Source organism: Struthio camelus, chromosome 6 (genome assembly GCF_040807025.1).
Source record: "Struthio camelus isolate bStrCam1 chromosome 6, bStrCam1.hap1, whole genome shotgun sequence".
In the NCBI taxonomy this organism is placed as follows: Eukaryota; Metazoa; Chordata; class Aves; order Struthioniformes; family Struthionidae; genus Struthio; species Struthio camelus.
Genome location: NC_090947.1, coordinates 23,783,719 through 24,602,944, shown reverse-complemented (window position 1 = coordinate 24,602,944; position 819,226 = coordinate 23,783,719). Strand labels below are relative to the sequence as shown.

At 38.7% G+C, this 819,226-nt stretch overlaps 9 protein-coding genes, 1 long non-coding RNA gene and 1 pseudogene across 38 annotated transcripts; 6 read left to right on the top strand and 5 right to left on the bottom strand.

Annotated features, from left to right (window-relative positions):
- Positions 1-1,211: 1,211 nt before the first annotated feature.
- B3GALT1 (beta-1,3-galactosyltransferase 1) lies at positions 1,212-202,472 on the top strand. 12 transcript variants are annotated; one of them, XM_068948703.1, is made up of 8 exons: positions 1,256-1,403; positions 90,909-91,048; positions 135,996-136,089; positions 138,507-138,584; positions 140,585-140,689; positions 169,793-170,754; positions 196,422-196,460; positions 197,036-202,472. In XM_068948703.1, the coding sequence occupies exon 8, from the start codon at positions 197,265-197,267 to the stop codon at positions 198,243-198,245; it is 981 nt and encodes a 326-aa protein (XP_068804804.1). In that variant the 5' UTR covers positions 1,256-1,403; positions 90,909-91,048; positions 135,996-136,089; positions 138,507-138,584; positions 140,585-140,689; positions 169,793-170,754; positions 196,422-196,460; positions 197,036-197,264; the 3' UTR covers positions 198,246-202,472. The 12 variants fall into 12 exon arrangements, with proteins under 12 accessions (XP_068804803.1, XP_068804802.1, XP_068804801.1 ...); XM_068948697.1 differs by lacking the exon at positions 169,793-170,754; XM_068948701.1 differs by lacking the exons at positions 135,996-136,089; positions 138,507-138,584; positions 169,793-170,754 and adding an exon at positions 193,917-194,087 and having other exon boundaries at positions 1,219-1,403.
- Positions 202,473-221,150: 18,678 nt separating this feature from the next.
- STK39 (serine/threonine kinase 39) lies at positions 221,151-369,286 on the bottom strand. 4 transcript variants are annotated; one of them, XM_009666075.2, is made up of 21 exons: positions 368,162-369,286; positions 361,329-361,453; positions 340,365-340,447; positions 328,406-328,493; positions 327,685-327,824; positions 309,891-310,003; positions 304,483-304,591; positions 302,934-303,075; positions 300,659-300,714; positions 296,807-296,916; positions 296,600-296,701; positions 294,964-295,097; positions 291,599-291,647; positions 291,428-291,493; positions 269,291-269,413; positions 269,130-269,162; positions 266,403-266,464; positions 246,518-246,570; positions 244,489-244,557; positions 227,054-227,118; positions 221,172-222,658 (listed from the first exon to the last, which is right to left on the bottom strand). In XM_009666075.2, exons 5-21 carry the CDS (start codon positions 327,716-327,718, stop codon positions 222,584-222,586), a joined length of 1,395 nt encoding a protein of 464 aa, XP_009664370.1. In that variant the 5' UTR covers positions 327,719-327,824; positions 328,406-328,493; positions 340,365-340,447; positions 361,329-361,453; positions 368,162-369,286; the 3' UTR covers positions 221,172-222,583. The 4 variants fall into 4 exon arrangements, with proteins under 4 accessions (XP_068804791.1, XP_009664370.1, XP_009664355.1 ...); XM_009666060.2 differs by having other exon boundaries at positions 327,685-328,493; XM_068948692.1 differs by lacking the exons at positions 327,685-327,824; positions 328,406-328,493; positions 340,365-340,447; positions 361,329-361,453; positions 368,162-369,286 and adding exons at positions 308,915-309,035; positions 327,202-327,442.
- A 236-nt stretch (positions 369,287-369,522) lies between these two features.
- CERS6 (ceramide synthase 6) lies at positions 369,523-503,436 on the top strand. Of its 2 annotated transcripts, XM_068948687.1 has the most exons (11): positions 369,569-369,890; positions 408,489-408,594; positions 411,157-411,287; positions 434,665-434,722; positions 460,405-460,455; positions 467,079-467,171; positions 474,434-474,562; positions 478,885-478,991; positions 493,745-493,901; positions 494,918-494,941; positions 497,863-503,436. In XM_068948687.1, the coding sequence occupies exons 1-11, from the start codon at positions 369,721-369,723 to the stop codon at positions 498,022-498,024; spliced, it is 1,188 nt and encodes a 395-aa protein (XP_068804788.1). In that variant the 5' UTR covers positions 369,569-369,720; the 3' UTR covers positions 498,025-503,436. The 2 variants fall into 2 exon arrangements, with proteins under 2 accessions (XP_068804789.1, XP_068804788.1); XM_068948688.1 differs by lacking the exon at positions 494,918-494,941 and having other exon boundaries at positions 369,523-369,890.
- A 4,256-nt stretch (positions 503,437-507,692) lies between these two features.
- Positions 507,693-541,616, top strand: G6PC2 (glucose-6-phosphatase catalytic subunit 2). Its single transcript, XM_068948684.1, has 11 exons — positions 507,693-509,299; positions 512,597-512,727; positions 513,073-513,138; positions 514,939-515,001; positions 526,704-526,999; positions 528,655-528,743; positions 529,639-529,712; positions 530,048-530,157; positions 533,302-533,413; positions 534,230-534,345; positions 535,667-541,616. The coding sequence occupies exons 5-11, from the start codon at positions 526,705-526,707 to the stop codon at positions 536,176-536,178; spliced, it is 1,308 nt and encodes a 435-aa protein (XP_068804785.1). The 5' UTR covers positions 507,693-509,299; positions 512,597-512,727; positions 513,073-513,138; positions 514,939-515,001; position 526,704; the 3' UTR covers positions 536,179-541,616.
- Positions 516,791-521,580, bottom strand: SPC25 (SPC25 component of NDC80 kinetochore complex). The gene is made up of 7 exons (XM_068948689.1): positions 521,467-521,580; positions 520,886-521,043; positions 520,732-520,797; positions 519,783-519,929; positions 518,759-518,863; positions 518,060-518,158; positions 516,791-517,043 (listed from the first exon to the last, which is right to left on the bottom strand). Exons 2-7 carry the CDS (start codon positions 521,037-521,039, stop codon positions 516,919-516,921), a joined length of 696 nt encoding a protein of 231 aa, XP_068804790.1. The 5' UTR covers positions 521,040-521,043; positions 521,467-521,580; the 3' UTR covers positions 516,791-516,918.
- Positions 541,205-615,888, bottom strand: ABCB11 (ATP binding cassette subfamily B member 11). 9 transcript variants are annotated; one of them, XM_068948679.1, is made up of 30 exons: positions 615,718-615,888; positions 596,664-596,763; positions 589,454-589,556; positions 583,965-583,986; positions 582,472-582,519; positions 582,329-582,377; positions 579,997-580,238; positions 578,299-578,386; positions 577,086-577,219; positions 575,091-575,262; positions 573,106-573,230; positions 571,425-571,599; positions 568,740-568,853; positions 567,030-567,140; positions 566,789-566,914; positions 565,347-565,550; positions 563,093-563,263; positions 562,070-562,271; positions 561,245-561,323; positions 560,148-560,283; positions 558,077-558,241; positions 552,537-552,641; positions 552,275-552,436; positions 550,235-550,438; positions 546,344-546,585; positions 546,076-546,232; positions 544,849-545,046; positions 543,822-544,028; positions 542,899-543,045; positions 541,205-542,161 (listed from the first exon to the last, which is right to left on the bottom strand). In XM_068948679.1, the coding sequence occupies exons 3-30, from the start codon at positions 589,527-589,529 to the stop codon at positions 541,961-541,963; spliced, it is 4,062 nt and encodes a 1,353-aa protein (XP_068804780.1). In that variant the 5' UTR covers positions 589,530-589,556; positions 596,664-596,763; positions 615,718-615,888; the 3' UTR covers positions 541,205-541,960. The 9 variants fall into 9 exon arrangements, with proteins under 9 accessions (XP_068804780.1, XP_068804784.1, XP_068804782.1 ...); XM_068948683.1 differs by having other exon boundaries at positions 589,460-589,556; positions 615,718-615,865; XM_068948681.1 differs by lacking the exon at positions 615,718-615,888 and adding an exon at positions 614,125-614,405.
- On the bottom strand, positions 546,903-550,228 carry LOC138067648 (uncharacterized). The gene is made up of 2 exons (XR_011141927.1): positions 549,580-550,228; positions 546,903-549,417 (listed from the first exon to the last, which is right to left on the bottom strand). It is a non-coding gene; the product is annotated as an uncharacterized lncRNA (long non-coding RNA).
- Positions 573,318-605,723, top strand: LOC104138418 (dehydrogenase/reductase SDR family member 9). 2 transcript variants are annotated; one of them, XM_009666009.2, is made up of 6 exons: positions 573,318-574,578; positions 576,542-576,600; positions 600,744-601,091; positions 602,533-602,791; positions 603,809-603,972; positions 604,703-605,723. In XM_009666009.2, the coding sequence occupies exons 1-6, from the start codon at positions 574,439-574,441 to the stop codon at positions 604,927-604,929; spliced, it is 1,197 nt and encodes a 398-aa protein (XP_009664304.2). In that variant the 5' UTR covers positions 573,318-574,438; the 3' UTR covers positions 604,930-605,723. The 2 variants fall into 2 exon arrangements, with proteins under 2 accessions (XP_009664304.2, XP_068804786.1); XM_068948685.1 differs by lacking the exon at positions 576,542-576,600 and having other exon boundaries at positions 573,321-574,578; positions 604,703-605,721.
- On the top strand, positions 610,309-620,135 carry LOC104138578 (retinol dehydrogenase 7-like; annotated as a pseudogene).
- Positions 620,136-622,450: 2,315 nt separating this feature from the next.
- LRP2 (LDL receptor related protein 2) lies at positions 622,451-760,772 on the bottom strand. Its single transcript, XM_068948677.1, has 87 exons — positions 760,709-760,772; positions 760,435-760,500; positions 759,802-760,036; positions 759,607-759,731; positions 759,138-759,228; positions 756,411-756,577; positions 755,389-755,502; positions 754,530-754,681; positions 735,746-735,853; positions 733,493-733,615; positions 729,561-729,677; positions 721,961-722,071; positions 721,730-721,843; positions 720,801-720,917; positions 719,569-719,712; positions 718,052-718,171; positions 715,617-715,745; positions 713,695-713,864; positions 711,252-711,475; positions 710,239-710,445; positions 708,268-708,470; positions 707,510-707,650; positions 706,390-706,593; positions 704,990-705,182; positions 703,627-703,752; positions 703,163-703,293; positions 702,262-702,399; positions 701,097-701,378; positions 699,702-699,941; positions 698,936-699,055; positions 698,416-698,532; positions 697,324-697,701; positions 696,763-696,777; positions 696,146-696,394; positions 694,768-694,979; positions 694,079-694,263; positions 692,886-693,114; positions 691,620-691,797; positions 689,526-689,654; positions 685,376-685,542; positions 682,142-682,285; positions 680,996-681,105; positions 679,691-679,868; positions 679,124-679,337; positions 678,406-678,645; positions 677,700-677,888; positions 675,481-676,401; positions 674,133-674,298; positions 672,413-672,571; positions 668,682-668,971; positions 667,469-667,672; positions 666,823-667,065; positions 665,232-665,357; positions 663,402-663,521; positions 662,137-662,268; positions 661,039-661,240; positions 660,257-660,552; positions 659,220-659,736; positions 657,223-657,375; positions 656,546-656,716; positions 655,075-655,298; positions 654,471-654,648; positions 653,619-653,815; positions 651,777-652,022; positions 650,699-650,827; positions 649,642-649,761; positions 648,985-649,101; positions 648,662-648,778; positions 647,115-647,252; positions 646,153-646,275; positions 645,053-645,181; positions 642,954-643,085; positions 641,859-641,990; positions 639,411-639,554; positions 638,363-638,528; positions 635,896-636,024; positions 634,824-635,044; positions 634,195-634,371; positions 633,374-633,493; positions 631,034-631,124; positions 630,406-630,473; positions 630,126-630,246; positions 628,531-628,660; positions 627,119-627,238; positions 626,922-627,029; positions 625,109-625,180; positions 622,451-623,989 (listed from the first exon to the last, which is right to left on the bottom strand). Exons 8-87 carry the CDS (start codon positions 754,621-754,623, stop codon positions 623,828-623,830), a joined length of 14,001 nt encoding a protein of 4,666 aa, XP_068804778.1. The 5' UTR covers positions 754,624-754,681; positions 755,389-755,502; positions 756,411-756,577; positions 759,138-759,228; positions 759,607-759,731; positions 759,802-760,036; positions 760,435-760,500; positions 760,709-760,772; the 3' UTR covers positions 622,451-623,827.
- A 14,121-nt stretch (positions 760,773-774,893) lies between these two features.
- Positions 774,894-818,403, top strand: LOC104138362 (collagen alpha-1(XXVIII) chain). Of its 5 annotated transcripts, XM_009665918.2 has the most exons (38): positions 774,894-774,997; positions 781,731-781,858; positions 782,831-783,004; positions 783,775-784,343; positions 786,010-786,030; positions 787,511-787,570; positions 788,879-788,932; positions 789,234-789,278; positions 790,229-790,255; positions 790,530-790,574; positions 791,218-791,262; positions 791,908-791,961; positions 793,350-793,418; positions 794,089-794,157; positions 795,988-796,056; positions 798,583-798,651; positions 799,098-799,166; positions 799,254-799,322; positions 800,434-800,502; positions 801,761-801,832; positions 802,399-802,467; positions 803,751-803,822; positions 804,685-804,753; positions 805,167-805,235; positions 806,243-806,311; positions 807,379-807,447; positions 808,152-808,220; positions 809,308-809,376; positions 810,119-810,187; positions 811,043-811,123; positions 811,903-811,938; positions 813,104-813,140; positions 813,264-813,821; positions 814,643-814,884; positions 815,456-815,546; positions 815,633-815,719; positions 817,159-817,347; positions 817,788-818,401. In XM_009665918.2, the coding sequence occupies exons 3-38, from the start codon at positions 782,848-782,850 to the stop codon at positions 817,793-817,795; spliced, it is 3,585 nt and encodes a 1,194-aa protein (XP_009664213.1). In that variant the 5' UTR covers positions 774,894-774,997; positions 781,731-781,858; positions 782,831-782,847; the 3' UTR covers positions 817,796-818,401. The 5 variants fall into 5 exon arrangements, with proteins under 5 accessions (XP_009664213.1, XP_009664225.1, XP_009664233.1 ...); XM_009665930.2 differs by lacking the exon at positions 815,633-815,719; XM_068948676.1 differs by lacking the exon at positions 786,010-786,030 and having other exon boundaries at positions 774,902-774,997; positions 783,775-784,359.
- Positions 818,404-819,226: the final 823 nt, after the last annotated feature.

Sequence of the window (819,226 nt, the reverse complement as noted above, 5' to 3'; positions counted from 1 at the left end):
ATTCCCTAGAGAGGTTATTTAATTTTGGAAAGAGTTCAAAAAGCACTACACTACATCGTGGTGTTAAGAGTCCTCACTGTCTCATTCTACATAGAATAAGTCCTTGTTACTGCTATCTGTATAAAACTATGGTTGTACCACATAAAGGTAAACACAAGTAAAATAAATTAGCCAGAGACACCTGATCCCTTAGAGAAAATGGCATCACAGCTACACCAAATGAAACAAAAGCCACAAGGAAGTCAAGAAAAGTTCAGACAGAGCAAGCCTGACAAGCCTCAGTCCTGAGGCCTTTCAAACTCAGTACAAAGCTTATGGCCTATTACTAGCAACGGCAATACTGTACTACAGGGCTACACGGCTACAACATCAGACGCATAACTAACTACCTGAGCTAACGTTTCCCGTTAACTGCAATGCTCTCCAGTTCTTTACTCCCGCTGTTCTCCTAAGAGCAATGAACCACCGAGCCATCTGCGTTTACTTTGGACTTGCACCAAGGAGGAGCGTATGCAGAGGGCGAAGAGGCCACAGAAATAGCGGGAGGGGCTGCGCCCCGCTCCGGGGCTGAGCGCGGCAGCTCCCCTCAGGCACCGCCGGGCGGGGCGGGGCGGGGCGGGCCGCGCGCGCCCTCCTCGCGCGGCAGCGGCCGTTGCAGCCGTTAACGGAGTCGGTCGCCGCCTGCAACGAGGCTGCACCCCGGGAAAGGACAGCGGCGGTGCCTACTGCCGCCTGCGGGGCTTCGGGCGGACACGTTTTCGGCACGAAGAAATTCCACAGAAAAAATAAACCCTCCCTCCCTTTTCTCTTTTTCTGTTTAAACAATTGAGATGCTGCGCTTTAAACAAAGCGCTTCGGCATGAAGTTTGATGCTATTGCGAACAAAACAAACGACGGCACACGTTTCCCCCACCTGAAACCACGGCCCTCAGCCCCTCTCCGGTTTTCCGGAGCAGCTGGGGAAGGGCGAGAAACACCGACCCTACCGCACGCGTTCCCGGTGCCAGCAGCCACCACTAGGGCTGGGGCGAGTCCCGGAGCAACGCGCCGTACACCGCGGCACCTCACACCCACGGCGACCCCCGCCGCCTGCCGCGGCTTCCCCCCTCCCGGAAACGGTACTGCCGCAGGGGTGAGCTCCGATTGGTCCTGGTCCGTCTTGCTTTCCCGCCTCCTCGGAGCTTCCCGGGCGACGATTGGCTGCGGCGGCTGCCAGTCAGAGAGGGCGAGTCCCACCGGCGGCGAGGCTGTGCTCCCGTGAGGCGGGCGCTGCTGCCGGGCGTCGCGGCGGCTGGTGCGGTTGCGGGCGGAGCAGTGATGCCGGCTGCGGGGAGGCGGGCGGCAGCGGGAGCCCGGCGCGGAGCGGCGTGCGGCCAGGCAGGCGAAGGCGGCGAGCACAGCCGGTAAGGTCCGGCCGCGGGGAAGGCGGATGGCTGCCTCCGTGCGCGTCTGTAACGGCTCTGCCGGCGGGGCTGGTGGCCGCGCCGGGTAGCGGGACCGGCACGGGCGGCCGGGATGCCTCAGGCGGGCGAGGGCCGGGCGGCGGCGGGCCGCGGCGCGGGCCGTGGCGGGCGGGGGTCGCCCCGCCGCCCCATGCCGTGCCCTTCGGCGGGAGCGCGGTGCGGCGCGGCGGGAACTTCGGTGCCGCCGCCCGCCGGGGGTGGCCGGTGCGGAGGGCGGCGGGGCGCCCGGTGCCGCGGCGGGGGGTGGGGTGGCGGGGGATGGGGGTATCCGGCCTGAAAGCCGGGTCTGGCGGGGGCGGCGCGGCGGCGGCTCTGCCCGTCCCCTTGCGTCGCCTGCGGAGGGCTCGGGGTGGCGGCGGCGGCGGCGGGGCCCCCGCGGTCTCGGCGCGGGGCGGCGGGGCACGGCCGGCCGCCGGCCCCCTGCCGCATCCCAGCGGGGCCGCCCTCCCTCGGCCGCGCGAGCGGGGCGGCGGCGGCAGCGGTGGCGGCGGCTGCGGGGTCGCCGCGGCCGGGGTCGGCGCGGCTGGTGCCGGGCCCGGCTGCTCCGGCGCTGCCCGGCCTGGCCGCTCCGCCGCGAGGGGGCCGGGGGCGAGGGCGGCCCCTCGGCGGTGCCCCGGCGGCGGCCGTGTCCCGAGTGGGAAAGGCGTGGGGCTGGCGGGCGCCTCCCGCCGGGGCCGCGCTGGGGCAGCGCCGGGGCCCTCGGGGGGCTCTTGGCGCCCGGGGAGAGTTAGAGGAGGGGGTGGTTGGTTACGGCTCTGGGCTTTGTCTTGAAGAAGTTAAAACAGTTAAGTTCAAATAAAAGTTATTTTGAAGCCAGCGCAACGTGGACGGTTGAAATATGACTGGTGGCTATTAAGACGGAGGAACGCTAGAGATGAAATCCCATGTATCTGTGTGTAGTCTTTTTCATTGGTCGTCCACCTGCTTTACTTTGTCTCATTGAAGACAGAATCGGAGGGCTTTAAAGTACTGTCAAATCGTGTTAATTTAGGGAAAAATAGCCTTTAAGTGCTCTTTGTAGACATTAGTGTAAACGTTCAAAATCTTGATCATATAATGTTTCAGGCAATTGTTAGGTTACACACAGACTTTGTAATGATGGACCTGATTCTGCAATTGTGGAAATTAAGAGGAGTTTTGACATTGATTCAGTAGGAAGCAGGGTAGAGCATCCAGAATTAACAACTGAAAGATGATAATTGTTGTTATTTCTTGATTATATTGCATGTGGTGGGTTGAGCACTTTAAACGTTAAGAAACTGTTTAATGTGGTCTGCAGGAAAAATCAAGGTCATGGGATTAAACATTTTTTTTTTCCTAGCTGTAATCTTCCTTTCCTACTTTGCAGGAGTGTATTGATTTGATTCTCTCTTTCTTGGTTCAGATAATTCTGATGCATTATTTTAGTTTTAGAAATGTTTTTAATCACATGATGCATAATGTGCTTTCAGAATTTTTCAAAATCATGTGATAGGTGGTAAACATGAATAACCATTGTAAACCCTGTTATCACAAATTTATGCTTTGCTTTAGAGAGCTAAAATCCAGTTTTATGGCTGAGTAGGAAGATACTAGTAAAGCATAAAAGATGCAAAGTGTAGAATTTATAACTGACAAGTTAATATTATTCTCTCCCTGAATACTTCCCCCAAAATATCCTTATTTGTGGCTAATGAATGGCTAATGACGTTTTGGTTTCTTTTGTATCACTGATTCTACATAGATCCAGCAAAATGTGGTCATAATGGCCAATCAGTTTTTCAAAAACATTTAGTTATTGGAGTCAATGTCTTTGGAGTATTTTAGCTTAGCTTAGGTGCACGGGGCAGAGAGAAATCCCAATTCAAGTATGTTGGCATCATGGCTGTGTGCAGTGTCTGAGATGCTCGGTTGTGCCAGTCTGCCTCAGTCTACCTCACCTGTGTTTCCCTTAAACGCTTTCTTAGGAGAGAAGAAGCTGAATATTGTGGTATTTTTGTGGCAGGTACAAATAGATTTTTTTTTTGCCAAGACTACAGGCTGAAAATACCAAGCTGTTTGTTTTCTTGCAAGTGAAATCAGGTTTTAATCTAAACATTCAGTTTATAAATGTGTAATCTGTGGAACCTTCTTCACATGAGTAGTCTTTATTCATGATACTCGTTTCACTGGGATTGTTCTCTGGAGGATATGCTTGAAAGACGGTATGTGCCTCTGAACTCACTACATCACCTGTCTGTCTTTTTTTTTTTCTCCTCTATCTTTTTTTCCTCATAGTTCACAGGAAACATTTTCCAAAAGATCAAAATATTTCAATTCAATTATATTTCTTCAGAAAGGTGCCAAATTCAATGGCAATTCTTTCTTTTCTTTGCCTCTTGATAAATAACGACATTTTTTGGAGCAAGGATAATCCTATCCCTAGAAATGAATAAAACTTTATTAATTATTTACTTGTTCAAAAATATTCATCAGATATGGGCTTACTAATGCTCATATAATTATCACTATATAACGCTCATATCTAGTTAAAACTAGAGGAGAACAGTGAAGTTTCAAAACTGTGAGCCTGCTTTTTGTAGTCATCTTGTATATAAAATGAGTCCATCCGTAAGCCTCCCAGGTAGAAGGACACTCATAAGAATAAAAAAAGTCTAGTATTTTCTTCAGCTGCTTTTGTAGTAATAATTTTTACAGGGAAGTATTAATATATGTAGTAAAATGAAATCTGGAACTGAAGCAGTCAGTTAATCAAGCAGCATTCTCCAACCTGTTGCCTATTTAATTGCGTTAAAAAAGTGGATGCCATAGTACTGCAACATGGGTGATGTATTTTGCCACCAGTAGTAGGAAAATTACTTATTTTGATTTAGCTAGGGGAAACAACCAGCTTTCTCATTTAGAAATGAGTTCATATGTACATTTAGTAGAACTACTGAAGAGTTGCTAGAAGATCACAGAAAAGGTGAATGAATGCTGTATCTCATCGCATTAGATCATGTACGCTGGTACAATGATCTTTTGGAAAAGCTAATGTTGTTTTGAACTGCAGTTAAAATACTGACTTGTAGCTGTTTGTACAAGCTCCAGCAAACGCAGTGACTGTAAATGGTGATGTATGGAAGCTCTGCAGAATTCCAGATAAATAGAAATATAAAATTCCTCCATGTCTGAGTGTTCCCTTTGTTAGTTACTCACAGGCTTCAGATGTTTCCAAATATGGTGATAGTATCTGCTGCTGTGTAACACTGCCATAGGCATGCCTGAACGCCTGAGATTGCTCCTCTCCTGCTCCTGTCTCTTCTTTGAATGCTTTCCAATGAAGTTAACAAAAGATGCTCTTAAACAGGACATAAAAAATCAGCTCCTGAGGCTGAGGACATAGCTCTTCAACAGAGTAACAGAGCAAGAAAGGTGAGGATGGTCAGGTTGTTCTTTGACTGACTGATAATCAGTCAGCCAAGAGTAAATTTCAGCAGAGCTGTGCAGACTGCAGATGTGTTGGTGGCTGAGAGCAGTTTATCCTAGAGTTCATGTGGGAGAAAGAAAGGACATACAGACTCTCTTTGAGCATGGGGGCTGCTTGTGGGTAGTACTAATACAGTCATGGACCAAGGTGGGATAATGAATTATGAATCTCATTTACAAGCACACTCCTTTCTTGTACCACTACTTAAAACATAAAATTCCTAGATATTTTGCAGGTGCAGGGTTGGGGAGGAAGACCATCTCTCTTTTAACCTTCCTGCACTCTGATTTTGCAGTTCTCTTAATTCAACCTCCTAAAATATTAGGAGAGATCTAAATATTTGTAATAGTTACTCATCAAAACAGTTCTTATTTCCATTAGAATGAAATATGTAAATTAGGTAATACATGTAGCATATCACTACATATGTTTATGAAATAAGTATACATTATTTTCCTCTGTATAACAACAAATTACCAAATACTAGAGGGTGCTAATGATAAGAGTGAAGTGAGTGAAGAATGCCTTGTACAACTGAAACCAATTCTGCAGAGCCAGAATTTCTTTATTGTGTAGAATGTGTACAGCACACCTTCTGCCTTTGCAGAAGATATTCTGTATTATCAGTAGCCTCAAAATATTTCAATTCTAGTGTCTTATTTCATGTACAAATAGTTCTTCTAAAAGAGAAGGGGGGAATACTATCCATCCATCCATATATATATATATATGTATATATATATAAAATGGCTTTCACACTTGATTTTTTTTTCAAGACTACCATCCAAGTACTGTTAAGTTGCAACTCGTACGATCTTTTGAGATTTGTCATAGTAAAAATGTGATGTGAATGATTTATGCTTAACCTTGTCTCCCTTTGAGCTATTCTGCAGCTCCATTGCTTAAGGGGCTGGTGTTTGTTTATTTTGTCCCTCAGCAGGTGGCTATATTTTCACTTTAACAGCTGATCCTGGCCTGGAACAACATCTGTGGCCTTGTAGGGGGTCACACTGGATGGATTAATGCAAATATTTCTTTCTGGATCGGACCCTTATTTCTTTTTTGAAGATATACTACTAATTTATTGTTTAACATAGGATATTATATGTTAGAAGGGTGCACTAAATACCAGTGTTGTTCAGATTTGACATGCATCTTTCATAGCAGATGAGAAGCAGTGGTGTGAACTTTTTTGTGTTTTGTCAGAGCTTCACAGAAGGTACTAGAGAAAACTGAAGCTAAGACTGTAAGAACAGAAGAAAAGCTCTTGGGTCAGACCAGTGGGCCTTCAAACCCAGCATTCTGTTTCTGACAGTGACATTGAGATGCTATTTAGGGACAGCTCAAAAGCATAGCCACTTTCTGCAGTCTGTCCCGTTGTACTCTCCTAGCACATGTAGTTTCTGTAGTAGTGATGGTAGGTATATCGCTGCCCAGTGCTTTTAGAGCCCATTTATGGACCTGTTGTCAAAGAACTGGTCTATTTTTTTTTTTTTTCTCCAGACTTGCTGATGTTCTCTACCTTCATAACCTTCTCTGGTGGCAAGTTCCAGAAGTTCACTGTTAGCTATGTAAAGAAGCACTTTCTTTAATCTCTTTTAAACTGTTCTCTTACTAGCTTCAGCAAATGTCCCTTAGTTCTAGTATCAGAGCATTTGGCAAACAAAAGTTTTACATTTAATTTATTCACCAGCTTCATGGTTTGATTTATCATATCTGCTTCAGCCTTCTCTTCAAACTGAAGAGCCTCTTTAGTCTCCCTTCCTACGGCAGACGCTCCGTCCTTCTGATCATCTGATTTACCCTTTTCTGACTCCTATCCATCCTTCTTGAGATACAGAGACCAGAACGTCACACAGTACTCAAGATGTGGGTGAACCAGGGTTGTATACGTTTTCTGTCTTGTTCTCAATGCCCTTCCTGATGATGCCCAATGTTCTGTTGTTTTTTGGTTGCTGCTGAGCAAAGTACTGATCGTTCCAGTGATCTGTCAATAGTGTCTCCTAGATTTCTTTTCTGAGATGTCTGTCAGTATGGTGTATGTATGATTTAGATTATTTTTCCTTAGATGTATTAACTTACATTTATGTACACTGAAGCTCATTTGTCATCTTTTTGTTTACTTTAAGTTTTGTAAGGTGATTCTGGAGTTCCTTGCCATCAGCATGGCATGAATTCCATGCTCCAAGCGACCTCCTCGTCTTGATTCTGATTTTGCCAACAGTATTGTTCCTTCTGAGTTCTTGCATATGTGTTTTTTCTGGTGGCTGAGAGGTAAGTGTTGTGGGAAATTAGTTAGTGTTCAGCGGTCTTAAAAATGGCTTGAACATAAAAATCAAGGTTTGTTTTATTTTTTTGACCTCAGCAAACATGAGCTCAGAAGAATAACAGCCTAAGGATCTCTCAAGTAAACTGGAACAGATAAAAGGAAAGAAAATTCTAAAAGATGCCATTTACAGCACTTAATCCAACTGTACTGCATGGGGAAATGAGAATGGTAGTATATGACATTTGATCCACATTGATTGCTGTTAAAAATATGCTTAATTAACACCAAGGAAGCTTTTAAAATACGTGAATGTGAAGTGATGTTTACTCAGATAACCTTAATCCTTTCCTAGCCTCTCTACTGACTTACTGCACATCAGTCTTAACTCCAGTGCCATCTAATTAATCACCTTCCACTTCTGAACTGCATTTCACAGTAACATGAAAGTAGTATGCATAGTTTTCCCTCGCCGCACACCTTCCCTAGTTTTTTATAAGAGGTCAGGCTGGAAGCCCACCATATAAAAAGGTTTCTTCATGTTCCTTGTTCAAAAACAGGCTACTCATTTGATATTCAGAGCGTGTCACTAAGGGTTGGTACATTGCAAACAGTGTTGAGGGTGATGTTTAAAAAAACATTAGAAAATTATTATTAGTATGCTGCATTATTACTTGATATTACTTAGTAATAAATGTGGTTTCACAGCAGCATCAATGACTCCAACTACTGGCTACAATGGTCCTGTCGTCTTCCACTTTTCCCAGACCCATTCCCCAGCTGTGCGAGCCCTAACACATAGCAGACCCCTCGCAGAAACCCTTCAGCTCATATAAGCTGGTCAAAGAGAACTCCTGCCCACCGCATCTCTGGTAAATCAAACACACCCGCAAACAAACACACAAACAAAATCTGGTTCCTGCCACCTTGAATCTGCTCTGCAAAGGATCTTGGAAGGCTGAATCAAGGGAGGGAATAGAACCATGAGGGTAGATGTGAGGGGAGAGGAAGATGCTGATAGGCAGCAGTTAAATTGGCTTATGCACTTGTCAAACTGCAGCCTGAAGCACTGTTCTGTTCCTTGATTTATTGTGTTAAAGTACTTGGCAGAAGCACAGGAGCTGTGCTAGTAGTCATCCTATTGCTTTCTCAATTTAAATATTTAGCCTAAAAAACTATATTCTAAATCCTTTAGAGGCCCCTCATGTTCTGCTATCCATTGATGAGGTCATTTTCTGCTGTTTAAATATGGGTGTCTAAAATGTTGTGAAACTAGAGTTAGTTGTTTGCAGCATTTGGTTTTCCACTGTAACTTGCTTTAACAAGACAGCTATTTTCAGCTAACATATTTCATTATTTGAATTTAGTAACTGGCAATCTAAAGTCAGCTTCCTGTTCCGTTTAATGGATGCTATTTGCCAGAAATCACTAGCTTCCAAGACAGAACAGTTGTCTGCCACAGAAAATGGTTCAGGTGTATGACTTCTGCCTGGTATGCTTGAAACCGACCTAGTGGCTACTTCATGAGAAACAGGGTGATATTGTCCTTGTCTGCAGTAGCTGCAAAGTCATGGTCAGCTTTCTGTCAACTGATACAGTTCAAGATTACAGTCTTAATATGGAATAGCAAGTCCATGACAGCCTGCAAGGATGTCATGGGTGAGACATAAATGCTCGTTAGTGTATAGGCTGTATAGTTCTTTTCAGTACTTACAGGATGCAGTAGTGGTAACTGATAAATCTATGCTGCATACATTTAGAAGCTACTGATAGAACAATGCCACTTACACGCTTAGCTGCCTTAAACAGGCTATTATCATAAAGTGGAGCTTGGCTTTCATTGTTTAATTATGACGATATCTTCTTGTGTTAGGATGTATGCAGTCATTAATCTAACACTTTTATAAGACGTTTCAGAGTCATCAGCCAAATTTTAATGTTCTTCCCAAGAATGTATATACTTTAGTGGGGGTAAGATGGTATTGACAAAGGAAGCCACATTAATATAGCCATTCACAAAATATTCTAAATCACTTAATTTCTTATATGTACATTTTCTAGGAAGACACTTTATATCTCAGTTAAGAACTTGTTTGGTCTGTTAGGCAGCTTGTAAGAGTAAAAATAGTATATTGATGGCATTGTACTATAAAAGTTTATTTTATTTAAAGCTTTCAAGCTTTCCAAGACTTTCCACAAAGAAAAATAATTTCAGATTTTTTAGAGTAAACCCATTAGTCTTTCTTTTGACAGAAATGTTTGACAGCCAAACTTTTGATTATGGTAGGTGTTTGTTAAAAGGTCTCAGAAAATGCATCTCACCTCAAATGTAATCCTAAAACAAATCCTGTTGTCTGCAGTTCACTGCTGTATTTGCTCAGAATCAGCTAAGAAGCAACAAAACACAACGTTAAAGGTTGGCTGCAAGATTCAAATGTGAGAGCATAAGTGATCACACTGCAGACTTTCAAGAGAAAAATTAAGCTTCAAATGAAAGTTTTTCACCTGCGCTATATAGCATAGAGGTGAATCCCATGCAAGTATATGCACACTAGAGAGATGAGACCAAACTTGCCCACTGATTTGGTGAAAAAATGTTCTTTTGCATACACGCTGGCCTACTTACCAGAAACTTTCATGTGCAGATTTCAGATTACTATTTGAAGTCAAACATTGACATTAAGAAATTAGGACATGAAATACATTAGACACCTGAATTCTAATCCAGAATTTTATATAGTGTGCTACTAATGCTGCAATTTGGATGATATTAAGCATGTGTCACATGGAAAATATACTACTTTGGGGTCAAATTTTTATCTGTATGCTGTGTCTAATTTATGAAGTTAGAACTAAATGGGAATAGAATTCAACACATGTTCAGTTACTACTGAGGAAGATGTATTAAAATACTGTATTGTGCATATTTCATTCTGAATATTTCTCCTCTAGAAAAAGTATACATTTTTGATGGATTTGAGTTTGAAAAAGTAGAAGTGTGCATGGAGGCATCAAGAAAGAATCAAAGTTAAACTAAGGACTAACTTTTAGAAATTCTGTACTGCTTATTCAGTAATACCTTCACCTGTAAGGAAATGTAACACTGTTGTCTGTTACTGACTCCATTTTCGGGATAAAGAATCCATTATCAACATAAGATAATTTCAACATTATCAACATAAGATAATTCCAAGCTAAAATGTTTCCTGTGATTTTTTTTCATCATATTTAATATTTGTAGAGAAGAAACAGTAATTCTTCCTCTTTAGAATTTTGGTATTGATATCATCTGATATAAGGCTTCTGTGAAATGAATTTGGTAGCGCACGTCATGTTGTAAAATCACTCTTTGGCATCTGACGTAATTAGGCAGTGCTGTATTCTCAGGAATGGTCATGACAAAAGTGGCTGGCAAGAGAAGGTTACGCATCAAGTCATAGTGGAGCGTGTCAGTGACTGTGCATGATGCTGCAGATGAGGTGGCTTGAATAGCAGGGAAACTGTCAGAGTGGGCTTCTGCTGGCATCTGTCTGCCCTACAAGGACCTCTTTGAACAAAGAGCCTGCCAGGAGGTAAACTACTTCCTCCAGCTTCTGCCTATTGCCAGTCTCTTTGCTGACTTTTGACTCGGTCATCTGGCTGTAGGTCAGTCTGGCTAGCTGTCATGGGATTTCAGGACTGCTTAAAAAGAGTCACCAAGGCATGGGAGTTTGAGCCTGGGTCAGACCATACCCATTTATATAATAAGAGTTATATAATACTATAATAACCACAAAGTCTGAGGAAGCCATGTATTTGTTAATTTGTCACTGCCGAGGTCACCTGATATTTACCCCTTTTACAGTTTGAAAGCTCTGGGAAGGGAACGTTTCTCTATAACTATAAAAGTAAGCAGCACACAAACACTAGTGGCTGCTTATATATTACCCTGTCTACTTAAAGTTGTAAAAAATCCCAAGGAAATTAAAGTCCCCCAACTGTAACACTTAGCAGTCCTAATCAGAAGCATAACTTATGAATATGGGATACAACCTTTTTGGCTTGGTCGTTATCTTAGTGCCAGTGATGTTACTTAAGTGAATGGTGGTGGTTTGGGAGCTTCACCATTTCCCTGAGGTGCCCATCATAGGTGAAAAATCTTTGGGAAAAGTATAGTCTACAGTATTGCTCTGCTGCTTTCAGTCCTTCAATATCTAGCAGCTGGGTACAATCAGTAAATGCATTACTATCTGTTGTAAAGCATCTCCCTATTTTCTGTGTGGTCACTTAGCTGAGTTACTCTGTGCTTTTGTTTGACTGTTAGATGATTTGATGAGGTGGTCGCCCTGTAGCGAGACTTCTGACATCAGCAAACAAGTCAAACACGTTTCAGCAAGTCCTTTGTACAGCTTCCAGTAAAATGAAGACTCAGACCTACTCTGATTTCTGTATAAAACCTTCTGGGTTCAGATGGATATGACTTTGACTACTTGCTACCTTATATTTTGGAGCTAATTTAGTCCTGTCTATATTGCACAGAAAAGGTACTATCTAGAATTGTTGTGAGGCAGTTCTTTCTAGCAAGATACCAATAAGAATTCTGCATTTCTCAGATTATTGTAGATCAGCTCCAATTGTAATGTATATTAGCTGTGCTACCTGAACATTTAAAATATGCTTTGCACACCTTTGAAACTCAAGCAGTTTTGACATCATTGCCTGATACAAATGGGGCAAAGTTAGATTTATGAAACATACGCTTGCTTGAAAGTCATTTTTAACCACAGTTTTAGCAACAGGACCTATTAGGTATATTAAAAATGTTGCATGCTTCTACTGTTTCAAGCTGTTTCGTACTTCTGTTTAAGATGTAGCATGTGTGCACAGATAGAAATAAGCCTCTATTACCCTGTATGTTGAATCCTGATCCACTGAATAAAAAATATAATGATTAATACTGGAAATGAGTTGTAGGGTTAGCTCTATTAAAAGTGGCTTTAGTAGTCCTTTTTTCTCTGTAGTCTTGTTGGAGCCTGAGAGTTACCTGTAAAGCAGTTTAAGACGTTTCTGCGCAGTGCAGTGGAGGCATGCTGTCACTCCTGGCTGCCTGATTCTCTCAGCCTTGCACACCAGCAGATTTGCTCAGTGCAGACTGTCAAGAAAAGTAGTCTCAGTTGGATATGCTGGATCAGTTTCCAGATCGTGTTCTGGCCACTGTGCGCCAACTAATTGGTTGCAACAGCTGGAGAGCAGCGAGGAGAGGCAGCTGAGATCTGCTGGGTCTGAAGGTGCCCTCGGATACATGGACATACATGTGCACCTGGTGGTATTTGCTTGGACAGGTGAAGCTCAAGGGTACTAGAGTTTGACCCCCTAGGAGCCTTAGCCAGGTGGCATGAGCCAAATCTGCTGATGCTCAGGACACTACACAATCAAGTAGCTGTTAACTGGCTATCTGACAGCTTGCTTCTCTGGCAGAGTGGGATCTTCATGCACCAGAGGACCTGGTCTAGCTTTTCCACGGTGATGATAAAAATGCTGATCAGAACTTTAGTTTCATCTTTTCCCTATTCAGAAGCCTTTTAAATACACAGTATGCATGTATTTATTTATGCATGCCTAAATTGTTAATCTGTTAGGTTGTTTTTTGAACTGCCTGTGAATTCTGAATTGTTTTGGTTTTGTACGTGTTATTCTTAGGTGCCAGGATTTCATAACTACCAGCATGATATTTTTGCTGATGTGCTGAGAAGGACATAGTATCTGTAATGGTAGCTTTACTCTATTATCCAATGGACTGTTTCCATGGAGAAAAATAAATTGGTTTGTGTTTGAACTTTGTATTTTTTCAGTGTTAGAAAATAAACAAAACCATGTTTAAGCTTTTGTATACAAGATGGAGTAAACTGTGTTACATAAAACAGTGAAAACTTAAGTATGTTCCAGTCTTAGTTTCTGTTGCTATATAGTAGCTAGCTAAGAATATAGTTAATATTAGATTTAAAAAAAAGAATAGTTACAGTACCAAGTTATCGCATGGGATAATAAAATATATGTGATTTTTCTTCTCCATCTAGAAAGACAAAAGATTTATATAGCAGAACGATTCTGATAGGAGAAATTATGAAAAATGATAAAAAGAACCCATGGAGATGACTGGGGTTTAGAAAATCAGTAATGAACCCCTGAGTGTTTGAATTAAGGACTTGCAACCAGAGAAATATGCTTTTTACTATGTTAGGCTAGACATTTTCCAATGACTTGAGTAGTGATGTGCTTAAAGACAAATAGATTTTCTAACTGTATATTGTAATAAAAATTCAGGAGGTGTTCCCTGTGAGGCATAGCACTAATATTTCATGTAAAGCAATTTAATCACTTCCATATTGGTTATACATGGAAAAGTTGCTACCACTGTAGCAAGGAATATTACAAGCTAATACTGCCTCTACTTGAGGATGTATTGGTTTGTGGTAATGAACTGTTACAATAACCTCAACCCATCTCTGGAGAAGAACCTCAACTATAGCTCTCTGGAGTTATCCTTCAAACAGGATGTCACTGGTTATTATTCTGCATAAATAAGTTTTAAGCAAAGAACTTTTACAATAAACAGAGCCATAAGAATGAAATAACGACATTTGGCATTAACAAATATATAAAAGGCAGGCTAATATATAAGGAGCTGATTTGATGATTTGATTTCTGAGCAAGTTTCAGATTAAGGTCCTTAGCTAAACCCATTAGACTAAGTAAAAATGAGCTCTCAGACCTCAGCTGAGTTTCAGTCAGCCCTAAGTTCTCTACTTCCTTCCAGTAGAGGGAAAAGCTGAGATTACCTTGGATTTCAGTGTATCCAGTTTTCAGTGTTTAGATAGTTATATATTAGTTTTATAAATATCTGTCTGTGTGTGTGTGTGTGTTATAGTGATACATTCTCAATGAATTTAACAGCCCCCTTTTACCCCCTGAACATAGCTGTGCAAAGATTTATAGTTGCCTTTTACTCAGTTATTGCAGCCAGTAGGTTCATCGGGATACTCTCTGTACTATTTTATCATGTTTGTTTTATCAGGGCTTAGGAGGACTTTGCTTTCATGGTATTTACTTGCTGTCGGGAACACCTTACTCAATTTTGCCACTATATCTGTTCTGGAAATATTAACAGAGAGAAAGCAGTGATAATTTTGTGCGCATTTGGGCTAGAAATGTAAGTTGCCAGCATAGTTAATATTAAAACTTACATGCACTTTAATGTTTCAGAGGGGGTTCAAATTCTCGGAGGAAGGAATTTCTTATTTGTTATTTAGCTCACGGCATCAGGCTCTTCTGAAAATGGTTCCAAAAGAATGGGCAGGGGGGAACAGTTTTCTAGTAGTCTTGTAGTAGTGTCTTCTCTATTTAGTGCTTCAGACATGTAACTTTCATTAGTTTTAATGGGAGTTTTGCACGTACATCCAAGAGACAGCAGAACTGATATCCAAGAAAGTAAAGCAGAGAAATGATGACAAAGATTAAGAAAAACATTATTCATCTGGTCTATGTTAAGTGTTTCTGGCTTTATATAAGGAGTAAAACTGGTGACACTTAAATTACTATCTTCATGTTTAATACTTAGTTAAGAGATTTTTGCCTCATTTGCACAGTACTTTGTATACTGACTGCACTTGGCTTTTTGAACCAGCTAAGCTTCCTTTCCTTGCCAGGCTGCTGCTCTTTCCTTTATCTAACAAAAGGATGGAAATTTAAATTAAAAAAAGGGGAAAAAATCAAATGAGAAATGGTATGCTCTATTTTACAAGGGTGGTTGGAAGGAACAGCATTCCTAGGAAGTTTGTATATTTTTTTTTTCTCTAGGAGAGAGTGTAAACTGAGGAAAAACTCTTTCCTCTTCTGATCCCACCAAGTTTTCATACATAGCAAGATGTGTCAGATGCTTATGGTGCTTTCTTCCCTTCAAATATACAACTCTTGTCATTTAGGGACTAAGCGTCACCCATTTCCTGTTGCAAAGAAATACTGAACTCTGTTATGGAGCCTGAAGACAACTGTATGAGAAGGTGTAAGTTACTTAGAATTTTTCATGTCTGCTATTAGCTTAAAAGGAAAGTAGCTTTCTCTCTTCTTGCTAGGTCTTGCTTGAGTATTAAAATTGTTCTTTTGATTAGGTCATTAAAATGTACATGGAAAACCTGACCCTACAGACGTAAAGTACATAAAGCTTACAGAAAAGTCAATAAGATGTTCGTTCATGAAATGAGAATCTCACTGAACTAAAGATTATACTACTGCTACTACTAATAAAGCTTTGCATTAAGCTTACATTCATAATACCATACCAGCTACACCATATTGAACTCTCATGGAAATGCAGTTTGAATTCTAATGTCTTATCCAATATAGAAGTGATGAATACGTAGCTCTCATGGAAATGCCTTTTTTTTCATGCTGGATAGTTACCAGGTGACACTGAAGACTATTACTTTGGCTCAGGAATTTGGCATGTCCTTTAGCAGTCTTCTGGCTATGACATGTTTCAATGATACTTTATTAGATATGCTGAACTTCTGTATAGCTTTTAACTGTGACTTTCTGGTGGCAGTGATGTCTGACTTCTAAGAAAGTGCATGTCTGCTTTGCAAAGTCATGTGATCTCGAGGACCATTTCCTAGGGTCCTGGGAAAAACTTGGCTTAAATTTTTGTCTGAATTTCATTTTCAGAGGCAGTTTCAGGAAAGGATTGTAAGAAAGATGCTAAAGTGTAGCCACATGCAACCTGTACATCAAAGAGGTGTCTGTCAACAGACGTATTGTTTACTGCCTTTCCCTGTCCTACTGAAAGGAAAGGTTTCATTCTTTCCAGAGCTTTGTAATAGTTTCAAAGATGGACAGAATCTGGTAAAGTGAGAGGATGAGTCTACTCTTCTGTTTGCCCTTTGAATTGCTGTTGTCTCTGGCTAACAGGCACGATTTTCTCCTCCCTACTGGAATTCCTGTCTCTTTGACCATCAGCAAGGCTGCATGCCAGTGGAGGATTATATAGATCCCTGGTTTTTTTCCCCTAAGTCTTTATAGGTTTCCTCTCCTGAATCGATAGGACTGCACGCATACTACTTATTTTTAGACCATTGGCAACAGAAGCATGTATGTTTCACAGCATGATACAAAGGGAAGAAGAGAACTGGTTAGGCAGGTTTAGTAATTGTGAAAACATGAGTGTCCAGGCTACATATCTTTTAGAAAATAGCATTGCATAAAAGGAGTTTTTTGAAGGCTTGTGGTAGTCTTTTTTCAGTTGAATTTGTTAGTGCTGACAAGTGTTGAGGTGGCACCTGTAAAACATGAGCTCAGTTATGCTCAGTTGATGCATTCAGTTAAAGCAATCACATTAAATTATGTGTACGCAAAAATGTTTTTTCAGACTTGGTCGAAAATTGCCAACAAGTGACAATTGCGGCGCTCTTGTTTTTGATGCGGACAAATTTTGCTGTAAGGAACTCTCAGTGAACACAACTACACTGAAACTCTACACCCTCTGTGTGCAGTGCAAAGATACCCAAATGACTCATGTACTAGAAACAATATAATCCAGTAGCACAAAGCTCCTTGTGTGTTAATTTACCCGGTTGAGGAAAATATTATTGTATAAGAGTGGTTATAATACCTGAGCTGAGTTGTCTGTCTCCTCACTGAACCCAGTGTCAATTATGGGACTTTTCAGGATCTTGTCACTTTTACGTTAAAGTAGAGGACAACATTTCTGGGAGCAGGACTGTCTATACAGTGGTAATTAAGACTTTTTTTTTTAGTGTGCCTTGCTTTCATGTATGTCAGTATTATAGAGAGAAAGCATTAATGAATGTCATTTGGAAAAGAACTGTTTCTCTAATGTTCCTTAAAATATCTGCTGTTCAGAAGAAAGAATTAGAGAGAATGGAACTGTAATTTAATAATGAAGCCAGAAGGCTATCTTTGCTATTATTAATTCTAGTCAGTTTTGGAACATTCCTTTCTGGTAAAAGTCAGAAATTCACCTCTGCATTTAATTAAAAGATGGATGACTTTGTGATTTGGTAGGGTATTGTTTTTCCAGTGTCCTGATTAAATTATCCAATATTCACTAATGACGTTCCAGCCTCAAAAGGATCAGTGTTATAGCCATCTAGTTTTTGCAGGTTGTGATCCCTGTACTGTATTTAAAAAAAAAAAAAACAAAAAAAAACCATACACATTTGGCAATTGATGGTATACAGCACTTTACATGTATATAGCATCTTTTGGCCAGGAATTTGTTTCAACAAGCCTCTTCTAATAAAAAGTAGGAAACTAGTGGAGTTCTATATAAATGTAAAATAAGCTTAACATTGTGTTGTGAAGCCAAATGAATGGTCCGGCCTCAAACAAATGGTACCGTGAGGTGTGACTGTGTATGCTTCCCCAGGCTTCCCCTTCCTTATTTTGTGGAAATGGTTTTGGTTTACTGCTTGGGCTCCATACAGGAGTGCAACCATACCAAACTAGCCATTCCCTAGAAGTGCTAACCTGACCCTCCTGGATAACATCAGACTTACAGGTCTGCCTTTATACAGGGAAGGTACTGTCTGCTCTCATACCTTTTCCCTTGGCAGAGGTCTGAACTTTCCTGAATTTTGATATCCTTTGATCGAAGGTTCTGTTCAAGAGCGGAGTATTATTAGCCACTATTATTTAGTTACTTCCATTAAAATATTTTCTGGTGTGTTACATACGTAAATAAAAATATCCTAACAGTCGCATCTTCCTATTTGCTAGGTATGAAATAAACATGAAGCTAGTGTTTTTGAACAAGGAGTATTAATTTCTGGCTTTCCCTGGGTATTAACTAAGTTCATTTTAATAGACTTGGGGTAGCATAAGTAGCAATAGTCCAACTAAAAGCTTATAGTTCTTTAAAATTATTTGCAGTTCCATTCAGTTTGTGAATGAAGTCCAAACAAAAGACAGTCTTTTCGATACTCCATGAAATAAATCCAGTGTCTCTACTCTTGTCAGCATGTCAGCAGTTTCATTTCCCATATAAAATGGATTTCTAGCTTGTGACATGACTGTAATTCTTGTATCAATGGTTAGTTTTTATTGGGTAGATATTTCTCAGTTTGGAAAAATATTTTTTTTTTCTTGGTGCTAAAATTATTGAGGTGGGAGGTTTGCAAGGGAAAAACTGCAGTGTCGGAAACCAAACTAGGCAAAGGGCTAAAAATACATCTTAAGGACCGTTAGTCAGAATAATTTGAGCTGGCAGTAGCTGAGTTTATTCATGTGTGTGTGTATTTTTTATATACACACACACACACACACACATATATTTGAAGTTCATAACAAATATATTTTGAAGTTCATAAAATAGCAAGTTGGTTCCTTTAGATGGGAACATACCTAAAGGGGTACATCTTTGCTGCAGTTGCTAGGCAGCTGCTTATACTATATCTGTGGGATATAATGGGAGTCATGTGTGAAATGCACTACACTGATAATTTATCTCTACCTGGTTAGAGCTGAACGTTATGTTCACAGGGCACATCTCATTGTCCAAAATAAGATAAGATGGATGATGTTAGTAATGTTAGGCAACAGAACCACTGTGGTATGCAAGGTATGGTATACATGCCAGTAGACTGTCAAGAGCATATCATTTCTAAAAGAGTCATAGATAGGGGTATGATTAGATGAGCAGAAAATTCATTAGGTAGCTGGGATAAATGAATAGATGAGATGGGAAGAAGAAAAACCTGTGTTTAGATCTATTTGACAAATCTGGGAATGAACAAGGTCCTGAGAATCCCAGGTAGTGTGGGTTCTTTCTAAGGCAAGCTCATTGACTGGGAATCTGGGTTGCCAGTAGTACGGTGTTTAATAAAATGAGGATGGGTAAATCAACAGTGGTAGCTGATTCACCCTACTCCACAGTGAAGTTGTCGCTGCATCTAGAAAACCGGCTGCTTAGCTATGAAAAGGCATCTTTGATAGAAGTCTTCATAATTACCTGGCTATACAGATGTATTATTTTCTTTTATAATCTGAAATATTTTAAGCTAATAATACCTCGTTGTTTGGGAGATAAGTATGCCATCATTGGAATTATTTTTGTTGAAAATGCAGCCTTAACAATTTGGTGTTCCTAATACTTTAAATGATATACATAAATGATGCAACTTTAATGCTTATTTCATATTTTTGTGGTATTAATCATTTCCAATAATGTATAATTATCCAAATAATACTAAAGGTTTCCATTTCAATATCGTATTCACATCTTCAAAAATATTTTTTCCTTATTGAGTCAAGACAATAATACTGTCTGGAAGCTTAAGTTAATTGCTTCACTCCTTTGAGCAACGGTGTGTATTCTTATACGCTGTACATAGAGATCAAGTATGTTTTCCTCAGCAATTACCGCATTTGTTCAAAGAGAATTAGCAAATCAAAAATGTTAGGGACTCTAATTAAATGATTAAAGATCCAGGCAAGCAGTGTGATGTTCACAAGAAAATGAATTATTTTTTTTTTTTAGCATTTTTATGCCGTGCAAGAATTAAGATAGGACAGTAGTTCTGCTCTGTGGTTAAACTGCCACAGAAAGGGTAGCAACATACAACATAATGTTGTATGGCACGTGTTTGTAATTTCTCTATCAGTTTTATCTTTCTAGACTCAGGTGCTTCACCTTGGAGGATCTAACAGTAAGCTGTCTAAAATCATGATTGTCCTAACAGCAATTTGAAACCGTAAAGACTTGGCCTACAGAAAACTTTGTGGAAAGATTCTTGGCTAACATATACTATCAAAATACAACTGAAGTTAATGAAGTTCTGACAGTATATATTAGCTAAAGAGTTCTCCCTGTAAAATTCATATTTCTGCTTTTGCAGACAGATTATTAACTTCTCCAACCTTTTGTAAATATTAGAGTTTTCCTTCTCTACTCAACCTTTGGGCATTTGACTCTTCCTTTTGGGCCTCCTTCCAACAATCTAACTTCTTAGATCATTTTCATAGATGTCTGACTTCTTTCCCCAAAGAAATCTTCTGGTATTGAAGCAACATCTCAAAGTCATTCCAAAGGCTTTGTTCACTGTTTGGACTTTGTGATGCCTTCATTTGAAGGAGATTTGTTCTAGGGACATTGTGCTGAGAAATACTTGCTTAATTTAAGAAATGCTTCACGTTGCATAAAATGCAGAAGCCTGCTCTGTAAAATTTTATCTTTTTCAGTTATTCTCATTTTGTTTGGTTTCTTTGTGATTTATATTAACAGGTTTTAGTTACTGTTATATACATTTACATGTTTTTCATTTAGTTGTTCGGGTTTGCTTTTATGAATGAGGCATGAAAAACTAATCACGCCCAAAGGAAAAAAGGGCTAGCTATCATAGCTACAGTTGTATATATTTGTTCTGTATTATCCACCTTCCCTCCCTTTTAGTACTGAAACTGTATAAGAACGTTTCCAGCATTAGCACAAAGAAAACTGTTTTATAAAGAAACAGTCTAATACCTGGAAACGTTTTCTGTCTCTTAAAATATGAGATCTATTAGTTCTGCTTCTCCTCTCCTCCCAGAGAATGTAACTGTTCAGACCTGGAAAACGAGCAAGGGAAACATGAAGACAGTCTAATGCTTTTGCTTTCCTTGGCACATGGAAAGTCTTGAGGTGTTTTCCAAACTATCTACCGCTGTGGTATCTTCACAAGGTATTTTCTTTCTGTTGAGTTGGTCAGAACTTACAAAAAGGTGGTTGTTTTATTACCATTAGTGACCCTAATACTCATAGACATTGTTTCTTAAAATCATTGAGAAGTCTGGATGAAAACTAGCTAGGACTAAAATAAATTCTTATTATGTGTTCCTTCTGAAGCATTAGGGCAGCTGGAGCAGTGAGAAAACTATTAATTGTAGTTGATTTTGAATGGCATTATTGGAAATGTCTTTCCTGCTCTGGATAACGCCCATTTGATTTATAATAGCTGGTCAGGAGAGAGAAGTTCTGTGTCTACTATGGCCTTTTGATATTAGGTCCATAGTGTGCTCTCCAACTGCCTTAACACTGTGCAAAGCATTAAAATTTGTTATCATTCAGAAACCCAAAGCAGAAGGTTTGATACAAACTACTGGATCCAAATATCCAAAGTCTTAAGGGAGACAGGGGAAAAAACTTGCAAAACAAACCTAGAACTGGATTTGCATTTTTAAATGGCACTGGTATTTAGAATGGACAAAACCTATTCCATCTGGACCTCTTTGACATTTAAGTCCAAATCTGTTTGTTTTATTTTTTGCTCAAGTTCAGGTCTAATGTATAGCAACTTTATGTGGAACTATACATAATTAATGTCTTGTTTAGAAAAGCTTTTCCAAATTTGCAAATTTGAAAAAGTCAGTTGTCAGATGTTACTAGAGATGATGCTCCATCTTTCATAATAAAATGATGATTTTTATGCCTGTGAAGCAAGATGCGATTTTTGTCAGGTAAACAGCTCCTCATGAGGAGCTTTTATAGCAGATTGCAGTCAACTGATACTTTGCTGCAGTTAGTCCTCATAGTTTTATTTGAATAAGGCTGTTGCAGCAAATGCCGGCTATAGGACATAGGAACATAGTTTATTACTGAGATACCCATGTAGTGCTGTTTACAAAATGGAACATCTGCCACAGAGTCATATTTCATTTTAGTGTCACTCTATGAGTAATATTATATATAGTAGTTGGTATAAGTACATGTATGTAGCGTGGATCCCTTTGTGTTGGGCACCGTAAACGTAACAAAGGACAACAGCCCCTTCTCCAAAGCACTTAGTTTGCTGTTAATGATTTGGTTTGCATTACATATGAATTACAGGATAACTCAGAATTTGTAATTTTTGTTGCCAAGAAAAAAACATGTTAAGGGAAAAATTTTCTGGTAGATGGTACTTTCTCAGACTTTAGTTTCACGTAAGATGGACTTGTTGGCAATTCACTGGTTTCTCCCCAACTTGGGAGATCTCTTAGTTCAACTGAGAATTCAGTGTTTATCACAAATACAAACTTTATTAAGTCAGTATGATTAATGATATCTTGAAGACTGTCTGCAAATTGTCTTGGCACTTCCAGCTTTTTTTCATTTTTAAGTACCACTTCAAGTGGATTGATTGAAATAGAAATATGCTAAACATTACCAATGAAAAGGGGCATAACAAATTAGCATATTAGGACTAACTTGTATTATATAGTAACTACCTATCAATTTGATATGTGCACGCTCTAGTAAAGTGTATTTTGTAGAGCTGTGAGGGACTGAACAAGCTCATTTATTTATGAGGCTTGCTTTTGTGACTCTGAGGGAGGGATGTGTTTTTAAAAAAAAAAAAAAAGATACTGTGCACAAGATTGGGATTTTCAGGCCCTACAGAGGAGAAGCACATAGGAGTGCATTCTAATTTTATCATTTACTGTATTTCTTGTTGGTTTTGTTGGAGACAAACTCAAGTAGGCTTTGGTACTGAGCTGTTAAAATTCAGATATTTATAGGAGGCAAAATGAACATCTGTGAAATCTCTATTTCCAGAGCAGCAGTCAAAGTGTAGGCGCTCATGGTGCGAATCCTTATACCTCCCAGGGAGATTTTCAGTTCAGAAATTTGAGGGAAAATATTGGAATGCTGTTTCTGCTCCCTTAATTCTTAGATATTTGTAGTTTGTTTGGCTGCCAGGATAAATGGAATAATATTGGGCTGATACCGCTTGGATTCATAATAGTCCTGTAGTGAATCACAGTGAAGAATTGTCGTAATATGACTATGTCACTGGTATGTAACTTCAGTGTAGGACTGGAGCTGGCATTCAGTCAGCTTGGTTGGTTTACACCACATAAAATTTGTAGAAGTCCAGGCAGAGCAATTCTGTGACTAGCAGAATAATTCAAAGCCATAACAGGTTAAAATTTGACTCCTGTTTTTAACTGAATATATTCCATATCCTTAATGCTAGACTCTTTCTGATGAAACCCCCAAAGTTAGCAATCAAAATATTTTTCCTAATGCAGACAGTATTCCAAATGCAAACAAAATCACACAGGTTTATTTGTGTTTGTACGAGTGTGCTTGTGGGATAAGGTTATGTGACTTTTTAGAACTGTTGACATTTAAGCTGACAGTATCTTTCATCGTTCATGATGGGCATCAAGTTGATTAAAACAAAATACATCTTAAAGTGTGGTTGTTTTTTTTTTTTTGGTCATATGTTCATAGTCAAGAATTAATCTTTTTTCTCATGGGATAACCAAACATACAAAACAACTTGCTTTGTCAGTATATTATTGAAGACTTTCTTCTTATCTCAGTCTGTTCAAAGTGTTTTTTTAGGTGATGGAGTTGTCTCCATTTGTGTGCAGTCTAAGTCCGTGAAGTGTCAAAACTTGAGTATCGCAACTGAAACAGGATATGGAGAATTCTGATAATCCTAATTATTAAGAGTAAATTTCAGAATAAAATAGATTTTTTTTCAGAATTACTGCTAAGGAAAGTAAAAGATGGAAGTGATTCCTGTCATTTGAAGAAACAGAAATAAAGGCTCTTATCAGTGTGAATGAAAAATTTGTGTTTAGTCTCATAACAACTAAGTTGAAATGACTTTTGCTGAAATATTAACATAGAATTCCTATTATTACATTCTGGCCATATCACAAAAGAACTCAGCCTTGCATATTTAAAGTTTTTAGTCATATGAAGTTGTACAAATTCTGGAATATCTAAGGGAGGAAGCTGCAGTACCAAAAATCTAAACAAGAAACAAAAAAACTGTAAAAAGATGACGACATTCCTTGAAGGAGTTTTTGTAGCCATAATGGATAGCTATCTTTAGTCTCTTTGAAAGATAAATATATACACAAACGAAATTGAGAGGAGGAAAGAATGATTTGAAAACACTGACCGCCCATTTATGAATTACGTTGACACTGACAGACCCTAAATTAATGAAAGTGATATGATGTTTACTGGCGGAACTGAGATGGTAAGAGCTTAATCTTCAAAACTTTCTCCTTCCAAATCATACATTTGCTCCTGTCATCTGCTTGGCATAGTTTGGGATGTGTTAAAGTCTGATAATGTCTGCATGTTGCAAAAGCTGAAATACGGGTTGGGGGAGGGAAGATTCTTCTCTGCTGTTCTGTAGAGCAATGATGGACTAAGACTAAAAGCTGTTTCAAGCAGGCAGCCTTGTAGCTACTCAGGAACATGGCCTAATATGACGTACCTCTACAGTGTAGCGTGTATACAGTCAATGTGTTTGGACATATAGGAAAACAGCATGGCCTTGCTGTGCAGAAGTGATCCAGAGATTCAGAACAGAAGTGAATCACCTGAATCTGTTACTCGCCCTTAATATCAGTTATGCAGTGGTTGCCACAGCATTTCCATCCCACTTGGGACAGTTATGCAAATTGAAGACAAAATAAGAGGATTTCTAGGACTAAGACAAAATAGAAACACCAGCTAGTCACAGCCAAGGTCCAGCAATCTGGCTCCTAATAAAGATTCTGCTATTACTATTCATCAAGTGAATATTATCGATTAAGCTTCATCTATTAGTTTTGACTCATTAAAACCTTTTGGTCCCTCTCACAGCTTTAATTCCTGTCATAAAAAGTACTTCTGCAGTGCAAGTCTTCTGAGTTAAATAGTCCTAGCAAATGTTTGGATTGCCTAAGAAAGACCAAGTGCTATTGTCACTAGACATCTTTATGTTGTTTATGAATGGCTTCAGATGACATTAGCTGGGATATTTTTCTGGGATCATGTATCTTTGCTAAAATCAACAATATAACAGAATGTAGAATATTATTTCAAATTAAATTATTGGCACAGTTGAATATAAGAACATGCACTTCTATCAGAGTCTCTAAAATGTAATTTGTCTAATGTGATAATATTCCAATTTCTAAATACTAGCAATTTGGTTAACTTTCTGAATCTGGAAAGCAAGAGAGCCCACTCAGCCACCACAGCAGTTGTCACTCTTTCAAATTCTCGAGATTCTGAACTGGTCTGAGCACCACATTCTCCATGTGGGCTGTGCTTGTATAGTGCAGACTTGATTATTATTGTTAGGTGCCAACTAATTTTAAGGAAACTTAAAGAAATTTATGATCAGCATTTCCTTGATGATAAATAAAGCAGGAAAACAACCAAGACAGAGCCCTCCTGTTGTCTGTACTTCCGAAATACAAGACCAGTCAGAAAACAGCAGTCATTTGCATGTTCCCACTCTTCTGCTGTTGTATTTGGTTGTTGTAAGACATGGAGCCAGGATCTTTTAATAGCATTGTCTAGGTGATCCTTCCTGTGCCTTCATTAGAGGACCAGAAAGTTAAATGACAGAAATTTCCTGCTTCCCCTTCTAGGACAAGAGGACGTTGATTAAACTGGACAAGACCTCTTAGTTAAGAGTCCTCTAAAGCCATAAACTTGCATGTGCATTTTCTATACAGTGCTTTCTGTCCATGTGTCTGGCTGGTGGACAGCCTGGGGGCCACATATATGAATGAATTTAGTTTCTTAATTTTTATTTTTATTTTTTAACCTGATGGGGGTGGTAGCCTTCTTTAGAAAGTGATTTGTCTCAAACATCAGAAAGAATTTCTCTGGTCTAATCTGGTACGCTCTGGACTTTCAAAACAAAACTGAAGTGTTTTCTTTGAAGAACAGGACTGTACTGAATATATATCCATAAATCTATTTGGATTCAGAGCCCCCTTATAGTAAAGAAGTGTATCTAATAAAAATATCCTTCTCTGATAATAGCTATTTAATTTCACATCATTTTTTCACCAAAATCATTGGTCTTCCAGATAATTACTTCTAATTTAAATTCTGAATCATTGTTGATGTCATTTAAAATTTAGATTACTGTTCTACCATTAGCAGCCTTTGTTACACATCTGACAGAAAGGATAGTTCCAAAACAGTGGTGCTGCACAGGATTCCTTGGCCTTGCTGCCAATCCTTCATCAACTGAAGTGGAAAACTTTGGGGGCAGTTGGACCTTTGACCCTTTGAAAAAGGCCTTCTCCCTTTGCTAGAGAGGTGTTGTGCATCAAGGAAAAGCAGTTTCAGATGACGAGTAATAAGAGTTAATGGATGTGAAAAGTAGTTATTTGCAGACCATGCCCAACAAGAAAAAGGTTAAGGAAGGTGAGATTTGGATGGGTACTAAGGTAGAAGAAGGAAGAAATCGTTACAGTAAAACAGTAAAATCGTTACAGTAAAAACTTGTTTTCATTTTCTGAAGCTCCCGTTCCCAAGTAAAACATCACGAGACTAATTACTCTGTCTTAAGGGGGTTTCTCCTTCATAAAGGTGTATTGTATTTCTTCTTAGCCAGTCGGTACCCAGCTGTGGTTTAGTTTGGAATATCAACCTACAAAGAACTTCTAAAATCTCTAAAATCCAAGTTAATACTCATTAATTTTTACCTCCTTCCCTTTAAATATTTAAACTCCTCCAGGGGGTGGCAGGGAGGGAAGATGAGCAGGTCCAGTCATGGGGCAAAGGCATCTGTGTGCATGCAGAATCTGAAGTGCGCATTAGCAGCCAGACAGTGCAAATGCTTTTGTTTTGTTTTGGTTTTTTTTCCACATCCTTCCAGCACCTGCTCTTGTTCTTAAATATTGTCTTAATAGGCTCAGTTTAGTTATCCAAATGTATCCAACAAGGGAAGACCAATTCTGCTGTTTTATAGTAGAGAAATGTAATTGGTCTCTGGACAATCTAAACTTTTGCAGACTTCTAAAAATATTTGGCGGGCTCTCTTTTAAACTGCTCAGTTCAAACTAAGTCTTCTAATGAAAAGCTCTTGCTTTTCATTCAGGAAACCTAACAAGAATTGTTGTATCAAGGCTGAAAATGCTTTAACAGATTCATATAAATTTTCTCAGTGTTGGAAGTTGTGTAAAGTTCAATCATCTGGAATTCTTGGTGTCACTTCTCCTCTGTTTCTGTCTAGTAACGTCTGTAGTCTAGTGTTACAGTTTTGATCTCAAAATTATTGAAGCAGTCATGCTGCTTTCTGTCAGTTTTAAAGATGTTAATCACTTGATGCATTTCCCTTTTTTCTGATGTTTTCCAGTGGCCTCTAAAGCTCTCTACCTCAAAGAGATTCCTATAGCTTACTGCTGGTGCGAACTGGAGCGCATAGCCCTCCACAGAATCAATGGAGTCTGATCATTTTATTGTACAAACACGCGTAAAAGAAATTCTGGGGCCTTCATTAATGATTGGCACTACATGATTAATTGTCCGTTTGCTCAGTATTCTGTGTAGAGAGTGAATTATATTACTTTCTAATCCCATCTTCCTTTTCAGAGAAGCCTGTGCAGATCTCTGAGGAAATCTCTATTCAGACTCTATATTTCTTCAACTCTCTGATAAGATGATGAACCACGCTTTTAAGATGAATCTCAAAAGTAATCCAAGTATTACAAAAATGGAATAATATCCATATGGGATTCTAACAAATTGGTATGTTGGAGAACTTGTGTTCACTAACATGTTTTTACTTGAAAAAAATATATCTGATACAGGAAAGAAAGTGTATTTCATGATTATGCAAAGAAAAAAACATGCTTTTATATATATATATATAAAATGCTCAAATGTTTCTGGATGGGAATAATACTAATATTCCTAATACTTCAGGTCCAGGGGAAAATTTCAATAGGAAAATATTAGCACCTGTATTTCAAAGGCAAATCATATGGATAAATTCATGTGATCAAAAATGAGATATAAAATGTCTCCCAAAAGAAAACGAAATTCAAAGAATTCGTCATCAGATAAGACCCAGAAATAACCTCAGAACTATCTGTTAGAAACAAGCCCATTCACTACATTTCACAATCTAAAATAACGTTCATGTATTTTCTGACTCCTACATTTTCTTAGCTTACAGCTGACACCAAGAAGGACATTACATTCTGATATAGTTGGTACTTTTGTTCAGTAACTAGAAATAGGTACTTTTGTTCAGTAACTAGAAATATACTGAACCTCATATTTCATAATTTCTAAGTGTATGGAGGGTTTGCTATTTGCAGATTTGTTTTGTGCCTTCTCCCTTTGTTTAGGCTATAGATGAAAAATAGTTTTCAGTAAGGGGAATATAGAGATATAAGGAAGAAAGTGAAAGTCAAAAGAACTACCTTTTCACACTTTTTGCTTGTCTGACAATCGGATTTACTTTGTATACTGTGTGAGGGTTATATGGGCAATGGGAATAAAGTATAGCGTTTCTGTGGTCCTTTTGAGAAAACCAGTTCTGATGTGTTGGGAGTCAGTCACTGGACCTTTTTTACTTTTTCTCTACACAAGTTAACCTTGCTTGCAGGCATGCAGCAAGCCTCTCTGCAGTCTATGACGGAATGACTGTGCCTGCTTTACATAGGACAGGAGTTATTTCTGCTGCTCAAACACACCTACAAATTACCATTATTTGCTTTCATTTCAAAGCCATTCTTGTCATTGAAAAATCTTTTAATCATGGTAGCTAAATGTTAAAGGCAGCTGTTGGGAACAAGTAGTGTTCTAGCACCTCTGCAAGTAAGACCATGTAAGAAGGTGGTGCATTTGGGTAAACGTAGTCTTTGTCTCTCTATAGCGAGCTTCTGAGACATAAAGATTCTCCAATTCTTTAGCATTCTAAACACGTTTTTCCTACACAGGAAAAAAGGAAAAGCTATTGAGGAAAACGTGTAACTTTCTGTTTTGAAAGGCTAATGAAAAGTGAAAGTGTATTTTGGTTTCCTTGTCACCTGGAAGGTAAAATAAATACTGTAATAATTTTTGAAAATATTCATACTTCACCAAACAGTAACAGTATATAAAGCATAGGGATGAAGAAAGCTGTATTGCACATGCTCTCCTCTGCCATTACAATTGCTTTATGCTATTGTAACTCCTGCCTCAATGGAATTATTTACATGACACAATAAGAAGAGAAATCAGGACCCTTCTACTATTAAAAGCCTACAGCCTTTACTAACAAGATTTACCCTCCCCCACCCCACCCCACCCCACCCCGACCTGAGAGGGAGTCAATCTGTGATAAGCCTCATGGTTCTTGCATTTCCTAAAAACCAGTGTGGCTAGAAGGCTGAGCTTACTGAGCTTGACAGCATGCACGACGGAAGATGCTGTAACAGCAGCCTTCCTAATGTGTGTGGAGCAGGGGGAACAGGTGACAGCTTTTACATCACCTTCCTCATCTTCTGTCCCCAAGGCCTGCTGAGGTTCAGAGACTGAAGTGCAGAACCCAGCGCTCGGCTACATCCTTGCAAGTGAGGTTTGACAGTCCTTTCCAAAGCCAACACAAGCAGTGAAAAAGTGGGAATTTGTAGTAACCGTGACAGAGGTGGTATTGACAGTCTGACATGGCAAATCGCTGTTTACAGTGGAATGACTTGCATTTTGCAGATAAAGTCAGACAGAGCATGATTCTTCTCCAAGCCGTCATCTGCTGCAAACGATGTTGTCGCTTGTTCACCCCTAGGCAATGGGCCTTGTCATCCACACCTGCTTTTATACTATTTTACCCTGATGCAAGCCTGATGTTTCTATCCTTTAAGCTTATATGCTAACTATACTCCTATGTATTTTGGGCAGTGAAGGTAAGGGGAAGAAATGTGAACTTCTACTGTGTACAAAAAAAAAAAAAAATTTAAATATCTAAACAAAGCAGCCAGCCTATGCCAGTTCCTCAGTTTGTGTACTGTAAATCATTCTAATAAGTAAATCCTTTCTTTTTGCCTGTAAAGTGTTCATAGCCGTTTTGCCAAGGAAAGTTCTGGACTAAAACTGAAAGACTTGTATAAATATATCACCTTCCAATATTTATTTTTAGTTTTGTCTTTTTGCTATTCCTGAATCATCCTGTCTGAGGCCTGCATATACTCATGCAAGGATGCCCTAAAGGTCACCGAACCTCGGGGAAAAGTCAGGCTGTTTAGTGAGTGAGGACAAAGACGGCTGCTTTTATCTGCTCCCCGTGGGTAGGCCATTTCAAAGGAAGCATGGAAGAGGCTCATGGATTTCTTGGCATAAAATTCAAACAGAGGTGTGACGTTCTCACGCTCCCTTGCGGCCTTGAAGTGGGTAGCTAAGGAAGCATCGGGCTGCTGGAATCCTCCCCAGGATCCCTGCAGGTGATCCGCTCACTTCTGCAGCTGAATGTCAGAACCTCCTCCGCTGCCTAACAACCCCACTCTGTATATTGATTACAGTGGCACTTTTTTTTAACTCCACTGTTGCCAAACCTATCCCCTGATATTCATGAGAAAGAAACATTTTACAGCTTTTAATGCCAATTTAACTCTAAATAGAGTGAAGCATGTCAGGTTTGAATTCAGTTCCTTGCCCTTTTCTCCCTAAAGGCATCAGTGAGCATGCAGAAAGTACAGGGTGCAAGCTCTTACTGTGCATTTAATTTACCAGAAGAATCCTCTTCTTATTAATGATAATCAATGTGAAAGAGTGAGCTAAAATAGACTGATGGCTTCCAGGCGCTCCAACTATAGAAATAAAATAGTAACAAAAGCAGCGTTTTCAGGGACAGGAGTAAGAAAAGAATGTATTTATGCACTCTTTTAAAATGAATGGCTATGCAGTTATTTTTATGGAAACTAACCTAGCCACACACACATAGTATATATTCAGTTTCTTTACTGATCTTGGGACTTTTGAATTTTCCCTCAAAGCATTCCTGCGGTACCTTTGTCAAGCAGAGTTTGAATAAAAAGTCAGAACAGAAAATAAGAGACACTAAGGAAGAAACTAAGCCATATAAAAACAAATTTGCATTTCATATCATCATAAGCTATATAATATAATATTGTACACTGAAACAAAAATAAAGCTCATAATTTTCCGATCTGCTTTCCTGGTACCAGCCCTCATCTGTATCATAGCTGTTATAATGCTGAATTAAAATTAAATAAATTTTTAGCTTAAATTGTCTGTCACACTCTCTACTTAATTTATTTATTGTTAGTGAGTTGACTTCAGTGAGGCTTTGAGGAATTTTGGTGAAAAGGACAACATTTATTCAGGCTCCCAATCTTTTAAAATAGGGCATATATTGCTAGAAATAATAGGACAAATTCTTATAAATATAAATTGACATAGCTGGAAAGGGAACCCTAGGCTCATTCTAAATTGTGTATTATTATCAACTGAATTTTTCGTAACATAAAACACGTGCTAATAAAAGTAAAAAGGGAAAATTAAACTCCTCTATTTTTCAAGTTTTTTTGATTACAATCTTAATTCTTACCAGAGCATTCTCCCTCTATAATTACAAATAAAAAGCAATAAAAATAAGACTGAAATTCAAAGAGGAGCCTGGGAAAGGAGGTTGAAGTCAAATAGTTGGGGTTGGGCATGCACAAAGGAGGGCGACAACATCAGAAAACGAGCGCGTGGGTGTCTGTACAAACGCACTCTTGAAGGGAAGATGGAGGTAAAAGAGGAGAGGAAGGCAAGAGAGCATTTGCAGAGTGATTAAAAACAAGTGACTAGAAAACAGAATTAGGAATAACTCAGCAAGGAGGTTGAGAAGGAAACCTAGAAAGGCGAGACTGCGCAGCTGGCAAAGGGAGGCACTGGGATGCGACTGCGAAGTAGGCTGCTGCTCTGCCGGTGGGAGCAGTGGGGCTGGGATGAGCTGGGATGAGAGGTCAGGAGTGGGACGGCAGGGAAACAAAGCCGGCGTGGGCAGATAGCCTGTGTGTGCTTCTCTAAGGCCTGAAGTGAATGTTTCTGGGTCTTACCGCTCCTCTGCTATCAACAAAAATCTGTGAAATCCATTGGTAAACAAACCCTCTTTGTGCAATAACCCCAATGCCATTTTCTGAGTCTTTAGTGATATCCATAGGTGTTTCCAGTGGGGAGGGAGTTGTCTGTGCTGTCAGGGAGCATCATTACCTTTACAAATGTCACGGCCCCTTCTTGTTCCTGGGTCCTTTTTGAAAAGGACAAAAGTCCGATTTGCAAGCTGAATCAGCTCTGTGACTTACCTAAATGTATGTATTCCTCAAGCTCTCAGGAACCTGACATTAAGCTTTGAACTGTCCTGTTATATCAATGTTGGCAAATTTTTAAATATTTATTTTACAATCCGAATTTCAGCTAAAGCCAACTGGATTCCACAGACGTGTAAGGAATTCCATAAGTTTTCACAATACAAATACTGTATACTTAAGTTATTATTATTAATCCCTATCTATGGTCTTAATATTTATTTGTAATACATTTTTCTAGGTAATAGTTTTGTTAGCTAGAATTAATACAAACACTGACAACAGATCCTCTTTTGTTCTTTTCATGTTCTATTTCTATAGTAACGGTACAGTACTAGCTGCTAAGGATGAAGTGTACAGAACGTTTGCCAGCTAAGTAATTTGAAATGGCCACTCAACCCTGTCAATGGCTTTCTTTGCACCACAACGTTATTTGTATAGGCAATTTATCATTTCATTGGTCAGACTAAATAATTACAGTCCAATAAGAAAGTATAAAATACATAAAGCCCTGAAGTCTTGACAGATCTGCGTAGATGATGGTTCAATCTGTTTTCATTGTTACTACTTTCTAATAATTGTTAATACTTCGGAGAGAAGTCAAAAGGATTCCCATTTATTTTTGGATTTACCCTTCTGAGACAGTATGATGCAGCCTGTTGGCTGCTCATGGGGTAATACTGCCCTACATGTTTTTTAAACCTAAAATTTTGACTTAGAACAAGAAATAAAACAAGAACATACTCTTAAATACATTAAAGGTACCAGGTTTTTGTTTAATGAACTTTAGCTCTTTTTAGCCTTTTAAATCTCTTGCATAATATTAGACCCTCTAATTTAACTTCATCATTGAGAGTTATATATATTAAACAGTAACATGTGCCCTGTAAGACTTGCATGTTATGATGTATATAATTTGGTACAGAAACCCTAGATGGCTGACTAATACCTCTAGCATATCTTTTCGCATGCCTTTCATTTTATCTGACAAATAACCTCTTCAGAAAGAGAGCTATTCAGCGAGTAAAAAGTTACAGCTTTGTTTCTCTTTATGTAGAAAATTGGGTTTTGTTTTGAAAACTCTATTTACTTCTAAGCATTTTCATTCATTAATTTATTATATTCTTCCTTTCAATTAAAAAGGTCCTGTACTGTTTTGATTTTCTATATGTTTTTGAAGAACTTCCACTATTTGCATTGTTTTAAAAGGTCTTTTTATCTTTTTTCCTCTCAAAGTTACTACTCGCATTGAATAATCTTCTTAAAATACAGTTTGACTGCTTCTTATAGGACAGTGTAATGTACTTGATTCTGTAATCAAAATAATCTTTTATAAGTATTATTATAGAACCATATTATATGATAGGATAGCAATACTTTAGCAAAAAGATTTCAATTTTTGTTTTATGATTTGTTATATCAGGTTTTGGTAAGTGAAGAAATGGAAAAATCAGCAGAGTGTGGCAGGAGGCTAGAGCAGGCAAGACAGGTCAAAGGAAAAAGAAATTATCTTATATATTTTAAGAACATATATTCCTTAGCCACCCCTATATCCAGATATTACTCTGTGCAATGCAGTTCTAGTAAGTTATCTGATTGTAGCTTCAACGATAATTTACAAAGGCTGAGGATTTGGCATACAAATTCCACTTTCATGTGTTCTTGTCACCCTTAAAACAGAGTTTCACTCATAAGCTGAACTTAGGCTGATCTAGGACACCGTGCAATGCTAGAGAGAACAGGACCACAAAGCCTACTCTGTGCCTGGGAGCGCAGTGCAGCCTTCTGTGAGTCATCACCAATCTCGGCTGTGTTGTGCAGTGGCTGCTGCATTGCTTCCAAACCTAAGCTGGCTCTATGCCAGCCAGCTTTTGTGCCTTTCGCTTCTTACTCTAGGGTTGGCTCGTGACTGTTATTTGCATCAAGACCGTAGAATATCCATAGGAGTCACTGAGGTGTGTGGAATATAAAATCTCACAACAGTATATTGAAACAGATATAATTCAATATGATTGTAACACTAAGTCCAGAAACGTTCCTCATCTGTGATTCTAAAGAATCCGTACATTCCTGTATGCATCAGGAGAATTTGTAGGGTTAAATTTATATAATCTGAGAATCTGCAACATTTGTAGAATTTCAGATGGCTTTTCATAGGTATTTGTCAAATATAAACATTTTTATGCGCTGAAAATCCTGAGATGTAACTTCTGAGAGCAGTTGTGGAAGTACAACTTACCCCAGAAGTAATATGGTTTTGGAATCAGATTTTGAAACCTTTTTGTTCTGAAGAAGATAACTTACTCTCTTTAAAGAGAACTGTGCGGTTTCTCATGTTTGCATAATTATACCTTCGTTTTGCCAGCTCACCCGGCAGGGGATCATAATGGAAGATGAGAAAATGTTTTAAGGGTGTTGTTTTTTTTTTAATCTAGAAAAATTATTAGCAGTCCTCTGTTGTTTAAAAATATACTTCAACATACAGAAAAACGCTCCTGTAACTTCTTATTATAATTTTTATAAGTCAGGATAACACTTCCTTGATATTCACATACCACTATTAACTTTAAGCGAACACTGAGGTCATGAACGCTGAGGGTAAACTTGGGCATCCTAGTAGCAGTCATTCACAGAACTATCCTTGGTTCAAATTCAACATGCTGTGTTAAGACCATGCCATTCTCTGAGTCTGGAGTTCAGACAGATTTCCAATGGCTTGCTGATCACAATGGGGCACTCTGCAGTGAAGGTTGCAAAATGGCCAGCACGTTGCAAGGCTGCTAAAGAAGTAGAGATGGATGACTGTGCCAGTCTTGTGCTTTTTGTATACTATCATTATTTTAGTGATAAAGCAGAGCAGGAGGGAAATTGCAACCTGTCAATGTCCGCATATAACCAAATTATGCGGACACATTTGAAAATATTAAATAAAAAGTTGGAACACATGATGAAGGAGATTTGAGAAGTTTGTCATCCAAAGATGATGACAAATTCTCTTCTGAAAACAAGCTGACTCTTAAAGCAGCCTACTCCCAAATAAGAACCTTATTTAAAGTCTATTGAAATTAATTAAAAAAGACTCCCTTTGATTGTTCATTTAAGTCTTTATCTGCCTAGTAGCAGATAAACCTTAACCTTGCAGTGCTGGCTTCTGGGATCAGCATGGCCTGGCCAGCAGGAAGAGACCCCACAGAAGAAATAATAATGGGCATTGTGATTCAGAAAGTTTCTCAGGGAAAGCCTTCCTTTGCAATAGCTAATGTTAGCTCACATTCTGTTATGCTCAACAATATCTTCATGCACCAGAAAGAGAATCTCCCTTTTGGGCTTCAGTTCCCAACTTGTAGGTGTGCACTACTTTTGGAGCTGGAAACAATGTGTCTCCATCATTGCAGTACGATTGCTTGGCTAACTACAAAGTAGTATGCGATCAGTAGAGTTTTAAGAAGGGGATGCAAAAAACCCCAGCTCTGGTAACAGCGCTTTCCTGTAACTCTGTTAGGCTTTTCTGATGCACTTTTATCTCATAATTCACAGTTCTTGGGAAATGCTATACACTGCATCAAGCTATTCAAGAGTGATCAGTCACTGATAAGAGTTTTTATCCGTTTTTTGACAAAGGAACAGTATTGTGGAGCCTACCAACACCTTGAACCATAGTGGAAGGCAATCAGGCCAGACTGAGAACTCAAATTTTAATCGTAGGAAACAGCATACAGTGCCTAATAGTTTAAGAAAGCTGTTCAGTGACATAAAGGTAGGTAGACCCAGGGAGAAGAAAAATCTACTGTACGTGGTGCTTATATTATGCTTAAATTATAAGGAAAGCCCTTTATCAAAAGCTTATTTCAATATTATCAAAGAAGAACTTCTTCAAAAAATTGAGGATTTATATTAATTCATTTATCTTTTTAAAAATCAAAATGTTTGTCATGCTGAACTCGCTTGAAGTGAACAAATTTGGTGTAAAAATAGTTATTTAAAGAGAGAGAATATTTTATCTCTGTCAGTAGTAGCACTATGTCAGAAAGCCAATCAATTCTGTCATGGGCCAGGATGGTGGTTAAGAAATGGAAAACATCTCTGCTGGCAGGTTCACTATTCATTTCTGACACCTGGCTGGTACAATATTGAGCACTCAAATTTATGGAAGATGGTAGGCTGAAAATAAAGCATTATGCTTTCATCCACTGAACCTCCTTCTGAATTTCTTTACTGCTGGTTTGTATGATATTTTTATTTGTTAGTAAAGAATTTATTTCAGAAGGTTTTCTTACAAACGCTTGGTTGTACATGGATAGCCATTCATTTTGAATGCTTTTAAAAATGATATGAAATCTACCTAGAAGCAGTTTGCATCTGTTACAAGATGAGGTTGTTTTGTTTTGCCTTTGTGTTTGATGAGGCATTTTTTTGCCTCTTAGAAGATGATTAAGCTTACCATAACTCTGGCTGGGTAATTTGCTCTACAAACGGAAACAGTGTTTTCCCTGCATATTGTTTGCAGCATAGGCTGGCATTTTACTCAAGTTTTTTGACAGTGAAACTCGCAAGACTGCTGCTGGCAAGAAACGCTCTCCCACCTACTGAAACAGTGGAAGTCTGTCTATCTTCTGGAATTGGTGCTTGCCAGATGAAAGGGGTAGTCTCCTTCCACAACTTTACGTTTAACAATTTTCTATATTGCAAACACTTTTAAAATGCTAGAATCAGGTTACAGAAATTATCAAGCAGTCCCTACTGGAAACAGGCTTCCTCGTTTACTGTTTACTTGTTTGTTCATAAACAAACACACACGCTTGCCTTAAGTCCTGGAAGAGCTATTTACTTGCATGTTACATAGCCTGTGTTCAGAATTTTGTTTTAGTAGCTGTAGTGAAAATGAACCTACATGTGTTTGCCTATAGATTGTTTGTCAAATCTACGCTGACAATAAATACTAAAAAGAACAACAAAAAAATCACATTTCTTGCAAACGCAAGAATGCTGTATCATATTGCAAAACTGGTTAACTGTGGTGCTGCACAGAATAGCTTGATACTGAGAACTGGGAAATACTGCATTTGCATTTAACCTTCATTGCCCTTCTGGGTGCCGAAGGGAAGAATATGAATATTCTCAATGTAATTTTAGGTTTAATTTTGGACTTTGTGTGAAGAGAGTGAAGTTCTATTAAAAAGCATATCCTTTATGTTATCTGCCTCAGTTTAAAAAATAAATATGTAATTTTGTTCCAATTTCAGACTTGGCAGCCACCATTGCAGTTGGAAATGCATACTACCTCCTAGGAACTTATTACTCCATAAAATAACTGGACTTTGGAAGTGCTGTGCAAAATATAAAAGTTAAAAGACAACAGCAGTGTAGTATAGAAGGATCTTACTGTTCAGGCAGAGACAGGTTCATTAAATGGAGATTTGGTACAGGACAGTTTTTTAAGGCAGTACACCACACACACCAACTTATGAGAAGAGAGACTTGCATTATGGCATATTCTGAGAAGAGTTAAATTAGAGGGGATCTAGAAAGCTGTAGCTCACTGTGCTGGGGATAAAAGTTAGTTATATGGGGAAAATCTCACTGAATTTCAGGGATGCATTTTTAATACCATTTTTTAGAAATATTTGACTCTGCGGTTTTAAATGAACAGTCAATTTAGCTTGACCAATTCAAAGCCTCCACTTGATTGCATTTTTTTTAAATAAAAATGTCAAATGTCTTTATGTGGCAAAGAAGAGCTATACTCAACATGAAATATTTGTAATAGCTGGACAAAATTAGTAGAAATAAAGGTGTGATGGATAGATGGCCCATATTCAAGATGGTTAAAGATGGTCGTGAAGTGTCTCTCTCTGAAGTGCCTTAGAGCATTTACCCAGTTTATATTTCAGTTTATTCTTTACAAAAGTGGAGGGAGAGGATTACAAGGGAGTAAAAAAAAAAAAAAATCCTAAATTAGTTGTTTTAGTGAGACTAGTAAAATGTAAGTGCATACAATTATCTGTAACTATGCAGAAAAATATCTGCCACTGTAGATGTAACATGAAGTAACTTTAGACAGCTGTTTGGTTCTATACGGGTTGTACTTCAATGATGTGCCATTAGAATAATATATGTGTAATTTTTATTACTGATATTTTTAAGGCTATAAATTAGGTCTCATAATTTATTAAGAAACATACCATATATATTTCTATACAGTGCAGACCTTTTTTGGAAAAAGTGTTTTGAAGAAACTTAGAGCAACTAGTTTTTTTTAATTAATTCTATGCTAATTCTATTCTGTGCTTCCTGTTGTATTTCAAGTAGGGGATGCATAGGGACGCTGGCATTTAGTGTAGTGGTCTGGACCTAAATGTTCAGCAGTGGCTGATGAAGAAGGCAAAGCATCTCTGGTGAGACAATGGCTTGGCAGCCTATTAGGGATTTCTCTAGCTGTTGTAAGCTAACCTGCAACGGGGCAGCTGCCTTTCCTCCTCAGCATCACATAGTGTCTCTGACCTAAAGAGACTGATACAATCTGTCAGTCTGGACTTGACAATACTGATGAAGACTGCCTGAAGACACTTTGAGCCAGTGCAATTTATCCTTCATAAATACTGAATTTGCTTGTGAGAAAACATAAAAAATTGTCTCACCAATGGACCACATAGATTTACAATTATTTTTTCTTCTAGTAGCTTGGCATATTGATCTTTGCTCACTGCACGATGGAGTAGCCCATCGTCAGTAAGCTGCTAAACTGGCATTTCTCTCCTTTTAGAACAAGTTAACGGTGCAATCCTAGCTCATTAACGTGAGTTCTCCCATTGATTTCTGTAGCACCTGAACTTAATATAGTATGAAAAAGTTTTAAAGACTACAATAGCTGCACAATAATTACTTTGTCATACCTAGATGTTTATAAAACCAGAACATGCGTAATTCATATAAACTTCACTGTTTGGATTATTGATGGCATTTTCTGAAGAGGAAGACACGAATAAGCAGATAAAAAGCTGACTAAATTCAAATAAGTGCACAAGATAAGTATGTGCATGTATGTCACAGATGCTAAAGTTATAAGAGATTTAAAGCAAAGTTGGAAAAATAAAAAATCATAGTAAAAACTTCTTATGTCACTGGATCTTTAACATAGCAAGAATGAATGACAGTGGAATGACAAGCCGCTGAATCTAAGTGTAACTGACTTTACACTTAGCCTGTAGTGCCTCTTAGCATCAGCATGTTACCATTACAAATAGTCTACTACTTGGCTTCTCCAGAAGCCACGTTCCTGCAGCGCTCCAGCACTGATTAAGCCTTGCAGGACACAAACTGGCCTGTTCTGCATCGAATGTTTCTCTACCCATGGCTTCCACAGCCCATGCCCTTGCATGCAAAGCAACGCAAGTTAATTATTTCTTATTTACCGAAATTCTTAGGAAGTGACTTCAGAGATACTGTCGTAAGTATTTAGTTCCTCTGAAATAACGGAGTAGCTTATGTTAGAACTTGCAAAAAGCAGTAAGAAAATGTGCCCCTCTGCATAAATAGAAAGGTGAACTGTACCATGAAACAGCAGCGGAGACTAACCACAGGACGACCTTCCTTATCTGAGTAGCTGGAATCTCGTAGCAAAGATGGCTTAGCTTGTTTGTGCCAATCCGTTCGTCTCAAGGGACAAGCAGAACAGGCCTAGGGTGTAAGGCGTTACACTCTCCTCCAGTTGTTTTCAGTGAGGCCTGAGAAGGAAACCAGGGTAAAAACTAAACAAATAGGCAGCATCAAAAGTTTGCTTAAAAAGTGTACTTTAATTCTATTTTTCTAGCTTTATCATTTGTTGATGACACAAGGCCCACAGAAAATGTTGCCTGTCTTTTTGTACATTAGGATATTTTTAATTTCTATATTATTAAACATTGTGGTAAGAAAAGGAGAATTTGTCTTCAGTTGACCTTGCCTTTTGACCCTTTCAGTTTCAGCCAAACTTAAAAGTAGAAGGAAAGAAGGAGAAGCGTGAGTGAAAGGTAACCACAGCTCTCAAATTTCAGGGAAAGAAGCATTTTGGTAAAGGTAAAAGATTGCAATTGGAGTTGCCCTGGATGAAAAGCTGTAGTATGAATTTAACTATACTGTCAGGGAGTCCACACAGGAAAGAGATAATACAAATGCAAATCCACAAAACAGTAGGATTTATGGGCTCTGCAGTTCATAGAACTGCTTGGTTTTAGCTCCTGGCGCTTTATTTGCCTGTGGAGATAGCCTGTTGTCAGTTTACCCCTGTCTCTTAGGCACGTCGTCTGCTTCCAGCCACTGCCGTGGTGGGGACCTGATCTACCTGCAGTGAGTCAGCAGGTGCTCGCTCGGTCTTGGAGAAAGGGGAAGAAAAATTGTTTCGTTAATGACATCCATAGTGGATGTAGACTTGGTACAGTACAGTCCAGATTAAGCTAAACTGTCATTGATTTCTTCCGAAAATAAAACTGCTAAACATGCGGATTTTGTTTTATGTTTCTACGCACAGCAAAATCAGTCATTTGCCTTGACTCTGTTGGTATTTTGGCTTCTATGTAGCTACTCAGAAATTCAGAACTGCCCTTGCAAAGCAGTTCTACCTCTTCGTGGCTTTAGTAGTTTTTGTTCTTAGTCTTTGCCAACATCAGTATTTCGGATATTTTCTTCTAACCTTTTTACTAGGTCACCATCTGTTATAGCAGCTGCATAATTTTGTGAGGTAGGTAGGATACCGGTTTTGTATTTAGGAGCATGCACCTGTGACAGTCCGATGTCCCCTGCTGAGCAAAGACCTTAACTGAGCACAGAGTCAGGGAGAAAAGGACCAGCTACTGAACCACCACTGTTATTTCCTGCAACGTGGGGCATTTTGTTGTTCTTGAAACCACTGGCTTCAGTTGTAGGAAGGACATTACAAATAATGGTAAGCAATAATGTTACAAAATATTTATAAATGTCTAGTTTATATATCAACAAGTAAATTTAGTTATGGCTGTATGTGCTAGCAGTGTGTATGGAGTATGAGTTACCCTTACACAGAAGTTGATCTATATATGCATGTATATATAGAGAGATTTCCTGAACTGCTTACCAATTAACTAACACAAGTATTAGTTAATTGGTAAGCAGTTCAGGAAATCAGCTTGACTTTAGACTACCTAACAGTATTTTAATAGTAGAGAAAATTGATGATTTACATTAAGCTATGCCAATTAAGAGGCCTTCACTGCATACTGAAGTATTTAAGTGACTCTGCTGTAAGTGGTAGTTGTAACTGTGTGACACAAATACCATAGAGCAAGGGGACTAGTTCTGCTTTCAGGCCGCTGTGGACCACATTCAATACCAATCCGGGAACTTTTTGATAACTGCACCTTTTTTCTATAAGCTCTTCACAGGAATAATCAGGTTCCTCAGTAATATCACTTTTGTTAGTAAGAACTTGCCAGAAAAAAAGCCCCTTTTTGTTTTAGATAGTATTTCAAATACTTTCAGATGATTTCGTGACTCCACACAGACTTATTTTATCTGCAGATAACAAGAGCTTTCTTGTGATCGCATGAATGTAATTCTCAGTTAATGAGAACTCTTGAGATTTCTAACAGGAGCAGCAAATTTACAAAAAAATTTTTTTTTTTTTGGTTTAGGATTCATTTCATGAAATATTACTAAATTAGGTCAGCTGTGAAAATTTCAGGCTCATATCTCTAAAAAGAAAATAACTGTTATCATTCAGTAGTAATAATGTATTTTAATAACATTCAGCTTAAATCTCTAAGCATCGCTGTTTGCCTCTATTTAAAACTAGTGTAGTACAAATGAAATACTGGTCCCATGTTTCAAATAAAGCTAAAAATGAGTCCTGTGACTAAACTATGCTGTATTTTAAAGAAAAGTTTCACTACCTATTTTATAGAGCTATTAATAGAATTATAAAAAAAATCAATAATGAGATTTATGTTTCTACTTTATATTATTGATTTTTCTAGTGCAAAGTGTACATCATTTCAGGCGCAATATATTTTCTGATTTCATTACTGAAAATGACCTTTTCTTCTTTGAATAACCCATGCTCCAAAAAGAGAACGAAACAAAATTCAAAATGTTACTCTTTCCCATCACAATTTAAATTTTCATTTAGGCTACTAAAGAGCTGACATGGTGTATCTTCTAGTGATAGTTTCTCTCTTACTTTCATACATACCTTGCAAAATTTGTACAACAAACTTCTCTCTCTTAAAAGAAATAATAAAAAGCTGATCATTATCTGCCCATTATGCTAGCAAGTTTCAGTAAGTGAACTGCATATAGCAGGTTTGTGATCATATCCTCAGTGTATTTAGTATTGTAATCTAGAAAAAGGAAAATTTTAAATGACAGCATTCACTTTAAACACAAAAGCTTTTTTTTTTTTTTTTTTTTTTTAAATCTTCTTTGTAATACGTAGTCAGTGTTAGTGTGTCCTCCCCGGGGGAATCACGTTTGAAATACATTTTAAAACAATTTCAGTGGCCAGCTGGCATTTTCTTTGTCATTCACAGGGGTTTTTCTTGTGTCTTCTAGTGTTACAGAAGCAATTTTAATCAATATCTTTATGATATAATTGCAGAATGGCCCTGATAGAAATTCAGGTGCAAAAACTGATACCAGAGTAGAGGTAGTTTGACTCTGCTGGAGTTCAGTCACTATTTAACTCTGAGCCATCACATTCCTCCATGGAGAAAGGGAGGCTACTAGAAAATTAAGTTTTTTACTGCTGGAAAATTGCTGGAAAATTACAGGAAGTAGGTTTAAAAAGCGAAGACCAATGCCTGTCTTAAATAATTTCTTTTTCATATAACTTTTTAAACTTCAGGTTAATATAAACTGTTTGTTATTTTGGAAGGCAGAAGACCTGGGGATAGTGGAAGGCATGCAAAAGAAAAACTAACCGACAAAAAGCAAAGATCAGGTAGAAGGAATCAGCAAGCTTATCAAGAAAGAATGCTAAATTCCATTATTCCTAGTTGTATTTTTGCAGTTGTTTCCTTTCAAATAAACTCTGCCTTCGGTTTAATTTCAAGGTGCTACAGTACTGACAGGAGGCTAGACTGGAGACCAATAGCATCAGGAAATCCGATCCTAACTACTGAAGTTTACTGAGTTACAGTATCCCTCTTAGGAATATTTAGAGAATATAGCTGTTTTCTTTATCCTAAAAATTGTAAAATCCTACACCTCAACTCCATATTTCTCAGAGTAAAAGCCACAGCATCATTCAAGGCTAGTATGTGGTCCTGGATTTAGCAAAATCTAGTTGATGCACCTGAACGTTTAGTGTCAGAGATTCAGGCTGCAGTTCTTTAGGTCTGTTCCTGTAATCATCGAGCAAAGAACAGTCTAGCAGATAGAGATACAAACCAGGCACCCTCTTTCTACAGTTTTCAACTCATTAAAGGTTTTCAAGGTTCACTTTGTCGCTTCCATTTTCAGTGTAAAGCTTTACCATTTGGATTGGACAGTAAATGATGGAGTAAGACTATACAGGGGAAACCCGGAGAGGATAATTTATGAGATATTTTAGAACCGAGTACTGATGCAGTATGGGAATAAGAACTCTTACAAATGTATCCGTGCGGGCGGGGGGGAACTAAAAAGAAAAAATACTTGTAATTAATGAAGAGAGGATGAAATTCATCTCACTTCTAAAATAGCTGACGTGCTGAATAAACTCACTTTAAAAGAACCTGTAAAACAGTTCTTGAAAAAATACAGATAAGGACATGCTTGAGAAATTTTCATATTCTGTATACTGTCAGCATTCAAGCTCATTCTGTGATGCTAAAATAAATCCTTAATCAATTTCCTGAGCTTCTAAGAATAAAGTTTGTAAAAGGCAGGAGCCACACTTTAATGAAATCTCTTAAAAATTGGGGGGGGGGGGGGGGTGAGGGGAGGGGGGCAGGGAGAAAATAAAAGCAGCATCATCCATCTTCTAAGTTTTATAGCTGATCAGTTTTAGTACTACCTGCCATTGTCCGTAAGTTTATACTAGCCCATAGTATTGTTCAAGCTTATATTACCATTCATATACAGAGCACACTAAAAAGTTGCATATATCAAACAGATTGATATTTCTCTAATACTTGTTACTTCCTACTTGGAAACTAAGGAAAACGAGGCATATAGTAATGAGCTACCTCTGTGGCATGCCAGGGCTGTATTCTGAGCACACTGATGATTTTTCTGCGCCCAGTTACAACAATGGTATTTCCACCAAGGTCTGTTACCTAGTGTAAAGGCAGTAAATGCCGACAACTCTTGGAAACTTGTAAAGTGTGATTTCCAAGACCACGCGTCCCAGAGTGTTTGTCTGAGAAGTCCTTCACATCTTTGCTCCCTGATCTCCTGCGTCCACTATTCATCGTACTTCTTACTCTGTTTTAACAGTTGTCACCTAATTGGCTTTGTGGACTTTCTGTCAGTAGGCAAGAACATTTTTTACTTCAGATGTTTTTTATTGTTTTAGCCTCTTTCGTTTGTGTTCGTCCTACAAGGCGTTATCAGAAAATGCTTAAGATCTGAACAGGTAACAATAGGAACAGAACAGCCCTCATTTGAATAGTTTTGATTAAATTATGAATAAGTGACACTATCCCATAAAAAAAAGTTCTGAAGTGGTCCACATGCTCTTCCATAATTATTGGAGTAGACCTGAAGTTCTGTACTTATTAGTTGTAACCACCTGAATGAAAAGATACTAAATGTATTTCAACTTCAAGAAACTTTTAAGAATTGAAGAAAATTCACTTATACGCTACAGGAATAGGTCCATCCATGATTAATGCAGCATCATGTTTGTGAATGGATAAATATGTCATTATTCAGGGAAATAAGTGTGACTGAATGTTCACAGCTATTCTGTTATATGCAAATTAAATAAACATTGCCTATGCTGGTCTACCTGTCCTGTTAGTAGGACAGAGAAGTAAGTTTTTGTCTCCGCAAAATGTAGCATAAGCTTTCTATTAAAGAGAAACTTTAATGTATTTAAAATGTGTATATACACAATCAGATACTGTTCCTCCTCTATTACCTGGGGTCCTGTTAGAATGCTGATTTTGGCCTGTGCTTGTTGTCGTAGGCACTCCCTGCAAAGGATCTATTTTTTAAGACAACGTCCAAATAACATTGTTCTGAAAACAATGTAAATGCAAGTCTAAAACAAATTGCTAGAATTCACATGCTAATTACATATTATTTTGTCATAATACATTACTATTTATTTAGTGTGAGCATTTTTAATATTTTTTGTGATTCATATGTTCTTACAGAAACAATTTCTTATACCATATAGGCAATACACCATTTCTTTTAATTTGACATTATTTTGTTAATTTGCTGAAGTCATAGTCTCTTTTCATGCCTGTAAAATGTATTATGTTATTTAATTTTATAACAAACAGTGAACTCCCATGGCTGGTAAGTTACTCTTCTACGTACATTTCCAAGACAGTGTGTAATTTAAAATTTAAGAGTGCCTGCTGAGTGGAATATTGCTAGCTCGTGGTTATCAGAATTATTTCTTCAGGCAAATTAGCAGGGAAGTGAAAAAAATCGCATGTAGCAATTCTATTTGCTGTGGATTTTATGACCCCCACCTAATAATCAGCAAAACTGAATTATCAAATACCTTTAAGTGAGGCTGAAAGAAGAGGTCTTCCAAATAGTGGAGCACCCTCCAGCTGTTGGGTATACAATCAACTATGTTTTATTTCAGACTAAAGGATATTTGGCTAACCAGAAACAAAGGCTTTTAGTCGAAGGAGTTGCACTCAGTGGAGTGGTCGACTAGTGTCAGAGCCATTAGGGTTATTTTATGTATTCCATATTTCAAAGGGGAGTGGAGTTCTTTGCTAGATTGGCAGTGCAAGGCCTCTCAGCCTGAAAAAGGAGGTTACAGCAGAGACGAAGTTGAAAATGTTAGCTGTATGTCATTTGAACTGATTTAACATGTGTCCTCTTTTCACTTGCAGTTTAAAAAAGACTAAACATTTACCTATAATACCACTCCCTAAAACAATGCAATATTCTGCCCACAATTACAGTTTCTATTTATAGAACATTAATTCATGTTGAAATTGACTGACCTACTAGTCAAATGGGTGATGGTAATTTTTTCAGCGCTTCCTGTAAAGTATGTGAACTGATCCACTGCTCTTATAATTTTTTTAAATTATTTTGGAGACTAAAAATAGCATTTTAATTGCATTCCTCACTTACTGAATTCAGTTAACCAAATATTCAAATATTACTATGACTGATACTGCAACAGTATGAAAGCATTTAACGTCAAATACGACTTCATTAAAAACAAGACTTAGTTTTCTTTATTCTTTCTATATCTTGCAGTAAGTGACAAAAGTACTAGGGAATCAGCAACAACATTTATTTATTCAGGTTTCACGTTTCATCTAGCATGTGGCAAATGCATTATGCAATGCCAGAAGACAAAAGGCAGTTTCTTTATATTTAGATCCACCAGTCTAGACTAATGGACTGCAGTTATTTTTAGAAAGCAGATAGCATTAGAAAGGGTGGTTTAATGCAGAAGCCTCAAACTTAAACTTACTGGGCTCTTCCAGCGGGAATGGCAATCGTGGCTTTCTCTGCTTACTGTTAAAACTTTGCAGAGCCATCCAATGGCTGCATCAACCATCACAGCTTATAAAACCGCTCAAACTCCAAAAAGCGTCTTAGTAGTCTTTACACTTACTCTTAAGAGTTTCTAGATGTGGGTTGAGCTTTGGCCTTTTGGAATATTGAGCCCTGTAATTATGTTGCCTTCACATGAGAACGATTCTTGGACTCCAAATATATAAAATAAAACTATTTACCGCCGCCTCCATCTATTTTGTCTAACATTATTCATGACCCAAACTCTCTCTTCAGAGGCTCTCCTATGCCTTGTTTTAAATTTGCCCTTACGTTATTGACAATTATTTTCTCGTCACTTACTTATTCTAAAGCAGAGCTTAAAAATGAAAGGTTCCTTTCTATGTAGAGACTCATCAGAACTCTAATGAACAGCAATTTCATTCATAGTCATTACACTGGGACATAAAGCTATTAAGAGTGACCATGGAAACTCAGATTTGACTAAAGTTCAGTTAGAGGAACAGGATACCCTCTGATAAAAGGTATTCTAGTAACGATTTGCCAAAATATGTAAGAAGTAGAGCAATACATGTAACAGTGCATATGAGATAGTGATTCAAATTTACATGATACAAATTTACTCAATCAAAAGAATCATTTGAAGAGGTTAGAAAAACTGATGGAGTATAGTATCTGCAAAGACTATTTTTTTCCTGCCTTTTAACTGACTCAGCATTGATTGGACGTAATACAGCACCATACAAACCAGCTAGGTACAAAATTACTACTAACACTGGAAAATTACTTGTTCTGCAGGCAAGAATACTATATGATAAGCTATATAGTGTGGGGTATCGATTTAGTTGCTTGAAAATTGAAAACTAGTTTGAGAGCTGTGTGATACACTCATTTAGAGATAGCCAGTGAAGAAGAAAACATGATAATTGCTCAGATGTCATGGATTAAAAATTGGCTCATCAGGCAAAACTGTTATTGACGTCAGTGTGTCATGATGTCAATAAATGCCTAACAGGAGCATTAGCAGAAAATGAACTGGGGCGTTTTGGTACAGAACAGTTAATCAGGCCATAGAGGGAAGAATAAGCTCGGACAGAAGAATTAATAGTTGCAAGTAAGGCATGTTACTAGCCAGTCCAAGGCTAACATATTTGCTCATCTCATTCACCTTGGGAGAGATACAGGACACAAAATCAACTCTCTTTTGATGTTCTGCTAACCCTTAAGTATTAGATGATGATTGTGAAGATCTAAACAGTATATTCTAGCTTTTAATACTGGGTTGTAGGGGATTGAGGACTTACTTCAGAAAAGTAATTATCAAGAACAAAAAAACAGAGAGCAAAAAAAAACCAGAATTCCTTTTTGACACAAGGAGTTGGCTCATTTAAATCACGTTTTCTGAAAGTAATCCAAAACAATGTTACTCCAAATGGTAACACGTTCAGTTAAACAATTGATCACTGCAGTCGCTTATGTTAACCTAGTGATTACCTGTCTTGTAATAAACACAAGACTTAAAAGTAGTGAGAATACTGAGAAAAGAATATTTGTCTAAAATAAAAACTCAGACCCCATAAAGCTTCTCTTTACTTAAGTAGTAAGTTTTATATTTTATAGCATGGGCATGTCAGAGTGCCCTGATACATCTTCATTTTTTTATGTAATATATCACTCAGCACAAGGATGCTTTGTCTTTGGAATGAAAGAGAATGAGGAAATATCACTGTAAAAAGCCTGAAACTTCATGATACACCTGCAGAAATAATACTGGCGGCTTTGCCACTAGTCTACTTTCAACATATTCCATCAAAGAAAAATAGACTGCAGTATATTTCCTGCACAGAAATACTCTGTGGTGTTAGTTGAAAAATGAGACTAAAGTCCCAAAACATCTACCTATTAAGCTATGTCTTTATAACTGTATGCCTTCCTCTGCTGCTTTTCACTAGCCATTATTGTACTTCTAACTCTTAAGAGAAATTATCAAAGTCTTTATTTCTTCTACCTTGAGCTTTAACCGTTACTTTAACCATTTCACTAGTACCAAATCTAACCCTAAGTTTTGATGTTCTTTTAAAAACTCAAAGTTCAGTGGATTTTCACGTATGGAGACATTCCACGGCCGATGAAACCAAAATGGTACCGATTCAGGCTATGGTCTCATGACAAAGCTGGCGCAGGTAAATTGCGTGTCAGGTTTGATTAAGGACTAAAGTCATCTAAAGTCTTGCTTTGCTTGAATATGCATCACCAAGGGAGTTTGATACGAGGCTACTTTTTGATGGGAGAACAGGCCATTCAAGAGGGAACAACAGTAATTTTTCCAGGGAATGCTGAGGCCGACTGTACTGCATGGTGTGGCTACATAGCAGACTCTCCGCAGTAGACTCGGAAAGGTGTTGGATTCACTAGCGTGCCTGTGAGGCTGACATCAAAAACATTTCACTGCCCAACTTCCTACTAACGAAGCCCTTAAGTGCTTCAGTTTTTTCAGGAGGAATATGAGGATAGTAGAGTGAAGTTTGGTGGATCAGAATGAAAAGGGAAAGACGCAAGTTTTCACTCTTGCTTGAGTTAATATTTACATATTAATGTGAAGTCCACTAGCTTCCGCAGACCCATTCAGAATACTAATACTCTAATATGGGTATAAGAATCTGGCATTCTGGGAGGTACAAAATGCAGATTTCAAACCTTTTTGAAATTAGGCAGGGAGCTACATTCTAAATTAGAGTTTGGACCTAGTTTTTCTGATCCTCTTCTCAGGGCTCTGATCACTGGATTATTCAGTATGAAACTTGGCAGCTTCTCAGTTTTTGGAGCGATCAAACTGGCTGGCTTAGACCCTCCTCAGGAGGAGTGCTCAGAGCTCTTAATCGTCAGTGGAAATGGGCACCTTTCTTTGGCCCCGAATTAAGTATCAAAATTTCCGAGAAAGACGGGACTCGGGCTTCTATTCCCATCCTGTGAGTATAAGTGGCTACCTATGGGCTGGCTACTGTAACAGTCTTTTCTAAGCGTCTTGCAATCCCTGCAGATATCATAGGAACACTTGGTACCTATTTCAGGACTGTGATGTCCACTAGGTAATGGGGGGGCAAATGAATATATACTCCCTCCACATTTACTTTATATTTTAGTAATACTAAAAAACTTGCTTTTTTTTGTATTTTTCATAGGCTATTTTGTTTGCCAGATACTCCTTTTGCCTGTTCATCATCATCTAATATTCATTATGTGAAACTGTTAGGCACAGAAGTAAAAATATTTTTTGTTATCTAGTAGGGCTAGGCAAATACTTCACAGAAGTGAGTAATTTATTTAATAACTTTTAAATGTTCATAGACAATTCTGAGTAAAGATGCTTAGTTTTCTCAAAATATATTTTTTATTCTGTTTTTCTTAGCTACACTATACAGTTCAGTATAAGATAGATACAAGTAAATTATATTTACCTTGATTTATCTGCTTGACATTACTCTGACTATTCAAAGCTAGATTAAAAAAGGGGATGTTAGGAAGAGTAAGCAGGAAACAAATCAGTGCTTGAAGGTAAGAAAATTCTTTGTGAGTTCATGATGCTAAGAAAATAATGACTAGGCAGTTACTAAGGAAGATACTAAGAACTGGAAATAAACATTAGTTTTAGTGAACATCTACTTAAGGATAGGCTAGCCAGTGTGCAGATATTTGAGTTGGCAGGGAAAAAATAGTAGGTGTGAAGAGAGCTCTCCTAACCATGCAGAGGTTGCATGGTAACGTGGGATTCATGTAAATACAGGGAAAACAAATGTCATAGAACAACCTACACATCTCTGTCTCTTGCACGAGCTAGGTAATGCTGAAGGTTTGGTTGAGGCATATAAACTGGACAGTGCAATCCACCTGGCTTGGGAAAACAGAGAGAGAATATGTTTTGTTTAAAAAAAGAAAGTGTCTTTTCCCCAAAGCTGGAGCTTAGAGATCTAAAGAATCATTTACAATTATAAACTGCCTTAAAGAAAGGGAAAAAAAAAAAAAAAAAAGAAAAGGAAGGTGTTGCCAACAGTGAGACACTAGCAGACAGACAGATCCTTTTCTTCCTGCTTAAGCTGTACTTTTGGATTAATGAGCAGTACTTCTGATAGGAGCAGTTCTGAGTGTTTTTAAAAGTCAGCTGTTGACTGCAAAAGGGAAGCTACCAGGTGGCAAATATGATCAAACTTGTGCAGTAAATGTGATACGAGGTGGAGGAGGTGCAACTTCCTGAGGCAATCTGGAAATGGTAGTTTTATCCAAGGAGAGAAGCAAAACCCATCGTCTAACAAACGCACTCATAAGAGGCTGCACTGGGAAGTCCCTGGTAGCGCAACAGTACAGTGAGGATTGGGTGCCTCACAAATTACTAATTTCAGCTGGATTACAGAGTATAAATTTTACTGGAAAGGGAAACTCGAAAGGTAAAGAGATCAAAAGTGCAGCCTGTTTCTGAACCGTGACAGAAGTTATATTTAGAGCTACAAATAAATCTGAATTTGCCTTTGAATATTATTTAAGGTGACAAAGGTGATAAATGAATAGGAGCATGAAATTCCTCATCGCAGAATTTCATATTGATGATTTCTAAATCTATGAATGCATTTCTCTAGTATGAAAAGTCAGACTTCCTGTGTTGTTATACTACAGAGAGAGGCAAAAGACAGTGTGGGGTTTTTTTTTTTTTTTTTTAAAGTCCTACAGGTAGTATTATTTGTTGAACACAATAGGAATGTAAATGATTTTGAATCAAACAAATACATATCAACTGCTACATTAGAATTTATAGGTCTTGGGAGCTGGAGGAAGAACATACAGCTTATACTGACAGCATAATAAATGTAAAGTCATAACATTTTGAGAATCATTACATAGATGAGATCTCAGTGTAGTTAAGAATATCTATGGATTTTGACCTTTCTTTGAAATGTATAAATGATGCTTAGATGTGAAATTCATTATAGGCTCTAGTGAGACAGAGTTATTCATTTTTAAACTAATTAATTTAGGTTAGTATTGATGAAAGGCTTGATAGAACTAAATACAGAAAGATTATGGGCAAGTATACCATTTTATAAGCAGACAGCACCTGTCCGCATCAAAAAGCGTTCATAGGTAGCCATTTCATCAACTTTTTCAATATACGAAATAAGATTGTTTAATTTAAAAAATTAAAAACGGAATAAATTGTGTCATTCTGTATAGACAACATGGTTTTTAGCCTTTGAAATAAAACGTGCTGCATTAGAAGCACAAATATGACTAAAGAATCATAATCTTGAAGAACAACTGGACAGCAGCATACAGACTCTTAAGTATATGAGAAACAGTAAAGCAAATGGCACCTGAAGGGTTGTCCACTAAATTGTTGCTTGTAAAAGGCAGGAAATATAACCATTTGTTGAGCAGTCATGAAACGAATGAGAGATCTCAGTGCAGGTCTACATCTGTCATGAGAATTACCAGGATTTGCATTGACTGGAGCCTTCACTGGGGAGTTCAGCCTAAACAGCAGAGTTTGAAATTAGAGGGAATGGAACCGCTTTTAATCAGAGAGGTAAGGCATACTGTTTAGACCATTCAGTGAAAACTGCTCTGCTGCGGACTATTTTGTGCCCGTTTTATGAATAAATTGAGAAAAATGGTCATCAGGGGTATCTGGTATCATCATGAAGACTGAAAGTCACTGTAAAATTAAAGCATAAAGTGAACATGTTATCTTAAATCATTCTCTGGGTACCAAGTATAAATCAAATTGGATGGGCCTCCACTGAGAAGAGATGCAGTACGCGTCTTGTGCTTGTGTTATATGCTCTTAAATTTGGTGACTTAATGAAGAAGTGGTCTTCTATGCTAAGACTCAGATGTAAATCTTGAAGGATTAATATCCACGTCTAATGGATATTATCATCAACGTGACTGACTTGTTATGGCTAACCTAGAGTTCCTTAGCACTACTACCTTTATTAACTACATTTACTGAATGGTATTGAAGACTTCCCAGCTTTACAAAAGCAAGTCATGAGAGAGCTCTTCTAAATTAAAAAATAAATCAATAAATAAAAGGCCTTTTGGCAATTCCAGCAAGATGTTGTTAAATGATAAAATAAAGAAATCTTGCATGTGTTCACCTTCCTGTATGTTTTATCCTTGTCAGTGAAGTGGTGTATTCAGAATATAATAAATTAATAGTTTTAGACTATCATTCCTTTACTGTGTAGAGGACATTAAAGATGAATACATAAGTGTTCGTAGTACAAAACTCAGGATGCACTTCTATGTTTAGACCAATAACAACAATTATTAACTGTAAAATGATTGCTTCATTTACTCTGTATCTCTTGGAGTCTCTAAAAGCCAACGAGGTGTCTTGAATTAATATGAGTAGACAGGAGTCAAACTTTCAAAGCTCTGCTACTACCTTGTAGTAGCTATCACAAATTACTATACCTCAAGATCTTATCCCTTTGCTTTTATGGAGAATTTTATCTTTGGCTAAAGATCAAAATTAGTCTGTTCGATAAGCAATTTAAAATGAAAACCTGTAATAATGGTTCAGTAAAAATCTGTCATTCCACTACAAAAAGTGAGTATACATAATTATTTGATTACGTTTTCCACTTAGTGGTCTGCATGTGTGAAAAGGAGTCTTAAGAACACCCTATGCCATTGTCAGAGTTTTTAAAAATAGATTTACTGATGCTTCTAAGGCTTTCACTTGCGTTTCTTTTAAACAGAATTTCTTTTTTCTTGTAATTTGCTTCAGAAGCCTTAAGTGTGACTGACTTAATGTAATACCTGTTTGGAAGTAATAAGATTATTTAAAAAAATTGAGTGGTTTGTCTTTTCTCACACATTGAACTCAACTTTCTGAATTCTTCCAATAGAATCATCTTTCTTACTATACTGGCTTCTATCAATTGATTATCTAAATAATACTATTATGTAATACCAAAAAAAAAAAGTTGACACAAAACCAAAAAAGCAGATTTTGTGCATTAAATACAAATATATATTAGCCCAAGTTTTCCAGAGAAGGCTTAAGATATAATCCTTACTGTGCGTGTATCTATGCAGGTATAACTACCCATGCATTGAGAATCAAATGTTACGATTTTGTTGTAAAGTACAGCTTTACTTGGAGAGAGAAGATCAGGAGGAGTTCTTTAGCTTGGCTCTACTTTTATGCATTTTGTCTTGCCCAGATTTGAATGAACTGAATCATTCATATTTAATCTTTAATGTAATTTCTTGGGATAATTACTTTCTTGGGAGAGTCAAACTGGAAGACAACTCCATCAACCTGGACTATGTAAACAATTTCTATAAAGAATGTTTTACTGGGAGCCAAGGTGAACTTTCAGTGTAGGAGAAGAAACGAGCGAAAGGTTAAGCTATGTTTTATGAAAAAATAATGATCAAAGAAAGGATCAAACGTGATCATTAATGTTTTGAAAAGTCAGCTGACCAGTTTCCTAAAGACAGAGATTCAGAGACACTGGATGTCTCCAAAGAGATCCTGTATTATTACAACTGCTTTTTTATTTTCTCTCACCCAAAAAAAAGAATTACAACTGTTTTACACATCAGAGTGCTTCAAGCCAAAAGTGCCTGAACCTCCAGATTTTCTCTTTGTTATCCACTTGATGAATTGTTCAGATGAAGCAAAATAGTGCATGCTAATGCGTATTTTTTAGGTATAATGTAACCTTGGCACAAGTTAACAGGTACTTCAGCCTCAAAAGAAATCTTTGTGTTTCAGCTCAGTGTGCTTTTTCACTTGGTCTAAATCCCTTTACGCGGCTCTTACCTGGGATGCTACAGAGAAGCGCAATAGTGTACTTACTACAAGAGCTGACACTACTAGTTGTGGCACCAACAAAACCATGCTCACTGTAGTAGGCTACAACATTAATGACAGGGACAGCAATACAAAAAAGTAACTGTGTTAATAGAGTATTCACAGTAAAAGCACGCAAAAGCATGATATGGGTTAAAGGAAAGTATTGCATGTAGAAAGCTGGGGCAAAGAAACAAGCATACCCGACCTAGAGAATGACTCCCGAGGACTTCTCTTACATATTGAGTTCTATTCAGGTTCTTTTATTGTGCCTGAAACGGATACGTGCCGCGAGAAGTTACATGCCACAGGTTGAGTGCCTGGCATAAGCCCTGCCAGCACATTCAAATCCGTGAGGGAGCAACACAGCTTCTCTGGCAGAAATCCTGTTTTCTCCAATGCCCTGGGCAGGTCATGAGCGAGTCTGATAGCTACCCAAGCAGTGCAGGCACAGATTAATGATCACCTCATCCAGTTTCTGGCCTGTCTAACACAGCCCTGGGCAGCTGCTGCATGCCATCCAGTCAGCAGTTTTCCAGTCCAAGAAGCTGTGGGTAGCTGTGAGGAAGCACAGATCACAGCAATCTCTCCTAGGCCTGTGTAAGAACAGCCCGTGGTCAAAAACTAGTCAAAGATAAAAGAAAGCCAGGGATTTGGCAATGTTATTTTAACTGATGCCCAACGACTATGCTGTTTGTAAAGCCATTTGGCTAAACTTGTATATTTTGGGAGTCATAACGTGGTATTTTACTCATATTAATGAGCTATGGTTATATTGTGTGGAGATCAACTGTACAAAAAAAATTAAAACAGTATTGCAATGCCTGTTAGTTAATATTATTCCAACTCTTAATTTAGGGGCTGTTTCTTTGATATAATCTGCCCAAATTCTTAACTGATGATGCATAACAGAACTAATCCATTTGTAACGACTGACAGCCTCAGGAGGTTGTTTGTTAATAATAAACCGTAGCTATTGGATTTGCACCCCTCTCCTTTCACTTGCGTTTTTGTGGAAGATTCTTTCAACTCAAGGCTTTAGTGGGGAAAGGAAAAAACCCTTCCAGAGTAATACGAAGATGGATGCAACCTATATAGTTCTGCACACTTTTCTTTTAAGCTGCTTTATCAATGTGCTGTCAGAATACATTTAATATCATGTAAATACTGATCTACTTAGTGAATTAGATTAGTTCTATATCCAATGAATGATTTCAGTGTTTTGGAATAGTGAAGTCTTTATCTTCTAGAATTAAGTTGCTGGCCCAGCACACCATTAGCTTCAGGTTATTAATGCAAATTGAAGTACATTAGCACTGTATTTAATATAATGAGGCCTAACCCAGTATGAAATTCCTTGGACCTTGATTGAAAAAGCGGTCAAATAAAAAGAGCCTGGTAGTCACTGGCAATGGCCTAGGCTTAAGCTTCCATGCTCCTACACAGTAAATTAAAGGTTGTTGCTTAACCACTGCAGGATTGGGCAACGTTTGCTTTAGAAGCGTGGGGGGACAGTTGGCCCAATGATTCCTGGCACATACAAGGGCAGCAAACAAGTGGCTTTGTTTACCCAAGCTAGTGGGCACACAGGTATGGCCTCTCATTAAGTGAAGTGGCCAGAGAAAGGCCATAGGTGCAAGGAGTTTTTTGGAAAGAGGATTAACATCCTTTACTCACTTCCGTTTTGCGCTCCCCCACAGAGGGGCTTTCGTGTTCCCAGGGCAGCATCGTAGCTCATATGAAGAACCAGAAAGAGGGCAGTGCTGCAGAGAGAATACTGATGTGTATGTCGGCAAAAGGACAGGGGAGCAGGGGGTGGGAGTTAAAGGAAGGTTGTTTAACATTTACAGTTTCCTGAATAAGTCTTCACCTTAATCATTATTATTTTCTTGCCTGCATAATAGGGTAGCTTTGGGCGTGGAGAAGAAATCTTCCTGAGCAGCAGACAGATCACAGTTTTGACCTGTGCAAATACAGCAGTATGGCACAGCTTTGGTAGACATGATTTCTAAATCTGAGAATTATCAGAGTGCTTAAACAACAAAGTAAAAGATGAAAAGGTTTACAACTATTGTATGTGAGATTCAAAGTGAAAGATGCCAGGAAGAAATGTGAAAATATACTTGAGTTAACAGATAACATTCATAGTTTTCATGACGAGATCAGACTATTTTAAGTAAGTGGGATACACAAACCCTCTAAATGTTTCTGTTCATATAGCGTGTGCGTCAGAAGTCAGCATTGGGGAGCGTTCCTCTAGAACCACAGGTGGTTTTATGGAACCCAGTAATATTTAATACACAGCTCCATTTAATGCACATAAAAATCTTGCTGACAGTTAAAACTTACCCAGCAATACTTCTTATCAAACTAACTGAACTAAAAGAGGAGGTGAAATATGATAAAGCTCTGACTGCTGCAGGTAATGATGAACAGTTTAGATTTGACCCGTGCCTTATCTTATAAACAAACAGTTATTTTTCTTACTTATTCAGTTTGGGGAATAGACTCATTTCAGACAGATGCTCAATTTGTCATTATTTTTTCTCAATTCTGTGTCTCAAATTGTACTGTGCAATCACTCTATATGATTACCTCTGAACTGAAGGACGTTTTCTCAGCCAAACATTCACAGCCAGGACCCAAGAGTGAAAAGGTGATGAAAAAAGACTGCATCAGCCTCATGTTGACCCCAGCACTACTAAGAGAAAGAACTAAACAAGAGTATAGACACAGTGCCAAACACCATTCCAGATAATCTTGACAGGAAGGACCTGACAACAAGCCTCCAGAGGGAAAAACATTTAGATCTTTCATTGCTTCAGGAGGCAGGGTGTAGGGGCAGCAGAACCTGTGGAAGGAGGAGCAGCCTGATAACCTATATTGTGTTGCTCTAAGCTTCTGCCATTCCAGAAGATGTAAAAAGCCCCATGAATACTGAATTTTTCAGCAACCGAACAGAAGAACTTCTTTACTCCCTTAAGATGATACAGTAATATTGTGCTCATTTAAATATTAGTTTCCTAACAAACAGATGTGATATCTGGAGTATGCTCTGTTAAAAAAAAGGCCTCATAACTTTTATGGCAACTTTGCATTCGCTCTCTCCTGCGTGACACAGCAGGGACCCACAAAAAGCAGCAGGTTTGATCAGAATACTGGGAGCACATGGGGAATCCAGTAAGAGAATAATTTTTGTACGAAAAGATGCCTTGGACTGAGAAGTCAGTTTTGATGTCACATTTTGGAGAGCGGTCCTATAATGACAGTTTGACAGATAGAGCCAGAAAAAACTCTCCAAGAGGACATTAGCTTTCTGCTAATCAGTTAACTTGCAGTAGGATTCAGTAGCACATATGTAAAGAGGAGATAGATAACAGATACTTATTCCAACTCTAACTGTTGTTCTTGCAGCTGTTATGTGTAGAATGGATACCCCAATCTGTTCCCCAGTTCATGAGGATGTAAATTGTAAGGGAAATCTGGAAGCTTTCTGGGCTTTTGTATCTTGACATGGAAGCAGAAAAATGGCACAGGATACTTTTGTGTCTGTGACTAAGTTGCTATTCAGAGGTCTCCAAATTTGCCCAGATAAGGGACAGAGGTCCTGTATGGTAGAAATTAGATTGGCAGCAAGATTTCGGACCATTTGCAGCTTTTCTAATGTAAATGGTGATAAATAATGTGGAACATCATAAGACAGCAAATTTTTCAAGAGAGAAATGGAATACGAGACACAGTTTGCAATATCTAAGGCAAAGTCATTTGCCATTAGGAGAAAGAAATGATGCACCTGCAAACTTCATTCTGTATTTGAACAGTTAAGTTATTGAAAGACCCAGAGTATAGAGAAAAACTGTAAATAGGGTTCAGTTTTCTTTTTTTTTTTTTTGCCAGAGGCTTCCTGCATAGTGAAGACCTGATGCAGCAAATATCCTCTGAATGGTCCTGCATGGATAGATACAGTGATGTTTACAGGATGTCTTGATATTAAAATAAGGATAAAAATAGAGAATAATAATAGCTACATTTTGGAAAAAAGCATTTTTAGCATGGAAAGTAGATCTAAGCCAACATTTAATGCTAAAACGATTGTTTTTCTAACGGTTTCTCTTTTATATGAATACATTAGATACAACTTTCAGAAAAAAAATGACAATTTTAAGTTCTCCTAATGGAATGACTAACTCCGTGGTACACTGAGTTCCTTACATTTTCTTTTTAAAAATTAACTTTAATGAGAAGACATTACAACTATAGTTGCACTGTTTCTGTGACCACAAAGACAGTGTGTTAGCGTGAAGCAGATTCTTTTAAGTCAAGTCTGATCAAATCTGTGGCTAAGGCCACCCCAAGACAGACCTAAAATGGAAAGAAAGAAGGATGCTCAGTGGACAGCAGTAATCCTAGATTATGACTGTCTGTTCAAAGGTACAGGAAAGCTTATAGTTTTAAGAGGTATGAAAAAAATATCTTTTTGAAAACTGATTTGTGGCTTTGATCTTTTATGATAAATTCACTGGAACGTTTTAAGTGAACAGACATTCCAGTATGACTTTTCAAGAAGAATGCTTAATATTCATTTATAACCACTTTCTTTCTGCAAAACTTTACACCAATTTCATAAAAGTAGAGGCTGTGAAAAACAGTATCACTTGGCGAACATGTAAAGACTCAACTTTTCTTGTAAAGTGCAGCAAATTATTGCACTGTATTATACCAGGTTTTTCAACTTTCAGTGCAAGTGCACAGAGATACAACCCTGAAGGACTTACTTATAAAAACAAATTAAGGTCCTGTAACAGAATTCAGCTTTCCTATGTAGACTGGATGTGTAAAAAACCCAGTTGGAGGTAAAATTGTGTTCTTCATGGTATATTATTGGCAAAACAGAGGAAACGGCAAGTCTTAAAACAGATAGTTAAAACTAACATATTAGGTTTGGAAGATAAATGATAAGACAAGGAATCCCAAAGCTCTTCACTCGGGAAGACAGGATATTGCCTACTATCAAAATATGGATATTTTGATATCCAGTGAACTCTATGGATTTCACTGAAAGCTCCTCTGACATCATTATTAAGATGACCAGAATGCAATAATTCTAGGAAAACAATGAGAACAATCCTAGACATGTTATCAAAATACTGAGAGAAGACAAAAGGCAAAAATGGTTGGATGTGCTGTTTCATCCTAGGCAAAACATTTATAGAGAAATTATTATTCATTGTGTCAAAATGTAATACAGTAATAATTTTTTTAATATAAATATGTACATAAATGTATTTGCTAACAAGGGAGCCTTAAAAACGTTAACTGAATAAGTAAGTGCACCATTTTCTGTCGCAGTTGGAATCGCCCTCTACGTTTCTGTAATCTTCCAGTCAGTTGTTAAGAAAGACATAATACTGCATGCTTCTAATTTGAAAACCAAACCATATCAAATCATTTAGTAATGGAAACTGCACCTGTGTCAAGCCAAAGTACTGTTGTTAAAGTAGCTTACACATATTCTGAACAGCAATTTGCATTTCTGAGTATGAAAACCTGGGCCTAAGCATGCAGAGCACAAATTTTAGAATAGCGCTGTGCAAGTGTTAGCTTTAGGTTGCTTTTCTCCCCATTTATCTTGAGAATAAGGCTGCTGGCTAAAGGTCTGGAGTCGTCCCTGCCTCTTCCTACTTACATGTCGGTCTTTTTTTCTTCTGTGAGCAGTTCTAACTTGCCACATTAATTTGAGTAAGCGACACAAAGAAAAAAGGTGGGATTTTTTTCAAAGAAAGACCCCTCTTTGGAACAAATACTTCAGTATTTTTAAATCACTGTACATTCTGAGATAGCTATTTTTTTTGGTCATATTGTTTAATTTCATTTCTGAGACAAGCTGGAAGCGTTCAAATCTCTATGGATAAATTTAGGTCTGATTCTTACATATGTGATACATTATTCTGGGCAGCTGTAGTTGACTATATTTCACAACTTGTTTTTAGGTTTCAGTATGAAGCTTCAGAGAAGGTCGCGAAGCTGCAAAATTCCCCTCAGCTGTGGACAGCCATATTTACTAAACAGGCTCACTGTCCTGACTCCTGACTTGTTTGGGTTCAGCTTTAGCCTATTTATTTTCCTTCCCCCTATCTATATGTTTTAGCTAGATATTATGCCAATTGAGATAGTCTCCCATCTGTGTCTAATTGGCAGGTCAGCATCTCCTCCTATAAGCAACCTGTCAGCACTTAGCAGCGTAGAACATCCATGCGGGTTTCTGCTGCTTATGAGTATCTGTATTTGTTTCTTCCTGTTGTAAGTCTAGTAAGCAACAAGCTCTTAAATTTTGTACTACTAAGCTCCCTGCAGTTTCCATGCTATCAGGGCTCTTCCTTCTCCCCGCAAACGCCAATACCCGTTGACTTCCCTTAGGCCAGGAAATCCATGAAATAGTCCTTGTAATTTCTAAGAGGGTATGAATTCCAGCCAAGCTGAAGAACACATCATCTTCAAAAGGGCTATGCGGTTAGTTTTCTCTGCTTGAAAATATTCAGATATTTGGGACTGAATCAGCCCTCTAATTGACGCAAGCTGTACATATTCCAGTATTAAAATAGAAATAATTTTTATTTTATTTATAAACAGTATGCTAATATTATGTTTAAGACACTAACTAGAGAAATCCTTTAGTCCCTCCACTCATTTTTAATATATAAATCTTGTTAATGCTTTATTCCTGCAAGTAATTGTGACAATAGGCATTAAAAGTATTGCTTATTAATTTCAAAACATGTATGAACAAATCCAGAACTTACTTTAATTATAGAACTTATAGCATGGGTAAGTTATTGATGAATAATGTATAAATACAGAGAAAAATGTCATTTATGGTAGGGGATGCTTATTTAATTTATTGTCCGTAATGAAAAATTTACCTAATTTTGAACATTTTTTCTCCCAGAACTTAAGTACTTGCTGGAACCTTCATCTTTTTGCTCTAGTGAAAAAGAGTACACTCTGTTTATGTAATATTTCAATTAATTTTTAACTGAATATGGTAAGAAAGCATGACATGACCCTGTTGCAATTCTGGAATAACTCCATTAAGCGAGCTGGATGATTCCAGCATGACTGTTATCAGAATCTGGCACTTGTACTTTTGTGAACATTAATGTAATGAAGCGTTTCCATGAACATGTGAATTTAAAGAATATTGTTAATCAGAGTCATTAAGATTCATAATGTGGGGTTGATTTACACTTTTAACTACAGAATAATGCTATAAAATGCAAACAATTAACTTTTACACACTCAAGTATTTCACAGGGTTAACACACATGCATGTTTCTGTTCTGTTCCTGCAAAGCAGCTTGATATCTAAAAGTATGTTGCTGCAGAAATGCTCCATAGGAGCCCATGGGGAAATCCTTACTCCAAGAGTAACATGCCCTCATCATTTAGCTTCCCGCGCTGATCGAAAGAGCTACCTTGTGTCTCCTGGTCATTTCACCCTTCTGGTGAAGAGCTAAGAAAGCACAGTATCTTTGTTCAAAGTGCCTATATTATAAATACATGCATGTTCTTCAAGCCAATAAATATAAATGATGCCAAATATGCTGCATCTTTCAAAAACTTCACTACCAAAAGAACATTTTAAACCTGCCAGGTTCAAGTTCTTTTTTTTGTCCTGTTATTTCTGAAAATACAAAGAGTTAGTTAGAAAAGTTCTGTGCATCTTTTTTGAAGGCATACAACTACAAATCATAAAATGTGTTATTTATGATTATTTGATTAAACTATTGCCTTGGGTATTGTCATCACTTTCAAGCACTCTGGAAGATTTGGACTCTAGCAAGGATGATTTATTGGTAAGAAGGAAATGAGGAGATTTAGGCATTGGTATTCTGTTCTCAGCCAAATTTTTTTTAGAATATGTGTACTTTAAAACCAGGCTGTCTAATATCAAAAGCAATGTACAGCTTACTGCTCACGGGGCCTGCATGACATCTCCAGAAACCAGTTCATTGCAACCTCCAGTAGCTCATTTCCCTTCCCACTGTTTCACGAACACAAAGTCAAATTCTTTCTTCCATGTAATTTTTCTGAAACCATTTGTGCTGCTGTATGCTAAGATAAACTTAGTACTATGGTTCTTCCCTTTCTCTCACACATTAATTTTGTTGCACAGATTCTCTCCTATCTTACAGTGGTATTTCCCTGCTGACCTGAGTTAGAGGGTGCGGATTCCTCTTGCCCAAGAGAAAGAGTATTAGGAGCTTTATAATGCTGGAAACAAGTGTTTGATTAGTGTAAACCAAGTCACTTTTTATGCAAGTCACATGTTTCCTGAAGTCATCCTGAGTTATTTGGCTTATTTCTCTCAACTTGTGAGAGAACAGGTTGCCCAGAGAGGTTGTGGAGTCTCCTTTTCTGGAAATATTCAAAGCCCGCCTGGCCACGATCCTGTGCGACGTGCTCTAGGTGACCCTGCTTGAGCAGGGGGGTTGGACTAGCTGATCTCCAGAGGTCCCTTCCAACCTCAGCCATTCTGTGATTCTGTGTGATTCTGTGAAAGCGGGAGCCCTTACTCTGCCGTTCAAAAACTCAGTGTTATTTTTCCATTTGCTTCCAGACTGAGCAGGAATACTGCCTGATGACACAACAGCTCCATGGCTGCTTTAATGCAGGTTATCCATGGGCAGCTGCTGAAAGGGGTGATTGCACCTTCTCTTCCCAGATTTGCATGGCAGTGCAGTGAGTCTGACTGAGCCAACTGAAAACTAACCTTTTTTGCTAGATTGGTTTTTAGACAGATCAGTCCCTGATCCGATCCACAGCCTGGCTGTGCAAATGCAAGTCTGATACAGTGCTGGCTGTGGGTAAGAGCAGTCTGCACCACGCCTTCAGTGACAGGCTGCGCTCAAGTTGGATTAATGGGACCGTACAGCTATGGCCTCAATTACAGCTTCTTGTCTTAATGCAGAAAAGGAAGAAGGGAGGAAGTGATCATCTGCTGTTAACTGACTATGGAGCTATCTCTTCCTTTCACTGAACACACGGGAAGTACACAGTTAATTCCACTTCCTATTGACCTGGCTAGAACTGTAGCTCACTATCCGTCCTGCTCCTGATGTAACAACAAATGAATCTATTTGTGTCATGTGGTTTTTTTTTTCCTCCCTTTTGCCAAAATATATGAGGTTTAATTATTAACATTTATTAGATAAAGGAGTTAGGACAATAATGGATCAAGGTAATGGCACTTAGAATTCTTGACAGAGGCAGAGAGCTATACTAATTTTGATATATAAACAGGGGTAGAAAATGCAATCGCATTCCTATAAATCACTTTCAAATGCATTTGCAGTATACGGATCAGATGAAAACATTTTTACTTAAGCATAGCTCCTAACGTATCCCATAGGCAGTACAAGTACTCAGTTTCAGATACTTAGTATACTGCACGCGATGGACTTCTTTTTTTTAATACGGAATCTGTCTATCTATAAATTATCTAAGTTTGCCCCAAAAAAAAAGCATCAAAAGGGATACAGAAATCAGAAGGGAAGGTTGAAAAGAAGAACAAACTGAGAAAAAAAATACAATCAATCAGGCATGGACAAAACAGCATTAAAGTAATCAGTTGGGGAGTGGTACGAAAATAAATCCATAATATATATTATTGTTGGTTAATCTTGTTGTAAATTACTAGTGTAGGTTATAGAGTACGATGCCACTAAAAGCTGAAGGAAATTATAGAGCACATTAAAAATACTACTATGGCCGCCACTGAGACAAAAGTGTAAACATTCGTCAGTGTATTTTTTTTTTACATTAATGGCTCACTATTTTCTGCAAGCATCTGTGTTGTAAATCTACCTGATGATTGCTTCATCTGTTTCTGTTGATCTAGAAACTATTTCAACAAAAAACTTTTATTTGTTATATTTAATATGACTTATATTTTAAAAATATGAGAGTAAACGGTATTTTGAAAGTAAATAACTCACGAATCTGACTATATTGTATACGTATCCTGAGCACTGTCAAATAATAAAATGTATTCACAGCAAAGCAAATATGCTCTCTCCTGAGAAAATACATGTTAAATTTCAAAAAATTTCCGTCCCATCTGAATATAGGCACCACCTTAAGCAGTGGAATGTTCAGCTGTGAAGAGACAACTTCGTTAAACTGTGTAGCTTTCTCAGCATAAATACTTTAACTGTATTTCTTTCACACCAGCTTTAATGCAGATGTTTTAATACAGTTATAAGTAATTGACTTCACAGGTAGAGTATATATGTCCAATACGGTTTTCAAAAGTGCTGAGCTTTTGCCATTCCTTTGGTATTATTGATCTTTTGTGAGGTATAGGATCTTGTGAACACAGCCTATGTTACGACTACTCCAATGGATACGAGCACAAGTGAGAAACCCGTAAGCCTCTTGGTCTTGTTCGTTTTTTAGCCTACTCCTAAGCCTGGCACTCTTGTTCCCGCTGTGTTCCAGCGTGCCTTTACACAACTCCTGCTGCTGGCCCTTTCCTAAATTAAAGATAAATACTAGGGTGATATTTCTTTCCCCTCTACAAATGCAGACAAACAATACCAGCAGGACTGGTAGATGACTGAATGACACAACAAAGCAAGGAGAATCAGGATGTTAATACTGCAAAGTGTTGCGCATCTTGGCTCTGGCACACACAAACTGACCATTCAGAGAAGAGAGACAAAGCCTGAAGCCGCAGCAGAATCCCGGGAGACCTGCTGCTGCTTGTGCAGGGCTCATGTCTCTTTTAACTCTGCAATTTCAGTTCAACATCCTTAAAAACTGGAGCCCAACATTTCATCTTTTATTATGATGCTGTGGCAGCAAGATTAGGGCAGAAATGAATTCCAGCATTACTTAACTGAGAATTTTCTCAATAAATAATATATCAAAACTGCGAGGACGGGGTGAAAGATAAAACTTGAAGACATGCTGTGCAGAGTTTAAAATGCCACAACCTCGTACTTGAAACACAATTATTACCGTTTTTTTCTGATTCTACAGTGAGGCTGTAGAGGGTGCAGCCCTCACTTGGTTCCTCACTTGCCAGGTAGTCCATACATGAAAACACTTCACACTTTGTAAGGAAGAGTCAAGTTCTTGCACAGTAGCATGTTATTAATTCTAGTAGGTGGCTTATTCTTTTTCATACCACAATAATTTCAAAATCGCTGGTCACACTACTGTGCTGTGATAGTTTGATTCAAGCTACAGGGAAGGAAAACGTCTGGGCAGCTATAAATACCTCTTCATTCCCATTGTGTGGAGGCTTCCTGACGCGCTGGGCGAGCCGCTTTCCTCCTCAGCTGAGCTGAACACTGTTGAAGGAAGTGACAGGTTAGGAAGAGGCAGCTGAGAACACAGTTCAGTACTACAGTCTCTTGGTGAAGCCATGACCTAACATTGTAAAGAAGCCTATGTACTCTACACATATCACAGTATTACGAAATAGAAGAACATTAACATTATGGTGGGGTCTCTTGCGATGGTCAGTTCTCCTTTAAGATGTAATTACAAGGGTGAAACATAACCCTTCTGCCAGTTCAGTAACTTACTGCCTGAACTAAACCTTAAAAGTATACACGGTTCGTACACAATTTAAAATTTCTGCCAAAATTATCCAAGCACTCCAATTTGGTTTTTAATCATGATAAAGAGAGGTCTTGTTATTTACAGCATAAAATTGGGACAGACAAGATAAAAGGAAAACTACCAAGTAATAACTTAAGAACTGTGTATATATTTGCATTTGATTATTGATGGGGAAAAAACATCTTGTTCAAATTCTTTTTTCCTAAAGGAAGTTGGAGAAAAACAGCTTCTGTCTGCTGACAGTCTGACCGTCATCTCTTCTACGGTGTAATTCCAAAAAACTGTTTATGATGTTTCCTTTTGGCACAGTTACTTACATATCTCAAATGCTAGAGAAAAATAAATGGGAAATCGAAATAAATTGTCCTTGTCTAAGTAAAGATATTTTCTATCCTCTGTACATAGAGTATGTCTTCTCTGAGTGCTACTCAGCTAAGCAACATCTTCATTTGGTTCCCAAGCGATCTAGTCCATGTTTTTTGTCAAATGTTTTGTCAGGAAAAAACAGTATTTTCATCATTAGCAAAATCTGTCAGAGAATGAATACTGGCAAAATATTGATTATAAAAACAAACTGATGCTTCTTGAATCTTCAGTTAAGGATTTAACTTCTTCAGCTAAGAACATATCCTAGTTTGACATTTGAAAAAGCACAAAATATATGTATATTCTTTGCTCTGAAACAACCTTTTTGAATGAACTGTGTAACTGAAATAAGCAATGAAGAGGGTTAAAATCCTTTTTATTAATAAAAATGGTTTGATTAAACCAAACTGATTCTGATAGGGATAAGGATTCATTTCATATAAAATTTCAGAGTGCTTTGTTTTCCATTCTGGACCTGAAAAAACTGAAGTAGGAGGATCTCTACTGAGACAGAAAATCTGGTTCCTCTTTATTTAAATAAAGTTTAGCTGAGTGTTAAGGGTAGATAAGTTGCTGCTCCAGCTAGAATTAATTACTGGCTTCATAAGCTAACTATAATGCATTTGTATTGATACTTTAGACAAGAAGGTATCTGAATACATACGAAGCCCACTGTTTCTGCAGTTTGAGGGGAATCAGTAGGAGGACTGAACAAAGAGAGATAGTACAGTCAGTCTTCCCATGACAGAACAAATGGAAATTCATATCTCTGCCATAATACCGTGCAACATAAATCACAAGAGAGAGAATAAATAGGAAAGACCAAAGAAAAGAGAAGCAGCACATAGAGATACAAGTGCAACTTGAAGAAATAAAAGGGAAGAGAGATCAAAGTATCATACCAGCATAACAGAGGGAAACAAATTATGCAAGGAGGGTACAGAAAGATCCGATTACTTAAATGGAACACGCCAACAGGTTTGACTTCTTCACTGCAGAAGCGAAATCTCAGGATGTGCTCATACTGTTTAGAAGTTTCAAGTGTTCTCTAATATATTTTCCATAGCCATTTGCAGAAGAAATTACTGTATTTTCTAATTAAAAAAAAATCTCAGATCTGTGAGAATTACCAGCCAAACATCCGTGGAAACTTAAAAACATCAATGTTTTATTTTTCTCCCTAGTGAATTTCCTGTTCCTTAAAAGGCACTAATCTGACAGAACTATACTATTTATACCCTGAATGTACCATCACACTCTACCCTACCAGCAGGCCTAAAAAATCAGGCTGGAGGAATCAATTCTAATGCAAATTAGGGTAGTTCAGTTTCCCTGAGTTATTTAAGTCCTTGTTGAATCTGCTGAGACTGACAACATCGTTGCCACCTCTCCAGCTACAAATGGGGTCTAAGATAAGCAACACAGTTCAAAATAAACTATTAGCTGCTAACTGTTGTTCACTTCCGAATGCACTTAGAGTCTAACAAATAATCAAGAGGTGATATGCTCTGTACTTTGGCCAGCAGAGTCATCTTTAAGAACATGCAATGCTTACTACGTTATATGTCAGAATAAAAATGAGGAAATCATTTCAGGTGAGGTTCCCAAAACATTCAGTATCAGATACATTCTGCTGCATATGAAAGAAGAGGTTGACCATAGACGTTAATGACATTTAGCCAACACTGAGTGTAAAATACCCACCCTAAACGCATAGTGATGTATAATGACTACTTTGAGATTTTATAACCCTACAAAAAAGTTAAGGAAATACTCAGCTTTCTTGAATGCATCAAACTTAAACACTGGCTCTCTTAACAGAATGGGCATCTGTTATATTTCAACACATGTTCGTGCAGGCATTTGAGCGTGTGATCCGGAAATATTTGTAAATATGCCCGATCATTTGAGAAAGAAGCGCTAGCATCGTTAGGAGTGCACCTTTTAGCCCAGTTACACTTGGTTGAATACATGTGGCTGCAAAGTTGCACTGCCCTCTTTTGGACTGGAAGCTGACGTGCTTGACAAATCACAGATAAAACCTTCAAACTGACTTTGGCATATGGGAGTCAAGGTGCGCTGCAAATGATATTCATAACTCCCTGCAGAAGATGTAATGTGAGAATGGAAAGGGGAGAGTGTCCTTCTCAACCTATGAGGTTTCATACATATGTGTCTGCATAAGAAGCAGTAATAGCTGTTTTCCTATAGCTGATTTTCTTGATTCTTACTTTGTCTCATTTTTGCTTTTTTCCCCCATCAACCTTTTCCATTTTCTTTATTTCTAAAGGTGAGTCAAAAGAGAAGGATGCGATTAACAGCATCATTTGCCCTTCCGTCCAATAAAAATAGAATACAACACGGCTGGAATGCAAAACAATAAAAAGGCTCTTAAATAAAATGTTAGTATTTAGGATTTAGTTGCTTTAGTTATGTTTTTTTTCGTAACAGAAAAACATGCTGAGATGCAAGAGATCTTGGAAAACATAATGCTCTGCCAGGGCCTGTGAAAACAGATTCATTGCATTATAGAAAACTATGATTTGTTCCCAGAAACAGCTTATTTTCCTTGCTAGGTTTAAAAAGAATTATCTTTGAAAGTCTTTCTTTAACTTTCACCAATGGGAAGGCATTACAGAGAAATTTTTGGCCGGTTGCAGTTTGGCGCTGGCTCAAATTAATACTCTTACAGACCTGGTGCCCATAGAGAAGTAGTAAGCATTAAAAAAACCTGGACAGAGACAGTTAAGGACCAACACATACTCAGCGTATCAGAGAAGCAAACTGGTAAGGAGAGCACATGAGAAGAGAACACAGCATATACTGCTACTAATATGCTGGAAGTGTAAATTGCAGGAAGAGCAAGCAAGTAACTGTTGTTAGGCATAATTTCCCCCTAGAGAAGATAGTGTTGAATTAATAAGAATGTCAAATGGAAACATATTTGCCAGTTGAAACCACGAGGAACAATGATTATTATCTATCAAGACTAAGCAGAATTACCTAGCCAAAAATATATCCTGAACAAAAGACAATGATTATTCTTAATACCGCAGGTAAAAAGACAAAAGAAAAAAATATATGAGAACGCAGACAAGGCATCTAGATAAAATACTTAAAAAAGACTGAACAATAAAGAAATCAGTGCTTAAATAACAAAATTTTAATGACCTGTTCTTAACCTTTAACATTCTAATGTGATTCACTATCAAGCTAGATCTCACAGCTACTCCCAGTCTGATGCCAGTTACAAGCGTTTTTTTTTCATCTGAGAGTACAGAGTAATAAGAAAAGGAAGATTAGAAAGGACACCTTGGATGTCATCTGACACTGAATCAAGCCCCAAGTTTTTCCTGTACTTATCATCATGAGATGGGGTACCTATTCCAGGCTATACTTTTCCTTATTTTTGTGTTCTTGCAGGTTACTCTCATAGTATCCTTATCACTATTATCTATATACTGTACTGTATGCTCGCCGGAGATAATACTGAGGAAAGGCTCGAGAAGGGTATAATTAAATCATGCTTCAACAGGAATCAGGAAAGCCATGGCAAGATGACTTAATTCCTGAAATGACTACTACAGAGTCATATTCTTGGCAAGTTTCACAGCAACTTATCAGCAGAAAATGCCACTTCTTAGTTTCCCTTTCTTTCCTATACTGAAAGCAAACGTGGCCCTTCTTAAGTGTTATACTTTATTTATATTAGCAAAACCCTAGTGCGCATGCAACCCTATGCCTAATGCTTGTTCAGTACATCCAATTCAGATACCCGTTCAGACACAGCTGGACCATTTTATGGAACATCTGTCATATGCTTTTCTTACTATGTGCTTCTGTCGAAACTTTTTTTCCAAATGTTTTTCCATACTACCTTGTAGGGCAGGATCTGTGGAACTTAAGTTATAATTGTGATATAAGGATGAAATTCATCTTTGTCCTATAGTTAAAACTGTGTAGCTATGTGTCAGGGCCAAGTCTGTGCGCCTGTCCAGCACAGCGCCTCTCCTTAGTCATCACCTTCCTGGGTGGTCCAGGAACTTCCCAGGTGGTCTATGGAGTTGAGCCCAACTTGTACCTAACTAAGGTAGTTTGGAGTAGTTTTGTACACAGTTTAAGGTAATGGATAGAAACAGATCATGCATAGGCTGGCATGGTCATGAAGGACTTTATTCAAAAGAGTCCAATAAATGAGGTTTTGCCTGTGAATAAATACTGTGTGAGTGTCTGCACAACACTGGCGTATGTGCTGAGATGGACAGCTCTGAGCCAACTTTGCGGTTTTGGGGAAGTTCTTCAGCGTACAATTGTGTTCCGCTCAGCAGCTGTAGGATGGCAGGATTCACTGTTAAGTGACAAAACTGAAAGAGTTCTAAGTCTAGAACTTGTAAGATTTGTAAAGTATGCTTTTTCTTACTGTTTATATGAGAAAAAGAATGCTTTTTTTCCTCTTTCTTATTTTAAGAGAAAACTGAAAATTTGAAAGTCTTGACAAAGAATAAATGAAAAAAGAATGGCTAGCAAAGAAATTAATTGCCAGGTTTTGAGAAAGGCGATCAAATGGGTGGCTGCAGATATCTAGAAATATTTTTCTAGCAGCATTTTTGTGCAGACTTTACATTTGCACTTTCACATTCGATTCTCATTTCTCATTCTACATAGAAAGAAATTTCTTATTCCTCTAATCGAACCATCATAAAAGGATAGCTGCTTCTAATTAACCTTTCTCCTTTACTTATTTAAATATGTTTGTTGAGTTTGTTAGCAAATGTAAAATCGTAATTCAAACATCATAGTTCTCTTTCTGCTAAATACTTGATGGTACAGATGGTTCTGCTCTGCAGATTACCATATTTTTAAATCAAGATATATGGGCCTATTATAAATTATCTGTAACAAAGTGATCCCCTTTTTAGGGAGTGATGGAGGCTTGCTGGCGATGAAAGAAATCCTGTTAGCTTTAATTTATGGTAAGAGGGAAAGTGCTAACCACCATTCCCAATCTGCTGAAGGATACATGGTAACAACAGGCTTAAAAGGAAAGGTAGTGCTGTGGAATCGGTGTCAAATGCCATATTTGAAAAGCACAAGAGAGTTTATATTGCTGTGTCTTACTGGAGCTGTAAAACCACCAGGAGGAGTATTTAAAAGTGGATATTTTCTCTCTCTCTCTCTCACACACACACACACACACACAACGGTATCATCCTCAGAATTCTTTATCCAAAAAAGTGTGCGTAAAAACAAGGTATTTGACTGTTTGGAACAACAACAACAACAACAAATATACTAGCAGATTATTTTCTTCAAATTCTTTTTCACGCACCAGAAGATAATGATATTTTTCTGAAATCCTACAAAGCATTTTGTGGGTGCTCATTATTTATCTTTGGGTAATAGTTCCATCAGGAATCTTTTCAATTTAGACTCCTAAAGACTCTCCACTTTTTACCCACCATTTTGAAACTACACTGCCCTTTCCTATCAACTCATTTTGTAAAAACAGTTGTAGCATTTGGTTTTAGTTCACATGGAAAACTTAATTACTGGTTAAAATTGAGTCTTTTTTTCAGTGTGTCACAGAAACAAAACAAATGGTTGATACTAAAATGTACTACTTCAAATGCTAAGTTAGGGACAAATAAATTTGATTTTCAAAACCTGTTAGTTCAAGTCTCTTTGCCTTTGCTAGCAGCAACATGGAATTGATTTTACACTGTTGGGTGGTAAAGGAGAGGCGAGATCAGTATTCCTTCCATTCCTAGCTAGGGATCTATACGGACAGTACAATTTTCATTAACCGAATTCAGAGAGAGAGCTGAAACTTTTTAACATGCCCAAGAACCAACACTGAAAACCTATGCTCTGTTAGTGCTTGCTTAAATTGGAATAATTACCTAAATCACTTAGGCATCAAGTTGGAAAATATATCAGAACTCTCCCGTATTTTTAATGTTAGAAGTTACCACAGGAATCAGCTACAAATATTCCATAGAGAAGAAATAGCCTTTGACAGGATAACTTTATAGACTGAACTCAGTCTGTAAGTTCTGAGACTTCAACCTAAAATCGAATTTTCCTCTCTGAAGATCTACAGTTTATATTGTTTGTGCAGCTATTAATGCCATTGAATTGTGAGTTCATTAGGACTTTATGATGATTTGTCTGATCTAGAGACAGAAAAAACAGTGAAAGAGCATAAATAAATTGACTTTCTTTAACAACTTAGCATGAATGGTCAGTGAAGGATCTTAAATAACATGACTTTCCTTCACAACTTAATGGTCTTGGCTAATTTATACCTCAGTGCGTTTCAGGCAGCAGTACAATAGCTTTCTTATAAAAATATAGGAACAAAGCAACAACTCTTTAAATACTCTCATTCGGTCTTCTTCTAGGCTTTGAAGAAGTTGTCCAGTTTTATTAGCTGCAAGGGAAGGATTCATGTTTTGGGTACCTGATAGCTAAAAGCTGTGCTGATGTGGCCACAGTGAATCCCAGCACTTAATGCTCCAACATCTCTTCCCATGTGAACACAGCAGATTTGTTCTAAGAGGAGCGGCTAGAGTAAAGCGCACTGCCAGCACAACCATTCCTTTTCTTATCAAAAAATTGTCTCTTATCATAGATGAATATGTCCTTGTGAACCATGACGAGATGAATATGTCCTTGTGAACCATGACGCATGATTCAGGGATTCAGGGAACAGACGCAGGGACAGGCCAGAGGGTACCACTGGAATGGCATGCAGCATCTTCCCACTGCTTGGTGTGTCACAACCTCATTCTATGTAGCTTTTCCACTAAGTTTTTCCCGAGCCACAGAAATCTTGTTCAGGCTTAGAGGGAGAGTAAAAAGAAAGGAAATGGAAGTATGCGGGACACAGTGTAGGATCTCTGCAAGAACAGCCTCAGCTTGCATCAGGTTTTCCAAAATCTACAACCACTGGGTGCCAGCATGCGAACAAGATACCCGTGGTTGACTGACACAAGTGGAACGTCACAAACTTTGCAAAAACTTTCCTTGATAGAGAAACAAGAGGACTCACTCCCTATTTTGATCTGAATTTCTCCGAGTTACTATCTTTATATTGCTTTAGGATTCTGAATTGCTTGCGGGTGCCTTTAAATGCTCATTTCCTTTTAATAGTATGAGAGTGTATATTTTGAATCAATATAATCAAAATACCGGATGTCATACGAAGACAAGCTGAAATAGTTTTGAAAATCATAAACAGACTTCTGGGAGGTAACACCTATGTGGAAATTACTGAGTCAGATTAAGGTGCATAATTTCAGGTGGCCCTAATTGTTTCTGGTAAAAGGGTGACAAATTTAAGGGTAGAGATGAGTAACAGTTCAGGGATCCATATTCTGTATGGCTAATGAAAGCTAATGCAATGGAATAAAGCCAAATTTGTAAACAGCAGCTACTGCTGAATTCACATACCTCCCCCCCCTCCTTTTTTTCCCTCACTCAGAGGTGAATAACTTGAAGGAACTTGATCTTGAGTTTGATGTTTAGAAATACTGAGTACTCCCAAACTTCACCTTGGGAAAATCAGTTATACACCATTAAAGAATCTGAGGTTGAGCCCTAATATCTTTTTTTTTTTGTATTTTACAGGAGCTAGCTCCCATTTGTCATATTAAAATGTTTTATGTTATAAATATTTAAAAGATCATTGGGAGGTGATACAACTAAGGTAGATAATGACTGCTGAGATTATATGCTGAGTAAATTGTTAGATATACGCTAAGAGAAACACCAGGAAGACTCTTACTTCAGGTGAACAGCTGGCAAGCTCAGGCAAAGACAGAATCATATACATCTATTTTAGGCATATTGCAATGCCATTCTTCATGTGAGACAACTCATTAAGAAGTCCTTTTGTCATTATTTTACCTGCATGTAGGCATCAAAGTTAAAAAGGGTTTTTACAGAAATTTTTTAAAGTATTCAGCACTGAATCTTACTTTTTCTTATCAGGCGTTTCTTAGATGGCGACAGATAGTAAAACCGTACAGATAAATGAGCCAACTCAGGCTGATGAAGGTTGACTTGCAAAGAAATGAGAATTTCAAAGCTATTGAGCAAGTATTTCTTATCACATAATATAAGTATTGTTTGATTTACTGTTTTTTAAATTTCTATTTTAACATGGATCATTTTGGCTCTTTGTTGTTTTGGCCTCTAAATTTTACTACATGTTTTTGTAGAACTCATTTCACATCACGTATTGGAAAACTGATTATGCCTTTGTAATTAATGGGTTGAAACAGTTTAATTTCACTGATGCTTAGGAGGCAGGAAAAACACTTTTTCCTGTCTGAGAGGAGAAATCGCATTCATCTACTTGTTCTTTCAGGTGAAAGGCAGAGGTTCAGGAAAACAGCTGGAACTAACAAAGGCAGCAAGACAAGGAGAATTGGAATAGAGTCCAAGACCTGCTGATGAATAGTTCTTCATCTTCTGCTTGGGCTTTGTGGCTAAAGATAGAGGCCTGGCCTCCTTTCCTGCCAACCACTTGCAATGAGGCATATAATTCTTGTGCAGGTTATGCAGAATTGGTGCAAACACCCACCTTGTTGGCGCTGCAAGATTGGAAGGACTTTGCTCCTAGTTTACAATTTGCTAAAGACGCCATGCAAATCTAAGCATTATTAAGCATCCTGTACAGTTACAAAGCACATATATTAAATGAGTCACAAGGACAGAAATATTCACAGTCTGGCTGTAAAGGTTCTTTTAGAATGTTAAAACTAGAATTTGAACAGATTTTCTTTCTGGACAGATTTGGAACAGAGCCCCAAAGTTTGGGCTCTTCTACCTTGCCGGACAACAAATTTACCTCCTCGTAGTAACTGCAAGGTATCGGAAACGTTGGTTCATGACAAAAACTGATTAATATTTTACTCCAGATTACATCTCATGTTGGAGAATGGAAACCATTTTTATTGCATCACGTGACATCAGTTAAAAAAAAGACTCACGTACCCCCTGCCAACAAACAAGAAACAGTCTAAAGTCTGAACAGGATCTTCATTAAAACTAGGAAAGCAACCCAACTTCTGCTTTACTGTCTGAAATCCTGCCTTGCTTGTTTTGCTTTAGCAATAACACATCATGCGCAACTACACAAATGATGCTTCTTCAGATTAATACAGGGAACTACTTATTATTCACAGTGTTAAAGGAAGAATCCTTTAGGCCAGCAGAGAAACACAAATCACTTAAAGCTACATGTGTACAGACAAAGGGAAAGAATCTGGAGAAGGGCCAGGATGACTGGAAGTTGGTGCTGAATTTTGGTTCCTCGGTAGTCACTGTTATGTCTTAGAGTCCCTTTGCAAGGGATGTCTAAACAGCTAAACCTAATTAGAAAAGAAGTAGCTAGAGACAGTGGTTTTGCTGCAGTGGGCAAGCTGCAGGTTTTTTTAATGTAATCGCAGCCACAGAAGTGCTCTGGTTTCCTGTCTACTGGGGTTTTTTTTTTTTTGGTCATTCCACAGGGCTCTACTGTAAAAGCCCTGGTTGTTCACCTGTGCACCAGTGCCAGGATTTTGATAACTCATTTTAAAACGCTGGCTCTTTTGGCTGTTAACTGGTGGCATGATTTGATAACTCATTTCAGGTAGCATGAAATGGTACCATCTGGACATTAGCACTTCCAGGACAAGTCTTCTGTATTAAGCCAGGAAAGGACGCAGGTCACCAGTGTGTTCTACTTTTGTCAAATCTTCATGGACTGTTTTTCTGAGATTGAGTTTGTACTTTTATTTCCTCCTGTAGAAGCCTACTTATTTTTCATTGATTTCCATTAAAGTAAGAAGAGCAGTGATCCAGAACAGTTCATGAATTGCATTATCCAGTTTAATTAGAGTTTCTCCACAGAGAGAAGAGTCAGCATTCAGCCTAAAATGCAGCTGTGGACAGGAACAGCGGAGGCTAGCAATGAACTTAAGTCACAGGCAGCGCCAGTTACTCCCTCCACTCATTAAGTGGTACATTAAAAATGATGTTACAACATATTCTCTGTTTTAATATTTAGTAGTATACAATAAATTTAGTATTTAGTAGTATATAGTAAATTTATCAGAGGAATAAAAAGAGAATTCCCTTCCTTGCCCGTTTTAATTTCTTTCTGAGTTCGAAACCACTCAGAATCAGCCCAGTAATGGTTTTGTTTGAATTGCTTATATCTTTTAAGTCAATTTTTTTTTAACTAATCATCTTTAAAATGATATCAAGTCAATTAAATCTCTACGGTGACAAACTGCTCAGAAGCTGTATACGCTGCCTGTATTTTGCTGCTACTATAATATGGACAGGATGTGAATTCTTAAAGTTCACTGATAAACCTGTACTTCAGAGAAGATACCCACTGACTGAGAACTGTGCCACGGAGGGTAAGGGAAAAAGAGTGTGCTGAAGCTTTCCCAGGCCCTGTAAGCTTGAACTTCATAATTATAGCATGATGACACCCAAGTACTTGCAACAGATGAAATGCTACCAGGTGCAGACAGATGCCATAGAAGCAGTTCTCAGATTCCGGAAATAAATATCTCATGGCAATATGTTGGTGCCACCTCCCTGCCAGCCATGGATTCTTTCCACGCAGAAGGAGATTATTCCCCTGCCCTCACTAACTTTACTGGTAACATTTGCAGAACATGCAATATCATCGTCATGCCATGGCTGGCAACATATTTCCCACTGAAATGCAATATTGGTGCCCCTGTCCTGTTTCAGGACCATACACTGCAGGCAAAACTAGTTGACACATCTGCTCATCCATTATGTGTGGTGCAGGATCAGGAGAGGAGCTACTCTACAAATACACAACATACTAGCGCCGTGGCCATGGAGCATGAAACGGCGGGAGGTGGAAGGGTCTGTACTTAATGAGTGACACCTAGGCATGCGAAATCAAATCAAAATAAAATAGTGAAGTACAACATATGGATTAAACATATGGATTAAACATATGGGTTAAAAAAGAGTTAACAGAGAGCTAATTTTTCTTAGCATCTAGTCTGTGGAATGGAAAAGAAAACCCTGCTAGGATAGTAAGGTCATATGTTAATATGTCATATTAGAAGGCCATTCTGGTCTCTTCAAGAATTCATGTCAATGCCTCACAGTTTCTTGTCAAAGAACATTGTTTTACCTTTTCAAATGGAGTAGGTTATATATAATATATATAATCTCATAATATACAGCGTGTGCTTAGTATTCACACAGTTTTTTGCTGGTGACAATTTTTTCTTTTACATTGATAACACTTTCTTAATTTGGAAATAAATCTAGCTTTAAATCTATTCAAACAGCAAAGTACAGTTGATTTACATGATTGTTCGCCCTATGAATCATATACTATACACTGAGAATCTGCTGTGGGGGAAAACCATTTTCCCTTGTGCACTATAATGTATCTGTTTCTGCAGCAATAATTTAACACTCCTAAATGTTGCCAGTGAAAATCTTCTATAATTACAGTTCTGGGAAAGAGATATTTAAATATAAAGTTTCTGAAATGTATGGCCTTGGGAAATGCTAAAAAGGAAGGTGGCCCTGAATTCTTTGGATTAGGGGAAGCACTGTTAACAAAATATCACTCATGTATTCTAAATGCGACAATATTTTTTAATGAATGCTCCTAAGATACAATTCTTTTCTCAGTTGTGGTGGGAACCATAGGCAAAAATCTCTCCAAAATTAGCATTGGGTATGATTGTATAAATCTGAATGCAGACCAATCTCTGCCATCGCAAATACATCCTTATGTTAGTTTACATTTTTACCTTTTTTTTTTTTTTTACTTTGTTTACATTTTTCAGCTTACGTTTTTATTTCTTCAATCATCAGATTAATCCCAAAATGCTGGACATCTAGAGGCAGTGTAAATAAAGCATATCTGTAAACAACACATGCCAGATCTACCAATCTACAGCTTCTAATAGGTAGTTTGGGGGCTTCTTATTCATTCAGTAGTTCTGTTCTTTTTTCAAGTATTCATTCGAAGCATGGCTGCACAACACAGGAGTGAGATCCATTTACAGTCTATCATACGGTTAACCCCTATGGGACCATGGGACCAAAGTCATGGCAGACCATGACTTTGCTGTCAGTCTTTTCTTCTGGAGTTTTGTATAATCCTTACAATAGTAGATGGACTGTGGGGTATTCCAAGAAAGACTCCGAAGTTTAAGTGTCTGTCTTCTGTCTGGCTTCTGTCTTTACAGACAATTATTTAAAGCTAGAGCTCCATCGTATTTCCAGAGGATTGAAATCACTCCTATTGATTTTAATAAGGGCAGGTCTGGCACTTCCATATCTAAAGAACATTCTCTGAAGTTCACCAGTAGTCAGATAAATCATTTATATCAACAGTTACTCTAGAAGAACAAAATTAATAAGTCTTTAGGCTTCTTTCATATACTACAGTTCTATATATGAGCCTTTCTTTACAGGTGTGAGAGATTCATAATTCATATGTGCCTGAAGTGTATATGAATTATGACTAGATTTTCCATAAGTGAAAGGTCCATCCAGCTCTTCAGAGGTAAGGTAATCTCTTCAGTAATTTTCACTGGGATTTCATAGCTTGAAGAGACATCTTTTAGCCAATCTCAAATCAGATTTTGCTTGTGGATTTTAATACCTGAATCTGATTACAATAATATATTCATGTGGTCACATTTTTATACTGTGCAACAGAACATTTACTAAGCACAGTAAATTGGGCTTTTTGAGGGGACACTGTTCTACAAAAAAGTCAGTTTGCAAAATTTAAATCAGGAGGAGAATGTAAAGTAAAAGAAAAATAAAAACACTTTGGAGTATTTTGAATTGTATATTTTGTAACATCAAGAGCCAAAAATAATATCAGGCAAAGGAGAATCTGAAGGTATATTTATCTTGTTGACTATTCAGTGGGAAGCATTCTGTTGCCAAGCTGCACTATATATTTTGGCTGAGATTGTGCTTGCAAAGATTTGAACTGTGCTTCAGCCGTAGATGCATGGCAGTAATCTGTCATTTATTAAAAAGAAAAAGGTAAAAATGTAATGGGATGTATGCATACATTTTTGAATAAGAAGAGATAATAGCTACAGAGTTGAGTAAATAAGCAGCTGATATTGTGATAGCATTCCCTGAGAAATGGAAATATCATCTCAGCAATTTTCTAGTTACATATAAACAGTTTATAAACTGCTTATATTTATTTTGCACCATAACATTTTCTCAGGGATGTCTTAATGTATTTCCAGTTAATAATATTTCTACTTAATAATAAGATGACTTAGGTCATCTTAGACCTAAGGAAAACTTAGGGCAATAAGACATACTAATAAGCAGAGCTGTATGTGCCCTTTCTTAAAGGACACTTAGCATTTTTGTGTTAATATTCATACACTTTTGAATTCTCCGTTAGTTTATCATCTTTAAAAAGTTAAAAAGAGAGCTAGCACTTATGACATTACACTTAGAGTATGCAGTGCTGTAAAAATCAGCTGTTCCACTTTTCTTACACAAGTATTAAAGTTTTTATAAGAGCATTTGAGAAGACAGAAAGCAGGCTGTACAGTGCACATAGAGCAGAACTGGCCATTGCAAATTCCCTTGTCCTTTGAGAAATCATTCTAACCCCAGTTATTAAAACTATGCTTGAAATATTATATTGAAAAGCTGAAGACCGAAGTCTGTGTCCCTGAACTAAATGAAAGGAAGGGTAGATAGATCAGCTATCTCCAATTTTGCTGTGGCTGTAGGGCTGCATCCCTTTTAGATAGTCCTGGAAATGAACCTGCAAAACTCTGTTTTTCCCCCCAAATATGCACTATTAGAAAGCCAATATGTAGTAGTTGATGATATGATAGTTCTTCCACCTTTAGTGTAATTGTTCTCCCAAATTCTTTCATGGGCTTACACCTTTCAAACGCCATCTAATCCTGAGGCGTTTTCGGGAGCGTCTCACAGAACTACCATAGTAAGTGACTGTTTCATTCTAGACAAGAGTATTCAGTGATACCTTCTCCTTACTTTACTGGACTGCCCAAACAGTTGCTTCAGAAAATTATCAGCTGATAAAATAGATTCTGAGTGGGAAAATGCCTGACTGAATTTTAACAGCCTCTGTTCATTGCCAGTGGAAAAACCTATAGCATGTCACGCAACAGTAATGGACACTGGACCTAGAGGGAGAGTAAAAATACAAAGAATTAACTCATCTGGGTCTGGGCAAGGGCAGAGACTGAAGGGGTTTTTACATGAATTCTAGTATACACATTCCATATGGCAAGTATAATGGAAAACAGAGGAAAAATAAAATTAGTCTGTGTAAGTTATTCTAAATAAAGCGCTGCTTTACCTAATAGTTAAAGACACTGCTAAAAAATAATAGTTAACCAGTGCAGTGTGGTGAGAGCAATATAAAGTAGGTTAATCGTCTTAAGCTCCTACAAACCATGTTACCCTCCTCAGTCCTGTCCCTAAGGTACAAACATCATTTGAATTTCAAAAAAGAGCTTAACAGAACGTAGTTCTTTCTTTTCTGTTTAATAAGGATTTGGACCGTAAAGAAATCAACTTAAACTTTTCTGAAGTTCTGCGCAATTATCCAGTAAAAAATAGAAATAGATATCTACTATGAACTGCCAACACAAACACTTGCAATTTTCTGAAGTCAGTTTTAGTACGTAATATAGGCAAAGGCTATGCAATCCAGTGCCAGCTGTGTAATACCGTAAGGCTAGGTTCAAATAACTACATTACATTGCAATTGGAGAGGTCCAGAGAACACATTTCTTTCCTACCCTAGTCCAAGAAAAGAGGATCCCAGTTTATGAAGCGTGAGTGGAGTTGATTGTTCAGTGAGATAGCATATTATCATCCAAGGCTGGCTGTAGGTCAGACAAACGAACGGAGCTAAAATTATACTGCAGTTAGTGATACAATTGTATCAGTTGTGTCATTCATAAAAATATATACATAGAATGTCACTTTTAAAAATAGATTCTTTAATCAGGGGAACACTTTCATACGTTTCCCTATCCAAGGAAATGAAGGCAGAGCAGAGAGGGAGAACATCCTGAATCTGACTAATGATCCAAATTATTAATACCTTAGGGTATATCACCAAAGTACTGTGATTTATGCCACCACGGACCCCACAAGAAATCGCCTCTTGTCATTGACTGTAGGTGTTTTGTTACAGTCCTGGAGCAGAACACTAAAGAACATCATGGTTTTTAAGGCAAGAATGCTCAAAAGGGACAGGTCAGACATCTCTCATTTTTACTTATATGTAACAGTGTGCAAGGAATTTATGAATACTGGCCAAAGATTCACATCTTGATTCTTTTTCAACTTTAATTTCCACAAGGACTTTTGGTTACTCTTGAGTTGATGCATAACCCTTGGCAAGCCTTTCCATGTATTTCTAAAGGTGTGTTAACCAAGAAAGATAAAACAGCCTTTTGCAGAACATCCTTTAAAGGTCTTCCAGATATAGTCCATCATTATATTTGCTGATCTGGACAAACTCCATTAGTTTTGCTCTTTCGTCATTTTTTGTTACCTAGAAGTTTGTATCTAAACACAGTAATTACGCTCCCAACGTTCTCCTTTCCTCTATTTACACATTCCTGACTGCTTGTTCCAGCCAGGCGTGACATGTGTTTGAACGGCAAGTGACACTGTCCTTAGAGACTGAGGTGAATCCAGATCCTTTCCTACTTACCTGCAGAATTCTCTTGGTTTCTAACACAGAGCCGCCAGACACTGCCCTCCTGTCCATCTAACCTCAAAACCTAAATCAGGTGCTGTGACTACTTCCTGCTAGCTCCAGAGAAGGCAATGGCAAAGCTCCTACAAAGTTCTGAATCTTTCGTCCCAGATATCAAGTAATTTGACATTCTCGTGCAGTTAGACAGTGTCTGCTAAGTTATCCCTGACAAAGCCTTTATGCTATGCTGTTACGTGTATGTGCTCCCCGTTCCATAGCGATGTAAATCCATACTGTATCAGTGAAGTCAATGCAGCTAATTTATACTATCTGGGCATCTGACACAGTAGTAGCTACAAAAGCACTCCTCGGTGTAATGTTCATAGAGATGAAAAGCCAACATAAAAGACAAAAAAAAGAATAATACTAGTAACCACATTTAGAAAAGCAGCATTTGCTCTCATGGTTTTTCTTTTTCACTTATCTTCTAGATTTTAATAATTCCAAAACTCATTTTTTCCTCTCAGCATTGTTACTAATACGCATTACTGTAGAACCGAAAAGCTGAAGTTTAGTGAGCAGTAGACTACATTAAATCTAATTGATCTGAGGCAGGTGTCAGGGAAATTCATACTATTGAGGACAGTGCCTCTTCTTACAGAGACCTTAAAATGAACTGTTGCATTGTATTTGTAGGATGGGTGAATGTTCTTTCTCAACCCCCCGCCAAAAAAACTTTCCTTACTTTTAAAAATCTAATTTGTGCATTGCTGAGAACGTAGTACCTTTGAAAAAGAGCCTATTTATCCAAAGAAAACACATTGTTATAGTTGTTCTTAAGTCCAAGCTGGCTGATTTTGCCTAATTTTCAAGACAAAAAAATTACTGTGTTCTTGTAAATTTTGTGCTAATAAAAAGAAACTGAACTCACATAACTGAAGATTAAAATCCTTGAGCCAAAATGTTTGTCCTTTGACTTCTCTTCCTCCAGATCAAACAGCTCAACAAAAATGAAAAAAGCTGATTACAAAAAGGTGATGTTATATGATTTTGTACCTGAGTTTTGGGATAAACATAGAACTGGCTAGGGAAGGCCACAAGTTCTCCTGGGAAGACTTGTAAAAAACTTTGACTTTTATCCTAATACTATTCTTCTAAGAAATGTTTTGATTAACTAAAATGAAATCTTAGCAAAAATGAACAAACATTTTCTACTGAACTTCAGCTTTAGTTTAAAAGCACATTTACCTATAAGGCACTCAGGACTTCAGATTTGGTACGTTGGACAGATATGTGTCTATGACACATGTAACTTGGAATTCACAATATTCTCCATATCTAGATTAATATTTCCATCATTTTCTATGACAATGCCAGCCCCAGACTGACAATGTTACCTCACTGATTAACCCTGCACTTGTTGCTGCTTGGTTCCACACATTATCTTTAGAAATCAAAAGGTATCCATATTTATAATGTTTTTTTAAGATACCTCCACAGCTAATTCTTCTCACACCAGTAATATAAAACACATTAATTCTTTTTTCCCTTTGTAAAAGGAAATATGTGAATGTCACATGCTCTCAAGAGCCCAAATTGAGTTCCTCTGGCTGATTTTGTGCTTTCTTCAAATTGTATTTTTCTAAACAATGGAGGGTGGGAAATTGAACAAGCTGGTTTGGATTTTATGAAGAAAATCCAAAAGCCCAGATTCTCAGCACACAGATGAGAATGAAATGCTTATGTAACATTTCTAAAAGTAATACCAGAAACCCGCATTTCTTTCTAGAAACTGAGTGATCTGGGAGCCGATACAAATTTTATAAGAGTAATATGTTAAGGTAGATTCATGTTTATGTGTTGTCATTGAAAAGCTTTATAAAGATCAGGTTGGAAAAAGCTAATTTTTGGTAAAACAAGGTGAAATTCTAACAGCTGACCAGAAAATAAGCACAATTTAATTTCTGTGTCCTGATTTGGTTACTTGCTTACATTGCAACTTTCTCAGTATTCCTTACAATAGTTAAGAACTATACAGTCTGGAATGTACTTATCATCATCATAAAAAGTAAGAAAGTCTCTCTGTCTCCATTTTATAGGTAAGGGAGGGGACTAGAAGCCCTGCAAGGAACCTGAGTTTCCCTGAGAGTCCCACTCCCTGGCCTAAGTCTGCCTAAATCCAGACCTAATGGCTAGCCATGTCTGTTACTGTGAGAAAACAAACTCATTCTGAAAATACAGGTACCTGTTTATTTGGTGCTATTAGGCGACAAGAAAATGTTATGTTTGCGCTAATGATTTGCACAGTTACTGGTTATTTCCAAACAGGGTGGATTTTTTTGAATTAAAATTCCAAGTGACCTGAACGAACGTCTGCATTTTTAAAATGGATTCTATTAAAAAAAAAAAAACTCGATGAGAGTAGTCAGTCATATGTGTCAGTTGTGATCTCAAGGATTTCTAGAGACGGTAGTCTCACAAATAAATTACCTGGGACATGACTTGATTTTGAAATTAACCTGCTCGCAGCCTCTTGGTCTTCCGGAATAGGGTTTGGTGGTCTCTGAAGTGTACCTGAAGGCGTACTTTGAGTTATTCTTGCCTCTTCTGCCATTGCATCGATTTGCTCTTTCCTCTCCTGCACCTTCATCAAGCTATACACATTTGCTATTGCTCACAATAAAGATTAGGAGCACTTAATAGGACAAGTTTTATGGCTGAGAAGGGGCCAGAAGAGGTGTCTTGCCAGATAAGCCAGCGCCTCTGTCGGGGCTGGCCGAATGCGAGAGAGTGAAGAAGTCAAAGTGCGTGAGGCTGCTCACGTCCTGCACTTCCGAATCTCCCAAACCAGGTATCCCAAAGAGAAAAGGTCAGTTTTGAGTGCTTTTCTAGCTTGTCAGTTTGGTCAGCAGGTGACTTTAATCATCCTGATAACTTGCTTTTGAACTCCTCTCTTTGCTGTGCTGCGCACAAGAGGAGCAGGCGGAGAGATGAAACACAGCACGCCCCTCTCTTTCCGTCCCACGCCCAGAGCGCTCTCGGCGCGCGCCTTCGCCGTTTCTCCTCCTGGAGCTCTCACAGTGGCCGTCACATGATACCTCAGTCTGTGCAGCACACCTCAAAATGGGGTTACTCTAGTGTAACCACGGAGAGGAGAGTCTTTGGAGAAGGGGCATAAAATCAGGGAGAGAAATTGATAATGCATGCCCAATAAACTTCTTATTTTAAATGAGAATCCATAGCTTATACTTCTTTATACATAGTCCACTCAGCCTTCAGCACCAGAGGCTTCTGAGATTTGTGCTGCAAAGATTCATGGATGTGTGAATATCTGAGCCATTTATTATTTTATCTGAATGGGTTTGTTCTATTTTAATCATAATATAACTGGCTTTCAAATTAAGATATATGTCTTCAGAAAGGGCAGTAAGGGCGGGGGGGAAGGTATTAAATAAGATCATATCAAATGAATGGAAAAAGAAATAAAAAATTACCATATAGAATAGCACAGCTCTACAGGGAAAGAAATACCACAAAAGTATTTAAGGCATAGAGGCAAACTATTTGGATTTCCTACCAATAACAAACTAAATTAGTAATAGATACTGATATTGCTAAAGTACTTGGTAATAAGTAATATAAAAGACATTGCAAGATGCAAAGGAATTAAGAAAGGACTTTTTTAATTTTTTAAGGATAAGCTAATATAATGAGTTAAAAATTAAGACGCTATTTATTTAAATATCAGACAATACGTGCCAAATAGTTTTGTGGCTACCAGTTTAACTGATGTACATAGAAACAATACTCATGGCAAAAGAAAATTTAGCCTGTTGCACTGCACAGTGATGATCAGTTTTCACATCAAACTATGGTATTTCTGGAGCACAGATTAGCATTGCAGCAGAATCCCCAATGCTACAGTGGTGACAAGGGGCAGGGAATCAGTCTCCCTTTCCATACAAAAGGTTGCGAAAGGAATAAGCAAAACATGGAAAGCTTAAGCATATTTAATAGTTCAGCTGAGTTAGCGGTTCAAAGTGCTAAAAATACGTAACTTCTTTTTCAATAGATAAAGCATCAGATGTTACTCATTCTTTCCTGTGGAAATTGGAGACCAGTTGGTTCGATGCCAGTTACTGAAAAAATAATTCTGTGAAAGTTAACCTATCCACTGGAAAAGCATAGTTCAATTAAGAATAGTCTGCCTGGATTAGTCAGAGGTGGTCATACTCTCCTGACGGGCAGAAGTAGGGTGAAGAAGTTATTGCCAGGACTGACGAGAGAGATGCAGTAGATTTATGATCCCATGATTTGACAATGCCCTGCCATGAGAAATTAATATCTATAGCACAATGTTCAGACATAGGGGGTAAATGAGAGCGCTAGTAAAAATGTGCTATGAAGAGGCGGAGAAAAACGCATTCGAAAGCTTGGTTGCTGAAGCTGTTGTGGAAGGAATGATGTAGGTCTAAATCCGACTTCTAGGACATTCATACTCTTTGGTTTGGGACAAGGGAATTGAATTTTTCCTTTTAAATTGCAACTGGATTTCAAAGCGTTCCAATTATCTAGATGAACTAGTAGAGGACAATCAAGGTTTAGCCTATACAAAAGTAAACCCAGAAAAAGCATAGCATAAATACACCTTGCCTAGTACTGCCATCCAGAAACGAGAGAAGGACGTCAGGGGAAGCCTCAAGGCTCACGGAGCGCTGCCCTTCTGTGCATTGCTAACGGGGAGAAGGTAGCACCTCGTCTTAGCAAAGCTATGAAATGCAATGCAAACAGGGACTTGTTTCTGTTAGTAAGATACTGAATAGGCCCCAGCTGGACATCCACTTATCATAGGAGACTAACGTTGCTTTGCCCCTTGCCAAAATCTGAGCTCTTTACCAAGTCTTTGTTTGGACGAAGGCAGCTGTAAATTAAGAGGTATATACCTGTATTCAGCAGGCTATGGCATGCATGCCTGGAAGACTTAGCAGTGTGAACATATTTTTAGTAAATTCTATCAGCATTTCCTATGGAACAAAATATGAATTTTAAGCTACTCAGTATAACTTAAAAGAGAAGAACAGACCTAGGATAGACTCTTAAGAGCTTTCAATTCCACAAAGAAGTTGTCATCTTCCACAGAGTACAGCCAGCTTTCCGTGCAATTGGAAAGGAGTTCTGTCAGATCCACCTTACAAGTTCTTTTAAGACTTTCCTGTAATTGTACTTGTTATCGCTGAAGTATTTAAGAACATTTAATTTTTTATTTTTTTCCAGGATGAGATTTTAGATAACACAAAGAAGTAATCAGAATTAGTGTACGGGTCAGTACCCTGAATTCTGTAGTTTGTCTCTGAAGAAGGAAGATTTCCAGATGGTAAAGAAAGTGATCTGACGTATTAGAAAGGAAGAGTTGTAGGAGCTAAAGGAACTACGGCAGAGGGAGTGACACCCCTATCTGAATATTTTTGAGCAATGGGAAAGGCATAGTTCAGGTATGGGCAGACACTCCAGCTCATTATCATTTTAACCAAGCCATTTTTACATTAAGGTCTTAAAACAGAACCGAAGTTACCATGGAAACTGATTGCAGCAGAGACTGTTGCTGTAAATTCTTTTCTAGACAAGGATAACAGGATTGACAGGTGGGCTGTAAAAGGAGGATGAGTGCAATTTTGAGGTAGGCATGATGGCTGTTTCCTCTTCCTAGAAGTGTCTTTTATAGCTCTGCTTTATCTCCGCTATTTTCAACAGAGATATATTGACCATAATTTAAAAGGAGCTCCCACCCAAATGAACCTTTTATTCTGTCATAAACCTGCTTGCAAGGGGATGTGTGTGCTCTGGAGGAAAGAAGCGAAGGGCAGGGTACTCTGCTTATTTTCCCCAATTATTATGTCTTCCCTGAATCATCAGGGAGGAAGAGTCATCACTCAGGAAACACATTTGCATAAAGTGCCCTTCGCTGCCAGTGTTTAGATTTTTGCTTCTGAAATATGTTCTAGGTACGGTCCTCAGATGGCACAGTGGTCTCCTTGTGCAACACGGAGGAAGGTCAGGAGGGATCGAGTATTTTTAGTGGAGAAGCATCCCTTTCCCCGTTCTCAAAATTTTTTGAAAATATACATATTTGCTGCAATCTGATTCAAAGACAAAGTAGATTTTGCTCTGTAAATCTTCATTCGTCTACTATAAGGGATGGCGGTAAGAATAACAGTGATGAGAGTACACAGCCTCCAAAATTTGGTGCTGGAGTTTTAAAAAGGGAGCTTGGCAGAGAAAGAACAGCAGCAGAGCGTATACCTTTTCCACTTGGAATAGTTAACTGTCAGCACTAGAAAACAGTTCAGCACATGAATATGCAGATATCTTTTTAAATCTGTGCAGGATATTTCTACCTGCTGTGCTTAATTTCAGAATCTTGTGTTATCATTAGAGAAAGTAGTTCTCTCTTCCAATGCAATTTGCCTCCAAAAGGAAGGAAGGAAGGGAAAAGGGGGAGAAGGGGGAAATTCTTACTTGATCTTGTACTGGCAACTTTCTAGCCTTAAGTTTCTGCTTCTTAATTTTGGTTCCCAGCTGGAGCTGCATTTGTACATGTCTTCCTGACAGGAACCATAAAGCAGTTTTCCTCAAGATTTTAAGAGGTTTGCTGTCACCAGTAGTCACTCTTGGTCCCACTTCATTAGAATCACAATACCCAGCCACCTTTTCCAGCAAGTTTGCCTTAGAGCTACCTAAAAGTGATGGCAACGGGTAGCTGTTGTCAACAGTAAACATACTTCTCACCTGCAGCCTCTGCCTTCCTAGGTGCCAGCGGGGTGGGGACGCGATGGGGGGGGCTTCTGCCATCTGAGCACAATTTCCAGGTAAATGATCAACTATTTTGATTTAGTATTCTCTCGAGGGGAAGCTGGACACCTTAATGAAACGTGTTGTGCTCTAAGGAAATGCCTATTACATGTTAAAGTCTATTAAGACGTGATGAGTCGCAAAGCGATGCACAAGCTAACTGTTCCTTGTCAGAAGTGATGTCTGTGTTTATTACGTGTTAGGCTTTCTGGCAGTGAGACAAAAGGAGCAAAACAATTACTGGTGCAAATGTTGTACCTTTTAAGCTACGCAGGTTCATCTTTGATTCAGGGTTTTATTCACCGTATTATATTTGTGCGTCTCCAAGGCACAGAAGGCTGCCAGTACAGGCTCTGTGGCAGGCGGCCTTGTGCAGAGGCTTGTGAAGCCCTCGAGGTGGAACGGGGAATGCATTAAAGAGCAGACCCAGTTTTGTCACTTAAAGGAAGCTATTTTAAGTATTTCTGTGCTTTTTTGTCGTGGTACTTACATAAATCCTACTTGAAAAAGGCCAGTAAATACCGCCTTTGTCCTTCTGAAAGAAATAATTTCCCTGTGAATACAGAAATTGTTTTAAAGATATTCTTTTAACTTTAGAAAAGATGTCCTAGGAGTCTGCAGCTCAATTCAATTAACATTCCTTGGTACCTTTCATATGTTCCCAAATTTTAGTTTTTATTAAACATCTCAGGGGAGTTAATTATTTTTCATACCTGCTTGTATGACAAAAATATGTCATCTCCAATAATTGTGATCAAATTCCCTATATAGGTGTTTATAACTATCTTGGATTTAATTAAGGACGTCCGAGGATCAGAAATGAGATTGCTGAGAGCAGCCAAGGGGGTCAGTTAATAAAATAGAACAATACAATTTTAATTTACCAACTCATGCCTAAAGGCCTTGTTCTCCATTCAAAAGCAAAGGTGGGGAAAGCAGGCCCAAGGGATGAAAGGATTGTTAGGAGTTGGTGAAAAGCCAGAAAAAAACTTCTTTTTCTGGCAAAAAAACAGAGAGTATGATAAAACAGAAAGGGAAGCAGACCAAACCCGCTAATCTTGCAGTTTACAGCATGGGGATAATTCCTGCAAGCCTCAGCACAATTCCATGAAAATCTCTGAGCCCTGCAGAGGTGTCCATCCATGATGTAAACTTCAAGATTAGGCCTAAAAGTAAACAGGTCAGCGCTGCAGCTTAGCCAGGCTTTGGCCCTTCTAAATATGACTGGTCACGCTGAAGGTGTTGCTCGGGCTTCAAGAGAACAACTTCCCAAACGCTAGTAGTTTCTGTTTTTCATAAGCCTACGCTTTTTGTTTGGTAAACACTTCCGTTATTCCTATGTCTCCTTGTTGCCACGTTTTTTCAAAAAAGGAAATTACATATACGGACTGAGTGCAAATCCATGCTGTGAGTGGATTTAAGTGGCTAGCAATATGGCACGACTTACATGCACAAGTTTGTTACTGCATCAAAACTTGACCCCAAACCTCTCGTTTTATCTTGGTGTTCATTCAAGACAGAAGAGTAATAAAAATAAGGCTGTCATCTACCTACATATAATCTAGGCATATTTGTCAATGCAGGCTCATCAATATACAATCTGCGCTGGTTTAATACGTGACAAGGAGGCAAGCCAGCAGTGGAGAACAGCAATGGATATGATGCATTTAAGCAAGCAAGAGAAATTAAGGACGAAAAGGCGGAAGAGTTTCTGAAAAATCAGGTAAGGAGTTTGGGTGGTTCTCTACAAATGTGTAAACTGTGCAAAGAATTATATGAAAGAGTATGCTTATCTTGCCATTTCTAGTACTTCGGAGAATTACTGCTATGTGTGTTTCTATATAATGTATATACACCCACACATACATATATACACACAAATATATACACCACACACACACACTATTTACACCCACTTGCACAATGCTTTTCCTTTTTGACCAATATTGACATTACCTTCAGTACAAACACTTACTGTAACAGCATTTGACATAACTCTCTTTTTTCAATAAAACCCACTTTATTTTATGTTTAAATAAAGCACTGCTATTGTTTGATACAGAAAACCAAACAAGTGTATTTTTACAAAGGAGTAAAAGAGCTTTGCCCACATGTTACTATTCTGTCTCAATAAATCAGTTCAAAGTTCTCCCGTCTTTTATTATCCTATCCTCATACCTAGCTCTCTTGGCATCGCGTTTGCTTTAGAAAAGCAACAGCAGCATGACCTGCCTCACCCTTCTTATACACTGATGACCAGCGGAGAGTTCATTTAGAGCTAGAGCACACTTCTGGCACATAAGCCTTAGTCAAGGAGAGTAAAAATATACTTGCCAAGGAGCAGAGCTGGCAGAACAAGGAGCAACAATTCATCTTTTGCTCCCCTGCTGCTATATTTTGGAGAAAAGTTACTTTACCACTTGTTGTGACACAGTGGGAGCAGTAAAAGTGATGGAAACGGTACGTTCTCTACAGCCTACAACAATCTGGAAAGCTAAGCAAACTGCATGCTACACGATGCTTTTCACTTGTTTGTGACAGAAACACTCTCTTCATTTTTTAGATGTAGCTTAACTTTAGAATGGATTGAAATTAAAATTTTTGCCACAAGCGCAAAATGGAAAAAAAATTCACAACATTATATATCCATCATCTCTGCCTGCCTACGTTATCCTTACCTCTCTCTTTCCCTTACAAAACGAAAGCCAACATGAGATACTGATATTCCAAGAAGCATCAGCTACGAAGAAACGGATCTTTACAGGGTTTTACATTCCCCAGAGTTACAGCACCAGCTTTTCACTTCCACTTAGGCCACAAAATAGAATTCTTTGCAGAGTCTGGCCTTACAGGAGAAGCATGTTAATACTTCTACCAAATGTCTGTGTGTTACGCTTCTGTGTAACTTTTGTAGAGCTACATCTAATATTTCCAGACGGCATAGGCTGATTCCTATGGAATTTACTACTTAAATAAAACATTCGGTGAATTCCTAGGAACTCTACAGAAAAAATACCACCACCCTAAAATACTCAAATAAAAAACCAAAAAACTGTAGTCAAGCCTCCCAAACTACACAACATTCATTATTACTGTTACATCACAGCAATTACGTGTTGCACAGTTCATGATTATGCAAATACTGTATTCATGCAAACCTGCTGCACTTTTTGCCACTGAGTAAGATTACCACATATTGAGACATTCTCTCTCTTTGTATGCTGTTGATTTCTGCAAAATGAGGGCTGCTGTATTTTTATTTAAAAAAGCTCAGGGTATCAACAGGAATGCCTCTAATGGGAGAAGCAGCATAATACAGACAGCCAGAGTTTCTTTAGGAGATGCAATATTCATCAGTTACAAACTTGGGAATGTCATATTGTAAAAAGCCACATGACAAAAGATGCTGTGTGGTGTTACAGCTGATTCCGTTTGCCATATGGCACGCTATTATTTTGTATTACCTCGGGGAGTGTGCTAAAAGTGAAAAAGAACAGAACACACTCAAGGTATATAGACTAATAAGCAGAAATTGTATAGTTCTTGATTATAGCAATAAGGTCTGTAACCAAAATGGAAATGGAACTAAATATGAGAGCTGAATGTGTGCTATAATGTTCTCCAGCTACTGAACAGTAGTATACTCCTATCAGGAATATTTAAACAGGAAGAAATTGCCAGCTGCCATATGCAAAAGCTTGCAGACCACCTCAAAGAAGATTGACTCAAAAGTCAGCCAACGCTATGTGCATTGCTATACACGATACCATGATACTGGAGGAAACATTAAACCACTGATCTCCAAAAGGAGAATTCAGATGCACAGCTATAATAAAATCATCAAATGAATGATTAGAACAATGACTGGGGAAAAATTACTTGCTGAAAACAGTTACAGTAAAAAAATCCTAAATTAATCGTGGCAGTTATAAATCAAAACAAGTGAGCTTTTTCAAAGGGCTTAAAAACTCCCAAAACAAACCAGATCTCCAGACCTCAATTTCAGAACCACCTTCCTTCTATAATATATCAGAACTCACAAGCAAATTATTACTAATGTATCCGAAATTCATGCAAGACTTCATTGCAGTGACTTTCCTGAAAACGCGTTGTATTGCATCTGGCATTCTCTGCCTGCAACGCCAGTAAACTCACCGTCACCCCTCCCACCCTCCAGTGCCACCTTTGCAGCTGTACGCAGACTCTGAAGCAAGCTCCAGCCAAGGTCATAGCGCTCCCTGAGAGCTACTACTAAGTCATGACTTAAAATTTAAGTGACAGGTTTTGGGATACCAAATATCAGAAATTTACAGGTTTGCTGTTTTTTGGAATAGTTTGGCTCTAAACACTGTAGTCCATTAGATGAGGCACTGCAAGCTCTCTTACAGGAGCAGGATATTATAAAATTATCTGTGCTAATTGTGGAATACTTCAGATGACATCTTTAAAGATATGACCTATTCAAGTGTTCAGTTTGAGCAGCCAGAAAAGGGGAAGATGGTTCCTTTTAGCCAGACATTTAGCAGGAATAAATCAGAGAATCTCTAGTAATGTTCAATATTTCCTATTATGTATTCTGAATTTCTACTTTCTGTTAGCTTTTACCAGCTATTAGGAAGATACATATTTTTTTTTTTTTTAGAAAGTCATCTAAGAGACTCAATGTCACTTAAAGATAAGCAAGCCTCCCAGGTAGATGAATAGCTGGTCATGGCTGCGTGGCCCTCGGAAGCCTTGCTGTCCTTACACTGACTTCCAAACGCCCCTGGGCACCGTCTGCCAACCTCAGGGCGTTCCACTGCTCGGAGGGACGGGAGTGGGGATCCCAGCCGAGTGCTGGCAGGAGGGGCTGAACTCCATTGCCGTGCAAATGAAGTTTATGCATTTCCATATCTCAGCTAACGTTAACACCAACTCATGACACGTTCTGCACTGTATTAACAGCAGCTAAGAAACTTTCACACTTATCAGTCCTAACGTCACTCTTGCTTAGTCCACACAAGATCCTCTGTTCCAGCTATCAAAACAGGTTGCTGTAAAAAAGACTAGTGTCAGTAACTGAGGGTTATTTTTTAGTGAGAGATTAAAAAAAAAACAAGTGTGTTGATGGATGGAAGGAAGGAAGGAAGGAAGGGAGGGAGGAAGGAGAAAAGCTTGTTCACACTGTCACACTCGAGGAAGTTCTCCCCCTTGAAGTTAGCAGGAATCTTGAATGTGCGTTACCTGACCATTCAAGTTGAAAGAATGTAGCTTGTTAGCACACGTGCTGTCTTAGCAACCACTTGTCTATTACCCTTTTCATTAAGGGAAAGCTACATAATACTACAGCAGGAGAGTAATATTTGTAAAGATTCTAGATTTGTTTCCCTAGAAAAATGTATTCAATTCCAGACTAACGTAACTGTGTTTGACAGAACGAGTATTTATTGTACCCTAATAAACTGTGAATTTGCATCTACATTTTAAATATTTTATGATTGCTGTTGTTCTGATAAACACCGTTACCTTGACAACAAGCATAAATGAATGTTTTATTGCATAAAGAATTTTCTTTGTAGTAATGAAAAAATAACTTGTTTGAAATATTTAATATTTTCTTCTGAAAAGACAAAAAATGTTTAAATATGTATCAGAAATTGAGTGTAAATATGAATTCTTATTTAGGTAATATGTCAATCTAAAAATCTCATCATAACATAGTAATTACTATTACTATTATTTTTAATAAGTTAACTCACTGTTAAGTTTCACATTGAACAACCCAGCAAAACAAAAAAAAATAAGAAATGGAAGAGGTTTTGAGTTTAGGTCAAGGCAAGAAGCATTCTCCAATGAAGTTTTCTCATGACATTTGAAGCTTACCTGCTGCTCATTTAACTAGTTAATTTTTTATTAATTGATCATGACAGTTTTATAGCAATTACTGATCATATGAGATGTGTATGCTTTCAAAGTCTTCAGTTAGTTCAAGATAATGCAGAGGGGCCAAAAGCTTGCTATGCTTCACAGTAAAAACGTACACTTACGTTAGTAAGAAAAACACAAGTGAAGTATTTTTTATCTGACCACAGTTTTTAAATAGTCAAGGAATGGATGGGGACAATGTCTTAAGAGAGTTTCAGAGAGGACAGAATCTTTAAGACATGACTTATTCTAGTAGTACATTATGCATCAGAAAATCATAACTTCAGCTACGAACCCAGGTTTTGGTGAAGAGGCAGTATTTAACAATTTGGAACATTGGTCAGATAAACTGGAATAACAGAAATATTAGTTTGGTCATCTAACTTTTATTTCAAAAGGCACTAATATACTCTATTCTTTAAATACACCTTTAGTGAACTTGAAAAACATCCAGCTGCCATATGTTTTGGAGGTGCCTAAGGCCTAAGGAAATGCAGTTGCTGTGTCTATTTTAGGGTTTCTTGTGACACGTATTCAACTGTCAGTTCTCATATGCTCCTTCAAGAAAGATGCTCTGCTGCATGTTTGCAGTATGTAATGAGCAGATGTTATTACTACTCTGCTGATTCACGTTAGAGGACTCATGCCCTTGACGGAATATGAAAAGTGGATGAAACCATAACTGAACAGCACAGAATTGTAAAAAAATATTTAGAATTTCATTTTTTTGAAATGAGCTAATTCACAGCAGATTATAGATGTGTTTTCACACTGTTCTATTTTAAACTTAAGCCTTTTTATGCCATCAACAGCTGATAGGCTCTGATGGTAAATGCCTGGCTAAGTTTCACATCCTGAGTTGTTCACTCAGCATGATCTAGATTTGTTCTAGTCCAGAACAGATCTCAACATCATTTGAGAGTAAAGGACCGGGATACACCTTGCATGCTCCAACAGTGTTATTCACAGCATCAAGAATTTTCAGTGGCATACTAGGCAGATCCCATTCTAAAAGCACAGCCTTTTAAATGTGATGCCTGCATTGTACATTCAGCCAGTCAAATCACTACTAAAGGTAGTGAGCTTTTTTCTACCCTTCCATTCCCAAAGATGTGCATGTGTGTTTTGAATATTCTGTGTAAGTTCCTAAAAATATATACATATATTTGAAATAAGCAACAGAATTTGAACAGAAAACAACGTTAAAAGTTCAGAATGATGTAGTCCTTCTGAGTGAATTTTGCTTGAAATAACTTTTTCTGTGCTCAGATACCACAGTGAAGGCTCTCCCACCCTTATTTACATACTCCTCTCCGGGAACACTTCACCTCCTGCTTAAGCCTGCATGCTAAAAGTAACATTAAGTGCTTTTCTAGAACAGGCTAGTGAACTACATGCTCAGCTGAGTGTTGCAATTTCCAATTTTTAAAACCATATGTCTGCAATAATACCATACTATATTTTAACTTGTATGTAACTGTAAAAAAAAAAAACTTGCAAAGTTGTGTAAGTCTCTATCCAAACAAAGCAGGAGGGTTTTTTTTAATTGAAAAATACAACAAAACTGAAACTTATGTTTAGAATTAAAATAGTACTTCTGTAATTCCTTGATTAGCCCACCAGAGGACCATCTGATTTCTACAGAACGGATTAAAAAGTAAGAGATATAAATTCCTTTTTACTGTTTAGAACGTTATTGATTTTTTTGACATCACAGATGACAGTAAATGTGATTAATTGTTGCTCATAATTGGAGTTTCATTCCAGTGGTTATTGCTTGTCAGTATCAATTAATAGCTCCACAAAAACCTCATTCATTTCACAATATTAAAAAATGATGGCTTATGGGAACTATGCTAAACTAGCACTTTCAATGAGATTTTGAATTTTATAGTATATTGAATAACAGTTTATGGTTTGTAATAGTAGTGATGGTTTATTGTTGTATGGTTATCACTCTGAAGTACATATGTGTTTATCTGGAGGACTGCCATTGTTAAAGTCATATTAAAAACAGTCAACTGCACATTACTGTTTCTTTGGAAGTATGGAGATTTTTAGTATCTGTACAGATGATTTGGAATGTCCATTGCGTAGATTTTGTCCCAATATTTGATGAGTAAGACACTATAGTTAAAGGATGCAAAGAAGTTTTTAATTCCTCAGTATCAAAAACTAGCTGGTATGGCATGTGGGCCATGACAATCATGTCACAAGTGTGCTGCCTACAGTTGGACGGGGCTGTAGATACAAGACAGTAACTGTTGCCTGTCTCATCGGATCATTTCCAGAATTACAGGGAGAAGGGAGGGGAACTCTTCCATAACGTGAAGACTGTTAATTTTGGAGAGGCACTGAGAGGCATCCTAGTGCTGCCCATTTCTCCAGTAAATAACATCCTGCAGACAAAGAGAAAAGAAAAAGAATGGAAAAGGAGAAGGAATTGAGGGTTGGCAGAGAGGAGCACATAAGGGAGAAAGAGAAAAGGGTGGTTTAAGATAAAGTATATTGAAAACCTGCAGTCTGAACTGAAATAGGACAAAATATTGCATAGAGTTTAATGTGAGAGACAATAAAGTTGTTTTCTGTAACAATCTTAAACTCACTAGAGAAAATTTTAAGTTTCTTAACTGAGATATCAGGCACTGAAATCTAACATGCTTATGAGATAAATCTTTAAAATACTAGCATAGTAGTAACAATTCTGGCCCTTGGGAAGTCTGCCAGTGACACCTGCAGTGTCTGGTCCCGAATGTTAAATCGTCAGCTCAAGAAACAGTGGGAAAGGGAACAATGTGGAGAAAGAGCTTTAGAAAGTTAACTTCTTAACTAGCAAGGCACCTCCTGAGTTCAGTAGGCTTCATTATAGAGACTTCAACTACTGTTGACATCGTTATTTTTGATGCATTGTCAGAAAATATGATTTCTATGAGAATATTCTTAATGTCTGTTTTATTTTGTCTTCTGTTTGAACATGCTCTTAAAATTTACCAATATTTTCCAGTATTTTTCTAATTTCATCTTATTTATACAAATTATCCAAACAAATCCCCCAAATACAGAACATTGCAACAATTCAGTCTCGTAATACTCTTCCAGACAATGGATCTACCTTAGTGTGAAACAAGGTATAATGACAACCTGTCCCGTGAACCAGTGACTTGTTTTAGCAGACTAGGTTAAGCCAAAAATGTACGATAAAAATGGCTGGCAGGATTCTAAGGGAACTTCCAGTCAAAACTGCAGCCCATTGCATGCCCTCTTTAATATATTAATTTTCCATCCAACAATGATCCTCTTCAGGTCAATGCCAAACTCTGATTGAAGTCAATGAAAATAGGAGCAAGACATTTCTCATTGCTACTTGACTGAATTGTGCAAAGTTGCTAAAGCAGAAAATTACTCTTAGTGATTAGGGGACCCTCAAAAGATTTGCCTGTTCGCTCCACTGCAAAAATCATAATCCAGAAGTTTCGATGATTATCCAAAGATATGTAAACTTTTTTGAACAAGTTTAATCCTGGCCTCCAGACCATCTGTTTAGAAATATTTTTCTTACAGTTTCATGATACTGTTATTATTTATTTGGGATACAGTAGTAGCAAAAGGCCCTAATTAGTATTTGTTCTGCTGAGGCAGGTGCTATATAGTTCTTGCTGAAACTAAGTGCAGAATAAGATTGGAATAAATAGAAAAAATAACCAGTCTTGTAATTCCCAAAATAAATTTGGGCTAAGCTTACGTTAGGTCTTATTTTAAATCAATATTTTCTTGTAATTTCTTTCTAATTACAAATGTTTGTTTGGAAAATACAAAATGAAAAAAAATCCACAGTTTAATAAATTCACAAATATAAAAGTCATGATTAAAGAGAACAAAGTGTAAAGCATGTATGTCAGGAGTCTGATACAAAAGGACAACAGAGTTCAAAAAAGCAATTCAGTTCTTTTATACTTAAATCTAATCTAATAAACCTTTAATCTTTCTGTCACAGGACACAAATCCAGGCATTGCAGCTCCTGTAGATCCAGTTCTAATCTCTTATTCAGACAAATCAGCTGCGCTCCCCAGTAATGCTCAGGGATTTGATAATACCAACAAAAAAGAGTGCCATGATACATTTTCCATCTCCAGCACTAAATTTATTGGTTGGTGGCTTATTCATTCGAGGATTGACAAAGTTCTTTTGCAAGACAAAAGTGCAGATTTTCCTTTTTTATGTCCTGAATCCTTACATATTGAACAGAAATATTCCTTTTCCCCAAAGTCCACACATCTCATTCCTTCTGAGGTCTTTTTTTTTTTTTTAACAGCAACAATAAAAGTACATTATTCTGCCTAGTCTCTTGAGGCTACAGTGATACTCAGTCTTCCTTGTAAGAGAGACTTTGTACTTGCAGTCGTATTTCAGTTCAACTACAACATAACAAAATTAAGTATAATCCATACTAATCAATACAGATTCCTTTTTGCATATGTATGTAAAGGAAATGTGACTTGAAGTCAGCCAAAACAGTGGTTACTCAGCACCTGAAAAGACTAAGACTCTCCAGGCAAAGATCTCAAACTCTGTTAAATATAAATTAGGACACTAAGAAATGAGTGTATCTTCAGTTTCTGCAGCACGCTATTACCATTATGAGTATGTGTAGTATTTATCAGCTTTTTAATCAATTCAGACAAACATAAACATAACCAATTGCTCCAGGATAGCGCAGCATGACATATGGTTGCATCCTGCATGTCTCCTGTCCTTACACCTCTGTCAAAAGGTGGGTACAGCCCCAATCTTCAGGAATGTTTTGGGCTGTACACCACTTCCCTGAGTCGTTCCAATACTGTAGCATGTGAGGAAGCTGGCCTCCCAGCACGCACGTGCACACGCACACACACACACAGTTACATATACACACATTATATAGTCTCCTGGCTGCTGCATAAAAATCCAGGTGCCTTTATTAAACTGTTGTTCCTTTAATTTTATGCTTCTTCCAGCCATTCAGTGTATTTGAAAATGAACCCCAAGAGTAATGAGGGACTTGAAATAATTATCCTGGGTGAAATCCAGTACCTTGAAGTCAATTGACATTTTGCCATTGACTTAAATAAGGCCAGAATTTCTGCTGTGATCCTCAAACTTCCCCTTAAGAAGCTCAACAAATCTCATTTGAGAATTCCTTCTCAGCCCCTACTCATATGCATACTAAACCTACAATAATAATTTGACTAGATTTAGTATCATGGTTACATGCAGTGTCATTCTTGTTACATTTATTGCAATCATTTGCAGTTAAGGCACATCTGGTAGACAAGTCTATGCAGAGCATTCTTGAAATTTCACACAACTGCTCTTATTTTTCCTTAAAACTGCTTCACAGCTATGATCCCCACCTGAACTTCCCTTGATTTCCAAATAACAACCTCAGTTTACTTTCACAGTATCTGAGACAGTACAGTAATGGATATCAATGGTGTGGAAGATCCCTGTACAGCAGCGTGACTTGAAAGGCATCTCCTTAAAAGAGACATTATTACTATAGCTCGGAGCATTAGAAGAATACTTTTCATTATAAGTGAAATTTTTATATTGAAAATTCAGTTTCTTGTGCTCATTTAGAATCTGTATTTATGGGCTAAGTTTTATTCTGTCTAGCTGTTGACCCTAGCAGGGTTGTGCATGTAGGACTGTGATGTGTAACTGGGATCATATGTAGTCCTCCATATTTAATGGGGAATTTTTCACCAGGCTGTAATTATGGTATTTAGGAGACTGGAGTGGGGGGAGTGGGGATGGAATATTAGAAAACCTGTCTGTTAGCAAGTGATCGAAGTTGTCAGTTAGTTTTGGATGGTACTTACTTGATTAGGATTGTTTAGAGATACTCTGTCCTCACCCTCTATCTGCGTTACAGTTCTTGCGAGTGAAGTTACTTTTTCCTTGCCTTCTTTTTCTCAAAATGTTGGACACTCAGTAATTTCAAAAACTTAAGATTCTTTGAATGATGGAGTGCTCTCTTAATCACCTCAGATGTTTTGGATACATAATCCCCCTGTCCCGTGATGTACTGTGCCCAAGAAGACTATGTTTAACTTCAAGGATAAAGATCATCATTTACCTTTCCTCACAGCTGTGGCTTTTTAGAGTTTTGGAAGTTTCTGCTTACTTACTAATTACAGGTGAACGTTCTGTACTGGAGACTTTAACCTGATTAATAGGGGAAATAAAAAACTTTTTACTGCTGCCTGATAGTTACTACCACACTCAGTGACTTCATTCTTGAATCTCAGGAGAACAAGGACTGTTTTAGTGTATACTAATTTCTGTTAAAAAATTCTCCCTCTGGTACTCCTGCTTAACACACATAAATGCAAGTCACTTTGACAAGAGTTTGACTACAGTTTTCAGTAGAAGGCTCATCAGTATTTACTCTCATTTCACAGTAGCAGAGACCGTGCAGCTATGCTAAGAAGTTTTCTACAGGGGTCTATGTCTCAGCACCTCTATATTCACTTGGTTGTTATGCTTATCGAGTGCATGGATTTCAAGCATTTATCTTCTCTGACTTGTCCTTCTTGCCCTCTATAACTTACACTTAATAAGCAGGGAAAAGCTCCTCAGAGCTTTACTAGCAGGAGATAATTGTTCTGTACTCTCTGCAGTATCCTCCCCAGCACTGTAACATACATCAGTCAGTAATGGTTAATTACTTTGTGCACTTGCAGTTCAGTCTCCTGAGGAGTGAAATTAAATTTTGTGTTCTTAGCCTAGGAGAACATACACTCAAAACACGCACACAGACACTACTTTTTCCTGACCGCTAGTAGCAGCAGTTCCTTGTCCCCTGGGCCACGGAGTTGCAGGCCTGACTTGTATTCCGGGGGCACTCAACGTCTGCTGGTTACGTCGACGGCCAGAGCTATCTCTTTGCACCTAACACAGACGAGTATGTCCTTTCCTCTCAAAGGAAGGCTGGTGACCCACTGCTCTAACCCTGCGAGAGGCTCTACAAACTACTGCAACGAAACAATTTAGGAATGCAACAAATGACTCGTTCTGTCTGACCCTTCATGTTGCTCACATTTGTCTAAAACCAACAGTCCTGGCAGGAGACGGTTAACCAGACAGGAGCCCTGGCAGTGCAAGCAACCTAACGCTTGAATTCATTCGTCCTGGAAGCTCTAGGACCACTTTGTCATCCTTTGCCTGAACTTAACTGGGTAGCTAGGATTTAAACCTACAGACTGAAAGGAACAATTGTCTTTTGCCCAGTTTTACTGGAAATATTGCCGATTCCTATATGCATTGTGTAAACCATGCCCAGATATCTTGGAAAACAAATGGTAAACAGAGCTGTTTGGAAAGATGCCAGTGAAAAAGTTTTCTCATGAAGATCTGTTTTTGTAAACCTGAAGTATTTCCCTGTAGCTTTTTGGATGTGAAGAATTTTCACTGAATGGAAGTCAGATGCATAGGATCCCTCGTCTGGAGGCCTGATGGGTTGTCCCAGGAGATCCAGAAATTTCTCAAAATGTTTAGTTTGCAGGAAATTTAAATAAGATGTTCTTAGATAAACTGAATCAATTTATTGCAAAATGAAAATCTTCCTTTATTGTGCTTTTCAAGGAATATTTTTGTTTATTTTCATATCTCTTTCCCCAAATAACTGTAAGTTACTCTAACAGCTCTAAGTGCTACCTTTAAATTCGGGAAACTGATGACAGTCACTTAAAACCCTTACAGTAATGTAGAATTTAGTAGTAGTATCCCAAGAAGAGCTCTCGGGCAAATACAGTTATGTCAGTAAAAAGACAAAAAAAACAAACGAAACTCCCAGATCCCTTCTGATGCAGAATTAGTGAAACTTCAAGAAAAAAAAAATTGCCAGATTTTTTTTGTTTGCTTTGGAAAGGTTAGCTAGTACAACTATGCCAGCTATAAAACATTTCTGCTACGGGGCAGGCTTTATGTTTTGATTCCTACTGACTACCAATAACGATAAACTGCAGAATAAAACACTTTTTTCTCATGCTAGACAGGGAGCTTAATTACCATTAATTTAATTCTGAGAGCACCACTCACTTCATCTTCCTTACTTCACAGAAGAGCTTCTGCTGAGCCTTTTTGCCATCTTTTTTCTGCCTACAGGGCTCTTGACCTCCTCCCTCATTCCTTTTCTGTGCAAACAATTTGTATGAAATATTCATATTGTTTTAAGGGTTAAAAAAACAAAGAACTTGTTTCTAATTCATTTGGATTTGAATTTGATGAGGGCTCTTCCTCTTGAACTCGTAAGGAGACAAGCTAGCCCAAAATTTAATACTGTTATAAAAGAAACAAGCAAACAAACTGAACGACTCTAATAGAAGAGTTAATAACTTCTACTATTTTTCACTTTCTTTGAAGCCAAGTTTTTTATCTTCTCTACGACTAGGTTGCAAATACCAGGTGAGGAACTGCCCACACTGATTTATCAGGGCTTGGAAACATCTGTGGCTGCTATAGGATTCTTCTGTAGACAGTTACAGTTCAGAATTTCAGCTATGCAAAATTTCAGAGTGAACTACATCCATTGCTATCTGAGACTTTCCCTCAGCTAGTTTTAGTAAGGCTAGGCATCCTCGATAAAGTATGTGTCAGTTTTGGGCTACTTTCTGGCAGATCAACAAGAAAGAGTTCCTCTTAAATGTGGCATTTCTCAGATTCTCCATCTCTAAGTCAGAGTCATGTAAGAAAAAGGTTGGCAGCATTGGGTTTTTTCAGCCTACAGAGAAGCGAGCTGAGCTTACTCCAGTGATTGATGGGGCAGCTACATTACAGCTGAGCGGACTAACACGTAGTTTTTTGTTGTACAATTCTCCTAACAATCCGCTCTGCTCTGCCTGGTGTCCGACTTCCTTGGGGGCCTGAACACATTTGAAATAATACCATATAAAAAAGCTTAGAATTAAGTGCTGACAAACTGGCTGGTGGTCATGGATTACTTCCTCTTGGAAGCAAGATTTAGAAAAGGAGCCCTTTAACCTTAAATTTTGACATGAAAAGAGAAGTAGGATTTCTACATGCTACCTCCGCAACTGCTTTCAGTTAGACCCATTTTTTTCATATTGTTCTCGTTTTTTTTTGAAAGGGCAATACTAGGAAGTTCTCGGCAATTTATCTTTCTAGTCATTCTCATGATGAGCAAGACATTCTGCAAACACAGAGCTTGAATACAGGTTAAAATAATGTGGTACATTATGCAGAATACAATTGTTTGTTTATCATAAGGAAGAATATAAACTTCTAAGAAGTGTCCCCGTAGAACTATATTATTTGTCACTTAAGCTGAAGACCGACACCCAGTTTTATCGAAACTACACAGCACACTCTTGTCAGGGTAAATGATAAAGAAATGATTAAAACAACTATATCATGGGCAAAAACATATGGACACTGAGCGAGTTTGCACCAAATTCTAAACATTTTGACTATTTTTCCGCTGCCTGTAATTATTTGGTTTTTTATTATAAGCATTCTTTGTTCATCTTGTTTCTTTGAGGGAGAAAGAGACAGAGCGTACACTTTGGATGACATACTCTGATTTTACACTTAAAATCGGTATCAGCACTCTTAAACTGTAAGGCTTCATTTTCTCAAAACTTTAGCTTTCTAAGCACTACGTACTGTAAGTTACTGGCTACATAAAATTTCATATATTTATACCCATGACAAAAACAGTCATGGCTCTGACCCCCATTTTGTACAGACTTTACACACTTCACTAAATCACAGCAAAGTGGCACTCATCCTAAATTTTTCAGTTAAAGTAGTTTTTTGTTTTGTTTTGAGAATATAATTTAATTGCAAAATATTTCTGGTTGGAAACAGTTCTGGGTTTTTAGTGTAGAAATTGTAGCATTTCTGTTGGAAAATCATTCTTTGGTAATAGTGCTTCTTGAAAGAAAGGGCACCTTAACTTTAAAAGGTCACAAATACAATGACTTTTCCATTTGGAAATACGTGAGCAGAAAGAAAGTACAAGAGAAACATGCTATAACTTTTTCTCAGTATCTTTCCAAATGAGAAACAGTAACAAAAACTACGGTGAAATTTTTTCCCAATTTTCTAATTGTTTTCTTAGTGCCAGAAGCTGGAAGACAACCAGTGTGATGAAAGACAAAATGCCTTCACCTGAGACTGTAAAGCTGAATGCTTTCACTATATTTTATATATAATGAGTGTGTCTGTGTGTGTGTGTGTGTGTGTGTCTGTGTGTGTATTATAGTCTCATTTATTATTTTTATTCCAACAAAAGTTGAAAAACAGTTAAAAGTTATGACCAAAAAACTAATGAAAAAATAAAATTTTCAAATAGACACACTCGGAGCACTAATTCAGTCTTCTGGCCACCTTCAGCAACTGAATGACCTCCACACAAACAGTGAAATAAATACACAACCCTCGCCTCAAAAAAATTCTTTTACATTTCAAAAAGAAACTCTCAAACGTAATGATGTCTGTGAAAGATGTCGGTATTGCATTTTACTTAAAAGATGATGGAAAAATTATAAAACTGCAAGATACAACAGTGTATTTAATGTCATACAATGTTCTGTTATTAGAAAAGAAAGCCTTCCTTCATCCACTTGGTTAGTCATATTTAACTAACAACTTTATATCAAATCATTATATAAAGAACTTATTTATTATATTAAATCATGCTAAATTATTCATATCAAAGAAAATTTTCAACTGAGAGCTGAGCACTAGGGTTTCAAAATGAAATCATTTCTCAGTTACTGCCTACTATATGCTGTTTGTCTAGTATATGTAGAGCTTTGCCTTTTTTTTTAAATCCTTAAAGCTATACATTTCTTGGATATATGCCTAATTCCTTGTTGTGCTCCCTTCAGTTATACACTTCACTTGCAAATGAAGTTCTCTGTGAAGGAAATATTAAAATTGTTGTTCATGCCTGTGTTCTGCAGTGAAACAGTGGAATTTTTTTGTATGAGCCAACAATTTTCATGTGAATAGGACCTTTACAAAACATATTTTAACACTCCTGCAGATTAATAATGTGTTACCAGAAAAAGCCATGTTGAGCTTAGCTCAATTATCCTTCCATCCCAATTATACTGTGACATTAAATCGTGTGACATTTAATAGGAAAGGCCATTTCACCCATGGCTGCCTCAACTGCTGACAATTTATGCAACAGTGTTCCCTCCTAAGAAACTATTCTAAAAGAAGGCAGCATTCTCTCGTGCTATGTCTAACTGCCCATGTAAATTAAGTAAGGTACAGCAAAATAGATAAATTGTTCATTTTATTATTACCTGATGCCTTTGACTATAGAGAGATGAATTAACCAGGCTGGCATGAATTCTTTTCTAGATTTTAAGTGCTAATGGACTAAAATAAGAAAGAACAAGGGGTCAAAATAACAAACTATTTGTATGCCAACAACTCTCATGTGTTCATAGTGTTTCAAATTTGTGAATGCAAATTTACATCTTTAAGTTAGTTCACCTTTTTACTGAAAAGTGGCCATTAAGCAAAACGTTTAGGGACACCACTATATATGCCACTGGAGTAAACTTGGTATTTTCTTTCTGAAGCCAAAATTGAGTGGGAGCCTTTAGGAGCAGCTCAAGACTCCTCCCCAGACAATAAGCACACACACTCCTTGTCATACATTATAAGGAGGGAAATCTCAGCTAACTGCTTTATCTAGCTCTAAAACTGGAAGATGTATAGCTTGGTTAATATCTGAAATAACTACACTTGCTGATCAACAGCTGGCTTCAGCATTTGAGCGAGAATCTCCACACAGCGCTAAACTACAATATAACAACTATGTAATTATAATCTAAACTATTATACAGTGTTATAGTAATATAATATAGTTGGCATCAGCCAACTCTACAGACATCTTCAGGATCTTTGCAGGAAGTCCCACTGTGTGCTGGTGTAAGTCTATAATCCTATAGACCCTATAATCATTTAAATTCACCTCTACCTCTGGAAGTTACAAGTAAAGTAAGTCAAGAATATTTACCCAGTTAGTGCCAGTACAACTGCCTACTCTAGTTTTGAGATCATCAGTTATACCCTAATATGAAATAGGAGTTTATAGTAAATAAGCACATCTGGTCTTTTGTTTAGGTAGGGCAGACATTTCAATCAAACGTCCAAGCACTGATGAGCAGGCTGTTGGCCTTTGATAAACGCCCTATGAAAGTCACATGGATACAGAACTGCCTTTCCTGTCTGTTAAGACTGGTAAAGTAAACCAGGTTCATGCTCTATGTGGAAATACTAGTTTCTATGGTTGTATTCGGGCCAGAAATAGCTATTTTGCAGTTTTTCCATGATTCTGTGGCAGAACATATAGGAACATCGGGTAACGAAAAGTAAAGCAAACTGAAAAGTTTAATCTTGTCAGTCTTTTCAAAGGATAAGAAAAAAAGTTGCTTCAGTTTAATTAGTCCAATACTATGAAAATTACTTTTTTCTGAGGATTATTGGGTAGAAAAAAACTGTGTGTGCCTGCACCTATATTGGCAAAAGTTAATCCAGCTGCTCCAACTTCAGGGCATGCCACAAACTGCTGGTTCATGGTGGATGAAGGAACGAATCACTGAGCCATGATCTTCCTTCATCCTAAAAATCATAGGGTTTTTTTGCAATTAAGTTACAAAAAGTTATTTTCTTGTAGCAAATGACAGTGCAGAAAAAGCACTGTACAAATTCCTCTGAAAATATTTATTACAGAAAACGTCGTGCTCTTATTCAGGATGTCAATGGCAAGCACTTTATGCCAATATCAGATTTTGTGCACTTTTTCATGCCATACCTCTGTAAAGCAACTAGGCCCAATCCAGAAGACAAAGTGAACCACTGAAGAGGGGAGAAGGGGAGCCCCACCGATGAGCGCCCTCACTTGTCGAAGGGGACCCTGCCCTCTCTGAGCCAACCCCCGGGTCTCCTCTTCCTCGCCAAGCTGTCCTGCCTGCTCGCCCCCCGAGCCCTGCTCTGCCAGCGCTGCACAGCTGCATTCTTCCATTCCAAGACAACGCAGTCAGATTTCTTCCACTGCTGAAGAGCCTCAGGCTAGCTTTGGCCATAAGTATTTCTTCACTCTCAAACAGTATGCGCATGTTAGAAAACTGTTTTTAGAACTGCATCAGCTACAAATGAAGACTAGTTTTATTTTTCTTGTGTACTGCTGCCCCTTCCATAATTACACTAGAAGTTAGGAAGAGACTAAACAAATCATATAGACACTCCTTTCCATCACAAACCTTTCTCCTACTACACAGGAAAATTGGGCATGAGGATTATCTATTTTTTGTTTATGTAATGAACAAAGTTTGTCTGTGGCATATATTTACGAGATGCAACTGTACAGTGAATTGCCACCCAAAAAAGGATGCTTCTGATCATTTCAGTTGGGAAAGCAGGCAGAAATAGTTTGAAGCCTTGGCATCATATATTTGAGTGTCTGCCAGATAACAGCAAGCTTTTTTGAGAAATACTGACAGTCGCATCGAAGGGCTTCAGCTTATGGGGTTTTGTTGCTACGGCCATTGAACAAGGGCAGAAAAATATTTTGATTTTTGAACATACAAGTATTCAATTGAGATAAGAATTTGAGATTCCATTTTACCTCTATACAAGCCTGGGGGAAATTTCCCTATGATTTTAACATTTTGCAATTATAGCTATGATTTCTGTTTTGGCTTCTAGATGTCCAAAGCGGGTTCATTAATTACATTCTGGAATTACAACAGAACTCTTTAGACTCAACATCTTTTGTATCTTCTGCTTTCTTTTAAAAAGTTATTCTTCCACTGTGAGCACAAAGGTAGTACACCAGGATTCTAAGCTCATACACAAAAGTGGAAAATAAAATCTAGCATTTTTCCTGTTCTGCACAGAAATGAATGCAACAGATTGTTTAATTTGAAAGAGAGCATAAGCGCAGTGTTGATGAATAGCCTCAGCTATCAATATGACTGGGAGATAGTAATAAAACTTCCTTCATATGTAATCAAGAGTGCAGCTTTTGAAGGGGATGATGATCGCCTGTGGATAAACAAAGGAATTCAATCTCTCCTGCACTAACATGCAAATGAAACATTTATTGTAACTTGTGCTGCAGCTGAGCGCTGCCCAAACTCACAGAAAAAATACAGTTCCGGTCTGCAAAGCTTAAAATATATATTATGGTTCTTGATAAGAAAAACAACTGTAATTACTTTGATGAACCTTACATTACTCTTCTGTTCACTGAAACCTAATTATTGATAAATAACTTGAAGTAAGTACATCAACTACAATGAGGAGAAAATTGACATTAATGGACATTACAGGTCTAATTCCACTTCTTACAAAGTCTGTGCCAGTTTTTACTCAAAGTCTAATCCCTAGAAAACTTTCCTCCTGATACGTAGCACAGTGCCTTTTAATAAGTCCTGTTATTATCAATCTAATAACATGACATAAGACACGCTCAGAGAGTCAAAAAACTGCCCTTTGTTATAAATTAATGTACACTGCTGAGATTTCCCCTTATCAAACACTGAGTTGTAAGTGACAGAATTGTTGCAAGTGAGGCAGAGTTTGTAAGCAGAGAGAATATATTTCATTAGACCAACTGACATAGCTGGAAACAATTCAACAGGACTAGAAAACCTTCTGTTCCCAAAAGCACATCTATTTGACCCAGCTGTATCAATTGGTTTAACAAAATATACTCTTATCTTCCTACAGCTTTGTCTCATTGGGTTGTCACAGATACAACGCTGCCATCACAAACAGCAGTAGTGATGACGCCATGCCAACCTGCATAAATCCTTATTTTATGCATGTATTGAGGCAACTGACATCTACTGGGGCGGGGGGGGGGGGAAGGGTTGGTAAGAGAGGATATTCAGATCCTGTATCTGCTCATGTCCTCCTCCTAAATTTATCAAATTTGTATTTAAAATTTGTCATTAGAATTATCTCTCGTTAGGAAAAAAAGAAAAGAAAAGAAGATTTTCTTTGCGATAATGGAAGGCTGTGAGATAAAACATGCAAAGCGCTGTCAACTGTTTACAAAAACCAAACCTGTGTTTCTCCACTTCAGCCTCATTCAGATACTCTGACCACACAAACATGAGCACAATATGCGACATTCTCATATCAAGAAGAATACAAGGAAACAGACCTTAAACGGTCAGATAAGCATGTAGTAATTGGAATAACAGAAAGGGCATAAGTGCCATTCCCTGAAGTAGTTGTATTTGTTAAAAAGTAAAGGAAACTCCTTTACCATTACTGCAATACAGAAGGCCTTCTGGCAGGTTTCCTCACCCCTCCTGCAGGGGCAGACCTTTCCCTAGGTTTACTCTTGCTGTACACATTGCTAAATGTTTTCTGGTCACATACAGCAAGATGTAAGTGATTCCTTTTCAATAGCTACAGCCGTGCAAGCAAACAGTTATTTGTCACCTGTGTGGGTGGGCCTGTCTATGTGGAACAGGCAGAAGTGGAACAGGCGGACAGTTGGAGACACACTGACTTTATCCTGTGAAAACATGTCCCTTAAAGCTTCAAATGAAGTAGCAATAATAGTTACCGACTGCTTTAAGATAATGATAAACACAGTTCTGAGGCCATGGCAATGCAGAAATGATTTACTAGAAGCCTACATCCTGGATCCTTATGCATTAAGTTAGAAAATATTTATGACAAGAGTATAGCTAAGATCTGATCCCAGTGCCATTAAAATTGATGGGAATTTTGCCACTAGCTTCCATACTAGCAGTTCATAAAAATGTGTTTACTGTGGAAGGCAGAAGTAATTCACATGTGTGACTGCTTATACCTATGCATACGGATATTACAGTTCAGTACATTCCTTTTTTTCAAAGTCAAGGCACTTAAAAAAAAAAAAATCTGTCCTTTGTCTAATTTTTTGTGCTTACCCTCTTAGGATATACTTTAGTATCATTTTGTCATGTTTCCCATAAGCTATTATGTCTAAAAACACACCAGTAATATTGTCTTTAAGCTCTTCTATTCAGCCATGAGTTAAAATCATATATACACATTATGGCCAAGTTACTGTTTAAAAAAAAAAAAAAAAACCAAAAAGCTTATCTTTGAACTTGCATTTGAATTTCCTTACGCTACTAAAATGCCAGCTGTAATTACAATGTAGGACTTACTATCACACAATTTCTTCGGCTTTTTAAAACCAAGAAGTAGAAGTTTGATAGCAAATTCAAATGAACATATTACATGGTTTATCTGAAAATGCAGAGTCAGATTCAATTAAACACAGTTAACCTCAAAAACTGCCACCGCTTCGGAGGGTGAATCATGTCCCTCCCAGCAGTCGACCCCTCCTGCAGCGACAGTCTCTTGGCGGGCACGTACGGCCTCCAGCCCAGAGAGACCGAGTCTGCTGAGCCCCTAAACGCTCATGTCGACTAGTTAACATCACTGCAGGTAATTTGTGTAAACGAAGCACAAGCAGTAGTCATCTTTACAGGAGTTTCTTATGCTTAATGGGTAGAGGAGTTGAAGGAGCAGTGCATTGTAAGCCAGAAGGGACTGGTTAGCTATTTCTGGGAAAAATGGAGGCAAGAGATGCAGACTACTTTAGAAATGAAATAGTAATCATAAAGCTTCCTCTGTTATCTTAGAAAAGGTTTAGTTTTTTGTCTTTGCCAAAACACAGTTAACAAATACAGTCCACCTACTCAGTCTGATGGAAAATTCTGGTAGAGTTGGACAAGAACTAAATCAATAAGACTGCAGAAACGTAGCAATAGTCCTATGGAAGCAATGTAGCTATGCAAGCTTAGTAGAGGAACAAGTTAGTAGGTAACGACATCCTGGCCTTCCTTATGTGCTCCGGGAGTATAAGTGAGACCTTACACTGGCTAAAAACAGTGCTGCCGTAGGATTCCCTCGCACAGAAGATCCTCCAGAGGAAAGGCTGAACAGGGTGGCCCTGCAGAATATCGCAGGGATAAACTTTTTTCAGGATGCAACTGTAACAGTATCTTGGCTTCTCCAATTGGACAGTTAGGAATTGGGAGCTAGAGGCATAATTTATCTCTACAGATCCTCTCCATTTGCTTATTTCCTGGAATCCTGCATCGAGCACAAAATGTATGACTCACATCTCATCCTAAATCAGCCTGCAGCAGGTACACATTTATGTGAAATTATATTCCAAACATCCAATTTAACAGAGCCACATGGTCTCAGAAAATCCACTCTGTCACTTACGGCTCTCTGTGCACTGAATAATTGGCCTCTGAGAGCCATGCTGAATTTTCCAGCTTTTATCCTAAAATATATTTCTTTAGACAGAGAAAAATACTTATTCAGCTGTAAAATCTGTTTTCTTTTATCTGAAAGCCAATAGAAATACCTAGAAGAGTACGCAGTGGAAGGAATGAGGAGAAATGGATTTGGCTACTCGTTTTTTATCTGAGGGCAGACGATAGAGTTAAGAAGCCTTAAACCACCCAAAAAACATACAAAAAACCCTACTTGTGAGCTGAAAGATGGAAATTTAAAAATTTCAGAGTAACCTTTTACAGGTTTTCAAGTGTCTAAAAGGAGATGATCCTTAACAAGAAGCGCCTTCTCAGCGATAGCTATATAGTGTCAGTTCTGTGGCACAACACATGCAGTTACTTGCAACTCAAAAGGATTTCTGAAGAGATTTAGCACACTCGAATCACCAGCTAACTTCACTAATCTCCAGTTTAACATTATGCTCTAATAAGATTTAGTGCTAGTGTTCTTTCAACAAACAGATTTGGCCAGGGAGCCAATGCTGAAACTTATTATTTATAGGGAGGAAAGAATATTTACATTCAAAAAGGAAACACGCTGCATTTATCTCATGGAGAAGTTGATGATGAGAAATGTTAAAAAAACAGATCAAGGTGAGGAGGAAAAATTTTGAAAGGAGCTATACTGACAAACCATGAAAAGCACCAATGTGTTGTGAAGCCATTCAGTGATTCTCAGTAAAGATGGACTAAGTTTCAGACAAATTAGAAACTTGCTTCTAGTCACTCTAACTACATCTCAAACTAAAATCATCCCACTGTTTTTGCAGGGAAGCCAGTAGAAGTGTGCCAGCTTCACGATGGTCAGTCCTCCCTGCCTGACACCCCCCAAACACACACCTTTGAACAGGACAGCTCAGCAGTTAGATAAGTCACCCAAAACGTGGGAAAGAAATGTTCAGTTCTTTCCATTACCCTAATCTGAGCTCACCTCTGACCCTCGCAGACATCACCTTAGCCACGGCGCTGCTGGCCGTTTCAGAGTGGTGTCTCTTCTCCATCTGTTTGTGCTTGTTGCCCAGGGCAGGGTAATTTCATGCCCGCTCCACGCTACGGCTCCCAGCAATGGCTCCTGCCCTCTGCAACTACGCGAGCGTTTCAAACCAAGTGAAATAGTAATGAGGGGTTAAGATGATCTCTCCTGCTCCTTCCCTTCCAAAATCTAGCTTTTTTCAGCACTTTTACAGATCTAGCCTATCATGTCTTCACTTTTCTAGTAAGTACTAAGTTTTGATTTCATATTTTGTTGAAAATAAAAATATTTAATCTAAACCAAGTTGTTCTCTCCCTCAGGCAACTGCTTGCAGCTCTGAACTGAAAAAAATCCATTTTTCACAGGTATCTGAAGGTTTTCAGATTTTTCACTGTGTGTTTTTAGCTTGCCGCAGAAAATGGTGTGGCCATTTGTCCTTCTCTGCAGTTCAAATACACAGATTCCTGCCTAAGTTTATCAGGTAGAGAACCAGACTCATTCTTTGTTTTAAACTGGTTTCTTTAGAGATGATTTTTCAATAAACCAATTGCCAGAGCATTATATCCAAGTGTACCGTGGCAAATGCCAAACTCTTCAGTCTTTTACAGTAAAAGAGACTAAGGCTTAGGCACATCTGCAGATACCATAAACATCAGCATTTCCATTCCTCCCTTCAAAGAGTGTAAAGAATCACATTGTCAGAGAATCACCCTGTCCATTATCCTTTTGGAAAAAACCTGAAAAACGATCAGATAGGAAAGTAGTACTGTCAGGTAGCTGAGACTGCTGAAGTAAAAAGTGACCTCTACTCGAATGACATGGAAAATGTTCATAACTGGCATGTGAGGAAGGGCAAAGACATCACTACTGCTATCACAGACACTCATTTGCACTGTGAAGTGAAATTGCAATATGATAAACCATGACCCTTTACAAGGCATTAAACAGATGTGTCATAGCTGGTCACTACCGTAAGCTGAAGGCACGTTTTGTATCCCAAGTACTGAATTACAGTAGGGGAATGTAGGGGCGTTTATATAGCCGGTTGCGGTTGCAGAAAGATGCAAACTGATTTTGAATTAGCTGCCTCAGAGACCAGAAGCATTACAGTTGTACTAGTGTGGCCATGCATCCAGGACACCTCATGCTCTATTAAGAAATTTCCTTTTTCCTTTTCTCCCTCCTGCTTGGGCCCATCCGACCTAAGGTACAGCCATGATCTGAGCACATTATTAAGTGAGGATAATCTGCAGGATTAGATGGCCTAGTGTGCTGCAGATAGCCTTGTGCCCATCCTGCCTGTACACTAAGCTAGCTGGATTTAAGCCTGCCTTGCTTGGGTGATGCTCTGCTTTTGCCATGCCTGACTGTATCGCTTGAGCACAGGACCTTCCGATGAGCACTGACTAGCTCCACTCCCCCCAGCAATGCAGGAGTGCTATTTTAAAAGACTAAAAGGCCATTTGAATACAAGTTTTTTTCTTTTGGGGGGGGGGGGGAGGGTCCTATATTGAGGAACACTTTGAAGGCCGTGGTTGTTACTTGAGCACAGCCTCTATTTGAGCAAATACAAGAGTATCAGGGCAAATGAGCCATGCTATAGCATGAGGCTTTATCCAAGCTATACTGCAACAGGTTGTACAAGGTTGTGCATTCAGCTAGCTCCAGCATCTTTTCTGGTATCCTACTGTTGTGGTTGCAGTGGAGTGGGGTGTTATAACGCATTGTTGTGTCTTATGAGAGGCAGACTTTGGGGAGGCTTTTTGCAGTCCTGACTAAAATACTTTATTTATTACAGGTCTCTGTGCGTTACATTACCACTTACTTCCTTACTGGAACTTTATGACACATATACAATTGGAGTGCAAACAGCACACAGCAATATATAAATGCCCGCCCTGATATGCAAAGAGGCATACATATATAGCCCTTCCTTTGAAGCAACAGGTTTAAATTATGATTTACTTTAGCTGACAGAAAGACATCTTCATAATATTTAAAGGCATAGTATGTAAATACTGATTCTAAAATGCTGAAAGATAAAGTCTGAAACGATAAAAATATACACTTATCATAATGTTAAATATATCACATATACTTGGAGAAGGAAAAAAGTCCAGCCACTTTTTTGTAAGTTTTCTGAACAGCAGCTATATACGTGACAGATCTCACTAAAACGTTACATTTCTGTGTTGATACTAACTGATACAAAGCACTTTTTATTTAACGGTAATAGCAAAAGGTGTTTGTATAAGCTGGGGTTCAGTAATATAGACTTTACAGAATATGAAAGATACAGCTGATAACTCATAATCTAATGAAATGGAAAAAGGCAAACAGACCAATAATGGGAAGGGCACAGATGAAGAATTCTTAGAAAAAGTCTATTTTAAGGGTAGAGATAAGAGAAAAAAATGACACAGGAGATGAGTGTGTGCAGTTAGTGGGAAATTTAATTCTGACCAGATGTAAGAAACAGCATTAATGAAGATATCAAAATGAAAGAAAATAGGAAAATGAAGCAAAGATAGAAGAGAAGGGGAAGGAGAAAGGATTGAAAAGCAGTGAGAAGGGCAACAGAAGAAAACTAGGACAAGTAGGACTATTTATGTTTTAAAGGCAGGTACGACGTGGTGAGAGGAGGAAGCAAGTAAAGGGCTTGGTCTTCAAGAAGTCAGAGGACATGAGGACAAGGACAAGGAGAAAAGGAAGTTTCAGTAATAGGAAAAAATGTAAATAACAAGTAAATTGGCCTTTCATGGCAGGTCAGAGGAAAGAACAGGACGGCCATCAGCAGAGCTGGAAACAAGAACTGGTGGAGTAGCGTTAGCAAGAGAGAATGAAGTTTGCTTTAGGGCGTACTAGGTTTGTGATGCTGGTAGGACATAGAGGAAAAATGTGCAGAGGAAATAGCTGTGCATCGAGTGATGGATGGATGATGAACTGTTGGGGAGCCAGTTGTCATCGCTGTTGCAACATTGTAACAATTACGATGTCAATCTCGTGGCAAAGGAGAGCGTTTCTGAAGTGGAGCTAGACATTATAACCCTGAAGGACTGAGTGGGTGCTCCGCGCTGTACCATGCAGATACAACCTCACGTACCCCAGCGACCAACATCTTTTGCTTTCTAAAGCAGTTGGGGGAACTCTTCTTGTAATTCTAGTCGCTTTTGACAGCTGAACTCTCCCCCATCCCAAATCACATTTCTTAGTCAATTGGTATCTCTCAACAAGTAATCTCTTGTCTTGCTACCATAACTGCGCAATTCACAGAAAAACAGGCTCACACAGCAGGCAGCCAGATCTGTTTGGTTTGGAGATGATGCATTTGAATGGACAGTCTAACAGCAAGTTAAAATCAAGTACACGTTAACTTAACATGAAGTACAAGACAGAAAAGTGATACATTCAGAATGGAGTTTGCTTGCGAACAGATACAGGGAGTGTTCCCCCATACCACATTAAATTCAAGAGGCAAATTTCTTACAGGGTTTGTTTCTGCCCAGGATAAACAGACCTGCTTCCCTGTTTGCTGATTCAGACACCCCCTGCACAGTTGCACAGGGATGGCCTGGACAGCCTAAGTACAGCCACTTATACAGAAAAGACCTCCCCCAGGTAGGAAGACCCAGAAGTCCCAAGTCCAGTGGCTGAAGGCTTTTTCTTTTCCCCACATCTCCTGCTCCCTAGTGCTCAGACAGGCTTTTCATTTATTTGTTGGTTTTGCAGGGACAGTCAGTTTTGCCGTTTGCGGAGGTTGCGTGCAGGCTTCTGTGCTGCCGTATGCTGTACTCATACCCCAGGCAAAGCAAACTCCCTGAAGCCCAGCTACATATGGGTGAGGTTATCAGGCACATAGAAGAGCTCATACCATCCTCTACCTCCCAGTGCCACAAGTGGTCTGCATCCTCACCCTCAGTCATGTTGGAGAGAAGCCTACATGAGGATCAGAGAGCGCCCAACACAGCAGATTTATACAGACTACTAGTACTTAATGCCTTTTTCTGCCTTGCAGTGTTAGCTATAGCATTTGGCCAAGGAATGACAAAGAATGCCATTTCAAAAAGCTCCCTAAAAAGTTAAAAAGTAAACAACTGCAAGTGCAACATTATCCAGGAAAGGGATTCAAACCTTGGGCTGCTAGTGGCAAGTGAGGCAAACAGAGATAATAGAGAACAGGGGGGGAAAAAGTGCAAGAGTGAAGATACTCTTAGTGATACACCAAATTCTAATTAAAAAAGGACTCAGCCAGTCACTGAAAATTATTTGCCATTGATATTACGACAGGCATACTGGATTTAACGTGTAATTGGTGCTAATCCATTTCAAGCCTTGCAATATCAGCAACAGGTAAGGCAGATCACAACTTGAATTGCACAAATAATGAAGCTAGCTCACAAAGAGAGTTTAGAAAGGTCCTCTAAATATCATTCAGGACAACAGTGAGATTACAAGAAATGTTGTGACCTCAGAAAACGGCCAGTCTCACTTCTTTCCCATCTTGTTCTTCTTTGGGCCTAACTGGGACCTCTGCAGCTAGGTTATAGTATCCTTTAACAAAATGTCAAGATTGGGCAAATATGTGTCAACAGAACTGCTATAGTTCTTTAAATCTTAACAATAAAGATTCTTTATTCCTGTGTACAATCCAGAGCAGGATTTGCGTGACTCAGTTGTTTTACTGGAAAGGAGACCATACATGGTTTTAAAGGACTTTTTGACCTTGTTTTGATTTTGTTGCTTCATTTGTTCTTTATAAATGGAGATATATATTTATATACATATATTTTATACGTGTGTGCGTGTGTGTGTGCCCCCACATACATATACACAGTTTTAAGAACTCTTAGGATCAATGTGCTGTTGAAAATGATTATTTGCTGACAATTTAATTGATGCTTTTCTTCTGAGGAGCCAAAATAGAAGCATCTCTGCTCTTTATAATGAACCAGCTTGAAATGACTGATAATCACTCATTTGGCTTTATTTTAAAAAATAAATCTGAGTAGTTACCTGAAAGATTCTGCAGTTCCAGCTGAGCAACTGGTTAATATTTTTTCATAGTTTTAAAGGATTTAGTGTCTGCTGGACCAAAACCTCTTCCCCAAAGAGCAAAAAGCCTGAGCTTGATTGGAAAATAAATCTCCAGTGGCAATCATGAAAAGTATAATTTCTCCCTTTTCTGCTAAAGGCTTGTCAAGGAAGTCCACCGAATTTCAGAAAAATGTAGAGAAACTGCTGTTAAATTAAATGGAAATATGAATATATAAAGTTCATCATCATCTTCTTCCAAAGTATTCTAAAATCCAAGTCAAGTGTATTTTAATGTTGTACCGGTACAGACCTGCTTGCTTCTCTAAAAGGCCACAAAATGCCACTGAAGTTAAAATGGATGAGTTAACCTTTCCAGACGTACTCACAGCACCACAATTATTCTGACCTTTGACTGCACAGTCCTTTAACTTTGCTAGCTATTCATTTAATGCCCATTTGTATTTTTAAAATTATTATAACAGGATTGAAAACATTTGTTTGCTAATCCATCACTGTGACATGTAGCAGTTTGCAGAAATGCAGTATTTGGCATAGGCAGATATAATTATTTAACCAGTAACAAGGCAAGGACGAATGTGGGAGAGGCAAAAGAGTAGGGGATGAGGAGGGAAGCCCACGAAGAATTGGCATGAATTATTTTTACAACCATATTAATGCATAATCCACTTTTGATTGATAGATATTTGTTGAGATGGGGGAAAAAAATGTTGTTGCTTGCTATGGCTCATCCTTCATCAAAGAGCAAAGAAGAAAGGTCAGTCTCTGCAGCCTTAAGGCCTTCAGTGCAGCTGTGAGAGGAGGGGAAATGGGCTGCATCCCGCTAAATCCCCCAGACCAGGGATTCCCACCTTGACTCTGTTCATAATAAAAAGGTCCTTGCATTGCCTAGCAATGATGTTACCAACTGTAACTTAACAACAGCCTAATCCTCAAATTCCTTCCAAGTTTAGTGACTGATAACGGCTTACTGGTAACCTGTCTCCTCCACTGATCACCCTTAACCCGTTGAACTCAATTGGCAGTCTACTAGTTGAAGCACTGACGAGAGCACATTTTGGTCAGCAAGGGGACTTGACAGCCCCCGCGTGCTCTCAGGCACCTGTGTACAGCCAGAGTAGCTTTGCTGCACCCCTTCTCTGAGGGTGGAGGATCTAAGATCTCAATGCCGTCTCAGACGCAAACCGCCCCGGCCAACTAGTCAGAGCACTGCCCTGGCCAAATCACGTGTATCAAACATTTAATGGGAGAGGAAACAGACTCTGATGCCTAAAGAAAATACGTAAATCAAACATGGGAACTGAGCAGTGGGTGAAGAAAGCGAACATATTTATCTCATGCAACCTATCGAAGAGCGTAACAGTGATAACAAAACACAATTAGTACATGTATAAAGTTCCATGAGCCACGGCAGCACTTTTTAACCTGTTCTCATCCTTAACACCAACCAGACCTTTTAGGACCTGTGTGGTCTGATCACCATGCAGATCTTAAAAAGCACATATGTGCACTGATAAATATAAGACCAAAAGGCAAGAGCATCCAGGACTCAGCAATGCAGTTACCTACAGAAATACATTTCTGTGAGCACTTCCTTACCAGCTAGAGATTTTTGTCGCCTTTTGAAACAGAAAAATGGAGAGCTGACAGTTTGTAAAGAGTACAAATCAGGGTTTTAAAGCAAAATAAGACAAAATATATATCATAAGCCAACTCATGGATATTTAGTAGCCCTCAGCAACTGCAATGCACCAACTCTAAAGGCAACCACAAAACAGGGGAATGCATGTAGCTCTGTTTAAGAAAGTATAGTATTCAAAAGTTGAGTTCCCTATACAGAAGAGGTATATGCATCAGTTCGGGTTATTTTGCTACTACAGTATTATTTACTGCAACTGTTACATCTCTCATTTATCTCAGGTTCTCAATATATGTATTAACAAAGACACCTAAAAGTTGACAGTGAATATTGTTGTGGCACTGATGATTCTTTCAGCACACTAGAACTGTGACAAGTCAGTCTTGCACTTAAACCTTGAAAAGATTTTAATGAAAAAAGAAGCGATGAAATTTCCAAGAAATTCACTAGAAGCATGCCAACTTACACAAGAGTAAAAGAAAATCCTAGAAAAAAGAATTTTTAATGGGAGGGAAAAAGCATCACAAGACTTTTTTTAGGAGGTGAAGGAAATGACATGTTAGCAGGTTTAAATCACAGAGGAAATAAAGTAAATATAAAAAAAAAGACTGCTGCATTCCCATGGAAATGCCTTAAATTAAAGCAGAAAGATGCAACACCAAGATCTTATAACTCTAACCTTTTGAGATCCTGCACTCCAAAACTATTCACAGATGATAACTAAACTCTCCTGTCCTGAGCCTCCTGTCTCATCCTGCGCACAGGGTTTGGAATTAAAGGCCGTTAGATATTGAGACACCTCTTCCCTGTTCTCATAGTCTGAACAGCAGGAATATGAAGCAGTCATTCACAAATACAAAGAGCTAGAGTGGCAAGCGATTATGTTAGAATAAAAAACATTCACAGAGACTTCCAGTAGATAGGTTATTAGAGTAGGTTAGTAGATAGGAGATTAGATATGTAAAGATGTAGCGACAACATTAAATAGCATATCCTATGAAATAAACTCAAAGCATTTTCTTTTTAATGGAACCTCAGAAACATGTTGATTATATCCCCATATCCTATTCATTCAATTGTCACCCTGGCTGGCTGGAGAATTTATATTTTTCAGGCAGAAAATACGGACCTGGAAATATCCAGACCCATTTCTGACAACTGTGTCTTGTCACACGTGCACTGGTGAAAACATGCCCTTCTACAAATTTACTTCAGCGTGCCGCCCCATAGAAAGGCATGAAAGGAAGCAGAAAGAAGGAAAAGCACCACAATAATTCCAGTAAATTGTTTTTTCATGAGAATGTGCCAATTTGTCAAAATCTAATCATTATGTAGATAACTGAATGATTTCAGTAAAATTACAGTGGAATTCAAAAGCAGATCTCCAGTGAAAGCCAACAAATCTAGCCTCTCTACAGAAAGTCTGCCTGATCTTCTGTCACCACCATGCAGGTGTTGCACTTACTCTCACTTCATGCAGCTTAGCAAGGACAAGCCTAAGTAACTTCTCACGGTATTATAATTAAAAATGCCCAAAGTATAAAAGTATAATATTTCCAAAAGGAAAAAAGATGTTCTTTACATTCCCCAAATCGTCCATCAAGCTAGGATTAGGTTGAGCTAGGCCACTGGAAGGCCTTGCCCAAAACTAAAATTGTCGTAAATCCTGACAGTTACAGGGGGTGTCATAGTTAAATGTCAGTAGTAATATCAGGATCGACTTCGCCATTTCACTTGGCAGCTAACTGCTACTTAGGTAGCTGGATCTTATGTACAGAAATATGGTAATAATGGACTCTGTGGAAAAACAGCTAATTACCAATATCCAGAATGAAGAGACCTTGTTCTGTAACCTTACAATTCCTTACGATCTGGAACTGTGATCTTTCTTACTGGAAACTCTATTACTCCTGGTCCAAAATAACAGTTACTCTTATCCACAAATGTTGGTAAACAGTAAAACTGCAGCAATGGAAACAGTTACCTAACTGCCAAGATCAGTGCCAGAAATTTAAGGTATTATCTCTAGATTTTCTGATAATCCACCAACAGAGGTGAACTTAACTTTACATCAAATGTACTTCCAGTGGATTGAGGAGGAAAAGGTGCAAAGTTCAAGCACCTTCTCTCTGTCTAGTCCAGGAATATTACAGTTCCCCAGTGGAAAGAAAAAGTCAGCATTTAGAAATTAATCAGATATGTGAAACCTTGTCAGGTACTCCAGGCATCAGTTTCTGTTACCCAGAGCTGCAAAATTTTTCTGTCATTCTGTGCTGTGGTGAGAAGAGCTGATTGCTTCTCTTGTTCACTAATATTGCAGCAGCTCCAGGAACTACTTAAAACCACATTAAATTAAAGCTCTATTTTTCCTGTCCATATACATTTAAAAGCAAAGAATTTACAGTTGCATGTTCATATATTCTATATATACTGCAGAACCTGGTCCTGTAATGAACTTTACTCATACTACCTTTTCATGCATGAGCTTCTCCATCAGAAGACAGGAATTTTGATCGCATTCTAGTGCAACAGATGAAAAATAACTGAAGAGTTTTTCTGAGTTTGAATCCTAATTTGCTAATAACAACAGGTGCTCTTCCTGTTAAACACTGAATTCAGCCTGGCCAAAACCAACATTCACTGGCAAAACAGCAGGAAGAATATATGATTTGATCTCAGATCTTACTGCTATTTCTTTCTTAAAACAGTGCAGAGACATGAAACCCGAAGCATGGAACACATTCATCTAGGAATCTAAAAGTATTTGTACGTTAAAAGTGGGAAGACATAAAAATTAAAAACAAGCAAAGAAACTTTTCAAAAAAGCCTTTTGGGGACTGGAATGGAATAAATGCTTCTAGAATTTGAGAAAAAAATAGCTCTCAAGGACATCTGGTAAACTATCATTTATCACTCTCTCTACACGTGTGATATAGATGTATGGCTAATAACGCTCACATTTTGTTCTCAATAGTGTACCAACTGGAGTCTGAAAGTAACGTAGTCATGTGCAAAAACAGCATATGTTCCTGTGATACGTGGGACGGAATATCCTCTCAAAACTGTATTTTCACTTTATTGGGTATAAAGCTGTGAGAAAACCCGTAAAATCTGCCAGTTGTTGAACACAGACAAATTTACAGACTCCTGCATGAACCACATGCTCTGCAAGTTTCCAAAGGAGTGTTATTTTACTATTTATTCATTTTTGTAGCGCTCTAACTCCTGGATAATTTATTGCCAAAAAACCATTTTGGAAATAATTTCCATTGATAAACAGCGTTATGGAAAAAGCAATTTTTATTTTTTTGTGTGCAGTGGTTTTCAGAGCCTCATTTAGGATCAGGGTCACTGATCAGGAGGCTGTGTAAGATACAGGGAAAATTATCATCAGGTAGATGGAATTTCTGCCTCAGTGATCCTAGGTTCACCAAGTGTTACTCAAACAATGCAATTCTTTTACAGTTGTGCTTAAAAATGCATTTTCTGTAATAAATACTAATACACATCTTCCTGATTTCCAGAATGATTTCTCATAAAAACTTCATAAACAATGAGACATCATTATAACACAGTTGTGTAATCACTGCACTTAAAGATAACTGAGTAAAAGTCCAGAATGCCTAAAGCAATTTCTCTTTTAACTTTGAAGGTCTGATTTCCCCGCAATGGTCTCCAACCAGAAAACGTCACCATGTTTACTCTCTAGCATATAAGAAGAACACCCACTATCTCAAGGATCCCCATTGCCACAGTGGTAATTCAGTTGCAGCATTTACCCTCTGGTATGAAAGTCCAGCTATGTTTGAAATAAATGCTCTCAGCTGTATGCCCATATTGTTAATTCACACTGAAATAGACATCTTTACACACTAGTATTACCAAAAATTAATATGATGTACTATGTTGCACTTGAAAAATAACTGCGCAGGCCATGTTCTTCCGATCCATTAGCAGTGACTAGCCAGACTCTCCTAACTACCTATCTGCTAGTCTAACCCAGGATCCCGCAAACATTTGATAATACCTTTAAATTCAGATACATAAATAGTCCAGCCACAGTCAACTGACACTCCTTACATGCTTGAAGGCAAGCACAGGCATTCATATATATTAATTACTTTACATATATGGCCACCTTTAGTAGCACACTTACATGCACTTATATGGCACTTAACGATTTATGATTCACATGTTCCAAGTAGAACTTGTTTTTTGAACTTGGAACCTGTCATGTCAAAATAACACAAAACCAGTGAGAAGAAATCAAATACCTAATCTGAGTCATTTCAAAGTCAGTACATGATCAGTCAACAGCAAATTTGTGGAAATGATTAATAATTTACTAACCATTCATAATTTAGTTGACAATTTTTGCCTTTTTTACTTACTAAAGAAATGCCTGTGAGTGGATCACAATTTTCTCATATTTATTATTCATGGCAACTGTTAGCTGAATAATTTCTGCAAACAGTTTCTGTTTTGTAGCTTACTCCCATTGTGAATGCATATTATTCAAAATTTAGTCTGTGAAACTAATTACCTAAGCCATATATTAGATTCTGTTCAGTGTTTGCCTGAATATTGTTCTTAAAACCAGTATGTGTTCTCCAAATATCCTCTCCTCTAGTATGACCTTACATTGTGTTCTTCTATGAATGCTCCTTCTATTATGCTTATTTGCTAGAACATTCATAAAAAAGCAAAGACCATGGAACAACTGAATTTAAAAATCTGTACAAACGCTGCAGGATATTTTTTCCTTCGGGACTAAGTAACTCTACCCATAAAAAAAACATAGCGCAGTCTCAGTTACTGCACTGTATTACTTGAATGACCAAAGTATCTTCAAACCCAAACATGACCCCATTCATCTTCTCACAGTGAAAGCATGGAACATGGCAACATAAAAAGCAGATACCTTTTCATTTGCACATTTCTTGTAAATCACTTATTCCAAGCACATGTGATTATCCTGTGCCTAAAGCAATGGGGGGTAATCGTCTAAATGCTCCATCTTTGCAGGGAGACTCCAAAACCGCCAGGATTTTACTGGGAAGGAGAAGAGGAAAAGAGGAATACATAAAACAAAAGTGCTCCCATCAGACACCTCTCCTCTCCCGCTGGCAAGTCCACAGACCTGACGCCCAGTGTTTGTAGCACAGATTACCACTCCCTTCTGGGTAGAGATTCCCCTCGCGTACATGTCAAAAAGAACTTAAGGCCTTTTGGTTTTTTTGTTTGTTTGATTTCAGATTTTTTGAGACTTGGCATATGTTTGCTCCAGTTTTCAGGCTTCTTTCAGTTACCGTTAGGACATTAGGAATTTCTTAGACTTAGATTTAGCAGCTCGGACTTCAAGGAAAACACCAGCTCTTGTGGGATATGTAATAAATCTGAAAGACCTGGCATGGTTGAAAGGCACTAGTGTTGCAGAAGGCCTTTACAGATTTTAGAGAGGTGAAATGTTTGTCCAGCTTCACAGGGCTACCTGGCAACAGACATCAAATTACTGCTCAACACACTAGCATCAAGAATTAGAACTGAAATAAGATTTAAGTGACACAAACTCAAAGGGCTTTCTTAACAGGTATGAATTTTACATTGACTCAGCATTCAATGACTTTTCATTTCATTTGAACTCAGAGGAACTATTAATACTAGCAATGATTTGATTCAACAGACAGTGATTGCTAGAATTAATAGTTTGACTGGATTCTAATGAAATTAATTAAAATTTGACCTTTCAGAAGACAAGTCCAGAAAATAGTACATCTGCAAAACAATTTGTAAAAGTTTTGTTCCAGACCCACTAGCTGGTTCTACAATAACTCAGCTGTAACTTCCCTTCATAGAGAGGTCTCACGCTTGACTCATGGTTTTCCTACTCAATATTCTGTTATCCAAGTGCCTTTGTCTTTGTTGGGGTGCTGCTTTTGCTTACAAAATGGGAATGGTGCAATGGAAAGGGTGCTTCAGAATGAAACAGGACTTGGAGTACAAGGCTAACTCAGAACAGTAGAATAATGGAGTAATTAGGATGTATTTTAATCAGAAAAAGTACAGTGGAATTATGGGGCGGGGGGGACAGTTGTATTCTTTTCTTGATTTTTCAAAAGCTCTTTTTCTCTGCTTCCTACTGAAAGCTTTAGGCCTAACACAAGCACTGAGGAAAGGGGCAATAGCAACATTACATGTTTTTGTCCTGCTGGGAATTTTTAGTAAAACTGAAATGTTACCAGATACTGTAATCCATTTACAAATTTAACATTCTTTAGCTTTCATTTCTCTCCAATTTATTGCCCCCAGTAACATCAGTTTTATTCTAGGATCACGACTCCTCACGAGGTTAATGCTTTTTTCCAGCTGGAAATCTATTCACAGGTTAATTTTTAAGGTTATCTCATTAAAGGTGCATTGCACATAGAGAAAACTGAGTATTTCTCCTTCCAGGTTACAAGCCAAGATTGTCACTTTTATTATGCAGTGCCTTGGTGTCAACGAGTCCACAGGCAATACTAAATATAGCACTGCCATAGGGCATGTCACATGGTCAGTGACATTAAAGTTAAGAAATTGTAACGCAAGCAGCTGAATTAAACTATTCCAAACATTAATTGTTCCATTCTGAAAAATTCAAAATTCTTACCACCTCATCTAGGAGGGCTGCATAACTGAGGTGTTTATAGCTCTGCTACAGCTCTCCCAAGTCATAGCAGGGTGACAAAGCTAGAACTGACGAAGCAAAGAAGCTCTAGATTCCGCCTTCATCAGTTTTAGTGTTCATACTACTATTTTTTTTTTAAATGACAGCATGAATGCTGATGAATCCTGTAGCAAATTTCTGAACTGCATTTTAAGAGGCATGCTACTGTTTCATTATTCAACAAGAAAAACCTGTAGTGAGTGCCTGTGTGAGGTCAAGAAAATTTTTCTCAAAGTGCTCTAACGTGTTCCCCTTCTAACTAAAAGAAAAAAAAAATTTTTCAGGAAACAGACTTCTAGGACAAATAAGGTTGTTCATTCACAAGGTGACAGAATTTCCATCTCTTTCCCGAATAAATTATACACTACTTGTGTCCTGATGGCCTACTAGCTTAGATTTCTTCAGGTGCGTTTGCTGGCCACTTCATGTCACAAGCAGTGGAGATGTTTTAAGTATTTACATCCTCTGGGATTCTTCCCTTTGCTTGTATTTACGGTTCCCTGTAGAACAACAGGAGTTAGCTGTGAAAACTGACACTACTATCTTTGAAATAAATCCTAGCTGTCCAGGGAATTGAACCTCCTTGAGGTGTGGGTTTTTCTGTATTGCCAGAATAGGTTCAACAGGTCAATCTGAACCTGTCAGTAGCCTTTTCAAAAATCTTTTGTAAACCTTCAATAACACCTTAGAGACAAAAGTAGATTAAGTGACAGTGGTTATAGAAAGAGAATTCCACTGAGCTTACTTCTAATCGCTGACAAAGAATATGCACAGAATGCATGGGCGTGCTTCTCTGGAAGGGGGGGAATTATGTTTTATTTATTAAGAGTCTCAAAGACCATTTGGGATTTTAATCTTATAGGGTAGGAAGTTATTTTTCCTTTGATTATCAAAATACAGAAAAAGTTTGCAATCAGTTACACATTTTCAATTTTGCACTTTTCTTTCCAAAGCAGTAAAGTAAGCTTCCATGAACTTAATAAATGTAATGATATCTAGCTAGCTGACATTGCTGCAGGTCTGTAATTGTGTGTCACCTTGCAGCATTATATTATCTAAATCACTTCTTTCCCTTTTGCCAATCTACAAAATAATTCTAAACAAAAGCTGCTGACGAAGGATTACTTCTACATAAATATTTCTTATTAAAATATCATACAGAAAGTAAAGTATCTTATTCAGATTTAGAAAACATTTGCCAACAGACATTTAATGTTAATTTAGAACCTTCTTACTGACAGCTGCTCAGCAGGACCAAAACTCTTCATTTGATTAAAGTCTCGAGGCAGTCTCATGAAGGTTGTTACTGAGAAAGAGTCATTTGGGCTCTCTCCTATTCACCTCCAGACATGAGTAGATCTAAATGTGCAGTGAGGTTCCCTTTTCATTCTTTTACATATATATATGTGTATATATATATATATTTAAGGGTATGTTTTTATTCATATGAAAGGATGAATACAAAACAGAAAGGCAATGCTTTATAAAACTGAGGAGTTGCATAAAATTCAAAAATAGAAGGATTTCTGAATGATAGACTGGAAGACTGTTAGTGAAATACTTGAGGATGCAGTCTCGTATAGGATTTTCTGACCCAATTCCTATCCCATTTCTATATAGCTGTAATATGCTACAAATTATAATTCTGCCATTCAAAGAAAAAGGGAAAAACAGTTCATTCTACCCAAAACTTCAGTCTTCTCCTGTCCTTGCTCCCTACTCATATTTTGTACTTATTTAATGTACTCCCTTTACTTGGTGACCTGGAGGTGAATGAATCAGCCCTAGAAGATGGTAAAGGCCGTATGAGGTACAGATGAACAAAGTAAATTAGCTACTCAGATACCCAATAAGGATTGAGTTTTTGTTTTTTTTTTTTTTAAAAAAAGGTAATTTCTGAAGTCTTTCTACTCATTCACTGTGCCCACCTATTACTAATGAAATGTTAGGTTGTAAGGCAATATGGGTCAAAAGGGTGTTACCCACAGGGTGCAGAACATTCTCTTTGTGAGCATGGTTCACGCCTCCCAGGCTACTGTGGTTTATAATGAAGTAGCTATCAGATACAGCCTGATTCCTGGCTCTTGTGAGACTCTTTTCAAGATGAATTATAAGTATGCTTTACAGATTTCTAAAAAACAAAACACACACAAAAAACCCAAACACGCTTTTATCTCACGGGTCAGATTTCTTTTCAGTTGGGTCACAACTGATCACATACCCACATGGTCCCAGTGACAGCGCATAAACAACTCTTCCTTCAGCTCTTGACACACCTTCTCCTAGAGCTTAATTTAGAATGAAATATTATCTTGGGTATATAGTTTCATGTCCTTAAATGTATGCGTCCTTAATCTAATATGCTGTTTGGCTGGAAAAAAGAGCATTCTGCCTGTGAATTTATTCAGTGCAAGACCTCCATCCTTTTCTAGTCTATACATAAAAGCTGAGCAAAATGGCTCAGTGGTGCTGCCATAAACACAGCTCCGAGCTGTCTAAGTGGATATGGATTTGACAGCATGTTAATCCTGACCTGAGCTGATAGCATTTATAACTAACCATGCAGGTAGACAAGATTTAGATGTTAATTAGGTGTCACACTGCAATACTTGACTCGTAATTCCACAATCAATGGCCTTCTGTGAAAAGCCGGCTTAAGAAGTTACTGACTTTCCTATCCACTACAATAACTACTTGTGGAGTTCTGCTCTAAATCACACCACTGAACTGACCTGGGTTAGAAATAACTCTCCAAAAAAGATTGTTCTCACCAGTTATGCATTCTATGCCATACTGACAGTTGAATCAGTACCGTTGGAGGGTTATCTTCTACCACCTGAGGGCTGGAGCATGTGGTCAGGAGCAATTAAACCAGCTTCATGACCAAAGCCAGTGTGTCCAGACTTTGAGTCCCCAGGGCAGGCTTGTCCACCTTACCAAGTTGTACATATGCTTCAGTTTTGAGAAGTTCTTGGTGCTGCATTTCCAAGAAAAAGTGAGTTTCTCATGTTAATTTTTTTAAACAGATGTATTCACAATCCCTGTCTTCTTCCCCAGCAATTTGTATTAGGTAGTTATCTCTAAAAATAACTTCTATTATAGACATTAAAGGAAATAATCATATGAGAATCTGGCCTTTAAAGAACGACACAAAATAAGTCAATTTACTCAGGAATTCCCAACTTCCACTATCAAACTACTTTCTCACTGGAGATATGTTTCCTAAAGATTGCAGGCTGGGAAGAATGGCCGTTGTCAGAGAAGGATTCTGAAACGTATCATTACATTGATCAAATGTATCTCACCGTGGACCTACAATATCAAGATAATTTTAAAATAAACCAAAAGCCTGAGCTGCAACTGAGTATGTTAATGCAGAATTCAAGCATGTGCATTTTGAAAGTGACAGAAGTAAAAATGCCAGTGGAAGTTTTAATCTAAGTGATAGAATAAATATTGTGAGAGACATCTAAATGCTACTTAAATAAGGCTGTTTCTTTTATGAGGATGAGAGGGAAAAGGAAACGTAATTCAGCATCTCTCTTGCTAACTCCTACTCCTCCCTGAAATATTAAGCATCAGTATTTTACTAAATACAAAAAAAAAAAATCTTGTCACTGCAGCACACACAAAAGGAGGATGAAAAACAGCTGTGTGGAGAACGACCTTGTTGTTTGTAAACCCATTTCCCTCTGTTGCAGAAATTGAAATGAGGCAAAGATATTTAAGAAAGTAGAGCAGAGAACGGAATTGTCTTCCGAGCTCTGTCCCAGGTTCCTGCGTGGTCTGAGGCAAACTGCTTTAGACAAAACTTTCACAAGCAGCCACTGGGTACTCTGAGCACTCAGTCTGAGGCACAAAGGATTAGGTTTGCTGAAGCTTTAAGAATTCTTAGCTCCGAGTGAAGTCAACAGACTTGCTACTTAGCTCTGGACAAATGTTAAAGACTAGGTACTTTGAGAAACAGGGACATGGTCATTTCACATTAGACATCCAAACTGGTCTATGCTTTTGAGGATATACTGCTTGCTATGTTACCACATTGTAAAATGGAGATGATAATATCCACTTATTTCACAAGAGTATGAGACACTAATGGAGACACTAGTCAAAATGGAGACACTAATGTTTGTGAGCTCTGAGATACTGCAGTTTCAATGGAGCCCATCACTTTTAGGAGGAAATTAATAGGGTTGTCTTAAGAGAAAGATTTGAATGTTGCACCAGGCAAGGGGCCACAAACGGAATGAATCCCATTTTTAAATGACATATTGGATAACTGCTAATTCAATGAGTACTATACACCTTGTGACCTGAATGAGGCAGGCAAGGAATGAGCTGGAGAGAATAGTGTGCTCTCACATAATTAAAGGGTGTATCATAATGCAAACCCACATTTCAGCCCAAATACTTTTAAAGTTTGGCTAAGCTCTTAGCAACTGAATGCAAACTCTTATAATGAGAGGCTCTGGGAACCTTAAATATAGTCTTGCTTTCTGTGTCACATCTAGCATGTTCTTATTAGCAAAGTCCCCAAGAAACTAATGAAAACACTTGGCAAACTAACACAAGAACAATATGAAATAACATTCCAAGGCCGGAAGATTAACTCCTTCAAAAAGCTTTTGGTTTATGTTGTAAGAGCTTTAAGACAGAAATTCTCTTTGAAAGGAGTTTCTTAGATATTTTTATGCAAGAAAAGAATCGAAAGAAAAAATTTTTTGGACAGGATCTATTCATGAACTGCATCTAGTGAAGATCGCTCAGATTGTGATCACAGAGTCAGTGCCATTTAATTAGTATTTAAGTACGTGTACTGTAGCTACATTTAATTACAGTCCCAGATTCCTATCTACTATCCAACAGATGATTGCTACTATTCGGCATTCAAACGGCTTCCAAGAAAATAGGAAGTGAAAAGCCTAATATGAATAGCAATCAGCAATAGAGCATGCTGCTACACAAAACAAGCATACAGTAAATGCTAGATCACATCAGAAGAAAACCTAATCACCAAATCATTATTAAAGTCCTAAAGCAAAAAAGGTGCTAAACTAAGGTCTCCTTTAGTTTCTCTAGTGGTATTTCATGCTTTCTCTTTGTTTAGATTCTGGTCTTACATTTCAGTCCTACAAGAAGACAAGCTTGTAGGGTGCCCATACGATCCCAGTGTCACAGAGAAACCTAAATAATCAGAACCTTTGGATATATATTTCTCAGGGCAAGTCTGAGCACTGCATCTGTATTGATGCAATATGCTGTATACTGCTATTCACCACACTGCATGCTGTCGTACTTTGTGATACAATTATGTCACTGGCTCCACCTCTTCAATTGAAGAATGTGCAACTGGTATCCGAGACAGAGAGGCTCACAATTAAAAGTAATATTGCAGTCAAGTTATTCTTGACCTTCAAATTAATATACATATACTATTTTTCCAAATTGCAATGGTCTCTCTTTAGTTCCTCCAAGCACACTGTTTATTTTGTCCACACAGAAATCAGTTGGAAAAATCAAGCATGTATGAATAACGCATAGTTAGGCCTGCTAAGCTCTACTCATTTAAAATTGCATTCTAAGTTCAGTTCCCTAAATACCTTTAAGAGATTTTTTCTTAGGTGAATAATTACAGCTTAAACCATAAACACTATGTATGAGCCATTCACCCAGTGTAACAGAGAGAACTAAAAAGAAAGGCTAGCATTCCCGGAGATATGCTGATACAATAGGTGATGCCCCATAACCTGCATCCCGTAGGAATATCTCAGAAATATCCTGAAAGGCAACATCCTTAGCTGTCCCGCTGCACCCGCAGGAGACCCTCCCCGCCTGTGCCGCTGCACTCTTCAGGGCGCGCGTTACAATTTGCCAGCCAGCTACCGCAAACAGAATGAACAGGGAAAGTAATTTTGGTCTCTTTCCTCATGCTGATGATTTTCCCAAAGCATGTGTGGGATCTCTAGGAAATCTATCACTTGCAAATTTGGCTGAATTTAGCAGCCCAGAACAATGGTTAAATATTTTTTAAATAAGTGGTTAAATGTTAAGAAGAGATAGACAAATGATTGCATCAGACTCATTTTTTGGAAAACACACATAAAAATTGAAGGCTGAATTCTGCTGTCCTGCCTAATCCCTGGGAATTAATTTGAGCATAAACTGTGGGATCAGCTCTGTAAATAACAACAATAATAGCGGTAGAGTGAGACAGAGCTGCAGTTTGCCAAATGGGAAAGAAGAGTTTGGTGGGGAAGAATGTTATATTTTCAAATTTAGTAAAATGCATTATAAACAATCATAATGCACAAAATAAAACTCATTGGCAAGGGTCCTTATATCAACACTTGCTAGTTTTAAAAGCACCAGCTGCTAGACCTGGTGTAGTTTCAAAAACAAATGCAAAAAGGTAAGTGACAAATACACACAAGTACAAAAAAACTGTACTTCATTACTGAAAGAATGATTTCCATACAGATTTTAAGTTTTAATGGGACTAAGGTTACTGCTGCACCTATGGAAAAAAATATATATGTGACTATATATATATATGTGTGTGTGTGAAAAATATATATGCTGCTAGAAGGTGGGAAGATTAAATGAAGATGGACAAATAGATCAGTTCACGGGGTTAAACAGCCAAATGCAAACTTCTTCACATGCAACACTAGTGCTACAATCACAGCACAGCTCAGTGATATGAAAATCTTGACTTAGTTTATGCACATAAAGGCCTTTTATTTTCACCTAACTGAATGACTCCCTTTGCTGATAGGATTACATTCCTGTGCGTTGGAACTGAATACAAGAGCTGTCCTTTACTTCAGACGTTTTGAGAGCTGCTGACCTAGAATTTTGTGTTTTAATTGTGTCTTCCATTGACTTCTGTTGGTTTACAACCTGAAATCAGTGAATACTGTAGTTCATTTACAAGTCTTGCTTTATTGTATTGGCACTTTGAACTGATCATAGCTATAAAATATGTCAGTGGTATAACTGTAAGATAAAATTCCACAGGATTTTAGCTAATATTCTAGAAAAGCAAATAATAAAGAACTCAAGGATGAATATACAGGAAACGATCCAGTTCCCCTACAGATCTGATTGTTACCACTTAAGGGCATGCAGATTTCTCCTCACTGTTGGGAATTTGTTTAACTTTTTCATCATCCTCTCATACAATACTGTCTATTTTTACTGTTGACATATTTTCATCTTTAAAAAAATTCAGAAACCCAGCTTTACCTGCCTATCTTGCCAAATGTGAATAAAATTCAAACCAAAACGTATCAACTATTTCTGCGGATACCCAAGGTATTCATTCATTTCTCCTTACTTCCTTCTACTTTTAACTTGGATTTATAAATGCAGTCATTCCTTTGGTGTAACAGATTGTTAATTGAAGGAACTGGAATTCTGAGACAACCATCAAATATTGTAATATTTTTAATAGAATCATAAATATTGGCAACAATACAATGCTTACAAGGAAGTCTTAATCTCTTCTGGTTGTAAATAAGAACTGTGCTCTTAGACTTTACAGGGCTTAAAGATTATATAAAAGGCCCCAAAGTCCAAGAAGCATGACAAACTGCAAGAACAGACAACACTAGCAAGGAGTAGCAGAGGAGACTGACAGGACTATGATCAGGTGACCACTTCGCGATGGGAACCTGAGATAAGCGGCAAGTCCAAGCTTATATTAGAACTCCCATTAAAGTCTCTGCTCAACTTCCCACTTTGTTCATAGATGAGAAGATCTAGTTATATGATCCTAAGTCAGAATTGGAGAAAGGATGGAAATGTAAGGGTTTGAGAAACATGAGCATTGCCACAGAAGTCCACTCAAAGACAAAATTTCTCTACAAACTGTGGGAAAGATACAGCACAAGCAGAAGTGCTTGTGATGCCCAGAAGGAACATCAGTTAATTTCTGCTCCAAGAATATACCCTAAAGGTATCAGAGTCCTCACATAATCATTGTCTGATGAGAATATTCATACATCTTTCATATTTGTACATTTCATATTTGTAAATTTGGCGCTGTGTGTTTTATTTCCTTTTTTAGTGTCTAGAATTCTAGAAGGGAGGTGGGTAGGGGAAGGAGTCCAAGATGCAAGAGCACCTGAAGGAACTGATTGAGAACTAAGCTAGAACAATGCTCAGCTGCACCTGTTTCTCACAGTCTGGCCTGAAAAAATCAGAGCTGATTGCACTAGCTGTGATTACCCACCACCAATTGCCATCCGTGATGCCTCCACGTATCAGCTTAGTAGAAAGGAAGTATGTTGTGCATAGGCAGAGTAATAGAATCAACCTAATTAGTCTTCTGTAAAGTTAATTATAGTACCGTTACCTGTTTACTTTGTTTTTCTGTAAAATGAGAATAAGGCTTGAACAAGGACAAGGCACATATGTACTGTATGTGTAAGTTCCCTTTACAGGGTATAACTCACTGCAGCAATGCTTTGAAGTTAATGTACCTCCCCAGTTCATTATAGATAAAAAATACTGTTTCTTCCTATGATATATTAAGCATCAATCACGTAAACAACTTCTGAATTTCACTACTGATACTGCAGAAACAGCAATAGTGATTTCTTTCCATATATTTGAGATATATCAAGATAAGCAGCAAACTAACTCTTCAAAAACTCCCAAACTGATATTAATTACTTTTCTAAATTTTTTTAACGAAGACTTCAGAACTTTTCCATAACCCAGAGAAGAGCTTAGTTTTATTTCCAGCATTGCAAAACAGTAATGGTTTAATAATTAATATTTGATAGAAGAATGAATGTTCACTAATGTAAATGATTTTGAATTTTGAAAAGTCTTTGGTTCAGTTTCACAAAGCGACAAATGATTTTTTAGATTGGATGCATTAGAGAGCAAGAACTTGCTGGAAAAGAGACAACTCAAGAATATTTCTAACAGGAACCATTTCCACTAGGAAGAAAAATAAAATGCCTTTTTCTAAAGGATAAGGAGTTATTTTTACCAGTCTATTTTCTTACGTTTAAGTGGTATTTTTTTTCTTTTAATGACAGATGCTATGGCAGTGGATTTATGTTTTAGGAGAATACAGAGCAAGCAGCGAGTGAAATTATATGCTCAATACAGATCTCATGCAATAATGATAAAGTAAGTGTAAAATGACTGTAACCAAAGCAGATGCTTTATGAAGTAAAATCTCCTCTAAATTCCGTATGTGCAGGCACTATAGAGAAAATGGGAATACATTAAAAAAAGCTGAAATTGTAGACTAGACAAGCCCAAAAGTTTTAATAAGACTGTACAATATTATGATAAGCCTCTATTTAAAATACACTCGGCCTTTGTCATTGCAGTATAAAGCAGATAAAAACTTTGAGAGATATAGAGGAACATAATTAGAAATCAGGCTGGAATGGAGTCACGGTACTCAACCAACACCAGCAGACCAGCTCTGAGACCCTCAGCTATGATGAGAAGTTCTGCTGACCACAGCACTAAGAAAGACTTATTCAAATGACTGTGGACAGCCCAATCGGACCTTGGTCTTTACTTAATTTAAACATATTAGAACGTCAGTTTAGTAAGCGTGACATAAACTTTGCAATAAATAGCTATTTAACAAAGCCTACCACTGCTACTAACTAAAGGAGTAATCACTTCATCACAATACAGAGCGGTCACTATAAAAGAATTGGGCGTTTATAGTCAAACTTGTAATCCTTACACTCTCATGCACACACGGACGCCAATAGGACTCTAAAGAAAGATTAGCCTGATTTACAAAAACAGTTACAGAAAATAATAAGAACCACAAAGCAGATTTCATTCTAAAAAATTAAAGTTTTAAGGTTTGTAGTTCTTAATCAACCGCTCACCCGTCCTCAACCTTAAGTACAGCAAGTACGATCATGTCATAACCTTTTTCTCTTTGCCTGAAAAAACTGTTATTGAATCTTACTGAACTACTCCAGCTGGATTAACTGGATGGTGAGATTTGAGCACTGGACTGCCTATTCCCTCAGGCAAGGATATATGTGTTCCTACACCTTTCCTTTTGGGTGGAGTCAGTGAAATAAGGCCATTGCCCAAATGCCTGTGAAAGACAGATGATATAAAACAAATCATACACTAGACCTGGTCCTCTGCAATGATAAAGTTTTGAGGAAGCTGAATGTCTGGTGGGGAATAAAAGTGGGCTGAAGAAAATGAATGTGCCTTAAATATGGTCTTCATTGTTTTCTTGAGTTATTTAGTTACACATCCCCCTCCTTCCTCCTAGGAAGATGTATCTTGACAGCCATGCCACAGATCGATCATTATCACAAAATCAGGTTCCCTTAACACAACCTCTTCTGCTTAGCACCTTATTTTTACATCTCCAGTATTTTGCACCTGCTTGAAGAAGTTTTATATATACAAATTCAAAAAGTATCCAAGAAAAAGCAACATAATCCATTATACTTGTAAAAAGGTTGTCACTAGACTGAAGACAGCATTACTGGAAATTCAGAGTTGGGTATTTTCAAATTGATCTCATTTACAGGTGGTCCTATACTTACTACACACAGACAACATCGTGTTTTGATTTCTGTCTCTATTGCTGGAAATTGTTAATACTCATTTGAGGAAAATATTCTGAAGAATCTCTCCAGACTCCCCATCCTATTCTATCTTGTTTGCTATTTGCAGCATATAAGAGACAGGCACCAATCCCTAGGGCAGCTGGGAAGGAGCAGCTCATATCCACATAGCTCAGGCCTAGCAGGAATAGACTGGCCATGTTCTTACTGCATAGATATGCGTCTCATATAGCAATTTACAGTGTCTAATTGTGTTGATTTTGCCACAGGTTCTTCTGAAGGCATCTAAATGTCTTGCTTGGGAAAGAAACTTGCAAGTGCATAGATATATGTGGTATGGAGGATCAGGGGACCGGGGACCAGAGCTTCAAATGAAAGAAGTTAGCCTGATGAACAGATAGATGCATCTTCTGAAAACCGATCTTATTTTTTCTTCCTTAGTCTCATCCTTTTTACTCTCTCACCAAGTTACATATCACTTAAACTTACTGCTGATAAGTACTGACTGCAGCACAGCCTTTTCCCTTTCCTTGGCCTATCTTCTCTGAGTCTAGCCTACCTAGATCAGAATAATTACACTACTCTTCCATACTAGTATCAAGATGCTCCTGACACTATAATCGTCCAGGTTTCAATGAGCTGAAGGGTTATCTATTAAGGCAGTCTTAGTAGTGGCCATTACTTCTCTAACAGGGATTGAAGAGCAACTAGTTTGTGTGTTGCAAGCTTGTTTTCAAAAGAATTACAAGAGTAAATAGTAAATTCCAGCCCAAGTTTCATTCCCAAAGTAATTCTATGTTTTCAAAGGATTAAGTTATAATTTCTTTCCATCTTTAAACTGCAGAAATTGGAAAGAGTTCCTCACTGCTTTGACCCTGGTTAAGATTTTAAACAGTCTCTTTCAGATAGATGGCTTCAGAAAACTGGATAGTTTATCTCCTACCTGCTTAAAAGAAACATTACTTCATATCTTTTTTATTCCAGATGCAGACTCAGATGAGAAGAGGACTAAGCGAACGGGGGTGGGAACCAAAATGATCTGTTATGGAGATATGACATTCTGTAAGAGTCTCAGTGGGGAAGAAAAATGGCAATTGTGTCCAAGTTACTGCAACTCAGAAATTTTAATGAAGAAAGTGACAAGCACTATGAGCATTAATATTTGTATCTGCATAAATAGAGCAGTTCTGAAACCAATTTTAGATCAGTAATGTTTTCTGATTGAAGGAAACAGTGAACAATGATTTCTCTTCCACTGCAGTTACGAAATCAAGCCAAAGCATTTTCCTTCCCATTTATCCCACTATACAACCTCTGAACTATTTTACCTCATTCTTAGACTATGTCCTAAACAAACAGAGATTTGTTGCAAGGTGGGAAGAAAAGACGATGAGCTTTGAAGAGGTTTGCTTATGACTCAAGACCGTAACTCAGCTTCTAGCAGTCATGGTAACCAGCGCTGCAATGTTCATCTGAAATGAGATAACACTGTTCTACATAGGGAAGATAACCTACAACCAGCTAACAAAGTTAAAAATTCCAGGTCTTGCCACACTAAGCTCTAAATTGCATTTAGCAGATTGAGAGACAAAGTCTAAACTTTTTTTTTTTTCCCCTCATATGAGGACAAGACACCTCACAAAATTTATGTTTTATTACAACAACTGTGAGCCTAGCCCCTAACATTAAGATTTCTTTAAAATTAGAAAATTAGTTTGAAAGATTAAGAAAATAAGGGAATTTTTCATTCAGACTAGTCATAAGAAAATTTAAAGCAAAATGGCATAAAATCTCTGATAGAAAGCCAATTCAAAAATATTTGAGTTACAGACTTACCAGACGTTTGCCTACGTTACACCAAAAAATGCCTCCATGCAAGAAAACTTCCTGATACAAACTCAGCAATCATGAGAATAGTTCTGTATTCTGACCTATGTTTCTCTCTTTCTTTCTCAAGTGTTTTGAATACAAGGGTGATTTTTATTTGTATTCTACAATTTTAAAAGTCCACTAATTGCAAAACATTCTAAAATAAATGGAAATTGTCTGGATGGGCACCATCCAATTTTTAATGGACAGGTGTTCATATAAAAATTCAACAGCATCGGCAGCAAACTGGCAGCTACCAGGAGGAGGGGTGCCTAGAAATGATTTGGCTCGCAGCTGAACTTCCTATTTAACCACGGGGATGATCAAATTAAGTCAAGGTCAAGTATGTAAGCAGAGCAGCTGTGCCATGCAGCAGACAAGGACTGCTGGTGTATATATATAGTTGATCTGTGTTGATTTTCTAGCTAATCCACTGTTCTAGCCTTGCGATTCAAGGCTGCTGCAAGAAAGAGAGAGACCTCCTGGACTCTCAGGCCTTTCACCAGGGGCACCCAGGTGCTGCTGCTTCCCAGCTTGCCTGAAACCGCTGGGTGCAGCGGGCCCTGTCCCGCTCGCTGCATCCCCAGCACCCACCTCGCGCCTGCCGGGAAAGCTGCCTGCCTTGCTGCTACGGCACGAACAACCAGCAGCTCTTCCCTTCCTCACATAAGAGCAATGCTTAAATCTCCATAACAGCGTCAAACAGTTGCACTGGGGTGAGGATTTCACCTGCAGAAAATTTTACTCTAAAACAGAGCCTATGTGGAACTTCCACAAACTACTACAAAGACACTCTTTTATTCAGAAGAGAGTGTTCTTGTGCTGTGTAATGCTTTGGCTTCATCATCTATGATTTTGTGTTTCAATAAATGGGAAAAAAATTGGTTCTTGGCAGTTAATGCACAGGTACTGAAAATGGTGGCTGTAATTTCTTGGTACCCATCTGTCCTTCCCTTACCCCATCTGTTTCTTTCACTCAGCGCGCTGGAATCTTGCTTCAGGAAATGCAATTGAAGCTCCTAGTGTAGCACAGCGTAAGGTACCTAGTTACCCAATTGAAATTGACGTGTTGAAAATAAATCACTGTCCTTGTATTCTGTAGAAGGCAACAGACATTGATTTTGTTGCTAATATATCTGAGCAATTCTTCTTTCAACAAAATATAACTGTCAGTAAATTTCCTCTAATTTCAGACTGTGCACTTCAAAATAATGCCACGAAGGATCCTCATTTTAATCAGCTATTGATTACAGCTGGGGGAATTCTCACAGACTTCACTTGATGCTGCTTCTTAAGTGGTAAGTACCTATATAACTGTATGATATTATAAACTGTTTATCAGGCTTTTTAGCTAAAAACAGTACAAATTGACAATATTATATGATTTATTTGGATAGTATAGCTTTTATTAAACTATGGTGACTGACTTTTATTTTTTTGATTATATTTAATAGTTCTCCGGCCTAACGATGATTAAAGATTTTGATTTGACTCTTTACACTAAATATAAATGTTTACACTAAATATAAGTGTTTAAAAGAAGAACAAAACAAAACCCTTTGCCCTTTCCAACCCAACACAGGTTGAAATTAATTCTTTGTGAAGTTCTGAGTAGTGTATTTCTCCAGTACAAAACCCAATACTGAAAACATTTATTCTATTGGATACTGCAAAAGAAAGACATTTCCACTTTTAACTCAACAGTAAGGCAGTGTTGTAAGTGAGGTCACTTGAAGGTCAAGAAAGGCTTTCTTTCTTTTTTTTTTTTTTTTTAAAAAGATGAGCACTTTAAATATAAGCTTTTCAGTATTCATCACGCCTTTCTTTTCATGATATCTAGAATGCATAAGTCCCTTAAATACTTTGTTTTATGCATTTACCATTTCATTAACATTATCATACTAAAAGGGCATAGCTATATTTTATTTGCAATTATGGACTTCTGACTAACACTGAGTCCATATAAAAAACACTATTCAAGAATGCTAGCCTGCAGAACACAGTTCACAGAAACATGCATACAAAACACACAACTTTATGGCTATAACAATATTAACTCCACTCTCACCACCTTCTTTTTTTTTTTTAATCCCACATGTGATATTACCAAAATTTCAGTAGCATAACTTTCTGCAGTAATTTTACTCACTCAGGAGTAAATTACTGAACTTCTTGACACATAAAAGGAGCCTTTATATAATACGAAGTTTTAAAAATATACAGTGAGAACTTAAGTTGCCAGTGTTGGAAATGTTTTTCCATGATGAAAAATGAAAATAAGTGCTAGTAATAACATTTTGTAAAACAGAATTTTCATCTTAGAGATCCAATTTTTATGATGTAGGTGACAAAAAAAGAGGACTGTAATACTTATAATCTTTACATATAAATTTAAATACATATAAACCCATATTTCCTTCGTATGACAAGAGTTTACTTACAAATGAAAGCAAATAGAGAGTAGCTGGTATTAATCATACAGAAAAAAATGAAAGGCTATACCTCCTACAGTCTTTAAAAAAGTATTAATAATAAACTATTTGCATAAAGTTAAAGCAAGGAAACACTTGTATATGAGAAAACATGCCTCTCTGTGACATCTGCAAGCTACTTCTCTTGATCTGCTCTATGAATAGAAATGAATTATGAACAGTCTAAAACCAAGATAATGCCCTAGAAAATGAGTGACTGTCTTTGTTAAAGATGCTCAAAATAGTAGAAATAAATCTGTATCATATACATACACAGCCATTAAACACATCTGAATAGAAATTCTTTCTGGCTCTAGTCTTCCCTCTTTTATAATAAATGGTCAAACTCCCATTAAAGTAATTGAAAGTAGATCAGGCCCTGATGCATCCTTCCTCTAACAACATTTTCTGGCCTACCCAGTTTCAGTATGAACTGTGAACGGCAGAAGAACTGTACAGGCTCTAGGGAAGAAAGCAGGCAGGTTTCCACATGACGCCAGAGCTCTGTCCTCCGTGAGGACGGAGATCAGCAACTCAGTTGCTCTTCACTTTGCTTTCCTACTCATGATCCAAAAACAGTGGCTTGGGGAGGCGGCAGTAACAAAACCCGTCGCTCCCCGGGAATTAGCGCTTTGATCGGAGTTTTAATTTTAAAAAACTTCATTCAACTCCGTTTATAAATGCAATTCAAAAACAAATCTGACTCAAGGCTAAATTCCAAAGCCCAGAGCTGACACACTATAGAGGTCAGCAGTGAAGCTGGGATTTCGGGTTAACATGCTGAGTCAGCACTGTCAAGGTTGGTGTTAGGGTGTCTTGGCTTCCAGAGGTATCTCAGTTGCTGCTACGCAGCTACCCAGCCTTTGGGCAATTAGGGCTTTCCAGACTTGCTGTGGAAGCGTGTATCAAAGTGTTTCTCAGAGCAAACAGCAATCTGTTTTGAAGTTAGCACAAGGAGGCTGATAAAAGATTAAATAAAAGCTAGGGCAGCCCCTCAGAGCTGGCAAAGGGCCATTAGAGGGATTGAAATAGAAAGAAGTGGTAGAAACTCATCTTCCTTTGGACTCCAGGGAGGCGGTGGCGGCTGGATGGAGCTGCAGAGCTCAGCTGTGGTAAAGAGTTTCATGCTGGATCTCACAGAATTAAATACAGTCTTGGCCTTTATTTTCAGACATCTGCACTAAGGAAAGGGAGATTAAGCAGCCAGAAATGACAGTCTTTCAAAAGGCAGAGTTACTCAGGAATCCTATCCATGTGATTGCAGCTACTTGCAAAAATTGATTCATCAGGATACAGCACTGAGCCACAGTTCACAGTTTTAGCACCATGCAACCATCCAGTTGCCAAAAAAAACCCTGTCCCATTCAAACAGAGTACAAACTGGCAACCTGCTATGCTGCTTTACAAAATCCTCATGGGAGAAGAACTCTTTAGGTTTCCCTTAACTCACCATCTCTCCACACAAAAAGTCAGAACGCACGAACTTGCATGCAACAGCTTTACCACCCAGCTGCCGCCGTTAAATGTTATCCTCCCACCCCGTGCTAATGAAGACACTATTGTGTATCACCTCACTAATAGCATATTCATTTCCTGTGAAGAAAATAAACCAAAGCAACAAAATACATCTAAGAGCGCAAAAAAGTATAGCCTAGGATTCGACATACAACTCAGTGCACATGCTTTCTATTTGCTGTTTCTTGCTACCTCGACATAAGAGCAGAATTGTGCACGATTATACAGGGAGCGCTCAGGGCCAGCGGGAGGCAGCCACTGTAGTCTAGACTCATCCTAGGCTGTGCCTTCACAGATCTATTTCAGACCAGATGGACGTTAGCCTAAATAGCATTTACTTGAGTTTCAAACAAATTACACATTCTTAACCCCAACTTACAGTTTCAGAGTGCAACAACATTTTAATTTAGCCTAGAGTGAGGACAAAATGAATCCTTTAAGTCTAAGCAGGTGAGCTGCACATATTAAATGAGAAACTGGCAGCATCATTTAGAGCAAAAGCAATTAGATAACCGGAAAATGCCTTTAAATGGTTAAAGAAGCAGTTATTTTCATTTCCAGCTACTTTAGACCATGAGACTGTAACTTGAAAATCCAGTCATGTCTTTTGGTTTATAGACAGCCAAATTCAAAATTTTAGCTTTCTGTGGATAACTAATCAGAATTCAGTCTTGATTCTAGATGTTACTGTTAATGTAAAAAACTTGCATAATACTGAAAGCTGAAAATGCAGTGTCAAATAAATGAACTTAACATAGAAATAACAGGGCCTGTTGCATTTTTCTAATTTTTCATATTTAATTACCTGAAAACTTCCACTTCTGAATTCTAATTCACCAACAAATTACTTCATTAACATAAAGTTATGATTGCCTGTGGTGTTTCATGTCCTTCTAGAAGGCTGACTTGAAAAACATACAAACTTTGGCAGGGGGAGGGTGGCAAGAAGGAAGCAAATCAGAACATTCGCTGCACAAACTCAAATTGAACGTGGTCTTGGAGGTAAGAACGGAGCAGGAATTACATGGAGCAAGTTACGGGAACTATGACTGCAGGAACCTAGCAAGGAGGAAGGGGGAGAATCCTCAAGGCAGGAGACACAACAGAGCAGCCACCTGCATTAATTTGAAGAAAAAAAAATAAGATTGTTGGCAATGAGTTCACCTAGTTTTAAAAACAGAGGGATAATAAACTGTAAAGGTGAAACAGGATTTGCATCATGGTAAGATTGAACACAAGCCAATATACTATACTGATCAAACAACACTGGTTTGGATTCGCATATACAATAGAAGTCCTCCAAAATAATTTTTCCATATGCAGGCTAGACTCAAATCAAAAAACAGATTGCATTGCATAACTTGATGCAGATATACAATGGTTAAAATTCCATAAGCCTGTGTAGGTCACAATTCCCACTGACTTCCACATGAAGTTGTGGGGTTTGGCATTGTCTGTCTTTGAAAATATACATCTATGTGAAATAGAGTATTTTATAAAATGTTTATTGATTCCCTAACTTTATTTTCAAGGTCACATTAATTAGGCTGTTTAAAAGACTGTCCTATAGTATCAGAAAAATATGCACAAAAAATATATTCTGTTCTTGAATTTATTTGGCTACCAATAGCTTCTACATTAGTTAATAGAAAATACTTCAGATAGTTTGAAAAATGTTTTTCTATTAGAAGTGCATAACAGATATAATCTTAAGATTTTGCTAATACATAAAGAATTAAGCTCAGGGAAAGTTCAATAATTCATTGTTGTTAGCAAAATAAACGAAAAAATAGTTAACAGCCATTTCTACTACAGGAATTTTTTGAAATAATTGTTTGATGAATGATTAAAATACAAGAACAACAAGAGATTGAGATAGAAGTAGGAAATATTTTACATTTATATCAATTTGTTGTGCCTTAAAGAGTAAAAAATGTTTCCCAAAAGGAATTTTGACCTTCGAAGAGTATAAGATGCTAGTAACAAAATCTCCCCTATGTTCCACATAAAATAATATCACATACATATGGTTAAACTCCAAACTACTTCAGAGGCAAAGCAGGCAAGCTGAGCAGATAACACATCTAGCACCATGTCAATATAGAACAAACCAGGAAAAAAATGTAAGTGAAAGGAGGAAAGCTAAGTTCTGAGATTATATCATTATCATAGCAAAAGAGATATACATTTTAATCTAATATCACTGTCTCTCAAAGAATATTAATCCCATTTATAAATAAAAAAAAAATTTGTTCCTTTTTCAATGACAATCCAGGGAATAAATCTATGTACAACTTAAAAACAGTACACAGCCTGGATAAAACTTTTTTCAGTTGATCTTCAAGCTGTCCTGCTGCTTTAAAAGCTACATGGATATTCCTACTCAGATATCATTAAGGCCCAAACGACCATCCTGTCAACCTCCTCTTACCCTGTTCCAGAAAACCTGGGGAGGCCTCTCATAAGAGACAGGAAAACATGCTTTCTCATTCAACAGGCTCTTAGCTGTTCTTCTGCATTGAAAACGCTAGGGGATTCCTATAGTAGACAAATTTAATATGGGTAGCAATGATATTAGGAGGCTTGGCTGTACACTCGAAATGCCACTTTCCCCAATCACATGGCAAGAGTTTGAAAATTCACGAACATCAGGGCAAATGTGAATATTCTTCAGGTGAATATGCCAGGGATTCAACAATGCTTCTCTCATCACTGCAGGTTTTCTGCTGCCTGTCCATTTGCCTTAACAAATGGTTCTAAACTTCACTTTGTTTATATGCCCATAAATCTTACCAAATCTGGCTGCTTAACCTTTAGTCACCTTGTTATTATCTTACTTACCAGTTAGTGGTAAGAGTGAATTCTAAAATTTTTCAGCCATTGGATAACCCTTATCTTAACCTAGAATTTGTACTTTCATAGGCATAACTCATTTTTTTCATCAAGTAAAATATTTCAAAAAGCAGCAGCTGTTAGCTGAAATTTGACATTTCATTCCCATATTGGGCTGAATATCACAGTGAACAGAATGAGCTTTGTCACTGATTTTAATGGGACTAGTCTTTTATCTAATTAATATATTCTTCTTAGCAAGATAAAAGATGGTAAACTTCCAGGCTTTAAATTATCACTAGAAAACTCTAGTTTCTTAATCAGAGAATTCTCTAAGAAGCATTTCTGACTTGCACCCAGATAAGTGACACAGAGTGCTGCAGGATATGGCTAGGAAAGCATTATACTTGTCATCCAGAAATAAAACAGATTCCTTTGGAATCTTGCCCTTAATCATATTTGAGCACAGATTCCAGAGACTACGACTAAAATTCATTGCCCTGAATCCCATCTCGTGTCTTCAGTAACATCTAGTTGCCTATCTTCTCCATCCAGATAACTCTACTGAAGACATCCATTACACTAGTGGTCTTCACTTAATTTCAGAAATAGCATGCAGAGCTTAAAAACATACTTGTGACAGCTAGGAAACACAACAAGTATTTTGCTGTATGGGAGTTTCAGTCCTGTTTCTAACACTTGTCAGAACAAAGGCACAAGACTAAGCGAGACACATTTGTATACCTAGAGCCCAAATGAGCTTTCCCATAGAGGAGCTTACAGGAGCGTGCTCCACCCTGTGCTCAGAAAAGTCTGCAGCAGCTCCACCTTTAAGCAATATGATGGAGGCTACATTCTGGTACTCAGGATGGCAAAGCCTGAGGGAATCTCGGAAAGAACAATTTAGGCAGTCTAAATTTCCATTTCTACCTTGAACTCAATTCTAACATTATCATGCAGATGCATTTGTTAATACGTGCTGTGTCGTAAAAAATTGTCTGTTTACAAAAGTGAAAATTATATGACCCAAATATTTGAAACAAAACCCTTTTCTCCAGCAAAATAGAAAAATGGATGAAAATTAATTGAAGGATTCTTTCTCCAGCAAGTATTTATCAGAACTTTTGCTCATCTAATTGTTTACAAAGGCAAAAGGCAGTCAAATAGTTTTTTCAAATTAGGAATGAATTGAGGTTATTTCATGAAGCTTGAGTCATGTTTAGTTCTTCCTCTTCAGAGGTTTTTTTTTTTTTTTCCCTGAAAAAGATATAGGAATGGGTTCAGTTGTGCCAAATTAAGGACACAATGACAATTCAATAGATAGGATATCAGATTCAAACCCAGCATTCTTTTCTGTCAAAGAAAAAAAGGTGCCTCTTAGTACAAAAAGCAGTATTCTTTTAGTCTCGCTATCTTTAACACTGCCATTATAATTTCTTACTAGGCAGCACATCAGGTGAGAGCTTCTTTTACCATCCCTCTCTCTTTGCTTGTTGATCACAGCATAGGGATATGCTGTGCTATGATCTGATAGGGGTATCTCTTACGTGGATAAGACTCACACCACTACCACCACCACCACCAGTCAAGCTACATCCCAGCTTCAAAACTGCTTTCAGTAACAGAACAGCAGACATGAGCTCCTTGCCTCCAAAGATAACAAAGTAGGCTTCAAATACATAACAGAAATGATGTATAGGCTAATATTAGGGAGTCTCTTTTTTCCTTTTTAATTGCTAGCTCTTGAGTTCTGTGCATAGATAATCATGTAAAAAAAAAATCCGGTAGAGTTTTTGCGTTCACATAGAAAGAAAAACGTGCCTTTATAAAAACTTTAGCTCTATAGGAACACCAATGATATTTCTGAAAATGTACCTACTTAGAACAAGACTAGTTGGACCTTTAAACTGTGATGCCTGCTGTCTTTCTTTCAGATCAGTGTCTGCTCATCTTAGGAAAATACAGCAGCCAGGATTTCACGAGTTGAAAAACTGCACAGTTTTAATAATACACTGTCACTTCTGTTGCAGTTAATACCTATTTACTTTGTGTTTTGTACTATAATAATTTGTCTACTTGCTTTTGAAATAGATGAGTGACTTTATGATTTTTTTAAAAAGGTAATTTGATTCTTTAATCCAAGACAACTTGCCTAAACAGAAATGATAACCATTAAAAGCAGTATCAAAACATATTACTCACTTCCACTGTTTTGCTAGAATGCCCCTAGGTACAGAAACAATGCTTACTAAATATAAATGAAGGGCAAAATTCAGGCCTATGAAGAGATATATAGTTTATTTGTTAGAACATTCTGGCATATATGCAGATTATCTTGACAATCAATTCACAAAAAAGGTCGGCGAGTTGGGGACCTAGAGGGTACATTTTCAAAGCTTTCCATAAAAGGTATACTCATTAATCCTATTAATGATTAATAAGATTAGTGTATACACTGCTTATGTTGAACTTTTAAAAAGCCATCTATTTAGACCAAATTTGATGAAGTAGGTGAACAAAAAAATCCAAGTAACATGTCAATAACAAGTTATTATTACTTTCTATTCATGTATAAGTTGATCAACAGCACTGTTATGTCTTTATTAGAACTACCAGCACTAGAAAGCAGTAATTCTAAGGCGGATTTTATCATTTCAGTTACTACCATAGAAATGCTCACATCCTGCTGAAACTTCTGGTTTTTCCCTCCTCCCATTGTAAAAATAGGCACCCAAATATTTCTAGAAAAGATGCCACAGAGCATACCTGGGTCCTCTACATTAAAGAGGACATACAGGTTAATGAAAAGCAGGATCAACGTTTCTCCCATGTCTGCACATCTTCCGGTTGCCAAGCTACAAAACACATTCAAGTTTTTTGGGCTTTCACGTATGAAAACAGCTACTGGGGAAAGCGTCCAAACAAACGTCTCGTAGATGAGAGTTTTTCATTTGCTCACCAAACAACCACTACATCACGAGGATCAGCCTTATCCACTTCATCTCTCCCAGGCAATCTAAAAAACTGCACGTTTGGTTGCCTGAGGATTTGCCCTTCTTATCTCTTTAATCTTGACACAAGAATCATAAAAAGCATCAAGTCAAGTCAGTTTTCACAGTTACTATGCTAGGCAGTCTTTATTAGGAACTGAGTCAAAACTACAAGCTCATTTTATACAAGCCACAAAACAGTTTCCATCTGAAAGGGATTTTGGTCAGAGCAAACAACACAAAAGATTCTAAATACTCTGGACGGTGCAAGACAGTGACCCTTACTGCAAAAATAAACTGAATTTGGTTTAATACCTGCCCAATTGCACAACATGTAATCTTTGTGAAATTCTCCCAAAAGATATCCCCTCCCCTAAAATATCAAACAATCTGGAAAATGAAAAGTGGCTCTCAAAAAAAAAAGTGTCTAGCCATTGTGTTTTCTGGTCCTGTGCATCTGGTTCAGTTCTGAAAGTATGACCTATCTAGAGCATTTCTGGATGAAACAGCCAAAGGGCAGAACAACGCCAAACTAGCTGCATCGCCCAAGCAGCCTCAGGCTTCAGCCTCCCACCCACGCAATTCATTGTTACACAGAGGATGGGTGCTAGGGTTCACCGATTACACCCGCAGTCCAAACTTCTCCAGTCAATACTGAGATTAAGCTTACGTAACAGCCAAGATGCACACCTTGCCTACTCCTAGTTTGCTATTAGAATTATTGTGCTGTTTCAGTCACTCTTCAAAGCACTGAAGCTACCAGCAGATATGCTGGAACACATGAGCCTCTCTTGCCAAAACATGGAAATGATTTAACGCACAGTCCAACTCTGAGTATTACTGGAGACGAAAATAGAATTGGATACAGCAGCTTTAAAGGGACAGACTACAACTATAGAATTAAAATTGCATTAGGACATGACAGGTAAGGAAGGGAAACATTTCCCACTTCAGTGGCTGAACACGCTGAGGGTTCATTCCCCCACGATGCTGCACTTTGCAAGGTGAGACATCAGGGAAGGAAGGCATCACCCATCTCTCATCTTCCTTCTCCAGTAATAGTCAGTAGCTGCAATAGTCAGTACATACTGCACATATAATGGGTACTGGTTAAAGGTACCGTATGTCTGTTCAGAGGGGGATTTTTAAGTGTTCTGCTGTAATTCCTTCCCATTTGGCAGTGTGGCTGTAAACCTTGCCCAGTACGCGCTTTCATATAAGGAAAAGCAAGAGCTGTCCTACAGCAGATGAGTGGAATGGAAATATAAGGGGGGAAAAAAAAGAAAAATCTTAATACTCTACCTTAACAAGTACTGGCTAAGATCTGCCTAATTGACTCTTTATAATATTTTCTTGTGTTGGGTCTTTTCTAGTAATTTTAAACTTGTAACGCTACTCCACGTCTCCATACAGCCAATATTGCTGTTTAAAAACATTACTAATTGTTCAGAAAGGTATTTGAACCTTAAAGTGCTCTCAAGCTCCTTGATCCAGAAGTTTGGGTTAGTATTACACAAGTTATTGATGGAAAAGTAACTCAGAATAAAAGTGTTGATTAAAAATAGCTCGATAACATTGTGGTTAACCATAATTTACTAGTCCTACCTCCAGGTGAGTGACTTTTTGGCATATGTTTGGTCATGTTTGTTTTAAAAATTATTTTTATATGTTTATATTTTATGCACGGACTAGAAAAAGTGAGGGGAAAAAAATCACTGCACGGGATACAAAACAACCAGAACTAGATACTTGGAGCAATGCAATCCACAAGTTAATTAAACACACACTAGCCAGTAATTTTGGTAACAGTAATGATCTTTTCATTTACTTCAGAGCTATGTCAACATTATGTTTCAATTTTGCTCTACATATATGCAATTTAAAATAAAAAAAAAAAAAAATCAACGAAAGCCTTTACACACAATATTTCAGAAAAGGTCTTTCTTTTCATTCCAAGTTTAAAAGGGTCACCCGGAGTTCTCTCTCACCGGAGAACGACAGAGTCAATTTCCTTTACTTTTAACTACATATTTGTGCAAAAGTGGCACATGTAAATCAGGTGGATGGCTCCAAGCATCAAACTTTACCCATTCCATTTCAGGAGCATTTTCAATCAAGGTGCTATGAATTAACCATGAGACATATGCAATTAAATGCAAACCACATAGAATTTCAAGGTTCTGTGTACATTTCAGGAGGATCATAGCATTCAAAATATTTAAATAATCAGGTAAGATGTACTAACATGCAAGTGACTGGATGCTTAGCCTACTGGATGCTCTTTTATAGCACTGTCTGCTCTTAAATATCATAAAGATTGTCTAAATGCACACAGGTTAGAAATTTCAGTACACTAAAATCTGTGCCTTAATGCGCCACAATCATTTGCTTTGCTATTAAAGAATGCAAAAAGCGTTTCAAAAAGACTCTTTTAGTTAACTTAGCAACATGGCAAAGGCATAGCAATGTTGCAAGATCATCAAGTCAAGACCATCTTCCTCAATGCAACAAGATGCATCACAATGCAAAGTAAAGGTCTGTTCTAACCTCCTAAATCAAGGAGTCCATGAAAAGTACCATCCAGCCCACCAGCCCCCACACTTTTGTGTTACTACAGCTCAACTATAAATTGAGACAAGAGGAATGAGTGGCCGGCCTATCTTATGCATAATGCATAAATGAGAAACACACAAGAAAATGGCTATGGGCAATTGTTAACACTGCCTAGCCAAAAGACTTTTGCTCTAGAAACATAATAAAAATGCATATTAGCACATCTGGGGTACAATAAAGATCATGAAGGTATCCTAGCACTTTTTCTTGGTGTGCAGGTTCCAAACCCAACATCCAGGATACATGTTGCTTTTTCAAGGGAGCAGTGAGAGGCTTTTGAACAACAGAATCAATTCTTCTAAATCCCAATTTCTGCGACAGCATACAACGCCCCAGCTTCCACCTTTGTCCTTCTATTCCCAGTCTGCGCTATCCTGTAGGCTCTACAGGATTCCTAATGACGTCAGTGGGTTTCAGGGTCATATTCTTGCTGGAATTGTATAGCATTTTACAGTCCACTGTAGCATGTTTATTTACCTTAACTGTTCCTCTTCTCGTTTTTTACTTAATTAAAGCCACATTCAAATGGATAATACAAGCATTTAAATGATCTCTGTGATGGCACTCAAGCTAGTGCAATGTTATAATTGCTATCATTAGAAACCCAACTGTTTATTTACTTGGAATTTACAAAACAGAAACCCCATATTCTCTCCTGCTGTCAATAGCTAATCATTTCTCAGATCCTTACAAATATGTGCATACAAATTTCAATTTTCACAGAATAAAATGTTAGGACATCTTTAACAATACGGAAGGAGTCAAGTAGTTTCTTTAGAAACCTGCTTCTGCACTTACAATGATTTCTCTCACTGGCCTGAAGAGTCTACCATGAAGAACAACATGCGTCAGTCAAGATAAGAGAGTCTTGGATGTTAAAATAAATATCCATTCCGACACTGGGAAACACTAAGTTTTCTGGACATCACCATTATGTAATTCAACTGTCCAATTTTTCAGAAGATTGAGAGCACCTCAGGAAAGCTTCTGATAAGCAGGAAGCTATGTTAGAGACTGGATTAGTTCCAGATTAATGGTTGACTGATAGTTTAAGTAAATATGAACCCACTGGTCTGTAGCCATAGCATTCAAAAGCTAATAATCATCTAATCTTGCTAAAGATATGAAAAACAATAAAAGGTATGGAAATTTATTTTTCCTCCCCACGGAGAAGTAAATCCTAGAACATCTCAAACCTCATGACCATTCCTATGACAATAATCTGAAACAATCACTGTTAAAAAGGAATTTGTCTTTCATGTGACATAATCACGTATACGTAGTAGGGCAGCCTGACTGACACAAGCCACTTTTTCTAACTTACATGAACTATGTCTAAAGTAAATTTAAAGCAAAGCCAGAGAGTCATGGCTTCAACATAAGCCATACAAAGGTTTGATCTAAAGTAAATATGTCTTTCAGTTCAAGTGGTAGGAAAAAAAAGAGCTAAAGGACATCTGTTGGGAGCACTGAAGCAGGTAAAAATGTCCGCTGTGACACTCCCATCCCAGTGCAACTAAAGAACTCATTGCATTATTAAATCCAGAACTGGGGTCTAATTTTAGAGGTCTGGAGCACCATCCACTCAACTGAGGGTAGTAACATTCATCATGCTTTAAAATTAAGCCATTCTTACTTAAGTTTTTTTATACTAATCACCAAGAAAGTAGGCTATCCAAAAGTCAGGCTTGAATTTCTAGAAGTCTGTCTTCACTAATGACTGTGTATAGCTGGGAGCGGCTCAGTGTAAAATGGAATCCTCGCATAGCTGGGCCAGAAACTATGGTTTATTTTTGAGAATTGAAAACTATTGTCCCAAATAAAAGACAACCTACTAATAAAAAAGTCAAAATGCAAGTTATTACAAATATTTCGTTTGAGGATCTATTCTTTTGATGCTCAGGGTGGAATTTTAAAATCATTAAAAAGTTCATTTTCTACAAAATCCCTCTAATTTTGAACTTCAAAACCAGAATCTCATCTATAAAGAATTGTAAGTCAGTTCCAAAACATTCTAAGAAAAATGTGCATTTTATATATAAATAAATCAGAACTTTTAAATGACATATTTATCTCCCACAAATTCCTAAATATTACTGAATGATAATATTTTTGGTGAGATATAAGAGTTTAAGTAGGTGGTAGCTACCCCAAATTCATCGCCATTTTTGTTTTCTGTAGGGCAACTGATGGACAAGATCCTCAAAGTCTTAGTAAAAATATTACTAAAGAAGTTCTAATATTCATATATTCTGAGTATTTTATACTGCTACTCAGGTATATAATTGTTGATTATTTGAGTTTAATGAAATCACCAGATGATAGATCTTTTCACAGATGTTCAGAGAATTAGGCATTCTTATTAAGATATTTGCCACATATGTAGATTTTGCATTTAGTAATGCTTAGCCTAAAAATAATCAACTAAACATTAATCCATGTCTAAATGTCATTGGGAATGTCAAAGAAGTCTTTGAACAGCAAAAGCACAATCTGCCTTATGTACCTGAAATCCCAGGCAGGGTTGAAAAAACATAACACAACAGTGTATTTTTCATTTTCTGTGGAACTGCCAGCACATTTAAAACCATCACTCATAACAGTAAATCAAAATCGCTCAGTAATCCTTGTTGAAACTGACTTCTAGGATAGAGTGGGAACAGAATGACCTTTTAAAATTAAGTTTAAGGGAACATATAAATTATCTGAACACTGCTATGGACAACCAGTTTTAATAGAATATGTCCAACAGCCTAGTATGGTTACTTGCTGTTCTGAGAGCCTGTCAAAGTAAGAGACCCATCCAAAAATTATTATCAATTTTATTTTGAGTTTTTTCCTCATAACCCAGGAATTATGTCCTTCTTTATCTATTCTATAGTCAGTCTTTCATTCAACTTTCATCATCATAAAATCGGTGTTCCTGTTACAGTCTGGATTAAATCCTTATTTTAATAGGGGAATACTTTTTTAAAAAGACTGAAATTTCCTATCTATTGACAAACTTGTACAGTAATATATTCAAGACATATTCTATTGTATAACTTTCTAGCAGAGCATCTGAGAAGCATTAATGACATAAGCATCACTGAACCATTGAATGACATAGGACTGCCTCTATTTGGTAGACAGGGAAGAGCTTAACAGCTAAGGTTGTGGACCAAATCAGCTGGAAACGCTACAGTATGATTAGTGTCTCCTCATAGATACTCGTTTTAACTTGTAGGAAACGTTTCACAGAGGAGACTATCTATTAAGGCAGCAACTACCTCCATTATTCCAAATAATTTAAGTGAAACTTATTTCTGACAGACACTGGTAACTCAGCTTGCCAAGCGCTCATTTTGTCATTAATGTAGAGCTTTAGTGAAACCAGCTTGGGCAGTACCTATTTGACTTCTTCATAAACATAGCTGTGTCAGCTCAGAAAAATCACAGCACAGGTCTGTGCTACCGAGCAGGGTTCTGGTTCAACCACTAACTCCAGCATTGGGGCTTTTCACCTTACCTAGCAGTGTGAGGGGCACATTCCTCACAGGTGAGAAAAGCTGGGTTACTGTGCCCCAGAGAGGCCACTGTGGGCACCTGATCACCCACCTGTGCAAGGCCACTGGCACAGTGCAGTCAGCACCCATCAGACACGCTGCTGGGTCTGCCCTCCTGCCCCCCGCCCCGATCAGCACCCTGGCCTGAGGGCTGGGTCCAGCAGGGACGCGTAGCCCATTGACTTGGGAACTGAGCTTTGTCAGGAGGTGTGCTTGAAAGGTCTTTCAAGATTGATGTAGGGCTGAAGCGTTTTGGAGGTACTCCAAATCCAGAACCGTACTCAATATCCCAGGGCTGGGATGCCCTACATCCGCCCAAGAGCCAGTTAAAGCTCTTGCAAGGTTCAGAGAGAATTCTGGATCTGCAAAAAGACTAGAAGTTTTGTAGCTTAGTAGCTTACTCATCTGAGAGTGGGGAGCCCTGGTTTTTACTTTCAGGACTGTTTCTTTTTTATTTTCCGTATAGCAAGGATCAGGTGAGTGCCGTAACGTGGAAGGCCTCAAGCTTAGAACAGATAAGGGATTTGCAGTTTTCTTTCTGTGCAGTATCTCCTATTTAAAACAGTTCAAGGCAAGCACTGGACTGCCTTGTAAAGTACCAAGTTCAGTGCAAGTGCCTAGATGTGGTGGCAGTTCAGGATGCCACACTGTCCAGTGATAGATGGTGACGTTCTTTGTATGTAACTGTCTACACCCCTTTACTGAATCTACCTGTTAGCCAGAGTTAGGACTGCAACTAAAGCTGAGACAGCCTTTGGGCTTCTTACAAAAGAGGAATTTCTAAATAATTTTTCCAATGTATTTTAAAGCAGTTCCTGCAAGTCTGTGGCCTTAAAATCAACTTGTTTCTGACACTATCTAAACATTTAGAATTCTCATATTTCTTGACTTTTTTTACTTGACTTCCTATCTTTTCTGTCTTTGCAATTTATGTCTATAGTGCAGCATTTCTAGGAACAAGGGCTTGTGGAATTTTAAACTTCTATTTTCTTATATACAACACATCATATTCCAACTTGTGCTGTTTTTCCTTACAGCTGAACACTTTAAATTCTTTTGCACACCTGTTTTCTGACTCTTCATATTTTCTAGTATCTGGTGGCTTCAGTCATCTAAACAATGCATTATAAATTTCTGTAACAGTAGGAAAGGCATAGCTAGCAATGTATTGTTCGACAATAAACATAAAGGAATCAGCTACAGTGAAGTGTCACTTTAAAATAACATTACTTTCGGGACAGATGTGAAAGAGCTTACTTTCATATTAGTCCATGTAAGCCTGTATAATCTCCTAACAATCCAGTATCTAAAGTATATGCTATGCATGTTCTGTGCATCTTTGCATACTTATTGGACAAGTCTGATGACATGTTTTGGTTTGCCATGGAGGACTGAAATTTTGAAGAAACTGTATACCCCAACAAGCTCACACAAACGTAAGATTTTTTGTGAGACTTCAGAAGCGCTCTGTATTTGTTTTACTGCTTTTGTAGAGCAGTGCCAATTAGTGCAGTGGATATCAGTAGTAAAATACCCGTTGGTTTTAATAAAATCTGAGTTATGTAAATGATAGATGCCTTGAATATCCCACCGTTACTGGATGCCAGCCCCTTTGAGCACTGTCAGTTCCTGGTATTCTGTGTACTTCCAGATGTAAAAGCACCATAAAATGAAATGTTTATATTTTAATTTTCATAAATGATGCTTTGGCAGTCAAGCTGTCCAGGTCTACATTAATTCAGCTCCGTTTTTATGCAACGGACTGTTCAATGGGACTGACCTTCTCTGCCTGCCTAATGTCTCCCCGTAAGCCAAAGGTTCATTTATAACTTTTCTATATCTCATCCTTGAGATGTCAAGCAGATCGAATAGAGAGCAACCTTTTCCTGGAGAATAGAGAAGTGGTAAAACATCTCAATAAATGAAAGAAATTACTTTGAACTTCCAAGGAATAGCAGACATTTTCTATCAGCTCAAACTACTCACACTGCTATTTATAGAAGCTACTTTGATGTTAAGGACTTTTCAAGGCTGGTCTGGTCTGGTGTGCTAGAAGGGTGCAGTGCAGTTTCTCCAGAGCTTGAATTCTGGCCTTAAAGTTGCAATGGAGCTGGAACAAGATGAAACTTTACAATTTATATTTTACAAACTGATGCTGGTTTACAATATTATAAAAAATAAAATCTTAAAATCAAATTAGCTGCTATAAACAGCCCTGAAAAAGATGAGTCTTCTAGCAACTCGTAGCTTACTCTAAGCTACTTCTTTAGCTATTATTATCCCAGCCTAGCATAAATAATATTAAATACTATATACCTAGTTGAATACTGCATTATTTCCTTTTCATTTTTACTGCCCAATGTTAAAGTGGAATATAAAACATTTCATCACTTTAATACTCACTTTAGGTTTCAAAGAACAGTACTTTTACAATATACCTTTGCTGAAAGCTTTATTCTATGTCTCAATTGTAACAAAGTTCATTATGATAACATGCATGAGATCTAGAGGTTCAGTACAAAGATGGTGTGTATCTTTTATATCCACAGCAGGGAGATAGCTATATTTCCTCACCTGCCATGACAATTTACTCAATAAAAAGACAGAATATACATTTACAAATACACCGCTTTTCTCTGTGTCTCAAGAAATAGTAAAGATTTTAGGAAATTAAGAAAATGGACTCCAATACAGATGTTATAGCAGTGGGTATTTTGGAATACCAAACTATGTCTGGAAAAAATAAATATTGCAAAGACTTCTATACCTGGGGGGGCTAAATCAAGATACAAAGTTCTGTGTGTTCCCTATGGTTTTATGCTCCCTCTTCAATATCTTTTATCTTCCCCTTGAAAAGAGGTTCATAAAATTTTCTGCATAGACATGTATCCATGTATCCCATATTCAAAGATATAAAATGATCTGGTTAATTAATAGAACAAATTATCTACAGGCAGTTTTAAAAGCTCAAGTTAAAGTTTAAGCAGGAGGGTTTTAAAAGCAGGAAGCACCAGGCTTCAAGAAGAAAGGCAGCATTAAAGAAGAACCAGGTCATTTTCTATATTATGCTTTATGCTTTGCTCATAATCCATTGTGAATAGTACAAGTAGCACCAGCAACAGAAAAGGGATCATCTATAGTTCTAAAGGTCGAGACTGTTGTCTCCAGGTTCAGTGCCCCAGTTGTGGTATTCGGTTCCCATCTAAACTGCTTATTCTGAATCACTTTTTCAATCTCTTCCCTTGCGTAAGAGAATATTTTGTAGAAACATGACAGGAAGAGTTAAAGTAGTGTAAAGCCTACCATGAGATCTTAGATTTTGACTACAAAGTTTGGTCTTTTTAAATTATTTTAAGCAGGAAAGGAACAGAAGATGACAGTAAGAGAGAGCAGAAGCAGAGCATGGTCTCTGCCAGCCTTACAGAATGAGCAGTACAGCGGACACTAGCACTGCCCCTAATACCTTCAGGAGTTTCTCATTCATTTCTCATTCTCATTCTCATTCATTCAATGTTACTGTTTTCCAGTAACATTGAAAACAGCAAGCAACAGTGGCAGGAGAGGTCACAGTAGCCACATGTTCCGCTAATGAGGCTTTGTTTCATGCTACAAAACAGGGAGTCTAGCAAAGCAGAACTCACAAAAAAAGGCTCTGATCACTAACTCTCACTTCCATGTTTTACAACTCCTGAATTGGATTTATAAAAGAGACTTCCCCCCCCGAGAATAACAGGCTTTGGCAACATCTGGAAGAATGACATTGCAGCGAAATCCACAACACAGACCATGAGCAGATGCCACGACAAGATGAGAAAAGCATTTTGCAATGAAGGAAAGTGACCACACACAGTGGTAGCCTGTGAGGATTAAGCAAGCGTTGCTAGGAACAGAGAACAATTAAACCATAAAATTATGCTATTTGTCATCCATATTTCTCAACAAGGCTTTATTCAAAGCCTTTTCTCACAAGACGGTAATTAGGAACATTTTAATTATACGATTGTATGAAGAAGGCAGTGACAATGAAAGGAATCACCAGGCCAGGTTTAGACAATATAGAGTCTGCTAATACATGAGCTATATTGACTTGCCATTTTAGACAGACCTCAGCTCATATTATCCTGAACCAGCTTGGATTTAAGATCACTGTAACCACATTTAGCAAGGTCTTGTGTTGAAAGTAATAAAAGCAGCTACCCAGTAGGCCTTACTATGCTTATAGAAGTTCTGGGTCACATCGGGTTGATGTCTATATTTTTGGGGGGTGTAAGGCAGACTTTATAGAACTACATATAAGTACATGTAAAAATACATTCCCTGCATTTTTTGTAAGACCAGCAAATATCCTTAATTTTTCCCTCTTTTTACACATATGTCTATGAACGTATGTCCGATGTTTCCACTAAGATAGAGGATAGGTGTAAATTCATCCATCTCTCCACCGGCTCTGTTTCTTCGTGGTCATTCAAAAAAGGGTCTATAGCTCCCATAAATGACAGCACCTCTTTTATTTCCTCCTCTTTCATTACCCTGTACATGCATGCTGTAGATGCATGCATTCAGATACCGACCTACATAGCTTAGACATGATCCTAATGAGTTATAAATACTTTCTGGGGAGTCATCAGGAGGAAATCAGAAAGGTGCACTACCCTATAAAGTGTGAATGATCATAAAAGTATGCACATTAAGTCCTTTTAAAGAAATTAATACATTTCCCCAGACTCCTTTTGTAAAATCCCAATCATCCAAATAAATGACTCGTGAAATAAACTTCTATCTAAATTACTCCATAACCTTCAAGTCTTTCCCCCACCAAACTCTCTCGAGTCTTTTGCAGGACCCCAGCTCTCTTATACAGCAACCTTTAAGCTATGTAGGTTTCTTCCTTAAGGAACATATCACACAGAAACAGCACAATTTGCCCTTTATCTGCCCTAGTTCTAGGAAATGGATAACTGAAATGTCCAAAGCACTGTTGCACTGTGGTGTGGTGAATTGGTTACCGCTGCAAAATAGAGCAGTCTGACACTGCAAACATCTGCTCAAAAACAGGCCACTCCTACCCTATATTCTCTATATAAATTGACTTTTCTACTCCGTGCCTTTTTTCATTGTGTAACTAAGTATAACTACTGAGTCAGCTTATCCCCAAACCTATTAGAATTTATGAAACCGCAGTATCCATAAAGATCTTATGCTCTGGCAAGCCTCAGTGTATATTGCTCAGTGCAGGAAAAAAAACATGAAATGGAAGAATAAGCACTGCTTTTATACTGCTTTTCTTATATGCTACTTCTTTGTAACACCATATACGGTTTTTTCAGATACTTATTTAATTACTTGTAATAAATTCTTCTTTAATTTACATGGATGGGAACCACACTGTGCTAGAATATATAACATAAATAGCAGTATTTTACTGTTATACCCTAGACATAAATCCAATTGCTAATTGGATTCTCACATTTGGACATCAGGCTTTAATCTTATGCTTCATTGACCCGGAAACAGTTGTATTTTTCTAATTGTGACACATCTCTCCAATAGTATAATAGTCAATCCAACTCACCTGATCCTTGAGACTGTCCCATATGAAGGGGGGCTGAGGAAATTAAAGGCATCGTGATTGTGAATTGTCCTTCTCCTCACTGTGTCCTTTAGATGAGGTTCAGAGGAAGAGTAGAGGATCTACGATCATTGTGTTTCACATCTCCATGTGTAGAACTGTTGGCCCATATTACACCTGAGTGGACAATAAAAATAAAATTCTTTTAAGTTGCTTAAATTTTTTGAGTTTCAAATATTTATTTACTAAAATACTTGTTTATGCAAGAAGTTTCAGAAATTCCTAAAATGGGTAGACAAGTTTTGGTTTAAAAACATAGGGTAAAATGCCACAAATATAGCCATCTACATATAATCCTGCACTCTGCAGTATATGCAGAGTTGAGCCACTTTGCACATACTTAGGGTCCACCTCCTTAATTTTTAATACTAATTACAAAATGACTAAATAAATGCTCACTCTTCCATATTATATTTATTGCCATTTTTCTTGTTAATTCCACAAAAAAGTAGCAGTTCTTTATTTTAGACTGTAAGTCATCTACTTTCTTTTCTCTAGACTCTTTTTCCATTTTCTCAGAACATTCAGGTACTTGAAATTTGTCAGCACAAAAAAAAAACAAATTTCAGAATTGAATGCATGAGCATTCATTGAAATAGAACAGTAAATCTACATACATACAAACCAGTTCTAGAAACACTTGCAAACTTATCCAATTAATAAAATAGTACTGTTTTTCTTATTTGACCAGGCATAGCCAAGTAGCACAGCCTCATTTTTGAATATTCAGTCCTTTAAAATAAAAAGCTCAGAAGACATTCCATGGCCAAGTAAATGTGAATACTGCTAAGAAATCATGATATAGTTATTGATATTGCACAAACAGAAAAAGACTACATTAATCAAATAAATTATTTATTTCACAAGCTGTAGGCATTAGTATGATATATATGGATGAATATATCAATTTGGCCGCTTTTTAGGCAAGCTATATCAATTTTCTTTATTTCTATGCTAATTTCATGTAATGCTACAAATGATGCCTTTTACAATATTACAAGTACAGTTGTCACTACTAATTAATGAGAATTTCCTAGCAGTTATCATCTAGAGATTTTTAAGGAAAAAGGAACAAAACCACTAATAGTTTGGCAAATAACCCATTATTGCATGTCGACTTTTACACATTATCCACCTCATTCATACCAGTGATGTAGAGGCAAAAGCACTGTCCCACCTTGGTTATGAAACCCCTGTAGTGAGAGAGTCTTAGACTGTACACAAATGGGTTCATTTTTTATGTTAAGTGCTCATTGAAGTTGCTTCATATATATCTCAAACAGCAAGTACACAGTAGAAATAAAAGACAGTCATAGAGGTTGATTTCAAACAACAGGCCACTGCAATAATAACTTGTCAACAAGCTGAAAGGTTGTTGCAGGTTTTTGAAGGCCTTGAACAAGTACATACACCTGTGTAGCAAGTGCAATATATCATTATCACACACATGAGGCAACTAAAGGCTTACTGCACATGTAACTCAGATTTACTTGCAGACGCGCGACAGCACAGCTCGCAGGCCATTCACCTGATGCATCCAGCAACAGATTCCCTGTGTCCTGGCTGAGGACCTGGGGGCAGGGGGTAAAAATAAGGAATTTTTTCTGGCATGTGACTTCATGGTTTAAGAACATCGCACCGTTCTTCTCAATGATCCAAGTTTTCCGAAAGAAAGAGGGGTCTTGCCTTAAGTGCTATGGTCTATCATCTCATCCACTTCTCAAGTATTGGCCCTCTATGGACCCCATGTTCAGTACCAGGCCTTAACTGCAAGAAGGGTAGGCAGACAGCAGTGTGATACATCCTGCATGTATGGGAACCCCTGATTCAGCAGAGGGGGGGCTCTGAGCCCCCTACCCTCACCCACTCTTCTGTGCTTGGCATAGGGGATCACAGGGCTCTGTTCAGAGAAGAGTTTTGGAGATAGGAATGCTATTTGGAAACACCAATCTTTATACCTCCACAATAATACAGGAGAGCTTGACTTCAATGGGGCAACAAAAACTATTTATCAGCTCAAGTCTTGCCCAATAACTTCTGCAGGATTTATAGGATTAAATTTCTAGTCTCTCTCTGAAGTCCCACTGCCATATAATTCTTTAGTTTTAAGCTTCTCTTTCACCTTCTACCATCACTGAAGTTATCTAAAACCCATGCAAATATATCTTGAAACACGGATTAGTTCTCTCATGTTTAATAAAAGTCTACTTAAAATTATCTTTAAACTTCACTGTCACTGAACATTGTGAAGCCTTCCAATGAGCAGAATGCATCTCTGTTCTGTTCAAACAAACCAACTTGAATGTTAACGCTGAAAGGGTTTATTTAGAATATAAGCAACACAGATATTGAACATTGAGACTTTGTTCCACAAAAGCAAAATGAAATAGAATCCTTTGAGATATTCCCTGTTGTACTGCAAATCAGAAATATACTTTAGCTCATTCATTTTACTTTGCATAATATTGTCCATAGTGCTTTCTCTATTTACTTTTCATGATTATTACATTCAGGCCTTACTCAAATTTAAGATCAATTTGCCTCACAGGACACCAGTTTCTCTAGCTAAGGTAACTGCTGAATAATTCAAAGAACTCCAAGTCTAATTTTCATTCCTAACCTCGGGTCACAAGTCTGGAAACAATTTTGCATGTGAGTAACCTTCTAAACCCCTGCAATTTGATTAAACCCCACAAGATGGGTTCTGCTGTGCTCACGACCAAACGAGGCCGCTCGGACATGGCCACCAACAGCTTGAGGTTCTGGAGCTTCACCAGGACGGCGAGATGGCGGCTGCGGCAGCGAGCACCATTCAGAGCTCGCCTTCCTCCTCCCTGGCCAACCAGCTCACGAACAACTCCAGAGAGGCAATCTATGTTCTCTGATTGGTTATCCAGGTGTGACAGGTAGGCATGCAGCTCCCACTGGATTGGCTGGCCAGGCACAAGGACACCCCAGGGGTAGTGCTGCCCCGGCCATGCCCACCTCCTGGGTCCCGGTAGCCCTGCCAGGTATTGAGGGGTTGGGAGGAGCTCCCTATTTACAAGGTGCAGGAATTTAAAGCAATGCCATCAAGACAAAAGCCTTTTTTTTTTTTTTTTAATGTTGTGCTATCAGCCTTTCAGCTTATTCCTAAATTTTGTTCCAAATTTACTTTTGACAGCACCGCCACTTACATTTTGAATTTAGACAGCACAGGAGCATGACTTTAAACTGTTTCTAGTTAATTGCACATTCTAGTTCTGGTTTTATTTCCAGCTCTATATGAGAGGTCTTAAATTTTTATCAATCTGCTTTGATGAGATTTTACTTTAAATTCAGGAATATATTCTTATTTAGTCTTATAAACATCTTCCACTTTTTTTTTTTTTTTTTTTTTTTAACCTACAGGGTCTATATTTAGAGCCTTAAACACTTGATAGCATCCTATTAAAACAAACAAAACAAAAAATCTATAATAATTTAGAGTCTGGACCAATTTAAAAAAAAATCTGCACTGCTCTGAACTGCTAAAACCTGTGTATAGCTACGCAACTCTCTCTGTCTCTCAAAAAAATTGATTTTGAGGGCTTTGGAATAAGCTGTTGCAGTGCTTAAGACAAATGGATTATATTACTGAATCCAGCCCTCAGGAATCTTGCTTTAAAATAAATCAAAACCAGAGCCATTCTTTCCTGCAGATTGACTAAAAACCTGGTTAGAAAAAGAATTAACAGTTTTGTGAAGACAAAATAAACTATAAATTTCATATGACTAGAGCAACGTACAAAACACTATTAGCATGTTTACAGCAATTAAATGGAAAATGCAGTTAACAGAAAAAACACAATCAACCCTAAGGTACAAGGATAGTCATAGGCAAGTAGGCAAAAATAACTAATAAATTATTGTGCAAAGTTGTCATTTTATATGCAGCTGTCAACTGCTTCAGTTTCATTTTGTCCAAGGTCTGGAAAATGAGGTCAAGATCGGATTCTGCAGATTCAGGGATAATTGCTCTAATAACAACAGACTTCCCTAAAAGTGAGCGTTCTCTTTGGGTCCATTAAAATCCCAGTGAGAAAAAAAAAAACTATTAAAAAATTTGAAAATAGAGTGTAACATTCACCCATAGCTAACCATATATATTACATACATTCACATACAAATATATATATGTAGCTTATATATCACACATTATTACATATACATAGTTAGCCATAGGTTTAGTGAGTCATATCAGCCTTCCACATATATGTTCAAGTAATTAATGTACATGGGCTAATGCTTCACCCTCCTTCATGCTTGTGTAATTTCCAGGCTGAAGTCAGCAAGTGTGGTTCTCCACTGTCTTGTGCCACTAATTTATTGCTGTGGAAAGGAAGCTACCTGTTAGATGAAATCTGGGAAGGAGGTGACATCTCTGAGGTTTCCCTGGAGCTAGACACCGGTCCCTGGTTTTCTGCCCCATCTCTTGTATACATCAAAGCAGTTTGCTCAATTTGTTCCAGCTGGCTGTGATCCTCCCAAGAGGTCCTCAGCAGGGAGCGTAACTCACAATACACCAACCACCCTGCTCACCTGACAGCATCCCATGGCCAATACAACTTGTTTACCAGGGACTGCAAGAGCCAGCTGCATTGATTTTGTGCCTGACAGAAGAATCCTATCAGGGACTTGAACCCAAGCACTTAGATAGAAAAAGATATAAATGTTAGTATGGGGAGGAGGGACATAAAAGCCATAGTTGGTGCTGCAAACATAGTAACTGGGTTGAGATTTTTTCTTTATATCATCATGAATGCTCTGAGCTGTTCTTACTGCATAAAGAATATATTGTTCAGTTACCTTTGCAGAATGCAGCTGACAGAATGTAAGAGCATCTTCTGAAAATTTTAACTTTAGCCCATGATTTCTAATCACATTTCTCATGTTTAGGAGGATATGCCTGGTCTTACTATTGTTATTTCATGTGAATATCCTTGAAAATGCACTTTCATTTCTACTGAGGATGGCCAAAGGATCAGGCCAGGAGCCTAATCTGGATCCCTTGAGCTGGCTGCTGGAAAAGTGATCTATTAGCAAGTCAGCCAGACCGCTCTATGTGTTGCAAGGAGGAGAAACAGAATTTGATTGCATCAAGCAGGGTTTCTTAGGAGAGCTGCTATTCACAGGCAAATGAAACTACAGTCATCTGGCCTATCCACCTAGCTGGGAATGAAAGTGGCCCCGGAGCTGGCCCTCCACCATTTAAGCTATTCACATCTGCCTCCAAACTTAGTTTTAACTTACATCTCTTGACCCCGAGTTGCTTTAGCAGCATTAGATCAGATTTCCTGTCTCTTTTGTAAATGCCATTCTTTTTTCATCCAAGCAGGTGTTCCCAAGCTCCCCTTGATCCAATCAATTACAGAACTTATTTTTCGCATGGCCAAGCTGTGTTTTTCCTTTGAGCTGTTTAACCAGCCCACACCTGCTCTGTGTGAGGTGAAAAGCAGAGAAGTAGCTGGGGGCACTTATTTTCTTTTATAGACTCACAGAGCAAATAAGTGGCCACTATAATACTGTATTTCTCTAACATGTATTCAGAAAGGCACACGCACCTTCTGAGCTCACAGAAGAACACGATCAGAGCTGAAGGGTATCGTGTTCCACTCTTTGTATATGCAAAACTTTGGGCCCTGCTGTGTGCCTACCCACTCACGGAAACTTCCCACAGTGTGATAGTAGTAGTAGCTGTTCAACAGGGGTGAGTCAGTGTGGATGATCTCTCCAAGATGTTTCTATGCATAATACCCACTTCTGCAGAAATATTACACTAATATTTAAACCTGTTTTTTTAACTTCATAATCTTAAATCCATGAAGAATCCTGAACCTCTGAAGAGATAATTAAGCCTTTCTATTGAGAACCAACGCTGATGCCGGTGACTTTCATCACAACACCTATCCTTCTTAGTCTCAGTTTGTTTTTACTTTTAGTTATCTCTAAGGCCAAACTCTTTGGGTTTCTGAGATCTGACCTGCACGAAATCCTGGTGTCATCACTTCCCTCTCGTTATACCCCACACATGCCCTGTGAGAGCTACTTTTCCCTTGCTGGCTGCACAGCTCTATGCCACTGCCAAGCACCACCACTTCTGAAAGGCTGCGTACTTCATTCTATCTAAGTGCCATTGTCTCCACTGTCTCAGTGCAGTGCATTCACCCCACTAAGTCAAACCTTCTGTGATAGCCTAAGATCCAGCTGCTTCAGCTATTAGTTAGTCAAACGTTCTTTTACTCTGGTCATTTGACGAAAACTCCATTCCTTGTGTGAGAAGTTGTATCAGATCTTGAATACTGCATTCTGTTGTAATGAAGTAATGAGGATGCAATGAAGAAATTTCAACGCTAATAACTGCAATTTTCTGTAAAACTTCTGACCACTCAAAGTTTTCTATTTCAAGTCAATGCATAAATTATAATTTAATGTTATTGTCACTTTCAGTATGTTCCCAGCAGCACTCAGAACTGTAATTTGCCATTTTAGTCTAAATGGAAGGAGTAGCTTGCTTGCACTTAGCCATGTAACCTCATTGACTTCAGTAAAACAAGGCAAGAGGAGACCAAGTCAAGTCTAACTGCAATTATAGTATGTATATAGAACTTTATATTCATTACTTATGATACAATGACAACATTTTGAAGTGAGAGGTTGAAGCTGACCCAATTCCATTAGAGCATAAAGATAAATTTGTTGAAAGAGGCAGGAAAAATATGTTGTGTGTAACAGTTCTGCTATACTGTATTTCGTTTGTAAATATTTCAAATTGGTACTCAAACTAGCAAGTTAATAAAAATTAATCTACCAGTGTTGTGCTTTAGGTTAAAGGATGGTTACAGCATGTTATGGTTCTGCTGTTTAATTAAAATAGTATAAAAGAAAATCTAATGACCTTTTTTAGATGCCCTTTATATGAAGATACAATATATAAAGGCATCCTATATCATTAACCAATAAAGCAGCATCTCCAAGCCAATGTTACACTCATTTTCAAATACTAAATAATGGCTGAAATTCAGGCTTGCCGTATCTCCAATGAAAAGATAAAACTGCTTCAGGCTCTATAGGTAATCTTTAAAGTTTGAATTTGCAGATCCTGCTCCCCTTCCCTTCCCTTGACTCCTACAGCACCCTCTGCTACACTGGCATCATGAGAACCCAGCATGCTACACTATCAGATTTGTTTGTTATAGGAAGTGAGAAATACATCATACCTATTCAAAGACAGTTACGCACCATGTCCACCTGCACTTGAAAATAAAGTTCAGTTAAAACTGCTTCATTCAACCACAAATATAAGACCCTCCTCAGCTAGGTCTCTGCTGGCACAAGAAACTTCTTTGGCATCCCATGCCATTTCAGTCAACTGCTTTCTGTTTTGATTCATAGACCTTTTGTCTACTTTCACTTTCAATGCCATCAGAAATAAAATTTGTCCCTTGTTTCTCTTTTATTTCTATCATACTCTGCTAAAGTGTTTTATAGTTTTTGCAATAAGATGGTAGGCAAAGCAAAGCATGTTTTCAGATCAAAAGAACAATCAGTCAAGAGCCCTATGTCATACAGAGATGCTGAGAGGGATCCTCCAGCACAAGTCTCACAAAATCGTCACGTTTGGGTCTCTCTGTTGATCTAGTAACAGGGGATTAAACTTTCCTTGATCTAAGTAGACTGCAGCACTGAGCTGTTTCAGCTCGCTTCCTAACCACATCTCAGCTGTGCATTATCACTTCAGAGAAGCAGCGCGAGGGCTTAAGACGCCCTAGACTCTGAAGCCCCCGCTGAGGGCCACCTCTTCTCACTTTCTAAACTTAGAGGAGCTCTAGGTCTACACATACCTCTTCCAGGGGACATGCAAAGTAGTCATACCGATTTTGCAAGGGCCTCTAAAAAAGGTTACCCTTTTCTGTGACAGAAAGAAAGAAATTTAGAGTCTGGTACTAAATATTAAAGTCTCTTCTTCTCATTCCCTCCCCACTCTGGACCTTCCCCTGGTGTCCCTCTTCCAACATGTAGTTTCTCCCTCCAGGCCGATGATCGCTGATGTACAGGCTGGCAGTGCCATGAAGATAAGCAGCCTGGCACACACCATCCTCAGCCGCTCGTCCTCACCCCTCTCCTTTATGCTCACACATCTGTTTGTAAGGCCTTGTGTGAGCCACTTCAGATAAGCAAAACAGCTCGAGTTGCTCCCTGGCCCAGGTGCCATGCCGCTGCCAGGCAGTGGGGCAGGACAAGGGCAGCGTATGGCATGGAGGGCCTGCAGGGATACCTTCGCTAAGCGTCAGCTGGAAGCGCCCACCAGAGCCTGAGCCAGGAGTCCTCTCTCTCTTTCCCTCTTCTCCTCCATACCAGCTTTCTCCCACTCCGCTGCTCCTGCAGGCAGAAATTCCCACCATATTTTGAAGAGCATGCCCAGAACTGCAGCCATTTCACTTTTCTCTAAAGTCAGCCATCACTGCTTTAACGGCCATCCCTTGATCCTGCTCCGGGGAGATACGCAACACTACCTTAACAGCACACAGATTGCAACTATAGCAAAACATTCATGATACAACAGTTTCATAAAATCAACCAGAATTCACAAGTTCCATCTTTACAAAGCCTCCAACTGTTAGACAATACAGTAAATGTATAAAAATATCTGCATAAGCATTTTGCATTACAAGCTGGCAACACAAAATTACAATAATTATAAATAATGAAATCTCTGTCAGACTTCAGTGACAGAAAATCTGAAAAAAAGCCACTCAGAGAACATCCCTCTCCCTTTCCTACACAGGCATCTACTTAGCTGCTGCTCTTTGACAAGGGGTGCAGACATCAAGCAAGGAAGAGCAAGGAAAAAGCAGTTTGACCCACTGTACTTCTCAGTCACTGGAGGCTGAATACCCCTTTGGAAATGGAGCTTTAGAAGGGGCTCCAAGCAATGGTAGTTTCTGTTCCATGAGTCACAAGTGGTGTCAGAGAGGGCAGGGGCAGGCCTGATGGCTACTGCTGCTCCTGCACACGCAGGACAAGCCCTGTGATGGCAGATCCACAGCTTTTGGGGATTTGTTCTTTGCCTATACTGCATCACTGATGCAAATCTACATGGAGATTTGGATTACTTTATTCTCTTCCCTATGTTTTCTATTAAACCATGTTTGTAGAGGATTATAAACAGTTGATAAGTAAAGCTCCAATATTAACGTGAAACAAACAAAGTGCTTTAGATAATACATGCAGAATTTAGACCCATTTTCCTCAGATATAATCAGAGCAGTAAAGCAGGTCACAGTAAGGCTAAATCCTCAACTGGATAAGAAAAAAGGCATTTTGCTGGCAGACACAAGCTTTCCTTGTCACCCTCTGTGGTGCAGCCACATGGTTGTGATTGGCCATGGAGAACAGAGAAAGTCCAGGTCTGTCTGAGAAACATTAAACGTACCCTAAAGCTTCCACAATTCTCCAAGCTTTGTAACCTTCAGCAAAAGGCAAGCATAACAATAGTCTTGAGTTTTGTATTCTGAAAAACAATGACACTTTAGAAGTTTGAAAGTAAAAACGGTTAACAACCTAGCCATATCCTCATTTCACACCATCCTGCAAAACTGGAAGAAGGAAAGCAGCTACTTCACCTCAAAGATTGACAGAGACCGCAGGCTTCACTGGCACAACTGTGGGAAGACTATGGGATGGCTTGGCATCTTTCCTAGCAAATTCAGGACCAAATGACGTGGTGATCCAAAAGACTCTAGACTGGTAAATGCCTTACTCAGTACTGCTGACTGTAAACACATGATCAAATTACTTTTTCTGACGTTCGTCCTGACTAGTTTTAAAATCCTCAAGTGATTGGATGTAATCTGTTACTGGAGTAATAACATGAGCATTGTTAGAGAAGTATATTTCATGAAATTAACAAGTTTAAAAAACACAGCTATGTGCAGATTTATCCTTTGTACAACTGACCCTAATAGAGTCATTTCTATAGCAGGTGCTTTACACTTGAAGATGGCACTAAGTTGCCAATAGCACTCCCAAAACATTTCCCATTATAAAATTCTCACCCAGAAGGGTGATTTACTTGCTACAAGAGTTGACTGGATAGTCTGCTCTGAAAAGCTCAACTTTACTTTTATGGAAATACCCTAGTTTTCAAGGTGCTTAATTTTAAGTTACTACTTCTATGGAAGTTGACGTGGTCTGTCATTCATGTTCTGGTGAAGGGTAAAGCCTTTTTCTCTCTCATCTCCCTCATAAGGTACTCACAATCGTTTGTTTCAAACTACCATGAGTTTGAGATTCCAAACTAAAACCTGAAAACAGAAATATCAGTATTTTTTCAGACATGGCAAGGATGTCCGGAAGCTTAAATGAATATCCTGTTACTTCAGTCTGATATGGAGGTTCATCAAATTAACAGCCAGTAGTAACGAAAAACAATCAGCTTGACTTTCAGCTGGTGGCACATCTCTCCTTGACCCTCCGGCAGCAACAAAACTTTCAATGCCTAAATTCACAGGCTGAATGAGGAAAGGTCTAATATAAAGAAGAGAAATTCTAGCTCAAAATCAAAAGCTTGAAATAAAATGCTCTAACTACATACTGGAGATATATTTGCATTAATAAGCATTTATGAAAAATTATTTCCACTACTTATATCCTGTATTACCCGCCAGTAGCTTGTCAAATGAGATCCGATCACATTTAGGTTACATCCCTGAACTTAAGAGCCCAGAGTCTAATAAAAGTAAAGCAAAGCAATCAAAATATGTAAAACTAGAAGTAGAGAGAGAAATATGTAAGGTAGGAAGGATAATGGGAATTCATTAAAGAATTTTCTAAGTAAGCCTCAATTTGTAGGGAGAGGTAGTATTTTTTGTTAGACAAAATTATAGAGCAGACAAAAGAACAGACGTGGTTTTAGGCATGCAACACTAGCAAGGCCTGAAAAAGAAATACAGGCTTCAGCTTGGAAACAAATCTCCACATTTAAATTAATTATGCTACTCATTTATAAAATTTGAAACAAGAAGCACCTTCAGAGAAGAAGGGAACCTTAGCAAGGAGGGAGCTGATTAGCTCCAGTGGGATAAGCTACAGAGATAAACCAATTAATTATTGTCCTTGGAACAGCGAAGGTTTCTGATGGAGAAAACTGCAATATGCCGTAAAAACAATACCTATTGAATACATGATTTGTATCCAACAGTGGTTAAAGATTTTCCCAGGCTCATCTTCCAGCTATGGAGGAGGACTTTAAGGTTAGAGATGGAGTTGTATTCTCATAACTACAGTTTTTGTCTTTTCTCACATGTTTGAATAAATTCACTGTGTGCATAGGGGTTGTTTCATTTTATCTGTAGAGTTTTCCTAAGGATGAGTGGTGCACTGCATGAAGTTTGTTGCATCTGTCTATGTGCCAAGGATTCTCCATAACAGGAAGCATTTACTGTAGGGCCTTGCGCCTGTATCTTGGCTAACGTCTCGTCTATTTGGTACATTTTACCTATAGGAAGTTTCTAATGATGACAGTGGCAAGAAACAGCAGGTTGTTAGAAGGCAGGGACAGGGATCTCTGGAAAAATTATTTCACAGTATGATCTTCTGCCAGGATAAATTATAATTTAAATATACCCAGCATCTAGTTAACTTGCCTGCTCTTTTATACCAATGTAAAAGTCAAGTGAGTTATATTCTTGTTAATGGATTTGATTAAAACAGATTCAGTCAAATTATTTATATACCACACTCTACCCAGAACACATCTCAGGTTTTATTTTATTGCAGTTTTTCAAGGAACTTTTTCAAGGAAATTTTCCCTGAAATACAAATATTCATTTCATTTGAGACACAGCTTTTTTCCCCTCTCTATTTTTGTTCTCTTAAAAAAAGAACAACTAGATTTCTGGAACAAAAGAAAACTGGCAGTAGGTTTGCCACATTAAAGAGGAGTGGAATGGAAGATATAGCAAAGCAAAATATGTAACAATGAGCCTCCTGGAAATCTCAATGTCTCATTCAAACTCATGCTAGCCACAGAAGCAGAGTTCAGGATGGGAGTTGCCTGCAAAAGGATAATGAGACCAGAAACATCTTTGAATAAGAAACAGCCCAACTTTTGGATAATTACCTGACACTAGAGCTTTTAAGAGCATGCAAGAGCATGAGGTCTTTTTCTTTAAAAGCTTTAAAAGAATTTTAAATCTAAATGCATACCTATCAACTTAAACAATGTTCTGCTTACTTTATCTTGAACCTTTGCTGTCAATAAACCAAACAGCAGACACTTTTGATTGGTGTTGCCTGATGAGATGACTGAACTCAATTTAGCGTTCTTAAACGCTAAATCTTCGAAAGCTACATTCAAGCTTCCAAGTTTAACTGATATCCCTTTTTGAAAAACAGAGGAAAAATGATTCCCTGCAAGATAAGTTTTTCAAGAGAAATCTATAGCAAATAAAGTGATGAGGAGACCTACATTGTCATTCCAGTGACTTTGATACCCCTTGTTTTGAGAATGCTACCTGAGCAATAAATAATGGCAAAGAGCCCACATAATAGCCTGCATTTTAAGTGTCTGGATATAGCATAAAAATCAGTGTATTCCTCTATTCAATTGGGAAAAATTTTAATAGGAAGCTGAAGTAATCTAACATACTATGTAAAACACACATAAAGGATTCTGTACCTGTAAAGAACACAGTTGAGGCTCATCTGACGACATCCAAGGGGGAAGGAGATAATGTTCCTTGGGGTTGTGGCTCTTGGGAAGCTGGAAAATGCTATTAAAGTCATGCAAGAGACTTTGTATCGTACATAAACACACACACACACAAATGCAAACACACTGCACTTGTTCCCCAATGAAAGTCAACTGCAGCTTGTACTGAGTTCACAGCTTTACAAGGCTGGTGTACAAAACCCCATTTAGGAAGCAGATATGTCCAAATAACCACCTGCCATTTATACTGTTATGTTAGGCTTCACCACATATGTGTAGTTTTGAGAACTTTACCCAGAATAGCTTAACTAAAATGCAAGTGCTCAATATTTTTGGTATTTAGCATTGTTATTGCTGAAAACAAACAAACAAACAAAAGAGCTTTTATAGGCCATTTTGCCATTTGGTGTTTTAATTAACTGATTGAAAACCACTGTAACTTCAAGGCTCAGAGAAACAGGTAACTAGAGAAATTGGAAAGGGGCACTTTTTGTTTAAAGCAGAAGGGCAAGAAGCCTGGCTGTTGTGACTGACAACACGATAAGACCTTCTACTCTATATAATGTGTTCCAGCATCATTATGCTGGATCACTGATGCAGGTGATTTTGTGGTAGATGAATAGCATTGTCATGAGAGTGTGCATTAGGCAACTGCTGGGTACATTTCCTTTGATAACTTCAGCTGCAACTTTATCTCAAATCTTAATTTTAAAATCTGGAGCTGTTTGTTGTCTGAAAGGTGTTTAGGCTGGCTTTAAAACCATTATACTTTTAATGCTAAACTACTGATGCTAAGAAGCATTTTTAGTGAACGTTTTATTCAATAAGACTTAAGAGACAGTCTTGTCAGTCCTTCCTTTATTACATTAAATCTTTTGATATTTGAGCAGAATACTGAGAAATAAAGGTGAAGGTAATTGAAATGGGAGGAGAACAAAATTCCTCTTTCACTATTCTTGTTTTCATATTGTCTGTTTTCATACTGCCCATCAAAAACACAATTTGAAAATGTCAGATAGTATGAGTTTCATTTTTATTTTAATTGCTTAACTCTATGATACTATAATAACCTAATGGCTATGCAGAAGACTTGTGGTGAGGAACGGGGATTACTGTCAGACAATTCTCCTAGATTACTGCTCATTATAGAGGGACTTCAGTGCTAATCATGCACACTGTTTGTGTGATCTGGTATTTTCAGAGAAAGTTCCTTGCGTATTAGAGGACAAAAACATGTATTTAAAAGGTTTAGAGTTCAGATGAGCATCTTAATTTCTGAGACTGCAATAGTAGGCTGTAAATATCAAATGAACAGGCACTCTCACTCCAGCTATTCAGTGCTTACATTTCTAATTATGATGAGAAATCAAAAATAAGATCTACTTAAGCAAATATTTCAAAGCTTTAAAAATATTTCATTTTAAAAATTAAAGGACTTTTTAAGAGATAAGGATATTTTTATTCCATGAAAAATGCTTTAGTTCCCTAAAGGGGGAAAAAAAAAAAAAAAGGAACTATCTACATCTAAAAATGTTGGCTGGCAAAACTATAGACACAAAAAGGAAAAGCACAGGGATTCCTTAAAAAAAATGGATCCTGTGTTATATTCATATTCCTTTGTACTCCTTTTGCACCTGCTGATTATTTATTATTTACCCTGCTTGAGCAGGGAGGTTGGACTAGATGATCTCCAGAGGTCCCTTCCAACCTAAACGATTCTGTGATTCTGTGATTCTGTGATCAGTATTTCCTGTTTCTATAACATGCTAATTTTTATTAACTTATTTTTACTATGGATTATTATACTAACTGTCACAGTTTACAAGTATGTATTTTTCAGCTTCACCATTCTTGTAGCATTGGGTCTGTTATCGTTTAAGAGAGAAACTTGTTATAGCTATGTTTCTAAATGAAAATCTTTCATTTAGAAATTTTCTGTCATTTAAAGAAGCTATGGTGTATTTTGAAGTTCCTTTAATGTGTATTCTGGTTTTTAAAGCAACAGCATTGTCAGTCTGGGAGTTACAGATTTTAACTTAAATGCAGAGATAGCAGTGACTGACTGTTGAAGCAAGTATAGCTTTCACTTTTCCAGTTCCTATATATCAGAAAGTATATGGCCTCTAGGACCCATTCATGGCTACGTAAATATGGCTTTTGGGGTTCCATTCATATCTAACTCCTGATCGTTAATTTTCCCATCACATTAAAGAATATCCTCATTAAAGAAGATGCAGATCTTTAGCTAAAGGCTGAAAATATGGAAGTTGCATTGGCCAACAGCTATTACAAGCATCTAATAAGATGTTACATTAGATCCTATGTGTTTAATTTTACACGTATGTCAGCTTCCCCATTACTAGCATGATTTGTATCTTTAAGAATCATTTCATCATAAATACATTATTTCTCCTCCCACTGCAGACTCCGTGTATCAGTTGATATAAGAGAGAGCTCTTCTGCCACAGCAGCTGCTGTAGCTTAGTTGCCATTCAGGAGAATCTGAGATTGGCTTTGTCTTGACCACTCTAGATTTATTTCTGTGCTGCGTGTAAAGCACAACAGACTACAAAATACTAGATAGAGTGGACTGGTATGTAAGAGCACCAGAAGTCCATCGGATTTTTAAAAATTATTTTGTTTGGTTGTGGGCTTGTGGTCTGCTTTTTTTTTTTTAAACACAGACTAAAGAGTCTAAAAGCCTTATTTATTTTGATAATGACGATGTTCATATTAACTGCTCAAGAACATGAAAATCTTGAGCTGTGCACGGCCCAGTTCCCTACTACCATTTGTTGTGAAGTCTGGCTCCTAATATGGTGGCAACAAAACAAGAAAACAGCATTTTGCTCCTGTAAGAAGTATTATAGGAGTGATAATCAGCCATACTGGACATCTAGGCTTAGGGTAGTGAAGGGATAGAGGTGATTGTAAGAATTTTAAAAGCAGCAATGAAAAAGAATGCACAATCATTTATGATTTGAAAAGTGCAGGTCCTTTTTGACCTGGCCACTGCTTTTTTTTTTTTTTTTTCTTCAACATTTACTAGATATGATACAATATATCGGGTACATAAAATCCTCATCTGGTATTTAAAATTCCAGAAGCCTGACTGTCCCTTTAAATAGATCATACGTTAAAAAAGGAGAAGCCAGATGTTGCATTTATAAAGTCAATGTGCTGCATCTTCTCAAAATCCAAGAGCTGCCACTGCTAAATCTAGTCCGTCAGCCATAAACAATTAATCAGTTAAATAGAGTAACCTTTAGCAGAGAAATAAAGCATTGCATGCTGTAAGATATAAACAGGCATGCACTGCTCAGGCCAATTATAAGCACAGGAGACAGAAAACCAGGCATCAGCAGGACTTTCAAACAAATTCGGCAAATTAACCTTTCTACAGAAGACATACTAGATTTCTCACATTTGGAGTCCATGGCCTTGCAGTTGCTGCTGATGAGATGCTGTTCTGCGCCCTTGAAATGAAGCTGCAGATGCTCAGTAGTTAACTAGCCCTCCATGAGGTAATATAATGAATGATCATACTAAAAAGCTCTCTTTCTTAGGAAGGTGTCTAACACACCAGACTAGGCTCTATTCCAACTACGTTTAAAAAAAAAAAAAAGCAGGAAAAAAATAAATTGTATCGTAACACGCATGAAGGCACGTCAGAAACATACTGTGGAGCCGCTTCAGAAGTATTTAATACCGTTCTGGGTGCCCTTTAAGAAGAGACCAAGCAACATAAAGCCTGCAAAGATGAAGAGACCTATCCCGGGAGAGAAGAAACAGAGGTGATAGCATGCCAGTAGTACAACAGAAGTTTGAGACTCAACCCACTTACAGACTCAAAGGTCAAATCTTTAACTGGAAACTGTATCCATAAACATACAAGATCTTAGAGCAGAGCAAGAAGCACTAGCAACAGAAAGAAAGAATCTCTCAACTAACCTCTGACAATGCTGGTTGTGCAAATGCTATTAGCACTGGGAGGCCCAGATGGACTTCCATAACCCCCACAAAAGGAAGAGCACTTGTGTTACCAGTATGAAAGACAGCCACAATCTTGGCCATAAATTCTTTCATCAGCCCACACTGACTAAGCTCTGCACACTCCAAGTCGCATGCAAGTTGTGGATACCTCCACAAACTTTGGGAACTAGACAACTGGTCTAGCTTTGCTCCCTAGAGGTTTTTCCTATGCATTAGGATACAAACAGCTATAGTGGTCAGGAAAATTACTCCGACAAAGCCTTTGCTATAACACTCAGTACAAAAAGATGCATTTGTTAGGGGCAGAAGAAGAAAACCTCAGATGACGTTATTGGGCATCCACTGTAAACCAAAGAACTCCTCACAAACGTGATGCATGTACTTAAAAGGCCCTATTTAGACAGAATGCAGAGTGGCAAAAAGAGCTGCATACTCTATTTTAGCTGGCAAGAGTACTTTCTGCGAGCACCTTGTTCATCAGGTTATTAAATTGCTTAATAGCCAGTGGCCATCGAGGAAAAGCTTCCATCAAGCAGGAGAGCAGAAAGCGTATTATTAGGTTGCCTACAAGTGCAATTAGCGTAAACATCTCGCAGAATACCTCCTCTACCACTCATTGCCTTTGAAAGTTTAGGTTTTTCCCAAACCACAAAAACCACTGAAAGAGTGTAACTACACATACGTGTGATTTCCACTTCTCAAAGTGAGATATAAAACTGGAAGATTTGATTTCATGGAAGCATGCCAAAACATAATGCTACCTGCATTCACAGCTGTGCTACCCTAAATACGTAGCACCTAAAAACATTAATGACTTCTGAAATCTTGGCACAATTATTGTGCTAAATTAACTACTCCCATGGTTATTTAAATACTTCATCCACCATTCCTCTTAAAATGAGGTCAAGCACGTGATCATGGAAAGCACTAAAGATACCAGTGCAGAATGGAGTTTACATGACCAATTCAAACTAATGGACAGGTTATGATGGGAAGGGGCAAAAAGGGGAAGAATTGCAATGGTGTACCTGACATAAATTGATCGATCTTCTCCACAAGCTTCTCAATATTTGATGATTTAGAGAGCTCTGCACTCTGGTTCTACTTTGCTTTCAAGTATCAGATGCTCAAAATATTTGGTCCTATCATTAAAGGATTGATTTTATGGCCATCCTTGTTATTTTAAACTCTTGCTTCCTGTTTTACACCAAACCAGCTACAAGCAACACATTTCACATACCTGGTTCACTCGGGCCATCCTTTGTGTTGTTTTAGTTCATAGGTGGTTCATGCCATGTATGGTGTTCTCTGATATCTTCAGTCTAACGAGACAGTTTGACATATTCTGTGAATCAGATGCAAACGGCAGTGGTCTGCCACACAGCAGATAACAGTAAAAGGAGTAGTTTATTCTGGAATAAGAGCATCCAAGTCCAACTAAAAAAAGTGGTAGTGTTGGTGATGATGATGATAGAAAGAAACTGCTTTCTGCAAATGTTTTGCTTGATCCAATTTGCAAAAGAATCTGACAAACAGCAACAGATTTAAGAAATAAAATTCAATGATTCCTGTCTTCTCCAGGATAGTTTTGATGAAAATTCTCTCATCAGCGCTACTTATAATAATACTGGTCACTCCAAAGTCTTCACTAAATCCATAATATTTGTAAATTACTTCAGCTTTGTCCTTTCTTATCATCATTTCAGAGAAAGTTCTAAGTATTCAAAGACAACTGTAGCATGCGCTGAGTTTCAATAATATTATATTAGACAGTGTCCAAGTTATTCTGAAGCATCATTATGGTGGTGTTTTACAAAATACTGGATATTTTCTAATTTTATATCTATAAGGAATTAAAAGTAGAGTTACCTGGATTTTAAACTTATTTCTGCCAGCTGAAAATGTTGAAAAATAATCCATGTCATACATTTCTAGTTTGCCAAAAGCTACCAAACTCAGTACAAGCTTTCCATGGACTCTCTTGGATTTTTAGTACAAAGAGAGAGAACAAGATTCCCTGGCCTAGACACAGAGCTGCTGGGATGCTGCCCCAGGGCCAAGACAACATGTAAAACAACTAGGGTACAGCTCGGAAGCAGACCTCCTCCACTAAGGGGTTCACTCTCATCAGCAGTCTGACTTCGTGGTATGCAGTCCAGGAGGTGCTACCAGGCCAGCCTCTAAAGCATTCCAGGTCTCTGGCCTCAAGTCTTTTTCAGACTGAACAAGGACTGGGTGGATCCATTTATTTTTTTAAAAAAAAAGCCTTTACTGCAGTATGAAGAAATATATCTTAAACTGACCAGCCATTGAGATTAAAGAGCAACAGTAACCCCATACTATCATTCTGTAAGACTCTGCGCTATGGAGCCAAACTGGACCGAGTGTAGTAGAGCCAAGAGTCACCATGGCTTTCATAAAGCAGTTATCCTGGTATGTAATTTATTGGATGAGAGGAGATATGCAAGAACAGCAAACAGAAGCTGATCAAGATAGTGCTGAGCACTCACAGCTCCCATTAAGTTCAATTGTATTTGCACTGCCAAATTTTATTAAAAACTTATTGCAAAGCAATAATAGTTAATTGGGGGTACTCTTCCTTGGTAAAAAGCAAAGATTGAAATAACAGACTATAGTAAGTTGTTATAGTCTTTTGGGCCTGACAAAGTTACATTGAAACAAAAAGTCATAGTGCCTTGAAGATTTTTCTTTCATTCCCTAGCATTTAATCTCAAATGTCAGTAGTAAAAGCTCTAACAAAATGAGTTTAATGGGCTATGTGGGCACTCAAGATCAGCTGCAAAACACAGAGTAGAAAGGCATTATTGAAGTGCCCTGACATATTCCTTTTCTGCATATATCAGATAAAGTTAGAGCTAAATGACTTTATAAAAGCACTGTAAAAGTAACTTCTGTCCACAGGACTTCAGAGTCTTAAAGAAGATCAATACTCAAATCTCTTATCATCCATCCACCCCTTCATTTCACCCCAGGTAAAGGGGGATTTATTAGGTGGAGAGGACTAAGAGCGTTCCAGCCTCCCATCAGCCTGTCTTCATCCCCAGTCGTTCTTCCCCTGTGGTGCTGGCATTTTTGGCTTTGGCTATACAGCCTATAGGAGGGAGAAGGAGGGAAGAGAGCATGTAGATTTTTTTATTATGTCCAGTTCTTACGCTTCACCTCATCTTGCAGCTGCACAAGGCAGGTGCCTGTCACAGATGTTTCCCTGGGGGTACCCTAACTAGCAAGCAATATACTGTGGGGGCAGCGGAAGCAACCGCCTTTCCTCCCACTGAAGTCATAGCATTCATTTGGCAAAGAATTCAAAGTTCAGGGGTGAGAGAGAAAATGCCCAAAAGTTTTATCCAGCCCAGCAGTCAGGACATGAGCTGATAGAGACAATTCCATTGTTTTGGTACCTGTTTTTTAAACTGAATATGTAAGCTTTTGCTGCAGTCTCTGGCAATGTGATCCAAAGGAACCTTTTTTGTCTTCCTTCCATTTTATATTATCTACCAGGGTGGCTGACAAATGACCGAGCTCTCAATTCAATATACCTGCTTTTAGAACCTTGCAGTTTTGTTCTTGTCACTGTTGGTCCCATCGTTCCTCAAATTAAAAGATGATACATCTAGACTTTTCGTTACTTGGCCAAGGCAACCGATAAACCATTTTTCATATACGATACCATCTGATGGCTTTTCTTCCATATGTGCCAGACATAGCTATAATTTACACGTTGTTTCCTGCCAGCCACGATAATAATCTGGTATTGTCTGAGGGAGAAAATCCTTTCAGTGGTCTTAATACAGCACATAGGTTACCTAAAGAACGTCTGTAGATTGAGTTTTCTGTTGTCTTATCACCAAGATGTTGCAAATCTCATCTGTGCTCCTTCCAGACATACTAAGTTAGTAATCCTACTCTCATTTAACTTGTCAGAGCACTTCTAAAAACAGTTCTTGTTTTTGGAGGATTTTTGATCTTTTCTATACCTCATGGCAAAGCAATCTTCTTAAAAGTGCTTTTCATACAAGCTGTCATTTTGAAACATTTAAAAATTATTATATAATACTGAATATTTTGGTCTGTCCTTTTTACATGGCAGCAACTATTGGTAATAGCTAATTAAAAAGACAGCATTTCACCATATTAAAATTGCTTTTTATGTCATAAATGTCAGTGCACTAACTTTAATTTACCATATTTTCTGGCTACCTTTCTGACTTTGAGAATGAGTGAACACCGTCAATACAACTAAAAAAGATCATGATAAACAAGTTGAAGCTGAAAGACGACTGACTTCCCCCAGCTGTTTTTGTCTCTGGATCTCTACTTATTTGAAGCTTTCTAGATTAAAGTGACATGTGTGTAAGCCACTCATAAGCGGTAACTTTTCCCCTAAGCATGTTCAGTCATTCTCAGAACCAGAAGGTGGATCATTCTGCCTTTTGTTACTTAGTGAATGCGCAGTTCACATCAGATTTAGTTTGAAGACAACTTTAAAAAAAAAAAAGCCTTTGTGTCAGCAGGAGCAAGACTCAGATATCAATCTAGTGAAAAACTACTTATTCCTCAATTGGAAGACATGGTGATCTATCTCATCTGATTTTTATTACAGTTTTCTATATATTTCATTATAGATGCTAAAGGTTATTTTTAAAAAGATTGCTGGGAAATCCCAAACACAAAGCATTTAGTTTCAAAAGCCAGATAAATGACTTAATCACAACAACGGAAGTATGGCATTTGTGATACCCAAATACTTCTTCTCGGTTTTACTTTGGATGTACTAAAAAGAGAAGAATCACAGGTAAACTCAAGGCACTACTATTTGTAGTTGAGCTAACAGAATCTCAGAGGAATTTAGCAACTCAGCTTTGAGGTACAGAAGAAAAAGAGTATCAGCTTCACTTTGGCTCTTGCCATCCTAGTGGTGGACACTTTTACGAACATTTAGAGTGAAAATATACCAAATTTCACCACTCAAAACATTTGGATGAAGCTTGTTAATTAGGTTTGCCCTGAAGACAGAGGTTTGACCCAATACGCAAGTAGCGCTGGGATCTGAGGAGTAGGTGATTGATACACTACCTTCAAAACCGTACCTTGGGATTACATTTTGCCAAAATATTATATAACCCTTGGCAAGCTACCTGCAGTCTTTCCCTCGTTACACCATCTGGAGAAAACAACAACAGCAATAAAACCCTGACATGCGCATTCTGCCTTGGCAAAGGCACATGTGGGAGGGAGAACTGTCTACCTGAGCCAAAAGCTGCCGTTTGCTTCTAAAAAGGAGCTCTGGCTGATTCAAAGGCTTGTGACAATGATACAATCCTTCACTGTGCTTTCATTTTGTGTCAAAATCAGAAAATCACATTATCTTTTGAATAGCAGCGCATTCTCAAACACTTTACTATTCATGCCCTGGAAAACTGCTGTATGCATGAACAAGTTTACTGTCAATATCCAATTAAGTTTCCAGATTATGTTCTAATGTGATCTCAGTGGAGTCAACGGATACAAAGAATCATTAGTTGCTGTGAAAACAAATGAGCAAAGGAGAAAACGGGCGAGTTCTTCAATTCTCCCTTTTTTTAATTCACAGAAGTACTTGAATCAATTTCCAAAACATTTCTGTAACCAGTGGAATTTAAACCTAAATATTTAGTAGGCAAAAGGCAAACAATTACTTGTTTGCAACTGATGGAAGAGGAAGAGAGAGGAGTCATTCGCTTGGTCTTAGCCTGGTGGAAAGAAACCTCATGGCTGTTGCTACCAACTTCAGGCAAACAGGACAAAAGGGGAGCCGTCAACTGCAGGACGATCGCTTCAGGTACCACCGTGGCTCAGGAAAGGGCTCTACCCCAGCCGCGTGCGTCAGGCCTGGACAGCCCCTTCACTGGCCTTTTGCACGGCTGTAAGGCTGATCATGGAACTGATCGGATTAAAAATAGCCAGCTAAAATAAATAAATAAATAAATAAATAAATAAATAAATAAATAAATAGAGGGTGAGAATTATAGCCAACCTCGTGCGAACACCTATAAGGTAATATGCGTTAATTGCCACCGGCAGAGAGATTTTTTGTTCTTCCTAACCAGCCTTTCAGAAGACCAAATATAAGTATAGTGCTTGACCTTACCCTGCTCTCATAGGGATGGCAGGAAGCCAACCATGCTTCTGCCTTGGGTATATTGGGATGGCATTACTACCCAGTTTCCTCTCTTAATACACCCAACTTAATAAGCTAAGCAATACAAGTAAATATTTTGTTCCCTGTCTCCATAGGCTGAATACTGAAATTGCTACATAAAGTTAATGCAGCTATCCAGTGAATAAAACCTCGTTCACGTCAATACAATACAAATTAATCTATAAATAAACAATAGAAGGCTTGTTAGGCTATCACCATCAGCCATTTTAGTAAGCAAAGACTCAAGATTTTCCCTCCAAGGAAAAAGTGAATGAAAAGACGAAATCCCTTTTCTGCAGGATGTGCATGTGGCAAGGGGTAGAGAGGGAAGGAAGATTACCAGAAACATGGGTTAGAGCAAGTAAAAAATGATCTGAGAAAAAAAATCTGAGGAACTTCCCATTTTGGAGTTGAATTGATCCAGTCAGTGTACAAGGGGAAGAACTGGAAAGGAATTGTCTTCCCTAATTTGCGTATATTTGTCCCCGAATGAATTAATACCTTACTGGTGATCTGCAGTTGGCATTTAAGTGAGCCTTGCTGCCTGGCATTGGAATTATTCCCACGTTTGTTCCCAAAAAGAGAAAACAAACTCAACCACTTTTTTTCTTGGCTTCCTTTTCCCTGAAATATATACCTAACATTACAGCTTAGAAAGGAGAGTGAATGGCAGATGGCAGCATTTTCGCAAAGTATGTACACACTGAGCTATATAGACTGGCAAAATAATTTGTTCAAAGAAAGAGATAAAGAGAGAGATAGCTTTTCTTGGAGAGTGCAAGAAAAACAAAAAATTGAAATCCACTTTAAAAAGTATGGGGCAGCTCTTTTACCACCTATTTGAAAGAAACCACCAAGAAATCCTTTATATCCCTTTGGAGCATTACACTTTACTGCACTGGTAGCAAGAAAGACTTTTAAGAGAACAATGGGAAATGCTGCATATTTAGTTTGCTTGTCCTCCCCCTCACCTTGAGCCACCCAGTAAAGGAAGGCTACAGTGAGCACAATACCCCAGGCAGGGTTTCCCGACCCAGCACGATTTAGTCAGACATCCCCTTCTGCTGGAGCTGCAGACACTGCCTCTCCAGCAGTTCTTACCCCCGCGAACAGCAGGAAAGCAATCTTTTCTCCTGAGCAGCAGGGCCAAGGGTTCCTGATGTTTGCATCAATCCTCATGTTTCTGGGCTTTTTTCATGAGGAGAGTGAGTCAGAATGCATCTTCCTCCCTGCTAGACAGAAAGCGCCAAAGGAAACACTGGCTGTGTCACCTAATGGACTCCCACAGGAAGCAGAGTCACACAGCAAAGCTCCATTTCTCCCGTGTCCTCTGGGATCCCACACCAGTTGGCCTGACAGCTGCTTTACTGCATTTCATATCACTTTTGATTCATGCTGCCTTTGATATCAGAATAGATGGGAGATAAATGGAATCACAGATTACAGAGTACTTTAATATCTCTTTTGTTCAAGAAATCTCTCAGATTAAAATAATACTGAAAGGAGATCGCCCAAAGAGATGGAAGGCTTTAGGATGTTGAGGGAGATCTGCACAAAATTTAAACATGCTCAGAAGAATCCCCATTGTTTCCAGAATCCCATTTGGTTATGAGCCAAATATCATCCTCCTGAGAAGGTAAAATTCATACTATTTATATGGCATTCTCTTCTGATTCTACTGATTTAGTACCCCTGAAGTTTAGAAAATGCTCAGACGGAAGGTTTGATCTTATGTTGCCTCTATAAGAAAGAGTTTCCCAGAAGAATGTCGCTCTGTGAAAGCGTTCTGTTTAATTCTTACAACCCTGAGATCTGTATTAAGATTTGGACCCTGATGGGCATTGCTTGGCAGATTTTATTGCTGTATCACCTGCCTCCTTGGGGTAAGCAGCTGCTCGGTGAACTTGTGTTTGTAAAGCTCTTGAAGATCCACAGATGGAGAGGAAAGAGAAGTAATCTATATTTTTACACTGTGTATTTTTGTACCCTCTCTCGCCTCAAGGACTGGCCTTGAATACACAGATAACTAAGGCATAACATGCTTCCCTTCAGGCATAGTGACAGAACATACATACTGTTTACTGCTTCACAAAGTTAATTTCCATCAGTTGTGCATTATTTTCATATCCAAGCAGAAACTAACATATCTCAAAGTAAAGTGGGTGGTAAAAGGAGAATTTTGTCTGTTGAGACTGCATCAAAATCAACGCAAACAACCATCCTCCGTGTCATCAGTGTTACCAATGTAACACACCAAAGCTGAATGACAGATAGCACTGAGCAATTGCTACGCGCGAGTTACTGCGTAATCTCTCTGAAGCAGTGGTGTAATCACACACTCCGCACAGCACAGTATAGTCTACGTAAGAATGAAGCTGGGAGGAGGAAGGCTGCTTTGCCTGCTTTTCGAGCCTGTATAAACTTCAGGCCATCCTTATATAACACTGTTTTGCAGATATTTTGAGAAATCCTTCAGTACAGACAATGAGTCTACATTTACACCTACTTCAACCCGCTGGGGACCACACAATTACGAGTGGAGAAGCCAGCTGAAGAGTCTCCAATTATTCTGAGAAGTTGCAGTTGCATTGGTTACGCTTCTGTAACCACCATAAGAAAAGAGAAAGCAAAATGTGCCAGCAGCATAACGAGCCCACAGAAATAGGCCCGTTCTTTCCCTGCAAGTTTAGGGAAAGAAAGACTAATGCGCAGGCACACACATTAGGAAGAAGTTCACTTAACTGTTTTCCTAGTTATCAGTCACTGCAAAAAACCCTAATTGGGAAGACTCACAGATAAAAGATATAAGATATTAGACCTAGTATTCCTGGCTACTCGCACTGTTCTTCAGGATTTTAAATTTATGCTCCCTAGTGAAAACTTTAAAGGTACATACGAAGGACATCTCTAATGACACAAGCGATAAAAATAAGCGGAAACAGGAATTCAGACTTGCTCTTCACCAGAATGCAGTTCTTCCAGCAGCCTGATTAGATGCTTGAGATTGTCAGCCATAGTCTGTCTGTCTGGGAGATAAAGTTATTAACAAGAAATTCTAACTATTCATCAATAGCAGTTTGTGAAATACTTCCTCAATTTTTGTCTGCAACTCTCACAGGGCTCCAGTTAAACTCTGATCTGATCACAAATGAAAAAGTTGTTACCTAGCTACTTTTTCCAAAGACATTTAAGTTTCTTTCACCGAGACTAATAGACAAGGAACAATTTTGGTAAAGGAAATAAAAATGAAAGATTAAAGAAACATCCGTTGGGGGAAGAGGGTGGACTATGTAGGCATAAGTGATTACCGGAATGGGTGTACAGTTTAGCTACAGAGGCACTGACTCATTAGGATTCCAAGCAGTATTTTCAACCTTCTCTCTCATTTAAGGGAGTAATTTGCTGCATTTTTGAAATAACTTGGAACAGTAAGGACAAATTTACTCCTTTGGATTTACATGGATATATATCTACCCATCTACCAAAGCACAAAAATGCAAATCAAAATATAAGAATTCCATTATTTGATTAATCAAAAGTCTTCAATTGCTATGAGCCCATCTTTAAGCCCCTGCCACAAGAGATATGGCTTCTTGTGTTGAATACACGTTCTTTGAATGTGCAAGTACAGTGTAGTACAATGGTCTTTTCAGCTGTAAACTTCAGAAATCTAAATGCTGGCAAATTGACCTGGATCATGCCTGTTAAATGCTCCATTTATGCTGGTTGAGAGAGTCCAACACTAGCTTGCTCTTCAAGGTTCATAGTTTTGCAAAAATGCCCACTTCTGAGGTTGAAATTTTCTTGTTCAATCCCCAGCAAAAGTATGTTTTCATTTATTTTTAAGTTTGAGCAAAATCCCACCTGTCATTTAGCTATGACAAAGTGAAAAGAAACATTTTTTCTAGTCTTCTTTATATAGGCAATTACAGATCACTGACAGCTGAAAGTGCTGGCCCTCAAACAGACTTGGCTGCGCTGTGGTCAATGGACCTGTAATGATTTACACCAGCTGATGGCTACACCAGCTCCTTCATTGGAGAGTACCACTCCATGTATTTAAGGCAAACGGCCTAAGCCAACAGAATGCCATTCCCCTTCCTTTCAGTGCAAAGAGTAGGCAAATCCCACTTTTCCTTTTTTCTTTCTCTTTAAAATAACTTCTGTATTTTTGAAAGTACAGCGGGCACTACAGTCTCTCAGAGCACGGAAAGCATCAGGGATATCTACCAGCTGGTGGGGAGGGGGTGCAGCCAGCTGTAGGCAGCCCCTACACAGCTATGTCAGAGCTGTATTTATTTGCCACTGCCAGATTTAAGGGATGCTATTAAAAAAACATGTTCCTATAAACTGAAGAATTTCAATCATGACAATTACTCCCCTCACTCTCACACCACTCCCTGCCCCCCCATCCCACCAGTGCGTCCAAGAAAGACTGAATTTTCACAGATTTGAAGATAAATCATCCGGTATAAATGTGTCCCATATTTTCCAGGTTGAAGCAAAACTCATTTGGTTGTTTGGATTTTTTTTTCCTTAATGTTACAGTTCTGTGAGAGACAAGTGCAATTTTGACAGCAACAGCTTGCATTAAGTGTATCACAAATACTTCACAGAGGGAGTTAAAAACTTCAAGCATGGCTTATAAATAACTCACAGAGATAAATGCTTTACAACATATCCTCACATTAATTATTGTAATGCAAAAAAGAACTGCAACCTGTTCCTGGACAGAGAAAAGCTCTGGGACCTCTTCAATATAGGGAATATTTCCATGGAAAGGAAAAGAAAGAAAATCCATTGGCCACAGGGTCACTGCATCCAACAATTTCCTTGGACATCTGACAATATTTAATGTTTTGTCTTAAGCACCAGAAGCTATACTATTTTGTGATCACCCAAACTTACTTTTCACGTAAAGAAGCTTTTAGCCTAATTGCTGTGGAGAAAATGAGAAAATAAATGAAGAGAATTCAAACCATTTCAGCCTTTTAAAAATCTCCATATTCTTAAGCCAATGCTTTTTTGGGCTTAGCAATACATTTACCAGAGAAAGCAAGCTACCATCTTATAGACTGCGCTGATCTCAAGATGATCAAGTAGCCAGCCATAAGGCATCTCTCTTAAAGAAGAGCACGTGATTTTTCAACCTACCACTGGCCCAGTTTGGTCACTAAGGCTTTGCACTGAGGACAGGATATGCCCACTAAAACTCTGGTCCAGGTAGAAGTGGGAAACTCCTTAAATGTCAGTTGAAAGAAACATGCTTACTCCGATGTTACAGCTTTTAATATCTTCAAGACATTAACATGTTATGTAACATGTTCATAATATCTAGAAATCAAGTAACTCCTAAAATAATAAATGAATTGTCCAGAAATAGCTTCACATTATCCAAGGGAAGAGGGGCAAATCTTGTAATCCAGGTTTAGTATTAAGAAGTTCCTGAATAGAATATACTTAACATCATCATTAACAGGAAAAGATATAATAATTACCATAAATACAGTCGCTGGATACATACAATTGAAATATGGAAGAAAGCCATTAGTAACTGTCTATCAATGACAGCTATGCTCTGACACATTCATACATAGCAAAAATTAGAGTTTTCAGACTGTGGTGCCCCCAGTTTTGATTAGGTTTAAAAGTGAAGTTCCCCAAGCATCATGACAGATACCCTGATGGACAGGTTCAGAATTCTTTAGAACTTTTCCCAGTAAATCCAAAAGTTTTACTTTTTTGTATTTTTCCTCCAGTTTCCCCTGATAGCATGTGAGTTATGGGAAGTAGATTCATTATCCAGTTCAGTGACTTATCCTCTCCATAGACATTTTAAGTATGACTTCAGGTTTTCCAGTCTTCACATAATTGTTACTCCTCCTTTTTGTGGCAAAGATTAATTGAGAATGGCAGTACTGCTAGGGTAGGCATCTATACAATCAAGGCCATTGTCATCTATTCTTAGTGTCATAACCCAGACTGCCACCTCCCAGGCTTCTCTATGAATATAAAGCAAATCAAATAGTGAAATTTAGGAAGATTACGACAAGAACAGCACTATTTGATTTCAAACTCTATTACCTGAAGGTAATTTAACCTATCAATGGTTGTAATAAGTTATGTAAAGTTGTTTCATGAGTACTAAAGACTTTGTTAAAGTAGTTTTAAAGGTCTTCCCCTTCCCCCTTTTTTTAAGAACTCAGAGGCGCTCTTTTTTTGTCCTATACTTCAACTAGATGCAAAATATTGTAACCAATTTGGTGGTGACATGAGTTAAGGAACCTTGCTGTGAGATTGCACAATAGAGCACAGCACAATTGCTAAAGAAAATAATGGTTGTGGCTATGGTAACCCAAAGTGAAATATGTTATTTGCATCAGTTTATAACCATACTGAGATGCAATTTACACTTTACTGCTACAACAGGCCATGATTGATGTAATCACAAACGACCTATCACAACATGAAGTCACAAAGTGTTTTTTAAAACTGTTTCTGAAAAGCATTCATGAGGAAAAAATGCACAGATTTGACACTTGACATCTCCCGGACAACTTTTTTAAAAAAGAAAGAAAAAGATTTCTGCTTAAAACTATTCTGCTTGTTCAGTTTATGTTCTTCATTTCTCTTCTCTCCCCTTTAGTTAGTGCTAAGAATATTGGCTTAAAATACCTGCTACTAATGTCAACAGCAAAACTCCTATTAACACCAGCACGGCCTGGCTCCAGGTAAATCACTTGCAATCAGCAATAAAACATATCAGAACTCCTGACTGGTATTGCCCAAACTATTATTTGGGCAATAAATCTAGCTATTAACCATTCTACATATAATATCTGGCCTAGCATTGTCAGTTTACTAAAGCTTTAAAACTCATCCATCACATGGCCAGTCCTCAGGTCTGGTCTCTTCTTTCATCTCTCACCTCAAAGTCAGCTGTGTGATACCACAGTTGGACACTCCGCAGAAGATTATGCAATCCAAACACAGAATGATTACGAGCAAGAGGTATTTAAAAAAAAAAAGGGGGGGGGAGGGGAGGAGGAAAAAAACAACCACAAAGAACAGAAATAGAGGTACTGAAATTTTAAGTTGAGACATGCTAAATGGGATTAAAAGTCACTTGAATTTCTTATGAATACCAAACTTTAAGAAATCTTACTGTTTTCTGGTTAGCAAACCAACTGTGAACGTTTCACTTACTTGAAATACCCAAACCCATACAGTCATGATATCCAGTTTTGGACAAGCTTGTGTTTTTGACCATCACCACTTTGACCTCTATCCTCAGCACAGAGCATTTCAAGGCTGGTTTTATTCAGAGCCAGGTTTACTAAGAAGATAATGGAGCTACAGGAAATCTCATGTGGTCAAATCTGGTGCAATCCTTACTCCTGGGCATGAGAGAAGGCAGCTACTCCCAATTCGCACCATGCACTCTGTGTAGGAATATTACTGAATGGGAAAGAGCCAACCTTGGAGCTCTCAAGTCTGCTCTCCACAGAAAATATTTTTGAGCTGCAAAACTTGGATGGAAATTTATAGCTCCAGGGCATCTGACACATCCTCCAAACCGGAGAGAAAGGCTGCTCCAACTAGAGCTGAAATCCCACCTCAGTACATCGCCAGCCAAAGAACAGTCCCTAATGCCAAGCTCACATGTTTTCTAACCAAAAGCTTACCCTAGTCCTCAGAGTTATGAGGAATTTGACATTTGTATTGATCCAAATACTCCTAAATATTTTTTTCTACTGTTTGGAAAACTATACTTCACAGCTTAATCATACTGAAAATTGTTGGCCTTTTCACTTGTAAATTATTTGGTTGAGAAAAATAGGTGCATGATTCTTTCTTAAAATATCTAATATTTATTTATGCAAATATATTAAGAAGAATGAGAAAACCAAAGCAATGAAAATATAACTTAATTAAGTAGGTTATCTCAGCAGTTCTAGAAGAAGTAGAAAATCCTACCTTTATCGACATACTTCCTTCAAAAAAGAACAGAGTGGAAAATACAGAGAAGGCATTCATACACAGATTTGCTTTCATGTTGGATATCTTTTAATTCTGAAAAAACTCTGCAGTGGCATTTTAAAGGTTAGAGAAGTTGCAATAGGATGGTCACATTTACTGGAAACTCTAACTAAAGCTTATGTTTTCCCTATATCAGATTTAGAAGCTTTTCAAAAAATTTCCTAATCCATAGCCATTCTTACTTTTCTTTCACATTAAGAGCAGGTAGTAAATATTGAGAAGTAATTTGTATATCTCAAAAGTAATTGAGGAGATCAATTCTTTAAGTCAGTCATGAAACATAGTATAAAAACATCTGCAAATCAGCATTTGTGCGTACAGAATTGGTAGCATGATACTTGCTTTTACGTTCAGCTAAACGTCCATCATCAATATTTCTGTGAACAAGGAATGATTCTACACATATCTGCATATCGTAAATAGCGTATCTTAAAAAGTGGTCTGATTTTCAGAAAACATTCATCCTAGCAGCCTTGGAAGGAAGAGAAGGGAAACCAGCCTCCTTTAAAACATGATAGCTGAGACAGCCCAAAACAGAGACACTGACTTTTCTAAAATATTTGGAACTGAAGTGAATGTTTGTACTTTCTTCTCCCCAACTCCAGACTTCTACATTTATTACTATCCTTTTCCTATATATTCTAGAGAAGAAAGTCTTCCTTTTCAGCATCAATTTGGTTTCAGGTATGTTCCAAGATCTATTTTGTTCAGGCAGAACAAAAACATCTGCAACATCCAAGAAAACTTCGGAGAAGGTTGCCAGAGAAGGCTTGCAATCTCCTGTTATATCACCTATGCCATCTGTCCAGAATTTCCTCAAGAAATTACTGTGAAAGGATAAAGCCAGGAACAGAACAGTTTCCCAAAACTTCTCTGCAGATATGTTCTTGATGTTCAGGATAATTATCATCTGAACAAGATTCTACAATAATCACAGACTTTTACTTGGGTAATTTAAGGACTTCATAAACAGTAAAGAGGTTTTAGTCTCTCGGTCCATGCACAGACAAAAGCCGTGAACACAGAAAACTCTTACCAAAATATCTCCTTATGGAAAATTATTACCATTTGTTATGCTTATTAAATAATTTGGCAGCAGCATTCCCTCTTTTTTCAGGGAAAGGAATAGGTGTATTTTGGCAGAGATACAGAGAGTTACTTTGGCTCAGTCGTGCTCTGTCCAACAGGCTCTGGGGACTCAGGACAAGCAACTGCAGTATCCCTTGGCTCCTCACCTGGGACCTTGCCCAGGGCTCAGCATTGTGACTGCCTCCACCCAACACCTATGTTATGCCTCCGCGGCAGATAGCGACAGGGTATGGATTACGACTGGCAATACAGCGGGCTTCTAGAGTTGTGGTTTCTAACATATTCATCCACTGTGACCTAACTACATTTATGCAGCTGGACTTGTATATGACAACTGAGTTAGGCTTTATTGAAAGGAAAAGATCAACACCCTCTGATCAGAAGCAGCAACATCCTAAAATCTGCAGTTGGTGAAAAACATTTACTAAACTTAATTTTATGCCTGCCTGAAAATTGCCCATGAACAGTTAGCAAGATTCTCAAATGTGCTCATTATCTGGAGGATTATTCTAGATGTGCAGTCAGCTCATAAAAGGTTTGCTGCAAATACTCACAGGCTCGCTCAGGTCAATTACTTACACGAGTTACACAATACTGCTTCTGTTCTCTAACTGGATGGCTTCTCTGGCTTGCACAGCATGAACTGGTGAATAGCACAATTAAGTACACAACTTTGACTCACAATATGGGAGCATTATGCTAAACATTTGCTTTTCAACATCATCTATCCCTGCAAAGCTTGAGCCTTTGATTACTACTAGGATGACAGTGAGGTTGGGAAAAGGGATAGATTGAATTAAAACATTCTAAGAACAAGGATCTCAGAGCTTAACGTCACTGCTACCCTGCTAAAAAAGCTTTCTTTTCCCTCCACAGAACAGAGAAAAGGAGGTGACACATCCCTTGGCCTGTGACAATGTCCCCAAATGTGACACGCCCTATCCCAATAAACAAAATCCAAAGCTGATACAAACTCTCTGCTCGCTCTGCGACAATCCACATCCTGCCACTGGAGGGTCTTCAAACAAATTTCAACAAAAAGTTCAAGTTAGTTAAAAAAAAAAAAAAAAAGATTCTTGCAGTGACAATACATTGAATTCAGTATCAGCACCAGTAACACAAAAAATTTATTCATGAATTTGGTATGCATTTTAGTGTTTACTGTGGCTTTTGAGATATTTACTACTGAATAGGTTAGAAATATTCTGAAGAACTTAGAGGCTCTTTACCCTAGGAGTTAAGCGCACTGCTAAAAGAACAACAATAATATATAGACCTGAAAGTGCTTGCAGTTGTTTGAATGTTCGTTTGAAAGTAGTGATTTTATTTCATTGCAGCTTAATCCTCCTCTCTTCCAAATGAGATAGCTGACACAAAGGTTTAACACTCTCTGAACACATTAATTTTACATTTTTATTAATGTTTTTGTAATTCGTGCCCTTGACGTGCAAGCCTCTCATACTGCACGGCAGCAGAACTTAGTTTCAGGTCACACAACACATTGCAAGGGAAAGGTTTATGTTATGGACTTTGTTACCATGAATAATTTTGCAAGATGCCTTTGTGACTAACCCTAAATACAGGAGTAGCTTTAGTGAAGTTTGGGTTAGGCATCTGTTTAGTTCCTTGCTGATTCAGGGCCTTTAATATCTGAATTTGGTAACTGCTGAAATTTTTGACTGCTAAATCCTCACTAATGAAACATATTATAGTGCTTAGTTCATGTTTTCCTACCTAATCAAGCCATGTATTTTCTCTCTTATGCAAAGTCAGCGTTATTGGAATTACTGTGCAGGAACAAAGTTACTGGAAATAATTTGTATGAACTTTTACCCTATGGCCAAAAAAAAAATGAAGTGACATAGCTACTTATCTAACCTCCCTAGCACTCTGAATCTACAAGGAGAGAGATTGCTGCTGAAGGGGCCAGCAATCATTCAGCTGGAATGAAAGAGCAAGACTCCTCAGAGCAAGCTTTCTTTTGTATTTGCACTATTTACCAACGTTGTTTGCCTTATTTTCTGCTGAATCTGTTTTTGGTCTATAGACCAAAAAATCAGTTGAAGCAGGAACACGAACTTTAATCTTCCATGTCACAGCAGAGTGCGAATAGCAGAAGTATTTCTGCTGTTCTGTGGTGGGTCTCTCTCCTTTTGTTTTGTTTTGTTTTTCCCTACAACATCCTAAACAAGTAATTAAGTTTAAAACGTCACTTGTCAGGAAAAGTACAGCCAATTCACCCTTAACCACTTCGCCTGCACTTTGCTCAGAAGTTACCATAGGGAAGACACGAAACATTCCAGACCTAGGAATCTAAACTCTTATTTTTCTTTAGAAAAAATAAGTAGAAAAGAACTTAACAAAAAAAAAAAGGATGTCAACAGATATCAATTTGAGGGCCACTATAAGAATTATTCATTCTGGACAAACAGTATCTGTAGATCTGTAGTTTTTGTGGGAGGTGATGAAATCTGTGTGCATTTAGCGAAGGTTAGGCTGTTTCTCTGCTGTCTTTACACCTCAGTGTGAAATAGTGACATAGGATAACAAGTCATTGATAACTTTGATAACTTACTTCAGTGGGACTCTATTTGGACAAAAACTTAGCAACAGAGCACCTGGCTAGAGACTGCTGTGCCTGCTTCTGCAGGGCCAGACTCTCACCTGCTTGTTGAGAAAGGGAGAAGACAACATACACATGCAACGTGGGGGCTCCTTAAAAAGCATTTTGATTTAATTCAAACATGCCAGAGTGGTGTGGAAACTTAGAAAGGATATTTCTAAGATAGGGCTTTTATTTTTTATCTGAAATCATACATTTTGTACTATCCAAAGTAAACAATACATATTTCAGAGTCACTTTTGTAAAGGTTATCCATTACATGCTTCTACTGTCTTTCAGTTCTGAAGCAATGTAACGAGGAAAAATCCATGAATTTGGAGCCCTACAGACCAGCACTATTAACTGCTGGTGTGCCTTGGCCAGTCAGCATCGATCCTGCAGGTTTAATGCAGCCTGTCGCATTTCTATGAAATGATGATAAACAAGCTTTTCCAGGAAATATCCTGAGGGTAAAGCAGGCTTCAGGGCTGGAACTTCTCTGGACCAAAGGAAGCTTAAAAGCAGCCTGATGCAGGATGCAGGACACAGGACACAAATGCAGCAGTCAGGAAAGGCCTGCGATTGGGTACCTTGCTTAGATATGCAGATGCTGAGTAAAGTGACACTATTAATAGATTGCCATTGTGATTTATCTTACATGGTACACAGATGATGTTTTGGGTTTTTTTTTTCCCCCTCCATGAAAAATAAAGCCTAGTTTGGGGGAAGAGGAGAAGAAAGCCAGTAAGAATAATTAAATTGTATCAATTTATTTCTAGACATTTATGGATTCTACTTGGATTCTGATCTTTACATGGGTAAGACAACATTTACCTAGTATTTTCTCTACTATAGTTATGTGTAATAATCGGTGCAAAACTGTTTTATTTCCAGAGTAGTGTTACTGCTAGCTAGGCAGATGTTAACATCATTTAGGCCAAACTGGAATTGCAGATATTTACATGCATACTAGCTAACAAATTTATTGATCCTAAGATAAATCACATTCTTTTCACTCTAAGTAATTTAAGAAATGCTCCATAGCATATTTTGAAAGATTATAACTGCCCAAAAAGGCTAAGAAGCAAGAAAATGGTAAGAAAACAGAAGAGGCTTTACAGGAAGTTAACTGAAAAGCCAACACGCTATGCATACTTAATTTTTTTACTGGATATTATCTACAATAATTTATCAATCATAAAAGCATTCCTTCAGTTGTAATGCTATATTCTAGTACAGTGTCTTGCATTGTGGTACTTCATGAGAAATAAAGGACGTCTGAGAAACATGTTAATAGATGTAGCTTATTAAGGGCCAGTCATATTTAAGTTCATTTTTCGTGCCCTAGGCTTTTATGATCTAGCAATGGAAATTTCTTCTTCATATTTTTCAGAAGTAACGGAGAATGCCAAGAAATGGAAGCTGCTGCTAGTAAAAGAAGAAAAGCAGAGTATCATCAGGGTTAATAGCTCCTGCTTGAGATCCATGAATGATTACAGAGCTACTTTTCTATATCGAACTTTCAAGTTTCATTAATAATATGCTGCCTCTCTGGGACATAGGTACATTCATGGTAAGAAGGCTATTTATTCATTACACTGAATAAAAGAGCTACAGGAACAATGGCTTCAAAGGTTTCCTGCTTATATGTTTTGACAGTAGTTTGTTGGGCAAGCGCTCTTTGGTACTTAAGTATAACTCGTCCTACTTCTTCCTACACTGGCCACAGACAGTTCAATAGCATATCAATAGCCAGAAAAAATGTCTCCTTTGGCAATATAAGAACTCGACCTATTAATCCACATTCATTTGACTTTCTCATCAATGAACCTAATAAATGTGAGAAGAGTGTCCCCTTCTTGGTCATTCTTATCAGCACAACTCACAAAGAATTTGATGCAAGGCAAGCAATTCGAGAAACGTGGGGAGATGAGAACAACTTTAAAGGAATTAAAATTGCTACGCTATTTCTTCTCGGAAAAAATGCAGATCCTGTGCTAAATCAAATGGTAGAGCAAGAAAGCCAAATTTTTCATGACATTATTGTGGAGGATTTTATTGACTCTTATCATAACCTCACTCTGAAAACTTTAATGGGGATGAGGTGGGTAGCAACATTTTGTTCAAAAGCAAAGTATGTTATGAAGACAGACAGTGATATTTTCGTAAACATGGATAATCTTATTTACAAGCTGCTCAAACCCAACACCAAGCCAAGGAGAAGGTACTTTACCGGCTATGTTATAAATGGAGGACCAATAAGAGATGTTCGCAGTAAATGGTACATGCCCAGAGATTTGTATCCTGATAGCAATTACCCACCATTCTGTTCAGGCACCGGCTACATTTTTTCAGCTGATGTAGCAGAACTAATTTACAAAACCTCCCTTCACACCAGACTTCTTCATCTTGAAGATGTGTATGTAGGACTCTGCCTTCGGAAGCTTGGCATTCACCCCTTCCAAAACAGTGGCTTCAATCACTGGAAAATGGCCTACAGCTTGTGTAGGTATCGCAGAGTGATTACAGTGCACCAGATAACGCCAGAAGAAATGCACAGAATTTGGAATGACATGTCAAGCAAGAAACATCTTAGATGTTAAGATTTTTACAGATGTAAATACCTTTTTTGGTTTGCTTTAGTTTGGTTATTTTTTGACAGAAAGCGATCTGCTGATTTACAGGTTAAACTGTGGGATATTACCTGTGAGAGGGTTTTTAATGACTGATTTCTCATTCTTGTTTTGACTACTAGTTTACAGACTTCAGGCTCTTTCCATAAGAACATTACACCAATCAAAAGGGTATAGAGTCAAAGCTCCGATTTTGTATATTACTCCCTCTCACGCACATCAGCTCCTGCATCTGTACGTAAAAGATAGTAATAAACTATCCTGAGCTGCTTAGCAGTTCATGCCCTAGCCTCTGAGATAAGACTTAGGCCCTAAGAAATGAAGAATTAAAAATATACTTTTATCCCTTTTTGACACCCTACAACCATCCTCGTTTAGAGCTTTATTAATAATTTACATGATATATATTTGCACTGATCTTATACACCTGTCCCGGTGTGCATATTTTAGAGTACAATGCGTGCAATCTCAAAACAGCTTACTGATGATTCAATAGCAGAATTTAGACAGGTAAGAATAACAAGTATCATAGGCCTCAGAAACAAGCATTTACATTGAAGTACATTTATATCCCCAAAATGGCATTCCTATGAATTACTTCAGAAAATATCCCATTTTGTTCCACTGTCAGCCTAAATTAGCCCCTAAAACAATTTAAAAAAAAAATATAACCTGTGGGTAAAATGCAAGACACAGGAGATGCATGAAACAAACTATCTTAAATATACATTATAAAAGTATTAATATATTTTAACTTTTAATTTTAAATTGCAACGTTTCTCATTAGTACCGGTGTATGTAGATCTCTCCATGCAAGTACTAGCAGTACTTTGATAGTGTTATTGGACATGTTATGGAGACACATTTTTAGAAAATTAATTATTTTAATTAAAATTAATGGTCACACGCAGCAATATATAGTATTATTGAATAGTAAAAATATCAACTAATAAGCAGCATATTCCTTCAACATCAGTCGGCACACTATTTACCTGAAAAATAAAACACAGAACAACCTTTCTGAAGGATAAGCTCTACTTTTTGCTATAGTACACAGGTAAATGAGATTACTCAAGATTTTTAATGGTGTAGAAGACCAGAATTTTGTCCAGTAAAGGAACGCAATCAATTTTCTGTTGACTGGGCAACATACAGATTCTATAACAGTTATGTACAACTTTCAGAGCAAAATAGAGCTTTTAAGAATCACTTATAGCCTTTGTTACAAGTTTGCAGCTCCCAGGTCGCTCATCACAGAACCAAAAAGTCACTGAGGTCCAACTCAAGAAAGCATCAAAACTCAAGAGATCCCCAAAGCATGTGATAAAAATCAAGTGCACAAGATTTTATTCAAGTTTCAAAATGTACTTACGTGTCTTGAATATGAATGAAAGTGTGATGAAAATTACTTTCTGGAAATGTCTTTGATAAGTTCAAACCATCTCCATTCAGCACCATCTTGTAACAAAGAACGAAACATGACAGTGTTCCGCAAATAATTTGGAACGAAGAATTCACAGACAAGTCACAGCAATACAAAATTCACCAAACACATTACTAGCTGCAGATTACTCATAACGGCCGCAGCGCGCACACACGTCTCCTTCATTTCAGCTGGAGTTACGTGTAACGTATGAAAAGCTGGTAAGACTGTACATCATTCAGGATGTCTATAGAGTTGTCAGAAATTAAATGAATCAGAATTTAAAGAAAACTCTGAACTGATTTTGCTTTTTCTATTATTTGATATCATGCCATAGGTGTACATAGCACTTTACAACAGTAACAGACAAATAAAGATGCTACTCCAAGAGGTTTGCAGTTTCATGACAAATTGTCATGAATTTGTGAACATTATTCACAAATTCAGCACTATTGTTTTGAAAAGAACTACTTGTAAATAAGGTAAACAGTATTTGGCCTTTAAACCACAAACAGTAGAAGTCTCAGACTTAAGAGACTTCAGATTTCAGATTTAAAGGTGAAGCTACACAGTAGATAACCCATGAGTTACTGCTAATCAGCAGGAGCTTGTACAAATAACAATCAGAAATTTTACATAAAAATACTGACTCTCTTACAGTGTAACTAAGATTTAGCCTTCCCAGTTGACCTAGCCCTTGTTAAAGTTGCTCTTGCTTCCAGTAAAACAAGGTCCAATTAATTGCACCTATATGTATATAATATACATTATAATATATATACACATACATACATCAGGTGAAATTCAGCTTTCCATACCCAAGCCACAATATGTGCAGTTTATGAAGTGAAACTAGGGTGAATTCTTCCCCAGCCCATATGTAAATCACATAATACAGATGCAGTCCTATCATGGACACGCTTTGTAGTAAGTTCAACCAGGAGGCTACAATCACTTCTGCTATCCCTCCACACTGTGCAGTCACTTAGGGTTTCTGAATCCACAGTTGAATGGATTTGGTGGCCTTACTTCTCCCATTGACACTTCTGTAGCCTTTCGTTAGAAACTAAGAGGACAGTAGGGCTCCCAATCCCATTCCCTCAGGGCTCAAGTGGTATGGCAGCCTTGAATTTCCCCTAATATGAGTAGATTGCATTAATGAATGGAAGGTACATCTTGAAAATAATATCTGAAAAATGTATTTCCTGGCATTTATAAATAGGTAGATCGTCAACAGAAATGTAAATGTTCATCTTGGAACTTATGTATATATTTCCAAGGCATTTTCTTCTGTATTCAGCTGTATATATGTGTAGAGTCTGCTTGTTATGTAGTATTCTGTTATGCATGGAGCTGAGTTAGGCATTATATTTGTCCAGTGTTTCAAGAGCCTTAAGCATGTGTGCCCTAACTTTTGAATGTACAAGAAATCTTTTTGTTTGGTCAGGTAAATTAAAAACACACACACACACACACACACACACACACACACATAACAACAACAAAAGCCTAATTTTCTACTTCTATTAATTTTCTGATACTATACTTAACTAGCTCGTTACAACTATAAAATAGATTTAATATTTTCTCTTTGTTCAAAAATCGCAGTATTGCAACCTAGAGCTACAAGGGGAGCTAGAAAGGGAGCAATACATCTCCTCATAGGGACTGTTTACAGTCCCTTTCACTCAGAAGTATTTGTGTCGCACTGGGTACCCGTTACGTTACAGCAGTGTTTGTATTGGGCTTCCTTTAATCAAAAGAAATACTGGTGTTATTTAAAGGTCATTTTCTTTCATTGTGCATGGGGCAAATGACAACTTGGTTAAGATGTGGTGGCTTTTAATCACTTCCATCAAAATGTGAATATAATTGAATTTCAAAATGTACATGAACAAAGCACATAGAACTGAGAAGCTACAGGGGGAAAATCCCTCTCTTTTGGAGGATTTTTTCACAATAGCATTTTTTGCTAAATCCTTGGGAATATTTAAACAGAAGACTCAAGAATCATTTTCCATCTTTCCTAATAAGGTTGAGTATCAATTCTGATTCTTCATGGGGATTTTTTTTTGTCTTTATAATGTAGATGGCAATGGCAATTTGTAAATGAAGAGTGTAATTAACTAGAAAAACTTGTTGACAGTAACCGAACTTTAGGTGTAATCATTATATGACTGGCTGTACCTATGTATTTATTTGTCTAAATTGTATATATTGTTTTATCTATAGTGTCTGTAGAAGTGCATTCTTTTAGATTAAAGTATTATTTACAGTTTTGTGGGATTGCCAGCAAAGCTGCTAATCAAAATACTATTTTTTTGTATCAATGTTAAATAAAAAAAAGAAGTCAAATGAAAAATTGAAGGTGTCATGTACAGTTTTATTCACCCCTCTAGAAATATAAACGCTACTATCTGAAAGCATGATACCAATGAGTAGGCTCATCTGTCACAGGAGAGAGCACTGTTCTGTAAAAGCAGATTTTTTTTTTTAATCATTGGCAAAAGTAAAGAAGAAAATATCGCATTTATTCATTATTTGTGCAATAATTTAATCAAACTGATGCTCACACTGATTAGGCGTACTACTTCATTTGACTCCAAATAGTTAATCTTAAAACAGTGATGGCATTATCTAGCAAGTTAACTGATGGGTTTATCAGCTGCTTTGCTTCATACAGCTGCTTTGGCATCCCCAGCTAATAACACTATAAAGTTAGGCAATTCTAAGGTGGAGATTGTGTTTTGCCCAGTAAAATGACTGTTCCTCTACCTCTGCAGTACTTTTTTGTGTGCGACTGTAGCCAGCCAAAAGCTTTGTACGGAAAGAAAAACTGCAAATGCCCCAACATCACATCTCAGTGAACCACAAAAAACTCGCTTTGCAGCTGCTGAGCGACCACCCTGGCGCATCCCTAGACAAGGGCACAAGGTCCCCTTCTTTTTGCCTGTGTACTCCTCTGGCTTCTCGCAGGGTCACCTGCTGACACAGACAGAACCCTGTGCTTCTCAAAGCCCCAAACAAGCACCAGGAAATAAATGGGGTGATGTTTTGCTTTGAGGAAGCACAATCTGAATAATCTCAGATTATCTGGTGAATCTAATGTAGTGTTTGGCTCCTGGTATGACTATATTAAGATTATGTATTTTGTCAGGTGGGAAGGCTTGGATGACCTTAGGGTCTTCAAATCAAAATAAAATTGAAAACAAACAAACAAAACCCAGGACAAAGTCCTTTTTATTCTAAGAACTACCCAGAATAATTCTTCTCTCTCCACTCTCCTCCTTGCAATTTCCTGTATAGAAATAAGCACCTACCCTTTCTGACTACCTGCTGCAGAGCTCAGTAACCCAAATTCATTCACGAAATTGAAGACAGAAGAAAACACCCAAGAGGAGAAATGTAGCTTTTGCAAACCAAAGCGTCTTTTTCCTTGAGTCACCCGTTTTGGAAGCAGCTGAAGCCTGCTGCCGAGTCTTCGGGCATTCTGAATTGTCTGCAGCAAGACCATCACCTCACAAATTATAATGAGCTTGTTTAAAACAACCAGGAGTTTCATGTGCAGTAAAACCCTCCGATCACTTTCAGATTTTTCTTGTTTTCACCACAGCAGCCTGAGTCTAATTGTAACACTTACATGGTGTTTAATTAATATACAGCTTGGAGATATACGGATATTAGCACTAGTAGAGTGGATTTCATGTAGGTTGATTATCTTGATTACAAATATTCTGTTTTTTTCATCTACTTAATTGATTGTCATAGATTTCCAAAGAAATCTGCACTGCCCTAAGTGAAAACACCACATTAAAAAAAAAAAAAAACTCCTTAAAACTGCTGAAGCCCACATATTGCAAAAGCAACGTGCCAGAAAAGGAGATGTATATGACATGAAACATTGTACTCAATATCTGCTTACCTTTCTCTTGTTAAAAGTAGGAAATGAAATGAAAGAGGAGGAGTCATCTGGAAAAAAACGTATATGCCTTATTGATTCACCTGCACCTGTTAACAGAGTTATCTCAAGTTTATCTTCTCTGATGGCATGCCTAACACAGGAAAAAAAGACCCATTCTGCTGTTAGGTCTATGTGTTAGCTGGCCCTATATTATATCTCTGCCTCACCTGAGAGAGCTAAGGAGAGCAAGAGGTGATTTACTCTTCACACAAGATTTATCCTTGAGCGCTTATTCTGCAAAGGCAGTGTTATTGTTGACATGTCAGGTTGTGCTGAATTATGTGCAATGGTCTTAGGATGCAGACAATTTTTATTTGAGGAAAGCTGATATTACAAACTTGAGTTGTGCTAGGTAATACCTACCATATCTGCAGCAAAGCTAAGACTATTAAGAACATTTCCGATCCCAATCTCCCCTTTTCCTTGAGGAGCCCTTTTTCCTTAACTCTGGCCTATTTCCTAGCATGACCTCTTTCCTCAATGACTGCTGGAGACAGCAGACCTCTCACTTTGGTCAGGCACATTAGCATAGCAACAGAAACAAAGGGGAAGCAGAAGGCTCCCTACACTATCATTAGGGAAGTGCTAGCAGTCCTAGGGTACAAAATTAGTTAGCATGACATCCATCCTCTTGGTAATCAAGACAGTGACGTGAGTGAAAGGAGCTACAGCCAGCACCTAAACTCTTCCATCTGGATGCATTAACCATTGGGCTCTAAGCATGTCATGCTCATTTCATTGCATCAATTCATGCTTCAATGCATAAGACATTTATAGGAACATCTCAAAAGAAAAGCAGTGCAATCAAAGGGTAGAAAGAGCACAAGTGGATAAAGTGTTTCTTTTGATTTTTTGTTTAACTTCATTAAAATCCTCCTCAAAAAGAATCTCCTATTGAAATATATTTCAACAGTTATCCATTACCATCAGATTTTATTCTCATCTATATTCAGACGCAATGAAGTAAAACACTGGTCTCCATTATCTGCTGTACTGCAGATTACATTTGGATTGAGCTGTGTGAAGCAGATTCAGATTTGATTTAAATCACAATTCTATTCTCATCAGTTTCAGTAGGATTTATGTCTGTTTATAAAGGGCGGAATTTGATTCCATGTCCAACTTAGCTCTTACTCCTACTCACAGTGAAGTCAACTGGGATATCATGGCGTATCTGGGGAAAGAACACTCTGTATTCCAGGTGGTACTTCACTTGCAAGAAACTTCAACTCTTATCAACAACAGGCAGGAAGACAAAGCAAGTAGCAATCTCTCTCTCCAATTTCCAATTAAACCTACTGCTTATGAAGACAGAGTAGAACATGAGATGTACAGGTTTGTAAACTGTGCAATGAAAGGAGATGTATAGCACTTCCTTGACAGAAGAGGGTTCTCTAGGGAGTTATCTGTTTATCACCTGGCTCACTGCTAGTTCAGAAACATGTTACATTCTGCTCACAAAAAGTCTCTGTGGCAGCACTAACAAATACATGCCACTAGTGAGAGCAGGATTCCCACAGGGCCATATCTACTTCTTGCAATCACGTATTTTTCATTCCTTACTCTACTTTTATTTCTGCAGTCATTGCATTGGAGAAAAAACGGTGGTACAAAAATGTCTTTCCTAAGCTTTATTCATCTGGAAAAATCCCAACAATCTCTTTAATTTAGGATCATTTTCTTCCCCCTTGATTTTCTTCTATTCATAAAAAGAAGTAATGGGAAAAGCATGGATGGTCTTTCCAAGTCGGCTTCAGGCACTGCTGTTGTCCCTGTAGTTCTCTCCCATCCATCAAAGCAATCATTACATTTGCAGCTTTCAGCATAGACTCCTTCTGGCTCTAGTTTATTACCTCATAGCAATACTCAGAATCTCCTAGCCTTTTTCTCCGCACTCAGCAAGCTCTTAGTTTATTGTAGTTCTAGCATCCAAGTAGCTCTTCTTCCAAGCTCATGTCTTCACAGTCATTGCAGCTGGCCATTTTTACCCAACAAATTCCAGTCATCAGCAAGTCCTTCAGCGGTGGCTTAGCCCTCAACAGATTCCTCCTCCTTGACTATCTCATCCACCTTCCAGCCAGCCCTGGAAAGTTGTCATCTGCCTCCTATTCTTTTCCCTGTAGGACCGTTTACTTCTACATTATCAGTTTTAACAGAAATGAGACTTGCATAGAGTTTGGTAGTCCCAGCTTAAATCCTGCACCATATAGAGAGGAGAAATACCTTGACTTTCTTCCACTTTCTCCCCCCACGGCCCCGCTCCCTTTCTCCCTTTTATTTTCTGCTTTTTGTTGGTTTTATATTCTCTCCCTCTTCAGTTTCACTCCATTCTGCTACACTTCTAATCTGCTTTGCTTTCCTTTAGTTTCCGTTATTCTTTCCGTTCTCATGATCTGTTTTTGCATAGCACAGCATTGTCCCATATCCATTCAGAACAGCCACAAAAATAAGAACACTGGATTTTATGAAGAGATGGTCCCTACCTGAAAGGTTTACAGTCTGCATTGTCCAACCCCTGGCAGAGTAAATTCAGCAAGCTTCAGAGGACAAATAGTCCTACATAACATACAGAACAGTATAAAATTGTTTCTTACAGCACCTTTTCTTTGATACTGCATGGCCTAGTTTTAGGTGCATGTAAAAACAGGTCCCTCATCTTTCATCTTAACTTTGCCTGCAGAAGTGATTCTACAGCCTAACAGATCTTGCTTTCTTCCTGTGGGTCTAAAGTGTACATTTCTTCTCATTTCTTTTATCTTTCCTTACATAACCTTAAATAGTTTATCAGAATTTAAAATAGCGTTTTTCACATTATATTTTAACTTCCATTTAATCAAGTCAGGTATACCCTCCTAATTTCAATTTTTAATCTTTTATCTCTTCTGCTCGCTGTGTTTCCCCCACTTTCCCTGTGCCATTGTAACATTTAGACATCCAGCACTGAACCTGTTACACATGTATTTGCATGAAGGCCGAGCACAATAGTACTTTCTGGCCTTGTTTTTAAGCTATTAATGATTAGGTTATTGGATTGGTAACATCAGACAGGACAACTTGTCTTATATTATCACATTTAAAGAGAAAATTTTTGCTAGCATCTGGAACAGATAGTAAGCCTACATGGCTAGAATAGCCATAGGCGTGGCAGGTGTCAACATAACCAGGCTACCTAACCCAGTAGGTTAATGTATCTAGTATCTAGTAAAGTATCTAGTTAATGAACTTTCTTCACATAGCACGCCATTTGCCCCCACAGGGGCCATGGAAAGGTCCTGATCATTGAGAGCCATCTAGGTGCATTGAGGCAACTGTATGATGTTTGCCATCACTTTGGAACCATTTAACTTCCAACTTTTTCTTTGCCAAGTTTTAGCTGCAGGATGACTTATGAAGAATTGTTAACTTTCGGGAGTGGTATTCTGTAGGAACGAGAGTGACTTTGTACTTCCCAAGTACTATTTTATTCTAAACAACCACGGTATATCTGTACATTGAATTACCAGCTCAGTTGATGCCAGGGCTGATGACAGGCTGCTTTAATTGGTCATTAAAGGCCAATATTGTTTACTGCCTTGTTCCTTGGATTCAGCATTTCTACACATAGGGATAAAACTAATGGACTAAACCTAAATAACTTACACAGCATGTAATTAAAATTACGTATTTTTAATAGAGGCACATACATACAAGTGTTGCCATATTCTTAGAAGTTCAGAGTATAGGAAGTACACACTTCAATTTGTATTATATTGCAATTAGCTGTTACTTTGGACAGATGGGTGAATCATGCAACATTTTCAACTGATTTAATTACTTGTAAAAGTATTGGCTTGTGTTAATTAGGTGAAATAAATTACATAATGGTTCACAGATTCCTTTAAAAGGGGTTTTGAACATACTAAGAAATGCTTATTGTATTTTATCTCAGGAAAACAAAGGGAGCATTGCAAAGTAGTATTTAACAATACAGTTATTGGCCATTTGTTTTAGCACTACACAAAAACTCTATCATCCACACAGGACAAAAATGTGCTTAACCTGACAGATGTTGCTGGGTATTCATGTATCACAGGTAGATGAATTTCAGGAACGGTGTGTAGACAAAACACCCATCCACATACTGAAAAGAATGATCAGACCAAGTCGATGTAAGGTGATTATCCTTACTGTCCCTCCCCAAAATACTAGTTAAGCATGTAATAGAAGTAGCTAGCGTGTGATTCCAACTATTGTACCCATTTAGAGCAAAGATATTTGATAAAACAAGTGTCATGGGGAAGAAGGTCCATGGCTTAAACTGATCACACTGCCTTATGAAATATATAGACCCTCTGCTCTCTTCACTTTCAGTTTTAAGCTCTGTATGTGGCTTCTCGTCTTGAATTCCAGTGATATGCCACAACAATAACCTTCATGCATTGAGAAGCACCAACTCTATGAAAATAAACTATGAATAAAAACAATGCATCCAACAATAAGTCTAAACAGACAAGTAGAAAAATATCTAGCCCTGACTAAAAGACTTAAATGCGTATGTAGGAGCAAACTAAGTACCACAGGGGCGTGCATCCCAATTAGATAACCAAACAGGATCTATACGGAAAGAATTGTTATTAAATTCCCCGGCTGCAGTATTAGGAAAGCAGAGATTAGCAAGGAAGGTCCTTTCTGAGTGATGATGCCAGTGGGTCCTTCTCAGCTGTAAGAAAAAAGGCTGTCCTCATAATATGTATACTGAAGAATACAGTAAAGCATATCCTGACTTACTGAGTTCCTACAGCAGGCTAAAGACTGATGTCAGCCTCCTAGCTGGCGCTTCGTACTTTCTAACATAGCTACACAGAGACCTTGTAAGGTCCTTCATTACACATCGGAACAAAAGGTTCCACTGCGGGACATAGCATTTTACCCCAGAGAACACATTGCGAAGCCCCAACCCCCAGCGCCTTGTTTTATTTGCTTATGTCTAGGCTGTAAGAAGGCTGAACTCTTGGCAGGTAAGTTATTGTCTCATTTGTGATGGATGATCTGGACATTTTACATGAAATGCTTTAGTTTTTTTTATGATTTTGAAATTGCGGTGCTAGAAGCATCATGGAAAATAAGCTTGCACTTTTATCTTCTGCTAAACCCAAGAGAAATACTAATTCAGAGGAGGATATTACATTTTGTTTGAGTACTGGAACAGCCACATGAGTGAGTGAACTAAAAACCATATGGACTGTCAGTGTTAACGCTACCACCTGCCGATGTTTTCCCTTTCCAGCTCAGACACTGATGAGCAATCCTATTTCATTCTCTTCATTTCCACGCCTTTCATTTTGAAAGTACCTCACAGTTCCCTTCATGCATCACAATTCCAGTAAAGCTGCAGTTTAAGAAAAAAAAATGGTTAATTTAATGCAATTGCATTTTTTTTTAAAGAAAGTGGAAAGAAATTGCACCTGGAAAGTTGTACTTATATGCATACACTGAGGATGAGTGACAGCTCATGAGGAGAGATTACAGCAAACCAGGTTTTACTTTTACTAATAGTGCTACTGTTAAAAGATTGCGGGAAGAAGGAAGAGAAGACAGCATCGCTGCCAAGAGTTGAAGAACTTCTACACAGCAGAAGGAAGGAAAGGAAGGGAATCAGGCCCCAGGAAAGCCTGCCTGGAACAGTACCTTAGCAGATAACGATCGTCCAAGAGTCCAAGGCATCGTGCCAACGTTTCCAGGAAATCTGCTCAGTGGAGGAATGAAATAAATAGACCAAATGACAAGCTTGTTCAAAGATAGGGAGCAATGGAAGAAGGAACGAAGAAGCTGGACAAGGAGAGGATTAAGCAGCAAAAGGGAGAACACAAAGGAGAATCTATTGCACAAAGGAGCAATAGATTAGGGCAAGCAGAGAAAGATCCACCTTTTCTTGCTATCTTCCCCTCACCTACCCTCCCTCCCACAATTCTCCCCCAAAGAGAAATTTAAGTGAATTTTAATGATTAAAATGTAGATAGGTTAATAGAAATATTTTTCTATTAAAACATTGTTGCCTGAAGTATTTTTAATGAATGTTTTCCTAGCTAACATCTTTTTTCCAGAATAGGCCTTTTTTTTTGATGAGTTAAATCCCAAGCATCTTTTACTTCCAGGGAAAATTTTTATTCAAAATTTTATTTTTATTTTTTGAGATTCATTAAGTTTTTCTACATTGGCTGTCAACTTTCAACAGCCTATAGAAATGCCCTATCATGAAAGGGACTAAAGCTCTATAGCACTGGAAAGAAAATAAAGGTCAAAGACTGGGATTAATTATTATGTTAAGTGGGTATATTAATTTTTAAATTTTTAAATGAATAATGGCTAACAGATTGATTCATCAAGACATTAAGAGTAGTAACTGTTCATATCCTAAGTCTAAATACTAAAGAATATGGAGAAATGAGGTAGAAGGAGGGAGAGAGTTATGTTACATTAAAAAAAGATCGTGAACGTGATCATGAAGTTTAAAATTGCTAAGAAATCATTGACACCTAGATGTCACAGCCCTCTTTCCATTTTGGGTGATCTGCTTCTGGAAAATAATGGAAACAAGGAAAATAGTAAGTGAAATTGTTCCAAGGGAGTCTTACATATAAAAACTGCCCAGAAAAACCCAAGCTAGTTCATAAGATTTTAAACGTAGGCTCCAGAAATTTTCATGCAAGTGACACACGACAGGTGACAAAACTACTTGCATCTTTAAAGCCCACATCAGATAAAAGAGCTTCAGGAAAACAAAATTGTGTTCTGAAAGTTCATGTACACCACTGCATCTGATACACAAGCTTATTCTCAATTTGTTGTAATGCCGAGACATGCAGTATTTGCTCTGAGCAGTAAATCACAATGGGTTAGGCAGCTTCATCTGTAGGATTTGCAGCTGTCTGGAATACAACCTCACGTAATTGGCAACAGATTTATCTTAACAGCTTTTAAAAGTACTATAAAAAATGCAGTTCCACAAATATGTATCTGTTACAGTCCCCGCAGAATGATGAAACGCATCCTTTTTGAGGGGAGTAGCAAGCACTGTCTTCTTTCCCCAACTCATTCTTCTAACATGCTTTCCAATAAATTCAGCTCCAACAGTGCATTTAAGTCAAAAATATGTATTTGATATATCAAATTTAAATTATAGCATAGACTTAATTTAGCTATAAGCCATGTGTTCCATTTCCTGAAAGTACTGTGTTATCATTAGACAGAATTATTAAATCTTATTTCAATTTAAAAAATTGCATGTTTTTTGGTAAAATTCCATCATGCCACTTTGAAAGAACATTCAAAACAGAAGGAAAGTGTTAGCATTAAGTGGTACACACTGAAAACTTAGCTTCAGCTGCCAGAACATTAAAATGGAATTTATATAGGTACATTTTCATATCTTGCAGTACATTTATAGCCTTGCTCCTAAATTTGCCAATATGTGGAATAAGAGGACACTGTAAACAAATAGTCTTTCTTTGTACTAACTCACCACAAATCCAACAGGAACACGGTTCAGTCCTACAAGATCAGATAAGCTTTAAAGGCAAGATTACCACCCTTGGAGTAGGGTGGGCTGTTCAATTATAAAGATTATAGCCATAAAAGAAATATCTTATCTGTAAGACAAGGATTCTGATCCTTGATAGATAAACAGTAGAAATCTTAATTTCTACAGTTCTTTACATATTTATATTAGCTAGCGTTAATATCTACACTCATTTGTCTCCAACAGCACCTTTTTAAAGGGTTCTTATCAAGACTTCAATATGCAAGTAGTTCAAATGCTTTTTTCCCCCAAATGCCTTTAAAAGTAACAAATTGTTTAAGTGAATAGATACATTTTGTCACGCTCCATTAATTTAATTTGTGTTGACATAAAACCAGAACCCACGCCTGATCAAAAAGACTCAAGTGCACAGGTGAAAAGCAAAGCAAAAAAGCTGTATGTATATACCAACCATTCAATACTCTAAGGGAGCACCTGAAGTACTACCTACAAAATAGGATTGGAATTTTTTCCCTGTATTACAAGTAACTATATTACACAGCAGGCATCAAAATTCTTGATTTTGTTTTGTTCTTAACTTTAGTTCTTTGTTATAGTATAGCTTTTAAAAACCCCGAAAGACTTCGGAGAAAACCAAAATGGAGGAGTTCATACTACAGAACATTTAAAAATTGCTCAAGAGTTAGTGCAGCTGCATCTGTCTCCAGTGCCAACAATACAGAATTAAATCACAGACAGTTGTGAGAAATCTTGGAGCAGAAACGGTTGCCTGAAACAGACACTTTCCAACCACCAGCAGCGTTAACCTCTAAAGACAGTCTACAGAGATAGTGCATACCTCCACAAGAACCTTAACAGGACATGCTGGAAAGCTAAAAATCTATTTTGAAGATTACCTACTTAGCCACTGAATCAGCCATGGAAAGGAATGGCTGCAGGGAAAAGGGGAAGGAGAAAGAGGGAGACAGTGAGGCTCTCCGTTTGAGAACTCTCTCTTCTCCCAGGCAAAGTGAAGTGCTGCGATGCCAGGACCTGCCTGAGGAGAGAAGCCCTCTTGTAAGAGATGAGAATTTCAGAACAGAGTAAAAAGAAAGTTTCTGCAAGGTTCACAAAGATGTTTTTATATATATTTGTCTATATATAAAAAAATATATAAAATCTGAGAATGCAAAAGAAAACTACCTTGGAGAGCTGAACAGTTATTGATGCGATTTTGAAAAGTTCAAATATCACTATAAAATTAAATCGGTAAGTGAAGCAGCTTTATTTTGTTTGTTTTTCAAGAAATTGCTACCATGTAATTTCTAGATAAGAATTGTGTACAGCATATAAACAAACAGCAAAGAGGAAAAAAACCAGAAGTATGTGTATACCTCCAGGATGGATTAATCAGGATTTATCAGGAACTTAGTCCTCATCCTGAACTTTCTATGGTCATATGTTAGAGCAAGCACTAAAACCAATAACTGAATTTACAAGACATTTGCACTGCTGCATGGCAACAGAGAATCAGAGCTGGGGTACTTGCTTTCAAGTGCTTACAATCTACAGCGAGCACAATATAAGAAAACACATTGTCACTAACGGCAATGCCGTGCTCATTATCTTCCTTCACAGAATTTTTTCCTCTTCTCTTTGACTGTATAATAGGTATAAACCGTGAGCACAGACTGAGCATTAATGGTACATATAGGCAATGTTTTGAAGGTACGTATGAGCTCATTGTGCATATACTCCATGTTTATGTAAGCTTGCTCTGTCTGTGCTCTGCAGCGACCAAATGCCATGTGGTACAGTGTTGAGCCAAGCTGATAAGCCCTGCTGAAAGGCTTCAGGGCTACCTTGAAGCATAACAGCTACCTCCAGAAACATGTGTAGACCTACTTGGAGAAGCTCTAGAGCAGCTTTGGAAGAAGAGATGCGACAGAGGACAGAGCAGTTGCCAGGAAGACTGCCCCAGGAATTGCCTCGTCAGAGAGGAAGCACAAAAGAAGCTGCAAAGGGAAGAGCACCTGAAAAACAAATGGCCTCAAGCCACGCTTTTATGCTTTTCAAGCCAGAGAGCATATTACACTAATACCAAAACTGATCTCTTCTCCATGAGGAAGGACGTTTCCAGCCCAGATCCCACAAGGACAATGCACCACTATGAGAGCGCTGCTTCTCATGTTACTTTCTGCTCTCCTAGTCCTTTGCTTTTATGCACCAATTTTTACAGTGGTTTCAGGAACATACACCACAACCAGTAGTATACTGTACCTCCTTACCAGTAGGAGGGAGGGATGTTTTGAGGCGGGTGGCCCATGTACCACCTGAAAAGAGAGTCTGCAGAAGTGCAATACTATCCCAGCACTGTGGGTGGGGGGAAAACATCATCTCTCAAATTCCAGTCTGACTTCAAAAAATAGTTTAAGGACTATTTGTGTGAAAGTTGTTTTCTTGAGCCTGGCTTTAAACTACATTATTCTCAAAGAAGTGACAGTATGCACTGTGAAACAGCCTGTGTCCGTAGGATGAGGGTACCCCGTTCAATTCTTGCTGTGGCAGCTGGGTGTGGATGTGTCAGACCCAACCCAGCCACCAGCCAGACTCCAGCTTCACCAGCGCAAGTGGAGCGCAGGGTTTCAACAGGACTATCACCAGCCACCTGGAGGACACAGCTCCGCAGCCTGCCATGACCTCTGTGCAATTTTGGTTAATGGCCATCTGTATCCCAACTGGCTACTGGATTATATCTATTTTACATTTGCAAGGATTGCAGTGCAATCATAAATTGATTCTATATAAGAAGTTCTACAACACCATGCTTACCCTAAGAGCATTTGGAACCTCTATTTTCACATGAGTTTTACCTGGTAACTATTGTAAGTTAATGAAACAGTTTACTTTCTGGTGAACACAGAATGACGACGACAAGAGTTCAGTGCAGAAAAAACTATGAACAATAAACATACTGAGATATATGAATTACAAAATATCAAGTTATTAATTTTCTGTGCATTGCCTTGGCAGAAATTAGTATAAATAAATACATAAAAATCCTGATGGATTTCAGGATCTCATAACCAACATGCAGGAGCTGCCACCCTTATTAGATATGCAGTAGCCCCAAGATAGGTACAGGTATATTAGATTAGTGGTAGCCCCCATGGATACCTGGCATCTGCAACAAAACACATCTTGTGATTAATAAACAGTCAAAGTTTTATCTTAGGCTAAAGAATATTTTACGCCTCAGCTGAATTTGAGCACACATTGCCTGCATGCTCCAATACTTGGAAGTAAATTCCAAAACAACCAAAATAGAGTACCAAAAACTTTCAGGATGCCAATTTCACAGCAAGTAAAATGACATCACTGTTCTTTAACACTGGAACCGTACATCTAACTAACTGTGTTTTGCCTGTAAATTAGAAAACAAATCAGTTTATTCTTCTGGACTGAAAATGAATTTTTAATTCAGTTTGTTTAAATTTTTTGCACCCAACATCTGTCTTCAATTTACACTGGCATCAATTTGATTTACCACAAGGTCATTGGAGTAATCTTCCAAAAGGTATTTTTAGGCCTTTGGTTATAACATGAAAGGGGAAGAACGCTAAGTTGACTTTAGTACTGCTAACTCTTAGCATAAACTCATATGTTGCCTAAAACAACTTACAGGACATCAGCAAATGTAACAGCGTCAGTCATCTTCGAACTGAAAAAAACCATACGGACTTTACTACAGAACATTATTTGCAATTTTAATACAAATGAAAATCTTTGCCTGTGAGAAAGATACTGCTTGACTATGCCGACAAATGAATATAAAGATAATGATAACAAATAGGGGAAAGAACACACAAGGTTTTAAGCTCGTCTGCATGAACACAGCCCTGCTTCAAACTCCACAGACCAATCTAAACCACGCTACCATCAAATACAGCAGACCTCAGAGATCTAGGCATTTGCAGATCTCATAAATCTAAGAAAACACTATTACACATTACATGTAAATCTGCAACAAGGTAGTTTTTAATAACTGCAGTAATTCCTATAGTGCTAACTTGTAGCTTAATAGCTTTCAATCACGGATCTAGAGTTATCTTTCTGAAGCCATCTGGAAAAAAGCATCAAGCAACACACAAGTGCAGAAATTTTCTTGCCCTTTAAATCTTTTGTGAAGCATCACGTATATGGATGACTAGACTGTGCCTCATCTGACAGACAGATTTACAAGGTTTAGCATTCAACTTAATCTGAAACTATCAGAGAACTTTTTCTTTCTGGTGTCATTTTCTGCTTGGATGGCTATGCTATGCTATTACAAATAGGAAATGCTTGCAGCAGAAGCAGGGTGAAAGACTTCAGAGAGATTTCTGTAATCACCTTCCATTCAAATCACACCTACTCTCTAATCATGATTGGATCCTTTTTCATTTTATAGCCCCAGGAGTAAACTGAGGAGCTCATAATCAACAAACAGAGATAGGGAATGAAATTTTAGTCCCACAGATGCCACTGTAAAATATCATTAAATCACGGGGCTGAGATTTCAGTAAAGGTCCTTCCCTCAGGATAATCTATTCTTATTTAAGGTGTTTTTCTCCACTCTCCTCCTATGTCTTGTAATACAGAGTAAATGCTCCAGTGGAGTCAAAGTTTGTTTTAATCAGAGGGGCTCCAATAAGAAATAAAAAAAAAAAATAAAAGAAAAAAGATACTGATGTCAACAGGATTCTCTGCCAGTTTTCTGAGATCCTGTGAAACTGTCAAGTATGTTTACTGGTCTAAGTATAAAGTCCATTCCTTCATCTCTGTTGCAAAAGAGTATAGAAAAACAATTACTTTTTCCACCAGACTAGAATATTGCTAAGTTCTTCCTCAGACGCACTCATAGCGAAAAGCAGAGATCCCTACACTCACTGCAAGACTGCTACGGAGCCCAACTACAGATGTGACGCACTCATGCTCTATCATACAGGAACCTTGTACCACTAGGTAGGGTAGAAAGCACTGTCCAAAAGGACAACTTTCAGCTCCAGGGAAACTTGGCAGAAGAGGAAATACTGTCATCCAAACCTCGTCAGTAGTAATTCCTCTCTTGTTTCTGTAGAGGCTAATATTCACTGACCATTTTATTTATACTTCATTCTTTAATTTGTTCACTGCTGGTTAATAATAGAATACAAGCACAGTGTAGGACGTTATCAAGAGACACTCAGCTGTCAAACAAAACAAAAAAAACACGAAACAAATCAAACTTTCACCAGCCTTAATATTACAAATACCAACAGGTTAAAGTTAAAAATACTAATGGAGGTCTCGGGTCCCTGAAACATCTTTGATGTATTGGAGAAGATGATAACTCTCAGAGACCTAAAGAATTTTCCTGGTAATAGTCTTCAAAAACTCTTGCCCTTTATGAAACAGTACAGATATAGACTCTGTATACATCAAAGTACATCAGCCCTAGCTTTTTCAAAACCACAGAGATGCAGGCCTCTTCCTTAAAGAGGCATTCCGATTTAGCATTACAGAGTTTATTTCCCAGCTCAAAGAAAAGCTTTGCAATGGGGAAATAATTTCTTTTTTGCCTATTTGTGTGTGTTAAGTGACCTGAATAGCACAGAAGCCACCTCAACAAGGCCACTGGACACACACTGGTCCTTTTGGTTCACTATTTATCATTGCTGTCTGATGATAACTACGTGTACTACCTTTACGTGAATGAATAGTTGCGTTACCAAAAATAACCTCAAGTTCCTTTACATTTGGAGATGCTGTACTTCAGGCACCCTCAAAAGAAACAAAGTTGGATCTACGGGGTCTATTTAAGAACTCTACAATGTCTGTAACGATATCAAAATAAAACCAGATGCAGAGTAAATATGCCAAAACTAGAGAAGCTTTTTGTTCAAGATAAATCTAAAGAATGTCAGCACTCCTATGCATTAGCAGCACTTTTCACTAAATGAATCTGAATTATTACATGGATGAAAAAGAACCAAATGACTTCCATATTTGAAGGATATCTGTTTTTTCATCAATTCATAAAATTTGTTACCTACAGAGAACAAAAATAAAAATGGAGAGGAGAGAGAAGTGCATTTCCCATCTTCTCCAACTCTATTTCTCATAACTGTTCCTCTAAATAAACACATCCAGCTGTGTAAATGATTCCCTATACCCTACTGAGACAATAAATGAATATAGTCTTTCACATTCACATCTGAAATTAGATGGCAAAATATTCACATCCTGGGAAAGACAAGACTGCCTCCCTATTGGTGTATGCAGTGAAAATTAAATTAAATATTTCTGCTTCTGTCCATACACTCTAAGTCCCTGTAACTGTTCATTGATCCACCACTACCCATAGTTGGAACATTATTGAGAAGCAAAGAACTTCACAACTACTGAGTTTGGTACAACATCTAAGATTACAATGACTATGCAAGCAGCTTGACAAACACCAACCTAACTATCATAAAATAGCTATAAAACCACATTTTTATGTGCACTGTAATGTTAGGCTTATTAGCTATTCATTTTCTCACTATGAAAATGTCACAATGCTCAACTGTTATGTCTGGATATTTAATCAGTTGGGCCATTGTGTAATAAAATGCAAGCAAAACATACTTTGTTAAGAGTTTTCATGGTTTGAGTAAATCCAGCTGCTCCATCAGCTCATTACAAGAGCATGCACAAGGAACTTGGAGATGTGGGCTCCCACCGCTTTCCCAACTTGTCATTTTAAGGTAATTAGCATTCTCAGTGCATGTATGTGCATGATGACTACCCTGCAAGAGGGTAGAAAAGCTGTCCACCTGATGCAGTGAAAATAATCAGAACAATTGATTGAATAAAGCTATATTGCAATTGATCTAAAGAAAACAGCATCAACTGTTACTCCTTATCAGCAAGGTCTCATATTTTCTGTTGCTTTGAAAAACACTAGAGGGGTAGTAAAAAAGCAGTCTCTGCTCCCTGCTAAACAAAATCAGCATTTTCAATACACTCAATTAGCAGTGTTTCAGGTCTGTGTCAGACTCATCATCATAGCTACTTGATTTCAGGCAAAGGCCAATCTCACCAAAATCATTATGCAGAGGTAGGTGGTGAAAAGGAAAACAGATCTCTGATCAAGCAAAGCATGAGGGGGAGGCATGTCATTTACAAGCTGCACTCTGTGTTCTCCTTCACAGGAAAACAGTGGTGTTCCAAAAACATTCTGAAGCAGCACTCTGTGATCAGATTTTATAGGGGTGCTCTGGAAGCCCCAAAATTGGCAGTTTTACACTACATAAAGCTGAGAAGGCACACACTCATCTCCATCTCAAGAGCAAACGTGGAAAATTCAATGGTGTTTCCTAGCTGACATCCCCCCGTTCTAGCTCTAATGCCAAGCATGAAGCAGAAGCATTGCTCTGAGGCAGACAGCTCTTCACAGGAAATAGCAGTAACAATTGGGGTAGTATTTCTAGAAAGCAAATATAATTATCACATCTAGCTAGCTGTATTACGGCTTGAACACAATTGTCTGGACATGCTGGCGGGATGTGTTGCACCGAGGTCAGCGCTAGTCAGAGGAAAGAGACATGCGCTCTTACTATTTTCTTAGCATGAAAAGTATATATTGCTAGAAAGTGGGAGGTAGCTTTCTTGGCCCAATGCTCGTCCTGGAATCTCAGGAGATAAAAGGCTGGAAACATCCCTTTTCTCCCACTCCTTTACACACAAAGGCTAGTTATTCTCCAGACCTGGTTTTATGCAATGTTGTGTATTTATATTAAATCTTTTTAATACTTTGAAAATAATGATCAACTACAGAAGTTTATTTCCCATCATCTTTCGGCTTCCATCCCAGTCCACAACGTCCTGCAAATGCCCAGTTGCAAGCAGTGGCATATAACCATTGCTGCAGATAATTCTGGAACAGAACTGATTAAGGCCTGTTTTCCTGGCCTCAGAAACAGCTGTGCAGTAGCTCACCTGTACCAGTTTCATCCAGTTAATTAGACACCTCTTTCTTTAAAAGCAACCAGGTGCTCCATCCACCATTGTCTGACAACACCTTTATAACAGCTACACCACAACTGCTTTGGAGCAATTCATGTCATGCAAATGAGGAAGCGTATCCACCTCGTAAGTACTGTTCCCCTAAATGTGATCAACTGAATAGTTGCTGCTTTTCCCTTTTCCCTTGTTATTCAACAGAAAATGTGAATATAGTATTAAAGAGGCAAACTCCTATTAGATTTGGTGTCTATTTCTACTTTTATTCATCACCTGCACACTACTTGCTTTTGCAGCCCATTGCACACTTTTATCTTTTCTTCATCTGTCTGTATAAAGTTGGGAGCAGAATCTACTTTTTGAACTCTGCATTAAAAGGCTGTAATGCTTTAACTACACCTTTTCTCTCAGGCTATTTTCCTTCTGAACTCATTTTGCTCACACAGGATTTATTTCTAACACCTTAGCAGCAACAGAAAAACAAGGTTAAAAAAAAACAAAACACCAAAACACCCACACACAGCACTGTGATAAGAACATTGCTGCATGAATTTGTTTTCTCACTAAACCAAGGAAAATCGGTGAACCATTTCCGTATTTCTGCATCAAACTGGAAGTGAGCAACAACTGCTCCAGTTACATCTTGGTACAACATTGTCGACTGCTGTTCTTTATCTAGACATTCACGTGGCCCCAACCAGTGTGGCATATCAGCACTTTTGACAGCAGCTACTTGTCTCCCAACACCTTTTCCCTTTGCCTAGGACAGCTGTCTAGTGAGCAGAACATAATATTCATTAAATTAGGTATTCTCACTTCTTTTATAGACCTGTAAAAACAACAGGCTTCCCTGAACGCCCATTTCTTTACCTGAAAGAGAAAGCTAACTAGCTACCTATTTTGCAGATAGATTAGTTAACACAGGTGCAGCACTTTGAAAAGCACGCCTTAGCATATGCACCAAAAAAATAATGATAGAACAATGCCTTGAACCTAACTCCTTCTGATCCTGCTTAGTAACCAAGCTCGTCACAGCATAACCTGCAACTGCTAACTGCAGGTTATCAGCAGTTTCATTAGAAGACATAGGTTTAAGGTACTTTTTAATTTATTCTTATTTCAATATAGAAATTGCTAAGGCATAATCAACCCTGCCAAATTGCAACCTTCTCCCCCAAATCAGAGATGCCTGCAGTGGCCTTTTTAATTCAAAATAACAGAGGCAAACGATCCCCAGTCCAGCCTGGTGCTAATCCAGCTATCACAGCCTTCGCTTCAAGATACACCTAAATTTAGGGTTGCTAGTAATCCCCTGCCCGGCAAAGGGCAAGAAGTCAGAGTGCTGTTATAGGGTAAGTTACCAAGGTATGTTCCTGTTCACACATAACAGATATCAAGCAGGTATCAATAACCCCACGTTCGCCCTGTGAAGGCACCTCAAAGCTCAATAAAGACACACTTACGAGTTTTGTTTCTACTCCTCAGCCAGATGAAGACGGCGGGGCACCCCCCCGAGCGCAGCACCCTCCTGGGCTGGGCTGGGCTGGGCTGGGCTGGGCTGGGCTGGGCTGGGCGGCAGGGCGGGGCCGGAGCTGCGCGCGATGACCCCGAGGGCACCAACGGCCCCCCGGGGAGCCGTTACGGTCCTGAGGAGCCACCGCCCCGCCCCGCCGGTGCTGCCCCCGACGACCGTCAGGAGTAGAAGTCCGGTCACAGAATAATTTCTTAAAATGCAAACACCTCAGGAGGTGGGAGTCTTACGAATGGCTTCTACAAAGCACTGGAGAGCACGTGGTGAAGAACAATCCTCTCCTGGGAGCCAGCAAACAGTATTTTTGCTCTTCAAACTCCAAAGCATTAGGTTCCTTTAGCTGGTGCCATTTTTAATAAACTCAACAAAGGCAGTACACGTTTATAACATCGCTCTGCCACGCGACAGTTGTAACGCACACAGGACATGGAAATTCAGAGTACAAATCTGTTTGTGCAATACACTTTTATTTTTTATTTATTTATTTATTTATTTACCTTTGCAGTCATCTTGGAATAATCATCATGTAAACAATAGAATGGAATGAAATTACATTGAGTTGTATGCAAATGGCTCTAGAACACCTCAACAATTAGGACAAGGCATTATAAATAACTTCTCTTAATAATATATATTTGCCATTTTCAGTACATTAAAGAGCTGCCATTTATCTAGGATTAGCTAGGAAGTAGTTTAAATTGTAACGTCCAAGGAGTATGTCTTCAAATTTGAAAATCTTTCTGAAGTTTGCTAGCTCCGTAACACCTATATGACAGGTTAAGCATAAGACTACTTGGGTCAGAAGTGTTTTCTTTGTAACAGTTTTACTTGATCATTGCACAAAGCCCTATTACTTTCACTCCACCTTGGTATTTTGCAGAATTTCAAGTAAAGCTTCAGTTCTGTTCTTCAAGTTTTATCACCAGTATGAAATCAATTTCTATCACTTCAGGATAAGTCAAATTAGAGATGGGCACAGTAAGCAGTCTACCTTAAAGACAACATTTTATAGTAGTTCTAGCTCAAAGACTCCTCAACAAAGCAGAGTTTACCTCAAACTTCTCTAACATCTTTGCTCCTGTATATCCTCTCCTTATTCTGATAGCTATATATATAGTTCCATATATATGGTATTTCTAGAAAATGGAGATTATTCTAGATTGAAGCAGCCTCAGGCACATTCTTAAGAATACTAATGTCTTCAAGGCACCTCCCACACCCTTGACAATCAGTTTGTGGATTGGTTTTTAGACACACAACCAACAAGAGCTTGCTAACGCCTAATAAACTAATTGCAAAAAAAACTGTAAGTTACCAAATATATCAAAGATATACCTGAAACTTTTTTAAATAATGGGAGATTAACTGCAAATAGCACATAATCAAGTGAAATCATTTCCTTTTAACTAGGATGTGTAATGCATAAATATATGAAAAATAAAATTCACAGTTTTAAAACTAGGATTCAAGTCTGGCTAATAATTAACTTTCGTAATTATGTTAATTTCTAAATACAACAGAACAGAGGCAATATTATCAACCACAAGGATAGGTAAAATAGTATCACTCAAAATTTATGAAAGGAGAAGTAAGCTTGATAGAAAATTCCTTTTGTAACCAATAAATACAGCCACCTGAGTGCCTTTCCACAGGCTTTTCACTTAGGGGAAATCCAAATCAACTGCTAAGAGACATTTAGTAGCATTTTGAATGTTAGCAGCAGCGGTGTAGCTGTGGGTTTTGCTTGTTCTGACTTTGTGAATTGCTAGAGAATGAAGCAGAACTCAGTGTGTGGTGCTTTAATTTTCCTCTGCATCTAAGCTGGCCTCTTCGCAATCTCATGATTCAGGTCGGGGTCAAGGGACAGACATCAGCTGACACTTAACTGAGCAAACCCAATCAGTTTCACTTCATCAGGAATCTCAGTGCCATCACAGCCAGAGGCCTGTAAGTACAAACAGAAGCATTTAGTACATCACCTTAAAAAGGGGTATTTGACAGCCAGACTATAAATTTCCTCCATATCGCCTAGTTAGCAAACAGTTTAGTTGAAGGAAAACTTCTGGACTGCTTGGTGAATTTTCCGGCAGTGTCAGTCAACTGCATCCTTCATTTTAAAAAAAATCTTTTAAGCTTTGTTAAAAAACTATAAAAAGAAATACTGAGAAATAAAATACTTTTTGCAGCTATCCCAAAAGGTCACTTTTAAAGCCCCAAACTTCCCAGACTTGAGCCAAATTTGCTTTTTCATACGAGCATGCTGTTTGCACTTGTAAAGAGTGAGTAACCTAACAGGTACAGATTCTGGCTTTTACCATCGTGCAGACACGAAACGTCTGCAAAGACCCATAATTTCAACTCTCAAGTCTGTTGAGAATAGCAATCCACTGAATTTTTGAGATTGAAGCAGTCTGTAAAGGGTAAATAATATCTGCAAAAAGATACCTTCTTTTTGACAGTACCATCTAGTACTTTGGATTGTATAGCTGAAATTCTTTACTGAAGTCTGTTGCAGTACAAACTGGCACAATAGGTTCATTTGTCATAAATATTAGTAGGAATATAAAAACAGCTTGCTTAGGACTGAACCTTTGCTCTAGCTCTGTCTGCTTTAACAACTGCAGCCTCTGTAGGCAAAATATTTTAATAGTTGGTTTCTTAAATATAAGATTTGTTTCTGTAGCGCAGAGGTAACTGTATTTTTTAATACAGGAATTTTATGCATGCATTTTAGGCATTCTTCACCTCTGTGGTGCATTAATCAAAGTAGTTAGTTAGACGACTAGTGGGTAACAGAAAATTACTTATGAAGGGCACCTTCAGATGCTCTTTGGCATATCCCCCAATAAACTGTTACAACAATTGGCTCGCCCTATAGCATGCTCTTCATCCTTGCATGCATTTATTGCAGCTGAAACCCTGAGTGTAAGTTCACATGTGTATATGCAATATCAGGAAAATACCTCTCAGATCATGCACACAAAATGCACACAGTGACATTTTCTGTTGTTTGGGCATGAACAAAAATAAACTTTTGTGCTACTTGTAGAAGCATTACAGGAGGCTACTTCTGCTTCAAGTTTACTTTTATCACACACAGAGAACAAGTCCTCTGTTCAGAGCAGAGTATTTCACAGGTCTTATTTGGATGAAGCAGCAAGCTAAACAGCTGAAACCATCACCATTTGTTACTATCAAGATATTTCAATGGTTTTCGGATTAGGAATTTACTAAATAAATAGATTTTGAATTTTGCACTTAAAATACCATGATAAATAAAGCTGTTACTATTAATATCATTCTGCACTCTAGCTATCTATCACTCCCCCCTCAAAGCCATGCTAAGTAACAAATCTAGATCAACTGCATCATACAAGACAAGTTTTTTGCATTTGCAATTCACTGTTTAGGGACTGAATGCATCCTTCCATGAATTTTTTTGAGCCTTAAGAAAAAAATTTTCTTAAAATGCAAATTATACTGTACAATATTTCTGTCTTTCCTCAACTATTACCAAGATTACTTGTGTATTAAAACAACCTCCTTCCCAAAATGTGGACACCTGGATACTGCAGGGAAGTCCTAATTCTGTGTTAGCCAAGACAACTCAAGGGGGTTTAATACTATGACATCATCATAAGATCGAAGATGCACTGTTAAAAAATGTGCAAGAGGAAGACCAAACCTTACAGACAGATGCATTCAGACATGAGCAGAAGCGATCTGCAAGCAGTGAGAAACTGAACAGATTTACTGCCCAGAAATAATAGTAAATAATCCTAGATTAAAGAATGCTTTTCAATTGAATTCTCTGAATGGATACAAGATTAGCTACATGTAGACTTTGAATCCCCATGAATATTTACCAGTGAAATGTGTTTTAATCAAGTTGCATACAAGTGCACTCGAATTCAGTGAGAGATTGCTAAGAGGTAATGAAAACTCAGGAGGGCAAATAGAAGAGTAACAGGTTCTCCTAGGCAACAATTCATTTAGCAACTCTATTACATAATATAGAAGCAGACAGAAATAGAATATACATTAAATTAATCCAAGGATAAGAATAAATTAGGATACTTCTCATGATTATCTATGTTCTTTTCCCAGAAAGTAGGGAACTAATGCAGGAAACCTACGTTAAAAGTATCAGGAAGAAACTTAGGTTAAAAATTAACCTCAGCAAACGTTACCTAACAAAACAGTTGGGGAGACAAGGAGACTATCCAAAATACTCAAAACAATGGATTCATTCCAATAGCCAATGGAACTTACTTCAGGAAGAGGTAATGACATAGATTTAGGATTACCTGTTAATTCTCATCATGATAAAATTTAATTTAAAAACAACAGTAACTACTTAGGGAGCTATTCCATATAGCTATTTCTAAACAACCAGGATACCTTCTTGTATAGCTAAACTCTAGGTTTGATGCACACATAAAATGACATAGATGTGATATTGTGCTTCCTCCATCCAAACTAATGCACAGATTTTAACACTGTAGGCAGAAAGGCTTTACTGAATAGACTAGGATTCTAACACTGCCTACTCACTGGCATCTGAAATATCAAGTGCCATTGTCCGCACCCTAACATTTAAGCAATAAACCCAAACACAGAAAAACCCAAACCCAAATTTTGAAGTGGGTTTTTACAAAGTAAACAAATATTAACTGGATGCTACGGGATACTAGCTTTGTAACTTCTACAGAGCCTCTGGAGTATGTACATATCTTAGTGCTCTTGGTGAAGTGTCACTGACCATACAATAAAACTAACTAAGATGTTTAGACAGCAGGAATATAGATCAGCCACCAAAAAAAAAAAAAAAAAAAAAAGAAACGCATCAGCCTTTAAGCTGTATTTAGCCAGTAAGCGCCGCAGAAAAAAAACAGATTGTGGAATTACATCTGCTTGTTCCCCCATCCCACCACCTTCCCAAAAGAAACATGTCAACTCTAGTGATTTTACTGGAGTGCAGAGGAAAAATGACTCCAATTGATTTAGCCAATTAAAAACATTCACAGCTATATTTAAAAAATGACACAGGAAGAGCAATCCGGAATTAATACGTGATCATCAGCTAGGTCACTTACTCTCTAAAAATGCCTCTCTGCAGCTCAACTGAAGCTGCTACTTTCATAAACCACACTGTGATTCCAGAGACCTGCTTGTCTAACAGACGTTCAGTCTAGCCTTTCATGTACAGCTAAGTCATTCTCAGCTAGGGTGCTGAAAGCTGATTGGTAACAGCATAGTATTTACATAACTAATCATTCAATAGCTGTAGGTTTGTAAATTTTTCAACTTAAATTTTAGCAAGAAATAAAAACAAATACAGCACGTCGATTCTGAACTAAGTCTTTGCAATGTTAATTCCATTAAGATATTGGGGAAAAAAAACATTCACAATGAGGGTAGTAAAATACTAGAACGGAAAAATCTCCATCCTTCAATATTCAAAGCTCAGCTGGAAAAGGCCCTGAGAAACCTGATGCACCTTCAAAGCTGGCTCTGCTTTGAGCACGAGGCAGAGTTAGGCAACCTCCAGAAGCCCATATGAAACTAAATTACCCCATGATTCCTTTCAAGAGCTTCTGGATAATTTAAAAATGCAACCTACTACTACTTTGCAGCATAAATCTAATAGGCTAGCTTCCAGGATCTCGCTCAGAATAAACCAGTGGTGGTTTTGGTCCAGAAACTAAAATCAGTCATCTGAGTGCTAAAATTAATGAAGTCTTCTTTTCTACAGACTTCTGTCTTGCAACAGATGGACTTGGATGTCAGTCACAGTTCACAAATTCTGGTAACTTCTCATAGACGGTTAATACGCTCCCTGTTCCGTTTCTCTGACTAATATAAGTTCATGTGCAAACTTTCTCTGAGAATAGCTCTCTCTTCCCTCCCCCCAAAACCTAGAAGTTTCATTACATTTCACATACACTTAATTATTTTCAACAACTTTGATTGCTGGGTGATATCATGCAACAGATTAAAAAATATATTAGAGAAGCAGGGAGAGAATGGGAAACAGCATGATCATACAGATGCTTTTCGTCTCAGGGAATCAAAAGAGATACTGTTACAGACAGAAAGCTTTGTTCAAGCATTGCAAGCTCAAATCTTTAAGGAGAGTGATTTCTTGTGATGTTTTTCAGCTGATGTGGAGAAGGCAAGGCACAGTCTTCCAGTTTCTGCCAAACAGTTTGCACACCATAACTGAATTATTATAAGATTTAACAGGTTGTTCTTCAGTGCCTAACTTTAATAAGAGAACATTTCTGCTTCTGAAGCTGCTATTTATTGTATTGCCCATTACTTAGGAGCTTTCACTTACCAACTTAAAAGTCAATGTTTTCAAGGCCTTAGGATCATCTACTATCTTCTGTAAGTTAGCAGCAACTGTAAAACAAAGTATGAAAAAAGATGATTCACAGAAAATTGCATTCAACGTGGCTTCAAGCCTCAGATTCAGGTTGGATTATCTAATTAATTTCACACATATACCTAGCTGTAAAATACCACTTGACTCATTTAATTGCTCTCTAGTTGTAGTTTGAAACTCATAGGTTATGAGGACTGCCATAACCCTGCCTCCTCCCTTTTGCTGGCATTGATAATTTATGAGTATGTGAACTGGTATAGGAAGATCTGCCTGAAAACCAAATGACAGGAAAAACTAAAACTGTTAATTTTCAGCCTAGTCTATTCCCTAAACTAGCTTATTCTGTAACAATCACACAAATGCAAGCACAAGCAAAGGGGCAGAAACATGTCACTAAGGATAAGCAGAAGCATGGCTATCGTGCTTTATATTTCAGCTTTGCTATAACCAGGGCCACTGTCAGTATAAGTTTCTAGGAGAAGGCTGAGCTCACTGCCCCCTCTTCGTCTTCCATCTTTTCTGACTGCGTGTTTGTGCTTCGGCCTCTTTTTTGGGCTGGCAAGAGTACCAACAGAGACTCAGTGATCATTACAGATGATTCACTGAACCAGCAGAAAAATCAGCCAAAATAAAAAAGTGACATGACAGGAGCTAAAAGTTGATCTTCAAACTACTCTCTCAGTAAGCGTGACTGGATTTGTGATATAACTGTAATAAAAAGTTCAATTAAATCTACAGAGCCACAACGTCCAGAGAAGTAAGCTGTATGCTATCAACAGAAGTGACAGCAAGGGAATTATTTGCTCCTTAAAAATAGAGGAGGGAAGAAAATAGTAAGTCCCTTTTCTGTGAAAATACCTAACTCACATTTGTAATTGGTCTATTTTTTTACAACACTGCTACCATTAAATTTGACCAACAAATCTGGCTGCTTTCAGGCTTCATTGGTTTTCTAAACCTGCTCCACAGCTTTGCACAGCACAAGATCCAGACCTGATTAATTCAGATTGAATCATTGAGGGCCGCTGTTCAAAGCTGACTTACGAGCACAAGATGTCATCAACAGCATGATAGACTCCACACCTTGAGCTGTTGAGGCAAGAGTGGTTAAAAGAAATAAGCAGGTATTAAGTAGAAGAGATTTCTTAGTATACTGAATAGATAAGCACCATACAACAGAGAAACAAGAAGCCAGATGCTCTCCATAAATACTTTCCACAGGCTTCTTAAGGTGGAAGATACACAGCAGCAAGCTGATTAGCAGTTTGGAAGTCCTACTGTCAGATGTATAATTGAAGCAGGCACCAAACTTACTTCCTCCACTGGTTCTAACATCACTATGATATAATTTTCACTCTAGAATAGTGTGTCTGGTCCTGTATGACTCACTGCACATAGCATAATGGAATCTGGTCTCACATGGGGAAACATAGCTGTTTGCCTTGGCAGTTTGGCCATCTACCACTGTTAAACGCAAACCAAAATTTTCAGGGTCTCATTTTCTCTACACCATTGAAACGGCACTGAGAATTGTTTCTACACCTGTAACAAATTTGACTGAGGATGAAAGGGCATTTAAAACTAAAAACCAGACTTAAAAAAAAAAGAAAAAAGCATGAGATAAATTTTGTAGAGAAAACTTCTTGGAAAGCAAGGAATTAGCCTTCACAGTTTAATGAATTCAACTACGGACATTACATTAAAAAGTCTTTCCCTTTTTAAAGCTTCATTATAAATAATCTCCTTTATTCTAGTCATTATAAGCAGTTTGTATTTTAATCACACAATTCATTTCCACAATCAACAAATCAATTTTGTTGCAATACCTCCTACCTGGCAAAATACATGCAAATACAGGTAATACTTTTCACTACAATAATACATAGAACCATATACATAGGCAAAAAATGAATGTTCAGCCTCATATCTCCTGAAGCCACCACACACTTGCTTCAAATTTGTACGTCTTACAAATGACGTGTCTTGATCATGTGCTTAAGAACGTTTCTGGCTTGTTCGACCCCTCCCTCCCCGCCACCAAAGCATTTCTTTAAAAAAATGAAAGAACAAATTCTCCAGCTAGTGTTAGTTGGCTTCACTGAAACAGAGGCACAGTGCTACAAAACTAGACAAACAGCTGGACCCTGAATCCAGCTGGATCCAATGGAAAGATTCCTAACTTTAACTATTTTCAAATACTCTAGAAAGATGAACTTCACCTGTAAGCTCTTCTTCAAGAGGGGCAGCCTTTCATTTAAGCCAGCTGTAGGACAGCTACAGCAAGTCAGCACCCTGCATGGAGGTTTCGCCTGAACATAGGAACTTCCATCTGCCCCTAGGACAAAGCTACTGTTCTTGCACTTGCCTACACCAGATCGTCATCAGTAAGGGTTGTAATGAACTGTCACAGAGTGGAAGGCAGCGCTGAGCTCTTCACAAGTAGCACCATAATCTTAAAAACTCTAACCCCTTCTTGCTGATTCTTCACCAAGAACGTAAGAGATTCCAATTTTCCAAGCAAAAATAGCAAAAGATAAGCTAGCAGTTAATGTAAATAGTTAATTCTATTTACTTTTTTATGTAACGTTGTAAACAGAAAGGAATGATGTTTTAAGCAGATACAATTCGTAATGAAAACTGCTTTTCAAAGAACAGTGCTCATTAAAAGGCTATGGGGGCACAGTTTATTTGCTCACCTGTCTTTACTTTTAATATGAACACAAGCTAAAAACTTTTACATATAATTTTACTAGAGAAAGCAACACTGCAGAAATACCTGAAGCAACCATATGAAATAGGCTTTATTTTTCCTTCTCTGATGGGCTACAACTACAGAAGGATAAATTCAATCAAGAGGATTAGGATTTAAGGGAAGAATGCCAGATTTTTTGAGATACTACACCTGAAAATAAAAAAGAAGTCCTGCTAAGATTCCACACTATTAGAATACAAGCTTTCATTAAAATAGGCACATCTCCAGAAGGAATCACCCATAATTTCCTAGAGAGGTATCTTTTCAATTCCCATTATGCGCATTCAACATTGTTCAAGTAAAACTAGCGTTTCACACCAGTGACTTTTGGTACTTTGTGCGGTTTGAATTTTCCGCCCTTTGCAGAATGGCAATAAAAACGACCTGGCCAGAATAACGCCATTAATCTTCTTCAGTCAAGCCATGATGAATGCAGATCCCCCAGAAGGCACGCTTTTTTTGCAGTATCCAAAAATGTTAAGTAATTAACATCAACTAAGAAAGCATTGTGCACACAAATACCCAGCAAAACCATCAGTCCTGTTGGTATCTTGCTCCCTTTCCTAACTCCTTGCTTTTGTTTTGCTTATCTTTATTCAGACTGCAAGGCCAACAATTAGAGCCAACTGTCTAAAGTTGGACACCTAAGTCTGTATTTAAGGAGACTACTTAAAATACGTTTGATTTTTTATGGGTAATGAGATCATCACTACCCTCTTTACCTTAGCAAGAACCAAAAGTTCTAGGTACAGAAAGTATGCAGGTGCAGAAAGGCATACCCAATGCTAGCTACCAGTTTGAAAAGTTTGATTTAACTGATAACTGCAATCTTTTGGGGCCTGATATAAATAGCTAGGAAAAAAAGCAGTTACCAAAGAAGTGCAAGTGTCCACAATGTCTCTAGTTTAGTTATTTTCCTTCAGAAATAAAGCTTGCAGCTCAGGCAGCAGAAACCATCCAAGCAGGTGGAAATCCATCCTGACAGCCAGCGTGCAGTGACTTTCAATTATTTCTCCCATCTTAACTACAGTAAAGACATCCCCAGAATTACAAAATGCAAAGTAAAGTGGAACACTCAAACCTACTTTAAACGTAATTAAATTAAGCCATCTGCTGCGTTTGATATAACTTGACCTACCACTCTTACATATATATTTCTAAAAATGTTGGACCGTTAAGTATGCAAAGGCTCCTGAAGAACACCTAGAAGTTCATGTTAGAGACTTGCTCGGAACCTAGTAGATGATGTTCTTATATACGGGCTTCTGTGACACCTTTACCCACAGCTGCTGCTACTGTTCATCCCATTCAGAATTACTGATCGCATTAGGCAAGAAGAAGAAAAAAATTACTTGCAAGTGGTTCTTCTGTTAGACTCTCCTGATGAACATCTCCCCCACCTACTGAATTTAGGCCCTTTTCATTGAGAAAAATGATTTACTAGGTCGAGACTCTCTAACCCTCCTAGTATAGTTATACATAAAGTTTTAACTTTCTTCACAAATGAAAAATGAGCCTAAAGTTTCTAAACGCAAATGATCCGAACCATATCTGCACACGCTGCCAAAAACCAAAGGGAGAAGGGAGTAAAATAACCAGCCCTCTCTCACGACCTTTCCCTTCCCCAGCTCCCCAACAATTTTTTTTCTATTGCAAGTCAGGAAACAAAGTCAATTTAATGCAGTTAATGCTTTCCTTAACCAAGTGAAAAGGAATGTCACCTTAGGAGTTTCCAGAGAGAACAGTGGCACTGAAGAGGCAGGGATCATTCTCTTCACTGATACTTAAGCTACTTGGAAAAATGGGGAATGTTGTAAAAGATGCCTGTGGATTCTACTTAACCTGATGTGTAAGGTAGGTATACTACAGCTCCTATTCACAGAGCTGTTTTCCTTGTACTCTTAAGTCAGGCCTGGGCTAGGTTGTACCTTTGAAATTCATAGCAGATCAGTCTGTCTGCAAGCAACACTAATTGACAATTTGAAAATCCTGTTGATAATTCACTGTTTCCTCAGTGGAAGATACTAGAGATACTACAGATACTACAATCTCAGTTGGAGATACTAGACTCAATTTTACTTTGCGAAGTGTGTACTCAAGATGCTATGGCCACGCTACTATAGAAGTCAGAGAAAAATCAAGAACAAGAGGTAACTGGAGGAAAAAAAAATCAAGTGGTGAGGAAAAACCTTTGCCAGCAACAACCTCAAGGAAATGAGTGTACTTCAAATCATGGCGGGGGGGCAGGGGAGAACTCTCTTCAAACATCAGCAGCAGTTTAGTACAACAGGCTTTTTGTTGTTTGCAACAATAAATAAGGTGCTGTTTAGCTTTCTTCAGAAGGTTTCTGAAGGACAGATAATCAACCTATGTACTACAAATCATTCAGATTCTTTTGCAGGTTTTGCTCAGTGACAAATGGTGGCGCCACTCTGTCAAAATAAGTGTCTGCACCTGCAGAACATGCAATAGGATGAAAGGTCAAAACCAGCATATAAATACACACAACACAGGCTGCTAATTGCAGATGTAGTAAGAAAAATAAAAGAACATAGCTTGAGTCATCTAGAATGCTTATTTATTTATTTAGAATACACTATAAATCAATCTTTGCCCTCTGACAATTTTGGCTGACCATATCAGTCACAATTTTTAAATAAGCAATCAATGTAAGTTGAGGCAACAGAACAAAAATCGCCATTTTCAAGATGACAAAAAATTTAATTGAGTAACTGTACTTCAGTCAGTCTAACAAATACATGTTTTACTCCTCTAGTATGACAAGACTCTGCCTGGTTATTTAAAATTCTTAACACAGCGTGAAATCTAGCCCTAATGGCGTCTGAATAGGGAAAACTTCTGGAAAAGTTAAAATTAATGAGACAGTAAATAAAGCTATATGAAGTACAGCAGAACTATTTCCACTACAATGCCAACCCAGCCAACTGAGTCAGAGCCATCTGGTGTAAACACAGACACAAGCAGAATCTGAAGTGTGAGAGGATATTTCTGTGGCCCTCTCCAAAGAAGAATGATTCCTGTGCTTTTCCATTTTTAAAAGAATGAATGGAGAACTTCTGACAATATGCTTACGTTAAACAGTTTGGAAAGTTATTCTATTCTGTAGCCCTGAAATTCACATAGAGGGAAAGGGGAAAACGCTATTCCAGCACAAAATTTCTGCCACCAAAAAAAAAAAAAAAACCCAAAAAACCCAGGAAAAATGACACGCTTTGAGAAAATCAAAAATATTTTTAATAAGTGAGAGGCGAGATCATATTATGCAGTCCAAAACCTAGTCTGTAAGAAATAACCACCTTCAACTGCTTCCTGCTTCATCTAACTGCATTTATATTAGGCAGGCCAAACTCAAAGCAGCACAGGTCTTTTGGCTTTCCTCCTGATTGCTTCAAATATTACTTCTTCCCCTGCTGTAGGCAGCTATTTTGCCGTTTTCATCTGATAGGTGGATTTCTGCATAATTAGCCGCCTTGGGAATCTGCTGATTTCAGAATTAATGTTGTTTCCTCCTTATGGGTCTCAGGGAAGCAGCATGCCTGCGTGGTAGAGAGTACTTTTCAATGGAATTATGACTCCTGAAAATTCAACTGCTGGCACGACTTTCCTCCAAAGGGCTGAATTCACTAGGCACGCTCTTAAGGCAATTTCATATATTGCAAAAGATTCACTGCCATATATACATTAATTTGTATTTCACACTGCATAGTGATTTTCATGCATTTGCAAGATCATCATAAGCTCAAAACTAAGTTTTGAGGTTTAAAACCTGGAAAGCATTGGTTTATACTTTATTATGCAAACAATTACAGCAATCAAACCTTATACATTTTGGTAGCAATTCCTCCAGATCTCTGACTTGCTAATATTATCTAGTAACTCCCAAACTGTTTGTATAAAATATTCAAAGGCATTTCAAAGAGAGGTCAAAAAGGTCTTATAAATGCACAGAGTGACTCCATTAGTTCACCCATTCAGGATGCTAGGCAGAAAATCCCTTTTGTTTATGCTGCTTCAGAATTGTACCAAGGAAATTATTAAAGCATTTTGAGATCTGTGACACGTCAACTAACAAGGGTGTATTGCAAGAGGACTAGAAGGAGCTAGATATGTTTCTTACAAGAAAGAAATAAAGTAAAATAGGGAGATCAGCTGCAAGCCTGGCTTCTCTTCTGAGGAAGCTACTGGAGACTGATAAGGGAGAAACATTAAAAACATTTAGAAATGTATTATTTATGAAGAGGCCATCATTAGGAATTTATCAAAGAAAGATTAAGGCTCACAAATGTGCCTGAAATCTCAAAGTACACTGCTGAATCAGTAGATACAGATAAAGACAGTGGAAATGATTCACCTCCATTTCAACATTTGATACTTTAGTATCCAACAGCTTGATTTGCAGCCTCACAATCAGAAAACAGCTTAAAGAGAACAGCACTCTCATCTACAGAACAACAGAGGGCTGAAGAAGTTCCAGCTTGAAAGGAGCAGTGGGAGACTGAAAAGGTCACCTACAGCATTTTTACAAATAGGACTAAGATTTCACAGTGCTATGCAATTCCCACAGCTTAAAGTGATTATTTAATGAGAGTAATGCCCTATGGTTCAAATGGGTTCTGAGGCCCCATATTCTAGATATGGTACAAGCCCAGGAATGCATGTTCCTTCATGTGTGTATAAAGCATCAGGCACAAAGAAGAACTGTACCAAATAACACCATCCTCACCCTCCATAAGAATGGCCCAACAGACAGCAGCAGTTAAGAAAGGACATAAGCAAGATTTCAAATTATGTGCACAGTGTATACTTTGGTGCAGGTTGTTGTAGCCCAAATGAAGCGAGAGGAGCAAAAAAAGAGAGACTCCAAAGCCTTAGCAACTAACCAGCTACGCTGTATTATTCAGGACATATGTTCTTGACTGACCTCTGCGAACAAAACAGAGGGAACAGAACCTCTCCTCTGCTTGCTGGGAGCACTTTTAAGATTTATTCACATGGTTTTACAAACCTTTTCCCAACACTGTGAATGCAAATGTGTTGAAGAACACAATTACAGCACTGAACATCGGTTTTATATGCAAATCAGCATAAAGGCATTATATTTTATACCAAACTCCTAACAACAACTGGCTAGGCAGTTTCCAAAAAGAGAAAAACATCCTGAAAAGTTTACAACCCATCTCTCTCCACCTCCCAGTGTAAAGTAATTCAAGGTCCACAACAAATGAAACTCACCACCAAGAACTGGTATTCTCTTTCAACTCTTGACGATAGCATATCAGCCCAAGTAAGGTTCTTTCTCTCTTGGAGAGAATATATAAAACCCTTAAGAGAAAGATGAAGCAGAGGGTCTTCTCTGTTCATCTTCCCCTCCTCTTTTTATTCCCTTCTGCAAGGTACTAGCGCACATAAGAGTGCAATATATGAAAGAGAAAAGATTCTCTTTCATGTCTGGAAACTTGCACAAAATCAGAAGTTTGAGTGCCCAGGTTACCCAGCAAAACATACCTGCCACAATGCCCAAACCTGTCACTCCAGTGGTTCAAATGTGGCCAATAGCGGCACAGCCACAGCACTGACGGAGGTATATCGCTTTCATTCCTGAGCTATCTCAGGCAAACATACATCACAGCCCGCTGCACAGAGGAAACATCCTCAGAGTTTCAGCTAAACACAAAGTAAATATTAGTTCTAAAAAGCAGAAGTCATCATTATGCTTTCTTACATGGAGAGCTGAGCCCATGGCTAAGCAACATAAGATGATGACTTTTGCCTTCAGAGGTCTCAGACAGTGGTGCTTATTTGCTGTTTAGGATGAAGAGAACATACAGAAAGCTTAAAAAGAAGCCCCAACAAAATATGAAAATCCAAAAGTACTATCATCGCAGAAGTAACGTTCTGCTTCCCAGGTAACCTATTGGAGTTACTGCTTCTCAAAAATCTGTCAAAAAAACCTACAGGAGCTTTCTAACTCCTGTATTTTCTAGAAAGTATTTGCTGCTTGGTATTGGGAGAACCCAAGGACCAGAAGCAGACATGGTGTATCTCTGAATATACTCATCATTATGGACTCCAAGGCTAAATCTGAATTTGGTCTCATTTAGAGACCTTGCCAATAAATGCTAAGAAATGGCGAGATACAAATTAATAATTTGTGCCATATTATGTAGTAAAAAGCAACTTGCTCAGCAGGGTTTAGATTGCTTACTCAGTTCTGACAAAAAGAAAGCCTGAAATATTTATCCTTGCTCAAGCCACAAAAATCTAAGAGCTTACGGATTAATAGTCTCAAAATTCTTCATATTAATATCCATTAACATGGGGTATTAATATGTACCCCAGGGGTCACACACAAAAACTGGAAAATTGAAGACTGAATTAAAGGAATATGCAAAATTTAATTTTTCTTTAGGCAGCTTATAGAAAAAAAAATCCCGCCCAATGGAAAGTGTATTTTGTGAAGCAGGAGTGCTAGCTATATCAGAATGAAAGATGAAACTTTTAGGGCAGAAATGGTAATTACTGCAATTCCAAAAGCACATTATTAGCATCAAACTCCCAAATCTTCAATTATTTAGCATGCATACCTGGTCCCAGGGTGATGTATTACATTCTTCCTTCTCTGAGCAAAAAATAGAGGCAGGAATTGTGACAACGGTTTTTATTGATTAAACTAAAATATTAATGTAATTGGCAAATAGTACCTTTTCCCAGACACTTATGAAAAAATATAAGTTGAAATTCTAGATTAATTCCTCCCCTTGCCCCCTCCCAGAGTGTGTGGAAAACGTATTGAGGCAAACCACCATACATTTAAAAGAAAGTGTTATTAAGTTGAACATACTTGGCTACTAAAGTGCTTACGTATTTCATTGATTCTGTATGTATTTGATGGGGTAGAAGATATCTGCTGGGAGTTTAAACAAGGAAGAATTCAAACGGATGAGGGAGAGTTATATACAGACTTCAGAATTTTTGCTTTACTTTGAGAAAAGCATTTTGATGATATTGAACATTCTAAACCTGAAAGCGTAATCTCAAATGAACATTTAAAATAAAAAATTAGACCTGCTGTCCAACACTGTTAATAGGAATATTTAACAAGCCGAGATATTACAGTAAATTGTGCATATAAATTATCTACATGAAAGAATGAGTCAGAGTACAAGGCTGAAAAAAACATTTGCCAGTGAGTGAATGGAGAAAGCAAGTGCTAGCTTTCAGGAGAAGGTTCTGACACCAAATCCCTTCAATTTGATAGTCATCAAGATATTGGAGACAGCTCCACAAATACTTTCATCATGCTGGATTAGAGCTGAAACATAGCTCCATGCAGAAATATAGCCAGGTCACATTCTCCTATGCATATTATTATCACTTGGGTAATCTCATCTCCTCATCAGATGCTCACAACTCCTCCTGTCCTGAATTCTGCTATGAATTATATATATTGTTCTGACAAAACTATTAAGAAGATGAAATACCAGTCAGGCTACTTCAATACTTAATATCTGAAACAGGAAAAAGATATTCAGAAAAGAGTCCCTGATGCGCAGGAATTAGGTCCTAGACAGACTACGGCCAGTTTGAAGTACATGGAGAAATCCTTATTTTAACAAACTAACCACTGGCAGAGAAGTGAATGCCAAGAGAACAAGTAAGAGTAACTAGATTACTGCTGAAAGAGGAACATTACTTTGCTGTCTTAACAATTTCTCAACCAAACACATAGCTTCCATTTTTTCTACTACACAGAAAGACCTCAAACCTATAACGTAGACGTCTCCCTGAGGAGAGGGAACATTCTTCTTTCACCTTGTACCTCTAGTTTCTATCAAGCTGAAAACTCACCAAGGTGGAAACGTGCATAAAACAGGCCTGTTTCACACATTACACTTTCTCCAGTGCACCTTTTATGTACAGCCCATAAAGCTAAAATAGGCAGATTTTTTCCTTCTTTGAAGGAGCAATTAGATGCAAAGCTTGATTGCCTGAAGGTGTATCTCAAACTTCCAGAACTCCCTACAGCCTAGTCATTATGAGTCACCCTTCACTGTGTTAGCTCTAAATGAGCCAGAGGTGTTGAAATATTTACATCCCTAGTTGGCCCTTGGGGATTTTATAGATTCTCTCCTATCTGTAATTCATGTACATCTCTTGTTAAAGAGATATGGAGTTATATACTCACATTGAAGGCAGAAGAGTTACTTAAAAATGCCTTAAAATACAGTAAGGTTTTAGTTAGAAGTGTAAGTTTCCTCTCTGGGTAATACATTAAAATGTAAACACAGAACATTTACTCATTTAGACATGTGGTTATGAGAAATTTGATGGGTACATCTAGGTTTAGAATTTTATAAAAAATGTGATAGATACACTATTAACTAAACATTGTTACTTTGTTCAATCTGAACAACAGCTACAAGAAAAAAACCCAAAACTTCCAGCAGACTCCCCCAAAGGTTACTAAAATCAGCATATCACAAAGCATTACTGATATTAAATGACAAACCTATGCTGCTTTAGGCTTTCAAACAGTGGTGCTATCCAGGTCACGTACCATTAACAACGTTACTGCTCTTCGTCAGGCCATAAATCAATGTAATATATTTGCTACTCATGCAGCACAATCACATTTTCTGATTACAGGAAGGTGATAAACGGGAATTAGTTGAACAAAAAGCATCACTTCATTCAGTTGAGAAGAAGATCAATCTAAGAAAACAGCAAAGGCACTGCAAAAACAAGGGAAGCAAAAGGATATTCACTGAGTAACTGGCATTTTCTATGATTTGGATTATCCATGTCATTATGAGTTAAGCTGTTACAGAGGACAGTAGACTATCAAACTAGACCTCTGTTTTTCATCTTTTGATTGAAGTATGAAAGTGTAATCACCAAGATCAGCTACAAATGAAACCACCCAAGATTCTGAAAGAAAATTCTAACTTTTGGTATCCTTCAAAGACATGCAGACTTGGGACATGTGAGTGACCAGGATGCCTAAAGTGCTACATGAAGTTTCCCTGTCAAAGGAGAAAGCAGAGCAAAATGAGCAACCTTTCCTTCAACTAAAAATAAAATGGGAGGTGGGCAGAATATGCCCCCAACCCCACCTGGACAGAAAAAGAATCAAATTACCTTAGCAGACATAAGTGTGAAATTTGTCACACCACAGACAGCGGAGCTTATGAGAAGAGTCTGCAGATTTTGACTGCTAGCTCAGAGGAATTAAATCACAGAAGAAAAATGGTAATAGCAACACAAAAGTAGAGTTACGAAGAAAATTAAATCTTAACTGCAGTCGAGCAGCGCTGGATATCTCTACCCCTAACCAACAGATAGAAGAGGAGGGTACTGAATGTGAAAAGCAACACAAAATGCTAAGAGTTGGAGGACTTAAATAGTGTCGTTTTTACAATAATATATAGTCTAATAGCCACTGCTATGCCTTCTTTAACTTTAAGATTTTCTGGTGACTAAACAGCTTCAGTGCACAGCCTGCCGTGTTTCCTTCCAATACCTTCTGCCACTTGGCTGCATTCTTAAGTAGTAGCAGGGCCCCATGGAGAGTGGCTCTGGGGATACAGGACTCTGGGCTCCTGAGCAGTCGACATTTGCTCCCACTAGGATACATGTTCCTCATCTTCTGTTTGAGCAGATTCTAGAGGTTTCCTTGGAAGGCTCCTACAACTCAGCAGCAAAAAGGAAACCAGAAAATATTTCCCTCTTCCAAGACCATGAAGCAGTCTTGAATACTGCTTTTGATTCTGGCTTTTGTACAACTGGACAGATGCTGTAAAGCTGAAGAGGGTTACTGAATAAATGGCATTACATGCACGTGATCTCAATCAGTTGAGTCGCCACAGAGTCAGAGAGTAGCCACAACTTGGTGGACAAGCAGCAGCTGAGGCTGTATATCTTCTGGTGCAGACCAGGCATGTCCTCAGCTATTGAGGTCCTTGCTGACATAAACAGCGTGTGAGGAATGTATGATCAAGTAGCCAAAAACGCAGCAAGCAGCAGGGCTAGTAAAGATTTTCTTAGTGTTATATAGTCATAGTAAAAGAGTAACTGCAGCATCAGAAGGCGGGATACTACAAGACCGAGTCAGATGTTTCCATTTCAAATGTTTATAGATACTGTGATTAATTGGGAGCCACACATATTATTTATTGTTTAACATACCTTGAAATAATGTCATTCTGGATTTGGTCTGATAGACGTTCTCTGCATTCACGGCCAAATGATCTATCCACAGCCATGATTTCTCTAGTCTAGATGCCAATCTGTAAGTCCTGTCTATTTACCACAGTAACTGCACTAAATAAAAAAGGCCAACAAATAAAAATAAAAATGAAAACTCAATCAAATTAATAGGAAGATTGCATCTACTGTATTCACACTTCTAAGAAAATATACCATATTCAAAATATGATCTACCGGGTTTTCAGCTGGTTCTTCTAAACACATTAGACTTTCAGCAGGAAGCTTTTGCTTTGACTGAGTAACAGCTGTTTCCCTGGTTACTACCGGATACCTAGGTCTGGTTCCAACACAGAAGACAGATATCAAATTACCAGTAGTTAATGTCTGACATATTTAAAAGTGATGGTATATTTCCTAGGATGCTCAAGGTATTCATAGCATCTAAAATAAAATTACATTAACATAGCAAAGAACAACCGTACATTTCTTGATCACAAAACTACCAAGGCTTTAATTTAAGCCTTTAACTTGGAAGGGGGAAGGAAGGAACAAGGAGAATACTTTCTTTTTTTCTTTCAAATAACTGTAAAAAGACCTTTAGGTTCTGAAATTTAAGGCTGGCCTGTAGAAGATGAACTGTAACTTAATTATATGTACATTGTACGTACTAGCGAAGTAAGAATGCAACTACGATTTTCTTCCTATTTTAAAATTCAGTATTAACATTCAATATCCACAGAGAGTTACCATGAAGAACTGACTGGTGATATGATTAGTCTTTCCTTTATGGTATCACAAAAAACATAAAGTATTATTAGTTGAAAACTTACTAGCATACTAAACATATGTTGCATATATACATATATATACACACACACATACACACATTTCAGCTCAAAATATATCCTGAAAATACTCCAGCTCTTTCACAAAATTTAACAGAGATGTTTCAGTTCTGCATAAAAGTATCTTTGTCAGCTAGATACAAATGCTTACATATAGATTCCAGGACTGATTCCCCTCTTAAAAATTCAAAATCTAGTCTACTTTGAAACTGAATTCTCTCTACTGACTTCCTTGATCTAGGGACCTCTTGTGAAACAACGCTACTGTCAATATGAACAGAAACCAGTCAATCATAGCCAGAACTGAACATGCAAGATGGGATTTTATTTCCCTGCAGAACAGTTAGATGAACTTATTGCTTATCAGAATAGAAATCTTCCTGGGAAGCCTGGGTTAAGTGAAGTAAATCCAGCAGGACTCAAAAGGTAAAGCATGTTGATGGTTAGCAGCAAATTCTATAAAACTTACGCGTCAACTGGTCCCCACTAACAGGTTCAACTCACATATGCTACGGCCTTGCTTTCTACAGCAGTCTTTGCTGACTGTCTAACTATCCTTTCAGGAAATCAGCTCTTATGCAAACAAATTGTTGATTCCAACATGAGCCCATGTTCTCACTTTCTTTTTCCTCCCAGCCTCTACATCTCCCAACATTCACTAAAAGAAACTACAAGAATAACTGTTATGAGACTATCTCAGATCTTTGTTTTCATTCATGTTTACAGAGGCTGAATTTGTGCATGCTTCAGCTGAAAAGTGAACGGTAATTTAGAGGAGCTTTTGATCTAGTACCTGATGGAATTAGTTCTTCTGGTTAGAAGGTTAACCACACCAAGGTTAACCACTATTCCCCCTTTCTTACACAGGAAGATTTTTAAACCTTTTAACTTGCAGCAAACAAGGTGGCACAATCATTTTACACAGAAAATGAGTTTTGTAGGCAGATTTACATCTTCAGCACCATCTGCTTTACTAAATGACTTACTGCTTTAAACTGATTGACTGAACTGTTTCTCAGGAAACCGTATTACTATATTGAAGGCAGTAGGTCAACACTTGGTCAATTTCTTTTAACTAGTCACAGTCAGGATGCCCAAACAATCCTTAGTGCCCTACAGAACCTACCTCTGTCTCCCATCTTCTAAGATACTATTCAGTTGCACTGCATACTGTTTTATTCTGGTTTTTTTTTTTGATTAGAATAGTAAGATTAAAATCTGACTGAATGGAGAGGCTTATTTAGTTAACATCCATGCCAGATTACAGTGAAATGAAGCATTCATGATTCAATTGATCCTCTGCTGTTCCTAGCAACAGTTAAACATCCTACCATCTTTTTTTCCCTAATAGTTAAGGTTATACAATCACAAACTGAAATTTGCAGTAATCTGCCTGCTTGCAAATTGTTTTACTTTGTGACCATACATTTAGACAATTTTCCAGACAGAAATGGCAAACATGTTCTAACTCAAGTCCAACTTTGATTTTTTTTAATAAAAAGCAAAATGCCAGTTAGCAAAACATCCTTTTCAGTAAAATATGAAATATAATGTCATACTCTAGAAAGATAACATAATGCCCAAAAATACTTGAAAACTTAAACAACTTCACAGGTGAGCAGACACATAAGTAAAAATTATAGTACCCAGTAATGCAAGAATTTTTACCTGTGGAACTCAAGGGCTTAAACCACCATAGAAAAATGGACACATAAAAGACCTCTAATGAAATCATACATTTTTTGCATATAGTTAAAGCATTCAGCTTGACTTTCCTTACTTTTTCATAATACTACGATGAAAAGATGAACAGGAAAAAACAGAAAGGCTTATCATCATAGTACTAAAAATCAAAGTTTTTGACGCAATTCAAAATGGGAATTAAACAAGGAAATAAACTTCTATTATTTATTATCTAGACAGTGTCTCTAACCAAACCTGCCAGGGAATACCTTATTATTTATTTAAATATGTATATTTCTTCAAAAACCAGAGTCCCATCACTAAACCCATAAGGAGTATCTATCCTCATTTCCTTTTCTTTCCCTAAACTTCCCCCGAAAGATCATATCAAATCCCACTATGGTGCTAATTCCATAAGGGCACTGGGACTTTGCACTGGAAGAGAACAACTCTGCAGCACAAAGACAAAAGGGAAGAGTGAAGAAGGAAAAAGGGGTTTTCCCTGGGTCCTACGGAGACTTGCACTGCAATGTCACCAGCTGTGATTCCTACTTCTGTGCAATAAGGAGAGCGCCAGCTGACTGCCCAGGCAACTGGGATAGCCTGTTCACAGATAAAGATTCTTCTCCTAAATAGAAAATTTATATTTATTTATTAATTTTTTATAAAAAAGAAGTTAAAAGTTTCATCTCCACAGGATACTGAACAAAAGCATCTTCAACAGCATGGTAATGACATTTTTCATACTGGATGCTTAAACGGCAACAAACTGAGGCCAGCTGTCCCCTCTCCCCTGAGCGCTTATTGTAATAATGCAATAGAACAGAGTTTGAGAGAAGAGTAACTGCTAGCTAGCCTGTATCATCTGCTAACCTTCCCTAAATACCTAAATTCCCTAAATTCATTAGAAGCTAAAACAAAAGCATAGGTAAGACTATTGCTTCTTACATCAGTTAGAGTCAACCAAACATACAAAAGCAAAAACTCTTGGGTTCTCTCTGAAATATGTTAGCTCGCTTAGGAATACATTGAAAATGTATTTAGATAACCTTCCAGGCAAGTGGTATGAACTTACAAATTTGTAGAACACTCTACATATCATTGAAGAGTTTTGCAACGATATCTCAACCAATTGATATAAAACTTCTTGGACAGAAACACTAAAATTGATCCATTCCTTGATTCAGTTCTCACACTTTTAACATCTACTAAACCCTCTCTGATTTTTGGTAACTGTATTTCTACGTATCTATCTTGAACAACCAGGAAAAAGGGGGAACTGCAGGCAATGAAGCACTTCCAAACGAATCACCTTTGCCTAGCATTGAACTTCATTTTAAAAATATGTTTTAAAAAAATCATTGAACACAGAATAGAAAAATAGAGAGGCATCTTTCTTTTCAGCAGCCACTAAACATTCTGATTACCTTTTTCTGCTAGGAATGATATCCCTAGGTACAATTTCCCCAGATCCTGAACTCTGGCTTGATTCTACTTCCATGAAGTCAAAGGGGTACTTATTAACTTCATTGGGAGCAGAGTTGCCAAAGCATACTTTGAAAAGTAAAAAACCCCAAATCAATTTACTTCTAAACAGAAAAAATTAAGTTAGTACAAAAATGATCCATCACTGAACTGTAAACAACCCGGTGGGAGATCTGTATTATATCATCCCCCTCAAACCACTAAAGAGTTCTGACTTCCAAAGACAGTCCTTGGACTGATATCAAAATTGGCTTCTTGATTGTACCACGCATACATGAAAACAAATTTAGAACAAAAAGGATTTTACAGAAAGCAGAGTTAGAGAATACATTTTTCACATCCATTTAACACAGACTTGTCACAAGAGCATAATTGCAAACAAAAATGTAATTTACCTATAACTACATCATGGCCATCAACTAGGCCTGCAGAGAACAGCTCCTGAGAAACGCCATCTGCTGTGTCTGTACAAAAGGTGAAATGAATAAGTATAAGAGCCCACAAAACCAACAAAAAGCATCAATCATCCAATGCAATTTAACAAAAACATATTTTAGTTCCAAAACACCCATGGAGACAGGCCTGAATTCAAAATTATCTTTCATTAGGAGGAAAAAAAAAGTACCATAATTTTTCAAGGTAATTATCTTATCAGCCTCTGCACAGCAAAACACATGAGGAGATTATTTGATTCATTACAAACCCCAAACAGACCATTCCTGGACACTAGCATTTCTCCTCTCTTACCTAACAAGGTACTCCCGCTTACTTTACAACTTTAATATCTTTACAATCACAAAAATAAGCCTTGTTGTGGTATTCTTTTCACTCTTTTGTAAGAGAGCGAAAGAGTCTCTCTTGCTCTCCCCACTGTCCTATGTATCTAGAGACAGAGAAGTGCTGTAATAGGCTTTCTTGTCTGTTATTACTGGGTCAGGGGAGTTACATGAACAATAATTACTTTCTTTGAGCTTTAGGTTCAAAGCACCTTTTGAATATTGTGACCTAGGAGACTCAGAGCTGTACGATGAACATCAATTGCTGCATCTGAGTAGGTTAATTCCAAAGACCCTGTGCCTCGTATTTGCTTCTGGATAAAGACTTTGTAAGGCTTAGCGACAAGACACAGGAAATAGCAAGAACAAGCCTAAATTACACTGAAGTATCACCTGACTACAGCCTCAGCGCCAAGCATCTGCATGGAGGGCATGCTTTGAGACACTTAAAAACTTCATTTCTGAAGAAATACGCAGAGGAAGAACAATATATCTGAGCTAGCTGCAATTTCTGAAGAGCTCTGAAGAGTAGCGCCATAGCCTTGTGCTGGCTAACTCAGTGACCAACTACTGGGAACACAGGATCCTGGTGTCTGGTATGCTGAATTCTCCGTTTTTGACCAAATAAGAATTCTTGCACGGCTTACATGCTTACAGCGTATTTAAGTAATTCTTTTGAGAAGTGACTAAAGCAAGATCCTACGTCGCCAGTTAAATGAAAGCTATTTTTGGTAGTTATTCCCCAGTTCCAAAATCAATGAGACATGTAGGTAGACAACAGAGAATATATCCGTGCGCAGAATCACTGCACATAAAAGATGTTATGATTTACAGAAAAAGAGATACCTTTGCCAACCTGGATTCATTTTTAGGCAGAAGTTCTTTGAGGGCTATTCTAAATAAAGTAAATACTGACTTCTGTGAAATATGAAATGTGGTTATAGTTCAACGACTGCTATGTAACAAAAGATGCTGCCTTCTTACTGAACATCTCCTCCTCCTGTGTCTTTTATCCAAATAATACCTGGGGTTTTTTCCCAAACAAAACTAAGTTTTATGGCTTCTTAGAACTCAGCACTGGTAAATCAACACAGTTCTACAAACATGCAGTAGAGTCCTAAGTTTCAATGACATAATTTACTTCTGGTGATGATTCATAAGCTAGACATGCAACTCATCTTCCACTTAAAGCCAGCATTTGAAAAACGGTGTACAATTCATACCTGTTAATAGTATGTTAATAAACTTATTCTGTTACAGAGGGCAAAGCAATTCAGATAAAACCACCACCACCACATACACCTTTATGGCTACTATGTTCCACTTTCTATGATATTTTCCAAATGTGAAAATGTACATTCTGCAGCCACAAACATCACCATTCAAGATCTTACATACTGTATAGAACATTTGAGTAAAAAGTAGAATGAAGAAAGATAAAATCTTCTAATACATACCGTACATTATGTAACCTGGCCACTACAATTTACACACATCTGCTATACTTGTTCGAGTTAAGTACAATATACAGCTCTGCATTGTAGGAAATACTTTAGAGTGTTAATTTATATTAATCAAAAGCAGTAACCAATTTCTGAAATACCTTTTGGAGCAATTAAGAGGATAATTTCAAATAAAGCAGCCTTACCTCTGCCTGGAGTAAACTCAAACCGTATGTCATTAAGTTCTTTTCTGGAGTTCCTGAAAAACATTTAGGGTATATATTAAAATGTAATGAGCTTACTCAGACAAAGTATATTACTCTTCATAAAGAGATTGCTTTTAAATACGTAAGGAATACTTTACAGTTGTATGTTCCAGTATTGCCCCAACTGGAGGACACATACATAATGACGTAGAAAAAGGGTAAAAGCCCAGGGAATTTAAATTCTGCCCCTATCAGAGATCAACAATGTATTTTGTGAGATTTATAAAATTATGACTTCTCACCTATGACAAATAGTGACATAATTCCTTTTTACAGATTAAGTTTTTACTCTTAAAACTGTAGCCCTCACATACCTGAAAATTACAAACACTAAAATTATCCTGGGGAACCAGATCTCTTTTTCAATGTTAAGTTTTCAGTATGTTCCATGAACAAAGTTTTTCTGGAATCTCAACTAGTAATGAGCAAAAAGCAAACAGACAGAAGGACTAAAAAACAGCAAATCTCTGATGTATGGGCTGTTTTCTCCACCTTTAAAAATCAGACTGTACCATCAAAAGACCATCGAAAGAGCAGTTCTTGGTTCTTTCATGGTTTTTTTTTTTTTTTTAAATATAATGTGAAATTACCTTTTACAAAGTATCCTGATTAGTATAAAAAGCCATAAATTTAATGAAAATAATTCTTTGGAAATACTGTCAAGAGGAAAGCACAACTGTTCCCTCAGCAAGAAGACATCTTTCTGCCCAAAGGGCACAATGAATCACACAGTAAGTTTATGGTCCGATTATATTTGTTTGCTTCTCCATTTAAAAGAAAGGTATGACTCTTGCCTATAGCTTACGTGCAGCTTATACATGGCAGGGGCGAACAGTAGTCACAGATCACGTCTGGGTAACTCAGTTAAGTTTAATACACACATGCACATACATACCTAGGCTGTACACTCTATAAAAAGTAGTAGTAAAAAAATTCAGTACTATTTTACCTAGCAGCAGCAATATTGTCTGCATGCTCTCATGCCATATCAGAGACACATGCCTTCTTAGATGCCATAGCATCTTTTTCTAAATGTAACTACACAAAACCACAGCAAGAAGAGTAAGCAGAATCTTGTGTCATGAAGTATGATGGCTTGCTACTTAACACTTCTAGCAAGTATGATGTTTGTATTGAGTATCCTATTAGACAAGAAAAGTATACAGGGACATATAGACAGAACTACACAACAAGATGTAAGTCAAGGTTGTATTTAAAGTCTTAAATAGCATTAGCCCTGTCCAGCTGACCTATTCTAATCATGGCCACATGGCCAAGCAGACCTCACACCATCCACATGTGGAAATGGAATACCGAGAACCTGCAATCCAACTTACCAGGCTGGGTCACAAGAGAAGAGGAGGCTGCCCATTAAATAGCATCAACGCTCACATGCTTACAGATCAGTCCCAAAGCTAAACCACCTTTCATATTTGGGCAAGGCAAAAGAGAGAGCACTTTTCCCCTACCCTTATGCCTTCTCCCAAGCAAAAGATCACAACAGGCAGCAACTTACACAGGCTTCAGAACATATTCTTTGAAAACGGGCACTAAATGGTCAGCTTAAGCCTAGTCAGAAGATGGGAAAGTTTGAAGTAGGAAACAAATTTTGACTACAACAGTCATTTATGTATGATAGCCAGACCACTACTGATATTTCAACACTAAGTCAGGCAGGTCAACAATTGCTGCACATCCCATCTTTGATATTGTGTGGAAAGACCCCCAGTTCACAGAATCACAGAATGACCAAGGTTGGAAGGGACCTCTGGAGATCATCTAGTCCAACCTCCCTGCTCAAGCAGGGTCACCTAGAGCATATTGCCCAGGATCACATCCAGACGGGTTTTGAATATCTCCAGCGAAGGAGACTCCACCACCTCTCTGGGCAACCTGTTCCAATGCTCTGTCACCCTCACAGTGAAGAAGTTTTTTCTCAGGTTCAGATGGAACTTCCTGCGTTTCAGTTTGTGCCCGTTGCCTCTTGTCCTGTCGCTGGGCACCACGGAGAAGAGACTGGCCCCATCCTCTCGACACCCTCCCTTCAGATACTTGTTCGCATTGATGAGATCGCCTCTCAGTCTTCTCTTCTGCAGGCTCAACAGGCCCAGCTCTCGCAGCCTTTCTTCAGAGGAGAGATGCTCCAGTCCCCTCATCATCCTTGTAGCCCTCCGCTGGACTCTCTCCGGTAGTGCCATGTCTCTCTTGGACTGGGGAGGCCAGAATTGGACACAGTACACCAGGGCTGAGTAGAGGGGGAGGATCACCTCCCTCGCCCTGCTGGCGACACTCTTCCTAATGCACCCCAGGATACCACTGGCCTTCTTGGCCACAAGAGCGCATTGCTGGCTCATGGTTAACTTGCTGTCCACCAGGACTCCCAGTTATTTTGACACACACAAGCACACCCTATTTATATATAGCAGACTGATCAGATTCCTGATATTTCTCACTTAATCTTAATGACTGCCAGTTTCACGTTAATCTTTTATGTTTAATAATAAAACCACATGCGTTGCATAGTACACTTCAAAGTTAGCATAAGAAAAACAGAAGAAATAACAGTCTCATTTTCTAGTGATAACTATTCAGTTCCTACATCCAGAGAATACATACCGTATTGGCAACCACCACTTCTCTGTAATGTGAACTTTAACCAACTCGAAAAATATCCTCCCCAAGCATCCAGACGGGAGATACTCTACTGCATGTTCATGGCAGTATTTGGGGAGGACTAACAGAGAAGAGAAGTTTAAGCTTAAAAATACTTTTGGTAACCTACAGGATAAAATAAAATCTTCTGATAAGTATTTTTCTTTTCAGCTCCAGAAGATACTCTGCTATATTGCTGTACTAGTTCAACCCAGCCAGTCTGAATGGTACACATAACCCCTTTTCCTCCAGGAGTAACAAAACATTCACTTGGACTCAAAGCCCTCTGTCTGAGGTCAAATGTATACAGAGATGCTTGTAAAGGAGACTTAAAATATTTACCACATGTAAAGCTGAAAAGTAGTTTTTGTTGCACAGTGTTTATAAAGGAGTAACTTCTTTTACTGACCACCATTGTCTTATCAGTGAGGTTCTCCTACACGTGAATTAAATAGAAGAGTATGAACGCAGAGGTTTCTGATTTTCTGAAGGCTTTCTGCCTTCACGTTTCCCACTAAAGAGTGCTCTAACCAGTTTAGGACACGACACAATCATAACAGACTTCTTAAACATCTTAGACAATTCCTTTGCAACCTCATATGGCACTGCAAAACCTCCATTCCTTGCACGTTTCCAACTTCAGTTTTAGTTAATAATTTCTACCATCAATAAAACATTAGCTCCTTTGCAAAACAGATGTCCATCTCATTTTTGGAAATGGCAAGCAGACTAAGCTTAGAGATTAACTTAATTGCTGTAGCACACTCTTTTTCCAATGAATAGCTCAAGCCACTTGAAAAGCTAATGGCAATGGAATGTGTTTTGCGGTCCATTATTCTTCTTCTCCTCAGCAAGGAAATTGTAAGCAAGCTCTATTTCAGAGTACCAGGCCATGAAGTCTTACCGTGGGAAAACTAAATCCAATAGTCAGGCATATTCGGCTGTGTCTTAGAACTATCATCACTTGCTAAATACTTACAAAAAATATTATACAGTCAAAAAACCAGCAACCTGTAGGAAAACAGAATGACTGGCAAAACAGACAAAAGCAAGATAGGAAACACTGAAAAATAACTATGCCACATGTAGTATTTAAGATGAAAAGTACTAATTTCCTTAATAAACTGAATGCTTCCAATCTGAAGGAGTTTCAGGTTCCCAAAATTCTACCCTAGAAAAACTATGGGAGTTAAAGATCATTAATACAAAGATGCAGATAATGCAGCTAGCCAGGTACACATTTACTGAACTTACTTACTTCCACGATAGAAATCCCCTGCCATTACACGGAATACTACACTAGGTCTATTTTTATTTAACAGAGAATTAGCAAGAACCTCAGTTCTCTTATTTTTTCCTAGAAAAATCTGGGTGGCTTTCTGGCAAAAAGAAAAAAAAAAGTCACATGTGACCCATCTCTGAGGTCCCCTTAGACAACCCAGACTCATCTCTGAGGTCACTTTAGACAACCCACTTCCCTTCGCTGAAATTTATTATATGTAATAAGCTTGTTAAAACTGCTGCTTTCCAAAAATGGAAGACGCACAGAAATTTAGTAGTTCTCCTAAACAAGGTATATTTTGACTGAATGTGGGAAGCAGCTTAGACTTACACACCCATTTCTCACATACACTTTTGAAAGACGCCAATCAAGGGAATAAAATCTTTATCTCACACCTTTGCTGAGGTAAACAAAAAAGTTTTGCCTCTTATTAGCAGCTACACTAAATTACTCCAGTCTGCATACTTTTTTCCAAATAGGGAAACAGAGTCAAACACTAAAAACAGTTGTGGAATAATTCTGTAGATTTATCACTCTTACAGTCATCTATCTAGAAACTAATGTATTAGGCCCTCAGATTATGTCTTCCCACTGAGTTTCCATAAGTAGAACATAAAATATATATAAAAGCACTAAGTAATTATGAACTCTGACAAAAATTATTACTTTATAACAGACTGATACAGCTATGTGAAAGATCAGCTGCTCCTGATATAGACCGAACAAGGATGCAAATGGAATGTGTTTTTATTTTGTTTTCAAATTGCAGTATTTCCCAATTAGAAAGTTAATGAATCAAATCTGTTTATTAAAGTGAAGGTGAAAATTCAAGAAACGTCACAGGTACTCAGCTGTCCAGCTTTGCTATTTGGAATTGTTACTATTAAACTATTTTGAACTTAGAATGCTGCTGGTTTTCCTTTAATTGCACATTACTATTCAGGAAAGCAAAACAAATGAAGTTCGGCAAGATTAATTTGTTAGAAGCTTGTAAGTGCTTTTGCTTATGGTTCCATTACCTTCCAGACATTTATTGATTTCCATAAATTATTTATTCCATTATTTATTCCACCAAACAGAAGATGCACTTCATTTCTCCCATGAAAGCTCCTCATACTCTTCTCCAATCTTCAGACACTTCTCTGGTTCTAGTTAGTGTCAATGCTACTGTAAACTAGTTTGCTAGTTCCCTTGATACACTTTGGTGAAAACTGTTTGGACCTGTTGATTTATTTCTAGGCAGATTTTCCAGGTATCGTTTTATTTTTTCATTGAAGTTCTCTTCTTATTTGCATCCATTACACTCTTATCATGCAGCAGCACACACAGACTTCATTTTTGCTAAACAGAAACAGGATTTGAAGAAAGGCAGTTGAAAGCTTAGTGATTAGTAATTTTATCATCTTCCTCATTTCTAAATGGACCCCAGTTTCTCTAATGTATTTGTGAAAAAGTTATTTCTATTTAAAAATGCAAACTCAGACCTTTTTGCCATCTCTTAATATACCTCTTCTCTATTTGCTTTTCGCTCAATGTCATTACAAACTCACATACCTTAATTATCATGGATACAGATATCCCATCTACTTTAAAAGTAGTAAATTTTAAATACTTCTCTGCGTTTTAGCACATTCTGATTGATTCATTTCCTGCAGGTGTCTTTTCATTATGCAGTCATCTCCAATGGGCCAAATTCTACAGGGCTGCTTTAAACAAGTGACACCTCAAAGTGAACCATACTAAGCCATTTTGGCAGCCATCTACCTTGCAAAGTAATTGCAAAATTTAAAACTTTTCACTTATGAAAGCATGTTTTGTAAAACTTCATTATGATATTGCTCTCATCAGCATCACTTGTTGTGTGCATTGAGACTGTTAGGAGATTTGCTTTCTGATGAACTAGGAAATTATGCTTCTTCACAGAACAAAAAAAACACACGGGCCAATTACATCAATTAACCCCCTATCCCCAAACCGAGACCATCCTGCCCTTAGATGATGATGCAAAGGCTTGAAAAGACACTCCATTTTGAAGGAAATAATTTGCAGAAAAATGCTAATATTTCCAAAAATAGGGAGTAGAGAGTAAGCAGTTTGTGCAGCTGTACAGACTGACATGATTCTGTTGAAAAGCTCCTAAGACATAAACAGAGATTTCAGGCATCCACACTTACAGACAAAAACTTGCAAATAATTACCTAATGATATCCAATTCCTACTATAGTCAATTAGTTATGTTCCACACACTTGGTAAAAGATCTACACTGCTGAGCTGCCACTTATGTGGTGAGATTAAAACAGGAAATCATGTTTGTGACTAATGCAACTGTAAATTGCAGACATTAAATGTGAATATTTCTTTTGTTCTTAAATGTGAAATGTCTATCATCTAAGCAGGGCTATAAGAGAGATTCAAGAAAATTAGATTTCTTAGTATTAAAATTATGGTCTAAATCATGCTAGGGCAGCTGGATTATATTTCAAGCAGCAGATTTTCATTCTTTTTTACTATTACATTTTTTCCCAAATTTATCCACCACAGGGTTAATCATCAGCTGCTATTTCCAACAAGTTTCAGCATCTTCCAAACAGTCCTCATGGACAGCCTGTATTCCTAAATATACTGATACTGGTGAATACTTTTCTTTCCCCAAATCAGTAAAAAAAAATCTCAAATAAGGTAAGCTAATAGAGGAGTGTGCGTGTGTGAAGAGCAGAACATGAGATTTTGTCTTTACATCACTTGCTGAATTTTCTCTAGCTCTAGCTACTCGAGGTCTAGAAGCTCTAGCTACTCAGTTAACACGCATTTAACTAAGATAGTTTTTCATTATTTTCTTTTGGGGTGGAGGAGTCAGAAACCATAAATCACAGGCACTCCTAGTCACCATCTGTTCCATCAGTATGTCATGCAAACAGAAAGCAAGGTCTAGACTATCTATACTAGAGGCAGCGTAGATAACCATGCTTTCAGGCAACAGTCACTTACTTCTGCTGGCATTTCACAAATACAGTTCCTTGCATGAAGCTTTATTTTTTTCTTAATCACATGTTACTTTTTAATCTAACTATTTAACCATCCTTTCTCATCCCTCCAAATGAAAACCAATCCAAAATCTTAGCTCTTACCATCCCTACTCTTGTCCACGAGCATATGTGGTATTAACCTACCTAAAAGTACACACGTTCTACATCAACGTTATCCAACTGGGACCCTGAATATTCTTACCATTAGTATATCCTTCTTCTGTATTTCACTTATCCAGTCCAAACAAGGCTTGGGACTATTCTCTACTGTGTCTATGGACTGAGAAGCAGGAGCAGCAAGAGATGGAGCTCTCCTAGAGCAGTGAGTATGCACTCTTATTAGTCCTCTTCCTTACCACCAAACCTGTGTTTTAACAAAGTCTGACAAACAGTGTGACATACAGATGGCACGGGGCACATTCTACCTTCTTTTCGACCTATTTTTCCATCTATGTATCTAGTGTGATTAAAAAAAAAAAAAAAGATGCTTTTCTTCTATAATCTTCTCTTTCTTAAGTCCCAACTGAACACGGAGGGCATTACCAGTCAAAGAAAAGTGAAAAGGTTTTAAAAAAAACTATGAATACCAGAAGCTACACTTTATGGCATAGTCAATAATAGGCTCTGCCCAGGCAAGAGTACTAGGTTTGCCCCTAATAGGGAAGCAGTTAAGAGGCCTGAGCCCTTGCCTTATTTGTAAAGACAGGGCACCTGGCAAAAGGGAAACTCCCTTGCACTTTCAGGGACCGAACAGCATTGAGGAGTGCCATGACCCTATTAAAAAAATAATTAGCAAGAAAACATTCTCAGGAGAGGCAGCAGCGCGCCTATTTCTTTTGCTTGTGAGAACATGACTAATTATAGTTCAGCCTAACTTCATGATAGCAACACAAGTTACCTTAAGGAAATCTGTATTAAGTCTTCACTCCCTAAAAAATCAAAAGGTCCTGGAGGGCCAGTTTTGGAGACCCCTAACAAGTCTGGCTAGTAGAACAGACAACACCAGAATAGGTATTCTTCTCTGGAGCTACTAATTAATTAGCCTTCAACTAAAACTGTAAAAACTTTTTGTTAAGAATGAAACCCACAAAGTGTCATTCAGCAACCAACCTTTCACCCTCCCCATACTCCTTCAAGCCCTATTCCCACCAGAACAGAATTTCCCCCACCATCAGAGACTAGGGACACTGGCCAAGTCTAAGTGACTGTGCTTTAACAAAAAAGAACAAAAGGAAACACCGAAAATAAACACCACACTTCTACAAAATGTAGCTCTCAGAGATGCTCCTCCCCTCCTAAATTTGACCTGCATTTAAACTACCATTGAAATAAATTAAGTTAGAATGGAGAAAGTGACAGCATAGCTTAACAAACATGGATAAGCAGTATGGCATCTGCACTGCCTTACTGCAGTTGCTGCTGTAATTAAAAATACAGAAGCACTTAAATGAACTCCTCATTAAGACTGCAGAGAAAGCAGAAGTTCGTATCAAAATGGAGCTGACGGTAATAAGAGTGATGGCTATGCTATACCTCCTACAGCTGTATCCGTCCAATTTTCATTCTACATCTCCGGGCAAGAGCTTTGTGTGTATAATGGAATAAACATAATTAAGGAAAAAAAAAAAACAAAAGAGTAGGGTCTGTAGGATTTTTTAAAAGAAAATTTGCTTATTCCTTATTATTCTAGTGTTTCTGGTCACCTTCACTCCCACAGTAATTTGTCACTCCTTTCTCACTTCCATGTGCTTAAGGCATAATGCGTTAGTAAATAGGGTTTCCTTCCTAGGTCTTATAGAGCTGGTTTATCCCATATACATGTTACATTTCCAGTCACTGCTCTATATTATATATGGGGAAAACTGATCAGAGCAACAGTGAAAGAGATGAAGACAACACGCTATTTCCATTCCACGAGAACTACGGTGAGTTTACTTTTCCAGTGAACAATAATTTACTCATACTTTTTATAGTAAAATTCACTTTGTGGCATGCTACAGAGCTTGATTCAAGGAAAATCTCGATAAAGTGATGCAATACGCCTTCATAATAAGTATTATCTATCAAAAACGTCAACTGAAAGCATACTGAAGATAGGTCATAACTGTTTCTAATCTCTGTTTTGAGCAATTAATACTTTTTGTTTCAACCTTATTTCCAGAACATAGTTTATATTATAGATAAAACACAGTAAAGTGCAAACTGACATTTGACTTGCAGTATTGTAAAGAGGAAGCAGCAGTAGAATGTCTGAATACGGATACAATGCAGTTGCAACTATAGTGAGAATGTATTAAAATAGTAAAATCTCAATATTTGGTCAAAACCAGAAGTGATCTAAAACAGGCTCTTCCCTAAAAAGACTTGGAGTTATCTACAGATGAAATCTGATAATACTTAAAAACAATCACGCTGCATTACGCTATGAGAGCATTTCAATAACAGAGGGGACAATTTCCATGCACATAATATTTTGATCGTTTTGTTAAATATTCCAGCCATATAGTGTGGTCGCGGAGGGCTTTCTTGGTTTTGCCAGTAATCTAACTTACCCCCTCTGAGTACCTCTCTGAAAGAGATCTCTGTATGTCTCAGTACCTCACCAGGAATGGCTGATCAGTGCACAGTTTAAGGAAGTCAAACCTGTTTTAGCTGTGTGACTGAAGTGATATACCATCTGCCTGCGTGATAAGGGACACCAGAGCAACCAACAGATTAAACATTCAAAGGCTTACTTTGTATGCTTCTGTACGCCTTATACACAATAGGAGAGATCATAAAAAATTAGTCCAGTGACAAATTCTCCAAGCACAGCGTTGCAAAATGGCCAAGATACCTGAAGTAAAATTTCAGTTCTTTAGATCATAATGTGTGAAAGGCAGATAACTGACAGGGAAGTGGGGCTACTTTTGGATAGAGTTCTAGAAAAGTGACTTTGTATACAAAATCAGGACAAAAGCCCGGAAGCAAGTACTGCAGGAATATGTATTTGCTGGACAGAGGCTTACATTCCCCAACTGCACAAAACTGGCTGTGAAGAAAAGCTCAGAAAAACCTTAAGCTTTGCCCAGAGCAAAGAATGTTTCAACTATGTTGAATGGAAAGCTCCTTGTATGCGTGCACTCTTTTAAGGTCCCTGGCTAGGAGTTCTTCACTCCTGAGGCTCTATCAGTACATTACTATCACAACCAAAGGAGACTTCCAGGTAAACCAGAAACAAACCTAAGCCACCATGAAATTACAATAACCTGCACAGCATCCATCTAAAGTTCATGGATCTTGACGAGTCCATCAAGAAGAGTGGGAAGTATTCCAGTAGAGCAAAAAGTCTGAGTTTTATTTTAAAATCTTCAAAAATTTCATCTAGTTTCCCAGCCACGGGCCAAACTTCCTCAGGAGTAGTTTTACAATAAATAGGCTTCATCAGCAAAGCCTGCTCGTGTATTAGGTTCTCGTCCCAGCCGCACCTCTTGTTGCAGTTCACATGACGGCAGTGATGCCACAGCTGTTTTGTGGAACAAACAGCATCAATGAAATGAGCTAACTTAAAATTTCACCTCCCTCTCAAAAATACAGAAATTACAAACCAACCGAAACCTGACTATTTTACAGTGACCCAATACAGCCCCAGAAACACTCATACCAGCACAGTGGAAAAATAGTGAACTTCAGCACTATTCAGCAACAAGCAGCCAAAACAGACAATGCTATTTCAACTGGTTTCAACCCCAGTCAAATGTAGTATGTCACCACACTTACAGATAAGTTTAAGGCAGACGAATGAAGCAGTGCGGCCTCTTAAAGAAAATGTGATGCGTTTACAAGTATTAGAAAATTTTCTAATTAGAATTAAATGTTATATGATCAAAATATAAGTCATATTATAGTGCACATTCATAATATAAATAAATTTAACAACTTTAACGAGCAGGTTCTGAGCTTTGAGCCATAAACAAACAAGAAAACTACCTTTAGCTCTGAGGTCAACTCAAGCTTCAAACTATTTCATTTGTATTCTGCTCAGCATTAAGGAGGGTTTTTTTCAGACTTTAGAGTAACAAGTGTGCTCACTGTGTTGTGTAGAAACATTTTTTGTCCGAATTACTTTAGGTTTTTGGTTTGCAATCAGGTGCAGTTTCGATTCAAAAAACCCAAGTGAAAAGAAAATTCATTCAAACTAGAGAAGCTGAATGAAAGCTGAAAATCAAAAAGACTCTTTTCCCTTCCTTTCGCAAATAACAACATAAAAGTCAGCCAGAATGGAATAAATAACTCCAGCGACTTTAAAATTTGAAAAACTGACACACCTCCATATGTTACTAACTGTCTGTACAATTTACAACCATAGCTATGCAGGTCGAACACCTAATTCCCTGCCTTCTGCATATTTAGACATCCAAATCTTCGTGATAACCTAAATGTCATAAGCTGAAATAATATATTGACTCATTGGCTCAATAATAATCTATTTTAAGTGCAAAACGTATTTTGATAAACAATACACCAGTTCTCTATGAAATAAATGATGGTGTAACAAATGCATCCAAGGTTGTTTTAGTTTGCTAATTAAAACAAATCTAAAAATGTTTAATTCATTTTTCAATAAAAACACAGCTTGGCAGCAAAACATCCTTAAACAGTGAACAAGAAATGCATAATTTACCACTTTTAAAGAACAAACTTCTAAAAAAATAATCGAGGTACAAGTGGAAAACAGGATTAGAATCAATAGTTTAATCAAGGCTTCCTGCTTACTGATTTCAGTCATTATTTAATCATGATTAAACAGGTTATTTACATCAAGCCTCCATGCTGTGAAAATAAATTTCAATTCAGTAACCACGTTGCCACACCTCCCTGATTCTCCGGCCAGTTCCAGAGGTGATGCCAAAATATAATATAGGACGGTACTCAATACTGTAATCACAGGTACATTTGATTTCAAGAATTCTACAAATATTTCAGCTTATGATACTTGCTACTGGATCAATTCCTGTCCTTTAGAGAAGCTCTGTTATTTTCCAGTCACAAATGTACTGCACAGCTGGGAGCTTGTTTGTGGTGTTGTCATTCAATACACCTGAGAACAGAAGCCACTCTAAAAAGAAAAAATAACGAGAAACACCTGCACTTGGTGAAGGATACACATCAGAGCTACTTCCTACAAAATAGATTGGAATGAAAAAAGTTTTTTAAGATACCAAAAAAACCTAGAAACTGTGCCAGGTAAGAGAAAATTAAACAGGTTAAAAAAACAGGTAAGACAGAATTCCTGGATTATGCTACTGAGTCAACTATTAGGTTCATTCAGGATCTCCCCCAGACTCGCGGTTTGCTTGTTTGTAGATTTTTTTTCTCCTAAAAATCTAAATCTCAGACTTAAATATCAACAACACGAGAGTATCTGAAGGGGGAGTGTCAAGAGGATGAGGCCAGCCTCTTCTCCGTGGTGCCCAGCAACAGGACAAGAGGCAACGGGCAGAAACTGAACCACAGGAAGTTCCATCTGAACCTGAGAAAAAACTTCTTCACTGTGAGGGTGACAGAGCATTGGAACAGGTTGCCCAGAGAGGTGGTGGAGTCTCCTTCGCTGGAGATATTCAAAAGCCGTCTGGATGTGATCCTGGGCAATATGCTCTAGGTGACCCTGCTTGAGCAGGGAGGTTGGACTAGATGATCTCCAGAGGTCCCTTCCAACCTAAACGATTCTGTGATTCTGTGAGAGCAGCTCTCCTAGGTAACTCTAGCCAAGTACCCTATTCCTGACAGTGGACATGGTGGATGCCTAAGAAAGAAGATAAAAGTGTGACCGGGCAATGCTTTCTGCTAATATTGTTCCAGCTGTAAACAATTTGTGGTTCAGTTCAGTGTGGTTTCTAAGTGCTTTTGCTGGTTTCAAGACTGCCATCAGCCAGTTTTACCTGATTTCCCCAGTTCCTGCACTAACACAATGAATAATCAAACCCTGCTCCCAAATTGTGTGCCACTTTATTTCACACATCATAGATTTATATCATAAATATAGACACCTCCTCTCAGCTATGGAATTATGCCATTCCATAACCTTGGTCATCCTTGCTGCTCCTGCTCCTCTCTGAAATTTTTGAGATTAGGCAGGCAGGCAAGAAGTGATACAATATGCAAGGCATGGGAATACCACAGATATATACAAGATATACACAGATATATATGTAGATGCATATAGCTACATATAACTGTATTCCATAGTTTGCCCCTTATTCTATTCCTAATACTGCCTAGCTTTCTGATTGCTTTTTTGACTTCTACAGAGCGTTGTGCACAGGCTTTCATGCATTTATTCATCATAAATCCATCATCTTGCTCCTGAGTGGCAATGATCAGCCAATCATTTTGCATGTTTAGATGTTAAGATGTCTTTACATATACACACATCACTTTACCTCTATCCACTGCCAGTAGATTGTATTAAAAAATAAAACATTAACACAAAGAAAATCACATGTTCCTATAACATGCTAATATGGTTTATCCAAACACAAACACTGATTGTGGCAGTAGCAGCTTGACTTTTCTCCACCCTAGATGTCTTGTTTTGTAACTCTACATGTACTTAATTTTATAAGAGAAAGGTCAAAAAATAGGCCCACGTTAAAGCAGAAGGTTTAGCACTTTAGCTTCAGCTCAGACTAGTGACTGATGTCTTATCAATTCTGGTCTGGCATGTGGAAGAAATCATATTTCACTTAGTCCTTATGACTCTCCTGTTGTAGTCTGGCATAGCCAACCGCCAGCTACTAGCTGCTCCAGGGACTTGTTATTCTGAATTGTATCTGTCTTTCAGGCTCCTGAGAAGGTATATTCCTCAGAAAGGATCAAATGACACAGTATCAAAGTGTGCTAAACCAGCTGAAGAGTTTTTTCTTTTGTAAAAGAAAAAAAATGCAGAGACTTAACATACACTTATCTACAAATAACGTGAACTATCAAAGTGCTGTTACATACAGTTCTCTCTTAGAATTTCTCTACAAACGATTTTAAATAAGATATGCAATTATATAACAGAAGTATCCCATTTGCAAGTGCATTGAGTACAAATTTTCCATTTGCCCCTTTTGTTCTTCCACAGGCTCAATTCATCTAGTGCTTAAGAACTGTATTAAATTAGGTCCTGGGACATTCCAAATTACAGTCACTAAATTATCTTCCTGTCATAGCTAATTTATCCATCTTAAATTGTTTCAGATAATTTGCAATTCTTAACTATTAACCATTAACAAGTCTCCCAACTTAACATGAAATGCCTCCACTATTAGTCTAAACAGTCAAACCCTCAGACAGTAACCTTCCCAAAATCTGTAACTGTAACAACTTTGTGGTTAACCTGGAAATTTCAAATGGAAGAGGATATGTCCTCCCTCCCCCCTCTCCCCGGTGGTATGAATGGTCATGCTGGAGGATCAAATCACAAAGAATTGCCTTAAAGCAATCTCTCTTCACAGAGTTCCTGCTATGGTCCTCTGCTGAGACACATGTTGGGTACAGCCTCATGGGAGAAAATAATTTGGATTACAGATTTCATTCCTCCCCCCCTCCAAATTCTTTTACGGTGAAGCAGACGATAAAGAAGTAGCAACATGTCAGCGTAATGATAGTTTACGCAGTTGGAGTCATAGTTACACTCCATGGCAACAGATAGGCAAGAACAAGTATTTTTCAGATCATGGCAAAATTCAGACACAGACTCTTAATTAAAATTTGAGCTTTAAAAATATAAATGGTCTGTATTAAGTATTTAATACCAGAGTCTTTCACAAGCTTTGCACAGAATTACCTCAGTCACTGCTGCTAATTTCACTTCTGGGGCAAAATAATCCAATATGTAACAGTCCAAAAAACAGAAAATGAATTGGAAAATGAAGAAGCAAGCGAGACTTCAACCGGTCGGACTGTAGTTCCTAAAGTTCAATTATGCCACTTGTACTCAGACTGTAGAGAATATTTTTACAAAATAGTCCCACTGAGAAGACTATTCTCTAAAACAAAATGGCATTAAAAACAAGGTAAGGGCAGAAAAAATCAGGTACTCAAGCTGGAAACTATCTAGACTAACAGAGTTAAACACAAGCCCTCCCAGAAAGAGCGCCATGGGATTCTCTAAAGATGGCTGCTTCAGCACGTGAATTGTGCATCTCATCCACAACATGGCATTTCTGCTAAACAGAAGCTGGTGTTAATTTGGCATTCCCTACTCAATTACTGAACTAGTCCAATCCCACTTTGCTTGAGAAAAACAACAGGATTTGGCCATCCGGTAACAGCATTATTGAAATGCATTGATTCTTCTGCCTGAATTCCTCCTTTGAGAGGACCATTTTTAATTTTTTATTATGTACTATTAACTTTTCTTGGAACACAGTTTTGCATTTTTTTCATAGTATTATCTTCTAAAAGCTGATTTTTATTTTTATTTGGGGAGGGAGGGCTAGCATAACATGTTTTGAAAAGAATTAAAAAAAAAAAGTCAGAGCAGCAGTTCTCAAAGTCCCTTTCTTTTCTGTAGAAGGTTGCTTGTCTTCCAAGGCCTTGTCCTGTCCCAAATCTCTGGGCACAAGTCTTCAAACCTTTCAGCCCACACTTCCAAACCCCATCCAAAGCTGTTTCTACCCCTCAGGCTGTGAACAGTAGCCTCCACTTCCATCCCGAACTCTCTGCTAGTTCCCCTGCCAAAAAAAAGTCAACAATACCACAAGTATCATTAGAGTTTTCTCTCCACTAACCTTTATCCCCTGCTTGCACAAGGACCCCGGGGGAAACCACTTCTCTCCCCTCAAGTCCTAGCCCAGTCAGCCTCCCTCCCACAGACAGGACCCATCCTGTGCGAGATACTCGCCACCTTCCACTGTCTGTCACCTCACCCCACGGCCTGTCTCAGATGAGAGCCAGCTTTGGGGAAACAAAAGGAAAGCAGTGAAGAGGCGAGACCTTGCTGAGTCTTCTCTTGCCATCTCTGCTCCTTCTTCCCTTCTTATCCTCCAAAGAGACAATTAATTCCTCTTGTATTTACATTTTTACCTACATCAGTTCTTCGGGTTTTTTTAATAATCATAATTCACAGCACCTAAAACCAGTGTGCTCTGAACTAATCAAGTTACTGCTGTTTATATAATTTGATGCCTCAAGTGAGTTATTTTAAAAGAAAAAGCTTCCAACGTTTTGGATGAAGACTTTTTTAAGTCTTAAACTTTTAAGTCTTTTTTAAGTCTTAAAAGAGTTTTAAACATTCAAATCTGGCATCTAATGTTCACAATGTTTATCCGAATGTCAAGTCATACTTCAAAAAACTATATAATAGTACTAGATGAAGCATCACAGGATGTTTCTATCCTTACACTGTAGCCAACTTGCTCCATAATAACATGGTTCACAGCTTACGGTTCATCTTAACAAATCTCATAAAAATCCTCTGATGGGCTCAAACCTGTATAAGCTATAAGACTTAACAATCAATACACTAACAGACATCAACAGAACAGTTTCAAGACTGCAGTGGAGGTGGAATAAATGTAGAAAACTCTGTGAGCATTTTGGCTGTTTACCATATTGCAATCCCAAGGAAACACGGCGCGGCACGACACAAAGCAAGTCATCTACACAGTTTTCATTAACCACAAATTCCAAAACTGGCAGTATTTTTTACTTTCAGATGATCTAAAAAGTTTATGCAGAAAGTTAACTACAGCAAAGGACAACAGTTATGGGCCAGAGCAGCTTTCCCTTTTCCCACAGCTACAATAAATGCAAGATCATTCACTTCGCAATAATCCTAGCACAACGACATCTGGGTGCCTCTGGAGTGTAGAGGGAGACTTTCTCCATAACCCTGGACTGACTTTTAGTCATTGAGGGCCACCAGGTACAAACACTATGATACAGAGAAGTTATTTTTGGGCATTTTTGATGGAATCCCATACATTTGCCCTTCAAGTAACAAGGCAGCTGAATTAGCACAAAACAGATTAAAGCAATAGTTGAAACACTAATATTTTAATATTCTAAACACTACACTCTCCCTGAAACAGTATCCCAGTAGCTTGTCAAACACTTTAGCTGGCATGGTACAAGCTTGTCAATACTTCACTGGAATGCCGGCCTCAAACCACTCTGACCTTTGTTCAGTGGAGTGCTGAAATCCAAATACCAGGACTCTTTGGGAGTAGGGAGGAAGAACCCTGATCCTGTGTTCAGAAGATAGCACGCTTTTCTGATACCACAAACATTATTTCTGGATTTCTGGGGCTGATTTCTTGAATTTGTTCACTGTCACATAAGATAGACAAAGACCGAAAAAAGCAAAACCCAGTCCTCTACTCTCAGGTGCAACCTTTTTCCTGACAGGCCAGGGCCACAATTAACATCCCAATAGTAAGATCAAAGGTGAAAAACCTTTAACAAGGTATACTGACAGATACCTTATCAAACCTTGACAGGCCAAGGATCTTGAGACACCTTCCCACAGGTTGACTGATAATGGAAACAACTGAAAACTTCTTAAACATTAGCAGATTATGATTCGCCCCTTTCCCCAAATAAGGTTTCTGTTAATTTAATGCAATATGAGACACTCAAATATTAATTTTAGACTAGCATTCAACAGACTTCATAGCCCCTGCCACGTTCCCAGAAGCCTATATTGTTCCCCTTCTGAAGTCAATAGCAGAGAGGAAGCACAACTATTTAAATGCTATCAGAGCTATTTCTTTGCTAAACACACCAAGTGTATTACAGACTAGCCAGTGGCTGCCCTGAATTTGTATGCATGTTCCAAATACTAAACAAAACAACTCTTACCTTTAAAGTAGCAAATAAAAATAAATGCTTAAGTACTAATGCTGAATCTACACCATTGGGCAGAGGTACAGGGAGCTGGCAGCCCTAGCTTGAGGATGCACACCTGGCCAAATTGCAACTAAAGAGAAAGGACGCTTTTTCATGCATCCTGCAGTCCTATTCCCTGGCCCCCCAGTAGATAACGCTCTAGCTCTGATCCTACTCACATGTTCAGGTTTCCTTCAGAAGGAAACCCGGACAAACAGGGCAAAGATATAAAACCCAGGCATCTCCTACCATCAAGGCAGGACTCTGTCAGAGGTCACATGGAGCCAGGAGTTTGAATGTATCACAGAGTGCTCTTCCTCAGAACATAGGTCAGCTTAAATCAGCAAAGTTCACTCTGCAAAATTATTCATCAGATTTTTATTTTTGCAAGGCACAGCCAGGAGTGTTCCCAGGCATCAGAAGGTCTCTGCTGTTCATGACTTTTTTGTTTTGTTAAGGGGAAACTTTCTGCCACCTAAAAGCTAAATTCTTGTTTCTTCCTCCTCTACGAATGACCATCTAAACCATCACACTTGTAACACGTGAATTTAGTTACTATGGACTTGCTTCTGGGAAGGGTGGCGGTGAGAATTTTTTCATCTGCAAATTAGGAGGATTCTTAACAAGAGTAAACGTTGATCATGCAAATAAAGTTTTCCTCCTTCACTTCTGCCTTAAGAGCTGCAGAAGAACTGAAAGCATAATCCCTTGCATTTCACTGTATTTGCAGGACAACAACGTTTGCCCTTTGGATATGCCAACACTGCAATTAACTGGCTAGAAACTAATCGCCCTAGAGGTTTCATCATGATTTAAAAATATCCATGCATTTCATTTATGCTTCTACATGGCTTTATAAGATGGTCAGTTTAATAAATGAAAATGAAAAAAGAATATTGATAGCACAACTGGGCAGTTATGACAACAACTAAGCTGATTTCCAAATAATTTGAAAGTCTTTTCCCTCCCCACAATAAAATATATCTCTGCTTCTTACAGTGAACAACCTTTGGCAGACTGGTAATTTCTTGTAGCTGTCACTGGCGAAGTAGTCAAGGAAAAGGGAAGAGAACAGATTTTGGAATCTACTTAAGCACTCATTCTGTGCATGTATTTTTTTCTGATTACTAATAGTTTTTAGTGTACACTTAAAGCTATTGGCTATACGTAAATCTGCTGTTTGTTTCTAACCTACTGGTCATAATACTGTAAATATCTGTTTCCATGTTCTTCTGTTTTTTGTTAGTAAACATAAAAATAACATTTAACTTTTCCCCACAAAATATGACTAGGTTATCTCTGAGGGACTGTAATCTCTTGTCAATACAAACAGGATGAAAACAAGTCCAAAAGTAAGCTTCAGTGAGTTTTCTGAACTTTTAAAGAAAACTGTGACAAGTACATAGAAAGCTATCAAGTTTCTCATGAAAAAATACTTTTCTCCAAGAGTTAAACCGCATAATTAAGCAGCCACTATCAAATATTAGCTATAAACTGATTTTAATGAAAGCTACACTGACTTGTTTTAACCATGTATAAACTGAAGTCAGACAACACATTCATATCCTTTTTCTAAAATAGCTGTCATTTCTCCTGAGCGGCTGATCAAACTTGCCAATGAAAAATGTTTTGAGTAGGCAACTTGTAATACAGCTACGGTTTATTTCTGACAGAGGCTGACTGCTGAAGTGTGAAAGAAACTCATTAAAAATCTCTCACTGTGATCCTTCATTGCAAGAAAAAAAAAAGAAAGAAAGAAAGAAAATACTTAATGAAGGGTACATTTAGCCTGAAGCCACATTCATATTCTGCTTTTCATTTTACTCTATTTCAGTAAGCAATTAAAAGACAGCAATTAGTCACAGAAACACTATTCATACTGGTCATACTGGGAGATTAAAGAGGTTAACACTTATTTTATGTTACTATTATGAAAGTAATGAGGGGGATCAGGAGTAATAGAGTGAACTAAAAAGGAAGGCTAAAATAAATAGCAGAATCTCTTACCTTAATCTTAAAACAAGATTCACTGCACATGGAACTTCACTGTATTCATCACTAACAGCAGGCTGAGACATTAAAGAAAAAAGCAAAAAGTGTTATAGTAGAGGCCAAAGGGGAAAAAAAAATCCTGAAATACTTGCCAAGCTAACAGTTTGAAGTCAGCACAGAATATTTTACACATCCTCTAACTCTCAAAAACCTTTTTAACAGTTCCAGTAATGCAGTCTAAAATATAAGCCATACCAGTAAAACTGCCATATTTTAATTACAGAGACACAAATGACAAAGCCTACATTAAAGCACTGGATGTAAGAGCTTTTAAGCCACCTGGCATCAAACTCCAGTAAACTATTAAATAATATTAGTACAGTGAGAATACCAAGCTATTGCTCACGTTATTTTCGTATGGTAACAGTTTCAGTTCTTAAAAATCTTGTGTCTACCCAGTTGCTAAGAACTAGCAGCCTACCACAGCAGGCATCACAGCTTGGAGTCTCCCTTCCACAGAAATAGCCATATTCCTGATGTCTCTCTCTTTGTATTATCATTCCCACTTCACACTATCATACCTCCCCAGCCCTCAGCTAACATGTGTGCAGTCTAACATATCCTACAAAAGAGGACATGAGGGTCCTCTGTGACTCCATCCCCAACTTGACATATTCTTACCAATTACAGAAGCCTGTTCAAGTTACAGTCAAGTCCTCCCAACTAATTTAAAGACTCACATCACAAATCTCATTTGACTGCTTGTTTTCCAACAGTTATTCCAATTAAAGCCAATTTTTTAAAAATGTGTTATATAAGCTCTGTATTCTATTATCTGCGCAAGAATCCGTGTTCATCTAGATCTCAAACACAAATTAATGAATATTTGGAACATTACTTGAGGACTAAGAGCGGAGCAGGTTTTTTCTAGTTCAAATAATTTCCTTCCATTGCTGTGAACTGCTACTTGTATTTCTGCATCCTCAACAAATCTACTGTTTCTGGGTATGACAGCATGCAGCCCATCAATGAGCTACAAACACACACCAATAGAGATAGGTTGCAAGAATTTTCTTAGTCTCAATTCCAAGGCATCTCCTGAAGCAATTAGGAATAAACAAATTAACAGAAGACAAAAAAGAATGAAGGTTTCTTTCTCATTTATAAACTAAACATCTAATTCATAACCAAAGAGTAACCTGTACAAATTGATTCACAAAATGCAAAATTCTGAATTTGTAAGACAAATAAAGACTATGATTAGTTGAAATCTTCAATTTCTTCCTTAGGAGCCATACTTTAGAGATGAGAATCAGAACCAGACTGGCCACTTCTAGACATGCCATCACGGGAAACCCAGACTTAAGTATTCATGAGTCTTTAAGGTATACTAGTGTTTTTAAAAGAACAGGAAAGAACACAACCATCCCGAAATGATTTGCTACAGGTGTATAACCAACAGACTTACAAAACCACTCAGTGAATCAAGCTCTCAAACCCCCAGATCACTACACTGCTCGTGTGACTCTTCCCTCAAACACCAAACACACAGGCAGATAAAGACATTCCTTGAGCACGCTACAATGCTGAAAGAGACCTTCCCTAAGAACACTTAGTTTAAGCATATTAGCATGCAGATGTGCAATTTCTCTGTTTTCTTCAGTACTCCAGTGTATTAATCCACAGGGGCCATTCCAACCGCTACAACTGAGAATGAGCAGAGAGAGAATCTGTATACTTGTGGTTACTAGCAGGTCTCCTGACCAGGAAACTACAACCAAGCTACCTTATCTACACAGTTCTGAATTTTCTTACCTTCTATAAACTGATTCAGGTACTTGAAACCTGATTTCAGTTAGATGTGCATATGAAGCCCCAGAGTACATTCCAAGATGTGGAAATCCCCAAGTTGTTTGAAAACAAGAGAAGCGTGAGGAGCAGTGCAGAGGCCCCAAGATATCTCAGACTTAGAACGCAGCTTCCACAGATACAGAAACACTATGCAAGCTAGCTCTGCAACTGAAAACTGGGGTCATCACAGGAGCCCACAGGATCAAATCAGCAGGAAATTGTTAGTCTTTTGGAAGATTGTACAATATCAATGAAAATCAGAGAATCTAAAATTGCAGGTGAAGTGTCAAGTGTCATGCACCCAGTGAGCATTTTAAAATAATAGCACCTTGGCTGTAAACCAGGAATCTTATCAAGTCATTATTTATAGCAGCAATGCTTCCTAGACTGTCAGCATAAGGCCATGAAAGTCAATATAATATTTTATTTCTTTGAATTAATCTGCCATGCCATAGTATTGAACCATTTTACTGCATATGATATGAAGCATTTTAATTACCAGCTACATGTCGTGATACAAATCCTAAGAATGAAAAATTGTTTGGAGGTCTTTTGGCTAATCCGAAACAGCCATCATTAGTCTGACAGAAAGACTGCAATTAGTGTGATCCAGTCAAGAAGATTCATTAAAAACGGCCAAATTACCTTATGTTAACCAATTCTCCCGGGCACGAACATAACATCGCTTTGAATTTCCTATCCATTTTATCCAGCGTGTGCTGAAGTCAATTGCTGCAGGCCCAACTATCCCCACATGTACTTGCCATACAAGGCTGCAGGACCAAGACAACAACGCTTTCATCTTAATTCACACGTGTTACAAGAGGAATTAAAACAGAAATCCTCTTACAGAAACACTTGAAGGCAAAACACTGATAAAGAAATGTTTACCTCTGCGTTCTCCTCTTCTTTTACTCTTCGTGACTGGAAAACAAACGTATTAAGATATGAGCTATGCAGCTTTACACACCAAAGATCCACAAATACTAACAATTAACATTAAGACAGACTATCTTGTAGAGCGTAATTGTCTCAGCACAAACAGAAGTTACCTTTTCCTGAGAAAAAGCAGCTTTGCCTTCCTCACTCTTTTCATCCATTTCATCATCACTCCATTCCCAGTCCCCATCTTCTGTTTTATGGAGGTGACCACTGGAACCTGGTACTCGTCTAACCTATGAAAACATTATAAGTGTTCTCCGTTATACAGACACCTTAAGTCTTCACTAGTGTTCTGGTTAATCAGCAGCTCTACATTATTATTATTCTACATGCTTTCATTAATTTGCTAGAGTAAGCACTGACATACTGGAATAACATCTGACTTCAGGGGTCATCCTTGGGCCAAGGGGAACAGCTAACTGATATAAAATTCATACAGGAAAAAAGGTTTTGTATATATTTTACAACTCTTAGGACCAACCTGAAGCAGATAAGGACTGCTTACTCTGAGCTAATCCTGCCATTTCAAGGGAGCTATTCAAGGTACTAGAGGTTACACGGATGAGGTTGTTTGTGGGACACAAGTTTTAAGAACTTTAGTTGTTCTGCTAAAACGCTTTGAAGTGTGTAAAAGGTATTAAAGATACTTTAAAAATAAAATTCTTTAAAACAAAGAAAAAAAAGCAGCTGCATACAGAGTGAAAAGGTAGGCAGGTATGCACCACATCACACTAATTGGGCAAATGTGTGTAAATCAGGCAGCCTAATAAAGCGCAATAGGAGCATCCAGCGGCTAAATTCAAAAATCAAATATCCTCTGACGCCATCTTGCTTTTTTTCAGAGCCTGACAAAATGCTTGTTTTCCCAGGGTTCTGCTCAACCCATCTGAGCAAAACAAAAGAACATCTAACAATTCTTACAACTCTTAGCATGAATTCATGAGACTCATGAGATTGCTGGAAGCACAGAACGATAATCAGAAGCCCCAATGGTATTTAAATTAAAATCAGTTTCTCTAATTATTTTACGTTACTGAGCCAAGATACAGTTCACACTGCACAACTTCAAATACTCATACAGTTGAGTTCTCCAGCACTACAAATTTGTCAGGTTTGTAAGCAAGTATGTCCTTTTAAAGTATTAAAAAGGAAAAGAGTCATTCAGAAAAACAGTCAGTTCCTTGGTAACAGAAAGGAAGGGAACAAAGCTTTAAATGTTCACAGCACACAACAGGGAGAACTAACTTGGCAGAAACGCAGTTTCAGGCCAAGAAGAAATGCTGGAGAAGACACCTAATAAAAATAACCTTCAAAATAAATTATAATATAAGCCAAATATCCTTAGCTCAAAATTGTGTACACTGTTTGCCAGTATCTACAGTAGCATACAACAGTCTGGGTCAAACTTGGTTTCACAGCTTTCTGTCTGTAATCTTTCCATGCCTTGCACTGAAGTATACTGAGCATTCTTCACGCTACTGCACATACTTCCTACTGCTTTCTCCCTACCACTGAGCATCCTTCACTCTAGCACCCTGATGGCTGGTGGCTGCGATGGAAAGCCAGCACAGCTACTTCACAAAATAGGAAAAAGTATGTTAAAAAGTCTGATCTCCGAAGAGAAAAATTACTTCTTTTTCCACATGATGAAAATTATGTAGAGACTAAGCCAACATTAACTTTGCTCTAAAATCCACCCCAAGTAAAAATTGTGGAAGACACTGAAAGTTTGAGCACATGAGTTTCTAGAGAACTGTGTGATGTAGATATTAATACATTCTTTTCTGAAGCTGTTTTAATAGAGATCTGCGTGCTACAGCTATATCTCTATCGGATTTTAACCAAGTACACGTTGGGAGTTGGCAGGCCTGACACCACCACAGGAGCAAGGTGAGTATGCTCTTAGGAGCCTTCTTTGAAAAACCTGTACATACGCAAGCAGTCATCTTGGTGTCCCTATCTGTACTTTTTACCACTCTTCCTTCACTCCCAGTGCACCCCTCTGCTCCTCTCCTTCCTCTTCAGTATAAGAATGAACTGGAGGAAAGAGTAAAGTTTCTTGTGCCTTGGCATATTTCCATCTCGCCTTCAGTTCCTGTGCTACCCCCTCCTTACATTTCTTCCCTGCAAAACCCAATAAAAGTTCCCTAGTGCCCTGCTTAGTTTCCCCTTATTCTGCAAACCAGGTAGTTGTGACGAGAGGAAAACTAGGAGAATACTCTACTCCATCACTTGAAGGATCCTACACTATTTTCCCTATTTCCCATATCAAATTCTTAATGCACCAATTTTAGCTGCAGCTGTCTTAGGTAGCTGCAGCTTCTTGACAGAAGAAGCTCACGTGCATTTGGGAGGGAGGAGCAAGCAAAAGTAACTGGAACCAGTAGCACAGCAGTTTCTTACTCTGCTGCGATCAGCCCAGGCACAATCAGTGGGCTCTTCCCCTCTAAGTCATCAGGGATGATAACAGATAAAAGGGATTCCAGTAGGCAACTCCCCTGGTGCTTGGGGGTATAAATTATAGTCCTAGAAGGAGCAACTCTGAAGCAGGCTTTTATTTAATAGCACAAGTATTTTCCCAGCATCTATATAAAAACCCGTGAGAAGACATCAACCACAACCCAAAATACGTTTTCCCAATAGAATATAACAGAATGGTTTATAGACACGTTCACACGCTACCTCATGCACTAACCAAAATCTCTACCGCATTTATTTTCAGTTCTTTCAAAGACTTATTCTAACTAGAAGGATTTTCACGGAGCTTAATGATGCTGGCAGTGTTATAGGAGAAAGCTTTACCCATGAAAATGGAGTGCATTTCAAGTTTTTAAATAGGTTACCTTTTAATAAGCAATAAACACATGGCTCAAGGAATATAAAATAATTTCCTTCAAAGTAAAGTATCTTGTTAAATGAAATGATTTTCTTGAAAGTTGTCTGAAGGCAGAAAAACAAAAGTCTAAACTTGTAGTCTGTTGATCAGATGGATTCCAATAGCACGCATATTCACAGGAAAGAAATCATAATCTCAGCTACAGCAAGTACCCAACTTACTCAGCCTTCAAAAATCCAAACACGTTGTCTACTACAGTTTTATTGGTAGGTATACCTAACTCTGACATCACTTAAATGAAGCTGCACAGTTTTTAATTAATAGTAGCTTTACTACCAGGCTCTGTTCTGGTTAAAGCCACAAAGACAAAGTCACATAGGGAAGGCATGTCTCCTAGGAGCCAGGTAGAGCAAGACATAAATACACCATGTTAGCAAATCAACTTCTTGTCTCTTCTCCCATCGTAAGTCTGAAAACTTTTTATCACATCATAATCAAGACTTTCTGACCTTTTGGACTACCTGTTGAAATGCTCATCACAGAATTTGGTAAAGCTCCATATCCTTTGTCCTTACGGGCCTACACAACGTTTAACAAGGAAAAACTTCCCCCAAAAATACACTAAGAGCAATTATAACAGGCCTTTTTTAAAAAAAGGAACAAAGACAAGCAATTGCTAAGTAGCACCACTACTGTAATTGTTACAGCACTCTTTTAAAAACACTTCTTTCTGTCGGAGTGGGAACAGAGACAATATTTCTCTAGGTGATATTCTCATATCATTTTCGGTTTTGGTCAATTCCTTTCAATGTGGAACAGACAGAAGAATTTTGCTGAACAAGTTATACATACACGTAGCAAACTGTAGCACATCCATGTACTAGACTGTAGAGGGATGAGGGGATAAAAACAATAACAGGAATCCGTGCCACCGTTATTCAATGCATCTGTAGCAAAAACATCATGGTATGACCGATGAGAGAGAGAAAGGATTATCCCATTTTCTCCTATCAAACTGTAGTTCCCTATAGTATGAGCGCAGCTAACAGAGGCAGTCAACGGATGCAGCAGCATGCACAACAGCTTGTGCAAAAGGGAGCAAAGAAGGGATCCTCATCTCAGTTCAGGCCAGCATACACGTCCTCAGTTCCAGTGGTGATGCATCACAGGGCATGTCCCGCAGTGGCTGCTGGAGCCATGTCAGAGGCTTCAGCCCAGACACAGCATCCAATGGAGGACACAGCTTTGCAAGCCTCAGGCAGCACGGAGGGCCTGGGGCCTCTCCCTGAGGAGGGGGCAGACTTACTTTCTTCACTGCGGGAGGTGTGCTGCTGTTGAAGAGCTTTGTCACCAAGTGAAGCAGTAGCAGGAGGAAATCAGCAGGCTGTGCAACATCAGAGAGGACGAGAGAGGCAGGACCTTCTTGGATACCCTACAGTTTCAAGAGCCCCAACTCCCAGGTGCAGTAGACAAAGCAGAGGCTGTGCCTAGTGATACAGTAAATTGCAACTCAGAGGAAGGCAAAGGCTGGAAAGCTGGTGCCTTCTGACCCCAGGGGGAAGACTCCCTACTCCTCCTGAAGGCTTGCAGCTGTGGAGCAGGTTCACTGCCCTCAAAGGTGAAAAGGAACTGGGTGTACTTTCAAGTGAAGCATCTGGGCCAATGGACCCTGAGCCAAGCAGGAGCACTCAGAGGAAGTGGCAATTATAGTAGTGGGTGAGTCTTCTGCTGCAGGGGACAGAGGCACCCATCTGCCAACCTGATCTGTCATCTAGAGATGTTTGCTACTTGCCGGGGGCTCACGTCTGAGATGGTGTAGAGAAACTGCAGAAGCTCATCCAGCCCTCTAATTACTCCCACTGCTCTCCCACGTGGGCACCAATGATACCGCCAAGAGCAATCTGGAAAGTATCAAACATGACTACAGAGTTCTAGGGGCAGTGGTCAGGAATACAGGGGCCCAGGTAGCTTTCTCCTCTATCCCGCCAGTGAGGGATACTGCATGTCAACAATTGGTTGCACAACTGATGCTGGCAACAGGGTTTTAGTTTCTATGACCATGGGACCCCATTTGCGGATCAACATCTGCTTGGAAGAGACAGGATCCACCTAAGTGGGGCAAAAGTGTATTGGCCAACAGGCTCGCCAACCTCGTGAGGATAGCTTTGAACTAGGAACCACGGCGGGGAGAGAGTTACCAGCAGCTATGTGAGAGAACCACAGACAGGGTTGACAAGCAAAGGCCGCAGGGTGATGTGAACAAAGGGAAAGCATAACCAACAAATCAGGGCTTAAGGAGGGGGTACCTAAAGCATTTTGCATGTAAGCCAGAAAGTGCCTACAAAGAGCTTCATCAGGAAACCTCTCACCCTATCTGCAAAATCAGCACGCTGGCTGCCTCTTTGAAGTGCCTGTACAGTAACAAATGCAGCAGGCAAAACAAACAGGAGGATCTACATGCAGTTGCAGGGTTATGATCTCACTGGGCTCACAGAGAGGTGGTAGGATAGCTCACACAACTGGCATGCTGCAATAGATGGATGCAAGCTCTTTAGGACAGACAGTCCAGGAAGGGAAGAGAGCACTGCCCTTTACTTGAGACAGGAGCTGGTTTGCATGGGGGCCAACCTACCGGAAAGCATCTTTGGAGAAAAGGAGCTGGGAATCCTGGTGGACAATAAGCTGACCATGAGCCAGCAATAGGCCCATGTGGCAAAAAAGGCCAATAGTAACTTGGGCTGCATCAGAAAGAGTACTGCCAGCAGGTCACGGGAGGTGATTCTTCCCCTCTACTCACACTAGCGAGGCCACACCTGGAGTGCTGTGTCCAGTGCTGGGCTCCCCAGTACAAGACAGACATGAAGCTACTACGAAACGCTCAGTGAAGGGCTACTAAGATGATTAAGGAACTGGAGCATCTCTCCTACGAGAAAACAGCTTAGAGAGCTAGAACCGTTTAGCCTAGAGAAGAAAAAGCTCGGGGGATCTTATCAAATATATATAAAATATCTGAAGGGAGAGTGTAAAGAAGACGGGGCCAGACTCTTCTCACTTGCCACTAGTGCTCAGTGTCAGGACAAGAGCCAATGGACACAAATTGAGACACAGGAAGCTCCATCTGAACATAAGGAAATCATCATTATTATTATTGTTTGTTTTATTTAACTGTGAGGGTGACTGAGCACTAAGCAGGTTTCCCAGAGAAGTTGTGACGACTCCATCCTTGGAGACATTCAAAAACCATCTGGACACTGTCCTGTGCAACATGCTTTAGGTGATACCAGGAGGTCCCTCCCAAACTCAACCATTCTGTGATTCTGCGATACCATGGGAGGGGAAAAAAAAATTTTATCTCAAGACAATAATGAAGGAAGCTCAAGTCTTCAGGACAAGCACAGTTTGATGACCCGATTTACGGGTGAGTACTACATAGTTCTCTAATGATGCCATATAGCAATCAAGAAACATGAAGAAAGGCCAGTGTTTGTGTGCCCTATTTACCAATACCTTTAATGAGATTCACTGCTCCTTTACCTTTGAGAGAACAGATAAGCCTCTGTTCTTCTGATTATCTTACAAAATCATCAGGCAAGCATTTCAGTTACGTGATCTATCCTGCAAAGAACGTACTATATTTTTCCTCATTCACGGTATTTCCAATTCCTGTTCTTTATGCATAGACAATTAAAGCACCTTCTTCCTATGTCCCTTTTGTGTTCAGATTTTCAAGCCTGTAAATGAGCATTTGGCAGTTGAATCTATGGTTTCTATATGAAACTTACTGTCCACAAATACACGATTTAATGTACTGGAGAAAAGTCACATCTCTATAGTCTAAAAATGTCAGTGGACTTCAGTTCAATTTCCCAGTCTCTTGGGTCAGTGCTGAAATGTGCAAAGAAGTCCAGCAGCATGGGAATGGACACTTGTCCTCAAATTACATTAGTGCATTAGGTAGTTTGAATTCCACATTCTTGTACAAATCCAGATTGCTCCAGATTAATCAGTTCCAATTCAGTGATAAATGCCCTTTCATCAGTTTTCTTACATGCTAGTGTAAGAAGGTTTGTCATGAGAGGTACTAGCCTAGAACCCATTCACCCAAGTTACTTTGAGATGTACTGGATGAATAGTGAGGGAAAAAAAGCAGACTCCATTCCTCAGCAAAGCATTGGCTATCTGGTCACAAGTAACACTAGTTCCCAACTTTATTTTGTGAACCAGAATAGCATTAAGTCACTCAAGAATTCCTGCATCACAACTAAGTAGCTGGAACATCGTTTTGAGGTCTTGATGTCCTGAACTCCCAAAACGCAGGTAGTCTTTGTTGTGTGAGGGCAGGTGCAAAGGGAACTTGCAGACAACCTTCCAAATGCAAAAAACATCAACCAGCCTCAGAAAACATACAGCTTTTGCAAGTGAATCTCAAGGCAAATGAAAGGTGAATAAGAACAGTCTGAACTGTGGTCTTAGCAAAAGTATCTAAAACAGGGTTCTATTTAGAATATTGTAAATATTTGGAATTACTCTATTGGTTTATCTTTTTGGAGACTACTATAAAACCGATATAAAGAGGTAGCATGTTTGCATTTGGCCCCTATTATTACACTATCATAGCAGCTAACAATGTTCTATATATCTCTCTCGGTTTGTTGGTGTAGGCTTCACATTTCACTGAGTTGGGGTGGGAGGGGAAAGGACAGATTAAGTGATTTATCCAAGGCCAAAAAGCAAATCTGTGACAGACCAGGGAAGTGAAACAAACTTCTTACACCTCTACAAAAATGAGGAAACTCTTTTGTGTGGCATGCAGTAGTATATAAATGCAATTTCTTAATCAGCTTTAGTTGAAATATGCTGTACTGACAGGTCTTTATGCAAGGATTACATCTCTCTCAGTACAATCATTCAGAGGAAAAGAGAAACAAGTTAAAACATGTACAATTCTAATTTGGATTTTATTGTTTTAGAAAACCTAAATGTTCCTTTCAAAATATGAACTAAACTGATTCATAACTTTAGCTATTAAAGAAAACAATGAAAGCCTTCAGCCTTACAAAGACAAATTAACACACATTAGAGAACATATTTCACATAAATCAGAAAAACACACAGGGAATAAAAAAATGAATTTGAATGACTGGCATTTTAACTGCACCCAACACAAAAGCAGCTCGGAACACTGTAATCTGCAACCAAAGGCAGTTTGTAGGAGGAAAAACTTTACAAGCTGCTGCCAACATTACCACAGCTGTGGAAGAAAGACAATATGAACACGAGCCGGAACAGAGTACGCTTGACAAATCAGTGAGTGAAAAGATCATGACTATCACAAAACCTTACAGATCAAATTATTATTACTGTGCATGTTGTTGCTGGTCAATGGTTATTCCAACAGTGTACATCAGAGTCACAAAGAGATTTAAGAATAAATTAAGCTGTTGACAGAAGTATTTGTCCTCACCCTTTCAAAGTAGGGCACATGTAATTCATATTCCAACCCACAACAGAATGCATGAGCTTCCAGGAGAATGTCTGCTTAACCAGATGAACAGGGCAACTTTAAGCCCTATCAAAGGTTAGCTCAAGTAAGGCCATAACACAAGCTTGCCTGATGCAGCAAGAGCCCTAGCATCAGAATATAGAAGCTGCCTACATTCCCCAAAGCTCAACGAAAAGGGGCTGCAGCATAAAGAAAAGGAACATAAATTTTTATCTTCTAGGCGCTGATGTGCTTGCTCTATGTAGATGTTAGACAGATTGGGGAAAGAACAATCTATTATTCATCACTGATTCTTTTGCTTCTGCAATCTCTTACAAGTTTATTTTTGCAGGAGAGAATGAATAAGGAAGGGAATAAACATTTTCTGTATATTAAGATCTTTCAGTTTCTTTATTCAGAACTATTCAAAATAGCTGAGAACTGGGTACACTTAGAGATTTGACATTTTATTTCATTACCCAGTTAAAAGAAAAAGATGCATTGTGGGATATTACATACATGCAAAAAAAATACTGCAACTCATACACAACACATGATCTAAATCACATTAAAAATCAGTTCTTTCAATAACAGATAATATTATGCATCTATTGTCTTCTTCCTCATTCTACAGAAAGACTACAGGATTAGCAGTTCTGGTCATCCTAGTAGTTCACGTATTTACACTACTCCTATCAACATCTCTAGCAACCAAATACCTGGGATGGAGTCCTGGGCAGACTTAAAACAACCTTTTTAACTCTGCCCCACAAAAGAATAAAAGGTGATCTGAAAGTATGGTAAACGAGATGTATTTACATAAGCAAAACTGACTGCACTAATGAATATTAAGCATTCCAGTAACACAAAGCTACCTTGTTGACTCTTCATACGTAGGAAACGGGAGGTCACAAACCCAATTACGTTCCTGAATTATTGGAGAGGGACAAACATAGGGACCCCACCCATCTAAAATTCACCTGTGAAAAACCTCTGAGAAACCCAAATACTGCTCCCCATTGATTTTTAGATAGAGAACAGCCAATGCCATTCTACAATTTGCACTCAGCAACCTACAGAAGGCAACCCCTACTTTTGTTTGTTTTAAACATACATCCTTCTGGAAATACTGCAGTCCATCAAATCGAGCAACTTAGCTTTTCCTGCAGATAAAACTGTCTTTCCTTTTCCCACTGATGCCCTTCTGCTACATCTGCCAGTACAGCGTTCAAGATAATACACAATCCCATGTGCCATGGAGAGCAGGAATGACAAGCTTGTTATTTAAACATCTCATCATCTTTTTCCATTTTCTGCAGCCTACCCTAGTAAGAGCTCACACTGACTTGGAGGCAGAAAAGGGAATGACCTTAAGGATCTCTCCCTCTTCCAGGCACAGACTTGCTTTCTCTTCAAGACTCCACAAAAGGCATGGCACTTCCTGCATGCTTTGTTCACTGCCTCAAAATGGTGGGCGCTTTTGTGGCAGGAAAATAAAGAGCATCATAATTTTGTGTAACAGTCATGAGTGCAGCAAAGATGAAAGGAACTGTAGCTCAGAAAAGCAAGATAATGCTCTTTAGAGTTGTTTGACTAAAAACTCTGTCCATTCCACGGAACCTTATTAATTTACTCCTGATTTCAGAAGCATTTTGAAAAATCAAGGTGAAGGAAATTGGCATTGGCCTGGCGGCATGATCTCAACAGAGGAGGAAAAATACCCACAGATAACACCCACTAGGCATACAGGAAAGGAGACAAGCAAAACAATCAAGTGGTTCTAGGAAAAAGGTACGAAACTTTACAGAACTATTGCTCATGCACATCTCTCAACTTCTATTTCAGAAAATTCTACTCTTCAAAAGATCATGCTGTTAAATTTTACTCTGAAGAATCTTTCCCTATTCATTGTACTCAGTTACTCTCACCAAATATTTATCATCATACTCCAAACAGCCTTTGAAATGACAGTAAAATAGCTACAAGAAGTTGCTTGCAGCAAAAAAAACAAAACAAAACAAAAAAAAATAACACCACCACCCCACCAACCTACAGAAGTTTCAAAACATTGTTCTCAACTAGCTTTTATAGCATAAGAAAGTATAGCAGCTCTGGAAATTCAAGGATTAATGACTCTCAAAAATCCAGAAGCCAATTCTAAATCTTTCTTCATAGAAAAATGAAGGCTTTAGTTTCCTAAATAATTAGGCAAAGGCTAAGAGTGCACAGTTAAAATCACCTGACAGATGGTAGCTTCATAAATGTGGAAGTAACTACTGCTTTCTACCCTGCATCTTGGTATAACATCAGTCACACCCTGGCTGCTTCAGCAAGAGCTGGAGTAACAGAGAATGCAGAGCATTAACACTGGGCATAAAGACATACGGACTCAAGGCAAGAGGGGAACCGCTCAACACAAGTAAAACACGGACACAAACTGGAGTTCCAAAAGAAGCTAAGAAAGCTTGCTTGCAAACATACTTCCTTTTCTCTGGCATGTTCAAAAAGATGCCCTGATACAGGATCATCTAATAGGCATGGCAATAAAGAGTCTTGGCAGAATAATGCTTACACGCCTCCAGCAAATTTCAAACAAAGAGTGGCCTAAAAATGCAAGTACCTCAATTTTACAGTGGTTTAAAAATTCTGAACAAATCAGACATCAGCTCTTTACTTCCTGAATAAGTCCGTCCATCGGCAAGATTCCCAAATGCCCTCAATTAAATTTGCATGGTCATGCCTTCCAGCCCCCCCCCCCACCCCCAACATTTTGAAAATACATACTATGGCTAGGAAAAACTTTATATGAGGAAAACAGCAAGCTAATAGATTAAAACAAATTAAAGTTTACGTATTTGTTGCTTTGAAACACTGTAAATGAACACCGGAATCAATGTTTTTTCTCTGATTCCTGAAACAAACACTGAAGACAATCACTTTGTCAGTTGTAAAAATAATCTTTAGCCTGCTTCACTTCATTTAAAACATTTAGACGCATGATACAAAAACCCTATGGTCCAGCTGCTCTCTAAAAACTTTATAGGGAAATCTGGTTTGTTCAGGACATCTTGAATGACACATGAATCTGGCAAAAGAGGGGAAAAAAAAGGAAAAAGCCCACCAACCAGAACAGTGTTTTTATCTAACACTGTCACACTGTGAAAATGCCATATGGACTAAATACATAACGGGTTCAAAAGTGAATGGATCCATCAGTTGCTGTCTAACATGATGATATGCACGTAAATGTTAAATACAGTCTGCCAACTTTTATTGCTAGAAGCAAGGAGGAACCAGTCAACTGATGTTGTACCTCTTAACCTCTCCCTGCGACTGTGCTAATTGCTGCCGTGGGAGATTGGACATCCCCATTATGCAGATTCCAAAAGTTCTTGTCAAAAAGATGCGCTGAATTTCTCTTACATTACCAAGTAGTACTGGCACTTCAAAGAGTTTAAAAGAGAGAGAGCGAGCACGCGCGAGAGCAAGACAGCGAGAGAGATCTCAAAAGCTTTCACTTCTGATGCAGCTTGATAACAAGTATTTACCAAGAATGATGATGAGAAATAGGACAGCGCACGACACAGTTTTAGCACAGCATTCTGCTCTGCATATGAGTCCATCCAAAAAGACAGACCTGTTCCTCTGTGCACATTGTAAGTCTGCAGAGCAATCAGATTTCATAATTTTTGCCTTTAGCGCTCTTGCAAATCTTTCCTAAATGTTTTCCTAAGATATAAAGGCAAATTTCAATCCCCCCATCAATGCATTTATTTGCACCCCAATGGAATGAAGGAAACTACCATAATGTCACATTTATCCAATCCCAGTATAAATCTTTTGCTTCAAACAGTTATACGTTTAATCACAGCTTAGCACTTTGGGCAGAAGACAGATCTTGGAGAATTTATTTTTCTACAGAATATGTTCACACAAAAGAACATCAATCTTTTTGCGTAAAAACATCTACATTGTAATCTCCTTTTTAAAGAAAATATTTGGGGTCTAAGATAGCATGAATTCCCATACGTATACATCATCCTTTGTACAATGGTTGAGGTACTTCAAGAGAAGGCTAGTCCCCATTCAGGCCAGTCCCATAGGTCATTTGAGTGTCCTAAAATCATTACTCTGAAGTTTCCCCGAGTTTATTATACTGAGAAGTCTCGTATTTTTTTCTCATGTAAGCCAAAAAATTCTTCAAATCTGAAAGTGCTTTATGCAATTAGGAAACTTGTTTTTTCTCACCATCTTTTATACAGACTATCTTTATTAAGGGGATGCACCACTCCTTTTCTAAAATATCATTCAGGCTTTTCTGCTTTGTAGGAGTGAAACAGTGCTAAAACACTGCAATAACTTACGCCTCTTAAGCCACTCTGCTCTGTTTTGTTGCTATTTCTATATTTGTAGCATACAAACAGAACAATTATGTGAAAATGCTTCCTCTTAATTTTTCTTTTTCTCCTACCAGGAACAGAAGTTAAACAGAACTTTAAACGTTTCATGTTCATGTACAGGAATAGCTTAAAAAAAACAAAAAAAAAAAAACAAAAAAACATACAGGCCAGAGACACTGCTTTGACAGCAAGCATTTAATCTGGCATGGAAGCTCTACTTTTGGGTTAACTAAGTTAACCTTTCAGGGCCAAACACCAATCACATTCCCATTTCAGAATGAAAATTAGGTCTGCAAACCATCACTCAGGACTACTAAAGCCCCTTCCCTTTACAAGGACTTCTGCGGAGGTTTGCCGTGTTACAACTCTCATAGTACGGAGAGCTCCAAGCTCTCCATTATGCTGCCCACAACCGAATGTCACAGAAGCGTTCCTGGGGAAAAATGCATGCATGCAGAAAGGACAGATAAGGCAGGTGCTGAACCTTCAGAATTTGGAGGAGTTAACATTTATATTCATCATGAAATTAGTAATTGTTCCTTCTCTACATTGTACGACTATACTTAGATTTTCCACAAGCAGTGGACTGAAAGGACACAGATGATTTAAGGCTTTGCAGTTCTTGAAAAACTTCTTTAGACATTTAAGGTAGGTATATTCCATATATAAGACGATAGAACTTTCTGAATAAAGAACATACAAAGAAGTAAACTCTGTTATTTGGTCTACATATCACCATGCTCTGAAGTTTGAAGGTTTAAAATCTCAGTGTTTCAAGGCAACCTAGCTGTGGGAGGAAGTACTGTATCAGCAGCACTTCAGATGGGATGTTTTGAGTCAAAAGAAGCACGAGTAAAGAATATTCTTAACATGTATATCTGCTATCTCACTAAAAAGATGCAGGCACATCAGTTCCCTCAGTTCCAAGCCAATTGCAATTCCAGTCAAATTCCCTCAATTCAAAGTCAAGTGCAACTACTAGTGTCTGCAAATATGCCCACGCAGAGAAGTTGCTATCCCTTTTAAAATTTCATTTCATAAAAGGGATCAAGAATGTTTCATTTACTTTGGGGTCGAGCTTTTGTAAACTAAGTTTTGATCCCACATTATTTGTCTTCAATAACGTAAACTGCATCTCTGTTGGAACTAAAATATACGCTCACCTCTATCCAATATACCCTTTCAAAACAACTATTGCTTGCTCTGAAGTCTGTTACATGACGTTTATGGAATCACAGAATCACAGAATCGTTTAGGTTGGAAGGGACCTCTGGAGATCATCTAGTCCAACCTCCCTGCTCAAGCAGGGTCACCTAGAGCATATTGCCCAGGATCACATCCAGACGGCTTTTGAATATCTCCAGCGAAGGAGACTCCACCACCTCTCTGGGCAACCTGTTCCAGTGCTCTGTCACCCTCACAGTGAAGAAGTTTTTTCTCAGGTTCAGATGGAACCTCCTGTGGTTCAGTTTCTGCCCATTGCCTCTTGTCCTGTTGCTGGGCACCACGGAGAAGAGGCTGGCCCCATCCTCTCGACACTCCCCCTTCAGATACTTGTACACGTTGATGAGATCCCCTCTCATATATAAGGGAATATTTCCCTTAAATGAAATAGGTCAGTAAGGAAAAACTGAATCACTGGGGCAAATTCAAAAATATTTATGTCTTCCTTAACGCAGCACAAAGTAAAGGATTGCAAAAAATGAAAAGGCTAAGTTAGCTAAGAGGAGAAAGATGGAAATCTTGAGGGGAAAAAAAAAGCTACAGTTGTAAATTACTAGTTCAATTTGCTACTGGAATAAATTACACTGGTGAAAAGTTCAGAGATGCAAGATTATTACATTTTCTTTCATAAGTGACTACTGCATAAAGGAGATGGAAGATTCTGAATTAAACAGACAGACTTCAACTCTCTCCATTGCCTCTTGAAGAGCATCATTTCTTAAGGAACAGAACAGCTTAAGTGGATATACCACAAAGATCAGAATTCTGTTAGAAAAACAGAAAGTCTGCTTTATATATTTATGATACCAGTTTGTTTTTATAGTCAAACACAGGCTGAATCATGCTTACATGACAGCAAGTGTGACAGTGAGTGAAACAAGACAACAGGGCCACTGTGAAAAGACCGTGGCCATGAGAACTTATCCGCACTCCCAGTTTCCAAACGGAACATGGGGGAACGGCGAGGAAGACAACAGCATGAAAGGCCAAAGGGGAATGGAGGGAATGAGCACAATACGTTACTAGAGAAAATGCTGAAAAACACGTGCAGAAGCTCAGGGTACAAAATATCCACCTTCTCCCCAGTCTCTCCGGGAGATTCTCTGTTCAAAGGCCTGCTTTGGCTCCTTCACTAAGTCTTTCCTTGCTGTGATAAGGCTGCTTAGAGACAGCAAAGTGCAGCAGCTCAAACTAAGGAAATTTTGTCACATGAACATCTCATACAGGTGATTCCTCGCACTTCACTAATTCTGCCTTCTAAAACTATGAGGTTTTACCAAAGCTCATGCACGTACACGCAATCTGTGCTGCTCCAGCATGTGAATCTCAAATTTTAACCTGATTTTGATAAATTGCAGTTATTGTAGAAATCCCAGTAACTTGACAAATATGCATGGTTAGCAATTCAGTATGACTTTTGATTTTCAGACAATATTTTTCCATTTATTAATTCTACTCTATAAAGTTTCATTTCTGAATTTTCTTAACAGCAAATCACTCATTCCCTTCTTTAACGTACATTTTAAGAGTAGCCCTTTCAGGCACAAATGTGTACCTATACAAAGGATGACATTTTCAACCAACTGGGTAGAAGAGAGACAGTGTTTCTCAAAAGTAACACTTCTCCTCAAAAACACCAATCCCAAATGTGCTATCAGGCATCACCTCATGGCTAATTCATGTATGTGGAAAGAGGCTCATTTATTTCCTTCCCCCCTGCACCTCTATCAAATAGGGTGCTAAAGCCAAGAGGCTAATCTGAGGAATCAATGAAAATCAAGTAAAAATATAACTAATTGGCAAAGTAAGTAGGTAGCCTGAAAGATGAAGACAACAGATAAAGATTCAGATCTTTAGACCTCCTGGTTATGGTTCCTAGCTATTCAGCTCAATGAGCATCATGATAGTGAATCACTACTAAAAATCTTTCTGTTAGAAGGAATTACTGGATCCTTCCCTTTGTAATCAGCATTTTCCAAAAATGCCATCCTATTCTATCTTCCAGGCTGTTTATTTGCCTAAATGACCAAAGGGGAAAAGACAGAAGACACATACAGACTCTTCTAGAGCTTTAATTACTCAATAGTAGAAGATTTGTTCTGAGGTGGGTTTCACTGCTAGCAATACGACCAAAGTCAATGAATATTTAGGAAAATACTCTATTAACATAGAATTCAAAGAAGAATTGATTATAATTTTCACTTACCCTCAAAGCTTAAAGGCTTGAAAATACCATTTCAAGGTGAAATTTTGAATTCTTTCCTTTTCTATTTCTTCTATATTTCCATTTTTTCCATTTACTTACGTATATTAGAAAAATTACTATAAAATATCTATTCTGCATCCCACACAGATGTTAGAGACTCAAATTTATTCAAAAACTCTAAGCCAATGAAAATGAAAATTTGAGTACAGTTCTCCAAAAATGCTTATAAACATGAAAGTTACAAACAAATCCCCAATTTTTACGAATCTCAATTTTACAAAATGCAAATTTTTATATTTTAATCAGATATCAACAATAAATCTGCATTCAAGCAGGCTTTAGCATTTAAAATTGCAAACTTCAAGCCATTCCTAACTTACCAATGCTTTCACAGCCCGCATTATTTTACATTTCACTGAGAATTGAACCCTGTACAGCAGGTGGTACTGTACGTCACAGATACAGCCGCCCTCTGCTAGCTATGACTGTGCCATACAACACAGCTAGGATGTACACATCTTTGTCCGTTATTCATTGGAAATTTTGCCCTTTCATATTATATACTGCATTACCTAATGTTTACCTGGGCATCCACAGTTTGAATAACCTTATCCATGAGGCACTCTTCAGCGCTATACAGGAGCTGGACTTTGCCTATGCACGACTATTATTCCAGCATATCTTTCTGCTCTGCCTCTCAGCCTTAACCTACCTGTTCTGATTAAACCTTGAAGTTTTCAGCTCCTGCCCTAATTTTACTTCTTGAGTCAAGAGCAGTCTTCAGTTAAATTAATTCCACTGTAATACCACTGGGTAGCATAACCCCAAGGATGTCCTGCTTGACCTGTACCTTCCCTTGCAGCTCTCCCCAGGAACTTCAGGAATATCACCAATATCCAGCACAGAAAGAATAAAATATATCACATGCCATCACAAGTGGCATGAAACTTCATGAGCTTTATTTCTAAAAGCTTTACAAGGTCTGACTGGGAAATAGTTATTAACTTTTCACTTCTTCTGGTGGTTTGTTGGGGCTGGGGGGTTTTTTAGTCAGCTTGCTTTTTAGAACTAGGAAGGCTAAAGATTCAATTTATATGAAAGCAAAGATCCTCACATAGTTATTTTATTAATCTTCCAGCAAAGCGGTGACAGATAGCAAATCTGCTTCTAAGCCACCTTGCAACCACAGAATCCTCTTCGGAATTCATCTCCCTCCATGAATTTCCTGATAAACTTCCTGAGAATGAACAAAATCACAAGCAACACCCATTCTGCAGCCGTGGCTTCCACATCCCCCCAGAACTCCTTGCTACTTTTATGAACAAAGTCAGAAAGGTTTCTGCAACCACCTTGCTCAAGAGAGCACAGTGAGAAGCCTCCAAACACTAAGCTGGCGCGCTAGCTGTGGCAATGTAGCTACATTGACAAAGTAACAATTTGGGCTATAGACTGGGGTGAGATTTAACAACAACAAACTTCATGCAATCTCTTCCTACTTAGGACACCGGTTCAAATCCGAGAGAGGCAAGAAGCAAGGACTATCTGTCATTGGATATCATGGGAGTGAAGCCTGAGGTTTCACAGTTCTTGGAAGGCAAATGCAAGCACAGCTAGCACCTTCCTACACGTTCTCAGCAAAAGACAGAAAAACAAATAGTTAGGAACCGGCAGCACAAGACTGCACTGTCTGTACTTCCGGCTAGTTACAAAACTTACTTCCTGATCAAAGAATCTACTACCAGCATCAGGCCCGAGCTTCCTTTATTCTGACTTGATTCTCTTAAATCAGGACTCTTTCAACAGAGCCCCCAGGAATACATTACAGCAAGTGTCTGCCCCTGAAAATTGTTTCCACTTCTACTACTCACCAGTACGAGCACTACCTTTCAATACAGTGAATTTTTGTGAATTTACATTTTGTGGAACGAGTGTTTCTGTTAACTTTTCCTGTCAGCAACTTCTTGAAAACAAACAAAAAGCCAACATAGTCTGACTGCCAGTTTCTCCTCCAGTTTTCCTAATATCTAACGATGCAAAACTAAGTTACGCTTTTTTTCCCATTTGTAGCAATTCCCTGAGTAAACTGAAGATTTAATCCTCTGCGATGCAATGGCCTCCCTCAGACAAAGCCTTGCCAATACGTTTGTGATCACTTCGTCTAATATAAAAGCAGGAGCTCAGCACAGAGTAATGAAGATAAAAACAAAGGAAGCCAAAACACTTCAGAAAGCCATACTACTTATAGCTGAGCTGCTGTTTTCCAGCAAAAGTGTTCCAGTAGAACACCTGTCTCTTCTCAAGACATCAGCTGTAATGAAACAAGTACTTCTTAATGAAGCTAAGTATCATAGCAATGAAATCAAAATTCTTAATAATTCTTAATAAAAAGTTCTTAATAATTTGAGCTTGACAAACTAATGTAGCTCTCTACTTTACAGAGGGTCAGGAGCTCAGCTGTACTAGCACCAGTCTTTGGTAAGATGCTTGCATGAGGATAAATCCATCACTAAAACTTTGCTGTGTTGCCAAATGTATGCCTTGTTTGAATGCATGTCCAAGAAGTCTAGAGTCTAATAGTATTTTCCCCGTAAAATAGAGAAGGTTGTTAATCTCTTCTGTATGATAATATGCTATTCAGGTCCATTTCCCCAAGTTTGCCATGCTACAGAGCTAAAATTCCAACAATATCTCTTTAAATTGAATGTCAGCCATTTTTTTCCAGTAATTTACAACCCTAAGGTCTAAAGGGCTTCTGTTAATGGTGTACAGCAATACTACCTTCCCAAAAGTAGACTTCAAGCCCAGCTATTACTCAAAATTGATTTTCTTTTCTTTTAAAAAAAGTAGCACTTTAGACAGCTATAAAATGAAATGCAGCTACTTATTTTCCCCTCTTCACTTTCTAAAGCTGGCAGTCATGCAGGAGACATTCCAAATTAAAGAAACAGGATTACAAAACTACAAAATTGACACAGGGCCCATGGGCATACAGCGTACTTACAGTCATAATTGATTTTTTAATGTGACTAGATCTCAAAACTGACTCTGGAATTCTGGAAGCTGTTTATAATTTTCCTCCTCTATTAAGATAGTTATTTCAGTCACAAATGAACAAAGACTTAACATTCAGTCCAAAATTAAAACTACTATGACATGTCTTAAAACATGAATTTATACAACAGGCTAGCAAGACTTCAACAGGGATGGACATAGCCCTGATCCAAGCAGGTCAGAGCAGGCTACTCTACCATAACACCAGATAACAAGAGAGGCTACAGTCAGGGCTCCTGTATTTTTAACATGGACAATGGACAGAAGGGCAGCCTCAGGGTGTCCCCCTTCAACCAGACCACCTGAAATCGGAGCATTCCCAGCAGCTAGTTGCCCAGTTCTCCTGGAAACCATTCTCATAAGCAAGTAGTCATACTAATGAAACCTATTGCACAGTGTCACACTAATTCCTTTAAATTAGTAGCAGTATATATGTAAACAGGTTCTGCACAGAAGCAGCAAGCTATGTTCCTCCTGGACGAGTCAGTTCTAGAAGGGTTTCAGTACTACCCTTAATTACATGAAGTGCCAGGAAGGCTATCATTTCAAAATTAGTACAATTAAAAAACACAGAAAGAAATGCTGGGACAGGAGGATATATACACAAACATGTAGTTTGCAACTCCGATGTCAAACAGGATTTTAAACATATGCTGTAGGAGTTGTTTAATCTTATCAAACTGGAATTTATAACAGAAATCTCTCCGCAGCCTTGAATGTTTTCCTCAAACATACAAGAAAATGTGCATCTGCTTTTAGGATTACACAGACAGACTCGAAATCACATTAGTCAAAACGGTTGCCAAGTATTAGCTGTGGAGCAGCAGCAAAACATGAGAACACTATGTCAAAAGGAAAAAAAATTAAAACTAAATCGAGGCTGGATTTCTAGGCAATAAGGCAAACTAATCATACGCATGGTGAACGCAAGGAAAATTAAATTGCTGCAGGGTAGATTTGATACCTGTGTTAGCAGTAGCACTATAGAACATTAGTTACAGGCGTTTCATACCAGGTGCTACAGAAAATAATTTAAGCAGCAATGACAGAAGCTCCTTCCATTTCTTGCCCTAAAGACATTTCTTTTCCCATCACAGGGGTTACTTCTTCCAAGAGGGACCTCTTAAGCATCTTACATGAAAAGTCTGAACAACCAAACTTTACTTATAAAAGCTTTTTTAAACAAAACCCCAGTTTTAATATTAAAATAGATACATATTTTATAGAATCTTAGAACAGCAGCTACATGCAAAGTTTTAAAAGTGAATTAAATTTTAAATTCCTAATGAATTTTAATACTTTTAAAATTTAGCATTTTCACTAGCTAAAATCTTTTTTTCCTCTCCATTTAATGCTGTAATTAAAAGGTCTGTTAATCTACTGTATCTAGCATCTTACAGCTTTGCTTTCTTAAGAGTCACTCCAGACCTACAGAGAAAAAAAAAAGTCCAAAGTCACCCAAACTATGGCTGGTGTTGCATGGTAAGCTACCATGCATTCATTTTGCAATTCCAGATTCGAAGTTATTTGAATAAGTATACATCTATAGTAGTGTAGTAGTGTACATCTATATACACGGGTTAATAAATAGTTCCTATAACTGATCCAAAGACGTAGCTGGGAGAAGAATTTCAAGAGGCACACGCTCTATTGAAAACACAACTGGCACTAAAACATGACTAAATTACTTCTGTAACACCCAAAATGTAAAATGAAAAACAAACACTTTTTTTTTTCCAGTTAAGTCCATTTTTTACGTGGGCATTGCTGCCACCACATGGCCAAAAAGCTGTATTGTTCCTACCCTGTGCCTCTTTCAGATACAGTATTGCTCAACATGCTCTCTCTTCTACAAGTCCTCTCATTTTAGCCTTCAGCCCACCCCTGACTACCTCAAAGCCTCATCATTTCCCAAACTACTTCTGCCTTTGATAAGAACGAGGAGCAACTCAAAGTATTATTCAGATCCCACTGACAGTCTGCGTGTAGGACACTAGCTATAGAAACGCTTGAGCACTGGAGAATTACATGACACTGATATTCAAAGAGAAGGTCTAACAAGCATCAGACCAGTTCACCACCAAGAAAATCTAAGAAAAGTCCTGCAAACATCCAAATAGCCACTGGAACTGGTGTGTCAACAAGCCTGTAACAGTTTCTTTGCTGAAGTATCCTCCTTAAAACATCTTTCCGGAAAGATCCCTTTTTGAAAGTTGGACTGAACGCACTAGCCTGTCACCTGCAGAAGGCTGAGCAACCTCTGAGCAGGTTCTTCGTACCAAGAAGGTACAATGAGTTTAAATGGAGTTAAGTCACCGCAGAAAGGGAATTCCATACATACTCACACATAATAAGTCTACATTCATCCCTGTTTATTAGCTCTTATAAACAGAATCTTGCTCCATACTTAAGTCTTAAAATACCTGTTAATGCCTGCTTAGAACTTTTACTTCCGCTGCACCTCACCTGCCAAAGGGAGCACAGAATACCAGCATACACCCACAGCTGTGTTTTTACCCCAGCCCTCTTAGATAAAGCTTCACAAGCAGGAATGACACAGCAGCCCTCTTGGTAGGATTCGGCCACAATTTCCATGTAATTGGGTGTCACATTTTAAGTAATCTAAAGAAACAGTCTTTAATAAACACTGTTTGCAGTATTTTCATCCTTTCTTTAGGTAATGAAATTAAGATATGTATTCTGCAGTTTATGAACCTATATGCTTGCAGATCTGTCACTTTTCCTTTACACAACCCTTTTATTTGTATCCTTCCAACTAACTGGGGGGATGGGGTGGGGGGAGAGGAAAGGGAAGAATCATATGGTATATGATAATGTATATTGTTCTGGCAGAGGCCAAAAAGAAAATCAAAAAGCCCCAAGGCTTCCTGGAGAAAGCTTAGCTACAGCAATCATTCATTCAAGAGTCACTATCTCTGAAGGAGTGCATAAGAGAATAGATCTGTCACTCGACTAACAGGTAAGGCAAATAAACAGGCCTCGCCTTCCCCTGCAGCCCACAGTCTAGAGAAAAGCAAATACACTTACCTTTTTCGCTCTTTGTGCTATATTAGGTGTTCTAGTGAGAAGCTTTTCAATCAGGTATTCTCTATTCTGCAAAACCAACATTTGATAAGTTAAAATCAATACAAGGAAAGAAGAAAATTCATGTAGATTTTAAGGCAGAGCAAAATTTACTTGTAGGGTTAAACGTTTTACCTTGGCTTTCTGGAAAAATTTGCATTTTAAAAGTTCTGCTGCTGTGGGCCTGAAAGATCAATAATAAATTAGAACAGAAAACAAAGACCCCTCTCAGTGAATACAGTACAGGACGTTAGTTACACGGCACGTCTCTAATACTTCTGAATTAGTACTGTATGAATGGGGAATGAATGGCAACAGCTACTGAATTAATTCGCATGTACTCACTTACCATACACCAAAAAATTAAGTTTCCCTATAGCAAAAATACCAAAAAAAAAAATCAGTATCTAAATTGCCAATTTTCCCCCTTTTTCTTTCAACATAAATGCATTTTACCCTTAAAATATACAAAAAAAAAAGTAGTCAGGTAACATGCGCTTCCCTAAATGACTCCATAGGTGTAACTGAACTTTGCTCCACAGCAACTACCTTGCAGGCATATAAAAGGGTAATTACATTTTCCAAACGGTAGCACCAATACCCGCTAACTGCATTCGTTCACTTCAGTGATGTGAGCAGGTATTCACATGGAACAATACTGACACCATTAAGATGATGCATAAACAAACAAACAAAAAGCAAAATCACCCCAAAATCATCATCAGGAGTTTCTTCCAACCCAATAGACAAGTAAAAGGCAAATCGACAGCTGTAAGGTCAAAAACTAGACATTTCACGTTTACTTAAGAGTTCTGTTCCGTTCTCTGTCTTCTCAGCATCTTCTCTTTTTGAAGCTTACACCAGATTTTCCACAATCCCACATCTACTGAAATGATTCCAATGGCAGGATTTGTCTCCTCTAGCTTTGGGGATCTAAAAGTTACATAGCTAAGCAAAGTCAGACTTAGACTCAACCAGGTTCTGGAGGAGGAGAAGCATCTCTTGGGACGAGATAAATCCAAGTTATTTTTTTCTCTCCATTAGGAGCCCAGATCACTACGCAAGACTAACTTTGAGATGGCTAAATTTAGGGAAGCGGAAATCTCCAAGATTCACCATTTCTAAGTGAATGAAAGTAACATTTGCTATAGTTTTCTATTTGAATTAAAGCAAGAGACCAGATACTGCATAGACTAGCTCAGACAGTAGGAAACTTCCATATGGAAAATCTCAGAAAAAAATCAAAATCTGAACTAGATTGTTTCTGTGAAGACACGTTTGAAGAAGTGAAGAAAACAGAAATAGAAAGTAGTATGTACATATATCATTTCAATCCCTCTACAAAAAATGAAACAACTCCTGGCATCAACAAAAAAACCATCCAATTTAGACACCGACAGTAGTTCCAGACAGTGCTTGTCTTCCCACAGCAACAGACTCTGAAAGGTTCTTAGTAGAGGTACTGTGGAGACTACCAGGCAAAGCAGTAATTCACACACAAACCTTGGATGGGCAAATTGGGAGGGGAACCTTTAAAAGAAATAAGTTTGTGTCATGTTTTCAAGTTTAAACTTGAGTCAAGTTTTAACTTTAAGACAAGTTTTAACAATCCATTACCACCACATCTTGTAATAGGGATATGCACAGTTAAAAGCTAGATTCTTGGTAATGTTTTATCCAAAGTAGTATTCTCCATTCCTCTACTTATTATTAATATCAGAAAACACTGAACCGGTCTGGAAGGGCTTTCTGGGCTTGTCACCCACACAGCCTGAGGCTGTGAGCTACAGCTGAGGACAGTAATCTATTTATTTTGCACTGAGAAGAGAAATACCCTCTCAGCCCCCCTCCTTCTCCCCCCCCCCCAAAAAAAAATAGTACGCTATGAGAGACAGCAGTGCAACACCAATCCGATAATTTCCCACGAAGAGCAGGCATTTCTCCCAAAATTGTCACAGTGGCTATGAAAGTTTCTCTGACCAGAACTAACTACTGACTGTGGAGAAACCAAAAAAATAGCATCAACCAAATAACATAAGGACACTCACTCCCCGATCAGGGTAACCGGCACACCGATCTGACCACTTATCTGCTGGACTAATTGTTCAGTTCAGGTCAATTTTGAGTATGAAGATATTTTAAGTATTACTACACTAATGTTTCGACATTGACATCTCAACCACAGATCAGGTAACTCGCGGCACTATGTATTCAAGGAGAGAAGGAAAACCATTTTAACTGTCCACTATTTCTGCTTTCATACCAATTTAATCTTGCCCTGAAAACTGCTGGCTACTGGAAACTCAAAAGAAGCTTGATTATTCAGAATGTATTTCTTTCTTATTATAAGCAGCCAGCAAACTGTAGCACTAAGCTTAAAGCATCAGGATTTGCTACTAGTAAGACCAACTGTAAAGAGCTTAGGAATCTGAAAATAGTACACAAACGATCCTTCAATCAAAAGGAAGAATTTGAAGGATTTCAAGAATTAAGGATGCTGCCCTCTAATGTACATTCTTTTCTCCTAACAATGTTCATTCTCTATTATTGCTGCTGTCACCTTTTCAACTTGACTCACTGAAACAGTATCCTGGACTTAACGCTAAATCAAGTTACACATCATAAGAGAGAACATAGTACTGAGTCAGGTTTGCTCATTCAGAAGAATCTCTTTTTTCCTGTAATGACATTTCTGAAAGGCTTCCAAAAAAAAAAAAAAAAGAAGCGATATATTAAATACCAGCAGAAAACAATAATTACAGAACGTGCCTCCTCCGCCTCCCTGTTCAGCAAAAACCTATAAAAATTGGTCTGCATAAAAATAAAGAATAAATAAAGGAATGACTCTGGGACCTTGAAACCTCAGCAATGGTTCTAGAACAGATGTTTTAACATTTTCATTATCTTGGAAATCCCAGTCACAAGAACACATCAAGAAAGATCACAGAGATGTTACTCACGCCTGATTGTCTACAGGCACCGGAGGAAAACTCTACGCAAACTTGTGGTTTGCTACTTTACATCACAAAAATAAGTAATTTTCTCTGAAGATATTATAGAGTTAAAGAAAGTACTAAACCTGTTTCACAAAAAGAGAATATTCAACAAAAATATTTCTAATTTAAAGGCCAAGTGGTCAATCTGTTTGGCTATGAACAACTGTTTCATCAACGTGAACAGTCTTGCTGGACCTACGTGCAATATCAAGACTGGTATTTTACCTAAAACAAGAAATTAAGATATAGAGCAAGGACTTGTGCCTGATCAACACTGAGTTCAACAATATATTTAAATATGAGCAAATTAGGTTAATAATCCATAGGAAGAAGACTTAAAACAGTTAAGAGGCAACTCCTTCTCCCCACATGAAGATGACTGAAGACCAATTTTTAGAAAACTCAAATCATATGCTCAAAGATGATATACGAACACTGAAACCTTAAGTAGTCTGTACATTTTTTAAAAAAAAATTCTACTGTACCTGATAGTAAATGACCTACCTTTTGGAAGGATCTTTTTGAAGGCATAGTGAAATTAGTTTTCTAAAAGATTTGCCATACTTTTTCATCATCTCCTTGTCCTCTACACCCGTCTCTAAAGTAGGAGGGTCATTCTGCAGCGTCAGCATTAACACCTATGGTAAACCCAAACAGAAAATAGGTGCCATAAGCATCATAGTTAAATTGGTATAAAAAAAATGTGGAAATAAAAACAGAATATTCAGTTTTAAAACTATTAAAAGTTGTACAAGTATGCAGATGCAAATTTTCAGATATCTTGGGTTGCTATTGAAAACAAAGTAGCTCTGTCACAACAGCATTTCCATACAGCCCTCTCAGAGCAATGAACAGTATGACTGATAAAAATAAATGCATTTAAAAATCAAAAAATATACATATGCCCGTTTACGATTCCCCAAAAAGATGAGAACAAGTAGACAATAAAATAGACAAGTAGACTAGAAAAGGTTCTGCCCAGGCTTCACATCATGGTTGGACAGTATACTTCTGCCAGTCAGAAATATGGGTGCATAGGAGGAAAACAAAAAACAAAACAAAAAAAAGAGGAATAGTAAGCAAGGCTGCTGCAATTAATAACTTATTTCTGCTGCACAGAAAATATAATACCTTGGTGAAACAGACAGAAATGCATCACTTATACCCGAAGGATAAAATGCTTTTTTAATTAGCGTTAGCGAGTCCTAGAAAATGCATTCATTCCTTTTCACCTATATTAGGCACCATTCTTCAACATCTTTTCATAAACGTTGGTACATACAGCAGTTGCTGTAAACTTAATCATCTTAAGATTATATAAAAACACATAGCTTCCCAATTTTGAATTGAAATTTAAAATTATTTAAGTCACTCTACAGAAAACAAACACTAATAGCCACAATTTTTCCTTTTTTAAATTCTTATTTAAGCAGGTGTCCCTAGTAAATTATACTGCACAGGTTCTTCTTAAAGTAAAGGCACAAAACTCAGTTCAAGGAAGCTCAGTTTGCTACTACTGTTATTTAATCTAAACTAGTAAAAAATGCTTATCAAGTAACTTACTAATTCATCAATTTGAAGGGATTAATTTCATTTTTAAATGGTAACTTAAAGAATTTAAGTTTTCTGCTCTGACAAACAGCACAGCAGCTTTCCGCCACCTTCAAAAATAAACACCTGGTAATAGGCCTGCAGTTTCATATAATCACTTGCAAACTTCTTCAGAAGACCTTTATATTATCCTATTTTAGAGGCTGATGGGTAAAAACATAGGAAAAAAAACACCAAGAGAACAAAAGAGGACACGCAGAACACCACATACTTTTCTACCTTCAACAGAAGTGTTGCATTAACTCTTTTTGGTTTTTTTGTCAAAGGAATGAAACATGACTTAAGCACTAATAACAAAGCCCCACAGTCCAACTTTCTGGGTCTGCGCCTTGCACGTCATTCCTCTCGCGCAGCTTCCTACATACCACCTCCCCTAATACCTGCTCCCACATTCAGAATCTACAAAATTCCTCTACTTTCAGTCACCTGTCAAGAGAGAACAATCTGAAATGACCAAAAAAGTTCAAATGCACAGGGCAATCTGAAGCCTGGAATCCTTCAGCATTAAGCAATATGAAGTGATAGTTACTTTCATAGGAGGGTATTTGTGATAAGGTGCTGCTCCTGTTGCTAATTCAATGGCTGTTATCCCAAAACTCCACATATCAGCCTTGAAGTCATAACCTCTCACCTAGAATAGAACAAGACAGAAAAAGCAAGATGGTGATGCCTTAAGTTAAAATCAAAGAATAAAACACTTGTTTGTTTGTTTGTTTTTTTAAAGCAGTAGGAATACCTGCTCCATTACTTCAGGGGCCATCCAACATGGAGTACCAACAAATGTTTTCCTTACTTTATTACGAGTAACATCACCTCCTGTTGCTAAAAATGCACTAACGCCAAAATCTGGGAAGGAAGGGAAAAAAGTTAAAATCCATTAAATTACCACTAACAAAGCAAAGGTTTCATACTTTAGAAATGAAGTCATGAGGCCTACTTATACATATTCTCCATTGCACAGACTACCTTTGTTTCATGATACCCTATTCTTGAAGTGGTATGAAATAAATGGTATCGTTATCACTAGAACATCTCTCAAGTTTAACCTTCTAGAACATGCCTTGCTGGCTACGGTTACGAAGGACTCTAGTGTGTCTGTCACTTTGGGTTTTCAAATGTGCACTTTGAGCCAAGGTTTGCATCTGCTATTAAAAGATAAGGAGCTACTTCCAGTGTAGCTACTAAATCTGAATGCAGTTTGAGCAAGAGGAAATTCATTCATTCATTTTCTCTCTCTCTCTCAATACACAGTTAATTACCTACGTAGATTTGAGAAATCAGAGACTATCAAACTGATCAATTTTTTTTTAAAAGGTAGACAACGACATACATAGACTTTTCCAAATAAACAACAATAAAGTGTTAAGTGTTCTCTTAAACTGTCACTATTTTAGTGACAGCCATATACGGGAAGGAGGGAGGGAGGGAGGAGACAAAGGGAACAAAGACAAGCAGATTACCAAAGTAAGGAGAAATGCTGTAATTTTAAATTGAGTTATATGAGGAATATTTTAGATCCTGCACTATTCACAACCTAATCGGATTGAAGTATTTTACTGTACACCTGTTTAAAAAATTGTATTTTTCCTATTGTTTTCCTATTGTTTTCCCTATTGTTTGATATATCTCAATAAATACAAAAAAAAGGTCACTGATTTATTTTTAGGACGTGATTAAAAAACGTCGCTCAAAGTGATCTTTCTGAGAAGTTCTCTTGAGATCAAAAAACCTCAACTTAAAGCATCACATTTACATGTTCTTCTCCTCAGGAATCAGCTAACTTCAGAAAACAAAATACACACAAAAAAATATTATTCCACATTTTTTCATGGAAGTACTTGGAATTTAGAGTTCCTTCTATTCATTTACCATTCTATTCATATAACAGAGAGACAAGTCCGATGAATTTGCGATGATAAAGTACTAATTTGGGTCGCTTCTGGACCAAAAGAGATTTTATGTCACTAGACTGCTGGTGGCAATACACTTTTACATCTGAGACACATTTTGCTGGCAGATAAGTGCTCAAAGAACACGTATACATTTTCAAGTAGTGTATTCTTAGCCCTTAAAATAATATCCTATCCATTTCCTTTTCAGTCAGTAATTCTTAAACTGCCTTGGCTATACTATTTTTCTTAAGTTATCAGCAGAGATTACATAACTGAAGTATTTACTCACATTTATCCAGGCATCCTTACAGAGAGGAATTTTTTTTTTTTTTTTTTTTTAAAAAGATAGTCCAAAGCAGTATAATCACAAAAAGAATCTGTTCCAGAAATACTGGACAGGCATGCTGAGTCCACACTGTCACTCCCCACTGGCCACATCATACTGTGCATTTCAAATAGTCTTTGTGCTCCAGGTTTGGGGCTAGAGTTCAACAGTCACAGCTTTACCGTTAACATCTGCTTTGTGGAAAGTAAACCTGTTTATTACCTGCACTACAGATTCAAATTCTTTCTGAATCTTTTCTGCTTCCATAAAACATAGACATACAGTAGACAGTTAAGAAGCAAGCTTCAAACAATACATATTCATTAACTTTCCCTGCAGTTTGTCTGATGAATATCTATACCATTTTTCCCCCCCCCAAAATCTGTAAGATATGGCTTAGAGGGGGTTTGTTTGTATTTTTGAAAGGCATGCATGAACAGCCCCAGAAATATCAACTAAAAATAATAGTGGTAATTAGTAACATTTTTTCTGGAGAGGAACTACTGCATATGAGGAAAATCTGTATAAGTAGAAATCAGAAACAAATAAATGAATGAATAAATCAAGGAGCCATATGAAAAAAAATGATGGTCCTTTCAGTTCCAAAGATAAATAGCTTGTATTGTACAATTGTTTAATGGACCTTTCAGGAACTGAGATATTGCAGCTGAAATTCTGGCTTAACCTTTGCTCCTCCCTCCACCACTGTTCTTCCCTCTCAACATAACATTCATTTTGAGAAGGATCACAAATGACAAATATAAATGAAGGGGGAAACCTGATCAAATAGAAAAGCAGAAAACCTTCTTGCATAAGCTTCAAAAAGAAATATTGCAACACCGCATGGAGAAAAACGTAATGAGTATTTAACTAACTCAAGTAAACCTTTCACTGTAATGCTAATAAAACACAGCTGTACGTTTACAGAGAGAATGGTTTGGTAGCTACTCAATAAAAACCAAAAGATTTTTGTTTCTCCACACAGATAGCTTCCATAAATATAGGTTGTTTAAAAAAAAAAAAAAAAAAAAGAGACAAGACCTGTACTGACTGGCTTCCTATAACAAACATAAGAGACTGGAAGTATTACTGAGAAGTTCCATAAAAGAAAAGGGAAATGCATGACAAGGAAAGAGCCGAACTCAACAGCATTAGGCACTAAAAACCACAGCTAAGACCAAAGAACAAATAGATTTAATGAACAGCCATGATTTAACTGTGTTAGTAAGCATTTTCAGATTAATGTAAGTGGAGCAAAGGGGCCACCCAGATAAGCAGCAAAAACATTTTCCCCCCGACATCTATTTCTCCTCAGCCAGGGCTTGGGCACTTGGCCAAGCCCCAGGCAAGGCCAAAAATCTAAGGTGAGCATTAGTGTGGGGAGAGGGGCAAAGCCTGGAGCCTCCAAAGGAGCAGGGCTGCAAAGAGGCTGCCAATGGAAGGGGTAGGCTGCAAAACCATTTCTCATCTGACAACTTTTCCACCTTGGCAAGTGCTGGGGCTCTTGCAGCTGAAGCCAAGGTCCAGGGTGCGGGTTAGGGTTACCATTCGGAAAGAGGACAAAAATCTCAAGCTTCTGTGGGAGCTGGGTTGCAAAGGGGCTGCCAAAGGCAGGTACAGGCTGCAAAAACATTTCTCCCCCTAAGAACTTTCTCACCTCAACCATGGCTGTAGATCTTAGTCTCAGGAGCAGCAGAAGCCAAAATCTATGGTTAGGGTTAAGGTTAGGGCTGGGAGAGAGGTAAAGCCTCGAGCTCCCATGAGAGTGGGGTTGGCCAAGGAAGGCTTAGGCTTCAAAAACAATTGTCCCTGATAAATCTTGCACCTGCCTCCGGCTTGAGGATCTGAGGCCAAGGCTGTGGCTATTCTTAACCAAATCTTTTCCAAACATTTCTGTGGGCATGCAGAGAATGTGCAGATTCAATAGCCAGCTGTGCATAAAACTGAAGAGTTATAGCCAAGGTCATCATGACAGGCTGTACATACTTTAACACGGACATCTGACTCTCCAAGAGCTAGTAGAATTACCTGCTGAAATAATTCATGAAACAAAGTTGAACAAAAACGCATCCTTTGCGAGTTTTTTAAGATACATGGACAATTGAAAAGGAAACATTAAGAGGACATAAAAACGTATCCTGATACATTTGATGGGCCACTGAAAAACATCAAATCATTTCTGAAGCATTTATCATTAGCTAAGCATCCTGAAATGTGAAATAGGACAACTTGCAGAAGAAACTACTACATTGCAGAGAGAACCACTAAAAGCCAACAGAAGAGTTTTCTAGAGGTATCCCCCTTGCTCCTAAACCAGCTTCAGCTCTCCTTTTCTTTTACTTCGCCATTACGCTTTCACTACTGCTTTTACCTGCTATTTGTACAGAGCCATCTTCACCCAGAAGAATGTTGCCAGCCTTCAAATCCCTAGAACACACAAGTAAGGAATTACTTTCAGGTATAAAATGCATATAGGTGCACATTCTACGTTAAAGGAAAAAAAGGAAAAAAGAAAAAGAGATAACAAAAAGCAACCGCACATATTAATTAACCTCACATTACCATCTGATATTTCAAAAAGGCAGAAAAAGAAACTGAAGCATAGAATGCAACTGCTTTACAATAAAACAGCGTGTTGAACTCAAACTTTCACAAATACTATCTTTTTTGTATAAAGAGACTCAAATTCAGCTTTGACATGAAACAAGCAGAGTTCAGAGAAAGATGGTCAGAACAGAAATATTTAGGTTCAAACTCCGTTTTACTTGCTTTTATCAATGTATTCTCACAAATTGTTTCAAAGCTTTATAGAATTAACATGTTCTAACATCCAACTATACAACTTATGAAAAAGAAAATCTGAAAAAAATTGCCTTCTCTGACCTCTTCCATAAAGCATTCTGATGATCCATCTTCAAGAAAGGTAAATATACTGTGGATATCGATGAAGTTATTAAAACTCTAGAATAGCAAATACATTTTGCTATAGGGTACCATTATGAAAACTTACATAAAGCTGAATCTGTCAAAAGTTCACCCGGTGCTTAAAATTCAACTCTCTGTCCATTTAACTCACTGCTTACACGCATAAAGTTAAGCATAAACCTTTCTGGCTTGCAAGCCTTCCCTTTTTAAGGGAAAGGTAAGTCCCATTTATAATGTACAGGCTAATTCTTTCATTCAGAAGACATCATATACATTACAAATTTGAACGGCAAAAAAAGTAATCTTTCCAAGATTTACTGAAAATAATTAAGACCACTGCTATTGAAAAGTAACATCACCTTCTTCTTTTAAAAAGAATTAATTAAAATAAAATTCCTCAGCCATTTTAGAAATAGAATCTCCAATGGCAAATACCACCTGATATTGCTTCCCTTGAACTAGCACAGCTTTTGTCTACAAAGTAAATGGGAAAAGAAATGCACACTGTATTGTTTTGAACAGGACTTCTGTGGTACGGCACAGTTTATAAGTCAGATGTTTTATAAAACAGAAGTCGTAGATGTAACAAATGGTTATCTGTCTTCTAATCTTTTTAGGCTGCTTTAAAAGACAAGGGGAATTCCCAACTCTGATCTCAAAGGGTTCTGTTATCCTTGAAAACTAATGAACACCCCTTTCGCAATAATACCAGCTTAACAGAAGACTACAAACTAAGGCTTGTGGCAGATCTTTGGTGTTCCAGACCAGAAGTCAAGATTATTTTTCTTTATTTCTCCATTTATCTCAATTTTCTCTCTGCAAAAGCAGGAAACATTTCTTGATTTACAGCACAGGCAGTTCACTTATGAGACGGGACATAAGTAGTACACACAAAGAGCCATTACTGAGCTGCATCTGCACTACCTCAATTCTCAGGGTTTTGGCTGCAATGACTCTGCTTTTTGTTTAAAACATTCTCTTGTAAAAGGCCAGCGCTCAAAACAGAGAGCCTGTTGTAGGCACCCCTCCCTTAAAAGGCAAATTCACCTCAGTAAAACTAATTAGGTAAGTCAAAGTACAGCATTTCCAGCATCCAGCAGAAACAGCCTGTGGATCACTACAGCAGACACGTACAGATCAGCCTGAGGGACCTGCATAGTTTATACTGGGGAAGTCAGTGAAGAAAGAACAATCACTAGATGCATATATGCCAACATCTGTTTCCATAGCATCAGACCTGCTTCAAGCATGGTCATAAAGAAAGGTCTGTAAAATTGTATTAGACTCTACTGATTATCAGGAAGAAATAAAGTTCACACCTACACAGCAGTACCTGAGCGACCAAGATTACGGGCTTACTGTGCAACATGACACACAAGACAGAAAACTCGTCACGTGCATTAAATTCAGATTAGATATTTGGAGTACCAGCAGCCATAGCAATACAGACCACAGTTTTCACAGACTTCGCACAGCACAGACCTATCTTAACTATGAAGGAAATAAATAGGATAAAGATCAGATAGATAAGTGCAAAGTACTAGTGACAAACTGTGGTACAGTATCTGCATGAGCATTATCATTTGACCATTACTGATCACATTTACAGTACGTGAAAGAGGCGATACTGGTAAGCTGCAGTACTTGGCCAAGCAAATTGTATCAAGTGCAAACTATAGATGCAACCTTGAAAATGCTTTTCATTGTATTTATGTTCCTACCTGTGAATTTGCCCATTCCTGTGCAGGTAGTCTAACCCCTCCAAAACTTCTTTAAGTATTGTTGCTATTATGGGTTCTTCAAGGACACCGCTTTTGTGTTCTCCTCTGTTGACAATATACTTTATGATATCAAGCATTGAACCTATGTTGAAGATCCAGGCGAGAAAATAAAAAGCATGTATACAGCACTATCATACTGGATTCTTACGAAAGTTACATAATATTTCTTTATTCTTTCCCTGCTACTCCAATTTAAATCTTTGCATGCATGTGCAAAGGCCTCAACTAATTACCTCTCAGAATAAAGCACGCAACTACCTGGTTAAATGGAGAAGCAAAGCAATGTGTCATCAAGAATACTCTAACACTCAATATTCCATTAGAAAGATAGCAGTGCTAACAGATTGCTAAGCTATCATCTATTAAAAACTCAGAAGTATCCCACGTTTAAACAAACAAGCACAGTGAACCGGTTCTGGTTTATGATCCAGCTTATATTATGGTTCAAGAGCTTACCACCCAAGCTAAACATGCTGCTGCAGGACTGGAACAAGGTGATGACTGCATCCCTAGCAACATGCAGTTTGACAGTGAATTTCAGTTCTTAATAATTTCTAGGAGCCTAATGGCAATATTTTCTTTTATACAAACATTTTCTAACAGTTAACAGTAAGCTCCTGTCCCAGGTCACTGGTTTCTCAGCGCCTGTAACTGCTTTGATGGTTATTAATTGTACAGAACACGGCTCAATAGTCCTCAAATTCAACCAAATACAAAGTAACACAGTGTTATTTTATGAGCACTTCCCATTCTTGCTGTCTGAGTGTGATGGTGCAGAAGTCTCTTGCCATGAAGACTAATCTTGAAGAACATCATGTAGCAACCAAGACTGCCACATCTTATTTTGAAGCCTCATTTTCTAAATCACAAACACATTCAGTTCAGTCCCTTTTTCCTCTCCCAGAACTAGGTAAGATTTTTATACCGTTAACCATCATAAAAATTCTCACGTGTGTTTGGTTAGTTTTTTAAGCAATAAAAAAGATGTGATACGTATAACACCTCTCCTAGAAATAGTTCTTCCTTGGGTAAAGAATGAGAAAAGCCCATTATAAAGTTAGAAATATGTGCATTTTTTTTACAATGACAGAATGAATTTGTAACTCAAAAAAAAAAAATACGCTGGCCAAAGTGTTTTTTGAATACAGCTGGCCAAAGTGACTAAATTCTCTTCAGAATAGTTTTCCCTACACAACCTTAACACAAAACGTTAATATATTGATTCAGAGTATAAAACTACAGTTATTAAAGCAAGAGAATTTATCTCAGTAATTCTTTGTATGCAATATCAATATACATACATAAACTTTTTAAGCTCACACATTCCTACTATGTTATTTAGCATGCCTTTCTCTCAAGGTTCATCCCAATACAGTCTCTCTCTCTCTTCTTCCTTGCTTGGTGTAGGTCACTTAGCTCAAATAAGGTACAAACATTATAGAATTCAAATATATTCCTTGCAACTGAACAGGTAAAAACAGTAACTTACCCCCACTTAACAGCTTCATAACTAGCCAAAGCTCATCCTTCACCACAAAAGACGTGTAATAGGTCACCACATTGGGGTGATTGCATTGACTCATTGCTTGAATTTCTTTCTGCAAGAAATACAAAGCCCAGCATAATATGGCCAGCTGTCAGTTCTGCTCGAGTAAAGTGAAAGTTTAATCGATTTCTGTAACAGTACTGAAATAAGCACAAAATATGCATTAAGGCACCAAAACATTTCAATTTACCTATAAATCTACATGCAAGACAAAACACATCGCAAGGAACACAAGGGAGGTTTGGCCAGGAGATATAAACATATCTGCATCAATTTTCTTCTTAGAGCAACAGAGAAATTATTGTTAAAGTTCCAAGTTCAGAGTGAGCAATGAAGAATGAAGAGTCTCCAAGAGCTGAAGGTGGGGGCACAGGCTGGATAACAGAACTTGAGGAAAGATCAAAACCTATTGCCTCTCCTGTTCAAAAGTGATTTAGAAACAGTAGAATGGGGGCAGAAGGGAAAGAAGAAGAAAAGAGGCTGTAGGACAGATGGACTGCATCACTGGCTCTGCTTACTGCTTAGATGGACAGGTGGACACCACAGAGCCAAATAAGCAGACAGGAGTGCAAGAGGAAAAAGTAACGTTACAGATTGAGAGGAAAAGCCAGAGGAAACAATCGAGTTGAGGAACATACAGTCACCAACAGATGCATGACATGGCACTGCCAAGTAACACCATCTATGACACAGCACAGCTGTACACATTAAGAATGAAGGCCTTGTATTTTTTAGTTCAAGTAGAGTTCTCTTCTACTCACTGTTTAACATAGATTTTTTTTCTAACACCTTTCAGGCAAATATGCATTGCTTTGAATTCTCTCTGTAGAGGCCTTTAGGCCTCCTTTGTACCTGAGGGTTTGGCGTCAGCAACTCAAACTACCACAGTCCTATCGCCCTCTGCCTCTCTGTCACCAGCCACGTGGCCCTTCTCCAGCTCTGGAGCCGGAGGACATGCAAGCCAGTCAGCAAGCCAATACAGCTGAAAACTAATTATTCCACCTCCCCTCGTTCCCTGAAAAGACAGGGACTCTGGCCATCCCAATTAGATTGATTAAAGCTGCCACAGATGCCATTTTCAACTTTCAGCCTTATTTCAGTGCATGTTTTTAAAGACTTTGTCGGTTATTTGCAACGCACTTGAGATCACACCACAGCAGCTTTCCAATACAACATTAATTATTGCATTAAAGACCTTGATTTAATCTCATCATGCTTTTTGGTAATTACTAAGTCACACTGTAGTATGACACATATCTCAGCCAGTCCTGTTGTCAAAAGTCCTCCTCCCTAGACTGCTTCTCAGCCCTGAACTACACAAGGAGGAATGTCTGTGTAGCCATGCAATGAGCCCAACCGATCAATTTGCAAAATAACATTTTTTTAGTGGGAGAAAGTAGGGGGAAAATAGTGGAAAAGAAATTTGGGACACATTTTCCCTTCCCAGCAGATGTGCCAGCTTAAACTCAAGTCAAACTACTCAAGATTTTAATTCAGCTTTCCATATCAAATCCTAACTGTAACACTCTCACTCTACATTGCTATTTCATTTCTTACATTGTTTTATTGTTTTCCTACGCTGGAAACATCACAACGGCGCACAAAGTCTACTTGTCACTACTGGGCAAAGATGCATCTCATCCGTTTTAGACACACATGAACACGGCAGAAATATAACTAGCTGTCTGAAGCAAGCTTCACAATCTTTAACGGAAGAGTGCTTTGAATATTTTGGCTGCCCACATCAATTGGCAGCAAAAATTGAGCAATCACAGTAACAAGGTCCGAAGACACTTCAGGCCTCAGCTTTGGTGACTTTTTCAAATAAAGTCTTTGCAAAACAAAATCAAATGAAAAACAGTCCATGGGAGATATGGGATTATAATTCAATTGAGAAAGTATCAGTTTACACCTTCAATTCCAGATACCACATCTCACACAATTTACTTAATGGTAAACCTCCACCTTCACCTATTTGGCTGAGGTCTAGGATATGCACAGGTGAGAGAGAAATCATTCACCTAAAATAATACTGTCAGTTTATAGTAGGATATCCAGAGAACAGCTAGGACTACTCTTCACATTCACTTCACTTACTTTAGACATTTGACAGCACCAAAGCCATAGTGGCACTTATTTAAAATCTCTCCCTCATCTTTCTGCTTCTGCGCTGCTCCCTCCTTCGCACTAGCACAACTGTTTGTGAACTGCATCAGGACGCATGCCCAGGTTAAAAGTTAACTTCTCTTTGGCCAGGTTATTTCTGATCCAGTTTCATGGATAGGCCACACAAAGACATGTGTCAGCATAAGGGTAGGTGACATACTAATGAGCAGCTGTGAGACAATTATTTTTGCTGGCAGTGCTAACTTGTAGTATTCACGAGCAGGGCCGAGACCTGTTCACGCAAGTGAACAGGTAGGTGGTTTTCTTGTGCTTGTATTTCTTGAGGACCTAATTCATGGGCACCCAGAATCTGGCACTTTTGTGGGATTGGCCATAAAATGCAAGGGGCTCTTTCAAGGAGCCTACCCAGAGCAGAATTTCAAACAGTTTTTAATAAAGTTTATTGTTGAGAGACAATTATCTAGCAATAGGTCTGTCAGGGCCTTTGGATAAAAGCTTCCTCCTTCATTTTACTTTTATTGAACAGCTTCATGAGTTTCATATTTATCTGAAGTACTCCATTGTATCAGCCAAGCCTGCACATGGATACAAGAGTTCCTCCTTAATAACAGATAGCATTTGTTCACTGTCTAAAAGATAGTATATACGAGAATGTACCGTAGGATTACTGCTGAAGTGAACATTAAGAAGTAGTTCAAACCAGCATTTTACTCATGCTCTTCTGAGCTTATCATCTTTCCTAAAGCTCAGAGAATAAGCTATTCTGCAAATTTTATTTCTTTTTAAGACTGGGGATAAGGGGATGAGGCAAGATATCCAGTCAGGATAACATCAAAGACAGGAACTTTTTCCCAGGTTTGTGGAGTTAAGCTACATTTAGCTTACAACAGTGAGAACACAGACAATGCAGGAAACAGAGTACTGAATTTCAGAGTATGGCAGTTTAAGTAACCGTGGTATTATTTAAACTCCCTCCCCTATTGCCCTTCTGTTTTAATTGACAACAGCCCAAATCCTAAGTCTGCTTATGTGAGCATCAGGCTTGTTGCATTTCCATTTCTCTAAAGACCACATAGGTGAGAAATTCTCAAGAGTGACTTTGCACATCCTCCGCAAGCACTTATCAGCAGGATTTTACAAAACAGCATGTTTGGGGAACAGAGTTTTAGAAGACCCTTATGCCAAAGAAACTGTTTCATCAGAAAATAAGTGACTAAAAACTGAACAGATTCAAAAATGATGTTAAAAAACTCAAATCCAGGGGCACTGTAAATATTAACTGAAATAAAAGTGTTTGTACAGGTATAGCAACATTTCTGAAGGTAAGTTATGCCCTTTTCCAGAATATCTTTTTTTTTTTTTTTTTTAAATAAAACTTAAAAATCTCTAGATTAGAATCGTCAGAATAAATATACTTTCCCTCAGGGAAAAAAAATTTTAGTTATGTCTGTGTGCCTGTGTGTGTATACACCTATAAAATAAATAAACATCATGCATGGCCTTTTTGTTACCCTCCTAAAGCAGTCCTACGAACTCAGAGAGCCAAAAATCTATGTTCAGATCGATACAGTTTAACAAATAATAAAAAAATCTGAATACAGAAAAGCAGATATTGACTCATATTAAAAAACGATGGCATAGACAGTTGCCTTTACACAAGAAGAAAGCAATGTGAGACCAGAAGTTCCAGATCTATTGCCTCATTTGGCAGACAGTGGAGACATCTCAGCAGTAAAGAGCACCCAGGTTCTTGCTAAGGTAACTTGTACAAAATGGTATTGAATTGTAACCATGTCTCCATATCACCTGCATATCTTGTGTGGAGTTTTGGTAGTTTTGCCCGTTTTTACTTGCTATAATGTTTTTTATTCTTAACTCCCACCATTAGTTCGAATTCTGCTAAAAAAAAAAGTTTGATCATTTTATATCACGTTATGATAGTGTTGGTAGTCTTATGAAAATGCTCTTCATGGGCTGTAGATGTTAATACATCATGCACAGCCTCACCTTGGGCTGTTCTCTTTTAAACACAGTGCAGAGCTACACTTACGTTTTGAGTTTAGTTGGACAGAAACCTCACTACTTCAGAGGTAGATTTCACTGCCACAGCCCTCTGAAAACACAACAATGTCCCATACAAGCTGTTACGTAAACTGAAGGCAATTGCCATCAATCACCAGGGGAAGAGCATTTTGGGTCCTCCACTGTAAACAATCCATTTTATCTGAAGAAACTAGATGGACCATACCCTCTGTATCAAATTCAAGATATCTTTTGAACTGGCAATTCCCTGCTGAGGAGATCATTTCCTTCAGAGGCAGGAATTTCTGCATTAGAAAAAGCCCACAGTCTCTAGGCAGTAGTATAACCTGTGGAACAGAAGAGAGTGTTCTCACTTTTAGAATGGTTTTGCATCCTTCAATTCTTGTTACGCTGCCTATACATAAATAAGCATTAGGCTCATAAAAACCTGACTACGAATGACAGAAAGCAACAACTTCAATTTTTTTTTTTTTTTAAATTTCTTTGCAACTTCGTCTGGATTGCTACAACCAGTGCAGAGGAAAAACTCTTGTAGTACCTTTTACAAAGGGCACCCTACAGGTCCCGTCCTCCTTTGATCAGTGACCCAAACAGCATTCTTCATATGGTTTGTTACTGCCTATTGGATGTTACTGGATGTTGTGCGTTATTAGCGTTAACAAGAGTTTCCTTGTGTGGACCACCACATAACCATTCTTACCCCAGCCCCACCCCTCAAAATGTCATCATTACAAAAACATTCCAACAACTAGTTTTTGCCTTTTTTTGGGCTTTAGACATTTTAAGGAGACCTATTAACTTCTACCTTTGTATTTTTAATCAGTCTTTAAATAAAGGAAAATATACCCTTCCTCAGCATTAAGAAACAACAGACAACCAGAGAGTAAACTCTCAAAAACCAAGTCTCCAGAAAGCAAGGGTTAAGGTTCTTCCCAGAGCTCTCAACAGCTGGTTAACCCAAAGGATTCAAATTTGTACCTCTTCTTTTTGTGGCATTAGGAAGTACATATTTGTCTGACATGTTTTAGGGCAAGGGCACATTTCTTGGAGATTAGTTTAAGTCCTTTTCCCCCCACTAGTCTCCTGCGTAAAATCCTACCCTCACTCCTACACCAAGCAAAAAATCAAGATCAAAACAGAAGACTGTCTCCTGACAATAGGTTCCCCTCTGATTTACTTACAAGTAACTCATCCATACTGGTCTGGCATTTTTCTAAGTTGATCCTCTTTATTGCTACGCGTTCTTGCCTGGGTTTGCATAGCGCTGCCTGGACAACTGCTGTAGCACCGCTACCTGAAAAAAGGTAGAAAAGAAACACAGACTTAACATGACAGGAGTTCCAACCAGTGTTCAACCTAAGCACTCAGCACCGACCAAGAGCCAAAGAACCTTCTGTTAACCCTTTTCCAGTATTGCCCACACACGCACACCTGCGCACTAGCAAGACAGCTTGCACGCTTCTTAAATGGAGAAGACAAACTCTCTAAGCTCAGAGACTCTGTTCCATACTCCACAAACAATTCCAAAGAAGAGAACTTAGAATAATGTGCTCATTTATCAAGTCACACCCACCACCTAAATGCATTTCCAAGCTTGGAAGCCATTACACTTCTGCCTTTGAACTCATCTGTTTCAATCAATAATTTAAATATTTCATGACTTGCAGAGCTAACATGATTAAAAGTGCTAAATGTGGGGGGAGAAGAGGGCAGGGGGATTGCTTTGTCAAATGTTATTTCTGTCAGTTCTTTCAGGTCAGTCCCTACTTACTAGGCTTCTGTCCCCGCTGTTCAATGAACAGAGAAACCTTGCTAAAACTGTACATGCCAAACCTTCTACAGTTTCATCTGCATTCTTGCTCGTCTGCTATGATCAGGAAAAGTCTAGAAGTGCTGATCCTTGCAAAGAGCACATGAGGCACAAGTATCGCACCAGCACTAAGGTGGTGCAAGCTGCTGAATGGCCTGGCAGGGAAAGTCACTTACTTGACATTCGAATCACATATGACCATACCACAGCAAAGATGATGAGGCCAGATGGAATCCAATAGAATTTTGGGGAGAGCATTAGAATACTTTTTTTTTTTTTTTTAAAAGAACTTTTATTTGCAAACAGCAGGAGTAGAAAATCCCATTGCTTCTTTTATCAAGCATCCCCAGGTTTGCCCCAGAGTCAGTATCTCAGGATTGCTTACTAAATTAATGAGAAGCTTTCAACTAACATTCAGAAAGAGCTGTGCCAAGTTTGCACATCTTATAGCTACATCACATACAGCAGAGTGTACTTCCTCGAAGTAATTACATCTTGCTCATTCACGCAGAAATCTAAAATCCCCTGAGCAGCTTCTACCTGTAATATTAACTATTTTCACAATAAATGATGATCTTCTAGTAACTCACTGAACTGAGCAACATATATTGGCCTGCTCATACATTATGTTCTATTTGTGCATAGTAGTTGGCATGTCCTAGATGAGTGCAAATCATGAACAAAAAATCGTTTTGTTGTCAGGCCCTACAAGCATGGATTCAGTTACCAGCCAACTTCAGAACAATTGAGAGCTTTTCCCTCCACACATCTGAAAAAAGCACCGACAGCAACTCATGACTGGAAGTTATTGTCCATATTTTAACTGCTATTTCCTTAGATAGCTTCATGTATTGTTTGACTGCACACTTTTCTTCCATTCAAATCAAAGCTCAGTATATGCATTTTATTACAATATAAAACTGAGCCGATCTTAAAAAATAATAAAAAAAAAGTCTTAACAGGATAAACCAGTCATGGTTTTGCAGGATGCGGTTCCAGGCAAATATTGACATGTCCTGTTCCGTCAGCTTACAGACTAGTCTTTAAAAATTCCAGTAATGGTATTAACTAATAAGAAAATTAAGAGATATTTAAAAGATTAGAGAAAACGTCCCAAGGAAGGAACTGGCAAGTCAACACAATTCAACTCTAGCAAGATTCATTCTACACCCCTTTCATGACGTTCTCACTCAATACATCAAGACGTAAATTCTCTCACTATTTGGGCTACGCAACTGCAGGTTGGGGTGCAGATACAGAAACTAAGGATACAGAAACTAAGATTAAAGATTGTCCTTGATGTATCTTTTTTCCATATATGCCAGTAGTTCTCTCTACTTTCAGGAAACAACCAAATCTGCACTTTCAAAACGGGGTCATACACCAAAGGCCACATTAAAACAAACAACAAACAAAAGCATCACATAGAAGAAAAATTCTTCAGCAAGGCCGGGATGTAATCCTAACTGATTCCTCAAGTTAAAATGCAAGAGTAACATGACAATAAGAAAAACTTCTAAACATTTTGGAAAAATTAGACTATAAAAGAGTCTTGTCACATCACTAACCCCACCCCACTACATTACTTGCTCAAGGTGTATGAGACCCCAAACCAATGGGTATGTATTTACTACTATTTAAAAATTCTCTATTACAAAATTAATTGTGAGCATATCCTATAAAGCACAACTTGAAGATCTGTTCCTCTTTTGCCTACTGGAAAAGGATGAGACGTGAAATTCTGGAATGCAAACTAGAGTTTGAAAACTACTTATATAAAGAGCTTTTCAGTGCACTTCTGTTTCTCCTCTTCAGAGAGGCTGGCTTCCAGTGGGATATTTTTCATCACAAGAATAGGATGCACTGACAATGCAAAAAGCTTGCTGTGTTTAGAGTAAAGGTAACCTACCTCAGCTTCTCTTCTCTCACCGTTGGAACGCTCTAGGCAATACAGTATTTTGACACTGAATGCAACCTGTGCAGCCTGCTTTCTCAGTAGCACACAGATATAAAATAGGTTTGAGAAAAGAGCTTCAGGTACTAAAATAGCCAAACACTTAGTGGCTATATGCTTCCTTCCACTCAATTCCCTCCTCTTCTGCCTCACAAGGGAAACAACTAGAGATAAAGGAGAGAAAAGTCCGCAGCTTTCCCATGTGCTCTGAAGACTCCTTCTATGTAAATAAAGGAGTGATGTCCTCTCTGGTCTACTAAACAAGTACAGAAATGAAGCACTCCTAAGGAAAAGGTGTTAAATAAGACTAACCAGATAAGCATTTCGGTCAAAAGAGTTAGCAGACTAGGAGAGTAGACCACCATCGCGCAAACAAACATTGTCAGAGTCAGCCGTTAAACATAACGGATTAGCATCAAAAGAAAACATTTATGTAGAACAGATTACAGTACATCATTCTTTGTTGCAAGACATGGCTTACTCAGGTATACTAACCTTACAAGGCATCCAAAACCTATCCCTTATAGCTGGGAACATACCCACTACACCACAAGCAAAGCACAGACTGGTTTTAGCATCCAATCTTGCATGATACTTGTCCATTTAGAATACACAGCTGCTAAAATGAAAACTCAGGTTGCATAAACCATGAAGTCCATATCTGGGGTGTTCTGCAAAAGAATAGTAAGGAAGGACTACCAGTGGTCAGACTCGAAAAACAATTTCGTAAGAATGATTTCCCCCCCCCCCCAACTATTGAAAAAGTTGTGTTCTTGCTTGCTACAGCAGGAAGCCAATATTAAAAGTTAAGAGTGAAATAATACAATTTCAGTCCACAACAAGATGTCTACTATTCCTGTTTCACAACAGGCAACAAGAGACAGAGTTTAATATCGCCTGCACGTTTCTTACTGCAGTCCTTCTCTCTAGTGATGGCACTGACAGCCAACTTGTTCCTTCTGAACCATGTGCACCATAGCATCCTGCTTTCAAAGTAGCAGAACCATTAGAAACACTTTTAATTGCTGGGGTTTAAGTAATAGAAACCTCCTTAAGAGCAATTACAAATGGCCATACCTCACTTGCTCTAAAAGGATCTAACGTAAAAATAGAAACAAAGAAATACTCTGCACTGCACTGCACTTTGCAGATGCTTCACAGAAAGCATATGAAAACCCCACAAATGCAAACACTCAGTAAGGACTTAAGCTCAAGTTCTTTTAAGTTGCTATAAATCTGACAAACACATTTTTCCCTGTTTTTATATAGGTGGAGAACCTGTCTCCAGCTGGCAATGGAAAGAAGGATCTTCGAACAGGTGTGATCAACTACAGATGTTAATATTTTAGTTTTATTTACCTTCCACTAGCCAAGTCTCAAAAACAAAGAGAGCGAGGAGAGATGGCAGCACCGCTTTGTGTGCAATTCACACACGTGCATACACACTTCCTGCTTTATACAAGCATGCAGCACTTCTGCTCATTTATTCCCTTCTACGTATAAAGGACTGACACTTCCCACTCATTCAGCACTGCACTGAAATTCTCTATTTCAAATACATCTACAACTACTTCTATTTTTCTCTCCTCAAAATAAATAAAAAAACAGTATCTTCATTATCCCATAGCGATTTACCAAGTCTTATTTTAGTAGCTCAGTATTATTCTACAGTATTCTCATACAAACATCTTTTAAAGATTTCTGCATTCATTGGGTCCCTTCAGATACTCTACCCAATCACAGTCCCCCACCTACATTTCTTCTATCTAATTTCTCAAGAGGAGGATATAATTTGTTGGTAACGACAACAGTTTTCTTGCTGACTAGGTGTCTGACAGCAGTCGTGATTACACAACACCAACTACCTTATCTCAAAACCTGTACAAACTCTTATATACCTACCCACCTCATCTACATTTCTGCATCCCTCTTCTGCTCCCCCTGGACCCAGAAATCTCCTATTATAGGTAAACAATTAGAGTATGCCAATTTTAGAATTCCACCTCGAATCCAAGATTCAATTGTAACCATCTGTAAAAGAACCCAACAGTAAGTAGAATAAAATCTGCAAAAATGGATAGGGCATCTATTAATTTTTTCCTTTTTCAGACAATCCGGTTCTGAAGAACAGACTCCCCTAGTTAATTCTTAAGTGCAGTTTATAAGCAATATAGGTGGAAAGATTCCTTTTGCATACAGCAGAGTGAACATTTAAAGCCACAATTATCCTAAACAAACTGCACCTGCACAAATGCAATCTAGCTTACGTTTCAGCTCATAATAGTATGGTTTTTACATATAACATACAAAGCATCTATGTTTATATATAAAGCTTTGAAAAACTACATTGTGCATATCGTATACAATACACAAGATCGTATAGCCTACCTCCAGCATTACTACACATGTATTATAAACTAATCAGTATTTCAATGTATTCCGTGGCAGCATTCTGGAGAACTAGTGCTTTCAGTCTTGAAAGAATCAATTCAGTTGGTGGCAAAACAGTATTTTTGGTTAAGAAACTGAGAACAAAGAACCTTTAACTTTGTTCAGTTTCTGGCTCTTCCTGCATGCACTTTCAGCATTACTCATTTTCTTTCATATTACTTCCATTGTTTAAAAGTTATGATTCTGCTCCTTAAAGCTCATTTAGACCATCATACTTAAACTCAGAAAGTTTTCTGAAACTTAACTTCACAGAAAATGAACTCTTGATTTCTTTTTCCATCTTCAATAGAAACACGTGTGTTCTTAAGAACTTCAAGATAACCAAGTAATTAGTTTAGTTATAATTACTACTTTAGGTTCTTACTTCAGGCTGGGATCAAGTCTCTCTCCTTATAACTTACACGGACACTAGTTTATCCATGCTTTATCCATCCTTGTCTGTTAGGATTTTGACATAATTCACCCAAAATACACTAGGTGTCCATGAAACCTACGCACGTACGTTCAACTGCTACTTCAGTGTTTTGATCGTTCAACAATTACTCTAATTAATTCTTCACTGAGCTAAACAAAAATTTGTTCTGCAGTTGGACATTTTAAAATGTCACCATTATGGCTATAGAGTCAGTGGATAGTTCAATTTTTGTTTACCTTTTTGTGGGAGAGCAGTTTACACACAAGGTCTCTGAGGTCTAGCAATCTTACCCCATACTACTTTTTGAAAGCTCATTTTGCATAAGGAATCTGGGGGAGGGATCCTCTCCGAGGAAGATAGAGGTCTACAAATACTTACGTGATCCCACTGCACTACAATCTTAGATACGTAACCCAAATGTCTGTCTCAAATTACTACGCATTAAATAAAAATTCTCTTGTAGCTTTTCTTTCAGTGTTCAACCAATCTGTACCAAGGCTTAGAGAAAGTAAGCCTGAGCATTAACCAAACATCTTACCCTTCAAGTAGAGACAAAAATAGGGGGATTCATTATCAGCGATAAAGTCCCACATAAAAGAAAATACGGCACGTGAGGGAGTGACTAGGCTTTTTGAACTCTTGATTCTTTATTTCCCTCCCATCCTCAAATATTTTAACTAGATAAATTACAGGAAATATTTTCAGGTTTGCTATGCAACACTCTCACAACTCCCTCCCTGTCAAATCTGAAAAACAGAATAAGGAAATTCTTTTGCCAAAAGCACATGAGAACAGGAATTTGCCTTCCTGAACATGGAGGTTTCTAGCATCTGAGTAAAGCAAATAACTATCAATGGCAAGTTGATTGCTTATATAGTAAGACAAACCAATACTGTACACAGACAGTGGAGAACCTATGACTACTATCTGTAATGGTAAAAGTCCTCCTTCCCTCTACCTCTGAGCCCCAAATATACTATATCACAGGAAACGGCTGTCTCGTCTGAAGAATAATCAGGTATCACCAGTCATTTAAAGAGCTCTATTCTGATTGACATAGGCATAAAAAGAACTCGTGGCTAGAAAGTGAAACCAGACACATTTAAATTAGATACAAGGTTTATTTAACAGCAACTGTGTTAGCTATTGAAATAAAACGCCAGCTAAGTGATGGCTTTTCCCCTTCAGACATTTTCTCGGTAAGGAGACTTCAGTCTAGGACCCTACAGAGCTCAGCACTTGTCAGCTTGGTAAAATGCCATCACCACGCTAAGAGGACGACCAGACTGGAAGATCCAGGGACCAGGAAGGACCATTCACTACACTTAGGGAAAGAGCCATTTACCTGAAACACAGTCACATTCCAGTAAACCCGGCAATAAGCACACAGTTTGGAAAGGGCGCTAGGAGAACAGAGACTATGCCCACTACCTCCTGCCACCTCACACACTACCCCTTCCTGCTGTTCTCCATCCCGACTCTCCCAACGGAGAATGACAAGAAAAGCTGATGGCATATGTTCCGCTAGAATTTTAAATACTCCATTACATGTCACGAGCAGATATACTCCCCCCTGTCCCCCAACATAAATTGCAAGATCTAGTCTTTAATTAAATTGTACATTCAGAAAAGAAATAAGGATTGTGATCATTTAGTTCTCCCTGTTCTTTCATCAACACAGAAGCCATCATTCTGCCATAAAAATCCTGCCATCTAGAAGGCATAACTCACACTTGAAGTGGCTCCGTGCAAGTACACCAGAACTCGACAGCTGGTATTTGTTGTGGAACCACAGCTCTCCTTACCAGGTTATCAACTGAACCCCACAGAACTCTGTTTAACTCCATTTCACTTTACAAGACAGCTAAAATCGAAGATTTGCTATGCTGAGTCGGATTTCCTGCCTAGAAAACATTTGTTAACAGAAAATTACTGTTCATTTTGGAAAGCAGCACCACAAAAACAAGTGCCGGAGGTGATTTAGTTACCAGGCATGTTTTACTGTTTCTTATTTAGTTTGAAAGTAAACGCTTGGAACAATTCTAACAGAACAAGGACAGGAATGCGATATTTTCCAAGTCTTCTGGATGTCACCACATCATGCATCATTCTCTTCAGAGAACAGGGAAGATGAACAGCAATCTACCAAAACACAAAGGCAGTATCGCTACCGCCTTGCCATGGAGATCTCCAACTAATACTGAAATACAAAACATCTTCAACTAGTTCACACAACCGGCTGTGCTTTGCAAGTCTATTACGGTCGTGTATTAAAAGTAAAAAATTTACCTTCCTCCCTGACCCTACTTTTCATGAAACAATTGAAAATTTAGTAATATGATAGCATCTATAGTGCTCCAAGTTTTCATCAGGTGGTTTTAATACTTTGAGGTTCTTATTATAAGTTTAAGGTGGCTCAAAGAGTGGAAACACCAGATACTAACAGCAATAAATTATAAGCTTAAAATCTGCCCATGTGATAAAGTGTCTTCATGGCAAAGACATGAGAAGGGAAAAGTGACTTTGTAACTGAACTGAGTTCCATCTGAATATCTTCTTTCTCAGAACTCTAAAGTTGCGGCTCAAGTTTATTATCTAGCCCAGATTTCTTCTGCAGGACAGAAACCATGATCAACAAGTAAACATACAATGTGTTTCTGGCTTGCTAAGTTAACTATTTTTATGCCACTACCTTGAAGCAGGTAAACCAGTTTGTTTACAACTATACTAATAATTACTTGTTCCTGTTTAAACACAAAAAATAAACACAAAAAATAAACACAAAAAATAAACACAAAAAATAAACAGGCTCACACATTCAACATGGATCTTTATCTTCGAGATCATATGTCTTAAGTTCACACAGCATCTGAAAGCATGAATAGGGACATGGAAAACCTTTCAGTCTGTTTCTAGTCCTCATTTCTCTAAGTGCATGAGCATAGTTCATACAATCTATATAATACAATCTTTACACCCAACTTAGGTAAAACCTGATGTTATCATGTAAGTTTTACTTCTGATCAGAACGCCTCAGACGCTGCAGGAATAATAAGAGTAATAATAAAACAATTCAGAATTTGATAATCATAAAGACAAAAGATTAACAGAGACAGCTAATTTATCATACTGGGCTTTAACCCAACTGTTGAATGAAGTCAGATTCCTAGTCAAATACCTAGGGACATGAGACCAGAAACATTAACTCCACTGATGCCGCTAATTTAACGCTAGAGCTAACTAACGAACAATGCTGATGGTTCAAGCTTTTCACTGAGGTACATTTGGGAGCGAGCTGCAGGACTATGCCATAGCCAGCACCTTGGGAAACGTCACCTGGGAATTTTTCAGAGACTCTTAAAACCTCACTACCTTTATAGGCATTGCCAGCCTCTCAACACTGTCACGTAAACGTCCTCCAAAGAAAACACCAGTGGATCAGAAGCCTAACTAAATGCCAAGAGACATGCACACTTCTCCATGAAGATTAAGTTTCTCCCCTTCTACTTCCATCCTTCACTTACTCTCCTCCAAAAGGCAACCAATTCTCATAAAATAATTTCTCTGACTTGATAGCAGCTTCAGGAACACTTACGTTCCTCCTGCACTATCAGGTAGCCTCATTATTACCTCTCCTTCCCTGTTACTCTCCCTAGCTTTTCTCATTACTACCTTTCCTATCTCAAGGCAGGGCTGGTTTTTTTTTTTCCTTCCTCTCTCAACACCTCCTTCAGGATGTTAACCTTCTCACTTTTCAGTCTGGTGCGCCTAGCCCCGCCAGGCACCCTTTAAATACCCCAAGCTTTCCGTAGGAAATAGCAGGTGCCAGGGAGAAGGACAAGCATCACTGCCACACAATCGTAGGATAGGCAAAAGAACAGAAGATAGCAGCCAAGCCCCACACAAGAAAGTAAGAAAAAAGGCAAGCATTCAACATGTACTGCTTGCTTCAATTATGGAGTTGTTAGCACAACCGCAAAACATTATACCATGCACACAAACTGATGCAAGGAAGAAAAAGAAAAGGTTTAAATAAAATTCTCCTTTCAAGGATCTCACACCACCGTTGCTTCATTCGGCCACTACAGAATGGGTCCTCACACTCAGAAGCTTCAACCGTGCATACCCAAAGACCTTCAAAACTTACCAAAAAACCCAAAACAGTGAAATCTATCAGAACAGTCAGGATTTTGCCTCACCAGTGAGGCTGTGCTGCAAAAGCCAGAATGAAGTAAAAATCTGTTCATTTAAGAAAGCTAATAATTTATTTACACAAGGTAAGCAGCAATTTCTGACAAGCGTGATTTCATTTATGAAAAAAATACCTTGCTTTTAATTTTGGGCACCAGTGAACTTCCTAACGTCATATTTATCTTCTCAGTTCTGCAAGCAGATAGCTCCTCTGCTTCTGCTCAACAGTATCCCAGTGATTTTAGCAAATCCTAGAAGTTAAGAGTAACCAACCTAACTTGATTTTTAAGCTCCATTCTGTAGAAGTCAAGAATTAACAGAAAAAACAGTTTTCACCCACCAAAACTGCTGTCTTATAGTTCAGAAATATTTTGGATCAACAAAAACAAAGTGAAAACTATTGGTTCAACAGGGTTAAAGACAAATGAAATACGACCTACAAACGTAGCCACTGCACAAGCCACCCACTTCTCTCTCACGTGGAGAGCTCATTGTTTAATCCCTCAAGCCAGTCAGAACAGATGTGGTTTTGTTTCCATTTAGTGAAGAGAGGTTCCATTTGACAAGCAGCTTCTAGGGAAAAAAACAACTGGTCCCTGACCTAACGGTAAGCAATTCTTTACCCTCCCCCACCCCCCCCAAAAAAAACCCACCCTACAGTAAAACAATTTTAATGTTGTTTCAAAGCAACACGTGGTCCAACCTAGAATTGTTCTCCCAGGTTTGAACTTGGCCCCTGCTATGAAAGCATCCTTACAGTGGTAGTCAAAAGGAGTGGTTCCACTTAGAAGATACAAAGCCTTGCTGTTCAAAGACTTAGCAAGAATCAAAACCTTGCAATCCCTTCAAATTTCTACACGCTTACCATCAGAACTGTTTCTCTTACAACACTTAAGTAACTCCTGTGGAGACAGGACCTTTCAGGGCTCAGAGGTTTTAGACTTGAGTTGTAGGAAATCCTTGGAGGAGGATAGAGAAAGCATGGGGACAAGAGTCCAAATATGAAGGAGGTTACCGTAACAGATTCCAAGAGCAGGAAACCAAACCATATGTTTTCCTAAATTATGATTACAGAGAATCAGCCAATTGTCTGATGTGTTTAGTATGTATGGATTACACGCATCTTTCTTTAACCTTCAGTTTAACAAATAACTTTAAAACAAGCTTCATTTGTGTTTACTTACAATAGTAACAAAACCAAAGCAAATTATACATCATTGTCATTATTTTTGCCTATTTTCATACCACTCAGGTTCTTGTAAAGTATAATTAATCTTCACAGAACCACAGACCAGCTGAATTTTCAAGGAATCTCTGGAGATCATCTAGCCAAGCTCAAGCAGGGTCACCCAGAGCACATTGCCCAGGATTGTGTCCAGACGGCTTCTGAATATCTCCGAGAATGGAGACTCCACAACCTCTCTGGGCAACCTGTTCCAGCGCTCAGTCACCCTCACAGTAAAGAAGGTTTTTCCTCATGTTCAGACAGAGCTGCCTGAGCCTCAACTTGGGCCTGTTGCCTCTTGTCCTGTCACTGGGCACCACGGAGAAGAGTCTGGCCCTATCTTCTTTACAACCCCCTTCAGATATTTAATATGCATCGATAAGATCCCCCTGAGCCTTCTCTTCCCCAAGCTAAACAGTTCCAGCCCTCTCAGCCTTTTCTCATATGAGAGATGCTCCAGTCCCTTGATCATCTTAGTGGCCTTTCACTGGGCTTGCTCCATGTCTGTCTTGTACGGGGAAGCCCAGCACTGGACACAGCACTCCAGGTGTGGCCTCACCAGGGCTGAGCAGAGGGGAAGAATCACCTCCCGTGACCTGCTGGCAACGCTCTTTCTGTGGCAGCCCAGGATGCTTGCCACGAGGGCACATGGTTGGCTCACAATCTTCCTCTTGTCCAGTTTGAATTCCAATTGCTTGAGTTAAAATTAAAAAACAAAGTTACTAAGTTATAACAGAGTTTGATCATTAGATCATTCACAAAGCCTATCCTCTTAAAAGCAACGTAAACTAAAATCTGGTCTCTTGTCATGTGGTATTCCTAATGCAGAAAATTCATTCTGGTTCAAAAAGGTCAGGACAAAGCTCCCCTCCCCAACGCTAACACTATAATGCATAGACAAGTCTAGTAACTAAAAAATAAAAGCTCAGCCCAGCCTCGTTTACAGCACAGCACTGTGAACATTCTAAAAGATATTTCTAAATTGCACCACGACCATCTTAACTATGACAGCTGAATTAAAAGCTACCCTTCAATAAACTACGAAATGAGCATTTCACATTTCTATAATTTCTTCAAATGGTTATTAACCAACAGAAAATCTTGACCATTTCCCAAAATATAAGATGTTAATTAACAAAATAAACTTTTCCTGTCAAGATACTGATATATTAAGTTGTGTTGGTTTCAACTCACTTGATTAATGTTATGAACGCTATATTTTATGTGTACAATACAATATGCTTCGGCTGATGAAATTACTTTTACGATTCATTGGTATGGAACAGAATTTGTTTTGGATCAGAAATACATTTTTATACCAGAACTTTGTGGGAAAAAATAAAAGATCTTTGATAATATTAAGTATTACTTACCCAACACTGCAGTTTCTAATATAAGAAAAAGGGTTTTTTCAGGAAAAAGTTTCTGCAGGAGCAAATATTGAAGTTTACCACAGCTTTAGTTGCTGCTGTATAATATTTCACTGAGTGCAAGTGAATTTACTGTGTAAAACCTATACAAACTGCTTCAAAGGAAAGCCCCTTCAAATGTTTTTTCTTCAAAATTTTTGATTAAACATGTGAATAAGAAATTTTGGAAAGTGCAAAAGTGCATCTGATTAACAGAACATAGAACTGTAATTTTACCTCCCTAACTCACACTATAATTAAAACTTGAACCCCAGGTCCTAAGCATCATAATTAGAGACCTCTTTACAGAGCCAAAGAAAGATCTCTGATAACAACAAATATAGGAGAGTCCATTTTCTGTCAGACAAAGAGCCTTTAGCAATACAAATGCAGCTAGGAAAAATAAATAAATAGCATTCCATAGAAACACATTAATAGCTCTAGGGTCTTTGTTGGTGACAGCGTCTCATGGGCTGTTTACAATAAGAACTATAAAATCAGCAGAACGGTCCTGAATCATAACCTGTCTCAGTCACAAATCCCAATACATTTGACTTAGCAACACCGAATGTTCCGAGGTAACAAATCACAAGATATTTTTGAGCTCAAAGTTAGAAAGGCAGTACTAGAATAGAGCCAGAATTCAAGCAAGGGAACACTTTTAATTAGCTGCAGCCCATGTAAAGATAATCCATCATGTAGAGCAACCCCTTATTTTCAAATTAATTCTGGTTGTTTTCTAGCTAAACTAATTTTCCAGGCCAGAGGTGAAAATACAGCTTTATAATAGAAGCTAGCTTCCAGCTTAACCGTGGGATAATTCTGCTTCTCTATTATAGACTCTTCCTTCTATGATCACACTAGAGCAGTCGTATAAATATTAAGATATAATCAGTGGGAGAGCATCACCTCCAATGCAGTTTCACAAAACCAAGGTAAACTCACTTAGTCACATCAATTTAATAAACCTTCTAAAAACAACAAAAAAGTGGAAAAAAAACCCCAAAACAACAAAGTAAAAAAAAAAACAAACAAAAAACCATTGTTTCATCTCATCCATGTGACATAGGACTCATTACAGTCCTATGTATGTGAGGGATATATATAAAATTTTAAGACTATGCTATGCAGTCTTCAGGTTTTTATGTTGAATGCTGTTTAAATGTCACTGCAGATTTCTATTTCTTCTGAGGAGAAAAAATAGCCTCACACGTAAGTTAACTGAAACAGATTTATCTGAATTAATGTATCTTATTCAGAATACTCAATAATAAACCCAAACTGAAAAAAACATCCTCTTACAGTATTGCTTTTATTATAGCATTGCTTTTATTTCATATCCAGCTGGAAAAAATAATCAATAAAGATATTAAAATCCCCTGCACAATTTAACTTAATGCACCAAAATCATATGAACAGATATCCCAGTCTTCACAGAATTAGATCTCATTCTCTCTTAACAGCAATTACATTTCTTATTACAACTCGTACTGTAAGTGGCTTTGGATCTCACTGTTCTAATAGGAATGCCTTTTTAACTTCCCAACGTGCAGGTTTATGGACAGCCTATATCAATCTGAACTAATGCAAGAATCTCCTCCTCTAACTCTCTACCCTACACATTTGCAGGCAGGGAGCAGAACGGTGTCTTCCTACTCCAAGAAAGATTCTTATGGAGGCATTAATAGGAACAGCCTCTCCCTTGCATCAGATGTTATCAATCATGCAGCCATGCAGCCAGTCAGACAGGGAACCCGATCTGACAGAAAACTAACCCAGTGGAAGAACAACTAGTTTTCTGTCAGATCAATGAGACCCTTTCAATTGCTGCCTGTTGGAGCAGATTAAACGTACTGTGAAACTGCACACCAAGAGTTTACAAGGAACAGGCTAACCACCTTAAAAACAAAACAAATATGAAACAATTATCTCATAAGAAACACTATTTAAAGCCAGCATTTTCTCTTTAATAGACACTTGAATCTCTCAACAACATAAGAAGGCAATGGCCAGAGGAGAGAAGGAAAAGAGCTGTATGAGTTGACATCCTTATCATGTGACCTCAGTTTTCAAAATACCTTTCAACTAGGCACATATAAACATGAACTTTTCATGTTTCTAATACAGAGAAAAAGAGCAGAACTTCTCCAACACACAAAATCCAGAGGACGGAGACAGCTAACTAAACATATAATCCTCCATCGCTAATAATGATTTTCATTTTCTATCATATGATCACCAATGAAATTTTTAAAAGCCCCTAAAACACTCCATCAGTCGTTTAATCTGTGTATTAGTTACTGCACAATACAGAGCCTATTCTGTTGACATATGAGATGTTGTGGTGAATCACTCTGGTGTATCTTTCCTTTTAAAAATCCCAGAAAGATGCTTCAATATGTTGTTAGTTCTCCCTTCTCTGGAAAAGGGCTGTTGTAACAGAACCTATCCTTAAGATGCTGTGCAGTTCTTCAGGGACAGTATGCAGTACTTCTCAGAGGTGAAGAGCTCTATTTCACTGAGCAGTAACTACTCATGTTCATAATGTGATTAACACTGGCATGGCTGATGCAAAGGAATATAAATTGCTCAGACTCTACCATTCCCCCCTTCCCTGAGATATATTAAAAAAAGATAATGCTTTAGAGTCCTTCAACGAATTAAAAGTAACAACATTCATCCATGGTCTCCAAGTTACATTCACATTTTGTCAGCTGCATGGAATTTATATGCAATAATAGGTGTTTTTCACTATTTTTAATAGGATAGAGAATAAATTTAATCTCTTTGTGGTTTCCCATCACCAAAAACAATAAATACAAGGTATTACATTAAAAAAAGATGTATTTTACAAAGCACAAGATTTTTAAGCTGTGATACAATCTCAATGTGTTTTAGAAAGGCACATAAGCAACCTAAACTTAGCGAAAGTTCAGCTGAAGTCAAAGACGCTCAGTGTGTCCAAGAATGATTCAGAATAATCTGACTAATTTCTTTCATTAAAAAAAATCATTTAAGGTAAGAAATAAATATTGACGTTGAATAGCACTAGTAGGTAACTAGCAATAAAGCTTCTCTTTGGAGAGGTATTTGCTACCCTGATTAGCATCTACACTTTACAATATATATCTACTTAAACATGCTTACATATAAACATTTAGAAATATGTTTTACATATCAAAAGAAAAACTTTTAAGCGGAAAGGAAAAAGACATTTAAAATCTCCCACCTAGCAATTCTGCGGGTACCTCTACAGCAAATAACCACTACCTAAGTAACTCATGTCACAGCCTAGACAAGGTTTAATCCAAGGACCTTCTGAGGCCTTTTCTACCCTAGGAAAGGGATTTGCTTGTTTAGTTATAAAGAGCAAATCCTTAGCGAAAACGCGGCTTACGCTAACAGAATCACTTCTGCTTGGCTAACTTAGATGCCTTCCCCAAACTGAGTTAAGTCCTCTCACCAATAAAGCCGCGTCTCTGCTGGGGCCTCTGCCGACAGTACTCTCCTGTTGTGGGGCAACAGCCTACTCCAGGCAATGTTTCCCATCAGCACAGTGGCACCAACCATCAGGACCCAAACACCTGAGCAAGGCCTGAGGCCTCCTGAGGCCCTTTTCTGCAGCTCAGAAGGTGCAAACAGGAACAAGGAGGAACCACCTGGGTCCACAGAAAGTCATCCCATTCTAAGGAAGAAATACTTTTCAACTCTACTGAAGTTTCTGGCTCTAGAAAATAAACAGCTTAATGACAAAATTAAGCATTGCAATTTACAACTCAGATCAATAACTTGTAGTTCTGGTTGTCATGAGACTGGCAGCAATTAGCAATCGGTGTGCAATATCAAAGATAACCAACAGCATCAGCAGGCAAGACTCTAGGATTTTTTCCACATAAGTGGCCTCATTCCTAAGGAGTAGCTATCACAGTCATAGATCTGGCCTTTACCTTCTGCAGCGTTTGTTGGGGATTCAAAACGTTATACACAAATAACTTTTCCCCAAAGTAGTTCATTAGCCACAAGCAATACTGAAGTCAGGAGATGAAAAGCTTTCTGTTATGCATATTGTTAATAACGCTCACCTTTTCACACAGTAAAATGCAAAATAATCTAATACAAACATATAGGATGAAGATTAAACACATCTGATCCAAATTATCTGGACACATGAACAAAGCGATGAAATGCACTATGAGAAAGACCACTAGGTACAAGGATGCAGAGGTGGAGGGCAGAGGGTTTGAACCTCACATTGCAAACTGAGACAAAAGCAGGTTTATCGGAGTGAAATTAAACTATAATATCCCAGCACTGGCATTATGAGCAACAGATACACACTGACTAGAGGAGGACAAGAAGATGAGAGATAAGATTAAAAGATGGGGAGGAGAGAGCAGGGTTTAAGGGGGGAAAAAAAAGAAAGAAAGAAAAGGAAGTCACCACGATAACAGCAGATCTGTGGGTGAGATTTACCTCCCCCATTAAGCCACCGGAAAAAACGCAGACTAATCTAAACGGATGCACTTACACGTATATGCATACACACACACGCCTATATGTGTGTATATATACAAGTACGTAAGAACACATATATATGTGCATAAAACCAGGAAGGACGCGTTTGCAGAGTTGTCTGGTGCCACGGTTAACGGCGAAGTCAGGGCACAGGGAGGCCGGGAGCGGATTGCCGGTGCCGCCCGGGGCTGACAACGCACCGCGGGCAGCGGACCCCGCGGAGGCAGCGCCCGCCGGGCCCGGCGGGTTCTAGAAGGAGCCGCCGCCCCCCGGGGCCGCCCGCTGCCGCCGGGCGAATAAAGTTTGCAGCAGGCGGCGGCGGCGCCACTGCAGTGCCGGGCGCATCCGCCGCAGTGAGCGAGCCCCGGGCTGCCGGGAGCAAAACGCCGGTAGGCCCCGGAGCCGGCCGCGGCATCCCCCCGCCTCCGCCCCGCCGCACCCCGCGCCGCTGCCCTGCCCTGCCCTCCGCGGCGGCGGGGCCGAGCCTCCCCCCCTCCCTCCCTCATCTCCCGCTCCACTGACCGATAACCTCCTGCAGCTCGTAGGCGTCCCGGCAGATGGGCCAGCCGACGGCCGGGGCGGCGGGCGCCGGAGCAGCCGCCGGCTGGGGCTGCTGGACGTGAACCGGCGACTCGCCCTGCTCCGCCATGATGCTGCCGAGCGCACAGGCACCCGGCGACCTTCTTCAAACTTCCCTTCCAGCAACACCTTTCGGCCGCGCTCTCTCCCTCCCCCGCCCGCGCAGCCAGCCGCCCGGCGGAGGGAGGAGGCAGGGCACCGAGGGGGAGGAGGCAGAGGCGGGCGCCGCCGGCCGCGCCGCGCCGCGCCGCGCCGCTGAGGGGAGCGGCGGAGCGACGGCGGGGGGCTGGCGGGCGGCGGCGGCCGCCGTCAGGCGCCTCGGCTGCGGGCGGAGGGGCTCGTAGGGCTGCGAGAGCCCCCGCGGCGCAGAGGGGTCCCCCCGGCGGGGGGCTCCCGGCCGCCGGCATCGCCCCAGCGCTTTGTCACCTGCACGCTCGGTCGCGCTTGCGGCTCCGGCCATTTTCCTCCTCCTCCTCTCATCCTGCGGTTTCTTGTGATGCTCTTGAGGCAGAAGGATGATGAGGTCCTTTACGGCAAGCTCGGCTGAACGCGTCTAGGCTACGGTCCTGCAAGCAGATCCGGAGAGAGACGCGTCGGCGGCTGTAGGGGACCCCACGGGGGCCGAGCACAGGGCCCAAAGGAGGGTTTGAAGGAACTGAATCGCATGGCTGCCGTGCTAGAAAGCACCTGCTATGCCATTAACATAAGCACACGTGCACTTCCAAGCACGTAAGCACTACTGCCAAGAGCACTACCGCTGCCAGATTACTTGTATTTAAGTTGCAGGACGCAACATTTGTTTCCCTCAGCTGTGGAAGCTCCAGTCCCGCAAAGCAGCTGGGTCGCGCCACGCAGCGCAGTGTCAGCACCGACACGGCCTCCCTTCGCAGCCGCCCGCACGGACTGGGCGCAGCTGGGCCCCCTTCCCTGCGGGAACGGGAACCGAGTGCTTTGAACAAAGGAAAGTATTCAAGACAGTAATTATAATCAAACTTTTCCACTGCTTTCTGCTGTATAACATGAGATCAGAAAAACAATCCCAGTTTAAATGAAACTCTGCTGTTAATGTTACCACTGTAGATGTTTATCTTTCCATCCTCTTCACAGTAGTGTTAGTGTTGCATAGCGCGAGCAGGGTTTTACTTACTTTGACGTTATTCAGAAAATAGCAATTTTTGCAGTCCACAGTCTCACTCCTACCCTTGAATGCTTTGTAATTTAAGATTTATGGAGCGCTGAAAGAATGATAAGAAAAAAAGATTATTTTAAAATTTCACTTCCAACTACAGCAGAGAATGAAAGATTTAAGGTAATTGGAAATAATAATGAAAATATGTGAGTAGGAAAGCTTTCAGGCAATGAAAATCAAAACTGAAACTCAAAAAATTGTTAGGAAAGTATGAAGCAGCGTGGGTTAATACCATTAAAATATAAAACCACTTGTTACATACTTTTTTTTAGTGCTGATTCAGTTCAGGATAACCCTCTTTTACTAACAAAACTTATGTAGCTTATTCAATGAAGACTTAGTTAATAGAAGAGCATTATTCCAAAAAGAATAGCAAATTAGTTGTGTGTTGATGTGCTGCTGAGAAAGTTCAATGAAGAATAGGCTTCAAAATAAAACAGCACTTCGAAATTGCAACGGAAGGTTTATCAGCAACTTGCAAATATGTCATTTCTGTGCTGAATTTTCTTAGTCTCTCCATAGTAGAAAAATATTATTGCATATTTGTGTTGAATTAATAATTCCCCTCAATCTAAGTTTTTAAAGCTAGACGATTAAAATATTTTAACATACACACATTAGAAATGATCTGCCACAAAACTAAAGGTCCGCAAAAGTTGGAAGTATTAAACTGTCATTCAATATTAAGCTTAAATGCCAAGATTAGGCAAACGTGTTGTTAGTAGTGAAGACCTTTCTGCCAGCAATAGCCTGAAAAAAGAGTAAGACAACAGCAGCACAGGGCAATCAATCAGCACAGAAAAATGGGTTACTCACTATTGGTGGAAAACAGCCAACTTCTCCATCTGTACTCAGTTGTTGTGGGTGTTAGTGGGGGAGGGATTGTTGTTAGTTCCTGTGCCACAAATTCCTGCGGTGCTCCTACCATACCACTATCTAAACTGCTCTGTTTTACATCCAGGAACAGTATTTTTTGTCCCAAGACCAATAATATAGCTTTGGGAATTTCTAGAGTTCCCCTGGACTTTGCAAATTGTTGAAATAAGCAGCTTTTATAGGAAGAATTTTTGAGGATAGCAATTTTGTAAACGGTGGGACTTGTGGAAAATACTCCATGCATTCAGGGTACAAATCAAGAGGAATATCAAAGTTTCAGAGTAGGGTAAGATAATACAAAAGAAAGCAACAGCAAGCCCTTGAAGCAGTTGGTCTGTGGGCCAGCAGGATCAGAAAGACCTATCCTTTCTGTTACTACCTCCACCTAAGGCAAATGAAGATGGAACCACTCCCTCTTCCACAAAGGGCCTAAAAAATTGCAGTTATGACCACCACACAGTGCAGTAAAGCTCTCTGCAATTTGGTACTTTAAATTTGAAAGCCTCTAATTTGATAGTGGTGAGGAGTGGTTGCAGTTTAAATGACATCATGACATCATTGAGATAAGACAGCTGACAAAAGCAGCTTGTGTTAATAGGAGTGGACTAAATGCTTTCAACCTCCCTTTTTATTCTAGTGAACATGTATAGTTAAATAGATAACATTCCCATTATTTTCACTAGGATATATGCTTCTATAACTGCTTGCAGGGTTTTTGGTCATATAGTTTAGGTTAGTTTCTACTAGCACAGAAGATGTTAGAATCTTCTTGGCAATAATGTTACATTAGTTTAATACAGTGGAGAATCCTTGATACTACAGAAGTCATTGTGTCAGCTGTGCTCTCACTAAGTCCAACTGAAGTTAATATCGGTGCCTTTGGTGGGGGGGGGGGAGAGATTAAGGCCTTGGTGTCTATGTCTCTTTCTCTACCACCTCCCTTTCTTTGTAAACCCCTGTGAGCTGTTCTGCTCAGCAAGTTTACTCCTTAAACTCAGGCTTAAGATTTTCTGTTCTGGATATTGATGCCTGCTGAACCCAGTAACCATTAAGCAGCTTATTGTTATGTAGTCAAGTTGATCTTGCTGATTCATGCAATAGAAACTTCCATTGCATTTCTGATAGCACAGTCAGTGCTGCAATACATGTCATTAGTGGCAGTGACTCTATTGGAAACAGAATGAAGAACTGTTTCTTTTCATGCAAACACCAAATATTTTTAAGTAGTTTCTTATTTTGACCATCCTATTTTTGGCCCACAGATATAGGAAACACTCACATCTTTGTCTCAACCACTCTGAGCGTGAGGGGTCATAAAAGGCATGTAGACAAAGTCACTTAAAAGAATAATGAAGTCTGTGTGAGCTTCTCTTACAGAACTTGAGAGCAGACAGCGTCAGGCTCAGAAGAGCTCATTCTTCAATGTCACTGCTAGCACTGCATGGTAGAAAAATTTAGCTACCTTAAGGGTGGTTCCTGTCATCCCCATCCAATTTTTCAGATGAGACCACGAGGAAGCATAGTGCAGTTAACTTGCTGTTGCTACCAACTGGCCAAGATTTGAATTACCAGGTTAAAAATGACTCATTACAGCACATACGCACTAGCAGCTCATTACCTAAATTATGATGCCACACCAATCATTATACATTTCAAACATTCAAAAATCATAATTATGTGCACATTTAGAATATATACACAATAGTCATGCATTTATTGGCAACAGTAGCAATACAATGCCTTTTGGAACCTGCAGGAATCATGATCTCTGCTACGGTAATTTGAATGAATTTAGAATACAGTCACTGTGAAGCTGACAATGGACTAAAGATTAGCATTGCTTTTGGACTGCAGTTTAATATAATTAAAGTGTTGTGAGGGTGTCAACTTACTAAACATTTTAACAGAAATGAACTTTCTGTGGCTGTGAATTGATGGAACTCAAACAAACGAAGAGTTGATCTAGGAACTTCCATGGCTTTCAATGTAGAATATGAACATCTCATGCATATTAATAAATTAATCTTCACATACTGAAAGGCTGGGGAACATAATTATCTCAGTTTTACAACAGGAAATAGAGACAGCTTATGGGATTTGCTAGAAGTCATACAAGACATCTGTAGCAAAACTGGAAATATAGCTCACATTTTCTAGAGATGAGATTTCATGCAGCCTCACAGCAAGATCAGGGACCTAATCTGGTTGATAGCTGAACCAGTTCAGGAATTAGCTGAAATTATTAGCTAGCTCATCAGGCAGCCAAACAAGCAATAGAGGATGAAACAGGAGAGGTATAAGAAAAATGCATCCAGAAGCAGGAAATGGGGCAGGCCACTTTTTTTTTTTTGGCAAGAGCACACTTTTAGATTTGTTAGATGGTCATGAAACAATATTAAATCCCAAACACCTTAATTATGAAAGGCCATTCATCATTTGGGTAAATGACCCTAGCCTTTCCTCATTCAAGAGGGAACATTTCCTACTGTACTAGAAACCTCTGAACTTCAATTCATCAATGTTTGTAAAATGGTTGAGGTCTTAGCATTGAAACACTTTAGAAATAGAGTATTTTTTGCCTTTGGGGACGTAAGCTGAAATCATTTTGTATGGTGTGCATTTGGCATTTAGATTAAATACAGCTACATAGAAAACCCAAACATTAAGCAGAATCTGCCCTCCCCCCCCATGGAAAACCCAGGGATGGATACTGATGGATGGCTCAGTGCTTTCAGGGAAATCAAAATGGCAGCTAAAAACAAAGTAAACTCATTCATCTTTTATACTTTCTTTCCAGCATAATGATTTACAAGTGAGAATAGAACTGTCCAGAGCTGCTGGCTAAATTTCCCCTCAACTAATTCAACAAAATTCAGTCTCACTCAGGCATTAGAGAAACCTGACTCCTATCTCTCAGGGCAGCTTGCTCAGCTTTGAAAGGACTAATAGAGCTTCTTAGCCCAGGTCATTCTTGAGAAAGAATCATTTATTGAGAGCTCATGCTCAGGCAAGCCATGTCAAGGAGCAGCCAGGGTTGGGCTGCTCTGCCAGGGCAGGCAAGCCAGGAGCCAAAGGTGCCAGCCAGGCAGGTGGGGCAGTGGCTGCACCAGCCAGGGTGCACTGCACAGCACCCGAGCATGGTGAGCAGGGCAGGCCTGGGCATGGCAAGCAGAGTCAGCCAAGAGTTTGGTGACTGTCAGGCAAGTCTGTAGTAACAAGGCAGGTCCAACATGAAACCAGGATGGTCAGTCAGCAAGGCAAGGTCAGGATCAGCAGGGTACAAGACTGGCCACAGGCAGACTTGCTACAGGGTAACTCAGGCAAGGACCAGGGGCCTGAGGTTAAGTGCAGCAGAGGACCCAGGTGAGGCTGTTCACAGCTCTTTCCCACAATTTAACTGTTTTCACACAGATGTGATCCAAGGTCACAGAGCTGCACAGTGTCTGAACTGGCCTTGAGCACAGGCAGCTAAACCCCTGGGGCTGGGGGAAGGAGGTTGCTGAGCCTGTTTGTGTACTCGGAAGCCTGACAACAAGGGCTTGGCACAAAAAAATTTGCATTTCATTTGTTGAGAGTATTTGCTATATGCACCATCAATTTCCAGAGTAGGAAAGCAGAGTCTCCACTCAAACTTTCTCCTGGTTTTCACCAGTAGCATCCCATAACATTTAGAGAGATTTGGAGGAGAACTGAGAGTTCATACAAATACCTTCAGCATAAAATCCAGCTATCTTAATCTGTGGCATCCTGTAACTGTCACTGCATTACATGAATAGGTAATTTAGGTAGAAGGAGGTGATGATCCAGCAGATGAAAAAAGCATCTGCTATAGCTGGGAGTGATTCCTACTTTGTCACAGCATCCACAGTACAGCCTTTGCAAATCAGTCCTCCTCCTTTTTAATGCAGAAGTACAGCAGTAGGTAATGTTATGAGAAAAGATTAAAGATTACATGACTTTCAGATACTATAGCAAAGGGAACAGAAAACTTGAACATGAAATGAATGGATATCTCATTATGTTCAGAAAGACTTGTTACTTTTTAATGTACTTAAAACAAAAGACTGGTATACAGTGTTACTTGAACTAAGAGGAAAAGTATGATTTTCCCTGTATGTTAGTGAGAATATAGCAGCATAACCACTAAAGGAAAATCCAAAATTGTATTATGACATGCATATATGCATAATTAATAACATGCTACACAAGGCTGAATGTTGTATTGGCCAACTCCAAGCAGTAAAACATTGACTTTCAAGTTCATCCATTTCAGATGGTAAAGGAATTGGCAATGTTTGCTAGCATTGTTTCATGTATGTTACACTTTGTATTTCCTAGAATTTTCTTTTACCTCATCACTCCCAATAACTAGGAACAGAAGTCTTTCTTTCAAATAGAATCAAACATAGGTACCTGAAAGCACTTACAGAAAATAAAGCTAACAAACTTTGTATCTGCATAACTTGATTTGTTTCTGCTTAAATCATAGCTTGATAAATACTATTAAATAGCTTTACCATACTTTTTCTTACTTGTATACTGCAGTCTTTAAGAAAAGAAAAAAGCAAGTCTCCCATTAGTATTTCCTGCAAAATTACCATCAGCTTAGCTTCAGATTCAAAAGGATGGCTAGTACTCTAATCTCTTCTAGTCTAATAAAGTGCTGAAACATGGCAATCTACCCAAAGGGGAAAAGGTCGGAAATTGCTATCCTTTCCTATTTATCAAAGGTAAGGAAACTTCCTGATACCAAGACAAGCTGTGAGATAATGTCCAAAACTAAAAGCCTATAGAAAGTGAGTGGTCTCCACTCTAGGAGGATTAAAATGCTATTTAAGGCATTAAAACATAGGACTCCAAGAAAAATATCTCTTCCTCAGAACAAGAATACTCAGGAATTCCTTTCTCTCCTACCTGTAAGAAAAGCTAAGATGTACAGTAGTAATTTTCTCAAGCATTCACAGTATTAAAGTCCTTCTAATGTTGACTCAACTACTTAGATCTTGTTCTTCATTGAAAGACATTAACAATTGTTTCAGGCTTTGCAACATTTTTGTAGTTGAAGAAAATTTTGTTTACATTGTTACATTTAAAATCACTATTTTCTAAAGTATTTTTAAATGATTTCTTTAAAAATCTAATTTGAGTGACTGAAACCTAAACTGAATACTGTGCTTTTAATGCTCAATAAGTTAACGTAGTTTAGGCAAAGCCTATTCTAAATTTAATGGTAGATCATTAAAACAAATGAAACTCCCTCAGACATCATTTTTCACACGTTGTGCCCATAAAACCCCTATATTTTGAATGTATACTAGGCATAACATGCCAAGAAAGTAGTCCTAATATAATGGAATCAGCCACACCAAATCAGATACCCTGCTATCATAGCCTGTTATGTGTCTTGTGCAAATAGAGCTATGAAAGTCAGAACTCTGACTTTATTCTGACCAACATGATTGCACCTACAAAACTACAGCAGCAAAATCCACACATGCATTAGAATGGTTTATTTTGCTTATGTAATGGTGATTATTGTACTAACATAAGAGCATAGTTTTCACAGAACAGTTGAGGTTGGAAGGGACCTCTGGAGATCATCTAGTCCAACTCCCCTGCTCAAGCAGGGTCCTCTAGAGCAGATCGCACAGGATCACATCCAGGCAGGTTCTGAATATCTCCAGCAAAGGAGACTCCACAACCTCTCTGGGAAACCTGTTCCAGTGCTCAGTCATCCTCACAGGAAAGAGGTTTTTCCCCATGTTCAGATGGAACTTTGTGTTTCAGTTTGTGCCCGTTGCCTCTTGTCCTGTCACTGGGCACCACAGAGAAGAGTCTGGCCCCCCTGTATGTTTTACCAACGTACAGGAAAACACATCAGGAAATGGTGCCAGTAAAATGCATTTTTCCCCTCCATTACTAAGGAAGTTGTAGCATAGACACAGCTTTGTCTTACTAGTGATCATACCAGTATTGCAGTATAGTAATAGTATGAAATCACTCAGATACTGGTCATGCCAGTTACACAAAGCATCAGCTGGAATGGTGTAGTTCTGGGATTTGATCTTTAAGTGGCACCAGAGGGAGCTGTATGGGAGAGGGATGTGCTCCTTCTACACATCCAGCAACTGGAAATAGTCACAGCTCACTGATGTGTAGGGGCAGAGTGAATATTGCTGTGTAACAAAAAGAATAGAATTTGATGTAAAGAATGGGGCTGTTGGAAGCTCTGGGACAGCAGAAAATCTGGCAGTATAAGAGACAAGAGGAAGATATTTAAACATCATAATCTGATCTGCACTGTCATTAAAAAACCCTCTGAGTATAACTTCATTTCTTACAGTAACTAAAAAACTGCTAAACATATCATGTGCATTAGAAACAGTTCACTTCGAGTAAGTTTACTACAAAGCTGTATTACAAAGACTTGAGCAAAGCACTCCATATATTTGAAATGTGAGCGCAAAGTCTTTTAACCTTACAGAACAGAAGGAAAGGAGAACTGTAAGAGAACATGTAACCTACTTTAACTACACAATTTGGGGAAGTTAGTCTGGTTTCCTACAGTGGATTAGCTTATGACTGGAAGCATAAACAAAAGCTTATATTTTAAGTCTTTGAATAATCCAAAGTCTTGGCCAGCCTGTGGCATTGTTCAAAGAAACCTTAGTTACCCAGTCCCAGAAGTAAGCTGTAGAGGTGGACAACACCCTGATTTTCCACACGCAACTGAGAACCAACACAGCCCTGACGTGAGAAAAGTGGCAGATCTCAAAATCTAAGATTTGCATGTAGTTCTAACAATATTAGCACAAATGACAGCAGTAGCTAACATAGAAAATATTAAATGTTATGAAAGCCTTTGCTTCCAAGAGTGAGCAAAAGTGAGAGGCAGACACCTAAATAATGATTAGATCAAAAATCAGATGAATGACATGAACAATATGCACTGACTGTTATAACATTTCTTAAGATCAGAGCCTACAAGGTTAAGGCCATTAGCACAGCGTGGGACAAGGAGCACCTGGTTCTGCTCATCAATTCTAGAACAAGACCCCAGCCCTATGTCTTTTAAGACAGCAGAGTGCCAATCTTTAAGATGTCAGAAAAAAATGTATTAGAAGTTATAGGCTATGTGAGGATTTAAAAAGTAAACAAAAAGGTTAATAAAATTTTATATTGGCCTCATTGGGGCTTCCATGATGTCAAATTAACTTCACAGGCTTCTGAAATACCACAGACAAGCTCAGTAAGAACAGGTAGGTGTATGTCCTGGTGACCAAAAAAGACAAAAATCTCAGACTTGTTTATATTTAAAGAATGTTAAATGATTTTTAACAATCAATTTCCTGGAACAGATATGCTAGAGAAATAGCTAAGTATTTGAATGACAAAGTCAAATTTGTTTAGCTAGATAAATATTCTAGGCTGCAATTTATTTGGCATAAGTTTAAGCAGGCCACAATAAAGTTGGTCTTCATTTTCCGTAATTCAATGGGAGAGCTGAAAGTCATTTTAAAATGTTACTGTCCATACTGAAAGGGACTGTTCGAGTGTCAGTTTCCATTTCATTGGTCGTATATCCTGTTATTTAATAGTGCAAAAAATAATCTAACAGTTCTAATAGTGACATTGGTAACCTACTGGTGTTTATGATAGAAAACTTGAAGCTGGAATACTGATAATGAAAGAAGCTGAAGGAAGAAACAGAAGGAAGATGGGATGTGCAAAACTAAAGGAAAAAACAACTTTAAAACACAGAGGTAGTGAGTACCTAGGAATTCATGCCTCTCTGAAAAAGAGGCAAGTGGAAATGAGTCACCACAGATATCAGAGATGACAGATGAGTTTACCGCTCCAGCCAGAGACAGTGAACAGAACACATGGCACCTTACCCAGCTCCCAGAAAGGAGGGAGCCCAGAAGCCTACAGAACAAGATGCAAGAGAGGTTGGTTGTTGCAAAACTGAGGCAAGATCACCAAGTCCCATGATATAAAACAGACAGAACAAATAGATTTTCCTGATCTGCAGTGGCACTGACATTTCACCTTGGAATCACCAAATGTCATTTGGAAGTTTAGTATCTGTGTCGGCCCCAGGTATTACCTGAAAATTTTAAAAATACCTATAAAATATTTAAGTGCTGCCCAGAAAGGAAGTGAAAGTACATTACGGAAGCCTATTTTACACACTAAAAGAGGCTAAGGACTTCCACATGGTCACTTATTCCACCTCAGCTGAAGGGCAGAAGCTCCTTTATCTGCTACAAGCTTTTTAGCAAGATATCTGACTGTATTCCGAAAGTCTACTAATAATGTAGTTAAGAAAGACCAAACAGGTTCTGTACTTGCTTTTACACCTGATATTTTTTCTTCTATTAGACAGAAGAATCTTTAATATCATGAAAGGAAAGGAATTATTCCTTCTCTGACAAAGCAGAGTAGGAAATAAGTACCTTTTTTCATCATTAATTCTATTAATCGTCCCAACAAGTGACAACACATAATGTAGTGAACCCATAAATGTAATTCTGAAGTTATGTAAGAGTATCTTCTGCTGCTTGAAACACAATAATATGTAAACTCAAATATATAGGAGTTACAAGATTTACAAAACACTTCTGCTGCAATAAAATGCTACTATTTAAAATGAACCATGCAATAGGAAAGGTTTCTTTTCACACCAGTTGTGTGCATATTTATTGGTATTCTCTGACAGAGTTCAGCATGAAGGCTGTATTGAGCATATATAGTTATTAGAAAAAAACCTTTCTTAGATTCAGATTTTTTCCAAGTATTTTAAATCAAGTAGTAAAGACTTGCTACAGAAAGAGCTGACTTTTCATTAGACTTTCACTTTATATGAATAAAATAATTTTGCTTTTGCTTGTTTAACTTCACATTTGCACTGCAGATAGTACTAGTCCTCTTCAAAGCAGCTTAGAAATCCTGGCAAATTATTTGTCCAACTGTGCAACTTGAACTACTAGTACATAAACTAGTAAAAAAGCAGAGGTAAGAATTTAAATCAGATTAAGCTTTTTTTAACCTCAACCAACCAATGTGTTCATAAGAAAAAAAGAAAGAATATGCCAACTATATTCATACATAACATAAAGCTAACTCACAAGAGGCCCAGGATTCAGCCATAGCGTTCCAGGGCTCATTGGCATCACTACAATAAATGAAGCATCAGCTATGAATGATGAGATGCCTTCAAGAAACTGACCCTGCTGACTGTAATGCGACCCTGAGCTGGAAATAGTACTGCTCACTCACCATCACTTCTATTTCCTTAGGGCGTCTACTCAGTCCTGTTTAAACATGCACCACAATGACAAGTGGAGATCTCTAAGTGATTCTCAGGGTTCACTCGCACAATTGTGTTAATGCAGTCTAATTTAATGCTGCTGTTGAAAAGCATAGTCCCAGCCAAATTCCTTTCCCCTTCCTTACCCTAGCATATAGCACTCATTTGGCTGAGCAGCAAGTCAGATAATGAACTTAATCCATCAAAAGTTAACTCTCCCTCCTCCCCCAAGCAAACCTTAAATCAACAGAAAAAAAAAGGGGTCCAAAACCCACAGCTGGGGATAGATGGGACTTCCCTATGTGCTGCAATGGTGGTTTCGGTAAGACTTAATCATTTGTGATGTTACACCACCATGCACTCAGACTGTGGGCTGACTTTTTGGTAGATAAATGTGCCTTCTGTTTAAGATAAAGAAGTACAATTCTTGGCCCAGAAATAAAATAACTTAAGAAAAAACACATGTACATGGGCTCCTTTAGTAAGGCCAACATATATGACTTCCAACGAGTTATAAGAAGACAAGTTCGCAGGACTGGGTTTTAATGAAAAGAGTATGAGAAGTGGGCACAACACAGAAGCACAGCTATCAACATAGCAGTAAGCCTGCACATCCCCCTGTCCTCCCAAGGGCCAAGAGAAGTTCTGTATAAAGAGCAAGGAGATGAAGAAATTCAAAATGTATACATGTTTAGTTTATCATTTACTGTATCTCTAGGTGCACTCTATTTTTATTACAATGAAGGATTAGAAATATCTTTACTTTTAAATGGAAATGTCTTATTCTGAGCTGAGAACCAATTGGGGTACTAGAACACATCAGGCAGGCTGTCTTCAGCCAGGGGAATTGCAACCTGACACATTATGAATCAGGAAAGTAACCAATATTGATTTGAATTAGTGCTGATCTCCTATTCCTTAGGAAGGTCCAGGTGACACTTCCAGTCTTGATGCATTTTAAGTTTACATGTCTTGTAGAGGCAAACCAGACAAAGCCAGAGACTTATTTTCAAATGAGAGATTTCATAACAGAAACAGCCTATGTTTTTCTGAAGATTTGAAGTATTTTTAACCTTGTGTTCCTGAAAGTTGCCAAACTAGCTAGCCTGGATGCTAGAACCATTTGGTTAATGGAACAAAAGAATACCACAGGCAGACAGGCTTCCTCAGGCTGCAGAGTAAACGTGATTTCAGACTCTACCACCCCAGTCTTTAGTGTCTCTCTGCAGAGAATACCACAAAGCATCATTTAACAGCAGCCTCAAACTACAAGGAGACAATGAGCCCATTTCAAAGCAGCTGTCAGTCATTCAGCCAGCTGACAAGACTAGATTAAAATCTATAAGCAGAGGCAAATGGTCCTATCTCATTTGCAGATTGCTGGTTTCTAGATTTGTAGGTTAATTTAATTCCTGCTCTCTAAGCTCTGCTTATAAGTTAAGCATCTTGCAAAAGCTTAAATTATTTGCAGGTGTATGTCTATATCTTTATGCTACTTACAGTCTATTCAGAGTCAGTGAAGTTTTGTTAGAATACAGTTTTACATATTTCTTTATACTTTCAGAAGCAAGGAAGAGGGAATGCTATCTTTTATCATTCTAACATTGTTAGATAAAGAGAAAAGGTAAGTTTTTAGGTCACAACTTCAACTCTGAAACAGAATCAGCAAACTTGGAAATAAATACAGATCAGAACCTGAGACAAACAGCAAGGACAGAAAAACCCTCTTACCTATGAGAAGGTATTTCTCATGGAACTACCACTCCAGCTCCAATATCTCAGCTCTGATCCTGGGCTGCTTTCCAAAGATGAGTCTAGGAAGAACAATACACAGTTTCATTACACTACATAGTGAAACTCAAATTCAGTGCAGAGCATTTTTGTCATACCTTGCCTGCTGTTCCACAAGTGCCGACTCTGTACCCTACAGCTCTAACAGCTTCACTGCTTCTCTCCTTGCCATCAGGCTGCTCTGCTTCACAGGTGCTAATTATCCTCCTCCCAACTTGTTTAAGGGGCTTAATCTCAAAATAGTCGCTCTTTACCTGTATTTTGCTTGAGGTTTAACAATTCTGCTCCAGAAAATTTCATTCTTTCCACAGCTTCTCTGTACTTTCCAGCATATCAGTGCTCTATAAGAGAAAATCTCTCATCCTTATACCACTGTAGCTTCACAACAATACTACTACTTACTCTTCAGTATACCTTGATTACCTTTTTTCCATGAACTATTTATGGAATTTATCACAGATTAGGGAAATGGGACACACGTGCACACACAAACACAGAGCTGGGTGTATGCAAGGGAGAATACATCTTGTAATCAGTTTTAGTGTTGGATGTATTCCCAGACTTAAAGCTTTCTGGAAGGCTAGTGTGTATAAGCTATCCTGATCAGGGAGCAGCCAGGGTTGGGCTGCTCTGCCAAGGCAGGTGAGCCAGGAGCCAAGGGCACCAGGCAGGCAGGGGCAATAGCCACCCCGGCCAGGGGGCAGCCCTGCAGCACCTCACACCAGCCAGCAGGGTAGGCCCAAGGACAGCAACCAGGGTCAGCCAGGAGTTGGGTAACTGCCAGGCAAGTCTGCAGTAATGAGGCAGGTCCAAGATGAAATCAGAAAGTACAGTCAGCAAGGTAAGGTCAGCACAGCAAAGGAAGGAGGCCTGGCACAGGCAAATCTACAATATGGCTTAGGTAATGGCCTGACATTAGACACAGTTTCTAAGCCAGGGGCCAGAGGCTTCTAACAGCTCTCACCACAGCAGAGCTAGTCAAGGATACAGAACTGCACTGCATCAGAGCTGGCCTTGAGCACAGGCAACTACACACCTGCAAGGGGGCAGAGGCTGTTGGTGCATTCAGGCCTCTGACAATCCTATCTTGCCCATTGGGAGTACAGCTTTGTAAAGAATATGGGCTTTCAGTGGGACCTGTAGTCAAAGGAGAAGCAGGGTCCTTGATATGGGTCCATCACATCTAAGACTAAAAAATGAGGGCTAGAACTTTTCAGGTACTGTAATATTTGAAGAGAAATTGATGCATGTTAACTTTTTGTACTTATCTTTTAGTTCTTCACAGTAGTGAAATTGCATGTTTCTCCCAATGTGCTATTTCATTTATTTATGCTCTTTATCCTATTCTTACCCTGTTACCTGTATTTTAATCCATCTTTTCTTTTCTCTTACAGGCATTTATCATCAAAATAAAGAGATTAGAGATTAACAGCAGAACCTGAATGCTAAGAACAATCATTTAAAACATTTTCCTTTAACCAGGAAGGATATCTAAGTTATGTCTTTCAAACAAGTCTTATAAAAGTCTCTGTTCAAATAGAAAGAGAGAGAATGGAGGATGAGAAAAATCACTGCAGACTTGATCAAGAAAGTTTTCATTGTATTCATTCACACCAGTTCAATTCCTTTGTGTAAATGTGTAGGCATAACAAATCAGCAACATAATTTGGTTGATAAACAATGCAGTAGAAGTTATTTAAAAGAAAACTGCAAAACCAAATTGATTGCTAATATGAAGGCACTCAGGGAAGTTACAAGTTACTGAAGTTACCATATCACCTTCTGATCCTTGCTTTCACTTTTGACAATTAAATGGCTGTTTTGCACAGCTCTTATGTCTTTGGGGAAGGGAGAAGCCACCCCACTATCATGCTGCCATACCAAAAAGATGAATAAAGACAGATTGTGGAAGGTTTTAAGTACAATATTTGGCATGAAGAGCAATTTGTTCAAACTATTTCTAGTGCTTTAATTTTCCCTTCAAAGAGATACTGCAGTCTAGAACCTACCTTCAGACATGAAAGGCTGCCCAGAGCTGGGGAACAGACCCAGCTCTTCCCAGAAGAGCCTGTTCCCACTGCCTTGGTGAGGAGGGGGCAAGCTAGGGCACAGATAAGTGACCTGTGAATCTGGGAAGCAGATGTGCCCTTTCCTTACCACTGTCCTATGATACACTGTGCTGAGATAAGCCAACAGTCACAGGAGCTACAGCTCAGGCCGGGGGACTAGGTTCTGCCTTCCACTGAATTCCCTTGCCTAGATGCCATTTACTGAGTCTTTTTGAGATAGAGGTGTCAGCACTGTACCAGGCATTCCCAGGAACAGAAGTCTTCCGGCCTGCTGCTACTGAACAGCACGTGGCTGTGATTTTTTCAGATTGTACCAATAATACCTTGGTAAAGCAACTAATTAAATTAGGATGGAGCTGAAATTTATACCCATTTTCATTACTAAGTGACTTAAAATCCCCTATCAGAAAGTAGAAGTTATGGGCCACATAATATCAAAGCGCTAAGCTATTGAAACAGGAGCTGAGAAGAGACTATCACCATTTAATGAGTTATCAGCTCTGAAAATTGTGTCTTCAGTTTGTGTTGCATATTTTAACTCTTTATGGCTTTTACTGTCAGAAATGCCTTGACGTACTTAATATGTCACAAGTCTTAGCATTGTCCAGGTAACCTCTGTTTTGTCATTATGGCAGCTTAAATGACTCCCATAAAAATAAAACAAGAAATACTTTCCTGCTCTAATCATCAGTATAAAAATTCAGGACAGAGAGAAGAGTGGAAATCACTATTTTCCAATGCCATAGTTGGAAAGGCATTTATTTATTTTAATCAGCATTATTGCTACTTCCAAGGCTATCTAACTGACATTTGTCTACGTTTTGGTTTTAGAAAATAAGTTTTTTGAGTGGGAAGTCCCAGAAATTTGTTAGGGGGGGGTCCTAGGTTCTAGCTCATGTCCTGAAACAGTTCTTCTGTTCCTGATCAGCATTGGCCCCATCTGGAGAGGCAAACAAAGTAACTCAGGGAATGGACATTGCTCTGAATAACATGGTTATTCTTATTCTTTTTATGGGCAAGTCAGGAGGAAAGCTGGCTATCCCTGCCACCTGTTTGTGTGCCATAGCCATTGGGCCTCCTTACATTCTCTCTGCACTTTTAACATTAGAATGCGAATCTTACATGTAAAAATTACCTTATTGGGTACTTTTAGGTTCAAAAACAAATATTACATACTTACAAATCTGATACCAAGTTCACTTCCGTTTCATCAAATTCACATAAGCAATTACCTCCCAGTAAGTATAGTAAAGAAAGATCAGAATAGAGATCAACCCCTATGCATCTTGAGGATATCCTATCAGTTAGGCCTGTTACTAGGCTACTGATAAAATATCAGTTCTTACAGTGCAGTGGATATTCAGATGTTACCATTAGTGCTCCTACAGGCAAGATGCACCAATTTTTTTTTAAATGCATAATCTTTGAAATCACAGAGGGAAAGCTTAAGGCAACTATTTTTCTTGCCTTTATATAAAAGCAGGTAGTTCACCAATTGATGCAGCTATTGTATAGTACAAATCACCTATTTCCTAGGAGTTGACATCATTACCCATGTGATTACTTGGGCATAGCTTTGGCTCTATGCTCCTATTGTTTTTAGCCAATTTCTTCCTATACAATCCATGATAGCACACCAAGGAGACAGTGTGATATGCTATTCCACTCTGTCTCAAGTCTCCTCTTTTTCCGTGCTTTGATCAATCTTTTTATCTCTGGTAATGAATTCACAAATTAAGGAGCTTTTGCTCGTCTCAAGATGTATCATGCAACTTAAGATGGGAATTTTATTCTCTCATAATAAAAACTATCAACCAACCAAGGAAAATTATGTAGTGCTATGTTTATACATAGCACCAAGAAATGAAAAGGCAAGTAATTCTTCTTGAATTACTTGTAAGAATAGCACAGCCTGCAGCTAAAGAAACAAACAAAACAAAAAGAATCAGTTTCATGTCAATCCCTATCCTGTTGATTCTATTGTGCAATGTTAATGATACTCTTTGTATTACTAAGATTAGAACAATGATTAAAAAGAGTCAATTCTATGTCTTGGCAAGGAGATACTTCTTTACTCCCTTATAGAGTCCTTACACTACAAAAAGGTAAGAATAACTGATCCCAAACCCTCTGTTCCTGGCTAGAACAGCAAAGAAACACCCAGCCCCAGGAAAAGTCTGGGCAGGTACAGCTTTGACTTCCTACATACCTCAGTGTTCCAGATGCAAGTCATCAAGACTTCCCATATGAAGACAAGGAACATGATTTGCAATCAGCCTGCTGCTGGGAGTCTCTTGAAAAAAAACAGTGGTACATTTCCACATCATGATCATCTGTGTGGTTCCACCTTATTCATTTTAAGTGAACTGGACATAGCTTGGCAATGTTTTACTCAAGTTAAAACCATGCAGTCAGAGGATATTGTGCATTGTGTGTGAAGCTCTGTATGAATAAATAAGCATTTATTGAGATTTCAGTGTTACTCAAGCTTTAGAATTAAAAGAACTTCTTAGCCAGTATTTCAGTTTCACTGTTCACCAAAAAGAAAATTTCTTCAAACTGGAAAAAAGCTAGGAAATAAGCAAGCACAGAGCAGTACCAGCCCTCTCCCTGGAAGTCTTTTACTCATGGAAAGGTATGGTCTGATCTTAACTTAAGATCTGTTAGAGGAGTGTCTTCAGCCACAACAGTCAAGTTGGTGTTTCATATACTCCTTTTTCAGGAATATCTTACAAGGAAAGAAACATCATGGTGCTTTCAAAGGATGTATTAATGCAACATTCTTTGCCCTTTCCATTGCATGTCCTGAATTACCACTCTTTGCTGTGTGTTTAGTTCTTTCATTCTTTGGTGGGAGGAAGAGTGAAGTTTGGTACCTACCATGCCCTTACTCAAAAGTTATTTACTAGAAAGACACCAGGACGAATACAGACATTCCAGGAGGATGGCAGAAAGCAAGCAACATAGCTGACCACAGGTCAGGTCAGACCTGGCAAGCAATAATTTCAAAGCTTTGCACATGAAAAGAATAGAAATCTTCCCACTGCTTTCTGTGGATGAGTCAGGTGCCATTTCAGGCACATCACATTGTAGAGTTCCATCTGAAACACATGGGAAACTCCTGTTCCTTCAGGATAACCAGGTGCAAGTTCCCTCATATGTGCATTTGGGCCTCTCAGCACCCTACTGAAAGTATTCATTGTGAGAGCCAATAGATACAAGAACTCATCCATTTGCTGTTCACATTTCTGTGCTCCTACTAGCTCTTCCTAGCAGCATGCACCATTTTGTATGCTGATTACACTCTATCTTGATCAAATCAGCTCCTAATTAAAAATATCAAACACTGCATATAGATCAGCTATTGATGTGCTACAGCAGAGAGGATACAGAGTTTCCCAGCATTTTGTTAATTAGTTTTCAAATCAAATACATTTTCAGGTTAAATATCTACACAGAGATCAATGAGCTTCTTATATAGGAAAAAAAGTCATTTTCCTTAAATAGTAGTTTGCTGTTGTAGCACATAACAGCCTTGAACATTCAAGTCAACAGGAGTTTTTTTTCCTTTAACCCAAGTTGCATCAGAACCAAGCTTTTATTCCGATATATTCAGCAAAAGTAAATAAAATAATTTTTAACACATAGTTAGGCTCAATCTTGCTTCCATTGATAACAACAGTTCCAGTCATCAGGAAAATAGAGCTTTTAGATCACACATGAATTAACATAGGTGTCCTTGGTAAATATTTATATATGAACAATAGGGAATGTAGCATCTCTTATGGCTGCAAGTAAAAGCCTGTGTCACCTCCAAAAGACCATTTATATTCAACCATGAGCACACAGATACCCTCTCTAACTCCTGAAAAAAAGTAATAAGCACATGAGCTACTGAGCTCGATTTTGTCAGCAATGTGCATTTTAAACACCCCTGAATATGCATTATAACATGATGGATAAAGTATAGAGCCTGTCAGCAAATAGGAAAAATTCACATATCCAAAGATACAGGAAGTGCCCATCTTGGGACTTCAATGTTAACTCTTCAGTTTCAGTCTCAGAGTCTAGTCTCCCTTGATGTACATGTATTAATGTAAATGCACTTCAGAGGGGAAATGCTGACTGATGACTAAACACAAGCATTAGAACAATTGCAGCTGAAAAGGCTTCTCAATAACCACTTTTCACAGTACACAGGAACTGATTTCATAACTTTGAGCTATCCTGAAGAGGGTATAGTGAGGCCTAATTAATATTTGCAGCACATTGCATCTGTGTGAAAGACATTAGTAGAATTCTGAATTATTATTGCCCACACATCTTCTACACCTTTGTTTATGAATGACTGTCCAGGTTCACTATAAAGCATTACATGGAAAGCAGGATAATCAGTTGAGTTACCACCTCATCAAATTGTATCCAAGTCTTGTTTTACAGCATTTTTCTTTCAAATTGCTGCTAATCAAAAAATACATATAGGAGCAGTATTATATCTCTGGAGGTCTGGGCTTTTCAACTCAGTGACCAAGCCCAAGACAGTTTTATTATACATGAAAACAACCAAACACTCTTCCTACAAATGAAAGCCCAAGTCAGGCAAGAGATTGAATGGATATTAAAATAATCAACTTGAGTATATCTCTCCTGAAACCTATGAAACAAGGAAATATTTAACTAATTCCCCATTTTAATAAATTGGGAAAGGTTAGAATATTGTTTCCTGCTAAGACACTTAGAAAATATTACATACAGCAATAAGCTTGGTTACCAATGCACTGCTGATTGATAATAAAGAATCATCACTGAAGTCACTTTCATCTTCCTGTGGCATAAAACTGATCATGAGCCTAAAAGACAGCATGACACATGGAATTCAAAGTCAAGCTTTATCTATCTCTGTTTTAAAGCATTTTCAACAAGACTCAAACAAGATAAGCAAGAAAGCTGCTAAGAAAATAAGTATCACTAGCCAGATAGAAATTCCACATAGTTCTACAGCAGCTGAGCTTTCAGAAACACCTTACCCTTTGAAAGACAGTATTCTGTGTTCTTAGCAAGATCCAGGAAGGAGCTCAGTCTGCAAGGCTACCTATGGGGCTGGCTGTGTAAGGGAGCTTAGCTTGTAGTGAGCTGTACTTATGTTGCAGTTGAGTCCATCCATCCAGCTGCTTCATATTACTGCAAAAATCATTGCTTGTCTATAGCAGGAATTGTCTTCCTATTAGTTAAGCCAGTACTGTTAGCACCTTTCCACATTCCTGCTGATAGGCCTTGATTGTAGTCGGTTTCCCACAAAGGAAGCCAGGTGAGACCCATAGACCCTGCTGCTGCAGGAAGACTTGAGATGAGGGAAAAAGGGAAGGATGTGAAACAGGTTCTTTTGAAGGAACTATTTTTGATTAAACTTCACTTTGTGTGCCATCAGTTCTGACAAGTGTCAGCTGATGGAAATGAATGCACTGTACACCTGGAAGGCTCAGCAGGCCTAATGCCACCTTTCTAGAGATCTCTGCAAAGCTCCCCTCTTGCCCTCCAAAAATATCTGCAAGCACAGGAAAGTGAGAGCTCCCCTCGCTATTTACAATCGTATGGCTATCACTATCCCAGTTGTTGCTGATGACTAAATAAGTTCACTGAGGTGCTCAGAATCACAATTGCTATAATTTAATGCTAGGTCTGAGCACTTTGACATGTACAAATGTGTCTTAAATGAGGCTCCAGGAAGCTAAAACTCTTTTAAGGTAGCTTAGGGCAGGTGACCAACTGGCTTGGGTAAGGAGCTCTTCTTAGAGATACCTTTCTTCTCAATAGCTTATTGCTGCTGGGCACTATCAGCAGTTTGCTCATCTAATGCAATTAGTAGATCCAGTTCACAGGAAAGGTTAGGTATAGACTTATCAAAGTATGGACTTTTGGAGGAATGTATTTTCTTTTTCTAATCAACCTCACCTGATGCAATGTTGCTTCTAAACAATATATCCTAGGGCTTTGCTGTTCTTAAAGATTTAAAATTAATATCTGTATCTAATATCTGCTGTTCTTAAAGATCTTAAAGGTTTTGTATTAAAGATCAATGAATTTTGTATGACTGAACATTACAAGTTATCACATGGGGCTGATGTTGTAGGAGGTCAAAGCTATCGCACAGATTGCTAGTCAGAGACATCTAAGGGCTGTCCTGCCAGGTCCCAGGAGTCATTTAAGGACATAGGAGAGCTGAGCTCCTAGGTCCTGTCCTCTCTGTAAATGCCAGAGGCTGAGCTAGAAACAGTGTCTGAACTCTGTCCAGACCAAGATGGTTTGGAGGCACATAGGATCCAAAGTCTAGGCCTAATTACTAAGAATCCTGGTGACAATTAATTGAAGGACTCTGCCAGCTTTGTAATGGTATATACAACCACAATATCCATTTGCAGTGGAAATGTTAATGACTGTATTTTATTTTTTTCCCGTCCTGTAGGCTAAAATTATCCCTGTTTTACAGCTGGAGAGGAAGCAGAATTACAGTGATGCAAAATGGTTTGCCTAAGGTCATACGGTTCTCTTTAGCAGATGTAAGGATCTGAATTCTTATTTCTTGGTTCTCAGGCTAGTTTTGGTCCCCATTCTTACTCTCACACCTTAATCAAATGATCATTTTTCTATGCTTGTAGAGAATCTCCTCCTGACACACGAATGAGTGGGTGGAATCATTTCTGTATCTCGCTGATCTTTGGGTTCATGACACCAGTAGAATGTGCTTGAAGTAAAAGCCAAAGTCATTCTTTGAAAACTAAAATGAACATAAAAAAGGAACTCACTTCTCTGATACCAGTATTTTGTAAGTATTTATATGGCCATTTGTTAGGCAGTCCTGCTAACTCTGTTTTACAAATGAATTTCATAGTGTGTTCATGATGAGAAGTGCTTCTGAATTCTTCATTCTGTGCAGAGCGAAGTACTTAATTCTTGACTCGAAATAAATCTTTTATCATATTATTCGCACAAGCATTATTGAAGACTTGCCATGGCTGATATATCCAGAAAATATCAAATGAGGACAATATGCACAGATTATCTGGTAGTACTGAAATCATTAAAATCTTCCCATTAAGATACTAATAAAGCAGCATCATTAGGTTTAATTTAGGCAACTAGTAAGGAGTTATTTGCCACGTGCTTTGAAAGAAAGATTGAAACATCTTCACTTAATAGAATGCTTGACTTGCTACAATTCTCAAATATACACTTTAAATAAGGTTTAAAATGTTTCTAAAACCCTCACAGCTGACAGACATATTACATACTTTCAGAAAAAATATATATTAAAATAGCTTTAAAAGCTTTCCAGCAACCTCCCCAAACTCATATTTTTCTTGCATTTTTTATACCTTGAAACTATAGCACAGATGTGGAAAGACAAGTATTAAAGAAACTGATACTTGCCTTTAGTGTCCAAGTTTACTTCAACAGTGTAAAAGGAGTTGAAATTATCTAGGAGACTACTATTTGGGAAATAATTCAGGAGAATAAGGCATAGTTTATGAAGAGAGAGGGAATTTTTAAAAATGATGCTTCACCTATCCCTATCCTGGTCTCTTTGAAGTTTCCCAGATTAGATAGAACAGACAGCATAGTACCAAATGCTTTTTCAGTACTGAGATATGCAATCTAATGCAGATTGGAAGGGAAAAATTGAACTAATCATATGTCTCATAGGAGTCCCAACTAATTCAAAACTTGAAATGAAGAATTACTGTAGGTTTCTCATTGGGCATCTGTGGCCGAGAGAGCAAATGAGTCATCAAAGAGGAAGAAAAGAATGGCAGGTATGCTGTGATGGAAAAACCTGTCATCATTTGTATAAACACTGCAGCATCAGCTATGTGGTCTTGGTAATGCCATATCGAAAAGGATACCACAGAACTAATTACAATGGGTTCAGCAGTAGATGGTGAATCAGAAAAAGATGAACAATCAAGCGAATGGAAAAAATTCTCCTGCGCAGACAAATTAAAAAGACCAGAATTGTTTGCTTTAACACAGAGATAAAAAGGAGCATGAAAGATATTATGAATTAGCTTGAAGCTTTCTGTCTACTCTACTTCTACATACAAGAACAAGACAACAGTCAATTAAATTAAAGAAGAGGGATATGAAACTAATGAGTCTTTACACTATACACCTAATTTAACCTTTGCATTCACTGTCAAGAGGAAAATGATGAAGGCTGACAAATGATAGTCAGAATGTCACCGGACAACAAACATAGCCAGAGTTACAACATATAGACAAAGCTTTCTGAAACGTGTTAAACCTTTTGGGGCTTCCAAAATCTTCCAATTTATTTTCCAATTCAATTCCATTAGATTAAGAAGAAATTTACAGCATGTGTTGGGGGAGACGGGAAGACAAAGTGAATTCTTCAGGTGCTTCAGCTGCAGGGGTCTTACATACTCCTCTGAAATACCTTGTACTAACTATTGACAGACTAATTGAATCCTGGGTCTGATTCAGCTGCCAATTTCTTGGTTTGTTTTGGGACACATAAAAGTATTAAGTTATTGGCCTTACCTTTTGCAAATTTATTAATTGTGTCAAATGAATTGGCTATCAATTGCAGAGATACAAAATACTAAAGTAGCATATGTCAGATGAGGTCTTTCAGACACAGATTTGCAAGGCTGGAAAACTCCTACAAGTCCTGCTTGCTGTGACCTGTATTACTTGTCAGGAGAGGAACTGCATAACCTCATACCGACCCACCTAAAAGGCTGTACCTGCCCCTGAAATCTCTGGGCTGGATTCTCAGCAGGTCTGACTCAACATACATTCATTCAGCCCCCTGCAGCAGTAAGCTCTGATCCAAAGCCTCTGCTATTTCTTCCTACAGTCCCTGTAATATGATGTGAATAAGAAATAAAGGAGGTTCCCCCAGTAAATAAGTATTTATTGTGCAATAAACTTCTTGATGCCTCAAGCTGTCAGGAAAGGCCTGTGTAAAACCTTGTCAAACTAAACTGTCCTCCAGATGTAGACACCTGAATTTTTTAAGCATGTTTGCTCTTTTTCCATGGGGAGATCAATTTTTATTCAGGCTGTTTTCTATCACAGAGGGTTTTGAGGGACAAGGGCAGGATGGAGTTGACAGTCATTTTAGTGAAGAGTAGGCTAGCTGAGGTTAAAAGGAAGTAGTCTGAAACCACTTACAATTCATGCCTCACATTAAGACACATCAGAATACAAATTATTCTGCCTACAATAGGGTTTTTTAACATATTTGGTTATTTAAAAACAAATATACTTCATCCATGCATAACTGCTCCGAAGGTGGCATTTAGACAGTGAACCACTGTCAGCTACCACCCAGTAGCTGCTCTTGTTCTAGTGCAACTGAACAGTCTGTGGTTTATCATGTGTTAGTTTGTCACGCTAAACCTCAGGCTTTAAGCTAGAGTTAATTTTAACCAGCTAATGACTGAAAACTCTTAACAGCTTCGTCTGCACTACAATTAGAAAAGATGTTGGTAAACAGTGAATGTTAAAATAAAGCTTTCTCTAGCAGAGATTAGGCACAGCCACAGGATATATAACAGCTGCCAAGTGAGCTGAAAGAAAGATTTTGTTTATGGTGGAGTATCCTTTCTCCCAGTTTCCAGACTGGCAAGATGGGTATGATCTGGCTGCCAGTATGTACCATTGCTTGAAACTTCTACATGCCAGAAAGCTGACTAGTTCCAGCACCCAGTTTCCACACAACATGTATGCGAGGAGGCCAGATTTCCAAAGAGCATAGTCTATCTCACAGGCAAGGCCAGATCATTCAGACTTTTAGAGAGTTGCCCAATTCCAACTATCAATTTCCAACCTGCTACTTTCCTTCAAGAATCTGGTTACCACACTCCCTAGGGATGATTTCTTTTTTTTTCTTCTTTTTTTTTTTTAATTGTGGCCTCAATTTGTACAACAAAGTCCTAGAAATCTGGCCCTCCAGTTAACTTTAATGTTATGTAGGCTTTGTACATACATTTGCAAATTGACTGCTATTTTAAACCCAGTAAGAATGCCTCAGCAGAAGATCATGTCTTCGCTGTACTAAATGTATCCAATGTAGTTTGACAAAAACAACTCTTGGGAACCTGTCCTAGAAAAGAAAATACGTAAGTGTTATGATACCTCTTAAGAGTTCATCCAAGTTAATGACTGTGAGACGCTCTGCTCATCTCTTTCAAAACCTTGGGGAAGGGCAGCAGCATGTGGACTGCAGCTATTGCTCATCCCTTGAGTATGTTTCTCTCCTAACATGTTCACACAGGTGGCATTGCAGTCTAATTTTTCTTTGGATGGGTGTGACAGTAATTGTTTACTTCTAATTGCTTTATTCCTATTTCGTCATATGTTGCAAAAGTGAGCGGAGCCCACCACACCTCTCACTGCTAGTGGCACACGCCCCTGCTAGAATATTTGCCAAGCATTAGCACTGCTCCAGCTCTATGGCCAGGGGGTGCACAGAGCCGAAGAGCAAGCGAAGACCCCATATGTTCACACTCGCCTCTGTGCTCCACCCCTGAGGCTTTACAGCCTTCGTTACCAGCCTCTGCCTGAGCTTTTGAGCAACATCACCGGACAGAGACAGGGGTGCTGAGTGGTGGGGTGGCATGTGGCAGTACCCCCTTCCCGAGGCCTGTGGGCTGGGGGACCGGACCCCCCTCTCTGCAGCCCAGCTGCAGGGTAGATCCCCCCGCAGTCAGGGTTCGCCAAGAGGGGAGCCACAAACAAATCACCCACGGAAACCCTTTTGCTTATTTGCGCGCCAAAAAACTAGTGTCAGCTACCTGCAGCCTGTTTCAACTCTCCCAGCCCCGTGACTGAGCCTGGCACCGGCGAGACAAGAGCGCGGGGGGCGCGGAGCCGCCGGCCGCTGCGACGCTCCGGCACGCCGCCCGTGGGCCGCGGCGAGCCCGGGGCCGGCGCAGACCCGGGCACCCCGCGGCACCTGCGTGCCTCGGCGAGGGCCACCTCTTCACAGCTGGTGTCTCCAGAAATGCAATGGAGGAGGGGGAAAAAAAAGTATACAACACAGTTTGTACTTAAATGAACTTTTTTTTAGAATAACAGGAATGGAGGAAAGCCCTCATCACTCGCCTCTTAATTCTCTAAAACTAAAACCTCTCTGCCAAAAAAAGAAAAACGGTTTATGGCTTTCCAGTTTCTCCTGCCCAGCATGGTAGTGGTGTTTTCTCTGAAGTCCCAGGTGCTCCATTCAAGAACCTCACAAAATTGTCAGGCAGAAGTGTGATAAAGAGAACATCTCTAGCCTTCCTGGTAGCCAAGTAAATTGCAGTGTGCTTTCTCTAAGGTTGTGGCATCAGAAGATGGAGAATCCAAAAGGAGCTTTAGAAAGTTTTTCTCTAAGTAAATTTTAGGAGCCTTAAGCATAATGGAGCAACGCAATTATTTTTTCCTCTCACTCTGCTAATCTTTCCCAGCTTCTGGCCTGTCTTTTTGCTGATTCTCGGAAAGCATGATTTTAGGTGTTTACTGCTGAAATGTAGGAGAGTGATTTAAAATGAACACTTACATGTAGTATGTCTTTCTTAATGGTGGTATTCATCCATTATTAATTTTCTAAGCAATTAATACTTATTAAGGACTGTTATAATTTGTTAGAGTATTTCATATCTTATGATTTATGTAAAAATGCCAATTAACACTAACAATGTGCAGATGAGGATTAAGTCCCTACAACCAGCCAGGGGAATAGCAGAGATGAAATGACCTGAAAATTGTATCCTTAGCTCCTTTGCCTTTAATTAACGTAAATTCACCAGTGGAGTGCCTTTCCTCTTTTTATTAATCCCTTATCTCCAGTCTTGGATCCTGACTGCTCAAGCAATCAGGAGGATAGCTTACACTTTCTTGATTCTTATAGATCTGACTTCAGACTTCTGAGAGTCTCCCTGACCTGGCTTGATAACTTCAAGTATGGGGAGGGGAGAGGGGGCACCCTGCATATGTGCAATAAATCTCCATTTATGCAGAAAATCCTTAAGTAGGTAAAAAACCATCTCTCTAGTTCATTTCTTGTGTGATTCTTTTCATTGCACATTGCTGAATATGCATTATGTCTTCTCTTCTGTATTCAGTGTTATATCAGCCATCCACACTTCATTTTACTCTTTCCTGCCTGCTGGCTCAGAAGAACAGCATGCAGTTTAGGAGTATGGAGGGCTCCCTTTTGTGCATTAAAGCCAGGAAGGCAGCTAAGGAGGGGCATGCCTAGGGACAGGCATGGCCACGGTCCCACAGACTAGGAACTAAAAGTCAGGGAGCTGAATGTTCTGGATTGCTTGTGCTTAGCTTGAATTACTGTTTTCAAGAGGGCTAGACCATGTCCATATTTCTTTGTATCACATAATGTGCTGACTAAATATATAGGTAGCCAAACAGAAAGATTTAGCCTTTGTGTGACCCTGTTTTATAGTTACTAAAACTTTGCCTTTGGAGAAACGGTTTAATTACTAAGCAGAAGCACCTCAGAAGCCCCAATTAGCTGGACTTAGGTTTCAAACAGAAAGGAACTGAGGACGGAGCACTTACTCAAAGTACAGGCAGCATGGAGAGGAGTCTGCACTGTCTCTTCTAGTATTAATTCAGGAACTGCTTAGAGCCAAATGCCCCACTGATGTCAGCAAGACTAGATAGCAAGAAGAGAGGTGACATTGCCTCTCAGAAATGCATTTTTTTTCCTTTTAACCTCATTAACCACATCCCCTTATTTCTACTGATCTACTGGCATGGTATCAATAGAGCGCTAACCGCGCTTGTCCACGTGGAGAAGCAATGGCTTATATTAATGCTCCCAGAGAGACACTGTGCAGCATTCTTCAAGCGTCTCATTCTGAGATGCCTAATTAAGGCTGTTTAATTCCTCTGTAGCAACAAGTTCCATAAAGGATAAACACTGAAAAGCTCAATACAGATCAGCTTCTAGAAAGGCCATCCATGTACATGTTGAGGCTTGCACTGATTTGAAACCGAGACACTGGGATTTTCTGGGAAGCAAGTACTCATTGCAAGTACTGTTTCCTTGTTACCAATAAATGACCATGAGGAAAGCGTGAAATTATTATGAGAGAGAGATATTAATGGATGAAAAATCTCCTCTTCCTCCAGTACCACCTGCCTATGTGGCACTGTTATTCGATAGGAAGTAACTGAAGTTCAAAACTGCAAAGGAGAGAAGCACTGTAATCCCAAGAACGTTGAAGCACAGTCCTCATTTACAGGCAATTTTGTTCAGTTAAACATGGACTCTTTGTTCAAAGAGGTGAGAGGAGGGGAGGAGAGCAACCTCTAGCTGTCTTTGGACAAAGATAAAGTATATCTTGTTTTCAAAGTATTTGAGGCTAAAATGAATCCAAATGAGTTCTTTTTTAAGAGACAGCCTGATAGAGTTGGAGAAACGTAAAGGATTTTTGAGCAGGCAAGGTTCTTTGTGGTGTAGGTCTGAAGCACAGAATGTAATTGTCCAGATAAAAAAACCATTGGAATCCCCATTGAGAATTTTACAGGTCATTTTTTGGCATGGGAAAGAGGAAAACTGGAAGTGCTAAGCAGGAATGCTAAAGGATGCTGGCTTTTTAAAATACTGCTTGTCATGCGTAAGCAGGCTTAAACCCTTACTCAGCATATTATGTCTGTTCCAGCTTTTCCTGCCTGCCTATGGTAACTACCTCTAAAAGTTCTGGGAGGAAGCAGAACACCTGGTACCACCATATTTTGAATGGAACAGAAGGGATAAGTGAGCAGCACAAGAGTTTCTAAACTGCTCTTTCTTTAAGCTGGAAGAGCGGCTGATGAGGAAGCATGGGTCAGGACTCCTGGCCGTGTCTACAGTGACAGAGGCACAGTTCAGGATAAGATGACTAAAATATTTTGCTAGGAAACAGAAGTGATTGCTTCAATGCTGATTCCCTTGTTTCCAGAGACGAATGGTGAAGGTAGAGTCTTCATCTGTCCTTTAAAACAAAAAAATACAGTATACTATTTCTGATACTTAAAAACTGTAAAAATTAAGGTTAAAGGATTCACTGAGGCAACAGAAAGACTTAAAAAGCAGTAGGATGTATACACCACAGCTCAGAGAAGCAGGAAGACTAAGCTTGTGTTTTGGCTTAGAAATCTTGCCCCACCAACTGAGATACTGAGAATTTTACACTCCTTTATGTAGCTCTTTAAACACAGCTTATTTGTTAAACAGAGGCATCTTAAAATCAGCTGAATAGTCCCCTTAATGAGTCCTGAAGTCAAGGAGAATTAGAAATCTACAGCTACATGAAATGATGGAGAAGGCAGGAATCAGTGTGCTGAATCTCGAGGAGTCACCAGCTAACAATACTATAGCAGATCTATGTAAGCAAACACATCTAGTGACTTAATGGACAAAATTGATAGGATTAGAGTGATGCTGAGAAGCAGCTGATTGGAGTCATCTGTTTAAGAATGAAATGGCATTAAAAGTAGAAGGTCATAGGATTTAAGGATTAAGAATATTAAGTTTAGAAAAACAGCAAACTCAAAAGTCAAAGCTGCTATGCAGGGTTTTTTGGCATATTATCAATTACTGGAGCAGGAAGAGAATGGCATGTTATTGGCATAGCTATGTAGTTTGAGCCATGTACAGAGATGTGTTTGTTCTAATTGTAAAACCACTAAAGTATCTATGAATTAGACATCTTTTTAAAAGGCTCTAAATAGCTAGCCTGGGAAGGCAACGATCGTTCCCAGTCATGACACTGTCTCCAACCAACCCAACATTCCGGCACTGCCAGCCCAAGAAGGAGTGACTGGTACTTGCTATGCCATCAATTCTGATTCATGAGTGATGGGTTAAGTAAGCTACTCTTCTGTTGTTTCAAGCTACTAGAATGGGAAATAGCTGCTGAAGTGGCCCTTTTCAAGTTAAGAAACACAGTGCTGTGGACAAGACACTGATGTCTGCTCCTGCCGGGCAGACCATAAATCATCTTTAACTCAACCATCATCAGGTGCATTTCTCTTCATAGCTGCTTCACATGATCCCTGAATCAGCCAGAGGTACCACTGGAGCTTAGATTTATTTCCAGTGTAGCTGCCTCATGCTTCTCTGAAGTCAACAGGAACAAAGCTCAGCTCCTGATGGCCTTTCTGATGGTCCTTTTAGTCATTCTATTGCTCTGTTACCTAAGCCTTTTGCAGAATAAACAGCAAGCACTGAGGTAGATAAATAATGAAAAATGAGTTCTATTTAAAACACAAATGCAATTTCTGCTCATCATTATACACTCTTTATGGCTGGTACCTTTTTCCATCCCTGAAGCTGAAAATCTCAAGATATCAGTATTCACCTAATCCTTGCTTATGCTTGTATTTGCCTCATTCCATGTTGTGTTTGCCTAGATGACTTAAACATGTTGAGAATGTTGGTAGGTACACTGACTATCTTCAATATTTGTGGATGAACGATTTTTAAAGCATGTTTTAGTACCCTCCTAATTCCTATCTGAAACAGCCTCCATCTAAAAACTCTTCACTGTTTTCTCTCAATTCCTAGGCTGATTTGTAATGCAATCAGCATGAATCAAAGAGAACATATTAATTCTATGAGTGCAGTAATAAATAAACCTCAAATAATACTACAGCAAAAATATCCATGTTTACAACTTAAATTTAGTGAACATTGAGTCTGAATAATAACTGAGTAGAAAAATGGCCATATACACAGGAAAGGACAGAAGAGAGGCATTCAAGGGAAAAAGAAAAATGACTTAGAAAGCAATAAGAAGTTTAGAAAAAGAAAGCATTAACAAAAATCATTGATGCAGAAAGTCAAGGAAATAAACAGCAATTAGTGATTCAAATACCTAATTAATATTCTCATGTTACAAAAGAACACCTGCAAAGCAATGACTACTGGGTCCTTTTATAGTTATTGATCAGCAGGAGAGAAAGAAAAAGGAGAAAATTGCTATTGCCAACTACATTTTAAAAGAGTTGACAAATTGACACTAAGTGCTCCCTCACATGGTGAGTATCCACACTGACTATTAACACAGCCCATCCTTGTAGACACTTGTACTTTGTTTAATGCTTTGTGTTAGAGGTTTTAAGTCCTGGGTTTGTTCTTAATCGCACAATGGATTCTGTAAAACACAAATCAACACAATAGACTACATTTACCAAAGGGAAAGCAGCAAAGTATTTTCCTAATTTTAATTTTAAAAGTCATCAAAACTTAAGTGTATAAATGCTGACCACTTCTAAAGAGGATGAAATGTTTGCATTTATGAAGTGCATTTTTTCTTCTTTTCCTAATACTACAGAAGCTGAGTATATTGTATATTGTAGAGTGTAAAACCTTACAAGTTGCATGTAGGAGGTTTAATCCCAGGACTTTGTTTTGACCTCTGCTTTCAGACTGACTTATAAAATATTGTTGCAGTGAACTAAATAAATAAAACATGCTAGTTTTTATTACAGAACAAGGAAAATCGTACATATAGTGCAGCAAATAAACAGTATTATAACAGTTACTGTGACTTTAGCTATAACCTAAAGTTCTTTATTGACACTGAGGGGACCAAGTGCTACCTGTGTAGCAGAAAAAATGATTTATGACCCTAAAAAACATGCCAGAGCAGCATCAATTTTGCTTTATAGTGGAATATCAAACTAGAGACTACACAACCTTCTGATAAAAATGATAAAACCCCCCTTATAGAGCTGACCTCTAGAGGACTTAAGAAATATGACATGGGGGTTTCAATGTGATTTAAAGAAGTGGCATTTATTTAAAGAGAGGCAAATTATGAGAAGGCTTTATTTGGGAATGCAACACAGCTAGGTGTGTCTGGCTCCACTCATGGCAGCTTTTCACGCTGTGTTTGAAACTGTCCATCCACAGTAGGCTGCCTCACCTTCCTTTATGGTTTCCTGAAAAAATCTGTTACGATTCCACTTTGGTGCAGGAAAACGTCTATCCATAATTCAGGCAGTAGAGTCAAACAAACCCCATCTCAATTTTTCCATTCATAATGGCTGCAGTTTTTCTTCTCCTCTGAACCACAGTTGTGAGTGCTAAACAATTTCAAATGCAAGCTAAGATTCCATGAGCTATGGAAATTGAACTTTTAAGAAAAAGACTAAAGAACCTGAACTTGTTGCAACAAAAACTGAGAGAACTGACCTCATCTAAATCATTCAGGTTCAGTCAGAATCCTGTCAGAACAGTTCTTTCCATCCCCCATCTACCCCTGAGGGCAGAACAAAAATACATTGTACTTGATAATCAAATCCACTGGAAGGTGCAGCAGGATAAAGAAAGATTCATTTTTACTTTACTCTAACCTATGTCCCTCTAACTCCCTTTCCTCCCCTGCCCACAACACTTTGGGCCCCAGCCAGCTGGATTTTCATCCTCAGTTGATATCCTAAATGCATAGTTTGAAACAAGTGCATTGCGGTTGGAATTATTTCATTTATTTGTGTTCATTAGGGATTCTTATTTCTAGAACCAGCATTTTCTTCCTGAGGTTTAATTACTTGGGGTTTTAGTAAATGAAAATCCCTGTTGTTGATAAACAATAGCAAATAATGACACTGATAAGCATATTATTTAAAAGATTACATTTAACACTGTGATATCAATGTGTTTTTTTCTCTTTCCATGAACTACCTTTTCCAAGAAAGAGCCATTATTTTGACTGAAAATGAAATTAAAAAGAAAAAATTTAATGCCAGGCAATGTTAATTGATACTGTTCAGCAACCTTTATTTTCTTCGTTTGGAGTTACTCTCCTATTTAATTTAGCTGTCTTAACACAGACCTCACCCACCAGGGAAGCTCCCAACCTTTTGCAGCTGTATTTATTCTTGTCTTTTATGGACTTCTGGGTTAGCTAACAAAAAACAGTTTTCAACATCCATTTTATGTTTGTGAAGTTTCCAAATTATAGCTTAGGCCTCCTTCATTGTACAGAAGTAAAGGCTTCCTCAGAACTGTAACAAAAGCCAGCATGTAAGGAGGTGGGGCAAAGGCAGCTGCTCGCGCAAAAAAAATTGTTTTGCAGCAGTGCTGATCAGCATGTGGGTTTGGCATCTGAATTCGGTTACTCTGGAATGATGAAGGCCACCAACCTCAACAGTATTTATTGTTACCTGAGAAATAAATAAAATACTACATTTGTTCTGCGCACGGGAAATAACGCGCCCTGCAAAAAACTCTGCTTTCATAAAGTTGATTCATTGGCATATTTGATTTGTTCAGGTCAGTTTTTATAGAAATTCTTCTGATAGTACCACTAATCAGCCAAAACAGCCTTCTCTTTTGTTTTAGTTCTGATTGGTATGAAGTTCAAACGTATTTTGGTTAAAGCAAAATAGCAACAACCTGATGACAGTCAAACAGAAAATAATGAGCTCAGCCAGCTGCCTTTTCTATCAGTTTTCCTTTGAAGCTGGAGCCTAAACTCCCATGTACTTCAAATAGGGATGGATTGTACACAAATGATATAAAACCATAAAACCAGTATCTAGTATTTTTCTTATCACTACATGCATCGAAGAACTCTGGCTTCCAGGTTAAAAGACACAAAGGCTTTTCAGGTTTTGAATCTTTTCTAAACAGACGTTCTCAACACTCCATCTATATGTGTAGAATACAATTAGTTACGCTAAAAATATATTTCTAATAACCACTTCTTAATCCTGTTTGGTAGAATGCTTACATTGTTAGATCATGATATATGTATTATAATTTTAGAGCTGTATGTATTTGTAAGTATTTCTTGTGGAATTCACTAAGCTGACTTACCATTTTTGCATTCTTCTGTGGCGTTCTGTCACATTCTGCGGGGATGTCTGTCTTTGATGCATCCTCTTTACAATCTGTCTCACTTTATAAAGCAGGAGCAGTGTTAATCACACCAGCTTTCTCCCCTGCACAAGACAGAAGTAACCACGCAAGGTGAAATTGCATCTCTCTCTATCTCTCTTGGCATGAAATGCAATGGAAAAAACACAAAATAATCACCAAGCTATAGAGCTAGCTCAGCCTTTTCCATGCTAAGTTTTACTTCAGAAAATATGGTCTTTCTTACCAATAAGAAAACTTTTAATAATAGAAATGAAAGTCCATTAAAAAAAAAAAAAACGCTGTTGTGCTCTGGAACTGTGTAAAAATTGATGTTTCCAGTGTATGAAAAAGCCAGTACTGCAAATGTGTTTCTGATAAATGAAATCATAGTGAATCATAAAACAATTTTAGTGGGTGATTCTGAGCCCTATGAAATGGAAAGCCCTTCAAAAACTTGTCTGAGTTTGTCTTGCAGTTGTGGTAAATATCTCCGAAACATCATTATGGTATTTTTCTTTTAGCCTTCAAAGGTTTATGATTAATATTGAGATATGATGCTGCACCAGTACAAGTACGTCAGCTTATTTGCTGTGAATTTTTATAGTCTGGTAACAAAATGGCTATCCACCTTTTCTGGTTGGGGACCTAGTACACACAAATACTGGGTTCTCAGTATTCAGTTTATTCATTAAATAGTGTAGTAGTGGCTACTGAATGGATTTTCCAGGAGTGTCCAACATTAGTTATAATGATTACACTAAATTCCATGGGAATTCTCTCTGTTATTGCAAACGAAAGAGCAGTGAGATCAGCACTGACACCGAAAATCACACTTGTCACATTTGGTGAGTACATGAGAGACGGCTGAGGTGGTCAGCTCTTTTCTTAACAGAGCTCAGGACAAATTCATTTGGATTCCGGCACGTGTCTACTTCCACTTGAGCATGTTTACTGGCCTACTGCACAAACTAGCACAATCATTCTTACTCTATATTTATATTACACTATTTGCGCAGCCTTCCTATACCCGTATAAGGAAAGATGTGTGGGAGAACAAGCCCTCCCTTCTTCTATGCTGGACGCTTGGACTGACATTTATAAATCTTCAGTTTTTTAAATCAAAAAGACAGTTGTCAAATAAGCCACTGGTTACTCCCAAAGGTACTGTGGATGATAATAAATGGAAAGAATGATAAATGACTAGAGAGGTTTTGCTGGTGTGTCCATCTTGCTGTGCATTGACACAGAACAGCTATTAGCCTGGTGTAACTAGCCAATTCAGCAGGGCGTGCAGCAGCTTCGGATTTCAATAGAGAGACAAAGGCTCTAGAGAATACAAATAGGCTGCAACCACTAATTTGAATAGGAGTCTAGGCATGTGTGTAACCACTAGGAAGGGTAAAATGATGACACAGGACATTGATTAAACCTAACATTAAAATCAAGGCATTTAATTGTTGTATATGATAACGCAATAATAAGATATCACTTATATGCACTATCTGGCAGACAATGTATGGTGGTGTTTTTTGTTATTATAGGAGGAATAAAAGAAGTGCCATTATCACACTGAGTGGAAGAAAATACTTTTTTTCTGCTGATTAGTTACCCAACACGAACTTGCAAAAGGAAGAATACACACTGGGACAGAAACAAAGCTTTGAAAAGGTAAAAGGTTGTTCTCTGCATTTTCCTACCCACAACTCCAGAGAAAACAGAGAAATGCAATATTATAGTTCAAATTCAGAGAATGTTTAAAACTGTACCTAATTTACTATATCAGTGCCCATAATAGCTACGCTCTAGTAACAGAGGGGAGGTACAAGACTGTGTGTCAGCCTTCTTTTACAGAGTTATGACTGCAGTTACAGGACACAGTAAGTTGCTACGTTCACTACAGAACATAAGCAATGCTATAGTTAACCCAGCAAGGAATGTGTCCCATTGAGTTGTTAATTTAATTTTCTGGTACCTTTTCCACTTAACTGGTATAAGTGCAATAATACCTTACCTATAATCTTGAGAGCCTTGGAACTATCAGTATAGCTATGGAAACCTTTAATGAGTATCTAGAGTTTTAAAAGATATACTTGTATCACGCAGCTGTGATATGTCTGATTTTAACAAACCCTTTGATTTCTATTTTACTTCCAATTCACTTAGAAAGTGAAATAGACTTAATTTTACAATGTCATTCCAAAATGAAAAATGGATGCTTCAGTTTGAAAATGTCAGAATAATATGCTTTAAGATTTTGGGAGATGAAAACAATAATTTCACAAATTCAGCATGAATTCAGTGATCGTTTCAGTCAACTCAAACCTACTTTTCTGGTGAAAAAAAAATTCTGCCCAGCTGACCCTGCACAGCCGTGAAGTTAAGTACAGCAAAATTTATAGGGAGGACATTCAAAACTATGTAATAATAAGAAAATAAAAATATTTTTCCAGCAAGTTACCTGTCACTTAGCTCCCAGGCAAATAATAGTTTACATTTATGTGGGATCTTCACCCCAAATGCTGCACAGCAATTGCTTCATTCATGTGTGAATACAAAGTGTTAACAGATTACTAATGTAACAGCAACACCAAAGCAGCTTTGAACAAAAAGCTGAGATGACAAGGTGAATGTTTTTCTGGGTGGAATATGATTACCTTGGAAACTGGCTGAAGATGATCAGTAAGTAAATGAATTTTGTTCTAACAGTATATTTTCTAGAGTTCTCAGGATCATGCTTGCAAATACAGTAAATAACTCCTGGGCTGCCAGGAGTGGATCAAAAAATCTTGCAACGATGTGATACAAAGAACTGATCTCATGAAAACTCACACTGTCGATGCAAATTTTCAACAGGTTAACTTTGTAGTAGCTGACTTTTTATACCAGATCAGCTCTCTAATTCCGTGCAGGATCAGGTATTGTCCCTCCCCTCACAACCGACATAAAGCTGACACAGACTCCATATTGCATGATGTGATCTGTTAGTGCACAGATTTTACTGAATGTGGAAAGAAGGTCTGGCTATTGAAAGTCCCTGTTCCAGCACAGCACTCATGAGTCTGCAATACTGAATTGTTTGCAGTTCATTAGTAATTTGCAAATCTGCACGCTGAAATAAAAAGCAGTCACTTTATTGTGGTAAGTGCTATTCTGGTCAACGCAGAATCTATAGCTGTTGGGATGTGTGCCATGAGCTCTTAGCTGGAGACTGCTTCCTTAACCACCTAAAAGAGAATTTCTAGAAGCTGTCAAAAATGACAACTCTTTTACTCTCTCCAGATGCTGAGGAAACAAGATCCATACAGATCCATGCTGGCCAGCAATCAGAATAGTAATTTTGACTGCCTGAAAGTTTGAAAAGTCTCTTTACTAGGCAAATTATAATATGACTCTACAGCCCAAGCCTGGCCTCATGAATAGGTGTGAAGTGAGTGTACTTGAAATGCCAGTTAAAGTGTAATGCAGCCTATCAAGTTTGACTAAGTGAGAAAAAAAAGAACACTTTTTTCTAGCAGTCTGTCTATGCTTAGAGCTGTGCAAACCAAATGACAGATTTTCTTTCGGGACAATTCAGTTACAATTGTGCAGAAAGTTCTGACTACTCTTAGTTTGAATAGGGTTTAGCTCAATTTAGTGTAAGCTCAGGAGGTTAAGCGACACTGAAATACAGTGGACTATTGCATTATAATTATTTGTAATGTACACTTGGGCACACTTTCTTTAAATCTAGAGCAGGAAGCCAAACAAAAGTGGACAAGGGAGAAAATTCTAGGCAATTACAACAATGGCTCTTTTTTTATCAACATCAAGCATGGATACATATAGAGAACTTGTTCCTTCTGACCAGTCCTCACAGAGCAATTCCACTTCAGGTCTTCGCTTTAACTGGGGTCTAGCACAAAGCACAAACCCTCCTGAGGCTTGTAAACTTTTCTTTCAACTAGAACTACTTGTCCACAGATCCCTTCACAACAGCCAAAATAATTACCATAGCATGTCTTCCCAAGTGTCAAAACTTGCTTGCCTGCCAAGATAAAAAATTCAGACGATTGTGAAGTGATATAACCTGGGGATACCTGCTGTAATGATGTATTTTAAGCACTGTTACGTACAGCTCTGCTACTGACTTGAATTCGGGGTATATCAGTAGTTGGGTGAAGTGACTGGTTTCTTCAGATTAATACCAACCCCACACAGGAGTCAGGACTGATCTGACCAGCCTGGCATAGCTTTCAAAAAGAAGACTGCTATTCTGTTAGTGGGGTTTTACTTTTTAGGTGAAATTATTAGAAAACCTGGCAAAACTAACAGCACCAGAAACTGGAAGTCCCCATCTCTCTTGGGATCAGCCAGCAGTGTTAGAAGCATGCAAGCTCAGGGCCTAGCCTCACACTGCCGCTTCCCCTGTGCAAATAGTCCCCACACTCCCCAGGAGGGAGCAGAGCAGCCAGGCAGTCCTTGGCCTTTCTGCTAGGCACGTTGCTAGCTAGTGGCCTAATGATACTGGCCTACAGAAATTGGATTGGCACCACTACTTCTGCATAGGACAGGCACAGCCATCACTTTTGGTGAGTAACAACCTGGTTAAGATTTGTATAACAAAAGTTAGTCTCCAAGTATTGCATATATATATATATACACATATATATATAGTCCGTATATTATCCAGTCCATTAAATGAACAGGCCCACGTTCTGATCACAGTTCCCTGTTGGTAAGCCTGGCATTACTCCAGAATTACAGCAGACTAAATGAGATAAAGTCTTTGGCCCATTGCTTTCAGTTTTTAGCAATCCTTTAAAATCACGAGGTTTTGCTGCAGTTTTTCCTTTTTTGGTTGAGGAACTCTTCCAGATGGCCAGCAGCATGGCTTTTCTTTGTGTCTGGGATCTAACCTGGCTTTTTGATGCTACAACAAACAAGACACATACCATTAAGTCCTTTGTTTTGGAACAGCCCCTCTGCTGTCATTGACTGAGGTCGCAAACTGATGATGTGCAGTGCATCCATTTTCTCCTTCTCTTTTTTAGAGCAGAAATGGAAGTTCAGTAACCTTTCGGGAATTTGCACTTATATTTTTGCATAGTTATTTTTAATGCTTGTATATTCCAAAGAGTACACAGAGCGCTTCAGCTGGGGCTTTTGAGGAAACATTTTCACACTTTTATATTTTTTTGCCAAGTTTTAGCACCTTCTGGGAATAATTTGCTTTATAGTATGAGATCACAAATGAAACCACCCTTTTTTATAGACTACTGGACTCCCTTTTTTTGATATAACAGTTTTGGAGGAAAGAGGAACGATCCTGTTAACATCTCCCTCCAAAGCACCACAAGATTCAGGCATTCTCATTCCACAGTCTTCTCTTGGCCACTCTTACATAATTGCTGCTACAATTTGAATTAAATTAAAAGCTTCTAATTGATCATGCTTCCAAATGTTTCTGAAATGACATTCTTTCTCAGATATACTTAGACATCTGTTGTCCTAAACTAATTTTCATCTGACACAAAAGCCAATTATGCTAATTGTTCAGCAGGAATTAACCTCTTATTCATCATCATATTATTGTTGTTGCTAGATCCACTTTGGAAAGATATGTTTCTTTTATATATCTGTACATAAGCAATGCCAAGCCTCAGTAATGTCTAGGAAATAGCTACTTCACTATTAAGAACTAACATATATGTTGAAAGTACTTTCTAACTGAAATATTTGAAAAAAAATAAAACAGGTCGCAGAACAATGATAACAATTATCTGATTAACTTTCTTCTAAACACAATTATCATTAATGCAGCAAATGGTTGTCTACATATTGCCAGCTATTAAAATGACATCTAAAGAGCTTTTCATCAACAGAATTCAAAGTTTATGCTTCTGAGGTCATTCGGGGAACACATATGCATATCTCCATTTAAGACAGGTTTATGCAAATGCTTTCAGAAACTGGAATGATCTGAATGATTTGGCTATTGTCACTGAAGAGAGGCATAAGGGTACGTGTAGGAGACAGTTCTGGTGTTTGTGAAACAGTTGGAAAATGAACGACAACAGGGAGTTCTAAGCCTGAAGAAATGTGATATATAGCTACAAAAATAAGCAAAAGAGAGGTGGGAAATATTAGCTAGTCAAGTTTTGGTCTGAGTACTGGCCAAAACAAAGTCCTGTTGATTTATTTGTGCAAAGAATTCTCTCTCACACTCAGAAAATCATTATTTGTAAGTAAAGAAGGCTGCATCACAGCCATACAGCTCCCAGCATCAGTTTCCCCTCCAAACTGAAATCACAGCAAAGCTCTGAATTTTGACAGCTTGCTTGTGTCAGAGATTCATAGCAGTATCCTGAGATGATCATGTATAGGTTGGAACCAGCGGGGATTAGAACTGAGTTCAGGGCTCAGATGGGCACAGCAAGTGCCACGCTCACCTCCTCACGGTTCAGGAAGAAATGAGGGCAAGCACATCTGACGGTGGTGCTACAGCCCACACTTTCTTTTATTTGAAGGACCAGGTGTCCAGGGAATAGTTTCCAGATACCAGCTCTTTTCTCTCTCCCCACAAAGCAACCACAAGGACTGAATTAGGGTGTTTATGGATATTTAGCATGTTGACTCAGAACTAAAGCAGAATCTAGTGGCAGATTCACCTGCATGATTCCTCAGATATCCTGTCACAGCATTCCCTGAAACATCCCCGAATGCCCTAGATGGAAGTTCCCTTCATATACATAAATAGTTTGTTTTGTTTAAATCTGTATACCGCTTTCACAGTGTCAGACTTGTGTGTTTACCTTAGAATTTTCTTCAGCACAGAGATGTCAGCACAGATGTGAGGAGCTGTGTAATTAATTTTTCAGTAAGGACAAGCAGAGTCAGGGAAGAACAGCAAGCTAGCAGAAAATCTGAAAGTAGGATGATAAAATTCAGGAGTACGTCTTCTGCGGAAGTCAGTCAGTTCTCTTAGTATTAAGTGGCCAACAGAGACCATGATGATTCAGGGGAGAAAACCAAAGTCATCCAAAATAAAGCGAGGCAGTGCAGAAAAAACAGTGATGTTTCAGGACCACTGTATCTACTCCTGGAAGTAATTTTATCCAGGCCTAGAACACCCTATCTGTAGTCCAGAGGCTGAAGCTACGCTATGGCATGTTAGTCATCTTTGCTGTAAAGTCCAGTGGAGACAACCGTAATTTTCTTCTGAATGTAGACATGGCAAGCCTGAGCTAACGAGAGAGAGGAGAGCAGAATGTCTGCTTATAGGAAAATGAAAACTGCATGTAGCTTGCCTCTACTGGGACTGGGCAGTGAGATAAGTAACTGAAAATAAACAGCTATGTAAAGAGAAAAAGGTGTTCTTCAGTCAGGAGTGCGTAGCTGTAGTGGTTACCTCAGTTTTGTGGCTGGTTAGTGGTGTGTTCTCCGGCACTTTTCCATGCCTCGTTTACACCTGTTTGCTGTAAATGACTATGGGATTAAGTCATTAAGTGTTTCAGTAGGTCAGAACAGTCCAGCTCCCATTTAAATGCCTCAGTATGAGACTGCAAAGCATGATACTCCTCTCAGGTGTCTTGGTGGGGGAACCCAGGTTCAGGCTCTGGCAGCGGATCACACAGTGAACCCGGCGGTTTTGCAGAGTTCAGAAGTGGGAGGCTTTTTATTGCTGCCCTCAGCTTTTAAAAATAGCAACACCTTTCCCACGTTCAGCGTGAATTAGAGATCTCGAGAAGTAACGCACTCTAAGTAAGTCTTGCTTAACTGTGGGAGGCAATATCGGAGCCGATAACGTTGGCGATACGTTGAAGGCGATAACGTTGAGGAGGCCCGTTTAGTTACGATGCTGAGCCAGCCCTGACCCGGAGGCTGCCTCTCTTAAGCCGCTGCGGACAAGCCCGGCTGCGGTAAGCGCCGCCGCGTAACTGCCGTTTGCAGGGCGTGGGGCGCTTCTCCTGGCCGGCGGGCGGCCCATGGCGCCCTGCGGGGCCGCCGCGAGGCTGCCTGGCGGGAAGTTTTGGGGAGCCCTCAGGGCGGCGGGGCAGCTCCCCGGCGGGCAGCCCGCCTAACGGCCGCGCCGCGCGCGCGCTAACGGCCGCGCCGCCGGCGGGCAGCGCGCGGGAGCCAATGGGGGCCGGCGCGGCCGTGTGACAGGCGGGGCGGCCGCTTCCCGTGCCGGGCGGCCGGGGCGGGGAGCCAGCACAGCGCGCCGCTCGGCAGCATCATCGGCGGCTGCGGCGGGGCGGACACACGCCTCCATCCTCCTCTTCGCCGGCAGCCGCTGGCGCTCGCACGCGCCTGGCGGCGGTGAGGGAGGCGGGCGGGCAGCGCGGGGGGCGCCGCGGCAGACAAAGCAAAGATGGCAGGGATCCTCGCCTGGTTCTGGAACGAGCGGTTCTGGCTGCCGCACAATGTCACCTGGGCCGACCTGAAGAGCACGGAGGAAGCCACCTTCCCGCAGGCGGAGGACCTCTACCTCGCCTTCCCCCTCGCCTTCTGCATCTTCATGATCCGCCTGCTCTTCGAAAGGTAACGCAGAGCCGCCCCGCCGCTGCCCGCTCGGCGCGGCGCGGCGGCTCCGCGGGCCGCGCAGGCTGCCGCCCGCCGGGGGCAGCTCGCCGAAAACGCTGCCGAGAGCCGCGGGAGCTGCCGCCGCCGCCGCGGGTCCCTCCTTCCCCCCGCGGCTGCCGCCTTCGCTCTCGGCCCTGCCGGGCTCTGACGTTCTCCCGCCCCCCTCGGCCGGTCACGTAGCGGGGCCGGGCGGGCGGCGGAGGGGTCTGAGGAGGGAGCCGCGGCTCCGGCTGCCGGTGCCCGTGCGGCGCGGTGCGGGCGCTAGGAGGCGAGGTGTCGACGGGGACGGGCGGCGGCGCTTCACCTGCGGCGCGGCCGCGGGGCCTGGGCCGGGAGGGGAGAAGGGCCCTGGCGCCACCTGCGCCATGGCCGCCCCCCCCCCCCCACCTCCGGGCAGCGCCCGCAACTACGGCTCGGCAGGGCGGGAGCGGGTGCAGCGGGCGGGCAGGGCGCCGCGGCGGGGGGGGTGGGGGAAGGGGGGCGCCGTCCCCGCCTGCCCGCGGACACGGGAGCGTCCCCACAGACACGGGGCGGGGGGGTGGGTGTTTGCCCATCCTTCCTCACGGGGTCTCCCGCGGAGTGACTAAATTGTGGGAGAAACGAACTGCTAGAAAGCGCTCGTTGCCCTCTGTGCAGCTGTAAGGTTAGGGTAAGTTACACTGGGGGGCAGGATTTGTCCTTTTTATTCTGCTGCTGGAGACCTTCCATGCTGATGCTTTGTGATTCAGGAAATAACGTGCTCTGTGGCTAAGAGCAGGATAGCTGCTTTTAAGTGTAAACGTCAGATATAAACGTGAAGTTTAATAGTAAGTAGGAGCGTAAAATTAGGTTGCTATTATGTGGCTAAGCGGAATTTTGCTTGACTAATTTCAGTGGTAGCAATGTGAATAAGCCATGCTATATATTGGAAGTACTCCAAATGCTATCTGGACTCAGGATCTCAGGGGAGAAACAGTCCTGGTACTGTTCAGCATTAAACTAAACTTGCTATTTTGCAAAACATGCTTTTTGAATTGTGTGATCACAAGTGTATAAATATATACAGACATACATATGTATATTTAAACAGGGCAAATCACACTAGAGGTTGTTCAGAAATAAATACTGATTTTTTTTTTTTGTGAGCCTTTCCTTATGTGTATTTAACAGAGGCCACCTTTAATGGGGTAGCAGTTGAAGTGAAGCAGGTTGCTCATTTGTGCTCAGTTCTCTGCTGCCAAAAAAGATAGTACTCACTTTATATGCATAGAACAAAAGAGTGGTTCTGTATATCAGTACCTGCATATTTTCAGTGCTGTCTTCTTAGGTAATGCTATTAGGATAGTCAAGAAGGATAAAGGAAGACCAGTAATTGTTACATACAAAAAAAGACTATCAGGATAGTTTAGAAATTATAAAATAGCTGATCTGACAGGTAGAACTCTATTTACGTCTCCTAAGCATTCACTTGTCCTTGTTAGAATTTGGTGCCTGGGCTTTTCTGAAGAATTTGGCTGTTTTCATTACCCCGTTGAGAATACAAGATTTATTTTAAAAACTAAGCTGTCGTGGGCTGTTGTTAACTTCTGTGTTGCTTTACAAATGTTCCTGTCTTTTTAGTAAATATGTAATCTGCCTGTAAACTTGAGGTTATCAAAAGTTGATTTAAACAGTGATCCTGAATTAAATACTGCAATATAACTACATTTTGAGTTCCAGGTATCATTTCGATAATGTCAGATAATTAGTTTGAGTTCTTCCTTCGCACTTTCTACAGTATGTACTTTTATAGTGCCAAAAGTAGGTGCGTGATGTTGCATATCTTGCCGTCTAGAACTGCAATACGTATCACAGCAGGTCTGAGGTGGAAGACAGCAGGTGGAAGAACAGTTAGTCAAGGAGACAATTTAAATGTAAACTTAGAATCATCTTGTTTCTGCTTGTTCTGATGTGGCTATTAGTGTTAAAGGAGCTAGCCTGATTTATTTCATTGTGTGTGCCCATGCCCAGTTATTTTCCTGGGTTATTTTTGTTCATTTAATTAAAGTCACTTTTTGTTTTACAGTACATTCGTGCATAAATGTATAGTTATGCAGAGGAGAAAATCAGTATGTTTTCATAACGCTTTTCTATTCTATAGGTTGCTTTTGAAAGTCAGCTCTGGAAATATGTGCTGTTAGCCTGATAGTACGTGGTAGACCTCTGAAGAGTTTTTATTAGCAGTTATTGGAGTCTGCGCTTGTTACATTTTAATTTTAAATCAATTACAAAACTCCACTATGAGAGGAGGATCAGGCCATTTTGTGTGAGATTAATCCACAGAACATGGTACGATTGTAATTTTTAATACAGAGCATTTTATTAAAGCAGGCTGAGCAAAAGTGACTGGACCTGTTTCCACTGATCAAAGCAGGAGGATTGTCTTTGACTTGAATGGGGGAAAGATCAAACCTTATTATTGCTTATTAGTAATTCATTTTGTCGGAGCTCTGCTTCGTCTGTTGAGAGCAACAGAAGTGCCTCATGCACATCATTAATTAAAGGCTTGCAGTTCTTTCAATTGGTAAAGCTATCTGAGATCTGGAAAGGAGAAGAGAAAGGTATCTGTGAAGTTGGTAACTTTTCATTGTTTTCTTCTGTATATAAAAGCAGCTGCTTTTTTTTTTTTTTTTTTTTTTTTTCCCAAAACTCATGTTGTGGATGGCTGATGCTGTATATGCTACATCTTGGAACAATTTTTTGGAGATATGTTGCAGTCCCCTAGTTTTCCAATGGGAGCATTTAAAAAAGCAAACAAAAGTAGATGCTGTAATATGTTAAAGGAATTCTAGGTCTACTTCAAATCTATGACTGTACTGCAATATTTATAGCCTCAATGTATTCTGTTTTGTTTTGTGAGATACCTAAAATAGGTGCTGTTACAATTCTTTATGCTGATAGATAAGCAGCCACAGAATGTTGTTAAGTAATGGACATAAACTACTTGATCAGATTTTTCTAACTCCTTCACTGTAGCTGACTGCTAGGCTGTTAGAGCAGTATGGTTTTACCTCCCTTGCTATAAAGAGTGTCTGACATCATAAGTCTTCACAGTAATAAGAAGTACAATTCAGGAGGTGCTGTGATTTTGACTTCGCATTTCTTTGCTTTAAAATTTGCCGTGCTAGAGGTTAGACGTTAACTTTGTTTATATATATTTGTGTGTACATGTTTGTGGGTGCGATTGAAAAGATAGCAGTTGGAAATTTTGTTCTGTGCGTATTTACCTAACATTAACAGAGTTGCGTCTTACTGTTTTTTTTTTGTTAATAGCTTGATGAATTAACTAGCCAAGTTAAGAAAAGACACTTCTGAAGGTATACTTTTTTTTTTTTTTTTTTTTTAGAAAATCACTTTTACTGATTTCTCTACCCTGACCAGTAGTCTCAGAAGAAAGCAAAAAGTAGATGAGAACATTAAGTGTATGCTGAATCGGTTCAGCAGCTGGATCTGATGATGAGTGCTCTAGAAAGGAGCTTTGCTCTAAGGCATAATCTCATAACTGTGAGATTTAGTGGATCTATGTGCTGAGGCCATCATAGTTATGGATGAGGTGCTAAAATACCTTAATAGCCTTTTTTTTCTTTTCCCTTCCTTGTCATTTATCTCCTTTTTTTAAGCAGAAACTACATTTTAGAAAACTATAATAGCTAAGCACAAAGATAATGTCACCCAGTAATTTGGAAGATGGAATGAGGTTAGCTTTGCAGTGGTAAGTGGGGACATATTTCCTCATAGTATGCATCTATTTTGTGTTTCTTAAAGGCAGGTAAGCAGTTAAGGAACCCTCCTGCGCTATAGGACACCTTCAGCTCTAAGAGGACATAAGTGCATGTATAATACCAGCTTTTGTCTCCCCAGATTCTCTCCAGTTCTAGTGTGTAGGCAAGATAGGCTAAAGCTCGATTGAAACTGGTCTTGGTAGTAGTAGGATGTTGTAGTTTTGATTGGCCTAAAAAGGTAAAGAAGCATCTGTTATCCTAGACAAGTACAATTTTTCTCCTCTCACTTTTGGGACCCTGATCCTGTAGATCTTCTCTTTCTGAGCTAAACCTTGCTCTAGGAAACAGCCTTTCCCATTTTCCCAAGCATGTCCTCTGTGATCCAATCTCATCTGGAGAGGCATGTGAGTAAATGAAAACAGTGTTTGCTCCAGCAGTCGGTGTGCTTGTTTTACACAGAACAGGAGTTTAACACTCCTGCACTTTAGAGCTCTTTCCCAAGAGAGTAGTTGACTGAATCCTCCAAAAGAAGTGCTAACTAAACATGTTTCTGGCTGATCCAGCAATCTTCTGTTTCTGTCTGAGTCAAGTAACTAGATATTACTGCTTTCTTTACACTTGGCTTGTGTTTTCAAATTTCTCATTTCTCATCTTGGTACTATAGTTGCAATATACTTTCTTCCCTGCACCTTGTAAGCAGCTATTTGAGTTCAGATCTGATGACATGGCTCCATAAATCAGCCAACTAAGCTTCTAATGCCTTTGTTGTCCTCTGACATAGGGGGATATCTCAAAGGGGAAGCTGGTATTCCTCATCTGATGGAATGGCTCATATGATCACGGGTAGCTTGCTTATAAGTAGGAACAGCCCTCCAGCTGCTCTGATTTAAACTGAGCCAGCCTCATAGTTTATGGTAAGCCAGATCAAGATATTCTAAACATTAAGCGTATGGAAGTTCATGGTTTTTATATGATAGCTTGCTTTTCTAATGATAATGCAGCCTCAAAAGTAACCTCAACTGACTTTCAGTTAATATGACACGGTCTAATTCCTAGTGGGTCAGGGTACAATGAGTATATTTTTTTTTTTTACTAACTATGTAAATTCATTCAGATGGCAATACATGTAAGCCTTGCAAATGTTGCTGGCTTGTGGTGTATATATACAAATTTGATTGTCACAGTCCCTAGTATTGGTGCTTTCTTATGACAACAAGAAGGCTAGAGTACATAAAAAATTTGGAAGAGGGAATACAAACCTGATGCATTTCCAGCAGTCCAGAACCTCTCCTGCCAGGTCAGGTGAGGAAGGGATCATTACTTTCATCAAAAGCTGTTTGTAGGTTGTGATATTTGTAGATTTCATGCTCTGCTTCCTGTGTATTGGTCAGGATGTGATTATTCACATATAATTCGCTGTGTGTAAGTAGAGGCAGATAGATGTTCGCTGTCTTTTTTTATAAGACAGTCTGTAATGTCTTATTTGCTTGAACAGTATTTGATACATACAATTTGGTCAGAATTGAATGGGACATTGAGACTGATAACTTCATTATGAGAATACAGTCAGTTAAGGAAAATAATAACTGGACAGCTATATCTTTTTAAATTTTAAACCAGTTTCTTTCTGAAATAGTAACATTAAATAGCTTTAAAAAGCAAATTTATATCACACTGATTGTGTTCTCCATTTCTCTGTTTCTTTTGGTTTTTTTCTTTATGTAACCTGTTTTTGTTTCCTAGGGTTGCAATGTTTGGATTTCAGTCTCTAGTTCAGGTAGATATCTCAGAGCAAAACAACTGTTTTTCCCTGCAGAGTCATTATCTGTCTTGGCATGGATGGATCTCTGTCTTACCAGGCTCTGATTGGCATGGTGTGCATTCACTCACATTGATTGTGCTTGTGTTGACTGGTACGTGCCTCTTGCTTGGAGGAAAATGTAGGTGTGTATTCAAATGTAAGCTATGTTCTTTTAAAAGACTGTAGAGTGGAGAAAATATGTACTAATTAAATGTCCTTCTTAAAGGACTATTTATAGATACACACTAGTGCCAAACTCGAAATTTAGAGTTCAGGAGGAAGTATGCATTGAGCTCCTGTAGAGAATACCATTAAAACTCAGTTCTAAAATATCCAGGTGACTAAAGTATGACAGCCGAACCACAATTCAGCTGAGGAAACGGTTTCTCTGACAAGTCACCACTAGAGAGTGAGAGCTTATTACTCAGGCAGAACTGACATTAGTGGAGTTTTGTCTGAGTACAGGTTTCAATTCCTGTTAGAAACTTCCATTCACATCTTGCCTGGATTTCTGTAACTGCAGAATTTGATCAAAATTGCCTGTGGCCATATCTGTTGCTTCTGCTTCTGCCTCTGTCAATTGATTAATAGGCATTTGCAAAGAATCCTCAGAAAAGGAAGAGCTCCTGGTATACAGCCCTTTCCTGCACCTTAGTTTCTTGTTAGTCCATAGAAAGTATTCACTAAATTAGTATTTGGGGGCATCTATTCCTTTGACTCTATTTCTGTTGTCAACAAGGTGGAGAGGAAGGAGATGCCTGAGCTAACTGGTCCTTACTTAACCGTATTTTTTTTTCCTAGCAGTCATAAAAAAATTCCACATTTACAGTGGCTTGACAATTCATTAGCATTTGGAGTTTCTGTGCCTGTCTCAAGGTCTTCTTGGAGTTTTGAAAAGGAACTTAGAATTACAGCACAGAAGTATCTAACTTTCATAAGTGATGTAACATTATGCAATATTTAAGGGTACGCTTAAAACTATAATTGGCACCTTACAGATAGCCAAAGGCATATGGTGTGTATCAACAGTTCGTTAGAGGGGTTAACCTAACATCTTCGTCCTTTTGTGATCTCAGACACCAATGACTCCCTTCACTTGTTAGGCGTTTGCAGATTTTAAAGGTGAGGGGGGCAGCAGGGATGGGCACCAGGTCAAGGGAAGGGGAAAACATATGGGTCTCTGATCACTTGAAAGAAATGGAATCTCTAAAGCTTTGCTCACAGGTAAGCAAAGTTTCCGACAATCGGATGGGCTAACATCTTCAGGGAAAGCCTTTTTAGTACGTGGTGTAGCATTATAGAATCTTCTGTAAAGACCAGCTGGCATCCATTGACTTCTCGAAGGCATGATTCCCTTCTAGTTTTTCTGAAGTAGTCACATAGTGACAGAGGTGGAAGAGCGACAATATTTAGCATAGCCAATTGTCGTCTTAGAGACATTTTGTAATATAGATGCACCTGTAACACAAAACTGTGTCTTTTACATAAAAGATAGCTGTGAGTAAAATGTAAGAATTTTTTTCTATGTAGTTAATATGTCTCATAATCCAGAAGTCTGCCTTTTGTAAACTTTAATACTGGTGAGCAAAAGTGAAACCTCATGTAACTAAATGTTATTGATGTTGCATAACCAAATTATAAGTCTTAAGATAATTGTCTGTGCAATTGCTAAGAATAGCTAAGAGCCGTATAGAAGCATAGCATCCAATTAGCTGTTATATAACGTTTATTATAATATGTACAGTAAATATATATTCGTATGTCAGCTATTAATCCAAGTTGCCTTGTAAACAGGGAAGAACAGAACGCTAAGATCTGCCAAACTACCTTGTATTAGTGAAGTATCTTTCAGGTTCGCTAACCTAAACGTCATTTTGATGTTACAAATGATGTGCTTTATTGTTCAATTTTTAGATGATGAAAAGCCTTCTATGCACACAGAGGTCACGCTAGGATGGTTAAAGCAATATATCTAAGCCACTTGCAATTTTCCTTAATGTGAGTGCAGTAAAAGCTTCCTTTTAACGGTATTTCTCTGTCTTGGTTCCTCCTGCAGGGAGGGGAGGAACAACCTATGTTACAAAAAAAATCTAGCTGACATGTTACACTGGTGCAAAAACCAGAGGTTACACTCCAGTGGGTGTTGCTGGCATAAAAATCTTAGATTCCTGAGGCTATGTTAGTATTTCTGCATGCAGTAGTATTTATCTATCCTTTGTAACAAACTAGTTGCTCTATTTTTAATAGCAAGGGGATGACCCAAAGGAAGAAGTGGCTTCTTGGTTTATTACATGTGGTTTGATCACATCTGTTTATTTCCTGTTTGCCATCCTGTGAGATAAACTTAACGTTTTTTATTTCTGCAGGAAGAGGAAAAGCAGGCTTGATAGAAACACGACTGAAATTCTTACTTTGGGCTTAAGATCTTTTCACATCTTTTTTCCTTCTGTTGATGACTGCATTTAGTTTAGTGTTGCAAAGTGTTGTAAAGGTATCTGTATTTTCACTGGGACTGTGACCTGGAAGCCACATCCTTGGAACTCTATTGCTTAAAGAGAAGAAAGTGGAAGTAGAAGGTAGCCTCAAGTTTGCTGTGGTGTTCAACAACCTATAGTCATATGGATCTTTATATTTGGAGAGCTGCTTCTGCACTACTATTGCCTACGAAGACAAATAGTACAAACAAGCATAACCCTCTAGAACAGAGAGAGACTCTTTCATGAGGTGGCAAGGATTTCCTCCTTTGGAAATAGGGGTATGATGCACAGGGCAAAGTAAAGAAGCTGCACTTACTCAGAAGCAGTTGTTGGTCACAGAAGTGAGCGACTGGGAAAACTACGATTGGAGTGACATACGGTAATATCTGCTGTGCTTACTTTTGCTTGTATGTGCAGTGGTAGTGGAGTGTGCCTGCTGCTGAGAGAAATGTAATGGTCTGCATAGCTGGAGACGAGCTGTTTGTTGTGCTGTTGTAAAAAGGACAGTCTGAACAAGATATGCTCCTTAAGAAGTACCGAATTCTACCTGAATATGGCAACTGCTTTTCAAGTGGACAGCATAAACACAGAACATAAGCCTACAACTGCAGGGATTATACTATAACAAAGCAGAGAAAATTAAATCTATGTGAAACGAAAGTAAGCTGAGAAATTTTTAGGATAACTTTAACAGAGTGAATTCGGCTAGCAGTGCGCTCCCCTGACCAACTTATCTACCAGGAGGAAACCTACTCAACTGGGGAACCAGAGAGTTCCATCCTCACGGGAGTTCACTGTCAGGGCTGTGGCTTTCATGGGCATTGCTGTAGCAGGCTAGGCCAGTGAGTCATTGGGACCAGAATCCGTATTGCAACTGGTGAGACCAGTTGCTTCAGTTGAAAACAAAAAGTTCTAGGTAATGATATGGTTAATGAGAAGATTCACAATTGAATAGAAAGGTCATGAACGGGAATGTGCCTGTCGACAGGTTTTTCCATAATTGTACATTAGATTTTCTTGGACTTCCTCTTGTTTACAACTAGAATTTATCCAAAGCGTGCTATTGGACGAGATGACCTGATCCAATTGGATGTATTTATTCCTCTTACGGACAGTATGCAGGAGAGGAGTCTCTCAGAAAAAGGATGGCAAGTGATTACACCACAATTGGGAGGGTGTTTTGTAGCTATTAAAGCAATAATTGGGTAGTTGATACTTATCTGTCAACTTTTCCCACACACCTAGTATCAGAAAAGGGAGAGAACTGATAAGAGAATAGAATGAAATTATTCACAGTTCCAAAGCCAAACTCCCCCTAGGATTACAACACTCATTGTACTAAATTAACTTTGCAGTGATTGCGTTGACATGATTATGATGAATTGAACTGCAAATGGAGTCCTGGGAGTCCTGGTGGACAAGTTGAATAAGAGCCAGCGATGCACCCTTTCAGCAAAAAAGGCCAACAGCATTCTGGTCTGCATTAGGAAAAGTGCTGGCAGCAGGTCGAGGGAAGTGATTATTCCCCTCCTCTCAGCACTGGTGAGGCCACACCTGGAGGACTCTGTCCAGTGCTGGGCTCCCCAGTACAAGAAAGATGTGGGTATACTAGAGCCAGTCCAACAAAGAGCCACAAAGTTGATCAAGGGCCTGGAGCATCTGACGTATGAGAAGCAGAGAGAACTGGAATCGTTTAGCCCTGAGAAGAGGGGGCTCAAGGGGGGGGGATCTTACCAGATCATATCTGATGGGGAGGAGTAAACAAGATGGAACGAGAGCCATCTTAGTGGTGTCCAGTAAAAGGACAAGAAGCAATTGGCAAATGAGACGCAGGAAATGCTGCTTAAACATAAGAAACAACTTTTTTACTGTAGCGCTAGTCAAACAGGTTGCCCAGAGAGGTTGTGGAGTCTCTGTCCTTGGAGATATTCCAGCTGAACGTGGTCCTGAGCAACCTGCTGTAGCTGACCATGGTGTGAGCGAGGGTAAGACTTGATGATCTCCAGAGGTCCCTTCCAACCTCAGTGATTCTGTGAAATAATAAAACTTGTTAAATGGAGTGCTTTCAAAATGTAAGGCTCAAAGAAGGTCCTGGGATTCTATAGCTATAGTATGAAGTAGGTAAACCTTGGTGGAAGCTTGAATGAGTGGGAATTAGGTTGAAGTTCAGTTTGTTAGCATTCAGGAGGTGATTGGGGCGGAGCACATACATTTGATTGAATGGACATCTGGATTTTTCCATATGCCATAGAACAAGTCTTTTGAATGCTTTTATTATAGCCTGGCCTGTAAGCAAAGGGGATGTAAATGAGCAAGGAGGTTTGTGCTGCATAAGTTGATTCTCTTCCACATTGCAGTATCTTGAGGATAATTATATTCTTAAAAAAAAGTTCAGAAAGAGGTGCCTGGAAGAGAGAACATTTTGTGTTACCTATAAAGAGTAAAGCAGAGGGTGATCGCATGTCTTACTGCAGAAGCTTTTATTCCCTTTATGTTCAAAATAATAAAATTAAATCAGTCTTAGACAAAACTCCAGAGAAACTAGTATTCTAGTTCCAAGATCACTAATTGTTTGTGTAAATATACACATATGTACTTGTGTGCATATACACATGAATACGTATGTTCATACATGTACATATATATATGCACATGTGCATGTACACATCACAAATGTGCAATAAAAAATGTATGTACCACAATAGCATCATGTCATTCTATAATATTTTATTTTAAAAAGCATCAAGAGCAGCTATGAAATATTGACTGATCTAGCAAATGAGATATTAAAAAGATATCACTTGTTTGGGTGGTAATGAAGCAAACACACCCTATATCCTAATTAGAAGAACTTTTTTTTTTTTTTTGTGCTAATCTACAATTGTTATTTTCTAGAGCATTTATAGGAAACATAGCAAATACTTGTTTTTCTTCCAGTTTGGAATGAAATAGAAATCTACAAATGCCAAAATTTCCTCAGGAACAGATGTCCTGACTTTCAGCCAGCTTTACTAAAAGTCATCTGTATGTTGTTTAATGAGTCTGGTTACAAGACGATGTAGAGATAAAAATGAAATCTCTATAGCATTGCCAGCCTCCAGAAGCATTGACTTCTTGACTAGGTCTTAATTTTAGAGTTGTAGACTTTGTGTCTGTATGCTTGGTGCACAGAAAATAAAGAAAGATCTCTTAACAGGTCGATTTTCCTGAAAATAGGTTGATGGGTTGCTAGAATCATGGTGAGAGCTCAAAACCTCTAGCCTGGCATTTATCTTCAGCTGTCAAGATGAAAAGTGCAGTAGTAGAAATAGAAGAACATTATTTCATCTTGCTTTCTTTTTCACTGAGAGCTGACTTCCAGTTTTAAAGAGAAAGTAGCATTTCCTATCTATTGTAGCATTACTTGTGTTTTGCCTTGTCTCCTGATTGGAATAACTCTGGCATAACTCCAGAGGGTTTTTAGAGCTTTCAATTTGTGTAATAAATCTCTTGCTCAAGTAAGGTGGCTTAAGGCATAGAAAATTGAGTACTTGTGTGTTCCTATCTGCTTTTACGCTTATTTTTAAGTGCATTGTAGTTAAACCTCTTGTCCTCTGCCTCTGTTAGAGCGATCCAGTGTTTTAGTCTTATCATGCTTTCAGTTCTACTTTGAAAAGTGACAGCCACTGCATCTTTGAAATACCAGATCTGTATGTATATATAGCTAGAATTCAGGATTTCTGTTGTTTCGCGTCTCCTATGGAAGCTGTGTATTAACAATGGAATCAGAAACTGTCACTCACTTCTCATCTTAAGTCCATGAGTCCTACCTCAACATACATTTTCCTTGTTTCTCTCTTACTTATCTTAAAATTGAGGGTTATTCCCCCCTCAATTATTTTTTTTTGTATTTTTTGTTTTGCATCTTTCTAACCTTTTTCTCTTCCTCCTGCCTCTTAGAAATATTTTGTCCTGCATTTGCTCCCATCTTATTCTTTCTTTTTATTCGTCCTTCTCTTCTTGATTTTCCTTTGAGAAAATCTGCTTATCCATGCATGAAGTGCTGCTGAGCTGCCAGGGCAAGCAGAAGGGCAGGTCTGAAGTTTTCCTCTGAGGTTTGTTTGTCACTCTCCAGCCCTTACATATGGAAGGAGCAGTAACTGAACATCTGGCGGAAAGTCTTTTGTCCCTCTTCAGTGCTATTATAGTACGTAGCAGCCCTGTCGTTCAGATGAGCTGCTCTCCCATTGCACCTTTATTGAAGAGCAGTTTTGAGAGGATTACAGATTCCTGATTTAGCTTTTAATGGCATCTAATTGTAAAAGCAGCCATAGAGAATTGCCTGTTGAGTGCTGTGGTACATAGGAAAAAGGATTCATGTCGGGAAGGGTTTCAGGCTGATTCTGACTTTTTTTCTTTTTTAAAGGATCTTCCTCAGTTTGGTGGGAACAAGAATAAGTCATTAAACTTTGTAGAAGGAAAACGTGAAAGAAGTTATGATTTTTCCTAATAAAAACTTGGTGGATTTGTGACAAAACCTTTTATCAGTACCAGGAAATTTTAATTTAAAGAAGTTTTTTAAGGAAAAATAACAAGTGTATTGACTGGAAAAGAAATCATTACCTGCTAAATAATGCAACTTCCTTTCCCAGCTCTCATACTAGAGCACAGCAAGATGAGAAACGATATACACAGAAGGTATCTGTCAAAGCAAGGATGTCACCAGCTAAGTGGTCCATCAAGTGACTGATTCACATAGAAAGGAGACGGTAACCTTGGTTTCAGTTCTCAATATCCAGTGCTTTGCGTATGATCTCCAAAAGACTCCTCCTTCCCTTGAATATCTGTGACTGTCTTTAGACCTTGCATTAAACAGAAGGGTGTTATTAGGAAGAATTCAGTTCTGTCATTTAAAAACAAAGCAAAACAAACCAAAAAAGCAACCAAACAAAAAGCCCCCAAATCCCTTTTAGTTTTGCAGTGGTTTTGCTTACTGAAACTGTTACAGTTGTAGTGCAGTTCAACCTGTACTAGAACTTTGCAACTTCAGAGTGCCTTGCACGCCTTTTTTTTTTTTTTTTGATGGTTATTCACTTCTCTGTCTCAGGGGAGGTTTGACGGAGTGAAGAGCCAAGGCGATAGTTTCCAGCTTCTTAACTTTTCTTTTGGTTGATGGTAGTTTCTTGTAGCAATTCCAAAGAAAAAAGCTAGATTGGGCCATCTTCATATTTAAAAAAATGCTTTGGAATCTGGATGTTATCACTTGTATCTGTCCATCTCTTTCAGATTCCTAGTGCCTTCACTGGGGCTCCTGACAATGTCTTCCAAAGGTTTAGGCCTGCCCACCACACATTAGCCAGAAAACCCGTGGAGTCATACACACTAAGAACAGGACAGGATCTTCCATGTGCCCTGTCCAATGGCTTCCTACAGTAGAGAGCTGTAAACTTCTGAGACATCCTGGAGTCCATAAATTAGATCGACTGGCTCTCTTGGAATGTTAGTGTTACCTTTTCTATAAGACTTTTAATGTGAAGAGTGCATTAATTTAGTGAAACTAAATTATATGCATGAAGAGAGCTTTGTCACATAGCCTACTTGACTATGGAAGAGAACTATTATGAGTAGCAAAAAGTTTTCAGAATTTACTGCAAGGTGAATCGCTCTGCTGAATTTCTAAAACTATTCTCAGACAGTTTACAATCTTATAGGTGCAGTTATTTCTGCTCTGATATAACTTCAAAATGTAGCTGGCCTATATGAGGATAGAGGGAAAGAGGCAAGATGGAAAAGTTCATCTTCACTTGAGTTTTCTGGTATTTTTTTTCCCCCCCCATCTCTTAAATAAGACTGGAAGTACAGAGTTCCAAACTAGACTGATAGTGGCCATTGACTGTACAAAACATCCACTTCTAATGAAACTTCACTTATTCAACCTCACTCCTGCTTTGACAAGGAAAGATGTAGAACAAGATGAAACTAACTACCAAAGATGAAGAACTTGTGAGAATCTTTATAAAAAATCTGTTTCAGAGAACCCAGATTTTGCAAAATGGCACTTGTAGTTATATGCTCAGGCTGTATGTCTTCAGAGGATTTGATCTTTCTGCTTCTCAGCATCTTCTCTTGAATGTTGTCTTGCTTGGAAAATTTCCAGTATATTACTTAAAAGCAACACAAGAACTGTTCTTCATAGTAGGAAAGTACAAGCCTTAAAGTTAGGATATTCTAAACTATATCCCTTTGCATTGCCTTCCATTTACAGTGTGCCCAGAAGAAGAGTCCTGCACATTCTTCTTTGTTTTTCCTCCTTTCCTACCTATAAAATTGTGTTGAAAATATCTGCTTGCTCCGGAAGGGTGTGTTGAGATGCAAGTCTGTAAAGGGCACTAAATTATAATATAAACCACTGCTGAAGGTCTAGGTAGTAATACGACAGCTGTGTAATTGGCTCTGTGTAATAATGTTGTGTAAAGCTGGAAAACTAGTGGAAGAAACGTTGACGCTTTCCCACCGAAGTGCTGTGGAATGCTTCACATGAAAATCTAAGAGTAGAGGAGGGCTTTTATTTGCCGTAGTCCTATATAGGTGCTATATGCCAAAGGAGTATGACCTGCTTATTCAACAAGAGATAGATAAATTTTGGAACCTATTAAAATCTATATTTTAATATTGATTTTGAATGCTATTTAGGACAGCATAGAAATAGTTAATATTTACCAAGTTATTGTCTAAAGTTGTTCTAATTTTAGTGAAGGACTTGGTTAACAATTTAGGCTTTGTTTATGATGTGAGAAACCTAGTGCAGTGTACTTTGGCTCTCAGCTCATGGTTTTAGGTTTAGATCTTGATTCTGTAGCTGAATTAATTATGATATAAATGAAGTGGTGATAAAATGCAAGTTCTTTCAGTCACGTTGCAGAACAGACCAAGGAATGTCGGTGTTCCAAAGCTGCTTAGTTAACTGTTAAAATAACGAGTAATAAAAACAAAAATTGGAATATTTCTGTGCCTTCAATAAATATTTTCATCCCAAATGACAGATCACGACAAGTCACCCTCCTCATATGTGTGAGTAATGCAAATAACTTTTTTGGACATACAGTGCAGAAACCACAAGGCTTGTGATGTGACAGTCTGTTGCTGTGTCGTACCTTGACGCTTCTGTTGCTTACTTGGAACTTGAAGTTCAGGGAATTCATTACTTAACAATTTTTACCTGCAGAGTAGAGCAAGAATTTGGGAACTAAGAGGTGGAATGGGGCAGAAAAATGCAATTAGAGGAAGCACACGGATACTTTTTTGTGGTGTCTGGGAGAGGGGAATGAAGCTGAAGAGAGAGTGAGGGGATAGAAAAGACCCATGCATGAGCGTGACTCTGTGAGGAATGTAGTGTAACCAGGTATAGACAGGATTTGTTTATTCTCACTGGAAACAATGTATGTTTGCAACTTAGAACTACTGCTCCCTTGAGATACAGTTCTAAATTCAAAGATAATTCTAGGAAATCTAGGAAAGGAAAAGATTTCATGCACGTGATTTACCCACTCAAGTTGTGCATAGGACGGAGCTAAAAATTCTTTTTTTTTTTAAAAAAAAGGTAAATTTAATTCTTCTTAAGTAGGCAGTTGGAAGGTATAGTGTTTGTATCACTGAGATCCTTTCCCATGTGAAAGGGTGTAGTCATGCCCAGGCACTATCCTCACCTTCTTGCAACGTCTTTAATGAACACAATTTACAATAAGGAAGAAAAGAGATGCCAGCTGGCTAATGTGGCCCAAAGTGATTACAGGCTGGTATCTGTTTATCTCTGTTGATGACAGCCAGAAATCTGCTTTTGTGACGGACAGAACCCTCACTAGTCCTTCCAAATTAACTAGATAATGACTTTCCAAATTTGGTTGGAATATGCAAGTCCTGTTACTTCTGTACTTCTGGCAGGTTTCAGTGAAAGATTGGATCCTTATCGTCCGCCAGAGCCATCGTCCGCCAGAGCCCTGGAAGATCTGTGAGAACAAGAACACCCAAATAAAATGCAAGAGATGTATATAAACCTTTCATTAGAGTAGGTGATTTCCATCTATAGAAGTTACAAACAGTATTAAAACTAGCCAATTTCTGATCGCTCTGTAGAAGTTACAAACAGTATTAAAACTAGCCAATTTCTGATCGCTGAACTGGGAGTCCCAAGGACAGAAGGATCACAGCAGGACATGAGGGTAGATAGCATCAGTATACCCAGGAAGGATGGGAAATCTGGAAGATTGAGCAAGCAGGTGAAACTTGAGTCCGATGCCCCTCTGGAGGGGCAGGGGAATTAAAGAAATACTTTTACATGTAAAGAGTTCTCTAAAGCGGACCTAGCCCTTTTATTTCAGCTGGAAGGAGCCTATTGCAACTGTCTACAAAACTGTGCTGTTCAGAAAACCACTAAGAGGAGTCCTAGCAGAATTCTTTTCATTCCAAGATAAAGAGGGTTTACAATCAGCTGGGTGAGTTTTCATTCATATCCTCACACTATCATGGCTACAAAAACCACTGCGTAAATCATCAAGGAAAACTGGCAGTGTTCTTGTCCGATGACTTCGTTAACACCAAAAGGTTATTTTATTCCATTAAAAATAATGCCAAATAGTTATTCTTGTTTTATGCTATACTGTAAGGAGGAACGTGTGTGTTGACATGTGCCTGTGTGAGAGAGAAAAACGGTAGTGTTCTCTGATAGCCAGGAACAGCTATGCTTGCCTAGATCTTATAGAAGCATGAGATGTTTTTAGCAATTAAATTATAGACTTAACAGATATTCATTGTGGCAGGAAACCAGCAAAAGAAAAGAGCTGTTCTCTGAAAGATTGACGGTATATTTTTTGCAATAACTAAGATTTAAAAAAAAAAAAAAAAAGGTGAACCCACAAAATTTCACTTCCTTATTGAGAAACAGCTAACTCATAAGGGACATCTTTTTTGTTTATAATTAGAATTTCAGTCATAAGATGCTTTAATGATCCAGCAGAAGGAATTTAGACATCTGAAAATTTGTATTTTCTTTACTTGGAATACAGTTCGATTGTTCTTGGGATTTCCTGAGGTGCTGTATAAAACATTGGTTTGGATAGCTTTTTACATAAGTGAAGGAAAAAACAATTTCCAGCTTAGTTTTTCAGTACTGTGGTTTAAAAATAGTTTGTTTCGTACAGTGGCACAGAAAAACCTACCTGACAGTGCTATTTTACTAGCCTTCTTTAAGGAATGATGCCAGTTTCCAATTGAATAGTGGAACAATAAATCATCCCTCTGTAAATAAAGCTGATTAAATTATTGTATGATTTACCAGGACAGGAGCAGGATGAAAAAGTCTTTTGAATCTCAGAAGGTAGTATTAAAAAATGGAAGATAATTAAAAGAAATATCGTTTATGTAAATACAGACCTTATCTTTGACCTGAGTTAAAAGTATTAGTATAAAATAGAGCTTAGAATTTGTATGGAAACAAGAGATTTGTGTAGGCCATCATGTATGAGCCCTGTTTCATAAGAAGGATGGGGGATTAAGGTACAGGCCTCAAAACTGAGTGTTTAGTTCACTTGAAGTGAGTCAAAGTGTGTTGGATGCTGCTAGCTGACAGGCAGTGATTCCAGAATCTTTTTAGCATGGCAGTTTTCTCACAAATGCTGATATTTCTTTTCTTGGTCCAGCTCCTCATATCCTCTCTATTTATAATCCTAACACTGCCATTTCTTAACATTTGCTAGATCAGAAGTTAACTTAAGCAGAGTTTGTTATCTTGGGTTTTGTATCTTATTTAATTCGGACTCCAAGCGTCTTCCTGGGTTCAGGTCCAAGACACCTATTCTAACACAGGCTAAGCCTCCCACCTCTTAATGTGGTCCTGCCAGACAAAAACCTTCCCTCCGCCCCTGAACCAATGAAGTAACTTGTCTCAGGATTTCCACATCCATTTATCTAGGGTACTGAAGTGATAATTGTTTATGGCTTGCTGAGTTAAGGTGAAAAATTATCCAAGACTGTAAAACTTGACCAGTAATTGCGATAGATAAGATCCACCTTGGAAACAAAGGCCAGATGGAGCTGATTTAGATGAGTTACCTGTAGCATGGCCTCAGTTTCAAAGGAGTTTAGCCAAAGGCAAGAAAGTAAAGGTAAAGAAACATCCAAGAGAAAGGCTCCCTGGGCACGTTCTTGAATTTAGAATGCATTCTGTTGTAGTCTGCTGCTCTGTAATGTACTCTGCTCCGAATGGCTCTTCCAGGTGGTATGTGATAGCCCTAGGATTGCTGGTAAGGAAGAAGGCTTTATTAGCAGAATAGTAACTTCACTGAGCATCTGCGCAGAGAGAGTGAAATTATGATTTCCATTAATTTGGGCTAAAATGGTTGAGGACTGATCATGCAATTTACCAGCCAGATCTGCAGTTGTCGCATTCCATGTTGCCTTTTATTTTCCACAAAGCAAAGGAATGAGATAATCCTGCCTATCAGCAACACCTCCTTCCCAGCACCCCTTTTTCACCACTCAATTCCCTTAGCTGCCTTGTAAGCTGAGCCTTTTGCTGTCTTTGAGATGTTCAGATACTGTTTTATACCATGTTTTTGCCCAAGCGTTTGTTATGGTTAGTACATTGCAGTAAGGCAGGGGTGACGAACCCAATCCATAGCTTCTGAACAGTTAGGGTCTCCTTCATGTTGAGGCTGTTGTGTGACACAGGTTGTTGCGGTGCTGTCTCGAGGGCAGCTGGGTATCCAAATCCTTGCAATGCAGGGAAGCAAGCGAGTAATGTCTGAGGCCCCTGTCACCATGTTGTTAGAGGATGCACTTGCTATTAAGAATCTGGACGCTATTATCCTAACCAGTCTGTGGAGCACTTAAAGCGTTCCCCCGCCCTTCAGCTATCAGTGTAATATCCTGTGGCACTTAACCATATGAAGATTTTGGTGCCCAACTTGTTGAACCAGTTGGGTTGCCCATCACTGCAATACGTCAAAAAGTTGATTTCTTTGCCTTCTTGCAATAACTTGTTAGGCAGCATATTGTGTGTGGTGGAAATGGTGTGCAAGAGTGATTTGTTTTGGTATTCAGCTGATACAGAGCTGTATATCCTGTTTTTTTGAGGGGGTGGGGTTGGAGGGATGAAACTGAGTGCTTTCAGTCTGTTGAACAGGAGGAGAGAAGTGATTAAAAAGAAGAAAGATGAAAATGGACTGATTTGGTCCCTACAGCTTGTGGAAAGTTTAAAAACACTTAAGGCCTTTCCGACAGTGAAGTATATGAATTGCAGTGTGTGAGTCCTTTTTCGAAAAGATTGTTATTTGAAATGTGTACAGAGTGAATAGTACATGTAAAAGGTAATATTGCAATTATTCTTTGGAAATCTGGTGTCAAAATATAGGTGTTTATGAGGTTTCTAAAACTGTTCACTCACCAAGTTGTAGGAAATATGCTAGTAAAATTTCATCAAAGGATGCTAAGCTTAGGGGGGAAAAAGAATAAAGCCAGCAGATGCTTTAGTGCTTTTGCTACAAGCACAGTAAAATGAAAGCACAATAATTCCTCTATTTTTGCCTCTTTCTAGACTCCTTTTCTCCATCCCTTGACACCTTCGCCCCCATCAGTTGTCTGCTAATGGACCCTAGCAGCACTGAGCGCAGACAAGTTAGGATTAGGTTTTGTCAATTGAAAAGGCTATCGATTTAAATTTTTTCCCTTTCCATCTATAGTTGCGTAGATGACCTACCTGGTATGTACCAGACATAAATAATTTGAGACCTGTATGACAAATCTGTTGCGTTCTTACTAATTGATTTCTTCAATAAGTAGTGGAGGAGGGTTGGGGAAGAATAGCAGTGAGATTGGCTAGCAAAAGATTTGACCTAGTTTTTTCAATCTGTGTGGCTCTGCAGAGAGATTCAGTTATAAATCTTCCTCTTTGGAAGAGCATGATTTTTTTTTTTTTTTGTGTTCCCTGCCTGCATGGGTAACTTCATTTTTTTAAAATGTTCAAGTTTGGTGAGGTAAAATGCTGTCCTGATTGTATAGGATAATGGAAATGTGCCACGTATGATGAGGAAGTTAGAGTGGGCTTCCACTTCTGCTGGATTGTTACGGGTTTTTATGCTGTTCCTCCCCCCCATCCCCCCACCCAGTAATTCTCCTTTCTGTGCATTTGCTAGCTCTGTGACATATGAAGCGCTTGCTTTTCCATCCCTCTGCAGTATTACAAGGCGTGTGAAGCACATATGCTCTTTACGTTGTGCAAGAGTCATTGTGACTCAGCCTTGTATATGGAGTTGAACAAAGCTGTGAAGAATTTCTTTTATGTTTATGATAACTTTTTTAAACTGATCTTTTTGCCCTCTTATTTCTAATTATTATCAAGTAGTAGAGGCCTGTGCATGGCTGATTATTTTGTTCCTTCCCTTACTTAGCAGTGCAGGACTGGAGATTTAGTACTAGCAATATAGCAATGAACTGCCTCTTGTTTGCAGTGTGGTAATTCCGTGACAGGCTGATGACCAGTGTTTTAACCCTCCACGTGCTCTATATTGCACCAGACATCTGAGGGGGACTATTCAGTGGCTGAGTACATATTTGTTTTTTTGCCTTCTAACACTTGATCACAGAGAGGGTTCCTTCAAGAAGCTTTTTGCTAATGAAGTGGCAGGGCTCTGTCACTGACTGATTAGGGTTTTACCTGCTCTGTATATCTTAATAACTGCTTTTGTTCTTGAAGCACTATCATCTGCTACAGGAAAACTCTATCCAACCCGAACGGCTGGAACTGCATGCAGGAAATTACATAAACTCATACTCACTGGTTACACCCTGGCTTCTCATTTGGCCTGTCCTGAGCCTCTGCTTTCTAGTGATGTAGCCAGTGAAGCTGGAGCGCAGTTTCATGCCAGTTTTGCAGTTTCTCACCGTTTGCTCATGAGCTTTGCTCTTTTATGACTCTGGCTCCTGTGTTGATTATTGCTAACTAGGGGCTCTTGAAGCGGTCAAGAGTTTAAAGCAGCTCACAGTTTGCAAGGGAGGGGATGCAGCCGTAGAGGATGAGCGAAGCAAATGTTCTGCCCTGACCAATGGAGGTTCTGTAAGCTTTGTGGGAGTTCCTCAGATGTTGGTCAGCTCTTCAGCTGGCCTACGCATGTCAGTCAATAATATTTGCGTGCCTTGGACCTTAAAAAGGATAGCTTCTGCTTGCTGCTGTACAGCTTACACTGGTGTAACAGCTTTCCCCAGCCCTCCTTCCACCTCCACCTTGCTTTTGCAAGTGTTTCTCTCTGAAGCGAAGAAGCTATTCCTGTAGGTAAAAGCTGATCTTGCAGTGGAGCAACTTTGTCACCGTTTCCTCTTCTGAAATAAAACTTGTGATTAAACTGTAGTTTTGGATATTCCTGAGACTTGCTATTCTTGTGTTCCCGGCTGCAGGCATGGAGACGGTATTCATGCTCTTAGAGAGCCAGGCTGTGTCAGTAGCGTTTCTCAAAAGGATGATGACTTGACACGCACATCAAGAAAATGACTGTCAGCAGTCAGGGAGCTGAAAGGAGGTGCTTAATCACAGGAACTGCTCTGAATATCCTTATGAAGCACTATGTGTGCTGATCTCATGTTTCCATTCCTGCTCTAAGAAACTATGCCGAGCTATAGTCTAGGGCTGTGATACTTCTGTGTGTATTCTGTATATAAATGTCATGTGTAATTTCACTGTGAATGGAAAGCAGAATTTGATCTGTAGTTCTATATAAATTTAGTAATTATCAACTGCTCTCAGTGATTATAAATCTTTGCATGGATAAAGCACTGTACAGATACATGTATCTGAATATTTTTGAGGATAACAGGGAAGTGCAGCTGTCTTAAAAGTGCGCTGGCCAAGTGTGTGTGGAGTGCTATAAAGGCTCTTTTTGGCCTGGGCTGACAGGCTTTATGGGTAAGTCTTCAAAATCTGTTCTGCAGTGATTCTTCCCTAGGTATTTCCTCACCCTGTTTCATCTCTTCCTTTCTTCCTCCTATAGCCACACCTACAACACCAGACAGTTCAAGTTCAATAATATTACACAGAGTTATTCCAGCTAGGTTAGAGATTGGGTGTCCTTTCCAGTTGAATTGGCGGACCAACTTACAAAGATGCAATCGAAATAGCTTTAATCTCTTATCTTCCAAACCCTCCTACAATTCCTCATGCAAATCCAGAATGCTCAGTTTATTGTAATACCTAGAGCAATAAGATAAGCTTTAAACACTCAGGAAAGAGGTAATTCCCAGTGAGGAGGCATGCTTGTTTCCCAGTTTTGCTGGCTGGGTTTTGATGTTTGGACTAAGATAACCTATGCATTCAGGGGTATCCAGGTCACTCTGTTGCTGAAGCTGTACCCTTAGGTTGCCTGGTCACAGCTTATTGTAAAGGCAGAATGTCTTTTCCATGGACCTTTTAGCTGTACTCCTAAATAAGAATGACTTGATGACCATTCTTCATAGTCTACATTTTTTTTTCAATTTCTGCCTAAAAACCTTGTCTAGTGACGTGCTTATAAATCATACAGGTTCCTATGCTTTGATTATTAGTTTCCAAAGAAATAAAATAGAAGATAACAAACCAATTCAGACCAGGATCCAGTTCCCTCTGTAATGTGATGGTGTCATGTAAAAGGAGCTGGTTTTACCCCTAGCAGTCTGCACTGTGGTATGTTAAAGCAAAAGAGAAAAAAAAATTCTAGTGATATGCAAGGAAGCTTTAAATATTATCTGACCAGTATTTTGTGACCTACCAAGGCAGGTAAGCGCTCGTACCTGGTTTTCAGCAGTGAGAAGTTGTATCCTCTTTGTTTTCAGATTCTAAAGAGAAAAATAGCCAGCTCTTGCATTATTGTCTCAGCATCACTGTTTGTGGCATCTAACAGCAACCTTTGATGGACAGTGTTGCAAAGTGCCAGGCTCCCAAAAATAGCCGCTTGCCCAAACCTTTCTTATTTCTCTGCAGATAGAGGTGGGTGGTTATATAGTAATACTAGCAAGGAATCATGTATTCAGTATCAGGTGTCCCTTGTGAGATCATTTGAAGAGTGACACTGTAAGTTGCTGAGAAAAACCTTTTACTGAGCTTAAAAAAAAAAAAAAAAAGGATTGTTATGGTTTCTTTTCTGATGTGTTCTGCTAAACAAAATAGGCTTACTTGTGAACAATTTACACTTTGGACACATAAATGCCCCAGATACATGGGATACGTTTCTATTCTTTTGTTTGACATACGCAACGCTTTTGATTCCTGTCAAATCCACCGTTGCTTTTGTGTAGTTAGCTCCAGAATTTGGCCAGTAGCCTTGTGTATCGTTCATGAATGTGTCACAAGGCTTCCTATTTGATGTTTCTGACTACAGCAGCTGAGGGAATAATTTCCAAAGTGGCATTTGGGTGATCCACAAGCAAATCCTATTATTTGTTAATAGGATTTGTTCTTGCACTGCTTTGTTTGGTCACTAATTGTTTATCACACATTAGGAATACAATGAGATGCCTGTCAGCTGTGTTATGAGCATTTTGTGTGGAAGAATTATTGATTGTTTGCCTGTGATGGTGGGTTTTGCTTCATGGGGAAAGTCTCAAAATGGAGGACTGAAAACTAAGATTCAGGATTTCAAACACTGCTACATATCCTTTGATTTGGTAGGCTTTTTGGTAGGCCCCTTCTCACCATACGTCATGGGACTTGCAGAAGCTCAGTAGGTGAAGCTGGAGTTCTGTGCGCTCTGGACTTGTGGCTGTAGAGCAGCAACTGTATTTCTAGATTGCCTTTCTGCTGCTGCTTCTCAAGAGTGCCCTGCTAAGGTCGCAATGGGGTAGGAATGCATCAAATGTTTGTCTTCAGAAATAATTTGAAATAGAAAGGAAAGATGAAGGTGAAAAAATACAGGAAAGCTGAGGGATTGGTGAGAACTGAATTCTTATTTTGTTGTTTGTGGAATATTTTAATCAGTCTGGATGGTATTTTATGATCATATGACACAGTTGGAAACTACATTGCAAATGGATTGCAAAAGGGGTTGGTCTGAGCTAGTTTTTGAGAACAGCTATTCCAGAAATATTTCAGGTGTAAGCATTCATGTATGGATTTTTACAAATCTTTTGTTGAAGCACCTCCTCCAGAATAAGTAATTAGAAGAAATTATTTTGAATTATAGGTACCCTGGGATGGTTTTTTGTCCCTTTTTCCTCATGCAGGTGAGAAGGACCGTCTTTCATATTCAAACCAGATTTCCAAGGCAGAGTAAGGGCACGATCCTGTGATGGCTTAACTTTGAGCTTAGACTGTACTGCTTCTGAAGAGTTCCAACTCTCAGGCCTGTGCTCTTGAGGCTGCTTATGGATCAGCTTAGCAGTTCTGTGGCCACTAGGTGTAACTGGATCAGGTCACTGAGCCAACTGAAAACTAGTTGCTTTTTCTGGGGTGTGGGCTGGGATAATTTTCAGTGTCTTGAAAACCCTAACCCACTACTTCTGTGGCTGCGTTACAAGCAGCACAAAGGGAAGGATGTGAATGCAGGCTGGGGCAGGTGGAAAGCACGACTGCTGCTGGTGGCAGCCCCTGGTTAGAGTGTTTTAAGGAAGCTGGGAAGGGTCAGTGTAAGTCTGCCCTCTCCTGGTTTAGCTGAATTAGTCTTAAAACTCCAGTTGTGAATTTGGGATTGTCCTTACCTTCTTAGATCCTCTTGGCGTAAGGGGGGGGGGGGAGACAAAATTATTGTATAGTTTGGCTGTATGCTTCTTCTGATACAGGTTTGCTGAATATCTGAACATCTTTGTTCTTTATCTTTTGGAAGTTAATCAGAAGTAAGCTGAGGAGCCAGTTTTCATACCAGGAATAGAGTTTTGTTCTAATTTGTAGAAAATGTCTGAAAAGAAATAAGACTCTAATTCTTGTTGTTGAGTAGCCAGGCAATATGCTGATGTTTGATTGTGTACATGCAGGAACTGAACTGCTTTTTTCTGATTTGATGGAAGTGACTGTGTAGGTTTGGTTTTAACTTCTTCTGGTGTAAGTTCCAGTTTTTTTCAGAGTCCCCACGATAGCCAATCTAGCTTTAATAGTAAACATTTTTACACTTTTTTCCCTGTAGATTTTTGTGTGTTATGGTTTGATTTTTTGAGTTCTTTTGTTTTCACACGTGCACATACACATGTACGTACACACACGAACAGCTTTGTGATAATTTTGTGTGCCTAACACTTACATGCCAAGATAAAAATCGGTTCGTCTTGAAGATGCTTCAAAAGGTGTGATGATTTTTTTGTGACCTAGCTTTTGAAATGAAAGCATAACCTCCAAGTCAAGCCAACCATCCCTGTTTCTAGTACTTACAGAAATATAACCACCCTACTGTGAGGCATCCATGACCATTTCAAAGGGAACAGTCTTCACCAGAAGGAGGATGTAGCGTGAGCTTTCTTCTCAGAACGGGAAAGTTCCTGAAGCACATCATACCTCCTGATTTAAGAAGAAAAAGGTTTTGTACCAGAGATTCTGGTTTGTCGGTAAGTGCGAGGCACACATTTAAATCTTCTCTGTCATATGCTGTGATAGACCACCCATGGTAGAGGAGCCAGTCAAACTCCCAAGAGAACAGAGAGGAAGCACACAGTTATTTAAAGACTTCACGGTGTGTGCTCTTCTCTGGAGACCTTAAATTTGTGCTTCTTCCAGACTGTGATGAAAATGTTCAGGAATAGAGCATGCCTATAAATCATGCAGGCAAGCTTGAGTCATTTGCTAAAATGCAAATGCACATTTCTACCAGGTGGCGAGAGGTTTGGGCATTTCTGGTCATGCAGTACAGGAGCTTGCCCAGGGGCTGGTTGCAGAACCCATGGAAGGAAGGCACAACAGAGGAGTCTTTGAGCGAGTCAGGCTGTTCCGGCAGGCTGTATATGGCTGTGTGTGCTGAAAGTTGGTTGTCTAACTTATACCATGTGGCCTGTAAAAGAAATTTTACACTCCCACTACCTTGCATGGGAGTTTGACTTCCATCTTCCATCATGAGCAAGCTGTCATGCATAAGGCACAGAGAACTTAAATAATTTTTTATCCTTCCACTGAATATAAAGCATTTTCTATCTGCTCTGTTCTCAAAAAATTCATCCCAGCCTGATGTTACTTAATGAGTTTCTGTTGCGGCTGAACAATTCAGACTTTCTTTGATGTTCTCCAGTAGGGTATTGCTGAACAGTCAGGTTGTTTTCTGAGACTTGCTGCAGTCTTTTGGAATAATATCGGAGGGACTGATTGTTCTTGAAGTGAATGTTCACTAGAGGTTTTTAACTATATCTTTTGTTATTTTCTCTCCTGCTAATAAATAGGAAATAGACTGGAGTAAGAAAAATGGAGTAGAATATAAGAGAGCATTGGTGTGATGAGCTATCACTTAATGACCAGGCTAGGAACTATTGCAAAGGAATATGGAGATGTGGCATTGCTTTTCTAGTGGGCAGAGCTATGTTATTTATCAGAATGATTACTGAGGCTTTTACTTTGGACAGTTGCTTTGAACCACTTAGTAGCTTTTGGGTCATTTCCAAATGAAAGTAACTACAGCTTATTTTTTCCTTTTTGGGGCTGCCTTGGAGAATGAATGAGAGCTACATTAAGAGTGTGTTTACATCCTGAGATGCTAGGAGATGCCAGCCTTGGCATGCTTTGGCTACAGCTTTAGTGTAGACAAAGGTGTTGCTCAGAGATTCTTTTCTTGCTCACATGTTGGAAGTGTGACCAATGTAAAAGATAAAGCAATATGGCAGGGCTCTTGTGGCCTAAAACAGAGTTGTTGTATCAGGATGACCTACAGTAATTTTAAAAACTGAATCAGTGACCTTCCCTTTCTCTCAGTGCTTTCTTCCTACTCTTTCTTCTGTCCATCATTTAATCCCATTTTGGCTGTTTGTCTTTTTCACGTGTAGATGCTTTCCACCTGGCTCTTCTCCTTTGGTCTGTCCTAGACTTGCCAAAATAGATCCATTATTATGGTACATATCATCTTTATGTTTCAAGAGGTGGCAGAGGGGAGTAGGAGACAGCTATAGAGGCATAAGTGACATGGAAAGGATGCACTGGGATTGATTGTTCATTTTCATCCAATACGAGAAGTAAAAACCGGAAATCAAACTAGAACGTGACAAAAGGAGGTGATTCTTCACACTGTGTGAATTTAAGCTGCGAAACTCTGTCACAGTGTGTTGAAAGTTTGCACAGACTCAGAGGGGTACTAGTGAAGCTCAGAGTGGGGGGGAGTTCTCTGGGGACCACTGTATGCAAAGATGTCTTTTTTCCATCTAGAAAGCCCTTGACCCACAGCTTGTTAGAAGTTGGGAGAGTACTTTCATCTCTGCTTTAAGCAGTGAGCTAGAATTTTCGAGACCTGGATTTTACCACTGACCTTGACTAGTGTTTCCTGAATTTACCACGTATAAAAGCAGTAAAAGTGATACCTTTGATATTGTACCTTCCACACCTTTTACAGCCTTGATAATGCCAGCTGAGGCCTGCTGACAGGATGCACTGTGTTTTAAGAGTTGTGTGGGACTGGAATGCATCTCCTCTTCCCTTCCTCCTCTGTCTAATCTTTTCTTTGGAAAGTTACAGAGTGACTAAACGCTTTATTTTTAGGCGTTACAAAGAAAGAAAGCATTAGACAGCTGGCTGCAGAAATATTTATTTTTGACCTTTCTCTACGTTTCTACAGTGCTTGTTGCTATTCTGGAGAGAGTTCTGTTATAAATATGGAGCATACAGTTCTTTCACAGTTTGGTTCTTTGGTTTCAAAAAGTTTTAAGAGAAATTGAAATACTTATAGCTTTATGTATGCATACATACATATATATAAAAATAAAAGCTTTGGAAAACGTGGGCCAAGGTGACTTCTGTTTGCAACCTGTTGGCCTAGGTTTGTGTCCCATTTCTGTAGTAACTTATTAGCTGGACAAATGACTTGTGTTTTGTTGATAGTGGCTGCACTGGAGTATTCCAGTATCAGATTGGGGCAGAGGGTGTTCGGCCACTAAGTTATGAATTAATCTGCATCTTATGATAGACTTTTCCCTAACCACCCACTCATGAGAGAAGGGATTAAATAGGTTTCGCTGGCTCAGTGAGGCAAATGGGTTTGGATGTGTGTGGGTACGTTGGATGGAGTCAGGGGCACTGCTCAGCGGGGGTTTGGCCTGTAGGTTGCAATGGAATCTAGCAGGCAGTGGGCATGCCAAGGTAGCTCAAGCCAAATGAACCTTACTGGCTATGGTTTTTGTGAATGGAGCAAAATCTCAGGACGACGGTGATATTTTTGAATTTATATTGTGTGGAAATGTGATTTCTAGAGGTGGATGTTCACTTAAGGAAAAAAACACCAGGAAATTTTAAATATGAGAAATTCAGTTGCAAAACCCAATTTTACAATAGCAGAACAGTATGGGTCATGTCAGTCATGCTGTTACTTAAACCACCCTAGAATTATGAGGAGTTCCTCAAAAGAATAACTCTATCAGACTAACCATTTTATAATACTGCTATTGAATGATGAGGTTACCTTGTCTCTTTTTACTTAAAATGGGATGCATGTTAGCACTGCACTAACCAGTAAGCCTGCAAGCTGAAACACAGCTATTAAATCCTTTTTTTATTTTTATTTTTTAGTTTATTACAGCTACCTTGCACAAAGACTGTTGAATAAAGTTTAATTTTTCCTGTGAAAATACTCTTTGACTGAAACCCTTGAGGCTCCAAATCTGCCCCAAAGCAGGTTTCTCTAACCAAATTTTCCTCTGTAAAATGGATATATATAAAACCATTCTTCACTTAAATAGCATCCAAGTATGAAAAATGGTTGATGCTGAATGCTATTTTGCTAGGACAATATGCTGAATTTATAGGACATTTCGCTTCCCAGCTTAAAAATTCCCAAAGCCTTTTAGAAGACGGAACATTGCTCTTGCAAGCAGGGATGCTGCAGTTTTACACAACTAATTTGTGTACATGTCAGTAGTCCTACTGCATAAAGTGTTACAGGGGTAGCACTATTCCTCAGCCTGCCTTTGGTGTAAGAACTATTCCTCAGCCTGCATCTTTGAGGTAAGGGGAATACTCTTGCCCCTGATATTCATGAATAATTCCCTGTAATGTTAGTAACCTTTTGGGATGAATATAAGGAATTGACAGGGCATTGGGTTTGTACAGCAGCAATAGATGCATGACAACAAACTGCTGCTGTGGCCAGCACCGCGAAATTGGAGTTAGTGAGGTTGGCTACTGCAGAAAGACAACTGATGCACAAATGCCCCTCTTGAATAAACACAGATCCAAAAAAAAAAAAAAAAAGTTTCCAGTCAGACAGGTTAGATAGTCTCAATGATAAATCTCTGGAATAATCTATGTTTAGAGAGCGTAAAGTAGATGAGGTGGGAAAATCTGTTCTGCATCAATGTTTCAGAAGGAGAGACTGACTCTTCAAGAAAGAATTGGGCACCTCTCTAGCACAGAGAGGAATTTTAGCTGTTTGTGATTTCCTTCCCTGATATTTAGAAATATACTGATAGTAAGCAATGAGATTTGACAGAAATGCTGACTTTACATATATTGCTTGCTCCTTTTTTGTTATGGTACTCACAATTGGCTGGTATTGGTATTGGCTGGTAGCAGCAATCTTTTATGTGCTCTGCAGCACCTTCATCCAAGTGAAACTTTTAACTAGGTTCACAGTAATGACTGGGTATACATAATCAGAGTTTACCACTAAGCTCAGATTAGAGTTCGTTACACTCTAATGCTTTGCAAACTTCTGGTTCACCTTAATTTCCCTAAATTTCTCTGTGCAGATGCACCCTCAGCACAGGATGGGGAGATCCAAACTCTCCTCATGCACATGCAGAGAAGTCCCTCTACTGATTTTTTGGGTGTGAAAGGCTAAAGCAAAAATGCATGCTCTCAGCGTTCATGAGGACTTTGTAACCAGGTTCTGCCTAATGGCTTCATGAAAGCTGGCCTCTAGTAGCACAAATCATATAGGAGCTATTTCAGAGTGATTTTTTGCAGATGCTTTGTGCGAGGCTGAAGTACCTAGCCAGGAATATAGATTGCTTGTCAGGTGACAGACTGTTTAAGATTTAGTCTGCAATAAGAGGTGATTAATCCTGCTCTTTGGCCCATAATATGACCTACCAATAATGAAAATGAAAGACAAAAGTGAAATGGTTCAAGTTGTGGTCAACAAACAGATTTAACAAATGTGGAGTGCACTAGCTTAGTTTTTTCTCTCTTGCACTGATGAAAATTTGTGAGTGTCCTTCCACACTGAAGTTAGTCTCAAAGTAAAGTTGTAAGTGAAGGGAAAAAGCACTCCTTCTGTGCTTAAGACACCTCAGGGAAAAAGTATTTTGTAATTTGTGGGAAGAAGATTTTTCAGAAACTGTTAGCCCTTAAAAGCTGTTACACCTAGACAGAAAAAGAAGAAAAAGGCGTTGCTTTAGTAAGACTCAGGAGAAACATGAAGAAATGACACTAGTAGTTCAGAAGATTTCAGATTTCAATCTTTACCCACAACCCCTGGGAAACATCTCAAGGTCGTGAAATGAATCACTTGTCTCAGTGTAGTTATTTTGAAAGGTTTAAATTAAAAGTTGAACAGCTCTCATAAGCTTTCTTGACATACTGCAACATTCAAAACATATTGCATGTCAATAGAAAGACAGCTTTATCATCTGATAGGAGAAGTATGTAAATCAAAAAAAATTCTAAGTATGTTTTTTTGGCAGTGATTCCTCCATTTGGAGTCTAATAAGATTTCTTTCAGTTCCCTCCCTTGTGACAATGACTTATTTTAGGTTTAAATGCAGCGGTTTAAAACAACATTTTTCATCTACATCAAAAAATATAGTCTTGATTCTCTTGAATGTATAATTGTTTTTTGTCCTTTTGTAAAACTAGTTGGACAGTAGAGTAAAATCAAGGAACGGATAGTAAGTTCTCATCCTCTCACAGTAGGAAAGTTATATGAAAATCTACAGCAGAATTTTTGTTCATTATGCCTATCCTGAGGGGGAAAAAAAGTGTTTTGGTTCTCCTTTTCTGGATCCCTTTCTTAACAGCCTATGTGGTATGTGAGCTTTGTTTGTTTGTTTGTTTTTAAGCTTTTGATTTTCATTAAAAATGAAGAAAATTGTGTGTTTTTCAATCTCTTGATTTTTTGCTATCTTGTGAGAGAGAGAATTTTAGTGAAATAAAGGGAGATTCTAACAAAACAGAAATATTTGACAAATAAACATTACAAAGTAGTACAGTTTTATCACTTAAAAGGGACTGGAAGGAATCCAAACCTGCTTTGAACTGGTTAACATACATCAGCTGCCAACTAACATTGTCAGTTACTTTAAGACTGATATTTCTTAAATTGAATGTTTAGGACAAGCCATTGAGTGTTTTCTTTATTTCTCCCTGTACCTTTAAAAATATATTTTTAATTACATGAATTAAATACTCTTGCTGACCTTTTAGGCTATTTATTTAAAAAAAAAAAAAAAAAAAAAAGCTGGTATCCATATTTACCTGCTGTGGGCTGTGCTGAGGTGGAGCATCTTCAAAGCTGCTGAGAAATTGCAAAACGCTGGTTTGGGGCAAAGAGTGACTGTGGTCACCTCATAAATGGCAGATGACCTGTGACTATGGAAACACTATTAAGGTGATGTTAGGAGGTGATGTACAGGCATATTTCCAGTGTTTTATGGTTACTGGTTTAATGAAGGGATTTCTCATCATCTTAGAACCCAGGGATGTACTGCTGTATTCAGTTTTGAGTTGGAAACGCTCGCTTCTCCCTTTTTTTTTTTTTTTTAATGAAGTATATGTCCACATATATTTACATTTTATTTATAATGAAGAGACACCTTGAATTCAATTTGTGGCAAGGATCATGACATACTTTTCAGTGGAGTGGTTGTACTTGCCCCAGATGACTAAAGGAGAGAGGCATGTCTCTGAAAGGATCCAGGGCAAAGATCAAGATTATCTTTTTTATTATTTTTTAATTTTTTATACTGTTTTTCACCCACAGATCATCCTTTACATTTGTGTGCCTCCCTACAACGAGTTCACCTGTTTGTAAATACACATTTGAGCAAAGCTATTTGTTTGGCCTCCTACCTTTGCAGGCTAGTTGTGAGTATTAAAAAGAGTATGTGACTATCCTCAGCCAGAAGGCAGCTCTGCAATGTGCACATCCCATCTACTCAAGGGAATCATGTTTACTGACTGGTTAAAGAAGAATTATTTCAGTATGGGAATCTACTCTTTTGGTGTGATATGGAGTGATATTGTAGTGCATTGTATGACTTCAGTTTCAGAACTGTTTCACAGCAGAACTTTCTTCTCCTGTATGTTGCATGTATCTGACTTTTTGGAAGTCTGGCTGGTTTCATTACTTTGGACCGTTCATAAGCTCCTTTGGTACATGATGGGGGTTTTTTTTTGTGTTTCCCTACATTTTACTAGAAACCATTTACTTTTCTCCATCTCCTTCACTTGATACTTTTAAAAATTATTTATTTAATGCAGACTGCTAGTGCTAATGAATGTCAGCCTCAAAGGATGATGATGGTCAACACTAACATTTCTAGTCAGTTCTGGGATTCAAGTAGTGGAATATGTGGAGATGAATAGCAGTAAGCTAAAAGGGTTAGAGTAATTAATTAGTAAGGCTCAGACACCCAATAAAGGAAACAAGAGAATAGGAACAGCTGTATGAATCAGCGGAGGCATTTTCCTTACTCTTTTATTAAAGGCCTTTTTAGCTGTGATACTCAGTTACATTTTTCAGCTGATATGTTCATGATGCTTTTTTGTTCATTTAGCATCTCATGCATTGATATTTCTGAAGAGAAACTTTTGTAGGGTATGGAGTGTCCAGAATGTGGAGCCAGCATATTTTTAAACTGTAATTTTAGGGGTCTGAGGAATTAGCACATCTGTTGTAGGGCAGTGGGAATGGCCTCTGCTGGATCTGAGGTTTTTGTTTTCATTTTAAATGGGGTTGAAGGAGGAAATTCTTCTCTTTTTGTGCAGTATTGTGTCCATTATAATTGGTGCAGAGACTAAATTGTGCAAAACTAGTATTTAACTTCCTTCAGCAGGGCAAAAGCAGTTCTTTCGTTCGTTCGTTCTTTCTTCATGTTTCTTATTTCTGCTTGTCTCTCTCTCTCATAATAGCAGATATCTTCATCTAGTTGGCATTTGTTAAAGGGCAAGTGGGAAACCACAAATGGTAGTTGTTCTTAATCAAATTTACATACTTCTGGTTAAGCATTGCTCCTTGTTTATGGTCTATTGAGGGGTATCATTTTGCTAAAGGTTTCTTGAACCCATTATAGAGAAGAACTGGTCTCCAAGCATGGAGTGGAGTATGAGGCCTTGCTGTTGCTCTTGCTCCCTATTGTAAATAGCTGAATTGAGAAATATATGCAGAATTCAAAATGCAAAACAGTGGCTGCCTTCAGGTTTTATGCAATACATGTAAATACTTGCTATTTTTAAACAGGCAGGACGGTATTTATTGGCATGAGAAGGCTGAGTGCTTTCCCCTTGTATGCCCTACAGTAACCTATGTTACCTGAACTGGTTTTCTATGGGTTTTTGTTTTTATTTTTTCATTAAATGTGGCTTTAAACTGTGAATGAGGAAGTTACCTTTAGAAAGATTCTTAACTTCTAAGTTTAATTCCCTTGTTTCTTTTGTTCTTTCATAACTAATCTTTTGAGATCCAAAACAGATGGGGCTGCATTTGGCAAAAAATCCCTGTTCTTTAATTTCTTTGTAACCGAACAACAGCTTATATTTCAACTTAACTGAAATCAGTTTAACAGAGATACTGGTGTGGGGTTTGTTTAGATTTACACATTTTAAAGAGCAAAGCTAGTAATATATTCAGTTCTGCTCTTCTTACTCTTACACAATACCCCTTTCCCCTTAATTGCTATACCTTATGCAATAAATAGTCCCACAGGTTTCAGTATGACTGTTTAGGGAATTGAATAGCACAGTTTGTAAAAATAGAAAAAAATGAATAGTGCTTTTAAGAAATACAGTGTTTAGCAAAACACTCAAGAGTTTATACAGGTATCAAATATGAATGTGCTTTTTGGAATTTGTGGAAGTGAATACCACACAGTGTTAGTAAATTGGAAAAAATGAGTAGTGCTCTTAAGAAATACCAAATTTGGCAAAGCAGTCATTGTTTGTATAGTATCAAATATGAATTCTGTTTTGCTTCAGTTATGAACTATTAAAAATTATTACGGAAAACAGTTGATGAGAATAATGTTGATAATTTTTTTGTGTCATCTGATGTGAAATTTGGGATCCCATCAATTAAATTCTACTGTAAAATTTTACTTCAACCTTGAGAAACAGCTTAATACTGCAAAGAAGGCAAAGGTGAAATAAAAATAAAGTTTGAACTTCTGAAGTTTTCATGTGAAAAGTTAAAAATATCTCTTATGGACACAGAATTATGTACATTTGTATTGTTGGTCAGACCTATTCAGTATTGCAGTATACCAAATGTTTTTGTTAAAATTGCCTTTGTACCTTTTCCTTCATTGTGAAAACTTTAGTGTCCTATTTTGAATTAATAATCCCTTGTGGGGGATTTTTTTAAAGATTTTTTTCAAAATCAGAGAAGGGCCTCAAAAACGTGCCGGGAGAGAGACCTTCATAATTTTATTTTTATTTAAGCTTTACCAATCCCTTTCTCTCCCGTTCTCCCACACATAGCTGGCCAAGACCATGCTGTGTCTTGTGCAGGTTAGGTGGCAGTCGTAGCCTGTGCAGTTCCTCGTTATGGTCTGCTGTCCTTGTGGAAGAGTTCTTTGCAATTTCAGCTGTGGAACCTACAGCTGAATCTTGCATCAGAACTGAACGATGCTGAACGTGTGTCACCGGTGGCCTGAGCGTCACCAGGGCAGTTCAGAGGTCTAATGCACTAGAGGTCCTCTAGTGCACGTGAAGAGCATAAGTAGCAAAAGCAGAAAAATTTAGATTGCGATTTAGAACATACAAGACTGAAGTAGAAAATGTATTTCAGTTTAGATAATGTGTATAACATCAATATTGGGATTCTCTTCTCTTTTTAAAATCTAGACACCGTAGCTGTCCTTTCTCCTATATTTAGCCAGGCTGTTCATTAGCAAGATGACATGTCATTTTAAGAATGTACCTCCCAGCTTGTTTGCTTAGACTTAAATGAAGATCAGCTCAGCATGAAGCTGATTGGACTTGCACCGTGTAGAATTTTACTAGCTGTGACTTCTTCTACCTGCTTTTGACTTTTACAAGTTGAATACATGTTTTTGCATTTGGTGTGTGTTTTCTTTTAAATTAGCATGTTTAGAGAACTCCCTTGCTATTGGAATGCCATTATTTCATAGCTATCACGTTCCCTCATTCAACAGAAGGAGAAAAGAAAAAAGAAGTGGAAAGATGGCTTTGACAGATATGTGTGTGTGTGCATGTGCGCGCGCGCGCGCAGACACACACAATCAAGTTTTACTTCAGAGGGTACTGACTTTGCAAGTGACTAGAAAATCCATCCAAATTTTTATTTTCATAGGTATTTATTTAGTGAATGTTTCTTGACGTTGCTGTTGATAGCAAAGGCTGAGCTTGGATTCCTGTGTGAAGGCAAGAAGGTGATGGAGTTGTCTCTCATTTTTTATTTATTTTATTCCACCTATAGCACTCCTCTGTCTTATCTCTATTTATTAAAGTGTTTACTTGAAGGGCTTTGTAAAATTAGCCTGAATACTGATTCACATTCCCTTTACTGTCTATCTTAAGCTTTTCTTTTTTCTGACTTTGTTGCCTTCTCTTCAGGAAATTAGATGAACATATTTAATGGTGAAGACTGGACGTTTTGTTTGTGTTCAGTTTTTTAGTACAAGATATGAACACAGATTCTGAAATTGCTGGTCATGATATTTCTTGGCTAGAAGTGTCTTACTGGTCCTTAGACCAGAATCAAAAAGTTCATTTCTAGAATAAAACTGTGCATGCATTTTGATTGCTTCTGTGAGCTCCATCTGTCTCTGAGACTCTCTTTACGGAAGCCACATGTCAGCTTCTTCATCAGCGTCTTCCTGGTTATCAGATAACAGCAGTGGCCGATGCTGGTTTGATTATGTATATGTTGAGCTAGAGAATAAACTTGTCACTTCTTATTTTGTTTCCTTGTATTAAATGAAAAACTCTCTCTTTAATTTTAGTATAAGCAGATTTTTATATATCCCTTATACTTTAAGTAATATACAAAGTTTTAGGTGTAGTTAGTATGCAGGTTGTGTATTCACATATGACATATATGTATAAAGCTTACACACTTCTCCTTGATATGCAGAAAACTAGACTGCTTTCTTCTTGAGCTCAGCAGCTCAGAAACTGGTATTGTAAAGCACCATGTCCTAAAGCGGGAAATTTAAAACTGATACAGCGTCATAGATTTGGTTGATGCTGCGGTGGCAGCAAAGTGGTTAGAATCTGCAGCTGATGCTGATTGTGACCAAGCTTTAACAGAGTATAAGAAGTGTTTTCTCTTAAAAGATACAAGGATCAAACAATAATTTCCCTGAGCATACTACAGGTATCTTCAGATATGTGACTTTCTTTTCCCCCTCCTGCAAATAGTCACCAAAATGATTTAACTCTTCAGAATTAGCTTTCAGATAGGAATGTTACAGCAATGCATCAAGAATGTTTCCTTGGAAAAAATTGTTCCTGAAAGCACCATGTGAGTGTAAATGTAAACAGCATATTCTAAATGTAGATTTCTTCTGGTTTAGTTATTTATTTTTACGGGATGCTTGTTCTATAAAGCTGTAAACCTGCTAAAGGTTATGTCACAATCTGGTAGCAGCCATCATTCTTTACCAAATGATATTGCTGTGATCACCGCAATGGTGTTTCAGACTTGCTTCTTTTTAATCAGCTATGCTGTGTTAAATGTAACGGAAACAGCAGTTTTAGCTCAAAACAGTGCTTGAGCAAAAAAACTGGTGCTTGAGCGTGGATAAGAATTCCATAATTTTTAAGAGCTTGTAGTCATATTCATGTGGATGAACACAGAGCTACTTCTTAACTACTTCATTTGCCTTTACCATAGCAACAAAAACAACAATCTTAGAAAATTATGAGGTCTTTAAAGTGAAATCAAGAATTACTTAGTTCAAAGGTGCTAGAAGCTTGGGAACCTGAATGGTTTTTGGAGGATGACAGGATCTAATTCTCACTTTGGTTACTACTGCTACCATCATCACCTGTTAGAAGTTAGTACAAACTTATTTTACTCTAGTACCCTTTCAGCTGTAACTATGGATTAGGGTCTGATTATTTATTATCTCTAAAAGGAGAACAAAAAGATCCATCAGAGCCGAAGAATTTACATATAGGTCATTAAACATAATCTATTTAGGCAATGTCCTAAATTAATCCAAATGGAATTTTACTATATACTTTTCACAATGAGACTCGTTACAGTGGTTGTATCTTGTGAGCAAAGATAAGGATAAATACTAGTATGTTCCTATCAGAATATTTTTCCCTTTGTTTTCAGGTATATTGTTGGGTGCAGTACAAAATTCTTTTTTGAAGTACACAGGTCTTAGGCCTGTGAACAAGTGCATAAGTTTGCTGTGGCAAAGAGGCTAGCACCTTTTGTACTATTGACATAACACAAGTTATTCCTCTACAATTCATGTATGAATGTGATTCCTTCATAGATTTTTGTGGCTCTTATGTAGATTAGAGAGTTGGACTCAAAATTACAAATAGTTTAGTTTTTAATGAATAGAATGGTTATCTTTGAGTAAAAGTATATAATTCATCTCTAAAATATGTCAGACATCTGATTTATAAATTGGATGAAATTATTAATTGGTGTTTGGATCTGTGACAGATTCATGCATTAGCAGAAAAGTTTTATTTCACAAGCAAAGTCTTTGAGGTGTGGCTCAACATCATTTGAACTATATGGTGTTTACAAAATTGTATTGACTAGGCAGCTTCAGTGGTTGCCAATGTTAAAAGACTTTGAATTTCCACTGCAAAAGTAGCCTTTGCACAATAGCTACTCTGGAAACTCATTTATGAAAGAGGCTCTATTTGGAAGAGAATATTTTGTGCTTCTCATCTGTGCAAGATGCTCTACTTGTTTCATGAGGTAGTACTTTTCCAGGAGGCATTGCTCTCATGCTTTTGTTTTATGCTTTTTTTCACAACATAAAAGAAGATCCTCCGTTTCATGTGCTCTGTGGAGTTCCTTTCATCCTTCAAAGTAATGTTACTTATTCTATGATGTAATTGCCTGTATTAGCTTGCTTTTGATCTGTTAGGCTAATTACTATAACCCTGCCAACAAAAACAATATTTGCACATTTATCGCATGTCACTGATTGATAACAGTAACGAAGTAAATAACTGAAGGATTTAACTTGTTTTCTTTTTTCACTCTTTTTCTTGTAGGTTCATTGCTAAACCATGTGCCTTAGGCCTTAAAGTCCAAGCCAATGGACCACAGAAGGCTCAGCCCAACGCTATCCTGGAAAAAGTTTTCACAGCCATTACAAAGGTATTTACCTAAACCGTTTACCCGGTAAAGTGGGACGTGGTGCTGTAAAGTAGGTCTGAACAAAATAAAGCTATCTGCTAAACGTTGTGCTGCATTTTTACAGCTAAAATCAGAACATGCAAATATCAAGATTGTAGTTGGCATGCTAGCCTGAGCAGTTGCACATCCCTTCATGATGTCTCCTGTAAGCTTTTAATCAAAAAAGCTGTTACAGAAACACTTCATAGGTGCCATATGGCCACTTACTAATTTTTTTTACATTGTTATTCCTCCTTTTTTCAAAATTTCCACAAAATCATTGTGTTTTGAACAAAGAGTGAGTTATGAAGCAGTAAGATTGGCCTTACTGTGTTTTTTGTGAAGCTTTAAAACCACTTCTAGGGGAACTACTTGAATGCAGGGCACTGGTGGTTTGCTGACATCCTAGCTGTTTATGTTGTGATGAATGCCCTTCGAAATAGGTGGAAAAAGCTAGAAAAATGAGGGTTTTGACTGAATAGCGTCTTAGAGCTTGCAAATTTTTCTGCAAAAGGCAGTTTTTTCCTGCTGCTTGTATCTCTGTCTCTACAACTCTCACTATTTGAGATCTTAAACTAAACATTTACGATGTCATCCTGACAGTACTTTTGAGGCAACTGGCACTTCCCCATAGCATTGAGCAGTGAGAGTGGAACACCTCACTCACCTGATTAGGTGTCCTTCTGCTACTCTTAAAGACCTCAGCAGGCAGTGCCTTTGTAGCACAACGGCCTACTGAGGCCTAAATATTGCAAGAACTTCTCTTTCCCAGCTCAACTTCATGCTGCAGCTGAACACATCACAATAAAGGCATTAGCCTAAAGTTTTGAAGGTGTGTTAGAATCACGGAGAACAAAATTGGTTTCAATGTCAGGGACAGTGAAATATGCCGTAGATGGTACTCTGTTGTTTACGTGTCCTACTGGGACAGCTTTTGTGCTTGCCTTCTGCCATATTCCCAGTGATCCTGGGAACACCACTGTGCTTGGTGTGGCTTTTGTACTGTTTTCAGAGAGGAAATCATAGGTACATCATTTCTAAAAGATGTGGCATATGTGCTCTCTCCTGGACTCAGCTGGAGAAAGAATGAGATTTTTTTTTTCCCTTGCAGAATCTGCTAGTCTCAAATAGACTGTATGTGAAGTCATGTAACTCCTGTGAGTCATGTCATGAGTTACACACATCTTCCCCCAACCAGAGCAAGGAGAAGAGAGGAAAGCGCTCCAAAGGAAAGTAGATACTTTCTTGCAAGAGGTTGCTGGACTGTCTGGTAGCCGCTCTAAAAAAGAAACAGGCTGATTTAACTAGAAGCCCTATTTTGAAAGTCACGTGTAACAATTCTTAAGTTCCCAATAGTTACATCAATTATTTATCTAAAGTCACTGAGAGTGACTCTTAGTCTTCCATTGAAAAACAAATGACCTCTTTGGTTAACTAAAAATATTTTCATGAGAAGGGAGGGGATATACTTCCGCCTTTTCCTATCTCATCCTTTTCCCTTCCTTTCCTGTCGTCTTCCCTGGAGACTGCTATGTCATGCTTCAGCCTGAGGAAGATTTTGCTGCAAATTTGTTAATCCATAGATTCATAGATTTCATAATCCATAGATTTGTTAAACCATAGGGGGTAGTAGAAAGAAAACTTCTAACGGTGTCTTTATTGTGGCAGCTCTCACATCTCATTCACTGTATGTAACTAGTTTACAAAAATGAAGCTAATCCTCCAGAAACCAGGTTGTCCAAAGACTTTGGCTGTTTCTTTAAAAAGTGTGAGCAGGAGAAATGTCTAAATAGTCCTCATGCAGTATATGCAGAACTGTGTGTGATTTCAAATGTGGTCTGTATCGCTCTTCTCTTTATAGTACTCAAGGATAGTTTAATTTTCTTTTGCCGAACCTCTGCACTAATTTGCAGAGTGCTCCTCTAATGGAACGAGAGTTCCACGTTCGCTACTCTTGAGAGTAACTGTGTGTAGCTAATTTTACAGAAAAAATTTCTCTATCCCGGTTGCCACGGTGATTTTTCTTTTGAAGTTGTCACTTTGTTTAATAACCTAATTCTGTAACATTGACGTGCAGAAACATGGGATATATCCTCCTCTTTCCATGTCAGCCAAACAATCTTCACTACTGCAGCGCTCAGTAGGACAAAAATACCTATGCAGGAGGATGGAACAGACAAAGCACATAAGGGGGGGGTTTTGTAAGCCGTATTGCTTGAGAAATGTATGGCACTGAATCCCTATTTTATCACTACTTTCCAAGTTTCCTGCAAGGTTTTGTCCCCTGTTATCCCCTGTAAGTGTCTTATTAGTAAAAACCAATAAGACAGTATTGCAGCATATGTAGTTCTTACATTTTAATGGTAATCACTGTACACGTATTTCGATATGGGTTTGACAGCAGAAATTTCTGTGAAAAGCATTTTATTTCTATGTATCCGACAGGCAGCATCTAAATAGTAGATGGTTACAGTGGTTCTAAATTTCAAGTGGAGCTATTTTAACTGGAGAAAGAAATAATTCTTGTCACTCTTTGTTCTGTAGCATCCAGATGAGAAGAGGCTGGAGGGTCTCTCCAAGCAGCTGGACTGGGATGTGCGCAGTATTCAGCGCTGGTTTCGACAAAGACGCAACCAGGAAAAGCCCAGTACTCTTACAAAGTTCTGTGAGAGCATGTAAGGATTTCCATCCTTTTTTCTGAGTGCTTTTGAGCCTGTGTCCTCATCAGTTTTTTCCCTTTGTCCCTAACGAGTTTTTTTTTTTTGTGGATTGGTTTAAAAAAAAAAAAAAAAAGGTAGAAATTTGGTAGAAAACAACTTCTTGAATGGGTAAACAATCCTCTTTCTCCTGAAGAATTCAAATTGTATTTTCATGTCCTTTCAATGATGAAAAACTTACAGAAATCAGGTGGTTCTGATTCTGTATTGTCAGGGTACCAGTCTGATTCTTTGAGGAAAAATAGCCTGACATAGCAGCGAAAAACTGTCTATGCATCACAATCTTTAGCTATGCAGTTTGAGAGGAATCTAAAATGGAAGAATAAAGATAAAAGCCTACTGGGTTGGTCATTAAATCCCTTCCCTGTTTTCCTCCTCCCAGGCTTGGCCCCCTTGCTAGCACACTTCCTTGGTTGCACTTAATTCTGAGAAGCTAAAGGCTCTTAGCCTTTCTTTAGGAAGTTATTTTTCACCTACTGTGATTTACTCCCAAGGAATCTTTCCCAGCACCCAGCTGCTTTGAAAACTGGATATTTACATGTATGTTTCTTCTAGTTAAACTCCATTGTTTTTAGAATGTGAGTTACATTTCCATGCCAGCTGGATTTAACACATTAATACTTTATCTGCATTGAAGGAGCATGGAAGATTAGATCTACTTAAAATATTAACATGTTTTTCGTAAACGGGAACTGATAGACATTGAATTTATAACAAAACGCGAAGAACGATATTTTCTCTGAAAGACCCATTGATTCCAAGACTCAGCCCTCCAGCACAGCTGTAATATTGTTCCTTTGATGTGGAAAGTTATGCATTTAAGGCAAGATTTACATGCTCCAAATCAAGAAACTTAGCAAATATTCCTGAAGCCATAAATGAGCATTGGCTTTATCACACCCAGTTGGTCAAGTAGTCATGTTATTGCTGTTAAAACTCTTAATTACATATTTTGTTAGCTGGGAAAGAGGTATTAGGTAGAAATGTCAGCAAGACAGTGAGGAAGTCCTATTTAAAATAGGAATTAAATCTTAATTATTTTTAATCTTATTTTCTTATTGATTCCTAAAAATTATTAAATGTTTTCATTTAGAAATTGCAAGTAAAGAAATTCCAAAGACACTATGGACTAGCAGAGATATATATATATATATATATATATATATATATATATATATATATATTTATATGATATACCGCTGCATCATTTGTACACATTTTTTGAGTGTATTTCATACTCGTTCTTTGTATAAGTTTCCTAAGTACTTCCTTAAACGTTATATTCCTGCGGAGGCATACAGGAAGGTTCATAATCTGGTCTTGAATAAATAATACATTTAGGCATTTTTTCTAAAGTCAAGCCACAGATGAAACGTTATTCTGGTAGCAATTGTTATTTATAGTCGGCTGAGTACCGAACAGGGGCAAAATTTAGGAGTGTTATTGTTAAGCATATTGTCTCTCTAGCTCAGAGAATTAGAGTGATTTTTCATATCAAAAAAGATAAATTGTCTAAATGTAATTGCCCTTGAATAAGCAGAGGATCTTAATTTCAGAACTCTTAATCCTTTTCTTGGTATTTACGACTAAGATCCACTCTATTTAATATTTAATAAAGCCAGGCAGGGTAAGATTATGGATAAGCCCAGTCTTCCTGGTGTCAGCCACAACTTTAATGTATTTTCTACAAGGGTTGTAGCTGTTAATGTCTGCGCTTGTCTGCTTAACTTGTAAGAAAGGCTATGGAATCTGGAAAAAAAAATTCTAAGTGTTTAGATCTGGCGTATTTCAGGGGGTTATTTGGCTGCTTTTGCAAGTCAGATCAAAGATTTCTTACAGCAGTGTCACCACATTCAGGCTGACATAGAGGTGGAATCCTGACCTTCTTCTTGTGTGCATGACAACCATGCTGATGAAGTTTTCTTCCCAAGTTCAACATAGAAAGCTGCATGCGGAAACGGGTTGGGGGAAAAGCTTATGTCTGCCCTTACTTCCTTCAGGGAAGTTGTGGGTGCTCAATTTGCTCATTGGAGGCATACTTTATGGTAAACTTGTGCAGATAAGAGCCATGAAGGCAGATTGAAAAGTGAGGTCAAGCTGTAACAAATATAAGGTTAATTTATGCTGACGCAATTAAGTGCTAGCTTCATTTAGAGAGAGTCTTTGGACGTTACTGCAGTTTGTGTACTTAATGGTAATAATAATGCTTGTAGCTCCAAAAGGAAGGAAGGCGATGCAGATGAGAAGTGGATATTCAGATTCTCTATACTTGTGGTTCTCAAAGTTCAGTGGGAGTTGCCTCTGAGCTCCATATGTACTGGCTGCTGTGGGAACATGTTACTGTGCTACCATGTGTGCATTGCTCTGATAGCAATCCCAATGGCGCAGTGTGTGCTACCAGACATTCCCTGGCATGCATTCTGGATAGAGTTGTTTGCAGTTAGTTGAAATAACGCCAAGAAGTCAGGGATATCCTCAGTATGGGTGTTAAGTGGTTGTCTGGTTAAGTCCGCATTCATCCACTTAGGGGCAATAAGTGCAGTGCTTCACTTGAGTATGTTTGGAGCAAAGAAATCCTCCCATATAAGGTCTGTAGCCTTTTTATAGACATTTATTTAATGGGGCGTTTGTGTGATGAAGAATCCATGTGTGGGCAGCTGCTTCAGAGCTCCAGGCTGCATAAAGCACGTGTTCCCATGACAGTTGTGGGAATGCGAGTGTTCCAAATCTTCAGTAATTGTGGCGTCCCTGTATAGGTCATTAGCCCTGACAAAGAATTAAATATACCTCATGTAATAAGCATGCACAAAGAGTAAGCAAAGTGACAGTGATCTCTACCTACACTTTCAGCTGTTAAGTTGCTGTTGTCCTTCCAGAGAAGATTTTATTTTTGCTGGCAACTGAATTAATTGACTGTGACTTGGGAAGAGAAGTGACAGAACCTATAGCAAATGTGGAACTGCTTAAAAAAAGTTCCAATTTTGTTTCCTTTTTTTTTTTTTTTTTAAAAACATGGAAACAATTCATTTTATTGCCAGCAGAAGTGTTCCTCAGGTCCAGAATGGCTTTTCCATGATGCCAAGAAGACAGCTGTGCAAGAAGTGACGTAAACCAGTTTAAACTGCCTTATCTTTCTTGCCAAATGGGCAAGTTTGGTTATTATATAAGGTAGAGGAGCTTCAGTAGGATAAAGGCTGGGAGTGAACCTCAATGATTAGTACACTTGATTGGGATGAATGACACCCAAGATCCAGGCCCGAACAGACTAATATAGTGACTTAATCACTAGAGTACTCTCGTCCTAGATTTCTCTCTGCTTTCCTTACCCCTCCCCCTCTTTTTCTCTTTTTTTCCTTTTCAACTGATTTCAATTCTGGTCCTAAACAGAGTGCAAAGAAACTTCAAAACCTACACATTTTTTGTAAAATGGAACAATTCCTTTCCTGCCAGCCTTCATCAGATGTCCTGGGAATTAGCAGATGGTGGTTATACGAATAAAAACTCGGTAATAAATTCTCTTGTCTATAGACACTGCCTGTAAAACAATCTTCTGGTGAAAATAAATGACTTTTCAGGGACCTTAACCAGGAATCGCCCTGAAGAGTTTTGTCATCTGATTATCGGAGCTGCTAGCTCCCAATAGGGAGACCATTAACAGTGAGACTTCAATGGTATCACATACCCTCTTAACGTTTCAGATGTTACGTTGGTAAGTATCTATACAAAACATGAAGTAGATGATATCACCAGGTAGTGACTCGTAATCCAGTATGATTGAGAAAGACGGTAATAAATGGGATGTTAAGGATTTTTTACTAGCAAGTAGATGGATTATTTCTCAATGATTTGATTGTTTTAACCCCAAAGTTGAACTTAACAGGATGATTTTTTTGTACCCGCTAGGAAAAGCATCAACCTAGTAGAACCTCAGAACGTAACGCTCAGATGTGCTTAGGTGCTTAGCTTGCTTTGTTAGTTAAAGGGAGGAGTTTGTGCATAACTTCTCTACTGCCTTTTTCTGTCACTTGTGGGACTTTAGGCAGTTATGGTACTTTCCTCACATGGCAGATCCATGTAAATCCATAAAGGAGAAGAGAAACTGGCAAACTGTATAGGCAAATGACTTCTTTTCCTGTCTTATATTTCTGCTGTTTTTGTTTTTTTCCTCTCTGCCCCCTGGCCCAGCCTGACATCAAAGACAGACGTTCTTTCTCCTTAGTAAGAGTAAGAGGACAAAGACCTTGTGCTCTGCTCTTTAAGTATGCAGCATGTGAGAAAACACAGAAAAAGTGTTACCTTGAATCTTTTCTGAAACTGACATTGTTTCTGTGTTATTCATGGGGAGCATCTGCAGTACTATACAAGGCTGAAAGTTGTTGCCATAGAGGTTTATCAGTCTGTTTGTAGGCAGGTGACACAAATTGGACCAAATGTTCTAAGGACTGTACTGGGGCACAGTTTCAGTACAGAAATGTATAAAAAAAAAATTAGTGTCCAGCCATTAATTTAAAACTAATGAACTGTTCCCAAAAATGTTGCATGTGAATATAGTGGAATGGGAATTCTGGGCATGAAATAAGTTAGGGAAGAAACTGAAAGCGAGAGTGGGGAAAGGATTTCAGGGTATGCTGGGGATGACTGGGAAAATTTAATGCTCAAAAGGCTATGAATAGTGACTTTTCTGACTAACAGGTAGAATTCAAGACCCATGAATATTTTTGTTAACGTAGCCAGTGTCTGAAAGCCGAAGGAGTAATTCCCAAAACACTTCTGGGTTCTTCCCCATGTCAGTGTATTTTGCTGCTGGGTCACACACCATCAGTGCGTAGGGCTGATTTTCTTTAAAGACTGAACGGTTTAAAAAGAATGAGCCTCTTGTATCCCTCCTTTGTCTGGAGCAAAGGAAAAAACCTGTGATGCCCTGAGTTATCAGCCTGAGACTTTGGAATGCCATCAAGCTCATGACTTGTCTATCCTATGGTTATGCTGATGGAAGTATGCTGCTCATTAGAGATATTTACATGGTTTCCAAAGAGTAGCTGACAGATACGTACAGCCAGAAGACTTTTTTCCAAGTTTTTGCAATAGTCTATATGTCAAAACATGGAAATCTGCGAACTGAAGAGGCACAGTTGTTTTTTTTTTTTTCCCTCATTCTTCCGTGGAGGAAGTTTGAATACTAAAGTATCTGTAAGTGGCATGTCTTTTATTTTTGATGTAGGAGAAAGAAGAGAGTCTCTTATCTCACCTCCTAGCCATACTTTTTTCCTGAGGAAGTAAAAATGTGTTTATGCACATTTCTTTTGGGGAGATTTTATGTATATGTATGTATCTATCAGTGCATGTGTATACAAACACACACAGTATTTTTTTTCACTTATACACGTTAGTGTGAAATTTTTATGTATAATTTGCAAATTCTTGGCCTTATTGCTTTTCTTGACTAGCAGAATAGTACTGTCCTATAAAATAGTAGCGGAAAAATAGCTGTGCAAGGGAAAAAACTGAGACAGCTACTTGGTTGTTGAAAATTCTGAACTGCGGTCATACAATTCTTAAGAAAGTGCATAAAAGAATTCGTCAGTTGAATCGCTTTCTGTGTTGCAGTAAAGCACTGGAAAATAAATGGATGTCAAAAAGGTTCTAGATCTGAATTTTGAATAGTCTCAGGCCTTCTGAAGTCTGCCACTAAAATACTGCTGAATACAATGATCTTTGAGATGCAAGCCAAAATATATGGTAAATGGTATTACAGGTCCGTTTAATTCTAATTTGTCAATACTGATTTTCAGCTGCCTCAGTGTGATACGCAGGAGAGAGCTACACTGTATCATAATCAGAAAAGAGAACAAGGGGATGAGTCTGTAAAGCGGTGCTACTAGCTCTGGGGCAAGTGGCTGTCACTCTGCCTTCTGAGTGTGAATCCAAAGCCTATGTCTGAAAGGGGAAGGAACTGGGCCTAAGTGCACCAGTTTTAGTTTTATAGTTAACTACCAGCAACAGATCATGTGCTTCTGTATCCGGGCTCTATTGTGCCTTCCCTTTCTAATCCTCCTCAGGTGGATCCATTCTAGCTTTCCTGGTTGGTGAGCCTTCATCCACGCTCAGTGAAGCATCTCTAACAGCCTGCTGGAGACCAGATTAGCTGCTTGTCCATATTATTTTATTATTGGAGCATGGTAAAGTTGGCTCCAGGTTGCTTTAGCTGGCATACTTGGGTGCACTGGTGCTCTAGAGCAATCTTCAGAGCATACTTACCTTCCTTGTAGGTGCTTCAACAATATATACTGTCCAGCTTCTTGTATTAGCAGACATTTAAGATGACCTGGAGTCCTTCCTTTGACACTGAAGTTTCTTCCTAGGAAACTTCTCAGGATGTTGCCTGTTTCAGGGATACATCGAATCTGTGAATTGACCGAATGTATAGACATACTGGAGGTCAACAATGCCTCCTGTGATGGTGTGGACTAAAGAATTATTACATCAGTTTCAAGCTGATTTGGGATCTATTTTTTTTCTTTTTTTCTGTTTTTCTTTTTTTTTCCCCTCCTCCTCCTTGCTGGTCACTGGCAAGACGGCTTAATTTTATAAGGTTTTTTAAAAATCTCTTAGGGCAGGATTCACCTAGCATGTACAGATGAGTTGTTGCTGATGCACACATATGTGATAACTTCTTATTCTAGATGTGCTAGGCTTGGATGCATGTGCGTATATTTAATGTGCATGTGGAGTAGGTCATATGCATGTGACAACTCTTAAGGTGGCCATTCGCTGTAATGATGCGGCCCCTGAAGACACTTATCCAGTTATCAGTCTTAAAATGTGTTTCTTGTTCCCTTAAAGGGTGGACCACCCTCTGCCCCTTCCCCACAAAACAAAGATTCAGACTCAGGATTGCGAGTAAAAAAGTTCGTAAGGGGCTATGTACAGGAGTTAGGATAACTCCACCTGAAAGCTGACCTTTGAATTTTGCCCAGAGATTAGACTTTCTATCTTTTAAACCAGTTTTCACAAAGGAGAAAAGTTCTGGTTAATATTTAATTAGCCATGACATGACAGGGCTGTATGATGATCGCTGTTTAATGGTCATAGAACTACAAAGTTTTCTTCAATTTCCTCTGCTGTTTTCCAGGGAGCAGGAATTGCTGTTCCTCCCTACTATCTTGTGGTTATGAGGCACAGTCTCTCCACTGCTGCTCTGGTCCGTTCAGTAGATCCAATGCTGATGGGATGTTCTGGCAGCCATGCCTGCCTCTGGTACCTCCTTAAAGAGAAGAGTAGTTTTAGCAGCAGCAATGTGCTGTGTAGCAAACCAAGCTGCTGTATAAGTCTTTATCACAAGTAAAGACTGCTTTAATGACGTTTTAGAAGGGTTTTTTGTTGTCCTCTCCTGTGTTCTCCTCGATGTCATGTTCCACTTACACAGAAATGCTAGGAAAAGAACAGTTGATGACAGAAGTGGATTCTTGGTGTTATCGGATCTTGTGAGGTTCTTCGGTTAAAATTCTCATACTGTTATGTCTTTCTAAAAATAGCAAATTGAAAATGGCAGCTTTCATTTAATCCAAAAAAACAATCTTTGCCTTCACAATGGCAAAAAGCTAGAAAATTAGGGTGCAGCTTCACTGTCTTGCTCTGTTTTGCCACAGGGTTCTCGTTCCCAATGGTCTGTGCTTCGTGAATATTGATTTGCTTCTGGACTCCCTTCTCCGGTGATGCTATGACCTCCTGCCAAGAGGGAACGTAGGCGCTATTGAAAGTAAAATTCACTGAAAGGATAATTCACTCCGGGGTCTGCTTTAGACAGATGATATGGATACAAAACTTGCCAAATGTGGCTCTTCCAGCTGGGACAGTCTTGTTATCTGAGCAGGGCTAGTGCTGCCACATTTTGACATAAGGCATGCAGCACATGCTTGGTGTCAGGCTATAAAAACACCATTCTGGCAAGTTGCAATACAGCCCTCTCAGTATCTGAGAAATGTTAATCTTTCGTGGAGGCAGAAAAAAATGAAGGGGAGGGGAAACAGAAGACCCTGTGTTTCAGAGCTATGAGTATGTTTCATATGGACGTAAAGGAGAGCCTGGACACAAGCTGTCCGGGTTTTTGGCTCTGAGCAGTGCAGGTATAAGCAAATCCAAACTAATTGATCTCTTGCGACCTCAAACTCTATGAAACGTTTGAGGGAGGATTGACACGTCAGGTGATACGGGTGTAATGACAGTACTAGTGTAAGGCAGAGGGACAATGACAAAGGTTAGCTCTTAAAGTTAGTCCTGCAAAGCTATCTTTGAAGGGAATAGAGCTGTTGTTACTGGTGAAGTCTGTAGAGGTAGGTTGCCTGTGACCATTGAACACCCCAGTGCACTGTCTAGATTGGTGTGAGCAGACAAAACTCTTCTATTGCCATTTTTAAATAAAAGAATTCATTAACTAGAACATGAAAAGTATAGTGACTATAGATACTAAAAGCATGGTGCAGGAGATAGAGAGGCAATGCAAGAAAAAGAAGGGAAAGGGTCACCTTAATACAAGATAAGAACATACAGAAATTTTAACTTGTGTGAAGAAAATAAAGGGAGGAGAACAGCAACTGCCTATCTCATAGTATAAGAACTGAAGGATATTCAAAACTGAATATTGAAAACAGTTTTTCACATCCTGAGTCATTAAACAGGAGTTTCGTATTTCTTTCATGGAAGTTTTTGTCCTCCTGGAACAAAAATTCAGCAGTAATTTGTAATAAAAGAGAGAGTTGTATTTACTTGGACAATCAAGAGTATTCAGTATTATACTGACAAGCAGATTATATCCATAGTTTGCCTAGATACCAGTTGTGAAGACTAATCTTTCTGTAGCTGTTTGGTATCATACATGCTAAAATGAGAGTATGGAGAGAGGGAGCAAAAGGCCCATGAAAGCAAGTAGCGTTTATGGAATGAAGGATGAAGAAGGGAGTAAGCTGAGGTGTTGGCCGAGTCAGATTTGTGAGGCAACTTAGAGCATGAAGACACAGGTTTTCAGTGAGATGTGCAGGTAGTTGGTATCTATGAAATTGTTCTAGAGCAGGAAAGCCATGACCTTCACAGGAGAGCAAGAAGAATTTATTACAGCCTGGTAGTAGGGATATTGTGGTGAGTCATGGAGGCCGGAAAGGTTACTCTAGTTGCCTCTTGCTAGATGACTTCCATTAAAGTATAGAAAGTAGCAAAGATGATCTTGAAATTGCTATCTATAGTAAGCATGTAAGGTTCTGCTATTTTATCAGTTATAGCACTGTGTAATTTCCACGTCGGGGATTAATACTCTCAAGGACCTATTATTCTCTTAGAGTATTTCATCTAGTAGCGTCGCAGAGGAGGAACAGAGAGAGATGTGCCTGAACGCAAGGCCTCAGTATAAGATAAAAGAGAATGAGGCAACTCTACTGAGGCTGGTGTGCCAGGAAAACTAATAGTATGCAAAAGACATGGAGTCATGAATGGGTGTATCAAGCTAAAACAGAAGTTCTACTCCATTTTACATCAGGGTGAGGTTATTTTTCCTTGAGAATAGCACTAAATCGCTCTGTAAATTTCTGATTCTTTTGTCTGATATCAGGGTAGGCTGACCTGAATTTATGTTTCTCTCTAAGCCACATATTAAGCCAATGCAATAGAGTATTGATCAAGCCTTTTCATCTAGTGTAAATATTCTTTTTCATATGAAGTTGTTCGGAGCTGACTTCACTGGTAGTTTCCCTGCTTGAAGAGAAAGAGGTTAAGACAGTACTTGTTGCCTTGAGTTACATAAAACATAGGAATTTGTAGCCTGAGGCCCTGGACACGTGAATAAGTTAATGATTGGCATAACAAGCTATCCTGATTTTAAAGTCATGAGTACACAGTGGAGCCCCTGAGCACAATTTTAACTCTGCCCTAGCACTTGCTCTCTGATGAATCAGGGCTAAACGTCTTGCACGTGCTTTCTTTCCAATTCAGAGCTTGCTCGGCACTCGCGCTTCCAAATGCACAGTCTGCACAGTTATACGCGGCTGCTGCAAGGTGATCTGCTATGGGTTTATGCCTCCAGTTTTGCCTATTGAGCATCTATATTCTCAGGCTGTGGGCTGTTCATGTTTCTTTGGTGGCAAGGCTGGCTTAAGTAGCTTAATTACATGTTCTTCTACATTTTTGTTGTGTACTTTTGCACTGATGCTCTCTCAACTGGCCTGTTGCTTACAAGCACAGGTTGGGTCAGTCTGTAGTTCAGCAGCATGGGCTAGCGTCGCCGCAATGTAAAGCGGTAAAGGCCGCTTCCCTGACGTCTTCTGTCCTTGACCTTCATGTTAGCCCTGCACTGTGCCAGACAGCTGGCTATACAGCTGTTCAGCAGTGCAGCACAGGATACTTGCTGGGGTTAAAAGTCACCCTGCAAAAAAACATAGGGTGCTTTTCAGTCAAATACACTTTCTAATGTGGATCGTGACGTAGTCGCGTAAACATGCTGGAATAGTGTTGCTTGTGGCTGGGCAGGGGGATATGTATGCACATGAGCAACAGGAAGGAAAAATGGGGAAGGACTTGCATCAAACATGAAAGCTCAGGCTATGGTGCAGTGAAGGGGAGAAGGAAAGGAGTTGCTGCAGGAGCCTGGCCCATTCTGACTTGGCAGAGGGGGAGAACTTGGAAGCAGGGCATGGTATGCCATGGGATGCTCTAAGTGCACCTCTTCCTGCTCTCAGCTCTACACAGGCAACAAATGCTTAGGTTAATGGTGGCTGAGAGAAATAATGCTTTTCCGCTGAATGACTGCTCCTACGTGTATGTTTGTGCCCTTTATAGAAACTCATCCTGTAATTATTTCTCATTTTTGTTTAGTAAAATATTGGGTCTGGCTCTACTGTTGCTACCCTGTTATCCCACTGCATTAAAAAGCAAAACTGGCGAAGGGGAGCTTGGGTGTATAACTTAAAACTGCTTATGAGTTACAGCTCCTTATAACTCCTTTGTATGTTGCTGAAGAGATAGTAATAACCTCTGGGCTAGTATGAAACAGACCCCAGCCCTGGGCAGTGTTAGGAGTTTCCCTCATGATTCCTTTCCTACCTTATTGGCTATGCTCATATGTGAATCTGGTCTATGGTTTTCTTTTTTTTTCTTTCTTTTTCTTTCCTTTTTTTCCCCTTTCCTTAGCTGGCATCAGGAAGTCTCTGCACAAACATCAAAACGTGGGATTAGGAGAAAATTAGAACCTTGGTTAGATGTCAGGAATCACCAGCCCTCTTTCCTAGCTGTTCTGCTGGAGCAAACAGGCAGAGATGTGTGTGTTGTCTTCAGATTGTGTTCACCATATTTTTAGATTATGCTGTAAGCACTTTCATTTCCCATCTTATGAAATTCCCCTCTTCCCTCAAATTAGATTACTTAAAACTTTGAATTCCCTGCTCATTCTGCCTTCTGTGACACAGTTTTTAACACAATTAATAAATTTAAATTAACTCATCTGCTGGTCCTGCAAAGGCTCCGTCACTTAACGTTATCATTGCACGTTAAACAAAGTTGTTATAAATTAACTAGGTTTCCTTTCTCTTGTGGTTTATGTTTGCTCATCATTATTTTATGTTATGGAAATTAAATAATTCTTCACTAAGTTCTAGTTAATGTGAACACTAGTTCAAAATTACAGCTGCAATATAGCGATTAAAGACAACTAAGAGAAAGCTGCAAAGGCTGAACTAGCTGTTTATTTCTTACAGTCAATGCGCATCTTGAGGTGTCTGGCTCTTGATTGTGGAAGAGGTTGACTGTCTTCTCTAAGCCTCTTGCCAAACGTTGCAGACAATTGGCTTGGAAGTGAAAGAACATACAGACAGACACAAAATTTTTCAGAAGAGCTGTAGGGGATGTACAGCCAAGAATGCAGGGGCTCTGGGAGGCTACAGACTTCAAGACAGCTTCTGATGCTTAGTAGATGGGATTCACAGGGCTTGAAACCTGACCCTCTATGGTATGGAGGATGATTGTCTGAGATTTCAGCACAGAGACTTCTCCCAGTTCAACTCTTTCCCCCCACCACCACCATTTGTTAACGTGTTTGTCTCTGATATTGATCTCTCCTATATGGTAGATTTCAGGTACTGATATCTATTATTTCTAAATGACCATTATACTGGATTTTAAAAATCTTTTGTAGCTGCTGAAATTTGAGGAGGTTATTTCTCTTAGCTGTAACTTTCTAATAAAAAACAGTTCTTGCCAAAGTAGAAGTAATAGTAAATACAATGTAAAATATTTGTTATTTATTAATAACGAAGGTTGCACACCTAATGTTTTTTGTCAATTTTTTATTTCATCTGTGGCGTTGGATTTAAAAGTACAACAGCTGAGCAGAAGGGGAAGACAGCAAAAACATTTATTTCTCTTCCTCCATCCCCTTCACAACATGTTCTGCTGTTTTCATTGCTTTTATTTATTCACTGAGGCTGTAATAATTTTATGAAACACATCACAAGCAAGTATTTATTCCTGAAGAATTGTCAGATTTAGAGGAGATTCTCCATCCTCATGTGAGACACAAATTTTTGGTTCTTTAGTAAATGCAGATATCCACAAAATTCTATTTCTTTTTTCATTTAAAGAGACTGACAAAGGTGAACAACACCCTAATTTACAAGGATGCCTGTGTTCTGTTCTTGCTGTCTTCAGGGTTGTTAGCTGTTCTGCAACTAACAAATGGTGTTTGCCAATTATACATAAATCCACACAGATTTGGTCTTACTGGAGCTCTCTCCAGGGATATCTTTTACAGTAGGATTTCCTCTCCTACACGAGGAGCAACCACACAGACTCAGTAGTCCAAACCGTTTGCTATCTTCCCCTATTTTAGTCTCTGCCGCAAGAAAGAAACTTGAGTATGACTTCTTCTTTGCGGGTTGCTAGTCACAGTTGACCTGTATCAAGATACCTTGCTCTCTGAAGTATAGTAGCAGTAAGTTTTTGTTTTATATGCAGCGTGTAATGAATGAATTGGCATGCAAGTCCTTCTTCCTCTCTTTTCTCTCTCATTTATGTTGTCACACAGTTTTATACTACGTCTGAATACCTTTCATTTTCCAGATGCATGGACTCTGTGTATCCGTTCATGGAGACACAGAATTACAGAGAAAAATTAGCTTCCACGGTGTTTAATTTTTCCTTATGGGCTTTTGACTGCATTGCTTTCTGTATCACATCATGTAAGCAGAGTTACTTGCAAATTAAGAATTCTAGGATCATGTCCTGAAAATGGCTGAAATTAGGACTATCACGCAGGAAATGTCCAGTACAACATGCTGCAGAAATTATACTTTGAAGTATTTAGTGTTATCCCTTATGCTTAGTTATTTAGGCACTTTCAAATGATTGAGTTTGATTGGATGATGTTTCCTATTTAAATTTGCTGGAGTTCTGGCTTCTTAAGTTTTGTTCTCTTGCTGCTGTGATGACAGCACTTTTGCATGAAAGGTATTACAAAAATTTCCTGATGTTTCTACGATGTGCTTGGAATAGTGAGGGATAAGGTGGATACTAAATTTTTTCTTTTTTTTTTTTAAGGAAAGAAATCTTTGTTGCAAGTCTTTGAATCTGGTGGTGGTTTTTTTTCTAAAGTTGTGATGCAAACAATCATGGCTGAGAGGTAGGGAAAGGGGAGAGTATAGAGGACTGTAAGTAAACCCACTTCTCCAAAACGCAGAGGAAAAATAAAATCAAGGACAAAGCAAGGTTTGAATGAACAGTTTATAAGCTTTGCTTATCCTCCTATCTCAGTTATGACAACACTGTTACTACTGTTTAGAAGACAGCAAGGTTTATCATCTTAGATGGAGGATACAGAATGTGAAGAAATGGGACATCCTTCCCAGGGGACTGATTTATAACCTCATAATATCAAGGCTGTATGACTGCTATGTGCAAACTCAGTGCGTGCTGTGCAATTCTGAGTATGCTACATTGTTGGGCAGTTTCTTCAGAGAAACTGAGAAACAGCTCTTGAACCTAATATATTCCTAAAGAGATCAGTAGAAATAAGGGATCAGCATATGCCTTAGTGTGCTAAAAACTAGTCCAAGGCAAATGACGTTATGCTACAGGAAAGTGATATGCAGCCTAAGAAAAAATAGAAACAACTAAAGCAAGTCAGTCTTAAGTAGGCAAGTACATCTCACAGTGTTGCCTTGATTACATACAGTGGTCATCACAGCTAGGACAACGTTATTAGGTGAAAAGCAGATGCAATTTGGAAGACTTTAAATTTTTGGTCCTTTAGGACTAGAAAAGAGTGGTACAGAGAGTGGCTGTTGGGGGTTGTGAGATTACAAGTGAGAAAGGAGAGTGGAGGTCCGAGTTAGAAAGACCTGTTTTCTTTCAGAGGCTTGTGTAGCTTCTGGCCGTGGCCCATGGTTAACCAGGAGGCTAGTTCTGCCAATCAGAGCACAGGGGGAAGGGTGCATGGCAGGGACATCTGTGTTCTTCCCTGTGCTCTTCCCATGGGTTTTCAGATGATATCTCACCCTACCTCTTTGTAGAGCAAAATGTGGTGATGCTAATAGATCTCTGAGGCCTTATCAGAGTTTCATTTTCATGTTGCCCTTGAAGCAGTCAGAGGAGAACAGTTGCATAACTATTAAACAGAGACATAACCTGGAAGGAATTACCAATATACCTATTACACTGAGCATCTTTTCTGGTCTAATTATATAAACTTCCTTTATTATTTATGAAATTATATTGCTTCACAATTTAGTACCGTATTTCTCTTCCATTTTTTTCTGCACTACTAAATTTTACTGTTAAGACTTTCAAAGCCGCATTTTGAGCGTACAGATTTAGGGCGGTGCTGATCTCAAGTGGCACAGTAACATTAAATATTAAATAACTGTTTCAAACTGCAGCCAAGAGGAAAATCAGACGGCCAAATCTTAAGCCATAAAATTTAAGAGGAAAGCAATGAAGGTTTCTCAGTTTATTGTACCTGCTGTTTTGCACATATTAGAGAACAGTGAGCTGTCTATAGCTGTCTCCTTCCTCGAATTATTCCTGCTTAACTATAGTGCAGGAATCTGATTATGTATTGTGTTGCATCTGTCAGGTTCTGCAAAAATGCAGCAAATGATCATTGAATCTTGGGAAGCAGAAAAAAGGAACAGCAGGGCTGCTGCAGTGGCAAATGTACTTTCATACTTGCAGCTCTGTATGAGACTAGTTAACAAGAACTAAGAGAAGCAAAGATTTAGTGGAGGGTAGTGGAGGTCTGTTCAAAGTAGAGTTCTGCTTCTACCTGGTTTCTGAACCAGTGCAAGGCATGCCATGGGGCTTTCCTACATGCTAACTGTATTCCTCATCTGCTCTGTGTTTGGGTTTTCAGTGATCTGAAGCACATACAAATGTAGGTCTGAGACTGGACTAGGAATAGAAATTCTTCAGGAGCTATCTCTGAAAATCTACAGTGAAAGCATACATCCGTACATATCAGGAAGAATGCTCCAAGTATGCCACATAAGTTAGCAAATTATCTTCACCCTGTTTTAATTGGAGCACTGCCTGGAAAAGAATTGGAACTTTTTGGTTTTTCTTAATTCCTTAAAAAGCTGATTGCCTCAACCAAAGGTGACAATTTGTTGTGCAATCCTTTTAAATAGTGATACAGCCTGTCAAGTATTAAAATTCATCCACCACAATTCCCCAAGATTTCTGTAGGATACATTGTTATTGTTTGTGTGTATTAGGGGTTGGATCAAGGAAGGCAGAAAAAGAAAAATCATTTTTGAGAAACTAGCCAGTGGTGACTCTGCATGCATTGGCATAGCACTAATGTTCTTTCACCTGGATGATAAGATTGGTTTAAAACAAAAAGATTGCCCAGAGTAGAGTGAAACAAAGTGTCAAGTGAATTCTCCCATGTGGAATTTGAAAGCAGAATTTTGTGCAAAGGCTACTCCTTTAAGATCAAAACTTGTGATGCAGTACAAAGCTGTAAAGTTTGAATTTGTGAGACCATTGAACATTTAAGGTGCTAGTTGTCCTCTAAGTTTTTGATGAATTAAGCATTCTTTTTCTATGCTATTCTTCTTTTGCCTAAATTTTTTTGTGTTAATCTAAAATGGGGGCTATATTAGTTCAGTAGGCAATGTCTCAGGTTCCAATAAGTTGATCCCAAAGTTTGTGGAGTCCCGTGGTTTCGGGACCATGCTCTAAATGTCTCTTCTCAGATGCCTACTAATGTAATCAGCTAGTAAGAACGTGTACTTTTGGCCATGTCAGGAACAGCATTAGTTGCATTTAGTTCCCTTCAGTGAATTTGAAGGGTGAAGGCTCTGGTACTGTGTTTGGAGGAGCAAAAAAAAGGAAAATAGAGCATAAAATATGGACTGTTTGAAGTCACAGTAGGAATATGCTTGGCAATGCTTCCCATTAAAAGAAGTAGGCATTCAGTATTGCTTAAGCTCAGCTTCAGAAATGTCCCTTTGAGCTCTCACAGTAAAAATACTCTTCATAGCCATAAGAAATCATTGCAGCAAAAACAGTCTCAGCTAACCATTGCAGTAGCAGTGCTATACACTAGCCCAGTTCAGGCAAACAGTGGAGATTTAAATGAAGGAAGAACAAACTGCATGGTTGTAGTTCAAGCCCTCTGAACTTTTCTGGAACCAAAGCAGCTCTGCTGTGTACTTCTGGAGTCTGTGTTAGGCTTAGTTTGGCTTTCAGTCCATGGCTGGCTGAGCCCAGAGACCTGTCAGCCACTTCCGGGAGTTCAGCAGAGGGTAGCTGAGAACAACAAATCTTAAATTTCACTGTAGTGAATTTCCATTGGAAAAGCTTAAGCGGTTAGCAGATTAGAAAGTAATGACAGCCACTTTCTTTAACAGCAGACAATGTGATGAGTCCATGGCTAATTGCTAAATGTCAGTTTTTCAAAATGGTTAACATTAAGCAGTTCTAGAACTGTAGCATTCTTACGTTATTGTTTGTGGTAGCGATTGTAGCAAATCAGTTGAAAAAGCATTTCTGTAGATAACAGCTAAAATGCTGGAAGCAAAATGGCTATTTGCTGTGTTTTTAATTTCTTATTGCTTGTTTCTTGTTTGCTTGTCAAAACTCACTCGATGAGTTTGCATCCTTGCAAACCATTCCTGTGCCACAAGCACTGGTAGCATATGAGCCATAAGCAGCGTGCGCATTGGGGAGCGGATGTGTTCTGGCTGAGTTATTGCTGCAAAGGAGAGAAGGCTCTGCAGGCGTCCCCGCACGCCTTCTGGTGGGCACTGCCAAAGACAGAAATGCAGGGGTCGGCATTGGGGCGGTGGAGCTAGCTGCTGCAGTGTACAGACTGAATTTGTGCCATAGCATCGACATGAAGCAGGGGATGAACGTGCTTCCTGGGGCCTGTGCTCGGGGCAGCCTCAGTGGCACCTGCAGCTCAAGATGGGTGTTTGTGCTTTGCAGCAGCTGAACAAGTAAGTCTAAACTCTGACTGGGGTTACCCCTAACTATTGCTAATAAGCAAAACATATCTTTATGACAGATCACACCTCTCTTCATAATACAGTAATGTTTAAAGGCTCTCCTAGCAGGAGCAGTGGGCTGGCAGTGCTGTGTGGCTGCCACCAGCTGCCAGGGGGAGAGGCAAACGCACAGGCAGGATGCGGGCGCCCGTCCATAGCATCACCAGGGCCTGTGCAGCCTTGGCCTAATGGCTGCCTCTCCACAGCCCAGCAGCTCGGTACTACCGTTCAGTGTGAGCACACACACAGCACAAGCTGTGACAGGGTATACCTCCAGCTGCTACATTCAGAGCCTGGCTGAATGGTTTTAATACAGAAGAAAAGAAAGGGGAAACTGTAGGGGGAGAGAGGTCTTGTTCCTCTCCAGCCTTATATATCATTTAGTCATGCTCTACCATGTACTTATGAGCTATTTTGTGTATTTTAATTCACAGCTGTCAACCTGAGTCTCTTTTCCGGAAAGAGTGTCCATGCTGAACTCCCTCTTCTAGAGAGCAGGTCCATGGGGAGGGCGTTTTTCTGACACAGAGAACTGACAAATATGTTGAGCTCCGCAAAGTGCTTGTGTGTATGGAGTTGCTTTAGTTCATCACTCAAATGATTTATTTCTGTTAGCTGCAGTTTGATTTCACATTTTTGGAACAGAAATTTTGAGTGAAATTTTAAAGCTACAATTCAGCAATGTGATAAAGTCAGCATGGTTGGGGGTATGCCTGAAGTCAGTGCGCTTAAAGTACTTAAAGTTAGATGGGCACTTAAATAGTTTATGCTGAATTGGACATGACTGGGTAAATGAGATAAATTGACAGAGGCTCTCCAACTCTTCTGTCGTCTTAATGATCTGCATCATGCTGGAGCGTCTTTAAAATTTCATTAGTGGCTTAAAGTTGAAAGGGTTGAGAGGTTAAGAAATTCTGTCTGTGTTCTGGATCAAGGAGGCACATGTTGAACGAGAACAGTCAGATCTGTTGCTCACTGAGGTGCTTTAGAGCATTCGTTTTAAGATAACCCTTCAAAAGAGAAGGTTTTCTGTTATTAGAGTCACTTTTTAGCTTGACCCTTCTCTGTAGTGTGTCACCTCTATATTTCAAGTATATCAGCTAGCCTGATAATTACCCGTGTAACCTGAAGGATGTGCCAGAGGGGACATATGTAAACAGACTTGAGCTCGCTCATTCTGGGCTCAAGCAGACCAGACATAAGCCAGTTCACATGGGAAGTCTTGTAGGCTTCTAAGGCAGAGCTGAAACAAAGCTTATGAACCTTATTGAGACTGGACAGATTGAGTCTTCCTGAATGCTTGCTCCTTGAGCAATTTCATCCAGATTTATATTAACCTAAGATTTCTTTCAAGTAGTGCACTTTGAGCATTTTGAGGTCTTTCAGATTTTGTGTCTCTATACAGCAGACTGATAGCGTTTCATGTCTGATGGCCAGAGCTAATTGTCACAAAACAGAGCAGCTTCAGCTGCCTCCTTCTTTCAATTAAACGTGAATTGATGTGGAAGTCACCCAGAATGGGGTGCTTCACCTGGTGGCCACCACAGTTATTTTAGTAGTACAGAGAATATAACTGGCAGGGGAGAGGGCAAGAGAAAAAAGATGTCTTAAGGCAAGATTTGTCTTGCTTTTCTTAGTCCATTAGGTTCTGCTACCGCTACAGTCTGTTACTTTTGGTATTGCAGGGAACAAACTGTGACTCTAACAACAGCTATCTGCAATGACCTGAGGAGTTCTAGCATGAGCTCCTGATGCTTCAGAAGAACCTTAAACACATCTCAGAAAAGAAATTACAGAGGGCTTATGCCACTGACCAGGCATTTACCCTTTCTCAAGGTCTGTGACTGTTCAAACTGCTGGCAGGCTCAGGACTTTTTCTACCAAGGACCTCTCTTGATCAGCTACCACTATGTGAATTCATTTGGGAAGGAGACTTGACAGCCTCATAGTTACTGAAGAGGTCTTCTCTTCTCTGGTGTCCTGTGCAGAGGGAAAGAACATTTTGCTTAAGTTCCCAAAATACTAAGGTGTTTTGGATGCTTGCCTGTACTGTGAGTGGACGCAATTCCTACTCATAACTCTTTCTTTCCACTGGCATCTCTCCACCAGTGGGCTACAGTGGTAGGACCCAAAATAAGGAGGAATAAAGAGATGTATACTGTAGAAGGTGAATGATGGATTAGGTAGAGTTTTTGTTGCAAGACAGCTGAATGGGGAGTTCATTTTTAGAGGAATCTTACTGCATCCACTTTGCACAACATATATTTTATCTTTTACCTTCTGTCCCCATCTGGATGATCGTGAGTGAATTACATAGCTTTACAACCTAGTTCCAGTCCGTTTCTTCTCTCACCTTCCTCCTAAATCATACAGTATTTTCTGCTACTTTCTGCTTCATGAGAAGAGATGGTCCTACACATAATAGCTTTGTGGCTAACAAACCCTTCAGGAGTGTGTGAGAGATGTGACAGAGGAGGAAAATTAAACCTAGATATTTCCAAAGTCTGGGCAAGTGTTCTTACTACTAGGCTGGTGAGTAAAAGGGGAGGTTGAAGGGAAGTTACCTGCTGCTCATATACCAATAAAGCATCAAAATGGCTTTAGATTATTAGCTCCCTGCAGCAAGGTAGGTAACCAGACAGAGAACTGAGTGCTAATTCAATTCCTAGTGTACTTCAGAGGCAGTGTGATCTGTATGCGACCTTGTGCTAAGGGTTATAGGTAAATCTATAGTTAAATTACTGATAGCGTATAGCCAACAGCTATAGATAGGCGCTTATCTTTCCTGGTTTCAAAGCTGAAGCCTCTGATGGGATTAAATGGCCCCTAACTTTGTCCGTTTGTGCATCTGTTTCTTCAGATTGTAATGCCTCATAAACGTCACTCGTTCTATTTTATGAATAGTCTTAACTGTTGGTTTAATGTAATGTAGATTTCATAGCTCTCAGTGTACGTTGATTTGTATGTAACAAGCATCTAGTTACATCATTGGTTTGTTTTTCTTAATTTAAAAAGCTACAGATGAAATATCTCCAGATGTTAAGCTCATTGTTGTTAGGTGAAGAAGCAGTATTAGTGGGCAATATATACTCAAGTGTTGTAAATAGTTACTTAACTAGTTAGACAAGGCATATGCACTTACTATATAATAATATACACTCAGTTTTCTCCCAGATCTTCTTAAATTCATCTGTTTGACCTTGGCCTGTTGAAGTTTCATTGCTAATTGCAACAATCAACCAGCTACAAGTAGTGGCAATATAGCATGGGAAACAGCTTGCGCTTTCTTGCATGAGATTGAGATTCCAACCTGGATATTGAACCAGGCAGGATTTCCCTTTGGAGGCCGCAGAAAAGGCAGCTGCCTGACGCAGAGCAACGGGGAGTCCTCTGTAGCGCTGCTGTTGCCAGAGCTAGCTGATTAACGATGACAAAGATGCCGGGGGCCAGTTCTGACTTTCCTTCATTCTGAATTTTTCTTTATCACAGTTTGATAAAGCCAGAAGTTTAGTTGTATAGCTTTTTGTGGATGGCTATCTTTTTTATTTTTTATTTTTTAGGAAGTTAACACTTCGATCAGCTATGAGTACCACCCTGTTCTGAGACTTACTTTGCCTTTTTAATGCTCGGCCCAGGTAGACTTGCTTGGGAAGGCTGGGAAAAAAGAGGAAAGAAGAGCAATAGCATGTTTTTATTATATATTTGTATATGTATATCATTTTTGTACTACTTGAGCAGTTGGAGCAATTGGATAGCCTCTGGCAGGCCCACATAATGGCTGGCAGCGTTTGCCTCAAACATTTGCTAATCTCCAGGAATCCTGCTGTGGGGCAATCCGTAGTTTTACCATAGATCTATGGTAATACCATAAAGCATGGCTGCAATGTTAGGCTGGAAAATCTGTGTTTTTGAAATTGCGTGTTTCAGGAAAGGGCTTTTTAATTTTCTGAGATGATAGCTGAAGCAAATACTGCAAACGGAGTCTTTCAGAGAACTGTGCAGACTGGGAAATCCCTGCGTTACACCATCTAAAATGTAACTTTTAACATGTTTCAAATACTTACGAATGCCTTTGAATTCCTTTATGGAATACTGCATCTCTCAACAGCAAGTTGCAAATGTCCTCAACTATGTTACAAATTTTGCTTGGAAAATGTGGAATAAAGGTGATACTAGGGAGATTTTTAAAACAAGAAAACACTGTGAGGGATTATTTTAACTGTGTGAGTCAATGAATGGCAGTGTCAGTGCTCAATAGTGAGATTAGATTACATTGGTGTTTTTTTTTTTTTTTTCCTCCTAGTACTTTTTTTTGCAATAACAGTCTTGAAACTTTCACCGAAGGAGGTTTGTGGCTTTGAAGTTAAACAGCAGCTTTCCAGCCATAGGACTGGTTTTAGGAGAAAATTCTTACCCAAATAGCATTCCTCATATTGCTGTCCTTACTGTTTCTTCCATGTACATGATCTGAATGTTTCTACCAGCACAACTACCATTCTCCATGCAAGTGCTCTTCTTGCTGTATCTCGAGAAACTTGCCAAAGTGAAAGCTCATGCTCTGTTGCTTGTGTCACTGAACTCTTGAAGGGACTCATATTTGTATAATACTAATGAATAAACTAATCTCTTCATTGCTCTGGAGGTTACAGCATAAGAGAGGGTTTCTGTTCAGCTGAAGCATCACACTTTAAATCTCACTGACATATTCTCCCCTATACAGCTTGTTCATGGGGTTATTTGTGTGTGACAACTTTCTTTCTAACCACTTGTAAAGGTAGCTTTGAAGAAGACAGTTTGGGTTAGCCTTCTTTTACACAAGAGCATTTTCGGTTTCAGATATTAGTGGAATGGTTTCACGTTACCATGACAGTTACCTGTAAGCTAGCAGTTTTGCCAGTGGACAGAAAGCTTTAAGTGTTGTAAAATATGTAATTGAATACGATTCATGCTGCAGTATTGCCTCACATTAATGAAGCTGAATCTCATCCTGCTGTAAACGTTACTAATAGTAAGTCACTGCTGTTTACCTCAATCATGTTTGTGTGGTCACCCCAGCCCTTGGGTAAAAACAGGAATTCCTTCAAGAATTTCTACTGCGTGGGATTCTGATTTGATTTCCTTATGCTTCCATTGGCTCTTCTTTCCAAAGCCCATGATGGGTGTAGAAGATCGAAAAACACCTTGTGTGTTTCTCTTATTGGGGAATGGAGGAAGACATAGAGAAGGGGATGATCTCATAGAATAGAATTAAATCTCAGGCTGGTTTCTTTCTTATTTTCTGTGGCATCTTGACGCTAGCTTCCAGTCTGCCTGAAAAGAAAACCACAAAACACAACAGTTATTTCACGTGCACTCGAGAAAACGTAGCATCATCTTTGCTTAGGAAAAGCGGGTTGAAGTTTTTCCTACTTGGAAGCGGTGATGGCTGTCTTGGCCTCTTTTCCCTGAGGCTGGTGAATGCTTAAAAAGTGAACCTCCCTGCAATAGCAGTGCTAATTGTCCTCAGCCCTTTACTGTCTTGATAGTTTTCGTGAAAACTTTTAAGAGCTTAATTATCCTTGAAAAAATTTTTTCCTATCATGTTATATTGAAATTAGCTATATTTTCATAGGGATAATAGCAGATGGGGGAAAGCAGGCAGCTGAGCACAATGCGTTATAACAAAAGCCTTAGAAATCCAGATCAAAATTTGCTTCAACTTCTGTTAATGTGACCAGGGTGTGTTGGGTTGGCAGTGTTATAAGAAATCATGTGTTGAACTGCAAAGTATGTAAAGCTGATGTCCTAGAGTTAATTTCTTGTACCTTTTGCAGGTGGCGATTTACATTTTACCTTTATATATTTACCTATGGAGTACGGTTCCTGAAAAAGGTAGGCACTTCCATTATTGTATTATGCTTTCATATAATACAGAGCACAGGCATAAACCAATGCTCACTGAGAATAAAAATTAAAATTTAATTTGCATTCATAAAATGAGTTGCCACTGGTACTGGAAGGGAATATAAGTGCTCATCGATATTTAATGGAAAAAAATCACTGATATAGCAACATGCCTAGTTTTCTTTATTATTTTTTGTTATAGGCATTAGGCTGGTAGTTAGGTTTACCAAAGTATTCATCTCAATTTATGCACTGTCCTTACTGAAATGCCTCTGGCAGAAGTTACTTTTTAATAACCAGTAGAATTTGTTAGTGTTTTTAAAAAAACAAAAAACAAAAAAACTCTTTTTGCTAATTCTTTGTCTGATGTACTGTGGAAAGAAGTTTGCATGGAGTTTCCTATCAATGCTGTTTCTGGCACTTTAAAGCAGAGAAGGGTATGAATGACTCTAAATGCCCTGGTTTAGGTCGATTAACCCTGGCATGGTAAGTAATGGGCAATAGTCTGGATTTATGGTGCAAGTTATTTTTGCAGTGTGGCTATTGTCAGACAATACTTAGTGTAGTTCTGGGATATGGAATTAGGGGAATGTGTGGAGATCTCAGTGTGTTCATATAATTTTATCTTCTTCATTTTAGACAGAAGCTTGACATGAGAAAACGTATTCTAAATGTTTCTGAGTGCTTCGTAACTAAAAGTAGCTATTAAAAAAAAAACATTTTTATAGTCAGTGTAGCAATCCTTGAGGATGTCTCAGGTCACTTGAGTAAACTTGGGGCAAACATGATAAGTCGATGCGCTTGTGCAGAGAGCGGAGGGGAGAGGTTCCCAGGACCGTCCTCATCTGCTCGGCGGAGGTCAGCCCCGGCCGCAGTGCGTGAGCCTGCCGTCCGAGCAGAGCAGAGCCGCACGGAGGGTGCAGCCTCTCCCTGTCTCCTTCAACACTTACACGCTGTGTGTAGTTCATTAGTTAACATATGTTAACTGTATGCTTCTGATCTATCATTATATGTTTTCTGCCCTTGTTTTTGCCCGTATCTGTGGTGTGAAATCTGAAAATAGTTTTAATGATAGGCAATTAGGTGAATGCTGCCACCGTGCTAAACACTCTGCGCTCCATGGTTGGTTGCTGTTAACTTATTAGGATACTGTGGCTCAGTGCAGAAGAGGCCACTGCTTGAAATCAAGTTCTTGTAACTGATTTTGATAGTAAGAGTGGCTGGGGTGCAGTGGAACCAGAAAGAAAAATCTGTTTATTTCCCCCTCCCCCATCTGTCTTGCATATAATACCTTTAGCTTATAAGGCAAATAAATAATAGTATGTGAGGCAATGTTTTTCAGCTAATCCCAGATTTCTGGGAAACGGTGTGTTTTCTTGTATATCAAAGGGATTTAAGTCGTTAGTTTTTCATCATGATTCAGCCAGCAAATGGAAAACCTGATTTAGGTAAATCAACCTTAGTCTTGTTTGGCTTTTCAACTTCATGGTATTTTATTTTATTTTAAGAATATTTTTTAGGATTTGCGTTTTAATTAAATATACTGTAAATGTATTGAAATAGATGAGAAAAATTTCTTATAGAAAACATTTGATGTCTTAAAAACACTTTTTTAATACAAAACTAAGTGATTTACCGTGTGAAGGGTGTTTTAGTAAATTGGTTTTGAGTTGCCATAGATCAGATCTTTTTCAGAAGTGTTAGAATGCCAACTTCCTTTGGGAGTCTGATCTGATGCCCCTCAAGGCTTCAGAATTACTGATCTTTCTTCCAGGCACCTTTTGTATTTTGTTCTTTTCTCCTATGTTTGAGTATGGGAGTAGGGAAGATAATTATTTTGCTATTTTTCAGCTTTGAATTAACCAAATGAAGAAAATATTCTTGGAAGCTGCTAGATACTCTGAGGCTTCAGAGTAATAATGTAGAAGTTTTCCTGCATAAAGAAAATGCCTATTTTTGAAAAACTGTGAATACTGGTATTTTTAAAGACTGTAAAGAATACAGTAGATGCATGTTTCATTACAAGCCATTATCAGCCATTTCTGAAGGCTGAGTTGACATACAAAGTGCAGGATGTCTTTCTCCCAGTTCAGCATATCACTGCAGTTTGAGGAGGGCTGGCTCACATAGCCTAGGCTGGTTGGTTTGTTTGTTTGTTTAAATAATGGTATAGGAAGTTCAGGCTTAATGAGGATTAGTACTGTAATTTTAATTTTAATTAAACTTTCAACAAGTTACATTTTTACAAGGAGAAATTTTGCATTATGTAACTGTATGTATTTTTTAATTATTCATTTTTATACATTTGAAGGAATTTCCTATCATTTTTACACTGTAGTCATTATTCCAATGTTCTGCTTTGTATAGCTAGGTCTTCCACATGGGTAGGGATGTAAATTAACAAAATCGCAGTTGTCTCCCTAGTAACATAGCGTAACTACAAGAAAGTACAGGCTTTTTGCTGTTAATCAGAAGCCAAAGACTTTTCTAGGTCCACTTAGGAGGCAGATCCGAGTTTGCAAGGAATAAAATTCAACCTCCAAAATCTAGAGTGAGACACTACTTTTAGATCTTCACCTACAACACTTCCAGCTATGCTGCAGTACCTAGTGGCTAATCCATTTTTTTATTGTCCTGTTTTTCTTAATAGAAGAATTGCAAAGAAACACTAAACCCTTCCCCTAGGAAGCTAGAGAATAGAGTCAGTTGAGCATAACAAAATCTCTTACAAATTTGAAGGAAAGATCATCCTTTCAGAAAAACTGCTCTTTCTGGAGACAAAGTTCACTTCATACTCAGTCAGCATTGCCTTGCTGTGCTAATGGTATAGTAGAGATCTGCATCATTTCAAGTAGCAAGGTCTGCTTAAGCTTATCCTGTAGAGACCTAATCTGGAAGACTGAGAAGGAGAGAGAGTGACCGTCAGAGAGCAACACATACTCGCTGATGGGGAAGGCGTGAGAAAGGGTAAATATTCACTAACTTTCCTACTTGAAGAGTGAAATACGCCGTCAGCATAGCACCATGTTTGAAACGTTCATTTTGACTTTTCTTAAAACCTAAGCTAATGTTTAATGATTACATCACTTTGGATTGTTTGATATGACGTTTTGATACAATGAGTATGTCTTTCAAACATCCAAATGTATATAGGAATATATTTTTAACAGGGAAAATGGATTTTGGTGCTTTTTAAATGAACAGGAATCATTCAAGGTTGGTTTGTTTGTCCATTTCTGGATAGTTAGTCCCTGATTTCGGAGGCTTTATTGCCAACTGCAGTGGGAAGTGCTCCTTATCAGTTGTACGTGTGACTTCTACTTTCATGAAATATTCCCTTTTTCACGTGCAGTAACACATCTTTTCTACATTTTTTGCTTTAGTTATAACGTTTTCTGACCAAGCCAATTTGCCATACTAGTTTTTGATGTCCTGCTGCCAGTAATCCTGTGAGAAAATATCACAGTCCCTTTTTTAAGCCCCGCTGTGTTTCGATTCTTTTGCATGTTGAAAATATATTATTTCAAAGTACAGAATCATGCTGAAAGATGATGTTCAGCCAGTGTGTGCCGTTCTTCCTTGAACTTGCTCGTCATTTGATTGCCACTGGCACTTGGAGATTATGTTACCAAATTGCAGAGATGCTGTGATCCAATTTTTCTGCCAAATCTCTAACTGTACTGGCGATAACTTGTGTGTGCCCCTTGCTGTGGGGCAAGGGTGGTTGCCACTAGAAAATGATGATCACTGACGTGTGGATTTTTGAGAAGTTGTATTTGCACCATCAAATCTGCAGCGGTCTGCACTGTGCAATACATGCCTTTCTGCCATGTGAAGTCACACCGCTTCCTGAAAACTGTTAGACAAGGTTTTCCAGGCAAATGCATTCTCTTTTAATGCCAAATTTAGCAGCATGATTGCATTGCTACATTGCTGCCTTTTCTCATTCTGACACTTTCCATTTGCTGTTTGGTAAGTTACCAATGATAAAGCCATTGCTCCCAGCTAGATGCAGAAAAACTGTCAAAGTCAGTGGAAAGGCATTTGACTTAGAGGGACATTGGTTTTGGGGTCTCCAAGTCTCCTGGAGTTTTTGAAATGAGAAACAAGTCATCTGTACAAAGGCTCTCCCTAGAACGCTGGGCTTCGCCTCTTTTATACTCTTTCCATTGCCTCTTCCTTTTCCAGGCCACAAAATATTTTGACCTCTATACTGTTATCATTCCCTTCTGACCTGACCTAGTCTTGCAGCCTGCTGCTCCTTTGCTTTGCTGCAAATACTGTTCTTGCTGACCTGTTTGTTGCTTTTCATTCATAATTGGCTCTTTCAAATATTCCTTCTTTAGTCGGAGGGTGAAATTTGCCTCTATGTACAAGTCTTCCATGGGGCCTGTCATTTATTTAAGCATCACTCTGAGATAGTTCCGTGGACCTTTGCTTTGTGCTGGCCCTTTGCCTAGAGATGAGTTTCACCTTTTGGATTCCTCTGAAAACACATTTCTCGTAGTGCCAATGAGGCATGAGTCGATGGTACTTTGTCTTCTACCATCACCTTCCGTATTTGCTGCATATAACAGTATTACTGCATCAGCTCAGTGTCAGCAAAAGGGAGGATGTGTGCGGTTCCTTGTGTTCCACCAGACCATCTAAGGAGAAAGCCCTGTCCAGGATACTGTGGTAAAGCACCATTCTTACAAAAAATGTCATTAGGTCTCTGGTGGCTTTGCAGAGCTGACAAGCTTATCTGGCTTTTTTGGAAGATGTACTCAAGTTTAATAAGCGGTAATTAGCTAGCAGACTTATCAACTCCCTTTGTTTTAGTTCTCAAAGCATCAATGAGGTTGTCAGCATTGTACACATGCTGACATAAATTTATTTTTAAAGGTAACTAACTAACTGCATTAAAACTTACATCTGTATTGCTACAGCATCTCACAAGAAGGAATAGGCCTAAGGTTTCTGCTTTGATTCTCACTTCCCTATAGAAGCACGTGAAAGCGAACGAAGTTGTCATTCAGAGCAATCGTGCATCTGTTAAATATGCCATGCCAAGCTTGTCCATTTTCCTTTACTGCAGTTAATAGCTAATCTAGATAAAAGAAATACATTAATATTAGTCCAATATTTCTGCACCCAGTAGAGCAACTTGTAACTCTATTTAGAGTAGTGTGTTTGCATGTGATACGAAGTATCAATTCTTTTGCCTTACTATGGTTGCTGAGTGCATTGCTCCAGATTTTTAAAGGCTTTCTTCTCTCTGAAAGCTATGTCCGTTTCTATAAATGTTCTCTTGGATTTTGTCCTTTTCCAATGAAAACTACATTTCTGATGCCTAGTGTGAAGTCATAATGAAGTCAAAACCTGACTTCTATTGAACAGTATTTGCAAAAACCTTACTTCACAGGAAAAAATACCTGACACAAAGAAAGCTCTGTCTTCAAGTTCTGCACTGCTGCTTTAGAACCTATTAATTTATATGTCGTCTTCTGTAAATAAACTTTTGTCTTGGTCTCTGCAGGACACCTAGACTGAGCCATTCTTGCTCTGTAAAGTTCACCATAAGTTGCAGGAAGTTTATTTGGATTGAGAAGCCAGAGGATTAGCAGTAGTGTGAAGTATCAGTATCAGACCCTGGTACTGGTTGCTGTGCTTTTTAGCAATATAAAATGCATGAAACTCAGTGTAGTGCTTCCATACCCCTCTCCCTCCCTCTTTTTATATGGACATCAGCTTTCCACAGCCTCTGGGTCATACAGCTGTTGGTCCGCAGTACCCTCTCCCACCTCCTGCCTGCTCTGCCACAGAGCAGGAGCAGGAAGGCTTTATGGAGTTTGCATTGATTTTGGTCTCAGTGCTTCCTAGCTCAAGTAAGTACTGACTTAGGGTAGTATGTTGCCAGCTTTGCCTTTGTTATGATAACAGGTCACATATTAAGTGACATTGTATGAATCGACTTCCCTTTCTTGTAAGGTGTACTGTTGATGGCCAGCTTCTTTGATTATAACTCTTTTTCTCATGGCAGAAATAGTTTAAAAAAAAAAAAAAAGCTTCTGCCATGAGTAGCTGCCTTTCTTCAGTCAGCAGGTGAGTAACTGCAGGATGCAGATTAATGATTGGTATCTCTTATAAATATTTGCAGTATAAATGGAATGAATGCCCCTTGCAAGGGTTACAGTGAAGTGAGAGAATTAAGTGCTTCTGTCTTCTGTAAGGGAGTAGAGCAGGCAGGGCAGTTGCTTCATTACTCGCAAATGGACCACACATAGAGGAAGGGCTTACAGCCTTCCAGATACTCAGCCAAGTATTGAATCGCACCTACAAAACGTCTCTTAATAGATATGCGTAAGAGACTAGCACTAGCAGACTTCACGGAAAATTTTAATGTCGAACTATTACTGTTTAATTATCATATTAGACATTGCTCCCTTTCCGAGCCCCTGCAGGCCTTCAGCCTTTCCTTTTAGTCTTCTTCACATCAAAATAACAAGTAAATGAATACTGTGGAACTGCAAGGTCTTAAGATTATTAGAGGTTTTGCTGTTGCTGTCTATCACTAGAGAAGTAATTAATGACATTTCTGTATCAAAGCATCTCAAAGATGGAATTTTTTCCCTAGTCTTTTTACAAAAAAAAAAAAAAACCAAACCATTCTTCCAACAAAAATTTTACTTCTGCTTAACATCCTCTTACACTTTCAATTCTAGCTATCTTATAGTATTACCAAGGGATATAATAATGACATCCAAGTGATATAATAGTGCCATGAGACTTTTTGCTTCCCAAAGATACCTTCATTGTTGAGGTCTTCAAAATCAGAACTTTCTGTGTTGTGAAAACGAAGGGTTAACTTTCCAGGTAATGAGTATATAGCGGAGGCTAAGAGATCAGTGGGGTTTATCTTCCCCTCCCAGTGCCCCGTAATGTTGTGTGATTCAGAACAGGCCTTGTCCCTAGGAACGTATTCTGCTCCCACACAGAACGCAGGTCTCCCACTGAGCTCAGGGATATAGAACTGTCTGTCCTCTTTTTCAATATTGTGGCTAATGTACTGAACAGGTAAGCTACATCACTGTAATTAGGATTTGAAGTTACCTCTATCATTTCTGATACTTTATAAGAACAGGAGGTAAGTATAAATGTTCAGAGGTCTAGCCAGTTCTTTTCCTCCCTCAAATATTATCATTTTCAAGGGTAGATTTGGTGATTAAAAATTGTTCTAGATGAGAAAACAGGCTGAGACACCAACTTTCAAAGAGAAAGTGAAGCTTTCTTTCATTACTCATTGCCCACTATTACTCACCCCTTTCCACAGTAGACTTAAATGATTTGGGGCTAAAGATTGAGTGGTCAAACTCAAAAACCTTTTAATCCAAAATATTCGCCTTCCCTTCTATGCCTCACTTCCACTGTCCTTGGCAAAATGGCAAATTCTGGATGTGATCATCCCATCTTAGTTTTCAAGCTTCAGAAAGAAGTGTTTATCAAACCTAGCTATATTTTGGTAATACAGACTGAAGTCAATCCTTTCACCTAATTGCTTCAGTGGTTCATCTGAAGTGAAGCCCAATTAAAGTTGCTATGTATTTCTTTTAAAAGATCTTCAGACTCTTGCTGCAGAGTAGATGTTTACTTTGATTGCTTTTTAAAAATTTGGCTATTTGACACATTTTTCATAACTTGTATATGTGAAACCACAATGTGAAGTTTGTTTTTACTTTTACTCTTTTTTTTAACCTATTTCCATGTGTGTCCATGTTAAATTAAGTGGTGAAATGAGGACCTCACATGATATTTAATAATATGGATGATAGAGAACATAAATGCTTAGAATATGTGTTTTTCTCTTACCAGGCCTGTATTTACTCTTGTTAGCGAAAGAGTAAAGAGAACGATAAGAAATTATCTACTACAACACCAGTATTCTTCCTTGGGTTGTATGAGAGCCATAGTTGTACTGAAAAAATTTTCATCTTTGTAGATGATCCATGACAAGATAGTGCTAGATATTAACTTAGAAGAACTGTGACCAAGTTCATCTGTGATGTTGATTGCATTGACTCTTACACAGGATATTTGGCTTCAAATGTCATCAGTGTGAAGTACGATTATGAAATAATGATACACCCCTGGGTCTTCATTGGAGTCAACATAGTATCCTGTGTGCCCAGAAGAGTGCTAGGGTAATAAATGTACTGCAGAATTCCTCATACCTTTACAAATCACTAAGATTTGAAGCAGAAAAGAGAAGATAACTAATTTTATTTCCACTCTGATCATGTATATGCAAATTTTTCCCTTTTTTGACTGCAGCTGAGATTTTTCAGCTTGTTGCTACAGTTTGTTCGGTTTGCACGTCTACTAAATATTCCCTTGCAGAATATCTCACCGGTAATGATGCCAAGAAAACATTACGTTCTAGTGACATGAAACTAACTGTTTCACTTATCACCGACATAGGAACAAGATAATGTTTTTTGCTTCAGCAATATTCGTGACGAAATCAGTGGCAGATTGGTCCATTACTAGTTAAAGGTCTGATTGTGCTCGAGTTAAATTCCAGTGATAATATTACCATGAGCTTCTGTGATAAAAGAAACAGAATGAAGAATTCAGGATCTGCTTATTATATAGCCTGATCCTCAGTGTTAGGCAGTATCTGTATAATTCTGTAGAATGAAGAAATCTTAAAAACATCTGGAAGTGAAGCTTCTCTAGAGGGAGGTGACATTTGGTGACTTTTCACATTCATTTTCCTTCCATCCATTGCCCATGAGAATTGCAAACTCACAGAAGATCATAAATTCACCTCAGTGGGAATCAAAGTCTGCACTGAGACTTAGGAATCTGAAGTTGCACGTGGGTATCCTACTGGAAAAAGGACCATCTGCCTGGATGAATGAATCACTTTTGACTTGCTTTTTCTCAAATTCAGTCTTGAAGTAAAGCTGATGATATGAGGATGCTGTAGCTATATTTACAAAAAAAAAAAAAGACAAAATGAAACAAAACAGGTATAACAAGCTTCCATTTTTGTGTAGTTGATTGAGTGGCAGATTTTTATCTTGATTCCTAAGGAACAATCCCTGTACAACAGAACTGTTTGGCTAATTATTTCATAGCAAATGCTAGGGATGCAAATATATTTAAAAACAGCAGGAAAGCCATATTGGAGTGTAAATTTGACCCCCAAAACCTACTAAGGTCACATAAATATATGAAGGGTAGCTGGAGAGATGTAACATGTCTTCTTCCCATGTAGCATGAACAATCCAGGTAGAATGCTATATCCTCTGTTAGGATAGTTCCTCTTTTTTGAAACTGTAGGATGTTCCAAAAGAAGAAAATGAAACATTTCTCCTTGCATGTGAGTTAGCCACTGAGTAAACCAATTAACTACGTGACAGCATGAAATGGTCTGTTAGTGGCCTGAAGTTTCTGTGTACGCGTAAAGAGAGCCTGGCTTCCTAATGCTTTTTTTGCAAGTGAGGATGCTCCATTTTGCTGCTCAGCTGAATTGGCCACGTTCTTTTCCTTTTTTGGAATAGAATAACATCAGCAGTACATGCAGATGTGACAGTCTTGGGAGATTAGTATAACATTTGTTAATGTCATTTTGGATTGCTTATATTCAAGAATTTTAAAGCCTAGAATCAGACCATCTGTGTTTGAAATGTATCGAATTTGTCACCTCACACTGTGATGACTGGCATTTGACACTGTTTTTGTGATATGGTTCTGCATCTCTTGACTGTGGAGAATGTTAATCTTTGAAGAAGTAAATAGGTTGGTGATACCCACAGCTGAAGAGTAAACATGTTCATAAAATTGTTTTATTTGGAGAAATGAGGCGTTTCTGTGGTGACGATTCTGGGTTCATATCCCTGCGGAAATAAGTCAAGGCTGGGACACAGGAATGAAGTGATGTTTAGTTGGAGTGGTCTAGTGTTTGTCATTCTGGTTTTTGCAGTTTTCATCTTTTCATCTTTCTGTTAATTTTTCAGCTATTTCGATATTAAACTCTTTAGTAGCTTTGCTGCGTGCTGTGTCCTGCATCTATGTTATCATCTTCAGTTTTCTTCAGAACAGCATGAGGTCTGTTCCCAGTATGATCAGATGTTTAGATGTCGTCAAATCTCTCTCTCTCTCTCTCTCTCTTTCTTTTTTCTTTTCTTAAGTTGTTAAATAAAACAGTTTTGGCAAGACCAACGGGCACTTCCTCCATGAAGGAAACATGTCTTTCAGTTTCTAGTCACTAAGCTGATAAGTTGGTCATAGCTTGCTTTAATCAGATGCAGGACCAGACATAACTGCTGCCACTCTGCTCTGGTTAGTCATGATAAGATGCTCTGAAGGACCTCGGAGAGGCAGTGGGCTCAGCAGCATTACAGATGGGACGTGTCTCTTAAATGCTTCTGGGTGTTTTGTAAGGACAGCTGCACCAAACCTGGAGAAGCATGCTCTAGCCTTGTGAAGTGGTGGATTTCCAACCTTTAGTTCATGTTGAAAGTAAACATACCCTATGAGTTTGGGGAAGTGTGGCAATAAAATTACAGGATGCGATGGAAACTTTGAATTGCAGCTTTGGAAATGAGACTGATTTAAAAAAAAAAAAAAAAAAAAAAGGATAAGCCTGTTTGATGAGCTGGGAATTTAAAACTCTGTAGAGCCAGAACCAATTAGTAGATTATAGCCTGATTTTTCCAGAGGGCTAGTTGCTTGTAGAGCCTTTGGCTGTAGGTGCTCAGTCTGTGGAAAACTAAGTCACTTTTTTCGCTCTCAATTAATTTTGCTGTAATCTCTGATTTGAAATCTGATTTTCTTCAGAATAGTTATTTTATTCATCAGATAAACAACACTTCTCAGCTGCAAATGCTGGCCAAGAGTAATATAACACTACATTGAGAGCAACAGCCTCTCTTACACTAAAACAGAGACTCTTATAGTATGTTTAGGTAGCTATAAAATGCACACCTGCATGGCTCCATCTACATGTAGGTCATAGAGGGCAATACATTGAAAATGTGTTGCGTGTGACAGTAAAGTTAAATCTGTGTTCCCCAGCTGCAAACTGTGAATGTGTAGAGTGACTTATATAAAAATTAGAAAAGCCAAAACTAGAAATGCAGGTATGTAATTAATGCAGGATGGACGTATATAAACAATATATATTATTTTGCTGCAAGAGATAGTAGAGGAATTGTATTTTTTCTAATAGAGGCTAGTTAATATGGCTAATTTAAATTACTGTGGTAGCACTGAAGACAGTTGTTCACTCTGTCTTAAACAATTTGTATAAAAAAAATGAAATACTTATTATCAGTTTGAATGCTGGTAAGAATTTTGTTTAGCACAAACTGAAATATAGTGATGAGCCAAGCAGCAGGTGAATATGCTCCGTGGGTTAGATTTTTGTCTCTATTTGGTTATTTTCCTAGGCATGGTTGAGTGAGGAATAGTGCTTCTTTCTGAATATTTGGGAATGTGTCCTAGCTCTATCATGTCCAGGAAAAGCGAGTACGTGAAACCGGGGCGGTGGTATGCTACCAGCTTAAAAATCAGGCACTTTTTTGTCTGATAGGGAGAATTCCCAGGCAGGACACAATTGTGAGTAGACTTGAATAGATGAGTTAAGCTCGAGAAGGTGGAAGAAGAGGAGAAATATTCCTGGCCAGGACCCAGAGTGGTAGCAAATTATTATTGTTGCCAGCGTGGCAGCAGATACTGAATGCTTCGCACTTCCTAAGGCATGTTTGGTGCTGGTCGTTCAGAGGATAGAAAGGATGTAATATGTGTGTGGGTAGAAGATGTGTGGATAGGAAGTGAGCTCTGCAAGACGAAAGGCTGGTGCTGGCTGGTAGGGTATAGAGGAAGGACCAATGACATTTTCTTTAGTCTGTCTTTTGCTGATAACTGCCTTAACTTTCTGGGAGTTCTTCTGTAGTCTATTGCTTTAAAAAGGATCATCGTTCAGATTTGCTTTTGCACTAATCTCAAAACCTCCCGTTCCTTCCCAAAGCAGTACTCCATGGCCATCTGTTCACTTTGACCTTTAAAGATAACACTTTTATGTGGCATCATTGCCAGATGGAGTTTACTCTGTGTCCTATTCATCCATATATCAGGACTGCTTGCTGATGCTTTGAAGACTTTTGGCCACAATAACATTATAACTCATGTGCTTCCTGTAAAGGAGTTAGTATTAATGTAAAATCACTGCTGCCTTGATCTGTGTATTTCTACCATTTAATCTTCTTTTCTTTAAATGCAAACCCTCCTTAAAAGGTAAACAAACAAAACCCATATTTTGGCAGTATTGTCCCAAAATCATCCCTACTATTGGAAAATTAAGGTTGAAATGAGTAGCTGTTCTTATTTTAAAGAGCAAGTATATGTTTTCTTTACTATAAATGACTTATTTCCCTGTTCTCTGTTCACCTGTTTCTTTCTCAACCGTATATGGCCTCAACAGGCTTGTGGGATGCTCGTGCTCAGTATGAATTACAAACACTTCCCAGCACTGACTCACTAAAGCAAGTTAATTCTGTCACAAATTACTTCATCTAATAAACAAGGAAGGCTCTAATTTCACAGGTGTATGTGAGGCTTTTCTAACTTTGTGGTGCTATTTTTTTCGTAACTGTTCCCATGAGAACTAGGTTATATCTCTATAGAGCAGTACAGATTTGGTTGGTTGCTTGTTTGTTTCTCTCTTTTCCTGATCGAGTTTGTGTAGCCTTCAAAAGAATGACTGATCTTGGAAAGGCCCACGTGAATGAGATCACCAGTAGTTTCCTCCTGCTATACCGAATTTGTTTTCTAGTGTCTTCATCTCAAGCCTGGCCATGGAAATTTCATGGGTTTTTTTTCCTGTTTATCTGAAGATGAGTTGTTAGGAGAAGGCACAGCTTTATTTTCGTGATCCTCTTGGAAAGGCTGCTTTGGCATTGTGTCCTGTTTCTCCATGGTCAGTTCTTTGTTCTGTTTTGTGCAGCACTGAGCGTGTTGGTCCTGGGAGTGGAAGGACCATTCTGGGGAGGAACTTAATTTTATAAAGACTATCATCTTTCCTTTTCTTCTGTAATCCCCAGCTATTTCGTATTTCAGTGTGTTCTCCTTTTTTTTAACTTTTTGCCAGATCATTGCACTGCTTCTCTCCCCTTCTTAACCTGACCTTATTATTTTGGGGAGTGGATTTGGAAATCCTATATATTTGTGGGTTTGATATATTCTTGTAGACTACAGAAAGGCTGCATGTTTTGTTCCTCTTTTTCCACCGTCATTTTACCATGACCATTTTACCCAGTATCAATGTATTTTCTTAAGAGACACAGATAGGAGTGACCTTGATTTAGCTCTCAATGTCAGTAGTGTTTCAGCAGAAGCACATCAAAAGTCCCTAATCTTTCTGGAGGTTATTTGTTAACTTTCAGTTCTCTAAACAATGAAAAGAACAAGTCTGAGGAGTCTTACCTTTGTACACTGCAATTTCCGAAGTGCTAGTGCAAAGGGGAATATTTCTGACTCATCTTTACCAAGATCGTGCCCTGTAGCCTAGAGGTTCAGTAAAACAAATGTCACAGGTATTGTGATTGATTGGCTCCGAATGTGCTGAGGAAGCAATCCAGGATGCAGGTTCTTTGAAGCCAGCTGATCTTTCTCAGTTGTCCAGCAGCTCTTCACTATAATCACAGTAGGGGAGATGCATACTGTAGCTTTCTCAGAAGCCTCATGCTGGTTGCAATGTTTTATTGAATTCTATTGTTAAGAATGTTTTTGAAGTCTTCTTGTCAGCTTCGTGACAGAGCAGTTGTGTTGCAACAAAGGTGACTGCATCTTCAGAGAGCTGTTCAGATATTCAAGTGCAGCATGACTGTGGTTTTCTTTTCTTAATGACACTAGTTCTATCTACGTTTTGCTGAAAAGGATGCTGTCTAGGTTGATGACCAGTTTCAAAGTCAACATTTTAACTGCTTTACTTATCTGTGAAGCTGTACCATATTTGTGGCTAGTGTGTCCGCTAAGTCATGGTACGTGAGGTTTGCAGTAAAATGAAATTACTAGGAAAGGAGAAAATTGCTGACTGTGCTTTTTTTGCACAATTTATGTCACTCCTTCAGTTGGTGTTGGATTAAGGGATGAAAAAATAAATGGAAAATGATTTTGGAAATGCCTGAAAAGGCAGAAATACTCTCATTTAAATGAAGAAGGCCACTGTAGAGCCCTTTTAACACAATGCTGGTATTTGGTATTTTACTATGCTATTATGAGAGGGCTAACAAGGTATGTATGCCACTCTGGAATGAAGTGAAGCCTGTCTTTGGCAGGTTGTACTTGACTGTAAAATTGATTTGGACTCTGTGTGCTTTTCTTGATTCTTTCTTTAATTGGAAAACAAATTGCTCAGTGTCTGCAAGTGGTGAAAATTGTTAAGCTAAAATAATTTTGGATGTTAAAATGCAATCTCTCCTTGCTTTCCCTGGAAGTAAGACTGAGCATTACATGCTAAATCAAACAAGGTCTGATTTGCTGTGTAAGCAGGAAAGAACAATTGTGCCAGAGAGTCTCCCGAAGGATGCAGTTGTGAAGAGGGGAAACAGCATACTACAGTTTAAAATAAGTATTGTGAGTGGAAAGGGTTTCCAGTAAGACCAAAGTTAGATTCTGTTCACGGAAAAGCATTTGCTTCAGATACTTTTTCGAAAAGGCATAAATATGGTTGAGGACGTTTAGTAGCGATAAATAGAGTACTTTGGACATCTGAGATTTGAATCATGAATCATGCCGTGACAAAGATGAAAGTCAGTGGAGAGACTGAATTTCAGATGACTCTAGCACTTCAGTGTACATCAATAAGGAAGAACCAATGCATTTTGGAATATGAGAATTCTTAAGAGAAGGTTGGTCTGCACTGGAAATAATTTATTGTGTAAGCTGTTTGAAGTTAAGATAATCAACTGGCTCACACAAAAGAGGACAGAGCTAAGCGGGGTGGCAGAATTTATTTGTGGAGGAAAGAAAATAGAAGGTTGTTGGAAGAAACAAGCCAATGAAGAGTATCAGTAATATCCCTAATTCAGTAATAGGACGCTGATGGCAACAGGACTTTCAGATGCAGACAATGAGGACAAATTTGGCATAAGCATGTGGAGAAGAAGCAACATGCTAATTTAAAATATATCGAGAATTGAATTTTAGTTTATCTGCTTGGAATCCAGCTGGGGATATTTAATAACCACTGACAACAGAGTAGTAAGTAAATGCTCTCTAATCAGGTCTTTGGAGAATTAAGCTTGTACTGAGCCATACGCAGCATCTTTAATATTTTACAAGGTACTATTGCTTTGTCCAGTGAAACAGGGGCTATCAGACCTTATGTCCTTTTGTGGACAGGTTGTCAGTTTTGACTTCAGCACACGAGTTATGTTCTTGGCAGCTCAACTTTCTGAATGATATGAATTATTCAGTGTCATATGTATAAAAATGACAGAGCTAGAGGGAATATTTCCAGAAGTGTTTCACTGGGCAATTTTATGAAAAAAAAGGTTTTAATTCATCTAGAAGCTAAGGTGACTCATTCGTACCTGTACCAAAGTATTTAGAACAGTGCTCCTCTATTGCCAGGAGTCAAAGATGTTTCATATTTTGCTGTTCAGATGAATGAAGCAGTCATGTTTTCCACAGCTAAACTTTTAGCGCTGAGTACATGTTTGATATATTAGAGCAGGTTAATAATAATCTGATCGGTGCTTTGAGTTGCCATTATTGAACTGAACTCGTTCAGTAGTGAAGCAGTGGCTAGAAGGAAGATAGCTGTATCTTCATTTCAATTAGTGTAACCTTTAGGACAATGTGTATTTTTACACTATAAAAACCATTAATTGTAGTTCTGCTTCACTTCCCTCTAAAAGTGGTAAGAAAAAGAAGCTTACCAGTTAAGCAGATGCATTATCAGTAGTTCAGTGACCATTTTCTATTCAAATTATATTCCCTTCAGGTTACATATTTCTTACAGGTTTCTCAATTTTCCTGCCTGCTGAAAATCTCGCTATTGGCTGTTAAATAATGACAGAAGTTAACATGGGGAAACATTGCTTTAAGTTTGTATCTTACTCGGTTTCGTTTCTGTTTTTTAACTGCTGTTATTTTATATACAACTTAAGAAGTTTCTTGAGGGATTTTAGATTTTTCCCTGAGATTTGTAGACTCAAGAAAGTAAGGAGGCAAACCTCTGCCCTGTATCATTACTCTGTGTGTGTGTTATGCCCAGGTATGTTTATACCAAATTTTATGCTAGTTTTGCACTTACTAAACATCAGCATTGTTCCTCTGCTTCAGCCGCTTTTCTTATAGCTATTTGTGTTAGTAGATGAATTGAAGAAAAAGATGGCTCGGTTCTGCAGCAATCTCAGAGCATTGCGCTGCTACCAGGGGTGAACTGGTGTGCGTTGCTTTTTGTTCTTGGTTTTTTTGTTTGTTTGTTTTTAACTCTCTTGAAATTTTTGCTGGTCTCTTAAACACATGATAATTTTATACAACTCAAACTTTCATAGCAAGGTAAGGTTCTCTAAGTGTAAATCTCAGCACTCTCTCTTTAGGAAGTAATTGCAAACCTACAGTTTGTAGCTGCATGTTGTCTCTCTTAATAAAATAATTTCACAAATAACCTCCAAGTTATTTGGAGCAAATGTCTAGGTTAAATGGTGTGGTCTGGCTCTGTAATCGAAAAATACAAGGCAGCTATAAAGCTAATGGGTTTACAGCTGCTTTGCTTCACCAGAGCTTTATCAAGCATCTGGAGTGCTCTGCTGAATGAGTCTGTTATCTTTTTATACACTCTTCTTCATATGCTGACAGAATGATCTCAAAATATGCTGAGCAGTGTCACTAGGAAACCTGTGACCCACCAACAAACAGGAACGTTAGCCAGACTTGTACAACACTGATAGTCCTTCCACTGTCACCTGTAAACCTATAAACTGTCATAGCACCACAAACTGCCCAACTTGTTCATGACAAAAAATCATTAAAGAATTTATTACTGTTGCACATGAAGACAAAAGATTTCAAGAGTTGTGTTTAATGCGAAGCAAGTAGCAGAAGTATCAGAACGAGAAGGTACTCAAATGAGAGCAAGTTGTTTGATTACTGGACATGGCAGGAGGACAGAGAATTTGCTAATCTGTCTGGCTGGCTGGCTGACAAAAGCCTGTTGAGGAGATGCTGCAGTTACCAGCTTCTCTTACTGGAGAATTCTTCAATCCTGTTCAATGTATGCTAGCTTTCACTGGAGGGCTTCTAAGAGGAGAAATGGTGCAATCTTTTTACCTCCCTTCCTCTCCACCCCTGGCTGGATATTAGGATTGTTCCAGATACTCTAGAATTATCTGTTCCTTTTGCCATCTTTGTTTTAGATTACTGGGGATTGATTTTGCATATCATTTGGAAGGTGAAATTATGCATTTATCAGCACAAGATATAAACACTGCAAGGTGTGCATCATGTTTTTAAGCAGAAAAGTTGTGTGTATTTGATGGAGTGAGCTTGCTCTGCCCTTCCAGATAGAAATCACTTGATGTAAATAAATCCAAATTTGAATTCATATCTCTTCTAAAAATATTTTTTGCGCACACACGCATATTTGCATTTGAAATGTCAAGTGCATCTTTCTGTGAATGTTGTTCATCTTGGCCTTTTATGTGTCCTTTCATATATTTTATAGTTCCTTTTTCCCATTAGTGAAAGTATCGTTCTTAATTATATTTGGGAATGAGAAGTGCAGATTGCTGGGAGGAAAGGCTTGAGCGCTCTGCATTGCAAAGCCTTCCCTCCCACCCAACACCTTGTTTCTGCAGATACAAAGCACTATACTCTAGAGAAGTAGCAGTCCTGTGGAACCTTACGACAGCTTGCGTAGTCAGAATATATGAAAAGAAAACCTTGGGAGATTCATAGGCGATGTGTCATATTGTCTTCACTTGGATTGTGAGCTGTGCCAAGAAATGTGAACGATTGCTTGGATCTGTGAAGAGTTTATGAAAGTACTATTCATGGTTGGTGTGAGAAGCAATTGCATCCCAAACCACATCACAAGTCACTGGAAAGAACAACATGCAGAAGTTGGTGCAAAATATCAGCAATGGGATTTTTTGTTTTGCTGAATTCTCTGTGTTCCCAGCATGGTGTTTTGTCAGTACCTAATGATTTTGTGGATAGTGGAAAATACCTTTAGTTGTGATGTGTAGGTGGTTAAATACTGATGTTTGTGGAGAAAATGTTTATTCTTGTACTGTTTTCTGAGGGCTCCACAGTTCATCCTGCCATAAATATTATCAGCCAGTACGGTTGACATCATTTACTACTAAGGCCGTGACATAAATGCCTGTCACAGAAGGTCACTGGAGAATTGAAACTGTTTGATGTATTATTTAAATGGATGAGATGTAGTATGAGAAGTACTTTCATAGTATTAAAATAGCAAGACATGAGTTCAACCTGGTTCAGATTCTGTCTCATCTAGGGTGGTTCTGGGGGAGGATGACAAGAGAAAAACATTTCCAGGTGATCAGAGAGAGCTTCTGAGACATCCTAAATCCACTGCTCCGATATTAGTCCATGGAGGTCAGACAAACTTATTGGAAGACTATAGAAAATTTGAAAAACTGACACAATATTCTGGTTATTCCCTTCATAAACCCTCTAAAAATAATGGAAAGTGAGGAAGAGTTTGGTTTTTTTTCTTTCCAACTAGAGGAACTGTTCTGAGATGGGTTTCTCTTCGTTACCCTGGACTTCACTGGATACTCGCTCATCTGAGATGTGTAACGTACGGGAGCAAGATGTAAATGTGGGTTTCCTGCTTGCCAGTTTAAAGATTCTTGATTTTGTTTTACAGTAGAAGAGAAACGTATTTAATTCTGAAAGCTTAAGAGTTTTATGGAAACCAGTTTTTCCCACCTTGTCTTGTAAGCTTACCAGCAGATGTGGCAAAAGCTATATAAACTATAAAACTAAGAAAACTGATTCCTAATAAGGCAGGCTTCTAGCCCTACATGGATTAAAAACAGTTCTCCTAGTCCCGTTTTTGTGTGGCTAGTAGAGCATACAAGCTGTGCCCCTGTATTTATGTGTTACCTCAGTGGGTCTGAATAAGTATGGATTTTAATTTCATTTTGCCGCAATAGCGATGAGGTAACAATGCAGTATTTTCTCAGCATTTCTTGGCACTTTTGGTTTAGTTGAAACAGAGCTTGGAATACGTTAAGAGAGCTAATAAAGATAGTCATAATGACTAAAGGACATGGATTACAACTCATTTACCTTATTTTAAAGTAATAAATCAATGTGGAGATCATAAATTGTATTAGCAAGGAAGACATTCTCATTATTTTATTTTATTGTTTTGCCTTCTGAACAGCTTGTGTCTGTTCAGCTTTGACTTGTTTTACAGCAATTCATATATAGGAAATCTTCTGCAGCTATGAAAATACTTTCTGACCGTTTGTACGTTATATGCAGGAGCAAATGTTTTCTTCGGTACCTGATGCCCTGAAGAGAGAAAGATTGCCGTAGTCTGCACTAATATAGATCCCTATTAAGCTGAGAAAGACGATGAGGAAGGAAACCCAAGGTCACTGTGGAATTTGAATCTAAGAGATGTACTTACTGAAAAGTCTCTTCATTTTACCATAAAAGGGTAGAATCACTTTTCCACTAGAACACAGAGCTCCAGGGGTGGGAACTACAGAAGGATGCTTTGTGCGCTGCCATGGTAGTCTGACTTTCTTTCTAATGTCAGCAGCCATTCAGTATACCATGCCAAGAGGATGCAGGTGTTGTAGGGGAAAAAAAAAATACAGCAATTATGTGAGTAGCTATTCAATGTGTTAATGAGCATTCCTCCTGCACATCACTGGTTTGAATAAGAAAAAATTTTTGGAATTTCTAGCCTTAACTGGGGGGGAGGGGGAAGTGAACATTGAGATACTATTTAATTTAAGCATGTAGAAGATCAAATGCAAGAAAAAAAAGCCTGTTCAGTATAAATAATTGTCCTTCCACTGATGTTATGAAAGGTGCTGTTCACTAAAAGCCTGTAATTTTCAATTCCTTTATAATAAAAAAGAGGTAGAAAGTGTTACATATTTTTATATTTTGCAGTGAACAGAAAAACTGTCGTTTTCCTCCCCCACCCCCGCTGTTACAACTGTTCTCTTACATAGATAAACTGTAAATTTTACAATACGGTGAAGTGTACACTCACATGAACAAGAGGTTGTGTTCTGCCTAGATGGAAGCTAGTGGGAGCTGCTATGGAAGAAAGAGGAAAATACACTTACGTATCAGATGGCGCATGTTAGGTCTAGGGATAAGTACAAACTACACAGTATTTTGGGGGCTGAGTTAACCCTAATCAAGGGGAAACCTTCTGGCCTCAGTTCCTTTGAGGAACAAAGACGTAATGAACAAAAGACGTAATGAAACAAAAGTAGTGATACGAGTGCAGGAAGTCATCTAAGCATATATCTGCCTATTTTAAATAAGATTGAGGTGAGTAGAATGTTACCAGAAATATTTATTATCTTGACTTTAATTAATACTGCTAATTTGTCTTGCACTTAATATTACTTACAGTTACTGAAGAGAGAAAATGGGTATGAACTGTATCCAAGCTTAGTAACTAAGCCAAATAAAATCTCATCATTCTGAGATTTTAGAGCAGTGAGAATATTTTCAGTGAATGCTCAGGATTTCTGCATTATGTTTTTTTTTTGTTTTAAAGGATCAACTTTTTTTTTAAATCTCGTCTGGACTGGGAATGTCACATTTTTGTTTCAAAATGTGTTTTGTGGCATAAATAGTCTTTCATGAGAAGTGAGGATTCTGTGTTATAAAGTTTCTGAATTTTTGCATGCTATATTTTGATAAAAACAGCAGGCAGGCTGTATTTATTTATCTACTGGAGAACTCAGTGAAGTTTTTTATTGTCATTATTTATCTGGGATCTTAGAACCCCTTTGGGTGTTAGAACATGTGCAAGTGGTCAGGAACTGATCAGGTGGTATTAGCTCTATCTACTACTCCAGACTGCTGGGGCAGAAGCTACTCTGTAGGGAGCTGGGTTTTGCTGTCATGAGGCTTAATGATGTACATCTGCAGCTGTTTCTTTGACATGCTATTTGTTTCAAGTTTAAGGATGACAAAAAGCAAGCTGAATGCCAGCAACACTGTCTTCACTTTTTGCACGTCTCTTGTTTGTGTCATACTTCTAAGACTGAATGTCTAAGACATTATGGGGCAAAGCAGCACCAATGTTGGTGGATACAACTCGTGTAGTTGAGTTTCTGATTGTGCTGGGTGCAAGTACCGATGGCTCAATGACTGTTACAGGAACTGGCAATGAGACGAGCTGTGGAAGTAACTTTAGCTGCAAAAAAGCAATCACTTTGCAAAATTATGTGACCTACACTGTAAGTTGCTCAGATATACATATATATTATTTTTTAATTTGAAGACACAACCTCTTGTATAAAATGTTCATGGAACTCACATACACGGATATAATGCCTGGTATACACATACCTGGTGGTTGGCAGGCTTACAGTATGGGAAAGTACTTGCCTGAGGCATGTACATTTCTTGTCTGTGTATTTGAGAATCTAGTCTACAGGATTTGTTTCCTGTGCTCGGCTGGTTCTGCTGGGTACATAAGGATAAGAAAGGAGTATTCTTGATTATTCTTATTACTGTATGTGGAACCAAAATCTAACTTGTTGTTTTAAAATAATACTTCACCAGATGCATTTTTTGCCTCTCTAATAAAATGCACCCAAAAATACCTTTCAGTCAACTCACTGCTGAGGGCGCAGATCACAAATAGAAGTTTTCTTATTATATTGCCTTTTTTCCCATTTACTATCAAAACTGACCTTTCTTTCACATGCTAGATGCTAACAGCACTTTCAACAAAACATGCAGATTTTCATTGCTTTGGGGCTTCTGAAAGTCCGGGCCCAATTAGAAGCTTTTTCTAAAGATAGCTGCATAGAACAATGGATACAAAACAATCTGAGGCTTCTGGCTACTGTGCAGACATCTCAGATCTTTTTTTTTTTAAAAAACAAACAAAAAAAAAAAAACAAAAAGAAACCCCAGTCATTCCCTTGTCTCAAGAGAAGTTTTTTTCTGAAGTTCTTTAAAATTATTCCCTTTAATCGTAGAGTTGAAAGAGGTTTGATGGAGCTTTTGACAGATATTTTTGTAAGGAAGTAGAACAGAGGTTTGTTCTTTAATGCTGTAAATGACAGCAGATTCAACAGCTGTTTATCATCCTTCACTGGCATAGATGCTGCACTGATTAGGCACTGCACCAAAGTGCAGTAAAGCTTAAGTTTCCATCTGAACTCTGTCATGTCATGTAATGGAAGATTTCAGTGTTGTAGACCTGGTGCTTTGTGCCTAACAAAATTGATACTGAAGATTTTAGTACTCTATTTCTGGTTTAAGGATGCCAGTTTGTCTTCTGGTTCTTTGCATTTCCTCTCTTCTCCCTGCCTTATGCTCCCTTCCTCTTGTGTTCCCCTTTTCCACAAACATCTTTCCACTTTACTTCTTGTTCTTCATATTTGGGCATTCAGTAGGCAGTGGAAACAGTAGCACACTTCTTATGTTCATCCGGAAGGAATCTGCTTCAAAGCTGAATGATTGACCCTTTTTTCACTGTCCTTCATGGGACTGTTCAAGGAGAGCTGAGCATATCCTGTGAGCTTATGCAGGGCTCAAGTGAGCCCTGACAATGTCAGTATTAAGTCCTTTCGGATTAATTCCCCCCTTACCAGTGTGTCTAGGTGTTACATTACAGACTGCGTGGATGTTTTTAGGACCCTCTCCTTTCTGCTGAAGCCTGTAGAGAGTACTCCACAGTTGTGAGGTTCACAGAGGAACTAAACAAGATGCTTATTGCTTCAACTACAACCATGGTCTTCATGGAAAAGTTAGGGTCAGTCTAGCACTGCATTTATTGTGGAGATCAGAGAGGACGACTGTGCTTAAGCCTAGTGCTCTTTCTCTACCTCTTTGCTCAAGTCCTCCAGGGCAACCGTAACCTTCATCCCCTTATACTACAACGATTGGAGCCGGCTCCAAGTAGCCAAGGCGAGGGGAGAGGAGGGGAACTGGGGATGACACAGGGTAAGAAGGTGGTGTAGATCCCCTGCTTTTTTAGCCACCATTGCCCAGCTGTTGCCCCTGCAGGATCCAACAGACAGCATCGGAGGAGCATTTTGTTTGAGATGGCACCACGGTCTTCTGAGCCTTATGTGGCTCAGAAAAGGCAGATGTTCTGCACTGCATCAGTCTCTGAGACTCCGTGCGTATATTATGTTGTCTGTCAGTTTGTGGTATCAGGCTTAGTGGTAAAACTGTAAGGGCTCCTCCGATGGGGCCTGTTTTATTTAGTGTTCAGCATTTTAACTGTATGTAGACCTCTGTATCTGCAGCTCCTATAGCAGGCATTTCTCTGAAGAAACCTTAAGGTGTCATAATATTTGAAAGAGAAAAACGTGCATTTTTTGCTAGCACCTGTAATTTAGGTAGGAAAATAATTGGGTAGGAAGCATCTCTTATCTCTAGTTGAATCTGATATGAAAGACAGTTACAGCTTTTCAAACCTGGCTAAAACTATGAATTATCCTACGATATTTGGATGGCTCTAATTTAGGCAGCTGCCAGACAGAAATATTTTAAGTCCTATGTATCAGTAACACTTGCAGAGGAGCTATGCCTATTTCCAGAGACCTCTTTCATTGCATTTCCTTAGGGCAGTAACTACTGTGGAGATGTTTGAACAAATGAATTGCTTGCGTTAAATATTTTTTCTTAATAGAGAGAAGGAGAAGTTTGAATGAACTTTTATCAAGCTTAGAGCCATCTTCTGAGTGGCATATTAGAGACTCCAGGAAGCCTGTTATTTGTAGATGTTGGTATACAGCTCTGATTTATTGTAAGTATTATTCCTTTCCACTTCAGGAGCATTGGAGATGTGTATGTGATTAAGTTCTATTTTATTGTACTTTCCATGTGAAGGGCACGTTTCCAAAAAACAGAAAGAGCCCTTAGTGCTCATATTACATCACTGCTAACCAGCAAAGACTGTGGGGACATTCTATGAGACAAATCATATTTAGAGCTTGCTCTTTGAGTTGGGAATGGGGAGGTAGTGCTGACTAGTGTTTATGCTGTCTTTCTTCATGGTACAGATCCTTCCTATTTGTAAAGACAGTACTAGCTTGATTCTCAACTTGGGGCTTCAAACACCAGAGCAACATGCCACTTAATGTTCATTTTATTTGGTTTGACGCTCACACGTTATATTTTGCGTGAATTTGTTACTATGCGTTGCCTAAGCTGGACTGCTCCACCTGATGGTGAAATCAAGATAATGCGCTCTCCTGCATAAAGGATTCATTCAAAAAAATATAATCTTGTCTTAATTCAGGATACCTGCTAACAATTCCTGCACCTTTTCTACTTGGATGTAGAGCGGCTGAGGTTTTGTCAAGGAGTCTCACACAGACCTTGAATCCACAGTTTTCTTTTGTGTTTCTAGTGAGATCTGCAGTGGGTAGGTCCTTTTGCTGTGCAGATGTGCTTCTCAAAATACAAATACTGTCAGAACTCAAGATGCAGCTGTGCTTTAGAAGAGTATCTAAAAGGAGTCCTTCCTGCTCATGCACAAAAAAGGAAGTATATCTATTTTGGTTGCTGTTGATTGGTCATGTTCTTGTTGTCCATTGCAGAAATATTCAATGGTTGAAGACGTGGAGTAGAAGGGCTTGCCCGTATGGTATTTTCTATGTAGGGTTCATTCAGTTGCACAGAAAAGAAGGAATGAAAGACTGAAGAACTCCTAAAGATACACACTGCCTACAACAACAGATTTTAGAGTTTCTTGTCTTTCATGGCCTTGGAAAAGAAATAATCACATAAATCTTGTACATGCAATAAAAAGACAGGAAGTACAACAGAGCTGTATGTGCCAAAGGATCTTACTCTCACATCTTCTAGTCTGCCCAGCTTTTTGCAGTGGAAGAGTCTATGGGTGTCTTGCATGCTACAGTAGGTGTGTCTCTGGCACCTTTCATGTTGTCCTGAGCTACCAGATTATTCCATGTGCTAGCAAGGTCCATCATCTCTGAGCAGTCACGTCTCCAGTCAGGAAAGCAAAAGGCACGATTTGTCCTCTGGAGAGGGATATGGCTGGGATTAAGTACTGTATGGAAGGGTGCTTATATGTAACAGTATATGCAAGGCAAGTTCTTGCTAAATATTTGAGCAGTCTAGGTCCAAGATTTGTAGTGCTGTTGAGAAGGCAACGTGAGTTCTAACCACCTGGCTACAAACAGATTGATGTTCAGCCTACGTGTCTGTGAAATATATTCATGTAAGGTCATGCTGCACTAAATGAAAATCTCTGTCAATGGGTAGGTTGATCCAATTCATACTGTGAAACTTTGATGAATCTACTTCTTGTATTCAAGTCTCAGGGCCTTTAGAAGAAAGTGGAAGTATTAAGCTCTTCCTATGGTTTTGCCCTTCACCTGTATTAACCATGCATATCTACAATGTCCAGAATAGTTTGTACAGAACATTTTTTTTTTTTCTCTCTCTCTCAGACACCTTGGCTCTGGAACACCAGACAGTGCTGGAACGGGTATCCAAATCAGGTAAAAGTTATAATGCTGTCTAAAAACAAATGTGCCACCTCTGTAGAGTTGGGGTTTTTTTTGTTTTTTTTTTTAATGGTGGAGCTTTGTGTGAATATCAAGCATCTTTAGCAGCTTGCTCAGCAGCATTTAATAACATTGCTAGGTGCTCCCCTTCTTGCTTGAGTTCAAGACAGGAAGTATGAACAGCAGCTACTGCACCTATTTTGACAGGAAACGCAGGGTATGAAAACAGCCAAATCTGTGAAATCTAACTGTGAGAGCAAACGTAGGCAACAAGGGTAGAGCAGTCATTTTTTACAAAGTTCTTGGAGAATGTTGAAAGTTTTAGCAAAGCCAGAGATTCAGCAGATTGGGAAAAGCCTACTGGCTACTTAGTTCTCATAAACCAGGGAACGTTAAGAGCTTCAGATTCAAGACTGTTAAGCTGCATATAGGGCGAAAATGCCTGGCAGTTAGTGAGCTCACAGGGGAGACTGAAGAGAGAGAAGGTAGGTTTCTCCTTTAAGGTACTTGAATAAGGACTATCCAATCATGGCCTCGTGGAAGCTGAAAACAAAAATGCTAAGGAGGTTAAAATTAACAAGAGAATTAAGAATGCTGTCAAGTCTTTGTTTTCAGTGGTGTCAACGTATTTTTACGGATTCAAAAACATCAGTCTTAGTCTCTGTTCTAGATCAAATTATATGACTTAACTTCAAAGTTAACTCATTCATTTTACTCATTCATCTGCTTTAGCAAGGAGAGGAATGCCATTGTCAAAGAAAAAATGCCCTTGTGTCCTGCTGCACTCATTCCTTCTCCTACAGAAACATTTTACTCAAGTCTGAAATTTGCTTTCCTTAAAAAGATCTTCAAGAGAACAATAGTATTGTACTTATTCTTTGCTAAAACTTCTGGTGAGCACTGCTGAGGTTTTGGCTAATTCTGTGGGTAGTTAACCTGAGTCCAAATTCTGGCAGTCTTTCACAGCAGCACAGTAGCTCTAAGAGCATACCAGGATTGCAATAATACCAGGATTAACTGTAGCTACACAGCTTTGGGAAATCTTCTGACAGAGAAGGAGGGAAAGGGAGAAATTTTGTCCGTCGTTGTCTGGTTGAACAGGGACTCCCAAAGTTTGCATACCCAGGAGTTTTGAGAAACATCTCCTACACTTTCCCTCAGGTCATGCAGCTAGACATAGTTGTTAAGTTACGGAATGCGTCTAAACAGACCAATCAACATACTATAAAAGATTCAGTGTATTTTTGAGAAACAATAACTTTGATCTCTGACGTGGCTGCACTACTGATTCATTTTGCCTCTTGGCCTGATAGAACTAACTTTCAGCATGACTTTTGTGAGGATCAGTAAATTAATTAAATGCTACTTTTTTTTTTTTTTTTTTACTATTAATAATAACAATAAGCCCATTAAAGAAAAGTATTATTATGTATATGGCATAAGGATGGACTTTGGAAACCCTTTCAGGAAAGCTAAGCTCCACCTGTTTTGCTTGTACCTTTTATATAAGGTTGTGAAGTATAATGTTTCCTTTAGGTAACAAATTTTTCAAATGTGACCTAGTTAGATGGTCTCAAAAATTCTGCATAACTTTTGAGGATGACTTTTGGTAGCGTTTTTAATGATTGGAATTCTAAACTTGAGCTTCTTTAAAGTACTTTTTATTTATGGTTACTTTAAAGTGCTTATTATTTATGGTGGAGACGCCAACAAGGAGAGGTGCGCTGCTAGACCTTGTACTAACAAAGAAGGTCTAGTTGGAGATGTGAAGGTTAGGGGCAGCGTTGGCTGCAGTGACCGTGAGATGGTAGAGTTCAGGATCCTACGAGGAAGAAGCAGGGCAAAAAGTAGGATTGCAACGCTGGACTTCAGGAGAGCTAACTTTGGCCTCTTCAGGGACCTGCTTAGGGGAATCTCCTGGGGTAGGGCCCTAGAAGGAAGCGGGGTCCAGGAGAGCTGGTTAATATTCAAGTATCACTTCCTCCAGGCTCAAGAACAGTGCATCCCTCTGAGTAAGAAGTTGAGCAAAGCGGGCAGGAGACCTGCATGGATGAGCAAGGAAGTCCTGGCAAAACTCCAGCAGAAGAAAGAGGTCTACAGAATGTGGAAAAGAGGAGAGGCCACTTGGGAGAAATACAGAGACAATGTCAGAGTATGCAGGGATGCGACCAGGAAGGCTGAGGCCCATTTGGATTTAAATCTGGCAAGGGATGTCAAGGACAACAAGAAGGGGTTCTTCAAATACATCAATAGCAAAAGACAGGGAAAATGTGGGCCTGCTGTTGAATGGGGCGGGTGCCCTGGTAACAAAGGATACAAAGAAGGCAGAGTTGTTGAATGCCTTCTCTGCTTCGGTCTTCACTGCTAAGGCAAGAAGAGACAAGAGAGAAAGTCTGGAGAAAGGAAGACTCTCCCTTGGTTGAGGAGGATCGGGTTCGAGATCATTTGTCCAAACTTGACATCCATAAGTCCATGGGCCCCGATGGGATGCACCCACGAGTGCTGAGGGAGCTGGCGGATGTTATTGCTAGGCCACTCTCCATCCTCTTGGAAAGGTCCTGGAGATCAGGAGAGGTGCCTGAGGACTGGAAGAAAGCCAATGCCACCCCAGTCTTCAAAAAGGGCAAGAAGGAGGAGCCAGGAAACTACAGGCCTGTCAGCCTCACTTCCATCCCTGGAAAGGTGATGGAACAGCTCCTCCTGGAGGTGGTCACTAAGCATCTGGAGGGCATGAAGGTCATCAGGAGTGGTGAGCATGGATTCACCAAAGGGAAATCATGCTTGACCAATCTGATAGCCTTCTCGGATGCGATGACTAGCTGGGTAGCTGAGGGCAGAGCAGTGGGTGTTGTCTCCCTGGACTCCAGAAAGGCTTTGGACACTGTCTCCCATCACATCCTCCTAGGTAAACTCAGGAAGTGTAGGTTGGATGAGTGGAGAGTGAGGTGGATTGAGAACTGGCTGAATGGCAGAGCTCAGAGGGTTGTGGTCAGTGGTGCAGAGTCTAGCTGGAGGCCTGTAGCTAGTGGGTAGGGGTCAGTCCTGGGTCCAGTCTTGTTCAGTGGAGTCATCAGTAACCTGGAGGAAGGGACAGAGTGCACCCTCAGCAAGTTTGCTGATGATACTGAACTGAGAGGAGTGGCTGACACACCAGAAGACTGTGCTGCCATTCAGAGGGACCTGGACAGGCTGGAGAGCTGGGCAGAGAGGAACCTCATGAAGTTCAACAAAGGCAAGTGCAGGGTTCTGCACGTAGGGAGGAATAACCCCATGCCCCAGGACAGGCTGGGGGTTGACCTGCTGGAAAGTAGCTCTGCCGAGAAGGACCTGGGAGTGCTGGTGGACAACAAGTGAAGCATGAGGCAGCAATGCACCCTTGTGGCCAAGGCGGCCAATGGTCTCCTGGGGTGCATTAGGCAGAGTGTTGCCAGCAGGTGGAGGGAAGTGATTCTCCCCTTCTCCTCAGCCCTGGTGAGGCCTCACCTGGGGTACTGTTTCCAGTGCTGGCCTCCCCAGTCCAAGAGAGACATGGCACTACCAGAGAGAGTCCAGCGGAGGGCTACCAAGATGATGAGGGGACTGGAGCATCTCTCCTCTGAAGAAAGGCTGCGAGAGCTGGGCCTGTTGAGCCTGCAGAAGAGAAGACTGAGAGGCGATCTCATCAATGCGAACAAGTATCTGAAGGGAGGGTGTCGAGAGGATGGGGCCAGTCTCTTCTCCGTGGTGCCCAGCGACAGGACAAGAGGCAACGGGCACAAACTGAAACGCAGGAAGTTCCGTCTGAACCTGAGGAAAAACTTCCTTTCCTGTGAGGGTGACTGAGCTCTGGAACAGGTTGCCCAGAGAGGTGGTGGAGTCTCCTTCGCTGGAGATATTCAAAACCCGTCTGGATGGGATCCTGGGCAATATGCTCTAGGTGACCCTGCTTGAGCAGGGGGGTTGGACTAGATGATCTCCAGAGGTCCCTTCCAACCTCAACCATTCTGTGGTTCTGTGATTTTTGTTTGTTTTCAGTATCCAGAACTCAAAAGAGGGATCATCAAGACATTGTACTAGCTGCTTTCCAAATATAAATGACAATGAATTCCCCAAAACTTCAGGGAAGAGTTTACAATTTAAGCAGTCTAAGGCAGCTTGCTTATTGTTGTTTAAAAAATGATGGGATGGGATGTGGGGAGGAGCCAGTACCAGACTGGAAATTATAAAGAAGAGTGTTGACTATTAGCCTTAAACAGGAGAACTGCGTTTAGTTTGGGGGACCACACTACATGAAGGTTGTGGACCTGTTGGAGATAGGCCAGTGGAGGGGCAGCAAGAATGAGCAGAAATCCAGAAATCTTGATCTGCTGGGAAAGGTTGAAGGAATTTGATCATTTAGCCTCAGGAAGAGAAAACTGAGTAGTAGTAGTTTTCAGATGTGTACGAAGTTTCTGTGAAAAAAGGAATAAACCCTTCTCTGTCCACAACTGGATGGACAAAAAATAATGACTTAAATTACATCAAAGGACTTTAGAGCAAACTGAATAACTTTAGGGCAGCAGCAGCATAGATTGTCTGAGGAGAGTGTTGATTCTTCATCGCTGAAAGTTTTTATGAACAATCATTTGTCATGAACAATACAGCTGCAGTTGCTGCTGCCTTGGGGCAGGTAGGACTGGATAACTTCTTGTGGTGCCTTTCAGTCCTGTTTTCTACTATTTTTATGATATTACATGCAAGAAGATGTGTACTTCTCGGGAAAGAGTGAGAGTCTTACTGTTTAAAGAACATATATTTGCCAGACCTGTGAGCAGGACGAGGTAGGTGGTCATTCAGAAAGTTAGTTACAACTGCAGAGGGTGTCAGTTAAACTTACAATATATGAAAATAGTGCTACAAGTGAAGATGGTCCAGCAGAAAGCAAATCATCAAATAAAAATCATTATCAAAATCATTGTGTTGGAGATACAATGATTTGTATCAGGGTGCTGATCAAGATCAAGTGCTTGATCTTGTGTTTGTCTGTTTTTCTTAGCTAGATAAAATTTCTAATCTCTCTCTTGATTCCTTTGTAAGTTATTCAACACAGCATTAGAGAAATCCAGCTGGACTTGCTGTAGAGAGTCAAATGGATCATTTGGATAACAACTTATCCATAAACATGCAATAGTCCTATTACAGTTAAGTCTTTGGAGAACTGAAACATAACATTTTAACCAAGTTAAACAAAGGCTGTTCAGCTTTTAATGGGGGAAAACCATAATATCTTTAGAATCCTCTCCCCCGCCCCTCCCATTATCATTGTATATGGGCTTAGAAACACTAATGGTATCATTAATAAAACAACTGACAATCTTAATTATTTTACTAGAAATTTTCCCTTGTGAGTTCCCTTGGGATAATTAATGGAATAGTATGAGTTCATTGCTAGCTCATATTCTCGACTCACCTCTCCCTCCCCCTTTTTTTTAATTGCACATGCTTAAAGACTTAATGACAGTCTTACTAAGTCAGAAAAGGATTGTATTAACCACAGAAATAGTTTTAAAAGATTGATTTTGAGTGTACACATTTTTTATAAAGCTTAGATGTATGTTTACATTTAAACAGCTCACTTTAGAGCATGCAGTGTGCACCTAAAGACTGTTTTCTAGCTGCAAAGAATTGGGTCTGCAAAAGACAATGGGAATAAAAGAGGCAAATGAAGTGGCTCTTGCTAGCTGAAATAGCTGTTGCCCTTGGTTGCATCATTGGACCAGTGCAAACTGCTCTAGAGGTGCTTCATCTAATCCCCCAGGAGATGCCCCCAGGCCAGTACCCATCTCTTTCACTGAGATGGAAGACGTGATGGGCAGGGAAGCACCCTTGCATCGTGATTAGAGTAGCCCCTAGGTCTGTCTGTGTTTTAGGCTGGGGGCTAGCCCACCTATACAGGCCACCACTTCCCTTTGCAGTTACCCCAGGTTGTGTTTGATTGTGATTAACTTCCTGTGTCTTGTTATTTTTGCTTCTTTGGCGTTTAAACATGTACATCAAACAAGATGCCTGGATCAATGTAGTGACTTTCTTCTTCCTCTAATGTCAACGTGTTCCCAGAAAATGGTTAGAGTCTTTAAAAATAGGCTTTTATATTAGAAAGAGCCCTGCTTTAAAATCACAGCATTTTCATCATGAACAGATGAGGTTATACACCAGCATCACTTTTTTTCTAATCTACTCTAACATTGTTTCTTTTGTTGTACTTTAAACCAACATTACTGAAGTACAGCAAGATGTTTTAACTAATGTTTCAGAACACTCTTAGGATCTTCTGCTCTGCATATGAGATAGGATTTGAGTTCAAATATAGGCGGGATCCTGTTTATTCAGAGTCCCTAATGGAAAACATCATAGGTTTCTGGTATTGCAATATTGTCAAAATTTAAACACAAGAAAAGGTTGAGGAACTCTTCTTTCCCAGGGCCATCAAAGTTTGAATGAGGCAACCATCATCTTTTTTTTTTTTTTTTTTTTTTTTGCATAGGATGCAAATGTAGAAGTCAGTAATCCATCTGTAATTAAAAATCTTTCCCGCAGACCTCAGATGCCTGTAGTGTCAGTTAGTTCTCTTTTAACCTTTTCTCATCTCCATCTTTCAGCCACTGATGCCTGACCTTCATTATTACTACATAGTTGAATTGTCATTCTACTGGTCCTTAATGTTTTCTCAATTCATTGACATCAAAAGAAAGGTAAGAACAATGAGTCTAAACTTTGAAGGCTGTAAGCGTGTGTTTTTTGGCTTGAGGAATATCTGTGCATTGAACTAGAAGTACAGTTCTTTCTAATCACAACCTCTTGCAGATGTTCATCACAGAGAAACTAGTTTTGAAGTGCTTGTGTTACTCTGTCTGTCAATACCATGAAGTGTATTTTTTTTCTGCCCGTTGGAAAAAGAGTGATCAAGAGCCTGGAGTAATCCAGTATTGAAAGGGAAATGGCATCAGCAGATAACTGCTGATCCCATACAGTGACTTGAATGGAATGAAACACTCTTAGTAGCTGGTAGATGTACTATTTCTATTAAGAGTAAAATGATGAAAATGTCAATGACAGAGCAAGACTGCCTCATAAATTCATAGTATCATTTTGATAAGATCTATGAGGGCTTTAAATGTATTCTTCTACAAAGCAATCAGAAAAATGAGGATATATTTAATATTAAAATGATGCTATGTTTGATCTTACCTTTACAGTTATGAAATTTCAAGTAGATGAGTACTGCTGCGTGTTTAATTAAAAGTCATGGCATGTGTCTCAAGTATAATGGCTTTTATTTGTGTTTTTTTTGTAAAGAAAAATATTTAAAACATGACCATAGGAAACTGTAGCAACTGTGAATTAAAACTATATCCAGTATGTCTGTCTTTCTGATAATTGAAAGATAATTGTACTGGAAAAGTAGTTGTGTGGGAACTTGTCCATCACACAGAGCAGATGGGCTATCAGTCAAGAAACTAAAACTCTGGCCAGATGAAGACAATTTTGCCAGTATCAGTGACAACTGATTCCATATTCTTTCATCTAGGTTCTCCTCCAAGAAAGAGCAGTTCTGTAGAGTGCTAATCCATAGCAACACAGGCAACACAAGTCATTCTATGCTAACAATCCATTGAGCTATTCCTGTAGGGGTTTTTTAATGTTGCAAAATTATTTAAGACATTTAGAGGGACTTCATAATATTTTCAATGTGCCTTTTCTACTGTCATTTAATGAAATAACTGTAGACTGTTGTACTGATGGAAGAAAATCCCAGTTTAGTAGAATTTTAGCACAAGCATAACTCTGAAAAAATAAATAAAGAATACAGTATGTCCTAAATAAATTGATCTGCTATTTGGAACCACGGTGTGCTCTTAGGAATCTTGTATTGTAGCTACTTACATTAAAAAAAAAAAAAAAAAACCCTTATATTTGAATTTGCAAAATTTTTTTAGGGTGAATACATGTAAATCCCTTGCTTGAATTATTTGTAGATGATAAACGTCCTGTCAATTATGAGCCTGAAATGGGCACAACTTCACTGTCTCAAAAAAAAAGAAATGCGGAGAAACAGGGCTAGTGGAGCTGTACGATAGTGGAGGTGAATTTAAATCAAGAGTAATGAGTAATATATATAAGCAGCAAATGCAGGCAGTACTTAATAGCCATTTGCCAATATAGAAACCAAAACTAAACCTCTGCAGCAGTGTTGCAGAATTGTTCGAGTTATTGCTGCAGAAGTGTGCCATGTCTGATCAGTCACCCTGCATTTATTCAGCCTTCTAGGCTGCGCAATTGGGTATCTTTTCTCTTTGTGTACCTCCTGAAGGAGAGGAAAATAAAACAGCATTGCAATTGCAACATTTTTGCAATTTTGCAGTAGTACACATTTTTAAAGAATATTTAATTGATTTAATTTAATTAACTAGTTTCTTTGTTTACATAAAAAATAACTGGAGGGTTCCTGAACAGCATCTGGCTATGCTGAAGTACAGTTCTAAAAAAGGCCATTGTGATATTCACTAACACCTTTCTCGTTTGATAAGCCTCATGGACGAACTCTATAGCTGTTTCTCTCATGACTTGGAGAGTTTGTTTGCATGTTGAGCTGAGCACAGAAATAAAGCCTGATCATGTCCGTAAGTACAGGTACAAGTAAACAAATTTTTGCAGGTTTGTCTCTCAGTTGCATATAAATGATTTACTATCAGGAAGGTTTCTCAGCAACCTACTGTGGAAGTAGAGTAGGGGCTGGAGGTGGGGAAATAGATTGTTAATAATTAAATAACACACTCGTCTCAGATTTGCAACCCAGAGCACCAAATCAGTGCCTTAAAGCTGTGTCCCATACATCTGCTGTGTCTGAGGATGCGCAGTCTCCCAACAGAGAGCAGGAGCACAATAACTGCAGTGCAATGAGAGCAAGTCAAAAACCTTTCATTGTGAGCACCCTGAAGGAGACAGTGGAGATGCCATATTTGTCAATGAACTGTTAGATCACTGACCAGTTTGATTCCAGCAGATCTGCAGAGAGCGCTCTTTTTGTAGTTTAAGCAAAACTGATAACTAGGAAGACTGGATAGGAGAAATGTGGCTGTGTGCTGGTGTCACACAGTAAAACTGTTCAGTGGCCAGGGATGAATGCAAACTGTCAGAGAAACCCTGCTTTCCCTGGGAGCTTACAGTAGTTGACGCAGAGGAGCACCACATGCTCCCGGGCCTCTGGGCAATGCCAGCTCTCAGCGGGCTCACAGCCCAATGACGAGTGTCCTCTCCACCAAAACAGCTGAGGAGGTAGGATGACATCAGACAGGCAGTGTGCCAGATCGGTGTGAACACGGATGTTGTTAGGAAAGTATGGGATAAGCCTTAGCTCTGAACTCATGTCATGCTGTCAGGAACACCAAATACATGGGTATATATACAGAAAAGGAAGGGCCAAAAAGGACCAGTTACAAGTTCTTGACCAGTAAAATGTGGCAAGCGAGAAGTGTAATGTCATCCCAAGAACCATGCACTTGAAGGATTTTGTGAGGCCTGAGATGTCACAAATGGGTTGGCCACAAAGGCCATGTTCCTACGCGTCACCCACCCCTTCAATAGGCCTGCAAGTAAGAAGCAAAAGCAACTTCAATTTAAAAAAATATATATTTATGTAACATGGTTAAAGACTCACCTTGCAGGAGGTGTGAGCTTGACAGAGACACCAGCTGTGTTGCAGCTTTAAAAGGCATTTAGTTTAAAAAATGCGGAAACCTCTTAAGGTACCGAGCACACGATATGTGAAATGGTGCCCATCTAAAACAAGCCTTTGTTTAATTGGAAGAATGCCAGCTATTACCAGACATTATCATAATACTTCATGACAGTTTTTACAGAGCAGATTAACAGTTAATTCTCAGCCTAGAAACCTGTTGCTATTTTCCTCTTACAGTGAGAGAAATACGTTTATCTAAGTCTTGGTTATCATTTTAAATACTTTTAAAATGCACAGTACCTGTGTTATAGTCTAGAATGATCAAAAGTGTCCTGGCAGTCTTGCTCACTGCTGGAATTTAGCCAATCACTTTTATGGAGTCAGATTTCTTTCAAGGAGAGGTGCTGTAGGTTTTATTTGAAAGGGCCAGCACTCAACGTTGGCATAATTCCAGCACTGGTCTTTTACTTTATGTAGCTCAAGAGAAATGTACATGCTGTTTTTCGTCTCCATTTTATTCTTTCGTAATAGTAAATTCATGAGTTGAAAATGACTTCCAATTGGATTGCTGATTATCAAATGCCTGTTTATGTAGATGTTATAAATTCTGCCAGATTATCTCTGCCTGCCTGAAGAGATATGAGCAAAATATTTACATTTTTGTCCATACCTACTATTGGCATTAAGTTAAAGCAGTGAACTAGGTAGATTAGTTTTTATAATTTTATAATGGCATGTTGCTTGCTTCCTAAACTTCTACCATGTTGCTGTAATGATGTTTTACACTTGAAGTGTTTCATTTCCAAAGACTTGTGCATCCTAGCATGATTTTTTTTTTTTTTATCATATTTGTCCAACTTTCCATACTGCTCTTCTGTTAAGCACAGAGAAGGAAAATTAGACTGGGGAACTTTGTGACTCTCACAAGCCCTGATTAGTTTGAAAACCAGTGAAGCTTATTTAAATGCTTTCTAGGTGCCTGAGGTATTGCTTGATGGAAATGTATTTGACCAGTGTATTTGAGGGAATGTGTAACATTTCTACTTCGGTCAATGTAGGTATGTAGAAGACCTAGGTGACCTTTTAGTGTGTTCGCTTTTTAGTTCCAGGCATTTGGCAATTCCTAGAGCGTCTATGTTTTCTATTTCAAGAAGAAATGCTTTCTTTTTTCCAAAAATAAGACATCTCTTCCCCCCATCCCTCACAATAAAGCAGTCTCTGGCTGCTAAGTATCTTGAATATTCAATTTTTTTCCTGGAAAATTTATGCTATATTTCACTGAAACTAGATGCCAAAACTGTTTCTTCAACTCACTGAAAAAAAAGATAGAGCTGAATTCTTTTGTTTCAAGAAAAGAAATTTAGATTGTGTGCCTTCTGTGGACCTTTACTAAAGTTGTAAGGGTTAAAACCTTGAGCTGCTCACATTCCATTCGTTTGTTGATGCATAAACAAAGAAGCTGAATTGCCTTGGAATGAAGTTGCATTGCCTTTAGTAGGGCTTGGCCTCCTTAGCCGCTTTGGCATTTTGGTCAATCTCATTTGTTTTCCAGTGAGAAATACCCTGAGGCTTAGCATATTTGATGTACATGTTTTAACTCTTCACACTATTGCTATTCCTTGCGGTTAAGTGTTACTGAGCACTCTTTTTTTGTTATGTTTAATGATCTAGAGGGTCTAGCTACCACACTCTTATCCCATGAAGTTCACTTCCAAAGTGTTTCAGAGCGTAAATAATTTCTGAAATACGTATTTTAAACAAACCTGGGTGGTAGAAGCCTCATTTCTAGTGGGTGTATCTCTCAAAATTGAGAGCTATTGGAATACTTCGTTGTCTGCACTTCATTCTTTTGATTAATGGTGCCAGGAGTAGGGTCTTTCACCTATACTTAGCCACCTATTTTTCTGAATCTTCCAGGCACGTGATATCTTTGTCTGGCATTCTTTCAAGAAGAATTGAGAAGTGAGAAGTTTCAAGTAGAGGCTGTAAATATACTGTAAATACATGCATCCTGTACAAACATACACACAGTTTGAAATAGTTTTAAAAAAGAAAAAGCCCATACCTATACAACTATTCCTATACCATCTATGGATGAAAGTGTTCAAGTAAGCTAGGAACACAAGATCCCCTTGACATTATGGGACTTGCACCATTAGTTCCTTTGTATTCTTTACCCTTATGTATAATTAAAATCTAACATGTAGCATCTTCAAAGCATAGTATTAATTATTGGCATAAGGAAATGTTACAAATAGGAAAGAAAGGGCCAAAATAACAAAAGTTATCTTACTAAAATCACTGCTACTCTTTTTTAACAATTATCGGTAGGTCAGTCCAGGATCTCTTTTCAGAGCTGTCAGAATCAGATAACTGTCTTAAGAAACATATGAGAGAAGGAGTTCCCTGAACAGTGTTTCTGTAAGTAGACTCAAAAAGAAATGTAGAAGATTGCTGCACAAGAGCATTAGGGCTGCTTAGGAGTAATTCACGTTGTCAGGAATGCCTTGAAGAATTCCCCAAAGGGATTAGAAATCTAGTACTTGCAGAACATGAATGTGGCAGTTACGAAAACAGAGAAGTTTTTCTGCTTGGCTTGCTCACCTATTTGAGCTGCTTATGTGCTAATGGAAACGCCATTAGCAGGAAAGCGGAGAACAGTGCCATAGCATTTGCAGCTGAAGTAGGTAAAGAGCTAGGCTACAATATGGCGTATGGCAATGCTAGCACCTTACTTCTAATCCTGGGGAAAACCCCCCAAAGTGTGGGTTTGTAGTGGTTGAAATGACTGAGATGCCATTTCCGTGCAGTCCCTTAAGAGCCTTGGGAAAGGAAGCAGCCTTTAATTCTTTTCTTCAGTCTGCTTTAAGCAGCAATGACTTGAGATGACTGCTGGATGTATTTGATTATACTCCAGACTGCTGGGGACCAAACTGGGATTCTCTTTTTAGTCTTATTGTTCAGCTTTGTGTAGGAGATAGCAGCAATGCCCACTGATGTCTGTTTGTAGGAAATAGGACCTTGTAGCACTTCATAGCGTTAAATGGAAGGTAGTTGGAAGGAGGTCTTCTCCTTATTCAGTTAGTGCTTAAGTTGCAAATTTTTCCGCTGACTCCTAGTGTACATTGCAGTGAAGGCAAATGCTGATACTGAACGGGAGTAGCACTGCATTTCCTTGAAAGTAGGGGGGCCTGGTATCTGCAGGCTCTGATTGCCATTCCCAGGGAGAGGTGAGATGGCACTGGGCCGTTGCTTTTCCTAGCATTAGAGAGACAGTGCAGTTGGTAGCTGTAGCAGCTGCTTTACTGGAGTTGTCCCTGCATTAGTTGGGGCTCCCCAACACTTGGCCAGGAGGGCCCTCTATCACCCTACCCCTGCTTTTCCTCCCTTTGCAAATCAAATTCTGCCTCTCTAAAGATTGCAGTGCCTCAACCCATTTTCTGTGATGTGGGCCATTTACCTGAGAGACTTCCACAGCTCAGCAGGACTGGCTCACAACAGCTGCGAGAAGGCCAAATGCTGCCTCCCCAAATGCTTAGTCAGCTGGCTGCCTAGAGGAGCTGTTCCTTGTGACGTCCTGGATCTGTTCCTTCAGACAGCCCTACCTGAGAGCCACTTGTCCTGCTGAGAGCTGCTGTACTATCTCAGCACCTGATGCATGAAGGAACTCTCCAGTCAAATGATGCTTGTGACTTTTTTCAAGGTTTTGGTATAATTTTCTCAGCAAATTCCAGTAAGATGTCTTTTTTTAATGATCTGAAGCCTTGTAGTGAAGAATCTCATCTCTACCAGTCATGTAGAAACCCAGCACTTGTACCTGACAGGTGACTGTCAATACATTTTAGTGTGGTAGGAATCTATTTCCTATTCCTTTTTAACTATCTAAACTCATGTAAATGATACATTATTTTGCATATTATACGTTGCTTGGTATGTAAGAAATATGGCATAATTTGATTTGTATATATATATGCATTTTCAAAGTAACTAATGTTGTAAGTGTTTACTTCATTAGGTTAAATGCCTGGAAACTGAGAAGTGTAGATGTTGCATATCTCTGAATAATCTTTTTACATTTTCTTAGAGTACAATGATTATTTTATTGAGTCTAAATGAAATTGATAGCTGGGCATTTAGTATGCGCTTATGTAGCAGAATCTTTATGTAATATAACCTGAGTTTAAAAAAAATATTCATCCATTTTTCTGTAAGGGTATTTAATCTCACTGTTTGTTTGTTTGTTTGTTTTTTCCTTTCTGTTTCTTGCTGCTCTAGGATTTTGGCATCATGTTTATACATCACGTTGTTACAGTCATCTTGATAACCTTCTCATATATAACCAATTTGACACGAGTGGGAACCTTGACCTTGTGTCTCCATGACGCGGCTGATATTGTCCTAGAGGTGAGAATATATGTGTGGCATCAGAGTCTGTATATTTACTGTTCACTGTTCTGTGAGCTCTCATGTCAAAGGGTAGAAATCTATTTGCTAGGCTGAACAAGTAAAGTAGTTCCTAAGCAAAGATGACAATTCAGCATGGTAATGGTGATTAATATCGCGCATTTCCTTGCTGAAATGTATTATGCTTGTATCAGAGCAGGTACATTTGTGTATGTTTGTGACTTTAGGCTGGCTGATCCCTTGATAAGTTGCTTGTACGGAGAAGAGACAGGTAACACATTGCACGCCATGGAGGAATGCGCCTAGATTTTGAATATAACACAGTAAGGCTGAAAGTGTAAGTTGCAATAATTGCTGTTTGAGGTAGAAGCTCCTGGTTCTTGACCACTTGGAAGTCATGTATTCAGTGAGAACATGGAGCCCCTGTCTCTCAAAGAATCAAGATGTCGTGTTTTGATTCTGCTATACTTTGTTGGACAGAGGGTGCTGGACAACTTAGTTGCCATTTGGTGCACAGGCAGTGAGCTGACCTCTGGTCCGGAGAATTTTCCAGGTTCCCATGACTTCTTATCTAGATGGCAATATTAAGCTATTTTCTTTGGAGCAGAGGAGATGGTGCTTCGGTTTTTTGACTGCTCTGAATGATGCCGGAATTGGGCTATCTGTGAGCTCTCCAGCTGGATCAGACTAAAGTTAATACTTATTCATCTAAAATTATGTTTTTTTTAAAATCAAAGCTGTTGCTTTGATAAAAGCAAGAGAGGGTTCTGTGGTGCAAGAAGGTAGTCTAACCATGTCACCTTAGTCAAAATCAAAATCCTGCCATTCTGATTTGATAGTGCTGTAAATCTGTTTTTTAATCTTTTTTTAATCTAAAAGGCACGTGACTGACTGACTTGGAAGGCAACGAAGAACCTGGATTTGTCTCACTAGGAACAATTACGTCTTTACAAGCTCGTGTTTCTGTTTTAACAACAGGTGTAGATCCATTCTGCTGGCTGTGAATTCACCTGAACTTTCTTTGTTACTCTTTTTCTTGCCATCAGATGGATGTTTGATGGTTTCAGATCACACCAGTGCCTGTGGCACTAGAAAATCACTGGAGAGCTGCTGTAATAGACTAGCTAAAGCCTTTACCTGAAGACAGTGAGATACGTATTTTTTCCTCAGTTCCTCTGTTCATTCAGTGCCTAAGACAAATAAAGAGAAATTGCTGGTATTGTAGCATTATTTGGTAAACATTCAGCAAATAAGTTTATTTTACTTTAATTCAATAGTATTTAATAAGTGTTCCCTATGAGACACACACTTCAGTGGTGTTTCTGGTCAATTCAGTCAGTCTGTTCTAACTGTAAATACTAAAGCCGCTCTCAAATGTTAGGAAGAGAATCAGAACCACCGAAAAGCACTTGCCAGGAGAACCGTTAACTGTTATCCGTTAACTGTTAACCGTTAACTCTGTTATCAGAGTCAACAGGTCTTTCTCTAGGACAGTCTGTTACAGCCCCAGTACCGTATAAGATAAGATGGACCCCTACACACTGCTGCCATCACTGAGGGAAAGTCACTGAGAAAAGGAAAAATATCTAACTACAAAAAAAGCTGGTATAATTTCTTGCCATGATGGGTCAGTTGTGTAGCTGCTGGTTTTCACCTCTTATATTTTAGTAAAAATGGAAAGCTTTTCCAAAGGCCACTAGGCTATTTCCGCCTACCATTTCATAATGATACGTGCCCAGTGGAAAAATGATTGCGAGTGTAATAATTTTGCCATTTTCGTTGTGGAAAGCAGCATACATTGATGGAAATACTGGAGATGAGGTCATTTTTTTTCATAGATCTTTAGGCAGATGCAGAAGAGTTATGGGAGTATTTTCAGGAATCCCTAGCTGTTCTCTTAGATCTGAGTGAAAGTTATCTCGATTGCTCAAAGTAGCCTAGCCGTGGCAGGATAGACCAAGCGTGGAGTCATTTGTCATGCTAAGAAACCTCTACGTTAGCTTAAGCTGAAACGTGAATCGCCACTGAGAGGCAACTTTCAGAACCCCAGCTAAGTTGTTTAAGGGGTCTTAGGTATCTCTGCACTGCAGTACAGCTTGTGGATTGGAAATGCTGTGACCTAACCTGCTAAAGTGCTCAAAATCCCACCTATTTAGAGACCTTAAGACTTTTCAGACTCAAGTACCTTCCTACTTCAATTAATATCGATGAACGCTGTGACAGTTTTGATGCCAGTGTATGGCTGTGAAACAGTTCCCGATTTGGTATGCGTCTGGTATAAGTGAGCCTCACTATAGCTGACAGTTGAACCTGAATCCTATCTGACAAGTTCTGCCTATCTCCTAAGACACTTTTCAAAAAGAGTAGGGAATGGGCGTTTCAGACCAAGCCAAATGGCTGCACTGTAAAATAAACAGGATTAAATAAGCTAGCAAGAGTAGCCATAAGAGCTATATTATTCAGCTGCAGTCATGGTTTTTATGCTTTGAAATTAGCGTTGTATTGTCTTAGGTGGCCAAATTCCATCTAACCACATACCCTTTCCCATTTTATGCAGTGTCCTCCTCCCCGTTTGCGTTACTGTTTGTAAATTGGTTACCCGAGAACTGATAATCCAACAGCTGTACTGTTTCTGAGAAATGGCGTGATACTGCCACAAGTTGCTATAGCAATATCAACTCCACACACTGTGAAATTAGCTTTTCAAACTGCCGTGGAAATACCTCCAAAGTTCTCAGTTGGACTTTCAATCATCTGAATATCATAATGCTATATTTATAACTCTTCTGCTTTACATACTGGAATCTAAAATATTCACTTGCCCTTAAACCTGACTCCGAGTATGAACTGCTAGGAGTTGTATTTGTATCCACTAGAATATAGCACTGACTCTAAAGGTTTATGTTTAGTTTGCAGCACTGGTAGCTTTCCTTATACTACTGACATGTTTTCAGCTAGCGGAGATATCCTTTGGGTTCAGATTTTGAATGGAAACATTGTGGAAGTTATGTAATGCCCAATAGGGCAGGTTGATCTTGGAATCTGGATGGTAAATATGAGCATGGAGTACTTTCAGGTTCAGTGTGTTTCAACCAAAAAATCAGGAACAACGCAAGAGTGTGCCTCAACGTTTTAGAGGATCCTCTGATGTGAATTTTGCATTCAGAATAATATACTATATGGACAATTTTGATAATGTTTGCTTACTTTTAGCACTCTGGCAAGTCTGTGCACGTAAGCATTTTTTAACGTACTGGGATTGGACTATAGGGCCCTTCAAAGAATGCCCTCGAAAGGGCTCCCAGTGGCTAGCGCGGGCACCACATCAGGCTCCTCATGCATTTTATTTGTTGTGCAGTGATTCCCTGTATACATCTGGCACAAAGCATAAAGAAAGATAGTCCCCGCTTTGAAGCGGATGTTTTAAAATAAGCAGCTTTACTTACACAGATGAACACACATAGATGTCTTAAAATAAGCTTGCTTGCTTGTACATGCTGTTTTCTTCAGGGGAAGACAGCAGGGAAACTTAAGGAAGCTCGGTGTTTTTAAAGAGCAGTTTGAATGAAGAGGGATTAGTTGACCCCTCTCCTTCACAGCGGAAGAATTGGAAGACTGCTTAAATAGAAATGAGAGAAGCCTGTAAAAATATGCTTAGGGCAACAAGTCTGGGGAGCAACAGTAACTGAGGGGGGAAGAGGAAATAGAATTGAGACCCTTGAAAAAAGATTTGAAGGGGAGTGGTATAATCCTAGAGGCAGAAACTGGTCAGCATAGCCCAGAAAAGAAGAAAAGATGCTGCAGGAGACCAAAGGAAATGGTACGCAGCAGAGGATTTGAGGCAAATCTTATATACAGGAGACACAAGGAGGTCAGAAGGCATGAGACAGGTAGAAGATAGATAGTTGCTGAAAAAGCAAGTGGAGCCCAAGGGGAAAGACAGAATTGTTTTATTAGGTTGGACTCAAGAGAGTAGCAAAATGGAAAGGTGCGAGGCAGGGGTAGGTAAAAAGTTTGAGGATAAGGAGGTTCAATAAAAGATTTAGAAGTGTTTTGTGAATCTGAAACTGTAGAGTTTTTAAAAGGAAGTTGAATGGAGAAGAAAGAAGGTAGAGATGTACTCTGGTTTTATGCAGTGTATTTTCTTCTGAGAAGTAGTTTTCCAGCTCCTTGGTGGAGAGAAGTTACAAGGTCACTGCAAGGTGGCACAGTGAAAATGTTAGTGATGTGATCAAAATTTGATTTCTACTCATTCTTATACACAATACAAGAGAACTCAGTTGTCCTCGCAGAAGTAAACAGCCTTTTCTTTCTTTTTGCAGGCTGCCAAAATGGCAAACTACTGCAAGTGTCAAAAACTGAGTGACCTTTTGTTCCTTACGTTTGCCATTGTCTTCATTGTCAGTAGGCTTGGCATATATCCTTTATGGTGAGTAAGCATATCCTTTTCCTCAAATGTTAAGCACCAAACAAGCTTGGAAATAACTATATTCTAATAGAATATGATCACTTATATCATTACATTATTGTATTTCCCAAAGTGCCAAGGAGAGTTTCAGACATAACCAGGTGCTCAAAGAACCTATTTGCTGGAGGGCCGTTTTATTTACCATGTGGTAGACAGGAAATACAAAGGGCTTGAGGTAACTTTGAAGAATTGGATTGGAGACAACATGACCTTAGATTAGCAGGTACAGGCTTGAGTTGGCAAAAAGGTGGAGGGGGAGTAGAATAAAAATTATTGGTTACCAAAGATACTGACCAGAAGCAGAGCTTAATGCTAGGATCTTCTCAGTAGCTTTCAGTGCACGCTTTATCACCGTGTTCAGCTCAAAGAAAAAACACAGTTAGCTAAGGAAAATTCTGGCCGGCTGAAATCAGTATAAGGATATTACTGCCATGCAGATTGCAATACTCCAGGCTTCTCCTTTTCCACTCCTCCTGTGAACTGGGGGTCCTGGGGAGGCCGTGTGATATGTCTGTAAGGTAAATATACAAATGTTACTCTAATCTCACCTCTTCCCAGTTAAAGGCAGCTGCTTGCATTTGCACACTCTTTCTCTCTGCCTAGGTACACCCCCAGGTATGCACGCAAGCATGCACAGGTATGTTTGACTTTTCAGCAACAATCTTCAACATCCACAGACCTGCTGACTAGTCAGAAAATACCATGATGTACACCAGTGCAGAAACCCATTCGGTTTCTTCTGTAGTCGCAATATGAGTTAGCTTTGCCACGAGAGGAAATGCCCTCCTAGGGCCGTGTGCCTGTGTTCATGAGGAGGGCTGAGAGAAGGCCTTGACCTTACTCTTTTATGTTCAGGATCCTTCATTCTCTAGTATGAGCAGAGCTAACCCATTCTGCATTCCTGTGAAAGCAAGAGCAAAGTCTCTGTCATTACAGCAGAAGATAGAGTGACAGTTTTGTCTTTGGGAAGCACCAGGAACGCCAAAAATGTTAGTCTTTGCAGAGGTTTATATACAGAGATTAGTGGGCTCCTTTTTTAAGCATACAAAGGATTTACAAATACAAGTATCAACTTCTCTGCCACAAGTTTCCTTTCCAAATCCTCTATAATGGTATCTCTTTTGGGTGTTGCTAATGCAAACAGGATAAGACCTAGATGCCTTAGGGAGCTGTGTCATCAACTCTGATTAACAGTAGAATGCAGTGGTCACATTTAGTGTTTCATAACTCCAAAAATAATGTAATAATGCTTGGTCCCTACTGTGCTGTGAATTGGTGAAGCCCCATGCCAAAAGGAGAAAATGGATAGACGTGCAAACTATGTTTAAAAACCCTTGATATGTTTTCCAAGGAGCAATGATATGTTTCTTAAACATCTTTACTTCCCTTTCCTTAGCTCTTCCTTGAAGCTAACTTAGCCATTCACTGAACTTCTGCAAATGAAGTAAGCTAATTTTTTCCACTTGCATGATCTCAGATAGGAAGAATGGTGGCAGTCTTGTTCATGAATTTCATCTGACTGTAGCACTCTTTTATATTGGGAAATGGAGTGAGGACTAAATTCCACTAAGGCAGTTTTGCCACTGGAGACTGCAGTACATGACTCAGCTTCAGGGAAGGTTCAGTTAGATGATGACAGCCTGAAATGGAAATTCCACTGCATTTTCTTCTCTCCTTTAATAGTTTTAAAGAAATAACAAATTTACGCTCCTTCTCGAGTGCTTTGAGTTTTTGTTACAGTTCTGCCAAAAGTGTTTAGCAATGACTCTAGCATACCATTTAAACCCCATTCTGTGTTGTTTGAAGTAGCAAGGAGGGAACTGCTGATTTTATATTTTTGTTATTCAAACAAAACTTTACCAGATAATTGCTGTGTGCTTGGCTTACTGAATAGTCAACAAAGAGGAGATTAGTCTCATCCAAAGTGCACAATTTTGAAGGAGTTCATTAGTTTTCTCACAGTTTAACTGGAAGCAGCTTCCCAGTATGCTTTTCCTCTTGAGAAATCTGAAGCAAGGTCAAGTTTTTCCCATCCTTTACATCCTTACTATGGTAGTCAAGTTTTGGAGAGTCCACAATTTAACCTAAAGTGTTTAAAATAACACTGTGTTCATAATCAGACCTGCAGGCTCACACGATCTCAAATGATTTCTGTGAAGTTCTGTAGCCAAGCGTCACACTGCAGGAAGCTCTTGCGAGGACTAGGCGAATTTTCAATTCAAGACTGACATGGCTAGTAGGAGCGGGGCATAATACAGCTGAAGGCTGTGTAAGTGTTCTACTGCTCATGTTGTCTGACTTGCAAAATCCCCAAAGTAAGAGATTACTTGCACAGTGATGCATTATCTAGGAAGTGTCAAAACCTGAGCACTGACTTACAGCCTTGCTGTTTTGTCCTATGGTTCTGGGGTGTGCCCATACATTCCCTTACACATTTGGTAGCAGCAGCAGTTCCATGCCACTTTTGATTGAAACCTCATCTGAATCATGCTCTCCAGAATCACAGTGGCATAGTGTGCTGAAAATGATGTGAAAAATGAAGCAAGTAGTTCTGGAGAAGAGGGAAAGGAAAGAAGGACTACATGGTAGCGTCTGTTGTTGATGTTAAGCTCCCTTAGTGCTGAATATTGGGTCAATAAGGACAGCAGGTTGCAACTGTGGGCAAGGGTAGTTGCTAGGATGGAGAAGACAAGGAACTTGTTTTTGTAGTAGAGGAACGTGGTCAACTTACTGCCCGTTTAATAACCATTGTCATAGCAAGACAACAACTACATTGCAAGAAAAGTAAGGTCCTTGCCATGAAGCACACACAGTGTAATAGGCTAACTGCCTGAGTAAGAGATAGAAATTAGACTCTACGAACATCTTCCCAAAATATGAGTCACAGGTGAGCCCCAAAATATCTTGTAGTAGAAAGGAAGTAGTTGGAGAGGTGACTTCAGAGCATGGCCCTGAGAAAAAGGAAAGCTCTTGATTGGGGGGGAGGGAAGAGGTGACAGTTGCAAGGATACTCCGATTATAGGGAACAGAATAAAAATACAGTATATACGAGCTGTGATTTTTTTTTGATACCATCTCATTTCCGGACTAAAGCCTTGATGCTTATACTCCTAAAGTTACCCTTTACTTACATGTGTAATCGAAGAGTACAGAGGTTAGCTTCATATTTCTCAGCAGTATGGTGAGCACTGCAAGTGGGAGTCAGGGTTTGTAGAAATGAAGTACAGGATGTATGGGGCTTGTCACTCTCAAATCTTTTTTCTCTATGAGGCAGCAGTTCCAAATCTTCACCTCCGTTAACATGCATGTCAGCAAAGATGAGTCACTGGAGTGGCAGCAGGCTGGGAAGCATAGTGTTGCTCTCCTTTTCCTTCTGGTTGAGTATTCAAAAGAGCAAAATTTGGTGCCTGATTATGCTAGAAAAATTTGCATATTTATGTAATATTAAAAATTAGGAGGTATAAAATTGGTGTGCTTGTAATGTAAAAGGAAGACTGTAATTCATAAGAAAACTTCCTCCATGCTGGAAGGCAAGTATCCAAGAGTGGGTTCCAATCACATTGCCTATAAAATACTGGCATGCCCTTGAGCTCTGGCTTTGCACAAATTCCATTTAATTTTGCATAGAGGTGCTAGTAAAGAATTCAGAATGTATCAAATGCTGTTGTTTGAAGGTTGTTTAGCAGTGGGGCTAAGCTAAAAGAAATAGGCAATTAGGTATATATTTAGCAGTCTTTCTACAGGCATCTGGAGTTCATTTCAGCAATAATTCAAAAACCCCAGGACACTTTCTGCCTCCTGCTACTAAGTGAATGTAGGAGTAAAGCTGCTATTTTCACTGACAAGATATTTCGCTTGTGAAATTCTCCCACTTGCACATAATCGCTGTTCTAGCAAATTACAACATAAAACACAACTCTCCATGAGTCAGAGTGAACATGATGCCTTTCAGGTGATACAGGGTGGTGGGGACAATGAAAGCAATCCCAAACTGAAGAACTCATATAAATGATGTGAGCCTTTGACTAGTCTGATTAGGCTGGACAAAGCAGTTACCTCAAGCCTGCCTTTATTTCAGTAAGCCTTACAATGCCTTTTCCCTAACCACCAAACATTTATTTTTGCTGTAGTTGTGCAGACATAGTCTTCTCTCTTTTTTTGTTGAAGGAGTGCTTTGCTTTTTGCTATTGTTCATTTATTTTTCTTTTAATATCCAGGAAAGGAAACTCCATTAGGTCATAATATTTATTAATTGTTTTTTGAGGTGTGCAGAGAACAAATGGGCACTTTTATTTCAGGGGAAGTGGATGAAGAAGGTGATCCATTGTAACAGCCCAGATTTTCCAAGCTTTGTTTGCTTATTGCCAGTTACAAAGTTCACGCTCCAAGAACCATGAAACTCCTGAAATTCAGGCTATACAGGAAGCCCAAGCATACTTACTTTCCTTATTCTTCCAGAATACACACTTTTTTTTGACAGGGCAGTTTGAGTAAATTTCCTAATGCTGTAAAGAGCTCTAAATCTGGAACTTTTTAATGGAATGACAGTAAGTCAGGGTATTTCCAAGAGCTTCAGTGGAAGCAAGGGTGGAAGAAGGGTGGTTAGCATAGAGGGAGATACAAAGTTACTAAACCTGTTTAGTGTTTTAAAAGATGGCTTGAGGTAACAGTGGAAAAAGGTTTAACTTTTGGGTTTGAAAGAAGAAAGAGAATGTTAGGAGATTCCAGGAAAGCCAAGCTAATCTTTACCAGGGGAAGGCACAAAATTGGGTCATATTCAGGTTCTGTCAGGTTTCTTTGAACAGTGCTAGGATGAGGTTGTATTTCACTAGTTTTGATTAATTATGAGAGAAATGGAATACAGTTTCAGGGAGCTGTTATTGATGAGTACTGCTGTCAAAAGGTGGAGGAGCAGGGAGGGGCGTTTGCCCTGATGCGAACTGTCTCAGCAAGCATTACACATATACACTGTATACATTTACACAAATCACAGAACCACAGAATGGTTGAGGTTGGAAGGGACCTCTGGAGATCATCTAGTCCAACCCCCCTGCTCAAGCAGGGTCACCTAGAGCATATTGCCCAGGATCCCATCCAGACGGGTTTTGAATATCTCCAGCGAAGGAGACTCCACTACCTCTCTGGGCAACCTGTTCCAGAGCTCAGTCACCCTCACAGGAAAGGAAGTTTTTCCTCAGGTTCAGACGGAACTTCCTGCGTTTCAGTTTGTGCCCGTTGCCTCTTGTCCTGTCGCTGGGCACCACGGAGAAGAGACTGGCCCCATCCTCTCGACACCCTCCCTTCAGATACTTGTTCGCATTGATGAGATCGCCTCTCAGTCTTCTCTTCTGCAGGCTCAACAGGCCCAGCTCTCGCAGCCTTTCTTCAGAGGAGAGATGCTCCAGTCCCCTCATCATCTTGGTAGCCCTCCGCTGGACTCTCTCTGGTAGTGCCATGTCTCTCTTGGACTGGGGAGGCCAGCACTGGAAACAGTACCCCAGGTGAGGCCTCACCAGGGCTGAGGAGAAGGGGAGAATCACTTCCCTCCACCTGCTGGCAACACTCTGCCTAATGCACCCCAGGAGACCATTGGCCGCCTTGGCCACAGGGGCGCGCTGCTGGCTCATGCTTAACTTGTCCACCAACAAAACAGCAACAACAGCTTAACTACAGAAAAAACCCTGATTTAAGCCATTTATAAAGAACACAATCGTACTGATCGTGTGCTCTCCCCCAAATTCTTATCTAGGCAAATTTGACTTGATCCACATAATCCGTATTCTTCCCTGTCCTTGAGACACTGTCAGTGCCCCACTACTGTACTTTGTTAGATCTATGAGCATAGATGGTAAACCACCTTTATTCGTTGGTAAGTTCTTGCTGAACCTTTGTAGATGTGTTTAATTGGATCATCCACTTGTGTGTGGCAAAGATAAACGTCACTGTTAAGACTTAAAGCTGTATCATTTTGTCAAATGCCTATCTCCTGATTGGCTGTAATGTGCAGTTGCTAAATGGGATTTTTTTTCCTTACGCCGCTAAGTCATATATAAACACAGGTCTGTCAGTCCTAAGAACAACAACTTGGTTGCTTTTTATTCTTCAATTTTTAAAGCTCATGGGAGTACATGTGGTCTGGTTCATGGCTGGTTTCTAATTGCCTATTCATGGCAGTGAGTATCTGCATGAACCAGAGAGGCATGGCGTGATCCTTGCTGAGTTAGAATTAAATTCTGTTCACCATGGTGTGCTCTAATGAACCTTAGTTACTTATTACCAGCCTTTCTCTCATCTCTGCATGACTGGCTGAATAGCCTTTTCTGAGCTTCATCACTGTTGAGCAATAGTTTGGAAGACAGCCATCCTATTAATGCATACTCTGAGTCTCCAAATAGTGATCCAGTGATGCCAGTTTGCACTGTTCTATCTCCTTTCTTTTAGCCTGGAATTGGCTTCTCTCTGAGTGAGATTGCAGCCTGAGTTGTGAATAAGGCAGCACAGAGCCCCCAGTAGTAGCAGCTGCTGCAGAGATTTGCTGAACCTGTCTTTTTCCTAGCTTTGTCCCTATTCTAGCTGATGTTGCCTGTGTTTCTGTAACCCTTAACATACAGGAAGATTGAATTGTCATCTCTGATATTTGTTTGCTTTCCTGGGACATTTTCTACTGTTTGGCCCTTCCAGCATGTGTACTGTGGGAAGACGGCATGTGAACCATGACACAGAGTCACCCTGCTTCATTTCCCTGAACATACTGGTAAAACTGAAAGCTCAAACATACCCTTAAGAAACATTCTGTTACATCAAAGCACTATGTGGGCACTACCTGAAGCAAGACTCCTGGTCACTTACTGTGCGCTGTAAGAAATTAGGCATCCGGATAAATCATAATTGCCCAGACTTGGTCTGAACTCTGAATTAATGCAGTATTTGGTGATGATTTTTGTCACTCTCACTGGATCCTATAGTCAGTGAAAATCTTTTTAGCCTGGCTAGTATTGTGTGTAGAGGTGAACAAACATCTCCAATTACTCTACAGTAAAGTAAATCCACTTTTTTATTAAGAAAATAATTCTTTTTTTGACACTAATTTGCTCAGAATATTGGCTGAAACAAAGCACAAACCAAGTTGTTTGTGGGTAGTAGATATTGAAGGAATAAATTCTGATTTTAATTCTAGGTACTTGATTACTAATGTTATTCGTTCTGTCAATGAATGGGCACTGTAGAACTAACAGCAGAAATTATCTAATATACTTATGTTACAGGCTATTTGTAGTTTCAGCAGGCAGCTTATAACCAATCGGTTTACCAAGAGGATTTAATGAAAACTTTTTGGCAAACAATTTTTAACTATAGTATATTGGAAGAAATTACTGAAATTACAGTAATTATGGATTAAAAAGGTTTAATTAACTAAGTTGCCATAAATCTACTCAAAACCCTTGTCTTAGCTCTTCAGCAGAGCATATCTAACGTTGTCATCCCATCTGCCTTTGACAAAACATTATCTGCTGCTGTCCTAGTTATTCTATTTCCTCAAGTTGTTTACAGCTCTTGTGAGCTCAGGGCTTTAAGCACTATATGAAGCAAAACTTACATCTTTGGAGTGCTGGGTTAATACTCATCCAGCTCTTTACAGAGAACTGAGAAGAAATGGAAAGGTTACATGTGGTGTTCACCTTTGCAGGTTTGCTATGTAAATAACAAGATGTGGCATTTGCTCAGTATTTCAGTTTTTAAGATTTTCATGTGATCACAACAGGCAGAATTATATGAAAAAGGATTTCACTAGACTTTCAAAGTCAATTCTTATCCCCCTTTTTAGCTTCTACCGACTGTTCCCTGTGGCTGTAATATTGCATTCTGTTGGCAAGAACAGGCTGTTCAGACAGTGTTCTTTCTTTCCTTCGTTTATTATGAAAAATGTCCTTTCTAAAACCTAAGGGGTAGTTGAAAACAGGACACAAAAGATTGCTATGGCACTTTTTTGCTCAAAATTATTCTGATGGGTGTAAATATCTCAAGGGAAGGGAAACAGCATTGGTGTTATTCCTGTGGCCAGACATGTTAGCTGCTTTTAGATCAGCTCGGCCAGCCGTGGTGACTGGAGAGTAAACAAGAGTATCGATGAACTAAGGTGGCTATGTTGAGGATTGCTTCCAGCATAGTGGTCTGCTCCCTGTATAAGCTGCTTTTAATCAGGGAAAGTTCTCTGAATCTTCTCTGAAGTTGCAGGGAGGAGGGGAGGTAAAAAAGAGACTGGCCATGGCAATTTACAGTTTGACTGGTTTTTATCTAACGGAGAGGTAGGTGAGGAAAGTTTGACCTGAAATAGATTTTTAAGTATTACCCATCCTGTAAAGAGGAGAGCAGTTTTGATGCAGGAATACCACCAAAAGCCCGGACAAGAGCTGACACTCTCGGTGGCTGTAGTTAGTGTGACTATGTGCAAGCGCTCTGCCTGTTCTCATCCCCCCCCCCCCCCTTCTTTTAAAGACTGCATCCGCAGCACAAGGGCTTGCTGCTAACGAGGTACAGCTTATAATGATACAGAGTCAATATAACAGCTGAACAACAAAAGCTGAACTACTATTTCACTGTAGAGTTGCTAGAAGGTTGCAGCTGTGGGAAGATGCATCACACACTCCTGCTACCCTAGTTGGGGGGGAATGTTGTAGCAGTGATGGGGAAAACAGTTTCTGGTGTGGACACACAAATAGAAGCACACATTGTAATCGTTCTAGCATGTTTCTATTGCGGATTTCCAGTCACTGATGTATGTGGCACATAAAAATCATAGCTGTAGAGATATGTTGTAATGTGATAGTTAACAGCTTGATATAGTAAATGGCTTTTGAATATAGCGATCAATAGCCACAATGCAGCTAGGGTCTCATTAGCAATCAGTTAGGAAGAGATCATTAGAGCAAAACACTTTGAGAGAAACTCAGTCCCTCTGTAAGTGAACACCTTCTGTTGGTTTTATCAGTGTTGCACCATGGCAGAGTTTGATCCATGAAAGACATGAAATTGGAGATGAATATTTGGAAAACTGGATTAAACTGTGAACTATATAAGGCTGATTTCTCAGACTTTAGTTTGGAGGAAATTCTTACACCACTTGTGGGGACACAGGTACAGTTGATTTAGCTGGGAGGGGGGATAGGGAAGGTAGGTTGTTTGTTTGTTTGTTTCCTCCCCATCGACATCTTTCAGTATTTCTGCTCTAACTGGAGTGTAATCCTCGAGTCATTTGTTTGAAAGATGAGTCTTTGGCAGACACTGTGCCACCACACTTCCTTAGGTTTCGTCATTTTTATGGATTTAAAAAATGTTTCTCTTATTCTAGGGCCAGGCTCTCAGGACTAGACCAATTTATCCAGAAGTGTGGTACTTCTACTACTGATGACATGTAAGCTACCTGAAAGACATTGGTGGCCTGGCAGAGAGCTGGCTGCAGCTGTTCTGTGACATTTTGCAGACTTCTAAACTAGTTCTGTTTAGTACCCACATTAGAGAAAGTTTGGGGAATCTTCTTCTGAAATGTCTACCATGCTCTATAGCTAAATACAAGGCAGCGTGCCTTTCCAGAAGCACAGGAAACCACGGGTACTGCACTTATTTTTAGTTGACAGAAAGAAACGTGAGGAAGGCTCTTTTGTCCTCTGATGCCCTATTTTGCAAAGATTGGAAACTGACCCCCTACAGCTTACATCGAATGTCTTTCCTATTTAGAGAATAAGAGGAACCCCAGGCAGAAGGATCTTGATATGTATTCTGTGTTGCTTGTATAGAAGTTTTGTGTGTGCCTGGAGATTTTGAGATTTGGAAGCATCATTCCTAGCATAACGTAGTTTCTCTCTGCCTACGTGTTGTGGTCAAAGGCCTTTACATAAGCATTTTGCCAGAACACATTACTGATGGAACATTTTGCTGAGTGTAATTACATTCTGCTACGGAATTTGAAATCTTTCTGTGTTCTAATGTCTATTGAAAGACGGTCCTGAGATTTGAGCTTGGACTGTGAAGGTGTCACTGACCTTGTGTTCTTGTTTTTTCTGTCTACAAGAATGGAAATATTTATGTTCATACCAGTGACTGCAAAATCTATTAATAAGCAAGAGCTGCTGATGAGAAGAAATAGCGTGAACAGGAAAGCACAATTGAACCCAGAACAGTGACAGTTTCATCAGAATAGTACCTTTTACAGTACATCAAACATGAATAATTTCCTATCTGTTGTATCATTTTAGTTAAGTAATTGGAAATCCTATTGATCTGCACAGGGCTTAAAATAATGCAGTCTCAGCAGCAGGGCTGTGATTTCTACAAAGAGGTATTGTTGTCCATTACTATTAGAATAGCAGCACCCACATCTACAGCAGCTGAGCTTGTATTAGCACCATGTCAGGAGCTGCAGGCCTCAGCTAGCTTATAAATCCTCTGATTTAGGACTGGTATGAATGAACAGAGCTCCACATGTTTCTAACCTCACTGATAAATCTGAAGTATGTTGGCTTACCATTGCTCTTCATTTTGAATGTGTCAAACTGACTCAAGAGTTTATATCCTTTCTGTCACTGCACTTTGCAGAGATGTTTTATCAACTTACTGTCTCCAGAAAAAGGGTTATGAGCAGGACCAACACCAAACAACCGAGGAATTCCTCTGAAACGTTGTTGAAAGACCACCTCTCTCTTTCTCTCCTGCTCTGTCCTTCCTTCCCTGTTTCACTGATGCGCCATGTGGGTGACTGGCTTGTCTAGACTCTTCTCTGTTCACAGTGGATCTCTGCTGCTGTCCTCTCGTTCGCCATGCACTAATTAGTAGCATAAATCCCATTTTGAGGCACTGAAAAATCTGAGACAGCAAGGGTGTGAGAAGGGAAACCAGCATGATTTCCCAAGAAACCATGAAGCAAGAAGCATCTGTTCAGAACAGAGCAGTGATACAAAAGCAGTTGTAACAGTGTAGTAACACTACAGAAGTCAAGGCAACTTGCAGTAGCATTCATTTCAGCTGCACAAGTTTCTGCTTCCTTTGGATGTGATAATAGTGCCCAGCATGGCAGTCACCCTGCTATGCTTAATTCTGCAGAGTTTATCATGAATTTCCTGCCTGTCTGGAAGATGGCCTAGTTTTTCCACATGGCCTTCTTTCTCGCCTCTTTTCATTCCTCTCAGGATCCTTTCAGAAACAAAGGCAGCATGTTTTTGTTGATTCTTGAATAAATTTAAATATGCTTTTTACTGTTCCAGCCATCCATCTCTTTCTTTATCTCTCTTCCTTTATCTCAATTTTTTCACTCCATCCCATGTGCAAGACAAGCTTGCCAAGAGCTAGTTTCTAAGACACTGGAGTTGTGCCCATTAAGTTGATGGGAGGGAGCGTAATCTTTTCCGAGACAGTGTATGAGCCTATTGCTGATAGCCTTCTGAGTACTGCTTCTCTGACTAGATAAGGAGTTAGATGGTAGAGAAAACCTGTGTCATTGTTGATACAATACAGCTGATTGATTAGTAGCTGTTGAAAACATGTTTATTTTATTCTGAGTCTTCAGTTACAGCACTAGTACGGTAAGTACAGAATTATCTTTCTCCGTGGCTCATATATTATACCAGCACTCCTGAAAGTTTTCCGCCGATTTCTATAGGAGTAGACTGAAACTAAATTGTTGAATTTGTTTTCTTCTGCCTCCATTAGCCACACTACTTAGCTCATGGTGCTAAACTGAGAGCTTCATGCTTCCAGGTGCACAAAGTACATTCCACTTGTGATGTATTTAACAACAGAGGAGGAGAAAAATACCTTCCATAACATTCTGTTCTTTTGCTTAGTTATTAAAATTTTTCAGGGACCCCAACAAATTGCTGAGGTCCAGAAGTCTCCTTTTTCAAAAGTAGAAGCTAGTATTTTCTCCCAAATTGTGGAGATCTGAGAAGTGCTGACCAAGGTTTTCAGAGAGGTTGAGCACTTATAGGTTAAAATAATTTATTTCTGTCAGATCAAATCCAGCTGCTTGAAGTTAGATAGTCAAGAATCAAAGTTTCCAGCATGAATTTTGAAAAGCTGAGAGTTTATCACTGGAGAGCTTTGAAAAATTCCAGCAAACGTGTGCAGATTTAAGTACCTGAATACCATTTGAGAGTTTGCAAAGATTTATTTGCGTTTTCATCCCATAGGCACTTTCTCCTGTGCGTATTCCATTCCCATGCTGCTTTTCCCGGTCTCTGTTATATGTGTAGTAGGTTAAAGTGCTTCAGTTGAATCCTTTCAAAAGTGGAATTGGGAGGAAAGTTGTCCAAGTTCCCTCCTTTCTTACCCTCTTCCTTTCCTCCCTGCCCTGCAGTCTCTGCAAGCGGCATCAGCACTCCCTGTATTCTGTCCCATTGACCATGTGATTTTCCTCCTTATAAGACTTCTAATATGAGATAAACTTTCTCTCAGCATAAACCAATTATGCACTTGCTCTGATTTTTCTGTAGTGCTCTGTATTTCATTCAGCTTTTGCTCAGCCCGATGTGCTTGGACACTGTAAGCATTAGCTCTTTCTCCCCGCCTAGCCTGCACATCATATCACTGACCCCTCTTAGCATTACTGAGCAGTTAGTGCAATCTTTGTGCGGCCTTTCTTGAGATACTTAACACAGAGTTCAGGTTCTGTCCTTAAGTCTGTCAGACACAGCAGACTAGAAAGAGTTGTGCTTTTTTGACGAATGCTTATTTCCCATGTCTAATGCACAGTAGATGACTCATTGGAACAGTGAGATTGCTTTTGGAATCAGAAGCATTCTTTTTGGCCTTGCTGTCTTCCCAATATTTTGCATCTTTGCAAGAACAGACCGTCTGCATCTCTAAAGCTGCTTTTATAACTTGACTCCAACAGAAGTCCTCAGGGATGAATTTGGTCCAGTGAATCAAAATGTAAATAGAAACCTGTAACTGAATTTACAGTTCTGGAGTGCTTATTTTAGACATAAAAAAGGCAAATGGATGTAACAATAGTAGCTTTACATATAGGAATTGCTGATTTGAAATTTGAGTTTGATATAGTAGTCAGAATTGAAACAATTATCAGTGGAATAAACAGGGCTGACTAAAGCTGTGGTTTGATGTGCCTGAGACTGTCTCCTTGAATTATAAACTGGGGTGTTTCTGTGCCCGGTAGAGCCACCATTGGCAGAACGAGTTGCATAAAGCTGAGATTGGAGAGTTTTAGCTGGTAGAAGCAATAATGTGAGGGGTTTTTTGCTTTAACAGAAAAATTGGTTCATTTTCTGATGTTCACTCCATAAACAGAAGATACTGTAAAAACACAGCTGTATCATAAGGTTATAAAGCATCCCCTTCTCACTAAAAGTTGGAAGAATTAGGAAGCAATCATGCGGTTTAGCATAAGAAAGCAAAAATAAACAGGTAAAATATTTATTATGAAATACTGTACAGTATTAAGGCCAGTCTGTTAGCTTATTAGAAATCATTGACTAATTTTTAACCATCACTGTTTGCACACATAAATCATTACCAATGAAGGTTGTGTTCTGGGTTTCCTGTATATACATAAGTCGTATTAATATTGCCTGAGCTACCCTTTCTGTTGTTGAAAAGGACTGAGGCAAATGTGGCTGCTTAGTAAAAAGTTGCTCCCAGAATCTCTAACTTTTTAAACCTTACTTGGTGGCTCAGTGCACTGAGAGCTGTGCCCTGAAGCCCTCACAGGACCTTAGTTAGATCTCTTTCCTCCAAGCCAGGCTGGTGCTGTGGAGAGCTGTGCAGTCGTTTGCTTGATTAAATGTGCCATCTAGTGGTTATGGGGTGATAACTGATTTAAAAAAATGAACACAAAGCCAGTGGGCTTTTTAATGAATTTTTACACCAGCGCGGAAAATGGGTGGAAGTTCACAAACCTTCATATTTACTCCTTTTTCCCCCTAAGTAATAGGCATTCATAGGTCATCATTTGTTTACCAAAGTGCAATTGCTTTCTACTGTCTGTTGTTCACTCCTGTTTTAATGTAACAGCTAAACTTCTGTTTTGTTTATACTTTACTGGTATGCAAACTGGATATTGTACAAAAAGTGTCTGCCAGAGGCAACCCTCTTCTGCTGCACAGTAGCTTAGTGGTTAGCATAGTCATCTGGGTTGTTCAAGAACCAGGGTTAAGTCTGGTTGATTTATTTTGTTTTGGGATTCAGTAGGAGTTTATGTTGTAACACTCAGCCGGAGCGCCTATTCGTTCTTAGAAAACCCTTTGAGAGGTCAAATCCCATCAGGTGTATGCCATTGTTTCATATACTGTTGAAATCCCACAAGAATTGATCAGACTGTTTAAGTTCCACAGAATGCTTGAGTGGAGGAAGTTGAGATGAAAAAGCTTTATTTCAAAGAATGGAATAAAGTAACCTTTATTATTAATCAGGAAAGGAGTTATTTGAGACAACCAACACCTGCCAACTTTAAAAAAGGAGAAGTACATACTGAGAATCTTTGTTTTCTGTGTGTGATGTTTTTTAAGGATGTTATTTATCTCTGGAGACATAGGATCATTTGTCACTCCTCTTCTGGTACAAGTCAGTCCTGGTCGCTGTTGCTCTAAGAATCAAATATATGTGTGGATCCCATCTAATCAAATATTTGTCATCTTGATTTAAAAGGAGTTTCTTTTAGATTGTTGTTGACTTAAAACATTTTTTTCTGTCCCTTTCTCCTCTAGGATATTAAACACAACATCGTTTGAACTATACGAAGCTCTGGGCAATTTTCCTGCCTGGTGGGTCTTAAACATGCTGCTTGCAGTTCTTCAAGTTCTGCACTGTTTTTGGTCTTACCTAATCGTAAAGGCAGCCTATAAAGCTATTTCAAAGGGCAAGGTAAGACAGCACTGTTCAGTTTCATGTTTAACATTTTAACTTTTTCAAAATTCATAGAGGGTCATTGACTTTCTGGTTCATCACACATTGTTGAGGACACTTGTTATATTCTCTTCTTTCTTTAATGGAAATTTTTTCCCCTCCTTTTGATAAATACCAAATAAATCAACATGCTATTGTTGGTGACTGTATTTATATATGCTTCTGCACTTCCTTTTTATAATCTGGTGCACTGAACCCAATCACAATTAGGGAAATTAGATTAAAAAAAAAAAAGAGGAAGCAAACGGGTTTCTGTGGGCTGTCGGTTCTGTTATTCTTCTTTGTATTGGTTGTTAGAAAAGTGTTCATTTCCCAGCTAATAGAGGTAGTAATAATAATACATATTAAAACTTATACTGTCTTTGTTAGTGGCAAAGTTACAGATCACAACCTCCTTTGGTCTTTAGTATTAGTGAGGCTTTGCAAAGGGCTGTGTATACTCTTTCTAGGAATCCCATAGCAAGACCAGTTGTGTTGAAATGTAGTATCTTGCAGCCATTGTCATACTTAAAAGGGAGATGTAATTCACAGAAATGCTAACCTCGGTACACTTTCTATGCAGGTACTGCACTCAAATTTAGATGATCAAAATTGCATTTATATACCTAGTCATGTAAAGTACAAAAAGGCATTTTTCCCCTAAACGGTAGAGCACCTAAGTAGATACTTTAAACATAAGACCACCCAGAAGTGAACGGGATTATTTCTGCAAATAGCAGCTTTCTATGAATGTATTTGAGGGCTTAGCCTCTTGCTGGACTGAGCACGGAATCTGCCACTCACTCCCTCACTCTGTATGAAGGACAATGCAGTTGTGAACTGTGTTTTGCCTGGAAGCCACAATTCTTTTCTCCTCTGCTTTGGCAATTATTAGCCTCAGCTGTCCTGTTTGAATTAAACTAGTGACTTCAGAGTGTGTTACATCCTCTCCCTTACTTTGCTTGTTTGTCCTTCTCCTTGTGCTATGCTGGAAGGCTGGGAAGTGGAACCCTTTGCATGTAAGTTCCTTTAAATTCACTATGCAAAAGATTTATTCTGTGCAATACTATTTTTTTTTTCTTTTGCAGTTTCTGTAGTTCATATCTGATGTTTATGTTTCTATCTGATGCTTATGTTTAAGGAAGGCTTGATTAATTCAAAGCTTGATTTTACTTGTTGTTTATGCGTTATCTAACACTATTCAAACCCACTCTTATCTGTAGTATCTGAGTACTGTTACATTACAACCATTTTTATGCTTATGTATTGGCAGAGCATTATGATGCTCTGTCATCATTCAGGAGGCATAAGTCCTCAGCCTTGTAGTTCAAATACTTGTGCAGAATGAGAAAATTTAGACTGCATGAGAGTGGCAGGGTAAAGTACTCCCAGTAAGAAAATGACCAGGGCAAAGATGCACATACACAGCTATAGGATTCTTCCTTTAAATCTTAACTTCCTTCGTCACACCCAGTCCTGTTCTTTCAATTTCTACAGTAAAATAAGCAGGCTTTTGCAACACATGAAAGATGTTGTGCAATATATATTCATTTCTGATTATTGTTTTATTGTTGCATTCCCAGCACCCTCCTTTGGAACAGTTCCGGGGATAAGGCAATTTATTATCACTAAATTTGTAATTGTGGTCATCTAATTCTTATTCTCTATTATACTTAGCAGTTTTATAGACCTAGATATATATTTTCAAAACACCTTTTACAGGAATGACTTCAGTGTGTTCTTTTGGAGGATAACCAAAGGGAATTAAGTACTACAAGATGTGCCGCATTCATATCAGGTTTTAACTGCAAAGACCCTGGTATGTTGCTGCAGTTTAAAAATAAGAGATCTGGTCACATCCTTGAATCTTGTTTTGGTTATTTGGCTTCAGGATAGGACCCTAGCAGAAGACTTGGCCATGTAATCTAATATACTAGGAGAGTTTAAAATGATGCAGAACTAGTAGATCATTTAGTCTGACCTTGCATGTGTCTCAGGCACTCAGTACCCCATGCTGGGCCCGTTGACTTTGGTCTGATGAAGGAGTAATTCTGAGTGTATCACTGTTTCCCCAACAGCTTTAATATAAAAGCCCCTTTATATAAAGGAGACTGAAATAATCTGTTAGTTGAAGCAATATTAAGTATAGAAGCAAATTTCTGACCTCAGCGGAAGTCCAGTTTCATTGATGTCAGAACTGCAGGCTTGCTAGACATCAGCATTAAAAACTATATTTATTACCAGATGCATGGGAACTGTGTGATTTGTTTTTTTTCTCTATTACAAAGAGAGTAGTGTCAGTTGGACTTAATTGCAAGAATGGTAGCAGCACTGGGAGCCTCAAAGGCAAAGGGCCATTTATGAGGCAAGAAGTGGGGGGCACAATTGTCATGAGGGCTTTCTAGAGTAGAGAAGGATTGCTATAAGTAAAAAATACATGCAGTGACATTTCCTGTTCTTTAATTGTTTTGATTTTTTTAGGGAAAAGGCTTGCCAGATGTTTTCCCCCCATTGTTATCCATTTGCTATGATAAAGTCAATTGTAATTGCCAGATGTGGCAACCTGCACAGCATGGATAGATTCTGAAAGAATAGAAAGCTCAACTATACAAAGAAGGATGGAAACAGGCATGGAAAGGAATATTTTTTAGCTGCATAAACTTGGACTTCAGACCTCTTTCTGTTGGTGCTTTTACCAGTCTTGGAGCTTTTTTCAAGACCAGACTGGATAAAAAGCCTTGAATAACCTTGCCTGATCTCATAGCTGACCCTGCTTTGAGCAGGAGGTTGGGCTATCTACCTCCTGAAGACTCTGCCCACCTGAATTATCCTGTGATCCTACATGTTGGCAGTGCCGTTGTTACCTCCCTGGGAAAAACATCCCTGACAAATAAGGCAGGAAGGGCTTTTTCTTTACAAGATTTTCTTTGGTTTTGCCCTTGTCTTACTCTCTTTGCTCTGCCTGTCTTTGGCTTCCCTATGTTTGTATTCATGTGGGGTGCACCTGACTGATCGCAGTAGAGAGGAGTCACTTCGGGAGTTCTGAAGGGATGTAATGTCCAGCTCTCAAACTTAGCAATCTTCACCTATCAATTTCAAAGAGCTGCAAAGAAAAGGAGAGCACTCCTTAATCTAAAGAATACATGTAACTAGTAAATGGATATAAACTGGCAGGAATGAAGTTCGGCTGGAAGTCAGCAGAAAATCCCTATTAATTCAGGTCAGTTTCTGAAACAGCCTTCCAGTGGCATAATGGTGCAGGCAGCTGAACTGCTCAGTAAGGTTGTGGTTCCTGCAATGGGGACAGGACTGAACTATGGTCACCACCCTCACTGTCTGAGAACAGAGATTGGAGTTACCTGGTATGGTAAGTTACATGTAGGCCAGTACTCGCATCTCCTACTCCTAGCCTCTAGCCCTGTTCCATGGGGAACATGGCCACCAGAGAATGAGAGGGAGGAGAAAGTTAGTGTGAATATTTTATATTTATCCTGACATGATGAGATCGTAGAGAAGCATCCCAAAGGAAGCACAGGAATCCCTGCACCAGATATTTGTCTCCACATGTATTAAAGATACAAGAAATAAACTTATAGTACAAGGGTAAAGGGAGGGTAGCTAGACTGAACTAGAGAACTTGGACTGTTGTTTCCTTTAGTCTGTGCACAACCCTTTGCCTTAACCTTGTGCCTTCACTTGGATGTACTAACCTTTGATGCATCAGTGCAAAGTTCTCGCTTGTCTTTGCGCACCGAGTTTGCATGTATAGGCATCCGTGTTTGAAATGAATCTAGGCAGGCAAGGGCAGAGAAGTATGCCAGAACTGAGACTGCTTTCAAAGCTCCGTTTGAAAAAAGCTTGAATTCTCTGATTCTGGCTGAACCAAAAAGGTATTCCCTTAAATATCCTACTGCTTATTTTTGTTTCTCAAATTCTACAGGTAACAAAGGATGACCGAAGTGACATTGAGACAAGCTCAGATGAGGAAGAAACAGTACCTCGTTCAAAGACCCTACACAGCCCTATCACCAGTAATGGGACCGGTGGTGCCAACGGGACAAATGGGTATCTTACCAGTGGCACGTGCTCAGAGGAGCATTAATCCTTGCGTTCAATCATGACAGACGAGCAAAAGGAACTGTTTGCTACTGGAAGTAAATTATAAATCGTGAATGCGGTTTCTTCATATATCACAGCATCAGAAAAAGTTAGGAGTATCAAAGCGTTCAGTACACTGCCATATTCCCTGTTTGTGAATGAAGACGACGCACCATTCTGTATACGTAGGCGCATGCTGTATGTGTATATAAATGACACAATGGGAGCAGTATTTTCATTTTTACTGTCTTTGAAATATTATTTATTTTGTATACTTTCTGGGAACTTCTGGACAAAAGGGAATATCCTTACTCAAACTTAGCTCTTTGGATTCTCAGTGGTGGGGAGCATCATGCTCAGATATCTTCTGTCCATGCCTGTTGCTTTCACTGAGTCTGCTATAAGTAATAGTTGCTTGATTTGTTACTTAAAGTAAGATAGAACATAGCTTTACAGATTCTAGCTCGCTTCAGATATTTTTGCTTATTTTTGTGTTTAAAGTGCTGGTTTTAAAATTGCCTATCAATTCACAGTGGCTGTTTCTCCAACATAAAGTTTTAAAACATTGGATTGGTATTTTAAATAGTAGCTAATGTGGTCAATTAGCAATTGAAAGAAAGAAAACCTGTGGTAATTTTGGGATATTATTTTAGCATAATTTGAAATTCAAAAATGGTGGTTAATTGCATTAGAAGTAGACTCGATCAGTTGTGCATATACTCGTACGCGCAACAATTTATGTCAACAGTTAGGATAAGCTCTTACTCATATTATTTTTGCCGTGCAATTTTTTTAAGATTTTAGCTTGCAAAATTCTTCAATTCTTCAATTCTTTCAATTTGCAAAATTTCAGCTTTTTGCACAGATACTGTGTTGAAAGATGTTTGGTCAGTTGTGCCATCCAGGACTCACTCCTGAAACTGTTCTTGCAAGTTCAGAAGGATGAGAGCAGGGATATAATGGGAAAAAAAAACAGCAGATGAAAGGTCATTGCTTTCCTGGATACAGCTCAGTCTAGGTATTGTTCTTACAATTATTGCCGCTTTCTTGATAGGCTGAAGAGAGGATAGAAGGCAGAAGGTTATACGTAACTAGAAGAAGTTTATTTTAAATGCATGAAAGCTTGAGCAAAAGTCACTTAACATAATTCACAGCAAGCTTTGAAGGCCCAACAGTATTTTATCACCTCTAGAAATAAAGTTAAGGGTGGTCATAAAATACTTTCACTCTCCTGTTCTAGCCAAGGTTTAGGAACTGTGTTCCCAAAGGAGACAAAGTAACACCCAAAATAAACATCTTTTTTAATATTATGTATACACACTTCTTCCAGTTTTTAGAACAAAGTTTGATGTTGTATTGCTAAGGATCATACAACTCTTGCAGAACACTTCTCTGTGATTATTAACAGCAGTGCCAGAAGTAGGAGAGGTTCCTGGGCAACAGACTCTATGCAACCTACTCTTCAACAGTATTGTGTATGTGCACGCAAAACCAATGTGCTTATAGACCAAAGAGACACAGACACACACAGACACACACACCACACACACACACACACACACACACACACACACACACACACACACACTCTCTCTCTCTCTCTCTCTCTCTCTCTCTCTCTCTCTCTCACGCACACGCACACATTTACGTATTTTTTTATATATGTGTGTGTGTATACACACACACACACATATATATATGTGAGTAAAAGAAAGGAACAAACCAGGAAAAAATTGTAACAATGTCTGCTATGTAGAAAGGAATTGGAGTGCCATGTTCAGTTGGGACACTACACCGGGAAATATTTCTGATTCCTTATACCTATGCAAATAGCAAAATATAGATGGTTTCTGATGCTATAAAACGTGTTTAAAGCTTCTATGTATACAGAGTGTACTAAAGAAAGATGTGTTGCCACTTCTTTCTTTTGAAAAACTGAAATTTGTTCTGTTCTGTAGGTGGCTCTTGAAAACTTCTTAAACCTTTATTACTCATAGGGACCGTTGTGTGTTAGCCAGAAATGCACTGAAAGTAAGGGCAGAATGTCATGAATCCAAATAGCACTTCTGCTTAGCAGAGGATAAAGATAAGAAAAATGAAAACTTGTAAATCATGGAAAAAAGCTGTGAGTTTTACTACTGTATGTTCAAATGTATAACCCACAGCGCATCTTTTGAAAAATCCAGCTGCCATCTTTGTAATTCAGCAGCTGCGTAGGTTATACGTCCATGAGTATATTTGAGGGAGCGGGAGAGTCTTACTTAGATCTCCTCCCCCAGAAGCTTCTCTGCCTCTGATTTTTCTCATCTCTCTCCTGTGCCTCTGATTTTTTGCAGGCTATCTGCAGGTCATGTGAAATAGAGTGATACAAGTGAAAATAGAGTGATTGCTATAGAAAGTACCCTATCTACAGTATTTGAAATGGCACTTGTTTAATAATTACTGTCAAGATGGTAGGTAGATTTTAAAACAAGACCATCTTGGGATATATTAAATAAATATAATAACTTCTGAAATCTGACCTATTAAGATGGCCATTGAGAATAACAGTTTAAACACCCCTTTTTCATGATGTTGATTCTACCTCCACACCCTTATGCAAAGATAGTTACAAAAATATAGATGTCCAAGAATGAGCTGTGAAATTTTGAAATGCCCCAAAATTCTGACTGTTGGCAAAATATTTTATCTTGCCCTGAGGGCAGAATGTTGCTGTAAAGTATCAGTGTACACCCATGGTACTGTAGCTTCTTTGATACTGGTGTAGAGAGTAATTCCCTTTCAGAATCCCGTGCAAGAGAGGAGAGCTTAGGCCTCTGTTGGTCCTCTCCAGCTGTGCTATGTGTATCGTTGATTCAGCCAGCCAAGGTTGGCACCCCTGAGCTGACCCACCAGTATTGGTTACATATGCTCTTTGTGTGCCCCCATTGTTAAATAATGCAACTTGAATTGAAACTCTTCTACTGAGGTTTAAATTAAGTTATATTTGTGATGCACTGAAACATGTACGCAGTTACCATGGTTCAGCTGACCCTTAACAAGCAACCTGTTTATCTCCTGTAACCTAGGCATGTCCTGGAGTCCTTTCTTCACGGCCTGAAATAAACTTGATATAGGTGTTTCTGGAAAATAAGAGAGATGAGACGTTCAGATGAGACGTTTGTGCAAATGGAATAAGAATAAGGAAACATCTTCACTAAACTTCACTGAATAATAACTAAACTTTCAAACTACAATTTTCTATGGAAATGAAAAATTCACTCAAATTTTTCTCTCTTTAGTGGGAAAGACCAAATGCTTTAGTGATCATACTTGGCATTGTGTTTTGATTCATTGCTTTAGGCAGTGAGTGTGAAAACTTTGGCTCCATCTTCCACTCCTCAGAGAGAATGCCATGCAGTGCTTTTCTTTTTCATTTGAACTTGTTTGCTTCTCTGCTGAAAAGCTTTGCAAAGTGCTTTTGGAGGCCATTAAGCATTTAGAGGATAATCACACGAATTCCAGAAAACTTATTGAAGTGATTCTCACAGCTCATGGTAAATGCGAGGTCTTAAAAGGTTCTGTACATTAGTACCTTTTGTAGAATTGTCATTTTAGTCATGTTAGAAATTAGGCTTTGTATCCTATAACCTATTTGTCTTCAACTTCTATGCTCTCTTTTTATAGTACAGTACAAGACACAATGGATGAGATGTTGAAGTAGCAATAAGAAGAAATGATATGTAGACTTTGTTAGTAAATAGTGAGAATTTGTCTTCTATCTCTAGACAGCCCAGAATATAGTAAGAAAGATTCAGATCTCCTTTTATTTACTGTTTTCCATATTGACATGCATTGTACCAAAAGAGAAATCTGGCTTTTTTTCATAAAAAGCTAAAAAAAAAAAAATGCAGAAAATGGTAGAAATATCTGATCAAACCACAAGGGTGGACTTTGGAGTCATTTGGATCTTGATCAATGTTAAGTAGTGCTAGTTCTAAAATACCAAAGTGTCCCATGCTGTTTCCTTGTTGCCATTTTGTAGTTTTTTGTATGTATTATTTGTTTAATGATTCCAGCAGAATCGGAGCAGGTGTCACAGCTTCCTTCTGGAAGCCTTCAGATGCTCTCGTTTCAGCCTGTGAACATTCTGTACAATCGCCGTTGCCAAATCCTTTTTCTGAGACCCAACAACGTGCACTGAAGTTTTGCTTACGTTGAAGTGGTTTGTGTCTTAAATCTGTGTCCGTTTTGAGTGAAAATCACTTTCTGCTTCTAAATGGAACACAACAGCAAAAGTGGTTACCCTGCAGCAAATGCCAGTGATAATCAACAGGAGTTGATTTAGACACTGCAAATGTTTTGCACAGACTATTCTAGTAGGAAGCCTAATGCCTGTTTCATTCATCTTCTCATTATTGCAGCCTTCTGTATTCTCAGAGGAACATAGGCTATCATTGGTTTTCTACAGTTGATGCTTTAGTATTTTTTTAATCTATTTGCTACAACTCATTTTTGTATGTCTCCTATTGTCTACTTCTTGTGACGTTTGTGTGAGAGGAGCTATTGAATACTTTTTACCCTTCCTGTAATGTAGACCCTACGAAGCCTAACTTAGTGTTCTGCAAACTGCAGTTGCCTTTAAACCATAACGCAAAACTAGTTTATGTTATTTATGTTTTAACTGGCTTTGATTTGGAACAGGGACCTAATGGGAACTTCAGAAAAACTTATTCTCTTTTGATTTTCTTTTTAAAAAAACACTGGTGGAAGTTTGGAAAAGTGGCATACGTGTCCTTTAAATTGTAAGGATTTCTGACTGTAGTTGCAATGAAAACACAGTGTTTGAGTGGGTCTGTACAGAATTATTGATTTTTGAAATTGCTTTTAATTCAAAAATGGAGGAATTACTACGAAATGGTATTTTGGAGCCGTGTCAATGATCACACATGTCAGACTAAAGACCAAAATGATTGTCTTATGTGACTGAAAATGATCTGTGGAACAAAACACGTTTTATGGCTTCTGTTGAGCTTCAGTCTCCTGCAGTCCCAGGATTTAACTTACATACACATGTTCTCATACTATACTGTGCATGTTGATTACTTGCTGTGACTCAGGGTGAGACCAGATGACACTGTTTCGCCTGTGTTTTCATGAAAAATCCTGTGCTTGAGCAACTCTTTCAGAAATACAGTGATGTGTTAGAACTCCACTGTCACAAACACAGTGCTGTGCTAGCTAGCTAGGAGTGCGTTCATGTATAGCTGTTGTGTGGAACTTTGGGAGTTATTTTGTGTTTAACTTGGGTTAGTTAGTTTGTTTGTTTTTTTTTAATTGGGAAAATAATTAGTCTTCATAGAATCTCTGGAAGCAATCAGTATTGTGGGCTATTTTAATTTGGAGACACTTTCATAATAAACATAAGTATTAGGAACGTAGTGTCAGCTTTCTTCTCTTTTCTGTGAAATGCAAACATAGCATTTTCCTTTGTTTTAGCTCAAAGATTGTTATCCACACTGCAAATTCCAGCATTTTTAGAGGAGGTCCGTGTATGTCTTTGAGTTATTCGCTGTGGTGTTTTCTGGCACTTCTTGTACAAGACAGTTTTTGACAGTAAATGTTAGAAGGGCAAGTTCTCTCCATACAAATTAAAAGTAAAAAAGAATTTTTCCCAAGTTTTCAAAAGTAAAATTTTGCATGTTACTGTTTCTGAATGTCCAGCATGTGCCACTTTCGAAAATCTGAGTTTCAGAGTTTCTTAGAAATAGATGTTGATTCAGATATTTCAAGCTAGCCTTTCAATCACCAACTTCTAGCCGCTTCTGGAAATTAGAGAAGGGCCACTGTTGTACCGTTTTTCCCCTCAGAAAAAACCTGCAGCTGTTGATTTTGCCAAGGAAACTACATCGAGGGGTTGCACTGGTGAAACCTTTCAGACTATTTAGACTACTCAACCATTACAGAGTGCACCAGTTCTACTCACTTATTTATGATAGAGTTCTGTGCTTTTTCACTACTCTTAAAAGGAAAAGGGGTAAAGGTTTTCGTCCTAAACAAGTAGCTATCCACGTGCTGTAGTGCACCGAGCTGGAATTGCTTCCTTATGCTCACTCAAGCAGAGTCTACAAAATAGTGTTGTCAAGCAGCCTGTGGTGCATATGAGAAATTATTCATATGACAGGATGGGTAAAAACATTCATGCAACTTCAGAAGAAAATGGAGGCAATAGTTCTCAAAACACAGATATCAGTTGTACAAGAATCTCCATGCATCAGTTGATGTTTTCCTCCAAAAGAGAAGTATTCCTGGGGATTTGCATAATAATTAAAGAACCAATTACGGCAGTTACTATATCTCCATGGTAATATATAGATAACTTCGTTGTGCCTTTAGTATGGCATTTAAATTCTTGTTTATTGAAGAGATTTATCAAGAGATATAGTTATGTGCGTTTGTCCATTTGTATGTCTAATGTCTTTGCTTCCTGTTCTGCATATTCCCCTCTACTTAGGTAGCATAAGGGAGAGGCCATGTGTGCAGAAAGTGGCTCAGGATAATGTGGAAAAAAAGCAGGAATTCTTTGCCATACTACCTTTAAGTCTGTTAAAGTCCACCTGTATAGGAAACTGGCTCTCAGGTGAAGAAAACAGAAGGTCTGTGTTTCTTTAGAAGAAGTAGAAGCTGGTGGCTGCCCACAGAGAGTGCTCTTTGTGAGGCGGGCAGAGTCTCCTGCAGTGCAGAAGGTGAGTGGAAAGAATCCAAATGTGTAGCTGTGCTGGATGGGCAAGTTGCAGCATGACTCAGTAGCTGCTGTGATGGACAGAGCCCGGGAGCTTGCGGAGAGAAGGATTTCTGCCCCACGTTGTTAGGTTCTGCTAGTGCGGGAGGAAGGTTGCTGTTATTTCCCTAATTTATGCGAGGCTTTTTTTGTCTTCCTCCTGCCCAGTTCTGCAGGATACTGTCCCTGCCCCTTGGCAGATTTCACACTGTCTACCCTTGTCAGTGGATTATTTTCTTAAGCAGATTTCACAGAACAGGGTGCCAATTTGTGCTCAGGTGTAGAGGAGTCCAGAATGGTTTTAATGTGATCATCATAGGTTGTTTTCCAGGCAGTTCCCATGTTTATTTTAATTGGGAATTTTAAACTGTGAATAAATTCAGTATTGAAAAATATAAGAAATGGCAAATGAATATTAGTACGAGTAATACATATGAAGCCAGAATGCACTTTGGGCTCACTCACATATTCACAGTTCTCACCAATTATTGTACTTCCCTCTGGACTGTAAAAACCATGGATTTACAGCTATGTGAAAAGCAATCGCTAATTAGTTGTCGGTTAGTTTCCGTATTCCAAGACCTATTTGTGCAAGGCAAGTATAGGTTAATTTGCTTTATGGGAATCAAATTATTTTACTTAAGGCTCCAGGTGTTAATAAAGAACTTAAGATTGTGCCCTGTGAAGCTTGGCTGCATAAATATCACGGAGAAGGAGGTTGAGCACTTGGAAGATAGCTGCATTTTCCTCTGGACATCTCCCTGACAGACGGTTCCTGCCGCAGTGCCTTAGGGGAGGCACAGGATCTGCTCTGTACAGAGGGAGCAGAGCCTGCAAGTGAGGGTGGCAGTGGGAGACAGCTCGTACCTCCTGCAAAACCTCTCTTTTGTGGGCTGTTTGTTCAGTCCTAAAGAACAAACCTGCTGGAACCCAGGCTGATTGGAAAAAAGCTGTGAAAAACCTTTTTATTTCTAGTAGAAGAAAAGTACTGAAAGATTGCCATGGAGGGGGACTTCATGACTTCATGAAATTCACAGGTAATACTAACGTATGAGGGGCTACAGATCACCACAGAAAACAGACTACAGAGAGCCCTAAGGTGATTAGGTACTTTGGCAAAATAAGCTGAGATTCAGCTCCGAGCTAATGCGTTCTGTGGGAGAGGAGCCTACAGAGGCAGTGGGAGGAAGAAACTGAAAAGCAATAACGATGAAAGAGACTTTGGGATAGTAGGAACAGCAAATTGGGCTTGATCTTGCAATAACAGATGCTGGAGAAGATAAATATCAATGCAGTTTTTGAGGCAATATGAAGTTATGTCATAGAGCAAGGAGGTGACAAACTTCTGTGTACAGCTTGAGTTGGTGGTGTTCGTAATACTTCCCTTCTGAATCACCTCCTTAATTCAAGGTTAGCAGAGCAGCCATCGTGAGACTAATTAATACATTTTTAAAAAGATAAAGCTCTCAATGCAGTGTTTCTTACCAACAAAGCCAGTATCACAGGCTTCTCAGGACTGTCTCAGTGAAGATGGGGAGACGCTGTGGAAATGCAATCACACAAATACTGCACAGGAAGCTGTTAGACCAAAGCCTTAGTACATCATTCACATAACCAAGCCACAACTGTGGAGCAAGGAGGGGCAGTTTTTACAGACTGCCAATTAAAAAACGTGCATGTCTATTGACTGTGTAAGTAGTATTCAAATCTCCGCCTTGATAAACATAAAAGGGCTTTGCTTTTAGTAATTGTACCAGAGGATAGTCAGTAACAAGTCAGTATGCTGCTGATTTAAATCTTTTGAGGATTTGGAAGCCAGGAATCAATAGTGGATATGGAGCTTTATTCACACCTGAAGGTTGCATCTGTCTTGGAAACAAGAAGTATCTGTACTCCCAAGTGTGTTGCAGGCAGTATCATTAGTGAGTCCCTATGAGGTGGTCCTGACTCAGTGCCCAAACAAATGGTGCACCTGCCCCAGGCTGAGCTGTTTAAATTTCCCAATGTTCACAACGGGGAATTGGCTCGTGTGTCCTGGAAATTTTCAGGAAAACGCGTTAAAGTGATTTCAAGCTGCAACTCAAAAAGAGGGTTAGTTGTCAGTTCTCATCCTGAACTGTATTCCTCACTTTTGTACAGCTGTAGCACTTCACATGCTTGACGTTTGTTCAATGAAAGGTTCAGTCCTGCTATCCCCATTCTCCATAAATAAATCTTAGGAAAGCCATTAATTTTGGAATACTCAATGACTGATCTCCTGCTATGTCCGGTTCACTCTTGAAAAAGTATACCAGTGCTATATACGTTTCTGGGCTTACTCCTGTTGAAATCATTTGGGCCGGATTCTAAACCTTCTTGTATCTGCAGTGCCAAGTGAATATACAGCGTTCTCCATGTACATGTCCTCCTGCCAGTATCTAATGGGTTTAGTTTTGCCAGCGCTTCTGTTGTAGTCAGCTCTCCTGCTAGATTCCCGTAGTAACAACCGCAACAAAAAAAAAAGACAGACAGGAAGAGAAGGGTTGTATCAATTTGGGGAGAAGGATAAGGAAAGCAAAGGCTGAGAAAGAGGCTCTGGCTTTGTCAGATTTTCTTTTGCTGAAAGATCTTCCACTGCTGCAGTGGGAACTGAGTTTAGTATCAAAACATTGGTTTTGGTGGGCATGGAATGGGAGGTTAGCTTGGTAGGCTGGATAAAATCTTAACAAATAATATTCAAGCCCTCTCTCTTTACTCAGTGTTTTGTTCTCTTTACAGAGAAAAAAAGGAGCTTGCAAATGTTTCATTTTATGTATTAAAAGACACAAATTTTAAAACTCATTACTCTCAGCATGTTGTTTTTACAGACCTCTTTTATTTGAGTTAACAAATATAACTCTCCAGATACCATTTAAAATTACTCGGTTCAGTGAACAGCCATTTCATGATCAGTAACTGATGTTTTTAGTCTAGAAATAAGTGACTTGTTGATCCATGTCACTCTTGCATATCCCTTTTATCACTGAAATACAACAGAATCCCTTTCTATCCAAAAATACATGAAAACCAGTGTGCCAAACTAATGTTTTTTGTTATTGGTAGCTAGTCCTTCTGTACTTATGTCCTAGCAAAACAGTTGTCTAAAAGTGGAGCAAATGATTGCAAACAGCTTTTGTCTTCCAGTAAAGGCAAGTTTGTTCAACTGCAGCTCCTAACGGAGGTTTTGTTTTATAATCCAGTATGTCTACATGTCTGATTTTAAAAAAAACAGAATTTCAGACTAGATTAATTTCAGGCCAATTGAAAACTTGCTCTGAAGCATCTGGTTCAAATTATGCCTATGGCCTGGCCCAGTCATCTTTCTGGATTTTTTTCAACAAAATAAAATAGCAAACAGACAGAGCACGTTTTACTTTAAATGACATCAGAATTCTTTGTCCTGGAATTTCGTACACTTGCCAGGCAATTTGTTCAAGGTGTGTTTGTATAGACTCCTGAGCCCAACAAGGAAGAAAGGATAGTACTGATCCTGAGAATTAGTTTCTCAGGAATGAGATGAGTACTCTTATTTCATGATCTCTTTACGGACTCCTTAGGGCTGTGCCTAAGTTGTATTTTTGCCCTCTTAATTCAAACAACAGGAATGCCATAGTTCCGTATAGCAGAATGTCCCAGTGAAATATTCTGCCTGTGATACATGCTTTCTTCAATCTACTGTGAAAGCAGAGTTGAGACAATTTTTGAGAAGAACTTGTCGGGCAATGCTTTATTTATTGTTTTTTTTTCCAGAAAAAAAGGTGTTTATTTTGTTCCTAACTTTGAATTTTTTTTTGCTCACTCTACAACACAACTATTTTAACAATCCTGCCGCTTGCCAGACTTTTCTATGTGTGTACTGAAAGTGCCTATGTTGTGAGTGAAGGAGAGCAAGTCGTCAGTCATTCAATTTTGGAACCTGACTTCAGACACTCATATTTAAAATAGCTTAGCTTAGTCCTACAGTGTGTTCCAGCAGTCCGCTGGAGTCATTCATACAACCCATGTACTTCACAGGCCGCTGAATCAAGCTCTAAATATCAAAAGGTATAGAGAATCAACGGGAGAGAAAACAGCCAAGATATTTCCTTAGCAGAGGTCTGTAAGAGCTAGCTTGCCTTTCAGCCATTATCGGTGGGTCAGAAACCTTTTCTTACAATATCTTAAAGGGATATAAATGATGTAATAATCTTTTTTGTAGGTCAAAGAAAATAGTGGAGTTAAGAACTTTTTAATCAGATGGCAATACCCAATCGGAAGAAAATGAGAAACTAGCATAATGCGCAGGGGCAGGAAACCAGCACAGCATGAGAGGAAGTCAATCTACTTAGAAACACAACAGGAAAGAATACTTGTATTCATATTACATTAACTAGCAGAATGATACTGTACCTAAGCTGTGTGTTGTGCTAGGCCTCTTTCTGCAGGGTTCTGTCAATAGAAGACACAAGTGTCCACAGGAGACCTCCCTAACGTGCAGCGGAGTGAAGAGGAGGAAGCAAGGGTAAGGCTCACACACGTTCTTTAGTTTGTTTTCCATGCTGCATCTTCGTCTTTAGAAGCAGGCTTTATTGGTATAGAATAAAACACACTTAAAGCAAGTGTTTTATGCATAGCTCCTTCAGCCCCGAGTTTGCAAAGTCTTTGGTGATGATTTTAGAGGGATTGGTTAGGTGCAGAGATATGTGTAACGCTTGAGTGTTTGCAAGGTTCTAAGCCTCCAGCATAATTTTGGTTCTAACTTCCAAATGAAAATGCCTGGGTGTGACACAAAAGCTTTTAATCTCTGAAAAGCGCAATACAAAATAAAGCATTACAGGATGGTTTAGTAGTGTCGTTAATGTCTGTAAGAACAGCATGGCCAATTTGCTGTATTTGTGCAGTAGTTCAATAATTAGATGAGAAGATAGGTACTCTTTAAAGCTACTTACTGGCAACAAATATTTATATTCCTAAATTAATATCGTCTCTCAAACATCTGGAAAAAATCATTCTACCTCTGATATTTTTAAAGACTTTCCAGTGTAAGGTCCTCTCTTTAGGACTAATCTAGAGGGTTTTCTATACAAATCCACAGATTCTGGTTTGACCTGAGATTCAGTTCCATTACTGATGAGTTCTCATGACGAAAGACCCCAATACAACAGCTTTACCCTGCACATATTTTAATCATGAAGCCTTTTCTATGCCACAGAAGCAGCCTTTTCTTTCAAAAAAGAAATCAAGATTTTAGCTTAAATTTGAAACTTAAATCTTCCAATCTACAATATTTAGGCATAAATGAAAATTTCAAACTGTGTATTAAAAATAGATGAGATTTTTCTTTATCTGCCTATTACTCGAAGGTGGCTTTCTCCAGCTCCAATTCAGTGAGATATCTAAGCATATGTCTTACCTCCTCCCTATTTAGCAGTAATATAGACAACATGTTTAAGATGCTTTGATGTCACTGAATGTTTAAAATTGATCATGTGTTGCATGGCTGAGGCTTTAATGAATGTAGACGTAAAATAGAGCTGATGTTCTTGTTTCTTGAGATATTATGCTCTGCAGCCTCCTCTATGGAAATAGGACCAGATTTGACCACCTGCTTAGACTAATTGGTTCCACTGTGGGCTCTGCTCGTGATGAGTGATGAAGTATCAGAAGCGTGGCTTCTAATCCCAGTAAGTAGGAGATTTACAGGGGAAACAGATGCCCTTCTTGCTGAAATTCCCAGTATATCTGCCTATGCCCACTGGGATTGCTTGCAGTTAAGCCTCCATTATGGTAATCTGTGTGCTCTTCCTACAACTCGTACCAGCATCCAGCACAAACTGAGCTGAGAGTTTGGTCATGGGTATCTAAGCAAGTGACCAGATATCTGTCATAAGGAAGAAAACAGAGGAATTGCAGAGCGGGTTGTTATGTCTTCAAAAGCATCAGGCAGCAAATGCTACTGCAGTGCAGGAGATATGCAGCCTCCTTTGTGTGGGACAGATTTGCACACTCGGCTATAAACCCGCTTCTAAATTGTTAAGGACTAGCTAGCTAATGGATTAAAAGTCTCTTCGGAAATCCTGGTGCTCCAGAACTGCTGCATAATGACAAATTTGAACCTCGCTGAGAAACCAAAGCTGGTACTTTGCCAGTGCTCCATTCAGAGGCAGAGAAGCACTATGCAGCTTATTTTTACATATTCCAAAGTGACTAAGTAAGGCTCCCCTACAACTGCATAACAGTAATATTTCTTGCCATATTTAGGCAACTTTTTGCACTCTCTGCACGTGAAGAAAATCAACCTGAAATTCAGAGGTGAAATGTGATCTTAACTTAAAATTGAATCAGCTCGCTCCTGTATCAACCTGTTCAACAGCTCTCTGCCCCATCTAGGCTCTTTTTAAAGACAACCTCCCCTTTTACCTCCCAATAATAATAATCATTTTAATTACTGGTGCTCTCCTAAGGTATCTTTAAAAGAGCTGCCTCTTACCAGAAGGCATTTTATAGAATGCTATTTACCAGAATGCTATTTTATAGCCATAATCTCTCATCTATTTTTACTTTAAACTTAATTCAACCCAAACACTTAGATGTGTTGTCATTTTGATAGGTGGTTTCTCTCTGAACGGTCTCAGAGTGAGATCAATACCCATAGCCGTTACTGTATGGGGCAACCTAATCTGTACACCAACTCCAGAAAATGATTTCCGCCCTGTGCTAAGCCATTCTGCTGGATTGAATGGACTCCCAGAATTTCATCTACAATGTAAACACTTCTGTTGTCTATGAGTCTGTGGATAATGCCATCGCCACAGTGACCAAGATACTTCATTTGAGAGTCCTGTCTAGCAAGGGAAGACTTGCCTATGTTTGCAGGCCATTGCAGGATTTGTGACCAGGACTTTTGGAGTACTTTAAGAGATCGGGCATCTGTTCATAAATTAGGGTTCCTTTTCTCCATTCAGGATAGATTCACTCCTTTTTCTTCCTTTTTTAACCTGTTCTTTTTCTTTATATTTTGAATTTCCTGTTTTGCACCACAAAATATAGTTGAAAAAGAACAGTTGAGAGAAGTTTCAGCAGGAATAGCTGAAGAAAGGAAACCAGCTTGCTCAGGTAAATTGTATGGGCACTGGCTGCAAAACTGGGCGTCCTTGAGACATTGTGATGCATCAGCAGAGCACTTTAAGTGGTGCCTCCTGTAACACAGTCACAAGTACACTGTGATAATTACAGGCTAACCTGAGAGAGGGATGGAGCCTAAAATGACAGATGGTCGCTGCGAAGTTGCAGATGACAGTGTTTAGGCTTGCATACCAAAAGTTTTTCTCAGACCTTTCATTTAGAAATGTAATTTTATCAGATGGCTCATCTGCCATGCACACACAGTGCAGGAAAATACAAGCCAGTAAATCATGCTGATACTGATGATTAGTGTTAAAAGAATACATCAATCAATTTATCATCTCCGTTGTCTTTCCATTAATGGGACTGTCAGAGATGCATTTAGACAAGCAAGTTTCTCTCTTGTTAGCTTTAGTCACAAGGTAAAGCATTAGTTACTGCTTGATTTTCTTTTAACGTATGAAGCAGCATTTACTTGCATGTATTGGTGCTTTAACTTAGACAGCTGGTAGACCACCCATGAGGTCATCCCACTGTTACTTCTACCTTTCCCTCACTTAGCCAAAAAGTTCATATATGGTGTCTGTTCTCAGTTGCCTGGAGTCCTTTATAATCATTACTGTCAATGTAAAGTAGATGTAACATGCTTCTAAATCAGAACAATAATGATGTATAGTTGGTATTCATTCAACAGGCCAATTTCACTGTGAAGCCAGTTATTCCGGTTGAAGACCTGGTGCACAAGATGTATGTGGATACTTCAGTGGATACTGAAGAACTGAGCCCATGATCCAGTACCCAGCGCAAAAGAACTCCAGGAGGCAAGTCAGTAAAAGAGCAGATTTCCACTTAGGGTGTTATCCATGAAGCAGTCACAAAACAAATAGGTGAATCTGTTGTAGCAATTAACATTGTTCAACATGCTGTGACTCATGGGGAGGGAAATCAGGTTAACAGAAATTGTATCTCCTTTCAATTCATGATCTCAGAGCATAGCCACTTTAAAATACATATATGGACCTATTAAAAAAAAAAAGTATGCATTTGCATGATTAGAAGCCATTTTTTAGCATAGTCAGTCTGTCAAGTCTCTGTAACAACTTTTGAACGCATTACTCAATTTAACCCAAGTTTGAAAAGGGGATTGTGCTTCAGCTATCTATTTTACAGCTTACTGGAAAACAGCAATCAGGCAAAGGAGGGAACTGCAAACCAACGCTCTGCACTAAAGGAAGGGTAAGCAGAATGCAGTCGTTATCCTACTGTTTTAGCAGCAGCCAACGAGACGATAACCAGGCATAACTCAGCACTGGTGCTGGCTCTCATCCGTTAGGGGAATCATAAAGACTAGCTGAAGATACTGCAGTGGGAAGAATGGCACCATGTAAGGACAAACCCCCAAATCTGTAGGAAATCAGGGTTTACTACCTCTGCTTCTCCTGGAACAACTTGTTTATGTGCTCAAGGCTCTAAAAGTATTTCTTGTGTGTAATTGTTAGAGTAACTAGAGATAATAAGAAGAGGTACAAAAAGAATGGAGTTTCACTGTTTGGCAGTCAAAGCCAGACGCCTAACCCTTCAGGCATATAATCCTATTTCATTAGTGAAAAGTCTAATGTAATTTGATCATAACCATTGCTTTCAAAAAGGTAAGAATATTACCATAATTATATACTAGAGATAGTTTCATGCAGTTAAAAACTTTATTGTAATATGCCTGTGTGACTAAACAATTTGCATGTAGGTATGTTTGGTATAGGTGGTTCAGCAGGGCTTTTCAAAAGTTATATATCATTCACAAGTGAGTGCATAGTGATTTTAGAGTATTACAATGACAGGACTGATTTAAACAATTTCAAAGTACTGAATAAATTCAGGTTTATTGAAGCATTGGAGAAGGTGATACTTCAGTAATATAACAGTGCAACTGGAATATAAATGACGGAAAAACAGCATAATTTCCATGTCTCTTTTAATTTTCACATGTGTAGCCAATATGTGTTTGTTTGCTTTTTAAAATGTCTAACATCATCTGAGAGAGTTTATGAAAAATGTCAACAAACCCAGCTTAACCATCCCTTACTCTTTGTTGAGTAGTCGTATAATTAGCAAAATCTTTGTTTTGATAGCCACAAGGACTGCTACAATTTGATTTCTTTTGAAATCTCACCTCCAGCTAGCATACAAACAACTAATGATTCTGATTAAATACATTCAGTGTGTACATTATTAATGTTTCGTATTACTTTGTCTTCCCAATAGGCCTTAATTTCCCAGGGAATTTCTAATCTCTAATAAATTCAACACCTTTCACATTTTTCTCTAGATTTTTACATTACATTACAAAGGAGAAATTTGGTCAGGTGCAAAAGCACCAGTAACAAATCAGCAATTTTCTCTGCAGTCAACAGAAGTAGTTACTGACCGGTGTCCATCAGGATGGACCCTCGGTACCTAAATAGAAGCAAGTGGTTTGAAAAGGAAAGCAATAGGGTTGTGCAAACTGATTCGGGGGTCGGGGGGGGAGCCTTTTCTGACTCGCAATGAACTTCATCCTACTAATAGGCAGAACGCTAGTACCAACTGTAGGAAGCTGGTTGTTTGTTTGTCATAGCCCCTAGGCTGCATTTTGCTTATATATATTTATTTCATTCAGCTCAAGAGCTTGTCCCATAAGCTCTTTAGGACAGCTCAATCTGTTTCTATGCTGTCCAGCACACTGGAGTCCCCATGACAGTCAGTATATATTACTGTCCTCGTTGTCCCTGCTGTTATTGGATATAGCTATATTGTGTGGCTTCGTAACAACGAGAAAATTCCAACTAGCTACAGATTCAGGTGTGTGAAGCTATGTTAGAGCTAAGTGCATTTGATAAAGGCACAAAGGTTTTTTTAAAGATTTCTAAGACAGATCTTCAACTAGCGCAAAAGCTGTTTTGGGGGGGGTCATAAGACAGTTTTACTGTATGTATTACAACAAGCAGAGAAACAAATCTATTGTGTTTACGCCTCCCCCCCCTTTTTTTTTTCTCTTAGCTTTTATCTGCTTTTGCAATGCTTGCCTCTGTTTTAGAGGAAGATATGCATCTGACTTCCCTGGTAAGTATAAGCAGGTTCGTTACTCAAACTCCAGAAGGACTTGTAAAGGTTTAAATTACACGCAATAAATATTTCAAACTTTACTACTTGATTTGGAGGTGTGCACAGAAAATTTACAACCAGGCACATCATTTTTTCTAGCAAATATTTTTCAGGAATGTAAATTCCCATGCGGCAGTTGTCCTGTATTTTATGTTCTGCATGCAGCAAGCTTGGCAAAGTAATTTCGTTAGAAGCAATAAACCAACTACTCATGCCTAGGATGAACATGAAGAGAAGGCCAGTAAGCCTGAGCATTTGGCTTTATGTTACTCAGTGCCATGCTTCAATATTGTTTTTTTCTGATAAGATGACTGGATCAAATCAGCTTGTAAGCTTTAGTGGGTGGCAGTTAGATGGAGTATGTTTCAAAAAAAACACAGACATTCTGAATACAGGAGTGATGCTGTTACGGAGAAAGAGGAGACGGGGTTCTAACGTGGAAGGTGAGGGCTTCTGTACAAGGAAGGAGGAGGAAGAGAAGAGTTGCCAACTGTGTGGGGTAATCCTGCAGTCAGAGCTCCTGGGAGAGAAGGCAAAAGCAGGAAGCGTAGACCTGGCTGAATACTTCCCCCTACCCTTTCATAACTACTACTTAGTCTACTGACATGAATGAAAGTGCCTCCAGCATCCTTCTGGTGATAGGAGCAATTAATTGAAAGAAATACCTGCTCTTTAAATATTCCTGTTATTCTTGTTAGTGCAGTTGAAAAGGCAGCAAAATCTGCAAATGAACTGGACCCAATATTTGAAGGCAGACTCCCAAACTGTTGTTCCACAGAGGCACATTTTGCAAAATTAAGCATTTGCTCCGTTAATCCCGATATAAAAGCTGTTATTTGTACTTTTAATATATTGCTCACTGCCTACTTTCAGTAGGAAAGGGAAAAAATAAGTCTTGGGTGCTTATGCAGAGGAGTTAAGCATATTGCCAAGATTTGGTAGCAAACTCAGACAAGCATGAGTGAGGGATAAGAGAATGAGTTCAATTTCTGTATGCTTTTTAAGGAGGGACCATCTATCTTCTGAGGCAGCATGAAGGCTGTTAGCGATCTGACTCAAGGGTTTGAAGCTTATGGAGAACTATACCAGAAATACAGCAAGAAGTACAGTGTATGGGCCTAAGTCCAAATACAGGATGGCTGTCTATAATCTATACTGTAACTCTGAAGTTTTCTAACTTTCACAAGAATGAAATTCCTACAGGAAGTGCATTAAAAACTGACTAGTTTTAGCATGGTTCTTGATCAGTCTATGCCTGAGATAAAAGGATGCTAGATTAATTTACCCAGGAGACTCCTTCCATTCCTGTGTTTCTATACATGAAGTACTATTTTGTTAACATAAATATCAAGAAAGGCACTTTCTTATCTGGTGTAGATGGTAAGTGTAATTTGCCTGTCCTATTTCAGGAAAAATCAGTATACTTTATGGTCATGACCAGCACAACAGGTATTTTTCTGTCACTGTGAAACACCCCCAATCGTTTGGCATCCACTTTTCTTTTGGCTTGACTGTCTCTGAACGCGAATACTGTCTCTGAATAGAAATACTACATCAGTCTTTTGCAAACCTCTGAAATGGAAGGCTCTGAAACCTCTACAAGTGAAAGCCTTGAGGGCAAATTTAGCTGCTTCCTACTGAATCCAAATGTACATGTCTGGAGATGTTCAGATAAGGAAGTATTTGATTATAGTATTGTTCAGAGAATAATCCAAATACCTCTAATCAATAATGGACTAAAATACTATTTTGGTTATTTTTCTTTATTTAGAAATTAGAGTAAGACATGGATAAAAAAAAGATACTTTCAGAATACAGGACAGAGAAAGAAGTGCTCTACAGCTAGGAAGAGAGGTATAAGTATTCTTATACAGATTATTTATAAGATAAAGCAGTGAAAGCTTTTCTGATGTTGGCAACAAATGCAGAAAAATTGTTAGTTTCTCTCACTTTTAGCTGGAACTCTGCTATACAGTCCAGGGGAGGAGAACAGGAAGTCACTAAAATGACACAAATTTACAGAAAATTAGACTATGTTTATCAAGAAAATTCAATTTTAGTTTTTTCCACACTCATGAAATACAATTTAGTTCATTATCGTTAGTTTTAGCTTCTTTTATCAGTATTATTTTTGAGCAACCTATTTAATCATTTTCTTTAAGTGAAGACAAAGCCTCAAAGAACACACAATTCTTTTCTGGTTTCCAGACCTCCCACTCAGTGCTGTGCTCCTGCTTAAATTTCACTTGAATTGTTACAGCAATTCCCAGTGATCCATAGCCTGCCTCAAAAGCTGGAATACGTTCCTACGCATTTTTGTTGCTCTGCAGGTGGATAGACTCAAAACCGATATAGCTCAGCATGCAATAAACTTTGGACTTGAGCACAGGTTAGATTTGAATGGGTAAAAACAGAAGTCTATTTCAGTCCATACTTAGGAGGCACAGCAGGGAGACCGCAGCATGCATCTAGAGGCTAGTTATCACAGTAACTCAAGTTACTTCAGTTAAAGAACAGCAGTAAGGTTTGTACTGAAAAAACATCTTTAAGATCTGAAAGGCTGTACTCTTTTTGCAGAAGAATAATGCTGGATTTCTAGTTTTACTCCTTCTCCCATATGACTCCCATCTGTAGGGAGTTAATAGTTCTGCCCACTAGCCTTCTCAAACAGATTGCAACATGCCTGTCAGCATAAATGCTCACTGTAGCAGAGGGAAAAAGCAATAAACTACAAACTGAATATCTTTCCATATATATCTTCTCGCTCTGGCTTTGCTTGAGACAAAGTAAACAGCAACTCCACAAATGGAGAGGAATGAAGATAAGCACTTGTGTTTTCATATGTAAACTGAAAAGAGAAACTCCATTAAAAACACACTAGCCTTACAGAGTCTTTCATTTAGAATTTAGAAGATAAATGTTACAGCTAAAATGTACTTAATGTACTCCTCTCTTCCTTTTCCTTTTCCCCAGACACATCATATTCCATTCTCTTAAATAATTAAAATTCACATACCTTCATAATCTCCCTGTTCATTTATAGAAAGGGTGAATACGTATGGCTTCTCCGGATCTTTGTGGTCAATATGCCTGAATATAAACTGCAACTGTTCATCTAAAGCAAACGAACAATTTATTAACACCATTAACATTTGCAGGAGTCACAAGGATGAATAATAATCACAGAATTCAGCTGCAGCTCAGTTTCAATTAATATTCTTCAGAATACTTACAAATTAAGCAAACCTCTTTGCAAGACAAATATGTTTTAATGTACCTTCTTCTGCCATTTGAGACAATGGTAATATTTGGGCTGAGGAGTACAAATGGCTTACTTTGAGTTGGCTGACAAAGTTACCATCCACCATTGCCTTCCTCAGCTTCACGAAGACATCTCAACTGCTCTTCAGTAATGCCAGCAGCTGTGAGCTGCAGCCACTATCCAAAGCCCAGGCTAAGCCTGCAGATCACTCAGATCTCACCATCAATGAAAATGACTAGAGTGAACACATGTAATTAAGTCAGAAAGATGACAACGCAATACACCACAGAAACTTAAACCAAAGTAGATTTGAGCTGAGGCTTACATTCTTCTTCAGTTACGTAAGTTAATTTATTCTTCACTACGCAATCCAGCATTAACCATGCTACTTCACTACACAATCCAGCATTAAGCATGTTACATCACCGCATACAAAAATTAATGGAAGCTTACTATGAATTCTGCGTATTTCCAGTCCAAGTCGCTCTTCAAACAATGCTTTAGACTTGCATAGTCGTTCCACTCTCTCTTTAGTGGCCTTGTTTTTAGAAGATATTACTAGAATTTTAAAAACTACCATAAGCATCGAAATAAAGGTAAAACAGGTAGAAGAGACTTAGAACAGCAGAAAAGCCTGTCAAGAAAAAGTGCTGAAAACTGTTTTCTAGTTAAAAAAAAAAAATCTACTTGTTCATTTTACTGACTGAATTACTGCTTATTATCATTATTTTAAGACTCAGATAATTGCTCTAAAATATAGTTTACTGAATAATTGTTCACTTATTCTTTTAACTGAAAATGTTATAGCAAAGCAAAAGCTAATTACAATTGTTTGTTTTGGCTTATCACAAACAGGGTTAAGAACAGAGTTATCTGTTGTAAGAAGTCAAAATGCACAAATTACTCCAGACATTCCCTTCTTCTCACCTGTTCCAATCCCATAAGCCACATTAAAAGTTCAGGTTTGAGTTCCTAAAGTATCCTAGGGCAAGTCAGCAAAAGGTATGTGTGAGGGAATCAAAGGGCAACAAAGAGAGGAGGGAACTGTTTCAGGGCAGTGTTTTCGTGCAGCATCCTTTCCTCACCTTGCTTTCATGCTTCCCATTTGTCTCCTGTCTGCTTCCCAAAGGAAGAAGCACTCTGCCAGGTCAAGTTAATGATCTGTTTAAGAATCTTTAAACTTAACTTTAAACTTTTCATTATGAGTTTACAAGTGGTAATTAGTTAAACAGCCCTGACTAGGATGAGGAATGAAAGCATTTTAAATGCAAATTTTGTTGATAGTTGAAGCCTTGCTATGTAAACTTTTCTTCACCTTATCTTCACATCCTGCATCCCTATTAGTTTGGGTATTATTTAGATAGCTAGATTTATTACTTTGAAGACATACAGCAAAGCCATCAGCATTACACTCCAGAAGGTTTCCATGGTGGTTTTTTGTTTTTGTTTTTTTACTTAATTCAACTTCAAAACTTACTTTCCTTTTTCTTCATCAGCTCTTCTTTAAGCTCTTGGATGCTGCCAGTCAAGTCCTTCTTTTGCTCTTCTTCATGATTTAGGTTAGACTTTATTTTTGTCAAATGTTCCTGATTTTCTGATATGCGTTTGCTCTGCTGGAGAATCTCTGAAACGAAGCAGGAAAATACTGACATTTACAGTTAATTAATTAGTTCCCCAATACTTATTCCATACCTATACTGTTTGAGATGACTCTTTTGAATAAAATCCAGAGGAATGCAAGCTATCTCAACTGGATACGGAAGTCAGCATTATACTTATATTTGATGTTCTCTGTATAATAAAGTGTTTACACTGAAAATTAACTAAAAGAGAAGGTACAAAGTAGGGAGCTCCTCTGATACTTCAGCCATATGCAATTTATTCCTGGCACCAGAATGATATGTATGTTCAAAGCCTAAGGATAGTGGATTCTGTCCATAGACAAGTCATTTGACAGAAAGCAGGTGGGAAACATTGATTGCTAATACGGTCACTATTTTTACCTAAGATTCTGAAGGTTGGTTACAAAACTCTAGAGTAGTTAATGCTAGACTGATAGTCTGACTATATTCCATTACTAATATCAAAGAGACAAAAGTAACCTCACAATATTTAAATTCATTAATCCATTTAATCCATTATAGTCAGCAGGTGCTGCAGTTTGCTCTTTTAAGTTTTAATCACTTGTTCATTCTTAAGCACCAAGAACACCATATGTAAAACTTAACCAAGCTTAATCTTATTGCATCAATGAAATTCTCCAGCAAAGTGCTTTTAACTTGCACAGTTTATATCCTATAACCAAATGCATTTGGTTTTAAATCTAGCTTCACTCTGGCTTTGCAGTTTGTCTTTTAGAATGTCAGCTTAAAAATATTATTAAGTTAATTTTAGACATGTCAGACAAATAAAACTCTATACTGTACCATCACTATACTCCTGAATCTTATCAATCATCAGGTCCTCTTCTTTTAATTTCTTAGACCATTTTTCTGTAATGGAAAGTTATTTCAGTTAAATGATGAAGTTTGATGATAACTTGGAGAACCCAGAGGTAATGTGAACATACAGCCTTCTTACCTGAAAGTGCTTTTATAGAGTCCTTGCATGAATCTCTCAGTGCTAAAGTCTGATTGATCTGTTCACTGCCGTAAATGCTTTTGAATTTGGTCCAAAACTCTTTTATTTCTCTTTCAAAGAGAGCTATTTCATCTTCTGTCTTTATGTTAGACATAGTGCTACAACAAACAAACGAGCTCAATACGGTGCCGAGACAATCTCAGCAGTTACAGCTCACGATTATAGGAGAAAGCTTTAGGACTGTTTCTACCCGCTTTGGTTTGCTCCGAAAACCCCTCCCAGTGAACTGAGGTGGGTTTTTTTTTCCGTTATCATTATCCCAGCGCGCAGCCCCAGGGGCAGTTACATCTCTGCCGCGCCAGGCGGCCCCTCCCGCTGCGCTGCGCTGCGCTCGGCCCTGCTGGGCAGCCGCCAGCCCGTCCCGAGACCGGGGCCGCCGCTGCCGCCGCCGCGCCCCCTCCCGCAGGCCCGGCCGGGCTCCGGCCCCCTCCCCGCGGCGCAGCGTGGCCTTGCCGGCACCGGCTGGGCGCCGCCGCAGTGACCTGCGCAAGAAACACCGGCGCGGAGCGGCCCGCACCCACCCGCCTTCAAACCGCCGCCGCCTTCCCGCTTCCCCGGCGGCTGCCTTCTGATTGGACACCGCCCCTCGCCGCCTCGCAACAAGAGCACGGCTGATTGGGCCAGCCAACTTCCCTGCGCGCGCGGCGGCGAAGGGCATGCTGGGAGCGGCCGTTGCCGTTGCTGAGGTAACGGCTCTCCTAGGGCCGGGAGGAGCCGGTGCGCGTCGCTGCCGGCCGCGCCGGGGCCTCCTGGCGCCCGCTGCTGCGAGGGGCCCCCTGCCCTGCCCTGCCCTGCCCTGCCCGGGCAGCTGCCGGCGGAGCTGCGGGGGCTGAGCCTGTGCGCAGCTTTGGGCCGGGTGCCGGTCCCTCGCCGTCCGCCGCCAGGGCGTGCCGGGGCTGAGGGCGCCGCGCAGGGCGTCGTGCCGCCAGCGCCGCGGAGTGGGGCAGCCGGTTAACAGTGAAAACCGTTGGGCTGTTTCTGTGAGTTGCCCCGTGCAGTACCCATGCTCCCACCCTCCCGTCAGCGTTGCTGCGGTACCCTCTGCTAGTGCAACCAGACTTGAGCTGGACAGCAGGTTCGCTTCTTTACGCGTCTCAAGAGAGAACCGCTTTCTGATATCTGGTTATATTTCATCGTGGAATACACCAGGGATAACGCAGCCTTCAGTGCCCCGACCCTCCTCAGTTCCCTTTTAATTCTCTAATCCTGGGTTCTCACATCTATGGTAGCTATTTGCCTATTACAGAGAAACTGACTTGCAGAGGTAAGTGCAGTCCTCTCTGGTATCAGCAAAAGCGTGATACGCAGCCTCACCTGTACCCAGCTGTGTGCTTGTCATCAGCCTCTGCCACCATAAATGACAGTGCTATCTACGACACCAGAGCTAGTCTTTTTCTAGTAGAGTATTTCCTTTTGGCCCAGGATTGCACAAAAGTTGGTGACCCCAAGTACCAAACTTCAATTTATCACAGAGCCTACTTGCTAATCTTTTTGTTACCATAGCTAATGAAGTTCCCCTACCTTTAATTTACATCAGTGCTATTCAGATGATACCAGAATAAAGTGAACTTAGGATATACCATCAAGGATTGCTACCTGAAACCATTAATCACTCTTCCTCCATTGGCTTCTTGCGTCCCTAACAGGGGCCAAACCAAAGTCTGAGCTGAGACCACTGACTATGAGGGGTATTAGCTTTGCATGAAACTGCTGTTGCTGGTGGGCGGCAGCTTTTAAACCCAGTTGTCTTTCTCTCTCACTTGACTTGGACACCAGTTCTCCAGGTTTCATAGCTTCCTCAGCAATAAATGCATCAAGTCCTGAAAATAATGTTAGGCCAATGTTCCCTAATTGTTTGAGACTTAAATGTAATGAAGCTGAGCTGGTTCAAGGACAGTTACCTAGCCACATTTAGATTTGGGCATGATGCAGCTTACCCTTTTTTTTTTTTTTTTTTTTAAACTCAGGCCGTTTCTCTTCTTTTCCCAATCCAACCTTAAACCTAGCTGAGTGAAATCTGCCAGTATAAAATTTAAATGTCAGCTCTGATATTGCTAGCCCTTATTATTTGCACCGATAACTTTCTCAATATAAAACTTTTCCCCAGCCCCAGGAGTTTACGAAATACAATTTTAAGTAACTTAAAAGCTGAATTCTAATCCTTAGTCTTTTGGTGGGGTTCTTCAGTCTGGTCTCTTCTGAATACTCTTGTTGTCATAGATAATAGGTTTTACTCCACAGTAGCTGGCACTAGTTCTGTAAATAATTAGGTATCTTTTTCATGAATTAAGTTCCTCTGTAGGTTTCATTAATCTGGTTCCTTTGTTGCGAACCCTCATCAGCCAGAGATTAAATATAGCCTATGACATTTGTTAGCACCAACTATACCTTAATTGGTGATCTTTTTCTGACTGATTTGGGAGTCCTTGCTTATAGTTTTCTAGAGTTATGAACTTACAATATAACCTATCCTCAATTTTACTTTCCCACTACAGACTCTCTCCAGAATAGACTTACCCACTGCATGCTTAAATGAAGCATGATGATTTTTGAAGACAGTATTTTTCTGTTCACACTGACAACTCTTGCCTACCACAAATAGAAATGTAGCCTCCTGACCCTAACTAGCACAAGTCATGTACTTAAATTCTCTGTTAAGTCTGATTCAAGAGGCTCCATAATCCAAAACTCTCTCCTAACCTTATCTTTACTCTAGCCCAGACATACTTTCTGAAACGGACTTTTCTAAATGTCTGTCATACTCAGGCCATGGGGTAATTGTTGAAGAAAGTTTTAACAGCAATTTATCCTATTTCTAGCATCGTGAGCTTTGCTGGAGACAATCTGGTTGTACCATCTGAGTGGGTTTTTTTCTGCCTTTGCTAGGTCTTTATGGAAGCATTTGTAACCCTGTTTACTTGGTTAGACTTCAGTCATGCAGTATACGTTGTAGGTACAACGTCTGCATGTGTACAATGGCAGCAGCAGATGACAGTTACCTGCAGTGGCCCATCAAACTGAGAGGCAGGCTATTGCCAACAAAGATCTTTTGTTTTATTTTATTGCTAGCTGAAAGTCCATACTGGGCTAATCCAGCGATTGGTTAAAAGGTGGATTAGAGCTAAATTCAGAATTGGAGAGCTAATGCGACTTATAGGGAAGCTGCTAAGGGAACATTTAATTGAAGAGCTGGTGCTAATAAGGCAGATTCAGCTATTTGTCTTGGCGAGTTTCTGACATCCCTGGGCTGTTATTGGCATAGGGTTAGTTTGGGGGATTAGAGAATAGCAGTAAATAAGGCAGTGATCTTACTGGAAAGGGAACAGAAATGTAGTCCAGGCTGTCACCCTTATGTATCGGTACTCCATTTCTGCTAGCAGTTTATGCACCCTGTAGACTGAGTCATACTTTTTATTCGCCATTAAACTTCACCATAGTTTGTGATTTCTAAAATGTAGCTCCTCATAATAACTAGCATTTCTTAGATTTCAGTTATTCAGGAACTTGCCAGAATTGTATTCCATGCATTGTTTGTATCACTTACACTGTTACATGTATAAGCAAGTGTTGTATAGTATGGCAGTCTGCCCTTTTGTTATCATGTTGCAAACAAGATTATCTTTAAATTTCCTATATTTGCACAGTAAAATTCATATCCGGGAGTAGTAGTGTAGTATCTAGGAAAGATTAGATTAAGATACCAGAACCAAGAGAAAGGGACAGGTTCATGCTAGTGTTTGCTAAACCTCTGCTGGTCAGTCCAGTCCTAAAGAAGCCTGACCTATGGCTGCATGGTCCAGTGAGGAACGCTTGAGGGGAATGAAATCCAGAAAGCAAGTAGGAGCTTCTTCAGAGATTCTTCTCTTCCCAAGTCTAAAAATAAGATTCATTTTCTCAGCAGTTCCATTTGGAAAACAGTCATACCTAAGAAAATAGCTGTCAGCTGTTGTATACAGTGTTTACTTGTGAATTTACTAAATTGCTAGTTAATTTTCATAGCTGGTCCTGTGCCAATGAAAACAATCACACGGAAATTAATGTTATTGTTCAATTAACAAAACATAATGTACCAGAAAGGTAGGCCTGGTACATAGGCCTCCATTAACAGTGTTTTAGAAATTGTTTGCTTTGATGGGTTTTCCTTCCCTTGCAAACCGTTTGCTTAGCAACATCTGATATCAGTTATGTAATGTTTGATCTGTAGGTGTAAAGTAGCTGTAAACATTTTATCCTTCCTTCTGTGGTTCATCAACATGATTTTTGTTTCTGAATGATTACCAAGAATATATAGACTGATGGACAGGCTCTGTTTTTGCGTGTCTTGGAAAATGCATCAAGGAACTATCAATGAAATAAAAATTATTTATATGAACAGTTATTATTTCAAAAGGTTGTACTTTCCACTAAGAATTCATTTGATCATGTAAAGACCAAACCTTAATTCTATCTTATGAAAACAAGACAAAAACTTTGATTTAAAAACTTTATTGCACACACATTCTGACGTTTTTATAAATGCCGCTACTCTTCCTTGCAATTCCACTTACTAAAATACAGCAAATATAGTTTTACTACATATATAATCTCAAGTGACCTCAAAAGACTGAGTGCATTACAGATGCATTTTGCAATGCTGTATGAGAAAAAGGAGGGAAAAAAAAGCCTATCAAGGAAGTAGTTGCCCTTTTTAGAGTTTAAATACATTATTAAATATAGTATTTCAAAATGTGTTTCTTCGTCTTTTCTTTGGTGGTTACTAGAGCTAAGAAAGTCTTTAGTCTCTCAGGCTTGAAATCTCATGCCGCACAACAGATGACTCATGTTACCTGCCTATTGAATGAAGTATGATCTTAGGTGGTTGCAGGCACAACAGCCTGAAGTGCCTCTCTCGCTAGTTATCAGTGATGTGGCTATCAGCTCCACACCTTCCTGCTCTCTGTTCTAAAGCTGTGTTTTGGGGGTTTTTTTAAGGCAGCTTTCATAAATATGATGGCTCATATGTCGAAGATATAAGTATAGAAGTTCCTGAAACAGTCAGAACATGAGAAAAAAAATAAAGCAAATTTATGTTTGCTACATTGTTGCAGTTTTTGCAGCTGTTAACAGCGTTTTTTTGTGTCCCCACATTATATCTAAGGTGTTTATCGTTCTGTCTAAGCAGAAGGATAAGCAGCAGCATATGGATCACTAGTGAAATCTTTTAACATGAAAATCAATAGCATGGCACCCATCATATTTATATTAAAAGGTGTTATTTACAGAAATATTGCCAAGAGCTACTTTCAAATGTTTTATGAACTAAATTTCTAGAGAACCAAAGCATGCCTGAATAGTTATGTCTGAAGAGAGTTCAGTTTGAGCAGATACAACACTATCCAAGCAGATAAAATGAGTGGGTATTTTTATATTCATAAATAATTCAAGTATGTAAAAAGTCCTGCAGGACTGAAATGGTCCTGCATATCCTGTGTCAGAGAGGCAATTTTTCTGATACTATTAAATATCAACTGTGGCATTAAAACAGGACTGTAAGGTGACCTGAGTACTAGCCGGTCTCTTGTAAGGACATTAAACTATATCTTCATGGAAATCCGCTTGTTGTAAAATACTTTTCCTAACAAAACAATACTTAATTAGGTTTATCTAATTCCAGTTGCTGTTTTAACTAAGTACTAGACATAAGGTGACTGTTAATCTGCCACCAGCTGATCTGATATTTACACTAATTGTTAAAGCTATTTCTTCTTCTTTAAACTAGAATGAGGTCTACAAAGATGATGAAGGGACTGGAGCATCTCTCCTCTGAAGAAAGGCTGCGAGAGCTGGGCCTCTTGAGCCTGCAGAAGAGAAGACTGAGAGGCGATCTCATCAATGCGAACAAGTATCTGAAGGGAGGGTGTCGAGAGGATGGGGCCAGTCTCTTCTCCGTGGTGCCCAGCGACAGGACAAGAGGCAACGGGCACAAACTGAAACGCAGGAAGTTCCGTCTGAACCTGAGGAAAAACTTCCTTTCCTGTGAGGGTGACAGAGCACTGGAACAGGTTGCCCAGAGAGGTGGTGGAGTCTCCTTCGCTGGAGATATTCAAAACCCGTCTGGATGGGATCCTGGGCAATATGCTCTAGAGGACCCTGCTTGAGCAGGGGGGTTGGACTAGATGATCTCCAGAGGTCCCTTCCAACCTCAACCATTCTGTGGTTCTGTGAGAAATAGAAGAAAACCTTGGATTCTTCACATTTTTTGCAAAGCAAACTCGGACATGTACAAGAGTAATTTTTTTGTTATTGTAAGGTCTACTTATCTTTCAAGGAGAAATACAAGGAGAAATTTGTAGCAAAATGATATTTTCTCTAATAACGAGATATAAACGTTATTTGAGAGAGAGATTTCTAAACAGGCCATTTCTTGGGAAAGGGAGAGGGAAAATTAGTTCTCACTGGTTCATTTGTATGACAGTTGCCTTTCTGGACACCTTGAAGAGCAATAGGATTACCACCACCCCTTAGCAATAGGGCTTAGCAAGACATAGACCTCCCCAAATAATAACTACTGACAGTCAGCTAATTTGCTGACTTGAATCAGAGACAATTTCCATGTTACCTGCAGCTAAGGAGCTAGGAAATATTTATTGCTGAAACATCTTGAAATTTTGCTTTTAAGAGGAATTTCTTTGAAATCAGGTGATACCAATTCAAGTGAATAAATCACTTAATGTTCAGCAAAAATATTAGAGCAATTATTCAGAACCAGCACATACACATTTAAATTTCTTTCTTAACTTAGGTGTGAAGCAATCATACATGGCTCAATGCCAGATTTGAATCTGGTAAAAGTTTCTAAAAACAGACTTAATTGCTAAAGTAAATGTGAGATCGTATGAGGAAAAGAGGTCTTTTAAGTCCATTTAATTATCATACCCTTTAATTTGTTGAATCTCCTTAATGTTTCCACGCGACTTCCCTGACTAAAGCCACGTTAAGCTGTTAAGTCGCTCTTCAGCAACAACAGTGGTTCATATGCCTGTCTCTGCAGCGTGCCTAGTTTAGCTTAAAGTGCCATGGAGAAAGCACTGATGGGAAAGTGCACAGCGAACACATGCAGCTGCCTTTACTTTCCAACTTTAACTGTTTTGGAAACATAGATTATCTTTAATGGAAGACATATCTGAATGTTAAACCCCGTTAAAGCACTGACGTTTATGCTCTTGCTGATCCAATGATGTTTTCATTCATTAGACTTTTGGTATCCATTTAATCTCGTTAGAAAAAAATATTTCCTGTATAGCCACCTCCCAGAAGAACGTGTTATTTTCTTATGCTACAGTTATCAGCACTAAGGTCTGTAAATCTGATGTGCTGATCAGATTTAGATCTGATAAGAGCAAAGTAAGATGTCCAGGAAAAGCTTTGGAAAACTTGTTAAATCCTGTCTGCTTGGCCGGCCTTAATACGGGCCCCTTGTACATGATCACGTTCTATTTCTTGTGCTTTGATCAGTGCTCTTTTGGTAACTTTTCCCCTTTCATTCAATATAGAACCTCATCATTTATTTGCTGCATACTCTTAAAACCCCACTATCAGGCAGAACCTTTATTTCCTCATGAGCTTTTCCTGGCTATTCATCTTGTAGAACCCAAGTGCTTCACTTGGAAATACTTCATGGAAATACTCATAATCATCCATACCTGACCTTGTTCTGATTTGCTAAGCAGGACTCGTGCCTGCAGGGCTGTGGAGGACAGAGGGGATTGCAGGTTGTGCTTCAGCTCCTTTCGGCAGCATTGTGCAGTGCTTGCATAGTGTAAGTAATACGAGAGAGTGGCAATACTGAATGAGACGATTCTGAGATTTCATCTTCAGTGTGTCCTGGATTAACATGGCTTCTTGTATGAAGGAAAGGATAGTTTTTCATTGTTTTGAGAAAACTGATGCTTTAAAAAACAAATCTAGTGTTCAGCAGCATTTTTGATGTATGGATGCTGACTGTGTTTTTCATAACTGAAAATGTGTTGTGTCAAGTATTAGACACAGCGTGGTATCCAAATTATATCTCAAATTAAAATGTACAGTTTCAGTGACACTTCTGCAAAGACCAATTATTTGTGTATTCTTTCTGTCCTTTATACAGGCAACACTTAATCAAGTATACACATCACTAATGTCCATCCTGCAGAGAAATGAACTGTGAAAAAATTCAAGCAAACATGTTCCAACTGTTCATACAAAGGATTGCATAAGTCATGCATTGTGTTTCCACAAAACTTTCCCCACAATTTGCTGCTGATCAGCATGTAGCTCACTTAGTTTCCTCCAATTAAAATTTGCAAACAGGAAAGCTTTCCAGTGTTAGCAGACTCATGTGCTTTCTCAGAGATTTGGAGTCACGTGTTCCGGGAATGGCTGGTACACCACTCTGATACAATATAAAGGCAACGTCAATCACTTTCTCTCATTTTTTAATAGCTCCCTTCCATGGTTCTCTTTCTCCCTCATTAGAAACTTAAGATTAAAGGAACTTTACTATATTTCAAGTACAGTTTAATCAATTTAAGATGGATCTCCTTCATAGCAATGGGGTGCTTATCATTCAGTATTTACAGAAGGATTACAGGGCTTACCAGGACTTCCTTAATTTCATGTCACATGTTGGTGATCCCCGGAATATATTCTCAATTTATTTTCCTCTTTGGTTTCAGCTCAATCAAGTGGTTGGTACTAAAATGATATGGGTGGCAGTCATTGGTGATTGGTTCAACCTCATATTTAAATGGTAAGAAGTTGTGTTTATTTTAAAATTTGATATTTCTTAATGATGGCGATTATATGTGCCTCAAGTTTAGAAGACATTCTCGAATAGATGTACTAGAAGACATTGCTGTGTAACTATAAAGTAGGACTTCACAATGAGGATATTTAGGATATGTTTGAAATGACATTTTGATAAGAGAAGAAAAACCTATTAGAGGATTAGAAGAACGACCTATTAGAGGATAGCTTTGGTAATATAGCTCTTTGTATACATTGTAAGATTATTTATCATGCTTTGTTGTGGCCTTTTCACATAAAATTATTTTAATTGAGTTTGTGCTTTTTTTATTTTGTCAGGATTTTATTTGGTCATCGTCCATACTGGTGGGTACAGGAAACAATGATTTATCCCAATCAGTCAAGCCCATGCCTTGAACAGTTTCCTATAACATGTGAAACTGGGCCAGGTAAGAAGTTGTTGGAGATTACACTAGTGCACCTAATGCAGATAGTAACACTCAAAGAGAGTGGCTGTTTTGTGAGAGTGGCTGTGTAAGAAGATCTTATATGATGTACAAATCTCAGAGCTTATTTTTAGAACAGTGTCAAAACATATGAAGAGAAAAAATAAGGAAGAGATAAAATGTGCTATTTGGTTGCTGTACTGTCAACTGAACAGTGGCACTGAATGTGTGTTTGTGTGTGTGTGTGTGTGTGTGTGTGTGTGTACACAGATAGTTAGCAGAAAGTTAAAAATATATATATATATATTTTTTTTTAAACAAACCTTTTCATTTTCACTTATGTTGCCTGTTTTGTATCTCTCTCTCTCCTCTGTGGAACTCAAATGCAATAATGCTGAAGTCTCAAATGAACTTGTGAAACCCTAATATCTGAAATTAGGTAAACTAAATTCAGTCAGTTAGCTCCCAGCCAATTTAATTCATTATACCTGAAAATACTGACTGTAGAAATGAATGTGCTTTGTGCCTTGGCAAAGTCATGGCATGCTTTTAAGTAGATTGCAGAGCTGCATTTTGTTCGCAATATCTTGCATTATAACCTACTGTAATTTCAAACAAGAAGCTTAGCCCTTGTATCAGACAGGGGTTAATAATGCCTACACTATGTGTGATCTGCAGTCAGCTCTTAAGGATTTTTCTCTCCGTCTTTATTGTGAATTCATTGGGGCCTGACCCAAAGTATTAAGGTCCTCTAGATCTTTTCAAAAGACTTTAGAACTGAGACCGTTCAGCATTGCGTAGTTCCAAGCCCTGCGTTAGGACCCAGTCAGTATGTTTCATTCTGATTCACTGAAACACAAGTTTGTTCCTGAAATAACAAGCCATTCCTATTTCTATCCAAAGCGTACCACCGTCATATTGATTCCCTATTTGCACTTTAAAATGACCATATTTTCTCCCACCTCCATATTTGCCCTTGGCCGTAGACCACGTCTGTCACTCACTTGTTCCTCACTAATGGAGGGTGAATACAATTGCTGCGGGAGCTTACATGGTACTTCACACTTCTACACATGCAATTTATATGAAAAGATTAGAGAAGTGGCCACAGCAGTGAGAAAAGCCTGTTAAGTACAAACTCTGCAGCTGAACAAAGGGAAAGCTGAGGGGACTGTTTATTATATGACTGCATAGTAAGCAAGCTAGGACCTGAATTTGATTTGTATTTCTGCAGTGAACTGATCCAAAACCCTGCAGCTGTCTTTTCTCTGATATTTGTAACGTTTCAAAACATAAACCTGGGGGTGGAATTTATGTTTCATCTAGTAGGTAATCTGCAGATGGGCTATGAAACGTAGAACAAAAAAGAGGCTTTTCTAACTGATATGTGACATTATGCTTTGCTTATCAGTCAGTGAAATTTGTTTTATTGTGGGGTTTTAGAAGTCACCATGCATATTTGTTATGAGATTAAAAAAAGAATTGCTAACCTGACTACTAAAGAAATTTCCTAGCAGAATACCAAAAATAAGTGTAGGTAGCTAGAAATCATTGTGCTTGTCTTCCCTAGAAATTTCTGCTTTACTGCTTTGCTAAAATACTCTTCTGCTTTGCGATCTATGTCCATAGCATTGTGTCATAACGCTTTCTTCAGCCAAAATGATTTCTTCTGCCAGTGAAATAACCCTGTCCCTTTTACTTCTCTGTTGTCTGCACAGAAAGCCAAGCTGGAACAGTCTGATACAAACAAATTCCAAGAATCTAATTTTCTCTCCTTTCCTTTTTCTCTTTTGTTGAATGTAAACATGGTGAAACAGAGCCCTACTATCAGTGAAAAGAAGGGATAGAATAATTTTAGGAATCCCTTCCCTTGCATCATGCCAGCAGCACTTTGGTTTTTCAGAGGTTTTTCACAGATGTGGAAACTTCGCTACTGCTTCATATTACTTCCAGCATGATGAAAATTTACTTCACTAAACTAAAATAAATTATACCATACATTATTATACCTGGAATAAAAAGAAGTGGCTGTCAATCTCCATATGATTGTATGTTTCTTGTTATAGACTACCGTGGATAGACCAATTAGTCTAATGTATTACAACAGCATTGCATAGTGCTGGTTCTATTGATAACCTGTGGCCAAGCTAGTTGACATTGTACAACACCTTAAACTTTGTAAAATAAATCAAAGTTAAACAGTTCTTCCATCATACTTCAAATATATTTCTAAGTTTATTACAGAACTACAGAAAATGTGAACTGTAATATTACTAAGAAGACACTGATCATGATACCAATTGCTAATGACTTCAAGACTGGAGAAGCAGATAAAAGGCAATTTTGAAGGGCCATATAAAGTTATGCTGGTGCTATAATTCAGAATATTACAAAGAGCCAATTGTTGCTACCTTTAATTATGAGGTAGCTTGTTCATAACCTATCTCATTTTCATATGTAAAGTCGGCATTGTATACTACAGCCCTAATAGGGGTTCTAGTATTTATAATCGCATTTTGCCAAAGTATCAGCTCAAGTTTCAGCACTAGTATTTTTTAAATTAGGCTTGTGGCTGCTCAAATTTATCGAGCTGTCTTCAACCACAATTAGTTGAGGTATGCCATAACCTGAGGTATATGAAAGAAATAGTGCAGGGTTTGACACATTCCCTATAAGCAGGAGAAATACACATTACTCAAATTTGTCAGCCCACATTTTGTATACTCCTTTCACTCTCTGGGGAAAAAATATGAGTAATTAAAGCTGTATAGACATGATAATGTTGTAAATGCATTAATAGCCAGGTAACAACTAGATGCTCTATTTTTTTATCGTAATCCAGATCGAAGTAATGGAAAAATACTATGCTTTCCAGTCAACATGCCAGGTCACACCAATACGAGAAAGTTGTTACTCATAGTCTGACAAATAGTCTGGATTTCCTATAGATCAGTTTTCTGAAAAGATCACATTGAGAAAATAAACTTCTGAGAAGCAGTTGATGTTCTTTCAGGCCTTATTAACCATTTTCTTTCTAAATGATTAGGTGCTTGAGTAGACATTTAGGTGCTAATAGACATTTTCTACATGCCAGATATTATAGTCATCATTTTTAGAGCCTGAATTTTTCATTTTTATTTTTATTAGGAAGCCCATCTGGGCATGCGATGGGATCTTCTTGTGTCTGGTATGTAATGGTCACAGCAGCACTTAGCTACACGGTAGGATGGAAAGATAAATCAGCAGTTACTCTTCACAGGTCAGTGTCTTGCCGTTATTCTAACACGCATACAGATGTTTCTTTATATACATGCTATGTTTTTAATGGACCTATTTTAACTAACTATTCTCAGTCTGTTTTGGTCCACTTTGTAAAAATACCTTCAGTATGATTTGCTTCAGCTGGAGAAAACAGAATATAAAGAGGATATATGCATGTTTATAGGGTAATATTTCATTAATTTACAGTCATGACATGAACATATCTCTGAATCAGCTCCTGTTAAAGGCTGTAACAGGTCTTCAGTGTTGGAAAGCTTGAGTTCTATTAATTGTCTTTACTTGTTTCAGCTTTTTAACAGTACATAAACGTATTGCTTTGAGAGTAGTCATTCTCACCCTGTTTTAAAGCAAAAGCACAAAATGCTGGCAGAGTTCACTGTTCACAGTGTGTTACTTAGCTCTGTGGGGAAACCTTATTACTGCTTTGATGGCTTGACAATGTTGTTCCCATAATACGTGAATTTTGTGACCAAGTTAATGATCTTTTGAGTTTAAATATGCCTACACAATGACAAGTGTACTGAAGGTAGTAATACTAATTTAACTTGCTACTGATGCCTTATATTGCTAAGGCATGATAGTGTCACAGGCCTTAAATGACTGTTCATTTTGTTCCTGCAGCCCTGGATGTGGCTGCAAGATTAACTACACTTGCTAATATTTTAGTACTGACTTCCAATTTTTAATCAGCCAACTCTATAAACTTTTGCAGTTCTAAACCTGCACTGAGTAAAACTAGATGAAATACAATTTCTTGTTCTTATTTTTGAAACATCTTCCTTCTCTCTCTCAGACTGACGTGGTCATTCCTCTGGAGTGTTTTTTGGATTATTCAGATCAGTGTGTGTATCTCAAGAGTGTTCATAGCAACACATTTCCCTCATCAAGTTATTCTTGGAGTATTTGCTGGTAATGTTGCTAATTGGGTTTTTTGTTGGTGGTGTTTTTTTTTTTTTCTTTTCAACACATATGCAAAAGCTGAAAATACTGACGTGAAAAAAAAGGCAAGAGAATTTTAGTAGTGCTACTAAGCCTGCAGCTGTCATGGTGTTCTGTGCTCTCTGGGAGATGAAGGATTTGATGACAATGTAAAGGTAAAATTTGCAAGGCAGTATTTATCTGCTGTCCCTGTGATTCACACAGGGAGTGAGCCCTTCCCATGTGCCAGTTGATGCTGACTGCATTAGTCCGCACTCTTAAAGACTAGTGCTAGCTGGTTTGCCCTGGTTGCATCTGCACTGCTTATCTATTAGAATGGGCTTTGAGCTGATCTGCACCTGTGCTGTGTGGCAAGGACCGTGGAGCAAACTTCTGTGCATCTTGCACTTTCCTCTCAGAAGGAAGCTGTTTGGTTCACTTCAAATAAAAGTGCAGGAGCAAACCAGCATATATGCAGTGTGGATGAGCACAGGGCCGGAAACCTGAGTCAACAGAGGTAAAAAGCCCAATTAGCAGTATGAACTCCTCAGTGATTTAAGACCCAAATGTATTTTTCAAAATTACTTAAGCATGTTTCACATTGGTATTTAGGGAGTTTAGACTATGAACAGTCTCTTTAGTATCTATCTGATCTCAAGGAAGGTGACCAGAGCATTGAGTGGGGGTTGCCTCTCCCACTCTTTCATACATGCAGAGCACTCTGGGCAGCACTGGATTACAGCTGGCAGTCCAGCTCTCCTTTGCACAATCAGGATGAAATGAATAAGAAAGAAGATGATTGTGTTCTGTGTCTTCTCCTGCCACACTTAAAGTCCATGTGGGAATCACAGAATCACAGAATGGCCAAGGTTGGAAGGGACCTCTGGAGATCATCTCGTCCAACCCCCCTGCTCAAGCAGCGTCATCTAAAACACATTGCACAAGGAACTGGTGTTGAAATCTGCATATCCGGGGCCAGTCTTTGAACAGAGACTCTTCTAGAAGAGGAGCGTTCTACTTTATACTTAGTATTTGATAGGTTGTCATCTGGGAGATGCAGTCAGGCCTAAGGCATTTCTCATGTCAAATACATGCAGAGCTTGGCATCTTGATTTTTTTTTTTCCAAATTAGCAGTTTTGGATGGGAGAAAATGTTTTGTCATTTACCACAGAAATGGTAAAGTGTCTGTGTCTATGTATATGTATATATATATATATTCTTCTGTCTTGAAAACTCAATTCTATAGCAGACTGTAAAAAGTGCTTCTTAAAAGTGTGATGTTCGCTGTAACACTGAATTTCTAATCCACAGGAATGCTTGTGGCAGAAGCATTTGAGCATACCCCTGCTATTCAGACAGCAAGCTTGAGAATGTACATCAAGATAAACTTGTTTCTTTTCATCTTTGCCCTTGGCTTTTATCTAGTCCTCAAACTTCTTGATATTGACTTGCTATGGTCTGTTCCAAAGGCAAAGAAATGGTGTGCCAACCCAGACTGGATAAACATTGACACAACTCCATTTGCTGGACTGGTGAGAAATTTAGGTGCGCTCTTTGGCTTAGGTCTTGGTATTAATTCTGAAATGTTCATCACAAGCTGCAAAGGTAAAAATAGCTGCAAGATAAGTTTCCGGATATTGTGTACAGCTGCTTCTTTAGCTACATTGCAGCTGTGTAACTTTGTTAAGATACCTACTCATACTGAGTATTTATTCTACATTCTCTCTTTTTGTAAGAGCGCAGCCATGCCTCTTACTGTAGTTGCCTTGGTTCCATACTGTGTCCACCTATTTATGAGGACAGCTGAAAAGAAGTTAAATTAAATAAAGTTTCCAAATGGTCAGCAATCTGCGGATGTCTGTGAACTTTTTGAGAAACCCTCACCACCCAAGGCAGTTTTGCTAACTCATTTTAACTGGGTGGGGGCAATGCCACCACATCTTTGATGTACTCCTTGTAAGTCATCAGTACATCAAAAATCAGTACATCCAAGAATGACCTTGGCAGCTCAGAAATATTAATTGTTGTCTCTATTCCTAGAAATATTGCATGGAAGGACAACGCAGTATAGTTTTCTAGCAATACGCTGGGGTGTGCCAAAGTTTAATCAACTAGTTTTGTTTAGCTACTTGATGGTCTTTTAGTTCTGTCCATCTCCAACCAGGTGGAGCTTCAAGCCCCAGTTGTATACAGTGGTATTCAATATTCCATTTTTTTATATATAGATATTGTCTTTTAAAATATTAGATAATGGTGTGACAGTATCACACCACCTATAACTGTACAGCTGCACCCAGATACTGAGAAAAAGGTCAGCATAGTTATAAAAAAGGCTTTCTTTAAATTTAAGTTACTGATCTTCCTGAGCAAAACAGCTTCTGATTAAGGAAAAAAAAAAGTATTTCAGTTAAACTCTACAGAATATATTTTTGTTCTACTGTGTGATTTTTTTTGTCATTCTTACTATTTAAAAAATGGTCATATACATCATGAATGCTAAAGATGACACCTTTGATTTTCTGAAAAAGCATGAATATGGTGTAACAAATCTGTGGGTTCTCTACATCTACATAGGACAAGTGAAGAAAAGTGTCAGTAGTGAGATTCTATGTCAGCATATTGCCTCAAGAGTGGTGTTCATGCTCTCCTGTATTGCAAAAGTAATCTAATTTTCTCCTATCAAGAGACACAAGCCTGAATCACTGGTAGTGGTTGTGTAAACCATGAAAACAGGATTGAAGAGTAAATCATCGCAAGCTTATATTTTTGTCAGATTGGTTTACTCGAGCACAGAAGTAACTAATATTAAATATTAACTGATGTTAAATATATGTTTGTTATATACAACTGATGCTGTAAATATGTAAAGCCAAGTATTCTCCGTTTTATTGATTGTTAAGCACCTGTTGTTGCATATTCCCTTTCGGTGCACAATCCCTAAGCAATACTTTGTTGATACCAACTCATAATACTGACAAGCAGCATAAGGCTACATTATGCCCTAATGAAGTCTGTGCATGTATGATCTGATAGCAATAAGGTTGAAAGGATATAAGCGTAATACAGCTTCTAGACTTCCAGTTACTTGTAGGATGACTGAAATGGAAAGAATCTTACTTAATTGGGAAAACAGTTGGGAATGAACATGATGATACAAGTACAAAACATGCGTCCTTATTTAAGATTCTGTTAAGGCTACTCTGACTTTAAAAAAAAAAGTAATAATGTGTTTTTAAAAGACTGGGGAATACTCTGTTTTATATATCTTCTGGTATCCTCTTTAATGATTCTCTGAATTTCTGTTTCTTACAGCAGCTGACCTGAAATCAATGAATTTATATAATTATGACTATTAAAAATTTAGGCAACAGTGAGACTAAGCTAATAGGACTAGAGACAAATAATGAAAAATAGAAGACAACTATGACAAAGATTCCTCCCACGTTCAATTTGCTCTGTGCTTTGTTACTCCTACCAGTGAGGTGGCCTACAGAGGCACCACGAGATGCATGAAGGTTGGTGTAACTGTGCTGCTATTCCTCGCGCCATACAGCTGACCCTAGGGGATCCTCCGTACACAGCCCCCTTACGGCTACGGCACCCGTGCCTGGGCCTGCTGGTACACATACCTAAGAAGACATGGGCTCTTATTTGCTCTCTTGAAGTTGGTAATTAATTCAACCTGTAACTATAGCATGCTAGGGAATGGGACAAAGACCAGCTTCCTGTCTGAACCGCCTTGTAGTCTTTCTGTACATATTAAAACATTACTTAAACCAAGAACAGAATGATAGGAACACTAAATAAATTAAACTATTAATAAACAAATTTCTGAAGTTAATGGTAAATTGATGCCAGCAGAACAAGACGCTTCCTGAGAAGCTGTAGTGTGTTGAACTAGAGTCTTGTGCAGTTGTCTGAAGAGTCTCAAAAGACGACTCCAGAAATTTAAAAACAACTTAGCATTTTTCCAGCGTGGTAAATAAACAAGTAGCCTTAGAGTTGTATCAACTAAATAGCTGACTCCTCGTTTACAGTGAAATCGGTCTACATATTCCTTACTCAGGCGCTAGTGAATTTACCACAGTTGACGGTTATACTTCAAGCCTTATTTAGTAAGATTGCATGGCACCTTAACTAAGAACTCTCAATTTGTTAAATGCTTGAACTGTAACTTCATTAGTCTTTTGCAGCTGTTTGTAGAACTGTTAATAATTTGAACAGACACTGAGCTTATACTTTCTTGATGATGGGCTGAGCTACTCAACCTCGTTTGGGCAACAAGGACTGAGCCCCCCCCTTTGAATTATGATTTTTCTACTTAATAAAGTGTGTGGGCAGGGAGTGCTCCACTTGTCCTCCTGCTTCCATTAATGGGATCCCAGGAGAAAGTTAATCCTGTATTCCTGACATGGAGGTGTCCCCACTGGGATAATGCAATTCTTGAAGTCCTTCCATCCCTCTTCAGAAAAGACGCTTGCTAGCCACCAGTAGTTGAGTCATGCAAAGTAGCAGTTATAAACAAAGGTGCCCTCGCTCCTCATACAAACAGGTGGACAAATTGGTTTTACATCCAGTTCATATTACTCACTTCTTCTAACAGGCAGCTCTTCCATTGCTCCTCCCCTGTTACTCCTTCCTGATGGGAAGACTCTCCGTGGCCACAGTGAGAGTGTTCCTGCTCCAGGAGCAGGCGCTATATTTGCAGAGCGGTTCGTCAGCTGCTGTATGAGTACAATGTCATGGCTACGTTTATCCAGAGCAATAAGGTGTTTGGCAAACCAGATAATACATTTACCATGGGACCATGCAGAGACACCAAACAATGCTGTCAGCTAGCTCTGCCCAAACTAGTAACGCAGGGCTGGTGCTGTAGGCGAACTCACTTGGTTCTGCTCAGGGCTCTTGCTGCCAAGTTGCAAGCCTGGGAGGTCTTACCAGTGCGGTGGCTGCAGAGGAAAAGCAGAGCGCTCCTGCCAGCCCAGCTCTGCACTGAGGAGCCTATTAGGGTCTGTTATTCAGGCCCTGCCTTAAAATACCTGCCCCTGCCCATACACAGCATGTTTGCTCCCCTGGCAGTTTAGTCTCTGTGCAAAGGTACGAAAGGCCTTTACAGCTGTGCAGATCACTAGCACGCAGCTGTGAGGTGGCAGGAGTGGCACCCAAGAGTGTGGCAGCACACAGCTTTTGGCATACACTCTGAGTGCCTCTGTTATACAGGTATAGACATTAGCTCCTAATATTCACTAGCCTGCCCTTCTTCCCCCCCTCCCCCCCCGGCTAAAAATAGGATTTACTTTAGGAAGAAGAGCAGCTTAGCGTTGGCAGTACCCAGCCAGGCCCATGTCAGTGCTGCTGCAAGGAGATAGCTGGAACGAGCAGGTGCCTTTGCAGGTGGGGCAGGGTAACTGCATGGGTTTTTGCAACAGCTCTGTCCTGTAAAGCAGAGCATTGATACAGACATGAGCTAAATACCTACAAATACTTCATGTCTGTGGGGAGAAACAAAGTGTTAAAGCACAAGAGTCAATATAAAATATGATTTATTGATGTAATTTGGGCCAAGACTGGTGGAGTCTTTTAGAAAAAAGAAAATGGCATAAGCACTCACAGTAGTTCTAGGTTTTATTACAGTGTGGTTATTTTTCCTTATAGCCTTAAATACAAGTATAAATTAATTATTATCTAGGATTGTATGATAAGCATGTGTCATTTAAAGACACCTGAGTTTTTAATCTATGTCTGAGTTTGTTCATAATTTTTATTACATAGCAATGAGTTTTTGTTTTTCTTCATTATCTATCTGAACTATTATTCTACCACTGTTGATAGTTCACAGAAGTTGTAGGTTCAAGAAAAAGATGGGGGAAAATGGCGTTCAGGTGATATAATCTTGTCTGTAGGTTCTAGTTCCCTTTTCCTTTTAAGCTGTATCCACCATTTGAAAATTAAAGCTTTTTGTCAATAGGTTATTGACTGTCAGTAGTTTCAGTCCTAAATCATCCAAACTAATTATTGCCCTGAACTATACAAAAGGCTCAAAAGATTAAAACTGAAGGCCAATGATACAGCTTCCTTTTTCATTTTCAGTGAAGGATTAAAACACAGCGTTCTTCATTTAAAAAAAAATGCTTTTTAGTGTCAATTACATGATTTCACTAGGCTCTAATGAAGGTATTGTAATCATGGAGTTGCACAAAAATTTTAATATTGTTTTGGTTGCCTGGAATTAAGAGATGGATTCTAATAAAGTGTTCACTATTTGAGTTTTATTCAAGTTTCAGCAGTTGCTACTGTTGTGTTACTTAGTTACAACAAATCGCACCAAGGCAGAATGTCTTAAAGTGGGAGGGAAGGGGGAAAAACCCCACAAGCTGCAGATTGCAGGATGCTGAGAATGCCTTTTCCATGTAACACACTGTTATTCCAAGTCATGATTTAAATTCTGAAATGGTAATTTTTTAGACTATCTGTCTATCTTGGGGACAAATCCCCAAGAGCTTAGTCACTAAAAGATTCCTGTAGACAATACCCAATAACATATTTTGGAGAACAGTGCAGTAGATCCTATAATAAACTGTTATAGATACAAGCTTCTACCCGAGGATGATCCTTCCTGACCTTTGTCAGTCCTCAATGAATTGTTGCTCAGCTTATCAACTCTGCTCAATGTAAACAAATAGCTAGTCATGGCTAATCCTTATTTTTAATTTTTTCCCCACTTTTGTTGAATATTTATGCCCTTTTTTAAAGACGCCAGTCTTGCCTTTCCCAAAATGAAAACAGGATATTATCCACCATCCTTTCTGTAGAAGAGATTTAAACAACAGTGAAGATTAACTGCAGGAGTTTACATTGATTGAAATAAAGCATTTATTCATATTCAAAAATATTTTACAACTTTGATCAAAGTGATGAGCGTAGGGAAAATGAGCCTTACCAGCTTCTGTTCCTCTTGACTGCTTTCCTTACTACAGTGAAGCTGCCTTTTCTATAAATACTTAATGGGGTACTGCTACATCGAGCTCTGGGCTCCACAGGGTCAGCATGAAGGTGCCCTCAGAGGAAGCCAGCCCTCCCTGCAGCAGCAGAGCTGAAGTTGGCAGGGTACGGCAGTGGGAAGGGGGAGTTCTGCAGCCACACTAACTGTATCTATCTGTTGTAATCATCTGCAAACCAGAACATCAGGAGATACCTGATCCCTCCATTACATCATTCTTATTCCTACAGCTTACCTAGAGAAGTGGCAGCTTCCAGAACACCAGAGCAGAGTCTTCCTTGATGGCTGGTTGACAGGACTGTGCAATCTGACTGCAGGTGGTGGCAATTCCCCGGCTTACCAAAGAGCTGGCCTATTTTCAGGCTTGCTTTCCCTTAGCAGTGGGCTAAGATACCTTCCGGGATACACCAGCCTACGCTTAGTTCCCTGCATGTGGCCTGCTAGGCTTTGCTTGATCCAGAAGGCTACATACATTCAGGGTACCACATACCTCAGAATATTGTAGAGCACTTTGTAGCACAAAGGGGTACCAACATACACATACCTACCACAGAGTATTTGTTTAGGGGAAAAAATAAGTCTTTCAAAGTTAGTATGGCAGTAATTCAGCTAATGGGGGCTCCAGTGGTAACAAGCTTATAGTAAGCTCCTTCCTTGGCCATCAGTTCATCATGAGTGCCCTTTTCAATGATGATGCCTTGCGACATGACAGCGATGATGTCAGAGTTCTGGATCGTGGACAAGCGGTGGGCAATGACAATGCAGGTACGCCCTTCCCTGGCCTTATCCAGCGCTGCTTGCACAGTCTAAAGGGAGCACACACAATATCAGAGGGCAAATGGGTAAATCAGCTTGGGAACCAGCCCTGGAGAAATCTGATTGTTTCAGATTAATTAACTACATCATGCAGTACTTTTAAAAGTGACTCTGAGGCTAAATCAAACGTTAGGTTAACGGTCTGTTTTGCTGGGTCATGAGCTCAGTCTAACACCAGCACAAGGAAAGGACAGATAAATATACACAGCAGTAGAACGTAAAACTGTTGTATAGAAGGCCTTCATTCAGCTGACATGCTTCAGCATGGATATGTTTTTAAATTCCCAGCATTTCTCTAATCTCTGAGTATAATTAAACCAAGCAAATTCTTACCTGAGTCCCTAGGCCCCTCACTGCTGTTTTATTGCACGTTCATGCTCTTCATCCATATGCTTGAATAACCTGGGTTTTTTGATGCACAGAAGCTCTATTTGTGAAACATTCCCACTGCAAGCTTTGAAACCCAGGGAATTAGTATGCCCAGTACCTAAAAAGTGCTGCCTCTGTATTGGCACTCAAAGAGCAACTGTAGCTGGCTATCATTTTTGTGGCTGTGCTTCCCTTTTTCACAAAGATTATTAAAGTTACAGTGCTGAACTAAGAATGTGGAATAATGTTTAGGTCATATAGGTATGTCCTTGTAGGGCAGGGTGCCTTTACAGAACAGAAAAGGGCATTGGAAGCGATTGTATTAATATTCCCTTATTTCTTTTCACTGCATATTTACCTTTTCACTTTCTGTGTCTAAGGCAGATGTAGCTTCATCCAGTAATAATATTTTAGGATTTCGTATAATGGCCCTAGCTATAGCAATGCGTTGTTTCTGCCCACGCGATAGCTGGGATCCCTGAGCCCCAACATTAGTTTCATATTTCTGAAAAATACACAAAAGAAAGATTTTTATTTAGATGTGAACAAACATACGGGTACACTAACTGAAGGAATAGCAGGAGGAGAGAGAGAGACAAGCGTTCTGACCATGGTTGTATCTTCTTCAAAAAACCTGGCAAGGCAAAAATTACTATTTAAGAGTGATACTAATGTTTGTGGAGACATTGAACCCTGCCTTGCAGTCCACGTGACACGGGGGTCCAGGCAGCATGATGGTGGGTCTGGAAGAGAAAGCTGATAGTAAGATGATGGGTAATTTGTCTGAGGCAAAAGTAGATTTGGGGGAAGAGGCTGAAAGTGCCTGAAGAATTGTCTGGACAAGTGTTTTGTTTGGGCACCTAAACTGTATTTATCTATTTTATGTTTTTATGCATGATTTAAGTGCACTTAAATACTTCTTAAATGCATGCAAGTCCTCAGTTTCAAATATTTTGGTCTAAGGCAAGGCAAAATCTGCCATAGCTGGAAACAGGATTTGTATTTCCTGACTCAGTGTCACGCTTTGACCACGAAACTGAGCTTTCTCGTCTTTCTTGTCCATTGCTTTGAAAAATCTTTCCTTTTCTCCTAGTTTAGAGCTGTTTCACGAACACAACAAATGCTCATGACACCCTCTTTGCTCCTACTATTACCGCTGTAAAAATAAGATACAAGGTGTATGTGTGTAGCTACTTTAATTTGTTTCCACCCAGCTCCCACTACAACGAATCGAAAGCATCCTGCCCTTAGTCCCACAGCCAAGGCCTCAAGTGCACTTACCTCCGGCAGTGACATGACAAAGTCATGCAGCTGAGCCTTCTGGGCTGCTTCTATGACTTTTTCCATTGTTATCTCTTTGGTGTTACTGCCGTATTTAATATTATCAGCAATGCTGCAGTCAAATAACACAGGCTCCTGGGATACTACTCCAATATTTGATCTAAGAAACTCTACATTTACTTTCTTGGTGTCATGTCCATCTACTAACTGCCAGAAAATAGAAGAGAACTTGAAACATCATTCCAGAACAACAGCCTGCAAAACCCAAATAATTCACAGTGAAACTAAATGAGCCCTACAGTTTTAAATGTGGCCATCTTACCCAAATGCAAACAAGACTGATTTAATTTGAAGAAGCTGCTCACATTTGGCTTCTTTGTGCACAGCAAATGAATTTTTTCTGGGTATATCTGTGATCCAGCCAAGCACTAAACCATTTGCTTAACCTTAAGCCCTAGTGAACTATTTGCTTAAATGCAAGACATATGCTTTGTTGGATTTCTGGCTTAATAACACACTTATTTTTTCTAAAGCAAAAGAAATCAAATTGATTAAGCATTTATGTGGGGAAAAGATACAAAAGCTGTTTAAGCTATCGGTAATTGAGTAACTAGAAGATGAAGTTAAACAAGTTCCCCCTTCAAAGAAGCTTCATGTTGAAACTATTTATTTAGGCATGTTGTAGCCTCTTTGTTGCTCAAGTTGGGCTTGATTTTTGCCTGTGCTTTCATGATGTCAACAGCACACTATGTGTTTCACACAGGAGCCACCAAGGTGAGTGCCTACGGCCTACATGATGCAAGTCACCTCTAAAGATTGCAGTATTTATTCTCATCTTGCCTGAATGCATGAGAGATGGCACTCAGGGAATTGCCAGAAGAGTCTATGTTTGTTTGAGAAGGAGCCAAAGATCCCAGCTGCACAGGTACAGACCACTACTACTAGGCTGATCAGTAGGACACCTTCAGAAGAGTCCTTGTAACACTGCTGAAAACAATAGCAGACAATGCGCATCCCCTTTGCTTACCACAGCTCCTTTCTCAGGGTCATAGAAACGCTCCAGAAGCTGGATGCTGGTGCTCTTACCACATCCGCTACTTCCAACAAATGCCAGAGTCTGTCCAGCCTTCACAGCTACGGAGAGTCCTTTCAGGACCTGAATATCAGGCCGAGAAGGGTATGTGAATTTACAGTTAAGAAATTCAATGCTTCCCTTGAAATCATCCTGGTTAAAAAAATTGAGAAAGAAAATAGAGTGAGATCAAAACCAAGTTGTAAAGTAGACAACAACTCTTCCTCAAATTCTGTTCTTGCATCTATTATTTAAAATGTGACATTAGCGAGTGTGAAATTAGCCCAGAAAGAAGGATTTAAAAACTTATTGATGTGGCTGACCCAGAGATGAAGCCATTAGTCATAACGTTGTTGCTCGGCTGATACTTTCCCTTACCGCACTGGCAAGCTGCAACTATTGGAAATGAGACTGCTTTGTAAACTGGTAAATTATTTATTTCAGCACAGACACCACGTATGTCCAAATTTGATGATGGTGCAAAGACATTCATACACAAAGGTTTCTCTGGTTAAAAATATCAATTGAACTTTGCAATGTTAAGATAACATGTGAATTCAGGTCAACTTTCCAGTTTTCCCAGATTTATTAAAAAATCTTTTCAGAAAAGACTGAAAGGGAACTGAGATGTTTTATTTTCATGGTCTGAAGCAAAATATTTAATGTATTTAATTCGTAACAATATTTCAAGAATTCCTTTAATTTTGAAAAAGTCTAAATGAAAAATGAATTATCTGTATTTTATGGTTTTGACTTTTCAGTTCAATTCAATTCAATTCAAAATGGAGCATTTTCATTTTGTCTGACTCAAAGTTGAGTTTCCTCCTGAATACCCTCAACTTTTTTTGATGTTAAACTGGAAAATATCCATTATAAGCTAGCTATGATCAGATTGATACGAAAACTGTGGAACGGAAAGAAAAAGCATAGTATTCTGTGAGTCATCCAAATTGGTCCTATTCCAATTTATAGGAATGTTATAGTGAGAAATTCCTAATAGGTACACTTTACATTACTCTTCCTGTTTAGTACAGAGCTCACTGCTTCCAAAAGCGCAAAGACACATAACAAGTATACAGCCAGCATAATCTTCCTGCAAAGCAATGATCCTCATTCATTGATTTATAAATTGTTTCTGCAACTTCAGGGCTTGTACTGAGCTGAATGACACCTCAGTCTTACCCATTTTTCCCCTTTATCACTGTAAACACTGATTTTAGGAAGCCGATCAACCAACTGAAAAAAACGTGCAGCAGATGTTTTGGCTTTGGCATAGTTTGGAGTATAGGAAGACGCTCTTCCCAAGGCAGTTCCACTGGTCACAATAGCGGAGATCACCCTGCAGGAAAGGGGAAATGTTTGTCTTGGGAGCCTGTCGGGAACCGACTGCTTCCCTGAGAGCAGCGCGTGCTGCAGAGGAGCCTGTTTCCGGCTCCAGGCACACTCTTACCTGAACACAAAGCTATAATGGAGTCCTTCGGTGTCAACTAGAAACCCTCCGTATCGATAAGAGACAGAATTGGCTATAAACACTATACTCTGGGCAAAGCCAAAGCAGATTCCATAAACATTTGCTTTTTTGATTGCAGCTCTGTAGGGTATTTCCAGGTGTTTCTCATAACTGTTAATAAACATCTTCTCCTTTCCTATCCCAGCTACAGTCCTGATGTTAGTGAGGGCTTCACTGGAAATCTGGAGGAAAAAAAAATTACGAGTAAAATCTCTTAATTTTTACTTGGAACAAAGTAGAGTGCTCTCTTTCACAAATACGCATTTCTTTCACAAACGCAGGGCACTAATGCCGTAACTAAATTGTTTCAGATATAATATAGATTGTCCCAGACGTCAGCCAAACTAAAAGAGAAACTTTCCTGCAAGCAATATCTGCTAACTTCCTCAACAGTAAAACCCTGTCTGCTCCTCTAGCACAACCTATTGTAAGCACCCTCAGGAAAACAGGCATGTTCTCCTACCTGTGACTTCTTTTCATGCAGTATGAATAAAAGGGACTTCTACTCCTTGATAGTGTTCTCTATTTTGTGCGTCCCTCTCAATGCAGGACAATGGTGTTCTAAAATATACTCTAATATTTCCAAAATCCACTTCTCAGTGGCAACAATTTCTAGCTGAATGAAATAACGCATAATGTAATTTTCACAAATGCTACTTTTTTAACAAAAATGTTTGGGGACACTGTTATTTCCTTGCTTGCATATGTCTATTGTTTAAATATGCTTATTTCAATTATTTTTTGTGTTTTACTTATACCAATACTCAGGGAAAGAGATAGAAGGGATGCTATTCCCCACTTCCCTCAAGAAGCACTTGAGTTTACTGTTTCCTCTCCTTCTCACCCTCATTGTTTTTCTTGTCAATCTCCAAAAAAGCCTGATGAGATGTAACATATGAATGAAAGACGACCTCTTGATTCCTCTGAGATCAATAACACAGTTTCCAGGATTCTACCTTGTACGTAGACAAAGAATAAATAAATGCCTGCCTATGCACATAGAAAAACGCAACACAGGAAACTGAATTCCCATGATCTTCCTCTGTGGTTTGGAAACCTCTCTGGAACCTGAAGTAATTACAGGCTTCACACTGTGTTTTGTTCCTAGTCAGAATATGGTTCTCCACCCCACAAAACAGCACTACAGTTTCATCAGTAGAAGTACATAACCACTTTGTTTGATTCCAGTTTCACCTATCTTATTTCAAGTAATTTTATTCAGGAATTGATCTTGTTTAATTTTAACAACACTTCTAGTTTGCCCGGACTTTGGTAATGGCTTCACAGTGTGACGCTTTCCTTTGGGTAGCAATAGTCTAGTGTATGATCCATGAATACTTTCAGCATGTAGGAAGAGACCTGAATATATATCTTTACAAAATATTCTTTTCATTTTTTTTCTGGCCAAAATTAAGGATCAAATCTGTTACATTATCATATAATTTGAAGGAGCAGATAAGTAGGTACCGTGAATTGCAGTGCTGAGCCTGTGCTTTTCTATGTTTAGCACGGCTGGTGAACAATCATTGTGGAGACTCAAAAAAAGCCTTTTGCATTTGGATGCAATGCTGGCAAATAAATTAGAAAATAAGACCAGACGATCAGTCAGTGCCAAAACTGCTGAAGCCCTGAGTGCCCTTTTCACCCCAGTCGCTGGGTCACTCTGTTGAATATAAGCTGATGCCTCGACTCGTTAGTAAAATTTCTCTGTTTAAATCTATATGTCAGTTCCAAGATGGTATTTTGATTTATCACTTTTTGCAAATAATCAAACCATTCTGAATGTGACTGACTGGTCAGGCCTTAATTGCTCCTTGACTTTCTAGAGCTGAAGATTGCTCTTAACAGTACTTCAGAGTGGTCCTTAAATTTTTGAAAAAAATATTCTAGAAGTCTGCATGTATAGGCAGTCAAAATGAATATAGTTCATTTATTCCTTTACATTAATTTAAATTATTTGTCTTCATTTGTTAAATGTTTTCTTTATAATCACACCCAGAAGCAGGAGTTTGCTCCTTTGAAAGAAGCCAGAACAGGGGGGCAGGCTGGGTGAGCTGCAGCAGGGAATGGGAAACAGACGGGCTGAACAGAGCAAAGAACTCTGCTCCATACGCTTGCTGCACAGATTATGTGCAGGAGGAGGCTAAAGATACCTGGCTGAGGGCTCAGACAGGTAGAGATGAGCCTCAGACGAGGCAGGGTAGAGGTGAGATGGCTTAGGGACTTGGTGGGCAGGACTTTAATGTATGAAGCAGGAGAAGGGTTGGAAAGGGAGCTCTGGAAGAGTCATTATGAGATGGGATAAAGGAGGAGCTGGGCGAAAGGAAAAGCTCCGAGGCTTCGAGGAGCCCTGCAAAGCGTATTTGTTCTGATGCTGGAGATATGGCAGCCTAAAGGGGGATAAAGGCTCAGATGTTACCCTGAGAGGGGTAATGACTGAGGTAGGCCTCACTGTGTTGCCTGTATTGCAAGTCCCCTACATTTCTGATGCAGTTCACTTTCTGCATTGCTGTACGAGGCAGAATTACAATTGCTCAGGTTCTGGGTCACGTGCCAGAACTTAGCGATCGGAATTAGTGTCAAAAGAGTTTGAGTGTTTCAAAGACAGCAAACCTGTCCACTGCTATTTCTGGTTAGGAACAAACTCCCTGAGGAAATGACATTCCTTTTTCTTGGGTCCCCACTTTTCCTAGTCAGCTATATGACCGGAGTCTGCTCAGCCAATGCAGACTGCAGCACTCTGCGTAGCTGCAGATCTATTGACTCTCTCCATGGAATTCTTTCCTGTGAGGGTGACTGAGCACTGGAACAGGCTGCCCGGAGAGGTTGTGGAGTCTCCATCCTTGGAGATATTCAAAAGCCGTCTGGACACAATCCTGGGCAATGTGCTCTGGGTGACTCTGCTTGAGCAGGAGGGTTGGACTAGACAGTCTCCAGAGGTCCCTTCCAACCTCAGCCGTTCTGTGATTCTGTGACATCTATTCTCAGCCTTCGGTGAGGCAGTTCTTAGGGTCCTGCAGCCAAAGGAACATGGGATGGTGCTAAGTGGGAAACCGGAGTGAGAGTAACAAGAGGAGGATTTTAATCAGGGATCACTAAATACAGGGTGCTTGGTTTGCAAGGCAGGGAATTCCTTCCTTGTCTCCCATGCTGGTTGTTTTAATACCCACACACACCTGCTTCCTCCCAGTCACCACGGAGGACATATAAAGCACTACAGGAAAGTGCTATGTCTCCTGTCCAAAATAACAAAAAGGTTAATGCTCATCCATAAGAAAAGTGAAAATCTATATACCAGCTGAGAAATTACAATTGATTGAAATTTGACTGCTACAACACAACATAAAAACAAACTTATGCTTGTGATCTAGCAGCACAAATTGATAGGGAAGCTGCTGAAATATAGGCTTTACTGAAGAAATAATTTCATTCTCTCTAAAATCAACATACCAACTGGTTATTCAGTGCTGAAATCTTAGCTGTGATGATTTCTGAGTGAACAGGTGTCACTATTCTCTGAGAACAGTATACTCACAGGCAATCACCAAATGGGTATTTAAACAAAACCTGACAGCAATGAAACCGATTGATCAGAGATCTATGTTTACCATTTAGGTCCAATAACTTCTGAAAAGTAAGTCACAGTCCAAGCAGTAAGTGCTTTTACAGCTAGGGAATTCCCTGAGATGTTTTGACAGCTTGATAAACTGAAATAGTAAAACTTATTTGCAAAATGTTGCCAGCTTCATTACATTTGAGTTATTGATGGTCCCAAATTCCTGACTTTCAGCTCCCTGTGGCTGCGAATGTAAGTTAGTTTTTAAATGTTACCCGTCCAGTAGCTTCCAGAGATTTCTTGTCCTGAGCGGCAAATCCTGTCAGCATTCTGGCCTGCACAGCTCCAGATAAGGCCAAAAATGGCAGAAAACACATTATAACTAAACTCAGTTTCCAGCTGAAGTAGAAAGCAATAATGATGGCCACTCCAATGTTGGTAAAGGAATTGACAATCATTCCTATCTGGGATCCAGTTGCCTTTAAAGAAAAGAAAAGGAAATGATTGACTTGTACTTCAATAGTAACTTCACTATTCTTTAAATAAATCTTCCTATAAAAATTAAGAAAACTATAAATATCATTAAAATGTCATAGGGCACCAATGGCTGTTAATATCACTGGAATTTAGCCAGTTTAGATACACTGTCTCCCAATAATTGTATCAAGAGAAGGAACGCAAATCTCAAATATTCTTTTTACCTACCAAACTTTCCAAGGAGAACTGAAGAAAATTGTTCCTAATGATACTAACAAAGATAATTAACCATTTAAATAAGTTCCCTTGGTTCCCTGAGGAGTCATGCTTCTGCATATTCTGTTTAGCCCATATATTTATCTACCTCGATTTAAAGAATAAACAGAACCCTTTTGCAACTTAACTATTAACACAACAAAGTCTTAGCTGTGCTAAAATCAGTAGGAAACACCAGTGAGAAATGGTGAATTAAAGTCGCTTTTCTGCCTGTCTGTTAGGGATAAATTTTATATGTGCCTTTGACATCATCTTTACTGTCGGTCATTCATCTTTCCATCATGTACTTCAAGAACGCTATTCTTTGTAACAGATTTGATTTATGCACTCAGAAGTTCACTTCTTCCAGTAAACAGCAGCACTAAATAGAAACTAAGCTGCTGTGAATTAGAAAAAACATACATTTTGTATTCTCAATCATTTTCAGTCAAATTCACACGGAAAAATTTGAAATTCCAGCACAAAATGCTCATCATGCACTTCCCCTCTGAGCTGGAGCAGCAGAGCAAGGTGCTCCTGGGCTGTCTCTGGCCTTCCCCCGGTGGCAGGTGGGTCACCCAGCCGTACAGATGCCAGTGTAAGGAGCAGTCGTAGCATCTGCTCATACTATATGGATCCTGCAGCTGCAAGAGCCCACTTCTTACTCCAAGTGCAATTGAAGACATTTTCAAATTCCAGGCACTTGCCTGCATCTTCTCACCTTCAGCTCCCTCTGCAACTGCAGCAGCTAGCTGAGTGCTGTGTCAGGCTGTAAAAGGTGGAGGAGGTGCTGCTCAAATAGCCCTTCCTTCCTCCAGGGCTGTGGGCTGAACAGCCATGCCCCATCGCACTACATTTGCTTAGAACAAAGATTTCCCTTAGAAGACTATTATACTATTCACTCAGTGTTTTATGAGTTTATTTCAATTAAAATGAGCTCTGTAAGCATGGCTATAAGAAGAGCTTTGCAGCTGGCTTCTCAGATTCTTTGGAAAGAGCTCATGACAGGATGGGGTTAGTGGTTCACCTTCTCAGACAGTAAGTCACACTAACTGCATGGATCTCTGGCTGGGGCACTACGCAATAGTGTAAATTGTTTTAAAGTGGACTGTCAGTTTAAATCGAAACTGTCACATACAACACGCACAATATCCTGCTGAAAACTTGAAAACATGATTAGTGATGAATGAAGCCTGACATGTTTTTGAAATAAATATTAAGCATTGTGGCAAAAAGCTAATAAATGCATTTTCAGAAACAAGAAATCTAAAACTCTGCACTGAATGCTCCCCATGGCTCCATTGCTGGATTGTATTAATTTTATTAATTTTTGTGTTCTTGCTCTGGTATACAGGCACAAATAATAGGGAGTAAATTGTGATCCTATTTTTGCCTTTAGGAAAATCACTGAAAATAATTCCAAGCTGACAGTCTATGACAAGCAAATAGCTTGATCAACTGACAAAGGCTGGATATATCCTGACATTGCTGTTTGCATACTAGTTAATTTTGGGGACAATGTGCCAAAACAGGCCTTCAATTAGTCCTTATAGTAAAGCAGTTCTTCATATATCATGTCTTACCCCTTGGACCTGTGATGCATCTGTTGCAAGTCTTGTAGTCAAAGCACCAGGGCTGTTCCTCTGGTCGTCAAACCAACCAATTTCTTGCCCTAGCATAGCCTGGAAACCAATTTTCCTTAGCCGTCTTGTAAGCAGCTCACCAGACTTAGCAAAAGTGTATGCCTGGAGTGCATAAGAATAAATGCAATTATTATTCGGAAAGGTATACACACAGAGTAAAAGAGATGAGAAACAAAATTTACTTATATTGGACTGCTATTACCTGTAGAAATTGTGTCAGAAATGATACAAGTCCAACTAGGACAAACAGCAAGCAGACACCATTGATCTGTCTTCTTTGTTCTTCCTCCTCAAGAATGGAGAAGGTCTTTGAAAAAAATGGGGGGTAAAGTATTAGAGGCGTGTGAACATGGGAAATAGAACTTACAAGTTAAGCCAACATCTGCAACGGGACGTGACAGAATTTGGTTCCATGCGCTTAACTTGTGGGTGGCATTTCCAGGAACTCACAAACTCCAAAGTTTTTCATATAGTTATTGCAGTTTCCCAAGAGCGCGATTCACAACAGGCAGTGGGACGGACAGGAAGAAATACAGACCAACAAATGGGAAGCACCAAAGAAAAGACTATGCCTGAAATCTCACCTCTCTCCCAGTAACTGCCGCTAAGTGCAGCCTGCAAAGAGGCATCAGTGTGAGGATGAGATTCCACTCTGTGACACCATTCTGGCCTGCAGTGTTTAAGTCACTGCTTTGGACAAACACACCCCAGATTCGCCCCAGATTTTCCCAAACTAAGTCTCGGGACAACATAACGCTTTTTACTCCTGTTAAAAAAAAAAGTTTATTATTCTCAGTGTCTGCACATACTACTATGACTTGCTGCCCACGCCTAGTTATAGCTAATCAGTCAGCTCTCCGTTATAAACAAGATCTAGTCTGATAATCAGAGAACAGCAATAAAATAAATAGCATAGAGACAAAGCAACAATGCAGCAGCTTCCTTAATTCCTTTCTAATCTATGACAATTACTACCTGAATTAGGCCACACAAAACAAAGTACTTGTACATGAATACACCATAGGATGACTCTCCTTGCACAGCTCTAATTGATGTTGTTTTAATTGCTATAGGTAGCTTCAAGTGGAACCCACTGTCCTCTGCTAAAGGAGTGTGGATGCAAGCTATTCCCCTCCTGCTGGACACTTGAGAAAAAGCATCATTAGTGCTTAAAGTATAGCCTCCCTCCCCCCTCCATGGCATTTTCCTTTTATCTCTCCTTCTTTATATCTGATCTTTTTCACCAACTGCCAGGGTTATTGGCTGATAATGAGGTAATGGTCCAAATTTAAGTAGTCATCCTTTAGCAATCACTTCCACTCACAGCAATTGATGTGTAGGTCAGTTAACCTACTTGAAGTTGTTAAACTTCTTTTACTACTCACAGGTATAAGCCACAGCTCATGTTTGTACTCCTCCACTAATCTGTTATCTTCAAGATGTAGTTAAAAATAACTTGAGCATCTGACCTTTACTTAGATCAAAAACATCCTAAATTCCTTCAGGTCAATATCTAACAAGAGAAAGAGAAGATGGAATTTTCATTACACCTGCTATATATAAAAATTCCACCAAAAAAAACTTAAGTCCTAGTCTTAAAAGGTCAACCCAAGTTATTTACAGTTCAAAGTTATCTACACATTCAAGTAATTGGGAGGAATTAGAGCATGAATTTGAGAAAGAGAAATAGCTATTCTCTACGGGGAATTCCACTTCAAAGTATTTTCAACTTTGTACATCAGTACCTTAGCAACAAAATAAATCCCGCAAAGTTCAAAATGATAATATTGAAACAGCATTTAGTGTTTCAAGCTAAGGTCTGCTCCAAGTCCATGTTGTGTTACTACTTATCAGTAGTAAGGCATACGACTTTTCAGACATATCTTCTCTGTTTAAAGAAAATTATCCATATGTTTTGATGCAAATCTCTTATTTTAATCCATCATAACGAGAATATAAAATATAACAGTCTGCTGCTGTTCCTATCCCCTTAATGAAATCCATTGCACCTTCAGTAATTCACATTTGATCCTGAACCGAACGGCTATGAGCAGCTTTCATCTCTGTAACTTACGTAACTAGAGAAAGATAGATAGAGAAAGAAAAAACTTAAGGTTTTTTTTTTGCTTGCTTATTTTCGTGGGAAGTGTTCCAGTTAAATAACTGGACTGAATGAGACACAAGAAGGTGAACTCAGTGTCATGAGGACTGTGTGCTACAAGGAGTCTGTATTTGAGAACTGCTGGAACAGCATTTTCTCTATCATCACATTATACAATATGTAGACATGAATGGGAAAAAGCACGTCATAGTAATGGTCACGTTACTCATATGGCTAGCCTAAAACATAACCATGGGAGTAACTACTCATCATGCATTAGATCTTAATTACAGTACTATGATACTCCTTCACATGAAGAAACATCAGCAAAATCTCTGCTGAAGTGAATAGAAATTTTAACGAATAAGGCTAATAAACAATGTGATAAACACTGTGTGTGATGGATCACCATAAATACAAAGCTGTGAACTGGGATGAAAAACACTTTACTCTCCAGAGATGCTGAAGGCTTTTTGCAAGCAATTTGTGCGTTCTCTCTACATAGCTGGAATGACCCCATACATTCGTTGAACTCAACATTTCTTTTTTCTCCACTGTGTAATTTCCTCTCTAACTAAATACAGAAATATCAAATAAATACCAGACCGAACACTGAAGAGAGAAGTAAAGATAAATAAAGGAAGACAAATGCCCTAGGACCCTAGGGTGAGTCCTAGTAAGTATTCATGCTTGTTATAAATAGACTTGAGTTCATTGCTTCTGCACGGCTAGATGGCAGGTGTGATTAAGCAGAAAGTAAAAGACAGCATTGTTTCTGGTTTTAGGGAGGTTGGATCTGGGTGCTCATGAAAGAGGAGGGTGCAGTGAATCTTTCCTTCTTTAATATTCTGCCTGTATCACCTACATTCAAAGTGACTCCACTGCTTTCTGTTACACATGAAAGGTGTTGTGAAAGGCCCCCTCAAGTGGCCAGGCTCTCTGCTGCTGGTAGATAAAAAAGCTGGGAGAACTCCAGTGTCTGCGAGACACTGAGGAGATTTCTGGTGAAGTCAGTTATCAGTCAATCTGGGACTCCTATTGCAAGTCCTAGATTCAGGAAAGCACGCCAGCTCAAGACAAGTGACGGGTTGAAGTATATGCTTACACCCACCCTAAACAGAGGGCAAGAGTGCTTTGTTGGATTAGGCCCACAGTGCAGATCTCTTCATCACTACCCTAAAGAAGCAAAAGTGGATAACACTGGCTGGGAAGAGAACTCTATATTGCAAACAGAGGACCTTTTCCCTTGAAAATTTGTCCTGTAAAACTTAACTAGCTGGTTCTATGGTTATCCTAACATGCTTAGCTATATTCTTGAACTATGATCTTGATTATAAAAAAAAAAAAAATTGGCCACATTAGCATGTAGCATGGACAATAGTATCAGGTCAATAAAAGGAAAGAGCTGGTGCTATATAATCCAGATTATACAAATTTCACTTTGTTTTTACTTTGCACGATCTTTAATCAGGGGCCATGGGCTACATGTCCAGTAGCGGTTGGAGCACATCTTCTAGTTCAGTTTCACTGGAAAAGGATCCATTTCCTGTGCTCTGAGACTATGCCACAATGGGAACCAAAGCATAGTAAGAAGGAACACTGAGAAATTTGTTCCAAAGACGCCCTTCTGATCTGAACTAAACTGTTAAGACCACACACCCAGTATTGTCCAGTATACATTCACTTTTTGGGTCTAATTTCTGAGAACCTTGAAGCCAGACTTTGCTAAACTTTTTTCATTCCATAGCTGTGGGGTTTTTTCCCCTCACTTCTCCAACTGTATTGTTTCCAGAGCACAAGCCCACACATCTGTCACTACATCACTGAAGATATTCAAACACTTGGAAGGCAGATGCATGTTCCATCTGCCTGCCTTGGCACCAGGCAGAACAAAAATTGCTTACAGTTATGGATAATAAAACACAGACGCTGAATTTTGCTCATGTTTGTTGTGGCCTAGTTTTACTTTGCAAACTCTCTCCTCCCATAGACCCAGACCTCCAAGACAGGGAATCTGTCCTTGGCAATGAAGGCATCAACATCTTGCAGGCTCAGACTTCAGGCTCAGACCTTTCAATGTCTGGAAAACCTAACTCTCAAAGGGGATCAAAAGTTATAGCCATTGCAGAGTAGACACAGCAGTGCCTCATCTGTTATCTAGTGAAAGCCATAGTCATTAGCTTGAGGTCTAGTCATCCAAAAAGTGTTTCGAGATGGTAGACCTAAAGGCTAAAAGGCCAAGCACGTTGGCCAGGATCCACCAAGTGGATTAACAGAGACTGGAATGTTTCTTGATGTGCCTGTCCCTGGATTTTAGATAGCAGACATCAAGCTGCAAGTAAATGTGATTCATAGTCTTGAATAACTTTCTTGAGTCTAAGCCTTTATTTAAAACAAAACAAACCCAAAAAAACACCAACGGCATGAGATCAATCTTTTCTTTAAGAGATTGCAGGAACTGTTATTAGGAACTTTTTCTCAGCCCTTTTTTAACCTAATCTCAGATGCGACATCATGCATTACTTCTTTCCTGCCTGAAAGAATTTGAAGCTTCGCTTTGTAGAAGAGCACCTACCTTTTCAGGCTATGCATTCTTTGCACACGTACATGTCTAACCTGACCTAAACAATTAAGTGGGGATCACAACACAGATTTTACACTGTTCCAGGTGGTACCCAAACCGCAAAACTATAATGTCATTCCCAATTTCTTCCCAGTGTAATGTCATTACTTTACCCAATAAAAACAGGGCCAACAGAGACTAGACGAAACCCTACTGAATCCTGGAAAACAGGATACTGTCCTAGGCATTAGTTAGAGCAGTGCTGAATCTCTTCAGGTAGCTCCCCAGTCTCCTACCACCTTGGCCAATGTTTTCACCAAAAAGCTACTTCACAAAATGGGGAAGAACCCCCTCTTTCTGTTTTGGCAGGCTTTTGAAGGAAAAGCAGTCACAGCTGACCTCTCAAACACTTTCAAGTAATGCATTGGATTTTGATGGTAACATATCCTTCAATGAACACCAAGGTTTAAATATATTCCTATTTCCTGTCGGTCTTCCAGGCTGGTTGATGCAGGCCTACTTTCTGCTGGCAGCTGTGAATCCTGTTACAATGGTCTGCCTCTCCCTAGGTGTTTTGCTGAGCACAGGCAGCAGAACTGCATGTTCCAATAGTTCAATAAACAAACAAAGAGTTCAATAGTTTTTGGATCTGATACAAAGCTTTCTCAAAGGCCTGGCCAAGTTTGTAGAATAAAGTCCAGTAGGGAGGGACCTCTGCAGGTCTCCCTCCTTGCTGTACCTGGGTGTGAGGTACATCTTGCCTCATCTAAAATAAACAGCGTACGCACATACTGAAACCCGCTCCCAATAGTTCCTGGAAAGTGAATGAGAGGGAGAATGAAGCACACATGACAAACACTAATGATTCTATCCTTTTAAGCAACTTGAATGATACTGTGATGACTGTGATGATATAAATAACTATACCGAACAGCTGCTTATAGGGAAGAACATTAAGCTCATTTACTAGACAAGGTTAAAAGACTTGTGCAAAACATATCAAGTTCTGCCTCACAGGATCCTTTGCTCCCCTTTGCTTAAGAGCAGAAACATGCTTTAAAAGAGTAGTGTAACATACCCCAAGAATCTGACTGAATAACAAAGCATAGAGTGGACTGACTGCTCCATTCACAGCTGCTCCCAGAGATCCAAGCACCATATATGGCCATTCTGAAGCATTGTATTTCAAAATCCTGGCAAATGGTACAGGCTTAACATCTTCTTCATCCACAGCAACAGATTCCTAAAAAATAGTTGCATTTATGGAAAAAAAAAAAAAAGCATTCTCTGAGTGATGTTTTCCTTTTGTCAGTGAGATAAAATAACGAGCATAGGTACTCTGTTAAATGGCTGCCTCTAGTATTAAAACAGCTAGTCTGGCCATGTATAGGAAGGAACCTGATGAGTCTCGCCTGCTGTCTTGAACTCTTTTGTAGAGTTAGGGAGTCACAAGAGCGTTAAATAAATCCTACCTCTATTGTCCCTGGAGAAAAAGAGAGACATTATAGCTTGTGCAGCTCTACTGATTCCAAATGAAGGGATTAATTATGACCTGCTTAAGACTTTCAGCTACTGAAACTCAGGCTGTTCCCTTTCTGCTACTTCCAGATGAGGTGCAACGCAATACTCACTACCAGAATTTAAACTCTTTCCTCACCAGGGGACTTTTTATGTCACTCATGGAATGCTTAAGTATTATTTTAAAACAGTGTGGGTGAAGGTACTGATCAGACATCGCATCAAAGAGGCATGAAGTATAATTAGAACAAAGAAGACCTGAGAGGGATAGCTAGAGCCAAGCTTTATACATGCTAATTACGCCTCCCTTATGTGAAGCATCCTCAGACTATGTGCACAATTCCCATAATTACTTCCAGTAAGTGCAGAGTATGCATCATCAAATTATAACCTACCCTGCAGCTTGATTTCGTGCAGAATTTTTGTAACACTCAGTGTGCTGAGCCCTGTTCATATCCCTCAGTTCACATAGCTCAAAATGCCCAGACAAAAAAGACCCTGTGAATATCTATCTATCTGCTGGAAATGTGCAAGGATAAAGGGATGGAAACATTTTGCTTTTTATTTTTTTTTTCTAAGTCAGTGCCAGAGTAACAGCCCTAAGGCCTTCTATTTGTCCACAGAATAGGCTTAGCAAGAGCAAGGGCAGTGACTTAGCAAGAGCAAGGGCAGTACAAGTATCTGAAGGGGGAGTGTCAAGAGGATGAGGCCAGTCTCTTCTCTGTGGTGCCCAGCAACAGGACAAGAGGCAACGGGCAGGAACTGAACCACAGGAAGTTCCATCTGAACCTGAGAAAAAAACTTCTTCACTGTGAGGGTGACTGAGCATTGGAACAGGTTGCCCAGAGGGGTAGTGGAGTCTCCTTCCCTGGAGATATTCAAAACCCGTCTGGATGGGATCCTGGGAAATATGCTCTAGGTGACCCTGCTTGAGCAGGGAGGTTGGGCTAGATGATCTCCAGAGGTCCCTTCCAACCTAAACGATTCTGTGATTCTGTGACTTCTAACAGCCACGTCCTGCACTGAATATCTATAACCTTGCAAATTGGTGCAGGTAGCTTTATAAGCACTTTAGAAATCAATCCAGTGTGCATATTCCTAAAGAATTGATCCTATTTTGCATCATTTTAAAGTATGCTGTCTTTATTTCCTATATTGCTTGATTGCACAAGGACACTGATACAAAGTCTGCTGAAATCAGTGGAAGGACTCTGGCTCAGGTTGTAGGGATGTTCTCTCTTTACTCATACCTCTCCAGGTGATTCTGAGAGAGAGTGAAATGAATTTACTCTTTACTAAAGAAGAAGTGGTATCACTTGTATCACTCAGTGGCTATTACATTTCACAGACTGAACATCTTCATCCACAACATATATCAATCTATCAACAGCTCATGGTCTGCTAGAAATTTTATATGGACAAATAAACACAACAGCCATCAAAATGCAGCCTAGAGCTTACACAAAGGATAAGACCCAAAGCTGCGGGTTGGTACAGAAAAAAAAAAATCCATCTAAGAAGACATGCCAACAGCTCCTGTAACAGAATCACGAATCTACAGATTATCAGTACCAAGCAATATAAAGATGTCCTGCTTGTTTACAATTAAATAATAAACTATTGCATCTGACCTTTTTTGATGGTCCATCATCTTCTCCATAAGAAGACATAAGATACACAGACTCTGAACGGTCTCCTGCAATGGATAATGCAGGGTCAGGGACCACATTAGAGAGCTGAGATCTGGAGCGCTGCCGAAGTGAAGCTCTGAGAGAAGACAGAAACAGTCTGTTCTTCACAGCTCAGAAACACAATACTTGCTTTAAAGGCAGGTGCAGTTCTCATACCATATGAAATCAGGATTCACTGAACCATAGGAATCCCATTGACTTTTTCTTTCTTTTGCCATCTTCTCTCAACTTCTCAAGAAATAGAAATTGTGGGATATTTTCTTATTTTCATAATCACATTCCACCCCCCCCCACCCCACTCAGTTGCTGTCTTATATGTACTCTGTAATGTTTATTTATTTGTTGAGCAAACTCGTGGTGTATCCTACACAGGCTTATTTGCATATGCTCTTAAGCTACCAAGTCAATTCACCATTATCACTACAAAGTAGTTTAGTCCAGCAAAACAGGATGCTGAAGCAGTCCACCTATCTCTGAAAAAACAAAACCCTCTAAACTGGGAGCCATATATTTGCTCACACATGCTTGACATGGCTTTGTGTGAAAGAAATAATAATTGTCTAGTTATAAGACAGTCTGGCTTGTACAATGCTTTATCTTTCATGAAGCTGAAGCCATAATAAAAATGTCCTTGTACAGTAGCATTGATTTCTCAAGTAATTCAATAGCAAGCAGTTTTTCAAACGTCTGGAGTAAAAATGCATGAGGTGATATAAATGCATGAGGTGATATAAATGCATGGCTATATGGTAGGAATATTAAAAATAGAACACAAACACAGTAGACCAGAATCGGAGAGAAAGTACTGTGGCTAGAAGGGGACTAGGATTAAGAGCCTTTCTATTTATTCATGGGTCTTCAATCACCCAAGCTCTTCCTTTCCAAGTGGACTGTATCTTAGTTAATGCTTGCAGCCATTTGACTCTCTTTGCCACACCATATAGAGTACATAATTAGTACTATTGAGATATTTGGAAAAAGTACAGAGATCTGGAAATATATATAGATATGCAGTCACTTTCATTTTTAAGACTTACCGCAAGCTGGCCCGATAGCTTCCTCTGCTAAATGACTGGACTTTCTCAAGATTTGGCTCAAGCAAGTTATTTTCTGCTGCTGTAAAATATAGTATATAAAGCTCTTCAGTTTGTGCTAAAATGGAATACAAACCTAAGTAAGTCCCTTGTTGATTTGCAAAAAAAATAAAGTGTCTCCAAGTCATAGCTGGAATACTTTGTAGAAAGCAAGGGACATAATACAAACTTGTTACTCCACCCTATGTATACCACAGGTTTTATATGAGTTTGCATTTGACATGATGAAGTTAGGTAAATTTAATATTAACCTGAGTACCATCTTTTTTGGGGTGCGACTGCTGAAGGCTGTTTCCCTATTTTAGCAATTGGCCTCATCTTTTAAGATAAACATATCCAAGGCATGATGCTTCACAACAATACAAGTCACCCTATTAAGCTTCTATTTCCAGAAGCCTAGATTCAAATCTGCCTCTAGCAAAACAAATAAGGTGGTTTCAGCATACTCTGTAATTTGCCTGCAGTTCAAATGCAGCACAGCTGGATTGTCAGCATTAACCACAGACACAAAATACCAGGGTATTGCAGGTCAGGATTAATGTCCCAGGGCAGATCTACATGAGGAAGGTCATTTAGTGCATATGCTCTAAAAACACTTTGGCCAGGGCTATCAGTGTACTACTTTTAGAGACACTAAAATGTAGCCTGCAAGGGGAAAAAAAAAGGGGGTGGGGGGCTGGAAAGGGTAAACAACTAGTCCTCTGTAAAAAATAATATCTGTTTCTGTGGAATTTTACAAAGTTTTACAGAAGAAAACAAGACACTTACTTTGCACTGGTACTCTGGCAAGTGCCCTGTCTCCTTTGCTTTGTAAGGTCACCAGCATGAAATAAACCCCTTTCCTCTTCAGGAGTTCCTCATGAGTTCCTCTCTCCACAGCCCTTCCGTGCTCAAACCCAATGATGACATCGGCAGCTTTGATGGTGGACAGACGGTGAGCTATTGAGATTGCCGTGCGGCCAAGACGAGCCTAACAGAGAACAGCAGCCACGTTCCCAGGACAGCAAACAGAAGCACTTGGAATCAACACAACATAATCTAAAGTTTGGTCATAGCAACAGGAGTCTTTCAAGTAGTTTCAGCTGACTTTGAATTAACTCCATCCATAGCCCATAATGTCCATGTTTTCTCCACATGGAAAGAGGTAGACGTTTTCGGTTTGTTTTGCTAGTGCTTGAAACTGTCTGGAAACAAGCTGGTTCCAGTATGGAAGCTGTGAAAATTTGATCTGACTCATTTTATATATTTACTGTAGGATTAGATGAATCTCACTTGGGACTCTATCAACTGTATTGATCAAATTTCTGCTGGTTAAAAAGTGGGCTTAGCATAGCTGTCCTGGGAGTAGGCATCTACCTTGCTGGTATTTACTTTTAATCAGACGAAACCTACAAGTGATTTGGAAAAGTTTCTTTCTGGGCATGGAAAGATCTGTCAAAATCTTGACAGTCCTGAGCATCTTATTGTCTACTTATACCAAAACCCCTCATAACAGTTTTGCTGTGGGACTCAGAATGCATGGACCAGACCACAATTCACCCAGAACAAGATGGAAGGCAGTGAATATCCAGAGATGAGCACTATCTCTGAAGAAAGTGAATTACAGATTTTTGTTAATGTTCCAATAAGAAAAAAATATTTCCAGGCAATACCAAGGTTCTATTTGTGCATATGCAGTTATTAAGAAAAGCTTCTCAATGCTTTGTTACAACTCAGCAGCATCCTCTACACAGTGCCTCAAAAAATTATTTCTATCCTTTAAAATCTGACTTATGCTATATTATAGCAAACCTTATGAAGTGCTTCTTGAACAGTAGCTTCACTTTCATTATCAAGTGCTGAGGTAGCCATATCCAGTAGCAGGATTTTAGGGTTTCGCACAAGAGCTCGAGCAATAGCTATCCTCTGCTTTTGACCTCCACTCATCTGGCTTCCACCCTCTCCAACATGAGTGTCAAATTGCTGGGTGAGGGAAAAACATGAAAATGAAACATATAACAAAGGGGTCTATTAACCTTCTGGTGAAGTCACTGGTAAAATGTCTCTCACATTCGTACTGGCAGTGGACTTTAAAAAAAATTATCAACTTTGAAAGACAAAAACATTGTTAGTGCTCCAGATGTCAAGGACAGCTGATGAAATAACCTCCTTCATAATCAACAACGCTGTTTTGCCTGAAACAGGGTCCCATCCTGCAACAGTGCGCTCCTTCCCCACCCTTGATGTGCTACTCTTCTCCAGCCTAAACATCACCTTGAGACAGTGCTCTTCTTCCCCCTTAGCCTAACTTGTAAACAGCACCTGGAAAGGGGCTAACTGAGCATGCACCAACTAAAACCCATCTAGTATGCAAATGCACCCGGACAGGGGCTAAAGGGACACCATCCAGTATGCTAATATGACTACGAGTCAATCATCTTACCCCCATAAATCCCCCAGTGGGGAGAGCCCATTGAGCTCTCCTGCACGGTGGTAAGTCACACTGCGGAGCCTCCTCTTGAGCAGGGACATCTCTCAAGGCTACTTCCTGGGGTTGAGAGATTCCTTACCAGCAACAGATCCTCGGTAAGTGACACTGATAGCATGCTAGAACTTTGTAACTTTGTTAAGTTACCTCTCTTTGTTAAGACTGGTTGTGGACATAATCTCTAGACATAATCCTTAGGCACAAATCTTAGACTAAGTATCGGTCTCCCTGACATCTGCTTTGCAAGGGTATATCTCTGGGTGATTGTGTGATTGTGCATATACTCCTTAGACATAAACTGTTGACCAAGTCTGGGACTAGGATCAGATCCACCCGGGTCCTTTCGGAACCTTGTGACTCAATGGGAGGGCCTCCTTGACACATTCACCTGGCCTTGTCCTCCACGCAGTAAATAACCTGGGTGAACCTTGCCATTCGATCCTTGTTAAGTTGCTGTCTTAATCATGTTGAATCTATAAATCTATTGAATCTATAAAGCATATTGCTGCTTTTCTCTACCGAGTGAAGTGCATCACTCCTCCTCACTCTATATGCAACACATCCCCAAACCAAAAGTATATACTGATATAAAAGTGAAATATCAGCAAGAACTGCAATGAAGAGGAAGAACCTTCCCACTCTTCATCAGATGACTCACCACCACTTTCCAGAGAGCTGTACTTACCTGCTGTGGCCTGTGACTCATGAACACTGTGATTCATGGACATCATATACTAATGACACCAGGTTCAGGTAGGGACATAGATAAACACATACAGCCTAGGATCTAGAGGGCCAGGATCACCATACACACCTAGAACAAAATCCTGCTTATTCTTCTATTGCCGGGGACGCAGGAGATAAACAAGAGCCTTTATACAGTCTTTCCATTAACAGTTTCCTGGAAATCTAGGAATGCACAAATGGAGGATAAAACGTATGTCCCAATACTAGTTACCTGTCCTTGAATCCTACCGATAAGGTTTACTGCTGTAACATGTCCCTTTGAAAAGCAACTTGACAAAATAACATTCTGGATAAGTAAACAGCCCGCTAATATATATGGGCTGAATGATGCCTGAATGATGCTATAGGAATGATCAAAGCCCTGACGTCTTAAGGGAAGGAATCAAGGATTAGGGAAACTCTAGATAACTTACAGAGCTCATATAAGGAGATGAGCTTGTGATTTTCAGTATAGAGTGTTCAAAAACATATGCTGATTAGTGAGTGTTCTGGGCTCTAAATTGCTTTTGGCCTGAGCAGAAACAGATCTCAGTAGCATGAAAAAGACATCTTCTTTTTAAAATTATGGTGATTATTACCATGATATTGAATGTTGTGTTTATAACTGCTGAGGAACTAATTATTCTTGGTTCGCTTTTTGCCAAGTTTCCAGTTGGTGAAATACATGTAGTAAGACCTACATAACTCTTGTCGAAGGAAAGGTTGCTACCTACTGTCAATTTTAATCTTCTGCTTTTTTATCTGTGCTCAAATGGCTGCAAAGGGAGAGGGACAAAGGGATTCTCTATTTTCCATCAAATTGCACCAAACATTTTATGAGGCACAGAATACCTGTGGCAAGTCCATGATAAAGTTGTAAGCATTGGCCTCTTGGGCTGCTTTGATTATTTCTTCCATGGTAGCCTCATCCCGACCATAGCGAATGTTCTCTGCAATTGTGGTAGCAAACAGAACTGGTTCTTGCTCAACAATACCAATCTGTGAGCGTAGCCACTGGATATTAAGGGAACGAATGTCATGGCCATCCAGGGTAATCTAGTTTCAATTAAAGCAAGGACAAAAAAAAAAAAAAAGTAAATGAGGGACATTCTCTTCTCCAGTTCAGAGAAGAAGAAAGATACAATAGAAATAAATATCTCGTTTTGCTTGGCCTTATAGATAAAGCCAGGTGGAAAACAGTCATAAAACTGGTTTTCTGTAAAGGACTTAAAAATTTGGACAAACAAGGACATATGTGTTTTCCACTAGTAAAAACTGAATTAACAGCTCCATGGAGACTCAGGTAGAAGAATTATCCGTCCTCTACTATCTGTTTGCAGAAACTTTTCAAGACAGGGACTTTTTTTTTTCCAGAAGGAGAGATTTCTGTTTTCTAGACAGATATAGTCATAAAGCCCCAAACTACCTCTGTGTGCCTCATCTACTAGTCCTTACCTTCCGGCTGTGAAAAACAATACTTCTGGCCAAATTTATTCAATTGTTTCAGTCGTAGTGAAGAAGTTAAGGAAGGGAAAGTCTTAATTATAACATGAACAGGCAAACAAAAGTTTACAAAAATTTTCCTCTTGAAAATGGAAAAACAAAGGTTGTTGTGAGCTATACTATTATTTTTTCCATATATTTTCTAATATTCAAGACTATGAAACACTTTCAGATCTGCTGAAAGGTTCTTTAGGAATATTGAAGCTTCAGTCTTTTGGCATGAGAACAGAAAGAAATCATAGAAAATGCGCTATGACATAACTGAATTCTGTATAAATGAGTTTTGTTAAATATATATTTACAGTAAATTGGTTCTTTGTCTCTTTTATTTTCAAATATAGGTTACCATGTATGTGTTTCGTGCTAACTAGGAAAACATAAATGGGATGAAAATGTTAATAGATGTAGTTCATATTCATAGCCAAATGATTTGGCCTACACTAAAGCAGTATTATGGGATAATGAGTAAATGTTTAATACTGTATGTCGTATGTCCCAGAATTGAAAATGGGTTGTCACTCCTGAATTATTGTATGGATAGGTATAGTTTTTACTCAGGTTTAGCACTGAATTTTTATTTCCTCCTACTGTTTTTTCTCTTTTATATAATTATTCTTGATAATACTATTCAGCATTCCCCTGAAATGGACAAAAAAGGATATTTTGCTCATTTCTTTTTTGGATCTAAAAGGAAAAAAAATTAAGTCTTCCTTTCAACCTTGGAGAAGAAAGCACGTCGCTCTTTCAAGTTTCTAAGACTAGAGAAACCCTTGCTCAAATGGGAAACTCACCATGCCATCACTCGGGTCATAGAAACGCTGGATGAGCTGTATTGTTGTACTTTTTCCAGCTCCACTAGCTCCAACAAAAGCCGTTGTTTCCCCTGCTTTAATAACCATATTAAGGTTTTCCAATATCTGGATTGAAAAAAAAAAAAAAACTATCCATTCTGATTCTCTCTAACTGCTGACAGTATATTTTAATTGCTTACAGTAATTATATTCACAAGACGGATGATGAATAATTAATTACCTTTACTTCTGGTCTGGAGGGGTAATAGAAAGTTACATTATGAAATTCAATTTCACCCCGTACTTTATCCAACTTGTAGCCATCTTCTGACATGCAGTCAATGGTGGGTTTCTAGGGTAGAATTTATTGTGTTATTTAGTTGCTGTTAAACAGCCAACACTTCTGCAGTAGATAGATATTCCCAATACCATATAAAGCCATCACACTTCTGTTTGAACAGCTCTTGGCTGCACTGAAGCAATAGCAGAATCTGCCTCTGGGCTAGCAGGCAAGAAACATAAAACTAAGGCCAAAATGATAGGGAGGTTGTCACTAGTGGGTAGCGCAGGCAAGATTAACACATTCTCTTCTCATCTTAGGCTTTCTGCATTTGCCACAGTCACTTTGCTAGTTTTTGCTGGAACAGAATAGGTGCATGCAAGAGGCATTTTGACTAAGTTAATTTACCTAGCTCCTCAGGACTAAGATGGTACTACTTTGCTCATGTAAACATTCTCTTACATCACCAAACAACCAATTTGTTGCTGAAAATCTGCATACTGAATCACTTCTTTGCATTCAAAGCGTCCATTCTTACATGACCACTCCTAAGTGCTGGAATCCTGATTTGAAGTCTTTCCATCAAGTGTATTGGCTCTCACTGACTTTTAGCCAGGCCCTGGGTATTGTTGACTGTTAGACGTGAGCGGAGAAAAAAAGAAATTTGAGGAATCCCAAAGAAATCAGATCTAATTGTGTCACTCTTTCTTTAGACAGATGAAATCTCACTTTAGTTTGCTTTTTTAACCCTAAGGCTATCTGACTCAGCCTTATCTTGATTTTTATGGTTAATTCTTAATGTTGGCAACTCTTTTTGCTTTTTTAATTTTTCTGTAAAAAACACTTATCTTATTCATCTCTTCTTCAGCTTATCTTAGACCAAAACCTTTAACTTATGAAGCACAACTTACAAGGCATGTATTATCATATTTGCAGAACATTGAAGGGTAACTAAAAAGTCTATTAGCGTTACCACAGCTACTCTAGCCTTCTTTATGTGCCTTTCTGAAGTCCTCTTCAGACGACAAGCAGCATTTCAACGTGTTTACGCAGCACCTAGCACAATAAAGCCTATCCATGACCAGAGATACTAAGTACTGCTAAGAAATCTACAGTATTTTTCCAATCACTAAATATACACAGATACAGAAAGGAATCCTCATGAAAAAAATGCCAGAAGCTCTCAAACCTTTCTCATACAACCTCATTTCATCTATTTATCTCTCCTGAAAAATGTCGTGAATAACATTTATGGATGCTGTGGGACCACTGCCCGTGTTCATTTGGTCTCATTTCACACTTAGAGTAGCTCTGAGACAGGTGACAGAGGCCAGCCTTGTTAACTAATGCCAATAGAGTCACATCCTTTGATCTCATAGCCTTCTGTGGGCCAGCACTGATCAGTAATTGTATGTAAGGAGACACGGGAGCAAGAAACAGTAGTACTTGGTGGAAAACATCATTATTCAGAAACAGGCAGTTTGGGGAATCTGTTCAACATCCTCTCTGAGCATGTGTGCACGCACCTAGACCTTTCTATTGCATAGTCAATTCTTCTTTAATTGCTCTCATTTTTCCTCTTTTACATTGTGGATAAAACGACTCCTGCTTGAGGGCTATTTAATTATTTCTCTACTACAAAGTGATAGAGCTTAGAAATTCATTACTTACTTTATCTATTGTCTCAAAAATGTTTGTTGCAGCTCCACGGCCAGTGGCAAAGGCTTCCAAGCAGGGAGATACTTGACCAAGATTTAAAGCTCCTACTAAAATACCAAAGAAAACCTGACAAAATAGAAAAAGAAATTAACAAAACCTAACAGCAGATTTTAACTATAGTTTAGAGCTCCAATACAGATCAAACTCCAGTGGCTTAACAAATTCCTGTACATCAACTGAACTGCATTGATTCACTGTATGAACATAATCAGCTTACAGCAAAGCAAACTAAAGCATCTGAGAACAGACTTCCATTGTCTTTCACAACTTTGTTTCCAGGCTGAAATAAATCAAATTATCTCATATTTGCCCCAGACTTAGACTAGACATTTACCGAGGTGCCACTGATGATACATTTTTTTAAGCCATCTCAGTTTGACAGTGTGCCTATACCCTTGAGAAAAGGGCTGCAACTTAACAAGGTAGAAAGTCTGTGACTAGTAAGCAGATGAGAGTCTACAAGAGTTCAAAAGCCTGGAGAAGTTTAAAATACTATATATGTCTGCTAATGGGCTGTGATTAAGACAAATTAATATCAAGAAAAAATAGACAACCTTCGGCTGGAATATCATTGCTATTCTCATATGGACTAATGCCTACCAGTAAATCACACTTGCAAAACTTGCTTCTGGAGAAGGTACCAGCTACAGAGAATATTTTGTCCTTCTTCTCACAAACAAGTGAATTGTAATGGTTGCTAGCAACAGTGGATATGCCAGTATTTGAGCTGAGACTATTCTATCAGTTCTTCATGGTGACATTTGTGAACATTTGCCATCTCCTGACAAATGGCGCAAGGCCTTAAAGTTGACTTTCTGCAGGTAGCAGAAAATATAAATCCAGAGTATTAGGAAGACTGGTATGTAATCTTTTGCTGAAGTTTGACAACACCTGAGAAGTCTGCTAAGAAGCAATTAAAGACTCAACTAGTCTTCTGAATACAAACACAGACTGCAGTCAGAAAAAATGGCAAGGTGTAGAAGGAAACACTACTGTCCAGGAAGAAAGAAAAGTACACAGGACTCAGCTCTCCCTTGCACCACTCCGATATGTACTGTGAATAACCCCCAAGGCAGAAGAGAAAAACACTACTCTGTGTAATGTGCACTGCAAACGTCTATACTGTAATGTACAGATCATGCCATAAATTCATATTCAGCTTTACTACAGACTAATTTCCTTGTGTGGACAAGTCCCAAAGCAAGTAGGTTACATGCATGTCCAGGTTCTGTCATAAATAGGAGGGGAACAGGTCCTGTAGCTTTGATTAGAAGAAAAAAGGAAGGCAATGTTTAATTAATCTCAACCCAATATGGCTCATGCACAACAGTTTTTCAGAGACTGGAAAGAGAATATTTAAATGTTTTGTATCTATAAACCACCCCTCCCCTCCAACTCACTAGGAGTGTATGATGGAAAGTACAAGAAAGATGACTGACAGCTTTGAGAGAGCAAGGGGAGCATAAGAAATCTTCCTGTTGACAGCTACAATTTTGCAGCTATAGGGTAGCTCCCCACAGTTTGCTATTGTCATTTGGAAGCTCTGAACCACAGTTACCAGGTGCAAGGTAAGGAAATTGCTTGGTTTATTTTTCACAGCACTGTCTTGTGTCAACTACTCGTGCCAAGAGCAGTTGCAAATGATTTCCTGTGATGGCCATCCTCCTACAGCAGGATGACTCAATTTTTCAATGTTTTCTGAGTAATTTAGCAAGCTCTGTTTAGCAGGAAGTTCTGCACTACATGCTGCTGTGGGGGTTAGGAGCTGGCATGGTGTGCAAGAGACAGAGAATGACCAGAAATAGGTGTCTCACCAGAACACCAGCACTTACCAAGGTTCAGGAAAAGTTTATCCTGGGTCTGGATGAGAGCCTGCCATTTGGACACTTCTGGCTTAGAGTGAAGAATAACTGAAACATCTGTAGATCTTGGTTCTAGTGCATTTAGTTTATGAGAATTTTAGAATTATGAGAATTCTAGTGCATTTAGTTTAAAGAATCTACTGTGCTAGTAGTGGATGCATAAGAGTGCTGTGCAGGTTAGTATGCTTTTTTCTGTATAAACTGCAGGATCCACAGCCATGTGTGTTTTGGTCAACATGGATCAAAAACGTTTACATGTTTTCTGTCACTTGGAGAGCTGAGTGGGAAATTTGCAACAGAAAATGATGATTCAACAAAACGGAAACTATTCATATGAGAGATGTTTGATAAAGATGTTGTAGATTTGATAAAGCTTTCTTTCTTTGGGCAGATTCTGCTTTACCACAGCGGGATTTTTCATCACAAATAGAGCTCTTCAGAAAAGCCAATATTCCAGAAACCACATGCAGACCCAGGATATAAGAAAGCCAGTTTCAGGTCTCTGACAGACGTGTTGCAGACACACAAATGCAAGTGTCATTCTGATTACAGTAGGTGGCATTTGAAATCTTTAAAATGAACATGAGATTTTTTTTTCCTTATCCAGTTGAGTCATATACTTTTATGCATATACTGAACACTGACCTTTAAATATATATATGTACCTAAATAGGGCTTGTTACCATTTGGTAACAGATATCTGAACATTACAAATATGTGTTCGAGAATTAATCAGCAACAGTCCACAAAAGTTAGATTCAACTAAAAGGGGTACCTGTAGAAGAGTACCAGGTGAATATTCATCTTCTTCAAGGACAAGTTTAGAGCCATACCAAAAAGCTAATGCATAACACAGGAAAATTACAAGCCACATGTAACCAGTGAATAATCCCATTATTATCCCTTTTCGAATTCCCCAGTGCTGAGCAAACACCAGGTTCTTATCATATCTGTAGAAAGAGTGAAAAATAAAAGTGGATGAAATGAATTTGATAGAAAATTCGTAATAAACAGAGACTAAAATGAGGTGCCTTCAGTGGTTGACTGCGCAGCAGTGAATTGAGGGTCCACATAAGGCTGATACCTGTCATTTTGAAGTGAGAGATCACTGCTGCATCTGCTGAAACCTCCCAGATCAGAAAATTCTTGTATATCTTGTATATCCTACTATGTCCTATAAGCGCAAGCAATACCACACTTGCTACAGATACCTGACCAAGGGATTGGGAGTTTTAGTGGTGGGGCACAAGATCTGATCATTTGGCTAAAGCTTCAGAAAAAGTCATACAGTCATACTATATTTTAAAAGAATGCAAGAGATTTGCAACATAACACCATCAAATCATCTTATCTGGCTATGAAGAAGAAATACAAAATTAAGTAGCAATCTGCAACCTTGGCAACATAAGTAGTAAATAGTTTAGATTCAGGTGTCTAAAATTCACCTTGTGCTTCTTTTCTTCTATGGAATAAGTACTTCTGAAAACCTAGAGTCAGCTAATCAAAAGTATTTATCACAGAGAATTCAGGTGGAATTGAAACTATCTGCATGTAGATTAAAGGCTCTTTTATTTTTAGGACCTTGCCAAAAAGGTCAGGTTAAACATCAGATATGTCTGTAATAAGATATGGGTGAACAATGACAAACTGTTCATGAATATTGAGGTAACTGTGAGAAAGATATTAGCTTTGATTGTTTTCGTACCACTCAGTATTTCTATTTAATAGCATACATTTTTATCAATACCTTTATTTATTTACTCACTTTGACATATTTATAATGCTCATTTATGATTAAGTACTACTACTGTAACTAGAACTGTTACTATTATTTCTGACATTTTCTAATGAATGATTTCTTCCATTTTTCAGGATCCATGTTGCAATATTTTAATTAAAATAATGAATGTAACATACATGTATATTATAATTTATGTACAAAAACAGACAAAAAGGAAACTTTTCTTTCCCAATCCAATCGGATTATTTCCTTCCTCCTCCCTTTTAAAATCATGCAGACATTCCTACTTCAGATAAAACTTTCAGAGTGGGCACAATAAATGGAGGTTGTCATAGGGGCTATGAGACTCTGGAACTAGTTCTTACTTAGCTTGAAATTACCCATACTTTTCAGATCTGCTGCAAAAGCGATTTATCAGAAAGTGCTTAAAGGAAAGTTTGTCAATATGTTTCTGTAAGTGGGAATGACTTGAAGACAGTATTTCTGATGTTTTGATTCACAGATTGGCTGAGTTCCATAACTGTTTTTGCATATGTAATGTTATTTAACAACTAAATTTCTGTGATATACCTGCATACTCAAAATACTCAAAGCTGAAAGATGGTCACTGTTTCAGAATTGAGACACTAATTGTCAGGATACTGAAGCATATGATAGCATTATGTTGCTACAGTGAAAAGAAACCAGAGACTTTTTACAATTTGTCTGAACAAACCTTTCAACTTCTTTCTTTTCCCCACCAAAAGCAGCCACTGTTCTGATGGAGGAGAGTACTTCATCAGCCACAGCTCCAGCTTTTGCATAAGCCTTTAATTCTCGGCCTGTTAGTTTTGCCACAGCCTACAAAACCATAAGAAGCGTTGGTTACACCTAAACTGTAAGCATAGACTAAGGATGGTGGTGAGCACTAGTCACCCACCACTACCCACTCTGCATGAGATCACCTCCACTGCACTGAGCAAGCTTTTATTATGCACACTGCCTACTCAGAAACTTCTGTCTTGTAGTGTTAGAGCATATACATCCCCGTGGCATGTGTTTTGCACAACAAATTTACCCCCTTGGCCAACCACTCTGCTCCAAGTAGCTAGAAAGAGCAGCTGATTACAACTGCTTCCCCTCCCTTTCTGCTGTCAGTTGGGCTTAAGCAACCCACAGACTGAGGGTATGTGCATTTCCGGGGGAAGGGGGAGGTGAAGCAGGAAGGTTAAGTCCTTAGCCACTGGCCTTAGCAGGGCCAGCTTCTGGTAGAAGAGGGAATGGAACTGAAGAAGAGGGGATGGAAACAGGCCGCCCACCACCTTGCCGTGTTACATGGGCTAACAGCAAACAGCTCCCTGCTCAGCATCCCAGACTATACTGTGGATACCAGAATCTTACTTAGGGTCAAAAAGTGCTCAGATTTGCAGAAGAAAATGTCACGATGGAGTATTATACAAAGAGATACCACCTGAGCTCAGGAATGACATGTCACTGGAAGTTGGAAAGTGTCATTATTGCTTTCCCTCTTCAAATACTCTACCCTATGCATCTATTGGCCACTTTTGGAGACGGGAAATCAGACCAGACTGACCTTGGGTTTATCTTCTTTATCGGCGAAAAAAAGACTTGGGCTGGAAAGGCTTAGAAGGAGGAAATGTCGAACAGTACGTATGAGAATGGAAAGAGCTGGGGACAGAGAAAGAAGAATGGAAAGGGAAAATATTATAAACGTAAAGGAGAATGAGCTCAGAGAGAAAGTGTAAATTGAAGGAAAGATGCAGGTAGGGTTTTATTAAATTCCCTGGCAGAACGCTGCTCTCCCACTTCACAATGAGTCATTATTCATATCACCTACTTGCAGTCACAGCACAAGCTACGAAAGAGAAGCAGGAAGAAGATAAATTGCCAGAGTTAGACTAAAGGTTTGATAGCAAAAGGATAATAAACTGTTCTCAACATGGAAGAAGTGAAGTAGCAAGAGGGCTGAACCTGAGTGAAAAGCACGGGAGATTGTGAAGGAGGAGCAGAAATTGCTCAGCCCTGCTGAGTAAGGGAGCAAGGTGAAAATGCTGAGGAGCCTGAAATTCCCCTCCTCCCTGTGGTTCCTCTTCAGAGTTAAAGGGAGGTGGAGGGAGTGGGAGGAGAAACAGAGACAGGAACAGCCGAGAGAGGATGCAGGAGCTGCTGGGAGCAGGGACGGCTTCAGGTGAGTCTGAACACTCGTTCTGAAATGTTTTAAAGCTCCTAGACTGGATCATCTCCAACCTCCCCTTAACCCTTCTTGAGAACTCAAGCCCAATGTTCAGTAACCATTTAAAACAGGTCTGTAGTAATAGAGGGATGCTGTAGGCCAGGTTCTGATCTCAGCAACAAAAATATCCATCCATGGGACCCAAAAGAAGGTATGCTTACACTCCCATCTTAGAAACAGGGTATATTATTCTTGGAATCAGAATGAACAAAGTGGGAGCAACATCCTCCTCTCCCGCACACCCTGCCATGCCCAGGAGCGTTGTCGGATTCTCAGAATGAGACTGCTCTCTCCAGGACAGGGTACAGCAGAGGTGCTCTGTTTATTTCAGTGCTGCTGTGACCAGGATCTGCCTCCTTGACTTGAAAGAGGTGCTATAGCCTTCTCTTTCACAAACCTCTCTAGCTCTACAGCATGGTCTTCCCTGCTCATTGCACCCAGGAATGGACCTCACACAATTCGCTTACCAAGCCATAAATAGCTGCTCCAATCCCAATTAGAGGACTGACTGCAATGATAACCAAAGTCAGTTTCCAGCCACTGACAAATCCCAGTAGGAATCCACACACAAAGGTGGTAAAACGCTGGATAAAAACTGCTACTTGATCAGCAATAGCCTCATTAATTTTGTTAATGTCACTGGAAAAAAAAAACAGAGATGATTGGTGATCATATCTTTGATCATTTGTGTTACAGGTTGTGGCCATATTTGGGTTAGTTGCTTTCTCCTGGAGAGGGCCCTGAAACCTTCCTCTCTCCATTTTTTTTTTTCCTTACCTCTTCTAAAGACCCTGGGCTACAGTGAGGAGACCTGGTGCCTTTGTAATGGCAGGAGACATTTACATATGAATACTGCAGAAAAGATATTGCTACTCCTGAGAAAATTCATCCCGCCTCCTTCACTATCTGGTTCTCACTACTGTGCCCCTGTTGATTCAAAAGAGGGGGCAGAGACATCACAGCTAGATGCAGCTGTATGATAAAGGGAAAACAGTATAGCTGATATGGCACTTCTCCCATCATATAGCACTAAATACGTAACATACAGTTTTGTTGAGGGGGGAAGGAAAGGGAAGAGGGCTGTAACCCTCTTTGCAGTTTCACCTTCTACCACCTTCTAGTCCCTCTCTACACCTTTTCAGGTAGTTTCTTCTCTAAATGAGAGAGGGAGTGCGGGAAATAGAGGAGGATTGCATTATTGCTGCAGGCACTGGGAAAACAACATGGCAGCTCTGTCATATGGGCGATGGTGGGGCAGCAGTTAACATCATTTGGTCCTAATGCAGCTGCAGAATTGTTCTTTTTTCCCCCACTCTTATCCAGTGCAAATGCAAAAAAAATTTCTCAAAGCAAAATATTCATTTTACTTTTGCTGCTCTTGGCTACTATTTCACCCATGAGATAAGCAAAACTGGGAATTCCTGGAGTACATATGACCAAGTGGCATTGAGATTTAAAGTGCAGATTTGTTAGCTTGCTGATATATTAAGTAAAATCATAGTCCTCTATTGAAAAAAAAAGAGTGGTGAACTGAAGAACATGTTTATACTTCTTCTTGAGAATGTTTTTGCAGTCAAGGAGAACTAAATGTGAAGGTCAAGGAACTGAATGTTATTTATTTGAAAAATACAAATTCAGTTCCTATTTTTTGCCAGAGAAATTCCTCATAGCCACATACACTTGGTATTTATTCTTCATAAGCAGAACACCACTGAAAGTCATAGATACCACAGACCAGTGAGTAAAGACAAAAAATCCTGTCAACTACAGAAAAATATTTTGCCTACTGTCATGCAGGCAACACAGAGAACAGGGAGCCATCTAGAGTTAGCATATTCATCATGCAGCAGCTGTCAGCCTGTAAAACAGGAACCACGAAGGAAAGGAGCAAGCCTTAAACTCCATCTGTTTTTCTAAGGGCTGAATGCTTACCCAGAACAAGAAGGTTTCTCCACCTACCTTGGTCCTTTTCTGAAGGTAGGTGTTTGTACCCTCTTTTGCAGAACTTTAAGGAAGGCACACTCTTTTCTTTTAAAAGCCAACTGGAGGAAAGTGTGCCCCTAATGATTTTCTTATCCAGGAAGTGAGAGGGGGGGTTCAAACCCACATCTCCAACTTCAGAGGAGTATGCACTAGCAGCCAGATTATAGACCATTTTTGAGGGGTTGGGATCAGGAGGAAAAAGGAAGGACAAGACAAGGTGGGGAAAAAAAATCATTGCAACAGAAAAGGCACGAAAGGGAAATGATTGTGGCTTAACAGTTATGGCACTCAGCTAGAAGACGGGGGAAATCATGAGCCTGATCCTTGCTCCAAGAAATAGCTCTATTTTATATTAAATAGTGTTTGGCTAATGCCTAGTTTTTGGCACTCTGTTTGTGTTTGGACTGCTCAGGCATTCACAGCCCCTAAGGAAACGCAAAAATGTTCTCTACAGCATATATTTTTTCTAGATTACTTACTCAGAAATTCGGGTGTTCAGTTCTCCTACAGATGTACAGTCAAACCAGCCTATATCCATTCTCATTATTTTCCTGAAATAAGCTTTCCTGATCTTCTGTATCTGACGAGCTGCAGCCATTACCCAAAAGCAGATCTGGGAAGAGAATAATGTGGCTGATGAATTGCAGTAAAAGTCTTTCTGCTCCCAACAAATAGGAAAAGCAGTTTGGCTATTGACAAAATTACTAGTCAGATGAAATATATTCTAGCTACATAGACATGACAGCTGTTTTATGCCCTTGATCTTTAAATAATCCAACAACTTTTTTCAGCCTCTGAATCAAGCACTTACCTCAGTTGTGACAGGCTGAGAGCAGGCATAGATAATTTACTTGTGGTGTTACAGGAATGTCGTAGGGACAAAAGTTTTTATATCTCAAGCTATAAATAATATAGGGATGGCAGTCATCCTACCTCAGCAAAACTTTCAGACATTTTTTAGGTAGGAGAATCACAAGTGAATTTTACGATTATAAAAGGCTTCAAGAGCAGTGGTCCCTTTAGCAGAATTCTGCAGGAATTGTCCAAACTTGTGGCTCATCTCAGTCATAAGGTTTGAACAATTACTACAGCATATGTAGGGTGTGATTCTTCTCCAAGCTATGTTTACAGTAGCAATACTCCATAATATCTCTATACTAGAAACACAGGGCTCTACTCAGTTGCACAAACACAAATTCCTAGCATCTTTTGACATGCCCACTAGGAATCTTATCATTCTTCACAGAGGTCTCAGACGCCCTAGGCTAGCTCAAATGGTACTAGATGCTTAAGTGCAGGAAACTGAACAAAGCCCAAAATGTAAATATTACAATTTATGGTACAACACAAAGATGACTCGTCTTCACTGCCACTGGGCAGGATACTTTAGACACTTGGCTATGTCAGCCAATTTCTTCTCTAACCACACTCAACATCTCTTGTGATGTGAAAAGAGCAGAATGCATCCATCTCATTGGGTAAAATGCATCCATGTAAACAGGTAAGCACAAATCCAAGTAGGTCTCAGATGGCAATATTCAGCCGACAGGATTAGAAATTAAAGTATCTGCTCTGCTCAAGTGTTGAAGTTGACTAAGCAGTTAAAGAGAAGGTAATTATTATAGACCTAATCATTTAGTGAGGCAAATTTTGAAATCAAAACACGGAGTCATAGGATATCAAAATACTGACTTGGAGGTATCCTAATACGAGTACTGCACAACCAATTCCTGCATAGTAACCTGCAAACTTGGCCATTTCTTGTTCAATGTCCAGCAGCCTGGAAAAAAAAAAAAAAAAGGAATGATCAATACTGTTCTAATATTCTGACAAATTTCTAAACTGATGTTCCTTCAAGGTTTACATGGCAAGTCGGCTTGTTTTGCTGACAGATGGACTGCTTCTTAATACCGAGCCTATTCCAAGCAATAGCTAGTTTGTTTACTGCCTCTTTTGCAGAGGCATATGGAGCGAGGAAGTACCAGGAAATTCTCTTCTGTCCTGGTGCTGCCCTGTAGTCCGTGAGGGCCAGATGAGAAATGCCACCAGACTGCATGCTGAGAAAAAGCACAGGTGAAAGGTTTTTAAAGGAGAGAGCTGCCCAACAAATTTTCATTATATGTTGAATTAGCTTAGTTATTTTGTAGCACTATACCAAGAAATAACATATTCAGTTTAAATAGTGTTCTACAGAGAGAAATGAAGGGCTGCTAAAATATATTCAAATATTACTTTGTGCCATTAGAAAGCTCACTAATCTGAAATGAGTATTTCTTTTAGCTGAGGTAGGAGTGTTTAATTACTCCTAATATCTGTGAAAGGCATTGAGTTGCTAGTATTGCATTTAGGTTACTTTGAGACAATGATTTCAGCTGGTTATTGGTTATCCTTCTAGTTTTTAATGCGCTGCAGAGAGCACGTATCATTCTGTTTGACCAGAATTGGGTACACTCGGAGATTTTCAGCCAAAACAGAACGCTGTAATCCTGTAGCCTAAACATAGTTGCCTAAGCACAGATACCTAGTGACATTTTTAATGCTCTAATGTATTCTGCCTGGTCTTCAGGTGCTGCTACAGAATAGGGGTCTGATAAATCCTGTGCCTGCTAGCCCCATCTGGGGGGCTGGCTGGGACTGCCTGGAGGAAATAAGTTGGCCTCCGATACCTTAAGGTACCATTTAGGAACCTGAATCACTTCCCATATGCTTAGAATGTCAGAGACAAGTAACTTCTAATTCTAACTAAATATCTAATTTAATAACATTCAGAGGTTAGAAAATTCTTGGAATGACGCATTGAAAACATAGCCTTACAGGTTCAAATTGGCTTTGGCACATACCTTTATTTGAATGTATCATCTTGACTCCATTTATTATAGTTAATGGAAAGAAACAGGCACTCCTACAGGGCAGTTCATCTGACCTGCCTTAGACACCTCCCACAGGCCAAGATGAATTGCATCCTAGAAGCACCCATTTCTCTTCAATGACTAGAAACAGTTTAGTTAACTTGTTCAGAAGTCAGCAGGCACTTATAGGTATCTAAGTCCTACCCAAAACAACCAGAAGTCATTACTATCAAGCGGGTCACCAAAGAAAACATACCAGGGATTTCAGATGTGCAGCAGGTGTGTCTGTTATAAGATCAATCATCATTAATCATCCTTGCTGATATTACTAGCTGAAAGAACAAGACCCAACCTAGCCTTCTATCCCTCCAGGTAGTATCTCCAGCTCAGAAGCAGGACTCTTCAACAAGAACCATGCCCCTTTTCTGCTCTATGGATAGAAAATGTAAGCTGTAAGGACTGAACTGGACCTTCACTAGAAATACATGATCTGACAAGCCTTAATAACAAAGTAAAAGAAACAAATATATCTACTACTTACCCACATCTTATTGAGGTGGTACTTTCATTTTGATGAGTGGTACCATTGATCCACATTATGGTGTTATTTACACATGCCTTGCCTGGGTCTTTAAGCTCTTGCATTTCAATGTCATATTCAATAAACGTGTCTGCCATTGCACCAAACACAAGCAGCATGGCTGGCTGGGCTGCTCCATGAAGAATAGCACAAAAACTGCCAGCAGTCATCATTAAAATTTCCATAGATGAGGAAAATTGAAACTAAAGAGATGAAAAAAAAAAACAGTCTCTGCTCAGTAGTAGTCTTCATGCTGCCTGTATTCTGACGAGTCATTAATCAGGTGGATCAGATACAAAACCATTCTCCTTAAATTTCAGAACTCTCTTCAATAGAGAAAGCAGACAAATCTCTCTCTCCAATCTAATCTAATTGCAGCCATGATTACAGACTCCTAAATTATTATGAGCGTCCTTTATGTAGTTGAGAACAGAATCTGACCATACGAATGAATGTATCATCATATAATACTAACAGCTGAATATCACTCCACATTATCTTCATTCCAGAAACTGGTTAAAAGATTAAGAATAGGAAGGTATAATCCATATATGTAGTCAGCTTTGCTGATTTCCTGGGAGGGGGCATGGATCAGGGCTTTGTAGATAGAGCCTCCAAATAGAGTTAGCCACTTTCTCGAAAGTTTAGGACGCTGTGGTAGACAGCCACCTAAACAATGTGTTGGCTGAGTCAGGCAATTGTACACTGGCTTTTAATCCAGGAGAAATGTATGGAAATATGACTTGCAGTAAAAAAAAAAAAAAGGATCGAGCTAAGCCCTATTACCCTGCATTTGTCATGGCCTAAGAACATGTATACATGCAGCTGATGATTCGGCTGACATACAGTAACTTCAGTCACCTTTGTCATGATTGTGTGAAGTCTGACTCTCAGACTGCAGTCATGCATAAGTACATAGACCAGATGATGTATGCAGGATATTAGTCTAAAATACTATACATTTAGCAAAAGGAGTGTAAAGAGGAACCAGATATGTGCCAAATGAGAAGAAGGGGTGGGAATGTAGAGCACTATGGAAAAGGGACATTGCAGCACAGAAAAAGGGAAAAATGCAGAGATTAGATAAAGGGAAAAACAAGTCAGTCGACATAAAACAATAAATAAAGGGTCTTTCTACAAAAAAGAAGTTAGAAGAAAAGCATAGCACTGTCAGTGTTTTTTAAACCTTGTTTCTAAGAACTCTAGGAATTCCCTTACTGAAAATAAAAGCACTTATAAAAGGCACAGATATATGTGATACCTGACTTCTTAGAACACCTGATGCAGTCACACTCTATTTGCTAATTGCATCTTCAGAGTTAAATATCTATGCAAAACAGGCTATAGAATTCAGACCCCTCTGCTCAACAGACAGCCCTCAAACGCAGTCTGGAAAAGAGTTTTCTCAGTTTCTACAGTTTTAAAGCTCTGTACTTGCTTAGCTTTGTGTAAGCCAGTTCACAAGGAAGGAAAGAGTTGTGCTTCCTGTTCCAGCAGCCATAAGGTAGAAAGCAATATATTTTGTAGTTTGTGACAATTCTCTAGCTCTGGGCATATCCAAAGTGGTAAATGTGGACAGGCCTCTGCTCTCTCCAGCTAACTTTACTCTACAACTGTGATACTTACCCAGATAGAGTACAAGCCACATGGATGAAACTGCACTGTCTCAGTACTACAGTGAAAACATATTAGTTTGAACACATTTCAGGCTAACTGCCTAGGCTACATCCAGAACAGAAGTAATAAATCCGCTTTGCTGCATGATGCTGCGTTGGATATCTTTGAACTGCGTTCCTTTTCAAGTTTAGAAATACCCTGTGGGTCTCCAAGGCCCATCAGATACATCTTCTAAGGCTAGATATTGGACACCACACAGAATTGAGTATTTCCAAGAGCCTACAGTTACCAAGTCTTATAATATCCATGTAGTAACTACAAAGGAGCTAAATCATCTGCCAAAGATCACGCAGTAAGTTTTTGGCAGAAATAAAAATGAACCAAGGTTGTCCAATCCCTCGCTGTGCATCTAACTCTCTTTCCTCATATCCACCAGCAGGTTCTATATATAATGCATTTAATAGACAATTATGACACAAATATTGATAAGCAGTACCCAGCTGACAGGGTTCTGTTAAATTCCCCTTGATTTTGGCAGCAGCATTTCATGCCAAGTGGTTTAAGCCTTAAAAGTTCAGCTAAGTCACAGCTATTCCCCAAAATGGCCATATCGATTATTGTCACTTATTCTGCAGCACAATACACATAAAATACTTATATCCATTGCTTTCATTACCAGCTGAAAGAAGCCAACACGAACACCGTTCTCCTTCTTTTCTGATGACCTTCAAGAATAGAAAATGTACAATTATAAACTTGTACTTTATTACGCATTTTTACTATATGCAGTGAAACTACACAGAATTCAATTTTACTCACTTTTCACTTTTCTTCTTTACAGAAGGTTCTTCATTTGCATAGAAATTCCTAGCAAAAAGGAGAAGATTTTACATCAATCCTTTTATTCTCTTGGTTTGTTCTCTGAAATTCCATTTTATTTGAGACATTGTACCCAGAATTTTTGAGGAGAAGCTGTTTCTTTCAGACTCCTTTGGAACCAATGATTTGATGGTTCTTTTCAGTTTTAGACAGGGATTAGGGACTGATCTAACAGTGGTCAAAATGATCTGAAAATTTATGCTTTGTTCCATAAGCAGCTCCTCAAAATACTGTTGTTGTAATGTGGATAGTGGGCTCTTCGAGACTGGTTAGAGAAACGCCTGTCATCCAAATTGTTGCATAGCCCTTATTTAAGAAACAGAGGTCCTGTTCCCACTCCCTCTTACTTTGCATGTATATTCACACAGCCGTAGTGGCAGTAGTATCTCTTGCCCTACCTCTCAGTTTTTCCTTTAAGTCTCCACATGATTTTACTACTCTATACAATCAATTAAAAATCTAAAGGTCTTGCTCCACCATTGTGGATGGGATCCATATTATAACAAGCAGCAATCATCAGCTGTATAAATTCAGTGATGAATGAATAGAGGATTTTGAGTTTGCATGATTTTTTTTTAAATGAAACAAATGCATTCAAGCTATATTCATCATGGACGTCTTTCAGAAACCAGATCCTGGAAAGCCTGTAGGAAGCTTCATATATGTATTAGGTAGGGCCACATGTGTGCGGCATGTGAAAGTCCAACAGAACTTGGGTTTAAAGAACTATGCAAGGATCGCCGTAGACTCTGCATTCTGAGCTTGCACCCTCTGAGATGGACAACTTGATAAGGATGAAAATTAAGAGACATTCTTGCTTCCCCATTCCGAGACTGGCTTTCAGGCTGCGTACACTGTGTCAATGGCACAAATTACTGTATATCTATGTCCAGTCTGCTACAGAGCTCTCCCAAGATCTAGCAAGTTCTTCATCCCCCTTCCCATCTCAGATCATAGCTGAAGGTCAAGGTCTCTAAGTCATTTCTGCTTTTAACATTTTACATTTAAAATTTAATACTTGAGTTCAAATGACCTGAGCTAATTCTTTTATTTGATAGTCTCACAGCTACATTCCAAAACCTTAAGATAAAGTAATCAAGATGGATTAAAATTCCTCAAAAATTCATTCTTCAAACTAAACCAGGAGGCTCCAAGCACTGATGAGACATAAATATGCAGAAGAAAACATTTGCAGAAGAAAAACCACATTTTGCTGCCATTACTCTGTTTGTAAGAGCTGCTCCTTTCATATCACATTAAGACTGTTTTAGCCTACCTGGGTCAGTTGTACCAAGTAAGACAGTTCAACTCCCAGAGAACAGCTTCACATTAAATACCATTTTTACTATAAATGAATCAATTTAATCTGATGACTTTAACCTCATTGAATATTCCTAGAAATATTGATTGTTCCATTTGTGTACATGACTTACTCTGGGGTCTTGACGCCGTTATCTGTTAGGGAAAATAAATGCACAGTCTAGTTAATAATTATCGTTAAAGTACGTAAACTTCTGCAGACATGTGAAAAATAAACCCTAGAGCCCCATAGAATTTGGCCATTCCTAGATTATAAGGAATCTTATTCCCATCGATATCTCTAGTCAGGGTCAAGAACTGACATGGGTCCAAAAATTCCTCGGCAAGTTAATTTCAAATTATATCATTTTCTCTTGAACAAGTAGTCTCAAATTTTCCATCCCCAAGCTGAGTAAATGATGCTCGTTAAAGACATAATTTAGGACATTTGCCAAAAGTAAACTCACTTCTCTGCAAACTGTTTGCTAGTACCCAGGTGATCTAGTTGAACCCTGTTTCATCAAGCAATACCTCACTACTGTATCTGGTGGAAATCCATGTATGCTCCCTGAAAGGAGGAGCTGTACCTCTTCATTCTTGCATTCAGATCACTTACAGACGGCAGATCCTGCTGGAGAGTATCAGCTGTAGTCCTAGGAGTAAGGTGAATTTGTCACGCTAGCGTCTATTCTTGGGATACCCTCTAAGGAACCGCAGCTTAGAGAAACAGAATTATACTATACAGTATAATTGTGCTGTAAGGCAACTCCTTAGTTCCCGTCAGGTCTTGATTTAGCTTCCTTTCAAGAGATGTTGTTAAAGATAACATACCTAACACACAGCTTGTGCTGACAGTCGCCCCAAAGAAGAATTGTCATCATAAGGGTTGATGTATAAAACGTCTGCTCTAAGTCACTTGATATGACAACACATAAAGAGCTAGTTTTATGTATAGAGTGCAGTTTGGGGTAACCCACGGACATTAAACATATGCACCTTGCTAAAGTTTACCATGCGTTTGGCAGCTCAGCACCAGGTTCAGAACCATGGTATGCTTTTCAACCAGTTGCCTTCCTTTCTTCACATCTAGAGACACAGTCCAGGAGGATGGACAAATCTGTGCCTCACAGAACAAACACAGAGGAACTTTGCCGCACACTTCACAGAGGTTGGGAAGTAATCTCTGCAACCACAAATTTTGCCACGTTCATTTTCTTATTCAATGGAAAAAGGGTTTTCTCCTGTTTCTGGGGTTTTGCATTTCCCAAGGGAACAACGTTGGATAGAAAGGATCTGTGTTTCGGCCTAGATACACAAAAAGCTCTCAGTACATCTAACTTTTAGGCACTTCTGCATCTATCAAAATCTATGGCCCTCAGCTGCTTCCATAGAAGGCATGGAAAGGGGTAGGTGCCTTGCAAACCTGTGAGCAGAGCTAAGAACTGCCTGACCTTCCTAAAATGTTAGTTGTACCAATAGTGATAGAAAACTGTATTAAAAGGAACAGAAAGACTAGATTAGTCCCTAAGAGGACTTTTCTGTATGGCTTGCAGCAATGCATTGTTTTTGATGAATAAATGAGAGAGTTATATAATTGGTGTCCTGGAAATAGACTGACTTGAAGAAAATACTGAAGGAACAGCCGATTATATCCAGTTCTTCTCTTCCTTTCTTGGAGTTAGTAAGATAACTTTATTTGTCTTTAGCTAACAATGACTCCATTGGTTTTATTCTGCTAAGTGTGTTATTCAGGGATGGTAAAATGAAAAGATTCTTTAGATAAAGAGATATGCATATCCCCAAAATCCCAAACACTTTTCAGGAAGCTTTTATATTGTTAAAGTTATGATTACAAGGAACCATTTGGTGTTAGAAAAGAACTGGTTGTGAAGGAAAAAGAAGCATCTATTTGCCCTCTGTTAAAGTTTAGCAACTGATAACAGCTGTAATGGTCTGAAACCATCCTTAGAGTATTCTCCAGGATTTACTGGAAAATGTAAGGTTTAGAGGAAGCTTCCTCTGCAGAACAGTAATGTTAAGAAGTGTTTTACAAAAAATGAAAGAAGAATTGGCTACTGGTAGGAAAATTTTCAAGGGAGAACAAGAGACTGACGAAATAGCATTCTGAGTAATACTGAGAGCGCAAGATGAGTATATTACAAAGGTGAAGAGATCCTAATCTATGAACTTGAAGAGGGAAACAACAGTATTGGGATGCCATTCATTAACATGAGCAACTGCAGGACAACTGTTGTGGGCCAGCAGTTTTTAAGCAGGACAAGATTTTGGAAATCTCATTATGTAATAATTAAGAGGAAAGAAACAGATGAGTAACAGTTCTGACCATTACAAGGGGAGAAGGAGAAAAAGATGGCAGAGAATGTTCTGCTTAGCAAAGAAAAGAATGCTAGGTAAATGGAAGAATTTATTAACCCTAAAGAAAAAAAAAGCTGTAGTAATCTTTGAATGCTGAAATAACATTGAAAGAGGAATTAAAACATTTAAGGAAGAAATTTCGCAATATGAAAAAAATAGTTAATGAAAAGCTGAAGAACATTGTGAAGAATTTGAATTTTTACTGCTGTTGTGAGAACACAGTAAAAATAAGCTAAAAGGAAATCACACACTTGATTCAAGTGACGAGAAACTGTACTCTAAAAATAGTAGCCAAAACCTCTCTCTTGGCTATGCCTGCTATAGTGGTGCTGAAGGGTTCGATCCAGAAAGGGTTAATTCTTACAGACATGTATAAAGGAAGTTTATTGAAACAAACCTCAGCAGAGATTACACAGCAGAAGAAGTGATAAGTCAGCAGAATGTCAGTAGGGTTTTAAAGCAATAATGTTTGCTTTGGGAAAGGTGCTCTAACAGTTCAACAAACTGCTCATTACATTGAACAGAAGACAGTGTTTTTCCAAGGAAACTGAGAAGCCAGAGGCAAATTCACTTCACAGAAAACCCGACTGTGAAAAGGAGAGTAGGTTGGGTACCAGTACAAAGTCCTTTGGTAAAATCATATGACAAGTAAAAGCAACAAGTACATCAGACAAACTACCAAACTGCAAAACAAACAAACAAACAAACAAACAAAAACAATAAGCCCCAAATCAGCTAGACAGATCTGGGTAATGGGAGAAGCTTCAAGTAACCAGCTGAAACAAATAAGTTTTCCATCCCAGAAGCAGAAGGGCATACTCCTTTACCTATTCATCCCTTTTTCCCTTCATTCCTCCTCCCTCTCCAACAATAGTAGAGACAAGAAGTTTATAAAACACATGGGGTGGGGGGGAGAGGAATGGGGCAGCCTGTCCTGCTTTAGCACGCTGACGACTGTTCATTCTGGCAGGATGTAGAATGGTGTGCTAGGGTAGGGATACGCAGGGAAGAGAGCAGCCTTTCAGGAAACATTCACACTGGTCTCTGTCAGAGTCACGGAGCTGAGGTTGCCGCTGCCATACTGCAGATTTAATATCAGCTGCACAATCTAGCATGCCAGCTTTGATTCAAACTATTAGAGAATGGTTTTCTACATTAGCTTCTTACCAGGTGTTAAATAGTTAGGTTCTTGCCAGAAGCAAGCCTTCGACTCTGTTGAACAGTAGATTAGCTAGTCCAGGAACATAAACGCAAGGAAGCAAAAGGTGTTTCACAAAGATAGTTAGGACTAAAGGAACTATCTGGCTGGCACAGAGAGACAGACGGTGGGAATGCACATTTTCTGCACATGAACCTCTTCTTCAGTTTCAAGGGTCAGATCAGAAAAAGTACATATACCACCTGCTAATAGGATAGCTGCTTTTAGCTTTGCAGATGTCAGTCAATCTCTACAAAGATAACTCAATCAAGGCTTAGTCCAAGCCCAAACAAAATAAAGACTGGGAGCAAAATCCAAACACAGAATGACATTATATTTGAAATCCAGGCTTAACATCATTCAGCATTAAAGCATCAGAGCTTTAAAAATAAAGACGGACACCCCAGATCAAGTTATAGCTGGAATACCATGCTGCCATAATGATACTGGAGGAAAAAGGCTTGAAGAGGGCTTTCTGTTATTGAAATTATTGATGAGGGCTTGAAATAGTTTGATTATTGGCTGACTGTTCATAATATATAAGGTTATGTGAAGAATTCTGCTACATGCCACAAGTTTTAGCCTACAAACCCTACAATATTGTTCCCATGCAACTAAAGAGGCTAAGGGTGGACTACCTTAAATCTGACCTGTCATCTACGCAGGGAAACAAAGACTTATTCACTGTAACTCAACCTAGTTTTTTTTTTTTAGTTCTTTTTGTTGATGAAAAACAGTTCTAAGAGAAAAGGGCTGTCTTGGAACAGAAGTCTGTCTACAGCTTCAGTGGGATGTGTCGTAAATAAAAACATTTGAAATGAAATAAAAAAAACTGTATAGTCTTCATCACTACGCAGCTTAATTACTGTAACGCTAAACCTGAGGGTAAAAAGGAAAAAAAAACCCAAAACAAAAAACCAAAACCCAAGATTAAAAAGCACCCCTCCTCCTCTTCAAGCCGCGTTTTAGGTGAAGCCCAGTCTAGACTGCCTGAAAATGCCCGTTTTTGTGAGGAAGCAGGTGTAACAGGGAGTGAATGCCACACTTGTAAATCCCAAGAGGGCCTCTGTTCAGAACATAGGCTATTTTATGTATGTTCTGAAACATTTCGTTATGTTCTAGGAGAATTTTTTAAATGAAAGCTTTAACACCTCTACAGTCATGCCACAGCTGGCAGCATTTTTGAAGATATAGATCTTAGACATTTGCTTAGGGCATCTGGTGATATGTGAGTGCTGGAATCCTTTTGTGAACTCTTTTTCCTGAGTGTGAGGAGTAGCTACAGATATACATTATACACATTAATACAGATATACATATTGTAATTTGTTATCTTCCATTATGTGCTACTATTTTGCTTTCCTGTGTACTTTTATGTTTAATATATTAAAAAATCCTCCCTTTGTCTGGTTTTCCTAGTCTTATACAGAAGTCTCAAAATATTTAGCTGTTTCTCTTCATTTTTCTCCTCCTGTTCTTGACTCCTGCTGCATTTGGATTGACAAACTTGGAAAAATACACATTGCAAAGAAAAAATGGGGTAAAAGAGGAAAAAAAGGAAAAGAACGCTCTGATGAGGGGGAAGGATGAGGATCTTTGCATAGCATTGCATAATTATTCTGTCTAATATAGGTATGACTATATTAGGTGTATTTATTATAAGCATACCATAAGTATATTTTATGTATTCATTCAAAGCAATCCTAGAAACCACGGAAAACAGAACTTTCAATCTAAATTTGTGTTTCTTATTTTTAAAAGGAGAGCCATATTTTTCCAGTAAAGGTTCCTTAATTGAACACCAAAGTGACAAGTAAAAGAACCTAAATAGATACTGTGAAAATGTAGGCTCAGTAACGATTGCCCTCTAGTAGGGATTGTCACATACAGTTTTTACAGAAACATTGTTTTGCAGACAGTATACCTGTAACTTCACAGAATAGCAGCAGGTACCACATAACCACAGACTATTTGCTCCACTTAAACCACCCACTACCTATTTTACATGCTTTGTGAAATCAGAAGCTGACTGATGAATAGATTTCTTACATTTACCCTCTGAGTCAAAAGCATAGTTATCCTCTCCCAGTCTCTTGATGCTGCGCAGAATAACGGGGTCAGACATGATGATTAGTTCCTTAAATCAGAAGTCCTGAAGAGAAAAAAGAAAAAGTTATCAGCATTCTTTTGTCTTTGAACATACAACAATACTGTATTAGGCTCATGCTCCCTCAGTTTTACCCTCCTTTAAAGTACAGAGAAGAAAGATGTCTCAGAGAGGCACGCCTAACTCTCTCCAACTAAAGTGCAAGTCCTTCAAAAGGCTTAAATACCTCATAACTTGAGCGAGGCCTACCCAGCAGACATTTGTGGCTACGTAACTGCAGCCTACTACAAACAGTGCTGCCCTTATTAACAGCCATATTAAAATGAACTATTACTTGCAAGTCAGGTTGATTCCCAACCTAACCCTTCTTCTCTTTTTTATCATCTTCTCCTGAATCTCATGTATACAGCTTTGCCACATGAGTCACTGAATCCTCAATAAATTGGGCTGCAAAGACTACCAGAAGCCACTTCTTTAGTTCTAAACATCCAAGGCAGAATTCAGTTACTCCTATGTCATTTTTTTATGATCATCAAAGGTGTTCATCTGTTCATCAAAGGCGTCTGAGGACAGACGTTCCATACCTCCCTGGGCAATTCTGGTGCTTCACTGTTTTATTGCTCTGATAAGTTTTTCTTAATGTCTAACCTGAATCTCACATGTTATAATTTAAGCCCATGATTTCTTGTGCAATCCATCACAGACATGGCAATAAGAATTCCCTTTCACTTTGCAATATGCTGTATTTATTTGAAGAATACTAGAAGGTCTCCTTCTCTTTAGATGAACAAACCAATTTGTTCAATTTTTCCTTGCAGGTTGTATTTCCCAGACCTCTGGGAAACTGCTCTCCTGTGGCTTCTATCATATCTTTCTGGAAGTGATGAGTGCATAGCAGCACTGCAGCTCCAATCTTACCAATGCTGAGCAAAGCAGAAAGATTATTTCACATGTCTCAGGTTATATTCCTGCTTATACAACCCAGTATGACAGTTGCCTTTTTTCACAATAGTATCACATTGTTGATTCGTATTCAGTTTGCGATCCACCAAAACCACTCAGTTTTTTCAGACAAGTTGCTACAGAGCCAGTTGCTTTCCAGACTATATTTTCACAGTCGATTATGCATGTCTGCTCTTGCCCTTATTTGATAGCACCATATCTTCTTTCAGCCCATTTTTCGAGTTTGTCAAGATGGTTTTGAATTCTAGTCCTGCCTTCCAGCATATCTGCAGTCTCTTCTACTTTTATGTCATGTTCAAATCTAATGTGTATTCTCTATTCTGTCATCCACCTCATTATCAATATTACCAGAGTATACAAACAGCAAGGCAGACCTCTGCAGAACTTTACTCAACACACCCTTTCATTCTGACATTGATTCATTGATTGCTACTGAATGGATGTGTCTTTTCTTGCTTAAAAGGTTGTGATGAACAGAGAGGATTTGTTAATCCACAGCCAGTACATTCTGACACCTTTACATTCTGTGACCCAAATTCTCTCCTTCAGTAAGCGGGTAAAGCAGAATCACACATCAGCAAAAAGTCCGGCCAGGACTACAACAGTCACTTACAACATAAAATCGTATATTTTTTAAATTCATCCTCACATGCAGTGAAGCAATTTACAATCCGAATCATAATTTTTCCATTCGCTCAGACAGGACACAAACGAGCCAAACAAGGCTATGGCATTCTTTTGGTTAAAGCGCCTCTATGATGCACAGCTTCCCAAGCTCTCTCTCTGCTGATTATATAACAGATAGAGCAAGCATCACCAGGTTCTGACCAGAAAGAAAGGAAAGCATCATACAAATCATGCTGTTTCTCATGAGACCTGATCTACAGATCATTAAATTTTACTTCAACTGGAAGTATATGGAGGAGGATTTCACAAGGGCCTAATTTCCAGATGAGATTATTCAGTTTACATTTAAGCCATGAGCACATAAACGCAGTTTTCTAAAAAGAGTAAGCATAACGCTTTAAGTCACTTGCTCTTGGGACGCTGCTTTTCACTAGTAGGAAAAAAATATATATAATATTCACTTACTTCTTCAGTGAAAACACAACGTTTGTTCTCTTATCTCCCTTCTGCCTTTTGCTGTGGCTGATTAGCTAAAATAGTCTGAATCAGATCTCCAGAACATATTTGTTCAGATCATCCTCAAGTTCCAGAAGTTTTTTTTTAAGAAAAAGACAATTTCTCAGCAAGCTCATTTTTGGCAGTTTTGCCATTGATCACATCATTGAGGGTTTTTTTGAGAGGGTATTGCTTTAAATTATCTTCCTGTTTCTAAAAAGTGTCAATTCAGTTGTGAGGCTGGAGCAAGAGATCAGAAAACAGAGACTTTCTGCTTCTTTTACAAAATCTGAAAAGTTTGACAGTCACGAGAGAGAAAATGGAACCCTTCACAGTAAAGTGATTTTAAGAAAAATTCAGTATAAATATGCAGACAGCCTAAGGCTTGCCAATTTTTTTTTTAACCCTAAGCATATGTTTGAGCCATTTTAAGAAGGCCAAAATTACAAACAAATAGGAATGAATAAATTTCAAAGAAAGCCATCAGTGTGATAAAAATAACAAGACTGCAATATTTTGCTCTTTATTAATGCCTTTCTGATTTTTGGTTCATATAGCTAAAACATTGCTTGCTGAATTAATAACATCCAGAGGATAAAAACTGCAACCACATAGTCATGTTTTCTTCTACAAAAGACAGACAGTTCATCACAATGGTAGTTTTACTAGCAACTTGTCCTTAAACATGAAGCTATCATTTGCTTCTAGATCTGGTACTGACTGTTTTGTACTGTTTAGTATGCAATAATGGAACTGTATAAAGAAAGCTGATCTAAAAGACAAACTGTTGATTTTATTCTGAAATTAGTGTAATTGTAAATGTTACCTGGATCATGAAAATATGTGTCCTGCTGGAGTAAAGATTCGATGTTACTTCCTATTCTGCTAATAAAATACATCTAAACTGCAGGGGTGATATTTACATGCATATTCCAGCAGCCTTAAAATATGTCATAAGTTCACAGCAACTACAAATCTGATTTAAAGTAAGTGATATAAATCTTTGAATCACACTACTGAATCTGGCTCTCACGTGACAAAGTATGAAGTGGTAAAAAAAGCAAATCAAACAAACAAAAAAAAAGCCACCAACAACAAACCACCCACACAACCCACAAATTGATGAAGAAGGCAAAAGTGAAGCAAGGCAAAGTCACTCTCTCTGCCTCATCGATGCTCTTTCAGCTATTCATTATTTAACCTTATAATCACATAGCACTTCCTGCTGGGCAAGTCTCATTTCAGTGCTAGCTCTGACATTGTATTTTGACACTATGAAATATATTTCACAACTGATTTTTTCTGATGCAGTTTTAATTAATAGGAAAAATGAAAAAAAGAGACAGTGGACTGAGATTTCCCTTCCTTGTTTTGCTAGATTTGGATAAGGATTTTTGCTACAAACTCTCACTAGGGCTGAAGTTTCCGGAATGATCTCACTTTTCCAGCAACACTGTGAATGCCCCAGATTTTTGAATGGAAACACATTTTTCTAAATTTTCTAAAGCTCAACACATCAAATACTATCCACATACTATCCTGTCCAGCAGATACAATTTATTAGCTGACTGAAACAGATTGATATAGCAGATTAACATGCTCTATTAGAATATTAAAATAGCATGTCCTCAAGGTTCATATGTTTATCTCAGAATCACTTATAACACCTTGCAGAATACTGACACTGACACACATATTAGGAAAGATTCAGATCACAGAAATCACAGATAATAATAAGTATTAGATCATGGCATCTACCCCTGCACTGAGCAAAATATAAACTAGCAACAGTGAATATATATCAGAAACGGCACTGAAGTGAAACTGCATTTTACCCATGTCTGTTAAGGTATGACTGCTAAACTTTTGATAAACACAAATCCTTGAGGAACTCAAAATCTAGATTTAAACAGGCTGTACTTGGAAAATGTTAACAAGGAATATACTCTATAGAAGGAAGTAACTTTTGGACCTAGTCAAAAGCCCTTTGAAATATTTTTCAAGGGCTGTTGATCAGATCTTTATATAATATTAAGAAAAAAAAGTAAAAACTGGCTAAAGAAGCATTAGCCTTCATTTTTTAAATCTAGGTTGCTCAGATACTAATGATAGCATACATGCAGAAACACACTTTTCTTCAAAACAGAGCCTGAATGCCTTGTCCCTCAAATAGTGCCTTTCAAAAACACTAACTGTGCAGAGGGAATTCAGCATTCAGCTTAGCTTATTTTGAAGGAAAAATAAAGGCATCTTTCAGTTCAGGAAGTTTCATCAGTTAACTTTGAAACATTAAACACGATAGATCTGTTACTTACCTGTGACTCCAAAAAAACATGTATCATAAAACAAATTGCAAGGATCCAGTTCAATTAGTCAGTGATGCACCCAACCATTTCCCATCATGATTTCATTATTCTAACCCATTCGCAGGACTGAACCTTTAAATTGGGCATTGGCTATTTGCACCTGGGTCAGTAACCTTGCGGTCACAATGACTACAGTTCATTGACATCTAATGGAAAGTTTAAATTTGACTAATGTAATCTCACAACACAAAGTCAAGGCACTTGGAAAGCAGCTACATGTGTGGAGACTAAACTGTTCTCTTAAAAAATAAATAAGTAAAAATAAATTGCACACAATAAATGTACAGGAAGACATTGTTACAGCACTTTATCAATTATAGTATAGAATTACTTTACTAGTAATGCAGTAATTCTGTGTACGCTGCTGTCCCTGCAGTAAACATCAACTTCAGCCTTTAATTTGGTCTATTTAAAATATTGGTGAATAGTATGCAAATTGGTTCAGCAATTAAAGTTAAGCTCAGATTAAAAAAAAAATAAATTCTCAAAACTTTGGTTTTCTAACCCATAGGTTTTCTCTGTCCCCATGCCATCTACCACTGACCCTTAAAAAGGTGAAGATTTTAAAAACTGGATTTTCCAATGAGGCACATTGGTGAAGACAATGCTTCACCAACGTTAGCTCCAGCCAACGTCACCCTCAGAGCTTAGAGTGGATTGGCAAATGTGGTTTCGTTCCCCTCTGAAATAAAGAGCAAAGATGAGGCCAGTTCTCACTATAGCCAGCCCTGACTGATATGACAAGACAGAAAGGTAATGCCTTAATTGCAGTGACTGTCAACTCTCCTCGGTCTTCTGTGCTTTCAAACTTTTCATGAGAAGGCCATACACACAAAATTGCTTCCTGATCAAATGTAGCTCACCAGAATTGTTTTCCTTGCTTACGGTCATTTCAGCATATGTGACATGTCAGTGACAGCATTACCAAACACAAACCTCACGTCCTCTCCAGTTTTCATAAACGTGTACACCAATACATACAGCATAGCTTTGAGAGTAACACTATCAGAGATAACTTCACAGTGCTAACTACTTAGTCCAACACATCAGATAGGCCAGATTAAAAGATAGTGACTGGCAGGGTAAGGCCTAGGAGTGGAGAGGATGGAAGGGAAAATATATGGTAGAGCAGAACTCTGCATTACTTCATTCCCCACTGGTAGCTTCTACTGGTGGAACATGGCCAAAAATCAGAAAGTTGCAGTGTTTTTTCTTTCCCAGGTACCCAAGCAGACCTTACACTTGGGATGCAGTGAAGTGCAGCATGTCCAGACAAGCTGGGCTTACCAGACACAGTCCATCAACTTTAGCACTACACAAATTACTTCAGTCTTTTCACTTGAAAGAGTTTGTGCATCTAAGCATTCAGAGAGTATGTGCAGGTCCTGTTTCACTCCGCTAGGGAAGTGGATTAAAACATTGATGAACTGGAGCTGAGGCTACAGACTAACCTAACCCTTTACGGGCTCTACACCTTTCTAAACCTTCACTTAATTTGTCTCAACTCATTCTCATAGAAAGTCCTGAATATTAACAAATTCTGACTCTGACTTTATGATATGAACCAGAAAAAGAATATACACTGAAAGAGCATCCATCTGTGTAAAGTGTACTGGAGAACATACAGCACTTGGTCACCTTCCTGTTTTACAACTGCTAGTGGAAAAACCAGCAAATTCACTCCATCTCCTCAAACTCTCTTACATTTTGTCTTGTTTCTTCTGATGTCCTGGGAAGGGAAACTCAGCTTCTGTTGCTAAATTCAGCCCTAGCAACATTTCAGTGAACGAGGAATTACCCATTGAACTAAAACAACAGAGAGTAGGCTCTCCATAAGTCAGAGGAGGCTTAGGATAGATTCTCCAAGCCCCCTGAATTTTGGTAGGGAAGAATTTTGGTAGGGAAGAATTTTGGTAGGGAATAGATACTATTTTAGTTCATGAAATATGAATAATACTGTAATGATAATTCCCTTTAGTTATGGTCTGAGTTGAAGGGAAACACTTTGCTTATAGGTCACTTCTTCTTAACACTTTGCAGAGGAAGAAAAAGATCACAGTTCACTGAGCCTAATGCAGTAAAATAAATGCTTCTTCTCTGAATCTGAGTGGCTGTTTTTGTCATTCTACTCCCACCTCAAATGAAGTTCTCTCTTCTCTGGATTTTTTCCAATAGTTCACAGGAGCAAGTGAATGAAAATGAATCTTTGCTATGCCTGGACAGACCATTTTCAGGTAGAAATGAAAGCTCATGTGCTCTACTGGCATAGGACTCCTCAGCTCTAAGCTGTAGTCTACAAATTATTGGTCTTTAATAAACTAAAAGAATTCACTTTTCCAGTACTGAACAGAGCTAGTAGCAGTGATCCAATAGCATGCTTCCAAAGCTTATTAAAGACAGCCAGAAAAATAGCACTGTGTGCTCACAGCTACTGAGGAGCAGGTGACCATGCTTTTCCATTGAGGGACAACAGATTCAATCTGCCACTACAGGCTGAGATTCCAGATGACCTGTCTGTGTTTTGCACTGAAGTCTATCTGGGTGCAGCAGTCTGAACTATCCTGCCTGATTGGAAGCATTGAGCAGACAGCTCTTATGCTCTATTCATTCACTCTGTAGCCAGGGCTAGTATACAACTGTTTCCAGGGCCATGAAGCCAAACACTGGATTTATTACTTGGGTAATAAATTGGACCACTTACAGTGACAGTGCCTCAGCGTGTGAGAAGTATAAGGCCGGTTTCAATGTCGATTTACACTTCTACTCCTGCATTACATTCTATCTTTCTTCCTGTCCTGATCCTTTGGGGGAAAAAAAGAAAAAACAAAAACAAAAACAATTTGTTCACACTTTCATTTCCCCAGGTCTTTGGAAGTATTTTTTTCCTGTTTTGCTCCACATGCTATCACAATTGTTTCACCCAAATAATACAAAGTTGAAAGTAAAGTCAGCTCTGAATACAGCTAGTTACATCACTATTTTTGTATCTTTAATTAAGGTGAGGGACATTTGAATTAAAGTAGACACAGTTTGCAGCTTGAATTATTGGATAAATGACTTCTCTATCTCTTTTTGGAGTGTCAGTTGTTAAACACTGTTTATAAACTTCCTTTGAAAAGAATTATTACATTAATAAAAGCATTTAGAGGAAACAAACAACAAACCTAGGCTGGAAGGGAACAGATTCTTCTGTAGGACTCTGACCATGGCCAGAGATGAGGAGTGGGAAGCTGTATGAAGAGTTAGCGCAAGTACACAGTTGGTCAAGCTGGCAGGTACCCACATGCTGTGTCTTCAGTCTTTTCTTGGCACCACAGCAAAACATAAACATTACTTACTATTCTCCTTGTACAATACAAAATGAATTTTACAGTGAGCTTGCCGATTTGGGATTTATACTACTAAAAAAATAAAATCAAATTATGTGAATACCACGAGGTGCATCTGTATAACATTATCTCCTTCCTTTGACTTTTGAAAAAGTTACCACCATTTCCGAAGATGATCTTCAGCAAGTGTTCTACACAGAAACCTCATTTTTCCAGCTAAGTGAAGGACAAGACTTCCTCTTTTGATGGTTTGGTTTTATCATTTTTGCTGCAAACAAAAAGTCATTTGTTGGCAAGAACTTCCCTTTTTGCAATCTAACTACATTTCTTCATACTGAAACAGGGAATAAGCTAATATTTTCCCTACGCTGAAATAAGGAAAATACCTCTGGGTACAATGGGGACATTTCTGTAAATGTGACTTTCTGCAGTTATGGAAAGTATGAGAGTCTGAGTCAGAGACTGCCAGGAGTGGATACCTCAAGGTGGGAGGCTAGCACATAACAAGAAACAAATCTATTTATCCTCCCATGGTCTAAGTCACAGCGTATTTATTTCTTGGTCACAGAATGACACTATACTGAAACTGCAAAATAACATCTAGAGCTGCTCGGACAAGGAAGCTGGGAGGTAGACAGCAAGGGAATCATCACTCTTTACTTGCCCCGTTTCTATAGTTACTTTATTTGCTCTTGAATACTACCAGAAACAGGATGCTTGCTTAGACATCCCTTTGATCTGACCCAGGTTTGGCAGCTGTTATGATTTTTCTTCCTCACCATTCCAAATGTTTGTGCAAATAAAAATAGTAAAGATAGGGCCACCATTTATAAAAAGAAAAAAACAATTGCAAATTTTAATGAAAACTCTGACCTTTTGTATCAAAATCAAGTGACAACATGGTGGGGTGGGGGGAACATATTTCAACATGTTTCAGACATCTCTGAGACTGTCTACCCGATCATTTGGGCATCTAGGCCCCTTAACTACCTCAGCTGTTCTTGTCAGAAGGCAGTAGGGCCATGCAAGTCTGCCTCGACCACTTTGTTGACCAGTTCAGAACGTTGCCAGTTAAACGCCTTTAGGGCTTTTGACCAAGTGCTCCTTATCGCTCTTCCTGATGGAAACTAATGTTGATTAGTCTTTTGTTTTCATTCTTTTTTGGTTTGTGGCCCCTAAAAAAAATTACGGACGTAGAATCTTTACACTACACAATCAGGCCTACTGAGTAGGTTTTTCTGGCTTTGGTTTTTCTGGCTATCCCTATACATCTAGGCTGATAAAAAGTCCCATCAAACCATTAATTAAAGATTACAGGGACTGGAGGTTAACCCTAAACTGCACTGCTGATTGTTTGAGTCCATGTTTGTAGACATGCTTGTTACCATCACAAAGATAGGTGGGTAAGGTGGGTTAGGTTGAGCCTTTTTTAGTTCAGTTTAGTTTAGTTGACTTGTTTCCTTTTTTTTTTTTTTAATTTATTGACAAGATTATAGACCAGGACAATTTATATCCTATTTTGTTTATATTAATTTACCGGTTATTTAGCTAATATCTGCTTTACATTTGAAGTAGCACTTGGCAAAGTGAGTGCCATCTCTTCCTATTCTAGGTGATCCCTTCCCAGTTCTTCTCCCCCCCCTAGGCTGAAGGGTTTGCCCCGGCAGGCAAGACCCTGCCAGGACTTAGTAGAGGAGCTGCACACGTGGCTGCACACGGGGCAGGGGTCAGGGCTGGTTGAGGCTGAGAGGAGGGAGAGGTAGAGTGGCAGAGAAATACCTCCTCCATGCCCAAGGATGAAGGCTGGTAGGCCCAGCAGAGCCCTTCCATGGAGCAAGCCTGTCCCCTGGGCTTTGAAAAACAGCAGGGAGGGCCCCGTGGCAACTTCACAACTGCAAAAGAGGGTGCAGGCAAAGCAAGGTTGGACTTCATACTAATACTTTTCTCCTGTGTGTATTCCACAGGAATATGAGAACTCCAAAGAGAGGAAAGGATACTATAAAGAGAATGGATTGCTTTCCTAAGAAAGAAGATTATTTTAATCAGGGACACACAAGGAGGAAAAACAGCCACTGTGCTAGGTCTGATATGCATGCATACTAATACACAAAAAAGTTTCCTTGTCTTAACAAAGGAACTGTGAAATACTACACAGGGAGACCAGTTAACTAGTTACTTCATCATACTTTCTTCAGGACTGATGCTGCAGGGGAAGTTAAGCAACAAAAATCAGCATGTCTATATTGAAACTTCTGCAAGCCCCTGTGCAACTTCTAGACAAGAAGCTGCATTTGTAGCCACTACACATATTTATGTAAGCAAGCAGTACAAGCAGCCATGGGACTTCAAATAAAAACTGAGGTATATTTAACCTCCTGTACCAGAGCAGAAAGCAATTCTATGTGCAGAAAATAAAAGCAGTGTTCCTTTCCTACTATGATGCTGAACCAGCATGACAAATATTTGCAATTTGCTTTTAAATTGAGTTTGGTCAGGGAAAATTTGGCCATAGTAAGTGCAACTTCAGTGTCTTCCGGCCCTGTAGAGATAGTCTATAAGCAATCTCTAAAAAGATCTGTATTCCTTTACATCCATTTAGAACTTTTTTTAGTCAATTGCATCAGGTTTCTTGTTTTCTGGGCCATGAGCGTTCATGAAAGAGTACACCTGAAATTTTTTCTCCAAGAAGAATTCCATCCATCATCAATTGTTACTTTTTTATAAGTTTGCTATTATGTCAATTGCAGTATAATCCCTGATATGTAGGTTCTACATTCTGCAGTTTTGAAGCTGTCACACTGCCCGACATTCACTCTGGCAGGTGAAGCGCTCCAACCTGCGCCCTCCTGCCCATGCTCAGGGATAACTGTGTTGATGGGAATGTATATCTTGAGAGGCAAGGTGGTAGTGTACTGTTACCTTCTTTCCTGAGAGTCTGGCAACTTGAGAGAGCCAAGGTTTTTAGTGAAATTAAGTATATAATTTCTCCTGGCTAGCCTTGCTTAAGAACCCACGGTAAAGAGAAAGATTCTAACTCCTGCTGATCTTGAATGACCTTCTGCTCCTAGCTGTCCCCAGTTGTAGTCTCTAGTTTTCTAGGAACAGACACTAAGTTCAGATATTTCAGCTGGTTTCCCTGCAAACCTCGGCAAATATTTCATCTTTGCTACTCTTCTCCAGATAGTATTTCTCCCAGACATGTTCCATGGGAGCTGAGGCTGCAAACTGGCAGCAGTAACCTAAGATGCATTATTCTACATAAACTTACTACAATATATTCTAAGTTCTCACTTCTGCTCAAGCAAGAATTTTTGTTGTTTTAGCACAACGCGGTAACTTCTCTGAACCATGCCTGCTCCTTTCAATAGCTGCCGTTAGCAAACTCATCAAGGAGAGTGAGAGAAAAAAAAAGGAACCCCTTTAAAAACTAGCAGCTCTTCTTTTTGTTTCAGGAGAAAGTGTCCAGAAGATTTCTGGAAAAATGCTTTTCTACATATTCATCTTTCTTGGGATTATTTCTGTGTGGTGGCATTGGAGGACAAGAGATAGGATGAAGGTTACAAAACTCACTGGCAAATATATATTTATCACTGGATGTGACACGGGCTTTGGAAATCTGGCAGCAAAGACTTTTGATAAAAAGGGATTTCGTGTTTTTGCTGGTTGTCTGACTGAAACGGGAGCCAAAGAGCTAGCAGCTGTGACCTCTAAGCAGCTTCAGACAGTGCTGCTGGACGTGAGAGATTCCGACAGCGTTAAGAAAGTGGCTGCACGGATCAAAGCAGAGGTTCAGTCTGAAGGTGAGTTCCTGGATATATACAAAACAAAATAAAAACAAACAAATAAACAAAAACAGTAACAACCCTCCCTCCCCCCATACACACCCCTCCTCTACGTACTTCCCAGGCTGCATTACCAGAACAGGGAACAAATAAAGTAACTTTTACTCAGGATTAAAGAATTGTTATTTTAAAAACTGAGTATATGTAATAAACGACTTGTAAACAATCATTATGTCACAAGCAAAAAATAGTTGAACTCTAGTGAATAACTCTGATCATAACTATTTTGGAATATTGCTCGCAAACCATTTGAAAATAGGACTATCCCATATCCTTGTTCCAACAAGTTGTGCAAGACAAGATGCTGCAGCTGTTCCTGATGCTAGCTGATTTCCATAGGACTGGTATTGCCATAGAGTTTACAAGGGTACAAGATCCTATCGGCTGGATTCTGTCAACCTGGAGCCTTAAATTTGGTCTATTATGATGTGCCATAGTACCAACTATACTTAACACTGAATTCCAACTTCCATTTGACGTTCTCCCTCTTTGTAAAATTGCTTATAAACTTGCTCAACTTGCTTTTACTTGAAACTGTGCTCAGTTTCAGGCAAAAGTGATTTTTCCTCCGCTCATGAAAAACCTGAATAAAGTAAGATTGGCAAAAGTATTGATTTGCACAGCTCAAACAGCCAATGTAAGAAAATAACTAGTTTTAAGCTTTTGTATTTTCCCTCCCATTTACAAGAGCTCAGAAATTTTTAATCAAATGGATTTTAGTGTTTGTCCCCTGCCCCCACCTCATTTTTTGGAGCTGGCTGTTCATTAAAAATATATATATCGATAATATAAATCATATTACAAACATCTCCTTCCCACTTCTAGTTGAGTGATGTCATTCAGTGTAAGGCATAAGCCCTCTGCCACAATAGAAATGTCAGTGGGAGAAAAAAAATAATAGCTGGAGCTTTCTCAGTCACAGTTCCCATCTTGTTTTCAAAGGTCTGAAAATGATTTTTTTTTTGTTATTTGTGTTTGTTTTTAAAAAAAGAAGGCTGAGATCGGTTTTGTTAACTAGAGTTGTTCTGGTCCTGAGGTAGATGACTCTTTCTTTTTTTAAATACAAACTAAAACAGACTTTTAAATAGACCATGTCTATTCCCTGCACATTTGCTGCTCTCTCACATAACTGCTCTTCACTTAGCCTTCCTCTGCTGACCCTTCCCCCACTTAAAAAAAAAGACATAGAGATTGTACAGGGTGATGGAGAACATGGTGACAGAATTCAGACACCCGAGAACAGAGCTGCAGGCTGCAGGACATTCTCATGCAATTCCTCTATAAATCTCAGTGGCCCACTTGGTCCCTCACCCATTCTCTGTGAAGTTTCACCCAGTTCAGTTTAACACATTTGCTGAAAATTTGCTTCCTAATTTTCTTCTTCTTTGTTTCCCTGCAGGTCTCTGGGGACTTGTCAATAATGCTGGGATCATGGGGCTATTAGCTCCTACAGACTGGTTGGATATTGAGCACTTTAGAGAACCAATTGAAGTTAATTTAATTGGACTCATAAATGTTACAATAAATATGCTTCCCTTGATAAAGAAAGCAAAGGGAAGGATAGTAAATGTATCCAGTGTTGGAGGTCGTCTAGCATTCAGTGGCGGAGGCTATTCCCCTTCAAAGTTTGGGGTAGAAGCATTCAATGACAGCTTAAGGTACAAGGCTCACTGTGAAGAAAGACCACCCCCATCCCCCCACCCCCAGCAAGGCTAACACTAGCACAGGAAGAATAGGAGCTGATTTACAAGCTTGGCAGTCAGCATGAATTTGAAGAATACTATGAACTAATTCTTCTTAAGAATGCCTTTGCTCAGCATAGGTTACGCCACTTTTGAAGACTACGATAGCAGGCCTGTTGGGCAGACAAAATGTCCTAAACGGTTATCGTGGCACAGTTAGAGCTCTGTAAATTCATAACTAACTTACCTTACTGTGTTCAGGGGCCTTATTGCAGAGGAGGCTCAGGTTAAGGAAACTGAGCACCTAGAAATTGTCACCCCAAGCCCATCCAGAAAAAAATGCATACCATGAGTTACTGCATGACATTAAGTTTAGTCTAAGCTTTGTTCTCAAGCCTATTCTCTTAATTATACTGATCACTAAAGAGATCTAGAGAATACAGCAACCTAATTCTAGTGACTTACCAGGGCTTCTTGATGTAACACAGGGAGCAATTTGTGTGCCTAAATACCAAGTGCCATTTTAGATACCAGAAGGTATATGAGACACTTACTTAAACAGGGCTGACAGACATGTCACAGGGCTAGAAAGAGCTGCACCGATATGGAGTACCAGCTAGAGGCCAAGTGGCATATGAACACATGAAACGGCTATAGATACTTGCATGTAAGCAGCCAGACAGTCTGTCTTACAGACAAATCCAGTAATTAACAAACTCCTGAAAGATGAGCTAGGATATGAAATAAAATATGCCAGCTATTGCATAGTCACTGCCCATGCATGCTCCTACCCTGTGGAAAAGACAAGATAGCTCATGCCTCTTTCATTTAGGGATAACAGACAGACTGCAAGTTCACACCCTTGCTTATCACACTGCTGTTGTGTGTGTGTGCAGGTGTGCCATGTAAAGACAGAAATAAAGGCAGTAGCACAGGAGAAACAATACTAATTAGAATGCCTAATGTGATGAGATCTTTGGGCTGTCTTTGCAGGAGAGATATGAAGGCTTTCGGAGTGAAAGTTTCTTGCATTGAACCTGGACTGTTCAGAACAGCATTATCAAATCCAGCTAAGATTATGAAAGAAAAGGAAGTTATCTGGAATCAGCTTCTCCCCAGTATTAAAAAGCAATATGGAGATGCGTATTTTCAGAAAGGTGAGGCAATTTCCAACCATTTTAAAAGAACCAAAACATTTATTGCTGAAAAAGACTTGCAAAATGGCATCATGTCTTGTGTCATTCTGACTTTTTGGAAATACTGTGCTGTAAAAAGTTATGCTTCAAATGCTTCTATATAATCACAATATGGCTATCCACGCAGAAGGAAAGAATTGTTATTTTATACCTGTGAAACTTTATTCAAATCTCAGGTAAAGATCAATTATTCGTGTTGGCATGTGCCGTGGCTTTTGAGCAAAATTCTAAGCAGAAACACTTTTATCTGATGATGCCAGGCTGGACCAATATGCTTGATGTGTTTTTCTGTCATTACCTTTTATTTATTTAGTAATCAAGTAGGGATAAACTCCCTTTGTTTCTATTAGCCCCAGTACTGATGAAGCCATTCAGGAATAGTGTCCGTATTTCTACTTCCCTCTGACATATTTATATTCATTCTGAGCAAAGGCTGGTTACCTGTCCTGAGGCAACAGAGGCCTGGCTTTGCTGTGATTGTTCAACAACTAAGGGTAACTAGATTGTGCTTGGGGTAAACTATATCACAAGGGCATTAAGGATGGAGGACTCACTCCTCAGAAACTGCTAGGAATTCTTGGCTAGAGAGAAACAAGAAAAACTAATTCCTTAGTGAAATTGCACAAGTAAGTGTGGAGGGAGGAGTTAAGTGTCCTGGCTGTCACTAAACAATCTTTTCTGAGTTTTACAGATGCAGCAAAGAAAGAAAAGCTGTCCAAGATCTGTCTTAACAGAGACATTTCACTGGTTGTTCAGTGTATGGAACATGCGCTAACAAGCCTCCAGCCACGTACCCATTACATTGTTGGGAGAGATGCTAAGGTTTTTTGGAATCCCCTTTCAAAAATGCCTGCAGCTGTACAAGACTTCTTACTTCTGAGAAACAGAGCAGAGCTTGCAGCTCCACATGCAGAGTGAAGTCTTTGCCGATATAATCGCAGATGATAATCCTAATCCTCAACCCAAATGAGATTGAGTCTATAATATCTGTCCTTTATTTCAACATGATCCAAACTGTACCTGAAATACACCCTCATTCCCTTACATAAATGTAAGGAATATATCTATTTCTCCCGTACCTGCTATTATGAAAAAAAAATCTTTCCTTGTTTCATTATTTTGCCTCATTCCTAAAGTGTAAATCAGAAAGAACAAAGTCATTATTAAACTTTCAGGAATGACTGTGACTTTTCAGTTCCTTCAATTTCTGCATGCTCAGTTTGAGAACCCTTACAGGCTCCAGTTTTCACAAAGGTCTGTAAGTCACTCAAGTCTCTCAGGAAAATGGGGAACATGGCTTTAAGTCTCCAAAAGCAGGAAGAGGAGTTCAGTCTTCTCAGGCAGAGGAAGGAATGGGAACAGGGCCTTACTTTAGCAGAACCCTTTACTGAACTCTTGCAACCCCACCTAGCAAGGAGGGTAGAAAATCCTTCTCCTGAGGCTACTTTGTTTAGTAGAGTCACCCCTGTTCAGTTGTGAAACCAAGGAAACCGTAGGTGCCTTCCCTAGCTGAAGTCCTAACTAGAGAGAGAGCAAAATAAATTGCCTACATCGTAGAGATGGCTGGGATTCATGCCACTTCCCACCCATATGGTTTTATAGTGCTTAGGTGAGGCAGCTCCCTGGTCAGCATGCTAAATTTTGTCGGTCCAACTCCACTCCTGTATTGCAAAGGATCCTTCACTTTAAACTTAGATTGCAGAACCCAGTCAAGACAAGACAAGGGCCCAATGCCTGTAATTTAGGTACTGAAGAGTTAAGGGTTTTTTTGTATTGTTTTGTTTGTTTGTTTTTAAAACTGAACTTGCAAGACTTCACGTCTGGAAGTTATTTCTTAGCATAAAAATAATAGCCTTGTTTTTGTGAGGTGCTGAGCCTGCAGAGAGGCTCTATTTCTTGTTAAATTCCTGACACAAATGCCTTTTAAGATCTAGCTCCATTAGAATTAATCATGACAAAGTGCTTGAGAACTACAGAGACTCCCATGTCAGGTCTAAAACCACACATTGCTCAGGAAGTCATTTCCTACTGTCATGGAAACTACTCAGTGATGACACAAATGTTCTCTTCACAAATGCTTTCTTCATGGTGGTGAATATGCAGTGACATGATCAGGTCATGCTGACAAGCTACCCAGTGGCTATCTAAATATTGCTGGTTGTCAACTTTTTTCCTTGGAGCTTGCAAAATGTTATTCTGTTCTTCTCAGCACAGTTTACGCTTAGGCTTTGTGCGTTCATTTTATTTATCTCTATCAACTCAGTTATCTGAAAAGTTATTCCTTCCGGAGCAGGTTTGAGGTGGATACCTCAGCACTAGCTAATCCTACTGAAATATGGATGGCATTGCCATTTAAGATTTTATTTTTAAAATGTCTGTCAAGAAAAGTGACAGAAAAACAAGTTCTCCTATTTAACACTTCAGTCAAAGGCTACTGTATAACTGTTATGTGAGCTGGCAAATTCCCTGTCAAATTCTATATGATCTATTAGCTTTTCAGACAAAAGATCAGTCTGTACCTGTCAGTGAAATTACTGGCCCCTACAGAAGAGGCAGCGTTTAGTGCTAGTAACATGAGTATTGGCCTTAGCAGAGAGCCCTGACGTCACTTCACATAGAACATCATTCTCCTTCTGGAATTTAATCATTCCCCTCCCCACCACACCCTGAGATTCAACCCAAGCGATTTGGGAAACAGAGTATAAAAGGATATCATCTAGTCTGATCTCTGTCCTTAGAAATTCAAGTTTGGCTGGCTTATGCTAGTCCCTTTCAGACCACAGGCACACCATCAACTGCAGTGAGACCCTAGCACTGCGAAGGTTGACATTTAAAGGAAATTACAAACAGAATTTGGGTCACAGCACACTAACTGTAAATATATTATTTAAATTAGCAAAGCAGGAAAAACATCAGCTGTTCAATGCATTCCTAAGGCCTTTCTCATTGTTTAAAGGGCCAGATTCTGCCAGCATTTTCTCTCCTGGAACCAGATGCTTTATTTACTTAAATGCCAACAAAAAGAGCCAGTGACTTCTCAGAAGAATAAACCACAGTGTGTTCTGCTACAGCTATAAAAGTCTGTCATGCTCATAAGCTGTATAACGCAGGTGTATGTTTCCCACTGTCACGCGTAAAAATATTGTGTTTTAGAGACTAGAAGCCTCACTCAGGAGATGACTTGTGACTCACACAAGGGCAGGTGGTAAGTCAGAACATCCTCAGTGAAGGCACCCACAAGATCTGACTTCTGTTAGCTTGCTGGAACCAATATACAAAATCAAAGGCTTCAAAACCTCCATTTGTCCAGCAGAAATAATGTTAGTTTCCTGTTTTTCCACTTGAGAATCTCATTTCCTTTCCCAATGTCATGCTTCAAGCAGGATCATTTTTCCATGTCCTTTCTAGGAATCAGGGATTTCATTAAGAAATACACCTATAGATCCAATGGGAGATCAGACGTTCCAGTGCTGCCTGCTGTACATAGAAGACTGTCTCATGCCAAGCTCTCGGTAACGAAAAGCTACTTCTGGAGCTCACATTTTGCTTAGGTAATTTCTCTTCTGTTATGCCCCCTCACATAATGTGCTGCCAGCAAGTCAGAGAATCCTCTGCGAGAAAGGAAACATATGCTGTGTTTCAGTGTTTTCTGATATGCTAATTAGGATCCATTCTGCTTTCTGAAATGATTTTCTACAATTCAAAAGGAGGGAGGAGTGGCTGACACACCAGAAGGCTGTGCTGCCATTCAGAGGGACCTGGACAGGCTGGAGAGCTGGGCCGAGAGGAACCTCCGGAAGTTCAACCAAGGCAAGTGCAGGGTCCTGCACGTAGGGAGGAATAACCCCATGCCCCAGGACAGGCTGCTGGAAAGAAGCTCTGCAGAGAAGGACCTAGGAGTCCTGGTGGACAACAAGTTAAGCACGAGCCAGCAATATGCCCTTGTGGCCAAGAAGGCCAATGGTCTCCTGGGGTGCGTTAGGAATACTCCTCGTCTACTCAGCCCTGGTGAGGCCTCACTTGGAGTACTGTGTCCAATTCTGGCCTCCCCAGTCCAAGAGAGACATGGCACTACCGGAGAGAGTCCAGCGGAGGGCTACAAAGATGATGAGGGGACTGGAGCATCTCTCCTCTGAAGAAAGGCTGCGAGAGCTGGGCCTCTTGAGCCTGCAGAAGAGAAGACTGAGAGGCGATCTCATCAATGCGAACAAGTATCTGAAGGGAGGGTGTCGAGAGGATGGGGCCAGTCTCTTCTCCGTGGTGCCCAGCGACAGGACAAGAGGCAACGGGCACAAACTGAAACGCAGGAAGTTCCGTCTGAACCTGAGGAAAAACTTCCTTTCCTGTGAGGGTGACTGAGCACCGGAACAGGTTGCCCAGAGAGGTAATGGAGTCTCCTTCCCTGGAGATATTCAAAACCCGTCTGGATGCGATCCTGGGAAATATGCTCTAGAGGACCCTGCTTGGGCAGGGGGGTTGGACTAGATGATCTCCAGAGGTCCTTTCCAACCTTGGCTGTTCTGTGATTCCGTGATTCTGTGATTATGTAAAAAGCAGGATCCTGAGAATAAAGCCAGCAGTGGAGAAAGAAAAAATCCTTTTAGATTTTTCTCTCCTTCATTTGCATGGCAAAGGATTGCTGCCTGTCATATCAGGTAGCTAATAATAACAGGTTGTTAATAATAATCCTGACTTGATACTATAACCTAGTCTTAGACCTTGAGAAGCATTCCACTAGGAAAGGCTTTGCCTGCTTGTAGATTGCCGTTCTGTGGTCATTTCAACCAACCTGTAGAGTTAGCCTGTCATTTAAATCACTTCAGACATGACTAGGCCGGCCTAACAAGAACGTCTGCCAGATTTGTTAAAGAAATCGATGCCAGCCAGCCACCTGTTAAAAAACATACACACGGACCCCAAGTCTCCAGCAAGTTACACGTATCTACTGACCAGCTGCAGAGTGCTGCAAGAGTAATAACAGTCTGCACCAGAGCTGGGGCTCTGTCAGAAAGTGTCAAAAGAAGCAGGGATTTCCAGACCTATGCCAGAACAAGTAGGGAAGGGAAATGGAAGGGAAAGAGCTGTCCGCCAAGTGGAGGATGAACAGGTCCTGGCAAGGAGCAGCAGCAGGGGTTACCTGCCAGTCTGGGACTGGCTGCCACGATCTGGTGAACAGGGCCAGATCACTTCTAGCTCTACCCTACTGATGTCTTGGATGATATTGTTCAAAAGAAAGCTCGCTCTCTCTGGCTGCTCCACCTCACTTGTTTTCCTAAGTTTAGATTTTCTTCTCATTCAGTTAGTTTCAGGTCAATTTCATAACAAGCTTACTTGTTCATTCTACTATTGCAAACTGCCTTTGCCCAAGCCTCCCCACCTCCTGCACCACTGCATCTGGGAGCAGGGACTATGCAGCTTTAAGAATGGAGAGGAGTGAAGGATAAGGAAAAGGAGTTCTGCTTAGATTTAAAAAAAAAAACCATCATTCACAGCTGAATCAGAAGTACCCAGCAAACTCTGGGCCAGGTAATAAATGAACAAGCAACTTATCAGTCATATGTTAGAGTCTTTTCCAAAGCAAAATGTAGGGCTTTTATTTGTATGTTTGGTAGAACTTGAGCTTTTACTTGAAAAACATTGTTTAGTTACTCAGAAAATTGATTTGTTTCAAGCACCATAAAGCTGCCACCTGGACTACTGAAAAAAAAAAAAGTCCCTAAGACTTGTCAAACACAAGGTATATTTTACTCAACTTTTGTCTCCAAAAGATCAAGTCATGCCAATAATAACTTGCCCACATAAAGGGGAAAAAGATGGAGGTGTGGAAGACAGAACCGATTCCTTTTAAAGCAATGGAAAGACTCCTGCTGATTTCAATATAAGGAGCAGACCATTCCTTCCCAGCTGAGTAGATTATTTCTGCCTAATGAGCCTGGACAGTCTCCAGGCTCTGTAGATTACTATATGTATAGGCCAGCAATGCTTATATAATATAGGTAGAATAGGCAGGCATATAGCATACAGGTAAGATTAATACCAAGTAAGTTGCTAAGTCAGAGGCATCAGAGCACAAGTCATAATCAACAGCAGGGAAACAGGTCTTGCTGGTCAGCCAATGTACAACGATCACAAAGCACCATTAGACAGAATTTATGGTGAGATTTTTCTCAAAACTATCACTGTGCAGGTCTTAGGGAACAAGCTTATGAGTTTGACTCAAGCAGTTTCTCCATTCTGACACTGGAGGTAACTGGAAAAGGCAATTCCTGAGCACCTGGAAACACAGTGAGCTTGTGGATGTCACCCCAGAATGCGAGTACCAGCACAAAACAGAGCTCTATGTCTAATGTTATAGCGAGTAGTAACAGTTCTGCATTTGCTGAATAGCTAAGAGAACAAACTAAGCACCTGTTTTTTAAGTGCATAGGCAAGAGCACATCTAGCCTCATTTTTTTGTAGACTGATTTTAACCAACTGTTGCTTATTAAAGCACCTAAAGGGTCTGAATAAAATGCTAACTCAGTAATGTTTTTTGCAACATGCAGAACCATTCTCTACTCGACTTCTTTATTTTGTTTTACTGGCTCAGTCACCTAAGAGTTTAAAGGGTTTTACTTTCTCCCTTTGTCTTTTACCAATGATGTGGTAGAAAATCTAAAGTGTGAGCAATACAAGGAAAGAGACAATTGTGCTGAGAAATCAGCACTTATTTTTACCAGGCTCTGCCTTTATCTCCCTGTGAAATAGGGTAGGAGAGTTTGGATATGCATTTCTTTTAATAAGACACATTAATGAAGATCTTAAGATATCCGCTGACCACTGAACTGAACTATCACACTTCCTTTTTTACATAGCAGGTGAAAAAAGGCCCCTCTTTTCTATGAAACCAAAGCGCAAGGCCCCACATCTGCAGGAATAACTCACATAAGAATGGGAGGTGTGATGCATTTGCTCCTATGTTCCACCGAAGAGCCAGGGGGTTTGTAGCACTGGCAGGAAGACCAATTTCTAAAATTTGTAAATAATCTTAGAATCTGTAAAGCTTTTAGGGAATCTACCAGACCATTTTCTGATAAATCTAAACCCTCCAATAACTGTTACATGAATGCTGTTTCTGAAGTATTCCAGTCCCTAAATTTCCCTTTAGCAGTTCTTCCTCAGCTCGGCTGGTAGGTCACCCTAACCTGTAACAGAGCACCGATTTCTGCAGGTTTGCACTGATGCAGGATCTGTGTCCAGATCCTAAACCTCATTCTGAGCTGAAGTGTTTTGGCACAACTACCAAAGTAAACGTGCTGTGGGAATAAGAAAAAGTAACACTCCCCTCCAACAGGATCTATGTGCTTTGGTTTTCTTTAGCACACGGAAGCAAGGGATGCTGCATTTTGCTTTCATCTAAGGATCTGAAAGTGCTCTCAGTGTAGTCGCACTCCTTTTCTTTAAAACTGATTGCTTTTATAATGGCACTTGTCTGACCATAAGGAGCCCAGGCCCATCCCAATGATACTCAGTTTGTCAGGTGAATATCAAAGTTTTAATGGAAGGTAGACTTTGCCTTTAGCTATTTACTAGCTATACTAATAATCAGAGTTCAGTATTTATGGAGCTATATCAATATTCTTTAAATATCAAGCTGATACTTTCTCTAGAAACACACATCTTACCACAGACGGCTATTTCAGAATTGATATGCCTCTGGAAGAGAAGTTCTTTTGTTTTTGTTTTCGCTTTTTAAGTTTTCCACAGTTGTGAAACAAGCAAACAAAAAATCTTCTATAACATTTCACATTCACAGAACAATTCACAGCAAATTTTATTGGAAGAAAATTTTAACTGAGACTATTCCCTTTTGTTCTCGTCCCAGACTCGTCAGAGGGTATGACATCACCTAAATACTTGCAGAAGGCTCCAGCAGAGCAAAAATCAGTTTGGTACACAGCACCGAACATACACATGTTATTAGAGAAGGAGCACAGGATTCTCAGTGAGAACTAGACTGGTTAGGGATTAAAAGCTTAAGAACACAAGACCAGGCCTGACAGGCAAGAGCCCAGCAGCAGAGCCTCGGGGTACAGCACTGCTCCCTCTGCCCATTAACGCCTCATGTCTTACAGCTCTTCTGTGCCAATTATTGCTACTGAAACACAGAGACTGATGCTAACCACAGCAGTCTGGGACATATTTTTCTTACACAGGAGTCAAGTGGGGGGGAGCCCAGCCACACACTCCAGGGCTTTTTCACTCAGCCCCACTTTCAAATTTAATCTCATCTCCAGCAGTTCAAGCTCACTGCCTGCCATTTTCCCCTTACAGCACAGTCAAGGGCAGGAAGATATGATTTACAGCTCCAGTTTCCAATTAGATTAATCTTTCCCCTAAATCTCTAATTACCGCATTTTATTTTGTATTGGTAAAAGGTGAGTTAAGTCCCAAAATGATGCAGCACAGCACCAGCTTGCTGAGTAGCTGCTTGATTTACTGGTGTGAGGTTAAAAGAGCCAGCTAGCAGCAACTTCTCTCTCTCTGCGTGTCTAGCTCAGCTCCAAATTCTAAATCAACAGTCAAAGGAAATGTCATTGCTGGCCATGTCTTTGCAAATGGATTGGGGTACCTATGACTGGCTACTGCAACATCCCATTTTCTGACTATACTTTACAGCACTGAAACCTGAAATAGCCTGAGCTCTTTAACACCATTTTATTGGCACTTTGTCAGAGCATACACAAGTCCTCTCAGAAAATAAATGTCTTCAGCTCAGTAAAACATTACAAAGCTGGTTCCAAAGTGCACACACTCAGGAACACTGCAACCCTTCGTCCGACTTAACAGGCACGTTCATGGTAAAAAAGCCAAGTACCTAGGTAAAGTACCTGAACAAGAGGGCCTATTATGTTAGCCTTGACACAACAGGGAGATGGGCTGCTCAAATACCCAGTGCAGCCCAGGAACAAATCTAACAAATACCCCCAAAATGCAGTGGGAGCCTTTCTGTGGATTGCAGTGGAAGGGGAAGCAAACTCTTAACTGTTTCTGTATTTGCTTAATATTTTAAAACCAGAGAAAGTTAACCAGTAGCTCAGAGAACCATATCCATGGCTATCAAAGGCATCCAGGTATGTAAAATAAGATCATTAAGTGGGTATGAATATTGTGTATGAACTTTGACTAATTTCACTAACTAGAGTCCAACATTAATTCACTATCAGAGTCTAAGACTATGTCCATAAAGTCACTCCTACTTGGCTAGATGACAGTGAAATTTAAAATTAAGAGTAAATCCAGATCACTCCATCAACTCAGTGGGAACAAAAACACAAGAAAGGCTCCAGCAACCAGGCCTAATACATTGGCCTTCCTTTAACACTCATGCCTTAAGGTAGCAAGGCTATCACAGAATAATCAGCCAAATGGATGCTTAAATTCTAGACAACTCGGAGTTATGGGAGAATATAAAAGAAAGACCTCTTCCTCTGTGTTTATGTTTAAATTCTGGAAGTACTCAAAAATTCCTTTGTTTTAATGCATCGTTCTTTTAATACAATCACATTTTAAAGGTCAGATGCCTGCACCTGGACACCTGCTCTAGTTGAGGGAGCCAAAGTCACTCCTTAGCATCTGGGAAAAAAAGTTTCTTTAGCAGGATGCCCGAGTGCTGCACTGGAAAATGCTGACCAGCCTTCCCATAAATTTAGGTTTTAATTAGTTATTTTGGTTTAATTCTTGCACAAACCAAAAATACAAATAGAAAACCAGTAATCAATCACAAAGATTTTAGCTTGGCGAGAACAGTGTTTTATGTTTATCAACAATCTTGGCGATAAGCTAGTAGCAAGCTACATCCTTGCCACCAGAGTCAAGAAATCTTGTGTTTTCTCAGTGCTTCTTTTTGAGGGCAACATTTACATGCACTTCCCCATTAATTTATACAAACACAGTTCCCATATTACATATTCTAATTCACTGCGTATCAGCACTGAACAGGCAATAAGGACAGAAAGAGGGAGACAGAAGACTCCGACACTGACCCAAAGTCCCCCTTGCCTAAGGAGTGGAGAGCAAATAGCTTGCCATCATGCAACACAAATCACGTAACAAATTAGTCAGCAAACCCACCATTACAGCTAAGGCTTTTCCAGTCATTCTTGGGGATCGCTCTGCTTCCACGCTACAAATCAGAAGAGCAGCCTAGGTAGCATCATAACAGATTATCAAACAATTGTCCTTCTTCCCAGAAGAATTCCTCTTTTTCCAGTATTAGCACAAATAATCACGAGTGTTGGAAAAAAAAGAGCGTGCTACTGTGAGAACTGATGCAGTAGTTTCAGTCTGAATCATCCTGAGAGGATGGGGCGGACGAGGAAGATTGGCAAGTAAAGCTTGAACACTGCAGAAATCTATTGAAAAGGAGGTCAAGAGAAGGTTTTGCCAAGGCATCTATTATTCACGGGTACCAATCACATTGTGCCAAAGCTTCTGCCCCTGCTCCCCTCTTCCTTACAGCGAGCTGGAAGGATTGCAACAAGAAACAAAGCCCTTTATGGGAACTGGGTCTAAGGAAACTGGGGGATTGGCTGAGTGTGTTTACTTCATTGTATTTCTAGATCACTCACTATTTGCTATTTGCTCATAGCTCTCACTTTCAGACTCACTGCACATAGGAATTGTGGTGTCCATACTTTCCCTTATCATTTACTGTCTCATCAGAGACAGTCACAGAGTAAGAGACCTGAATGGAAAACACATCTTCATAACAAGCTGTGACACTGGGCTTGGAAACTCACTGGCTAAATGGCTTGACAAAAGGGGGTTTTGTGCCATTGCTGCACGTGTCACAGAAAAAGGAAAGCAAGACCTACAGTCCTGCTGCTCACTCTCACTGAAGACAGTGAACCTGAACTTAGCTCCAGCAGCATCATCAGGGCTGTGCCATTTGTGACAGAAGAGACCGCCGGTAAGGGTAAATGATAAGGTCAGCGCCTATAAAAAGTGTTTCAGTATAATCAAATGTAGCCTGGCTAAGACTTCTGGAGGCTCCCCACAACCTGCAGAGAAGGGCTCCTCTTCCTGAGGAAGCATGTTCTTTCTTCAGTTCTGTCCCATAAACCATCATATCATTTACCCCTCCTCTAAGAAGGAGAAGAGGGTCTATTTGCAGGACTAAATGAGTCTGATTTCTGCAATGCACACAGTAACAACTGCACTGACTGCAACAATTAAACAATTACTATTTCAGCCAGTTTTCTTTGAGTTGTTATAAAGGTATTTCTCAATACTGCTATCATATACCTCCAAGCATTTGTCTAAAGCAAAGAGGGAGAGTTTGTCCTTGGATACCTATGAGTGGGGTTAAAAACATGACTTAAACGTAGTTTTTTGGCAGTGTAATAAAAGGTAAATAAGGGCACGGTGAATACATTCAATTGTGACAATATGTGCCTTTTTTTTTCAGCACCACTAGCTCAGACTAGACATTGTTAAGTGCACCCAAAGGGGACCACAGCACTGCAGCTACCTAATGTAATAAACAGTTTACCAAATAATCAATAAGCTGGTTAATTAATTAATTATTTAAAACAGCAAAGGTGTATCTTGTAGGCCTTTTTCCTTAAGGCTTATAACACATTTTCTGGCCTCTTCATGCAAAGTCCCAGACAATTTTTACGTGGAATGCATGAGGGCAAGGACAAAATAATTATTAGAACTTACCTCTTCAAAAGCTTTTTTTTAAGCAGGCATCTGCTTTCAGTTTGGGGGAAGTGGTACGTTCTCAGTTCAGGTAACCACTGCTGAGCAAATTTTCAGGGAGACTGGGCACTGAACCTTCAGCCTCTCCCTCTAGGGACAAGCTGTTCTCAGCAAACTCCTAGAAGCGTCACTATTTATCTAAACCTCTCCAAGTAATTTATAAGGCAGTAAACTAGTATTATCGCTGCACAGGGTTAAGCTAATATTTTTAGAAGCACTGACTAACTCTGCATGTCTAGTTCAGACTTTAGACCACAACCCAGAAAAGTATTCAGTCTCACCACTTCTACGTGTACGATTTGATTTTCACAGAGAATGCAAGTGCATAGTAAGAGCCCACATACTTTAGCAGATCTGGGCAGTAGAGCCCAGGATGATGGCCCACCTCTCCACCTGGGATCATTTTTCTTTAATACTTTACCCATTCTCATTTAGAGTCATTGCATAAGGCCTTCAACAAATTTTGCCAGGTGTACAGCGTACACCTAGATACTTAGAAGCAAATCCTAGTCAGCGGTACTCATCTGATTGAAGTTTGTGTGCAGTATGTGCTTGGTTCCTAATGCTAAGTACAAAATCCTACTCAGCAGGTATGATATCACCACATAATGAAAGAAACGGTTTTGGTATCCTATTAGGGCTTTTTGGCTTGGTGAACAATGCTGAAGGAACAACACCTGTGGCACCCACTGACTGGCTAAGGATAGAAGATTTCCATGCAGTCCCGGATGTCTGTCTAATAGGATTGATTGAAATCATTGAAATTAAGCTTCTACCACTTCTGAAAAAAGCTGAGGGAAGAATAGTCAATCTAACCAATGCCACAGGCCTTATGGTATTTGTAGGAGGTGGCTACAGCCTGTCCAAGTGGGGAATGGAAGCTTTTTCTGACAATTTATGGTGAGTTGTTAAGATATATGTGTGTGAATTCAAGAATGGATTCCAAATACTCTGAAGGAGGGTGACTATATGTTTGCTTCTTTCTTTTTCTTTCTGGAAATCTTGCCTAAAGGGGGAAATAAAAAGGCAAGGATGTTGGTCACTTATTTAGAATTTCCATCTCAAGTAGCAGAACAGAATGACTAGGAACCTGCACTGGGAAATGTTTGCATATCCTGGACAATTAGCTAGCATGCAGCCATGGGACACATAAACACACAGCATATACACAAGTAAAACAACAGTATAGCCTGGACAGACATCCAGAGCTTCCTGGACAAGTCATACTTCATATTTTCATGCTGCTTGGTAAATACTAGACTTACAGATATATGCACACGAGGCAGGAGGACCCTCAACATGTTGCATTGTTGCATATGGATTACAAAAATGTGCATGCACATACTTATCACTGGTTGAGTTCCTTTTTTAAAATATGGAAATAACAAAGTAAAATAATGTCTCTGTCACTCAACATTGCTAGTGAGAAGGAAAGACACTGTAACTTTGTGAAGTATACATGTAGTGATCTTAAATAGCTTATATTGACTGTAACAGCTCAAGCACAGCAACAGCAGATAAAATTATGTCAGCTATGTTTGTGTAAATTTGGCAGTATGTGACTACAATTAACTATGGTAACTGGCAGTGGATAACCATAATAAACTTAGCAGCATAGAATCACGGTAATTATTAGTGTTACGGTTCTGATAAGCACTCTCAGATTCCTGAACTCTCTCAACCTGCTAAGGTCTGCAAGACCCTTCTCCTGGCTCTTAGTGTCCACACCTATGGCACAGGAGCACCACGGTTTTCCCATCTGGCATGTTGGAGAGGATGTTTGACTTTGCAGCAGGGGTCTGATTCTCAGACTCTGGGGTCTTCAATAGTCATCCTTGTCTGCTGGTCCCACCCTGTAGCCTTTGATTTATCTTTTTATCTCCTCAAAATTCAGTGATGGTTTTCTGAAGGTACTTCCTTCATTTCTGCAGATGGCTTGTCCCTGTTGAATCGGTTCCGAAACCAACCCTAAGATACCTGGTCACTCTGGCCTCATTTTGCAGATGTATTCCTGTTGAGTTCCAAGTGTGACCCAGAGTTCCAAGTGTGACCAGTCACGTTGCACTTTGCCTGCAGCTGTCTTAACCATGACATTCTTACATTATCCACCCTATAGTCTATTAATTTGCTAGATACGGTACTAAAGAAATTCAGCAATGGTTAACTATTGTCTCACCACATGCACTGCTAAATGTATTTGTGCAGGGTCGGCATTTCAATTCCCTTTCCACTACTATGGGTCCCCAACCCTGCTGCTGTTAGATTTAAATTTCCTCTTACAAAAATCAGTATTTTTGCAGAGCTGTGGTGAGTAGAAAGCTTTATATCTTCAAAGGAGGTTCAGTAACGGAGCAATCTTTTTCCCACTAATAAAGTTATAAAGTTTTACAGTTAAGTCTATGTGCCTTATACATCATTTCTCTACACAATAACAATACCAAAAATATCTCTGTGGACCTTCTCCAAAACCAGCTCAAGTTAAAACAACTCTGTATGCTCAAAACAGAATTATGAAGTGCCTATGCCAAAAGCATTCCAAATAACTATTAATCTCCTCTACTGCCAATTTATGACACATTTTATTTTTGCTCTAATGCTCCATAACAATCTGAGCTGGGTGATTCCAAGCAGCAATTAGACAATCATAACTTTAACAAATTATGCTGAGCAGCCTTCACTAAGCCCAGTTACACTGCATAGCCCTGTGGCTGAGGCCTAGCCTGATGAGTCATGTCTTCACAAGGTCTAGGAAAATTGCTTCAGATTGCTTGCGAACCTTGATAAATGCTTATATAAAGAAACTACATACGCCAAAGTTATATAGACTAAATGCTAATGTGCACATGGTCTACTCCCTTGCATTCTTAAGAACGTAGCCCCCAGAGTCTGTGAAGCTGCCCTACAGGACAAAGCCATCTGCATGCTGAAGGAGTTACGCTGCAACTCAAACTACACAAAAAGGGAACCATGCTATCAAAAAGCAGACCGACCTTCATTGCAGCAACATTTAATAATCTAACCATAATCATTTCACCGTAATATGGAGTATAAGGTTCTAACCCAACTGAATAATTTGGCTGACTTACACTTTTTTCCAGGCACTTTATAATCTGCTTCCGCTGGTAAACCATTGGCAGCTGGAATGATACAGCAGTATTCGATACGGTCAAAGTTTCAGTTTGATAATACACGGTTCAGATGGAGTTGGCTGTCGCATCTTTTGCACCGGTCCAAAATAAACCACATAGAATAGCTGCGAGTCTACCTGACACTGCCTTGTTTCTCAGACTTACTTGCCTGCTACTTTTTTACAGTGATAGGCAGAATAAAATTATCATGATATAAGATGATAAGAATGAAAGTCTCAAATATTAATTTACATAACAGACTGTCTACTTACTTGTGTTTAATAGTTATGCCAATATTGGATGGCTATTACGGATTTTTTTTCTTCTAGGATAGAGATTCAGCATTCTGGAGTGAAAGTGAGCATTACTGAGCATGATTTCTTTAAGGCAGAAGTAGTTAGTTCAGATATCATTGAGAGAGACCTCTTAAGACTTTGGAACAGATTGACTCCTGAGATCAGAGATGCCTATGGAGAAAAATACTTTATTGAATGCAAGTACAAAAAGAATATTTGCTAGAGTTCATTAACTTTGGTTAATAAACCATTGATGACTCTTCTGGAACACATCCATGCTAAGTAAGGCCTGTGCTATTAGTTCCCTTATAAGATCAGTGAGATGTGATGTCTTGGTACCATCCTTAGTCCTTACATACTTAGAGGTAAAATTAGAGGAATTAATCGCTGCAATCGTATTACTAAAAATATGGCTTTCTGATTTCTGAGAAGTTGCGCTATGTTGTGCTGCACTTACAGCAGGAGGAGGCAACATCTAGCCTACCATATGAGCTTGGGAGGTTTTTGTTTACCTGGTTCTTGACTGTCCTGCAGCCCTTGCTGGTCTCTGCTCTGCTGTAGCTACACTGCTCTCAGTACTCGATCCAGTAGTTTAAAGCAAGCCTGAATACATCTACAGAAACTGCAGCCATACCTTGAATATAAAGAATCTTCTATCAGAGAACGTTACATAAATGCTTTCAGGTTTATTTTCTTTTTTACAGATATAAAAGCTCAAAGATTATCAGTGAGAAGACTGTGTAACTCTGATCTTTCTAAGGTCATGAAATGCATGGAACATGCCCTGATAGCAAAGTACCCCAGGACACGATACAGAGCTGGATGGGATGCAAAGTTCTTTTGGCTTTTTCTCTCCTATGCACCAACCTGTTTATCTGACATGCTGCTGCCTATGATCTTTCCAACTCCAGCAGCTAGTGGGAGATCAATTCCTGGAGTTCTAATTAACATTTAGTATTAAACTAGTATCAACTCCATGGAAATAATTGTTATTCCTCCCAAAACCAGATGTCCTCTTCTTTACTACTAACTAGATTGCTTAAATTCCCTTCAGAAAACACTTTGATTCTTTCTTTATTTTCCTGCTCTTTCTGAGTTGGGAGACAGATTTGTAAATGTACCACATTTCAAGGTCTTTTTTTATTCTTTTAAGTGATAACCAATATTGTATAAATGTATGCATTCATACAATATCCAGCTGCAAAGCTGGTTAATGCTATTCACCCAAAAAAACATTTAGTGATTTTTCTTATTTAAAAGAAAAAAGAAAACAGTTTTTCAAGTAGACTTCATCAACATACAGATTATTAGTCGATTCAAAATACAGCACTGCTCTTTCAGTAAGCTTCCAAATATCTTATACATGTACCTTATAGGACACATTTCCTCAGGTCTATTCGCCTATTTCATGGGGTTTGCTCATTCTGTCATAACAAAGAGTTGCTAAACTTCACAAGCTTCTGAATACAAGACATCAGATCAAATAATAACAAAGCCCAGCTCCTGCATCATATTTTAAAAAACTACTTTTGCAGTATTCTGACCACAACTAATCACCTGACTATTCAGCTGTATAGAGATGAGACACAAGCTATTTTAAAGATATGCAATTTCAGGGAAAATCAAAACTAAATCATACTCTATTAATATTCAAGCAAAGCAGTATTTATATATTAACTTTTTCCTAATATTAGTATAGTTTGAGAAAAATGTAAATGTATACTATTTTTCTTTTTTTTTTTTTTTTTGTCCTTGATGTGCTTTGCAAGTTAAAAGGATGATTTCATCCATTAGATGAAACAGGTCATTTAGCGTATTTTACAGCTGATTAGTTTGACTGTACAAACAGTGTGTTCAGAATGGTAAAATGCCAGTTGAGGTTACAGTACCTCTTGCACACCATTTCTTTCTGTTAAGCTGCTGACCAGAGGCTGACATACTGATGTTCCTGGAGACATGAAAATTGAAGGGGTAAAGGTTTTATTTGCTAAAGATTTGTGTTGGTGATTAATCATTAATGTGCAATTCAATTAAGCTTACAAAAATACCATGTGCAGGTCACAACTCCAAATGTAAAAAAAGGAGTTTCATCACTCTGTGTGTTTGTGTGTGTGTGTGTGTGTGCGCGCGCACGCGCACATGTGCAAAAAAGGGAGAAAATATAAAAGCAGTAAAGTAACATTAAGTATTTCATTGAGGTTCTATTCTACACTAAGTGGGTTTGAAAAAAGAAATTCATTCTATTTCATTTCATGATAAATATCTGTACAGTTATAGTCCTTCCTAGCCTGACTGTTGTAGAGAGAAGGTACATGAAAAAAACTTGCTGTGGTAATTTATCAGTCCTACAGCGGCCGAATACAAAGAGGTGCTGAAATCTCTAAAAATGGCTCTTCTTTCAAACAATAGAAAGAGTCCAAAATTCAAGAATGCACCTAGTGATTGGCCTCATAAGGCAAAAAGAACAGAACTTGGGAACAAAGTTAGGGAGAAAATCTAAAGCTTCTGCTGAACAGAGTACCAAAAGTTAAATTTTACATACTGAGAAGGGTACATTGTGGTACACCTGTGAGAGGAGAAGGCCCAGTTAAAGCTTAGGGATCCTATGCCATCAAGTATGTTAAGCATAATCAAATCTACATATTACCTAGTGCAGTATCCCAGGGATGGTTTTCTTTTACATCTGAAAAGTTAAAATCCTAATAAGGAAAAAAATCTCTCTGATACGGCTGACGCATTTTAGCAATTTTCAGCAAAACTGAGTCTCAACTGTTCTGTTTGAAAAGATTATTTACAAAACTGGTATTGTCTCTTTTTGGGGTGTGCAAAGACTTGCGGATGCAGTTCTTACAGAAATGTTAGCCCTCTGACTTTTCTCTTTAAAACTGTTGGAAGATTGTGAACTCTTTCCTTAAGAATAGCATCCCAGGTTCTAAGAAATTTACTATAGTAAAGCACTGAGATACAAAAGCTTATCGAACTAAGATTTTGATCGGATATGTCTGTACTACCTCAATATTCAAAGTCTTTTATAAACTAATAATAGTTTCCTGCTTCAAGGGCTGGCTTATTTAATGTGTGTAATAGCAAAGTTTTCACACTTACAGTGATACAACTTCAGGGACGTTACCTCAATAACTTTACACAGTTGTGTGTAGTAGTAAGCACTACTCTTATTTGACTTTATCTACAGCCGTCTGAATACACTGCAGTCTCCCCATACACTGAGAAGTGCATAAAACCTTGACACAAAAATTATGGAATAAGGATATGATAAAATAATACATTTATTAGATTTATTCAGCAGCATCATTTTCCAGTTGTCTTTTCTAATCAAAGTACATTACAGGGTAATTACAAATATTCTAATAGAAATAGTATGTATTTTGAGAACTCAGGTATAAAACAATCACATAGCAGAAGTCTCAATGATTATAAATTTAGAAATCTTTAAAATATATGAGTAGCTAGCCAGGAATGCTGAATAACATGTTCCTGCAGTGGTACTCAGACTCTCCTCGAATGGTTCATGTTGTGGAAACTACCTTGGCTAATTAATAGAAAAGCTAGTAACAGGTACAGTACATTCTGATAGAAGATTATGAAAATAACCAGATAACTACAAAGACTGCATTCAGTAGAAACTGTTTCCCTTTCTATTAATGTCCACCTCAGGAAATAAATAGTCAATAAAATTAAATTTTCACATTAAAAAACCTGAATCACTTCTTAAATGAACCAATATCTTCTGTATTTTGCTGTTTGGAAATAAGGTGTTATAGAAATCTAGCTACCTCATTTAACAGTATACATGACTTCCAGAGACTCCAGCCAAGAACAGAGCTATTCCATTAACGAGCAGGAGAAAATCTCATTAAATTAAGTATGAAATTACTCATGGCACTATAAGCTAAATATATCAGATCTTTTTAAGAGCACTATTAACGGAGTGTTTTAATTGGAGCCTAGAGAAAAAGTAAGTGTCTTACAGATTGAGAGGAAATTATTCTATCTCAGTCAGATAAAATACTGCAAGAACAATGTTTTGCACAGGTAACTATTCAGCCTAACTATTTTGCATTGACTTTTCTATCTTTTGTTTAATGCACGACAAGCAGAGACACCCATTTTTCCATACAGTAGTATACAAAATAGGTGGTAAAGACGCCCAGAGCACCAGTACAAGTTTTTGAAGGTGTTATTATAAATATATGCTCTAAAGATCCTGTAAATCAGTAACGTTCCTATATTTGCCTTGTTTTTTTTTAGTTTAAGCATTTATATAATGAATTTATCCCTAAAGATACAACCAGTTCCATACAGATTTCTACTAGCAATATCAACAAGATAATCTTTCAAAAATTTACAAATGTACAATATATTTATAATATTACTTTCAGACAGCTTCAGTGCAAAGATATACATATAGTACATCATGATAATTGTTCATAAAAATAGCAGTTGGCATTCGTCCAAAAAAAAAAAACAAAACAAAAAAAAACAAGGCATAGTTTCAACATACATCTCCAGCCACTGGCTGAAAAGTGTATATATTTTTATAAAGCATTTGAATGTGAACCTTCTTCTGTTATAAAAAATATATGTGCAAATGGATGTGTCTAATTTTCCCCTAAATCAGTTACCTAGTTATACAACAGAGTCCTCTTTAACAAGACTGGCGGTATCTTTAAATGTATCCTCTGTTGCTGTATAAGCTAATGGTTGGTCTCTCTTCAGAGTAATCTTAGGAGGCAGCGAAGGAGAAGGGGAAGGAACATTTTCTGTGTCCTGATGCTGTTCCTTTTCCATCTGAAACAATAATCATAAAATCCAAGTTTACCTTCTAATGTGCAAAATACCCAACCTTAACTTTTAGAAATGCTAATATCCAAATGTTTTGCTGAAGTGTACTGTCTACATTATTTTTGCAAATCAACACCTACAACAAAACTTAAATGCTAATTCCACCTCAGTATAGCTGAGAAAAGATATTACTGCAAACTTACTCTGCACACTGTGGCTTTCATTTTAACGCTTAATATGAGGAGTAACTTCATATGTCTAAATGCAAGTATATGAGTGTAGGTAACATTGGTACCACTTTGGTTTGTAAGCAGTTAAACTCATTAGTGTTGGGGAAATGAACCCTTAGCTTACTGGACTCTCTCTCTCTCTCTCTCTCTCTCACCTTTTTCAAGCACTAGAAACCTCAGTTTCCACAAGAGGCAGCTACTATTAGTCACATGACTGTGGGACCGGGGTTCCTAAGTCATTAGGCGCTTTGGAAATTTTTAACTTCAAGATGAGCCAAGTAATCCAACCTTTTTCAAGTGAGTAGAAGAACCCAAAAGCTTCATATCCAGCCATGGGAGAATTCTTCCAGCACACATACCACCAGCTGGCATACTGTCTTAAAAGAACCAGCTCATGGGTTTGGCTGGATGGAAAAAATAAGGCTAGAACAGAAGGAGGGCCGCAGCACATAGAGCTGTTAAATTTTGGTGCAGTGCTGAAGCAACGGCTGTGAGGCACTACTAAGACTCTTTACTCCCAGTTGCAGTACAAGAGCCTCTCACTCGCCCTGGGACCCTGAGCAATACCAGACTGCACCAGCAAGCTGAAAGCAACACCTGAGATCCCAGAGCAGAAGGGGCCACCGTGCTTGGGCTGGGAAAGCTGAGGTGGGCAATGCAGCATGGCTGCCTTAGGTGAGCATCTGCTGAGCGCCCCACGCTGCCTAGGACTTGGCAACTTTACTCATAAACCATCTCAGGCCCATCTTGACCTAGGCTGAAATTTCTGTACTGCTTCACTTAGCAGTGCAATCTACCCACCATCCTTATCCTTAGAAAGCAAGAACAAAGTCCAGCAGTACATTAGCTAAACAGTACAGGCTGAGAAAGAGTATGATACAATATGAAGCAATACCTCTGCATATATTGGGTTTTCAAAATTAGTGTTTTGTTTCAGTTTTCTCTTGAAGAAACCCCATTTTGATTCCTGAAATATAAAAATTATCACATCTTTACACATTTTTCTCACCACTTCCCTGCAAAATGACAGCACTGTTGTTGGAAGTGTTATCAATTTCACTTGCGTTGAATGCTCACTCAGTGATTTCAGATGGATGTGCTCATATTGCCATGTTGTATTTCTAATTAATTTAGTTTAGGCCTGCTGTAGGAACTCTGACAATCTTTAAAGTGAAAAGAAATCTGCACAGGGAAAAAGGTGAATTGTCTGTATTTTTTTTCTGCAGATGGGAGTATAAGGGTTGTTTATTTGAACTGCTTTAGAGACTCGTATATCCATTGCTCTAGGTTACCTCTTTAAACACTGTGCCATGCCATTCAAATGACCTCTTTAGATTATTGTCTCTTACTGTTTATAGTTTTTATTTACTTGTAAGAGCATCAAGACCTCACAAGAAATGAGGGCTCCATCATTCAAAGTATCCTCCCAAAAGAAAGTACATTTTAAGTAAGACAGAGGGTAAGAAGGGAAAGAAAATGGTCACAATGTGTCCAGGGTAACCCAATATACATCAACAGATGGGCTAAGTATGGGACCCAACTTTCCTCTCTGCTAGATAACCAGTTATGGTTATTTCATCTAAAGTAGCACTGCAAGGCTAGCCCAAAAGCCAATAAAAGTGACTGCATTTATTCATGGAAGTCTATTATTACACACACAGGTCAAAGAAGAAAAAACTGTGTTGAAAACAACACAAGAGAAATTACTGAGGGAGATGAAAGCACAATAACAGGTTGACGAGAGCTGACATTTCAAAGCTCATCAGAGGTGCTTTTCTAGCGGGAAATCCACGTGAAAATGCAGTCCTGCAAACAAGCCACTGTCAGCTCATTCAGATGGAATTAAAGATACAAAAATGTATCTTCCATGAATCACATGAATAATCTAGATGAGGCAATACTTTTATCTTAATTGTTAAAATATCCTGTAACAACATACAGAACGCCCAAAAAGGATCTGCTAGCAGTTCTAAGTACTGAAAAAATTACAACTAAAAGTGAAGAAAATGATGACAGTATACTGGGACTCAATGTCTTATTTGAATTTTCAGTACCAAAAAGAAATGGGTTTTCACTGTTTTAAACCAAAACGTAGCTTTTCTTGTTTTTTTTTTTTTTCATATTTTATGAAAAAATACACTCTGCCACTTCGATCAAGATACAAATCGTTAGTGTTACATGAATATTTGTTAAAAGTATCGTGTATCTTGAGTCAAAGTAAAGCCAATCATTCCACTGGGGAGCAATGATAATTTACAATTGTTACATTACAATTTTCGCACTTAATATCTGCCCTCAAAATGGAGCATCTTAAGCAGTGAAAGGAAACCTTCTGTTCCAGTCTAATTCTTCAGAATCTTTGGGTGAACCAGGCAGAAGACAGGTGTGAATCCCTAAAAATGCTCACAGCATGCTGTGTGCCATTCTGTGCTTGCTCTCCTTTTCTTCTCATCAAAACAATTTCTGACCAACTCCTACAAATCTTAAACATGGCCCAGTTAGTTGGGCTTGATGCAGATTATGGGCCAACTCCATAGCACTATTTAAAGAGAACTGAAGTTATATTGCAGCTTCCCTAATAATTCGGCTTTCCTGATCTGGAACACAAATAAACAAGGCAGCCCTAGAACATTTCAGATACATAGACCAATACAACAAATAATTAATCAACACTTTTCTGAAATGTTTGTAAGTACTTATCATATTACCTGAGGTGCATCTGTACTCTGAGGAGGTTCCTTTGGACTAGCAGATATTACAGAGGCATACATAGGATTTTCAAAATTTTCATTTTCCTCACTACCAGCTGCTGTTGCCTATAGGAGAAGGAAGGATCAATTGCAAAGAAGGAATGTAAGGTCATAAGGAAAAGGAAAGGCAAAAAACAAGCCCAAGTTTCTCTTACATATGTTGGCTGAATCACTGAAACGGTGCTTGCTCCACTGGCTCCGCTATCTCTAGTTGCGTACATTGGATTTTCAAATGTGATTGGCTGTTTCCCCGACTCCACCGCAAAGTTTTCATTCTATGAACAGAAAACACAATTATAATGCAGTAAACAACTCCATACTCCCAGGAATGGCTTTCCAGTCCAATTCTCCATTTCAGAGGACGTGTTCACTTTCACATAGACTTATGTCAAATCTAGCAAGCAATAAAGCAATAAACAAAACCCTCTGAATTCTTTCCCAGTGAACTGTTCCATTTTTTGTTCACAGTAGGAATGAATAGGGAGATTCTGTAGAACTAACACTACTTAAGTAGAACTAGCCTGTATCCAGACCTGATTGTTGTTAGCAATGGAAAAAATATACCACTTAGATTTCAGTATTTGTCAATATTACGCCAGAAAATGGAAAGTATCATAAAGTTTTTTATGCATGAAAAAGATCTGAGGTAACATACAATCCTAAGGCTATTTGCCAGTATTTACTGAAATGTTCATATGGTTGTCGCATTACAAAAGCTATTTAGTTTTAACAGTGAATGTTTCTTTGTCTAGAAAAGTGTTTTATATGTATATTATGGGCTTATCTTCTTCACTGGCCATTTTTTTTTCATATTAATTCATTGCCAGTTAAGTTGGTGTTTTATCTTTAACTTTGAAAGAATTGAGGGCATTTCCAGAATGGACTTTGCAGTCGATGCTCATCATTTTGACATATTTTGTGATCCGTTTCCTAGAAGTGAAGATCTTACGTGCATTATACTCATTGCGTTAAACAGGGAAATACTTTTTTTCTACAGAACGTGATAGGAAACACAAGGATGTGCTATTTCTCAGATCTGCATAACAAAACATGGATAAAGTGGAGCTATCTGATTTGCTTAAACTTGCTAAAATAACAAACTTGCCAAGTTTATAATCCATTGTGCAAAGTAGTTTATCCTGTGCCTAGGTGTGAAGTTTACCTCTGAAGTTGCTAACATACACAATCTGAATTTGAAAACTACACATTTCAGCTGTTCTACAGAACACAAACGCCATCTGAATTTCCTTGTTACAATACTTTTGCCTATTCGTTCCCTGTATATTCCCTGAATATGCTGAAATATTACAAGGGGGTAACTGACTCCACTTCTGCCACATAAATCTTGAGAAAGGAGAGTCATGTTATTCTGGAAAACAGTTTGCATTTGTCCTTGCTTTCAATCTACAAAAATCCATTTTGGAAAATAATCTATCAATGTTCACTACTTCTTCTAGAATACATTTATCATTTCACTGTCTTTCTTAGATAAAAGGCTTCCCTCTACCAGCTGAAAATGAAATTAAAAGAATAGAATTAAAAAATGTATTTCCGAATTAGGTCTTACCATCTGCATTGCTCTGTCTATAGCAGAATCAGCTCTAAAACCAGAGACTCCTATGTCCATACTCATATCTGCTCCAGATCGGAAAGTTACCCCATTGCCATTTTCAGTAGATTTTACAAGACTGCTTAAACTTCAAAAAAAAAAAAAAAAAGAACAGGTTATACAGACAGGGAGCTTATAAAACAATTTCTTTACATAGTTATTGCTTCGAATTTTTGCTGGGTCCAAACAAGCTAGCCCCAGAAGCAGTATTCCAACATTAGTTTAACAATCCTTCTAGTCTAAGTTGCCCCATTCAGCATGAGCTCACGTGCCCACGTAGACACCAAATGAACTCAATGAATTACAAATCTAATTACATTTTGGCTACTCTTATTTCAATTTTGTTTTATGGACAAATTCATTAATTCACTCAGAAGTCCAAATTCACTGAAACTTATGAAAAATGTGATTGCAATGGGATACAAATTTGTGAACGTTGTTCCAACAACACATAGACTTAAGGTGTTTATGCATGCAAATAATCAAGATACCTACACGGTACTGTTTTCATAATAAGCAAACGTTCAATTTACATATAGATTTATGGTAACAACTGCACATAAGGTTTGTATGAGAAATGTTGGAAATGGGCTGGGAGGAAGAGTGTCAGGTTAAAAATAATGGGAGCAGCGAGAGATAGGAGTGAGCAGCCAAACACAGGATCTTCTGCACAAAACTCTGAGCGTACAACAGGCAACTCCACATCCACTACAGAGTTAACCTTCAAGTTAATTTTGCCAGATTAGCCTAAATTGAAGGAAGACAGCAGCATTGAAATAATATTTCTGTTTCTATGTCCTCCCTGGAGCTGGCTTACGCCAAAACTCTTGTCTTCAGCTGGTGTGTTGTCTGCATGCTTTACCAGCTGGCCCCCTAGGAGCCAGCTGACACATTTTAAAAGAAGTGAATCTGAGCTGTGATTGTTGCATATGGATGAGACCCAAGTTAAGAGCAACACCTAAGCTATAACCTGAGTTAACTTTGCAGCAAAAGTAAACATATCAGTTAACAGTTTAAAGAGGGACTGAGCAATGGCAGCACTAAGGCATACTCATGGAAGAAGGTTAAAAATGTGAACCAAGCCACATAGACAAAAAATGGAAATCTGTTTCATGTTCACTACTCATGCCCCATACTGTTTTTAAACAGACAAATACAATGTTGCAGAAGAGCTCAGCCTTTCAATGTTAAAAAGATCTCTGATTCCTGACAAAGATTTAGAAAAAAATTAAAATATATTTAACTATAGTCTTTTGTATCCTTTTGAACTGAATCTCCAGCTCCAAATCAGGTAAAGTCTTCTATATTGTTTGTCATTTACAAGTTAATTTGAGATGCAGAACAGTTTGACAACGGTTCTTTGTTACAAGATATGGTTGGCTATAATATTGCATAGAATCAAAAATCCTCTAGAACTGCATCAACACTGCACTTCCTACATTCCAACAGAACAGGCACATGGCAAACAAACTGGACTTTTTCAGAAATATTTAGGCACAAATATAAATATTTACTGCACAGACATTACAGCTATGACAGCCTCTGAAACATACCTTGGTAGTTTGGGAAGAGCTGGTAAAAGGGAACCTGTTCGTCTGTAGTTAAAAAAGCCTCCAACTGCTAACACGCCAATTATTATGATTAGTATGACTGTCAGCAACACCGCTACTGCTGCTATCAAAGACATAAGAATAAGGAAACATTAAAGCAAGCAGAGCTGAGTGTAAAAAAGAGTCCAAAGAATTACAGGCTTGACCCTGAACAAGTATCATACTGAGCTATTACATATGTCTTAGTTCAAGATATCAACAGTAATATACACTTGAAGCTTACTTGTTGCAGGAGGCATTCCCCTTGACAATCCTATTTCACAGTAATTCCCAGTGTAGCCATAAGAACACCTGTAAATACAAGTAGAACAGCTGACTGACTGTTTTTTTTTATTAAGTCTAGGATCTCAGCTTTATTATTATATTCCATAACGTTTACCCAAATGCCATAAATTTTAACTCCCTGCTTAGTGATTATATGTTTCACTGACTGTAAAGATACATCTGCTATCTGCTTAGAATTAAAAGGGGACATAAAGTGCTGAGGTAGAAAAGTCACTGAAGTCAAAATATTTTGTTTCAGTGGAGCATCACTGGCACCTAGTGGCTGTTCCAAGCTACATTTATTGAGCGTTACCTCTCCATTGTTTTAATTTTATGGCATAGCTTTTACCAGAAACTTCACAGAGGTTTGCCTTTCTATTCTTCTCCAAATTGAGGCCTTCTACATTGCTTATTTGCTGATATTTTATGCTTATATGTGTTTTTCTATGATTGCTACAAATATGCTATTGCAAAGGTATAACATCTTCTGAAGCATTTTCAATAGATTTTAAAGAGTTATTTTTTCTGTGAAACTAATTCGGCACAATCGGACCCAGAACTTCGACCATATCAACGTATTGGCTTACTTGCATTTTGGAAGACCACTCTCATCTATATAACAAGTTCCTCCATACATGCACCTGCATGCTGGTGGCATTGTCGGAGGGGATTCAATGGCTGCAAAAATTGAAAGCCGTATGTGTGTTATTAAGCCATCTTTAGCAAAACACTACCGTATAGTATTTTGTTTATCTGTGCAAAACTTGCATAGGTAAAATCACAGGCAGTAGCTTTACTTTTAATAGCACGTATGTATGTTGCCATTATATTTATTTTTCCGCCAAAATAATTTACTTTAATCCAAGTAAAACCTGTTATTGCAAAGTAATGGGTTATTCAGTAAAAGTACGCAGGGGCAACTGAAAAGGTGTACTACTTCATCATCATAATTTTCTTTTGCCTATGCAGTCCCTCACCACCCCCTTCCGCCTTCAAAGCTCTCCATTCAGAATGCAGCAATACTTTTATCTTCTCTGCCCCAAACTCTTCTGTCCAGCCAGCTAGAAGTTATTCAGAGAGAGCCAACAAGCTGTGATGCATTTCTTTATGAAGAAAATCAGCGGATCGAAACGTGCATGCAAGAGGGACCTCTAAACTCTCAGACATCCTGACGGCAAGAATGACAGAAAAACCCATAGTCTTCAGAGTTTTTTGTCAGTACAGAGCCCAGGCTGGCTGACTGGCAAACACCAGGCAGCATCAAAGCCTGCTCATGATCACTTTGGCGTCTCACTGCACTCCGAGAGCTCTGAGGCTGCCCACGTGGCAGCGCCGCCTGAGCTGGCCCAAACGCACAGCTACAAAGGTTCTCATGTTATTCCAGTGCTGAATCTAGTGAAAAACAAATGAAATTTCCTGAACAAAAATGATACTAGCCTCCAGTGAGAGCTCAGGATATGCTGTCAGAAAAGCGTGGTTCACATAGGAAAAGCTCTGGATCTCACATTGACAATTTAGATCAAAATAGTCTTGTCATAAATATTTTTCAGCTAGTAGCAGAGGAAGTCAGTTTTTATAATATTCCTTACAGATAAAACTCCCTTCAACTAAATGGGATCCCAAAAAGGGAGAGGCAGGGGTCTTACAGCCCGTTTCTCATTGGCTGGAGTATGGGGAAATGACAAAATAAACTAAATGCATTTACAAAACTATGTTTGGTCAGTATAGCAGTTATGGCAGTCATATTCCACTGTTTAACACACAATTACAGAATTAAAGAACAAATAAAATGCCTAAAATCAAGTTCAAAATGGAAGTTCAAAAACTGAGACAAAATTGAGACAGTATTATATACACTATTTGCTATTTCTTCCAGTCCCTCAAGATAAATTGTTTTCCTTAAATTCTGGGCAGTTTATGTAGAGCAGTGTCAATGAAGAATAACAAATGCACTTTCCTCAGAGCAGCAAACAGCAAATAGCAAGAGCAATTGCACACTTCCATTGCCTATTACGTCATATTAGTAGCTCCTCTTTCTGCAGCTTACACCTTGTGGCAGTAAGAGTAAGCATCACCGATTATTAAGAAAATATGTCAGATGTAAAGCCATGTGGAAAATTATGAAATTGTCTCATTTGATGCAAAAAGAAGAGGAGAATTCAGAGAAAATTAACCATAGAAAAGATGCCAGACATAATGTCATTAAGTTTAACTTATTACAGATATGTTGCAAGGACAAGTGCAAAGACATCTGGCTACCACCCACATCACGGTAAGCCGAGCGTGCAGACTAATAGAAATCCTGCAGTAGTACACTCTCTCCTCTCAGGAAAAGCTGAGCAACTCCATTTTCTTGGAGCTTCTGGAAGCACTGTGGCAGCTCTGCTGCAATGCAACAGTCAAGCACTAAATTGCTTAAAAGGATTTCCAGTGTAAGATAATTATCCAGAAGTTATCTCTGTTCACACTGTGAGTTATTTAAGCTTTTTGCAAGTTTACACAGTATTCTATTATACTGATCGCACAATACCTTGTACATAATTGCAAATACACATCACATTTTGTTAAACCATAATTTGTCAGAAGTTCTGAAATGAGCACATTTGGAAAATGAAAATGAAATATTTTGGGATTTCAAAAACAAACAAACAAAAAAATTAGAAACTTGACCAATTTCCCAGCTGGGTCTGGACTGGTAGAACTGGTATCTCTATATCCAGTTTAAGAACGAGACAAAAAGACGTTAAATAAGGTGCACTAGATGACCACAAATCAGTGACAGCTCAGAATAAAAGCCAGTTGTCCCAACTTATCGACCTTTACTATATCAGCCAGCTCATACCTCCATATTTCTAATTCAGTAAAGCATTTGCATTCCTAAAGAAAAGGTTCCTTTGCTTTCATTTCCAGCTTGACAAATTATTCACCTGCATCACACTCTGTGCTGCTGCCTTCTACGAATCGTGTCCCTTGAGGACAAGCGCAGGTATATCCCCCTGGTCTCAGCAAGCAGAGATGGCTGCAGACATCTTTACAAGGATTAGGCACTGAAATAAAATGTGATAAAGGCAGCTGAAGAAGCAATGCAGCATATTCCTGAGATACGGCAGGGGGATTTCATAATCAGTAACGTACCTCATCAGTATCACACACCAAAAATCTAAACAAATTTAGATCCATTTTTAAAACAACTGATTTCCAAACAGTGTATTTACATCAAAGCTTTTTGTCTGCCCTTTCTTACATTCTTCCTAAGGGAGAGACCACGGCTGTTGGGAGCCAGAGGAGCACAAGGAGGTGAAGAAACAGAACATTCCCAAGCACCACGGAGCTTCCTGACTCCCAAAGCTACGTCACCTCTATGGAGGGGTATGCTGGAACAGTTTGTGTTCCTCTGGACATCCCACTGTCCTTACTGCAGATATGTTCTAGCTGAAATGGTTTCCTCAGAGGCAGTATTAAATGGCCAGCATTTTGTATGTTACCAGTATAGATGCCCATTGTGCCACTTAGCCATAACTTAGTACTAAGAGACTGTAAAGAGAGGTGTGGGGTATTCCGCTTTTGAATTAGTTTTGGGTATGTAGAAAAATACTTGCCAGCCTATTCCATTTTTATACTTTGAAAAATACATACCGCCACATGCTGAGAGACGTACTACCAGGAGATTGCTAGGCTCTTTGAAGACATCATTACCAACTTTGATCAGATAGGAAGGAATGGCTCATCTCGGATGCTGATTACCTACCTGACTGATTGTATCTGTGTTGGTGATAGATGCGCACTTGAGTGAGCCAGGGATTTACAGTCAGCACTTTTACTTTTTCTCCACTTCCAAATTTATCTTTCTTCCAGACTTCTCCTCGTTCTTTAGCTATCCAGTATAAATGGCCTTCAAAGACATCAAGGCTGTACGGACTGCCTACTTCTCAAAGGAACCAAACAATAGACTATCAGCAAGCAAATCTCTAGCAGGGCAGGTGATTCCTCATCAGCCAAGTATTTCATCTAATGGGTTCATTTTAAGACATTTGTAGCATTATATATAGCATCACATGACTGACCACTTCATGCCACTGTACCTGCAGACTGCTTAATGATATAAATAAAAGGGCAAGAATCCAACTTGCCACACTGTCCCCAAAGCGGTCATGTTAAATCACCCTCAGTGAATCTAGTTCCAAGGCATTGTGAGCCCCACACCTGGTGTGCCATTCACCCCAGTATAAAGAAGCAGAAAACACTACTAAGGCTTGCTTTTTTAAAAAAAGCTGCCTTAATGAGAGCTGAGTTCTTGAAAAATCAAGCTCCAGTTGTGAAAGCTGAGTGCTTATTAGCATACATCTTGGTTACTATAATAGGATAGTAAGTTCTTACCTCCGTGTAATACTACGGTTCTGTCTGTCCCATCAGGTCTCATGGATTCAATAATATTTTCTTTAGAATCACTCCAATAGATCCTGTCATTGTTCAAATAATCAATAGAAAGACCTGTTGGCCAGCCAAGGTCTTCAGAGACCAGAGTTTGTCTTTGCTGTCCGTCCATCCAGGCACGTTCAATCTTTGGCTGCCTTCCCCAGTCAGTCCAATACATGAACCTGAAAAAATAAAACCAGAATTTAACATGGTTCAGAATTCGCTCGCCAGGATCATCTTCTAGAGTTTCATGGAACAGGTCAGTTGTGAAGCAAAAAGCTGTTCAACAGCTTCTGGTTTGCAAGTGAGATCAGGGAACTTGCACAGAGTTCACTGAACAAACATGTTTCAATAATATAAGATAAATACCAAAGAACTTTTTTTTTTTTTTTTTTTTTTTATCTTTTGTCCTGACTTTGGAGAGAGAGTAGTTTCAATGGCAGTTTTCTCAGTGGAAGAAAAGTGACTGTGAGCATTTTGAGCATCCACTAGTTAATAAATTTGCAGAGTTAAGGAGCTGCGTTAAGGACTTAAGGGGATCTGCGTGGCTATACTCCAGCTGAGAGAAGCACACATCATAATATCCTGTGATTGGTCATCTAATGCAAGATGGAGCAAGCACAGCTGTTGAATGTGCCAATGCATTTACACTGCTTTCCACTCAAGAAGGATATCTTTATTTCTTGGAGATGAAAGCATTTCTTGGATGGAGATTCCCATCGATTTCTTTATTTCAGTAGTAATAGAGAAATGCGGTGGACAAAGCATTATAAAAAGGAGATCTTTATTTGGCCTCCCTGGCGTTGTCAGCAACACAAGCACCATCTGAGATCTAACCCTAAAATGTCTTTTCATGTATACAAATTTCCTCACATTAGCAAAAAGACAAATGTCTCATTGATGATACTAGAAATTTCCATCAGTTTAACCAGGAAATCACTGCCTTAGTCACAACTGTAAACTTTACTGGAACAGGGTTTTTTTGGCATTGAACAATACTGAAAACAATTCTAGGAAGTCCTGTAATACTTGCCCAAGTTTTGGATTGACAGCAATAGCTGCTGGTTGATCCAGTAGAGAAGAGATAAGCCATTTTCTGTACCGTCCATCTAACTTTGCCACTTCTATACGATTGGTCCCTGCATCAGTCCAATAAAGATGCCTAAAGTACATAAAACATAAAATATTCCAAAAGTAATTATCTTATACCTGGGAGAGGAATAAGAAAATCTTTTTAAGAAGAAAAGCTACATCAAAACCTTTGCAGCAAGGTAACAGCAAATAACATTAATACAAAGAAACTACACTGATTACATCTGAGCATTTTAAATCTGGAACATCCACACTGTGGCAGGAACATCCAAATCCTAAATGTGAGTTCAGGAAATGTAATCCATAGGCTCACTAGCTTTTGCCTCTGCCAAAGCTTCTATAGCTGCCCCTGCTCCCTGTCAAATCATCTTGATTAAAGCGCTACTGAGAACTTTTGTTGTTACTTTTAAGCACCAGAGATGGCTAATAAGCATCTTTATAGATCCAGTTTTCCAGGAGACAAAACCACGTTCAAAAACTTAATTACCATGGAATTCATGTGGCATTTCTGAGCGTATCCAGCTTGTTAGTCTATAGCTCCTCTCCGGACTTTTGTCTTCTGATAGAAATGTTAATGAATAAACAATTACTACATCAGATGCAATTGTTTTTAGTCCTTACAAGTATGGCACTCTTCTTTGGATTTAGCTTAGCTTTACCATCAAGCCTGTATTACTTTTTCATCTTAGATAATAAACATGGTAGGGCTCAATAGTCACACAGTATCTTCTGTTGAAATAAGTTACTTCATAATTGCCTTGGGAATGTGAGGAAATACTGCAATTCCTATTTTGCAGATGGTCAGAAGGACTAAGCGTCTCAAAGCACGTATCAGCCTTTTTAGAATGTGCTCTATATAAACATGCTGGTTTTTTTAAAAAACCTCTCAGCATTATTCTAGAACCAGCATAGCACTATGTTTGCAGTGCTGGAAATGCTAGCCTGACCAGGATGCTGGTATATCCCTCTATCCTTGCTCATGACCATATATGCATTTGTGAAAAGTAATTCAGCCATTCCCTACTGGCCTGAGACCATCTGGGTTTCTGGGTGGCCTGCAGTTCACAAAGCAAACAGAAAAACAACCTGAAGGTTTCAGGTTAGTCCAGACCTTAATACATCTATCTCCTTCTATTAAAAAATTGTTGGAAGGAAAGATACAATTTTCCCCTCCTTCAGCAAGACTGGCTTCATCCTGCTCCAGATGACATACTGCGTGAGCAACTCCCTAGCTGTTTCATAGCTAGCTATTTCATCACCTAACACAAAGAGCCTAAATAATGAAAGCTACAGATCAGGCCCCAAACTGGAAACATAAGTCTTTTTCCAACCTTTGTCTACTCATGCAATAGCTTACTGAAGCATTAGAAGAAATCTCTGTTGCTATAAACGCAAGTCCAGATCTTGTGCACCTCCTGATCATGTTCTGAGTGAGGACATGAACTGTAAACAGTTTCAGCCACGTTAGTTGATAACCACTTGATAGTGGGGAAGCAGATGGCTAAATTCCTCCAAATTCCTCCCTTTAATTTTCAGTTTATTAGAAAACTCATGCTTTACTATGATCTCCACAGCCACCTTCTTCACCTTATTGACTATATCACCAGGAACATTGTTTTTTAAAAAAAAAAAAAAAAAAGTCAAAAGCCTTCAAAAGATTGACTCATCCCTATAACCTCAGCCTATTCAGCTTCAAACAGAACCCTGAGTACATTTCATAGTGTCTATCTACAAACACCAGGGCCCCTGGTTAATTTGGTTTTAGACAAAATAAACTTCAACTATGTCTGTTCGCCACATCCTTTAACAGTTATATCTCAAAGTGACCTCATGATTTTCAGGACTAAGTAAAAAATCTCCATGATATAGTCTAAAAAGAGCCATAGCAACAGGAAGGATAAGAGGAAATGCTCTTTTTCAGAAACAACCACAGAAATGTTATTTTTTGAGTAAATACATTTATTCATCAGACTTCTGAGCTGCTTCTGCTTTGGGAACAGCTCACATAGCAAAGATAAAAGACAAACTCAGTTATGGATTAGGGAGGTCTCTTCCACAACAGAGGAAGCTCCTTCTCTGATGGCTTACCTGAGTCCTAGAAGTTGTATCCACCTGACATGGAGTCCAGTGTACTATCACCTCAGTGGTGCCCAACTGACCTGCTAGTTTTGTGGTCGTGCAAGTTTCCTCAGAGAATACGTGATGCAGTCAGCAACATGCATTTGACTTAGTTGCCTACTAACTGGGCAAACAAAAGCAACTTACTACATTCTTCTCAACTACTTTGAGACCAGATGTTTCCAGACACAGACAGTTCATAAGGAAGGAAAAAGTAGATTTTGCATTGTCTGATCCGACCCTTGACACACTCAGTGCACAACATTTTTCTAGCCTTTCAGCGCACTTACCTTCCAACCCAGTCAACTGCTAACCCATCAGGATTAACTATGTATCTGAGATTCAGGTCAACTTCCTTTGTAGGATTGTTTCTACTGCTGTCAAATGTGGGCAGATAAGCACGTTTGATGGATCCAAAGTCAGAGCCCTGTCCCAGAATGCTGAAGTACACAATACCTTCAAAAAAAGTACATAGATAATTTTTCAAGTCTAGTTATTCCATATTTTTTGAAAATTCTAATTTTTCTGAGGTTCTTATGTCAAGATACCAGATACCTTCTTTCTGCTCTTAAAAATCTGGAGTTGCCTATTCAATGAAGTTACATCACATGAATGCTCAAATTCTTAAGCTATTGAATTCTTAAGCCATCAATATCATGGGTAAGACACACATCTACAATCACATTGACCTAGATTATCAAAAACTGTATACCACATTTTTAAAGAGTAGAGAGTCTTGGTTTTGAACCTTTTTTTTTTTTTTTTTTTTTTTTTAAATAGGATCTTGTGACTGGTTTAGACTGTCGTGACCCCGAGGAGCAAGTGTGGTGGGCCCAGCACAGTAGCTCTGTGAAAAAGACGAAGGCTGGAAAGCCAATAAAGAAGCAACGATATAAGATAGTCTAAGTATCTACTTAGAATCTGACATTCCCTTTTAGTATAAGGATTAGTTCTTGCAGGACCTGAACGAGGTTTGGGAACTGTCAGAGGCAGGAGAGAAGAAAAGGGTTCATTTGTAGCAATCTTCTACTCTCTACTGCAACCCTCTACTGTTGCTTAATCCCAAAGAGGCACAACTCCACAGCTGAAGTCATATCAAAATAAAAGGGAAAACAGAATAAAAAACTAGCTGCACTAAACTTAACATCACATACATTAAAAGGAGCCACACTGATGTGAAGGAATGAGTAGAAGGGAGGAGCACATTCAACCAAGATCGGGCCACTTAATCTAGTTTGATTTTGATTTCCAGTGTAAACTAAAAACCTAACCAGCAGAAATGAGTCTTTTTAAAATAACCATTGCATAGTTGAGCATTTATGCACCATGCATACTCACTCAGGCCTATCCCTTCAGGGTCCCAATCATAATCTATAGCTTGGATGCGTTCCTGGTTATCGATATAGTCAGAGTACTGCGCTGATGAGATATTGTATCTTCGAATCCGCACGTTATCTGGCAGCAGTAATAACGGAGGATTACCTGAAAGATGATCATAAATTTTACTTCTGTGTTTACCTCATTTAAAAAAAATGGAAAGTCATTTACAGTCAAAACTAACCCGAGGTTTTCACAAGTTCTATTTGAACAAAAGGCAGAAGGGAAAGAGGGCCACTTCTATACTTTCAAGCTATGAGAACTTCGTGGATTTGCAAAATTAATGAAAAACTCTGGAAACGCTCAACACTGAGCATAGCATTATCTTCCTCGCCATGGATTATGCACAGTAGTAATCTCTAAGGAATAATTCATATCATAATGTTGGCAACTTGGTACCTCACAATTTGAAAATAGAAAGCAGCTATATATTATGCAGCTCAGCCAAAGTTGCTCTCCGCTTTGGGGAACACAACATGGAAAGCAACTTTGGCAACAATGAATAATTTGCCAGTTACTTGAGCTGGGAGCTCTCTCAGCTCTTTTACCTGAAAGGCTATAAATCCACATGTCTCCATATTCAGATGGAGGTTCTCCCATCTGGCCACAGATTAAGTTTGAGTTAGCTTCAGTGCTCTAATAACCTAACTATAGAGAGTCTCAGTCCCACCTGGCTTACTGTGCTGATGAAAAAATGTAATTCTATAGCCCTTTTGTAAAGGATAGAGTCCAGCTGAGAGTCAAGGACTTGGATCCTAGGGCTTTCCTCCAGGAAAAAAGTCCTCCTACATTAATCACACCTTCACAGAGCCAATAAGAAATGACCCAGTGATTAAGGCGCTCACTTGGGAAAGGAAAATCTCGTTTACCAGTTCCTTTTCTAGCTAATAATCCTTAATTTCCTATGAAGTATTGGCTTGAACACAGACCCCCTTCCCACAAAGCCATGGACAACTACTGGACAACACAAGCGACTCTTCTCTAACAAACATACACTTCAACGTAGAAATTGGCAACGTTCCCAGAACAACAGTATAGATGCTGGTTGTTAGGAGACTCTCCTGGGGGATGGGCTATTAATTACATACCTATACAGAAAAGAACTGAACCCAGACATTTCTTCTAGTATGAGTCACAAGGTACTGGCTATGGGGAAAAAAGGTGCATACCTCTTCTCCACACCATGTTTTATGGGACCTGAAATCCCATGTGTGTTCTGAAAACACCTACAGGTCAGGCCTGCAGCAGAAATAGGTAAAGGGAGCCCTCATTTATGAGTGCTGTAAGCGTGTACAATGAAGAGTGACACAGTTCTAGGCATACACAGGGCTCCAGACACAAGGAATTTCATGATACTATCAGCTACAATCATGTTGTCTTCTACCACTTAACCTCAAACACTGTAGGCGTTTAGGCGTTTCCAGAATTAAGCCTATACAGAGGGGTTTTAAGGAACTAGATTTCTGACAAGGGCACATAAAGAGTCAGCCAGGCAGAACTTTGGTGCAAATGTGCTTTCGCACTTTTAATCTCATGCTCAGCACTGTATATTTGCTGAATTAGGCCTCTCGACCAGAAATCCAGAGACCTGGTTTTCTTGTAACATTTCTCAACTTCCAAACATTTTTTAGTTTTTAAAACTTCTGCAGGAGGCAGTTTTGGTCACAGGCACTCTATTCTGATGATTCTACTACTTGACTAGATACACTACGTTGCTATCATGAATCTCTTAAAACTGTTAAAGTGCAAGTACTTTTCTACAAATAATACTGTGTCAATCTTTATATAATACTGCTGCATCATTACTTTTTTCCTATTTTCTTCAGCTCTTTATTAGTACTATTTTCTGAACCAATTCTCTTATCTATTCAGTGACTGTCACATACGGCAGTCACTGCACTGAATATGATGAAAAGCTAACGATTGAAGCTAAGCATGGGCCAAAGTCCTTCCGCTTGTGTACCTCATTCCTTGAACAACGAATGGCAATCTGTCATCAAAGTGCCTTTGATTTGTACCAGTTTAATGCAAGTTTCTTCAGATGCATTACTTTGGAGACAAAATCTAAAACCTCAGGAACAGGCGCTAACAGGCACTACTAATTTCCTTCTGCTGACAACTACAGGATAAGCAGTCTTTTGTCTGCAGAAAATTTCAGGGGAGAGGAAGGCAGGCACCCAAACCACTTTCAAGGTATTATTTTTAAGGCCTGCAATTGGGAGCAGAAATGGAGCTCTTCTATTCCTGATTGTGGAATAGGCAGAATACAAAGATAATCTTATGCCAAAGAATAAAGACTTCTTTCCCCATTATTCCCTTGTTAAAAAAAAGGGGATTACATTCATTAAGTTGCTATACTCTACTTGCTCTTTACAGGCACCAATCAACCTTGCTGTCAAGTTAACATACCGTTGGCTGCACACTGTTTCCCTTGTTGATCACCCACAGACCTGAAGCCATCTGCACAGAAACATTCGTAGCTTCCTTTGGAATTCTGGCAGTCCTGGGTGCATGTTCCAAAGATCTCACATTCATTGATATCTATGCATAAATGGAGAAAAGATACTTAGAGTTTAATCTTCCACGTGCTAGTCACCTTTGCTCCATGAAGTAGTAGGCTTCTCTCTTCCTAACATAATTAAAGGATCAATAATCTAGTAAATTAGACTAAGTCTTAACTACAGATTGCTATTAACTGCATAGCTCCTGTTTATTAGATTGCTTTTCAGAGACATATTTTCCATCATGCGTTTTTGGGTTAAATCAACAAGGAAAGATAAAAGATGTATGAGTACAAAGAGATGCAAGAGAAAACTCATCTTAAAATGTTGAAGCAAAAGTACCTATTCTCTCAGAAACAAAGAAAATCTCTCAGAAACAAAGAAATTTTCAGCAGGAAAGAAAGCGAGGGGTGGCCTTGAAATGTGGTTAATAAAACTACACAAACTGTCCACAAGAGCTGGGAGCAACAGACCTGTTCCCAGAAGTGGGAAGCGCTCTCATTGAAATATACTGAAATGGCACCTGTGAAGATACTGTACTGCATTACTACCAACCCTGACCTTCGGATAAACTCCTCACCATATTTTACCCGCACATACTCAAGGTTAAAACATGGCAAAACAAACCTTTATTGAAGAGCTGTTCTGAAATAGAACGAAACAAGAGTATAAACTTCAGTAAGTTTCCTTTCAATTAGAAAACAAAAAAGCAAAATTCTATCCTCCAGGCTGCAAAGACATGACTAAACATATGTAGGAGAGCAACAGTGTCTACAGATAGCCATCAAAAGCCTAAAACAACTCTGAACTTGGGAGCCAGTTCTTTGGTGAATGAGGCCTACATGTTAGAAAACATTATCCAGAAGCAAAACACATCAGAAAACATCTGGTGAATGTATAAAAATCCTGTTTTAATGCAAGAACGAGTAGTTAGATTAAAATGATGAAGTGACAGGTCACTGAACGTTTAACAGTGAGAAGACGTTTAGAAGATTGAAAATACCATCACAGGAGTTTCGGTTAAGTTCATTGGCTTTGTACCCTGGCCTACAGGAACAGATAAAGCCTCCTTCATTCAAGTTGGTACAGTTCTGTTCGCAAATATTTTCTGCACAAGTTCGTTCTGTTCCAGGATCTGAAAAAAATGTAAATTAGACAATTATAACCAAAAAATGAAATCGTAGGGGGGACATAACTTTGCTCGTATTGTCTATTTGAAAATCACTTTCAAGGATAAAGTTAGTTTCCTTTTCTTCTAAGTGAGACTTTCAACTAATGTGAACGGCTTTTCTTTATCTAAGGCATAACTAACTAAAAGAGGGTGCTAAGTGCTGGTCAAGGGAGCTCTCAGCTAAGACTGGTTTCATCTGCAGAAGTGAGCGTGGTCAGGATAAGAGCCATAAACATTCAGGCTCACCCTCCTCAAGAGGAACGGCATTCAACATTATCACCAATATGAAGCAATTGCAACAACTATTTTAAGAGATTTGAGAAGGCCTCTGTCTCATTCCTACCCTTGCCAATCTACCTCTTTCTCAAACTACTAGTCCTTTCTTATCACCTAAGCAGAAAACACTCGCAACTACTATGATATATAATACAGACCTTACATTATTTATATCTGTAAATTAAAGATGACAGCTTGTCCATGCAGCACCTAAACTAAAGCCTACTGAAGTCAATAAAAGTCATTGTACAGAATTCATTGCCCTTTAAAACATGCTTATAACAGAAAAGGCAAGTCAGGGATAATCCACCATATGTCATAGATAATAAAAATTATACTATTCTCAAAGTACATACAGGATTATACTAATTCTGATATATTCTATTCATACATGGAGTACTTTGAAACTCATATCTCCTGTACGTAGCTAGAAAAGATTAAAAATGTATGTTTGTTGACAGAGCATGAAAAAAGACACGAATGTATGGCAAAACTTTTACATTAGGCTGATTATCTCCTCCATGCACCTACATGCCAGTGCTAGTTAAATTAAGTTTAAACATCTCAATTTTACACACATGTAGAAGCATAAATTCATTGTACACACACAGACATAGGGTTTCTCTTTTCCTCACAATCCAGGTATTTGATATCGGAAAGGACTTGAATGTTATTATGTGACCTGTGTTCGCATCTATCCACAAATAGAAGACTGACTGCCAGAAGGTGTCTTTGATTTGCACTGTGTCATATCCTTTTTTAAATTTCATATTTTCATTAAGTCATAAGTCATTTCACTATGTTCTAATACCTAAGGACCGCTGGGATAGTATGTGAAACTGAGAAACCAGATGCTTCAAAACAGACTGCACTATAAGCTAAGTTATTTGTGTTTTGCAAGCATGCTGGACTCTAAATCACTAGTGCATCATTTGGCATACTTTCCCTTGAAGCCATCAAAGCCTGAAGAACTGAAATTGCAAGTACATGCTTGCATTATCACTCTGCAGCTGTCTATATATCGATATAAAAAGTGTTAGGTTTTTTTTTCCCCCCTCCGGAGATCTGTCACTATATTCTCTCTCTTCTCTCAAATAAAGTTCAAGTCAAAGTTTTTGCACCTGAATAGCTGCTGGCAAATTTATGACGCATACTTAATAAAAGCTGAGAATGTACAGAGGAACTGAGATGGCCCTCTCTCTGAGTACTGGGTGTCCTTACAGAACTCTGTGGTCATGTTTGCACACAGGACAAGAAAGCATCCAAATATACTGTTGGTTTCAATAGGGCTAGAGCAACTTACACAGGGGCAGAGCCTGTCCCAGAATAATTCTGTAGTTTGGTCCACTGCAATTATAATTTAAATATCTCGGCTTTCTAGCACCCATAACGTAAACCATTTCAAAACAGAGTCAAACTCATTTTTGTGATGCATAAATACTCTGAGCCTAAAAATGAATTTCTTAGAGTTTTCCCTGAAGAAGAAAGAGAAAAGATACAGTTCATGGATTATGGGATAATTCTAGCACAGATTAACTGAAAATTAATATTTCTTAGTGTTCCATTCAAAAGCACGCAGGTATACCATTTTCAGTTTCGGAAATTCTTATTTCAGTTGTATTGTGATATTCTATTCTATTGATATTACTACTTACTGCAGCCCATTTCATCATAATGGTCTCCACAGTCATCATAATTGTCACACACATAATGTAGAGAAATGCAATTTCCATTACTGCACTTGAATTCATCAGTTGTACAAGGTCTCGGGGTTGGCTCTCTACCTACAGTTGAAAGAGAAACACTTCTTTATCACAGCTTTGGCTACGCAGTACCAACAGGTAACGCTTCAGCACGTTGCAGATGAGGAAGTGGATGCAAACCACTAAAACGATGACAACAGTGATTCAGGAAGTCTGTAGTAAAAGTATCAGCATAACCTGGGCCTCCTGACTTCCAGCCATATCCCATGAACTAAAAGACCAGTCCCTCCTTTTTATAAGGCCGGAAGGTATATTCTTCTTGATAAGTATTGCTTAATAGTGGATTTAACTTTCTTTTTAATAGTGTTAACCAAGTAACATCCTTTAACTCTATATTTCATACATTTACTCAAGCTTTCAGTGGATTACTCAAGAGCTGTTAGCAATCCATTAAATTTAAAAATACTGTGCAATAAAGTCAGCAAATAATACCAGTAAGCAATCAAAAATATAATTACAATTTTTAATACAAAAATCCACACAGTCAGTGAGAACTTCATAAGGTAGCTGAGGGCAGAACTCTATAGAATATTAACAGAGCTTCTGCAGGATTTGAGCTTAAAAAATGGCAATGTTGTTTATCACATAACATAACGGTGACAAGAATTCAGAAACAGACATTTCTCTGTTTAAAAAGTCCCAGTTATCCACCCCATCCTTATTTCATGATACAGCCAAACTCTTGTTTCTTCATCATTTTAAGTAGAGTTCATAATAAGCAGACACAATTTAAACAGTGTTTGTAATAAAATACAATTCCTGTTTGAAAATCATGCTTTGTACTTTTCAAGCAAATGATTGCTGATTTTTGCTGTTTATACCGAGAGCTGCAAATACATAGTACCAATAATCACGGTTCAGATTATTTCATGCTGAGCTCTAATTTTCATCCATTTATGTTTAACTTTGACATTTCTGCAGTACTTTGGTATTATCAAACATGAAACACATCAGGATTACTGAATTTGCTGCTCAATTTCATATATACATACAGTGTTCCTCTTTCTCATCACTTCCATCTCCACAGTCATCTTCCTGGTTGCACAGCTCATGACTGTATATGCAGCGATTGTTTTCGCACCGGAAACGGAATGGAGGTTCACAAGCAACATCCACTGAAACCACAAAAATCGAGTCAGTCATACTTTGACACTTAATGCCATTAAGCCACAAATTATCCCAATCACTTTTGTCTGGTACCGTTGATGTTTTTCCTACGTTTTAAAAGGTACTGTGGAAGCATTCAGGCCCATAGGAAGCAAATTATCTTCATATTTCTTTAAATGTGGCATAAAACCTGCAATTGTATGTCAGGTCATTACTTATTCGTTGGAAAACAACATATTATCTGTGGCCAAAGGTATATCACGTGATTGCATATAACACTGAGGTTTCTAGGTGTGTTTATAAAGTAAACTGATGGAAAATCCAACATGCTAATTAAGCTGCTATTTAGTGTCTAACTTACAAAAATGATTTAATTAATACTTCTAACATCTCGTATTTTTAAAGCTAAAGTCAGGACTGCTCATCCATGTTTATAAAAATATCCTGACTCTGCTGAGAACTTTAAAAGCTCACCACCTTTAAAATAAATAAATAAATAAAAAAGTTATCTGAATTATCTCTTGAATTGTAAACCAATGGTCTTATTTTAGACACCCAGCTTGAAAATATCGACTAGCGTCCCTGTGTCTTTACTGGGTTTCTCCCTACTTTGATAACTACATATACAAATACCTGCAAAGCAATGGAAAACATATAGTATTAAAATGAAGCAAATGTAAAAGTATATGAAGTAAAATTCTCAGCACTCATCCTGAATTAAGTTAGTGAGAAACTCCAGAGAAAACAAAATATTTAAAATTTACTATTTGTTCTTTCTATTGTAAGTAAAGTTTTTATTAGGCATGTGAGCAATATTGTTCATTTTAATGTAATTTTTCCCTCTTACAGCAAAGGTGAAGTTCTTCATCAGAGTTATCTCCACAGTCATTATCACCATCACATTTCCAGTATGGCTGGATACACACATGGTTTTTACATTCAAACAGCATGGGTGGACAATATGTGCCATTAGGATATCGTGTTGCTGAAGAAGAGAAATTTATTATGAAATTTTCATTTAAAATGGAAATTCTAACTTTTTCTGAAAAATATTCTATGCTATTATTATTTTTTCTTTGCTAGCCTCTTCTCCTTAGTAGGAAATGGAATATGAGGCACTACAAGGATTTACAGTGACAACAGATTACAAGGCCTGAGAACTTCTTGGTAACTGTAACATAATTAATTCAGGTTCAAATGAATAAGGAAGTAACAGAAGTTACTCCCCAGAGGCTTTGGGAAATAAATTTATGAATTTTACAAACACTGTTTATAGTTGCTACTGACAACACATTTCAGTAATTGAGATAAATAACATGACTAGCATCAAACCTGAATGACCAAAGAAGTACCTAAGGCATCTAATCACAAATGGACTTATGCCGGTATAGTAGAAAATCTACCCAGATTCTGTAAAAGCTGTGGAAAAAAATGAACTAGATCAAAGAGAAACCACAAATACGACTCTGCCAATACACATAAACACACCACATCCTTGCCCTTTCAACAGCTCATCTGCTTTTCCCTCCCTTTAAGGAAAGTCAGATGTTATGTAACTCAGATTCTGGTAGATTAATCATTACGATGTACATTTCAGGATATAGTTACCATTACTAAAATAAAGGTCCTGTTGTGCAGATGCCCCTCCTCACTTAAGCCACAGGTGTTACGATCAAGTGCATGGGAAGAGGCATAGAACAGCCCTGATACCAAGAGGAAGAGAAAGGAATTCTCCCTGGTACGGAAGTCCAAATCATTTGGACATATAAGCGAGAATCAGCGCTGTAATAGCTCCTCAGAGGCCAACAACAGCCAGCACAGGTAAGAGCACTAAGGTGATATCTTCATTCCCCACGGGAATGATACTTCATGGGTAGACAGTAGCCGTGGGTGCAAGCTACAATTTCTAGATGTTTCTTCACAGTAAATCAATATAGAGAGGTAACAGTCAAACATAAAAGCATTTAGTTTCATTGGCTTCACTAGTATCTTAGGAAACTCTATACACCCCTTTGGCCATTACAAAAAACAATCCCGTTACAGAACCTTGTTACAGCATAGAATGAATGGAAACAGCGGATCTTGGAAAGTGCATAGGATAGCTAAGAATTTTAATTCAGCCACATGTGTATCTTCTGCTGGACCATCCTTGCAAACGCATTAATCTCCTAGAATTATCAATGCATTTACAATTAATGTAAGAGATGGCAACCCATGTATGAAAAGGCTGATTCAAAGTATTACACTTTTCCTGAATTTTACTGACATCTTTGAGAGTTGCAGGGCTGAGTACCTCTGAGGAGTCATGTCACTTAAACAGGAAAAAAAAAAAAAAAGCAGAAGTCCTTCTGAAAGTGAGCTCAATGAGCTCCAATTGCAAAGCTTGAAACTCACGACAAGTTGCTTCATCAGAGAAGTCAAGGCAGTCTGCATTTCCGTCACATCTGAAGCGCTCTGCAATGCAGTGTCCACTCTCACACTGGAAATAACCTGGGTGGCAGGTCCTCAGCTCTGGAAAGATTCAGAAGTAATTGTTGAAATGTCTTCTCATTCAAATCAAGCTGAAGTGTCTATTTTTCAAGAATAATAAATTCCTTAAAGACTGCAAAATCCCAGACTATTAAAACTGTGCTAGAGAAGTTCCATAAGAATAATTTATCACACTACAAGCAAAAATGTGTACAAGTGATGATGTGGCATCCAAAGACCATACGCACCACAGTCACGTTCATCTGAATTGTCTTCACAGTCATCGTCGTGATCACATATCCACCGGGACGGAATGCAACGCAAATTGTCACAACGGTATTCACTTTCTGTACATTCCCGAGGACCTTCATTTAAAATGGAAGTATAAACTTCAAGTTACTCAGCTAAAGATTTAAGCATCCTCATTAACATGCCTCATGTAATACTGGCAGATATTGTGATAAAATCATAAAAATATCTAAATGATGTTAGAATAGCATCCCTGCATTATGTTAAACATTTTAGGTTGTCCCTCTTGACAAAGAAGAGAGCACTCCATTGCAGATGTTTTTTCCAACACAAAATTATACAGAAAAGAATCCATGCTCTTTGCTTAAAGAACCTTATATTCCTACATTTGCACACAGGGCAGAATTCAGATGGTACTTCCTAGCAGAAAACAGGCTGTGCGCATTATTATGATGACTGAATTTATTAGTGTTTTTATGAATGCAGAACGCTTCCTTGAGACAGCACGGTGAGAGTTCAACTATGAAAATAGACAGGCTACAACATGAAACAACAAAATGGCTGCAGTTGAGAGCTATCTGCCCTTTTTCGTAAGAAATAGGAGGCTAGTTAAGTCAAAAGCTGGACTATATCATAAGAGTCAAGAAAGAACTCACTGCAGTTGTGCTCATCAGAATCATCTCCACAGTCATCATCTCCATCACACTTCCAGCGCAGTGGGATACATCGATGATTATCACAGCGGAAGTCTCCAGAAGGACTGCAAGTCATCTCTTCTGCAGTGCACACAGTTTGCCAACAAAAAATGAGATCAGCGCATATTAGCATAGTCTTTGGATAAGACGAAATGCACAGAAGATAATGGGAGTCAACAGAGATTTTCATGACACAAACTGGGTCAAGTATTAGAAGACTGATAAAGAAACAGCTGAAATAATTACATAGAACTGAGATAGAAACACAAAGAAAGAAACCTTGTGCTATCAGAGTAAAAGAACGATTATTGCTCCTTGCAATGCAATTATTCCAGACTGAGGGGAGCTCTAATAGACCCCTACCTTCTCTCTAACTTAACACTAATCAATCCAATGGGTGGATTATATTAGCCTACAAATAAAGAAAGAAAAACATTTCTTTTCTGAGCAGAGCAGCATGTTTTTGGTGTCTCAGAGAAAGACATACATTTTTATAATTCTAGAAGCAGAAAAAAAAAATCACAGGGCATGTTGTCTTCATAGAGTGCTACTCCCTGGTTCTGATATAGCGTCTGATGGCCTCTAAGCTCTGTGTGCAAGTGTATGAGGAGTTTCAAAACAAATGCAAGGTTTTGGGGAAAAAATTGTCATATTTCCTATATTGATAGCCTCAACGGTGTAGGAGGTAAGTTGAGCAACTGTAAACCCTGACAGTTTTAATTGTCTAGAACAAAAGTTTGCTTCAGTAGAAATATTTTCTGTTTCATCTGATGACGTACCAGGCAAAATAGTAAAATACTGATCTCCAGGGCTTATAAACACGTAAGCTGCACAACTAATTGCTCCACATAGAATTTTTCTGAAGACAAATAACTATCCATGTAATTAACTGATATCAAACAAAATATGCCCAGGTACATTATTACTGAGAAGACTTTCAGAAAATCAGGTGTTTGTATCTTGGAGAAATATTTTAGACACAAGGTTATGTTGAAACGACCTTCTTCTCTAGACATACCACAGCCTTGCTCGTCACTGTTGTCCCTGCAGTCATCATTCCCATTGCACACTGCCCACAACGCTATGCAACGGTAGTTGGTTCTACAGCTGAATTCTGTGTGGTTGTCACAGCGATAGGCAGGGCCCACTGAAATGCAAGAGGCAATTGTCAAAGGAAGTTGCATTACTTAGCCAGAAAGCTGCCCTTCTTCCTATACGATTCTGACTTTAAAAATCTGTTCTGTTGCACAGTCAACTACTACTACTAAAAAGAGGTATCTGATAACTTTGTTGTAAAAGAGAAAGTGTTAAATGTATCTGATTTTACTGTTCTTTCCTACCTCTGCTGCTTGCGTTCTGCATACGCTATAAACTCATGACTAGTTCAAACCATGTTCAGTGTGTTTTCCCCTGAAATACTTCGTGCCGGTAACTATGGCAATAGAAGCCCCAAACCTGAAAGCCAGAGAAGGCAGCATGCGCTCAGACAGCGCAACTTCCCCAAGTTCTTCCAAATGGCCAATAGCTCAAAGAGACATGTTGGAGCAGATAGCAAAGTCCCACTGCTAAGTGAAGGCTAGACATCTGCATTTGTTCTCCTTGTAAACTTTTGTTTCCAAAACACGTGCCTACTGTTACGAGAAACTTCAGCTTCAAGAGATGAAACTTACTTTGTTTTCCTAAAAAGTATGACACACCTCATGCATCAAAGCGGAACAAGGTAAAAATTGGTGAAATGGCATTCACTGCTTCCACACAGGCTTATACCCTCTCTCACCAAATGTTTCTATGGTCCAAGCAAAGGACCCTGCAAGCCTCAAGGAGGTCAGAGTGGGATCGTGCCAGTTTTTGATAACGTGGCCAGCAGGTTATAAGCCTCCTTGCCTTCAGGAATAAGACAGTGGTGAATTATTACATAACCTCTGCGTCTTTCTAGCACTCTCTACTACATGATAGCAGTGAGCTTGCAGAAAATATTCCTTTCCAAGAAGTTTCCAACTTCCAGAAAATTAAGTAATGCAGTCTGCTCTGCTTTTGGTGCACTATAACATGGGCTGCCTACTACAGCTAAATGCTTACTACAGCTATGTACTTACTGCATTCATGGAATGGCTCATCAGAGTTATCACCACAATCATCATCCACATCACACTTCCAGGACTGTGGGATGCAGCGGCCATTGTCACATTTAAATTGGCCTGGAGAACAGGTTCTACTGGCACAGTGAGTACTATCTTCATCTGAGTTATCACCACAGTCATCTTCTCTATCACACTGCCAGGCTTCTGGGATACATCGTTTATTGGCACACTGCCACTGATGGGTCTCACACTGGTGATTAGCTGAAAGAACACAGATTGCCTGTTAGTACACTGAAACTCACAGGAATGGTCTGCTGCTGCAGTTTTATGTCAAATGAGCCTGTTTTATGTGATAGGAGTGTTTATAATGCTCGCACCAGAAATTAAAAGATAGACATTGAAAAATTCAACTATCAGTATTTACTTGACCAGTTAGGGTAGAAATTTCTAATACTGCAAGTCACATTTCCCAAAGACGTCTTCAGTCAAGCTCCCTAAAGCTCTACAGTTCCTAGGAATGGGTCAGGCATTAGCTTCTCCTAAAACAGAGGGGAGTAAAGATCCAGCATTCAAACTATGATTGAGGCAGGGGTGCCCAGGCACTTGAAACAAGAACTAAGTGACATTGTGGCTTTAGGCCATGCTACCATTTTAGATGTACGTTCCCTGATGAGCCTGGGCAGTGCCCTGGCAGAAGACCATTCTAACGTACAGCTTCTACCTCCCAAGGGCAAAGCAGTGCATTACATGCTAATGTTAGCAGTGCTGGCAGACTGGGGGAGCTCTGAAGGGCTATGAAAACAGGAGTCCACCCTGCTCTTGGCCTCCAGATTTTTTGTGTCTCACTGCACATCATCCTACTACTTTCTTATATACACTGCCAAACTGCTCAAGAGGAGACAATATGATACAATTTCCACACATTTTCTAGATCAGGGGATTCTTTTCCATGCACGAAATGACGAGCAGAAGGAACGATATAGACCTGAACTGGTTTTTAGTCTACTGGGTGCATTAAAATCACTGACGTTTTATGCAGCTGCCCCATTTCTACTTATTTAATATTCCCCTGTGCGACACTTAGCTGTGCTCAGCTATTTGAAACTCAGGTAAAATTGACATTTCATTTAATTATGACATTGTCAGAAACACTTTGCTACTGGAAGGCAATGAAACTATCAATTATATGACCACACTGCTTTATTTTTTCCTGCATATTACTAGGCTTGCAATTGCCAGAAGTACATTATTTACAAGAAGAGGAATAAGGCTGTTGTTTTTAAATTAGATATAGCTATGTGAAAAAAAGACAGGTTTTTAAGAAAATAGCACACCATTTCACAAGCATAATTAGACTATATTTCTAAAAAGCTGCCATGACCTACAGCTCTCCAAAACAACCTTCCTACATGGTTTGGATTTTGTGCAATGCAGAGTGTCAAATAACTCTGTCCCATCATGCAAAGCTCTTGAATATGGGGAAAACTAACAAGTCTAATGGACTCACCTGGGCATTAGGAAGCTTTAGGTTCCTCATATTCACCATGGCTTTACTCTAAATAACAAAGCTGGTCCTATTTCTGCTGTTTTATACTTAAGATTGTAATTTACACCAGCGCAAATCTGACTCAAAGGTATTGAAAACGTTTATAACCACGTTCAGTAGCATTTTCCCTCTCTTTTACTCTGCTTTTGCACTGAGGTAAATCACTAACAGGTGCAATGCAACAGAAAATTAGGCCTTGTATCTAACTCATCATTTCATTTTTAAAAGGGGGTTAATGATTCTAAAGTTTATATAGTATTTACAGGTTTTGTACAGACAAAATATGCTTAGAATTATTACTGGTAACATACCACAAAGTACAGGATCTTCATCTGATCTGTCATGGCAATCTGGCAGGGTATTGCACAAGAAATGTGGACTTGTGCAGTTCCCATCATTACACTGGAACTGACCAACAGGACAGTATCGCTGTGGACAGGTAGGGGGCTCATCAGAGCCATCTCGACAATCCCTCTGTCCATCACATTTCCACCAGATAGGAATACATCTGCAAAGATAAAACAATGTTTTCTTTAATGAGGAAGAGTCTCTACAGTGTCTAACATTACCATAATTCCCCTGAACTTTAGCATGACAATTTTACTAGGGATGACCACTGCGACACTGCTTCAAAAGGCCATCGAATAAGCCCATCTGCCTCACATGTCTCAAAGTGATCCAGTGTCAGCGTAGAAGCTCTTATGCTACGATTCCTCTCCCCCCACCACAGTCGTCTCAAAGAACAGGGTCAGAAATGTGCCCCTACGTTAGCTAAATGGCTTTTCTGGGAGACAACATACATTTCACAGTTAAAGACAGAAACGGGTATGCTGCAAAAAGTGTACAAAAAGTAAGAGAAAGTTCCAGTTTTGTGAATTCACAAAAAAATGGTTTGTGGAGCTACATGTCACTAACCTCCCAAACTTCATTACGTTAGCAATGTCGTACAACAAGAAAAAAAGGAAAAACATTCCAATTAAACAAGCAGTCTAGAAATATTTTGCCAAAATTGAAGCCTGTCTGGTCCTGGTTTTGTCTTTGCTAGCACACCACAGAATCACATGACAGCAGGAGGAAACCCTAGCTATCATATCCTTTTGAAAAGCCTAAACTGTAAAATAATTTAAAAGATATTGAAAAAAGATGGTGAGGAGTGGGCTTACCTTTCAGTGTCTGCACAGAGAAACTGGGTGCTAGAGCACATTGGAAGGCAGTGGGCTGTATCGCCGAACTGCACTATCATGAAGTTATCAGGACATTCACAGGAATAACCCTGACCACCAGCTTTTATTAGACAAAGATGGGAACAACCACCATTGTTGGTGCCACAAGGATTATTAACTGGTAAAACAGAAGAATAAATATTACTATACTTTGCAAACCCCAGGACACAAACGTCTCAATCTACAATAGTCTCCTCTAATACTGTACTGAGACTACTGACATTTAGATGTTATCACTTGAAAAACAAAATCTAGATAATTAGGCACTCAGACAAATATATATGATCCCATATATAGGAAACGTCTACTGTTGAGTTGTGATGTTTTAGAAACTGGTTTGAAGCTATGCATTTCCAATCTGATTCTACTTCATCAGCTAATCTAAGAAAAGATCATTTACATATGTAAAGCAAGGGCGTACATTTATTCTGTGCCTTTTATTCCTCTCAGCAAAGGCAAAAGCAGCGTGCAATCAGCACCCTTTACAATTAGTCTCCAGAAAAAATTTGGCCCTCTAAATGCAAATCTAATTCTGTTTTCTCACCAAATGGCTGTCTGTATGGATGGTAGACATGGATGTCAAATGGCCTGTGTGTGGTATTCACAAGAACACTCCTGCCTGACCCATCATATTTATTTCCCTTTTCGACAGTTCTTGTGTTCCAGTCAGTCCAATATATCGTGTCTTCAAAAATTGTAATTGCAAATGGATGAGGTAAAGTCCCATCGTATACTGTGTGACGATGATGTCCATCCAGGTCAGAGTACCTACGCAAAGAGAAATATGTGCAAAACACTCAGTAAAAGCTAGAAAAATCTTCTCATCTTTACTACATATGCTTACAGTACTTCATTACTGGTGACCAGGACCAATGCTCAGTTAATTGTTGGATTTGCAGTTTCTTTAGTCCCATGATGGAGTACCGTCCACAGTGAATTCATTTAGAGACATGCAGAAAAGTAAAATAGGTTATATTAGGCAGAAAAAATGGAACAGAGAAACATCCACTGAAAGGTAGAGTCCTCCACAGACGTATTTCAGCTAGCCTAATGAAGTTTTGCGTATTTGTTGTCTTACAACAAATTGATTGTTTGTTCGTTTTTGTCATATGGGAGAACGGCTTGCTCAGATGATTCAGACTGCTAATAATAACAACACTTAAGACCATATGCCTCCTATAGTCCTAGATTTTACATGTCTTTCTGATTTAGTGCCTCCTCTGATCTGGTATTTTTAATAGTATTTTATACTTTTATTATAACCTTGCTATAGGGGGAAATTATGAAATATAGGACAGGCAGAAAGGGAGGTAGAGAGATTTACATTTAATTAATATCTATTTTAAATAGGGCACTTTAAGATTTCAGTGTAGAAAAGGCTGTCAGAAGAATGAATATAAAAACAAAGGTTTTTTTCTAAAAAGTGTTTCAACATCTTGACAAGAAACATAATGCTAATTATTCATCTGTACTGATATTTCAGTGTGACTCTTCCAGCACAAAAAGGCAATTTATGGATTTTTTTCAATTATCAGAGAAAAGCTATATGTTAACATGAAATTCAATGTATAACTACCAACATAGCTGTGAATGCTCATTAAGGACAAATTTTCAGATCCTTTGTATAACACCTTATTAGCACATATGATTAGTTACAACCAAACTCCTATCTATAGGCAAAAAAAGAGAATTAGAAAAAACAGTGCTTTCACACTCGATTCCACCTTGGTTCAGGTTGCGCACCTCAGCACAGCTGAAGTGGCATATTGCAGCATGGGCTGTGAATCTTTTTACTTCCATTTCTCAAAAAAAATGCAAACCGTTTCCAGTGGGGTCTAAGATGTATATAGGCATTATGCTACTGTGACATCTAGTGATTCACATCATCTATAACTCTGGTTTCCTAGAAGTCAGTGGAGAGAAGTAACGATGGTGCTTACAGCATCTATAAACGCTACCACTGAAATCTGATATGAGCAATTATTCAGTTTCTTTATTCTTCTCTGCGTACGTACTCAATGTAATTTAGATGGGCATCTGCCCAGTAGAGCTTGTCGTTGGTGTAATCTATGGTGAGTCCATTGGGCCATTCTAACTTGGTAGAGATAATCACCGTCTTGTCCTTGCCATCCATGCCCGCTCTTCCAATATAGGCTCGATCTGCCCAGTCTGTCCAGTAAATCTGTCTGTTCAAATGAATGTTTACAGTTAGGATTGTACTAAAAATATGCTTAAATAAATATGAGAAGATACACCTTGAATACACTATTTCCTGCAATAAAACTAAATCAGAGACTCAGGAAGATGAGAAGAAGGTCAATATATTAAGGTCAATATATTTGTATGTTACTGTAACTACTACAGCAGACAAGTAGTCGTGTGTAATTAAAATCACCTTCAAAGAATGTAACTGGCAGATGCCTTGTCTAGCAAACTACACATATTTCTATCAAACTTTTTAACTTTTCTATCAAAATCTCCTTGTCCACATGTGACCAAATTCCACTTTCAATGGTATCTGACAGTCCTGCATATATGTCTATGAAAAAAAAGCTGCTGTTTTTCCTAAGGTACAGCTAAGGTCTAACGCCACACAAATCTAAGTGCAGACCGCCAAAACTTTCTTCAGATTTTCAGAGTCAGCAGAAGACTATTCACTAAAGGAAGAAAAAGTGCTCTTGACATGTCATACCCGTATTTTGGATGGACAACAATTGCTCTGGGGTACTGAAAGCAGAAAGTGTTGTTGACATCCATACACCGATCTACCAGCTTTTTCCGGAATCTTCCATCAAGTTCAGCAACGTAGAGACAATCTTTGTAGGCATCCACCCAGTAGAGTTTTCTGAAATGTTTTAGAGTTAATTTATATACTCCTATTTGTTTGGCTTATTTTACTTCAGAGCTTTTTTTTTCCTAGAAGCAAAATATCCACTATAAAGAACACTCATACTGTACTGACATGTCTTCTAGACCACGCTCCAGTTTGCCCTTTTTACTCCTGCTGTACCTGCGTCCACAGTCACTGGTGCCAGATTCAAACTTGCAGTTGCCCAGCTGAGGAGCAATGTACCATTTGCCCATAAATTACTGAGCCTCCTTTTCTTCCCTTCCCTCCTCCACCAGCAGCGGCCAGCAAAGAGGAAGAGGAAAGCAGACCTGCAGAGCAACGGATCGTGACCAGGACTGCAAAGCATTGGAGATAATCACCATCTCTTCCATGCTGTCTTCTCTCATCAGATCAGAGAGGTGAAACAGTTGCCAGGTTCTCCTTCAAAAGTTGCTAACCATTGAAATTTGGTAGCCTAATTTAAACTTCACCTAGAATTTTCTAACATTCCCATTACTTTGCCTAGAATTATCCACAGCTGTAATCAAAAACATGCAAAAATCCCCCAAAAGATACAGCCTCTGCCTACACTGCCCTGACCAGTGCCCTTCCCACCAGGGAGGAGTGGGAAGGTCACCTCCCCCAACCTGCAGCTCCCGGCAGCCTCCAGATCCTCCCCCGCCCCGTACTGAAAGTGACTGGAACAACTCATCTGCGGATCCTGTATCTTCCATCAGCCTCTCTGAAACACCTCAACAAAACCTGATTGAAGACATAACTGATGGGAGCTGAATTAATTCCACAACTGTATTAACAGTGGAGCAGTAGGAGCACTTGGGCTAAAAATACCTTTTTCTTTCTCACACCTCCGTGAATGGCAAAGCATTTGGGAATGCTAGGAACATTAACTATCATTAGCTTTAGAGACAAAGGGGTTCAAAAGTAAAAACAACTATAACATAAAAAACAACTGTAAATAAAAACAACTATATTCACATATTCATACATAAATACTCTCATATACAGTCGAAATGTGACTTTCTGAGTCAGTCTCATTATTTGGAGAGTCTGATTCATCATATTTGAACTTTTCATGTTGATAGCAACACACTCTAAAAAAAGTAAAACCTTACAAACTGCCACCAAAAACACTCTCAGAGAAGGCACTACATAAGGACAGAATCTCTGTGGGAATAAATCAAACTACCTTACGACACACAGCAGGCAATTAAAAAATGACCACAGTGCAAAGTGCTTTCCAATTGCCTAAGACGCATACTGCCCTCCTTACAGCAAGTAAGCTTACAGCAGTTAAAGATACTTTTTTCATGAGTAAAAGGAGGATGCTCTTCACATTGGTACAGAAGCTAAATTCCATAATTATTACTAGCTTCATAGACTCTAGTTACACGGTGTAGCATATCATTTATGTACAGAGCGAGGCCTAAACCCCAAATCCAGCTAGTGCTAGCACAAGAAGAAAGAGACTAAGTTCAGAATCCCTACCCCATCACCACACGTAATCCTCTCACCAGCCTGCTTGGCTAGTCCCGTTCAATGACAGTTTCCTAACAAGTTTCTCCCAGGAGTTATATGCGCAACATTATCATTAGTGAGACAGTAACTCACATATAAGCTCAGTACCAAAAGATATGAGAGCATTATAACCCAAAGTTGTACATAACATATTAGAAGATACTAAACTTTTCCAGAATAGTTCTATACTACTATATTCACAAGCCAAAGCTATTCTAGTCCTCTTCAGGAGCTCATATGAAGGGGGAGAAAGACTTAAAGATAAATTCCCTCACACATCATTTCCTTAGTAGACCAGAAGGACAGAAAATGTATTTTCTTACCTGCCAACCCAGTCAACAGCGATACCTTCCCCGCTGGGCACATCATCACTTATTACAGCCTCCTTATTTGTTCCATTTAGGAACATTCGTTCAATGACCTTCCTCCCCACATCAATCCAGTACAACCTTTTTTCCACCCTGTCAAAGTCCAGTGCCACAACATTTCTCAGTCCTTGCAAAATGAGAGAGTAAGACTGGCCATCTGCTGTGAGATTTCTCAGATAGTAACGGTTGCTAAAAATAAGGTATGGGGAGATATTACTATTTTGTCGGCAACTTTTTCCATCAGGCTCCCGGATATAGCCTGGGGCACACTTACAGATGTAGGAGCCAGCTGTGTTCTCACAAATCTGGCTACATACTGATGGAGTTTCATTGCACTCATCTATATCATCACAAGTCCGTTTATCAGACATAAGTTTGTATCCAGGATGGCAAGAACAGTAGAAACTTGTCTGGGTGTCGGTGCAGTCATGATCACACCCACTGATTGAAGGGTCACTGCATTCATTTACACCTGAGGAAGAAAAAGGAATTCTGTTTAAGGAACTAGCTTATGGAGAAAATAGTGCAGTGACTATCCAGTGTATTCTCTCTCCCTCTCTTTCCCTCTCCATCCTTCCCTCTGAAAATTCTGAATATGAATCTGGGCTGGATGTAACAGAGGAGCACGGAAAAGAATGTCAACCAACATAAATTATTCCAGCTCCTTTGCGGTCTAACACCTAGCTCACGGAATGCAAAAGATACACTTATGAATGGTACATTTTGTAAATGTAAGGGCAATATATAACAACGTGCAAACTATATTTACATTTTATATAATTAATCAGTTTTCACAGCTTGTTAAAATAGTATATAATTAATATGATTTAATAAAAATGAAATATTAGATATATACATTTCTCATAATCCTAGAGACACCTTGGATAGAATATGAAGCATTGTAATTAAGCAATTGTCTTAGGAGCTCATTTTTAAAAAGTTGCTTAAGCATTTTAAATGGAATAAGACAATCCAAATAAATCTACACATACCACATCCTTTTTCATCGCTATTGTCTAAGCAATCATCCAACCGATTGCAGACTTTAACCGTTTCAATGCAGTTTCCATTGTCACATTTAAAATGATGGGGAGAACAAGTTGCTTCTGGTGTACTACAGAGATGTTCCAGCTCATCAGATTCATCACCACAGTCATTATCCCCGTCACAGATGTAAGCCTTGGAAATGCAGCGCCCATTCTGACAGGTAAACTGGTGCTGTTGACATGCTTCATAGATGCACCCCCTTTCATCACTGCTGTCACCACAGTCATTCCGTCTGTCACATCTGAAGAAGAATGAATACTTTGTTCAATTTTAAGAGGATAGTGACTATATATAGGGCAGATAGATATATTCACTCTCCCGATTTCCAAAGAAGCGCAGATATTATTGGCTCCAATAGGACAGACTTTCAAAAATCAGGCCCATATTATGCACAGTCTGATCTTGTGAATCCTGCTCCTATGCCTTTATCCATTACTGAAAAGAAACCTAATGTATTTGCACAATCAATCAGAAAAACTGATCATAATCACCTCAAGAGATGGTACTGGGTCCAGAAAAAAGTTTTAAAAGCAATGATGAGCACAGGGGATATTAACACCCAAATCCCAGACCATTTTCAATTTTAACACAGGAATGTAGAGCAGACAGGTAATTTAATGACCATACGCAAACCTATTTAACTAGTACAAAAAAACTAAGTCGAATTAGTTCCTTCACTTCAAGCAAATTTTGAGGATTTTCTGCAGCAGCTTAAGTATTTACAAACCTGTATGTGTTTCGGATACATAAGCCATTATTACAAGTGAACTCATTTTCTGTACAAGATCTTCGTGTGCAGTTCTGGTGTTCATCAAAAGCATCACTGCAGTCAGCATCGCCATCACAGACCCATGCCTGAGGAATACACCTCCTGAGCGGGGGCTGATTATTGGCACACATGAACTCCACTGCTGTGCAGTTGCGGTTTGCTGAAACAATGCATGTTCGCTGAGTCAGTAAGTTATACTCCATGTATATAACACCTCTCCCCACCCCCTGCCGCCCAGCACTGATATCATATATATGCTCTGCTCCACATGCAGAAATAAATACCACTGTACTCTCTCATATATGAGAGTCATACTCATTCCCACTAATGAGCAACCAGGTATTGCTCTTCACAGAGGTCGTCTGTGAGCCAAAACACTTCAGGATTCCTTAGGTAATGCTGGGGCATGCAGAGTGCTGGATCTTGTTGTATTCTGAGTATAAGCTTTCCATGTGAAAGGCCAGATTTTCTGGCAGCTGAATGGAAATTAGCCCTAGGTTGTCCAGCAACCACTTTCTTGAAGTACTTTGTGGTCCAGGGAGCAAACAGAGGGAGCGCCACTGATCTGAAATAGGACAAGGACTTCAAGCGTATCCAACACCGCTAAAAGAATCAAGGAGCAAGATCAGGCTTGCTGGACCTTCTTTCCTTTGTTCACCCTCTGAAAAGCCATGCTCTTTTTGCTCACTAATACATAAAGATATGTCAAAACCATATGGATATTAAGATGCACAAAATGTAGCGTGTGATGATCAGGGAACTTCAGGCTGCCGAAGGTGCTTTTGTTGCCCAGATTATACAAGCAAATAAGGTTATTCACATCTCCATTCCAACTCATCAATTCAAAGATGAGTACCCACAAAAGGAGAATAATTTTTTTTTAAACCAGTAAAATGTAAAATTTTAGTTCAATATAACGAAGCTGAAGGTACAGAAAGAGTGCATCTCCTGCTTAATGTGCACCTTCATGGACAGAAAATTTGTCAGAGATTTTAGAGAAAATGCCTGCCAGGTCAAACAGAGAAGTTTAAGTATCTATTTGGATTAGACACCTACCACAATTGTGTCTTTGATCCTCATCACTCATATCTCCACAGTCATTATCACCATCGCAGATCCACGTTGCTGGGATACATCTGCCATCATCACATCTGAACTGGTCGCTTGAACAAGTCCGCATTTGGGGTACTTAAAAATGAACACAATAACCCTGCTTGTTAAACTAACCTGCATTGCCACGATAATCTACTGAGGAAGATACTCTAGGGAGAAGCTTATGATACTGAAATGTAGAATGGAAGCTTATGTGTAGGAGACTAAATGAAATATTATGTGCTGAGATAAGGTGAACCGCTCCTGTTAATAGCCTAGAGTTTCCCTCTAGGTCAACTATACTAACAGTTGCTACAAATACTCTACTGCTTGGATTATCAGGCTGCCCATCTTGTTATACTTCAGAAGTAGCTTCCTCAAGAAATCTGACACCAGAAAATCAAAATACGAAGACAGGATTAAATCTAACATGAATACAACAGGCAGTACATAATGACCCTGAGTTAACTACTAGTTATGAACTGAGGATATTAAGTTGATGTAAGCTGCAAGATATCATCTTAAGCTAAAGGTGCAACTCCAGTGATGTGCAGAGTGAGCTATCAGCCCTGCTTAAATCATAGAAGAAACTGTTTTGCCTTGTGTTATGCCAATTTTTACAGTGAAGATAACGACTGTGTTGTAATATCAATGCCCTTTGCTTTCAGTTAGCCTGTTTTCTCTCTCCATGGAAATTACTCTACTTCTTTTCACCTTCTTTCCTCCTTTCCCTGCTTATTACTATCAGTTTCTATTGCGTGTACAGGATTTGCTTACTGTAATCCTACCATTTCCCATCTCATACGAAGTTAAACGTGTTCCTCTGCATCCCACATCTCTTCTTTCCTAAATGCAATATTGCACATCCACTTCCTGCACAGCAGGAAGTGATTTCACCTGACTTCACCTCCAGAACAGTACCACAATACTTGCCACTTCTCATTAGTTGATTCACCACCATTACAGTTTTATAAAGACACAAGAGGGTTTACATCAAGACTAGTCAATTGTGGCAGTTAAGAGGATTTACACTCCACACAGAACTTGTAGTAGAATTACTGACTCGGATTACTCAGTGACTCAGATTACTTAGCGCCACTGAATAAACTGCAGAAAATACTTAGTTTCGATTGACAGTGGAACCAAGCTATCGCCTACAAGAGAAATTCTTGATTTCCAATAACCCATCTTGTCTTTCAGTATATATGTCTTTTGAGCTTACCACTTACCACAAGAGGCAGGTTCATCAGAGCCATCCGCACAGTCTATTCCTTGATCACAGTACCAATGAGCAGGAATACAACGTCCCGATGTACAACGAAACTCACTATTTGTGCAAGTCAGTGAGACTGGAAGAAAAAACCTATGTATGACTTCTTTCTTTCTGTTACCCTTCCAACTTGTTTTAAGTTGCTTTTGAATCCATGTTATGCAAAAATATTACAGACCCCAAAAAAGAAAGAGAAAAAATTATGCTAGGAAGGATGTCTTTCCATTGTCTGTCTGCAAAGAGCTCTTTGTACAAATTAGCTTGATTTTTCTACGCAAGAATGAACTTAATTCTCTCCTTAGATATATGTATCAGCTTATAAGAGGGCAGAATTTGCCGTGGAAATAAGATTGCATGCAGCAATTATAAATATGCTCTACATTTATTTTTGAGACTTGTGCATAAGTCACTGGACACAGTCCAGTGTCCTCATTTCTCTAATGCCCTAATCAGGCAGTAGGAGGGAGACTCTATGCTTTACAAGCAACCAAAATGGGAAAGCAAGGAAGTAACATCTCATGACAGATATGTCTTTCCCTGTTCTCCCATTCGTTTTTCTTGACTTGCAGGTAGGAATCTTTTCTTAATGCCAGTGAAGAACAGGCTGTAACACTGAACAGTTCCAGCCAAGCACAGCACAAATATTTCTTCTGCATTCTGGCAGAGCCCCTTGAACCTGGTATGTATACTGGGCTTGATAATTTCTTCAGTAGTTACTGATGTATTCCTGTACCATGTGATAGTTCCAAGATACCAAAAAGGATCTAGTCTGCCCTTTTGACTTGCTCTTAGATGTGTCATTAATGATGGAAATCAAAGGCAATTAGCATATTGCTCAGTAATGTCTTTGGGCTTCTTTCATCCCCCATCCTCCCTTTCTCTCACTCTTTCTTTCCCTTCACCTCTCAGTTTAAGGATCAGTAATCCCAGTGCTGCTGGGGACTTAAGCTATGGAAGGGACAAAGCACACTTTTCATAAGCAGCACAAGAGTCACTATGTCTGTATGCACGGCAACGTTTTCGTTGACATATAGAGGTCAATGCACAAAGCGGCCACGTTCAGGTATGAAAACTGAACTCAAGTTTTAGAAAGATTGTGGCATAGTTACTTCAAGGCAGGTAACCTCAGGAAAATTAGTGCAAGCAAAAATAATCCACTCAGGCAGTACCAAAAGTAAATCACTGTCTATAAATATCTGTTATATTTTACAAATTGATCCAAGACATTTTACATGGGACAAGCACTACCTAAAAACAAACGTGTTGCACTAGTAAGGAATGCTACTTTGTAATTAAGGCTGACAGAAAACTAGATGCTTTTTTACAGTAACTAGAAGCTACAATGAAAGATGAACCATATGCTACAGTAGATATAGCCACATGAAAGCTCTAAAAGAAACTACATTTGAGACAGTATATAACTTTATTTGATCATACAGAAAAATATCCAAGTTTTAAAGTTCCAGAAAAAGGCAATTCACTACAATGCTTCAGTTCCAGTCACCTCATAAAAATATAAAAGGTACAGACCAGAGTAAGCAAAAGGAATAATCACTCAAATGCTACATAAAAATACTGCAAAAAAGATGCTCATTTTTATTAGATAAAAATGAGATAAAAAGCACAATTTAGATAAATGAGAGGTAAGAGTACAGTGTATATACCTTACAACTCTACAGTATTACAAAATGGTCGATGTTCTCAGAACACTCAGGCTTATGTTGAAGGCAAGGAGCAGTGGAATAAATGATTGACGTGCAGGAAGTTAACTGAGGGCCTATTAACTTACCACAGTGAGTAGGGCTCTCATCACTCATATCTCCACAGTCATTATCCCCATCACACAAATACGTTCGAGGTATGCAAATGTTTGTGCTTTGACATTTTGTAAAACCAGATTGGCAAGTGCGCTCCGCTTTAAGAAGGAGGAAAAAAAATGCAAAAATTTAGAGCTTTTTTTTTTTTTTTTTTTTTTTTTTTTAAATACCACTAAGTTGTATCTCACTGAAAGATACATAATACTGCTAAAGAGAGCCCCATCTGTTGGAACTCCAACTACATTTTTTGGTCACACATATGTGCTTCAGATAGCCAACTACCAATGATTCACTGTCAGTTGCACCCAAAGGAAACCAAGGGGCTTTAAAATGGCTGAAGCATCTTTAAAACTTCTAGTCTAGACACCCGCCATTGAAAAGAATAGTAAATTAAAAGCAAAGTGGAATGCTGTGCGTTTTCCTTGCCATTTTCCTTTTCAGTAGTGGATAATCCTGGGTGTCCTTAGAAAATGGAAATTTGAATGAAAATGAAAACCATGACTGTACAACGACAATGAAAATGATAATGAAAATACAAACAATTTTCCTCTCATTTCTGTTCAAATGCTAAAATGTATTCTTATTGTTCATGCTATATGAAAACAATCAGGTAACCACTCTTATCGGCAAAAATGCTGACAAAAAATGTGATTGAAGAAATATATGCCAATACTGGGGGGTGAAGGAATGTAAATTGGCATGTACTCATGCCTGCTTTTGCAACCAGCTGGTACTGTGTGAATCAGTAGATCAACCATAAATGACTAATAGAGCAGGAATTCAGCATATCTGGATTTCACCGAGAACAAAAAAAATTAGTGAATCACAAGTCATAAATATATTACCAAAAAAAAAAAAAATCAGTGTACACACAAAGATGTAAAAAACACACTGTCATCTCTAAATAAATTTTCATCGCTATTTCTTTATAATTCCAGCTCTAAATTTTCTATTGAAGGACTGGTGGCAAACATGTAATTAGCTTAAGTGCATTAACAGTCAATATTGAACTAATCACAGTTTATATTTTTAGGAAAACTAATATATTTCATGTTTTACTAAGCATTTTCAAGATGTATAGGGAATATAAATTAAACAAATATAAACTTTGTCTATAAAAGAATCACAGTATTCACTCCTGATGATGAAAATCAGTAAAATTAACATAGCATGACACAAAGTTTACAGTAAAAATTCACTGTCAAACTCAAGGCAAATCCTGCAAAAATATAAGCATTCAATTCACCTGAAATAATCCTGTTGAAGTCAATGGGATTACTCACAAGAGCTAACATCAAGCGCTACATTAGTACTTGTTGGGTCAAAGCAGGCTATTTAAAGTAATGGTTATTACATAAAATCTCATGTTACTCAGGCGTATCTTTTAACAATTTAGTCTGCTTCAAAATAATAGAAAGTCAAATACGTAATGTAAATAAATAACCTTTTATCCTCTTCACTGATTGCATTATAATTCTTTACAACCAAAAAAAACAAATTTGTGTCGTCTTTGGTCTAAAGAGTCAGGCTCAAATATACAATAGGTAGTTAGAATGAACTTACGGCAATTTCTCTCATCGGATGTGCCGTTATCGTAACAGTTGTTTACACCATTGCAGACATACTGAAGAGATATACACCTTCCATTATTACAAGAAAATTCTGTGTGGGAGTCACAAGTTCGGAACAAGCAGCCAGCTTCGTCACTGTTGTCTCCACAGTCATTGTAGTGATCGCAGCGGTAATGATAGGGTACACATCGCCCATTGCCACAGGTAAAAGCTGTTGGCTGACAAGTGTGAAAAGCTGCAGGAGATAAAAACAGAAGAATAAAATACATGGATAAAACCTAATCTCAGTTCTCTGACGAAGTAGCAAGTAAAATCACAATATTTTTCTTTTTACCTGCCAGGGCAAACACAGCAGCGAAACGGACTGCATGAAAAGTAAAATACATGTTTGAATTAAACAAAGTAGAAATTGGGTATACCTGATAAAAAAAAGTCAAATCTAAAGCTCTTCTAGATTCTATAGCAAATCAGTTGCCATTTGGACCTCACGATGTAAAAAAGTCTGGGAGCAGGCAAGGGATCTTTTCTATCTAAAGCCATAGGATACAAGCCTATGATCATAAAGCCATAAAAGCAATACTGAATATAGTATAGGCAGGACAAAAACTGCATCATTTTCTCATGTGTCAAATGCTTACCACACACATTCTCCAGCTCATCACTGCCATCACCACAATCATTGTCATTGTCGCATTTCCACCGCTCTGAGATACACCGCCCATTAAGGCATGTGAAGAAACCAGCCTCACACCTGGTACCGTTATCCACAATACAGTGCTTGTTATTATTGGCTAAATACCAGCGACCTTCGGAGGGGCACTGACATTCTGCACCAGCTGGACCTAAATTTATGTTTGACAGTAAACAACAACAAATGCAAACATATTTAATACTGATGCTTTAGATAAGTTCCTACGAAACTGTTCACAGCTATAACACTGGGAAATGCACTGAAACTTCTGTAAGATCTATCTGCTCAGATAGAAACGTGGCTATTGAGCCAGATTTTTCTCTCAGTTAGCACTGCAAACCCAATAAAATCCAGAAGAGTTACTTCAGAGTCCACTAGAGGAACTGAGATCAGAACTTGGAATACCGTAATGTTTGCTTACTGTACAAATACCTTCTGGGTGGCAGAAAGATAGCATCTGATGCTTTCAAGTACCAGAGCTATATCAGGTGAAGCTTTGCCCTCAAAATTAAAACAGCATTTTCAAAACTTCTGTGCACTGGACTAACCAATCTTCTCAAAATCAATGAGAAATCAAGCTGTTTTCAGGCAAGATAGATTTTTAAAGGCATTTAAGACACTAAAGATGAAAGCAGCCCATGAATGGGATTTTCCAAAGTCAAGAATCCTAACTCCCAGAAACCCACATCACACCAGTCAGCTACGTGGCAGGTATGCTCTTTGGGGAACAACGCATTCTGGTTTCCTGGTCATCTAGATTAATGGCCTTTTGCAGCACTTTGGTTCCCTCCTTGCATGTGCACCCAGGTCTTAAGCTACAAAATGGACAATTATCTCTCATCACAGAGGTATAAGTTAGAATCCCAGGAAAAGTGTTTTGGTTTAAGTGAAGGAAACCTATAGTTTTTATTTGTGAAGATTCTCAAACAGAACCTCTGGTGTGTTGGCCATGACCTTGAACTGCAAACATTTTCATTGCATTATATTAATAAAATAAATATTAAATATTTTGTGTGTGTATGTGTGTGTGTGTGTGCATATGTATGTGTGTTTCAATTAAGAAACATTTCAGCTGTGGCCATGTGACTATAAACGGTTATATTATGAGTTCTAATACAGGTAACACTAACCACTTACAGTCATCAAGCATAATAGCTTACCTGGTGCACAGATGTGACTGCAACCACCGTTGAACTGGTTGCAAGGATTGGTACACTGCTGCTGCTTACTCTTTGCCCAGACATGAATATCCATTGGTCTCTGTGGCAGATTCATGATCATTACAATCTGATCTGAACCATCATACTTATTAGCTCGGTAAATGCTTCGTGTGTTCCAGTCTGTCCAGTAAACGTGCTGATCAAACAAAGTAACTGCAAATGGATGCAGAGCAGTGCTAACAATTACCTCACGGTTTGTACCAGTGAGCGTGCATCGCTCTATCTTCTGCCTAAAATAATAAAGAAATGATGACAACTTTTCCTGTCTTTTAACAGGGCTTTTAAACAGTCTTTTAACTTTTAGATAAACAATACCTAATTAGTCCTGCAACTAGTATCCACCATTTACTGAAATGTGCACCAATGTCAATGTGTAGGGTGTTGTTATGAGTTAAAACCTCATACTTTCCAGCAGTAATGCAAAGTAGCAGTTCTGCAACACTGACACAATAATGTAACGTAAGTAATCAGTTTATAGACTGAATTGTTTGAAAAACTATTTTACTGAGAGCTAAAACGAATTCTAAATTTCATAAAAGGGTATGCTCTTGGAATGGGTGTGACATTAATGACTTCTTGTACAGGAGAAAACAACAGATTCATGAAACGGGAAATGTTTTCATCTCATTTTTATCTTCTGCAGACCCAAATTCACACAACCAGGAAATACAAGCAAATTCCTGAGATTATAAATATGGACTTTCTGCTAGTTCTCACATATGGATACAGAAGGGGGAAAAAGAGTTCTAATAAGTGCATCTATATAATAAATATACATTTCTGCCTAGCTGATCTTTCCAGTTCTGATTCTACCTTATGAACAGTATTTGCAATGATAAACAAAATTCCAAGAATCAAGATCTCGAGGACCTCCAGAAATTTGTCTCTCCAACATCAAGTTCTGTGATAGCCATATTCCTGACTTATGTGGCCCAGTCTTTACTTGCCATAGACCATGCTGCTGACTCAAGACCACCTTGTCAGTGGCTGTCCCCTTCAGTCATTTCTACCCGAATGACCACTTCAGCAAAGGTCAGCGTGGGAGCAGAAGATATGCTGATTCTGGAGACTCAATGTACACTTTTCATGCAAAGACGTTATTTCTGAAAATTGTTTACAAGACCCCAAATGTTAGACACTCCTTTTACCCCATAGATTCCTGTCAGAGACAGGCAGACCATACAAGAATTAAGGACAACAGAAGAGAAAATGGTGGTTGTCCAAGGATTATTTGCAATGAGGAGCACAAGTGAAGAATTTCTCTAGCAATAAATGGGTTTTTTGAAAGAGAGACAAAGAGCTTTACAGAAAAGAAGCAGGATGGAGTTTAATACTGAAAGTGAGATGAGGTACCATCAGCAAACTGAAGACACTAGAACAACTATGAACATGAATAAAGGCTGCTCCTTGACTCCAGTTCCCAAGAGCATGACTGCTACTGGTCTGTTCACATGGCATGGCTGCCACCTGCTTACTGACAGAAAGAACAGACTTCAGTTTGTCTCTGCTCCTTCAAGCATGCCATCATTCAATTGTCTTGTTCTTAATCCTCATCTCTAAAGAGCAGATAAAGATAGGGCAGTGGGTATGCTCATGTATGAAGGCATAAAGCTTGAGGTGTTGGGTGGTGTTTATGGAATAACAATGGAATGGAAAAATTCTCTAAGAAGCTGTGGTGCCTTTCTCACACAAGATTCTGAAAAGCTGCTAATAAGAAGGATAAGGATAAGGATGTAGGATAAGGAAAAGGAAACTGTGGGACTAAAGATGTCATACTCTGGCGTTTTTTTCTCATTAGTAGCTTCTCTCCCTGTTCATCGTGGGAACGCCAACACCTCTCATCTGAGAATTCAGAAGTGTCTAATGTACTTGTTAGAGACTACAAGAGGAAGCTTCACCCTTCAGTTCAAGCCACTGAAAGTTCTCACAAAAACTCAGAAATACTCCAACAACTCAGCACTGGCAGTAAGAAAAATCACTTGAATTTACTTTATCGAACCTGAAGTCAAACGTACGTTTAAGTCTTCCTTAGAGACAAAATGCAGTTATTACCAATTGCATTTCAGGCACTACTATCAGTGCAGGTTGCATAAGAAGAAAAACAGCTAACAGAGAGGAATAATCAGATAAAAAATTTCTCAGTCAGCTGAACACCTCCTCTCCTTTGTCATTACTAATAGGAAGGAAAAAGCTGCAATTCGTATAAGCAGCAGGAGAAGATATAGCAGAATTTTAACAATTATTAATGTAAAATAATAATGGACAAAGGCTTTAATGCAAGAAAACAAAAGGCATCTTTCTACCAAATAGTGCTTCTGCAAAAGAAACAGAAGCTCAGCTGCAACTCTCCTGCAGTTCAGGCTCAGACAATTGCCCCTTCAGTGCCACAAAGCACCTTTGTAGGGGAAGCCCTGCACATAGTTCCCAAGTGTCAGCATGGAAACTGCAAAGATCTAAGAGAGGAATACAATACAATACAATCACCACATACATTCTCTCTACTTGAGAATTGTTTGTCTGCCCACTGATATCATGAAATTTACAAGGCAGCATGAAGGGCTAGAACAAAAGAATGGAAAACAATTTTAGAGAAGGACAGAGGGCACCTCTAGGAGACTGACATAAGCAAGATGGAAGTAAGTTCCAGGAAAAATGGAGGAGAACATAGGACTGGCCTTTGCATTCCCTTGGTGCATTGGGAGCTAAGGAGCACTGCCTTTCTTTGGTGTCTAATCCTCGTCCCTTATGAGAATACCTTGTGGTATCTGCCCCTCTGAAGGGGTGAAGACTCTCTTCCTCTTCCCCTCTCACCTCCCAAAGAAAGCGAGGATACAGCAGACTTCATTCTCTTTAAGTGCCTGCTCCCCTGCCTACATTAACTGGAGAACAAAAGAGAGAAGAGGTGTCTGAGCCCTTTACTTGACCTCCTGCATCTGTAGTGGAATCTAAGGGTCCCTACCTTCCTGTATGTGGACAAATCCATATAAGGATACCTTCCTCCCAGAAGATCCCATAGAGGCACACACCACAAGAGTTAAGTTGTTACATTATAGACTTCTTTCCATTACAGCAGCAGAGAAGGCCACAAAAGAACTGCTGTACTGCAGGAACTTGATGGAAAAGGCTTGACTGGTGCAGTTATTTCCCTGAGCGTGTGGGTGAATTTCAAAGCTGAAATGAAGGTACTACTTCATGAGAGTGGGTACGAACTAAACTACCCTTAAAAGCTTTCCTGCTTTAAAAGCTTTCCTGGCAGAAATTCTGGTGCCATGACTTGAAGGTTAGGGTAGGCAGGGTTAGGTCTGGTAGGCAACAGCACGAGCATCAAGCCAGATTCTATAAGTGACAGGCATCAACCATGAGCAATGAAAAGTTGCTTATAGAAGTCCTGGGTTCAAAGGAGGACAAATAAGCTGCCAGTGGGTAGAAATGCCATAAAGCACTGGACTAAACCTACCCTGTAAAGTCACAAAACTTCTTATTCCACAGTAGTTCCGCACCAATGTCCATACTACTTAGGGCTTATTTCTTGCAATAAGCCATGAAGTAATTTTTAACATTCTATAATACAAAGTATCAAATTAAATAACAGGTAGAAAAAAAGAGGAAAAATAATGGATATCTTAAAAAGTAACCTGACGTAAATCAACAAGCATGCTATTGATACATACAGATTTGCATCAGCCCAGTATAGCTGCTGTTCTTCATAGTCCAAGGTGAGCCCGTTCGGCCATACTAAATTGGTGCTAACAACAGGTGTTCTGAAGTTTCCTCCAAGTGTAGCTCGTTCTATCTTTGCATTGGAACTCCAGTCAGTCCAGTACATATACCTGGCCAATAAGATGATTGCAAAGTTACATTTTCAAATGGAGCTCACAAAGTTCTTATCTCCTCCAGCAGGCATCTCTACCCTGACCCCTTCCATTGAAGTGAAGAACGCAGAACTAGGGGGGAAAAGAACTTCTCCCTCTATTCTGACCCACTTTTACAAGGGAATTTCTGGTGGGGAATAGCTGGACTCCATCAGAGTGAACTTCAAAAAAGCTTTTCTAGTTCTTACGAGAATCCTGTAAAGTCAATTAATCTTTTTTATTTTCTATCTTTATTTGTAGTACAGTGTAATACCACCCCCAGCCTCTCAGGGATGTTTTGATACTAAATACATGAATAGTTCCGAGGCTGTCAGGAAGTACAACAATAGAAGGGAAAGACCGTGTAGAACTAAAGAGACCGATCTCTTTGCCCTGCCATCTGATCATCAAGATACGATATTTTTGAGGAAACCTTGGTTTAAACAAATTTTTTTTCCTTCTGTGTAGCCCAGCAAATAGAGGAGGGTTAGTTGCTTGACAAACCTCTGCTTTGAAAATCATTGTCTCATTTACCCCCAGTGTCTAGCTCCAGTCCTAAGTAGAGCCTCACATACTACACTAGGCCTCTCACTTCCAGCTACCTCACACTATTTCAGATTGACTGCATATTTCTAACATACAATGTGTGTGTTGTCTCGCATAGCACAGGTGCGTAGGAATCAGTAAATCGAACAGTTCTCTCCCACTGCTAGCATACTGAAATATGTGGGAAATCTCAGATCTGTCAGAAACCTCCTCCTCCGTTTTTCCTTTAAAAACAATGTAGCACGTATTTTATCCCTGCTGTCCATATGGAAACAGCTCATTCTTCACCCATTTGATAACTACATTGCCAGAGCTCACTATCAGAGAAATCTGAATTTGGTCTTCTCTCTCTACTTTTTTAAATGTTACTGCATAAATATTTCTGAAAATAAAGAGTGTTATGGTTGCAGAGTCAATTACTGTTTGATTCTAGCCCCTCTGCTCCCTCCTCACACAGCTCTGGCACTAGCAGCTAGAGTATCAGTCACTCCTTGGTTGTTCTTCTGATGCCCAGTGCTGCCAGAACGACAACTGCAGAAAAAGTCCTGCAGCGCTGGATGTAAGCCCAGCGCAAAAAGCTTTTCAATTAACTTGACTGGTAAATCTAGAGTTTACTGAGCACACACAAACATGGAACTTTCTCAAAGTTAAACTAGCCAAGTTTAAATTTTTCTTTTTTTTTCTTCATGGAATAAGCCAAAAAGACATCTTTGACAGCTGCTGACCCACTCGATAAATTTCAAGCTCTTGCTCCCAAAGAAACAAAGGCTTCTAGTCCAAACACCTACCCTCATTCAGAAATGTTCTGAAAATCTCAGAAGAAAATTCAAATCTCTGAGGCTGAGATCAACTCAGAAAATTCAGACAAAGATTTACATCTCAGACAGTTATTTGCAGCTGGAACTGAGGGGCTTAGTACCAAGCAGTCTTAATTAAAGCCTGAACTATGGTTTTACCTGCAATCGAAATAAAGTATACAAAGTGCAACACATACCCTCTGCAGGGATCTAATACAATGGCTCTTGGTCGTGGAACCCGGGCGATCACCGTGCGATTAGAGCCATCCACCGCCATTGAGCTGATAGTCTGATTGAGGTAGTCACTGTAGTAAATTCTGCTATTGATCCAGTCAAAGGCTATGCCATCTGGAGTCCCCAGATCTTAGACACACATGCAAATACACACACACAAAAAGTTCAGTATAGTACGGTTTCCTGAGATACTGCAATATTTTCTCCTATTATAATGTAGCAACTCCAAAGATATTCTTCTCCTTGAAGTGCCAATGGTATCAATGCAAATTTGCCCATTTAAAATCTGAAGTTCGGACTTAGACAGTTCCGTGTGTGCAGCAGGGTTACAGAGAGCCTTTTCCTCCCACAGACATAAGTGCTGGTCGCTCTTCTCCAAGAAGTGACAAGAATCATCCCTCACTGCATCCCATGCCTACAGATAGCACCAAATAGAGCAGAGCAGAGATGGATACGAGAGAGACATTCTCTTGTCCTCCTTTTGTATCTATCCTGGAAAGCGACCCAGCTAGTATGACAAATAAGCTGTATCCTTGAAGATAGCGCAGCAACAGGGAAGACTTCAAGATGCAAACCCTTCTGAGCTCATCCAGAGAAGGTACAGGTCCCCACTACCCTTAACAGCAAAGTATACTGAAATGAGGACCTAAGGTGTCCATCAGTCCAATGTACTCACACAACTTAACCACACAATTATTAGGAACAATTACTGGCTTTCTCAAAACACAGTCTGGTGGTCTTTTCAGTCTCTCTGAACTCTGCTTTACATCACCTCTGACCCATCTCTGAACTGGCCTGCTACCATGCTTTTCTCTCACTCTGTTCTGAAGAGCTGCTCCTCCTGCAACATCCACAGGAATGTAATTGCCATTTAACAGCAAGTCTCAGGGAAAACTGGAGATTGTCCATAATCATTCAAATATTTTAATAAACTAAAACACTACAATAGCCACATCATCATGGGCATTTAAATTCTATATTAACTGATCTAATTTTTCTTTTCATGCTCATGAAGTCAGAGTATCTTTTTGTATTTGTATGGTCCTCCCTGCAATCTGAGAACTATTAAAAATACATAACAATATTTAACTAATTTTACACTTCCAGTTCATTGTGATCAAGATAAAATTAGTATCTCAAAAGAGGGGGAAAAAAGATCAGAAGAATCAAAGGGAGCATTTAATCAGGTATCTTAACTAAACAGTCGACCTTGACCATTAAAATACAAATATCTGCTGAGGTAGCAGGTAGCTGCTGCAGTCCATTTTTTCCAATATCCAATTACTTTGAATCGCATTTCAGTGCGCTTACCTGATGCAACTACTGTTGGAGTGCCAATTCCTGAGTAAATACTAACATAACTGATTCTTCCTGTCCCTGAGGGGGAACTTTGTGTAAAATATATTCGGTTGTTCAAGCTGTCAAAGTCTAGGGCCACTGCAGTTCTTAAAACATTGACTGTGCGGAAAGGGGGACTGTGATTTTCAGGATCCAGGTGGATGCTTCTGAGGGCATTCTCAAGGGCAAAAATCAAGTAATCGTCTGTTGAAATGGAACATCTCTTGCCATCGCTGCCTAGCGTTCCAAAGGCACAACCACATTTGGGTGTTTGCAAATCTGGCAGGGCAAAACATAGATGGGAACAGCCTCCGTTGTTCTCCAGACAAGGATTGTTGTTGACGTCAAGGGGTGAACGTGACTGGAAACGACTGTTGTAAATGGTAACATCCCTTAGCCAATTAATGTTGTCTCGTATAACAGTTGGCTGATCTGTATTGCCTGGCTCCTTGCTGGCTTGGAAGACTTTCTTCAGGTTCCTGTCCACCCAGATCATGGAATTTTCAAAGACAGTGATACCATATGGAGTTGGATAGCGACTGCCGTAACGCACAATTTCAACATCACCACCATCAGGCTGAATTCTTGCAATCATATCTAAGGAATCATCCACCCAGTAAATGTAGCCATTGCTGTGATCTATGGCCAAACCACGAGGTGTGACAATGCCCTCAGACACAAGCACTGTTCTGTTGGTGCAGTCAAGAAATGCACGTTCGATCTTTGGATTCTGTCCGTAATCTGCCCAGAACAGATACCTGTTTTTTGGGTCTACTACTATGTGCCTTGGCATATCTACTGTAGTTTTAAGCAGAACGCGGCGATAAGTTGTGTTTAAACGCAAAACTTCTATAAAAGTCTCTGTCAGGAAAGCATTTGTAAAATAAAGATTTCCTGTATTTAAAAAGAGAAACAAAACAAAGCAGAAAGGCAGAAAGTTAATCAGCACCTGAGAAACATGAGCTGATAGAATACTGAACATACAGCCATAATAAAATGAATAGTCATAAACATCTCATGGAGGTTCCTGCCTCCACTTTCAGGAACTGGGGGGGGAGAGGGGGGTAAGGGGAAAGGCACCCAAAATGACAAAAATCAATTAATTTGTAAATCCTCTCTGATTTCCAAGGGGAAAATCAGTGGTATGAGATCAAAATGATATTAACATTTTGCATTAGCCACAGTTTTTCTTTGGAATTTTTTTAATCTAAAGTATTTAGCATCAGTAAATTAGAGCTACTATTGGCACACCCTTCCATACTGCTATCCCTTCACCTTTTACAACATACAACTATGAAATCCATGTTATGGCACAGTATTGTATACAGTAACTAAACTAATTTTCACAATCAGTGAGAAGGTACAAGGTCTAGATAATGATTCTAAAACTCATCCTTATAAGCATATCAATCAACAGAGGAACTTCTGCAAAATATATATTTTACATGCTTGTCTGCGTGTGTGTGCATGTGTGTGTGTGTATTTTTATATACTTTTATATATATATATATATTTATAAAAGGTATTAATGGCAATGATCAACTACTTGGAACTGATGAATAAACACTTTCTAAAGAATTAACGTTTGAATGAATCTATAAATAATAATAATAATAGAATAATTTGTCTGCTTAAATGGGAATGGGAAGTGTATATAGGAAAATTAAAGTTCAAATACAAAGTATTTCTTCTGCTTTGTTTACTTTTCAGTGTAGATTACAGGATTTCTACACAGCAATCTGAGGGTAGATGAAAGGTCCTTCTTTCCTATCAAAAATGTCATCAGACAACTTTTGCGTACTCTTCCCTCCGGTCTTTCACTAAGTATGGTGTGCACACTGATGCGCTCAACAGCTACTTATGAATGCACAGGCAAAAAAAGGAACATAACTAAGACATATATTAAAGCACTATAATGCAAGGAATTTATAATGCTATAAATTTGTTTTGTTTAACATCTTATACCCAGGTCATATCTCAAAAGATAGATGAACTTTCATTTTTACATGTACACATAAACTTAAAAGTCATTCATTAGTTCCTCTCATTTTAAAATCATTTCATAGATGCACAATACAAGTTAAAATCATATATGATTTCCCTTTGAAATAGTTCCACTAGGATCTGTTTATTTGTTCTAAAATGTTTAGAACATGCAAAGAAAAACACTTTCCAAAATTCAGCTAGCTTACCTGCTACCCAGTCAACTGCAATGCCACGAATTCCATTTCGTCCTATTCCATTGGTAATAACATTTCTAAAATAAGAACCATCAGGTTTAATTTTACGTATTGCATTCTGAGAAGAAACTGTGCTGCTGAAGTCACACCAGTAGATGAAACCAGACGGCATGTGAACATCCACATGAAGTGCGTTGCGTCCTGAAACGTTTTGAAAAGTAACATTTTATTATTTTATTATAATCTTTTATATAAACTAATTTATATAAAATATGTGGGGCATGCAGCTAAGAAACGACTTGAGATTTGACATATTCATGGTACAAAAATTATCATCAATTTACAATGTCATGGCATTTTCTCCTGTATAAGCATTTTCATAGATAAAATTCTAATGCATACCGTATTGCAGTGTTACAGCTCTGATGTGCGGTATTTTGAACACTGTGTGAGAGTATTAAGCTATTCAAGTTTAACTTCTACCGTATGCTAAAAATCAAACTTATTATCTAAAACTGGAAAAAAAAGAGAGGCTGCCTCAATAAATGCCACTGCCTCGTACAGCTTTATTACCCATTTAGTGTTTAGGTAGCATTCGTCCTATTTAGCTTGCAGTACTACATACAATACGTTTGATAATTAATCAGTCAACTATTAGATTGCCAAAAATTAGGAGAGATGAGATTTTTTTTTTTTCTGTGCTATAATATTCACATACCTCTTCCTGCCAGTGGTACCATGGCTTCAGAATGATCAGATGTCTCTAAACTAAATCCTTTAATTGCAGAAAGCATAGAAACAATTACAAAAGAACTGTATGGGGAACAGGTTCTGTTATCAGGATTTAGCTGAAAGCCTGTAGCGCAGGCACAGGAGAATAATCCACCAGGTACAGGCAGGCAAAGCTGCTGACAAATTCCAATATTATTACTGCAGCCGTTTGAAGAACCAGCAGAATCTGTGAAAGACAGACATGGCTACACGTACATATTTGAACTGTGTTCATCAGAAACTCCCGCACGTATAAAACTAAATTCATATATTTGCATAGTATTGTCAACTAGGTGACAAAAATAAAGATCTTAATGCACACTTTAGCACATAATTGTTAGTAATCAATTTGCTGGTTTCTTGTTATTTAAGATCAACACAGCTAAGAATCACGTAAAACTCATAAATTTTAAGCTAACAGTAACATAATTCATTATTCAGTCAATATTACATGAATAATTTTATGGTAAAACTACATATGACAACACATGCCTTAACTGAATGGCGGAACAACTCTTTAATAAAATCAGGTAAATACTTCTGACACTTTTCAAAAAGCCTTCCCCTAATCAAACAGTTTGGAAAGAGCATGCATTCTGTCTCTGAGGCAATCTGGAGTTTTCACAAGTTGGATATCTTGAAACTCCTCTTTAGCAAACACTTACTGTCTCTGTAATAAACTCGCAGGCACTTCAGTCTTGGGATATTATCTCTCAGCACTACTTTGTTTGCTCCAGTGGATTTGTCAACTCGTTCAATGACTTCATAATCTCGATCAGTATAGTACAAAAAGGTATCATACACAGCAATTCCCCATGGGTGAGAAAGATGAACCACTAGAGTCACACGATTTGTACCATCCACATTGCCTTTTTCAATCTAAGAAATCAGTTTAAAGGTCAATATTACATTTATCATAATAAAAGTTCAATGTTACAATACAAAATTAAAATACAGTATCTGGTACTAAAATCTCTTCATGCAAAAGATTGTTATGTACCTTCCATAGGTAGGAAGGAAAGCGTGAGCAGGATGCTAATAATGATTTCTCTATTTTCATTCAAATTCACCATATATTTTTTCAAGGCAACTGAATGACAACAATCATCCCGATTTTGCTCAGTCCTGCAGCTCCCAGTTACATGAGTAAATTGTGGTAACTGAATTAGTCAGGAGAACCACAGACAGAGATAAACTGGTAACAAAGCAACTATTGAAAAATTAACTCCTACCGTTCCTGTGCTTGTGACAGCCCAGTACAACTTTTGTTCCTTAATGTCAATGGTAATGAACTCTACATGATCAAGGTTGCCAGTGAAGAGGGTTTGTATGTCTGAGCCATCCATGTTTGCACTGGCAACCTTGGCAGGGACTCCACTGTCAGTTCCCTGGTCTGTCCAGTACAGCTTCCTGTAACACACATTGTCATAACCGTTAGCAAGCTAATAACAGAGATCAATGGCCCAGAGTCACTTAAGTAGATGCTTAAGTCCATGTCCTTCCTCAGCCAAATACTTTAGCACATGTTGAATAGAGACCGCTTTTGAAGCAGGCCCAGAGTGAAAAACAGATCTTGTTTTACACGAACAGTGCTTGTCAGATTAGTTTTAGAAACCCATTTTCTCCCCTGTATGAGCCACAGGGCTCAGCAGATAAACCCCACTAATGTTAGGAGTATAATAAGAAAGGAGGAGAATAATTCTTTTCACAGAGGGCTCCTAGATTTCAACAGTAGGTTTCATTCTGATTCGGTGTTAAAATTGTAAGTTCAAAAAATTCTACACGAAACATAGTTCCATTGTCTGGCTCTGGGGAATACATGCACGGCTCTGGCCTGAGCTGCTGAACAGAAACAGCAACGGCACATGGCAGCCACAGTCCCAACTAGGGACAAAGAGCAAAGAAATTGGGGTGAGGGGAAAAACACAACCATCGACTCATCTGAAAGCCTGAGGAGCCACCAGTACAGCTGCCTCATTACTAACATGATCCTACGGAATGCTATGATTTCGAAAAAAGCATCATATTGTAATTTTGAGTATTTTTTTAAAAAACAAATTAGAGATCTTATAATCCCATTTACAGACTCCTGTATAGGGTTCCCATTTTGGGAGAGAGCAGTAAAATCATATTTAGTATTATGCTATTTAAAATGTGTCACTCTTCCCATGTAGTGTCTTCTTCTATCTTAGAGAGGCCTCAAGAGAGGCATCATAAGATTTTAGAAAGACAGATTTCATAACTCTTTACTCTGGTTTCCCATTTTACAGAGGTTTTTTTCACAGTCATAGTATTCTTAGGCCCTTTTTTAATTAAAAAATGAATTTTAACAAAGTAAGTAGTATTTTAAGGAGATTGACCATCTATGCAACTATTTATGTAGTCATACAATTATTATGGAGGACATAGAAACACGTCCTGCACAAATATGAAAAAAAAATCATGTCAATCCAGATTGGAAGCTGAAGGTCCAAAAATTAGGAAAAACGTGGAGAAAATACTCATTTGCAAAAACGACAGCAATTTTAAAAATTTACCCTCTTGCTGGATCAACAGTCAAACCAATCGGGTTGCCAGCTCCAACTGAGGTACCATCGTTGGTGATCAGAGTTTTCCTGTACTTTACTTCACCATGCAGCTTCAGGACCTATGCAAGCATTGAAGTCATTTAGAGCATGTAAAATAGAACTTAGCATAGACTTTCAAATGAAAAGGAAGGAAGTCTAAATCCACAGGCAGCTGAAATTGCAGAAAACTCTTTCAAACACTAAGAAGAAAAAGCACATTGCTCTGTACTCTTAACTATCTCCTTCACTAACACACGCCCCTGATTGAGCCCCCTGCAGCTCAGAAGCTACCTGTGTTAACAATTAAGTATCCTAGGTATAAAAAGAGCTTATCTTTCAGCTTCCAAAATAACTTGACAGCATTACAGGCTGAACGGGTTGATGAAACGAGGACTTAAAAAGTATTCCATTTCACTTGTTTAAAATTAGCTTCCTGTTAATTAATAGTGTATATCGTCTTGATATTTTAGGACAGGGAAATTCATGATTGGGCTTATTCACATTCATCATTGTATTATATACCGCTTACCCTCTCTTCACCTACACTAAATGGCATTTTTATCCTTCACATAGCATCAGTCTGCTAGTCTCTAAGAAACAACATAATATGATATCAAAGCATTTGGGAGTGGTTCTCACTGCATTTGATGGCAACATTCCTTCAACATCATTAATTTTGAAAAAAAATCATATTGCAATTTGAGTTAAAATTAACAATTATTTAACTAAATTAACGGTTAAAGTTATTGTATTGAGATCTTTGACTTCAAGCAAGAAGAGTAACAATAACAGTAACTCTAGTGTTTGGAGAGTTCATGTGTGTCAAACACCAGAGGCCTACTGACTTGAAGAAAAAAAGAGAGAACCATACACAAATAAAGTTCCAGGAATATATTGCTTTTAACATCTTTTTCCCGGGTTCAAATTTAGGTTTGATTCCTCATGTTTTTAGATTACTTTCCTTCAGACTATTTGTTTGCATTTTCTAGTACATAGTTTTAAAATAAGTCTAATTTCAGGAGTTTTTCACTAAATAATATTACTGATTTCAAATTGTATACATTGCAGCCAAAAATTTAGGCTTTTATTTTACAGTTGTGCTTTTTAAATAATTACCTCAATTGACTGTGTTCCTGGATTACTGTAATACAGGTTTGCAGATATCCAGTCCAATGCCAGGCCAATAGGAGCACCAATAACGGCTGCTGGAGCAAAAACGGTCCTATTCGTTCCATCTGACCTCACTCTGTGAATTTCACCCTTGGAAAAAAGACGAAAGTGAAAATACGTCAAGAGCAGCTTCACAAAGAAAATATTGCTTCATTCCAACTGCTCAAGCATTTATTTTATGTTATACTCTTTTCTTAGCTAAAGGAAAATCCCAGAGAGATACAGAAATGTATTTGTACATGTACAAAGCATAAACATGATAAAAACGTGACTGTAAATTCTAATTATATGATGTAAAGAAGTATTACAGTTCACCAAGCAAATCAATTTGATTGGCAGGAAAGAAATGGCTATATAAGACTAAAATGTATATTTTAAAGTTATATACAGTCACAGTAACGTGAACTGCACTTTATTATCAAAAGATTTTGACTAGGATACCTCATTTAATCATCTTGAATACACCTGAAACCTAATAAAGGAAAATAAAGAGTGTTCTTTCTAAGCATAAACATTTAAGAACCAAATTTTTAATAAGCTGTAATAGTAGGAAACACAATTAGGATTATCCTTTGAGCTCTCTTCATAATGGCAGCTCCTGAAATGACAACCTATGATTCAACAGTATTAGCTACAGCGTGCAACACTAAAGTATGATTTCAACAAGCACTAAACATCAGACAAACCAGCGTGAGAGCTAAAGTGGCTACTGTAGCTGACCTCCTGAGGTTTTCTCAGGTTATGTCAATTTTACAGGAGCTGTGCAGAAGTCAGTGATGGGTATCATCATGCCAATCTTTCACAACACATACTAAAACAGAATTAGAGTAGCAGCAGCTATCATAAAAATTAATGAGCCTTTTCAACATGGGTTCAGTAGAGTTTGGGGAGCTGTGAGTGAGAGCTGAAATTTGTTTCCCTCTCCTCACCAACTCCTTCCTCCTCCACCTGGCAAGACCTCACTTCATTGCAGAGGTGCTCAGACTGGGACCCACCACCCTATTTCTTCACTGAAGGTGCACATGCAGCAGATCTGTTCTGCTCTGACACTTTGCTGGAAAGGCAGGGGAGCGCCGCCAACTAGAAAGGGACAAAACCTGTAGCCCACCACTACAGCCCTGAGTTCGCACCACTGGAAGAGAGAAGCTCTACAGCTGAACTATACCAGTTCAGGAAGGTCAGATCGCACGTGCCAGTTCAGAACAGAAACAAGTCAGAATCAGGGTTATACCAGCACCCAGTGATGATTTGGTTCATGTACATTTTTAATTTGCTCTTTTTATTGTTATATCAGTATACTGCCTAATAGAAACATCTGAAGGTAGAATTCAGAATGGCCACTCATAGACACTTCAAAGAGAGTTAGAAGGTCTCCTGCCTATTGCTGTTGCTTACAATTAAAAACCTATGGAACATGATAACTGAAGACAAAAATACTTGGGAAGTGTTTTTCAGGTAGAACAGGTAGGACTGATATTTATCTCAGCTCTGAGCATGCTTCAAACAGTGGGAACAAGATGATGGATATTAACCTACAGCTTTAACTGTTGCCAACACTGGGAGTGAAATTACAGCTACAAACTACGCAAGTGCAGACAAACCCCAAGGAAATCAAAACATGCAACAGATGGAGGCAAAAAGAGGGTGTTAAAAGAAGAGGCTTTGTGGTAATGGGAAAGGACTATAATGAAAAAAGTAGGCAATACACTTCTGTCATCAGAAACTAGTGAAATATCTTTTTTAGAGAAGAAGCCGTGACACAGGTGCCTCAGCTCTGTTGGGAAACAACAGCAATCTGAGACCTATGGGTCAGGGTTATAGACAGGCGGGTACAGCCCATAATCATACCTTTGTCAGGCTGGCACTCAAGACCTAACTGAAATATAGCACTTACTGCACTCAGCCTGCAGCTGCACCTGGCATTTCACTTGGCAGTTCTGTTAAGGGATACATCAGTCCCTGACCTCCTACAGAGCTCTTCAACCTCTTGTAAATGTCAGCTGTAGCTGCTGGCTGAGACCTGGCAAGAGTGTTTTCAGATTGCACAGAGAATCAAATAGATTCCTGCATTTTAGTCTTCTCTCTGGGACAAAGATTCGCTTAAATAGGTCTACTTAAATACCTCATGTGAATTAAACATGCTAATGTAAAGGACAAATAAAAAGTAATTTATGAGTGACATAAAAAAGGCTTTCAAATTAGTCATTTTTAAATTTCTTTTTGCTTTAAACCTGCAAAAGGCAAACCAGTTGTGAAAAGACCAAGTACATTCCTTCGTGGATGGAAGGTAGCAAGTTAGTGTGAATTTTTTCTGTAAAGTACAACTATGGACGTTTCCTTATCTACTATTATCCTTCTCCAGGACTTAGCACTGCTCTCGGGAAAAAAAAAGTTCTTTAATTTTCCAAGAGCAGATATACTGCTGAATCAGTAGTTTCATGCCATGTCCCTCTCCAAGACTTGCACAGATTTTAAAGAAGTGTTTATCCTGCAAACATTGAGACTTTTTCTGGCAAAATAACCTTAAGGAGCTACATATCGTTTATTAGTTCAGCAAGGACAATCATTTAAAAGGCTCAAAGAACTATAATCTACTATTAAAAATTAATTCAAACTATAAGCCTCATACATGCTACCTGGAAATTTTTGTGCCTTTGAAATCAGCTTTTCCTATTAAAAAAAAAAAAAGAAAAGGGAGATGCCTCTGTACCATGTTACTTCATGAAGTACTCAAACTAGAGATCTGATCATATGTACACGCAACATTATTCCAATGATCAGTGCCACTGTGTCCAGTGTACTGCTCCCATGGAAAAGTGTTCTGGCTGTGTATGCAGAATTAAGTCTTGAATTGAGTCAATGAGAGGAGAAACAATGGACTATGGCAAAGGGCTGAGAATATGGTTCTGTCATATGTTTTCTGGTATTTCCTGCTCAGGTCTCTGGCGGAGCCAGAAATAGCGCTCATCAAGTATAACAGTCGACAAATATGAAAACTAACTTACAAATGAAAAGAAGCTTCTTTAACTTATCCTAGAAAAAAAGTTAAAAGGTTTAATTCCTTTGAATGTTATGTATTAAAATTGTCACCTGGAATGCTAATACATTTTTAACAAAAATATTATTTTAAAGTACAAAGTTTTACTTTAGTGCAAATTTTGAACACAAATACTAACTTACCGGATTTTCAACCCAATAAATCATTTGTTCTGTGTCATCAAAGTCAACATCAACACCATTTTGAACTCCTGCTATTGGAACCATGGCATCATTAGTCTTCTCCTCAGGGTTCAGAGAAATTCCATAAATTATATTATCTCTTACAGCAATAAGGAAAGGCTGTTCAACTGTGAAAACACGTAATATAATTCAGAATTATGTTCAAATAGGTTTCATCTGATCAAAAAATTGGCAATGCGATATGGTTCCTAGAAGCCTGTTCCCTGACGCTGACAGGGGATGGATGAACGTTGCCAGTGACATTTTGCAACCACCCATGGTTAAGTTTTTTATCTCAATAGGACTGAGGTAGTCAGTTGTTGTAATAGTTATAATATTCTAAGGATCAACACCGTGCTCAATTACAGAAAACGTGCAAGCAAATTCTGAGAAGCGGGAAGTAAACAAGGCTAGACCCTTCCTTGCTGGCCGAGGGAAGAAGCGCATCACTCAACGTTGCTGTTCTGAACACTGTTAAATATAATTGCAGTCCTGCGTGGTGTTGTTTTATCTTTTGGTAGTCATGCTCCTTTATAGCAAACCTCTTTTCAGGTAAACACATATCCTTATGCTTAAATCATTAAAAAGGGCATCTAGTCAGGTGATCTGAGGAAATGCATTAGAGTTTTACAGTGTGAGCCAGCAATCCAATTTCTCCTCTGCAAGGGAGAAGGGGAAGAGCAACTCCTGAATATTAACTCCCTTATTCCTTGTCCATTGTCTGCCCTTGGAGGTCAGAACAAATTCTCCAGCCTCTGTCCACAGGCATAAGCTACCACTTGACAGGGAACTGGGCTGTTGTCACGGGAAAGGTAGCGATATCTCACTTCTGACATGAAATGGAGTTTGGGAAGGAGTTATCACTAGAGCTGTGAAATACACTTTTTGTAAAAGATTTTTTTTTTTTCTTCACTGGCTACTTAAACAGTACATTTAGCTAAATTTTACAACGAAAATTAATGTTGACAGGAAAAACTACAAACCACAGCATAGTTGCACTTTTCTAAAATTCTCCTCCCCACTTTTCTCTGGCAGCAGGAACTATTTGCCAAATTTGACACAAGTTTACATATTGCTTGTCTCAGCACAAAATCAAAATTTTGGCAAATAATTGCCTGAAGATATTTAGCTAGCTCTAAAATTCTGAAATTCCTGTGTCTCCTCCACTTTTTTTTTTTCCACCAAGGGGGGCAGGCGAGTGCCCTTTTACAAAACGTGTGGTGGAGCAGCTAAATTCATATGAATGTTTCAATGCACATAAAACCTCAGAGTCATTATTCCCTCTCAAACTGTACACAGTACGCCACTGCTGAATCCTGCTTAAATGCAGATATGCCACTTAAATTAAGCTAGACAGTGCTTTCGCTTCAAAAGTCTGACAGTCTCATTAAAACTAAGAATAACAAACAAATTGCATTCTATAGAAAATTGTTGGTGAGTCCTTCCATTAAATTTAACACGTGCGTAAATCTGCATAGTGTGACTCTTCTTCATTCACATAATGGGCAATAGATTAATTTCGCTGAGCTATCCAGACCTAAAATCAGCAGAGCTTAATCAGATCCTTGTAACATCCTTCGTACAACTATTACATATAATACAAATTTACATGACCAATGATAATCCATGTAAAATTAATGTATTACTATATTAAATGTACAAAATACTAAATTTAGTGTACTAATATAGGGTTTCAATAGCCACAAATTCCTTGTTGTTTTTTTTTTCAAATCAGTTTGCTACGTTACCATCTTCGTTATAAACATCAAAAAGCAGTTTAAAGTAAAAAAACTGTAAAAGTAACCTTATGATATTAGCATTCTTAGTCTTATATAAAACAAGAAATGATGCAATCCCAGCATCAATACTACTTCATCAGCATGAAGTTGGCAATATTCAATAAGCTAATTAAGTATGCAGAGGCCAGCAATATCATTGTGTTATAGAGAACACTGGGCAATCAAATACATATAGCTCAGTTTAATCTTTCTGCTGAAACTTTGTGCCGGCATACTAAACTAAACAATGACAGCAAGGATTAGGATGGTAGAAAATAACAAAGAGAAACAGCAAATGCCTATTCTTCTGTAATCATTAGCAATAACTAAAATTTTTTACCATGAAAAGAATCAGCAAAGTTTTATAATGACTTTTGCTGATGAGCTAACCTCCAGCAAATCCATTATATAAAAAAAATCCCCAAATTGTAGGCACTTTCTATATACTGTTTTAAATACACATTTCATCCAAAAATAAAAAAAAACAAGCCCATATACTTTAAAAGAATTGTGCTTCACAGGAGGACATTTCTATTTCTCCCTCACACAATTTGTATTGGACGATTATGGAACTTACAAAAAAGGTCACAACAGCACCCAATTAAACACAGGGAACTTAACAACACATCACTGCTGGGAAGCAAAGACAAGATCAACAGCTCGATTCAGTGGTGGAAAATAGACCTGGGTCCACTTCTACATATGCATGTCCTTCATCACTACCATATTTCATTATTTTCATCATGATCCTAGGCCTGCACATCCAAAAAACAGTGTAGAATTCTAAAAGAAATCCCCTTTGTAGCAGATTAACATGAAACGTGCATTTCATTTCAGCCTATTTAAACTTCTAATTCTCTTACTGCTGCTAAGAAAAAGGAGACCACAATATGGCTCTTTAAAGAACACACTGCTAAGCATCAAGCAGGGATGGAGAGTGATGTGGCCTTTAAAACTGAGATAGTTTTAAAAGAAAAGGATCTCCTGACCGAAACAAGGATTTCTAGTGTTAGCTTAGCCCAGAGATAATTTCTACTTAAATTTCAGTGCTCTGAAGCTTCCTTATTAGGCAGGCACCGCAGCACATTTCATATCTGTAGAGCTGACAGAAAAATTCATAGTGAACGCTCTATCTGATCAAATTAATCTGGTCAAATTTCTGGTTACAGACTACCTGCCAGCAATTTGTAATTTTCTTGACTTTTTTTTTTTTTTTTAAATGAATAGGCTGAATGATTTTTACAGATCATATGAGGTCGGTGGACCGGTCAAAGAAAGTTCAACAGTACTTTTTGATATGAAATATTTGGTTGCAAAGATTAGCTCTGCTGCAATACACAAGCAACACCTGTAGCATCCATAATGCCTATAAGTCTGTGTTTCTAGACCTCCTGCATTTGCATACTTATTCTTTACATTGGGGAAAAAAGCTCAAGTTGTGAAATTTTGATCTGAATTCTACAACGCGCTAGTTCAGACAGGCTGAAAAAAGTGATAAGGTGGCAAAGCATCTCTTCTGATTTGAGGAAACCAAAAGGACCATGACTTCATTCCTAGCAAAATACAAGCTGAGAAAGAATGTGATAGTCTCTTTAAATATGTAAGGGGAGCACATACCAGGAGGGAAGGAGAACTACTTATGCTATTTATCCTGAAGAACAACGCCAAAAATGGGCACAAACTGAGGAAAGAATATACTGAAAATCAGAAGGTTTCCAAACACCAAAACTGTGAGATTCAGTAACAACCTTTTAATTGGAGTTTTAGGGACAAGAAAACAAATTAATCTTAAACTGTAGCTTGATTGGTGAAAGGAAGCACATGATGTGGTAGTCAAGGACAGGAAGGAAACAGGACTAGAATCTTGGTCGCTAAGCCTGCATCGCACATTTTTACAAGCGTAACCCTTAAAAACAATTTGCAGGCTGCATACTTACAAAGAGAAGGACAACGTTCTGCCAGAGTAATCTTTCATTTTTAACTAATGCTCAACTCCTTCCAGGTATATTCCAATGCCAAACACTGAATATGCTGAGAAACTACAAAATGTGGCCTTTTTTAAAGTGCTTAAAAGAAAATTCAGTTCATTCATTTTTGCTCCCAAATGAAGCATCTAAATCTCTGGCTTTGAGTTCTTTCTAGAACCTGGCCCCAAAACCTTTAGCCCAAGCACATGGCACGCTTCCTAAATGTAGCCTGCCTGGAAAGGCCCCAAACTTTGATTTCATGAACAGCAGCCTAGAGTTTTGGACTAAGCACTTTGCCTGACAGAGGCATGGCTCTGACAAGATTATATCAAGTCTTTTTTTCATCTCTCATTATTACTGCCCTACCTCTCATGCAGTTTCTGTTATCAGGAGAAAGCTCCCATCCTGAAGGACAAGCACAGGAAAAAAAAAATGGCCCAGATGAAGAAAGCAAGCAGAGGTGGCTACAGGGAGAAGATGAACAAGAATTGATATCTGAAAAGAAAAAGAAAATATTAGCAACTAACAATATGATAGACTAGGAAGAACACTTAATGTCACTGACACTGTTAAAAACAGCCCAGCACTAAATCAGTTTTGATATTTCTTTAAACTTAAGAACTAAAATATTTCCAAGAACCACAAGCATACCAATACACTTACAATATGACATAACTTTCCTGTAAAACCAGCACCAATATCATATTGGTCTTTTCATTTGTTTTTATTAAGTAAAGTCGTTTAAATATTTTTCAAACCTTTGTCATCTGCCTGCAGGATTCTCAGTCTCTGACCATTCTAACCTTTCCAGATGGGGGATTTAAATTATTTATTGAAGTTTTTCAGAGAAAACTAAGCAGATAACATAGTTGCCCAAATCTCATTTAAAGGCTGTGGAAGTTTAATGCGTAATTTGTTTGGGTCACTTTGTAACTTTCCGTCTAAGCTTGTAAACTCTAAATGAGACAGTGAATAAAGTCTCTACTGACTGCCATTACTACCGCACATTAAAATTAAACCATTTAGATTACTTCCACAAACATGCTGCTAAAGATAATTTTTCAGGATGTGTCATCTCCATAAGAAAATAAACTCATATTTTGTGCATACAATTGCAAATGCAACAGGTCTTACTCTAAGAATCTAGTAAGTTGCAGGAAACACAGTTGTTCCTAATATAAAAACTAATGAGCACTGAAAAGAAATTAACAAGATGGCAGTAAAACAGCAGCATAAACTCAGAACTCAAACTCTCAGAGAATGATTCATCTCATCAGTATAACAAATCTAAAATCTAATGATGTAAACTCTGATGATTTACAAAAAAAAAGGAAAGAGGAAGATATAGTTTTAACATTGTATTTGGAATTTCAGTTCTGCATGTGTTTTCTTGTCTTCTCTGTCTGGCCATATACAGTACAGCAGAACAATTCTAAAAGAAAAATCGTGAAACATACTAATTTAATGCAACGAAAACAACAAACCATTTTCCCCATCAGTGGTAGAAAGGTTTCACTACCCTGGAGTTGTAAAATAAAACCTTTTAAACCAGAACCATGATGTATAAATTAACAGTACCCTTTAGTTACTGCACAATTTGCAGTATCAGTGCTAAGTGACTTTGTCTCTGAACACGATAGGGGTAGGTTTTTGTTTGTTTGTTTGTTTGTTTTTTTAAATAGTGCACAGCACTGAAATTGCTTACACTGAGAGCCGACCTCTGTAAGAAAGTTTTCAGAAAAAAGAATTTAAGTCACTGTAACATTTATTGATTAAAAACAGTCAATACACAAGAAATATCACAGGAACAGTGAAAGACAGTATTTGTGACAACATATTTTCCACACTTCAAGTCCTATCTGATAGAAAGTCTGATTTGGAAAATGACTCTACCTGACAGAAGGAAAAAGTAATTTCCTTAACAGTCATTCACATGTAAGAAATCACTTGCATATGATCTCACAGGGAATCTTAAATGTCATGAAGGGATTTAATTTATTATTATTTTGTTAACCGAAATAATGTAGAAGTGCTTACAAAGCAAGATGATGACAGTCATCCTGTCCACAAGCATGACATAATTAATGCGCAAGAAACTGAGTCTGGTATGCCACAGAGACAGATTTTACAAATGCAAATGCGTTCAAAAAAAAGTTTCAGTTTTCTTAAAAGAAACATTCAAAATAAAGAGCAGAAAAACTGCGCACACCACTTCCCTGTTACTCCTTTTGTCTATTCCTTACGCTCATATGTTGCCTAGGTAACTTTCCCTAAATAGCAGGTTATTCAGCAGGTTGGACAGGCTGAAGTGATCCTCAGATGCAAGTCAAGAGCATAAATTATATCTGCTCATTTCAGCTCAGTGCATTTGTCGACATGACTAAATTCAGGAGTACTTATGCATGAGAACATTACATGGTTTTGTTCTTGTAATTACCAAAGTTGTTTTGCTGAACTTACCATGAGGTTGCTTTACAGGATGGACTGCCACAAGCCCCAGAGGCTGGTGAATGTTATAAATCATAACTGTTTGGTTTCCTCCATGCCACTTATTGGCCCGAATTACCCGATTAGTGTACCGGTCACTCCAGTACACAAAGTCTTCAAAGACAGTTAGAGCATGCGGATGCTGCAATATCTAAAAGGCAAGGATGTTTATCAATGTAGTTCTGGATGTTAGTATCATCTAAAGGTTGCACTGAAATAATAACAGAGCTGAGCACAATAAAAAATATAGCAACTATGTCTCAAAAGATATCTGTCATATATTGCCTGAAAACAAGATACTAGCTGTTTTTATGGGGGAAATATACTTTTAATGAAAATGCTAAATAGAGCCTATAACACAGCATGAGGAATTAATAAAACAATCAAACTGCAAGGTAGAACACAGGGAACCAACAGATAAAGACAGCACTGTAGATTTTCAAAGGCACAAGAGGAAATGCCTATTGGGAGTTATGGACCTGTCAGACCTTGCATCTTTGATAAGCTCCCCTGTAATTTTCCAGAGTGTGGAAGAAAGTTGTTTATCTAAATTGCAGAAAACTAGGAGCGAGGCAGGAAAGAGCTGAAGACTGCACCAGCTCCTATTTCACAAGAATCGTCTGTCTGGCAAAGACAAATAAGCCTTGAGGTTTGACTGTTAAAAATATACATGCAGTTATTTATACAGCTTATGTGTATCAGCTGAGCATCTGCATTATTGCATTGTTACACAGACAATCTTGCCAACTGACAGCAGCATTTTGTGGGGAGATAGTTTGTGAGATGGATGGTTCTCATAAAGTGCCCAGCATGTGGCAAGTCCTGGCCACACAGAGCCCCTGCTGCTGTCAAGGGCAGCAGCAGTTATCACTCACAGAACACAACAGGGGGAACGTTCTTCCAGCCTCTTTGTAGTGTGTTTGACTACAGCAAACGCACCAGCTTCAGCAGCAGTGTCACAAGCAGCCATTGGACCTCACGCACGCAGAAAGCACTTGAGAATGATCTAAAGCACTAAGTCTGCACTCACGTCCAAGTTCCATTAAAGATCTCTTATGAGACCATGGAGAGGATATGCAATTCTTTTTTCCAACTGTAGCATGAAGCTGAAATATTTCTTCTGCTTCATAGGAGTATTTTGAAAATAAACACATCCAAGACTATGTAAGTGTAAATATGCTGTTATGTGCTACCAGTAAGGACATGGAAAAACAATGATTTTTTTTATTAATGTCTTACCAAATCACTTGCAACCACTTGTCGTCTATTGTTTCCATTGTAATCACAAAAATCGATATAATCAAGGTAGGCATCAGCAAAATACAGCAGCTTATTTGGGTAATCAATTGAGAGTCCATTGGGCCAATAGATTTTATTGTTAATGATAACTGTTCGCATTTTGCCATCCATGCTGGCTTTTTCAATTCTCGGGTTTTGGCCCCAGTCACTCCAGAACATCACATGAGCACTGCAAAAAGTAGCTTGCGGTTACCAGTCAAAAAAACCTAACTCCCTGTTGAGAAACGTTAGACAAAGCCTTGCAGGCCAAATAATAGAAACAACACTTAACAAATACCCTATGGAGTGATACTGAAATCACTGAGTTCAGCAATATGCTTATTCCAGATATTACCCTATCTTCTGTTCCAAACATTTTTCAGATACTTTACTGCTGTTTTCATTTGTAACTGATAACAGTGAACAGAAGCTACACTGTTTTCACTATTTTCCAATGTTGATTAGAATCTCATTCTCCAGTTGCTGTACACTAATTTGATACAGGTTTGTGCCTTTACTGGCATGCCTTACTGGCATGACAACACTAATAGTGTGCTGTAACTGAGCGCCCCACATGGCTGGCAGTACAGATCAAAGTTCTAGATGTTGGAGGGCTCAAAAAAAGTAAAGGTTTGGACATGAAGAGTTCAAACAAAAATATCCCGTTTACACTATGCCACTTGTGGTCCAAAATGGAAAAGTGTAATATCTTAATAAGATATAAATGATTATTTTAGATTTGGGGCTATGAAAGAGCCTGTTCTTTGCCAGGTAGGCATACCACATTATATTGTTGGTAGGTCCATGGTATAACACCGAGTCATCATAATATAGAATAATTTTAAATTAAATGTTCCTATCTATGAAGCAAACGCAGGAAGATCTGTTTTAGAATAAGAAAAACATTACACTCAAGAGTAACAAAGTTCCAATAAAGATTATATGATGTTAAATATTTGCATTAAATTAAGTCTGCAAACACATTATGTTAAAAAAAATTCTCTTAAGTTTGCTCTTACAGCTGTTGTTTACAATTACAATACAATTTGAGCACAAATCAAATTCAGAACTTTGGACAAATTTAAACTCATTTCTTCTATTGTTATCATGATAAAACATGCATCTTTTCAAAACAAAACAAAACAAAATCTTACTCAATTCTGGGATCTAATACTAGTCCCCTTGGGTTTGTTATATTTTCACTAATCAGCACAGTCCTGTGGCTCCCATCCATTTTAGAGACTTCAATTGTTTCCAGAACAAAGTCTGTCCAGTAAAGATTGCGACCTACCCAGTCTACCGCTATACTTTCAGTCACGGTGACACCACTGTCAAACACCTGCATAATTTAAAAAAAAAAAAAAAAAAAAAAAAGAAGGGGGGGGGGGGAAAGGAAGAGAGAGAGAGAAAGAACAAAAAAGCTAGTTGATATTAAATTTGTATCCTATCCACTTCTGTAGCTATAGAAAACAGTGAATCATATCTCCAACACGTTCTAGATCTCGTATACAGAACGAATGGCAATGCACGCGCTCAAACTGCTGAGAAAGGATATACCCAAACATCTCTACTAATTTCTGCGGGTCTCTCATAGAAATAAACATCTACTAATAGGAAAATCAGTTTACAGCCTGATGTTAAAAAAGGGTTTCCTGAAAGTATTCAGTTTTCTTTTTCAAAAAGCTATACAAAATGTTGGCTTAGTATCTACAGAGTTGTTTCGCTTTCTCTGTTACCTCTCTTCCCACAACATTAGAATTTGCCTTTTCTGCTTTAACTGCAGATATAGGGTCTTCCCTTTCTCTCCACAATGAAAAGACAAGAATAACTCAGTGAAACTTACTATTTTTCGGTCTGTCGCATTTTGATAAGCACTCCAAATTTTATCTTGTGTTGTATCAGACCAAAAGATACGATTTGTGATTGAATCAAAATCAATAGCCACAATATTCCTTCCATCTCGAACCAGAGAATAAATACTGTGTGACTGAGAGGTGATGTTGTCTACAACAATTTGGTTACGGCTTGCCACTAGCAAGAGAAGATTTCCAGACTCTATCAAAAGAGAAGAAACAAAAATAAACCAGTAAGCTATTCACCAGTACTTCTGTAAGAAAAGTAACACTGAGTAATTTGACATGGCTTTATAGTGTCAAAGCTATTGTATCTAGATATAAACACTGAAAGCAGAAATTCAAATCAATTCCCAGACCGAGATATTTTATCACATTCAGTCTTTCCATCCTGACCTTGAGATCTACCCTGGCTTTCTTCCATTCTTTCTCCATCATTTACTCTTTCAACCAGACCCTTCTTCCAGTCTTCAGGTCTGTGCACCAGGGCCCTTCCCTTCCAGTTGTTTTGTCCAGTTTGCCTTTGACATCCAGAGAAGCCGCTATAAATTCCCAGTCCCCAATTCTGACTCCAAAGTTCCTTGTCTCACCAGTTACCCTACCCAGTCTAGCTCTTCCTCCTTTGCAGTCAGGCTGCTTTCCTTTTTTCCCTTCAGATTGCCCGGAGACCAGGGAGAAGAATAAACCCACTACAGGAAAGCCATAGCCGGGGTTATATTTCTCTGCAGATGCTTATACTGTTAAGCAACTGTAAAGATGGCAGTCTCTGAGAAACTCCAGAGTAGCAAGGGCCTGACCTATCTGGAAGCAAAATGCAAAAGTCTTCCACAGCCTGAAGATATTCCTGAACCAGAAAATCTGTGGTAACAAATTCTGCTATGGCTTCTATGTACTACTAGCATGCCACAAAAGAGATACTGAGCAATGGAGATCTAGGCCATGTCAGTGTTCTTTGCTCTTGAGAGATGAGTACAAGGCACAAGCACTAGTTAGGTCTTCTCAAAAGGCTGGGATTTATATCTATTGTGGCCACTGAACTCTTTACCAAAAAAAAAAAAAAAAAAAAAAAGTGTAAATTTTAACATATGGGTAAAAGCTTACAGGTGCCTGACATTGCTTTTCTCCAGAATTTTACTTTTCACCATCCTAGTGTTAAAAACTCAGTGTGTTAACTTAACACCCTTTTTGTTTTGTTTCAATAAAGTAATAGTTAACAATGAACTCCTCAGCTGTCAGTTTTAATACTCAGATCATCTGCCATGAATGACTCATCAGCTCTTTCAAAAGACAACAATATGAAAATGGCAGCACTGGACATTTTCCAGACATTGTTGTCATTCTTCAGGTTTTGATGTCAATGCTCCTTACCTGCAGCTTTACAAGTCCTCCCATTGGTTTCTAGAATGTATCCATCATCACAGTAGCACCTAAAATAACCTCTTTCATTGTAACAGTGTTGACTACAAAAGCCTGGAGGGTCACATTCATTAATATCTTCACAGGTCTTAGAGTCATTTGCAAGCTGATATCCAATAGGACAGGTACACTGAGCTCCAAAAGGGCCTTGAATACATTCATGAGTGCAGCCAGCATTATTGTCAGAGCAGCTCTCCTGATCTGAAAGGGCGTTGGGGAAGGAAATAAGCATATATTTAACGAAAGCATCCCATGCTAAATTTAATTGCATTACAAGCTTAAAACTGCTGCCAGAACATGACTGCACAAGCACTGATTACACAGTATGAGACACTATTGGGGCTGATATTTTGTGCAAAATATAATATACACAATGCACACAAAGGTATACAATAACAGAGTATTTACTGCTGAATCCCATAAGGAGGCTGGGAATCCCAGAAGGCTGTCTGCTGAGTATTAATAACAAAATTTTTAAACTAGCTAGAAGTATACAAGTCACTCACTGTACAGTTAAGAATCTAAAATAATACTAATAGACAGTAATTTAATATTGCTTATAATCATACCTGGCTGGGGTTCATCTGAGAATGTGCATTGATTAAAGAGAAGAAGGAAGGAAAGAAAGAGAAGGGTTACACTTAAATCAATTTATAATCAACATAAATACAAATTCTAGCTACATATGAGCTTTTAGATTTTGTTCATGATTCTTGAAGTTAGACATTTAAAAGAAAATATTAAAAACTGAATCATATTTCATTTGAACTTAAAGCATACTACATTCAAGTGAATGCATTTGGGAACACAAAGTTGATTCCTTCATTGCTACATAAAAACCTCTATATTGAAGTCAGTGAAAGTCACATATGAATTCAGAGCACAGAACTGGACAGAGCTAACCAATTCATCATAGACATCATTGTGGTCTCCTTTCACTGCAAGCCAAGTGCAAATTATTATTTGATCTCTAATTTCAGTGTGCTTTTAATTTCCGTTAAAAACGTTGCTGCGCTAAACATAGTATGCTGAATACAGCCTGGCTGTTGTTCTGACGCTCAGCATATTCCATTTCTTTCTGATGTCGCAGCACATTGCAAGCTACTGTAGATACTTAAACAGTAACTTACTGCACAGTGGAGATTCATCTGCTCCATTGGGACAATCAGCAGAATTATCACATACTTTGCTCAGATTCACACAGATACTGTGACCTGGACATTGCCACTGCCAGCTGGGGCACCGGAATGGCTGAGTAGGACAATCTCTCTCATCACTCATATCCCGGCAGTCATTATCACCATCACAGATCCATGCTCGATAGACACAGTTGCCATTGTCGCAGCGGAAAAGGGAAGGAGGGCAGGTCCTGGCAGGACACCTATGATGTTCATCTGAGCCATCTGCACAGTCAAGATGGCCATCACATTCCCAGGTAGCAGGAATACAATTGCCATCGGACTGACACTGGAATTCGTTCTGGTGGCACATCCCTGGTGGTCTTGTAGCTAAAAGAGCGACATTAAACCGTTCAGAAACTGTTTTCAGTTTTAGATGGAGATGCAAAAACACAAGGTTCAGTTCACCTCTTGCATAAGTAATTTCAATACTATAAAGAACTGTGCCGCTTGTAAATCAGGCCAAAGATCCCCAGTCAGTCCATCCACATGACACTTCAGAACTTCCTACTTCATAATACAGTGAACAAGGAAGCATAGTTCACCTACTGTTATATTTTGAGCAAGCTCACATTGATGTTCATGCATGGTACATGCCCAAAGCAATATGAAAGTATTTGCTGAAACAGCAGTTTCCACCTCCTAGTGTCGCGAAATTTTGACTAACTTAAATTTTAGAAATGATTCAAGGGAAAAGTTCCAACCTAACTCACATGGATATAAGATCTTCATTGTTCTAACTGTATATACTACTTAACTTTACGTTTAAATCGTGAGAATGAGGTGACAAGTAAGGAAAATTTTAGATCTAAAGGGATTACAGACTCTGCATTGTGCCAGGAAATCTTCTCTTGAGCTGGAATTTACTGTTTTTGAAATTTCTGCTCAGAAGAACTATTTATATCCCAGTTCACCTAAAAAGAATTTTGAGGTTATAATCACAACAGTTCCAAAAATTTGATAAAGCAGTCATAACAGATAAAGGACATTTTTGGAAGCTTCACCTAATAACTAAAGCTTTTATTTCAGCATTAATATACTTACGACAATCAGTCTCATCTGAGTGATCATTACAGTCAAAAACACCATCACACTGGTAATAAGTACTGATACATTGGTCTCCACTTACACACTTAAACTCTGTGGCACTGCAGTTGTATACTACAAAACAAAATGCATAATGTTAGTTATTTACTTTATTTTACAGGACTAGACTGCACCCGATTTTTCTGCAGGTACACAAGTCAGATATGATATACAGAGTCCAAGTTCCACTCAAGACCGTGATTTCCCTTAGACATAGAAAATGCAATGACCTTGGGATCCACAGAAAACTTAGAAGAAACAGGTCTCAGTCCTCTGCAACCAGCCTAGAGATCAAAGGGTTTGCTACAAACATGTAAACAAGCATCATAAACATGGAGGGAGGAGGATTGTTGTTGTTTTTTTAAAACAGATCATGTATTCTGCTATCTGGGAGCTGTCTCATATGAGGTCAAAGACCCTTCGGGGGTGAATCTGAGGAAACACTAAAGAAATGTTCAACAAATGAAGTTATACTTACCGCAGTCATGCTCATCAGCACCATCCACACAGTCTTTGTCTCCATCACAGACATAGTACGGGTCAATACAGCGATGGTCAGGACACTGGAACTGCCCAGGTTCACAGGTACCTGTGAAAGCTGTTAAGAATGACAATAAACACTGCTGTGTTTCTTTTCTCTCTTCTGAAAACAGCGTAATACACAGAGTACAAAGATACCGTCATTAACCTGCAGCATGCAATGCAGCAGCTAGTAATCACATAAATTACTAGCACAGACTTTAGTAGCAAGTAATTATTTATTCATATGCAGGCTGGAAGTCATGCAAAATAACTACACAACTCCAACCAGTGAGAAACAATCCCAAAAGAAGTATACAGACAAACAACTGTCTTATTACACTGCAAAATAATTACAGATACTTCTGTGTAGAAACTTCCAAATGAGTTTAGCTGATTACACCATTAGTCATTACTGAGATCTCTCACTGAATAAGTGCTTAGAACACCTGGGCTTTATTTGTTTGTTGCTACAAATTGCAACATGTGAAATTTTGCAGCACCATGATTACAATTGTCACAGTTGTACCCTATTTTTGTAAATGACTCTTCTGCATTCTGCTTGGCTCTGACAGTTCAAGTTAGGTGAGTTTTCCACATCTTACAGACTACAGAATATTATTCTAACTTAGCTATCAGTTCTTTCTTCCTAATCTCATTTACCATTCCTACACCCACAGAGACATACATACACGTTTAAAGAAACAGACAGTTCTGATACTCACTGCAGTTTTTTTCATCTGACCCATCACCACAGTCATTATCAGTATCACACAGCCAGATCCTAGGAATACACCGGTTATTGTCACAGGTGAACAGGTTTACAGGACATGAAGTGGGTCCTTGTGTAGGACAACGCAATTCATCACTGCCATCAAAACAGTCATTATGTTTATCGCAATGCCAGCGACCTGGAATACACTGTCCATTGGCACAGGTAAAGGCTGATGAAGCACAAGAATTGTCTAAACAAACAAACAAACAAACAAACAAGGAGGACACATCTATAAAGATCTTCAAAAGCTGCTTTCCCTGACAGTATATTCAGTACACTTAGGAAACTTCTAAAGTATGCAGCAAATTCTAAAACATACATTGCTCAGAGTGAAAATATGCCAGTCATACCAACACGCAGCAGAACTGCATTATGACCTTTTTTAAGTTGCAATCAACCATAACAAAAAGCCACATTAAGTACTTCAAAACAATTTGAAGAACAAGAAAAATCATTTCTTCAAGCAGCTATTTGTTACATATTTTCATTTTCTCCCCCCCAAACATTCTAGTTGTTATAAAATAGCTAACTATTATGAGATAGATTTTATATCTTATTTATATTAGTCCTATGCATTAAGGGGCAGAATTTTATTAATATGTGCTATTTTCTTGTTTGCAACTTAAAAGCAAGAGTTAACTCTGAAGAAACATGCACCAATTATGTCATAAAAGCCAATATCTTCAATACTGTATCATCAAAATAATTCTCCTATTGTTCTATCAATTTACTTGATCAACAAAATATTTGTGTGAGTCATTTTACAATTAAATCAGGAAATGAACCAATATGCTTTTAATCTACTTCACTGTAAAAACCAAGACACAAAAAATAGTTCAGGAGTGTGCAAATATAATAACAACCAGAAAATTTCTATTCAGGTATTAGATGAAATAAAAAAATGTAGCTATAATCTTACAACAAGGTTAGATAATGCATAGGGTATTGTTATTTTTCTTATGCTGTTGTTTTTTTTAAAGTCCTCATTTTTATTCAGTACTTTTTTCATCATCTATGTATCAAAAATATGGCAAGCAAGTAATATTCCACTACCTTAGAAACTTGCAAAAACCTAAGAATTTAAGGCAATTTTCTTCTTGAGAAGAGCTATTTTTGTGACTTAGTCAATTCAGCTTTGAGAATTGCTTAGATATGGATTTTTTCGTGCATTCTTTATGACTCCAGTGTCGAGTCCCCTATTCCTATGTGCTGTCCAACTAATTCCAGAGTAACTCTTTTCCCAGACAAAAACTTCACAAAAAACTTCAGAAAGTTTGATCTATTTGTAGATAAATTGTGAACTGCAAGCAGCAAGTATTAACTGTAAATTACAGGGATTACGTACTTAAAGAACCACAGTTTTGCTCATCACTGTTATCATGACAATCATCAACACCATCACACTGATAGTATCGAGGCACACATCTTCCATTGCCACAGGAAAATGAGTATGAGCCACACTGCAAAGTTGGTGGCTCATTGGATGGATCTTCAACACACGTCAACTGATTTGAAGCCAGCTTCATGCCATATGGACAACCGCAAACCCTCTGAAAATTAGGTACTGGAAAGCAGAAATGGCTGCAGTCTCCATTGGGGTTTGTTCCTCTATTACAGTAGTTAGAACCTTAAAAAGTGATAGAGCAGATCAATATATACACTACTGATAAGAGTTTGAAAACTATTAAAAACGCATAGTAAACGTAAAAGAACATTTCACAAAAAAATACTGGTGTGGCTCACACTGTGAAATAAGATCAAGTTCACCAACATTAAGAAAGTCACTGTAGTAATAATAAGTCTTAATCATGTCCCCCATTCTATATAATCTCCAACACCACCAATGTTTAAGGAAGCCAATAACATACTACTGAATTTGGTCCAATCCTGGTAGCTGTCTAGAAATAAGTACACTACAGCAAATGAGGCCCTTTGTCTCAGAGGGGCTTGGAGATTTGACCAACATTTGGACGCCAGAAAAGTAGTGAGCCTTAGTACACAGTTTGGTCACTTTTTTGACATTTACTAAGTAAAGTATAATATCAAATCCTTGTTTTAGCTCATCACACATCTAGAGTTCAGCTGAGTAAGAAGAAGAAAAAAGTAGAGCCTTATGCATGGTGTCTACTTTAAGAATAGTGGTTTTATTAATAAACATTTACCCAATTCTTCAAAATAAGTAGTTCAGTTTAACTAGAACTTCTACCAGAAAAAGAGAAATACAAGGTTGTAATTGGTGATAAAGTTATACAGAATGCAACGGAATCATAATTTCATTTTACAAAGTTATTGAATAAAGTAAGAGATGAAGTGGAGGAAAACTGCATGCAGTCACAAAACACTGACATACATCTGCAGTGGATTGCAAGTGTCTGTGCTGCTTCCCTGGCATGTCACAATCATGATTCTGTAAAGCCATCTTTAAAATTGAGAGTGGAAACTTACTATCCTGACATTTTGTCTCTTATTCCCTATCTCACCTCTTTCATGCATGCAACAAACAAGCTTACCTATTTGGGAATGAGCATCATATGCTTTAACATGCATAATGTTACTAATACCCCTCCTAATAATAGTCATTTCTCCTCCATCAGACTTCCTCACTCGAACTATTCCACCAAGTCTCCAATCAGTGAAATAGGCATAACCTGTTTTGAAAGACATTTAACACAACAGTTACAGTGCAATACGATTTAAGAGGTCAAACATCACGAGATAAAAAAGTAAGGCTTTTCATGTAAATTTAGGATTTTTCTTAACTGATTCCTAAAAAATAAGAAAAGGACAGCATAAGCCGACTTTTACCACTAACAGAGTAGAACTGATTCTTTCAGTCAGAGGTAAACCTAATTCAGAAAAAATATGCCATCTCAGATTTCATTTAAAGTGAGATTTAACAGACTCTAGTGATATTTCAAGTTCTGACAGATTTTTTTAAAGCAATTCCCTAAGACAACTTTCCAGAAAATGTCTGAATATTTTGAAGAGATTTTTGCATATCAAAAGGGTCAGATGCTGATACCCTTCTTCATATGCAGAGTATATAATTAGATTTATGTTGCCTGCAATTAATAAAATCCTCAAATGCTCATCACCTTTAGAGAGGTGACTTATCTTGTCCGTCTAGCAACTCCCATCCTGGAAGGTGTGATTCTTAGTACAGCATATCTGCAGTGTTGCACTAAAAGAGTTAACTGATCTGCCTGAAACGATTTAAATTCGGATGCATATAAAAGCAAGCAGCACTGAATATATCTTATTACAGAAACTTTCAACAGTGCTTTTTTTTTTTTTTAAATGAGAAAAGCTGTATGACAAAAATCATGTTCTTTTGTCTCACATATTCACACATCATGACATGAAAAAAATTCTGGGATTGTAATAGATCATATTTTCCAAAACCAGACTTACCTCCAAAAATAGTAAGGCCAAATGGGTGAGTCATCTGACTGATACGTTCAAGTGTCCGTCTGTCCAGCCCATCAAAGGTGCTGTGCTCAATTTTATCGAAAAAGGCATCCACCCAGTACAGCCTTAAAGTACTAAAAATAATGAAAACGCCGTATCTCTTCAAATGACATATTATGACCATTAGCTAGAACTAACCTTTTCTAAAATAATAATCTTAAATCTGTCAGGATTGTCAGGAGGCTATTGGGGGATGGGCAGGGGGGGGCAGAGATAGATTTCTGAGAATTTAATTGAATTTTACAGGCTTTTCAACAAATTGAAAAATAAGGTCTTCAACAAGAAAGTGCCACAGCACCAGTGCACATAATCTGACACAATTCCTTAATTTTTAAACCCTAACAGTTTAAAGAAAGAAACACATTTGCTCAGAAAGCTTCTCTGTCTTCTCCCTGTATTGTTCTTACCCCCAGTCAATGGCTAGGCCATTAGGCCAGCCTAGCGTTGTGTTCACAATTGGCAAGGCATGGGAACCATCACTCCAGGCTCTCACGATTTTAGCAGGACGGAACCAATCTGTCCAGAATATATACCTGAAACGACACATGTCAGAAGACACATTAAGCCAATGGCATAATTTATTTAATAGACCAAATGCATGAGCAGTATCAACACTCTTATTTGTACCACGTTTTCACAGACCTTAAAAAAGTACAATTTTGTGTTAGTTCCCTCCTCAACTGGTCGTGGTACTAACAGATAGCCTTTATCCTGCGTATAACAACTTCTGGTCTTTGGAAATGGTTTGTTCCTTTAGACATGATATGTCCATATCTGTGTTAAAACTGTTATGGATTTCATGTAATTACAGACAGGGAAGAAGAACCAAGCAAAAAGATGATACATCCTCCAGGTAATACTTGCAAATAAGCATGAATATCATAAAAAATTTTCTCCTGATCCTTTTGACTTAGCCTACAGACAAAGATCTGAGGCTAGTGTTAAGTAACCTTAGAAGTCAGTGAACAAAAGAAAAAGTTAGGATCCCAAGGAACCGAGATCAACGCTATTCTTCTGAGATTATTTTCAAGATAGTGTACTTAGCCATGTGATTCTTACTAAACATGAAAATTAAATATTCAAGAAGTTAATTAAGAAATTCTGTAGTATGGTGTTAGGAAGCTGAAGTATGCTGCAAAAGAAACTCTGTTTTGTCATGGCCAAATGTTGGCCAAGCCAAAGTTACACAAACATTGAAGTTAAGCAGTCCTATCAAAGGAAAAGAGAGCTGCTTCTTTCGCATACACCATCATATATTTTAAGGTCTATGTTAAAAAAAAAAAAAAAAAAAGACAGCAGTATCTAATATGTTTCAAAAAAAGTAATTCAGATAAAAAATAGAGGAACCAACGATAGTATTCTGGGAACTGAAAGTGTATTAAAAAAAAAAGTTATGGAACTTTATTCATTTCTATCATGTGGATAAGAAAGCTATTCCCTGTAGTTAAAAAATTAAGGTTTTTTGGCTGTTTATCTATAGACAAAAATAAAAGACAAAAACAAATGCTTTTAAAGATAATTCTCCTGGGTACTTCTTTCATGCGGAATCTGTATCACCTTGCCCATTCCTCTGGGTGTTGAATCCTGAGCCAGAATAAAAAAAAAAAGAAAAAAGAACACAGAAGAGAGAGCTGCAAAGAGATGGCGTTTTGGAAAGGAACACAAATCCTATCAGAAATCCAGAGAGGGATGTATATCTAACCTCACCAATTTTGCTTAAATCATAGAATTGTTCATAGTGGTTCAAGTGAGAAGCAAAGTTAAACTTACCCAATAACAGGATGAACCACTATTGATCGAGGGTTATTTAAATTCTGAACAATAGCTCGCCTAGATTTATCTGCCAGCCTCATCACACTAATACTCCTATACCGAGGGTCTGTCCAGTATAGATTCTTTGAGATCCAATCAAAGGCCAAATCTTCAACACTTTCCACTCTATTAGCCGTCAGGATCTCTCTTCCTAGAATTTAAAACACATACGTAAATGTTTAGGAAGAGAGGAAATAACACGAATGCATTATTCTGTTCACAAAACTAGTGTTTCCCCTTGGTAAAAACGCTGCCTCTGTGCTACCTTAACATAATGTCCAAGGACAAAGTGTGGCCGGAGGGTGGGAAATGCTCTTTGTTCCAGGTGAAGGAGGTATATGATTCAGGAGTACAAACCGAATAGAAGGGAAAAAGACTAACCAAAGAAGATCAGATAAAAATCTGTCACTCAGTTTTCACTGAAAAGAATTTTATGAACGGAAGTCAGTAAGGACCATGCATCTTTTGGTCCCTTAGTTGCCTCTTCCTCGGCAATCAGATTTACCTACTCTTCACACAGTGAAGGTCAGCTACAGCCTACTATTACACTGACCCAAAGCATTAAGCAAGTCCAGGAAGGCTACACACTGACTAAATATACATTTGATCGTTACTACAAATTAGACAAAAATATTCTTCACACTACTACAATGGGACTCTTAAAACTTTCACAGTCGTAATGTTCTTTTTCTGTATTACAGCATGGGGATAGACATTGTGCTCATCAGCCTGGGAAATAAGAGAAAATAAATTTCATATTACTGAAAGGCATAATAGTCTGGAGGGACTGACTAATGTTGGCAAATACTTGTGGTGAGAAGTGCTACAAATAGTTCATTCCCAAGCACGTTCAGCAAGTTTGTCAAAGAGCAGGAGAAATATCAGTCTCTGGAGAGCAGAATCACAGTAAGATTCATTATTATACAATATCTGCATTTAAGAAATGGTTAGGGGTCTCAGTAAGTGGGGCTTATTACTCATCATTGTGCACATCTATAATGGAAAGATGTGAGACAAAAGAGAAAAATAAATTGATCAGAGCACAAGCTTTGCATAAAAAAGGCCTGGAGCCATGTACTGCTACTCAGGGGAAACCTAGGCAAAATTTAAGTCAGCCACTGCAGATGTTTTCAGGAAGTGAAAGGACCCTTGGCAACTTGGTATGTATTTAAGTTTTTATGAAAGACATGTTTCCTAATGCCCTTAATAAAAGTTGAACAAACAATTTGTCAAACATTTCCCAGATTACTGAAATTTTTCTGCCCATCTCAGGATGTGACTTTTTCTACTGCTTTTTAAAAATACATATTCTACTTGCCTTACCACAATTACTCCATGCTATTAACAGTGCTTCTCACCTGAACCATCAGTTTTCTGTTTATAGATTATGTCTTTACTTGTGTCTGAAAAAAATATGGTGTCGTCCTGAGCACAGAAATCAATTCCAATGAAGTATGAAGGGCTCCCTGTTATGGGGATGATCACATCTTCCTGGGTGGAAAGATTGAATGGGATTCCCCGCACCGCCAGCTGGGATGAAAAGAGCAGGAACTGCTGCACAGCTGCAAAAGACCAGACATAGTCTTTGTTTATTTACAGCATTGGACAGGTGAGCATTAACTATAAAGCTTTATTTTCCTTTGGTAACACTAATATCCTGGAAATAGAAAGAATAGGAAATGATGAAAAAATATGAATTTAAATACACAGGTACCTAAAAAACAAGCCAGAAGAAAAAGAAAGCCTCACCCATAATATTAGTTGATGTGGCCATGTCTTTCTCTTGCACTGTTACTGTGATCCTAATACCTCTTTACAGGAAATATTAACCCTATGGAAGCAGCAGTCTTGTTCTGTGCTGACCTCTTTACAAAAATAACTTACGGGCTTTGTGGAGTCACCATATAATCAGACTACATCTGAGCTGGCAATAAGTATAGCTGCATGGTCAAAGAGCAAAGTACAGAGACAACATATTCAGCTTAATTTGCCAGTAGATACACATGGTAAACCCTCTGTCAGTGAGAATTCTGCATGCCTACAGCGAGTAGCAGATTGCTGATGGAAGCACACAACCCCAAGACTGAATCTGGTATTCTTGCCCTATATGTTCAACAGAAGACCAACTTGTTCTGGACATTACTCTTATCGGTGATCAGGGTTACATGTTCAAAGTAATGCAAAATTTGCACGTTAGCAAGCATCCACAGAATCATATGACTGTCTAGATGTATTCCACGTCTAACTTTTTTGAATGCTTGTACAAGGTGGGGAGTTTAAGGTGTCGCAGCTTGAAATGAACAATAGTTGAAATGACTACATTTAAAGCTGTCAACAAGAGCTGTGAAGGAAAATACGAACTCCTTGACATATTGAACCCACAATGCTATTGAAGAGAGGAATGAAGTTCTAGAAGTAACTCTCTTTTAAAGCTAATGGAACAGCGCTACTTCCAACAACAACAAGGCATTTTCTTACCGATGCAGTGTCGTCCATCTACATGTAGGTCAAAGCCCAGTACACATCTACAGCGATAACCTAGTCCATCATTATCTGTTTTGTGGCTGAGAACACAGATCTGTTCACATCCCCCATTATTACTTCCACAAGGATTTCTCACTGGAAGATAATATGGATAGGATCAAATCTTCATCTGTTAACCTAATGGCATCATTTTTTTGATTTTTTAGGGTTCTTTTCAGCATCCGCAATAAACCATGCAGGCCCTTGCGGGAACTGCATAACACAGAAATCATACTGCACCAGTTCGGTCCTGGAATGCACTGAAGTCCCAGTAGAGCTAAGCAGCATTCTAGGGGTTCAGCGCTGTCCAGAGAGACGCAGCACATAGCCTTGAGCCCATAGCTGGGCTATAATTTTTTGCATGCATACATACTTCATAAATATATCTTACAAACAATATATTCACAGCGTTAACCTTTTCCAACTACATACTCATTGCGGCATGGAGGAAGGAAAGTCTGAAACTGCTTAGAAGCACAGGTTTGACTTTTCCAAATATCAGTACATTTAGTAAGCCCCGCTTTTAAATGTGGTATTCAACAGTTTGTTAGCTGCAGGAGCTGGATGAAAGCACTGTGTGATAAAAATCAGTCCTACAAATTTATGTATCATAGCTATCACCTCTTTAGAGCAAACATAACAGTCTCATACAGTTTTTATCCAACTCTAGGTAAGATAATTCCTAAACCTCCCTTAACAATCTGTTGTCTTACCATATGGCTGCCTGGCAGCATGGTAAACTGTCACTCCATAAGGTCTTAATGAAGACTGGTAGATCACTTGAGGGTTAGATTCTGAAAACTTGTTAGCTTTCACCACTGCCAGTTTGGTCCAATCAGTGAAATAAACACTGTGTTCAAATAAAGTTATTCCATATGGATGAGGAATCAGTGAGCCTCCATGAGCTATTGTTCTCCTGTTACAAACATATTTTTAAAATTATTTACAAAATGCTATCTAGAAAAGAACTTCATTTTGATAACAGAGGAAAATATACAGGATTATTAATTCCTCCATTAGCTTCTGCTTCTATAGATGTAGAAGCAGCCAAAGTACAAATGGAAAAGATCAAATGTAATGAAAGAGATAAAGTTAAACATACATACAGTAGTAAAAATGGACAGATCAGAAAAGTTAGAAGTTTCCAAGAAAAATCAGGCCAATACACAGTGAATAAAGAAGAGGAATCAAAAATGTAGAAAAACAATTCAGTGAGAGAAAATTAGAGAGAAAGGCCAAAGAGAGGAAAGCACAGACACTGGTACAAATTCAAAATATTCAAGAAGCCTTGAATGTAAAAAAATTATGACTGCACTAGGTTTAAAAAAAAAAAAAAAACCCACCACCACCAACATACATACACACACTGTCTGCAGAACAGAAAGAGCCTTATGGAACAAAGATAACAAGAGCCCTGAACCAAATACTCATGCAAAACTGAAGACGACCAAACAATACCAAATGATAATACATTATGTCCATTCTACGTAAGAGATTATAACAGTATTTTTCTGGATAAACATTAGGAGACAAAGACTGGCTTCAAGGAAATAAAGAAAGTCCTCAGACAAAACATATCAATACACTACAATATTATTTCTCTTGGCATCATTAAGGAAAGTTTACAAATCAGTTGAATTCTACACCTGTGACAGCTTCCAGCATGATTAAGAAGTATGCTGCAGGCATCGGAGATGTCACACAAATGGACAAAAATTCTGTTTTAAAGCTGCCTGCAGACTATGCCATTGGTGCTTGCACTCTCGCACCACTTTTACCTTAAAGTAAGATTTTAGATGTTGCAATAAGTGCTAAGTTTTTATCTCCAAAAAACACAGATTTTTCTAAACACTTAACATTCTTGCAATACTAAACCCTGAAAGCAGCCTTGAAAAAGATAGAAAAGGAGCAAATTGAAGATACCAGCATTATTTTTATAAAAAAATGTTCTCTTGTAAGTGGAAGAATACACTGAGCAATAAATTTGTCAACTGAACAAAGGCTTGGTTTTCAAGACTATATGTAAGAGTTAAGTAAAAAGTGAATAGTTTTTCTCTTGTTATTGAGTAACAGAGACTGTAATCACAGAGGCAGAGAAATAAGTAAGGTTCTAAACACTACACTTTACAGAGTAGTCCCATAAAAATGCAACAACTCTTCTCCTGAATTCTATCATACAGAAAGTGATAGGGTTTCTCTGGCATCACAATACTGTAAGTGATAACTTAATTTCTAACAGTGAAGATTTATAATAAGGTTTAAAGTGTTGTAAAAAGAGCAAAACCCAAAGCACTTAACACAACAGGGTGTTTAGGAGATGAACGTTTTAAACAAATTCAAGAAAATAACACAAAGTAGTGATGCAGGAAGACGATATATAGTCTTCAAACATAATAAAAAGCGAACACTATCAAAAAATGTATATTATAGGGGCGGACTATATAAAGTACATTTTTTAAAGGAAGTGCAATAGGTAATTCAAGATAAAAACAGGACAAAAGATGATGGAGGAATTAAGGATTTTCTAAAAGTAGTATGACACCATACACATCAACACGTCACACCTGCAAGTTACGTTGCAATTTTGGTCTTCTATGAATTTCGTTTTGTTAGACAAATCTTCCTTTGAACTAGATACAGCTGGTATACCTGTAAGGAATAACAAGGAATGATATTTCTCCTACCTTTGGAGCCCATCATAAGTTACAGTCTCAATGTAGTCAAACCGGCTGTCAACCCAGTAAAGCCTCTTTGATACAATATCCAGCGTTATTCCAGCAGGCCAGCCTAATTTTGTTTTTATCAAATCCTGTCGGTTTGTACCATCCATGAAGGCCCTTTCCACTTTAGGATCACCAGAAAGACTATCCCAGTCTGAGAAAAATAAATAACTACAAAGGGAAAAAAAAAAAAAAAAAAAGATAGTCCCATGTTTCTTGAGATTTTACAAAAAAGCCCCATCTTACATGGAATTTGCAAACTCTTTCACCATTATACCAGTATACTTTCAGGACAGAGTTTGATTCTCAGTTGGCATACAGTGAAAACGTACTTTATGCCTCCTGCCAAAGCACAGGCCCGCCTTTTCTGTTATAAAACAAATCTAGCAAGAACTATGCTTTTACCTAAAAGACCTCAGAAACTTTGGGTGTTCTTAGTAAAATACAGACTTAGTCAACTGCCAGAAATAAACCTGTGACAAATACATGTGTCTTGAAAGCAGCATTCATTACTATAAAGTGCATGAAACTCTCTGAATTCTCTGAGGATCCAAGATTTCATGACTCTCATACATTTCTGGAGCTCATATATATTTCTGAAGAGTGGGGAAACACTAGCTTCTCAGGCTTCACTCCAGCACTTTATTTCATATAGCAGGAGGTCTATGGATGGTATCACAACAGAAATCTTTTGGGACAACTTCTATTCTTGGATGCAGTTCCACAGTTCCCCTCTTTTCAAAGGCAGCTGCTCATGCACATGCAACTTGAGCCATAAAACAGATTCCTAATTCTGGGAATAAAAGCATTGCACAGCCCTGCCACAGCAAACAATTTAAGGTGCAGAACAGCATATGTGAACATGTAAACCATTTCAGGCTTAGATTCCAAAAATACTCCCCTGAGCCATTTCTTACTTCGCTTTCTTTTGCATGTGAATAAAGAAATTTCTGATATCTTCTACCATTATCACTTACCCAACAGTTGGATCAAGTGCTATTCCTCTAGGATTTCCCAGATTTTCAGCAATAAGAGTGACACGGTTTGTTCCATCCAAGTCAACCATATCTATTCTGTTCACGCTGGTCTCGACCACATACAATTTATTGTTAACCCAATCCACTGCTAGATTTTCAGGAGTGTCAACCGAAACATTTAAAACTTCTTGAATTTCAGAGCCATCAATATTTATGGAAAAAACCTGAAATCAACACAAATATTGACACTACTCACAAGATGCTTTGCTAATCATCTGAGTCATGTAGCACCTGTCCTTTATCAGCACACTGAGCACAGGTCCACATCTAGCCTTTAGATATAACCAGGTTACCCACTAAGTTACTCCCTAGCTTGACTTTTTGCAAAAATTTGCAAATAAACGCAAAAAATTAGGGAAGCTCACCTTCCACTACCACTCCTGCAAAATGGACAAGGTAACAGACTGAAAGAGCCTTGCGCTTTTGCAAACACGGCAAATTGTTGGATTAAAACAGAGGAAGAAAGGCTATCTTGCTTTTCGGGAACCTTGCAAAAACCAGTATTTTCACTAATTTAAAAGAAATGAACATGCTTTAGCAAAGCACTAATCCGTGACCAAAAACAAGAAGGAGAGCTCTTACCGCACCAGCTATGGATGGAAAATTGCAAGGCAAATTTACTTCGCAAATAGAAGAAAGGAAAGGAAAGCTCTCTTTCTTTACAGAAAGGAGAAGACTCAGCATTAGTTTCGCTCTCTTTTATTTAAGCCCAATTTCAAAAGCATCACGCTCAAGGAGGAATAGCATTGTTATCTTAAAAGGAAGCTTACAGCTACACGAAGAAAATACTACAGATGCAATAGTTTTATAAAATGCAGTAATCATATAATGCGGTGTCGTAATTACATAAGAAATTAGGAATGATTTTCCTTTTTGGAACAGCAGCATGAGGTTTAAAATGTATTTAAAAGAAATTACAGGTCGCCACAAGTAAACATATGCAAAAAAAAGAAGAGCTGAAACGGTCATGTGATTTTAAATATTCTTCAGGCCCAGGTAATAATAATCTAGCAAATCATCTAATCATCTATTCTGTTCTTTGGAAACCTTGTGACAAAAGAGCTTATGGGCATTAGTTTAACAGACAGTACACCAAATGAGATAAGGATGATACAGAATATAACCCATAACTTTCTTTTTTAGTTTACATCTTATTCTTAAGAAAACGAAAGACAACCAAGAGAGTCCTAATAATACACTTATATTATAAGACATAAGGGTGGAGATACTCATCATATATGAGTATTTGTATTGCTTTTGCTTTGTTTTAGGTGTCCTAATAACAACAGGATTAGATTAATTAATCCTAATTAATTAAATAGGATTTAGCTACATTGGGGCAGATAAAAAGGCAGTCCTAGCCACATGGGGTACGGAGTAGAAAAACCTGTATTACTTTTTACTTCTATCTTCTACAGAGACAGTATAAATCTTCTGTCTCGAGAGTTCAGATTTGACCTTGACTTAACTCAGCCATTGTCAATTGCGACAACGGAAACCCACTGCAATGAAAATGAGAATATCAGAATTGTGAACAAATCAAAAACGGCATGGACTAATACTGTCCTATTTGATGGGCACGCAGAATTTTTCTGCTAGAATCAACATGGCTAGGAAGTGGAACTACTAGTTTGCAGTTTACACATAGGTTCATAATGACAGCGACACCAAATTCATCTCTACGTGGTGCCAGCAGGAAGCAGGCCATGCCTTCTCCTTTTCTCAGCATGACAATCAACATGCAGTTTCTGCAGTTTCAAAACTTGACCTGGGACTTCTTTTCGTTTCAGTGAAGTTGTGCAGAAAAGCTTAAGTTGAACTTTTCAATGGGTCTCCAGACTGATTTTTTAAGAAGACTCTGTTTTACTCTACCTTGAATCTAAAATATTTCCTCTTTAAAAAAAAAAGTAACAAAATATTCGCTCATTAAACAAAATACCGTCAATATTTGTTATCCAAGCTCAATTACAGTGCCATTTGGAGTATATGAAGAGATCTGATTTTTATCATCTTGGAAGGCAGACAGGTTTTACATTTTAAATGATCATGTTTCAAAAAATTACCAAGAAAAATTTGTCCAGTTTTGAAAGAATGTCTACTATTTCTCTTAATTAGTCTTTTGGACTCCGTCTCAAGTAAAATTAAAAGTTGCTCAATACATTCCCATCTAAAAGCATTCTTTGTTTAATGTATCACATGTAATAGTATAGCTTGAAAAACGCAGTCATTAACATAAAACATTTCAAGGACCTTTTTTGTTAGAAAACAAAAATACAGCCAGGTTCTGCTCTCAGAAATGAAAGGCTATCAACACATTCTGCTCCTAGCTGTTCTCTACTTCCACATACACAAAAAAAATTTTTTTATTGAAATTTCTACCCACCTTATCTTGTACTGTATCAGTCCAAAAGATTCTGTGCAGGTAAAAGTGAAAGTCCACTCCAACTGCAACTCCACGATTCCGTGACTGTACCAAAGTACGAAAACTCCTTCCATGAAGATCTCCAATCAATAAATCACGGCCATTGGAAAAAATAATTGATGCAACACCAGCTATAAGCAAGGATGACAAAGATACGATTACTCTGTAATCGAGCTATTTTGCAAAGGGTCATTGAAACATTTACATACTATGTACTGAACACAAAGGTTTAAACAGACCTATAAACAGGCTATAAGCTATACAGATTTTTTTTTGTGTGTACTTACATGCTTTGATTTGTCTTGCAAGGTGTACCACAGCGTTCACCTTGGAAAATCCACTCTTTTAAACAGTGGATGTTAATGGTGATTGTCAGCCTGGTTTATAGTCTTGGAGCAAGCCAGGCAAGAATATGTATTTAAAATTCTACTGGGAAAAAAACTTTACAAAACCTTTGTGCATCTATACTCCAGAAGACTTCTTCTAATTCCCTTCTATTTCCTTGCTCTATCTCCTTTAATCAAAGCATAAACTTTCATAAGATTTTCTGCACTGTGAGATTCAGATATTCTTTGATTCTAGCATACAGACCATCTTCCTTACCTTTTTATGTACTGCTCTATCCTATCTTCTTCATTCTCTGATCTCATCAGATCTTTGCTGTATATTACTACAGCAGAGAGATTCCAGTAAGTCTTTGAAGGAAAGCTCACTTTCAAAGTAGATGCCTGTTGATACGCCTAGTGTATGTCTGAGAGGAATATATTAAAGTCCAAATCCTATTCACCTTACTTAGAAAAATGTCCCCAACTGAAGTAAAAATGAATCCAGGGAAAATGACTTAGGGCAGGTATGAACTCCACAACAATATGATAACAAAATTAACACTCTACAAACAACCCACTGGCTCAAAAGTCACACCAGTTTGAATGGAAAGCTTTTCATGAAAGATACAAGAGCTTCTCAAGAACCAGAACAATCTTTCCTAGTGCTGACATATCTTACGATCTTATGCTTAACTGTATTAGATGTACCTATTTCATTAGCTCGAAAAATTTCATATTTTTGAGGATATACTTAGAAAATTGCAAGATTATTACTGCTCTAGAGAAGAGGATGAAGAAGGAGGGAAGGGGGAGGGAACTGGGCAGTTCATGCTTTGCCCAGAAGCAAGACTGCTAACCAGCTACGCCAGGCAGGGACTCCCATTCCCACTGAGTTTCTGTAGGCAGGAGTACCTGCCTCACACAAAAGCCCATCAGGCTATTACATCTCCACAAAGAAGGGCTTCCCAGCACCTGCTGTCAGAACAGAGCAGGAGGTGAACAACCAGCACCAGGTGCCTGCTGCTGATGGGGAACCACGCTCTGTCAGGCAAGCGTTCTTGACCAGGTCAGACTCTGTGAACTAGAAGCCACGGTTTCTCTCACAGGTAAGTGAGCTCATAATTCAGCAACATCTTCTTGCACGGCACAGTCCTTCTAGAAAAAGTGAGGTTTCCTAACTTCTGGCTCCCGCTGAGTTCCCCCGTCAGCAGACCAGGAAACTACCTGCCACCGGAGCAAGACTTCCTCTCCATAAAGGAGGGCTATAGTGAGGAGCTCTCAGCTCAGGGGCAGTTGGGAACGTTGAGAGCGCCACGGTTTCGGGGAGAGGCAGCCCTGCTGAGCTAGCCAGCTCTACCAGCCTGCAGGCCTCAGCAGATGCAGAGTCTCTTGTTGCTATCTACTGACCTGAATGCTGTTCTAACTGCAAGGCCCTAGGGACTGAGCTAAGTCAAAAATCACACTAGTATGGCATAGCCTTGCAAACTGCCCCACCTTAAGCACTACCTGCTGTAAGTCCAACAACAGTAAGAGATTCTTGCACTGCTGCACACTAACCCGAAGTGTTGGCTCGACAGTGCCGATGATGTTCTAGGACATAACCTTCCACACAGTGGCACTGGTGATGTCCCACACGATCTTCACACAGCTGGTCACAGACACCCCACATTTTGCAGTCATCAAAATCTGTTAAGTGAATAACGCATATTTATAAATAATACTTTTCATAAAAGGGATGTCATCATAGTTGGCAAGCTACAGATTTGTCCTCTCTGCTTGCTTTATATCTGTTTGCAAATGTACGGCAATGGGAAAGGAGGTTTTTATAGCTTTTTTCGCAAATGTTTCAATTTTTTTCTTCCGGAAAAGAAAACGACTGGTATCTACTGCCCAGTGACCTGCCCAATAAAAACCACATTTGAAGTGAAGAGATGTTGTTGTCTACTTTCCGCAGCACAGAACATGTCTACAACGGTATTCTTGCTACAGCAGCTGTGAGTACACTTTGCACACAAACACACCTGGCCAGATTTAAGCCCACTCTGAACCAGAGCCATATCTTTATGCTGGTGCAGTACTGAGCTCAATCTAATAAGCCTGCTAAAAGGCAATGTTTACTGGCTTGGACTCAGTACCATGTTAACACAGGTGTCCAACTTCCTATTAAAAGTTGGCTGCAGACCAGACAGCACAAAGTTGAAACAAAGAAGTTCACGACAGCATGCAGAATATCATATAGCTGTAGTCTGCAGCTAGGAAAACCCAGCAAGTTCTCACATGTGTTCTATAAGCAATTTCTTGGGCTGCTGCAGAATGTTTTAGACCTAAAATTATAAAATATCTAACCCGTCTCCTTTAAAAAAAAATAAAATTTCCAAATAACTTTAGGGGGAAGAAAAAAAAAAAAACAACCAATCTGAACACTCTGGTGTCTCATCCCATCTGTGTTTATTTACAGCCCAGGAGATATCCGACACTAATTCAGACATGGTTTTGGCATTACGAGTTTAAACTCCTTCACTAGAAAACCTATGAGCACAACTGGTACCACATCACATTGCTGGAAACTTGCAATTCTACTGTTAAGCCAAAAGAGGAGAAAATGAGATCTCAAATATTCTCCTTACTAGTACTTCTGGTTTTAAACATTTATTGACACAAAAGTGAAAATTAAGTGTTTCCCAGACAGTACATTTTGGTACTGAAAAGATGTTATTCTCAATAGCATTCCAGCTTCCATATATATTAAAAAACATCAGTATACAGTGAGTCAGAAGCAAACAAGGAGAAGATAAATTGAAAAGATTATGGTTTTCAAAAGTAATACACTCTCTGCTAACACCATAGCTTAATTCTTCTGGCCTTAAACCAATAAAACTCATTGAAACTAAGATCTGGAAGTATATACTACTGACTGTGAGCCATTCCCTGATGACAAGTGTTTTCCTTACAGAAATATCCTTAGATCTCTGCAAAACCAAAATACATTGATTCAAACTTTCAAGCCAGGCTCAGACAGCTAGGTTTACAACAGGGCAGTGACGGAGAATAACAAGAGCCACTGAAACTAAACCAGGTTAGCAAATGGGTCTTTCATACCCTCCCTGCATCACAGTGAAAGAACAGAGTAAATTCTGCAGTAATTCCGGAGTCAGGGCGTTGATTCCTCCTAAGAGCATCCCTGGTGTCACTCCAGCTCATGCAGCACTGGGCCACCCAGCACTCAAGAATACAGAAGTCTCCTGACAAACTATGAGTGCCTCAAATACCGGTAGCAGCACACACACCATACCTTGGGTTGAAAAACCATCCAAGAAGTTAGATAAGTATCTGTGAGGCAGTGCTAAACTCCATGACTCTGAAGTTACTGCATTTTCAGTTATTGAGATAAATTGTTTTCACTACCAAAGGTGTGTGCTTCCAAGTTACAGCAGCCACGGAATAAAAATGCAGTGCCAGAATACCTCATTCACTTTTACATTCTAGCAAACTGTCTTCATTTTTACATAAGTAATGTACATACTGATACAGGATATACAGCCATTGCACAGTGCAAACAGAAAGCACCCTTTTAACATGCAATGATTTACAGCCTTCACATATAACCACTTTCAAGAAGTAACAACCACTGATATCATTAACTGATTTTCCAGGCATACAGCAACACACATCCCTGGAGCTAACCACTGAAAGACCTTTAACAGAATTCATAATGAAGAAGCTATCCAAGAGTAAATATTGTTAATCATCGTGCGCTCAGCATGTCTTTAATGGTCTTACTGAGCAAGATCTCTCTGTGACTTGTGTCTATCTCACCATGCTGACATCCTGTCATGCTGACATTCCATATTTATTCTTCTGCTGACTCTTGAGATTTACCTATTTGCCTGTACATCTAATCACTTAGAACTTGCTCATATTCCTGGAATCCAAAGCTTCCCAATGAACTGTGAGAAGGCACTGGGTATCTGGAATCACTGTACTTCACTTACCAACACAAGTACGACTGTCATTGCTACTTATTATATATCCTGCAGGGCAGTAACACATCCCTCCTGATGGTGAAGAATGACAGCGATACTGGCAGCTCATGGCAGCGCAGCGTGATATGTCTAAAAAGGAAATGGAAAAAGTTCAGAAACAGCATTACATCTGTTACCAGTAGAACCTTTGCCTTACTAACAACTACAAAGCTATGGCCTTTTCTATGATGAACATAGAATTTAAGGAACTGCTTCTTAAAACAAATGATGGATCAAGTCCACAAAATCATGGGTGCTTACATACATGCAGGCAAGGAAACGTTAAAAAGAAGTAACGCTAAAGTTAATAACAGGTTTTGAGAGTGTAGTTAAAGGATAAGAATCAGTATCATATGAACAGCTATAAAGTACCACCCCTGGTAAGAACGTCACGTAGACAGCTGCAGGGAAGAAGCCATCTGCAATGCACAGTACATTTCTCTGGTTCCACAAGACCTACTTGTGCACAACACATCCCTGAGCTCCATCTCTTGGAACATAACCTCATCATTTACTTTTCAGGCAGAAAAAATAACCTACTGTATCAGATTAAGATGATGAATGTTTATATTATTCCAATATATTGGAATACATTGGGTGGGCTGTATCCATGGAGAAACTCTTCTTTACTTCTCTATTTCTTCACCATTCCTCCCTTTCCTTGTGTTATTGCCTAATGAACAATTCAGTGACAGGTGAACAAATATGACTGTAGAGCAGCTGCTGACTTCCTCCTCCTTCCTTTCCATCTTCCTTTTCCCAACGCTTTTTATTGTTAAACGCTTCTTTTGCGGCCTACATTTGATATTACAATGATGCCACTCAGCAAAGGTAAGAGGCACTTTTCCATAATAAGGTTTAAATTCCTAATATTTTTTCCTGTCCTCCTATTCCTATGATTTAATAGGAATATTCCTCTTCCTAGAATTTGAAAATTTAAAAAACCCTGGGTCTGATTCTTAGAGGAAATTAACGTTCATAAGAGTGAAATTAACAGGAACTATGCATGCTCATTGCCTCCAACAGAGAAAACCCACTATACACCAACTGGAGGACCAGATGTCAAAGCTGCAAAGAGATTTTTGAAAACTCTAACTTAAGTGACTTGCCCAAGGCCCACGATATACAAATCCAGTCCTGTGTTCTGATTACAACATAACATTCCTACTTGCTCATAAAAAGAAAAAAAAACACAGATATTTAAACTAAAAAGGCATAGAGACCATTTTCCCCTGCCTTCCTGAATACATTTGAGGATAAGGAAAGAGAATTACAATCCTTACTTGTGAAAATTCATGTATGGATTTCCAAAGGAATGGTCTGTTTACAGCAGACATGCCTTTTTCAGGCAATCCAGTCAGAACAGCATCAATAAAAATAGTGAGCTTCAAAATTTTCAACATTGTTTAGGAGACGAGATAAAAGTAAAAAGATATCAATAAGGATGTTTCTGCTATTCCATGTATGCTATTAATTCTAATACTAACTGCAATGTCTGCCTGCAGTGACGTTAGTTTCATCTTCTCCCGCAGGACAGTCTGCAGTCCCATCACACACTTTCCCAATTGGAATGCAGTGCCCTGACTCAGGGCAGGCCCATTCTCCTGGGTAACATTCATGGCGGCCACTTTCTGTGGGAAAGAGAAACAAGAATAATTGAGGAGTATGCTTCAAAAAATACTTAGGACTTCCTCCCTAAAAGCCTCCCAGAGCATCTCTATCCTTTATCGTTCAATTTCTGGTTCTTACATACGGCTAGAAAAGACTCTAAAAGAAACATCCTCTATTCCTCCTTGTCATGCTCTTTCTTCTTCCTTCAACCTGCAGTGCAAACAATACTCACGCAGACACATGAATACTTCTCATTTTCCCTGCTTAGAAACAGTAAAACCATTTAGCTTGAGACTATTTGGGGCACCAGAGATAGAACAATGGTTTCATCATTTCAAAACATGCTAACCAAAGGATCTCTGAAAAAGTGAAGAATGTTTATCACAGAAAAGCCCAGTGATAGAAAAAAAAAATCTCACACTTCTATTAATTCAAATTTCTCTTTCTCATGAGACAAATCTTGGCAAAAAATGACTTCTTTTCACTTTGAACCAATTCATTTTTGTTATTAGGAGCATCTCTTCTTTGAAAGGAAAACTTGAAAATTTCCACAGAAAGTAGATAACCTTTTACAAACAATATGCTTGAAATGTTTCTGACTAGACCTATAATTTCTGTTTTCTGAAGGTAAAATCTGAATAATTTGCCTACTAAGGGAAGAATCAAATAGTTCAGCTATTCTAAGTGACTTCCTAAATAGTTAGTAAAATCTATTTATTCAAAGTAGTTTCAGAAAAGCCAATTTTATTACAGTGAGAATGGTCACAGTAAGAATTATGGCTTTTCCGAGGACATTTGGTCCACCTATGGAAGTCAATAAAAGAACTTTTCAACACTTCATGGGGTGGTATCAAGTCAAGCAGGAACAAGCTACTGTTGATACAGGCTAAATTTAATTTGCACTGTATTCAGTACCGCAGCAATAACTCTCATACACACAACAACACAGTGAATATTGAATAGTAGAAAAAAACAGGTAAAGATGTAATTTATATAGTGAAAATAAATAGATACAAGACATCTTCATCTGTCAAAATTTCATAAAAGTAGCTTAATGAGGTCTTCCTCTGACAAGTCATCATTAGAAGAAATTAGCATTAGTATATACCACATCCTCTTTCATCTTCATTATCTTCACAGTCATCATCTCCATCACATATCCAGCTCTGATGAATGCAGCGGCCACTTGGGCAAGTGAAAAAGTTGCCTCTGCAAGTTGCATAAGCTAAGGAGAGAAAAATCAGTAAGTTAACCTACTCTAAGTGATAAAAATCCTAGAAATGGTAACAGTTGCCTGGGAGATAAACAGTCATTTATAGTCTCCCCCAAAAGAGAGGGCCAATTCCAAATCTCATATGTGAGATTTGTTGTAAACATTGCTGTTTTGCTCTGTTTTCAAGTGGGAACTTTGTTTTAGAGTACTCTGGTTCTTTAAAGAAATGATAAGAAAGGCTACATTTCTCTCTGAATTGTGCAACCAGATGCAGAACACCTTATTATCAAGGTTCATGAAGGTGGGCATAACAAGGAGATGATACTCAAGACAGGAGGTAAAGATATCGGTGACCCTAGTACTTAGAGAAACAGAGTAAAAAGCACAAAACAATGAACACTGATGTCAAGGCCCTCCACGGTTGGTAGGCGCTCCCTGGCTTAGGAGTTTAGAAACATTCTGGATCCTCCAAGGGCCAAGCACAGCCACAGAGATAAGAGGGGGACATTCTGAGGGAAAAAAAAAATCACACTGGTGGAACAGCAACCTGCTTTTCTTTCTGTGTGTCCAAAAGTAAACTGTCACTGAATCCAGCACATTTAAACAGTAACCACGCATCCAGGCACTTGGCAGCAAATTCAACTTGGAAAACATCTGTCAAAGTAGCAGTGATATTTTTCATCTTTCCATACAAAACATCCCATGTAGAATACGGGCTAAATTTCAACGGCTGTCTAGCCAAGCAATCTACTTTTTGCTATCTGATGTACATTTGAACTAGTTCTTAGTAAAACAGTTAAAGAAACTAAATAAAGCCACCATACTACAAGATTTTTCATCACTCCTGTCTCCACAGTCGTCATCATGGTCACAGATAAAGGCTCGGGGAATACATTCTCCATTAGCACACTGAAACTGCGTACTGGCACATCCACGTGCTGAAAGAGATTTGAGCGCAGAAAGAAACAGAAAGAATTTGTCAGAAAACTACAATGTTTATCTTAAAAAGAGGGCCTATAAAGTCTATTTGGGTTCACTCTCCATGTGGTACTTACTGCAATTAGCTTCATCAGAAGAATCTCTGCAATCCACTTTGCTATCACATCGCTGGCTTGCATTAAAACACGCTCCGTTTGCACAAGATAACTGTTCACATGTTGGGTAGCCTACATAAGAAATCCTTCAGTATTAGAACAAATATTAGACAATAGAGTATAATGATTATGTGGTCACACATATCCATTGTTAACAGCATGTCTGGATTTACAGAAAAACAAAAAAGGAACACAACACATCCCATACTACTACAGATAAACAACCCATTTATCCAGTAACCCATCTCCTCTAGCAGATATTTAAGAATAACGTCCAGATAAATGCTACAAAACCTAGGGGAGAGACTAGGGGAGAAACGAGATGCTCTCCCCCAGCCCAAAAAGATCTACAACCCAAATGATTTACAACGGGATAGAAAATGACATAATACTAGAGGAGAGCAAGCAGTAAACATTGGTTTTCTTTACTTGCATCTCAGCTGTATGTTTTATTGATCTTAACAAAATTACTTAATGAGATAGAAAGGAAGTTCCCGAAACTTACAGATACTAGAGATACTTCAGATATTCACAGTTTTGTTCTCATTAAGCCTAGGATATTAAACTCCCAAGTTTAACTTGGGAGGAGCCACTTTGGGACCTCCGGACTTGATGACTTGTTTTCCCCTTCCCCAGAATAAGACAAGGATTATTTCAGACAACTTGGAACTTTTTCTGAAAATATTTATGCATACAAACAGTCGGTGAGTTCAGTGGAACTATCCAACAAAGTAAGCATGTGCAGCGCCAGAGTAGTTGAGCAAGAGAAGGCGAGTTTAGCTTAGCTTGCTGCCCTTTAGAAAAAAAGTTGCTCATTACAGGCAAACAGCCGGTCAAAAAGCAAGTAACCGCTATTTTTAGAAGTGGCATTTACTGAAGGTTTTCCTCTGTATGGATGAATTAGGCAGCTAGGTAAATGAATCCAAGAATCAGAATAATCAAATTTCATTTTGCACCTTTTAGTTTTTCAGTCTAAATTCTGATCTCAAATTATTTCCATACAAGTTATTAAAGTGGATATAGCAGGCTCTTGCTTAGGCACATTTTCACTCATAGCACGTGGAATTCAAAACATGGATTATGAAATCACTCAAGTGGAACTCAGAAAAGCCACAATTCTTCCAGGCAGTGGCAAACTATTTTGCTTGGTTTTGCTCTTCTGCATATCACCACATTCCCACTAAACTTAATTAATCTATTGAGTAGGCTTACATGATTTTAACTGCTCTTTAGGAAGTTCTTAATGTGAGAATATAAACAGCTTAGATGTCCACTATAACATATAGTGGACACTATATATAGTTTGGTCTAGCCAGACTCTCTCTCTGGCTGATTCATTTCCATTCCATTCATTTTCACAGCAGTAAATGTGAGCCAGCAACTGACAGGTAAGAACAGTACGTGTCTAATTCAGGGAAAGGTCGTTGCAGAGTACAAGGATTCCAGATACAGAGTCCACACCTGTTACCTTCAGATACTAGTTCACAGAACTTCTATTCTAAAAGCCTGCATGGACAACGCCAACATATGGCCTAAACATGATTAGCATCCTTCTGCCTACTTTCCACTCAAATAAACTCCCTTTTAACACAGACAACTCATAAATCTTTTGCTTGAGTTGGGCTTATGAACAAATTGGAAAAAGCCTCAGAAAAAACATGAATTCTGTAGTCTTAACTCTGGGCTTACAGAAGGTAAGCAAGGACCAATTGGCAGCTATGGTTTATTGTTCACTGTGGGATCCATGCTTCCTGCCTGTCTGGAATCAGAGAAGACATCCCAGTAAAGCAACCATCACAGTTCTACTGCATAGCAGGAAATAGGCATTACAATACAAGAGCACTGTAACTATTTGTGGGGCACATATAAGAACAGTAATTGCTTTCACTTGGTAATTGCATTCAAGTCTGCAACAGAGAGGAAAAGCTTCTAAGGGGAATTATAAAGGATGAGCTTGTATCTTTCTCAACTTTCTTCATATCCCACAGAAACACCTCCAGTGATGTTCTAAGCTGTTTCTAATGGACTGAACACCACAGAACAAAAAAGGAGTTGGACCTCTTGCCCTGCACTCTTTCCTCATGAATGCCCAGACAAACTAAGGACCTTGCCGGCAATAATGTGCAACCTTTTCTCAAGCACGTATTAAAAACCCTTTGAAGAAGGAAGAACTTGTAGAAGTTTTCTCTCCTGCAGCAAGCCTTGAATTGCACTGAAGGCTGCAGCCAATGTATTGCAGGGTTCAGGAGAATCTGTGTCATCAGGACAGTTCTGCAGTAGTTAGGATAGTCATCAAAACTTTTACGGGAGAAGAAGCAGCAAAGAAAGAGGAACTAAGCAGAAATCCTGGCTTCTTGGAGGGTCAACCACTACATTGCACTTTCTTAGGAAAGTCAATAGCACCTAGCCATCACCAACTGTGAAGTTCTGAAAAAGAAAAAAAGAAAAATCTGGACCTTGGCAGTGAGGTGGGTAGGAACGGGAAGTCTCCTGAAGTGGAACACCTATACAATCCAGCTTAATGAAAAGGTCTCCACCAAAGAAAATCTTGAAGGTGACCATCAGTACGTTTTAAATTTAAGAAGTGTGAAGATCTTATACCTATTCACTGTATTTGCGACTTGCAAAATAAACATTTTCTAGCTTTTCTTTGACCACCTTTTTTCTTAGGGAGAACTAAGAGTCCTCTGTGAGCACCTGATCCCGGAGCAGGGTATTTGGGTCTTAAAAAAACAAAGCTATATGAGAACTGATAGAAATCGGAGAATTCGGTCATACTGCTTCTGTAGGGATTTTCTAGGCTGCACACAGACAAAGTGTCAGAGTTCTGTGAGTGACCTAGAACATGAAAAAGTACAACAGCCAAAGGATGGGTTCCCATCCTGGGACTCAGATACAAAGGTTTTTCTCTAGCTCAGCAACACGTAGATTAGAAAGAGATGAAAAGGAAGAAGGTTCTGAGTTAAAAGAGGGAAAAGTTAGGTAATTTGCATCTATGGAGGTCTGCAATTACAGCTGTGCAACAGCAGAGAGTGAAGAGAGTAGCAGAAGGCAGAACATGGGATTAGGAGAGAAAAGTGAAGGACCAGACAGAGAAATATAAATGCTGTTTTCTTTCACCCTGCCTTTAATTGTGAAGTGCCTCCATTTTATGTTACCATTGTTTCATTTGTCTTTTTCTCCTAAGAGCATCTGAACCTTTCACTAATTATGGAGATCATCTTTTCTTAGTGATCACAGTTCCTAGAAGATGATGCGAGTTTTGTGAAAATAGGGGGGAATCCAGCTACATCCATTCCTGAATAAAGGAAACTCTTCTCTCCCTCCACTTTTCGCTCCATTTTTCTCAAAAAATTACTTTTCTGCAATCCGTCACCTTATGGTGTGCCAGCATTTCACTTGCAAAATGTGATCAATTGGCAGAGGTCAGCACAAACGACAGATGAGGCACATTGTTGCTTATAAACCACAAGCTGTTTCGGGGAACAACTTGCAAATCCATTTAAATTGCATCTTTCAATATATACACACAAAAGATGCTTGAAAGCTATGCCACAGGGATTGCTAAAGCTACCTTTTTTTGCTCTCTGCCTAACATTTTTATTCTGCAAGCTCAATAAGCTGGAAATACTTCTGTACAAAAACAGTAATAGCAAACAGTTGCAACACTGGTACTGGATTCAGCAGGCATTGACCTCTGTCATACAACCTGGAAGCGTAGCCTTCTTTAACCCTAACTCATGTTATAAGAAGGAGGGGTTAAAAAAAGGGCATTTTCCTACTCTCATGTGTCACTTATTACAGCAATATTTCAAATCATTTTACAAAATAAAATCAATTAAAACCCTTTGATTCACTGCCACGAGTCACCACGTCACAGTGGGCACACCAAAGCACAGATAGCTTTAGGCTATCATAGGCAACAGAAAGAGGACTTACTGCAAGCCTAAGACTCCTGTGAACTAAGTGATATCACGTAGTGTCCATAGCAGTGATACTTTGAGAGCTAGCAGACTGACCAGAGCCTCATCTTGATACTTGACACTCTAGTCTTCAACTGCCTTCACTACCTTGCTCCAGTTTGGCTGGTTCCCAGTTCCAAATCCTCCCTGGTGCAAAGATATCCTCCAGCCTGAAGTTCTGCCTTGTCCTGCAGCTGATATATACAGTATCTCCATCAAGAACATGAGCTCCCTCTCTGACCATGACCTTTTCTTCCTGCTTGGACCACCCCCTATACTTTCCTCAGGTCTTGGACTCTGTTCAACGTCACTGAGGCTTGTACCATCTCCACAAACCCATCCCAGACCTGATTGCCCACTTCCTACTCAAAACAGCTACTTATGGTAGGGAACAAGACAATTGCATGTTAAGCAGTCAACCCATCGCAGCAAGTGAACATCCAAATTGGAATTAAAAATTCAGAGTTTCTGGGCCTGCACTCAGCCCATCAGCCTCAACAAAAATATCTTTAAAAGACTTCCCCTTTCTCCCTGATGGCCTCATAGTGTAGTGACCTGTCTCAGCTGCCACAGCTGTATCCAGGAAGTTTATTCTGTTAGTCACAGCAGAACAAAATGGAGATGGTTGGGGTTTGCATTTTTCTACTAAAAAGCTGAGGTGGAGAGGGAATTCTACCTTTACTTTAAAAAAAAAAAAAAAAGTATATCACACAGAAAAGTGATATTGGCTGCTTACTGCTAAGAAGTATTTGCAACCTCAATAGTCTGTTACCTCATTCTGCATTTCTAAAGTTTTAAAATGGAAAGGTTAAAAAAAATAAAAAGCTCCTAACTTTTAAGTTGGGAAAACAGCTTGACATATATATTTAATGAAAGTAGAAACTACATTAATCTTATGAAATAAGAAAGCTTCAATACACTAATTACATGACCCGTAGTTGAAACATTGTTCTGATGTGTATCTTAGCCTCTGCATGGGTAGTTTTCTCTTGCAGTTAATCCCATTAGGAATAAAATGGACTAAGGCTTGAATCTGCTTGTTCCATTTTATTGCATGCTTAATTGCCGAGCTACTTCATATTGGTGACATTTTGCATTTGACTAGTTTCTTAAATAATGTAACTTATTCAGAATCAAAACTTAATGTTCTTTACAATTCAAATCTGCTTCCAGAAAGATCAATAAGCGGAAGCCATAAGCAAGCAGACGTCATGTTACTGAAGTCTTCCTTAAGTTTTACATGCTTGTGATACTGTGTGAAATAAAAGAACTATTGTTAAAAAACACTTGTTTCTCAAAAGTTCCCGAATGTACCATTTTCACTTATGAAATACTTTAGTGTAAATTAATCTGGTAAGGAAAAAGGCCAAACAGAGATATTTCTGCTTTTTTGTTGTTGTTGTCTGCATAGGGTATTTCTCCTCTATTTATTATGCTATAGAACAGGAAACAAATGGATGAAAATGGTGGGAAAAATTAACACTCAAGGCAAATGTTAGAATCTGCTTCAAGACAGTAAAATCTAACACTTAAACTAATCCCTAATGTATAGTTTATCATAAAATCATCAAATGATTCATTTTCTCTTATGGCTTCTGTTTAAAGTTTCAGATCTTGCAAGATAAAGGGGCAATAAAATTAACCAGCCTTCCTGGAGAGGTCGTCTTGTTATCAACTTTGTGATTCTCTTGTCTTCCAGCACCATCACATTTCTTTAAACTCACCCAACGCTCCCACTTTTAATGTTACAAGTCACAATCATTCTTGTGGCTTAGAGGCACTGTCAACACATATGCTAATCAATTAGAGTAATGGCTGTTGAATGACATGAGGCAGTACCTCTCCCAGGGGCTAAATATACTGCCTTCAAAACAGTCACTGGGTCTACTGGTTGATGCAGCAATGACTGGATCCATGAACAAAATCTGGATTTCCCACACAGCAACAGAGCACTACTGCTAAGGTATTTAGAGACCCTTTTCCAAAGTCCTTTTTTAATTTATTCAGTTGTGAATGTTAAAAATGAAGTTAAATGTGCACTTCAATTTACAAACATCACTGTGGCTTGTAGTCTGAATAAAAAAAATTCTGAGTATTGACCTTAGGACCCTACTCCCAGTCTGCCACATATCTGCTGTATTATTATGATCACATCATTTTATCTGGCTATCCCATACCTTACTCAATGACTACTCACTGATTTCTCAGAGGTGCCAAGAAGCTCCTTTTTTGATTCACAGATATGCATTTTTTAAACAAATATACTTAGGAATTTTTTTAAAGCATCATATATTTGCTAAATTAAGTTACCAAATTCCTTTCTTCCTCTAAACTTCAAGAGGAAAAATGTCAAGCCACAGAAAATAGTCTGTCAGCAATGGTATGGATTTCTTGGGATCTTGGCATTTAAGCATTTGTGTTGGTGACTTCAGAATTGGCTGCATGTCTATCACATGGAAAAATTCCAAGTGTGCTGTCTCAGCAACCTTTTATTCCAAAGTGCCACTTTAGTTCTAAATCACTTTTCATTTTACAGAGAACACTCATTTTTAGCCACTTACGAGTCAGGGATAAAAAAGCACTGGCAGGTGGCTGGCCAAGTAATATGCTGGTTTTCCTTTATACAGCATGTACATATGTCCTTTTCTCCACAGGCAGAGCCATTAGCAACGTTTTATTTCTTACTCCTTTATCAATTCCTTCACCTCTTTTTTTTTTCCTAGATCTCTTTCTGAGTAAAGTTTGCAGTCTGGCTTTTTCCCAGAAGTATACAAAGCTCCAACAGCTGAAACATCAGCTTGTGTGTTACATGTTACTCATGACGTGCAAAGTTTCTCCTTAATACCAACAATGAACAAACATGTTGTTACATATGCTGTTACTCAGGTTTTAGGAAAAGCGCCTCAGAAAAAATGTGGCCTTTATTCTGTGGCCAACAGCACTTTCCATTGGTATTCAAAGTAGGCCAGGATTTATGGAGGTTGTAACCAAAAAGGCTGCCTGCAGACAGTCAAGCTGCATTAGCTCTGGGAGAGTTAGACTGAAAATGCTAGTTGTCCATATTGTGTCCATTTGGGCACAATGAAAGAATGTTATCTGAATACAGTACAACTCCATCCTTCTTCACCTTAATGGGAAGTTGCAGACTAGAACACAAATGCTTTTCAAAGGGTTAAACTGCCCTCACAGAAATGATCTGGGGCCAAATTCTGCCCTCCTGCACAGGTTATAGTTACCACTGATCTCAGCAAGCTGTATGCAAAGAGAATATGAAAAAATTATGCAAAGTTAGCTTTGAGTCTTCCATGGCTTTAAGCCATTTAAACATGGTGGGTATTTTACAATCCAATATTTATTAAGACACAGACAAACAAGAAGCCCTGATCCCATGGCAGCAGTTTGCATTTGAGTCCTGCAATAACGGAACTGTATCAGAACACCAGCTCTAATACACAAAAGAATCTGCAATGAAACTCCAATAACAAGAAACATATTGTGGTCATTCTGTCCATCAACAAGCCCTTTAATCTTACAAATTGATTAAAATGCCATGGGGAGATGAAATGAAACCAGATCTAGTGCTAAGAGCTAAGACTCACGGCAGTCTCTTTCATCTGTTCCATCAGTGCAGTCCTTTACTCGATCACACCTGTATGCACTTGGGATACATTGTCCATTTGAACACGTGAACTGCCGGCTTGAGCACGTCCTTCCCGCTGCAAAAAACAGGCACTCAGTGAAGTTTTCCATCAACCAAGTTGTTTTTTTTTTTTTTTTTTTTTTAAAAACAGAGAAAACTATTCTTTGTCTTCCTCTTTCTTAATAATCCAGTCTTTCTCACAAATATTAACATAGAACCTTCTCCTGTACCTTTGTGTGTCCAGGAAGATTAAAGAATACTTGACAAGCAAATGGCAGACAATATAGCTCTAATAGGCCTTCTGTACCCTGCAAGGCCACTGTTTCACCCCCCTAAAGGGGCTGAGAAATCCATACATAGTCCCACAGCCCTTTCATTCTGCCCTTTTTCAGAGTTCCCCCACCTCTTTGGGACCCGGACCTAAGTCAGGCCTTAGTACCAGCCTACGGACAACAAGAAAAAGCTTATCTAGATCAGACATGGGCTCATGATGGCACTTCTGTTATTTAGCCAGATGACGTGATGCAGCATTCCCATTGGCTTTATGCCAGCTGTTGGAAGACAAATAATACATGAAGAAAAATTCTGAACTTTAATAGGTAGAATGTGTATAGGGTATCAGTACATGATGTCATGTGGTCCTGGTACTTCTGATCAAATCCGAGGAACCTGAAAGCCAATTTCACCACACCGTTTAACCATGGCCTTGGTGCAATTCAAGAGAGAGGAAGAAATAGAGAGAGAGTCTTCCACAAATGCTGCTGATCCTCTCGCACCCCTGCCTATTACACACCCTCCAGATACTGATACCAGTGAATTCATATTGTGCTATTTACATCACTACATTAGTTACGTTTTTTGAATGGTTTTTAGAATCAGGTGCCAGGTATTAGGAATATGGAGCAGCAAGACACTATGGGATCTAAAGTCATCCAGTCAGGTCTCCCATAAACCACATGTATTAGAACACATATCCGCATGGAAAAAGTCACCAAATGCTCCCCAGCTCCCTGGTTATGTGAACTTTAGTAAGGACTGTGACAAAGTAGAAGAGGATCTTTACAATGAGACAACTGGTGCTGAGGATCCAACACCCACAAAGACGCGTTTTAGGGGATTTGCTTTGGACTCACCATAATCTGGACCTAAAGGCTGAATGACCATTAATGGTTAGAGCACAAAGCAAGCTCCTTGGAACATATCTCCTCACTGAGTTTCAGCTGAAAGGATATAGGATTAATTCTGGTTCACTGTTAAAAAACTTATCTTAAGGTTTTATCTTCAGTATATTCCACTTATTGTTCTGCATTCTCCAGGTGGAGAGAAAAGAGGCTGTTTATCATCAATAAACACAGTCCTGACTCTTATCAAAAAGTAATTTCCTCAAATATTGCTTTGTTACAAAGAGGAAACTTTCATCTCTTCCTTACACTTCACTAAATTCAAAACTAAAACAGAATTCCAATTTTGCCATCAAAATGAAATTCCTTTAGCACTGAAGGTGGAAGTGTCAGGAACAATCAAGAGATATCTGGGAGAAAAATGACCTCTAGGTTAAAAAGTATCTCCTTGTAATTGTTTTACCTAAAAGATTTAAATTACTAATTCCCACTGTTTAAAGTTTTCTGTATTATTTTGCTTGCTGGGACAAAACTATCACTAACTGTAAGTTATGTGGTCAACTACCCAAGCACATTACATATTAACAAGAAATCATCCAGACTGCCACCAAGTAAACACAGCTGAGTTGGAGATAAGACACTGCTACAACGCAGCAAGGACCTCAACAGTTAGCTATATTTTACATTCAGAACTAATAAGAGGACCAAGGATTATTTTGTGGATATCTTTTCTTGTGACAACAGTGTCAGTAGAAAACAAAACTGCACAATTCCACTTTGATTCCACTTATTTTATGCACGTTTTGTGTGCATAGTTAACAGTATGTCTTCTATTCTTAGACAGATTAATTGATTCTGCGAAGATACAACTGAAGGGTGAAATTACTGCTAACTTTTCTTCCCTTCTGTCATCTGCACTTTTGTTTCTTTCAGATTCATGTTATGTCTAAACACCACCCCAGTATATATGCTGGCACCTGGTCTGCTGCTCTGTAGGGGCTCTCTATTCCTTTTTCTGTCAGTGGTGCTCCCAAAGTGAGCCCAGCTATTGGGATACTACTCTCATTAGGAAAAAAAAAATAAAGTAAGAAAATAAAGTAAAACACATTTCCCTTCTTTTTCATGTGTGACTCCCAGCACTGTCACCCAGCTGGCTCTCAGAAAAAATTTCAAAAATTTCAAAAATGGAAATCTCCACTAGGATTACCAAGCACAGAGATATAAAAGTCCCTTTAGAAGAAGAAGGGCAAATACCAGTAGAGGGTTCAAATACAGCAGCAGTGGTAGGATGCTACTGTATATTTACTGAAAGAGCCTTTGCATAATACCCATGATTAATGAGTACATGGAGAACTATGGTAATTACAGTGACCTAGTTCAAAAGTCAACTCAGAGCTGTTGCTCTTTTTGCATTTTATATCTGCAGACTCCTTAGTTAACACATAACCAGTGATTGTGCTGACACCCACTTACAGGAAGAGGAGAACAAAAGGCAATTCACCTTAGTTCCATTTTTCCACCTTCCATGGGAATAAATATCAAGTTCTAAAAGCATACACCTCGTCTGAGAGTGAAGTTCTTCCAAAACTTAAACCTGTGAACCTCCCCGGAATCAAGGGGGTTACTTAGTAGCTACAAGCTATTCAGACAGTTTGAAGAAATTATCCAAAAATTGTACGTAGAACCAAAAGGAAAAAAAAAATAAATCCTATCCTCCTCACAAAGTAACTTCTAGTATTAAAAGCAGCAGCAAACTGGCTCTTCGGAACACTACCACACTTCTAGTCCTCTTTCATACAACACAGCACAGAACGTAAGTAGGTATAATAATCATCCCAGTTTACTGTTCATCATTTTGGTACATACCTAATCAGTATGTAGCCCTTAAGCTGCTTATGTACTAAATTAAAAAAAAAAAAAAACCAAGAAACATATATCATAGAAAGGGAAAGAACCTATGGCTATTACAGTTAAGTTGCTTTGCTCTTGACTTTTTTGCTCTATAACACATGGAGAACGTTAAACACTTTAGTTTAAAAAAAGTAATTAAAACATGATTAATATAGTGTAGCATATTAAAGTGAAATATTAATATTTATTAATATTAATTTGATATACTAAGATTAAGCTACCAAATGATAATGAAAGACCAGACTTTCACCCTATATCAGGATCTGAATATAAGATAGAATCGCTCCTGTCATTTTAAAAAACAAGAAGTTCAATAGCATCACTGAAGATGGTACAAGAATCTCTATCAAAATTTACTTCAACTGTTTGAAATTCCTTTTTCTCCTATAAATTTCAAACTTTTCTAGAGAGAAATGAACAGTATTTCTTTTTTTTTTTTTTTAATTCTGAGGCACTAGTGTGAATTTTAATATGCAGTAAATGAAGCAGCTTTTTCTGCAACTGATAGAATGTTTAGATATCCAGAAAATCATGTAATTTCACTATTCATTTTTCACACTACTAAATTCCATATCAAGCATAAAACTAATACGCACTTTTTTTAAAAATCTCTTTCTCTATTTTTCTTTACCTGAAACATCAGTAGCTTCCAGATTCCAAAATCTGGAGATGCATACTCAGATATACATGCTGCATTTTATTTATTTCAGATTTCAGAATATTTCATTTCTAGAAACTGTACATTAAAGGGATTCTTCTGGTAAAAGCTGTACTTACAGCAGGTTCGTTTCAATATGTTGCTGCATGAATGTCCTCTTACTTCACAAGCTTGGTAAAACATTAGGTCTTAAATACTTACGGCATTGTTGATGCTCATCTGAGCCATCTTCACAGTCTTCCTCATCATCACAAACCCATGATTGTGGGATACATTCACCATCAGTCTGACACTGAAACTGATTTCCCTCGCATGTTGGTTGTGCTAGTATAAGGAAGGGAAAAGATTGTTATTTCACAGCCATTTGGGAAAGAGCGTTCAAAAACAAAACAAAACAAAACAGGCAAAATGAAGGGGAAAAGGCGCCAAAGGCTAATGCCAGTTTAGTGAACTCCTATGTCTGCATCTTCAGTTTTGTACCTTCCCATGGAAAAAGACAGGCTGCTCTAGAAGGCAGGTCAGAGCAAGAAAAGAACCCTCTAGAAGTACCTCTTTTTCTTCACTTATATATGGAGTTAAGCTAGCTTCCCTATGTCCCCAGTATCCTGTTGAATTGCCCTCACACCTCCCCAGGGGCTTCATCCCTGGTTTTATTGCTCTTGCACAAAATCTACAGCTTTTAAGCTAAGGAAGAAGGTCTTTCAAAACAAGCTCATGATTCTCCTCCACGGATTCATGAGGCAGAAGTGAGGGTAAGGTTGAACAATCTGAATGCTGTTATTCCGACTCCACTGTGGACTTTTCGAAAAGCCTAATGACAGGGAGCTGTTAGCGAGAAAGGCCAAAATAAATGCTTGAAACTGTGTTACAGCCTGCTCCATCCCTAGTTAATACTCCTGAGAAGAATCACTAGCACAGCACAGTCCAGTACACAGGACTGTGGTCTTAATGATCTTTTTTCTTGGGATCGTGTTTTTGGCCTCTGCTGTGCTGCGAGTCAACCAGAAACACTTTGCACTCATAGAACAAAGCGTAAGCACAACCATCATTGTAAACAAAGCTTTCAAAGGAGAAACTAAAAGCGCTTTATGAACGTAAGAGTTGGAAAATATTAAACTATATTAGAGGTAAAGCACTTAAAGGGACAAAATCAAACACATACAACAGATGCACTTCATGCACAATCTTTTCATTCCTTTTTCAAGTATCAAAGAACAATATTGCAATATAATTTTAAATACAGGACAGTTTTGAATGGCTTAAACCTAGCTTCCTAGGTACTTATATGCCCCTTTATCTACACTATATTAATATGTTGTATTTAAAAGAACAATTAACTGACCAAAACTGAAAAGTTTCGTTTTCATCTTCCTAACTGATGTCATGTATGAAAATGAGAACAACTCAACTTCATCATTACGTTACTTACGACAAACGTAGTAGGTGCCAGGTTTTTAGTTTTCACAGATTCAACAGGGATTTTACTCACAGTTTGTTCAAAGCCCTACTACTTCTTTCTAGTTTTAGTTCAGAACTAAGCTGAAATGGCAAGCTACAGGAAACCACCATTTTTTCCCCCCAGTTAAAGGCATTCCTCATCCAGAACTGCGCTAGTTTGCAGGACTGGCTAAACTACTAAGCAACAAATCAAGCTACCAGCCTGGAGAAATGACCTCCAATTTCTATATGGGTCAAACAGCAAAGAAACAATCCAATGTGAAAAGAACCAATACAAATTTGTCTTTTTCACTCCACATCAGCTGAGGGGCAAAAACTGGCCTAAACAATGAATGGGTTGACAGCTACAACAGCCCACAAAACCTCAAAGAACATTGCAACACAGATAGTAAATTGCAGGTAGGTTTATGAAAACATACTGTGGAAGGAATTTCTTCATTTTCAGAGTGTCTTAACATTCAGGTGGCAAGAATCTTTGTGAACGGACACTATAATCCATCTGAATGTGATTGCTGTCCCTGAGCTGCTGGCACAGAGGGTACCACCACCACACTAAACAACTTATCAAGACTCCACTTGAGCTGCAGTAGGTAGGGCTTGTTGTCTGTGGTCTCAAAGATGTGAAATTTGGAGCTTAAGTGATGCTGGTGGTCATTGTACATACATCCAGTATTCAGGATCACTGCAGTAATGATATACAATACATTTCTAAACCTACTTAGGACCTAGTCCACATCAGAAGAAATAGCATTATTAGACACTCAGATTTTGAAGAAAAGGCTAAGTCATGTTAGATGCTGAGCCTTACTTGATTTCCTGACTACCAAAGCCAATGGTCTCAAGAGACATGACTCAAAACAGATTCTTCATTCATCCCAGGAACTAGGATTTTGCTCCCCCTTCTCTTCCTTATTGCACCAAAGATGCAGCTGAGTACATTGGAATCTAAGTATTTCTCATATTATAAAGAGGTTGCTCTACAGTTGCTTCACTTACGACAACCAGCTTCATCTGTATCATCTGAGCAGTCTCTGGCCCCATCACACCTCCAGTCTGCTGGAATGCAGCGACCATTTCCACAGCGAAACTGCCCACGCTCACATCCTGTGATAAAACAGAGTAACAGGCAGGTTAGCAGTGCCAGCACATCAAAACAGACACTGGAGTGTACTCCTGTCAAATAACTGTAACTTATCCATGACCCTGTCACATGGAAAGGGGAGAAAACAAACATGGTGATAACATATACATACAAAAAACTATGAAGATAAATATATATATCTCTAGGAAAAAAGTACTGGGCCAAATTCTACATTGTTTACATTTCTACCTGCGCAGTCAATCAAAAAAGAGAAGGACCACCTCCAAATCTTACAGAATAGTCCCCAGAGAAACTGCTATAAAGTTGCTGTTCATTTTAACGTAGTCATATATTATCCAAACAAAAGGGTAAAAATTAAAAAAAAAAAAAAAGAAAAGAAAAAAAAAACCCACAGTCTCTTTGAGAGGCACCTATACAACAGAAACCTGTCTATCAGGAACGTATCCATTTTAAGTTTACAGACTTAATTAAAGGTAGGCAATGTTTTTCCCAAATCATTTCTAAGGGCTAAACATTAGTCCTCCCCAGAGTGTCTGAGGATTTACAAAAAGAAAAAAAAGGTAACCCCCTCCACTGATGTGAAAATCCTGTTTTAGCACCCACATATTGGTGACCTGCTTGAAAGTATGGGAAAAACTCTGGTTTTTGGTTTGCTTGTTTGTAACCATACCTGAGTATATAAAGTCTCTCCTCTGAAGTACAGGAAAGCATGTCCTGAGTCAGTATTTGAACAGCAAACAATTTTTTAAAAAATTAAGCTTTCAGACATTTATGGCTAATCAAAAGCTAGCCTGCTGTCATTCCCTCCTGCTTGACCTACAAAGGATTAAGACCTGGTAAAGAAGCCTTCATTCCCAGGTATAAATGCAGCTAGATCAGGTCTTTATTAGACCCCTCTAAACGAAATTTCCAATCCCATAGGAGAGAGAAAATGCACTGTTTATGGTCTTTCATTGTGACTACAGCCTCATAAAAAGGGAGTGAACACTTTTATGGGTCCCCAAAACAATGAGCTATAGCATAATTAGGTTCAACATAGTTCTGTTTCATGTAATCTCTTGTCAGCACCTCAGAGCAGGGCATATGAAAAAAACTGAGGTAGCAGCAAAGCCTGACTCTGAAGAAAAAAATCCTATTTCCTGTTTTAACTAATAACCATATGATAAAACTGTATCTTTCAATTATTCTAAGAGACTTATCCAGAGAAGATAACCTCAGTATATATAAAGCACAATCACCTACTTTTGAATTCATGATAACATAAATAACATGCTACCCTAACTTTCATGTAAAACCAGGCATATCAACACTGTCACATAAACACAGTTAAGTGATGTATTCCTAAGGGATATAGGCAAGCTACTTTATGCAAGGAATGTTCAAATCTGATTGTCTGGTAGTGACATCCTGATTTATAATGTATCCTGCAAATGGTCAAAAATTTCACTTGAATAAATGGTGGTACAGAGTGGTACAGGAGTATGTTCACCCAAATACCTTCTATAGACTAATGTATGATGGTGGTTGGTGGTGCAGGTCTGGGGTTGGTGGTGCAGGTCTCTTATCAACTACCTTTAAAACACAACAACCTCCCTTGCAAAAATGCCCTAAGGAATGTACAAGTTCACTCTGGAATCCCAGGCCCTCTCACTGAATTCTGCCCTACAAAGCAACATTTCCCTATGAGATTAGCAGTTAAAGCTCTAACAAACACAACACATATATAACACTGCTTATTGATTGGAATTACTAAGCAAAGTAAAAACTAAACCTGTTTGTATATTTAGTAGAATATTACTATTCAAAACCACAGGAATATTCATAGCCACTTATTTAAAAAGAAGTTACAATACAGAATTAAATTAACATTTAGACTTAGCATTTCTAATGAAAAAGATGTGTCCAAACAAGCAACATGTGAAATAATTACATTATAATTTGTATCATGATTTGCACATAAGTCCAAACCATTTTCAAGGATTATGTACAATACTGCTAATTTATTTTGCCTATCTTATGTGAAGTTATTACATTTAAACATATCCTTATAGTGATAAAAAATGAGGTGATAACACTGATAAACTTTTTTATAAAACATTATAAACATAGCAGCCTTTGTACAGTATGAGAAATGGTAACTCACTGTTAACAGAAAGTTAACAGAATACCTACAAAGCATCCAGTTCTCCTACACTCTGTAATACTTCCAGAATAATAGCTTAACTGTATATAGATCTGAGCAACTTAAGTGCTCTACCAATGTCCATTTATACAATTCATCAGCAAACCTGTTATATAATTCATTTAATTATGGTATTAGTCTTTCCAAATATAATCTTTCATGCTTACTGAAGGCAAGGACCTCTGAAATGCCTTTACAAAACAAACAAACAAAAAACAAAACAAAATTCATAGATGACTTTAATATTATCCTTAGAATAAAGAAAACCACATAGCAAATAACGATGCTAATTCATTAAAACAACAATCTTTGAAAATAAGTAATATGGAAGAAGGGATCTGCAGTTTCAAAGGCACTTGTCACCAAAGTTCTAAAAAGCGCGTTTTTCAACTGTGATTTAAAAAAAAAAAAAAAATTCACTTCTATAACAGAGAAAGTAACCAGGCGTAAAGTGTGTGACTGCAAAATCTGTTGCTACAAACACCCAGCAGAAATATGCAGAATGAAAGAAAAGGTTATAACCAAGTCAGCAACAACATTAATAACCATGCTTTTTACTACAGACACTGTTTACTCAAAATGGAAACATACATCATCTGCTAAAAAACAAGTACTAGAAACTTACGAGATTTGATGAATTGTGACTTATTTGCTATGAATTTAATTATCCATTTTAAATGGAATTAATTAAGGAAATATGTTGCAGGCATCACATTGACTAGTACCCACAGAGGAAGAATGAGTTCAAAAGGACTATATCCATTGGTATACACCAATATACCAGCACCTGGGTTTCAGCAAAAAGAGGGAACGGTCAGAAGATGAGGGGTACCTCTTGTTTACTGCCACTATTTGTGTTTATTGCCATTATTTGAAGCCTCGATTCATTGAAGGATTAGCAATTAAAAATCTTTCGGAAGAATTTGCTTTCAGTAAGTAAACTTTTTAAAATGGTAAAGTAGTTCATGAATCAGTCAGACATTGCCAAAAATTAATACTAATGAGCTAATTCCTGTAGAAACTCTGATTTACTCTGACAGATGCTGATAAAACCAGACGCCTCTTTCAGGCGCACAGAATCCTGTTAGCAGGACTCCTGCAGGAAATAACTACTGAGTTTAAAAACAAACAGTGAAACAATTAAAGTTTATTCTTCACATGCTTAAAATTTGCTAATAGAAGAGTACCTAGATGACTTTTGGGAGTTTAACAAAAAAAAAAAAAAAAAAAAAAAAAAGACAGGGTTCATTTTTTGTTTTAGCTTTATTTTTACTACACTCCTTTTTCAGTCTTCTACTGTGGTGAAAACATCACTAAAACACAAACCAGAAAGATACATAGCAGAACCTATGAAACAGCAGAACAGATATAAAAGAGACTCTCTGGGCTTCAACAAAAAAGAATTCTGAATGATAAACACCTCTTTTAACTATTTAATATTCAGGAAAACATCAAGGAAAAAATAAATGTACAATGTCATCTTTAATATACATCAGTCTAGTACTGAAGAATGCAGACCAAAGATCGGAATTCTCACTGGAAAAATATATCCCAGAGCACTATTCCTAAACTTCTTGCTATCTTTGCTATCTTTTGGCTTTATGCTAGTTTTGTCACTGCACCTTCTGCGGCTCTCTGTCTCTCAGATTCTCATGTAAGACACTTCTGAGTGTATGATTAGGATTCACAGTTTACTTAGGTCAAAACCAAGAAGGCTAATATTACCAGCTCAGATTAAGCTGCTCGCACAAAGATTATGCCAGGCAGTCGCTTTCTACTGGAATAAAGCAACAGAAAGGTGATTCTGTCAGAGCAAAGACTGGGAAAAAAAACTAACCAAACAAAATATCTGTTTAGTTTTAATTTGTTATTAAAAACCAAGGTATCTCTTACCAAAGGGGATAATGCAACTTCCACGTAATACATGCACTATTCAATACGATTACCTTGTGCTCTGCAAGACAAGTGCAACTATGTCCAGTTCTATTTAAATTTGTGTAAATCTGCACAGATTCACTTGCCTTTAATAGCCACAGAAAACTTACACTGCTGTAGTACGGAGAGAGTTATGCCCAATGATCACTGCATAGGAATAAAGTATCCTATTTTCAACTACTGCCAAACTCTACAACCACCAGAGGATGGTAGTAAACTTTCACACTGCTAATGAATGTCACGCTAAATCCTATGGAGCACTGTCAGAAGAAAGAGAGGTTAATAGCTTAAGGCATTTCACAGCACAATGATTTTAATTCACAGGGTTGCAGTCTTCAACACAGAGGCAGTCCATTATGACCTCTCAACCTTCTCTGTGCTTCATTTGCCCCAATATGTTTGTGTATAAATATTTAGACTGAGAACTAAAGCTTAAATTCAATCATCTTATATTAAAAACAAAATTTTACATTCAGCTCTTAATAGAAATGAATATTGCCTCATTTATTCAGTATATTACTTTAGACCCCTCTTATTCAGTTCCTCTCTAAACAATTCTAGTCTTTTCAGTTTCTTTTCACACATTTCTCTGCCTGTTCATTTAACCTCGAAGTCCTTCATACTTTCACTTTTGATCCCACATATTTTGAATTAATATTATATCATCCACAGATTTTAAGGGCATCATGACTGTCTATTCTGACCATAGAGAACAGGCCAAAAAAGTCATCCGGTACTTTATCCTTAATGCTCACAACTTCTTTGTGACCTATAAACACTTTTTTAATGGTCAAACTTGAATGAAAAATTTAGAGTAATAAAGAAAGTATTAAACCCAGGGTAAATTTTACCACTCTCAAACTGCTGACTTAAAAATGAAACTTAAATTGTGAATGTCTTGCATTTCAGGAACCACCTCTGAAAACAGATTTTTTTTTTATGTTTAAAGGAGAGTTCTCCAAGACAGTGTTTTTTCTGCTAAAAAATTCCACCTTTAATATATCCGCAGTTTTTAAGAGTGCGTGCTAACGAACGGTACATTATAAGCTAGCTCCACATAAATTTTACATACGCAAAAAAGTGACAGACTTTCTTTTCTCCCTTTCTGCCTTCTAGCAAAGGGTATTCTTTATTTTCATTCTGCCTCCAAATAAAATGTGCACAGATACAGCCCGCTCTAGTTAGTGGCTTTGCTTGTAGAACTCTAGAGACATACCTGTGCTTTTACACACTTTGATGTTTTATTTTTTGCCTAACTTAAATACACTTCAAACAACCTGAGGTTTTGGAATGCTCTGGGAGGTGAAGCTGAACCTTTGTAAATTCCATCTCAGTTCCCCCACACTTGCAAAGAAAGAAGGGAATCCATAATTTAGCAAAGACCTTTGCTTATTTTTGTAAAATGCCCCATCATACTGAAAAGAAATATTTTGTTAGCAGTAATAATAGGAAAATTAACAAAAATTAAACTATAAAGAAAAATAGAATGCAGTCTGACAAAGTTACGTTAAATTCTACATTTTTCCCTAAAGTCAATATTTAATTTTGTTATTCTGTTATTTTGCAAACTGCCTTAATACTTAACTCTAAGTATTCAGACAGAAAAGTTACAATAGAATAACCTCAGACCAAATTATCATTTATTGGTATAACAAAAAGGAATATAATATTTATTTTCAGTCCTCAAGAACTCATAATATGCAATATGGTTTTTTTGTGCCTATATGTTTGCAAACTAGATTATGTTAGAGCAATAATTTTAACTGACAGTATCAATGAAAAGACAGTACAGATATGAGTCTGCACTCACTTCACGTGACCGGCAAATCTCTGTAAATAGATTTACATGTAGACAAATGAATAGTCAGGGAATAATCTGAAGACGAGGAGCTGCAGGGCCTGAGAGGCAGCGTCATGATGTTAGTAGGGAAGTGTATAATTTCTACTATTGCATTACTATTCAACTAGACTGTATTACCAGATTATTAGTAAAATAGCATCTACAGACTCAGTAGTTAATCAAGGACCCTTTGTGCCTGGCACTGTACAAACATAGTGTAACAAAAAGAGGGCTCATACCCTACAGAGTTTGCAGCATAAAGATGGTAGGCACTGGAACTTGCCTGGATGCCCCAATGCCAACAAGCAAAGGCCAAGCTGTGATGCTCTTCCTTTCACCATCGCATATTCTATTGTGCTGTAGGAGCACTCCAGGAAGTCATGGTGCACAAGAGGTGCACAGAGTTTTGCTGGGATATTTACACACCTTTATCCTTCCTGTTCAGGGCCCTCCCACCTTCGAGCAATTGGTGGTAAAAGGATCCTAGCCAGAGACTCCATCCCAGCGATATGTTTAACAGTAACCACCGCACTATCCTTCACAAACTTATTTACTCTGATTTTGAATCCATTTATACTTTTGAGTACTATAACATCATGTGGCAACAGAATCCTTAATTTAATTTTGTGATGCATGTGGAAAAGCACTTTTTTTTTTAATCTGATTGTTTTATTATGCACTCCTTCAGTCTCAAACAAAGATACAGACACTTTACAAAAATTTCTGGAATACAAACTATACAGATTGTGCTACAGAAGGAAAAAGGACTGAACCCGAAACATAACGTGACACTAACTGGGCCAAGACATTTGGCTTCCAAATCCTAACTGCACAACTTCCCCAAAACTCAGCAGAAACCCATTGATGACAATCCTAAAATAGATGTTTCCCATTAAATTGCAGAAAATGTACTTCCAGTCCTGACTCTCTCCCTAGAGATTCACTCCTATGTAGAATTTTAAATATTATTGGATTATAAATACAGTTGATATCAGAAGGGTGAGAGGAATGATAACAGAACAGAATTAAGTTCTGTCTTTCCTTATGTGTTTGTTTCTCTAAGTCCACCAGGATATACAGACACTATTTCTACCTCACATAAATAAGCTAAATATTCCACATTCACAGAAGTAGATCCTGCGATTACACCATGTCTTGAATTCAGTGGAACAATGGTTATCAGAAGTTGTGGTAAATGGGTCTTGGCTGTCAGAGTTGATCCCCATACCCTACTTCTAAAAATGTATACTTATTTATTTTTAATAAAAAACACCTTAAAACTCAAGAGCAAAAATGAATGTGTATACTTTGAACTTATCAGTGTAATCTTTCACTATGGACTTAGCAATCCATGTTCTGCTGCAACTTCAGATTTTTACAGTTTCTCTTCCAAAACCACTTGCAAAGTAGTAATGTTTCCTCAGTGCAAAAAAAAAGAAAGTCTAATTCTGGAGAAAGGAGTCTCTTCCAGTGTAAAGTCAGAAGAAGAAATGGCACAAAATCTACATTACTACATCCTGGATTCCAAAAGTATATTCTGCACTTTGTGTCTGCATACTCTTGCACACACAGAAACTTGTCAGTTGAAATCATTGTTAAAACTATGGCATCAGATCTCATTTTGATAATGCTCATATGCAAACTCTTTTTAAAAATACTTAAAACTACAGTTTTCTATGTTAAACTATTTGAGGAGGAGGAGGGTTTTCAGTTGTTTTAATACAGTCATGAAAGGACTATAGTTTTATTTTTGCTAATGCCTCTACATAAACCCAAGAATTAAAGAAATTCAGATTTTAATCTACTGAAACTAAGCAGGAAAGCTTTCCTGCAAAGAAAAAAAGGGTCCAAGTCTCCTGCAGACATCAAGTTCAAAGGAATGACACTGTAAATGCCTCCTAGCAACGTTAAAGATATTCATAATCCTCATCCTCTCTACCTTACTTTTAGCTTTTTTAATTGAAAAAGCAGCAAACGTAAACACCCTGATAAAAACAGAAACAGTTTATAAATTCATTTTTAACAAATCCCTTAACTGTTCTGTTTTTCAAGTATAAACATGAACTAGTAATGCAGAGAACAAGGTCCTAATTTTCCCAATAGGTCATATATGAGCCTCTTACCAAAAATAAAACCCAACTTTAAAACGATCTTTTTTTTCCAGTTCTGATATTCAGAACAAAATGACTGTGGTCTCTACATTATCACTTTACAAATGTTCTAGCTTTTTTTTTTCCTAGAATGACTGCTTTAAAGATATGCAATATCTGAAAATATTCATGCTAAACTTAAATGTAAAAAAAAAAAAAAATCTTAAATTAAAATCATGACCATTTATATACCACAAATGCCCACAAGTAACACGTATCCATATTATGTATCCTTATCGTCATACAAGGCTGTAAGCAAATTAACAAAAAAATAGTTCCTTTATAATTTTGCTTCAACTCATACACTTTCTAAAAAGCAGCAAGCGTGCTTTTACTCTCTTCTTAGCCCTAAATCAGAACAGGAATAAGAAATAATACGTCTAAGCAAGGGCTAATTCTAATAAAAAAGTGATACTTCTTTCTACTGATAAAGTAAACATTCTTTATACTGAACAGGCCATGCTCCTTTTTCCACGTAAGCCACTGTCAAATTTCCCATTTTTCAATGATTACTGAAATCAGCCATTAATTTGGACACTTTCTTTAATCCCAATGTACATAAAGTATTATCCAAGGTGACTAATAAAAATTATTTGTAGTCCTTTCTTACAAACTTTAATAACTTTCTTAACTGTATGGCCAAATTCAAGGGATTCGATATTTGCAGTACTGAAATATTAGCCTCCACAATCTAAAAATATATTTCAGATGCATTATATATAAAGAACACGTTCGGCACTAAATTGGATAGTATTAACCATTTGTCTTGACGTTAGATGTCTTAATTCACATAAATCAATTATGATTGTGTTGACTGGATAAGCAAGCACTGTGGATCTCTAGGGAAGCACACTTACCTGAGCGCTCCTAAATTACAGGAGTCTCAATGTTTTCAAACAGCACATTAAATATGCAAAAATTTGTTCTAATTGACCAAACCATGTGAGGAGGAAGAATCAGCAAACATAGAAGTAAAAGACATCCCCAATTACTCACAGAAGGAAGCACTGTAGGCATTTTCGTAAGAATGAACCTTGCTAAGGCCCCAAGGCTGCTGTAGAATAACAACTGGGAAACAGAGAAAAGGGAGGGGGGGTAGGATATGACTAACAGAGGAAAATCTTCAAGAGTTGGAAGTATTTACAACTATATAAAGTGTGGAAAATGGAGAAGAAAAAAAAAAAAGCGCTTAAACAACTCAAGAGATAACCTGTACTGTACATACCACTAAGAAAGTCTGCCAGATACAGTAGCAGATGACAAAGCCACCTTCTCAGTAGGTTGTTCTCATGTTAAGAGCTGCAATGTTTTTTTTTAAATAAATTTTCTACCAAATATGCTATTTGCTCTCAAAATTAAACCCCATGCTGAGATGGTGAGCTGCATTCAACTCAGTTACGCTCTCCAGAAAGTTGATGAGTCACTGCAGCGCCAGGAATCACTCTCAACGAGAGCCTTCCAATCCAGTTTGTGACAATGAAATCAAGCAAATTTTTTCTCTCTCTTTTACGTATTACTGCCGGACTGAAAACTGCTATGCAACATATGAACTGATGATGAAAACATTAAAAGAGGATAAAGGGAAGAAATAGGCATAATGTTCCAAGTAATTCTGGACATAACATTGGCTAGCTACACTAAGCCCCTCTCCAGGCACAGAGAAGCATAGCAGGCAAGAAGGATCTCCTGCTCCACCTCGCGTAGTTGGGTAAGCCCCACCCTTACCGCCACTTTGGGAACACAAAGGCACAGAAAGAAAAAGGAAAGGTACAGGTTCTCTCTCACATCACGCAGTGGCCAGTCACACATGGTATGCCCAGAGGGGGAAACGTGTTCCACCTCTCACAGAACTGCAAACGTTGGCTTGCCTACAGATTTGCAACCTTTTAAACTGAAATCCCTACCTCCCAGCAATAGTTTCCATGAGCGTCTTTCAAAATGCCTACTAGGAAGGAGACTGCACCCACATCTGGTACTTTACTAGCCAAAGAGTCAGCAGCTCATATGAAACGTATAATGATCGAGTTTTGCCCATTTTTCCCTTAATGCAGCCATAATTTGTGTGTCTCTCTCTGTCTACTACCTTGCGAAATTTGCAGGGATTTAAGTCTCTGAGAACTCTTGCTATCAGAACAGGTCATATAGGCCAACGAGCTAAGAATTATTGCATATATAAAAAATAGCAATTGATTGCCAAAGCCTCTTTTCTTTTGCAAACCAAGGGAAAAACAGGGGGGAAGGGTTCATCTTACCCAATAAGCAGTAAAATATTAGAATAGATGAAGTAGTTTATTCAGGCTGGTGTTTTTACCTCACCCTTACTTCAAATTATGCCGCTCTTTACTTCATTGAATTTAATTATTTGCCCTTCAGTCTCTTTTTTTCCTAGAACAACTCCAAGAGATGCCCACATTTCTAAAGGACGCCAAGTTGAGTTCTAAAGTTTCGCTTTGACAGAGGAAAGTCAAAAACTGCAAAACCAATACAAAAACACTGTTCTTAGTTTTTATGACACTGACAGTCATTTTTAAATTGCCTACAGTTACAATACAAATTCCACGAATGGGTATTGCCTCTTTTGCAAGTGTCAAAGGAGCCGGATTGTCATTGTTGCCCTCTTTACTCAGGCAAAACTCCCACTGAAGCAGATGACCCTCTTGCTTGAGCAAAAAGACACCACAGGACTGATCTATATCTAAGACTCGATTCAGAATTCCTATTGGTTCAGTCAATAGAAATTTGTCAAGGCTCAAATTAATAACTGAATTAGACCCAGTTTAACTACCCCAGTAAATACCTTCCATGTACTGCAGCAGTAAGAAAAAGAATTTTAGTACTTTAGTACATTTACACACTATTAGGAATTGAAATTCATTCTCCATGAGTCAGTCAGGCTTTGAAGCACATTCTGTGGCTCTCCTGATAGAGAAAATTCAAAAACTGCAAAATTAATAAAAACAGCTCCTATATTCATATGGAAGACACCAGAAGCTCTGCCACTATTTTCAGACACGTTTGTAGCTCATTTGTTTCAAGTGGCTAATAGCTTTAAAAAAAACTATTATACTTCTCATCAGTAAAAATTGTTTGTTTTTTATTAGTAAGGCAAAAAAGACAATAAAAACTGCAGCAGCATTCCAAGTGCTTGGTTATGGTCCAGTTCACTTATTGTACTGCAGGTTGAGCACAGCCCTACCAGCCTGTTCAAAGTGAACATGTGAGCAGTCCCATTCAAGTCAAGCCATCTGTTTACACGAGATAACTTTACAAAAGGGTTTCCAACAGTGCTAACAGTGGTTCATTATAGCCCTGATGGGACAACTCTTGTAACTAGCATTCCAACAAGCATCTCCCCTATGCGCTTAAAGGTAGCTTTAAGCAGCCACTGCATTCGCAGCTGAGCCAACCCACAGACCTACTATCATGGAAAAGAGGGTCTCTCTTTCTCTCCCTCTTTCCAACTCTTCTCTTTCCCCCGTTTGGTGCTGAGGTTTTCTTTCTTGTACAAACTGGCAATTACCAGACCCTTCTGTGTGCTGCTCTAATTAGCTAAGCCACCAAGAACCTACCTGAATCTCGGGGCCTGGTTTTGCTTTCCACTAGGTTTGTGAGTGAAAGCAGTTCACAGAGAGGTCTGGTGAGCAGTGGTGCTAACACTTAAGTAGGCAGTAGGAGGAACACAGGGCTGGCAGCAGCAAGGGAATGGGGCACTGTAGAAGGGAGGGAAGGAAAGTGGGGCCTCCTCCTTTCAGCAACAGTGAGCTGTTAAACTGGCTCATCCCATCTCATGAAACTTTAGCCTGAGAGGACAATGTATATGACAACGGCTTGGTCATACCTAAATAGGAGTTCCCGCTGCCGTTGACTGATATGAGCTTTACAGAGTAAACTTCCTCCTGTTGGGCAAACCTGGGAAGGCTTATTTATATCTATGTATGAGGTCCAATTCTGCAGGCCTTATGCTTCATCAAGCTAAACTCAGCCTTCTATGATATGCTTGTTTGACTTGCTCAAGTGCATAATGGCTTCAGAAGATGAAAGTCACTATCTAAGCACTAAACATAAACCTATCAATTCCTGGGATATCTTGTGCATGGTAACAATTTTTTTTGTAGAGATGTTACAGAAAACAGCTAAAACCCCAATCCTCCTTGATCCACACAAGCACGAGCCTGCAATCCCCATCAGAGGGATTCCATATTGGACTGGATCCCCATTCTTCAACTCTACTCAGCCCGCTACAGTATCAGGACCTGCTTGTTCAAGAGAATAATTGGTCACATATGCCACTGCCGTAAACAGTGCCCTTCTGCTGAGGCTCTGGCTTCTTCAGTGTTATACAAAGGCAAAACCGTAAAACGCAACAATTTATAAAAGTAAAAATTTCAGTTAACTCTCATATGACATTTTATTAATTCCAAACAAAACTTACAGCAGTGATCCTCAGATCTCTAATCCACTTTAAGCATTGCAAAACAAAGAAAACATTAAAAGGCTTGAAACCAACAGTAAAAGCTTGTTGGATCTGCTAAAGGCTATCCATTCCATTGAACATTTCCATGCTTACTCATTAAAGTTAATTTTCTTAAACTACTCTAAAAAATGTGCTGAGTTAAGGGAGCAAAAAGCAGTTAATAAAATGAACATTATCATAAGAAGGTGGACTTCAAACTGTATCTCAAACAATGATAAGCTATTAAAAGAGATGTTTACTCTTCACTTCAATGACTGAATTCTATCTTTCCTTCCCTTAGGTCAGTTCAACTCAGGAGCAATTTCTTTGAAATTAATGGAGTTGCACTGGCTAGACTGAGGAGATTTGCTCAGTATTCAACTAGAAATGGTTCAAGGTATCTTTAAGAATAACGTATAATTATATTTTATAAAGCAGCATATATTTTAGTTTTAAGTAATTCAAAAGACAGCACTAGCCTTTATTTGCCACTTCTAATATGAACTATTGAAAAGAAGCTAACCGACTTAAGTTATCTGATTATCATAGCTAATTAGACACAGGGACCCAATCTACAATAAAATGATCAACTTCTCTTTATATAGATGTCAACCTGTTGATCATTAATTGGAAGGGATCTTTAATGTTTTTCAGCTATATCTTCTAGAAAGTGTAATTTCCTTTAGAACACCCAGAGTGTTACATTGTTCCAGCACTTCTTAAGTAGAACTCTAAAAGACAGGAAACGATTATAAAGTCTTGCTTAAAAAGTGGTACTACAATGCAACTTGAAGTTTCATGATATTTGTTTATCCGAAGAGTTTTCATAAGCTCTCAGAGCTAAAATAGGTTTTGCAGGAAAAGTGAATGGTATTTCATCCAATACTCAAAAAAATAAAAGGAACTCTCTCTAAAATGTGCCTACATATTGCTCAATTAAACAAAGAAAAAAAAAAAAGTATTCAGTTAAAAGAAGAACCTTGACAGAAAATCATCATCAAGTTTGGTCCTAAATAAAGAGAAAATAAAAACAAACACCAGTGGGCTTTGATCTGTCAATAATCTAACAGCGCAAGAAGGCACAGAGTGGGGGAGAGGCTCAGAACACTACGACTGATTTCATGTCAATCCAGGAAGCCCAGAAGGAAAAGAATTAAAAGGCTTTAATAAAATTGCCTTCTACCTTTCCCCTAAATGAGTCTTTGCTCATTTCCGACAAAACACATGGAAAGTAAATCTGGATTATAGTGGGATTTCATTGCTCAGATTTCCAATCAGCTCAATATATGAAAGAAGGTTTTGGTCTGTCTTACAGGGAAATAGAAGCATTGCATATACCACACATCTATCTTAGCTGAAATCTCCTTAGATGCTCTGTCTCTGTTTATCTTGCCTCCTGTAGCTTAATTATTTACTGTAATTCTAGCAGTTGGCAAAGAACCTAAACCTAACCAGGTATCATCCAGTTACTGCTTTCAATTTTTAACTAAAATTTTGGGGGTTGTCCCAGTCTTCACTTTAGCTGATTACTTCGCAAATTCCTGATACGCCTTGCTTAACAGTATACAGAAAAAGAGTAAATTATTAAGAAAATTCAAGAGATGTACTAGAAGATGGCTACTCATTAAAAAGAACCCTACTTTGAAGTAATGGCTGTCACTTGACAGAAATATCATTTTTATTTATTAAAATATAAGAAGATTATAATGTGTTTCACTGATATGTACTTTTGCTTCTCACCTGAGGGCTTGAGAATTAAGTTTAGAACCAGGTAGACAGACACTGAGTGCGAGTTTTGCTCTTGATGTTGTTTCAGTAATTACCAACAGAAACCAGGAAAATTACAGTAGCGCAGGATCCTGATAACCACTGCAGCCCAGGGGTTGTGTGTAGTACACGTTACACTGTTAGTACAGACTGCACTGCTATATTCTTTCTCTTGCCTTCCTTTCTCCCTTCTCATTAGTCCCAAATCATCTCTCCCTAAGAAAAGCCTCACTCAAGGTCTTCAAAAGGTCTTCAAACAGGGGGTCTTGGCAGGGACACAATCTTTTGGACAGGCCTCACAGTCATTTCTACACGTACAGCTCTGTACAAGGGAGTACAAATACTGACACTGGCTTGTGGCCTGCAACAGTGTCACTACACATTGTCCTATGGACAGATGAAATAGATTTGAGTGAAGGCAGAGTCTGTAAAAAGCGCTGAATTATTAAATTAAGGATTGCACTACTGCAGTATTTAGTGGCAGCGTCTGTTTCTCCGTGCCAATTTGGAAAGCGTAATAGTTGCTGCAGCTCTTTTCTGCTGGGACTGATCATAGCTATTCATTCACTGGGCTCAGGTCATGCAAACATTCATTGTGATCTCTGAGATATGACCTCCTCGCACCATATAGATTCAGTCTTAGAATAGCCTTCATTCTCAGAGACTAACAGAGACCTTTTAAAGGTAACAAACTTCAGTCCTATTGCCCTCAGTGGGCTTAAACTGACGACTTATCATTGCAGAGATTTAAAAATGTAAATCAAATTTGATATAACAATTCTGTGTTACAGCAAAGTTTCTGTTCAAATCATGATTCTGCTCACCAAGATGCACAAAGAATGGATAAATCTGCTTCCTTAAAAAAGAAAAATTCATCAAAAAAAATTTTCTGCTGTTGAGACCACCACAGAAACTTTAAAAAGGCAGTAGACTGTAAGTTACTAAAAAGGGAACAATAAAATACGTATCTGAAATCAACCTAGATGTCATCTTCTGGCCCCTTAACTCAATACAGCATACAAAACTTCAAAAAATAACCATATATGTAATAAGAAGGAGCGTTAACAGAAATGCCTGTATTTCCAGCTGCATTTCCCAGAATTTGGAAGTTTAGACCAAAATTATGATTTATCAACATGGAAAATATGCAACAATGTGATCAATAACATAATTTACACCAAACAATCCTTCTTCTTTGATGCCATACATGAAGAGTACTAAAGAAATAAAAAGATCCTCAGAAGCATCTACCAGAAACAGGAAAAAAATAATTCAAATAGCAATTTAAATGTTGTAAACTACACAGTACAATGAAGCCCTGGCCTTATAAAAGTAATCTCTTGCTTTGCAATAAATGGTAGCAAAGCCAAAATGTCAGTGTAAGTATGTGAAAGCCTGAAAAAAGTGACAGTGGCAATGTTTTGTAGCTTGCACTAGTTCAATATAACTGGTAACAAAAAAATCAATACCAACATCAAATTATTTAATGATTTATGAAATAATTAGTATTATTTTGATACTAATATATTTGTTTCCTGGAAGATTTACATCATCTCTGTTGAAAGTGGGTCACCAGGGACCTAAGGGACATCAAAAAGCAACAATAGAGGCAATTTAAGTAATCTGAAATCTATAGGTTGCAGAAATATTAAATACAGTAGATCTGCAAAGAATGTAGATAATACTTTATGTCTAAAGAGAAGGATTCTTTTTTTCCAAGAAAAACAAGTTTCTATGAATAATTTTTATATATTTTATTTATTCTTTTATATATATATATGTATACGTATGTATGTATGTATGTAAAAGGAACGATTTTATAAGGAAACTAACAGTTCCTCTGGCACTGAACCATTAAGAACACAAAAACTTCAAACACTCCCAGGTACTCAATCCCCATCACAAACAATAAAGCAGGCCTTCCACATTAGATAAAGTAGGCCCGATAACTGACACTATATGGAACGCTGCAAGAGTATGCAGATCTGGTATGCTTTGCAGAACATTAAAGAATTCATTGTTCAACTGCAAAGTTGTCCTAGTGATCTCATTTGCCCTCTGCAAAACTGCTGAGGGTACAACATCCATCCAGTGCTTATGGTTTATGACTATGTTTGAGGGCAAAGCACTTTGAGATTCCTCAAAACAAACATTAACGTTAGTCCTGTAATGCTTTCTTGACACTACGCTTAATTAGGTAGCTTTTTGGATTCCACTTGCAATCTTTTCTGATAACAGTTACCATACCGGCAGCAAGGCCTATAGAGTAAAGGTTGCAAAACCAGGCCCTACGTTACTGCCAATTACAAGAGGCAGTATTTTTATTCAGTTTATAAGTGCTATGTTTAATTCCAGTAAACGTGGGATTAGATGAATATCCAGAATCATACTATCATTTGAGCAAGCGCTCAGATGAAACAGAGCACTTCTAGAAACATCCAGCTCATACTGGAAATACTCAGGAACTGTGAACCTCAGATATTCAAAAACGTTACGGAAACAGCTTTAAAAATAACAAGGATTAGAAAAGAGAATATAATTTTCATCCTTTTTCTTTTAACCTTTTGATTAGTTTTCAGGATTTTCTTATTCCCCCTTTTTTTTTTTTTTTTTTTTTGGCTAAACAAGAGTCTGACATGATCTCAAGATTCAAGGAGCTGGAACTTAAAGACATGAAATATTTCAAGATAACAATCACAGTGCGGCCAAAATTCCTATTCAGAGATGTTACTAGTATCAGTTTCCCCACTATTAAAACTATACTATTTCATTAGCACAGTTATTCTACTATTGGGGGGGGGGTGAAGGGAAGAGGTGGGGAGAAATCCAGCAGAGGAAAAGCTTTGCACATCCACTGCCTACAACCTTATCCTGTCATGTCATTTATTAGATGTGTCCATAATAGTCAGAAGCGGCTGCAGAGCATGGAAATAAACTTTTAAAAAGGTGCTGCAGCTTCCATTCAATCCAATGTAAAATAATAGTGTATAGAATTAACTCTCTGCCCAGTGTGACCTTCCTGGCTAGAGCTTTTGCAGGGCTCCTGCTGCACATTAGCTATCTCCTATTTCCCTGCTCATAAGTGGGAGCTGCTAGTAGCAGTTGCTGTATAATTACTTACTTGATTCTGTCTAAGGAGCTTAAACTAAGAGTTGAGCAAAGAAAGCAGATTAGCAATTTGAATGCACACGTAACACACAGACACACACACACACACTATCTGCATGACTGCCAGGTCAATACGCGGGGCCCAGGAAAGGTACTTCAGCCACTCTTGCTCCAACAAGAAAGGTTTCATGTTCACTGCAGGGCAATTAATCTGTGCGAAGAGGGAGAGACAGGAAGAGACGAGCTGAATTAAAAGGCTGGGGAGAGGGACTGGAGACGCCAACTCCTCCATCCCCGCTAGCCAGATTAGTACCAGAGGAGGCAGCACAGCCAGGGCGCTCAGCCTGCTCTGCCAGTCACATGCTCCCAAATGTCGCCTAGCAACAGCAAAGCCCAAAGAAAAAGTTCTCCCTCTCTCAACTTCAAATCTGTGTCTGAGACTGACCGAGGGAAGCTTATTGTGCGCCAGACTAAGCATCTGTTTCTTCCTTACAGCTTTCCGTAAATGACTGCACATACAACACGTACGCAAACCTGTCCACAGCATACACTCCTACACAGGCACAACACATCTGTAGGCAAGTGCCGTAGCCTGTGCATACCTAATCAAAAACAGCCCTAGATACAATTTTAGCAGTTACCAAACTTGCTCTTGGAATACAGGTGAATTCTGGTCTGCAAAACCACATGCACACTTCAGTAGCAAAAAGGGCAGAAGGATCCCCAGAAAAAAAATGGAAAAACAGAAAAACCCTGCAGTGGTTATTTTGCAGGGTACCTTATCCAGAGCTAGTAAAGCAGTACTTACACAGGAAAAGCTGTCCACTTACATCTCTATAAAGCTGTGAGTTTAGACCATGGAGCTGCAAAATCTAAGCTGCCCCTCCAAATTTAGCAACATTTATGTGCTGCTGTCTTGTACAACCAGAAAAAAGTTTGCAGAAGAACATCCTGGGATTATTTAAAACCAAGATGAAGTGAACTTAAAGACCTGGCGAGTTTTGTAGTCTTTTTAAAGGCAGTGCTTCCTTTTCCTCAGCAGAAATCGGCTTCATCAAACGGCTCCTGGAAAAAGCCAACTCTTTCTCCTAAGTACTAGAAAGAGCCCCTTGAATCAGCTCCCCTGTTAACCCTCTACTTCCAGGTACTTTAGTCTTTTTCTCATAGAGATCCCCAGGATAGGGATGTGCTCCTCACAGTATGCGCAGGTACCATTCAGGAAAGGTTGGAGCATAGTGCTTACCTTGGCAACTAGCCTGTATTATGCATGCAGTGAACAACATAAGCACTTTGCAAGCAGTTGCGGCTCTTCCATCCATCCGATGGTGAGGTCCCATCTGGGCTGGGATGCTCCAGCTCCTTCAGAAACCGGCTGCTCAACTCCGGGGTGCTGATCTGCACAGCAGCAACACAAGGAGTCTAGTGTCTTTTTCTTATCCCGCTAGTTGCAGAAGAAAGGCGTGTTCGCCTGTTGAGACATCGCGTTTTCTATAAACTCCCACCCTCCAGACATTGCATAAAGCTCTTTATACCCAGCGGCCCCGGAACTAGCATAAGGGAATCGGGCACTGCTCCAGGCCCTGCAGCCACAGGCCGCCTCTGCCCCTCCTTCTACACTTTGCAGGATAGGCAAGATGCTTCCAAGACCCTGCACTTCAGTAATTTTATATGCGTCTGTTGGTACTATACTGTGTATTTTGAGTAGATCAGAGGAATTTCAAATTGCAAGCGAAACACATCTCAAAGGCATGCTTCAAGCAAGAAAAAGTGCCTTCGACAACTAAGCCTTACAAATACTTCACAACACCTTCTTACCAGGGGATAAAGCTCTGAATTTTTTTTTTTTTTTAAATTCCTCCTAGAAACATTGCTAGAGGAAAACTGCTGGGATGAAACCTACTTCTGCACTTTCTCAGGAGACACAATCAGTTTGATAAAAGTGGTTTGGCTGTAAATGCTTAAGATACCAGCTGAAGACACCTTACTCTAGTTCTAACCCTCCAACAGTGTATACAGCACATGTGAAATGTCTGCCTGTGTTTTAGGTATTGTTGCCATTTCAGAAATCACAAACCTATTAAAAGGGGTAGAACAGTGCTTACCATCACAGGGGGAAGATGAAGATACCCTGATATTTCAGGTTGGAATGCAGTCTTGGGAAAAGGGTAAACATTTTGGAGGCTTTGCTTACAGGATCAGAAGTCTCCTGTAATAAACTGCATGAATCGAGATTTTTATTTTGTTCGATATTGCTCAGAAGTAATGTTTTATGTAGAAAGTTTTGTTATGCCAAGCTGTTCCTTTCTATGCATGCACGCATATATACATTGTTTTCATACTCATGTATGTACTGTTTATATACATTATAGGAGAACGAAGTGGGTCTATTTATCTTGCAAGAAGCTTTGTCAGATTAATTTTAACACCATCACCTTTATAAATGCCACATATCATTTCTATTAGTTTTGTATCACGTTCATTACATTGCAATGGTTATTTGTGACACTAGTGATAGAACTTAAAGAGATATTTCAAAGCATTAACTTTTCTTCTTTTTGCAATGGACTGCAGTTACTAGTAGCGTGTGGAGATGCTTGAGTTATTCTTGCAAGAGTTCTGGGGGCATGCATTGTTGTTTATTACCAGAGTGATTTTTCCCTAGGTCTTGTAGGATGCTAATCCCCCCTAACCTTTCCAAGGTTTTCTATCTATCAAGCTGGTAAAGGAAGGAAGGGCGGGGGGGGGGGGGGGGGGGGAGAAAGAGAAATGTAGAGTTCAGGCTTTTGCAAGGTTGTGATTTATGCAGGTTCAGGGCTGTTTGGTGTAGTGGTACGACACAGCACCGGGGTCAAGCCACAAGAAACACTGGGGGCAGATCAGAATATTCAATTAGCTTCCTGGCACCTCTGAATCACAAAGAGAGGATAAGATCTCTCCATCACAAGATCCAGAGCTGCTGGGGGAGGTGAGGGGGGGGGGAGGGGGAACCTGCCCGCTTCAAATCTCTCTCCTCCCTCCCACCATCTCCTTTCACTGTAGGAGAACAGTGCTTGAAACATTCCTTTCTGCACGGAAGGACTTTTCCTATTGTTGTTTTCTTTGTGTTTCAGTGTTGCCAACTTACTGGAATTCTTGTCGTGGTTTCACAGCAAGGCTCAGGCTGACCAAACGGAACCAGCTGCGTTTGTGTATGGGGCCGCTGCTACTTTAATCCTCCAACAACACCAATGGGGAGGAAAGGAAGGGATCCTCAGAGGGGAGCAAGCAGATCCACCCAGTACAGATCGGTGCCTGAAAAGCCAGTATACAGATTAACCATATTTAATTATAAGTGGAATGGTGTGAATCAGTTCACGTCCCAGCAACATGCAGACAGGGCTCAGGAGCTGCAACCCCAGATTGGGAACAGCATGCACTCTCCTGCTGCTGTGTGTTGGGGGTCACCTGAATACAAGCTTTGGGAGGCTGTTCTGTGTCCTGATGCCACACAGCAGATGGCATCAGGAAGGGGTGCTCTTACTTCATTCAGCATTAACATTCCTACACAGATGTATTTCCCAGAGGGTGGCAGGCAGAGGGATTCTCTAACAGGAACGAGGGGAGACACTGTTAATGATGCTGGGAAGCCCTGTGCTGAGATGGCAGAAGGGTCCGTCATCCCCACTCATCATTCTTCGCAGTCAGAGACAAATGAACTGATCAGCCCAGATGTCTCACTGCCAAAGAATGACAGTAAGGAACCAGCACAGGACAATGTTGCTCTCCTCAGACTACTTCATCTAAAATTTTCCCCTCTTCCTTTCTCTTGGCATCATATCACCTAACCAAAGGGGCCCTGTCCTTCAGGGCCTATAGGACACCAGCGAATGGTACTTCAGTGAGATTGAGCTGCAAGAGTAGATCAAAGCACCTCAAGGTGTTTGGGGCAGGTAAATCTTTTCCTCAGAGAGTCTAGGAAGAGACTGGATACCTTTGGTGGGGACATGGACTAGGAAACACACCTTGCTCTTGTTTGTTATTGACAAAGCAGGCTATGGACGAAGTAGTTGAACATTCGACCATAATGTTTTAGTTTCACAAATACAACTGATATCCATGCTGTCTGGCATATTGCATGATTTGCCTCTCCTCTGCATTTCAGCATGTAGCTTCACGCATGAGGTAACTACAAGCAAAATCACTTGTGCCATTGTAACACACCTCTCCCTACTAGCTTCCTGCTGTCTAACAAGTCAACAGGTTGTTTTCTGACTGAAGTAGATCTATGGATTTTTAATTGATCTAGATATTATTTCAGGTTTAAGAGGATGCACACTACATCTGCTAGAAGCTTAGAGGGAAAAAAAGAAGGGCAATGCAGTTGTTTACTGAAGTCTGGTTTTAACTCAAAATTCAGACTGGGAAGTGCTTGCTTGTCTTGTTTTTGCTGTAAGCAAGCAATCAGAAAAGCTGTTAAAGGTGTAATGTAGAACGAACGGCCACGTTGCTTACACATTAAAAGATGCCTGCTAACCAACAAAGTTAAAAATTAAAGGCTTGATTTTTGACCAGGGTTCAGTTCTAATTTACAGCATCAAAACTCAGCCAATTCTTAACAGCCAGATAGAAACACCACAGTTGATGTATTACTGGACAGAGACAAAAAGGTGATGGCTAATAAAAGAACAAGATATGTTCACTTGAATAAATAAATTCAGATATGCACCTGAATGTAAATTTGTCTCTTTTGAACTTTCTCAGGGCTAGGACAGTTTGCAGGGGCTGAGGATCTGCCCAGTGCATTAACTAGTAAAGCTGTTATTGCCACTGGCATTCAGTAATCTTGTGGTCAGTCTGTCCTTGGATAAACCCAGGTTTTTCCAAATAGAAAACATTTTTTTTTGTTACAATCTGTTTCCAGCTTCACATGGAAGTTTCATCATTAAATCCTATGCCTTTAGCATGGCAAGCTTTCTTCTATTATTATTATTATTTTGAAGTCATACTAAAGCAAGGCTACCTACAGATGTGCTCGTGTTTTGAGAGAATACTGGTATGACAACACATACAAATCTAAAGTAAAAATGACCCAGTCTCTGCCTGGGTAGTAGTCCCCAGCAGCAACAGTTCATTCTTTGGATTTCATCCATCTCTGCTATCCTACCACATAAAGGGTCCTATTTATTTAACAGATCTCTGCTTTAGAGCAACCTACAATATATACGTGTGTGTTAGAGACCTCCTTTCCTATAGGGCTATTTATTGCAAGGAGGGACTCTTAAGGCATTTTCTTTTTACCTTCACCTGAGGCACAACTGAGTTTGCATCAAAGCCATCAGATTTCAGAGGGAGCAGACATAGTTCCTTGGTATGCACGGGGGCCACAGTACTGATGCATATTGGGACTTCACAACTTAATCTCTCTAGGTGCACGTAGCGTGAGCAGGAGTTTCCATTAATAGGAAGGTCATGTTTTAGAGCGCTTGGATGGAATTTAGGTAGAGAGCCAGTATTGATTTCAACTCCTTAACAGAAGGAGGAGAAAAGTAGAAAACAGCACTGAGCTCACCAAGCTTCTCGTATTAGCCACATCACATTTCACAGTGTTAAAAACAATGGCAGTTATTTGTCAGGGAAATATTTTTTCAAGGATTTTAAAAAATCCATCTAACCTCAAACTAAGAAAAAGAGGGCCTTGGCTGGTATGGCTCCCAAGCACCTAACGCAACCTCATCTTCAGAGACATTTCTAGAAGACAAACACACTGGATCCAAGGTGGATCCCCAGTCCACGTGAACGTGAGAAACATTAAACCCAAAAGAAGTGAATCAGGCCAGAACAGAAATCGCAAAGTGAGGACTACACAATGCACCTGGCATCATGGTGAGAGGTTTCCTCACTGTCTCCTGCTCAGCAGTACATGACCACTTCTGTCTTTTAACCTGGAATTGGATCACAGTGCCCTGGAACTCAAAAGCAGCACGTGAGAACTATGCACTGTTTTGGTAACTGCCACTTAAAAAGTGAGATTAGCAGAGAGAGGCTCACAAAATGAACTTCCAAACACCCCCTGTGCTTTCCCCTCACTCCCAGCAATGGGCCTGTGATGGAGTTTAACAATAATAGTATGGATATGAGAGGGTGTCCCTGTCTGGAAGGTGGAAAGAAGGGAAGAGATATTAAACAACTCCAAATCTGCCCCTGCCACTATCCCTTTGGTTGGCACTGTCTCGTCCAGCTTGCATGTCCCTGTGCCCCATGCTGGAGACATAGTCACAAACCCAGCACAGGGAAGTCTTGCCCCAGCTACATCTCTGGTTACCAAAGTTCTTAGTACTTACTTTTCTGCAAGTAGACTTCTTTTGCACTGCCTGTGTGAGGACTGGAGCATCTCTATTTTGCTCCAGTGCCCTGGCCCTTCAGTGTATGCGCTCCCCTACAAGGCGGCAACATATGGGATTTGTAGCTGAAGAGAAATGAGAAGTAAAGAAGCATTTCCAAACGACTTGTTGTCTAAAACTTGTTAGGATACTCACAAGGGAAACAGAAGGGATTGGAATAACTTCCAACATCCTTTACACGCGATGATTCAGCTATGCTGAAGAAAAAGCGAGACTGAAGTCCTTGTCATCTTGCTGTTTTTCCAACAACTTTCCTTCTGTCATCCAAGCCTGTGCAGCATTGCAAATATTTTAACAACCGTAATCCCTCTGTGCATCACCTTCTATGCATAAAACTAGCTGAAGATCAGAGGTACTTCACAGATGAGAGCTAGAAAAATCCAAGAGAAAATTACCAAACCTCTTCTGAGAGAAAAATATGAAGTATAAAAGGCAGGGACAGGAAAACAGTATATCATTCATTGTGGCAACTGTTATAAGCAAATCCAAACATGATGTTATAAGAGATAACACTGAGCAAACCTAGTAAGAGAGAAGATTACTATTCCTTAATATATTATTCAAGTTAGCCTGTCCCACAAGTTACTTTCATTCTCCCTTTCCACAGAATTCAAAGAGTTAATTACCAAAGAGACAACAGTATCTACTGTCTGTCATATTGTCCTTGGTGTGGGGCAGAAGCCAAACAACCATATTAGTAGTGAATTTCAGCTGTGTTCAGACTAAACATCTTTCAAAGTAGGACTCCCTCATGCTAAGAACTGTTACCTCCTGTTCCTCTAAGAGCCAGAATCAAATGCTCCAGAGATCACAACAGTAGTCCTTCCAAAGCACCTGAGAAAAGATAAATAATCCTTCAGATTAGTGGCTTATTAATTTGAATTCCAGGCCAAAAACATGATAATGACATTAAGGAAAAGAGAACATGGTTTAGCAGCACAGGGTTTGCAGATAATAGAATCTTATAGTTTTGATATGAATTTCAGAGAGCTAGAGATTAACCACTGCCTACTTAATAGAAAAGCTGAAAATATGGTCTTACTGCATGAACTTTGTGAGCAAGTCTTCACGCTAGTTGAAGAAGATGACTAGACAGCAACAGTCCGATGAAACAAAGTCTTTCTGAGAAGAAAGATATTTAGTGCATGACAAAAATATATCCTATACCCCTATACCTGGTGCATACCAACCACTTAGCTGTATATTGAGATATTTACAGTATGAATGTTTGTTTAGTTTAATTTTCAATTAAATGGAGAAAATAAGAATGAAGAAAGTAGAGTAGCTTGAGATAAGTCACATTTTAGCAATTCTTAAGGGATCACTAAGGAACAATTCTCGAAGTGTTAGCTTTGAAAATAGTACCTGATTCAGCCAACCTGCAAAACTACTTTGACAGGAAGAGACCAAACTCATGAACACATGAGGTCAAAAGGATTACAATAATTGGGAAAAAAAATTTTTTTTTTTTAAATCTCTCCTCCTTGAGGCACTGTTCACAGGAATGAGATAGAGGACAGTTCAGTGAGCACAGACTTTGGCAAGCAAGGTAACTGGCTTCAGAAGTCCACCCTGCTCCCTTTATCCATCTTCCCTCTAAGCTGAAGCATTGCAATTTACCCTCCCTTTTGTCCCCCTCTTTGCAGGTCCTCAACAAAGAGCCGACTGCTGTACCTGACTTAGAGCACAGTCCCACAAATGCCTGAGAGCGCTGCAATCAGCGGTAGGGGTGCAGCATTCTTAAATTGACTTTACTGTTCATGCCAACGTTTCATCAGATTGAACCCTAGCTGAGCTATCATCAGGAGAGCACACAACGTTATTTTTATAGCTACTTTACAAAATAGAGCACTGTGAGATAAAAGCTGAACATCAAAACACAGCTTAATGGCTTGTTTTGTATTTTGTAAGATATTTAACTGAATTCCTCCTCCTTCTCATCGCTCTTTCTTGCGTATAGAAGTTACTATCACTATATACTGCACAGTTTAAGCATTTCAGATTTTCCTGATTAGGCTACCTCTAAAGACCCTATCACGGTAAAGGGTACCTCCTGCTGTTTTACTCTTTTGAAGACAGGGTGATAAACATTGCTCAGGATAAGATCTTAAATTATAAGCAACAGGAAAGTTACTTTTATGGTGCTTAACTTAAGAAGCTTCAGATCCATAACACTTCAGTTTCTAGTGCAGCTGCACTACACTGAAAGCTGAAGTGCATAGTCAAGAAACTGGAACACATTCTTTACCCATTTTACCTACATTTCCACTGGAACAGTTGTCTGCAAGTTTGAAACAATGTATACAAACAGAGCTGTACAACATACCCATTGTAATTACTGCTCTCTTAGAAGGCTTTGAGGGGTGGTTCATTGCTTTTTTCTTTAAGATAAACAATTGTGTTTAAGCACCATTGTAAAGTCAGAGTCACAAGCCATTAGAAGTAAAGAGGAAGTTACATGCCATATTCACCTCGATATTAAAAACTCCTCTTGTTCTTTAGGAATGACTGTTTAATATTTAACCTTTCCAGAAAAGCTAGAGCTGTCTCTCTCCATGTCAAACAGTTTAAGAGATACTAATGAAAATCCTCACGATCCTTTGTGGCTGATTAGGTACAACAGAAGAGCCATTTTATTAATTTGAAGGCCATGAGCTTGAACCCTCATTTTAAGCTGAAAGTTATATTTTATTCATATTGTAGCGTTTTAGTCAAAATACTCACTAGAAATAATTAAGAGAACAAGCCTCAAACCTTAGACCTTTGAATTATTAAGCTGAATACCCAGTTAATTATTACACAATGGAGAAAGGAAGTGAAGAGTCAGCAGTCCTGATATATTACTGTTGCCACCTACCTGCAAAAAGCTGATGGATGATCAAGTACATGCCAATAAGTATGTCTTCAGTTCATAAAATGTTCAGATGAAATCCGCTAGTCACAGTTAAAAAGTTTTCTTCTGGATTAAAAAAAAAATCTAAGTTTTGGGACAAAAGGTTAAACTCTGGTTCTGTTAGACTAACAAGGGAAAACTCTGAAGTTCAGCAGTTTCAGCTGACATTTATCAGCAGTAAGTCATCACTTTCCCTTAACCATTACCGAAGTGAAACATCAGATGCCTTGATCTATTGCAGGAAGAAAATAAGGTGCTTTTCAAGCAAAGGTGATAAAAACCGTGGATGACTTTAGAAAGCATATATTTAGTTGTCCTAGCAGTAAGCAAGAAGTCATTGTAGTCAACAGCTACTTTTCAAGTCAACCTTTCAGGCAATCAAACTCCTGAATTTTTATCAGCTGCCATTTCTGAATGGTCTTCAAGGTTTGTCAATCTGAAGAGCAAGGCACGTATAGCAATGGTAAAGCTCTCATTTAAAAAGCTGTCATCATCCTGCAGGCAAACAGAAAAAAAGCATTTGGTTCCACTGAAGACGCTAAGAACTGCAGAAGTAAAGACTAACAGAGAAAAGTTCTGCTGAGCCATGTTGCGGAATTAGAGACCTCTCTCCATATACAGCAAAGAGACCTAGTGAGAATTCGAGACAGACATGTACATCCTCAATAATTAACATGGGCATCCCACCATGCCACCTTGTAATACGATTTAGTCATATCTGTTCCTTTATGCAGCTCATTGCCAATAATCACTGTTGCTTTCATCTTGTTTGGGCTTTGACAGCTCTCACAAATCCAGTAATACATTAGCTTTAGAGGAACTTTTTCATCTTTTAAATCAATTCAGGTAAACTAGCTTCAATAAAACTCCTTACAACACACATTCAAAATACAGGAAACTTTTTTCTGTTTTACTTATTATTCAGCTTTTCCAAACGTCATCAGATTATAACTGTTTCAAAAACTGAAGTATTAACTATAATCAGTAGAGATTCAAAAGAAATTATATAATCTGTTATCGCCAGCACTTTTCCATTTCTGCACCAAGTTATTTTTGATGATAATTTTGATGATAATTTTGATGAAATTTGATAATTTAGCACATTAATGCTAAATTTTGCTCTTAGAGCCACAGCACCAAAAGCCATTTACTGTTCTCTTAAAGTACATGACGGTCTTCCCTTTATTTCTGTTACTATACTCTCACTTATCACAACATGAATCAGGATTTAACTGCCATTTCCTTTTCCTTCCTCCTTCCCAATTTCTTCCTTTTTTTCCTAATATCTCCTTGCAGACATTAACTTGCTTCTTTAAGGATTAAGTTGCAAGAGACAGCAAACAGGATTGCAAAGAAAAAGATAATGTAATTGTTAAGTGTAGTAGTTCCTATTACTCTTGTTATATAGTACAACAGCTACTTCTTATCTAAACTCACAGATTGATAAAGTTGCAGAACAAGACATAAAGTCAGAGTCACAATTATGAAGCACTTGGTTAGAGCTGACTTCCCTCTATAAAATCCTCACGCACACCGAACACAAGTCAAGGTCACCAGAGCAGATCCTACTGCAGACTACAACTAGAGTGCATACCAGGCAGAGAGAGAGGTACAACACTATAGTGTCTATATTTTCCTAGTTCCCAGTGATCCCTGGACAACTATATAGGAGATAGAGCAGTCTGTTGACTACTTATTATGCCAGAGATGTTTAAATCCCCATAAACCAGGATTACAGAAGGGTAAAAAGTACCTTAAAGACACTTGTCACCTTCTCACATTCGTCCTGAGGTAAACAGTGAAAGACTAGGGATTTGTGGACAGCATTCAGTTTTAGTGTGACTTTTAGGTTTTAACAGTATCATAATCAGATCAAATTTGAAGAAAGTTATTCAATATATCGTTTTCTCTGGGATTTGTTTAATGGTTAAAAACATAAAAATAACAGATCTCCCATATTATAGAATATCTTAAGTCTACGAAAGAGAAATATTATTTTGGAGATTTAAAAATCTGTAGCATCTGACCAATTTCTGAAGGGAGGCAATTGCAGCCAGGACCCTCAACCATATATGTTACAGAAAAGCAGATAACTTTTCATAGCAAAAGGTGCTTCTGTATGGGTCATATTTTCAAATTCAGGCTAAAGAATCTGCTATCATTACTGCCCATGTTGCACTTTTTCTAAATATAGAGGGCATAAGGATATTTCAAGCAATGCTTTTCATTAAACTAACCATCTTTGAGCCTAATTATATTCGTACAGTGTTCCATCCAATTAACTCTTCATCCGAATTAGACCTTTGGGTGCCACTATCAAATAAGCATGTAGAATTCCCATCACTGCTTTATTCTAAAAACCTGAATACCACCTGCACTGAACACCAGTATTTTTAAGTAGTCTAAGCTGTGAATATATAGTTTGATTTTTACATATGGGGCATGCATAGATTTAAAATATAAAATGTAAATGTTATCTCGTGCTCCTGAAAACACAGTAAAGTATAAACTGATGCTTGCAATCTACTTACATAGTAGTGATAAATGATAAAACAAATGATAAAACTATTCTGCTATCACAGCAATTGCTAGCTATAAGTTCCATCCATTTCTGTTCAAAATTTCCAAGACTACATTTCAAAGAACTATCAGCAGTGTATAAAGAGAAAATAAACATTTGCCAGATAGGAAAATCCATTAAACATGCTAACACTTAATCTGGTCTGATTTCAATTTTAAAAACTGAGCTCCAGATATATAAGATATTGTGCAATATTTACAGGGGCTGAGGGAGTTATAGACCCTTTTTCCTTTCCTTCCTCTTGCTGCTTCTCTTTCTTGGCAACCTCCCCACCAGCCACAGGGCAAGGCACAACTGTAAGCAGTGCTTACTACGCACATCATTGCTACAAACAATACTGGAAGGCAGGTGTATTTCATGCAGTTATTCAAACTTTCTTCCTTGTGTTTGTTCCATTTTGTATTTATCAAGATCAGGAGCTGGCAAACGTGAGGTTGCTCCAGTGTGTAAGCTAGATTATATCAGTAAGTCATATAGAAAATACCATAGAACTAATTCAGTGTTATTACAGATCATTTGGGGAGGGGAGTTAGGCAGAAGAAATGATACATTTTTCAGCCTGCCATCCACAGCTGACATTCCCAACTGTGTTCAGTCTAAAAATGCTATAGCATGAAGACTCTGGTGTCCATAGAAGCTTTGCCACTGATTTCAGTACCTACAGGAATACTTTTTTGTTACATTTTTGTTACATTGCTCATACATTTTTGTTTGCTGAAGCACAAAATCAGTTGAGAAGGCTCTGTCCTTCAGTGCGCATATAGTACAATTCAATACCTTTAGGGCCTTGGTCACACAGCATTACTCTTGTAGCAGCACCTCAGTAACTCATTGCTCAGTTTAGAATCTACTCATAGAATTAAAAGGCCCAAAGTAAATACAAATAATTACAAATAATTTGATTACAGTAAATCATTGTATGGTAAAACCACCACATCAAGTTTCATCTTTATTTCTGCATTCTCCTATCTGCCAAGCAACGCAAAGATTTTAGGAAAACAGGTGACAAGAAGGAGGATAAAAAACATATTTGCCAGGAGGATCAGAGGTAAAGGTCCGCGGGCAACATTAGCATTTTCAGACTACCTAAATTTGCAGCACTAACAGTTTGCCAAATTCGGTTTTAGTTTCTTTAAGCGATCTGGCAGAATCCTTTCAGATTTTCATTTGAGATTCTTTAATATTTGGTTTAAACAATTTTCCACGCGGAATGAATGACAAAACAAAGGCATCTACTGATCCTTTTCTGTTAACTCATTTGCAGTGTCGAAAGGGAGCTCAGTTCCACACGTAGAAATGAGCCCTATTTTTCTTGAACTTGGGAATCTGCCTTCTGAAATGCTGGAAGCTGACTCAAATTCTGAAGCTACAGTCTGCTCCTTTTCTCAGCAAATTTCTTCAGGTGAAAGAGTGGGAGATGGTAGGAAGGAAGCCTGGTTCTTTTAATCTTATCTCAGCCCTCCCGAAAGGACTTAGAGCTGAAGATAAGGGATGCTGAGTCACATGTCTTTTTTGCCCTAGAGTTCTTATCAGAGATGGGGAACGATCCCATTTCTACAACACCAATTTTGACCTACTGCAATTTCAACGTCTTTACAAGAGTTGCTCCTGAGCTGTACAAATACAAATAGAATCAGGAGTAGAAATAACATTTAACTATGACAGTTAAATTGGGGCTAGCACATGCTGCCACTGCAGTGCCAAGTAAAAAAATAAAATAAAATAAAAACTATGCTTGGCCTTTGATGTGATCTCTTCTGCAGCTGCCCCTGGCTAAAAAGGTTTAGGGGGAGGAGAAGGATTTTCTTCCTCATCTTTGAGGTGACATTTAACAGGCCTCAGAAACAGTCATGGACTGTTGCAAGAGTCTACTCAGGAAGGCCTACAGCTTGAATGACTTCTGAAAGTGCATAAAATTCAGTGCTTTTAACATCTCCTTCTCTGACAAAGGACTTTTTCCTTCTTGACTTTATCTTCTTCTTGATAGTAACCATTACCAACAGGGCTGAGGTGGAGCAAATACCCGATACAGTGAAGACTGTAGGAAAGACAGTACACAGTACTTCAAAGCAGGAATAATTTACAGCCCTTATAAGGACTTTTATGAAAGATTCTTTGCTTGGCTCAGTAACTGCCTCAGCTATGCTACAACATGCTTTATAATATACAACACTCAGAACCAGGAACTTTATTTTTAAAAATCCTTCTACTAGAGCTCTGTATGTTTGGATAGAGTGGCAATGAGAAGGCTTCAGCTGGTAAAACAGAGCAGGAGCATGAGAAAAGGAATAGAAGGAACCTATGGCAAGAGCCACTGACTGCTTCGCAGAAGCTCACAGTTATGGTCAAATCCAAGAGCGTTCCAGCTGGCCCTTCATCCACAGCAACAGCCACTTGGCTTGGTAGTTTTAACTACAGACACTGTCTACTGCCCGCCTGTTCCTCTAGTTAGAGCTTTCACAACACTGTTAGTCTCCCCAAAACTTACACCAGCCATTTTTGTTTCCTAACCATATTTGGCTCCATATGGAAGAGCTTCCAAAAGACCAGCCCAATTTGAAAACCAACATAGAAGAGGTTTTCAAGCCAAGGAGGCAAGAAAATTTAAGATCCACCAGCTTTGCAGTAGGAGCTTCCAAACTTAGCTTGTTTAGGCACTAAAAGTATAAGTGGTTGCTGCTTCTTTGTCTAGGTTAGGCACAAGCATGCAGAAATAACCTATCACCCTTCCCTTAGATGCGATTTCAGTGTACCATCCATCCTCTCCCAACGCCCCCAGCTACAGCCTAGAAGCATCACCACAGAACTCAAGAAATTTTACATGCGTGCGGTAGGTGCCATTATGTACTTCAGGGAAGTGAGTTTTGAACCACATTCTGGGCTGCTCTGTCCTACAGCGTTTCACACACACACACCCCCAATTAATATCTCCACAAATCAATAGGAAGCAATTAAATATTCTCCACAAAATCCACTAATCTATAAGCTAGGTATCTGCAACTGATGTGCCTGCATAACGAACTGTCTGGTTAGAACATAAAAGATGCAAAGATAATGCTTTGGAATCCTGCTCGGAGAAGATACTTTGATGTTCTAATATGCAGCTAACACGTATCTGAAGTTATCTCAGTTCAAAGTACAGTAACAAGAATATAACACCATTAGGAATGTGTCTTTATTTTAACTGTGAGGAACATCCTTTCCCACTTACGTCAGCTTTGTCAAGACCACCACCTGACCTAAAAAGCAAAGTTTTATCAGAAAAAAGTCTTTCTGAAAATGAAAGCAAGGAATGAAGTTAACTTAAAAAAAAAAAAAAAAAAAAAAGGTGGAGGAAGGAGCAACCTGTATCACTGGACATCCAGAAAGACAAGAACGGTGAGCTTGAAATTTGTTCCTTTTGGAAAACTTTCAAAATTAAATTTTGCTCAACTAGTATTGATTCTACATACTGACTGATAGTATAGATAGTATTTGATGATATTTCTGAAAGTCTTCTTATTTGGTGGTTTGAGCTTAGAAAAAATGTACAGAAATTAATCATTTTTAGCCATGAAAACATTACAAAATATTTTGGATCAGCATTTTAATTTCAGCGCAATCACTAACAGTCTGAGCCCTATTCACTAACAGAGCTTGGCAAAATTCATTCACTACTTTTTGATGTCCCCTGAAGTAATTTTTTTTTAATCTCCCTGGTGATCTATGTTTATCTTAGATAAACGTTATCTATGTTTATCAACATTATCTATAGCTCAGGTGGAGATACAGACAATGGAATGAAATGTAATATAGCATTAGACATTTATTGTATATGGAATACACAAAGCTTGGTTAAGAATAAGGTGCTCCGTTTAAAAAAATGCTGTATTTCTGGAGTGCAATAGAGCAATTGAAGCTTTTCAACTGGTTATCAGAAGAGAAGGCTGGAGGTCTGTCACATGAGAGTAACTCAAAAGAGGACTAAGTTCTTATCCAAAGGAAGAGTGCATGCAGAGGGCAGTAAACATACTCAATAGGCTAAGTTAACTAATAAAGCCAGCATCTCAGCCATTCCAGGGGGCAATCGTGTTCATATAGATCTCATTCCCCTGTCTTCTCTAGAGCAAGAGCACCTCAGGTAGCCCGCGCTTCATATAGACCAACGCTTGCTTAGCAGTGATTTATACTAGCATTCCACAGGTCAGGGAGGAGGAAACATCAACTATATCCATCCACATCTTTCTGATCCATAGATGAAGTACAATGCCTAAATGGAGCATTCAACAACAAAAGAATAAAACCACCACGTGACATGCTTTAGTGGCTTTCTAAAGTGAAAAAGTGGCACTATAGCCATAAAGCTTTTACTCTCACAAGATACATCAATTTCCTGAATTAAGAAAAAAAAAAAGAAAATACACAAGTCTTAGTACTAATATTAACAAACTTGCTCTATCAGTCATTTCAAAGCAAGTCTCTGCAGCCTCAGCAATGCACAGCGCTCGTGCTTAACTTGAGTCAAGATTGACACCCAGTGGCCAAATCTTTTAACTGATTTTCTGTACACCAACCTGATTTTTAAGAACTGAGATTTCACAGATATGCTATTCTATAAATAATTTCAATCACCTGAAAATTCACACAGTAGATAGATAAACTTCTTGGAGGCGTTTAAGGAAATGAACAAGTCAGATGTTAAGTGCACATGCATAGAGCTGCAATATAAGTTTAAAAAGCCACAACCTCTTAAAAATCCAGAGAACCTAGTCCCACCTCTGTACTCGAGTACTCTATGGGATGCTTCACAGGTAACACTAGTTGTACTAGGAGAGGAGAAAGACATTTTGATACTAAAGCACCATGGCAAATTAACTACTTCAGAAATAGACACCTATTTTCTGCAACTTCCTAGTAATCCTTTTTACAAGGATTATAAACTGTAAGCATTGCGTTAAATTCAAATATTAGTAACTTATTACACTTGATGAAGCATTAATTGACACATTTTAGATACTGAACTTCAATCTAACTCCAAGAGAAATACTTTTGCAAGGAATAAGTAGAATATAACACACAGGTAAAATGAGAATCCTCCTTGCAAAAGATGAGTTTACTTTCTGCATCTGTTGTTTTATTTATTTCCAAACCATCAAGACAGTAATAGACAAGTGTCTTGACTGGGGAATATCATTGAATCTAACTCAGAAATAGGTATTTGTTCTGGAGACACTTCCAAAATAAGAGGGCTAATTTTCTTCTGCCTCAAAGACAACCAGCTGTTACGATTTTGTCCATGCATAGTGTCTTAATAGGTATAGCTAGAATTGGCTACTGTTGCTGAAAACTAAGACTAGAATGTTCTAAATCCTGTATTTAAATCATTTAGGCACCTTTTAGTGAAGCAAATGCCTGCAATTATAAGTTACACTAATTGTTTTGTAATGCTTTTCTTTCACCCAGGCATTTTTTATTAGAGCTACGTATATTCTGTTTGTATATTAAGTGAAAACCCTCAGAATATGCTTTACCCTCAGAATATGAGGCCTCATCCTCATATTTTAACTTCTCAATATTCCCTCCCCTTGCTCCCAACAATTTCGTATTAAGGAGTGGCATTTAAGAATTCATTGAACACATGTATGGATTTGGTTTCAAGAGGTTCTATAAAAAGGCGGTACTTGAAAATACATTATCTTACAATGCCCAGCGTTTGCACTTTTCTGTCAGAAACTTGGGGGTGGGAGGGTTGACGAAAAGAGTTTTAGGAAGAAGTATTTAAGGAAAAAAGTTGCAGTTTCTGACCTATTAGTGCTATGATTTATGTTCCGATATACATCAAGAAACATAAGGACCGTTAGTGTCCGAAGGGAAGATAGTAATTGTATTACCTCCAAGGTCAAGGATGGAGTTTTAAACTAGACTCACCTGTAACCTGCCCAGACATAAGACTAGCTAGAACATTCTTCAAGTATTTAAAATAAGCATCAACAGTAGTCGACTCTTCCAGAAATCTCTTAAAGATGGAACTAGCGTATGTTTAAAACATTGGCCAACTTTTCTTTGCTCTACTTTTCTAGTAACTTCTGCAAATGCATCAGTTTCCACATGCAGAAGTGGAATACACATCTAAAGCCAAGATCAACTGATTGGGAATCAAAGTGCTTACTTTGTTTCACTAACACAAGGCCAAGTGCCTGACGCTGCTCTTTTTGCAGTACAGCCAATTCAAGTATGTGTTCCCAAAATACAGTTAAGGTTGGATTCAAAAAAACCAATAAGGCTATACTGGGTAGAAAAATCCAGCACTTTCAAACAGGGTTTTAAATATCTCCATTTGTCATCAATCTTCTCCAGAAATCGCAGTGAACTATGCTTCTCAAATGTTTATTATATACTTATATAAGCTGTGACACACAAAAAGAACACAGTTTGAGGTAGAAATCTAGATTTTTTTCATTCTGAACAGTGGTTTCTTAGTGCATGAAGAGATTCTCATCATCTTGTAATGCTTTAATACAATACATCAATCCAAGCTTTTCAGATAGCTTCTTCTGAAAGCTCCTGGGTTTACATCAACATACAAACAGAATCTTTGTGTGAGGAAAGATTTTATGGAAACCAGCTTCTTCAATAGGACAAACTATGTACAAGGCCTATTGTGGCAGATGGTCATATCCACCTAACACTGTTTGAACAAAATACTTGTTTTACCTAGAGATTAGTTGTTTGACTATGTTGGGTTAAGATACAACTTCAAGCTTATGTGAACTTTGGTAAGTAACTGAAGAGTACAGTCTGACATCAGTTAAGATTTAGCATCTATAATGTAAATAGACAGCCTAACAAATACATTGTTCCTACACTCCAGTGTAAACTGAGCTAAGGTTGTTTACCTCATGATGGTAAGCTGGATTCTGAGACACTAGCAGTAAGTACCTTCCCTACTATATGCCCCACCTTTAGTAAATCCATAGCAGCAGGACCCTTCAGAATGGTCAGCAACATACAGCAGAGTGATGCAAATATCACCAGGCTATTGTGACAAGGAGTAATGCTTATTTCACTAATAATATTGGCAGTGCAGTGAATGCATTCAAGCCCTAAGGCAGCATGCACCAATCAGCATCAAACTACGACAGCACAAGGTCCTGAAGTCAAAGGCAGATTAGCTTCAATCCAGCTGAGTCATGTTTCACCAGCTAAAACACCCTAGAGTCATTTCTTTCAGAGGCACTAGGTTTTCCATTATGACCACTGTAAACTTCAATAACCTGGAAGGGCTGAGAAAAAAATCTCTGGATTTTGAATCTGAGCTACAGTTAGTCTTTCTCAGACAGTACATCCATTCCAAAAACAGCAGGATCTTGAAGGGAGCTGTAATCCTATTTGGAGGAGATGATGTAAATTAAATACTTTTTCAATATCATGTTTAGATGGCATATGAATGCTGCACATGAGGCAAGTTATCAAATGCAAGTTGCTTGATCTGAAGCACACCAGCTTCCTATTTGAACATTAATACAAGAAAGTAGATATGGCACAAACAACATGTTACCTGGATAATTTTTTTAAAGGAAAAACACATTACAGTATTCCGAGCCTACAGTGGCAGGGTTCATGATTCATGAAGCAGAATCCAGCAAGATCTACTGTTGAACAGGCACCCAGTTCAGCAGTAGCACAGGACAGTACTGTGGTACATCTACATGCACAAATAGTAGCTGCAGCAGAGTCAGTCAGATCATCAACTAAAATAAACTGCTTTCAAATAAGTCATTCAGAGTACCAGTAGTTTTTCCTCAGAAAGTTTTTCTATTGTTCCTTAACAGCAACAACATAGTGCTTGATAAGCAGTTTTATAAAACGCTAGCAATCATGAAAGACGGGAGTCTACAGTTCAGAGTCCTGTACCCTCTGCATCTGGTACAAAATATTACATTCACTATTACTATTACTGTAAACTGTTGCTTCAGTAAAGGCTTGTTACTACTATCTGCAGAGATGTAATAGATCCTTTTCCCGCATTGTGCCCATGTCTGCAGCCAGCATTGGCTGACAGCTACAAAAGGGATGTGAGCCAGAACTGCATATGCCTGGAAAAGCGCAAGGATGCATAACTACAAGCTCAGGAAGATGTAAAGATAACCACACAAATTTTGAACCCCAGGTCATTATTACTCAATAGCCCCATCCTCCAGAACCATACAAGCCATAGGTATTTCAAGGCAGCCCATAACTTCTCTGGTGCTAGTCTCCAGACAGTTCTAGAAACAGGAAACATCCCACTCTCCCCTTTTGGGCTCCAACAAGGACTCACCACAGCCCAAACTCAGGGCAGAAACATCCTTTAAGATCGACGCTTTACTTGTTTGCGCAAACAACATCTATGAAAGCAACTAGAAAAATGACTTCTATTTCCTAGCTCTGCACTTCAGCGGTAAAGCAGCTGGGTTTCACTATGAGGCAAGGCCTCAGACATTAAATAAATACTATTCTGATGAGGTGTAGATACTCACGTTCAACTATCATGTGGCAATTAAGAGTACCTAAAGTCATGCTAGCCTTCAGGCTTCTTGGTAGCTTGTGTTTCTAATCACGAAAAAGAAGGTATAGGTGAGACCTCTTCTTCAAGTTGTGCTTATATAGATTATTTAATGTTTGGCTTACATACTGGTAAAGACATGCCATTCCATTTTAAATTTTACTTAAAATGGACTGAAATTTTTTTTGTATCGTTAAAGAAAGAGGATATATCAGTTTATCATATGAAAGAGCCTTACCCATTTTTCTCTCCTCTGGCATATGGAGCTAACAAGCCTAAAACTTGCTCACCACATTTCTTTGATTTCAAGAACCTCAGCATTGATAGCTGCAAACCTAATATAAATAAGAAAAGTTATTATTGAAACAAGAATATTGTTGAAGTAAACCCTATCATCATTAGTATCTTGATTTCTACAGTAGTTCTGATATCCAGAAATTAATACCTACCCAGATTTTTACTAGACTAGATAGCAAGGTTTAAAGCTCACTTTAACAAGTTGCTGGGTAAAAAAAAGTATTAATGTTCTTCCATGAACCTATTCTTACCTTATCAATGCTTTTCTTCACTACAAAAATCCTCGTTTAGTTGCACCCGAAGTGTTATACCAGTTTTGCTAATATTTAAACATTTAAAAAGCACTGCCTGCCTGCCTTCCTCCCTCAACTTCATACTGAAAAGTGTATTCCTGTGCTGTTATAGAGGATTTTAGGACCGTATCAGATTGCCTAAGCAATTTTGTATTTTGTAAATCAACTCTATAGTAGGAACCCTACTACAGAAAGCCACTAGCCCTTTTGTCCCATGCATTAGAGGATTTATCTTCTCCATCGCTCAGAACATTTTCCGATTAATGGACTTCTGCCCCCTGAGCTCAGAGGGCCGTTCCAGTGACTGCTGAAGAGCCAAGCTCCTTGTCCTCAGAAGAGCAGCTCTGCGTATGCGGAGGTGCTGCAGCAATTTCAGCTCTACGGGCCAACTCAGAAGGAAACTGGCAACCAGGCTTTGCATTTAAGACATCTTTTTCTCCACTTCCTTTGGAGCGGAGCAGTGGAGGCCGACCGCTGAGCAGCCCCCGCTCCCCGTCACGCAGGGAGCCGCGAGGAAGGCCCGAGGCCCAGCCGCCACGGCCGCCGAGCCGGCCGCCAGGCGGGGCGGGAAACTGCGCTTCCCGGCATGCATTGCTTCGACCACGGCGCGCCAGGGAACTACAAGCCCCAGGATGCCTCGCGGCAGCGCGTTGGCCGCGTTCCGTGCCCCAAACCCCCTTCGGGGGGTAACGGGCCTCCACGACCGACTAAGAGGAGTCTTAGAACATTCCGATACAAATCAGGTACTGAGATTAAACACATTTTTGAAGGCTAAACAGCAAGATTTAGCTGGCTCAGCGCTCCACATATTTAAGAATAGACAGGATTAAACACTGACAGCAGTCTACTGCTGTCAGCTCTATCTGTGCGGTACCATTTAATAACTGCATTTCATCAAGCACTTACCAGCAATATTACAGACTCTCAGTGCAGCTAAAATGTAACTACATGTAGAAACGTACATCTAGGTACCATGCTGCAGGCACTCTTTAAAAATTGTTTAAATTATTTAAAATGAATGAATCGAGAGCTATCCTCTTAAAACAATTCCACAGAAGCAGTTCTATGTTATTTTCATTTTCCAAGTTTGCATTTACAAGCATGTTTAAATGTGTTCACCTTTTTAAAAGCTCAGCATGAGGTAGAGTTTTGCCAGCCTATAATCAGCTGAAGACCTACCCTCAACTCCAGAAGCCAAGTGTTGAATCATAAGCAAACACTGCATAATTAGGCCTCATTAGGCCTCACTTACCACTACATAAATTCATCATACAAAGGCTCACCTAGAGTATTTTTGTGAAGAGCTATGAACATTTACCAGCATTCACACGGAGCTGCAAACACTGGTAGCATCAGTTCTCCCACCAAGGCACAGTGGGGGCTGGCAGCGGCTCCCTGTGGCAGCAGGGCAGCCCTAGGCATCAGGCACCTCTGCGGGGACAGGCATTGGCCCACAGGCCAGGTCAGGGTCCAGGTCAGCAGGGTAAAGCTGGAGACGGGCTCTGCTACGGCATCACTAAGGCAGAGACTGCCTGGGCGAAATGGGGTCAGGAGGCCTAGGCAGGACATGGGGGCATCCCAGGTGAGGCTGCTCAGGGCTGTTAAGGCCTATTAGTGCACTCAGCCTCCTGAAATGTAGTCTACTAGCAAGATACTGGTGTGAGCTCAAGGAGTCTAATGTATAGTTTTTAAATGCTTAAAAAAATCCATATGCCAAAGATGCAAGTTCTGACATTTATACAAATTTAGAATTCTACCAGCAAAAATGCATAATTGCTCATAAGATAAATGTTGGTCTTGTTATAACACTATAAAATATCACCTATCTGAAAGACAAAATCTATTCCCAATATTAAAAGGATCACAACGTTAGATCTGTATGGAACTTGGCCTTTTCTGCCAAATCTTTATGGTTTTCATTTGCAAAATATTGTGTACTATGTACAGCAACATGCTTTAACTTGCTAAGCATACTTCCAGCACAGTCTAATTCCTTTTTGCAATTGTTAGGCAATGTCTTCCCCAAATGCGTTAGGTGGGATTAAAGCATTTGCTTTTTATTGCAAGTTTATTGCTTTTTATTGCATAATACATGGGCTTTCCATTCCTAAAAATGTAATTACTATATTAAAAAAGGAATAGTGTAAGCAGAATCTGGTATTGCTAATTACAGTTATCATGCTGTTGAATTAAGGTAAGTGGAAGAAAATAGTTCTGCAAAGCATACTTTACAATAAGAAGCAATTGACATGCAACTGCAAGCTCAAAATAATTACCTGTCTAAGTACTTTTTTTGTTGGTGCCAACATAGCAAATCAAATCTTTAAGATTTCATTTTGTTTTTATTTGATGGATACTCTAGATCTAGTTAAATATTCATTATTTATTATCAAATGTTCAGTCAAATTACTCGGCACCTTAAAAATGTATTTGTACTGTTGTATTTATAACCTTTTATACTCTTGTTAGGCTGAATGCCACAAATACTTTTGAAAATGACTGTTACTCATGTATACATGTGTTTACATACTGAGATCCTAAGGCAGAAAATATTTCTTACTGAGGGAAACTAAAAATCAAAGGAAAACTACTATAATTAAAAAAAAAAGTAAATATCTTCAAAACAAAAGCTAGTGACATTGATATTACACCCAAGCCTATTATGAAAATTTACTTACCACCGAAATGCTCAGAGTGACCTTTTGGGTATGCTGTATAGAGACACAATGGGAAAGTACTGAAGACAGCCTTGTCTCTTGTATCCTCTTCAGAGTTATAAGTTGTCTGGCTATACTTCCTGCAAAATGTTATAGAAGGAGGAAATGGAGAACAAGGTTCGCACTAGCTACAAAGGAGGAGGCCATGTTTACCACGCTAGTCACAAAAAATCTGCTGGAAGTCATTAAAATCTGCTGGGAGTTCCACAAAGAGCAACGTTTCGACATCAGAGACCTCGCTTGCAGCGTTTTCTGAGACATTATGTTTAGAAGTAAACAAAATAAAGCTGATTTGCTTTGATCAGCTCTTTCAGACTTCCTACTCAAGTTTTGTACCTAAAAGCAAAGATAAAATCCTGGCCTTACTGCAATCAGGGGAGTTCCGCCACTAACTTCACTTAGGCCAAGAGCTCATGATAGGTTTTTATAGGTATGTTCCATTAAGACATAATTTTTCATATAGAACAATCCGCTTTTGTCACACAACATATGTCCATATTTAAAAATTTAAAAGTTCCAGCCACAACAGTTGGCAAATAAAAGATAATTTCTCAAGACTTACTGTACTTACTCAGCTGACTATTCAGCCTGAAGTATACTTTGCAGTCAAAAGGTAAAATACAGGTTTCCATGTTATCTTTCTTCATATACAGTCTTCAGTAGTTAGTTTTGATTTTTTTTAATTTTCACATTCAATTACTTTGAGTATTTCATCAACTCTTTTTCCTAAAATTCATAGATGTAATACAACCTATGGGACTGTGACTCACATTCTTTATAACATTGCTCTTTAATATCAGGATGCAAAATATTGTAAAAGGTATACTGTCATTACTAGTCCAAGTCATGTGGCTTTCTTTTTCTCTCTGGGCACTTTGGTCATGTACTTACATGTATTGTATAACGATACAAATGCTGTTGGAATACCATTACAGCATGATACATACAGGTTAAATGGTCAAGACTGTCCTGAGGCAATGAAACACTAGAAGAAGATTTTGTGAAATGCAGGTATTTTTAACAGTTCACAGTAGATAAGATATGTGCATTATTCACATTGAAGTATCAAAAAAAAAATGGAAACATTTCAGAGGCATTTTATCAAATTATTTAGGAGTAAAATCTACTACCAGAGCAGAAGAAAATCAGAGGCATGTTCTGTCTGCTTCATACTGCTCCCAAAACCCAGCATCCCTGATTGTAGATTACTCCTTTAGCACATGGAAATATTCAGACGGTATTTTGCCAACTATGCTGCCTCGCTGCTACTCCTGTCTGCAGTCCTTTTGCAGATTTATCAGGCACCTGAAGAAGGACCAGTCAGGGTAATGTCAGATTCTAATGATGTGATACCCAGCTAGAAGACATTAGTTAATCCAGTTTAACAGAAATGATCTAGGGGTTCTCAGAAATGTACTGAATTTTGCTAACCTGTGGATTAATCAGTTACAGAGCCAGAGGAATCTGTAAGAGATGTACACACAGACAGATGGGTGGGACAGACGAAGGACAGATAGCCAGAACAATAAGTACTGAAGAGTCAAGTTTGCTGCTACTTCTGCCCATTGGGAAGTGGTAGTGAAGGCTGCTGCTGCTACAAGAAGTCACTCTACCCAACAGCAACTGGCATCTCCAAGCCCCAGCTCTTCCTTCAGTGTCCCTTCAAAGTGGTCTTGCAACCTCATGTAGCTCTGAAGCTTTCACCACCTATACAGTGGTAATGGCAGCAACAAAGGAGGGCAATATCTCTTCTGCTTCCCTTTTGAATAGTGCTTAAACACACTTGAGGAAATAATGCCTCTTTCTTCATCGTGTTTCTCCTCACAGTTCTAAAATGATAAGGAATTCCTTTTGATTGACCCTAGTCTATTTAGCTGTGTTTTTAAATACACCTTATATACCTCTTATTCTTAGAAAAAGCTGTTAGGCCTCGTTTCACAGGTTGAAATATTGAGATTAGAAATCTGAGAACTCTTGGATTTCAAAAACTAATGGAAAAAATCAACAATAATATCTCTGACCTAAGCCTCAGTGGGTGCAAGTGTAACATAGCCTTTATATTCATTTCAAGCTTCAACTCCTGCAGAGATTACCAGTCTTAATGCCAGCTACTACCATTTTGTTGGAAGTATATGTGAGCTTAGGTAGCTGGGCCCCACTTAGCTGACTAAGTAAAATATGTAAGTGTGTAGTGTCATCTCCCAGAGATGTCAAAGATATATAGATAAGTTTAGATACCAGGGAAAAGAGATGTAATTGCATGCTTGAGCATCCAAAGTATAGATTCTTCAAGATAAAATATGAAGCTTTTTAAATTTTTTTACAAAAAATAACTGGATTGGGTGCTCATCAAATTCTAGCAGTAACTTTATAACACTTAAATAAGAGCATAAATGTTCCTAATAATCGCTTTTAAGACACTTATTCCTTTTAAAAATATATATGGTGAAATATATACTGTGTAAAATGCCATGAAAAATGTTAAATACTCACTTGGTGCTAATTTATGTTAAAGTTTGTAGTATATAAGACAAGAAAGCTTACTGTTAGCTTTTACTTTTAAGATTTACCTCAGAAGCATCAATGGCACCCATTGGCATTAAATTGACATCATTTAGGTTTTGATGAACTGCCATCATAAGCAAAGTGCAAGCATTGAGAACAGTACAACCTCAGGAGTCTGCAAGTCTAGAAGCGAACTGTAAGGTATGTCACATACCTGGAATTCTGGACAGAATAATACCATGCATCCTACGCAGTCAGCTATAAAACTGTGGAGGCCCCACTAAGCTTTCAAAGTTGCACCTGGCCAAAAAAAAATTTGTCCTAAGGGTAAACATCATTCATTAATAGAAGAAAACACCCTGAAGCCAAGAGCGTGCTGCTAAACATACAAGCAAAACAGTTATTTAATTAAGAAATTATTTGCCAGCTATGTTTTCAGGTAGGAATTAGCAATGAAAATGAAAGGATGACAATGTTTTGCTTCTGAAAGGCGCAAAATCTCAATCATAGTTAACATGCTTTTTCTTGCTAGAATTACATTTTTTTCTCAATAAGATTTAGGGGCTATGTGAGATTTATTATATCTATTTCAGTTAAACACTGTATTATTTTATTCCCTAAAGGGCAAAAGATTGCATTTTCATTCCTCACCCTTAACTAAAAACTACATATGTCAGTATAAGCATAGGAAAATAAAAGTGGATGAATAGAAATAACCATGACTCTTACAACCTTGAGCCTTGAAACAATATTATTTCTGAGGTGTAACTGTGTAGCACAGATAGCTATATCTGAGCAGGTTTTAGCTTGGGTGAAGAGGAGCAGCCAACACAGCATAGAGAGGTGCACTTCAGCCATCCTAGTTCACTGATTTAGCACTAACTACTGGTAAAGATGAAGACTATAAAACAGAGTTAGAACCACAGCAAGTGGCTTCTGCAGTCAGCTGTCTCACACCAATTTTTCTCACCTATTTAATTTGGAGCCACAGCTGCTTCCTTTTCCTAGAGCCCTCGTGGTCTCCTTGGCTGTAACTGTCATGTGGGAAGTGGGCTGAGCTGGTGGAAGGAAAGGAGGACAGGGGTTAGCGCTGGGTCCTTTTGGAGTGCATGCAGGTGGAAAAAGATGGGCCCACAAAATAATGATTATATGTTTCTGTGGAAACCTTTTTGTTTAATATGCTTGTTCCTAATGCAAAAGCTTGCTGAGGATGTTTGAGTTTGAAAAATTGGTGACAAGCTGCCATCACTGGTAGTAGAGATAGCCCTCAGGATCCATAGCCACCTAACTTAGGTTTCGATGGCATCTTAGGTTTAAGAGGTTTAGGCTATCACTCACTTGTGGAGGAACTTCTGGGACTGAGCACATGCAAAAATCAGGCAGTTTGTATGGTATCTGGTAGTGCATAGAATTCATCTAGGCATCACATACTTTAAGAAATCTCCCAAACCTAACCACACAAACCTTGTTACCATTTCATGGCTAGCAATGCATACCAGTGTGATAGTTCACCATAGGAATAGACTTCTGCCTCCAGAATTCTTAAGAAGAAAAGCAAAATGGAAATGTGGATAGCGATTATTCATATGCTGTGGAGCAGAAACAAGCCTCTTCCATTTTCACTGTGCTGTGTGCCAGAATCTCTGTCTTACAATTTTTGAAAGGGTGGGTGAGCCACTTAGTCAATCCTGGAGAAACTACGTACTGCTTTCTGACTGGTCTCTCTTCTTTGACTTCTTCATCCTGGGCAATCCCACCAGCAACTGGAATTTCCACTGGCGCAGTCCATGGGACAGTAAAAATCCCTCTACTGCAGCGATAACAGGAATCCCTCATTATGGGGAGATTCATTTAGGTCGGAAAGGCATCCTACAGACATGAACCACTGTGACAATGTTGAAAACATGACAGCCAGTACTGAAAGCTGCCTTGCCAAATTGTGACAGATGTGCAGAAGGATGGGGGTGAAAGGTGTATGGTGGTGATGGGAGAGCAGAGTGAACATGACTGGACGGGTGGTAGGAAGGTGTTCTGGGGTGAGAATAGGACAGTGGTATACATGTGCCAATATGGACAGGGATTTATGTGTGGGGATGACTGTGGGGAAAGTGAACCCAGGTTGCATGCGTGTAGTCTGGAGAGGAGGAGAAGAGTGGGTGGGTAGCTAGAAGGGGGAGTGAGGAGTACTGTTCTTCCCCTTTCTCCATGCCTCTCTCTGCTGGCGCCTCCTGACACTTGACACCGATTCCCACAGGAGCTTGCAGCCTTGCTTCTCCCTCCTTTCCTCACGGAGCAGCCAGCACAGGGAGGACAACTGTGCTGCCAGGGAGCCCAGGGAAGCGTCCTCCATCTCCGCAGAGCCTCTTGCTTCGGAGCAGCAAGGTAAGGACCCCGCTGTCCCCTCTCTGTCCACAGCCACCAGAACTCCTGCCCTAAACTAGCCAGAGCTGAGAAGCCTTGCAGAAACGGCTGTGTTAGGCAGCTCTCCAAGAGATGCTCAGAGAGAGCACAGTCGTGGCAGGTTTGTTCTTGCCACTGAGCTGCCCTTTTTACATGCTGTGTCTACCTGGGAATAGCTTGCAGGGAGCGGACAGTGAAACAGAAGCGGGGCAGGATGAACTTGTTGGTACCTGAGCAGCCCATGAGCTCCAGACATACCTGGGAGCCCAGGACAAATAGCTCAGTCGCTGCAGAAGGAACAAGTCTTGCCTATAGGGATCTGCCGAACCTGGGCTCAGCACTCTGTGCTCGCATGTCCCCAGGGTCTCACAGCACATGCATTCATGCCTGGACAGCACCCTTGGGCCATAACCATTCTTCTGTAGGACAGCCAAGGATAAGGGACTTGTCACGAGGTGGGAGAAGGAGGCACATCCCTCACTTCTTAAGTAGAGTACTACAGGGGAAACAAACTCAGGTCTGCCTCCGTGCTTCCTTCTCCTTTCCCAGCCAGCTGTGAGCAAAGCAGTTTTAAAACAACACCTCTGTGAATTTCTTTTGGGATTCAGCTGCTTCCATACGGGCACAGCCCTGGCTAAGCTGTCTGAGAAGTGTTGGTTGGACAAACAATGCCAGACAGCAAGAGAGAACTGTTTGTAAAATGGCTGTCTCCAGTCTCTTAGGTGCTAGACCTATACGCACTATGCCTGAAAAACACTCCAACATGTCTCTATTTATTATTTATTACATATTTTGGAGAAGCCCTTATCAAAACAAAACAAAAACAGCTCTTTTTTTAGGGATTATATTTTAAAATACAGCGAATTACACAACCTGTCAGAGAAGCAAAGCTGACCGATGCTTTATTGTCCTTGTACTGCAAAGTCATGTATTGTTCTATTTTGTGTTGTTCAGGGAACAAAAAACAAACAATGTTCTTCAGATTCTGGTGGCTTTTGTGGATACTTGAACATCATGAGTTTTTAGCACAAAATCTCAGGGAAGGAAAAAGATACGGATTGAGAAGACCAAAACCTAAACATATTCTGTCAAATACAGTAGAAAAATATCCCAGCCAAAGTGATCAAGGTGAATATTTCTATTTTAAAACAGGTTTGGGTTTTTCTTCCTTGATTCATTTATTCAGATTCTGGACTACATGGCTAACTTGCACTCTAAGATACTGCTTATGTTCAGCAAGACTTGCCTCTTCCTACATTTTCCCTTGCCTTATTTTTGCACTTTCATCTTTTTCTTCTCTTCCTCTCCCTCCCCTCTTTGTGTATTTCAGAAGAGTCCTTTATTACTTGTGGGGTCTTTTTGTTGGCTGGTCGCCTGTTACTGTCACTGCAAGAATAATAGCCCATATAACTTTATTTGTATAGAAGTAATATCATCAGTAGTTCAGGAATAACATTCTCCAATGTACACTAGTGCAGATCTTGCTCTTGGAAATTTATATGTCACTGGATGTAAGTGTCAGTGACAGGGACAAAATCTAGCTCTATCAACTCCCATTCTAGCGTCTTACTCAATAAGACTCATCTTCCTGTAGATTACTCCCACCTTCACAGTCCCCATCCCGGTAGGATATTCAGTGAAATACCAGGCAAGAGGACAGAATGAATTCCTCATTTCATGAAATTATCTCACCTTTAGGAGTCTCTTATTCCCTGGGGCATCTGCTCTGGAGGAACTTCCTCAGCCTGTATATGCCCTACCTTCAGCAGGGACTCACACAGATGTTTTCTAAAACTTCAGCCATTGCACTCCCACTTTTGAATCCTAAAATACATATAAGGGTAGAATGAGATTTAGTATGAAGTCACTCAACTCACTTACCTACCTATTTATTCTAGATGAAGACTGCATTCTGGAAATAGCTTTTTTACTGGACAGCTCTGAAAGTGCTAAGGACTATAATCACGAACAACAGAAAAAATTTGTATTGGAAACAGTCGATAGAATGAAAGGTTTGCAGCTTAGTTCTGGACGTAGTCTCAGCTGGAGGATGGCCTTACTCCAGTACAGCAGCACTGTTTTCATAGAGCAAACTTTCCGTGACTGGAAAGGTCCTGAAGCATTCAAATCCCACATTGCTCCCATCACCTACATAGGTCATGGCACCTACACAACTTACGCTATAACTAACCTCACACAGCTCTACATGACTGAAGGGACTCCGGGCAGTGTGAAAGTAACTATGCTCTTCACTGATGGAGTAGACCATCCAAGAAACCCAGATATCTTTGCAGCTACAGCTGATGCTAAACACCAAGGAATTGTGTTCTTCACAATGGGAATGACCAGAGTAGCTGAGGAGGTTGGCAATGCTGCCAAGCTCCGGCTCCTGGCCAGCGTCCCAGCAACCAGGTTCGTTTTCAACCTCCAGGACAAAGGAACTGTGGAGAAGGTTCTCAAAGAAATGGTATGTATGGAGAAAGGTTTGGAAATTATTTAGAGTAATACAGGTAAAAAAAACTGTCTTAATCCCAATATTGTTAAATGCTAATGCTATTAAGCGCTGAAGTCCACGTATTAATAAAACCACTGTGCTAAAGCACTGGTTTCTTTTCTCTCCCTTTTCCACCCTGCAGATCTTGCCAACCAAAATATTGAAGCTGAGAACGGAATTTGAGTCAGATCTGTTGGGAAGTTATTTTTATCTGTTTTATTCCTCTAAGAAAGATATTTTAAAGCTCCTTTCTTAAAAGAAGCATTATTTAACACCCTAGTGCTTCCATCTGCGGCAAGTAAGGAATGCAACATTAGCCCTTGTACCAAAAAAGATGCAGGTCTTGCAGAAGTAAAAATAGATTTGTAGACATTAAAGGACATATGTCTATTTAGATCAAGTCTGAACTTGGTCACAGATATCTTTAAATTGCCATGGAAAATCTACCACATAATGGGGAAGAAAGGTGTAAGTTGGGCTGGAAGTTGTGTGTGCCTCTTTTCAGCATGTGACCTTGATTTAAAAAACATTCCCTGCCAATCAAGGAGAATAAAGCTATCCCCTAACCTAGGCTACTATATATCTGGTGACACAAGTTGTAGATAAAGTCCTGATTTGACCATGTACAGAGAGAATATGAGCAATGACCAGGAGACTTTTGCAGTGAAACTGACACCTGAGCCATCTCAAACACAACAGCATGTATACAATCTGGCTGTCCTGTCTGCCTGTCACTTTAACAGCGTGCTCCTCTACACTGGTTTGGCTGCCTATCAGCCTTCCCATCTTCTCTGCTATTATTATTCCTTTCTATATCACAACAATCGCCTCTCAAGTGACCAAGGACACTTTATTTTACCTGTTTATTTTACCTGTTCCTAACTGGCAGCCATCATCAGGTGCTTTCTTTTAAAAATGACGCTGCTATCTGCTTCAAATAATTGTTTGTAAACTGCCATAATTAAATGGATTAGAGACACGTGTACTGCATACAATCATCAAAGCATGTATGTCTTGTCAGAGGCTGCACCAGTTGTGAAAGGTAAGAGGAATGTATTACATGTGGGTGTTTCAGCTGTACAGATCTTATTTTAAAAAAGGCTAACTTGATGGTTATTACTTCATATGATCAAAGGGAAATATGCTCAAGGTTGAAACTTTTCTAAGGTGTTCTCATTGTTCTCATTTTGTGTTTGCCTAACAGTATGCATAGAAGATCATCTGATTTTCTTAAGTGCAGAGTATGCATCATTCATTCTTCCAAGGGTGCATATATTATTCAGCACTTTGGAAAAAGTATTGTTCTTGGGTGTATTGGTCCTATCTGCCTAGCTAACTATGTTGTCTTAGCTCTGTTTACCATCGTAAATTTATCAAATTGTGGCTAGACAAGGAGAATCAGTGAGTTGTGTCAACCATCTGTAATAGGAATTGAAATGATTGAAATTATTGTTTGGAATGGAGAGATTGGTATAAATGTTTTCAGAAATTAAAGCTTAATTAATATTAATTAATATTTTAATTAATTTAATTAACTAGCTGCTGAAACAAATAATTGTAACACCTTTCAGTGCTCTTCCTGTAGAGCAGGATCATGACCTTATGTTTCTAATGTTGTTTTCAATATCTGTCTTCACAGGAAGATCTGGCTGAAGAAGAGGTAAGTATTTGGGGGGGGGGGGTACAAACCCACTGCTTAACATGTTCTTATGGACATAGACTACTCTATGGAAACAAAATTCAAGGAAACTGATAGCTCAGGGAGTTATTAATATATTCAATTCAGCGGGATGGCCCACAAGTCAAACTATATGCTGTTGTATTTGCAGGACAGAGCTTTAATTTGCCATTCTAATTTCATTTACTTTTCCTCATGATTCTCAAACCTGAAAAAGAACAACGTGAGTAATCAGGCTGTCAAGAATTTGCTGATATGTCTCAGAAAGTCATCTAACAGACTCAGAGAACAAGAAAACAAGGCACTGAGTTGAATGTGGTGCAGTTCTAGCCTTAAATGCTCTTCCTATATAAAAGAGCTAAAAAAGGGGAGAAACTGGAACTAAGTTCCATACTTTCCCATATCTCCACAATGTGTCACCCTTACTGCAGCCATTCTAAGTCTGCCTGCCATTTTTGGGGACGAAAGTTTACTCTTCTTTTAGAGATCTCAGGCCTACTTAACGTATGATCACTTCAGGTAGAGGCCATTTTGATGAACAGCTCAAGGAAACTACTAAGAAGTATGAATGTCTGCAGAACTGAAGCATTTTGATTTTCACTCATTTCCACTGGCATGTTGATTTTTCTCTGTCAGAATAAATCCTGAAGTAATATGATATTCAGGGTTGTCCTTGGAAGACATATTACAATAACTGGGACATTCAGGTAACAGTGATGTTTAAACTCTTCATTTCTAGAAGTCTTCCAGTTGAGTGGAGGTTTACTAAAGAAAGAATATAACCAAAAATAAAAACAACATTCCCCATTCCTCCTCCAAAAACAACCCCAGAGCCTGTACAGTCTTTGTGTTATGCAGTGGTTTTCAAGTTTCAAAAAAATCTTAGTATAACAGCATAACTACACACAATCATTATGTCTCACTGGGACACATGGCTGTATAGATAAAAGAGAAGAAAAACTAGAAACTACTAAAATGAATTGCATTCACTAGATAAAAGTATACATGCATAAAAACTTTTGTTTATTGATCACACTAGGGCTAGGCCATAATTTATCCTGCATGCAGCAGAATAAAGTGGAATAAGGATATAAGATGTCTTTCTTACCCCCTTGTTCTGGTTATCTTTATAGTGACTAGTAGTAGGATCAGTATTCTACAATCACAGACACACAGCATATAATAAAGCGATGTCATGAGGAATTTGGAGGTAAAGCCATTATCAAGATGACTGAAATTTCAGGATTAGTATGATATGGATTTTTGGATGGAGTGTGGGAGGCCATATTCCTGATAAGTGATAAATTGACACTAAAAAGATTTCTGTAAAATGTGTAAACGTAACTGACTGTACGACATTCCCTGACGCATTTGGAGTAGCCCTACAGGAACTTAAAAGCAATGTTGATGTTTTCTCTCTTTTCCATCAAAATGTGCTGATTTTAACTATTTTCATTCAAAGTGTTCTCAGGCCACTATATGTAACTGTGAGAAAGGGGAAAGAGGTCTTCCTGGCCCTGCTGTAAGTCGCTGTCATTTCTCTTTTTCATTTTCATTGATGATTGCTATACAGTATAAGCCAAGATTTATTTCATTGTTGACATTTTTCAGGAAATTACCTGAACCTAAATCTTGAGAAATAAAAGTTAAAGCTTCAATACATATTCCTCAGTTGTTACATTGCATAGAAAAGTCAGGGCAATAGGAAATGCACAGAGAGAACTGAGACTGCAATGAGACATTCCCTCTGAAAAAAAGAACAGTATGGTTTATGATCTGGTGAGGCCATCCCTTTAGCCATGGCAGTTGAAAAGGCAGGAAGGAGCAACTTCCCTGTACAGAACAGTAATACACCTTTTCCAATCAGGCAACCGGACCACATGGATCTAACTAGCCCCAACTTAGAAGCAGTAATAGCTGAGATGCTCTCTGAAAGCAAGAGACAGCAAGAGGGTGGGAAATTAGGAACAGCCAATCGAGACAAGAAAGGACTTGTAAAGAGGGTAAAATAGGCTGTTTTCTTTCAGAATAGCCTTACAACTACAAGCCCTGAGCAAATCTAAAGGATTGCTTCATACAAGGCTTGGTGATCTAAACTTTAGAGTTTATGTTTCAAAAAGGACTCTTGGAGTGGAACAGTCTGATATTGTATCCCTAATGTTAAACTAGGGCACCTCTGCACCTTGCAGACCTTGCTTGCCCGCGGTTGGAGGGACAGTGTCAGTTTGAAACAGAACCCTGCAGATCTGCCCATTCTCAGGTTTGACCTGCTCTAAACAGATATACATGCTTGTATTACCCTGCACAATACAGCACATTTTAATTTAATTGAACGTGCATTCATTTGTGTGCACAGAGTCATTTCATTTAGATATTATATATATATATTATATATCTATATCTATATCTATAGATATATAGATATAATTATATATTATATCTATAATTATATATTATAATTTATAATTAGATGTCTTTACTTGGAGAATGCAAGTATCTCACACAAAAGCACACACCTAAGTGTTCAGAAAAAACTCATACTCATCTGACAACCTGGGTAGCTAGAAAAACATCTGATCATCTCTTTTCTTCTGAGGAGACCATAACTTTTTTTGGCCTAAATAACAAAGAGAAAGAGAAAACTAGTTGTCTATCTGAGCTGGTCCTGCTGCTCCCAGAAATTCTATTTCAAGGTTATAGTAATTACAGAGCTTTTTTAAAAATAAATCCACAGAAAGCAAATAACTAAATGTAAAAAGCATACTCTCTATATTGTCAAATAAAATTATTTGACTAACATATATTAAAAGAATTTTTTTGCTATTTCCAGGGTAAAAAGGGTCGCACTGGAGATGATGGAGCTCCAGGCCTGAAAGGAGCAAAGGTGATGTCATTTTTAAGATTCGGGAAAAACATTCAGTACTTTGTCAATACAGAAAGACTATCCTAATAGTGCCCTTGTAGGGGCATCTATGGATTTCTGAAATTTCATCTACACCTTTTTGCTGTAGTAAAGATTAAGATTCTTTACAAAGAAAATTCTTATATTTGACATATAGATTCATTAGAGTATAAAAAGACGGAGCTAGGATGTTTCCTATACTACATTCAGATATCTACTGAGATAAACAGGACAATACTACCTCTTCCTGATTTGACTAATTTTGATGTTGGATTATTCACAGGGGGAGCCAGGCCTTAATGGAATCCCAGGAAGAGATGGAATAGAGGTAAAAAAACCAAAACAAAACAAAAAACCCTCATTTTTCTCCAGTCAGCAGTGTTTATTTACTTTAAGGAAAAATACCATGTTTTTTACAACAACAACAACAACAAACTTTATAATAGCAAAGTATTTTTTTTAACCAGGTAACGATTCCAGGTAAGAACTAGAAGAACACAAAACATTACCATTGCTTAAAGAAAGGGAATAATTCCTACTTGTAAGAGCGATCTAAAAAGTACTCTCTGCTAATACAGAGTCCATCTTAAAAGTGGGAGAGGTCTGATATAATAATCTAAGAACAATACAGTAGCTGACACTCTGCCTGCCTTTCTATGGTTCAGTTTAAATGTTTCACTTGGCAAATAGAGACTTTATCTTCAAACAGGATGTAGCACCATGTTTCCTCATAGGAAGCAAAGTTTATAATCCCATCTTGAATGTTAGGGACCAGTGTGTAATAGTAAAAATACAGCTGAACAGAATACACATAGGACATAACTGCAGAATCAGCCCCTTAGTGCCTGATTCTGGATTCATCTGCACATTAATCATTCTACTCCATTTTTTCTTATTCATTCTGTATACCCTCCTCAGTCAGTACCTCCTTTTTAGTTAGTCATCCTTTTTTCCTGGCATCTTATTTTAGTATGCTTCCCACTAAGACAGAAATATTAACTGTAGTTGATCTGCTTTACATAATAAAAATCCCAGTCTAAAATGATACTTCCGTAAGATTTGTTTGCACGTATAACAGCATTTATCAGCTGTAGTATTTACAGTCATACTGCCATGTTTATCAGAATCCAGTTTTCTGCCTAACTGTTCAGTAGAACCTGAAATGCTGTTTTTCTAAAGAGAGTATGGGGTTACATATTGTTTAATAGCATAAATACTCACATGCTTACATCAGGGTGATATATCCTTACAACCTGTTTTGCTTTTTTATTTTTCCAGGGGAAATCTGGATATAAAGGAGAGAAGGTACTACTTTTAGTCAAAACTTCTGTTACATATTGATACTTTATGTTATTATTAGTATGTATATTGCCATAAATCTAGTGAATGCTAGTGATGAACAATGGCATCATCTTACCGGCTACACAAGCTCTAACTGAAAATGGGTCCCTTTCCCAATGAACTTCAGTACCATAGCTACAGTACATCATTTAGGTCACATGTTTCAATGAAAGCACCTAATGAATAGAGATGAAATGCTCAATATATCCCATAAATATTTATTACTATTTCTTTTAAGGGTGAAAGAGGTGAATGTGGAATCCCAGGGATAAAAGGAGACAGAGTAAGTAGCCACAAAGTTGTTATGCTTTCAGGAAACACTGTTAAACTACAGATAAACTACACTTGCCTGAATAATAACCATAGTGATAGATTTAAGGCAAATATTACTTCTCAGGTTGAAGGAGATAACAGCTCCCAGTTTTAAAAAAAGAAGTGAGTAAAGATACCATTTTCAGGAACTTTCTCAGCTCCTTCTATAATTTAATGTGATTTCTCTAAAAGCCTACTTAAAGCAATGGTAAAACTCTAGCTGACTTTCCTAGAAGCAGGAGAGGTCTCCAAGTAGCAAGCAGAGGGAATGAGCAGGGAAAATGAAATTAAGGTTTCTAATTCTAACACTAATCTTCAAGATTTGGTGTCTAATTGCTGTGAATATGTTGAATGAAACAAATGCAGAATTTTATCTGGGAGTTTCAGTCCTTAATATTTAACTCTGTTCATTCTTACTCTGCATTTTGATTACCACAGTCCATTTTAAAAGTATTTATTCAATACTTGCTGACTGCTGTGCTTCTCTTGATTTTTTTTATTTTAGTATAAAGATATCTAAATAACATCCCATGGTAAAAAGACAGTAAAAGTGGTTCTGACCACATTTAAGTATACATAAATGTACCCTTTTTTTTTTTCCACTTACCTTTCAGGGTCCTGAAGGACCAGTTGGCCCCCGAGGAACAAGAGGGCTACAGGTGAAAAAACCCAAACAAACAGGAAAAAAAACCCACTCCAACTGTACCTAGTTTCCTGGGGTTTAAAGCTCTGAAATCGTATCTGATCACAACTTTCATACAGTTCTTGAGCCGGTGAATTCAAAGCATCCAAAGCATACTTTCCTAAACTGCAACATTAACAAGAATTTGGAGCCTGAACAATTAAATCCTTCGTACAATTCATTCAGCCTCAAAGATCACAGCAAATACAGTTCAATTAAAAACAAAATCACTCATTTCCCATTCACAATGTTTAACTATCTTTTGTTATCTCACAGAAGAAGTACATGGAAGTACTTTCCTCTACTCTCTTTCCATCCCAATATTCTGATTGTAGGCCAAGACATTTAGCCCCTCAGAGACGTTTTGGTGATTCTTGACCGTACATAACCTTTTATTGTATTCAAATAAAAGGAGAGCCAAATTATCTTCCCTGCTGATCAAACCTGGGGAAGCTGAGTAGCTGGATCTATACAGTTATCTGAAAGCAGAGCTTGAATAATATTTAAAAGTGTTTGTAACTCAAAATTTCATGTAGACTACAGCAAATTAGAGATCATTTTTCAAACTGCCATTGTTCTGAAACTTGTAAAAGTCTCATTAAAACCACTTCTGTTTTAACAGGGTCCACAAGGACAAACTGGAGAAACAGGTCCTGAAGGCCTGCAAGGATCAAAGGCAAGAACTGCATTATTTCTCTTCCTTTTTAATGTTAAAGGGCATAAATATAGCTTCTCAACAATAATGCTTTTTTTTTTTTTAATACTCCATACCCTTCTCGTAGGGGATGTAGCCGAATGTTACATCGCTAGCAAATCATAGACTCTTCGTATCCTGAGGAAGTTATTCATTTGCTCTCGGTATTGGATTCAGGTCCAAATCTTATTCCATTCTTCTTTCATAAACACTTAAAATATGGCAGCATCATAGAATATTATTTAGCAGCAATGTAGTATCATATTTGTTCAGTTCTCAATTTAAAAATGTTTTTTCCCAAAGTGCCTAGCAAAAATTCTGCTTGGGATCTCAAACGTAAACGCTTCTCTTGAAACCATACATTCTCTAGAAGAATCCTAGGGCTGAAAATCACTAGTTCCACTGTTTACTCACACTCAGCAAAAGATATCTAAAAGTCACCAGGAGGAGTGCAATTCAGGACATAGTCTTGTAATGGGCCCTCTGAAGATGGGCCAAGGAGTTGCCTGCAAGATCATGTCCCCTTTGTAAACATCAATTTGTTTTTTTTTTGGTAAAACATATGATTTACATTTAATAAATCCTAAGGCTTTGCTGGGTTTACTTCTCATTTATACCATTGTAAATTCCAGGTATACCAATGGAGATGACTTGAGTCCTTCCGTGTGCACACGAGTTTCTATGCTGCCTTTTCTCTCTATAGTACTAGCTTAACAGGAAATACAAATATAATTGGATATACTGGGTATTAAAGACAATTATGGGAACTGTTAACTTCATTAAGAGACCACAATTACATTTTGCTTCTCAGAAAAAAATTGAAACTGAATAATTCAGTTAAGGCTAATGGGTTCTTCAGCTACCAAAAGGAATATTGTTGCTGAGAAAACTTCGAAAATGAATGCTACTACTTATTTTAAAATCAAGTATTGCATTAATTGTTAATGCAAAATACAATACCAATTTTAGATGATACCTAATCACCTCTAATTTGTAAAGAACATTATCTCTTTTGGTGCTGTTGCGCTGTATTTAGAGTGTATGAGAGCCTACTGAACAACAGTGAGGAATAGGCTACAGAAGTTAGATGTGAAAACCTGTCATATACCACATGAAACAATAATTGTTTCCATTTTTGTCTGGTATCACTTTGTATGGGAAATACCTATGCTCTTAATAAAAGGAATTTTGAAGCACTGAAAGAGGAAACAGATGAAGTGCTGTGTAAGGCAATTCCAGTGGGCTAAAATACGCAGGATATACAAAAAATGAACTTCAAAACCTATTCTCTTTCAACAAAATGAGTTGAACTGATTTTCCTAAACACCAGTTTATAAGCAGATTTGTTTCTTTTTTTATTTTTTGGAAAGGGTGAAAGAGGTCTCCCTGGGCCACCTGGCTTGCCTGGAGAGACTGGAATAGGACTGCCAGGCCCAAAGGTACAAGCAGCCATCATCTTCTATATTATATGTATTTTAGGATAAGAACAAAGAATGAGGTAGCTGAGATAATATACTTGATATTGATTATGAGAAACTTTAAGACCCCAAATGCTGTTTTTATGATACTGGAAAGGTATTTTGGATGTTGGTCAAAACTGAAAAAAGTACATTTTAAAGTATGTACTTTAAAGTACATTTTTACCATAGTTTTTACAGCTGACATAACTCAATCCAAGGAGTGTGTGGCTGAGTATTAATACATATACAGTCTTAAACAAAAATTGTCCTGTGAAAAATATGCTTGCTGGCTCGGATTACTGGCATAAAGAAAACAAACACTATGAGGGAAATGCTGACTTCTTGGAAGAGGACAATAACAGGTATATAATATACTTGGAATATACTGAGAATAATTAACCCTTTTGATTCAGCATTATCTTATCTCATATACAGAAGATGCTGTACCCTAATGCTGTGAAACGGCATCCATTCAGTGTCTGTTTAGTCTTGCATGCTGCGTGAGTCTGAGGCTACTAGGATTTTCTCTGCCATTCCTGTATTCTCATACATTAAATAGTCCAAGCAAAGGATGTTTGATGCATTGTTACATGCTGCACACATACAAAAACCCAAATCAGGAATTTTCAAAACATATCTTTGTTTGCAGGGTGACACCGGCTTGACAGGAAGACCAGGCCCTATGGGCCCACCCGGAGTTGGTGAGCCAGGACTTCTGGTAAGTCTTTTTGTTAATCGGCGAGGGGGAGAAGGGACAGAAAGAAAAACCTCTCATTGTTCCCCTGTTAAAAGGGATATATGTGAGTTAAATTATACCATCTCTTTTCTTCCTTCCACTAATTCTCACTCTCTTTTATATAAAGTTATCTGACTTTCATTTTCCTCAACAAAGAGGGAACGTTTCCAATTCCTTATATTTTCTAATTATCTTAGTCTCCAAACTTGCTATGAAAAGTGACACCTTACACAAAATCAAATAAATGTATAAACAAATCTGTCCCAATATATTCAAAACTACAACTTCTAACTTCTTAGCTGACTGCTTTTCAGTACCCTTTGAGCATTTGCATCAGCATGCATTTGAGGGAGAGATTCCATTTCAACCATTGTAACATCACAAACAATCGTAGTTAAACAACCTCCCTGAAGACATTCAGGTTGTGTAAGTGGTCCCAGATGATATAATTTGAACAGTAATACCTTCCTCCTCTTGACAGTTACTCAACATATTAGAGATAATTTAGAAAATCAGTATGCCAATTTTATGGTCCCTTTTTTTCAAAATGCCAGTCAGCACCTTTTAGTGAGTTACCTACAGTACGGCAGACTGAATTCTCTTCAATTGGACAAAAGAGCCTTACTGCAACCATGAGGGGAATTCTCTCCAGTTTTTTCACAGGTAGCTTTTCACCACTGGCAAGAAAAGATCTGTAATAATCAAAATTTGAGGTTCCTCAGTTCTTCCATAAAAAACAGAAAGATGGTTTGGTGACAGAACTGACTGATCTCAATCCTGTTTGAAAATACACTACTAGAGAGGAATGAGTTATTCTTATTGAAGGACTCTCAAAGAAAAGCGCATTACTAATTAGATCAGTGGTGACAGTCAGTCAAAATGGGGCAGTGGTGCTTCCCGAGTCTCTTGAACAACAGCATAGACAAAAGAGCCACTTCGTGGGGAAAGAAGTGCCTGCGATGTGCATCTCTGTTAGCTACAACAGCTGTACTATCCTATCAAGAGATTCTGAATTGAAAAAGTTTATTAGCAATTTTTTTAATTTACTTTAAATGTGTATTTGCTTCAAAGAAGTTTGGTTTTTTTTTTATGGTTGAACTCAGTGCAGTTACCTTTACCTAAGAATACAGTATAATTCTAAAGCTGTGCACAGGACCACTTTCAAGCATACTTAGGCTCTACAGAGTGAAATCTACTGCCATTCTGTGATGTAGGTGCAATCTCAAGGAACAGAGCTGAGAAACAAACAGATGCAGGAAAACACTGTGAAGCAGGCTCAATACGCACAGATTTTCGACCTGCTTTTAGTGCAGAGTTGGGTTGTCTGAATATCCTTGTGCTTCTATCAGTTGCATTTTCAAAAAGAAAAAGGCATGCCATTATTCTCTTTGATAATTGCAGACAAATCTCTCTACAGCTAGACCTTCTTCAGTTCTATTCTGCACGGCCTTTAATCTGCTTCTGCCTATATCTAATGATTATACTGATATATTAATAAGGATTAGTAACAATTGGTAAACCAAAGTGGAGTTTAGGGAGTTAAGATTTTAAAAGTATAAAGGAAGGGATTTTAAACTATGTAATCTAAGATTCATAAGTAACCAGAAAAGTAATCTTGTATGCCTTGTTATAGCTGCAGGCCAGAATGCTCTTCATTAATTCACTGTGAATATCATATTACTGTGTTATTTTTAACAGGTTATAACTACACACCTCAAAGACATGCTTACAACTAACAATGCTACAGAATATGTTGCTGTTGATTTGAATGACTAATATATATTCTAGGCCATTTTAAACTTATGTTAACAGGGGCCTCAAGGACCACAGGGTGTTCAAGGAGAAAGAGGTTCACCAGGAGAAGGGCTTCCAGGAGCAAAGGTACAGCAATAGAAGGGATCTAAGACCAGAGTGTCACCATTAAATGAGTGCATACCAAAACAAGTTCATAACAGAAAAGGGAATCTGAGAAATTACCTTACAAAATTAATAATAAAATTTAGCATGAATTAATCCAGTATAATTTCACAGAAATCAGTTGATCCAAACATGACCTCTAGGCAGAGCTAGCCTTTGGTGCCTGTAAAGCCAATATTTAATTCCTCTGACACTTGATTTGCAGGACCTAAGCCTGGAAAGAATTCCAGTTTTAATTTTAAAACAGCCTCGAGTATCTCACTTTACATAAGCAATTACAAAAGTGATTCCTCTGGTGAAAAAATTGTCTTTTTTGGTGTTTTCTAAATGTTTTTATATAGGTATCTTTGATCTCATTTAAGATAGGCTTCTAAGCTTCAAAAAAATCTTGGCCACTGGTTTATGCAGTTTAGCAAAAGTCTGAATTCAGTTTGTGGGAAAAGGTAGTTGCTGTTACTAATTTCCAGATACAGTGGAAAGTAATGATAGTAGCAGTCATACCTAGACGGATGGACTCACTAGCTCTCATCTTTTGCTGCTTGCTGAAAACAAACTCCTGGGCTGAGCTTTTTTTTATTTGACCTTTGGTTACAATAACAAAGTGACACAGCATGTACATGAGCTAAACAGATAAATGGCATTAGTGACACAATAATCTAGACATGAGATTCAGCAGGAGTCTCCTAATTTCTAGTGTCTGCTCTGAAACAGATTGTCTCCGTGGTCTTCTATGTAGCTTTTTCCTGATTATCACTGTTGCAAATGGAACTTATTTCTTAACTGTTTCATTGGGAACTGCACTGGGTAAGTGGTTAATATTTAAAAAATGATCCTGAAGTAGTAAAAATCACTGAATTGCACAAAAGCCTCCTAGCAGGCTTCTTAACACCCACACCCTGGCTGTTATGTGGTGAATTTCTCCTTTTTAACAGAGCTTTAAAAACGTTTCCAGACATACAGCCCCAGATGTAGAGCTGGCTTACTGTGGGATAGAATTAAAGGAACTGAAGAGTTCCTCTCTCCTACACATCTGTGCAATGAGTGCATTCATTTTTATGTATACACGAAGGCAACCTTGGTTGGGAAAGCAATAAAAAATCGCTTCACAGATGCAGTCCCCAACAATCCCTTTACTAAAAATCTTAGGATTTTTGCTTAGCACAATACTGCAGTCATCTGGGTTTAAATTTAAACTGCTGTGAGCAACATGATCACTTCAAGCATCCAGTATATATTTTAGGACGAATTATGTAAGTTATCTAACATCATTGTTGATGGTTTCTATTTGCTTAAAAGATCTCATCCATAAAAATCAAACAAAGGATTTGAAGAAAATACATACAGAAATAACTAAATTGCCACTGAAATCCCAATACACATGGGAAGAAACATGACAGCTAATAAGTAGTGCACAGCAACACTGTACAGTGGGATCACATATGGAAGAATATATAATCTAACTCAAACTATTGAGCAGTTGAGATAGGTAAAATAAATTAATTGAAGTGGAATGCTGCCAGCAGTATTGGAACACTTGATTCTGCAAAAATATGCACTGCTTTTTACTGTCAAATCTGACCTGAAGCCAAACATGTATCAACAGAGTCTATATGTATATCTCATCCTATGTATGGCTGCCAAGTATGTCAGCTCTCATATATTTAAGGAGGTGACTTGTTAAGTTAAAACAAGTCGTACAGTTACTTTCTTTTAGTACAGTGGTTTTTGCTAGAAGCTCAAAGGTCAGTAAAGAGGAAAAGGAAAGCAGGTATTTTACAGCATCAGGAGTAAGAAATGCTACTTTGAACAGAAAACCACATGATGTATTTCACTCAAAGGTAAAATGAGGGAATTGGTTACTAGGGAGATAAAACTCCCATCCAGGGCACAGCTTTATTGAGTTGGGTGACTCTGTGACAATTTGCACAAGCGAACTATCTGTCTCTACGAGCTTTGCTAACAGCAATACAAGAAAAGCTAATATTTTTTTCCTTATTAGTAATTTGCATTTTCCCAAGACCACTGTTTTTTTGAAGAAACATTTAGAAAGAATGACATTTACAAATACACTTTTACAACAGTATAGTTTGGCCCAGGCTTTATTCTGGCAAAACTCGTAGTCACAGCCACATCCTGACTGCCATACTTTAATGAGATTAACCCAAGAGACTACGAAGCAGAATTCAGCTCTGCTGACATTTAAATCAGTTGTGGTTTTGCCATTGATTTCAGGGGAAGTGGGCAGAAAGATAAAAAGAAGCTTGTTCAGCTTTCTTGTGTTAGCAATATCGAACTGCAGAGTAAACTCATTTTAGAAAAGAAGACCTCTTTGGTATACTGGAAAATATATCCAGGCACTGCTTTCTTGTTCTTCTGGTTTTGGTTTTCTTCACAACAAATGAAATAGTCTGTCTAGTTGTCTGACTCTCTCTGTCTAGAGAGAATAGCCGTGTTTTTATATAGTTAACCCTGTATTATTTTTTCATATAGGGAGACCGTGGTTTTGATGGGCCAAAAGGCCCTCGTGGACTTCCAGGCATCAGCATAAAAGGTGAAAAGGTGAGTAGTAAATATGCCAGAGGATTAACCAAGTGCCAATAATCTACATACTACAAGGCATGCTGACTACAAAAGATGTAATGAAGCAAGGCACCCACAATAGGCCCTGGACAATAAGGTATTTTGTGGAGAGATTTATGGCTCAAAAGCTGTTCAACCTGTTCTAACATCTCTTCATATTAAAGTAAAAAATGTTACAAAAAGCAACCGATTCTGTGGGAAAATTAAGGTTTAGATGGGGGGGGGGGGGGGGGGGGAAGGAAGGTTTAGCAGTTGTTTGCAACGACTCAACCAGCAGGGAATAAATGCATAAATGAAAGATATAAGGTCAGATCGTCAGCTCCACTGACTTCAAGAGAGGTTAAGTCAACATTCACTAATACAGGAGCTGTCCTAGATTGTTTCTGTATCTTCACACAACTAAGCAATTGTACTTTGTTTACCAGGGTGAATTCGGCCCTCCTGGTCTACCTGGGCCAATTGGACTACCTGGCATTGGAATTCAAGGAGAAAAGGTAGAGTTTTCATTTCCCCCTCTTCTCCACAGTTAAATGTGTAATAACGAAGAATATATTATTTTAATCATTAATTAATCGTTTCAGGGAGTGGAGGGCCCAAAAGGACCACCCGGTTCTAGGGGGCTACCAGGACAGGGACTACCCGGACCAAAGGTTAGGGAATTTTCTGAAGTAAAAGCTACCATACTGTTTCTATTGTTATGTTTCCCGGTTAAGAAATGATCTGTCTCATGATTATGCTTGTTAAAGTCCCAAAGACCAATCTAAATATTGACTTAACTGCAGGAAATTACTTCCTTTTTTAGTGTTATTAAACTCCTATTATTAAGATCCTACTCCACTGAAAAGCCTTGATAAACCTATGCCACAGCCAACTATTTAGGATTTGGCTGGACTCACCACAGAACCTTCAGGGGTACTAGATATCAAACAGTGAACTGAGTACTTTGATATGTTTCCATAGTGAGGGTTGTCTGCTTTGGACTTGCAGCTTCCCCACATCAGATGCAGGTCCAGTGAACCAATTCCATTTCACTAGCAAAAAGTATTTGTACTTGACAAAGCAGAGTACCAAAATTTCAAGAACATCTTTTATCATCACTGCACTGTTTTTATTCCAGAAAAATACATATGTATCTTACAGATTGGCTGCCTTTCTTCTGCTGCTGCCTGTTGTCTCATCTGATTTTGTGTATTTAGTGTATCTCACAGTTAACAACGGTCCAAGGTATTAACTAAGATTACCTTTGCCAAAGGAAAACTGCCAGAATAATTTATCCTTGACTGGCTTGCACAAGCCATAACTGTTAATGAAAGAGGTCACGCTTCAAGTGTTTGGAATGGAGATTTAAAGTGATTTTCTGAAAGAGGTGTCAGATAAATGAATGCCTGAAGGTTACTAAAGAACAGTAAAGGGAGCTAGAGGTGTAAGTGGATTAAGGATCCTGGCACAAAGAAAGAGAAGGGTAAACTGAATGTAGATGTTAGATGTGCTGCTGCAATGCCAGCTACTTTGGTGGAAAATATTCATGGGGATATATTAATTGGAGATTTACAGCATTAGTCATTTCCACCAACAGCTTTCTGGTGATAGCTCAAAATATGCTTAGGGAGGGACCCGGAGATTCTCAACCTTTGTTACAAGGGTTTAACGCATCATATTAAACACAATATCACACTAAATAATCTTTCTTTAAATGTAAGCAACCAATATGCTTTTACATCTTTCCGATGATAAAGCTCTTAAAAAAAATTTCTACTTAAGGGCGAACAAGGCTTGCCAGGAGAGACTGGAGTGCCAGGAGAAAGAGGTATTGGAGAACCTGGTTCTAAGGTACATTGTTAATAGAGGAACTTTTTTATTTTTGTATTTGGACTTGAGATTTGCTTATTGAATGGCCTTTCTGTAGGCACTTAGAATAGGTTTAGAAATAGACTTTAGGTTCTTGCTCTTCAAAAATTTCAACATGGACTTTCAATAACCTCCAGAAATGGAATCATTTAAAATACACCAGGCTCCATACAAAGGCAGGAAGATTACCATGATAGAATCTTTCGATATGGCTGGCCCACGCTCAGGTCAGTGCTGCAAGTGGCTCCTCTACAAGTCTGCCCACACAACCACCCAGAATATTAAACAGCTGTCAGAAGTGGCAGGCCCCGGCATAAACTAAGCTATAACCAGAGCTGGTAGAAAAAAAAACACTGAAAAGTGGTGACTGTGCTCCTCCTTCCTTTTTTTGCATAGAAGGACAGCGTATAAACAGAGCCACAGCTACACCCTTATAACTTTGTATGTTAAACAAGCTGTGCTACTAAATATAAAGCACGCTTCCTTGGAGTAAACAGGAAGCTGTAACCAGATTATTTTTGTACTAAAGGCACTGAAATATTAAACAGTCTGTATGTCGTTAAGAGCCAGATTAACATAAAATATGGGAAAAGATGGAAAAGCACTTCCCTGATAGTGGAAAGGCACAGGGCTGTACAAGTTTTTGCTCTTTTTTTGTTATCTAGGGATGTGAGAGGGGGGATTGAAAGAAGAAAGAAATTATTTAGTTTCTTTATTTAATTCCACAAAACTGCTGAGTGAATCTATTGGAGCCCAAACGATCCCATTTCATCTCAAACCAAATCAGGGTCTTGAACCTTATGTAAATAAGTTGAGCTGAATTCCACTGCCATTAGTGGCTTTACTCTGATTTTCACCAACAAATTGTGAATCATCATGTCATGGTCAGCCATATCTTGTACGTATTTTAAATGCTGCCATTTGATGAAATGATGGCAATATTATTTTTTAAGAATGAGCTGGAGAATTAATAGCTAATAATATTAATTGCATAGATAAAACGCACAATTCCAAAAACTGGAGAGTGGGATGTTTCCAGGTCATCTTTCTTTCCCTTTCTGTGATACATGGGAATTGTCACTATGAAAAAACTGCAAGATTTGGGCTCATATGCATAAATTTTTGCCATAAATATACATATACATTTTAGCAGCCTTTTAAAAATAGATTTCCTTGATTCAAAGAAAGAAGAGTATCAAGTCTGCATTTAATAGAAGGACTTACTTTTTATTGATGTTAGGGTGAGCCAGGCCCTTCAGGACTGGCAGGTCTGCCTGGTCTTCCTGGAGAAGATGGAGCTCCTGGACAAAAGGTTTGTTCCTTTCTGTCTGCAGCCTGCCTCCTCCTCTCCAAGCATTCCTACTGCTCACCCTGTGCTGACTCTAAACCCAGAAGAGAGGATTTTCATGGACAAGGGGAAAAGTAGCATAGTTAAAAATTTTCTCTTTTCAGGAGTCTTTTCTTTTTAGGAGGGTGGCTGTCTATTATCCTGTTCACAGTTGTTGTTGGTTTTTTTAATCCCCTAGATTCCCGGTAACTCAGAAGGACGATCGCTAAAACGGCTACAGGCAATTTTTTGTAGCCTTCTAATCTTGGTAATCTCCTAGAATCAGAAACCCCCTGTATTTAAAGATTATATACTCAAAGTGTTCAGCTAGCACTTAGGAAACATGCTACTTCATGCTTTCCACCCCAAGTTTACAGTGGTTGCTTCTGAATATTGAAAGAAAATCCTAGGCCCTCTAAAGTCAATGGGAGTTTTGCCATTAACTTAAAAAGGTCTGTGATTTTAATGAGCTTATTCAAGTGAACGCAGAGTTTATCTTGCGTGATGTCCGTAAAGCTCTTTGAAGCGCTGCTTTAACTTTTCCATTACAGGGCGAACCAGGACTACCTGGTCTTAGAGGTCCTGAAGGTGCTCCAGGGGTTGGAGTACAGGGGGAGAAGGTGAGAATTTCTTACTAAAGGTGAAATTCAAAATTGTAATGCTCCAGAAATAGGTTTGTCAGGTTCTTCCCTTTTTTGGTGGAATATAAATAATGAAAAAATAGACTTCAAGGAACAGGTTAATGAGTACTTCTAAAAGTGGCTAATTGCAGTTTGTTTCAGTCTTAGCCTAAACCAACAACAATAACTTTTTTTAATAGTGAGGCTAATAAAAGATCATCCAGGACATCTTTTTCACAGAAATTCTAGAAATGGACAGCACAGCAATTCAGTGACTCAGAATTCCCAGTACCTGTAACAGTGTCTTGTTCCAGAGATCCACAGAGAGTTACTGATTTTCACTGGGACTGCTGCTTCTCTGAGTAGGAATAACTGGGTCAATATTCAGAGTTCTGGCTCTTGTATTGGGCCTCACAGAAGATGAAGTAATTCTGTTTCCTCATGTCACCCTCTTTATCCTGTGAAATAAAGATGCTGGAAGTTGCTGGAGCCATTGTCCAAGCCATTATAAAGCGATTAAATGTCACAATAGAAGAGAAATAAAGAGATTAAGTCACACAACTGCAAGAAGCTGAGCAGCTAAAAAAACAGTGAAGGAAGGAAAATCAAGGCATCCATCTGTTTCCACATGACCTTGGTAGAGAATACATGCAGATGACATGTTGCAGTAATAAAAGAATTACTCTATTAGAACTTCTGCAGAGTGATTCTGGACTCATATCTATTTCATTTTTGTTGTAATGATTACAGCCCAATAATGTGCTTAATTAGCAGCTATCCCTTTACAAACTTTACACTATCTATTCTTAGCTTTTTCTGCATGGAAGTCTAAGCTGATCAATCAGAGGAGGGTATTGTTGTCAGCTGATTGACCCTAAGATAAGTTTCTAATATATTTGTTTTTGAATACAAAAGATTACCTTTGAGTGAAGTATCCTTTTTTTGGATTATTTCTCTTAAATAATATCTTTTTCATGTAACTACTTAACTTGATTCTTTAGCCGCAAGGAAGCAATCAACTCCTTTTGAGTCCTATTTTTTTTCATAATAGTCACTGGTAAATCACTTAATTGAATTTCAGCTGACTTATCTCATTTTAAGTGTATAAATTCAAAACTGGACAAGTACTGACCAGAATTAATTGATTTACCCAATGAAGGCAATGGGAACAGCTCACTTGCACCAGCTGCAAGACAGAATTTCACTGAAATTTACCATTAATTTCAGGTAAGACATTTTAAACGTTTTGCTAAGCGCGTGACACGTCTTCTCTGTTTTGGTAGGGAGATCCAGGTCAGAGAGGAATACGTGGATTAACAGGACCAACAGGAGTGCCTGGGCCGGCAGGAGCTAAAGTATGTTTATTAACCTATTATGTGTGTAAAATAGCCTCCTGAAGTCAAAGTTGTGCTTTGCTCTAGATCTCAGAAACATCTGGCCTGGTATGAACTTGCTTCTTGAAAAATAATTACCAAAAAATATGTTCAGCTAAGGCTTCTCTTAGCAAGAGCCACAGAACCATAGAAACATCTAGAAACATTTTTAAAATCTTTAACATTCACTATATTGCTTTCCCTTCAGCTTGGAAAAAAATTAAGGGACACTAATATTTGTATTTTTATGCTGAAATATTTGGTAAGACAGCATGGTGCCTGGCATATACACACGTGACAAGACTTTCCTTTCCTTTCCAACAGCTCATGGCTGATACTCTTTTAATGGACTCGAAGTTTCTATTCAAATAGTTACTGAAAGTGAGAAAAGGGCTACTCCAGGTCCCTCCTCTGATTTCTTATGAAGCCTTTTGCTATTAATACACAAAAGAATGGGGAAAATATAAAGAGGTTAAAAAGTACACTGAAAAGAGTATTTGTTAAAATCTATTCTAACAGAAAAACACATGTTTTCAGTATACCTAGGAAGCTGGGCAGAAAGCCTTCAGTGCTGGACAATACACTAAGAAAAGGACTTCTAATAACATATATTTATTCAGTGACTGAGAAGAATCCCATTTGCATTGATAAATCAGAGTTATGGTGGTTAACACTTCAGTTGCAATAATTAGATTGTATTTAAGATAAAATATTATTAGAATATTAAAAATTCTAATAGACTTTTAATGAAATATAAATTGTAGCATAAACGTCTTCTCTAAACGATGTGCTTGCCCACTGGAATTAAAAATCCATTGTTTTTGCTCTCATTCCTTCATTGTAGGGAGAACCTGGTGTGCCAGGACGTCTTGGGATGCCAGGCCCTCCCGGAAGAGCTGTGCCTGGACCAAAGGTAACATCCACACTCCCACTCCTAACATTTATAAACACAGTGTGAAACCTCTGAAGTAGGCTAGGCTATTAGTAGAAAGTGTAAATCATTTCAGCCATATGAGGTCACCTAAAACTTCTTTCCTATGAACAGAGTTATGGATTGTGTCCAGGCTAGTTACTACAATGCCCTGGTATTACTTAATTGCTGACTTGAGGTGTGGCCTATCTGACCTGTCAATTTCTTGGAGATCTTTGGACGTCAAGATACTTTTCCGTCTTCTGCTCTTGGTGTTTATCTTAAATGTTTTCCAAAAAGAAGCATTTTAGCTATTACGTTTAATATATAAAAATATACATAACAAACTCTAAAAATCAGTCTCTGCTTGGTTTTTAACAAATACATGAATAAGATTTATATTTTCTTCAATGCAGGGTGATACTGGTTTACCTGGTCTTGCTGGGCCAATTGGAGAACCAGGGTTTGGGCTTCCTGGGGCAAAGGTAACTCTTAAATTGGTAAACCGATTTCATATTGAAGTATAAAAAAGGCAGGATTTCAATGAAACAACAGCAAATCACTTAGGATGGCAAAGTGTTCCGTTGTTCTTAATACACGTCATAGAATGTTGCCAGAGTATAAAGATCTGCAGAGCCATGAGACCATGGGCAGTCAATCTTCCAGACTCCATGAGCTACAAAACTTCCATGTGGCCAGGAACCAGGAAGAAATTGATTGTTTTTAAGTGATGAGGAGTAAGTACAGACAGAGCACCTGCTTTATGTGCTTACAACAGCCTACCTGTCAAGCAGATGGTAAACAACACTCCAATCACAGGCTTCTATTATACACAATAGCTTCAAAGAGGTTTCACAATGCACACATAGGAAAATACGATCCTGGAACAACAAAACCAGAGAGGAACCTTGTGACAGAAAACATCACTTTTTAATTGGCCACACAAACCACGGGGGTCCACAGCCTTAAGTCCTCTGTCTCACTACATAGCACAAATAGCATGTGCAGAAGCAACGCAGAGTTTTTCCAATGCTCTGTTGCAGTTTATCTATCTTCAATTACGAGCATTACCTAAAACAGCTACTAAGTAACTCAGTCTCTATGCTAGTCTTTTGGCTGTCTGTCAAGATGGGTACATCCCTCAAAAGCTGGAGTGGTAACAATCATGATAAAAATATGGGGAACGGGACTGAAGTAATCCTCTCTTATATATAGGCCAGAAATGACAATAGACAAAGCTCCTAAAAAAAGATTCAAATTAGTGTCTTAGAAGTGAAAGGTCCTGTAAATCCTCAGCTATTCAATATCCCAGTTTTAGTCCAGGATTAATAATCTACGATAGTTATTCACACCGTAAAATATATAAGGAGATAGACAGATAAACAAAATCAACTTACAGTACTTGTTTCCCAAAGAAATTTCACTTTCATGTAAACTTCTTGCCAGCAATTGTACTGGAATTCACCTCAGCTATTTTTTCTTCCTTCATCAGGGTGATCGCGGCCTTCCAGGACCCCCCGGACCCTTTGGGCCAAAAGGGGATGGTTATCCAGGTCCGACTGTAAGTTTATAGATAAGTTTTATATATGTCAATTGGGAACAAATGCATGCTACACTGAAGTAACTGGCATCCATTCCTCAGCTATGGAAGCGTGTTATACCATGGAAAGGAAGAGAAATTTCCCTCTGAGACATTCCAAGAACTTCCACATCCCCCATTTCTCTTGATTACACAATGTAACATGTTCCAAGTGGGGAATTTTTTTTATAGTATCATTGATGTTTCAGTCAGTTCCCTCAATATCTTCATGTAGGATACTGCCATCTGCCCAGGCATATAGAATTTTAACCCCACACAGGAGGATATAACCTAGCTAAACAGCTGCGTCCATATACATGGGTATGAACTCATGGCAACACTGTCTCCCAAAAACACTAAAAGAAGAGCAAACAGTCCTTCGTTTTGCCCATCTGGCTGTTGAGGGTGGTACAAAGAATTCATCCATCTACTTTACAACCCTTTATACAAGCTTGTACTGGCAGATATACCCAGACCCGGGAAAAAGGATACAAAGAGAAAAGGCAATCTATTCCTCTCCCTTCCTTGCACATGTATGCAGCACACCCAGTCTGACCTCACGTATCTAGTCTGCTCAACAGGGTGCTCCACCAACCCTGTCACTTACATGCTAGTGGGGTGTCAGAGTCCCAGGAACATTGCTGAGTAGAGTCAGGCAAGTTTGGTGAGACATTAGCATTTATCTGTGCTAAAGATAACTATAGTTGTACATGCAGTTATCACACTGATGAATAAAAATTAATGAATGTCAAAATGGAAACTGGAATATGAAGTATTTATAATGCTTCTTTTTGCACCTGGCTCTCTACATCAGACTCCTCTGGCTTGGAACACACAGGCAAGTCTCTTGCATGACATGCAACACACATGCAAGTGCCAATCACATCAGCTCTGGTTAACCAGAGAGTAAAATTTAACCAATTACAGTGCACCATGATCCCACTAACAGAGAATGTATTCAAGATACTAGCCATATTAATGTTTACAGATGCATGTAGTCAACATAGCCTTAAGCTAAATTAATAGTCTATCTGCTCATTTAATTTCAGGGCTTGCCAGGCCTTCCTGGGATTCCTGGTGAACAAGGCCCTGATGGAGTTGGACTACCAGGACCTAAGGTACAGACCTTAAATCTAGAAAAATAAATGCATGTGTATACTCTAGTACACACAGATGTAATTCCTACTCCTGGGTCACACTAGCTTTGATTTACTCATCAGTTTATAAAAGGTAGGTCCCATAGAAGATCTTCAAGCTTCACTTCAGAACTGATCTTGATGCCGATTGCTAATGTTTACTACATTACTAGATTTATACAGTAAATATATTGACTGGAGCTATTTGATGGATTGACTGGAGCTATTTAGGCATGTTTAATGTCTCTTAAAAGGACATGCATCTTTTCTCTGCTCTCATCAAACTCCTGGCAGTCCTAAGGCACTGATAGGAAACATACAGTATTGAACAATGACAATGTGAACATATAGACTGACTCAACTCTGACAGGCAGCAAGTAAGAGACTTTTGTTGGCTTTGGGGAACTGGAGATCATTTTATGATAAAGGAATTGTAACTCCTATGTCATTATTGCTGATTATAACTGATTGTTCAAGCTCAGTCTTGGGTATGTTCAGACCATTCTCCCCAACGTTTGTCTTGTCTGACCAGCAGTAATCATGGTGTAGAATTGTTTGGACTTGTGCTATGCTCTTCAGTGATTCTCCTGTCTCTTTGTCCCATCTGAGTACAAGAGATGCTAGGAATTCTAGAGACAAATTAAACTTTGGTATTCACTACTTATTTTTAAAGTATTAACTTCCAGGGTGATCCAGGTAGTAGAGGACCAATTGGTCTTCCAGGTCCCCCAGGAGAAGGCCTGCCAGGACCAAAAGTAAGCCATTTAAACAATTATGTCTCCCTTTGTCTATTTTCTAAAAAAGCAAAAAAAGTATTGTTTATAAATATGTAGTTACGCATACACATCTGAATGTTTTTTATCTTTTCCTTTCAGTAGAAACAGCTAATACCACAGATAAGACAGCTAAGGAATACAGCGATTTTTGAATATTTATATAATCATAATATACATTACGACAATGCCTGAAAATAATTATAAATATATAAAGCAATTTTTCACTATAAAAAGCTCTGAGAATAGAAACTCTTACCTCCCACAGCTCAGCTTTAGAAGCCTGTTAAAACAAGAGAACTATTTTAGAATGTAAATGTCAAATAACTAAACAAAGTCAAATTTTGCAACATAATATTGTATTAACTGCACAGCGTGGCTTGTTGGTCCCAGAAATTCAGTTCTTGTTGATATGAAAGCTAGGTCAATGGCTAAGCAGTGTCCCAGGCTGTGCTTGCCTCCGAATCTGGCATGTACATAAGATTCTTATAAATGAGGAAATCAAGAATTTCATGCAGGGATACTGGAATGGCAATTTAGGTATAACATTAATATTGAACTGTGTGAGTTTGAGTTATTTTCCTATGAATAACATGAAACCGGAACATTTTCTTTTAAATGTCCTTTTAAAATAAGCTTATAACTAAGCAACATATCCTGCTAATTTGCAATGCCATATTAATGCATAGGTCTCACTGTGAAGCTTAGTGGTGATGAAAGATGACGTATCATTTAAGAAATAATAATCCACTCTCAAATCATAATTCAGTCCACAACGTCCCACCAATACAATCCATCGTTCAGTGCAGTGCTCATCTCTATCAGCAAGGTGATTCATGTTCAATGACAATTAAGCCTTCAGTGACTCATCTGAAGTATAAACTGAATGTAAATAATCTGATAAAGGCTTAAAAAAACTCTTTGTCAGATAGAACAATCTTATTTTCACTACTTCTAGAAGGATATCAATGTGGTAGAAGAGTGACAGAAAATTGCATGGTGGCAAAACAATTTGTTATGTATTTTTATTATGAGTATTGTATATAATATATATGGGGTTTCTCCCTAGGGAACTATGGGACGCCCTGGGCCACCTGGATCTTTGGGACCTCCTGGTGAAGGTATTCAGGGAACTAAGGTAAAAAGACTCAGTGTCTTCAATACTTAACCTGTGCTCAGTGGTCAATCTGACCATCACAGTGTTAAAGAATTAGCCAAGGTTTCACATTATTTGATTTTCTTATATGACAGAGAGCCTGCGGTTAAAAATGAAAAGGATAACATGAACATATACAAATTCTACAAGTTCTGTCTCTACTGTTGTAAAGAAGCCTAAGGGTGTGTGTGTTCTGAGGGAGGGGGGAGCAGGAGCATCTTTTGTTACGGAGATAGCTTTACAAAATGGACAAAAATGAAAAACATCTTTCTCTCTGCCTCACTTGTCATGCCCATGGAGGCGGTCTGAACTAGTTATGTGAATTACCAACTCTGTTTGAGAAAGATTCCCCTTCCTGAATATGTATGTAATGTTCCTTTTCACCTGTGAATTTTGCACTTTTATGTAAGCATATATCAGAAGAGACAGACTAAAAAGACAGCAATAAGAATGGAAGAACAGGAAAGAATAAAAAGGGATGGGAGAGAGAGAGCACAAGTGGAACAGACAATGACCATGTGGTTTTTCAAATGTTATATATCTTTATAGCAGACATACTAATGAAGTACTTGAGAAAGATTGTAAAAGCTAGCTGTTACATTGTCTCAAACATATCAATACACTTGCTAAAATGTAGTTTGAAACACTTTCCCTTTGAACATTTAAAATTAATGCATAATAACTGACTACCAAGGGTTAATATCACTACCTGGATTATCATTAGGGGGAACAAGGAATTCAAGGAATGCCAGGACCCCGAGGGCCCCCTGGAGAAGGACTTTTGGGACAGAAGGTATGATATCTAAATCAGAGATAATGTGTGGAGCCCCAGTCAACATACTGAGGATGCTCATTGCAGTCAGTTCTCTTTGAAGACACGGGAATTCTGTTCATAGGGAATGGATAGGGCTATTACGGTTCATGGTATTTTAGGAAAACCCAAACCATTTGCATGATCCATTTAATATTGTAGAGTAGCATCATTTTCAGTGTTGCATGCTTTAATATCATATCAGGCTCATCATCTACAGCAATAAAAAGAAATATAGATATTAGATCTAATATTGTTGCCTCTCTTTTACCTACACAGTTATGCAAAATTTGGGGAATACATTAGTGTTAAAAGAAAAAGAAATGCCTGTTGAAATCAGTTTTTGGGTATGACCACATCAACTCACAAAAAACGTACAAGAGCCTATTTCCTTAGCTTAGTAGAATTCAAACCAGAAGATTTCTTTTCTTTGCTATTCCAAACACCTTTTCTGGGCCAAAAAGTTTCTCCAAGTGATATTCTCATCATTCATTCTGACTACGTCCTTGCCTTTCTTCTCAGTTTCCCTATTGTTATCTTATTTTTTCTCAGAAACGGATACTCATTTCCATCACCCAATTACCTCATGAAACCCCTCTTTCTGCATGAACTTGCTTGAGATGGTTCATTGTTCAAACTGCTTCAGCCATTTTTTTCTGTCTTAATCAGTAGTACCAGTTATTCATGAAATTCACAAACATCAATTGATTTAAATGGTCTCTAAACAAATGTTTCTAAGTTTTGACAAAAGCTGAAGGTGAATTTAACAAAGGCAGCTAGAGAGAAATATGAAAGTTAACTGACTTACACTTTCTGATTACCAACACGGTTTTAAAGGGAGATCGAGGCGCTACAGGTGAAAAGGGGAAAAAAGGAGAAAAAGGCAACTTGGGTGACCCTGGTTTATCTGGAGAACCTGTGAGTAACTCACGTTTATCGTGTCTGTTTTTTTTAAACTACTTAACAATAAAGTGTGGTATTTTTGCTATTTGACTACTATGCTTAGGAAATGCTTAAGAAACTGAAACTATGAAAAGCTCCAAAAGTATAAAGAAGACATTTCCATGCTGAGTTCCCCAATTTCTTAGTGAAAACCAATCACCATTTTTAAGAAGACAAAATGATGCAATTCTAAACTATGCAAATTCTAACTATAGCTACCAAATAACTGTAGATCAGACTTCTCAAAGCTAATGAACTGATGAGCAGAGGCAAAATGGGAACATCTGCTGATGTGCAGGTTCAAAAAAGCTGGATAGGAAACCGTGGTGCCCTTCTCCTCTGACATTTGCATACAACTAAGTACGGATACATAGACAACATTGCAGTCCTTATCTCTACCCTGGCTCTATTACATCTGATGAAGTGGAATTCTGATGCTTCTAGGGTCTCAGGTAGGTATATGGTCTCCTGAGAAAGGAAATGAACATAGCATGCTATATGGGAAAGTCTTGCACAGATTCTCCCTTTCTAACACAGACTGAAAACCATGACGAGTGGGAGACCTGAAGTCATCCAATTCCCATAGAAACCTCATCACCTTAGGAAGCTGTAGCTACTGTATGCACAAGAACACTACATTTCATAGCAAAAGTTCTTATTTGCTAAATATTATTAAAATAATGGTATCTATGAAGTCACATTCTGAATTACAATGTTACTAATTGCAATAGCTAAATTAATGATCACTGTTGCAGGGCAAAACCGGACCAAAGGGAGAGCAAGGCCTAACAGTAAGCAAATCCTATTATAAATCCTATTAAAGCAACATATAAGCACAATGCAAGATATTATCAGTTGAAATGTATCATATGTAAATTATTATAGAAAGAGTTTTCAGATTAGAAGTGGTCTCAGTAATAGTACAGAAAGAAGCAGTAGTACAGAAAGAAACCGCTCAAGGGCTTCTGACTCTTTCTCATTTACTTTATGCTGAAATGGAATTTGAAATTCCTGATGATTTTACATATTTTTCTTCTACTTATTCTTTTGTGATTAAAGGACCTGGGTGCATAGCTATCACAGGAAAGTTTTTTTTAAAGGTACTTTAGAGTCTAAAGAGCAACAATCTTCAAACTCGTCATGGTCTTAGGTCTATGGACCTAATTACACTTCTGCTAAGCCTAAACTGCACTAGATCCTAATTCAGTAAAGCACGTCTGTGACTGTGTAAATACTGTTGAGGTTTATGGTGGAAGCTGAGCAGCAGTGGCAAAAGGTTGTATGTGAAAGACTAACTCAGTGCCAAATGAGTCCTGTCATGCACTTATGTAACAAACGTTTGGTCTAGTAACGAGGAACACTTTGGTTTCTGCGGGTCATCAGAGCATCCCTTCTCTGAGCAGAGAGCTGTGAAGGCAGCAACTCTTTTTTTGCTGCCAAAAGCTGGGCAATATAAGAGACAGGTACACTAGGATTCACAAATCCAAATTCCACTCTGTCTTGGCCCTCCTCTTCATATGCCACTCACTATGAGCAATACGCTTCCTGAACTTGGGTCTGTTGCACCATTCCCTATGCAGTTGCCTAAATGCAAAGGGAAATTCATGTTATTTAAACGCTGAAATATGAATGGGTTTTGACTTAAAGTTTAATGAAAACCAAATCAGTGCAAAATATTCTTTACAATAACAGTAGTCAATTGTTTCCGAAAGAGGTGTTGCCTTTTTGTCAAGTTACTGGCTCTTATACACCCTATCAAAGAGCTCACTGTAAAATGTAGGTGTGATTTTAGGCTTGCAGGGTCAGGATTGAAAGTTAAACACTAAGGTTCTTTTTAAGTCCCTGTAGGTTGCAGATATTCATTATAAATGAAATCTTTGGCAGCATCAATGTTATACATCATCTGAAAGAGAAAAATTGTGAAATATTTTGAAATTTCAATTTCTTCTTATCTAGAGAGAAGATATAATTAAATTAATTAAAGAGATATGTGGTAAGTTTTCAGGAAACCTTTAATTCCAGATTCAATTTTCCTCCATTTACATTTACATTCCTCTCCTTTCCAAAAGGATACCAAGTAGGTCATCGTGATCTGTTTTTTATTTTTCCTTTGCAGGTTGTGGAATTAAATGTAAGGAAATTCCTATGGAGCTTGTATTTGTGATTGACAGTTCTGAGAGTGTGGGACCAGAAAATTTTGAGATTATCAAAGACTTTGTTACCGCTTTAGTAGACAGAGTAACTGTAGGCAGAAACGCTACCAGGATTGGCCTTGTACTATACAGTTTAGAAGTTCGTCTAGAATTTGGTCTGAACAAGTATACAACTCAACAGGATGTGAAACAAGCCATTAGAAAAATGCAATACATGGGAGAAGGCACTTACACAGGAACTGCTATCCGTAAAGCAACCCAGGAAGGATTTTTTGGTGCTCGAGCAGGTGTGCGAAAAGTAGCTATTGTGCTAACAGATGGCCAAGCAGACAAGAGAGAAGCTGTAAAACTAGATATTGTGGTTCGAGAGGCTCATGCAGCAAACATCGAAATGTATGCAATAGGAATTGTAAATACTTCAGATCCAACACAGGCTGAATTCATGCGTGAACTAAATCTGATTGCTTCAGATCCAGACAGAGAACACATGTATCTCATCGATGACTTTAATACCCTTCCAGGTGTGTTCATCACAGCTTTATTCTGTAAATATTCCTAAGCTCTACACAGCCAGATGAACTCACCCCATCTAAGAATGGCTTGCTTTTCACAGGATGGGAAGAGATCTTGGCTGAATTCTGCATTGTATCTGGTGCTACTCGGAACAGAGAAAAAGATGCATCATCTTTGTGGAAATAGGGTTTTGATGGTGATGAGGATTAGTTAAGAGGTGTGAAGTAACAGGACCCTGAAAGTACAGATTCTGTTCTTTTAAGGAGAAGGTGTTTCATGGTATAGGCCAATGAAACACCACACCAATGGGGAATGTCACTACAAGCTAGGAATTTGCACACAGTCATTTAAACTAGCTTTCTAGCTGAGTAAGTGCTCGTGCCGCTGTAAAACTGATGGACTAGAAAGCTAGAATCTAACCCACTGAGATAAAATCTACTTACTCACTTCCACTGGGAAATAACCCATTTTCACTCAATTATTCACATGAGTAAGGCAAACAATTATTTTCCTAATACCAACTACTGATTGATACGCTTTGGAGATATATGGAAACTCAGATGAACACCCTCCAATGAGTACCCTATATTTTGTACCATAGACAGGTCTTATGGGCTGGCAAGTATGTGATAGATAAAAACTATAGTCCAGAAAGCCTGAAATTGCTGGAATTATTTCTGCACATCTTAGATGTGTATAAATAATCTATATACGTATTGAATTATATGTGTCTTATTTATGTGTACAAATAATCCAAATTCAAAAAAATCCACTGAACTTTCAAGTAAGATTGTTTTTTTAAGTCTTTTTTTTTTTTTTTTTTTAACAGCTCTGGAGTCTAAATTAGTCAACCAATTTTGTGAAGATGAACATGGTGCCTTAATATACAATCGTAATGGAAATGGTGTAAGCCTAAGTGGACCATCTAGCCATTCAACGTCTTCAAAATTTTCACATTACTTACTTCAGAACAACAACATTAATGGAGAATCACTTTCAGCAGAGAGATCTGGAGTATCTACAGTAGAAAGTCCTCTAAGTCTCGGCAGTCTTCCTCAACCATTAGTTCCGGTATGAAAATTCAGCAAGCTTTAATGAGCTTTACCTGTATTTTCTTCCCTGTTGCCCGATGTAATATGTAACTTCTCCCCTACTTTTCTACAGGTCAGGTACTAAAAGAGCTACTTTAACTTGGTATACTTGAGCTGATAATTCTGAATAAGAGTTGTGTGCAGGCAGTTATCTAATGATTATAATTCATTCCTGATGCTGTTACAAGGATTACTACTACTGCATTTAATTTAATAGAGTAATATTTGTGCCACAATGTGAAACATAACATTGTTAAAGTGTAATTATACTGTAATAATTAACTCTAAAATAGTTTTAAACTCAACTGTAGTCTACATTTTTCAGTTTATAGAATAAAATACTGTAAAAGTCAACTCAGAAAAAAAATCCCAGGTTTAGGATTGCCAATCCTCCTGGTATACCAGCCTGGTTAAAGTCCCGACCCTTAACACAGAGGTCAGGGTAAATGGGAAGGAAAAACATTAGAGAACCTCTAAGTGGTGAAGAGCTAATTCATTTTGCGACACTTTACAATATCTGAAAAGCAAAGAAAATCAAATGCTCATTTCAGACGAAACTACCTCCCAGGGCTGTTTATGAAGCGTATGAAGAAGAACAAGAGGAGGAGGAACAGGCATTCTTGCAATCAGCGGACACCAAAGGTATTTTTATCATCATTCATTTCTTCACCTCCTAGGTATTTTTGGCTGATCAGCAATCAATGTCTTCTGTTTCTTTTCATGTGCAGCTGCAGTATCATCATTCCCATCTAAACCACCATCAGATAAAGTGCTGACACCATCTCTTTCAACTGCAGTGCTCACATCAAGGCCAGGTTATATATCATAACTAATTTTTCATTTTGTTTCCTCTTATCTTGCTGCTAACTTTCAGTAAGATTTCAAATCAGAGTCACTCTGTTGAGCCTACATACTCTCTGAAGATTTTGTGAGTCCATGTTGTGGAAAATAAGCCATTTCAGGATTTTACAGCGGATCTAGTTGCAGTTCTTTTCTCCCCAAAATTCCAAATCCCACTGCCCTGCTTACAGAACAAGTAAGGTCAAATATAACCTGAGACAGAGCTCATAACTGGCACCAAAAAAAGCAACATAGTGCCAGCTGAGGCTAGCCAACAAGCTTCTCCAGGATTCACTGGAAAGCCAGGAATGGTCAATCTATGGAGATGGGAAGCTTCATTAAACAGAGAGAAGATAAAGAATGATTTCAGAATCAGACAAAAAAAAAAAAAAGATTTCTCCTTCAGAAGAGAAATAGGAAAAATGACGTTTATTCATTTGGAGAAAAGTATAGTAATTAGCTGACTGCTCAAAGGAGTGCTTCTTTTCATATAAAATGTCTGAAAGTATTCTTTCCACCATTTAGGGAATTCATGCTTTTGAGTTCTAATAATAGTATATTATGATGGGAGCAAGAGAAGAGGGCATCTTTCCTGGAAACATTGGCATGACTATGCCAGAGGCCTAATATTCTGCCTCTCGCAATAACTAGATATTTTATTTTTGTAAGTTTTGTAAGTTGTTGTCAATGCTATTGTAGAATATCAATCAATGTCACAATATAAAACTTGAAGGGAAAATATCTTTTGGTATTACTAAAATAAACGATACTAGCTTAACATACCATTGTCCTTTAGTGCATGTCTGTAGGAAGTAATAATCATTAGACCATCAACCTTCACATTCAAATTTAACTAGTAGGTACATAATTACTACCATTTTATTACATAAGTAGCACACGTCCTACAAAAAGAGAGTGAAGTTCTATATTCTTATCACCATTCTAATGCCTCTGCTGCCAAAGAGAAAGCACATGGAAACCACAAAGAAAACTAATATCAAAACTGAAGCAATGTACTGCAGGAGGATGATGGCCATACTTGAGCTATATGAAAATAGCAGGTGCAACTAACTTACAGTTCTTTAGCTTACAGTTTTTGGTTGCTCACAAGACTGAATGCAGATAATTAGATTTCAAAGTTATCAGATTGCTTGCACCTCTTCTATATGGAGCCAGAATACTATTATTTCTGAAGCTACTAGAACTATACCAATAAAGGACCATTTTACCTTGCGAGCTACTAAGATGTACTTTTAACTTGTGTTCAATTCTAACATCTTTAGAAACATAAAGTGAATCTCAAACTGCTGTATAACATTAGCAGAAGAAAAAAATCAGAGTTTAAATGCTAAAAACCTATGCAATACAATTGATTTTTACATATGGCATTGGTTCTTTTTTCTTTTCTTTTAAGAAAACATCCCAGACCCCCGATGCAAGTTAAGACTGGATCAAGGGTCATGCCGCGTTTATATCATAAAATGGTACTATGATAAACAAGCCAATGCCTGTGCTCAGTTTTGGTATGGTGGCTGTGACGGAAATGCAAATCGCTTTGAGAGTGAGGAAGAATGTAGAGAGACTTGTGTATTTTTTTCTGGAGGTAAGAATCCACATCTATCTCTGCATTAATAACTAGCAAGTTGAAGCTATTGACTGTTTGGATCAGTTATCAAATATCCAGCATGGCAAGCAAAATCAAACCCACTGTTTAAAAGAATGTTAACATTGTGAAATCATATACCCACAAATGAGACAAAAGTCTACATATACCAGCTCACTTTAATTCTTTCTGTACATATTTTATGATGTACTACCTCTTTAAAAAGTAACAACATTTCAGCAGTATTAAGGGTACCCCAATTTCCTTTTATACTAAGATGACTACAGCATTCGCCACAGTACTTGCCCTTCCTTCACCTGGATCTCTAAACACTACCATTATACAATCAGTAACAACATCCAATTTTAAATTGTAAACATGGCTTTGGAAAGCAACCTTTTGTTATTAAAATTATATAATTTATTTTCTCTTTGTTACAGAAATCTGATATTTGGCATGGATTTTGCAATGAAGACTTCACTTTTTTAAGCAAAAGTGTTTTCATAAATCCTAATTTAGTATTTCAAATGTAAAATATCTGTTTCCAAATTACATGCAAAGTGCTACTCAGGGGTTATCAGATAAATCAGAAAATACATCAGTTCGTTGCAGCTGAGCTACCAACCTTTCCCAACCACATCCCAGCTATATTTAGCTGTTTTTGATGTGAACTTTTCTCAGTTTCCATTAATTAGAAAGATCTATGAGAAACGCAGTTAAAACACATCCACAAATTTACCTGAAAGACGATATCAATAGCTGGCATTCCTAAATTGGGCTAAGTGGTTCTTCACCATGCGTTTCTCTTCTGAAAGCCAAGTTATCATTTGTAAATGCATTTTAGTATTTTAACCTGTTTCTTAAAAGTGCTTTTAATTTACATCCAAAACATCAACTGCAGCATAGTCCTAACAATGAGAATTTATTCTGTATTGCCTGTCACTGCCATGGTTTTCTACACTTATGTCTGTCTGTATACAATTTATTTCTCATTATTCAAATGATATACTTAAAAGCTTGTTTCTAATAAAACATTTCTGTTTTTGCTGCCTGGAGAGAGTGGATAATGGTACCTTTACAGGACTAAAAACTTATCTCACAGCTAAGTTACCACTTACAGTTAAATGTGCTCCTGATGATGTTACTGGATTTCTGCCCTAGTCATTAACAAGGCTAAACATCACTGATCAGGCACTCCTGCATGTAAAACAAAATTATATTTTTTTCTAAACAAACGGTAAGTTTAGCATACCAAAATTGCATGCGGCCTCAAGCCCACAGTGTTTCATTTTAACTAGTTTTTCAACAAGTTTCATTAAACATGTTCAGGCACACAAATTGACAGAGGTGCTTTAAAATAAGGCCTCTTCGTGAGTCCTCTGCTCTTTTCCATCCCACTCTCTCCCCTTGGCTGATGTGGTACCCTTCCTGCTTCAACAGCTCCCAGCCCCAGCGAAATCCCGCTCCTCTCTGTCAGAGCCGGCCAGGTGCTCCCTCTCCCATGGTGAGGCAGTTGGTAAAGAGAGAGAAGGACAGACATTTTTTTCAGAGGTTTTTAAACTTAGTCCTAAGTTTGTAAGGACTTCCATGTTGGTAGCAAAGGGCTCCTCGCAAATTCAAAGACCGGCTCCAGAGAAAAAATTGGCAAGGGTCAAGTTTCTTTCTGTATTTCGGACTGCACTTTTAGTCATTGTATATTTGAAAATGGTAGAGTATTATAAATAAAGTACAGCTAAGGACAATTTTCAAATTATTCCTAGTAAAGAAGGTTTTGATACACCTAACCTACCTTTAAAAAGAAAAAAAAAAAAGACTTAAAGCAAAAGAAAAGTTGCATTCGACCATTTTTAGAGAGGATTTTTGTTTGGCTTAATTTTCA

What these genes read in the sequence shown, in the direction of transcription:
- B3GALT1 (XM_068948702.1), top strand. Translation starts at nt 197,265, where the DNA reads ATGGCTTCAAAGGTTTCCTGCTTATATGTTTTGACAGTAGTTTGTTGG.
- STK39 (XM_068948690.1), bottom strand. Translation starts at nt 327,328, where the DNA reads ATGGCGGAGCAGGGCGAGTCGCCGGTTCACGTCCAGCAGCCCCAGCCG. An exon ending in CCCCTGAAGTAATGGAGCAG is followed by an intron (nt 296,702 to 296,806) that starts GTATTCCTACTG and finishes GTTCTATTCTAG; the next exon opens with GTGAGAGGTTATGACTTCAA. An exon ending in TGGCCATGATGTAGTTATAG is followed by an intron (nt 227,119 to 244,488) that starts GTAAATTACATT and finishes TTTGTTTTACAG; the next exon opens with TTGCTGCTAACTTACAGAAG.
- CERS6 (XM_068948687.1), top strand. Translation starts at nt 369,721, where the DNA reads ATGGCAGGGATCCTCGCCTGGTTCTGGAACGAGCGGTTCTGGCTGCCG. An exon ending in ACAAAGTTCTGTGAGAGCAT is followed by an intron (nt 411,288 to 434,664) that starts GTAAGGATTTCC and finishes TACCTTTTGCAG; the next exon opens with GTGGCGATTTACATTTTACC. An exon ending in CGGCTGATATTGTCCTAGAG is followed by an intron (nt 474,563 to 478,884) that starts GTGAGAATATAT and finishes TTCTTTTTGCAG; the next exon opens with GCTGCCAAAATGGCAAACTA.
- SPC25 (XM_068948689.1), bottom strand. Translation starts at nt 521,039, where the DNA reads ATGTCTAACATAAAGACAGAAGATGAAATAGCTCTCTTTGAAAGAGAA. An exon ending in GCTGATGAAGAAAAAGGAAA is followed by an intron (nt 518,864 to 519,782) that starts GTAAGTTTTGAA and finishes TTAAAATTCTAG; the next exon opens with TAATATCTTCTAAAAACAAG. An exon ending in TGAACAGGGAGATTATGAAG is followed by an intron (nt 517,044 to 518,059) that starts GTATGTGAATTT and finishes GTGTCATTTTAG; the next exon opens with TGACTTCCTGTTCTCCTCCC.
- G6PC2 (XM_068948684.1), top strand. Translation starts at nt 526,705, where the DNA reads ATGAGGTCTACAAAGATGATGAAGGGACTGGAGCATCTCTCCTCTGAA. An exon ending in TCAGCAGTTACTCTTCACAG is followed by an intron (nt 533,414 to 534,229) that starts GTCAGTGTCTTG and finishes TCTCTCTCTCAG; the next exon opens with ACTGACGTGGTCATTCCTCT. An exon ending in TATTCTTGGAGTATTTGCTG is followed by an intron (nt 534,346 to 535,666) that starts GTAATGTTGCTA and finishes TCTAATCCACAG; the next exon opens with GAATGCTTGTGGCAGAAGCA.
- LOC104138418 (XM_009666009.2), top strand. Translation starts at nt 574,439, where the DNA reads ATGCTGAGGAGCCTGAAATTCCCCTCCTCCCTGTGGTTCCTCTTCAGA. An exon ending in ACCTTGGTCCTTTTCTGAAG is followed by an intron (nt 576,601 to 600,743) that starts GTAGGTGTTTGT and finishes TTTTTGTTTCAG; the next exon opens with GAGAAAGTGTCCAGAAGATT. An exon ending in GCATTCAATGACAGCTTAAG is followed by an intron (nt 602,792 to 603,808) that starts GTACAAGGCTCA and finishes CTGTCTTTGCAG; the next exon opens with GAGAGATATGAAGGCTTTCG.
- ABCB11 (XM_068948679.1), bottom strand. Translation starts at nt 589,529, where the DNA reads ATGTCTGACCCCGTTATTCTGCGCAGCATCAAGAGACTGGGAGAGGAT. An exon ending in TTTTGACTCAGAGGGTAAAT is followed by an intron (nt 583,987 to 589,453) that starts GTAAGAAATCTA and finishes TTTCCCTAACAG; the next exon opens with ATAACGGCGTCAAGACCCCA. An exon ending in CATTATAGCTTTGTGTTCAG is followed by an intron (nt 546,233 to 546,343) that starts GTAAGAGTGTGC and finishes CCTTTCCTGCAG; the next exon opens with GGTGATCTCCGCTATTGTGA.
- LRP2 (XM_068948677.1), bottom strand. Translation starts at nt 754,623, where the DNA reads ATGGGACCTCACCATCGGATGGATGGAAGAGCCGCAACTGCTTGCAAA. An exon ending in CTCAGATGAGACTGATTGTC is followed by an intron (nt 697,702 to 698,415) that starts GTAAGTATATTA and finishes TCGCTCTTTTAG; the next exon opens with CTACAAGACCACCAGGGATG. An exon ending in ACTGTTGATCCAGCAAGAGG is followed by an intron (nt 679,869 to 680,995) that starts GTAAATTTTTAA and finishes TGTGTGTTACAG; the next exon opens with GAAGCTGTACTGGACAGACC.
- LOC104138362 (XM_009665918.2), top strand. Translation starts at nt 782,848, where the DNA reads ATGTTCTTCAGATTCTGGTGGCTTTTGTGGATACTTGAACATCATGAG. An exon ending in TCCCAGCCAAAGTGATCAAG is followed by an intron (nt 783,005 to 783,774) that starts GTGAATATTTCT and finishes TATTTATTCTAG; the next exon opens with ATGAAGACTGCATTCTGGAA. An exon ending in CTGGGCCGGCAGGAGCTAAA is followed by an intron (nt 803,823 to 804,684) that starts GTATGTTTATTA and finishes CCTTCATTGTAG; the next exon opens with GGAGAACCTGGTGTGCCAGG.